The sequence below is a fragment of the Pelodiscus sinensis genome, unplaced genomic scaffold (assembly GCF_049634645.1).
Source record: "Pelodiscus sinensis isolate JC-2024 unplaced genomic scaffold, ASM4963464v1 ctg35, whole genome shotgun sequence".
NCBI classification, from domain to species: Eukaryota; Metazoa; Chordata; order Testudines; family Trionychidae; genus Pelodiscus; species Pelodiscus sinensis.
The window spans coordinates 6,424,272-7,498,575 of NW_027465908.1; the positions used below are offsets into that span (position 1 = coordinate 6,424,272).

General features: G+C 53.7%; 13 protein-coding genes, 3 long non-coding RNA genes, 159 other non-coding genes and 1 pseudogene across 197 annotated transcripts; 73 read left to right on the top strand and 103 right to left on the bottom strand.

The window, feature by feature from the left end:
• Positions 1–69,848: 69,848 nt before the first annotated feature.
• Positions 69,849–87,143, bottom strand: LOC142824456 (uncharacterized). The gene is made up of 4 exons (XR_012899333.1): positions 87,045–87,143; positions 73,147–73,281; positions 71,417–71,571; positions 69,849–69,960 (listed from the first exon to the last, which is right to left on the bottom strand). It is a non-coding gene; the product is annotated as an uncharacterized LOC142824456 (long non-coding RNA).
• A 71,069-nt stretch (positions 87,144–158,212) lies between these two features.
• On the top strand, positions 158,213–161,622 carry LOC142824486 (endogenous retroviral envelope protein HEMO-like). Its single transcript, XM_075916499.1, has one exon. It carries the CDS (start codon positions 159,034–159,036, stop codon positions 160,687–160,689), a length of 1,656 nt encoding a protein of 551 aa, XP_075772614.1. The 5' UTR covers positions 158,213–159,033; the 3' UTR covers positions 160,690–161,622.
• A 73,619-nt stretch (positions 161,623–235,241) lies between these two features.
• On the top strand, positions 235,242–261,422 carry LOC142824440 (uncharacterized). The gene is made up of 8 exons (XM_075916391.1): positions 235,242–235,322; positions 235,897–236,031; positions 238,428–238,530; positions 239,835–239,909; positions 255,743–255,877; positions 257,453–257,607; positions 259,646–259,758; positions 260,269–261,422. Exons 1-8 carry the CDS (start codon positions 235,242–235,244, stop codon positions 260,390–260,392), a joined length of 921 nt encoding a protein of 306 aa, XP_075772506.1. The 3' UTR covers positions 260,393–261,422.
• A 17,036-nt stretch (positions 261,423–278,458) lies between these two features.
• Positions 278,459–306,147, top strand: LOC142824441 (E3 ubiquitin-protein ligase TRIM17-like). Its single transcript, XM_075916393.1, has 7 exons — positions 278,459–278,484; positions 287,650–287,896; positions 298,389–298,484; positions 301,427–301,534; positions 303,452–303,532; positions 304,615–304,647; positions 305,445–306,147. The coding sequence occupies exons 1-7, from the start codon at positions 278,459–278,461 to the stop codon at positions 305,496–305,498; spliced, it is 645 nt and encodes a 214-aa protein (XP_075772508.1). The 3' UTR covers positions 305,499–306,147.
• Positions 306,148–310,572: 4,425 nt separating this feature from the next.
• Positions 310,573–310,646, bottom strand: TRNAT-UGU (transfer RNA threonine (anticodon UGU)). The gene has a single exon. It is a non-coding gene; the product is annotated as a tRNA-Thr (tRNA).
• Positions 310,647–312,199: 1,553 nt separating this feature from the next.
• On the top strand, positions 312,200–312,282 carry TRNAL-UAA (transfer RNA leucine (anticodon UAA)). Its single transcript has one exon. It is a non-coding gene; the product is annotated as a tRNA-Leu (tRNA).
• A 1,886-nt stretch (positions 312,283–314,168) lies between these two features.
• LOC142824506 (small nucleolar RNA U3) lies at positions 314,169–314,384 on the top strand. Its single transcript, XR_012899365.1, has one exon. It is a non-coding gene; the product is annotated as a small nucleolar RNA U3 (small nucleolar RNA).
• A 5,318-nt stretch (positions 314,385–319,702) lies between these two features.
• LOC102451427 (butyrophilin subfamily 1 member A1-like) lies at positions 319,703–347,072 on the top strand. Of its 2 annotated transcripts, XM_075916479.1 has the most exons (9): positions 319,703–319,764; positions 322,981–323,114; positions 325,137–325,253; positions 326,379–326,726; positions 329,726–330,007; positions 335,706–335,810; positions 337,126–337,146; positions 345,266–345,298; positions 346,464–347,072. In XM_075916479.1, exons 3-9 carry the CDS (start codon positions 325,148–325,150, stop codon positions 346,979–346,981), a joined length of 1,413 nt encoding a protein of 470 aa, XP_075772594.1. In that variant the 5' UTR covers positions 319,703–319,764; positions 322,981–323,114; positions 325,137–325,147; the 3' UTR covers positions 346,982–347,072. The 2 variants fall into 2 exon arrangements, with proteins under 2 accessions (XP_075772594.1, XP_075772593.1); XM_075916478.1 differs by lacking the exons at positions 319,703–319,764; positions 322,981–323,114 and adding an exon at positions 323,969–324,133.
• A 3,707-nt stretch (positions 347,073–350,779) lies between these two features.
• LOC102450956 (zinc finger protein RFP pseudogene) lies at positions 350,780–357,555 on the bottom strand (annotated as a pseudogene).
• Positions 357,556–360,065: 2,510 nt separating this feature from the next.
• LOC142824470 (uncharacterized) lies at positions 360,066–370,812 on the bottom strand. Its single transcript, XR_012899337.1, has 4 exons — positions 370,027–370,812; positions 367,888–368,004; positions 361,324–361,605; positions 360,066–360,185 (listed from the first exon to the last, which is right to left on the bottom strand). It is a non-coding gene; the product is annotated as an uncharacterized LOC142824470 (long non-coding RNA).
• A 9,100-nt stretch (positions 370,813–379,912) lies between these two features.
• Positions 379,913–380,028, top strand: LOC142824527 (U5 spliceosomal RNA). Its single transcript, XR_012899385.1, has one exon. It is a non-coding gene; the product is annotated as a U5 spliceosomal RNA (small nuclear RNA).
• Positions 380,029–383,319: 3,291 nt separating this feature from the next.
• Positions 383,320–383,483, top strand: LOC142824500 (U1 spliceosomal RNA). Its single transcript, XR_012899360.1, has one exon. It is a non-coding gene; the product is annotated as a U1 spliceosomal RNA (small nuclear RNA).
• A 2,834-nt stretch (positions 383,484–386,317) lies between these two features.
• On the bottom strand, positions 386,318–386,399 carry TRNAS-AGA (transfer RNA serine (anticodon AGA)). Its single transcript has one exon. It is a non-coding gene; the product is annotated as a tRNA-Ser (tRNA).
• A 3,582-nt stretch (positions 386,400–389,981) lies between these two features.
• On the top strand, positions 389,982–390,063 carry TRNAS-AGA (transfer RNA serine (anticodon AGA)). The gene has a single exon. It is a non-coding gene; the product is annotated as a tRNA-Ser (tRNA).
• Positions 390,064–391,085: 1,022 nt separating this feature from the next.
• TRNAF-GAA (transfer RNA phenylalanine (anticodon GAA)) lies at positions 391,086–391,158 on the bottom strand. The gene has a single exon. It is a non-coding gene; the product is annotated as a tRNA-Phe (tRNA).
• A 1,558-nt stretch (positions 391,159–392,716) lies between these two features.
• Positions 392,717–392,799, bottom strand: TRNAL-UAA (transfer RNA leucine (anticodon UAA)). Its single transcript has one exon. It is a non-coding gene; the product is annotated as a tRNA-Leu (tRNA).
• Positions 392,800–395,377: 2,578 nt separating this feature from the next.
• TRNAT-AGU (transfer RNA threonine (anticodon AGU)) lies at positions 395,378–395,451 on the top strand. Its single transcript has one exon. It is a non-coding gene; the product is annotated as a tRNA-Thr (tRNA).
• Positions 395,452–397,528: 2,077 nt separating this feature from the next.
• On the bottom strand, positions 397,529–397,610 carry TRNAL-UAA (transfer RNA leucine (anticodon UAA)). The gene has a single exon. It is a non-coding gene; the product is annotated as a tRNA-Leu (tRNA).
• Positions 397,611–400,848: 3,238 nt separating this feature from the next.
• TRNAG-UCC (transfer RNA glycine (anticodon UCC)) lies at positions 400,849–400,920 on the bottom strand. The gene has a single exon. It is a non-coding gene; the product is annotated as a tRNA-Gly (tRNA).
• A 1,873-nt stretch (positions 400,921–402,793) lies between these two features.
• Positions 402,794–402,875, top strand: TRNAS-AGA (transfer RNA serine (anticodon AGA)). Its single transcript has one exon. It is a non-coding gene; the product is annotated as a tRNA-Ser (tRNA).
• Positions 402,876–404,332: 1,457 nt separating this feature from the next.
• On the top strand, positions 404,333–404,415 carry TRNAL-UAA (transfer RNA leucine (anticodon UAA)). Its single transcript has one exon. It is a non-coding gene; the product is annotated as a tRNA-Leu (tRNA).
• A 7,080-nt stretch (positions 404,416–411,495) lies between these two features.
• TRNAI-AAU (transfer RNA isoleucine (anticodon AAU)) lies at positions 411,496–411,569 on the top strand. The gene has a single exon. It is a non-coding gene; the product is annotated as a tRNA-Ile (tRNA).
• A 1,905-nt stretch (positions 411,570–413,474) lies between these two features.
• TRNAT-UGU (transfer RNA threonine (anticodon UGU)) lies at positions 413,475–413,548 on the top strand. Its single transcript has one exon. It is a non-coding gene; the product is annotated as a tRNA-Thr (tRNA).
• An 8,019-nt stretch (positions 413,549–421,567) lies between these two features.
• TRNAE-UUC (transfer RNA glutamic acid (anticodon UUC)) lies at positions 421,568–421,639 on the bottom strand. The gene has a single exon. It is a non-coding gene; the product is annotated as a tRNA-Glu (tRNA).
• Positions 421,640–422,096: 457 nt separating this feature from the next.
• TRNAC-GCA (transfer RNA cysteine (anticodon GCA)) lies at positions 422,097–422,168 on the bottom strand. The gene has a single exon. It is a non-coding gene; the product is annotated as a tRNA-Cys (tRNA).
• A 3,303-nt stretch (positions 422,169–425,471) lies between these two features.
• Positions 425,472–425,545, bottom strand: TRNAI-AAU (transfer RNA isoleucine (anticodon AAU)). Its single transcript has one exon. It is a non-coding gene; the product is annotated as a tRNA-Ile (tRNA).
• A 1,679-nt stretch (positions 425,546–427,224) lies between these two features.
• On the bottom strand, positions 427,225–427,298 carry TRNAI-AAU (transfer RNA isoleucine (anticodon AAU)). Its single transcript has one exon. It is a non-coding gene; the product is annotated as a tRNA-Ile (tRNA).
• Positions 427,299–430,514: 3,216 nt separating this feature from the next.
• On the bottom strand, positions 430,515–430,588 carry TRNAT-AGU (transfer RNA threonine (anticodon AGU)). The gene has a single exon. It is a non-coding gene; the product is annotated as a tRNA-Thr (tRNA).
• A 2,080-nt stretch (positions 430,589–432,668) lies between these two features.
• Positions 432,669–432,884, top strand: LOC142824513 (small nucleolar RNA U3). Its single transcript, XR_012899372.1, has one exon. It is a non-coding gene; the product is annotated as a small nucleolar RNA U3 (small nucleolar RNA).
• Positions 432,885–433,552: 668 nt separating this feature from the next.
• On the top strand, positions 433,553–433,625 carry TRNAA-AGC (transfer RNA alanine (anticodon AGC)). Its single transcript has one exon. It is a non-coding gene; the product is annotated as a tRNA-Ala (tRNA).
• A 942-nt stretch (positions 433,626–434,567) lies between these two features.
• Positions 434,568–434,783, top strand: LOC112544844 (small nucleolar RNA U3). Its single transcript, XR_003088167.2, has one exon. It is a non-coding gene; the product is annotated as a small nucleolar RNA U3 (small nucleolar RNA).
• Positions 434,784–436,087: 1,304 nt separating this feature from the next.
• TRNAE-CUC (transfer RNA glutamic acid (anticodon CUC)) lies at positions 436,088–436,159 on the bottom strand. The gene has a single exon. It is a non-coding gene; the product is annotated as a tRNA-Glu (tRNA).
• A 2,894-nt stretch (positions 436,160–439,053) lies between these two features.
• TRNAS-AGA (transfer RNA serine (anticodon AGA)) lies at positions 439,054–439,135 on the bottom strand. Its single transcript has one exon. It is a non-coding gene; the product is annotated as a tRNA-Ser (tRNA).
• Positions 439,136–449,435: 10,300 nt separating this feature from the next.
• Positions 449,436–449,543, top strand: TRNAL-CAA (transfer RNA leucine (anticodon CAA)). The gene is made up of 2 exons: positions 449,436–449,473; positions 449,498–449,543. It is a non-coding gene; the product is annotated as a tRNA-Leu (tRNA).
• A 5,763-nt stretch (positions 449,544–455,306) lies between these two features.
• On the top strand, positions 455,307–455,379 carry TRNAA-UGC (transfer RNA alanine (anticodon UGC)). Its single transcript has one exon. It is a non-coding gene; the product is annotated as a tRNA-Ala (tRNA).
• A 1,824-nt stretch (positions 455,380–457,203) lies between these two features.
• Positions 457,204–457,276, top strand: TRNAV-AAC (transfer RNA valine (anticodon AAC)). The gene has a single exon. It is a non-coding gene; the product is annotated as a tRNA-Val (tRNA).
• Positions 457,277–458,827: 1,551 nt separating this feature from the next.
• On the bottom strand, positions 458,828–458,936 carry TRNAL-CAA (transfer RNA leucine (anticodon CAA)). Its single transcript has 2 exons — positions 458,899–458,936; positions 458,828–458,873 (listed from the first exon to the last, which is right to left on the bottom strand). It is a non-coding gene; the product is annotated as a tRNA-Leu (tRNA).
• Positions 458,937–461,176: 2,240 nt separating this feature from the next.
• On the bottom strand, positions 461,177–461,248 carry TRNAE-UUC (transfer RNA glutamic acid (anticodon UUC)). The gene has a single exon. It is a non-coding gene; the product is annotated as a tRNA-Glu (tRNA).
• A 3,019-nt stretch (positions 461,249–464,267) lies between these two features.
• TRNAS-UGA (transfer RNA serine (anticodon UGA)) lies at positions 464,268–464,349 on the bottom strand. Its single transcript has one exon. It is a non-coding gene; the product is annotated as a tRNA-Ser (tRNA).
• Positions 464,350–468,564: 4,215 nt separating this feature from the next.
• TRNAE-UUC (transfer RNA glutamic acid (anticodon UUC)) lies at positions 468,565–468,636 on the bottom strand. Its single transcript has one exon. It is a non-coding gene; the product is annotated as a tRNA-Glu (tRNA).
• A 2,118-nt stretch (positions 468,637–470,754) lies between these two features.
• TRNAC-GCA (transfer RNA cysteine (anticodon GCA)) lies at positions 470,755–470,826 on the top strand. The gene has a single exon. It is a non-coding gene; the product is annotated as a tRNA-Cys (tRNA).
• Positions 470,827–474,005: 3,179 nt separating this feature from the next.
• On the bottom strand, positions 474,006–474,087 carry TRNAS-GCU (transfer RNA serine (anticodon GCU)). The gene has a single exon. It is a non-coding gene; the product is annotated as a tRNA-Ser (tRNA).
• A 5,100-nt stretch (positions 474,088–479,187) lies between these two features.
• Positions 479,188–479,261, bottom strand: TRNAT-UGU (transfer RNA threonine (anticodon UGU)). Its single transcript has one exon. It is a non-coding gene; the product is annotated as a tRNA-Thr (tRNA).
• A 1,006-nt stretch (positions 479,262–480,267) lies between these two features.
• Positions 480,268–480,340, bottom strand: TRNAA-UGC (transfer RNA alanine (anticodon UGC)). The gene has a single exon. It is a non-coding gene; the product is annotated as a tRNA-Ala (tRNA).
• A 1,148-nt stretch (positions 480,341–481,488) lies between these two features.
• TRNAS-GCU (transfer RNA serine (anticodon GCU)) lies at positions 481,489–481,570 on the bottom strand. The gene has a single exon. It is a non-coding gene; the product is annotated as a tRNA-Ser (tRNA).
• A 4,262-nt stretch (positions 481,571–485,832) lies between these two features.
• TRNAE-UUC (transfer RNA glutamic acid (anticodon UUC)) lies at positions 485,833–485,904 on the bottom strand. Its single transcript has one exon. It is a non-coding gene; the product is annotated as a tRNA-Glu (tRNA).
• A 457-nt stretch (positions 485,905–486,361) lies between these two features.
• Positions 486,362–486,433, bottom strand: TRNAC-GCA (transfer RNA cysteine (anticodon GCA)). Its single transcript has one exon. It is a non-coding gene; the product is annotated as a tRNA-Cys (tRNA).
• A 4,575-nt stretch (positions 486,434–491,008) lies between these two features.
• Positions 491,009–491,091, top strand: TRNAS-GCU (transfer RNA serine (anticodon GCU)). The gene has a single exon. It is a non-coding gene; the product is annotated as a tRNA-Ser (tRNA).
• A 3,577-nt stretch (positions 491,092–494,668) lies between these two features.
• Positions 494,669–494,741, bottom strand: TRNAK-CUU (transfer RNA lysine (anticodon CUU)). The gene has a single exon. It is a non-coding gene; the product is annotated as a tRNA-Lys (tRNA).
• An 820-nt stretch (positions 494,742–495,561) lies between these two features.
• TRNAM-CAU (transfer RNA methionine (anticodon CAU)) lies at positions 495,562–495,635 on the top strand. The gene has a single exon. It is a non-coding gene; the product is annotated as a tRNA-Met (tRNA).
• Positions 495,636–500,122: 4,487 nt separating this feature from the next.
• Positions 500,123–500,195, top strand: TRNAF-GAA (transfer RNA phenylalanine (anticodon GAA)). The gene has a single exon. It is a non-coding gene; the product is annotated as a tRNA-Phe (tRNA).
• A 1,023-nt stretch (positions 500,196–501,218) lies between these two features.
• TRNAS-AGA (transfer RNA serine (anticodon AGA)) lies at positions 501,219–501,301 on the bottom strand. The gene has a single exon. It is a non-coding gene; the product is annotated as a tRNA-Ser (tRNA).
• An 811-nt stretch (positions 501,302–502,112) lies between these two features.
• On the bottom strand, positions 502,113–502,228 carry LOC112544845 (U5 spliceosomal RNA). Its single transcript, XR_003088168.2, has one exon. It is a non-coding gene; the product is annotated as a U5 spliceosomal RNA (small nuclear RNA).
• Positions 502,229–504,168: 1,940 nt separating this feature from the next.
• Positions 504,169–504,242, bottom strand: TRNAT-AGU (transfer RNA threonine (anticodon AGU)). The gene has a single exon. It is a non-coding gene; the product is annotated as a tRNA-Thr (tRNA).
• A 2,816-nt stretch (positions 504,243–507,058) lies between these two features.
• TRNAC-GCA (transfer RNA cysteine (anticodon GCA)) lies at positions 507,059–507,130 on the top strand. The gene has a single exon. It is a non-coding gene; the product is annotated as a tRNA-Cys (tRNA).
• Positions 507,131–508,580: 1,450 nt separating this feature from the next.
• LOC102461618 (zinc finger protein RFP-like) lies at positions 508,581–518,520 on the top strand. 6 transcript variants are annotated; one of them, XM_075916469.1, is made up of 9 exons: positions 508,581–508,783; positions 509,864–510,401; positions 510,670–510,765; positions 511,414–511,717; positions 512,048–512,070; positions 512,811–512,923; positions 513,658–513,678; positions 513,973–513,999; positions 517,154–518,520. In XM_075916469.1, exons 2-9 carry the CDS (start codon positions 509,988–509,990, stop codon positions 517,764–517,766), a joined length of 1,611 nt encoding a protein of 536 aa, XP_075772584.1. In that variant the 5' UTR covers positions 508,581–508,783; positions 509,864–509,987; the 3' UTR covers positions 517,767–518,520. The 6 variants fall into 6 exon arrangements, with proteins under 6 accessions (XP_075772584.1, XP_075772588.1, XP_075772587.1 ...); XM_075916473.1 differs by lacking the exons at positions 508,581–508,783; positions 517,154–518,520 and adding exons at positions 508,794–509,006; positions 515,021–515,469; XM_075916472.1 differs by lacking the exons at positions 508,581–508,783; positions 517,154–518,520 and adding exons at positions 508,794–509,006; positions 515,021–515,468 and having other exon boundaries at positions 511,487–511,717; positions 513,658–513,800.
• Positions 518,507–518,588, bottom strand: TRNAS-UGA (transfer RNA serine (anticodon UGA)). The gene has a single exon. It is a non-coding gene; the product is annotated as a tRNA-Ser (tRNA).
• An 8,613-nt stretch (positions 518,589–527,201) lies between these two features.
• LOC142824458 (uncharacterized) lies at positions 527,202–542,940 on the bottom strand. Its single transcript, XM_075916446.1, has 6 exons — positions 542,716–542,940; positions 536,300–536,322; positions 535,493–535,608; positions 534,860–534,919; positions 532,713–532,913; positions 527,202–530,695 (listed from the first exon to the last, which is right to left on the bottom strand). The coding sequence occupies exons 1-6, from the start codon at positions 542,935–542,937 to the stop codon at positions 528,549–528,551; spliced, it is 2,769 nt and encodes a 922-aa protein (XP_075772561.1). The 5' UTR covers positions 542,938–542,940; the 3' UTR covers positions 527,202–528,548.
• An 8,400-nt stretch (positions 542,941–551,340) lies between these two features.
• LOC102461677 (uncharacterized) lies at positions 551,341–736,683 on the top strand. 10 transcript variants are annotated; one of them, XM_075916436.1, is made up of 9 exons: positions 551,341–551,785; positions 555,255–555,350; positions 555,938–556,168; positions 556,483–556,505; positions 557,204–557,319; positions 672,233–672,292; positions 675,682–675,882; positions 677,129–677,224; positions 677,512–681,768. In XM_075916436.1, exons 1-9 carry the CDS (start codon positions 551,414–551,416, stop codon positions 679,263–679,265), a joined length of 2,949 nt encoding a protein of 982 aa, XP_075772551.1. In that variant the 5' UTR covers positions 551,341–551,413; the 3' UTR covers positions 679,266–681,768. The 10 variants fall into 10 exon arrangements, with proteins under 10 accessions (XP_075772551.1, XP_075772553.1, XP_075772552.1 ...); XM_075916438.1 differs by lacking the exons at positions 675,682–675,882; positions 677,129–677,224; positions 677,512–681,768 and adding exons at positions 733,659–733,772; positions 734,064–736,683; XM_075916437.1 differs by lacking the exons at positions 672,233–672,292; positions 675,682–675,882; positions 677,129–677,224; positions 677,512–681,768 and adding exons at positions 729,082–729,141; positions 733,659–733,772; positions 734,064–736,683.
• On the top strand, positions 580,376–580,449 carry TRNAT-UGU (transfer RNA threonine (anticodon UGU)). Its single transcript has one exon. It is a non-coding gene; the product is annotated as a tRNA-Thr (tRNA).
• Positions 582,898–582,970, top strand: TRNAF-GAA (transfer RNA phenylalanine (anticodon GAA)). The gene has a single exon. It is a non-coding gene; the product is annotated as a tRNA-Phe (tRNA).
• Positions 594,669–594,740, bottom strand: TRNAE-UUC (transfer RNA glutamic acid (anticodon UUC)). The gene has a single exon. It is a non-coding gene; the product is annotated as a tRNA-Glu (tRNA).
• Positions 596,919–596,990, top strand: TRNAC-GCA (transfer RNA cysteine (anticodon GCA)). Its single transcript has one exon. It is a non-coding gene; the product is annotated as a tRNA-Cys (tRNA).
• On the top strand, positions 600,605–600,686 carry TRNAS-GCU (transfer RNA serine (anticodon GCU)). The gene has a single exon. It is a non-coding gene; the product is annotated as a tRNA-Ser (tRNA).
• Positions 601,895–601,966, top strand: TRNAE-UUC (transfer RNA glutamic acid (anticodon UUC)). Its single transcript has one exon. It is a non-coding gene; the product is annotated as a tRNA-Glu (tRNA).
• On the bottom strand, positions 611,031–611,104 carry TRNAI-AAU (transfer RNA isoleucine (anticodon AAU)). Its single transcript has one exon. It is a non-coding gene; the product is annotated as a tRNA-Ile (tRNA).
• On the bottom strand, positions 618,045–618,138 carry TRNAI-UAU (transfer RNA isoleucine (anticodon UAU)). Its single transcript has 2 exons — positions 618,101–618,138; positions 618,045–618,080 (listed from the first exon to the last, which is right to left on the bottom strand). It is a non-coding gene; the product is annotated as a tRNA-Ile (tRNA).
• Positions 621,140–621,213, bottom strand: TRNAI-AAU (transfer RNA isoleucine (anticodon AAU)). The gene has a single exon. It is a non-coding gene; the product is annotated as a tRNA-Ile (tRNA).
• Positions 622,310–622,414, bottom strand: TRNAR-UCU (transfer RNA arginine (anticodon UCU)). The gene is made up of 2 exons: positions 622,378–622,414; positions 622,310–622,345 (listed from the first exon to the last, which is right to left on the bottom strand). It is a non-coding gene; the product is annotated as a tRNA-Arg (tRNA).
• TRNAA-AGC (transfer RNA alanine (anticodon AGC)) lies at positions 622,585–622,657 on the bottom strand. Its single transcript has one exon. It is a non-coding gene; the product is annotated as a tRNA-Ala (tRNA).
• On the bottom strand, positions 626,218–626,289 carry TRNAG-UCC (transfer RNA glycine (anticodon UCC)). The gene has a single exon. It is a non-coding gene; the product is annotated as a tRNA-Gly (tRNA).
• TRNAE-UUC (transfer RNA glutamic acid (anticodon UUC)) lies at positions 628,989–629,060 on the bottom strand. The gene has a single exon. It is a non-coding gene; the product is annotated as a tRNA-Glu (tRNA).
• On the top strand, positions 630,118–630,190 carry TRNAK-UUU (transfer RNA lysine (anticodon UUU)). Its single transcript has one exon. It is a non-coding gene; the product is annotated as a tRNA-Lys (tRNA).
• On the top strand, positions 630,785–630,857 carry TRNAV-AAC (transfer RNA valine (anticodon AAC)). The gene has a single exon. It is a non-coding gene; the product is annotated as a tRNA-Val (tRNA).
• On the top strand, positions 633,091–633,195 carry TRNAR-UCU (transfer RNA arginine (anticodon UCU)). Its single transcript has 2 exons — positions 633,091–633,127; positions 633,160–633,195. It is a non-coding gene; the product is annotated as a tRNA-Arg (tRNA).
• TRNAE-CUC (transfer RNA glutamic acid (anticodon CUC)) lies at positions 637,780–637,851 on the bottom strand. The gene has a single exon. It is a non-coding gene; the product is annotated as a tRNA-Glu (tRNA).
• Positions 641,010–641,099, bottom strand: TRNAY-GUA (transfer RNA tyrosine (anticodon GUA)). The gene is given in 2 exon segments: positions 641,010–641,045; positions 641,063–641,099. It is a non-coding gene; the product is annotated as a tRNA-Tyr (tRNA).
• Positions 645,603–668,638, bottom strand: LOC142824460 (uncharacterized). Of its 6 annotated transcripts, XR_012899334.1 has the most exons (11): positions 668,047–668,638; positions 665,962–666,057; positions 665,155–665,385; positions 662,961–662,983; positions 662,157–662,272; positions 661,552–661,611; positions 660,045–660,245; positions 656,808–656,921; positions 655,126–656,501; positions 647,293–647,369; positions 645,603–647,060 (listed from the first exon to the last, which is right to left on the bottom strand). XR_012899334.1 is itself a non-coding variant. In XM_075916453.1 (10 exons), the coding sequence occupies exons 1-9, from the start codon at positions 668,416–668,418 to the stop codon at positions 655,159–655,161; spliced, it is 2,556 nt and encodes an 851-aa protein (XP_075772568.1). In that variant the 5' UTR covers positions 668,419–668,638; the 3' UTR covers positions 647,144–647,369; positions 655,126–655,158. The 6 variants fall into 6 exon arrangements, 5 of the variants coding, with proteins under 5 accessions (XP_075772568.1, XP_075772569.1, XP_075772567.1 ...); XM_075916453.1 differs by lacking the exon at positions 645,603–647,060 and having other exon boundaries at positions 647,144–647,369; XM_075916454.1 differs by lacking the exons at positions 645,603–647,060; positions 647,293–647,369 and having other exon boundaries at positions 653,736–656,501; positions 665,155–665,226; positions 668,047–668,637.
• TRNAT-AGU (transfer RNA threonine (anticodon AGU)) lies at positions 646,336–646,409 on the top strand. Its single transcript has one exon. It is a non-coding gene; the product is annotated as a tRNA-Thr (tRNA).
• Positions 648,449–648,521, bottom strand: TRNAF-GAA (transfer RNA phenylalanine (anticodon GAA)). The gene has a single exon. It is a non-coding gene; the product is annotated as a tRNA-Phe (tRNA).
• TRNAT-AGU (transfer RNA threonine (anticodon AGU)) lies at positions 693,433–693,507 on the bottom strand. The gene has a single exon. It is a non-coding gene; the product is annotated as a tRNA-Thr (tRNA).
• TRNAV-AAC (transfer RNA valine (anticodon AAC)) lies at positions 695,276–695,348 on the top strand. Its single transcript has one exon. It is a non-coding gene; the product is annotated as a tRNA-Val (tRNA).
• On the bottom strand, positions 699,471–699,686 carry LOC142824517 (small nucleolar RNA U3). The gene has a single exon (XR_012899376.1). It is a non-coding gene; the product is annotated as a small nucleolar RNA U3 (small nucleolar RNA).
• TRNAL-UAA (transfer RNA leucine (anticodon UAA)) lies at positions 700,954–701,036 on the bottom strand. The gene has a single exon. It is a non-coding gene; the product is annotated as a tRNA-Leu (tRNA).
• Positions 702,585–702,658, top strand: TRNAT-UGU (transfer RNA threonine (anticodon UGU)). Its single transcript has one exon. It is a non-coding gene; the product is annotated as a tRNA-Thr (tRNA).
• On the bottom strand, positions 703,857–703,938 carry TRNAS-AGA (transfer RNA serine (anticodon AGA)). Its single transcript has one exon. It is a non-coding gene; the product is annotated as a tRNA-Ser (tRNA).
• Positions 705,859–705,932, top strand: TRNAI-AAU (transfer RNA isoleucine (anticodon AAU)). The gene has a single exon. It is a non-coding gene; the product is annotated as a tRNA-Ile (tRNA).
• LOC142818207 (uncharacterized) lies at positions 711,909–827,342 on the bottom strand. Its single transcript, XM_075916458.1, is given in 10 exon segments — positions 711,909–713,323; positions 713,325–713,402; positions 713,404–714,733; positions 714,967–715,080; positions 716,756–716,815; positions 823,340–823,455; positions 824,160–824,182; positions 824,492–824,722; positions 825,318–825,413; positions 826,878–827,342. Coding segments are annotated over 10 exon segments (2,496 nt in total). The 5' UTR covers positions 827,250–827,342; the 3' UTR covers positions 711,909–713,247.
• On the bottom strand, positions 719,791–721,629 carry LOC142824471 (uncharacterized). Its single transcript, XR_012899338.1, has 3 exons — positions 721,568–721,629; positions 720,607–720,723; positions 719,791–720,201 (listed from the first exon to the last, which is right to left on the bottom strand). It is a non-coding gene; the product is annotated as an uncharacterized LOC142824471 (long non-coding RNA).
• TRNAF-GAA (transfer RNA phenylalanine (anticodon GAA)) lies at positions 740,564–740,636 on the top strand. The gene has a single exon. It is a non-coding gene; the product is annotated as a tRNA-Phe (tRNA).
• Positions 742,676–742,749, bottom strand: TRNAT-AGU (transfer RNA threonine (anticodon AGU)). The gene has a single exon. It is a non-coding gene; the product is annotated as a tRNA-Thr (tRNA).
• TRNAS-UGA (transfer RNA serine (anticodon UGA)) lies at positions 749,451–749,532 on the top strand. The gene has a single exon. It is a non-coding gene; the product is annotated as a tRNA-Ser (tRNA).
• On the bottom strand, positions 757,297–757,370 carry TRNAI-AAU (transfer RNA isoleucine (anticodon AAU)). Its single transcript has one exon. It is a non-coding gene; the product is annotated as a tRNA-Ile (tRNA).
• Positions 759,412–759,493, top strand: TRNAS-AGA (transfer RNA serine (anticodon AGA)). The gene has a single exon. It is a non-coding gene; the product is annotated as a tRNA-Ser (tRNA).
• TRNAK-CUU (transfer RNA lysine (anticodon CUU)) lies at positions 760,335–760,407 on the bottom strand. Its single transcript has one exon. It is a non-coding gene; the product is annotated as a tRNA-Lys (tRNA).
• TRNAF-GAA (transfer RNA phenylalanine (anticodon GAA)) lies at positions 762,379–762,451 on the top strand. Its single transcript has one exon. It is a non-coding gene; the product is annotated as a tRNA-Phe (tRNA).
• On the bottom strand, positions 763,477–763,558 carry TRNAS-AGA (transfer RNA serine (anticodon AGA)). The gene has a single exon. It is a non-coding gene; the product is annotated as a tRNA-Ser (tRNA).
• TRNAS-AGA (transfer RNA serine (anticodon AGA)) lies at positions 768,357–768,438 on the top strand. The gene has a single exon. It is a non-coding gene; the product is annotated as a tRNA-Ser (tRNA).
• On the bottom strand, positions 769,663–769,827 carry LOC142824501 (U1 spliceosomal RNA). Its single transcript, XR_012899361.1, has one exon. It is a non-coding gene; the product is annotated as a U1 spliceosomal RNA (small nuclear RNA).
• LOC142824528 (U5 spliceosomal RNA) lies at positions 771,615–771,730 on the bottom strand. Its single transcript, XR_012899386.1, has one exon. It is a non-coding gene; the product is annotated as a U5 spliceosomal RNA (small nuclear RNA).
• Positions 782,524–782,739, top strand: LOC112544140 (small nucleolar RNA U3). The gene has a single exon (XR_003087458.2). It is a non-coding gene; the product is annotated as a small nucleolar RNA U3 (small nucleolar RNA).
• Positions 784,423–784,638, top strand: LOC142824505 (small nucleolar RNA U3). Its single transcript, XR_012899364.1, has one exon. It is a non-coding gene; the product is annotated as a small nucleolar RNA U3 (small nucleolar RNA).
• On the bottom strand, positions 785,940–786,011 carry TRNAE-CUC (transfer RNA glutamic acid (anticodon CUC)). Its single transcript has one exon. It is a non-coding gene; the product is annotated as a tRNA-Glu (tRNA).
• Positions 788,644–788,725, top strand: TRNAS-UGA (transfer RNA serine (anticodon UGA)). Its single transcript has one exon. It is a non-coding gene; the product is annotated as a tRNA-Ser (tRNA).
• TRNAQ-CUG (transfer RNA glutamine (anticodon CUG)) lies at positions 790,116–790,187 on the bottom strand. Its single transcript has one exon. It is a non-coding gene; the product is annotated as a tRNA-Gln (tRNA).
• TRNAV-AAC (transfer RNA valine (anticodon AAC)) lies at positions 790,967–791,039 on the bottom strand. The gene has a single exon. It is a non-coding gene; the product is annotated as a tRNA-Val (tRNA).
• On the bottom strand, positions 791,479–791,551 carry TRNAK-CUU (transfer RNA lysine (anticodon CUU)). Its single transcript has one exon. It is a non-coding gene; the product is annotated as a tRNA-Lys (tRNA).
• TRNAE-UUC (transfer RNA glutamic acid (anticodon UUC)) lies at positions 793,443–793,514 on the top strand. Its single transcript has one exon. It is a non-coding gene; the product is annotated as a tRNA-Glu (tRNA).
• TRNAF-GAA (transfer RNA phenylalanine (anticodon GAA)) lies at positions 794,098–794,174 on the top strand. The gene has a single exon. It is a non-coding gene; the product is annotated as a tRNA-Phe (tRNA).
• Positions 795,194–795,275, bottom strand: TRNAS-AGA (transfer RNA serine (anticodon AGA)). Its single transcript has one exon. It is a non-coding gene; the product is annotated as a tRNA-Ser (tRNA).
• Positions 796,609–796,682, top strand: TRNAI-AAU (transfer RNA isoleucine (anticodon AAU)). Its single transcript has one exon. It is a non-coding gene; the product is annotated as a tRNA-Ile (tRNA).
• Positions 798,226–798,297, bottom strand: TRNAC-GCA (transfer RNA cysteine (anticodon GCA)). Its single transcript has one exon. It is a non-coding gene; the product is annotated as a tRNA-Cys (tRNA).
• TRNAI-UAU (transfer RNA isoleucine (anticodon UAU)) lies at positions 799,685–799,778 on the top strand. The gene is made up of 2 exons: positions 799,685–799,722; positions 799,743–799,778. It is a non-coding gene; the product is annotated as a tRNA-Ile (tRNA).
• TRNAV-AAC (transfer RNA valine (anticodon AAC)) lies at positions 806,035–806,107 on the top strand. The gene has a single exon. It is a non-coding gene; the product is annotated as a tRNA-Val (tRNA).
• TRNAF-GAA (transfer RNA phenylalanine (anticodon GAA)) lies at positions 807,713–807,785 on the top strand. The gene has a single exon. It is a non-coding gene; the product is annotated as a tRNA-Phe (tRNA).
• Positions 810,095–810,176, bottom strand: TRNAS-UGA (transfer RNA serine (anticodon UGA)). The gene has a single exon. It is a non-coding gene; the product is annotated as a tRNA-Ser (tRNA).
• Positions 827,343–831,402: 4,060 nt separating the features above from the next.
• Positions 831,403–842,853, top strand: LOC142824467 (uncharacterized). Its single transcript, XM_075916467.1, has 6 exons — positions 831,403–831,872; positions 832,958–833,073; positions 833,641–833,700; positions 836,518–836,718; positions 837,904–838,017; positions 838,899–842,853. Exons 2-6 carry the CDS (start codon positions 832,965–832,967, stop codon positions 840,191–840,193), a joined length of 1,779 nt encoding a protein of 592 aa, XP_075772582.1. The 5' UTR covers positions 831,403–831,872; positions 832,958–832,964; the 3' UTR covers positions 840,194–842,853.
• Positions 842,854–852,188: 9,335 nt separating this feature from the next.
• On the bottom strand, positions 852,189–852,270 carry TRNAF-AAA (transfer RNA phenylalanine (anticodon AAA)). The gene has a single exon. It is a non-coding gene; the product is annotated as a tRNA-Phe (tRNA).
• A 2,845-nt stretch (positions 852,271–855,115) lies between these two features.
• Positions 855,116–855,189, top strand: TRNAF-GAA (transfer RNA phenylalanine (anticodon GAA)). The gene has a single exon. It is a non-coding gene; the product is annotated as a tRNA-Phe (tRNA).
• A 9,194-nt stretch (positions 855,190–864,383) lies between these two features.
• On the bottom strand, positions 864,384–864,465 carry TRNAS-CGA (transfer RNA serine (anticodon CGA)). Its single transcript has one exon. It is a non-coding gene; the product is annotated as a tRNA-Ser (tRNA).
• Positions 864,466–868,595: 4,130 nt separating this feature from the next.
• On the bottom strand, positions 868,596–868,668 carry TRNAR-UCU (transfer RNA arginine (anticodon UCU)). The gene has a single exon. It is a non-coding gene; the product is annotated as a tRNA-Arg (tRNA).
• Positions 868,669–872,793: 4,125 nt separating this feature from the next.
• On the bottom strand, positions 872,794–872,865 carry TRNAE-UUC (transfer RNA glutamic acid (anticodon UUC)). The gene has a single exon. It is a non-coding gene; the product is annotated as a tRNA-Glu (tRNA).
• Positions 872,866–874,547: 1,682 nt separating this feature from the next.
• TRNAV-AAC (transfer RNA valine (anticodon AAC)) lies at positions 874,548–874,620 on the bottom strand. Its single transcript has one exon. It is a non-coding gene; the product is annotated as a tRNA-Val (tRNA).
• Positions 874,621–875,822: 1,202 nt separating this feature from the next.
• Positions 875,823–875,895, top strand: TRNAF-GAA (transfer RNA phenylalanine (anticodon GAA)). Its single transcript has one exon. It is a non-coding gene; the product is annotated as a tRNA-Phe (tRNA).
• A 5,660-nt stretch (positions 875,896–881,555) lies between these two features.
• TRNAQ-CUG (transfer RNA glutamine (anticodon CUG)) lies at positions 881,556–881,627 on the bottom strand. The gene has a single exon. It is a non-coding gene; the product is annotated as a tRNA-Gln (tRNA).
• Positions 881,628–884,726: 3,099 nt separating this feature from the next.
• Positions 884,727–884,799, bottom strand: TRNAV-AAC (transfer RNA valine (anticodon AAC)). Its single transcript has one exon. It is a non-coding gene; the product is annotated as a tRNA-Val (tRNA).
• Positions 884,800–885,219: 420 nt separating this feature from the next.
• On the bottom strand, positions 885,220–885,292 carry TRNAK-CUU (transfer RNA lysine (anticodon CUU)). Its single transcript has one exon. It is a non-coding gene; the product is annotated as a tRNA-Lys (tRNA).
• A 5,297-nt stretch (positions 885,293–890,589) lies between these two features.
• Positions 890,590–890,671, bottom strand: TRNAS-UGA (transfer RNA serine (anticodon UGA)). The gene has a single exon. It is a non-coding gene; the product is annotated as a tRNA-Ser (tRNA).
• Positions 890,672–895,280: 4,609 nt separating this feature from the next.
• TRNAR-CCU (transfer RNA arginine (anticodon CCU)) lies at positions 895,281–895,353 on the bottom strand. Its single transcript has one exon. It is a non-coding gene; the product is annotated as a tRNA-Arg (tRNA).
• Positions 895,354–896,096: 743 nt separating this feature from the next.
• Positions 896,097–896,178, top strand: TRNAS-UGA (transfer RNA serine (anticodon UGA)). Its single transcript has one exon. It is a non-coding gene; the product is annotated as a tRNA-Ser (tRNA).
• Positions 896,179–898,928: 2,750 nt separating this feature from the next.
• TRNAS-GCU (transfer RNA serine (anticodon GCU)) lies at positions 898,929–899,010 on the top strand. The gene has a single exon. It is a non-coding gene; the product is annotated as a tRNA-Ser (tRNA).
• Positions 899,011–904,800: 5,790 nt separating this feature from the next.
• TRNAK-CUU (transfer RNA lysine (anticodon CUU)) lies at positions 904,801–904,873 on the top strand. Its single transcript has one exon. It is a non-coding gene; the product is annotated as a tRNA-Lys (tRNA).
• Positions 904,874–905,966: 1,093 nt separating this feature from the next.
• TRNAR-UCU (transfer RNA arginine (anticodon UCU)) lies at positions 905,967–906,071 on the bottom strand. The gene is made up of 2 exons: positions 906,035–906,071; positions 905,967–906,002 (listed from the first exon to the last, which is right to left on the bottom strand). It is a non-coding gene; the product is annotated as a tRNA-Arg (tRNA).
• Positions 906,072–906,233: 162 nt separating this feature from the next.
• On the bottom strand, positions 906,234–906,306 carry TRNAA-AGC (transfer RNA alanine (anticodon AGC)). Its single transcript has one exon. It is a non-coding gene; the product is annotated as a tRNA-Ala (tRNA).
• A 3,582-nt stretch (positions 906,307–909,888) lies between these two features.
• TRNAG-UCC (transfer RNA glycine (anticodon UCC)) lies at positions 909,889–909,960 on the bottom strand. The gene has a single exon. It is a non-coding gene; the product is annotated as a tRNA-Gly (tRNA).
• Positions 909,961–911,231: 1,271 nt separating this feature from the next.
• On the top strand, positions 911,232–911,313 carry TRNAS-AGA (transfer RNA serine (anticodon AGA)). The gene has a single exon. It is a non-coding gene; the product is annotated as a tRNA-Ser (tRNA).
• A 2,386-nt stretch (positions 911,314–913,699) lies between these two features.
• Positions 913,700–913,771, bottom strand: TRNAE-UUC (transfer RNA glutamic acid (anticodon UUC)). The gene has a single exon. It is a non-coding gene; the product is annotated as a tRNA-Glu (tRNA).
• Positions 913,772–916,319: 2,548 nt separating this feature from the next.
• Positions 916,320–916,393, bottom strand: TRNAM-CAU (transfer RNA methionine (anticodon CAU)). The gene has a single exon. It is a non-coding gene; the product is annotated as a tRNA-Met (tRNA).
• A 1,977-nt stretch (positions 916,394–918,370) lies between these two features.
• TRNAR-CCU (transfer RNA arginine (anticodon CCU)) lies at positions 918,371–918,443 on the bottom strand. The gene has a single exon. It is a non-coding gene; the product is annotated as a tRNA-Arg (tRNA).
• Positions 918,444–921,324: 2,881 nt separating this feature from the next.
• Positions 921,325–921,488, bottom strand: LOC142824520 (U1 spliceosomal RNA). The gene has a single exon (XR_012899378.1). It is a non-coding gene; the product is annotated as a U1 spliceosomal RNA (small nuclear RNA).
• A 3,085-nt stretch (positions 921,489–924,573) lies between these two features.
• LOC142824523 (U5 spliceosomal RNA) lies at positions 924,574–924,689 on the bottom strand. Its single transcript, XR_012899381.1, has one exon. It is a non-coding gene; the product is annotated as a U5 spliceosomal RNA (small nuclear RNA).
• A 2,007-nt stretch (positions 924,690–926,696) lies between these two features.
• On the bottom strand, positions 926,697–926,770 carry TRNAT-AGU (transfer RNA threonine (anticodon AGU)). The gene has a single exon. It is a non-coding gene; the product is annotated as a tRNA-Thr (tRNA).
• A 6,875-nt stretch (positions 926,771–933,645) lies between these two features.
• Positions 933,646–933,728, top strand: TRNAL-UAA (transfer RNA leucine (anticodon UAA)). Its single transcript has one exon. It is a non-coding gene; the product is annotated as a tRNA-Leu (tRNA).
• Positions 933,729–935,892: 2,164 nt separating this feature from the next.
• On the top strand, positions 935,893–936,101 carry LOC142824518 (small nucleolar RNA U3). Its single transcript, XR_012899377.1, has one exon. It is a non-coding gene; the product is annotated as a small nucleolar RNA U3 (small nucleolar RNA).
• A 2,217-nt stretch (positions 936,102–938,318) lies between these two features.
• On the top strand, positions 938,319–938,400 carry TRNAS-CGA (transfer RNA serine (anticodon CGA)). The gene has a single exon. It is a non-coding gene; the product is annotated as a tRNA-Ser (tRNA).
• Positions 938,401–945,978: 7,578 nt separating this feature from the next.
• On the bottom strand, positions 945,979–946,050 carry TRNAE-UUC (transfer RNA glutamic acid (anticodon UUC)). The gene has a single exon. It is a non-coding gene; the product is annotated as a tRNA-Glu (tRNA).
• A 3,051-nt stretch (positions 946,051–949,101) lies between these two features.
• Positions 949,102–949,174, bottom strand: TRNAR-CCU (transfer RNA arginine (anticodon CCU)). The gene has a single exon. It is a non-coding gene; the product is annotated as a tRNA-Arg (tRNA).
• Positions 949,175–952,091: 2,917 nt separating this feature from the next.
• Positions 952,092–952,164, top strand: TRNAK-CUU (transfer RNA lysine (anticodon CUU)). Its single transcript has one exon. It is a non-coding gene; the product is annotated as a tRNA-Lys (tRNA).
• A 2,656-nt stretch (positions 952,165–954,820) lies between these two features.
• On the bottom strand, positions 954,821–954,894 carry TRNAT-CGU (transfer RNA threonine (anticodon CGU)). Its single transcript has one exon. It is a non-coding gene; the product is annotated as a tRNA-Thr (tRNA).
• Positions 954,895–956,600: 1,706 nt separating this feature from the next.
• On the bottom strand, positions 956,601–956,674 carry TRNAI-AAU (transfer RNA isoleucine (anticodon AAU)). Its single transcript has one exon. It is a non-coding gene; the product is annotated as a tRNA-Ile (tRNA).
• Positions 956,675–962,252: 5,578 nt separating this feature from the next.
• On the top strand, positions 962,253–962,335 carry TRNAL-UAA (transfer RNA leucine (anticodon UAA)). Its single transcript has one exon. It is a non-coding gene; the product is annotated as a tRNA-Leu (tRNA).
• Positions 962,336–973,891: 11,556 nt separating this feature from the next.
• TRNAI-AAU (transfer RNA isoleucine (anticodon AAU)) lies at positions 973,892–973,965 on the bottom strand. Its single transcript has one exon. It is a non-coding gene; the product is annotated as a tRNA-Ile (tRNA).
• A 925-nt stretch (positions 973,966–974,890) lies between these two features.
• On the bottom strand, positions 974,891–985,714 carry LOC142824465 (zinc finger protein RFP-like). Of its 3 annotated transcripts, XR_012899335.1 has the most exons (8): positions 985,271–985,714; positions 983,178–983,273; positions 982,369–982,599; positions 982,037–982,059; positions 981,223–981,338; positions 980,534–980,593; positions 979,429–979,520; positions 978,579–978,707 (listed from the first exon to the last, which is right to left on the bottom strand). XR_012899335.1 is itself a non-coding variant. In XM_075916463.1 (7 exons), the coding sequence occupies exons 1-7, from the start codon at positions 985,640–985,642 to the stop codon at positions 977,617–977,619; spliced, it is 1,989 nt and encodes a 662-aa protein (XP_075772578.1). In that variant the 5' UTR covers positions 985,643–985,714; the 3' UTR covers positions 974,891–977,616. The 3 variants fall into 3 exon arrangements, 2 of the variants coding, with proteins under 2 accessions (XP_075772578.1, XP_075772579.1); XM_075916463.1 differs by lacking the exon at positions 979,429–979,520 and having other exon boundaries at positions 974,891–978,707; XM_075916464.1 differs by lacking the exon at positions 979,429–979,520 and having other exon boundaries at positions 978,612–978,769.
• Positions 975,931–976,003, bottom strand: TRNAF-GAA (transfer RNA phenylalanine (anticodon GAA)). Its single transcript has one exon. It is a non-coding gene; the product is annotated as a tRNA-Phe (tRNA).
• Positions 985,715–986,556: 842 nt separating the features above from the next.
• Positions 986,557–999,662, top strand: LOC142824469 (zinc finger protein 688-like). The gene is made up of 6 exons (XM_075916484.1): positions 986,557–986,813; positions 989,970–990,085; positions 990,646–990,705; positions 994,472–994,672; positions 995,901–996,014; positions 996,296–999,662. Exons 4-6 carry the CDS (start codon positions 994,534–994,536, stop codon positions 997,039–997,041), a joined length of 999 nt encoding a protein of 332 aa, XP_075772599.1. The 5' UTR covers positions 986,557–986,813; positions 989,970–990,085; positions 990,646–990,705; positions 994,472–994,533; the 3' UTR covers positions 997,042–999,662.
• Positions 999,663–1,008,231: 8,569 nt separating this feature from the next.
• On the top strand, positions 1,008,232–1,008,303 carry TRNAQ-UUG (transfer RNA glutamine (anticodon UUG)). Its single transcript has one exon. It is a non-coding gene; the product is annotated as a tRNA-Gln (tRNA).
• Positions 1,008,304–1,009,500: 1,197 nt separating this feature from the next.
• On the bottom strand, positions 1,009,501–1,009,574 carry TRNAT-AGU (transfer RNA threonine (anticodon AGU)). The gene has a single exon. It is a non-coding gene; the product is annotated as a tRNA-Thr (tRNA).
• Positions 1,009,575–1,010,897: 1,323 nt separating this feature from the next.
• TRNAE-CUC (transfer RNA glutamic acid (anticodon CUC)) lies at positions 1,010,898–1,010,969 on the top strand. Its single transcript has one exon. It is a non-coding gene; the product is annotated as a tRNA-Glu (tRNA).
• Positions 1,010,970–1,011,884: 915 nt separating this feature from the next.
• Positions 1,011,885–1,011,958, bottom strand: TRNAI-AAU (transfer RNA isoleucine (anticodon AAU)). Its single transcript has one exon. It is a non-coding gene; the product is annotated as a tRNA-Ile (tRNA).
• Positions 1,011,959–1,014,655: 2,697 nt separating this feature from the next.
• TRNAG-UCC (transfer RNA glycine (anticodon UCC)) lies at positions 1,014,656–1,014,727 on the top strand. The gene has a single exon. It is a non-coding gene; the product is annotated as a tRNA-Gly (tRNA).
• A 2,060-nt stretch (positions 1,014,728–1,016,787) lies between these two features.
• TRNAE-CUC (transfer RNA glutamic acid (anticodon CUC)) lies at positions 1,016,788–1,016,859 on the bottom strand. The gene has a single exon. It is a non-coding gene; the product is annotated as a tRNA-Glu (tRNA).
• Positions 1,016,860–1,020,598: 3,739 nt separating this feature from the next.
• On the bottom strand, positions 1,020,599–1,020,673 carry TRNAI-AAU (transfer RNA isoleucine (anticodon AAU)). Its single transcript has one exon. It is a non-coding gene; the product is annotated as a tRNA-Ile (tRNA).
• A 6,671-nt stretch (positions 1,020,674–1,027,344) lies between these two features.
• Positions 1,027,345–1,036,904, bottom strand: LOC142824462 (uncharacterized). Its single transcript, XM_075916460.1, has 5 exons — positions 1,035,844–1,036,904; positions 1,035,238–1,035,297; positions 1,032,907–1,033,107; positions 1,030,166–1,030,279; positions 1,027,345–1,029,875 (listed from the first exon to the last, which is right to left on the bottom strand). The coding sequence occupies exons 1-5, from the start codon at positions 1,035,992–1,035,994 to the stop codon at positions 1,028,380–1,028,382; spliced, it is 2,022 nt and encodes a 673-aa protein (XP_075772575.1). The 5' UTR covers positions 1,035,995–1,036,904; the 3' UTR covers positions 1,027,345–1,028,379.
• A 2,294-nt stretch (positions 1,036,905–1,039,198) lies between these two features.
• On the top strand, positions 1,039,199–1,039,270 carry TRNAE-CUC (transfer RNA glutamic acid (anticodon CUC)). Its single transcript has one exon. It is a non-coding gene; the product is annotated as a tRNA-Glu (tRNA).
• A 1,332-nt stretch (positions 1,039,271–1,040,602) lies between these two features.
• LOC142824503 (small nucleolar RNA U3) lies at positions 1,040,603–1,040,818 on the bottom strand. Its single transcript, XR_012899362.1, has one exon. It is a non-coding gene; the product is annotated as a small nucleolar RNA U3 (small nucleolar RNA).
• Positions 1,040,819–1,042,980: 2,162 nt separating this feature from the next.
• Positions 1,042,981–1,043,064, bottom strand: TRNAS-UGA (transfer RNA serine (anticodon UGA)). Its single transcript has one exon. It is a non-coding gene; the product is annotated as a tRNA-Ser (tRNA).
• A 3,301-nt stretch (positions 1,043,065–1,046,365) lies between these two features.
• TRNAE-UUC (transfer RNA glutamic acid (anticodon UUC)) lies at positions 1,046,366–1,046,437 on the top strand. Its single transcript has one exon. It is a non-coding gene; the product is annotated as a tRNA-Glu (tRNA).
• Positions 1,046,438–1,048,455: 2,018 nt separating this feature from the next.
• Positions 1,048,456–1,048,529, bottom strand: TRNAT-UGU (transfer RNA threonine (anticodon UGU)). Its single transcript has one exon. It is a non-coding gene; the product is annotated as a tRNA-Thr (tRNA).
• Positions 1,048,530–1,055,925: 7,396 nt separating this feature from the next.
• Positions 1,055,926–1,055,999, bottom strand: TRNAI-AAU (transfer RNA isoleucine (anticodon AAU)). Its single transcript has one exon. It is a non-coding gene; the product is annotated as a tRNA-Ile (tRNA).
• A 3,152-nt stretch (positions 1,056,000–1,059,151) lies between these two features.
• On the top strand, positions 1,059,152–1,059,260 carry TRNAL-CAA (transfer RNA leucine (anticodon CAA)). Its single transcript has 2 exons — positions 1,059,152–1,059,189; positions 1,059,215–1,059,260. It is a non-coding gene; the product is annotated as a tRNA-Leu (tRNA).
• Positions 1,059,261–1,063,841: 4,581 nt separating this feature from the next.
• Positions 1,063,842–1,063,923, bottom strand: TRNAS-GCU (transfer RNA serine (anticodon GCU)). The gene has a single exon. It is a non-coding gene; the product is annotated as a tRNA-Ser (tRNA).
• A 3,376-nt stretch (positions 1,063,924–1,067,299) lies between these two features.
• TRNAE-UUC (transfer RNA glutamic acid (anticodon UUC)) lies at positions 1,067,300–1,067,371 on the bottom strand. Its single transcript has one exon. It is a non-coding gene; the product is annotated as a tRNA-Glu (tRNA).
• Positions 1,067,372–1,069,065: 1,694 nt separating this feature from the next.
• TRNAV-AAC (transfer RNA valine (anticodon AAC)) lies at positions 1,069,066–1,069,138 on the bottom strand. The gene has a single exon. It is a non-coding gene; the product is annotated as a tRNA-Val (tRNA).
• A 1,213-nt stretch (positions 1,069,139–1,070,351) lies between these two features.
• Positions 1,070,352–1,070,424, top strand: TRNAF-GAA (transfer RNA phenylalanine (anticodon GAA)). Its single transcript has one exon. It is a non-coding gene; the product is annotated as a tRNA-Phe (tRNA).
• A 739-nt stretch (positions 1,070,425–1,071,163) lies between these two features.
• On the bottom strand, positions 1,071,164–1,071,236 carry TRNAK-CUU (transfer RNA lysine (anticodon CUU)). Its single transcript has one exon. It is a non-coding gene; the product is annotated as a tRNA-Lys (tRNA).
• An 839-nt stretch (positions 1,071,237–1,072,075) lies between these two features.
• TRNAQ-CUG (transfer RNA glutamine (anticodon CUG)) lies at positions 1,072,076–1,072,147 on the bottom strand. The gene has a single exon. It is a non-coding gene; the product is annotated as a tRNA-Gln (tRNA).
• Positions 1,072,148–1,074,304: the final 2,157 nt, after the last annotated feature.

Genomic DNA, 1,074,304 nt, shown 5'->3' on the forward strand with positions numbered 1-1,074,304 from the left:
GCAGCCCCTGGGGCATTAGTGGCCAGCCCGCTCGGCCCCAGACCCAGCTGCCATTCAGTGGGGCTCCAGGGGAACCCCTCAAACACCCAGAGGGGCCGGCCAGGGCCAGGTCATCAGCCTTGCAGGGGAGGGGGAGGTGGAGCAAAGGCCTGTGGCAGGACCTCAGCCTATCGGGGACAGGGATGACCTCCCAGAGAGACTCTGACAACAGCCACTCAGGACAGAGGCGCAAGGCCGGGGCAAGCTCAGAGATTCCCGCGGTTTGGCAGCAGCGCGGCCCCTTCCCAGGGTCTCTGCGGGGGCCAGATGGAGAATTGGGACCGAGGGGCGGGGGCAAGAGGAGCCTCATTGGCGTTTTCTACTTCCCTGCGGCCGGCAGTGCCGGACCCGGAGAGACAGTGGGAGCCTCAGAGAGGTTTGGAGCCTGCTCAGTTTGGTTCCCCTTTGCCCCCTCCCCTCCCTCTGTCTCGCCTTTTTCTGCGTCTTCCCCCCTTTCCCTGCCCCACCAAGCACGGTGGGTGGGTGTTGGGGCGGTCGGAGGCCTCACTCAGAGCTGAGCTGGCAGAGCGCTGGGAGCCGGAGGTGACCTGGCCCATCCTTTCGGACATCTGTTGAGCCCTCTCCCCTCCCCCTGCTGCCTTGGAGCTCCAAGTCTCGCTGCGGATTGGTCGAGTGGGTGGTTACTGACAGGGGAGACTCGCGGCCTTTTGTTCTCTTTAAAACTGTTCTCGGTGAGTCGTTATTAATGGTTCCCAGCCATGCTGGAAGGGCCTAACACGTGGGGCTCTGCAGGGGTCTGTTCTGGGACGGCTCTGTTCAATCTCCATCAGTGATTTAGATATTGGCATGGAGAGGGCGCTTATTAAGTTTGCAGATGACACGAAGCTGGGAGGGGTGGCAAGTGCTTTGGAGGAAGGGTCAGAATTCAAAGTGATCTGGACAAACTGGAAAAATGGTCTGAGGTAAATAGGATGAAGCTTAATAAAGACAAATGCAAAGTGCTCCACTTCGGAAGGGACAATCCACGTCACACACACAGAACAGGAAGTGACTCTCTAGGAAGGAGTCCTGCAGAAAGGGATCTAGGGCTCAGAGTGGACCACAAGCTAAATAGGAGTCGAAAGTGTGACACTTGCAAAAAAAAGCAACCGTGATTCTGGGAGGCACTAACAGGAGTGTGGTGAGCAAGACAGGAGAAGTCAGAATTCCGCTCTGCTCTTCGCGGATTAGGCCTCACTTGGAGTCGTGTCTCCAGCTCTGGGCACCATGTTTCAGGAATGAATTGGAGAAATTGGGGAAGGCCTGGAGAAGAGCAACAAAAATGTGGAACAGTTTAGAAAACATGAGAGTGAAAGAACTGGGCTTGTTTAGTCTGGAAAGGAGAAGACTGAGAGGGGACATGAGAGCGGTTTTCACGTATCTAAAAGGGTGTCCCAAGGAGGAGGGAGACAAACTGTTCCCCTTGGCCTCTGAGGACAGGACAAGGAGCAATGGGCTGAAACTGCAGCAAGGGAGGTTTAGGTTGGACATTTGGAAAATGTTTCTGCCTGTTGGGAAAACTTCCTGTCAGTGTTGTGAAACACTGGAACAAATTGCCTGGGGAGGTTGCGGAATCTCCATCACTGGGGATATTTCAGAGCAGGTTGCACAGACACCTGTCAGGGATGATCTAGACGGAGCTGGGTCCTGCCGTGAGGGCAGGGAACTGGACTTGATGGCTTCTCAATGTCCCTTCCCATTCTACTGTTCTGTGATTCCAGACCAGACGGATCAGTCCCAGACCAGCAGGGCTTGCGGGGGAGGTGTGTGTGTGTCGGCAGGAGGTGGTGCTCAAGCTGTTTCTCTCCCTACCTGTCTCTGGGCAGTTCCCGAGTCTCTCTAAGGGGCAGGGCTGCTCACACACTTGCTGACGGTGCCCATGAGCAGTGGTTGGGCTGTGGCTGGTTGTACAGCTCTGGGCTCTGATTGTCCAAGTGTCCCAAGGTGCTGGCTGGGGGCAGGACACCAGCCGTGTGGGGGGAGGGGATGGTGATGCCACAAAGGCCTGGGGGGGGCTGAGCTCATGGAGATTCCCTGACATCAGCTGCAAGGCAGGGCAGCCTCAGAAACACCCCCCCTCCCCAGCCCTTTCTGGCTGTGTGGGAGCCCCCCAAAGAGGGGGGGCTGGAATCGCTCTGAGACCGACCCCTCGGGGGTGACCTGGGCCAGCCCTTGGGACGTCCCCCGAGACCTCTCGGCCGCCCCCTCTCCCAGTCTCACTGCTGTTTGGCTGAGCAGGGGGCCATGGAGAGGGAGGAGGTTTCCCAGCGGTGACCCCGTCTCCTCTTCCTTTGCAGGCTCCGCACGGCGGGGTCTGGCCTCGGGCCGGCCCTGCGGGGGGACCTGCGGGCAGAGCCCCACACGGGCGCTCAGACAGCGGGGAGGTGAGCATGGGCGAGCAGGGGGAGGCTGTTTTCCTTTAGCACTGGGGGGGTGGGGGCGGGGAAGGGGAGACTGGGGACCCTTGGGCAGGGCTGTGTTGGGCCCTTCCCCCTCCAGGGTCAGGGCTGGGAGTGGAAGTTGATCTCAGGGCCTGGCTGGTTCTGGGAACAAGAACCTCAAATCCCATCCCCTCCCCCTCACAACTTCCCCCTCCCCCTCTATGGGATCCATCCACATTGCCCTAGCCTGGAGAGACAAGGCCCTTCCCAAGAGCCAGGCCCCATGGATCCGACTCGCTCCCCTGAGCACCAGGGCCCAGCCCCGGGGATGGGGATGGGGGCTCGTTGGCACAGCCTGGGCTCGGGTCTATTGACCTGCCCCCCCCCCCTCCCAGCGTGTCAGCTCCTGCATCGCACCCAGAGTGTCCCAAGGGAGCCAAGGCCCCAGGGAGCATCAGAGCCCGGTTGTAATTGCCCCCCCGCACCCGGCATGGGAGGTGAGTGACCTCTGAGCCTCTCTGGCCCCGGGGTGAGCAGGCGGCTCCCACAGGCTGCAGGGCGGCAGCGGCAGGGCTGTGGGCTGGGAGTGACCCCTGGGGAGGACAGAGTCAGAGCCGGGCCTGAGCCAGACTTGGGCCCAGCTCATCTTCTCCTGGCTCAGCGGAGACCCGGGGACGATAAGGACCCATGATCCGGCCTGGGCTCCAGCCAGGTTCCTTTCTGGCCCTGGGCCCCTCCTTGTCCCCTGGTAGGGTTACCAGATGGGTTTGAAAAACCTCCCAGACACACGTGATCTCAGAACGGGAAGGGGGGGACTGGCTGGGAGGGGAGTGAGGCTGGGATGGGGATGGGGGAACGGGGCTGGCGCGGGGAGATCGGGGGCGGAGAAGACCAGCCAGTGGGAAGCAGGGCTGGCTGGGAGGAGGTCGGGAGGAGCAGGGCTGACGAGGGGAGAACTAGGAGCGGTGAGGGGAGGGAAGGGACCAGCCAGCCTGAAGGGGGGGGGGCTAATTGGGATGGAGTTGGGGGGAGCGGGTCTGGCCAAGGGGGGAACGGCCAGTGAGGAGCGGGGCTGGCCCAGGTACACACAGATCCCGGGGCGCTGCCTGTCTCGTGCCCCTCTCCCAGGCACTCCCCCTACCCCGCCAGGCTTCCGTCGGGCGCCCAGCTGGAAAACCAGAAAGTCCTGACATTGCTCATGCCCGGTGAGTTCTGACTGTTCTCACTGGGCAGGGGGCCCAAAAACTGGACTGTCTGGTCAAACACTGGACACCTGGGACCCTGAATGGGAGCCCTGGGGCAGCCGGATGCTTTGGGGGAACAGCTGGCATGGGGGGGGGAGGCGGTAGCAGCTCCTGCAGTGATAGGCCAGAGGGGTCTGGCCCTGGGGGCCCTAGAGAGGCGCCGCCCAGGGCCAAGCCCCCACTGCCCCCTGGGTCCCGGGCCCCGCATATGACAGGCCCTTGCTGTCTTGGGACAGGAGGAGCCCGACCACGGGGATGCACCAGCTCCCCCACCCCCAGCTTGGCTCCAGGGCCGGTGTTGCCTGCAGGGAAGGAGCTGCCAGCGGGAGTAGGAGCATCAGTCGGAGCTTTTCCTGCTCATGCCGGGACTGGAGCCATGGACCCGACCCGGCCCTGGACCGAGCACCAGGGGAGAAGGAGGAACTGCCCCTCCCCCCCGCGGGGGATAGAACCTCCCCTCCCCCATCTCCTGTCCCTGGACAGAGGCCTGCACAGCCCAGTGAGTCAGGGCCAGATTATGCACTGTAGCCATTGGGCTGCACTGCCCTGACTAAAGGGGCAAGGTACCGACACTGGCCATTGGGCCACACTGCCCTTAGAAAAGGGGCAATGTACTGACACTGGCCATTGGGCCACACTGCCCTTAGGAAAGGGGCAAGGTACTGACACTGGCCATTGGGCCACACTGCCCTTAGGAAAGGGGCCAGTTACAGACTCCGGCCACTAGGCCGCCCTGCCCTAAGGGAAGCTCTTCCAGAGGGGAGTTTGGAGGCCACAGGCTTTGAGGCGGGAGAAGTTGCCGTCACCTCAGAATCAGGCGCAGTCTGGACCCAGCGACCCAACAGAGAAGATTCCAGCCCAGAGACGGGGAGTGTCATGGTGCAGACTGAAGACTGAACAACCCGCCCAGCAGCCAGGACCAGGCGAGGTCACACACGGGACCAGGGCAGCAAAGGAGGAAACCAGCCGGCCAGGGCAGAGAGGCCAGACGGGGGCTCACCTCGGGGACCTGCTGTAGCTGGATCAGACCAAGGGGTCTCCCCGTCGCGCCGCTTCCCCCAGAGCCTGAACTCGGGCTGCCGGTGCCCTTCAGCCAGGGAGCCAGGCAGAGAAGCCACAGAAACCACAGCGCCTCACAGCCCTGCCCTGGGCCCTTCCCAGGGAGACTCCCATCCAGTGCAGATCCCAATGGCAGGGGTGGGGAACCTTAGGCGCAGGGGCCAGATGCAGCCCCGGCTGGCGGGGATCCGGCCCCTGAAGGTCAGGGCTCCCCCCTGCATTGGGGGCCCACGCTGGGCAGGGGAGGGGGGCTGTTTCTCACTTGTGTGCAGCCCCCCATAGATTTCTCTGTGGGTAATTAGCCCCGACCCAACAAAGGTTCCTCTTTATACCTCCTTCCTGGCCTCTTCTTGTATGCAGCGAGTCACCTGGTCAGAGGCCAATCTCTATGTTCTCTGCTGGCTGCTCTCAGGTGACAAACCCCATTCTTTGGGTGTGTCCATAGCCTATTGAGAGCCATTGTCCCACAGGGCTTCACTACTCAGCCTGTCCATAGCGATGCTTAACCACATTCACAGAAATATTCAGCTTCCACACAGATTACAGATTCCTACCTACACACACAGACATTATACACTCACATAAATAGCATACATAAGATCAACAAACAATAAGCTCCCATTCAATACCCCACATGGCTCCCTTTCATACCAATTTCTGGGGCCAACACCCCCACCTAGGGGTGCAGCAGCGATCTAGCTGCTTCCCTCCAATTCAGTAATGTGACAGCCCCAACGCAAAATTGATGCAGGAAGTGATGCCAGTAACATCACTGAGGGCATCACAGGCCTCCCCAACCAAATGGTGGTGTGCCTCAGTTTCCCTTCTTACACAGGACCTTCTGGCTGGAACCCCTTTTGTCCTGTAAAAAGTTCCAAGACCAGTTACAAGTGTTAACCGTGAAATATTAATATCACAATGTTCTTTTATGTACCGTCTGTCGTTTGGTACATCTCCAGACAGATTACATGGTATTTTCATAAGCTCATGCACACTGTATACCGTTACAATTCTCTGCAACAATAATACATTGGTTACAAGAATTAACATCAGTAACAAGAACAATCCTATCCCAGGTGTATACTGAAATTCTCCATCAGGCCCCTTCTCTGGCCCCACACCATTGCAGTTTTGGCCCTTCAGGTTTAAACTGCAAATCTTCTTTGTCAAAGCAAGTTCTACCCCTCCTCCCTGTCCTGTGGGTTCCAGGCCTGAAACCTCTGGCCTGACCAAGACAATGGGCTGGCTGGGTGTGACTCCCTGGCTCACACTGGCCCTGGAATTTTCCCCCTTCCCCCACTCAGTGGGGTAACAGCAGTGAGCTGTAGACTCCCAAGTCTCTCCTCTGTCCACCTCCAACCTCTGTTTCCACATGGAACCAGATATCAACCTCCCTGATTGATTATGAGTGTCCAGAACCAGATATCAACCTCCCTGATTGATTATGAGTGTCCACAGTGTCCAGAGATGGGAGCATAACTGCCATCTCCTGCATCCTAGGGAGAGTGACCACACAGCTGTTCTGCTCTGCATACTTGGCTACACAGCCCTTCTCCTGAATCTGAGACACTAACTTCCCACTCTCCTCATTCACCTGGGAAGAATCCTGTTCCAATTCTCTGGCTGTTCCTGCCTCATCTGGAACAACCCTCAGTCCCTCAGGGTATGTCTACACTACCCTCCTAGTTCGAACTAGGAGGGTAATGTATGCATACCGCACTTGCTAATGAAGCCCGGGATTTGAATTTCCCGGGCTTCATTAGCATAAGCGGGGAGCCGCCATTTTTAAATCCCCGCTGCTTCGAACCCCGTGTAGCGCAGCTACACGGGGCTCGAACTAGGTAGTTCGGACTAGGGTGCCTATTCCGAACTACCGGTACACCTCGTTTCACGAGGAGTAACGGTAGTTCGGAATAGGACCCAAGTCCGAACTACCTAGTTCGAGCCCCATGTAGCCGCGCTACACGGGGTTCGAAGCAGCGGGGATTTAAAAATGGCGGCTCCCCGCTTATGCTAATGAAGCCCGGGAAATTCAAATCCCGGGCTTCATTAGCAAGTGCGGTATGCATACATTACCCCGCTAGTTCGAACTAGCGGGGTAGTGTAGACATACCCTCTGAGACTTCTCCAACACCATCCACCCTGGGTTTCCCTAAACCCAAGTCAGTGGAGTCACTGCTAACAGACAAATTCTGTCTGTCAGGCACCAAAACAAGTGCCTCACACAAGAAGCTGCTGCCGTTTACAGGCAGAGCTTTCTCCTGAATGCCTTCTCCCAGCAAGGCCCTGTCACCTCCCTCAGTCACAGCAAACTGCTTGCTACAAGCACTGCCAGGACTCTCCTCCCTATGAGCTTCCTTAAGCAGCAGTTCACCCATCCCTGGATGTGCAGCAGCCTTGCCCTGCTGAGCCACAACCAACTCCTCCTGCAATTCCCTTACTCCCTGAGTTATCTCCAGCCCCTCTGGTGGATTCATAAACAATCCCCTCTCAGGCACACAGACAGACTCACAACATAAAGGGTCAGAAACACCTTCTCCCCCTTTGCAGCTCTCTAGATGGCTGTAAACTTCCACACCATCATTAGGCTCCAGAGTTAACATGCCCTCAATCTCTCCTTGTGCCTGGGCTAAGGGGTCACCCTGGTCCCACAGAGTTGCTCCCCCCTCTTCCAGCAACAGAGCAGCATCAGGCACTATATCAGGGTCACCACTGTCTGGTCTCTGGGGTTCTAGTAAAACACTGACTTACTCTACCTGAGTCACCTCATCCCTCTCCCCAGCAGACACAAACCTTGGGCCACCCCCTTCCTGGGCCTTAGCTATATCCAGACCCAACTCTGCGACAACAGCCGTGCTCTCAGCCTTCACAGGCTGTGGGGCACCTTCCTCAGACAAAGGAAGAAACTCTTCCCCACACACAGACAGACAACCAGAGACAGCTTCTCCCTTGTCCCAACACTCCTGGCTAGTCTCAGGCATACAGCTAGCCACTGAGACAGCTTCCTTTACTGCCCCACTGCTACTTCCACCAGCCAAATTGCCAGCTTGCACACACTGTGCTTCACACAACTCAATTTCAGCTTGTGCAGGTTCAATTCCACAAACCTCACTAGCCACCAACTCCTCAACTAAAACTTCACTCTGGCCAGCCACTCCAGACTGCCCCAGAGAAACATTTCCCTGACTTCTGGGCTCTTCCTGCCCTGGTTCTGATTCCAGCCTCACCTCTGAGGCATCAGACGGGCCCTCACCCCCAGGCTCACTGCCCCCCTGCACAGACACACAGCCATCTGCCACAGGCACACATGTAGAGACACTTTCCCCTTGGTTACAGGGAGACTGACCATCTCCAGGAAACTTTCCATACCCACATGCACCCCCTTCCCAAACCTCCCTGTTAGCCACAGGTAACACAAAAGGTTTGCATTCACACATGCTTTGGGGTTGGATTCTCACATCAGCTGGGTAAAATACGTCTGCCATATCATAAGCACAGCGCATACCCACAGAGTTATACATTGAACCTTCAGGAGGATACAGTCTCTCTTGTTCTTTTAGTCTCTTAAGCTGGAGGTCAAGTCTAGCATTTTCCTCCTTGGCTAGGGCCATCTTCTTTGCATGCTCTGCCCTTCTCTCTGCATACTCTGCCATTCTCTCTGCATGTTCTGCTTTTCTCATCTCAAGTTCCCGATCCATCTCCTGCTTTCTCTTAGCAATTTCTTCATCTGCCTTCCGCCTTCTTTCAGCAGCCTCCTTGGCTTGCTTCTGCTCCTTTTCATCCACATCTCTGGTTAATAACAGCACTACCAGATCTAGTTTAGAGGCCCTTTTCCTAAAGGCAATGCCTCTCCCCAAGCACAAATCCTTCAGAGCACTTTTGCTCAGAATCTCATATAATTCCGGGTTCATCGCAGCGGCTCTTTAATCAACCAAACTCTCAACACCAAAAATCAAATTTAGACAGCGTGGGGTCCTGATCCCAAAGCTCAATTGACCAAGATCTGTGGATCCTGCCGACTACGCCACTGTGACGGACCGGGCCGTGTCTGGGCACAGCTGAGGGTGTCCGCTCAGGGCGAATTGCTCGAATCCGGGGCTCCTTACAGCCCCCGACTGGTGACCTTTCCACACATGCCCACAGAGCGCTTCAGCAGCCTGCCTGAAGCCTCCCGAGCAAAACCCCTCCGACACCCCAGCAATATCAGTGCCCCAGATGGCCCCAGGCCTATACACAGGTGAGGGGTCCTAGCACCCAATCCCACCTACGCCGAACAAGTTCTGTCCGGTTCCAAGAAACCGGCCACAGATCCCTGGTCAATTTACCCTCTGGACCTTACCCACAAATCACGCTGGGCCAATCCTTTAGAATCTATATCTAAAGGTTTATTATTACAAGAAAGAAAAGCCTGAGAGTAAGGTTATTAAAGTACAGTACGTTACATGCACCGAATCTCCCAGTCCTCGATGCAGGCTCTAGCAGAGATGTTGCAGCTGCTGGTTTAAGAGTTCTTATTGCACATCCTATCATCAGGATGAGTTCACAGGTCTTCCAGGCTCTTCGATCCCTGCAATGCTGCCTCTGCGATGAAGTGCTGAGCTGAGAACAAAATGGCATCGGCCGCATGGCCTCTTTATACCTCCTTCCTGGCCTCTTCTTGTATGCAGCGAGTCACCTGGTCAGAGGCCAATCTCTATGTTCCCTGCTGGCTGCTCTCAGGTGACAAACCCCAGTCTTTGGGTGTGTCAATAGCCCATTGAGAGCCATTGTCCCACAGGGCTTCACTACTCAGCCTGTCCATAGCGATGCTTAACCACATTCAGAGAAATATTCAGCTTCCACACAGATTACAGATTCCTACCTACACACACAGACATTATACACTCACATAAATAGCGTACATAAGATCAACAAACAATAATCTCCCATTCAATACCCACATGGCTCCCCCCACACCAATTTCTGGGGCCAACACCCCCACCTAGGGGTGCAGCAGCGATCTGGCTGCTTCCCTCCAATTCAGTAATGTGACAAAGGGGCAATGTACTGACACTGGCCATTGGGCCACACTGCCCTTAGAAAAGGGGCAATGTACTGACACTGGCCATTGGGCCACACTGCCCTTAGAAAAGGGGCAATGTACTGACTCTGGCCATTGGGCCACACTGCCCTTAGAAAAGGGGCAATGTACTGACTCTGGCCATTGGGCCACACTGCCCTTAGAAAAGGGGCAAAGTGCTGACTCTGGCCATTGGGCCAAACTGCCCTGAGAAAAGGGGCCAGTACAGACTCCACCCACTAGGCCGCTCTGCCCTAAGGCAAGCTCTGCCAGAGGGAAGCTGGGAGCCCACAGGCTTTGTAGCGGGAGAAGCTGCCGTCCCCTCGGAACCAGGCGCGGGCTGGACCCAGTGACCCGGTGGAGACGATTCCAGCCCAGAGACGGGGAGTGTCACAGCGCAGACTGAAGACTAAACAACCCGCCCAGCAGCCAGGACCAGGCGAGGTCACACACAGGACCAGGGCAGCAGAGGAGGAAACTGGCCGGCCAGGGCAGAGAGGGACCTGCTGAACCTCGGGGACCTGCTGAAGCTGGAACAGACGAAGGGGCCTCCCCGTCGCGCCGCTTCCCCCAGACCCGAGCTCGGACTGCCGGTGCCCTTCAGCCAGGACGCCGGGCACAGAACCCCAGCAACCGCGGCGCCTTGCAGCCCTGCCCTGGGCGTCGGAGGCCTGGCCAGGCCCTTCCCACTCAGTGCAGATCCCTATGGCGGGAGTAGGGAACCTCAGGCGCGGGGGCCGGATGCAGCCCTGGCTGGCGGGGATCCGGCCCTGAAGGTCGGGGCTCCACCCTGCATTGGGGGCCCACGCTGAGGAGGGGAGAGGGGCTGTTTCTCACTTGTGTGCAGCCCCCCATAGATTTTTCTGTGGGTCAGTGGCCCCGACCCAGCAAAGGTTCCCCAACCCTGCTCTGTGGGGGGTAAAGGTCCCTGAGAACCTGACTAGGGCCCCACCCATTTCACAGCCAGGAGACGTGCAATGGGGGGGGGAGGAGAGGATGGGGGAATGGCGAGGGGAGTCTGAACTCCCCACGTGACGAGGGGCCTGGGGCGTCAGCTGCTCCCTGACCTGGTTGGGATGGGACAGGAGTTGTCCTGCCCAAACACGGGCACTCGCGGAGGGGGCAGATCAGAGCCACCCTGAGGGGCATGGAGAAGTGAGGGTGGAACGGCTCTAGCTCTGCCCCACAGGCTGCTGGGAAGTGAAATTGGCACTCTTGGGACGCCCCCACCACCATTGCACACTATCCTAGTTTGGGCCAGGACCCAGCCGGTCAGAGCGCCGGGAAATTTCCCAGGGAAGCCCCCGGGAGTGTGCCAGGGAGCAGCGTGGACACGGTCTGGCTGTGAAATGGGCGAGGTTGCAGGGGGACGCGATGGGGCCCTAGTTCCGGCGTATTCCCTGGAAGTTGTGGGAAAGGGTCTGCCAGAAACTCCTGGCCCTGTTGGTCTCCAGGGTCATTGGGGAATCCCCTAGTGCAGCCTTTCTCCAGCTGGGGCTCCCCACCCAAAAGGGGGTCCCAGGGCCAGGGGAGGGGGCTCGCGAGCAGGGTCACTGGCCGCCTGGGTTTTCCCAGCCATGACCTCGTCTTCAGGCCCCAAATCTTCCTCTGGGCAGATGTTTGGAAATATTAAAAACTGTCGGATTTCTCCCGGCTTTCCCAGCTGAGTGGCTGGAGAGCAGCGGCTACTGTCTGGCCATCCGGCTTGGGGGCAGCCCCATTGACAGCAGCAGCACAGGAGGAAGGGAGGCCAGGTCCGGTGTTGCCACCCTTCCTTCTGCACTGCTGCTGGCGGGGGGGCTGCCTTTCCATCTGGGTGGCTGCAGAGCAGCGGCCCCTGGCAGGTCACCCAGCTCAGAATTCAGCGCCAGCACCAGCTGCAGCGCAGAGGGAAGGGGGCATGATAAGGTCTTGCCTCCTCCCCTTCTGCACTGCTGCAGGGTGTGGGGCTGCCTTCTGACCCGGGTGGCTGGAGAGCAGTGGCTGCTGGCCAGGGGCCCAGCTTAGACGACGGCGTCCCTGCCAGCAGCAGCGCAGAAGCAGGGTGGCTCCGTGTTGTGTCACTCCTACTTCTGCACCACTGCTGGCGGGGGCCCTGTCCTCCGAGCTGGGCGCCCCAGGAGCAGCCACGACTCTCTGGTCACCCGCTCGGCCGTCAGTGCTGCCCCAAGAGCGGTGCAGCAGGAAGTGCAGGAGGGGCGGGATTGCAGCACTTCCTTCAGCACCGCGGCGGGTGTCAGCCCTGCCTCCCACACCGGGTGACCAGAGAGCGGGTGCCACTGGCCAGGGGCTACCTCAGAGGGCAGCGCCGATACCAGCAGCAGCACAAACTAGGGGTGTCAACGTGTGTAGCTGGCTACACGATTAACCGATACGTCTGGGCTTATTGGTTAATCCTGTCGCCTCCACACACCCCTCCCCCGGCTGCCTCAGGAACAGAAGCAGCAAGAGGGGGGGAAGGTGGGAGCTGGTGTCTGCGGGGATCCAGCTATTAAGCTGCCTCCCCATGAGCACCAGATCCCATGGAGCTGCCTGGCCCGCACCATGGGCTGCTGCCTCTCATAGAGATGCAGCAACATGGAGGGTGAGGGAGTCAGGCAGGAGTTGGTGCACACGGGAAGCAGCTTTTAAGACAGCTCCCCATGTGTATCAGCTCCTGTGGAACCACGTCTCACCCATCCCCCTCCACTGCTGCCTCCCTATCAGCGTGGGGGCAGGGCAGACATGAGATGAGATGTTCGGGGAACTATCTTCTAAGCTGGCTCTCCACACAGGCCAGCTCCATGGAGCCCCCTTTCCTCCCTCGCTGTCTCACATAGAGGCGAGGGGGATGGGGGGTTGCTCGAGGGGAGCTGACTTAAAATCTAGTTCTCCGTGAGCACCAGTTCTGCGGAGCTGCCTGCTCCTGCCTCTCACGCTCCAGAGGAGGCTGCTGCAGAGCAGCCTCTGTCCGGGGCTGGCACAAGCTCTCGTCACACAGAGGCTGCTGTGTGGGATGCCGGTGCAGCCTCTGTCTGCTGTGTGGGATGCCGGTGCAGCCCCTCATTGCTGACTCAGGCACCAGGGACTATCGAATAATCGTGGAATTGCTACAGTTTGATGCAGTGACATGATTGTTCAGTGACTCCCGGTCTGACATCCCCAGCAAACAGGGAGGGGGGCCCTGGACGGTGCTCCCCTCGTCCTTCTCTGCCATCGCTGGCAACAGCGCCGCCACTCCCGCCGGGCAGCTGGACAGTCTGTGCTGTCTCCGGTAACAGTGCAGAAGGCAGGTGGGCTGCTGCAGCTTTGCCTCCCTGCCTTCCGCGCCGCTGCTGCTGGGTAAGGATGTTAAATAACGATTCATGGACAAGTTTAGGAGTCGATGGACTGACTCGGCTTTACGAGGGTCCTTCTGCTTTGAAAGGCTCAGGATCCTGGAGGCTCTTGTGCATTTCTGAGTGGAAGCACCTGCATGGAGCCTGGAGTCAGCGGGGGACTCAGACCCCTGGCATCCCCGAGGTCCATGCGGCGCTGCTCCTTTGGAGAACCCCCTTTTCACACCTTTTCCCATGAGCAGGCAGCGCCAGCACCACCAGCAGCGCAGAAGGGAGGGTGGCCTGGTGTGGCGGTGCCTCCCTTCCCTCTGCACTGCTGCGGGTAGCGGCTCTGCCTACTAATGGGGAGGCTGAGGAAGTTATAAGGGGTCAGGTGCCCAACCTGGATGGCAACTCCACCGCCAGCAGCAACGCAGGAGGGAGGGGAGCTGGTCTGGTATCGCCACCCTCCCTGCTGTGCCGCTGCTGGCCGTGCCTCTCACTTCTCAGCTGGGCAGCTAGAGAGCGCAGGCACCATGTGCACAAGGCCGCCTGACCCAGCAGAGCCACCCTCCCTTCCGTGCCACTGCTGGGGGCAGCCCTGCCTGCCACACTGACGCTACGTCTAGACGACAGGCTTTTGTCCACAGAAGTTTTGTCGACAGATACCGTGGACAAAGCTTCTGTCAACAAAGAGCATCTAGACTACGTCCAGTTCTGTAGACAGAGCAAGCCGCTTTGTCAACATGACAGTGTAGACGCAAAGGGCAGTGGAGATGCAATAGCGCCTTCTGGCGACAGAACTCTCTCGACAAAAGGCGTTATTCCTCGTAGAATGAGGTTTACAGCTGTCGACAAAACAGCGGAGTCAACAGAACTCAGCAGCAGTGTAGACGCAGGTATAATTGTGTCGACAAAAGTCCACTTTTGTCGACAGCACCCTGTAGTCTAGACACACCCTGAGTGGCCTGCGAGTGGCCCATGCTGGCAGGACTCCCAGCTGCAAAGTCAGCGCCAGCAGCAGCGCAGGAGGAAGGGAGGCCTGGTCTGGTATCTCAGCCCTTCCTTCTGTGCCGCTGCAGGCGGTGGCGCTGCCTTTGGTCCTGGGCGGGAGCAGAGCAGCGGCTGCTGTTGTGGGGCCCAGATCGGTGGGGGCCCCACTAGCAGCGAATGAGGGGTGGTCACTGACGGGTCCCCCAGCTCAGAAGTCAACGCCACCCCAGCAGCAGCGCAGAGGCAGGGTGGCCTGGCATGTTGTTGCCACCGTTCCTTCCGCACTGCTGCTGGCAGGGCTGCCTTCTCCGCTGGGGGACCACAGAGCAGGGGCCACAGGGGAGGTGCCCAGCTCGGAGGGCAGCTCCGCTCCCAGCAGCAGCGCAGAAGGAAGGGGGAGTGGCTGCCATTGCATCCTTCCCTCTTCCCCCTGCTGGGGGCATCGCTCCCTTCCAAGCTGGGTGGCCAGAGCGAGCGGGTCAGTGCCAGCAGCAGCAGCAGCACAGGAGAAGTGGAGGCAGCGATGCCGTTGCCACCCGTCCGTCTGCGCCGCTGCTGGCCAGGTTGGGGGCAGAGAGCAGCTGCCCCTCCAGCCGCCCAGCTGGGGAGGCCAGGAGAGATCAGGGACATTTCTTCTTATTTCCAAACTCCGCCGGGATGGGGACCTGGGGACTGAACACGAGGCCACGGCTGGGAAAGCCCAAACGTCCGGTGCCCCCGTGAGCGACCCTCCTGCCCTCGCCTTGCCGCCCCCTTCTGGGCAGGGACCCCCAGGGGGAGAAACGCTGCACTAGGGGATTCCTCTACGACCCCGAGGGCCCCCACGGCCAGGAGTTCCCGGCAGCCCCTTTCCCACCACTTCCACGGAGGAGGCGGCAGGTTCTCAGGGGAGGTTTCCCCAACTCAGAGATCTGCCTGGATGGAGAGTGGAGGAGCAAAGGGAGGGCCTGGCCAGGAACGCCCAGGGCCAGGGCAGGGCTCACACGGCAGCACCCACGGCAGGGAGTGGCCAGAGACTCCTGGCAACAGACGGGTGTGAAAAGAAACCTGCTGCTCAGCCAGGCCCAAAACTCTGTGTCTGCTGGCCACTGGGGCCAGCCCAGATGTATCCAGCCTCCCGCTGACTCTGGAGTCCCTGCTGCCTTCTCCTGCATTGCCGGGAAGAGGAGAAGTGATTCGTGGTGTCCGAGAGATGCTCCTTCAACGCCAAAATCTCCACCCACCTCAGGGGTAGCAACAGCAGGAGCCAAGTAAAAAAATTGTGAGACTGGTTTAAAATAAAGAGATTGAAGAGAAATCAACCAATAATGGATTGTATGAGCTTTGATTTCTGGGCCTTAAGCGCACGCGCGGGTGGGTCTCAGCCATTCCCTGCAAACCGAAGGACTTGAAACACTTTTCCCATGACAGCCGAGGGGGCGGCTACACCCCAGGGCCTGTGGGGCAGAGCGGTGCCAGCAGAGCCCCTCACTGGGATGCAGCCCACAGGCACAGCCCCCTCCCCATGCAAAGCCCTCCCAGACTCCTGGCTGGAGCAGTCATGCCTAGGAGTCAGAGCAGGGGCTGTGGGTCATAGCTGGGGTCAGGAGTCCCAGAGCAGCCCAGAGGCCGGTCTCATGGGCTCAGACTTGAACGGCCGAAGGTACCATCATGAGCATCTGGTCTGACCCCCTGCACCTTGCAGGCCTCAAAACCTCCCCCACCCCTCCGGCCCCAGCCCCACTTGCCCTCCAGCCCCACTTGCCCTGGCTGTTACTGACGCCCTCACATCACGGCTCAGTGATGGCAAGGGATGGAGAATCCCCCATTGCACGACTTGGTCTCTGCAGAGGGAGGCAGCCGCATCCACCCAACCCCTACGGGCTCTGCACATCTGACCCCTTGACAAGCCCTTCCCCCCCCAACACGGGGTCAGTCGGAGCAGGCGTGTTCTGGCCGGAGCCCCCAGCCACACGGCGGGGAAAGAATTGTCTGAGCAGCTCAGCACTGGGGAGCCCACGTTTCCCTATGCGGAGCGCGGGGCAGCCGGTCCAATTCCTCCCACCCATGTCAGTCCAAGGGCCGCCGATGGGAGCTGGCAGCACAAACACTCCCATTCCCGCCCCGTCGCCTGAGCCCCCGTGTCCCTGGGCCCAAGCCCTGGGCCCTGCTGGCCGAGGAGCAGGGACTCCGACCGCCACACGCTGAGCCCCCAGGAACAATCCCCGCCCTGGGCCCCTTCCTAGCAGCCCTGGCGTCTCTCCCCTCACACGGCCTGTGGGCACGGCCCGTCCGAGGGCCTCCCTGGCCACGGCTGCTGCTGGAGGCTCCTGCCCCCTCGGCGCCCCTGGGCCCGGAGCTCCCTGCGCATCCTCCTCCTCCTGCAGTCGGCCCGGCCTGAGCGGCTCCAGAGGCTTTTCTACTCCGCACCCTCGGGGGGCAGGCCCAGCAGGACTGGGGGGCTGATTCTCCGGGCAGGGTTGATGCCCCCCCAGCCCCCGGTCATCTGAAGCAGGGGGCTGAGCCCGCCAAAGCTCATGATCCCACCTGCATGTTTTATTGGTCTGTAAAGTGCTCCCAGGCCATTTGTTGTGTGACCAGAGCGAGGGCTGAGGAGGAAGGTCCGGCCTGGGGCTCACAGCCGGTTGTGCTGGGGGTGGGTGAGGCAGAGGATGCAGGCCAGGCAGAGGCCTAAGAGGGTCTGTCCATGGCCAGAGAGGGGATCCCAAGGAGCGACTGTCTCGAGTTGCAGCTGGGGAGCTCTGGGGTGGGTATTAGGGGAAACGATTTCACTGAGGCTGGTGAAACGCTGGAGCGGGAGGCCTGGGGAAGGGGGGAATCTCTGTCCTGAGAGGATTTTAAGGCCAGACCTGACACAGGCCTGGCTGGGGTGAGTGAGTTGGGCTGGGCCCTGCTCTGAGCAGGAACAGGACGAGCTGACTCCTCAGGGCCCTTCCAGCCCAGTGATTCTAGGACTCTGCACAGGGGCAGAGAGGGGGGTCCCAGGAGAGGTTCCCAGCAGCACCAGGCCTAGAGGCTAGAAGAGGGATGTGAGGGGTGCACTGGGCACTGGAACTAGGACGTGGTTTCTCCTGGGTGTGTGTGTTGCTTTTGCTCACACTCAGCTGAACGGCAAAATTTCCTCCATCATCATCATCAGACTAGTGAACACAACAGCCCCGACCTGCTCCCGGGGGGATGCTCAAAGGAAGCACCATTAACCACGTCGGCTGGTCCAGCTGCCCCCGAAACACAGGCCAGGGGTGAAGATTTTCTACCCGTTAACTCTGCATCCTGTCACCAGTGCACACACAGCCCAGCACTGCCTGTGCCCCCCGTCCAAACCCCACCCCCGTCTCCCGCAGCCTAGAAACTTCCCCACCCAGACACCCCCATGAGACCAGCTAGTCTCCTATTATCAGTCATCAGCCTCCCCATGTACCTGAAAAACTGCCAGTCTGTGCCCCTGTGCCCAGACACGGCCCGGTCTGTCACAGTGGACTGTGACAGACCGGGCCGTATCTGGGCACAGCTTAGGGCGTCCGCTCAGGGCGAATTGCTCAAATCCGGGGCTCCTTACAGTCCCCCTGACTGGCGACCTCTCCAAACAGGCCACAAACCAGTCTCACAGAGCGCTTCAGCAGCCTGCCTGAAGCCTCCCGAGCAAAACCCCTCCGACACCCCAGCAATATCCGTGCCCCAGATGGCCCCGGGCCTGTACACAGGTGGGGGGTCCTAGCACCCAATCCCACCTACCCCGAACAAGTTCTGTCCGGTTCCAAGAAACCAGCCACAGATCCCTGGTCAATTTACCCTCTGGACCTTACCCACAAATCACGCTGGGCCAATCCTTTAGAATCTATATCTAAAGGTTTATTATTACAAGAAAGAAAAGCATGAGAGTAAGGTTATTAAAGTACAGTACGTTACATGCACCGAATCTCCCAGTCCTCGATGCAGGCTCTAGCAGAGATGTTGCAGCTGCTGGTTTAAAAGTTCTTATTGCACATCCTACGATCAGGATGGGTTCACAGGTCTTCCGGGCTCTTCAATCCCTGCAGTGCTGCCTCTGGGATGAAGTGCTGAGCTGAGAACAAAATGGCATCGACCACATGGCCTCTTTATACCTCCTTCCTGGCCTCTTCTAGTCTGCAGCAAGTCACCTGGTCAGAGGCCAATCTCTATGTTTCCTGCTGGCTGCCCTCAGGTGACAAATCCCATTCTTTGGGTGTGTCCATAGCCTATTGAGAGTCATTGTTCCACAGGGCTTTGCTACTCAGCCTGTCCATAGCCATGCTTAACCACATTCACAGAAATATTCAGCTTCCACACAGATTACAGATTCCTACCTACACACACAGACATTATACACTCACATAAATAGCGTACACAGGATCAGAAAACCACAAGCTCCCATTCAATACCCCACATGGCTCCCTTTCATACAGATTTCTGGGGCCAATACCCCCACCTAGGGGTGCAGCAGTGATCTGGCTGCTTCCCTCCAATTCAGCAACGTGACAGCCCCACACACAGAGCCCCCTCTGCCAGCCCCTGCCCCACATCCCTGACTAACTGCCAGTCTGTGGCTTAGAGAGCCCATCGTTCCAGCACCTATCCCATGTTGCTGACTGCCAGTCTGTGCCCCACACACAGAGCCCCCCCCCTCCCAGACCCGGTGGTACAGGGCGTACGAGGCTCATGGGCAATTTGCCCTCCCCCCTGGCTTCTCTCCATGGCTGCTGAGGGGCTCCTCCTGCACCCTCCCACATTGGGCCCAGCTCACAGGGCCAGGCTGTGATGGGCGACGGGATCACCGCTCCCTGCTGTGTCCTGTCCAGCCGCAGGCCGAGGGGGAGCCGCACCTGGCTCGATTCCTGCTGCCCTGAGCCAGAGCTGAGCCAGGGGGTCAGACGCTCCCTGCAGCCCCCAGCGCCCAGGAGAACATGGACAGTAAGTGGGGTTGGGGGCCATGGTTGTGGGGAGCTGCCGCTCTCAGGGGAGCTGGGGAATTCCCGGTACCTCGACCCCCAGTGAAATCTCCCCCGACATTCCCAAGAGGAGCGGGCAGGGAGAAATCTCTGCTGTCCTGCTCATGGGCATGGAAACCTCAGCCCTGTCCTCCCCTCCCCCCCCACACACACAGTGGGGACCCCAGAGTCATCTCTGCCTCCCCTCTGTTCAGTCCCTTCTCCCTCCCAGCCTGAGTTCCTGTCTCCCCTCCTCTGCCAGGCTGTTCGCTGCCTCTTCTTGTCTTTGCAAAATATCCTGTGAGGCAGAGACTTTTTGTGGGTTTTCCTGCATCCAGCCACAGTTTGGGGCCTCTGGATGCCCCTGTCCCTGCCCCGCCCAATGCAGGATGATTTAGCCCATTGTAATATGTCACGGTGTCGGCCTGTTTACCCACCTGCACCCCTGAGAGCTTTCTAGATCCCCCCTCCCTCCAGGGAATGTGGTTCCCAGCCTTGGGGGCTCAGTGCGGATTCTTGCCATGTCCGCCTGTGATGTCTGAAGGGAAGTGGATGCATTATAAGAAGTAGCAGAACATTGGATTTCATTCATTCATTTTCTGTGTTCAACAGACCAGCTATGGCTGTGTCTGCACTGCCGGAGGTCTATCCAGAAATAACCGAATTGAAAGACCAATGGAGCCCCAAACCTGTTTTCTTCCTTGTTGCTTAATAAGTGAGATAACGAAGGTGGCTTTTTAATACAATGTTGTTTTATGTGGTAAATGCGCAAGGTGGGGGGGTAGGCGGGACTGTCTGTCTTTAGCCGGCAATTCGGGGCAGAGCGGCTGGGAAAGGAAACAGGCTGATCCGCTGGCAGGGAACAGGCCCCAGTGCTAGTGAGAGGAGGCTCCAGCAGGCAGAGACTGCGCTGGGCCAGCCTGCGGGGAGGGGGCTCTGGCCTCCTGCTTCCCTGCCCCCTCTCAGCTCCCTCCTTCCCCGTGGGCTGAGGAGGACGTGGGCCCAGGGCCCAGCCTGTCCCAGGGGAGGGGAAGCCAAGTGCAGGGATGTGGGATGAGGCCTCGTCTCTGGGCCTGAGGCAACAGGGCTTCCCCTCCCCTCTGAGTGTGTGTGGAGGCGAGCGACAGGGCCCGGCAGCAGGGTTTGCACTGGGGCTTGAGCCCGAGCTGTGAGCCTCGGCCGGACTTGATCCTTCCCCGCTCACTGCTCCCCCTCTGGCGAGCAGCCCACAGGAGGAGCCGGCCTCCCGGGGCAGGGGAGACCGAGGCACCTGCCTGGGAGAGGGGACGGGCTCACGCCAAGGGGCTTTCTGTGGTGCCAGGAGGCGGAGGGAGGCCAGGCACAGGCCAGCGGGAGAAGGGGCAGCGTCTGCCGGGACAGAACAGGAGACACCAAGAAAGAGACATCACGTTTCTGCCTGGTCCCATCAGGGGCCTTTCTGTGTGAGAAGCACCCGGGAAAACCGCTACGCTGGTGAGCTCCTCTGCCCCGCCCCTGGGATGCCACCCACTTGGGTGCCACTTGCAGATGGGTCAAGCTGGACATGGCCTGTGAGCTGCAAATTCATTACTCGCCAGTGCTTCCTGGGTTGATAAGTAAGGGTATGTCTACACTAGAAAGTTAGTTCGAACTAACGTCCGTTAGTTCGAACTAACTTTCCTAGGCGCTACACTAGCGCTCCGTTAGTTCGAACTTAATTCGAACTAACGGAGCGCTTAGTTCGAACTAGGTAAACCTCATTTTACGAGGACTAACGCCTAGTTCGAACTAGCTAGTTCGAACTAAGGGCTGTGTAGCCCTTTAGTTCGAACTAGTGGGAGGCTAAGGCTTCCCAGGTTTCCCTGGTGGCCACTCTGGCCAACACCAGGGAAACTCTATTGCCCCCCTCCCGGCCCCGGAGCCCTTAAAGGGCCACGGGCTGGCTACTCACTTTGTGCCAGTAGCAAGGCTGCAAGCACCCGTGCCTGCACAGCCTGCACCTGCCACAGGATGAGCCAGCCATCCGAGGGCTCCCAGCCCTCCACTGCTCCCCACGACCAGCCTGGCGGCTCCCGGGAGCCTGCCCGGGGGCGCAAAAGGCGGCCACCCGCCTGGTCAAGTGCGGAGATCGTGGACCTCATCGAGGTTTGGGGGGAAGCCTCCAATGTCCACGATCTCCGCACTAGCCACCGGAACGCGGCCGTCTACGGACGCATGGCTGCCAGCCTGGCCGCCAGGGGCCACCAGCGCAGCCGGGAGCAGGTGCGCTGCAAAATTAAGGACTTGCGGCAGTCCTACTCCCGGGCCTGCCTGCCAGGGGCTGACCCGGAGGCCTGCCCCCACTTCCATGCCCTGGACCGCATCCTGGGGCCTCATGCCGTCCCTGCCCCCCGGGACGTGATTGACTCCGGGGCAGAGGGACCGCTCCTGGAGACGGAGGAGGAGGAGGAGGGCTCTGAGAGCCAGGAGCCTGCCGCCAGCCTTCCCAGGACCCGGGACCCCCGAGGCACCCCACAGAGCCGCTCGCCTGCATAATCAGAGGCCGGGGAGGCATCCACCTGTGAGTACCCTCGTGTTCCCCTTATGTGTACGGGGGGCTGGGGCGAGAGGGAGCCCCGGGACCGTGCGCCTGGGCCTTGCCCACCACGGAGCAGCAGCTGGGGATCCTGCAGGGGCCCTGGCCTTGCAGAGGGGAGCTGGGTTTCACACACCTGGGCCCCTGGGGTAATTGACCGCTGGTCTTCTTGCACCACAGCTGCAGCACCGGGGCCTGCAGGGCGCACCACACCGCCTGCAGCAGCCGCCCGCGCCCGGGCAAGCAGGACAGCCAGGAACCAGGAGGAATACCAGAGGCGGCATCTCCGGTTCCTGGACCGACAGCTCCGTCTCCAGGACCACTGGGTCCAGGAGGACCTCAGGCTGCGCCAGAGGAGTCTGGAGGCCCTGGAGGAGCAGGGCCGTGCCCTGCGAGGCCACCTCCAGAGCCTGCTGGACCGCTTTCCATTTCCTCCTCCCCCTGCTCCCCCTCTTGCTCCCCCTCTTGCTCCCCCTCTTGCTCCCCCTCTTGCTCCCCCTGCTCCTCCTGCTTCCGCTCCTGCTTCCGCTCCTGCTTCCTCCACACCCCCTGTCCTCTCTGCCCCCCCCTCCACAACCATTCCCCACCGACGCCCCCGGACCCACAGTGTGGCGAGACGGGAGAGGCAGCCGGACTCCCACCCCTGAGCTTTCCTTTCCCTTCCTCCCTTCCCTCCCCTCCCCTTCCAGCTCCCTCGTCCCAGGATTCCCCCTCCATTCTCCCACCTTCATTCCTCCCTCCCCCACCCCAGTTCTGTGAAATAAACAGACGGTTTTGTTTGAAAAACAGGTGTCTTTATTTGATAGTAGGTAGGGAGGGGAAAGGGGAAGGGGGGGGTAGGGTGGAAGAAGGCCCCGGTGGGGCATGCAGGGAGAGGTCAGTCCTCCTCCTCCTCCACCTGGAAGCTCTCCCGCAGGGCTTCCCGGATCCGGATGGCCCCCCGCTGGGCTTCCCGGACAGCGGCGGTGCGGGGCTGACCGTAGTGTCCAGCCATGCGGTCAGCCTCAGCCATCCAGGCTGGCAGGAAAGCCTCCCCCTTCCGCTCACACAAATTGTGGAGCACACAACATGCCGCTACCACGGGAGGGATATTGTGCTCAGCCAGGTCCAGACGGGTGAGGAGGCATCGAAAGCAGGCTTTCAGTCGCCCGAAGGCCCCCTCCACCACGATGCGGGCCCTGCTCAGCCTGTTATTGAAGGCCTAGCGGGAGGGATTGAGGTGCCCCGTGTAGGGCTTCATGAGCCACGGCTGCAGTGGGTAGGCGGCATCCCCCACCAGGCAGACGGGCATGTCCACGTCCCCGACCCTGATGTGGCGGTCGGGGAAGAAGGTCCCGTCCTGCAGCCGCTGGCACACGGAGGAGTTCCGGTACACCCGGGCGTCGTGTGCTTTGCCGGACCAGCCCACATTTATGTCCGTGAACTGTCCCCGGTGGTCACACACGGCCTGCAGGATGACGGAGAAGTACCCCTTGCGGTTCACGTAACGGGACGCCTGGTGTTCCGGGGCACGGATGGGGATGTGCGTCCCGTCGATGGCCCCCCCGCAGTTGGGGAAGCCGAGGGCGCCGAATCCCCGGATGACGGCATCCAGGTCGGCGAGGCGGACCACCCTGCGGAGCAGCACCCGGTTGATGGCCTTGACCACCTGCGGAGAGAGACACAGCAAAGCGTCAATCAGTGGGGCGCCCGGGTGGCTGGGAGCGTGCGTGCCCTGGCAGTGCCCCGCGCCCCACTCCCGGAAGCAACCCCCCTGGCGGCGTGTAGTACGGCCGGGACAGCCCGACCCCTCCGGTGCGGGGTGCCTTCGCCTCCTCCCGCCCCCCCCCATTGTCCCTGGGGCGGCCCATCCCCTCCTCGCAGCCCCCCTCCCCCCCGGCTCGGTGGCCGACGAGCGCTGTACCTGCATGAGCACTGCTCTGACAGTGGATCTCCCCACGCCGAACTGGTTCCCGACGGATCGGTAGCTGTCCGGCGTGGAGAGCTTCCAGAGGGCGATGGCCACCCGCTTCTGGAGGGGGATGGCGGGTCTCATGCGAGTGTCCCTTCTTTGCAGGGCAGGGGCGAGCCACTCGCAGAGCTCCAGGAAGGTGTCCCTCCTCATCCTAAAGTTCTGGGTCCACTGTCGGTCGTCCCAGCGCTCCAGGACGATGCGGTCCCACCAGTCGCTGCTGGTGTCCAGACGCCAGATGCGGCGGGGCACGCCAGTGCCAGGGCTCCGCCGCGGCTCCTCCACAGCCCCCAGGGCGGCCAGGCGGAGAGGCAGGGGGCTGACGTTCCCCAGGTGGTGCCAGGCAGCCTCGAGCCATTGCTGGCAGGCTTGCAGCAGCAAGTCCAGAAAGTGCACCAGAAGGTGCAGGGCGAGCCGTGGCTCCATGTTGCCACCTGCGGCGGTCCCCCCCGAAGGGAAGCACCGACACAGACGGGCACAGAGACCGACGCTTTGCTGTCCCTCGGTGAGGTTGGCAAGCAAGCAGGAAAAGCTGAGAACCGGCTGTCCAGGGGGGTCCCTTTAAGCACGAGCCTCAGATAGCCTCAGACAGCAGCCACACAAAGCAACTGCTGACCTGATGCCCTGCCAGAACCGGTTTCAGCTGCCCTTAAATGCCCCCCTGCGTCCAATCAGTGTGGACGCGCTAGTTCGAACTAGCAAAACGCTAGTTCGAACTAGTTTTTAGTTCTAGATGCGCTAGTTCGAACTAGCTTAGTTCGAATTAACTAATTCGAACTAAGTTAGTTCGAACTAGCGCTGTAGTGTAGACGTACCCTAATGCTCCCCCATCGAGGTAGCACATCTCCATTAGGGGAGCCTGCCTCAGACTCATTCTGAGGCTTCCCTGCAGTGTAGATGCTCGTATTTTGGAATGTATCTTCCAGAACAGCTTCTCCTGAAATCCAGGGCAGTGTAGATGCACCCTGAGTGCCCAGGCCCAAGTTTGGGGCCTGGCAGATGTTTTGGAGGAGTCACTGTCAGTCTGGACTCATCAGACTTCATGCAAAGGCTCCATAGAGTCTGAAAAAGGAAAGAGCAGAACATGCCCAGAAAGGCAGCACTGAGTGGTGCAAACTGCAACCCGCCCATTTCCCAGCGGACAAAACTGAAACTAAATTCTCTGGTCTCCCCTGCAAGAAGCCAGGGCTGCTGCGAATCCAGCAAAGACACTCCAGGGTGAAGTGACCTGTCCTCTCTGCCTGGAGTATTTCAATGATCCGGTGTCTCTCGACTGTGATCACAGCTACTGCCGAGCCTGCATCACCCAGTGCTGGGGGGGCTCACTGCAGACGTCTCCTGCCCCCAGTGCAGACGGACCTTTCCCCAGGGAAACCTCAGGCCGAACAGGCAGCTGAGGAGTATTGTGGACGCAGCCAGAGCACTCAGGTTGCTGGCAGGGCGGGAACCAGCCCCAGAGAGACTGTGTGAGAAACACCAGGAGCCTCTCAAGCTCTTCTGCAGAGAGGATGAAATCCCCATCTGTGTGGTGTGCGACAGGTCCAAGGGGCACCGAGCTCACACCGGGATTCCTGCCGAGGAAGCTGCGGAAGAATTCCAGGTAGGGAAATGCCAACTGCGATTCCTGCCCTCGTGGGACGGAGGGGAGCACTGGGGAGCAGCTCCCGCCCTGGGAATATAGCCGATAGGGTCAGGGCTGGGACTGCAGGAAGCAGGGACAGCCTGGTGATAGGGCACCTGAGTGACCCTCGTGGTATGGGGTAGTCCTGCCTCAGTTTCCCAAAAAAGACCCACAATGGCATTTTTTTGTGGCCAGTAACAGTCCTGCTCTCCCAGCCAGGACTCTCAGGACTTTGAGGTCTCCTCTGTCTCCAAGGTCCAGGGTCTCCTCTGCCTTCTCCATGGACCTCCTCCCTCTGGCTTTTCCTGTGCCTCTGTTTGACATATCTCTCGCCGGGTTAGATCCCAGGACCCCTCACCCTGCGTTTCATTGTCCCTTCCTGGGGAGGAGAATTGACTACCCTGTGACGGATTTACGGGTGCGAGCACCTTGCGCCCCCTCTTTTTGACTCAGCGTAGAGCCAGGGGCGGGGCTCCGCGGACCCACCGTCTTCTTTATTCTACTTGTCCCCAGCCCCTGGGCTTGTTGACCGGACCGCCCAGGGAAGGGGTGCGATCACCTCTCGACCCGGGATGGCCGAGAGGGCTCGGCGAACCCCGAGTTCAGGCCCCCGCCTTCAGCCGGGGGAGGGGGGGGGGTTGTCCGTGGTGTCTTAGGGGGTGGGGGTTGGGGACCTGACCCGGGCCAGCTTCTGCGGCGGGCACCGTCCGCCTTGCTTCCGGCTCTTGAGGGTCGTAGGAAGGGTGGGGGAGTGGGGGACCCGGGCCCGCCCTCACCACCGGGTCCCAGCCCGAGGCCCTAAGTGGAGTTGGCGTCTATGCGTCGCCCTCCACGGCGGATGGGGCGGCAGCCCCCGACTCCTCCGCCCACGGGCGCCAAAAGGGCCCTGCCTCGGGCTCCTTCCACTCCCTGCTTGTCCGCCCCGGCGATGGGGCTGATTGAGGTGCACTCACCGCGCCGAAGTCTCCGGGTGCGTCCCAGCGCGAGTCGCCAGCTGCTGGCTCCTTCCTTCTTGGTCGCCCCGGGGGCCGAGCCCTTGGCGCCCCTGGAAGCCAGGGTCGCTGCCTCCTCGCTCCTGCCCCCCCTTCCGTCTGCCCGGCCGCCATCTTTATGGGCGCCGGGGAGTGACGTCCGGGCGTTCCGCCCTGTCCGTGCGCCGCCGCCGCCCCCGCCCTTCCCCCAGCGTGGGTTCGTGCCCCGTTTAATGCCGCCAGCCGCGGCGGGCGGGCTGGCTGCTTCCGCGCGGCCCGCCCCTTCCCCCGCTCTCGGCGGGGTGCCCTGGGTTGGGCTTGCCGCGGCCCCAACTCCGGGGCTGCGATGCCGGTCGGCGCGCCGTTTGCGGCGCGCGGTTTCTCCCGAGGGGGGGGGAGTCCCGCTCCCTCCTCTAGTGCGGACCCCGCCGGGTCCGTCACACACCTCCCCCCCTTGGAGAGGCGCGCCCCGGGTGGAGACTGTTCCCCGATTCGGGAGAAAAAGTCTGCGTTCTGGTGGGTCGCCCCCGGCCGATGCACCACCTCAAAACAGTACGGCTGCAAGGCCAGGTACCACCGCATTATACGGGCGTTCGTCTCCTTCATAGAGTTCAACCAAACCAAGGGTGCGTGATCAGTCACCAACTTAAATTTATTCCCCCACAAATAATACCGTAAAGTGTCAATCGCCCATTTCACCGCCAGTGCCTCTTTCTCTATCGTGGCGTATGCCCTCTCCCGTGGCAGCAGTTTTCGACTGAGGTAGAGGACTGGCTGGTCCGCGCCTTGTTCCTCCTGGGCTAGTACCGCCCCGAGTCCCACCTCCGAGGCATCTGTATAAAGGATAAATGGTTTGTCAAAGTTTGGCTGCCTCAGCACTGGGGCGGAGGCTAGTTTGTCTTTTAAGGCCCGAAAAGCGAGCTCTGCCTGTGGGTTCCACCTCACCCTGGTCGGTTCTGTATTCCTTATCAGCTCCGTTAATGGGGCTGCCAGTGAGGCGAATTGGGGCACAAATCGCCGATAGTACCCGGCCAGTCCCAGGAACTGGCGGATCTGTTTTTTGGTTGTTGGGATGGGGTAGTCTTTCAGGGCTTGAACCTTGCTGTAAATGGGTTTCAACTTCCCCCGTCCTACTGCATACCCCAGGTACGAAACCTCCCGTTGGGCGAAGTGGCATTTACGGGGGTTGGCCGTGAGGCCCGCCTTACCCCGGGCTGTCAGTACAGCATCGACGTGCTTTAAGTGTTCTCCCCATGTGGGACTATAGATGACAATATCGTCGATGTATGCGGCAGCGTACTCCTGGTGGGGTGTTAGTACCCGGTCCATCACCCTTTGGAATGTCGCTGCCGCCCCGTGGAGACCGAAAGGCATGGTCCGAAACTGGAACAATCCGAATGGTGTCGAGAAGGCTGTCTTTTCCCGTGCCGCGGGGTCCAGGGGGATCTGCCAGTAGCCCTTTGACAAATCTAGGGTTGTTATGTAGGCCGCCTGTCCGAGTCGCTCCAACAGTTCGTCCACCCTCGGCATCGGGTAAGCGTCGAACCGGGACACGGAGTTTACCTTTCTGAAGTCTATACAGAATCGGGTGGCGCCGTCGGGTTTGGGGACCAAGACGATTGGGCTGCGCCATTCGCTGGTCGATTCCTCGATCACCCCCCACTGTCGCATCTGCTGCAGCTCCTGTTTGACCGTATCCCACATTTTTCGGGGTAGAGGGCGTATGGGCTCCCGCACCGTCCGGCCTTCTTCGGTTATAATCCGGTGTAGCCCCAGCATCGTACAGCCCGGCCTGGTCGTCAGGGTCGCTTGGTGTCCCCGGAGCATTTCTTTCAGCTGTCCCTGTTGGGGAGGTGTCAGCTCCGGATCCCACGAGAGCTCGGTCTTTCCGCCTTCCTGCCCCCCCCCCCAGGGCCCCAGGTCCTCTCCTTCGGAGGGTGGTGCGATTAGCAGGGCCTCTCGGGGTATCCATTTCTTTAGCAGGTTGACGTGGAAGAGCTGCGTTCCTTGCCTGCGGCCGGTTAGTCGCACTTCATAATCCACCTCCCCCACTCTCTTAACCACTTCGAAGGGTCCCTGCCACTGCGCTAGTAGTTTGGATTCTGTCGTGGGGAGGAGCAGCATGACCCGGTCCCCCGGGTGGAAAACCCGCTGGCGGGCGTGGGCATCGTAATATTTGACTTGACGTCTCTGGCTGTTCTCGAGGTTTAACCGGGCGTATTCGCCCAGCCGGCTTAACTTCTCCCTCAGTTGGGTGATGTAATGGACCGTCCCCCGTCCTGACCCCGTCGGTTGCTCCCAGCCCTCCCTCAAGAGATCGAGGATCCCACGGGGCCGCCGGCCGTATAGCAACTCGAACGGAGAGAAGCTGGTCGACGCCTGGGGGACCTCCCGCACCGCAAATAGGAGGCTCGGGAGCATCAGGTCCCAACCCCGAGGGTCTTCTTGCGCGAACCGCCGCAGCATACCTTTGAGCGTCTGGTTAAAACGCTCTACTAAACCGTCCGTCTGCGGGTGGTAGACTGAGGTTTGCAGTCGTTTGATCTTCAGGAGTGCGCACAGCTCTTTCATCAGCCGGGAGGTGACGTTGGGTCCTTGATCCGTGAGGATCGCCTGTGGCAGCCCCACTCGGGAAAAAATCCGCAAGAGTTCCCGGGCCAGGGTCGGGGCCTTTGTGTTTCTCAGTGGGACTGCCTCCGGGTATCGGGTGGCGTAGTCTATTACTACCATAATAAAACGGTGCCCCCTCCCTGATGGCTCCAAGGGTCCCACCAAGTCCATGGCCACCCGCTCGAACGGAGTCCCTACTACGGGGAGGGGCACCAGGGGGGCCTTCGGCACCCGCGCGGGGGCCGTCCTCTGGCACTCGGGGCACGATGCGCAAAAATCCTGCACCGCCCGAAAGACCCCCGGCCAGTAGAATCGCTGTAAGACCCGTTCTAACGTTTTCTCGCGTCCGAGGTGGCCCGCCCAGGGGTTCGCATGCCCCAGTTCCAGTACTTCCCGGCGGAATCGGGTGGGAACTACCAACTGTTTTTGCATTTCCCCCCTTTTTCCCTCTGAAACCCGGTATAAGCGGTCCTCCCATACCTGGAATCGGGGTCCTTGCAGCGGCCCCTCCGGGCCTTGCTCCGGATCCTCCGGCACCCCGGCTTGGTCCCAGGCATTCTGTAGGGTGGGGTCCATCCTCTGTTCCGTCATGAAGTCTGGGGCTGCCTCTATCTCCAAGCAGGCGGCCTTGCCGCGGAGTTCCTCGTCGCGGCACAACCCCCGGGGTTCCGTGGCTCCCCCTCGTCCCGTGGGGGCAACCGGGCCCTGAAGCAAGGCTCCAAACCCGGGCCAGTCTCGTCCTATGAGGAGGGGGTATGGCAAGGTCTGGGCTTTCCCCACCCGCCACAGCCGGTCCTGCCCGCCCCCGCTCAGGTGGACCTGGACGGTGGGGTAGGCGCGGGTGTCCCCGTGGACACATCTCATCCAGACGGGCTCCCCTTCCGGCCGTCGGGGGGGGATGAGGTCAGCCCGGACGAGCGTTACCGATGACCCAGAGTCCACCAGGGCTCTGACCGGCTGCCCTTCCACCATCATGTCTCGCACGACTCGGTTTCCCTCGTCGGCCCGGTCCCCCGCCGGGCTGGCTCCCTCCCCTTGGTTCAGCGTACAGTCCATTAAGGTGCATTCTCGCTTAAAGTGGCCCATCTGTCCGCACTGAAAGCAGGGGCCGCGGGTCCCGACCCGGGCCTCTCTCGGCACCTTCTCCGGCGGCTCCTCCCCGCTAGTTCTCTCTGGGGGCGGGTGCGACCACACCGGGGCTAGGCGGGGGATATTGTCCCGCACACGGCGTGGCTCCGGGGCTGGTTCCTTCCCTATGGGCTTCCCCCCGATCCGGGGCCCCCCTACCTTCGTGCCGGGTAACGCCTCTCGTCTGACGCCTCCCTCCTCTTGCTCCGCGAGGAGGTGTGCCTCCATTAGGTTCACTGCCTCCTGTAGAGTCGTGGGTCCGTTCCGCCGGACCCATCGCTGCCCTTCTCGGGGTAAGATGTGTATGAATTGTTCCATTACAATCATCTCGGTGACTTGAAGGCCCGTCTTCTGCTCGGGCTCCAGCCACCGACTGGCCCATTCCCGCAGGCGCTGGGCCACTGCCCGCGGTCTGTCTCCCGCCTTGAACCCCTCCTGCCGGAACCGCTGCCGGCAGGTCTCCGGTGAGTGTCCCAGCTGGTCCAATATTGCCTCTCGGACCTTATAGTAGTTCAAGGCGTCGGTGACCGCTAGGCTGCGGTAGGCCAGTTGGGCGGGCCCGCTCAAGTAGGGGGCCAGCAGGGTGGCCCATTGTTCCGGCGGCCAGCGGGCCGCTGTTGCCACTCGTTCAAAAGTTGTGAGGAAGGCTTCGGGGTCATCCTGCGGGCCCAACTTGCTGAGCCGCAGGGGTAGGTTGGGTCCTTCTCCCGCCCCATTGGGTCCTCCCCCCGTTGCCCCCCATCTTCTTTCTACGGTTTGCCGCCACTGGTTTTGCTGAGCGGCGAGTTCCTGAACTAGTTGCCGCTGGTGCTCTTGGAACTGGCTTGTCAGCTGTTGGATCAACTGAGTCTGTTGTTCCTGCTGAGCCTGGTTCTGCAATCGTTGGTTCCCTTCGAACCACTCCAGGAATTGGCGGGGTTCCATCGCTTCTTCCGGTTCCCCCGCGTCTTCTGAATCGGGGATAGCTCGATGCTCTCGACCTCGTTCGTCTGTGGGGGATATTAGTTAACCGGTGCCCACATTCTCCACCAGTGTGACGGATTTACGGGTGCGAGCACCTTGCGCCCCCTCTTTTTGACTCAGCGTAGAGCCAGGGGCGGGGCTCCGCGGACCCACCGTCTTCTTTATTCTACTTGTCCCCAGCCCCTGGGCTTGTTGACCGGACCGCCCAGGGAAGGGGTGCGATCACCTCTCGACCCGGGATGGCCGAGAGGGCTCGGCGAACCCCGAGTTCAGGCCCCCGCCTTCAGCCGGGGGAGGGGGGGGGGTTGTCCGTGGTGTCTTAGGGGGTGGGGGTTGGGGACCTGACCCGGGCCAGCTTCTGCGGCGGGCACCGTCCGCCTTGCTTCCGGCTCTTGAGGGTCGTAGGAAGGGTGGGGGAGTGGGGGACCCGGGCCCGCCCTCACCACCGGGTCCCAGCCCGAGGCCCTAAGTGGAGTTGGCGTCTATGCGTCGCCCTCCACGGCGGATGGGGCGGCAGCCCCCGACTCCTCCGCCCACGGGCGCCAAAAGGGCCCTGCCTCGGGCTCCTTCCACTCCCTGCTTGTCCGCCCCGGCGATGGGGCTGATTGAGGTGCACTCACCGCGCCGAAGTCTCCGGGTGCGTCCCAGCGCGAGTCGCCAGCTGCTGGCTCCTTCCTTCTTGGTCGCCCCGGGGGCCGAGCCCTTGGCGCCCCTGGAAGCCAGGGTCGCTGCCTCCTCGCTCCTGCCCCCCCTTCCGTCTGCCCGGCCGCCATCTTTATGGGCGCCGGGGAGTGACGTCCGGGCGTTCCGCCCTGTCCGTGCGCCGCCGCCGCCCCCGCCCTTCCCCCAGCGTGGGTTCGTGCCCCGTTTAATGCCGCCAGCCGCGGCGGGCGGGCTGGCTGCTTCCGCGCGGCCCGCCCCTTCCCCCGCTCTCGGCGGGGTGCCCTGGGTTGGGCTTGCCGCGGCCCCAACTCCGGGGCTGCGATGCCGGTCGGCGCGCCGTTTGCGGCGCGCGGTTTCTCCCGAGGGGGGGGGAGTCCCGCTCCCTCCTCTAGTGCGGACCCCGCCGGGTCCGTCACAGTCCCCACCTACCTCTCTTGAGCCACAGGGAGCATCCCAGTCATGCAAGTTTCTCTTTGGAATTTATCTCTGCAGAGTCAGTGGGGGAACCTTGTGCCCAGCATGTGTCTGTTAGGGTTGCCAGATGGTTTAACCAAAAATACCAAAATCTCCCCCACCTCCAAAAAAAACACCAGGGAAAAAACATGGCCCCTTAAGAAATGCCTCTGAGGCCAGACAGCTCCCCTGCGGAAGCAGATAAGCAGGGGGGCTGAGCCCAGTTGCTGAGTGTGTGTAGGGTTGCCAGGTATCTAATACTGACTCGAAAAGTCTGTGTTTTTGCCTCCTGGAAGGGAATAAAATCAGAACATACCAGACATTTCAGGTGCACGGTATTTTCTGAATTTTTTTACCGTACAGGAGATGAAAATACCGCACTGTCCAGGTCAATTCTGGACCTCTAGCAACAGGGGTGGACTGGAACGGTGGGTTACCGGGAATTTCCCGGTGGGCCGTTGGCCAAGGGGCCGGCTCGCTGGTGGCTGCTGGAGGAGGAGGGGGATATACCCAACAAGCTGCTCCTGAAAGCAGCTGTCAGAGTTCTGGCTCTGCATGGGCAGCACGGCCCTTTCTCCCTCCCACCCCTCCCCACTCTAGAGGTATAGTGAAGGCGGGTGGGGAAGCAGTTGCCCCCGCCCCCAGGCACAACGCTGGGGGGTGCCAGGCTGGGGTGGGACCAACGAGCACATGCTGCTCTTGGGTCCAGGAGCTGCCGGCCGGCAAAGTGCTGCTGCCGCTGAGCGGCTCTCTCCAAACTGCAGCTGAAGCAGCCAGCTGGGTGGGAGGACGGGAGCAGTGGATTTTAAGGTACAGTAATTCCTCACTGAACACGTGCCCGCTTAACATGTTTTCGTGATAGCACGATTTTTTTTTAGAGAACATTTCTCGCACAACACGACCGTCCCCGAAATAACATGTTTTTCCCAAAAAGCCGGACGTTTGCCGACAGCTACATGGGGCTTCCCCTGCCTTCTTGCGTCTGGCGAGGAGGGGTTGCCGGGGAACAGCACGGCCAGCTGCGAACCTCCGCCTCTTTGCAAGGAGGCAGGGGGAGCTCTGCGCAGCTGCCGGCAACCAGCCAGCTGGCAACCATTCCTCCTGCAAGGAGGTTTAACAGTAGTTCGAATTAGGAGCTTTAATTCAAACTACCTAGTCCGTGCCACGTGTAGCCGTGGGCAGGTAGTTTGAACTACAGGGCATTTAAAAATGGCGGCGCCCGGGGACCTGCAAATCCCGGGCTTCATTTGCAAGTTCAAATGCCTACATTAGCAGTGTAGACATACCAAAACAAATTTGGCCTTTGCCCCCGGGCACAAAACACCCTCGCTGCGTGCTACGCCTCTGGTACAGACCTGCTTTCACAGCCGTGCTCCACCTGGAGGGTCTGGGAGAGTGGGGACTTCCCCCCACCCCCATGTTCCTGCTAATGGGAGCCAGAGCTGGTGCGTGGACTTCAGTAAAATTAGCCCCACGTGGCCCAGCTCCAGGCCCGGCATGTGGTCTGGAGCCCCACAAGCAGCTGGGTCCAGGGCTGTGGGGACTTCTGGGGCCCGACCACAGACTCCAGCCTCACAAACTGGAAGGCAGAAGGTGGGGGAGGAGAACGGTGAAATATAGGGGGAAGGAGAGGGAGAGGAAGAGGCTTGTGCTGAGGGGAGGGGGACAGGTCAGGGGAAGAAAGGGGAAGGCACCAAGGGACAGGGTGGAAGAGAGACAAATGCCGGGGGGCCACGTGGAGACAATGAGGAAAAGGGCAGGAGGGGAGGTGTCCGACGGGGGGGGGGGGGGACAGGGTGATGCTGGAGAGGAGAGGAGAGGGGAAGGGCACTGGGAGCTAGAGGGGAGAGGGGGAGGTGCTGGGCGAAAGCTTGAAAGAAGGGCTGGGAATGAGGAAGGGGGTGATGGAGCAAGTCATATGTGAGGGCACAGGGGCATGAGATGAACAGGGACAGAGGGTGGTGAAGGGGTGGGCATCAGGGAAAAAGAGGGCAAAGGGGGCGGGGGCAGTGAGGGAAGGGGAAGGCACCAGGAGGGTGCAGGGCTAAGGGAAGGTGCAGGTGCCAGCGGATTCTGGGGATGAAGCAGAAGGGCAGAGACCTGCAGGGGAGGGACCAGCACCAGAGGAGAGAGGCAGGGCAGGTGTGTAGAGGGAGGTGTTAGAAGAGGGGATGAGGAGGGGTAGCTCACATGATCAGAGTGGGGTTACTGGAGGAGTGGGCATAGATGGGAAAGAAAGGCTGGTGGAGGGGGGCAGGTCTTGGGAGGGCTGAGGGCAGTGAGAAGGGCAGGAGTCAGGACAGCAGAGGAGGGTGAGGGATTGGGGGGCAGCAGGCACCAGGGGAGCTGATGGAGCAAGGAGAAGAGACATGGCAGCAGAGGGAAAAGGGAGAGGTTCATAAGATCTTCATTAATAACGTGGGTGCCACAGTGGCCCATCCAAACAAGCCACCTGAACTCAGTACTGGTGCACAACACAAAATTCATTCTGCTCATGGGAGGAAACTCTTGAAGGGAACACTTCCCCCAGACTCTCCGCCCCCGAGTTAATGTCACACACGTTGGGTTAATGCAATTGCAGGATAGTTGCATGAGGGGGGTTCGCTGGGGGCCAACTAATCCCTATTGGTCGGAGGATGGTGGGAAAAGTCCTTAGGAGGGGTCACATGACACATTTTACTTCTGGTCATGTGTCCATCTTGCCCCGAGAGTGTTACCTCCAGAGGCCTCGCTCATGGGGGTCAGTAGCATGGTTAACAGGGGTCGGGGTGTGTGTGGCTAATGGGGGCCAAAGAGTAAATTAAAAAACATTCTTTGATGTGAAAAAGTGGGCCGTACTCAACCCATTTCCCGGGCCTATTTTGATTGCCAGTCAACCTCTGTCTGGCAACCCTGATTTCCATGCTGACGTTCATGGCAATGGCAATAATTGGTAGTGAGTAGAATGCACTGGTGTCTATAGCACCGGCCTCCCCGGGCCCCAGGGAGCAATTGGGGCCCCGTGGGGCCAGGCACCCTATGGACAAGCCAGCCAGAGAGAGCTCCTAGCCCCAGCCACAGCCTCATGCACACGACCCGCAGCAGGCGGGTAAAGAAAGAAGCAGGGGTGGGAACGGGGGAGGGGCACTGAGGATTGTTTGCAAACACCTGCAATCGCCAGAGCTAGGTCATCACGGGTGGCTGCCAGGCCAGATTTCCACCCTGCACCTGCCTGGCTGGGTCCCTCCTCTACACCTCACTCCCCACCCCCATGCACCCTGGCTTCTCAGGACATCCCCGATGCTCTCAGTGTCCCTCCTCTCCTCCAGCTCCCTCCCCTGCGATCTCCCCCACCCCTGTGCATGCAGCCTCTGAGTATGTGACCCCAGCTCCCTACGGTAACAAGGTCTGACAATTTCAAACCCTCTGAAAACACTCCCAGTGTCTATTACTGTGACTCTGTCTCTGATCTCATAAACCTGCCGGGCCCTGCAGTCGTGAGTAGTGTGTGGTCGTGCTGGGCCAGCTCCCCTCCCTCTAGTCCTGAAACTAACAAAAACAGAAACAAAACTAAAAACCTAAACATCTTCGCTGGCAGGACATTACAGAAATGGGTTGAACCAAAAATGATCTATTTTTAAATTATTAGCAAATCTCACATTTGATTTTTTGCTTAGTCACATGAAATATTTCTGCGTCTGCAGGAAAGGCTCCAGGCCCATCTGAAGACTCTGAGAATCAAGAGACAAAAGCTGCTGGGACTGAAAGTGAACAGGGAGAAGACCAGCCAGAAATACCTGGTAGGTACTTAGTATTATGACCCTGCCTTTCTAGCGAGCCAGAGGGAGCTGATCCCGAATCAGACCTAAGGAGCAGCCAGGACAATCTAGTGACCAGATTATTGTTTCCCTTGATCAGCCGGGGAATGAGCACCCAGAAATTACAATTCATTGTTTTAGCAGGATCCCTCCTTAGAGTTGGGCCCTAAACCAGCCACTTCCACCCGCTGGCTACGTCTAGACTGGCATGATTTTCCGGAAGTGCTTTTAACAGAAAAGTTTTCTGGAAATTCTTTTAACAGAAAAGTTTTCTGTTAAAAGCATTTTTGGAAAAGATCACCTAGATTGGCACGGATGCTTTTCCACAAAATCACTTTTTGCGGAAAAGCGTCCGTGACTAATCTACACGTGCTTTTGCTCAAAAAAGCCCCGATCGCCATTTTCACGATCGGGGCTTTTTTGCGCAAAACAAATCTCAGCTGTCTACACTGGCCCTTTTGCGCAAAAGGGACTTTTGCCCGAATAGGAGCAGCATAGTATTTCCGCAAAAAGCACTGATAGGAAGTCAGTGCTTCTGCAAAAAGTAGGAAGTCAGTGCTTTTGCGGAAATTCAAGCAGCCAGTGTAGACAGCTGGCAAGTTTTTCCGGAAAAGCGGCTGATTTTCTGGAAAAACTGGCCAGTCTAGACACAGCCTCTGTGAATTTGTGGACTTCTTTAGAAGTGTCAAAGGGAGGTTCTGTGACCCCTTTGAAAATTGATTGTCTGTGTGAACAGCTGAATTCTATCCAGTGCTTTTTAGTCCAAGCCTTTTACTGACATGGTCCATGGCCCCAAAGGCACACAGACCACAGGTCGGAAACCACTGTCACACCCACTGTAAACTGAGGCCTCTGGGGATAGTCAACTTAGCCTGTGTGACGGCGCGTTGGGGGTCCCCGTCTCCTGCACCCCGAAATGGCACAAACAGACTGCACCAGCCGGGGGAATAGAGGAAGTTTATTGCCTCTCCAGGATACAGCACAGCACAGATGGAATCTGGTCACAGAGCTGGGCTAGGATGCCTCAGGCCCCCTTGAGATGGGGGAGACTGGGCCCCTAAACTCCAGCCCCTTTCCCTAGGCTCTCCTCCATGCTCTCAGACAGAACTAACTAAATTCCCTTCCAGCCCTGCCCCCCAGCCAGGGCAGCATTCCACCTTCCTTTGTTCCTCTCCATGGGGGGTGTCTGGCCACTGGTTTGCATAGTGACTCATCCTGTTTTGCTGGGTCCTGGTACCCACGGCAGCCAGTGGGGGTTACCCCAGAGCCAGCAGCATAGAAACCAGCCAGGTACCCCCACTACGTCACAGGGGGGGCTACGCTGGTGAGTCGGGGCAGCGCGGGGAGGGACGTGAGGTGCAGGGGGAAGGGACGTGGGGGGCCGGTGACTCTGACCCCCCCCCCTCCAGTGATGCTCAAGCCGGGCTGTCTGTGCCGGCGGCCTGCTGGTGGGGAGGGCGGAGCGGAGCAGCGTGGGGAGCAGCAACCCCAGTTCCAGTTCATCTTCCCGCTGCTGGACGAAGCCACCCTGAAGGCTGTCGCCTCGGTCCTGAAGTCCCTGGACAACGAGCACACCCTGGAGGAGCTGTGAGAGTGGGTCGGCCAGAGCGGGGGTGAGAGCAGGCCCGGCGGAGGGGGGGTTGGGGTGCAGGTGGAACAGGGAAATGGCCTTTGAAGCCCCGCCTGGTCCTTCTCCTCTGGCCTGGGACGTGTCCCCTGGACTCTCGTGCCTGGATCCAGGCCCATCTGGTCTGAGGGAGATGCCCCAGTGTCCCCTCTGCCTCACGGGGCCCTTTCTGGAAATCTCCCCTCCCCCAGGGCTGTAAGGCCCCAATCCAGCCCCTGCCCACACCAGGGCCCTGGCCTTGGTGCCGCTCGGTCCCTTCCAATTCTAGCCGGGTGGGGGCCGTGGGGCAGGTGCGTCCTCACCCCTGCACTGCCGGACTCTCCCCCCAGCAGTGCCCTGGGCCAGCTCTGGTGCGTGGACCCCTCGTGCTGGGGGGGAGTGGTCCCCCGCCCTGCTGAACCCACCCGTGCCTGGCCCCTTCCCCTCTCCAGCGGGGCCGGCTGCTCCCCACGCTTGATCAGAGGACACCCAGCCCCCCCTTCCCCCGGCAAGTCGGGGGCAGCCGCATTCCCTGGACACGGCAGAGACCCCCTGGAGAAAGTCTGCAGGGCAGACGGAGTCTTGGAGACCCGCATCCCCCCCGCAGGGCCCCAGAGCCGCCTCCCAGGAGGGACCAGCCCAAATAGTTCCCCGAAATGGCGCAAACAGCCCTGGGGTTTGGGAAGCCAAAGGCTGGGGTCAGGGCACGGCTGTCTGCCAGGTGGGAGCGGGACTCCTGGGGTCTCCCCCGGCTCTGGGAGGGGAGTGGGGGCCAGTGGTTAGAGCAGGGGGCTGGGAGCCAGGATTCCTGGGGTCTTTCCCTGCCTCTGGGTGTGGGGGGCAGTGACCACACGGGGGTGGCAGGTCTCCAGACTGGGCACAGACAGGACCATGGGGCCCCTGCCCACACACTAAATGCGCCGGGCGGTGGGTGAGTGGGGGGAGCCCCAGCAGGGTGTTAATTGCTTGGGCATTAGTGGCTGGGACCAGCTCCTGTGCCTGGCGAGGGCACTGCTGGGGGGAGGGGCGTGGGGAGCCAGTGGCTGGGAGTGGGGAGGTCCAGCCCTGCCCTCCAACTTTCTCCCCCAATCAGTGTTCAATGGCTGCTTGGGGGCGGGGCCCGGTGGAAGCAGGGGGCGGGTCCGTGTGCGCCAAACAGCTGGTCTTGGGATTCCAGGCTCTGCCGGGTTCCCTTCGGGGTCTGTGCTGAGACCAGGTCTGTAGCCCAGGCGGTGCAGGGGGTGATGTCGGGGGCAGGGTGGGAAGGGGGGGAAGGACGCGGGGGCTTGGTGTTGGTGGCTCTGACCCCCCCGTCTCCCTTCAGCCAAACGCAAGGCCGAGGCAGAGCTCCTGTGCAGGCAGCATAGAGCCGGGGAGATCAGCTGGTCACCTGAAGACATGGAGCTCTTCCTGGGTGCACTGGAGAGCGCAGGTGAGAGCAGAGCCACGGGATGTAGCTGGACCAGGGACATGGCCCTTTCCGGCTGAACTGCACCCTCTGCCCCCCCCTCCACCAGACGGAGCAGAGCGCTTGGAGGCGGGGTGATGGCGGCTCAGGCAAAATGGCGCCTGCTGCAGCTGCCTGACACCTCCCCTCCCTCCCGGCCCCTCCGCGCTTGCTGGTGCAGTCCCAGCAGGGGATGCACAGGACCTGGGGTCTGTCAGCAGCCCCCACACCTGAGCTGCCGCACGGGGCAAAGTGTCCCAGGCCCAGAGTTGCCCCCAAGGGGGACCAGACCAAATAGTTCCCAGGAATGGTGCAAACAGCCGTGGGGATTGGGAAGCAACACACTGGGCTCAGGGCATGGCTGCCTGCCGGGTTGGGAGCGGGACTCCTGCGGACTAGTGGTTAGAGCAGGGGGGCTGGGAACCAGGATTCATGGGGTCTTTCCCTGCCACTGGGTGAGGGGAGCAGTGACCACAGGGTGGGGGACAGGTTTCCGGCCCGGGATCAGCAGGGCACAGACAGGACCACAGGGCCCGTCCCGCTGAGTGACACTGAGTGGGGGGTTGGTCAGTAACACCCTGCAGGCTGCTCCCTCGGCTGCTCCGAGTCTGTCACTGAAAGGGGCTGAAGGTGGTGGGGGGGCCCGGTCCAGCCCTGCCCTCAAACTTTCTCCCCCAATCAGCATTCATGGGCTTCCCGGCTGCCAGCTGTGAGCGTCTGGTGCTGGCAGCCACATGGCCCTGGTGGTACAAGGGGCTTCTTGCCTACAAGGGCGCCCTGCTGACCCAGTTTCTCAGATCCAGGTTTTCATCTCGTGAAATCCCCAGGGTCTGTTCTGCAGAACTTATCCCATCGGTCCCCGGCCTGTAGCAATGCTTGGGAATCTTACTCCCCATGGGCTGGACTCTGCACTTGTTTCACCTCATCAGATTTCTTGTGGCCCAATCCTCTAATCTGTCCAGGTCACTCTGGACTCTGTCCCTGCCCTCCAGCATATCTACCTCTCCCCAGATTAGTGTCACTCCGCTAGAAACCGACTCCCAACCTGACATCGAGCCGTTGATCACTACCCGCTGGACCCGACAGTGTAGGCAGCTTTCTATCCATTTTACCGTCCATTTACCCAAACCACATTCCCTTAACTTCCTGGCAAGTATATTTCGGGAGACCGTATAAAAAACCTTGCTAATGTCAAGGTGTATCACATCCGCTGACTTTCCCACGTCCACAGAGCCAGGTACCTCATCATAGAAGCTAATCAGATTGATCAGGCAGGACTTGCCCTTGGTGAATCCATGCTGACTATTCCTAATCACTTTCCCCTCTTCCAAGTGCCTCAAAATGGATTCCTTGAGGATCCCTTGCATGAGTTTTCCTGGGACTGAGGTGAGGCTGACCGGTCTGTAGTTCCCTGCATTGTCCTTCTTCCCTTTTTTAAAGATCCAGTCATCCAGGATTTCTCCCAATCTCCACCACTTTTCACAGATAACGGCCAAGGGCTCCGCCATGACATTTTCCAACTCCTTCAGTACCCTCGGATGCATTAAATCTGGGCCCACGGATTTCTGTATGTTTAGCTTTTCTAAATAGTTTCTAACTTGTTCTTTCCCCACCAAGGGCCATCCACCTCCTTCCCATACTGCTTAGCCTAGTGCATTCATCTGGGAGCTGACCTTGTCTGAGAAGACAGAGGCAAAGGAAGCCTTGAGTACTTCTGCTTTCCTCACATCATCTGTCACTAGGTTTCCTCCCTCATCCAGGAAGGGCCCATCCCCTCTCTGATCCCCCTCTTCTTGCTGACATGCCTGTCGAAACCTTTCTTGTTCCCCTTCACATCCCTTGCTAGCTGCACTTCCAATTGTGCTTTTGCCTTCCTGATACCCCCCTGCATTCTCGACATAGGGATCTGCAAACTCTTCCGGCAGAAGCCCAAAGTGGACAGTGACCCAAAGACAGGGGTTAAGCTCCTCAGCCAGAGTGCAGGTGAGTGCGGGGCCTTCGAGCGGGGGGTCTGAATGGGGCACCGGCTGTGCAGGGGGGCTACATGCAGGGCTAGCAGAGGCTCAAAGGGACCCCCAGTGGGTGGGGTGGGGGGGTGTGGTGGTGTGAATGTGGAACCGGACCGAGGGCGCGGTGCCCATGGGGGAGGTTGTGAGGGGCTCAGAGAGGCTGGGAGAGGGGATGTGAGGTGCCTGGTCTTAGCCCTCCAAGAGAGCAAGTTTTCTCAAACTTTGGCACCGTGTACATGGGCTACGTTTGGGAAACACGCGTCCCTTCCCACCGAGCTCTGCAGTCGGTTCAGGGCCTGAGCCCGCAGCAACGTCCCCAGCACTGGCCCAGGACTCCCTGGGGAGAAGTTGTAGACTCAGGGGAGACACCCCGGCATTTCCTCTCCCTCACAGGGCCCTTCTTGGCCGGAGGCGTTTGCACATCCGCGTGGTTTAGCCAGGCTAGGGCCGAGTTCACGTGCCAGGGGCTGAATTCCTGCTCCTGGCCCAATTCCTGCTCACTTGGGTTCAGGCCTCAGGCCTCACCCCAGTCCCCTGCTTCAGGCTCTTTCTCCTCTCCCTGCTGTGCCCAGTCGTAGGGGTCAGAGCGGGGAGCCAGGCCGAGCCCCATGGACAGGACTCCCCAAGGCAGAATGGCTGGACAGGCTTTGCTGTCTGTTCCATGGCCCCTGGGACCTGCCCCCGGCTTCCCGCACTCTGGGGATGGTGCTGACCACGTCTCCGTTTGCACCTGGCCCCTGAAATGTTGCGGGGTGGGACTCCCTAAACTCCCTTACAGCTCCTCTCACTCCACGTATTCCCTCCTCATCTCCCCTCCCTATGAGCTCTTGGTCTGGGGCTGCTCAGGCGCCCCACTCCCCAGCCGGTCAGCTGAGCTCCCTGCCATTGTGGGTGCTCTGAGCCTCTGGGAGGAGCTCACTAAACAGCTGTGCAGCCACGCAGCTTCCAGGGCACTTAGCTGTCACCTCCCTTGGGATGGGCCGTGGGCATGGAATGAAGCTAGGTCCTGTCCCGGGAGTCTCCACGCTCACTGCTCTGCCTTGTCTCCCTCCACAGGGAAGTAGCGATATCACCGCAGACAAGCCGCGGGTGAGTGCTGAGTCGTTCCCCTGTCCCTGTGCTGCTCACTGTGCCCCCTGGGGCTCAGCAGTCTGCCCCCCACCCCTTCTGTCAGGTGCATCTGGCCAGCTGTGGCTCTGGAGGTGTCTAGCCTGGCTCCTGGCCTAGTGGCTGGGGGTTGGTGGGACATGCCCGACACTGACGGGGGTGTGGAGGGGGGAAGCAGGAGCTTCAGCCCCACTGATTAACTGGGGTTTGAGCTCCTGAGTTCCCAAGGTGCTTCTGAAAGCCCCATCCCCGTGTGCCCAGTCTTGGGGCAGTGCAGTGTCTTTGCCCAGGTAGAAGGTATCTGCCCCATGTGTAACTCTGCCGACTCCCGCCAGCTCCCAGCGTCGCCCCACACCTCAGGGCTAAGTGCATCCACTCACCTAGGACAGCCTTACACCCACCCTGAAGCAGGGGGATGCTGGCACGAGGGACTGGGGGGTCATTGCCAGAGACTCTAACACCAACTTGCCCTTCGCCCACCAGGCAGTAACCAGGGTAGTGAGGGGGGAACGGAGGGGGGGAGACACAGGAAGAGCCCGGGTCCCTTTCCAGAGTCCCCCAGGCCCTGCCCCTCTGACCTGCCGGCTGGGGAGCCAACCCCTGGTCGCCCACAAAGACGGGTCCCAAGCAGGGTGGCTGCTGCACGGGGGTGGGTGACCGGCTTGCGGGGTCCGTTCCCTTCCACGTGGGCCCCGGTCAGAGCCCCCCCTCCCCTGAGCACCCGTGAGCCGTACAGTGTGACCGGCCCTGCCCGCCTTACCCTGCCTCTCCCTGCCCAGTTCCTAATGTCTGACGGAGCCGTGGGCCCTGCAGCCGCGGAGGGTCCCGACTGAATCTCCTGCCGGGCTCTGGACTCTCCCCTCGCTCCAGCCTGCTCAGCGCCAAAGCTCCGCGCTCGCCTTTGTAACCCAGCCCTGGCCCGGGGCGGGTCCCTCCATGGGGACATCACTGGGGGACTTTTCTAGCTGGTCGCTCTGCTTGCAACAGGAGTGTTGTGGTGATGACAGTGGTGCACTGGGCAGCCGTACCCTTGGGACATCCACTGGTGGCGGTGTGGGCTGGGGGTGACCCCTACTGGCCGGTGTCGGTAGCACGGCCCAGCAGGACGGCTGCCTACGGTCACCTTCCTAGGCCAAGACCCAACCTGTCCGACCGGTGGAGGGCAGGGAGGGGACAAAGGAGGGAGGTTTTGGGGGGAAGGGGCAGTTGCTGGCTTGGAAACATGAAGGGAACAACCGAAGCTGAGGGCGAGGGTCCAGGGACGATTGACCCCCCACCCCAAGGGGTCTGAGGCTGCCTGGCCCTGACTCCTGTAGCCACATCACGTCTGTGCTGGGCTGTACCCTGGAGAAGCAATAAGCCCCCCTGTTCTACTGGCTGGCGGAGCCTGTTCCCACTGCTACGGGGGGCAGAATCGGGAACCCCCACACGCCGTCACCATAATAAACGTTCTTTCTCGTTTCTTTGTATTAACCTGGCATCGGTTAATTGTTGTGTCCTGGTTTTTTCCTTAGGGGGGAGATTTCCCAAGTGCTCTCCCCCTGGTTTTTTTCTCATCACTTGGGTGGTGGCAGCGGATTTTGTCCCCCAAATCTAGGTTAAGTTTTTGAGGGGAAGTTTTTACCACAGCCTGGAGAGATCAGGTTCTGGGTACTTTTGCAGGCCCCACTTCCGCATTTATCATGCCAGAGTGGGGAAGGAGCCTATGACATCCGCACCCCCCAGCCCTGGGCAAGCACGTCCAGCCCTCCACAGTGCTCCAGCTTCAGCACCTCCAAACCCTTCCCGGGACACGAGATAGCGACAGGAGAGGACACCGCCCGTCAAGGGGTGACCCTCCCCCGGGAGCTAACAGATCTGGCAGCCCCAGATTAGCCCCACCTCCAGGAGCCCCTGTCAGGGCTATGCCCCACTTTGGCACAATAAATGCAGAAGTTGGGGGCCAGCAAGAGCACCCCAAACCCTGCCTCTGCAGGCTTCCCCAAATCCCCAAAACCCAGTTTTTGGGGGACCTGCTGCCACCATCAAGTGTTTGGAACCCACAAGTGGGGCAGACAATGGAAACCAACCCCGGGGCACCCCAAACTCTGTGTCCCCCAAAGAGCTTGTGAGAGGCGAGAGAAAAGCAAGCGGCCGCCTCTGGTACTGACCTCTCTGGCAGACCCCCCCGTCCTCCCACCCAAAAGCCCTTCCCGGACACAAAGTCCAGCCAACACCAGCCCCACTGAGCTGCTCCCCCTCCCCCTGCTTTTATAGCTGCCTTCCGCTGGAGCATGCCCAATAGGGATCTCAGGCGGGGACCCTCGCTCAGGGAGCCAGGTTGAACCCCTGCAGCCCCAGAACGGGGTGGGGTACTCATCACACTGCCCACGTTCCGCTCCCATGGAGCCCTGCCTGCAGGAAGCAGGACGTCCGCCCGTCTCTGGTCCACGCCCACCCACCCACCGGGGTGCTTAGAACAGACGCACTCATTGCAGCAGTGAGCATGTCATTGGGGGCAGGACAGCCAGGCCCTTAGCCTAACTGTGCCCCCTCCCTGTGCCCAGCCAGCTGGGGGTGTGGGGGTCTCCAAGCAGGCAGCAAAATCAGTCACAAGCCCCGAACTCCAGCTTGACCCACCCTCCCAGGGTCCTGCCGCCACCTGGTGGCCAAAGACACTCACTGCACCTGCCCTCTAACTCCCCTCCCATTCCTGCCCCTGACCCCTCTGGACACTCGCCCGCCCTCCCTCCCCTCCACCCCAGAGCCTGCTGTGACTCAGGCCTCCATCGGCTGCCAGCTGCTCCCCACAACCTGCACACGGAGATGCAGCCACCTCTGGGGAAGAGGTGGGGCTGTTGGTACAGGGGCCCCTCGCCCAGCACTGAGAGGCAGCCATCCCATGGGCGTAGGTGTGGGGCTTTTTAGCCAGCGTCGCTCACCTGGGACAGAGATGCAGCCACCGCTGGGGCGGGACGGGGCGGTTGGTGCAGGGACTTCCTGGCCTGGTGCCAAATGCAGCTGTAGCTGGGGTGTAGCGCAGCAGCCACCTCCTAGACACATGGCACAGCAGTTTGGGACGGGAAGTGCAGGGGGTCCCGGCCCCACTGGTAACAGGACCCAGGGGGTCAGGACCCAGCTGGGCAGGAGGGGCCCAGGTGTGGGCGTTGTCTGTTCTGCATCAGCAGCAGGGGCCATTGCTGCTGCACACGGGGCCCTGGCTTGTGCCAAACCAGACGGAGCCGCAGCAGCCTCCATCGGCAAGAGGAACTGGAGTCCCAGAGGTCCAGGGACCAGGCATGGGTGGGGGCACATGGAGGATGCTGTTCAGCCCTTTTCTCCCCAGGGTGCAGGACCTGCCAGTGTCTCCCAGAGGGGCCTGGCAAGGTCAGTCCTGGGACCAGCCCTTCCCCACGCGCTGTCTGGGCACGGGGTGTTGCCAATGCGATGGCCGCCCTGGGATGTGAGGCACAGAAGGTGGCTTCCAGGCCTGAATTTTCGGTGATAGTTTCCAGGAACGGTGTGCTTCAGTTTCCCCTCTATACTGCACTGTTCGTGGTAGGGGTGGGAATTTGCTGTAATAGTTTTCAGGAAGATGGTGTCTGCCTCAGTTTCCCCAGCATGCTACACTGTTCGTGGTGGGGGTAGGGTGGGAATTTGCTGTAATAGTTTCCTGGAGGATGGTGTCTGCCTCAGTTTCCCTGACATGCTGCACTGTTCGTGATGGGTATGTGGGTGGGAATTTGTTGTAATAGTTTCTAGGAAATCCCTGCAGGAAACATTTCAAGGACACCGTAATAGAGGCTCAACTTAAATGTACCCCCAAATTAAAACACAGTGGCTGCGTCTAGACTGGCATGATTTTGCACAAATGCTTTGAATGGAAAAGTTTTTCTGTTCAAAGCATTTGTGCAAAAGAGCGTCTAGATTGGCACGGGTGCCTTTGCACAAAAAGTGCTTTTGCGCAAAAGCATCCGTGGCCAGTCTAGACGCGATTTTGCGCAAGAAAGCCCCAGTCGCCATTTTGTGCATCGGGGCTTTTTTGCGCAAAACAATTCTTCCCTGTCTACACTGGCCCTCTTGCGCAAGTATTCTTGGAGTATCCCCCTGTTCCCATGTGAGGTCCCAGAGACACAGACCCGGGGGAAACATAGGCCGAGAGCTAGTGCCTACGGCACCCACAGGGAGCACCCGGGGTGTTGTGCGCCAGAGTGGAGCATGCCCCCAAGCCTGAGAAGCTCACCTGGAAGTGGGGTGAAAATTTCGGGGTGCAAGAGGCCCAGCCCGATGGGGGGCAGTGTTGTAGCACCACAAAAGGTCCCCTCGGTGCACTAGTCACCTCTGGGTGGAGGCATTGCAAACCCCTTGAGGCCTGACCCACAGCGTTTGGGTGGCTCTGACCTTCCCAGGCTGACAGTCCCTCAGGTGCGGCAGGGCTAACAACACACGTCGATGGTACAATGAGCTCTCGTGGGCACAGCCCGCTTCTTCCACGAGAGCTTGTCACCCCGGCTTCATGTGTGGTCAGCCTCTAAGGTGCTGCAGGACTGTCTGGTGCATCTGAAGTGTTTCTAGTTACAGGGGAACTTGACTCCCCCCAGGGGCTGTGTCCACACCACAAAGAGAATTCAGAAAAAGAGACGCAAATTGCAATTTGTGTCTCTTTTTCTGCTTTTCTTCTGAATGAGGCTTTTTCAACATTCGGCCAGTCTACATGGGGACAAATGCTGGGAAAAAACCCTCCTTCAGAACATCCCCTCTTCTTCCGACTATGAAGTTTACAGAGATGTGAAAAAAAATGCCTCTGTTTTTCCAAACAAATTTTCAGTAAAGCAGACTCACTCGGTCCTTGGACACAGCAGACCCTTTCCAGGATATCCTGGGAAAACTCTGCAGTCTAGATGTACCCTGAACTAGACTGACTAGTTAGCTCCAGCTGTCACGCTCAGCGTGGTCTGCTCCACATCGGTAGGTTTCCCACGCCGAGCTGCCTGAGGATCTGGGGACATGCCAGCCCTTCCATTCTTCCACAGCAATGTGATCCTTTCCATCTCTCTCTCCATTTCCCCTGTTCCTCTACTGGTCTCCCCAACCAAAGCCCCAAGATGAGGTCCCTGCCTGAAGCTAGAAGCAGTACAGACACTGAACATCTTTATATCCCAGGAGAGTGCAGTTTAGGGCCCAGCCTCCTGCAAGAGCACTCCCCAAATGGGATCAAACCCCAAGAAATTAGATAAGCCAACTTTAACACTGAAAGGGGGAATGTGCACACTGGTTGTCATCCCCCCCCCCCCCCCAGGTAACAATTGCTTACACTGGGTTTGATAGAAAACAAAAATTATTGTATTAAGTGGAAGCAGTAGGATTTAAGCTGTAATAAGTGAGCAAAGTAAATTACAAAGGGCAGAACAAAGTAAGTTACAAATCAAAAGAAACAAAAATGCTTGGCTATTTCTACACTGACGCTCTAAACCTGGGCTCTCTTCCACACCATGAAGCCTGGCTTCTTCCTTCAGGTACAGCCCAGCCAAAAGACCCTTTGCTTTCTTACTCTTTTTGTTAAGGAGTTGAGGCCGCTCCCTTCCAACCACTGCTCAGACTTAAGGGCAAAAGATTGTTTTACAGTGGCTCATCAAGAAGTTTCAGGTAACCCCCTCCATGTCTCCCATTCGCACATTTGAAACTCACAAAGTATTCCCCACTCCACCTGTCTAATTTTATACATTCAAATGATACTGTGACGTAGTGGGGGTACCTGGCTGGTTTCTATGCTGCTGGCTCTGGGGTAACCCCCATTGGCTGCCGTGGGTACCACGACCCAGCAAAACAGGATGAGTCACTATGCAAACCAGTGGCCAGACACCCCCCATGGAGAGGAACAAAGGAAGGTGGAATGCTGCCCTGGCTGGGGGGCAGGGCTGGAAGGGAGTTAGTTAGTTGCTGGCTGTCTGGGAGTATGGAGGAGACAGCCTAGGGAAAGGGGCTGGAGTTTAGGGGCCCAGTCTCCCCCATCTCAAGGGGGCCTGAGGCATCCTAGCCCAGCTCTGTGACCAGATTCCATCTGTGCTGTGCTGTATCCTGGAGAGGCAATAAACTTCCTCTATTCCACCGGCTGGTGCAGTCTGTTTGTGCCATTTCGGGGTGCAGGAGACGGGGGCCCCCCAACGCGCCGTCACAGATACATACAACAGAGTAAGATAAACAGAACCAGTGGATCATGACATGAAGATGGACAGGTTAGATGAAATCATTTGCTCAAACCACCTTTGAGTTATGTATATTCATGTCCATAAGCCCTGTCCCATCACAGTCTGTGTTTGTGTGGGTGAGAGAGATAGTTCACTCCCCTTTGGTTTAACCCAAGAGTGGCAATCAATGACAGCTCAATCCCCTTGCTTAGTCTACACTGCAGGGTTTTTGCACAAGAAGCCTTTTGTGGAAGAGTTCTCATGCAAACACTTCTTGTGCAAACGCGCATCCAGATGTCAAAGTGCATTGCAAATGTAATGTGCTTTTGCACAAGGGAGTGTCCACACTGCATGGACACTTTTGCACAAGAAAGCTCTGACTGCCATTCACAAAATGGGCATTAGAGAACTTCTTCTTTGTGCAAAAACCCCTGCAGAGCATTTATACCTGCCTTTTTGTGCAAGAGCTGTCGTGCAAAAAAGGAGTTATTCCTTGTGGGGAGAGGAATAACTCTACCAGCAAAAGTCCTCTGTTCTGTCAATTTTCTTGTGCAAAAGCACGCTTGAGGTGTGGACGCTCTGCCTGTTTTTGCACCAAAATCTTGTAGTATAGACATAGCCCTTGAATGTAACCCTGAAGTGGATTGTTAATTCCTCGTTTAATAAATCCATACTAGTATACCCCTGGGGTGGTCACCAGTGAAATGTGGGGTAACTTTCATCTCTGTCTGAACTGTGGGACTGAGCTGCTAGAGGAGGCTGGATTCAGGGAAATGTTTTACCCAGACACATGCTCGCCCTTGTACAACATTGACACTGTTTATGCAACTTTTTGACACTTCAGAGAATGGCTGGTTATTTTCTGTAGCCACCACAGGCCTGCACGGAGCCCCCCAGCAGCCCAGATTTAAGCGCTGATAACGATTGTCTGTGAGCTGGAAAAACGACCCAGGGGGCAGCAGTGAGCAGTCTCACTCCCAGCCCGCTTGGCCGCGCACCTGAGGGGAGCGGAACTCTCGCCAAGGCGGGAAAATCCGGTTAGAACCGGTTCCCCAAGTGTCTCGGAATGTTCCAGAGGGAGGGGGCAAAGCCCGAGATGGAGCCCCGGGGTCTAAGGAGACCGACTCCATTTTGTTTTACATTTTTTGAACATTAAAAGCACAAACATATAGTCATTAAACATGCTGTAACCCACACACCTAGCGTGGTTACTGAGTACGGAAAGTGGCACTGAGACCACTGCAACAGTTAAGATCAAGAGACCTGTACAGCATGGCCTGGGTGCCAGCTGGCTTCTAGCTCAGAGGGTAGAAGCTCCTAGAGTAAGGTCCCAGGTTCAAATCCCAGGTGCTGATGATGGTTACAATACCGCACAATTACAGTATATATTCCAAATTAATCTCTAACATGGGCTGTGGAGACACATGACCCCCACTGGCAGGGTCTGACCAGGTCCTTTTCCATGGAAGGGTTAATGCAGAAACAGAACCCCCCACAAAAAGAATCCAAACAGTGAGCCCAGAGCCCAGGAGGAGTTTGAAGGACTTGTTGCTGAGCTGTGGGATTCAGCATCAAACCAGCTCCCACCTGTGGGGCCTGGGGCCTGGAATTGTGGTGGAACCTGGGGACCTTGCACCTGGGCACCAGCCAACAGAGTCTGGCCAGCCACAGAGACCCCACCCTGCTGGGCTGACTGGGCCTAGGCCCTGCAGCTGAGCCAGTTTCTCACCTCCACACAAGCTCAAAGGGGAGGGAGAAGCCCTGTTGTCTTAGGGCAGGGGAGGAAACAGGAGGCTGTCTGCACTTTTTGGGCTGTGTGTGCCTGGCTCTGTCACGGCAGGTCTGCCCCTCAGCACAGTTTGCTCTTCTTGCTGCTCCCCTTGGTTCTCTCTCCTTTCCTCAGAGAGACCCAGAAAATCCCAGCTCACATGGAGGATGGGACTTAGCCTCCTAATTCCCTCATTAATCTGTCCAACTTGTCAGTGAGGCTGACCTGGAGCATTGGTCTCTTCCCATTGTCCCTGGGGTCTGTCGGTCTCAGGGCCCTGATTTCTCATGGACCCTTCCCCTTTTGATACTGGGAGCTGGACAACCAAACACTCCCACTGTGTTTTAGTAAGTGGCTAACAGCCCCCTCACATTCTGGCTGAGCAGAGGGGGGTAGTGGGTGGGGCTGCTAAAGGAAGCTTACAAAAAGTGGAAACTTGGACAAATGACCCGGGAGGAGTGTAAAGGTATAGCTTGAAAATGCCGGGGGGTTATCAGGAAGGCGAAAGTGCAAATGGAATTGCGACTGGCTAAGGATGTGAAGGATAACAAGAAAGGTTTCTACAGGCATGTTAACAAGAAGAAGGTGATCAGAGAGGGTGTGTGGCCCCTAATGGATGAAGGAGGTAACCTAGTGACGGATGATGTAGGGAAAGCTGAAGTACTCAACGCGTTCTTTGCCTCTGTATTCACAGACAAGGTTGGCTCCTGGACTTCTGCGCTAAGTGACGCAAGATGGGATGAAGATGGACAGCCCGTGGTGGGTAAAGAACAGGTTAGGAACTATTTAGAAAAGCTAAACGTACACAAATCCATGGATCTGGACTTAATGCATCCGAGAGTACTGAGGGAGTTGGCAAATGTCATTGAGGAGCCTTTGGCTATTATCTTTGAAAAGTCGTGGAGATCGGGAGAAATCCCGGATGATTGGAAAAAGGGAAATGTAGCGCCCATCTTCAAAAAAGGGAAGAAGGACGATCCAGGGAACTATAGGCCAGTCAGTCTTACCTCGGTTCCTGGAAAAATCATGGAAGGGATCCTTAAGGAATCCATTTTGAGGCACTTGGATGAGAGGAAAGTGATTAGGAACAGTCAGCATGGATTCACAAAGAGCAAGTCGTGCCTGACCAATCTGATTAGCTTCTATGATTAGGTAACTGGCTCGGTGGACATGGGAAAGTCAGTGGATGTGATATACCTTGACTTTAGCAAGGCTTTTGATACAGTCTCCCACAATATTTTTGCCAGCAAGTTAAGGGAATGTGGATTGGATAAATGGACGGTAAGATGGATAGAAAGATGGCTAGAAGGCCGGGCCCAGCGAGTAGTGATCAACGGCTCGATGTCAGGATGGCGGCCAGTTTCTAGCGGAGTGCCCCAAGGTTCAGTTCTAGGACCAGTTTTGTTCAATATCTTTATTAATGACCTGGATGAGGGGATGAATTGCACCCTCAACAAGTTTGCGGATGACACTAAGCTGGGGGGAGAGGTAGATATGCTTAAGGGCAGAGATAGGGTCCAGAATGACTTAGACAAATTGGAGGATTGGGCCACAAGAAATCTGATGAGGTTCAACAAGTAGAAGTGCAGAGTCCTGCACTTGAGACGGAAGAATCCCAAGCATAGTTACAAGCTGGGAACCAACCGGTTAAGTAGTAGTTCTGCAGAAAGGGACCTGGGGGTTACAGTGGATGAGAAGCTGGATATGAGTCAACAGTGTGCCCTTGTAGCCAAGAAGGCTAATGACATATTAGGTTGCATTAAGAGGAGCATTGCCAGCAGATCCAGAGATGTCATTATTCCCCTGTATTCAGCTTTGGTGAGGCCACATCTGGAGTATTGTGTCCAGTTCTGGGCCCCCCACTACAAAAAGGATACTGGAGAGGGTCCAGCGGAGGGCAACCAAAATGATTAGGGGGCTGGAGCATATGACTTATGAGGAGAGGCTGAGGGAGTTGGGTCTATTTAGTCTGCAGAAGAGAAGAGTGAGGGGGGATTTGAGAGCAGCCTTCAACTTCCTGAAGGGAGGTTCCGAAGAGGATGGAGAGAGGCTGTTCTCAGTAGTGACAGATGGTGGAACAAGGAGCAATGGTCTCAAGTTGTGGTGGGAGAGGTTCAGGTTGGATATTAGGAAAAACTATTTCACTAGGAGGTGGTGAAGCACTGGGATGGGTTCCCTAGGGAAGTAGTGGAGTCTCCATCCCTAGAGGAGTTTAAGTCCCGGCTTGACAAGGCCCTGGCTGGGTTGATTTAGTTGGGATTGGTCCTGCCTAGAGCAGGGGGCTGGACTTGACGACCTTCTGAGGTCTCTTCCGGCTCTATGGTTCTATGATTCTATAATGCCTGGGTGGGGTTAGTGGCCAGGGGAGTTAATGGCTGAGGTGGGGTGGAGGGAGCGGTTACAGGCCAGGAAGGTTAGTGGCTGAGATGGGGGGTGAGTGGCTGGGGGGGGGGGTCATGACAGAATGGGGGGAATGAGCAGTGTGGGGAGCTACTAATAGCTGAGGTGCGCTGTTAGCAGTGGTTAGCAGCTGTGCTTTGTGTGTGGAGGGATGTTACAGGCCAGGAGGGAAAGTGGCTGAGGTGGGGGGGTAAGTGTCTGGGGCATTTATTGGCTACTGGGGAGAGCTAGAGATCAGAGGGGTTAATGTCTGATTTTGGGGTTTCGAGGCCAGAAGGATCAATGGCTGAGTTGGAGGGGGTTAGTGGCTGGGGGATCAGTGGCTGAGTTGGAGAGGGTTAGTGGCCAATGGCTGAGTTGGAGGGGGTTAGTGGCCGGGGGGTCAGTGGCTAAGTTAGAGGGGGTTAGTGGCCAATGGCTGAGTTGGAGGGGGTTAGTGGCCGGGGGGTCAGTGGCTGAGTTGGAGGAGGTTAGTGGCCTGGGGGGTCAGTGGCTGAGTTGGGGGTGTTAGTAGCTAGGGAAGTTAATGCCTGAGATGGTGGGATTAGTGGCTGAGTCGGGGGGAGGGTTAGCAGCAAGGAGGTCCATGGTAGAGGTGGGAGGGGGTGAGTGACTGGGACGGTTCATGGTTGAGGTAGGCAGGGTTAGTGGCTGGAGGGGTCAATGGCTGGGGGGAAGGGTTAATGGCTGATGTAGGGGGGTTAGAGGCTAGGCAGGTTATGGTGGAGGTTGGGGGTTCAGCGGCTGGAGGTGGGGGGGTGGGTAATGGCTGAGGTGGTCATGTTAGTGCCCAAGGGGGGTGCTCAGATGACGGGGAAGGATCCGGGCTCTGGGGATGAGGAGCGGCTGGATTCCCAGAAGGGGCGGCACGTGTCCTTCTTCCAGCGCTGCCTGCAGACCCTGCCCAGAGACCCTCGTCCCTGGACACCCCGGCTACGGGCCCAGCTGGGGAGGTGATGGGAGCGGGATGCCGTTTCTGTGGGTCCTGAGCAGCTGTTAGGTGGTGGGTGCGAGGCTGAGGGGGTCACCAGGCGACACAGACCAGGCTGAGGGGCTGCTGGAGCTGTCTCAGGGCCTGTCTGGAGGGGTGTGAGTGGGGGGCTGTACATGAGTGTTCTGGGGTGTTCTGTGAGTTTCCTTCTTGGGTCTGTCCTGCAGGAGGTGACTTCTGGGTGCATGTCTGGTCCTGTCAGTCTGTGTCCTCCCCTCCCCAGGCGCATGGTGCAGTTTGCAGAATGGCTGGCCCAGACCCTGGGGGTGTCTGTCTCTGACAGACTGGAGCCCGTGTGGGTGTGTCTCAGGGCTTGGCGTTGGACATGGAGCATGTGATGGGTCCTGGATGGACGCTGGAGACACGTAGGAAAGTAACAAGGACGTGGAGTTTGCCCATAAAAGTTGACGCCCAGATAAATCCAGTAGTCTGAGGTGCCACTGGAGCCCTCATTGTTTTTATAGACACCGACTGACACGGCTCCCACTCCCCCAATACCTGTGTTTTTAATCTGGGTCTTATAGACACAGCCATTCATGGTGAGTAAGGACCTTGCCGGCCCAGTGCTCAGAGCACTAATCTGGAAATGGCTTTGTGTTTTCCCTGGAAGCCCAAGTTACGGTCGGACCCACAGAGACATGGGACCCTGCCAGCTGGTGCTGGAACACACTTGAAATAGGATTTCACCCTGGGGATAGGGAGGCTTCCACAAAGGGTCCCGGCCCTTGGAAAATGCTATTTCAGGAGGGGGAAACTATGAGTGCTCATCTGCAGCAAGGCAGGATTTCGGTGTAACGGGGCGGCGGGAGACTCCAGCAGCAGCCGGACGTTGCCCAGAGGCTGCACGACAGGAGAGATGTGCCAGAGCTGGTCCGAAGGTGCCCAAGGCAGGGATTGCTCCTCGCAAGCTCAGCGTGTGGCGGTCGGAGTCCCTGCTCAACGGCCAACAGAGCCCAATGCTTGGACCCAGGGTAGCGGGAGGGCCCGGGTCCAGCTAACCCCACTACCCGTAGCAAGAGAGTTCTCTGGAAGTTTGCACTCACCTCTGAGCTAGGCCCTATTGCTCCTGATAGAAGGGACTGACCTATGGACTGGACCTCTTGGCCATATGTCTCAGGAGGGAGAGGAGACTCACTTCTCAACGAGGCCTCTGGGCCTGGGAGCCTCTAACCGAGGGGACCCCTCTGGGTGCCAGGCCGCGGAGTCACATAGGGTATGTCTACACTACCCTCCTAGTTCGAACTAGGAGGGTAATGTATGCATACCGCACTTGCTAATGAAGCCCGGGATTTGAATTTCCCGGGCTTCATTAGCATAAGCGGGGAGCCGCCATTTTTAAATCCCCGCTGCTTCGAACCCCGTGTAGCACGGCTACACGGGGCTCGAACTAGGTAGTTCGGACTAGGGTGCCTATTCCGAACTACCGTTACACCTCGTTTCACGTGTAGCCGCCCCCTCGGCTGTCATGGGAAAAGTGTTTCAAGTCCTTCGGTTTGCAGGGAATGGCTGAGACCCACCCGCGCGTGCGCTTAAGGCCCAGAAATCAAAGCTCATACAATCCATTATTGGTTGATTTCTCTTCAATCTCTTTATTTTAAACCAGTCTCACAATTTTTTTACTTGGCTCCTGCTGTTGCTACCCCTGAGGTGGGTGGAGATTTTGGCGTTGAAGGAGCATCTCTCGGACACCACGAATCACTTCTCCTCTTCCCGGCAATGCAGGAGAAGGCAGCAGGGACTCCAGAGTCAGCGGGAGGCTGGATACATCTGGGCTGGCTCCAGTGGCCGGCAGACACAGAGTTTTGGGCCTGGCTGAGCAGCAGGTTTCTTTTCACACCCGTCTGTTGCCAGGAGTCTCTGGCCACTCCTTGCCGTGGGTGCTGCCGTGTGAGCCCTGCCCTGGCCCTGGGCGTTCCTGGCCAGGCCCTCCCTTTGCTCCTCCACTCTCCATCCAGGCAGATCTCTGAGTTGGGGAAACCTCCCCTGAGAACCTGCCGCCTCCTCCGTGGAAGTGGTGGGAAAGGGGCTGCCGGGAACTCCTGGCCGTGGGGGCCCTCGGGGTCGTAGAGGAATCCCCTAGTGCAGCATTTCTCCCCCTGGGGGTCCCTGCCCAGAAGGGGGCGGCAAGGCGAGGGCAGGAGGGTCGCTCACGGGGGCACCGGACGTTTGGGCTTTCCCAGCCGTGGCCTCGTGTTCAGTCCCCAGGTCCCCATCCCGGCGGAGTTTGGAAATAAGAAGAAATGTCCCTGATCTCTCCTGGCCTCCCCAGCTGGGCGGCTGGAGGGGCAGCTGCTCTCTGCCCCCAACCTGGCCAGCAGCGGCGCAGACGGACGGGTGGCAACGGCATCGCTGCCTCCACTTCTCCTGCGCTGCTGCTGCTGCTGGCACTGACCCCACAGCTGGGATCCCGCTCGCTCTGGCCACCCAGCTTGGAAGGGAGCGATGCCCCCAGCAGGGGGAAGAGGGAAGGATGCAATGGCAGCCACTCCCCCTTCCTTCTGCGCTGCTGCTGGGAGCGGAGCTGCCCTCCGAGCTGGGCACCTCCCCTGTGGCCCCTGCTCTATGGTCCCCCAGCGGAGAAGGCAGCCCTGCCAGCAGCAGTGCGGAAGGAACGGTGGCAACAACATGCCAGGCCACCCTGCCTCTGCGCTGCTGCTGGGGCGGCGTTGACTTCTGAGCTGGGGGACCCGTCAGTGACCACCCCTCACTCGCTGCTAGTGGGGCCCTGTGACGGACCCGGCAGGGTCCGCACTAGGGGGGGGGGAGGCCCCCCCGCTCCGGCAGGAAGCGGCGGCCAGGGACGGCCAGAAGCCGCTCGGCGCGGCGCCGCCGGCCCCGCAGCGGCTAAAGGCGGGGTCGGGCGCGCGCCAGAGGGGACGGGGGAAGCACCGGGGGCCCGCGAGGCGTCCGGCGCGGGCGCCCCGGTTCGCGCCCCGGGCGGAAGCCGCGGGCACGCTCCGGCCGGAGCCGCGCGGGGATCCGCCGGAGGGGGCGGGGCTGACGGCCCCGACGTCACCCGGCTGCGCCCATAACAGGGGCAACGGGACGCCCAAGAAGGGGGAAGCGAGCGGGCAGCCACCCTGGCTTCCCGACACCCCAAGCACCCGGCTTTCCGGGCGACCAAGGGAGACGACCCCGGCAGTTGGAGGCTCGCATTGGGACGAACCCGGCGGCTACGACGGGGTAAGTGACCCGACTCTGCACCGGCCCAGGGGGCCGGAGCATCGGGGGTGGAAGGAGTCCGAGGCGGGGCCGTTCTGGCGCCCGTGGGCAGGCGAGTTTCGGGCGGCAGCCCCGCCTGCCGTGAGGGGAGCGCCTTAAAGCACCCATCTCACTTAGGGCCTCGGGCTGGGACCCGGTGGTGAGGGCGGGCCCGGGTCCCCCACTCCCCCACACCCGACCTCGGCGTAAGCCTGAAAAGGCAGCGACGGTCGAACGCAACACCCCTCCCCTTCCCCGCGGAGAGGGGCAACGAGGCAAGGGGACAAAGAGTAGAGGGACGGCTCAAGAGCCCCGGTCGGGCCCCCGGCCGGGGGCCGCCCGGGACGTTACAGGTCCGGGTCCGCTGAGCCCCCTCGGCCCTACTGGGGACGAGGGGTGATCGCACCCGAGGCCAGACTCGCCCGCGAACCCCGGGGGGCGGGGCAACAGGGCATTTGGAAGGCGGTGGGTTCGCGGAGCCCCACCCCACCCCGCCGGCTCAGTCCGGGGGGATTTGGGGGTGCGAGGCTCGCACCCTTAAAACCCGCCACAGGCCCCCTCCGATCTGGGCCCCACAACAGCAGCCGCTGCTCTGCTCCCGCCCAGGACCAAAGGCAGCGCCACCGCCTGCAGCGGCACAGAAGGAAGGGCTGAGATACCAGACCAGGCCTCCCTTCTTCCTGTGCTGCTTCTGGCGCTGACTTTGCAGCTGGGTGTCCTGCCAGCATGGGCCACTCGCAGGCCACTCAGGGTGTGTCTAGACTACAGGGTGCTGTCGACAAAAGTGGACTTTTGTCGACACAATTATACCTGCGTCTACACTGCTGCTGAGTTCTGTTGACTCCGCTGTTTTGTCGACAGCTGTAAACCTCATTCTACGAGGAATAACGCCTTTTGTCGAGAGAGTTCTGTCGCCAGAAGGCGCTATTGCATCTCCACTGCCCTTTGCGTCTACACTGTCATGTTGACAAAGCGGCTTGCTCTGTCTGCAGAACTGGACGTAGTCTAGATGCTCTTTGTTGACAGAAGCTTTGTCCACGGTATCTGTCGACAAAACTTCTGTGGACAAAAGCCTGTCGTCTAGACGTAGCGTCAGTGTGGCAGGCAGGGCTGCCCCCAGCAGTGGCACGGAAGGGAGGGTGGCTCTGCTGGGTCAGGCGGCCTTGTGCACATGGTGCCTGCGCTCTCTAACTGCCCAGCTGAGAAGTGAGAGGCACGGCCAGCAGCGGCACAGCAGGGAGGGTGGCGATACCAGACCAGCTCCCCTCCCTCCTGCGTTGCTGCTGGCGGTGGGGTTGCCATCCAGGTTGGGCACCTGACCCCTTATAACTGCCCCCAGCCTCCCCATTAGTAGGCAGAGCCGCTACCCGCAGCAGTGCAGAGGGAAGGGAGGCACCGCCACACCAGGCCACCCTCCCTTCTGCGCTGCTGGTGGTGCTGGCGCTGCCTGCTCATGGGAAAAGGTGTGAAAAGGGGGTTCTCCAAAGGAGCAGCGCCGCATGGACCTCGGGGATGCCAGGGGTCTGAGTCCCCTGCTGACTCCAGGCTCCATGCAGATGCTTCCACTCAGAAATGCACAAGAGCCTCCAGGATCCTGAGTCTTTCAAAGCGGAAGGACCCTCGTAAAGCGGAGTCAGTGGGACTTCCTGCTGGCCCCGGGCTGCACACGGAGTTCCCGTTTTGAAGTGCACAGGAGGCCCTGCTGGGGCCCTTGTCCAGTTCAAAGTGCAGAAAGTGCCCATCGACTAGTCGAGTAGCCAATGGAAATTCCATCGACTCCTCAACTTGTCCATGAATCGTTATTTAACATCCTTACCCAGCAGCAGCGGCACGGAAGGCAGGGAGGCAAAGCTGCAGCAGCCCACCTGCCTTCTGCACTGTTACCGGAGACAGCACGGACTGTCCAGCTGCCCGGCGGGAGTGGCGGCGCTGTTGCCAGCGATGGCAGAGAAGGACGAGGGGAGCACCATCCAGGGCCCCCCTCCTTGTTTGCTGGGGATGTCAGACAGGGAGTCACTGAACAATCATGTCACTGCATCAAACTGTAGCAATTCCACGATTATTCGATAGTCCCTGGTGCCTGAGTCAGCAATGAGGGGCTGCACCGGCATCCCACACAGCAGACGGAGGCTGCACCAGCATCCCACACAGCAGCCTCTGTGCGACGAGAGCTTGTGCCAGCCCCGGACAGAGGCTGCTCTGCAGCAGCCTCCTCTGGAGCGTGAGAGGCAGGAGGAGGCAGCTCCGCAGAACTGGTGCTCACGGAGAACTAGATTTTAAGTCAGTTCCCCTCGAGCAACCCCCCATTCCCCTCGCCTCTATGTGAGACAGCGAGGGAGGAAAGGGGGCTCCATGGAGCTGGCCTGTGTGGAGAGCCGGCTTAGAAGATAGTTCCCCGAACATCTCATCTCATCTCTGCCCTGCGCACACGCTGATAGGGCCTCAGCAGTGGAGGGGGATGGGTGAGACGTGGTTCCACAGGAGCTGATACACATGGGGAGCTGTCTTAAAAGCTGCTTCCCGTGTGCACCAGATCCTGCCTGACTCCCTCACCCTCCATGTTGCTGCATCTCTATGAGAGGCAGCAGCCCATGGTGCGGGCCAGGCAGCTCCATGGGATCTGGTGCTCATGGGGAGGCAGCTTAATAGCTGGATCCCCGCAGACACCAGCTCCCACCTTCCCCCCCTCTTGCTGCTTCTGTTCCTGAGGCAGCCGGGGGAGGGGCGTGTGGAGGCGACAGGATTAACCAATAAGCCCAGACGTATCGGTTAATCGTGTAGCCAGCTACACACGTTGACACCCCTAGTTTGTGCTGCTGCTGGTATCGGCGCTGCCCTCTGAGGTAGCCCCTGGCCAGTGGCACCCGCTCTCTGGTCACCCGGTGTGGGAGGCAGGGCTGACACCCGCCGCGGTGCTGAAGGAAGTGCTGCAATCCCGCCCCTCCTGCACTTCCTGCTGCACCGCTCTTGGGGCAGCACTGACGGCCGAGCGGGTGACCAGAGAGTCGTGGCTGCTCCTGGGGCGCCCAGCTCGGAGGACAGGGCCCCCGCCAGCAGTGGTGCAGAAGTAGGAGTGACACAACACGGAGCCACCCTGCTTCTGCGCTGCTGCTGGCAGGGACGCCGTCGTCTAAGCTGGGCCCCTGGCCAGCAGCCACTGCTCTCCAGCCACCCGGGTCAGAAGGCAGCCCCACACCCTGCAGCAGTGCAGAAGGGGAGGAGGCAAGACCTTATCATGCCCCCTTCCCTCTGCGCTGCAGCTGGTGCTGGCGCTGAATTCTGAGCTGGGTGACCTGCCAGGGGCCGCTGCTCTGCAGCCACCCAGATGGAAAGGCAGCCCCCCCGCCAGCAGCAGTGCAGAAGGAAGGGTGGCAACACCGGACCTGGCCTCCCTTCCTCCTGTGCTGCTGCTGTCAATGGGGCTGCCCCCAAGCCGGATGGCCAGACAGTAGCCGCTGCTCTCCAGCCACTCAGCTGGGAAAGCCGGGAGAAATCCGACAGTTTTTAATATTTCCAAACATCTGCCCAGAGGAAGATTTGGGGCCTGAAGACGAGGTCATGGCTGGGAAAACCCAGGCGGCCAGTGACCCTGCTCGCGAGCCCCCTCCCCTGGCCCTGGGACCCCCTTTTGGGTGGGGAGCCCCAGCTGGAGAAAGGCTGCACTAGGGGATTCCCCAATGACCCTGGAGACCAACAGGGCCAGGAGTTTCTGGCAGACCCTTTCCCACAACTTCCAGGGAATACGCCGGAACTAGGGCCCCATCGCATCCCCCTGCAACCTCGCCCATTTCACAGCCAGACCGTGTCCACGCTGCTCCCTGGCACACTCCCGGGGGCTTCCCTGGGAAATTTCCCGGCTCTCTGACCGGCTGGGTCCTGGCCCAAACTAGGATAGTGTGCAATGGGGGTGGGGGCGTCCCAAGAGTGCCAATTTCACTTCCCAGCAGCCTGTGGGGCAGAGCTAGAGCCGTTCCACCCTCACTTCTCCATGCCCCTCAGGGTGGCTCTGATCTGCCCCCTCCGCGAGTGCCCGTTTTGGGGCAGGACAACTCCTGTCCCATCCCAACCAGGTCAGGGAGCAGCTGACGCCCCAGGCCCCTCGTCACGTGGGGAGTTCAGACTCCCCTCGCCATTCCCCCATCCTCTCCTCCCCCCCCCCATTGCACGTCTCCTGGCTGTGAAATGGATGGGGCCCTAGTCAGGTTCCCAGAGACCTTTACCCCCCACAGAGCAGGGTTGGGGAACCTTTGCTGGGTCGGGGCCACTGACCCACAGAGAAATCTATGGGGGGCTGTACACAAATGAGAAACAGCCCCCTTCCTCTCCCCATCGTGGGCCCCCAATGCAGGGTGGAGCCCCGACCTTCAGGGGCCGGATCCCCGCCAGCCAGGGCTACATCCGGCCCCCACGCCTGAGGTTCCCTACCCCCGCCGTAGGGATCTGCACTGGGTGGGAAGGGCCTGGCCAGGCCTCCGATGCCCAGGGCAGGGCTGCGAGGCGCCGCGGTTGCTGGGGCTTCTGTGCCCGGTGTCCTGGCTGAAGGGCACCGGCAGTCCGAGCTCGGGTCTGGGGGAAGCGGCGCGACGGGGAGGCCCCTTCGTCTGTTCCAGCTTCAGCAGGTCCCCGAAGTTCAGCAGGTCCCTCTCTGCCCTGGCCGGCCGGTTTCCTCCTCCGCTGCCCTGGTCCTGTGTGTGACCTCGCCTGGTCCTGGCTGCTGGGCGGGTTGTTTAGTCTTCAGTCTGCGCTGTGACACTCCCCGTCTCTGGGCTGGAATCGTCTCCACCGGGTCACTGGGTCCAGCCCGCGCCTGGTTCCGAGGGGACGGCAGCTTCTCCCGCTACAAAGCCTGTGGGCTTCCAGCTTCCCTCTGGCAGAGCTTGCCTTAGGGCAGAGCGGCCTAGTGGGTGGAGTCTGTACTGGCCCCTTTTCTCAGGGCAGTTTGGCCCAATGGCCAGAGTCAGTACATTGCCCCTTTCCTAAGGGCAGTGTGGCCCAATGGCCAGAGTCAGTACATTGCCCCTTTCCTAAGGGCAGTGTGGCCCAATGGCCAGTGTCAGTACATTGCCACTTTTCTAAGGGCAGTGTGGCCCAATGGCCAGTGTCAGTACATTGCCCCTTTCCTAAGGGCAGTATGGCCCAATGGCCAGTGTCAGTACATTGCCCCTTTCCTAAGGGCAGTATGGCCCAATGGCCAGTGTCAGTACATTGCCCCTTTTCTAAGGGCAGTTTGGCCCAATGGCCAGTGTCAGTACATTGGCCCTTTCCTAAGGGTAGTATGGCCCAATGGCCAGTGTCAGTACATTGCCCCTTTTCTAAGGGCAGTATGGCCCAATGGCCAGTGTCAGTACATTGCCCCTTTGTCACATTACTGAATTGGAGGGAAGCAGCCAGATCGCTGCTGCACCCCTAGGTGGGGGTGTTGGCCCCAGAAATTGGTGTGGGGGGAGCCATGTGGGTATTGAATGGGAGATTATTGTTTGTTGATCTTATGTACGCTATTTATGTGAGTGTATAATGTCTGTGTGTGTAGGTAGGAATCTGTAATCTGTGTGGAAGCTGAATATTTCTCTGAATGTGGTTAAGCATGGCTATGGACAGGCTGAGTAGTGAAGCCCTGTGGGACAATGGCTCTCAATGGGCTATTGACACACCCAAAGACTGGGGTTTGTCACCTGAGAGCAGCCAGCAGGAAACATAGAGATTGGCCTCTGACCAGGTGACTCGCTGCATACAAGAAGAGGCCAGGAAGGAGGTATAAAGAGGAACCTTTGTTGGGTCGGGGCTAATTACCCACAGAGAAATCTATGGGGGGGCTGCACACAAGTGAGAAACAGCCCCCCTCCCCTCCCCAGCGTGGGCCCCCAATGCAGGGGGGAGCCCTGACCTTCAGGGGCCGGATCCCCGCCAGCCGGGGCTGCATCTGGCCCCTGCGCCTAAGGTTCCCCACCCCTGCCATTGGGATCTGCACTGGATGGGAGTCTCCCTGGGAAGGGCCTGGCCAGGCCACGAGAGCCCAGGGCAGGGCTGTGAGGCGCTGTGGTTTCTGTGGCTTCTGTGCCCGGCTCCCTGGCTGAAGGGCACCGGCAGCCCGAGTTCAGGCTCTGGGGGAAGCGGCACGACGGGGAGACCCCTTGGTCTGATCCAGCTACAGCAGGTCCCCGAGGTGAGCCCCCGTCTGGCCTCTCTGCCCTGGCCGGACGGTTTCCTCCTTTGCTGCCCTGGTCCTGTGTGTGACCTCGCCTGGTCCTGGCTGCTGGGCGGGTTGTTCAGTCTTCAGTCTGCATCCCCGTGGTCGGGCTCCTCCTGTCCCAAGACAGCAAGGGCCTGTCATATGCGGGGCCCGGGACCCAGGGGGCAGTGGGGGCTTGGCCCTGGGCGGCGCCTCTCTAGGGCCCCCAGGGCCAGACCCCTCTGGCCTATCACTGCAGGAGCTGCTACCGCCTCCCCCCCCCCATGCCAGCTGTTCCCCCAAAGCATCCGGCTGCCCCAGGGCTCCCATTCAGGGTCCCAGGTGTCCAGTGTTTGACCAGACAGTCCAGTTTTTGGGCCCCCTGCCCAGTGAGAACAGTCAGAACTCACCGGGCATGAGCAATGTCAGGACTTTCTGGTTTTCCAGCTGGGCGCCCGACGGAAGCCTGGCGGGGTAGAGGGAGTGCCTGGGAGAGGGGCACGGGACAGGCAGCGCCCCGGGATCTGTGTGTACCTGGGCCAACCCCGCTCCTCACTGGCCGTTCCCCCCTTGGCCAGACCCGCTCCCCCCAACTCCATCCCAATTAGCCCCCCCCCCTTCAGGCTGGCTGGTCCCTTCCCTCCCCTCACCGCTCCCAGTTCTCCCCTCATCAGCCCTGCTCCTCCCGACCTCCTCCCAGCCAGCCCTGCTTCCCACTGGCTGGTCTTCTCCGCCCCCGATATCCCCGCGCCAGCCCCGTTCCCCCATCCCCATCCCAGCCTCACTCCCCTCCCAGCCAGTCCCCCCCTTCCCGTTCTGAGATCACGTGTGTCTGGGAGGTTTTTCAAACCCATCTGGTAACCCTACCAGGGGACAAGGAGGGGCCCAGGGCCAGAAAGGAACCTGGCTGGAGCCCAGGCCGGATCATGGGTCCTTATCGTCCCCGGGTCTCCCCTGAGCCAGGAGAAGATGAGCTGGGCCCAAGTCTGGCTCAGGCCCGGCTCTGACTCTGTCCTCCCCAGGGGTCACTCCCAGCCCACAGCCCTGCCGCTGCCGCCCTGCAGCCTGTGGGAGCCGCCTGCTCACCCCGGGGCCAGAGAGGCTCAGAGGTCACTCACCTCCCATGCCGGGTGCGGGGGGGCAATTACAACCGGGCTCTGCTGCTCCCTGGGGCCTTGGCTCCCTTGGGACACTCTGGGTGCGATGCAGGAGCTGACACGCTGGGAGGAGGGGGGGGGCAGGTCAATAGACCCGAGCCCAGGCTGTGCCAATGAGCCCCCATCCCCATCCCCGGGGCTGGGCCCTGGTGCTCAGGGGAGCGAGTCGGATCCATGGGGCCTGGCTCTTGGGAAGGGCCTTGTCTCTCCAGACTAGGGCAATGTGGATGGATCCCATAGAGGGGGAGGGGGAAGTTGTGAGGGGGAGGGGATGGGATTTGAGGTTCTTGTTCCCAGAACCAGCCAGGCCCTGAGATCAACTTCCACTCCCAGCCCTGACCCTGGAGGGGGAAGGGCCCAACACAGCCCTGCCCAAGGGTCCCCAGTCTCCCCTTCCCCGCCCCCACCCCCCCAGTGCTAAAGGAAAACAGCCTCCCCCTGCTCGCCCATGCTCACCTCCCCGCTGTCTGAGCGCCCGTGTGGGGCTCTGCCCGCAGGTCCCCCCGCAGGGCCGGCCCGAGGCCAGACCCCGCCGTGCGGAGCCTGCAAAGGAAGAGGAGACGGGGTCACCGCTGGGAAACCTCCCCTCCCCCCACACGGCTGGTGTCCTGCCCCCAGCCAGCACCTTGGGACACTTGGACAATCAGAGCCCAGAGCTGTACAACCAGCCACAGCCCAACCACTGCTCATGGGCACCGTCAGCAAGTGTGTGAGCAGCCCTGCCCCTTAGAGAGACTCGGGAACTGCCCAGAGACAGGTAGGGAGAGAAACAGCTTGAGCACCACCTCCTGCCGACACACACACACCTCCCCCGCAAGCCCTGCTGGTCTGGGACTGATCCGTCTGGTCTGGAATCACAGAACAGTAGAATGGGAAGGGACATTGAGAAGCCATCAAGTCCAGTTCCCTGCCCTCACGGCAGGACCCAGCTCCGTCTAGATCATCCCTGACAGGTGTCTGTGCAACCTGCTCTGAAATATCCCCAGTGATGGAGATTCCGCAACCTCCCCAGGCAATTTGTTCCAGTGTTTCACAACACTGACAGGAAGTTTTCCCAACAGGCAGAAACATTTTCCAAATGTCCAACCTAAACCTCCCTTGCTGCAGTTTCAGCCCATTGCTCCTTGTCCTGTCCTCAGAGGCCAAGGGGAACAGTTTGTCTCCCTCCTCCTTGGGACACCCTTTTAGATACGTGAAAACCGCTCTCATGTCCCCTCTCAGTCTTCTCCTTTCCAGACTAAACAAGCCCAGTTCTTTCACTCTCATGTTTTCTAAACTGTTCCACATTTTTGTTGCTCTTCTCCAGGCCTTCTCCAATTTCTCCAATTCATTCCTGAAACATGGTGCCCAGAGCTGGAGACACGACTCCAAGTGAGGCCTAATCCGCGCAGAGCAGAGCGGAATTCTGACTTCTCCTGTCTTGCTCACCACACTCCTGTTAGTGCCTCCCAGAATCACGGTTGCTTTTTTTTGCAAGTGTCACACTTTCGACTCCTATTTAGCTTGTGGTCCACTCTGAGCCCTAGATCCCTTTCTGCAGGACTCCTTCCTAGAGAGTCACTTCCTGTTCTGTGTGTGTGACGTGGATTGTCCCTTCCGAAGTGGAGCACTTTGCATTTGTCTTTATTAAGCTTCATCCTATTTACCTCAGACCATTTTTCCAGTTTGTCCAGATCACTTTGAATTCTGACCCTTCCTCCAAAGCACTTGCCACCCCTCCCAGCTTCGTGTCATCTGCAAACTTAATAAGCGCCCTCTCCATGCCAATATCTAAATCACTGATGGAGATTGAACAGAGCCGTCCCAGAACAGACCCCTGCAGAGCCCCACGTGTTAGGCCCTTCCAGCATGGCTGGGAACCATTAATAACGACTCACCGAGAACAGTTTTAAAGAGAACAAAAGGCCGCGAGTCTCCCCTGTCAGTAACCACCCACTCGACCAATCCGCAGCGAGACTTGGAGCTCCAAGGCAGCAGGGGGAGGGGAGAGGGCTCAACAGATGTCCGAAAGGACGGGCCAGGTCACCTCCGGCTCCCAGCGCTCTGCCAGCTCAGCTCTGAGTGAGGCCTCCGACCGCCCCAACACCCACCCACCGTGCTTGGTGGGGCAGGGAAAGGGGGGAAGACGCAGAAAAAGGCGAGACAGAGGGAGGGGAGGGGGCAAAGGGGAACCAAACTGAGCAGGCTCCAAACCTCTCTGAGGCTCCCACTGTCTCTCCGGGTCCGGCACTGCCGGCCGCAGGGAAGTAGAAAACGCCGATGAGGCTCCTCTTGCCCCCGCCCCTCGGTCCCAATTCTCCATCTGGCCCCCGCAGAGACCCTGGGAAGGGGCCACGCTGCTGCCAAACCGCGGGAATCTCTGAGCTTGCCCCGGCCTTGCGCCTCTGTCCTGAGTGGCTGTTGTCAGAGTCTCTCTGGGAGGTCATCCCTGTCCCCGATAGGCTGAGGTCCTGCCACAGGCCTTTGCTCCACCTCCCCCTCCCCTGCAAGGCTGATGACCTGGCCCTGGCCGGCCCCTCTGGGTGTTTGAGGGGTTCCCCTGGAGCCCCACTGAATGGCAGCTGGGTCTGGGGCCGAGCGGGCTGGCCACTAATGCCCCAGGGGCTGCTCCCTCGGCCCCACCCAGCTTGTCGGTCCTTAGCAGAGTGCAAGGCCAGACAAGCCCATTTGTGGGTCAGTAAAGGTTGCCCCTCCCTCAGCACCTCAGACATTAGGCCACTGTAACTGGGGGAGGGGGGAATTGTTAACAGGACTGGTGTAAGCACTAGCATGGACACTATAAAGGACCCTTCTCTTCCTAGACTTTAATGTTGGTCCTGAGCTGGAATCAGCTCCTGCTAGAAACTCTTTCACACAGGTGGGACCGACTCCCTGGTAGTTTTTTCCTTCCCCCGCATTAACGACAGTTGATATATTGGCAAAACACCTCTAGCTTGTCTCATCAGCAGCACTCAACCTACTTTCCAAAGGAAAGAAGGTTCATTATCCCCATTCGGCAGAGGGGGAAACTGAGGCACAGAAAGGGACAGTGTCTTGCCCAAAGTCACCCCACTGGAAAGTGGTAGACCCAGGTCTGTTGAATCCCAATCCAGGGCTGGACATGTACCCCTCGATCAGGAAGTACCATATTAGTGTCCCTCTCAGCATGGGTTCTTCAGCATCTAGAGGCTGGTGACTTATAATAAAGGGCCCTGGAGGAACAGGAAAACATTCAGAGCCAGGGACCAGGGATGACAAAGCCCAGGCAATGGGTCCATAGGAGGAGCAACTAAGAGCATCAGGCTGCCCAGCTTAGGGACGAGGCAGCTACCAAGGGATCTGAGGGGCGTCTAGCAAAGAACGAAAGGTGCAGAAACACGTGGCTAGAGAAGTGGGATTGACCTGTTCCCACAATACAATCCAACAGCACAGAGGGAGCAGGGGTGTCAGCGGATGAAGCTAGTTATGCTTATAAGAAGCACACGGGATCTTTTTCAGGGGAGAAGGCAACACACTGTGTTAATTGAGAATATACTAGAGAAGCAGTGAGCATCTGCTTTATAAAGCCAGACACATACACTGTGGCCATGTCTACACTACGAGTTTTCTCTGCAAAAAATATACTACTAAGGGACTCATTTGCATGAGCCACAATCTCATTTGCATATTTTCCTGCAGATCTTGGTGTTCCTCATAAAAAAAAATGATTGATGTTTCTCGGTCTTAAAAAGTTTCAGAAACACTGATTTAGACCTACGGCGCAAATGTGTTCTTCAAAAGAGCGGGTCCACATGGCCAAAGTGCATCAAAACAACCATCTGATTTTTCAACAGAGAGCATCCACACTGATTGGACACTCTCGCATTGTGATTACTGTGGACGGGGTGGCCACCAGGGCACCTATGCTTTTTCCTGGAGACCTCTTCTTTCAAAAAAACTCCCTCTTCCTTGTCCACACACGTCGTTTTCTGAAAAAGGCGTCTTCCTTCTGGAATGAGGTTTACTACTGTCAGAAAAAACCCTCTGTTCTACCTGTCACAAGAACGCAATTGCAGTGTGGACGTAAGTGTTGTTTTTGCATAAAAACCCTGCCATGTAGATGCACCCTGTGGCTGCTGGAGTGGGGTGGGGGATAGGTTGGGTTGTTACTTTCCCTTCTGGCTCTGAAGTTTCACAAAGTTTAAACCTAAAAATGTTCCCTCCAGCTCTGAGCTGGGTGTGTTGAAAGGGTGGGGCTGGGCCCTTGGACTGCAGAGTCCCAAAGCTGGCCTGCCCGTGAAAACACCCTGCCCCTCATGGCTTCTTGCTGACTGAGGGGCTGCTGCAGGAGATCTTGAAATGCTGCAGCCAGGTCAGTTTGATTATCCCCATTTCACAGATGGGGAAATTGAGGCACTGAGAGGGAAAGTGTCTTAGTCACCCAGCAGGTGTTTAGCATCCTATCCAGCAGCCTAGTGACAGGAGTTAACGATCGGTTAGGGCAGGATGGGCAGAGGGGTGTCAGGTCACAGGCTTGATGGCAGCAATGGAGGGGCCGGGGAACAGAGCTGAGAGTGGGACCTGACAGAGGTGCCAGGAAATGAAAAGGGGTGAAATAGAGGGGAAAACCCAGATCCCCAGCTGGTGCCAATGGAGCCGAAGCTCCCCTGGAGTCACTGGCCAGATGCCCAGCTGGGACACTCTGGATCTGGGCTGATTTACGTGAGCTGGGGATCTGGGGCAGACTCTTCTCTCCCCAGTACTAGGGGAGAGGACTAGAGATAACCGTCCCCAAGGCTCAGCACAGCGTGACACCCCTCAGCCTAGCCCTGTTGGAACAACAAAACCGGAGCTTGGACTCGCTTCTACAGACTGAGGGAGGGCTGGGAGCCAGGACTCCTGGGTTCCATTTTCCATTTTGTCACCAATTCTCGGTGTGATCTTGGGCAGGTGAGTGTCTGTGACTCGGTTTCCCCAGGTGTGACACGGGGATAATGGAGCCGTGCTCTGAGGTCTCCTCCGTACCCTGCTCAGAGGGGGACGGCGTCTCGCTGGCAAATCCACTGATGTGCAGAGCTGCAGCCTTGTGAATGAATCTGATTCCCCTTCATCATCCCACAGCTGTTCCCCTCAGCTGGGCCTGACACCGGGAGCCTGCGACACACAGGAAAGGCCCCTGTCAGCACCTGTGGGCCCATCACACTCACTCGGCAGCGGCTCTTCCCTGTGCTAACAGGATCCGCAGCTGCCCTGTTCTCCCGTCCAGCTCTGCCCTGGGGCTGCCCCTCCCCACCACTGCCAGGGCCAGCCCAGGGACTCTAACGGCCTCTCCCTGGCCCAAGCCCAGCTCCAGCTCCCTCCTCCCTGCTGCGCTAGGCCCTGCCCATCTCTCTCCTGCCCCACGGCTCCTCCTTGCCGGGCTGTGCCGACGCTGCCCCTCCTGGTCCCCTCCTGCCTCTGGCTGGTCCATGTCTGCCCCTCTCCTGCCCCCCTCTCTGGGGATCCCCAAGGCTCCGGCCTCACCCCTTTGCTCTGCTCCCTCCACAGACTGTCAATGGACAACCTCAGCGTCACCTCACCCTGAACATCCCTGCTCCTCCTCTGCCCTCCCCGTCCCTGTCCCCTTCTGCCCACACAGGGAAAGTGACTCAAGGAATCTCTCACCGGGTCTGATCCAGCCGGGATCCATCCAGCCAGGTCCAGGCCTTCTTCGGGGAGGGGTGGGACAGTCCCACCCAGAGCTGAGAGGGGCCTTGCGTCAGGTCCTGGAGGGCCTCCTGCAGGGAGTGTGACAGGCACCTGGTGACCAGAATGTTCTCTCATGTCCAAGTCGTCATCAAGTCCAGCACCAGAATTATGGGGCTGTGAGCCTGGCAATCCCCATGTAGACCCTCCCTCCATCCGTCCCCCTACATCAGGGCTACTCAACTTTGGAAGCCCTGGGGGCCACAGTGATGCTCCGAGCACATGCTGAGGGCCACAACTTAAGCGTGGTTCATAGACATGCAAATCCCTTTTTTCACACCGACAGGCATGAACACAAAGACTACACAACACGCAGGCCCCAGTTAAGTCAGTTCTGCTGATATGAACAAAATGCAACAATTCCCCGATTTCCACCCCTATGGCAGCACCTTCACTGAGCAATGACAGTCCAGGAATTTAACTCCGAAAATGCGCAGCTGCAGAACAGCATGACATCGATTACTTCTTTGTTCTGGCTTCCTCCTGTGGGCCACACGTTGAGCTCTGCGTAAACACAAACTACACTGCGGGCCACAAACAAACAGGCTGCGGGCCACATGTGGCCTACAGGACGTGTAGCCCTGACCTGCATCTCTCCTTCCCCCTCCCTCTCTCCTGGGCCACCCCTACCAATACGCAAGCTACACAGCCATGTGGGGCACCACGAAACCTGTGGCACCAAATTGCCCCTGATTTCATGGTGCTCTAGGCAGCCACATGGCACGTAAATGGTAGCCCCAGCTCCAGCTGACCTCTTACAAGCTGCACCCAGCAGGGCCGTTACTGGGGGATGCTGAGCTCCCCAGCATCTTGGCCCCATTTCTCCACCCTTCCTGCCCCCATTCCACCACTTTCCCCCAATTGAAATGGCCTGGGGGCTTAGTAGCACCAGAACAGCAGCAGGAGTCAAGCCTGCCCCCTTAGTAACCAGCAGCGAAGCGACCCCTCCCCAGACCACATGGCTCCACCAGTTCCCAACTGCTTCTTGGTACCAGCGACCAGGGGGTGTGTGTGTGTGAGGGGGTGACTCCGCCCTTTCCCCAAGTCACGCTTCTAGGAGCCTGGCGAGCAGAGCAGACTGGGGCCCCTGCTATCTGCCTCCCCTTCAGCCCTGGGACTGCCCCCCCCCCCACACTCTGGCCCCCACAGCTGTTGAGCACAGCCCCTGCCCCAAATGAGGGGAGGCGCAGGTCGGGAGGCACTGGAAGGGATGGCTCTGTCTCTCTCAGGGTGTCTACACTGCAGAGGGTGTTTTTTTTAATGGCCATTTTTCTGAAAAAATCTTCATTTACATTTACATTGCAGCTGTGTTTTTTTTTTTAAATCATCGAAACAAAGAGGTTTTTCTGACATTGGAAATCCTCTTTCTACGAGGAAGAAGCCCTTTTCCGAAAGAGCTCTGTTGCATAAAGGCGTGTGTGGGCGGGGAAGAGGGAGTTCTTTCACAAGAGGAAAGAGGAAGAAGCCCAGGTGTCCTGGTGACCACTCCATCCATAGCAATCCCAGCTTACACGGGAGAGAGCGTCCGTTCAGTGCGGACAGTATCTTTACACTGACCACACAGCTCTCTGTGCTGTGCAGACGCTCTCTTTCGGAAGACGTTATCCGGAGGATCTCTTCCGGAAAAGTTTCTTCTGAAAGAAGCCTGCAGTCTAGACAGAGCCCCACTCGCACTCCCAGCTGAGCGGGGTTCAGCACACGCACACAGGGGAGGCTAACAATGGCTTAGAGCTGCCTCTGTCACCTACCCTGTCGCTGAGGCTAGTGATTTCTGCTGGGCCTGTCAAAGCTGCCTCAGGAGTTTGGACCCCCCTTAGTAACCAGTAATGGGAACAGGGACGTCCAAACCAAACCGCTGGCAGCTGTGAAACTCCCAGTCCTCAAGTGTGTCTAACCAGGCTCTGTACCCAGGCCCAGCCTGGCAGAGGCAGCCCCAGCAGGGGGTTACCGGCCCCTTTACCAGCTCCTCCCGGTCCCGGATCACCAGCAGCTGGGAGCCCCTCGCGGCGCAGTCGCTGCGGCTCTTGTTCCAGGTTTTATTTTCTGTGGAGACCCAGTAGCACTTGTCCCCGCGCAGCCGCCAGTCCGAGGGGCAGAGTTTGCACCCGGCGCCCCCTGCAAAGACACGGGCACCATTAGTGCTCTGAGGCTCATTCCCAGCTACCCCCTTCCTGTGACGGGCAGGGATGGGGATAAATGGGTTTGAATTAGAGATGTTCCATAGTGGTTAACTGAACAGTCGAGTAACTGCATGAATTCGTATCCCTTACTCGATTATTCTATAGTCAGCCGCCAGTGCGCTCCAGCCCCACTCCCGAGGAGCCCCTTGCCCACCCACCCTGCTGCCTCTGTATCAGAGGCAGCAGCAGAGGTGCCAGGCGGGAGCAGGTCTGCAAGGGGAACCCGTTTAAAAACCAGCTCTCCTCTTGGGACAGCAGCAGTCCCTGTCCAGGGGTTGGGGGCATGGCAGGAATCTGAGCTCCTGGACCTGGTGCAAGCTGCCTGCACACCCAGCTCCTAATACTCTTTAAAAGCAGAGCCACAACGGGGGTAGGTCCTGGACCCTGCATGAGCCAGAACTGAGCCGGGCTGCTGGGCATCCTGCTAAACGATGCACTGGCAGAGGGAAGGGGGAAATGCGTGTCGTGTAGAGCATTCACCTATAAGCTTTTGCCTGTCGGTTGATCGACTGCACTCTTCCATCTCCAGTTTGTACTTTCCCCTTGAATCCCCTTTGTGCTCCCTGCAATCGGGGGCTGGGCCCTGCCTGGCTCCAGGGGGATGGTCAAAGGAGCCTTGGGGCTGCTCTGCCTAACCCATTGCTCCCATCTGGGCCCTGGAGAGCAGAGAATTCCCATGGTGCACTGTGCTCTAGCCACACACCCTGCTCTGCCCCTACTGTGGGAGTTGGGAAGAGGCTGTTGCGCAGGGTTCCTGTAAGCTGAGCCTTTGGGTGAGCACCCAGGAGACATTCAAATGCTGCCCAGCCGATTAGCAGAGCGTGCACAGACAGCAGCATGTGTGTCTATTGGTGGTGCACATCCACACATGCCTCAGTGCACAGGGCATTCTGCACACGGCTGGAAAACATTAGAGGGAACATTGGCGAGGGACCCTTCCAGCAGCTCCACGCCAGCAGGACTGGTCTATCTGGGACCAGGTAAGTACCCACATTAAGACCCCTTTTCACAGCCAGAGTGGCCTAGAAGGTCTTGGAGTAACTGTGGGATAAACTCAGACTAGCAGGGAAGGCTGGAACCAAGGGGAGATGTGAAATGGGGGGGACATGGGCCCAGATGCCAGGGAATGGTGTGTGTGTGTGTGTGTGTGTGTGTGTGTGTGTGTGTGTGTGTGTGTGTGTGTGGAACCATGAGACAGTGTCTCTAATAATGAGTTTTGACCCCACCTCCCACCGAAAAAAACCCTGGATCACTTTGTATTACAGCTATTTAAATCTTCCCATGTAATACCAGAAAACGGACACTAGGTGTCACTGCCCCACAGCCAGGCCCTGCTGAGGCAGGTACATTCCCAGCCTGGCTCTGAGTGGGGATGGGGACTAGATCAGTGCAGCCAGCAGGGGGCGGCGTGTCCCTGACCTGCAGGAGCCCCATGGCCTGGCCCCGCAGCTGGGTTCCCACTGGCAGTGCCTGGGGGTGGGCGGCTCAGACACACATGAGCTGGGGTTACCTGCTGGGCCGGGCTGGGCCGGGGGGCACAGCTGGGATCGGACACGCTCCAGGCAGGCGCTGCAGGCTGCTGTGCTGGGGTCCCCACTCCCAGGGGCTGCCGGGGTCTGTCCCTTCTCTGACGCCAGGTGGGAAACTGCAAAGCAGCGTTGGGGAGAATGGTGACTGGTCAGTGTTACAGGAGGGTGTTAGACAGGAGAACTGACAGAGCCCTGTGGAGACAGAACTAAGTCTGTTCAGCCTCATCACTTCTGACTCCCCTGGGCTACTGGGTCTGAAAAAGTGGCTGGGACTGAAAAATCAGCTTGAGAGATACCTAAATCCCTTGGGCCTTTCTGCAAACCCAGCCTGTGTTTGCAACTCTCTCAGGGTATGTCTACACTACAAAGTTAGTTCGAACTAACTTTAATAGGCACTACACTAGCGCTCCGCTAGTTCGAATTTAATTCGAACTAGCGGAGCGCTTAGTTCGAACTAGGTAAACCTCATTTTACGAGGATTAAGCCTAGTTCGAACTAGCTAGTTCGAATTAAGGGCTGTGTAGACCCTTAATTCAAACTAGTGGGAGGCTAAGGCTTCCCAGGTTTCCCTGGTGCCCACTCTGGCCAACACCAGGGAAACTCTATGCCCCCCTCCCGGCCCCGGACCCCTTAAAGGGGCACGGGCTGGCTACGGTGCCCGTGCCAGGTGCAAGCCTGCCAGCACCCAGCCAGCAGACCCTGCACCTGGCACGGATCGAGCCACCCACCCGATGCCCCTCAGTCCTCCCCCTCTTCCCGGGACCAGGCTGGCGGCTCCCGGGAGCTTGCCCGGGACCGCAAGAGGCGGGCACCCACCTGGGCTAGTGCGGACATCGTGGACCTCGTCCACGATCTCCGCACTAGGCACAGGAAAGTGGCCGGCTAGGGCAGGAGAGCTGCCAGCCTGGCCACCCAGGAGCAGGTGTGCATGAAAATCAAGGGGGTCCACTGAGACCCCCGACCCTGAGCCCTGAGCTTACAATGTCCGTCCTGGGTCAGACCAAATGTCCATCTAGCCCAGTAGCCTGTCTGCCGACAGCGGCCAACCCTAGGGACCCTGGAGGGGATGGACCGAAGACAGTGACCAAGCCATTTGTCTCGTGCCATCCCTCTCCAGCCTTCTATCCTGTCCCCGCTCCATCTCCTCTTTTGTAAGCTGAACAGTCCCAGTCTCTGTAGCCTCTCTTCATCTGGGGCCTGTTCCCAACCCCTGATCATGTTAGTTGCCCTCCCCTCTCCCAGCCTTTCTCTTCCCCTCTCCCACCTCCTTTTCCCAGTCTCCCCCAGTTTGTTCAATAAAGACAGATTCCATTTTTGAACACAATTGTCCTTTATTTTGTACATCAAGAAAAGGGGCTAGGGAAGGGTAAGTGGAAGGAGGTGAGGCAGGAATAAGGCACGAGTCCCCGATTGGGAAGGACTGGGCTGGCTCTGTGGGCTTCTGGGGGTGGAAGCTCTCCTGCAGCCCCCCAATTGCCGCCTCTCCCCAGATGGCAGCCTGCGGCAAGTGCAGCCGGGCTGATGGCCGAGTGGTGTGATGTGCCCAGTGTGGGCACTCCGGGTACTCCAAGCCAGGACTGGTTTTCAAGCGGGGCACCCCTCAGAACTGTCTGTCCGGGGTAGGGGTCGGGACCCTTTAAGCGCAGCCCTCGGCTAGCCTGAGACAGCATCTCCACGCTCTAAGTAATCCTCTGATGCCCTGCCGGCACTGCTTCCGGCCATCCTTAAGCCCTGTTCAGGGTCCACTTAATGTGGACATGCTAGTTCGAATTAGCAAAATGCTAATTCGAACTAATTTTTAGTTCTAGATGCGTTAGTTCGAATTAGCTTAGTTCGAATTAACTAATTCGAACTAAGTTAGTTCGAATTAGCGCTGTAGTGTAGACATACCCTCAGGGTACGTCTACACTACAGCGCTAGTTCGAACTAACTTAGTTCGAATTAGTTAATTCGAACTAAGCTAGTTCGAACTAACGCATCTAGAACTAAAAACTAGTTCGAACTAGCGTTTTGCTAGTTCGAACTAGCAAGTCCACATTGAGTGGACTCTGAACAGGGCTTAAGGATGGCCGGAAGCAGTGCCGGCAGGGCATAAAAGGAGGACTTAGAGCATGGAGATGCTGTCTCAGGCTAGCCGAGGGCTGCGCTTAAAGGGTCCCGACCCCCACCCCGGACACACAGTTCTAAGGGGTGCCCCGCTTGCAAAGAAGTTCTGGCTTGGAGTGCCCTGAGTGCCCACACTGGGCACATCACACCACTCGGCCATCAGCCCGGCTGCACTTGCCGCAGGCTGCCATCTGGGGAGAGGGAGTAATTGGGGGGCTGCAGGAGAGCTTCCACCCCCAGAAGCCCGCAGAGCCAGCCCAGTCCTCCCCATCGGGGGCTCGTACCCCATTCCTCCCTCACCTCCTTCCACTTACCCTTCCTTAGCCCCCCTTCTTATTGATGTACAAAATAAAGATAACGTTTCTTCCAACATTGACTCTGTCTTTATTGAAAAAAAACTGGGGGAGACTGGGAAAAGGAGGTGGGAGAGGGGAAGAGAAAGGCTGGGAGAGGGGAGGGCAACTAACATGATCAGGGGGTGGGGACAGGTCCCAGATGAAGAAAGGCTACAGAGACTGGGACTGTTCAGCTTAGAAAAGAGGAGACAGAGGGGGGACAGGATAGAGGTCTCTAAAAGCAGGGGTTGGGTGGAGAGGGTGCATTCAGAAAAGTTCTTCCTGAGTTCCCATAAAGAAGGACTAGAGGACACCAAAGGAAAGGAATGGGTAGCAGGCTTGAAACTAGTAAGAGAAAGTTGTTGTTCTTGACAAAGCAAATAGTTAACCTGTGGAACTCCTTGCTGCAGGAGGCTGTGAAGGCTACAACTAGAACAGAGTTGAAAGGGAAGTGAGATCAAGTGATGGAGGTTGGGTCCATGGAGTCCTATTAGCCAGAGGGTAGGAGTGGTGTCCCTGCCCAAAGTTTGTGGAAGGCTGGAGAGGGATGGCACGAGACAAATGGCTTGGTCATTGTCTTCGGTCCATCCCCTCCAGGGTCCCTAGGGTTGGCCGCTGTTGGCAGACAGGCTACTGGGCTAGATGGACCTTTGGTCTGACCCAGGACGGCCATTGTAAGCTCAGGGCTCAGTGTCGGGGGTCTCAGTGGACCCCCTTGATTTTCATGCACACCTGCGCCTGGGTGGCCAGGCTGGCAGCTCTCCTGCCCTAGACGGCCACTTTCCTGTGCCTAGTGCGGAGATCGTGGACGAGGTCTACGATGTCCGCACTAGCCCAGGAAGGTGCCCGCCTCTTGCAGTCCCGGGCAAGCTCCCGGGAGCCGCCAGCCTGGTCCCGGCAAGAGGGGGTGGGCTGGGGGGCATCGGGTGGGTGGCTCTGTGCCGTGCCAGGTGCAGGGTCTGCTAGCTGGGTGCTGGCAGGCTTGCACCTGGCACGGGCACCGTAGCCAGCCCGTGCCCCTTTAAGGGGTCCGGGGCCGGGATGGGGGCAATAGAGTTTCCCTGGTGTTGGCCAGAGTGGCCACCAGGGAAACCTGGGGAGGGCTAGCCTCCCACTAGTTCGAACTAAAGGGCTACACAGCCCTTAGTTCGAACTAGCTAGTTCGAACTAGGCGTTAGTCCTCGTAAAATGAGGTTTACCTAGTTCAAACTAACTTTGTAGTGTAGACATACCCTCAGTTACTCACCGTTCTCCTCCACAGTGTCAGAGCACCTCAGAGTCTGACCGGATTTAGCCTCCCCACCCCAGGTGAGACACAGCACAGAGCTGTTATCACCACTGTACCACTGGAGAAACTGAGGCACAGAGGGAGGACCAGTCTGGATCCCAGGCTGGGGACAGACCATGTGATCTGGCCCTCTGGGGCTGCAGGTTCAATACAGTGCAGCTCTCCTCACCTGTGTCGGGTCTCAGAGGAAAGGCCAGGAGACATGGGTGGGGGTGTGAGATCGCACAGGAAGCTGAGGGGCTGGGCTGCAGCCCTGAGGGTGTCAGGCTGGTGGTCAGAGTGCCTGGGTCTCTCTGCTGCTACAGTCATTGCTTTGCTCACAGACTTCCTCCCAGGCGGGGATGGGTGCCCCTCCCCTTCGAGTGCTCCCACCTGTGAGGGGCACAGCCTGCCTGCTTAGGACTTTATCTGGCATCTGTCACTTCCCCTCTCTGCCTCTTGCCCACATTCCCTGTGATGCAGGGGAGGGGAGGATCATGGGATAATTCAAGGATTTTAGGCACCTAAAACTGCAGCAATGCCTGAGGGAGGTTTTCAAAAGCACCTCGGCCCAGCTCCTCAACAGTATCCAGGTGCCTAACTCCCTTGGGTGCTGGGCAGCGCAATATATTTGGGAACCTAGGCCTTAAGGGCCAATTCCCATTTATTTCAATAGGCTTAAAACAACCCACTAGGGCAGGGGTTCTCAAACTTGTGATACTACGACCTCCCTGTAAGTTGCTCTCAACCCCCTTTCAGTTGCTGAAACCACCCTCTAAGTTGGTCGCAAGCCCCCCGTGGTGGGGGAGGGGGTTGGGACCCACAGTTTGAGAAACTCTGCACTAGGGGCATGTTTACACAGCAGCGTCATTTCTACACTTCAGACCCTTATTTCAATACTAGCCAATAGCGAGTCATAAGATGGGATTTTCGGGTCTCTCCTCTTCATCCCTCTCTCTCTCTCCTCCTCCTGCTGCCTCCTCCCACTCTCAGCTCTCCTCCGCCTTCTGCCTCTCTCTCTGTCTCTCTCTTCTCCTCCCTCTCACGTGGGGGACCATGGAGCCCAAATGGCCGTTTGGGCACCGCGCTCCCTGAGCTGCATGGGGTGTGCGGAGCCCAAACGGTCGCTTGCGCCACTTGCTCCCACTCAGCGGCCCGGCTGAGCGGTGCAGAAGTCAGCTGAGCCCCATGGCAGGAGGTGAAGGGGGGCACGAAGGGGGGCGGGGCAGTGATGCACACAGCCAGGCCCCGCCCCCTGGCCATGTACGCCACCTCCCCCCTTCCTCTCCTGTCTTGGCGCTTGGCTGACTTCTGTGCTGCTCAGCCGGGCCGCCGTGGGGGAATAAGTGCAAGTGGCTGTTTGGGCCCAGCGCTCCCCATGCAGCACTCCCCATGCAGCACTCCTGGGGAACAGCCAGGGAGGCAACTCGCCACCCAGAGGCAACAGTCAGCATTTCAGCGTTACACAGTCACAGACATGGGGCTACTATATATATGACTAGCCAATTAGCCCGGCATAAGACGGGATTTTCAGGTCTCTCCTTCATGTCGGTCTTCTCTTCTGAGCCTCCGGTCTCTCGCTCTGTCTCTCTCTCTCTCTCTCTCCTCATCCTACTGCCTCCCCCACCCCCAGCTCTCCTCCGCCTTCTGCCTCTCTCTGTCTCTCTCTTTCTCTTCTCCCCCTCCTGCCTCTCACTCTCTCTCCGATCTCCTCTGTCTCTGTAGGGGATGCATGAGTGTGGCGGACAGCACCCTGGGATCTGCATGCGCCTGGGTGAGTCCGGCTCCCCGCAAACCAATTCCCTCTCCCACCAGCCAGTTCCTCCTCCTGATTTCCCATTGCCAGCCTCACTGCCCCTGACTCCCACCCCCCAGCCCCCACCAGCTTTGCTTCCCACCAGCCACCCAAGCCTCATTCTCCCCTGGCCAGCTACTGCTGCCTCTGTCCCTCCCCCCAATATCTGCTTCCCCCCCAGCCAGCCCGCTCCTCTCCCAGCCAGTCCCTCCCCCCTTCCACCCCAGATCAAGGGTGTCTGGGTTTTTTTACACCCTACCCCAGTGACGTACACAGCCAGGGGGTGGGGCCGTGTACATCACCGCCCCGCCCTCCTTCCCCTCCCGCTGTGGCGCTCGGCTGCCTTCTGTACCGCTCATCTGGGCCGCCGCGCTTCCACTGCTTGCTCCCCCACCGCAGCACAGCTGAGCGGCACAGAACTCAGCCGAGCACCATGGTGGGAGGCAAGAACACCCCCCAGAGGCGAGTCTGTAACGCTACAGCTACTATAACCAGTCTGGAACACCCCCCAGAGGCGAGTCTGTAACGCTACAGCTACTATAACCAGTCTGGAACACCCCCCAGAGGTGAGTCTGTAACGCTACAGCTACTATAACCAGTCTGGAACACCCCCCAGAGGCGAGTCTGTAATGCTACAGCTACTATAACCAGTCTGGAACACCCCCCAGGGGTGAGTCTGTAACGCTACAGCTACTATAACCAGTCTGGAACACCCCCCAGAGGTGAGTCTGTAATGCTACAGCTACTATAACCAGTCTGGAACACCCCCCAGAGGCACGTCTGTAACGCTACAGCTACTATAACCAGTCTGAAACACCCCCCAGAGGTGAGTCTGTAACGCTACAGCTACTATAACCAGTCTGGAACACCCCCCAGAGGCGAGTCTGTAACGCTACAGCTACTATAACCAGTCTGGAACACCCCCCAGAGGCAAGTCTGTAATGCTACAGCTACTATAACCAGTCTGGAACACCCCCCAGAGGCGAGTCTGTAACGCTACAGCTACTATAACCAGTCTGGAACACCCCCCAGAGGTGAGTCTGTAACGCTACAGCTACTATAACCAGTCTGGAACACCCCCCAGAGGCGAGTCTGTAACGCTACAGCTACTATAACCAGTCTGGAACACCCCCCAGAGGCGAGTCTGTAACGCTACAGCTACTATAACCAGTCTGGAACACCCCCCAGAGGCGAGTCTGTAACGCTACAGCTACTATAACCAGTCTGGAACACCCCCCAGAGGTGAGCCTGTAATGCTACAGCTACTATAACCAGTCTGGAACACCCCCCAGAGGTGAGTCTGTAATGCTACAGCTACTATAACCAGTCTGGAACACCCCCCAGAGGCGAGTCTGTAACGCTACAGCTACTATAACCAGTCTGGAACATCCCCCAGAAGTGAGTCTGTAACGCTACAGCTACTATAACCAGTCTGGAACACCCCCCAGAGGCGAGTCTGTAATGCTACAGCTACTATAACCAGTCTGGAACACCCCCCAGAGGCGAGTCTGTAATGCTACAGCTACTATAACCAGTCTGGAACACCCCCCAGAGGCGAGTCTGTAATGCTACAGCTACTATAACCAGTCTGGAACACCCCCCAGAGGCGAGTCTGTAACGCTACAGCTACTATAACCAGTCTGGAACACCCCCCAGAGGTGAGCCTGTAATGCTACAGCTACTATAACCAGTCTGGAACACCCCCCAGAGGTTAGTCTGTAACTCTACAGCTACTATAACCAGTCTGGAACACCCCCCAGAGGTGAGTCTGTAATGCTACAGCTACTATAACCAGTCTGGAACACCCCCCAGAGGCGAGTCTGTAATGCTACAGCTACTATAACCAGTCTGGAACACCCCCCAGAGGCGAGTCTGTAATGCTACAGCTACTATAACCAGTCTGGAACACCCCCCAGAGGTTATTCTGTAATGCTACAGCTACTATAACCAGTCTGGAACACCCCCCAGAGGTGAGTCTGTAACGCTACAGCTACTATAACCAGTCTGGAACACCCCCCAGAGGTTAGTCTGTAATGCTACAGCTACTATAACCAGTCAGGAACACCCCCCCAGAGGCAAGTCTGTAACGCTACAGCTACTATAACCAGTCTGGAACACCCCCCAGAGGCGAGTCTGTAACGCTACAGCTACTATAACCAGTCTGGAACACCCCCCAGAGGTGAGTCTGTAATGCTACAGCTACTATAACCAGTCTGGAACACCCCCCAGAGGCGAGTCTGTAACGCTACAGCTACTATAACCAGTCTGGAACACCCCCCAGAGGCAAGTCTGTAACGCTACAGCTACTATAACCAGTCTGGAACACCCCCCAGAGGCGAGTCTGTAATGCTACAGCTACTATAACCAGTCTGGAACACCCCCCGGAGGTGAGTCTGTAACGCTACAGCTACTATAACCAGTCTGGAACACCCCCCAGAGGCAAGTCTGTAACGCTACAGCTACTATAACCAGTCTGGAACACCCCCCAGAGGCAAGTCTGTAATGCTACAGCTACTATAACCAGTCTGGAACACCCCCCAGAGGCGAGTCTGTAACGCTACAGCTACTATAACCAGTCTGGAACACCCCCCAGAGGCGAGTCTGTAACGCTACAGCTACTATAACCAGTCTGGAACACCCCCCAGAGGCGAGTCTGTAACGCTACAGCTACTATAACCAGTCTGGAACACCCCCCAGAGGCAAGTCTGTAATGCTACAGCTACTATAACCAGTCTGGAACACCCCCCAGAGGTGAGTCTGTAATGCTACAGCTACTATAACCAGTCTGGAACATCCCCCAGAAGTGAGTCTGTAACGCTACAGCTACTATAACCAGTCTGGAACACCCCCCAGAGGTGAGTCTGTAACGCTACAGCTACTATAACCAGTCTGGAACACCCCCCAGAGGTGAGTCTGTAACGCTACAGCTACTATAACCAGTCTGGAACACCCCCCAGAGGTTAGTCTGTAATGCTACAGCTACTATAACCAGTCAGGAACACCCCCCCAGAGGCAAGTCTGTAACGCTACAGCTACTATAACCAGTCTGGAACACCCCCCAGAGGCGAGTCTGTAACGCTACAGCTACTATAACCAGTCTGGAACACCCCCCAGAGACGAGTCTGTAACGCTACAGCTACTATAACCAGTCTGGAACACCCCCCAGAGGCGAGTCTGTAATGCTACAGCTACTATAACCAGTCTGGAACACCCCCCAGAGACAAGTCTGTAACGCTGCAGCTACTATAACCAGTCTGGAACACCCCCCAGAGGCAAGTCTGTAATGCTACAGCTACTATAACCAGTCTGGAACACCCCCCAGAGGCAAGTCTGTAACGCTACAGCTACTATAACCAGTCTGGAACACCCCCCAGAGGTGAGTCTGTAACGCTACAGCTACTATAACCAGTCTGGAACACCCCCCAGAGGCGAGTCTGTAACGCTACAGCTACTATAACCAGTCTGGAACACCCCCCAGAGGCGAGTCTGTAACGCTACAGCTACTATAACCAATCTGGAACACCCCCCAGAGGCGAGTCTGTAACGCTACAGCTACTATAACCAGTCTGGAACATCCCCCAGAAGTGAGTCTGTAACGCTACAGCTACTATAACCAGTCTGGAACACCCCCCAGAGGTGAGTCTGTAACGCTACAGCTACTATAACCAGTCTGGAACACCCCCCAGAGGCGAGTTTGTAACGCTACAGTGTTATAGACTCTCAGACACTTGGCTACTATATATATGATAATGCTGAAATAACATGCAGCCAGAGGACTGCTTACAACTCCAACTCCTGTGACCGTCATTTCACGAGGAATAAGAGTAGGTCTACACTGTACAGCTATTTTGGGACACTGGAGGTATCCTGAAATAGCTACCACACATCATAACAAGCTGCCCATTATTTCAAAATATTTTTCAGACAACAGGCGTGCTATTTCGGCATCCCAGTCACACTCATTCCATGAGGGTTAAGAGATGTCTCAAAATAGCGTGTTATTTTGAAATCTGGTGCTGTGTCGATGCACCAAATTTCGAAACAGCCTATTTTGAACTTCAAAATCAGATATGGAATTTGCATAATGCAGTCTAGACAGGTATCTTTCGGAAAATAAATCCTTTTCCGGAAGATCCCTTATTCCTGATTTTAAGTAGGAATAAGGGATCTTCCGGAAAAGGGTTTATTTTCCGAAAATACCTGTCTAGACTGGCGCTTTTCTCCGGCAAAGCCCCGAGCCGGAAAAAAGCGGCAGCCATGTTCATGCAAATGCCGGGGAGAAAATTTAAATCCCCGGGGCATTTGCAATTCCGACTGGTCTCATTAGCATCCCTTTTCTGGAAAAGGGTGCCAATGTAGACACAGACATAGAGAGACAAGCCCTGCCCCAAAAAAGTTACAAACAGTACAGAGAAAGGAGGCATGAACTCCATTTTACATTTGCGAAACTAAGGCTCAGTGTAATTCTGTGACTTGCTCCCAGGTACAGAGGGTATGTCTACACTACCACCCTAGTTCGAACTAGGGTGGTTAATGTAGGCAAACGAAGTTGCAAATGAAGCCCGGGATTTGAATTTCCCGGGCTTCATTTGCATCTTGCCAGGCGCCGCTATTTTTAAATGCCGGCTAGTTCGGACTCCGTGCCCGCGGCTACATGCAGCACGGACTAGGTAGTTCGGATTAGGCTTCCTATATAGCATCTACATAGCAATTCCGTTATCAAAATACATTTGACATAACAGACAGCTTATTCTGATGTCTGTAAACTTCATTCCATAAAGAATAATATTGATTCCAAAATAGCTATTTCGGAATAGCGGTAGTGTGGATGCTCCACTGCTGCTAATTCAAAATAACTCCTCCCCAGGGCCATTCAAAGTAATTATTCCCCAGTGCCTCCTGGGGGGGTCTAAATCGAGACAGTGCATCCACATTAGAGAAGCCTGCCTTGGACTAATTTTGAGGCTTCCCTGTAGTGTAGACACGCTATTTTGAAATAAGATATTTTGGAATATCTCCTCCAGAATAGCTTATTCCAAAATAAGAATGCAGTGAAGACGTAGCCTCAAGGACAAAACTCTCTTTCACAGAGTCTCTCACTAGGTCTCCCTTGGTGCACCTCCCTCTCTCTCTCACTGCTGTGTGTCTTTGATAGAAAACAAATCAACTGGTAATTCCAATATTTCAACATTTGGTTTTGCCCCAAATTGGGCAAACATTGAAATGTTCGTTACTCTGATCAAAACTTTGTCAGCGCCCTGAACCCCTGCCCTGAATCCCCTCTCTGAATCAGCAGTTTGCCCTCCTCTATCCTGAACCCCCTCCTGTACCCCAAGCACCTGCCCTAGCCCTGAACTGCCTCCAGGAGCCAGCACCCTGCATCCCCTCCTGCCTCATATCCCCCCTCCCCCCCCCCCGTCCCAGCCAAGTGAAAGGGAGGTTGGAATCCCACTTCCTTTTAGCCAGCTCCAGTGTGTGACAGGATCTAATTATCCCTCCATCCCCATGTGCACCCACCTACCTGGGTATCTGATTGTCTCTGTGCGACAGCCAAGTGCTTTGCAGTATAAGGGCAGATGCTTCCGCTGTAGCAGGATCACCGCCCTGTCCCACCCCCTCTGTCCTAGACAGCTCGACTGTCGCTCTGCTTGGGGACGATGCAGCACAAGGACAGGGGCATGGGGTTGGACCCCTGCCCCCAGTGGGGTAGCTTGTCTGCAGCTGAGAACCAAGGTACTGGCTGCAAGGCCCTCCCCTGCCAATCTTGGGCTCTGTGTCCCAGCTGGGGCAGGGACTGTCTCTCGCTGCGTCTGTGCAGCACCCGGCACCACAGGGCCCTGATCCCAGCTGGTGTGTGCGGCCACCACTGTTATGAGAACGGACTTTGCTTGTGCCCTGCACTCTGACAGGGATGGATTTCCAAGGGGTGTGAATCAGGATAAATTCTCTCACATCAGTGCAACACTTCAGGTAACTCCCAGCAGCTGGATCTGGTCCCAGGGTTGGCAGTCGGGCTGCAGCTGATTGACACGGCCTGCGATTGGGCGAGGAGCCTTTAAGTGCAGAAAACCAGTCTCTGTGCCACTGACCTGCTGCTTGTGAGCTCTGTGGGGTGGGTTGGCACCAGCTGTGGATCTGCCTCCAGTACTAGTGGTGACATAGCTCTGATCCCGCTGCGGCAGCTGCTGACTCTGTGCTCTGAACCCCTCTGTTCCAGCTCCCCCGCCTTCTCCCCTCAGGTACCGACACTGCCTAGTGGCACTGGGCACCGGGTGCATCTCTCTGGCCTTGGCTGTGATCGTGCAGAGCCGTGTGGGTAAGTGCCTGGGAACAGACCCATGCCCCGGTCTCTGGGCCTAGAGATGCTCTGTCCCACGCCTGCTGCTTTGAGTGCTGCCTCGGAGACACAGCATCTGGCTTGTTTTCTTTTAAATCACAATTTCTCCCCCTGTTCTCCTTGCAAATTCTTTTCTTTTTGAAACTGATTGGCCAGGAAGCAGAAATGGGGAAAAAAAGAAGTGGGATGGGAAGGGAAGAAAAAAACAAACCCACGGGGGAAATCGTACTCCGGGAAACTGGACTGTCTCCCCCAAAGTAAAACAAAGAGGGATCCTGCCCCGCCCCAAAAGGCATTTAAAACCAGGAAGAAAAAGTGAAAATGAAAAGCACAAAAAACCCCGCACGCCCCCCGGGATGGACGTCAGAGCCAGGCTGGACAAGGGCTGTCCAGGACCATCCACCCGCTCTGGGCAGAGGCTGGAGCACCCAAGAGCAGTCCCTAGCCTGTGTCCCCAGCCCAGGGCAGGACAGTCAGGGCAGTTGGAGGGACTGGGCCCCAGGGGGGATGAGAAGGAGCAGGGGGCGTGGCCTCATGGTGAAGGGGCGGGGCTAAGGCCCAGCTAACAAACACCCGTGGGTGCCACAGGGAGACGAGGACATAAACTCTGCATTTCAGGACTGTGCACCCTGGGCTCCTCCCCTGCCTCATGGGGATTGTGGGCGAGGGACCCAGACCACAAGTGACAGGGCCCGACACTCCCCTTTCAGACAGGCTGTGCCCCTCACCCTGGCATCAGGGCAGTGGAAGGGGAGTTGCCTGTGGCTGGCTGGGAGCCCTGTCCTGGCTGAGCAGAGCCCTTTAGCAGGAGAGAGCCCCTGATGCTGGATGCTCTGACACCCCAACCCCAACGTGAACACCCAGAGGGCTGCAGCCTCCAGCTTCCTGTGCAAACTCCCAGCCCAGCCTGACCCCCAGTCGCTATGGCGATGGTCACCAACCCGTCAATCGTGACCAACTGGTCAAATTGCGAGGGTGCGAACAGTCGTTCATGAGCTGTTTGGGAGGCCCCCCTCTGATTTCCCCCACCCCAAGGAGTCCCACTGCCCACCTCCAGTGACAATGGAGATAGTGGCGGCATCCCGTGAGGTGGATGGGAGTCCAGCCACGCGCCACTTCTGGGGGTTCTGGAAGTGCAGTGGCTGCTCCTCTCCCCCAGGTCTGTGGTGTGCTGAGAACTGGAGTGGCATGGTGTGGTGGGACGGGGGGGGGGGGTCTCCAGAGGAGGCGTGTACCAGGCCTTTCCCTCCTCTGGGGAGAGGGGGGAGTCATGCACAGAGGAGGCACACGCTGGGGCCTTCCCTTGGCTCCCAGGAATTGCATCCCCAGGCTGGGCAGGGGCAGCCCCAGGGACTCGCATGCACCTTTCCCACCCCTTCCCCTTCCCAGCCGGAAGCTGCAGCACAAGCTCCCTGCTCTGCGGTGGGAAGGGGCCACAGAAAATTGGCTCGTGTGCTGCTGGTGTCCCGCAAGCTGCAGGTTTCCAACCCCCAAAACCCTGCTGAGTGCTGGCCGCTCCGGGGGAATATGGGACAAAGTCAGAACACTGGGAACAGCTTTTAAATATGGGACTGTCCCCTTCCAGGAACATGGGCTGCCTCCCTCCTCCCCCACACACACACATGAACACCTTGCTTAGGGGGCTGTCAAGAGTGTCAGCTCCCCTGACTGGGGTTCAAAACCTTGAATCCTTCACAGCCGGATACTTGACTGTATGTTTTCATCACAAGGGGGGGACTTTTTTACACTTTGCTCCCAATATCCCATAAGGGCCTGTGTCCTAGTCTCCTGGGAAACAACCCTTGTGTTTTGGGAGAAGTTGTTTATGAACGTCACAGTGAATAGAAATTCATTCATTCATTAAAATGCAGCTTCCATTTTTTTAAGGGAGAGAATATTTGCAACACGCACACACTATCCCGTGAGAACGGAGAAACTCACATAAACCCACCTTCACCAAGGCCACAGAGAAATCTAACAATAAACAATCCTAAGTCTCAACTACGTCTCCCAGCCAGGGAAAAACAACAGACACCTACCAGGTACTGCTGGCTTCTCTGCTCACTGGTCTCCTTTAACCCCAGCAGCTTCGCTCTCCTTTCCCTCAGAGTCGCCACATGGGCCTGGAGTTTTTTCCTGTACAACAGAGATGAGTTAGTGGGTTTATTTTGGAGCGGTGACTGTGTTTGTAGGGGGCGTTTTCCCACCCAAGCTGCAAGACAATTCTCGGTCTCCCTAGACAGACTCGGTGGGGGAGGTGATATCTTCCACCTGTTGGTGAGAGAGCCGAGCTTTGGGGCTTTCACAGGGCTTAGCTCTGGGGAACAGACTCTTTCCTGCGCCTGAACATGTGTTGGCCATGAGACTCCCTCCCTGTCTCCATGCCACTCTGGGCCCCTTTGCACACATAGGCCCTTGCCTAGCTATGGGAGCTTCAACCACCGTGTTTTCAAAGCAGAGTTAGTAGAGCGAGCCCCAAACTGTTCCCTACCATGCCTACCACCATATCAAGTCCAGCAGCTCCCTTAAGACCTCTGTGCTGTATCTGCTGCATGGAGCCTGCTTAAAGGATGCCTTTTGCCTTGTAACTAACACACGCCTGTTGTGTCGGACAAATGTTCTTTTATGCTCAGAGATTAGCTTCTGCATTCTGCAATGTGTCTTCTCTAGCGTCTGCCCTTCCCTTGTTTTCTTGGAGAGGATGCAACAGTGAGCTTGAGGCCCACTCCCCAGGCTCATCCAACTGTTCAGCTAGAACAGATCTGAAGGCGAAAACATAACAGAATGACATTCCATGAGCAAATGCAACCCACCCGCATGGGCAGGGTGCGGTTAAATGGGCAGAGGAGAACGATGCTGCAGAAGATGCGCGGAGCATGAGGAGAGGATAACGTGCATGGAATGTGAAACCAAGACCCAGGAGCAGATCTTGAGGCAGCAAACAGAGCGGCTGACATGCCTGTATAGGCATGGGAGGGGCCGGATTTCTCAGCAACAGTATGGTTATTGCTTGTGGTGCATGGCAGATCGGGGACAGGGCTGTGTAAAATATACAGGTCAGCACATTTAATATGCTCCTACCCTGACATAAAATTTTAGGGAGCTCACGGGAGGCTGCTACAACAATGAGAATGCTGCTTATACTGAGGTCTAACCCAGTCAATAGACGGCAAAACCTTCCCTTTAAACATCCAAAAGCTCTTTCTACCACCATTCTGCATTTGCTCGGCCTATAGCTGAGCTGCTTCCTACTGATGTCCAGGCTGCCTGCGTACTGCTTCAGGGGCCACAGCAAGAAGAGGAGGCTGGGCTTCTAAGAATCACAATTGGCATTTCAATGCCTCCGATGCTACTTGGATCACTGGCTACTTGGATCACAGCAGCCTCCCACCATCTTATTCCCCCGCTCTGAATTAATTTCCAGCTGACCGGTAGCTGCCTGGCCTTGCTAACTTCCACATGGCTATTACCACTCGCTTCTCAACTATCAAAGCCAGTCTCATTCTGGCACTGCTGCACCTCAGGGAAGGAAACCTCCATGAAAGTCGCCTTATGCATGCACAAGTTTTGCAGCCACTGGTCGTTGTCCCATAGCTGCAGTCCTGCCAGTCTCTGCTTGTCGCCTGGGTCCAGAACTGGCATTTCTCTCTGTCAGAAGAATCGATTGCCGCTAGCATCTCCACTCAGGTGTTTCACTCACCTCTGTGTTCATGGCCTCCGCACGTTCTTCTTGCTCTAGCGGCTCCTGGCTAGGCCCTGGACATAAGTTGTGAATTGTTTGCAGTGATGACCATCGCTCTTTACTGCTGAACGGGATCCATGTTTGTCTTGTGATGGTGTCTACCCAGATAACCTGGGGGAAAGAGTGTGAAAAGGTTGTTTGCCGTAAGAACATAAGAATGGCTGTACTAGGTCAGACCAAAGGGCCATCTAGCCCAGTGGCCTGTCTGCCGATAGTGACCAGCACCAGGTGCCCCAAAGAGGCTGGACCGAAGGCAATGATCAAGCAATTTGTCTCTTGCCATCCCTCTCTAGGGAAGGCCGTCGACGGAGGCATGTAGATTAGACAGATCGGCATAGGGAAAGGAAGCCGCGATTAAAATAATCGCGGCTTCATTTAAATTTAAATGGCTGCCCCGCTCTGCTGATCAGCTGTTTGTCGGCAGATCGGGGCAGTTTGGATGTGCCGCGGTCGACAAGGAAGCCTTTGTCGATCGGCGCAGGTATGCCTCGTGAAACCAGGTTGACCTGCGCTGATCGACAAAGGCTTCCTTGTAGACCACGGCGCCTCCAGACTGCCCCGATCTGCCGACAAACTGCTGATAAGCTGTTTGTCGGCTCAGCGCGGCAGCCATTTAAATTTAAATGAAGCCGCGATTATTTTAATCGAGGCTTCATTTCCCTTTTTCGAATAAACTAATCTACATGCCTCCGTCGATCTACCCTAATAGATTAGTAATACATGATTTCCCTTTACAGAACCCATGTTGACTTTTGTCCAACAAATTATGTTCTTCTACATGCCTCACAAATTTATTCTTTACTATTGTTTTGACTAATTTGCCCGGTACTGAAGTTAGACTTACCTGTCTCTTGCTATGTTTTTTAATTTGGGGTATACATTTAAGTTGGGCCTCTATTATAGTGTCTTTAAAAAGTTTCCATGCAGCTTGCAGGGATTTGGCTCTAGTCACTGTGCCTTTTAATTTCTGTTTAACTAACCTCCTCATTTTTGTGTAATTCCCCTTTTTGAAATTAAGTGCCAGGGTGTTGGACTGCTGGGGTGTTCTTCCCACCACAGGCATGTTAAATGTTATTAAATTATGGTCATTATTCCCAGTCGGTCCTGTAACAGTTATCTCCTGGACCTGATCCTGCACTCTACTCAGATCTAAATCAAGTATTGCCTCTCCCCTGGTGGGTTCCTGCACCAGCTGCTCCAAGAAGCAGTCATTTAAGCCATTGAGAAATTTTCTCTCTGCTTCTCTTCCTAAGGTAACATGTATCCAGTCAACATGGGGATAATTAAAATCCCCCATTATTGTAGAGTTCTCTATTTTGGTAGCCTCTCTAATCTCCCTCAGCATTTCAATGTCAATATCGCTGTCCTGGTCAGGTGGTCGGTAATATATCCCAACTGCTAATTTCTTATTATTGGAGCATGGAATTACTATCCATAGCGATTCTATGGAACATGTTGATTCATTTAATATTTTATTTCATTTGATTCTACATTATCTTTCACATACAGTGCCCTCCGCCACCCACCCGGCCTGCTTTATCCTTTCTATATATTTTATATCTCGGTATGATTGTGTCCCACAGATTTTCCTCATTCCACCAGGTTTCAGTGATGCCTATTATGTCAATCTCCTCCTTTAATACGAGGTACTCTAGTTCACCCATCTTATTAGTCAGACTCCTAGCATTTGTGTAGAAGCACTTTAAAAATTTGCCACTGCTTATTTGTCTGCCCTTCCCTGATGCATTGGATTCCTTTGTATGCGGTTGTTTGTCTGCTCTGGCCCATGGTTTGTCGTCTCCCCTCCTCTCCTTTCTGACTATAGCTTAAAGAATCTCTATCGATGGATTTTCCTCTAAGAGAAGTCTCCATCCGATTTACGTGCATCTCCGCACCAATCGGCTTTCCCCCATCTCTTAGTTTAAAAAGTGCTCTACGGCCTTTTTAAGGTTTAGTGCCAGCAGTCTGGTTCCACCCTGGTTTAGGTGGAGCCCATCCTTCCTGTATAGGCTCCCCCTCTCCCAAAAGTGTCCCCAGTTCCTAATAAATCCAAACCCCTCATCCCTACACCATCGTCTCATCCACGCATTGAGACTCTGAAGCTCTGCCTGCCTACCTGGCCCTGCGCGTGGAACTGGAAGCATTTCCGAGAATCCCACCATAGAGGTCCTGGATTTCAGTCTCTTTTCTAGCAGCCTAAATTTGGCATCCAGGACATCTCTCCTACCCTTTCCTATGTCATTGGTACCTACATGTACCACAACCACCAGCTCCTCCCCAGCACTACACATAAGTCTATGTAGATGCCTCGAGAGATCTGCAACCTTCGCACCAGGCAGGCAAGTGACCATACGGGTCTCCCGGTCATCACAAACCCAACTATCTATGGGTATGTCTACACTACAAAGTTAGTTTGAACTAACGTTAGTTCGAATTAACTTTCATAGGCGCTACACTAGCGCTCCGTTAGTTCGAATTTAATTTGAACTAACGGAGCACTTAGTTCGAACTAGGTAATCCTCATTCCACGAGGATTAAGCCTAGTTCGAACTTACTAGTTCGAATTAAGGGCTGTGTAGACCCTTAATTCAAACTAGTGGGAGGCTAGCCCTCCCCAGGTTTCCTTGGTGGCCACTCTGGCCAACACCAGGGAAACTCTATTGCCCCCATCCCGGCCCCGGACCCCTTAAAGGGCCACGGGCTGGCTACGGTGCCCGTGCCAGGTGCAAGCCTGCCAGCACCCAGCTAGCAGACCCTGCACCTGGCACGGATCGAGCCACCCACCCGATGCCCCCCAGCCTTCCCCCTCTTCCCGGGACCAGGCTGGTGGCTCCCGGGAGCTTGCCCTGGACCGCAAGAGGCGGGCAACCGCCTGGGCTAGTGCAGACATCGTGGACCTCGTCCACGATCTCCGCACTAGGCACAGGAAAGTGGCCGGCTTGGGCAGGAGAGCTGCCAGCCTGGCCACCCAGGAGCAGGTTTGCATGAAAATCAAGGTGGTCCACTGAGACTCCCGACCCTGAGCCCTGAGCTTACAATGGCCGTACTGGGTCAGACCAAAGGTCCATCTAGCCCAGTAGCCTGTCTGCCGACAGTGGCCAACACTAGGTACCCCAGAGGGGATGGACCGAAGACAATGACCAAGCCATTTGTCTCGTGCCATCCCTCTCCAGCCTTCCACAAACTTTGGGCAGGGACACCACTCCTACCCCCTGGCTAATACCACCACTCCATGGACCCAACCTCCATCACTATATCTCACTTCTCTTTAAACTCTGTTCTAGTTCTAGCCTTCACAGCCTCCTGCAGCAGGGAGTTCCACAGGTTGACTCTTTGCTTTGTGAAGAACAGCTTTCTGTTACTAGTTTGAAGCCTGCTACCCATTCCTTTCCTTTGGTGTCCTCTAGTCCTTCTATTATGGGAACTAATGCAGAACTTTTCTTTATGCACCCTCTCTACACCACTCATGATTTTATAGACCTCTATCATATCCCCCCTCAGTCTCCTCTTTTCTAAGCTGAGAAGTCCCAGTCTCTTTAGCCTCTCTTCATATGGGACCTGTTCCAAACCCCTCATCATTTTAGTTGCCCTCCTCTCTCCCACCCTCTCTCTTTCCCTCTCCCACCTCCTTTTCCCAGTCTCCCCCAGTTTTGTTCAATAAAGAGAGATTCTATTTTTGACCACACATTTTCTTTATTTTGTACATCAGGAAGGGGGGCTAGGGAAGGGTAAGTGGAAGGAGGTGAGGGAGGAATGGGGTACGAGCCCACGATGGGGAGGACTGGGCTGGCTCTGCGGGCTTCTGGGTGTGGAAGCTCTCCTGCAGCCCCCCAATTGCCCGCCTCCCCAGATGGCAGCCTGCGGCAAGTGCAGCCGGGCTGATGGCCGAGTGCTGTGATGTGCCCAGTGTGGGTACTCCGGGCACTCCAAGCCAGGACTGCTTCGCAAGCGGGGCACCCCTGAGAACTGTCTGTCTGGGGTGGGGGTCGGGTCGCTTTAAGCACAGCCCTTGGCTAGCCTGTGACAGCAGCTCCATGCTCTAAGTCCTCATCTGATGCCCTGCCGGCACTGCTTCCAGCCAGCCTTAACCGCGGTTCAGGGTCCACTTAATGTGGACATGCTAGTTCGAATTAGCAAAACGCGAATTCGAACTAGTTTTTTAGTCTGGATGCGTTAGTTCGAATTAGCGCTGTGGTGTAGACATACCCCCATTGGCTGCCCAGGGCCCTGGCTTTGCGAGAGTCTCGGAACGTCTTCCCAGGTGTCTCTGGGCTGGACTCTGCTACGGAAGCTGATGTCCCTTGTGAATACCCACCCCACGGCCCAGCCCCGGCTCCAAAGAGCTGCTCCCGTGTGTTGTACGTACCGTGGCAGGATGAAGAGTCCTTCTGTGTCGGTGCCGCTCCCTAATCAAAACGCACCCCACACGAGGTTCGCAAGCTTCTGCAGCCATTTAAAATGTTCATTCAGGACGATCGCTGTGGTCCTGTCTGATCTTAAAGGCACTTCCTGGAAAGCTGAAAGAAAGAGGAAATGGCTTGGAAAACTCACAGAGCTGCTGTCACAGGTGGCTGGGAAATCTTTGCTTCCGAATGGCCTTTGCCACGGGAACACGACAGCAACCGTAACTCTGGCATTTAGGTGCAGAGCAACAAAGGGGCTTTGGCTCCTAACTTCTACCGAATCCTTTGTGCAATTGTGCCACCTTCAGTGCTCCAGAGGTGGCAGGGAAAGGTGTTTCCTGGGGGCCCGCACGGGATGGCCTAGGAGCCAAGAACCCAACTCTGGGTGAAGGTCCCTGGCCTACAGCCTCTCTAGTGGAGGGGAGCAGGTGGTGGAACTTTTTGTGACAGAGGGTAAGAATCCTTCTCCTCCTCCTACTGACTAGTCATCTTCAGTTCTGGGCGGCCTCCCTTGAGAGCTTTTGTGTTCTTATCCCCATTTTACAGGTGGGGAAGGTGAGGCACAGAGTTGCTCCTGGTGGCTCAAATCTCCTGACTCCCATTCTTACATTGACCAGCAAGACCATTCTTCCCCCTTAAGCACTGTCCCCAGACAGAGACAGACACTGGGGCAGCTGTGTTCAGGCCTCATACTGCCCACAGATGCCCGAACGCCCAGAGCTGTTTCCTTACCTTCACACAGGTGGAAGATGCCATCTGCACTCACTGTCTCCGCCAACAGGTAGACGAAATGGTGGATGGTCTCTCCTAAACAGACCAGGAATACCCCGGAGCTCAGGACTTTTCAACATCATCCCTGAAAATTGCTAAAGATTCAGCCATTCCCACAAGACAGCCATGGGAAATTCAATACCCGGCCCTTCGATGTGGCACGAAGCACATGGGAGAAAGCATCCGACCCCAGAAGTCACTGAAAGGCCGATTGCAAAGGAGACTGAAATTACATCTTGCTGGTTTCCTGGAGATGTGGCCAAAAAGTTGTGGGCAGGAGAAGTTGGAAGAGACCAAATGGCAAAGTGGCTCCCTCCAGCTTGCAGTAAATGTGAATTCTGGCACACGCAGATCCCCGCTGTCGGATTCTGGTGCTTGTCAGGCAGGGTGCGTTGATTTAAATCAAGTTTCCCACTGGTATTACTTTTCAAATTTCTTCAAACACTAGTGCAAATCTCCTCAGTGACACATCGTAATTTATAGCTGGGAGTAGCATTTTACACCAGCTAAGAGAGCACCCTGTGTGTCATTCTGGTAGATAACCTGACTTCTGTTAATTTAGGAAATAGCACATGATCACCAGTGTTAAGCTGCAGACCTTGAAGCAGCATGTTAGGGATGGGAAGGACTAAATCATACACAAAAACACAATAGGGCTGATATTTTATTCAACTAACTCTTCCATGTTATATCCATGTTACACATTTGCAGTTGCAGGAGGCTCCTGAGTTGCTGGCTGATTCTTGTCCTGAAACCCCTTTCGGTTCATGTTCATTTTTTATTAATTCAAACAGACGTGTCCCCAGAATGCTAAATGTGCAGTGTCCTTACGACTTCTGCAGGGAGCTCTCCTCTTCCCCCCTCCCACTGGCATTGTGATGCAGCTCTTAAGCCAAGTGACCCAAAAAGCTAAATTGTGCTTGGGAGACACTTAATTTGGCTGTAAGCCCACTGAAAGACGTATAGCAGGGGGGACCTTTGGGAAAGCTGAGTTCTGCCTGGCCCAGGCTCACCACCACACAAGCAGAGAACAAAACATATCGGATCCGGGCTATGTCTGTCTGTGCCCATGTGTCTCAGCGGGATGACAGACAATGAAAGCCCAGAACTGACAAGGAGGAAGAGATGCTGGTTAGGCTGGAGAGACTAGAGCCATTAATGCGATTGGATGAGACTGTCGGGATGGGCAGCGCATGTTTGTGATAACATCATAACCTATTGAACTGATTGTTCAATGAAACTAGTGAAAATTCCCCCTGGTCCCAGAGAACGGAGTGGGAAGTGGAAAAAGAGCTTTGAAGGAAGCACGGGAAAAGCTCACGAGGGTTTGCTCTGCTTACCGATGAACAGGGCTGCAGAATGTCGGATGGACGGCTGGGAGCTTTCCAGATACTTTAAAGCCTGGAACAGGAGCCTGGGGATGTTCCTCTCGTTATTCTCCATCTAGGAACAGAGCAGGGAGAAATGCTCAGTGCAGACGACGTGATCTGCCCACAGCGGGCAGGCCAGGGCTGCTGAAGCTCAGAGGGAGGGCAGGGCAAGAGCCAGTAGGAGCCCAGACGATGGAGCTGCCCCTCTCGGAAGGGCCGGATGCAGAGGGTGCCCAGCAGTCCCAGTGTCCTAACCCCACAGGGCCTGCAGGGCAGCAGGGGAGTGGAGGGCAGGAGCAGGGTGCACAGCCGCTGTGCCCACCCCACAAGCAAAAGGGGCAGGACCCCACGGGAGCCCTTCTAGGAGGGGCTGCCTCTGATGTCCCTGCGTGACGAGCGGGGTGGAGAACCCCCTGGGTGCTCGGGGGGTGGGGCTAGAAAGGTCTCCCTGAGCTCCCCACTCACTGCTCTGCGGGCCCAAGGAACACACCTACCAGGCACTTCCCGACGCACGGCAAGAGCTGCGAGGAGCCGTCCCAGGCCAGGCTGCAGAAGAGACTCTTCGGATTGGCCCAGCCGAGGAACACGGCGCAGCGGAAGAGGGTCACTTTGCAGCTCTGCAGCACAAGGGGAGAGCGAGGGGCCTCGCTGAGAGAGGGAGCGTCTGGGGCACGTCCCCTCCTCCCTGCTCCTTGGGCTCCTGCTCTCGCTGCCAGGGGAGGTTCCTGCCCCTTGTTCCCAAAGGGAGGCTGCTCAGGGGAGGGGCTGAGAACTGGCTGGCGAGAGCCGGACGGGATCTCCACAGCTCAGCCCTTCTGCGCAGAGACGGCAACGGCAGCACCAGGCCGCTCTGGGACCCCAAAGGGTCTGAGCCCAGGGGCCCTCCCCTGTGGCCCCTGCACGTCCCCAGTGGCCCTGGCTGGGCAGGGGCTCTGGAGACGGGTGGGGCCCAGGGGACTCTGGCGCTTTGCTCTCTGGAAATACCGAGCGCGGCACTTACCAGGATCACGCTCTGCTCCTCGTCTGCCAGGTGGAGCAGCAGCGGGAGCAGGCAGCTGGTGAGTTCCTGCTGCATGGCCAGTTTGTCTGGGTCCTTCACCCCACTCAGCATGGTGCCCAGCAGGGAAATGGCGGCTGAGCGGACACTGCCCCTCTCCTGGCAAGGACACGCGGGGGCAGGGAAGCCGGTGAGAGCCGGGCCGTGTCCCTGGCCACAGAGGCTGCTCTGGGCTCCCCTCCCGGGGCCCTGGGGCCTGGCGCTCACGCCTGCCCCCTTGGGGAGCAGCAGCAGGCGGGGGAGGATCTGGGCACAGGAGGTTCGGGGGGGAGGCTGCAGCAGGGCTAGGAGCTTGGTGCTCAGGTTGGCCCAGAAGGGCTCTGCCAGGGAGGGGGCTGCGTCGGAGACACCCCACCCTTGGCAGGGGCCCCCTTGGGTGCTGCGTGGCCGGCCTGAGGGGGGAAGGGGCTGGGCAGGGACATAGCAGGGCGGCAGGGAGAGGAGGGAGGGGGAATGTGCTTCTCCGGGGTTCCCAGCCTTACGTGGTCAATGAGCGGGCGCAGGCTGGCTGACATGTCCTGGGAGATGGAGCCAAGCCCCTCCCCGGCGAGCAGGTTGGTGGCGTCTGCCGCCTCCGTCATGGCCTCCAGGACAGTCCTTGCGTCCGTGGCGCAGAACATGGCGATGGTCCCGGGCAGCTGGGCCCGTAACAACTGCCCCTGTGGGAATGCAGAAGGCAGCTCCCCACTGTCCTGGGACGCAGCCTGGGGCAGGGGCTGGACCCTCCCTCCCCATCGGCCAGACCCCAGGGATGGCCCAGCCCCCAGCAGGGGAGAAAGTCCTTCTCCTGCCGCTCCGCCAGGTGCTTTGCACCCCTGGCCCTTGAGCAGAGCCTGCCCTGTCGCCTGCCGAGAGCCGCTCCAGGCCCCGCCCACCGAGCTCTGACCCCGCCCCCCGACTCCTCTGCCCTTGCCAAGTTTGGGCTTTGTTGCCCGAGTCTCCTCCCCCCACTGCCCTGAGCGACGACCTGAGTCTCCTTCCCCGCCCCACAGCAGCGGATTTAGGCTTCCCGAGGCCCCGTGCATGCACCGAGTCAAAGGAGGGGCCCCGTGAAATTTCGCTGCCCGGGGCCCCGCAGCAGTCTCACCCGCCCTTGCCTCCCCACCACCTACACTGACCATGCTCTGCCTGGGAGCAGGGACACCCCCTCGCGCCTGGTTTGCTCAGTATCGCACCCCAGGATCTTTGGCGCTGGGAGCACCACAGGCTTCCTCGGTCCCCTGGTGTCAGATCGGGGCTCCCTGGGGCACCGCTGAGAGGCAAGTCAAAGGCAAACTCCTCAGAGACAGGGCGACTTCCAGCCCACGACTGGGGCCCTCCCTCTGAGGCACCAAACCAGCCACACAGAGCACTGCTGTTCCCCACACTGGATACCCCAGCAAGCCCTGAGACTCTCCCTCTGAAACTTTGCACCGACATCTTACATGGCCCACGTGCTCCAAGATTTGGTGCAAACATAAAGCAGGGCTTGCAACAGTGATGTGTCGGTTATCCCCCAGCCGGGCAAGCCAGGCCCCTCACCTTCCCCGGCCAGAAGAGAACACTGGCCAGGCCTCGCAGACAGAGCCTCCGTATCGCAGGGTTGTTGTCTTGGGTCCATTCCATCAGGTGTTCCTGGAGGTCTGATTTGGTGACAGTGCTGAGGATGGAAGGACTCTGGAGAATTGGAAAGAGAAAATCAGCGTCAGGCTAAGGAGCAGAAATCTGCCTTTGGTCTGTGCCTGCTCCATCATCTTTGCCAACTGGCCACTTTCTGCTGCACAAAATCTCTGGAGTGAAGGAGCCAGTGGCTGGTGTTTGAAATGGTCCATTCCTAGAAGGGCAACTAATCCACAAGTGCCTAATGAACTCCAGGGACAGAGGACTCTCTGGGGACCGCTAAGCGTCCTGGGCAGAGCGCTGTGGCAGAGGAAAAAGAAACCCCAGGGGAAGGCGAGGAGAGAGGCCCGGGCTTGGGGTGCTGGAGAAACATCTCCTCTTGTCACATGTCCCAGGGAGGTGCATGCAGCCAGGAGCAATCTCACCCTGCCCCCCTCCACTCTGCCCAGTCCCGCTAGTATCTGCGTGGGCAGAGGAGCTGGCTGGCTGTGAGATTGCTGAACCGCTGGCCATGGGCCCCAGCCCCTATTGGCCCAGGAGGGGTCTGAGCTGCTCTGCACAAGCCCACATGTGCCAGGCCGCTCCGGACTCTCACCTCGGTGCAGAAAGTCAGGGCGATTTCTCTCAGCGCCTCCTCCTCCTCCCGACTCTGCACGATGGCGATGGCCTCTCTGAGAACCACAGGGACCTGTGGGTTCCGGTGCTCGACCATGGTTCTGGAAGAGCAAAGGGAGAGTCCCCGGGATTACCAAAGGGAGAGACAGTCCCTCCCCCATTGCGGGGCTGAGAGGGCCGGCTGGGGCAGAGGAGGATCTCCCGCCCAACTCCCATTGCCCAGACAGGCCGCAGGAAGAGGAAACTTGAGACTCCTACCTTGCGATCAAGCCCACCCCTCGGGAGAAGTGATGGCGGGAGGCGATCATTTCCCAGCCCTGCTGTAACTGGATACTGGCAAATTCCTTCCAGTATCTGGGCATGGAAAAGAGGGTCTTCACGGCCTCCAGGGACGTGCTAAACTCAAAAAGAAAAAAAAATCCTGGTGTCAGAAATCTACTGCAGCCCAACCCGCTCAAGGCCTGGGGCACAAGGCATGGTCAGCAGTAGCCGGTTTTCCCCGGGATGGACCCAGCACCCTGTCGGGGCTCACTGAGGTTTTGGCAGGTGGCGACACTGCAGCTTCTGCAGATGCTCGGTGCCCTCGCTCCCAATGGTCCAACACCCGACTCTTCGCTGGGGCCGGCACCAGGTCACTGGGCACATGGGCCAGATCCTTAGTTGGTGCGAGGGAGCAAAACTCTGCCCGTTTGCAGCAGCTGAGGTGCCTTCGGGCTCCCCGGCTCCCCCCAGGGGAGTCCACACGGAATCAGCTTCATGGTCCCTCTTGCTCCTGCCTGCCTGTGACACGGCCCCCCTGCCGGGCTGGGCCCCAGTGCTGCAGGTGGCGCATGGGGAGGTACCGACGTGGTCCCTGCCTGTGCTGGGAAGGAGCCGGCCTGTGGGCGGGGTCAGAGGAGCAAGTGTGACTCACAAGCACACGGGTGCCCAGCACCGCTCCCCCCAGACAGACCTGCCCAGAACTGCGCCTGGGCTCCGCAGGGGCCGTGTGTGACCTGCGGGTGCAGCAGATCAAATCTGTTCTTCCCCTTCCTTTCTGCCGTTACCTCAAGGGGCTGAGGCGGCTGGATCCCTCAGGGCTGGATTTCTGGCTGGCCGTCCAGGTCCCTGGCAGGCGCAGGTCCAGCACATGCTGCACCTGCCTGACGCAGAGGAAGAGCAAGTGAGGAAACATTTGCAAGATGGCTTCTCGGTATCCCCACAGGAAAAAGATCTCATAGAGCGTGTCCATAGCCTGGAGTCAGAACGAGACAGAAAAGTCACTGAGCTGACCCCACCTCCCATCCGCTCCCATGGCATTTTGCTGTCATGCTGGTGCCGTTTCTCACATCCTTGTGGCTTCTGAGGAAGGAGGGTTAGTTCCTCAGGGGGGAGGGGAGATGTGATGGCCCCCGACCTGTCTTCCATTGCTAGAATGGGCACAGAAGGGAACCTCTTGGAAAGATCAGAAGAGTCCAGCTGACATTATTCTCCATTATCTCTCTCCATGGCCTAGCCCTCGCCCTTCGCCTTCCCAGGCCTGACCGGAGGGGGCGACACCATCATGAGGAGACCCAAACTTCTAGGCGCATGTACAGGGCATCCCACGATCCCTCTGCTGCCTGAGTAACTCCAGTGCCACAAGCAGCAGGGAGCCGGGGCGATGCCGGGAGGTCGATGCAGTTTCAGTCCAGACCCCACGTTGCTCCCAGCGACTGGCTTTCCAGCAGGTCCCGGTTTGCAGGTCCTCGTTTTCACTCCCCCATCGTGCTGGGCTGCTTGTGTGTTCTGGGCCCAAGGTAGCAACTTATCCTTGTGTCGAGGATCATCTTCCATGAACTTCCACGGCAGTTTTGTGTCTTGTTGAATCCCTCTTCTCACCCACCTGTCTGTGGGGGCAGACCGAGGCTCTAGGGGTGTGAATGTTCGAGAAGCAGCATAGTTCTGCCATGAGTTTTCAGGTCACATTAGGCCCTTGGTCCATTAAACGTCTCTCACAGCAGCCCGACCCTCGCAAGCACCTTCAGGAGTTCGTTGGCAATAACAGCTCGTGGGGGGACTCTCTGGGGCACCGGGTAGCGTTGTTAGGATTGAGTTTTTTTCTTTTTTATTTCTTATTTTAGGTATAGTAACGTAGCAGTAATATAGCAATATAAGGCATATATATATATTAATATACATTTAATAGTTTACAAATCAAGTCCTTTCAGTTGAAGGTCTATTTTCTTTGTTCCGAAGTAGAAAACCAGTTCTGGGTATTTTGGCTGTGTTAGTAAGATTAGAGGAATTCTGCGAATGTTGAAGGCCAAGCTGTAATTGTTTAATTTACAATGGTTTTGCTTTTTCATGCAGTTCTGTAACCCCGGAGACTTGTGCATGTAAGAAGTGTGAATGTGTTGAGATAAGATGCAAAGTTATATGGCTTTAGAACCAGATGGTCAAAGGAGGGGGTTGAGCGAGTGTGAGCGAAGTCCTGAGGATGAGACAACCTGACTGCAGAGGAGTCATCTATAACCACCAATGCGTACCCCTACTCATGAGAAGATTGAATAATTGGCAGATTGATGAGCCTTAGAGCGGAGCAAGCCACCCGAAAGGACGATTGACAACAGGATGAACCTTCGAGAGATGTTCTGGGAACACTCACATCAAAAGATAACATTCCGGTCACAAGCGGACAGAGCGAGATCCATGGATTTTAACAAGAAGAAGGAATATATAAAGCAGGGTGCTTTGCTATGGAACTTTGCGTTCGTCTGCCACACTATCTGGAGAGGAGTATCGGATCGATCGACCGACAAGGCCCTGCTCCCCCCTGTGCTCAATCTACCTGGCCACTAGATTGACACAGACTCTGGACTGGTAACTATATCATCTGGCAGAACTGTGTATGCATGATGTTTTGTGTCTGTTTGAAAAGCATAAGCAACTGTTGTATTCTCAATCGATGCGGCGTACTGCCTTTCCCCCTATAAAAGATCTCGGTGTAGCCCACTAGCACGGAGGTGGACTAATGGTCCATCCTGCTCTTCTAGAAGGGTTCCACCAGATCTAAGCCAATCTTCTCACAAGGTGTCCCTGCCAGGGATAAGGGCATCAGTGGTCCTGCATTGATCACTATTGGGCTGCTTTTCTGGCACTCGGGGCACGTGCTTCCTCCCCAGCCAGAAAACCTGCCGGGCTACTCTCTGTAGAGTTTTCTCTCTCCCGAAGGGTCTGGCCCAGGGCACTGCACGTCCCAGGCACAACAACTCCTGGCAGAGCAGTCACAGGAGCAGTAGTTGGCAGATATCGGTCTTGGTCAGTGGGTGCTGGACCCGGCGATTAAGAAGGTCCTTGCTGATCTCAAACCGGGACCCTGGAGCCAGCACTGAGGTTGACCATCTCCCTGGCTTGTGTCTGCCCCTTGCTGCCAGGCCTTGGAGGGTTGGGTCACTCCTTTGCTCTTGGAGAACATCCCCCCAAGATCCCAAACTACTTCACCAGGGTCAATGGGAACTTCTGCCGGGTCGGGTTCAAATCCTCCTGCCCCAGTTAGAGGGACCCCGACCGTGCTGCTTCTTTGACTCTCTCAGATGCCCCGGCTTGGGGTCTGGCTTCCCTGGCTCCTCTGAGGCCACGTAGTCCTCAAGCAGGGAGACAGTTTCAGCGAGGGGCACTGGGCGGTGTCGCTGCGCCCATTCCTGCCTGCCCCCGGCAGGATCCGTGTCACGGGCGCGATCACAGAAGACTCCTTGGGGGCGTTTCCCAGAGCGCTGGCAAAGCCGCTGACACTCGCTTCTTGGCACTCAAGAGCTTCTCGCTACACTGTCCTGCTGGGCCAGGTCTCCTGGTCTCCCCCAGCCGAGGCACAGAGCAGAGACCCTCCCCCGCCCCCAGAGCTATACAGACATTGAGTCTATTGTGGTCTGAGGTCACAACTGTTTACACAACGCTTGACAGTGAACAAAAGTGATTTTATTAAGCACAAGCTGTGGGATTTACGTGTTTGCAAGTGAGAAAGGGCAGAGCAAAGTGAATTACAAATGTCAAATAACAAGAAACGCATCCGTAGTTTTAACACACACTCGAGCCTCTGACAAACTCACCCTCCAACTGTTCTTATTGGGTTAAAACTCCCAGCAAGGGAAGGTCTCTGTGTTTAAGGATAAGTCATTTGATGGTGGAAGCTCCCCCCAAAGTTAGTAAATTTGTGACTCTGGGGAGTTTTGTAAGCAGCGACTGCAAAGACCAGGCTTCATTTTTTTAAGTTTTCTTGCAGGTCCCTACGTTCTGTGCTCAGGGTGGAGATCAGCCCTGGCACGTGGTGTCCCGACCCTGCACTGGGGCTGCAGAGGTGAAGCCTGGCTGCCTAGCAGAGAAGGTCGCACCCCCACAGGCGTGCTGGGCGGGCTCCAGCTGGAGGTAGCTAGAAAGGCCGGTGGAGCAGCTCAGAAAGGGCAGACACCTACGGGGGCAGAGGTGCCGCTGGGGCTCCCGAGGAGAAGCGCATGTGCACCCGGACGCCGTCACCAGTCAGCAGGGAACCGCAGCAGAAGCCCCGGTTTGGAGGAAAGAGACGGCGCTCAGAATGGGAGAGAAGCTGGCAGGAAGCAGCCCAGGGCGGGTAGTTGAACCCCGGGTGCTTGGCGTCTTTCGGCTGGATTCCCCACCCAGCTAGTGGTGCCCCACTCCAACGCTGACAGGGTGCACTGGGACCCGGTGGAGAGGGTGGCCTGGGTCCCCCTGCCCCTCCACACCAATCCCACCAGGAGTTCTAACACACCTCTGGCTGCTAGGCCTGTGTGAAGGGAGCTGCCCTGTTGATTTGGAGCACAGGGAGTTAAGCCCTGTGTGCAGGGAGCTGCAGGGTTGATTTGGAGCATTGGGACGCACACGGGGTTGAGCTCCAAGTGAGGGGCCTCCGTGTTCGGTGGCGAGTTCGCTACGTGACAGCGCCAGTCTCACTTACGGCCAGAGACACGCTGCGGCTCCTCTCCTCCCGGTGGCTCTTCCGGAGCTTGTCCAGCAGCTGGTGCAGCACGTGCCGGGAGAGCTGTGCTTCTTCCCCCAAGGCCTTCCACAGCTCCCTGGCACCTCTGCAAGGTCAGAAACCGAAATCAGAGCGTCCCTGCTTGCCCCCCCCTTGTGTCCCCAGGGAGAGGCTGGGAAGGCCGGCGGGAAAGGGGGCCCTTAGAGGAGACGCCCGGGGGCTGGGAGGCTGAGGCAGGTGAGTCCCTTCCATGAGCTCTTCATTTATTCCCTTCCCCAGAAGCCTCATTGCTCCTGCAGCCTGTGCCGCTGCTTCCAGTAACTGCCCTGGGGCTGCGCACAGCGTGACACCACCCAGCCCAGCCTGCACCAAAGGCTGCTCGGTGACATTTACGCTGGAGTCACGGCCCAGGGATGCTCCCCAGAGCCTGGTCCTGCCCCTCTGGTGGAGCTGGCGGGAAGGGGGGTGACCACAGAAATCAGGAGCCTGCTGGAACTCTCCAGGGACCTGTCACGTCTGCACTCTGGGCAGGGAAGGGGGAGGGGCTGGTTTCCAAGGGGCTGGGCCTGGGCATCTCCCCTCAGGAGGCAGGGACAGCCCCGTGCCCAGCAGGGAGCTTGCTCCATCGCTGTGGCCTGCCAGGCCTTTCCCGCGCTCTGCCCTGGAGGAGGAGGGAGGGGCAATCAGGCTGAGGTGATAACAGCCTCTCCCTACCTCTCCCATGGCAGCGCGTGGGCCACACAGGCTGGAACCACGTCCCGGGGGTGGGCGCGAGCCAGCAGGGCGATGGTTCCCAGCGCGGCTCTTCTGGCTCTGGGGTCCTCGACGTCGTCCAGCCAGGTGAAAATCTCTCCCACGACGTCTCCCACCTGGAGGCAGCCAGAAAGCTGAGGGGGGGGATTGCCCAAGAGCGGCCTCCTGCCAGGTCACCCCTCCTGGCAGACGGCGCTCGGAGAAGGGCAGGAACGTCACCAAGTCAATGAGCCGCTCTTGGTCCCAGGTCCCCGTGTCACGCGGGTAGAATTCCTGCCTCCCCAGAGGGCGATGGAGCTCAACTGATCAGGGCAGTGACTGATGCTCACACCTCCTAGGAAGGGGCTGTAGAAATGGACTCGGGCAGAGCCCTCCCTGCACCAGTCTAATTTCTGGGGGGGGCACCGGAGCCGGTGGGGCCGGGCAGCAGGATCACACGTCACAGGCACCGGGGCAAAGTGCAAAGCCAAATGGTTCCTGCTGCACCGGTGGGTCACACGAGGGCCCTGCAGGGCACGTGAGGAAACCCCGTCCGCTCCGGGAGCCCAGCGTGGCGACCCCTCGGCAGACTCTGTCAGTGCCGCGCTCCAGGGTGGGGCTGTGACCCACCTGCTGTGGGGCTGGGCTGGCCCCAGGGACGTGTCCAAGCTCCAGCGCACAGAACTCTGGAAACACCTGCCCACCCCAGCACCGAATGGAAAGGGGCTGAGCCGACCTGCCAGACCGGGACCCTGTGCCCCAGGGCCGGTTTCCTCAGAGCCAGTTCTCCCAGCCCCTCTCCCCACACGCCCCTGCCCCTCGCCGGGCGTCTCTTACTCGCTCCATGCGGGCGCTGTGCTGGGACACGGTGGCTCTCAGCGCCTCCTCCGCCGCCCGAAAGCTCTCCAGGGCGGGGGCCGTCAGAGCCTTCACGGCTGCCAGCAGCAGGGCTGTGGGCTGGGCTGAGGCAGGGGGCTCCCCGAGGGTCTGCAATGAACAGGGGCAGAGCCTGTAGGGACTGAGCATTTCCACTGGGCAGCTGCCCTGGGACACTCGCTCCCTGGGGGCTGGCAGGGCCTAGTGAGCATGGAGGAGCCTGCTGAGACCTTTGATTGAGCAGCCTCGCCCGGTGCCAAGGGTTCCCCCGTCCCCTGGGCACCACAGGCCCCTGTAACTCACGGCCCCTGCACTCAGGAGACCTGCCTTTGGCTGATAAACCGGCAGAGCCCTGCAGATCCCTTGTGGAGGGCAGCAGAGGGGTGACTGGAGAACATGCCCCATGTTCCATCCTCCATCCTGGGCCTGAGCAGATGGGCCCAGCGGCTCTAGTAGCCCACAGTGTCCGCGCGGAAAGGACGGAGTGCAGGGCCCTCATGGAAACGCCCTCTGCCTTCCCCACCCGGCAGCGTGTGGCGCTGCCTCCCAACCGGCAGGAATCACGGGCAGGACAGGAAGTAGCTGAGACTGAGGCTACATCTACAATGTAGCCTTCTTGAGGAAAAGCTTATGCAAATGAAGCTTGGCGTGGAATATCGCTGCGCTCCATTTGCATAATTAACGAGCAGCCCTTGTTTTGCAAAACCCCCTCTTGTGTAAGAGCCGTTCTTCCTCAAAAAACAGACTTCTTATAACGTGTAAGGAGGGAAAAGTTTAGCTCGTCTCTCAGGATTTATTGTTTTCCTTCTTTAGGGATGTCAAACTAATGTCTGAGCTTCTTAGGGTTTGAGATGGTTTTTTTCTTTCTTCCTTCCTTTTCCAACTAAGTCTTCAGACCAGGGACTTTGCCTTGGTACCAGTCTCAAAAGGTGGCTCTTTCCATCTATCCAATGTAGAATCATAGAACCATAGAAGGTCATCAAGTCCAGACCCCTGCTCTAGGCAGGACCAATCCCAACTAAATCAACCCGGCCAGGGCTTTGTCAAGCTGAGACTTAAACTCCTCTAGGGATGGAGACTCCACTACTTCCTTAGGTAACCCGTTCCAGTGCTTTACTGCCCTCCTAGTGAAATAGTTTTCCTAATATCCAACCTGGACCTCTCCCACCACAACTTGAGACCATTGCTCCTTGTTCTGTCATCTGTCACTACTGAGAACATCCTCTCTCCAGCCTCTTTGGAACCTCCCTTCAGGAAGTTGCAGGTTGCTATCAATTCCCCCCTCACTCTTCGCTCCTGCAGACTAAACAGACCCAAGTCCCTCAGCCTCTCCTCATAAGTCATATGCTCCAGCTCCCTAATCATTTTGGTCGCCCTCTGCTGGACCCTCTCCAATGCGTCTACATCCTTTTTGTAGTGGGGGGCCCAGAACTGGACACAATACTCTAGATGTGGCCTCACCAGAGCTGAATAAAGGGGAATAAGGACATCTCTGGATCTGCTGGCAATGCTCCTCTTCATGCAACCTAATATGCCATTAGTCTTCTTGGCTACAAGTGCACACTGTTGACTCATATCCAGCTTCTCATCCACTGTAACCCCCAGGTCCTTTTCTGCAGAACTACTACTTAGCTGATTGGTCCCCAGCCTGTAAATATGCTTGGGATTCTTCCGTCCCAAGTGCAGGACTCTGCACTTGTCCTTGTTGAACCTCATCAGATTTCTTGTGGCCCAATCCGCCAATTTTCTAAGTCACTCTGGACCCTATCTCTGCCCTCAAGCGTATCTACCTCTCCCCCTAGCTTAGTGTCATCCGCAAACTTGCTGAGGGTGCAATCCGTCCCCTCATCCAGGTCATTAATAAAGATATTGAACAAAACCGGTCCTAGAACTGAACCTTGGGGCACTCCGCTAGAAACCGACCGCCATCCTGACATCGAGCAATTGATCACTACCCGCTGGGCCCAGCCTTCTAGCCATCTTTCTATCCATCTTACCGTCCATTTATCCAATCCACATTCCCTTAACTTGCTGGCAAGAATATTGTGGGAGACCGTATCAAAAGGCTTTCTAAAGTCAAGGTATATCACATCCACTGACTTTCCCACGTCCACAGAGCCAGTTACCTCATCATAGAAAGCTAATCAGATTGGTCAGGCACGACTTGCCCTTTGTGAATCCATTCTGACTATTCCTAATCTTTTTCCTCTCATCCAAGTGCCTCAAAATGGATTCCTTAAGGATCCCTTCCATGATTTTTCCAGGAACCGATGTAAGACTGACCGGCCTATAGTTCCCTGGATCGTCCTTCTTCCCTTTTTTGAAGATAGGCTCTACATTTGCCTTTTTCCAATCATCCGGGATTTCTCCCGATCTCCACGACTTTTCAAAGATAATGGCCAAATGCTCCTCAATGACATTTGCCAACTCCCTCAGTACCCTCGGATGTACTATTGCGACAGGGCGCCTGCCCTGCACTGGCCCTTTAACACCAGGACTCAGGCCCGGAGCCGGGGCTAGAAGAAAGGAGACCAGCTGGAGCTAGTTGGGACTAGAGCGAGTCCGGCTGGCAAACAACTAGGACAGCACGACTGGGACTGGCTGGTAGAAGCCAGCTGAACCCCTTAGGGCGTGGGAGAGCCCAGCTGGCACGTATATATAGAGAAGCCCAGGTTGCTCAAGGGGGGCAGTAGAGAGCTGACTGCAGAAAAGGCAGGAGCTCCTTGAAGGGAGACAAGCTGGGGATAGCCAGCGATAGCTGGAGAAGGGCCAGCAAGGCTCCCCTGGCTAGGGGCTGGAGGCAAAGCCCTGGATTGGAGGCGAACCTTGAGGCAGCCTAGGTAAGCAGGGCAGTTGAGACAACCCCAGTGCCTATGATGAGCATCCCATACAGACTGTAACTTGCCCGGCGAGGGGCTATATGAGGACAGTCAGGGGGCACTGAGGCACACTGGGGTGTGAACCCCTGACAACTATGCTTGCAACTAGCTTTATTTTCATGCTAAAAGTTGTTTCTTTTTCTCTGATTAACTGGTGTTGGTTGACTGTTCTCTCCAGGATGGTCTGTCTGTGTGGACCTGTATGCCTCTGACTGAGGGGTCAGCCACCAGAGACTGCAGCTTGTTTTTCTCTTTTCTTTTCCAAAATCTTTTGGGAAAAAGAGCTTGGGGTACCCCTGGGGCTGGTTTCAAGTATCCAGCCCTGTTTGTGGGTTCAAAGCACTTGATGGTGGCAGCAGCATCCCCAAAATATGGGTATTAGGATTTGGGGGGGTGTTTCGGGACCAGAGCCTGTGCAGGCAAGGGTCTGGAGTGCTCTTGCAGACCCCCAACTTCTGCATTCGTTGTGCCGGAGTGGGGAACAGCCTCGACAGGGTCGCTAGGCAAGTGAATGGCAGCACTTCACTGACCTCGGGGGGTGCCAATCACACATGATGAGATTTGCTGTGATCGTTCAGATCAGCGCAAAAGCGGAGGCTGCTGCCTGAGAAGGACTGAGTCAGGCCTGCGCCAGTGACGTGCTCATGTGACCTACTCCATCTTGGGACAGACTTTCACAGGAGAACAATGGGATTCCTGCCCCATGGGCAAGGGGATAAAGGGGCCCTGAGGGTTCCCCCAGTTTTGTCGTCACTCCTGTCCTCCCCCCTGATAATCATCTATGAAGGATCTCGGCTATGGACTGAAGCCTGAAGTGGCCCCAGAGCCACCGTCTTATTAGTCTTGAAAGTTCTGCATGGTCCTGTCTTAAATTGACCTGGGCATGTGGCTGGTTCGCTGGGGTGGGAGGAACCTGTTTGGAATTGGTGGGACTGGGACTCAGAGCCTCTCACCTGTATGAGGGTGGTGCTGGTGGTGGCCCAGAGGACAGGAGTGTCTAAGGGGGTTGCTCGCAGGGCTTCTTACTAGCCAGTGCGGGGAACAGAAGTGCTGTTTGGGACGGGTTCCGATCCTAGCAGTGGAGGACCCCCCCGTTCTGGGCTCTGAGCAGCCCTGTCTCAAAGCAAGGTGCCCTGCTTCCACCCTCGGCGTGGTGCTCCCAGAAAGCCCCCATATTACACGGCTTTGCTCCAGGGAGCTGGTCACATGTAGGAGTGTTTCCTTTGGTCCCTGAGCCGGAGGGGGGGCTGGGCGTTCTCCTCTGAGACACCGGCTCCGGCACATAGTCACGCGCCCCACAGGGGATGCTTCCCATTGGCTCAGTCACAAGCCTCATTCCCATAGTCATGTGGGCGCTGCTCTGTGCTAATGGGGTGGGCCGGCGGTCTGGTTCCTCCTCCTCTTCGCTCCCTTCTGCCCCGTTGGGTGTCTTCTGGGAGAGCTCGTTCTCCACCCCTGGAGCAGAGGAGACGCGCTGGTTTGAATGTGTTACCCTGGGCGACAGCAGGACACGGGGCCCAGAGCCCTGACGTGACTTGCCCAGGGTCACACAGCAAGGTGCTTGCAGGGCCGAGCAGAGAGCGCCGCTCCCATGACTCTCAGCTGGGGGCTCTCCCCACTGGGCTTCTCTCCCCTAGGGGCAGAGTCTCTCCCACGGTGCATTCTCCTCTCCTCGGCCCTCGCCCCCTTCCTGCAGTGATGGGAACAGGCCTCGTTTCCCGTGTGACACCCCAGGAAGTGATGGCCCAGCCCAGCCCAGTTCTCAGTTGAGAGCTGCTGTGACCTTTGGACGGGGTGACCCCTGGTCCCTTTTTAACGGTTCTGTTCCCTCCTCTCCAGCAGCTGCTGCTGGCGCAGGGGGTTGGAGCTGCCCCTCGGCTCCCATCCAAGGTTCCCTGGAAGCTGCGTGCGAATCCCTTTCCTGATTGGCTGGGGAAGGACATGGGGCATTAGCTCTCCTGTGGTGGAGGAGGGTGTCCTGCCTCCAGCCTCCACCCCGGTCCCCCCACCCCTCCCAGCCCCCTGCAGGGTCCGTACTGGCTGGGGGAGCAAATCAGGGAGCCAGGACGTACTTGGGGGATCATGTGACCCAGACCATGCTGAAGGGGAGGAGGGATCAATTGTGCTGCATTGGCTGCCACCACCCACATGGGAAAGCTGGGGAGGTTACAGGCGCCTTCAGATCAGGCCAACTTCTCTACTTTGCTCCAAGTCTTCCCTGCGCGGTGAACTGCGAACAGGGCAGCAGCCTCCCTCGCATCCTCCTCCTCCCCTGCCTCCCGCTGGGGAATTGGCCCAGCAGGGATCCTGTTTTCTCCCGTTACACTCCCCAGATGCTCATTCAGTTCTGTTTATTCTCTGCCTGCTCCTTTGCCCCTGCTCTCCCCAATTCACACCCAATATATTTTCTTCCACACCCACGGCCTATTGAAAATACATATTTATACCCACCGCGATATTGGTGTTGCACATGAGAAAATTCAGTCGGCCCAAGGTTGGAAAATCTTAGCGGGAACACTGCTCCTACCCCCTTGTCTGACAGCCGGTGAGAGGGGACCTGGCTCCATGGCCACCAGAGCCCTCAGGGAACAGGGGCTGCAGGGGAGTCCTCCTGGCACAGCACGTAGTTACCCCCTGTTCACACACAGCCCCTCGCTGCTCCTCTTTCTACACCCTGAGCTACCCCCTCCCTGCCCGAGCTCCTGTTTCAAACTTTTGGAGCTGAGCAGCCCCCTCCCCTGCTTGAGTCAAAATTTGTATTGTGGCTCCCCAAGCCATTTCCAGGAGAGGCTGGGTGGCCTGCTGGGGAGATCGAAGGGGGGGTGGGGATTTGCTTGAGCCTTCTGGGCCCAGCTCCCAAAATAGAGGATCCAGGCAGAGAAAGATGACTGGATCTATAACACGGGGCTGGGAGGTGTATAACTGGTAAGAAAGGAAACATTATTAATCAAAATCAAAATAATTAAGCAAAGGGGCGGGGGGGGGGGGATTTGGTGTTAGGATTCACCCCTCCGCTGCTCCAGCCCCATGGAGAGCGGAGGGAGACAAGAGAGGACCAGAGTTCAAGGATTCCTATGGGCCAGATTACCTCTTTTCCATACCAGTGACAGTAGATTTGTATGACCTGCCCTAGCTTTTGGGATGAGTCCAAGATGAGGGGTTCGGTGTGCGGGAGGTGGCTGCCAGGGCATGGGATAAGGATAGTGGCGCAGGAGGGAGTAAGGGTGGGAGTGTGGGTGGGGGGTAGGGTGCTGGAGTGGCCTGGGACTTTGGGTGCTGGAGGCGGTGAGGTCTGAACAGGAGGGAAGGTGCAGGAGCCGGCTGGGGTAGGGTATCTGGAAGGGAGGGAGGTGCCGGATTAGGTTGGGGATGCCAGGCCCCCAGAGAGCTGTGCCCTGCCATTGTCTGTTCTTCCCACTTCAGGGAGGAACCTGCCCCCCTGTACCAGAGCGTCTGGCACTCAATGGATTCCAGCCTCTGAGGAGCCCATCGCTGTCCCAGGAGACGGCCCTAATGCTCAAGGCTTGTACACTGACTGGGGTCAGTGTCCCTCACATGCTCCCCTCTCACCGGGTGGGTTGTATCCTCACCTGTGAGATCCAGCTGGTCTTTGTCTGGGCTCTCTGGTGGCTTCTCCTCCTCTTGCTCCTCCTGCTTCTCCGCTGAGTTCTTCTTCCTCTTCTTCAGGGAGAAGCGTGTCCACCGCCTGGGAGAGGAAGCTCTTCTCTCCTCCTCAGCCTCTGCCAGGGAGCTGCCACACTGGCTGTAGGCACAGAGTCTGCTTATGCCTGACAGGATCTTCCAGGAGCCTCTGGTTCTCTTGGGCTCCTCTGGCAAGGCCTGCTCCTGCTGGCTGAGGCCGGCGCATGCCTCGGCTGCTGCAGGTTGGACCACCACCCGGAGCACTCGGCTGTGTCTGTGCTCCCTTGAGGTGAGTCTTTCAAAGAAGGAACACAGCCTGGAAGAAAAAGAAGGAGCCGATGGGTTTTTCTGCCCTGGAAAGGCAAGACATTAATCTGCCAGGATTCAGATACAAGAGCGCTCTATTGAAACCATCCGCCTCTCTAACAGCCAGAACTGGTCCATAGAACCCAGTCAAAGGTGAAGACACATGGGGCTGTGGGTGACAGGAATTCTTATGGGGAATTTCTAGGGCCTGTGTGGTGCAGGAGCTCAGACTCGGGGAGCAGGGCTGTGCCTTCTGGCCTTACAGCCTGGGACTCTAGGGGCTGATGACCCTCAAGCTATAGAAGTGGCTGAAGTTCATCCTCCATTTGCTCTTAACGGCTTTGGGCCTGCAGTCGCCGTCCTACTGGTGGAAGGGAAGCTGTTGCTAGTTGTGGGTTCAGTGGGGGTAGGAGACTGAGCCTGGCATCTCTCTGCTGTCCCCAGTGCTGGTTGTGGGGCCCGGGTGGCATGGTGGCTTCTGAGCTGCTCCCAGGGAGGGGCCATGTGGGTTAACTAAATTAACATTATTCCTACTCTAAACTGTACAGGATTTGTATTTCTTATTTTGGGAAGTTGACAAAGAGGCAGAAGAAACGTGCTTATCTAACTGGAATTATTTAGGATTCTAGCTGTGATTCACTGGGTAGTGCCTTTCTGGGCTTCAGCAGATGGAATCCAGATAGTTACTATCTTTTAGAAGCTACCACAGCAAATAGTAATTGTTCAGTGAAATCAGATGTATTATAGATTGTTCTTAAGCAGTTCTGAATCTCACTGGGCCTCAGAAACTGATCCATTTGGAGTCAATTTTGCTTTGTACAGTCTTGCAACACGCTTTTGTGAAATCCTCCGGAGTGTTTTATACTTGATTTGCCTTTGGTGGCAAAACTCAATGAGCTATTTCCTCCTTTTCAGGCTGGTGTTTTGCATCATGTGCTACTAACCCTTCCACTATCACTCCAGAGAAATGTTATGTTGTTTTGAATAAGGGAGAGAAGGAATCACCCCTGAGGCACCCATCTGTTGCCCTGACATGTCATCTGGGGAGGTATGCCGCCTGCCAGGGGCCCATATCCCAGACATTACAGAGACATTGCTGAGGAATATCCAACCTCCTGACTACTACCCCCTGCTTCTCATCCATGTGGGCCCTAATGACACTGCAAGGTGTGACCTTGAGAGGAGCTAGGGTGATTACGGGGCTGTGGGAGCACAGGTGAAGGAGTTTGGTGCACAGGTGGCGTTCTCCTTAGTCTTTCCTGTCAATTTTCGGGGCCCAGGTAGAGACAGGTACATCCTGGAGGTGAGTGCCTGGCAGTAAAGATGGTGCCACCAAGAGGGCTTTGGCCTCCTTGACCACAGAACGCTGTTCCAAGAAGAAGGACTGCTAAGCAGAGATGGGGTTCACCTTTCGAAGAAGGGGAAGAGAGTATTTGGTCACAAAGTGGCTAACCTAGTGAGAAGGGCTTTAAACTAGTTTTGATGGGGACAGGTGGCCAAAGCCCATAGGCAAGTGAAAAACATGGAGACCTGGGAGATGGGTTGGAAATGGGAGGGAGCATGGGCTTTAACAGCAGAGAGAAAGGAGGGACAAGGCAGAAGTGAGGGGGGCAAAATCCAATCGGTATCTTAGATGCCGGTGTACAAAGGCAAGGAGGACGGGGAATAGGCAGGAAGCACTTGAAGTGCTAATAAAGAAACACAAGGATGACCCAGTTGGTATCCCAGAGACTTGGTGGGATAATACACACAATTGGAATATTGATACCGAAGGGTACAGCTTGCCCAGGACTGACAGGCAGGGATAAAAGGGAGGAGGTGTTGCCGTATCTATTAAGAATGTACACGGGGCTGAGGTGGAGATAGGCGTAGAAGACAGACTTGTTAAGAGTGTCTGGGTTAGGTTAAAAGAGGTAAAAAGAAGGGTGATGTCATGCTAGGGGTCCACTCCAGCCCACCAACCCAGGCAGAAGAGGGGACTGGCCTTCAGAAAAGCAGACTTGGCTCCCTCAGGGAAGTGATGGGCAGGATTCCCTGAGGTGCTAACATGAAGGGGAAAGGAGTCCAGGAGAGCTGGCAGGATTTTAAAGAAGCCTTAATGAAGGCACAAGACCAAAGCATCCCGATGCACAGTAACAAAAGCAAATATGGTGGACAACCAGATGGGCTTAGCAGGGAAATCCTTCGTGATCTTAAACACAAACAGGAAGTTTATAAGAAGTGGAAACTTGGAGAGATGACTTGGGAGGAGTCTAAATATACTTGAGAATACAAGGGAGTCGTCCTGAAGGAAAAAGCACAATTGGATTTGTAGCTAGCAAGGGATGTGACGGGTAACTAAAAAGGTTTCTACAGGCATGTGTCACGTTCCTGGATTTTGAGGGGAGCAGCCAGATCACTGCTGCACCCATGGGGGTGTGTTTGCCCCAAAAGTGGTATAAAGGGGGCCATGTGAGGTGTTGAATAGAAGCTTACTGTCTGCTAATCCTATGTACGCTATTCATGTGATTGTACAATGTCTGTGTGTGAAATTATAAGCATGTACAGTAAACTTCTGATAATCTGGTACCTTTAGGACCCAGGGGATGCCGGATTATCAGCTATACCGGACTATTGGAAGGGGGGGCTATGACGGGTCGGATGGGGGGAGATGGCACCCCACACCCATCTTAGCCCCCCCCCCCATGGTCCGGCTCTGCTCCAGGCATCCCCGATTCAGCCGCTGCTGGTCAGTTTCAGCAGCAGCTGAATTGGGACCCCTGCAGCAGAGCAGCCGGGGTGCTGCCGGGTTGGTCCGGTAGCGCCGCCCCTTGGCGCTGTGAGACCAACCCGACAGCACCCCAGCTGCTCTGGGGGATGCCTGGGGCAGAGCAGCTGGGGTGCTGCCGGTTGGTCCCGCAGCCCCAAGGGGCAGCGCTATGGGACCTACCGGGCAGCACTCCAACTGCTCTGCCCCCAGCTTCCCCGATTCAGCCGCTGGTCAGTTTCAGCAGCGTCTGAATCAGGGAAGCCGGGGGCAGACCAGTTCCAATGGTCCGGCTGCCCGGAGCACTTCCGGGTTCCTGATGGTGCTGGACCATCAGGAGTGCCGGACCATCAGATGCCGGACCAATGGAGTTTTACTGTACTTTGTATGGATACTGAATATTTCTCTGAATGTGCTTGAGCATTGGGCAGAGCCTGGCCTATGGACATGCTAATTAGCGAGGCTGTGTGGAACAATGGCACTCAATAGGCCAAGGATACACCTCAGGAATGAGGCCTGACACCTAAGGGCTGCCAGCAGAGAACACAACAGGGACACTGTGCCAGGTGAGCTGCTGCAGCCAAGAAGAGCCCAGGAAGGAGGTATATAAATATGACATGTGGTCCACTCCATCTTGGTACTCAGCTCAGCACTTCATCCCAGAGGCAGCAGTGCAGGGATTGAAGAGCCAGAAAGAACTGTGGACCCGTCCTGATCCTAGGATGTGCACCAAGGACTTCTAATCTCTGCTAGAGCCTGCATCGAAAACTGGGAGATTCGATGCATGGAACGTATGATACTTTAGCAACCTCACTCTCATGCTTTTCTTTCTGGTAGCAATAAACCTTTAGAAGTTAGATGCTAAAGGATTGGCCCAGCATGATTTGTGGGTAAGGTCCAGAGGGTAAATTGACCAGGGATCTGTGGCTGGTTTATTGGAACCGGACAGAGCTTGTTCAGGGTAGGTGGGATTGGGTTCTAAGACCCCTCACCTGTGTATGAGGCCCGGGGCCATGTGGGGCACGGATATCGCGGGGGTGTCGGAGGGGTTTTGCTCGTGAGGCTTCAGGCAAGTAGCTGAAGCGCTCTCTGGGACTGGTTTGTAGCCTGTTTGGGAAGGTCTCCAGTCTGGGGGCTGTAAGGAGCACCAAATTTGAGCAATTCGCCCTGAGCAGATGCCTTCAGCTGTGCCCAGACATGGCCCGGTCCGTCACAGCATGTTAGCAATTAGAAGGTGCTCAGAGATGGCGTGGGGCACTTACTGGATGAGGGAGGTAACCTAATGACAGGTGATGTGGGAAAAGCTGAAGTACTCAATGCTTTCTTTGCCTCTGTCTTCCCAAAGAAAGTCAGCTCATAGATTATTGCACTAGGCAAGACAGTATGGGAAGGAGCTGGGCAGCCCTCCGTGGAAAATGAACAGGTTAAGAAATATTTAGAAAAGCTAAAAATACACAAATCGATGGATCTGGATTTAACACATCCGAGGATACTTAGGGAGTTAGCAAATGTCATTGCAGAACTGGCCATTATTTTTGAAAACTCATAGAGATTGGGAGCGATCCTGGATGACTGGAAAAAAGCAAATGCAGTGTCTATCTTTTAAAAGGGGAAAAGGACAATCCAGTGAACTACAGACCTGTCTGCCTTATCTCAGTCCCCAGAAAAAGCATGGCAGGCATCCTCAAGGAATCCATTTTGAAGTACTTAAAAAAGAGGAAAGTGATCAGGAATAGTCAACATGGATTCCCGAAGGGCAAGTCGTGCGTCACCAATCTGATTAGCTTCTATGATGAGGTAACTGGCTCCGTGGACATGGGGAAGTCAGTGGATGTGATATACCTTGACTTACCAAAACTTTTCATTTGATCTCCCACAATATTCTTGCCAGCAGTTAAGGAAGTATGGATTGAACATATGGACTGTAATGTGGATATAAAGTGAGCTAGATCAGTGGTCCCCAACCTGTGGTGGTGGCCGGGCGCCAGGGGGCGTGGCCGTTCGCTCGCCGGGCGCCAGGGAGCGGGGACTGGGGCGGGGCCCCCCCCATAGGCGCGCGCCCCCCCCCAAAGGCGCGCGCCCCCCCCCATAGCTGCGCCCGGGGCCGGCGCCCCCCCTCGTCCAAGCGCCGGGGACCGGGGTCGGCGCCGGCGCCCCCCGCCCCAAGCGCTGCGCGTCCGGGGCTGGCGCCCCCTCCCCTCCAAGCTCCGTGCGCCCGAGGCCGGAAGTTTGGCAGAAAAGGACCTGGGCATTACAGTGGACGAGAAGCTGCGTATGAGTTAACAATTTGCTCTTGGAGCCAAGAGGCTAATGGCCTCTTAGGGAGCATTAGGAGGAGCATTGCCAGCAGATCTAGAGAAGCGATTACAGGCAGTCCCCGGGTTACGTACAAGATAGGGACTGTAGGTTTGTTCTTAAGTTGAATCTATATGTAAGTCGGAACTGGCGTCCAGATTCAGCCGCCAGTTCTGACTTACATACAGATTCAACTAAAGAACCCCAAGCGTCCCCAAGTCAGCTGCTGCTGAAATTGATCAGCAGCTGAATCAGGAAGCCCGAGGCAGAGCAGCTGGGGTGCTGCCGGGTTGGTCCAGTAGTGCCCAGAGCGGCGCTGCGGGATCAACCGGCAGCGCCCCAGCTGCTCTGCCCCAGGGTCCACAAGCCTCAGAAGCGCGGTACCCCGCCGTGGCTGCGGCTTCGCTCCCAGTGCCCCTGGTCTGCTGGAGACGGTCCCCAGCAGACCAGGGGCACCGGGAGCAGCTTTTCTCGCCCCGGAGGTCGAGGTGGCGGGACCGCTGAGCTCTGGGCGGTCCCGCCGCCTGCGAGCTCCGGGGCGAGAAAGCCCCATTCGTAAGTGCGGATCCGACATCAGTCGGATCCGCGTAACTCGGGGACTGCCTGTATTCCTCTTTATTCGACCCTGGTGAGGCCACATCTGGAGTATTGCATCCAGTTCTGTGCCACCCACTACAGAAAGGATGTGGACACATTGGAGAGGATCCAGCCAAGGGCAACCAAAATGATGAGGGGGCTGGAGCACATGGCCTATGAGGAGAGACTGAGGGATTTGGGCTTATTTAGGCTACAGAAGAGAAGAGTGAGGGGGGATTTGGTAGCAGCCTGCAACTTCCTGTAGAGAGATTCCAAAGTGGATGGAGAGAGGCTGTTCTCAGTAGCGATGGAAGACTGAACAAGGAGCAATGGTCTCAAGTTACAGTGGGGCAGGTCTACGTTGGCTATTAGGAAAAACTATTTTACTAGGAGAGTTGTGAAGCACTGGAATCCGTTACCTCGGGAGGGGGTGGAATCTCCATCCCTAGAGCTTTGTAAGCCCTGGTTTGACAAAGCCCTGGCTGAGATGATTGAGTTGGGGTTGCTCCTGTATTGGGCAGGGGGCTGGACTCAATAACCTCCTAAAGTCTCTTCCAGCCCTAGGATTCGATGATTCTAGGTGGATGAGGCTGTTTTAAAAGAATTCACAAAAACATCCCAAAGCACAGGATTTGGTGGTGATGGGGGACTTCAACGATCCATACACATGTTGGGAGACTAACACAGCAAGGCACAGATTAGCCAATACATTCCTGGACTGCATTGGAGACAATTTTTTATTTCAGAAGGCTGAGAAAGCTGCTCTAGATTTGATTTCAACAAATAGAGAGGAACTGGTTGAAATTTGAAAGTGGAAGGCAGCTTGGGTGATAGAGATCATGAAATCATAGAGGTCCCGATTCTAAGGTAGAGGAGAGAAAAGCAAAATAGAGACAGTGGATTTCAGGAAGGCAGATTTTAGTAATCTCGGAGAGGTGGTACGTAAGTTTCGCATGGGAAGCAAGATGAAGAGGAAAAAGTGCGGAAGACAACTGGCAGTTTGTCCAAGGGACATTATTAGGGCCCAAATGCAAACTATTCCACTGAGCAGGAAAGATGGAAAGTACAGGAAGAGTCCACCTTGGCTTCACCAGGAGCTCTTACACGATCCAAAAATTAAAAAGGAGTTGTGTAAAAGGTAGAAACTAGGTCAAATAACAAAGGACGAATACAAGAAAACAACACAGCTAGGCAGGGCCACATGAGAAAGGCGAATGCACAAAACTAACTCAGTCTAGCTAGAGACAGAAAGGGTAACAAAAAGAGATTTTACAAATATGTGAGAAGCAAGAGGAAGACAAAGGTCAAGGTAGGCCCATTGCTCAGTGAGGAGGGAGAAACAATAACAGGAAACCTGGAAATGACAGAGGTGCTTACTGACACTTTGTTTCAGTTTTCACCAACAAGTGTGATGACCACGAGATGCCTAAGGTAGTGGATGCTAGTGGGAATGGGGGAGGTTTAGAAGTTAAACTAAAAAACAAAAGAAATGAAAAATTAGTAAGAAAAATTAAATGTCTTCAGGTCACCAGGGATGGATGAAACGCATCCTAGAATGCTCTTGGAGTTGTTAGAGGAGGTATCTGAGCCTTTAGCTATCGTCTTTGAAAGGTCATTAAGGTTGGGAGAGATACCAGAAGACTGGAAATGGGCAAATACAGTGTCTATCTGTAAAAGGGAAAATAGGAACAACCCAAGAAAGTAGAGACCACTCGGCTTAACTTCTATGCCAGGAAATATAATGGAGCATATAACAGTCATTTGTAAATGAAGGCAAAGAGCATCAACCAGCACAGCGGGAAACCCTAAGAAATGCTGCCCCACGCTCAAAGGAGAATGGCTGAATGAAAGAGATGAAGCAGAATCTCAATGATCTAAAGGCAAGATCTGTGTACAGAGGAGAGACATGTTCCTGTACAGTGCTGATGTGGACTTGACCTTCTAAACTTGTGCTAAGGCTACAATATCCAGCTTCTTCTCCCCAGGCCACAAATGGGAATGGAGAGGCCGTTGAACTACAAGAGGAGGATTTTGCAAGCCAAAGTCGTGAATCTGCTGTACATATTATTAGGAGCAGAAATTCTCATCCCCTGGGATTTGACCTGTGAAGTATGCTCTTAGAAACCTCGAATGAGAAACAGAAGAGACTGGAACTGAAGGAAAGAAAACATTTAAAGCCAGAAGAAATAAAAATTCTCATGGATAATTTTCTGCTTCCAATACAAATGAACAGCTCCACATGGGAACGCACCAGCATGTACAAGCTGGCACAGAAAAAACTCTGCTTTTGAGGTTTTGGAGTCAATTGACATCATTGTCCATTCAGAATCGTGACAGCTATTCACCTGTCTTCCTACCATATGCTTATTACTGATGAAAGCGCAGCGATTCCTGTCACCAACTTGCTTATCATTTGCTTCAAGTTCAGAGGTGTAGCATGGGCAGGGCAGAAGACTGTGTTTGGTGGAATTAGTCAATGATCTGCTTGTAATGCACAAGCTGTTACAGCTGCTGTCTAAGCCTCTGACAGCCTGAATAAGCGGGATCTGATGAAATCGGTGATGTTCACTTCAGTCATACTAGGGAAAAACAATGGTGTTGCCACACAACTCAAGCAGGGCATCCCATATTTAACAGCACAACCCTGCGTGGCACATCGAGAAGACCTGGCTTTAGCGGATGCGTGGAACCAAGTGCCAATGCTGAAGAAAGGAGAGACCCTTTTTAAGACCGTTTATAGGGTCTTTTGCAGCTCCTCAGTCCAGAGGACAATTTGAGGAAAGAGCAAATGTCACAGAAAATGAGACTGCATCGTTGAAACCTCTAACTGAAGTTCGGTGGCTATCTAGACATTTTGCTGTGTAATTATGAGCCCCTTCTTAAATATTTGGAACAAGAAATCTGAGGAAATAATGACCCATTAACAAAGTGCTGCCTGAATAAGCTCTCTGACACTAATTGCCACGTCACTGCAGCTGTATTAAATGATGTCTCATGCAAATTAGCAGAACTGACCAGACGCTGGCAGAAGTGAAGCTTTAACAATAAGTGAAGCTGTAAAATTAGCAAGGGCTCAGATCCACAGGATGAGAGGGCAGGATCTCGGTAAAACAGTCTCTTGGAGCAACAGTGTGAAAAATCGAACCAAATCAAGCACAACCCATGAACATTCAGCGGTGAACCTGTTCTATGTTTCATCTCCCTGCTGTGTAAGCCTCTGCATAAGAGGTTTCCAGAGAATGGACTAAATGAACGGGCAGCTTTGCCTCACTTTCCACACATCAATTCAGGGATGAATTTGGCACTGAAATCATTAGCAAGCGAGCTAACAAATACAGAACAATTAGTAGTCAAGTGAAATCATCAGCCGAAAGACCACAGAGGAGGAGAAGATCATTGCAAACCAGAACAAGGGTTACAAATAAATCATTGCAGAGACATAATGATGCAAAGCTCATGACAAATTTGCAGGAAATGGGGACTTTATGGTGACAGAATGTAGGACAATGTGTGACGGTGCGTTGGGGGTCCCCCGTCTCCTGCACCCCGAAATGGCACAAACAGACTGCACCAGCCGGTGGAATAGAGGAAGTTTATTGCCTCTCCAGGATACAGCACAGCACAGATGTAATCTGGTCACAGAGCTGGGCTAGGATGCCTCAGGCCCCCTTGAGATGGGGGAGACTGGGCCCCTAAACTCCAGCCCCTTTCCCTAGGCTGTCTCCTCCATGCTCCCAGCCAGCCAGCAACTAACTCCCTTCCAGCCCTGCCCCCCAGCCAGGGCAGCATTCCACCTTCCTTTGTTCCTCTCAATGGGGGGTGTCTGGCCACTGGTTTGCATAGTGACTCATCCTGTTTTGCTGGGTCGTGGTACCCACGGCAGCCAATGGGGGTTACCCCAGAGCCAGCAGCATAGAAACCAGCCAGGTACCCCCACTACGTCACACAATGCAATGCAGTGTCACAACTAGTGGATACACGGGCAACATTTCAAACTTCCAGTGTTGTCTGTGAGCCTGGCTTTAGTCTTCTCTAGAATATCCAAACTATCTCTGCATAAACTTTTGTCATTTGGGTCTTAAGTGTGCCTCGGTGATCACTTACACACACACCCACACCCCGCACAGGGATCGATATCTGTCACACACACACAGTGATCACATACACACATTCTCTACAAGCCACAGTGATCTCACAAGCATACTGACATACACACACATTGCAGGACACCATGATCTCTCTCTCTCACTCACTCACTCACACATACACACACACAGCCCGTGCCTATAGGCATACTAGGCAGCTGCCTAGGGTGCCAAGTTGCATGGAGCGCCAAATTCTAAACTCTGCCCCTTCCATTTCCCATTCCCTTTGCTGTGCCTTACCTGGAGCATGGCTGCCCTGCGGCCAGGAGGGGAAAGTCCTGGGAGTGGGAGTGCACGGGTGGGGTGGGGGTGTTTCCCCTGTGCCGTGGAAGGGTGGAGGAGGAGGAGGAACGCGTGGGGGCGGGGGGTTCCCCTGTGCCGCAGAAAGGGTCATCCCCAGGGGAGAAGGGATGCGGGGGGGTCGGTCCCGGGGGAGGAGGAACATGGGGGGTTTCTCTCTGGGGGGGGTGGGATCTTGGGAGGAGGCGAGTGCAGGGGACTCTGTCCCCCGGCTGGCACCCTGTTCCTTCTCCCCGGCCCCCAGGTCCCAAACTCCATCCCCAGGCCTGCAGCCACCAGCCCCAGCACTCCAACTCCATCCCCAACCCCCCAACCCCAACCTCCAGGCCCCCAGCCACAGAACTCCATCCCCAACCCCCCTCTCCCCAGCACAGAACCAAAACCCTCAGTCAATATCTGCCTTTGGGGTGGGGGGGGGGGCGCCTACTGCATTGATCGCCTAGGGCGCCAGTTGGTGGCAGTTAGTCTAGGGCAGCCCCCCAACACACACACTCTGCAGGCCACAGTGGTGTCACTCACACACCCAGAACTCACGGTGAGCTCTCTCTCTCTCTCTCTCTCTCTCTCTCACACACACACATATACACACACACACATGCACATGCCTGCAGGAGCTGCTGCAGGAGCTGGTGGGGGCGGTCGGCACGTGCTCATGAGGGTCCAATTGAAAATCATGTGACAGACAGACAAGAACTGTGATTAGTGCTCTTCTACATACAGCAAATAAATGAAGTGATTTTTTGTGTTAAAACCAAATGATTTAGTTTTTGTTTCACAAGTCACAACAACAGAGACTCTCTAACACTTTTGCCTGTAGAAAGTTTTTTTCATGTGCATCAAGCCAAGAGACATAATCTTTAATTTCAAGCATAAACTGTAACACATTTTTCATTTAATATGTCAGTACAAATGATAACAGATTTTGTTTGCTATGCCAAGAAATAGCAGTTTTGCGTTATGCCTCAGAGGAACAGGACACCTGTAAGATACCAAATGGCTGCTGAAAACAACGTATTTGATTTCATAGTAAACAAACATTTAAAGTCAGGCACCTTGCCAACGATCCCTTGTTGTAGTATTCTTTCTTCCATAACATTTTAAATATATCTAAGGCAGGGGTGTCCAAACTTTTTTCAAAGAGGGCCAGATTTGATGAAGTGAACATGCGTGAGGGCCGACCATTTTGCCTGACATTCTTTGAACCATTAAAATTAAATGCAAATTAAATATTTTATGCAAAGAGCATACTTTTCATTTCGTCACATGGATGACAAATCTAAACAGGTGTTAAATCACTCTGCCTTTCATATCTGAAGGCCAGATGAAAAAAAAATCCAAGAAGCTGAAATATATGTCAGGAACATTGTAAAGTACATTACATATTATTGGTAATAAAGGTTGTCTGTCAACTTTTAAGTTCAAAAAATATGAACAGGAACATAACACCAAGTATACATGTTGTGTCCAAATATATTTATAACTGATTTAGACCAACTGACATTAACTGAGATTTTACAATGTGTTCATCTCAATACATATGGATTCGTTGGGGGCCATAAAAGATAGATATTGCCAAATTACCTGTGGGGCCGTATTAAACCGGAACACGGGCCGCAATTGGCCCGCGGGCCGGACTTTGGACATGCCTGCTCTAAGGTATTTGTTAGTAACTGCTGGTGCCACAGTGGCACAAATCCAAACAAGCTTCAATATCTGAGACATAGGTGAGAGGATTATTCTAAGAGGGGTGGGTGAGATTCTGTGGCCTGCACTGTGCAGGGGGTCAGACTAGATGATCATAATGGTCCCTTCTGACCTTAAAGTCTATGAGTCTATAAGCGCACACGACCTCATTCTTGGTGCACAAGACAAAACTCGTGGATGGAGAATCTTAGAGCAGGCATGTCCAAAGTCCGGCCCGCGGGCCAATTTGGCAATCAAATCTGGCCCTCTTTGAAAAAAGTTTGGACACCCCTGTCTTAGAGGGATCACTGGTCCCCCCATCTATTTTCTATGATTCTCAGCTGGGCCTTCTCTCAAACCTCACAGCTTTGTGCTCAGAATGTTGGGACTCTGGCTACAGATAGGGGCCAAGCTGAAAATGAGGAACCCTCTGTTCCCATCAAATCCAGTAAAAGGAATAAAAGATTGTTAAGTAGCGGGGTTGAAGCACTGGAAGGACAGAGTATCAGCTGCAAATGTGTTTAATTCCTGTCAAGTATTTCAAAATCTGGATTTTGCTAGCAGGGGGAAAAGAACCAGTGAGCATTCAATGAAGAGTTTTACACACTATTTAGAAGATCGAATCAGAACTGAGGTCACCAAAAAATTACAAAGAAAACACACCGAGACTCGTGACAAAATGAGGTAGCAGTTTATTTCAACCCGTTACCTGGAATGGAATGTCAGAGGGAATTTACACAGATATTTTATAGGCTGGAGGGGGTACAGGAGAATTCCTATGGGGCTTTGAGTTTCTGAGAGAAGCACCCACATGAGAGCTTGGGACTGGCTATGGAGCTGTAGCACTTTCAATATAATTCAAATAGCACTTTGTTATTCTAATTCTGTACATTCTGAGCTGGATGTTGTCTGAACACATCGATATTGGACAATCATTACTTGACACCAAACATTTCTCTACCCATCCTGAAGGCAGGGGATGCCTTAGGGGCACCTCCAAGAGGAATAAGCTCCATGGAGAAATAAACACAAATTCTACTCAAGTTTTGCTACGTTCCCTTTAAGTAAGAAACATGGAAATTCACCCCCACTGGTTGGCAGGGAGGGAAAATCATCCCCATCTGCCTCAGGAGCACGGGAAAGGCTGAAGCAGAAGGAGAGGGGAAGATGCCCCGAGTCAAATCAAAACGGAGTGTTGGGAACTGACTGTTGCAGCCTCTGCCCCCACCCGTCCTAGGCCGAGGAGGCTCCAATCTCCAAGGTGGGCTCTCGGGGGCAGGGAAAGACTCCGGGAATTACCTTCTGTACAGACTCATCCTCTCTCACGCCCGCGGGGACAGCGGCTTCCTGAGGTTCTTGACAGAGGCTCAGTTCACGTCTCTCAGATCCTTGGGCACCAGCCGTTGCCAACCAGTTGGACTGGAGGCAGGACAAGAATGCTGCAGCCACATTCTTTGTTGTTGTCACACATGACATCACAATACACTCAGGCCTCCACACAGAGACACCCCCCGCCCAGGTAACTCATCCCATCGCACAGCCAGGCAGGGGGCAGCGCTAACACCCACAGCTGGTTCATACTGGAAAGCTACTGGGAAGGGAGGCAGGAGGCAGAACCTTCCCTTGACCTAGCTCTGTCCCTTCTCCTCCATGCGTGCTGGGTACCAGCGGGTGACAACAGAAATCCACAGAGGTGGGGGGGGGGGTGATTTTTGCTAAGCTGGCTGCTGTGGGCTCCGGACTCTCTGCTTTTCGGGGAACATGCTTCACACACTTCAATCGTCACTTTACTTTGCCGTAGACAGGGGGAAATGCAGGTCTTTACTCCAGGTGGAATTAAACCCATGATCTCCAGGTCCGGTGACCCCAGGCAGGAATGAGGCAGGAAGCGAGTCAAGCTGAGGGAAGCAGGCAAAACTCATCTTGCCTCACAGGGCCCCTTGCAACAGCTTCTTCCTTGTGTGCTACGGTGGAGAGACTCCCCCAGTCACCTGAGGTGGTGACCAAAGCACCTGGGAAGCTCCTGCTGAGGTAGCTCAGTTGGGCCCATGTTAGAAGAGCAAAAGGCCCCTGCTTAAGTCCCAGGGCTTGGCTGGGCTCTTTCTCCCCTGACCCTCTAGGGCTGGGCTCTTTACAGCATCACAGCTGTGCCCCTGGCCTGCGGAGAATTCCTGCCCTTCAGCAGCTCTCTGGAAGCACCTTGCCTGCCCTGCTGCTCCCCCTAGGGCCCAGCATGCCCTGCCTTCCTTCCCCTGCCCTGCCTCAGCCAGGGGAGGGGAAAGAAACTCTCCTTCAAGCCGAACCAGCCACGTCAGGATAACTTGCTGTGACCCCACTACCGCTCTCCACGCTGCCAGCTGAGCTATGAAGGGCAGCTGTTGGTGTTGTCTCTGCTGCTTTGCCCTTAATAATGGAGAAGAGAGTTAGGCAGCAGGTGCAGAATCCAATAGCCTGGACTGGGACCCAGAGTGGCGGGGGGCCTGGGGCTTGCGATATTGTGAGATACCTGCCCCTCCCCGTGAAATAACTAGATTGTGCCACGGCCAAGTCATAAAGAAGACACTGAAAGATCCCTTCTCCCTCGGAGCTTTGCCAGAAAATGGAGAAGAGGGATAAAGGATCTTTCGGAAAAGGCTTTATTTTCCGAAAGATCCGCGTCTAGACTGGCGCTTTTTTCCGGCAAAGCTCCGAGCCGGAAAAAAGCAGCAGCCATTTTTATGCTAATGAAGCGGGGGAGATTTAAATCCCTGTTTCATTTGCAATTGCGATATGTCTAATTTGCATCCCTTTTACGAAAAAGGGATGCAGTCTAGACACAGCCGTTCTGCTTCTTCCTCTTTCGATTCTTCTGCTGCTGCTTCTTTGCTCCTTCCGCTGCTCTGCCTTCTTCTCCTGCTGCTGCTCTTCTTCTGATGCTCATGGTACTTCTGCTGCTGCTTCTTCCACTGTGTCTGCTTCTTCTGCTTCTGCTTCTTGTTCATCTGTTTCTTTTCTTCTGTTGCTGCTGGTTTTTCTTCTGCTGCTGCTGCTGTTTCTTCTGTTGTTTCTTTTGTTGATTCTTCTGCTGCTGCTTTTGCTCCTCCTTCCTTTGTTGCTACTACTTATTCTGCTGCTAGTTTTCTTCTTCTGCCACGGCTTCTTCTGCTGAGTTTCTTCTACTGCTGTAGCTGCTACCACCTATTTCTTCTGCTCTTTTCCTGTGCTGCTGTTTCTCCTTCTGCTGCTATTTCTTCTTCTCCTCCTGCCACATTTCTTCTGCTACTTCTCCCAATGTTTCTGCTGCTGCTTCATCAGCTTCTGTTCCTGCACCTTTCCCTGCCCCAACTTCTTTTCAGGCTGCTACTTCTGTTTCTTATTCCGCTGCAACTTCTACTGCTGCTGCTTTTCTGTTGCTGCCACTGCTTCTTCTTATATTTCTCCTGATGCTTCATCTGCTTCTGCTCCTCTATCCTTTTTGTTGCTTCTTCTAGTATTGCTACTGCTGCTGCCAAGGGCGGATATAGGGCAGGGCGAACGGGGCGGCCGCCCTGGGCCCCGCGCTTCAAAAAGCCCCGCGCATGCGCCGTGGCGCCACCGCGCATGCGCATGGCATTACTGCGCATGCGCTGTGGCAAAGGGGGGGCCCCGCGAAATTATGCTGCCTGGGGCCCCGCAAAACGGTCATCTGCCCCTGGCTGCTGCCACTTTTGCCTCAATCTGTTGCTGTCTCTTCTGCTGCTGCTGCTGCTGCTGCTGCTGCTGCTGCTGCTGATTCTTTGGCTGTTTCTGTCCTGTTTCTGCTTCCTTTCAATCTGTTACTGATTCTTCTGCTACTGATGCTTTTTCTGTTCCTTCTTCTTCTGCTTTTTCTCCTGCTGCTGCTACTTTTCTTCTTGTGCCACTGCTGCTTCTTTTAATTCTTCTTCTTCTTCTGCTACTACGTCCTGTTTCTTCTACTATTCTTTTTCTACTACTTCTTCTGCCCCTGATTTTTTCATGCTTCTTCTTCTTTTGTTTGTGCTACTGCAGCTTCTTTTCCTGTTGTTCCTCTTTCTGCTGTACCTTCTGTTGTTGTTACTTCTTCTGCTTCTTTCTCTTTTGATTCTTCTGCTGATGCTACTTCTGCTCCTTCCGCTGCTCCGCCGCCTTCTGCTGCTGCTGTTTCTGCTGCTGCTTCTGTTCTTCTTTTGCTGCTGGTTTTACTGCTCTCGGGCTTGTCTACACTGAGAGGTTTTTGCAGCAGAGAGTATGCTAATGAGGGACTGATGGTTTTTTGCGCAAGGGGGTGTTTGCACAAAAAGAAGCAGGGTAGTCGTTTCTGTTTTGCTCAAAACCTCCTTTTTGCACAAGATCCTTATGCCTCTCCGGATCTGGTGCAAAAGGGCTTTATGGCGAAAAACGGAAGTGGCTACGCTGTTCCTTTTTGCGCAAAAACCCCTTGTGCAAAAAGCATCAGCACGAAATATGCTAATGACATCGCAACTCATGCTAATGAGTCATTAGCATACTCTCTGCTGCAAAAACTTGCAGCCTAGACTCAGCCTCACTCGATAAGGAGCAGCTAGAGCTCATGACTCAGAGATGCTCCCCATAGCCTGGTCCTACCCCTGCAGTGCAGCTGGCTCCTCAGGGGCTGGGCCTGGGCATCTCCTCTCAGGAGGCAGGGACAGCCCCGTGCCCAGCAGGGAGCTGACTCCATCCCTGTGGCCGGCCGGGCCCTTGCCCTGCTCTGCCCTGGCTGGAGGAGAGGAGGGGAAATCAGGGGCTGAGGTTATAAGAGAGCATCTCCCTCCCTCCCATTTAACACATCATTGACAGCAACAGCAGAGTGGGAAGGGCTTCCAAAGGATGTCACAGAACTAGTTTCAGAGGGGCAGCCCTGGGAGTCTGTAACTTTAAAAGACAAGGACTTGTCCTGTAGCACCTTAGGGTGTGTCTACACAGCTCCCTGAACTCAAAATAAGAGATGTGCCAAAGATACAAAGATGCTAATTCCCTTGCCCATTACAATGATAGCTTCCCCACTCATCAGCCCCTGATTAGCCATTCATTAACAGCTATTCCCTCCCTACCTCTCCCTCACCCCACCTTCTGTCTTAATCTAATTTGTCAGGTTAATAATGTGTTCACTTTTTTTCATTCTATTCCTTTGGGCTACGTCTACACTGGCATGAATTTCCGGAAATGCTTAAAACGGAATACATTCCGTTTTCAGCTTTTCCGGAAAAGGAGCGTCTACATTGGCCACGGAGTTTCCGCGATAACGATGCGCTTTTCCGGAAAAGCGCGTCTACATTGGCGGTGCGCTTTTCCGGAAAAGCAGAAAGCCCGGAGCCATTTTGAAGAGGGCAAAGGCCACCAGCCCTTTCTGGGGGCGGGGCCAGAGCGCCGTTCAGACACGTGCTTAAAGGGGTCTCGCCGGGCAGCCGTTGGTCTCCTGCTCCCGTGCCTTGGGGCCTCTTCCAGGGACTGACACCCTTCGCAGGTCTGTGGGTGCCCTTTGACTTTTGGGGACACCCCCCCTTTGGCCCCCAACTGCTTTTCTCTGCGGTTTATTTTTTTGCCCAGCTCTGTGTACTATGGAGCCACGGGTGGCCATGTGCCTGGTCGGGCCCCTCTTGGTGCTGTTCCGCTGGCTGCAGCTCGTGCTGCAGGCCGGTGCCATGCTGTTCATGGACCAGGAGGCAGAGATCGCCTTGGACGCCCTCACCAGGGAGGCCCTGGCAACTCTGTCTCATCAGCACCCCACCGTATACCGGCCACTCTGGAGTTTGGACATCAGCACCGACTGGTGGGACCGTGTGGTCCTCGGACTATGGGACGACCAGCAGTGGGTCCGGAATTTCCGGATGAGAAAACAGACCTTCTTGACCCTGTGCACCTGGCTCACCCCCGCGCTACAGAGAACCGCCACCCGGCTGCGGGCACCCATCCCCGTCAACAAGAGGGTTGCCATCGCGCTGTGGAAGCTGGCCACACCGGACAGCTACTGCTCGGTGGCACACCAGTTCGGGGTGGGAAGATCCACCGTTGGCGTGATCGTCATCCAGGTAAGTCCCAGGGGGAGTGGGATGGGGGGAGGGTGCTCCACTCCAGGCCCAGGGACAGCCAAGACTCCAGGCTGGGTCGCCCAGGGGTTTCGGCCATCCCTCCCTTGCACAGGCCCACTGGTGGGGGGGGACATGGGGGGCCCTGGTGTGTGTGTGTGTGTGTGTGTGTGTGTGTGGACAGAGGGAATCAAGGGGGGGACCCAAGGGAGCGCACACTCACCCCTGGCTGTATGTAATGTGTTCCCTTGTGTTTCTCTGCACCCTTCTGCAGGTCGTCCACGCCATCAATGACGTCCTGCTGCCAAGAATCATCTGCCTGCGCGACGTCGATGAGACCATGGCCGGCTTCGCTGCCCTCGGGTTCCCCAACTGCGGGGGAGCCCTGGACGCCACCCACATCGCCATCCGGGCCCCGGAGCATCGAGCAGCCCACTTTATGAACAGAAAGGGGTACTGCTCCATCGTCCTGCAGGCCCTCGTGGATCACCGGGGCCGCTTCCTGGACATCTACGGCGGCTGGTCCGGCCGGGCACACGACGCCCGCATCCTCCGGAACTCTGGACTGTTTCAGAGGTTGGAGGCGGGCACCTACTTTCCCCGGCGGGACTTGACTGTCGGGAATGTGCCGATGCCCATCTGCATTGTCGGGGATGCAGCCTACCCCCTGATGCCCTGGCTCATGCGGCCCTACACGGGGCAGCCGGACCAGAACCAGGCCCGGTTCAACGACCGCCTCAACCGGGCCCGAAACCCAGTGGAGCTGGCATTTGGTCGCTTAAAAGGCCGCTTCCGTTGTTTGCTCACCCGTCTCGACATGGGTGAGCAGAATGCAACGGAAGTGCTGGCCGCGTGCTGCGTGCTCCACAATATTGTGGAGCGCAGTGGGGAGGCCTTCCTCCCTGCATGGGTGGCAGCTGAGGCACAGACCTTGGACCAGCCCGACACAGCTGCCATCCGCCAGGCGCGCCAGGAGGCGGTGCGCATTAGAGAGGCCCTGGTGGACATGTTTGCCCAAGCCCCGTAGCAGGGTCGCTTGGGTCACCCCAGAGTACTCCGTCCCAGCTCCTACCCTTCCCCACCTCCTCCCCTTACCTCTCCCCCCCCCCCATAGTATAGTAAAGCGTCGGGTCACAGCACATCGCGGCCGTCATCGAGTCTGTTCGTCGGGTGCGTCGGGTGTAGTTAGGGTTTTTCTTTTAAGTTAGGCTGGGGTTTAGGCCACCATCGCCGTCCTGAGGAACAGCCAACAGGATTTGGGACTTGTGTGGAAGGCTTACATCAGTGCCATCTTCAATGGATCTCCTGGCTGTTCCTCTCCTGAGGCCCGGAAGGCCCAAAGGACTGACATGGCCAGGAACAGCACGATCATCCGTCGAGGGATCTCCTGGCTGTTCCTCTCCTGAGGCCCGGAAGGACCAAAGGATCGAGGTGGCCAGCAACACCACGATCATCCGTCGAGGGATCTCCTGGCTGTTCCTCTCCTGAGGCCCGGAAGGCCCAAAGGATCGAGGTGGCCAGCAACACCACAATCGTCCTCCCTGTGCCTAGAGTTTGTTTAATAATCTCTGTTGTGTGCATCTTGTAACTGTTCTTGCTAGTTTGTAATCTATGTTAATAATATTTTGTGGTTTACCTGTTACTGAAAAGTGTCATCATTTATTTCTGCGCCACAAACTACTGACCACTTACGAAGGCCCCCCCCCCCCAGTGAATAGAGTACAGATTTCGTTCTCCACAGTTTGCCACCATGTTACATTTAAGTGGCTACTTGGCATCTCACATCATTTTGTACACTACCCTAGAGTTACACAATACCCAACACACGAATGAACAGCAAAGTAGAGATCTGTTTATTTACAAGGGGGGGGGGGAGACCTTCAACTGGGACAGGAGAGGGGGGAGACCTTCAACTGAGACAGGAGAGGGGGAGACCTTCAACTGGGACGGGGGGAGGCAGTTACTGGGATGGGCGGCCCCTGCGAACGCTCCTCCGGGGGCCAGCCTGCCCACGCTGGGCAGACCGCGTCGGGGCAGGCTGCACGCGGAGGTGGCCAGGAGCATGGACACGGCCAGGAACAGGGGCACGGCCAGGAACAGGGGCACGGCCAGGAACAGGGGCAGGAACAGGGTCAGGAGGAGGGGCAGGAACAGGGGCAGGAACAGGGTCAGGAGGAGGTTCAGGAACAGGGCCAGGAGCTGGGATAGGAGGAGGGGCAGGAACAGGGCCAGGAGCTGAGATGGGAGGGGGCATGACCTGTGCTACGGGAGGGATGGCGGGGGCCTGGGCTCCGCCCATGCCATAGTGAATGGCATGCACAATATGTGCCGTGAGAGTGTCCATGGTGGTGCGCATCCCTCTGCATTCGGCCAGGAAGGCAGCCCAGGCATCCTGCCGCCACTGCAGGTCCCCCTGCACCCGCTCCTCGATGGAGGCCTGGATTGCCTCCACAGCATGGACGTGGCGCCGAAGCAGCTGGTCCCTCTGGCGGAGCCTGTGCCTCCGGGGTTGGCCTGCTGGGGGTGGCGCTGCTGCCGCAATGGAGGGTCTGGTGCTGAGTCCCGCTGCAAGGAAGAGAAGAAAGGATGGGTCAGTCAGGCAGGCCGTCCACTGTCCCCACACCGCATGCCCTCCACCCCTGAACCCAGGTGACCCCACAGTTGTGTGGCTTGGGCCCACTCGGTTCCCCTCCTGACTGCCCCTGGAGTAGGGTCCTCCCTCCAGGGTATTGTAAGCACCGCTCTGTATCCTGGCCCCATGCAGGGCGGGAGGGTGCTAGTGCAGCGTTCACCTGTGGAACTCCCTGCCGGTGGAGACTGTGAAAAGCTTTTGGGTTAATCACTGCTGTTTGACAGGGAGCGAGATGCATCCCCACGCAGTGCCTGGGAGCACATCTGGCAGAGGCGGTCTGGGCTCTCAGATCCCCTCGTGTGGGATATCTCCTGGACGGAACCAGAAGGGTGACTGGGGGGTGGGGGGATGTCCCATCCTTGCGGCACAACTCAGGGGCCCTTCTCCCTCCCACGATCCCTCCCGCAAGCCCGGTAGCCCAGGAACATGTGAGGCCCCAGTGGGGACTTCCCTTGGGGAACCAGCCAAGGCACCGGGAGCAGGTGAGGGGCTCGGTGGGGGCCACGGTCACAGGACCGTGACGCTGCGGTCTACCCAATTAGAAGCTGGCTGTGCCTCACAGCCAGGCATGGGACAGTGTGCCGTTCTCTGGTCTGCACCCTTGCTGGAGCTGCGGGCTCTGGGCTGAGTCCCTGGGGCCCTGGCCAGTTCCGTCCGGCATCCACCCTTCCCCCTGGTCCCGCCAAATGTGTGTGAGCAGCAGGGTCCCAGGCGTGGCCTGCAGCTGCCTGCCGTGGTCACGTGCCGCTCGGTCACCAGGCTGCACGTGGTTGCACCTGCTGCTTGCTGTCCTCATGCTATGCAGCGTGCAGCTCACGTGGCCTGAGTGACATGCTCTCCCCCTCCCCCCTCCGGGCACCTGGCTCCCCACCTCCCGCCCTCCGCCCCCCACCCTTGGGAGTGCAAACTGCACAGACTCACCAGTGGGTTCCTCCCCGTCCTCGGAGGAGTTGCTGGAGGGGGCCTGCTGGGTGGCAACGCTGGCCTCCTCCCCAGATGCACTGCCGCTGTCGTCTGCCTCCTCCGGCTCGGTGGGACGGTTAATAGGTGGCCGCTGGCAGGTGTCCACGGGGACCGGTGGGGCTTGAGGGGCGGGCTCTCCCAGAAAGGAGTGGAGCTCCGCAAAATATGGGCAGGCGTCGGGTCCTGCCCCCCTGCCCTCAGTGGCCCTGACATACCCCAGCCGCAGCTCCTTGACTTTGGAGCGGACCTGCTCACAGTTGCGGCTGGGGTGTCCCTGCTGGGCCAGGTTCTGCGCAAGCCGAGTGTACAGATCAGCGTTCCGGCACCGGGAATGGAGGTCGTGGAGACCCTCCTCCTCCTTCCATAATTCGATGAGGGCCTCCAGCTCCCTGGGGCTCCAGGATGGGGCTCGCCTTTTGCGGCCCCTGGGGGCCTCCTCCGCTGGGGGTCCAGGGGGCTCTCCAGCAGGAGCTGCCATGGTGCGGTGAGCCGAAAGGAAAAAAGTGTTGGGCAGCACAGCAGGCGGCAGAGCTGACCCAGACAGGCTCCTGGCACGTGCGCCCAGCAGCCTGAGAGCCCTTTAACAGCTCGGGCTTACCAGGAAGTCCGCGGCTCCTACGGGGTCTCCCAGCGTCCAAACCGCTTTTTTTCGTTTTTTCTGCTTTTCCGGAAAAGCTGTCTACACTGGCCCTTTTCCGGAAAAGCTTTTCCGGAAAATGGACTTATGCCCGAGCGGGAGCATCGTACGGTTTCCGGAATAGCGGCTGATTTTGTACAGTACAGCATCGTTGCTTTTTCGGAAATTCAAGGGCCAGTGTAGACAGCTCGCGGCTTATTCCGGAAAAGCGGCTGATTTTCCGGAATAAGTGGCCCAGTGTAGACGCACCCTTTGGTGTACATGGTAATGCCAACTGTCTTCTGGAATATCATCTGAGAAGTGGGTCTGGGCCCAAGACAGTGAACACAGAGAACCACCAACCTTAGCTAAACATCTCCTTGGGTCTGACGTACTGGCTCAGACTTGCACAAGGACAAGGACCTGAGACTCCTCCCCATCAATGCCTCTGTCCTGCCAATCGGAGAGACTGAGGGAGGGCGGTGGAACGTTCTCACCAAAGAGCCCAAAGGTTGGCCACATCATGGGGGCGATCCCAGTCAGAGCACTATTTATGCCCCACCTTTCTGGTTTGACTCCTGGGAGACCAGCTCTTCATGTGGGGTGGGGAGCAGAAGAGGACAAAAGAGACAAGAAAAGAAGAGAAATGCGGGCGGGACGGAGGGAAAGAGAAACCAAACAGGAGAAACCCCCACGGCCCCAGTGGTTCTAAGGGACAAAGCCCCAGGTGGGGAATAAAATTCCGACCCTTTCACCCAGTGTTCCGTGCCTAGAATCCAGCCGGGACCAGGTGGATCAGACTGAGCAGTTCCAACCCCCTCGGAGGCTCTTACCTTCTCCACAGGGTCTGTGTGTGTAGTTAGGAATCTGTAATCTGTGTGGAGACTGGAAGTCTCTCTGAATGTGGTTGAGCAGTGGGCAGAGCCCGGCCTATGGACATGCTGATTAGTGAGGCCCTGTGGGACAATAGCACTCAATGGGCCAAGGACAAAGCCTTGGGAATGGTGACCAACACCTAAGGGCTACCAGCAGGGAACACAGTGATAGGCCACTGGCCAGGTGACCTGCTGCAGCCAAGAAGAGACCAGGAAGGATGTATAAAGATGCCATGTGGCTGACTCCATCTTGGTAATCAGCTCAGCACTTCATCCCAGAGGCAGCAGTGCAGGGATCGAAGAGCTGGAAAGAACTGAGGACCCGTTTTAACCTAGGATGTACAATAAGGTCTTCCAAGCCAGCAGCTATAACTTCTCTGCTAGTGCTTGCATCGAGAGCTGGGAGATGCAATGCATGTAGCGTATGATACTTTAGCACCCTTACTCTCATGCTTTTCTTTCTGTTAGCAATAAATCTTTAGATGTCAGATGCTAAAGGATTGGCTCAGTGTGATTTGTGGGTAAGGTCCAGAAGGTAAATTGACCGGGGATCTGTGGCTGGTTTCTTGGAACCGGACAGAACTTGTTCGGGGTAGGTGAAATTGGGTTCTAAGACCCCTCACCTGAATATGAGGCCCAGGGCCATCTGGGGCACGGATATTGCGGGGATGTTGGAGGGGTTTTGCTCGTGAGGCTTCAGGCAAGTAGCTGAAGCGCTCTCTGGGACTGGTTTGTAGCCTGTTTGGGAAGGTCTCCAGTCTGGGGTCTGTAAGGAGCCCCAAAGTTGAGCAATTCGCCCTGAGTGGACACCTTCAACTGTGCCCAGGCCAGTCCAGTATGTCACACCCCCCTTCCTGAGACATCTATCCGTTCTCAAGCTCCTGCTGCACCTGAATTCCCTCCCAGAGTTTACATCTCTCATCCCTTCCCACACCCAAATCCCCCATTCCCACCTCAGAGCCCGCACCTCCTGTCTCAACCCAGGGAGAGTGCGTAAGGGCCGGGGACACCAAGTGATGGAGAGGAGGGGAACGGAGAGGATGGGGCCTCAGGGAAGGGATGGGTACTTGGAAAAGGTGGTGGGTGCTTGAGGTAGATCTTGGCTTGCCCTGACATTGAAGAAGAGATCTTTGGTGTAAAAGGTTGGAGAGAACTGATAACGAAACTGAGAGGCTCATTGAATCCCTTGACTCTGGGAGCTGGGGCTGAAAAGCAAATTCACAGGATGCATGACAAAAAGACGACAAATGGCCACACAGTGTGCAGGGGGCCAATGCGAGAAGTAAATGCTCCTGTTCCAGTCACAGGGCTCAGGAGGCAGAAGGTGATTCCAAACACACCTAGAAAAGCTGAAATTCAAAGCTTGTTCCGGGAAGAATTTCATGTTGAAGAAAGGCCGTTTTTTTCTCAGCCGGGTCTCCTCCTGCCTGCCCCAGGAAAGCCAAGTTCAGACACTGGGGCGATGGTTTTAGTGGCTGAGAAGCTGTTTAACGGGCTGTGATGCTTCAGGTGCAGGAGCAGTGATCTACTGTCCCCCCAACTCCTCAGCCAGTTTTCATCTCTGTCCGTGTCAGGTGGTGGGTGCCAGGCAAATGCTGCGGCTCCTTTGTCCAGTGCCAATGGGATTATTTCACTCGACATCATCAGTGGTGCCAGGGGAGGAGAATCACTTACACAGGGCTAGAGCTGTGTCCACACTGGGGGGTTTCCACTGCCCCAGCAACACTTCCTGGTGCGGACCAGGCTCAGGGTGCTGCCTTGGCCCCCACTGCCATAGTGATCACCTCCTGGGCATCGCTGTACTGATCCTCTCACCTGCCTGTGAGGCAGGGCAGGGCTATTAGCCCCGTGCTACAGGTGGGGGGAACCGAAGCACGAAGCGACTATGGGATTCACAGAGCTGTGTAGGTGCCTGACACTGACTGACCTTAAGGGGAGTTGGGTTGGGAATCCCAGCCCAGTGACTTACCCCGAGTGTCCCAGGAACCAGGCCAGAGCAGGGAGCTGAACCCAGCTCAGTTCTCTAACCACTGAACCAGCCTTCCTCTGTCACCTGTGTCATGAATCATGGGTAGTGTGAATGGTTAGCACGAGTGCATGAGTGAATCAACAGTAAGTGAGCTGAAGAGAGGCCATGCTGAGGTCCAGGCAAGCGCCCCAGAGAATTATGGACTTGTTTGTTCTGGACAAAACCCCTGGAGGATCATGGACGTGTTTACAACTTTAAGAAGAAGGACCGTGGGAAATAAAAGAACTCTGTGTATGTGGCTGAGGCAGCGTTTCCAGCATTGCCAGATAAGAAAAGTAACAAGAGAAGAGTCTAACCAAGGACAGACCATTGTTTCTCACTAGTGGTGAGGCAAGTGGTGCAAAAACCGGATATTTCTGGATCGGTCGTGGACACACCAGTAAGAAGAAGGGGGTGTCACTAACGGACATCACCCCACCTGGACTGTGAGCAGCCAGTGGATGCATCCCACTGGCCTGGCCCCTGCCGAGGGGATATGTACCACACCATTTCCCCCCAGGAGTTGGAGTCCATCGATTCGGCATATTGGGGTGATGTGCACATTGGACTTCCACCTCAACCAAATTACCCAACATTCCCTGGGGTCTGGCCAGCCCCAGAGGGTGAGTGTGTGTGAGTGTGTTAAACTGAATTAAGAATTAAGCTGCTAAATTGGGTTAAGGAGTAGATGTAGATTGTTATTCCGTTCAAATATTGCTTTTAATGCCTTTTAATGCTTGTGATGCCTTTTAATGTTGTTTTAATTGCTTAGTACTAAATATACATGTAGTGCCCCTCTCCACCTGGTTACCTTCTTTAAGGCCAATCTGCTTACAGGTTTTGATGGAGAGGTCTGGGTTCTTCTGCATCCCGCCACCCACTCAACTTTATTTTTTCCGATGGATTTATTTGGCGGTGCCTCCACCCCCCTCACTCCTTCCTGGCAGGGTCACCAAGGCAGCTTGGGAGAAAAATTCTAACCCAGGGGAATCCCCACATACTTGCCAGGTAGTTGGAGATTCCCAGAAAATAACACAAACACATACACTATAATAAACACAGTTATATTAAACAGGAGACAAATATAACAGAACAGGGTAAAACACTATTTTTAAGTTCACCGGTGCCCAACAACTGTAAGGTTAGTGTCCCGTTGGTACGTGCACTTTGCTGGGGCCCTTGATGACTTTTGACCACAAAATTCTTCTCTGCAGTGGTTTAGCAGTGGGGCTGACTGGGTCCAGTACAGCCCAAAGGACTCACAAGCGGGAGAAGGTGGTAAATCCCGCACAGGTTTAATATGCAGCAGGTAATAAAATCCCCAAACAATTTCCCTGACTTACTAACTAAAAGATGCTGCACTCACACACTCCATGGATGAGGCTCAGGTTCAGAGATGACTTGGTCACTGCAGAGGGGCTGGTCTCTTCTGGCAGGGATCCTCTTCAGGCAAGAATCAGGCTGCTTCAATCCCGGAATTTCCCCTCACCACAAAGGCGTGCCGGGCTCAAGGTGCAGGCCACACAACTGCACCAAAATTCAAACTATAATCTCCTAGCCCAGCATTCAGACACACACACAGCAGGCAGCAGCCCCGAACCAGCAGACGGGAAAGAGCTGACCATGGTGGCTGGTCTCACCCAGGGAGCGGGAGAGCCAGCTCTGCCTCGCTGGGGAAGCCTCCCAGCAAACTCCACAAACTGGGAATCAACAGTGGAGACATAACACCCAGCTGAGGGATCCTGCCTTCCGGTCCCTAGAGGCTAGTTCTCGGGGGGAACCCTGCATGCAGGCCTGGGGTTCACTAGCTCCCACACAGCCAGCTTCCCCTTCCCTGGCTGGCTCCAGACTCTCCCACCAATGGCTCCTCCTTCCCCTCCTGAATTCCCTGGGAAGGGCATCTCACACCCTATGGGTTGCCGGGCAGACTCTGTCCCTGGTAGGGAGGGGGACCCAAGGCAAACTCCCTGCGCCTGTCCCTGAGCTGCCAGCAGACAGAGCCCCAGGAATCTAGGTCATCTCCTTGGGGTTACAGACACATATAGGCTGTGTCTACATTGGCCCCTATTCCGTAATAGGGATGCAAATGTAGCACTTTGGAATAGGCAAATCCGCGGGGGATTTAAATATCCCCCGCAACATTTGCATTAACATGGCTGCCGCTTTTTTCCGGCTTGTAGATAAGCCGGAGAAAAGCGCCAGTCTGGATGCGATCCTCCGGAAAATAAGCTCTTTTCCGGAGGATCTCTTATTCCTACTTGAAATTTGAAATGAAAATAAATGGTTTTGTTCATTCTAAACACTTCCTGTCAAAAACTGGATTTTTTCTAGTTGCAGATCAAGTTTTCCAAGGGGAAATATAATGTTTTCTTCTACAGCCAATTTCTCAGTAGAAACACTTCCATGCCTGAAAGATTTTAGCTTTCTCCAAGTGGAAGACTAAAGGAGAAATTACTATCAAGTAAACAAATTACAATCATATAATCAATGGAGAAAAATCATAAAGAAGAGTTATTTACTTCTTCCCAGGACACAAGAACTAGATGGAGACCAAATGAAATTTATAGGGAGCAAATTTCAAATACAGTAAGCCAAAGGAAGTATTTCTTCACATAGCACAAAGTCAACTTGTGGAACTCCTTGCCAGAGGATGTTGTGGCAGAAACATCCATCTCCATCCTTTTTGCACCCACATTCTTTCTCTATTTCCTGTTCTTCTTAGGGACCCCAAACCTCTTCCGAGGCTCAGGTGGCCTTGTGGAGTGCTAGTGTGGAGACCTCCGATGGTCTCGTGATATGAACTATCACCCACTTGGTGATTTGCACCTGACACTAAGCGGCTGGGGGAAGACCAGGAGAAGCTATGGGGATAGCTGCTGCCATATTGCAGCAGCCCAGGCATGGCACATGGACGAGGATAAGACATCAGCATGCACAGACCTGCCTTAGGCAACTGGTCCCTGCCTTGGAGACTTCGGAAGGGGCTGGTCTGTCCCCTGTAGCATCGTTTGTACAGTTTGCCCTGCTGCGCAAGGGACATCAGTGCGTCTCCATCAGTCCACTCTCTGGACTGCTCTGGCGTTGCATTGTATGACATTGCAGCCCATGGACCACAGACAGGGGTCACTTTGCACGATGCATCATGGATATGCAAATGAAGTTCCAGGGTCTCGGAAGCTATTTCTACACTACAAGGCCATGTCTACACTGCCCAGTCTTGAGCAAGAACATATGCAAATGAGGCAAAACAATGAATATCGCCACACTTCATTTGCATACTTAATGAGCCACCATTTTTGCGGAAGGGGCTTTTGCGCAAGAAGGAGAAGTCTATACTGCTCCTTCTTGTGGAAACTCCCCCCCTTGCACAAGAGCCGTTCTGCCGCTTATTTTCCCCTTTTGCGCAAGAGAGGGGTTTTGTACTACACTGCTCCTTCTTGTGCAAAAGACCCTTGTGCACAATGGCAGCTCATAGAGTATGCAAAAGGCACGGCGATATTCATTGCCGCTCCTCATTTGCATGTCTTCTTGTGCAACAATGCACAGTGTAGACATAGCCTCTGAGTAAAGATAATAGAGTTGAGAATAACATTATAAAATTATACAAGAATAAATTATAAAATAGAAATGCCAGTGTTAGCCGATTGGATTCCCTAAGCAAGAATATTTCCCCCTTCCCACAACACATAATAAAAATTAATAGAGGGCCACTGGAGCCACTTGGGGCCCTAAGCAATTGCTTAGTCTGCTTACGCCTAGCGCCAGCTCTGAAAATGTGGAGTTATACAAAGTTACAGCAGTACAGTCATTCTACGGTAGCTATTCCATTCCATTTCCTTGGGTAGAAGAGCCATAGTGTAAATAAGAAGCAGAACGTGTGTGTCTAATTCACAACTGGCATTGCTCCAGTTGTACTACAGCAGCGTTTCTCAAACCGTGGGTCCCAACCCTCCAGGGGCTCACGAGCAACTTAGAGGGAGGTCGTGAGCAACTGAGAGGCTGGTTGCAGCAATGGAGAGGGGGGTCGCAAGCAACTGAGATTGAAGTTGCGGTATCACAAGTTTGAGAACCCCTGTACTATAATAATAGATTACACTGATTTCAGTTAAATTATAGTAGCAAAAGCATCCAGTAATACAATGAAGAATCAGGCACTAAAGTTTAGAATAAATCTAGGCTGATTTTTTTTAAATGTTCATTTTATTTTTAATGAAATAGACTTCAACCTTGTTTGCACATATTTGTGCTAGATTCTTGCACTGTAAGTGAGCTCTCCTGATTCCCATCCACTCAGTTTTGGGGTAAAATAAAACAATATGGGTACAGTTTTACATCAGCCAACGATCCATCCTAGAGAAGTAAAATGATGTAGCAAAACTCTTAAAGATTGACAATGACCCCCATCCGTTATGCAAATATACCCACCAAAATTTAGTTGAATGTAGAATGTCCATTGCTGCTAATAATTTGCCACCAGCAACTCTTTGTCTGATCTTTGTTTTATTTTTCAGTGACAAATTAGGGAGGCCTGTTAATTAGTGAGCATTCAATGTAGTTGAAGATTGGATGAATAGAGTTTCCTAGAGTGGGTGTGAACTTAACCCAAGAGTACGTTTTAGAGAAACATGATTGGTCATTTTCATCATTGACTAATGTTACACTGTATTGTACAGAATGTAGAGAGCCTATATCTAACCTACACTAGAAAATTAAACGAAAGAAATATTTTCCCCACAATTCTCAACTGCAGAGGTGCTTATATGTGTATGATACCCTTGTTGTATTTTCCATGCAGTGTTTTAACGGCAATCCATGAGAAACAGATGAAGAAAACAAATGCAGACCTCAAAAAAACTGGACTTTCAAGCTGTGTGTTATAAATGCATATGCATGTATTTTTATCTGAATTTGACCTGTATGCAGAAATCATATTCAGAGCAATGGGACAATTCTGTACCAAGGCACAGAAGGTGCAGCCTTAGCACTACCTCCTTTGCTGCAGATACTCTGGTTTCTACTCCTAGCACCCTTTTTGCCTCATGCGCTAACATGGATTCTATTTGAGTGCTATGAGGAATTGCAGAGGGTTACATTGTGGTCTGAACTGACTTCCGTGCAGGGAATTTTTCCACAAATGGTTACAATTCCTTTAACCCCTATGCATCGCCAAAATCAATCCCAAAGTGTTCTGTGTGTATTGCTTGCAAACTTAAGACAACGATTGTGTTTTTTCTCTATTTGTGGCTGTTTCTAAAGTTTTTGAGGTGAACATATGTATGGATACGTGTACTATACCTCTTATACCTACAATTCATCAGCATGTTTGATGTGCAGCACAATTGTAGGTGTAACAGATCTAGTAAAGTGTATATCTGATGCTCCAGTATTCTATAACATTTAATAATTGAGAAAGCTATATGATTTATGTCTGAAGAGAAAATTGGTGATTCACTTACAGATAATGTTACAGTGGGGGAGGTCTAGGCTGGATATTAGGAAAAACTATTTCCCTAGGAGGGTGGTGAAGCACTGGGATGGGTCATCTAGGGAGGTGGTGGAATCTCCATCCCTAGAAATTTTTAAGTCAGGGCTTGACCAAGCCCTGGCTGAGTTAATTTAGTTGGGATTGTTCCTGCCTTAGGCAGGGGGCTGGACTTGACCTCCTGAGATCTCCTCCAGCTCTGTGATTCTATAGGAAAAATAACTAGCCAAATAAAAACTTACTGGCAAGATACATGATACTTTCATCAAACTAATAATTAACACTGCATATTACTTTGACACCATACAGGGCTGGCTCTAGGCACCAGCAAACCAAGCACGTGCTTGGGGCGGCACATTTCCATGGGCAGCATTCCGGCCAGCCTCACCGCCCGACGCGGGCCTGCCTGTGACCCCCAGGACAAGGGGCGGGGGAGCCGGGGCCGGGGCCGGGCGCTCTTGCTGCCCCACCTGGCCCCTGGGAAGAAGGGTCCGCGCCCCAGTGCGAGGGGAAGGGGGGCAGAGCGGCCCGCCAGCCCGGGGACGCTCGCAGCGCAGCTGCTGGGGCCTGAGCGGAGCCAGCCCTGGGGCGGGAGCCCAGCCCTGTGCAGGCACCGCGCCGCGGGGTCACTGGCACGTCCCACCCGGGAGCCCCGGGGGTTCGAAAGCTCGCGGGTCTCTCGCTGGCCCGGCTCGCCCGGGGGCGGGATCCGCAGGGGCGGGCACGTGGCGGCAGCGCAGCGGGCTGGGGCGGGGTTAGCGGGGCCCGGGTGTTGCGGGGCCAGAGTCGGGGGAGGCGGCTCCGTCCTGTGGCCTCCGCACTGTCTGTGGGAGGGGAGGGGTGTTGCTGCCTTGCTTCGGGAGCTGCGCCGCGAACCCCTGGCCCTGCCCGTTCCGTTTCCCGCCTGTGTGCGCGCATCACCAGGGGGACCCGGGCCACGTGCACCCTGCCCCGGGGCGCTCCCACGTTCCCGCGCCTGCTGCGAGGAGGTGTCACGGGGGTTCGGCGGGGAGGGGGCGGGCTGGGGCGGTTGGGGGGATCGGGTTTTGCTGGGAGGGGAGAGAAGGTGGAAACTGGGTTCAGTGGGGGGGGTCGGGGTGTGTGGAGGGGGGACAGGACTAGGCGGGGTTTGGCCGGAGGGGGATGGGAGTCAAAGAGCCGCCAGGTGCAAGGGGGGTTTCCTCCTCAGGGCCTCTCCTGCAGCAGCGGGCCAAGGGCGGGGGAGGGGGGTGGCCAAAAATGTTTTGCTTGGGGTGGCAAAAAACCTAGAGCCGGCCCTGGCTGCGGCCCCTCCCTCCGCAGCCCTGGCCCAGAGGCAGAAACCAGACCTGCAGCCTTTGCCAGGGGAGCAGCTGCAGAGAGGCAGGTTTCGGGGCCTGTGGACAGAGGAATGTGAGAAGTGGGGGTGGGGGGTCATTGACCTGGGTTTGGTACCTGGGCGAGCCATGGGAGTGACTGAGCTGGACCTGAGAGACTGGACTCAGCTCCGGGCTGGAGGACACCCCCCTCCCCCGAATCCTTTGGCTCACTGGGGTCCCCGTTCCCATGGCCCTGTGCTGGGACGGAGCAGTCAGAAGGAGGAGGCAAGGGGCTGCTTTACTGCATCCCACCTGTCCTCTGCCTCTCCCTCCCGCCCACAGCCCCTAGCGGAGTGACTCACCCGCGCCCTTCCCACTGGCCAATGGGAGAGCCGTGCCGGCTACGCACTGCCCAGGCTGTTCCTGCATTGGCACATCGGGTGCAGAAGATGGAGACCTGCTGAGGACGTGGGAACGCCCTGCCAGTAAAGGCTTGTGTTGAAAGCTCCCAAGATCACAGATTCTCCAGCCTTGGATTGGTAACGCTGCCACCACCGAAACGCAACCCCCTTTGAGAACCTGGGAAGGCGCATTTAGGAATTCCTTCCTGTGGGGGACCCTCAGACTCCTTCAACTTCCCCCTGGAGAGAGCTTGGAACCTTGCTGCGGAGATCGGCTGAAAATGGAAGTTTAGTTTCTCTACGTAGATTGGCTGTGCAGGCTCAGACACGCGCACACGGAGCCTCCTGCATTCTGGGACACGGGGCATGTTCTTAAAAGTGTGATTTTCCTGAAAACAAAACAAATGAACCCCTCTTCTCCTCCCCCCCCCCCCCCCCGGGCCAGGAAGAAAAGAAGTCAGGAAGAAAACAAGAAAACCAGGCAGAGGGGAGTTGGCTCTGGCAGATGGCGGGAACCTTCATCTTCCCTGAAACTTGATCTAGCCAACAAGAAGGAGAAAACAAAAACTGACCACAGTGAGCAGGACACTGACTAGCATTAAGGCCAAGTCTACACTGGTAAGTCACTGTGCAGTAAATCACCCCCAAGCGCTGTTACATTCAAGGTGTCCACCCCGACAAGGCACTTACCCCAGCCCTGCACTAGGGCCTCATTTCAAAATAATGCCCCCCAGGTTGAATTTATGGGTGGAACATCCACCCTAACAAATCCCTTCTTTCAAAATAACGGGCCGCTTATTTCGAAATCTGGACTCCTGCTTTCCTTGGGGAATAACACTTATTTTGAAATAACAGTCGTGTGGATGCTCCAGTGCTGCTATTTCAAAATAACTGCTCCCCGGAGTCATTCGGACTAATTACTCTCCAGGGCTTCCCAGGGCTCTAAGACGAAGTAGCACATCCTCATTAACGGAGCCTGCCTCGGACTATTTTTGAGGTTTCACCATACAGGGCAACCCCGCTACACGTCTCCCCAGTATACATCGATTCCACATTAACATTGCTGATGCTTGTAGAAACTGTTGGGTTATAAATCCTCCGATTCCCTGCTCTTATGTTGTGCAAAAAAAAAAAAAAAAAAAAAGACCAATTTATGCAAATGGAAGTCAGCCAAAAATGAGGAGTAAGGTTAGTTCAAAACAAGGGGTTTGTTTCAAACGAATCCTGTCCGAAGCGCACTTTCACTTTCAAAACAGCTGTGTTTCAAAAGAGCACTCAAGCAAGAGTATGCAAATGAAGCGGAGGCTATTGAAATCCCCACTTAATTTGCTGCTCCGGTATGCCTACTTTGCATTCCTCTCTCGAAACAAGAATGCAGTGTAGACATACCCTTACTTTACAAAACAGAAACTCACTATATATTTTGAAGAGTATGCATGTCGGTCTGTCTGTGAGTCGTTTCTTCAAAAACGCCCCCTAAATGTAAGAGCCAGGCTCACCAAATGTGGCATGTGCCTTCCTCTGATCCTACCTTAGGGCAAGATCAGAGTTTGGTTGTGCCAGGACAATGGGACGTGTGTGGAATGTGACTGATTCTCATCAGATGCAAAGGTATGGGTGTGATGGTAGGGACAGATCTACCCCAGAATGAATACAGCGGGGAGAACAAATCTCCCAGCTCTGGTTCAGAAAAGGGCAACAAAAATGATTTGGGGTTTGGAACAGGTCCCATATGAAGAGAGATAAGAAAGACTGGGACTATTCAGCTTAGAAAAGAGGAGATGAAAGGGGGATAGCATAGAGGGCTGTAAAATCACGACGGCTGTGTCTACGCTGGCAAGTTATTCCGGGAAATCAGCCGCTTTTCCGGAAAAACTTGCCAGCTGTCTACACTGGCCGCTTGAATTTCCGGGAAAGCACTGACAATCTAATGTAAAATCATCAGTGCTTTTCCGGAATAACTATGCTGCTTCCGTTCAGGCAAAAGTCTTTTTCCGGAAAATTGTTCTCGAAAAGGGCCAGTGTAGACAGCACAGTAGTGTTTTCTGCAAAAAAGCCCCGATCGTGAAAATGACGATCGGGGCTTTTTTCCAGAAAAGCACATCTAGATTGGCCACGGACACTTTTATGGAAAAAGTGCTTTTCCGGAAAAGCGTCCTGCCAATCTAGACGCGCTTTTCTGAAAATGCTTTTAACGGAAAACTTTTCCATTAAAAGCATTTCCGGAAAATCATGCCAGTGTAGACATCGCTGACGGGTGTGGAAAAAGTGAATAAGGAGAAGTTATTTTCTTGTTCCCATAACGTAAGAACTAGGAGTCACCAAATTAAATTAATAGGAAGCAGGTTTAAGACAAAAGGAAGTTTTTCTTGACACAGCGCACAGTCACCCTGTGTCTACACTGCAACTTTATTTTGAAATAAGGGTATGTCTACACTAGAAAGTTAGTTCGAACTAACGGACGTTAGTTCGAACTAACTTTCCTATGCGCTACACTAGCGCTCCGTTAGTTCGAACTTAATTCGAACTAACGGAGCGCTTAGTTCGAACTAGGTAAACCTCATTTTACGAGGACTAACGCCTAGTTCGAACTAGCTAGTTCGAACTAAGGGCTGTGTAGCCCTTTAGTTCGAACTAGTGGGAGGCTAAGGCTTCCCAGGTTTCCCTGGTGGCCACTCTGGCCAACACCAGGGAAACTCTATTGCCCCCCTCCCGGCCCCGGAGCCCTTAAAGGGCCACGGGCTGGCTACTCACTTTGTGCCAGTTGCAAGGCTGCAAGCACCCGTGCCTGCACAGCCTGCACCTGCCACAGGATGAGCCAGCCATCCGAGGGCTCCCAGCCCTCCACTGCTCCCCACGACCAGCCTGGCGGCTCCCGGGAGCCTGCCCGGGGGCGCAAAAGGCGGGCGCCCGCCTGGTCAAGTGCGGAGATCGTGGACCTCATCGAGGTTTGGGGGGAAGCCTCAAATGTCCACGATCTCCGCACTAGCCACCGGAACGCGGCCGTCTATGGACGCATGGCTGCCAGCCTGGCCGCCAGGGGCCACCAGCGCAGCCGGGAGCAGGTGCGCTGCAAAATAAAGGACTTGCGGCAGTCCTACTCCCGGGCCTGCCTGCCAGGGGCTGACCCGGAGGCCTGCCCCCACTTCCATGCCCTGGACCGCATCCTGGGGCCTCATGCCGTCCCTGCCCCCCGGGACGTGATTGACCCCGGGGCAGAGGGACCGCTCCTGGACACCGAGGAGGAGGAAGAGGGCTCTGAGAGCCAGGAGCCTGCCGCCAGCCTTCCCAGGACCCGGGACCCCCGAGGCACCCCACAGAGCCGCTCGCCTGCATCATCAGAGGCCGGGGAGGCGTCCACCTGTGAGTACCCTCGTGTTCCCCTTATGTGTACGGGGGGCTGGGGCGAGAGGGAGCCCCGGGACCGTGCGCCTGGGCCTTGCCCACCACGGAGCAGCAGCTGGGGATCCTGCAGGGGCCCTGGCCTTGCAGAGGGGAGCTGGGTTTCACACACCTGGGCCCCTGGGGTAATTGACCGCTGGTCTTCTTGCACCACAGCTGCAGCACCGGGGCCTGCAGGGCGCACCACACCGCCTGCAGCAGCCGCCCGCGCCCGGGCAAGCAGGACAGCCAGGAACCAGGAGGACTACCAGAGGCGGCATCTCCGGTTCCTGGACCGACAGCTCCGTCTCCAGGACCACTGGGTCCAGGAGGACCTCAGGCTGCGCCAGAGGAGTCTGGAGGCCCTGGAGGAGCAGGGCCGTGCCCTGCGAGGCCACCTCCAGAGCCTGCTGGACCGCTTTCCATTTCCTCCTCCCCCTGCTCCCCCTCTTGCTCCCCCTCTTGCTCCCCCTCTTGCTCCCCCTGCTCCTCCTGCTTCCGCTCCTGCTTCCGCTCCTGCTTCCTCCACACCCCCTGTCCTCTCTGCCCCCCCCTCCACAACCATTCCCCACCGACGCCCCCGGACCCGCAGTGTGGCGAGACGGGAGAGGCACCCAGACTCCCACCCCTGAGCTTTCCTTTCCCTTCCTCCCTTCCCTCCCCTCCCCTTCCAGCTCCCTCATCCCAGGTTTCCCCCTCCCTTCTCCCACCTTCATTCCTCCCTCCCCCACCCCAGTTCTCTGAAATAAACAGACGTTTTTGTTTGAAAAACAGGTGTCTTTATTGTACAGTAGATAGGGAGGGGAAAGGGGAAGGGGGGGGGTAGGGTGGAAGAAGGCCCCGGTGGGGCATGCAGGGAGAGGTCAGTCCTCCTCCTCCTCCACCTGGAAGCTCTCCCGCAGGGCTTCCCGGATCCGGATGGCCCCCCGCTGGGCTTCCCGGACGGCGGCGGTGCGGGGCTGACCGTAGTGTCCAGCCATGCGGTCAGCCTCAGCCATCCAGGCTGGCAAGAAAGCCTCCCCCTTCCGCTCACACAAATTGTGGAGCACACAACATGCCGCCACCACGGGAGGGATGTTGTGCTCGGCCAGGTCCAGACGGGTGAGGAGGCATCGAAAGCGGGCTTTCAGTCGCCCGAAGGCCCCCTCCACCACGATGCGGGCCCTGCTCAGCCTGTTATTGAAGGCCTGGCGGGAGGGATTGAGGTGCCCCGTGTAGGGCTTCATGAGCCACGGCTGCAGTGGGTAGGCGGCATCCCCCACCAGGCAGACGGGCATGTCCACGTCCCCGACCCTGATGTGGCGGTCGGGGAAGAAGGTCCCGTCCTGCAGCCGCTGGCACACGGAGGAGTTCCGGTACACCCGGGCGTCGTGTGCTTTGCCGGACCAGCCCACATTTATGTCCGTGAACTGTCCCCGGTGGTCACACACGGCCTGCAGGATGACGGAGAAGTACCCCTTGCGGTTCACGTACCGGGACGCCTGGTGTTCCGGGGCACGGATGGGGATGTGCGTCCCGTCGATGGCCCCCCCGCAGTTGGGGAAGCCGAGGGCGCCGAATCCCCGGATGATGGCATCCGGGTCGGCGAGGCGGACCACCCTGCGGAGCAGCACCCGGTTGATGGCCTTGACCACCTGCGGAGAGAGACACAGCAAAGCGTCAATCAGTGGGGCGCCCGGGTGGCTGGGAGCGTGCATGTCCTGGAAGTGCCCCGCACCCCACTCCCGGAAGCAACCCCCCTGGCGGCGTGTAGTACGGCCGGGACAGCCCGACCCCTCCGGTGCGGGGCGCCTTCGCCTCCTCCCGCCCCCCCCTTTGTCCCTGGGGCGGCCCATCCCCTCCTCGCAGCCCCCCTCCCCCCCGGCTCGGTGGCTGACGAGCGCCGTACCTGCATGAGCACTGCTCCGACAGTGGATCTCCCCACGCCGAACTGGTTCCCGACGGATCGGTAGCTGTCCGGCGTGGAGAGCTTCCAGAGGGCGATGGCCACCCGCTTCTGGAGGGGGATGGCGGGCCTCATGCGAGTGTCCCTTCTTTGCAGGGCAGGGGCGAGCCACTCGCAGAGCTCCAGGAAGGTGTCCCTCCTCATCCTAAAGTTCTGGGTCCACTGTCGGTCGTCCCAGTGCTCCAGGACGATGCGGTCCCACCAGTTGCTGCTGGTGTCCAGACGCCAGATGCGGCGGGGCACGCCGGTGCCGGGGCGCCGCCGCGGCTCCTCCACGGCCCCCAGGGCGGCCAGGCGGAGAGGCAGGGGGCTGACGTTCCCCAGGTGGTGCCAGGCAGCCTCGAGCCATTGGTGGCAGGCTTGCAGCAGCAAGTCCAGAACGTGCACCAGAAGGTGCAGGGCGAGCCGTGGCTCCATGTTGCCACCTGCGGCGGTCCCCCCCGAAGGGAAGCACCGACACAGACGGGCACAGAGACCGACGCTTTGCTGTCCCTCGGCGAGGTTGGCAAGCAAGCAGGAAAAGCTGAGAACCGGCTGTCCAGGGGGGGTCCCTTTAAGCACGAGCCTCAGATAGCCTCAGACAGCAGCCACACAAAGCAACTGCTGACCTGATGCCCTGCCAGAACCGGTTTCAGCTGCCCTTAAATGCCCCCCTGCGTCCAATCAGTGTGGACGCGCTAGTTCGAACTAGCAAAACGCTAGTTCGAACTAGTTTTTAGTTCTAGATGCGCTAGTTCGAACTAGCTTAGTTCGAATTAACTAATTCGAACTAAGTTAGTTCGAACTAGCGCTGTAGTGTAGACGTACTCTAAGTTAGTCCACATCTACACAGCAGGTAGTTATTTCAAAATGGTTTCAAAATATTGCCAAGCTGTAGGACTTCTTACTCCGACTCCTGTATCCCTCAGGCTACGTCTACACTGGCAGCTTCTTGCGCAAGAACTGTTTTACGGAAGAGTTCTTGCGCAAAAAGTCTTCCACAAGAGCGCGTCTACACTGTCATGTGCTTTTGCACAAGAGCATCCATGGCAGTGTGGATGCCCTCTTGCGCAAGAAAGCTCTGATGGCCATTTTAGCCATAGCGGTTTCTTGCGCAAGAAATCCCCCTTTGTGGCAACAATCCATTTCCTAGACGGGGGAACACACCAGAGAGCAACCAGACAGGAGCAGATGGAAACATTTTATTAAAGCAAATGATTCACACACAGTTCCCGACACAAAAGTTACACAGGGGCTGGGCAGGGAGGGGGCCCAGGCCTCTGTGTTTTGGGGGCTGGGTATGGGTGACAGGAGGGATCACTGGATGGTTCCCTGGTCTGTTCCCTCCCTCTGGGGCATCTGGCACTGGCCACTGTGGGCCAACAGGACATGGGGCAGGATGGGTCTTGGTCTGACCCAGTCTGGCTGCTCTGATGTTCCCTGGTGAGCGCCTCCCATAGACTAGCTCAGGCAGCTCCCTGCCGGGCCTGCTGGCTTGTCCCAGACACTCCCATCCCCCGTCACTCAGGCTGGGGGCTCACAGCGTCGTGCCAGGGATTTTCTGGGCAGCTACAATTCCAGGCAGCGCCGTTCAGCATTGCAATAGCCCAGCACCTGCCTGGAGCTCGCTCCTTGTCTCCAGCTCTGCAGAGCAGAGCAACGGTCCCAGCAGGCAGCAGATTCAGGAGCCAGGGCTGGCTACTTTCCTGAGCCCAACTGGCCCCCAGAATCCCCAAGGCAGGGGGGGCTAGTGAGGGGCAGAGCCGTTGGGTTGGTCGATTTGTGTGACCTGATCTGAACTCTGCCTGTCCCCAGCCCGGCTGTTAGCTCTGCCCCTGCCCAGCCCCCAGCTCTGCCCTTCAGGGCCTGTCTGCTCCCTGGGGCTGCAGTAGGGTCCTTCCACCTCCCGTAAGTGGAGCTGCATGGAGGGAGGGGGAGGAGCTTCTGGGGTCACAGAGGAGGAGCCAGGTGCGGGGTACAGGGGAGTCCTCCAGGGTCACAGAGACTGGGGGGTGTGAGGTCAGAGGGGCTGGTGTCAGGGAGACAGTCGGAGCTCGGTGTCTGTGTCCCCCACCCGGACGCAGGGTCGGATTCTCTCCCCAGGGAGGGAACCCGGCGGGAAAGTGAAGATCGGGGCCTCGGTTCCAGCTTCGATAAATGTCACTTGCCCCCGGTCACAGTCCAGACAAACCCGGATCCTGCTGGGGGGGCTCAGGGTCAGGGGGGGTCGCAGGCTCAGTGAGAGGCTGGAACTCATCCCACCACTGCCCCACAGCCCAGATCCCACCCTGGGGGCTCCATCTGATCCCTCCCTTTCTGCTCACAGACTCTCTGGCCACCCCCACAGCCCAGTCTCGCCCATCCCTCACCTCCACCTCCCAGTAATGTCTCCCCGAGGTGAAGCCCTCCTGGCCCAGCACACAGAGCACAGTGTCAAATCTCTCTGGGATGTCGGGCAGTGGCTACTGTGTCCGTTCCCATCTCACACGTTTCCCATCCTCGGACAGGATGAGTTCGGGATGCGCCGTGTCGGCCCTGGGGGGGTCGGTGGCGTCAGGGACAGAATCTGCCCCAGCTGGGCAGTGACTCAGGGACTCTCCTGCCTCCAGGGGCGCCCGGCTCTGAGTGGGGAGCAGCCCTGAGGTCTCGGCCCAGCCCAAGGGGCAGCTCACTCCCCGGCAGGGAGGGGTCGTGGCAGAGAGAAGGGATCAGAGGGGCCCTGACACTGGGAATCTGCCCCCTCTCCCTGGGCCGGGGACAAGCGACTCTGGGCCGGGGACCCCAGAGGGACGGGATGGAAACTGCCTGGTCAGGGCTGGCTGGATCCAGGCCCTGCCCTCGGCTGGGCCCCTCCCCATTGAAATGTCCCTGGGTCCCAGCTGCCTCTGGGCAGGGTTTGTGATTCCCCCTGGGACACGTCTCCCCCGCACGGCCCATCTGGGCTCGGCTCCTTTCCCGCCGCACTGGGGCTCTGGGCCGAGCTCCGACCTGCCCCCCAGCAGGCTGCTCAGCCTCCGGCCCAGCACCCAAACCCCGCAGAGCCAGCAGGGAGGGGCAGGGACCGGCCCCAGCTGGGCTGGGCGGGAAGAGGCTGAACAAGGCGAGTCCTGCCCTGGGGGTGCCCAGGTGCCGTGTGGAGGGAACGGGGGTGTCTCTGTCCCAGCCATGGCAGGAGGCTGACTCAGGGGTGACAGAAGGAAGAGGGGCCCCAGGGAGCTGAGGGGGTCCCAGCGGGGGCTGGGCGGAGGGAGAGAGAAGCTGAGCTCAGGCAGGGGGAGAGAGGAAAAGGGGAACAGGACCAGAGCTCTGCTCTCAGCAGCTCCCCAGCTGCCTGCCATGGGCCCAGGGCTGCCCCTGTCTGTGCCCCAGGGCCTGGTGCTCTGGGGTCTGATCCATCCCTTCCCCTGGCAGAGCAGGGACCCTCCCATGGACTCTTGGGTCCTCTGCCGGGGGCAGGAGAAAGAGCAACGTTTCTTTATTTCTTTTCTCTTTCTTTCTCCTATAAATAAGCCAGTGCGTGTCAGGCTTCTGACTTGAACCCGTGCTGCTGTACCTGAACCGAACACAAACAAAAGAACTTCAGCCGGTCAAAGGGGACAGGTATAGGAAGAGCTTGGGCGTTTTGGATCGTGTCGCTTCCAGGGGACAGATCCATTGGGGCACCTCTCAGCCTCCCCAGGCTGCCCGCTGCGAAGGGATTTCAGTATCCTAGCAGCTAAAATCTGAGATGTTATAAGCTCTCCCTATAAACTCATTGGGGCGCCCGTCAACCTCCTCCAGGTTGCCCGCTGCAAGGGACCCCGGTCTCAGCAGTTGAAGTCTTGGGTGTATAGCGTGCACACACACCAGGGCATCTGAGAGCCTGTTGGCTGCCCTCTGCGACAGGATCCCGGTCCTAGCAGTAAAGTCACAGACGTTAAACTATTTTTCGGGGCACCCTCCAGCCTCCTAGGCTGCCCACTGCAACGAGACTTTGCGTCTCAGCAGTTGAAGACTTGGGTGTAACACACACGCACACACTGCCCTGACTGTCGGCTGACAGAATTGGCGTAGTCGGCAGGATTTGTGATATCGGTTCAAAATACAGCAGAATGAAGCCTGTCACTGATTTTAGCAAGGTAGAAAAGAGTTTCGCCCAGGAAGGTTGGGCTGACCCTAAATGGGATAAAGAAATGTTAGAAGAGGAGTGGGGAAACCCTGAGGAACTGTGGCTGCAGTTCTGTAACTGGAGAACTGCTTGTAAAATGAAAAGGGGAAAGGGGAAAGGAGCGTGTATTTGGCTATTTAAAGGTGCCCTGCAGACAGCATGTAAAAGCCATTTAAAATTGGAAATGAAGCTTGAAAGGGTACAGAAGGAAAGGGATGAGCTAGAGCGGCGCTGCCAGAACCTAGACACCCGGGCGCGCTTGCTGAGCAATGATGTGCACCAATTAGAACAACGTCTTGTTCCAATAATAAAAAGGGAGGGAGCAGAAAGGAGAGCGAGATTAGAGAGCAAGCCCCGAAAATTAATCAAGCCAAAGTAGAGGCTGCTCTCTGGGTAGATCCGGAGGATTGGGATGGAGACATCTGGGACTCCTCCGATGATGAGTGTCCCACCTCCCCTGAGTTAGGGAATCCCCCTGTCCACATGAGACCCATCATCACATACCAAAAGGACCTAACTGAGAAAGATGAGTGAGGTTGATGAAGATAACCCCTCCACTAGCAAAAGGACAGAACCCCGACCCACCCGAATTACTACTCGCAGTTATGAACCTGCAGAGTTGAGAAAGATCCAGGACGAATTTGCCAAGAGACCTGGGGAAGGGGTGATAGAGTGGCTAGTTAGGATATGGGACACAGGAGCTGGCCATACCCAACTGTCCTCCCGGGAGTGTGGCAGGGTAAATCTGGGTGCAGGAGTATTCCTTAGTCCCAGGAATCAGGAAGGTCCAAAGTCTATCTGGACCTTTGCCTGTAGATGGGCTCGGGGAATTCACCACGCTGACAGAGGTAAACCCACTAGCGTCCCATGGATTAATGGGGATGAACTTAAAGGAGCCCTACAAACTGTTGCTATAATAGCTATGCTCCGTCAAGGGGGTCCCCAAAATGGGAGGCAGGAAGAGAGCCCATGGGAACAACAGGTAGTGACAGGAGATTTAAGACCAGTGCTAAAAGGGGCTCCCGGATCCTATAAGGCTATAGCACTAGCCACAAGAAATCATGCTCAGGACCACCGCATGACCTATCAGGACTTATTTGATTTTATGCTGCGGGATCTCTGAGAATTTGGGGAAACTGAGGCACCGCAGGTTAAAGTTAAGGTGCGGAATTTAAAAGGAGATTATAGAAGCAAGCAGGAAGGCTTTAGGCCTAGACGCGAAGTAACACCACAGGAGAGGGAATTTAGGACTAAATTGTGGAAACAGTGCTTGGATCTAGGGTTCACCCGAGATCTATTACATGGGCTGGCAACCGATAAGCTAAAGCTTCCGGCTGCCTCAAAGGGGGTTGAGCAGGAGAAAGCAGCAGTAACTCCTAGTGCTCCCCGCTCCAGCTCCGACCCTCCTCATGCGCAGCTAAGGCAGCAATTACATGAGCTTCTGCCGCTTGTTGAAATTGACCAGGGAAACTAACAAGTGGGGGTCCAATCTCTCTGGCTGTGTCCAGACTCCATGCCTCCGTCGACGGAGGCATGTAGATTAGCCAGCTCGGAAGAGGGAAATGAAGCCGCGATTAAAATAATCGCGGCTTCATTTAAATTTAAATGGCTGCCCCGATCTGCCGATCAGCTGTTTGTCGGCAGATCGGGAGAGTCTGGACGCGATGCCCCGACAAAGAAGCCTTTCTTCATCGACACAGGTAAGCCTCGTGAAACCAGGTTTACCTGTGTCGATGAAGAAAGGCTTCTTTGTCGGGGCATCGCGTCCAGACTCTCCCGATCTGCCGACAAACAGCTGATCGGCAGATCGGGGCAGCCATTTAAATTTAAATGAAGCCGCGATTATTTTAATCGCGGCTTCATTTCCCTCTTCCGATCTGGCTAATCTACATGCCTCCGTCGACGGAGGCATGGAGTCTGGACACAGCCTCTCTGTATAAGTAAACTTGAGCAGGCAGAGAGAGAAAATCCTAACAACGACCCCCGGATTTTAGTAACAGTTAATGATAAGACTGTTGTCTCTTTCCTGGTAGATACTGGAGCCCAATTATCCATGATTAAAAGAGAAAACTTTCTCGGACCTCCACCTTCTGGCCGAAAGCAGGTTTTGGTTACAGGAGTAAACGGCACTATTGTGTCTTACCCGCTGGTCAAAGTAAAGCTGGATATCCCTTTAAACCCCTACCAGCAGCCCAGGAAACATGAGTTAATACTTGGGAATGCCAATATACTGGGCATGGACATCCTAAAGGGCAAGGAAGGAATCATTGGTGGGGAAAGGTGGGCATTCGGAGCTGGCTGCAAACCCAGCACAACAATCCTGGAGGAGGGGAAAGTTCCTCTCTATAGTGTCAGGTTACTAGCCCAAGCTCCTGCTCTCCCACCATCAGCTGTGACTCATGTAAAACAATACAATGTCCCAGCTGAAGCTGTAGTGCCTGTCACTGAGCTAATTAAAGATCTGGAAACAAGGGGAGTCTTAATTCGCACTCACTCCCCTTACAACTCCCCCGTATGGCCAGTAAAGAAACCTAATGGTAAATGGAGGCTCACAATTGATTACAGAAAATTAAACAGTAACACAGGACCCCTAACAGCAGCAGTCCCCAACATAGCAAGCATTGTAAATACCATACAGACTTGGAACAAGCAATGGCTAGCTGTGCTAGATATAAAGGACGTGTTTTTCATGGTCCCTTTACAGCCTGCAGACCAGAACAGATTTGCTTTTACATGGAAGGGTGTCCAATACACATTCACCCGTATGCCCCAAGGGTTCAAACATTCCTCCACTATTTGCCATGGGGCACTGTCAAAGGTCCTAGATGGTTTAACCAGGCCACCTAGTATCCAAATGCTGCAATATATAGATGATATCCTAATAGGAGGGGACACTACTGAAGAAGTGCAGCAAGCTGTGGACTTAGTAAAGACTGCCTTAGAAAATCTTGGGTTAGCTTTACCCCCAGATAAGTGCCAGGGTCCCTCTCATGAGGTGAAGTTCCTGGGTGCTGTCTGGATGGGAGGGCGGAGGTCTGTGCCTGATGACACTGTACAGGAACTGAGCCAGGCACCTTCACCTGGGGACAAGTCCCAACTAAGGCAAACTCTGGGAGTTTTAGGGTTTTGGCGAAAACATGTGCCCGGTTTTGCTGTAATTGCCCGACCATTGTATAACCTGCTAAAGAAAAGTGCTGTTTGGGAATGGACCCCTGTACATGAGGAAGCGCTGCGGCAGCTAATAAACGAAATACACACATACCAAGCTCTGGGTCCAATCCATCCCGATGCTCCATGTCACGTGTATCTCACTATAGGAGCTACAGGAATGTCTTATGCCCTATGGCAAGAGAGTGAAACTGCACGCCGACGCCCCATACAATTCGGCTCAAAGTCATGGCAGGGATCGCAAGCCAATTATACTCCCTATGAGAAAGTGCTCCTGGCAGCCTATACTGCTCTAAGGGAGACTGAGGAGCTAACACAAAATCACGCTATAACCATACACACTCCTCTTCCAATTATTAAGCCCATATTGGAAGGAAAGGAGCTGCCGCCAGGAGTAGCACAGAAAATGACCACCCAGAAATGGGCACTGTACATACACTACAGGGTGGATGGTGCAAACTCCGCACAGAACCCCACTATGATTAAGGAGTCTCTGTGGAGGGTAGGATTGCCCAATGAATATCACCTGCCCCCGCAGCCCTCTCCCATTCAAAATGCCGCTGCATTTGACCCATCTCACCCTGAGGGAGTGTGGTTCACAGACGGTAGTGCTAAATTGATTAAAGGGAGATGGAAAGGAAAGGCTGCAGCTGTCCCAGCAGACAATTCCACCACACCCTTAACCACCGATGTGGACGGATCAGCTCAGCTTGCAGAACTAGCAACAATAAAGCTGGCTTGTGAAGCAGGTGCCAGTACTATCTATACAGACTCCTATGCTGTATGGGCAGGAGCCACCCAGTGGATAACTAACTGGAAAAATAACCACTGGGAAATAGGAGGGAAATCCATATGGGGATTAGGGTACTGGAAGTGGATATACCACCATGCCACCCAGCAACCCCTAAGTATTGGACATGTGTCAGCACACCAAAAGAATAACACCCCGACTGCACAATTGAATAACCTAGCTGATGAAGCAGCACAGATCTCTGTTACCCAGGTGGACTGGGAACGCTTATACATCTGGCTGCATGAAAATCTGGGACACACGGGGAGTGAGGAGCTGGTGAAGCAGGCACATATCAGGGGGTGGCCCATCACCCACCAACAGGCTGGGGGTATGTCTACACTACCCCGCTAGTTCGAACTAGCGGGGTAATGTATGCATACCGCACTTGCTAATGAAGCCCGGGATTTGAATTTCCCGGGCTTCATTAGCATAAGCGGGGAGCCGCCATTTTTAAATCCCCGCTGCTTCGAACCCCGTGTAGCGCGGCTACACGGGGCTCGAACTAGGTAGTTCGGACTAGGGTCCTATTCCGAACTACCGGTACTCCTCGTGAAACGGGGTGTACCGGTAGTTCGGAATAGGCACCCTAGTCCGAACTACCTAGTTCGAGCCCCGTGTAGCCGCGCTACACGGGGTTCGAAGCAGCGGGGATTTAAAAATGGCGGCTCCCCGCTTATGCTAATGAAGCCCGGGAAATTCAAATCCCGGGCTTCATTAGCAAGTGCGGTATGCATACATTACCCTCCTAGTTCGAACTAGGAGGGTAGTGTAGACATACCCTAGGGATTTAGTGCAAGCCTGCACTACATGTGCTGAGACCAGGAGGCATATCACGGAAGGACAACGGTTTGCCAAACTAAGGGATGGGAAAACGCTATGGGGGACCTGGCAGGTCGATTATGTGGGTCCATTGTCCACCACCAGGCAAGGATGGAAATACATTCTCACAGGAGTGGAAGTTATCTCAGGTATAGGGTTCGCTTACCCTACTCGTTTAGCAACAGGACTGTCCACAATTATGGGACTGAATCGCTTAATTGCACTTGTCCCAACACCTCAGGAAATTCAATCTGACAATGGCTCACATTTTAAAAACAAGCCTGTCCAGGAGTGGGCTCTCCAGAATGGAGTCCAATGGACCTTTCACCTCCCATACCGACCTCAGTCCAATGGCATAATTGAGAGATGGAATGGACTGCTAAAATACCACCTTAAGCCTACGGAGGGAACCTGGGGAGGCAGACTGGATGCCGTGGTTCAACGGCTAAACAATCGGCAAACCCCTACGGGTAGCCCAATTAGCAAAGGATTTTTCCCTACAAGGAAAGCCTCTCTGGCTCCAGGGGCACCACTAACGGACTCCAAATATGCCCCTGGGGATACTGTTGTGGTCAAACACCCCAGCCTGGGCACACATACCTGTGTACTTCAGTCTTATAAAGACAAGGGCGTTTGGATTATTGCAAACCCCAACAAACTGCCACTAACCATTTCTGAGGCTTGGATTGTATCCAAGACCGGCTGACTTTTTGTTTTGTTGCAGGGGGAAGGAGTTAACAAGAGAACAATACCTCATTGCCTCGAGGGCTTTTCACTTATCAGCGTAAACCCAATTCAAGACGCAGCATGACTCCGGATCGAGCTGTGCTGTTTCTCCTAATCACTGCGATCTCCGCTGTACCAGAGCACCCTCTCAGGAATGCTATCCAGACTATTGCCTCTGCAGCCGATGCTACAAACTGCTGGATATGCACCCTGCTAGGTTCCCCCACAGGACTGGGAGTTGAATTTGTCCCTTTAAACTTAAATGACTGGTGGAACAAGAGCAACGTTTTCAAGTGGGGACCAGCCTGGTTTGATGACAGCAGCTCCAGCGACTACAAACTTTTAAATGACTCTGGGAAGGGAACTTGGGGGTGGCATGGACAATGGCAACCTACACTATGGGGTCAACCTCTGGAGTATATAACAGGAACCTCTAGGGAAGTATACCCCATCTGCTTTGAGAACAAAAATGGTACAGGACCTCACCTCGGGTGGTTAGGGAATCAGCAGTGCACCCACATTGTAAGTTTTAATAAGAAATTAAAGGTCTGGGATGTCTATCCCAGTGCAACCCACCAAAAACCCTTAAGGTGCAGGGGATATAATATCTCCCACGTTGGCACACCACTATCTAGCAATGTCACCATTATTCCCCTAAACTTCAGCCAATACCTGGAGGGGAAAGCCTGGTACAATCAGTCATTATTCATAATTCCTAACACCGGTCAAATATACAACCCCACACTGGTAACCAGTAATACCCTACTCCCAAATCAGTGCCCTAGGACAGAGCTTTTTGCAGCGGACCAGGTCCTACAGGACTTGCTGCTTGCCTTGCATTGCACAGCTGCTAATGATAGTTACTGTGCTACCCACCATACCCCAAAGAAAGGACCCACTGGAACAGGGTGGTATAAGGGACCCTACTCCCCCATTCTGAAGGAGGAGCCAGGACTCTTTTTCATTTGCAGGCAGAAAGCGTACAAGTATCTGCCACTGAATTGGATGGGGCGCTGCTCAATGGGGCACGCTGCCCCTGGGGGACTCACTGTACACCCTCACATTATGGCTCCTGGTATTACTAATCTTGGGAGCTTCTTACACCGGTCACCACGAAGGTCTTCCACTAATCCCCTTATAATACGTCCCACAGGCTTCCACCAGTTCGTCTGTACGCTCCTGCCCTGGCTTGGAGTAGCTGAGCTAGAGAAGGCAATAGTAAATGTATCTGGGCAAATAGAACAGGCACTCAACCACACTGCAGATGCTCTGGGCTTGCTTAACGAGCAAATTCAATCAGTAGCCCGTTTTGCCCTGCAGAACAGAATAGCCTTGGACGCAGTTTTGGCCCAACAGGGGGGAGTATGTGCGGTAATCAACCAATCTTGCTGCTTCTATGTAAATAAATCAGGACAAATTGAACAAGATGTACTTGCTATAAAGGGCGCTGTTAAGGTACTACATGCTGTAACTGAGGATGGAAAAGCCTCATGGCTAGATTGGCTAGCCCAACACCTAGGATTTTCATTAACTCCATTCCTTCACTCTATTGTAAATACTATATTAACCGTTTTACTTGTTGTAATTGCTTGCTGCATGCTTCTATGTATTGTTAAGCATTTGGTGTACACTGCTACCTCCTCTGTACAGGTCCAGTATATGGCGTTGGGAAGCGATCCTAATCAATCCCTTGATCCAAAATTATCTGATCAGACCCTGCCGATAGGGCGATTTTAGCTTCCTCCAAGAAGGGCAAAAGGTGCTGGCATCACCGCCATCTTGCGTTCTGAGACATAGTGAGGCGTGTCAAGGGGGTGGAATGTAGCCAGACACAAACCCCATCTTGTTTTTCCACGAACCCCATCTTGTTTTTCTCCTCCCCCAGAGAGCAAGAGAAAGGCAGTCAGCCTTTAATGCCCTGGGAACGCAGGTGTGGTGCCTGTCCCTGACTCTACCATAAACAGAAACCAGACAGTAAATGGGCTAGCTGACGACTGGGAGGCCTCCCGTCGCCGTGATGGCTAGTATCAGTAATTGACACGCCTGCACTGTCTCGGGAGAGGAATCTTCGCCCATCACATACCAGAGGTGCCCATTGTCTGCATCTTCCCAGGTGTGAATTATGCTTTGCACCCTTCGTGGGAAACTTGGCATTCAAAGCCATTTTTCCTAATTGGCCACTTGAGACCAGGAAGAAGCCCATGTGACCCAAGGGGTATAAAGAGGGTTGAGTTGCCTGCCCAATTTGAGCTCCAATCACCTACACCTGCTGGCAGGTATTGATTGTCTCCCGAGGTCCGTGGGACGCCCAACCTCGCCCTACTTCTTCCCGAGGGATTGAGAGAAAGACGCTGGCCACGCCAAGTCTGGAACGCAGGGGTGAGAATTGTACCTGCAATGTGTTTTCTTTATGTGTACACTCTAATTGTCTCTCTGTTGTAAGTTAGTTACTTTATTATAGTTTTCTTAAAGTCAAACTGCTTCATTTCTATTGTAAATCACCTTTGGTAAGGTGATTTAGCTATAAACTTTGGGAACAAGTAGGGTGCCCTCATTCACTTATAAAATATATATATATATACACTGAACCAAGTTTCTTTATTTCTTTTCTCTTTCTTTCTCCTATAAATAAGCCAGTGAGTGTCAAGCTTCTGACTTGAACCCGTGCTGCTGTACCCGAACCGAACACAAACAAAAGAACTTCAGCCGGTCATAAAGGGACAGTTATAGGAAGAGCTTGAGCGTTTGGATCTGTGTCACTCCCAGGTGACAGGGTTCACTGGGGCACTTCTCAGCCTTTCCTGGGCTGCCCGCTGCGAAGGAATTATGAATTCTAGCAGCTAAAATCTGAAGTGTAATAAGCTCTTCCTGTACACACTGGGGCGTCTGTTAGCCTGTTTGGCTACCCTCTGCGACGGGACCTCGGTCCTAGCAGTAAAGTCACGGACGTTAAACTATTTTTTTTGGGGCGCCCTCCAGCCTCCTAGGCTGCCTGCTGCAACGAGACTTTATGTCTCAGCAGTTGAAGACTTGGGTGTAACACACACGCACACACTGCCCTGACCGTCGGCTGACAGGGGTGTGAGGGTCAGTGAGAGCCTGGAATTGATCCTGCCACCACTGCACAGCCCAGACCTCCCTCTGGGGGCTCAGGCTGATCCATCCCTTCCTGCTCGCAGACTCTCTGGACACCCCCACAGCCCATTGGCCATCCCCCACCTCCACCTCCCAGTAATGACTCCCCAAGGTGAAGCCCTCTCGGCCCACAGGACCAAGTGTCAAATCTTGCCGGGGTGTTAGCCACTGGCTGCCATGTGTCTACCCATCTCACACGTTTCCCATCCTCAAACGGGACGAGCCGGGGATGCGCCATATCTGGATCCAGAGTCACGTTGGCTGGGGGGGGGGGGGGAGAATCAGAGCATGAGGAGCAGAGCTCAGCCTTGGGGGGGGTCGATGGCATCAGGGACAGAATCTGCCCCAGCTGGGCAGTGACTCAGGGACTCTCCTGCCTCCAGGGGTGCCCGGCTCTGAGTGGGGAGCAGCCCTGAGGTCTCGGCTTTCGCTCCTGAGGTTCATCCCACCGGCCAGTGACAGAGCGAAGAGATTTACTGCCCCGGATCTGAGACTGTCTTCCCCTCAGGCACCATCTGTCCCTGGGTGGGGATTAGTGGCCAGGGGCAGACTGGCAATCAAAATAGGCCCAGGAAATAGGCCCGGGAGAGGAGAAGAGAGGGTGGAGGTTGGGGGCGGGGGCACACAGGTGGGGGGGGAAAGCCAGGCAAGGGGGGGTTCACAGGCAGGGGCGTTGCAGGGGAGAGAACACAGGCGGGGGTGGCTGGCCGCGGGAGGGGGGGCCACGGGCAGGGAAGCACACGGGAGGGGTTGTGGCCGGCTGGAGGGGGCACACGGGCCAGGGTGTAGTAAAAACTAAGTGTGCTTCTTCCCCTCCATTGCTTAAGCTCGAAACGGCACGTATCATTTAGCTGATTGCGCACGTCTTAGAAGCTGCTAAACTTTCTGCCAGGGAACTGAGTAAACTTGCAGTGACCAATCACGTTGCGACATGCTGACCAGAAGGAATGTGAAATCTATAAAAGTTTCAGCTCAGGCGATGCTCAAGTTCGACCTTGCTTTGAGCACAGAGCTCCTCGGCCGAACTTGTTTGCAAACAATAAAATAGAGTTGGACCCAGCCTGAAAGTGTGACTCTCTTCTTGAAGCAAATTGAACTAGCCCCCAGGGGACGAAACTAGCAATTTATGCAACAGGTGTCCCCTTTGGGCCCCGCTCCCAGGTAGAGTCGGCAGCCACAAGAGCTGGGTCAGTGTCTGGGGGTTCCCCTGCTGCTGGGCCCCAGGTAGGTCTGGGCCTGGGGGCTCGGGCTGGGAAGTGGTGACCGGGCCATGGAAGATCCCAGCTACAGCAGGATTGGCTCCAGGGGGTGAGGGAAGTGGCATGTCCAGGCACCCACAGGTCCAGGTGTATTGGCTGCAGCTGGGTTCGGGCTGGGAGCCCCCGAGCCCGTCCTCTCTCCTCTCGCTCTGCCCAGCTAGGGGAGGGAGGAGACGCTCCCCTGGGAGCCAGAGTCCAGCCAGCCACCGACAGTCACTAGCTGAGCACCCGCTACAGCCCTCGCTCTGCTGGCCGGGCTATGGAAGGGCCTGCGGGGGCTGCCACTGAGCAGACAGCTCAGGTTTAAGCCTCAAGCCCCAGCACAAACCCTGCAGCCGGGCACCTTCACTTACCTCCGCAGAAGCTCAAAGGGGAGGGGGGGAGCCCTGTTAACTCTGGCTGGGGAAAGGAGACAGGAGGCCCCATCTCTCCCATCCTGGCTCTTTGCTTCTGTCACGGGCTGTGGGGGAGTCACCGGCCTGCACCCCCATCCGCAGCCAGACACGACTCTCACTGGCAAGTCAAACTGAAGGTTTATCGGTTCACAGGACACAGCGCAGCGCAGGATCTTTGTTAACACAGGGACCAGGAGCAGGCAGCAACATTCCTCTCTGGGAAAAGGGCTCTGGGCCCGGCTCCCCCCTTCCTGCTCAATCCCCCTCCCTCATCCTAACCCAACTAAGACTGACCCTTCCCCCCAGACCCTCGTCACCATCCTGGAGTCAGCCCCGTCCGCCCCTTTGTTCCCCTTCCTGGTCGAAGGTCTTGTCTGCGGCCCCCTGGTCCTCAGGACACGAGACTCAGGACAGGAGAGACACATTCACCTCCACAATGAGTCATGTCCAGCCTTCCCCTTCCTCAGCCAAGCCGTGTTGCAGTGCCCAGGGAAACTGAGGCACACACACAGAGTTATTACAGAACAGCACAGGACAGTAGACTCACATACAGCACCACCAGGCAAACAGAGTGAACACAGACCCCGCGACGTCGCAACTTCCCTGCAGGCATCACCGGTAGACATGGTAAGAATCCGCACTGAGAGCCCAAGGCTGGGAACCACGTTCCCTGGAGGGAGGGGGGATCTAGAAAGTTCTCAGGGGTGCAGGGGGGTAAACAGGCCGACACTGTAACATCTTAGGATGGGCTAAATCATCCTGCATCGGGAGGAGCAGGGACAGGGGCATCCAGAGGCCCCCAAACTGTGGCTGGATGCAGGAAAACCCACAAAAGTCTCTGCCTCACAGGATATTTTGCAAAGACAAGAAGAGGCAGCGAACAGCCTGGCAGAGGAGGGGAGACAGGAACTGAGGCTGGGGGGGAGAAGGGACTGAACATTGAGAGGGGAGGGAGAGATGATTTCTGGGTTCCTGCTGTGTGTGTGGGGTGGGGGCAGGGCTGAGGTTTCCATGCCCGTGATCAGGACAGCAGAGATTTCTCCCTGCCCGCTCCTCTTGGGAATGTCGGGGGAGATTTCGCTGGGGGTCGAGGTACCGGGAATTCCCCAGCCCCCCTAAGTGCGGCAGCTCCCCACGACCATGGCCCCCGACTCCACTTACTGTCCATGTTCTCCTGGGGGCTGCAGGGAGCGTCTGACCCCCCGGCTCAGCTCCGGCTCAGGGTGGAAGGACTCCAGCCGGGTGCGGCTCCCCCACGGCCTGCGGCTGGACAGGACACGGCAGGGAGCGGTGACCCCGTCGCCCATCACAGCCTGGCCCTGGGAGCCAGGTCTGATGTGGGAGGGTGCAGGGGAAGCCTCTCACCAACCATGGAGAGAAGCCAGGGGGGAGGGCAAATTAGCCATGAGCCTTGTACACCCTGTACCACCGGGTCTGGCAGGGGGGGCTCTGTCTGCGGGGCACAAACTTACAGATAGTCAGGGACATAGGGCAGAGGCTGGCAGAGAGGGGCTGTTTGTGGGGACAGACTGGCCTGCCCCCCGAGGGAGCGGAGTAGAAAAGCCTCTGGAGCCGCTCAGGCCGGGCCGACTGCAGGAGGAGGAGGATGCGCAGGGAGCTCCGGGCCCAGGGGCGCCGAGGGGGCAGGAGCCTCCAGCAGCAGCCGTGGCCAGGGAGGCCCTCGGACGGGCCGTGCCCACAGGCCGTGTGAGGGGAGAGACGCCAGGGCTGCTAGGAAGGGGCCCAGGGCGGGGATTGTTCCTGGGGGCTCAGCGTGTGGTGGTCGGAGTCCCTGCTCCTCGGCCAGCAGGGCCCAGGGCTTGGGCCCAGGGACACGGGGGCTCAGGCGACGGGGCGGGAATGGGAGTGTTTGTGCTGCCAGCTCCCATCGGCGGCCCTTGGACTGACATGGGTGGGAGGAATTGGACCGGCTGCCCCGCGCTCCGCATAGGGAAACGTGGGCTCCCCGGTGCTGAGCTGCTCAGACAATTCTTTCCCCGCCGTGTGGCTGGGGGCTCCGGCCAGAACACGCCTGCTCCGACTGACCCCGTGTTGGGGGGGGAAGGGCTTGTCAAGGGGTCAGATGTGCAGAGCCCGTAGGGGTTGGGTGGATGCGGCTGCCCCCCTCTGCAGAGACCAAGTCGTGCAATGGGGGATTCTCCATCCCTTGCCATCACTGAGCCGTGATGTGAGGGCGTCAGTAACAGCCAGGGCAAGTGGGGCTGGAGGGCAAGTGGGGCTGGGGCCGGAGGGGTGGGGGAGGTTTTGAGGCCTGCAAGGTGCAGGGGGTCAGACCAGATGCTCATGATGGTTCCTTTGGCCGTTCAAGTCTGAGCCCATGAGACCGGCCTCTGGGCTGCTCTGGGACTCCTGACCCCAGCTCTGACCCACAGCCCCTGCTCTGACTCCTAGGCATGACTGCTCCAGCCAGGAGTCTGGGAGGGCTTTGCATGGGGAGGGGGCTGTGCCTGTGGGCTGCATCCCAGTGAGGGGCTCTGCTGGCACCGCTCTGCCCCACAGGCCCTGGGGTGTAGCCGCCCCCTCGGCTGTCATGGGAAAAGTGTTTCAAGTCCTTCGGTTTGCAGGGAATGGCTGAGACCCACCCGCGCGTGCGCTTAAGGCCCAGAAATCAAAGCTCATACAATCCATTATTGGTTGATTTCTCTTCAATCTCTTTATTTTAAACCAGTCTCACAATTTTTTTACTTGGCTCCTGCTGTTGCTACCCCTGAGGTGGGTGGAGATTTTGGCGTTGAAGGAGCATCTCTCGGACACCACGAATCACTTCTCCTCTTCCCGGCAATGCAGGAGAAGGCAGCAGGGACTCCAGAGTCAGCGGGAGGCTGGATACATCTGGGCTGGCCCCAGTGGCCAGCAGACACAGAGTTTTGGGCCTGGCTGAGCAGCAGGTTTCTTTTCACACCCGTCTGTTGCCAGGAGTCTCTGGCCACTCCCTGCCATGGGTGCTGCCGTGTGAGCCCTGCCCTGGCCCTGGGCGTTCCTGGCCAGGCCCTCCCTTTGCTCCTCCACTCTCCATCCAGGCAGATCTCTGAGTTGGGGAAACCTCCCCTGAGAACCTGCCGCCTCCTCCGTGGAAGTGGTGGGAAAGGGGCTGCCGGGAACTCCTGGCCGTGGGGGCCCTCGGGGTCGTAGAGGAATCCCCTAGTGCAGCGTTTCTCCCCCTGGGGGTCCCTGCCCAGAAGGGGGCGGCAAGGCGAGGGCAGGAGGGTCGCTCACGGGGGCACCGGACGTTTGGGCTTTCCCAGCCGTGGCCTCGTGTTCACTCCCCAGGTCCCCATCCCGGCGGAGTTTGGAAATAAGAAGAAATGTCCCTGATCTCTCCTGGCCTCCCCAGCTGGGCGGCTGGAGGGGCAGCTGCTCTCTGCCCCCAACCTGGCCAGCAGCGGCGCAGACGGACGGGTGGCAACGGCATCGCTGCCTCCACTTCTCCTGCGCTGCTGCTGCTGCTGGCACTGACCCCACAGCTGGGATCCCGCTCGCTCTGGCCACCCAGCTTGGAAGGGAGCGATGCCCCCAGCAGGGGGAAGAGGGAAGGATGCAATGGCAGCCACTCCCCCTTCCTTCTGCGCTGCTGCTGGGAGCGGAGCTGCCCTCCGAGCTGGGCACCTCCCCTGTGGCCCCTGCTCTGTGGTCCCCCAGCGGAGAAGGCAGCCCTGCCAGCAGCAGTGCGGAAGGAACGGTGGCAACAACATGCCAGGCCACCCTGCCTCTGCGCTGCTGCTGGGGCGGCGTTGACTTCTGAGCTGGGGGACCCGTCAGTGACCACCCCTCACTCGCTGCTAGTGGGGCCCCCTCCGATCTGGGCCCCACAACAGCAGCCGCTGCTCTGCTCCCGCCCAGGACCAAAGGCAGCGCCACCGCCTGCAGCAGCACAGAAGGAAGGGCTGAGATACCAGACCAGGCCTCCCTTCCTCCTGCGCTGCTGCTGGCGCTGACTTTGCAGCTGGGAGTCCTGCCAGCATGGGCCACTCGCAGGCCACTCAGGGTGTCTGTGTCTACACTGGGCCACTTATTCCAGAAAAGCAGCCGCTTTTCCGGAATAAGCTGCGAGCTGTCTACACTGGCCGCTTGCTTTTCCGGAAAAGCAATGACGATCTAATGTAAAATCGTCATTGTTTTTCCGGAAAAACTATGCTGCTCCCGCTCGGGCAAAAGTCCTTTTTCTGGAAAAACTGTTCCGGAAAAGGGCCAGAGTAGACAGCACAGTAGTCTTTTCCTCAAAAAAGCCCTGATCGCAAAAATGACGATCGGGGCTTTTTTCCGGAAAAGCGCATCTACATTGGCCACGGACGCTTTTCCGGAAAAAGGGCTTTTCCGGAAAAGCATCCTGCCAATGTAGACCCTCTTTTTCCGGAAATACTTATAATGGAAAACTGTTCCGTTTTAAGCATTTCCGGAAAAGGGTGCCAATGTAGACGTAGCCGGTGTGTTTAGACTACAGGGTTTTGTCGACAAATGTGGACTTCATCTACACTGCCGCTGAATTCTGTCGAAACAACGTTGACAGAACTCAGCAGTTTTGTCGAGGGCTGTAAACCTCATCTACGAGGAATAACGCCTTTTGTCGAGAGAGTTCTGTCACCAGAAGGCGCTATTGCATCTACACTGTCCTTTGCGTCTACACTGTCATGTTAACAAAGCGGCTTGCTTTGTCGACAGAACTAGATGTAGTCTAGACACTCTTTGTCGACAGATGCTTTCTCGACAGTATGGCTGTGTCTAGACTACATGCCTCCGTCGATGGAGGCATGTAGATTAGAAAGATCGGCAAAGGGAAATGAAGCCACGGCTTCATTTAAATTTACATGGCTGCAACGCTGAGCCGACAAACAGCTGATCAGCTGTTTGTCGGCTCAGCGCGCTAGTCTGGACGCTCCCCTGCCGACATCAAAGCCCTTTGTCGGCAGCCCCGTTGTTCCTCGTGGGATGAGGACAGAAGCCTGTAGTCTAGACGTACCCTCAGTGTGGCAGGCAGGGCTGCCCCCAGCAGTGGCACGAACGGGAGGGTGGCAGCCGCAGACCTTATGTGCGTTGGGTGGGGGCAGGCGGCCTTGTGCACATGGTGCCTGCGCTCTCTAGCTGCCAAGCTGAGAAGTGAGAGGCACGGCCAGCAGCGGCACAGCAGGGAGGGTGGCGATACCAGACCAGCTCCCCTCCCTCCTGCGTTGCTGCTGGCGATGGAGTTGCCATCCAGGTTGGGCACCTGACCCCTTATAACTGCCCCCAGCCTCCCCATTAGTAGGCAGAGCCGCTACCCGCAGCAGTGCAGAGGGAAGGGAGGCACCGCCACACCAGGCCGCCCTCCCTTCTGCGCTGCTGGTGGTGCTGGCGCTGCCTGCTCATGGGAAAAGGTGTGAAAAGGGGGTTCTCCAAAGGAGCAGCGCCACATGGACCTCGGGGATGCCAGGGGTCTGAGTCCCCTGCTGACTCCAGGCTCCATGCAGGTGCTTCCACTCAGAAATGCACAAGAGCCTCCAGGATCCTGAGCCTTTCAAAGCGGAAGGACCCTCGTAAAGCCGAGTCAGTGGGACTTCCTGCTGGCCCCGGGCTGCACACGGAGTTCCCGTTTTGAAGTGCACAGGAGGCCCTGCTGGGGCCCTTGTCCAGTTCAAAGTGCAGAAAGTGCCCATCGACTAGTCGAGTAGCCACTGGAAATTCCATCGACTCCTCAACTTGTCCATGAATCGTTATTTAACATCCTTACCCAGCAGCAGCGGCACGGAAGGCAGGGAGGCACAGACTGTCCAGCTGCCCGGCGGGAGTGGCGGCGCTGTTGCCAGCGATGGCAGAGAAGGACGAGGGGAGCACCGTCCAGGGCCCCCCTCCCTGTTTGCTGGGGATGTCAGACCGGGAGTCACTGAACAATCATGTCACTGCATCAAACTGTAGCAATTCCACGATTATTCGATAGTCCCTGGTGCCTGAGTCAGCAATGAGGGGCTGCACCGGCATCCCACACAGCAGACAGAGGCTGCACCGGCATCCCACACAGCAGCCTCTGTGCGACGGGATCTTTTGCCAGCCCCGGACAGAGGCTGCTCTGCAGCAGCCTCCTCTGGAGCGTGAGAGGCAGGAGCAGGCAGCTCCGCAGAACTGGTGCTCACGGAGAACTAGATTTTAAGTCAGCTCCCCTCGAGCAACCCCCCATCCCCCTCGCCTCTATGTGAGACAGCGAGGGAGGAAAGGGGGCTCCATGGAGCTGGCCTGTGTGGAGAGCCGGCTTAGAAGATAGTTCCCCGAACATCTCATCTCATGTCTGCCCTGCCCCCACGCTGATAGGGAGGCAGCAGTGGAGGGGGATGGGTGAGACGTGGTTCCACAGGAGCTGATACACATGGGGAGCTGTCTTAAAAGCTGCTTCCCGTGTGCACCAGCTCCTGCCTGACTCCCTCACCCTCCGTGTTGCTGCATCTCTATGAGAGGCAGCAGCCCATGGTGCGGGCCAGGCAGCTCCATGGGATCTGGTGCTCATGGGGAGGCAGCTTAAAAGCTGGATCCCCGCAGACACCAGCTCCCACCTTCCCCCCCTCTTGCTGCTTCTGTTCCTGAGGCAGCCGGGGGAGGGGCGTGTGGAGGCGACAGGATTAACCAATAAGCCCAGACGTATCGGTTAATCGTGTAGCCAGCTACACACGTTGACACCCCTAGTTTGTGCTGCTGCTGGTATCGGCGCTGCCCTCTGAGGTAGCCCCTGGCCAGTGGCACCCGCTCTCTGGTCACCCGGTGTGGGAGGCAGGGCTGACACCCGCCGCGGTGCTGAAGGAAGTGCTGCAATCCCGCCCCTCCTGCACTTCCTGCTGCACCGCTCTTGGGGCAGCACTGACGGCCGAGCGGGTGACCAGAGAGTCGTGGCTGCTCCTGGGGCGCCCAGCTCGGAGGACAGGGCCCCCGCCAGCAGTGGTGCAGAAGTAGGAGTGACACAACACGGAGCCACCCTGCTTCTGCGCTGCTGCTGGCAGGGACGCCGTCGTCTAAGCTGGGCCCCTGGCCAGCAGCCACTGCTCTCCAGCCACCCGGGTCAGAAGGCAGCCCCACACCCTGCAGCAGTGCAGAAGGGGAGGAGGCAAGACCTTATCATGCCCCCTTCCCTCTGCGCTGCAGCTGGTGCTGGCGCTGAATTCTGAGCTGGGTGACCTGCCAGGGGCCGCTGCTCTGCAGCCACCCAGATGGAAAGGCAGCCCCCCCGCCAGCAGCAGTGCAGAAGGAAGGGTGGCAACACCGGACCTGGCCTCCCTTCCTCCTGTGCTGCTGCTGTCAATGGGGCTGCCCCCAAGCCGGATGGCCAGACAGTAGCCGCTGCTCTCCAGCCACTCAGCTGGGAAAGCCGGGAGAAATCCGACAGTTTTTAATATTTCCAAACATCTGCCCAGAGGAAGATTTGGGGCCTGAAGACGAGGTCATGGCTGGGAAAACCCAGGCGGCCAGTGACCCTGCTCGCGAGCCCCCTCCCCTGGCCCTGGGACCCCCTTTTGGGTGGGGAGCCCCAGCTGGAGAAAGGCTGCACTAGGGGATTCCCCAATGACCCTGGAGACCAACAGGGCCAGGAGTTTCTGGCAGACCCTTTCCCACAACTTCCAGGGAATACGCCGGAACTAGGGCCCCATCGCGTCCCCCTGCAACCTCGCCCATTTCACAGCCAGACCGTGTCCACGCTGCTCCCTGGCACACTCCCGGGGGCTTCCCTGGGAAATTTCCCGGCTCTCTGACCGGCTGGGTCCTGGCCCAAACTAGGATAGTGTGCAGTGGGGGTGGGAGCGTCCCAAGAGTGCCAATTTCACTTCCCAGCAGCCTGTGGGGCAGAGCTAGAGCCGTTCCACCCTCACTTCTCCATGCCCCTCAGGGTGGCTCTGATCTGCCCCCTCCGCGAGTGCCCGTGTCGGGGCAGGACAACTCCTGTCCCATCCCGGCCGAGTTAGGCGAGCAGCTGGTGCCCCAGACCCCTCGCCACGTGGGGAACTCAGACTCCCCTCGCCACCCCCCCTCCTCCCCCCCCCCATTGCACGTCTCCTGGCTGTGAAATGGGTGGGGCCCTAGTCAGGTTCCCAGGGACCTTTACCCCCCCACAGAGCAGGGGTGGGGAACCTTTGCTGGGTCGGGGCTACTGACCCACAGAGAAATCTATGGGGGGCTGCACACTAGTGAGAAACAGCCCCCCTCCCCTCCCCAGAGTGGGCCCCCAATGCAGGGGGGAGCCTTGACCTTCAGGGGCAGGACACCCGCCAGCCGGGGCTGCATCCGGCCCCTGCGCCTGAGGTTCCCCACCCCCACCGTAGGGATCTGCACTGGATGGGAGTCTCCCTGGGAAGGGCCTGGCCAGGCCTCCAATGCCCAGGGCAGGGCTGCGAGGCGCCGGGTTCGCGGTGGCTTCTCTGCCCGGCGTCCTGGCTGAAGGGCACCGAGCTCGTCTTCTGGGAGAAGCGGCGCAACGGGGAGGCCCCTTCATCTGATCCAGGCTTCAGCAGGTCCCGAGGTGCAGCCCCCGTCTGGCCACTCTCCCCTGGCCGATCGGTTTCCTCCTCCGCTGCCCTGGTTCCGTGTGTGACCTCACCTGGTCCTGGCCTCTGGGTGAGTTCTTCAGCCTTCAGTCTGTGCCACGACACGCCCCGTCCCTGGGCTGGAATCGTCACCATCCGGCCCCTGGGTCCAACTCGCGCCTGGTGCCGAGGGGACGACAGCTTCTCTAGCCACAAAGCCTGCAGGCTCCCAGCTTCCCTCTGGCAGAGCCCGGCATAGGGCAGGGCAGCCCAGTGGGTGGAGTCCGTAACCGCAGTGTGGCCCGATGGCCAGTCAGTACCTTGCCCCTTTTCTAAGGGCAGTGTGGCCCAATGGCTGGAGTTAGCCCCTTGTCCCTCTCCTCTGGGCAGTGTGGCCCAATGGCCGGAGTTAGCCCCTTGCCCCTCTCCTCTGGGCAGTGTGGCCCAATGGCCAGTCAGTACCTTGCCCCTTTTCTAAGGGCAGTGTGGCCCAATGGCCAGTCAGTACCTTGCCCCTTTTCTAAGGGCAGTGTGGCCCGATGGCCAGTCAGTACCTTGCCCCTTTTCTAAGGGCAGTGTGGCCCAATGGCCAGTGTCAGTACCTTGCCCCTTTTCTAAGGGCAGTGTGGCCCAATGGCCAGTCAGTACCTTGCCCCTTTCCTAAGGGCAGTGTGGCCCAATGGCTGGAGTTAGCCCCTTGCCCCTCTCCTCTGGGCAGTGTGGCCCAATGGCCGGAGTTAGCCCCTTGCCCCTCTCCTCTGGGCAGTGTGGCCCAATGGCCGGAGTTAGCCCCTTGCCCCTCTCCTCTGGGCAGTGTGGCCCAATGGCCAGTCAGTACCTTGCCCCTTTTCTAAGGGCAGTGTGGCCCAATGGCCAGTGTCAGTACCTTGCCCCTTTCCTAAGGGCAGTGTGGCCCAATGGCTGGAGTTAGCCCCTTGCCCCTCTCCTCTGGGCAGTGTGGCCCAATGGCCGGAGTTAGCCCCTTGCCCCTCTCCTCTGGGCAGTGTGGCCCAATGGCCGGAGTTAGCCCCTTGCCCCTCTCCTCTGGGCAGTGTGGCCCAATGGCCGGAGTTAGCCCCTTGCCCCTCTCCTCTGGGCAGTGTGGCCCAATGGCCAGTCAGTACCTTGCCCCTTTTCTAAGGGCAGTGTGGCCCAATGGCCAGTCAATACCTTGCCCCTTTCCTAAGGGCAGTGTGGCCCAATGGCTGGAGTTAGCCCCTTGCCCCTCTCCTCTGGGCAGTGTGGCCCAATGGCCAGTCAGTACCTTGCCCCTTTTCTAAGGGCAGTGTGGCCCAATGGCCAGTGTCAGTACCTTGCCCCTTTTCTAAGGGCAGTATGGCCCAATGGCCGGAGTTAGCCCCTTGCCCCTCTCCTCTGGGCAGTGTGGCCCAATGGCCAGTCAGTACCTTGCCCCTTTTCTAAGGGCAGTGTGGCCCAATGGCCGGAGTTAGCCCCTTGCCCCTCTCCTCTGGGCAGTGTGGCCCAATGGCCGGAGTTAGCCCCTTGCCCCTCTCCTCTGGGCAGTGTGGCCCAATGGCCAGTCAGTACCTTGCCCCTTTTCTAAGGGCAGTGTGGCCCAATGGCCAGTGTCAGTACCTTGCCCCTTTTCTAAGGGCAGTGTGGCCCAATGGCCAGTCAATACCTTGCCCCTTTCCTAAGGGCAGTGTGGCCCAATGGCTGGAGTTAGCCCCTTGCCCCTCTCCTCTGGGCAGTGTGGCCCAATGGCCAGTCAGTACCTTGCCCCTTTTCTAAGGGCAGTGTGGCCCAATGGCCAGTGTCAGTACCTTGCCCCTTTTCTAAGGGCAGTATGGCCCAATGGCCGGAGTTAGCCCCTTGCCCCTCTCCTCTGGGCAGTGTGGCCCAATGGCCAGTCAGTACCTTGCCCCTTTTCTAAGGGCAGTGTGGCCCAATGGCCAGTGTCAGTACCTTGCCCCTTTCCTCTGGGCAGTGTGGCCCAATGGCCAGAGTTAGCCCCTTGCCCCTTTCCTCTGGGCAGTGTGGCCCAATGGCCAGTCAGTACCTTGCCCCTTTTCTAAGGGCAGTGTGGCCCAATGGCCAGTGTTTTGCCCCTTTAGTCAGGCAGTTCAGCCTAACGGCTGTAGTCCGTAAGCTGGCCTTGACTCACGAGGCTGTGCAGGTCCCTGTCCAGAGACAGGAGATGGGTGGGTGGTTCTATCCCCAGCGGTGGGGGGGGGGGAGCCCCTCCCTCTCCCCGGTGCCTGGCCGCGGCTGCGGCTCCACTCCCAGCGTGAGCAGGGAAAGCGAGGTGCTGATATCGCAGGCGGCTCCGTCCCCAGCTGTCGTCACCTGCCCTGGGGCAGCCCCTGCCGAGCTGCAGGCACCTGGGGCCAGGGTCAGCCCAGGGGAGCTGGCGTGTCCCTGTGGCCGGGCTCCTCCTGTCCCAAGAGAGCAAGGGCCTGTCAGACGCGGTGCCTGGGAACCAGGGGGTAGGGGGAGCTGGCCCTGGGATGGGCGTAGCACCTCTCTAGTGCCCCCCAGGGCCAGACCCCTCCGGGGCTATCAGTGCAGGAGCTGGTGATGCCCCTCTCCCCCGAGCTGTTCCCCTGCAGCGTCCAGCTGCCCTAGGGCCCTGGCTGGGGCTGGGTTCCCAGCGGGCTGCATCCCTGGCCCCACAAAGAGCAGGTGCCTTGGGGCCTGGGGAGGGGCTGGTCCTACATGGAGTGTGGGGGAGGGGAGAGAGACAGACTCACCCTCCGTGGGGCTGGTCCCAGAGGGTCTGGTGTGTAGCAACCAGGCTCCCATTCCCGGGGGGGGGGGGCAGGATCAGGGGGCTACACTTCAGCAGGGCCCCCGGCCTGGCGTCTGTCGGTGTCAGTGCTTGGGGGCCCGTTGCCCAGCGGGGTCCCTCACCTCTGGTGCAGCAGCAGTGGGCACAGGGGTCAGGACCCACCCTGGCCGGCCGGCCGGTGTCCTCGGCTGGGCCCCTGAGGGACAGTCCCAGCTGGGCCCCAAGCTCCCTAGTGGGGGCTGTGCTGAGCTGGGATGGAAGGGAGGAGACGGGCCCCATCAGTGTCCTGCTGCCAGCTAGGGATGGCAGGTGTCCAGTTTTCTACTGGAGAGTCTGGTTTCTGGCAGTCCTGCTGCCAGCTCCCAACCCCCCTGGGCCAGGTGCCTCCCTCCCCACATCCCTCTGCTGAAGCCACTGGGGAGAGGAGCTAACGAGACCCCCAGCTCCTGGGGCAAAGAGCGGTGGGCAAGGCCCTCCAGGGGGATTTGCACCCCCAGATGCTCCAGGGGGACAAGGAGGGACCCAGGTCGGGGCAGGAGTCTGGCTGGAACATGGGCCCCTAACGTCCCAGGGTCTCCCCTGAACTGGGCCTAAGTCTGGCTCAGGCCTGGGGTTGCCAGATGGTCTCAACAAAACTACTGGACACACTTGACATGACATCACAATCGACATTCCGTCTCCCCAGGGAAATCCCGCCCATTCCCATTGTCTCATTTCTATTGTCTCCATTTCTTTCCCACACAGAAACCTCAGATTCTGGCCTGTCCGGTTCCAAACCGGACACTGGCCACCTTGCTCAGGCCCGGCTCGGATTTGGCCCTCCCCAGGGGTTGCTGCCAGCCCGCAGCCCTACCGCTGCCAGCCCTGCGGGAGCCTCCTGCCCACCCCAGGGTCCGGGGCCGGCTCAGAGGTCACTCGCCTCCCATGCAGGAAATGGGGGGGGGAGGTTACAACCGGCTCTGTTGTTCCCTGGGCCTTGGCTCTCCCCTAGGACACCGTGGGCGTGATGCAGGAGCTGACGTGCTGCGGGGGAGAGAGGTAGAGCCGGGTCAATAGACCAGTGCCCAGGCTGTGCCAACAAGCCCCTCCCCCCCCCCGCCAGGTGTATGGGATTTGAGGGTCCCTATCCCAAAGCCAGCCAGGCCCTGACTTCAACTTCCATCCCCTTCACCTGTCCCGGATGGAGAAAAGGCCCAACACAGCCCTGTCTTGCCGGCCCTGCCCCAGGGTCCCCATGCCCCCCTACCCCAGTGCTAAGGGAAAACTGCCCCCACACCCCTGCTCATGCTCACCTACCAGCTCTCCTGGCACCTGTGTGGGGCTGTGCCTGCCGGTCCCCCTGCAGGGCCAGCTGGAGGCCTGGACCCCGGCCGTGCAGAGCCTGCAAAGGAAGGGCAGGGGGGTCACACCCGGGAAACCTCCTCCCTGTCCGTGGCCCCCGGCTCAGCCAATCAGCAGCGAGATTGGGAGAGGGGGGCGGGCGAGAGGTCTCCGGGGACGTCCCAAGGGCTGGCCCAGGTCACCCCCAGCAGGGTCGGTCTCAGAGCGATTCCAGCCCCGCCTCTTTGGGGGGCTCCCACACAGCCAGAAAGTGCTGGGGGGTGTCTCTGAGGCTGCCCTGCCGTGCAGCTGTCAGGGGATCTCCATGAGCTCAGCCCTTCCCTAGCCCCTCCCTTCCATAGGCCTTTGTGGTGTCATTGCCCCCCCAACCCCAGTCAGGCTGATGTCCTGCCCCCAAGCACCCCCTTAGGACACAGAGAGGCCTTCCAACCGGCCACAGCCCAGCCACCACTAATGGGCACCAGCCATCAGGGATCCTTGGGTCCAGCCCCCTACCCTTCCGGCAGGACCAAGCACCGTTAGAGCATCCCTGACAGGTGTCTGCTCTGAAATATCTCCCGAGTGTAACCCCCCTCACAGGAAGTTTTTCCTCATGTCCAGCCTAAACCTCCCTTGCTGCAGTTAAGCCCATTGCTTCTTGTCCTCTCCTCGGAGGCCAAGGAGAGCAATTTATCTCCTCCTCCCTATAACCCCATTTTAGGCACTTGAAAACTGCTCTCGTGTCCCCTCTCAGGCCTGGTATATACTGCTGTATCCCAGAAACACGCCCCCCCCACACACACACACCTGCCCATCCCCGCCCCCGCTACATCCAGGGAACATGTTTGCTCAGCTGGAAGTGGAAACCTACTCTTTTGGAAGCCCAGTCTTCCTCCTCCCATCAGGAAGAAGGGAGCTTCCGAAAGAGGGCTTTTTGTGACATTTGGCCCCAGAAATGCCTCTTCAAAAAACAAAACAAAAACAAAACCCTGCCCCGGAAGAAAGGTATTCAAATTACGGTTCACAGTTTCCTTTTTTTCCCCTGGAAGTAGAACACGCTCTCTTGAAATGCAGTGCCCAGAACTGCAACAAAACTCCAACAGAGGCCTAATCAGCAGCGAGACTCCAACTGAGGATTAATCAGTGCACAGTAGAGCAGAAGAATGACTTCTCCAATCCTGCTCACGACATGCCTGTTAACGCCTCCCAGAATCATGTTTGCTTTTCTTGCAACAGTGTCACACTGTTGACTCCTGTTTCGCTTGTGGTCCACTCTGACGCCCTAGATCCCTTCCTGCAGGACTCCTTCCTAGCCATTCAGCATGTGTGAAATGGGTGGTTCCTTTCTAAGTGGAGCGCTTTGCATTTCTCCTCATTAAACTTCATCCTGTTTACTTCAGCCCATGTCTCCAGTTTGTCCAAATCAGTTTGAAGTATGACCCTGTCCTCCAAAGCACTTGCCACCCTTCCCAGCTTGGGGTCATCTGCAAACTTAATAAGCAGACCCCTGTGGAACCCCAGGTGTTAGGCACTTCCCGCATGGCTGGGAACTGTTAATAATGACTCCCCGAAATCGGTTTGAAAGAGAACAAAAGGCTGCAAGTGTCCTCCGTCAGTAACCACCCGCTTGGCCATTCGGGAGCAAGACTCTGGGAGCTAGGAGGTGGGGGGTGGGTCTCAGCACACGTCCAAATGGAGGGCCAGGTCGCCTGCTCCGAGAACTCTGCCAGTCTGAGTTCTGTGTGAGGCTTCCCACTGTCCCAACTCCCCAACACTTCCTCCTGCTTGGTGGGGCAGGGAAAGGGGAAAAGACGCAGGAGAAGGCGAGACAGAGAGAGGGAATGGGGCAAAGGGGAACCAGACTGAGCAGGCTCCAAACCTTTCCGAGGCTCCTACCTTGTCACCTGGGACGACAGGACCAGCTGCAGGGAAGGAGAAAATGTCGACAAGGCTCCTGCCCCCGCCCTCAGTCCCACTTCTCCATCCGGCCCCTGCAGAGACCCTGAGAAGGGGCCATGCTGCTGCCAAGCCGCAGGAAACTCGGCGTTTGCCCCGGCCGTGCACCTCTGTCCTGAGTGCTTGTTGCCAGAGACTCTTTGTGAGGTCATCACTGTCCCCCAATAGGCCCTTTGTGATGTCACTGCCACCTCCCACCCATCCTCTGCTAGGCTGGTGTCCTGGGCCTGGCACCCCAGAGGCTGCTCCCCATCCAGCTTTATTTCCCGAAAGATCCCGTCTAGACTGGCGCTTTTTTCTGGCAAAGCCCCGAGCAGGAAAAAAGCGGCAGCCATGTTCATGCAAATGCCAAGGGAAAATTTAAATCCCTGCAGCATTTGCAATTCGGAAGTTTCTCATTAGCATCCCTTTTCCAGAAAAGGGTGCCAATGTAGACACAGCCTATATGTGTCTGTAACCCCAAGGAGATGACCTAGATTCCTGGGGCTCTGTCTGCTGGCAGCTCAGGGACAGGCGCACGGAGTTTGCCTTGGCTCCCCCTCCCTACCAGGGACAGAGTCTGCCCAGCAACCCATAGGGAGTGAGATGCCCTTCCCAGGGAGTTCAGGAGGGGAAGGAGGAGCCATTGGTGGGAGAGTCTGGAGCCAGCCAGGGAAGGGGAAGCTGGCTGTGTGGGAGCTAGTGAACCCCAGGCCTGCATGCAGGGTTCCCCCCGAGAACTAGCCTCTAGGGACCGGAAGGCAGGATCCCTCAGCTGGGTGTTATGTCTCCACTGTTGATTCCCAGTTTGTGGAGTTTGCTGGGAGGCTTCCCCAGCGAGGCAGAGCTGGCTCTCCCGCTCCCTGGGTGAGACCAGCCACCATGGTCAGCTCTTTCCCGTCTGCTGGTTCGGGGCTGCTGCCTGCTGTGTGTGTGTCTGAATGCTGGGCTAGGAGATTATAGTTTGAATTTTGGTGCAGTTGTGTGGCCTGCACCTTGAGCCCGGCACGCCTTTGTGGTGAGGGGAAATTCCGGGATTGAAGCAGCCTGATTCTTGCCTGAAGAGGATCCCTGCCAGAAGAGACCAGCCCCTCTGCAGTGACCAAGTCATCTCTGAACCTGAGCCTCATCCATGGAGTGTGTGAGTGCAGCATCTTTTAGTTAGTAAGGCAGGGTACGTCTACACTACAACGTTAGTTCGAACTAACTTAGTTCGAATCAGTTAATTCGAACTAACGGATCCAGACTAAAAAACTAGTTCGAATTAGCATTTTGCTCATTCGAACTAGCATGTCCACATTAAGTAGACCCTGAACCAGGCTTAAGGATGGCCGGAAGCAGTGCCGGCAGGGCATCAGAGGAGGACTTAGAGCGTGGAGATGCTGTCTCAGGCTAGCTGAGGGCTGTGCTTAAAGGGTCCCGACCTCACCATGGACAGACAGTTCTCAGGGGTGCCCCGCTAGCAAAGCAGTCCTGGCTTGGATTGCCCGGACTGCCCACACTGGGCACATCACAGCACTCGGCCATCAGCCCGGCTGCACTTGCCGCAGGCTGCCATCTGCGGAGAGGAGGCAATTGGGGGGCTGCAGGAGAGCTTCCACACCCAGAAGCCCGCAGAGCCAGCCCAGTCCTCCCCATCAGGGGCTCGTACCCCATTCCTCCCTCATCTCCTTCCACTTACCCTTCCCTAGCCCCCCTTCCTGATGTACAAAATAAAGGACAATTGTGTTCAAAAATAGAATCTGTCTTTATTGAACAAAATTGGGGGAGACTGGGAAAAGGAGGTGGGAGAGGGGAAGAGAGAGGATGGGAGAGGGGAGGGCAACTACAGTGATCAGGGGTTGGGAACAGGTCCCATATGAAGAGAGGCTAAAGAGACTGGGACTTCTCAGCTTAGAAAAGAGGAGACGGAGGGGGTACAGGATAGAGGTCTCTAAAAGCAGGAGTTGGGTGGAGAGGGTGCATCCAGAAAAGTTCTTCATTAGTTCCCATAAAGAAGGACTAGAGGACACCAAAGGAAAGGAATGGGTAGCAGGCTTCAAACTAGTAAGAGAAAGTTGTTCTTCACAAAGCAAAGAGTCAACCTGTGGAACTCCTTGCTGCAGGAGGCTGTGAAGGCTAGAACTAGAACAGAGTTTAAAGGGAAGTGAGATCAAGTCATGGAGGTTGGGTCCATGGAGTGGTATTAGCCAGGGTGTAGGAGTGGTGTCCCTGCCCAAGGTTTGTGGAAGGCTGGAGAGGGATGGCACGAGACAAATGGCTTGGTCAGTATCTTCAGTCCATCCCCTCCAGGGTCCCTAGGGTTGGCTGCTGTCGGCAGTAAGCTCAGGGTCGGGGGTCTCACTGGTCTCCCTTGATTTTCATGCACACCTGCTCCTAGGTGGCCAGGCTGGCAGCTCTCCTGCCCTAGACGGCCACCTTCCTGTGCCTAGTGCGGAGGTCGTGGACAAGGTCCACGATGTCCGCACTAGCCCAGGAGGGTGCCCGCCTCTTGCAGTCCCGGGCAAGCTCCCAGGAGCCGCCAGCCTGGTCTCGGGAAGAGGGGGAAGGCTGGGGGTTATCGGGTGGGTGGCTCGATCCGTGCCAGGTGCAGGGTCTGCTGGCTGGGTGCTGGCAGGCTTGCACCTGGCCCGGGCACCGTAGCCAGCCCGTGCCCCTTTAAGGAACCCGGGGCCGGGAGGGGGGCAGACGAGTTTCCCTGGTGTTGGCCAGAGTGGCCACCAGGGAAAGCTGGGGAGGGCTAGCCTCCCACTAGTTCGAATTAAGGGTCTACACAGCCCTTAATTCGAACTAGTAAGTTCGAACTAGGCTTAATCCTCATGGAATGAGGATTACCTAGTTCGAACTAAGTGCTCCGTTAGTTCGAATTAAATTCGAACTAACGGAGCGCTAGTGTAGCGCCTATGAAAGTTAGTTCGAACTAACGTCCGTTAGTTCGAACTAACTTTGTAGTGTAGACATACCCTTAGTTAGTAAGTCAGGGAATTTGCTTGGGGATTTTATTACCTGCTGCATATTAAACCTGTGCGGGATTTACCACCTTCTCCCGCTTCTGAGTCCTTTGGGCTGTACTGGACCCCGTCAGCCCTACTGCTAAACCACTGCAGAGAAGAATTTTGTGGTCAAAAGTCATCAAGGGCCCCAGCAAAGTGCACGTACCAACGGGACACTAACCTTACAGTTGTTGGGCACCGGTGAACTTAAAAATAGTGTTTTACCCTGTTCTGTTATATTTGTCTCCTGTTTAATATAACTGTGTTTATTATAGTGCATGGCTACGTCTACACTGGCATGATTTTCCGGAAATGCTTAAAACGGAACAGTTTTCCATTATAAGTATTTCCGGAAAAAGAGCATCTACATTGGCAGGATGCTTTTCCGGAAAAGCCCTTTTTCCGGAAAAGCGTCTGTGGCCAATGTAGACGCGCTTTTCCGGAAAAAAGCCCTGATCAACATTTTCCCGATCGGGGCTTTTTTGCAGAAAAGACTACTGTGCTCTCTACACTGGCCCTTTTCCAGAACAGTTTTCCGGAAAAAGGACTTTTGCCCGAGCGGGAGCAGCATAGTTTTTCTGGAAAAGCAGCTTATTTCTTACATTAGATCGTCAGTGCTTTTCCGGAAATTCAAGGGGCAGCTCGCAGCTTATTCCAGAAAAGCAGCTGATTTTCCGGAATAAGTGGCCCAGTGTAGGCACAGCCTATGTGTTTCTGGGAGTCTCCAACTATCTGGCAAATACATGGGGATTACCCTGGGTTAGAATTTTTCTCCCAAGCTGCCCTGGTGACCCTGCCAGGAAGGAGTGAGGGGGGTGGAGGCACCGCCAAATAAATCCATTGGAAAAAATAAAGTTGAGTGGGTGGCGGAATCCAGAAGAACCCAGACCTCTCCATCAAAACCTGTAAGCAGATTGGCCTTAAAGAAAGTAACCAGGTGGAGAGGGGCACTACATGTATATTTAGTACTAAGCAATTAAAACAACAATACAAGGCATCACAAGCATTAAAAGGCATTAAAAGCAATATTTGAATGGAATAACAATCTACATCTACTCCTTAACCCAATTTAGCAGCTTAATTCTTAATTCAGTTTAACACACTCACACACACTCACCCTCTGGGGCTGGCCAGACCCCAGGGAATGTTGGGTAATTTGGTTGAGGTGGAAGTCCAATGTGCACATCACCCCAATATGCCGAATCGATGGACTCCAACTCCTGGGGGGAAATGGTGTGGTACATATCCCCTCGGCAGGGGCCAGGCCGGTGGGATGCATCCACTGGCTGCTCACAGTCCAGGTGGGGTGATGTCCGTTAGTGACACCCCCTTCTTCTTACTGGTGTGTCCACGACCGATCCAGAAATATCCGGTTTTTGCACCACTTGCCTCACCACTAGTGAGAAACAATGGTCTGTCCTTGGTTAGACTCTTCTCTTGTTACTTTTCTTATCTGGCAATGCTGGAAACGCTGCCTCAGCCACATACACAGAGTTCTTTTATTTCCCACGGTCCTTCTTCTTAAAGTTGTAAACACGTCCATGATCCTCCAGGGGTTTTGTCCAGAACAAACAAGTCCATAATTCTCTGGGGCGCTTGCCTGGACCTCAGCATGGCCTCTCTTCAGCTCACTTACTGTTGATTCACTCATGCACTCGTGCTAACCATTCACACTACCCATGATTCATGACACAGGTGACAGAGGAAGGCTGGTTCAGTGGTTAGAGAACTGAGCTGGGTTCAGCTCCCTGCTCTGGCCTGGTTCCTGGGACACTCGGGGTAAGTCACTGGGCTGGGATTCCCAACCCAACTCCCCTTAAGGTCAGTCAGTGTCAGGCACCTACACAGCTCTGTGAATCCCATAGTCGCTTCGTGCTTCGGTTCCCCCCACCTGTAGCACGGGGCTAATAGCCCTGCCCTGCCTCACAGGCAGGTGAGAGGATCAGTACAGCGATGCCCAGGAGGTGATCACTATGGCAGTGGGGGCCAAGGCAGCACCCTGAGCCTGGTCCGCACCAGGAAGTGTTGCTGGGGCAGTGGAAACCCCCCAGTGTGGACACAGCTCTAGCCCTGTGTAAGTGATTCTCCTCCCCTGGCACCACTGATGATGTCGAGTGAAATAATCCCATTGGCACTGGACAAAGCAGCCGCAGCATTTACCTGGCACCCACCACCTGACACGGACAGAGATGAAAACTGGCTGAGGAGTTGGGGGGACAGTAGATCACTGCTCCTGCACCTGAAGCATCACAGCCCGTTAAACAGCTTCTCAGCCACTAAAACCATCGCCCCAGTGTCTGAACTTGGCTTTCCTGGGGCAGGCAGGAGGAGACCCGGCTGAGAAAAAAACGGCCTTTCTTCAACATGAAATTCTTCCCGGAACAAGCTTTGAATTTCAGCTATTCTAGGTGTTGTTGGAATCACCTTCTGCCTCCAGAGCCCTGTGACTGGAACAGGAGCATTTACTTCTCGCATTGGCCCCCTGCACACTGTGTGGCCATTTGTCGTCTTTTTCTCATGCATCCTGTGAACTTTGTCATTTGCTTTTCAGCCCCAGCTCCCAGAGTCAAGGGATTCAATGAGCCTCTCAGTTTCGTTATTAGTTCTCTCCAACCTTTTTACACCGAAGATCCCTTCTTCAATGTCAGGGCAAGCCAAGATCTACTCCAAGCACCCACCACCTTTCCCAAGTACCCATCCCTTCTCTGAGGCCCCATCCTCTCCGTTCCCCTCCTCTCCATCACTTGCTGTCCCCGGCCCTTACGCACTCTCCCTGGGTTGAGACAGGAGGTGCGGGCTCTGAGGTGGGAATGGGGGATTTGGGTGTGGGAAGGGATGAGAGATGTAAACTCTGGGAGGGAATTCAGGTGCAGTAGGAGCTTGAAAACGGATAGATGTCTCAGGAAGGGGGGTGTGACATACTGGACCGGCCTGGGCACAGTTAAAGGTGTCCACTCAGGACAAATTGCTCAACTTTGGGGCTCCTTACAGACCCCAGACTGGAGACCTTCCCAAACAGGCCACAAACCAGTCCCACAGAGCGCTTCAGCTGCTTGCCCTGAAGCCTCATGAGCAAAACCCCTCCAATCCCCAGCAATATCCATGCCCCAGATGGCCCCGGGCCTCATATTCAGGTGAGGGGTCTTAGAACCCAATTTCACCTACCCCGAACAAGTTCTGTCCGGTTCCAAGAAACCAGCCACAGATGCCCGGTCAATTTACCTTCTGGAGCTTACCCACGAATCACACTGAGCCAATCCTTTAACATCTAACTTCTAAAGGTTTATTGCTACCAGAAAGAAAAGCACGAGAGTAAGGGTGCTAAAGTATCATAGACTACATGCATTGCATCTCCCAGCTCTCAATGCAGGCTCTGGCAGAGATGTTATAGCTGCTGGCTTGGAAGTCCTTGTACATCCTAGGTTAAAACGGGTCCTCAGTTCTTTCCAGCTCTTCGATCCCTGCACTGCTGCCTCTGGGATGAAGTGCTGAGCTGATTACCAAGATGGAGTCAGCTACATGGCATCTTTATACATCCTTCCTGGTCTCTTCTTGGCTGCAGCAGGTCACCTGGCCAGTGGCCTATCACTGTGTTCCCTGCTGGTAGCCCTTAGGTGTCGGTCACCATTCCCGAGCCGTGTCCTTGGCCCATTGAGTGCTATTGTCCCACAGGGCCTCACTAATCAGCATGTCCATAGGCCGGGCTCTGCCCACTGCTCAACCACATTCAGAGAGACTTCCAGTCTCCACACAGATTACAGATTCCTATTACACACACAGACATTATACAGATATGTGAAGAGCAGATACAGAATCAGAAGAAAGCAAGCTTTTGTTTGCCCTCTCATATGGCCCCCTTTGTGCCACGTTTGGGGCGAACACCCCCCCATGGGTGCAGCAGTGACCCGGCTGCTCCCCTCACAATCCAATAATGTGACACTTCTGAGGTGCGACTGTGCAGCCGGCTGACTTCCTAGGAGGAACAGGCATTGAGTGGGGGGAGCACAGGGAATGGCTCAAACATCCCGAGGGGTGGCCAGAGGCAGGACACTCATCCTGCAGCGTGGGGGGAGGGGGCGGCAGTGACATCACACAGGCCTTTGGCAGGCCCTCCCCATATTAGGCAAAGATGGTGGGGAGGTGGTGACCTCACAGAGATGGTGACATCAGCCAGGCACAAGAGGGGTAAGGCCGGGATGACCTCGCAGACCCCTGTGGCATTTGCTAAGGCAAGTCTCTGTCTCGCGATGTCTCTCTGAGGACTCAGAGCTTCCTGGTTCCTGCACGTGAGCGCCTAGAGGAACCTCTGTCGAGCTTCCTCCTCCTTCTCCTGATTTGCCTATGACCCAGACATCCCTGTGGAGAAGGTAAGAGCCTCCGAGGGGGTGGGAACTGCTCAGTCTGATCCACCTGGTCCCGGCTGGATTCTAGGCACGGAACACTGGGTGAAAGGGTCGGAATTTTATTCCCCACCTGGGGCTTTGTCCCTTAGAACCACTGGGGCCGTGGGGGTTTCTCCTGTTTGGTTTCTCTTTCCCTCCGTCCCGCCCGCATTTCTCTTCTTTTCTTGTCTCTTTTGTCCTCTTCTGCTCCCCACCCCACATGAAGAGCTGGTCTCCCAGGAGTCAAACCAGAAAGGTGGGGCATAAATAGTGCTCTGACTGGGATCGCCCCCATGATGTGGCCAACCTTTGGGCTCTTTGGTGAGAACGTTCCACCGCCCTCCCTCAGTCTCTCCGATTGGCAGGACAGAGGCATTGATGGGGAGGAGTCTCAGGTCCTTGTCCTTGTGCAAGTCTGAGCCAGTACGTCAGACCCAAGGAGATGTTTAGCTAAGGTTGGTGGTTCTCTGTGTTCACTGTCTTGGGCCCAGACCCACTTCTCAGATGATATTCCAGAAGACAGTTGGCATTACCATGTACACCAAAGGGTGCGTCTACACTGGGCCACTTATTCCGGAAAATCAGCCGCTTTTCCGGAATAAGCCGCGAGCTGTCTACACTGGCCCTTGAATTTCCGAAAAAGCAACGATGCTGTACTGTACAAAATCAGCCGCTATTCCGGAAACCGTACGATGCTCCCGCTCGGGCATAAGTCCATTTTCCGGAAAAGCTTTTCCGGAAAAGGGCCAGTGTAGACAGCTTTTCCGGAAAAGCAGAAAAAACGAAAAAAAGCGGTTTGGACGCTGGGAGACCCCGTAGGAGCCGCGGACTTCCTGGTAAGCCCGAGCTGTTAAAGGGCTCTCAGGCTGCTGGGCGCACGTGCCAGGAGCCTGTCTGGGTCAGCTCTGCCGCCTGCTGTGCTGCCCAACACTTTTTTCCTTTCGGCTCACCGCACCATGGCAGCTCCTGCTGGAGAGCCCCCTGGACCCCCAGCGGAGGAGGCCCCCAGGGGCCGCAAAAGGCGGGCCCCATCCTGGAGCCCCAGGGAGCTGGAGGCCCTCATCGAATTATGGAAGGAGGAGGAGGGTCTCCACGACCTCCATTCCCGGTGCCGGAACGCTGATCTGTACACTCGGCTTGCGCAGAACCTGGCCCAGCAGGGACACCCCAGCCGCAACTGTGAGCAGGTCCGCTCCAAAGTCAAGGAGCTGCGGCTGGGGTATGTCAGGGCCACTGAGGGCAGGGGGGCAGGACCCGACGCCTGCCCATATTTTGCGGAGCTCCACTCCTTTCTGGGAGAGCCCGCCCCTCAAGCCCCACCGGTCCCCGTGGACACCTGCCAGCGGCCACCTATTAACCGTCCCACCGAGCCGGAGGAGGCAGACGACAGCGGCAGTGCATCTGGGGAGGAGGCCAGCGTTGCCACCCAGCAGGCCCCCTCCAGCAACTCCTCCGAGGACGGGGAGGAACCCACTGGTGAGTCTGTGCAGTTTGCACTCCCAAGGGTGGGGGGCGGAGGGCGGGAGGTGGGGAGCCAGGTGCCCGGAGGGGGGAGGGGGAGAGCATGTCACTCAGGCCACGTGAGCTGCACGCTGCATAGCATGAGGACAGCAAGCAGCAGGTGCAACCACGTGCAGCCTGGTGACCGAGCGGCACGTGACCACGGCAGGCAGCTGCAGGCCACGCCTGGGACCCTGCTGCTCACACACATTTGGCGGGACCAGGGGGAAGGGTGGATGCCGGACGGAACTGGCCAGGGCCCCAGGGACTCAGCCCAGAGCCCGCAGCTCCAGCAAGGGTGCAGACCAGAGAACGGCACACTGTCCCATGCCTGGCTGTGAGGCACAGCCAGCTTCTAATTGGGTAGACCGCAGCATCACGGTCCTGTGACCGTGGCCCCCACCGAGCCCCTCACCTGCTCCCGGTGCCTTGGCTGGTTCCCCAAGGGAAGTCCCCACTGGGGCCTCACATGTTCCTGGGCTACCGGGCTTGCGGGAGGGATCGTGGGAGGGAGAAGGGCCCCTGAGTTGTGCCGCAAGGATGGGACATCCCCCCACCCCCCAGTCACCCTTCTGGTTCCGTCCAGGAGATATCCCACACGAGGGGATCTGAGAGCCCAGACCGCCTCTGCCAGATGTGCTCCCAGGCACTGCGTGGGGATGCATCTCGCTCCCTGTCAAACAGCAGTGATTAACCCAAAAGCTTTTCACAGTCTCCACCGGCAGGGAGTTCCACAGGTGAACGCTGCACTAGCACCCTCCCGCCCTGCATGGGGCCAGGATACAGAGCGGTGCTTACAATACCCTGGAGGGAGGACCCTACTCCAGGGGCAGGCAGGAGGGGAACCGAGTGGGCCCAAGCCACACAACTGTGGGGTCACCTGGGTTCAGGGGTGGAGGGCATGCGGTGTGGGGACAGTGGACGGCCTGCCTGACTGACCCGTCCTTTCTTCTCTTCCTTGCAGCGGGACCCAGCACCAGACCCTCCATTGCGGCAGCAGCGCCACCCCCAGCAGGCCAACCCCGGAGGCACAGGCTCCGCCAGAGGGACCAGCTGCTTCGGCGCCACGTCCATGCTGTGGAGGCAATCCAGGCCTCCATCGAGGAGCGGGTGCAGGGGGACCTGCAGTGGCGGCAGGATGCCTGGGCTGCCTTTCTGGCCGAATGCAGAGGGATGCGCACCACCATGGACACTCTCACGGCACATATTGTGCATGCCATTCACTATGGCATGGGTGGAGCCCAGGCCCCCGCCATCCCTCCCGTAGCACAGGTCATGCCCCCTCCCATCTCAGCTCCTGGCCCTGTTCCTGCCCCTCCTCCTATCCCAGCTCCTGGCCCTGTTCCTGCCCCTCCTCCTATCCCAGCTCCTGGCCCTGTTCCTGCCCCTCCTCCTGACCCTGTTCCTGCCCCTGTTCCTGCCCCTGTTCCTGCCCCTGTTCCTGGCCGTGCCCCTGTTCCTGGCCGTGTCCATGCTCCTGGCCACCTCCGCGTGCAGCCTGCCCCGACGCGGTCTGCCCAGCGTGGGCAGGCTGGCCCCCGGAGGAGCGTTCGCAGGGGCCGCCCATCCCAGTAACTGCCTCCCCCCGTCCCAGTTGAAGGTCTCCCCCTCTCCTGTCTCAGTTGAAGGTCTCCCCCTCTCCTGTCCCAGTTGAAGGTCTCCCCCCTCTCCTGTCCCAGTTGAAGGTCTCCCCCCCCCCCCTTGTAAATAAACAGATCTCTACTTTGCTGTTCATTCGTGTGTTGGGTATTGTGTAACTCTAGGGTAGTGTACAAAATGATGTGAGATGCCAAGTAGCCACTTAAATGTAACATGGTGGCAAACTGTGGAGAACGAAATCTGTACTCTATTCACTGGGGGGGGGGGGGCCTTCGTAAGTGGTCAGTAGTTTGTGGCGCAGAAATAAATGATGACACTTTTCAGTAACAGGTAAACCACAAAATATTATTAACATAGATTACAAACTAGCAAGAACAGTTACAAGATGCACACAACAGAGATTATTAAACAAACTCTAGGCACAGGGAGGACGATTGTGGTGTTGCTGGCCACCTCGATCCTTTGGTCCTTCCGGGCCTCAGGAGAGGAACAGCCAGGAGATCCCTCGACGGATGATCGTGCTGTTCCTGGCCATGTCAGTCCTTTGGGCCTTCCGGGCCTCAGGAGAGGAACAGCCAGGAGATCCCTCGACGGATGATCGTGCTGTTCCTGGCCATGTCAGTCCTTTGGGCCTTCCGGGCCTCAGGAGAGGAACAGCCAGGAGATCCATTGAAGATGGCACTGATGTAAGCCTTCCACACAAGTCCCAAATCCTGTTGGCTGTTCCTCAGGACGGCGATGGTGGCCTAAACCCCAGCCTAACTTAAAAGAAAAACCCTAACTACACCCGACGCACCCGACGAACAGACTCGATGACGGCCGCGATGTGCTGTGACCCGACGCTTTACTATACTATGGGGGGGGGGGGAGGTAAGGGGAGGAGGTGGGGAAGGGTAGGAGCTGGGACGGAGTACTCTGGGGTGACCCAAGCGACCCTGCTACGGGGCTTGGGCAAACATGTCCACCAGGGCCTCTCTAATGCGCACCGCCTCCTGGCGCGCCTGGCGGATGGCAGCTGTGTCGGGCTGGTCCAAGGTCTGTGCCTCAGCTGCCACCCATGCAGGGAGGAAGGCCTCCCCACTGCGCTCCACAATATTGTGGAGCACGCAGCACGCGGCCAGCACTTCCGTTGCATTCTGCTCACCCATGTCGAGACGGGTGAGCAAACAACGGAAGCGGCCTTTTAAGCGACCAAATGCCAGCTCCACTGGGTTTCGGGCCCGGTTGAGGCGGTCGTTGAACCGGGCCTGGTTCTGGTCCGGCTGCCCCGTGTAGGGCCGCATGAGCCAGGGCATCAGGGGGTAGGCTGCATCCCCGACAATGCAGATGGGCATCGGTACATCCCCAACAGTCAAGTCCCGCCGGGGAAAGTAGGTGCCCGCCTCCAACCTCTGAAACAGTCCAGAGTTCCGGAGGATGCGGGCGTCGTGTGCCCGGCCGGACCAGCCGCCGTAGATGTCCAGGAAGCGGCCCCGGTGATCCACGAGGGCCTGCAGGACGATGGAGCAGTACCCCTTTCTGTTCATAAAGTGGGCTGCTCGATGCTCCGGGGCCCGGATGGCGATGTGGGTGGCGTCCAGGGCTCCCCCGCAGTTGGGGAACCCGAGGGCAGCGAAGCCGGCCATGGTCTCATCGACGTCGCGCAGGCGGATGATTCTTGGCAGCAGGACGTCGTTGATGGCGTGGACGACCTGCAGAAGGGTGCAGAGAAACACAAGGGAACACATTACATACAGCCAGGGGTGAGTGTGCGCTCCCTTGGGTCCCCCCCTTGATTCCCTCTGTCCACACACACACACACACACACACACACACCAGGGCCCCCCATGTCCCCCCCCCACCAGTGGGCCTGTGCAAGGGAGGGATGGCCGAAACCCCTGGGCGACCCAGCCTGGAGTCTTGGCTGTCCCTGGGCCTGGAGTGGAGCACCCTCCCCCCATCCCACTCCCCCTGGGACTTACCTGGATGACGATCACGCCAACGGTGGATCTTCCCACCCCGAACTGGTGTGCCACCGAGCAGTAGCTGTCCGGTGTGGCCAGCTTCCACAGCGCGATGGCAACCCTCTTGTTGACGGGGATGGGTGCCCGCAGCCGGGTGGCGGTTCTCTGTAGCGCGGGGGTGAGCCAGGTGCACAGGGTCAAGAAGGTCTGTTTTCTCATCCGGAAATTCCGGACCCACTGCTGGTCGTCCCATAGTCCGAGGACCACACGGTCCCACCAGTCGGTGCTGATGTCCAAACTCCAGAGTGGCCGGTATACGGTGGGGTGCTGATGAGACAGAGTTGCCAGGGCCTCCCTGGTGAGGGCGTCCAAGGCGATCTCTGCCTCCTGGTCCATGAACAGCATGGCACCGGCCTGCAGCACGAGCTGCAGCCAGCGGAACAGCACCAAGAGGGGCCCGACCAGGCACATGGCCACCCGTGGCTCCATAGTACACAGAGCTGGGCAAAAAAATAAACCGCAGAGAAAAGCAGTTGGGGGCCAAAGGGGGGGTGTCCCCAAAAGTCAAAGGGCACCCACAGACCTGCGAAGGGTGTCAGTCCCTGGAAGAGGCCCCAAGGCACGGGAGCAGGAGACCAACGGCTGCCCGGCGAGACCCCTTTAAGCACGTGTCTGAACGGCGCTCTGGCCCCGCCCCCAGAAAGGGCTGGTGGCCTTTGCCCTCTTCAAAATGGCTCCGGGCTTTCTGCTTTTCCGGAAAAGCGCACCGCCAATGTAGACGCGCTTTTCCGGAAAAGCGCATCGTTATCGCGGAAACTCCGTGGCCAATGTAGACGCTCCTTTTCCGGAAAAGCTGAAAACGGAATGTATTCCGTTTTAAGCATTTCCGGAAATTCATGCCAGTGTAGACGTAGCCCAAAGGAATAAAATGAAAAAAAGTGAACACATTATTAACCTGACAAATTAGATTAAGACAGAAGGTGGGGTGAGGGAGAGGTAGGGAGGGAATAGCTGTTAATGAATGGCTAATCAGGGGCTGATGAGTGGGGAAGCTATCATTGTAATGGGCAAGGGAATTAGCATCTTTGTATCTTTGGCACATCTCTTATTTTGAGTTCAGGGAGCTGTGTAGACACACCCTAAGGTGCTACAGGACAAGTCCTTGTCTTTTAAAGTTACAGACTCCCAGGGCTGCCCCTCTGAAACTAGTTCTGTGACATCCTTTGGAAGCCCTTCCCACTCTGCTGTTGCTGTCAATGATGTGTTAAATGGGAGGGAGGGAGATGCTCTCTTATAACCTCAGCCCCTGATTTCCCCTCCTCTCCTCCAGCCAGGGCAGAGCAGGGCAAGGGCCCGGCCGGCCACAGGGATGGAGTCAGCTCCCTGCTGGGCACGGGGCTGTCCCTGCCTCCTGAGAGGAGATGCCCAGGCCCAGCCCCTGAGGAGCCAGCTGCACTGCAGGGGTAGGACCAGGCTATGGGGAGCATCTCTGAGTCATGAGCTCTAGCTGCTCCTTATCGAGTGAGGCTGAGTCTAGGCTGCAAGTTTTTGCAGCAGAGAGTATGCTAATGACTCATTAGCATGAGTTGCGATGTCATTAGCATATTTCGTGCTGATGCTTTTTGCACAAGGGGTTTTTGCGCAAAAAGGAACAGCGTAGCCACTTCCGTTTTTCGCCATAAAGCCCTTTTGCACCAGATCCGGAGAGGCATAAGGATCTTGTGCAAAAAGGAGGTTTTGAGCAAAACAGAAACGACTACCCTGCTTCTTTTTGTGCAAACACCCCCTTGCGCAAAAAACATCAGTCCCTCATTAGCATACTTTCTGCTGCAAAAACCTCTCAGTGTAGACAAGCCCGAGAGCAGTAAAACCAGCAGCAAAAGAAGAACAGAAGCAGCAGCAGAAACAGCAGCAGCAGAAGGCGGCGGAGCAGCGGAAGGAGCAGAAGTAGCATCAGCAGAAGAATCAAAAGAGAAAGAAGCAGAAGAAGTAACAACAACAGAAGGTACAGCAGAAAGAGGAACAACAGGAAAAGAAGCTGCAGTAGCACAAACAAAAGAAGAAGAAGCATGAAAAAATCAGGGGCAGAAGAAGTAGTAGAAAAAGAATAGTAGAAGAAACAGGACGTAGTAGCAGAAGAAGAAGAAGAATTAAAAGAAGCAGCAGTGGCACAAGAAGAAAAGTAGCAGCAGCAGGAGAAAAAGCAGAAGAAGAAGGAACAGAAAAAGCATCAGTAGCAGAAGAATCAGTAACAGATTGAAAGGAAGCAGAAACAGGACAGAAACAGCCAAAGAATCAGCAGCAGCAGCAGCAGCAGCAGCAGCAGCAGAAGAGACAGCAACAGATTGAGGCAAAAGTGGCAGCAGCCAGGGGCAGATGACCGTTTTGCGGGGCCCCAGGCAGCATAATTTCACGGGGCCCCCCCTTTGCCACAGCGCATGCGCAGTAATGCCATGCGCATGCGCGGTGGCGCCACGGCGCATGCGCGGGGCTTTTTGAAGCGCGGGGCCCAGGGCGGCCGCCCCGTTCGCCCTGCCCTATATCCGCCCTTGGCAGCAGCAGTAGCAATACTAGAAGAAGCAACAAAAAGGATAGAGGAGCAGAAGCAGATGAAGCATCAGGAGAAATATAAGAAGAAGCAGTGGCAGCAACAGAAAAGCAGCAGCAGTAGAAGTTGCAGCGGAATAAGAAACAGAAGTAGCAGCCTGAAAAGAAGTTGGGGCAGGGAAAGGTGCAGGAACAGAAGCTGATGAAGCAGCAGCAGAAACATTGGGAGAAGTAGCAGAAGAAATGTGGCAGGAGGAGAAGAAGAAATAGCAGCAGAAGGAGAAACAGCAGCACAGGAAAAGAGCAGAAGAAATAGGTGGTAGCAGCTACATCAGTAGAAGAAACTCAGCAGAAGAAGCCGTGGCAGAAGAAGAAAACTAGCAGCAGAATAAGTAGTAGCAACAAAGGAAGGAGGAGCAAAAGCAGCAGCAGAAGAATCAACAAAAGAAACAACAGAAGAAACAGCAGCAGCAGAAGAAGAAAAACCAGCAGCAACAGAAGAAAAGAAACAGATGAACAAGAAGCAGAAGCAGAAGAAGCAGACACAGTGGAAGAAGCAGCAGCAGAAGTACCATGAGCATCAGAAGAAGAGCAGCAGCAGGAGAAGAAGGCAGAGCAGCGGAAGGAGCAAAGAAGCAGCAGCAGAAGAATCGAAAGAGGAAGAAGCAGAACGGCTGTGTCTAGACTGCATCCCTTTTTCGTAAAAGGGATGCAAATTAGACATATCGCAATTGCAAATGAAACAGGGATTTAAATCTCCCCCGCTTCATTAGCATAAAAATGGCTGCTGCTTTTTTCCGGCTCGGAGCTTTGCCGGAAAAAAGCGCCAGTCTAGACGCGGATCTTTCGGAAAATAAAGCCTTTTCCGAAAGATCCTTTATCCCTCTTCTCCATTTTCTGGCAAAGCTCCGAGGGAGAAGGGATCTTTCAGTGTCTTCTTTATGACTCGGCCGTGGCACAATCTAGTTATTTCACGGGGAGGGGCAGGTATCTCACAATATCGCAAGCCCCAGGCCCCCCGCCACTCTGGGTCCCAGTCCAGGCTATTGGATTCTGCACCTGCTGCCTAACTCTCTTCTCCATTATTAAGGGCAAAGCAGCAGAGACAACACCAACAGCTGCCCTTCATAGCTCAGCTGGCAGCGTGGAGAGCGGTAGTGGGGTCACAGCAAGTTATCCTGACGTGGCTGGTTCAGCTTGAAGGAGAGTTTCTTTCCCCTCCCCTGGCTGAGGCAGGGCAGGGGAAGGAAGGCAGGGCATGCTGGGCCCTAGGGGGAGCAGCAGGGCAGGCAAGGTGCATCCAGAGAGCTGCTGAAGGGCAGGAATTCTCAGCAGGCCAGGGGCACAGCTGTGATGCTGTAAAGAGCCCAGCCCTAGAGGGTCAGGGGAGAAAGAGCCCAGCCAAGCCCTGGGACTTAAGCAGGGGCCTTTTGCTCTTCTAACATGGGCCCAACTGAGCTACCTCAGCAGGAGCTTCCCAGGTGCTTTGGTCACCACCTCAGGTGACTGGGGGAGTCTCTCCACCGTAGCACACAAGGAAGAAGCTGTTGCAAGGGGCCCTGTGAGGCAAGATGAGTTTTGCCTGCTTCCCTCAGCTTGACTCGCTTCCTGCCTCATTCCTGCCTGGGGTCACCGGACCTGGAGATCATGGGTTTAATTCCACCTGGAGTAAAGACCTGCATTTCCCCCTGTCTACGGCAAAGTAAAGTGACGATTGAAGTGTGTGAAGCATGTTCCCCGAAAAGCAGAGAGTCCGGAGCCCACAGCAGCCAGCTTAGCAAAAATCACCCCCCCCCCCCCACCTCTGTGGATTTCTGTTGTCACCCGCTGGTACCCAGCACGCATGGAGGAGAAGGGACAGAGCTAGGTCAAGGGAAGGTTCTGCCTCCTGCCTCCCTTCCCAGTAGCTTTCCAGTATGAACCAGCTGTGGGTGTTAGCGCTGCCCCCTGCCTGGCTGTGCGATGGGATGAGTTACCTGGGCGGGGGGTGTCTCTGTGTGGAGGCCTGAGTGTATTGTGATGTCATGTGTGACAACAACAAAGAATGTGGCTGCAGCATTCTTGTCCTGCCTCCAGTCCAACTGGTTGGCAACGGCTGGTGCCCAAGGATCTGAGAGACGTGAACTGAGCCTCTGTCAAGAACCTCAGGAAGCCGCTGTCCCCGCGGGCGTGAGAGAGGATGAGTCTGTACAGAAGGTAATTCCCGGAGTCTTTCCCTGCCCCCGAGAGCCCACCTTGGAGATTGGAGCCTCCTCGGCCTAGGACGGGTGGGGGCAGAGGCTGCAACAGTCAGTTCCCAACACTCCGTTTTGATTTGACTCGGGGCATCTTCCCCTCTCCTTCTGCTTCAGCCTTTCCCGTGCTCCTGAGGCAGATGGGGATGATTTTCCCTCCCTGCCGACCAGTGGGGGTGAATTTCCATGTTTCTTACTTAAAGGGAACGTAGCAAAACTTGAGTAGAATTTGTGTTTATTTCTCCATGGAGCTTATTCCTCTTGGAGGTGCCCCTAAGGCATCCCCTGCCTTCAGGATGGGTAGAGAAATGTTTGGTGTCAAGTAATGATTGTCCAATATCGATGTGTTCAGACAACATCCAGCTCAGAATGTACAGAATTAGAATAACAAAGTGCTATTTGAATTATATTGAAAGTGCTACAGCTCCATAGCCAGTCCCAAGCTCTCATGTGGGTGCTTCTCTCAGAAACTCAAAGCCCCATAGGAATTCTCCTGTACCCCCTCCAGCCTATAAAATATCTGTGTAAATTCCCTCTGACATTCCATTCCAGGTAACGGGTTGAAATAAACTGCTACCTCATTTTGTCACGAGTCTCGGTGTGTTTTCTTTGTAATTTTTTGGTGACCTCAGTTCTGATTCGATCTTCTAAATAGTGTGTAAAACTCTTCATTGAATGCTCACTGGTTCTTTTCCCCCTGCTAGCAAAATCCAGATTTTGAAATACTTGACAGGAATTAAACACATTTGCAGCTGATACTCTGTCCTTCCAGTGCTTCAACCCCACTACTTAACAATCTTTTATTCCTTTTACTGGGTTTGATGGGAACAGAGGGTTCCTCATTTTCAGCTTGGCCCCTATCTGTAGCCAGAGTCCCAACATTCTGAGCACAAAGCTGTGGGGTTTGAGAGAAGGCCCAGCTGAGAATCATAGAAAATAGATGGGACCAGTGATCCCTCTTAAGATTCTCCATCCACGAGTTTTGTCTTGTGCACCAAGAATGAGGTCGTGTGCGCTTATTGACTCATAGACTTTAAGGTCAGAAGGGACCATTATGATCATCTAGTCTGACCCCCTGCACAGTGCAGACCACAGAATCTCACCCACCCCTCTTAGAATAATCCTCTCACCTATGTCTCAGATATTGAAGCTTGTTTGGATTTGTGCCACTGTGGCACCAGCAGTTACTAACAAATACCTTAGAGCAGGCATGTCCAAAGTCCGGCCCGCGGGCCAATTGCGGCCCGTGTTCCGGTTTAATACGGCCCCACAGGTAATTTGGCAATATCTATCTTTTATGGCCCCCAACGAATCCATATGTATTGAGATGAACACATTGTAAAATCTCAGTTAATGTCAGTTGGTCTAAATCAGTTATAAATATATTTGGACACAACATGTATACTTGGTGTTATGTTCCTGTTCATATTTTTTGAACTTAAAAGTTGACAGACAACCTTTATTACCAATAATATGTAATGTACTTTACAATGTTCCTGACATATATTTCAGCTTCTTGGATTTTTTTTTCATCTGGCCTTCAGATATGAAAGGCAGAGTGATTTAACACCTGTTTAGATTTGTCATCCATGTGACGAAATGAAAAGTATGCTCTTTGCATAAAATATTTAATTTGCATTTAATTTTAATGGTTCAAAGAATGTCAGGCAAAATGGTCGGCCCTCACGCATGTTCACTTCATCAAATCTGGCCCTCTTTGAAAAAAGTTTGGACACCCCTGCCTTAGATATATTTAAAATGTTATGGAAGAAAGAATACTACAACAAGGGATCGTTGGCAAGGTGCCTGACTTTAAATGTTTGTTTACTATGAAATCAAATACGTTGTTTTCAGCAGCCATTTGGTATCTTACAGGTGTCCTGTTCCTCTGAGGCATAACGCAAAACTGCTATTTCTTGGCATAGCAAACAAAATCTGTTATCATTTGTACTGACATATTAAATGAAAAATGTGTTACAGTTTATGCTTGAAATTAAAGATTATGTCTCTTGGCTTGATGCACATGAAAAAAACTTTCTACAGGCAAAAGTGTTAGAGAGTCTCTGTTGTTGTGACTTGTGAAACAAAAACTAAATCATTTGGTTTTAACACAAAAAATCACTTCATTTATTTGCTGTATGTAGAAGAGCACTAATCACAGTTCTTGTCTGTCTGTCACATGATTTTCAATTGGACCCTCATGAGCACGTGCCGACCGCCCCCACCAGCTCCTGCAGCAGCTCCTGCAGGCATGTGCATGTGTGTGTGTGTATATGTGTGTGTGTGAGAGAGAGAGAGAGAGAGAGAGAGAGAGCTCACCGTGAGTTCTGGGTGTGTGAGTGACACCACTGTGGCCTGCAGAGTGTGTGTGTTGGGGGGCTGCCCTAGACTAACTGCCACCAACTGGCGCCCTAGGCGATCAATGCAGTAGGCGCCCCCCCCCCACCCCAAAGGCAGATATTGACTGAGGGTTTTGGTTCTGTGCTGGGGAGAGGGGGGTTGGGGATGGAGTTCTGTGGCTGGGGGCCTGGAGGTTGGGGTTGGGGGGTTGGGGATGGAGTTGGAGTGCTGGGGCTGGTGGCTGCAGGCCTGGGGATGGAGTTTGGGACCTGGGGGCCGGGGAGAAGGAACAGGGTGCCAGCCGGGGGACAGAGTCCCCTGCACTCGCCTCCTCCCAAGATCCCACCCCCCCCAGAGAGAAACCCCCCATGTTCCTCCTCCCCCGGGACCGACCCCCCCGCATCCCTTCTCCCCTGGGGATGACCCTTTCTGCGGCACAGGGGAACCCCCCGCCCCCACGCGTTCCTCCTCCTCCTCCACCCTTCCACGGCACAGGGGAAACACCCCCACCCCACCCGTGCACTCCCACTCCCAGGACTTTCCCCTCCTGGCCGCAGGGCAGCCATGCTCCAGGTAAGGCACAGCAAAGGGAATGGGAAATGGAAGGGGCAGAGTTTAGAATTTGGCGCTCCATGCAACTTGGCACCCTAGGCAGCTGCCTAGTATGCCTATAGGCACGGGCTGTGTGTGTGTATGTGTGAGTGAGTGAGTGAGAGAGAGAGATCATGGTGTCCTGCAATGTGTGTGTATGTCAGTATGCTTGTGAGATCACTGTGGCTTGTAGAGAATGTGTGTATGTGATCACTGTGTGTGTGTGACAGATATCGATCCCTGTGCGGGGTGTGGGTGTGTGTGTAAGTGATCACCGAGGCACACTTAAGACCAAAATGACAAAAGTTTATGCAGAGATAGTTTGGATATTCTAGAGAAGACTAAAGCCAGGCTCACAGACAACACTGGAAGTTTGAAATGTTGCCCGTGTATCCACTAGTTGTGACACTGCATTGCATTGTGTGACGTAGTGGGGGTACCTGGCTGGTTTCTATGCTGCTGGCTCTGGGGTAACCCCCATTGGCTGCCGTGGGTACCACGACCCAGCAAAACAGGATGAGTCACTATGCAAACCAGTGGCCAGACACCCCCCATTGAGAGGAACAAAGGAAGGTGGAATGCTGCCCTGGCTGGGGGGCAGGGCTGGAAGGGAGTTAGCTGCTGGCTGGCTGGGAGCATGGAGGAGACAGCCTAGGGAAAGGGGCTGGAGTTTAGGGGCCCAGTCTCCCCCATCTCAAGGGGGCCTGAGGCATCCTAGCCCAGCTCTGTGACCAGATTCCATCTGTGCTGTGCTGTATCCTGGAGAGGCAATAAACTTCCTCTATTCCACCGGCTGGTGCAGTCTGTTTGTGCCATTTCGGGGTGCAGGAGACGGGGGACCCCCAACGCGCCATCACACATTGTCCTACATTCTGTCACCATAAAGTCCCCATTTCCTGCAAATTTGTCATGAGCTTTGCGTCATTATGTCTCTGCAATGATTTATTTGTAACCCTTGTTCTGATTTGCAATGATCTTCTCCTCCTCTGTGGTCTTTCGGCTGATGATTTCACTTGACTACTGCCCCAAATTGTTCTGTATTTGTTAGCTCGCTTGCTAATGATTTCAGTGCCAAATTCATCCCTGAATTGATGTGTGGAAAGTGAGGCAAAGCTGCCCGTTCATTTAGTCCATTCTCTGGAAACCTCTTATGCAGAGGCTTACACAGCAGGGAGATGAAACATAGAACAGGTTCACTGCTGAATGTTCATGGGTTGTGCTTGATTTGGTTCGATTTTTCACACTGTTGCTCCAAGAGACTGTTTTACCGAGATCCTGCCCTCTCATCCTGTGGATCTGAGCCCTTGCTAATTTTACAGCTTCACTTGTTGTTAAAGCTTCACTTCTGCCAGCGTCTGGTCAGTTCTGCTAATTTGCATGAGACATCATTTAATACAGCTGCAGTGACGTGGCAATTAGTGTCAGAGATCTTATTCAGGCAGCACTTTGTTAATGGGTCATTATTTTCTCAGATTTCTTGTTCCAAATATTTAAGAAGGGGCTCATAATTACACAGCAAAATGTCTAGATAGCCACCGAACTTCAGTTAGAGGTTTCAACGATGCAGTCTCATTTTCTGTGACATTTGCTCTTTCCTCAAATTGTCCTCTGGACTGAGGAGCTGCAAAAGACCCTATAAACGGTCTTAAAAAGGGTCTCTCCTTTCTTCAGCATTGGCACTTGGTTCCACGCATCCGCTAAAGCCAGGTCTTCTCGATGTGCCACGCAGGGTTGTGCTGTTAAATATGGGATGCCCTGCTTGAGTTGTGTGGCAACACCATTGTTTTTCCCTAGTATGACTGAAGTGAACATCACCGATTTCATCAGATCCCGCTTATTCAGGCTGTCAGAGGCTTAGACAGCAGCTGTAACAGCTTGTGCATTACAAGCAGATCATTGACTAATTCCACCAAACACAGTCTTCTGCCCTGCCCATGCTACACCTCTGAACTTGAAGCAAATGATAAGCAAGTTGGTGACAGGAATCGCTGCGCTTTCATCAGTAATAAGCGTATGGTAGGAAGACAGGTGAATAGCTGTCACGATTCTGAATGGACAATGATGTCAATTGACTCCAAAACCTCAAAAGCAGAGTTTTTTCTGTGCCAGCTTGTACATGCTGGTGCGTTCCCATGTGGAGCTGTTCATTTGTATTGGAAGCAGAAAATTATCCATGAGAATTTTTATTTCTTCTGGCTTTAAATGTTTTCTTTCCTTCAGTTAGAGCAGGGGTCTCCAAACTACGGCCCGCGGGCCGGATGCGGCCCGCGAGGCCCTCTCATCCGGCCCGTGGAGACCGTCCCTGGGGCGCCGCCGAACGGGCCCTTCTTGCCGTGGGGGGGGGCCCCTGTCAGGGGTGTGCGGCGTGTACTCACGCCGCGCCGGGGCAGGAGAAGCGGGCCGCTCTGCTGACAAGCGGCCGCGCGGCGGCAAATGGCGCAGGGGGCGGGGGTTAGCACGGGCGGCGTTCCCCCTCCCAGACTGACAGGGCAGCCGGCCAATCAGGGGGCAGGATGGACGGTGGTGGTAACGCCCGCCCGGCGACGTGCGGGGGAACGTGAACCCCGGCGGGAACTTTAAAAAGGTGACCCCTTCCGCCCGGGGGGGGGAAGGAGTGAGCGGTGGCAAGCAGGAGGGGAGGACAGCGTGCAGAGGAAGGGGAGAGCAGGGGGAAAAGCCCCCCCCCCCTTCCGGGAGAAACGGATTCGCAAAGCCAGAAATGTCTGCTATTTTGGCATCCAGGAAACAATTTCACCATTCACACTAATACAGGTGTTCATGTGTAGTGTATCAATGTGTTATTAAATAATAACTGAATAAAATAATATTAAATAAATAATTTAAAACAACATCCATGTTTTGATTGTTTTTTATTTGGACCTCAAGTGTGTAGTCGGCCCCCGAACTGCTGTTTGATAGTTAATGCGGCCCTCGGGCTGAAAAGTTTGGAGACCCCTGAGTTAGAGTCTCTTCTGTTTCTCATTCGAGGTTTCTAAGAGCATACTTCACAGGTCAAATCCCAGGGGATGAGAATTTCTGCTCCTAATAATATGTACAGCAGATTCACGACTTTGGCTTGCAAAATCCTCCTCTTGTAGTTCAACGGCCTCTCCATTCCCATTTGTGGCCTGGGGAGAAGAAGCTGGATATTGTAGCCTTAGCACAAGTTTAGAAGGTCAAGTCCACATCAGCACTGTACAGGAACATGTCTCTCCTCTGTACACAGATCTTGCCTTTAGATCATTGAGATTCTGCTTCATCTCTTTCATTCAGCCATTCTCCTTTGAGTGTGGGGCAGCATTTCTTAGGGTTTCCCGCTGTGTTGGTTGATGCTCTTTGTGTGGCGGGTTTTACGGGTGCGAGCTCCGCACCCCCAAATCCCCCGGGCTGGGCCAGCGGGGTGGGGTGGGGCTCCGCGAACCCACCGCCTTTCGAACGCCCAGTTACCCTGTCCTCCGGGGTTCACGGGCGAGTCCGGCCCCAGGTGCGATCACCCCTCGCCCCGAGTAGGGCCGAGGGGGCTCGGCGGACCCGGACCTGTAACCTTCCAGGCGGTCCCCGGCCGGGGGCCCGACCGGGGCTCTTGAGCCGTCCCTCTAAGTTTTGCCCCCTTGTCCCTCTCCGCGGGGAAGGGGAGGGGGGGGTGTGCGACCGTCGCCGCCTTGTGGACCTACGCTGAGGTCGGGGCATGGGGGAGTGGGGGACCCGGGCCCGCCCTCACCACCGGGTCCCAGCCCGAGGCCCTAAGTGAGGTGGGTGCTTTAAAGCGCTCCCCTCACGGCAGGCGGGGCAGCCGCCCGAAACTCGCCTGCCCACGGGTGCCAGAATGGCCCCGCCTCGGGCTCCTTCCACTCCCGCTGCGCCGGCCCCCCGGGCCGGTGCAGAGTCAAGTCACTTACCCCGTCGCAGACGCCGGGCTCGTCCCAGGGCGAGCCTCCAGTTGCCGGGGTCGTCTCCCTTGGTCGCCCGGAAAGCCGGGTGCTTGGGGTGCCGGGAAGCCAGGGTGGCTGCCCGCTCGCTTCCCCCGGCCTGGGCGTCCCGGCGCCCCTGTTATGGGCGCGGATGGGTGACGTCAGGGGCGTCAGCCCCGCCCCCTCCAGGGGGTTCCCGCGCGGCCCCTGCCGAAGCGCGCCCGCAGTTTCCGCCCTGGGCGCAAACTGGGGTGCCCTTGCCGGACGCCTCCCGGGCTCCCGGGGTCTCCCCCGTCTCCTCTGGCGTGCGCCCGCCCCCGCCTTTGGCCACGGCGGAGCCGGCGGCGCCGCGCCGAGCGGCTTCTGGCCGTCCCTGGCCGCCGCTTCCCGCTGGGGAGGGGGGGCCTCCCCCGCTCCTAGTGCGGACCCTGCTGGGTCCGTCACACACTTCCCCCCTTTAAAAGGGTCACCGTCCGGGGGGGGTCCTCCTATTCGGGAAAAGAAGTCTGCGTTAAGGTGGGTGGCCCCGGGTCGGTGCACTATTTTGAAGCAATAGGGCTGTAGGGCCAGGTACCACCGCATGATACGCGCATTGGTCTCTTTCATTGAGTTAAGCCAGACCAGCGGGGCGTGGTCCGTCACCAATTTGAATTTATTCCCCCACAAATAGTAACGTAAGGAGTCCACCGCCCATTTTACCGCCAATGCCTCCTTCTCAATAGTTGCGTAGGCTTGCTCCCGGGGCAGCAACTTGCGGCTAAGGTATAAGATGGGGTGGTCCCCATCTGGTCCCTCCTGCGTCAATACGGCGCCAAGTCCCACCTCGGAGGCATCTGTATAAAGAATGAAGGGTTCATCAAAGTTTGGCTGCCTTAACACGGGGGCGGAGGCTAGTTTTTCTTTTACCGTATAAAAAGCCCGCTCCGCCTGCGGGTTCCAACGTACCTTGGTGGGCTCTGAATTTCGTATCAGTTCAGTTAGGGGGGTCGCCACCGACGCGAACTGAGGTACGAACTTCCTGTAATACCCCGCCAGTCCCAAGAACTGGCGGACCTGTTTCTTGGTCGCCGGGATGGGGTATTCCCGCAACGCCTGCACTTTGCTGAAAATAGGTTTTAGCCTCCCCCGCCCCACCGCGTACCCCAAGTAAGAAACCTCATGCTGCGCAAAGCGGCATTTTTTTGGGTTGGCGGTGAGGCCGGCCTTCTGTAAGGCTGATAATACCGTTCGTAGATGTTCCAGGTGCTCTTCCCATGTCCGGCTATAGATGACGATATCGTCGATGTAGGCGGCGGTGAAGTCGGCGTAGGGGGCCAACACCCGGTCCATCACTCTTTGGAAGGTCGCCGCCGCCCCATGGAGTCCGAACGGCATAGTTCGGAACTGGAACAAGCCGAACGCCGTTGAAAAGGCGGTCTTCTCTTGGGCCTGGGGGTCTAACGGTATTTGCCAATACCCCTTGGACAAGTCCAATGTCGATTTGTAGACCGCTTGTCCCAGCCGTTCCAATAGTTCGTCCACCCTTGGCATGGGGTATGCGTCGAACCGGGATATAGCGTTGACCTTCCGGAAGTCTATGCAGAAGCGTGTGGAGCCATCCGCCTTGGGGACTAGTACAATGGGGCTGCGCCATTCGCTCACTGATTCCTCTATAACCCCCCATTGCCGCATTAGCTGAATTTCCCGCCTCACGGTGTCCCATGCTTTCCGGGGGAGGGGACGCAGAGGTTCCCGCACGGTTCGGCCCACCTCCGTGACGATCTGATGTATCCCCATCGTGGTTCGGCCCGGGCGTGACGTGAGTGTCTCCTGGTACTGGTGGAGGAGGCCCCGCAGTTGCCCCTGCTGGACAGGAGTCAGGTCGGGGTTCAGGCTGGCCTCGACGGGCCCCGTCTCTGTTCCTCCCCATGGTCCTAGGTCCTCCTCCTCGGACGGGGGTGCAATCAGCAGGGTGTCACGGGGTACCCATTTCTTCAATAAGTTAACGTGAAAGAGTTGGGTCCCCTGGCGTCGGCCCGACAGCCTGATCTCGTAATCGACCTCCCCTACCTTCTTGATAACCTTGAAGGCTCCTTGCCATTGCGCCAAGAGCTTCAACTCTTTTGTGGGTAGGAGTAGCATAACCCGGTCGCCCGGTTGGAACTCCCGACGTCGCGCGTTAGCGTCGTAGTACCTGGCTTGGCGATGTTGGGCGTCTTCAAGGTTCCGCCGGGCGTACGCCCCCAGTTGGCTCAGCTTCTCCCGGAGCTGCGTGATGTACTGCACTGTCCCTCGTCCGGTAGAAGCCTGGCTCTCCCATCCTTCCTTCAGGAGGTCAAGAATCCCACGGCACCGGCGGCCGTACAGCAGTTCAAAGGGGGAGAAACCCGTGGAGGCTTGTGGGACCTCTCGCACTGCAAACATAAGGCTAGGTAGCATCAAGTCCCACCCCCGGGGGTCCTCCAGCATGAATCGTCGCAACATCCCCTTGAGCGTTTTGTTGAACCACTCAACTAATCCGTCCGTTTGGGGGTGGTAGACTGAGGTTCGCAGCCGCTGGATCTTTAACATTTTACACAATTCCTTAATGACCCTTGAGGTTACGTTCGGGCCCTGATCCGTAAGGATTGCCTGGGGTAGCCCTACCCTAGAGAAGATCCGAAGCAGCTCCCGCGCTAGCGTCGGGGCTTTTGTGTTCCTTAACGGGATCGCCTCCGGGTACCGGGTGGCATAATCGACGACTACCATGATGTAGCGGTGCCCCCGCCCCGAGGGTTCCAGCGGGCCTACCAGGTCCATGGCAATCCGTTCAAACGGTACCGCCACTATTGGCATGGGGACCAGGGGGGCTTTTGGTACTCTGGCTGGGGCCGTCCTCTGGCATTCCGGGCATGAGTCACAAAAGTCTCGCACGGCCCTGAAAACGCTGGGCCAGAAAAACCGCTGCAGGACCTGGTCTAAGGTTTTCTCCCGGCCGAGGTGCCCTGCCTAGGGGACGGCGTGCCCCAGCTCCAGGACTTCCCGACGGAAGCGGGTGGGGACCACGAGTTGTTTCCGTACCCCCCCTTCTGCCTCCCTCGTGACCCTGTATAGGCGGTCGCCCCATACCTGGAACTGCGGTCCCTGCGGTGCTCTCTCTTCGCCCTGCCTTTGCTCGTCAGGGGTGCCCGCTTGGTCCCAGGCATGTTGGAGGGTGGGGTCCATCCTCTGCTCGGTCAGGAAGTCCGGCGCCATCTCGAGCTCCAGGCAGATCGCTCTCTCGTTCCCTGCTCCTGCCGGCGTCGGGTCGCCAGCCACCCCCCCTCGGCCTCCTTCGTCCGCCGGAGGGTCCTGTCCTTTCAGGAACAGCTCGAATCCGGGCCAGTCACGGCCGATGAGGACGGCATACGGCAAGGTTTTGGCCTTCCCTATCGGCCAGACCCGGTCCTGTCCCCCTCTGGTCAGGCGGAGTTGGACCGTGGGGTATGCCTTCACGTCCCCGTGGATGCACCTTATCCACACGGGTTCGCCTTCTGGGTGCCCGGGTGGGACGAGGTCAGCCCTCACGAGGGTGACCGTGGAGCCCGAATCCACCAATGCCTGAACGGGCGGCCCTCGAGCCATACTCGATGAACCAAGGGGCCCCCTCTGGTTCCCCCGTCCTCCCAGGGCCCGGCTGTCGCCCCTTGGCTTAGAGTGCAGTCCATTAAGGGGCAGTCCCGCTTAAAATGCCCCTCCTGCCCGCACTGGAAGCAGGGCCCTCTTCCTCCCTGACGGATCTCCCGTGGCCCCCCTTCGGGTCGTCGCTCGGCGTCTGCCTTCTCGGGCGTGGGCCGGGACCAGACCGGGGCCAACCGGGGAGGGGGGTGTCACGCCCCCTGCGCCCCCCTGTCGAGGGTTCTCCCCCCGGAGGCTTCCCCTCGGGTCGGGGCCCCCCTACCTTCGGGGCGGGTGGGGCGGCTCTTCCGCCGCCGCCCTCCTCCCTCTCCGCGAGGAGGTGGGCTTCCATCAACGTCACAGCTTCGTTGAGTGTTGTGGGTTGGTTCCGGCGGACCCACCTTTGCCCGTCCCTCGGTAGAATGTGGATGAACTGCTCCATCACCACCATTTCCGATACCTGGCTGCCCGTCTTGTGCTTGGGCTCTAGCCATCGGTTGGCCCACTCTTTTAGTCGCTGGGCTACCGCCCGAGGCCGGTCGCCCCCTCTGAACACTTCCTGCCGAAACTTCTGCCTGCAAATCTCGGGGGAGTGCCCCACCTGGTCTAGAATCGCCTCGCGGACCTTCTGGTAATTCAAGGCATCCGCTACTGCCAGGCTGCGGTAGGCGAGTTGGGAGGGTCCGCTTAAGTAGGGGGCCAACAGTGTCGGCCATTGGTCCGGCGGCCACCGGGCAGCCGTCGCCACCCTTTCGAAAGTCGTTAAAAACGCCTCTGGGTCGTCCTGGGGTCCCAGCTTCGTCAGGCGCAGGGGTAGGTTGGGTCCTTCGCCCGACGTCCCGGGTGCTCCGACCGGGGTTCCCCATCGCCTCTCCACTGTCTGCCGCCACCGCTCCTGTTGGGCTGCTAATTCTTGGATCAGCAGCCTCTGATGTTCCTGGAACTGTGTGGTCAGCTGTTGGACTAGTTGGGCCTGTTGCTCTTGCTGGACCTGGCGTTGCTGCTGCTGGTTCTCGCTGAACCACTCGAGGAACGATCGGGGTTCCATCGGGTCGCCCGTTCCTTCTGCGCCCACCGCGGGCTCTATCGGCCGGTTGGCCTGTTCACGTTCGTCTATGGGGAGGGAACTATCTCGTCACCCACATTCTCCACCAGTGTGGCGGGTTTTACGGGTGTGAGCTCCGCACCCCCAAATCCCCCGGGCTGGGCCAGCGGGGTGGGGTGGGGCTCCGCGAACCCACCGCCTTTCGAACACCCAGTTACCCTGTCCTCCTGGGGTTCACGGGCGAGTCCAGCCCCAGGTGCGATCACCCCTCGCCCCGAGTAGGGCCGAGGGGGCTCGGCGGACCCGGACCTGTAACCTCCCAGGCGGCCCCCGGCCGGGGGCCCGACCGGGGCTCTTGAGCCGTCCCTCTAAGTTTTGCCCCCTTGTCCCTCTCCGCGGGGAAGGGGAGGGGGGGTGTGCGACCGTCGCCGCCTTGTGGACCTATGCTGAGGTCGGGGCGTGGGGGAGTGGGGGACCCGGGCCCGCCCTCACCACCGGGTCCCAGCCCGAGGCCCTAAGTGAGGTGGGTGCTTTAAAGCGCTCCCCTCACGGCAGGCGGGGCAGCCGCCCGAAACTCGCCTGCCCACGGGCGCCAGAACGGCCCCGCCTCGGGCTCCTTCCACTCCCGCTGCGCCGGCCCCCCGGGCCGGTGCAGAGTCAAGTCACTTACCCCGTCGCAGATGCCGGGCTCGTCCCAGGGCGAGCCTCCAGTTGCCGGGGTCGTCTCCCTTGGTCGCCCGGAAAGCCGGGTGCTTGGGGTGCCGGGAAGCCAGGGTGGCTGCCCGCTCGCTTCCCCCGGCCTGGGCGTCCCGGCGCCCCTGTTATGGGTGCGGACGGGTGACGTCAGGGGCGTCAGCCCCGCCCCCTCCAGGGGGTTCCCGCGCGGCCCCTGCCGAAGCGCGCCCGCGGCTTCCGCCCTGGGCGCGAACCGGGGCACCCTCGCCGGACGCCTCCCGGGCTCCCGGGGTCTCCCCCGTCTCCTCTGGCGCGCGCCCGCCCCCGCCTTTGGCCGCGGCGGAGCCGGCGGCGCCGCGCCGAGTGGCTTCTGGCCGTCCCTGGCCGCCGCTTCCCGCTGGGGAGGGGGGGCCTCCCCCGCTCCTAGTGCGGACCCTGCTGGGTCCGTCACACTTTGCCTTCATTTACAAATGACTGTTATATGCTCCATTATATTTCCTGGCATAGAAGTTAAGCCGAGTGGTCTCCACTTTCTTGGGTTGTTCCTATTTCCCCTTTTATAGATAGACACTGTATTTGCCCATTTCCAGTCTTCTGGTATCTCTCCCAACCTTAATGACCTTTCAAAGACGATAGCTAAAGGCTCAGATACCTCCTCTATCAACTCCTTGAGCATTCTAGGATGCGTTTCATCCATCCCTGGTTACCTGAAGACATTTAATTTTTCTTACTAATTTTTCATTTCTAATGTTTTGTAGTTTAACTTCTAAACCTCCCCCATTCCCACTAGCATCCACTACCTTAGGCATCTCGTGGTCATCACACTTGTTGGTGAAAACTGAAACAAAGTGTCAGTAAGCACCTCTGCCATTTCCAGGTTTCCTGTTATTGTTTCTCCCTCCTCACTGAGCAATGGGCCTACCCTGACCTTTGTCTTCCTCTTGCTTCTCACATATTTGTAAAATCTCTTTTTGTTACCCTGTATGTCTCTATCAGAGGGGTAGCCGTGTTAGTCTGAATCTGCAAAAGCGACGAGGAGTCCTGTGGCACCTTATAGACTAACTGAAGTGTAGGAGCATAAGCTTTCGTGGGCAAAGACCCACTTCGTCAGATGCATGTGCCACAGGACTCCTCGTCGCTTTTGCAGATTCAGACTAACACGGCTACCCCTCTGATACTTGACACCATGCAAGGCACTGCATTTAGCCGTATGGAGTGGAAATCTATCAACCTCATGAAGAAACTTGCACAAGTACAAACAGATATCATCTTTCTCTCCAAATGCAAACGGATCGACATTATACCAAATGGACTGAAGGTGAAAAATCCATTGCAATCAACATACTGCACAGACTACAGTGAGAGATTATGCCATATACTATCCAAAAAACTGAGGAACCACCTGATCAGCATCCTGTACAGCAAACAGGAAAACATCAAAAACGAGCTCTCAAATCTGGAGTCTCTCATAAAACACCAACCTTCTGCACAAGTGGACTTTACTAAAATAAGACAGGAGATCTACATTACACACTTCACTTCTCTACAGAGGAAAAAGGACTGTAAGCTGTCTAAAATCCTACCCGCCACATGGGGCCACAACAATGGTACCCCTAACTCACCCAGCAATTGACCTTGGTGAAGTAGTTTGGGATCTTGGGGGGATGTTCTCCAAGAGCAAAGGAGTGACCCAACCCTCCAAGGCCTGGCAGCAAGGGGCAGACACAAGCCAGGGAGATGGTCAATCTCAGTGCTGGCCCCAGAGGTCCTGGTTTGAGATCAGCAAGGAACTTAGATCTGGTGGCACCCTTCTAGAAGAGCAGCACAAGCCATTAGTCTACCCTCCTGCTAGTGGGCTATGCTGTTATGCTTAAACGAAGCACACGAGATCTTTTATGGGGGGAATACAACAGTTGCTTATGCTTTTCAAACACACACCTACACACAAAACATCATGCATACACAGTTCTGCCAGATGATATAGTTACCAGTCCAGAGTCTGTGTCCATCTACATTACACACTTCACTTCTCTACAGAGGAAAAAGGACTGTAAGCTGTCTAAAATCCTACCTGCCACATGGAGCCACAACAATGGTACCCCTAACTCACCCAGCAATATCGTCAATCTCTCCAACTACACACTCAGCTCGGCAGAAGAATCTGTTCTATCTCGGGGACTCTCTTTTTGCCCCACCACACCCACTAACATGATTCAGTTCTGCGGTGATCTGGAAGCCTACTTTCTCCGTCTCCGTCTCAAGGAATACTTCCAACACGACACTGAACTGTGCACTGACACACAGATACCTTCCCACCAACAGCACAAGAAGAAGAACTCCACATGGACTCCTCCTGAGGGCCGAAATGGCAGTCTGGACCTCTACATAGAATGCTTCCGCCGACGTGCACAGGCAGAAATTGTGGAAAAACAGCATCGCTTGCCTGGTAACCTCAGTCGTGCAGAATGCAATGCCATCCACAGCCTCCGGAACAGCTCTGACATTATAATCAAAGAGGCTGACAAAGGAGGTGCTGTTGTCATCATGAACAGGCCTGACTACCTAAAGGAGGCTGCCAGACAACTCTCCAATACCAAATTCTACAGGCCTCTTTCCTCAGATCCCACTAAGGAATACACTAAGAAACTGCACCATCTGCTCAGGACACTCCCTAAACAAACACAGGAACAAATCGACACACCTTTAGAGCCCCGACCAGGGTTGTTCTATCTATTACCCAAGATCCACAAACCTGGAAATCCCGGACGCCCCATCATCTCGGGCATTGGCACTCTTACTGAAGGATTGTCTGGCTATGTGGACTCTCTGCTCAGACCCTACGCCACCAGCACTCCCAGTTACCTTCGTGACACTACGGATTTCCTGAGAAAACTACAATGCATAGGTGATCTTCCAGAAAACACCATCCTAGCCACCATGGATGTAGAGGCTCTCTACACAAACATCCCACATGCAGATGGAGTACAAGCTGTCAGGAACAGTATTCCTGATGATGCCACAGCACAACTGGTGGCTGAACTCTGTGAATTTATCCTCACACACAACTATTTCAGATTTGGTGACAACATATACCTCCAGACCAGTGGCACTGCTATGGGCACCCGCATGGCCCCACAATACGCCAACATTTTTATGGCTGACCTGGAACAACGCTTCCTCAGCTCTCGTCCACTTACACCCCTTCTCTACCTACGCTACATCGATGACATCTTCATCATCTGGACCCATGGGAAGGAGACTCTGGAAGAATTTCACCATGATTTCAACAGCTTCCACCCCACCATCAACCTCAGCATGGACCACATGCATCTGACGAAGTGGGTCTTTGCCCACGAAAGCTTATGCTCCTACACTTCAGTTAGTCTATAAGGTGCCACAGGACTCCTCGTCGTTTATGTCTCTAGTTAGACTGAGTTAGTTTTGTGCATTCGCCTTTCTCATGTGGCTCCTGCCTAGCTGTGTTGTTTTCTTGTATTCGTCCTTTGTTATTTGACCTAGTTTCTACTTTTTATACAACTCCTTTTTAATTTTTGGATCGTGTAAGAGCTCCTGGTGAAGCCAAGGTGGACTCTTCCTGTACTTTCCATCTTTCCTGCTCAGTGGAATAGTTTGCTTTTGGGCCCTAATAATGTCCCTTGGACAAACTGCCAGTTGTCTTCCGCTCTTTTTCCTCTTCATCTTGCTTCCCATGCGAAACTTACATACCAGCTCTCCGAGATTACTAAAATCTGCCTTCCTGAAATCCACTGTCTCTATTTTGCTTTTCTCTCTTCTACCTTAGAATCGGGACCTCTATGATTTCATGATCTCTATCACCCAAGCTGCCTTCCACTTTCAAATTTCAACCAGTTCCTCTCTATTTGTTGAAATCAAATCTAGAGCAGCTTTCTCAGCCTTCTGAAATAAAAAATTGTCTCCAATGCAGTCCAGGAATGTATTGGCTAATCTGTGCCTTGCTGTGTTAGTCTCCCAACATGTGTATGGATCGTTGAAGTCCCCCATCACCACCAAATCCTGTGCTTTGGGATGTTTTTGTGAATTCTTTTAAAACAGCCTCATCCACCTAGAATCATCGAATCCTAGGGCTGGAAGAGACTTTAGGAGGTTATTGAGTCCAGCCCCCTGCCCAATACAGGAGCAACCCCAACTCAATCATCTCAGCCAGGGCTTTGTCAAACCAGGGCTTACAAAGCTCTAGGGATGGAGATTCCACCCCCTCCCGAGGTAACGGATTCCAGTGCTTCACAACTCTCCTAGTAAAATAGTTTTTCCTAATAGCCAACGTAGACCTGCCCCACTGTAACTTGAGACCATTGCTCCTTGTTCAGTCTTCCATCGCTACTGAGAACAGCCTCTCTCCATCCACTTTGGAATCTCTCTACAGGAAGTTGCAGGCTGCTACCAAATCCCCCCTCACTCTTCTCTTCTGTAGCCTAAATAAGCCCAAATCCCTCAGTCTCTCCTCATAGGCCATGTGCTCCAGCCCCCTCATCATTTTGGTTGCCCTTGGCTGGATCCTCTCCAATGTGTCCACATCCTTTCTGTAGTGGGTGGCACAGAACTGGATGCAATACTCCAGATGTGGCCTCACCAGGGTCGAATAAAGAGGAATACAGGCTCTCGCCCCAGAGCTCACAGGCGGCGGGACCGCCCAGAGCGCAGCGGTCCCGCCACCTCGACTTCCGGGGCAAGAAAAGCTGCTCCCGGTGCCCCTGGTCTGCTGGGGACCGTCTCCAGCAGACCAGGGCCACTGGGAGCGAAGCCGCAGCCACGGCGGGGTACAGCGCTTCTGAGGCTTTGCCAGAGCAAAGCCTCAGAAGCGCGGCAACCCGCCGCGGCTGCGGCTTCGCTCCCGGTGCCCCTGGTCTGCTGGGGACCGTCCCCAGCAGACCAGGGGCACCGGAAGCGAAGCGGCAGCCACGGCGGGGTACTGGGCTTCTGGGGCAGAGCAGCTGGGGCGCTGCTGGTTGGTCCCGCATCGCCGCTCTGGGCACTGCGGGACCAACCCGGCAGCACCCCAGCTGCTCTGCCCCAGGCGTCCTGATTCAGCTACTGCTGGTCAGTTTCAGCAGCAGCTGAATCAGGACGCCTGGGGCAGAGCAGCTGGGGTGCTGCTGGGTTTGTCCAGTAACGCCGAGGAGTGGCGCTACTGGAGCAACCCAGCAGAACCCCAGCTGCTTTTCCCCAGGCGTCCCCAAGTCAGCCGCTGCTGAAACTGACCAGCACTGACTACAGGAAGCCCAAGGCAGAGTTGCTCTGCCCCAGGCTTCCTGGAATCAGCCGCTGATCAGTTTCAGCAGCAGCTGACTTGGGGACACTTGGGGTTCTTAAGTTGAATCTGTATGTAAGTCAGAAATGGCGGTCAGTTTCAGCAGCAGCTGAATCTGGACGCCAGTTCCGACTTACATACAGATTCAACTTAAGAACAAACCTACAGTCCCTATCTTGTACGTAACCCGGGGACTGCCTGTAATCGCTTCTCTAGATCTGCTGGCAATGCTCCTCCTAATGCTCCCTAAGAGGCCATTAGCCTCTTGGCTCCAAGAGCAAATTGTTAACTCATACGCAGCTTCTCATCCACTGTAATGCCCAGGTCCTTTTCTGCCAAACTGCTACTTAGCCAGTCGGTCCCCAGCCTGTAACAGTGCTCTGGATTCTTCCTTCCCAAGTGAAGGACTCTACAGTCGTCCTTGTTGAACCTCATTAGATTTGTTTTGGCCCAATCTTCCAATTTGTGTAGGTCAGTCTGGACCCTATCCCTGTCCTCTAGTGTATCTACCTCTCCTCCTAGCTTAGTGTCATCTGCAAACTTGCAATCCATCCCCACATCCAAGTCATTAATAAGGATGTTGAAAAAATCCGGCTCTAGAACCAATGCTTGGGGCTTTCCTCTTGAAATTTATCGCCATCCAGACATCAAGCAATTTATCACTAGCTATTGGGCCCGACAATCTAGCTCACTTTATATCCACATTACAGTCCATATGTTCAATCCATACTTCCTTAACTGCTGGCAAGAATATTGTGGGAGATCAAATGAAAAGTTTTGGTAAGTCAAGGTATATCACATCCACTGACTTCCCCATGTCCACGGAGCCAGTTACCTCATCATAGAAGCTAATCAGATTGGTGACGCACGACTTGCCCTTCGGGAATCCATGTTGACTATTCCTGATCACTTTCCTCTTTTTTAAGTACTTCAAAATGGATTCCTTGAGGATGCCTGCCATGCTTTTTCTGGGGACTGAGATAAGGCAAACAGGTCTGTAGTTCACTGGATTGTCCTTTTCCCCTTTTAAAAGATAGACACTGCATTTGCTTTTTTCCATTCATCCAGGATCACTTCAAATCTCTATGAGTTTTCAAAAATAATGGCCAGTTCTGCAATGACATTTGCCAACTCCCTCAGTATCCTCGGATGTGTTAAATCCAGATCCATCAATTTGTGTATGTTTAGCTTTTCTAAATATTTCTTAACCTGTTCATTTTCCACGGAGGGCTGCCCATCTCCTTTCCATACTGTCTTGCCTAGTGCAATAATCTATGAGCTGACTTTCTTTGGAAAGACAGAGGCAAAGAAAGCATTGAGTACTTCAGCTTTTCCCACATCACCTGTCATTAGGTTACCTCCCTCATCCAGTAAGTGCCCCACGCCATCTCTGAGCACCTTCTAATTGCTAACATGCTGTGACGGACTGGGCCATGTCTGGGCACAGCTGAAGGCATCTGCTCAGGGTGAATTGCTCAAATTCGGTGCTCCTTACAGCCCCCAGACTGGAGACCTTCCCAAACAGTCCACAAACCAGTCCCACAGAGCGCTTCAGCAGCCTGCCAGAAGCCTCACGAGCAAAACTCCTCCGACACCCCAGCAATATCCGTGCCCCACATGGCCCCGGGCCTCGTACACAGGTGAGGGGTCTTAGAACCCAATCCCACCTACCCTGAACAAGTTCTGTCCAGTTCCAATAAACCAGCCACAGATCCCTGGTCAATTTATCCTCTGGACCTTACCCACAAATCACACTGAGCCAAACCTTTAGCATCTAACATCTAAAGGTTTATTGCTACCAGAAAGAAAAGCATGAGAGTGAGGTTGCTAAAGTATCATACGTTCCATGCATCGAATCTCCCAGTTTTCGATGCAGGCTCTAGCAGAGATTAGAAGTCCTTGTTGCACATCATAGGTTAGGACGGGTCCACATTTCTCTCCGGCTCTTCAATCCCTGCACTGCTGCCTCTGGGATGAAGTGCTGAGCTGAGTACCAAGATGGAGTGGACCACATGTCATATTTATATACCTCCTTCCTGGGCTCTTCTTGGCTGCAGCAGCTCACCTGGCACAGTGTCCCTGTTGTGTTCTCTGCTGGCAGCCCTTAGGTGTCAGGCCTCATTCCTGAGGTGTATCCTTGGCCTATTGAGTGCCATTGTTCCACACAGCCTCGCTAATTAGCATGTCCATAGGCCAGGCTCTGCCCAATGCTCAAGCACATTCAGAGAAATAGTCAGTATCCATACAAAGTACAGTAAAACTCCATTGGTCCGGCATTTGATGGTCCGGCACTCCTGATGGTCCGGCACCATCAGGAACCCGGAAGTGCTCCGGGCAGCCGGACCATTGGAACTGGTCTGCCCCCGGCTTCCCTGATTCAGACGCTGCTGAAACTGACCAGCGGCTGAATCGGGGAAGCTGGGGGCAGAGCAGTTGGAGTGCTGCCCGGTAGGTCCCATAGCGCTGCCCCTTGGGGCTGCGGGACCAACCGGCAGCACCCCAGCTGCTCTGCCCCAGGCATCCCCCAGAGCAGCTGGGGTGCTGCCGGGTTGGTCTCGCAGCGCCAAGGGGCAGCGCTACCCGACCAACCCGGCAGCACCCCGGCTGCTCTGCTGCAGGGGTCCCAATTCAGCAGCTGCTGAAACTGACCAGCAGTGGCTGAATCGGGGATGCCTGGAGCAGAGCCGGACCATGGGAAGGGGGGGCTAAGACGGGTCTGGGGTGGCATTTCCCCCCATCCGACCCCTCATAGCCCCCCCTTCCAATAGTCCGGTATAGCTGATAATCCGGCATCCCCTGGGTCCTAAAGGTACCGTATTATCAGAAGTTTACTGTACATGCTTATAATTTCACACAAAGACATTGTACAATCACATGAATAGCGTACATAGGATTAGCAGACAGTAAGCTTCTATTCAACACCTCACATGGCCCCCTTTATACCACTTTTGGGGCAAACACACCCCCATGGGTGCAGCAGTGATCTGGCTGCTCCCCTCAAAATCCAGGAACGTGACACATGCCTGTAGAAACCTTTCTAGTTACCCGTCACATCCCTTGCTAGCTACAAATCCAATTGTGCTTTTTCCTTCAGGACGACTCCCTTGTATTCTCAAGTATATTTAGACTCCTCCCAAGTCATCTCTCCAAGTTTCCACTTCTTATAAACTTCCTGTTTGTGTTTAAGATCACGAAGGATTTCCCTGCTAAGCCCATCTGGTTGTCCACCATATTTGCTTTTGTTACTGTGCATCGGGATGCTTTGGTCTTGTGCCTTCATTAAGGCTTCTTTAAAATCCTGCCAGCTCTCCTGGACTCCTTTCCCCTTCATGTTAGCACCTCAGGGAATCCTGCCCATCACTTCCCTGAGGGAGCCAAGTCTGCTTTTCTGAAGGCCAGTCCCCTCTTCTGCCTGGGTTGGTGGGCTGGAGTGGACCCCTAGCATGACATCACCCTTCTTTTTACCTCTTTTAACCTAACCCAGACACTCTTAACAAGTCTGTCTTCTACGCCTATCTCCACCTCAGCCCCGTGTACATTCTTAATAGATACGGCAACACCTCCTCCCTTTTATCCCTGCCTGTCAGTCCTGGGCAAGCTGTACCCTTCGGTATCAATATTCCAATTGTGTGTATTATCCCACCAAGTCTCTGGGATACCAACTGGGTCATCCTTGTGTTTCTTTATTAGCACTTCAAGTGCTTCCTGCCTATTCCCCGTCCTCCTTGCCTTTGTACACCGGCATCTAAGATACCGATTGGATTTTGCCCCCCTCACTTCTGCCTTGTCCCTCCTTTCTCTCTGCTGTTAAAGCCCATGCTCCCTCCCATTTCCAACCCATCTCCCAGGTCTCCATGTTTTTCACTTGCCTATGGGCTTTGGCCACCTGTCCCCATCAAAACTAGTTTAAAGCCCTTCTCACTAGGTTAGCCACTTTGTGACCAAATACTCTCTTCCCCTTCTTCGAAAGGTGAACCCCATCTCTGCTTAGCAGTCCTTCTTCTTGGAACAGCGTTCTGTGGTCAAGGAGGCCAAAGCCCTCTTGGTGGCACCATCTTTACTGCCAGGCACTCACCTCCAGGATGTACCTGTCTCTACCTGGGCCCCGAAAATTGACAGGAAAGACTAAGGAGAACGCCACCTGTGCACCAAACTCCTTCCCCTGTGCTCCCACAGCCCCGTAATCACCCTAGCTCCTCTCAAGGTCACACCTTGCAGTGTCATTAGGGCCCACATGGATGAGAAGCAGGGGGTAGTAGTCAGGAGGTTGGATATTCCTCAGCAATGTCTCTGTAATGTCTGGGATATGGGCCCCTGGAAGGCGGCATACCTCCCCAGATGACATGTCAGGGCAACAGATGGGTGCCTCAGGGGTGATTCCTTCTCTCCCTTATTCAAAACAACATAACAGTTCTCTGGAGCGATAGTGGAAGGGTTAGTAGCACATGATGCAAAACACCAGCCTGAAAAGGAGGAAATAGCTCATTGAGTTTTGCCACCAAAGGCAAATCAAGTATAAAACACTCCGGAGGATTTCACAAAAGCGTGTTGCAAGACTGTACAAAGCAAAATTGACTCCAAATGGATCAGTTTCTGAGGCCCAGTGAGATTCAGAACTGCTTAAGAACAATCTATAATACATCTGATTTCACTGAACAATTACTATTTGCTGTGGTAGCTTCTAAAAGATAGTAACTATCTGGATTCCATCTGCTGAAGCCCAGAAAGGCACTACCCAGTGAATCACAGCTAGAATCCTAAATAATTCCAGTTAGATAAGCACGTTTCTTCTGCCTCTTTGTCAACTTCCCAAAATAAGAAATACAAATCCTGTACAGTTTAGAGTAGGAATAATGTTAATTTAGTTAACCCACATGGCCCCTCCCTGGGAGCAGCTCAGAAGCCACCATGCCACCCGGGCCCCACAACCAGCACTGGGGACAGCAGAGAGATGCCAGGCTCAGTCTCCTACCCCCACTGAACCCACAACTAGCAACAGCTTCCCTTCCACCAGTAGGACGGCGACTGCAGGCCCAAAGCCGTTAAGAGCAAATGGAGGATGAACTTCAGCCACTTCTATAGCTTGAGGGTCATCAGCCCCTAGAGTCCCAGGCTGTAAGGCCAGAAGGCACAGCCCTGCTCCCCGAGTCTGAGCTCCTGCACCACACAGGCCCTAGAAATTCCCCATAAGAATTCCTGTCACCCACAGCCCCATGTGTCTTCACCTTTGACTGGGTTCTATGGACCAGTTCTGGCTGTTAGAGAAGCGGATGGTTTCAATAGAGCGCTCTTGTATCTGAATCCTGGCAGATTAATGTCTTGCCTTTCCAGGGCAGAAAAACCCATTGGCTCCTTCTTTTTCTTCCAGGCTGTGTTCCTTCTTTGAAAGACTCACCTCAAGGGAGCACAGACACAGCCGAGTGCTCCGGGTGGTGGTCCAACCTGCAGCAGCCGAGGCATGCGCCGGCCTCAGCCAGCAGGAGCAGGCCTTGCCAGAGGAGCCCAAGAGAACCAGAGGCTCCTGGAAGATCCTGTCAGGCATAAGAAGACTCTGTGCCTGCAGCCAGTGTGGCAGCTCCCTGGCAGAGGCTGAGGAGGAGAGAAGAGCTTCCTCTCCCAGGCGGTGGACACACTTCTCCCTGAAGAAGAGGATGAAGAGGAAGAAGAACTCAGCAGAGAAGCAGGAGGAGCCAGAGGAGGAGAAGCCACCGGAGAGCCCAGACAAAGACCAACTGGATCTCACAGGTGAGGATACAAACCACCCGGTGAGAGGGGAGCATGTGAGGGACACTGACCCCAGTCACTGTACAAGCCTTGAGCGTTAGGGCCGTCTCCTGGGACAGCGATGGGCTCCTCAGAGGCTGGAATCCATTGAGTGCCAGACGCTCTGGTACAGGGGGGCAGGTTCCTCCCTGAAGTGGGAAGAACAGACAATGGCAGGGCACAGCTCTCTGGGGGTCTGGCATCCCCAACCTAATCCGGCACCTCCCTCCCTTCCAGGTACCCTACCCCAGCCGGCTCCTGCACCTTCCCTCCTGTTCAGACCTCACCGCCTCCAGCACCCAAAGTCCCAGGCCACTCCAGCACCCTACCCCCCACCCACACTCCCACCCTTACTCCCTCCTGCGCCACTATCCTTATCCCATGCCCTGGCAGCCACCTCCCGCACACCGAACCCCTCATCTTGGCCTCACCCCAAAAGCTAGGGCAGGTCATACAAATCTACTGTACGGAAATCTGGCCCTTAGGAATTCTTGAACTCTGGTCCTCTCTTGTCTCCCTCTGCTCTCCATGCAGCTGGAGCAGCGGAGGGGTGAATCCTAACACCAAATCCCCCCCCAGCCGCTTTGCTTAATTATTTTGATTTTGACTAATAATGTTTCCTTTCTTACTGATTATACACCTCCCAGCCCCGTGTTATAGCTCCAGTCATCTTTCTCTGCCTGGATCCTCTATTTTGGGAGCTGGGCCCAGCAGGCTCAAGCAAATCCCCACCCCGCCCTTCGATCTCCCCAGAAGGCCACCCAGCCTCTCCTGGAAATGGCTTGGGGAGCCACAATACAAATTTTGACTCAGGCATAGTCTGTGGGTGTGGAAGAAAATATATTGGGTGTGAATTGTGGAGAGCAGGGGCAAAGGAGCAGGCAGAGAATAAACAGAACTGAATGATCATCTGGGGAGTGTAACGGGAGAAAACAGGATCCCTGCTGGGCCAATTCCCCAGCGGGAGGCAGGGGAGGAGGAGGATGCGAGGGAGGCTGCTGCCCTGTTCGCAGTTCACCAGGCAGGGAAGCAAAGTAGAGAAGTTGGCCTGATCTAAAGGCGCCTGTAACCTCCCCAGCTTTCCCATGTGGGCGGTGGCAGCCAATGCAGCACAATTGATCCCTCCTCCCCTTCAGCATGGTCTGGGTCACATGATCACCCAAGTACGTCCTGGCTCCCTGATTTGCTCCCCCAGCCAGTACGGACCCTGCAGGGGGCTGGGAGGGACCGGGGTGGAGGCAGGAGGCAGGACACCCTCCTCCACCACAAGGGTATGTCTACACTAGAAAGTTAGTTCGAACTAACTTTCCTAGGCGCTACACTAGCGCTCCGTTAGTTCGAACTTCATTCGAACTAACGGAGCGCTTAGTTCGAACTAGGTAAACCTCATTTTACGAGGACTAACGCCTAGTTCGAACTAGCTAGTTCGAACTAAGGGCTGTGTAGCCCTTTAGTTCGAACTAGTGGGAGGCTAAGGCTTCCCAGGTTTCCCTGGTGGCCACTCTGGCCAACACCAGGGAAACTCTATTGCCCCCCTCCCGGCCCCGGAGCCCTTAAAGGGCCACAGGCTGGCTACTCACTTTGTGCCAGTTGCAAGGCTGCAAGCACCCGTGCCTGCACAGCCTGCACCTGCCACAGGATGAGCCAGCCATCCGAGGGCTCCCAGCCCTCCACTGCTCCCCAGGACCAGCCTGGCGGCTCCCGGGAGCCTGCCCGGGGGCGCAAAAGGCGGGCGCCCGCCTGGTCAAGTGCGGAGATCGTGGACCTCATCGAGGTTTGGGGGGAAGCCTCCAATGTCCACGATCTCCGCACTAGCCACCGGAACGTGGCCGTCTACGGACACATGGCTGCCAGCCTGGCCGCCAGGGGCCACCAGCGCAGCCGGGAGCAGGTGCGCTGCAAAATAAAGGACTTGCGGCAGTCCTACTCCCGGGCCTGCCTGCCAGGGGCCGACCCGCAGGCCTGCCCCCACTTCCATGCCCTGGACCTCATCCTGGGGCCTCATGCCGTCCCTACCCCCCGGGACGTGATTGACCCCGGGGCAGAGGGACCGCTCCTGGACACCGAGGAGGAGGAAGAGGGCTCTGAGAGCCAGGAGCCTGCCGCCAGCCTGCCCAGGACCCGGGACCCCCGAGGCACGCCACAGAGCCGCTCGCCTGCATCGTCAGAGGCCGGGGAGGCATCCACCTGTGAGTACCCTCGTGTTCCCCTTATGTGTACGGGGAGCTGGGGTGAGAGGGAGCCCCGGGACCGTGCGCCTGGGCCTTGCCCACCACGGAGCAGCAGCTGGGGATCCTGCAGGGGCCCTGGCCTTGCAGAGGGGAGCTGGGTTTCACACACCTGGGCCCCTGGGGAAATTGACAGCTGGTCTTCTTGCACCACAGCTGCAGCACCGGGGCCTGCAGGGCGCACCACACCGCCTGCAGCAGCCGCCCGCGCCCGGGCAAGCAGGACAGCCAGGAACCAGGAGGAATACCAGAGGCGGCATCTCCGGTTCCTGGACCGACAGCTCCGTCTCCAGGACCACTGGGCCCAGGAGGACCTCAGGCTGCGCCGGAGGAGTCTGGAGGCCCTGGAGGAGCAGGGCCATGCCCTGCGAGGCCACCTCCAGAGCCTGCTGGACCGCTTTCCATTTCCTCCTCCCCCTGCTCCCACTCTTGCTCCCCCTGCTCCCCCTGCTCCCCCTGCTCCTCCTGCTTCCGCTCCTGCTTCCTCCACACCCCCTGTCCCCTGTGCCCCCCCCTCCACAACCATTCCCCACCGAAGCCCCCGGACCCGCAGTGTGGCGAGACGGGAGAGGCAGCCGGACTCCCACCCCTGAGCTTTCCTTTCCCTTCCTCCCTTCCCTCCCCTCCCCTTCCAGCTCCCTCGTCCCAGGTTTCCCCCTCCCTTCTCCCACCTTCATTCCTCCCTCCCCCCACCCCAGTTCTGTGAAATAAACAGACGTTTTTGTTTGAAAAACAGGTGTCTTTATTTGACAGTAGGTAGGGAGGGGAAAGGGGAAGGGGGGGGGTAGGGTGGAAGAAGGCCCCAGTGGGGCATGCAGGGAGAGGTCAGTCCTCCTCCTCCTCCACCTGGAAGCTCTCCCGCAGGGCTTCCCGGATCCGGATGGTCCCCCGCTGGGCTTCCCGGATGGCGGCGGTGCGGGGCTGACCGTAGTGTCCAGCCATGCGGTCAGCCTCAGCCATCCAGGCTGGCAGGAAAGCCTCCCCCTTCCGCTCACACAAATTCTGGAGCACACAACATGTCGCCACCACGGGAGGGATATTGTGCTCAGCCAGGTCCAGACGGGTGAGGAGGCATCGAAAGCGGGCTTTCAGTCGCCCGAAGGCCCCCTCCACCACGATGCGGGCCCTGGTCAACCTGGCATTGAAGGCCTGGCGGGAGGGATTGAGGTGCCCCGTGTAGGGCTTCATGAGCCACGGCTGCAGTGGGTAGGCAGCATCCCCCACCAGGCAGACGGGCATGTCCACGTCCCCGACCCTGATGTGGCGGTCGGGGAAGAAGGTCCCGTCCTGCAGCCGCTGGCACACGGAGGAGTTCTGGTACACCCGTATGTCGTGTGCTTTGCCGGACCAGCCCACATTTATGTCGGCCTGCAGGATGACGGAGAAGTACCCCTTGCGGTTCACGTAACGGGACGCCTGGTGTTCCGGGGCACGGATGGGGATGTGCGTCCCGTCGATGGCCCCCCCGCAGTTGGGGAAGCTGAGGGCGCCGAATCCCCGGATGACGGCGTCTGGGTCGGCGAGGCGGACCACCCTGCAGAGCAGCACCCGGTTGATGGCCTTGACCACCTGCAGAGAGAGACACAGCAAAGCGCCAATCAGTGGGGCGCCCGGGTGGCTGGGAGCGTGCATGTCCTGGAAGTGCCCCGCACCCCACTCCCGGAAGCAACCCCCCTGGCGGCGTGTAGTACGGCCGGGACAGCCCGACCCCTCCGGGGCGGGGCGCTTTCGCCTCCTCCCGCCCCCCCTTTGTCCCTGGGGCGGCCCATCCCCTCCTCGCAGCCCCCCTCCCCCCCGGCTCGGTGGCCGACAAGCGCCGTACCTGCATGAGCACCGCTCCGACGGTGGATCTCCCCACGCCGAACTGGTTCCCGACGGATCGGTAGCTGTCCGGCGTGGAGAGCTTCCATAGGGTGATGGCCACCCGCTTCTGGAGGGGGATGGCGGGTCTCATGTGAGTGTCCCTTCTTTGCAGGGCAGGGGCGAGCCACTCGCAGAGCTCCAGGAAGGTGTCCCTCCTCATCCTAAAGTTCTGGGTCCACTGTCGGTCGTCCCAGCGCTCCAGGACGATGCGGTCCCACCAGTCGCTGCTGGTGTCCAGATGCCAGACGCGGCGGGGCACGCCAGTGCCAGGGCTCCGCCGCGGCTCCTCCACGGCCCCCAGGGCGGCCAGGTGGAGAGGCAGGGGGCTGACGTTCCCCAGGTGGTGCCAGGCAGCCTCGAGCCATTGCTGGCAGGCTTGCAGCAGCAAGTCCAGAACATGCACCAGAAGGTGCAGGGCGAGCCGTGGCTCCATGTTGCCACCAGCTGCGGTCCCCCCCGAAGGGAAGCACCGACACAGACGGGCACAGAGACCGACGCGTTGCTGTCCCTCGGCGAGGTTGGCAAGCAAGCAGGAAAAGCTGAGAACCGGCTGTCCAGGGGGGGTCCCTTTAAGCACGAGCCTCAGATAGCCTCAGACAGCAGCCACACAAAGCAACTGCTGACCTGATGCCCTGCCAGAACCGGTTTCAGCTGCCCTTAAATGCCCCCCTGCGTCCAATCAGTGTGGACGCGCTAGTTCGAACTAGCAAAACGCTAATTCGAACTAGTTTTTAGTTCTAGATGCGTTAGTTCGAACTAGCGTAGTTTGAATTAACTAATTCGAACTAAGTTAGTTCGAACTAGCGCTGTAGTGTAGACGTACCCCAAGAGAGCGAGTGCCCCATTGTCCTTCCCCAGCCAATCAGGAAAGGGATTCGCGCGCAGCTTCCAGGGAACCTTGGATGGGAGCCGAGGGGCAGCTCCAACCCCCTGCGCCAGCAGCAGCTGCTGGAGAGGAGGGAACAGAACCGTTAAAAAGGGACCAGGGGTCACCCCGTCCAAAGGTCACAGCAGCTCTCAACTGAGAACTGGGCTGGGCTGGGCCATCACTTCCTGGGGTGTCACACGGGAAACGAGGCCTGTTCCCATCACTGCAGGAAGGGGGCGAGGGCCGGGGAGAGGAGAATGCACCGTGGGAGAGACTCTGCCCCTAGGGGAGAGAAGCCCAGTGGGGAGAGCCCCCAGCTGAGAGTCATGGGAGCGGCGCTCTCTGCTCGGCCCTGCAAGCACCTTGCTGTGTGACCCTGGGCAAGTCACGTCAGGGCTCTGGGCCCCGTGTCCTGCTGTCGCCCAGGGTAACACATTCAAACCAGCGCGTCTCCTCTGCTCCAGGGGTGGAGAACGAGCTCTCCCATAAGACACCCAACGGGGCAGAAGGGAGCGAAGAGGAGGAGGAACCAGACCGCCGGCCCACCCCATTAGCACAGAGCAGCGCCCACATGACTATGGTAATGAGGCTTGTGACTGAGCCAATGGGAAGCATCCCCTGCGGGGCGCGTGACTATGTGCCGGAGCCGGTGTCTCAGAGGAGAACGCCCCCCCCCCCCCCCCCTCCGGCTCAGGGACCAAAGGAAACACTCCTACGTGTGACCAGCTCCCTGGAGCAAAGCCGTGTAATATGGGGGCTTTCTGGGAGCACCACGCCGAGGGTGGAAGCAGGGCTCTGCAAGAGCTCTCCAAACCCTTGCCTGGCACCGGGCGAGGCTGCTCAATCAAAGGTCTCAGCAGGCTCCTCCATGCTCACTAGGCCCTGCCAGCCCCCAGGGAGCGAGTGTCCCAGGGCAGCTGCCCAGTGGAAATGCTCAGTCCCTACAGGCTCTGCCCCTGTTCATTGCAGACCCTCGGGGAGCCCCCTGCCTCAGCCCAGCCCACAGCCCTGCTGCTGGCAGCCGTGAAGGCTCTGACGGCCCCCGCCCTGGAGAGCTTTCGGGCGGCGGAGGAGGCGCTGAGAGCCACCGTGTCCCAGCACAGCGCCCGCATGGAGCGAGTAAGAGACGCCCGGCGAGGGGCAGAGGCGTGTGGGGAGAGGGGCTGGGAGAACTGGCTCTGAGGAAACCGGCCCTGGGGCACAGGGTCCCGGTCTGGCAGGTCGGCTCAGCCCCTTTCCATTCGGTGCTGGGGTGGGCAGGTGTTTCCAGAGCTCTGCGCGCTGGAGCTCGGACATGTCCCTGGGGCCAGCCCAGCCCCACAGCAGGTGGGTCACAGCCCCACCCTGGAGCGCGGCACTGACAGAGTCTGCCGAGGGGCCGCCACGCTGGGCTCCCGGAGCGGACGGGGTTTCCTCACGTGCCCTGCAGGGCCCTCGTGTGACCCACCGGTGCAGCAGGAACCATTTGGCTTTGCACTTTGCCCCGGTGCCTGTGACGTGTGATCCTGCTGCCCGGCCCCACCGGCTCCGGTGCCCCCCCCAGAAATTAGACTTGTGCAGGGAGGGCTCTGCCCGAGTCCATTTCTACAGCCCCTTCCTAGGAGGTGTGAGCATCAGTCACTGCCCTGATCAGTTGAGCTCCATCGCCCTCTGGGGAGGCAGGAATTCTACCCGCGTGACACGGGGACCTGGGACCAAGAGCGGCTCATTGACTTGGTGACGTTCCTGCCCTTCTCCGAGCGCCGTCTGCCAGGAGGGGTGACCTGGCAGGAGGCCGCTCTTGAGCAATCCCCCCCCTCAGCTTTCTGGCTGCCTCCAGGTGGGAGACGTCGTGGGAGAGATTTTCACCTGGCTGGACGACGTCGAGGACCCCAGAGCCAGAAGAGCCGCGCTGGGAACCATCGCCCTGCTGGCTCGCGCCCACCCCCGGGACGTGGTTCCAGCCTGTGTGGCCCACGCGCTGCCATGGGAGAGGTAGGGAGAGGCTGTTATCACCTCAGCCTGATTTCCCCTCCCCTCCTCCTCCAGGGCAGAGCGCGGGAAAGGCCTGGCAGGCCACAGCGATGGAGCAAGCTCCCTGCTGGGCACGGGGCTGTCCCTGCCTCCTGAGAGGAGATGCCCAGGCCCAGCCCCTTGGAAACCAGCCCCTCCCCCTTCCCTGCCCAGAGTGCAGACGTGACAGGTCCCTGGAGAGTTCCAGCAGGCTCCTGATTTCTGTGGTCACCCCCCTTCCCGCCAGCTCCACCAGAGGGGCAGGACCAGGCTCTGGGGAGCATCCCTGGGCCGTGACTCCAGCGTAAATGCAGTGCAGCCCGCCTGAGTCTGCAGCCAGCCGGCAATAGGAGCTCTGAGCAGAGCGAGCACCTCTTGTCATCTCACTGAGCTGTTAACGCTGTGTCCAGCTGGGTATTACTGAGTACTGGGGAGAGCCGCCCAGCTGAGGCGTTTGTAGCACGAACCCCACGGCTGCGTCTAGACTGGGATGATTTTCCACAAATGTTTTTCCATTAAAAGCATTTGCAGAAAAGAGCTTCTAGATTGGCACGGATGGTTTTGCGCACAAGTGCTTTTGCACAAAAGCATCCATGGCCAGTTTAGACGCGATTTTGCGCAAGAAAGCTCCGGTGGCCATTTTCGCCATCGGGCCTTTTTTCAGCAAAAAATGAAGTGCAAGGGGGCTTATCCCAGAGTGGGAGCGTCAAAGTATTTGCGCAAGAAGCACTGATTTGTACATTACAACGTCAGTGCTCTTGCGCAAATTGAAGCGGCCAGTGTAGACTTGCCAGTCTAGACGCAGCCCACATGCCTGGGCACCCAATGGAGCCCTCGCCAGGTGTCAAATCTTCCACCTCCCCCACCCTGGGCAGCACAATCTCCAGGGCCAAGCTCCTGAACCTCCCGCTTTGGTCCCATTCGGTGTCTTACCCGCTCTCCGCACTGCAGGAGGAGCAGAGCCTCAGCACGGAGCTGCTACAAGACACTGGGCCCAAGCTGGGCTCGTCCAGGCAGAGGGACTCCACTGGCGTCAGGCAGATTCCTCTGAGCCTGGTGTCACCGAGCAGCCTTTGGTGCAGGCTGGGCTGGGTGGTGTCACGCTGTGCGCAGCCCCAGGGCAGTTACTGGAAGCAGCGGCACAGGCTGCAGGAGCAATGAGGTCTCTGGGGAAGGGAATAAATGAAGAGCTCGCGGAAGGGACTCACCTGCCTCAGCCTCCCAGCCCCCGGGGGTCTCCTCTAAGGCCCCCTTTCCCGCCGGCCTTCCCAGCCTCTCCCTGGGGAGACAAGGGGGGGCAAGCAGAAAATGATTTCAGTTTCTGACCTTGCAGAGGTGCCAGGGAGCTGTGGAAGGCCTTGGGGGAAGAAGCACAGCTCTCCCGGCACGTGCTGCACCAGCTGCTGGACAAGCTCCGGAAGAGCCACCGGGAGGAGAGGAGCCGCAGCGTGTCTCTGGCCGTAAGTGAGACTGGCGCTGTCACGTAGCGAACTCGCCACCGAACACGGAGGCCCCTCACTTGGAGCTCAACCCCGTGTGCGTCCCAATGCTCCAAATCAACCCTGCAGCTCCCTGCACACAGGGCTTAACTCCCTGTGCTCCAAATCAACAGGGCAGCTCCCTTCACACAGGCCTAGCAGCCAGAGGTGTGTTAGAACTCCTGGTGGGATTGGTGTGGAGGGGCAGGGGGACCCAGGCCACCCTCTCCACCGGGTCCCAGTGCACCCTGTCAGCGTTGGAGTGGGGCACCACTAGCTGGGTGGGGAATCCAGCCGAAAGACGCCAAGCACCCGGGGTTCAACTACCCGCCCTGGGCTGCTTCCTGCCAGCTTCTCTCCCATCCTGAGCGCCGTCTCTTTCCTCCAAACCGGGGCTTCTGCTGAGGTTCCCTGCTGACTGGTGACGGCGTCCGGGTGCACATGCGCTTCTCCTCGGGAGCCCCAGCGGCACCTCTGCCCCCGTAGGCGTCTGCCCTTTCTGAGCTGCTCCACCGGCCTTTCTAGCTACCTCCAGCTGGAGCCCGCCCAGCACGCTTGTGGGGGTGCGACCTTCTCTGCTAGGCAGCCAGGCTTCACCTCTGCAGCCCCAGTGCAGGGTCGGGACACCATGTGTCAGGGCTGATCTCCACCCTGAGCACAGAACGTTAGGGTAAGGGTTAGGGTTAGTGTTAGGGTTAGGGTTACAAATTTACTAACTTTGCGGGGAGCTTCCTCCGTCAAATGACTTATTCTTAAACACGGAGGAGGGCACTTGAATTCTCCCCGGGGGTACCCCAAGCTCTGTTAGCACAATAGAGCTTGGAAAACAAGAGAAGAGAAAAACAAACTGCAGTCTCTGGTAGCTGACTTCTTAGTCTGAGGCTTGCAGACAGAGGCAGATAGACCCGCTGACCTTCCAGGACACAAGAATCGAATCATCACCTTCAAAAAGTGATTTTCATTACAAAACAAAAGCTCTACTTGATAAAGCATACGTGGCTGCTAGCTGTGACAGAGCAACTAAAGAAAACAAATTCAATCACAGAAACAATCTCAGGGAACAATGTTTAGATGGTGCATGGTGGAGAGGAAGCATAGACTCACACAGAGCAATTCAAACCAGCCGAAAAATAAAGAAAAATAGCCACCTGACGACTAGATTCCATTTCCCCCTTCATTTACTCATGATCCTTACTTACTTCATTTCGCTTCCATACCCAAAGTGCAAAGGGTGGTGTCTGAGCAGGCAATTTTCCATAGAAGGTGGAGAGAGTGTTCCAAGTTCCCATCCACAGTGATTTTTATGAACCCCAGCGAAGTGAGCTGCCCCTGTGTCTGTGCCTGGCATTGCACTCCCCGGAGAGAGAGCCAGAGACCCCAGGGAAAAGACCTGCCCTTGCTGGGAGGTTTAACCCAAATAAGAACAGTTGGAGGATGAGTTTGTAAGAGGCTCGAGTGTGTGTTAAAACTACGGATGCGTTTCTTCTTATTTGACATTTGTAATTCACTTTGCTCTGCCCTTTCTCACTTGCAAACACGTAAATCCCACAGCTTGTGCTTAATAAAATCACTTTTGTTTACTATCAAGCGTTGTGTAAACAGTTGTGACCTCAGACCAGAATAGACTCAATGTCTGTATAGCTCTGGGGGCGGGGGAGGGTCTCTGCTCTGTGCCTCGGCTGGGGGAGACCAGGAGACCTGGCCCAGCAGGACAGTGTAGCGAGAAGCTCTTGAGTGCCAAGAAGTAGTTTGGGATCTTGGGGGGATGTTCTCCAAGAGCAAAGGAGTGACCCAACCCTCCAAGGCCTGGCAGCAAGGGGCAGACACAAGCCAGGGAGATGGTCAACCTCAGTGCTGGCTCCAGGGTCCCGGTTTGAGATCAGCAAGGACCTTCTTAATCGCCAGGTCCAGCACCCACTGACCAAGACCGACATCTGCCAACTACTGCTCCTGTGACTGCTCTGCCAGGAGTTGTTGTGCCTGGGACGTGCAGTGCCCTGGGCCAGACCCTTCGGGAGAGAGAAAACTCTACAGAGAGTAGCCCGGCAGGTTTTCTGGCTGGGGAGGAAGCACGTGCCCCGAGTGCCAGAAAAGCAGCCCAATAGTGATCAATGCAGGACCACTGATGCCCTTATCCCTGGCAGGGACACCTTGTGAGAAGATTGGCTTAGATCTTGTAGGACCCTTCTAGAAGAGCAGCACAAGCCATTAGTCTACCCTCCTGCTAGTGGGCTATGCTGTTATGCTTAAACGAAGCACACGAGATCTTTTATGGGGGGAAGGCAGTACGCCGCATTGACTGAGAATACAACAGTTGCATATGCTTTTCAAACACACACCTACACACAAAACATCATGCATACACAGTTCTGCCAGATGATATAGTTACCAGTCCAGAGTCTGTGTCCATCTAGTGGCCAGGTAGATTGAACACAGGGGGGAGCAGGGCCTTGTCGGTCGATCGATCCGATACTCCTCTCCAGATAGTGTGGCAGACGAACTCAAAGTTCCATAGCAAAGCACCCTGCTTTATATATTCCTTCTTCTTGTTAAAATCCATGGATCTCGCTCTGTCCGCTTGTGACCGGAATGTTATCTTTTGATGTGAGTGTTCCCAGAACATCTCTCGAAGGTTCATCCTCTAGTCAGTCGTCCTTTCGGGGGGCTTGCTCCGCTCTAAGGCTCATCAATCTGCCAATTATCCCATCTTCTCATGAGTAGGGGTACTCATTGACAATTATGGATGACTCCTCTGCAGTCAGGTTGTCTCATCCTCTGTATCGAGCTTAAGCAATGGAGGGGAAGAAGCACACTTAGGGTATGTCTACACTAGAAAGTTAGTTCGAACTAACTTTCCTAGGCGCTACACTAGCACTCCGTTAGTTCGAACTTCATTCGAACTAACGGAGCGCTTAGTTCGAACTAGGTAAACCTCATTTTACGAGGACTAACGCCTAGTTCGAACTAGCTAGTTCGAACTAAGGGCTGTGTAGCCCTTTAGTTCGAACTAGTGGGAGGCTAAGGCTTCCCAGGTTTCCCTGGTGGCCACTCTGGCCAACACCAGGGAAACTCTATTGCCCCCCTCCCGGCCCCGGAGCCCTTAAAGGGCCACGGACTGGCTACTCACTTTGTGCCAGTTGCAAGGCTGCAAGCACCCGTGCCTGCACAGCCTGCACCTGCCACAGGATGAGCCAGCCATCCGAGGGCTCCCAGCCCTCCACTGCTCCCCACGACCAGCCTGGCGGCTCCCGGGAGCCTGCCCGGGGGCGCAAAAGGCGGGCGCCCGCCTGGTCAAGTGCGGAGATCGTGGACCTCATCGAGGTTTGGGGGGAAGCCTCCAATGTCCACGATCTCCGCACTAGCCACCGGAACGTGGCCGTCTACGGACGCATGGCTGCCAGCCTGGCCGCCAGGGGCCACCAGCGCAGCCGGGAGCAGGTGCGCTGCAAAATAAAGGACTTGCGGCAGTCCTACTCCCGGGCCTGCCTGCCAGGGGCCGACCCGCAGGCCTGCCCCCACTTCCATGCCCTGGACCTCATCCTGGGGCCTCATGCCGTCCCTACCCCCCGGGACGTGATTGACCCCGGGGCAGAGGGACCGCTCCTGGACACCGAGGAGGAGGAAGAGGGCTCTGAGAGCCAGGAGCCTGCCGCCAGCCTGTCCAGGACCCGGGACCCCCGAGGCACCCCACAGAGCCGCTCGCCTGCATCGTCAGAGGCCGGGGAGGCGTCCACCTGTGAGTACCCTCGTGTTCCCCTTATGTGTACGGGGGGCTGGGGCGAGAGGGAGCCCCGGGACCATGCGCCTGGGCCTTGCCCACCACGGAGCAGCAGCTGGGGATCCTGCAGGGGCCCTGGCCTTGCAGAGGGGAGCTGGGTTTCACACACCTGGGCCCCTGGGGAAATTGACCGCTGGTCTTCTTGCACCACAGCTGCAGCACCTGGGCCTGCAGGGCGCACCACACCGCCTGCAGCAGCCGCCCGCGCCCGGGCAAGCAGGACAGCCAGGAACCAGGAGGACTACCAGAGGCGGCATCTCCAGTTCCTGGACCGACAGCTCCGTCTCCAGGACCACTGGGTCCAGGAGGACCTCAGGCTGCACCGGAGGAGTCTGGAGGCCCTGGAGGAGCAGGGCCATGCCCTGCGAGGCCACCTCCAGAGCCTGCTGGACCGCTTTCCATTTCCTCCTCCCCCTGCTCCCCCTCTTGCTCCCCCTGCTCCCCCTGCTCCCCCTGCTCCCCCTGCTCCTCCTGCTTCCGCTCCTGCTTCCTCCACACCCCCTGTCCCCTGTGCCCCCCCTCCACAACCATTCCCCACCGACACCCCCAGACCCGCAGTGTGGCGAGACGGGAGAGGCAGCCAGACTCCCACCCCTGAGCTTTCCTTTCCCTTCCTTCCTTCCCTCCCCTCCCCTTCCAGCTCCCTCGTCCCAGGTTTCCCCCTCCCTTCTCCCACCTTCATTCCTCCCTCCCCCCACCCCAGTTCTGTGAAATAAACAGACGTTTTTGTTTGAAAAACAGGTGTCTTTATTTGACAGTAGGTAGGGAGGGGAAAGGGGAAGGGGGGGGGTAGGGTGGAAGAAGGCCCCAGTGGGGCATGCAGGGAGAGGTCAGTCCTCCTCCTCCTCCACCTGGAAGCTCTCTCGCAGGGCTTCCCGGATCCGGATGGCCCCCCGCTGGGCTTCCCGGACGGCGGCGGTGCGGGGCTGACCGTAGTGTCCAGCCATGCGGTCAGCCTCAGCCATCCAGGCTGGCAGGAAAGCCTCCCCCTTCCGCTCACACAAATTGTGGAGCACACAACATGCCGCCACCACGGGAGGGATGCTGTGCTCGGCCAGGTCCAGACGGGTGAGGAGGCATCGAAAGCAGGCTTTCAGTCACCCGAAGGCCCCCTCCACCATGATGCGGGCCCTGGTCAGCCTGGCATTGAAGGCCTGGCGGGAGGGATTGAGGTGCCCCGTGTAGGGCTTCATGAGCCACGGCTACAGTGGGTAGGCGGCATCCCCCACCAGGCAGACGGGCATGTCCACGTCCCCGACCCTGATGTGGCGGTCGGGGAAGAAGGTCCCGTCCTGCAGCCACTGGCACACGGAGGAGTTCCGGTACACCCGTGCGTCGTGTGCTTTGCCGGACCAGCCCACATTTATGTCCGTGAACTGTCCCCGGTGGTCACACACGGCCTGCAGGATGACGGAGAAGTACCCGTTGCGGTTCACGTAACGGGACGCCTGGTGTTCCGGGGCACGGATGGGGATGTGCGTCCCATCGATGGCCCCCCCGCAGTTGGGGAAGCCGAGGGCGCCGAATCCCCGGATGACGGCGTCCGGGTCGGCGAGGCGGACCACCCTGCAGAGCAGCACCCAGTTGATGGCCTTGACCACCTGCGGAGAGAGACACAGCAAAGCGCCAATCAGTGGGGCGCCCGGGTGGCTGGGAGCGTGCGTGTCCTGGCAGTGCCCCGCGCCCCACTCCCGGAAGCAACCCCCCTGGCGGCGTGTAGTACGGCCGGGACAGCCCGACCCCTCCGGTGCGGGGCGCTTTCGCTTCCTCCCACCCCCCCTTTGTCCCTGGGGCGGCCCATCCCCTCCTCGCAGCCCCCCTCCCCCCCGGCTCGGTGGCCGACGAGCGCCGTACCTGCATGAGCACCGCTCCGACGGTGGATCTCCCCACGCCGAACTGGTTCCCGACGGATCGGTAGCTGTCCGGCGTGGAGAGCTTCCATAGGGCGATGGCCACCCGCTTCTGGAGGGGGATGGCGGGTCTCATGCGAGTGTCCCTTCTTTGCAGGGCAGGGGCGAGCCACTCGCAGAGCTCCAGGAAGGTGTCCCTCCTCATCCTAAAGTTCTGGGTCCACTGTCGGTCGTCCCAGCGCTCCAGGACGATGCGGTCCCACCAGTCGCTGCTGGTGTCCAGACGCCAGATGCGGCGGGGCACGCCAGTGCCGGGGCGCCGCCGCGGCTCCTCCACGGCCCCCAGGGCGGCCAGGCGGAGAGGCAGGGGGCTGACGTTCCCCAGGTGGTGCCAGGCAGCCTCGAGCCATTGCTGGCAGGCTTGCAGCAGCAAGTCCAGAACGTGCACCAGAAGGTGCAGGGCGAGCCGTGGCTCCATGTTGCCACCTGCGGCGGTCCCCCCCGAAGGGAAGCACCGACACAGACGGGCACAGAGACCGACGCGTTGCTGTCCCTCGGTGAGGTTGGCAAGCAAGCAGGAAAAGCTGAGAACCGGCTGTCCAGGGGGGTCCCTTTAAATACGAGCCTCAGATAGCCTCAGACAGCAGCCACACAAAGCAACTGCTGACCTGATGCCCTGCCAGAACCGGTTTCAGCTGCCCTTAAATGCCCCCCTGCGTCCAATCAGTGTGGACGCGCTAGTTCGAACTAGCAAAACGCTAATTCGAACTAGTTTTTAGTTCTAGATGCTTTAGTTCGAACTAGCGCTGTAGTGTAGACATACCCCTAGTTTTTACTACAGGTCCAGAACACACAAGCAGCCCTGCACGAGGGGGGAGTGAAAACAAGGACCTGCAAACCATGAGCTGTTGGAAAGTCAGTCGCTGGGAGCAACGTGGGGTCTGGACTGAAACTGCATCGACCTCCCGGCTTCGCCCCGGCTCCCTGCTGCTTGTGGCACTGGAGTTACTCAGGCAGCAGAGGGATCGTGGGATGCCCTGTACATGCGCCTAGAAGTTTGGGTCTCCTCATGATGGTGTCGCCCCCTCCGGTCAGGCCTGGGAAGGCGAAGGGCGAGGGCTAGGCCATGGAGAGAGATAATGGGGAATAATGTCAGCTGGACTCTTCTGATCTTTCCAAGAGGTTCCCTTCTGTGCCCATTCTAGCAATGGAAGACAGGTCAGGGGCCATCACATCTCCCCTCCCCCCGAGGAACTAACCCTCCTTCCTCAGAAGCCACAAGGATGTGAGAAACGGCACCAGCATGACAGCAAAATGCCATGGGAGCGGATGGGAGGTGGGGTCAGCTCAGTGACTTTTCTGTCTCGTTCTGACTCCAGGCTATGGACACGCTCTATGAGATCTTTTTCATGTGGGGATACCGAAGAGCCATCTTGCAAATGTTTCCCCACTTGCTCCTCCTCTGCGTCAGGTAGGTGCAGCATGTGCTGGACCTGCGCCTGCCAGGGACCTGGACGGCCAGCCAGAAATCCAGCCCTGAGGGATCCAGCCGCCTCAGCCCCTTGAGGTAACGGCAGAAAGGAAGGGGAAGAACAGATTTGATCTGCTGCACCCGCAGGTCACACACGGCCCCTGCGGAGCCCAGGTGCAGTTCTGGGCAGGTCTGTCTGGGGGGAGCGGTGCTGGGCACCCGTGTGCTTGTGAGTCACGCTTGCTCCTCTGACCCTGCCTACAGGCCGGCTCCTTCCCAGCACAGGCAGGGACCACGTCGGTACCTCCCCATGCGCCACCTGCAGCACTGGGGCCCAGCCCAGCAGGGGGGCCGTGTCACAGGCAGGCAGGAGCAAGAGGGACCATGAAGCTGATTCTGTGTGGACTCCCCTGGGGGGAGCCGGGGAGCCCGAAGGCACCTCAGCTGCTGCAAACGGGCAGAGTTTTGCTCCCTCGCACCAACTAAGGATCTGGCCCATGTGCCCAGTGACCTGGTGCCGGCCCCAGCGAAGAGTCGGGTGTTGGACCATTGGGAGCGAGGGCACCGAGCATCTGCAGAAGCTGCAGTGTCGCCACCTGCCAAAACCTCAGTGAGCCCCGACAGGGTGCTGGGTCCATCCCGGGGAAAACCGGCTACTGCTGACCATGCCTTGTGCCCCAGGCCTTGAGTGGGTTGGGCTGCAGTAGATTTCTGACACCAGGATTTTTTTTTCTTTTTGAGTTTAGCACGTCCCTGGAGGCCGTGAAGACCCTCTTTTCCATGCCCAGATACTGGAAGGAATTTGCCAGTATCCAGTTACAGCAGGGCTGGGAAATGATCGCCTCCCGCCATCACTTCTCCCGAGGGGTGGGCTTGATCGCAAGGTAGGAGTCTCAAGTTTCCTCTTCCTGCGGCCTGTCTGGGCAATGGGAGTTGGGCGGGAGATCCTCCTCTGCCCCAGCCGGCCCTCTCAGCCCCGCAATGGGGGAGGGACTGTCTCTCCCTTTGGTAATCCCGGGGACTCTCCCTTTGCTCTTCCAGAACCATGGTCGAGCACCGGAACCCACAGGTCCCTGTGGTTCTCAGAGAGGCCATCGCCATCGTGCAGAGTCGGGAGGAGGAGGAGGCGCTGAGAGAAATCGCCCTGACTTTCTGCACCGAGGTGAGAGTCCGGAGCGGCCTGGCACATGTGGGCTTGTGCAGAGCAGCTCAGACCCCTCCTGGGCCAATAGGGGCTGGGGCCCATGGCCAGCGGTTCAGCAATCTCACAGCCAGCCAGCTCCTCTGCCCACGCAGATACTAGCGGGACTGGGCAGAGTGGAGGGGGGCAGGGTGAGATTGCTCCTGGCTGCATGCACCTCCCTGGGACATGTGACAAGAGGAGATGTTTCTCCAGCACCCCAAGCCCGGGCCTCTCTCCTCGCCTTCCCCTGGGGTTTCTTTTTCCTCTGCCACAGCGCTCTGCCCAGGACGCTTAGCGGTCCCCAGAGAGTCCTCTGTCCCTGGAGTTCATTAGGCACTTGTGGATTAGTTGCCCTTCTAGGAATGGACCATTTCAAACACCAGCCACTGGCTCCTTCACTCCAGAGATTTTGTGCAGCAGAAAGTGGCCAGTTGGCAAAGATGATGGAGCAGGCACAGACCAAAGGCAGATTTCTGCTCCTTAGCCTGACGCTGATTTTCTCTTTCCAATTCTCCAGAGTCCTTCCATCCTCAGCACTGTCACCAAATCAGACCTCCAGGAACACCTGATGGAATGGACCCGAGACAACAACCCTGCGATACGGAGGCTCTGTCTGCGAGGCCTGGCCAGTGTTCTCTTCTGGCCGGGGAAGGTGAGGGGCCTGGCTTGCCCGGCTGGGGGATAACCGACACATCACTGTTGCAAGCCCTGCTTTATGTTTGCACCAAATCTTGGAGCACGTGGGCCATGTAAGATGTCGGTGCAAAGTTTCAGAGGGAGAGTCTCAGGGCTTGCTGGGGTGGCCAGTGTGGGGAACAGCAGAGCTCTGTGTGGCTGGTTTGGTGCCTCAGAGGGAGGGCCCCAGTCGTGGGCTGGAAGTCGCCCTGTCTCTGAGGAGTTTGCCTTTGACTTGCCTCTCAGCGGTGCCCCAGGGAGCCCCGATCTGACACCAGGGGACCGAGGAAGCCTGTGGTGCTCCCAGCGCCCAGTTCCTGGGGGTGCGTTACTGAGCAAACCAGGCACGAGGGGGTATCCCTGCTCCCGCGCGTTGGCAGAGCATGGTCAGTGGAGGCAGTGGGGAGGGGAAGGAGACTCAGGTCATCACTCAGGGAAGTGGGGGGTTGGGAGTCGGGCAACAAAGCCCAAACTTGGCAAGGGCAGAGGAGTCGGGGGGCGGGGTCAGAGCTCGGTGGGCGGGGCCTGGAGCGGCTCTCGGCAGGCGACAGGGCAGGCTCTGCTCAAGGGCCAGGGGTGCAAAGCACCTGGCGGAGCGGCAGGAGAAGGACTTTCTCCCCGGCTGGGGACTGGGCCGTCCCTGGGGTCTGGCCGATGGGGAGGGAGGGTCCAGCCCCTGCCCCAGGCTGCGTCCCAGGACAGTGGGGAGCTGCCTTCTGCATTCCCACAGGGGCAGTTGATACGGGCCCAGCTGCCCGGGACCATCGCCATGTTCTGCGCCACGGACGCAAGGACTGTCCTGGAGGCCATGACGGAGGCGGCAGATGCCATCTACCTGCTCGCCGGGGAGGGGCTTGGCTCCATCTCCCAGGACATGTCAGCCAGCCTGCGCCCGCTCATTGACCACGTAAGGCTGGGAACCCCGGAGAAGCACATTCCCCCTCCCTCCTCTCCCTGCCGCCCTGCTATGTCCCTGCCCAGCCCCTTCCCCCCTCAGGCCGGCTACGCAGCACCCAAGGGGGCCCCTGCCAAGGGTGGGGTGTCTCCGACGCAGCCCCCTCCCTGGCAGAGCCCTTCTGGGCCAACCTGAGCACCAAGCTCCTAGCCCTGCTGCAGCCTCCCCCCCGAACCTCCTGTGCCCAGATCCTCCCCCGCCTGCTGCTGCTCCCCAAGGGGGCAGGCGTGAGCGCCAGGCCCCAGGGCCCCGGGAGGGGAGCCCAGAGCAGCCTCTGTGGCTAGGGACACGGCCCGGCTCTCACCGGCTTCCCTGCCCCCGCGTGTCCTTGCCAGGAGAGGGGCAGTGTCCGCTCAGCCGCCATTTCCCTGCTGGGCACCATGCTGAGCGGGGTGAAGGACCCAGACAAACTGGCCATGCAGCAGGAACTCACCAGCTGCCTGCTCCCGCTGCTGCTCCACCTGGCAGACGAGGAGCAGAGCGTGATCCTGGTAAGTGCCGCGCTCGGTATTTCCAGAGAGCAAAGCGCCAGAGTCCCCTGGGCCCCACCCGTCTCCAGAGCCCCTGCCCAGCCAGGGACACTGGGGACGCGCAGGGGCCACAGGGGAGGGCCCCTGGGCTCAGACCCTTTGGGGTCCCAGAGCGGCCTGGCGCTGCCGTTGCCGTCTCTGCACAGAAGGGCTGAGCTGTGGAGATCCCGTCCGGCTCTCGCCAGCCAGTTCTCAGCCCCTCCCCTGAGCAGCCTCCCTTTGGGAACAAGGGGCAGGAACCTCCCCTGGCAGCGAGAGCAGGAGCCCAAGGAGCAGGGAGGAGGGGACGTGCCCCAGACGCTCCCTCTCTCAGCGAGGCCCCTCGCTCTCCCCTTGTGCTGCAGAGCTGCAAAGTGACCCTCTTCCGCTGCGCCGTGTTCCTCGGCTGGGCCAATCCGAAGAGTCTCTTCTGCAGCCTGGCCTGGGACGGCTCCTCGCAGCTCTTGCCGTGCGTCGGGAAGTGCCTGGTAGGTGTGTTCCTTGGGCCCGCAGAGCAGTGAGTGGGGAGCTCAGGGAGACCTTTCTAGCCCCACCCCCCGAGCACCCAGGGGGTTCTCCACCCCGCTCGTCACGCAGGGACATCAGAGGCAGCCCCTCCTAGAAGGGCTCCCGTGGGGTCCTGCCCCTTTTGCTTGTGGGGTGGGCACAGCGGCTGTGCACCCTGCTCCTGCCCTCCACTCCCCTGCTGCCCTGCAGGCCCTGTGGGGTTAGGACACTGGGACTGCTGGGCACCCTCTGCATCCGGCCCTTCCGAGAGGGGCAGCTCCATCGTCTGGGCTCCTACTGGCTCTTGCCCTGCCCTCCCTCTGAGCTTCAGCAGCCCTGGCCTGCCCGCTGTGGGCAGATCACGTCGTCTGCACTGAGCATTTCTCCCTGCTCTGTTCCTAGATGGAGAATAACGAGAGGAACATCCCCAGGCTCCTGTTCCAGGCTTTAAAGTATCTGGAAAGCTCCCAGCCGTCCATCCGACATTCTGCAGCCCTGTTCATCGGTAAGCAGAGCAAACCCACGTGAGCTTTTCCCGTGCTTCCTTCAAAGCTCTTTTTCCACTTCCCACTCCGTTCTCTGGGACCAGGGGGAATTTTCACTAGTTTCATTGAACAATCAGTTCAATAGGTTATGATGTTATCACAAACATGCGCTGCCCATCCCGACAGTCTCATCCAATCGCATTAATGGCTCTAGTCTCTCCAGCCTAACCAGCATCTCTTCCTCCTTGTCAGTTCTGGGCTTTCATTGTCTGTCATCCCGCTGAGACACATGGGCACAGACAGACATAGCCCGGATCCGATATGTTTTGTTCTCTGCTTGTGTGGTGGTGAGCCTGGGCCAGGCAGAACTCAGCTTTCCCAAAGGTCCCCCCTGCTATACGTCTTTCAGTGGGCTTACAGCCAAATTAAGTGTCTCCCAAGCACAATTTAGCTTTTTGGGTCACTTGGCTTAAGAGCTGCATCACAATGCCAGTGGGAGGGGGGAAGAGGAGAGCTCCCTGCAGAAGTCGTAAGGACACTGCACATTTAGCATTCTGGGGACACGTCTGTTTGAATTAATAAAAAATGAACATGAACCGAAAGGGGTTTCAGGACAAGAATCAGCCAGCAACTCAGGAGCCTCCTGCAACTGCAAATGTGTAACATGGATATAACATGGAAGAGTTAGTTGAATAAAATATCAGCCCTATTGTGTTTTTGTGTATGATTTAGTCCTTCCCATCCCTAACATGCTGCTTCAAGGTCTGCAGCTTAACACTGGTGATCATGTGCTATTTCCTAAATTAACAGAAGTCAGGTTATCTACCAGAATGACACACAGGGTGCTCTCTTAGCTGGTGTAAAATGCTACTCCCAGCTATAAATTACGATGTGTCACTGAGGAGATTTGCACTAGTGTTTGAAGAAATTTGAAAAGTAATACCAGTGGGAAACTTGATTTAAATCAACGCACCCTGCCTGACAAGCACCAGAATCCGACAGCGGGGATCTGCGTGTGCCAGAATTCACATTTACTGCAAGCTGGAGGGAGCCACTTTGCCATTTGGTCTCTTCCAACTTCTCCTGCCCACAACTTTTTGGCCACATCTCCAGGAAACCAGCAAGATGTAATTTCAGTCTCCTTTGCAATCGGCCTTTCAGTGACTTCTGGGGTCGGATGCTTTCTCCCATGTGCTTCGTGCCACATCGAAGGGCCGGGTATTGAATTTCCCATGGCTGTCTTGTGGGAATGGCTGAATCTTTAGCAATTTTCAGGGATGATGTTGAAAAGTCCTGAGCTCCGGGGTATTCCTGGTCTGTTTAGGAGAGACCATCCACCATTTCGTCTACCTGTTGGCGGAGACAGTGAGTGCAGATGGCATCTTCCGCCTGTGTGAAGGTAAGGAAACAGCTCTGGGCGTTCGGGCATCTGTGGGCAGTATGAGGCCTGAACACAGCTGCCCCAGTGTCTGTCTCTGTCTGGGGACAGTGCTTAAGGGGGAAGAATGGTCTTGCTGGTCAATGTAAGAATGGGAGTCAGGAGATTTGAGCCACCAGGAGCAACTCTGTGCCTCACCTTCCCCACCTGTAAAATGGGGATAAGAACACAAAAGCTCTCAAGGGAGGCCGCCCAGAACTGAAGATGACTAGTCAGTAGGAGGAGGAGAAGGATTCTTACCCTCTGTCACAAAAAGTTCCACCACCTGCTCCCCTCCACTAGAGAGGCTGTAGGCCAGGGACCTTCACCCAGAGTTGGGTTCTTGGCTCCTAGGCTTCCACACCCAGAAGCCCGCAGAGCCAGCCCAGTCCTCCCCATCGTGGGCTCGTACCCCATTCCTCCCTCACCTCCTTCCACTTACCCTTCCCTAGCCCCCCTTCCTGATGTACAAAATAAAGAAAACGTGTGGTCAAAAATAGAATCTCTCTTTATTGAACAAAACTGGGGGAGACTGGGAAAAGGAGGTGGGAGAGGGAAAGAGAGAGGGTGGGAGAGAGGAGGGCAACTAAAATGATGAGGGGTTTGGAACAGGTCCCATATTAAGAGAGGCTAAAGAGACTGGGACTTCTCAGCTTAGAAAAGAGGAGACTGAGGGGGGATATGATAGAGGTCTATAAAAGCATGAGTGGTGTAGAGAGGGTGCATAAAGAAAAGTTCTGCATTAGTTCCCATAATAGAAGGACTAGAGGACACCAAAGGAAAGGAATGGGTATCAGGCTTCAAACTAGTAACAGAAAGCTGTTCTTCACAAAGCAAAGAGTCAACCTGTGGAACTCCCTGCTGCAGGAGGCTGTGATGGCTAGAACTAGAACAGAGTTTAAAGAGAAGTGAGATATAGTGATGGAGGTTGGGTCCATGGAGTGGTGGTATTAGCCAGGGGGTAGGAGTTGTGTCCCTGCCCAAAGTTTTTGGAAGGCTGGAGAGGGATGGCACGAGACAAATGGCTTGGTCATTGTCTTCGGTCCATCCCCTCCGGGGTACCTAGTGTTGGCCACTGTCGGCAGACAGGCTACTGGGCTAGATGGACCTTTGGTCTGACACAGTACGGCCATTGTAAGTTCAGGGCTCAGGGTCAGGGGTCTCAGTAGATCACCTTGATTTTCATGCACACCTGCTCCTGGGTGGCCAGGCTGGCAGCTCTCCTGCCCTAGCTGGCCACTTTCCTGTGCCTAGTGCGGAGATCGTGGACAAGGTCCACGATGTCTGCACTAGCCCAGGCAGGTGCCCGCCTCTTGCGGTCCCGGGCATGCTCCCGGGAGCCGCCAGCCTGGTCCCGGGAAGAGGGGGAAGGCTGGGGGGCATCGGGTGGGTGGCTCGATCCGTGCCAGGTGCAGGGTCTGCTGGCTGGGTGCTGGCAGGCTTGCACCTGGCACGGGCACCGTAGCCAGCCCATGCCCCTTTAAGGGGTCCGGGGCCGGGATGGGGGCAATAGAGTTTCCCTGGCGTTGGCCAGAGTGGCCACCAGGGAAACCTGGGGAGGGCTAGCCTCCCACTAGTTTGAATTAAGGGTCTACACAGCCCTTAATTCGACCTAGTAAGTTCGAACTAGGCTTAATCCTCGTGGAATGAGGATTACCTAGTTCGAACTAAGCGCTCCGCTAGTTCGAATTAAATTCGAACTAACGGAGCGCTAGTGTAGCGCCTATGAAAGTTAATTCGAACTAACGTTAGTTCAAACTAACTTTGTAGTGTAGACATACCCATAGATAGTTGGGTTTGTGATGACCGGGAGACCCGTATGGTCACTTGCCTGCCTGGTGCGAAGGTTGCAGATCTCTCGAGGCATCTACATAGACTTATGTGTAGTGCTGGGGAGGAGCCGGTGGTTGTGGTACATGTAGGTACCAATGACATAGGAAAGGGTAGGAGAGATGTTCTGGATGCCAAATTTAGGCTGCTAGAAAAGAGACTGAAATCCAGGACCTCTATGGTGGGATTCTCGGAAATGCTTCCAGTTCCACGCGCAGGGCCAGGTAGGCAGGCAGAGCTTCAGAGTCTCAATGCGTGGATGAGACGATGGTGTAGGAAAGAGGGGTTTGGATTTATTAGGAACTGGGGACACTTTTGGGAGAGGGGGAGCCTATACAGGAAGGATGGGCTCCACCTAAACCAGGGTGGAACCAGACTGCTGGCACTAAACCTTAAAAAGGCCGTAGAGCACTTTTTAAACTAAGAGATGGGGGAAAGCCGATTGGTGCGGAGATGCACGTAAATCGGAGGGAGACTTCTCTTAGAGGAGAATCCATCGATAGAGATTCTTTAAGCTATAGTCAGAAAGGAGAGGAGGGGAGACGACAAACCATGGGCCAGAGCAGACAAACAACCGCATACAAAGGAATCCAATGCATCAGGGAAGGGCAGACAAATAAGCAGTGGCAAATTTTTAAAGTGCTTCTACACAAATGCTAGGAGTCTGACTAATAAGATGGGTGAACTAGAGTACCTCGTATTAAAGGAGGAGATTGACATAATAGGCATCACTGAAACCTGGTGGAATGAGGAAAATCTGTGGGACACAATCATACCGAGATATAAAATATATCGAAAGGATAGAGCAGGCCGGGTGGGTGGCGGAGTGGCACTGTATGTGAAAGATAATGTAGAATCAAATGAAATAAAATATTAAATGAATCAACATGTTCCGTAGAATCGCTATGGATAGTAATTCCATGCTCCAATAATAAGAAATTAGCAGTTGGGATATATTACCGACCACCTGACCAGGACAGCGATATTGACATTGAAATGCTGAGGGAGATTAGAGAGGCTACCAAAATAGAGAACTCTACAATAATGGGGGATTTTAATTATCCCCATGTTGACTGGATACATGTTACCTTAGGAAGAGAAGCAGAGAGAAAATTTCTCAATGGCTTAAATGACTGCTTCTTGGAGCAGCTGGTGCAGGAACCCACCAGGGGAGAGGCAATACAGGCAGTCCCCGACTTACGTGGATCCGACTTACGTCGGATCCCTAGATACGAACGGGGTGAGGCAACTCCCGCACATGCGCAGCAGCATTCCCGGGGCTCGCTCACCTGGGTCCTAGGATCCTCCTCCTCCTCGGGCCGGCTCCGACTGGGGTCCCGCAGAGCTGCCGGGCAGAGGAAAAGTGCCTCCCCACGCCCGCTGCCCCCTCCCCTGAGCAACAGGCTGCGGAACAGACAAAAGCAGCCTCTCTGCCCCTCCTCCCCTCTATACATGCCGGGCTCCCGGAGCGCAGCAGCGTCCCCGGGGCTCGCTCACCTGGGTCCTAGAATCCACCTCCTCCTCCTCTTCGGCCGGCTCCAACTGGCCTCTGCCTGCAGCAGCTGGCCACAGGGACAGGGATCCCGCAGAGCTGCGGGGAAGAGGAAAAGTGCCTCCCCACGCCCGCTGCCCCCCCCCCCCCGGCCTCGCATCCTGCACGCCTCCCCCCTCCCCCCCTGCCAGCAACAGGCTGCCCCCTCCCCTGAGCAACAGGCTGCCGAACAGCAGACAAAAGCAGCCTCTCCGCCCCTCCTCCCCCTATACATGCTGGGCTCCCTGGGCAAACAAAGACTCCACCAAAACAAACAAAGTGCTGGCCTCATTGTGTTAGCAATAAAAGGACCCTCCTCCTAGAACCCTGGGTGGTGTGTGGAAATAAAGCTATTAGCTCAAAGCATGGTGCAGAGCTGTTTGGTATTTGATGAGTTACTCCTTTAGTCCTGAGTTTGTCACAGGGACAGAAATAGATGTGAAATCTTCTGAACAGGGGAACAGACAGCAAAACAAACATTAGAGGGGAGTTAACCTTTCCCTATGCTATCCAAAACTAAAAAAAATGTTTGGCTAGAGTTTCCCCTACAATATGTACCAGTTCCGACTTACATACAAATTCAACTTAAGAACAAACCTACAGTCCCTATCTTGTACGTAACCCGGGGACTGCCTGTACTCGATTTAGATCTGAGTAGAGTGCAGGATCAGGTCCAGGAGATAACTGTTACAGGACCGACTGGGAATAATGACCATAATTTAATAGCATTTAACATGCCTGTGGTGGGAAGAACACCCCAGCAGTCCAACACCCTGGCACTTAATTTCAAAAAGGGGAATTACACAAAAATGAGGAGGTTAGTTAAACAGAAATTAAAAGGCACAATGACTAGAGCCAAATCCCTGCAAGCTGCATGGAAACCTTTTAAAGACACTATAATAGAGGCCCACCTTAAATGTATACCCCAAATTAAAAAACATAGCAAGAGACCGGTAAGTCTAACTTCAGTACCGGGCAAATTAGTCGAAACAATAGTAAAGAATAAATTTGTGAGGCATGTAGAAGAACATAATTTGTTGGACAAAAGTCGACATGGGTTCTGTAAAGGAAAATCATGTATTACTAATCTATTAGGGTACGTTTAAACTTCATGCCTCTGTCGATGGAGGCATGTAGATTAGTTTATTCGAAAAAGGGAAATGAAGCCTCGATTAAAATAATCGCGGCTTCATTTAAATTTAAATGGCTGCCGCGCTGAGCCGACAAACAGCTGATCAGCAGTTTGTCGGCAGATCGGGGCAGTCTGGACGCGCCGTGGTCGACAAGGAAGCCTTTGTCGATCAGCGCAGGTAAACCTGGTTTCACGAGGCATACCTGCGACGATCGACAAAGGCTTCCTTGTCGACCGCGGCACATCCAGACTGCCCCGATCTGCCGACAAACAGCTGATCAGCAGAGCGGGGCAGCCATTTAAATTTAAATGAAGCCGCGATTATTTTAATCGCGGCTTCATTTCCCTATGCCGATCTGTCTAATCTACATGCCTCCGTCGACGGCCATCCCTAGAGAGGGATGGCAAGAGACAAATTGCTTGATCATTGCCTTCGGTCCAGCCTCTTTGGGGCACCTGGTGCTGGCCACTATCGGCAGACAGGCCACTGGGCTAGATGGACCTTTGGTCTGACCTAGTACAGCCATTCTTATGTTCTTACGGCAAACAACCTTTTCACACTCTTTCCCCCAGGTTATCTGGGTAGACACCATCACAAGGCAAACATGGATCCCGTTCAGCAGTAAAGAGCGATGGTCATCACTGCAAACAATTCACAACTTATGTCCAGGGCCTAGCCAGGAGCCGCTAGAGCAAGAAGAACGTGCGGAGGCCATGAACACAGAGGTGAGTGAAACACCTGAGTGGAGATGCTAGCGGCAATCGATTCTTCTGACAGAGAGAAATGCCAGTTCTGGACCCAGGCGACAAGCAGAGACTGGCAGGACTGCAGCTATGGGACAACGACCAGTGGCTGCAAAACTTGTGCATGCATAAGGCGACTTTCATGGAGGTTTCCTTCCCTGAGGTGCAGCAGTGCCAGAATGAGACTGGCTTTGATAGTTGAGAAGCGAGTGGTAATAGCCATGTGGAAGTTAGCAAGGCCAGGCAGCTACCGGTCAGCTGGAAATTAATTCAGAGCGGGGGAATAAGACGATGGGAGGCTGCTGTGATCCAAGTAGCTAGTGATCCAAGTAGCAACGAAGGACAGTAACTCTGGGAAACATGTAGGCCATAGTGGATGGCTTTGCTGCAATGCAGTTCCCTAATGGTGATGGAGTGGCAGATGAAACATACATTCCTATCTTGATTCCTGGCCACTATCCCAAAGAGCTCATAACTGGAAAGTGGTAGTTCTTGCTGGTGCCATGGGCTTTGGTGGATCACAAAGGCCGTTTCACTGGCATCAATATGGGATGGTCAGGAAAGGAGCATGACATGCGCATCTATAGGAACTTTGGTTTAGTCAGAAAGGTACAAGGTGGAATTTTCTTCCCACCTGGAAATCTTGCATCGGAGGCATTGAAATGCCAATTGTGATTCTTAGAAGCCCAGCCTCCCCTTCTTGCTGTGGCCCCTGAAGCAGTACGCAGGCAGCCTGGACATCAGTAGGAAGCAGCTCAGCTATAGGCCGAGCAAATGCAGAATGGTGGTAGAAAGAGCTTTTGGACGTTTAAAGGGAAGGTTTTGCCGTCTATTGACTGGGTTAGACCTCAGTATAAGCAGCATTCCCATTGTTGTAGCAGCCTCCCGTGAGCTCCCTAAAATTTTATGTCAGGGTAGGAGCATATTAAATGTGCTGACCTGTATATTTTACACAGCCCTGTCCCCGATCTGCCATGCACCACAAGCAATAACCATACTGTTGCTGAGAAATCCGGCCCCTCCCATGCCTATACAGGCATGTCAGCCGCTCTGTTTGCTGCCTCAGGATCTGCTCCTGGGTCTTGGTTTCACATTCCATGCACGTTATCCTCTCCTCATGCTCCGCGCATCTTCTGCAGCATCGTTCTCCTCTGCCCATTTAACCGCACCCTGCCCATACGGGTGGGTTGCATTTGCTCATGGAATGTCATTCCGTTATGTTTTCGCCTTCAGATCTGTTCTAGCTGAACAGTTGGATGAGCCAGGGGAGTGGGCCTCAAGCTCACTGTTGCATCCTCTCCAAGAAAACAAGGGAAGGGCAGACGCTAGAGAAGACACATTGCAGAATGCAGAAGCTAATCTCTGAGCATAAAAGAACATTTGTCCGACACAACAGGCGTGTGTTAGTTACAAGGCAAAAGGCATCCTTTAAGCAGGCTCCATGCAGCAGATACAGCACAGAGGTCTTAAGGGAGCTGCTGGACTTGATTTGGTGGTAGGCATGGTAGGGAACAGTTTGGGGCTCGCTCTACTAACTCTGCTTTGAAAACACGGTGGTTGAAGCTCCCATAGCTAGGCAAGGGCCTATGTGTGCAAAGGGGCCCAGAGTGGCATGGAGACAGGGAGGGAGTCTCGTGGCCACCACATGTTCAGGCGCAGGAAAGAGTCTGTTCCCCAGAGCTGAGCCCTGTGAAAGCCCCAAAGCTCGGCTCTCTCACCAACAGGTGGAAGATATCACCTCCCCCACCGAGTCTGTCTAGGGAGACCGAGAATTGTCTTGCAGCTTGGGTGGGAAAACGCCCCCTACAAACATAGTCACCGCTCCAAAATAAACCCACTAACTCATTTCTGTTGTACAGGAAAAAACTCCAGGCCCATGTGGCGACTCTGAGGGAAAGGAGAGCGAAGCTGCTGGGGTTAAAGGAGACCAGTGAGCAGAGAAGCCAGCAGTACCTGGTAGGTGTCTGTTGTTTTTCCCTGGCTGGGAGACGTAGTTGAGACTTAGGATTGTTTATTGTTAGATTTCTCTGTGGCCTTGGTGAAGGTGGGTTTATGTGAGTTTCTCCGTTCTCACGGGATAGTGTGTGCGTGTTGCAAATATTCTCTCCCTTAAAAAAATGGAAGCTGCATTTTAATGAATGAATGAATTTCTATTCACTGTGACGTTCATAAACAACTTCTCCCAAAACACAAGGGTTGTTTCCCAGGAGACTAGGACACAGGCCCTTATGGGATATTGGGAGCAAAGTGTAAAAAAGTCCCCCCCTTGTGATGAAAACATACAGTCAAGTATCCGGCTGTGAAGGATTCAAGGTTTTGAACCCCAGTCAGGGGAGCTGACACTCTTGACAACCCCCTAAGCAAGGTGTTCATGTGTGTGTGTGGGGGAGGAGGGAGGCAGCCCATGTTCCTGGAAGGGGACAGTCCCATATTTAAAAGCTGTTCCCAGTGTTCTGACTTTGTCCCATATTCCCCCGGAGCGGCCAGCACTCAGCAGGGTTTTGGGGGTTGGAAACCTGCAGCTTGCGGGACACCAGCAGCACACGAGCCAATTTTCTGTGGCCCCTTCCCACCGCAGAGCAGGGAGCTTGTGCTGCAGCTTCCGGCTGGGAAGGGGAAGGGGTGGGAAAGGTGCATGCGAGTCCCTGGGGCTGCCCCTGCCCAGCCTGGGGATGCAATTCCTGGGAGCCAAGGGAAGGCCCCAGCGTGTGCCTCCTCTGTGCATGACTCCCCCCTCTCCCCAGAGGAGGGAAAGGCCTGGTACACGCCTCCTCTGGAGACCCCCCCCCCCCGTCCCACCACACCATGCCACTCCAGTTCTCAGCACACCACAGACCTGGGGGAGAGGAGCAGCCACTGCACTTCCAGAACCCCCAGAAGTGGCGCGTGGCTGGACTCCCATCCACCTCACGGGATGCCGCCACTATCTCCATTGTCACTGGAGGTGGGCAGTGGGACTCCTTGGGGTGGGGGAAATCAGAGGGGGGCCTCCCAAACAGCTCATGAACGACTGTTCGCACCCTCGCAATTTGACCAGTTGGTCACGATTGACGGGTTGGTGACCATCGCCATAGCGACTGGGGGTCAGGCTGGGCTGGGAGTTTGCACAGGAAGCTGGAGGCTGCAGCCCTCTGGGTGTTCACGTTGGGGTTGGGGTGTCAGAGCATCCAGCATCAGGGGCTCTCTCCTGCTAAAGGGCTCTGCTCAGCCAGGACAGGGCTCCCAGCCAGCCACAGGCAACTCCCCTTCCACTGCCCTGATGCCAGGGTGAGGGGCACAGCCTGTCTGAAAGGGGAGTGTCGGGCCCTGTCACTTGTGGTCTGGGTCCCTCGCCCACAATCCCCATGAGGCAGGGGAGGAGCCCAGGGTGCACAGTCCTGAAATGCAGAGTTTATGTCCTCGTCTCCCTGTGGCACCCACGGGTGTTTGTTAGCTGGGCCTTAGCCCCGCCCCTTCACCATGAGGCCACGCCCCCTGCTCCTTCTCATCCCCCCTGGGGCCCAGTCCCTCCAACTGCCCTGACTGTCCTGCCCTGGGCTGGGGACACAGGCTAGGGACTGCTCTTGGGTGCTCCAGCCTCTGCCCAGAGCGGGTGGATGGTCCTGGACAGCCCTTGTCCAGCCTGGCTCTGACGTCCATCCCGGGGGGCGTGCGGGGTTTTTTGTGCTTTTCATTTTCACTTTTTCTTCCTGGTTTTAAATGCCTTTTGGGGCGGGGCAGGATCCCTCTTTGTTTTACTTTGGGGGAGACAGTCCAGTTTCCCGGAGTACGATTTCCCCCGTGGGTTTGTTTTTTTCTTCCCTTCCCATCCCACTTCTTTTTTTCCCCATTTCTGCTTCCTGGCCAATCAGTTTCAAAAAGAAAAGAATTTGCAAGGAGAACAGGGGGAGAAATTGTGATTTAAAAGAAAACAAGCCAGATGCTGTGTCTCCGAGGCAGCACTCAAGGCAGCAGGCGTGGGACAGAGCATCTCTAGACCCAGAGACCGGGGCATGGGTCTGTTCCCAGGCACTTACCCACACGGCTCAGCACGATCACAGCCAAGGCCAGAGAGACGCACCCGGTGCCCAGTGCCACTAGGCAGTGTCGGTACCTGAGGGGAGCAGGCGGGGGAGCTGGAACAGAGGGGTTCAGAGCACAGAGTCAGCAGCTGCCGCAGCGGGATCAGAGCTATGTCACCACTAGTACTGGAGGCAGATCCACAGCTGGTACCAACCCACCCCACAGAGCTCACAAGCAGCAGGTCAGTGGCACAGAGACTGGTTTTCTGCACTTAAAGGCTCCTCGCCCAATCGCAGGCCGTGTCAATCAGCTGCAGCCCGACTGCCAACCCTGGGACCAGATCCAGCTGCTGGGAGTTACCTGAAGTGCTGCACTGATGTGAGAGAATTTATCCTGATTCACACCCCTTGGAAATCCATCCCTGTCAGAGTGCAGGGCACGAGCAAAGTCCGTTCTCATAACAGTGGTGGCCGCACACACCAGCTGGGGTCAGGGCCCTGTGGTGCCGGGTGCTGCACAGACGCAGCGAGAGACAGTCCCTGCCCCAGCTGGGACACAGAGCCCAAGGTTGGCAGGGGAGGGCCTTGCAGCCAGTACCTTGGTTCTCAGCTGCAGACGAGCTACCCCGCTGGGGGCAGGGGTCCAACCCCATGCCCCTGTCCTTGTGCTGCATCGTCCCCAAGCAGAGCGACAGTCGAGCTGTCTAGGACAGAGGGGGTGGGACAGGGCGGTGATCCTGCTACAGCGGAAGCATCTGCCCTTATACTGCAAAGCACTTGGCTGTCGCACAGAGACAATCAGATACCCAGGTAGGTGGGTGCACATGGGGATGGAGGGATAATTAGATCCTGTCACACACTGGAGCTGGCTAAAAGGAAGTGGGATTCCAACCTCCCTTCCTCCCTTTCACTTGGCTGGGACGGGGGGGGGGATGGGATGCAGGAGGGGATGCAGGGTGCTGGCTCCTGGAGGCAGTTCAGGGCTAGGGCAGGTGCTTGGGGTACAGGAGGGGGTTCAGGATACAGGAGGGCAAACTGCTGGTTCAGAGAGGGGATTCAGGGCAGGGGTTCAGGGCGCTGACAAAGTTTTGATCAGAGTAACGAACATTTCAATGTTTGCCCAATTTGGTTATGTCAAATGTATTTTGATAACGGAATTGCTATGTAGATGCTATATAGGAAGCCTAATCCGAACTACCTAGTCCGTGCTGCATGTAGCCGCGGGCACGGAGTCCGAACTAGCCAGCATTTAAAAATAGCGGCGCCTGGCAAGATGCAAATGAAGCCCGGGAAATTCAAATCCCGGGCTTCATTTGCAACTTCGTTTGCCTACATTAACCACCCTAGTTCGAACTAGGGTGGTAGTGTAGACATACCCTCTGTACCTGGGAGCAAGTCACAGAATTACACTGAGCCTTAGTTTCGCAAATGTAAAATGGAGTTCATGCCTCCTTTCTCTGTACTGTTTGTAACTTTTTTGGGGCAGGGCTTGTCTCTCTATGGCTGTGTCTACATTGGCACCCTTTTCCAGAAAAGGGATGCTAATGAGACCAGTCGGAATAGCAAATGCCCCGAGGATTTAAATTTTCTCCCCGGCATTTGCATGAACATGGCTGCCGCTTTTTTCCGGCTCGTGGCTTTGCCGGAGAAAAGCGCCAGTCTAGACAGGTATTTTTGGAAAATAAACCCTTTTCCGGAAGATCCCTTATTCCTACTTAAAATCAGTCCTCTGGCTGCATGTTATTTCAGCATTATCATATATATAGTAGCCCAATGTCTGAGAGTCTATAACGCTGTAGCGTTACAAATTCGCCTCTGGGGGGTGTTCCAGACTGGTTATAGCAGCTGTAGCGTTACAGACTCACCTCTGGGGGGTGTTCCAGACTGGTTATAGTAGCTGTAGCGTTACAGACTCGCCTCTGGGGGGTGTTCCAGACTGGTTATAGTAGCTGTAGCGTTACAGACTCACCTCTGGGGGGTGTTCCAGACTGGTTATAGTAGCTGTAGCATTACAGACTCACCTCTGGGGGGTGTTCCAGACTGGTTATAGTAGCTGTAGCATTACAGACTCACCTCTGGGGGGTGTTCCAGACTGGTTATAGTAGCTGTAGCATTACAGACTCGCCTCTGGGGGGTGTTCCAGACTGGTTATAGTAGCTGTAGCATTACAGATTAACCTCTGGGGGGTGTTCCAGACTGGTTATAGTAGCTCTAGCATTACAAACTCGCCTCTGGGGAGTGTTCCGGACTGGTTATAGTAGCTGTAGCATTACAGACTCGCCTCTGGGGGGTGTTCCAGATTGGTTATAGTAGCTGTAGCATTAAAGACTAACCTCTGGGGGGTGTTCCAGACTGGTTATAGTAGCTGTAGCATTACAGACTCGCCTCTGGGGGGTGTTCCAGACTGGTTATAGTAGCTGTAGCATTAAAGACTAACCTCTGGGGGGTGTTCCAGACTGGTTATAGTAGCTGTAGCATTACAGACTCGCCTCTGGGGGGTGTTCCAGACTGGTTATAGTAGCTGTAGCGTTACAGACTCGCCTCTGGGGGGTGTTCCAGACTGGTTATAGTAGCTGTAGCGTTACAGACTCGCCTCTGGGGGGTGTTCCAGACTGGTTATAGTAGCTGTAGCGTTACAAACTCACCTCTGGGGGGTGTTCCAGACTGGTTATAGTAGCTGTAGCGTTACAGACTCACCTCTGGGGGGTGTTCCAGACTGGTTATAGTAGCTGTAGCGTTACAGACTCGCCTCTGGGGGGTGTTCCAGACTGGTTATAGTAGCTGTAGCGTTACAGACTCACCTCTGGGGGGTGTTCCAGACTGGTTATAGTAGCTGTAGCGTTACAGACTCACCTCTGGGGGGTGTTCCAGACTGGTTATAGTAGCTGTAGCGTTACAGACTCACCTCTGGGGGAGTGTTCCAGACTGGTTATAGTAGCTGTAGCGTTACAGACTCACCTCTGGGGGGTGTTCCAGACTGGTTATAGTAGCTGTAGAGTTACAGACTCACCTCTGGGGGGTGTTCCAGACTGGTTATAGTAGCTGTAGCGTTACAGACTCACCTCTGGGGGAGTGTTCCAGACTGGTTATAGTAGCTGTAGCGTTACAGACTCACCTCTGGGGGGTGTTCCAGACTGGTTATAGTAGCTGTAGAGTTACAGACTAACCTCTGGGGGGTGTTACAGACTGGTTATAGTAGCTGTAGCGTTACAGACTCGCCTCTGGGGGGTGTTCCAGACTGGTTATAGTAGCTGTAGCATTACAGACTCACCTCTGGGTGGTGTTCCAGACTGGTTATAGTAGCTGTAGCGTTACAGACTCGCCTCTGGGGGGTGTTCCAGACTGGTTATAGTAGCTGTAGCGTTACAGACTCGCCTCTGGGGGGTGTTCCAGACTGGTTATAGTAGCTGTAGCATTACAGACTCGCCTCTGGGTGGTGTTCCAGACTGGTTATAGTAGCTGTAGCGTTACAGACTCACCTCTGGGGGGTGTTCCAGACTGGTTATAGTAGCTGTAGCGTTACAGACTCGCCTCTGGGTGGTGTTCCAGACTGGTTATAGTAGCTGTAGCATTACAGACTAGCCTCTGGGGGGTGTTCCAGACTGGTTATAGTAGCTGTAGCGTTACAGACTCACCTCTGGGGGGTGTTCCAGACTGGTTATAGTAGCTGTAGCGTTACAGACTCGCCTCTGGGGGGTGTTCCAGACTGGTTATAGTAGCTGTAGCGTTACAGACTCGCCTCTGGGGGGTGTTCCAGACTGGTTATAGTAGCTGTAGCGTTACAGACTCGCCTCTGGGGGGTGTTCCAGACTGGTTATAGTAGCTGTAGCGTTACAGACTCGCCTCTGGGTGGTGTTCCAGACTGGGTATAGTAGCTGTAGCGTTACAGACTCGCCTCTGGGGGGTGTTCCAGACTGGTTATAGTAGCTGTAGCATTACAGACTCGCCTCTGGGGGGTGTTCCAGACTGGTTATAGTAGCTGTAGCGTTACAGACTCGCCTCTGGGGGGTGTTCCAGACTGGTTATAGTAGCTGTAGCATTACAGACTCGCCTGTGGGGGGTGTTCTTGCCTCCCACCATGGTGCTCGGCTGAGTTCTGTGCCGCTCAGCTGGGCTGCGGTGGGAGAGCAAGCAGTGGAAGCGCGGCGGCCCAGATGAGCGGTACAGAAGGCAGCCGAGCGCCACAGCGGGAGGGGAAGGAGGGCGGGGCGGGGCGGTGATGTACACGGCCCCACCTCCTGGCTGTGTACGTCACTGGGGTAGGGTGTAAAAAAACCCAGACACCCTTGATCGGGGGTGGAAGGGGGGAGGGACTGGCTGGGAGAGGAGCGGGCTGGCTGGGGGGGGAAGCAGATATTGGGGGGAGGGACAGAGGCAGCAGTAGCTGGCCAGGGGAGAATGGAGCTTGGGTGGCTGGTGGGAAGCAAAGCTGGTGGGGGCTGGGGGGTGGGAGTCAGGGGCAGTGAGGCTGGCCATGGGAAATCAGGAGGAGGAACTGGCTGGTGGGAGAGGGAATTGGTTTGCGGGGAGCCGGACTCACCCAGGCGCATGCAGATCCCAGGGTGCTGTCCGCCACACTCATGCATCCCCTACAGAGACAGAGGAGAGCGGAGAGAGAGTGAGAGGCAGGAGGGGGAGAAGAGAAAGAGAGAGACAGAGAGAGGCAGAAGGCGGAGGAGAGCTGGGGGTGGGGGAGGCAGTAGGATGAGGAGAGAGAGAGAGAGAGAGACAGAGCGAGAGACCGGAGGCTCAGAAGAGAAGACCGACATGAAGGAGAGACCTGAAAATCCCGTCTTATGCCGGGCTAATTGGCTAGTCATATATATAGTAGCCCCATGTCTGTGACTGTGTAACGCTGAAATGCTGACTGTTGCCTCTGGGTGGCGAGTTGCCTCCCTGGCTGTTCCCCAGGAGTGCTGCATGGGGAGTGCTGCATGGGGAGCGCTGGGCCCAAACAGCCACTTGCACTTATTCCCCCACGGCGGCCCGGCTGAGCAGCACAGAAGTCAGCCAAGCGCCAAGACAGGAGAGGAAGGGGGGAGGTGGCGTACATGGCCAGGGGGCGGGGCCTGGCTGTGTGCATCACTGCCCCGCCCCCCTTCGTGCCCCCCTTCACCTCCTGCCATGGGGCTCAGCTGACTTCTGCACTGCTCAGCCGGGCCGCTGAGTGGGAGCAAGTGGCGCAAGCGACCGTTTGGGCTCCGCACACCCCATGCAGCTCAGGGAGCGCGGTGCCCAAACGGCCATTTGGGCTCCATGGTCCCCCACGTGAGAGGGAGGAGAAGAGAGAGACAGAGAGAGAGGCAGAAGACGGAGGAGAGCTGAGAGTGGGAGGAGGCAGCAGGAGGAGGAGAGAGAGAGAGGGATGAAGAGGAGAGACCCGAAAATCCCATCTTATGACACGCTATTGGCTAGTATTGAAATAAGGGTCTGAAGTGTAGAAATGACGCTGCTGTGTAAACATGCCCCTAGTGCAGAGTTTCTCAAACTGTGGGTCCCAACCCCCTCCCCCACCCCGGGGGGCTTGCGAGCAACTTAGAGGGTGGTTTCAGCAACTGAAAGGGGGGTTGAGAGCAACTTACAGGGACGTCGTAGTATCACAAGTTTGAGAACCCCTGCCCTAGTGGGTTGTTTTAAGCCTATTGAAATAAATGGGAATTGGCCCTTAAGGCCTAGGTTCCCAAATATATTGCGCTGCCCAGCACCCAAGGGAGTTAGGCACCTGGATACTGTTGAGGAGCTGGGCCGAGGTGCTTTTGAAAACCTCCCTCAGGCATTGCTGCAGTTTTAGGTGCCTAAAATCCTTGAATTATCCCATGATCTTCCCCTCCCCTGCATCACAGGGAATGTGGGCAAGAGGCAGAGAGGGGAAGTGACAGATGCCAGATAAAGTCCTAAGCAGGCAGGCTGTGCCCCTCACAGGTGGGAGCACTCGAAGGGGAGGGGCACCCATCCCCGCCTGGGAGGAAGTCTGTGAGCAAAGCAATGACTGTAGCAGCAGAGAGACCCAGGCACTCTGACCACCAGCCTGACACCCTCAGGGCTGCAGCCCAGCCCCTCAGCTTCCTGTGCGATCTCACACCCCCACCCATGTCTCCTGGCCATTCCTCTGAGACCCGACACAGGTGAGGAGAGCTGCACTGTATTGAACCTGCAGCCCCAGAGGGCCAGATCACATGGTCTGTCCCCAGCCTGGGATCCAGACTGGTCCTCCCTCTGTGCCTCAGTTTCTCCAGTGGTACAGTGGTGATAACAGCTCTGTGCTGTGTCTCACCTGGGGTGGGGAGGCTAAATCCGGTCAGACTCTGAGGTGCTCTGACACTGTGGAGGAGAGCGGTGAGTAACTGAGAGAGCTGCAAACACAGGCTGGGTTTGCAGAAAGGCCCAAGGGATTTAGGTATCTCTCAAGCTGATTTTTCAGTCCCAGCCACTTTTTCAGACCCAGTAGCCCAGGGGAGTCAGAAGTGATGAGGCTGAACAGACTTAGTTCAGTCTCCACAGGGCTCTGTCAGTTCTCCTGTCTAACACCCTCCTGTAACACTGACCAGTCACCATTCTCCCCAACGCTGCTTTGCAGTTTCCCACCTGGCGTCAGAGAAGGGACAGACCCCGGCAGCCCCTGGGAGTGGGGACCCCAGCACAGCAGCCTGCAGCGCCTGCCTGGAGCGTGTCCGATCCCAGCTGTGCCCCCCGGCCCAGCCCGGCCCAGCAGGTAACCCCAGCTCATGTGTGTCTGAGCCGCCCACCCCCAGGCACTGCCAGTGGGAACCCAGCTGCGGGGCCAGGCCATGGGGCTCCTGCAGGGCAGGGACACGCCGCCCCCTGCTGGCTGCACTGATCTAGTCCCCATCCCCACTCAGAGCCAGGCTGGGAATGTACCTGCCTCAGCAGGGCCTGGCTGTGGGGCAGTGACACCTAGTGTCCGTTTTCTGGTATTACATGGGAAGATTTAAATAGCTGTAATACAAAGTGATCCAGGGTTTTTTTCGGTGGGAGGTGGGGTCAAAACTCGTTATTAGAGACACTGTCTCATGGTTCCACACACACACACACACACACACACACACACACACACACACACACACACACACCCCATTCCCTGGCATCTGGGCCCATGTCCCCCCCATTTCACATCTCCCCTTGGTTCCAGCCTTCCCTGCTAGTCTGAGTTTATCCCACAGTTACTCCAAGACCTTCTAGGCCACTCTGGCTGTGAAAAGGGGTCTTAATGTGGGTACTTACCTGGTCCCAGATAGACCAGTCCTGCTGGCGTGGAGCTGCTGGAAGGGTCCCTCGCCAATGTTCCCTCTAATGTTTTCCAGCCGTGTGCAGAATGCCCTGTGCACTGAGGCATGTGTGGATGTGCACCACCAATAGACACACATGCTGCTGTCTGTGCGCGCTCTGCTAATCGGCTGGGCAGCATTTGAATGTCTCCTGGGTGCTCACCCAAAGGCTCAGCTTACAGGAACCCTGCGCAACAGCCTCTTCCCAACTCCCACAGTAGGGGCAGAGCAGGGTGTGTGGCTAGAGCACAGTGCACCATGGGAATTCTCTGCTCTCCAGGGCCCAGATGGGAGCAATGGGTTAGGCAGAGCAGCCCCAAGGCTCCTTTGACCATCCCCCTGGAGCCAGGCAGGGCCCAGCCCCCGATTGCAGGGAGCACAAAGGGGATTCAAGGGGAAAGTACAAACTGGAGATGGAAGAGTGCAGTCGATCAACCGACAGGCAAAAGCTTATAGGTGAATGCTCTACACGACACGCATTTCCCCCTTCCCTCTGCCAGTGCATCGTTTAGCAGGATGCCCAGCAGCCCGGCTCAGTTCTGGCTCATGCAGGGTCCAGGACCTACCCCCGTTGTGGCTCTGCTTTTAAAGAGTATTAGGAGCTGGGTGTGCAGGCAGCTTGCACCAGGTCCAGGAGCTCAGATTCCTGCCATGCCCCCAACCCCTGGACAGGGACTGCTGCTGTCCCAAGAGGAGAGTTGGTTTTTAAACGGGTTCCCCTTGCAGACCTGCTCCCGCCTAGCACCTCTGCTGCTGCCTCTGATACAGAGGCAGCAGGGTGGGTGGGCAAGGGGCTCCTCGGGAGTGGGGCTGGAGCGCACTGGCGGCTGACTATAGAATAATCGAGTAAGGGATACGAATTCATGCAGTTACTCGACTGTTCAGTTAACCACTATGGAACATCTCTAATTCAAACCCATTTATCCCCATCCCTGCCCGTCACAGGAAGGGGGTAGCTGGGAATGAGCCTCAGAGCACTAATGGTGCCCGTGTCTTTGCAGGGGGCGCCGGGTGCAAACTCTGCCCCTCGGACTGGCGGCTGCGCGGGGACAAGTGCTACTGGGTCTCCACAGAAAATAAAACCTGGAACAAGAGCCGCAGCGACTGCGCCGCGAGGGGCTCCCAGCTGCTGGTGATCCGGGACCGGGAGGAGCTGGTAAAGGGGCCGGTAACCCCCTGCTGGGGCTGCCTCTGCCGGGCTGGGCCTGGGTACAGAGCCTGGTTAGACACACTTGAGGACTGGGAGTTTCACAGCTGCCAGCGGTTTGGTTTGGACGTCCCTGTTCCCATTACTGGTTACTAAGGGGGGTCCAAACTCCTGAGGCAGCTTTGACAGGCCCAGCAGAAATCACTAGCCTCAGCGACAGGGTAGGTGACAGAGGCAGCTCTAAGCCATTGTTAGCCTCCCCTGTGTGCGTGTGCTGAACCCCGCTCAGCTGGGAGTGCGAGTGGGGCTCTGTCTAGACTGCAGGCTTCTTTCAGAAGAAACTTTTCCGGAAGAGATCCTCCGGATAACGTCTTCCGAAAGAGAGCGTCTGCACAGCACAGAGAGCTGTGTGGTCAGTGTAAAGATACTGTCCGCACTGAACGGACGCTCTCTCCCGTGTAAGCTGGGATTGCTATGGATGGAGTGGTCACCAGGGCACCTGGGCTTCTTCCTCTTTCCTCTTGTGAAAGAACTCCCTCTTCCCCGCCCACACACGCCTTTATGCAACAGAGCTCTTTCGGAAAAGGGCTTCTTCCTCGTAGAAAGAGGATTTCCAATGTCAGAAAAACCTCTTTGTTTCGATGATTTAAAAAAAAAAAACACAGCTGCAATGTAGATGTAAATGAAGATTTTTTCAGAAAAATGGCCATTAAAAAAAACACCCTCTGCAGTGTAGACACCCTGAGAGAGACAGAGCCATCCCTTCCAGTGCCTCCCGACCTGCGCCTCCCCTCATTTGGGGCAGAGGCTGTGCTCAACAGCTGTGGGGGCCAGAGTGTGGGGGGGGGCAGTCCCAGGGCTGAAGGGGAGGCAGATAGCAGGGGCCCCAGTCTGCTCTGCTCGCCAGGCTCCTAGAAGCATAGAATCATAGAATCATAGAATCATAGGACTGGAAGGGACCTCGAGAGGTCATCGAGTCCAGCCCCCCGCCCTCAAGGCAGGATCAAGCTCCGTCTACACCATCCCTGACAGATGACTTGGGGAAAGGGCGGAGTCACCCCCTCACACACACACACCCTGGTCGCTGGTACCAAGAAGCAGTTGGGAACTGGTGGAGCCATGTGGTCTGGGGAGGGGTCGCTTTGCTGCTGGTTACTAAGGGGGCAGGCTTGACTCCTGCTGCTGTTCTGGTGCTACTAAGCCCCCAGGCCATTTCAATTGGGGGAAAGTGGTGGAATGGGGGCAGGAAGGGTGGAGAAATGGGGCCAAGATGCTGGGGAGCTCAGCATCCCCCAGTAACGGCCCTGCTGGGTGCAGCTTGTAAGAGGTCAGCTGGAGCTGGGGCTACCATTTACGTGCCATGTGGCTGCCTAGAGCACCATGAAATCAGGGGCAATTTGGTGCCACAGGTTTCGTGGTGCCCCACATGGCTGTGTAGCTTGCGTATTGGTAGGGGTGGCCCAGGAGAGAGGGAGGGGGAAAGAGAGATGCAGGTCAGGGCTACACGTCCTGTAGGCCACATGTGGCCCGCAGCCTGTTTGTTTGTGGCCCGCAGTGTAGTTTGTGTTTACGCAGAGCTCAACGTGTGGCCCACAGGAGGAAGCCAGAACAAAGAAGTAATCGATGTCATGCTGTTCTGCAGCTGCGCATTTTCGGAGTTAAATTCCTGGACTGTCATTGCTCAGTGAAGGTGCTGCCATAGGGGTGGAAATCGGGGAATTGTTGCATTTTGTTCATATCAGCAGAACTGACTTAACTGGGGCCTGCGTGTTGTGTAGTCTTTGTGTTCATGCCTGTCGGTGTGAAAAAAGGGATTTGCATGTCTATGAACCACGCTTAAGTTGTGGCCCTCAGCATGTGCTCGGAGCATCACTGTGGCCCCCAGGGCTTCCAAAGTTGAGTAGCCCTGATGTAGGGGGACGGATGGAGGGAGGGTCTACATGGGGATTGCCAGGCTCACAGCCCCATAATTCTGGTGCTGGACTTGATGACGACTTGGACATGAGAGAACATTCTGGTCACCAGGTGCCTGTCACACTCCCTGCAGGAGGCCCTCCAGGACCTGACGCAAGGCCCCTCTCAGCTCTGGGTGGGACTGTCCCACCCCTCCCCGGAGAAGGCCTGGACCTGGCTGGATGGATCCCGGCTGGATCAGACCCGGTGAGAGATTCCTTGAGTCACTTTCCCTGTGTGGGCAGAAGGGGACAGGGACGGGGAGGGCAGAGGAGGAGCAGGGATGTTCAGGGTGAGGTGACGCTGAGGTTGTCCATTGACAGTCTGTGGAGGGAGCAGAGCAAAGGGGTGAGGCCGGAGCCTTGGGGATCCCCAGAGAGGGGGGCAGGAGAGGGGCAGACATGGACCAGCCAGAGGCAGGAGGGGACCAGGAGGGGCAGCGTCGGCACAGCCCGGCAAGGAGGAGCCGTGGGGCAGGAGAGAGATGGGCAGGGCCTAGCGCAGCAGGGAGGAGGGAGCTGGAGCTGGGCTTGGGCCAGGGAGAGGCCGTTAGAGTCCCTGGGCTGGCCCTGGCAGTGGTGGGGAGGGGCAGCCCCAGGGCAGAGCTGGACGGGAGAACAGGGCAGCTGCGGATCCTGTTAGCACAGGGAAGAGCCGCTGCCGAGTGAGTGTGATGGGCCCACAGGTGCTGACAGGGGCCTTTCCTGTGTGTCGCAGGCTCCCGGTGTCAGGCCCAGCTGAGGGGAACAGCTGTGGGATGATGAAGGGGAATCAGATTCATTCACAAGGCTGCAGCTCTGCACATCAGTGGATTTGCCAGCGAGACGCCGTCCCCCTCTGAGCAGGGTACGGAGGAGACCTCAGAGCACGGCTCCATTATCCCCGTGTCACACCTGGGGAAACCGAGTCACAGACACTCACCTGCCCAAGATCACACCGAGAATTGGTGACAAAATGGAAAATGGAACCCAGGAGTCCTGGCTCCCAGCCCTCCCTCAGTCTGTAGAAGCGAGTCCAAGCTCCGGTTTTGTTGTTCCAACAGGGCTAGGCTGAGGGGTGTCACGCTGTGCTGAGCCTTGGGGACGGTTATCTCTAGTCCTCTCCCCTAGTACTGGGGAGAGAAGAGTCTGCCCCAGATCCCCAGCTCACGTAAATCAGCCCAGATCCAGAGTGTCCCAGCTGGGCATCTGGCCAGTGACTCCAGGGGAGCTTCGGCTCCATTGGCACCAGCTGGGGATCTGGGTTTTCCCCTCTATTTCACCCCTTTTCATTTCCTGGCACCTCTGTCAGGTCCCACTCTCAGCTCTGTTCCCCGGCCCCTCCATTGCTGCCATCAAGCCTGTGACCTGACACCCCTCTGCCCATCCTGCCCTAACCGATCGTTAACTCCTGTCACTAGGCTGCTGGATAGGATGCTAAACACCTGCTGGGTGACTAAGACACTTTCCCTCTCAGTGCCTCAATTTCCCCATCTGTGAAATGGGGATAATCAAACTGACCTGGCTGCAGCATTTCAAGATCTCCTGCAGCAGCCCCTCAGTCAGCAAGAAGCCATGAGGGGCAGGGTGTTTTCACGGGCAGGCCAGCTTTGGGACTCTGCAGTCCAAGGGCCCAGCCCCACCCTTTCAACACACCCAGCTCAGAGCTGGAGGGAACATTTTTAGGTTTAAACTTTGTGAAACTTCAGAGCCAGAAGGGAAAGTAACAACCCAACCTATCCCCCACCCCACTCCAGCAGCCACAGGGTGCATCTACATGGCAGGGTTTTTATGCAAAAACAACACTTACGTCCACACTGCAATTGCGTTCTTGTGACAGGTAGAACAGAGGGTTTTTTCTGACAGTAGTAAACCTCATTCCAGAAGGAAGACGCCTTTTTCAGAAAACGACGTGTGTGGACAAGGAAGAGGGAGTTTTTTTGAAAGAAGAGGTCTCCAGGAAAAAGCATAGGTGCCCTGGTGGCCACCCCGTCCACAGTAATCAATGCGAGAGTGTCCAATCAGTGTGGATGCTCTCTGTTGAAAAATCAGATGGTTGTTTTGATGCACTTTGGCCATGTGGACCCGCTCTTTTGAAGAACACATTTGCGCCGTAGGTCTAAATCAGTGTTTCTGAAACTTTTTAAGACCGAGAAACATCAATCATTTTTTTTTATGAGGAACACCAAGATCTGCAGGAAAATATGCAAATGAGATTGTGGCTCATGCAAATGAGTCCCTTAGTAGTATATTTTTTGCAGAGAAAACTCGTAGTGTAGACATGGCCACAGTGTATGTGTCTGGCTTTATAAAGCAGATGCTCACTGCTTCTCTAGTATATTCTCAATTAACACAGTGTGTTGCCTTCTCCCCTGAAAAAGATCCCGTGTGCTTCTTATAAGCATAACTAGCTTCATCCGCTGACACCCCTGCTCCCTCTGTGCTGTTGGATTGTATTGTGGGAACAGGTCAATCCCACTTCTCTAGCCACGTGTTTCTGCACCTTTCGTTCTTTGCTAGACGCCCCTCAGATCCCTTGGTAGCTGCCTCGTCCCTAAGCTGGGCAGCCTGATGCTCTTAGTTGCTCCTCCTATGGACCCATTGCCTGGGCTTTGTCATCCATGGTCCCTGGCTCTGAATGTTTTCCTGTTCCTCCAGGGCCCTTTATTATAAGTCACCAGCCTCTAGATGCTGAAGAACCCATGCTGAGAGGGACACTAATATGGTACTTCCTGATCGAGGGGTACATGTCCAGCCCTGGATTGGGATTCAACAGACCTGGGTCTACCACTTTCCAGTGGGGTGACTTTGGGCAAGACACTGTCCCTTTCTGTGCCTCAGTTTCCCCATCTGCAGAATGGGGATAATGAACCTTCTTTCCTTTGGAAAGTAGGTTGAGTGCTGCTGATGAGACAAGCTAGAGGTGCTTTGCCAATATATCAACTGTCGTTAATATGAGGGAAGGAAAAAACTACCAGGGAGTCGGTCCCACCTGTGTGAAAGAGTTTCTAGCAGGAGCTGATTCCAGCTCAGGACCAACATTAAAGTCTAGGAAGAGAAGGGTCCTTTATAGTGTCCATGCTAGTGCTTACACCAGTCCTGTTAACAATTCCCCCCTCCCCCAGTTACAGTGGCCTAACGTCTGAGGTGCTGAGGGAGGGGCAACCTTTACTGACCCACAAATGGGCTTGTCTGGCCTTGCACTCTGCTAAGGACCGACAAGCTGGGTGGGGCCGAGGGAGCAGCCCCTGGGGCATTAGTGGCCAGCCCGCTCGGCCCCAGACCCAGCTGCCATTCAGTGGGGCTCCAGGGGAACCCCTCAAACACCCAGAGGGGCCGGCCAGGGCCAGGTCATCAGCCTTGCAGGGGAGGGGGAGGTGGAGCAAAGGCCTGTGGCAGGACCTCAGCCTATCGGGGACAGGGATGACCTCCCAGAGAGACTCTGACAACAGCCACTCAGGACAGAGGCGCAAGGCCGGGGCAAGCTCAGAGATTCCCGCGGTTTGGCAGCAGCGCGGCCCCTTCCCAGGGTCTCTGCGGGGGCCAGATGGAGAATTGGGACCGAGGGGCGGGGGCAAGAGGAGCCTCATTGGCGTTTTCTACTTCCCTGCGGCCGGCAGTGCCGGACCCGGAGAGACAGTGGGAGCCTCAGAGAGGTTTGGAGCCTGCTCAGTTTGGTTCCCCTTTGCCCCCTCCCCTCCCTCTGTCTCGCCTTTTTCTGCGTCTTCCCCCCTTTCCCTGCCCCACCAAGCACGGTGGGTGGGTGTTGGGGCGGTCGGAGGCCTCACTCAGAGCTGAGCTGGCAGAGCGCTGGGAGCCGGAGGTGACCTGGCCCATCCTTTCGGACATCTGTTGAGCCCTCTCCCCTCCCCCTGCTGCCTTGGAGCTCCAAGTCTCGCTGCGGATTGGTCGAGTGGGTGGTTACTGACAGGGGAGACTCGCGGCCTTTTGTTCTCTTTAAAACTGTTCTCGGTGAGTCGTTATTAATGGTTCCCAGCCATGCTGGAAGGGCCTAACACGTGGGGCTCTGCAGGGGTCTGTTCTGGGACGGCTCTGTTCAATCTCCATCAGTGATTTAGATATTGGCATGGAGAGGGCGCTTATTAAGTTTGCAGATGACACGAAGCTGGGAGGGGTGGCAAGTGCTTTGGAGGAAGGGTCAGAATTCAAAGTGATCTGGACAAACTGGAAAAATGGTCTGAGGTAAATAGGATGAAGCTTAATAAAGACAAATGCAAAGTGCTCCACTTCGGAAGGGACAATCCACGTCACACACACAGAACAGGAAGTGACTCTCTAGGAAGGAGTCCTGCAGAAAGGGATCTAGGGCTCAGAGTGGACCACAAGCTAAATAGGAGTCGAAAGTGTGACACTTGCAAAAAAAAGCAACCGTGATTCTGGGAGGCACTAACAGGAGTGTGGTGAGCAAGACAGGAGAAGTCAGAATTCCGCTCTGCTCTTCGCGGATTAGGCCTCACTTGGAGTCGTGTCTCCAGCTCTGGGCACCATGTTTCAGGAATGAATTGGAGAAATTGGGGAAGGCCTGGAGAAGAGCAACAAAAATGTGGAACAGTTTAGAAAACATGAGAGTGAAAGAACTGGGCTTGTTTAGTCTGGAAAGGAGAAGACTGAGAGGGGACATGAGAGCGGTTTTCACGTATCTAAAAGGGTGTCCCAAGGAGGAGGGAGACAAACTGTTCCCCTTGGCCTCTGAGGACAGGACAAGGAGCAATGGGCTGAAACTGCAGCAAGGGAGGTTTAGGTTGGACATTTGGAAAATGTTTCTGCCTGTTGGGAAAACTTCCTGTCAGTGTTGTGAAACACTGGAACAAATTGCCTGGGGAGGTTGCGGAATCTCCATCACTGGGGATATTTCAGAGCAGGTTGCACAGACACCTGTCAGGGATGATCTAGACGGAGCTGGGTCCTGCCGTGAGGGCAGGGAACTGGACTTGATGGCTTCTCAATGTCCCTTCCCATTCTACTGTTCTGTGATTCCAGACCAGACGGATCAGTCCCAGACCAGCAGGGCTTGCGGGGGAGGTGTGTGTGTGTCGGCAGGAGGTGGTGCTCAAGCTGTTTCTCTCCCTACCTGTCTCTGGGCAGTTCCCGAGTCTCTCTAAGGGGCAGGGCTGCTCACACACTTGCTGACGGTGCCCATGAGCAGTGGTTGGGCTGTGGCTGGTTGTACAGCTCTGGGCTCTGATTGTCCAAGTGTCCCAAGGTGCTGGCTGGGGGCAGGACACCAGCCGTGTGGGGGGAGGGGATGGTGATGCCACAAAGGCCTGGGGGGGGCTGAGCTCATGGAGATTCCCTGACATCAGCTGCAAGGCAGGGCAGCCTCAGAAACACCCCCCCTCCCCAGCCCTTTCTGGCTGTGTGGGAGCCCCCCAAAGAGGGGGGGCTGGAATCGCTCTGAGACCGACCCCTCGGGGGTGACCTGGGCCAGCCCTTGGGACGTCCCCCGAGACCTCTCGGCCGCCCCCTCTCCCAGTCTCACTGCTGTTTGGCTGAGCAGGGGGCCATGGAGAGGGAGGAGGTTTCCCAGCGGTGACCCCGTCTCCTCTTCCTTTGCAGGCTCCGCACGGCGGGGTCTGGCCTCGGGCCGGCCCTGCGGGGGGACCTGCGGGCAGAGCCCCACACGGGCGCTCAGACAGCGGGGAGGTGAGCATGGGCGAGCAGGGGGAGGCTGTTTTCCTTTAGCACTGGGGGGGTGGGGGCGGGGAAGGGGAGACTGGGGACCCTTGGGCAGGGCTGTGTTGGGCCCTTCCCCCTCCAGGGTCAGGGCTGGGAGTGGAAGTTGATCTCAGGGCCTGGCTGGTTCTGGGAACAAGAACCTCAAATCCCATCCCCTCCCCCTCACAACTTCCCCCTCCCCCTCTATGGGATCCATCCACATTGCCCTAGCCTGGAGAGACAAGGCCCTTCCCAAGAGCCAGGCCCCATGGATCCGACTCGCTCCCCTGAGCACCAGGGCCCAGCCCCGGGGATGGGGATGGGGGCTCGTTGGCACAGCCTGGGCTCGGGTCTATTGACCTGCCCCCCCCCCCCTCCCAGCGTGTCAGCTCCTGCATCGCACCCAGAGTGTCCCAAGGGAGCCAAGGCCCCAGGGAGCATCAGAGCCCGGTTGTAATTGCCCCCCCGCACCCGGCATGGGAGGTGAGTGACCTCTGAGCCTCTCTGGCCCCGGGGTGAGCAGGCGGCTCCCACAGGCTGCAGGGCGGCAGCGGCAGGGCTGTGGGCTGGGAGTGACCCCTGGGGAGGACAGAGTCAGAGCCGGGCCTGAGCCAGACTTGGGCCCAGCTCATCTTCTCCTGGCTCAGCGGAGACCCGGGGACGATAAGGACCCATGATCCGGCCTGGGCTCCAGCCAGGTTCCTTTCTGGCCCTGGGCCCCTCCTTGTCCCCTGGTAGGGTTACCAGATGGGTTTGAAAAACCTCCCAGACACACGTGATCTCAGAACGGGAAGGGGGGGACTGGCTGGGAGGGGAGTGAGGCTGGGATGGGGATGGGGGAACGGGGCTGGCGCGGGGAGATCGGGGGCGGAGAAGACCAGCCAGTGGGAAGCAGGGCTGGCTGGGAGGAGGTCGGGAGGAGCAGGGCTGACGAGGGGAGAACTAGGAGCGGTGAGGGGAGGGAAGGGACCAGCCAGCCTGAAGGGGGGGGGGCTAATTGGGATGGAGTTGGGGGGAGCGGGTCTGGCCAAGGGGGGAACGGCCAGTGAGGAGCGGGGCTGGCCCAGGTACACACAGATCCCGGGGCGCTGCCTGTCTCGTGCCCCTCTCCCAGGCACTCCCCCTACCCCGCCAGGCTTCCGTCGGGCGCCCAGCTGGAAAACCAGAAAGTCCTGACATTGCTCATGCCCGGTGAGTTCTGACTGTTCTCACTGGGCAGGGGGCCCAAAAACTGGACTGTCTGGTCAAACACTGGACACCTGGGACCCTGAATGGGAGCCCTGGGGCAGCCGGATGCTTTGGGGGAACAGCTGGCATGGGGGGGGGAGGCGGTAGCAGCTCCTGCAGTGATAGGCCAGAGGGGTCTGGCCCTGGGGGCCCTAGAGAGGCGCCGCCCAGGGCCAAGCCCCCACTGCCCCCTGGGTCCCGGGCCCCGCATATGACAGGCCCTTGCTGTCTTGGGACAGGAGGAGCCCGACCACGGGGATGCACCAGCTCCCCCACCCCCAGCTTGGCTCCAGGGCCGGTGTTGCCTGCAGGGAAGGAGCTGCCAGCGGGAGTAGGAGCATCAGTCGGAGCTTTTCCTGCTCATGCCGGGACTGGAGCCATGGACCCGACCCGGCCCTGGACCGAGCACCAGGGGAGAAGGAGGAACTGCCCCTCCCCCCCGCGGGGGATAGAACCTCCCCTCCCCCATCTCCTGTCCCTGGACAGAGGCCTGCACAGCCCAGTGAGTCAGGGCCAGATTATGCACTGTAGCCATTGGGCTGCACTGCCCTGACTAAAGGGGCAAGGTACCGACACTGGCCATTGGGCCACACTGCCCTTAGAAAAGGGGCAATGTACTGACACTGGCCATTGGGCCACACTGCCCTTAGGAAAGGGGCAAGGTACTGACACTGGCCATTGGGCCACACTGCCCTTAGGAAAGGGGCCAGTTACAGACTCCGGCCACTAGGCCGCCCTGCCCTAAGGGAAGCTCTTCCAGAGGGGAGTTTGGAGGCCACAGGCTTTGAGGCGGGAGAAGTTGCCGTCACCTCAGAATCAGGCGCAGTCTGGACCCAGCGACCCAACAGAGAAGATTCCAGCCCAGAGACGGGGAGTGTCATGGTGCAGACTGAAGACTGAACAACCCGCCCAGCAGCCAGGACCAGGCGAGGTCACACACGGGACCAGGGCAGCAAAGGAGGAAACCAGCCGGCCAGGGCAGAGAGGCCAGACGGGGGCTCACCTCGGGGACCTGCTGTAGCTGGATCAGACCAAGGGGTCTCCCCGTCGCGCCGCTTCCCCCAGAGCCTGAACTCGGGCTGCCGGTGCCCTTCAGCCAGGGAGCCAGGCAGAGAAGCCACAGAAACCACAGCGCCTCACAGCCCTGCCCTGGGCCCTTCCCAGGGAGACTCCCATCCAGTGCAGATCCCAATGGCAGGGGTGGGGAACCTTAGGCGCAGGGGCCAGATGCAGCCCCGGCTGGCGGGGATCCGGCCCCTGAAGGTCAGGGCTCCCCCCTGCATTGGGGGCCCACGCTGGGCAGGGGAGGGGGGCTGTTTCTCACTTGTGTGCAGCCCCCCATAGATTTCTCTGTGGGTAATTAGCCCCGACCCAACAAAGGTTCCTCTTTATACCTCCTTCCTGGCCTCTTCTTGTATGCAGCGAGTCACCTGGTCAGAGGCCAATCTCTATGTTCTCTGCTGGCTGCTCTCAGGTGACAAACCCCATTCTTTGGGTGTGTCCATAGCCTATTGAGAGCCATTGTCCCACAGGGCTTCACTACTCAGCCTGTCCATAGCGATGCTTAACCACATTCACAGAAATATTCAGCTTCCACACAGATTACAGATTCCTACCTACACACACAGACATTATACACTCACATAAATAGCATACATAAGATCAACAAACAATAAGCTCCCATTCAATACCCCACATGGCTCCCTTTCATACCAATTTCTGGGGCCAACACCCCCACCTAGGGGTGCAGCAGCGATCTAGCTGCTTCCCTCCAATTCAGTAATGTGACAGCCCCAACGCAAAATTGATGCAGGAAGTGATGCCAGTAACATCACTGAGGGCATCACAGGCCTCCCCAACCAAATGGTGGTGTGCCTCAGTTTCCCTTCTTACACAGGACCTTCTGGCTGGAACCCCTTTTGTCCTGTAAAAAGTTCCAAGACCAGTTACAAGTGTTAACCGTGAAATATTAATATCACAATGTTCTTTTATGTACCGTCTGTCGTTTGGTACATCTCCAGACAGATTACATGGTATTTTCATAAGCTCATGCACACTGTATACCGTTACAATTCTCTGCAACAATAATACATTGGTTACAAGAATTAACATCAGTAACAAGAACAATCCTATCCCAGGTGTATACTGAAATTCTCCATCAGGCCCCTTCTCTGGCCCCACACCATTGCAGTTTTGGCCCTTCAGGTTTAAACTGCAAATCTTCTTTGTCAAAGCAAGTTCTACCCCTCCTCCCTGTCCTGTGGGTTCCAGGCCTGAAACCTCTGGCCTGACCAAGACAATGGGCTGGCTGGGTGTGACTCCCTGGCTCACACTGGCCCTGGAATTTTCCCCCTTCCCCCACTCAGTGGGGTAACAGCAGTGAGCTGTAGACTCCCAAGTCTCTCCTCTGTCCACCTCCAACCTCTGTTTCCACATGGAACCAGATATCAACCTCCCTGATTGATTATGAGTGTCCAGAACCAGATATCAACCTCCCTGATTGATTATGAGTGTCCACAGTGTCCAGAGATGGGAGCATAACTGCCATCTCCTGCATCCTAGGGAGAGTGACCACACAGCTGTTCTGCTCTGCATACTTGGCTACACAGCCCTTCTCCTGAATCTGAGACACTAACTTCCCACTCTCCTCATTCACCTGGGAAGAATCCTGTTCCAATTCTCTGGCTGTTCCTGCCTCATCTGGAACAACCCTCAGTCCCTCAGGGTATGTCTACACTACCCTCCTAGTTCGAACTAGGAGGGTAATGTATGCATACCGCACTTGCTAATGAAGCCCGGGATTTGAATTTCCCGGGCTTCATTAGCATAAGCGGGGAGCCGCCATTTTTAAATCCCCGCTGCTTCGAACCCCGTGTAGCGCAGCTACACGGGGCTCGAACTAGGTAGTTCGGACTAGGGTGCCTATTCCGAACTACCGGTACACCTCGTTTCACGAGGAGTAACGGTAGTTCGGAATAGGACCCAAGTCCGAACTACCTAGTTCGAGCCCCATGTAGCCGCGCTACACGGGGTTCGAAGCAGCGGGGATTTAAAAATGGCGGCTCCCCGCTTATGCTAATGAAGCCCGGGAAATTCAAATCCCGGGCTTCATTAGCAAGTGCGGTATGCATACATTACCCCGCTAGTTCGAACTAGCGGGGTAGTGTAGACATACCCTCTGAGACTTCTCCAACACCATCCACCCTGGGTTTCCCTAAACCCAAGTCAGTGGAGTCACTGCTAACAGACAAATTCTGTCTGTCAGGCACCAAAACAAGTGCCTCACACAAGAAGCTGCTGCCGTTTACAGGCAGAGCTTTCTCCTGAATGCCTTCTCCCAGCAAGGCCCTGTCACCTCCCTCAGTCACAGCAAACTGCTTGCTACAAGCACTGCCAGGACTCTCCTCCCTATGAGCTTCCTTAAGCAGCAGTTCACCCATCCCTGGATGTGCAGCAGCCTTGCCCTGCTGAGCCACAACCAACTCCTCCTGCAATTCCCTTACTCCCTGAGTTATCTCCAGCCCCTCTGGTGGATTCATAAACAATCCCCTCTCAGGCACACAGACAGACTCACAACATAAAGGGTCAGAAACACCTTCTCCCCCTTTGCAGCTCTCTAGATGGCTGTAAACTTCCACACCATCATTAGGCTCCAGAGTTAACATGCCCTCAATCTCTCCTTGTGCCTGGGCTAAGGGGTCACCCTGGTCCCACAGAGTTGCTCCCCCCTCTTCCAGCAACAGAGCAGCATCAGGCACTATATCAGGGTCACCACTGTCTGGTCTCTGGGGTTCTAGTAAAACACTGACTTACTCTACCTGAGTCACCTCATCCCTCTCCCCAGCAGACACAAACCTTGGGCCACCCCCTTCCTGGGCCTTAGCTATATCCAGACCCAACTCTGCGACAACAGCCGTGCTCTCAGCCTTCACAGGCTGTGGGGCACCTTCCTCAGACAAAGGAAGAAACTCTTCCCCACACACAGACAGACAACCAGAGACAGCTTCTCCCTTGTCCCAACACTCCTGGCTAGTCTCAGGCATACAGCTAGCCACTGAGACAGCTTCCTTTACTGCCCCACTGCTACTTCCACCAGCCAAATTGCCAGCTTGCACACACTGTGCTTCACACAACTCAATTTCAGCTTGTGCAGGTTCAATTCCACAAACCTCACTAGCCACCAACTCCTCAACTAAAACTTCACTCTGGCCAGCCACTCCAGACTGCCCCAGAGAAACATTTCCCTGACTTCTGGGCTCTTCCTGCCCTGGTTCTGATTCCAGCCTCACCTCTGAGGCATCAGACGGGCCCTCACCCCCAGGCTCACTGCCCCCCTGCACAGACACACAGCCATCTGCCACAGGCACACATGTAGAGACACTTTCCCCTTGGTTACAGGGAGACTGACCATCTCCAGGAAACTTTCCATACCCACATGCACCCCCTTCCCAAACCTCCCTGTTAGCCACAGGTAACACAAAAGGTTTGCATTCACACATGCTTTGGGGTTGGATTCTCACATCAGCTGGGTAAAATACGTCTGCCATATCATAAGCACAGCGCATACCCACAGAGTTATACATTGAACCTTCAGGAGGATACAGTCTCTCTTGTTCTTTTAGTCTCTTAAGCTGGAGGTCAAGTCTAGCATTTTCCTCCTTGGCTAGGGCCATCTTCTTTGCATGCTCTGCCCTTCTCTCTGCATACTCTGCCATTCTCTCTGCATGTTCTGCTTTTCTCATCTCAAGTTCCCGATCCATCTCCTGCTTTCTCTTAGCAATTTCTTCATCTGCCTTCCGCCTTCTTTCAGCAGCCTCCTTGGCTTGCTTCTGCTCCTTTTCATCCACATCTCTGGTTAATAACAGCACTACCAGATCTAGTTTAGAGGCCCTTTTCCTAAAGGCAATGCCTCTCCCCAAGCACAAATCCTTCAGAGCACTTTTGCTCAGAATCTCATATAATTCCGGGTTCATCGCAGCGGCTCTTTAATCAACCAAACTCTCAACACCAAAAATCAAATTTAGACAGCGTGGGGTCCTGATCCCAAAGCTCAATTGACCAAGATCTGTGGATCCTGCCGACTACGCCACTGTGACGGACCGGGCCGTGTCTGGGCACAGCTGAGGGTGTCCGCTCAGGGCGAATTGCTCGAATCCGGGGCTCCTTACAGCCCCCGACTGGTGACCTTTCCACACATGCCCACAGAGCGCTTCAGCAGCCTGCCTGAAGCCTCCCGAGCAAAACCCCTCCGACACCCCAGCAATATCAGTGCCCCAGATGGCCCCAGGCCTATACACAGGTGGGGGGTCCTAGCACCCAATCCCACCTACGCCGAACAAGTTCTGTCCGGTTCCAAGAAACCGGCCACAGATCCCTGGTCAATTTACCCTCTGGACCTTACCCACAAATCACGCTGGGCCAATCCTTTAGAATCTATATCTAAAGGTTTATTATTACAAGAAAGAAAAGCCTGAGAGTAAGGTTATTAAAGTACAGTACGTTACATGCACCGAATCTCCCAGTCCTCGATGCAGGCTCTAGCAGAGATGTTGCAGCTGCTGGTTTAAGAGTTCTTATTGCACATCCTATCATCAGGATGAGTTCACAGGTCTTCCAGGCTCTTCGATCCCTGCAATGCTGCCTCTGCGATGAAGTGCTGAGCTGAGAACAAAATGGCATCGGCCGCATGGCCTCTTTATACCTCCTTCCTGGCCTCTTCTTGTATGCAGCGAGTCACCTGGTCAGAGGCCAATCTCTATGTTCCCTGCTGGCTGCTCTCAGGTGACAAACCCCAGTCTTTGGGTGTGTCAATAGCCCATTGAGAGCCATTGTCCCACAGGGCTTCACTACTCAGCCTGTCCATAGCGATGCTTAACCACATTCAGAGAAATATTCAGCTTCCACACAGATTACAGATTCCTACCTACACACACAGACATTATACACTCACATAAATAGCGTACATAAGATCAACAAACAATAATCTCCCATTCAATACCCACATGGCTCCCCCCACACCAATTTCTGGGGCCAACACCCCCACCTAGGGGTGCAGCAGCGATCTGGCTGCTTCCCTCCAATTCAGTAATGTGACAAAGGGGCAATGTACTGACACTGGCCATTGGGCCACACTGCCCTTAGAAAAGGGGCAATGTACTGACACTGGCCATTGGGCCACACTGCCCTTAGAAAAGGGGCAATGTACTGACTCTGGCCATTGGGCCACACTGCCCTTAGAAAAGGGGCAATGTACTGACTCTGGCCATTGGGCCACACTGCCCTTAGAAAAGGGGCAAAGTGCTGACTCTGGCCATTGGGCCAAACTGCCCTGAGAAAAGGGGCCAGTACAGACTCCACCCACTAGGCCGCTCTGCCCTAAGGCAAGCTCTGCCAGAGGGAAGCTGGGAGCCCACAGGCTTTGTAGCGGGAGAAGCTGCCGTCCCCTCGGAACCAGGCGCGGGCTGGACCCAGTGACCCGGTGGAGACGATTCCAGCCCAGAGACGGGGAGTGTCACAGCGCAGACTGAAGACTAAACAACCCGCCCAGCAGCCAGGACCAGGCGAGGTCACACACAGGACCAGGGCAGCAGAGGAGGAAACTGGCCGGCCAGGGCAGAGAGGGACCTGCTGAACCTCGGGGACCTGCTGAAGCTGGAACAGACGAAGGGGCCTCCCCGTCGCGCCGCTTCCCCCAGACCCGAGCTCGGACTGCCGGTGCCCTTCAGCCAGGACGCCGGGCACAGAACCCCAGCAACCGCGGCGCCTTGCAGCCCTGCCCTGGGCGTCGGAGGCCTGGCCAGGCCCTTCCCACTCAGTGCAGATCCCTATGGCGGGAGTAGGGAACCTCAGGCGCGGGGGCCGGATGCAGCCCTGGCTGGCGGGGATCCGGCCCTGAAGGTCGGGGCTCCACCCTGCATTGGGGGCCCACGCTGAGGAGGGGAGAGGGGCTGTTTCTCACTTGTGTGCAGCCCCCCATAGATTTTTCTGTGGGTCAGTGGCCCCGACCCAGCAAAGGTTCCCCAACCCTGCTCTGTGGGGGGTAAAGGTCCCTGAGAACCTGACTAGGGCCCCACCCATTTCACAGCCAGGAGACGTGCAATGGGGGGGGGAGGAGAGGATGGGGGAATGGCGAGGGGAGTCTGAACTCCCCACGTGACGAGGGGCCTGGGGCGTCAGCTGCTCCCTGACCTGGTTGGGATGGGACAGGAGTTGTCCTGCCCAAACACGGGCACTCGCGGAGGGGGCAGATCAGAGCCACCCTGAGGGGCATGGAGAAGTGAGGGTGGAACGGCTCTAGCTCTGCCCCACAGGCTGCTGGGAAGTGAAATTGGCACTCTTGGGACGCCCCCACCACCATTGCACACTATCCTAGTTTGGGCCAGGACCCAGCCGGTCAGAGCGCCGGGAAATTTCCCAGGGAAGCCCCCGGGAGTGTGCCAGGGAGCAGCGTGGACACGGTCTGGCTGTGAAATGGGCGAGGTTGCAGGGGGACGCGATGGGGCCCTAGTTCCGGCGTATTCCCTGGAAGTTGTGGGAAAGGGTCTGCCAGAAACTCCTGGCCCTGTTGGTCTCCAGGGTCATTGGGGAATCCCCTAGTGCAGCCTTTCTCCAGCTGGGGCTCCCCACCCAAAAGGGGGTCCCAGGGCCAGGGGAGGGGGCTCGCGAGCAGGGTCACTGGCCGCCTGGGTTTTCCCAGCCATGACCTCGTCTTCAGGCCCCAAATCTTCCTCTGGGCAGATGTTTGGAAATATTAAAAACTGTCGGATTTCTCCCGGCTTTCCCAGCTGAGTGGCTGGAGAGCAGCGGCTACTGTCTGGCCATCCGGCTTGGGGGCAGCCCCATTGACAGCAGCAGCACAGGAGGAAGGGAGGCCAGGTCCGGTGTTGCCACCCTTCCTTCTGCACTGCTGCTGGCGGGGGGGCTGCCTTTCCATCTGGGTGGCTGCAGAGCAGCGGCCCCTGGCAGGTCACCCAGCTCAGAATTCAGCGCCAGCACCAGCTGCAGCGCAGAGGGAAGGGGGCATGATAAGGTCTTGCCTCCTCCCCTTCTGCACTGCTGCAGGGTGTGGGGCTGCCTTCTGACCCGGGTGGCTGGAGAGCAGTGGCTGCTGGCCAGGGGCCCAGCTTAGACGACGGCGTCCCTGCCAGCAGCAGCGCAGAAGCAGGGTGGCTCCGTGTTGTGTCACTCCTACTTCTGCACCACTGCTGGCGGGGGCCCTGTCCTCCGAGCTGGGCGCCCCAGGAGCAGCCACGACTCTCTGGTCACCCGCTCGGCCGTCAGTGCTGCCCCAAGAGCGGTGCAGCAGGAAGTGCAGGAGGGGCGGGATTGCAGCACTTCCTTCAGCACCGCGGCGGGTGTCAGCCCTGCCTCCCACACCGGGTGACCAGAGAGCGGGTGCCACTGGCCAGGGGCTACCTCAGAGGGCAGCGCCGATACCAGCAGCAGCACAAACTAGGGGTGTCAACGTGTGTAGCTGGCTACACGATTAACCGATACGTCTGGGCTTATTGGTTAATCCTGTCGCCTCCACACACCCCTCCCCCGGCTGCCTCAGGAACAGAAGCAGCAAGAGGGGGGGAAGGTGGGAGCTGGTGTCTGCGGGGATCCAGCTATTAAGCTGCCTCCCCATGAGCACCAGATCCCATGGAGCTGCCTGGCCCGCACCATGGGCTGCTGCCTCTCATAGAGATGCAGCAACATGGAGGGTGAGGGAGTCAGGCAGGAGTTGGTGCACACGGGAAGCAGCTTTTAAGACAGCTCCCCATGTGTATCAGCTCCTGTGGAACCACGTCTCACCCATCCCCCTCCACTGCTGCCTCCCTATCAGCGTGGGGGCAGGGCAGACATGAGATGAGATGTTCGGGGAACTATCTTCTAAGCTGGCTCTCCACACAGGCCAGCTCCATGGAGCCCCCTTTCCTCCCTCGCTGTCTCACATAGAGGCGAGGGGGATGGGGGGTTGCTCGAGGGGAGCTGACTTAAAATCTAGTTCTCCGTGAGCACCAGTTCTGCGGAGCTGCCTGCTCCTGCCTCTCACGCTCCAGAGGAGGCTGCTGCAGAGCAGCCTCTGTCCGGGGCTGGCACAAGCTCTCGTCACACAGAGGCTGCTGTGTGGGATGCCGGTGCAGCCTCTGTCTGCTGTGTGGGATGCCGGTGCAGCCCCTCATTGCTGACTCAGGCACCAGGGACTATCGAATAATCGTGGAATTGCTACAGTTTGATGCAGTGACATGATTGTTCAGTGACTCCCGGTCTGACATCCCCAGCAAACAGGGAGGGGGGCCCTGGACGGTGCTCCCCTCGTCCTTCTCTGCCATCGCTGGCAACAGCGCCGCCACTCCCGCCGGGCAGCTGGACAGTCTGTGCTGTCTCCGGTAACAGTGCAGAAGGCAGGTGGGCTGCTGCAGCTTTGCCTCCCTGCCTTCCGCGCCGCTGCTGCTGGGTAAGGATGTTAAATAACGATTCATGGACAAGTTTAGGAGTCGATGGACTGACTCGGCTTTACGAGGGTCCTTCTGCTTTGAAAGGCTCAGGATCCTGGAGGCTCTTGTGCATTTCTGAGTGGAAGCACCTGCATGGAGCCTGGAGTCAGCGGGGGACTCAGACCCCTGGCATCCCCGAGGTCCATGCGGCGCTGCTCCTTTGGAGAACCCCCTTTTCACACCTTTTCCCATGAGCAGGCAGCGCCAGCACCACCAGCAGCGCAGAAGGGAGGGTGGCCTGGTGTGGCGGTGCCTCCCTTCCCTCTGCACTGCTGCGGGTAGCGGCTCTGCCTACTAATGGGGAGGCTGAGGAAGTTATAAGGGGTCAGGTGCCCAACCTGGATGGCAACTCCACCGCCAGCAGCAACGCAGGAGGGAGGGGAGCTGGTCTGGTATCGCCACCCTCCCTGCTGTGCCGCTGCTGGCCGTGCCTCTCACTTCTCAGCTGGGCAGCTAGAGAGCGCAGGCACCATGTGCACAAGGCCGCCTGACCCAGCAGAGCCACCCTCCCTTCCGTGCCACTGCTGGGGGCAGCCCTGCCTGCCACACTGACGCTACGTCTAGACGACAGGCTTTTGTCCACAGAAGTTTTGTCGACAGATACCGTGGACAAAGCTTCTGTCAACAAAGAGCATCTAGACTACGTCCAGTTCTGTAGACAGAGCAAGCCGCTTTGTCAACATGACAGTGTAGACGCAAAGGGCAGTGGAGATGCAATAGCGCCTTCTGGCGACAGAACTCTCTCGACAAAAGGCGTTATTCCTCGTAGAATGAGGTTTACAGCTGTCGACAAAACAGCGGAGTCAACAGAACTCAGCAGCAGTGTAGACGCAGGTATAATTGTGTCGACAAAAGTCCACTTTTGTCGACAGCACCCTGTAGTCTAGACACACCCTGAGTGGCCTGCGAGTGGCCCATGCTGGCAGGACTCCCAGCTGCAAAGTCAGCGCCAGCAGCAGCGCAGGAGGAAGGGAGGCCTGGTCTGGTATCTCAGCCCTTCCTTCTGTGCCGCTGCAGGCGGTGGCGCTGCCTTTGGTCCTGGGCGGGAGCAGAGCAGCGGCTGCTGTTGTGGGGCCCAGATCGGTGGGGGCCCCACTAGCAGCGAATGAGGGGTGGTCACTGACGGGTCCCCCAGCTCAGAAGTCAACGCCACCCCAGCAGCAGCGCAGAGGCAGGGTGGCCTGGCATGTTGTTGCCACCGTTCCTTCCGCACTGCTGCTGGCAGGGCTGCCTTCTCCGCTGGGGGACCACAGAGCAGGGGCCACAGGGGAGGTGCCCAGCTCGGAGGGCAGCTCCGCTCCCAGCAGCAGCGCAGAAGGAAGGGGGAGTGGCTGCCATTGCATCCTTCCCTCTTCCCCCTGCTGGGGGCATCGCTCCCTTCCAAGCTGGGTGGCCAGAGCGAGCGGGTCAGTGCCAGCAGCAGCAGCAGCACAGGAGAAGTGGAGGCAGCGATGCCGTTGCCACCCGTCCGTCTGCGCCGCTGCTGGCCAGGTTGGGGGCAGAGAGCAGCTGCCCCTCCAGCCGCCCAGCTGGGGAGGCCAGGAGAGATCAGGGACATTTCTTCTTATTTCCAAACTCCGCCGGGATGGGGACCTGGGGACTGAACACGAGGCCACGGCTGGGAAAGCCCAAACGTCCGGTGCCCCCGTGAGCGACCCTCCTGCCCTCGCCTTGCCGCCCCCTTCTGGGCAGGGACCCCCAGGGGGAGAAACGCTGCACTAGGGGATTCCTCTACGACCCCGAGGGCCCCCACGGCCAGGAGTTCCCGGCAGCCCCTTTCCCACCACTTCCACGGAGGAGGCGGCAGGTTCTCAGGGGAGGTTTCCCCAACTCAGAGATCTGCCTGGATGGAGAGTGGAGGAGCAAAGGGAGGGCCTGGCCAGGAACGCCCAGGGCCAGGGCAGGGCTCACACGGCAGCACCCACGGCAGGGAGTGGCCAGAGACTCCTGGCAACAGACGGGTGTGAAAAGAAACCTGCTGCTCAGCCAGGCCCAAAACTCTGTGTCTGCTGGCCACTGGGGCCAGCCCAGATGTATCCAGCCTCCCGCTGACTCTGGAGTCCCTGCTGCCTTCTCCTGCATTGCCGGGAAGAGGAGAAGTGATTCGTGGTGTCCGAGAGATGCTCCTTCAACGCCAAAATCTCCACCCACCTCAGGGGTAGCAACAGCAGGAGCCAAGTAAAAAAATTGTGAGACTGGTTTAAAATAAAGAGATTGAAGAGAAATCAACCAATAATGGATTGTATGAGCTTTGATTTCTGGGCCTTAAGCGCACGCGCGGGTGGGTCTCAGCCATTCCCTGCAAACCGAAGGACTTGAAACACTTTTCCCATGACAGCCGAGGGGGCGGCTACACCCCAGGGCCTGTGGGGCAGAGCGGTGCCAGCAGAGCCCCTCACTGGGATGCAGCCCACAGGCACAGCCCCCTCCCCATGCAAAGCCCTCCCAGACTCCTGGCTGGAGCAGTCATGCCTAGGAGTCAGAGCAGGGGCTGTGGGTCATAGCTGGGGTCAGGAGTCCCAGAGCAGCCCAGAGGCCGGTCTCATGGGCTCAGACTTGAACGGCCGAAGGTACCATCATGAGCATCTGGTCTGACCCCCTGCACCTTGCAGGCCTCAAAACCTCCCCCACCCCTCCGGCCCCAGCCCCACTTGCCCTCCAGCCCCACTTGCCCTGGCTGTTACTGACGCCCTCACATCACGGCTCAGTGATGGCAAGGGATGGAGAATCCCCCATTGCACGACTTGGTCTCTGCAGAGGGAGGCAGCCGCATCCACCCAACCCCTACGGGCTCTGCACATCTGACCCCTTGACAAGCCCTTCCCCCCCCAACACGGGGTCAGTCGGAGCAGGCGTGTTCTGGCCGGAGCCCCCAGCCACACGGCGGGGAAAGAATTGTCTGAGCAGCTCAGCACTGGGGAGCCCACGTTTCCCTATGCGGAGCGCGGGGCAGCCGGTCCAATTCCTCCCACCCATGTCAGTCCAAGGGCCGCCGATGGGAGCTGGCAGCACAAACACTCCCATTCCCGCCCCGTCGCCTGAGCCCCCGTGTCCCTGGGCCCAAGCCCTGGGCCCTGCTGGCCGAGGAGCAGGGACTCCGACCGCCACACGCTGAGCCCCCAGGAACAATCCCCGCCCTGGGCCCCTTCCTAGCAGCCCTGGCGTCTCTCCCCTCACACGGCCTGTGGGCACGGCCCGTCCGAGGGCCTCCCTGGCCACGGCTGCTGCTGGAGGCTCCTGCCCCCTCGGCGCCCCTGGGCCCGGAGCTCCCTGCGCATCCTCCTCCTCCTGCAGTCGGCCCGGCCTGAGCGGCTCCAGAGGCTTTTCTACTCCGCACCCTCGGGGGGCAGGCCCAGCAGGACTGGGGGGCTGATTCTCCGGGCAGGGTTGATGCCCCCCCAGCCCCCGGTCATCTGAAGCAGGGGGCTGAGCCCGCCAAAGCTCATGATCCCACCTGCATGTTTTATTGGTCTGTAAAGTGCTCCCAGGCCATTTGTTGTGTGACCAGAGCGAGGGCTGAGGAGGAAGGTCCGGCCTGGGGCTCACAGCCGGTTGTGCTGGGGGTGGGTGAGGCAGAGGATGCAGGCCAGGCAGAGGCCTAAGAGGGTCTGTCCATGGCCAGAGAGGGGATCCCAAGGAGCGACTGTCTCGAGTTGCAGCTGGGGAGCTCTGGGGTGGGTATTAGGGGAAACGATTTCACTGAGGCTGGTGAAACGCTGGAGCGGGAGGCCTGGGGAAGGGGGGAATCTCTGTCCTGAGAGGATTTTAAGGCCAGACCTGACACAGGCCTGGCTGGGGTGAGTGAGTTGGGCTGGGCCCTGCTCTGAGCAGGAACAGGACGAGCTGACTCCTCAGGGCCCTTCCAGCCCAGTGATTCTAGGACTCTGCACAGGGGCAGAGAGGGGGGTCCCAGGAGAGGTTCCCAGCAGCACCAGGCCTAGAGGCTAGAAGAGGGATGTGAGGGGTGCACTGGGCACTGGAACTAGGACGTGGTTTCTCCTGGGTGTGTGTGTTGCTTTTGCTCACACTCAGCTGAACGGCAAAATTTCCTCCATCATCATCATCAGACTAGTGAACACAACAGCCCCGACCTGCTCCCGGGGGGATGCTCAAAGGAAGCACCATTAACCACGTCGGCTGGTCCAGCTGCCCCCGAAACACAGGCCAGGGGTGAAGATTTTCTACCCGTTAACTCTGCATCCTGTCACCAGTGCACACACAGCCCAGCACTGCCTGTGCCCCCCGTCCAAACCCCACCCCCGTCTCCCGCAGCCTAGAAACTTCCCCACCCAGACACCCCCATGAGACCAGCTAGTCTCCTATTATCAGTCATCAGCCTCCCCATGTACCTGAAAAACTGCCAGTCTGTGCCCCTGTGCCCAGACACGGCCCGGTCTGTCACAGTGGACTGTGACAGACCGGGCCGTATCTGGGCACAGCTTAGGGCGTCCGCTCAGGGCGAATTGCTCAAATCCGGGGCTCCTTACAGTCCCCCTGACTGGCGACCTCTCCAAACAGGCCACAAACCAGTCTCACAGAGCGCTTCAGCAGCCTGCCTGAAGCCTCCCGAGCAAAACCCCTCCGACACCCCAGCAATATCCGTGCCCCAGATGGCCCCGGGCCTGTACACAGGTGGGGGGTCCTAGCACCCAATCCCACCTACCCCGAACAAGTTCTGTCCGGTTCCAAGAAACCAGCCACAGATCCCTGGTCAATTTACCCTCTGGACCTTACCCACAAATCACGCTGGGCCAATCCTTTAGAATCTATATCTAAAGGTTTATTATTACAAGAAAGAAAAGCATGAGAGTAAGGTTATTAAAGTACAGTACGTTACATGCACCGAATCTCCCAGTCCTCGATGCAGGCTCTAGCAGAGATGTTGCAGCTGCTGGTTTAAAAGTTCTTATTGCACATCCTACGATCAGGATGGGTTCACAGGTCTTCCGGGCTCTTCAATCCCTGCAGTGCTGCCTCTGGGATGAAGTGCTGAGCTGAGAACAAAATGGCATCGACCACATGGCCTCTTTATACCTCCTTCCTGGCCTCTTCTAGTCTGCAGCAAGTCACCTGGTCAGAGGCCAATCTCTATGTTTCCTGCTGGCTGCCCTCAGGTGACAAATCCCATTCTTTGGGTGTGTCCATAGCCTATTGAGAGTCATTGTTCCACAGGGCTTTGCTACTCAGCCTGTCCATAGCCATGCTTAACCACATTCACAGAAATATTCAGCTTCCACACAGATTACAGATTCCTACCTACACACACAGACATTATACACTCACATAAATAGCGTACACAGGATCAGAAAACCACAAGCTCCCATTCAATACCCCACATGGCTCCCTTTCATACAGATTTCTGGGGCCAATACCCCCACCTAGGGGTGCAGCAGTGATCTGGCTGCTTCCCTCCAATTCAGCAACGTGACAGCCCCACACACAGAGCCCCCTCTGCCAGCCCCTGCCCCACATCCCTGACTAACTGCCAGTCTGTGGCTTAGAGAGCCCATCGTTCCAGCACCTATCCCATGTTGCTGACTGCCAGTCTGTGCCCCACACACAGAGCCCCCCCCCTCCCAGACCCGGTGGTACAGGGCGTACGAGGCTCATGGGCAATTTGCCCTCCCCCCTGGCTTCTCTCCATGGCTGCTGAGGGGCTCCTCCTGCACCCTCCCACATTGGGCCCAGCTCACAGGGCCAGGCTGTGATGGGCGACGGGATCACCGCTCCCTGCTGTGTCCTGTCCAGCCGCAGGCCGAGGGGGAGCCGCACCTGGCTCGATTCCTGCTGCCCTGAGCCAGAGCTGAGCCAGGGGGTCAGACGCTCCCTGCAGCCCCCAGCGCCCAGGAGAACATGGACAGTAAGTGGGGTTGGGGGCCATGGTTGTGGGGAGCTGCCGCTCTCAGGGGAGCTGGGGAATTCCCGGTACCTCGACCCCCAGTGAAATCTCCCCCGACATTCCCAAGAGGAGCGGGCAGGGAGAAATCTCTGCTGTCCTGCTCATGGGCATGGAAACCTCAGCCCTGTCCTCCCCTCCCCCCCCACACACACAGTGGGGACCCCAGAGTCATCTCTGCCTCCCCTCTGTTCAGTCCCTTCTCCCTCCCAGCCTGAGTTCCTGTCTCCCCTCCTCTGCCAGGCTGTTCGCTGCCTCTTCTTGTCTTTGCAAAATATCCTGTGAGGCAGAGACTTTTTGTGGGTTTTCCTGCATCCAGCCACAGTTTGGGGCCTCTGGATGCCCCTGTCCCTGCCCCGCCCAATGCAGGATGATTTAGCCCATTGTAATATGTCACGGTGTCGGCCTGTTTACCCACCTGCACCCCTGAGAGCTTTCTAGATCCCCCCTCCCTCCAGGGAATGTGGTTCCCAGCCTTGGGGGCTCAGTGCGGATTCTTGCCATGTCCGCCTGTGATGTCTGAAGGGAAGTGGATGCATTATAAGAAGTAGCAGAACATTGGATTTCATTCATTCATTTTCTGTGTTCAACAGACCAGCTATGGCTGTGTCTGCACTGCCGGAGGTCTATCCAGAAATAACCGAATTGAAAGACCAATGGAGCCCCAAACCTGTTTTCTTCCTTGTTGCTTAATAAGTGAGATAACGAAGGTGGCTTTTTAATACAATGTTGTTTTATGTGGTAAATGCGCAAGGTGGGGGGGTAGGCGGGACTGTCTGTCTTTAGCCGGCAATTCGGGGCAGAGCGGCTGGGAAAGGAAACAGGCTGATCCGCTGGCAGGGAACAGGCCCCAGTGCTAGTGAGAGGAGGCTCCAGCAGGCAGAGACTGCGCTGGGCCAGCCTGCGGGGAGGGGGCTCTGGCCTCCTGCTTCCCTGCCCCCTCTCAGCTCCCTCCTTCCCCGTGGGCTGAGGAGGACGTGGGCCCAGGGCCCAGCCTGTCCCAGGGGAGGGGAAGCCAAGTGCAGGGATGTGGGATGAGGCCTCGTCTCTGGGCCTGAGGCAACAGGGCTTCCCCTCCCCTCTGAGTGTGTGTGGAGGCGAGCGACAGGGCCCGGCAGCAGGGTTTGCACTGGGGCTTGAGCCCGAGCTGTGAGCCTCGGCCGGACTTGATCCTTCCCCGCTCACTGCTCCCCCTCTGGCGAGCAGCCCACAGGAGGAGCCGGCCTCCCGGGGCAGGGGAGACCGAGGCACCTGCCTGGGAGAGGGGACGGGCTCACGCCAAGGGGCTTTCTGTGGTGCCAGGAGGCGGAGGGAGGCCAGGCACAGGCCAGCGGGAGAAGGGGCAGCGTCTGCCGGGACAGAACAGGAGACACCAAGAAAGAGACATCACGTTTCTGCCTGGTCCCATCAGGGGCCTTTCTGTGTGAGAAGCACCCGGGAAAACCGCTACGCTGGTGAGCTCCTCTGCCCCGCCCCTGGGATGCCACCCACTTGGGTGCCACTTGCAGATGGGTCAAGCTGGACATGGCCTGTGAGCTGCAAATTCATTACTCGCCAGTGCTTCCTGGGTTGATAAGTAAGGGTATGTCTACACTAGAAAGTTAGTTCGAACTAACGTCCGTTAGTTCGAACTAACTTTCCTAGGCGCTACACTAGCGCTCCGTTAGTTCGAACTTAATTCGAACTAACGGAGCGCTTAGTTCGAACTAGGTAAACCTCATTTTACGAGGACTAACGCCTAGTTCGAACTAGCTAGTTCGAACTAAGGGCTGTGTAGCCCTTTAGTTCGAACTAGTGGGAGGCTAAGGCTTCCCAGGTTTCCCTGGTGGCCACTCTGGCCAACACCAGGGAAACTCTATTGCCCCCCTCCCGGCCCCGGAGCCCTTAAAGGGCCACGGGCTGGCTACTCACTTTGTGCCAGTAGCAAGGCTGCAAGCACCCGTGCCTGCACAGCCTGCACCTGCCACAGGATGAGCCAGCCATCCGAGGGCTCCCAGCCCTCCACTGCTCCCCACGACCAGCCTGGCGGCTCCCGGGAGCCTGCCCGGGGGCGCAAAAGGCGGCCACCCGCCTGGTCAAGTGCGGAGATCGTGGACCTCATCGAGGTTTGGGGGGAAGCCTCCAATGTCCACGATCTCCGCACTAGCCACCGGAACGCGGCCGTCTACGGACGCATGGCTGCCAGCCTGGCCGCCAGGGGCCACCAGCGCAGCCGGGAGCAGGTGCGCTGCAAAATTAAGGACTTGCGGCAGTCCTACTCCCGGGCCTGCCTGCCAGGGGCTGACCCGGAGGCCTGCCCCCACTTCCATGCCCTGGACCGCATCCTGGGGCCTCATGCCGTCCCTGCCCCCCGGGACGTGATTGACTCCGGGGCAGAGGGACCGCTCCTGGAGACGGAGGAGGAGGAGGAGGGCTCTGAGAGCCAGGAGCCTGCCGCCAGCCTTCCCAGGACCCGGGACCCCCGAGGCACCCCACAGAGCCGCTCGCCTGCATAATCAGAGGCCGGGGAGGCATCCACCTGTGAGTACCCTCGTGTTCCCCTTATGTGTACGGGGGGCTGGGGCGAGAGGGAGCCCCGGGACCGTGCGCCTGGGCCTTGCCCACCACGGAGCAGCAGCTGGGGATCCTGCAGGGGCCCTGGCCTTGCAGAGGGGAGCTGGGTTTCACACACCTGGGCCCCTGGGGTAATTGACCGCTGGTCTTCTTGCACCACAGCTGCAGCACCGGGGCCTGCAGGGCGCACCACACCGCCTGCAGCAGCCGCCCGCGCCCGGGCAAGCAGGACAGCCAGGAACCAGGAGGAATACCAGAGGCGGCATCTCCGGTTCCTGGACCGACAGCTCCGTCTCCAGGACCACTGGGTCCAGGAGGACCTCAGGCTGCGCCAGAGGAGTCTGGAGGCCCTGGAGGAGCAGGGCCGTGCCCTGCGAGGCCACCTCCAGAGCCTGCTGGACCGCTTTCCATTTCCTCCTCCCCCTGCTCCCCCTCTTGCTCCCCCTCTTGCTCCCCCTCTTGCTCCCCCTCTTGCTCCCCCTGCTCCTCCTGCTTCCGCTCCTGCTTCCGCTCCTGCTTCCTCCACACCCCCTGTCCTCTCTGCCCCCCCCTCCACAACCATTCCCCACCGACGCCCCCGGACCCACAGTGTGGCGAGACGGGAGAGGCAGCCGGACTCCCACCCCTGAGCTTTCCTTTCCCTTCCTCCCTTCCCTCCCCTCCCCTTCCAGCTCCCTCGTCCCAGGATTCCCCCTCCATTCTCCCACCTTCATTCCTCCCTCCCCCACCCCAGTTCTGTGAAATAAACAGACGGTTTTGTTTGAAAAACAGGTGTCTTTATTTGATAGTAGGTAGGGAGGGGAAAGGGGAAGGGGGGGGTAGGGTGGAAGAAGGCCCCGGTGGGGCATGCAGGGAGAGGTCAGTCCTCCTCCTCCTCCACCTGGAAGCTCTCCCGCAGGGCTTCCCGGATCCGGATGGCCCCCCGCTGGGCTTCCCGGACAGCGGCGGTGCGGGGCTGACCGTAGTGTCCAGCCATGCGGTCAGCCTCAGCCATCCAGGCTGGCAGGAAAGCCTCCCCCTTCCGCTCACACAAATTGTGGAGCACACAACATGCCGCTACCACGGGAGGGATATTGTGCTCAGCCAGGTCCAGACGGGTGAGGAGGCATCGAAAGCAGGCTTTCAGTCGCCCGAAGGCCCCCTCCACCACGATGCGGGCCCTGCTCAGCCTGTTATTGAAGGCCTAGCGGGAGGGATTGAGGTGCCCCGTGTAGGGCTTCATGAGCCACGGCTGCAGTGGGTAGGCGGCATCCCCCACCAGGCAGACGGGCATGTCCACGTCCCCGACCCTGATGTGGCGGTCGGGGAAGAAGGTCCCGTCCTGCAGCCGCTGGCACACGGAGGAGTTCCGGTACACCCGGGCGTCGTGTGCTTTGCCGGACCAGCCCACATTTATGTCCGTGAACTGTCCCCGGTGGTCACACACGGCCTGCAGGATGACGGAGAAGTACCCCTTGCGGTTCACGTAACGGGACGCCTGGTGTTCCGGGGCACGGATGGGGATGTGCGTCCCGTCGATGGCCCCCCCGCAGTTGGGGAAGCCGAGGGCGCCGAATCCCCGGATGACGGCATCCAGGTCGGCGAGGCGGACCACCCTGCGGAGCAGCACCCGGTTGATGGCCTTGACCACCTGCGGAGAGAGACACAGCAAAGCGTCAATCAGTGGGGCGCCCGGGTGGCTGGGAGCGTGCGTGCCCTGGCAGTGCCCCGCGCCCCACTCCCGGAAGCAACCCCCCTGGCGGCGTGTAGTACGGCCGGGACAGCCCGACCCCTCCGGTGCGGGGTGCCTTCGCCTCCTCCCGCCCCCCCCCATTGTCCCTGGGGCGGCCCATCCCCTCCTCGCAGCCCCCCTCCCCCCCGGCTCGGTGGCCGACGAGCGCTGTACCTGCATGAGCACTGCTCTGACAGTGGATCTCCCCACGCCGAACTGGTTCCCGACGGATCGGTAGCTGTCCGGCGTGGAGAGCTTCCAGAGGGCGATGGCCACCCGCTTCTGGAGGGGGATGGCGGGTCTCATGCGAGTGTCCCTTCTTTGCAGGGCAGGGGCGAGCCACTCGCAGAGCTCCAGGAAGGTGTCCCTCCTCATCCTAAAGTTCTGGGTCCACTGTCGGTCGTCCCAGCGCTCCAGGACGATGCGGTCCCACCAGTCGCTGCTGGTGTCCAGACGCCAGATGCGGCGGGGCACGCCAGTGCCAGGGCTCCGCCGCGGCTCCTCCACAGCCCCCAGGGCGGCCAGGCGGAGAGGCAGGGGGCTGACGTTCCCCAGGTGGTGCCAGGCAGCCTCGAGCCATTGCTGGCAGGCTTGCAGCAGCAAGTCCAGAAAGTGCACCAGAAGGTGCAGGGCGAGCCGTGGCTCCATGTTGCCACCTGCGGCGGTCCCCCCCGAAGGGAAGCACCGACACAGACGGGCACAGAGACCGACGCTTTGCTGTCCCTCGGTGAGGTTGGCAAGCAAGCAGGAAAAGCTGAGAACCGGCTGTCCAGGGGGGTCCCTTTAAGCACGAGCCTCAGATAGCCTCAGACAGCAGCCACACAAAGCAACTGCTGACCTGATGCCCTGCCAGAACCGGTTTCAGCTGCCCTTAAATGCCCCCCTGCGTCCAATCAGTGTGGACGCGCTAGTTCGAACTAGCAAAACGCTAGTTCGAACTAGTTTTTAGTTCTAGATGCGCTAGTTCGAACTAGCTTAGTTCGAATTAACTAATTCGAACTAAGTTAGTTCGAACTAGCGCTGTAGTGTAGACGTACCCTAATGCTCCCCCATCGAGGTAGCACATCTCCATTAGGGGAGCCTGCCTCAGACTCATTCTGAGGCTTCCCTGCAGTGTAGATGCTCGTATTTTGGAATGTATCTTCCAGAACAGCTTCTCCTGAAATCCAGGGCAGTGTAGATGCACCCTGAGTGCCCAGGCCCAAGTTTGGGGCCTGGCAGATGTTTTGGAGGAGTCACTGTCAGTCTGGACTCATCAGACTTCATGCAAAGGCTCCATAGAGTCTGAAAAAGGAAAGAGCAGAACATGCCCAGAAAGGCAGCACTGAGTGGTGCAAACTGCAACCCGCCCATTTCCCAGCGGACAAAACTGAAACTAAATTCTCTGGTCTCCCCTGCAAGAAGCCAGGGCTGCTGCGAATCCAGCAAAGACACTCCAGGGTGAAGTGACCTGTCCTCTCTGCCTGGAGTATTTCAATGATCCGGTGTCTCTCGACTGTGATCACAGCTACTGCCGAGCCTGCATCACCCAGTGCTGGGGGGGCTCACTGCAGACGTCTCCTGCCCCCAGTGCAGACGGACCTTTCCCCAGGGAAACCTCAGGCCGAACAGGCAGCTGAGGAGTATTGTGGACGCAGCCAGAGCACTCAGGTTGCTGGCAGGGCGGGAACCAGCCCCAGAGAGACTGTGTGAGAAACACCAGGAGCCTCTCAAGCTCTTCTGCAGAGAGGATGAAATCCCCATCTGTGTGGTGTGCGACAGGTCCAAGGGGCACCGAGCTCACACCGGGATTCCTGCCGAGGAAGCTGCGGAAGAATTCCAGGTAGGGAAATGCCAACTGCGATTCCTGCCCTCGTGGGACGGAGGGGAGCACTGGGGAGCAGCTCCCGCCCTGGGAATATAGCCGATAGGGTCAGGGCTGGGACTGCAGGAAGCAGGGACAGCCTGGTGATAGGGCACCTGAGTGACCCTCGTGGTATGGGGTAGTCCTGCCTCAGTTTCCCAAAAAAGACCCACAATGGCATTTTTTTGTGGCCAGTAACAGTCCTGCTCTCCCAGCCAGGACTCTCAGGACTTTGAGGTCTCCTCTGTCTCCAAGGTCCAGGGTCTCCTCTGCCTTCTCCATGGACCTCCTCCCTCTGGCTTTTCCTGTGCCTCTGTTTGACATATCTCTCGCCGGGTTAGATCCCAGGACCCCTCACCCTGCGTTTCATTGTCCCTTCCTGGGGAGGAGAATTGACTACCCTGTGACGGATTTACGGGTGCGAGCACCTTGCGCCCCCTCTTTTTGACTCAGCGTAGAGCCAGGGGCGGGGCTCCGCGGACCCACCGTCTTCTTTATTCTACTTGTCCCCAGCCCCTGGGCTTGTTGACCGGACCGCCCAGGGAAGGGGTGCGATCACCTCTCGACCCGGGATGGCCGAGAGGGCTCGGCGAACCCCGAGTTCAGGCCCCCGCCTTCAGCCGGGGGAGGGGGGGGGGTTGTCCGTGGTGTCTTAGGGGGTGGGGGTTGGGGACCTGACCCGGGCCAGCTTCTGCGGCGGGCACCGTCCGCCTTGCTTCCGGCTCTTGAGGGTCGTAGGAAGGGTGGGGGAGTGGGGGACCCGGGCCCGCCCTCACCACCGGGTCCCAGCCCGAGGCCCTAAGTGGAGTTGGCGTCTATGCGTCGCCCTCCACGGCGGATGGGGCGGCAGCCCCCGACTCCTCCGCCCACGGGCGCCAAAAGGGCCCTGCCTCGGGCTCCTTCCACTCCCTGCTTGTCCGCCCCGGCGATGGGGCTGATTGAGGTGCACTCACCGCGCCGAAGTCTCCGGGTGCGTCCCAGCGCGAGTCGCCAGCTGCTGGCTCCTTCCTTCTTGGTCGCCCCGGGGGCCGAGCCCTTGGCGCCCCTGGAAGCCAGGGTCGCTGCCTCCTCGCTCCTGCCCCCCCTTCCGTCTGCCCGGCCGCCATCTTTATGGGCGCCGGGGAGTGACGTCCGGGCGTTCCGCCCTGTCCGTGCGCCGCCGCCGCCCCCGCCCTTCCCCCAGCGTGGGTTCGTGCCCCGTTTAATGCCGCCAGCCGCGGCGGGCGGGCTGGCTGCTTCCGCGCGGCCCGCCCCTTCCCCCGCTCTCGGCGGGGTGCCCTGGGTTGGGCTTGCCGCGGCCCCAACTCCGGGGCTGCGATGCCGGTCGGCGCGCCGTTTGCGGCGCGCGGTTTCTCCCGAGGGGGGGGGAGTCCCGCTCCCTCCTCTAGTGCGGACCCCGCCGGGTCCGTCACACACCTCCCCCCCTTGGAGAGGCGCGCCCCGGGTGGAGACTGTTCCCCGATTCGGGAGAAAAAGTCTGCGTTCTGGTGGGTCGCCCCCGGCCGATGCACCACCTCAAAACAGTACGGCTGCAAGGCCAGGTACCACCGCATTATACGGGCGTTCGTCTCCTTCATAGAGTTCAACCAAACCAAGGGTGCGTGATCAGTCACCAACTTAAATTTATTCCCCCACAAATAATACCGTAAAGTGTCAATCGCCCATTTCACCGCCAGTGCCTCTTTCTCTATCGTGGCGTATGCCCTCTCCCGTGGCAGCAGTTTTCGACTGAGGTAGAGGACTGGCTGGTCCGCGCCTTGTTCCTCCTGGGCTAGTACCGCCCCGAGTCCCACCTCCGAGGCATCTGTATAAAGGATAAATGGTTTGTCAAAGTTTGGCTGCCTCAGCACTGGGGCGGAGGCTAGTTTGTCTTTTAAGGCCCGAAAAGCGAGCTCTGCCTGTGGGTTCCACCTCACCCTGGTCGGTTCTGTATTCCTTATCAGCTCCGTTAATGGGGCTGCCAGTGAGGCGAATTGGGGCACAAATCGCCGATAGTACCCGGCCAGTCCCAGGAACTGGCGGATCTGTTTTTTGGTTGTTGGGATGGGGTAGTCTTTCAGGGCTTGAACCTTGCTGTAAATGGGTTTCAACTTCCCCCGTCCTACTGCATACCCCAGGTACGAAACCTCCCGTTGGGCGAAGTGGCATTTACGGGGGTTGGCCGTGAGGCCCGCCTTACCCCGGGCTGTCAGTACAGCATCGACGTGCTTTAAGTGTTCTCCCCATGTGGGACTATAGATGACAATATCGTCGATGTATGCGGCAGCGTACTCCTGGTGGGGTGTTAGTACCCGGTCCATCACCCTTTGGAATGTCGCTGCCGCCCCGTGGAGACCGAAAGGCATGGTCCGAAACTGGAACAATCCGAATGGTGTCGAGAAGGCTGTCTTTTCCCGTGCCGCGGGGTCCAGGGGGATCTGCCAGTAGCCCTTTGACAAATCTAGGGTTGTTATGTAGGCCGCCTGTCCGAGTCGCTCCAACAGTTCGTCCACCCTCGGCATCGGGTAAGCGTCGAACCGGGACACGGAGTTTACCTTTCTGAAGTCTATACAGAATCGGGTGGCGCCGTCGGGTTTGGGGACCAAGACGATTGGGCTGCGCCATTCGCTGGTCGATTCCTCGATCACCCCCCACTGTCGCATCTGCTGCAGCTCCTGTTTGACCGTATCCCACATTTTTCGGGGTAGAGGGCGTATGGGCTCCCGCACCGTCCGGCCTTCTTCGGTTATAATCCGGTGTAGCCCCAGCATCGTACAGCCCGGCCTGGTCGTCAGGGTCGCTTGGTGTCCCCGGAGCATTTCTTTCAGCTGTCCCTGTTGGGGAGGTGTCAGCTCCGGATCCCACGAGAGCTCGGTCTTTCCGCCTTCCTGCCCCCCCCCCCAGGGCCCCAGGTCCTCTCCTTCGGAGGGTGGTGCGATTAGCAGGGCCTCTCGGGGTATCCATTTCTTTAGCAGGTTGACGTGGAAGAGCTGCGTTCCTTGCCTGCGGCCGGTTAGTCGCACTTCATAATCCACCTCCCCCACTCTCTTAACCACTTCGAAGGGTCCCTGCCACTGCGCTAGTAGTTTGGATTCTGTCGTGGGGAGGAGCAGCATGACCCGGTCCCCCGGGTGGAAAACCCGCTGGCGGGCGTGGGCATCGTAATATTTGACTTGACGTCTCTGGCTGTTCTCGAGGTTTAACCGGGCGTATTCGCCCAGCCGGCTTAACTTCTCCCTCAGTTGGGTGATGTAATGGACCGTCCCCCGTCCTGACCCCGTCGGTTGCTCCCAGCCCTCCCTCAAGAGATCGAGGATCCCACGGGGCCGCCGGCCGTATAGCAACTCGAACGGAGAGAAGCTGGTCGACGCCTGGGGGACCTCCCGCACCGCAAATAGGAGGCTCGGGAGCATCAGGTCCCAACCCCGAGGGTCTTCTTGCGCGAACCGCCGCAGCATACCTTTGAGCGTCTGGTTAAAACGCTCTACTAAACCGTCCGTCTGCGGGTGGTAGACTGAGGTTTGCAGTCGTTTGATCTTCAGGAGTGCGCACAGCTCTTTCATCAGCCGGGAGGTGACGTTGGGTCCTTGATCCGTGAGGATCGCCTGTGGCAGCCCCACTCGGGAAAAAATCCGCAAGAGTTCCCGGGCCAGGGTCGGGGCCTTTGTGTTTCTCAGTGGGACTGCCTCCGGGTATCGGGTGGCGTAGTCTATTACTACCATAATAAAACGGTGCCCCCTCCCTGATGGCTCCAAGGGTCCCACCAAGTCCATGGCCACCCGCTCGAACGGAGTCCCTACTACGGGGAGGGGCACCAGGGGGGCCTTCGGCACCCGCGCGGGGGCCGTCCTCTGGCACTCGGGGCACGATGCGCAAAAATCCTGCACCGCCCGAAAGACCCCCGGCCAGTAGAATCGCTGTAAGACCCGTTCTAACGTTTTCTCGCGTCCGAGGTGGCCCGCCCAGGGGTTCGCATGCCCCAGTTCCAGTACTTCCCGGCGGAATCGGGTGGGAACTACCAACTGTTTTTGCATTTCCCCCCTTTTTCCCTCTGAAACCCGGTATAAGCGGTCCTCCCATACCTGGAATCGGGGTCCTTGCAGCGGCCCCTCCGGGCCTTGCTCCGGATCCTCCGGCACCCCGGCTTGGTCCCAGGCATTCTGTAGGGTGGGGTCCATCCTCTGTTCCGTCATGAAGTCTGGGGCTGCCTCTATCTCCAAGCAGGCGGCCTTGCCGCGGAGTTCCTCGTCGCGGCACAACCCCCGGGGTTCCGTGGCTCCCCCTCGTCCCGTGGGGGCAACCGGGCCCTGAAGCAAGGCTCCAAACCCGGGCCAGTCTCGTCCTATGAGGAGGGGGTATGGCAAGGTCTGGGCTTTCCCCACCCGCCACAGCCGGTCCTGCCCGCCCCCGCTCAGGTGGACCTGGACGGTGGGGTAGGCGCGGGTGTCCCCGTGGACACATCTCATCCAGACGGGCTCCCCTTCCGGCCGTCGGGGGGGGATGAGGTCAGCCCGGACGAGCGTTACCGATGACCCAGAGTCCACCAGGGCTCTGACCGGCTGCCCTTCCACCATCATGTCTCGCACGACTCGGTTTCCCTCGTCGGCCCGGTCCCCCGCCGGGCTGGCTCCCTCCCCTTGGTTCAGCGTACAGTCCATTAAGGTGCATTCTCGCTTAAAGTGGCCCATCTGTCCGCACTGAAAGCAGGGGCCGCGGGTCCCGACCCGGGCCTCTCTCGGCACCTTCTCCGGCGGCTCCTCCCCGCTAGTTCTCTCTGGGGGCGGGTGCGACCACACCGGGGCTAGGCGGGGGATATTGTCCCGCACACGGCGTGGCTCCGGGGCTGGTTCCTTCCCTATGGGCTTCCCCCCGATCCGGGGCCCCCCTACCTTCGTGCCGGGTAACGCCTCTCGTCTGACGCCTCCCTCCTCTTGCTCCGCGAGGAGGTGTGCCTCCATTAGGTTCACTGCCTCCTGTAGAGTCGTGGGTCCGTTCCGCCGGACCCATCGCTGCCCTTCTCGGGGTAAGATGTGTATGAATTGTTCCATTACAATCATCTCGGTGACTTGAAGGCCCGTCTTCTGCTCGGGCTCCAGCCACCGACTGGCCCATTCCCGCAGGCGCTGGGCCACTGCCCGCGGTCTGTCTCCCGCCTTGAACCCCTCCTGCCGGAACCGCTGCCGGCAGGTCTCCGGTGAGTGTCCCAGCTGGTCCAATATTGCCTCTCGGACCTTATAGTAGTTCAAGGCGTCGGTGACCGCTAGGCTGCGGTAGGCCAGTTGGGCGGGCCCGCTCAAGTAGGGGGCCAGCAGGGTGGCCCATTGTTCCGGCGGCCAGCGGGCCGCTGTTGCCACTCGTTCAAAAGTTGTGAGGAAGGCTTCGGGGTCATCCTGCGGGCCCAACTTGCTGAGCCGCAGGGGTAGGTTGGGTCCTTCTCCCGCCCCATTGGGTCCTCCCCCCGTTGCCCCCCATCTTCTTTCTACGGTTTGCCGCCACTGGTTTTGCTGAGCGGCGAGTTCCTGAACTAGTTGCCGCTGGTGCTCTTGGAACTGGCTTGTCAGCTGTTGGATCAACTGAGTCTGTTGTTCCTGCTGAGCCTGGTTCTGCAATCGTTGGTTCCCTTCGAACCACTCCAGGAATTGGCGGGGTTCCATCGCTTCTTCCGGTTCCCCCGCGTCTTCTGAATCGGGGATAGCTCGATGCTCTCGACCTCGTTCGTCTGTGGGGGATATTAGTTAACCGGTGCCCACATTCTCCACCAGTGTGACGGATTTACGGGTGCGAGCACCTTGCGCCCCCTCTTTTTGACTCAGCGTAGAGCCAGGGGCGGGGCTCCGCGGACCCACCGTCTTCTTTATTCTACTTGTCCCCAGCCCCTGGGCTTGTTGACCGGACCGCCCAGGGAAGGGGTGCGATCACCTCTCGACCCGGGATGGCCGAGAGGGCTCGGCGAACCCCGAGTTCAGGCCCCCGCCTTCAGCCGGGGGAGGGGGGGGGGTTGTCCGTGGTGTCTTAGGGGGTGGGGGTTGGGGACCTGACCCGGGCCAGCTTCTGCGGCGGGCACCGTCCGCCTTGCTTCCGGCTCTTGAGGGTCGTAGGAAGGGTGGGGGAGTGGGGGACCCGGGCCCGCCCTCACCACCGGGTCCCAGCCCGAGGCCCTAAGTGGAGTTGGCGTCTATGCGTCGCCCTCCACGGCGGATGGGGCGGCAGCCCCCGACTCCTCCGCCCACGGGCGCCAAAAGGGCCCTGCCTCGGGCTCCTTCCACTCCCTGCTTGTCCGCCCCGGCGATGGGGCTGATTGAGGTGCACTCACCGCGCCGAAGTCTCCGGGTGCGTCCCAGCGCGAGTCGCCAGCTGCTGGCTCCTTCCTTCTTGGTCGCCCCGGGGGCCGAGCCCTTGGCGCCCCTGGAAGCCAGGGTCGCTGCCTCCTCGCTCCTGCCCCCCCTTCCGTCTGCCCGGCCGCCATCTTTATGGGCGCCGGGGAGTGACGTCCGGGCGTTCCGCCCTGTCCGTGCGCCGCCGCCGCCCCCGCCCTTCCCCCAGCGTGGGTTCGTGCCCCGTTTAATGCCGCCAGCCGCGGCGGGCGGGCTGGCTGCTTCCGCGCGGCCCGCCCCTTCCCCCGCTCTCGGCGGGGTGCCCTGGGTTGGGCTTGCCGCGGCCCCAACTCCGGGGCTGCGATGCCGGTCGGCGCGCCGTTTGCGGCGCGCGGTTTCTCCCGAGGGGGGGGGAGTCCCGCTCCCTCCTCTAGTGCGGACCCCGCCGGGTCCGTCACAGTCCCCACCTACCTCTCTTGAGCCACAGGGAGCATCCCAGTCATGCAAGTTTCTCTTTGGAATTTATCTCTGCAGAGTCAGTGGGGGAACCTTGTGCCCAGCATGTGTCTGTTAGGGTTGCCAGATGGTTTAACCAAAAATACCAAAATCTCCCCCACCTCCAAAAAAAACACCAGGGAAAAAACATGGCCCCTTAAGAAATGCCTCTGAGGCCAGACAGCTCCCCTGCGGAAGCAGATAAGCAGGGGGGCTGAGCCCAGTTGCTGAGTGTGTGTAGGGTTGCCAGGTATCTAATACTGACTCGAAAAGTCTGTGTTTTTGCCTCCTGGAAGGGAATAAAATCAGAACATACCAGACATTTCAGGTGCACGGTATTTTCTGAATTTTTTTACCGTACAGGAGATGAAAATACCGCACTGTCCAGGTCAATTCTGGACCTCTAGCAACAGGGGTGGACTGGAACGGTGGGTTACCGGGAATTTCCCGGTGGGCCGTTGGCCAAGGGGCCGGCTCGCTGGTGGCTGCTGGAGGAGGAGGGGGATATACCCAACAAGCTGCTCCTGAAAGCAGCTGTCAGAGTTCTGGCTCTGCATGGGCAGCACGGCCCTTTCTCCCTCCCACCCCTCCCCACTCTAGAGGTATAGTGAAGGCGGGTGGGGAAGCAGTTGCCCCCGCCCCCAGGCACAACGCTGGGGGGTGCCAGGCTGGGGTGGGACCAACGAGCACATGCTGCTCTTGGGTCCAGGAGCTGCCGGCCGGCAAAGTGCTGCTGCCGCTGAGCGGCTCTCTCCAAACTGCAGCTGAAGCAGCCAGCTGGGTGGGAGGACGGGAGCAGTGGATTTTAAGGTACAGTAATTCCTCACTGAACACGTGCCCGCTTAACATGTTTTCGTGATAGCACGATTTTTTTTTAGAGAACATTTCTCGCACAACACGACCGTCCCCGAAATAACATGTTTTTCCCAAAAAGCCGGACGTTTGCCGACAGCTACATGGGGCTTCCCCTGCCTTCTTGCGTCTGGCGAGGAGGGGTTGCCGGGGAACAGCACGGCCAGCTGCGAACCTCCGCCTCTTTGCAAGGAGGCAGGGGGAGCTCTGCGCAGCTGCCGGCAACCAGCCAGCTGGCAACCATTCCTCCTGCAAGGAGGTTTAACAGTAGTTCGAATTAGGAGCTTTAATTCAAACTACCTAGTCCGTGCCACGTGTAGCCGTGGGCAGGTAGTTTGAACTACAGGGCATTTAAAAATGGCGGCGCCCGGGGACCTGCAAATCCCGGGCTTCATTTGCAAGTTCAAATGCCTACATTAGCAGTGTAGACATACCAAAACAAATTTGGCCTTTGCCCCCGGGCACAAAACACCCTCGCTGCGTGCTACGCCTCTGGTACAGACCTGCTTTCACAGCCGTGCTCCACCTGGAGGGTCTGGGAGAGTGGGGACTTCCCCCCACCCCCATGTTCCTGCTAATGGGAGCCAGAGCTGGTGCGTGGACTTCAGTAAAATTAGCCCCACGTGGCCCAGCTCCAGGCCCGGCATGTGGTCTGGAGCCCCACAAGCAGCTGGGTCCAGGGCTGTGGGGACTTCTGGGGCCCGACCACAGACTCCAGCCTCACAAACTGGAAGGCAGAAGGTGGGGGAGGAGAACGGTGAAATATAGGGGGAAGGAGAGGGAGAGGAAGAGGCTTGTGCTGAGGGGAGGGGGACAGGTCAGGGGAAGAAAGGGGAAGGCACCAAGGGACAGGGTGGAAGAGAGACAAATGCCGGGGGGCCACGTGGAGACAATGAGGAAAAGGGCAGGAGGGGAGGTGTCCGACGGGGGGGGGGGGGGACAGGGTGATGCTGGAGAGGAGAGGAGAGGGGAAGGGCACTGGGAGCTAGAGGGGAGAGGGGGAGGTGCTGGGCGAAAGCTTGAAAGAAGGGCTGGGAATGAGGAAGGGGGTGATGGAGCAAGTCATATGTGAGGGCACAGGGGCATGAGATGAACAGGGACAGAGGGTGGTGAAGGGGTGGGCATCAGGGAAAAAGAGGGCAAAGGGGGCGGGGGCAGTGAGGGAAGGGGAAGGCACCAGGAGGGTGCAGGGCTAAGGGAAGGTGCAGGTGCCAGCGGATTCTGGGGATGAAGCAGAAGGGCAGAGACCTGCAGGGGAGGGACCAGCACCAGAGGAGAGAGGCAGGGCAGGTGTGTAGAGGGAGGTGTTAGAAGAGGGGATGAGGAGGGGTAGCTCACATGATCAGAGTGGGGTTACTGGAGGAGTGGGCATAGATGGGAAAGAAAGGCTGGTGGAGGGGGGCAGGTCTTGGGAGGGCTGAGGGCAGTGAGAAGGGCAGGAGTCAGGACAGCAGAGGAGGGTGAGGGATTGGGGGGCAGCAGGCACCAGGGGAGCTGATGGAGCAAGGAGAAGAGACATGGCAGCAGAGGGAAAAGGGAGAGGTTCATAAGATCTTCATTAATAACGTGGGTGCCACAGTGGCCCATCCAAACAAGCCACCTGAACTCAGTACTGGTGCACAACACAAAATTCATTCTGCTCATGGGAGGAAACTCTTGAAGGGAACACTTCCCCCAGACTCTCCGCCCCCGAGTTAATGTCACACACGTTGGGTTAATGCAATTGCAGGATAGTTGCATGAGGGGGGTTCGCTGGGGGCCAACTAATCCCTATTGGTCGGAGGATGGTGGGAAAAGTCCTTAGGAGGGGTCACATGACACATTTTACTTCTGGTCATGTGTCCATCTTGCCCCGAGAGTGTTACCTCCAGAGGCCTCGCTCATGGGGGTCAGTAGCATGGTTAACAGGGGTCGGGGTGTGTGTGGCTAATGGGGGCCAAAGAGTAAATTAAAAAACATTCTTTGATGTGAAAAAGTGGGCCGTACTCAACCCATTTCCCGGGCCTATTTTGATTGCCAGTCAACCTCTGTCTGGCAACCCTGGTTTCCATGCTGACGTTCATGGCAATGGCAATAATTGGTAGTGAGTAGAATGCACTGGTGTCTATAGCACCGGCCTCCCCGGGCCCCAGGGAGCAATTGGGGCCCCGTGGGGCCAGGCACCCTATGGACAAGCCAGCCAGAGAGAGCTCCTAGCCCCAGCCACAGCCTCATGCACACGACCCGCAGCAGGCGGGTAAAGAAAGAAGCAGGGGTGGGAACGGGGGAGGGGCACTGAGGATTGTTTGCAAACACCTGCAATCGCCAGAGCTAGGTCATCACGGGTGGCTGCCAGGCCAGATTTCCACCCTGCACCTGCCTGGCTGGGTCCCTCCTCTACACCTCACTCCCCACCCCCATGCACCCTGGCTTCTCAGGACATCCCCGATGCTCTCAGTGTCCCTCCTCTCCTCCAGCTCCCTCCCCTGCGATCTCCCCCACCCCTGTGCATGCAGCCTCTGAGTATGTGACCCCAGCTCCCTACGGTAACAAGGTCTGACAATTTCAAACCCTCTGAAAACACTCCCAGTGTCTATTACTGTGACTCTGTCTCTGATCTCATAAACCTGCCGGGCCCTGCAGTCGTGAGTAGTGTGTGGTCGTGCTGGGCCAGCTCCCCTCCCTCTAGTCCTGAAACTAACAAAAACAGAAACAAAACTAAAAACCTAAACATCTTCGCTGGCAGGACATTACAGAAATGGGTTGAACCAAAAATGATCTATTTTTAAATTATTAGCAAATCTCACATTTGATTTTTTGCTTAGTCACATGAAATATTTCTGCGTCTGCAGGAAAGGCTCCAGGCCCATCTGAAGACTCTGAGAATCAAGAGACAAAAGCTGCTGGGACTGAAAGTGAACAGGGAGAAGACCAGCCAGAAATACCTGGTAGGTACTTAGTATTATGACCCTGCCTTTCTAGCGAGCCAGAGGGAGCTGATCCCGAATCAGACCTAAGGAGCAGCCAGGACAATCTAGTGACCAGATTATTGTTTCCCTTGATCAGCCGGGGAATGAGCACCCAGAAATTACAATTCATTGTTTTAGCAGGATCCCTCCTTAGAGTTGGGCCCTAAACCAGCCACTTCCACCCGCTGGCTACGTCTAGACTGGCATGATTTTCCGGAAGTGCTTTTAACAGAAAAGTTTTCTGGAAATTCTTTTAACAGAAAAGTTTTCTGTTAAAAGCATTTTTGGAAAAGATCACCTAGATTGGCACGGATGCTTTTCCACAAAATCACTTTTTGCGGAAAAGCGTCCGTGACTAATCTACACGTGCTTTTGCTCAAAAAAGCCCCGATCGCCATTTTCACGATCGGGGCTTTTTTGCGCAAAACAAATCTCAGCTGTCTACACTGGCCCTTTTGCGCAAAAGGGACTTTTGCCCGAATAGGAGCAGCATAGTATTTCCGCAAAAAGCACTGATAGGAAGTCAGTGCTTCTGCAAAAAGTAGGAAGTCAGTGCTTTTGCGGAAATTCAAGCAGCCAGTGTAGACAGCTGGCAAGTTTTTCCGGAAAAGCGGCTGATTTTCTGGAAAAACTGGCCAGTCTAGACACAGCCTCTGTGAATTTGTGGACTTCTTTAGAAGTGTCAAAGGGAGGTTCTGTGACCCCTTTGAAAATTGATTGTCTGTGTGAACAGCTGAATTCTATCCAGTGCTTTTTAGTCCAAGCCTTTTACTGACATGGTCCATGGCCCCAAAGGCACACAGACCACAGGTCGGAAACCACTGTCACACCCACTGTAAACTGAGGCCTCTGGGGATAGTCAACTTAGCCTGTGTGACGGCGCGTTGGGGGTCCCCGTCTCCTGCACCCCGAAATGGCACAAACAGACTGCACCAGCCGGGGGAATAGAGGAAGTTTATTGCCTCTCCAGGATACAGCACAGCACAGATGGAATCTGGTCACAGAGCTGGGCTAGGATGCCTCAGGCCCCCTTGAGATGGGGGAGACTGGGCCCCTAAACTCCAGCCCCTTTCCCTAGGCTCTCCTCCATGCTCTCAGACAGAACTAACTAAATTCCCTTCCAGCCCTGCCCCCCAGCCAGGGCAGCATTCCACCTTCCTTTGTTCCTCTCCATGGGGGGTGTCTGGCCACTGGTTTGCATAGTGACTCATCCTGTTTTGCTGGGTCCTGGTACCCACGGCAGCCAGTGGGGGTTACCCCAGAGCCAGCAGCATAGAAACCAGCCAGGTACCCCCACTACGTCACAGGGGGGGCTACGCTGGTGAGTCGGGGCAGCGCGGGGAGGGACGTGAGGTGCAGGGGGAAGGGACGTGGGGGGCCGGTGACTCTGACCCCCCCCCCTCCAGTGATGCTCAAGCCGGGCTGTCTGTGCCGGCGGCCTGCTGGTGGGGAGGGCGGAGCGGAGCAGCGTGGGGAGCAGCAACCCCAGTTCCAGTTCATCTTCCCGCTGCTGGACGAAGCCACCCTGAAGGCTGTCGCCTCGGTCCTGAAGTCCCTGGACAACGAGCACACCCTGGAGGAGCTGTGAGAGTGGGTCGGCCAGAGCGGGGGTGAGAGCAGGCCCGGCGGAGGGGGGGTTGGGGTGCAGGTGGAACAGGGAAATGGCCTTTGAAGCCCCGCCTGGTCCTTCTCCTCTGGCCTGGGACGTGTCCCCTGGACTCTCGTGCCTGGATCCAGGCCCATCTGGTCTGAGGGAGATGCCCCAGTGTCCCCTCTGCCTCACGGGGCCCTTTCTGGAAATCTCCCCTCCCCCAGGGCTGTAAGGCCCCAATCCAGCCCCTGCCCACACCAGGGCCCTGGCCTTGGTGCCGCTCGGTCCCTTCCAATTCTAGCCGGGTGGGGGCCGTGGGGCAGGTGCGTCCTCACCCCTGCACTGCCGGACTCTCCCCCCAGCAGTGCCCTGGGCCAGCTCTGGTGCGTGGACCCCTGGGGGGGAGTGGTCCCCCGCCCTGCTGAACCCACCCGTGCCTGGCCCCTTCCCCTCTCCAGCGGGGCCGGCTGCTCCCCACGCTTGATCAGAGGACACCCAGCCCCCCCTTCCCCCGGCAAGTCGGGGGCAGCCGCATTCCCTGGACACGGCAGAGACCCCCTGGAGAAAGTCTGCAGGGCAGACGGAGTCTTGGAGACCCGCATCCCCCCCGCAGGGCCCCAGAGCCGCCTCCCAGGAGGGACCAGCCCAAATAGTTCCCCGAAATGGCGCAAACAGCCCTGGGGTTTGGGAAGCCAAAGGCTGGGGTCAGGGCACGGCTGTCTGCCAGGTGGGAGCGGGACTCCTGGGGTCTCCCCCGGCTCTGGGAGGGGAGTGGGGGCCAGTGGTTAGAGCAGGGGGCTGGGAGCCAGGATTCCTGGGGTCTTTCCCTGCCTCTGGGTGTGGGGGGCAGTGACCACACGGGGGTGGCAGGTCTCCAGACTGGGCACAGACAGGACCATGGGGCCCCTGCCCACACACTAAATGCGCCGGGCGGTGGGTGAGTGGGGGGAGCCCCAGCAGGGTGTTAATTGCTTGGGCATTAGTGGCTGGGACCAGCTCCTGTGCCTGGCGAGGGCACTGCTGGGGGGAGGGGCGTGGGGAGCCAGTGGCTGGGAGTGGGGAGGTCCAGCCCTGCCCTCCAACTTTCTCCCCCAATCAGTGTTCAATGGCTGCTTGGGGGCGGGGCCCGGTGGAAGCAGGGGGCGGGTCCGTGTGCGCCAAACAGCTGGTCTTGGGATTCCAGGCTCTGCCGGGTTCCCTTCGGGGTCTGTGCTGAGACCAGGTCTGTAGCCCAGGCGGTGCAGGGGGTGATGTCGGGGGCAGAGTGGGAAGGGGGGGAAGGACGCGGGGGCTTGGTGTTGGTGGCTCTGACCCCCCCGTCTCCCTTCAGCCAAACGCAAGGCCGAGGCAGAGCTCCTGTGCAGGCAGCATAGAGCCGGGGAGATCAGCTGGTCACCTGAAGACATGGAGCTCTTCCTGGGTGCACTGGAGAGCGCAGGTGAGAGCAGAGCCACGGGATGTAGCTGGACCAGGGACATGGCCCTTTCCGGCTGAACTGCACCCTCTGCCCCCCCCTCCACCAGACGGAGCAGAGCGCTTGGAGGCGGGGTGATGGCGGCTCAGGCAAAATGGCGCCTGCTGCAGCTGCCTGACACCTCCCCTCCCTCCCGGCCCCTCCGCGCTTGCTGGTGCAGTCCCAGCAGGGGATGCACAGGACCTGGGGTCTGTCAGCAGCCCCCACACCTGAGCTGCCGCACGGGGCAAAGTGTCCCAGGCCCAGAGTTGCCCCCAAGGGGGACCAGACCAAATAGTTCCCAGGAATGGTGCAAACAGCCGTGGGGATTGGGAAGCAACACACTGGGCTCAGGGCATGGCTGCCTGCCGGGTTGGGAGCGGGACTCCTGCGGACTAGTGGTTAGAGCAGGGGGGCTGGGAACCAGGATTCATGGGGTCTTTCCCTGCCACTGGGTGAGGGGAGCAGTGACCACAGGGTGGGGGACAGGTTTCCGGCCCGGGATCAGCAGGGCACAGACAGGACCACAGGGCCCGTCCCGCTGAGTGACACTGAGTGGGGGGTTGGTCAGTAACACCCTGCAGGCTGCTCCCTCGGCTGCTCCGAGTCTGTCACTGAAAGGGGCTGAAGGTGGTGGGGGGGCCCGGTCCAGCCCTGCCCTCAAACTTTCTCCCCCAATCAGCATTCATGGGCTTCCCGGCTGCCAGCTGTGAGCGTCTGGTGCTGGCAGCCACATGGCCCTGGTGGTACAAGGGGCTTCTTGCCTACAAGGGCGCCCTGCTGACCCAGTTTCTCAGATCCAGGTTTTCATCTCGTGAAATCCCCAGGGTCTGTTCTGCAGAACTTATCCCATCGGTCCCCGGCCTGTAGCAATGCTTGGGAATCTTACTCCCCATGGGCTGGACTCTGCACTTGTTTCACCTCATCAGATTTCTTGTGGCCCAATCCTCTAATCTGTCCAGGTCACTCTGGACTCTGTCCCTGCCCTCCAGCATATCTACCTCTCCCCAGATTAGTGTCACTCCGCTAGAAACCGACTCCCAACCTGACATCGAGCCGTTGATCACTACCCGCTGGACCCGACAGTGTAGGCAGCTTTCTATCCATTTTACCGTCCATTTACCCAAACCACATTCCCTTAACTTCCTGGCAAGTATATTTCGGGAGACCGTATAAAAAACCTTGCTAATGTCAAGGTGTATCACATCCGCTGACTTTCCCACGTCCACAGAGCCAGGTACCTCATCATAGAAGCTAATCAGATTGATCAGGCAGGACTTGCCCTTGGTGAATCCATGCTGACTATTCCTAATCACTTTCCCCTCTTCCAAGTGCCTCAAAATGGATTCCTTGAGGATCCCTTGCATGAGTTTTCCTGGGACTGAGGTGAGGCTGACCGGTCTGTAGTTCCCTGCATTGTCCTTCTTCCCTTTTTTAAAGATCCAGTCATCCAGGATTTCTCCCAATCTCCACCACTTTTCACAGATAACGGCCAAGGGCTCCGCCATGACATTTTCCAACTCCTTCAGTACCCTCGGATGCATTAAATCTGGGCCCACGGATTTCTGTATGTTTAGCTTTTCTAAATAGTTTCTAACTTGTTCTTTCCCCACCAAGGGCCATCCACCTCCTTCCCATACTGCTTAGCCTAGTGCATTCATCTGGGAGCTGACCTTGTCTGAGAAGACAGAGGCAAAGGAAGCCTTGAGTACTTCTGCTTTCCTCACATCATCTGTCACTAGGTTTCCTCCCTCATCCAGGAAGGGCCCATCCCCTCTCTGATCCCCCTCTTCTTGCTGACATGCCTGTCGAAACCTTTCTTGTTCCCCTTCACATCCCTTGCTAGCTGCACTTCCAATTGTGCTTTTGCCTTCCTGATACCCCCCTGCATTCTCGACATAGGGATCTGCAAACTCTTCCGGCAGAAGCCCAAAGTGGACAGTGACCCAAAGACAGGGGTTAAGCTCCTCAGCCAGAGTGCAGGTGAGTGCGGGGCCTTCGAGCGGGGGGTCTGAATGGGGCACCGGCTGTGCAGGGGGGCTACATGCAGGGCTAGCAGAGGCTCAAAGGGACCCCCAGTGGGTGGGGTGGGGGGGTGTGGTGGTGTGAATGTGGAACCGGACCGAGGGCGCGGTGCCCATGGGGGAGGTTGTGAGGGGCTCAGAGAGGCTGGGAGAGGGGATGTGAGGTGCCTGGTCTTAGCCCTCCAAGAGAGCAAGTTTTCTCAAACTTTGGCACCGTGTACATGGGCTACGTTTGGGAAACACGCGTCCCTTCCCACCGAGCTCTGCAGTCGGTTCAGGGCCTGAGCCCGCAGCAACGTCCCCAGCACTGGCCCAGGACTCCCTGGGGAGAAGTTGTAGACTCAGGGGAGACACCCCGGCATTTCCTCTCCCTCACAGGGCCCTTCTTGGCCGGAGGCGTTTGCACATCCGCGTGGTTTAGCCAGGCTAGGGCCGAGTTCACGTGCCAGGGGCTGAATTCCTGCTCCTGGCCCAATTCCTGCTCACTTGGGTTCAGGCCTCAGGCCTCACCCCAGTCCCCTGCTTCAGGCTCTTTCTCCTCTCCCTGCTGTGCCCAGTCGTAGGGGTCAGAGCGGGGAGCCAGGCCGAGCCCCATGGACAGGACTCCCCAAGGCAGAATGGCTGGACAGGCTTTGCTGTCTGTTCCATGGCCCCTGGGACCTGCCCCCGGCTTCCCGCACTCTGGGGATGGTGCTGACCACGTCTCCGTTTGCACCTGGCCCCTGAAATGTTGCGGGGTGGGACTCCCTAAACTCCCTTACAGCTCCTCTCACTCCACGTATTCCCTCCTCATCTCCCCTCCCTATGAGCTCTTGGTCTGGGGCTGCTCAGGCGCCCCACTCCCCAGCCGGTCAGCTGAGCTCCCTGCCATTGTGGGTGCTCTGAGCCTCTGGGAGGAGCTCACTAAACAGCTGTGCAGCCACGCAGCTTCCAGGGCACTTAGCTGTCACCTCCCTTGGGATGGGCCGTGGGCATGGAATGAAGCTAGGTCCTGTCCCGGGAGTCTCCACGCTCACTGCTCTGCCTTGTCTCCCTCCACAGGGAAGTAGCGATATCACCGCAGACAAGCCGCGGGTGAGTGCTGAGTCGTTCCCCTGTCCCTGTGCTGCTCACTGTGCCCCCTGGGGCTCAGCAGTCTGCCCCCCACCCCTTCTGTCAGGTGCATCTGGCCAGCTGTGGCTCTGGAGGTGTCTAGCCTGGCTCCTGGCCTAGTGGCTGGGGGTTGGTGGGACATGCCCGACACTGACGGGGGTGTGGAGGGGGGAAGCAGGAGTTTCAGCCCCACTGATTAACTGGGGTTTGAGCTCCTGAGTTCCCAAGGTGCTTCTGAAAGCCCCATCCCCGTGTGCCCAGTCTTGGGGCAGTGCAGTGTCTTTGCCCAGGTAGAAGGTATCTGCCCCATGTGTAACTCTGCCGACTCCCGCCAGCTCCCAGCGTCGCCCCACACCTCAGGGCTAAGTGCATCCACTCACCTAGGACAGCCTTACACCCACCCTGAAGCAGGGGGATGCTGGCACGAGGGACTGGGGGGTCATTGCCAGAGACTCTAACGCCAACTTGCCCTTCGCCCACCAGGCAGTAACCAGGGTAGTGAGGGGGGAACGGAGGGGGGGAGACACAGGAAGAGCCCGGGTCCCTTTCCAGAGTCCCCCAGGCCCTGCCCCTCTGACCTGCCGGCTGGGGAGCCAACCCCTGGTCGCCCACAAAGACGGGTCCCAAGCAGGGTGGCTGCTGCACGGGGGTGGGTGACCGGCTTGCGGGGTCCGTTCCCTTCCACGTGGGCCCCGGTCAGAGCCCCCCCTCCCCTGAGCACCCGTGAGCCGTACAGTGTGACCGGCCCTGCCCGCCTGACCCTGCCTCTCCCTGCCCAGTTCCTAATGTCTGACGGAGCCGTGGGCCCTGCAGCCGCGGAGGGTCCCGACTGAATCTCCTGCCGGGCTCTGGACTCTCCCCTCGCTCCAGCCTGCTCAGCGCCAAAGCTCCGCGCTCGCCTTTGTAACCCAGCCCTGGCCCGGGGCGGGTCCCTCCATGGGGACATCACTGGGGGACTTTTCTAGCTGGTCGCTCTGCTTGCAACAGGAGTGTTGTGGTGATGACTGTGGTGCACTGGGCAGCCGTACCCTTGGGACATCCACTGGTGGCGGTGTGGGCTGGGGGTGACCCCTACTGGCCGGTGTCGGTAGCACGGCCCAGCAGGACGGCTGCCTACGGTCACCTTCCTAGGCCAAGACCCAACCTGTCCGACCGGTGGAGGGCAGGGAGGGGACAAAGGAGGGAGGTTTTGGGGGGAAGGGGCAGTTGCTGGCTTGGAAACATGAAGGGAACAACCGAAGCTGAGGGCGAGGGTCCAGGGACGATTGACCCCCCACCCCAAGGGGTCTGAGGCTGCCTGGCCCTGACTCCTGTAGCCACATCACGTCTGTGCTGGGCTGTACCCTGGAGAAGCAATAAGCCCCCCTGTTCTACTGGCTGGCGGAGCCTGTTCCCACTGCTACGGGGGGCAGAATCGGGAACCCCCACACGCCGTCACCATAATAAACGTTCTTTCTCGTTTCTTTGTATTAACCTGGCATCGGTTAATTGTTGTGTCCTGGTTTTTTCCTTAGGGGGGAGATTTCCCAAGTGCTCTCCCCCTGGTTTTTTTCTCATCACTTGGGTGGTGGCAGCGGATTTTGTCCCCCAAATCTAGGTTAAGTTTTTGAGGGGAAGTTTTTACCACAGCCTGGAGAGATCAGGTTCTGGGTACTTTTGCAGGCCCCACTTCCGCATTTATCATGCCAGAGTGGGGAAGGAGCCTATGACATCCGCACCCCCCAGCCCTGGGCAAGCACGTCCAGCCCTCCACAGTGCTCCAGCTTCAGCACCTCCAAACTCTTCCCGGGACACGAGATAGCGACAGGAGGGGACACCGCCCGTCAAGGGGTGACCCTCCCCCGGGAGCTAACAGATCTGGCAGCCCCAGATTAGCCCCACCTCCAGGAGCCCCTGTCAGGGCTATGCCCCACTTTGGCACAATAAATGCAGAAGTTGGGGGCCAGCAAGAGCACCCCAAACCCTGCCTCTGCAGGCTTCCCCAAATCCCCAATACCCAGTTTTTGGGGGACCTGCTGCCACCATCAAGTGTTTGGAACCCACAAGTGGGGCAGACAATGGAAACCAACCCCGGGGCACCCCAAACTCTGTGTCCCCCAAAGAGCTTGTGAGAGGCGAGAGAAAAGCAAGCGGCCGCCTCTGGTACCGACCCCTCTGGCAGAGCCCCCCGTCCTCCCCCCCGAGAGCTCTTCCCGGACACAAAGTCCAGCCAACACCAGCCCCACTGAGCTGCTCCCCCTCCCCCTGCTTTTATAGCTGCCTTCCGCTGGAGCATGCCCAATAGGGATCTCAGGCGGGGACCCTCGCTCAGGGAGCCAGGTTGAACCCCTGCAGCCCCAGAACGGGGTGGGGTACTCATCACACTGCCCACGTTCCGCTCCCATGGAGCCCTGCCTGCAGGAAGCAGGACGTCCGCCCGTCTCTGGTCCACGCCCACCCACCCACCGGGGTGCTTTGAACAGACGCACTCATTGCAGCAGTGAGCATGTCATTGGGGGCAGGACAGCCAGTCCCTTAGCCTAACTGTGCCCCCTCCCTGTGCCCAGCCAGCTGGGGGTGTGGGGGTCTCCAAGCAGGCAGCAAAATCAGTCACAAGCCCCGAACTCCAGCTTGACCCACCCTCCCAGGGTCCTGCCGCCACCTGGTGGCCAAAGACACTCACTGCACCTGCCCTCTCACTCCCCTCCCATTCCTGCCCCTGACCCCTCTGGACACTCACCCGCCCTCCCTCCTCTCCACCCCAGAGCCTGCTGTGACTCAGGCCTCCATCGGCTGCCAGCTGCTCCCCACAACCTGCACACGGAGATGCAGCCACCTCTGGGGAAGAGGTGGGGCTGTTGGTACAGGGGCCCCTCGCCCAGCACTGAGAGGCAGCCATCCCATGGGCGCAGGTGTGGGGCTTTTTAGCCAGCGTCGCTCACCTGGGACAGAGATGCAGCCACCGCTGGGGCGGGACGGGGCGGTTGGTGCAGGGACTTCCTGGCCTGGTGCCAAATGCAGCTGTAGCTGGGGTGCAGCGCAGCAGCCACCTCCTAGACACATGGCACAGCAGTTTGGGACGGGAAGTGCAGGGGTCCCGGCCCCACTGGTAACAGGACCCAGGGGGTCAGGACCCAGCTAGGCAGGAGGGGCCCGGGTGTGGGCGTTGTCTGTTCTGCATCAGCAGCTGGGGCCATTGCTGCTGCACACGGGGCCCTGGCTTGTGCCAAACCAGACAGAGGCGCAGCAGCCTCCATCGGCAAGAGGAACTGGAGTCCTGGAGGTCCAGGGACAGGTGAAGGATGCTGTTCAGCCCTTTTCTCCCCAGGGTGAGATGTAGATAAGGAGCCCAAAGCTCATAAAGCCGGAGGGTTTTGCAGCAACCAGCCCAGCCCAGCAAGTCCTACTGAGATTTGAACTCAGCTCACAGGATTCAGGGTTCTGAGTGCTGCCCCTTACACCATGGGACCTACATGAGCCAGCAGTGACTCAATTACACTGAACTGGAGCCTCAGCTCATGCCCACTGGGACCAGCTTTGCTTGTTTTCCTTCCACCCAGAGCCCCCTTCTTCTCCTGGGCTGCAAGGAGCCTCCCTGGGATGCCCTGAGACAGGCACAGGACTTTCCCATAACCAGCCCCACCCCACCCAACTGGCTTTGGAAGAACAAAGCGGGGGGGCGGGGCTAGCTAGACTGTTCCCTTCTTACACACTTCAAAATGTCCATCCTTTAACAGGCCAAGACTGTGTGACCTAAAAGATAAGACACCTGCCTTTGGGTCAGAAGACTGAGGGTTTGAGTCCCTTTGCAGTTGTGTTGATTGTGCTTGTGGCTTTTTGTATCTTGTGCTTGGAAAGGTTCATAACAATATGTATCCTTTGGAAGGCCTCTAGCTATTTGGCAGATCTAAACTAAAGCCTTCTGCAGGCAGAGTGGCAGCAAATAATTGTAGAGCCTGCGCTCACATTCCATCTAAATGGCATTTCAATAGGGTCAGGCTAGGCTGTGAGAAGGGGCTTTGATCCTAATGACACCCACTGTTACCTAGTAAGAAACAGATCTCAAGGTGGGTGGAGAAAGCTTAGTTAACAGCACTTTGTCTGGCAAAAAACTGCTTATCGATAGTTGTGTTTGTGCAATTGGCATTCTATGATCATTGTCCTCACTTTCCTATTGTTTGTCTGTGTGATCGCTGTCTGGTTTGTAACTGTTTCTGTCTGCTGTATCATTAATTTTGCTGGGGGAAAATCAACAAAGGCGGTGGAGTATGATTGATTAGGAAAATGATAATAGTATGTTATCTTTGGTTAGTAACATTAAACTAAAATAATTGGTTAAACAGGACTCAATTTTCACTATATAAACTGGGGTCCGAGAAGGAGACCAGGGAGAAGAAGGAAAAGGGGAAATGAGAAGAGGAAGAAGGAGGAAAAGGAAAAGGAAGGGAGAAGACCAAGAAGGAGGAGGGAGACCTGGAAGCAGAACTCACCTCCGAGGCAGCCTCAGACCAGAGCGCCCAGGACCCCTCTGTACGACCGTTGAAATGGTTTGCTGTGTGAATTCTGTCAGGTGACGTCAGGCCTGGGCACTGGGATTATTTACCATTTTCCCTGAGCTGGTAGGACTCACATCTGTGATGGCCGAGTGGTTAAGGTGTTGAACTAGAAATCTAATAGGACTTCCCTGTGCAGGTTCAAATTCTGCTCACAGTGAGGTTTGTGTTTTGGCCACACCCCTTCCTAGGGCAACAAGGTACCCAAACTCTGAGACCCCTGAGAAGAACGTGCCTGTCCCATCAGAAGGGACACCTGTGCTATGTTTACACTTGCAGCTTCTTGCATCAGTAATATGCAAATGAGGCTAAATGTGGAATATTGCTGAGCCTCATTTGCATAGCTAAGGAGCCACCATTTTTTTCAGAAGAGGCTCTTGCACCAGAAGGAGCGTCTACACTGCCCCTTCTTGTGCAAGAAAAACCCTCTTGCGCACTGCGATTACACCTATTACTTTTCACTAAACACCATTATCAGACTGCCCAGTGCACATTCCTACCTTCCTTTGTGCACACACCATACCTGGGGCTCTAATTACTGGCCACCTGCCTTTCACACAGATCATTGATCCTTGTGACTTTCAGGTACATTCACATGGCAGCTGTTTAAACATAACGTGCTTCTATTGCATGATCAGCACCAGAGTCTCCGGTTGTGTCTACACTGTGAGTTTTCTCAGCAAAAGACGTGCTCATGAGCAGGGCTTGCCAAGCAGCGGGGAGCTCTGCTCGCCAGCCACGCGGTTTCGCATGGTTCTGCGCTCTGCGCACACGCAGATCGTTCTGCACATGTGCAGATCGCTCTGCTCCAGCTCTTCCGGGATGTAATTATTTACATCCATGGGCGAGTAGATTCCATTATTTGCTGAGCCCTGCTAATGAGAGTCTCATTTACATGAGTCATTATCTCATTTGCATATTTTCTGACAAACTGGTTTTGTGCTGGGGTTGTTGTGCAAAAACAAGCAGCATGAAAGTTTTCTGTTTGTGCAAAACCACCTTTTTCTGCAAGATCAGACCCTTTTTCTGCTCCTCTTTTTTGGGAGCATAAGAATCTTGTGGAAAAAGGGAAAATTGTGCAAAAAAAATGTTCACTGCTTGTTTTTGCACAGCAATCCCATTGGCAGAAAATATGCAAATGAGATTGTGACTCATGCAATTGAGTCCCTCATTAACATATTTTTTACAGAGAAAACTTTTAGTGTAGCTGTAGTCTCTATGAGCCTCACTAAATCAAACCCCTAGGGCACCTCCTGCTCTTTGCTATTATCCTATTCCCACTGTGAGGGCACCACCAAGCTCAACTGAAGGTAAAACCAACTCCAGATACATGTTGAAGAATGGTGGGAAGAAAAGACCCATTGACCTGGCAACAAGGCACCACTGGGAGTTGAACCCAGGATCTCCTACTTACAAGGCAGGTGCTTTAGCCAACTAAGCCACAGCACCCTCCTTGGAAGCAGGCCCTAAAACTGTTCTACTTTATGGTGCCAGACACCCCCTTCCCATTCCAAAGTGCAGCCATTCCCCATTCCCCTCCAGCTCTTGCCATGACTCAAGGCCTGCGCAGCCCAAGACATTTGATTGGCAGCTGGTACCCAAAACCTTTCTGTCAATTGTAGCACCAGGCCCCAAAGGGACAGACCCAAGGCAGCCACCTGGTCCTAAGGCCGGGCCTGCAGCCAGGGGGAGGGAGAAGAATCTCTCCTTTCAGCTGGAGTTGAATCAGCCACCTAAGGGCACTTGCCCAGCACCCGCTACAGGCCTCTGCTCTGCCAGCTGAGCTATGGAAGGTGCCTGGGGCAGGCTGCTTTGCCTATGTTGGCCCTCTCATGAGTGCCAGGGCAAGAGCCCCCCGAATGGGAGGGGCAGAGGAACCCAGCAGCACAGGGGTGTCACAGGCGCTTCACCCGCAGAAGGACCCTTGAGTGATCCAGGCAGAAACGCCGCGTCTCGCTCCCTGCAGCTCCCCTTGCTGCCCTGGCAGGCGCTGCCCCTTCTCCCACCGGCCTGGGCCTGGCCTCCCTCCCCGCCCGGCACCACAGAAAAAGCCCCTTGGCGTGAGCCTGGGCAAGCTTAGGCCCTGGGCTCTGGGGCCAGCCCCGTTGTGTGTCAGAGCCCCCTGGCCACAATGCTACTCCAGGGGGCCTGGTTCCAGGGCCTCCTAATCCCAGGGACTGGGGGGCTGGAGGCCTTTGCCCTGGAGTCTCAGAGCTCCCCCAGTGCCACCTGCCAGGAGGGGGAATCTCCCGCAGGGCCGGTGCGATGTAGAAACCTCTCCCAGGGCAGTGCCCCCAGCCCAGTCCCTGCCCCTTGCGGGGGCAGGTAAGAGATACCCCCTCCCCTTCCCCAGAGAGCAGCCCCCCAGGGCTATAGGGGGCGGATCTGGCCCAGGGCTGCTCCCAGCAGAGGTGGCTTTGATCCCAGCCTGGGTCCAGGGAAACTGCTCCCAGCTCCCAGCATGGGCGAGGTTGGGGGAGTGAGCAGATCAGCGTTTGCAGATATTTACACTTATTTGCATAATGCGTATGCAGATCTGCAGGGCTCGGCACTTAGGGCAATCTACCCGCCCGTGGTGAGTAGATTTTAGCCCGGTGCGGCGCTCAGTGCAGTCTGTGCATGCACAGTGATATGTAAATAAAATGTTACTGGTCTGGCAAAAGTTTGTGAATGGTTTGTCTGTCCATGGTATAAACACAAAGGCTGGAAACACTGGCCTGATCCCTGGGGGCTGGCCGAATGCAAGGCAGGGAAAACATTGGGTGAAGGGAGGGGGCATATTTTCCCCACCAGGCCTTTGTCCCTCGGAATCCCTGGGGACGTTGGGTTTTGTCTCATTTTTCTTCCCTTTTCCCTGCTTCCCTCCTCGCTGTGAGGAGGGGGCGGCTCTCGCCCTCGCGGTGGGAAGCCATGGTACAGGGATGGGATGGGCACATGCTCTGAGAGGGAGTCCCTGGGCTGTTTGGGGAGAAAAGTTTCTCATGTCTGCTTTCCTCCATGCCACCAGGATGGCCGAGTGGTTAGGGCGTTGGACTTAAGATCCAATAGACGTTTGTCTGTGTGGGTTCAAACCCCACTCCTGGTAGCTTCCCTTCTTTGGCGAGACATTGATCAGGATGGTGTTTAATCCTGCTGTGAGGCAGGGGACTGGATTTTGTCTCTGAAGGTCCCTTGGGCTATATCTGCACTGGTGGGTTCTTGTGCAAGAACACATCCATGCTGGTGTGTGTGAGCTGTGCTTCTGTGCAAGAGCATCCATGGCAGTGTGGATGCTCTCTTGTGCAAGAAGCCCTTTCTTACCACACTTTACTATAAAACTTCTTGCACAAGAGTGAGTGGGCAGTGTGGCCCTTCTTGCGCAATAACCGACCAGTGTAGACACAGCCTTCCAGTTCTAGTCCCAGTTCTGATTGGCTGAGCAGGGGCCAGTCACAGGGGGGAGACTCAGGACTTTGTTAAAGCGACGAGGAGTCCTGTGGCACCTTATAGACTAACTGAAGTGTAGGAGCATAAGCTTTCGTGGGCAAAGACCCACTTCGTCAGATGCATCTGACGAAGTGGGTCTTTGCCCACGAAAGCTTATGCTCCTACACTTCAGTTAGTCTATAAGGTGCCACAGGACTCTTTGTCGCTTTTGCAGATTCAGACTAACACGGCTACCCCTCTGATACTTGATTCAGGACTTTGTTGTTCTCCTTAAGTCCCAGCAAATGAGCCAGAACTTCTCGTCTGCTCGGGGAATTGTTCTGCTTCTCGCCAGTGGTTGTCTCTGAGCAGCTCCTGAGTCTCTCTGTGTCCTGGTGCTTCTAACCCACTGGCTGAGCCATCCCTAGGCCGGGCTGTGGGGCTGTAGCTCCTTTGAGGCACTTTAGTCTGATCCATCAGGGTGTGAAACTCCAGACTGAGGGGGACTTTCAGCATCAGGCTTCTGGGTCCTTTTCTTCAGTCCCCACCCCACTCAGTAACCCACCCCCAGCCTCTTCCAGCACAGCCTGCCCCACCTTCCCCTATAGGGCTTCCACAGGGACCTCTGTCCCAGGGGGAATGGGGAGCCCCTGCCCCCAGCACCCACCCAGCCTGCTGCTACTCCCACCAGAGCAGAGGATTCACCCGACACAAGTAAGTGCCTCTGTCCCCCCTGGCCCCCGCTGCTGGTTTTCCCTCCTATGTAGCTTGCTGGCCTAGGTAAGGTCACATGAGACTGCTCATATCACCCCCTCAGCACGGAGCCCTGGGCAGCCGCCCTGCTCGCTCAGGTCTCAGGCTGGCAGGGCCTGCAGGAATACTGGGTTTGAGCAGGGCCTGCAGGAATACAAGGTGTTGGAGCAGCTATTAAAAGGCTTCTTCCTTGGCAGGGGCTTTGTGCTTGTGGATTGGCTATTTCTTGGATGACTGGTGCTTGCACATGCAGCTGGGCTTTAGCAAATCAGAATGAAGTGAGTCATGAGTAACCCAGCGCCTCTGGAAATGGGAGTGGAGTAAAAAGTACAATATTGTCTAAAAAAATAAAATAACTTGAATAAAAATCAAAGTGTGACTAAAATAAATGACTTGAGTAAAGTACAAACACCCAAAAAAGGTCTTGAGCAGTGTGATCAAGTATTTCTACTTAGTTATTTTCCACCTCTGCCCAGCAGGCAGGGGTTCTTGGCCCCTTGCTGGTCTGTGGACTGGCAGTTTGTTACCACTGACTTAGAGGAGCCCCAGGAACTGCAGTTTCAGGAAGAAACAGCAAGAGATTTTGATTGGCTGCCAGGTGCTCCACATGCTAATCAGGAGGCGTGTTTCTGTAAACAGGGACATGGAGCATATTCTAATATACAGATTTCTAAACCTAGTGGAGTGTGTTTGAATGGGACAAGCATTTTGCTGACATTATTTCTGTTTCACACAGATGTTGTGTGAAAACATTCCTCATGAGGAGAAAGTGAATGCACATGAATGTGGGTGTGTAGCGAGCAGGCTGCTGTTAAGACTGTGCTTTCAGGGATCATTTCTATAGTTGGTAACTAGAGAAATACAGCTGAAAGTGGTTGGTCTCGCTAGCCATGAGGATGAGTGATAGTGTTTTCTTCTGAGCATGAAGCAAGCAGACAGTGTTGTTTTAATGTAATTGCTGTCTGCTGTTGATGATTGTTCCTTCTTTCCTGTTGGGAAGCTGGAGGAAGAGAGCACAAGCTGAGTGGTTGGCTACTGTCAAAATGTTTAAAATTAGTTTTTAAGTCAAAAGGAGCAGGGATTTCACTTTATAATCCTGTCCTGGTTTTTCTTGAATTCCTGGTTTTACATGTGCTACCCTGATCCTGATGTCTTCATGTTGTTCTCTCACTAGCTTTTGGGACTTTTTCCCTGAGCTTCTCACACTCAACTTAGCTAGTCTCTTAGATCTGCTTCATGCGTTGTCCCTCATCTGTTCCTTAGTGGCCCTGGGGGAGACAGATACTAGGTGCAGCCAGGTATTAATTATCCCTTGGGTTAGTGTCTTTCTCCCATAACTTGTAGCTAAGATATTTGTTAGTAACTGGCAGAGGCCGCTGGGGCTCACCCCCGAACAGGCGCCCACAGACTCAATATTGGTGCACAAGATGAAACTCACCCTGCTCCTGGAACAGAAACACTGACGAGCAGTGAGGCCCCTCCCTGGCAGCACCGAGCAGTGAGAGCTGAGTGACAGGGGAGGCAGGTCCAGGGGAGAAGGCTCCATGACTGCGTGAGAGGGAGGCTCTGCCCTGGCCAGTGGGGAATCGTTGCCTCTCCGAGGGGCCCAGGCCTGGTGAGTCATTTCCCCAGGTTACTGAGTGGGGGCTGGAGCCAGTTCTGTGTTGTCTCCTTCAACAATCAAAGCAAACCAATGGATCTTGTGCAGACCTGACTGCGCTGGGCTAGTGCTTTGTGTGCCACAGAGCTTCCTGCAGGGCTGCCCACACAGCAGAGGGGAGGGGCAGTTTGAGTCACTCATCTCTGCCCCTTCTGAAAATGGCAGGTGCTGTCTTAGCAGTGAGGGAGAGGTGGGAAGGAGCCTGAAGTAACCTCTTGGGTCACAGCTGCTGTAACGTGTGATAGTGAAATAAAAGGTTAGGCAGTTGTCCAGAGGGTAAATTGACCAGGGATCTGTGGCTGGTTTCTTGGAACCAGACAGGACTTGTTCGGGGTAGGTGGGATTGGGTGCTAGGACCCCCCACCTGTGTATTAGGCCCGGGGCCATCTGGGGCACGGATATTGCTGAGGTGTCGGAGGGGTTTTGCTCGTGAGGCTTCAGGCAGGCAGCTGAAGCGCTCTGAGACTGGTTTGTGGCCTATTTGGAGAGGTCACCAGTCTGGGGGCTGTAAGGAGCCCCAGATTTGAGCAATTCGCCCTGAGCGGACGCCCTCAGCTGTGCCCAGATACGGCCCAGTCCGTCACAGGGGACCATTCTCCCTTGTCCAGAGGGACAAGAACAGCCAAACAGAACATCAAAGCAGTCAGACTGGGCCATGCCAGTTGTCCAACTAGCCCAGAATCCTGTCTCAGGACAGCAGACAGTTATTAAGTGATCCTTCCCATCTCCCATTCCCAGCTTCTGGAATGCACCAGCTAGGGACACCTGCCCTGTCCATCCCGGTTAAATGCCATTGATTGACTTTTCCTGCATTAAATTATCCAATTTTGTTTTGGGCCTTCTTGCAGATTTCAGTTTTGCAACATCCTCTGGCAAGGAGTTCCACTGGGTGCAAAAATGCTTCCTTTTGGTCTATTTTTAACTTGGTTACTTATCAGTTTCATTCTCTCACCCTGGTTCTTTAGTAGGAGAAAAATAATTTCTGCACCCCTGTCATCATCACATAAACCCCTGTCCCGTCGCCCCTTGCTTGTCCCTTTCCCAAGCTGAGAAGAAGAAGTTCCATGAACTCCTGGGAGCTGCTTTCCAAAGAAGAGGCATTTCCTGTGGAGAAGATGCCAAGCCCAATCCCCTATACAGAGCCCCAGGAAATACCAATGGACACTGGGAAAACTCCCTCTCGGGCACAAAGGCAGCACTTTTCCAATGGAGCTAATTCTGCCTCACCTGCCCCCTGCCTCCAGTGTTCCTGGCACTGCCTGGCCCAGGAGGGCTGGTGTCCAGCAGCTCTCTGCCTCAGTGTGGCTGGCTTTTGGGGAGAGCAACTAGGAAGTGGGGGAGGGGGGCTAGGGCAGCCACTTAGCCCCTGGCTGGCTCTGCCAGTAAAAAGATGATGATGATGATCTCCCTGAACACTGGAGAATGTGGGTATCGATCCCACTGCCTCTTGCATGCAAAGTGAGCGTTCTACCACTTGAGCTAATTCCCCTGCTGTGTTAAGTTTGGTCTTCTTGGAGGCTCTTCCCTTCTCCACAGGGACGTCTGTCTTCTAGGTCAGTTAGTCCTGGGAAAGGAGAAGGCTCCGAAAAGGCCACAAGGGCAACTCTCAGGAAGGAGACTCCCTGCAGCAAAGCCTTGGGTGGGGAGGGCAGCGGCAGGGTGTGGTCTCTTTGATGACCCCTGCCCTGCAGCCTGTCCCACCTGGTCATTGTCATGGACTCTCTGTGAGGTCATCAGCTCCCAATCTCCTTTAGCCAATAAGATGTGGTGCTGCAAAAGGCCCTTGTGATGTCACTGCCACACCCACCCCTGCCCGCCAGGGCTAATGCCCTGCCCCAGGCAGTCCCTTTGCATGGCTGAGCTGCTCCCAGGGGTGAACGTGACACATTTCTTACAGGGGCTGTTCTATTGGGCACCACCCTTTGGGGGAGGAGGAGGATCAAGGCAGGAAGTCAGGGGAGGGGTTGTGATAGGACCGTACCTGTAAGAAATTAAAATGTGGAGTGTGGGCGGCTCAGGGCAGGGATTTGGGGAGTGTGTGAGAGTGGGGGGGAGGGGCTCAGGGCAGGGGTGAGGATGTGGAAGGGTAGAGAAGTCAGGGCACATGCAGCCTTTGTTACTCACCTGGGTCGGCTGGCAGCTGACACTCTGTTCCTTGCTTCCCTTCTGCTGCTTCATATCTTAGGGTGCCCCCCGCCTGCCCCGTGCTGAGAGCCAGGCCCAAGCAGGAAAGAGGCGGCTGGGCCCTCTTGGTGTCAGGGTCCCACCACCCATATTCCCACCATCAGCAGCCACAGCCCCTGTCAGCCACTGGGTCAGCCCAGGAAGGGAGGCAGGAAATGGGGCCAAGTAGTGAGTTAGGGTATGAGGGGCAGGCAAAGCTCATCTTGCCTTGCAGGGCCACCAGCAACAGCATGTGTCTTGTGCGCTGCTGTGGAGTAAAGCATCCCTGAGGGAGAACCCTGCCCCCAGGGCTACGTCTAGACTGGCCCCAAATTCCAGAAAAGGGATGCAAATCAGGTAAGTCAGCATAGGGAAATCCGCGGGGGATTTAAATATCCCCCACGGATTTAAATAAACATGTCCGCCGCTTTTTTCCCGGCTTGGAGAAAAGCCGGAAAAAAGCGTCTAGACTGGCCCGATCCTCCGGAATAAAGCCCTTTTCCGGAGGATCTCTAGGAATAAGATATCCTCCGGAAAAGGGCTTTATTCCGGAGGATCGGGCCAGTCTAGACATTTTCCGGCTTTTCCCCAAGCCGGAAAAAATAGGTGAAGCTACAGAAGCTGACGGGGACAATCAGCGGGCGGAGGGTTATTTTTTCTCCTCCCTGGGCTGATGTGGCTAGAACTGAGGAGAAGAAAATCCTCTTCCCTTCTCCTCAGAAGATGGAAATTGCAGTTTGTTCTCTCTCTGGTTCTACTAAAGCTGGACCCCAGGACTAGACTTTTCTTTCTAAAACCCTGGTGAAAACTGAGAGTGAATTGCTTGCAGGCTGAGAATGTGAGTTAAAGAAGGGCATCACCCAGCATAGGGCTTGAACCCATGACCCTGAAACTAAGAGTCTCATGTTTTACCCACTGAGCTAGCCAGGCTGTGTGCAAAAAGTTTCCTAATATCCCATCACAGCATAACAGGAGCCAAGTGTTCTCCACTGACTGACTGACTGGGCAGGCGCTGGTCAGTGAGGTGCCTGGCGATCGGTCTCAGCCCCTCAGGGCCAGTGAATGTGGCCCCTGGGCCTTTCCTCCCGGCTGTGCATGGGGGTTTATTTCCCTTCTGCAGCCTCTGGGGAGCCCGGCGCTGGCGCGACTCTGGCGCAGACACAGTGAGGGGAAGGCGGGCGGGGACGTGACTGAAATAAGAGCAGCGGGCAGGGGGCTCAGGTGTGGGGCCTGCACAGACACTTTGTGCTGCGGGGGTGTCAGTGGGGGTAGCCCTGGCAATGGGGCGGGTCGGTGTGAGGAGCAAGGGGAGATTTTCTGCCCAAGAGCCTGTGTTGGGAAGGGATTCGTCAGCCCGTCCAGCGCTGTGACACGGCTCCCCGTGACGGTCAGCGTGTGGTGTGCGTCACACGGCCACTCACCACAGACATGCAGGGCCCGTGTGACACTGCCCGGCCCAGTGCCAGCTCCTGTCCAGGCCCCAGATCTCCCCGAGCACTGGCACAAGCCGGGATGGCAGCCAGCTGGCTCCCTGGGGTATCCATGCGGTTAAAACAGCCATTGGACTGGCAGAGACGGGGCAGAGGCTGGACTCTGGGAAATGCGGGAGTGGGGTGGAGGGTGGCTGCCGGTGCTGACCCCTGGGACTGGCTGTGCCTGTGGCGCTGGGCGAGGGTTCGGTGTTTCTCAGGGTTTGGACGAGGGTTTGTTGTGAGACCAAGTGTGAGACCCTGATGTGTCCAGGGGACGGGGGAGGGGGCATCTCCTGCCTGGCACAGGGAGCTCCAGACACCAGACAAGCCACCCTGGAGCATAAGACTCTGTTGGCTGCTCCCCTCCCCCACCTGCCCTTGAAGAAGAGCCGGTGTAGCGAGCAAATGTCATGTTTGTTTGACAGAAACTGTGACGGTCACAAAAACGGAGAGGTTTCACTTTTTGCCTATACACCTGATGAGAAAGCCGGGCAGGGCCCGATCCTCCAACCCCTCCCAGTCCAGCCATCGTGTGGATCCTGGGGGTGCTGGTGGGGTCGGTGGCTGGCAGAGGCCAGGCTAAGCAGCAGGGTCAGGCCCCAGCTGGGCTGTTCGCTCCCCCTGCCCCGCTCCAGCTTTTCCTCTTTTGCAAGGAGCTGAGGAACCAGCCTGCTGGGGCTAAGGGCACCCGCCCAAAGTCCCACCGACATTCACACGAGGTCCCTAAAACTCCCGGCGGGGGCTGGAGCCAGCCCGGACTCTGCTCGCCCCAGCCCGGAGCCGCTGGGTTCAGGGAGCGCAGCGAGTCAGAGCGCGGGGGGCGCTGTGCCGGGCTCCCCGTGTCACTCCCGGGCGGGCCTGGGAGCCGAGCCCTGGGGCCCAGAGCTGCCGCCCCCGACCCAGGGTGGTGCCCTGGGCTTGAACTCGGGGCTAGACTGGGAAGCGCCCCGCCCCGCCCTTTGCTGCTTTCGGTTTCGAGTCGGGCAGCCCCTGCCGGCGGGACGGACGCTGCGTCCCGGAAAAGGGCCGCTCTGCCTGGGGTCCCTGCCTAGGGACGGGGGCTCTGGGGGCAGCGGGGCCGCTGGGGAGCCCGGAGCGGCGCAGACTCGCCCCCCAGGGAGGGTCCCTGCGAGCCCCGCGCTTTGCTGCCGGGCCGGGTCCTGCTGCTGCCCCGGGGCTACGGGGATCACGCGGGGCTTTGCCGCCGGGCGCGCAGCGCGGCTGGGAACGTCTCCCCTGCCGGGGCCCCTTGGCGCGCTGCGCTGGGCACGGGCGGGCGCGGGCCCGAGCGCCATCGGCAGCTCTTAGTGGGGGGGCGGCCTGCTCCGCCGCTCCAGAGCCAGAGGGCGAGGGATGCAGCAGCCCGGGTGCTAGTGGGGCAGCGAGCGGGAGATTTTTCTAAAGCGCCCAAGGGATTCCGGAGCACAAGCCCCATTGACCCCAACTCCCCTGGGCCTATGAAAATCTCCCCCTCTGCTTGTGAATTGCCCCTGCCTGGGCCCACGAGACCCCTGGCATTTGGGGGGAGGGCGGGATTCACCCCAAGGGAGGCGTGGGGGTGGGGGGAGGAAGGGAGCTGCTGCTGCTGCTGCTCTCGGGGTCCCTGACCAGGGATGTTAGTTATCCAGTAATTGAATACTCAAGTAGCCGCATGAATTTTTGACAATAAAGGCCACACTGCGTCAGACCAAAGATCCACCTAACCCATGATCCTGTTTGCCGACAGTGGCCAATGCCAGATATCCCAGAGGAAGTGAACAGAACAGGGAATTTTCAATGATCCCTCCCCTGTCTCCCATTTCTAGCCTCTGACAAACAGGCTAGGGACAACATTCCTACCCATGCTGGCTAATAGCCATTGAAGGATCTGACTTCTATGAATGTATCTAGTTCTTTTTTTAATCCTGTTAAAGTCCTGGTCATCACAACATTCTCCAGCGAGGAGTTCCACAGGTTGACTGTGTGTTGCCTGAAGAAAAAGTTCCTTTTGTTTTTTTAAACCTGCTGCCTATTAATTTCAGTTGGTGACCCTTGGTTCTAATTCAGTAGTCCCTGGGGGCGGGGCCAGCAGCCAGTGCAATCCAGCCCTACTCCCAGAAAGCTCTGTGCCTCTCTATCAGATGAAGCAGTGTGGTATGGCAGATGGTCTGTGAGGGGAGCCAATTTAAAAACCAGTTCCCCTCATGGACCAGTTGCCTGTCACCTGCACCGCTGCCTTAACCGGTTAAGTAGTAGTTCTGCAGAAAAGGACCTGGGGTTACAGTGGATGAGAAGCTGGAGATGAGTCAACAGTGTGTCCTTGTAGCCAAGAAGGCTAATGGCAGATTAGGTTGCATTAAGAGGAGCATTGCCAGCAGATCCAGAGATGTCATTATTCCCCTTTATTTGGCTTTGGTGAGGCCACATCTGGAGTATTGTGTCCAGTTCTGGGCCCCCCACTACAAAAAGGGTGTGGACGCATTGGAGAGGGTCCAGCGGAGGGCAACCAAAATGATTAGGGGGCTGGAGCATATGACCTGTGAGGAGAGGCTGAGGGACTTGGATCCGTTTAGTCTGCAGAGGAGAAGAGTGAGGGGGGATTTGAGAGCAGCCTATAACTTCCTGAAGGGAGGTTCCAAAGAGGCTGGAGAGAGGCTGTTCTCAGTAATGACAGATGGTAGAACAAGGAGCAATGGGCTCCAGTTGTGGTGGGAGAGGTCCAGGTTGGATATTAGGAAAAACTATTTCACTAGGAGGGTGGTGAAGCACTGGGATGGGTTCCCTAGGGAAGTAGTGGAGTCTCCATCCCTAGAGGAGTTTAAGTCTCGGCTTGACAAAGCCCTGGCTGGGTTGATTTGGTTGGGATCGTCCTGCCTAGAGCAGGGGGCTGGACTTAACGACCTTCTGGGGTCTCTTCCAGCTCTATGGTTCTATGATTCTATGATACTGAGGCAGCGGTGTGGGGTGGCAGCATCCCCTGTCCACAGGTGGTCTGAGCTCCCCATGGACCGAGGCTGCTGGGGGAGGGGCAGAGAAGGCAGCCCCAAAGCAGTCTCTACAATGACCTGGGCTTGCCACAGGCAGGGGCTGCTTTGTGGCTGCCTCCGCTGCCCTCTTCCCCCTCCTCCCGCCCCGCACTACTGCCACTGATAGAGGCAGCAGCACGGGGATGAGGACAGGTGGCACCACGGAGCTGGTGCTAGGGGGAAAGTCAACTCCCCACCCACCACCGGCTCCTGCTTCCCTCTCCCTTGCTGCTTCCGCTACAGAGGCAGCAAGGCGGGGAGTGCGAGTAGTTGACTAGATTAACTGATAAGCCTAGGTTTATCAGTTAATCTACTAATCAACTACTCATTTGCAGCCTTATTCCTGGCATGGACATGGTTGGCTTTACCTCTCCCTGGCACAGAGGGTCCCCTGGCTGCATCTCCAAAGAGCTCAGCTCAGAACTGCTCTGACGGGACTGGGCAGGTTTCCCAGGCCTCTGAGCAGCCACACTTGGGAGGTTCCGGGGAGGGGAGGCTGGGGCAGTGATACACCCCGTTACTGGGGTATGGCCTGCACCCCAACATACCCGAGACTGCCAAAAAGCATCAGAAGCATGATTTGGGTGCTGGAGCGAATGTTGCTCCATAGGAGACTGCCAGTCAGTCTGTTCAGTCTGGCACAGAGCAGAGTGACAGTGACTTTCTGTCAAGGCACAAAATCAAAGGGTCATTTGACTGCTCATCTAGTAATTTGATCTACACCATCAAATGCCAACAGTGCCCCTCTACTATATATATTGGTCAAACTGGACGTTCTCTACTGGAAAGAATCAATGGACACACATCGGATGTACGTAAAGAAAATACTCAGAAGCCAGTGGTAGAACATTTCTGTTTACCTAACCGTAATCTCACAGATCTGAAGGTGGTGGTCTTGTCACAGGCCAGCTCCTCCAGTCAAATCCATAGGGAAAGCTTGGAATTACAATTCATATGCAAATTCAATTCAATTAATTATGGACTTAATCAAGATATGGGGTGGTGGAACCTTTATCAATGAAGGTGCTAACTACTTTCTGAATGGTATCCTTCCTGTCTTATCCATCCACTGACTTTGATCTTTACTCAGGGTTAGCACCCTTTCGCCTGATACTTTATGCATAGAGGTAGGGGGTGGGCAACAAAACATCTTTCTCCCCCCCCCCTTCCCTTCTCCTATTTATTTCAAGTTTCCTTATCCTCTAATCATAATTCCGGTCATCTGAAGAAGTGGGCTGTGCCCAGGAAAGCTCTTGATCCCATCTACATGTTTTGTTAGTCTATAAAGTGCTACCAGACCATTTACTTGCTGTTCTTTTCTGTAACAGACTAACTCGGCTACCCCCTGAAGTTTCTGTCAAGGGTGCACATGGTCCGGTCTGTGCCCGGCTCTCAGCCAGGCCCCCGGGAGTGGCCCTTTTATTGGGCTGGACCCCACGACCCACACCACTGCCCAGAGGTAAGTAAGGAGTAAAAGTAATTGAAATGTCTTACAAGCACTGTCAAACCACAGCCCCCTGGGGCAAGGAGGGGACCTCAGGGTAGGCAGTTAGGTTGTGTGTGGCTATGGGGAGTAGGCTCAGGGCAGGGGACTGGGAGTGTGGAGGTGCAGGGGTCAGTGCAGAGGGCTGGGAATGATGGGGACATAGGAGACTCAGAGCAGAGGATTGGGGGATGTGTATGTAGGGGAAGCATGTGGGGGAGGCTTGTGGCTGAGGCCTGAGGCATGGGGGCAGGGGACGTGTCAGGGCTGACTTGGGTTGCCTGGCTGGTGGATGGGTCACTGCCCCACAGCGCTCCTGTTCCTGTGCTGCCCAGTGTCCAACTGTCATGGAGAGAAGGGTCTGGGATGTGGGCATGTCACCAGAAGCTTTCCTGGGAGCATGCACATCTCGCACAGTGCGCCTCCAGCCATCCCTTCTGACGTGCCTGGCAGTGTGCTGCTTAGTGTGGTACCTGGGACTGCCCACATGGCCCGCCTGCAGAAGAGCCTTGGGAGCTGTCAGGAATCCATCTGGGAGTGAGCCACATGCAGCCCCTCCTCCACCTGCAGCAGAGCACCCCAGTGCCAGTCGTCTCCCCACCGGAGTGGCACACACGGGCGCACCACCTTACTTTCACTTTTGCAAATCCCTGGCCTCAGTGGCTCAGAGACTGAGCTTTTCATCACCAGTGATCCCTGGCTTTCTCCACGGCTCCTGCAGCAAGTCCCACCAAGCCCAACCCCTGCCAGACTTGTTCTACCCTTGAGAACCCCACATGCTCAGTGGGTATCTGCAGTGACACCAGGCAGCGTTTTCTAGACCAAGCTATGACGTGTTGTCACCGGCCTGTGGAACATGAAAGTCCTGAGCTAAGCACAGAGCAGCAAATGTTAAAGGAGGGTTCAAGGTGGCCAGAGCTGGGGCTCCACTGAGCTGCACTGCTGGGGTCCAGCTTGGCTCACACTCTCCGTCTCCTTTTGTGTCTCAGCCCCAAGTAAGTTCCTCTGTTCCCGTGAGTCTAGTTCTTTAACACAGACACTGGACACCTGCCCCTTTGCTCTCAAGTTCCGGGCTGTTGCTCTTCTTAGACTCCTTGGACTGGCAGAGACCTCAGGAGTCTTCAAATCCAAACCCCTGCCCAAGGCAGGACCAACCCAACTCAGTCATCCCAGCCAGGGTTTGGTCAAACTGGGACTGAAAAATCTCTAGGGATGAAGATTCCACCCCCTCCCTAGGGAACCCATCCCAGTGCTTCCCCACCCTCCTACAGAAATAGTTTTTTCTGCTATCCAACTCAGACCTTCCCCACTGCGACTTGAGCCCATTGCTCCTTGTTCTGCCATCTGCCCCCTCTGAGAACAGCCTCTCTCCATCCTCTTTGGAACCCCCCTGCAGGAGGTTGAAGGCTGCTCCCAAATCCCCCCTCACTCTTCGCTTCCGCAGACTAAATAAACCCAAATCCCTCAGCCTCTCGTAGGTCACATGTTCCAGCCCCCTCATCTGTTTGGTCACCCTCCACTGGACCCTCTTCAATGCATCCACATCCTTTCTACAGTGGGGGGCCCAGAACTGGATGCAGTACTCCCGGGATGGCCTCACCAGTGGCTGCAAAGAGGTGGGGAAGTAAGTTACTCCAGGAGTTGATGCTCAGTCATTGAGGCTTCCCGTTGTCATTTCAAGATCCTCCATGGATATGTGTTCAGTGCAGCCCAAACAGGCCGAGTGGCTCTGCAGCTCAGATACCTGGGTGTGTTCGCCATGACCTGGGGAGAGAAACAATTCCTTCCTCCAAAGCAGTGGTGATCCCAAGGGCACAGAGCAGACTGGATGATCTAATGGCCCCTCTGCTCTTAGTCTGTGGGTACTGGGAAGTGCACTAATGGAAACATAACTGAGCCCCGGGCCAGGGCTGTGAGAGTCGGACAACACTGGTGCTGTCTCGGCATCCCACTCACCCACCCTCTGCCCTCTGGTTTGTTATTTCTCCTGTTCCCCAGGCCCAGCGACGATGACAGGGAAGGTTTCCTCATTCTCCCCCTGCTCTGCAGTGTGCTCTGCTCTGCCCGGCTACCTCGTGCTCTGCCTGGCTCTGCAGGCTCCCAGGCTGGAGGCAGGTAGGTGCTCCGGCCTCCTCGCTGGGTTTCTTGTTGTTTTGCCCAAAGAGGAGCAACATAGTATTTCCGCAAAAAGCACTGATTTCTTACAGCAGGAAGTCAGTGCTTTTGCGGAAATTCAAGCGGCCAGTGTAGACAGCTGGCAAGTTTTTCCGGAAGAGCGGCTGATTTTCCAGAAAAACTGGCAAGTCTAGACACAGCCATGCAGTTTAAATCCAGATATCAGAACAGTTTATCTTGGGCAAGGGTAGGAATTTTTATAGGGATAGTATAATAGTTTAAAGAGAAACAGAGGCGAGATAGTAGAGACTGATCACACCTGGTTATGGGTGATGTTCCTTGAATGAACTCACAATGCAACTGGGCAGTTTCTGTATTTTGGATGTCAATAAGATCATGACTAGAATAGGTCTCATAATGACTAATTTGGATGTGAGCAGGCATGGGTTAATTAGCATCTGGAGCAGAGATTTTCCATCAGGCTGTGCTTCTCTGCTTTAGGTATCCCATAGTTCAGTGCAGTTCCTGCCTTGGAAGAGCTGGTCTCCATTCTGTATGGTAATGAGATGTACCTCTGTTATATCTTCTGCAGATGAGGCTGGGGTGTTTCCTTAATTGTAACACCTGAAGCAGTTTAGGTGTGTCTTCCCCGGCGTTTTCATTGCTTTGTCTGATTCTAGCAGAGGCCGGGGGGGGGGGGGGGGGGGGATGGTTTTCCATGAATGTCACTCCCTGGCTTCCCAAGAACACAGGGCTGGTAGGTAGAACATCATAACAAGACCCATGCCTCTCTCTGCATTTGCACTCTGCCCACATGGCTCAGCATTTGACCAGATTTGCACGTGGTATGTGATTTGAGTGATGGCTCCTATTGTTTTAGCTACCTTACTCCATTCATTGCTTCTAACGTTAATCCTGAATGAAAGGTGGGTATTATATTCACTAGCTTCAGTGAGGTTTCACCTTACATCCAGAATAACAATAATTTATATTCAAATGTATTATTTCTTATAAACATATATAAATTCATGTTTCATGGAATATAAAATACGTGAAATACATCATGTTGTCTTTATGTATTATTACATTTTCATGCTTTCTATTCTATCCTTGTACCTTTCGCAGCTGACTTCAAAGTATTTGGACCTGACCAGCCTGTCATCGCCATTGTGGGTGAGGACATTGTGTTACCCTGTCACCTGTCCCCCAGGATGAGTGCTGAGAACATGGAGGTGACGTGGTTCCGGTCCCAGCGCTCCCTATTTGTGCATCGCTATTGTGATGGGAAGGACCAGTACGGGAAGCAAATGCCAGACTACCAGGGGAGGACAGAGCTTTTGAAGGATGGTCTCCCCAATGGGAGTATTGCCTTGAGAATTTTCAATATCAGACCTTTTGACGAAGGACAGTACAGCTGTTTTGTTCAAGACACTATTGTTTATGAAGAAGCACTGCTGGAACTAAAGGTAGCAGGTTAGTAGGGTGAGAGGGGAAGTAGTAGATGTGATATATTTTATTTTTATAAGATATTTTGGTATGGTCCCACATGACATTCTCATAAGCAAAGTAGATGACGGAAATCTGCAGATGTCACCAAGCTGAGAAAGATGCAAGCCTTTTGAAGGACAGAGTTATAATTCCAATTGTATTTGATACATTGGAGAATTGGTCTGACATCAACAAAAGGAAATTCTATAAAAATATATGCAAAGACCTACACTTAAGAAGAAAAATTAAATACACAAATGCAATATGGGAATAACTGTCTGTGCGTCAATACTACAAAAGAGGATGTGGCTGTTACAGTGAATCACAAATTGAATATGGAGCTGAGTGTGGTGCTACAGTGAAAAAAACTGAGATTTAGGCTACATATTAGGGAAAAAAATTCTAACTATGAGAATCAATAAGCACTGAAACAGGTAACCTTTGTAGATCATGGAATTCATGCTGTACAGAATTGTTTAGACTAGGTGTGGGCAATAATTTTTGCAGGTGGACCACTTCACAAATTTTGGTACCTGGTCATGGGCTGGCTCCACCCCACCCCGCTCAGAAGGGTCCTGAGGCAGAAGGGGTGGGACGTGGAGCTACAGAGAGAGACAAAGAGAGTGTGGGAGTATGAAGGCTCTGATGTTTCTATTTTGTAGCTTAAATGCAGTCATAATAGGGTTTTAATTCAAAAAATCACAAATAAAATACAACATAAAAAAACCCAAAATAGTGATAAATACCATCAGTAATAATAATCTAGATTGGCACGGACGCTTTTCCGCCATCGGGGCTTTTTTGAGGAAAACAAATCTGGGCTGTCTACACTGGCCCTTTTGTGCAAAAGTTTTGCGCAAAAGGACTTTTGACCGAACGGGAGCAGCATAGTATTTCTGAAAAAACACTGACAATCTTACATGAGATCGTCAGTGCTTTTGCGGAAATTCAAGCGGCCAGTGTAGACAGCTGGCAAGTTTTTCCGGAAAAGCGGCTGATTTTCCGGAAAAACTGGCCAGTCTAGACACAGCCCTACAGAATGAGAAGTGACTGTCTAGGAAAGAGTACAGCAGAAAGGGGTTTGGGGTCAGAGTCTAAACATGAATCAACAGTGTGACGCTGTTGCAAAAAAAGCAAACATGATTCTGGAATGCATTAACAAGAGTGTTGTGAGCAAGACATGAAAAGTCATTCTTCCACTCTACTCTGTGCTGATTAAGTCTCAGCTGGAGTATTGTGTCCATTTCTGGGCACCACATTTCAAGAAAGAGGTGGAGAAATTGGAGAAGGTCCAGAGAAGAGCAACAAGAATGATTAAAGGTCTAGAAAACATGACCTATGAAGGAGGATTGAAAGGAAGGTTGAATCTTTTATGGTCGATTTCTGGTCACCTGATTTTGCAGAGTCGAAGGTCCATCCCCTTATTATGGGGAAGAAGCCAATATAGGCCGAAGTAGTGCGTCTCCATTAGGGAGCCTTCCAGCAATTCAGAGAGTGATGCACCATGGGTAGCTTTGCATTCTGGGCTATGCTCCTGGTGCCCACTGGGGCCAAAACTGTGCTGTGAATGGGTACGGGTTCATGTCATGAGTATCCCATAATGCACTTGTCTAGTCCCTCCCCCATTGCTTGAGATCAATGGGAGGCAGTCTTTTCATGCCTTTTTTTGCCCCGGTTGCTCATGCAGATACAATATTAGCGTGAGCATGGATCCAATTTTGCAGCAAACCATTGTGATGCTGATGCCTATGTTGGTGCCCCTGACAGTGCTGTACTTCAAGAGTGTACGCATGTCACTTCACCAGGAAGAGGATGAAAATGAATCTTGGCTTAGCATAGAGTCACTGCTCATGCAAGCCCTCGTGCTAATGCAAGTGCAGCCACCTGTAAGTCCTTTGGACACAGTATAATTCCAGTTCTGGTGCTGTGAGACAAGCACAGACTGGTCAAAAGACATTGTGATGTAGAGCTGGGATGATCAGCAATGGCTGCAAATCTTCTGATTGCACAAGGCCACTTTCTTTGAACTTTCTCCATCCCTAGAGGTTTTTAAGTCCTGGCTTGACAAAGACCTGTTTGGGATGATTGAATTGGGATTGGTCCTGCTTTGGGCAGGGGGCTGGACTCGATGACTCCTTAGATTTCTTCCAGCCCTAGGATTCTATGAACTTTGCAAATGGCTTTTCCCTGCCCTGAAGTGCAAGAATACCTGAATGAGACCTGCTTTGACTGTGGAGAAGCACATGGCAACAGCCCTCTGAAAGTTTGCAGTGCCTGACAGCTCCATTCACTTAGGAATCAATTGGGAGTGGGGAAATCTACAGTGAGGGCTGTCGTTAGACCATTCTGCTATGGAGAGTTGTGACTCTGGGATAAGTGGATACCATAGTGGATGGCTTTGTAGTGAATGGATTCACTAATTGCACTGGAGCAATAGATAGAATGCACAGCCCCATCTTGTCACCTGACTACCTTACTAAGGAGTACATAACAGCAAGGGGTACTTCTCCATGGTGCTACAGGCACTGATGGATCACAAGGGCTGCTTCACTGAAATCACCATGGGATGGTCAGGAAAGGTGCATGATGTGTGCATATTTAGGAACTTCTGCCTCTTCAGAAAGATGCGTGTTAGGACTTTTTTCCCAGACAGGAAAATCAGAATTAGGGAAGTGGAAATGCCTATCTAGAGCAAGGGTGTGGAACTCCCCTCAGCATTGGGGTGTCCGTGCTGGTGCTCCAACCCCCCCTGCTGTTGTCCATGTAGGGCTAGACTACACAAAATCTACTAGCCCTGGCCTGACTAATTTTTCCGTGAGTCAGTGGTCACTGACCTTAAAAAGGTTCACCATCCCTGGTCTAGATGGTGCTTGGTTCTGCTGTGAGGGCAGGAGATGTGACAACTTCTTGAGATCCCTTCCAGTTCTAAAATTCTATGATTTTATGTGTATAATTTAATATATATTTACTTGTTTTTACTCTAGCTTCAGGCTCTGCTCCTCACATTTCTATTGAGCATGATGAAGGTGGAATCCGGTTGGTGTGTCGATCATCTGGCTGGTACCCAGAGCCTGCGGTGCTGTGGATAGATCCCCGTGGACAGCATGTACTATCACTCTCAGAAACAAATTTCCAAAAAGTCAATGAGCTGTTTGAAATAGAAAATTCCATCATTATTACAGAGAATTCACATCAGAACTTGTCCTGTGTAGTCAGAAACATCTATACCAAACATAAAGAGAAATCAACATTGTTCTATATATCAGGTAAATTACTACCATAACCATAGAATAGGAATAGCAACAGGAAAAAGATAACAGCAAATTGATTAATAATATTAGAATGTATCAATGGCAATGAAGACTAGAGTCTGATATTGAAAAAACACAAAAGAAACAAACTAATAGTGGAATTTTCAAAATTGCTTTGAAGACTTGTCCTAAATCATTCAGACACTTTTGAAGATCCCACATACTTTGTACAGGTTGCACAGTAATAAAATCAGGCTAGTTATTATAGTTGTTTATTACAAAAACACGGGATAATTGACATGTCTGAAAATGTATTATAATCCACTTGCAATCTTTGACACAGCTGATTTTGAGAATCCCATTCAAATCTTTAAATGTATAGGAATGAATAATAAAAGGAAATTCTAGTAGGCAAATATTCAAAGACCTTTCCCAATCTTAAAAAAATATAGAATTTCAAAACATATCTCCCACCCAGGATTAAATCTTTAACTCTGTCCCAAGACTCCTGCATCCCCATGGTGAAATCTTGGCCATATTGAAGTTATTTGCAAAACTTCCATTGACTTTCATGACATCAAGATTTCAGTCCACCTTCTTGAAGCACTGATTGCAAAAAGCAGTGATCACAGCTCACTGTCAACCATTAGCAAGTTGTGTCACAACAGGTGTGAGTTTTAAGGAAAGACTTGGAGGAAAAGATGGTTGGTTTATAGATGCTATTTGAGAATTTTTCACACTCAACAGGAGCAGTTTTTGTGAAAGAGTTAATTGAGAAGCAGAGAACTGAGAAATCAAAATATGCAAGGGTATGTCTAGACTACAGAGTTTTGTCGACAAAAGTGGACTTTTGTCGACAAAACTATACCAGCGTCTACACTACCGCTGAGTTCTGTCGACATAACATCGACAGAACTCAGCAGTTTTGTCGACGCTGGTAAACCTCATTTTACGAGGCATAACGCCTTCTGTCGACAGAGTTTCTGTCGACAGAAGGTGTTATTGAATGTAAACTGTCCTTTGCGTCTACACTACCATGTCGACAAAGCAGCTTGCTTTGTCGACAGAACTCAATGTAGTCTAGACGCTCTTTGTCGACAGAAGCTTTGTCGACAGTATCTGTCGACAAAACTTCTGTCGACAGAAGCCTGTAGTCTAGATGTACCCCAAAATTGGTGAAGTGAAATCCAGAGTTGACTTTATAATGATACCATAGCTTGGGTAGATAGGGTGGGGGTGAAACAGAGGAGGGTTTTGTAAGTGAAGACAAGACATTTGTGATTAAATAGGGGAAGGAATGGAGGGATTTAAAGAGGGGAACCTATGAAGGAATTTAAAGAGGGGCATGACATTGTCAGAGTCATGAGTCATGAGGATGATCTCAGCAGCAGTATCTTGTAGTGATTTGATCTGGGTGGTGATGGAGCACTGAAGTTTTGTAGGAGGGATCAGTAATCAAAGTACAAGATAATGAGGGCTTGAACTAGAAGTGATGTGCCCTAGAAAAGGGAGGTTGGACACATTTACAAGAAGACACAGAGATTTTGACCTGAGATTTATGCAAAAGAGTACAATGAATACTTCCTTCAAAAAAAGTTTGTATGAATTGTGATTATGTTTCATTTAGAGATTTTGGAAGCTGGTAATTTCTGAATATTGCAAGTCTTGTTCCCTCCCTGGCCAAATTCCACCCTGATCAGTGAATTTAGTCCTGAATAATCTGGCCTGTGATCATTACATTATTAGTGGTCATATTACACTAGATGCTTTAATGGAAATGACAGCCTCATTGTGCTGAGCATTGGACGAACACATAGTGATAGATAAACCAACCAGATAAAAGACGGGAAAGGAAATGAAGCATAAAAGAGGGAAATGGTGAGATTAAACTCATACAGCAGAACACCAGACGAGTAGGGAACATAATTCAATGAATTTCAATGCAAGCTTTAGACATTGACCCAAGTTGCCTCTCAGGGTATGTCTAGAGTACATGGCTCCATCAACAGAGCCATGTAGATGAGTTTACTAGACATAGCAAAATGAAGCGGCAATTTAAATAATCGCTGCTTTATTTACATCAAAATAGCCGCCGCACTGTGCTGATGATCAGTTGATCTGGCACAGCGGGGCAGTCTGGACGCTCCGCAGTCGACAAGGGAAGCCTTTGTCGACCACTCCCGTAAGCCTCGTTTCAGGAGGCATACTGGAGCGGTCAACAAAGGCTTCCCTTGTCAACTGTGGAGTATCCAGACTGCCCCACTGTGCCAGATCTGCTGATCGTCAGCACAGCGCGATGGCCATTTTGATGTAAATAAAGCAGCGATTATTTAAATTGCCACTTCATTTTGCTATGTCTAGTAAACTCATCTACATGGCTCTGTTGATGGAGCCATGTAGTCTAGACATACCCTCAGTTCAAAACAACACAGTGAATTAAAACAGGTTGATCAGTGAATGTATTGATTGGTTGGAGTCTATATTGATGAACTGTGTTGCTTGGAGTCTCTTGTAATATAGGTTTCTGGTGCTTTGTGTATTGCAGACAGCATTGTTATTTCCACCTTTGTTATTTACCACTCCTGCTCAGGGCAGCTTTATATTATATGTAATCACCTGATCTTGAAAGAGAAACATTTCACGAGGAGTAACAGTAGTTCGGACTAGGAAGCCTAGTCCGAACTACCTAGTCCGTGCCGCGTGTAGCTGCACAGCACGGAGTCCGCACTAGCGGACCTTTAAAAATGGCGGTGCCCGTCTTTATGCAAATGAAGCCCGGGAAATTCAAATCCCGAGCTTCATTTGCAACGCCGGTTGCCTACATTACCACCCTAGTTCGAACTAGGGTGGTAGTGTAGACATACCCTTAGAGAGTAGTTATTCATGGTTCACAATACTGCTGGAAGAGCATAACAAGTAGAGTTCTTCCAGGGTCTGTTTTGGGACCATTTCTGTTCAATATCTTCATCAATGATTTAGATATTGGCATAGAGAGTACTCTTGTGAGGGACCTCTCCTCCCCTCATGCTTTATGAAATGGACTCATGGACATGAATATACATAACTCAAAGGTGGTTTGAGCGAATTATTTCATGTAGCCCATCGATCTTCATGTCATGATCTGCTGGTTCTATTTATCTTACTCTGTTGTATATAACATTTGTGTGTGTAAAATTAGACACATGGAGTGGGGAATACTTTGTGAGTTTCAAATGTGTGAATGGTAGATACAGGAAGTCCCCGGGTTACATCAATCCTACTTACGTCGGATCCCTAGTTACAAACGGGGGGGGGGGGGGGGCGCTCCTCGGCACTACTGGACCAGCCCGGCAGTACCCCAGCTGCTCTGCCCCAGGCGTCTCCGATTCAGCCACTGCTGGTCAATTTCAACAGTGGCTGAATCTGGACGCCCGGGACAGAGCAGGTGGGGCGCTGCTGGGTTGGTCCCTCCGCCCGCGTCCTCCACGGCCAGAAAAGCCGCTCCGTGTCTTCCTGGTCTGCTGGGGGGAAGCGCCCCCCACGCCACTGGAGGCGGCGACAGTGGGGGAGGCACCCTGCACTAGCTGCGCCCCGGCGGCGGCATTTCCATTCAGGCAGCGCTGAGGGAGCCCGGCGCGCCTGGTGCATTGTGGGACTGGGCTGGGAGTCCTGTTCGCGGGAGGAGGCGGAGGGAGGGCGAGGAGCGAGCCGGTAACAGGGAGACTTGGGAGGCAAGCAGGGAGATTTAAAGGGGAATCCACCTCCACTGTTAAACACCCGGCCCAGTGCCGGGCTGCGGCCTCCGGGCACTGCAGCGGCTGGTCGGGGAGCATGGGGAACACTTGGCTCCAGCCCCAGAGACCGGCCGTGGGGGAGCGGGGGAAGGGGATGCGAAGCGCCGCCGGGGCCACTTTAAAAAACTCCCTGCGCCGAGGCCGACTTACATCCAAATTCAACTTAGCATACTAGTTCCGACTTACATCCAAATTCAACTTAGCATACTAGTTCCGACTTACATACAAATTCAACTTAAGAACAAACCTACAGTCCCAATTTTGTACGTAACCCGGGGACTGCCTGTATGGAGGGTGTTACCTGCAACTTCTAGATGAGCCACTGTTAGACAATCTTTTGTCCTTAAGTCTGAGCAGTGGTTGGCCTCAACTCCTTAACAAAAGGAATAGGAAAGCAGAGGCCTGGGTCTTTTGGCTGGACTGTACCTGAAGGAAGGGGCCGGGGACCCCAGGTGAGGAAGAGAGCTCTGGTTTGGAGGGGCAGCTGGAAGAGAGGTTTTAGGGTGAGTTTGATTAAGTGTGTACTGAGGTTTCAGTGGAGAATTAGCCAAGTGGTTTTGTTTCTTTTGATTTGTAACCCACTTTGCTCTCCGTTTTCACTTATTACCACTTAAATCCTACTGCTTCAACTTAATAAAATCATTTTTATTTTCTATCAAGCCTAGTGTAAGCGATTTTTACCCGGGGGAGGGGAGAGGCAACCAGTGTGCACATTCCCCCTTTCATTGCTAAAGGGGCTCACCTAATTCTTTGGGGTCAATTAACCACACTCTCCTTGGACCTGAAGTGGTTCAATGTCTGTTCTGCTTCTCAGTGGGGGCAGGGACCTCAGCTCCGGGCCTTGGATGGGGGAGACCAGTGGAGCTGACCCAGCAGGACTGGGCGGTGAGGAGCCCCAGAGAGCAGGAAGGCAAGTGGCAGTGGCTGTGTCAGCAACCCGGGAGGCACCCCCGAGGGGTCGTCTGTGACTGTACCCCGTCACAATGCTTATTAAGTTTGCAGATGATCCCAAGCTGGGAGGGGTTGCAAGTGCTTTAGAGGACAGGGTCATAATTCAAAATGATCTGGACAAACTGGAGAAATGGTCTGAGGTCAATACGATGAAGTTTAATAAGGACAAATGCAAAGTGCTCCACTTAGAAAGAAACAATCTGATTCACACATACAGAACAGGAAGTGATTTCTAGGAAGGAGTACTGCAGAAAGAGATCTAGGGGTCATAGTGGATCACAAGCTAAATATGAGCTAACAGTGTGATGCTGTTGCAAAAAAAAGCAAACATGATTCTGGGCTGCATTAACAGGTGTGTTGTGAGCAAGACACAAGAAGTCATTCTTCTGCTCTACGCTGCTCTGATTGGGCCTCAGTTGGAGTATTGTGTCCAGTTCTGGGCACTGCATTTCAAGAAAGATGTGTAAAAATTGGAGAGGATCCAAAGAAGAGCATCAAGAAATATTAAAATGTCTAGAGAACATGACCTATGAAGGAAGGCTGAAAGGTTGAGCTTGTTTAGTTTAGAAAAGAGAAGACTGTGAGGGGATGTGCTGGTGGTTTTCAGGTATCTAAAAGGGTGTCACAAGGAGGAGGGAGAAAAATTGGTCTCCTTTGCCTCTGAGGACAGGGCAAGAAGCAATGGGCTTAAACTGCAGCAAGGGAGGTTTAGGTTGGACATTAGGAAAAACTTCCTGCCTGTCAGGGTGGTGAAACACTGGAATAAGTTGCCTAGGGAAGTTGTGGAACCTCAATCACTGGAGATATTAAAGAGCAGGTTGGACAGACATCGGTCAGGGATGGTCTAGATGGTGCTTGGTCCTGCCATGAGGGCAGGGGACTGGACTCAATGACCCATCGAGGTCCCTTCTAGTTCTAGTGTTTTAGGATTCTATGATTTTTGCTCCTGTTTACAAAGAGATGTGAGTCCCTCTTGCTTTTCTTTACAGATGCCTTTTTCCCAAGGATGAATCCCTGGATGGTGGCTTTGTGGGTGATCCTGGTGACTTTGTTTGGTTTTATTGGCCTCACTATTTATCTCTTTAAAATAAAAGGTAAACATTAGAGTGGGGAATAGTGAGATTTTCTTCTAATAATGCCATAAGACTAAATCTGAGAAGCCAAAGAAATCACAGAAAACGTAGAAGCAACAAATACTTCCCAGCTGACCCCGAGTTCTGGGGAAATGCTGCACAGAGCCCGGGTTCAGATGAGGAGTCCCCACGCTCCATTTCTGCCCCTTTAAAATGCAGAGGTGGTCTTTCCAAGGGGCAGTTGCCCCCAGCTGACCCAGGATTCCAGGGAAGTGCCGTGTGGAACCCAGGGTCACCTGGGGAGTCCCCAGCTGATCCCAGGTTCTGATGAAATGCCACACAGCCCAGGCTCCCCGCAGCATGGAGCACAACATGGAGCCCAGGGTCAGCAGGGGACTCTGAGTCACCTGCTAACCACAGGGTCCCTGGCTTTGTAATGCACAAGAGCCCCTGCTGGGGACTCTTGTACATTTCAAAGCACGCACCCACATACAGTGCGAGTCAGCAGGATTTCCCGCTGGCCCCAGGCTGCATGTGGAGTTCTGCATTCCTCCTTTGAAATGTACAAGAGCCAGTAGCGGCTCTTGTACATTTCAAAGGAGGAATGTGGAAGTGCCTATTGACTAGTTGAGTAGTTGATGGAAATTCCATCGACTACTCCACTAGTCAATTAACCGCAATTTAACATCCCTAGTCTGGAGACATGGACTGAAGAAGAGGGAGGAGAAACCAAAAACACAAACCATACCCTTAGCCTGATAGCCTTCTCAGACTTCCAGCTGTTCCCTTTCCAGCCCTCTGAAGGTCACTTATGTCTGCCTCTGGTCCCATCAAATGAGATTCTACAAAGTTTAGGGCTGACCCTCTATCCTCATTCCACGAGGAGTAACGGTAGTTCGAACTAGGAAGCCTAGTTCCAACTGCCTAGTTCGTGCCGCGTGTAGCCGCGCGGCACAGGGTTCGAACCAGCCGGGATTTAAAAATGGCGGCACCCGGCTTATGCAAATGAAGCCCGGGAAATTCAAATCCCGGGCTTCATTTGCAATTGCGGTATGCCTACATTACCCTCCTATTTCGAATTAGGAGGGTAGTGTAGACATACCCTTAGTAACTTTCATGTTTTAATACAAAGACATTTTGATTCATCAGAGCTAAATATAATCAGGTGTAACATCTCTCTGCCCACCACTCCCATAACTTAGTCTTAGATTCTTCCTTCCTTCCTTCCCCATAGTGAATTTTGTACATAAAGAATACTGCCATATATTCATGGGGCAGAAGCTCTGAATAACAAATCTGTGAATGATAGTAAATATTTATTTCTCTACGTTTTTAGGGAAACTTAGTGCTGAACTTGGTAAGTCTCATTTTGCTTCTTTCTACATTTTCTACACAGTTGTATATCCTGATAAGCAAGTTTTGATGTTGTAATTGGTGCTCTTGTTTGTTTAGCTTTTTTGCTTGCTTGATTTTGAGAAAGGGGGGCAGAGTTGTTTTTCTCATCATTTGTTAGTTGGGGAGTTCATTTTAAGTTTTAAAAAATGTGATATAAAGTACGATGGATCAATTTCACACAAAATTAAAAAGGAGACTTGAAAAGAAATGAACTTTCATATTTAACTTTGATCCTGACAATACTGAAAAATAGCACAGAAAATAATTGGAAAATGAATCTTCAGCATAAAAAGAAAATGAAAATTTTAAAAAGTGGTTCTATTTGAAAAATAAAGATTGTTTCTGAAAAAGGCACTTCTATTTACAAAATTGTCACTAGCTTTCAGATTTGACTTGCTGTGTATGAGCAGAACTTACTGAACTCAGTGGAACCACACATATTTGTAAAAAGTCTCAGGGAGAGGCCATGTTAGTCTGAAACTTTTAGAAAAAATGAGCAGATCTGTAGCAGCTTAAAGATTTTAATCATAAAAGAGTAGAACTGGAAGAGACTTTGAGAGATAAGTCCACTCCAATCACCCTCTAAATCATCCCTGATAGATGTTTATCTAACATGCTCTTAAATATCTCTAACGTTGGAAGTTCCTCAACATCCATAGGGCAATTTATTCTACATGTTTAACCACCTTGACAGTTAAGAAGTTTTTCCTTCTGTTGAAACTAAACTTCCCTTCCTACAATTTAAGACTATCGCTTCTTGTCCTGTTTTCAGATGTTGCAGAGAATAATTTTTCCCTCCTCTTTATAATATCCTTTTAGGTACTTGAAAACAGCTATCATTTCCCCTCTGTCTTCTGTTCTCCAGACTAAACAAGCCCAATTCTTTTAGTCTTCCCTCATAGGTTATGTCTTCTAAACTTTTAAGCACAATATATATTCTGCTCTCCCTCAAGTAAATGGGAGATTTTTTCACTGACCTTGGTGCAAACAGGATCAGGACTTTGTTATCAGTTATTTTGCATCATAATTCTAGTGTGTCTCTGGGGAAAATGTGATTCTAATTTATCAATACCACAAATGATAGGTCCTGGTAATATAAAAGGATGTGTTAAATGTGTAGCCTGTGAGGATATGTCTACACTTGATTCCTCTTTCAAGAGAGGAATGCAAAGGTAAACATCTGAAATTGCAAATGAAGCGGGGATTTAAATATTCCATGCTTCATTTGCATAATTGCTGACAGCCGCAATTTTGAAATACCTTATTTCAAAATAAAAAATTCTGTTAAGACGTGGTTATTTTGAGAGAAAACCTTTCTTCTGTAACAACCCTTGAGGTTTTAAGGTTTGCTTCAGAAGAAGTGTTTTCTCTCGAAATAACCGCCTCTTAACACAGTTTTTTATTTCAAAATAAGCTATTTCAAATTAGCAGCTGTCAGCAATTATGCAGATAAAGCATGGGATATTTAAATCCCCACTTCATTTGCAATTTTGGATGTCTACATTTGCATTCCTCTCTCAAAAGAGAAATTAAGTGTAGACATACCCTGAGAGAGAAGCACTTGTGCAGCCTGTGACGGGGTGAGGCAACCCCGCACTAGAAGGGCCCCCCCCAGCGAGGCAGGGGAAAGCGGCGCGGCTTGTCTCGCCGCCGCCGAGGACGCATCCGGTGGGGTAACCGGGACGCGCCGCTCGGCAGGCGGTCGAGCTGGCGGGACCCCAAGCAACATGGGGGAGGGCGGTGACGGGGTGAGGCAACCCTGCACCGAGGAGGCCCCCCCCAGCGGGGCAGAAAGAAACGCCGCGGCTGGACCCGCTGCCGCCGGGGACGCAGGCAGCGGGGCAGCCGGGACACGCCGCCTGGCTGGCGGCTCCAGGGACGCAGCCCGGGACATCGTGGGGGAAGAACCCCCCCCCCCGGCAAGGTTAGTGGGGACAACAGGGCAGGAACGGCACCCCACCAGCCTCGGGGCGGGCAGCCCCACGGGCGCCCCAGCCAGCCCTATGCCCCACAGCTGCAGGAGATAGAGAGGATGCTGGGGGTGAGGGGAAACAGCTGGGGAGGAGAAGCTGGAGCCGTGGACGAGCACAGGTGTGGGTGCTCTGGAGGGGTGGGGCGGCACCTTCCCCAGGTATAAAGTCAGGAGAAGCAGAAGCAGAAGGGGAGGACGAGAAGGAGGACGCTGGAGGCAGAGACTGAGAGACACCGAGGAGGCAGCGGGACCAGCCGGCTGGTGAGCGGACGAGCGAGGGCGTGAGGAAGCAGCCCAGGGCGGGTGTACTGGAGCCCGAGGGTTGATGCGTTGCGGCTCCGTGCCCCATCAGCCAGGTCGGGGGAGAGAAGAGCATCTCCCCCGCCTTAGGGCCCTGGGCTGGGGTCTGGAGAGAGGGAGGGCCCGGACCCCCCTCACCTCCTCGCTCGTGGGATCTTCTGGGTAACCACCGGGAGGGCCGACCCGGCGCCGCGTCACGGAGACTGGGACCTTCCTGGGCGGCAACCGTGGTAGTGTGACTGCCCAGGACGGGGTGGGCCTGTGGACCCCGTAACACGTGGTGGAGAATGTGGGCAGGGGGCCCCCGAACGGAAGGGGGGCGCTAGCGGAGCGGGGGTGGCTCTAGGGCACGGATAAGGGTGGAGGTTTGTGGTCTTCTCTCTAAGGGGGCCGCCCAGATGGAGCCAGCAAAGGTGTTGGAGTGGGTGATGGAAAACCAGCGGCAGCAGCAGCACCAACAGATGCAGATCGTGCAACAGCTGGCGGCGCAGTTTCAAGAGCAACAACGGCAACTGGTTAGAGAGCTCACGGAACACCAACAGGCGGTAGGGGCCCGACGAGGGAGAGGGGAAGCCCCCTGGCCAGGGGAGGAAGACGCGGCGGGAGGGGTCCAGCCGCCCGTTCGTTTAGCAAAGTTAGGCCCAGAGGACGACGTGGAGGCCTTCCTCGTAACCTTTGAGCGAGTGGCCACGGCGGCAAGATGGCCGGAAGAACACTGGGCGACTATAGTAGCTCCCTACTTGTCCGGGCCGGCCCAGATGGCATACCGGGGGTTGCCCGCGAGGGAGGCGCTCCACTACTATAAAGTGAAGGAGGCCATATTAGATCAGGTAGGGATAACCCCCGAAACGTACCGCCAGCGGTTCCGGCAAGAACGATACCGACCAGGAGACCGGCCCCGCGCGGTGGCCCATCGCCTGAAGGAGTCTGGGATGCGGTGGCTGGAACCCGAGCCCAAGACGGGAATGCAGGTGGCGGAGATTGTCATTTTGGAACAGTTTATACAGGTGCTACCGGGGGAAGGACAGAGGTGGGTTCGGCGTCACCGGCCCTCCACGTTAGCTGAAGCAGTAACGTTGATGGAGGATTTTATGGCCGCAGAAGGAACAGAGGAGCGCGGGAAGAAACCGGTGAGTGGTCAGCCCGGGAGAGCGTTGATTGCAAGTAAGGGCCCCGCCGGGAGGGGAGAGCGGAGGCAGTCGGCGGAACCGGGGCCAGCCTGGGGACGGAAGTTAGCACCCGCGTGGCGGAACCCAGCAGAAGAGCCCAGGGAGGAGAAAAGGGGGCCCGCCCCCGAGAGAGACAACGGACAGAAGGTGGGGCCACCTAATAAGCTGGTCTGCTTCCAGTGCGGGCAGGAGGGCCATTTCCGCCGGGAGTGCCCCGTAATGGACTGTACGTTCGGAAGGGTGATGACCTCGGAGGCCCAGAAGGCGAAAAACCTGCCGAGTAAGGTGATGGCAAGGGTAAAAGTGGGGAGCCGTATCGTGGAGGCACTGGTGGACTCCGGCTGCGGACAAACGATGGTACGGGCAGACCTGGTCGAAGGGGGAGCAGCTACGGGAGGGCCCATCTGGATGCAGTGTGTCCACGGAGACATCCGCCCTTATCCGACGGCTTGGGTCCAGATAGAGGACGGATGGCATACAGAGACGTGGCGAGTGGCGTTAGCCCCAAACCTGGCGTACCCCGCCCTGCTCTGATACGATTGGCCGGGCCTGGGCCCCTTGCTCCGACAATGGGGGCAGGCCGCGACATCACCCGAGGATGACCCCGGGGAAAGGGTGCCGGAGGTGGCGCAGGGGGAAGAAGCCCAGGCCCCGACTATCGAGCACCTGGCGGGAGGGGCTACGCCGACCGGTACCGGAGAGGATGCCCAGCAGTCTAATCTGGATGTAGACGAAGGGGACTTCATCCAGCTTCAGCGAGAAGACCCCTCGCTTCAGCAAGCATGGGACCAAGCTACGGCTTCGGGTGAAGGAGACGGGACTCAGGAGACCTATGGCCAGAATCCCCGATTTGAGGTACGAGGGGATCGATTATACCGGGTGACCCAGGAGAGAGAGGGACGCGAGACGGTCCGCCAGCTGTTAGTCCCCATCAGGTATAGGTGGCGGGTCTTGGAATTGGCGCACGCCCACCCCTGGGCCGGTCACCTGGGGCGGGAGAAGACCCAACAGCGCGTGCTGCAAAGGTTCTTCTGGCCGGGGGTATATCGGGCTGTCCGGGACTTTTGTGACTCATGCCCACAGTGCCAGCTGACGGCCCCAGCAGGGATCCCGAGGGCCCTGCTCATTCCGCTTCCGGTGGTGGGTGTCCCTTTCGAGCGGGTGACTTTTGACCTGGTAGGGCCGGTCGAGAAGTCGGGACGGGGGCACCAATTTATATTGGTTTTAATAGACTACGCAACCCGGTATCCCGAGGCCGTCCCATTGCGGTCCACCACGGCGTCCGTGATCGCGGGAGAGCTGGTAAAAATCTTCGCGAGGGTAGGGCTCCCTCGGGAGGTGTTAACGGATCAGGGCCCAAATGTCACATCCCGGGTAATGAGCGAACTCTGTCGGATGCTGCGGATTAAAACTTTACGCACCTCCGTGTACCACCCACAAACGGACGGCCTAGTAGAACGATTTAACAAGACGCTTAAAGCAATGATAAGATGGTTTATACATGACGACCCCCGGGAATGGGATAAGATGTTGTCAGCCCTGTTGTTTGCTGTCAGGGAAGTGCCCCAGGCCTCCTCGGGGTACTCCCCATTTGAATTGTTGTACGGGCGGCAACCGCGGGGAATATTAGACCTGGTGAAAGAGAACTGGGAAGAGCAAGAGTCGAGGGCCCGGGGGACAGTCCACTATGTGCTGCACCTCCGGGAAAGATTGCGAGCACTGGGGGAGTTAGCGAAAAGCAATCTAGAGAGGGCTCAGGAGCACCAAGAAAGACACTACAACCAGGGGGCCCGTTTGAGGGAGTTCGCACCAGGAGATCGGGTCCTGTTGCTATTGCCAGACCGGGATTCCAAGCTGATGGCGAGGTGGCAGGGCCCATTTGAGGTTCTCCGGAGAGTCGGGAAGGTGGACTATGAGCTGAGGTTACAAGGAAAAAGGAAGGACACCCAAATATACCATGTAAACCTCTTAAAGAGGTGGAAGCCCCGAGAAGCGCTATTTGTGGATCCGCGACCCCTCGAGTTAGACCTCGGCCCTTGGTGTGAGTCAGAGGAAAAGCCCTGGATAGAGGGAGAACTGGCACCCGCGCAGAGGAAAGAGATGGAACAGCTGCTACAGACATTTCCACACGTGCTAACAAGCCGTCCAGGTAAGACGACCCTCGCCGCCCATGAGATAGACACGGAACCCGGGAAGAGAGTCCGCAACCCGCTCAGGCCATTACCACGGAAGTTATGGGAGCCCGTGAAACAGGAGTTACAGATGATGTTACAGTGGGGGGTGGTAGAAGAGTCGCATAGTGACTGGCGGAGCCCGATAGTGCTGGTTCCAAAGGCAGACAAGACATTATGGTTCTGTATAGACTTCCGGGGGGTGAATGCGATCTCACGCTTCGACGCCTACCCCATGCCCCGGGTGGAGGAGTTGCTCGAACGTATTGGAGAAGCCCAGTACCTCTCCACGATTGACCTCACGAAAGGCTACTGGCAAATCCCTCTGACCCCCGGAGCCAGGGAAAAGACCGCCTTTGCAACTCCCTTTGGGCTGTACCAATTTGTGACGATGCCATTCGGGCTCCATGGCGCAGCGGCAACATTCCAACGGCTCATGGACCGAATACTGCGGCAGCATCAGACCTTCGCCGTCGCGTATATTGACGACATCGTCATCTTTAGCACAACCTGGGGGCAACATCTGAAACATGTGCAGGCCATCCTCGAAACCTTAGCGGAGGCTGGTTTGACAGCAAACCCAAAGAAATGCAAATTCGGACGCCGGGAAGTGTCATACCTAGGCTACACCGTGGGGGGAGGGCGCCTAAAGCCCTTAGTCGACAAGGTGAGTGCGGTGCGGGATTGGCCTTTACCAACAACCAAGAGACAGATACGTCAGTTCCTGGGGCTAGCGGGATACTACAGGCGATTTATAGCCAACTTCGCCACCCTAGCGGCCCCGTTGACTGACATGACGCGGAATAACCAACCCCAAAAAGTAAGATGGACCGAAAGGGGCAGGCAGGCATTTGACACTATCAAACGGCGCCTGGTGTCCGCCCCTATATTACGACAACCCGACTTTTCAAGACCATTCATCCTACAGACGGACGCCTCAGAGGTGGGGCTCGGGGCAGTGTTAGCGCAGGAAGTCGAGGGGGGGGGGGAGCATCCCATACTATACATGAGTCGCAAACTGTTCGATCGGGAAAAGAACTATGCGACTATTGAGAAAGAGGCCCTGGCAGTTAAATGGGCCATTGAGGCTTTACGTTATTATCTTCTAGGGGACCGGTTCCTGTTGATCACAGACCACGCACCGTTGAAGTGGATCCAGTTGATGAAAGAGACTAATGCACGAATAATGCGGTGGTATTTAGCTCTCCAACCGTACTGTTTCCAAGTGGTACACCGCCCGGGGCGGCGCACCAGAACGCGGACTTCCTATCGCGAAGTATGAAGGAGGCTGAGGGGACGAAAGGACCCCCAGAGCTCGACTTAAGGGGGGAGGTGTGTGACGGGGTGAGGCAACCCCGCACTAGAAGGGCCCCCCCCAGCGAGGCAGGGGAAAGCGGCGCGGCTTGTCTCGCCGCCGCCGAGGACGCGTCTGGTGGGGTAACCGGGACGCGCCGCTCGGCAGGCGGTCGAGCTGGCGGGACCCCGAGCAACATGGGGGAGGGCGGTGACGGGGTGAGGCAACCCTGCACCGAGGAGGCCCCCCCCAGCGGGGCAGAAAGAAACGCCGTGGCTGGACCCGCTGCCGCCGGGGACGCAGGCAGCGGGGCAGCCGGGACACGCCGCCTGGCTGGCGGCTCCAGGGACGCAGCCCGGGACATCGCGGGGGAAGAACCCCCCCCCCGGCAAGGTTAGTGGGGACAACAGGGCAGGAACGGCACCCCACCAGCCTCGGAGCAGGCAGCCCCGCGGGCGCCCTAGCCAGCCCTATGCCCCACAGCTGCAGGAGATAGAGAGGACGCTGGGGGTGAGGGGAAACAGCTGGGGAGGAGAAGCTGGAGCCGTGGACGAGCACAGGTGTGGGTGCTCTGGAGGGGCGGGGCGGCACCTTCCCCAGGTATAAAGTCAGGAGAAGCAGAAGCAGAAGGGGAGGACGAGAAGGAGGACGCTGGAGGCAGAGACTGAGAGACACCGAGGAGGCAGCGGGACCAGCCGGCTGGTGAGCGGACGAGCGAGGGCGTGAGGAAGCAGCCCAGGGCGGGTGTACTGGAGCCCGAGGGTTGATGCGTTGCGGCTCCGTGCCCCATCAGCCAGGTCGGGGGAGAGAAGAGCATCTCCCCCGCCTTAGGGCCCTGGGCTGGGGTCTGGAGAGAGGGAGGGCCCGGACCCCCCTCACCTCCTCGCTCGTGGGATCTTCTGGGTAACCACCGGGAGGGCCGACCCGGCGCCGCGTCATGGAGACTGGGACCTTCCTGGGCGGCAACCGTGGTAGTGTGACTGCCCAGGACGGGGTGGGCCTGTGGACCCCGTAACACAGCCTAGGAGTGTTTCTGTTTCTTTTGTTTAACTTATAGCAAGCTTTTTGGGAGAAATTCTATATGTACTTTTCCTTGGTATATTATTCTGCACACTGTTGAAACCCATAGTATTTGTTCAGGTGAAACTTATCTCTGATTATGCATTTGGTTTCAGATTGGAGAAAACTTGCTACCCCTCTGGAAAAAGGTAATCGAATATCATCAGTGGAGAGAGTTAAGACGAGGTTGGACAGACACCTGTCAGGGATGGTCTAGATAGTGCTTGGTCTTGCCGTGAGGATCTTTTGAGGTCCCTTCCAGTTCTAGTATTCTATAAGTCTATGATTCTAATTGCAAAGTTTTTGGTGCAGGCTTATAGCAGAAATGGAATAATCTTCTGTGTTAAAATAAGTCTCTGGAATACATGCCCATGTAGGAAGGTCATCAGTCCTTTCAAACTTCAGCTGATAGCAAAGATCCTCCAGAGTTGACTAGCTGGATTGAATACAAATGGATGAACCCCCAGGGTCCTCTTTATATCCTTGTCCATGTGGAGGGAATCCCATTGTTCTCGCTGTGTAAAAGTATGTCTCAAAATAGAGACTGTCACATGAGCAAGTGATCTGTGCAGGTATTACTCATTCTTTTTTAGGCAGCAGACATTGTTCACATACTGGTCTGAATATTCGCAGCAAAGCTCATCTCATGTGGTGCATTGTCAGTCAAGTACTCCTATTCTAGCAACCCTTTCACAATAGGTTGGCAAAGCCTGTTGATGTCTCCCAGAAGCAAATATTTGAAATACATGTACTGAGGCAGAGCTCATAACTTCACATACAAAAAAGATACATGCATATGAACGGTGTAAATGGAATCAGGGACTCAAGTTTTCTATAGACATCATATGGCACACTTTGTATAGGATTTGGTGTAAACATATAACAGTGGTTGCAACAATGATTTGTATGCTTATATCTCAATCCAGTAACATCAAGAGAGTCTTCTCTAGCCCCAGATCTGGAGTAGCCTGCCTGCTCTATCCCAAAGTTTGAGGTCCTCATCCCCAACTCAGCCCCACCCCAGAGCCTGCACAAACAGCCAAAGTCCTCACCCCCTTGACTCCAATCCTCTGCACCAGCCCTGTTCTCCTCTCATACCCCAAACCCTTCAGTCCCAGCCCAGATCCATAACCTTCACCCCCTGACCATGGCAATGCAGGGATAAGCAGGTGGGACTTGGTCCCATTTTGGATAGCACCAGAAATTATACAAACCTCCTGCCCCTGCCTCACATGGAATATATTCTATCACTGACATGCTGAAACCCTTCCCCAGGGCTGAGCTCTGCCCCTCACGCTCTGATTCTCTCTCCAGCGACTGTGACTCTGGACCCAGACACAGCTCATCCCGACCTTGCCCTGTCTGAGGATGGGAAACGCGTGCGACGGGGGGACATCCGGAAAGATCAGGACACCAATTCTGAGCGATTTGAATATGAGCGCTGTACTCTAGGTTGTGAGAGCTTCACCTCGGGGAGACATTACTGGGAGGTTGAATTGGGGGGTGGGGATTACTGGGCTGTGGGAGCTGCTAGCGACTCTGTGAAGCGGAAAGGAGAAATAATTTTTAAACCTGAGGAAGGGATCTGGGCGGTGGGCCATTGGGGGAATAAGTACCTGGCTGCCACTTACCCTCGCTCCCAGTTGAACTTGAGATGGGTCCCTAGAAGGATTCGGATTTTTTTGGATTATGATTTGGGGCAGGTGGCATTTTTTGATGCTGATAAAGGGGCCCTAATCTTCGCATTCCCAACAGCCTCCTTTTCTGAGGAGGGAATCCGCCCCTTTTTCTGGGTCTGGGATATGGAATCCCAGCTCAGACTGTGTCCCTGAGAATTAGGAAGAAAAATCCTGAGGGGCTATGTCTACACTGCGCTGGTTTTGCGCAAGAAATATGCAAATGAGGCTAGGCATGGAATATCACCATCTCATTTGCATGCCTAATGAGCCGCCATTTTTGTGGCATGGGCTTTTGTGCAAGAAGGAGCTGTTTACACTGCTCCTTCTTTCGCAAAAAAACCCTCTTGTGCAGAGCCGTTCTGCTGCTTATTTTCAGGAAGAATGGCTCTGTACAAGAGGGGTTTTTTTGCGCAAGAAGGGGCAGTGTAGACAACTCCTTCTTGCTCAAAAGCCTGTGCCACAAAATGGCGGCTCATTAGGTATGCAAATGAGGCACAGTAATATTCCATGCTTAGCCTCATTTGCATATTTACTGTGCAAAACCAGCACAGTGTAGACATAGGCAGGATGTCCTGCCTTCAGCCTGTTTAGCCTCAGACATCCCCATCCTAAGACAGTAGGGCTATGTCTAGGCTGGCATGATTTTCTGGAAATGTTTTTAACGGAAAAGTTTTCCATTAAAAGCATTTTCGGAAAAGAGCGTCTAGATTGGCGTGGACGCTTTTCCGCAAAGCACTTTTTGCGGAAAAGCATCCGTGCCAATCTAGACGCGCTTTTCCGCAAAAAAGCTTCGATCACCATTTTCGCGATTGGGTTTTTTTTGCGGAAAACAAATCTGGGCTGTCTACACTGGCCCTTCTGCGCAAAAGTTTTGCGCAAAAGGACTTTTGCCCGAACGGGAGCAGCATAGTATTTCCGCAAGAACACTGACAATCTTACATGAGACCGTCAGTGCTTTTGCAGAAATTCAAACGGCCAGAGTAGACAGCTGGCAAGTTTTTCCAGAAAAGCTGGCCAGTTTAGACACAGCCTAGAGGTCTTCCATGTGTCTCTAGAGCCTGTAATGCAAGGGTGGCTAACCCGTTAGAGACAAAGAGCCAAAATAGCGGTGGAAAGAGTGGGAAGAGACACATTTTTTATATATATATATATATATATATATATATATATATATATATATATACACACACATAATACACAAAATGTAGTGATAAAATAACATTACAGGACATTTCAGACAAGAGCCACTCTCACTTGGTTGAGACAGGAGGTGCGGGCTCTGGGGTGGGAATGAGGGATTTGTGTGTGGGAGGGGTGAGAGGTGAAAGCTCTGGGAGGGAATTTGGGTGCAAGGTGAAGTAGAGAAGAGGATGCTGGCTCAGGGAGGGGGCTCCAGGCTAGGGAGTGTTGCACTTAGGTAGACAGTTGAGGTACTGAGCAAGCCAGAGGCTTGTGGATGTGAGAGTGCAGGAGTTTCAGTTGGTGTGAGGGGCTCAGGGCTGAGAGGTTTGGAGTATGAGGGGCTCAGGACACAGATTTGCAGTGTGTGGATGGTGCAGAAGTGTTGTGGCAGAAGACTGGGGATGTGGGGGTGCAGGAGTTTGGGGATGTGAAAGGCTCAGGACAGGGGGCTTCAGTGTATGATAGGCTCAGATCTAGGGTTCGCAGGGGGGTGGGTGGGTGGGTGCAGGAGTGTTATGCTGTGGCCAGATGGGGGCTTGGCCCCAGTTGGGGGCTTGTTGGCCAGGCTTCATTTTTAAATAAAATATTATGTCAAAGACAACATGTTTCAGCATTGTCTTTATTTATGAGAGGGACGGGGAGCCTGTTTTGAGTCAGGGGTCAGTGACCCACAGATAAGTCAGCTGGGGCCACACAAGTGAGATGCAAAAAACCAACTCCTTCAAATGCCCCCAAGCCTCACTAATGTGCCCCCCACTGTACTGGTGGGTGCAGGGGACAGGGTGCTGGGACAGGGTATTGGTGGGGGTAGGGGCAAGGTCCTCGGGGGGGGGGGGAGATCTGGCCAGGGGGAAGGGACAGAGACAGCTGGGGTCAGTACCTGGGGATCCTGCACCTGCACACCAGGTGTGGGGTCTCAGGAAGCATGTGCACTGCTTCCCCCTCCCCCAAACAGCCGGCGTGTTTCCTTAACAGCCAGGTCTGTGGCACACCAGCGACTTCCTTCTCCTGCTGCCTACCTGGGGGGGTGGGGGAGGAGTGGGAGTCCGAGGACCGTGCCAGCTCCAATGGCTCAGGAAGCACGCACCTTGCTCCTTGCTCCACAGGACAGACACGTGGTTCCTGGGCAGTTGGAACTGGCATGGTGCAACTCCCCTTCCTCCCCCCCACTCTCACCCAATTCCCCCTCTCCTCTCCTCCCTCAGAGCCAAGCCCATCCCACTCCAATCCAATCCAAACCCCCTCCTCTTCCGCAGAACAAGCACATCACCCCCACTCTAACCTAAGGCCCGGAGCCAGAGCCGCTGCTGCTACCACTACGCACAGCTCCCTCCAGGTGCTGGGGTGCATGCGCTGAGTGGCTGGCCTTGAGCATGTGCTGGCTGGGATGCCAAGCAGACATGGGGGGCTGTGAGCAGAGCGGCGGACCATTAGCATGCACTGGCTGGGATACTGTGCACGGGGGAGGGACAGCTGTCAGCAAAGCAGCAGGCTGTGAGCATGTGCTGGAATGTGGCTCAAAGTGGCCCAGCCATGAGCAGCCTTGTGCAGAGCGGCCAGTCTGAGCAGTACCGTCAGAATGTGCAATTTTTTAATCAAAGAGCCGCATGTGGCTCGTGAGCCATGGGTTGGCCATCTCTGCTGTAATGAATAGACTATATACATTTGTGGAATCAGGTAGGCTCTTCAGACTGTAATAGCAATTGAGAGTGTCATCGGTCAGGCATCCTGATGGGTTCCTGATAGGTCTTCTGCTCCATCAATGATGATAAACTTTCAGCTGCATGCATATGTGCTCCTCTGTCTCATGTATTAACCATGCGCAAATAGTCAACATGACAGGCTCTGACAGAGCCCCCGAAGACCACAAATCAGAGAAGAATGAAAGGCACCAAGTAAAGTACAGTCATTGTTGCTAGCAAACACTCACCACTGTGCCACTAAACATATATATGCAGTGACAATGGACTAATTCAATATCTTGGATCCAGCATTACCCCCTCGTTCAGCCAATGACCATTCTTTGAGGTTCACTTTTATACAGAGATACAAACAAGTTATACCTCACACCTGAGCTATCAGGTTGCCGTGTTCTGTTGCCTACTTACCTTCCCTTACCCAGTACAAGAGGGAGTTGATCACTGTCTATCATGCTGTCAGTTTAGACCTGGTCATGGATCTGGGTTAATATGCGGGGGAGGAGGTTGTTTCCAAGATGTCTCTTAATGAAATGTTCATTTACCATCTCCCCTTGAAATATTCTAACAACCTGTACCTGACTCTCTATTGTTTGATACACTCAACCTTATTTATGCTTAATCTTATTAACTAAGCTTGCCTCCTGCTCACAACTTGACTCTGATCTGAGCAAAGTCTGGGCCATCACTGTCTAGGCCTCAAGCCTCACATCAGGCCTATGCCACGTGGGCTTAAGTATCAGACCCTCATCTTACTACAGAGAGCAGAGATGCAGAAAGAAAAGCCTGCACTTGCCGCAGGCTGCCATCCGGGGGGGTCAATCGGGGCTGTCAGGATCCAGGAGGTCCTGCAGGAGAGCTTCCACCCTGAGGAGCCCACAGAGCCACCCCAGTCCTCCCCATTGGGGGCTCGTGCCCCATTCCTCCTTCACCTCCTTCCACTTACCGCTCCCTAGTCCCCCTTCCTGATGTAAAAATAAAGGACACGTGTTCAAAAACAGAAACTCTCTTTATTTAACAAAATTGAGGGTGGGGGGGGGGGATTAACCCCTGGAGATACTGGGAAAAGGAGGTGGGAGAGGGGAGGGGGAAACCTGGGAGGAGGGAGCTGGAAGGGGGAAGCCAGGAGAAGAAGGAGGAGGAGAAGTATCAAACTATGGTACGCCATATCTTCAGTACTGTGTACAGATGTGGTCTCCTCACCTCAAAAAAGATATTTTGGCCTTGGAAAGGGTTCAGAAAAGGGCAACTACAATGATTAGGGGTTTGGAACGGGTCCCATATGAGGAGAGGTTAAAGCGACTGGGACTTTTCAGTTTAGAAAAGAGGAGACTGAGGGGGGATATGATAGAGGTCTCCGGGGTACCTGGTGCTGGCCGCTGTCGGCAGACAGGCTACTGGGCTAGCTGGACCTTTGATCTGACCCAGTACGGCCGTTCTTATGTTCTAAGCTCATGGTCTGGGGTCTCACTGGACCAACTTGATTTTCATGCAAACCTGCTTCTGGGTTCGCATGTGGCCTTTGGTGGCCAGGCTGGCAGCTATCCTGCCCTAGACGGCCACATTCCTGTGCTTAGTGTGGAGATCGTGGATGTTGGAGGCCTCCCCCCAAACCTGGATGAGGTCCACGATCTCCGCACTAGACCAGGTGGGCGCCCACCTCTTGCGGCCCCGGGCAGGATCCTGGGAGCTGCCAGCCTGGTCCTGGGAAAAGGAGGAGGGCTGGGTGGCAGCTGGTGGCTGGCTCATGCCGTGGCAGGTGCAGGGTCTACTGGCTGGGTGCTGGCAGGCTTGCAACTGGCACAAGCACTGTAGCCAGACTGTGGCCCTTTAAGGGCTCTGGGGCTGGGAGGGGGGCAGAAGAGTTTCCCTGGTTTGGCCCAGAGTGGCCACCAGGGCAAGCTGGGAAGGGCTAGCCTCCAACTAGTTCGAATTAAGTAGCTACACAGCCCTTAATTCTACGAGGACTAACGCCTAGTTCGAATGAGGTTTACCTAGTTTGAATTAAGCGCTCTGCTAGTTCGAATTAAATTCAAACTAGCGGTTTGTATGTATAGACGCTATTAAAGTTAATTCGAACTTACGGCTGTTAGTTCGAATTAACTTTGTAGTGTAGACATACCCTTACTTCTTGAGCCTTTTCACTGATAGTTACCTTCTTCTCAAAAACTTTACGTTGTTTTCCTTGTGAATCCAAATGTCATGGAAAGTAATCAACTGTTTTATTTGACAAGTGCTCATGATTAGTAATGAAGTGTCAATTTAACTTGGCGGGGACCATAGCTGTGTGTGTTAGTTTTTGCCCACAAACAATGCACAATGGAACGAGGCAGTTTTTGTCTCCAGTCCATGTAAAAACCCCTGGCCAAGTAACTCTCATTATAAAGGCCAATTTTTTTAATATCAGTCACTTTTCTTCCTTTTTCACTCGGACGTGCCTCTGATCATTTTGATTCATTTTCACTGTCCTCTCCTTCACTGACACACCTTCTTTTCATATTGTGACGACGCGTCGGGATTTTCCCATCTCCTGCACCCCCGAAATGGCATGAACAGACTTCACCAGCCAGTAGAATGGAGGTTGTTTATTGTTCCTCCAGCACAGCGCAGCACAGATGTAATCTGGTTACAGGAACTGGGGCTAAGAGGCCTCAGTGCCCCCCTTGAGATAGGGGAGTCCCAGCCCCCTCCCCAGCTCCTTCTTCCCTGCCTTCCAGCCAGGAACTAACTCCCCCTCTTCCAGCCCTGCCCACAGCCAGGGCAGCATTCCACCTCCCTTTGTTTCTCCCCATGGGGGCTGCAGGTCAGACAGGTTTTTGAGTCACCTTTGCATAATAAGGTTTTCCCTGATGGGTCTTGCTCCAGACAGCAGAGGTCACCACAGCCCAGCAAGTACCCCCACTACGTCACACATATACTTCCACATTTTTTTTTCTGACGGCTGTATGAAAATACTGTTATGTAGATGAGATTTCAGATACCCAGTAAAGGAACAGAGTTTCTCTCAAGGTTGGACTGGGCAAATTATCAGGGGATCCATGTTTGTACCTCCTATATTGTACTCAGGATTGAAATAAGGGCGGAGTGTCCCGGAGAAGGTGTTGGTGAAGGTGAAGAGATGGAACCTGTCAGTCACATTGTAAAACAAGACCTCGCCCGCCTCGTAGTCCAGGAAAATCCCCACCCGGCTGGGCCTGGTGCTCACAGGGAAGGGCAATGGGTTGGAGGTGTTGGCTGTATATCGCCCATCCAAGTGACATATTGTCCAGAATCCATTTGGAGGTATAAACACAAGATGCCCCTTTCTTCTCACAGTTTCTCGACAGACCCCCAGAGTCCAGACTTTTTTGTGTCCAACCTCTACCTCCCAGTAATGCCTCCCAGTCAAGAATCTCTCGGTGCCCAGGACAATTGCCATTTTATCAAATCTCTCAAGGGTGTCGGGCAGACCTTGGTTCTCGTCTCTGTGCACCACATGTTTCCAATCTGCAGACAGGATGAGGTAGGGATTTGCCGTATCTGGATCCAGAGTCACGTCCACTGGGGAGAGAGTCACAGAGTCAGTGTCGGGGACGGGCTGGTCACTGGGACCAAAGGGAAATTAACCTGCTTAGCTGTTAACCAGAGGCTGTATCTAGACTGGCCACTTTTTCCGGAAAATCAGCCGCTTTTCAGGAAAAACTTGCCAGCTGTCTACACTGGCCGCTTGAATTTCCGCAAAAGCACTGACAATCTCATGTAAGATTGTCAGTGTTCTTGCGGAATTACTATGCTGCTCCCGTTCGGGCAAAAGTCCTTTTGTGCAAAACTTTTGCGCAAAAGGGCCAGTGTAGACAGCCCAGATTTGTTTTGCTCAAAAAAGCCCCGGTCGCGAAAATGGCAACTGGGGCTTCTTTGTGGAAAAGCGTTTGTGCCAATCTAGACACTCTTTTCCGAAAATGCTTTTAACAGAAATGTGCGGCAGAGCAGAGGTGCAGGGGTTGGTGCTGGAGGAGTGCTAGAAAGTAGTGGGGGAAGGGAAGGGTGGGCACTGGCAAGAAAAGGGGAGGGGCAGGCATTGGCAGCATCAGGGCAAAGGAAGGGGCAAGCAGATGAGGAGCAGGGAGGGGGCTACCATGTGGGAGGAGGAAGGGGGAAGGAAGGGGAGAAGGGGGCAAATTGGAGGCAGGGAAAGGGATGAGGAGAGGATTGGTTGTAGGGGGCAGACTGGTGTGAGAAGGGCAGGTGCCAGGGAACAGACGAGGGTTAGCAGAGGGGTGAATTCTGGAGGGGAAATAGAGAGGTGGGTAAGAAGAGGTGCAGCTACCAAAGGATGAGAAAAAGGGCAGAAGCCAAGCGGGAAGAAGGGTGTAAGAAGACAGACATGTAGCATGGAGGAAAGGGAGAAAGAGGGGCACAAGCTACGTGGGAAGAGAGGATCAGGCACTGAGGCTACGTCTACACTGGCACTCTTTTCCGGAAATGCTTAAAACAGAACAGTTTTCCGTTATAAGTATTTCTGGAAAAAGAGCATCTACATTGGCAGGATGCTTTTCCGGAAAAGCCCTTTTTCCGGAAAAGCATCCGTGCCAATGTAGACGCGCTTTTCTGGAAAAAAGCCCAGATCATCATTCGCGATCGGGGCTTTTTTCCGGAAAAGACTACTGTGCTGTCTACACTGGCCCTTTTCCGGAACAGTTTTCCGGAAAAAGGACTTTTGCCCGAGGGGGAGCAGCATAGTTTTTCCGGAAAAACACTGACAACTTTACAGTAGATCGTCAGTGCTTTTCCGGAAATTCAAGGGCCAGTGTAGACAGCTCGCAGCTTATTCCGGAAAAGCGGCTGATTTTCCGGAATAAGTGGCCCAGTGTAGACACAGCCTTAGAGGAGGAGGAGCGTGAGGAAGGACCCATCCCCAGGGGGCAGGAGGTAAAGAGAGGGGGTGCATGTGCTGCTGGGGGCAGCAACAAAAGAGTCCACCTGCCCTGCTGTGGCCAGTGGGGAAAAGGACAGTGGGAGGTTTTTCTCTGGCCTTAACCCTGGGGAATCCATGCAGTTCATACTACAAGTGCCTCATCCCTGGCAATGCTCCACCCCAGAGCCTGTACCCCTCCCCCATCCAAACTCCCTTCTAGAGCCTTAGGCAGGTTGGGGGCAGCTGTGGGCTCGGGGCACCACCAAAATTTGTGTAAATCTGCAGCCGCTGACCAGCGGGAGGTACAGTACCTGCATAGCAGGGAAGTTACAATCCTTGGACTCAGCCTGGACTTGGCTATGTTACCAACCGGACACTGGCAACTCCTAAGCAAAGCAGGAATCAATAAGCAAGGGGAAAAAATCAGTAACCTTATTCGGCCACCCAGCCGGCGGCAAGGATTTGTTAGAGTCAAACAGGGATCCCTCGGCAATTGGAAACTATTAACCCTGTGAAGCCAGCAGAAAGGAAAACAAAGTACATGTGGAGAGGTGCATGATGGGAATTAACAGGCTAAAATGGAATTTGCAGAGTGAATGGTCAAAGATATCAAACAACTCCCAGGGAATTATTTCAGCCCATCGAAATCAGGAGCCCCGTGAGAGTGTGGATGGGTGCCCTGGATCAGGACCAGGGTGGAAGGGAGCAGTTGAGGAGGATAAGGATAATACTGACAGACTGAATTCCTTGAATCAGTTTTTACCACGAGTGTGGTAGAGCAGAGCTGCTCTGTTTGGGTATGTCTACACTGCAAGACAAAGCCAAATTAAACTATGCAACTTCAGCTATGTTAATTGCGTAGCTGCAATTGAAGTAGCTTAACTTGGCTTTTGGCGCTGTCCACAGGAAGCTGAAAAAGAACATCAACCAGCACGCCCCTCTCACTTTAAATTAGCTATCTTCACTAGACCTGCTAATTCGAACCCTGGAAGTTCAACAGCAGCAACTTTGATCTTCCTCTGCAGAGTACACATAGCCTTTGGGAAATAAAGATCAGAGATTGGGGTGTGTGAAGGGGAGATACTGGAAGAAACTGATAAGTTAAAGAGCCAGCAGCCACCAAGACCAGAGGGGAGCCCAGTCAGGTGGCAAAGGCCCAGGGATCTGAAATGTCATAATGAGCTGCTAATAATAATACACATCCCTGATTACAATCTGCTGCTGTTCAGGAGATTCAGAGGGTTGGGGGAACGAGGAATTCTGAGAGTTGCACCCCAGTAGCCTTACATCAGCTCCTGATGAACTGAAGCAAGAACTAGAACCGAATTCTATATCAGCTGTGTGATAAGGCGAGGAAAAGGTCCAACTAGCACAGCTGGAAAAAGAAACGTGCACTCTGCACAGACCAGCTGCCTGTCACCCCATGCTGCTGTCTCTGATACAGAGGCAATAGCACAGGGTGACAGCAGCCCCTGTTTGGGGCGGGTCTGAGCTCCCAGACACAGTGCAAGCTGGGACTGAGTTGGGCTGCCTGCCTGCCCAGCTCCTAATATACTTTAAATGGAGAGCCACAGCAGGGGTAGGTCCTGGCCAGCTTGCTAAAAAAGTGTACTGGCATGAGGGGCTGGGGAAATGTGTGTAGTCTATAGCATTCATAGAATCACAGAGCTGGAAGAGACCTCAGGAGTCATCAAGTCCAGCCCCCTGCCCAAGGCAGGACCAAACCCAACTTATCATTAATTAGTTAATCAACTACACTATTACATCCCTAGGCTACACCAGGGATTAGCTTGGTATATGTAACTACATCTCTTTGGGATGTGGCGTCACACTACTGAAAAACGTATCAATATCAATATAAATTCCTAAAGCAGACGAGGCTTGTGTCACACTAATCTATTAAATCTTTTGGGGTAGGTCAATGCAGTATTGCACAAAGGGGAACCCAATGGGCAAAATATATGTGGTTTTCAGAAAGTCTTTGAAAAAGTTGTGCACAAAAGGTTATTAAGGAAACTAAGGCCACTTATGTCGGCAAAGCTTATATCATTTGGGTGTGAATATTTCACCCCTGAGCAACATAAGTTACATTACCGTAAGTGTTAGTGTGGCCAGCACTATGCTGGCTCCTCTGTGCTTCTCTAAATTTCCTTTATTTATTCTTCCTGGACGGGGGTGGGAACCTTTTTTGGGTCGGGGGCCACTGACCCACAGAAAAGTCAGTTGGAGGCCACACACAACTGGGAAGAAAAAAATCTCACTGACGTGACCCCCAACTGAGAAGGAGAAAGACACTCGCCACATTCCCCTCACACATTCCGGGGAACACTGGTGTTCTGAGAACAACTTGCAAGTGTGCCACCACCTCTTCTTTGATTTTGTTAGTTCTTTGTTTTTGTCTGACAACAATTATTTTTTTGGAGAAAATTTTCATAGATGTTCCGCATTAAAAAAAATATTATTGTTTGGTGTTCCGTGGTCTCAAAAAGTTTAATTTTTACATAAAGCTCACAGAGATTCAGCTGAGAAAACCCTCTGGGAGGAGGAAGGGGTTTCACAGTTGCCTTGGGGGTTTGCACGTTCAGTGCCCATTAATTTAACCAAGAATTGTATATTCGGACTCCTAAGACAACTTTGAAATCCCTGGCTCCCTATAAACACACAGGTCACTGAAGGCCAATTTCTGCCCTTTGTGACCAGAGCAAAACTTCTCTGTGCTACGCCCATGTGTGTCCCTCCCCCGCACACTGAGAAGAGTGCAGATTAAAACACAGAGAGCATGTTATCTCTAGGCTACAGCTTAAAAATACAGTGTACGGGGGAGGGAGGGCACAGGGCTTAGCACGGAGAAGTTTAACCAAAGAACAAAACAAAGAAAAATAACCTGATCATGACTGCATAGACATTTTCCTGTCTACTTACAATCCATGCTTCAGGGTCCAGTCCATTTCCATGCCTAGTATTCCTTGTAGGCATGGTAGTTCTGCCTGGTTCAATTCACCTTGTTCCCCCAGTTCCTGGCTTAAAACTCCCGCAAAGGGAAACAGCAGGCACATATTCCTTCCCATTCAAATTTCAACACCCTTTCCCATTGGTTCGCCTGCTTCCCTGCCAACACCCCCTAGCTACCTGAGTGCAACCCTTTAGTCACTGAATGCTGGCCAGCACTCCTCCTATCCATCTGTCCGTCTGCTGTGTACATTGGACAAACGCCTCAGACACTTTGCCAAAGGATCAATGCCCACAAAACAGATATCAGACAGGATCACAAAGAAAAAACAGTTTCTTTCCATTTCAACCAGAAAGGACATTGCCTCAATGACTTAATTACCTGCATCCTGCTTCAAAAGCCTTTTAAGACTGCACTTGAAAGAGAATTCTCTGAACTGTTATTCATGCTTAACTTCGACACTTTATACCTGAGTCTGAATAAAGAATCTAATTATCTTACCCATTACAAAGGTAGCTTCCCCAATTATCACCTCTAATATCATTAGCTCACAGACATTTACCTTTCCCCCCCCGCCCCCCATCCTCCTTCTGTTCTGAAATTTGATTTGTCCTTTTCATATGTGTTCATTTTTTTAAATTGTATCCTTTGGTATATTTGGTATATGGTTGTGACAATTTTCTTCCACTATTTGATCTGAGGAAGTGGGTCTGGCCCACGAAAGCTCATCACCTTATAAACCATCTTGTTAGTCTTTAAAGTGCTATATAGTCCTGTATTTTGTTTCAGCTACACCAGACTAACACGGCTACATTTCTATCACTATCCATCACAGGAGCCCAGTGAGATGGGCTTGAAGTGCCAACATATGGGACCTGGGTGGAGGGAGGAGGAGGGCTGGCAGGAAAAATGGAAAGCAAAGAAGGAGAAGAGAGGAACACCTAGCAACCAAGTCTGATTTATCTTTTTCTTTTGTTAATAAAATCCCCCTTTTTAAGGCGATGATTTGATTCTAGTGTCCTGGAAGGTAGCAGCAGGTGTGTGTGTGTGCCTGCCTGAGACTGAGGTGTAAGCTATCAGAGACTGCAGTTGGTTTTTCTCTTTTCTCTTTTGATTCCCAGCTCTCTTGCAGTAAAGAGTGTGGGGGTGCCCTTTGGAAGAAGTCCAAGTCCTTCTTCCTGGGTTCAAGAAGAAAGAGTTTTTTGTTTCACTTGGTGGTGGCAGCTACCTCCCAAGGCCAGGGAATCTGGGCCTGTGGGGAGCTTTTTAAGCAGAAGCCCACAGAGGCAAGGTATTTAAGGTCTCTTGTGGGACCTCATCTTCTGCGCTCGGAGCGCCAGAGTGGGGAACAGCCCTGATAGCTTCACATGGTGTTTCAAACTGAGCAACGCTGACCCCCAGGGAATAGTTCAGAACAGGAGCAGAGAACCTTTTTTGGCTTGGGACCACTGACTACAGAAACAATCAGTTGACAGTTGACACAACTTCACTGAGGGAAAAAAACCCCCAAACCCCCAAAGAGACTCATGCATGCAACTTGGGGTGCCAGGATTTCCCATGCGCTCCAGCTCTGCAAGGGGGAGGGAGGTTGGTCCAAGGCTCAAAGCTTCCCCATAGGACTGGATTAGATCCTCTGAGGGCCAAGGACTAGTAGGCCTTTGGGGTGGGGCCAGAATTAGGGGTTCAGTGTGCTATATTCCTAGGATTCCATATTCCTAGTATTCTACAGACTTTTCCATAGAGCAGTAACACTCTTTAAATGATAAACCAAATCATTTTATTTTCCGTTAGACTCAGGGCTGGGGAACCATTTTTGGGTCAGGAGCCATTGACCTGCAGAAAAATCAGTTGGAGGCTGCAAGTGAGAAGAAAAAAAATCCACCTCACTGACACGGCCTCCGACTGAGAAGCAGAAAGACTCTCCCCCACATTCCCCTCACACACAGAGCCCAGTGGGGCTCTGGCCACTAAGTGTGCAGGGAAGCCTCCAGCCAGCGCTTTACTGCACCAGCTGCCAGGAGCTGGAGTGGCAACACACAGAGCCCCTTCCACTCCGCACCAAGCAGAGCCCAAGGGTTGGATCTGGCTCTGGCTTGTCTGCGAGGCTCAGGGCTCCTTCCCCCACAGTGGGAAGCCAGTAATGATGTCCAACCCCGCAGGGGGACTTGCGAGGCAGAGGGGGACATGGGGCTGGTGTACAGCGCAGGCTCCCCAATGCTGAGGAGGGGGAGCCCTGAGCCTCAAGGGCAGGATCCAGGCCCTGAGCCTTAGGTTCCCCACCTCTGGGGAGACCTGAAGGGGGAAACCACTTGACACAACCTCAGTTCAGACATAAAGTCCCAAATTTTCAGTTCCCTCTTCACCCTCAGCCCAGTTCCCATTGCCTGAAATTCCTCCAAACATTGAATAAAAGCCCACTAATCCCAACATCTCTACTTAGGGTTTTGTTTTTAAATCTCTCTCTCTTTCTCTCCTCCCCCCCCCCCCCCCCCCCCCCCAGCCCGTTCCTTACTTCACCTTTCACTCGGTGCTGCCTCCAGAAGCAGTAACTGGCCAGGGGAAGGAGAACAGCCAGGAGAGGCAAGATCACAGCAAGAGCCACCTTCCAGGGATTGGCCCTCGGGAAAAACAGCTCTGCAAGATAAAGTGTCATTAACGGGGGAGCAAACATGCACAGCATGAAGGCAGGGCACTGACAGTGGTGACCCTGTGACAAGTCAAAAGAATCTCCCAGGGAAATACACATGGAGCGGTGAAACTCCCAGCTTTAGCCTGGTTACCAAACATGGTTACTTAATGGGAAGGGACATGTTGGGGGTCAGAGAGGACTCTGCTGTGCTTATCTCCCCCTGGTGTCAGTTCAAGCATGCCCTAAGCCAGGAATAGTTTGTAGATAGACTGCGTGGCCAAATCTAGACTGCCAGATGCTTCTGAATGGACCTGAAATCTTCATCGTTTACCTATTTTATCTTTTTTTTATTATTATTACTTTCTCTAGAGTCTGGATCTTTACTGTACCTTGATTGAGGATGTTAAGTAGTGAATAAATGACTAATCATGTACTCAATACAATTTTTTATCATTTTTTAGCATCCAGAATCATAACAGAAGAACCCGTAATAGAGAGGGGCTGCTCCTGAAGGGTACGTCTACACAGCACCCTTAGCTCGGAATATGCTATGCAATTCAAGCTACATAATTTGCATATCTTATTTTGATCTAATTTCAAAATAGTTTATTTTGTAATTTGGCACTGTTTATACATCAGCAAATTTCAAAATAACCTGCTATTCTGAAACTTCCCTTACTCCTTGTGGAACCCTGAAATAGCATCACTGTCTAGACATAGCCTAAGACAGCAGGCACAATTCACCCCAGGGCTGCCCCTAGAGGGGTGCAGAACTCAGGAAAACCCCCCCAGCTCTGTCCCAGTCACCACCTTCCTCCACCTCTTTCCCCTCCACTCTGCCCCGCCCCTCTCCTCCCCCCCATTCCACTCCCTCCACTCCCAAGTGACACCCAGAGCTGGGGTGTTGGAGTAGAGCGGAGCTGGTTTCACTGCCACCAGTCCCTGCACCACAAAGGTCCCATGAGAACGTGAAGTGTGGGGGCCCCCAAAGCACAGGGCGTGGGGCAACTAACCTGAATAGTCCAATGGTTGGGATGGCTCTGCTCACCCCACTCTACTTTAAGCGGCTAGTTTATAGGGACAGTTAGGGCATGTCTACACTAGGAAATTATTTTGAAATAATTTATTTGGATGGCAACTGACCTGCTATGAAAATCGCCAACTCTTTCTCCTGGGCAAGTCGGGGGTTCCAGACATGGCAGGACACTTTCTGGTTGGACTCTTCTGTTAGAACAGTGGCAATCTCTGTTTGAAACAGGCCATTGGCTGCTTGGGAGATGTTTTCTGAGGCTAATGGTAAGAGGTGTCCCTGGTGATCTCTCCATAGCCCCTTGGGCTGTGGGTACCATCCAGATGATTGACATGCCACCCGGATCCCTCCATCCTGATGTGCTTCCACCAAGATGTCAGGAGCAGAGCCCAACCCTACAGAAGAATGAAATAAACTTCTGATAATCCTACTGTGTCTAGTTCGAACTACCGTTACTTCTCGTGAAATGAGGAGTAACGGTAGTTCGAACTAGGAAGCCTAGTTCGAACTACCTAGTTCGTGCCCCGTGTAGCCGCGCTGCACGGGGTTCGAACCAGCGGGGTTTTAAAAATGGCGGCTCCCTGCTTATGCAAATGAAGCCCGGGAAATTCAAATCCCGGGCTTCATTTGCAAGTGCGGTATGCCTACCTTACCCTCCTAGTTCGAACTAGGAGGGTAGTGTAGACATACCCTGGGGCTGGGGCACGCAGCCAATCTGCTCCCAGGCCAACTCCCAGTGATCCAGTTTGATACAGAGACAGTGGGAGGGAGGAGAGGGGGGTACATGTAATCAACAGAATTACCCAATAAGCCCGGGCTTATCGGTTAATCGTGTAATCAACTACACATTGGCATCCCTATTTTGAGCACAGAGTTCAGGGTGCCTGTTGATGTTATCTCTTGCCCTTCTAGAACACAGTGACCGCTGGGTCACCCTGCTCCCATTAATCCCTCCTCTGGTCAATAAGGCTTCACTCAACACCTGCAGGGAAATTCACATGATGAAATTCAAATCTGTGGAACACCACACAATGGCACCTTCCTGTAATCACGTGATCGCACGTCTAGTCACTGACAAAAAATTTAGTTACTTCCTGGCAACCTTAACTCCAAGTTATCTCCTGCCCTGCCAGAAGGTTGTGTTCAGCAGTACTCAGACCTCTGAAAACTAGGAAATCCATAGTGAAGGTTAATACCCAACCTTAACTCTGCCCACCCCTTGGGAGCTGGCAAGAACCCCTGGAACCGGCAGCACACACGTCACTCACTGTGCTCAGCGTAGCTGTATTGACTAGTGGAGGGATTATCGGGAGAGTACTGGCAGAGCTGTTGTTGTGCTCTGTGGAGAGTTAATTAAACTGCAATTAAATTGTGGTTAATTGTCTAATTGTCTATTTCATAGAGACAGCAAGGTGTGTGGGGAAATTGACTAGTTGACAGATTATCTGATATGCAAATGCTTATTGGATAGTTAACTAGTCCTTAACATCCCTAGTGCTGAGGGGCAGGTATACTCTGAGGGATGAATCATGCCTCATTTCAGTGCTAGCAGTGCAGGTTGTGTCAGTAGCACAACACAGGCTCCTTGCCATGGGGACAGTCAGCAGTCTGGGGCTGGACATGACAGTGATCTCCAGGGCTGGGGGGGGGAGGGGGTAAGTGAAGGTTGTAGACGAAAGTTTTGAAAGGGCAGAATGAAACAACAAAAATCTGTCAGCAATTGTCAGGTGAGTGGAGGAATATTGAAATACCGAAACAGGGTATATAAGGTTGGACGGAACAGACCAAGAGCGGACGGGTTGTGAATCTGAAAAAGCTAGGTCTGATCAACCAGGGCTCTATATCGAAATGGGAGTACCCCAGAAATATTAAAATTGCCAAGTCAAACAACTGACAAGTTGATGGGAGGGGTACTAGAGGACCTTATAAGATATGCTAGAGAAAAGAAAAAATTAAAAGCCGACAAATGGGATCCAAATAAAGGGGTCTGTGTACTTTGGCACTGGTTAAAAAAAGCCAGAAATACAATAACTAGATTAGAAGGCACAGTAAATACCCTACAAACCTTATTAAAAAAGGAAACTCAGGAGAGAGAGAAAAAGGGGAATAATGGGAAAAAAGATAAAACCTACAGCCCCACCTCCCCTTATCCTGAATCAGTCACAGAAGAAAATCAAAAGGAAGAAAGGAAAAAAGTAGCAAAAGGAGGTGTGTACCCATGGGATATGTTAACGGAAGGGATATAAATGTGAGAAGGGGATAGGAGAAAAGGTTGAGGTTGGAGATGATTCGGTCAAGGCTCATCTGATAACACAAATAATATATAAACAGAGGGGCAGGCTTCCACCCATAGCCACTATGGAATCAAGGGAAAGATCCCGAATAGAAATGAATGACTTAATAAGTCGAACCCGAAGGAGACAGGGAGAGCACCCAGTATTGTGGGTAAGAAGGTTAGTAATGGAAAACATGAATGAATTAATTTCACAGCTGGAGCTAACTATATTAACAGGAAATCCCAGCTATTCAGGAGGGCTGATGAAAATGAGTTCAGCTATAGGGAATGAAGACTGGCCGTTAACTCTACCAGCCGCAATAGCCTTATCAATAGCAGCTACAGGGCAGGGAGGAGCCTTATCAGAGGGTTGCATAAAGATGTGGGAATTTCCTTCCTGTTTTACCAGCCCACAACAGCAGTCCAAGAAGAGTTAGCAGCACAGAGAGCTGATCCTCACCAATTTAAATATATAGGGGAGCCAGGATTGATAACAATAGACAGAGTAACAGCACAAATGGTATGACAAGGAATAGAAAATAAGGAAGGAAACCAAAGCCTGAAATTATGGCTAACAGCCCTAACAGGGAGTAGCATATGGGAAATATTGGAAACTATAAATAATTTGGATGTAGTATGCAAACATACCCCAACACCAACATACGAACCCCCAAGAGAGGCACGTAAAATGTGCAAAAGTTTCCAAACCCTGAAAAAGGGGAAAGACCCACGTAAGGAAGAAAGAGCCATATTTGGTTTTCTGTTTGGAAATGGATACAGTAAACCAGATTTTAAAAAGATGACGCCACAAGAACAAAAACAGGCAGCAATAGAAAAAGGATGGCAGGAATGGACAAAGTTCCCTAAATAGAAAAACGAGTAGCAGGGGCTCCAAACCAAGGGCCCAGAAAAAATCCCAGGGGAAAAGACAATAGAATTTATATGTGCCAAAGTATTAAATTGGGACACCGGGAATGATGAACAATTTAAATGGTTATTAGATACAGGGGCCCAAATAACCATAATAGATGAAGCAAAAGTACCACATAGAGAAAGAAAGTGTAAAATATGGGTGTCAGGACTAAATGGGGAAAAATTGTATCGAACAGGGGTAATAGAAATAAAACAGGGACAGAATGTAACAAAAACCACGTTAATACTAGGGGAAGATGAAAAATTACATATCCCACAAATTGATGAGAATAAATTAAAATCACAAAAGGTGAACAGTGTATTAACAAAAGCAGAAGGAAAAGAGCCCATTGATCCATTATTAAAAGAGTTACTGTACCAAATGTGAAAATAAGTGCTTTATTGTGTTAGGGGAAAAAGTGAATGTCCAAGAAGCAGAAGTAGAAGGAGTTAGAATAGGATTACAACATGCACAAAAGAGCCACCTTAACAAACCATTGGAATTAGGTATAGATAGTATGTATTGTATAAAGACACTGTTAAAAGGGAATACAGACATTGAAATACATGCAGGGTGGAGAGAAATATGGACCATAATTAGAAATCACATAAGTGGCACATCAGTGAAACATATCCCTAGCCATAAAGAAGGATACAATACTGACCACAAACAACTAAATAAAGAATTGCAAGAATTTGAGGTGTTAGTAGAAAAAAACAAAGAAACAGGAGAAGTGGATCCATTCATAAAATGGTTACATCAGGGGTGTCCAAACTTTTTTCAAAGAGGACCAGATTTGATGAAGTGAACATGCATGAGGGCCGACCATTTTGCCTGACATTCTTTGAACCATTAAAATTAAATGCAAATTAACTATTTTATGCAAAGTTTATTGCAAACGGCATACTTTTCATTTCGTCACATGGATGACAAATCTAAACAGGTGTTAAATCACTCTGCCTTTCATATCTGAAGGCCAGATGAAAAAAAAATCCAGGAAGCTGAAATATATGTCAGGAACATTGTAAAGTACATTACATATTATTGGTAATAAAGGTTGTCTGTCAACTTTTAAGTTCAAAAAATAACATAACACCAAGTATACATGTTGTATCCAAATATATTTATAACTGATTTAGACCAACTGACATTAACTGAGATTTTACAATGTATTCATCTCAATACATATGGATTCGTTGGGGGCCATAAAAGGTAGATATTGCCAAATTACCTGGGGGGCCGTATTAAACCGGAACACGGGCCGCAATTGGCCCGCGGGCCGGACTTTGGACATGCCTGGGTTACATGAATGCACAAGCCACTTTGGGATACAAATGGAAAGAGAATGGATAAGACAATATACAGGAGGAGAATCAATCATTGGAGTAAAAGAACATGAAAAAATACATAAAGCCTGTAAAATCTGTTATAATACTAAATGCATGAATCGGCTAAAATATGCCTATGGAGCATACAACCCAGAACATTATAAACCAGGAAACCATTGGCAAATAGATTTAATAGGACCATTACCAAGTGCTAAACAATATCCAAAGGGAGTAGTTGTAGTAGATTTGGGGAGTTGGAGTAATACGGCACTATGGTAATTCCTTTGAAAAAAACAAAAGCAGAACACTTACTAAAAGCCTTAGAAAAAATAATGGCAGCTTGGGGATGCTCACAACTAATACAGTCAGATGGAGGCCCACCATTTGGAAGTAAAAAACTAGAACAATGGTCCATGGAAAAGGGCATAACATGGCATTTAAATCTCCCATACCATCCTCAATCCAGCGGAGTAGTAGAAAAGAAAATTGATATCTTAAAACAACATTTAAAAATAGCAACCAAGGATGGCACCTTTAAAGGCTGGCACCTAGTATTAGATACAGTTTTATTAAATGTGAATGAACACATAAGCTGGTGGCTAGATATAAAACCCAAGGAGCAACCAAACTGGGAATCCTCCTATAAGCAAGGAGAAAAAATAGGGTATGTCTACACTACCCTCCTAATTCGAACTGGGAGGGTAATGTAGGCATACCGCACTTGCAAATGAAGCCCGGGATTTGAATTTCCCGGGCTTCATTTGCATGAAGCCGGCCGGCACCATTTTTAAATGCCAGCAGTTCGAACCCCATGCCGCGCGGCTACACGTGGCACGGAGTAGCTAGTTCGGATTAGGCTTCCTGGAATGAGGAGTACAGCTTCCATGGAATGAGGAGTACAGCTAGTTCGAACTAGGAAGCCTTACCCTCCTAGTTCGAATTAGGAGGGTAGTGTAGACATACCCTAATGGGTTGCATGGCCACTGGAGGATAAGGAGAAAAGAGTGGCATTGGAAGGAACAATAATGGAAGCTGGAAAGTTACCATTCACCTATGTAATCACAACAAAAACAAGAAAAGGATTAGCGCACCATAATTGGCTAAGTAGTAGAGAATGGAATTAACAGTTACGCAAGATTATATGTTACAGGTTGTTCATCATCACTGAAAATCATGTCAATGGTGCAAGATGGACCAGCTTAGAGGGTAAGTATGATCCATTACAAAAAAAACTGGACCTGGGTAAAAAATAATAACCACACCCAAACTAATTTGGCTAACAAAGTAGCCCAGTGGCTAGTGTGTAAAATAAACTACAGGCAGTCCCCGGGTTACGTACAAGATAGGGACTATAGGTTTGTTCTTAAGTTGAATTTGTATGTTAAGTCGGAACTGGCTCCAGATTCAGCCACTGCTGCTGAAACTGACCAGGGGCTGACTACAGGAAGCTGGAGGCAGAATTGCTCTGCCCCCAGCTTCCTGGAATCAGCCACTGATCAGTTTCAACAGCGGCTGAATCTAGAGCCTGGGACAGAACAGCTGGGCTGCCAGGTAGGTCCCTGCAGGACCTACCCGGCAGCACCCCAGCTGCTCTACCCCAGGGTCCACAACAAAAGCCTGGTCTGCTGGGGGGGGGGCGCACTAGCTGTGCCACCCCCCCAGCAGACCAGGGACACCGGGAGCAAAGCCGCAGTATCTGTTGACAAAACTTCTGTCGACAAAACTCTGTAGTCTAGACGTACCCTATGAGACCTAATCTAGTCATGATCTTATTGACATCCAAAATACAGAAACTGCCCAGTTGCATTGTGAGTTCATTCAAGGAACATCACCCATAACCAGGTGTGATCAGTCTCTACTATCTCGCCTCTGTTTCTCTTTAAACTATTATACTATCCCTATAAAAATTCCTACCCTTGCCCAAGATAAACTGTTCTGATATCTGGATTTAAACTGCATGGCTGTGTCTAGACTTGCCAGTTTTTCCGGAAAATCAGCCGCTCTTCCGGAAAAACTTGCCAGCTGTCTACACTGGCCGCTTGAATTTCCGCAAAAGCACTGACTTCCTGCTGTAAGAAATCAGTGCTTTTTGCGGAAATACTATGTTGCTCCTCTTTGGGCAAAACAACAAGAAACCCAGCGAGGAGGCCGGAGCACCTACCTGCCTCCAGCCTGGGAGCCTGCAGAGCCAGGCAGAGCACGAGGTAGCCGGGCAGAGCAGAGCACACTGCAGAGCAGGGGGAGAATGAGGAAACCTTCCCTGTCATCGTCGCTGGGCCTGGGGAACAGGAGAAATAACAAACCAGAGGGCAGAGGGTGGGTGAGTGGGATGCCGAGACAGCACCAGTGTTGTCCGACTCTCACAGCCCTGGCCCGGGGCTCAGTTATGTTTCCATTAGTGCACTTCCCAGTACCCACAGACTAAGAGCAGAGGGGCCATTAGATCATCCAGTCTGCTCTGTGCCCTTGGGATCACCACTGCTTTGGAGGAAGGAATTGTTTCTCTCCCCAGGTCATGGCGAACACACCCAGGTATCTGAGCTGCAGAGCCACTCGGCCTGTTTGGGCTGCACTGAACACATATCCATGGAGGATCTTGAAATGACAACGGGAAGCCTCAATGACTGAGCATCAACTCCTGGAGTAACTTACTTCCCCACCTCTTTGCAGCCACTGGTGAGGCCATCCCGGGAGTACTGCATCCAGTTCTGGGCCCCCCACTGTAGAAAGGATGTGGATGCATTGAAGAGGGTCCAGTGGAGGGTGACCAAACAGATGAGGGGGCTGGAACATGTGACCTACGAGAGGCTGAGGGATTTGGGTTTATTTAGTCTGCGGAAGCGAAGAGTGAGGGGGGATTTGGGAGCAGCCTTCAACCTCCTGCAGGGGGGTTCCAAAGAGGATGGAGAGAGGCTGTTCTCAGAGGGGGCAGATGGCAGAACAAGGAGCAATGGGCTCAAGTCGCAGTGGGGAAGGTCTGAGTTGGATAGCAGAAAAAACTATTTCTGTAGGAGGGTGGGGAAGCACTGGGATGGGTTCCCTAGGGAGGGGGTGGAATCTTCATCCCTAGAGATTTTTCAGTCCCAGTTTGACCAAGCCCTGGCTGGGATGACTGAGTTGGGTTGGTCCTGCCTTGGGCAGGGGTTTGGATTTGAAGACTCCTGAGGTCTCTGCCAGTCCAAGGAGTCTAAGAAGAGCAACAGCCCGGAACTTGAGAGCAAAGGGGCAGGTGTCCAGTGTCTGTGTTAAAGAACTAGACTCACGGGAACAGAGGAACTTACTTGGGGCTGAGACACAAAAGGAGACGGAGAGTGTGAGCCAAGCTGGACCCCAGCAGTGCAGCTCAGTGGAGCCCCAGCTCTGGCCACCTTGAACCCTCCTTTAACATTTGCTGCTCTGTGCTTAGCTCAGGACTTTCATGTTCCACAGGCCGGTGACAACACGTCATAACTTGGTCTAGAAAACGCTGCCTGGTGTCACTGCAGATACCCACTGAGCATGTGGGGTTCTCAAGGGTAGAACAAGTCTGGCAGGGGTTGGGCTTGGTGGGACTTGCTGCAGGAGCCGTGGAGAAAGCCAGGGATCACTGGTGATGAAAAGCTCAGTCTCTGAGCCACTGAGGCCAGGGATTTGCAAAAGTGAAAGTAAGGTGGTGCGCCCGTGTGTGCCACTCCGGTGGGGAGACGACTGGCACTGGGGTGCTCTGCTGCAGGTGGAGGAGCGGCTGCATGTGGCTCACTCCCAGATGGATTCCTGACAGCTCCCAAGGCTCTTCTGCAGGCGGGCCATGTGGGCAGTCCCAGGTACCACACTAAGCAGCACACTGCCAGGCACGTCAGAAGGGATGGCTGGAGGCGCACTGTGCGAGATGTGCATGCTCCCAGGAAAGCTTCTGGTGACATGCCCACATCCCAGACCCTTCTCTCCATGACAGTTGGACACTGGGCAGCACAGGAACAGGAGCGCTGTGGGGCAGTGACCCATCCACCAGCCAGGCAACCCAAGTCAGCCCTGACACGTCCCCTGCCCCCATGCCTCAGGCCTCAGCCACAAGCCTCCCCCACATGCTTCCCCTACATACACATCCCCCAATCCTCTGCTCTGAGTCTCCTATGTCCCCATCATTCCCAGCCCTCTGCACTGACCCCTGCACCTCCACACTCCCAGTCCCCTGCCCTGAGCCTACTCCCCATAGCCACACACAACCTAACTGCCTACCCTGAGGTCCCCTCCTTGCCCCAGGGGGCTGTGGTTTGACAGTGCTTGTAAGACATTTCAATTACTTTTACTCCTTACTTACCTCTGGGCAGTGGTGTGGGTCGTGGGGTCCAGCCCAATAAAAGGGCCACTCCCGGGGGCCTGGCTGAGAGCCGGGCACAGACCGGACCATGTGCACCCTTGACAGAAACTTCAGGGGGTAGCCGAGTTAGTCTGTTACAGAAAAGAACAGCAAGTAAATGGTCTGGTAGCACTTTATAGACTAACAAAACATGTAGATGGGATCAAGAGCTTTCCTGGGCACAGCCCACTTCTTCAGATGACCGGAATTATGATTAGAGGATAAGGAAACTTGAAATAAATAGGAGAAGGGAAGGGGGGGGGGGAGAAAGATGTTTTGTTGCCCACCCCCTACCTCTATGCATAAAGTATCAGGCGAAAGGGTGCTAACCCTGAGTAAAGATCAAAGTCAGTGGATGGATAAGACAGGAAGGATACCATTCAGAAAGTAGTTAGCACCTTCATTGATAAAGGTTCCACCACCCCATATCTTGATTAAGTCCATAATTAATTGAATTGAATTTGCATATGAATTGTAATTCCAAGCTTTCCCTATGGATTTGACTGGAGGAGCTGGCCTGTGACAAGACCACCACCTTCAGATCTGTGAGATTACGGTTAGGTAAACAGAAATGTTCTACCACTGGCTTCTGAGTATTTTCTTTACGTACATCCGATGTGTGTCCATTGATTCTTTCCAGTAGAGAACGTCCAGTTTGACCAATATATATAGTAGAGGGGCACTGTTGGCATTTGATGGTGTAGATCAAATTACTAGATGAGCAGTCAAATGACCCTTTGATTTTGTGCCTTGACAGAAAGTCACTGTCACTCTGCTCTGTGCCAGACTGAACAGACTGACTGGCAGTCTCCTATGGAGCAACATTCGCTCCAGCACCCAAATCATGCTTCTGATGCTTTTTGGCAGTCTCGGGTATGTTGGGGTGCAGGCCATACCCCAGTAACGGGGTGTATCACTGCCCCAGCCTCCCCTCCCCGGAACCTCCCAAGTGTGGCTGCTCAGAGGCCTGGGAAACCTGCCCAGTCCCGTCAGAGCAGTTCTGAGCTGAGCTCTTTGGAGATGCAGCCAGGGGACCCTCTGTGCCAGGGAGAGGTAAAGCCAACCATGTCCATGCCAGGAATAAGGCTGCAAATGAGTAGTTGATTAGTAGATTAACTGATAAACCTAGGCTTATCAGTTAATCTAGTCAACTACTCGCACTCCCCGCCTTGCTGCCTCTGTAGCGGAAGCAGCAAGGGAGAGGGAAGCAGGAGCCGGTGGTGGGTGGGGAGTTGACTTTCCCCCTAGCACCAGCTCCGTGGTGCCACCTGTCCTCATCCCCGTGCTGCTGCCTCTATCAGTGGCAGTAGTGCGGGGCGGGAGGAGGGGGAAGAGGGCAGCGGAGGCAGCCACAAAGCAGCCCCTGCCTGTGGCAAGCCCAGGTCATTGTAGAGACTGCTTTGGGGCTGCCTTCTCTGCCCCTCCCCCAGCAGCCTCGGTCCATGGGGAGCTCAGACCACCTGTGGACAGGGGATGCTGCCACCCCACACCGCTGCCTCAGTATCATAGAATCATAGAACCATAGAGCTGGAAGAGACCCCAGAAGGTCGTTAAGTCCAGCCCCCTGCTCTAGGCAGGACGATCCCAACCAAATCAACCCAGCCAGGGCTTTGTCAAGCCGAGACTTAAACACCTCTAGGGATGGAGACTCCACTACTTCCCTAGGGAACCCATCCCAGTGCTTCACCACCCTCCTAGTGAAATAGTTTTTCCTAATATCCAACCTGGACCTCTCCCACCACAACTTGAGACCATTGCTCCTTGTTCTACCATCTGTCATTACTGAGAACAGCCTCTCTCCAGCCTCTTTGGAACCCCCTTCAGGAAGTTGAAGGCTGCTCTCAAATCCCCCCTCACTCTTCACTTCTGCAGACTAAACGGATCCAAGTCCCTCAGCCTCTCCTCACAGGTCATATGCTCCAGCCCCCTAATCATTTTGGTTGCCCTCCGCTGGACCCTGTCCAATGCGTCCACACCCTTTTTGTAGTGGGGGGCCCAGAACTGGACACAATACTCCAGATGTGGCCTCACCAAAGCCGAATAAAGGGGAATAATGACATCTCTGGATCTGCTGGCAATGCTCCTCTTAATGCAACCTAATCTGCCATTAGCCTTCTTGGCTACAAGGGCACACTGTTGACTCATCTCCAGCTTCTCATCCACTGTAACCCCAGGTCCTTTTCTGCAGAACTACTACTTAACCGGTTAAGGCAGCGGTGCAGGTGACAGGCAACTGGTCCATGAGGGGAACTGGTTTTTAAACTGGCTCCCCTCACAGACCATCTGCCATACCACACTGCTTCATCTGATAGAGAGGCACAGAGCTTTCTGGGAGTAGGGCTGGATTGCACTGGCTGCTGGCCCCGCCCCCAGGGACTACTGAATTAGAACCAAGGGTCACCAACTGAAATTAATAGGCAGCAGGTTTAAAAAAACAAAAGGAACTTTTTCTTCAGGCAACACACAGTCAACCTGTGGAACTCCTCGCTGGAGAATGTTGTGATGACCAGGACTTTAACAGGATTAAAAAAAGAACTAGATACATTCATAGAAGTCAGATCCTTCAATGGCTATTAGCCAGCATGGGTAGGAATGTTGTCCCTAGCCTGTTTGTCAGAGGCTAGAAATGGGAGACAGGGGAGGGATCATTGAAAATTCCCTGTTCTGTTCACTTCCTCTGGGATATCTGGCATTGGCCACTGTCGGCAAACAGGATCATGGGTTAGGTGGATCTTTGGTCTGACGCAGTGTGGCCTTTATTGTCAAAAATTCATGCGGCTACTTGAGTATTCAATTACTGGATAACTAACATCCCTGGTCAGGGACCCCGAGAGCAGCAGCAGCAGCAGCTCCCTTCCTCCCCCCACCCCCACGCCTCCCTTGGGGTGAATCCCGCCCTCCCCCCAAATGCCAGGGGTCTCGTGGGCCCAGGCAGGGGCAATTCACAAGCAGAGGGGGAGATTTTCATAGGCCCAGGGGAGTTGGGGTCAATGGGGCTTGTGCTCCGGAATCCCTTGGGCGCTTTAGAAAAATCTCCCGCTCGCTGCCCCACTAGCACCCGGGCTGCTGCATCCCTCGCCCTCTGGCTCTGGAGCGGCGGAGCAGGCCGCCCCCCCACTAAGAGCTGCCGATGGCGCTCGGGCCCGCGCCCGCCCGTGCCCAGCGCAGCGCGCCAAGGGGACCCGGCAGGGGAGACGTTCCCAGCCGCGCTGCGCGCCCGGCGGCAAAGCCCCGCGTGATCCCCGTAGCCCCGGGGCAGCAGCAGGACCCGGCCCGGCAGCAAAGCGCGGGGCTCGCAGGGACCCTCCCTGGGGGGCGAATCTGCGCCGCTCCGGGCTCCCCAGCGGCCCCGCTGCCCCCAGAGCCCCCGTCCCTAGGCAGGGACCCCAGGCAGAGCGGCCCTTTTCCGGGACGCAGCGTCCGTCCCGCCGGCAGGGGCTGCCCGACTCGAAACCGAAAGCAGCAAAGGGCGGGGCGAGGCGCTTCCCAGTCTAGCCCCGAGTTCAAGCCCAGGGCACCACCCTGGGTCGGGGGCGGCAGCTCTGGGCCCCAGGGCTCGGCTCCCAGGCCCGCCCGGGAGTGACACGGGGAGCCCGGCACAGCGCCCCCCCCGCGCTCTGACTCGCTGCGCTCCCTGAACCCAGCGGCTCCGGGCTGGCTCCAGCCCCCGCCGGGAGTTTTAGGGACCTCATGTGAATGTCGGTGGGACTTTGGGCGGGTGCCCTTAGCCCCAGCAGGCTGGTTCCTCAGCTCCTTGCAAAAGAGGAAAAGCTGGAGCGGGGCAGGGGGAGCGAACAGCCCAGCTGGGGCCTGACCCTGCTGCTTAGCCTGGCCTCTGCCAGCCACCGACCCCACCAGCACCCCCAGGATCCACACGATGGCTGGACTGGGAGGGGTTGGAGGATCGGGCCCTGCCCGGCTTTCTCATCAGGTGTATAGGCAAAAAGTGAAACCTCTCCGTTTTTGTGACCGTCACAGTTTCTGTCAAACAAACATGACATTTGCTCGCTACACCGGCTCTTCTTCAAGGCCAGGTGGGGGAGGGGAGCAGCCAACAGAGTCTTATGCTCCAGGGTGGCTTGTCTGGTGTCTGGAGCTCCCTGTGCCAGGCAGGAGATGCCCCCTCCCCCGTCCCCTGGACACATCAGGGTCTCACACTTGGTCTCACAACAAACCCTCGTCCAAACCCTGAGAAACACCGAACCCTCGCCCAGCACCACAGGCACAGCCAGTCCCAGGGGTCAGCACCGGCAGCCACCCTCCACCCCACTCCCGCATTTCCCAGAGTCCAGCCTCTGCCCCGTCTCTGCCAGTCCAATGGCTGTTTTAACCGCATGGATACCCCAGGGAGCCAGCTGGCTGCCATCCCGGCTTGTGCCAGTGCTCGGGGAGATCTGGGGCCTGGACAGGAGCTGGCACTGGGCCGGGCAGTGTCACACGGGCCCTGCATGTCTGTGGTGAGTGGCCGTGTGACGCACACCACACGCTGACCGTCACGGGGAGCCGTGTCACAGCGCTGGACGGGCTGACGAATCCCTTCCCAACACAGGCTCTTGGCCAGAAAATCTCCCCTTGCTCCTCACACCGACCCGCCCCATTGCCAGGGCTACCCCCACTGACACCCCCGCAGCACAAAGTGTCTGTGCAGGCCCCACACCTGAGCCCCCTGCCCGCTGCTCTTATTTCAGTCACGTCCCCGCCCGCCTTCCCCTCGCTGTGTCTGCGCCAGAGTCGCGCCAGCGCCGGGCTCCCCAAAGGCTGCAGAAGGGAAATAAACCCCCATGCACAGCCGGGAGGAAAGGCCCAGGGGCCACATTCACTGGCCCTGAGGGGCTGAGACCGATCGCCAGGCACCTCACTGACCAGCGCCTGCCCAGTCACAGGACGTGCCGGGACCCACCCAGCCTGAGCCGGGCCCGTGGGCTCCCTGGGCAGGGAAAGGGGGGAGACGCCCCCTCAGAATGGGCCCCATACATGCCAGCTTGCGAGCAGGGAGCCACCAGAGCCAGCCAATGGGAGCCCCCCATAGAGCGTGTGACCTAAGCCCCGGCTCTCATGGAGCTTGGTGCCTAATTCCCCGCTACGGGCAGGTGCTGAGCTCGGCCTAAGAACCCCCCTCCTGGGGCCAGGCAGCCCAGGCCCCTCACTGCCCCCTGGGCCAAGGAGCCAGGCTGGGGCCTCATGCAACCGGAGTGGGCAGGGGAGGGGTGGGGCCCACGTGAGAGCTTTCAGCCCCCTGGTTAGCCTCTGGGATGTGGGATCCTCATCCCCTCCTTTCTCTACCAGGTGGGGAAACTGAGGCAGGGTCTCCCTAGCTGGAGGGTAGGAGTTCTGAGGGGTGGGGAGAGTGCTATGATGGGATGGGGAGGGAGGCAGGAGTCCGGTTTAGGCTCCTGGAGGCGCCAGGCTGTTGAACGTCTGGTTTATGGCTCTACAGGCTCCCTGCCAGCCCCTGTGCAACCCCCGGGGAAGCCCCTGAGCCGGCATGTTCAGCTCTTAGCTTTGGGGCAGCTGGGGGGAGGGGGCATGGGCTCCCCATCCCCTGACCGCAGGTGCGGCCCCATTAGCTGGGCCAGGGACACACCCGTCACCAGGGGAACAAGCTACATAAAGCCTGAGATAAAATCCCCCTCCTCCCCCGTTTCCCCCCCCCTCCCCATCAAGCCACTTCTGCTCCTGTTAGAGAAATGCCTGGGATGGTGTCCCCGGCAAACTCAGCTCCTGCTGCCCCTCACCCAGCACCCCATGGCTCAACCCTACCCCTGGGGGCTGCTCCACCCTGCAGTGTGACAGAAGGTTGGTGACAGGCCGGGGAGTCTGGGCCTGCCCCCAAAAGTCCATCCCTGCAGGGGGGAAATGCTGGGGATGTGATGAGGATGTGGGCCTGTAAGGTGACCTCGACACTGCAGGGCTATTTTGGGGTATGGCGGTACCTGTAATATCTATCCTGCGTGTTAACAGTGCCCCCTTATTGTGAAATCCAATGGGCTCGCTATTCCAATGTCCTGGTAAACCTCATTCCATGAGGGGGAAGGGACATTACCGAATAGCAGGTTATTTCGATATTTCGTGCTGTGTAGACACCAAAGGGTTTTCAAAATAAGCTCAAAACGACAACGTCTGTAGCCCAAATTGTGTATCTTATGTCACCCCTCTGTCTACGCTGAAGACGCTACATCAGGTCTCTGTCTACACTAGAGACAATGCTTTAGTCCAGAGAACACATCTGCTCTTCTGAATTTTTTTTTTTTGGAAGAGCAGATGTGAACTTCATTTTATGAAGAAGAAGAAATGTTCCAAAAAAAATGTTTTTTTTTTTTCTGACATTTGGCCCAGTGTAGACAGGCCAAATGTTGGAAAAGCCTCTGAAAAAAGAAGCAGAAAAAGCTACGCAAATTGGGGTTCGCAATTTGCGTAGCTTTTTTCAGAAGAACAGTGTAGTGTAGACACAGCCTGAGTGTTGCTCAGCACTGGTAGGAGACATGAAGGGACAAAAGCGTCTAACGGCACCTGCAGCCTTTCAGAACAACCCCCAGCCCCAACCCCAAGTACAAGCCCTTCCCTCCACCCCCGTTGGGATCTACTGGGAACTGTCTGGACTCAAGCCCACTCCGGTGTGAGCCTAAGGATTGCCTGTTCTGTAAAAGCTGAACCCTGGAAATCAGTGAGCACCTAAAATGACTCTGGTGGGATTTTAACCTATAACTTTTGAATGATCAGCTTGGTTTATATTAGCCACCATCGCTTAGAAGTGCAACAAGCTTTCCATTGCACCACAGAGCCTGATGAAGTGGTTGTCTTGCTATCTCTGCTCTTTGCTTCGCAGCATGGCAATTGCTGGATGGAAAAAAGGGGGATCCAGGTCTGTCTTTTTCAGGAGAACAGGTAGGAAGAGGGCTACTGAAAATAAGGGATGAGACCTAAGCTACAGTTGGAGAATGTGGGCATTGATCCCACTACCTCTCGAATGCTAAGCAAGCACTCTACCACTTGAGCTAATTCCCCTGCTTGCGCAAGCATCTCCTGCCCCACCCACCTTGTTCCAGAGCCCACAACGTCCCTGCAGCTGCCTGAGGCTCCTTTCTGAAAGGGCCACTTGTGAGACTGACACCCGTGGGCCGGCTAGCTCGGAGGTTTAGAACGTGGTGCTCAAATCACACAGACGCATCTAAAGAGCAAGCCTCTTATGTCAAACCATAACGGGCTCTCTATTCCGACGTCCCTGTAAACCTCATGGCACAAGGAGGGAGGGGCGTTTTGGAATTGCGATTTATTTTGAACTAAGCGCTGTGTAGTCAGCACCGAATTACAAAATAAGCTATTTCAAAATTGACTCGAAATAAGCTACATAATTTGCATCACTTATTTTGAGCTATAGGATGCACCCCTAAGCTACATCTAGACTGGCATGATTTTCTGCAAATGCTTTTAACGTAAAAGTTTTCTGTTAAAAGTATTTGCGGAAAAGAGCATCTAGATTGGCACAGACGCTTTTCTGCAAAAGCACTTTTTGCGGAAAAGAGTCCAGGCCAATATAGACGCACTTTTGCGCAAAAAAGCCTCCCTTCAGCACCTCCTGCCTCCCCTTCCTGCCCCACCTCACACGTCCCTGTTCCCCTTCACCTCTCCTATCTGCCCCACCCCTCTCGATCCCCCTCCCCACCCTCTCTGGGGTGGCTCCCCCCGCCCCGCACGAGCTGGTAGCACCTTCCCTGGCCCCAGGCTGGGATCACAGCCCCCTCTGCTGAGAGCAGCCCTGGGACAGATACCCCCACTGCAGCCCTGGGGGGGGCTGCTCTCTGGGAAGGGAAGGGAAGGGAAGGGAAGGGAAGGGAAGGGAAGGGAACGGAAGGGGGGGTCTCTCCTACCTCCCCACCAAATGCTGCCCACCCTGGGGCGGGGGCTGGGCCAGGCTGGGGGCGCTGCCGTGGGAAAGGTTCCCAGGGAGCAGCTTTCTACATCCCACCGGCCCTGTGGGAGATTCCCCCTCCTGGCTGCAGCCCGGGCTCCGGGGGCCCAGCAGTGCTGCACCCAATGCTGGGGCTCAGGGATCCACCCGGAGCTGCTGCCAGGGGCCCCGCAAGCAGAGGGCAGGAAAGGAGCCAGGCTGAGGCTTTGCAGGGAGCAGGCCGGGCACCTGGCAGGAGGAGGCTCCAGCGAGCACAGAGCCTGCGCAGGGCCAGCCTGCTGGGAGGGGAGCAGGAGCATCCAGCACCATTCAGGCCACTGGCAGCCGACACGGGGGAGCTCTGAGACTCCAGGGCAAAGGCCTCCAGCCCCCCAGGCCCTGGGATTAGGTGGCTCTGGAACCAGGCCCCCTGGAGTAGCATTGTGGCCGGGGGGCTCTGACCCACAGGGGGGCTGGCCCCAGAGCCCAGGACCTGGGAGTCTGGTCAGCAAGTGAGACTCGCCCGTCAGTCCAAGCTGCTTTCCCCCCGGCTGCCGTTCCTGCCTGTCCCGTGCCAGCGCCGCACGCAGGCCAGTGGGGCAGGACGGGGGGTGTCAGTGGGGCCCTGCTCTCAGTCCGTCCCTCACAGGCCCTGTGGGCTGCTCGAGGGCTGAGCCCGTCGCCCAGGCCTGGCGCGGGGATGGAACATGGGGCACGTTTCCCCCTGTGAGCGTGTGCGGGGGCAGGAGGGAGCCACACGGGCCCGGCTGAAGGTTTTGTGCTGGGGCTGGAGGCTTGAGCCCGAGCTGTCGGCCTCAGCGGGACTTGCTCCTCCCCCCTCTCCTGCCTTGCTGCCTCCTTTGGCCAGCAGCGCTCAGGGGCAGCCGGGAGAGCCGGCACCAAGGGCAGAGGAGGCCGTGGCGCAAGCCCCTCAGTGCAAAATCAGTTTGCCAGAAAATATGCAAATAAGATCATGACTCATGCAAATGGGACCCTAATTAGCACCTTCTTTTGCTGAGAAAACTCGTCGTGTAGATAATGCAATAGAAGCACAGCGTGTCAGAGAATTGTTCCAGTGACGCTCCCAGACGAGGGGGTTACAAACCCCGCGCTAGACCCCGTGCCAGGGTTTCATCACCAGCGCGGCTGTTCCTGTTCTGTTCCGCGCTGTGAACGTTCCTGAGAAGGTTGGAACCAACCCGGCTCCTTTAGGGAGCGGAAGCTCCTACGGGCGGAGACTGAGGTGTTTAAACAGCGCGAGCAAACCGGGGGCAGCACCAGCCGGCCCAGGCGGGGGAGAATCGCACTCGGGTGTCCCGGGGTCTGGCTCGATCACAGCGGGCGGGCTACTGAGAAGGGCCGCAGGTGCAGGCTGCAGCGTTGGAGGCTGGGGAGAAGCCGCCGACTTTGCTGCCGCAGGGTGGGCTGGATCCTCTGTATACTCCGTGGCTGAACCACCCTCCCCCGAGGCAGTTGAGCGGCTCATGCCCCGGCCCTTACACGCGGCAGCAACCAGAGCCCCAAGCCCGCCTGCCCCTCCCGAGGGAAGCGCAGAGCCTGGCACTCCCAAGCTACCGGCCCAAGGGCCCGCGGGGAACCAGCACGCGGCCTGCGCCTGGAACAGCGGTGGGACTGGCAGCAGCTGCCCAGCCCGGCCCGCAGCAGCGAGCTAGGGGATGCAGCCACAGCTCGGAGATCTGGGCTCCTCCGCATGCTCGAGTGTACCCAGGGGTGCTCATTTACATATCCACAATGCATTGCACACAGTGATTCGCCATCCGCGTCCATGGGACAGAGTTTGCTCCTAAAGCCCCTGGATCCATTGCAAAACTCGGGCTATCAGCACGGCAGAGCAGCAGGCTGCAGAAGGGGTGGGGATTTGCAGACTGTCCGGTGTAGCCACCGTGAGTTGAGAAACAGATGCCGTTTTTCTGGCAGCACCTCTGCCGCTATTGCACTATACTCTGGTTTCTTTTCAGATTGTATAAATCTTTTGCCTTTTACTAAAGATTTCTGTGGAGAGGAACATTTATGAGTTTGTACTCAATTTTTTGAGGCTTTACTCCAGTGGAACTACCCAATGGTTTGAAAAAAAAAAAAAACAGAACTGAACTATTAGTTTTTGTACTGAGGCCTGTAGATGCCTGTGTCTATTTGAAAATGTTGTTGTACCTTATGGTGTACTATCTTTTTTAATAGTAGTAGTTGTGTTAGTCTAGTCTAGCTAAAACAAAAAATAGAGCTATGTAGTGTTAATAAGAGAGGTTACGTCTAGACTAGCATTATTTTCTGGAAATGCTTTTAATGGAAAAGTTGTCTGTTAAAAGCATTTTTGGAACAGAGCATCTAAATTAGACAGACACTTTTTTCCCCAAAAGCACTTTTTGTGGAAAAGCGTCCGTGCCAACCTAGACGCACTTTTCCGCAAAAAAGCCCCGATCGCCATTTTCGCGATCCGGGCTTTTTGGCGGAAAACAAATCTGGGCTGTCTACACTGGCCCTTTTGCTCAAAAGTTTTGCACAGAAGGACTTTTGCCCGAACCGGAGCAGCATAGTATTTCCTCAAGAACAATGACAATCTTACGCGAGATCGTCAGTGCTTTTGCCTAAATTTAAGCTGCCAGTGTAGACAGCTGGCAAGTTTTTCTGGAAAAGCGGCTGATTTTCTGGAAAAACTGGCCAGTCTAGACACAGCCTTCCATTAAAAGCATTTGTGGAAAATCATGCCAGTCTAGACGTAGCCAAGGGATACAATCAAAAAAAGTGAACACCTATAAAAAAGTCAAATCAAATTTCAGAACAGAGGAGAGATGGGAGGGGGGAGGTAAATGTCTGAGAGCTAATGATATTAGAGGTGATAATTGGGGAAGCTATCTTTGTACTGGGTAAGATAATGTATATAACTGGACAAACGTCTCAGATGCTTCTCCAAAGAATCAATGCACACAAAAGGGATATCAGACAGTATCACAAAGAAAAACAGTGTTTTGCCATTTCAACCAGAAATGGCATTGTCTCAGCGACTTGATTACCTGAATACTGCTTGGATACGTCTACGCTGGCATGATTTTCCGAAAATGCTTTTAACAGAAAAGTTTTCCGTTAAAAGCATTTTCGGAAAAGCACATCTAGATTGGCAGGATGCTTTTCTGCAAAAAGTGCTTTTGCAGAAAAGCGTCCGTGCCAATCTAGACGCGGTTTTCCCCAAAAAAGCCCCGATCGCCATTTTCGCGATTGGGGCTTTTTTGCGGAAAACAGTACTGTGCTGTTTACACTGGCCCTCTTGCGCAAATGATTTGTGCAAGAGGGCTTTTGCCCGAACGGTAGCAGCACAGTATTTCCGCAAGAACACTGACGATCTTATATGAGATCGTCAGTGTTCTTGCGGAAATTCAAGCGGCCAGTGTAGACAGCTGGCAAGTTTCATCTGATTTTGCGGAAAAACTTGCCAGTCTAGACACAGCCCTTCTAAGGCATTTTACCACCAGACTTGAAAGAGAAACCTCTGAATTGTCATTCATGCTTAAATTTTACGCTTTACACCCGGGCTGCGTTTAGATTGGCATGATTTTCTGGAAATGCTTTTAACGGAAAAGTTTTCTTTTAAAAGCATTTTCGGAACAGAGCGTCTAGATTGGCACAGACACTTTTCTGCAAAAGCACTTTTTGTGGAAAAGCGTCTGTGGCCAATCTAGACGTGCTTTTGCACAAAACAAAACAAACCTCCGCTGTCTACACTGGCCCTTTTGCGCAAAAGAGACTTTTGCCCAAAGGAGAGCAGCATAGTATTTCCGCAAAAAGCACTGATTTCTTACAATAGGAAGTCAGTGCTTTTGCGGAATTTCAAGCGGTCAGTATAGACAGCTGGCAAGTTTTTCCAGAAAAGTGACTGATTTTCCAGAAAAACTGGCCAGTCTAGACACGGCTCTGCAGGGGAGGGACCAGCACCAGAGGAGAGAGGCAGGGCAGGTGTGTAGAGGGAGGTGTTAGGAGAGGGAATGAGGAGGGGTAGCTCACATGATCAGTGTGGGGCTACTGGAGGAGTGGGCACGGGGGTGGGACGACCCCTTTTTTCTATTTTTCTCCCAAGGGGAGGCCCCGCGATATCGTGCTGCCCTGGGCCCCGCAAAACTCTCATCCGCCCCTGCTGCCAGGGAGGGAAGCCTCATCAGCACCGTTTTGCCAAAGAGAGAAGAGAGGCCCAGAAGAGCCGGGGTGACGTGCCCAGGGTTAGCCAGGAGGGCTGGAGGAGTGGGGCGTGTGTGTGTGCGGGAGAGGGAGGGGAGGGGGAGCAGAAAGGGTGGATGCTGCTCCTACTGGGAGGGGGAAAGATTCCTGTGCCTCCCCGGAAGGCTCCTGCCTTCTCCCCCCCACCCCACACCCACTTTCTTCTTGCCCCCCTAGTGTGCTCCGGGGCTACGTCTACACTGGCATGATTTTCCAGAAATGCTTAAAACGGAACAGTTTTCCGTTATAAGTATTTCCGGAAAAAGCGTGTCTACATTGGCAGGATGCTTTTCCGGAAAAGCACTTTTTCCGGAAAAGCGTCCGTGCCAATGTAGATGAGCTTTTCCGCAAAAAAGCCCCGATCGTCATTTTCGCGATCGGGGCTTTTTTGCAGAAAACACTACTGTGCTGTCTACACTGGCCCTTTTCCGGAACAGTTTTCTGGAAAAAGGACTTTTGCCCGAACGGGAGCAGCATAGTATTTCTGGTAAAGTGGCTGATTCTTACAGTAGATCCTCAGTGCTTTTCCGGAAATTCAAGGGGCCAGTGTAGACAGCTGGCAAGTTATTCCGGTAAAGCGGCTGATTTTCCGGAATAAGTGGCCAGTGTAGACACAGCCCGGATGCGCCCAGCTATGGAGGGCGACGGGCCCAGCTGGACCGGGGGTATTGGGGCGAGAGCGGAAGCCGCACAGACCCGGTGCCTCCTGAGTGGCGGCTCCTGTCCGAGCCAGCTCCTGCTGGGTGTGCGGGCCGCAGCCGGGGAGAGTGCCGGTGGGGTCGGGAGTCGGGGTGCAGCAGCGCCGCCAAAGTGGGGCTCAGGCCGGAGAGGAGAGAGAGCTCCGGGCCCGGGGAAGACAGGCAGGCAGGGGCGTGTCCCGGGGGGAGAGGTGGAGCGGCGTGAGTACGTATGCAGATGTGGGCGCAAGTGGAGGCTTGTGGGAGCGGGAGCGGGCTGGCGAGTGGGACCCGCCTTGGGCAAGCGGGGCTCGGTGTGGGTGTTGGGGGCGGCTTGGGGGCGGGTGCGGGCAGTAGGGGAGCGTTTGGGGCGCAGCAGTGTGAGTGCGTGAGGCGGCGTCCCCTGTGATGTGAGAGGGTTTGGGCGGTGGGGGGCAGGTGGTGGTTGTGCAAGTGGAACTCATACTTACCTGGCAGGGGAGATACCATGATCATGAAGGTGGTTTTCCCAGGGTGAGGCTCATCCATTGCACTGCGGGTGTGCTGACCCCTGCGATTTCCCCAAATGCGGGAAACTCGACTGCATAATTTGTGGTAGTGGGGGACTGCGTTCGCGCTTTCCCCTGGCGCTCGCTGTGAACAATAGACTGACAGATGACCAAGGCAAACAGAGAAGAAATGTTGCTGCTTCTGTTCTCGCTCTTTTTTCTCTCATTGCTAGTTTTTTGCATTTTTCTCTGCTCGGTCTCTGTTCTGTGTTAAGGCTTGGCTTGGCTGGTCCCTGGGGGGGGCTCTTTTTTCTGCTTCTTCTGCCATCTCCTGGAAAGCACATCGCTTTCCTAGGCCATTGATGCCCCTCTTCAATCACCCTGCTTGCCTTACAGGAAGTTTCCCCTAATGGCCTGCTGGCCCTTGCTGCAGCCCCAGCCCCTTGCTTCTCGTCCTGGCCTCCCCCCCCCCCCCCCCCCCCCCCCCCCCCCCGAGCTTCAGAAGAACCAGAAGTTCTCTCTTCTCTGCCTATCAGTCTTTTATGGCCCTGAAAACTCTTAGCAGCTCCCCTCTAGCAGACTCCCTTCCAATCTTCTACACCCCGCACAGTCAGTTTCTCTTGCATTTTTCTGCATTCCCTGTCTCCGATTTGTATGAGTCTGCCTCCCTTCCCGCCCACAGGGCACAATGCTCCAGCTAGGCCTAATCCTCACCGTGCAGAGCGGAAGAATTACTTTTCCTGTCTTCCGCACGACGCTGCTGCTTCCGCTAACGCGCCCCAGAACCATGTTCGCTGCTCTGGCAACCCATTTACCGCTCTCAACTCCCGTTTACCTCGCGGTCCGCTGTGACAGCCAGCCTCTCTCTGGCCCTCTCCCCTGCTGCGCCGATTCTTGTCCACAGTATTCCTTCCTAGACAGCCGTTTCCCATTCTCTCTCTCTCTCTCTCTCTCTCTCTGCCACCCTGCACGTGGGCGCAAGCAACGGATCGATCATTCGTAAGCGGAGTACTTTGCATTTGGCCTTATTGAACTTCATTGTAGTCTCTCCAAACCATTTCTCCGCTTTGTCCAGATCATTCCGAATTGCGAGGATCCCGTCCTCCACAGCACCTGCAACCCCTCCCAGTTCGGGGTCCTCCGCAGTCTTGATAAGTGTACTCTCTACGCCGCCCATCCGAATGGCCGAGGAAGGGAACCGGGCCCACAAGGAATCCCTGCCGGACCCCCGCTCGTTACACTCTTCCAGCGAGGCTGGGCATTACGGCGATAACTATTCCCCGGGAACGGTATCTCTCACCCTTTAGCAGCCCCCTGACGGTAGCTCCGTCTAGTTTGCGTTTGGCTAGCGAGCGCATTCGTGCGCAAGTCACGTGAGACGGTACCCACAGCTTTCCTGAAGACAGCAGATATACCCTTTTGATAGGTTGCCCCTTCCCCCTCTTCAGGAATCTCTCCCACCTGCCGCGAGTTTTCTGAAATAATCCTCCATATCTCAGATGTCACCCCAGTCAGCTCCTTGAGTACGGGAGGGGGGGGGCCCAACTCAGCGGCTGCCGAGAAACAGATTACTGGGGCTACATCTACACTGTCACCCTTTTCCGGAAATGCTTAAAATGGAACAGTGTTCCATTATAAGTATTTCTGGAAAAAGCACGTCTACATTGGCAGAATGCTTTTCTGGAAAAGCACTTTTTCCGAAAAAGCGTCCGTGGCCAATGTAGCCGCGCTTTTCCGCAAAAAAGACCCGATTGTCATTTTCGCGATCAGGGCTCTTTTGCGGAAAAGACTACTGGGCTGTCTACACTGGCCCTTTTCCAGAACAGTTTTTCCGGAAAAGGACTTTTGCCCGAATGGGAGCAGCATAGTTTTTCCGGAAAAACACTGACGATTTTACATTAGATCGTCATTGCTTTTCCGGAAAAGCAAGCAGCCAGTGTAGACAGCTGGCAAGTTATTCTGGAAAAGCAGCTGCTTTTCCGGAATAAGTGACCCAGCGTAGACACAGCCCAGGGGTTTGTAGTAATCTCTGCACATCAGAAATGCAGAGTGAGATGCAACTGGAGATGCAAAGGTTTCAAAGAAGTTGATCAACCTTTCAGGGGGCACTTGGAGTTGAAACAGGGACCCTTTTGCCTATAGTCAAACACTTTACCACTGAGCTACACCCCCATTACACTTGCTTCTTTGCATCCAGTGTTAGTGCCTGGGGCTGTGTCTAGACTGGCCAGTTTTTCTGGAAAATCAGCCACTTTTCCAGAAAAACTTGCCAGCTGTCTACACTGGCCGCTTGAATTTCCACAAAAGCACTGACGATCTCATGTAAGATTGTCAGTGTTTTTGCAGAAATACTATGCTGCTCCCTTTTGGGCAAACATTTTTTTCCGAAAAACTATTGCGCAAAAGGGCCAGTGTAGACAGCAGAGATTTGTTTTCCGCAAAAAAGCCCCGACTGCGAAAATGACGATCGGGGCTTTTTTGCGGAAAAGCGCATCTAGATTAGCCACGGACGCTTTTCCGCAAAAAGTGCTTTTGCGGAAAAGCATCCTGCCAATCTGGACACGCTTTTCTGAAAATGCTTTTAACAGAAAACTTTTCAGTTAAAAGCATTTCTGGAAAATCATGCCAGTCTAGACGTAGCCTGGGGCTGTGTCCACACTGGCCACTTATTCCGGAAAAAGTTTGAAGTAGGAATAAGAGATCCTCCGGAAAAGGGCTTTTTTCCAGAGGATCGGGACCAGTGTAGACGCTCTTTTCCGGCTTTTCTAAAAGCCGGAAAAAAGCGGCGGACATTTTTATTTAAATCCCCCGCGGATTTCCCTATTACGACCTGTAAAATTAGCATGCCCCCTTTGGAAAACGGGCCAGTGTAGATGAGCCCCAGGTGTCCTTTCTGATGGGACAGAACACGTTCTTCTCAGGGTTTGGGTACCATGTTGCTCTAGAAAGGCTTGTGGCCAAAACACAGACCTCGCTGTAAGCAAGATTTGAACCTGCGCAGGGAAACCCTATTGGATTTCTAGTCCAACACCTTAACCACTCGGCCATCACAGCTCTAAATAACAGCAGGCCAGGGAAACTGGTAAATAATCTCAGTGCCCAGGCCTGATGTCACCTGACCCACAGAATTCACACAGCAAACCATTTCAGCAGTCATGCAGAGGGGTCCTGGGTGCTCTGGTCTGAGGCTGCCTTAGAGGTGAGTTCAAGGGGAAACCTCACAAAGGAGATTCCAGGCAGCGAGGCCATGGGGGTCTCTGAGATTGCCCCTGTCCCACCTGGCTGTTGCCATGGTTGCTCTGTGAGGTCACTGCCTCCAACCAATGAGTCTGTCCCACCTGGCTGTTGCCAAGGTTGCTCTGTGAGGTCACTGCCTCCAACCAATGAGTCTGTCCCACCTGGCTGTTGCCATGGTTGCTCTGTGAGGTCACTGCCTCCCAGCCAATGAGCTGAGGTGCTGTAAAAGTTCCTTGTGATGTCACTGCTGCCTTGCAGGCTCATGTCCTGCCCCTGGCCAGCCCCTTGGCATGTGTGAGCTGCTCCCCCTCTGCCCCCCTCACTCAGGGCTGGTTCTGGGGCTCAAGCAGGGAACATCAGAGGCTGCTCAGGGGGCCACATTGCTAGGCCAGGGGCCCTCCTGTGGGGCTGTGAGTGTTGCTGTCCCTGCTGTACAGACACGGCCATAGAGCCTCAGGAGGCTGCAGCGGTGGGAGACACTTCCCTGGATTCGGGAGGGAGACGAAATGTCAAGACCCATGACTCGGAGCCAGCTACAGATACCCATGGAAAGCTGATTTTCAGAGGGGTGTGATCAGCCCTTCCTGTGTATCTGGCTTCTTCAAAGGGGATTCATTAGGAGCTAAAAGTTGAAGAAGGGCCATTTAGAAGGGTGAATTTCTTTCCCTGGCAGGCTTTTCTGTGTTCCCCAGTGGCTTAATGGACGAGGCACTGAGCTCCTAAGTCAGGGATTGTGGGGTCAAGTCCCACTTGGGGTGACAGTTTCCTTGTTATTCACTAACAAATAGTTTGCATTCCTTTGCTCTCTGAAATAGCTGGCGAGGATGCCCTTTAGTTACTGTCTCCTTTGCTGCAGAAGCTGTCCAGACTCCTCACTAGCTTGTGTTAGGTGCAGATCTGGTTGCTAAAACCCCAGGTATTCAAAGTCAGAATGAAGAGGCACATTTTACTCTAGAAGGCCCAGGAGTGACAGACAGCAAGAGGTGGCTGTAGCAGGGTCTGCCTGGAGACAAAGCGGAGCCTGAGGATGAGAAGGCCCATGCGAGGCAGAGACTCCAGAGCAGTGGGGTGGTTGTTATTTGGTCTGGCAAACTGACAGAAAATCCCCAGGCCCTGAGCATGGTGCGGGCAAGGCCCATGGGGCAGTTTGCCTGGTGGGGTTTCGGGGGTGGAGAAGCTGTGAAGCTCTGTGAGTGGATAAAGTCCCTGGCTGAGCTGTGCCCCCTGCCATGTGTGTGACTCAAACTGTCCCACGTCCCCTTTTGTGTATCTGTTGCGCTTCCAGCTTCTTTCCTTAGGCACGTTCATCCGGCAAAGACCCCCCCCCCCCCCAGGGGATCTTGTATCTTCCTTTGTGCAGCTCAGCCGCAGACACAGCCAGGGCTGGAAGGAAATTGCTGCACTTTGGGGCTACGTCTACACTGGCCCCTTTTCCGGAAGGGGCATGTAAATTTCACTAGTCGTCGTAGGGAAATCCGCGGGGGATTTAAATATCCCCCGCGGCATTTAAATAAAAATGTCTGCCGCTTTTTTCCGGCTTTTAAAAAAGCCGGAAAAGAGCGTCTAGACTGGCCCCGATCCTCCGGAAAAAGTGCCCTTTTCCGGAGGGTCTTATTCCTACTTCAAAGTAGGCAAAGACCAGAAGTGGTGACGCTGGGGTAGTGGCTGCCCTGCGCTCTCCGTGGTGTGAGGAGCTGGGCGGGAGAGGAGACCCAGAGGTTGTTGGGTGGGAGAGTAGAGTTTATCAGACTTTGGGCTGAGCTCTAGAGCAGCCAAGGGAGAGGTGGGGAAGTGACTTCTGGATACTCTGTGTGGCCCGGGCATGCGGACCAAGAGCCGTTCTTGTGTTTTTTGCCATAAAGTGTTGTTTCTGGGTCCTTTGCCTAAGATCAAGCACGTCTGCCTTCCGGAGAGCCATGTCACAGGCACAAGCCCCCAGAGACCCCTCCAGGGACACATCACAGGACCAAACAAGGGGCAGAAACACTGGGCACTGTCAGTGTCTGGGCCAGAGATAAAGACCCTCTTGGAGCTGTGATCCGAGGGGGAGTCTCTGCAGGCCCGGCAGTCAAGGTGGAGGAATGCAGACGTTTATGAACATGAAAACGGCCGTACTGACTCAGACCAAATGTCTGTCTAGCCCAGTGTCCTGTCTGCCGACAGTGGCCAGCACCAGGTGCCCCGGAGGGGGTGGACCGAAGACAATGATCAAGCGATTTGTCTCCTGCCATCCCTCTCCAGCCTCTGACAAACAGAGGCCAAGGGCACCATTTTATCCCCTGGCTAATAGCCTTTTATGGACCTAACCTCCATGAAATTATCTAACATATGGCCCAATGGCTGATGGCCTTGCAGAGAAAGGCCACCTCCCCCCTCCTGCATCCTAGCCCAAGTCAGAGCCAAGGTCAACAAATTGCGGGAGGGGTATGTGAGGGCCCGTGAGGGCAGGTCCCGCTCTGGGGAAGCACCGCAGCACTGTGCATACTGTGAGGAACTGGACCGAATCCCGGGGTGTGGGGAGCCCCTGTCTCCAGGGAGAGTTGTGGAGTCTGGGATGGAGACACCTGGGAAGCAGCGGCTGCAGCTTCAGGATGACAACGCTGATGACCTGCAGCGCCAGGGGATGCAGGAGGACTCCCAAACGTCTTCAGGCAGCGGGGAGGGAACATCAGGTGAGTGCTGGGAGGTTGCAACACCCAGGACATGTCGACACTTGCAGTCTCCTTCAGGAGAGGGATGCAAATGGAGACATTCGAAATTGTAAATGAAACCGGGATTTAAATATCCCGCGCTACATTTGCATAATCGTTTCCGGGTGCTGTTTCAAAATACTTTATTATGAAATAAAAAACACCGTTTAGATGCAGTTATTTGGGGAGAAAACCCTTCTTCCGAAATAACCCTTAAACACTCCCCTCTGGTCTGGACCTAACAGCAGTGTCAGCGTTTGCTAGTCGGGGCTCTGGACAGCACCTGCACAGAGGGAGATGGCAACTGCGGGACGCCCTGGCCAACTGTCCCAGTGTCTCACAGCAGAAAAGAAAACAAAAGAGGCCAATGCAAACAGCCCCCTGGCAGCCAGGGAGTCAGCACATCGGTGGGTGGGGCAGGGAGCTGGGGGCAGATTTTGACTCTAACTAGCTGGGTGACCTTGGCCCATTCAGTGAACCTCTCCCTGCCCCCATGGCCCTGTCTGTACAGTAGGGACAGCAACACTCACAGACCCCACAGGAGGGGGCTGGTTTAATGCTTCACCCCATGGCCCAGCAATGAGCCCCCAAGCTTGCCCTGTTCTGGAGCCAGGTTTGCTGTGTGAATTCTGTGGGGCGGGTGAGGTCAGGCCTGGGCACTGGGATTATTTACCACTTTCCCTGATCCTGGGACACTCCTGCCTTCACAGCTGTGGTGGCTGAGTGGTTAAGGCGCTGGACTAGAAATCCAATAGGGTTTCCCTGCGCAGGTTCAAATCCTGCTCACAGTGAGGCCTGCATTTTGGCCACGCCCTAACCAGGGCAACAAGCTGCACAACCCCTGAGCCACTCTCCCTGTCCCCAGTCAGTCCCTTTCTGCGCCTTCCGAGAGAGACATAGGGCATGGTGCCTTGTTATGGGTCCCTGGGCTCTAGGGAAACGCTCAGCTCCTGCAGCCTCTGCCCCTTGCTCAGCCCTACCCCATGGCGCTGCTCTGCTCCAGTGTGTGATAGGAGTTGAGTGAGAGGATGGAGCGTCTGGGCCTGCCCCCAAAGGTCCATCCATGAAGGGCAGAAATGTTGGGGATATGATGTGGGTCACTCCTCCTGAGGCACACAGCCCCCCCCCCCCCCACCCCCGCCGTGTTGGGAGCAAAGGGTCTAGAGAAGTATTGGGCGGGGGGGGGGTCTTGTTCCCTGCTCTTGCTCTACCTTGGGCAAAGAATTAGTAACAGAATATTTGTCCAAGTTTATGTACAGAAAAAAACTGACAAGCATGTTTCTGTGGGGTGGTGGTTATTGTGTTTGCTTGATGTGCAAAAGGCTCCTGGTTCAAAGCCAAGCAAAAAGTGGGAACAGGGGGTTCTGCTCCTATCTGTGGCTCCCCAGGTAAACACAGCCCCTGCTGCTTGGGGATAAGCCCAACTCCCAGATTGAGTAAAGCAAGGAACAGCAGGAGCCCTGTCCTAGAAAGGGAGGGGCCAGTGTGTGTGAGTGCATGGCCCAGACAGACAGCCCCAGGGTGCAAGGACATCTCTAGTGGCCCTGAGGGGGGGAGACATGGGTGCTAGCAACATGCTCATGTGGTGCCATGTTCCAGCACTGCCAACAGGGAGTGTTGTTTGTGGTGTCACCTGATTCCCCCCAACAGTAGCCCTTGTACCTGCCCTGTGGCAGGATAGAGACCCAGGGCCAAGAGAAAGCAGGAAGAGCCCCAGGATGCAGCTCATCTCCCCTTTTCTCCTGCAGTGCAGGTTGTGAGAACAGCTCTAAGCAAAACCATCAACTTGAAGTAATTAGCCCCTATTGGAGCATGCCAAAGCCTGGGATTGAACCAGGGACCTTTAGATCTTCAGTCTAACGCGCCCTCCACTGAGCTACTTTGGCTGGGATAAGAGTCCTGTGTGGCCTGTAATTCTCTGTCCAGGATGTTTTGCCGCATGTTGTCATGCCCTGCCCAGGAAGGCCAGACTGGCCTTTCCACAGCGCCCCTCCCCCACAGCCCGGAGCCAAGGTTCCCTCTAAGCCAGGCCTGGGCAATACAGGCCAGCGGGCTGGATCCAGCCCATGAAGCCACCCAACATGGCAGCAAGAAGCCTCAGGCAGATTCCCTGCTCGCCCTGCCCCCACGCACAGCTGAGAGAAGGGGCTGCTGGGCCCTTTGTGTGTCTCAGCTGTAGAGGAAAAGGCTTCAGGCCTGGTCCCTGCTCCAGGCTTGTTTGTGGCCAATGGGAGCTGCCTGCTTGAAGCCCTGGCCAGTCCCCACAAGCTCTTACTCACCCAGGCGTGTGACCTGTGCCCCCTGCGCAGGGAAGGGGCTGCCTGAGAAATGTGCTTGGCTGCTGGGAGTGTCTCCCAGCCAGAGCCTGCCTCTGGCACCCCAGCCCCTCCCTTCCCTCAGCCACTGGCCCTCCCTGTGATGGAAAAGGGCAAAGACCAGGCAGGTTTCATGAATACAGATAAGGCTGGTTTCCCTGACTAGGAATCGAACCCAGGCCTCAGCAGTGAGCTAAATCACTAGACCACCAGAGAGACAAACACCTGAAGTGTTTCCTGAGAAAAGGGGATGCTGGGAAATTAGTGTCCCTGCTCCCTGCACAATCCCATTGGCTGGTTTCTGGCCATGGGAAGCACCATCCCCTCTCCACTCAGGCTCTTATTCACCCACCCACATGGCCCCTGCAGCTTGTGTGGGGGCAGGGAAGTAGCTGCCTGAGAAATGTGCTGGGCTGCTGGCTGGGAGTGAGCCAGGTAAGTCTCCCAGCCAGAGCCTGCCTCTGGCACCCCAGCCCCTCCCTTCCCTCAACCCACTGGTACCCCACATAAACCAAACCCTCTGCCCCCCTCCTGAACCCTCACCCCTCCCAGATCCTGCACCCCAGTCCTCTGCCCCAAGCTCCTGTCTGCACCAACCTGCATCCCAGACCCCCACCTCCTCCGTTAATAGCATGGAAAAGTGCAGCCCTGGGAGCATTTCCCGTGGAAAAGATGGCCAAGCCCAATCCCCTACACAGAGCCCCAGAAAATACCAATGGACACTGGGCACTTGTAAAGCTCCCTCTCGGGCAGCGCTACGGAATGGATCCGGCTGACTAACGCCATCAACAGACGAGTCCCAGTGAGACTTCTCAGCCCAAGTGCAGAGACCGTGGAGTCTCCCACTCCCAGCCCAGAGGCAGAGGGGCAGCACCCTGAGGAGGTGGGTCCCGAGGCAGCAGAAACCTTTGAAGGGAGCAGAGATGGAAGGAGAACGAGTCACCTCTTCCCAGGAGAGATGTGGTGGGAAACTACCAGATCCGGTGCAGATCTCACACATGGCAGGGGGGATGTGCTCTTGCGCAACATGCCACCACAGCCAAAGGGACTTTCAGAGATGAAGTCCAGTCCCCTGCCTCACAGCAGAACAAAGCACCATCCAGATCGATGTCTTTCCAAAGCAGGAAGCTACTAGGAGTGGGGTTTGAACCCACACAGACAAACATCTATTGGATCTTAAGTCCAACGCCTTAACCACTCGGCCATCCTGGTGATGAAGAGAAAGGCAGACGTGTGCAAGTTCTCTCCCCAAATACCCCAGGGACTCGCTCTCAGAGTATCTGCCCGTCCCATCTCTGTGCCAGGGCTTCCCTCCTAAAGGGTGAAAGAGCCGCCCCCTCCTCCGCAGAGACGGTTTTTGTTGTGCAAGAAGGGGCAGTGTAGACGCTCCTTCTGGTGCAAGAGCCTCTTCTACAAAAATGGTGGCTCATTAGGTATGCAAATGAGGCTTAGCGATATTCAACACTTAGCCTCATTTGCATATTTCTCATGCAAGAATCCGTGCGTGTAGACATAGCCCTAGTGTTTGCCCTGCTTTGCATTTGGCCAGCCCCCATGGATCAGGCCAGTGTTTCCCAACCTTTTTTTTTTATACCATGGACAGCCAAGCCCATTCACAAACTTGTGCCAGACCAGTAACATTATATTTACATGTCTGCATATCCATTATGCAAATAACAAATATGCAAATATGGAAATAAACTGTTGCCAGTCCCTACAGATCAGTGTTTGCAGATATCTACACTTAAAAAAATCACAGAAACAATTCCCCTCAGGCTGCTGGAGGGGGCAGCTCCTCCCCCAGGGGGACTGGTGCCTGCAGAGGGAGGGGCGCAGGGAGAGGCACCCACAGAGGCAGGGGGCATTTGGGACACCCTGGTTATAAACTTCAGAAATGTTGTTGGGGCAGAGAAGTTGGTGCCCCCAAGTGCCACCACCAGTCACCTCTGCCCCCCCTCCTGCCCGATGGGGGTGGGGGAGTTGCCGTTGCCCCCTTTCACTTTCTATGACCCCCCCGAGTTTCCCTCCATTGAAACCCCTGCTCCCAGCCACCTCATGCCTGGCATGATCCCCCCAACCTCCCTTCAGTGGCTCCTGCCTCCCCTTCCCACCCCACCTCACACATCCCTGTTCCCCTTCACCTCTCTTACCTGCCCCCACCCCTCTTCAGCCACCTCCCCACTCTCTCTGGGATGGTTCCCCCTGCCCGGCATGATCTGGTAGCAGCTTCCCTGGCCCCAGGCTGGGATCACAGCCCCCTCTGCTGAGAGCAGCCCATGGCCAGATCCTCCCACTGCAGCCCTGGGGGGGCCTGCTCTCTGGGAAGGGGAGGTGGTGCTATACCCAATGCTGGGGCTCAGGGATACACCAGAGCCGGGCCCTGCAAGCAGAGGGCAGGAAAGGAGCCAGGCTGAGGCTTTGCAGGGAGCAGGCCGGGGACCTGGCAGGAGGAGGCTCCAGCGAGCACAGAGCCTGCGCAGGGCCAGCCTGCTGGGAGGGGAGCAGGAGCATCCAGCACCATTCAGGCCAGTGGCAGCCGACACTGGGGGAGCTCCGAGACTCCAGGGCAAAGGCCTCCAGCCCCCCAGCCCTGGGGTTAGGTGGCCCTGGAACCAGACCCCCTGGAGTAGCATTGTGGCCAGGGGGCTCTGACCCACAGGGGGGCTGGCCCCAGAGCCCAGGGCCTGGGAGTCTGGTCAGCAAGTGAGACTCGCCCGTCAGGCCAAGCTGCTTTCTCCCCGGCTGCCGTTCCTGCCTGTCCCGTGCCAGCGCCGCACGCAGGCCAGTGGGGCAGGACGGGGGGTGTCCGTGGGGCCCTGCTCTCAGTCCGTCCCTCACAGGCCCTGTGGGCTGCTCGAGGGCTGAGCCTGTCGCCCAGGCCTGGCGCGGGGATGGAACATGGGGCACGTTTCCCCCTGTGAGCGTGTGCGGGGGCAGGAGGGAGCCACACGGGCCCGGCTGAAGGTTTTGTGCTGGGGCTGGAGGCTTGAGCCCGAGCTGTCGGCCTCAGCGGGACTTGCTCCTCCACCCTCTCCTGCCTTGCTGCCTCCTTTGGCCAGCAGCGCTCAGGGGCAGCCGGGAGAGCCGGCACCAAGGGCAGAGGAGGCCGAGGCACAAGCCCCTCAGAGGGGACAGGCCTGAGGCCTCTGGCTTGCCCAGGCTCACGCCAAGGGGCTTTCTGTGGTGCCGGGCGGGGGAGGGAGGCCAGGCCCAGGCCGGTGGGAGAAGGGGCAGCGCCTGCCAGGGCAGCAAGGGGAGCTGCAGGGAGCGAGACGCGGCGTTTCTGCCTGGATCACTCAAGGGTCCTTCTGCGGGTGAAGCGCCTGTGACACCCCTGTCCTGCTCGGCTCTCCTGACCCTCCCCTGGGAGGCCGGCCCCTTTGGGGGGGCTCTTGCCCTGGCACTCGTCCAAGAGCCACCTGGGCAAAGCAGCCTGCTGCAGGTACCATTATGTAGCTCAGCTGGCAGAGCAGAGGCCTGTAGCGGGTGCTCGGCAAGTGCCCTTAGGTTGCTGATTCAACTCCAGCTGAAAGGAGAGATTCTTCTCCCTCCCCCTGGCTGCAGGCCCGGCCTTAGGACCAGGCGGCTGCCTTGGGTCTGTCCCTTTGGGGCCTGCTGCTACAATTGACAAAAAGGTTTTGGGTTCCAGCTGCCAATCTAATGTCTTGGGCTGGGCAGGCCTTGAGTCATGGCAAGAGCTGGAGGGGAATGGGGAACGGCTGCACTTTGGAATGGGAAGGGGGTGTCTGGGACCATAAAGTAGAACAGTTTTAGGGCTGCTTTTACGGAGGGCACCATGGCTTAGTTGGCTAAAGTGCCTGCCTAGTAAGTAGGAGATCCTGGGTTCAACTCCCAGTGGTGCCTTGTTGCCAGGTCAATGGGTCTTTTCTTCCCACCATTCTTCAACATGTATCTGGAGTTGGTTTTACCTTCACTTGAACTTGGTGGTGCCTTCACAGTGGGAGTGGGATAGTAGCAAAGAGCAGGAGGTGCCCTCAGGATTTGATTTAGTGAGGCTTAGCTAGACTTGCTAAATCAAGCTCTGGAAGATGGATTGCAGCAGCAATCTCTACCTGAGTGAAGACATGGCCTAATGATGCAATTAGTTAGATACCGACACTAACAGCCTCACTGCGGGTAACTCACAGAGGCTACATCTACACTAGAAATTTTCTCCTTAAAAAATATGTTAATGAGGGACTCAATTGCATGAGTCACGATCTCATTTGTAGTTTTTCTGCCAATGGGGATTGTTGTGCAAAAACAAGCAGTGTGAACATTTTTTTTGCACAAAACCACCTTTTTTCACAAGATTCTTATGCCCCCCAAAAGAGGTATCCTGATCTTGCAGAAAAAGGGGGCTTTGCACAAAAGGAAAACTTCCACACTGGTTGTTTTTGCACAACTACCGCAGCACAAAATCAGTTTGCCAGAAAATATGCAAATAAGATCATGATTCATGCAAATGAGACCCTCATTAGCACCTTTTTTGCTGAGAAAATTCATAGGGTAGCCATAGCCGGAGATTCTGGTGCTGATCATGCAATAGAAGCACATTATGTTTAAACAGCTGCCATATGAATGTACCGGAAAGTCACAAGGATCAATGATCTGTGTGAAAGGCAGGTGGCCAGTAATCAGAGCCCCAGGTATGTTGTGTGCACAAAGGAAGGCAGGAATGTGCGCCAGGCAGTCTGATAATGGTGTTTAGTGTGTGTTTGTAACAGGCTCCTGCCCATCTCCGGTAGATTTGGGCACCTCCTCCACCAATTGCAATACACACTAGGACGTTCCTCCCCAGCTGGGTGTGGTTCTTGTTCTTCTGCACAGCACAGCCCATGGAGACCAAGGACCTGCCATTGGGCTTCCAAATCACACCCTTGTTGAACGGATGGAAACAGAAACCAGACACACAGCGGGTTTGAGCTGGCTCCAGCCGAGGGACGGGTTTGCCTGGTTTATGGGTGTGACGGCGCGTTGGGGGTTCCCCGTCTCCTGCACCCCGAAATGGCACAAACAGACTGCACCAGCCAGTGGAATTGAGGGTGGTTTATTGCTCCTCCAGCACAGCACAGCACAGATGTAATCTGGTTACAGGAACTGGGGCTAAGAGGTCTCAATGCCCCCCTTGAGATAGGGGAGCCCCAGCCCCCTCCCCAGCTCCTTCTTCTCTGCCTTCCAGCCAGCAACTCCCTAACTAACTTCCAGCCCTGCCCCCCAGCCAGGGCAGCATCCACCTTCCTTTGTTCCTCTCCATGGGGGGTGTCTGGCCACTGGTTCAACAAGTTTGGCATTACCTTGGCCTAGTGAGGTTTTCCCTGCTGGGTCTTGCTCCAGACAGCAGGGGTCACCACAGCCCAGCAAGTACCCCCACTATGTCACAATGGGCATTGGCACAGGACAGCAGTGAGGGTTCGTATTCATTTATAGAATCCAAAAAATAGAAACCTAGAATGCAATGGAATTGGAGAGATAAATGTTTCCATTGAATGGTCAGTTGGATTTGAAGTAACGCTCATATAATTTGTAGTCTATCACTGAGCTACTCTCCCTGATGTTTGCACTGTTAGGAGTTGAGAAGGGGACAAGAGGCTTTTGTAGCCCACACACCCCTGGGCCTGTCTCCATCACTTCTGCCTCTGCCAGGTGAAGGGAGACCGCTGGGCCCAGCATCTTTCTACCCAACCAGGGCCGGCTTTTGGGGAGAGGAAGGGGCCACTGGAGGCACTTGGTCCCCTGGCTGTGTCCATGGGGAGGTGGCTCTGCTCAAAGCCAGACTGGTTTTCCTATTGTTAGGCAGGACCCTGCAATCCATGTTCTCTCCTGCTTTTGTAGCCTCTGTTGCCTTCTGCAGGTGCCCCTTCTGACGGGACAGGCATGTTCTTCTCAGGGTCTGGGTACCATGTTGCCCTAGGAAGGGGTGTAGCCGAAATACAGGCTTTGCTGTGACCAGGATTTGAACCTGCGCAGGGAAACCCTATTGGATTTTAAGGCCAACGCCTCAACCACTCGGCCATCACAGCTTTAAATAACAGCAAGCCAGGGAAACTCATAAATAATCTCAGTGCCCAGGCCTGACGTCACCTGACCCACAGAATTCACACGGCAAACCATTTCACCGGTCATGCAGAGGACTCCTGGCTGTTCTGGTCTGAGGCTGGCTTAGAGGGGAGTTCTGCTTCCAGGTCTCCCTCCTCCTTCTTGTTCTTCTTCCTTTCCCTTTCCCTCCTTCTTCCTCTTCTCGTTTCCCCTTTTCCTTCTTCTCCTTGGTCTCCTTGGACCCCAGTTTATATAGTGAAAATTGAGTCCTACTTAACCAATCCTTTTCAACTTATTCATAAATGATCTGGAGAAAGGGGTAAGCAGTGAGGTAGTAATTTTGCAGATGATACCAAACTGTTTAGGATAGTCAAGACAGAAGCAGACTGTGAGGGACTCCAAGAAGATCTCACCAAACTGAGTGATTGGGCAACAAAATGGCAAATGAAATTTAATGTGGATAAGTATAAAGTAATGCACATCGGGAAAAATAACCCCAACTATACGTACAGTATGATGGGGGCTAATTTGGCTACAACAAATCAGGAAAGAGATCTTGGAGTTATCGTGGACAGTTCTCTGAAAACTTCCACGCAGAGTGCAGCGGCGGTCAAAAAGGCAAATAGGATGCTAGGAATTATTAGGAAAGGGATAGAAAATAAGACCCAGAATATCTTCCTGACCCTGTATAAAACTATGGTATGCCCACATCTGGAATACTGTGTACAGATGTGGTCTCCTCACCTCAAAAAAGATATTTTGGCCTTGGAAAGGGTTCAGAAAAGGGCAACTAAAATGATTAGGGGTTTGGAACGGGTCCCATATGAGGAGAGGCTAAAGAGACTGGGACTTTTCAGTTTAGAAAAGAGGAGACTGAGGGGGGATATGATAGAGGTCTATAAAATCATGAGTGGTGTGGAGAGGGCTGATAAAGAAAAATTATTTATTAGTTCCCATAATAGAAGAACTAGAGTACACCAAATGAAATTAATGGGTAGCAGGTTTAAAACTAATAAAAGGAAGTTCTTCTTCACACAGCGTGTTGTCAACCTGTGGAACTCCTTGCCAGAGGAGGCTGTGAAGGCTAGGACTATAATAGAGTTTAAAGAGAAGCTGGATAAATTCATGGAGGTTAGGTCCATAAAAGGCTATTAGCCAGGGGATAAAATGGTGTCCTTGGCCTCTGTTTGTCAGAGGCTGGAGAGGGATGGCAGGAGACAAATCGCTTGATCATTGTCTTCGGTCCACCCTCTCTGGGGCACCTGGTGCTGGCCACTGTCGGCAGACAGGATACTGGGCTAGATGGACCTTTGGTATGACCCAGTATGGCCGTTCTTATGTTCTTATGTTAACCAATTATTTTAATATGATTTTACTAACCAAAGCTAACATACTATTATGATTTACCTAACCAATCATACTCTACCACCTTTGTTGATTTTCCCCCAGCAAAATTAATTATACAGCCGACAGAAACAGTTACAATCCAGACAGCGACCACACAGACAAACAACAGGAAAGTGAAGAGAATAATCGTAGAGTTCAAGGGAAAACCTCACAAAGGAGATTTCAGGCAGCCAGGCCATGGGGGTCTCTGAGATGCCCCAGCCCTGCAGCCTGTCCCACCTGGCTGTTGCCAAGGATGCTCTGTGAGGTCACTGCCTCCCAGCCAATGAGCTGAGGTCATGTAAAAGTTCCTTGTGATGTCACTGCTGCCTGGCAGGCTCATGTCCTGCCCCTGGCTAGCCCCTTGGCATGTGTGAGCTGCTCCCTCTGCCCCCCTCACTCAGGGCTGGTTCTGGGGCTCACGCAGGGAACATCAGAGGCTGCTCAGGGGGCCACATTGCTAGGCCAGGGACCCTCCTGTGGGGCTGTGAGTGTTGCTGTCCCTGCTGTACAGACATGGCCATAGAGCCTCAGGAGGCTGTAGCCGTGGGAGACACTTCCCTGGTTTCGGGAGGGAGACGAGACGTCAAGGCCCATGACTCGGAGCCAGCTACCAATGCCCATGGAAAGCTGATTTTCAGAGGGGTGTGATCAGCCCTTCCTGTGTATGTGGCTTCTTCAAAGGGGCTTTATTAGGAGCTAAAAGTTGAAGAAGGGACATTCAGAAGGGTGAATTTCTTTCCCTGGCAGTCTTTTCTGTGTGCCCCCGTGGCCTAATGGACAAGGCACTGAGCTCCTAAATCAGGGATTGTGGGTTCAAGTCCCACCTGGGGTGACAGTTTCTCTCACTGGCAAAGAGTTTACATTCCTCTGCTCTCTGAAACAATTAGCATGGATGCTCCACAGTTGCTCTCTCCCTCTCTGGAGAAGTTGTTCAGACCCTGCACTAGCAAATGCTGGTGTAAGATGCAGATCTTATTGCTAAAAGCCCAGGTATTCAAAGTCAGAATAACGAGGCACATTTTGCTCTAGAAGGCCAGGAGTGACAGCCTGTGGCAGAGCAGGGTCTGTCTGGAGACAAAGTGGACCTGAGGATGAGAAGGCCCATGAGAGGCAGAGACTCCAGAGCAGTGGGGTGGTTAGTTATTTGGTCTGGCAAAAGGACAGAAAAACCCCAGGCCCTGAGCATGGTGCGGGCGAAGCCCATGGGGCAGTTTGCCTGGTGGGGTTCGGGGCGTGGAGAAGCTGTGAAGCTCTGTGAGTGGATAAGGTCCCTGGCTGAGCTGCGCCACCAGCCTTGTGTGCGACTCAAACTGTCTCAAACTGTCCCACATCCCCTTTTGTGTGTCTGTTGCAGTGAGAGGGAGCCCTTGGCTATGGGACCCACTTGTGCCTGTTGTTCAGGGTTAAATAAGTTCTTCCCCAGGAGGCTGCCTGTTCCCTTCCCACCTTGCATTGGCTGGGAATCAAATCAAGCAAGGGGCAGCAAACGCCAGGCACCATCATAGTCTGGGCCACAGATACAGACCGTCTTGGAGCTATCCCAGGAGGAGTCTCTGCAGTCCATGCGGAGGAATGCCGACGTTTTTGGCCAAATGGCCAATGGTCTAGCAAAGAAAGGCCACCTCCCTCCTACCCCCGCATCCTACCAAGTCAGAGCCAAGGTCAAGGAATTGCGGCAGGGGTATGTGAGGGAGGAACCGCATTACTGTGCATGCTCTCGGAGAGGATGAAGAGCAGTGAGAGGCAGCCCACAGCTGCAGGACCCATTTGTGCCTGTTTTTTCAGGGTTCAAATAAAAGCTCAGCAAGGAGCTTTGATGCTCCCTCTTTACATTGCATTGGCTGGGAATTGAACCCAGGTCAACTGCTTGGAAGGCAGCTATGCTCACCACTATACCACCAATGCCTGCCTGCAAAGATGTTGGGAAAATTAGTTAGGAAATCCTACATCTGCCATGAGGCTAGCCAGAGGCGAGAGGGTGCCTGTGTGGTTTGGGTAAAGCAGAACTTCTTGGCTATTAGGCAAAGACCAGAAGTGGTGATGCTGGGCTAGTGGCTGCCCTGCGCTCTCCGTGGTGTGAGGAGCCGGGTGGGAGAGGAGTCCCAGAGGTTGTTGGGTGGGAGAGTAGAGTTTATCAGACTTTGGGCTAAGCTCTAGAGCAGCCAAGGGAGAGGTGGGGAAGTGGCTTCTGGATACTCTGTGTGGCCTGGGGATGTGGACCAAGAGCCGTCCTTGTGTTTTTTGCCGTAAAGTGTTGTTTCTGGGTCCTTTGCCTAAGATTGAGCACGTCTGCCTTCCGGAGAGCCATGTCCCAGGCACAAGCCCCAGAGACCCCTCCAGGGACACATCACAGGACCAAGCAAGGGGCAGAAACACTGGGCACTGTCAGTGTCTGGGCCAGAGATAAAGACCCTCTTGGAGCTGTGATCCGAGGGGGAGTCTCTGCAGGCCCGGCAGTCCAGGAGGAGGAATGCAGACATTTATGAACATAAGAACATAAGAACGGCCGTACTGGGTCAGACCAAAGGTCCGTCTAGCCCAGTGTCCTGTCTGCCGACAGTGGCCAGCACCAGGTGCCCCGGAGGGGGTGGACCGAAGACAATGATCAAGCGATTTGTCTCCTGCCATCCCTCTCCAGCCTCTGACAAACAGAGGCCAGGGGCACCATTTTATCCCCTGGCTAATAGCCTTTTATGGACCTAACCTCCATGAAATTATCTAACATATGGCCCAATGGCTGATGGCCTTGCAGAGGGAGGCCACCTTCCTCCTCCTGTGGGCCTGTGACCAAGACCAAGTCAGACCCAAGGTCAACGAATTGCGGGAGGGGTATGTGAGGGCCCGTGAGGGCAGGTCCCGCTCTGGGGAAGCACCGCAGCACTGTGCATACTGAGAGGAACTGGACCGAATCCCGGGGTGTGGGAGCCCCTGTCTCCAGGGAGAGTTGTGGAGTCTGGGATGGAGACACCTGGGAAGCAGCGGCCGCAGCTTCAGGATGACAACGCTGATGACCTGCAGCTCCAGGACGAGGAGAAAGATTCCAGAAACTTTATGACCTTCACCCTGGACAACGCTGATGACCTGCAGCGCCAGGAGACACAGGAGGACTCCCAAATGTCTTCAGGCAGCGGGGAGGGAACATCAGGTGAGTGCTGGGAGGTTGCAACACCCCGGACATGTCGACACTTGCAGTCTCCTTCAGGAGAGGGATGCAGATGGAGACATTCGAAATTGTAAATGAAACCAGGATTTAAATATCCTGCTCTACATTTGCATAATCACATCTGGGTGCTGTTTCAAAATACTTTAACAGCAGTGTCAGCGTTTGCTAGTCGGGGCTCTGGACAGCCCCTGCACAGAGGGAGATGGCAACTGCGGGACGCTTTGGCCAACTGTCCCAATGTCTCCCAGCAGAAAAGAAAACAAAAGAGGCCAATGCAAACAGCCCCTGGCAGCGAGGGAGTCAGCACGTCGGTGGGTGGGGCAGGACGCTGGGGGCAGAGCTGGGCTCTAACTCGCTGGGTGACCTTGGCCCATTCAGTGAATCTCTCCCTCCCTCCATGGCCCTGTCTGTACAGCAGGGACAGCAACACTCACAGCCCCATAGGAGGGGGCTGATTTGATGCTTCACCCCATGGCCCAGCAATGAGCCCCCAAGCTTCCCCCTGTGTTTTGGGAGCCAGGTTTGCCCTTTGAATTCTGTGGGGCAGGTGATGTCAGGCCGGGTACTGGGATTAGTTACCAGTTTCCCTGGCCCTGGGGCCTTGATAACTTCACAGCTGTGATGGCCGAGTGGTTAAGACGTTGAACTAGAAATCCAATAGGGTTTCCCTGCGCAGGTTCAAATCCTGCTCGCAGCGAGGCTTGAGTTTTGGCCGCAGCCCTAACCAGGCAACAAGCTGCACAACCCCTGAGCCACTCTCCCCATCCCCAGTCAATCCCTTTCTGCGTCTTTCCGAGAGAGACACAGAGCATGGTGCCTCGTTATGGGTCCCTGGGCTCTAGGGAAACTCTCAGCTCCTGCAGCCTCTGCCCCTTGCCCAGCACCCCATGGCTCAGCCCTACCCCTGAGGGCTGCTGAGGGCTGCCCTGCTCCAGTGTGTGATAGGAGTTGAGTGAGAGGATGGAGTGTCTGGGCCTGCCCGCAAAGATCCATCCATGAAGGGCAGAAATGCTGGGGATATGAAGTGGGTCACTCCTCTCCCGGCACACAGCCCCGCCCCCCTTCCCTGTGTTGGAAGCAAAGGTTCTAGAGAAGTATTGTTTGGGGGGGGGGGGGGGGGTCTTGTTCCCTGCTCTTGCTCTGCCTTGGCCAAAGAATTAGTAACAGAATAATTGTCCAAGTTTGTCTACTGTCAAGCATGTTTCTGGGGAGGGGGTGGTTATCCTGTTTGCTTAATGTGAAAATGCCCCTTCTTCAAATCCAAGCAGAAACTGGGAACAGGAAAGGGGGTTCTGCTCTGATTTGTGGCTCCCCAGGTAAACACAGCTCCTGCTGCTTGGGGATAGGGATGAGCCCAACTCCCAGGCTGAGTAAACCAAGGAACAGTCCTAGAAAGCCAGGGGCCAGTGTGTCTCCCAGACAGACAGCCCCAGGCTGGGAGGACAGAGCTGCCCAACATCTCTAGTGCTGCAGGGGATGGGGGCAGGGGGAGCAGGCACATTGGTGCTAACAACCTGCTAATGTGGTACCATCTTTCAGCCAGGCCAACAGGGAGTGTTTCTTGTGGAGTCAGCTGATTCCCCCCCCCCCCCCCCGCTTAACCCTTGTACCTGCCCCCTGGCAGAACAGAGCCCCAGGTTGCAGCTCAGCTTTTCTCCTACAGGGCAGCTTGTGATGACAGCTCTAAGCAAACCCCTGAACTTGAAGTTATTAGCCTACACCAAAGCCTGGGATTAAACCAGGAACCCTCAGATCTTCAGTCAAACACTCTCCCAAATGAGCTACTTTGGCTGTGATAAGTGGCTTGTCTGGCCTGTAATTCTCTGTCCAGGATGTTTGGCAGTGGGGCCGCATGTCGTTAAAGCACTTCCGGAAAATCATGCCAATCTAGACGCAGCCTGGGTGAAGGGGGGGGGGGGGGGGGGGGGGAAGAGAGATTTTCCCCACCAGGTCTTTGTCCCTCGGAATCCCTGGGGACGCTGGGTTTTGTCTTGTTTGGTTTCCCTTTTTCCCTCCTCACTGGGGGGAGCGGGCGACTCTCTCGCCCTCGCGGCAGGAAGTCCTGGCACAGAGATGGGACGGGCAGATGCTCTGAGAGTGAGTCCCTGGGCTGTCTGGGGAGAGAACTTTCACCCTTCCAGCTGCCCAAGTATCACCAGGATGGCCGAGTGGTTAAGGTGTTGGACTTAAGATCCAATAGATGTTTGTCTGCGTGGGTTCAAACCCCGCTCCTGGTAGTTTCCTGTTTTGGAGAGACATCAATCTGGATGGTGCTTTGTCCTGCTGTGAGGCAGGGGGCTGGACTTCATCTCTGAAGGTCCCTTTGGCTATGTCTGCACTGGCGGTATCTTGCACAAGGGTTCTTATGCAAGAACACATCCACCCTGCCATGTGTGAGCTGTGCTTTTGAGCAACAGCATCCATGGCAGTGTGGACGCTCACTTGTGCAAGAAAGCTCTGATGGCCATTTTAGCCATTGGGCTTTCTTGCACAAGAAACACCTGTCCCATGTCCACACTGCCCTCTTGTGCAAGAAGCCCTCTCTTACCACGCTTTACTGTAAAACTTCTTGGCTACGTCTAGACTACATCCCTTTTTAAGAAAAGGGATGTAAATGAGATGTATCGCAATTGCTAATGAAGCGGGGATTTAAATCTCCTGTGCTTCATTAGCATAAAAATGGCTGCCACTTTTTTTGTCGGAGAAAAGCGCCAGTCTAGACGCTGACCTTTTGAAAAATAAAGCCTTTCCCGAAAGATCCCTTATCCCTCTTGAAATGAGGCACTTCCAGGGTGGGCCCTGGACTGTGAGGCTGCAATGACCTGATGCCAGGCAAGGTACCACTGAGAAGTCTCAGCCCCAGCCCTGCCTCCTCCAGTCTCAGCCTAACCTATTTAGCTGTCTCTTTCTGCCCCAGAGAGCAGGGCATAGAAACTGCTTTAGGGAGTATCAAAGGGAACTGCAATAAGAGAAGACCCACTGTTTCTGAACCAGAGACCTTTCACAGGTTGGGCAAATGTGATAACCACTACACCACAGAAACACACATCACAGTGTCTTCTGCTGCTGCACTTAACCTTGGGCAAATATTCGGTTGCTAACCCTTTGGCCAACAGAGATTGCTGCAGGGCAAAGGAATTCTCTGCTGTCAGGAAGGGACCAAACTGAAGGAGGCCAGGCCCCCACCTGGGGACTCCAACCTAACCCCTGAGAGGCTGCTGTGCCTGGCACTGGCAAGGCAGGGCTCTGACTGCAATTGCTGGGACAGGGGAGCCAGCGCCAAGTGCCCTTGTGATTCCCTGGGGGTGTCAGTGCCCAGAGACCCTGCGAGTGCCACCTCTGCAGCTCCTGCTACCGTGGAGAGTGACTCTCGTCCCCCCTCCCTTGGGATGGGCAATGGCAACAGGTGGAGGAGCTGGGAGAGAAGTCCCAGAGAGCAGCCCCATGACTAAGCTGGCCAAGCAGCTGCTGGGTGTGGGGGAGGTGAGGGAGGCAGCCCCCAGTGGTGCCTGGCCAATGTGTCTGCTCTCCCTGCCATCCCTCCCTACGTAGCTGGAGTTGGCCCTGTCCCCACAGCAGGAAGCTGAAGGGGGCAAAGAGCAGAAGTGCTGGAAGCTGGTGGAGGTGGCCTCTGGGTTTGATTTAGTGAGTCTTAGTTGGACTTGCTAAATCAAAAGCTGTAAGATCGATTGTGGCCATTCCTCCCCAGCTGGACGTGGTTCTTGTTCTTCTGCAGGACACGGCCAAAGGAGAGTAAGGACGAGCCAATGGGCATCCAGATCAGATCACACCCTTGTCGAATGGATGGAAACAGAAACCAGACACACACACAGAGCCGGTTTGAATTGGTTCCAGCTGAGGGACGGGTTTGTCTGGTTTATGTGCATTGGCACTAGAGCATGTGAGGGGTTTGTGGCCATTTGAATAATCCCTGGTCAATAGAAATCCAAAGTGTGACACAGCTGCAGATGTAAAAGTTTCATTTCAATTGATGAGCTTTTTAAGGGGGCACTTGTTACACCCCCAGAGCAGCCATGTGTTTGCATCCAGCATTGGGAACGGAGCAGGAAACGAGGCTTTTGTGTGACACACATCTCAGGTGGGAGGGGCCCTCACTGACCCCAGAGTGTGACTGGTCCTAACAAGGGATTTGCCCTGAAAGCAGCAGAGCTGGGGCAGGACAGAGAGTCCTGGGAGATGAAGCAGCTGGAGGGAGCCAGGAGAGCAGAGGCCAGCCTGAGAGCTGAGAGTCAGAGGTGCCCACTGCACTTTTACCCCACAGGTCCCATGGTGTAAGGGGCAGCACTCAGGACTCTGAATCCCGCAATGTGCGTTCAAGTCTCAGAGTGGGACCTACTAAGACTCAGCTGGTTTTTACAAGTTCAGGTGCTTCAGCTTCCATGCCCTGAGGTTCAACAAAGAGAGTTTTGTTCCTCTCGCTGGGTGTCTGAGGCCCCTGGAGCTCCATCTCCAGACTGAGCAGGGGGGCGGGAAGGGCCTGATGCCATCACAGCTGCAGGGCAGGTCACCTGCCTGGCCCCTGAGCTCAGCCCGTGCTGGAGGCAGCCAGACAGTGTGAGTGGATTAGATGGGGGGAAGGGTCCTGAGTCCTGGCTCCCAGCCACGCACCTTGGCACAAAGACCAATGGCCCCTGCACAAAGTGCATTGTGGGAATAAGAGTTGGGGCAGCAGGAAAGGGGCCGGCCCCTCAGCACCAGGGCGCAGGCAGGAGAAGATGGGAGTGAATCCTGCTACCTCTGCCATGGCTTAGCCCGGGAGGGCTGGGGTCTAGTAGCTTTTCACCCCAGCCTTGTGGGAAGCCAAGTAGGAAGGGGCCACTGCAGGTGCACAGCCCCCTGGCCTGCTGTGTCTGTGGGAAGGGTTCAAGCCCCTTGCTGGGTGAAGCCCTTCTTTAACTCACATTCTCAGTTTGCAAACAATTCACCTTCAGCTTTCACCAGGGTTTTAGAAAGAAAAAGTCTAGTCCTGGGGTCCAGCTTTAGTAGAACCAGAGAGAGAACCAACTGCAATTTCCATCTTCTGAGGAGAAGGGAAGAGGATTTTCTTCTCCTCAGTTCTAGCCACATGAGCCCATTGAGGAGAAAAAATAACCCTCCGCCCGCTGATTGTCCCCTGTCAGCTTCTGTAGCTTCACCTCCTGCCACAGCAGCTCCAGCTTTGAGCTCCAAATCTCAAGGGGCTGGTGGGGAAATGAGGAGCTGGCAGCTCGGGTTAGTGGCTTCCCTGAGAACCAGAGGTGGAGTGTTCACAAGGTGCAGGGCAGGGTGCTAGAAAGTGCTGAAATTTGCGTAGCTTTTTGCAGAAGAACAGTGCAGTGTAGACACAGCCTGAGTGTTGCTCAGCACTAGTAGGAGACAGGAAGGGACAAAACGATCTAACGGCACCTGCAGCCTTTCAGAACAACCCCAGCCCCAACCCCAAGAACCAGCCCTTCCCTCCGCCCTCCCTGGGGTCTGCTGGGAACTGTCTGGACTCAAACCTACCCCGGTTTCACCCTAAGGATTCCCTGGTCTGTAAAAGCTGCGTCCTGGAAGTGAGAAAGCAGCTGAAGTGACACTCGTGGGACTTGAACCCACAGCCTTTGAAGGGCTAGCAAGATTCACATGAATTGCTGCAGCTTAAACCTCCAACATGCTTTCCATTACACCCCAGAGCCTGGTATCACCATGCTCTGCTTTGCAGCATGGCAATTGCTGGGGGAAAAGAAAGGGGAACCAGGTCTGCCTCTTTTGGGAGAGCAGGTAGGAAGAGGAAGGGGGCCACTGAGCCCCAAACAGTGAAAATAGGAGACGAGAACAAAGCTACAGTGGGAGAATGTGGGCATTGATCCCACTGCCTCTTGCATGTTAAGCAAGCGCTCTACCACTTGAGCTAATTCCCCTACCTGTGAAAGAGTCTGCTACCTCACCTACCTTGTTCCAGAGCCCGTAACGTCCCTGCAGCAAAAAAACTTCAGGACCAGACTTCAAAGAGAAACTGCTGAGCTACACTTCATCTTCAAGTTTGACACAATCAACTCTGGATTAAACAAAGACTGGGAATGGCTCGTTAACTAGAAAAGCAGCTTCTCCTCTCTTGGAATTCACACCTCCAGATCAGCTACTAGAAGTGGCCTCATCCTCCCTGACTGGATCCACCTCGTCATCTCCAGCCTGATCCTGGCCTGCATATTTATACCTGCCTCTGGATATTTCCACTACATGCATCTGACGAAGTGGGTCTTTGCCCACGAAAGCTTATGCTCCTACACTTCAGTTAGTCTATAAGGTGCCACAGGACTCCTCCCCGCTATAACGTCCCTGCGGCTGCCTAAGGCTTCTTTCTGAAAGGGCCACTTGTGAGACTGACACCCGTGGGCCGGCAAGGTCGGAGGTTTAGGACGTGATGCTCATATCACACAGACACATCTTAAGAGCAAGGCCCTTATTTCAAACCATAACGGGCTCGCTGTTCCGACGTCCCTGCAAACCTCATGGTGCAAGGAGTGCGGAGTGAGGGATCGGAATTGTGATTTATTTGGAAACAAGTGCTGTGTAGCCAGCGCCAAAATACAAAATAAGCTATTTCAACATTGACTTGAAATAAGCTACCCAATTGCATCGCTTATTCTGAGCTATGGGACGCACCCTAGTGAGTTAGAGCCCAGCTCTGCCACCAGCTCCCTCCACCCACCCACAATGAGCTGAGGTGCTGCAAAAGTTCCTTGTGAGGAGGATTTGCCTATCGGTGGAGAATGTGGGTATCGATCCCACTGCCTATCGCATGCTAAGCAAGCGCTCTACCACTTGAACTAATTCCCCTGCTGTAGCAACAGGGCCCCTCTTGGAGGCTCTTCCCTTCTCCACAGGAACGTCTGTCTTCTAGTTCAGCTAGTCGAGGGAAAGGAAAAGGCTCCAAGGAGGCTCCTCCTCACACTCGTGCTTGTGACCCTCATTCTCTCTCCGGCCTCAACGGCAGATCTCCAGAAGGAGACTCCCTGCAGCAAAGCCATGGGGGGCTCTGAGACTCCCTGCAGCAAAGCCATGGGGGGCTCTGAGACTCCCTGCAGCAAAGTCTCTGAGGTTTCCTCTGACCTGCAGCCTGTCCCACCTGGCCACTGTCATGGACTCTCTGTGAGGTCATCACCTCCCAACCTCCTTTAGCCAATAAGCTGAGGGGCTGCAAAAGGCCCTTGTGATGTCACTGCCACACCCACCCCTGCCCTCCAGGGCTAATGTCCTGCCCCAGGCAGCCCCTTTGCCTGGCTGAGCTGCTCCCAGGGGTGAAAGTGACACATTTCTTACAGGGACTGTTCTATTGGGCACCACCCCTTGGGTGGGGGGAGGCTCAAGGCAGGAAGTTGGGGGAGGGGTTGTGATAGGACAGTGCCTGTAAGAAATTAAAATGTGGGCAACTCGAGGTGGGGATTTGGGGAGTGTGTGATAGTGGTGGGGGGCTCAGGGCAGGGGTGATGACGTGGAAGGGTGGAGAAGTCAGGGCACAGGATTAGGGATGGGGGAGGGTTGGGGCTGGGACTGTGTGTGTGTGTTGAGGGGATCAATGAGACTAGAATCCCGGCTCCCTCTGCTCTGGGCTCCCTGAGGCCCTTTCACACACAAGGGCTTTCTCTGCAGCATGCTGGGGGGAGAAACCCCTGAGCCAGTGACACGGACTGACCTGAGTGCAGGCCAACAAGGGTTTCAGTGAAGCTACATGTGAATGGATCCATCTAGTAACCCCTGCCAGCCACACGCACAAGGGAGGGGACTTTAGCCAAGGAAGCAAGGACTCTGAGGGAGGGTTGGAAGCGAAGGGGATTAATCAGATGGACGGGAGTTTCCAGTGCTGGGCTGTGGCTAAGATGGATGCGGGGATGTCACAGGGCACTAGCACAGCAAGGGGACCAGAGAGGGCCCTGCTGCACTGAGAGACATGGCAAAGCCTGGGATTGAACCAGGGACCTTTAAATATTTCACCTTAGGCTCCCCACACTGAGCTACCCATAAACCCCTCTAGCTGGTTATTAACTGTCCGGGATGTCTGGCAGCCGTGTCACTAACATGATGCCGTCGTGCCCGGCCCAGGAAGGCGCGACTGGTGTTTCCTGCCACCTGCAGTTTGACTGGCTCCTTCCCCCCATTCCTGCCTTAGCTCCCGGGCTGACCTGGCAGCTGAAGTGGTCGGGGGCCCAGCAGCCTGGGCAGGGAGTCGGGTGGCCAGACCCTGGTGGCAAGAGTCTTGGTGCTACTTGTTTCCCTGCCCCCTCTGGTGCCCTCACTCCCCACCCGCAGCCCCTGCTGCCTGCCTGGGTCCCTGTGCTGTGTCAGACGCTCAATGAACCCTCCTGTTTCACACGGGCTGGGAGTGGCTCTGGGCGAGGGCACAGGGCTGTGTCATTCCCTGCGGGAGCGGGAGGCCCCCGGAGCCCAGAGCGAGTGGACTCCCCAAGGGGCACACGGTGAGAGACAGGGGGCTGGCGGCTCAGGGAGGGGCGGTCCCAGGAGGCAGAGGGCACCTGTGACTCTCGGCTGGCAGCTGACACTCTGCTCCTCGCTTCCCTCCCGCTGCTTCACCTCCCAGGGCTTCTTTCTCCTTCCCTGTCCATAGCAGGCAGCTACACAAAGGCAAGTCACCAAACCAGACACCCCTGTGGCCAGCATGGGGCTTGCACCCACGACCTGGGCGTTATCAGCATCAAGCTCTAAACAGCTGAGCCAGCAGGCCCAAATGCCCCTTCTGGGGGGGCAGGCTCCCCAGCTCACAACCCTCCTGTCACACAAAACTTACCAATGGGGTTGATTTTCCTCCATCTCCCCTTGGTTGCTGCTGCACTAAAAGAAATCCTGAAACCAGCCCCGTCTCCTGTCACTGGAGAGATGGCCCTGTGCTGGGATATGAGAGAGTATCCCAGTGATGCTCCTCACAGCCCAGGAGAAGAAGGGGGCTCTGGGTGGAAGGAAACCAAGTAAAACAGGTCCCAGTGGGCATGAGCTGGGCAAACGCTTGGTCCAGTTGAGTGAGGGGAGGTTGGTCCCATGGTGTCAAGGGCAGCGCTCAGGACTCTGCTGCTGCTGGCAGGGAAGAAGCTGGGAGGCAAGGTGCTGGCAGCAAGAGATTCCAGCTGCCTCTTTCCTTGGGTCTGCCGGCCACCAGCCACCTCGACCAACCCTCAAACCAGCTGGACTAGCCAGCCCACGTCACAGTGAGTCGCCAGTGGCCCTGTCAGAGAAGAGCCATTGGCAGCTGCAGAGACGTCCCTGCTGCTGCCTGAGGCGCCTTTCTTGAAAGGGCCACTGGTGAGCTGCTTTTTTTTGTAGGCCGGCTAGCTCAGCTGGTTAGAGCATGATGCTAATAACGCCAAGGTCATGGGTTCAAGCCCCATGCTGGCCATAGGGATGTTTGGTTTGGTGACTTCCCTTCCTTTAGTTGCCTGCTATGGACAGGGAAGCAGAAACAAGCAAAAGGCTGAGAGCTTTGCAGGAAGTAGGGCAGAGATCTGATAGGGGGAGGCTCCAGCCTGCACAGCCCCAGTGGCTAAAAGGGCCTTGGCCTGGCTTCCTGTCCACAAAAGCAGGGGACCTGATGCCCAAATTCCTGCTGCAGCAGTGGCTACCTCAAAGCACCAGCTGGGGGGCAGGGAGACTCAATATGACCGGGAGGCCCGGAGCATGTGAGCCCTGCACAGAGGCTGCTGCTGGTGGCCTGCTTCAGTGGCCCAGCAGCTCAAGTTCTCCTGAACCAGCTTCTCCCCCTGGAGCCACCCCCCAGCGCTGCTGAGGCCCCTGACATGAGTCTGTGGGACCAGGGCTTTGTCCAAGGCTTTGTCCAAGGATGGTTGTGGAGTTTGTGAGGGAGACGCCTGGGCAGCAGCAGCTGCAGCTTCAGGATGACAACGCTGATGACCTGTAGCTCCAGGACGAGGAGGAGGATTCTAGCAGTGTCGTAACCCTGCCTTGGAGCCAGTCCCTGGTCTTCCTGCTTCAGGATGACAATCTGCTCATGCAGGCAGTGCTGCCAGGTGCTAAGTTCCCAACACTGGGCTGAAAAGTACAACCACTGTCGGGTGTAACTCAGTGGTAGTGTTTGAGTGCCGATTGTAGAGGTCCTTGGTTCAATCTCAAGTGCCCCCTTAAAAAGTTGATTATCCTAAGTGAAACATTTGCACCTCCAGGTGTGTCAGTCATGGATTTCTATTGTACAGGGATTCTTAAAATGTCAGCAAACCCCTCATGTGTTCTTGTGCCAATGCATGTAAACCAGGCAGACGGGTCCCTCGACTGAAACCAGTTCAAACCTGCTGGGTGTCCGGTTTCTATTCCCATCAACTGAGCAAGGCTGAGATCTGAACGCCCATTGGCTGTTCTGTACAGAAGAACAAGAACCACGTCCAGCTGGAGAGGAATTGCTGTGATCAATCTTCTGGAACTTGATTCAACGAGTCAAACTAAGACTCACTAAATCAAACCCAGAGGGCACCCCCACCAGCTTCCAGTACTCCTGCTCTTTGCTCCCTTTGGCTTCCTGCTGTGGGGACAAGGCAAAGTTCAACTGAAGGAAGCCAACTCCAGGTAGAGATGGAGGGATGGTAGGAAAAGCAGACACATTGGTCAGGCACCGCTGGTTTCATGCACACTCAGCCTCACCTACAGCTGGGAGGCAGTTTGCAGTGAGCTGAAAAGAAACTGGCTAACAGGATATTTCTGGGTCCAGATGTGCAAACTGCTGGCAGTCAGCCTTGTTGCCCTTGTTAGGGGTATGACTAAAACCCAGGCCTCAGTGTGAGAAAGATCAACCCTGCACAGGGAAAAACTTTTGGATTTTTAAGCCAACTCCTTAACCACTTGGCCATCATTACTGTAAGAGACCATTCTTCTGCACTTATATGTGAACAAAAAATTTGTGACTTGCTCGTTGGCCAATTCGGATTGCTACAGGACAAAGGAATTCTCCCTTAATTCTGTGCCCTCAGGAAGGGACAGACCCAAGGAGGCTGGGCCCCCACCTGGGGTCTCCAACCCAAACTGTGAGACCCAAGGGCTTACAGTCCAGACGATTAGTGTTTGCTGCACTTTTCCCTTCCCCCAGCAATTCTAAATCTCAAGGCCAACTCTACAGTCCCAGCGGCTGGGGCAGATGTGCATGTTAGAGCCTCTGCCCACTGAGCTGTAGCCTTCTGTGCCCAGGGAGCCAGACACCGCCAGGGCTGGAGGGAAATGGGGATTGGCTGCACTTTGGGAGTCAAAGGTGTTGTTTGGGACCATAGAATAGAACAGTTTTAGGTGCTGCACTGCAGAGGGCACCATGGCTTAGCTGGCTAAAGCACCTGCCTTGTAAATAGGAGATCCTGGGTTCAACTCCCAGTGGTGCCTTGCTGTGGCCTTTGCTCACATTTTCCTATGTCCTTCTGGGACACAGAAGAGGCCTCCCCTGGCCACCCATGGAACTGCTGGTTCAGGGGAGGCTGGTTAGGGAGAAGGAAACCAGAAACCTGGAGCGGGTGCAGAGATGACTAGCACTGGCCAGGCAGGGCTCTGACTCCCACTGTAAGTCCCTGGGTACCACAAATGGGCCAGTGAGTCCTTCTCCATGGTGGTCCCAGTGCTCTGAGTGCGAGAGACGTGCCTGTAACTCCCCGCTGGGAGCGTGGGCCCTGCCCTGCCTGGTGAGGGAGGAGACAAACACAGGCTGGTTGACAGGGGCTCTGACACTCCAGCATCGGGGTCGTCCAGGCCGTCAGACGGATTTAAACCAGGCCGGTTGGAGCCTCCTGCTCTCGCCAAGGGGGATTCTGCACTTGCTGCCTTGGGAGCCAGGGTCACATTGCAGAGCTCCCCCAGGGACGTCCTATGGAACCACCAGCCCAGCCCCAGCCACTCTCCTGCACCCTCCACAATGTGGCTGCGTTTTATCCTCCCCCTTCAGTAACAACTGGCCATTCCCCGCAAGCCCCAGCCACCGTGGGACCCGCTCCCTTCCCCACGAGCAGTGAGCGCCAGTGTAGCTCCCTGATGAGGCTGCGGCTGTGGGAGACAAGCCCCGGTTTTGGGAGGGAGATGAGATGTCAAAGTGTTGAGTTTCACACTCTGGGGGCAGCTGGAGGTGCCTCCTGAGAGCTGGTTTTCAGAGGGGTGTGATCAGTCCCCCCCTGTGTTTCTGGCTCCTTCCAAGGGCTTGAATCTGGCACCTAAAAATTGAGGAATGTGCATTTGGAAGAGGGAATTTCTGTCTCTGTTATCGTTAGTGTGCCCCAGCAGCTTAATGGACAAAGCAATGGCTTCTTAAACCAGGGATTATGGATTCAAGTCCCACCTGGGTTGACAGTTTTGATGTTTCCTGGCAGATGTAGAGTCTCTTTGGCTTCCTCTTTGCCATGTTATCTGTGAAATGTTTCAACACTGGGCAAGTGTCCCCTGGAACTGCCATTTCCCCCAGGCAGGACCCCTCAGGAGCAGACAGTGACACTGGTGTTAGGCGCAGACAGGAGGAGAGTGTTTGTTAAAAGCTGAGGTGTGCACAGTGAGGTCACTTGCAGAGATGCAGGCGCTGGCGTCTCTGTATGCGCCTTGGCACCTGTTACCCATTGGTACCCACCACCACTCACCCCACTGCCAGCACCCAGACAGAAGGCCAGTGCACATGGAGCCAGCGACCGTAGCGAGGGAGGCGGCTGCAGCACAATTCCAGGCCTGGGGCCCATTGAACAATTGTTTGAAATATTTTTAAAACAAAAAAATATGAAAAACTTTAGGCTCCATCTGCACTGCAGGGTTCTTGCCCGAGAACTGTTTTGGGGAAGAGTTCTTGTGCAAGAGCAAGTCCACACTGCTGTGTGCTTTAGCCCTAAAAGCAAGGCAGGATAGCTCAGTTATTTGAATGTTACTTTGCTAAGCCCAGGGTTATGAATTCAATCCTTGAGATAACCATTTAGGTATCTGGGGCATATCTGTCAAGGATGGTTCTTGGAGCTTCCATTAGCGCAAGGACAGAACTACCTGACCTCTCAAGGCTCCTTCCAGCTCTATGAGATGGTGTATCTCCTTATAAAGAGAATTGTGGACACTCTCTTGTGTAAGAAAGCTCTAGCCATAGGGGTTTCTGGCACAAGAAATCCCTCTTGCCTGTGCACACTGCCTTCTTGTGCAAGAGGGCTTATTAATTATGGGGAGAGGAATAACTCTTGTGCAAGAAGCCATCTTTTCTAATGGTTTACTGTATATTTTCTTGTGCAAGAATGCACATGCAGGGTAAACACTCCGCTAGTTTTTGCATAAGAACGGCCATTCTTGTGCAAAAAGCTTGCAGTGTGAAAAACCTCACACCAACAAGCCCACCCCAGGAGGTCCCATTGAGATTTGAACTCACATTGCAGGTTTCTAAGTCCTGAATGGTGATTCCAAAATAGCTTATTTCGAACTAGCACGTCTACACTGCAGGGAAACCTCAGTATAGTCTGAGGCAGGCTCCCCACTGTGGACAAGCTGTCTCGATTTAGTCCCTGGGAAGAATAACTCAGAATGGCCCCGGGGAGGGGCTAGTTCAAACTAGCAGCAGTGGCGCAGCTACACAGGCCTTATTTTGAAATAGCTAATTTGGAACAGGTGTTATTCTTTGTAGAATGAGGTTTGCAGAAGTCGGAATAAGCCGCCGGTTACTTCAGAATTATTTCAAAATAACGGAATTGCTGTGTAGACTCTTGCATTGTTGTTGTGGAATAATGGCTATTGTTCCAAAAGAACTTTTGTGTGTGGACAGAACCTGCGCAGCCCAAGAAACGTGATTGGCAGCTCCTCCCCACAATCCTTTTGTCAATTGAAGTGCAGGGCTCTGAAAACATGGACCCAAGGTAACCAGCTTGGTTGCTTTCTGCTAAGGCCACGCTGGAGGGAAAAGAATGGCTCCTTCAAGCCAGAGTTGAGCCAGCAACCTAAGGACCATTTACCAAACACATGCTACAGTCTGCTGCTCTGCCAGCTGAGCTATCAAAGTGTCCCTGAGCAACATTAGTTTGCCCAGGTTGTCCCTTCTGCAAGTCTCAGGGCACCTGCTCCCCCAAGTAGATGGCATTGCTGATGAGGGGCAGAGGAGCACAGGGGCTGTCACAGGTACTTCACATGCAGACAGATCCCTTGAGTGAAACCTGAGCTAGATCCATCCATGTCTCAGCAAAAGGAAGAAAGTTGGGTTCTTCTCATGTGTCTTCTTTGTTCTAGAGTCTCTAGGGGTGCGGCACCGAAATCTTTTGTGCTGGCCGTAATGTTTTCCTTTATTTAAAATGAAGTTTGATCAACTAACATGAGACAGTTCAAACACTTAATCATTTAATGATTTAAATGAAACTTTTCTCCCCATCTGCAGCCCTAGCGAAATGGCTGGGGTGTGATTATGTCATTAGTGGCGAGTGTCCATTAGTAACCAAGAGTCCATGGAAAGGTTTGGGGAGGGCAGGGGCTCAGCAAAGGGGTGGGGTCTTGGGGAAGCGATTGGATAGATCCTGGCTTGCCCTGACATTTAAAAGGTGACCCTGGGGCCATGTGGCCCCCTGAGCAGCCGCTGATGTTCCCTGTGCGAGCCCCAGAACCAGCCCTGAGTGAGGGGGGCAGAGGAGGAGCAGCTCACACATGCCAAGGGGCTGGCTGGGGGCAAGACATGAGCCTGCAAGGCAGCAGTGACATCACAAGGGCCTTGTGCAGCACCTCAGCTCATTGGCTGGGAGGCAGTGACCTCACAGAGGGACCATGGCAACAGCCAGGTGGGACAGGCTGCAGGGCTGGGGCATCTCAGAGACCCCCATGGCCTGGCTGCCTGGAATCTCCTTTGGGAGGTTTCCCCTTGAGGGCAGAAGGGATTGAGGGTCCCAGCTGGGAGAGTCTCTGTGGAGATTTCACCTTTCCCAGGTTGCAGTGGGAGGGGCTGGGGCAGGCAGGGGTACAGGAGGGGCTGGCACTGAAATGAAGAGAGATCTGGGAGAAGCAAGAGGAAGGGCTGCAAACATCCAACGAGGATGGGATTTGAACCCATGCGTGCAGAGCACAAGGGATTAACAGTCCATCCCCTTAACCACTGGGCCACCTCAAATGAATTGTGTGGGTTTGTTTCAACCTACCCCAAGCCAGCACTACCAGGAACCTTTGTGCCACTCGCTGGCTGGCCAGGGACAACCAGGGCAGGAAGGTTTTGGCTTTTCACAATGTTCCCTGGGCTGTTGTACAAAGCTCAGTGCTGGTAAGAAACCCAAACAACCCCTGGCTACATCTACCCTGCAGACTTCTTGCTCAAGAACTGTTTTGTGCAAGAGTTCTTGTGCAAAACATCTTGTGCAAGAGCACGTCCACACTGCCATGTGCTTTTGGGCAAGAATGTCCGAGACAGTGTTCACGCTCTCTTGTGCAAGAAAGCTCTGATGGCCATTTTAGCCATAGGGGTGTCTTGCACAAAAAAACTGTTGCCCGTTCATACTACCTTCTTGTGCAAGAGCTCTTGCACAAGAGGGTTTATTCGTCATGGGGAGAGGAATAACTATTGCCCAAGAAGCCCTCTTTTCCTACATTTTGCCGTAAATTTAGTTGCTTAAGAACGCGCATGCAGTGTAGATGCTTCTCAAATTTTTGCGCAAGAACGGCCATTCTTGAGCAAGAAGCCTGCAGTGTAGATGTAGCCCCTGGGTGCCCAGAGAGGGGCTGTCTAGTCACAGTCTGGCTTGGCGCGCGCTCTGCAATGGGAAGACGTCCATGGAACAGGCAGATGGCAGCAGCACACGGCTCTGGTGGGCCCAGCATCCAGAGGAGCGTTTCTGATATGAGTGTTTACTGACAGTGTCCGTCTCTCGTCTGATTTCTCAGTGAGCTTCCCTCACATCCCCCTGCCGCAATTCCTTGACCTTGGCTCTGACTTGGTCTAGGATGCGGGGGTAGGAGGGAGGTAGCCTTTCTTTGTAAGACCATTGGCCATTTGGCATAAATGTCCACGTTCCTCCGCATGGACTGCAGGGCCTGCAGAGACTCCTCCTTGGAACACAGCTCCAAGAGGGTCTTTATCTGTGGCCCAGACAATGACAGTGCCTAGCGTTTGCTGCCCCTTGCTTGATTTGATTCCCAGCCAATTGAAGGTGGAAAGAGAACAGGCGACCTCCTGGGGGAGATCTTATTTAACCCTGAACAACAGGCACAAGTGGGTCCCACAGCCAAGGGCTCCCTCTCTCCGCTTTTCATGGGGAGCAGCTCAAACACCCTGTAGTATGTACTCTCAGATTGCCCCTGTCCCACCTGGCTGTTGTCTTGGACCCTCTGTGAGGTCACTGCCTCCTAACCAATGAGCTGAGGTGCTGCACACGGTGCTTATGATGTCACTGCTGCCTTGCAGGGCTCATGTCCTGCTCCTGGCCAACCCTTTGGCCTGTTTGAGCTGCTCCCCCTGTATCACCCCTACTCACTCAGAGTACATCTACACTACAGAAGTAAACAGGGTCTCAACCACTGCTTCCAATACAGCCAGCTGAAAGGGGAGAGCAGTCCTAGGTGTGGAGACTCCTTCAGTTGTGTAGCCCTGCAAGATACTCAGCTGTTGATATGGAAATACAGCTCATGCTGGGCTGGGAAAGGAATCCGGGCTGTGGCTATGTAAACCCAGTTCAGCCAGTGCTACAGGCCTGATGGAGGATCGGTTGTGAGAATGGAATGTGGAGTATTGTAACTAAATTGTCTGTTGTGGGGTCACAAACCATTTTATCTCTAACTGTAGGAATTGTAAAATATGACACCAGTGCTTGCAGGAGAGACGCTGTCATTGAAAAAAGTCTAGGATGGACGAGCCTTCCCCTTCCAGACTCAAGTGGAGTGGACTTTGGGTGTGTGGGGAAGGAGCGTGAACCAGCAGGCCACATGTCCTCCAGCCATGAGCTATGAGACGGGTTCATTCTGTCTCTCCCTCCCCCACTACCCAGTCTAAGGATTGACCTAAAACAGACCCCTTAAGGAATCTCTTTGTTATTTTGAAATATTATTCCAGTGGGGGCTGGAATCTTTTGTCCAGACTAGGCGGGGGGCCAAGAGCTGAAATCACCAAGGAAACTGACAAAGAGCAGAAATCACTGGGTTTATCCCAGAGCCAGACCGATCTCAATCGTAGAAGCAGCAGCTGGCAGGAGCAAGCAGCCAGCAGGGTGAACGATAGGGGCAAGAGCAGGTAGTTGATGGGTGGCCAGTAGGAGCAGTGGCAGGTGGCCAACTGAGTGGGTGAGATGCCTCCTATGCCCACTCCCTCCAATCACGCCTGAGCTCTTATCTGCCCTGAGCAAGGGCAGCAACTGTGAGTGGGGTACAGAGAAAGTTTGGGCACGTGAGTGGGAAACGTACATTGCTGGACTTACATTGCTGGCAAAGGACACTGCTCAAGCCACTTGAGCCAAGACTTATTTGTGGGTTGGTTCTGAGCCCTGCTTGTGGTATTTTCCCAGGCGAATGCCACGTTACTTCTCACCCTCTTTCATTAAGAGTTTCTTTTCTACATTCAGACTCTGTGCTGGCGAGTGGGGAAGCATCGCCTCCCCGAGGTACTCGGACGGGGGGGTGGATTTCCCAGGCTGCTGGGTGGGGGCTCAAGCCAGTTTTGTGTGAGATGAATGAAGAGAAACCCCTAGACATCGAACCCAGCCCTGGCTGCTGCCAGCACTACCTGGCAGAAGAGTTACACTAGCAGGGGGTGTGACCAAAGCACAGGCCTCGCTATGAGCAGGCTTAGAACTTTTTCAGGGAAACCCTATTGGATTTCTAGTCCAACACCTTGACCATTCAGACATCACAGATGTGAAGACAGCAAAGCCCCAGGGCCAGGGGAACTGGCAGATAATCCCAATGCCCAGGCGTGATGTCACCAGCCACACAAAATTCACCCAGCAAACCGGGCTCTTAGAGCAGGAGAAGTTTGGGGTCTCGTTGCTGGGCCGTGGGGTGAAGCATCAAACCAGCCCCCTGCTGTGGGGCCTGTGAGTGTTGCTGAATGTTTGCCCCTGGAAACGGGAAACAAAAGGTCTGGGAGCCACACAGAGACCCTGCTGGGCTGAAGTCCCAACGACTCCACTTTGTCTTTGCCTGCGGGCTTGTCTGTCTGCAGCCTGGAAACCTCCTGGCTCCTCAGACCACTGGTCTGGATGGAGCGTTACAGAAGTCGGAATAATGGAATTGCTGAGTAGACGCTCCCATTGTTATTGCAGTGTAATGGCCGTTATGCCCAAGGAACGCTGCTGTGTAGATGCAGCCTGAGAGAAATGCTGAGCAAGGGCTCCTGCAATGTCAGGGGAGTCATTGAAATGAGGTCACTTCTCTAGATATAAAAAGGAAGCCATGTCAGGAGTGGGATTTGAACCCACGTCTCCATTCAGAGACCAGAACACCCCACTGAGGGAACAATAGCACCTTGCATCTGGTGCCTTAGTCCACTCAGCCATCCTGACAACTGTGCGAAGCTTTTCAAGCGCAGTTTTCTTACATGTGTGAGTTGCTCAGGGAGGCGGCGGGAGCACCTCTCTTTCCCCACCTAACAGCCGCTCTACAGCACAGCTGGGTTTATCCCCACTCACCCTCATCTACCGTTGTGAGGTGTTTTAGGGAGCTGACAGGAAACAGAAGAGGGGAAAACTCTGGCTGGCAGAACCGAGGCCTGGGATTGTCCTGTGCCAGGGAATCTGTGTCAGTGCCCTTGGGGATCCTGAGCATCCTGAGCAGGGTTGGTACTTGGGGGTGGGGCCGGGGGCTGTTCTGAAAGGCTGCAGGCGCCGTTAGACCCTTTTCTCCTTCCCTGTCTCACCCCAGCGCTGAGCAACACTCAGTGTCGGTCTGAGCATCCGTCCTGCTCTGGGACGTGTCTCTGTGGCAGGAACCTGCCCGGGCGGCTCTCGCAGTGAGGCCCCTCCCTGGCAGCACCGAGCAGTGAGAGCTGAGTGAAGGGGAGGCAGGACCAGGGGGAGAAGGCTCCATGACTGTGTGAGAGGGAGGCTCTGCCCTGGCCAGTGGGGAATCGTTGCCTCTCCGAGGGGCCCAGGCCTGGTGGGTCATTTCCCCAGGTTACTGAGTGGGGGCTGGAGCCAGTTCTGGGTTGTCTCCTTCAACAACCAAACTGAACCAATGGATCTTGTGCCGACCTGACACTGCGCTGGGCTAGTGCTGTGTGTGCCACAGAGCTTCCTGCAGGGCTGCCCCCATGGGAGAGGGGAGGGACAGTTTGAGTCACCCAGCTCTGCCCCTTCTGAAGGGCTTGTGAAAATGGCAGGTGCTGTCTTGGCAGTGAGGGAGAGGTGGGAAAGGGGCCCTGAGTGAACCTCTTGGGTCACAGCTGCTGTAACAATGAGGTAAGATGAATGCCTTGGCAGATGTCAGGTGAAAACTGAGGCTGGTTTCCCTGACTGGTAATTGAACCCAGGCCTCAGCAGTGAAAGTGCTGAATCCTAACCACTAGACCATCAGGGACACATAAACAAGGCTCTTTCCTTACCTACACTAGCCTTTCACAGGCCACTTTCTGTCCCCTTCAGGACACGGGTCCATTTTCCATTGCCCAGAGGGGACGAGAACAGAAACCAAACAGAACATCAAAGCAGCCAGACTGGGCCATGCCAGTTGCCCAACTAGCCCAGAATCCTGTCTCACAACAGCAGCCAATTTCATTGCCCAGTGGGAATCCTCAGGACAGACATTTGTTAAGTGATCCCTCCCGTCACCCATTCCCAGCTTCTAGAATACACCAGCTAGGGACACCTGCCCTGTCCATGCTGGTTAAGTGCCATTCATTGTGGCCACCAGGGCTTCCAAAGTTGAGTAGCTCTGCATTACGGGTTCTTATTAATGTCAAGAACCTCAAGCAATGTAAAGCCAGAGTGTGATGGAACTGGAAAGGAAAATATTTCCACTAGAAGGAAATTTTCTAAGGAGGCACATGGATTTGAACCAAGGACCACTTGATCTGCAGTCAAACACTCTACCACTGAGCTACACCCCCACAGAAAATGGGGCAATGTTGGGAACTGGACAAGGAACAAGAGACAAGAGGCTTTTGTGTAACTCACATCCCAGGTGCCACCCTTGGGCTTGGTCTCCACACTGAGCAGGCGGGTGGCAGGGGTCTGATGCTGTCACAGCTGCAAGGCAAGTCACCCACCTGGCCCCTGAGCTCCATGTGGGCAGCAGCCAGACAGTGTGAGTGGAACAGAGGGTCGTGGGGGGCGGGGATTTGTATATTTTAGGAAGGGTCCTGAGTCCTGGCTCCCAGCCACGCACCTTGGCAGAAAGACCAGCGGCCCCTGCACAAAGTGCATTGTGGGAATAAGAGTTAGGGCAGCAGGAAAGGGGCCGGCCCCTCAGCACCAGCGAGCCGGTGGGAGAAGACGGGAGTGAATCCTGCTACCTCTCACTTGCAAAGGCAGCACTTTTCCAATGCAGCTAATTCTGCCCCACCTGCAACCTGTCTCCAGTGCTCCTGCCACTGTCTGGCCCAGGAGGGCTGGTGTCCAGCAGCTCTCTGCCCCAGCATAGCTAGTTTTGGGGGAGAGCAAGTAGGAAGTGGGGGCCGGGGCGGGGGGGGGGGCTACTGGAGCCACTTAGGCCCCGGCTGGCAAAAAGAAAAATCAGAAATTTCTCTCCTCTTTGGAGAATGTGGGTATCGATCCCACTACCTTTCACATGCAAAGCGAGCGCTCTACCACTTGAGCTAATTCCCCTGCTCCAGCTACAGTGGCCTTCTTGGAAGCTCTTCCCTTCTCGACAGAGACGTCGGCCTTCTAGGTCAGTTAGTCGTGGGAAAGGAGAAGGCTCCAGAAAGGCCTCAAGGGCAACTCTCAAGGAGACTCCCTGCAGCAAAGCCATGGGGGGGGGGGGTCTCTGAGATGGCCCCTGCCCTGCAGCCTGTCCCACCTGGCCACTGTCATGGACTCTCTGTGAGGTCATCACCTCCCAGCCTCCTTTAGCCAATAAGCTGAGGGGCTGCAAAAGGCCCTTGTGATGTCACTGCCACACCCACCCCTGCCCTCCAGGGCTAATGTCCTGCCCCAGGCAGCCCCTTTGCCTGGCTGAGCTGCTCCCAGGGGTGAAAGTGACACATTTCTTACAGGGCCTGCTCTATTGGGCACCACCTCTTGGGCTGGGCAGGAGGGAGGGGGAGGCTCAAGGCAGGAAGTGGGGGGAGGGGTTGTGATAGGACAGTACCTGTAAGAAATTAAAATGTGGAGTGTGGGAGGCTCAAGGCAGGGATTTGGGGAGTGTGTGAGAGTGGGGGGGGGCTCAGGGCAGGGGTGAGGATGTGGGAGGGTAGAGAAGTCAGGGCACAGGATCTGGGATATGGGGGAGGCTTGGGGCTGGGACTGTGTGTTTGTGTGGAGGGGATCCCTCTGCTCTGTGCTCCCTGAGGCCCTTTAACACACATGGACTGACCTGGGCGCAGGCCAATGAGGGGGGTTTCAGTGAAGCTACATGTAAATGGATCCCTCTAGCAATCCCTGCCAGCCACACGCACAGGGGGAGGGACTTTAGCCAAGGAAGCAGAAGCAGCCACTCTGAGGGAGGTTTAGAAGCAAAGATGGGCTGCTGCAAGGATGGATGAGGGGATGTCACAGGGCACGAGCATGACAAGGGGAGCAGAGAGGGCCCTGCTGCACCGAGAGACATGCCAAAGCCTGGGATTGAGCCAGGGACCTTTAAATGTTTCATCTAAGGCTCCGCACACTGAGCTGCCAACAAACCCGTCTGGCTCATTATTAACTGTCCAGGGTGTTTGGCAGCCGTGTCACAGCCTGAGTGTTGCTCAGCACTAGTAGGAGACAGGGAGGGACAAAATGGTCCTTTCAGAACAACCCCCAGCCCTAACCCCAAGGACCAGCCCTTCCCTCCACCCTTATTGGGGTCTGCTGGGAATTGCCTGGATGTCAGCCCACCCCAGTGTCAGCCTAAGGACTGACTGGTCTGTAAAAGCTGCATCCTGGAAATTAGGAAGCAGCTAAAGTGACTCTGGTGGGACTTGAACCCACAATCTTTGAATGTCTAGCTGGACTCACATTAACCACTACAGCTTCCAAGTCCAACATGCTTTCCATTGCACCCCAGAGCCTCATGGGCTGGTGAGTTTGATATCTCCACTCTCTGCTTTGCAGCATGGCAATTGCTGGGGGGTCTGTCTCTTTTGGGAGAGGAGGTAGGAAGAGGGCCACTGAAATTAAAGGATAGAGCTGTAATTGGAGAATGTGGGCATCAATCCCACTGCCTCTCGCATGCTAAGCAATCGCTCTACCACTTGAGCTAATTCCCCTGCTGGCAAAAGGCTTTGCTGCCTCACCCACCTTGTTCCAGAGCCCACAACATCCCTGCGAGTCTACTTGTGAGACTCACACCTGTGGGCCGGCTAGCTTGGAGGTTTAGGACGTGGTGCTCATATCACACTGACACGTCTTAAGAGCAAGCCCCTTATTTCAAGCTATAACAGGCTCGCTATTCCGACGTCCCTGCATGGGGATGTATTTCGAAGTGCTGTGTAGCCAGCCCCAAATTACAAAATAAGCTATTTCAAAATACAGGCAGTCCCCGAGTTACGCGGATCCGACTTATGTCGGAACCGCAGTTACGAACGGGGCCCTTCCTCTCCCTGGTCTCCAGCAGACCAGGGAGAGGAAGCAAAGCGGCGGAACACGCGGCCAGCTGACAGCCCAGATGCGTCTGTGTCTCCCCCTCCCCCCCCGGTAACACAATCAGGACTTTTCCCTTGAAAGAACAAACTCTCTGGTTTTTATGTGGGGAATGTAGAACTGGGGAGGGGCTGGGGAAAGACCCTGGGAGGGGGAGGAGGCTGGGAGGAAGGGCTAAGCCTGGCACCTTCCTCTGGTGGTCCCACTGCCTCATGTCAGGGGCCTCAGCAGCGCTGGGGGGTGGCTCCAGGGGGAGAAGCTGGTTCAGGGGAACTTGAGCTGCTGGGCCACTGAAGCAGGCCCCCAGCAGCAGCCTCTGTGCAGGGCTCACACGCTCCAGGCCTCCCGGTCATATTGAGTCTCCCCGTGTGGCTTGGGCTCCAGAGCCTGCCCCCCAGCTGGTGCCTTGAGGTAGCCACTGCAGCAGCAGGAATTTGGGCATCAGGTCCCCTGCTTTTGGGGACAGGAAGCCAGGCTCAGGCCCTTTTAGCCACTGGGGCTGTGCAGGCTGGAGCCTCCCCCTACCAGATCTCTGCCCTGCTTCCTGCAAAGTTCACATTTTTGCTTTGTTTTGCTTTCCTGTCCATAGCAGGCAGCTAAAGGAAGGGAAGTCACCAAACCAAACACCCCTGTGGCCAGCATGGGACTTGAACCCACAACCTTGGCATTATTAGCACCACACTCTAACCAGCTGAGCTAGCTGGCCTACAAAAAAGTATGTCACCAGTGGCCCTTTCAAGAGAGGCGCCTCAGGCAGCTGCAGGGACGTCTCTGCAGCTGCCAAGGTCTCTTCTCTGACAGGGCCACAGGGCCACTAGCGACTCGCTGTGACGTGGGCTGGCTAGTCCAGCTGGTTTGAGGGTTGGTCAAGGTGGCTGGTGGCCGGCAGACCCAGGACAAAGAGGCAGCCGGAATCTCTTGCTGCCAGCAACTTGCCTCCCAGTTTCTTCCCTGCCAGCTGCAGCCGCAGCCCCTTTTGGCCACTGGATCAGCCCGGAAAGGGAGGCAGGAAAGGGGCCTCAGTCTGCAGGTTTCCGAGTCCTGAGCACTGCCCATGACACCAACCACCCCTCACTCAGCTGGGCCAAACTGGTGCCCAGTTCATGCCCACTGGGACCTGCTTTACTTGGTTTCTTTCCACCCAGAGCCCCCTTCTTCTTCTGGGCTGTGAGGAACATCCCTGGGATACTCTCATATCCCAGCACAGGGCCATCTCTCCAGTGACAGGAGACGGGGCTGGGCTTCTGACCTGCTCCACCGACACCTCCCGTCAGTCTGCTCCATCACTCAGGGCATGCCAGGGAGCTGAGCGATTGTGCCCTTGAGTGGCATTCTCAGCCAGCCAATCAGCTTTGTGAGCAGTTCATGGAGGCAGGGCAAAGAGCTCTCTTGTTAGGCCAGCACGGAAGCAGCCAAGGCCCCACCCCCAGGGTGAGCCGCTGCCTCTCCCCCTGTGTAGCCCGCACTTTCCCAGTGGGGCAACTCTGCTCCCTGGGGCCTGTCTCTACCGCTTCTGTCACCGCCAGGCAATGGGAGTGCGAGTGGACTCCCCACGGGGCCCACAGTGAGAGACAGGGGGCTGGCGGCTCAGGGAGGGGCGGTCCCAGGAGGCAGAGGGCACCTGTGACTCTCGGCTGGCAGCTGACACTCTGCTCCTTGCTTCCCTCCCGCTGCTTCACCTCCCAGGGCTTCTTTCTCCTTCCCTGTCCATAGCAGGCAGCTACACAAAGGCAGGTCACCAAACCAGACAGCCCTGTGGCCAGCATGGGGCTTGCACCCACGACCTGGGCGTTATCAGCATCAAGCTCTAAACAGCTGAGCCAGCAGCCCACGAGGGGCCCTTTGGGAAAGACCCCACAGGCAGCTGCAGGGACGTCTCTGCCGCTGCCACGAGCTCGTCTCTGATGGGGCCACGGGCGACTCACTGAGATGTGGGCTGGCTAGTGCAGAAGTCAGAGGAGCAGGAGCCTGGGTGGGTTCAGGGGGGCCTTGAGCAGGAGCAGGTTCAGGGGAGGGGCTGCTGGGCCACTGAAGCAGGTGACCAGGTGGTTGGCAGCAGCTCTGTGGGCTGGGCACAGGGTCCCAGTCTCCTGGACATACAGAGCCTCAGGGCAGTCACTGCAGCAGCAGGAATTTGGGCATCAGGTGACCCCACTGGGGACAATGGAGGGAAGAGGAGAGTTTTGCCTACTCTTGGAGAAAGCAGGCCAGGTCAAGGCCATTTTAGCCCCTGGGTCTGTGCAGGCTGGAGCCTCCTCCTACCAGTTCTCTGGCCTGAGTCCTGCAAAGCTCTCAGCCTTTTGCCTGTTTCTGCTTCTCTGTCCATAGCAGGCAGCTAAAGTGTGTGGTTGGCAGGGACAGAAGTAGTCACCACAGCAAACTGTGTGGCCAACATGGGGCTTGAACCCATGACCTTGGTGTTATTAGCACCATGCTCTAGCCAACTGAGCTAGCCGGCCTTCAGGAGCTGAGTTTACAAATGGCCCTTTCAGAAAGGCACCTCCAGCAGCTGCAGGGATGTCTCTGAAGCTGCCAATGGCTCTTCTCTGACAGGGTCACTAGTGACTCACTGTGACGTGGGCTCATTACCCCAGCTGGTTTGAGGTTTGGTCAAGGTGGCTGGCAGCCGGCATGGTGCACTGAGACCCAGGGCAAAGAGGTCGTCAGAATCACTTGCTGCCAGCACCTTGCCTCCCAGCTTCTTCCCTGTCAGCAGCAGCCGCAGCCCCTTTCAGCCAGTGGGTCAGCCTGTGAAGAGAGGCAGGAATGGGGCCAAGTAGCGAGTCAGGCTGAGGGGGGCAGGCAAAGCTCATCTTGCCTTGCAGGGCCACTGGCAACAGCTTCTCTCTTGTGCGCTGCTGCTGAGGAGAAAAACACCCTGAGAGGGACCAGAAAGACCCATTTAAAAGATTGTTTGGGGGGGGGGCACCTGTTAGCACCAGGGGGGCAAGAGTCAGAGCCTGGTAGCTCCTGGGGACCACACCAGAGACCACAAGGGTAAGCAGCAAGCTCCAGGCAGGTTAAGTTTTAGGGCCCAGCCCATCTCAGCCAGGCAGACCATAGCATCAGACTGAGCTCCAGGGGGCATCGGACACAAAACTCTCTCTCTAGGGACTCTGTAGACAAGGAGCCCAAAGCTCATAAAGCAGGAGGGTTTTGCAGCAACCAGCCCAACCCCAGCAAGTCTCACTGAGATTTGAACTCAGCTCACAGGATTCAGAGTCTGAGTGCTGCCCCTTACACCATGGAACCTACAGGAGCCAGCAGTGACTCAATTACGCTGAACTGGAGCCTCAGCTCATGCCCACTGGGACCAGCTTTGCTTGTTTTCCTTCCGCCCAGAGCCCCCTTCTTCTCCTGGGCTGCAAGGAGCCTCCCTGGGACGCCCTGAGACAGGCACAGGGCTCTGCCTCCCCATAACCAGCCCCACCCAACCCAACCGGCTTTGGAAGAACAAAGGGAGGGGGGCCTAGGAACACTGCTCCCTTCTTACACACTTCAAAAAGTCCATTTGTACACAGGCCAAGGCCGTGTGGCCTAAAAGATAAAGCATCTGACTTTGGGTTGGATGACTACAGGGTTTGAGTCCCTTTACAGTTGTGTTGACTGTGCTTGTGGGTTCTGGTATCTCGTGCTTGGAAAGGTTCTTTGTAACGATATGTATCCATTGGAAGGCCTCTAGCTATTCAGCAAATCTAACCTTTACCATTCTGCAGAGAGGCAGCAATTAACTGTAAAGCCTGGGCTCACATTCCATCCAAATAGCATTACAATAGGGTCACAGTAGGCTGTGAGAAGGGGCTTGGATCCTAAGGACACCCACTGTCACCAAGTAAGAAACAGATCTCAGGATGGGTAGAGAAAACTTAGTTAACAGCATTTTGTCTGGCAAAAAACTGCTTATCAGTGTTTGTGCAATTGGCATTCTATGATTATTGTCCTCACTTACTTATTGTTTGTCTGTGTGATCACTGTCTGGTTTGTAGCTGTTTCTGTCTGCTGTATCATTAACGTTGCTGGGGGAAAATCAACAAAGGTGGTGCAGTATGATTGGTTAGGTAAATCATAATAGTATATTATCTTTGGTTAGTAACATTAAACTAAAATAATTGGTTAAGCAGGACTCAATTTTCACTCTATAAACTGGGGTCCAAGAAGGAGACCAGGGAGAAGAAGGAAAAGGGGAAAAGAGAAGAGGAAGAAGGAGGAAAAGAGAAAAGAAGGGAGAAGACCAAGAAGGAGGAGAGAAGCCCTGGAAGCAGAACTCACCTCCAAAGCAGCCTCAGACCAGAGCAGCCAGGACTCCTCTGCATGATTGTTGAAATGGTTTGCTGTGTGAATTCTGACAGGTGACGTCAGGCCTGGACACTGGAATTAGTTACCAGTTTCCCTGAGCTGTTAAGTCTCAGAGCTGTGATGGCCGAGTGGTTAAGGTGTTGGATTAGAAATCCAATAGGGTTCCCCTGCTCACAGTGAGGCCTGTGTTTTGGTCACACCCCTTCCTAGGCCAACAAGGTACCCAAACTCTGAGACCCCGGAGAAGAACCTGCCAGTCCCATCAGAAGGGACACCTGGGCTATGTCTACACTCACAGCTTCTTCCATGAGTAATATGCAAATGAAGCTAAGTTTGGAATATTACTGAGCCTCATTTGCATAGCTAATGAGCCACCACTTTTTTCAGAAGAGACTCTTGCACAAGAAGGAGCCTCTACACTGCCTCTTATTGCACAAGAAAAACCCTCCTGCGCAATGCGATTACACCTATTAACTTTCACTAAACACCATTATCAGACTACCCGGTGCACATTCCTACCTTCCTTTGTGCACACACCATACCTGGGGCTCTAATTACTGGCCACCTGCCTTTCACACAGATCATTGATCCTTGTGACTTTCAGGTACATTCTCATGGCAGCTGTTTAAACATAATGTGCTTCTATTGCATGATCAGCACCAGTCTCCGGTTGTGTCTACCCTGTGAGTTTTCTCAGCAAAAGATGTGCTAATGAGCAGGGCTTGCCAAGCAGCGGGGAGCTCTGCTCGCCAGCCACGCGGTTTCGCATGGTTCTGCGCTCTGCGCACGCGCAGATCATTCTGCGCATGTGCAGATCGCTCTGCTCCAGCTCTTCCGGGATGTAATTACTTACATCCATGGGCGAGTAGATTCCATTATTTGCAGAGCCCTGGTAATGAGGGTCTCATTTACATGAGTCATGATCTCATTTGCATATTTTCTGACAAACTGGTTTTGTGCTGGGGTTGTGCAAAAACAAGCAGCATGGAAGATTTCTGTTTGTGCAAAACCCCCTTTTTCTGCAAGATCAGGATACCTCTTTTGGGAGCATAAGAATCTTGTGGAAAAAGAGAAATTTGTGCAAAAAAAATGTTCACACTGCTTGTTTTTGCACAGCAATCCCATTGGCAGAAAATATGCAAATGAGATTGTGACTCATGCAATCGAGTCCCTCATTAACATATTTTTTACAGAGAAAACTTCTAGTGTAGCTGTAGTCTCTATGAGCCTCACTAAATCAAATCCCTAGGGCACCTCCTGCTCTTTGCTACTATCCTACTCCCACTGTGAGGGCACCACCAAGTTCAACTGAAGGTAAAACCAACTCCAGATACATGTTGAAGAATGGTGGGAAGAAAAGACCCATTGACCTGGCAACAAGGCACCACTGGGAGTTGAACCCAGGATCTCCTACTTACTAGGCAGGTGCTTTAGCCAACTAAGCCATGGTGCCCTCCTTGGAAGCAGCCCTAAAACTGTTCTACTTTATGGTGCCAGACCCCCCCTTCCCATCCCAAAGTGCAGCCGTTCCCCATTCCCCTCCAGCTCTTGCCATGACTCAAGGCCTGCGCAGCCCAAGACATTTGATTGGCAGCTGGAACCCAAAACCTTTTTGTCAATTGTAGCAGCAGGCCCCAAAGGGACAGACCCAAGGCAGCCGCCTGGTCCTAAGGCCGGGCCTGCAGCCAGGGGGAGGGAGAAGAATCTCCCCTTTCAGCTGGAGTTGAATCAGCCACCTAAGGTCACTTGCCGAGCACCCGCTACAGGCCTCTGCTCTGCCAGCTGAGCTATGGAAGGTGCCTGGGGCAGGCTGCTTTGCCCAGGTGGCTCTTGGACGAGTGTCAGGGCAAGAGCCCCCCGAAGGGGACGGCCTCCCAGGGGAGGGGCAGGAGAACCCAGCAGCACAGGGGTGTCACAGGCGCTTCACCCGCAGAAGGACCCTTGAGTGATCCCGGCAGAAACGCCGCGTCTCGCTCCCTGCAGCTCCCCTTGCTGCCCTGGCAGGCGCTGCCCCTTCTCCCACCGGCCTGGGCCTGGCCTCCCTCCCCCGCCCGGCACCACAGAAAGCCCCTTGGCGTGAGCCTGGGCAAGCTTAGGCCCTGGGCTCTGGGGCCAGCCCCGTTGTGGGTCAGAGCCCCCTGGCCACAATGCTACTCCAGGGGGCCTGGTTCCAGGGCCTCCTAATCCCAGGCCTGGGGGGCTGGAGGCCTTTGCCCTGGAGCCTCAGAGCTCCCCCAGTGCCACCTGCCAGGAGGGGGAATCTCCCGCAGGGCTGGTGCGATGTAGGAACCTCTCCCAGGGCAGTGCCCCAGCCCAGTCCCTGCCCCTTGCGGGGGCAGGTAAGAGAGACCCCCCTCCCCCAGAGAGCAGCCCCCCCCTGGGCTGTGGGAGGAGAATCTGGCCCAGGGCTGTTCCCAGCAGAGGGGGTTTGATCCCAGCCTGGGTCCAGGGAAACTGCTCCCAGCACGTGCGAGGTTGGGGGAGCGAGCAGATCAGCGTTTGCCGATATCTACACTTATTTGCATAATGTGTATGCAGATATGCAGGGCTCGGCAGTTAGGGCAATCTGCCCGTGGTGAGTAGACTTTAGCCCGGTGCGGCGCTCAGTGCAGTCTGTGCATGCGCAGTGTGCGATTCTGCGCGGCTGGCGAGCGGGGTTCGCAGCCCCTTGGCAAGCCCTGCAGACATGGAGCTGTAATGCTACTGGTCTGGCAAAAGTTTGTGAATGGGTTTGGCTGTCCATGCTGTAAAAACAAAGGCTGGAAATATTGGCTTGATCCATGGGGGGCTGGCCCAATGCAAGGTGGGGAAAATACTGGGTGAAAGTCTGCGTGTGTGGGGGGGGGGGGGATTTTTCCCACCAGGACTTTGTCCCTCGGAATCCCCGCAGAGGTTGGGTTTTGTCTTGTTTGGTTTCCCTTTTCCCTGCTTCCCTCCTCACTGGCACGGAGGGGGCGGCTCTCTCAGCCTCTCAGTGGGAAGCCCTGGCACAGAGATGGGATGGGCAGATGCTCTGAGAGGCAGTCCCTGGGCTGTTTGGAGAGAGAACTTTCCCCCTTCTGGATTACTTCATTCCACTAGGGTGGCCGAGTGGTTAAGGTGTTGGACTTAAAATCTAATAGATGTTTGTCTGGGTGGGTTCAAACCCTACTCCAGGTAGATACTTGATTTGGAGAAACAGTAATGTGGGTGGGATTTTGTCCTGCTGTTAGGAGGGGGACTGGATTTCAGCTCCAAAGGTCCCTTTGGCGATGTCTGCAGGGGCAGTTTCTTGTGCAAGAAACATCCATGCTGCCATGTGTGAGCTGTGCTTCTGAGCAAGAGCATCCATGGCAGTGCTGATACTCTCTTGTGCAAGAAACCCCTGTCCTGTGTCCACACTGCGTCCACCCTGCCTTGGGGCACAGCTGCTGTAACAGTAAGGTAAGATGAATTAATAGACACATAGTTTTCTAAGTGTTGTGTGAAAACATTCCCCATGAGGAGAAAGTGAATGCACATGAGGGTGGGTGTGCAGCGAGCAGGGCCCTCCTAAGACTATACTTTCAGGGATCGTTTCTATAGTCGGTAACTAGAAAAATGCAGCTGAAAGTGGTTGGTCTCGCTAACCATGAGGATGAATGACAATGTTTTCTTCTGAACATGAAACAAGCAGACAGTGTTGCTTTAATGTTATTGCTGTCTGCTATTGATGATTGTTCCTTTTTTCCTGTTGGAAAGCTGGAGGAAGAGAGCACAGGCTGAGTGGTTGGTTACTGTCAAAAAGTTCAAAATTAGTTTTGAAGTAGAGAGAAGGAGGGATTTCCCTTTATCATCCTGTCCTGGCTTTTCTTGAGTTCCTGGTTTTACTTCTACTGCTCTGGTCCTGATCCTGGGCTATGTGGACATTGACACGATCTTGCACAAAAGTGGCTGCTTTTTTTGTGCAAAAGCGCATCTAGAGTGGCACGGACACTTTTCCGCAAATGCTTTTAACGGAAAACTTTTCTGTTAAAAGCATTTGCGGAAAATCATGCCAGTCTAGATGAGGCCTAGGGGTGCGTCCTACAGCTCAAAATAAGTGATGCAAATTATGTAGCTTATTTCGAGTCAATTTTGAAATAACTTATTTTGTAATTCGGTGCTGACTACACAGCGCTTATTTCAAAATAAATCGCAATTCCAAAACGCCCCTCCCTCCTTGTGCCATGAGGTTTACAGGGACGTCGGAATAGCGAGCCCGTTATGGTTTGAAATAAGGGGCTTGCTCTTAAGACGCATCTGTGTGATATGAGCACCACGTCCTAAATCTTCGAGCTAGCCGGCCCACGGGTGTCAGTCTCACAAGTGGCCCTTTCAGAAAGGAGCCTTGGGCAGCCACAGGGATGTTGTGGGCTCTGGAACAAGGTAGGTGGGGCAGGAGAAGCTTTTGCAAGCAGGGGAATTAGCTCAAGTGGTAGAGCGCTCGCTTAGCATGCGAGAGGTAGTGGGATCAATGCCCACATTCTCCAACTGCAGCTTAGTTCTCACCCCTTACTTTCAGTGGCCCTGTTCTCCTGAAAAAGAAAGACTTGGGTCTCCTTTCTTTCCACCCAGCAATTGCCATGCTGCAGAGATAGCAAGACTACCACTCTGTGGTGCAATAGAAAGCCTGTTGGACTCTTAAGCTAAGGTGGCTAATATAAACCAAGCTGATCATTCAAAAGTTATAGGTTCAAATCCCACCAGAGTCATTTTAGGTGCTCACTGATTCCCAGGGCTCAGCTTTTACAGAGCAGGCAATCCTTAGGCTCACACCGGAGTGGGCTTGAGTCCAGACAGTTCCCAGTAGATCCCAACGGGGGTGGAGGGAAGGGCTTGTACTTGGGGTTGGGCTGGGGGTTGTTCTGAAAGGCTGCAGGTGCCATTAGATGCTTTTGTCCCTCCCTGTCTCCTACCAGCACTGACCAACACTCAGGCTGTGTCTACACCTCACTGTTCTTCTGAAAAAAGCTACGCAAATTGCAAACCCCAATTTGCGTAGCTTTTTCTGCTTCTTTTTTTCAGAAGAGGCTTTTCCAACATTTGGCCTGTCTACACTGGGCCAAATGTCAGAAAAAAAACAACCTTTTTTTTTGGAACATCTCTTCATAAAATTCAGAAGAGCAGATGTGTTCTCTGGACTAAAGGGTTGTGTTTACGGAAAAGGGTGCCAGTGTAGACGTAGCCCAGGAGATTTTGATTGGCTGCCAGGTGCTCCACATGCTAATCAGGAGGCGTGTTTCTGTAAACAGGGACATGGAGCATATTCTAATATGCAGATTTCTAAACCTGGTGGAGCGTGTTTGAATGGGACAAGCACTTTGCTGAGATTATTTCTGTTCTTTAGTTTTCTAAGTGTTGTGTGAAAACATTCCTCATGAGGAGAAAGTGAATGCACACAAGTGTGGGTGTGTAGGGACGGGGTAGCTAATAAGACTGTACTTTCAGGGATCATTTCTATAGTTGGTAACTAGAGAAATGCAGCTGAAAGTGGTTGGTCTTGCTAGCCATGAGGATGAGTGACAGTGTTCTTTTCTGAGCATGAAGCAAGCAGACAGTGTTGTTTTAGTGTAATTGCTGTCTGTTGTTGATGATTGTTCTTTCTTTCCTGTTGGGAAGCTGGAGGAAGAGAGCACAGGCTGAGTGGTTAGCTACTGTCAAAAAGTTCAAAATTAGTTTTGCAGTAGAGAGGAATGGGGATTTCACTTTATTGTTTTGTCTTGATTTTTGTTTAATTCCTGGATTTACTTGTAGGCTACATCTACACTTGTATGACTTTGTGCAAATATTTTTAACGCAAGAATTTTTCCATTAAAGCATTTGTACAGGAGAGCATCTATACTGGCATATGCTTTTGCGCAAAAGCATTCGTGCCAGTATTGATGCTCTCTTGTTTAAGAAAGATTCGATGGCCATTTTAGCCATTGGGCTTTGTTGCGCAAGAAATTAACATTGCTGTCTACACTGGCCCTCTTGCGCAAGAATACTTGACAAGAGGGCTTATCCGTGAGTGGGCGCGTCAGAGTGTTTGCGCAAGAACCACTGATTTTGTACATTACAAACTCAGTGTTCTTGCGCAAATACTCGCGGCCAGTGTAGACGGGCGGCAAGATTTTGCACAAAATCTTGCCAATGTAGACATAGCCGAACTGCTCTGGTCCTGATCCTGATGTTTTCATGCTGTTCTCTCACCTGCTGCTGGGTCTTTTACCATGTGCTTCTCGCACTGGATTTAGCCAGCCCCTTGGATCTGCCTTATGCCTTGTCCCCCATCTGTTCCCTAGTGGCCCTGCGGGAGGCAGAGACTAGCTGTAGCCCAGTGTTAATTATCCCTTGGGTTAGTGTCTTTCTCCCACAACGTGTAGCTAAGATATTTGTTAGTAACTGGCAGGCGCCGCGGGGGCTCACCCCCGAACAGAGACACACGACCTCAATATTGGGGCACAAGACAAAACTCACCTGCTCCTGGAACAGGAACACTGACGAGCAGTGAGGCCCCTCCCTGGCAGCACCGAGCAGTGAGAGCTGAGTTGTGGGGGAGAGGTAAAAACAGGGGGAGAAGGCTCCAGGACTGTGTGAGAGGGAGGCTCTGCCCTGGCCAGTGGGGAATCGTTGCCTCTCCGAGGGGCCCAGGCCTGGTGGGTCATTTCCCCAGGTTACTAAATGGGGGCTGGCGCCAGTTCTGTGTTGTCTCCTTCAACAACCAAACTGAACCAATGGACTAGTGCTGTGTGTGCCACAGAGCTTCCTCCAGTGCTGCCCACATGGCAGAGGGGAGGGGAAGTTTGAGTGACCCAGCTCTGCCCCTTCTGAAAAGGGTAAGCGTTGTCTTAGCAGTGCCAGAGAAGCGGGAAGGAGCCTGATGTAACCTCTTGCGTCACAGCTGCTGTCACATGTGACACTGAGGTGAGAAAAGAGACAAGGCAGTTGTCACAGGAAACTGCAGGCTGGTTTCCCTGACTGGGAATCAAACCCAGGCCACAGCAGTGAGAGTGCTGGATCCTAACCACTAGACCATCAGGAACACAAGAAACATACCTCTTTGCTCACCTACACTAGCCTTTCACTGGCCATTTTCTGTCCACTTCAGGATGGGGGTGGCAGGTCCATTCTCCCTTGCCCAGAGGCGACAAGAACAGAAACCAAACAGAACATCAAAACAGCCAGACTGAGTCATGTGAGTTGTCCAACTAACCCAGGATCCTGTCTCATGACAGCAGCCGATTTCATTGTCCCGAGGGAATCCTCAGGACAGACAGTTATTAAGTGATCCCTCCTGGTGCCCATTTCCAGCTTCTAGAATACACCAGCTACGGACACCTGCCCTGTGCATCCTGGTTAAATGCCATTGTTTGACCTTTCCTGCATTAAATATTCCAGTTCTGTTTTGGACCTTCTTGTAGATTTCACCTTCACAACATCCTCTGGCAAGGAGTTCCACTGGGCGCAAAAATGTTTCCTTTTGGTTTATTTTTAACTTGGTTTCTGGGCTCCCTGAGGCCCTTTCACACACAAGGGCTTTCTCTGCAGCGCGCTGGGGGGAGAAACCCCTGAGCCAGTGACACGGACTGACCTGGGCGCAGGCCAACAAGGGGGGTTTCAGTGAAGCTACATGTAAATGGATCCATCTAGTAACCACTGCCAGCCACACACACAAGGGAGGGGACTTTAGCCAAGAAAGCAAGGACTCTGAGGGAGGGTTGGAAGTGAAGGGGATTAATCAGATGGACGGGAGTTTCCAGTGCTGGGCTGTGGCTAAGATGGATGCAGGGATGTCACAGGGCACTAGCACGGCAAGGGGACCAGAGAGGCCCTGCTGCACTGAGAGACATGGCAAAGCCTGGGATTGAACCAGGGACCTTTAAATATTTCATCTTAGGCTCCCCACACTGAGCTACCCATAAACCCCTCTAGCTGGTTATTAACTGTCCGGGATGTCTGGCAGCCGTGTCACTAACATGATGCCGTCGTGCCCGGCCCAGGAAGGCGCGACTGGTGTTTCCTGCCACCTGCAGTTTGACTGGCTCCTCCCCCCATTCCTGCCTTAGCTCCCGGGCTGACCTGGCAGCTGAAGTGGTCGGGGACCCAGCAGCCTGCCCCCTCTGGTGCCCTCACTCCTCACCCGCAGCCCCTGCTGCCTGCCTGGGTCCCTGTGCTGTGTCAGACGCTCAATGAACCCTCCTGTTTCACACGGGCTGGGAGTGGCTCTGGGCGAGGGCACAGGGCTGTGTCATTCCCTATGGGAGCGGGAGGCCCCTGGAGCCCAGAGCGAGTGGACTCCCCAAGGGGCCCACGGTGAGAGACAGGGGGCTGGCGGCTCAGGGAGGGGTGGTCCCAGGAGGCAGAGGGCACCTGTGACTCTCGGCTGGCAGCTGACACTCTGCTCCTCGCTTCCCTCCCGCTGCTTCACCTCTCAGGGTGCCCCCGCCTGCCCTGTGCTGAGAGCCAGGCCCAAGCAGCAAAGAGGCAGCGGGAACTTCTTGACGCCAGGGTCTCACCCCCCATCTTCTTCCTGCCATTGGCAGCTGCAGCCCCTTTTGGCCCGTGGGTCAGCCCGGGAAGGGAAGCAGGAAATGGTGCAAAGTAGCGAGTCAGGCTGACGGGGGCAGGCAAAGCTGGAAACAGCTTCTCTTTTGTCCACTGCTGAAGAGAAAAACATTCTGGCTACATCTAGATTGCATCCCTTTTTCGTAAAAGGGATGCAAATTAGGCATATCGCAATTGGTAATGAAGTGGGGATTTAAATCTCCCCCACTTCATTAGCATAAAAATGGCTGCTGCTTTTTTTCGGCATGGAGCTTTACCGGAAAAAAGCGCCAGTCTAGACGCGGATCTTTCGGAAAATAAAGCCTTTTCTGAAAGATCCCTTATTCCTCTTAACATTGTTTGTTGCACTGCAGATCTACTGGTCCTTGGTTCAGTCCCAAGCTTTGTTAGTCCCTGCGGCTGAGCCCTTGTTTGGAGAGCCTGGCTGTGCCCCCTGCAAGGTCCTTGCCTGCCCTGCTGCTCCACCTAGCGGCCATGGAGGCCTGCCTCAGCCAGGGGAGGGAAAAGAAGCTCCCCTTAGAGCTGGAGTCAAACCAGCCAAGCAGGGACACATGGGCTATGTCTCCCCTGCCCCCCTTCTTGTGCAAAAAAAATTGCAAATGAGGCAGAGTGTGGAATATTGCTGGGTTTTTGCACACACAGGAGCTGTGTAGATGGCTCCTTTTTGCTAAAAAGCCTCTTGGGCAAAAACGGAGCCTCATTAATTATGGCAATGAAGCACAGCGATATTGCACGCTTTGCCTTAGCTGCATATTTTTTTGCACAAGCAGGGGCAGTGTAGACATAGCCTTGCTGAGCAACTGCTCCAGGCCTCTGCTCTGTAAGCTGAGGTATGGAGGGGCCTTTTGGGGCTGCTGCTTTGTCCCCGTGTCTCTGTCCACAAGGGCAGGAACAGAATCCTGGAATCACCTTCTGCCCAGACTCACCCCCTTGGGAACAGCTGGTTGTAGAGGTGAGGACAGAGGGTCGGTGCCGCCTGCCAGTAGCTCCTGGGGTGGGTGGCAGGGTGAGAACGCTGCAGCAGAGCGTCGTGTGTTGGTATCACACGTGACATCACAATGCCCTGACACACCTGGCCAGACACCCCCTCCTGGAGCAGCAGCAGGCTGGGAGGGCTGAGCCCTGGTGAGCTGGGATGGAACAGGCTGTCAAGCCGCTTTGGCTCCTGCCATCTGCTGCAACATGGCACCAAATTATGGAAAAAACTTGTTCTCTGGACACGGCCCTTCTGTCTCATAGAAAGAGTCTCCACTGCGTAGTCTCCGAAACGAGCAGAAGGGGATCTACCAGGGATGGGGAGGGTGTGGAGAGCATATCAGGGGTTAACTAGCATTGTTGCCCTAGAAAGGGGTGTGGCCAAAACACAGGCCTCACTGTGAGCAGGATTTGAACCTGCACAGGGAAACCCTATTGGATTTCAAGTCCAACGCCTTAACCACTCAGCCACCACAGCTGTAAGCCATGCTGTACCCCACAGCCCAGGAAACTGGTAACTAATCCCAGTGCCCAGGCCTGACGGCACCTGCCCCACATAATTCACACAGCAAACCTGGCTCTCAGAGCACAGGGGAAGTTTGGGGGCTCGTTGCTGGGCCATGGGGTGAAGCATCAAACCAGCCCCCTCCTGCGGGGCCAATGAGTGATGCAGAATCTGGGCCTCCTGCATCTGGGCAACAGCAAACAAAAGGTCCGGGGGGGGGGGGGGGGGGGGGGGCACATAGTCTCTCCCGTCGGTGGGGGCGGACTGTTAGTCTGTAGCTGTGACAGGTGAAAAACCAACAAATGGTCCTAGAATGAGAGAATCCTGCCTTGTGTCCGTGTTTGCTGTCCCAGAGAGCAGCCCTATGGCTAAGCTGGCCCAGGTACCTGCCAGGTCCGGGGGAGGTGAGGGAGGCAGCCCCCAGTGGTGCCTGGCCAATGTCTCTGCTCTTCCCACCATCCCTCCTTACGTAGCTGGAGTCGGCTTCCTGCAGTTGAGCTTGGCCATGTCCTCACAGCAAGACCAAAGGCAGCAAAGAGCAGATTTCTGGCCCCTAGTCAGGTGCTCTCTGGTCTTACTTGGACTCACTAAATCGAACTCCAGAAGGTTGACCACAGCCCTTCCTCCCCAGCTGAGTGTGGTTCTTGTTCTCATAGACTCATAGACTCATAGACTTTAAGGTCAGAAGGGACCATTATGATCATCTAGTCTGACCCCCTGCACAGTGCAGGCCACAGAATCTCACCCACCCCTCTTAGAATAATCCTCTCACCTATGTCTCAGATATTGAAGCCTTCAAATACTTTGAAGGCCCCAACATGCAGAGAGTCCTTCAGCTGTGATCTGTGCCCAATGCTACAGAGGAAGGCGAAAAACCTCCAGGGCCTCTGCCAATCTACCCTGGAGGAAAATTCCTTCCTGACCCCAAATATGGCGATCAGCTAAACCCTGAGCATGTGGGTAAGACTCACCAGCCAGACACCCAGAAAGTTCCCTATAATGAATGGTCAATTAGTTACCAAGATCATGTTATTTCATCCAACCATCCCCTTATCATAGAATCATAGAACTGGAAGAGACCTCAGAAGGTCGTCAAGTCCAGCCCTCCGCTCTAGGCAGGACCAATCCCATCTAAATCAACCTGGCCAAGGTTTTGTCAAGCCGAGACTTAAACACCTCTAGGGATGGAGACTCCACTACGTCCCTAGGTAACCCATTCCAATGCTTCACTACCCTCCTAGTAAAATAGTTTTTCCTAATATCCAATCTGGACCTCTCCCACCACAACTTGAGACCATTGCTCCTTGTTCTGCCATCTGTCACCACTGAGAACAGCCTCTCTCCATCCTCTTTGGAACCTCCCTTCAGGAAGTTGAAGGCTGCTATCAAGTCCCCCCTTACTCTTCGCTTCTGCAGACTAAACAGACCCAAGTCCCTCAGCCTCTCCTCATAGGTCATATGCTCCAGCCCCCTAATCATTTTGGTTGCCCTCCGCTGGACCCTCTCCAATGCGTCCGCATCCTTTTTGTAGTGGGGGGCCCAGAACTGGAAACAATACTCCAGATGTGGCCTCACCAAAGCCGAATAAAGGGGAATAATGACATCTCTGGATCTGCTGGCAATGCTCCTCTTAATGCATCCTAATATGCTATTAGCCTTCTTGGCTACAAGGGCACACTGTTGACTCATCTCCAGCTTCTCATCCACTGTAACCCCCAGGTCCTTTTCTGCAGAACTACTACTTAACCGGTGGGTCCCCAGCCTGTAACTATGCTTGGGATTCTTCCGTCCCAAGTGCAGGACTCTACACTTGTCTTTGTTGAATCTCATGAGATTTCTAGTGGCCCAATCCTCCAATTTGTCTAAGTCATTCTGGACCCTATCTCTGCCCTTAAGCGTATCTACCTCTCCCCCTAGCTTAGTGTCATCTGCAAACTTGCTGAGGGTGCAATCTATCCCCTCATCCAGGTCATTAATAAAGATATTGAACAAAACTGGTCCTAGAACCGAACCTTGGGGTACTCCACTAGAAACCGACCGCCATCCTGACATCGAGCCATTGATCACTACCCGCTGGGCCCGGCCTTCTAGCCATCTTTCTATCCATCTTACCGTCCATTTATCCAATCCGCATTCCCTTAACTTGCTGGCAAGAATATTGTGGGAGACCGTATCAAAAGCCTTGCTAAAGTCAAGGTATATCACATCCACTGACTTCCCCATGTCCACTGAGCCAGTTACCTCATCATAGAAGCTAATCAGATTGGTCAAGCACGACTTGCCCTTTGTGAATCCATGCTGACTATTCCTGATCACTTTCCTCTCATTCAAGTGTCTCAAAATGGATTCCTTTAGGATCCCTTCCATGATTTTTCCAGGAACCGAGGTAAGACTGACCGGCCTATAGTTCCCTGGATCGTCCTTCTTCCCTTTTTTGAAGATGGGAACTACATTTGCCTTTTTCCAATCATCCGGGATTTCGCCCGATCTCCACGACTTTTCAAAGATAATGGCCAAAGGCTCCTCAATGACATTTGCCAACTCCTTCAGTACCCTTGGGTGCATTAAGTCTGGACCCATGGATTTATGTACGTTTAGCTTTTCTAAATAGTTCCTAACCTGTTCTTTACCCACCAAGGGCTGTCCATCTTCTTCCCATCTTGCGTCGCTTAGCACAGAAGTCCAGGAGCCGACCTTGTCCGTGAATACAGAGGCAAAGAAAGCATTGAGTACTTCAGCTTTCCCCACATCCTCTGTCACTAGGTTACCTCTTTCATCCATTAGGGACTGCACACCCTCTCTGATCACCTTCTTCTTGTTGACATGCCTGTAGAAACCTTTCTTGTTATCCTTTACATCCTTAGCTAGTCGCAACTCCATTTGCGCTTTCGCCTTCCTGATAACCCCCCGGCATTCTCGAACTATACATTTAAACTCCTCCCTAGTCATTTGTCCAAGTTTCCACTTTCTGTAAGCTTCCTTTTTGTGCTTAAGTACACCAAGGATTTCCCCTGTAAGCCAATCCGGTCTCCTACCAGGTTTGCCTCTCTTGCTACGCATCGGGATGGTTTCTTTCTGTGCCTTCAATAAGGCTTCTTTAAAATACTGCCAGCTGTCCTGGACTCCTTTCCCCTTCATGTTAACATCCCAGGGGATTCTTTCCATCAGATCTCTGAGGGAGTCAAAATCTGCTTTTTTGAAGTCCAAGGTATGTATTTTACTACTCTCTTTCCTTCCTTTGATCAGGATCCTGAAATCTACCATCTCATGATCACTGCTTCCCAGGTTGTCACCCACCTCTACGTCCCCTATTAGTTCCTCCCTGTTTGTGAGGAGAAGGTCAAGCTGTGCACGGCCCCTGGTCGGATCCTTCAGCACTTGTACCAAGAAGTTATCCCCAACATTCTCCAAAAACTTCCAGGATTGCCTGTGTACTGCCGTATTGGTTTCCCAACAGATGTCAGGGTGATTAAAGTCCCCCATGAGAACCAGGGTCTGCGATCTGGAAGCTTCGCTCAGTTGTCCGAAGAAAGCCTCATCTACCTCATCCACCTGGTTCGGTGGCCTGTAGCAGACACCAACCACAACATCACTGCTGTTTGCTCCTTTAATCCTGACCCATAGACTTTCAACAAGTTTTTCTCCCTCTTTATACTGGAGTTCAGAGCAATCATAGTGCTCTCTTACATATAGTGCAACTCCTCCTCCTTTTCTCCCCTGCCTATTCTTCCTGAACAATCTATACCCTTCCATGACAGCGCTCCAGTCATGCGAGTCATCCCACCAAGTCTCTGTTATCCCAATTAAATCATATTTCTTGGTCTGGGCCAGGGCCTCCAGTTCTTCCTGCTTGTTGCCCAGGCTTCTCGCATTAGCGTACAAACACTTCAGGTAACCAGTTGATTGCACTATCTTCTCCATTCGAAACTGGGGTCCTCCTTTCTCGCTCCTTGCTCTCTGCATTTCTTCCCGGTATCTGACTTTCCCACTCCCTTCAGGGTTTTGGTCACCGTACCCCGACGAACCTAGTTTAAAGCCCTCCTCACTAGGTTCGCAAGCCTGCCCGCGAAGATGCTCCTTCCTCTCTTCGTTAGGTGGATCCCATCTCTTCCTAACAATCCTTGCGCCCGGAACAGAGTCCCATGGTCGAAGAAACCAAAGCCCTCTCTGCGACACCACCTGCGCAACCACGCATTTACGTCCTCAATTCGACGATCCCTGCCCAGTCCTTTCCCTTCAACAGGGAGGATGGACGAGAACACCACTTGCGCTCCAAAGTCTTGGATCCTTCTTCCCAGCGCTACATAATCAGCAGCAACCCGCTCAAGGTCATTCTTGGCCGTATCATTCGTTCCTACATGGAGAAGCAGGAAGGGGTAGCGATCTGAAGGTTTGATCAGCTTGCTAAGCCTCTCAGTGACATCCCGAATGCGAGCTCCCGGTAAGCAGCACACCTCTCGAGATTCCAGGTCCGGACGGCAGAGGGATGGCTCAGTCCCTCTTAGGAGGGAGTCCCCGACCACCACCACCCGTCGTTTCCTTTTGGGGGTGGTGGCCGTGGAACCCCCATCCCTAGGACTACGCATCCCATGCCTTTCAGTAGATGGTGCTCCCTTCTGGTTTCTACCTTGTGAGGTCCCTTCCAGAGCTTTCAGCACTGCAAAGCCTGTGGAGAGAGCTTGAAAGCGATTGCTTACCTCTATAGCATCGGGGGAATCCCGTGCTGGCCTTTTTCCCCTTCTAGAAGTTACATGCTGCCAGTTCTCTTCTTGGTCGCGTACTGCCCTCTCTGGCTCCTCTGCCTGCCGTGCTTGAAGGATCAATTGCTGCCTTCTATCGAGGAAGTCTTCATCCTCTCTGATCAAGCGTAAGGTCGACACTTGGGCCTCCAGTCCTCTAATTTTTTCTTCCAAAATCTCGACCAGCTTGCACTTGGTGCAGATGAAATCCGTTCTTTCTTCCGGGAGGAAGACAAACATGGCACACCCCGTGCAGGTAACAACAGCAGCAGACGCATCATCAACCATCGCTGCTGTCCTGGAGAAGGGATTTAAAAAGACAGACAAGAGAACCTCCCGCCCTTCCCTCTCCCCTTCCCAACTCCCTCTCAAAACTCCCTGTTAGCAATCACCTGTTCGCAAGCTCTTTGGTCGCTTGCCCACTGCCTTATAAAGCCCCTCCCCCTACCAAGGCTCAGCCAATCAGCAGAGGCTTCTAGAATTCAACATTAATTAGAAGCCAACGGTTTCCACCTGCCAATCACAGCCCCTACCAATCACAGCACAAACTCTATCAAGGGGAGGGGGGAAGGAAAAAAAAAACCTCACTCTCAAACACAGGGGAAAATAAATAAATAAACAAACAAAAAAGAACACACACAACCCTTACTCACAAACACAAGCTCAGCATACAGCAAGAAAGCCCCAAGCACAACACCCACTTCTCCCAAGACTCCTGTATCTACTTCTCCTCTACCTGGAGAACTCCCCCTCTAAAGCCTCACTCAAACTGGGGGGGAGGAGGGAAAGGAAAAAAAAACCCCCACAAACCACCACACACCAAACAAACACAAGCTCTGCACACACTAAGAAAGCCCCAATAACAAAACACACTTCCCTCAAGAGTCCTGTATCTGCTTCTCCTTCACCTGGAGAACTCCCTCTCAAAACTCCCTGTTAGCAATCACCTGTTCTTCTGCACAGCCCAGCCCACGGAGAGCAATGACCTGCCAATGGGTATTCAGATCACACCATTGTTGAATGGATGGAAACAGAAACCAGACACAGCTGATTTGAGGATCTTCTAGCTGAGGGATCAGTTTGCCTGGTTTATGTGCATTGGTGCCAGAAAAATGTAACAGTTTGTATTCATTTAAAGAGTCCACATACAATGGAAATCCAGGATGCAATAAAACTGGAGAGGTAAATGTTTCTATTAAAGGATGATTTTTCAAGGGGGCATTTGGGTTTGAACCAAGGACCACTTGATCTGCAGTCAAACACTTGGCCACTGAGCTACACCCCCATGCAAAGCACATACCTGCAGCTGGTGTCAGGCACTGGCCAGAGAACAAGAGGCTTTTGTGTGACACATCTCAGGTGGGACAGACCCCTCCCCTCACTGACCCCAGGTTGTGATGGACCCTAACAAGGAATTTGTCCTGAACGCAGCAGAGCTGGGGCAGGACACAGGTTCTGTCTACACAGAAAAGTTATTTTGGAATAATGGCCGTTTAGAATAACAATGCCAAAGTCTGTGCAGCAATTCCGTTAATGGGAAATAATCTGAAGTAACAGACGGGTTATTCCAGCTTCTGCAAACCTCACTCTACGAGGAATAACGCCTGTTCCCAAGTAGCTATTCCAGAATAATGCGCGTGGAGATGCTCCACTTCCGCTATTTCAAAATGCCCCATCCCTAGGCCCATTCTAAGTTATTTCTCCCAGGGCTCTAAATCGAGATAACTCGCCTACATTAGGGGAGCCTGCCTCGGACTATTCTGAGGTTTCCCTGCAGTGTAGACGTGCTAGTTCGAAATAAGCTATTTTGGAATCACTATTCAAGACCAGCTTATTCCAAAATCAATGTGCCGTGTAGACGTAGCCAGAGAGTCCTGAGAGATGAAGCTGTTGGTGGGAAGCCAGGAGAGCAGAGGCCAGTCTGAGACCTGAGTGCCCCAGGTCCCCATCAGCAGCTGTCTCATGGTGTAAGGGGCAGGACTCTGAATCCTGCAATCTGAGTTCAAGTCTCAGTGGGACCTGCTGGGCTGGTTGCTGTGAGCTCCTTGTGCTGTCTGGGTTTTATGTTCTTTGTCCTGAGGTTCCCCAGGGGCAGTTTTACTCCTGTGCTGGGTGTCTGAGGCCCAATGGAGCTTGGTCCCCAGACTGATCAGACTTGTGTTGAGCTGCCTGATGCTCTCCCAGCTATTGGTTAGGTCACCTGCTCAGCCCATGCTGGAGGCAGCCAGACAGTGTGAGCTGAACAGAGGGTTTGGGTGGGGAGGGGGGTTGTATATTTGGGGAAGGGTCCTGAGTGCTGGCTCCCAGCCACCCACTTTGGCACAAAGACCAATGGCCCCTGCACACAGTGCATTGTGGGAATAAGAGTTGGGGCGGCAGGAAAGGGTCTGGCCCCTCAGCACCAGCGAACAGGCAGGAGAAGATGGGAGTGAATCCTCCTACCTCTTGTGTGCAAAGGGAGCACCAGCCCCTCTCCCAGCACTCCACCAGGCCCAGCAGCTCCGTGCCCACTAGGTGGGGTTTTTCGGAGACCAGGAAGGAAGAGGGAGGGGTCTCTGGATGCTCAGAGCCCCCCGACTCTGCCTGTGAGAAGGAGGAAGGAGAACACCACAGACACTGAGGAATGTAGCTATTGATCCCGCTGCCTCTCACATGCTAAGCAAGGGCTCTGCCACCGGAGCTAATTCCCCCGGCTCTGAGCAGTTTCCCTGCCCCACCCACCACGGGTGGGCTACACGGGACCAAATATCGGAAAAATCTCTTCCTCAAAAAGGATCAGCAGATTTGCATTTCTTCTGAGGGAGGGGATGTTGGAGAGAGCACAGTCTAGGTGTAGTCTAGACTCAGAGGCGATGGGACAGAGTTTCATGTAATAATGACAGGGGTGCAGAAAGCAAGAAGAATTTTTTTCTCCAACTCAAGATCCTGGGTGACAGAATGAAACTGGTAAGTAGCCAAATTAAAAATAAATTAAAAAGAAGCATTTTTGCACCCAGTGGAACTCCTTGCCACAGGATGTTGTGAAGGTGAAATCTACAAGAAGGTCCAAAACAGAACTGGATAATTTAATGCAGGGAAGGTCAATCAATGGCATTGAACCAGGATGGACAGGGCAGGTGTCCCTAGCTGGTGTATTCTAGAAGCTGGGAATGGGCGATGGGAGGGGTCACTTATTAATTGTCTGTCCTGAGGATTCCGACTGGGCAATGAAATTGGCTGCTGTTGTGAGACAGGATCCTGGGCTCGTTGGGCAACTGGCATGGCCCAGTCTGGCTGCTTTGATGTTCTGTTTGGTTTCTGTTCTTGTCCCCTCTGGGCAAAGGAAAATGGACCCGTGTCCTGAAGGGGACAGAAAGTGGCCTGTGAAAGGCTAGTGTAGGTAAGGAAAGAGCCTTGTTCATGTGCCCCTGATGGTCTAGTGCATGGGTCTCCAAACTTTTCAGCCCGAGGGCCGCATTAACTATCAAACAGCAGTTCGGGGGCCGACTACACACTTGAGGTCCAAATAAAAAACAATCAAAACATGGATGTTGTTTTTAATTATTTATTTAATATTATTTTATTCAGTTATTATTTAATAACACATTGATACACTACACATGAACACCTGTATTAGTGTGAATGGTGAAATTGTTTCCTGGATGCCAAAATAGCAGACATTTCTGGCTTTAGAAATCACTGTTTGAAATTGGGGGTGGTGCTTGTCCTAGACCTGCAGGAGGGGCTCCAGAATGGGGAAACTGCTGAGAACTCATTTCCACCTGCGCAATGTGATGAAAATTGTAAGCAACATAATCCTGGCAATATGTTCAGCCTAAGACACTCACACTTGAAGAGTGGAACAAGGGGCATGCATTTTAATGGGAAAAGCTGGTTTGAAAGCAGACACGTTATCACTTGGTAAAGGAAGTTGGAAAGCAGTGCCCAATGCTCCCACAGACTGATATCCGGCAGGGCGGTGCTGCTCTGGGTTGTGGATGAGAGAGATCAGACGTGGAAGGGAGAGGGCTGTTTCTTCAGGGCGCACTGCAGGGACCAGGGCAGCGCGCTAGGCACGGCACAGCGTCACCCAGAGGCTGTGCCACAGCAACCAGATCGCCTCCTGCAATGGGCACCAGCTCCTCAGCCCCGCCCCCGGAGAAGTAGCCCCTCTCTCCTAGCCCCTGAGAAACCACCGTCGGGTTTCCTCCCCTCCGTCCAGCCTCCCGCGATCCTCTGCCGCCGGGTCTGATCCGGAGCCCGCCTTCGAGACTCCCCTTTTTCGCCCGCCCGGCCAAGCGGCACGCGGAGCCGTCCCTGACCTGGGCTACCTGCTGTCCCGTGCGCGCGCTGGGGCCTCGCGCAGCCGCCTGCGAATCCGTTTCTCCTGCTGACACCAATGCTCGGACTCAAGCTCTCTCCTTCCACCGCCGCAGCCACCCTCCGCCTGATTGGCTCCGGTTGGTGCACGCGGAAGAAGGCGGGGCCAGACAAAAAGGTCTCCACGGGCTGGATGAGAGGGCCTCGCGGGCCGCATCCAGCCCGCGGGCCGTAGTTTGGAGACCCCTGGTCTAGTGGTTAGGATTCAGCACTTTCACTGCTGAGGTTTGGGTTCAATTCCCAGTCAGAGAAACCAGCCTCAGTTTTCATCTGCCAAGTCATTCATCTTACCTCATTGATACAGCAGCTGTGACCCAAGAGGTTCACTCAGGGCCCCTTTCCCACCTCTCCCTCACTGCCAAGACAGCACCTGCCATTTTCACAAGCCCTTCAGAAGGGGCAGAGCTGGGTGACTCAAACTGCCCCTCCCCTCTCCCATGTGGGCAGCCCTGCAGGAAGCTCTGTGGCACACACAGCACTAGCCCAGCGCAGTGTCAGGTCGGCACAAGATCCATTGGTTCAGTTTGGTTGTTGAAGGAGACAACCCAGAACTGGCTCCAGCCCCCACTCAGTAACCTGGGGAAATGACCCACCAGGCCTGGGCCCCTCGGAGAGGCAACGATTCCCCACTGGCCAGGGCAGAGCCTCCCTCTGACACAGTCATGGAGCCTTCTCCCCCTGGTCCTGCCTCCCCCTTCACTCAGCTCTCACTGCTCGGTGCTGCCAGGGAGGGGCCTCACTGCGAGAGCCACCTGGGCAGGTTCCTGCCACAGAGACGTCCCAGAGCAGGACGGATGCTCAGACCGACACTGAGTGTTGCTCAGCGCTGGGGTGAGACAGGGAAGGACAAAAGGGTCTAACGGTGCCTGCAGCCTTTCAGAACAGCCCCCGGCCCCACCCCCAAGTACCAACCCTGCTCAGGATCCCCAAGGGCACTGACACAGACTCCCTGGCACAGGACAATCCCAGGCCTAGGTTCTGCCAGCCAGAGTTTTCCCCTCTTCTGTTTCCTGTCAGTTCCCTAAAACACCTCACAACGGTAGATGAGGGTGAGTGGGGATAAACCCAGCTGTGCTGTAGAGCAGCTGTTAGGTGGGGAAAGAGAGGTGCTCCCGCCGCCTCCCTGAGCAACTCACACATGTAAGAAAACTGCGGTTGAAAAGCTTCGCACAGTTGTCAGGATGGCTGAGTGGTCTAAGGTGCCAGACTCAAGGTTCTGTCTTTCCTCAGTGGTGTGTTCTGGTCTCTGAATGGAGGTGTGGGTTCAAATCCCACTCCTGACATGGCTTCCTTCTTATATCTAGAGAAGTGACCTCATTTCAATGACTCCCCTGACATTGCAGGAGCCCTTGCTCAGCATTTCTCTCAGGCTGCATCTACACAGCAGCGTTCCTTGGCAATAACGGCCATTACACTGCAATAACAATGGGAGCGTCTACTCAGCAATTCCATTATTCCGACATCTGTAACGCTCCATCCAGACCAGTGGTCTGAGGAGCCAGGAGGTTTCCAGGCTGCAGACAGACAAGCCCACAGGCAAAGACAAAGTGGAGTCGTTGGGACTTCAGCCCAGCAGGGTCTCTGTGTGGCTCCCAGACCTTTTGTTTCCCGTTTCCAGGGGCAAACATTCAGCAACACTCACAGGCCCCACAGGAGGGGGCTGGTTTAATGCTTCACCCCACGGCCCAGCAACAAGCCCCAAACTTCCCCTGTTTTAAGAGCCCGGTTTTCTGTGTGAATTTTATGTAGCAGGTGACATCAGGCCTGGGCATTGGGATTATCTGCCAGTTCCCCTGGCCCTGGGGCTTTGCTGTCTTCACATCTGTGATGGCCGAGTGGTCAAGGTGTTGGACTAGAAATCCAATAGGGTTTCCCTGAAAAAGTTCTAAGCCTGCTCATAGCGAGGCCTGTGCTTTGGTCACACCCCCTGCTAGTGTAACTCTTCTGCCAGGTAGTGCTGGCAGCAGCCAGGGCTGGGTTCGATGTCTAGGGGTTTCTCTTCATTCATCTCACACAAAACTGGCTTGAGCCCCCACCCAGCAGCCTGGGAAATCCACACACACACACTTCCCCACTTGCCAGCACAGAGTCTGAATGTAGAAAAGAAACTCTTAATGAAAGAGGGTGAGAAGTAACGTGGCATTCGCCTGGGAAAATACCACAAGCAGGGTTCAGAACCAACCCACAAATAAGTCTCGGCTCAAGTGGCTTGAGCAGTGTCCTTTGCCAGCAATGTAAGTCCAGCAATGTACGTGTCCCACTCACGTGCCCAGACTTCCTCCTTACCCCATCCACAGTTGCTGCCCTTGCTCAGGGCAGATAAGAGCTCAGGCGTGATTTTCAGAGTTCACCTCCCACTCTTGGAGGGAGTGGGCATAGGAGGCATCTCACCCACTCCGCTGGCCACCCGCCACTGCTCCTACTGGCTTGCCGCCAGCTACTCCCACCAGCTACCCTGCTGGCCACCTGCCACTGCTCCTACTGGCTTGCCACCAGCTACTCCCACCAGCTACCCTGCTGGCCACCTGCCACTGTTCCTACTGGCCACCCACCAACTACCTGCTCTTGCCCCTACCGTTCACCCTGCTGGCTGCTTGCTCCTGCCAGCTGCTGCTTCTACGATTGAGATCGGTCTGGCTCTGGGCTAAACCCAGTGATTTCTGCTCTTTTTCAGTTTCCTTGGTGATTTCAGCTCTTGGCCCCCCACCTAGGCTGGACAAAAGATTCCAGCCCCCACTGGAATAATATTTCAAAATAACAAAGAGATTCCTTAAGGAGTCTGTTCTAGGTCTATCCTTAGAATGGGTAGTGGGGGAGGGAGAGACAGAATGAACCAGTCTAATAGCTCATGGCTGGAGGACATGTGGGCTGCTGGTTCACGCTCCTTCCCCCCACACCCAGAGTCCACTCCACTTGAGTCTGGAAGGGGAAGGCTCGTCCATCCCAGACTTTTTTCAATGACAGTGTCTCTCCTGCAAGCACTGGTGCCATATTTTACAATTCCTACAGTTAGAGATAAAATGGTTTGTGACCCCACCACAGCCAAATTAGTTACAATACTCCACATTCCATTCTCACAACCGATCCTCCATCAGGCCTACAGCACTGGCTGAACTGGATTTACATTGCCACAGCCAGGATTCCTTTCCCAGCCCAGCATGAGCTGTATTTCCATATCAACAGTTGAGTATCTTGCAGGGCTAAACAACTGAAGGAGTGTACCCACACCTAGGACTGCTCTCCCCTTTCAGCTGGCTGTATTGGACGCAGTGGTTGAGACCCTGTTTACTTCTGCAGTGCAGACGTACCCTGAGTGAGTGGGGGTGATACAGGGGGAGCAGCTCAAACAGGCCAAAGGGTTGGCCAGGAGCAGGACATGAGCCCTGCAAGGCAGCAGTGACATCACAAGGGCCTTGTGCAGCACCTCAGCTCATTGGTTAGGAGGCAGTGACCTCACAGAGGGTCCAAGGCAACAGCCAGGTGGGACAGGGGCAATCTGAGAATACACAGTACAGGGTGTTTGAGCTGCTCCCCATGAAAAGCGGTGAGAGGGGGCCCTTGGCTGTGGGACCCACTTGTGCCTGTTGTTCAGAGTTAAATAAGATCTCCCCCAGGAGGTCGCCTGTTCCCTTCCCACCTTGCATTGGCTGGGAATGAAATCAAGCAAGGGGCAGCAAACGCCAGGCACTGTCATTGTCTGGGCGACAGATAAAGACCCTCTTGGAGCTGTGGTCGAAGAAGGAGTCTCTGCAGGCCCTGCAGTCCATGCGGAGGAATGTGGACATTTATGGCCGAATGGCCAATGGTCTTACAAAGAAAGGCCACCTCCCTCCTACCCCCGCATCCTAGACCAAGTCAGAGCCAAGGTCAAGGAATTGCGGCAGGGGTATGTGAGGGAAGCTCACTGTGAAATCAGATCAGAGACGGACACTGTCAGTAAACACTCATATCGGAAACGCTCCTGTCGATGCTGGGCCCACCAGAACCATGTGCCGCTGCCATCTGCCTGTTCCATGGACATCTTCCCATTGCAGAGCGCGCCGAGCCAGACTTTGACTAGACAGCCCGTCTCTGGGCACCCATGGGCCAATAATGGCCATTCCTGCACAAAAACTTGAGGAGCATCTACAATGCACACATGTTCTTGAGTAACTAAGTTTATGGCAAAACGTAGGAAAAGAGGGCTTCTTGGGCAAGAGTTATTCCTCTCCCCATGAGGAATAAACCCTCTTGTGCAAGAGCTCTTGCACAAGAAGGTAGTATGAATGGGCAACAGGGTTTATTTCTGCAAGAAACCCCTATGACTAAAATGGCCATCAGAGCTTTCTTGCACAAGAGAGCATGCACACTGCCACAGACATACTTGCCCAAAAGCACATGGCAGTGTGGACGTGCTCTTGCACAAGACATTTTGCACAAGAACTCTTGCACAAAACAGTTCTTGTGTAAGAAACCTGCAGGGTAGATGTAGCCAGGGGGTGTTTGGGTTTGTTACGAGCACTGAGCTTTGTACAACAGCCCAGGGAACATTGTGAAAAGCCAAAACCTTCCAGCCCTGGGTGTCCCCGGCCAGCCAGCAAGTGGCACAAAGGTTCCTGGCAGTGCTGGCTTTGGGTAATTGGTAACAAACCCCAACTGCTCAGATGAGGTGGCCTGCCCTCCCTAAACCTTGGTTACTAATGGACACTTGCCACTAATGACATAATCACACCCCAGCCATTTTGCTTCTCCCAGATCTCTCTTCAGTTCAGTGCCAGCCCCTCCTGTACCCCTGCCTGCCTCAGCCCCTCCCACTGCAGCCTGGGGAAAGGGGAAATCTCCACAGAGACACTCCCAGCTGGGACCCTCAATCCCTTCTGCCCTCAAGGGGAAACCTCACAAAGGAGATTCCAGGCAGCCAGGCCAGGGGGGTCTCTGAGATGCCCCAGCCCTGCAGCCTGTCCCACCTGGCTGTTGCCATGGACCCTCTGTGAGGTCACTGCCTCCCAGCCAATGAGCTGAGGTGCTGCAAAAGTTCCTTGTGATGTCACTGCTGCCTGGCAGGCTCATGTCCTGCCCCTGGCCAGCCCCTTGGCATGTGTGAGCTGCTCCCCCTCTGTCCCCCTCACTCAGGGCTGGTTCTGGGGCTCAAGCAGGGAACATCAGAGGCTGCTCAGGGAGCCACATTGCTAGGCCAGGGGCCCTCCTGTGGGGCTGTGAGTGTTGCTGTCCCTGCTGTACAGACAGGGCCATAGAGCCTCAGGAGGCTGCAGCGGTGGGAGACACTTCCCTGGTTTCGGGAGGGAGACGAGCTGTCAAGGCCCATGACTTGGAGCAGCTACGGATACCCATGGAAAGCTGATTTTCAGAGGGGTGTGATCAGCCCTTCCTGTGTATCTGGCTTCTTCAAAGGGGCTTAATCAGGAGCTAAAAGTTGAAGAAGGGACATTTAGAAGGTGAATTTCTGTCTCTGGGAGTCTTTCCTGTGTGCCCCAGTGGCCTAATAGACAAGGTTCTGGCTTCCTCAGTGAGGGTTTGTGGGTTCAAGTCCCACTTGGGGTGACAGTTTACTCTCAGTGACAAAGAATTTACTGTCTTCTATTCTCTGACACAATTGGCAAGGATTCTCTACAGAAACTGACCAGCCAATGCTGGTGTTAGGTGCAGATCTGAGGGCTAAAAGCCTACGCATCATAATGAAACAGCAAATTTTGCCCTAGAAGGCCCAGGAGTGACAGCCAGAGGGAGGTGACTGTAGCAGAGCAGGGTCTGTCTGGAGACAAAGTGGAGCCTGAGGATGAGAAGGCCCATGAGAGGCAGAGACTCCAGAGCAGTGGGGGGTTAGTTACTTGGTTTGCCTGGTGGCGCTTGGGCGGTGGAGAAGCTGTGAAGCTCTGTGAGTGGATAAGGTCCCTGGCTGAGCTGCGCCACCTGCCGTGTGTGTGACTCAAACTGTCCCTCGTCCCCTTTTGTGTGTCTATTGCGCTTCCAGCGTCTTTCCTCAGGCACGTTCATCCGGCAAAGACCCCCCCCCCCCCCCCCAGGGATCTTGTATCTTCCTTTGTGCAGCTCAGCCACAGACACAGCAGAAGGGTTTTCCTGCAGCCACCGGCCCCAGCCCCTCTCTCTAGGGAACTGCAGCCCCTCGGACCAGGCAGCTGCTCCCAGCATTCAGGAGGCACCAGGCCAAGAAGAAACCGTCTGACACGGTGCTGCCAGGGAGGGGCCTCACTGCTAGTTGCTATTCCCATTCCAGGAGCGGAGCGAGTTTTTCCCTGGGCACCGATATTGAGGGCATGTGCACCTGTTTTTGTGTGAGCCCCTATGGTGCCCATTGGCTCCTGCTGGGGGGTGGAGGGTCCCCAGGCCCCATAGCTCCTCCTGGGGAGGGGTAGAGGAACCCCTGGTCCAGTATTTCCTGCTGTGGAGAAGTAGAGGGACCCCATCCCCTATAGCTTCTGCCAGGGGGGACCCTGACCCCTCATCTCCTGACGCTGTTTCAGTTTTTCCCTGGCAGATGCTCCAGACATGAGGGATGCCAGCACACTGGTCCAGCCTGGGCCGGCAGTGATGGTTTTTAAACATGCAGGGAAATGCCCCGGCTTTTCCCCCTCACAGAGCTGCTGCCTCTCCGGGAGGCGGATGAACTGCAGGTGCAGGACAGCTCCCTGCCAGCAGGGACAGCAGCCAAGGCATCAAATATCGCTGGGTCTGCAGCCAGTGTTGGGAACTGGGCAGGGAACAGGAGGCTTTTGTGTCACACACGTCTCAGGCAGGACGGACCCTCACTGAGCCCAGACTGTGACTGGTCCTAGCCAGGAATGTGTCCGGGGCTGGTTTGTGACACTCTCAGGCCGTGTCTACACTGGGCGTAAGAGCGAAGCTGCCGCGGTCGATGTTCCGGGCTCTAGGGAAGACCGGCTGATTGGAACTGAGCTGTGCAGAGTCTTGTAAAGGGAACCGCAACTTCTCTGGATATTTGCTGAGTTTTAGATGAGGGTTTATCAGAAGGGATGTTGTGAGCTCTGGAATAAGGTGGGTGGGACAGGAAAAGCTACTTACAGGCAGGGGAATTAGCTCAAGTGGTAGAGCGCTTGCTTTGCATGCAAGCGGCAGTGGGATCGATACCCACATTCTCCAGTGATAGATGTTTGCTGCTTCCTCTTTTCCACAGGCAGAGCCAGCCAGGGGCTAAGTGCTTCCAGGGGCTCTTTCCCTCTTCCATAAGGCAAGGGGCTGGTTTCCGCAGGGCAGAGGGTGTCATGTTTGCCTCACAGGGGAGCAGTTCCCTGGCTAAAATCAGGCAGGCAAAGTCCAGCCTGTAACACCCAGCGGAGGGGATTTGCCTGCCTGGGGAGGGCAGGAACAGACCAGCACTTGGGAGCTTGGCTGCCAGCTGCTTAGCACATCTGGACACAGAAGAATCCCAAGACTTGGTTCAAGACTTGGTTCTGCCAGGCTCCAGTTTCCCCTCTTCTGTTTCTTTTCAGCTCCCTGCAAACTGCCTGCCAGCTGTGGGTGATGCTGAGTGTGAGAAACCAGCTGCACTTTGGATGATTTTGTTAATTGTTTAAAAAGCCTCAGGCACCTCTTCTGCCTGGGGAGGTGTCTGGAATAGATGCCTAGTGTGACATCACCCTGGGGTTTTACCCCTTTAACCTCACCCAGAGACTCCTGACAAGTCTCCTGTGTCCATCTCTGCCTCAGGCCAAGTGTTCTCATGTTTCATATCGAAGGAAACTCCTCCTCCCTTTTTCCTGCCAGTCCTTCCCGAGCAAGCTCTACCCTTCTGTGCCAAAATTTCAATAAAGTGTATTATCCCACCAAGTCCCTGTGATACCAACTTCTTCCTGCTCATTACCCATTGTTTCCATGTGTCTATATGAGCATCTAAGACACAGATTAGATTTTGCTTCCCAGTGGTCCCTCGTCCCTCATTTATCTCTGTGGTTACAGCCCCTGCTCTCTCCCATTTCTGGCCCATCTCCCAGGTGTCCATGTGATTCATTTACCTGTGGGCTTTGCCCCCATCAAACCTAGTTTAAAGCCTCCTCACTAGGTTAGCCAGTCTGCACCCAAATACTCTTCCTTTCCTTGACAGGTGAACCCCACCCCTGCTGAGCAGCCCTTCCTGCAACGGCATCCCATGGGCAAGGAAGCCAAAACCCCCTGCCCACGGAGCTGTAGCTTTCTGTGCCCAGGAGGCCAGAAACCGCCTGGACTCCATGGCTGGAGGGAAGTGGGGAATGGCTGCACTTTGGGAGTCAAAAGTGTTGTCTGGAAACATAAAGAGCCATTTTAAAGATACTTTGGAGGAGGGCACCATGGCTTAGCTGGCTAAAGCACTTTTCCTGAACCAGCGGTACCATGGGTGGCCAGAGGAGACCTCTTCTGTGTCCCAGAAGGGCATAAGTAAATGTGAGCAAAAGCTGCAACAAGGCACCAATGGTAACTGAACCCAGGTGCTGTTGTTTATTAGCCAAGTGCTTTAGCCAGCTAAGCCGCTGTGCCCTACTCAGACCCACCTCTAAACTGTTCTACTCTATGGTCCCAGACAACACCATTGTCTCGCAAAGTTCGTCCATTCCCCATTTCCCTTCTGCCTTCCCACCCTGGCGGTGTCTGGCTCCCTGGGCACAGAAGGCGACAGCTCAGTGGGCAGAGGCTCTGACATGCACATCTCCCCCAGCCGCTGGGACTGTGGAGTTGCCTTTGAGGTTCTACAGGGTTGTGGGAGGGAGAAATGGAGCAAACTTTGATTCTCTGGCTTGTAAACCCCTTGGTCTCAGGGTCTAGGTTGGAGTCCCCAGGTGGGGGCCCGGCCTCCTTCAGTTTGGTCCCTTCCTGAGGGCACAAAACTGACAACAGAGAATTCCTTTGCCCTGCAGCAATCTCTGTTGGCCAAAGGGTTAGCAACCGAATATTTGCCCAAGTTTAAGTGCAGCAGAAAATACTGTTCAGTGTGTTTCTGTGGTGTAGGGTTTATCACATTTGCTTAACATGCAAAAGGTCCCTGGTTCAAAGCCAGGCAGAAACACAGCATCTTCTATTATTGCACTTCCCCTGGGTGCCCACAAGGCAGTGGCAGGGCCTGCCTCCTGGTGCAGGGATGGGTGGCCTGTGTGCTGGCTTTCAGGAGCATGTGGGAGACAGCTCAGCAGGTTAGGCTGAGATAGGAGGATGCAGGGCTGGGGCTGAGACGTCTCAGCGGTACCTTATCTGGGACCAGGTCATTGCAGCCACACAGTCCAGGACCCACCCTGGAAGTGCCAATGCTGTGCACCTTCGGGGCAGTGTGGCTGTGGCCTTTGGTGCAAGTGGACACAAAGCCACATAATGTCCCGCCTCATGCCCAGAGCCCAGCCACCCCGTTCCCCTTGCTTTCTTCCCCCCCAGCTCACCCAGCACCCCCAGCTTCCTTTGACACCCTCCCTTCTTCCTGCTCCCCCACCCTGATCCTTCATCCACGTTCCTTCTCCACCTTTTCTCCTGGCCACACACGGCTCCTTGGCACTTCTCAAGCCAGGCCCTGCAAGGAGCCACCAGGGCAGGAACCAGCCCTTGGAGCTTGGCTTGCACCGGGTCTGGTAGTTTCCCAGCACATCTCACCTGGGAAGAGGTGACTTGTTCTCCTTCCTTCTGACCTTACGTCTCCGCTCCCTTCAAAGGTCTCTGCTGCTCGGGACCCGCCTCCTCAGGGCGCTGCCCCTCTGCCACTGGGCTGGGAGTGGGAGACTGCACAGTCTCTGCACTTGGGCTGAGAAGTCTCAGGGGGACTCGTCTGTGGATGGCGTTAGTCAACCCAATGGCCAGCCGGATCCATTCCGTAGCGCTGCCCAAGAGGGAGCTTTACAAGCGCCCAGTGTCCATTGGTATTTTCTGGGGCTCTGTGTTGGGGATTGGGCTTGGCCATCTTTTCCACGGGAAATGCCTCTTCTTTGGAACAGCAGCTCCCAGGAGTTCATGGAACTTCTTCTTCTCAGCTTGGGAAAGGGACGACTCAGGGGGGATGGGAAAGATATTTGTGCTGTGAAAACAGCAGGGCCCCCAGGGAAACTGGTAAATAATCCTAGTGCCCAGGCCTGATGTTACCTGCCCCCACACAATTCACACGGCAAACCTGGCTTCCAGAGCACAGGGGGAGTCTGGGGGCTCATTGCTGGGCCGTGGGGTAAAGCAGGAAACCAGCCTCCTCCTGTGGGGCCTGTGAGTGTTGCTGAATCTGGGCCCCTGCACCTGGGCAATGGCAAACAAAAGGTCTGGGGGCCACACAGAGACCCCGCTGGGCTGAGCAGGAAGTGGCTGGGACTTTGCTTTGTCTTTGCCTGTGGTCTTGGCTGTCTGCAGCCTGGAAACCTCCTGGATCCTCAGACCACAGGTCTGAATGGAGCGTTATAGACATTGGAATAATGAAATTTCTGTGTAGACACTCCCATTGTTATTGCAGTATAATGGCCGTTATGCCCAAGGAATGCTGCTGTGTAGATGCAGCCTCAGAGAAATGCTTTCATGAGCATGTGGGAGGATCAAGGGCTCCTACAATGTCAGGAGAAATGAGGTCACCTCTCTAGACATGAAAGAGACGATGTGTTAGGAGTGGGATTTGAACCCACACCTCCATTTGGAGACCAGAACACCTAACTAAGGGAAAGACAAGTCCTTGAGTCTGGCGCCTTAGACCACTCAGCCATCCTAACTACCATGCAGCTACCTCCAATGGCAGTTTTCTTACATGTGTGAGTTGCTCGGGGAGGCGGCGGGAGAACCTCTCTTTCCCCACCTAACAGCTGCTCTACAGCACAGCTGGGTTTATCCCCACTCACCCTCATCTACCGTTGTGAGGTGTTTTGCAGGGAGCTGACAAGAAAGAGAAGAGGAGAAAACTCTGGCCGGTAGAACTGAGGCTTGGGATTCTCCTGTGCCAGGGAGTCTGTGTCAGTGCCTGGGGATCCTGAGCTGGGTGGCTCCTGGGCTTGTTGGCTCCAGACCAGGGGTGTCTCTTCTGCAGGGCGATGCTTGTTCCCGGGGCTAACGCTTATCCCTGGGACACACTTTGTGCGGACCATTGGTCTTTGTGCCACAGTACGTGTCTGGGATGTGGGAGTGAGGAACTTGCCTCAAATAGACACGTATCCCCCCCCCCCCCCCCCCGCAGGGTTCTGCTTGAGACCCCGGAGCCCTGGCTTTGACTGGTGCCTGGCACGTGGGGAATTAGATCTAGAGGGAGATTTCTAGAGCCCCACAACAGCTGCTGCTCACATGCAGATGTGCACATCTGTCTGGGGTTATTGGGCACCCGGCCTACTTCCTGTCCCTGCCAACCTGGGCAAAGCAGCATCACTGGCTCAGGGGTTCCTCTCCTCAGTGCACTGCAGAGAAAGCCCTTGTGTGTTAAAGGGCCTCAGGGATCCCAGAGCAGAGGGAGCTGGGAATCTAGTCCCATTGATCCCCTCAACACACACACACAGTCCCAGCCCCAAGCCCCCCCACATCCCTAATCCTGTGCCCTGACTCCCATATCCTCCCACATCCTCACCCCTGCCCTGAGCCCCACCCCCCACTGACACGCTCCCCAAGTACCTACCTTGAGCCTCCCACACTCCACTCCACACTGTAATTTCTTACAGGTACTGTCCTATCACAAGCCCTCCCCCAACTTCCTGCCTTGAGCCTTCCCCAGCCCAAGGGGTGGTGCCCAATAGAACAGCCCCTGTAAGAAATGTGTCACTTTCACCCCTGGGAGCAGCTCAGCCATGCAAAGGGGCTGCCTGGGGCAGGACATTAGCCCTGGAGGGCAGGGGTGGGTGTGGCAGTGACATCACAAGGGCCTTTTGCAGCCCCTCAGCTTATTGGCTAACGGAGGTTGAGAGCCTGTGTGGGGGCAGGGAAGTAGCTGCCTGAGAAATGTGCTGGGCTGCTGGCCGGGAGTGAGCCAGGTAAGTCTCCCAGCCAGAGCCTGCCTCTGGCACCCCAGCCGCTCCCTTCCCCCACCCACTGGTACCCCATGTAAACCAAACCCTCTGCCCCCGTCCTGAACCCTCACCCCTCCCAGATCCTGCACCCCAGTCCTCTGCCCCAAGCTCCTGTCTGCACCAACCTGCATCCCAGACCCCCTCCTCTTCCATTAATAGCATGGAAAAGTGAAGCCCTGGGAGTGGTTCCACATCAAAAGTCATTGCCCACCCCTGCCCTAAGCTGTGCAGCAGCCCAGCCCCAAAGCTACCATGTCTCCCCAGAGCCCTTAGGCTGACACCGGGGAGGCCTGAGTCCAGGTAGTGCCCAGCACAGGCAGAGGGAAGAGCTGGGACGTGGGGGTGGGGCCGGGGGCTGTTCTGAAAGGCTGCAGGTGCCGTTAGACCCTTTTGTCCTTCCCTGTCTCACCCCAGCGCTGAGCAACACTCAGTGTCGGTCTGAGCATCCGTCCTGCTCTGGGACGTGTCTCTGTGGCAGGAACCTGCCCAGGCGGCTCTCGCAGTGAGGCCCCTCCCTGGCAGCACCGAGCAGTGAGAGCTGAGTGAAGGGGAGGCAGGACCAGGGGGAGAAGGCTCCAGGACTGTGTCAGAGGGAGGCTCCGAGGGGCCCAGGCCTGGTGGGTCATTTCCCCAGGTTACTGAGTGGGGGCTGGAGCCAGTTCTGGGTTGTCTCCTTCAACAACAAAACTGAACCAATGGATCTTGTGCCGACCTGACACTGCGCTGGGCTAGTGCTGTGTGTGCCACAGAGCTTCCTGCAGGGCTGCCCACATGGGAGAGGGGAGGGGCAGTTTGAGTCACCCAGCTCTGCCCCTTCTGAAGGGCTTGTGAAAATGGCAGGTGCTGTCTTGGCAGTGAGGGAGAGGTGGGAAAGAGGCCCTGAGCGAACCTCTTGGGTCACAGCTGCTGTAACAATGAGATAAGATGAATGAGTGGGCAGTTATCATGTGAGAATTGAGGCTGATTTCCCTGACTGGGAATTGAACCCAGGCCTCAGCAGTGAAAGTGCTGAATCCTAACCACTAGACCATCAGGGACACATGAAGAGGCCTTTTCCCTTACCTACATTGGTATTTCACAGGAAATTTTTTGTCCCCTTCAGGACATGGGTCCATTTTCCATTGCCCAGAGGGGACAAGAACAGAAACCAAACAGAACATCAAAGCAGCCAGACTGGGCCATGCCATTTGCCCAACTAGCCCAGGATCCTGTCTCACAACAGCAGCCAATTCCATTGCCCAGTGGAAATCCTCAGGACAGACAATTGTTAAGTGATCCCTCCTGTCACCCATTCCCAGTTTCTACAATATACCAGGTAGGGACACCTTCCCTGTCCATCCTGGTTAAATGCCATAAAACTCTGTCCCATTGTCCCTTAGTTGTTCCCTTCCCAAGCTGAGAAGAAGAAGTTCCATGAACTCCTGGGAGCTGCTGTTCCAAAGAAGAGGCATTTCCCGTGGAAAAGATGGCCAAGACCAATCCCCTACACAGAGCCCCAGAAAATACCAACGGCCACTGGGCACTTGTAAAGCTCCCTCTCGGTCAGCGCTACGGAATGGATCCGGCTGGCCATCGGGCTGACTAACGCCATCAACAGACGAGTCCCAGTGAGACTTCTCAGCCCAAGTGCAGAGACTATGGGGTCTTCCACTCCCAGCCCAGTGGCAGAGGGGCAGCGCCCTGAGGAGGCGGGTCCCGAGGCAGCGGAGACCTTTGAAGGGAACGGAGACGTAAGGTAAGAAGGAAAGAGAACAAGTCACCTCTTCCCAGGTGAGATGTGGTGGGAAACTACCAGATCCGGTGCAAGCCCAGCTCCAAGGGCTGGTTCCTCCTTGCAGGGCCCAGCTTCAGAAGCGCCAAGCAGTGCTGTGCATGCGCATGTCCAGAAAGAACATGGATGAAGGAGCAGGAACAAGGGAGGGTGTCAAAGCAAGCTCCGGGGGGGGGGGGGGGATTGCTGGGGGGCAGGGCAGTGTCTGGGTGGGAGGAAAGGTCTCACGTGACCTTACCTGGGGCCAGGCAGCTAAACAGGAGGGAACCCAACAGCCGGGGTCAGGGGGGGCAGAGGCACTTACTTGTGCCGGGTGAATCCTCTGCTCTGGTGGGAGCAGCAGCACGGTGGGTGGGTGCCAGGGGCAGGGGCTCCCCATTCCCCCTGGGACAGAGGCCCCTGTAGAAGCCCTGTGGGGAGGGGGTGGGGCAGGCTGTGCTGGAAGAGGCTGGGGGTGGGCAGCTGAGTGGGGTGGGGATTGAAGAACAGGACCCAGAAGCCTGATGCTGAAGCTCACCCTCAGATCAGACCCTGACAGATCCATATAAAGTGTTTCAAAGGCGCTACAGCCCCACAGCCCAGCCTAGGGATGGCTCAGCCAGTGGGTTAGAAGCACCGGGACACAGAGAGACTCAGGAGCTGCTCAGAGACAAGCACTGGCAAGAAGCAGAACAATTCCCCGAGCAGACGATTGGTTCTGGCTCATTTGCTGGGACTTAAGGAGAACAAGGAAGTCCTGAGTCTCCTCCCTGTGACTGGCCCCTGCTCAGCCAATCAGAACTGGGACTAGAACTGGAACACTGTGTCTACACTGGTGGGTTATTGCACAAGAAGGGCCACACTGCCCACTTGCTCTTGTGCAAGAAGTTTTATAGTAAAGTGTAGTAAGAAAGGGCTTCTTGTGCAAGAGCTCTTCTCTTTTCTAGCAGGTGTAAGTCTTCTTGCACAAGAGCTCAGGACAGGGGTTTCTTGCACAAGAGAGTGTCCACACTGCCATGGATGCTCTTGCACAGAAGCACAGCTCACATACAGCAGCATGCATGTGCTCTTGCACAAGAACCTGCTGGTGCAGATATAGCCCATGGGACCTTCAGAGACAAAGTCCAGTCCCCACCCCCACCTCACAGCAGGACTAAACACCATCCAGGTCAGTGTCTCGCCAAAGAAGGAAAGCTATCAGGAGTGGGGTTTGAACCCACAGAGACAAATGCCCATTGGATCCTAAGTCCAACACCTTAACCGCTTGGCCAACCTGGTGGCATTGGGGAAAGTAGACATGAGAAAGTTCTCTCCCCAAACAGCCCAGGGATTCGCTCTCAGAGCATCTGCCCATCCCATCCCTGTACCAGGGCTTCCCACCAAGAGGGTGAGAGAGCCACCCCCTCCCCCCCAGTGAGGAGGGAAGCAGGGAAAAGGGAAACCAAACAAGACAAAACCCAACATCCCCAGGGATTCCGAGGGACAAAAGCCTGGTGGGGAAAATACCCTCCCCCCCTTCACCCAGTGTTTTCCCTGCCTTGCATTCGGCCAGCCCCCAGGGATCAGCCCAGTGTTTCCAGCCTTTGTGTTTATACCATCGACAGACAAACCATTCACAAACCTTTGCCAGACCAGTAGGAATAAGAGATCCTCCGGAAAAGGGCTTTATTCCGGAGGATCGCGCCAGTCTAGACATTCTTTTCCGGCTTTTCCCCAACCCGGAAAAAAAGCGGCGGACATGTTTATTTAAATCTCGCGGGATATATTTAAATCCCCCGCGGATTTCCCTATTCTGACTTGCCTGCTTTGCATGCCTATTCTGTCTTATGTGGCCAGTCTAGACGTAGCCCCCATGTTCAAACAGCTGCCCTGTCAATGTACCTGAAAGTCACAAGGATCAATGATCTGTGTGAAAGGCAGGTGGCCAGTAATTAGAGCCCCATGTATGTTATGTGCACAAAGGAAGGTAGGAATGTGCACCGGGTAGTCTGATAACAGTGTTTAGTGAAAAGTAATAGGTGTAACGGCATTGCGCAAGAGGGTTATTCTTGTGCAAGAAGGGTCAGTGTAGAAGCTCCTTCTTGTGCAAGAGTCTCTTTGGAAAAAAATGGTGGCTCATTAGCTATGCAAATGAGGCTCATCAATATTCCACACTTAGCCTCATTTGCATATTACTCATGCAAGGAGCTGCAAGTGTAGACATAGCCCAGGTGTCCCTTCTGATGGGACAGGCACGTTCTTCTCAGGGGTCTCAGAGTTTGGGTATCTTGCTGGCCTAGGAAGGGGTGTGGTCAAAACACAGGCCTCGCTGTGAGCAGGATTTGAACCTGCACAGGGAAACCCTAGTGGATTTCAAGTCCAACGCCTTAACCACTCGGCCATCACAGCTCTATGTGCTAGTAACTCAGGGAAACTGGTAAATAATCTCAGTGCCCAGGCCTGACATCACCTGCCACAGAATTCACACAGCAAACCATTTCAACCATCATGCAGAGGGGTCCTGGCTGCTCTGGTCTGAGGCTGCCACGGAGGTAAGTTCTGCTTCCAGGTCTTCCCTCCTTCTTCTTGGTCTTCTTCCTTCCTTTCCCTTTCCCTCCTTCTTCCTCTTCTCTTTTCCCCTTTTCCTTCTTCTCCCTGGTCTCCTTCTTGGACCCAGTTTATATAGTGAAAATTTAGTCCTGTTTAACCAATTATTTTAGTATAATTTTACTAACCAAAGATAACATACTATTATGATTTACCTAACCAATCATACTTCACCGCCTTTGTTGATTTTCCCCCAGCAAAATTAATGATACAGCCGACAGAAACAGTTACAAACCAGGCAGTGATCACACAGACAAACAATAGGAAAGTGAGGATGATAATCAAAGAATGCCGACTGCACAAACACAACTATTGCTAAGCAGTTTTTTGCCAGACAAATGCTGTTAACTAAGTTTTCTCCACCCACCCTGCAATCTGTTTTTTACTTGTCGACAGTGGGTGTCATTAGGATCCAACCCCCTTCTCACAGCCTAGCATGACCCTATTGAAATGCCATTTAGATGAAATGCAAGCCCTGGCTCAACAGTTAATTGCTGCCACTCTGCCTGCAGAAGGTTTTAGTTTATATCTGCTGAGTAGCTAGAGGCTTCCCATGGATCCATATTGTTACAGAACCTTTCCAAGTATAAGATACCAGGGCCCACAAGCACATTCAACACAACCGCAAAGGGACTCAGAGGCCTTAGCTTTTAGGCCACACAGTCTTGGCCTATTGAAGGATGGACATTTTGAAGTGTGTAAGAAGGGAGTCGTCTAGCTAGCCCCTCCCCCCCCCTTTGTTTTACCAAAGCTGTTTGGGTTGGGTGGGGCTGGCTGTGGGGAGGCAGAGCCCTGTGCCTGTCTCAGGGCGTCCCAGGGAGGCTCCTTGCAGCCCAGGAGAAGAAGGGGGCTCTGGGTGGAAGGAAAACAAGCAAAGCTGGTCCCAGTGGGCATGAGCTGAGGCTCCAGTTCAGCGTAATTGAGTCACTGCTGGCTCCTGTAGGTTCCATGGTATAAGGGGCAGCACTCAGAGTCTGAATCCTGTGAGCTGAGTTCAAATCTCAGTGGGACTTGCTGGGGCTGGGCTGGTTACTGCAAAACCCTCCCACTCTATGAGCTTTGGGCTCCTTGTCTACAGGCTCCCCAGAGAGAGAGTTCTGTGCCTCCTGCTGGGTGTCTGATGCCCCTGGAGCTTAGTCTGATGCTATGGTCTGCCTGGCTGAGATGGGCTGGGCCCTAAAACTTAACCTGCCTGGAGCTTGCTGCTTTCTCTTGTGTGGTCCCAAGCAGCTGCCTGGCTCTGATTCTTGCCACCCTGGCGTTAACAGGTGTCCCCCTCTAAACACTTTTCTAAATTGGTCTTTCTTGTCTCTCTCTCAGCATTTTTCTCCTCAGCAGCACACAAGAGAAAAGCTGTTGCTAGTGGCCCTGCAAGGCAAGATGAGCTTTGCCTGCCCCCCTCAGCCTGACTCGCTACTTGGCCCCATTCCTGCCTCTCTTCACAGGCTGACCCACTGGCTGAAAGGGGCTGCGGCTGCTGCTGACAGGGAAGAGGCTGGGAGGCAAGGTGCTGGCAGCCAGAGATTCTGACGACCTCTTTGCCCTGGGTCTCAGTGCGCCATGCCGGCCACCAGCCACCGTGACCAAACCTCAAACCAGCTGGGGTAGTGAGCCCACATCACAGTGAGTCGCTAGTGGACCTGTCAGAGACGATCCCTCAGCAGCTGCAGAAACATCCCGTCAGCTGCTGGAGGTGCCTTTCTGAAAGGGCCATTTGTGAGCGCAACTCTCGAAGGCTGGCTAGCTCAGTTGGTTAGAGTGTGGTGCTAATAATGCCAAGGTCACAGGTTCAAGTGCCATATTAGCCACACTGTTGTTTGTTGTGGTGACTACTTCTGTCCCTGTCAAACACATGCTTTAGAGTGTGGCGCTAATAGTGCCAAGGTCATGGGTTCAAACCCCATGCTGGCCACAGGGGTGTTTGGTTTGGTGACTTCCCTTCCTTTAGCTGCCTGCTATGGATAGAGAAGCAGAAACAGGCAAAAGGCTGAGAGCTTTGCAGGACTCAGGCCAGAGAACTGGTAGGAGGAGGCTCCAGCCTGCACAGACCCAGTAGCTAAAAGGGCCTTGACCTGGCTGGCTTTCTCCAAGAGCAGGCAAAACTCTTCTCTTCCCTCCATTGTCCCCAATGGGGTGACCTGATGTCCAAATTCCTGCTGCTGCAGTGGCTGCCCCAAGGCTCCGTATGTCCAGGAGACTGGGACCCTGTGCCCAGCCCACAGAGCTGCTGCCAACCACTGGTCACCTGCTTCAGTAGCCCAGCAGCCCCTCCCCCGAACCTGCTCCTGCTCAAGGCCCCCCTGAACCCACCCAGGCTCCTGCTCCTCTGACCTCTGCACTAGCCAGCCCACATCTCAGTGAGTCGCCCGTGGCCCCATCAGAGACGAGCTCGTGGCAGCGGCAGAGACGTCCCTGCAGCTGCCTGTGGGGTCTTTCCCAAAGGGCCCCTCGTGGGCTGCTGGCTCAGCTGTTTAGAGCTTGATGCTAATAACACCCAGGTCGTGGGTGCAAGCCCCATGCTGGCCACAGGGGTGTCTGGTTTGGTGACTTGCCTTTGTGTAGCTGCCTGCTATGGACAGGGAAGGAGAAAAAAGCCCTGGGAGGTGAAGCAGCGGGAGGGAAGCGAGGAGCAGAGTGTCAGCTGCCAGCCGAGAGTCACAGGTGCCCTCTGCCTCCTGGGACCGCCCCTCCCTGAGCCGCCAGCCCCCTGTCTCTCACCGTGCGCCCCTTGGGGAGTCCACTCGCTCTCCCATTGCCTGGCGGTGACAGAAGCGATGGAGACAGGCCCGAGGGGGCAGAGTTGCCCCCCTGGGAAAGTGCCTGCTACACAGGGGAGAGGCAGTGGCTCCCTCCACATGGTCTCCAGCCGGCTCCCTGGGGATGGGGCCTTGGCTGCTTCCTTGCTGACCTAACAAGAGATCTCTTTGCCCCGCCTCCATGAACTCCTCACAAAGCTGATTGGCTGGCTGAGAATGCCACTCAAGGGCACAATTGCTCAGCTGCTCCCTGAGTGACAGAGCAGACTGACGGGAGGTGTCGGTGGAGCAGGTCACCAGCCCAGCCCCTGAGCTCAGCTCATGCAGGAGGTAGCCAGGCAGAGGTCAGAGCCGGGCAGGGCCAGGGGATGGGAAAGGGGCGAGTCAGAGAACAGAGACAGGGGAGCAGTAAAGAACATCCACAAACCCAGCCTAACTCCTTGGCCAGCTGCCATGCGAACCACGACTCCATCTGTAGCCAGCCCTCCGTGCTTTCCCTGCCCAACCCCACAGCTCCTTAATGAGCCCTGGACAGCACTGGGGAAACCTGAGTGAGACAGTTCCCAGCAGAACCCAGCAGAGGCAGAGGGAAAGGCTGGTTCTTGGGGTGGGGCTGGGGGCTGTTCTGAAAGGCTGCAGGCGCCGTTAGACCCTTTTGTCCTTCCCTGTCTCACCCCAGCGCTGAGCAACACTCAGTGTCGGTCTGAGCATCCGTCCTGCTCTGGGACGTGTCTCTGTGGCAGGAACCTGCCCAGGCGGCTCTCGCAGTGAGGCCCCTCCCTGGCAGCACCGAGCAGTGAGAGCTGAGTGAAGGGGGAGGCAGGACCAGGGGGAGAAGGCTCCGTGCCTGTGTCAGAGGGAGGCTCTGCCCTGGCCAGTGGGGAATCGTTGCCTCTCCGAGGGGCCCAGGCCTGGTGGGTCATTTCCCCAGGTTACTGAGTGGGGGCTGGAGCCAGTTCTGGGTTGTCTCCTTCAACAGCCAAACTGAACCAATGGATCTTGTGCCCACCTGCCTGTGCGCTGGGCTAGTGCTGTGTGTGCCACAGAGCTTCCTGCAGGGCTGCCCACATGGGAGAGGGGAGGGGCAGTTTGAGTCACCAGCTCTGCCCCTTCTGAAGGGCTTGTGAAAATGGCAGGTGCTGTCTTGGCAGTGAGGGAGAGGTGGAAAAGAGGCCCTGAGTGAACCTCTTGGGTCACAGCTGCTGTATCAATGAGGTAAGATGAATGAGCAGTCAGTTGTCATATGAAAACTGAGGCTGGTTTCCCTGACTGGGAATTGAACCCAGGCCTCAGCAGTGAAAGTGCTGAATCCTAACCACTAGACCATCAGGGACACCTGCACATGGGGTCTTTCCTTACCTGCACTAGCCTCTCACAGGCCACTTTCTGTCCCCTTTGGTATGTGGGTTTGTTCTCTATTGCCCAGAGGGGACAAGAACAGAAACCAAACAGAACATCAAAGCAGCCAGACGGGGCCATGCCAGTTGCCCAACTAGCCCAGGATCCTGTCTCATGACAGCAGCCAATTTCATTGCCCAGTGGGAATCCTCAGGACAGACAATTGTCAAGTGATCCCTCCTGTCGCCCATTCCTAGCTTCTAGAATACACCAGCTAGGGACACCTGCCCTGTCCATCCTGGTTAAATGCCACTGATTGACCTTCCCTGCATTAAATTATCGAGTTCTGTTTTGGACCTTCATGTAGATTTCACCTTCACAACATCCTCTGGCAAGGAGTTCCACTGGGTGTAAAAATGCTTCTTTTTAATTTATTTTTAATTTGGCTACTTACCAGTTTCATTCTGTCACCCAAGATCTTGAGTTGGAGAAAAAAAATTCTTCTTGCTTTCTGCACCCCTGTCATTATTACATGAAACTCTGTCCCATCGCCTCTGAGTCTAGACTACACCTAGACTGTGCTCTCTCCAACATCCCCTCCCTCAGAAGAAATGCAAATCTGCTGATCCTTTTTGAGGAAGAGATTTTTCCGATATTTGGCCCCGTGTAGCCCACCCGTGGTGGGTGGGGCAGGGAAACTGCTCAGAGCCGGGGGAATTAGCTCCGGTGGCAGAGCCCTCGCTTAGCACGTGAGAGGCAGTGGGACCAATAGCCACATTCCTCAGTGTCTGTGGTGTTCTCCTTCCTTCTTCTCACAGGCAGAGTCGGGGGCTCTGAGCATCCAGAGACCCCTCCCTCTTCCTCCCTGGTCTCTGAAAAACCCCACCCAGTGGGGCACGGAGCTGCTGGGCCTGGTGGAGTGATGGGAGAGGGGCTAGTGCTCCCTTTGCACACGAGAGGTAACAGGATTCACTCCCATCTTCTCCTGCCTGCTCACTGGTGCTGAGGGGCCGGCCCCTTTCCTGCCGCCCCAACTCTTATTCCCACAATGCACTTTGTGCAGGGACCATTGGTCTTTGTGCCAAGGCACGTGGCTGGGAGCAAGGACTCAGGACCCTTCCCGCAATATACAACCCCCCTCCCCACCCAAACCCTCTGTTCAGCTCACACTGTCTGGCTGCCTCCAGCGTGGGCTGAGCAGGTGACCTGCCCTACAGCTGGGAGAGCATCAGGCACCTGAGCACAAGTCTGATCAGTCTGGGGACCAAGCTCCATTGGGCCTCAGACACCCAGCACAGGAGTAAAACTGCCCCTGGGGAACCTCAGCACAAGGAATGTAAAACCCACAGAGCACGAGGAGCTCACAGCAACCAGCCCAGCAGGTCCCACAGAGACTTGAACTCAGATTGCAAGTCCTGCCCCTTATACCATGGGACTTACATATACAGCTTTTGGTAGGGACCTGGGACACTCAGGTCTCAGACTGGCCTCTCCTCTCCTGGCTTCCCACCAACAGCTTCACCTCTCAGGACTCTCTGGCTACGTCTACACGGCACATTGATTTTGGAATAAGCTGGTCTTGAATAGTGATTCCAAAATAGCTTATTTCGAACCAGCACGTCTACACTGCAGGGAAACCTCAGAATAGTCCGAGGCAGGCTCCCCTAATGTAGACGAGCTACCTTGATTTAGAGCCCTGAGAGAAATAACTTAGAATGGGCCTAGGGATGGGGCATTTTGAAATAGCGGAAGTGGAGCATCTCCACACGCATTATTCTGAAATAGCTAATTGGGAACAGGCGTTATTCCTCGTAGAGTGAGGTTTGCAGAAGCTGGAATAACCCGTCTGTTACTTCAGATTATTTCCCATTAACGGAATTGCTGCACAGACTTTGGCATTGTTATTCTAAACGGCCATTATTCCAAAATAACTTTTCTGTGTGGACAGAACCTCTGTCCTGACCGAGCTCTGCTGTGTTCAGGACAAATTCCTTGTTAGGGTCCATCATAATCTGGGGTCAGTGAGGGGTCTGTCCCACCTCAGATGTGTCACACAAAAGCCTCTTGTTCCCTGCCCACTGCGTAACATGGGCTGCAGGCATGTGTTTTGTGTGGGGGTATAGCTCAGTGGTAGAGTGTTTGAGTGCAGATCACGTGATCTTTGGTTCAAACCCAAGTGCCCCCTTGGGAAATCTCCCTTCAATAGAAACATTTACCTCTCCAGTTCTATTGCATCCTGGATTTCTGTTGTATGTGCCTGCTTTAAAAGAATACAAACCCTTAATGTTTTCTGGTACCAATACACATAAACCGGGCAAAATCGGATAGCCATGGGGCAGCTCTCTGGGACAGCAAACATGGACACAAGGCAGGATTCTATCATTCTAGGACCATTTGTTGGTTTTTCATGTGTCACAGCTACAGACTAACAGCCCCCTCCCCCCTGAAGGGAGAGACTATGTGGCCCCCAGACCTTTTGTTTGCTGTTGCCCAGATGCAGGGGCTCAGATTCTGCATTGATTGACCTTTTCTGCATTAAATTATCCACTTCTTTTTTGGACCTTATAGATTTCACCTTCACAACATCCTCTGGCAAGGAGTTCCACTTGGTGCAAAAATGCTTCCTTTTGGTTTATTTTTAATTTGGTTACTTACCAGTTTCATTCTGTCACTCGGGATCTTGAGTAGGAGAAAAAAATTCTTCTTGCCGAACTTTGCGAGACAATGGTGTTGTCTGGGGCCGTACAGTTGGCCATCGGGCTGACTAACCCATCAACAGACGAGTCCCAGTGAGACTTCTCAGCCCAAGTGCAGAGACTGTGGAATCTCCTGCTCCCAGCCCAGTGGCAGAGGGGCAGCGCCCTGAGGAGGCGGGTCCCGAGGCAGAGGAGAGCTTTGAAGGGAACAGAGATGTAAGGTAAGAAGGAAGGAGAACAAGTCACCTCTTCTCAAGCGCGATGTGCTGGGAAACTGCCGGTTCCGGTGCAACCCGAGCTCCAAGGGCAGGTTCCTGCCTGGTGGCTCCTTGCAGGGCCTAGCTTGAGAAGCAACAAGGAGCCGTGTGTGACCAGGAGAAAGGGAGCAGAAGGAAGGTGGATGAAGGAGCAAGGTTGGGTGTCTGGCCAGGATAGAGGGAGCAGGAACAAGAGAGGGTGTCAAAGGAAGTTGATGGGATGGCTGGGGTCGGCATGAGGCGGGACGTTATGTGGATTTATGTCCCCTTGCAGCAAAGGGGACTCCCACACTGCCCCAAAGGTGCAAAGCCACAGAAGTGGTACTTCCAGGGTGGGCCCTGGACTGTGGGTACGTCTAGACTACCGCGTTTTGTCAACAAAACTTCTGTCGACAAAGAGCGTCCAGACACATTGAGTTCTGTCGACAAAGCAAGCTGCTTTGTCGACAGAACTCCGTAGTCTGGACGCAACGTTACAGGCAATAACACCTTCTGTCGACAGAGTTCTGCCGACAGAAGGTGTTATGCCTCGTAAAATGAGGTGTACCAGCGTCGACAAAACTGCTGAGTTCTGTCGACGTTATGTCTACAGAACTCAGCGGTAGTGTAGACGCTGGTATAGTTTTGTTGACAAAAGTCCACTTTTGTCGACAAAACTAGGTAGTCTAGACACACCCTGTGTGTCTGCAGCGACCTGGTCCCAGGCAAGGCACCACTGAGAAGTCTCAGCCCCAGTGCCTCCCATCTCAGCCTAACCTGTTTAGCTGTCTCCCACATGCTCCTGAAAGCCAGCACACATTCCATCCACCAGTGCACCAGAGAACAGGCCCTGTAACTGCCTTGTGAGCATTAAGGGGAACAGCAATAAGACAAGACACCATGTTTGTGTCAGGCTTTGAAGCAGGGACCTGCTGTATGTTAGGCAAATGTGCTAACCACTACACCACACCACAGAAAGATGCTTAATGCCCTCTTCTGCTGCTGCACTTAAACTTGGGCAAATATTCGGTTGCTAACCCTTTGGCCAACAGAGATTGCTGCAGGGCAAAGGAATTCTCTGTTGTCAGTTTTGTGCCCTCAGGAAGAGACCAAACTGAAGGAGGCCGGGCTCCTACCTGGGACTCCAACCTAAACCCTGACACCAAGGGGTTTACAAGCCAGATAATCAAAGTTTGCTGCATTTGTCCCACCCAAAACCCTACAAAGGCAACTCTACAATGCCAGCTGGGGGAGATGTGTATGCTAGAGCTTCTGCCCACTGAGCTATAACCTTCTGTGCCCAGGGAGCCAGACACCGCCAGGGTGGGAAGGCAGGAGGGAAATGGTGAATGGCCGAACTTTGCGAGACAGTGGTGTTGTCTGGGGCCGTACAGTAGAACAGTTTACAGGTGGCTCTGAATAGGGCACCATAGCTTAGCTGCCTAAAGCACTTGCCTACTAAACAGGAGATCCTGGGTTAAATTACTGGGAGTGCCTTGTTGCAGCCTTTGCTCACATTTACTTATGCCCTTCTGGGGCACAGAAGAGGCCTCCCCTGGCCACCCATGGAACTGCTGAGGGCCTTTTGAAGAGTTTTTTTTGTTTCTCACTTTTGTGGCCCCTGATTTTTCGGTGGGTCAGTGGCTCCAACCAAAAAAGGTTCCCCACCCCTGCCACACATAAAGCAACACCGAAAATTTTTGTGCTGGCCGTAATGTTTTCCTTTATTTAAAATGAAATTTGATCAACTAACATGAGACAGTTCGAATGCTTAATGTATGTAATAATTTAAATTAAACTGTTCTCCCCAGCTGTAATTATGTCATTAGTGATGAGTGTCCACTAGCAATGGATAGTCCATGCAAAGGTTTGGGGAGGGCAGGGGCTCAGCAAAGGGGTGGGGTCTTGGGGAAGGGACGGGATAGATCCTGGCTTGCCCTGACATTTAAAAGGTGACCTTGAGGGCATGTGGCCCCCTGAGCAGCCTCTGATGTTCCCTGCTTGAGCCCCAGAACCAGCCCTGAGTGACGGGGGCAGAGGGGGAGCAGCTCACACATGCCAAGGGGCTGGCCAGGGGCAGGACATTAGCCCTGGGAGGCAGCAGTGACATCACAAGGGCCTTGTGCAGGACCTCAGCTCATTGGTTGGGAGGCAGTGACCTCACAGAGGGACCATGGCAACAGCCAGGTGGGACAGGCTGCAGGGCTGGGGCATCTCAGAGACCCCCATGACCTGGCTGCCTGGAATCTCCTTTATGAGGTTTCCCCCTGAGGGCAGAAGGGATTGAGGGTCCCAGCTGGGAGTGTCTCTGTGGAGATTTCCCCTTTCCCCAGGCTGCAGTGGGAGGGGCTGGGACAGGCAGGGGCACAGGAGGGGCTGGCACTGAACTGAAGAGAGATCTGGGAGAAGCAAGAGGAAGGGCTACAAACATCCAACGAGGATGGGATTTGACCCCATGCGTGCAGAGCACAATGGATTAGCAGTCCATCGCCTTAACCACCCAGCCACCTCATCTGAGCTGCTGGGATTTGTCACCAATTACCCAAAGCCATCACTGCCAGGAACCTTTGTGCCACTCGCTGGCTGGCCAAGGACACCCAGGGCTGGAAGGTTTTGGCTTTTCACAATGTTCCCCGGGCTGTTGTACAAAGCTCAGTGCTGGTAACAAACCCAAACACCCCCTGGCTACTTCTACCCCTCAGGCTTCTTACACAAGAACTGTTTTGTGCAAGAGTTCTTGCACAAAATATTTTGTGCAATAGCATGTCCACACTGCCATGTGCTTTTGCGCAAGAATGTCCGTGGCAGTGTGCACACTCTCTTGTGCAAGAAATCTCTGATGGCCATTTTAGCCAGAGGGATTTCTTGCACAAAAAAACCCTGTTGCACATTCATACTACCTTCTTGTGCACGAGTTCTTGCACAAGAGAGTTTATTCCTCATGGGGAGAGGAATAACTTTTGCCCAGCAAGCCCTCTTTTCCTACATTTTGCCATAAATTTAATTGCTCAAGAACGCGCATGCAGTGTAGATGTTCCTCAAGTTTTTGCACAAGAACGGCCATTCTTGAGCAAGAAGCCTGCAGTGTAGAGGAAGCCCCTAGGTGCCCAGAGAGGGGCTGTCTAGTCACAGTCTGGCTCGGTGTGCTCTGCAATGGGAAGATGTCCACGGAGCAGGCAGATGGCAGCGGCACACGGCTCTGGGGGGCCCAGCATCCAGAGGAGCGTTTCCGATATGAGTGTTTACTGACAGTGTCCGTCTCTCGTCTGATTTCACAGTGTGGTGAGACACTGGCACCCACAGCAGCATGGATGGGGTGGCTGGAGGGAGTGGCTGGCTGGCAGGTGGGCGGCCGGTAGAAGCAGTAGCTAGTGGCCAAGGGAGTGGGTGAGCCTCATTTGCATATCTAATGAGCTTCTATTGTTGTGGAAGCAAAATGCAGGACAATGTAGCACTTTAAAGACTAACAAGATGGTTTATTAGGTGATGAGCTTTCGTGGGCCAGACCCACTTCCTCAGATCAAATAGTGGAAGAAAATAGTCACAACCATATATACCAAAGGATACAATTTAAAAAAATGAACAAATATGAAAAGGACAAATCACATTGCAGAACAGAAGGGGGATGCGGGGGGGTGGGTAGGGGGAGGAAGGAAGGTAAGTGTCTGTGAATTGCTGATATTAAAGGTAGGGAGAGTGGGATGTTTGTGAGTTAATGGTATTACAGGTGATAATTGGGGAAACTGTCTTGGTAATGGGTGAGAAAGTTCAAAGTCTTGTTAAGTCCTTGTTGGCAAGTGTCGAATTTTAACATGAATGACAGTTCAGAGGATTCCCTTTCAAGTGCAGATGTAAAAGGTCTTTGTAGCAGAATGCAGGTGGCTAAGTCATTTAGAGAGTGTCCTTTCTGGTTAAAGTGGCAAGAAACTGTTTTCTCTTTGTGATCTTGTCTGATATCTGTTTTGTGGGCATTAATCCTTTGGCGAAGTGTCTGAGATGTTTGTCCAATGTACATAGCAGACGGACACTTTCGGCACATGATAGCATAGATTATATTTCTGGATGCGCAGGAATATGTGTTCTTGATCTTATAACTCACTTGGTTAGGTCCAATAATGGTATCAGCAGAATGAATATGTGGACAAAGCTGGCAACGGGGTTTGTTGCAAGGGAAGGTACCAGGGTTGGTATTAGTGTGGTATGTCCTGTGGTGGTTGGTAAGAATCATCTTGAGGTTAGGTGGTTGTCTATAGGAGACTATGGGTCTGTCTCCCAGAGCCTCTTTGAGTATGGTATCCTGTTCCAATATAGGCTGTAGTTTATTGATAATGTGTTGGACAGGTTTAAGTTGGGGGTTGTAGGTGATGACAAGTGGTGTTCTATTGTTGGTTTTCTTGGGTCTGTCTTGAAGTAGATGGTTTCTAGGTATTCGTCTGGCTCTTTCAATTTGCTTTTTTATTTCTCTGGGTGGGTAGTTGAGATTTATAAATGCTTGGTAGAGATCCTGAAGCTTCTGGTCTCTGTCAGTGGGGTTAGAGCAGATGCGGTTGTATCGAAGGTCTTGGCTATAGACGATGGATCGTGTGGTGTGTTCTGGATGGGAGCTGGATGCATGTAGGTAACTGTATGAGTCGGTGGGTTTTCTGTAGAGAGTGGTGTCTAATTTTCCATTGTTGATTTGTACGGTGGTGTCCAGGAAGTGGATCTCTCGTGTAGAATGGTCCAGGCTGAGGTTGATGGTGGGGTGTAGGTTGTTGAAATCTCTGTGGAATATCTCCAGTGTTTCTTGGCCATGTGTCCAGATCATAAAGATGTCATCGATGTACCGTAGGTAGAGGAGGGGTGAAAGGGGACGGGAGTTGAGGAAACGTTGTTCTAGGTCAGCCATAAAGATGTTAGCATACTGTGGGGCCATGCGTGTACCCATGGCTGTGCCGCTGATCTGGAGGTATAAGTTGTTCTCAAACTGGAAATAATTGTGGGTGAGAACAAAGTTACATAGGTCTGCTATCAGGTTGGCAGTAGTGTCCTCTGGGATAGTGTTTCTAATTGCTTGTAATCCGTCTTCATGTGGGATGTTGGTATATAGAGCTTCTACATCCATGGTGGCAAGGATGGTATTATTGGGGAGGTTATCGATGTTTTGTAGTTTCCTTAGGAAGTCAGTAGTGTCTCGGAGATAGCTGGGGGTATTGGTTACGAAGGGTTTGAGAAGAGTGTCTACATAGCTGGATAGACCAGTAGTGAGCGTGCCAATACCAGAGATGATGGGACGTCCGGGGTGCCCAGGTTTATGGATCTTGGGAAGTAGATAGAAGAGGCTCTTGTACCGGAAAGTTTGTTGGACTTCTAATCGTTAGTGCTCAACATGTGTCAGTCATTCAAAGGTTTTGGGTTCAAATCCTGCCAGTGTCACTTTAGCTGCTTCCTCATTTCCAGAGCAGCTTTTACAGAACAGGCAATCCTTAGGCTGACACCAGGATGGGCTTTAGTCCAGACAGTTCCCAGGAGACCCCAGCGAGGGGGGAGGCAAGGGCTGCTCTGAAAGGCTGCAGGTGGCCACAGACCCTTTTGTCCCTCCATGTCACCTACCAGTGCTGTGCATCACTCAAGCTATGTCTACACTACACTGTTCTTCTGAAGAAGCTAGGTACATTGTGAAGCCTAGTTTGCATAGCTTTTTCTGGAAGAAGCTTTTCCAACATTTGGCCTGTTTACACTGGGCCAAATGTGGGAAAAAAAAACTTTTTTTGTAACATCCCTTCTTCTTCATAAAACGAGGTTCACAGAGGCACCAAAAGCGCATGGTCTGCTCTTCTGAAAAAAATTCAGCAGCTGTGTTCTCTGGACTAAAGCGTTGTCTGTGTAGTGTAGATAGAGCCCTGATGTAACATCTTATTTCAAGTGTAGGTGCAGCATAGATAGAGGGTTGACTCAGAGTCCTTAGTGCTGCCTCTTAGACCATGGGACCTACACAAGGCACCTGTGACTCAGCTGGGCCAAACTGGAGCCCTGGCCTAGGCCCACTGGGACCAGCTTTGCTTGTTTTCCTTCCACCCAGAGCCCCCTTCTTCTCCTGGGCTGCAAGGAGGCTCCTGGGGGATGCCCTGAGACAGGCACAGGCCTCTGCCTCCCCACAGCCAGCCCCACCCCACAGGCTTTGGCAGAACAAGGGGGGGGTCTCTGCTCACCCTACTGAGTCCCACTGAGATGTTGAGCTTTTGTCCTGCCCCCCTCAGCTTGGCCTCGCTCCTCTGTCCCATTCCTGCCTCACTTCCTCCTTGGGCAAGTCACACAAGGGAAGCAGCAGGAGGAGCCGGCCCCATACACCTGCTTCCGAGGGCAGGGGAGGCTGAGACACAAGTGTCCATCAGGTGCCTGGCCTGACCCCTCTGGCTTCCCCAGGCTGGCACCAAGGGGCATTCTCAGCTGATGTCACCCCCGTCGCATGTGAGTTGGGCTTATCCCAGGCAGGAGAAGCTGCACTTACCCGGGCACCCAGGGGAGCAGCAATAAGAGGGGACCCTGTGTTTGTGCCTGGTTTTGAACCAGGAACCTTTTGCATGTGATAACCACTATACCACAAAAACACACAACTGTTCTTCAGAGAATGGTGCCCGCTGGGCCATTTATGTGCCCCCGTGGAGCAATCTGGGCTGGCTCCACTCCTGGGCGTGTGGCAGGTGCCAGGCCCAGGAACATGGGCGGCCCTGCCCCGGGGTTGTGGCACACGCCGGTGCCAGCCCCGAGAGCGTGGCACATGCTTGGCCCCGCATCCAGGCATGTGGCCCATGAGCGGTCCCCCCCCGGACGTGTGGTACGTGAGCGGCCCCGCCCCCAGGCACCTGGCAGCCCCAAAACATTGGGGACCACTGGACTAGGGAGACTTTTCCCTACCCACACATTGCAAGAAGTCCAATCTTCTGTAAGTCAAGACTGTGTGGCCTAATGGATAAGGTGTCTGACTTCGGATCAGAAGATTGAGGGTTTGAGTCCCTTCGCAGTTGCATTTACCTTCCTTTGTCTGTGCTCATGGATCCTGATGTTGCTACCCTGGAAATGTGCTGGGTGACCATGTGGTTTTCCTATAACCCCATTGGAAGGCCTGTAGCTGTTCAGTAAGTCTAAACTATGGGGGGGGGTGTTACTGGCTGGTGAAAGCAGGGCTGGTGGTGCCAGGAAAAAAGTGCAGGGAGGGGGAGAGAATCAGCCAGCGGGGGGGGGGGGGGGGGCTGATCAGGGTGTGCACAGATCCTGAGTAAAAAGGTAAAAGCAGTGTTGGAAAGAAGGAAACCAAAAGAAACACCTGATGCCCACATATCCTCACTCTATATGGCTGCAGAGGTTGCTCTCTAGGTGCTAACACCCTGCAGGGAATCAAAAGGGCACTTGGCGCTGGCTCTCCTATCCCAGCAATTGCAGTCAGAGCCCTGCCTTGCCAGTGCCAGGCACAGCAGCCTCTGCACTTGCTCCAGGCTTGTGATTTCCTTCTTCCCAACACTCCTTCCCAATCAGCCTTTTCCTTTTCCTGAACCAGCAGTTCCATGGGTGGCCAGGGGAGGCCTCTTCTGTGTCCCAGAAGGGCATAAGTAAATGTGAGCAAAGGTTACAACAAGGCACCACTGGGAGTTGAACCCAGGATCTCCTGTTTACAAGGCAGGTGCTTTAGCCAGCTAAGCCATGGTGCCCACCTCCAAACTCTCTTTAAAATGGCTCTTTATGTTTCCAGACAACTCTTTTGACTCCCAAAGTGCAGCCATTCCCCATTTCCCTCCAGCCATCGAGCCCAGGTGGTATCTGGAACCCTGGGCACAGAAAGCTACAGCTCTGTGGGCAGGGGGCTTTGGCTTCCTTGCCCATGGGATGCTGTTGCAGGAAGGGCTGCTCAGCAGGGACGGGGTTCACCTGTGGAGGAAGGGAAGAGTATTTGGGTGCAGACTGGCTAACCTAGTGAGGAGGCTTTAAACTAGGTTTGATGGGGACAGGTGCCCAAAGCCCAGAGGTAAGTGAATCACATGGACACCTGGGGGATGGGCCAGAAATGGGAGGGAGCAGGGGCTGTAACTGCAGAGATAAAGGAGGGACAAGGGACCACTGGGAAGCAAAATCTAATCTGTGTCTTAGATGCTGGTATAGACACACAGGACCATGAGCAGGAAGAAGTTGGTATCACAGGGACTTGGTGGGATAATACAGGACTGGAATTTTCACACAGAAGGGTTCAGATTGTTCAGGAAAGGTAGGCAGGACAAAAGGGAGGAGGAGTTTCCTTCGATATGAAACATGCGAACACTTGGCCTGAGGCGGAGATGGACACACACTCAGCCTCACCCACAGCTGGGAGGCAGTTTGCAGGGAGCTGAAAAGAAACAGAAGAGGGGAAACTGGAGCCTGGCAGAACCAAGTCTTGGGATTCTTCTGTGTCCAGATGTGCTAAGCAGCTGGCAGCCAAGCTCCCAAGGGCTGGTCTGTTCCTGCCCTCCCCTGGCAGGTGAATCCCCTCCACTGGGTGTTACAGGCTGGACTTTGCCTGCCTGACGTTTAGCCTGGGAACTGCTCCCTGTGAGGCAAACGGGACACCCCATGCACTGCAGAAACCAGCCCGTTGCCTTATGGGAAGAGGGAAGGAGCCCCTGGAAGCACTTAGCCCCTGGCTCACTCTGTGTGTGATAAAAAGGAGCAAATAACTATCACTGGAGAATGTGGGTATCGATCCCACTGCCTCTCACATGCAAAGCGAGCGCTCTACCACTTGAGCTAATTCCCCCACCTGGGTGCAGTTTTCCTGCCCCCACCCACCTTGTTCCAGAGCCCACAACATCCCTTCTGATAAACCCTCATATAAAACTCGGCAAATCTCCAGAGATGTTGCGGTTCCCTTTACAAGACTCTGCACAACTCAGTTCCAATCAGCCGGTCTTCCCTAGAGCCCAGAACATCGACCGCGGCAGCGTCGCTCTTACGCCCAGTGTAGACACGGCCTTAGAGTGTCACAAACCAGCCCCGGACACATTCCTGGCTAGGACCAGTCACAGTCTGGGCTCAGTGAGGGTCCGTCCTACCTGAGGCGTGTGTGACACAAAAGCCTCCTGTTCCCTGCCCAGTTCCCAACACTGGCTGCAGACCCAGCGATATTTGGTGATTTGGCTGCTGTGCCTGCTGGCAGGGAGCTGTCCCGCACCCGCAGTTCATCCACCTCCCGGAGAGGCAGCAGCTCTGTGAGGGGGAGAAGCCAGGGCATTTCCCTGCATGTGTAAAAACCATCACTGCCGGCCCAGGCTGGGCCAGTGCGCTGGCATCCCTCATGTCTGGAGCATCCACCAGGGAAAAACTGAAACAGCGTCAGGAGATGAGGGGTCAGGGTCCCCCCCGGCAGAAGCTATAGGGGATGGGGTCCCTCTACTTCTCCACAGCAGGAAATACTGGACCAGGGGTTCCTCTACCCCTCCCCAGGAGGAGCTATGGGGCCTGGGGACCCTCCACCCCCCAGCATGAGCCAATGGGCACCATAGGGGCTCACACAAAAACAGGTGCACATGCCCTCAATCTGTAGCTGGCTCAGAGACATGGGCCTGGAAGTCCTGTCTCCCTCTTGAAACCAGGGAAGTGTCTCCCACCGCTGCAGCCTCCTGAGATTCTATGGCTGTGTCTGTACAGCAGCCCCACAGGAGGGCCCCTGGCCTAGCAATGTGGCCCCCTGAGCAGCCTCTGATGTTCCCTGCTTGAGCCCTAGAGCCAGCCCTGAGTGATGGGGGAAGAGGAGGAGCAGCTCACACATGCCAAGGGGCTGGCCTGGGGCAGGACATGAGCCTGCAAGGCAGCAGTGACATCACAAGGACCTGCAGGGTTGCAGGAGGGGCTGGCACTGAACTGAAGAGAGATCTGGGAGAAGCAAGAGGAAGGGTTGCAGGATCCCAATGAGAATGGGATTTGAACCCATGCGTGCAGAGCACAACAGATTAGCAGTCCATCCCCTTAACCACTTGGCCATCTCATCTGAGCTGCAAGGGTTTGTTTCAACCTACCCAAAGCCAGCACTAGCAGAAACCTTTGTGCCTCTTGCTGGCTGGCCAGGGACACCCAGGGCAGGAAGGTTTTGGCTTTTCACAATGTTTCCTGGGCTGTTGTACAAAGCTCAGTGCTGGTAACAAACCCAAACACCCCTTGGCTACATCTACCCCTCAGGCTTCTTACACAAGAACTGTTTTGTGCAAGAGTTCTTGCGCAAAATGACTTGTGCAAGAGCACGTCCACACTGCCATGTGCTTTTCTGCAAGAATGTCCGTGGCAGTGTGCAGGCTCTCTTGTGCAAGAAATCTCTGATGGCCATTTTAGCCATAGGGATTTCTTGCACAAAAAAAGCCTGTTGCCCGTTCATACTACATTTTTGTGCAAGAGCTCTTGCACAAGAGGGTTTATTCCTCATGGGGAGAGGACTAACTCTTTTCCTATGTTTTGCTGTAAATTTAGTTGCTTAAGAACTTGTGTGCAATGTAGATGCTCCTCATGTTTATGCGCAAGAACAGCCATTCTTGAGCAAGAAGCCTGCAGTGTCGACGTAGCCCCTGGGTGCCCAGAGAGGGGCTGTCTAGTCACAGTCTGGCTCGGCACGCGCTCTGCAATGGGAAGACGTCCACGGAGCAGGCAAATGGCAGCGGCACACGGCTCTGGGGGGCCCAGCATCCAGAGGAGCTTTTCTGATATGAGTGTTTACTGACAGTGTCCGTCTCTGGTCTGATTTCACAGTGAGCTTCCTTCACATACCCCTGCTGCAATTCCTTGGCCTTGGCTCTGACTTGGTCTAGGATGTGGGGGTAGGAAGGAGGTGGCTTTTCTGTGTAAGACAATTGGCCATTCGGCCATAAATGTCCACATTCCTCTGCATGGACTGCAGGGCCTGCAGAGACTCCTCCTGGGACCACAGCTCCAACAGGGTCTTTATCTGTGGCCCAGACACTGACAGTGCCTGGCGTTTGCTGCCCCTTGCTTGATTTGATTCCCAGCCAATGCAAGGTGGAAAGAGAACAGGCAACCTCCTGGGGGAGATCCTATTTAATCCTGAGCAACAGGCACAAGTGGGTCCCACAGCCAAGGGCTCCCTCTCACCCCTTTTCATGGGGAGCAGCTCAAACAAAACTAATTCAGCTGTTGTGGGGTCTGCATGTGGGGTCTGCATGTGAGGTCACTGCTTCCCAACCAATGAGCTGAGGTGCTGCACAAGGCGCTTATGATGTCACTGCTGCCTTGCAGGGCTCATGTCCTGCCCCTGGCCAACCCTTTGGCCTGTTTGAGCTGCTCGCCCTGTATCACCCCCACTCACTCAGGGTATGTCTGCACTGCAGAAGTAAACAGGGTCTCAAACACTGTTTCCAATACAGCCAGCTGAAAGGGGAGAGCAGTCCTAGCTGTGGGGACACTCCTTCAGTTGTGTAGCCCTGCAAGATAATCAACTGTTGATATGGAAATACAGCTCATGCTGGGCTGGGAAAGGAATTCGGGCTGTGGCTATGTAAATCCAGTTCAGCCAGTGCTATGGGCTTGATGGAGGATCGGTTGTGAGAATGGAATGTGGAGTATTGTAACTAATTTGGCTGTTGTGGGGTCACAAACCATTTTATTTCTAACTGTAGGAATTGTAAAATATGACACCAGTGCTTGCAGGAGAGACGCTGTCATTGAAAAAAGTCTGGGATGGACGAGCCTTCCCCTTCCAGACTCAAGTGGAGTGGACTCTGGGTGTGGGGGGAAGGAGCGTGAACCAGCAGGCCACATGTCCTCCAGCCATGAGCTATGAGACGGGTTCATTCTGTCTCTCCCTCCCCCACTACCCATGCTAAGGATAGACCTAGAACAGACTCCTTAAGGAATCTCTTTGTTATTTTGAAATATTATTCCAGTGGGGGCTGGAATCTTTTGTCCAGCCTAGGTGGGGGGGCCAAGAGCTGAAATCACCAAGGAAACTGACAAAGAGTAGAAATCACTGGGGTTAGCCCAGAGCCAGACCGATCACGATCATAGAAGCAGCAGCTGGCAGGAGCAAGCAGCCAGCAGGATGAAGGGTAGGGGCAAGAGCAGGTAGTTGGTGGATGGCCAGTAGGAACAGTGGCAGGTGGCCAGCAGGGTAGCTGGAGGGAGTAGCTGGTGGCAAGCCAGTAGGAGCAGTGGCGGGTGGCCAGCGGAGTGGGTGAGATGCCTCCTATGCCCACTCCCTCCAATCATGCCTGAGCTCTTATCTGCCCTGAGCAAGGGCAGCAACTGTGAGTGGGGTACAGAGAAAGTTTGGGCACGTGAGTGGGACACGTACATTGCTGGACTTACATTGCTGGCAAAGGACACTGCTCAAGCCACTTGAGCCGAGACTTATTTGTGGGTTGGTTCTGAGCCCTGCTTGTGGTATTTTCCCAGGCGAATGCCACGTTACTTCTCACCCTCTTTCATTAAAAGTTTCTTTTCTACATTCAGACTCTGTGCTGGCGAGTGGGGAAGCATCGCCTCCCCGAGGTGCCCGGGTGGATTTCCCAGGCTGCTGGGTGGGGGCTCAAGCCAGTTTTGTGTGAGATGAATGAAGAGAAACCCCTAGACATCGAACCCAGCCCTGGCTGCTGCCAGCACTACCTGGCAGAAGAGTTACACTAGCAGGGGGAGTGACCAAAGCACAGGCCTCGCTATGAGCAGGCTTAGAACTTTTTCAGGGAAGCCGTATTGGATTTCTAGTCCAACACCTTGACCACTCGGCCATCACAGATGTGAAGACAGCAAAGCCCCAGGGCCAGGGGAACTGGCAGATAATCCCAATGCCCAGGCGTGATGTCACCAGCCACACAAAATTCACACAGCAAACTGGGCTCTTAGAACAGGGGAAGTTTGGGGTCTCGTTGCTGGGCCGTGGGGTGAAGCATCAAACCAGCCCCCTGCTGTGGGGTCTGTGAGTGTTGCTGAATCTGGGCCCCTGGAAACGGGAAACAAAAGGTCTGGGAGCCACACAGAGACCCTGCTAGGCTGAAGACCCAATGACTCCACTTTGTCTTTGCCTGTGGGCTTGTCTGTCTGCAGCCTGGAAACCTCCTGGCTCCTCAGGCCACTGGTCTGGATGGAGCGTTACAGAAGTCGGAATAATGGAATTGCTGAGTAGACGCTCCCATTGTTATTGCAGTGTAATGGCCGTTATGCCCAAGGAACGCTGCTGTGTAGATGCAGCCTCAGAGAAATGCTGAGCAAGGGCTCCTACAATATCAGGGGAGTCATTGAAATGAGGTCACTTCTCTAGATATAAAAAGGAAGACATGTCAGGAGTGGGATTTGAACCCACATCCCCGTTTGGAGACCAGAACACCCAACTGAGGGAAAGACATAACCTGGAGTCTGGCGCCTTAGACCACTTGGCCATCATAACAAGAGTGTAAAAATATTCACCTGCAGTTTTCTTAAATGTGTGAGTTGCTCGGGGAGGCGGCAGGAGCACCTCTCTTCCCCCAACTAACAGCCGCTCTACAGCACAGCTGGGTATATTCCTACTCACCCTCACCTACCGTTGTGAGGTATTTTACAGGGAGCTGACAGGAAACAGAAGAGGGTAAACCGCTGGCCGACAGAACCGAGGCCTGGGATTGTCCTGTGCCAGGGAGTCTGTGTCAGTGCCCTTGGGGATCCTGAGCAGGGTTGGTACTTGGGGTGGGACCGGGGGCTGTTCTGAAAGGCTGCAGGCGCCGTTAGACCCTTTTGTCCTTCCCTGTCTCACCCCAGCGCTGAGCAACACTCAGTGTCGGTCTGAGCATCCGTCCTGCTCTGGGACGTGTCTCTGTGGCAGGAACCTGCCCAGGCGGCTCTCGCAGTGAGGCCCCTCCCTGGCAGCACCGAGCAGTGAGAGCTGAGTGAAGGGGAGGCAGGACCAGGGGGAGAAGGCTCCGAGGGGCCCAGGCCTGGTGGGTCATTTCCCCAGGTTACTGAGTGGGGGCTGGAGCCAGTTCTGGGTTGTCTCCTTCAACAACCAAACAGAACCAATGGATCTTGTGCCGACCTGCCTGTGCGCTGGGCGCGCCACAGAGCTTCCTGCAGGGCTGCCTGCATGGGAGAGGGGAGGGGCAGTTTGAGTCACCCAGCTCTGCCCCTTCTGAAGGGCTTGTGAAAATGGCAGGTGCTGTCTTGGCAGTGAGGGAGAGGTGGGAAAGGGGCCCTGAGTGAACCTCTTGGGTCACAGCTGCTGTATCAATGAGATAAGACGAACGAGTGGGGAGTTATCATGTGAAAACTGAGGCTGGTTTCCCTGACTGGGAATTGAACCCAGGCCTCAGCAGTGAAAGTGCTGAATCCTAATCACTAGACCATCAGGGACACATAAACAAGGCTCTTTCCTTACCTACACTAGCCTTTCACAGGCCACTTTCTGTCCCCTTTGGTATGTGGGTTCGTTCTCTATTGCCCATAGGGGACAAGAACAGAAACCAAACAGAACATCAGAACAGCCAGACTGGGCCATGCCAGTTGCCCAACTAGCCCAGGATCCTGTCTCACAACAGCAGCCAATTTCATTGCCCAGTGGGAATCCTCAGGACAGACAATTGTCAAGTGATCCCTCCTGTCGCCCATTCCCAGCTTCTAGAATACACCAGCTAGGGACACCTGCCCTGTCCATCCTGGTTAAGTGCCATTCATTGTGGCCACCAGGGCTTCCAAAGTTGAGTAGCTCTGCATTAAGGGTTCTTATTAATGTCAAGAACCTCAAGCAATGTAAAGCCAGAGTGTGATGGAACTGGAAAGGAAAATATTTCCACTAGAAGGAAATTTTGTAAGGGGGCACATGGATTTGAACCAAGGACCACTTGATCTGCAGTCAAACACTCTGCCACTGAGCTACACCCCCACAGAAATTGTCATCTGGAGCCAATGTTGGGAACTGGACAAGGAACAAGAGACAAGAGGCTTTTGTGTAACTCACATCCCAGGTGCCACCCGTGGGCTTGGTCTCCACACTGAGCAGGCGGGTGGCAGGGGTCTGATGCTGTCACAGCTGCAAGGCAAGTCACCCACCTGGCCCCTGAGCTCCATGTGGGCAGCAGCCAGACCGTGTGAGTGGAACAGAGGGTCATGGGGGGCGGGGATTTGTATATTTTAGGAAGGGTCCTGAGTCCTGGCTCCCAGCCATGCACCTTGGCAGAAAGACCAGCGGCCCCTGCACAAAGCGCATTGTGGGAATAAGAGTTGGGGCGGCAGGAAAGGGGCCGGCCCCTCAGCACCAGCGAGTAAGTGTGAGAAGACGGGAGTGAATCCTGCTACCTCTCATGCGCAAAGGCAGCACTTTTCCAATGGAGCTAATTCTGCCCCACCTGAAACCTGCCTCCAGTGCTCCTGCCACTGTCTGGCCCAGGAGGGCTGGTGTCCAGCAGCTCTCTGACCCAACGTGGCTGGCTTTTGGGGAGAGCAAGTAGGAAGTGGGGGCCGGGGGGGGGGGGAGCTACTGGAGCCACTTAGCCCCCTGGCTGGCTCTGCTGGTAAAAAGAAAAATTGAAAATTTCTCCCCTCATTGGAGAATGTGGGTATCAATCCCACTACCTCTCGCATGTTAAGGAAGCGCTCTACCACTTGAGCTAATTCCCCTGCTGCATATACAATGGTCTTCTTGGAAGCTCTTCCCTTCTCCACAGGGACGTCGGCCTTCTAGGTCAGTTAGTCGTGGGAAAGGAGAAGGCTCCGAAAAGGCCTCAAGGGCAACTCTCAAGGAGACTCCCTGCAGCAAAGCCATGGGGGGGGGGGGGGGGGGTCTCTGAGATGGCCCCTGCCCTGCAGCCTGTCCCACCTGGCCACTGTCATGGACTCTCTGTGAGGTCATCACCTCCCAACCTCCTTTAGCCAATAAGCTGAGGGGCTGCAAAAGGCCCTTGTGATGTCACTGCCACACCCACCCCTGCCCTCCAGGGCTAATGTCCTGCCCCAGGCAGCCCCTTTGCCTGGCTGAGCTGCTCCCAAGGGTGAAAGTGACACATTTCTTACAGGGACTGTTCTATTGGGCACCACCCCTTGGGCTGGGCAGGAGGGAGGGGGAGGCTCAAGGCAGGAAGTGGGGGGAGGGGTTGTGATAGGACAGTACCTGTAAGAAATTAAAATGTGGAGTGTGGGAGGCTCAAGGCAGGGATTTGGGGAGTGTGTGAGAGTGGGGGGGGCTCAGGGCAGGGGTGAGGATGTGGGAGGGAAGAGAAGTCAGGGCACAGGATCTGGGATATGGGGGAGGCTTGGGGCTGGGACTGTGTGTGTGTGTCGAGGGGATCCCTCTGCTCTGTGCTCCCTGAGGCCCTTTAACACACATGGACTGACCTGGGCGCAGGCCAATGAGGGGGGTTTCAGTGAAGCTACATGTAAATGGATCCCTCTAGCAATCCCTGCCAGCCACACGCACAGGGGGAGGGACTTTAGCCAAGGAAGCAGAAGCAGCCACTCTGAGGGAGGTTTAGAAGCAAAGATGGGCTGCTGCAAGGATGGATGAGGGGATGTCACAGGGCACGAGCATGACAAGGGGAGCAGAGAGGGCCCTGCTGCACCGAGAGACATGCCAAAGCCTGGGATTGAACCACGGACCTTTAAATGTTTCATCTAAGGCTCCGCACACTGAGCTGCCAACAAACCCGTCTGGCTCATTATTAACTGTCCAGGATGTTTGGCAGCCGTGTCACAGCCTGAGTGTTGCTCAGCACTAGTAGGAGACAGGGAGGGACAAAATGGTCTAAAGGCACCTTTCAGAACAACCCCCAGCCCCAACCCCAAGGACCAGCCCTTCCCTCCATCCTTACTGGGGTCTGCTGGGAATTGCCTGGATGCCAGCCCACCCCAGTGTCAGCCTAAGGATTGACTGGTCTGTAAAAGCTGCATCCTGGAAATTAGGAAGCAGCTAAAGTGACTCTGGTGGGACTTGAACCCACAATCTTTGAATGTCTAGCTGGACTCACATTAACCACTACAGCTTTGAAGTCCAACATGCTTTCCATTGCACCACAGAGCCTGCTGGGCTGGTGAGTTGGATATCTCCGCTCTCTGCTTTGCCACTGGGGGGTCTGTCTCTTTGGGAGAGAAGGTAAGAAGAGGGATGGGGCCACTGAAATTAAAGGATAGAGCTGTAATTGGAGAATGTGGGCATCGATCCCACTGTCTCTCACATGCTAAGCGAGCGCTCTACCACTTGAGCTAATTCCCCTGCTGGCAAAAGGCTTTGCTGCCTCACCCACCTTGTTCCAGAGCCCACAACATCCCTGCGAGTGCTACTTGTGAGACTCACACCTGTGGGCCGGCTAGCTCGGAGGTTTAGGACGTGGTGCTCATATCACACTGACACGTCTTAAGAGCAAGCCCCTTATTTCAAGCTATAACAGGCTCGCTATTCCGACGTCCCTGCATGCGGATTTGTTTTGAAGTGCTGTGTAGCCAGCCCCAAATTACAAAATAAGCTATTTCAAAATACAGGCAGTCCCCGAGTTACGCGGATCCGACTTACGCGGATCCAGCAGACCAGGGAGAGGATGCAAAGTGGCGGGCTGTCAGCTGGCCGCGTGCTCCGCTCTGCTCACCCTCCCCCTCCCCCTGGTCTGCAGACCAGGGGGAGGGGGAGGAGAGCAGAGCAGAGCAAAGCGGCGGAGCACGCGGCCAGCTGACAGCCCAGACGCGCTGTGGCTATCCTGCTGCCCTCGGGCTCCGTGGCTTTGCTCTGCTCTGCTCTCCCTCCCCCTGGTCTGCAGACCAGGCGGAGGGGGAGCAGAGCAGAGCAGAGCAAAGCCGCGGAGTACGTGGCCAGCTGACAGCCCAGATGCGTCTGGGCTGTCAGCTGGCCGCGTGTTCCGCGGCTTTGCTCTGCTCTCCTCTGCTCTGTTCCCCCCCCCCACCTCTCGGTCTGCAGACCGGGGAGACGGGGAGCAAAGCAGAGCAAAGCCACGGAGCCCAAGGGCAGCAGGATAGCCACAGCACGTCTGGGCTGTCCCGCTGCCCCCGTGCTCCGCGGCTTTGCTCCGGACGCCTGTGGTACAGCAGCTGGGGTGCTGCCGGTTGGTCCCGTAGCGCCGCTCTGGGTGCCACTGGACCAACCCAGCAGCACCCCAGCTGCTCTGCCCCAGGTGTCCCCAAGTCAGCAGCTGCTGAAAATGACCAGTGGCTGACTACAGGAAGCCCCTGCCCCGGGCTTCCTGGAATCAGTCGCTGATCAGTTTCAGCAGCAGCTGACTTGGGGATGCCTGGGGTTCTTAAGTTGAATCTGTATGTAAGTCAGAACTGGCGTCCAGATTCAGCCACTGTTGAAACTGATCAGTTTCAGCAGCAGCTGAATCTGGACGCCAGTTCCGACTTACATACAGATTCAACTTAAGAACAAACCTACAGTCCCTATCTTGTACGTAACCCGGGGACTGCCTGTAGGCGCATTGATTATTTTGAAGTATGGGACGCACCCCTAGTGAGTTAGAGCTGAACTCTGCCCCCAGCTCCCTGCTTCACCCACCCACCTACCTACTGACTCCCTCGCTGCCATGGGGCTGTTTGCACTGGCCTCTTCTCTCTGTAGCCAGGCTTCAGCCAGGACTGAGACTCAGGCAGGAGAATGTGACCCGGCTCCCTGCACCTGGGCCCTGCATTTCTCATCCCTTCAGAGACACTTGCCAGTGGAGGAATAAATCACAGTCACGTGAGTGTAGATTATGAAACTTTGTAGTTGTTGTTGCCTTGGAAACTCCCCACAGACCTTCCTCTGGGGTCCCGGGCAGCCTCTCACACTGCACAGCTCACTTCGAGGTGAGGGTGCTGTGTAGATGTGCCTGTCCTGTTGAGGGCCAGCCTGCTGGGGGGAGGCTCTGGCCACTTCGTTTCCTCGTGTCTCTCAGGCTGTGTCTACACTGCAGGGCTACGTCTACACTGCAGGCTTTTTGTGCAAGAGCAACTGCTCTTGTGTAAAATCTTGCAGCGCGTCTACACTGAAAGCACATTTTTGCGCAAGTAAATTTATAGTGCAGCATCAGACAACAGGGCTTCTTGCACAGAAGTTATTGCTCTCCCCACGAGTAATAAGCCCTCTTGTGCAAGAACTCGTCCACAAGGAGGCAGTGTGGACCAGCAACAGGGGTTTCTTGCTCAAGAAAGCCAAATATCGAAAATGCCCGTCAGAGCTTTCCTGAGCAGGAGACCGTCCACACTGCCATGGCTGCTTTTACAGAAAAGCACTTCTCTTGTGCAACAGCACATGGCAGTGTGGACACACTGTTGGGCAAGACCTTTTGCACAAAACAGGGTAGATGTAGCCAGGGGTGTTTGGGTTTGTTACGAGCACTGAGCTTTGTACAGCAGCCCAGGGAACATTGTGAAAAGCGAAAACCTTCCAGCCCTGGGTGTCCTTGGCCAGTCAGCAAGTGGCAGAAAGGTTCCCTGAAGTGCTGACTTCAGGTGATTTGAAGCAAATGGTCACAGCTCCGATGAGGTGGCCGAGTGGTTAAGGCGATGGACTGCTAATCCATTGTGCTCTGCACACATTGGGTTCAAATCCCATTCTTATTGGGTGTTTGCAGCCCATCCTCTTGCCTCTCTCAGAGGTTCAGTGCCAGCCTCTCCTGCAACCCTGCCTGCCCCACAGAGGAAATCTCCACAGAGACACTCCCAGCTCAGACCCTCAATCCCTTCTGCCCTCAAGGGGAAACCTCACAAAGGAGGCTCCAGGCAGCCAGGCCATGGGGGTCCCTGAGATGTCCCACCTGGCTGTTGCCATGGTCCCTCTATGAGGTCACTGCCTCCCAGCCAATGAGCTGAGGTGCTGCAAAAGTTTCTTGTGATGTCACTGCTGCATTGCAGGCTCATGTCCTGCCCCTGGCCAGCCCCTTGGCATGTGTGAGCTGCTCCCCCTCTGCCCCATCACTCAGGGCTGGTTCTGGGGCTCACGCAGGGAACATCAGAGGCTGCTCAGGGGGCCACGTTGCTAGGCCAGGGGCCCTCCTGTGGGGCTGTGAGTGTTGCTGTCCCTGCTGTACAGACAGGGCCATAGAGCCTCAGGAGGCTGCAGCGGTGGGAGACACTTCCCTGGTTTCCGGAGGGAGACGAGATGTCAAGGCCCATGACTTGGAGCCAGCTACAGATACCCATGGAAAGCTGATTTTCAGAGGGGTGTGATCAGCCCTTCCTGTGTATCTGGCTTCTTCACAGGGGCTTAATCAGGAGCTAAAAGTTGAAGAAGGGACAGTTAGAAGGTGAATTTCTGTCTCTAGTTCAATCCCAGGATTTGCCATGTCTCTGGGTGCAGCAGGGCCCTCTCTGCTCCCCTTATCATGCTCGTGCCCTGTGACATCCCCTCATCCATCCTTGCAGCAGCCCATCTTTGCTTCTAAACCTCCCTCAGAGTGGCTGCTTCTGCTTCCTTGGCTAAAGTCCCTCCCCCTGTGCGTGTGGCTGGCAGGGATTGCTAGAGGGATCCATTTACATGTAGCTTCACTGAAACCCCCCTCATTGGCCTGCGCCCAGGTCAGTCCATGTGTGTTAAAGGGCCTCAGGGAGCACAGAGCAGAGGGATCCCCGCAACACACACACACAGTCCCAGCCCCAAGCCTCCCGCATATCCCAGATCCTGTGCCCTGACTTCTTTACCCTCCCACATCCTCTCCCCTGCCCTGAGCCCCCCCGCCCCCCCACTCTCACACACTCCCCAAATCCCTGCCTTGAGTCTCCCACACTCCACATTTTAATTTCTTACAGGTACTGTCCTATCACAACCCCTCCCCCCACTTCCTGCCTTGAGCATCCCCCTGCCCAAGGGGTGGTGCCCAATAGAACAGTCCCTGTAAGAAATGTGTCACCCCTGGGAGCAGCTCAGCCATGCAAAGGGGCTGCCTGGGGCAGGACATTAGCTCTGGAGGGCAGGAGTGGGTGTGGCAGTGACATCACAAGGGCCTTTTGCAGCCCCTCAGCTTATTGGCTAAAGGAGGTTGGGAGGTGATGACCTCACAGAGAGTCCATGACAGTGGCCAGGTGGGACAGGCTGCAGGGCAGGGGCCATCTCAGAATCCCCCCCTCCCCCCATGGCTTTGCTGCAGGGAGTCTCCTTGAGAGTTGCCCTTGAGGCCTTTTCGGAGCCTTCTCCTTTCCCACGACTAACTGACCTAGATGACAGACGTCACCGTGGAGAAGGGAAGAGCCTCCAAGAAGACTTTTGTAAACACAACAGGGGAATTAGCTCAAGTGGTCGAGCACTTGCTTAGCATGCGAGAGGCAGTGGGATTGATGCCCACATTCTCCAACTACAGCTCAGCTCTTATCCCTTATTTTCACTGTCAAGGGCTCAGTGATCCCCCCCCCCCTCTTCCTACCTGCTCTCCCCAAAGAGACAGACGTGGCTCCCCTTTCTTTGCCACCAGCAATTGCCATGCTGCAAAGCAGAGAGTGGAGATATCAGGCTCTGTGGTGCAATGGAAAGCATGTTGGACTTTTAAGCTGCAACAAAATACAGGACTATGTAGCACTTTAAAGACTAACAAGATGGTTTATTAGGTGATGAGCTTTCATGGGCCAGACCCACTTCCTCGGATCAAATAGTGGAAGAAAATTGTCACAACCATATATAGCAAAGGATACAATTAAAAAAACCAAACACATATGAAAAGGACAAATCAAATTTCAGAACAGAACGGGGATGCGGGGGGGAAGGAAAATGTCTGTGAGCTAATGATATTAGAGGTGATAATTGGGGAAGCTATCTTTGTAATGGGTAAGATAACTAGAGTCTTTGTTAGGACCCCGCCGTAAAGTGTCAAATTTTAGCATGAATAACAGTTCAGAGGATTCCCTTGAAAGTGCAGTTTTAAAAGGCTTTTGAAGCAGGATGCAGGTAATTAAGTCATTGAGATAATGTCCTTTCTGAGTTAAAATGGCAAGAAACTGGTTTTTTTCTGTATTTTGTTTCAGCTGCCCTAGACTAACATGGCTACTTTTCTATCACTATTTTAAGCTACAGGGATTCATGTGAGCCCAGCTAGACATTCAAAGTTTGTGGGTTCAAGTCCCACGAGTGTCACTTTAGCTGCTTTCTCATTTCCAGGGCGCAGCTTTTACAGAACAGGCAACCCTTAGGGTGAAACTGGGGTGGGCTTGAGTCCAGACAGTTCCCAGCAGACCCCAGTGAGGATGGAGGGAAGGGCTGGTTCTTGCGGTTGGGGTTGGGAGTTGTTCTGAAAGGCTGCAGGTGCCATTAGATCATTTTGTCCCTCCCTGTCTCCTACCAGTGCTGAGCAACACTCAGGCTGTGTCTGCCCTACACTGCTCTTCTGGGAAAAGCTACGCAAATTTCAAAACCCAATTTGTGCAGCTTTTTCTTCTGCTTTTTTTTTTTGGAAGAGGCTTTTCCGACATTTGGCCTGTTACACTGGGCAAGTCACACAAGGGAGGCAGCAGGCAGAGCCGGCCCAATGCACCAGCCTCCCAGGGCAGGGGAGGCCAAGGCACAAGCAGCTGCCTGGCCTGATTTATCTGGCTTCCCCAGGTTACCCCCTCCCCTGTCACATGAGCGTTGGGCTCATCAACAGGCTGGTCAGCAGCAGCTGCAGTTACCTGGGCACCGCAATAAGAGAAGACCCTGTGTTCCTGCCTGGCTTTGAACCAGGGACCTTTTGCGCGTTAGGCAAACATGATAACTACTACACCAGAGAAACACATTTGAAGAGATGGAATTTGTCTGACTGTTCTGTTCCTAGCTCTTTCTAACACCCTGCTCTGCAGGGGAGGGGGATGCTCCTTGTGAACACTCCACCTCTTGTTCTCAGGGAAATGCCTCATTTCCTCACCAGCCCCTTGAGATTTGTAGCTCAAAGCTGGAGCTGCTGTGGAAGGAGGTGGAAGGAGGTGAAGCTACAGAAGCTGACGGGGGACAATCAGCAGGCGGAGGGTTATTTTTTCTCCCCCCTGGGCTGATGTGGCTAGAACTGAGGAGAAGAAAATCCTCTTCCCTTCTCCTCAGAAGATGGAAATTGCAGTTGGTTTTCTCTTTGGTTCTACTAAAGCTGGACCCGAGGACTAGACCTTTTCTTTCTAAAACCCTGGTGAAAACTGAGAGCCAATTGGTCACAGGCTGAGAATGTGAGTTAAGGAAAGGCTCTGCCCAGCATGGGGCTTGAACCCATGACCCTGAGATTAAGAGTCTCAGGCTCTACTAACTGAGCTAGCCAGGATGCATGGGTAAAGTTTCCTAATATCTCATCTCAGGGTAACAGGAGCCAAGTGTTCTCCACTGCCTGACTCAAGGCTCTTTCTTACCCCTAATGTGGGGTTCTGGTCTGTGGAGAGGTTTGAACTCGAACCCCACTCCCAACACACCCACTTCTTTCCCCACAAGGAACAGACCCATTTCCATCTCTCCAGGGACAGGAGAAGGGCTCTGGCTTGTTCTCTGCAAAATGCTCAGCCTGTTTCATTTTCTGCAGGAACGAGTGGGATCCATGCGCCCTGTTCCCCAGTGAGAGGTATGTGTCCTCTCCCCACTTTCCACAGACACAGAAGGCCAGGGGGCTATGAGCCTCCAGAGGCCCCTTCCTACTTGGCCTCCCACAAAGCTGGAGTGAAAAGCTGCTAGACCCCAGCACTCCTGGGCCAAGCCATGGCAGAGGTAGCAGGATTCACTCCCATCTTCTCCTGCCTGTGCCCTGGTATCCCCCAGGTGTCCATGTTGTTCACTTACCTCTGGGCTTTGGGCACCTGCCCCCATCAAACCTAGTTTAAAGCCTCCTCACTAGGTGAGCCAGTCTGCACCCAAATACTCTTCCCTTCCTCCACAGGTGAACCCCAGCCCTGCTGAGCAGCCCTCCCTGCAACAGCATCCCATGGGCAAGGAAGCCAAAGCCCCCTGCCCACAGAGCTGTAGCTTTGTGTGCCCAGGGGGCCAGACACCACCTGGGCTCAATGGCTGGAGGGAAGTGGGGAACGGCTGCACTTTGGGAGTCAAAAGTGTTGTCTGGAAACATAAAGAGCCATTTTAAAGGTCCTTTGGCAGAGGGCACCATGGCTTAGCTGGCTAAAGCACCTGCCTCATAAACAGGAGATCCTGGGTTCAAGTCCCAGTGGTGCCTTGTTGTAACCTTTGCTCACATTTACTTATGCCCTTCTGGGACACAGAAGAGGCCTCCCCTGGCCACCCATGGAACTGCTGGTTCAGGAAAAGGCTGATTTGAGATGGGTATTGGGAAGAAGGAAACCAGAAGCCTAGAGCCCCTGCAGAAGCTGCTGGCACTGGCAAGGCAGGGCTCTGACTGCAATTGCTGGGCCAGGAGAGCCAGCACCACATGCCCTTGTGATTCCCTCAGGGGGTCAGGTCAGGGCCTAGAGAGCCTGAGGGAGCAACCGCTGCAGCTCCTGCAGCCTTAGAGAGTCTGGGTATGTGGGCATCAGGTGCTTCTCACCTGTTGTTTCCTTCTTCCAAACACCCCTCCCCAATCAGCCTTTTCCTGAACCAGCAGTTCCATGGGTGGCCAGGGGAGGCCTCTTCTGTGTCCCAGAAGGGCATAAGTAAATGTGAGCAAAGGTTACAATAAGTCACTACTGGGAGTTGAACCCAGGATCTCCTGTTTATGAGGCAGGTGCTTTAGCCAGCTAAGCCATGGTGCCCTCTTTGGAAAGGGCTTTGAAACTGTTCTACTTTATGGTCCCAGACACCCCCTTCCCATTCCAAAGTGCAGCCGTTCCCCATTCCCCTCCAGCTCTTGCCATGACTCAAGGCCTGCGCAGCCCAAGACATTTGATCCAAAACAGAACTGGATAATTTAATGCAGGGAAGGTCAATCAATGGCATTTAACCAGGGTGGACAGGGCAGGTGTCCCTAGCTGGTGTATTCTAGAAGCTGGGAATGGGCGACAGGAGGGATCACTTAACAATTGTCTGTCCCGAGGATTCCCACTGGGCAATAAAATTGGCTGCTGTCATGGCTGCTGTCATTTGGCAACTGGCATGGCCCAGTCTGGCTGTTCTGATGTTCTGTTTGGTTTCTGTTCTTGTCCCCTCTGGACAATGGAAAATGGACCCATGTCCTGAAGGGGACAGAAAGTGGCCTGTGAAAGGCTAGTGTAGGTGAGCAAAAAGGCTTCATGTGTCCCTGATGGTCTAGTGCAGGCATGTCCAAAGTCCGGCCCGCGGGCCAAATGCGGCCCGCGGTCGGATTTAATACGGCCCCCCGCTTCTCCCGGCTCCCCGGTGCTTTTTTTAACTGGCGCGCTCAGCGCGCCACCGCCACCGCCGCTGCCACGGTCCCAAACCCTGCCCCTGCACTCCGATTTGGGGCTGAGAGTGCAGGAACAGCCCCCGCTTCCTGCCCCTCTCCAGGCTCCCCGGCGCTCCTCTGACTGACGCCGCTTCCGGCCGCTCTGCCGCCGTCCATGGCGGCCGCTGCGGTCCTAAAGTCCACCATGTAGGGCACGTCCACAGCCCTGCTCCCCCGCTTGGCTACGGGTTCGCCCTGCCCCCGGGCCGCCGTGAGGCCAGCGTGCCCTGCGCTCTCCACCCGCCTCTGACCCTGCAAGCCCTCTACCTTGGGGCTGAGAGTGCAGGGATGGACTCCGCAGCTGCTCAAGCTCAGTATCTGCGATTGGCCCTGCGCACTGTCAGCTTCCTGGCGGGCTCAGGCACGTGGAGCTGCGAACATTAGAGACTTCGCCACAAACGGGCTCAGGCACGTGGAGCTCATCATTAGAGACTTCGCCACAAACAGCCACAAAGGCAAGAGAATTCTTGTTGGGCAGTGTATTAGTGCAGTGTATTACTTGGGCAGTGTATTAAACCTCTGGCACTGCGCTCACATGATCCCTTCCCCTTCTGGTCAATTAAAAAAAATGGCGACTGTAAATAAGAGAAGGAAAGTTGACAGTGAGGGCCGCCGCTTCCAGGACAGGTGGAAAGTGGAATATTTCTTCACTGAAATAGAGAATCACTGTGTTTGTCTGATATGCCAAAAGACTGTGGCTGTTTATAAGGAATTTAATTTTCAAGAGACACTACCAGTCGAGACATAGCACATACGACAAGCTAACAGGGCACGACCGCAGTGAAAAGTTGAAGCAACTTGAAGCTGTTTTAATGTCACAACAGAAATTTTTCATAAGAGCCCGTGAGTCAAATGAAAATGCCACAAGGGCGAGCTATGAGGTGGCAACGTTAATTGCTAAAAATTGCAAATCTTTTGCTGAGGGTGACTTTATCAAAGAATGCGTTATGAAAATGGTTGAGAATATCTGTCCCGAGAAGAAGCAAGAGTTTGCCAACATTTGCCTGGCTCGTAACACTGTAGCACGGAGAATTGAGGAGATTTCATCAGATATTAAGAGACAGTTGACATCCAAAGGAGTGGATTTTGACTTCTTTTCAATAGCCTGTGATGAAAGCACGGACCTATCTGACACAGCTCAGTTGCTGATTTTTATGAGAGGGGTGGACGATGAAATGAATGTGACTGAAGAGCTACTTGACCTCCAGAGCCTTACGGACCAAACAAGAGGAAAAGATATATTTGTTTCTGTTAGTTCCGCCATAGATGACATGAAACTGCCTTGGAACAAAGTTACTGGGATTATTACTGATGGGGCACCTGCCATGGTTGGTGAACGAAGTGGATTATCAACCCTAATCTGTAACAAGGTGATCGAAGAAGGAGGCAAAGCTATTAAACTCCATTGTATCATTCATCAGCAAGTTCTCTGTGCTAAACATCTCAAATATGATCATGTTATGAAACCGGTGCTAAAGACTATTAATTTTATTCGCTCTAAAGCCCTGTGCCACCGCCAGTTTAAACAGTTTCTACTGGACATCCAGGCTGAATACGAAGATGTTTTATATCACAACGATGTAAGATGGCTCAGTCGGGGGTCTGCACTGCAGCGTTTCTACTCTCTCAGAAAGGAAATCGGAGAATTCTTGGAAACAAAGGGACAACCAATGCGAGAACTATCTGATCCTATTTGGCTGGCTGATTTGGGGTTTCTAGTTGACATAACAAAGCATCTGAATGTACTGAACACGAGTCTTCAGGGGAAAGATGCAGCGGTGAACCAGCTTTATTCACACCTCAAAGCCTTTGGGACAAAGCTGCAACTTTTCATAAGGCAGTTGTCACAAACACAGCCCAATATCATACATTTTTCAGCGTTGCAGGAAATAATGAACAGTTTTCCACAGGACAATATCAGTGCGCAAACGAGCAGGTATGCAGCAGACATTGCATCTCTGGCTGGGGAGTTTAAACGGCGCTTTCAGGACTTTGCAGCTATTGAAAAGGAGATCAGCCTTTTCTCCTCTCCATTCTCTGTTGACCCCGATGATGCTCCAGATCAGCTGCAGCTCGAGCTCATTGAGCTGCATTGTGACAGCGAGTTACGCAGTCGTCACCAACAGCTCTCTCTTGTGAACTTTTACCACCAACTGGATAAGAGCCGGTTTCAAGAGATTCGAACATTGGCTAAGAAAATGCTGAGCTTGTTTGGCTCAACATATATGTGTGAGAAGACATTCTCTGCTATGAACTGTAACAAGAACCACGTGAGGACAAGACTAAGTGACTCTCACCTGCGTGACATTTTGCGCATCAAAACCACTGCCTTTGAACCAGACCTAGCCTATGTACTGCAGTCCAGATCTCAGTTTCACCCTTCACATTAGTGTAGGCAAGTTTTTTTTTCAATTGAGATGAATACATTGTAAAATCTCAGTTAATGTCAGTTGGTCTAAATCAGTTATAAATATATTTGGACACAACATGTATAGTTGGTGTTATGTCGTTTGCCGTTTGCAATAAACTTTGCATAAAATAGTTAATTTGCATTTAATTTTAATGGTTCAAAGAATGTCAGGCAAAATGGTCGGCCCTCACGCATGTTCACTTCATCAAATCTGGCCCTCTTTAAAAAAAGTTTGGACACACCTGGTCTAGTGGTTAGGATTCAGCACTTTCACTGCTGAGGCCTGGGTTCAATTCCCAATTAGGGAAACCAGCCTCATCTGTATTAATGAAATCTGCCAAGTCTTTGCCCTTTTCCATCACAGGGAGGGCCAGTGGGCTGAAGAAAGGGAGGGGCTGAGGTGCCAGAGGCAGGCTCTGACTGGGAGACACTCCCAGCAGCCAAGCACATTTCTCAGGCAGCCCCTTCCCTGCGCAGGGGGCACAGGTCATACCCCTGGGTGAATAAGAGCTTGTGGGGACTGGCCAGGGCTTCAAGCAGGCAGCTCCCATTGGCCACAAACAAGCCTGGAGCAGGGACCAGGCATGAAGCCTTTTCCTCTACAGCTGAGACACACAAAGGGCCCAGCAGCCCCTTCTCTCAGCTGTGCGTGGGGGCAGGGCGAGCAGGGAATCTGCCTGAGGCTTCTTGCTGCCATGTTGGGTGGCTTCATGGACTGGATCCAGCCCGCTGGCCTGTATTGCCCAGGCCTGGCTTAGAGGGAACCTTGGCTCTGGGCTGTGGGGGAGGGGCCCTGTGGAAAGGCCAGTCTCACCTTCCTGGGCAGGGCATGACGACATGCAGCCAAACATCCCAGACAGAGAATTACAGGCCAGACAGGCCTTTTACCACAGTCAAAGTAACTCAATTGGGAGAGCGTTAGACCGAAGATCTAAAGGTCCCTGGTTCAATCCCAGGCTTTAGCATGTGCTAGTAGGGGCTAATAATTTCAAGTTAATGGGTTTGTTTAGAGCTGCCCTCACAAACTGCCTGGTAGAATGAAAGCTGAGCTACAGCCTGGGGCTCTATTCTTCCAGGGGGCAGGTACAAGGGCTGCACTTGCAGGAAATCAGGTGACACCACAAGAAACACTCTGTGTGGGCCTGGCTGGAATGTGGCATCACATGAGCATGTTGTTAGCACCAATGTGCCCTCCTGGGGGCTGAGGAGCACTAGAGCTGTTGGGCAGCTCTGCTCTCCCAGCCTGGGGCTGTCTGTCTGGGCCATACACACACTGGTCTGTACCTCTCTTTCTAGGACAGGGCTCCTGCTGTTCCTTGGTTTACTCAGCCTGGGAGTTGGGCTTATCCCAAACAGCAGGAGCTGTGTTTATCTGGGGAGACACAAATCAGACCAGAACCTCCCTGTCCCCCATTTCTGCTTGGCTTTGAACCAGGAGCCTTTTGCACATTAAGCAAACATGATAATCACTACCCCACAGAAACATGCTTAAGTTAGTTTTTGTCTGTACATAAACTTGGACAAATATTCTGTTACTAATTCTTTGGCCAAGGCAGAGAAAGAGCAGAGAACAAGACCCCCCCCCCCCCCTCCAATACTTCTCTAGACCCTTTGCTCCCAACACAGGGCGGGGGGGGGGGGGGGGGCTGTGTGCCTCGGGAGGAGTGACCCACATCATATCCCCAACATTTCTGCCCTTCATGGATGGACCTTTGGGGGCAGGCCCAGATGTTTCATCCTCTCACTCAACTCCTATCACACTCTAGAGCAGGGCAGCCCCCGGGGTAGGACTGAGCCATGGGGTGCTGAGCAAGGGGCAGAGGCTGCAGGAGCTGAGAGTTTCCCTAGAGCTCAGGAACCCATAATGAGGCACATGGCCCCTGTCTCTCTTGGCAGGCGCAGAAAGGGATTGACTGGGGACAGGGAGAGTGGCTCAGGGGTTGTGCAGCTTGTTGCCCTGGGTAGGGGTGTGGCCAAAACACAGGCCTCGCTGTGAGCAGGATTTGAACCTGCGCAGGGAAAACCCTATTGGACTTCTAGTCAAACACCTTAACCACTCGGCCACCACAGCTGTGAGCTTAGCAATGCCCCCAGGGCCAGAGAAACTGGTAACTAATCCCAGTGCCTAGGCCTCACCTCACCTGCCCCACAGAATTCACACAGCAAACCTGGCTCCCAGAACACAGGGGGTGCCTGGGGGCTCCTTGCTGGGCCATGGGGTGAAGCATCAAACCAGCCTCCTCCTGTGGGCCTGTGAATGTTGCTGTCCCTGCTCTACAGACAGGGCCATAGAGCCAGGGAGAAATTCACTGAATGGGCCAAGGGCACCCAGTGAGTTAGAGCCCAGCTCTGCCCCCCAGCTCCCTGCCCCACCCACCGACGTGCTGACTCCCTCGCTGCCAGGGGGCTGTTTGCATTGGCCTCTTTTGCTGTCTTTTCTGCTGTGAGACATTGGGACAGTTGGCCAGGGCGTCCCGCAGTTGCCATCTCCCTCTGTGCAGGTGCTGTCCAGAGCCCCGACTAGCAAACGCTGACACTGCTGTTAGGTCCAGACCAGAGGAGAGTGTTTAAGGGTTATTTCGGAAGAAGGGTTTTCTCCCAAAATAACTGCATCTAAACGTTGTTTTTTATTTCATAATAAAGTATTTCGAAATAGCGCCCAGATACGATTATGCAAATATAGCGCCAGTCTAGATGTAGCCCCTCTTGTTAGCACTGCATAGTTCTATTTTTTGTTTTAGCTGGACTAGACTAACACAACAACTACTATTATAAAAGGTAGCACACCATAAGGTACAACAACATTTTCAAATAAACACAGGCACCTACAGGCCTCACTACAAAAACTAATAGTTCAGTTCTGGTTTTTTACACCATTGGGTAGCTTCACTGGAGTGAAGCCTCAAAAAATTGAGTACAAACTCATAAATATTCCTCTCCACAGAAATCTTTAGTAAAAGGCGAAAGATTTATACAATTTGAAGAAAAACCAGAGTATACTGCAGTTGCTGCAAAGGCGCTGCCAGAAAAACGGCGTCTGTTTCTCAACTCACGGTGGCTACACCGGACCGTCTGCAAATCCCCCCCCCCCCCCCCTTCTGCAGCCTGTTGCTCTGCCACGCTGATAGCTCGAGTTTTGCGTGGGAGCCAGGGGCTTTAGGAGCAAACTCTGCCCCATGGACGTGGGTGGCGAATCACTGTGCGCAATACATTGTGGGTATGTAAATGAGCTCCCCTGGGTACACCCGAGCTGCTGCCAGTCCCACCGCTGTTCCGGGTGCAGGCTGGTTCCCCGTGGGCCCTTGGGCTGGTAGCTTGGGGGTGCCGGGCTCTGCACTTCCCTCGGGAGGGGCAGGCGGGCTTGGGGCTCTGGTTGCTGCCGCGTGTAAGGGCCGGGGCACGAGCCGCTGAACTGCCCCGGGGGAGGGTAGGTCAGCCACGGAGCCTACAGAGGATCCAGCCCGCCCCGCAGCAGCAAAGTCAGCGGCTTCTCCCCAGCCTCCAACGCTGCAGCCTGCACCTGTGGCCCTTCTCGGTAGCCCACCCGCTGTGATCGAGCCAGACCCTGGGACACCCGAGTGCAATTCTCCCCCGCCTGGGCCGGCTGGTGCTGCCCCCGGTTTGCTCGCGCTGTTTAAACACCTCAGTCTCCGCCCCTAGGAGCTTCCGCTTCCTAAAGGAGCCGGGTTGGTTCCAACCTTCTCAGGAATGTTCACAGCGCGGAACAGAACAGGAACAGCCATGCTGGTGATGAAACCCTGGCACGGGGTCTAGCGTGGGGTTTGTAACCCCCTCGTCTGGGAGCGTCACTGGAACAATTCTCTGACACGCTGTGCTTCTATTGCATTATCTAGACAACGAGTTTTGTCAGCAAAAAAAGGTGCTAATTAGGGTCTCATTTGCATGAGTCATGATCTTATTTGCATATTTTCTGGCAAACTGATTTTGCGCTGGGGTTGTTGTGCAAAAACAAGCAGTATGGAAGTTTTCTTTTTGCACAAAACCCTCTTTTTCTGAAAGATCAATATACCTCTTTTGGGGGGGGGCATAAGAATCTTTTGGGAAAAGGGGGTTTTGTGCCAAAAAAGTGTTCACACTGCTTGCTTTTGCACAAAAATCCAATTGGCAGAAAATATGCAAATGAGATGGTGACTCATGCAATTGAGTCCCCCATTAACATATTTTTTAAGGAGAAAACTTCTAGTGTAGATGTAGCCTCTGTGGCTACGTCTAAACTGGCATGATTTTCCGCAAATGATTTTAAGGAAAAGTTTTTCCATTAAAAGCATTTGCAGAAAAGAGCATCTAGATTGGCACGGACGCTTTTGCGCAAAAGCACCTTTTGCAGAAAAGCGTCCATGCCAATCTAGATGCGGTTTTGCACAAGAAAGACCCAATCGCCATTTTCGCCCCCGGGGCTTTTTTGCACAAAACAGTCCTGAGCTGTCTACACTGGTCCTCTTGTGCAAATACATTTGCGCAAGAGGGCTTTTTCCCGAACGGGAACAGCATAGTATTTGCGCAAGAACACTGACAATCTTACATTAGATCGTCAGTGTTCTTGCGCAAATTCAAGTGGCCAGTGTAGACAGCTGGCAAGTTTTTCCGCAAAAGTGGCCGCTTTTGTGGAAAAACTTGCCAGTCTAGACATAGCCAGTGAGTTACCAGCAGTGGGGCTATTAGTGTTGGCATCTAACTAATTGCACCATTAGGCCATGTCTTCACTCTGGTGGAGATCGCTGCTGCAATCCATCTTCCACAGCTTGATTTAGCAAGTCTAGCTAAGCCTCACAAAATCAAACCCCTAGGACACCTCCTGCTCTTTGCTACTATCCTACTCCCACTGAGAGGGCACCACCAAGCTCAGCTGAAGGTAAAACAAACTCCAGATACATGTTGAAGAATGGTGGGAAGAAAAGACACATTGACCTGGCAACAAGGCACCACTGGGAGTTGAACCCAGGATCCCCTGCTTACTAGGCAGGCGCTTTAGCCAGCTAAGCCATGGTGCCCTCCTTGAAGCAGCCTTAAAACTGTTCTACTTTATGGTTCCAGACACCCCCTTCCCATTCCTAAGTGCAGCCGTTCCCCATTCCCCTCCAGCTCTCGCCATGACTCAAGGTCTGCGCAGCCCAAGACATTTGATTGGCAGCTGGAACCCAAAACCTTTTTGTCAATTGTAGCACCAGCCCCAAAGGGACAGACCCAAGGCAGCCGCCTGGTCCTAAGGCCGGGCCTGCAGCCAGGGGGAGGGAGAAGAATCTCTCCTTTCAGCTGGAGTTGAATCAGCAACCTAAGGACACTTGCCGAGCACCCGCTACAGGCCTCTGCTCTGCCAGCTGAGCTATGGAAGGTGCCTGGGGCAGGCTGCTTTGCCCAGGTGGCCCTTGGACGAGTGCCAGGGCAAGAGCCCCCCCCCCCCCGAAGGGGACGGCCTCCCAGGGGAGGGGCAAAGGAACCCAGCAGCACAGGGGTGTCACAGGCGCTTCACCCGCAGAAGGACCCTTGAGTGATCCAGGCAGAAACGCCGCGTCTCGCTCCCTGCAGCTCCCCTTGCTGCCCTGGCAGGCGCTGCCCCTTCTCCCACCGGCCTGGGCCTGGCCTCCCTCCCCCGCCCGGCACCACAGAAAGCCCCTTGGCGTGAGCCTGGGCAAGCCAGAGGCCTCAGGCCTGTCCCCTCTGAGGGGCTTGTGCCTCGGCCTCCTCTGCCCTTGGTGCCGGCTCTCCCGGCTGCCCCTGAGCGCTGCTGGCCAAAGGAGGCAGCAAGGCAGGAGGGAGGGGGTGGAGGAGCAAGTCCCTCTGAGGCCGACAGCTCGGGCTCAAGCCTCCAGCCCCAGCACAAAACCTTCAGCCAGGCCCATGTGGCTCCCTCCTGCCCCCGCACACGCTCACAGGGGGAAACGTGCCCCATGTTCCATCCCCGCGCCAGGCCTGGGCGACGGGCTCAGCCCTCCAGCAGCCCACAGGGCCTGTGAGGGACGGACTGAGAGCAGGGCCCCACGGACACCCCCCCATCCTGCCTCACTGGCCTGCGTGTGGCGCTGGCATGGGACAGGCAGGAACGGCAGCCGGGGAGAAAGCAGCTTGGACTGACAGGCAACTTTCACTTGCTGACCAGACTCCCAGGCCCTGAGCTCTGGGGCAAGCCCAGGGGGGCAGGAGAGGGGGTGTGAAGAAATTCCAGGGGAGGGGGAAGAGGTGACCCAGCCCTCCCCTCGTCAATTTTTTTTCTTTTTTGTTCAACAAGTTTTGCTGCTATTTGGGGGGGGGGGGGGCATGAGGGTTTTTCACAAATCAAAAAGGGGGCGGAGTGATGCTGAAAAGTTTGGGAACCACTGCAAGGGGATGACCCAGCACGGACTAAAAGTGAGTGCTCCAGGTGAGGTTTGAACTCTCAACCTCAGCATGTCTTCTACAAGTACTGCTTTATAAGTACTGTGCACTGACCCATTGCGCCACTGGAGCAGATATTTAAAGTATTTCTTCAAAGTCCTTAAAATGAAAAAGTCAAGAAGCACAAAGTGGAATTGAAGTTTCTGCTTGTGCTCTTGTTCTTTCTTTTCACAGGCAGTGCCAGGGGGCTCCGTGCATCCAGAGACCCCTCCCTCTTCCTCCCTGGTCTCTGAAATAACCCTCCCTAGTGGGGCACAAAGTTGCTGGGAGTGGTGGAGGCCAGAGCACTAGAGATGAGTTGCACGTGGGTTAGTGCTCCCTTTGCACATGAGAGGTAGCAGGATTCACTCCCATCTTCTCCCACCTGCTCGCTGGTGCTGAGGGGCCGGCCCCTTTCCTGCTGCCCCATCTCTTATTCCCACTCTTTTTCCCACAATGAACTTTGTGCAGGGACCATTGGTCTTTGTTCCAAGGCATGTGGCTGGGAGCCAGGACCCTTCCCAAAGTATACAACTCCCCCACCCCCGTTCTGCTCACACTCTCTGCCCTGCAGCTGTGATGGAATCAGTCACGTGAGCACAAGTCTGCTCACGAATCTCTACTGGGCCTCAGACAAGCAAACCCCCCCCTCAGTGAACCTCAAGACAAGGAAGCAAAAAAGCCTGGAGCACAAGGACCTCCCAGCAACCACCCAGCCCGTCCCACTGAGATATAAACTCAGATTGGAGGATTCACAGTCATTAGTGCTGCCCCTTACACCACGGGACCTAGACAGAAGGCCTGGGGTAGACATCTGGGACACTCAGGTCTCAGACTGGCCTCTGCTCTCCTGGCTTCCCTCCAACTGCTTCATCTCTCAGGACTGTCTGGCTACATCTACACGGCACGTTTATTTTGGAATAAGCTATTCTGGAACAGTTTATTTGAAAATAGCACGTCTACACTGCAGGGAAACCTCAAAATGAGTCCGAGGAGGCTTCCCTAATGTAGACGTGTTACCTTGATTTAGAGCCCCAGGTTGAATAACTTAGAATGGCCCTGGGGAGGGGATATTTTGAAATAGCAGAAGTGGAGCATGTACACGCACCTCATTTTGAAATAGCTATTTCAGAATAGGCATTTTTCTGCATACAGTGAGGTCTACAGAAGTTGGAATCAGCCTTCCGTTATTTCAGAGTTATTTCAAACTAACGGAATTGCTGTGTAGACTCTTGCATTGTTATTTTGGAATAACGGCCATTGTTCCAAAAGAACTTTTCCGTGTGGAAAGAACCTCTGTCCTGCCCCAGTTCTGCTGCTTTCAGGAAAACTCCTTGTTAGGACCAGTCACAATCTAGGGTCAGTGAGGGACCATCCCAGCTGAGATGTGTGTTACACAAAAGTCTCTTGTTCACTACCCACTTCTCAATACTGGCTGTAGACACTGTTCTCACATGGGGGTGTAGCTCAGTGGCAGAGTGTTTGACTGCAGATCGAGTGGTCCTTGGTTCAAACCCAAGTGCCCCCTGTGAGAGTGTTGATTCAATGAAGACATTCACCTGTCTTGGATTTCCATTGTATGTGAACTGTTTAAATCTGTGGTCACCAACAGGTTGATGCTTGATGGCAAGGCCTTGAGCAGTGCAGTGGCTTGCTTGCAAGGTGTCCTGTCTGCCCTGCTCCCTCTCACCCCCAAGAAGCTCCACTACTTCCCTGCAGTGACAATGGAGGCAGTGTGGGCTTCCTGGGGATGGACAGAAGTCCTACAGCTCAGTGCCACTTTGGGAGATTCCAGAAGTGCACTAGCTGCTCTGCTGGGTGTACTGCAGGAGGGATGGAGCATGGGCTCCCTGCACTGCACAGGAGGGGTGAGTCAACCCTGCAGGAGGCAGGCAGGAGGCTTCCCTGCACTGGGGGGTTGGCCCCAGGGCAGGCAGGCACTGGTTTCCCTGGGGGGGAGAATCCTTGGAGAAAGGAGACGTAGGGGACTCTCTGCCTCTGCCTCCACTTGCTCCCCAGCTGCAGAGCTCTGTAACTCTGTTCCCCCCCCAAAATGTATATGTAGTATATGTATATATAAATGCTTCATTATAGATTTAAATAGCATGAATCATGCATAGAAAACAGAAAACAGACAGACCATTGACAGACCATTTATCCATTTATGTCAGAACTATAAACACATGATTTTATGTATCGCATAGTTTAAAAATAAACTGTTCACCAGAGGGTGTAAGTAAGGGCTGGGGCTAGCAAGTGATGGGCAGGAGGAGAACAGAGGGGGCGGGGCTCCAAGGCAGGGGCGGGGCCTGTTGGGAGATTTAAAAAGCGACCTTGGGTGTGATAAGGTGGGGACCCTGCTCCAGTAGCACCTGAACCCTAAGAGAACATGTGATGGGATCTGAACGTGCGTGGGCAGAGCCCCTTCGCCAGAGACCGGAGTGAGAGTCCGGATCCAGGAATAAAAGAGAGAGACGCTACATCTACACAAAGGCTTATGCAAATGAAGCTGTGCTTCATTTGCATAATTAATTAGGGGCCATTTGGCACAAGAGGTTTTCCCTGCAAGCTGAGGCCGAGCCGCTCCCGCACAGGAGGGGCCCAGCCAGAGGCCGAGGCTCTTCCCAAGGGCCGGGGGCGGGTTTCTGGGGGGCCCGTGGCCTCACACGCAGCAGCTCCTAGGCCAAGTGCAGCCTGGAACCCCCGCGGGGGGACTCGCCTGCCCGGGGGGGCGGGGACAGACCCGCACTGGGGAGCCTGGCACAGCTGGGGGGGGGGGGGTCCAGAGGGAAGAACTCACCAGTTGCCCCGCCCCCACCTTGTCAGTTTTATCCGGCCTCGGTGTCACGTGATCTCTACCCGCCCCAAGCTCCCCACGCTGCCCCGCAGCGATGTATCTGCCCCGCCCCCATCTGACACGTCACCTGCTCCGCCCGCCTCCTCCCGCCCACTTCACCTCAGCGCCTCCGAGTCCTCCTGCCCCTCCCCCCGCGCGGCGCTGACCGGAAGCCGAACCAGGCGCGCGGCGAGTAACGGCCCCAACGGCTCCTTCAGAATTCGCGCCACAGAGTCAGACGCCCAGGCGGGCGGGGCAGGGAGCGGCTGGCGGGACGCTCTGAAAACCCGGCCGGCGCGCGGCAGAAGAAGGGGGGGGAGGGGTCGGACCGCGCGTGCGCAGCGGGTCAGTGACTCCGGTCTGGGATCCACGCCCGGGCTTAGCTCTGACCCGGAGCTGCCTGGCCCCGCCCCCGCCTCGCGCGATTGGGCGCCCGGGCCGGGCGGCAGCGGCGAATGCAGGGGGCGGGGCCGGCACCGCGTGTCACGACGCGGGGGGTTCCGCACGTGCCGCGGAGCCGGAGCGGGGGCGCTGCTGCGAGTTCGGCCCCACGGGGCCTTTCCCCGGGGTGAGAGCGGGGCGGGGCCCAAAGCGGGTCACAGCCCGTGTCAGAAGGGGGCAGCTGGGGGGCACAGAGCGAGTCTGGTACCTGGGGGGCTCTGTCTGAGCAAGGGGGGCAGCCGCCCCCTGGGCCCATGGGCCTGAGCTTGTGGGGCCCGAGGGGAGGGGAACACGAGGGCCTGGAGCAGGGTCTGTGGCCGCTCTGGGTCCTGCCCTGGGGTGGGGGGGCCCTTGTCACCCCCATTCTCCTCCCCACCTGGGGCAGTAGAACACCCTGCTGGGGGGGGGCCACCCCGACTTAGCCGCTGGGGGACACTGGCCCCAAATGGGCCCTGGCTCTGCTGATGGTTAATGAGGGGGCGAGTCACGCGCCTCAGCAGCACCCCAGTATGATTGGGGGCAAAGGGGAACAGAATTTGATTGTGAAACATGAGGGGTAAATGGGGGGGATTAATCCCACTGCCCCTTCAGGGTCCCTCCCCAGGCCCCGCTCGCTGTAGGGGACACAGTCCTTCAGCTCCTGCCTACGCCTGTAAACGGGAGCAGCGCCGGCTTCTGGGTGCCCTAAGAAACCCCTGGCCCTGTAGCATCAGAGAGACTAGCAAAAAATCTGGAGAGTGTCATGAGCTTCCGTGGCACAGCCCACTGCCTCAGACAGCAAACCCAGAGCAGTGGGCGGTGCCCACGAAAACTCATTGATTTTTAAGCTTCTTTTAGTTACAGACTAACACAGCTCCCCCTTTTCACCAGGCAAGGTTCTGTGTGTCTGCCTGGGAGTTTTCTTAGGTAGCTTGGTGCTTATTTGGGGCATTTCTGGGGGTCTGACTTCTGTGGCGGTTTTTTAATTTCTGCATTTCCATCCAGCAAGTGTGATTGGCTCCGAGTTGTACAACCTGCTTAGAAAAAAATAAAACAGCTTGAACAGGCTACGCTGCTTCCTTTGATCGGGAAACAAAACCAACCCGTAGGGTGGGGTTGCAGAGAGACCATGGCTTCCGGGAACCTGGCCAGGAGCTTCCAGGGTGAGGTGACATGTCCCGTCTGCCTGGAGTATTTCACAGACCCGGTGTCTATTGAATGTGGGCACAACTTCTGCCGGGCCTGCCTCAGTCGGTGCTGGGGGGAGTCGGAGCCCAACTTCTGCCCCCAGTGCAGAGAGACCATCCCACACAGACACCTGCAGCCAAACTACCAGCTGGGGAACCTCATGGAACTGGTGAAACGCCTGCAGCTCCCAGCGGGGCCAGTGCCCGAGGGGCAACCAGAGTGCGAGAGGCACCAGGAGGCCCTGAAGCTCTTCTGCCAAGAGGATCAAGCCCCCATCTGTGTGGTGTGCGACAGGTCCCGGGCTCACCGCGCGCACACGGTGGTGCCCATCGAGGAGGCTGCCCAAGAGTGCAAGGTAGGGACCAGACTTACAGGGGCAATTTCTCTGCAGTGCCAGAGCCCCCTGCGTGTTCTGACCTGCCCTGGGTAGAGCCAGGGGCCTGCCCGGGAACACGACCCAGCCACATGGAGCTGGGCCAGGCCCAGCAGCGCTGCTGGGCAGTTACCAAGGGCTGGAGAGGGGGGGACCTGCTCCCCCAGCCTCACTGCTCTGTGGCGCTGTTCTCGCTGGGCACGAGCCAGTGGCCCCAAGCAGCCCCCAGAGCCGCTGTCTGTGTTTGCAGGAGCAAATCCTGAGCCGTCTGCAGCGTCTGCGGGAGAAGAGAGACGCGCTCCGGGGCCTGGAATCCGACTGGGCCGAGGAGAGCGAGAGGCTCCTGGTAAGTGCACGGCCCTGCCCAGCAGCTTTGCATGGTGGGGGAGGAGCAGTGACAGCATCAGGCGGGTCTCTGTGCTGGCTGGTGTCTGGGTCCTTCAGAAGGTTAAAGGGTTTCCAGGGTTAATGCAGGGACACAGCTCAGGGTCACTTCAGTGTGGGGCGGCCTCCGCTCACAGTTACCTGGTATAAATCAAGAGTGACCCCACTGGGGTTCAGGTCAGGCTCCTCTGTTACCCTGGTGCTAGTTCCCACTGGAGTCGGTGGGGTTCGGGTCAGACTCTTGGGGGACGCTGGTGTTAGTTCCAACTGAGGTCAGTGAGTTCACCCCAGGCTGCCTGCAAGCAGCCTCTGGCTCTGCCTCTCTCCCGTGAGGGGCAGCGGTGAGGCCTGTCAAACTGCTGCATGTGCCCAGCTGTGGCAGGGTCAGGCTGAGGGGAGATCTGTGCTGACCCCCAGGTGTGAGTGTCAGACACCCCAGGGATGCCAGCGGCTGGTTTGGGCCCCATTTCCCAAGGCCCGGGCTGCACCTCAGTCTGTTGGTGCAGTGATGGGGGTTGGGGTGATTTTTGGTGACACTTTTGCCCTGGGACAAGCCCTGGGCGAGACCCAGCCAACCTGGCAAAGACACGGAGTGAAACGCTCTGCGCAGCCCGGACAAGGCCCTGCCACTTCGCACAGCCCCGCTCACCCGCGTCCCGGCCCCGCCTGCTCTGCGCCCCCAGAGGCAGACGGACGTGGAGCGGCAGCTGGTGGGCTGGGAGTGCGAGCGGCTGCGGAAGTTCTTGGCAGAGCGAGAGCGCCTCCTGCTGGCCCAGCTGGGAGAGCTGGACAAGGAGATTGGGAGGAGGAGGGAGGAACACGCCGCCCGCCTGGGCGAGGACATTTCCCGGCTCAGCACCATGATCTCGGAGCTGGAGGAGAAGTGTCGGCAGCCGGCGCTGGAATTGCTGCAGGTGAGACGGGGTCAGACCTGCTCGGAGCCCAGTCACTGGGGGCTCACAGGGTAACTCAGGGTAGGGAGCAGAGCCCGGGGCAGCTGCAGGGCCAGGGCTGCAGAGATGCAGGAGTTTGGCCCATTAGGAAGGCTGGTGAAAAAGTGGACCTGGCCCCCCTGCAAAGCAGCTGATGTAAAAGGGGCTCGGCTCCCCCTAGCACAGCCCTTCAGTGGGTCTCCCACCTGGGGGAGCAGCCTGCAGAGTGGGGGAGCAGCGTGACCCCTCTGGGGCAGGGAGCCAGGCTGGGCCATGGGCACTGACTCTCTGCTCTGTCTCCTTCCCCTCTAGGGTGTGAGAAGCGCCGTGAGCAGGTACGTCCGGGCTCCATCTGCCCCATACCCCCGTCATGCTGGGAGCAGGCTCAGAGCACAGGCTGTGAATCCAGCCACAGCCCCCCACCATGGGCCTGTCTCACCCTCTGAACCCTGCCCCCTCTGTACCCACCGCCCGGGGTGCCACTGCCACTGTGCGAGTGTGAGGCACCCTGGGAGGGTACTGCCCCCAGAGTTCTGGGCTGGGGAACCCTCCCTGGGGGCTGCGCTGGCTCAGGGGAATATTAATAGAGCTGAGGCTGGTCACCCCAAGGGCCCAGCTGGGACCTGCCCCCAGCTTTGGCATAGCTCGTGGGGGGAAGGGGGAGCTGTGGGGAAAGAGCTGAATGTCCCAGGCTAGGCCTTGGGGGGAGTGTCCCCATCCCAGAGCCCCCACTCCATGGGGAGTGACCCGGCCCCTGGGGGCTGAGCAGAGAAGCTGAGGAGCAGCTGGAGAACGGGCCCCTCTCTCAGCCATGGGAGCGGCCCAGCCAGGCCTGTTTGGGGCACATGGGCTGGGCCGGGTGTGCAGGAGCTGGGCCTGGTGTTGCCTGGGCTGTTTTCCCTCTGGCTGGAGAGAGGGCCCAGGCCAGGCACGGCAGGAAAAACTCCCTGGGCAGCCGAGGTCAGGGCCCTGTGAGCTCTGCCTGTGGCCCAGCCCCCACCCGCTCCCCTGTCTGGCTTGGGGGGGGGGGGGGGGGCTGAGGTGGGAGACCAATAACACCCTCGTGTCTCTGCAGAGGCGAGGAGGCGACGTCGCCGCATCCTGCGCCCAAGTGCCCGGAGCTGGAGCGGAGAATCCGGGACTTCCCAGGAGAGAACAGTCTCCAGGGGGCCGTGACAGGATTCCTGGGTACGGGGCGGCGCTGCTGGGGGCTCCTCTTTCTCTATGCGGGTGTGGGGAGGGGCGTGGAAAGGCCCAGCTGGGTCCCTGAGGCCCCAGGGTCTGCTCCTGGGGGGCTGGCGGGTTCCTGAGCCTGGAGGCTGCTTTGAGCAGAACGGCAGGATCCCAGAGGGATGTGGATGGTGGAGAACAGGGGCAGGCGGTGAAGGTGCCTCCCCCTTTGCCCCAGTCCCTGCGGCCGCCCTCTCCTGCTGCCAAGCAAAGGGTCCCCCAGCCCAGCCTGCGCGGGCCGAGGGGCAGGGGGAGGTTTCTGGGGACGCTGGGAGCTAGTTGCCGTGGGAGACGTTGTCACAGACTCGGGGCCCGAGTCCCAGCTCCCTGGACGTTTGTGGAGCCTCCCTGGCTGACACCAGACGTGCCTGGGCCCGGTGTCTGAACCCCTTGGGCCAGACGCTCAGAGCTGGGCAGGTGCCCGGCAAGTCACACGGGCCTAGCGGGAGTTTCAGCAGCCCCAGAGCAGCTGGGCCCGTAACTCCCACTGGTGCCCATAGGAGTTGGGCACCTCCCCTGTTCTTGTGCGTGTGAAATCCCAGGGGCTGTGTGGCTGGGGGTGGAAACATCTGAGAGAAGCTGGTTCCGGGGCCTTGCTCCCCAGGGCCCCTCTGGCAGCGCGGGGCAGAGCTGGGCCGTGAGCCCTGGGCACTGCCCCCCCCCCCACTGATGGGTTTTCTCTTCCCCTCCAGGGGTGCTGGCTGCGGAGAGAGGTGAGGATCCCGGGTGCTGCCCTAGGACCGGGCACGGCAGCTGCTGGGAGCCTGTTCCCCCGCCCGGAGCAACCCCTGGGCTGGGCGGGCGCGCGAGGATCGGCGCGGTGAGGGGGGCACAGGCAAGGAGCGTGGGACAGAACAGCCGAGGGGAGACAGAGGCTGTGGGACCCTGCTCTGTGGAGCCAGGGCAGAGCTGGGGGCGGCGGGAGGAGTTGGGACATCCCTGCTCTTGCTCCGGGGGCTCTGCGGTGGGAATTCTCACCTCTCTCTCTCTCTCTCTGCTTGTTCCAGGACTCAGGCGAGCCCGAGGATTCGCAGGTAACTGGCCTTGCACTGGTGTCAGTGACTCCAGCTCCTGCCCTGGGGAGAGACTGGCTCACCCACCCCTTTCCCCCTCCAGCACCATGCCTGTGCCCTAGGCCTGGGAGATGATCCCGGCCCTTGGGGGAGCAGTAACCCCAGATCCTCGGACCCACCCCTGTGCAGAGACCCCAGAGGCAGGGGCTGGGAGCCAGGGGGCCTCACACACCCTGCTGGCAAAGCTGGAGCCCGGGGAGCAGCTGGGGGGTGTTATGGAGCCGGGTTGTGGCTCCAGATCTAAGGCCAGGAGACGCTTCCCACCTTAACCCTGCTCATCTCCCCCCCCCCCCCCCCCCCCCTCACAGCCTGGGGCAGGAAACCACTTCCTGGCAGGGTCCTCTCAGCACGCTGCAGCCTGGGGAGAAAACTCCAGGCGTGTCCAGCCAGTGGGGCTGGGCCCAGGGCAAATCCAGGGTCTGGCTTTGGGCCCCAACTCCTGTTTAAACACAATGGCTATGTCAATACTGCATTGTTTTGTGCAAGAAATATGCAAATGAGGCAAAGCATGGAATATTGCCATGCCTCATTTGCATAATTAATTAGGCTCCATTTTTGCACCAGAGGTTTTTGTGCAAAAAGGCACCGTCTACACCGCTCCTTTTTGCACAAAAGTCTCTTGTACAAAAAGCGGCCGCTCATTAATTATGCAAACGAGGTGCAGCAATATTTCATGCTTCCAATTGATGGCTCCTGTGGTGTCTTCCAGCTCTATAATTCTATGACAGGGCAGGGATCACTAGACGATTCCCTCTGGCTGCTCCAGGCACTGCAGTGGCAGGAGGCAGGACACTGGGCAGAGGGACCGAGGTCTGGCCCGATATGGCTGTTTTGCATAAAAATTCATTATAAAAATAAAAAGTTGAAGAGAAACTCCCCCAGACACTGGCCTGTTGAGCTAGCGATGATGTTAACGCAATGCCCCTGGCAAATAGTGAATTTTCAAAGTCTTGGCCTCCTAGGAAATGTGTTTTTCTACCAGGTTCCCAGGCACAAAGCAGGGTGCTGGAGCGAAGTCACTGACAGTCCCACAGAGCCATGTTCTGGCTGCTGCTGTTTCTGTGCCACCGTTCCCTCTACTGCTCCATCCCCAATGGCCCGGCCCTGGCACCTTCTCCTGCCCCCCGCCCCTCCCCCCAATGACCTTGTCCTGTCCCTTGAGGTTCCACCAGCTCTGGGCGATGGCAGCTCTGAGTGGGGAACCTTGCGGCTAAGGCAGGCCAGGCTGCCTCCTCCCCACATACGGAGCGTCCAGGGCTGAGCCCTGCTGGGGACAGTGACTGCAGCTCCAGCTGTCACTGACCCAAGCCAAAGGCTCAGTCTGGCCTGGGCAGCTCTGTCTCTGCATGGGAGAGAGGGGCAGGCAAACCGGGCCTGTGGGGCCAGCAAACCCCTGGGCCACCCGCCCTCTGTTCACCAGCACCCAGCAACCCCCTCCTCCCCAGCGCAGGGTGACTGGGGCGGGTCAGTGCTTAACGTGTCACCGGAGAGGTGCCGGGCTCCAGCATTTTTGTTACTTTCCCAGCTGATGCAGCAAGAACACAAGGGCCGGGGCTGGGAACCGCCAGGCCCTGAAGTCTCAGAGGGGACCAAGTTAGTCTATTCTAAAAAACCCATGAGTGGTCCTGTAGCAGCTGAGAAACCCACAACAAATCTATTTGTTAGTCCAGCATTTCTCAAACTGTGGGTCCCGAGGCCCTGGGGGGTCACGAGCAACTTGGGGGGGGGGGGGTCGCAGTATCACAAGTTTGAGAACCTGTTAGTCTGTGGGCACTGCAGGACTTTGTAAGCCCGCTGGGGCTGGGAACTGATGAGCACAGAGGGGCCTAGCACAGATTCGGTGCTGAGGGTCCCTCCCCCAGGCAGGCCCAGCCCAGCCCTGCTGCTGCCCGTCACTCAGACACTAAAAGGGTCCCGACATTTCCTGACCTCACATGGCACCTCAGTGGTTTGTGCCCAGCTCCAGGCAGAACGGATCCCCGGGCAGCCCAGCTCTGTGGGCCAGGCCCCAGGCAGGGCAGGTGTGTCCCTGGCAATGTAGGTTGGAGCTGCCGCCTCCCCCACCTGGTTCCTCCCAAGCTGTTGGAAGGGCTCACTCAGGCCCTGATGACACACTAGTGCCGTGGTCACCAACCAGTAGGTCGCGAGCTACCGGTAGATCTCAGGGGCTCTAAGAGTAGCTCTTGAGCCCTCTCAACTGCGCACCTGCACAGTACATTTACATTAGATTTCCTCATGTAATGTAGGCGGGGCTTCAAGGAAGGGGCGGGGCAGTAGATCTTCGCCTGTTCTGAGACTTAAAAAGTGATCTTGGGTGTAAAAAGGTTGGAGACCACTGCACTAGTGGGTTGGCCGGAGCAGCCCCATTGACACTGGCACAGACAGCAGCTGGGAGAGCTCGGCTGGGCCCTGCTGTCACACCCACCCTGCGCGCTCAGGGGAAATTCAGGAGCCACCCAGCAGATTAGCAGAACGTTCATATGGCCACAGCCTGTGTTTCCTGGGTCTGCCTCAGTGCACGTGATAAAATTTATTCCGCACATGGCTAGGAACAGCTGGAGGGAGCACTGGTGTACACCCCCCGCGGTCCTAGCGAAATCCCGGCTAGAACCTGCCCCTCCCTTCAGCCCCTCGGTTTTCATAGTGCCTGTTCCTCTTGCCCCCATGGCCTCCCTTCTGCTCCTCTAATCTTCCCCCACCCCCACTGACACCTTTCCACCTGCCTCATTGCTGCCAGCCCATCTGCTCCTCCTCAGTCTCTCATTTTTCACCCCTCCCCTGGTACCTCTCTAGGCCCCTGGCACCCACCCTTCCCTTCCCACCCACTGAGAATCAAACCTGTCACCGTCACCACCCCCATTTGTCCTGGTGCCTTCCCCATCCCTGTCCTCTGGCATTTTTCTCCCCCCCCCCCCCCCACACGCTGCCCCTTGGTGCTTCCCCTTTCTCCTCCTGCCCCACCTCCCTCCCCTCACCCCTCCTGCCTGCCCCCTCCCCTCACACTCCCTCCACCTTCTGCCCCCTGGCCCTGCATCCCTCTAGCCCTTGGGACCAGCCCCTCTGGTCACTGCTCCTCTGCCTCCTTGAGGCCCCTCTCTGCTTTCACCTCTATCAGAATCACAGAACTGGCAGGGACCTCGAGAGTCATCGAGGCCCCTGGCTTTGTGACTCTCTCCCCAGTGGACGTGATGCTGGATCCAGACACGGCTCATTCCAAACTCGTCCTGTCTGAGGATTGGAAAAGTGTGAGACATGAAGACACGTGCCAGGATCTGCCCGACACCCCCGAGAGATTTGATAGTTACCCTGAAGTGCTGGGCGCCGAGGGGTTCGTGGGCGGGAGGCGTTACTGGGAGGTGGAGGTGGGAGACAAGACCGAGTGGACTGTGGGGGTCTGCAGGGAATCTGTGAGCAGGAAGGGGAAGTTCCCATTCTCACCTAAGAATGGATACTGGCTCATGTGGCTGAGGAACGGGGCATACAAGGCCGGCACCTCCCCCAGCACCCTCCTCCCCGTGAGCGCCAGGCCCAGCCGGGTGGGGGTTTTTCTGGACTACGAGGCGGGCGAGGTCTCGTTTTACAATGTGACTGACAGGTCCCATCTCTTCACCTTCACCGGCACCTTTTCTGGGACGCTGCGCCCCTATTTCTACACTGGGGGCACCAACGTGACTCCCCTGACCATCTGCCCGGTGCCGGCCCAGGCCGGAGGGAATCCCTGCCCCTGACAGTGACCCTGCGGCACCGACAGGCCCCTCCCAGCGCTGCTGTTCCTTTCCCCAGTGATGGGAGCTGCATACTGCAGGTACCTGAACATTTTGTGCCAACCGGTCGCTGCCCCTTTCCCTTTGCAACTGGAGCCTCCAGTGGAAAACTGGACAACTGGCAGCCCAGCCCAGGCCGGGTGAATGGGACCCCCTGGCTGGAAAGAACCCAGGCTGCCTTTCCCCCCTTCCCCAGGTTTGCTCCACCCCAGCACAGGGTGAAACTGGTACGAAATGCGGCCAGACAGTGGGTGGGGTTTGCTGCCCCACCTGGCCCCCTCCCCTGCCCCAGGGGGAGCAGATGGTGGGGGAGGGAGAAGGGGATTTTCACTCCTGTCAGAATTTTTTAACGCTGTGACATCTCAATGTCAAATATGATGGAAAAAAATGGATGCTAATTAGAAACTGTTGTAACAAGGTGTCTGTGCAGGAACCTTTCCCTTTACAGTTCACCAGCTTTTTATTAAACTATTGTTAGAAATGGAATGATTGACCTTTATTCTTCCCTCACGTCGATATCGACGTTTGACGTGTTTACATTTGTATACATCGTGTGTATTTCAGCTGCAGCACTTCAAGCAATCCAAAACATTTCTCCAACCTCAATTCATTATGGCATTGTCAGACTGTTCAGTGACAATGTCCATGTGTCATAACCAGCACGGCCACACACATTGAAAGGGGTATGGCCAACACACAGGCCTCGCTGTGAGCAGGATTTGAACCTGCGCAGGGAAATCCTATTGGATTTCAAGTCCAACACCTTAACCACTCGGCCATCACAGCTGCATGTATGGGGGGACCAGGGAAACTGGTAAATAATTCCAGTGCACAGTCCTAACATCACCTGCTGTAGAATTCACACAGCAAACCATTTCAACAGCTGTGCAGAGGAGTCCTGGCTGTTCTCGTCTTAGGCTGCCTTGGAGGTGAGTTCTGCTTCAAGGTCTTTGTGACGGCGCGTTGGGGGTTCCCTGTCTCCTGCACCCCGAAATGGCATAAACAGACTGCACCAGCCAGTGGAATTGAGGGTGGTTTATTGCTTCACCAGCACAGCGCAGCACAGATGTAATCTGGTTACAGGAACTGGGCTAGGATGCCTCAGGCCCCCTTGAGATGGGGGAGACTGGGCCCCTAAACTCCAGCCCCTTCCCCTAGGCTCTCCTCCATGCCCTCCGACAGCCAGCAACCAACTCACTAACTTCCAGCCCTGCCCCCCAGCCAGGGCAGCATTCCACCTTCCTTTGTTCCTCTCCATGGGGGGTGTCTGGCCCCTGGCTCAACAAGTTTGGCATTACCTCTGCCTAGTGAGGTTTTCCCTGCTGGGTCTTGCTCCAGACAGCAGGGGTCACCACAGCCCAGCAAGTACCCCCACTACGTCACAGTCTTCTCTCCTCTTCCTTTCCCTTCTCTTCTCCCCTTTTCCTTCTTCTTGCTGGTCTCCTTCTTGGACCCCAGTTTATATAGAGAAACTCAATACTGCTTAGTTCTTCCTTAACCAATTATTTTAGTATAATTTCACTAACCAAACATAACATACTGTAACAGAATGACCTAACCAATCATACCCCACCGCCTTAGCTGATTTACACCTAGCAAAATCAATTATACAGCAGACAGAAACAGATCCAAACCAGACAGTGATCACACAGACAAACAACAGGAACGTGAGGACAAGAATCATAGAATGCCCATTGCACAACCACAACTATTGGTAAGCAGTCTTTTGCCAGACAAAATGCTGTTAAGTTTTCTCTACTCACTGTGAGATCTGTTTCCTGCCTGGTGACAGTGGGTGCCACTAGGATAAGTGACCCCCCCCCTCCAGCCTTGTGTAGCACTATTTAAATGACATATAGCTGGAATATGAGCATGTGACCCTAGGCTTTACAACTAATTGCTGCTGCTCTTCAGTCTGGCTGCAGAAGAAGGCTTCAGTTTAGACCTACTGAATACCTACAGGCCTTCCAATAGGGTTACAGAAAAACCACATTGCTACATAGGACCTTTCCAGGCCAAAGATAGCAGGATCCACAAGCACAGACAAATGGAGGTAAATACAACTGCGAAGGGATTCACACCCTTCATCTTTTGATCCAAAATCAGACACCTTATTCTTTAGGGCACACACTCTTGTGTAGGCTACGATTGGACTCCCTGAAATGTGTAAGTAGGGAGTAGTCTCCCTAGTCCATCAGGTTTTATTTTCCTTGTTTGGTGGTTTAGAAATCACGTCTGAGCTGGTGAATTATTCTTATTGTGTGTAACTAAGGATTGCAGACCAGGGATTTTTCCTGAACCTATGTTACCACCTAGGCTATCTCCATACTGCACCTCTCTTCTGCAAAAGTTCATACAAATGAAGTACTGATTAGCATATTGCCATGCTCATTTACATAATTAATTGGGGTCTGTTTTTGCACAAGAGGCTTTTGTGCAAAGAGGATCTGTGTAGACTAGGGCTCTTCCTGCTTCCCCTGGCTCCATCCTGGCCCTGGGCCTCTTCCACGGGGCCAGGGAAATGCAGGGGGCCATTTCAGAGTCTGCTTGGGGGCAGTGACCTGTCCATCATGTGATGGGAGAGGGGAGAGTGGCGGCTTCTACTAGCGCTGGTACTTAAATAAAAACAAAAAATAAACAAGCAGCTGGGATGGGGCAGCTGGAGGGGCCGGGAGAGCAGAGGCAGCTGGAGAGCTGAGAGCCCCAGGTGCCCACCAAAAACATCAGCTGTTTGTCCCATGCTGCAAGGGGCAGCACTCAGGGCTCTGAACTTTGCAACCTGAGTTCTATTGTCAGTAGGATTTTCCTAGGCTGGTTGTTGCAAAACCCTCCTGCTTTAGATTTCTTGTCCTCAGGCTGGTGAGAAGAGATTTTTGTGCCTTCTTCTGGATGTCTGGTGCCCACTGGCGCTCGGTCTCTCATCCGGCTGGCTCAGATGAGCTGGGGCCATGAAACCTACAAGCCTGGCTAGAGATGCAGGGGGCTGAGTTTGTGTTTCTTGCTGCTTCCCCTGATGCCCTCAGGTCTGATCCCAGCAGCTGCCAGGCTCTGCCTATTGCCCCCTGGCCTCTGCTCACCCATCCATTGGGTGTGGAGCTATTACCTTGGGATCTGTCTGGGAGAGCGAGCAGCACAAGTGAGGGGCTGGCCCAAGATTCACTCAATCCATTTTTTTTTTTTTTTTTTTTTTTTTTTTTGTGGATCTGCCCCTCTTGCACCCCTAGTGACATTGAAACAAAAAAAGACACAGGAGAAGAACCCAGGTATTTTACTTTTGCTGTGACATGAATGGATCTAGCTCAGGGGTCCTTCTGCATGGGAAGCACCTCTGTGCTCCCGGGTTCTTCTGCCCCCTCGCCTGTGATGCCATCCACTTGGGGGAGCACTTGCCCTGACACTTGTAGATGGGCCAACATGGACAAACCAGTGGCACTCAGGCACCCTTCAATAGCTCAGCTGGTAGAACAGCAGACTGTAGTGTGTGCTTAGCAAGTTATCCGTAGGTTGCACTGCAATTGACAAAAAGATTGTGGGTACGAGTTACCAATGGCATATCTTGGGCTGTATAGGCCTTGAGACCCCTCCCAGACTGATGGGGAATGGCTGCACTTTGGAATTGAAAGGTGTCGTCTGGGACCATAAATTAGAACAGTTTTGGAGACACTTTTCTTTTTTCAGAAGAGGCTTTTCTGACATTTGGCCCATCTACACGGGCCCAAATGTGGGGAAAACCTCCTCTTTGGTAAGAGCCCTCATTCCTAATAAAATGAGGAGTACAGGCCTTCCAAAAGAACAGAGTTTTTCCCAGATACAAAAGGGAAGATGGGCAACATGACGCTGGAAGCAAAATGGACCAAGGTTCAACTCTTTCTGTGCCACTTGGCCTTAGATCCTGGCCACCCAGCATTCACTCTGATGAGGCCATAATCTGTGAAGGGGGAATTTTGACTGATAGTCTCCTCTGTGCTGGAATCCCAACTCCCACAGGGTTCACTGGAAGGGGACAGCCCAGTAGGGACTGAAAACCACTGCTCTGGGTGACATTTGAATTCACAACCTCAGCATGTCTCCTATGTGCACTGCCTTTTAAGTACTGCGTGCTGATCCATTGCGCCATTGGAACAGATGTTTGAGAGTTTTCTCCGAAGTCCTTACATTGCGAAAGTGAAGAAGCACAAAGTAGAACTGAGTGAGAGAGGCAAGAAGATCAATATTAAAGGATTTACACAAACCAACATTTCCCCAGTAGGACCCACTGAGATTTGAACTCAGCTTGTAGAATTCAAACTCCTGAACCCTGCCCCTTACACTATGGGACCAACACACCACTGTGTGCTTGAGGTTCTCAGCTGGTACTCTACTGTCCTTGCTTTTTCCATTCAGCTGCTTCACCCTTCCAGACCCTGCTCCATTTGTATGCAGCCTCATGGGAATGAGCTGGCTCCCTCTCTGCAGAAGAAGGAGAAATATTGCCCTGTCCCTCCTACTTAGCTGGCAGGCCCCAGATAAGGTCACATGAGATTATCCAAATACATCCCCATAGCCACTGTTCCATATCTAGGGCCAGCAGTGGGTGAGCATTAATCAAGGAGGCAACAACTCACAGGAAGAAGTCAGGGAGAGAGACAGGGCTAATGAGATGATCTTGATTTGTCTTTGCCAAGCTGTGGCCATAACCAGCAAGATTTCACAGCTGTAGTGGAAAAGGCTTCATGCCTGGTCCCTGCTTGTGGCCAATGGGAACTGCCTGCTTGAAGCCCTGGCACCTCCCCGCGAGCTCTTATTCACCCAGGCATACAACCTGTGTTGCCCATGCAGGGAAGGAGCTGCCTGAGAGTTGTGCTCTGCAGGTCTCCCAGTCAGAGCCTGCCTCTGGCACCCCCCTTCCCTCAACCCATTGGCACTCTCTGTGATAGAAAAGGGCAAAGACCAGGCAGGTTTCATGACAAGGCTGGTTTCCCTGACAGGGAATCGAACCCAGGCCGCAGCAGGCCCTGCAAGCCCAGGGGGGGCCTCTATATGGGGTAGGAGCCCCCAAGCAGCTTTCCTCCCGTCTTCAGCTTTCCCGCCCCTCTGGCAGGAGTCACAGGACCGGCAGTACTGCTGCACGGCCACAAATATCCCTGGCCAGTAGAAGTGTTGGAGCAGCCTCAGCCGGGTGCTCCGGATCCCCCGGTGGCCCCCAAAGAGGACGTTGTGGGCCAAATACAGCAGCTTGAGGCAATACTTTCAGGGGACTACCAGCTGCCACTGGACCCCCCCATGCCCTCACCTTCCTGGGGGGAAGCCATTCCTGGAACAGGAATCCCCACTCCCACAGGAATCTCTCTTGGCCACCTCTCCCCAGGGGCTGAGCTGCACGGAGGCCAGCCTGGTCCCTCAGCCTCTGCAAGGAGGGGTCTGCCTGCACCTCAGCCTGGAATTCAGCCACTGGGGCAGGGATCGGGACCTGTTCCCCACCTTTGCCTAGGTCCAGAGTCCCAGCTTGGCTGGACCCTGTGTCCACTGTGATGGGACCCTGCTGGGAGTCCTCCCCTGGATCCAGGTTGGCAGCCCCCCACTGGGATTCATGGGGTCACTCCTCTAGGTCATTCCCCATCAGCTCTTCAGTGAGCAAGTGCAGGTGCACTCCCACTTCCTTGAAACCTTCCTTGGCCCCCCATTTCAGATGCACCCTGGCTACAGGCACCTTAAATGGGGACCCATCTATGCCCTTCAGGATCAGTTCAGTGGGGGGTAGTACCATGTCTGGGGCCACTATGTCGGACCGGGCCAGCGTCACCTCCGCCCCCGTGTCCCAGAAACCTGTCACCAACTTGCTGCCCACCTGCAGGGGTATGAGGTATTCGCTCCGCAGGGGCTGTCCTGTCCCCACCCGGTACATGGAGAAATCCGCCTCCTGAGGATCAGACCTCCCAGGGGAGGTGCACTGAGCATCCTTCCCCCTCTCTGAGCTGAGGTTTGCCTGCCGGCCCCTGCCTCTGGGGCAGCCTGCCCTTCCTCCACCTCTGTCCAGGCCCTGACTGGTTTTCTGGGGCATCGATGACTGGTCCTGGTCCCTGCCTCAGAGGTGCCTCTCTCCATCGCTCAGCCGAGAACCGGTCTCTGCGCAATTCCCTTTCACTCCGGGACTCCTGTTCACACCTGGACCGGCTCTCTGTGAACTCATCCGCCAGCCTCCTGAGGGTTCTCTGATCTTTGGTCCTTGAGCCATAGCCTCAGTCTGGGTGTGCATGCTTCATAGAACTGCTCCATCATGACCAGCTTGAGCAGCTCCTCTGCGATCTGAGCTCCGACTCCAGACACCCACTTGCGGCAGTATTGCGCCAGGTGGGAGGCCAGGTCCACATAGGTCTCCCGTGGCTCCTTCTGCACCCCCTGGAACTTCTTCCTGTACATCTCGGGGATCAGCCTGAACTTGTGCAGCAGGGCCTCCTTAACTCGGTTGTAATCCCCTGGCTGTAGGTCCTGCAGCTGACCGAGCACTCCGGCAGCCTCCTGGTTCAGTGCGGGGATGACCTCCTGCAGCCAGTCAGCTGGGGGGACCCGTTGCAGTCCACAGGCCCTCTAAAAGGAGCTGAGGAACCCGTCTATGTCTCCCATATCCTTCAATTACGCCACCACGAGCCTCTCCAAGCATCTGGCAGCCCTGGGACCTTGGGGCCCATCCGCACTCAGCACGGTCGGGGCCCCACCGGTTCTCCGCTCTGCCATGGCCAACTCATGCTGTCACTGCCTCTCTTGGTCCTGGCAGTCCCTTTCTCGATCTTGGCTCTCCTTCTCTCGGTCCTCTACTTCCAATTCCTTCATCTGCAGCTGGATCTCCAGTCGCCTCAGCTCTGCTGGGATGCACCCTGCCCTATGTAGACTACGGCTTGCAGGGCTTCCCTGGGAAGCTGTCCCATCTCTCTGGCGGGCTCCAGTGCTCCGCCCCCTCTCTGAGCCTGAGACGCTTCCAGGTGGGGTCTGGCTGCTTCCCACAGGCACAAGAGCCTGGCCCTGTGACTGGTCATTCTCCTCCAGCCTGGCAATCAGCTGGGCCATGGTTGCTTTCTGCACAGGCAGTCAGTCCCCTCTCTCCGCACAGCTTCACCAGCTCTGCCTTCAAGAGTTGGGCATAGGCCATCTCCCTGCTGGTCCCCTCAGTGCAGACTCACTAGTCTAGTGCTGCAGTGCCGCACGATTCTCAGGAACTGCTTTGCTCTGTCTCCAGCATGCCTGGCTCCAGGGCTCTTGCTTCTATTGCGCCTTGTCGCTTGCCACTGGAAGCTCCATCCACAGGGTGCAGGGCATCCCACTTCTAACACCAGTGTGATGATGCATTGAGGTTTTCCCATCTCCTGCACCCCTGTAGTGGCACGAACAGACTCCACCAGCCAGTAGAATAGAGGGAGTTTATTGCTCCTCAAGGATACAGCACAGCACAGGTGTAATCTGGTTACAGGAACTGAGGCTAGGGTGCCTCAGTCCCCCTTGAGATGGGGGAGACTGGGCCCCTAAATTCCAGCCCCTTTCACTAGGCTGTCTCCTCCATGATCCCAGACAGAAACTAACTAACTCTCTTCTAGCCCTCACCCCCAGCCAGGGGCGGCATTCCACCTTCCTTTGTTTCTCTCCCTGGGGGGTAGCTGGTCGGACAGGTTGAAAGACCCTTTTTGCATAATGACTCACCCCCTGCCCTGCTGGGCCATGCTACAGACAGCAGCCAGTGGAGGTCACCCACAGCCCACTACCCAGCATAGCAACCAGCAAGGTACCCCCATTACATCACAGAAGTATCGGCCTTAGAAAGCTGCAGACAGTTGCCACAGTAGTTCAGTTGGGAGAGTGTTAGACTGAAGATTTGAAGGGTCCTGGTTCAGTCCCTGGCTTTGGCAGAAGCCTTTCTCGAGATGGCTTAGTCTATTTTGGCATCTCTCCATCTCTGGTAAGCAAACATCTGGGCTATGTCTACACAAGTTTTGCGCAAGAACACGTCCACACTGCCATGTGTGAGCTGTGCTTTTGTGCAAGAGCATCCATGGCGGTGTGGATGCTCTCTTGTGCAAGAACTTTCCAATGGCCATTTTAGCCATAGGGCTTTCTTGCACAAGAAACCCCTCCCGAGCGTCCACACTGCCCATTTGTGCAAGAGGGTTTACACCTGTTAAAAAAAGAGCATAGCTCTTGCACAAGAAGCCCTCTCTTACCACACAGTACAATAAATCTTCTTGTGCAAGAGAAGGCGGGCAGCATGGACACTCTGCGGATTCTTGCACAAGAACAGCCATACTCATACAAGAACCCAAAAGTATAGACATAGCTCTGCAGTCAAGTTCAAAGGCTGTATCAAGAGGCCGGGAATGACATCAAAAAGACGATGATATTTCAGGGTTAGAAAATGGAGAGGGGATTTTATGCCACCTCAGAGATTGTTGACACAGTAGAACAGGGCTCTTGGCTTCAGCTACTCCCAGCTGTCGTGGAATAAACACACGCTAGCTTTAGGGTTCAAGACAGACAAAACCACCTTAAAAATCCAGCTGGGGGGGGGTTGTCACAGGTGGCAGGGAGTCACCCCTTACCAATACAAGCCCCTTCCTCACACTCAAATGTCTGTGATATTTATACCTTCTTACAAAGTCACAGTGGAAATTTACAGAGAAAAGAGGAAGTAAGGCACTTTATCCTTAAATGGTAATTTCTGCTTGACCCGATAAACAAACAAAAAAATCGCACTGCTTGCAATTTGTTAACAGCATTGTGGTTTCTTGCTCAACTTGCTTAGGAAGCTCGCTTCTGACGCAGGATGCACTGCGTACGGTTCAGTCTTTGGCCAGGCTAGTGAGGCCTACCTCCACAGTATGTATTGAACATAAATATTTTACTTAATTTAAAATAAAGTTTGATCAACTAACATGAGAAAGTTAAAAGGTTTAATCTCTTTAATAATTCAAATGCAACTGCCCAGATGCAGTCCTAGCAAAATGGCTTGACTAATTATGTCATTAATAGTGAGTTTCTATTAGCAACAGTAATCTACAGAAGAGGGCAGGGCTGTGATTAGCTGGGCCGGGCCAGGCCTGAGCACCGCTGAGGGAATCCACTCAGGGCAAATTGCTCAAAACCAGGACTGCTTACAGCCCTTGACTGGAGACTTTTCCAAAATAGGCCACAAACCAGTCACACTGAGCACTTCAGCTGCCAATCCAGCCTGCAGGAAGCCTCATGAGGAAAACCCCTCAAATACCCCAGCACTTCCTAAGACACAATCAGCCCTAGGCTTACACACAGGTGAGGGGTTATAGAGCCCAATCTATCCAACCCAGAACAGATCCACCGGGTTCAAAAGAACCAGCCATGAATCCCTGGTCAATTTATACTTTAGATCTTACCCACAAGATCACAGTGGACCAATCCTTTGGAATCTAAAGGTTTATTAATAAAAGAAAGAAAAGGTTGAGAGTAAGGCTGTTAAGGAGAATACATTGCATACATCAATCAGCAAATTTCTGATGCAGGATCTTAGCAGAGATGTTACAAACTGCTAGCATAAAAGTCTTTGGTGTACATTGTATGTCAGGATGGGTCAGCAATCCTTCCCGCGTCTCTGTCCTTAGCAAGGCTGCATCTGGGATAAGTAGCAAGACTGAAGACAAGATGGAGCCCCCCTCATGACATTTGATATTCATTTCTGGGTCTCCCAAGCTGGAGCTAGTTACATAGTCAAGTGACCTGTTTCATATGCCAGCAGCCATTGTGCCCTGGCTGCTTTGCAGCTTTCCACATGCATTCTTCAGGTGTGTATTTGCCACCCTGAGAACCACTGTCCTTGGAGCCATACGGATTAGCATAGTAACTCATTGGAGATTCCTTCCTCATGACAGGCAGTCCATACACAGCATCAGCAGAGCCCATAGTCATAACTCCCCATACAAACTCCAAACAAGTACATGAATACCACACATAGAATCAGCACAATATCACCTTGCATTTGACACCTCACATGGCCCACACTGTACCAAATTTGGGGCAAACAGTTTCCTATGAGCACAGCAATGATCTTAAGGTGAGTATGTTCACCTTAAAATCCAATAACATGACAGGGGCATCAAGAAAGGGTTGGAGTCTTGAAGAAGGATCTGGGATGCAGAAGCAGGCAGGTGTCTGTCCTGGGGGAATGAGCAATGTGTGGCCAGGAGAGAGGGTGCAAGAAAAAAGGAGGGTGTCAGTGCAAGCTGGGGGTGCTGGCTGCCAGGGGAAAGGGAATTGAGGAGATTGGGAGAGAGTGTCTGGGAAGGACAGCAAATATTACCTGGCTTTGGGATCCCTTGCAGCAACATCTCCAGCCACACTGTCTTGGTCACCGCAGAGAGAGGCTCTACTGCTGCAGCAGCAGCCACACAGACTAGGACCAGCCCCGGACACCAGAGGCACCACTACTGCTCCCATTCAGTCCAGGCCTGGAGGTGTTCCTACTGCAGCCATGCACCCCTGACATGGCCATGTGGCCCTGGAGGCCAGCAGTGCCTCTAGTGCCGGCCTCAGGTTGTGTGGCAAAGACTCAGCCTAGCATTGCCTCCTCTATAGTGGCTACAAACCATGAAGAGGGGATGGGGCTAAGCTCCTTCACCCTCAGCACATGCTCATTTGGAAGTGGGGCCTCGCACTGCCTTGTGGACAGGATCAAAGTCTTAGGAAGGCTGGATTCTGCCAACAGAGAACATTTTGCTCACCCCCACTATAGGTTTTCTCACCTGTGTAGGTTCAACTATATGCAACAAGGCTTGAACTCTCGCTACAGGATTTCCCACAGTCAGAGCAGTTAAAGGATTTCTCTCCTGTGAGAGTTCTCATGGATAACAAGGTGTGACCTCTGACTGCAGCATTTCCTAGTGAGAGCAGGTGAATAGCTTCTTCCATATGGGTTTTCCTATGTCTAACAAGCGTTGAGGTCTGACTGAAGCTTTTCCCACAGTCAGAGCAGCTGAAAGGTTTCTCTCCTGTGTGGGCTCCCCTATGGGTAACAAGGTATGACCGCCGACTGAAGCTTTTCCCACAGTCAGAGCAGCTGAAGGGTTTCTCTCCTGTGTGGAGTCTCCTATGGATAACAAGGGCTGAGGTCTGACTGAAGCTTTTCCCACAGTCAGAGCAGCTAAAGGGTTTCTCTCCTGTGTGGACTCTCCTATGTCTAACAAGGGCTGAGGTCTGACTGAAGCTTTTCCCACAGTCAGAGCAGCTGAAGGGTTTCTCTCCTGTGTGGACTCTCCTATGTCTAACAAGGTCTGACCTGTCACTGAAGCTTTTCCCACAGTCAGAGCAGCTGAAGAGTTTTTGTCCTGTGTGGGCTCTCCTATGTCTAACAAGGTGTGACCTGTCACTGAAGCTTTTCCCACAGTCAGAGCAGCTGAAGGGTTTTTGTCCTGTGTGGGCTCTCCTATGTCTAACAAGGTGTGACCTGTCACTGAAGCTTTTCCCACAGTCAGAGCAGCTGAAGGGTTTCTCTCCTGTGTGGAGTCTCCTATGGATAACAAGGGCTGAGGTCTGACTGAAACTTTTCCCACAGTCAGAGCAGCTGAAGGGTTTCTGTCCTGTGTGGGCTCTCCTATGGATAACAAGGTGTGACCAGTCACTGAAGCTTTTCCCACAGTCAGAGCAGCTGAAAGGTTTCTCTCCTGTGTGGGCTCTCCTATGGGTAACAAGGTGTGACCGCCGACTGAAGCTTTTCCCACAGTCAGAGCAGCTGAAGGGTCTCTCTCCTGTGTGGGTTCTCTTATGGCTAGCAAGGTGTGACCTCTGACTGAAGCTTTTCCCACAGTCAGAGCAGCTGAAGGGTTTCTCTCCTGTGTGGAGTCTCCTATGGATAACAAGGGCTGAGGTCTGACTGAAACTTTTCCCACAGTCAGAGCAGCTGAAGGGTTTCTGTCCTGTGTGGGCTCTCCTATGGATAACAAGGTCACTGAAGCTTTTCCCACAGTCAGAGCAGCTGAAAGGTTTCTCTCCTGTGTGGGCTCTCCTATGGGTAACAAGGTGTGACCGCCGACTGAAGCTTTTCCCACAGTCAGAGCAGCTGAAGGGTCTCTCTCCTGTGTGGGTTCTCTTATGGCTAGCAAGGTGTGACCTCTGACTGAAGCTTTTCCCACAGTCAGAGCAGCTGAAGGGTTTCTCTCCTGTGTGGAGTCTCCTATGGATAACAAGGGCTGAGGTCTGACTGAAACTTTTCCCACAGTCAGAGCAGCTGAAGGGTTTCTGTCCTGTGTGGACTCTCCTATGTCTAACAAGGTGTGACCGGTCGCTGAAGCTTTTCCCACAGTCAGAGCAGCTGAAAGGTTTCTCTCCTGTGTGGGCTCTCCTATGGGTAACAAGGTGTGACCGCCGACTGAAGCTTTTCCCACAGTCAGAGCAGCTGAAGGGTCTCTCTCCTGTGTGGGTTCTCTTATGGCTAGCAAGGTGTGACCTCTGACTGAAGCTTTTCCCACAGTCAGAGCAGCTGAAGGGTTTCTCTCCTGTGTGGACTCTCCTATGGAAAACAAGCGTTGAGGTCTTTCTGAAGGTTTTCCCACAGTCAGAGCAGCTGAAGGGTTTCTCTCCCATTTGGGCTCTTTCATGTTTAATAAGAGTTGCACAGTCACTGCAAACACAAGGTGAACGTTGATGGGGGATTTTCTTTTGAACAGTTTCTGTGTTTGTTTTCAACCTTCTGCTCCTCTGACTGGATTTATCCTGTCCTGCTCCTGGATGGTTTCTCTGCTGCCTTTGCAGACTACGCTGACTCTCACAAGTCTCTCCTTGCTCAGGACTCTGAGAAACATGCCCTTCACATCTTTCCACTAACACCCCATATGGGGCCATTTGCTCAGGTCCTTCCTTCTGAAGACTCCTCTCACTCTTCTCATTCAGCATCCCATCAGCTGCTGGGATAGAGAGAGAAACCACACAGGAGTCATTCCCTGTGCTGAGCTGAAATAAAAAAGCTGAATGGTGAACAGAAAATGGGGGACAAACCCAAAGAACGGCTGGAAAGATACAATAATCATGAGCTGAGTTCACCCTGCTTCCCCCATAACTCTTTCCCCACCCAGCACTCTCAGACTGGAGTTGATGACAGGCTGAAGGGCCAGTCAGACTTGATGAAAACACACAACCAACATGTGCTATGCAAACACAGAAATTGGTTTGAGTCAGTGTGACAGGGCATTTGCCCTGCACTGGCCCTTTAAGGGCAAACCCCAGCCTGAAGCAGGGCCGGGGAGTTTAGCCCCAGCTGAGCCTGTAGTAGTTCATTAGGGCCCAGCTGGGAGCTATAACAGAGGGCAGGGCTGGGGAGGCCAGGAGGGAGCTCTGGCCAGCAAGTCCCCAGACTGCAGGGCTTGAAGGAAGACCTGATGAAGGAACAACTACCCCCGGAAGGGGGGCTCAGAGACGGACTTGGGCACTGCCGGAGGGCAGTGTGGCGAAGAGGATGCTGCGGCCTGGAGTAAAGAGGGGAAACACCACCCCAGAGAAGGCACCATACCTGCCGAGGGAGCCAATTCCTGAGGACAAACGGCAGGGGGGCTACGGTTGGTGAGTGAACCCCCTCACAGTCAGTTTAACTGATTTCTCACTTGTGTGGGTGTCACTGATGATCTCCCCTTCCTCACAGCCTTGGAGATCTGGGATCTGCAGCTCTTCCCCTCGCTCCACCCAGGAGAGCACATGAGCTTTGGAGACTGGAAATCCTATTCGGGGAGCAATTAACCAAGTGCTGATCTTGTTCACTAAGGTCTGTGCCATTCCTGCTTCGAAAGCCAGGATCTGAGTCTCCTACCCAGAGAGGCTCCTTCCGCACCTTCCAGAGACTGGTCTCTGGCTGCTAGAAGATCCCAGGATACTAATTCCATCCTCTCACTGCACAACTACAATGTTGGGAATAGCCCAGCTGACTCCCATGGGGAACTGAGCGTTCTGCTGCACTCTTACAGGATACAACTCAATCTCCTTTAGGGCCTGTTCCATACTTGGGCAGGAGAGGAACACACTGCTCATAAGGGGAGAGCTCTAAGACTTTCAGGACTGACAGACGCCCCTAGCCAGGACTCATATTTGAGCTGACACATGTCAGGTCTCTAGGGCTGGGAGGGAAAGTATCCAGTAGAGCCCTATGGGCTCTGCCCACAAAGCTCTTGGCTGGGGGATAGAATTGCCCTGCTCTTGGGCTCAGATGCTCTACTTGAGCCAGAAGGAGGCAGGGGAATTGTCTGATCAGGAAAATGAATCCTTGGCTGGCCACTTCAAGCCCTGCCTATGGTCCACACTCCTGATCCTGACTGACTGTGCCATGGTGGGCCCTGTCAGCTGCCCACAACAGCAGTCAGTCCTGCAGACAGCCAGGGCAGTGCTGGCCTGTTCCTGTGGCCAGCCAAGGTGGAGACAGGTTGGGCTGCTTCTCTGCTGCTCATAGATGCTCCTGCAGCTCAGCTCCCCTTCTGCAGCCTTGGTTCGACTCTGCCAGCAGCAGCAGCCCTCCTCTTGTGGCCAGTCGAGCCTGCCATTTGGTGCTCCTCTGGCTTACACAGAATCTACCAGAGGCAGGGAAGGACTGAGTTGGTGCCTTCCTTCCAGGGGCTCAGCACAATAGCACAAGGGGACCCTGCAGACGCTAAGAGCAGCTGCACCCAGCCCTCTGGTACCTGCCTGGGCCCTTCCACTGACACCTCCGGCCAACGCACAACATGGGCAAGATGGTTGGAACCACAATGAGACCTTGGCTGTGGGAAGAGCAGCACCGCTATTATGTCACTAAACCTCCTCTCACACAGGAGTCAGGATTACTGGGGCACATACTGCTGACACTGGGGGTTTGGGCAATAAAGGACCCTGAACCAATCGAAACCCAGCTGCTCCAGAGCCCACCCAGCTTTTGTTACACAAGGGGACAGGAATCCTCACCCAGCCAGCTCACAGCCTCGTAATTCTCCTGCATCACATCCCTGTAGAGGGCTCTCTGGCCCGGGTCCAACAAAGCCCATTCCTCCTCAGAGAAATACACAGCCACCTCCTCGAAGCTCACTGGCTCTACCACGGCCATTTCCTGTCCCTGGCTCTGCAGGCGAGGGGCTGAGCTGGAGTCAGACATAGGTGTTCTGCAGCCTGTCAGGAGGAGAAGGGGAATTGAAGACATGTCAAAAAGGGTTTTAATCCTTTCCACACCCAATTCTGCCCAGACTCTGTCTCTGGTGGAAAACATGCTGGACTCTATGCTGAGTCTAGATATTCCATAAACACCACACACAAGTTAGATCCGAAAGCCGTATTTATTTCTCTCAATACCTGGCTTGAGTTACATTACTTTGCCTGCAACAATGGGATTCAGTTCTCAGCACCCAGTGTTTCTGCTAAACAAGCCACATATTCATCTGCCTGAACATGGACATCGATTTAATTTAATTTGGGCTGCAGTATTTATAATCCTTCATCTTCCTACATTGATTTGCAGCCCAAACTTTGGTTCTCTCATCTGACACAGACTTTATAAACTCTCTCCACAACAGAGATGAAGTGAAGTTAATATGAGTATTCGTATACATATTATTAAACACGCGTGCTGAATGTTTACAGGATAAGACCTTAAAATTCATGGATTCATGGCATCAGAAGATATCCTTAGCCATGCAGTCTGTCCACTCTGCGGCACAAGCCATTACACCTAGCCGAGCTACCCATGCACAAAGCTCTGTTTCCACACAGCATATTTTGTAGAAAGTCGCCCAGTGTTGATATGAAGACATCAAGAGATGGAGAACCCATCAGTTCTTTGCTCATTTCTTTCAGCAGCTAATCCTCTTACCCATCAAATATTTGTGCCTCTTCTCTAGCCTGAAATTCTCTGACTGCAGCTTTCAGTTATTGACTCTCACTGGACTGTATCCACTAGACCAGGGGTGGGCAATTCATTTTGTTTGGGGAGGGAAGAGACTCCAAAATTTTGGAAAGTGGTTGAGAGCTGCACTCTTCCAAGACATTAAGTAGGAAATACAGTGTATGGGATGGACATTGGGAGAAGATGGGAGCTTTGGGTAAGGGGTTGGGATGCAGGAGTGAAAGAGGGTTCTGGAAAGGAGTTTGAGTGAAGGAGGCAGGTGTGATCTGGGGCACTGGATTAGCCAACTACTCATGAGATATTTAAAATAAAGTTAATTTAGAGAAGCAGCTAAGTGGACAAATAAGGGGATGAGGGTTACTTGGATGCAGGAAAAGAACAAAGAGTTTGGGTATGTGGAGTGGGTGGCAGGAGTGGGGGGGCAGAGAACCAGATGGGAAAGGGAGAGGTTGGGGTGCCAGAGGCAAGCTTTGGCCAGGAGACTTACCTGAGTGACTCCCGACCAGCAGCCAAGCACCTCTCTGAGGCAGGCAGGGAGCCTGCTCAACCCTCACACCGGCTGCGGGGCCATGTGGGTGTGTGAATAACTATGAGCCAGACGGGAGGGGACACAGTGCTTTCTTTCTGGCCAGAAACCAGCCAATGAGATTGTCCTGGGGGTGGAAGCAGTGCCTGTCGCCTTCCCTCTTCACCTCTGGGCTCACCTTCGCTTTGAGTAGCTTGCAGGTGGGAAGTGGCAAGCATGGAACTAGCCCATAGCTCGCTAAGCATCAGTGGGCTGCATCTGATGGCCTGGCGAGCTAGATAGGCTGTATTTTGCCCAGGCCTGCACTAGACCGAAGAGCCCTTGTGTATCTAGAAGTTTCTCGCCATGAACAAACTGATACCGTGGAAGCCAGTCAGCTCTCAGCCTATTTATTGTTTGAAACCAACCCCATATTGAAACTGACTGAGCAGTGAAATCTGAGCCTGAAGGTGCCATCTGTTGTGTGCTTTAACTTCACCCCTTTAGCATCACACCTTGAAGATCAGTGTTTCTCAAAGTGTCTGCATGTCCCCATGCAGCACCCCTGGGGCTCCTCACTGATCACTGGGTGATTTAGGGCTGTGTGTACCGTGGTCACTGGGTTTGGTTGGTAACTTCAATGACAATCCCATGAAGATGTTTTCACAGGAATTTTCTCATCATTTAAAGAATTTCCACCAAGAAACTCACCTTGTCTGAAAGCTCCCAGGGATTTTCCTCTTGCTCTCTCCAGTGCAGAGGGCAGAGTGTCTCGTGGGGGAAGGGATAAGAGAGGTGAGATTCCAGGCTCTCCTATTTATAATCATGTCCCCATTCTGAACTCTGTGTTTCAATTGTATCAGAGACCAGAGAGACACACACTCAAATGTTTAGTATGAAAAGGTCTGAAACCTTCCGTGTCCTCTCTCACTTGGGCACCTCCCAGCAATGGAGCCAACATCTCTGCAGCCTCGTCCCCGTCCCAGGAGACACAAACTGAAAGTGAGATTTACTTTCCCCTCCTCATCCCCTCCCACCTGGTTTCTTTCAGTCACTTACCACCTCTTGTCATAACCTAGAGCTGCGCTGGGGAAAGACATTGCCATGACATTAACTTTACCTATTTGGATCTCTTGACACCAACGGGAGGCTCAGAGTTTGCAAGCCCCTGGCTCTATTTGCAAGCAGTTGACTCTGTTTGCTCAGTGCCTCTAAGGAGAGCAGCATGACGGGGCCATCATTCTCCATGTGGGAATTGAGGCAGGGGATGGTTGGCTTCAGAGACCAGATTCAATAGTTTCTAATAGTTGAAAAACTTTCCCCTACTCCATCACTTCTAGGTACCTTTGAATTCCCTCAGAGTCTCAGACAGCGCATACTTTTTCTGGGAGAAAGCATTGACTTGTTCTTCCAGTTCAGGGGAAATCTCTTCTGGCAGCTGGAACTGCCCCATCTCACACCTGAACAGAAACAATTCCATGTGATTCTATTTCACTTACAGATGATAAGATTTGGCTAGTGAGTCTCAGCTCTAACAGGCCTGGAGTTAGAATTCCTTGAATTCCCCCAGCCTGAGAGCAGGGGCAATGCAGTCCATGGCTATGCAACATTCGTCCCACTGCTGTTCTTCACCTCTGGCCCGGAGAGACCAGCTGGGGACAAAAGTGGAATTGAGTTTCAATGGCTAATTCACTCTTTAACTTCCAGGCAATGAGGGACAGGATGTTCCCAGGTGAAGGGCGGCAGGAATCTGCCCACTAGGAACCAGACTGAGACACCAGCTTCTCCCTCCCCTGCTCCTTCCACACAGGTCTCCAAACAGCCCTCAGGTAGGACAGACTCTGGGTCCCTGCTGCCCTGGTCTAAATGTGCCCAGTGCCCAGCAGTGACAGACCCATATTCCAGCCCCACAGTCTGAGGCAGCCAGTCCCCAGGGAGGTGACAGCTCTAGGAAATATCTGAAGTCAGACTGTGCCCCTGAATGGGGAATTCCAGAGTCTGCTGTGCAAGGGTGAGACCCTCAGAATTAAGTGAGTCAGAGACATTTCTATCCAACATCTGGCTATAGAGCCCTGGGGAGATGTGGTGCCAACATCAGCTTCAAGCTCTTTCCCTGCGCTGTGCAATATGACAGGAGTGCGAGCCACCTACCTGTTCAAGCTGTTTCTGACGCCCTAGAGAAAAGAGACAGAAAAGAATCTCAGCTGCACTGGACACACACAAGGAAGGCATTTTGCAAATATGAGGAAGACACGCCCTGGCCTGGCCCCAGGGCCATAGATTCTGTGACCTAATGGGGCTTTCCCATCTCTAATAGCTCTGTGCCTGTGACTCTGCAAAGCACAACAGTCACTCGCATGGCAGCAATGCACACGCCAAGTTACACCCAGATCGGATGGCTGGACCCCAGCACTTGTGCCTGCATAGTGGGTCTCCCTAGCTGAGGGGCAGAAGTTATGAGGTGTGGGAGAGGGGAGCTGTGAGGGGATGGGGGCAGGGCGAGAGGCGGAGGGATGAAGGAAGCAGGTGTCCAGTTTGGGACTGGAAGCCCCTGGCCCAACAGGCTCCTGGAGATGCCAGGCAGCGTCACTGGCCCAGGCTGTCAAACACCCAATTTGCAGCTCCACAGGCTCCCTACCAGCCCCTGTGCAGCCCGTGTGGAAGACCCTGGGTCGGCATGTCCGGCTCTTAGCATTGGAGCAAATGGGGGTGGGGGGAGGAGATCAGCTGGGCCAGGGCAGGGCAAGAACCACTCTTGGGCAGCATGGTGAACAGGGTTGGCCATTGACCAGGCTCCCTAACTTTAATCCAAGCCCCTTCCCTTCTGCCTCCCCTCGCACCCAGTTCCTCCAGTGCCTGGCTGGAACGGCTGCCCCACTGCCAGCCCTGCTGGTGCAGTCATGGGGCCAAGGGCAGGGGAATCCTCAGGTTTGGAGAGCAGATGGGGGCTGGAGTGCAGGGGGCAGGAGAGAGGGATGGACCAGAGGATGTCTGTCTCGGGGGCGGAGTTACAGCTTCCCCTAGGATTCCCTCAATGTATTGTTCCCAGCATGGTATATCAATTGTGGGACATATTAATGTGGCTTGGGTTTTTTTTTGGGGGGGGGGGAGAGGAGTGGAGGTGTCTTTCAACTGTGTTTTCAATTACAGGGTTTCATGCTGATAAGCTGAATTTCAGAAAACTAAAGACGTCCCTGACAGCGATAACAACCGTGAATAAATTGTACCAAAACACCAACATTGAGCCTGCCACTTGCAGAACCTAGTTTCATTTATAGATGTGGTACAAGAAGAATCAAATGACACCTAACAAAAGATGGCCAGGCCCACTTTTGCCAGATGCTAAGCACTATAAATTAAAATTGAACACTCAGCAATTGGAGCAAAAATGGTGGCAGCAGAATGCAAGCCACAGTTCATTCGGCAATGCCAGAAAGGATGGAACTCTGTGTTCATGGCTGTGGAGAGAATTCGGTGCATACTGAATGAACAAGGAGAAGGGTCCATAAGAAATGTGTTCCCAGAACTCCAAATTAGTATGTAAGGCGCAGTTCTTCACTTTATACTTTTCTTTTCGTTAAAAAAAAACAAACAAACACTGATCATTCAGGAAGGATGGGCTCCACCTAAACCAGGGTGGAACCAGACTGCTGGCACTAAACTTTAAAAAGGCCGTAGAGCAGTTTTTAAACTAAAAGATGGGGGAAAGCCGATTGGTGCGGAGATGCACGTAAATCGGAGAGAGACTTCTCTTGGAGGAGAATCCATTGATAGAGATTCTCTAAGCTGTAGTCAGAAAGAGAGGAGGGGAGAGGGCAAACCAAGCGCCAGAGCAGATAAACAACCGCATACAAAGGAATCCAATGCATCAGGGAAGGGCAGACAAACAAGCAGTGGAAAATTTTTAAAGTGTTTGTACACAAATGCTAGGAGTCTGACTAATAAGATGGGTGAACTGGAGTACTTCGTATTAAATGAGGAGATTGACATAATAGGCATCACTGAAACCTGGTGGAATGAGGAAAATCTGTGGGACACAATCATACCGGGATATAAAATATATCGAAAGGATAGAGCAGGCCGGGTGGGTGGCGGAGTGACACTGTATGTGAAAGACAATGTAGAATCAAATGAAATAAAAATATTAAGTGAATCAACATGTTCCATAGAATCGCTATGGATAGTAATTCCATGCTCCAATAATAAGAAATTAGCAGTAGGATATATTATCGACCACCTGACCAGGACAGCGATATGGACATGGAAATGCTGAGGGAGATTAGAGAGGCTACCAAAATAGAGAACTCTATAATAATGGGGGATTTTAATTACCCCCATATTGACCGGATACATGTCACCTCAGGAAGAGAACCAGAGATAAAATTTCTCAATGGCTTAAATGACTGCTTCTTGGAGCAGCTGGTACAGGAACCCACAAGGGGAGAGGCAATTCTCGATTTAGTCCTGAGCGGAGCGCAGGATCAGATCCAGGAAATAACCGTTACAGGACCGCTTGGGAATAGTGACCATAATATAATAACATTCAACATTCCTGTGGTGAGAAGAACGCCTCAGCAGTCCAGCACCCTGGCATTTAATTTCAAAAAGGGGAATTACACAAAAATGAGGAGGTTAGTTAAACAGAAATTAAAAGGCACAGTGACTAGAGCCAAATCCCTGAAAGCTGCATGGAAACTTTTTAAAGACACCATAATAGAGGCCCAACTTAAATGTATACCCCAAATTAAAAAACATAGCAAGAGACCTAAAACAGTGTCACCGTGGCTTAACCACCATGTAAAAGAAGCAGTGAGGGACAAAAAGGTATCTTTTAAGAAGTGGAAGTCCAATCCTAGTGAGATAAATAGAAAGGAACATAAACACTGTCAAATCAAGTGTAAAAATGTAATAAGAAAAGCAAAAAAAGATTTTGAGGAACAGCTAGCCAAAAACTCAAAAAGAAATAACAAAATGTTTTTTAAGTACATTAGAAGCAGGAAGCCTGCTAAAAAACCTGTGGGTCTTTGTAGATGATAGAGCTATAAAAGGAGCAATCAAAGACGATAAAGCCATTGCGGAGAAACTAAATTATTTCTTTGCTTCAGTCTTCACAGCTGAGGATGTTGGGGAGATTCCCGAATCTGCACCATCCTTTGTGGGTGATGATTCTGAGGAACTGTCCTAGATTGAAGTGACATTAGAGGAGGTTTTGGAACAAATAGAAAAACTTAATGTTAACAAATCTCCGGGACCGGATGGCATTCATCCAAGGGTTCTAAAAGAACTCAAATGGGAAATTGCTGAGCTATTATCCGTGGTTTGTAACCTATCCTTTAAATCAGCTTCCGTACCTAATGACTGGAAGGTAGCCAACGTGACACCAATATTTTAAAAGGGCTCTAGAGGCGATCCTGGCAATTACAGACCAGTAAGTCTAACTTCAGTAAGGGACAAATTAGTTGAAACAATAGTAAAGAATAAAATTGTGAAGCATGTAGAAGAACATAATTTGTTGGACAAAAGTCAACATGGTTTCTGTAAAGGGAAATCCTGTCTTACTAATCTATTACAGTTCTTTGAAAGGGTTAACAAGCATGCGGATAAGGGGGATCCAGTAGATATAGTATACTTGGATTTTCAGAAAGCCTTTGACAAGGTCCCTCACCAAAGGCTCTTGTATAAATTACATGGCCATGGGATAAGAGGGAAGGTCCTTTCTTGGACTGAGAACTGGTTAAAAGACAGGAAACAAAGGGTAGGAATAAATGGTAAATTTTCAGATTGGAGAGGCGTAACTAATGGTGTCCCCCAAGGGTGAGTCCTCAGACCAATCCTTTTCAACTTATTCATAAATGATCTGGAGAAAGGGGTAAGCAGTGAGGTAGTAAAGTTTGTGGATGATACCAAACTGTTTAGGATAGTTAAGACAGAAACAGACTGTGAGGGACTCCAAGAAGATCTCACCAAACTGAGTGATTGGGCAGCAAAATGGCAAATGAAATTTAATGTGGATAAGTGTAAAGTAATGCACATCGGGAAAAATAACCCCAACTATACATACAGTATGATGGGGGCTAATTTGGCTACGACAAATCAGGAAAGGGATCTTGGAGTTATCGTGGACAGTTCTCTGAAAACTTCCACGCAGTGTGCAGTGGTGGTCAAAAAGGCAAATAGGATGCTAGGAATTATTAGGAAAGGGATAGAAAATAAGACCCAGAATATCTTACTGCCCGGCTGTGTCTACACTGGCATGAATTTCCGCAACTGCTTAAAACGGAATACTATTCCGTTTTCAGTTTTTCCGGAAAAGGAGCATCTACATTGGCAGGCTGCTTTTCCGGAAAAGCCCTTTTTCTGGAAAAGCGTCTGTGGCCAATGTAGAAGCGCTTTTCCGGAAAAGACTACTGGGCTGTCTACACTGGCCCTTTTCCGGAACAGTGTTCCAGAATAAGGACTTATGCCCAAGCAGGAGCAGAATAGTTTTTCTGGAATAGCGGCTGATTTTGTACAGTAGAGCATCGTTGCTTTTCCAGAAATTCAAGGGCCAGTGTAGACAGCTCGCAGCTTATTCCAGAAAAGCAGCTGATTTTCCGGAATAAGTGGCCCAGTGTAGACACAGCCCCCCTGTATAAAACTATGGTACGCCCACATCTTGAATACTGTGTACAGATGTGGTCTCCTCACCTCAAAAAAGATATTTTGGCCTTGGAAAGGGTTCAGAAAAGGGCAACTAAAATGATTAGGGGTTTGGAACGGGTCCCATATGAGGAGAGGTTAAAGCGACTGGGACTTTTCAGTTTAGAAAAGAGGAGACTGAGGGGGGATATGATAGAGGTCTATAAAATCATGAGTGGTGTGGAGAGGGCCGATAAAGAAAAGTTATTTATTAGTTCCCTAAATAGAAGAAGAAGAGGACACCAAATTAAATTAATGGGTAGCAGGTTTAAAACTAATAAAAGAAAGTTCTTCTTCACAAAGCGTGTAGTCAACCTGTGGAACGCCTTGCCAGAGGAGGCTGTGAAGGCTAGGACTATAATAGAGTTTAAAGAGAAGCTAGATAATTTCATGGAGGTTAGGTCTATAAAAGGCTATTAGCCAGGGGATAAAATGGTGTCCTTGGCCTCTGTTTGTCAGAGGCTGGAGAGAGATGGCAGGAGACAAATGGCTTGATCATTGTCTTCAGTCCACCCTCTCTGGGGCACCTGGTGCTGGCCACTGTCAGTAGACAGGATATTGGGCTAGAAGGACCTTTGGTCTGACCCAGTACGGCCGTTCTTATGTTATGTTATTCTGTATTTTTATTAACATTACGTATTGGCTGTTCGATAGGCTGAATCTAGCAGAGCTGGTTTTATTGGCAGAATATGCCATGGTTATGGGCCCATTGGTGAAAGCACTACATATTATCCAAGCACAGATAAGCACACTAATGGAATGGATGCTGCGTAAATTATACCAACTTCAGGGGGTAGCAGTTTGTTTTTTTCACTTTATGCAGTAAAGACTAACAGTCTGGTAGCACTTTATAGATTAACAAAGCATATATGTGGTATCACAAGGTTTCGTGAGCACAGCCCACTTCTTCAGATGACCAGAGTTGTAAGTTTAGGCTGTGCAGAGCCAAAATAAATAGGTCTGTACAGCCTAAACTCACAACTCTGGTCATCTGAAGTAATGGGCTGTGCCCACGAAAGCTCATAATCCCATCTATATGTTTTGTTGTCTATAAAGTGCTACCAGACCATTTGTTGCTTTTTAAGTTTAAATTATACTTGATGGTTTCAAAACTGCAAAGGAACAAGATGCCCTCTTGAGGCCACTGGTAGATAGATTCCAGTGCAGCATTCAGAAATGTTTTGGTGAAATAATTGAGGACCTGAAGCTAATAGCAACGGACATCTTGATGCCAAATATTAGGACCACTTGGAACACGCATGAAACTGGGATTAGAAAAGGTAAGACTGTCATTTTAGACAAATGAAACTACAAGGAAGCTTGATGGGTATTTGGCGTCTTCAGGAGAGACCATGGAGCTGCTGCACTCTTTTTCTAGAATTAGGGAGCTGTGCACAAGGGCCAACAGACCTCTGTCTCCATCAGCTGCCTGTGAGAGATTCTTCCGTGTGATGGACTCATTTTTCATAGACAAGCAAGGACTAGTCAATTTGAAAAAAGATGCTCCTATGGTTGAACAAACATTTTGGAAATTAATAATTACAATGGAAAAATGCACACTGCGAATGTGGACAAAATAAATACATTTCTGTAATCCGACTTGTATTTAATTTGGTCCCTCTTCATCTTTATAAATGAAGACAGTGACTATCATTAAATTCCATCACTGAAAAATGTATAGTATAGGTGTACATATAAAATAGAATTATTATAAGAGTTAATATAGCATGTGTGTGTTAGTGGTGACCTGCAAGAACTCAGGTGGTTAAGCATAGGGTTCCATAGGACAACTAATTTTTACTTTTGCATACTTCAGTACAATTAAGATAGGATACTTTTGTACTTTCACTGAAGTAGTTTTACAGAAGATGACTTTGATTTTTACTTACATTTGTTTCAAAGTAGCAGGACTGTGAGTTGCATTGCACAGAGCAGTGACAGTACAAGGCATTGCATTTGCACAGAATAAAACAATGAAAATGGGCTGCAGAGACAGGAGAGCAATTCTGCGAGTCCCGGGAATAAGACAAGAGAAAAGTGATGAGACTCTGTCCTGTCTTTAGCTCCGTTTTTACATTGTAAACACTTTTAAAATGCAGCAGCACAAACATACACTCGAGTGGGCAGGGCGAAGTGCGTGGGGGGGGGGGGGGGGGGGGGGGGGGGTCTGCAGCCTCCTGAGCCTGCTCAGCGCTCCCAGGTGAATAAGGGATTAAAATAATGTTGAAGCAAATAAACAGGCCCCTGGCCAGGCCACTCTGTGACTCGCGCCTCATCCCCTGGGGAAGCTGCTTTAACCCTCCTGTCCCGCACTTTCTCCCTGATGCCCACCCCCTCACCACCCTCTGCCCCCATTCCCCTCATGCCCCTGTGCCCCTCACACATGCCTTGCTCCATCCCCCGCCTTCCTCACACCCACCCCTCCCTATCCACCCTCCTCCCAGCACCTCCCCCTCTAGCCCCCAATGCCCTTCCCCTCTCCGGCACCTCCCCCTCCAGCCCCCAATGCCCTTCCCCTCTCCCGGCACCTCCCCCTCCAGCCCCCAATGCCCTTCCCCTCTCCCGGCACCTCCCCCTCCAGCCCCCAGTGCCCTTCCCCTCTCCCGGCACCTCCCCCTCCAGCCCCAGTGCCCTTCCCCTCTCCCGGCACCTCCCCCTCCAGCCCCCAGTGCCCTTCCCCTCTCCCGCACCTCCCCCTCCAGCCCCCAGTGCCCTTCCCCTCTCCCGGCACCTCCCCCTCCAGCCCCCAGTGCCCTTCCCCTCTCCCCGGCACCTCCCCCTCCAGCCCCCAGTGCCCTTCCCCTCTCCGGCACCTCCCCCTCAGCCCCCAGTGCCCTTCCCCTCTCCCGGCACCTCCCCCTCCAGCCCCCAGTGCCCTTCCCCTCTCCCGGCAACCTCCCCCTCCAGCCCCCAGTGCCCTTCCCCTCTCCCGGCACCTCCCCCTCCAGCCCCAGTGCCCTTCCCCTCTCCCGGCACCTCCCCCTCCAGCCCCCAGTGCCCTTCCCCTCTCCCGGCACCTCCCCCTCCAGCCCCCAGTGCCCTTCCCCTCTCCCGGCACCTCCCCCTCCAGCCCCCAGTGCCCTTCCCCTCTCCCGGCACCTCCCCCCTCCAGCCCCCAGTGCCCTTCCCCTCTCCCGGCACCTCCCCCTCCAGCCCCCAGTGCCCTTCCCCTGCTCCCGGCACCTCCCCCTCCAGCCCCAGTGCCCTTCCCCTCTCCCGGCACCTCCCCCCTCCAGCCCCCAGTGCCCTTCCCCTCTCCCGGCACCTCCCCCCCAGCCCCCAGTGCCCTTCCCCTCTCCCAGCACCTCCCCCCCAGCCCCAGTGCCCTTCCCCTCTCCCGGCACCTCCCCCCCAGCCCCCAGTGCCCTTCCCCCTCTCCCGGCACCTCCCCCTCCAGCCCCCAATGCCCTTCCCCTCTCCCGGCACCTCCCCCCCCAGCCCCCAATGCCCTTCCCCTCTCCCGGCACCTCCCCCCCCAGCCCCCAATGCCCTTCCCCTCTCCCGGCACCTCCCCCTCCAGCCCCCAATGCCCTTCCCCTCTCCCGGCACCTCCCCCTCCAGCCCCCAATGCCCTTCCCCTCTCCCGGCACCTCCCCCCCCAGCCCCCAATGCCCTTCCCCTCTCCCGGCACCTCCCCCCCCAGCCCCCAATGCCCTTCCCCTCTCCCGGCACCTCCCCCTCCAGCCCCCAATGCCCTTCCCTCTCCCGGCACCTCCCCCCCCAGCCCCCAATTGCCCTTCCCCTCTACCGGCACCTCCCCTCCAGCCCCCAATGCCCTTCCCCTCTACCCGGCACCTCCCCCTCCAGCCCCCAATGCCCTTCCCCTCTCCCGGCACCTCCCCCTCTAGCCCCCAATGCCCTTCCCCTCTCCCGGCACCTCCCCCTCCAGCCCCCAATGCCCTTCCCCTCTCCCGGCACCTCCCCCCCAGCCCCCAATGCCCTTCCCCTCTCCCGGCACCTCCCCCTCCAGCCCCCAATGCCCTTCCCCTCTCCCGGCACCTCCCCCCCCAGCCCCCAATGCCCTTCCCCTCTCCGGCACCTCCCCCTCCAGCCCCCAATGCCCTTCCCCTCTCCCGGCACCTCCCCCTCCAGCCCCCAGTGCCCTTCCCCTCTCCCGGCACCTCCCCCTCCAACCCCCAATGCCCTTCCCCTCTCCCGGCACCTCCCCCCCCAGCCCCCAATGCCCTTCCCCTCTCCCGGCACCTCCCCCCCCAGCCCCCAATGCCCTTCCCCTCTCCCGGCACCTCCCCCTCCAGCCCCCAATGCCCTTCCCCTCTCCCGGCACCTCCCCCCCCAGCCCCAATGCCCTTCCCCTCTCCCGGCACCTCCCCCTCCAGCCCCCAATGCCCTTCCCCTCTCCCGGCACCTCCCCCCCCAGCCCCCAATGCCCTTCCCCTCTCCCGGCACCTCCCCCTCCAGCCCCCAATGCCCTTCCCCTCTCCCGGCACCTCCCCCTCCAGCCCCCAATGCCCTTCCCCTCTCCCGGCACCTCCCCCTCCAGCCCCCAATGCCCTTCCCCTCTCCCGGCACCTCCCCCCTAGCCCCCAGTGCCCTTCCCCTCTCCCGGCACCTCCCCCCCTAGCCCCCAATGCCCCTTCCCTCCCCCCTATCCCCCCATGCCCCTCCCCCCTCTCCCGCCCTCTCCCCCACCCGCCCCCCACCTTCTCTCTCTTCCCCCCCCGCCCCCCCCCCCCCCCGCCCCCAATTCCCTTCCCCTCTCCCTTCCAACCCTCCCCCCCCTATCCAGCCCCCCCTGCCCTCCCCCCCCGCACCCCCCCCCCTCCCGCCCCCATCCCCTCTCTCCGGCACCTCCCCCCTAGCCCCCAGTGCCCTTCCCCTCTCCGGCACCTCCCCCCCTAGCCCCCAATGCCCTTCCCCTCTCCCGGCACCTCCCCCCCCAGCCCCCAATGCCCTTCCCCTCTCCCGGCACCTCCCCTCCAGCCCCCAATGCCCTTCCCCTCTCCCGGCACCTCCCCCTCCAGCCCCAGTGCCCTTCCCCTCTCCCGGCACCTCCCCCTCCAGCCCCCAGTGCCCTTCCCCTCTCCCGGCACCTCCCCCCCCAGCCCCCAATGCCCTTCCCCTCTCCCGGCACCTCCCCCCCCAGCCCCCAATGCCCTTCCCCTCTCCCGGCACCTCCCCCTCCAGCCCCCAATGCCCTTCCCCTCTCCCGGCACCTCCCCCTCCAGCCCCCAATGCCCTTCCCCTCTCCCGGCACCTCCCCCTCCAGCCCCCAATGCCCTTCCCCTCTCCCGGCACCTCCCCCTCCAGCCCCAATGCCCTTCCCCTCTCCCGGCACCTCCCCCTCCAGCCCCCAATGCCCTTCCCCTCTCCCGGCACCTCCCCCCCCAGCCCCCAATGCCCTTCCCCTCTCCCGGCACCTCCCCCTCCAGCCCCCAGTGCCCTTCCCCTCTCCCGGCACCTCCCCCTCTAGCCCCCAGTGCCCTTCCCCTCTCCCGGCACCTCCCCCCCAGCCCCCAATGCCCTTCCCCTCTCCCGGCACCTCCCCCCCAGCCCCCAATGCCCTTCCCCTCTCCCGGCACCTCCCCCCCCAGCCCCCAATGCCCTTCCCCTCTCCCGGCACCTCCCCCCCCAGCCCCCAATGCCCTTCCCCTCTCCCGGCACCTCCCCCTCCAGCCCCAATGCCCTTCCCCTCTCCCGGCACCTCCCCCTCCAGCCCCCAATGCCCTTCCCCTCTCCCGGCACCTCCCCCCCAGCCCCCAATGCCCTTCCCCTCTCCCGGCACCTCCCCCTCCAGCCCCCAATGCCCTTCCCCTCTCCCGGCACCTCCCCCCCAGCCCCCAATGCCCTTCCCCTCTCCCGGCACCTCCCCCCCCAGCCCCCAATGCCCTTCCCCTCTCCCGGCACCTCCCCCTCCAGCCCCCAATGCCCTTCCCCTCTCCCGGCACCTCCCCCCCTAGCCCCCAGTGCCCTTCCCCTCTCCCGGCACCTCCCCCCCCAGCCCCCAATGCCCTTCCCCTCTCCCGGCACCTCCCCCTCTAGCCCCCAGTGCCCTTCCCCTCTCCCGGCACCTCCCCCTCCAGCCCCCAATGCCCTTCCCTCTCCCGGCACCTCCCCCCCTAGCCCCCAGTGCCCTTCCCCTCTCCCGGCACCTCCCCCTCTAGCCCCCAGTGCCCTTCCCCTCTCCCGGCACCTCCCCCTCCAACCCCCAATGCCCTTCCCTCTCCCGGCACCTCCCCCCCCAGCCCCCAATGCCCTTCCCCTCTCCCGGCACCTCCCCCCCCAGCCCCCAATGCCCTTCCCCTCTCCCGGCACCTCCCCCTCCAGCCCCCAATGCCCTTCCCCTCTCCCGGCACCTCCCCCCCCAGCCCCCAATGCCCTTCCCCTCTCCCGGCACCTCCCCCTCCAGCCCCCAATGCCCTTCCCCTCTCCCGGCACCTCCCCCCCCAGCCCCCAATGCCCTTCCCCTCTCCCGGCACCTCCCCCCCCAGCCCCCAATGCCCTTCCCCTCTCCCGGCACCTCCCCCTCCAGCCCCCAATGCCCTTCCCCTCTCCCGGCACCTCCCCCTCCAGCCCCCAATGCCCTTCCCCTCTCCCGGCACCTCCCCCTCCAGCCCCCAATGCCCTTCCCCTCTCCCGGCACCTCCCCCCCTAGCCCCCAGTGCCCTTCCCCTCTCCCGGCACCTCCCCCCCTAGCCCCCAATGCCCTTCCCCTCTCCCGGCACCTCCCCCCCCAGCCCCCAATGCCCTTCCCCTCTCCCGGCACCTCCCCCTCCAGCCCCCAATGCCCTTCCCCTCTCCCGGCACCTCCCCCTCCAGCCCCCAATGCCCTTCCCCTCTCCCGGCACCTCCCCCTCCAGCCCCCAGTGCCCTTCCCCTCTCCCGGCACCTCCCCCTCCAGCCCCCAGTGCCCTTCCCCTCTCCCGGCACCTCCCCCCCCAGCCCCCAATGCCCTTCCCCTCTCCCGGCACCTCCCCCCCCAGCCCCCAATGCCCTTCCCCTCTCCCGACACCTCCCCCTCCAGCCCCCAATGCCCTTCCCCTCTCCCGGCACCTCCCCCTCCAGCCCCCAATGCCCTTCCCCTCTCCCGGCACCTCCCCCTCCAGCCCCCAATGCCCTTCCCCTCTCCCGGCACCTCCCCCTCCAGCCCCCAATGCCCTTCCCCTCTCCCGGCACCTCCCCCCCCAGCCCCCAATGCCCTTCCCCTCTCCCGGCACCTCCCCCTCCAGCCCCCAGTGCCCTTCCCCTCTCCCGGCACCTCCCCCTCTAGCCCCCAGTGCCCTTCCCCTCTCCCGGCACCTCCCCCCCCAGCCCCCAATGCCCTTCCCCTCTCCCGGCACCTCCCCCCCCAGCCCCCAATGCCCTTCCCCTCTCCCGGCACCTCCCCCCCCAGCCCCCAATGCCCTTCCCCTCTCCCTGCACCTCCCCCTCCAGCCCCCAATGCCCTTCCCCTCTCCCGGCACCTCCCCCCCAGCCCCCAATGCCCTTCCCCTCTCCCGGCACCTCCCCCTCCAGCCCCCAATGCCCTTCCCCTCTCCCGGCACCTCCCCCCCCAGCCCCCAATGCCCTTCCCCTCTCCCGGCACCTCCCCCCCCAGCCCCCAATGCCCTTCCCCTCTCCCGGCACCTCCCCCTCCAGCCCCCAATGCCCTTCCCCTCTCCCGGCACCTCCCCCTCCAGCCCCCAATGCCCTTCCCCTCTCCCGGCACCTCCCCCCCTAGCCCCCAGTGCCCTTCCCCTCTCCCGGCACCTCCCCCCCCAGCCCCCAATGCCCTTCCCCTCTCCCGGCACCTCCCCCTCTAGCCCCCAGTGCCCTTCCCCTCTCCCGGCACCTCCCCCTCCAGCCCCCAATGCCCTTCCCCTCTCCCGGCACCTCCCCCCCTAGCCCCCAGTGCCCTTCCCCTCTCCCGGCACCTCCCCCTCTAGCCCCCAGTGCCCTTCCCCTCTCCCGGCACCTCCCCCTCCAGCCCCCAATGCCCTTCCCCTCTCCCGGCACCTCCCCCTCCAGCCCCCAATGCCCTTCCCCTCTCCCGGCACCTCCCCCCCTAGCCCCCAGTGCCCTTCCCCTCTCCCGGCACCTCCCCCCCCAGCCCCTAATGCCCTTCCCCTCTCCCGGCACCTCCCCCCCCAGCCCCCAATGCCCTTCCCCTCTCCCGGCACCTCCCCCTCCAGCCCCCAATGCCCTTCCCCTCTCCCGGCACCTCCCCCTCCAGCCCCCAATGCCCTTCCCCTCTCCCGGCACCTCCCCCCCTAGCCCCCAGTGCCCTTCCCCTCTCCCGGCACCTCCCCCCCCAGCCCCCAATGCCCTTCCCCTCTCCCGGCACCTCCCCCCCCAGCCCCCAATGCCCTTCCCCTCTCCCGGCACCTCCCCCTCCAGCCCCCAATGCCCTTCCCCTCTCCCGGCACCTCCCCCTCCAGCCCCCAATGCCCTTCCCCTCTCCCGGCACCTCCCCCCCCAGCCCCCAATGCCCTTCCCCTCTCCCGGCACCTCCCCCTCCAGCCCCCAATGCCCTTCCCCTCTCCCGGCACCTCCCCCCCCAGCCCCCAATGCCCTTCCCCTCTCCCGGCACCTCCCCCTCCAGCCCCCAATGCCCTTCCCCTCTCCCGGCACCTCCCCCTCTAGCCCCCAGTGCCCTTCCCCTCTCCCGGCACCTCCCCCTCCAGCCCCCAATGCCCTTCCCCTCTCCCGGCACCTCCCCCCCCAGCCCCCAATGCCCTTCCCCTCTCCCGGCACCTCCCCCCCCATCCCCCAATGCCCTTCCCCTCTCCCGGCACCTCCCCCTCCAGCCCCCAATGCCCTTCCCCTCTCCCGGCACCTCCCCCCCCAGCCCCCAATGCCCTTCCCCTCTCCCGGCACCTCCCCCTCCAGCCCCCAATGCCCTTCCCCTCTCCCGGCACCTCCCCCCCAGCCCCCAATGCCCTTCCCCTCTCCCGGCACCTCCCCCCCCAGCCCCCAATGCCCTTCCCCTCTCCCGGCACCTCCCCCTCCAGCCCCCAATGCCCTTCCCCTCTCCCGGCACCTCCCCCTCCAGCCCCCAATGCCCTTCCCCTCTCCCGGCACCTCCCCCCCTAGCCCCCAGTGCCCTTCCCCTCTCCCGGCACCTCCCCCTCCAGCCCCCAATGCCCTTCCCCTCTCCCGGCACCTCCCCCTCCAGCCCCCAGTGCCCTTCCCCTCTCCCGGCACCTCCCCCCCCAGCCCCCAATGCCCTTCCCCTCTCCCGGCACCTCCCCCCCCAGCCCCCAATGCCCTTCCCCTCTCCCGGCACCTCCCCCTCCAGCCCCCAGTGCCCTTCCCCTCTCCCGGCACCTCCCCCCCCAGCCCCCAATGCCCTTCCCCTCTCCCGGCACCTCCCCCTCCAGCCCCCAGTGCCCTTCCCCTCGCCTCTCGCAGCATCACCCACTAACACCTCCCTCCTGCCCTTTCCTCAGTGTCTCCACATGGCCCCGTGACCGGCCCCCTCCCCTCAGCCTTTGCACTGGGGAAGCTGCTTTAACCCCCCCCGCTGGGGCTTCGCTCTCGGTGTTGCAGAGTTTACCTGGCGCCCCTCCCCCCACCAGACCTGAGTCCACGTGGAGCCGCGTCCCCTCGGGACACTCGCAGCGCGCGGGCAGAGACGGGCCAGGGCGGCGCCAGAACCGCTGCGCATGCGCAGTGCCCGGGCAGGAACCCGCAGTGGCACCGCCTCTCAGGTGAGCATCCCCCGCCCCCCTCCGCGCGCCGCCCCGGGACCCCCCAGACGCGCTGGGCAGAAGCCGGGACTGGCCCACGTGGGCATCTCTCGGCCCCGCCCCCGCAACAAAGGGCCGGTCCCAGCGCCCCGCGCGCGCACCCGCCGCAACCTCCCCGCCCGCGCAGCCACGTGGGGCCCAGAGCGAACCTGCAACCCCAGCAGCGCGCGCCGGCCCCGCCCACCTCGGGACACCCCCAGCCCGGCAGGGAGGGAATCCCCCGGGTCGCTCCACGCGCTGCACAAGCCCCGCCCCACCTGCGAGCCGGCCCGGCCTCCGAGAAGCGGAAGTAGCCGCTGGCCGGGGGGCGGGCCAAGCAGCGCCCGGTCTGAGCTAAGCCCTGGCGCTGGAGTCTGGTCGGAGTCACGGAGCTGCTGCGCATGCGCGGTCTGACGGGCCGCCCCGTTCTACTCCGCCGCGGGCAGGGAAAGGGACCAGACTGCGCCGCGGTTACTGCGCATGCGCCGCGCTCCCTGAGCCGGGAGCCGTTGTGAGGGGCCGTTACTCGCTGCTGGTGGGTCCGGCGCTGGGTATCGGGGCGCTTCCTGATTCTCGCGCCGGCCTGGCGGGGGGTGGGGAGCTGGGTGGTGCCGGGCTCACAGCGGGGCTGAGGGGGCTGCAGAGCTGTGGGGAGGGGCCCTGGCCTGAGGGGCGCAGCGATGGGGGGCGGTTCTGGCCGGGGCGGTTAGCGGGGGAGGCCCAATGGACCCTGCAGGGGGAGCGAAGCTTTTGGGGCTTTTTTGGTTTTTAATTTTGATGGGTTTTTTGTCCTCAGTGCTGGTGCCTCAACCCCGCCCCCCCTCCCCTTCCCCCCCCCCGACCTGCCCCCCCCCCCGGACCTGCCCCCCCACTGCTGAGCTCAGGACAGTGACACGGCCCCGGTCCCAGCCCAGCGGCAGCCATGGCTGCAGAGAGCCCCGTGGAAAGTGTCCGGGAGGAAGCGCCGCGTCCCGTCTGCCTGGAGGATTTCACAGCCCCTGTCGCTCTGCAGTGTGGGCACAATTCCTGCCAGGCCCCCCTCAGCCCTCAGGGCAGAGACACTGAGCAGCAGGGACCCCTCCGGCCCAACCGGCAGCTGGCAAACGTGGTGGAACTAGCCAAGCCGCTGAGTTTCCAGGCAGCACAGAGAGCAAGATGGGACGGGGTGTGCGGGGAGCACCAGGAGGCTCTGAAGCTGTTCTGTGAAGAGGATCAAACTCCCATCTGTGTGGTGTGTGACAGATCCCAGGCTCACACGGTGGTGCCCAAACAGGAAGCTGCCCAGGAGTACAAGGTACAGAGTGACTGTCCAGTGTGATGGGAAATAACATTGGGTTTTAATTACAGGCTAATTTCACTGACTGTTACCAGCCACAGATGTGAACCAACCAGTGTAAAGCAGTGGTCTCCAGCCTTTGAAAGTATCACTTTTTGAATTTAAGTGCAATCCAGGATCTACCTCAAGCCCACATACCCTTGTCCCACCTCCTTTGTGATCCTTTTCCGAGGCCCCGCCTCTGCTCACTGCATCCCTTCTCCCTCCCCCATCTTATCTCCCTTTCATCAGGCAGGGGCAGAGGGTTGGGGTACAGGAGGGGATTCAGGCTCTGTAAGGGAGTTTGAGTTCAGGGGGCTCAGGGTTAGAGAAGGGGCTTGGGGTGTAGGAGAGGTACATGACTAGAACAGGGATTCAGGATACAGGCTCCAGCTGCACACTGCTTACCACAGGTGGCTCCTCTTTGGTGGTGCAGTGGGGCTAAGGAAGGCTCGCCCCTGCACCACTCTCAAAAGCAGCCTACAGACTCCCTCTGTTTGTGGAGATAGAATGCAGGGTGGGAGAAGGAAACCGCTCCAAGGCAAAGGGCAGGGGATATGCAGCAGCAGGGAGAGGGGGCAGCTGATTGGTGGCTGGTTGGTGACCACTTCTGTAAAGCCTTCATGATCCAAGAGATGCTGTAAAAAGTAAATGTTCTGGCTTTGTGGAAACTTATGTCAAGTCTTTACAGATACCCGATGTGGGAAATGTTTCTCTGAGGCTCTAAATCCTGAAACCCAGTCCTCACTGGTGACAGGAAGGGTGTTTGCACTAGGGAAGGTGTTAATAATCAGAGAGGTTTAGATTGCAGGAGCTACAGGCCACTCTGTCAGTGAGCTGCCTTAGGACTGGAGAAGAGGAGGTTACAAGCTGTTACTGATTGGATGACCAGGAATAATAATCTGTCATTTGCCTTATAGATCCACAATGACATCTGGGCCCTGCACAATACCCAGCATGGGAACGTCCCTGCTCTGAGCAGATCGCAGTCCAGTTAGACAAACTGTGGGAAGGGAAGGTGGGGCAGCAAGTTGCTCATAGTCGCCAAACACATCAGGGATAGAGTTTGGTCCTGAACCCTAGTCCAATTGTTAGACTGCACTGCTCCCTGTCCCTCAGCATCACTGAACAGCTATGAAGTGTGGCTGTTAGGAGAGAAAGATGCCTTAATAAAGCCCTAGGCTCAGCAGGGAGCAGACATTTCCCACTGGAATGCTGAACTTCTGGTCTGCTCTGTGAGGGGTTAAACTCTGATGCAGCAGCTGGCACTAGATGAGGTTGCTGGGCTGGATGCTGTGTGGGGCCCCGAGCACCTTCACTCCACCCATAGCAGGGTTTCAGGAAGCACAGGTCTATGCCAGGCAGAACTGGGATTCAACTGGATTTTAGCAAGAGTTTAAACTGGTTAACTGATGAGCTAATGTTTATCGGTGCCAAATACCGGTTAAACTCCCCACTGCCCCTGAAGTTCCCACTTGCCTCTGGCAGCTAACATCAGTCTGCAGCTGCTGGGTGTTCCCATTGGCCAGCAGTTCTTGTGGCCACCCTGGCAGACCTCGCAAGAGATCCCTGGCCCCAGGAGAGCCCATTTCTGCTACCAACCCTGCCTGTCAGCAGGTTAAAAAATACTGTCACTGATAAAATTGTAATCGGTTACGTGATTAGTATTATTAACCACCTGCATCATTATTTATGAAGGTGCCACCACCGATCTGTCCCCAATGCTCGTAGGTGTACTGCTGCGTCTGCAGTCTCCTGTGTATTTTTCTATCGACGAAGCCATTTCCAGGGCTGAGATCCTGCTGGACAGGGGCAGAGCTCCACAAAACTGGGACTCTCTTAAAGGCAGACAAATTGGCTCTGTTACCAGATTTGTCCAATACTCTGGGGTATGCTCATTTATCAGGGATACCCTTATGGGACTGGGGGAAGGTTAACAGTTCTATCAGTGTGCTGTTGGTGCTTACTTGGGCTCTGATATGGAGCTGAATTCTCCCTGCTGCCAATTCCCCCTCCCACTGGAGCTCTCCTGCAGGAACTAGGTTCCTCAGGATGGGATTCTTCCCACCTTAGCAACACACACAGACACTCACACCCACTAATCAGAGCACGTCTGAGAGGACTGGGTACTCAGCACTCACAAGCTGACCCCCTCATATGTCCCTGGACTCAGCTGGCTGGGTTTAACAGCAATGCCACACTGCACCCTCATGTGCCTTTGGACTCCGTGGGCTGGATTAAACAGCACTTTAAGCTGCCATCCTCATAAGCCCCCAGGTTCAGCACCCCCTATCCCCACTTTCACACCACAGTCATTCACAGGTAAACCACACGATGAGCAAACCCCACAGGATTTTGGGCACTACAGGGATCTTTTGCTTGGGTACAAGAAGCGTTGTTGCAGAGCGAATGGGGAAGCCAAAACCACACCCCTTAAGGAAGAGTGAGCAAAAGAGAAAGAAAGAGAGAGAGGCAACCAGTTTAACAATGAAAGTGATTTATTTCTGAGTAGTGAATAGATATCAAACAATCTAACAATTACAATATTAAATCTAAATTGAAGCTGATTACAAACGTTAGGTAACCATATAACAGTTTACACAGGGCAGGGTCAGGAGGCTATGCTTAGAGAGCTAGTTGAGAGAGAGAAAGAGAGAGAGAGATCTCACCACTCCACGGAGCTTGCACTGATCGGGGTTCCCAGATGATGATGGGAGCCGGGGGTCCAGAGGGCAGGAGAAAAGCAGGACAGAGCCCCCAGCACGATCAGACAGGAGATGAAGAAGTCTCAATGGAACTGATGCAGTTTAAGTCCAGGTATCAGAACAGTTTTCTTGGGGCAAGGATAGGAGTTTTTATAGGGATAGTTCAAAGAGAAAGAGAGGAGACAATAGAGATTGATCACCCCTGGTTATGGGTGATGTTCCTTGAACGAGCTCACAATGCAACTAGGCAGTTTCAGTATTTTAGATGTCAATAGGATGGTTACTAGAATTGGTCTGATAATGACTAATCTGGGTGTGAGCAGGCCTAGGTTCATTAGCATCTGGAGCAGGGATTTCCCATCAGGCAGTGCTTCTCTGCTTTCGGTGTCCCATAGTTCAGTGCGGTTCCTGCCTTGGAAGAGCTTCTCTCCATTCTGTATGCTAATGAGATGTCCCTCTGTTCCATCTTTAATGTAAATGAGGTTGGGGTGTTTCCTTAATTGTATCACCCTTGTCTGAAGCAGCTAGGTGTGTCTTCCCCGGCCTTTTCTTTGCTTTGTCTTTGATTCTAGGAGAGGCCTGAGGGAGGGGGATGGTTTTCCATGAATGTCACTCCCTGACTCCCCAAGAGCACAAGGCTGACAGGCGACCATGTTCTGGTTCCCCAAGAATCACAGAGCTGGTGGGTAACAGCTCCCAACATCTAATGTGGTTTGCCCCTGTGCTTATCTCTGTTTCTTCAGGAAAAATTGGAGACTCATTTGAAGACTCTGAGGGAGGAGAGAGAAAAGCTGCTGAGAAGGAAAACAGCAGCAGAACGGAAAAGCCAGGAGTATCTGGTAGGTGCTTGTGGCTATGGACCAACAGGGACTGGCAGTGGGAGGGCTGAGTTTGGAGGCAGACTCCTGTGTGGCCTTGGTGAGGTTGGGCTTGTTTGTGTTTCTCCTGGATCATGAATTGCTGGGTGAGATCCATGTGTAAAAAGGCCTTGAGCATCCATGTCCGTGCATGAGTTAATGTCCATCCTTTGTGGCTTTCCCAGACATCTTCCCCAGGTGAGCTGAATGTGCCCCTGAAGGACTGTCTGCTCACTTGGTGTATTTATATGTTTGCTTCTTTTTCCTCCCTGGGTATCTCTGTCAGGCTGGTGCTGAGTCCTGCCTCCTGGTGCTCTGGATATGAATTCCCAGAGCCCATGAATAACAAAAGATGCTGCCCATGACAGACATGGGAACTTCCCTTTCAGAGGGACACAGGGCAAAGGAGATGCTGGGAGAGACGCATCTGCCTAGTAATCACAAAGAGTCAAATGTTGCAAATTTTAGGGTTTTCCAAGAAATTCTCCCTACTGCGCGCTCAGCTCCCTGTGAAAGGGCCGTGGGCTCCATCCATGCCCCTGACCAGCCCTTTCCCTGTTTTCACACAGAAATGGACCGAAGCCAAGAGGCAGATGATTGTGGCTGAGTTTCAGCAGCTGCTGCAGTTTCTGGAGGAACAAAAGCAGCGACTCCTAGCCCAGCTGGAGCAATTAGATGAGGAGATTGGGAGGTTCCAAATTGACACTGTCAGGAACCTCTCTGTGCAGATTTCCCGTATCAGCGAGAGGATCGAGGAGCTGGAGGGGACATGTCAGAAGCCAGCAAGTGAATTCCTGCAGGTGAGACTGAGGGAGAAACATGCCAGCTCCTCACACAGCGAAGAGAGGCTCCTGAATCACAAGTGCTGGGTCCCAGTTGTCAGATCTCAGTGTAACACTTTGTGCATTGCTGCCATGTGAATGACTCTTGTGCTTTGTAGAGTTACAGGCACAGATCTATTAGAGATGGCAAAGCCCCATTCACTCGGGGTCCATGTTCCTGGGTCCAGGGCAGGGCCCCTCTTCCTAGGTTTGCAAAATCCCTTCTCAGAGGTCCCCTTTGTGTGTCCAATGGGGCTGAGATTCTTTTCTGTGTCTTTTTTTTTTTTCTCTAGGACGTCAGAAGCACCCTGAGTAGGTACGTGGCTCTCACTCTCTTCACACTGCACAGAGCAGGGAAAAGGCTTGGAGCAGATGTTAGCACCACATCTCCCCAGAGCTTTACAGCCAGATGTTAGACATGAATATCTCTGACGCATTTAATTCTGAGGGTCTTATCCTCGTACTTTAGACTCTGGAATTCCCCATTCAGGGCACAGTCTGACCAAGTGTTTCTTAGAGCTGTCACTTCCTTGGGGATTGGTTGCCACAGGACTGTGGGGTGGAACATGGGCCTGTCACTGCTGGGCACTGAGCACATTCAGCCCAGGACAGCAGGGATCAAGAGTCTGTCCCACTGGAGGGCTGTTTGGAGACCTGTGCAGAAGGAGCTGGGTTGAGGGGAGCTGGTGTCTCAGTCTAATCCCTAGTGGACAGATTCCTTCAGCCCTTCACATGGGAACCTCCTGTCCCTCAACATCTAGAGGCCAAGGAGTGAGTTGGCCATGGAGACTCTATTCCCCTTTACTCCCCCAGCCAGTCTCCCCAGGCCAGAAGTGAAGAACTGAAATGGGATCTTTGAGGGGAAGTTTGCATGGCCATGAGATGTGTTGCCCCTGCTCTCAGGCTGGGAGAATTGGAGGAATTCTAACTCCAGGCCTGTTAGAGCTGAGACTTACTAGCCAGAACTTATCAGCAGTAAACGACATACAATCACATTGAATTGTTTCTGTCCAGGTGTGAGATGGGGCAATTCCAGCTGCCGGAAGAGATTTCCCCTGAACTAGAAGAACAAGTCAGAGGTTTCTCCCAGAAAACGATCGTGCTGTCAGAGACTCTGAGGGAGTTCAAAGGTACCTGGAAGGGATGGATGAGGGGAAAGTGGTTCAAGTATCTGAGACTATTGAATCTGGCCTCTGAAGCCAAACTTCCCCTGCCTCAGTTCACACGTGGAGAATGACGGCCCCATCAGTCTGCTCTCCTTAGAGACACTGAGCGAACAGACCCAAGTGCTTGCAGAGAGAGCCAGGGGTTTGCAAACTTTGAACCCCCTGTGACGGACCGGGCTGTGTCTAGGCACAGCTTAGGGCATCCGTTTAGGGGGAATTGCTCAACTTCGGGGCTCCTTACAGTCCCCAGACTGGTGACCTCTCCAAACAGGCCACAAACCAGTCCCACAGAGCGCTTCAGCTGCTTGCCTAAAGCCTCACGAGCAAAACCCCTCTGACACCCCAGCAATATCCGTGCCCCAGATGGCCCCAGGCCTCATGCACAGGTGGGGGGTCTTAACACCCCTTCCCACCTATCCCGAACAAGTTTTGTTCAGTTCCAAGAAACCAGCCACAGATCTCTGGTCAATTTACCCTCTGGATCTTACCCACAATTCACGCTAAGCCAGTCCTTTAGCATCTAACATCTAAAGGTTTATTACTACAATAAAGAAAAGCATGAGAGTAAGGTTGTTAAAGGATAATACGTTACATGCATTGGATCTTCCAGTTCTCGATGCAGGCTCTAGCAGAGATGTTACAGCTGCTGGCTTAAGTCCTTGTTGCACATCCTAGGATCAGGATGGGTCCACAGTTCTTTCCGGCCCTTCAATCCCTGCACTGCTGCATCTAGAATGAAGGGCTGAGCTGAGTACCAAGATGGAGTCAGCCATATGGCTTATTTATCCCTCCTTCCTCATCTCTTCTTGGCTACAGCAGGTCACCTGGCCCATGGCCTATCCCTGTGTTCCCTGCTGGTAGCCCCTAGGTATGAGTCATCACTCCTGAGGTGTGTCCTTGGCCTACAGAGGGCTATTATTCCAGAGCTTTGCTTGTTAGCTTTGCGTATAGTTCAACCACATATAGAGAAACATTTGGTATCCACACAAAGTACATGCTTATAACTTCACATACCAACATTATACAATCACATGAATAGCATATATGAAATCAGAAGAAAGTAGGCTTCTATTTGACACCTTAGATGGCCCCCCTTTTTGCCACTTCGGGGGCCAACATCCCCCCATGGGTGCAGCAGTGATCTCGCTGCTCCCCTCAAAATCCAGTAACGTGACACCTCCCATTCAGAGATCAAAATGGCTAAAGTTATTGTCATGGCAACGTGTCCCACCACCACAGCTCCAGGTTATGATAATAGGCAGTAAGTGAATGAGAAACCAAGTGGGAGGGGGTGAGGAGGGAAGAGTAAATCTTATTTACAGCTTGTCTCTCCTGGGACAGGTGTGAGGCTGCAGGGATATTGGCTCCATTGCCGGGAGGTGCCTGGGTGAGAGAGGAAATGAAAGTTTCAGACTCTTTCATACTAAATACCTGAGTGTGAGTCTGTCTGGTCTCTAATAGAATTGAAACGCAGAGTTCAGCATGAGGACATTGTTATAAGTAGGAGAGCCTGGAATCTCACCTCTCTTATGCCTTCCCCCACTAGACACTCTGCCCTCTGCACTGGAGAGAGCAAGAGGAAAGTCCCTTGGAGCTTTCAGACAAGGTGAGTTTGCTGGTGGAAATTCTTTAAGTGATGTGAGAATTCCTGTGAAAACAGCTTCATGGGATTGTCATTGGTGTTACCAACCAAACCCAGCGACCATGGTGCACACAGCCCTAAATCACCCAGTGATCAGTGAGGAGCCCCAGGGGTGCTGCATGGGGATCTGTGGACATTTGGAGAAACACTGGTCTATAGGTTTGTGATGCTAAAGGGGTGAAGTTAAAGCACCTTCAGGCTCAGATTTTACTGCTCAGTCAGTTTCAATATGGGGTTGGTTTCAAACAATAAATAGGCTGAAAGGCTCCTTCACCCAAACTCCCTCCTAGACCACTCTATCTGTCCTGTATCCCAAATGGTTACCCCAAGCATCCTCCTCCTCCCAATGCCCATCCTGGATCCTCCATTTCCTGCATTTATGTCATGGAGAAGTGCAGCTCTCAGCCACTTTCTATTTGGACCCCCCATGAAAATTTGGCCCACCTCTTCGAATGGATCAGTGAGAGCCAATAATTGAAGGCTGAAGCCAGACTATTTCAGACTAGAGAAGAGGCACAAATGTTTGATAGGGAAGCGGATTAGCTGCTGAAACAAATGAACAAAGAACTGGTGGATTCTCCCATCTCTTGATGTCTTCAAATCACTGGGGGACTTTGTAGAAAATACACTGTGAGGAAACAGCTTTGTGCCTGGGTAACCGGACTAAGTGTAATGGCTTGTGCCACTGAGGAGGTCAGACTGCATAACTGAGGATATCTTCTGATCCCATGAATCTTAAGATCTCATCCTGCAAACACTCAGCGCAAGTGTTTAATAATAAGCACACGTATTTAATAATAACACCACTATTCAGATGCTTAACTTCACTGATTCTCTGTTGTGGAAAGGGTTTATAACGTCTCTGAGATGAGAGCAAAGTTTGTGCTGCAAATCTGTGAATGAAGACTAAGGGTTTGAAATACACCAGCGTGCATTTAACTTATGTCCATTCAGGCAGGTGAATATGTGGCTTATCAGAAACACTGGGTGCTGAGAACTAGATCCCATTGTTGGAGACACAGTAATCTTGTAACTCAAGCCAGGTGCAGAGAGAAATGAATATGGATTTGGGATCTAACTCCCGAACGCTGTTCATGGAATATCTAGATTAAAGCTTTTGTCCACAGTGGCAGAGTCTAACACGTGTGTCACGTCACTAGGGACAGAGTTTGGGGAGAATGAAGGTGTGTAAAGGATTAAAGCCCCTTCTAAAATGTCTCTAATTCACCTTCTCCCCCTGCCAGGCTGCAGAACACCCGTGTCTGTCTCTAGCTCAGCTCCCAGCCTTCAGAGCCAGGGACAGGAAATGGCCGTGGTGAAGCCGGTGAGCTTTGAAGAGGTGGCTGTGTATTTCTCTGAGGAGGAATGGGCTTTGCTGGACTCGGGCCAGAGAGCCCTCTACAGGGATGTGATGCAGGAGAATTATGAGGCTGTTTACTGGCTGAGTAAGGATTTTTGTCCTCTTGGGTAACAGAAGCTGGGTGGGCACTGGAGCAGCTGGGTTGGGTTTGGATCAGGATCAGTCTTTGCCCCCAATGTCATGAGTATCTGCCCCAATAATCCTGGCTCTTCTGTGAAAGACTGTCCCCTCTATACCGCCTCCCAGGGAAAGCAGGTTGAGGGACTTAACAGTTGAGCTGCTCTTCCCACAGCTAAGGTCTCATTGCGCTTCCTCCCTATCTTGCCCATCTTATGCCTTGACTGTAGGTGTGAGTAGAAGGGCTCAGGCAGGAACAGCAGGTACTAGGGGTCTGGATCTGGGTCTGGCTGATCTTTGCGCCTGCAGGCTCCCCTTGTGACAGTGGGCTGAGCCACTGGAAGGTGGGTGCAGTTCCCAAAGTCCTTTCCGCCTGTAGCTAATCTCTGTGACATGCTGTTCTTGCCAGTGGGAGGGGCTGGATGCTGGGGCTGAGGGAGGGTGGGTCAGGCAGTTCACGCTCTGTGAGTATTTTGTCGGAGGTAGCTCTGTAGTAGAGAAAGATGAGCAGAGCTCTCCTTGCATTTCAGGCACAGGCTGGGTTTCCTTTTAAAAGTTCAGCTTCATTCTCTCTGGGGCTCACTTGCCTCTGTGTGCAGTTGAGATAAATCACATCATCTGTGTTGTGTTTTTAGAGTGAGATATCGAGTAGGGAGTTTTTCTTCCTGTGTGAATGTTTGGCTTCGTGCTCAGGAGACCTGTGTTCAGTTCTCTGCCCATCACAGTCTTCCTGTGTGACCGTGATCAAGTCCCCTAGACTCTGTGTGCAGTCACCTCTCTCTTTAATAGCTATTGTAGAGTGTCCCTGTTTCTCAGGGCTGGGAAGGATATCAACACTAAAGATCAGTGAGGCTTAGCTCAATATGTACACGACAGTAGCACAGTGGGGTCCTGATTTACACCAGAGTTCCCAGGTGCTGCTATGATCGATAATTTTGCTTCCCGCTGTGACTGCAATGCCATTAGAATTGCTGCATAGCGTTGTTATGGCTGCTCAGGGTGGCTCTTTCTGGAGCTCTGATGCCAGCAGCACTGGCAGAGCCTGTGGCTTATCCATGCAGCAGAGCTCAGCGTTGCTGCTAAGAAAGATCCAGGCTCCGTTTGGAGGCTAAGGCACTCGGCCAAGTTTATTGTGAAAAGGAGAACGGTGCCAGTGTCCTACTTCCTCAGGCATAGGTATAGTGAGACTTGTCCCAGCCAAATAATGGTACCAGTCAGTCAGCAGTGAGAATGCTGCCCCTCAGCCAGCATCAACATGCCCCTCCTGTGACTTCTCATACATTGACACAAACAAGATGCATATTCCATGTGTTCTACCCCCTTCGCCTCCTGCCTGTTTCTTTGAACAAAACATCCGTATCCATTATCCCCTCATCCCACTCTTGTGCACAAGGGTCAGTGTCTTTCTGAGCAAACTCTTAGGACTGTGTTTGCAGCTACTGCAGAGATGTGTGTTGATTGGCCTCTTCCTGCTCAGGAATGTGGTTTCCTGGTTAGTTGGTACCAGTGTTCCACCATTCTGCCAAAGCCCAGCCTGTTCTAGTTCAAAAAGACATACACAGCTACAATAAACCTTTTGCAAAGTGTGCTGGGTGCCATGTCAATGGGAATGTTCTGATGTGATGACTATGATTATTTTATTTAACAGCAGTAGCACAGTGATCTCCATGGTCATGTCACAGGTGGATATTCTGAACAGAAAATGAAGTTCCAAGAAGGGGTGGGGCCAAAGCTGAGGGATACACCCTCACAAGGTGTAAAGGTGATAGATTCTGTGCAGCCCTGGAGGGGCACCAAATCAGAGGCCAGGCTGGCCACAAGAGCCAGACTGGGAAACCACACAAAGGCTGCTGCTGGCAGAGTAGAATGAAGGCTGCAGAGGGGGAGCTGAGCAACAGCCACAAGTACCAGAGAAGCAGCACGGCCCAGCTCCGCCCTGGCTTGCCCCAACAGAAGCCCAGCACCACCCTGGGCAGCCATGGCAATGGCAGCTGTTATGGCCAGGTTGATTTAGATGGGATTGGTCCTGCCTAGAGCAGGGGGCTGGACTTGATGGCCTTCTGGGATCTCTTTCAGTTCTATGATTCTATGATGAGATAACATGATCTTGGTAACTAATTGACCATTCATTATCAGTGGGAAATAGGTCAATGGAGGGATGATAGGAGTTACTATAGAGAACTTTCTGGGTGTCTGGCTGGTGAGTCTTGCCCACATGCTCAGGGTTTAGCTGATCGCCATATTTGGGGTCGGGAAGGAATTTTCCTCCAGGGTAGATTGGCAGAGGCCCTGGAGGTTTTTTGCCTTCCTCTGTAGCATGGGGCGCAGATCACAGCTGGAGGATTCCCTGCATCTTGGGGCCTTCAAAGTATTTGAGGGCTTCAATATCTGAGATATAGGTGAGAGGATTATTCTAAGAGGGGTGGGTGAGATTCTGAGGCCTGCACTGTGCCTGAGATGATCATAATGGTCCCTTCTGACCTTAAAGTCTATGAGTCTATGAGACACAGGCAGTTGGGATCAGGAGTGTGGCACATAGGCAGGGCGTGAAGCAAGCAGCCAAGGATTCACTTAGATGCTCAGGCAACTTCCTCTGTCTCCTCCTGGCCCAATTAGAACATCTGAGCCAAAGATCAGGGCAGGGCAAGCCCATCAGCCAGGGGTTTTATGGACAGAGGCTTGGGGAGCTAGAGAACTGCTGAGTCCTTCATCTCCAAGTTCTAGTGACCTGCCATGTGGCAGCTGCTGTCTGAGCCCTGCTTGGGGACCTTGGTGTCACATCTTCATGTCCTCACTAGAGCTCCCCTTCTGAGCAATGTGTTCCTGTCCAGCTGTGGGATTCCAGGCGGATGGACCGGGCTGTGAGGGGGGCTGAGTTGTACACTAGAGAGTGAAGCAGAGCGCTTAGCTGCCCTGGGGAATGAGCTGGGCCATTCCCAAGGTGGGGGAGTGATGCATCTTTACTGCAGGAGAGAGTGTCCTGGGATCTTGTACCAGCCAGAGCCCAGTCTCTGCAAGGTGGGGAAAGGAGCCTCTCTGGGTGGGGGACTCAGATCCTGGCTCTGGAAGCAGTAATGGCGAAGACCTTAATGAACAAGATCAGCACTTGGTTCATTGCTCTCTAAACAGGATTTCCACTCTCCGAAACTGATGTGATCTCCTGGGTGGAGCGAGAGGAGGAGTTGCGGGTCCCAGATCCTCCGAACTGCAAGGAAGGGGAGATCATCAGAAACACCTGCACAGGTGAGCAATCAATTAAACTGTCTCAGAAACCAATTTCTGCATCTATAGCAGATGTAACTTGTGTGTTTTCATGAAGTCTGACTGACTGTTCAGCTTGTCTTCAACTCTAGTCAGAGTGTGGTGGGCGAGGAAAGGCTGGGTTCTCTTGTCTGTGGAAGGGTTGTGAAGGAGGACAATGAATTCAGCTCATTATAATTGACCATTATTTGAGCGTGTGTCCCCTTTTCTATTCCTCTTTTAGAGTTTCCTTGCAGTTCTTCATGGAGAATAACTCCTGTCTGGATCATTTCTCTATTCCAACAGGTGACGGGACACTGACTGAGAACCATGAAAAGAGTCTTCAGCAGGAAGGACTGGAGGAAGTGTCTCCATGTGAAATATTATTGAGACGATCTGAAGGACATGTTTTCCAGATACGTGAGCAAGGAGAGAGCTGTGAGAGTCAGCATGGCCCAGAAAAGCAGCAGGGAAACCATCTAGGAGAGGGACAGGGTAACTCCAGTAGCAGGAGCACAGGGGAGAAAAGAAACACAGAAACCGTCCAACAGGAAATCCCCCAACAACAGTCACTCTGCACGTGTAGTGACTGTGAAACTCTTCCTGAACATCAAAGGGTCCATACGGGAGAGAAGCCCTTCAAGTGCTCTGACTCTGGGAAAAGCTTCAGTGAGCACTCACACTTTATGAACCATCAGAAAATACATACAAGAGATGCACCCCATAACTGTGGTGACTGTGGGAAAAGCTTCAGTACAAACTCACACTTGGTTATCCATAGGATGGTTCACACAGGAGAGAAGCCTTTCAGTTGCTTTGTGTGTGGGAAAAGCTTTGGTCAGAAGTCAAACCTTGTTGCCCATAGGAAGAGCCACACAGGAGAGAAACCCTTCAATTGCTCTGACTGCGGGAAAAGCTTTAGTAGAAGCTCATACCTTTTTAACCATAGGACCACCCACACAGGAGAGAAACCTTTCAATTGCTCTGTGTGTGGGAAAAGCTTGAGTCAGAAGTCAAACCTTCTTACCCATAGGAAGAGCCACACAGGAGAGAAACCCTTCAATTGCTCTGACTGCGGGAAAAACTTCAGTAATAGCTCAAGCCTTCTTACCCATTGGAGGATCCACACAGAAGAGAAACCTTTCAATTGCTCTGACTGCGGGAAAAGCTTCAGTCAGAAGTCAAGCCTTGTTACCCATAGGAGGAGCCACACAGGGGACAAAGCTTTCAATTGCTCTGACTGCGAGAAAAGCTTCAGTCGGATTTCATACCTTGTTAGACATAGGAGGACCCACACAGGGGAAAAACCCTTCTTCTGCTCTGACTGCAGAAAAAGCTTCAGTAGCAATGCAGACCTTATTAGCCATAGGAGGATCCACACAGGAGAGAAACCTTTCAATTGCTCTGACTGTGAGAAAAGCTTCAGTCAGAAGTCAAGCCTTGTTAGACATAGGATGACCCACACAGGGGAAAAACCCTTCTTCTGCTCTGACTGCGGAAAAAGCTTCAGTAGCAATGCAGACCTTATTAACCATAGGAGGACCCACACAGGAGAGAAACCTTTCAATTGCTCTGACTGTGGACAAAGCTTCAGTTTCAGCACAAGCCTTGTTAGACATAGGATGACCCACACAGGAGAGAAACCCTTCAGTTGCTCTGACTGTGGGAAAAGCTTCAGTACAAGCTCATACCTTTTTAACCATAGGACCACCCACACAGGAGAGAAACCTTTCAATTGCTCTGCATGTGGGAAAAGCTTCGGTCAGAAGTCAAACCTTCTTACCCATAGGAAGAGCCACACAGGAGAGAAACCCTTCAATTGCTCTGACTGCGGGAAAAACTTCAGTAATAGCTCAAGCCTTCTTACCCATTGGAGGATCCACACAGGAGAGAAACCTTTCAATTGCTCTGACTGCGGGAAAAGCTTCAGTCAGAAGTCAAACCTTGTTACCCATAGGAAGAGCCACACAGGAGAGAAACCTTTCAATTGCTCTGACTGCGGGAAAAGCTTCAGTCAATGCTCCTGCATTACTAGCCATCAGAATACATACAAAAGAGTCGCCTTATAAAAGCTCTGATGGCAGAAAAGGCTTCAAACACAGGTCAGACTTTGTTAAAGATTAGACAGTCCACAAATGGGAGAAAACCATTCAGTTATTCTGACTGTGGGGAAAGCTTCAGTAGGAGCTCAACTCTTCTTAGCCTTTGGAGGACCCACACGGGAGAAATGTATAACCTGAGTTCCCTTTAAGCTGCCTGGCCAGGTGACTGTGGTCCCAGAGGACCACTTGGGGAGGGCCTCCTGGCGTACTGACCTGGCTACTGCCACTCACCTTTCTGCTCTCTGGGGCTTCTCACCACCTGGTCCTGCTGGGGCAACTCCTTATTCTCCTCTGACCAAGGCCCCGAGCTGAGATTCCCGCCCCCACCCCCGCCTCTGAGCAGCGGTACAGACGCTGAACCTCTTCATGTCTGAGGAGAGAGCAGTTTAGGGCCCAGCTTCCTGGGATAGCACTCCCCAGTTGGGATCAAACCCCAAAGAATGGGGTAAGCCCCATTTAGCAATGAAAGGGGAATATGCACACCGATTGCTCCCATAGGTAGTAATTGTTTACGCTAGGCTTGATAGTAGGTAAAATTGGTTTTATTAAGTACAAGCTGTAGGATTTAAGTGGTGATAAGTGAGAACAGGCAGAGCAAAGCAGATTACAAACTCAAAGGTAACAAAAAATGCTTTGTTAATGCTACACTGAAACTTCAGGACAAACTTTTACAAACTCCCCCTAAAACCTCTTTCCCAGCTACCCCTCCAAACCAGGGCTCTCCCCCACCCTGGGGTCTTTGGCTCCTTCCTTCAGATGCAGCCTGGCCAAAAGACCAAGTCTTCCAGGTGGATGTTATTTCCAAATAACGGCTTGCGGTGTAAACATGCACTGTAATTCTGAAATAAGGCTGCTGTGTAGATGCACCCCAAGGGTCACTGACCAGTGGCCTGGGCTCCCCATACTCAGGAATCCCAGTGTGGTTTCTGTGGTCCTAAGTCCGGCTTCTGAGGGCTGCAGGAGAAAGACCTGGTGTGGACAGGGAAATCCCAATGAACCTCCCAGCAGAGCGTGACTGGTCCCATCTCAGAGCCCTGGTTCCGTCTCTGGGTATAGTTCCTGCTGGGCTTTTCTGGACTACTCCAGATCATTTGTTCAGGTGAACTTGTGTTTTTGTTATAGTACAATGACATATAGAACTTTTAAACTAACACAGACATGTAATGAGGCAAGAAATAAAGCAGGTTTAGCCACTGCAGAAGAAAAGTAAGTTTATTTATTTCCTAGATTCTGAGGCTTAAAAGATTTCCTTATGTTTCACTCTTATCAATGTCAACGTGTTGAATAACCTACCCTGTGTTGTGGGTTTTGTCTCTCTGTGAAGGCCATCGGGTCATGCACTTTGATCTCTGGTTAGTTAGATGTGCAGACAGCACAACACAAACGAGAACTTAACAGAATAAAAGTGGCGAGGAGTCCTGTGGCACCTTATAGGCTAACTGAAGTGTTGGAGCATAAGGTGCCACAGGGCTCCTCACCGCTTTTGCAGATTCAGACTAACACGGCTACCCCTCTGATAACTTACCAGAATGTTCATTGTATTTTAACCATATGCTAGCCTTTGCCACAAGCTCTGTGTGCAGTTTAAACAATGACAATGGTCAGTATCTCTCAGCGGTGGGGCTGGAGCAAAGGAAGATGGGGGGGCATGACAGTTGCCCTGACATGGTGACATCCCCCCCACCTCCCACAGATGCCCCTGTCTGCAGGTTTCTAATCTCCCAACCAAAACTCTCCAGGCCAGGTGCAGCTGAGCTGGGCCAGCTACAGCCTGACCACTGGGCTGCTATCTCAGTGCAGACCTACCCAGAACGATTCCTTTTGAGTTGGTGTCTCAGGGAGTCTCTCCACTTTCCAGCCCCCCATATGTGATTGCTGCTCTCTGGGGGTGCCTGGGAGAGTTGGGCTGGTTGCAGGGCCAGCCCAAGCCATTCTTGCACCCTGGGCAGCAAGCGCGTGCTGCATGCACGCCTCTGCCCCAGGGTGGCAACCTATGGGGGCACCTGATGCGGCATCCCTTACCACTTCAATCAGGTGCTTTCATAGGTTGGCGCCCCTGCTAGCCCATGCGTTAATCCGGCCCTGGCTGGGGGTGCAAAGTGCCAGGCTGAGCGGGGTGGGGATGGGGACAAGAGTTTGTCTTTGTTTCTCCTTTGCAAATAAAGCAGATGGTTAGTTTCTCCCACTCCTGAGCTATGTCTACACTCGTGGCTTCTTGCACAAGAACGTCTTGTGCAAGGGTTCTTGTGCAAGAAAACATTCACACTGCCATCTGCGAGCTGTGCTTTTGTGCAAGAGCGCCCATGGCAGTGTAGGTGCTCTCTTGCGCAAGAAAGCTCTGATGGTCATTTTAGTCATAGGGCTTTCGTGCACAAGAAATCCCTGCCGAGCATCCACAATGCCCTCTTGAGTAGGAGCTCCTGCGCAAGAGGGCTTACACCTGTTAAAAAAGAGCGTCGCTCTTGCGCAAGAAGCCCTCTCTTACCACGCGGTACTGTAAATTTCCTTGAGCAAGAGCAGGCAGGCAGTGTGGACACTCTGCTGATTCTTGCCCAAAAACGGCTGTACTTGTGCAAGAAGCCACGAGTGTAGACATAGCCCTGGTGTCCTTTGTTCTGTAGTAATTGGCTCCCACCATCCCATGGCTGCTACTGGAGATCCCCAACTGGGAACCCCTCTTCTGGAGGCTGGGGCTTGTGCCGTTCTATGCAGGAAATCCAGAGCCGGATTAAGGCATGGGCTAGCTGGGCAGCTGCCTGGGGCGCCTGATATAAGGGGTGCTGTGCAACCCTTACAGCTGATAACTGCCTTCAGGTGCCACGTGCCCGTATTGCAAGCTGCAGTAGCTCCCACCAGTCACCCTATAGCAGCCGCCTGAGACAGGAGCCGCTTTAATCCCCGCAGCACTGGCCAGCAGCACCCTTCCCCCCACGGCTACGAGGCCCTTGCACGGTCAGGCTCGGTCTGCTCTCTGTGGCACCAGGCTGAGCACCAGCAGCGGTGGCCAGGCAAGGCACAAGCCTCCGGCCACCGCCAGCTCCGTGCGCCCTCTCCCACATTCCGGGCAAGGGCTGGGCCATGCTTGCGCCCTTCCCCAACGCAGGGTGCAATTAACCTGACTACCCAGGGTGCTGGAATGGCTCTGTCTGGCCCTGAGGAAACCCCCTCCGAGGGGGAAGCAGGGATGTTGCTGTGGTGTCCCTGAGAACAGTCAACCCACTCTTCTGTTTACCCAGCGGGCAGCAGCCTCTGGCTCATTTCACCTTCCTCACCTGGGCGGGGACATGGCTGGGAGTGAGGGTGTCCTGTTTCTGAGGGGGTTCTGACCAATGGGCTGGGACCGGGCTTGGCAGAAATCTTTCCCAGAGACACACAGGCTGGAAAGATATTTGTGGGGAAGCATTTTGTAAATGTCGATGGATGTAAACGGTTCCTGCCAGTGAGGGGTTTGAAGCTTTCATTGAAAAATTTCCTCTGCCTTTTGTTTCTGCTCTGTGGTGTTATCCTATTTGTCTGCCATGCAAAAGGTCTGTGTCAAACCCAGCCGGAAAGAGCCCCCCCCTCTTTCTCCATTCAATTCCTTCTCTGCACCCTCAGGCCCACTCCTGTCTCTCACAGAGCCCCAGCTGCTTTGCCTTCTGCCCCGGTGTGTACCCTTCCCTGGCGCTATAATACCATGGGAAGGGATCCTTTGCCAGCTTCTTAACTAGTAGCTCATTTAGGGCATGTTTACACAGCAGGGCAAGAGTCAAACTAAGATACACAACTTCAGCTACTTGTTTGTGTAGCTGAAGTCTGAAGTCAAAAATAGCTTAACTTGGCTTTGGGTGCTATTGACAGGAAGAGACCTTTCCCTTTGACTTCCCTTACTCTTCATGATATGGGGGTTACTGGAGTCAGAGTAGGAAGCCTGCCAACTTGTACTTAATTAGAAATAACAGCTTGCTGTGTAGACGGCTACATTTCTATCACTATTCTGCTGTGTAGACAGGCACTTTATTTCCAAATAGCACTCCAGTCCAGACATGCTCTTATTGTCCCATCACAGAGCTGATGCCAAAGGACAGGAAGCTTCAGACTGCTGAAGGGGAGCAATCAGATACTGAGAGGGGTTTTCCCCCCCCCCTTCTTTCTTGGGGGAAATTTGTTTCTGCTCTCCTATGAGGCTAGAAATGTTAGTTAGTGTCCTTCCTCCTGGGTTCTACTAGAGAAATCAGAGACTTTTCCTACCTGAGAGCTTGAGAAAGCTAAGACTGAATTGCCTTGTATGTAGAGAATGTAACTGAAGGGAGGGCATTGTCTAGCATGGGGCTTGAACCTATGACTCTGAAATTAAGAGTCACATACTCTACCAACGGAGCTAGCCACTCTGTGGGCAGAGTCCCTCCTGCAATACCCTGTCACAGGATAGAGGATCAGCGTGTTCTCAAATGCTTGATTCAAGGCTCTGTCCTGTCCCCAATGGGGTGCTCTGGTCTGTGTGGGGAGGCCTAGGCAAACTGGCCTTTTTTACCACAAGAATGGCCCCATTTCAGTCTCTCAGGTAACAGGAGAAGAGTCGATAGCAGCAAGGGAAGGTCCCCTGAGTGAAACCAGGCAGAAACGCCATGTCTCACATTCTGCAGCAACCCTTTCTGCCCTGGCAGGCGTTGCCCCTTCTCCCACTGGTCTGGGCCTGGCATCCCTCTCCTCCCAGCACCACAGAAAGCCCCTTGGCGTGAGCCTGGGAAAGCTAGAGGCCTCAGGCCTGTCGCCCCCGAGACGCTTGTGCCTTGGCCTCCTCTGCCCATGGCGGCCGGCTCTCCCGGCTGCCCCCTGTGCGCTGCTGGCCAAAGGAGGCAGCAAGGCAGGAGTGGGGAGAAGAAGCAAGTCCCACTAAGGCCGACAGCTTGGGCTTAAGCCTCCAGCCCCAGCACAAAACCTTCAGCCCGGCCTCTGTTGCTCCCTCCTCAGAGGGGAGGAGGAAGCCCTGTTGCCTCAGGCCGGGGGAGGTGACAGGAGGCCTCCTCTCACAGCCTTACGCTTTGCTTCCATGCTGGCTAGGGTTGCCAGGGGTCCAGTTCTGAACCGGACTGTCCAGTATTTGAGCTTTCTGTTCAGGAAACAAACTGAGAAAGTGTAAATGAGGAAATAGAAATGTCGGGTATTTTCTAAATAAGCTGGAATGTCGATTGTGAGGTGGTGTCAAGTGAGTCCAGTATTTCTGTGGAACCCTCTGGCAACCCTAATGCCTGCAATCGCAGGGGCCAGGGAGCTCCCAGGCTGGCCGCAGCCTCAGCCACTTCGTGCTTCATGGCCCAGGCCCAGGCAGTCCAGGTGGGTCTCTGTGGGGCCCCAAGACATGTTTGCTGTTGTCCAGGCACAGGGGGCCCAGATTCTGCAACACTCACAGGCCCCACAGGAGGGGGCTGGTTTGATGCTTCAGCCCACAGCCCGGAAATAAGCCCCCAAACTTCCCCTATGTTCTGAGAGCCCCGTTTGCTGTGTGAATTCTGTGGGGCAGGTTATGTCAGGCCTGGACACAAGCAGGGTTCAGAACCAACCCACAAGTAAGTCCCCGCTCAAGAGGATTGAGCAGTGTCCTTTGCCAGCAATGTTAGTCCAGCCATGTAAGTGTCCCACTCACGTGCCCAAACTTTCTCTGACCCCCACTCACAGTTGCTGCCCTTGCTCTAGGCAGATAAGATCTCAGGGGTGGTTTTCAGTCCCGGAGACTTCAACCCAAACCCTGAGACCCAGGGGTTTCTAATCCAGACGATCAATGTTTGCTTCACTTTTCCCTCCCTCCAGCAACACTAAATCTCAAGGTAAACTCTATAGTCCCAGCAGCTGGGGGAGATGTGCATGTTAGAGCCTCTGCCCACTGAGCTGTAGCTTTCTGTGCCCAGGGAGCCAGACACTGCAAGGGCTGGAGGGAAATGGGGAATGGCTGCACTTTGGGAGTCAAAGGTGTTGTCTGGGACCATAGATTAGAACAGTTTCACCAAACTTTCCAAGGAGGGCACCATGGCTTAGCTGGCTAAAGCACCTGTCTTGTACACAAGAGATCCTGGGTTCAACTGCCATTGGTCCCTTTCTGTGACCTTTGTTCACATTTTCTTATGTCTTCCTGGGACACAGAAGAGGCCTCCCCTGTTCACCCAGGGAACTGCCAGTTCAGGAAAAGGCTGATTGGGGAGGAGCATTGGGAAGAAGAAAACCACAAGCCTGGAACGGGTACAGAGGCTGCTGTGACTGGCACTGGCAAGGCAGGGCTCTTGCAGCAATTGCTGGAACAGAAAAGCCAGAAACACATTCCCTTGTGATGCCCTGGGGTGGGTGGGGGTCAGTGCCCAGAGATCCTGTAAGTGCAAAGCTGCTACAGCCATGGAGGGTGACTCTTCTCCCCTCCCAAGGGATGGGCAATGGCAACATGTGGAGCAGCTGGGAGAAAAGGCCCATGGCTAAGCTGGTCAAGGCACCTGCCAAGTATGGGGGAGGCAGCCCCCAGTGGTGTCTGGCCAATGTGTCTGCTTTTCCTACCATCCCTCAATATGTAACTGGAGTCGGCTTCCTTAAGTTGAGCTTGGCCATGTCCCCACAGCGGGAAGCCAAAGGGAGCAAAGAGCAGGAGTACTGGAAGCTGGTGGGGGTGCCCTCTGGGTTTGATTTAGTGAGTCTTAGTTTGACTCGTTGAATCAAGTTCCAGAAGATTGATCACAGCAATTCCTCTCCAGCTGGACGTGGTTCTTGTTCTTCTGTACAGAACAGCCAATGGGTGTTCAGATCTCCCCCTTTCTCGACTGACAGGAATAGAAATCAGACACCCAGCAGGTTTGAATTGGTTTCAGTTGAGGGACCCGTCTGCCTGGTTTATGTTCATTGGCACAAGAGCACACGAGGGGTTTGCTGACATTTTAACAATCCCTGTTCAATCGAAAGCTAAGACATGACACCTGGAGGTGCAAATGCTTCACTTAGGATAATCAACTTTTTAAGGAGGCACATGACATTGAACCAAGTACTGGCCACTCAGCATTCACTGTGATGAGGCCATAATATGTGAAGTGCAAATTTTCACTGATCCCATCCTCTGGGGTGGAATTCCACCTCTCCCAGTGTTCACTGCAAGGCATGGGTTCCCAAACTGGGGGTCGTGAAGAAATTCCAGGGGGGGCATGAGGTGGCCCAGCCCTCCCCACATGAAGTTGGTGGGGTTTTTTTTGCTCAACAAGTTTGCTGCTATTTTGGAGGGGGGCATGAAGGTTTTTCAAAAATCAAAAAGGGGGGGGCGTGATGCCAAAAAGTTTGGGAACCTCTGCAAGGGGACAACCCAGGAGGGACTAAAAACCACTACTCTAGATGAGGTTTGAACTCACAAGCTCTGCATATCTCCTATGAATACTGTCACATAAGTACTGTGCGCTGACCCATTGCACCACTGGAACAAGTATTTGAAACATTTCTTCAAAGTCCTTAGATTGAAAAAGTCAAGAAGCACAAAGTGGAATTGAAGTTTCTGCTGAGCCCTTGTTCTTTCTTTTCACAGGCAGAGCCAGGGGCTCCGCGCATCCAGAGACCCCTCCCTCTTCCTCCCTGGTCTCTGACAAACCCCACCCTAGTGGGGCACAAAGCTGCTGGGGCTGGTGGAGGCCAGAGCACGAGAGATGAGTTGCACATGGGTTAGTGCTCCCTTTGCACTTGAGAGGTAGCAGGATTCACTCCCATCTTCTCCCGCCTGCTCGCTGGTGCTGAGGGGCCGGCCCCTTTCCTGCTGCCCCAACTCTTATTCCCACAATGCACTTTGTGCAGGGGCTGTTGGTCTTTGTCCCAAGGGATGTGGCTGGGAGCCAGGACCCTTCCCAAAATATACAAATCCTCCCTCCCTCCCCTGTTCTGCTCACACTCTCTGGCTGCCTCCAGCATGGGCTGAGCTCAGGGGTCAGATGGGCAACTTGCCCTGAAGCTGTGATGGCATCAGGCACCTGAGCACAAGGCTCCATTGGGCCTGAGACGAAGAAAACTGCCCTTGGTGAACCTCAGGACAAGGAAGCAGAAAAGCCTGAGGACCTCCCAGCAACCACCCCAGCCCCTGCAGGTCCCACTGAGATTTGAACTCAGCTTGCAGGATTCAGAGTCCTGAGTGCTGCCCCTTACACCACGGCACCTAGATGTTGAGGGGGGAGGGGGGTGCTGTGGACATCTGGCACACTCAGGTCTCAGCCTGGCCTCTGCACTCCTGTATTCCCTCTGGCTGCTTCATTTCTCAGGACTCTTTGGCTACGTCTACACGGCACATTTATTTTGGAATAAGCTCCTCTGGAATAGTTAGTCCAAAATAGCACATCTACACTGCAGGGAAACCTCAAAATGAGTCCGAGGAGGCTTCCCTAATGTAGACAAGTTTTCTCCATTATAGAGCCCCAAGAAGAATAACTTAGAATGGCCCTGGGAAGGGGCTATTTTGAAATAGCAGAAGTGGAGCACCTACACAGGCCTCATTTTGAAATAGCTATTTTTCTTCGTACAATGAGGTTGACAGAAGTTGGAATTAGCCGTCTGTTATTTCAGAGTTATTTCAAAAGAAGGGAATTGCTGTGTAGACTCTTGCATTGTTATTTTGGAATAACGGCCATTGTTCCAAAAGAACTTTTCTGTGTGGACATAACCTCTGTCCTGCCCCAACTCTGCTGCTTTCAGGACAAACTCCTTGTTAGGACCAGTCACAACCTGGGGTCAGTGAGGGTCCCTCCCACCTGAGATGTGTTGTCTACAAAAGCCTCTTGTTCCCTGCCCAGTTCTCAATACTGGCTGCAGACATATGTTTCGCATGAGGGTGTAGCGCAGTGTTAGAGTGTTTGACTGTAGATCAAGTAGTCCTTGATTTAAATCCAAGTGCCCCCTGTATGAGTGTCTATTTAATGGAGACATTCACCTTTCCTGGACTTCCATTGTACGTGAACCCTTAAATGAATATAAACCCTTAAACTACATCTACACTGCAGGTTTCTTGAGAAAAACTGTTCTTGCACAAAAATGTGCACATCATCTACACTGCACGACTGTTCTTGCACAAGTAAATTTACAGTACAGCATTGGAAAACAGGGCTTCTTCCAGAAGAGTTATGCCTCTCCCCATGAGCAATAAGCTCTTCCACAAGAGGGGAGTGTAGACAGGCAACATGAATTTCTTGTGCAAGAAACCCATATGACTAAAATGTCCATCAGAGTTTTTTTTGCGCAAGAGAGTCCATAACGCCATGGAGGCTCTGTCACAAAAGCACATCTCTTGTGCAAAAGCACATGACAGTGTGGACGTGCTCTTGTGAAAGACTTTTGCACAAGCACTCTTGAACAAAACAGTTCTTACACAAGAAGGCTGCAGTGTAGATGTAGCCATCGTTTTATGACGGTGTTTAGGTCAATAACTGGGGCCACTAAATGGAGCCTGTGACCTAGGGATCCGTGTTGGATCCCCTCAGGCACCAGCTGCTCAGAGACTGGTCAGAACTGGATTTTCCTGCCAAGTAGCATGAAGATTCCTGAAAATAAGTAGAGGAACGGCTCTGCACAAGAAGGTATTTTTGTGCAAGAAGGAGCAGTGTAGACAGCTCCTTCTTGCACAAAAACCTGTGCTGCGAAAAGGAGGGCTCATTAGGTATGCAAATGAGGTGCAACAATATTCATCCCCATGCCTCATTTGCATATCTTATTGCGCAACAATGTGCAGTGTAGATACAGCCAAGGAAGCCAAACACTGGCATTACCAAGGATTTGCAGCAAACCAACATTTCACCTGCAGGTCCCACTGAGGTCGTGGTTCAGGATTCAGACTCACTTGCCTAGGAAGGCTCTAGAATCTCCCTGCTTCACAGAAAATTTTTTAAGCTTAGACAGAAAGCACAGGGGCCACGTTTACACTAGCGGGCTCTTGTGCAAACAATATGCCAATGAGGCTAAGCGTGGACTATCACACTGTTCCTTCACGCACAAGAAACCCCCCGTGACAATAAGCAGCGGAACGGCTCTGCACACGAAGGCTCTGTCTACACTGGCAGCTTCTTGCTCAAGAACACGGCCACACTCACACAGGTGACTGGCAGCAGTGCTGTGGGCCCAGCCTCCTGGACATATTGGCTATGTTAAAAAACATTTTCGGAAAAGCGCGTCTAGATTGGCAGGATGCTTTTCTGCAAAAGCACTTTTTGCAGAAAAGTGTCCGTGGCCAATCTAGACGCGCTTTTCCGCAAAAAAGCCCTGATCGCCATTTTAGCGATCGGGGCTTTTTTGCGGAAAACAGTACTGGCCCTTTTGCACAAAAGTCTTTCGGAAAAAGACTTTTGCCCGAATGGGAGCAGCATAGTATTTCTGGAAAATCACTGACAATCTCACATGAGATCATCATTGCTTTTCTGGAAATTCAAGTGGCCAGTGTAGACAGTTGACAAGTTTTTCCAGAAAAGCAGCTGATTTTCTGGAAAAACTTGCCAGTCTAGACACAGCCATTGAATCTGTCTCTGTGGCTTGGGATGGAGGAGCCTGCCCCCTGCAGGGAGCCTTGGGCCTGCCACTGCAGCAGCAGGAATTTGGGCATCAGGTCACCCCATTGGGGACAATGGAGGGAAGAGAAAAGAATTCTGCCATTAGGGAAAGCCAGCCAAGACAAGGCCATTTTTGTTACTGGGGCTGTGAAGGTTGGAGCCTCTTTTTACCAGCTCTCTGGCCTGCTTCCTTCAAAGGTCTCAGCCTTTTGCCTCTTTGTCCATAGCAGGCTGCTAAGGGGTGGGTAACATAGGGTTTGAACCCATGACCTTGGTGTTATTAGCACCACACTCTAACCAACCGAGCTAGCTGGTGCACAAAAAACTAGGTCACAAATGGCCCTTTCAGAAAGGCGCTGGGATAACTGCAGCTGCCAATGGATCTTCTCACTCTGATGTGGGCTGGCTAGTCCAGCTGGTTTGAGGTTTGGTCAAGTTGGCTGGCAGTTGACATGGCGCACTGAGACCCAGGGCAAAGAGGCAGCCGGAATCTCTTGCTGTCAGCACCTTGCCTCCCAGCTTCTTCCCTGATAGCAGCAGCCGCAGCTGCAGCCCCTTTCAACCACTGGGTAGGCTGCACTTTTCCACTTAAGCTAATTCTGCTCCACCTGCAACCTGTCTCCAGTCAGTGCTCCTGCCACGGCCTGGCCCAGGAGGGCTGGGACCCAACAGCTTTTCACCCTGACTTTGTAGGAGGCCACGTAGGAAGGGAAGGAAAGGCGGACCTCTCACTGGGGAACAGGGAGCATGGATCCCACTTGTTCCTGCAGTAAATGAAACTGGCTGAGCATTTTGCAGAGAACAGGCCAGAATCCTGCTGGGACAGGCTCCATCATGCACAGACTCTGTGCAAGGCCAGACTGCTGGGAGGAGGCTTAGGGGACATGGTGCTCATATCACACTGTCGAGTCTTAAGAGCAAGCCCCTTATTTCAAGCTATAACGGGCTCGCTATTCTGAAGTCCCTGCATGGCAGGAGGAGGGAGGGATGTTTTGGAATAGCGATTTATTTGTATAGCCAGCGTCAAATTACAAAATAAGCTATTTCAAAATAGGCGCATTGATTATTTTGAACTATGGGACGCACCCCTAGTGAGTTAGAGCCCAGCTCTGCCCCCAGCTCCCTGCTCCATCCACCCACGTACTGACTCCCTCACTGCCATGGGGCTGTTTGCATTGGCCTCTTCTCTCTGTAGCCAGGCTTCAGCCAGGACTGAGACTCAGGCAGGAGAATGTGACCCGGCTCCCTGCACCTGGGTCCTGCATTTCTCATCCCTTCAGAGACACTTGCCAGTGGAGGAATAAATCACAGTCACATGAGTGTAGATTATGAAACTTTGTAGTTGTTGCCTTGGAAACTCCCCGCAAACCTTCCCCTGGGGGCTCTGAGCAGCACGCTCACATTGCACAGCTTACTTGGAGGTGAGGGTGCTGTGTAGACGTGCCCATACTGTTGAGGGCCAGCCTGCTGGGGGAAGGCTCTGGCCACTTCCTTTCCTCGTGTCTCTCAGGCTGTGTTTACACTGCAGAGCTACGTCTACACTGCAGGCTTTTTGCACAAGAACAACTGCTCTTGTGTAAAAACTTGCAGAGCGTCTACACTGCAGGCACGTTCTTGCGCATGTAAATTTATAGTGCAGCATCAGACAACAGGGCTTCTTGCACAGAAGTTATTGCTCTCCCCACGAGGAATAAGCCCTCTTGTGCAAGAAGTCTTCCACAAGGAGGCAGTGTGGACAGGCAACAGGGGTTTCTTGCTCAAGAAAGCCGTATATCTAAAATGCCCATCCGAGCTTTCCTGCGCAGGAGAGAGTCCGCACTGCCACGGGCGCGCTTGCAGAAAAGCACTTCTCTTGTGCAAAAGCACATGGCAGTGTGAACACATTGTTGCGCAAGACCTTTTGCACAAGAACTCTTGCACAAAACAGTTCTTGTGCAAAAAGTCTGAAGGGTAGATGTAGCCAGGGGGTGTTTGGGTTTGTTACCAGCACTGAGCTTTGTACAACAGCCCAGGGAACATTGTGAAAAGCCAAAACCATCGTACCCTGGGTGTCCCTGGCCAGTCATCAAGTGGCACAAAGGTTCCCTGAAGTGCTGACTTCAGGTGACTTGAAACAAAATACAATAGCTCAAATGAGGTGGCTGAGTGGTTAAGACGATAGACTGCTAATCCATTGTGCTCTGCACGCATGGGTTCAAATCCCCTTCTCATTGAGTGTTAGCAGCCTTCTCTCTTGCCTCTCCCAGAGGTTCCGTGCCAGCCCCTCCTGTATCCCTGCCTGCCCCAGCCCCTCCCACTGCAGCCTGGGGAAAGGGGAAATCTCCACCGAGACACTCCCAGATGGGACCCTCAATCCCTTCTGCCCTCAGGGGGAAACCTCACAAAGGAGATTCCAGGCAGCCAGGCCATGGGGGTCTCTGAGATGCCCCAGCCCTGCAGCCTGTCCTGCAGCCTGTCCCACCTGGCTGTTGCCATGGACCCTCTGTGAGGTCACTGCCTCCCAGCCAATGAGCTGAGGTGCTGCAAAAGTTCCTTGTGATGTCACTGCTGCCTTGCAGGCTCATGTCTAGCCCCTAGCCAGCCCCTTGGCATGTGTGAGCTGCTCCCCCGCTACCCCCGTCACTCAGGGCTGGTTCTGGGGCTTACACAGGGAACATCAGAGGCTGCTCAGGGGGAAACATTGCTAGGCCAGGGGCCCTCCTGTGGGGCTGTGAGTGTTGCTGTCCCTGCTGTACAGACAGGGCCATAGAGCCTCAGCAGGCTGCAGCGGTGGGAGACACTTCCCTGGTTTTGGGAGGGAGACGAGACGTCAAGACCCATGACTCGGAGCCAGCTACAGATACCCATGGAAAGCTGATTTTCAGAGGGGTGTGATCAGCCCTTCCTGTGTATCTGGCTTCTTCAAAGGGGCTTAATCAGGAGCTAAAAGTTGAAGAAGGAACATTTAGAAGGTGAATTTCTGTCTCCGGGAATGTCCCACCTGGGGTGACAGTTTCCTCGCACTGACAAAGAATTTACATTGCTCTGCTTTCTGAGACAGTTGGCAAAGATGCTCCACAGTGGCTGTGTGTCTCTCTCTCTTTCTATAGAAGCTGTTCAGACCCCTCCCTAGCAAATGCTGGTGTTAGGTGCAGATCTGAGTGCTAAAAGCCCAGGTGTACAAAGTCAGAATGAAAGGATGCATTTTGCTCTAGAAGTGACAGGCAGAGGGAGGTGGCTGTAGCAGAGCAGGGTCTGTCTGGAGACAAAGCGGAGCCTGAGGATGAGAAGGCCCATGAGACGCAGAGACTCCAGAGCAGTGGGGGACTAGTTCTTTGGTCTGGCAAACTGACAGAAAATCCCCAGGCCCTGAGCATGGTGCGGGCAAAGCCCATGGGGACTACCTAGTCCATCAGATTTTATTATTTTCCTTGTTTGACGGTTTAGAAATCACGTCTGAGCTGGTGGATTATTCTTATTGTGTGTAACTAAGCATTGCAGCCCAGGGATTTTCCTCGCATAATTAATTGGGGTCCGTTTTTGCACAAGCGGCTTCTGCACAAACAGGAGCTGAGTAGACTGGGGCTCTTCCTGCCTCCTGCTTCCCCTGGTTCCAGCCTGACCTTGGGCCTGTAGTGCGTCCTTGGCAAGTAATCCTTAGGTTGCTCTGCAATTGACAAAAAGTTTGTGGGTATGAGCTGTCAATCACACTTCTTGGCTACACAGGCCTTGAGACCCCTCCAAGGCTGGAGGGAAATGGGGAATGGTTGCAACTTGGAATTCAGAGGTGTTGTCCAGGACCATAAATTTGAACAGTTTTGGAGACACTTTTCTTTTTTCCGAAGAGGCTTTTCTGACATTTGGCCCATCTACACGGGCGCAAATGTGGGGAAAACCTTCTCTTTGGGAAGAGCCTTATTCCTAATACAATGAGGAATACAGGCCCACTTTCTTGGAAACTGATCTAAAAGACTCAACCCATTCCATGAACCCAGCAGAGTTTTTCACAAATACAAAAGCTATCCTGGAAAAGCTCTATAGCAGGGCTGTAGCCAAGTAGGGCACCATGGCTTAGTTGGCTAAAGCACCTACCTTGTAAGCAGGAGATCCTGGGTTCAACTCCCACTGGTGCCTTGTTGTAGCCTTTGCTCATCTTTTCCTGTGTGCTTCTGAGACACAGAAGAGGTCTCCCTTGGCCACCCATGGAACTGCTGGTACAGGAAAAGGCTGATTGGGGAGGAGCATTGGGAAGAAGGAAACCACAATCCTGGAGCAGGTGCAGAAGCTGCTGTGACTGGCACTGGCAAGGCAGGGCTCTGACTCCAATTGCCGGGACAGGAGAGCCAGCACCACATGCCCTTCTCATTCCCTTGGGGTGTCACTGCCCAGAGACTCTGCAAGGGATGCAAATTGGAAATGAAGCTGGGATTTAAATATCCTGCACTTCATTTGCATATTCACAGACCAGTGCTATTTCAAAATACTTTATTTTGCAATACAAAACGCTGTTGAGATACGCTTATTGCGGGAGAAAACCCTTCGTCAGAACTAACCCTTAAACCTCATTTCATAAGGAGTAAGGGGGATTTTGAAAGAAGGGTTTTCTTTCCAAAGAACTGTGTCTAGACAGCGCCTGGTAGTTCAAAATAGGGTATTTTGAAATAGCAGCCAAACATGATTATGCAAATCTCCGCTTCATTTGCAATGTCACTCAGCTGAATTTGCATTTCTCTCTGGAAAGAGGAATGACGTGTAGACAAACCCTCACATAGGGGAGATGCAGAGATCAGAATTTCCCCGCCTCCCTCAGCTTGTCTGGCTCCTTTGTCCCATTTCCTGCCTCCCTGCCTGAAAGGGACCCAATGTCCTTACATTGAGAAAGTGAAGAAGCACAAAGTAGAATTGAGCCAGAGGGGCAAGAAGATCAATTCTCAAGGATTTACACAAATCAACATTTCCCCAGCACATCCCCATCAGCCCACAGCCCTGTTCCATATCTAGGGCCAGCACTGGGTGGGCAGTAGTCAAAGAGGCAGCGACTCACAGGAAGAAGTCGTGGGCTGAGCTAATGAGATGATCTTGATTTGTCAATGCCAAGCTGTGATCAAAAACAGTGAGATAAGGATCAAACACCAGGGAGGTTCCTGCCACATACCAGCACCTGCCAAAGCCTGGGATTGAATCAGTGACCTTTAGATATTTAGTCTGATACTTTCTCCACTGAGCTACTTTGGCTGCTGGACAAGGAGTTCTTTGGCCTGTACTTCTCTGTCTGGGATGTTTGGCCGCATGTCATCATGCCCTGCCCAGGAAGGCGAGACTGGCCTTTCCACAGCGCCCCTCCCCCACAGCCCAGAGCCAAGGTTCCCTCTCAGCCAGGCCTGGGCAATACAGGCCAGAGGGCTGGATCCAGCCCATGAAGCCACCCAACATGGCAGCAAGAAGCCTCAGGCTTGTGGTTGACTCCTCCCTAATCAGCCTTTTCCTGAGCCAGCAGCTCCATGGGTGGCCAGGGGAGGCCTCTTCTTTGTCCCAGATGGACCTAGGAAAATGTGAGCAAAGGCTACAACAAGGCACCACTGCGAGTTGCACCCAGGATCTCCTGTTCACAAGGCAGGTGCTTTAGCCAGCTGAGCCATGGTGCCCTCCCCGGACAGGGTTGCTCGGTTTATGGTCCACGACAACACCTTTTACACAAAAAATGAGGCGTAACGTTAGTTTGAACTAAGGGCTTTGGTTCGAACTACTGCGTCCCGATGCACACTTCATGGTTCGAATCAGGTGTCATTCCATCTAGTGTGCTGGGCGAGATCTTGCTAATGAAGCATGGGACATTAAAATCCCTGCTTCATTAGCAATTTCAGTCGCCTACATTTGCATCCCTAGTCCGAAGTAGGAAGCAAATGTAGACGTACACAAACAGCACTCCAAACTGAGCCCATTAAATAACAGAATATTTCAGTTCCATCATAAAGTGTAACAACGATTTCATTTCATGTAGCGATATGAATCATCATCGCTTGTTTGCTAAATCAAGAAGATGGACAATTTTGTTTTATGCTTCAAAGGAACAGATCCGTGTAAGATACCGAATGGCTACGGAATGTGTTGCAGTGTTAATGGTCTTTGGAGTTGATTTCATACTAAATACATGAAGTCATGTACCTTGTTAATTATCCCTTTGTTCAGTATTTTTCTTCTATAAAATTATGAAACTATATTTAGCTGAGCTGTTTGTGAGTAGCTGGCGGGTACCACAGTAGCGCACATCCACACAAGCACAAACGACCTCGCTAGTGGTGCACATTATGAAACTCACTCCACCCATGGATGGAAAATCTCACAGGGAACACGGCCTCCTGCCCATCTTCTCCCCCCCCATAGGCAGCTACAGTCCCTTTCAGCCACTAGGACACCCCGGGAAGAGAGGCAGGAATGGGGCCAAGTGCAAGTCAGTCTGAGGGGGGCAGGCAAAGCTCATCTTGCCTTGCAGGGCCACTGGCAGCAGCATCGCTCTTGTATTCTGCTGTGGAGAAAAACATGCCTGAGAGAAGAGGCAGCATCAGAACCTTTGCAGCAGTTGCTGAAGTAGCTCAGTTGGGAGAGCGTTAGACTGAAGATCTAAAGGTCCCTGGTTCAATCCCGGGCTTTGGCAGAAGCCTTTGCCAATATGGCTCAGTCTCTTTTGGCATCTCTCCATCTCTGGTAAGCAAACATCTGCAGTCAGAGTTCAAAGCTGAACCAAGAGGCAGGAATGATGTCATAGAGCTGATGGTATTTCAGGGTTAGAAACTGGAGAGGGGATTTCATGCCACCTCAGAGATTGTTGACACAGTAGAACAGGGCTCCTGGCTTCAGCTGCTCCCAGCCTTGCTTCTCTGTTTTCCATGCCCCCAGGAAGGAACATTAACAGAGCCTGCCTAGGACTAAATCTGAGGCTTCCCCATACTGAGGACATGCTATTTCTATTTTCTTAGACTGGAAGTTATTAAGTCAATTTAAGCAATTTCAAAATAATTTCCAAGTATAGACATGCCCTTATAGTCCTGGTCTTCACAACATCCTCTGGCAAGGAGTTCCACAGGTTGACTGTGCGTTGTGTGAAGAAATTCTTCCTTTTGTTTGTTTTCAACCTGCTAATATCATGGTGCACCCTTAGTTCTTCTATTATGGGAACAAGAACAATCCCTTTCCTTATTTACAGTCTCAGCAACAGCCATGATGTATAGACCTCTATCTTATCTCCACTTGTCTCCACTTTTCTAAGGTGAAAAGTCCCAATCTCTCCTCATATGGCAGCTGACTCAAACTTTCATCATTTTTGATGTGCTTTTCTGGCCTGTTTCCAATGCCAATGGCAGCTGCCTGCATGAAGCCCTCCCCCCTCCACTCAGGCTCTTATTCCCCCAGGCACCTGACATCTGCAGGCTGTGCAGGGAAGGAGCTGCCTGGGAAATGTGCTGGGCTGTTGGCCAGGGCTCAGCCAGGTGAGTCTCCCAGCCAGACCCTGCCTCTGGCACCCCAGCCCCTCCTCTGGCTGGACCTTGGCAAGTCCAACATCCCCCAAGTGGTGGTGGCCTGCAGTGGCCTCCAGAATAGTTGTGAGCATAAGCTCAGCTCTGTGGCCTGAGTCCTGCAAAGCTCTCAGCCTTTCCCCTTGTTTTTGCTTCCCTGTCCATAGCAAGAGGAAGAATCAGAGCAAGTCAATAAATCAAACAACCCTTCTCCACAGGGACAGCTGACTGTGTGACATAAGGGAAAGAAATTAGCAAACCAAGCACCCCTGTGGCCAACATGGGGCTTGAATCCACAATTTTGGAGTTATTAGCACCACGATCTAACCAACAGAGCTAGCCAGCCCTACGGAAATGTGCGTCACAAGTGGCCCTTTCAAGAAAGGCGCCTCAGACAGTTGCAGCAACATCTCTGCAGCTGCCGAGGGCTCTTCTCTGATAGGTCCACTAGTGACTCACTGTGATGTGGGCTGGCTAGTCCAGCTGGTCTGAGGTTTGGTCAAGGTGGCTGGTGGCCGGCATGGTGCACTGAGACCCAGGGCAAAGAGGCAGCCGGAATCTCTTGCTGCCAGCACCTTGCCTCCCAGCTCCTACCCAGTCAGCAGCAGCCACAGCCCCTTTCAACTACTGGATCAGTGCGGGAAGGGAGGTGGGAATGGGGCCACGCCATTCCACTCACAGCGCACTACATCATATCCTGCACGTGCAGGCTGCCTGCACACAGTATCCCAGCCTGCACATGTTAGCAGCTGGATGCTGAGCACAGGGAGTGGCTCCGGCAGTGGTGAGGGCTTCATGTGCGGTGGCAGCTCACATTTTCCTAGGTCCTCCTGGCTTAGCTGGCTACAACACCTGTGCTGCAAGTAAGAAATCTTGGGTTCAACTCCCACTGGTACCAACTTGTAGATTTTGATCACATTTTTCTATTTCCTTCTGGGACACAGGAGAGGCCTCCCCTGGCCACCCATGGAACTGCTGGTTCAGGAAAAGGCTGATTGGGGAGGAACATTGGAAAGAAGGAAACCACAAGCCTGGAGCAGGTGCAGAGGCTGCTGTGCCTGGCACTGGCAAGGCAGGGCTCTGACTGCAATTGCTGGGACAGGGGAGCCAGCGCCAAGTGCCCTTGTGATTCCCTGGGGGTGTCCGTGCCCAGAGACCCTGCAAGTGCAACCTCTGCAGCTCCTGCGACCGTGGAGAGTGACTCTCGTCCCCCCTCCCTTGGGATGGGCAATGGCAACAGGTGGAGGAGCTGGGAGAGAAGTCCCAGAGAGCAGCCCCATGACTAAGCTGGCCAAGCAGCTGCTGGGTGTGGGGGAGGTGAGGGAGGCAGCCCCCAGTGGTGCCTGGCCAATGTGTCTGCTCTCCCTGCCATCCCTCCCTACGTAGCTGGAGTTGGCCATGTCCCCACAGCAGGAAGCTGAAGGGGGCAAAGAGCAGAAGTGCTGGAAGCTGGTGGGGGTGGCCTCTGGGTTTGATTTAGTGAGTCTTACTTGGACTTGCTAAATCAAACGCTGTAAGATCGATTGTGGCCATTCATCCCCAGGTCCTTGTTCTTCTGCAGGACACGGCCAACGGAAAGTAAGGACGAGCCAATGGGCATCCAGATCAGATCACACCCTTGTTGAATGGATGGAAATAGAAACCAGACACACACACAGAGCCGGTTTGACTTGGTTCCAGCTGAGGGGCGGGTTTGTCTGGTTTATGTGCATTGGCACTAGAGCACGTGAGGGGTTTGTGGTCATTTGAAGAATCCCTGGTCAATAGAAATCCAAAGTGTGACACACCTGGAGATGTAAAAGTTTCATTTCAATTGATGAGCTTTCTAAGGGGGCACTTGCTACACCCCCAGAGCAACCGTGTGTTTGCATCCAGTGTTGGGAACGGAGCAGGAAACGAGGCTTTTGTGTGACACACATCCCAGGTGGGACCCTCACTGACCCCCAGAGTGTGACTGGTCCTAACAAGGGATTTGCCCTGAAAGCAGCAGAGCTGGGGCAGGACAGAGAGTCCTGAGAGATGAAGCAGCTGGAGGGAGCCAGGAGAGCAGAGGCCAGCCTGAGAGCTGAGAGTCAGAGGTGTCCACTCCACTTTCACCCCACAGGTCCCATGGTGTAAGGGGCAGCACTCAGGGCTCTAAATCCTGCAATCTGAGTTCAAATCTCAGTGGGACCTGCTGGGGCTCAGCTGGTTGTTACAAGGTTCAGGTGCTTCGGCTTCCTTTCCTTGAGGTTCAACAAAGACAGTTTTGTTCCTCTTTCTGGGTGTCTGAGGCCCCTGGAGCTCCATCTCCAGACTGAGCAGGGGGGCGGGAAGGGCCTGATGCCATCACAGCTGCAGGGAAGGTCACCCACCTGGCCCCTGGGCTCAGCCTGTGCTGGAGGCAGCCAGACAGGGTGAGCGGGACAGAGGGCGGATTGGAGGAAGGGCCCTGAGTCCTGGCTCCCAGCCATGCACCTTGGCACAAAGACCAATGGCCCCTGCACAAAGTGCATTGTGGGAATAAGAGTTGGGGCAGCAGGAAAGGGAATAAGAGTTGGGGCAGCAGGAAAGGGGCCGGCCCCTCAGCACCAGGGCGCAGGCAGGAGAAGATGGGAGTGAATCCTGCTACCTCTGCCATGGCTTAGCCCGGGAGGGCTGGGGTCTAGCAATTTTTCACCCCAGCTTTGTGGGAGGCCAAGTAGGAAGGGGCCACTGCAGGTGCACAACCCCCTGGCCTGCTGTGTCTGTGGGAAGGGTTCAAGCCCCTTGCTGGGTGAAGCCCTTCTTTAACTCACATTCTCAGTTTGCAAACAATTCACCTTCAGCTTTCACCAGGGTTTTAGAAAGAAAAAGTCTAGTCCTGGGGTCCAGCTTTAGGAGAACCAGAGAGAACCAACTGCAATTTCCATCTTCTGAGGAGAAGGGAAGAGGATTTTCTTCTCCTCAGTTCTAGCCACATCAGCCCAGGGAGGAGAAAAAATAACCCTCCGCCCGCTGACTGTCCCCCGTCAGCTTCTGTAGCTTCACCTCCTGCCACAGCAGCTCCAGCTTTGAGCTCCAAATCTCAAGGGGCTGGTGAGGAAATGAGGAGCTGGCAGCTCGGGTGAGTCGCTTCCATGAGAACAAGAGGTGGGGTGTTCACAAGGTGCAGGGCAGGGTGCTAGAAAGTTTTGAAATTTGCGTAGCTTTTTGCAGAAGAACAGTGCAGCGTAGACACAGCCTGAGTGTTGCTCAGCACTAGTAGGAGACAGGGAGGGACAAAACGATCTAACGGCACCTGCAGCCTTTCGGAACGACCCCCAAACCCAACCCCAAGAACCAGCCCTTCCCTCCGCCCTCCCTGGGAACTGTCTGGACTCAAACCTACCCCGGTTTCACCCTAAGGATTCCCTGGTCTGTAAAAGCTGTGTCCAGGAAATGAGAAAGCAGCTGAAGTGACACTCGTGAGACTTGAACCCACAGCCTTTGAATTGTTAGCAGGGCTCACATGAATTGCTGCAGCTTAAAAGTCCAACATGCTTTCCATTGCACCACAGAGCCTGGTATCACCAGGGTCTGCTTTGCAGTATGGCAATTGCTGGGGGAAAAGAAAGGGGAGCCAGGTCTGTCTCTTTTGGGAGAGCAGGTAGGAAGAGGAAGGGGGCCACTGAGCCCCTGACAGTGAAAATAAGAGATGAGAACAAAGCTACAGCTGGAGAATGTGGGCATCGATCCCACTGCCTCTCGCATGCTAAGCAAGCGCTCTACCACTTGAGCTAATTCCCCTGTCCCTGGTAACCTCTGCTACCTCACCTACCTTGTTCCAGAGCCCCTAACGTCCCTGCAGCAAAAAAACTTCAGGACCAGACTTCAAAGAGAAACTGCTGAGCTACACTTCATCTTCAAGTTTGACACAATCAACTCTGGATTAAACAAAGACTGGGAATGGCTCGCTAACTAGAAAAGCAGCTTCTCCTCTCTTGGAATTCACACCTCCAGATCAGCTGCTAGAAGTGGCCTCATCCTCCCTGACTGGATCCACCTCGTCATCTCCAGCCTGATCCTGGCCTGCATATTTATACCTGCCTCTGGATATTTCCACTACATGCATCTGACGAAGTGGGTCTTTACCCACGAAAGTTTATGCTCCTACACTTCAGTTAGTCTATAAGGTGCCACAGGACTCCTCGCCGCTATAACGTCCCTGCGACTGCCTAAGGCTTCTTTCTGAAAGGGCCACTTGTGAGACTGACACCTGTGGGCCGGCAAGGTCGGAGGTTTAGGACGTGATGCTCATATCACACAGACACATCTTAAGAGCAAGGCCCTTATTTCAAACCATAACGGGGTCGCTGTTCCGACGTCCCTGCAAACCTCATGGTGCAAGGAGTGCGGAGTGAGGGATCAGAATTGTGATTTATTTGGAAATAAGTGCTGTGTAGCCAGCGCCAAAATACAAAATAAGCTATTTCAAAATTGACTTGAAATAAGCTACCCAATTGCATCGCTTATTCTGAGCTATGGGATGCACCCTAGTGAGTTAGAGCCCAGCTCTGCCCCCAGCTTCCTGCCCACCCACAATGAGCTGAGGTGCTGCAAAAGTACCTTGGGAAGGGGATTTTTCCCATCAGTGGAGAACATGGGCATCAACCCCACCCCCTTTCTCATACTAAGTGAGCACTCTACCACTTGAGCTAATTCCCCTGCTGTAGCAAAGAAGTCCCTCTTGGAGGCTCCTCCTCACACTCGTGCTTGTGACCTTCGTTCTCTCTCTGGCCTCAAGGGCAGATCTCCAGAAGGAGACTCCCTGCAGCAAAGCCATGGGGGGCTCTGAGACTCCCTGCAGCAAAGTCTCTGAGGTTTCCTCTGCCCTGCAGCCTGTCCCACCTGGCCATTGTCATGGACTCTCTGTGTCATGGGTGTCAGGATGACCGAGTGGTCTAAGGTGCCAGACTTAAGGACTTGTCTTTCTGTTTGTTGGGTGTTCTGGTCTCCAAATGGAGGCATGGGTTCCAATCCCACTCCTGGCACATCCTCTGTTTTATATTTAGAGAGGTGACCTCATTTCCCCATCTCCCCTGACGTTGTAGGAGCCCTTCCTCAGCATTTCTCTTAGGCTGCATCTACACAGCAGTGTTACTTGGGCATAACGGCCATTACACTGTAATAACAATGGGAGCGTCTACACAGCAATTCCATTATTCCGTCTGTAACGTCAGTTTGAGTCACACACAGCGGCAGGGGGCGCAGCTCAGCCAGGGACCTTATCCACTCACAGAGCTTCCCAGCTTCTCCACCCCCCAAACCCCACCAGGCAAACCAAGTAACTAACCGCCCACTACTCTGGAGTCGCTGCCTCTCATGGGCCTTCTCGTCCTCGGGCTCCGCTTTGTCTTCAGACAGACCCTGCTCTGCTACAGTCACCTCCCTCTGGCTGTCACTCCTGGGACTTCTAGGGCAAAACTTGCTGTTTCATTATGATGCCTGGGCTTTCAGCACTCAGATCTGCACCTAACAGCAGCATTGGCTTGTCAGTTTCTGTAGAGAATCCTTGCCAATTGTCTCAGAGAGTAGAGGAAAGTAAATTCTTTGTCACTGAGAGTAAACTGTCACCCCAAGTGGGACTTGACCCCACAATCCCTGGCTCAGGCGACCAGTGCCTTGTCTATTAGGCCACTGGGGTACACAGGAAAGACTCCCAGAGACAGAAATTCACCTTCTAAATGTCCCTTCTTCAACTTTTAGCTCCTGATTAAGCCCCTGTGAAGAAGCCAGATACACAGGAAGGGCTGATCTCACCCCTCTGAAAATCAGCTTTCCATGGGTATCGGTAGCTGGCTCTGAGTCATGGGCCTTGACGTCTCATCTCCCTCTTGAAACCAGGGAAGTGTCTCTCACCACTGCAACCTCCTGAGGCTCTATGGCCATGTCTGTACAGCAGGGACAGCAACACTCACAGCCCCACAGGAGGGCCCCTGGCCTAGCAATGTGGCCCCCTGAGCAGCCTCTGATGTTCCCTGCTTGAGCCCCAGAACCAGCCCTGAGTGAGGGGGGCAGGGAGAGCAGCTCACACATGCCAAGGGGCTGGCCAGGGCCAGGACATGAGCCTGCAAGGCAGCAGTGACATCACAAGGAACTTTTGCAGCACCTCAGCTCATTGGTTGGGAGGCAGTGACCTCACAGATGGACCATGGCAACAGCCAGGTGGGACAGGCTGCAGGGCTGGGGCATCTCAGAGACCCCCATGGCCTGGCTGCCTGGAATCTCCTTTGTGAGGTTTCCCCTTGAGGGCAGAAGGGATTGAGGGTCCCATCTGGGAGTGTCTCTGTGGAGATTTCCCCTTTCCCCAGGCTGCAGTGGGAGGGGCTGAGGCAGGCAGGGGTACAGGAGGGGCTGGCACTGAAATGAAGAGAGATCTGGGAGAAGCAAAATGGCTGGGGTGTGATTATGTCATTAGTGGCAAGTGTCCATTAGTAACCAAGGTTTAGGGAGGGCAGGCCACCTCATCTGAGCTGCTGGGATTGGTTACCAATTACCCAAAGCCAGCACTGACAAGAACCTTTGTGCCACTCGCTGGCTGGCTGGGGACACCCAGGACTGGAAGGTTTTGGCTTTTCACAATGTCCCCTGGGGTGTTGTACAAAGCTCAGTGATGGTAACAAACCCAAACACCCCCTGGCTACACCTACTCTGCAGGCTTCTTACACAAGAACTGTTTTGTGCAAGCTTTCTTGCACAAAATGTCTTGTGCAAGAGCACGTCCACACTGCCACGTGCTTTTGGGCAAGAATGTCCGTGGCAGTGTGCACGCTCTCTTGTGCAAGAAAGCTCCGCTGGCCATTTTAGCCATAGGGGTTTCTTGCAGAAATAAACCCTGTTGCCCATTCATACTACATTTTTGTGCAAGAGCTCTTGCACAAGAGGCTTTATTCCTCATGGGGAGAGGACTAACTCTTGCCCAAGAAGCCCTCTTTTCCTACGTTTTGCCGTAAATTTAGTTGCTTAAGAACTTGTGTGCAGTGTAGATGCTCCTCATGTTTATGCGCAAGAACGGCCATTCTTGAGCAAGAAGCCTGCAGCATAGATGTAGTCCCTGGGTGCCCAGAGAGGGGCTGTCTAGTCACAGTCTGGCTCGGCGTGCGCTCTGCAATGGGAAGATGTCCACGGAGCAGGCAGATGGCAGCGGCACACGGCTCTGGTGGGCCCAGCATCCAGAGGAGCATTTCCGATATGAGTGTTTACTGACAGTGTCTGTCTCTGGTCTGATTTCACAGTGAGCTTCCCTCACATACCCCTGCTGCAATTCCTTGACCTTGGGTCTAACTTGGTCTAGGATGTGGGGGTAGGAGGGAGGTGGCCTTTCTTTGTAAGACCATTGGCCATTCGGCCATAAATGTCCACATTCCTCTGCATGGACTGCAGGGCCTGCAGAGACTCCTCCTTCGACCACAGCTCCAAGAGGGTCTTTATCTGTGGCCCAGACAATGACAGTGCCTGGCGTTTGCTGCCCCGTGCTTGATTTGATTCCCAGCCAATGCAAGGTGGGAAGGGAACAGGCGACCTCCTGGGGGAGATCTTATTTAACCCTGAACAACAGGCACAAGTGGGTCCCACAGCCAAGGGCCCCCTCTCACCGCTTTTCGTGGGGAGCAGCTCAAACACCCTGTAGTGTGTATTCTCAGATTGCCCCTGTCCCACCAGGCTGTTGTCTTGGACCCTCTGTGAGGTCACTGCTTCCCAACCAATGAGCTGAGGTGCTGCACAAGGCGCTTATGATGTCACTGCTGCCTTGCAGGGTTCATGTCCTGCTACTGGCCAACCCTTTGGCCTGTTTGAGCTGCTCCCCCTGTATCACCCCCACTCACTCAGGGTACGTCTGCACTGCAGAAGTAAACAGGGTCTCAACCACTGTTTCCAATACAGCCAGCTGAAAGGGGAGAGCAGTCCTAGGTGTGGGTACACTCCTTCAGTTGTGTAGCCCTGCAAGATAATCAACTGTTGATATGGAAATACAGCTCATGCTGGGCTGGGAAAGGAATCCGGGCTGTGGCTATGTAAACCCAGTTCAGCCAGTGCTATAGGCCTGATGGAGGATCGGTTGTGAGAATGGAATGTGGAGTATTGTAACTAATTTGGCTTTTGTGGGGTCACAAACCATTTTATCTCTAACTGTAGGAATTGTAAAATATGACACCAGTGCTTGCAGGAGAGACACTGTCATTGAAAAAAGTCTGGGATGGACGAGCCTTCCCCTTCCAGACTCAAGTGGAGTGGACTCTGGGTGTGGGGGGAAGGAGCGTGAACCAGCAGGCCACATGTCCTCCAGCCATGAGCTATGAGACGGGTTCATTCTGTCTCTCCCTCCCCCACTACCCAGTCTAAGGATAGACCTAGAACAGACCCCTTAAGGAATCTCTTTGTTATTTCGAAATATTATTCCAGTGGGGGCTGGAATCTTTTGTCCAGCCTAGGTGGGGGGCCAAGAGCTGAAATCACCAAGGAAACTGACAAAGAGCTGAAATCACTGGGGTTAGCCCAGAGCCAGACCGATCCCGATCGTAGAAGCAGCAGCTGGCAGGAGCAAGCAGCCAGCAGGGTGAACGATAGGGGCAAGAGCACGTAGTTGGTGGGTGGCCAGTAGGAACAGTGGCAGGTGGCCAGCAGGGTAGCTGGTGGGAGTAGCTGGCGGTAAGCCAGTAGGAGCAGTGGCAGGTGGCCAACCGAGTGGGTGAGATGCCTCCTATGCCCACTCCCTCCAATCACACCTGAGCTCTTATCTGCCCTGAGCAAGGGCAGCAACTGTGAGTGGGGTACAGAGAGAGTTTGGGCATGTGAATGGGACACGTACATTGCTGGACCTACATTGCTGGCAAAGGACACTGCTCAAGCCACTTGAGCCGAGACTTATTTGTGGGTTGGTTCTGAACCCTGCTTGTGGTATTTTCCCAGGCGAATGCCACGTTACTTCTCACCCTCTTTCATTAAGAGTTTCTTTTCTACATTCAGACTCTGTGCTGGCGAGTGGGGAAGCATCGCCTCCCTGAGGTACTCGGACGGGGGGGTGGATTTCCCAGGCTGCTGGGTGGGGGCTCAAGCCAGTTTTGTGTGAGATGAATGAAGAGAAACCCCTAGACATCGAACCCAGCCCTGGCTGCTGCCAGCACTACCTGGCAGAAGAGTTACACTAGCAGGGGGTGTGACCAAAGCACAGGCCTCGCTATGAGCAGGCTTAGAACTTTTTCAGGGAAACCCTATTGGATTTCTAGTCCAACACCTTGACCACTCGGCCATCACAGATGTGAAGACAGCAAAGCCCCAGGGCCAGGGGAACTGGCAGATAATCCCAATGCCCAGGCCTGATGTCACCAGCCACACAAAATTCACACAGCAAACTGGGCTCTTGGAACAGGGGAAGTTTGGGGGCTCGTTGCTGGGCCGTGGGGTGAAGCATCAAACCAGCCCCCTGCTGTGGGGCCTGTGAGTGTTGCTGAATGTTTGCCCCTGGAAATGGGAAACAAAAGGTCTGGGAGCCACACAGAGACCCTGCTGGGCTGAAGTCCCAACGACTCCACTTTGTCTTTGCCTGTGGGCTTGTCTGTCTGCAGCCTGGAAACCTCCTGGCTCCTCAGACCACTGGTCTGGATGGAGCGTTACAGAAGTCGGAATAATGGAATTGCTGAGTAGACGCTCCCATTGTTATTGCAGTGTAATGGCCGTTATGCCCAAGGAACGCTGCTGTGTAGATGCAGCCTCAGAGAAATGCTGAGCAAGGGCTCCTGCAATGTCAGGGGAGTCATTGAAATGAGGTCACTTCTCTAGATATAAAAAGGAAGACATGTCAGGAGTGGGATTTGAACCCACCTCCCCCTTTGGAGACCAGAACACCCAACTGAGGGAAAGACATAACCTTGAGTTTGGCACCTTAGACCACTTGGCCATCATGACAAGTGTGTAAAGATATTCACCCAGAGTTTTCTTAAATGTGTGAGTTGCTCGGGGAGGCGGCAGGAGCACCTCTCTTTCCCCACCTAACAGCCGCTCTACAGCCCAGCTGGGTATATTCCTACTCACCCTCACCTACCGTTGTGAGGTATTTTACAGGGAGCTGACAGGAAACAGAAGAGGGTAAACCGCTGGCTGGTAGAACTGAGGCCTGGGATTGTCCTGTGCCAGGGAGTCTGTGTCAGTGCCCTTGGGGATCCTGAGCAGGGTTGGTACTTGGGGGTGGGGCCGGGGGCTGTTCTGAAAGGCTGCAGGCGCCGTTAGACCCTTTTGTCCTTCCCTGTCTCACCCCAGCGCTGAGCAACACTCAGTGTCGGTCTGAGCATCCGTCCTGCTCTGGGACGTGTCTCTGTGGCAGGAACCTGCCCGGGCGGCTCTCGCAGTGAGGCCCCTCCCTGGCAGCACCGAGCAGTGAGAGCTGAGTGAAGGGGGAGGCAGGACCAGGGGGAGAAGGCTCCATGACTGTGTCAGAGGGAGGCTCTGCCCTGGCCAGTGGGGAATCGTTGCCTCTCCGAGGGGCCCAGGCCTGGTGGGTCATTTCCCCCGGTTACTGAGTGGGGGCTGGAGCCAGTTCTGGGTTGTCTCCTTCAATAACCAAACTGAACCAATGGATCTTGTGCCGACCTGACACTGCGCTGGGCTAGTGCTGTGTGTGCCACAGAGCTTCCTGCAGGGCTGCCCACATGGGAGAGGGGAGGGGCAGTTTGAGTCACCAGCTCTGCCCCTTCTGAAGGGCTTGTGAAAATGGCAGGTGCTGTCTTGGCAGTGAGGGAGAGGTGGGAAAGGGGCCCTGAGTGAACCTCTTGGGTCACAGCTGTAGTAACAATGAGGTAAGATGAATGAGTGGGCACTTGTCATGTGAAAACTGATGTTGGTTTCCCTGACTAGGAATTGAACCCAGGCCTCAGCAGTGAAAGTGTTGAATCCTAACCACTAGACCATCAGGGACACATGAACAAGACTCTTTCCTTACCTACACTAGACTTTCACAGGCCACTTTCTGTCCCCTTCAGGACACGGGTCCATTTTCCTTTGCCCAGAGGGGACAAGAACAGAAACCAAACAGAACATCAAAGCAGCCAGACGGGGCCATGCCAGTTGCCCAACTAGCCCAGGATCCTGTCTCACAACAGCAGACAATTTCATTGCCCAGTGGGAATCCTCAGGACAGACAATTGTTAAGTGATCCCTCCTGTCACCCATTCCTAGCTTCTAGAATACACCAGCTAGGGACACCTGCCCTGTCCATCCTGGTTAAATACCATTGATTGACCTTTCCTGCATTAAATTATCCAGTTCTGTTTTGGACCTTCTCGTAGATTTCCCCTTCACAACATCCTGTGGCAAGGAGTTCCACTGGGTACAAAAATGCTTCTTTTTCATTTATTTTTAATTTGGCTACTTACCAGTTTCATTCTGTCACCCGGGATCTTGAGTTGGAGAAAAAAATTCTTCTTGCTTTCTGCACCCCTGTCATTATTACATGAAACTCTGTCCCATCGCCCCGGAGTCTAGACTACATCTAGACTGTGCTCCCTGTAACATCCCCTCCCGCAGAAGAAATGTAAATCTGCTGATCCTTTTTGAGGAAGAGATTTTTCCGATATTTGGCCCCGTGTAGCCCACCCATGGTGGGTGGGGCAGGAAAACTGCTCAGAGCCGGGGGAATTAGCTCCGGTGGCAGAGCCCTCGCTTAGCATGTGAGAGGCAGTGGGATCAATAGCCACATTCCTCAGTGTCTGTGGTGTTCTCCTTCCTTCTTCTCACAGGCAGAGTCGGGGGGCTCTGAGCACCCAGAGACCCCTCCCAGAGACCCCTCCCTCTTCCTTCCTGGTCTCCAAAAAACCCCACCTAGTGGGCACGGAGCTGCTGGGCCTGGTGGAGTGTTGGGAGAGGGGCTGGTGCTCCCTTTGCACACGAGAGGTAAGAGGATTCACTCCCATCTTCTCCTGCCTGTTCGCTGGTGCTGAGGGGCCGGCTCCTTTCCTGCTGCCCCAACTCTTATTCCCACAATGCACTTTTTGCCAGGGCCGTTGGTCTTTGTGCCAAAGTGCGTGGCTGGGAGCCAGGACTCAGGACCCTTCCCCAAATATACAACCCCCCTCCCCACCCAAACCCTCTGTTCAGCTCACACTGTCTGGCTGCCTCCAGCGTGGGCTGAGCAGGTGACCTGCCCTACAGCTGGGAGAGCATCAGGCACCTGAGCACAAGTCTGATCAGTCTGGGGACCAAGCTCCATTGGGCCTCAGACACCCAGCACAGGAGTAAAACTGCCCCTGGGGAACCTCAGGACAAGGAATGTAAAACCTACAGAGCATGAGGCTCTCACATCAACCAGCCCAGCCAGTCTCACTGAGACTTGAACTCAGATTGCAGGATTTAGAGTCCTGAGTGCTGCCCCTTATACCATGGGACCTACATATGTAGCTTCTAGTGGGAACCTGGGGCACTCAGGTCTCAGACTGGCCTCTGCTCGCCTGGCTTCCCACCAACAGCTTCATCTCTCAGGACTCTCTGGCTACGTCTACACGGCACATTTATTTTGGAATAAGCTGGTCTCAAATAGTGATTCCAAAATAGTTTATTTTGAACTAGCACGTCTACACTGCAGAGAAACCTCAGAATAGTCCGAGTCAGGCTCCCCTAATGCAGAGGAGCTACTGATTTAGAGCCCTGGGAGAAATAACTTAGAATGGGCCTAGGGAGGGGTCATTTTGAAATAGCAGAAGTGGCGCATCTCCACACGCATTATTCTGAAATAGCTAATTGGGAACAGGCGTTATTCCTCATAGAGTGAGGTTTGCAGAAGCTGGAATAACCCGTCTGTTATTTTAGATTATTTCACATTAACGGAATTGCTGCACAGACTTTGGCATTGTTGTTCTAAATGGCCATATTCCAAAATAACTTTTCTGTGTAGACAGAACCTGTGTCCTGCCCCAGCTCTGCTGCGTTCAGGACAAATTCCTCGTTAGGGTCCATCACAATCTGGGGTCAGTGAGGGTCCATCCCACCTGAGATGTGTCACACAAAAGCCTCATGTTCCCTGCCCAGTGCCTAACAGGGGCTGAAGGCATATGTTCCCTGCCTAGTGCACAACACGGGCTACAGGTATCTGTTTTGTGTGGGGGTGTAGCTCAGTGGCAGAGTGTTTGACTGCAGATCAAGTGGTCCTTGGTTCAAATCCAAGTGCCCCCTTGAAAAATCTTCTTTCAATAGAAACCTTTATCTCTCCAGTTCTATTGCATCCTGGATTTCTGTTGTATGTGCCTGCTTTAAAAGAATACAAACCCTTAATGTTTTCTGGCACCAATACGCATAAACCAGGCAAACTTGTCCCTCAGCACTGAGCAGGCGGGTGGGAGGAGTCTGATGCTGTCACATATGCAAGGCAAGTTACCCACCTGGCCCCTGAGGCGGGCGGGGGATTTGTATATTTTAGGAAGGGTCCTGAGTCCTGGCTCCCAGCCACGCACCTTGGCAGAAAGACCAGCGGCCCCTGCACAAAGTGCATTGTGGGAATAAGAGTTGGGGCAGCAGGAAAGGGGCCGGCCCCTCAGCACCAGCGAGCCGGTGGGAGAAGATGGGAGTGAATCCTGCTACCTCTCACTTGCAAAGGCAGCACTTTTCCAATGGAGCTAATTCTGCCCCACCTGCAACCTGTCTCCAGTGCTCCTGTCTGGCCCAGGAGGGCTGGTGTCCAGCAGCTCTCTGCCCCAACATGGCTGGTTTTGGGGACAGCAAGTAGGAAGTGGGGGCTGGGGCGAGTTAGGGAGCCACTTAGCCCCATGGCTGGCTCTGCTAGTGAAAAGAAAAATTGGAAGCTGCCCTCCTGAGTGGAAAATGTGGGCATCAATCCCACTGTCTCTCGCATGCTAAGCAAGCGCTCTACCACTTGAGCTAACTCCCCTGCTGCATTTACAGAGGCCTTCTCGGAGGCTCTTCCCTTCTCCACAGAGACGTCTGTCATCTAGGTCAGTTAGTCGTGGGAAAGGAGAAGGCTCCGAAAAGGCCTCAAGGGCAACTCTCAAGGAGACTCCCTGCAGCAAAGCCATCGGGGGGGGGGGGGGGGGTCTCTGAGATGGCCCCTGCCCTGCAGCCTGTCCCACCTGGCCATTGTCATGGACTCTCTGTGAGGTCATCACCTCCCAACCTCCATTAGCCAATAAGCTGAGGGGCTGCAAAAGGCCCTTGTGATGTCACTGCCACACCCACCCCTGCCCTCCAGTGCTAATGTCCTGCCCCAGGCAGCCCCTTTGCCTGGCTGAGCTGCTCCCAGGGGTGAAAGTGACACATTTCTTACAGGGACTGTTCTATTGGGCACCACCCCTTGGGCCGGACAGGAGGGAGGGGGAGGCTCAAGGCAGGAAGTGGGGGGAGGGGTTGTGATAGGACAGTACCTGTAAGAAATTAAAATGTGGAGTGTGGGAGGCTCAAGGCAGGGATTTGGGGAGTGTGTGAGAGTGGGGGGGGGCTCAGGGCAGGGGTGAGGATGTGGGAGGGTAGAGAAGTCAGGGCACAGGATCTGGGATATGGGGGAGGCTTGGGGCTGGGACTGTGTGTGTGTGTCGAGGGGATCCCTCTGCTCTGTGCTCCCTGAGGCCCTTTAACACACATGGACTGACCTGGGCGCAGGCCAATGAGGGGGGTTTCAGTGAAGCTACATGTAAATGGATCCCTCTAGCAATCCCTGCCAGCCACACGCACAGGGGGAGGGACTTTAGCCAAGGAAGCAGAAGCAGCCACTCTGAGGGAGGTTTAGAAGCAAAGGTGGGCTGCTGCCAGGATGGATGAGGGGATGTCACAGGGCACGAGCATGACAAGGGGAGCAGAGAGGGCCCTGCTGCACCGAGAGACATGCCAAAGCCTGGGATTGAACCAGAGACCTTTAAATGTTTCATCTAAGGCTCCGCACACTGAGCTGCCAACAAACCCGTCTGGCTCATTATTAACTGTCCAGGGTGTTTGGCAGCCGTGTCACAGCCTGAGTGTTGCTCAGCACTAGTAGGAGACAGGGAGGGACAAAATGGTCCTTTCAGAACAACCCCCAGCCCTAACCCCAAGGACCAGCCCTTCCCTCCACCCTTACTGGGGTCTGCTGGGAATTGCCTGGATGCCAGCCCACCCCAGTGTCAGCCTAAGGACTGACTGGTCTGTAAAAGCTGCATCCTGGAAATTAGGAAGCAGCTAAAGTGACTCTGGTGGGACTTGAACCCACAATCTTTGAATGTCTAGCTGGGCTCACATTAACCACTACAGCTTAGAAGTCCAACATGCTTTCCATTGCACCCCAGAGCCTCATGGGCTGGTGAGTTGGATATCTCCACTCTCTGCTTTGCAGCATGGCAATTGCTGGGGGGTCTGTCTCTTTTGGGAGAGGAGGTAGGAAGAGGGAGGGGGCCACTGAAATTAAAGGAGAGAGCTGTAATTGGAGAACATGGGCATCAATCCCACTGCCTCTCGCATGCTAAGCGAGCGCTCTACCACTTGAGCTAATTCCCCTGCCTGCAAAAGGCTTTGCTGCCTCACCCACCTTGTTCCAGAGCCCACAACATCCCTGCGAGTCTACTTGTGAGACTCACACCTGTGGGCCGGCTAGCTCGGAGGTTTAGGGGACGTGGTGCTCATATCACACTGACGCGTCTTAAGAGCAAGCCCCTTATTTCAAGCTATAACAGGCTCGCTATTCCGACGTCCCTGCATGGGGATTTATTTCGAAGTGCTGTGTAGCCAGCCCCAAATTACAAAATAAGCTATTTCAAAATAGGCGCATTGATAATTTTGAGCTATGGGATGCACCCCTAGTGAGTTAGAGCTGAACTCTGCCCCCAGCTCCCTGCTCAACCCACCCACCTACTGACTCCCTCACTGCCATGGGGCTGTTTGCATTGGCCTCTTCTCTCTGTCGCCAGGCTTCAGCCAGGACTGTGACCCGGCTCCCTGCACCTGGGCCCTGCATTTCTCATCCCTTCAGAGACACTTGCCAGTGGAGGAATAAATCACAGTCACGTGAGTGTAGATTATGAAACTTTGTAGCTGTTGTTGCCTTGGAAACTCCCCACAGACCTTCCCCTGGGGTCCCGGGCAGCCGCTCACACCGCACAGCTCACTTCGAGGTGAGGGTGATGTGCAGACGTGCCCGTCCTGTTGAGGGCCAGCCTGCTGGGGGGAGGCTCTGGCCACTTCCTTTCCTCGTGTCTCTCAGACTGTGTCTACACTGCAGGGCTACATCTACACTGCAGGCTTTTTGCACAAGAGCAACTGCTCTTGTGTAAAAACTTGCAGAGCGTCTACACTGAAGGCACATTTTGGCGCAAGTAAATGTATAGTGCAGCATCAGACAACAGGGCTTCTTGCACAGAAGTTATTGCTCTCCCCATGAGGAATAAGCCCTCTTGTGCAAGAACTCGTACACAAGGAGGCAGTGTGGACCAGCAACAGGGGTTTCTTGCTCAAGAAAGCCGCATATCTAAAATGCCCATCAGAGTTTTCCTGCACAGGAGAGCGTCCACACTGCCATGGCTGCTTTTAGAGAAAAGCACTTCTCTTGTGCAACAGCACATGGCAGTGTGGACACACTGTTGGGCAAGACCTTTTGCACAAAACAGTTCTTGAGCAAGAAGTATGCAGGGTAGCTGTAGCCGTGGGGTGTTTGGGTTTGTTACCAGCACTGAGCTTTGTACAACAGCCCAGGGAACATTGTGAAAAGCCAAAACCTTCCCGCCCTGGGTGTCCTTGGCCAGTCAGCAAGTGGCAGAAAGATTTCCTGAAGTGCTGACTTCAGGTGATTTAAAGCAAATTATAACAGCTCCGATGAGGTGGCCGAGTGGTTAAGGCAATGGACTGCTAATCCTTTGTGCTCTGCACGCATGGGTTCAACTCTCATCCTCATCGGGTGTTTGCAGCCCTTCCTCTTGCCTCTCCCAGAGGTTCAGTGCCAGCCCCTCCTGCAACCCTGCCTGCCCCACAGGGGAAATCTCCACAGAGACACTCCCAGCTGGGACCCTCAATCCCTTCTGCCCTCAAGGGGAAACCTCACAAAGGAGGCTCCAGGCAGCCAGGCCATGGGGGTCTCTGAGATGCCCCAGCCCTGCAGCCTGTCCCACTTGGCTGTTGCCATGGCCCCTCTGTGAGGTCACTGCCTCCCAGCCAATGAGCTGAGGTTCTGCAAAAGTTTCTTGTGATGTCACTGCTGCCTTGCAGGCTCATGTCCTGCCCCTGGCCAGCCCCTTGGCATGTGTGAGCTGCTCCCCCTCTGCCCCATCACTCAGGGCTGGTTCTGGGGCTCACGCAGGGAACATCAGAGGCTGCTCAGGGGGCCACGTTGCTAGGCCAGGGGCCCTCCTGTGGGGCTGTGAGTGTTGCTGTCCCTGCTGTACAGACACGGCCATAGAGCCTCAGGAGGCTGCAGCGGTGGGAGACACTTCCCTGGTTTCAAGAGCTAGATGAGATTTCAAGTCCCATGACTTGGAGCCAGCTACCGATACCCATGGAAAGCTGATTTTCAGAGGGGTGTGATCAGCCCTTCCTGTGTATCTGGCTTCTTCAAAGGGGCTTAATCAGGAGCTAAAAGTTGAAGAAGGGACAGTTAGAAGGTGAATTTCTGTCTCTGGCACTGTCCCACCTGACAAAGAATTTACATTCCTCTGCTTTCTGAGACAGTTGGCAAGGATGCTCCACAGTGGCTGTCTCTCTCTCTCCCTCTCTGCAGAAGCTGTTCAGACCCCTCACTAGCCAATGCTGGTGTCAGGTGCAGCTCTGAGTGCTAAAATCCCAGGGGTGCAAAGTCAGAATGAAGGGGATGCATTTTGCTCTAGGAGTGACAGCCGGAGGGAGGTGGCTGGAGCAGAGCAGGGTCTGTCTGGAGACAAAGCGGAGCCTGAGGATGAGAAGGCCCATGAGAGGCAGAGACTCCAGAGCGGGGGGGCTAGTTATTTGGTCTGGCAAACTGGCATGGCCCAGTCTGGCTGCTTTGATGTTCTATTTGGCTGTTCTTGTCCCCTCTGGGCAAGGGAGAATGGACCCTCCCCCCCATCCTGAAGTGGACATTAAATGGCCTGTGAAAGGCTAGTGTAGGTGAGCAAGGAGCCATGCTTTATGTTTCCCTGATGGTCTAGTGGCTAGGATCCAGCACTTTCACTGCTGTGGCCTGGGTTCAATTCCCAGTCAGGGAAGCCCCGGGCAACTTTTACCAAACAACTCCATAGTCAACTTTCATGGCCTTAGTCAACTTCCTTGCCACATGTTACAGCAGCTGTGACCCAAGAGGTTAACTCAGGCCCCTTTCCCACCTCTCCCTCACTGCTAAAAAAAGGGTCTAATGGTGCCAGCAGCCTTTCAGAACATCCCCCAGCCCTTCCCTCCCCCTTGGCTGGGCACTGTCTGGACTGAGGCCTCCCCAGTGCCAACCTAAGGGCTCTGGAGAGGACAGGGCAGCTCCAGGGGCAGAGTCCTTTTTTCTGCAGTAGTGCAAACCCAGCCCCTTGGTTCCAACTAACTTTACTCCTCATTTTTTGCCCTCTGTGTCTCCCCCCCAACACACCCCCTTTCCCCCCCCCCCCCCCCCCCGGTAACACAATCAGGACTTTTCCCTTGAAGGAACAAACTCTCTGGTTTTTATGTGGGTGTAAGGGGACTGTTACCCCTTACTAAAACTCTGTGGGAGTTTTTTGGTTTACCAGCTTCAGAAGGGGAAGGGTTCATGAGACTGACAGACCCCAGAGACAATGGAAAGCAGTCAACACTCCCGCTCAGCCTGACTGACAGGTTGTAAGTGGGGATTGTTCTCTCTCTCTGAACAAACAAGCGGTGTGCAGAAGAGGTCCTGCAAAGACAGAGAGCTAAAAAGAGCAGTGCAAGCTGTATGAAGGAGTCCTGCAAAAGGAACAGAGAGCTGAGACACTGCTAAGAGGAGCGCAAGCTGTGCTGAGGGGCAGTTTTTGCAGCAGCAGAGCCAGGCATACACAGCACAGGGAGTGCAGAGCCTGTGTTGAGCAGCAGACTGGCAGTGCTCAGAGCCAAAAGGAACAGAGAAGCAACACAAGGAGCTGGAACTGGCCAAGCAGCACAGCCTGCAGCTGGATGTGGTGAGCACCTGGGACCAGCAAAGTGTGGGGAAAGGCTCTGGACTGGGAGAGGGGTCTGGCCACTTCGAGCTTGAGACTGTGTGGTCACTACCAGAGCTAGCGTGTCCAGCCTGTAGCCCCCCCTGCAGAATATCCAGGGCCTCTAAGGAAGAGACTGTGAACTGTCCTTACACCCTGCAGACTGCTGTTTTGATGTGCCTGTGCTACAGAGCAGGGCTGTGTGTTCTCATTTAACCATTCTCATTGTTTCTTATTCTATTCTCTTTAATCAGTTGATGTTTAATAAATTGTATTTGCTTTGAACCTTATGAAGTGGTCACTGGGCCAAGAAGGCCTGCAGTGTAAAGAGAGCACCTCGGAGTGGGGACACCCTAACTCCTGCCCCTAGTGACTACAAGGTCAGGGATTAAGCCCCAGGAAACCTGGGCCCAGCCTTGTTGGGGTTTCGAGGGCTCTGCTACTCAGGAGAGTGGAGGGGGAGCCCTCAAGATCAGGGAGCCGTGGGGTAAAGGAAGTGGGAGCGGGGACTCAGATCCTTTCGCTGGTTCATTTCACCGGGGTGTATAGAAGCCAGGAAAGTTCCCCACAATAGCGGGACCATTCCCCCGCTTACATAATTGGCGTCACGAACAGAATCCCATTCAAAGGGTCCTCCCCATTGGTTTATTCATTGAGTTCTGGTAGCACCAGCCAGGCCTGGTCGAGAGCACTACCATGGCTGGAATTGAAGAACTACAGACCCAGGTTGCTGAACTTCAGCGCAGATTATCAGACCAAAGTGAGGCATTACAGCAAGCTAGAGCTGAGCGTAGAGAAGCCTTATCACTGGTCAAGGCAGTTATAGACCAACAGCCAGCAGAAGCTAAGAAACCCCCTACTATTTATGCCCCACGGGAGCGGAAGGTTGCAGAGTTTGGTGGCTTCCCAACTAGGCCAGGAGACATTACGGTAGAGGAGTGGGTGAAGTCTGTGAAGGCAGCTCTGCATGTGCTAAGAATACCTGAAGAAGATCATGTGGATTTCATAGAAGAGCACCTCAAGGGCCAGGCCAAGGCCACAGTAAAGTTTATGGCAACGGCAGACAAGAAAGATGTGAAAAAGGTATTTGAACTCCTCCTAGAAGTGTATGGAGACAAGGTACCTATTGGAACTCGGCTAAAGGAGTTCTTTGAGCGAAAGCAGGAGCCTGGTGAAACTATCCGGGCATATGCCTATGAAATCCAGGAGAGAATGAGCAAAGTGGAGTGGCGAGACCCTCAACGAGTTTCAGACGCAGATATGGCGCTGAAAGAACAGATGGTGTTTGAGCTCCGGGATGACTCCCTCCGCCGTGAAATGAAGAGAAGGTTGAAGGAAGAGCCTGGGAAGAAGTTCCCTGAACTCATGCAGGCTGCCATTATGTGGTCAGAAGAAGAGGAGGCTCCTTTGGAAGAGACCGCCAAGCCTAACTCCCGAACACGGAGTGGGGGCCTAGTCAGTGCAACTACTGGGGAAAAGGCCCTGCCCCAAACACAGTTAACGTTGGAAAGTTTAAGTGAAGCTATCCAAAAACTGGCAATCCAGCAGGGGGAGATGCTGAAAGTAATGACTGAGGTGGTGAAAGAAAAATCCACCTCCTCCACTACTTGGCCAAAATACCCCAGGACCCCAGGGTCCCAAAGACCCCCACTAAAGGATGAGCTGGGAAGGTACATTTGTTACACTTGTGAAAGGCCAGGGCATACTAGTCGAGATTGTCCACTGAAGAGGGGACTGGAATCCCGAGCGTCTGGAATCCAAGAGACACCAAGATCGAGTAGCACATCAGGGGAAGGCCAAGCAGGGACAGAAGGGTTCCTATGGCTGTCCCTCGGAAAAGGGCAGCATGCCAGCAGTAAGGAAAAGGACCCTGATGATGCTAGTGCATTTGATGACTTCTGTGGTCGAGCTTTTGGGGACTGTTTGACAGTGGAAATAACCATAGCAGGGGTGAGGACCCGCTGTTTGATAGACACTGGCTGGCTACGTCTACACTGGCCCCTCTTCCGGAAGGGGCATGTAAATTTCACGAGTCGTCGTAGGGAAATCCGCGGGGGATTTAAATATCCCCCGCGGCATTTAAATAAAAATGTCCGCCGCTTTTTTCCGGCTTTTAAAAAAGCCGGAAAAGAGCGTCTACACTGGCCCCGATCCTCCGGAAAAAGTGCCCTTTTCCGGAGGCTCTTATTCTTACTTTGAAGTAAGAATAAGAGCCTCCGGAAAAGGGCACTTTTTCCGGAGGATCGGGGCCAGTGTAGACGCTCTTTTCCGGCTTTTTTAAAAGCCGGAAAAAAGCGGCGGACATTTTTATTTAAATGCCGCGGGGGATATTTAAATCCCCCGCGGATTTCCCTACGACGACTCGTGAAATTTACATGCCCCTTCCGGAAGAGGGGCCAGTGTAGACGTAGCCGCTCAGAAGTCACCACTATTTCTGAATCATATTTCCAAAACTACTTAAAAGAGAGAGATCTGACCATGCATAATACCCGGTTTGTACAGCTAACAGCAGCTAATGGACTAGCTATCCCTGTTGTGGGGTGCCTTGAAGCTGATGTAGGGTATATGGGTCGGATAATCCCGGGAAAATGCATCTTTATCCTAAAGGATCCAGCTTCGGAAAAGACTTTGATGGGGAACAGAGTACCAGGAATTCTCGGGATGAATATAATAAGAGAGCTGAAAGAATTACTATTAGTGGGGGAAGGAACCCAAGAAATGAACCGGCATGGGGAGCCTAGGATGAAGGCTGCATTGAAGTGGGTACTGGCCCGAGTGGAGAGACAAGGATGTTTTCCAGGTCCCACAGGACAGATTGGCTATGTTAAGGTGGCAGGGAGACAGAAGGTAGTTATACCTCCCTGGAGTGAGAAGATTGTTGATGGACGCTGCCAGGTGCTAAGCGGATTCGATGGATACCGGGTGCTTGTTGAGCCAACACGAGGGGCCAGTCTACCTCATGGACTACTGGTCGCGAACGTACTTGCTAATGTCAGCAAGGGAAAAGTGCCAGTCAGGCTGCTAAACTCAAGTAAGAAGGCCATAAAGTTGTACCCCCGCACTAGAGTGGCAGAGGTACACAGACCCGAAGAAGTAGTACCCCCAGGAGGAGTGGTCCTGGAAGAAAAGGGAGATGAGCTGCTAGTGACAAGGTTGGAGAAGGGAGCACAGGTTACCACACCTCAAGAGGCACCTGATGGAGAGTTACTCATTCCAGTCCAAGTGGATCTCCAACAGCTAACCCCTATGCAGGCTGGCCATTTACGGGCACTACTGGAGAAACATCAAGAGGTCTTTTCCAGGGATGACCGAGACTTTGGTTACACCACCACAGTGACACACCGAATACCCACTGGAGATGCTGTCCCAATAAAACAGAGACACCGGCGGATTTCACCACAAGTGTTCCAGGAGGTAAAAAGGCACATCCTGGACCTAGTGGCTCAAGGTGTCCTTAAAGAAAGCCACAGCCCCTGGTCATCGCCTGCAGTGATTGTAATAAAGAAGGATGGTGGGGTGCGATTCTGCTGTGATTACAGGAAATTGAATGAAGTAACACACAAGGATGCTTACCCGCTGCCCCGGGTGGAAGAGTCCCTGGATGCATTAGGAAGTGCCAGAGTGTTTTCAACTCTTGATTTGACTTCTGGCTATTTCCAGGTTGCAATGGAAGAACAGGACCAGGAAAAGACAGCAGTTACAACTCCGTTTGGGCTGTTTGAATGGACGCGTATGCCATTTGGCTTGTGCAATGCACCTGCTATGTTCCAGAGACTAATGGAAGGGGTGTTGGGAGATTACATCCTAGACACTTTGCTAATATACCTGGATGATGTTATTGTGTTTTCCAAAGATTTCGAGAGTCATATAGAAAAACTGGATGTAGTCTTCACACGACTGAAGGAACATGGGTTGAAGTTGAAGCCAAGCAAGTGCTGCCTCTTACGTGAGAGAGTCAAATTTTTGGGCCATGTGATTTCGAAGGATGGAATCCAGGTAGACGAGGAGAAGACCAGGGCTCTGGAAAACTGGCCAGTCCCGAAGAATGCCAAACAAGTGCGACAAGCTCTGGGTTTCATGAGCTATTATAGACGATTTGTTCCAAAGTTTGCACACATTGCTGCGCCACTATATGGATTGGTGGGCCAACCAAGTGAAAGGAAGAAAAGGGATCAATGCTTTGTATGGGATGATGCCTGTCAGGCAGCTTTTGATGAACTAAGACACCGGCTGATGACACCACCTGTGCTTGCATATCCTGACTTTAGCCTGCCATTTATGGTGACAACAGATGGAAGCCTACATGGCCTGGGTGCAGTGCTCAGCCAGAAACAGGAGGGGGTTGAGCGTGTGATCGCATATGCAAGCCGAGGGCTGAGGAGATCAGAAAGAAATGACAAAAACTACAGTGCTTTTAAGCTAGAATTGCTGGCCTTGAAGTGGGCTATTACTGAAAAATTTAAGGACTATCTAATGTACTCTAAGTTCACTGTAATCTCAGATCACAATCCTCTCCGATACCTGTCCACTGCTAACTTAGGTGCGATTGAACACCGGTGGGTGGCCCAACTTGCTGAATTCACTTTTGAAGTACAGTATAAACCTGGAAGACAGAATATTAGTGCTGATATCCTGTCTAGATTGCCTTTGGAAGAGGAATTAGAAGAGGGTGAAGACCTTGAAAAGGACTTTCTGGTCATTCCTGCAGACGTTGTGTGGGCCTGTTTGTGGCTAGAGGTTCCGAAGCCAGAGGGTGAAGTGATGGTAAAAGAGGTATCACAAAACCTGGTAGAAGGTGAGGATGCAATAATCTCAGGGTATTCATGGGAAGAAATTCGCACCCTGCAAAAAGAAGGGGACCTTGGGCCAGTCTTAGAGGCAGTCATGAACCGGATGAGGCCAGACCGGAGCTTTGGGGCCAAATACCCTCAGTCTAAGAAGCTGACCAGACAGTGGGAGTGACTTAGGTTGCACCGTGGAGTGCTGTTCCGTGTAATCTGTCATCCTCGTGATGGCGAAGAAGTGTGGCAGTTAGTGGTGCCAGTGTCACTTCGCCGACAAGTTTATGAAGCCAGGCATGACCATGGAGGGCATTTTGGAGACAGAAGCACTCTTGAGGTGATGAGGAAGAACTATTACTGGCCTACAATGGCTAGTGATGTAACAGCATGGATCCGTCAGTGCAAGCGGTGTGCCCTAGCCAAGGATGTGTTTCCGCCCACTCGGGCCCCTTTGACCTGCACTAACGTGACTGCCCCAATGGAGGTCTTAGCAATGGACTACACTCGGCTAGAGAAATCTTCAGAGGGGTTTGAGAACGTACTGGTTCTCACAGATATGTTTACCCGATTCACTGTTGCAGTTCCAACTAGAAACCAGACAGCGCAGACAACGGCTGAAGCCCTCCTAAAACACTGGTTTATGTATTATGGTTGTCCAGCACGGTTACACTCAGACCAGGGGAGGAATTTCGAGTAGGGGGTGATATCAGCATTGTGTAAACTGTATGGCATAGCCAAAAACCGAACAACACCCTATCACCCACAAGGAAATGCTCAGTGCGAGAGGTTTAACCGGACAATGCATGACATGCTCAGAACACTCCTGCCTGAAAAGAAACGAGCCTGGCAGGAGCATCTCCCTGAGCTGGTGATGGCCTATAATAGTCACATCCATTCGTCGACAGGGTATTCTCCTTTTTATCTCATGTTTGCTAGAGATCCCAGGTTGCCATTGGATATTCTGGACAGAGAGGGCCCTGAGGAAGATGATGTGACCAATCTGGATGACTGGGTCAAAAGTCACCATGACAGGCTGAAGAGAGCCTGTGAAGTTGCTCTCAGTACGTCTAAACAGGCAGCCCAAAGCAGGAAGAGGACTTATGATCGCAAGTCCAGGGGGGCCCTCATCAGGCCTGGTGATCGTGTACTAGTTCGTAATCATAGACACCGGGGGCGTAATAAAATACAGGACAAATGGGAGTCGAGTCCTCACATTGTAGTTGCTCATAACAATCCTGACCTACCAGTTTACACCATTCGACCTGAACACGGAGGTCAGGAGAGAACAGTTCATAGAGACCAGCTAAAACATTGCACCTATAGTTCAGTCAGGAATCCTAGGAGGCGTAGATCAGGACGGCCTGAAGAGACTGAAAGGAGTTGGGGAATGGTTCTAGTCCCACAAACTGAATACCAAAGGGAACAGAGGGTAGCAACCACAGTCCATAACGAGGATGACCAGATCCCTCAGGCTGACCCAGTATTACCCGAAGACAGGGAAATAGAAAATATGGGTAATGAACCACCTGTTGTAAGAAGGTCCCAGAGAACTAATAAGGGTGTATTGCCTGTTAAACTTAGAGATGATTATGTTATTGGTCCTATGTAATGGCTTAATGAGTGTCCGCATGTCCAGTAGAAACAAGATGTTAAGTATGTGAAATGTTTTTGTTAATTGTTAATGTTTTTTATATGGTGTGAATTTTGTGGCTGTGGTAGAATTCTAGCAAGGGGGAATGTAAGGGGACTGTTACCCCTTACTAAAACTCTGTGGGAGTTTTTTGGTTTACCAGCTTCAGAAGGGGAAGGGTTCATGAGACTGACAGACCCCAGAGACAATGGAAAGCAGTCAACACTCCCGCTCAGCCTGACTGACAGGTTGTAAGTGGGGATTGTTCTGGCTCTGGCTCTGAACAAACAAGCGGTGTGCAGAAGAGGTCCTGCAAAGACAGAGAGCTGAAAAGAGCAGTGCAAGCTGTATGAAGGAGTCCTGCAAAAGGAACAGAGAGCTGAGACACTGCTAAGAGGAGCGCAAGCTGTGCTGAGGGGCAGTTTTTGCAGCAGCAGAGCCAGGCATACACAGCACAGGGAGTGCAGAGCCTGTGTTGAGCAGCAGACTGGCAGTGCTCAGAGCCAAAAGGAACAGAGAAGCAACACAAGGAGCTGGAACTGGCCAAGCAGCACAGCCTGCAGCTGGATGTGGTGAGCACCTGGGACCAGCAAAGTGTGGGGAAAGGCTCTGGACTGGGAGAGGGGTCTGGCCACTTCGAGCTTGAGACTGTGTGGTCACTACCAGAGCTAGCGTGTCCAGCCTGTAGCCCCCCCCCCCCCCCCCCGCAGCATATCCAGGGCCTCTAAGAAAGAGACTGTGGACTGTCCTTACACCCTGCAGACTGCTGTGTTGATGTCCCTGTGCTACAGAGCAGGGCTGTGTGTTCTCATTTAACCATTCTCATTGTTTCTTATTCTATTCTCTTTAATCAGTTGATGTTTAATAAATTGTATTTGCTTTGAACCTTATGAAGTGGTCACTGGGCCAAGAAGGCCTGCAGTGTAAAGAGAGCACCTCGGAGTGGGGACACCCTAACTCCTGCCCCTAGTGACTACAAGGTCAGGGATTAAGCCCCAGGAAACCTGGGCCCAGCCTTGTTGGGGTTTCGAGGGCTCTGCTACTCAGGAGAGTGGAGGGGGAGCCCTCAAGATCAGGGAGCCGTGGGGTAAAGGAAGTGGGAGCGGGGACTCAGATCCTTTCGCTGGTTCATTTCACCGGGGTGTATAGAAGCCAGGAAAGTTCCCCACAATAGCGGGACCATTCCCCCGCTTACATGGGGAATGTAGAACTGGGGAGGGGCTGGGGAAAGACCCTGGGAGGGGGAGGAGGCTGGGAGGAAGGGCTAAGGCTGGCACCTTCCTTCGATGGTCCCACTGCCTCATGTCAGGGGCCTCAGCAGCGCTGGGGGGGTGGCTCCAGGGGGAGAAGCTGGTTCAGAGGAACTTGACATGTTGGGCCACTGAAGCAGGCCCCCAGCAGCAGCCTCTGTGCAGGGCTCACACGCTCCAGGCCTCCCAGTCATATTGAGTCTCCCCGTGTGGCTTGGGCTCCAGAGCCTGCCCCCCACCTGGTGCCTTGAGGTAGCCACTGCAGCAGCAGGAATTTGGGCATCAGTTCCCCTGCTTTTGGGGACAGGAAGCCAGGCTCAGGCCCTTTCAGCCACTGGGGCTGTGCAGGGTGGAGCCTCCCCCAACCAGATCTCTGCCCTGCTTCCTGCAAAGCTCCCATTTTTGCTTTTTTCTGCTTCCCTGTCCATAGCAGGCAGCTAAAGGAAGGGAAGTCACCAAACTGAACACCCCTGTGGCCAGCATGGGGCTTGAACCCATGACCTTGGCGCTATTAGCACCACGCTCTAACCAGCTGAGCTAGCTGGCCTATGAAAGGGCAGTTCACCAGTGGCCCTTTCAAGAAAGGCGCCTCAGGCAGCAGCAGGGACGTCTCTGCAGCTGCCAATGGCTCTTCTCTGACAGGGCCACTAGCGACTCACTGTGACGTGGGCTGGCTAGTCCAGCTGGTTTGAGGGTTGGTCAAGGTGGCTGGTGGCCGGCAGACCCAGGGCAAAGAGGCAGCCAGAATCTCTTGCTGCCAGCACCTTGCCTCCCAGCTTCTTCCCTGCCAGCTGCAGCCGCAGCCCCTTTCGGCCACTGGGTCAGCCCGGAAAGGGAGGCAGGAAAGGGGCCTCAGATTCCAGGGTTCTGAGTCCTGAGCGCTGCCCATGACACCAACCACCCCTCAATCAACTGGGCCAAACTGGTGCCCAGTTCATGCCCACTGGGACCTGCTTTACTTGGTGTCTTTCCACCCGGAGCCCCCTTCTTCTCCTGGGCTGTGAGGAGCATCACTGGGATACTCTCATATCCCAGCACAGGGCCATCTCTCCAGTGACAGGAGACAGGGCTGGGCTTCTGACCTGCTCCACCGACACCTCCCGTCAGTCAGCTCCATCACTCAGGGCATGCCAGGGAGCTGAGCGATTGTGCCCTTGAGTGGCATTCTCAGCCAGCCAATCAGCTTTGTGAGGAGGTTCATGGAGGTGGGGCAAAGAGCTCTCTTGTTAGGCCAGCAAGGAAGCAGCCAAGGCCCCACCCCCAGGGGGCCGGCTGGAGACCATGTGGAGGAAGCCGCTGCCTCTCCCCTGTGTAGCCCGCACTTTCCCAGGGGGGCAACTCTGCTCCCTGGGGCCTGTCTCCATTGCTTCTGTCACCGCCAGGCAATGGGAGAGAGTGTGGACTCCCCAAGGGGCGCACGGTGAGAGACAGGGGGCTGGCGGCTCAGGGAGGGGCGGTCCCAGGAGGCAAAGGGGCACCTGTGACTCTCGGCTGGCAGCTGACACTCTGCTCCTTGCTTCCCTCCCGCTGCTTCACCTCCCAGGGCTTCTTTCCCCTTCCCTGTCCATAGCAGCCGCAGCCCCTTTCAACCAGTGGGTCAGCAGGAATGGGGCCAAATAGCGAGTCAGGCTGAGGGGGCAGGCAAAGCTCATCTTGCCTTGCAGGACCACTGGCACCAGCATCTCTCTTGTGCGCTGCGGAGGAGAAAAATGCCTTGAGAGAGACAAGAAAGACCAATTTAGAAGAGTTTTTAGACGGGGGCACCTGTTAGTGCCAGGGGGCAAGAGTCAGAGCCTGGCAGCTCCTGGGGACCACAAGGGTAAGCAGCAAGCTCCAGGCAGGTTAAGTTTTAGGGCCCAGCCCATCTCAGCCAGGTAGACCATAGCATCAGACTGAGCTCCAGACACCCAGCACTCTCTCTGAGGAGCCTGTAGATAAGGAACCCAAAGCTCATAAAGCAGGAGGGTTTTGCAGCAACCAACCCAGCCCCAGCAAGTCCCACTGAGATTTCAACTCAGATCACAGGACTCAGGGTCCTGAGTGCTGCCCCTTACACCATGGGACCTATGTGAACTAGCAGTGACTCAATTAGGCTGAACTGGAGCCTCAGTTCATGCCCACTGGGACCAGCTTTGCTTCTTTTCCTTCCACCCAGAGCCCCCTTCTCCAGGGCTGCAAGGAGCATCTCTGGGATACCATGAGACATGCACAGGACTCTGCCTCCCCATAACCAGCCCCACCCCACCCAACCAGCTTTGGCAGAACAAAGGAGGGGGGCCTAGCTAGACTGCTTCCTTCTTACACACCTCAAAATGTCCAGTCCTAAAGAGGCCAAGACTGTGTGGCCTAAAAGATAAGGCGTCTGACTTTGGGTCAGAAGACTGAGGGGTTGCGTCCCTTTGCAGTTGTGTTGACTGTGCTTGTGGCTTCTCGTATCTCATGCTTGGAAAGGTTCTGTAACAATATGGATCCATGGGAAGGCCTCTAGCTATTTGGCAGATCTAAACTAAAGCCTTCTGCAGCCAGACTGAAGAGTGACAGCAATTAACTATAGAGCCTGGGCTCATATTCCATCTAAATGGCATTTCAATAGGGTCACACTAGACTGTGAGAAGGGGCTTGGATCCTAATGACACCCACTGTCACCAAGTAAGAAACAGATCTCAAGGTGGGTGGAGAAAACTTAGTGAACAGCATTTGTCTGGGAAAAGACTGCTTAGCAATAGTTGTGTTTGTGCAATTGGCATTCTTTGATTATCATCCTCACTTTCCTATTGTTTGTCTGTGTGATCACTGCCTGGTTTGTAACTGTTTCTGTCTGGTGTATCATTAATTTTGCTGGAGGAAAATCAACAAAGGTGGTGGGATATGATTGGTTAGGTAAATCATAATAGTATGTTAGCTTTGGTTAGTAAAATTAAACTAAAATAATCGGTTAAGCAGGACTCAATTTTCACTCTAATAACTGGGGTCCAAGAAGGAGACCAGGGAGAAGAAGGAAAAGGGGAAATGAGAAGAGGAAGAAGGAGGAAAAGGGAAAGGAAGGAAGAAGACCAAGAAGGAGGAGAGAAGACCTGGAAGCAGAACTCACCTCTAAGCCAGCCTCAGACCAGAGCAGCCAGGACCCTCTTTATGACCGTTGAAATGGTTTGCTGTGTGAATTCTGTGTCAGATGACATCAGGCCTGGGCACTGAGATTATTTACCATTTTCCTTGAGCTGCTAGGACTCAGAGCTGTGGTGGCTGAATGATTAAGCTGTTGGACTAGAAATCCAATAAGTCAAATAACAAATCAAATCCTGCTCACAGGGAGGCCTATGTTTTGGTCAGACCCCTTCCTAGGGCAACAAGGTACCCAAACTCTGAGACCCCTGAGAAGAACGTGCCTGTCCCAGCAGAAGGGACACCTGGGCTATGTCTACACTTGCAGCTTCTTGCATGAGTAATATGCAAATGAGGCTAAGTGTGGAATATTGCTGAGCCTCATTTGCATAGCTAATGAGCCACCACTTTTTTCAGAAGAGGCTCTTGCACCAGAAGGAGCGTCTACACTGCCCCTTCTTGTGCAAGAAAAACCCTCTTGCGCAATGCCATTACACCTATTACTTTTCACTAAACACCATTATCAGACTGCCCGGTGCACATTCCTACCTTCCTTTGTGCACACAACATACCTGGGGCTCTAATTACTGGCCACCTGCCTTTCACACAGATCATTGATCCTTGTGACTTTCAGGTACATTCACATGGCAGCTGTTTAAACATAATGTGCTTCTATTGCATGATCAGCACCAGAGTCTCCGGTTGTGTCTACACTGTGAGTTTTCTCAGCAAAAGATGTGCTAATGAGCAGGGCTTGCCAAGCAGCGGGGAGCTCTGCTCGCCAGCCACGCGGTTTCGCATGGTTCTGCGCTCTGCGCACGTGCAGATCATTCTGCGCATGTGCAGATCGCTCTGCTCCAGCTCTTCCGGGATGTAATTACTTACATCCATGGGCGAGTAGATTCCATTATTTGCTGAGCCCTGCTAATGAGGGTCTTAATTACATGAGTCATGATCTCATTTACATATTTTCTGACAAACTGGTTTTGTGCTGGGGTTGTGCAAAAACAAGCAGCATGGAAGTTTTCTGTTTGTGCAAAACCCCCTTTTTCTGCAATATCAGGACACCTCTCTTTTGGAAGCATAACAATCTTGTGGAAAAAGGGGGATTTGTGCAAAAAAATGTTCACACAGATTGTTTTTGCACAACAATCCCATTGGCAGAAAATATGCAAATGAGATCATGACTCATGCAATTGAGTCCCTCATTAACATATTTTTTACAGAGAAAACTTCTAGTGTTGATGTAGCCTCTGTGAGTTACCCGCAGTGAGGCTGTTAGTGTTGGCATCTAACTAATTGCATCATTAGGCCATGTCTTCACTCTGGTGGAGATCACTGCTGCAATCCATCTTCCAGAGCTTGATTTAGCAAGTCTAGCTAAGCCTCACTAAACCAAACCCCTAGGGCACCTCCTGCTGTTTGCTACTATCCTACTCCCACTGTGAGGGTACCACCAAGCTCAACTGAAGGTAAAACCAACTCCAGACACATATTGAAGAATGGTGGGAAGAAAGGACTCATTGACCTTACAACAATGCACTACTGGGAGTTGAACCCAGGATCTCCTACTTACAAGGCAGGCACTTTAGCCAACTAAGCCATGGTGCCTTCCTTGGAAGCAGCCCTAAAACTGTTCTACTTTATGGTCCCAGACACCCCCTTCCCATTCCAAAGTGCAGCCGTTCCCCATTCCCCTCCAGCTCTTGCCATGACTCAAGGCCTGCGCAGCCCAAGGCATTTGATTGGCAGCAGGTGCCCAAAACCTTTGTGTCAATTGTAGCACCAGGCCCCAAAGGGACAGACCGAAGGCAGCCGCCTGGTCCTAAGGCTGGGCTTGCAGCCAGTGGGAGGGAGAAGAATCTTTCCTTTCAGCTGGAGTTGAATCAGCAACCTAAGGACACTTGCCAATCCCCGGCTACAGGCCTCTGCTCTGCCAGCTGAGCTATGGACGGTACCTGGGGCAGGCTGCTTGTCACATTACCGAATTGGAGGGAAGCAGCCAGATCGCTGCTGCACCCCTAGGTGGGGGTGTTGGCCCCAGAAATTGGTATAAAATGGAGCCATGTAGAGTATTGAATGGGAGCTTGTTGTTTGCTGATCCTGTGTATGCTATTTATGTGAGTATATAATGTCTGTGTGAGTAGATAGGAATCTGTAATCTGTGTGGAAGCTGAATATTTCTCTGAATGTGGTTAAGCATTGCTATGGACAGGCTGAGTAGTGAAGCCCTGTGGAACAATGGCACTTGATGGCCCAAGGACACACCTAAAGCAGGAGGGCGGAGACCCAAGAGATGCCAGCAGAGAGAGGCTGAGGACCAGGTGACCGGCTGAGACCAGAAGAGGCCAGGAAGGGGATATAAAGAGGCCATGTGGTCGATGCCATTTTGTTCTCAGCTCAGCACTTCATCCCAGAGGCAGCAGTGCAGGGATCGAAGAGCCTGGAAGACCTGTGAACCCATCCTGATGATAGGATGTGCAACAAGAACTTTTAAACCAGTAGCTGTAACATCTCTGCTAGAGCCTGCATCGAGGACTGGGAGATTCGGTGCATGTAACGTACTATTCTTTAACAACCTTACTCTCATGCTTTTCTTTCTTGTGTTAATAAACCTTTAGTTGTTAGATGCTAAAGGATTGACCCAGCGTGATTTGTGGGTAAGATCCAGAGAGTAAATTGACCAGGGATCTGTGGCTGGTTTCTTGGAACCGGACAGAACTTATTCAGGGTAGGTGGGATTGGGTGCTAGGACCCCCCACCTGTGTATAGGCCCGGGGCCATCTGGGGCACGGATATTGCTGGGGTGTCGGAGGGGTTTTGCTGGTGAGGCTTCAGGCAGGCAGCTGAAGCGCTCTGTGGGACTGGTTTGTGGCCTGTGTGGAGAGGTCACCAGTCTGGGGGCTGTAAGGAGCCCCGGATTTGAGCAATTCGCCCTGAGCGGACGCCCTCAGTTGTGCCCAGACACAGCCCAGTCTGTCACACTGCTTTGCCTAGGTTGGCCCTTCCCTGAGTGCCAGGGGAGGGGCAGGAGAACCCAGCAGCACAGGGGTGTCACAGGCGCTTCACCCGCAGAAGGACCCTTGAGTGATCCAGGCAGAAACGCCGCGTCTCGCTCCCTGCAGCTCCCCTTGCTGCCCTGGCAGGCGCTGCCCCTTCTCCCACCGGCCTGGGCCTGGCCTCCCTCCCCCGCCCGGCACCACAGAAAGCCCCTTGGCGTGAGCCTGGGCAAGCCAGAGGCCTCAGGCCTGTCCCCTCTGAGGGGCTTGTGCCTCGGCCTCCTCTGCCCTTGGTGCCGGCTCTCCCGGCTGCCCCTGAGCGCTGCTGGCCAAAGGAGGCAGCAAGGCAGGAGGGAGGGGGTGGAGGAGCAAGTCCCTCTGAGGCCGACAGCTCGGGCTTAAGCCTCCAGCCCCAGCACAAAACCTTCAGCCGGGCCCGTGTGGCTCCCTCCTGCCCCTGCACACGCTCACAGGGGGAAACGTGCCCCATGTTCCATCCCCGCGCCAGGCCTGGGCGACGGGCTCAGCCCTCGAGCAGCCCACAGGGCCTGTGAGGGATGGACTGAGAGCAGGGCCCCACTGACACCCCCCGTCCTGCCCCACTGGCCTGCGTGCGGCGCTGGCACGGGACAGGCAGGAACGGCAGCCGGGGAGAAAGCAGCTTGGACTGACGGGCGAGTCTCACTTGCTGACCAGACTCCCAGGCCCTGGGCTCTGGGGCCAGCCCGGGCGGGGAGGAGAGGGGGTGTGAAGAAATTCCAGGTGGGCATGAGGTGACCCAGCCCTCCCCCCATCATTTTTTTTCTTTTTTGCTCAACAAGTTTTGCTGCTATTTGGGGGGCAGGGGCATGAGGGTTTTTCACAAATCAAAAAGGGGGGTGAAGGATAAACTGAACTGTTGTCAGTATGACCCCTGCTGGTAAAGTCTGGTCTTTATAAAGAGGTACGTGCTTGAACACAGGTATACAAAAGGAGGGGACAGGTGAAACTGGTTTGAACCTGTTGTAAGGCCTGCAAGGACTGAGAGGGGACAAATGATGATTGGAGGGAATTTGGTGCAAAGGGGCATGGCCTGTATATGCAATTGTAAGTGGTCAGTCAAAGGGGGGTAATTACCATGTAAGAAAGTACAAAAGACCTTGCCTTTTGTTTGGGCAGTGGCAGAAACTTTGCAGAAACTTTTTTTCTCCTGAGTATCCTGGAGGTTTTTGCCCTGGAATGCATTCCTGAATAAAGCTGGTTGTTGAAGAAGGGTGTCTGGAATTGATTTGGTAGGGGTTTTGGGCCCCCATCTGAACCCTCGGATTAAATTCTCCGTCAGGGGGGTGATGCTGAAAAGTTTGGGAACCACTGCAAGGGGACAACCCAGCAGGGACTCAAAGCAAGTGCTCCAGGTGAGGTTTGAACTCACAACCTCAGCATGTCTCCTACAAGTACTGCCTTATAAGTACTGTGTGCTGACCCATTGCGCCACTGGAGCAGATATTTGAAATTCTTCTTCAAAGTCCTTAGATTGAAAAAGTCAAGACTCAGAAAGTGGAATTGAAGTTTCTGCTGAGCCCTTGTTCTTTCTTTTCACAGGCGGAGCCAGGGGGCTCCGCACATCCAGAGACCCCTCCCTCTTCCTCTCTGGTCTCTGAAATAACCCTCCCTAGTGGGGCACAAAGCTGCTGGAGGCCAGAGCACTAGAGATGAGTTGCACGTGGGTCAGTGCTGCCTTTGCAAGTGAGAGGTAGCAGGATTCACTCCCATCTTCTCCCACCTGCTCGCTGGTGCTCAGGGGCCGGCCCCTTTCCTGCTGCCCCAATTCTCATTCCCACAATGCACTTTGTGCAGGGACCGTTGGTCTTTGTTGCAAGGCATGTGGCTGGGAGCCAGGACCCTTCCCAAAGTATACAACTCCCCCGCCCCCCGTTCTGCTCACGCTCTCTGGCTGCCTCCAGCATGGGCTGAGCTCAGGGGTCAGATGGGCGACCTGCCCTGACGCTGTGATGGCATCAGGCACCTTAGCAGAAGTCTACTCACAAAGCTCTAATGGGCCTCAGACAAGCAAAACCCCCTTAGTGAACCTCAGGGCAAGGAAGCCAAAAAGCCTGGAGCACGAGGACCTCCCAGCAACTGCCCATCCCGTCCCACTGAGATTTAAACTCAGATTGGAGGAGTCAGAGTCATTAGTGCTGCCCCTTACACCTGGGACCTAGACAGAAGGCCTGGGGTAGACACCTGGGACACTCAGTTCTCAGTCTGGCCTCTGCTCTCCTGGCTTCCCTCCGGCTCCTTCATCTCTCAGGACTCTCTGGCTACATCTACACGGCACGTTTATTTTGGAATAAGCTATTCTGGAACAGTTATTTCAAAATAGCATGTCTACACTGCAGGGAAACCTCAAAATGAGTCCGAGGAGGCTTCCCTAATGTAGACGTGTTACCTTGATTTAGAGCCCCAGGGGGAATAACTTAGAATGGCCCTGGGGTGGGGGGATATTTTGAAATAGCAGAAGTGGAGCATGTACACGCGCCTCATTTTGAAATAGCTATTTCAGAATAGGCATTTTTCTGCGTACAGTGAGGTCTACAGAAGTTGGAATTAGCCGTCCGTTATTTCAGAATTACTTCAAAATAACGGAATTGCTGTCTAGACTCTTGCCTTGTTGTTTTGGCATAACAGCCATTGTTTCGAAATAACTTTTCTGTGTGGACAGAACCTCTGTCCTGCCCCAGTTCTGACGCTTTCTGGACAAACTCCATGTTAGGACCAGTCACAATCTGGGGTCAGTGAGGGTCCATCCCAGCTGAGATGTGTGTTCTACAAAAGCCTCCTGTTCCCCACCCACTTCTCAATACTGGCTGCAGACACTTTTTTTTCATATGATGCTGTAGCTCAGTGGCAGAGTGTTTGACTGCAAATCACATGGTCCTTAGTTCAAATCCAAGTGCCCCCTGCAAGAGTGTCTATTTAATAGAGACGTTTCCTTTGTATGTGAACTCTTTGAATGAATACAAACCTGTAGGCTACAGCTACATGGCAGGGTTTTTGCTCAATGTTCTTGCACAAAAACGTGCAGAGCACAGCACGAGTGTTCTTGCATAAGTAAATTTGCACTACATCGTTGGAAAACAGTGCTTCTTCCAGAAGAGTTATTCCTCTCCCCACGAGGAATAAGCCCTCTTGCACAAGAGCTCTTCCACAAGAGGGTAGTGTAGACAGGCAACATGAATTTCTTGTGCAATAAACCCATATGGCTAAAATGCCCATCAGAGTTTTCTTGCACAAGAGAGCAACCACACCGCCATGGACGCTCTTGCACAAAAGCACATCTCTTGTGCAAAGCACTTGGCAGTGTGGACGTGTTCTTGTGGAAGACCTTTTGCACAAGAACGCTTACGCAAAACAGTTCTTACACAAGAAGGCTGCAGTGTAGACGTAGACGTCGTGTTATGATGGTGTTTAGGTCAGTAACTGGGGCCACTAAATGGTGCTTTTGACCTGTGACCTAGGGATCCATGTTGGATCCCGTCAGGCACCGGCCACTCAGAGACTGGTCAGAACTGGATTTTTCTGCCAACTGGCACGAGGATTCCTGAAAATAAGCGGCGGAACAGTGTAGACAGCTCCTTGCACAAAAGTCTCTGCTGCAAAAATGATGGCTCATTAGGTATGCAAATGAGATGTGGCAATATTCTTCCCCACACCTCATTTGCGTATATTATTGCACAACAATGTGCGGTGCAGACATTGCCAAGGAAGCCAAACCCTGGCATTACCAAGGATTTGCAGCAAACCAGTATTTCGCCAGCGGGTCCCACTGAGGTCGTGGTGCAGAATTCAGACTCACTTGCCGAGAAAGGCTCTAGAATCTTCCTGCTTTGCACAAAAATTTTTAAGCTTAGACAGAAAGCAGAGGGGCCACGTTTACACTGACGGGTTCTTGAGCAAGCAATATGCCAATGAGGCTAAGCGTGGACTATCACACTGCTCCTTCACGCACAAGAAACCCCCGTGACAATAAGCAGCGGAACGGCTCTGCACACGAAGGCTCTGTCTGCACTGGCGGCTTCTTGCACAAGAACACGGCCACACAGGGCTGCTGACGCAGGTGACCAGGTGGTTGGCAGCAGTGTTGTGGGCCGGGCACATGCCCCAGGCCTCCTGGACATATGGAGCCTCCCTCTGTGGCTTGGGCTGGAGGAACCTGCCCCCTGCAGGGAGCCTTGGGCCAGCCACTGCAGCAGCAGGAATTTGGGAATCACGTCACCTCACTGGGGCAATGGAGGGAAGAGAAGGGTTTTCCCTGCCATTAGGGAAAGCAGGCCAGGACAAGACCCTTTTAGCCACTGGGGCTGTGCAGGCTGGAGCCTCCTCCTATGAGCTCTCTGCTCTGCTTCCTGCAAAGGTCTCAGCCTCTTGTGTGTCTCTGCTTCCCTGTCCTTAGCAGGCAGCTAAAGGAGGGGTGAGGACAATCACCACAGCAAACATCTCAGTGGCCAGCATGGGGCTTGAACCCATGACCTTGGCGTTATTAGCACCACGCTCTAACCAACTGAGCTAGCCGGCCTGCCAAGAACAAGCTTACAAATGGCCCTTTCAGAAAGGCACCTAGAGCAGTTGCTGGGATGACTGGAGCTGCAAATGGCTCTTCTCTGACAACGCCACTAGTGACTCACTGTGACGGGGGCTGGCTAGTCAAGCTGGTTTGAGGTGTCACGGAAATCCAGACTCAGGGTTGGAAGGAGAGAAACACTTTTATTAAGAGCTGTGGGAAGTTTCAAAAGAAAGACTTCCAAAATCAAATGTCCGTGGTAACCTTATATACATTCATGGTTGCACACAAAATAGAATAGACATCACATAAGCTAGTGACAGCGTTACAATTGGCTTAATGCTTAAAGCTACTTTTATCTCAATATGCAGAGATAAACTTAGTTACATGGGTGCTAGTCTCATCCTGGCAGCAGAAAAGCTAGATCAGGCTGGTTTTAGTAGGTTCACTATCTCTCATACACAACGCAAGGTCACATTCAGTCAGTTGCATTCACACTTCACATTGTTCCTTTTAACAAAATACATTTTCCTTCTCAGAGGCTTGGTCCCGGTGGCTGGCGGCCAGCATGGCATGTCACCCTCCTGTCACACTTGGTGCCAGAAGAACAAAGCTTGCAAAGGAGTTTGAATTCCCTCCATCTCCCCATGCTGCAGCGGTAAAAGAAATCGTGAAACCGTCCCCTTCTCCTGTCGCCGGAGAGATGGAAATGGAGCCGTTCCTTGTGGGGAAAGACGTGGGTGTGTCAGGAGGGGGATTTGTGCTCAAACCTCCCCACAGACCAGAACCCCCCATTAGGGGCAAGAAAGAGCCTAGAGTTGGGCACTTGAGAACTCGCGGTTCCTGCTACCCTATGATGGCATATTAGGAACGCTATTGCACTAGCCTGGCTAGCTCAGTTGGTAGCGCATGCGACCCTTAATTTTAGGGTTATGGGTTCAAGCCCTATGCTGGGCAATGCCCTTCTTTAACTCACATTCTCAGCCTACAAGCAATTCACTCAGCTTCCACCAGGGTTTTAGAAAGAAAAAGTCTTCTCCACATCAGCCCAGGGAGGAGAAAAGGTGCCTGGTCTGTAAAAGGTGCTCTGGAAATGAGAAAGCAGCTGAAGTGACTCTGGTGGGACTTGAACCCACAGCCTTTGAATGGCTTGTTGGGCTCACATTAACCACTACAGCTTAGAAGTCCAACATGCTTTCCATTGCACCACAGAGCCTGCTGGCTGGCTGAGTCTGAAATCTCCACTCTCTGCTTTGCAGCATGGCAATTGCTGGGGGGAAAGAAAGGGGGAGCCAAGTCTGTCTCTTTTGGGAGAGCAGGTAGGAAGAGGAAGGGGGCCACTGAGCCCCTCACCCTTAAAGTAAGGGATAAGAACTGAGCTGCAGTTGGGGAATGTGGGTATCAATCCCACTGCCTCTCGCATGCTAAGCGAGCGCTCTACCACTTGAGCTAATTCCCCTGCTGTGACAAAAAGAAAGCTCTCCTGCCCCACGCACATTGTTCCAGAGCCCACAAGGTTCCTGCAGATGCCCAAGGCGTCTTTCGGAAAGGGCCACTTGTGATTTATTTCAAAGTAAGTGCTGTGTAGCCAGCCCCAAATTACAAAATAAGCTATTTCAAAATAGGCACATTGATTATTTTGAACTATGGGACGCACCCCTAGTGAGTTAGAGCTGAACTCTGCCCCCAGCTCCCTGCTTCACCCACCCAGGTACTGACTCCCTCTTTCCATAGGGCTGTTTGCATTGGCCTCCTTTCTCTGTAGCCAGGCTTCAGCCAGGACTGAGACTCAGGGGAAACCTCACAAAGGAGATTCCAGGCAGCCAGGCCATGGGGGTCTCTGAGATGCCCCAGCCCTGCAGCCTGTCCCACCTGGCCGTTGCCATGGTCCCTCTGTGAGGTCACTGCCTCCCAGCCAATGAGCTGAGGTGCTGCACAAGGCCCTTGTGATGTCACTGCTGCCTTGCAGGCTCATGTCCTGCCCCTGGCCAGCCCCTTGGCATGTGTGAGCTGCTCCCCCTCTGCCCCCCTCACTCAGGGCTGGTTCTGGGGCTCAAGCAGGGAACATCAGAGGCTGCTCAGGGGGACATATTGGGGCCTGTGAGTGTTGCTGTCCCTGCTGTACAGACAGGGCCATAGAGCCTCAGGAGGCTGTAGCCGTGGGAGACACTTCCCTGGTTTCGGGAGGGAGATGAGATGTCAAGGCCCATGACTCGGAGCCAGCTACAGATACCCATGGAAAGCTGATTTTCAGAGGGGTGTGATCAGCCCTTCCTGTGTATCTGGCTTCTTCACAGGGGCTTAATCAGGAGCTAAAAGTTGAAGAAGGGCCAGTTAGAAGGGTGAATTTCTTTCCCTGGCAACTTTTGCTGTGTGCTGCATGGGCCTAATGGGCAAGGCACTGGCCTCCTGAGTCAGGGATTGTGGGTTCAAGTCCCAGCTGGGGTGACAGTTTCCTTTCACTGACAAAGAGTTCCTCTGCTCTCTGAAGTAGTTGGCAAGGATGATGGGCAGTTGCTGTCTCCTTCTCTACAGAAACTGTTCAGACCCCTCACTAGCAAGTGCTGGTGTTAGGTGCAGATCTGGTTGCTAAAAGCCCAGGTGTCCGAATGAAGGGGCACATTTTGCTCTAGAAGGCCCAGGAGTGACAGCCAGATGGAGGTGGCTGTAGCAGGGTCTGTCTGGAGACAAAGAGGAGCCTGAGGATGAGAAGGCCCATGAGAGGCAGAGACTCCGGGGCTAGTTATTTGGTCTGGCAAACTGACAGACAATCCCCAGGCCCTGAGCATGGTGCGGGCAAGGCCCATGGGGCAGTTTGCCTGGTGGGGTTTGGCGTGTGGAGAAGCTGTGAAGCTCTTTGAGTGGATAAGGTCCCTGGCTGAGCTGCGCCACCTGCCATGTGTGTGACTCAAACTGTCCCTCGTCCCCTTTTGTGTGTCTGTTGCGCTTCCGGCATCTTTCCTCAGGCACGTTCATCCGGCAAAGACCCCCCCAGCGATCTTGTATCTTCCTTTGTGCCGCTCAGCCGCAGACACAGCCAGGGCTGGAAGGAAATTGCTGCACTTTGGGAGTCAAAGGTGTTGTCTGGCACCATAAAGCAGTTTCACCCAAGAGCCTCAGAAGGGCACCATGGCTCAGCTGGCTAAAGTGCTTGTTTCATAAACAGAAGATCCTGGATTCTATACCTGCTGGTGCCTTATTGCAGCCCGTGCTTGCATTTTCCTATGTCCTTATGGGGCACAGAAGAGGCCTCCTCTGGCCACCCATGGAACTGCGGGTTCAGGAAAAGGCTGATTGGGGAGGAGTGTTGGGAAGAAGGAAACCACAAGTGAGAAGCAGCTGATGCCCACAGACCCTCACTCTCCATGGCTGCAGGAGCTGTAATGGTTGCACCTCAGGCTCTCTGAGCACGGACACCCCCAGGGAATCACAAGGGCGTGTGGTGCTGGCTCTCCTGTCCCAGCAATTGCAGTCAGAGCCCTGCCTTGTCAGTGCCAGTCACAGCAGCCTCTGCACCTGCTCCAGGCTTGTGGTTTCCTTCTTCCCAACGCTCCTCCCCAATCAGCCTTTTCCTGACCAGCAGTTCCATGGGTGGCCAGGGGAGGCCTCTCCTGTGTCCCAGAAGCTGCCAGGCTCTGACTCTTGTCCCCTTGGTGCCCTCGTCTAAATTCTCTTTTAAATTGGTCTTTATGGTCCTGCTCAGGGTGTTTTTCTCCGCAGCAGCGCACAAGAGAGAAGCTGGTGCCACTGGCCCTGCAAGGCAAGATGAGTTTTGCCTGCCCCCCTCAGCCTGACTCCCTACTTGGCCCCATTCCTGCCTCCCTTCCTGGGCTGACCCAGTGACTGAAAGGCGCTGCGGCTGCTGCCGACAGGGAAGAAGCTGGGAGGCAAGGTGCTGGCAGCAAGAGATTCCAGCTGCCTCTTTGCCCTGGGTCTCAGTGTGCCATGCCGGCCGCCAGCCACCTTGACCAACCCTCAAACCAGCTGGATGAGCCAGCCCACATCACAGTGGCCCTGTCAGAGAAGAGTCATTGGCAGCTGCAGAGACAGCCCTTCAGCTGCTGGACGTGCCTTTCTGAAAGGGCTATTTGGAACCTATGTTTTGGTTGGCTGGCTAGCTCAGTTGGTTAGTGCATGGTACTAGCAAGGTCATGGGTTCAATCCTTGTGCTGGCCACAGATATATTTGCTGGGGTGACTGTTCTACCCCTGCCCCTCTACTTTAGCTGCCTGCGATGCACAGGGAAGCAGAAACAGGCAAAAGGCTGAGAGCTTTTCAGGAAACAGTCCAGAAAATTGGTAGGAGGAGGCTCCAGACTGAGTGGCTGAAAGGCCTTTGACCTGGCCGGCTTTCCCCAATAGCAGGGAAAACTCTTCTCTTCCCTCTATTGTGGGGCCACTCATGGGCCTGCTGGCTCAGCTGTTCAGAGCTTGATGCTAATAATGCCCATGTCACGGGTACAAGCCCCATGCAGACCCCACAACAGCTGAATTAGTTTTGTTTGAGCTGCTCCCCATGAAAAGGGGTGAGAGGGAGCCCTTGGCTGTGGGACCCACTTGTGCCTGTTGCTCAGGGTTAAATAAGTTCTCCCCCAGGAGGCTGCCTGTTCCCTTCCCACCTTCCATTGGCTGGGAATCAAATCAAGCAAGGGGCAGCAAACGCCAGGCACTGTCATTGTCTGGGACACAGATACAGACCCTCTTGGAGCTATGGTCCGAGGAGGAGTCTCTGCAGGCCCTGCAGTCCATGCGGAGGAATGTGGACATTTATGGCCGAATGGCCAATGGTCTAGCAAAGAAAGGCCACCTCCCTCCTACCCCCGCATCCTAGACCAAGTCAGAGACAAGGTCAAGGAATCGCTGCAGGGGTATGTGAGCGAGGAACCGCATTACTGTGCATGCTCTTGGAGAGGATGAAGAGCCGTGAGAGGCAAGAGGCAGCTGCAGGACCCATTTGTGCCTGTTTTTTCAGGGTTGAAGTAAAAGCTCAGCAAGGAGATTTGATGCTCCCTATTTACATTGCATTGGCTGGGAATCAAACCCAGGTCAACTGCTTGGAAGGCAGCTATGCTCACCACTATACCACCAATGCCTGCCTGTAAAGACAGGGCAAAATTAGTGAGGGAAACCCACGTCTGCCATGAGGTTAGCCGGGGGCGAGAGGGTGCCCGTGTGGTTTGGGTAAAGCAGAACTTCTTGGCCATTAGACAAAGATCAGGAGTGGAGATGCTGGGGTAGTGGCTGCCCTGCGCTCTCCGTGGTGTGAGGAGCTGGGCAGGAGAGGAGTCCCAGAGGTTGTTGGGTGGGAGAGTAGAGTTTATCAGACTTTGGGCTAAGCTCTAGAGCAGCCAAGGGAGAGGCGGGGAAGTGGCTTCTGGATACTCTGTGTGGCCCGGGGATGAGGACCAAGAGCCGTCCTTGTGTTTGTTGCTGTAAAATGTTGTTTCTGGGTCCTTTGCCTAAGATTGAGCACTTCTGCCTTATCACAGGCACAAGCCCCCAGAGACCCCTCCAGGGACACATCACAGGCAGGGCCGGACCGAGCCATTCCGGTGCCCCGGGCTGACAGTTCAATTGCGCCCTGGGTTGGAGGAGGGCGCATGGGCGGAGCTGGTGGTGGCAGGATGCACGTGCCTGGCCCAGCCCGGCTACCGTCGCTGGTGCGCAGCCCGAGGCCGCCCGGAACAGACTGAGCTTGGCCATGCAGGGTCCCGCAGCCATTGGGGGGAGGGCGCTGCTGGCCAGCGCTGCAGGGGTTCACGTGGCCCCCGCCCCGGGCAGCCGCTGCAGGGTGGCTGCTGGGAGCTACTGCAACCCGCAATCCAAGAGCCAGGCATGCAGCGCCTGATGGCAGCTATAAAGGGCGGCTGCCCAGCTAGCCCAGGCCTTAATCCAGCCCTGGTCACAGGACCAAGCAAGGGACAGAAACACTGGGCACTGTCAGTGTCTGGGCCAGAGATAAAGACCCTCTTGGAGCTGTGATCCGAGGGGGAGTCTCTGCAGGCCCGGCAGTCCAGGTGGATGAATGCAGACATTTATAAACATAAAAACATCAGAACGGCCGTACTGGGTCAGATCAAAGGTCCGTCTAGCCCAGTGTCCTGTCTGCTGACAGTGGCCAGCACCAGGTGCCCCAGAGAGGGTGGACTGAAGACAATGATCTAGTGATTTGTCTCCTGCCATCCGTCTGCAGCCTCTGACAAACAGAGGCCAGGGACACCATTTTATCCCCTGGCTAATAGCCTTTTATGGACCTAACCTCCATAAAATCATCTAACATATGGCCCAATGGCTGATGGCCTTGCAGAGAAAGGCCACCTCCCCACTCCTGCATCCTAGACCAAGTCAGACCCAAGGTCAACGAATTGCGGGAGGGGTATGTGAGGGCCCGTGAGGGCAGGTCCCGCTCTGGGGAAGCACCACAGCACTGTGCATACTGAGAGGAACTGGACCGAATCCCGGGGTGTGGGAGCCCCTGTCTCCAGGGACAGTTGTGGAGTCTGGGATGGAGACACCTGGGAAGCAGCGGCGGCAGCTTCAGGATGACAACGCTGATGACCTGCAGCTCCAGGAGACGCAGGAGGACTCCCAAACGGCTTCAGGCAGCGGGGAGGGAACATCAGGTGAGTGCTGGGAGGTTGCAACACCCAGGACATGTCGACACTTGCAGTCTCCTTCAGGAGAGGGATGCAAATGGAGACATTCAAAATTGTAAATGAAATAGGGATTTAAATATCCCGTGCTACATTTGCATAATCGTGTCCGGGCGCTGTTTTAAAATACTTTATTATGAAAGTAGCCGGGAGCCAGGTTTGCTGTGTGAATTCTGTGGGGCAGGTGAGGTGAGGCCTGGGCACTGGGATTAGTTACCAGTTTCCCTGGCCCTGGGGCAGTGCTCACAGGTGTGATGGCTGAATGGTTAAGGTGTTGGACTAGAAATCCAATAGGGTTTCCCTGCACAGGTTCAAATCCAACTCGCAGTGAGGCCTGAGTTTTGGCCACACCCCTCGCCAAGGCAACAAGCTGCACAGCCCCTGAGCCACTCTCCTAGTCCCCAGTCAATCCCTTTCTGCACCTTCTGAGAGAGACAGGGGCCTGGTGCCTCATTATGGGTCCCTGAGCTCTAGGGAAACTCTCAGCTCCTGCAGCCTCTGCCCCTTGCCCAGCACCCCATGGCTCAGCCCTACCCCTGGGGGCTGCCCTGCTCGAGTGTGTGATAGGAGTTGAGTGAGAGGATGGAGCGTCTGGGCCTGCCCGCAAAGGTCCATCTATTAAGGGCAGAAATGTTGGGGATATGATAGGGACCTGTATGGCCTGTAATTCTCTGTCCAGGATATTTGGCAGCCGGGCTGCATGTCATCATGCCCCTCCCTCTAAGCCAGGCCTGGGCAATACAGGCCAGCCCATGAAGCCACCCAACATGGCAGCAAGAAGCCTCAGGCAGATTCCCTGCTCGCCCTGCCCCCACGCACAGCTGAGAGAAGGGGCTGCTGGGCCCTTTGTGTCTCTCAGCTGTAGAGGAAAAGGCTTCATGCCTGGTCCCTGCTCCAAGCTTGTTTGTGGCCAATGGGAGCTGCCTGCTTGAAGCCCCGGCCAGTCCCCACAAGCTCTTATTCACCCAGGCGTGTGACCTGTGCCCCCTGCACAGGGAAGGAGCTGCCTGAGAAATGTGCTTGGCTGCTGGGAGTGTCTCTGGCACCCCAGCCCCTCCCCTCCCTCAACCCACTGGCCCTCCCTGTGATGGAAAAGGGCAACAACTTGGCAGATATCATTAATAGAGATGAGGCTGGTTTCCCTGACAGGGAATTGAACCCAGGCCTCAGCAGTGAAAGTGTTGAATCCTAACCACTAGACCATCAGGGACACATAAGCAAGGCTCTTTCCTTACCTAAACTAGCCTTTCACAGGCCACTTTCTGTCCCCTTCAGGACATGGGTCCATTTTCCATTGCCCAGAAGGGACAAGAACAGAAACCAAACAGAACATCAGAACAGCCAGACGGGGCCATGCCAGTTGCCCAACTAGCCCAGGATCCTGTCTCACAACAGCAGCCAATTCCATTGCCCAGTGGGAATCCTCAGGACAGACAATTGTCAAGTGATCCCTCCTGTCGCCCATTCTCAGCTTCTAGAATACACCAGCTCAGGACCTGCCCTGTCCATTCTGGTGAAATTCCTTTGATTGACCTTTCCTGCATTAAGTTACCCAGTTCTGTTTTGGACCTTCTTGTAGATTTCACCTTCATAACATCCTCTGGCAAGGAGTTCCACTGGGCGCAAAAATGGTTCTTTTTTGTTTATTTTTAATTTGGCTACTTACCAGTTTCATTCTGTCACCCGGGATCTTGAGTTGGAGAAAAAAATTCTTCTTGCTTTCTGCACCCGTCATTATTACATGAAACGCTGTCCCTTCGCCCATGAGTCTAGACTACATCTAGACTGTGCTCCGCCCAGCATTCCCTCCCTCAGCATCCGTGCCAATCTAGATGCGCTTTTCCGCAAAAAAGCCCCGATCGCCATTTTCACGATTGGGGCTTTTTTGAGGAAAACAAATCTCTGCTGTCTACATTGGCCCGTTTGCGCAAAAGTTTTTCGGAAAAAGACTTTTGCCCAAACGGGAGCAGCATAGTATTTCCACAAAAGCACTGACAATCTTACATGAGATCGTCAGTGCTTCACCGGAAATTTAAGCGGCTGGCAAGTTTTTCCGCAAAAGCAGATGATTTTGCGGAAAAACTTGCCAGTCTAGACACAGCCAAGGGCTTTCTCTGCAGCACATTTGGTGCCATGAGAACAAGGCTTGAAAAGAGGGTTGACTTTCCTCCATTGCCCCTTGCTGCTGCACTAAAGAAATCCTGAAACCAGCCCCTTCGCCTGTCACAGGAGAGCTGGCCCTGTAATGGAGAGCAATGCACCATGTAGCCTGGCTAGCTCAGTTGGTAGAGCATGAGAGTTTTAATCTCAGGGTCGTGGGTTCAAGCCCCATGCTGGACCATGCCCTTTGTTAACTCACAATCCAAAAGCCTTTCAGCTTTCACCAGGGTTTTAGAAAGAAAAAGTCTAGTCATGGAGTTCAGCCAGGGGCAGCCTGTGGCTATAGGCTGACATCATGGGGTGCCTGATGATGATGTCACCTCATTGATGGGTGGGTGGGTGGGTGGGGGCTGCTGATACTGCATTTCGCCTGGGACACCAGCTGCTGCAGCCCACCTAGGGCTGCTCCTTGGTCCAGCTTTAGTAGAACCAGAGAGAGACCCAACTGTAATTTCCATCTTCTGAGGAGAAGGGAAGAGGATTTTCTTCTCCTCAGTTCTAGCCACATCAGCCCAGGGGGGAGAAAAAATAACCCTCCGCCTGCTGATTGTCCCCTGTCAGCTTCTGTAGCTTCACCTCCTGCCACAGCAGCTCCAGCTTTGAGCTACAAATCTCAAGGGGCTGGTGAGGAAATGAGGAGCTGGCAGCTCGGGTTAGTGGCTTCCCTGAGAACAAGAGGTGGAGTGTTCACAAGGTGCATCCCCTCCCCTGCAGAGTAGGGTGTTAGATAGAGCTGGAAACAGAACAGTCAGCCAAGCTCTATCATTATAGAGTGCTTCTGTGGTGTAGTGGTTATCACATTTGCCTAACACCCAAAAGGTCCCTGGTTCAAAGCCAGACAGAAACACAAGAGCTATGTCTCCCATTGCTGCTCCCAGGTAAGTGCAGCTGCTACTGACCAGCCTCTTTCTGGGATGACCTCAAATCCCATATGACAGAGGGGAGTGACATGAACTGAGAATGCCCCTTGGTGCCAGCCTGGGGAAATGAGAGGAATCAGGCCAGGCAGCTGCTTGGCCTTGCCTGCCCTGGGAGGCTGGTGCATTGGGCTGTTTCTGCCTGCTGCTTCCCTTGTGTGACTTGCCCACTGCACCCAGGCCAAATGTTGGAAAAGCTACAGAAATTGGGGTTTCAAAATTTGTGTAGCTTTTTCCAGAAGAGCAGTGCAGTGTAGACACAGCCTGAGTGTTGCTCAGCACTAGTAGGAGACAGACAGGGAGGGACAAAATGGTCTAACAGCACCTGCAGCCTTTCAGAACCACCCCAAGGACCAGCCCTTCCCTCCACCCTCACTGGGGTCTGCTGGGCAGGGCCAGAGGGAGGCATGGGCGAGCTGGGAAGCTGCCAAGAGCTCCAACCAATGGGGGCGCCTGATGGCAGATGTAAGGGGCGTGTGGCATCCCTTACAGCTGCCATCAGGTGTTGTGTGCCTGGCTCCCGCAGCCCCAGCCTGCCCACATCCCTGCGGGCCAGCAATGCCCTCCTCCCACGACCGCGGTTCCCTACAGGGGCCGGCCCTGCTGCTGGGAACTGTCTGCACTCACGCCCACCCCTGTGTCAGCCTAAGGATTGCCTGTTCTGTAAAAGGTGCCCTGAAAAAGAGAAAGCAGCTAAAGTGACTCTGGTGGGACTTGAACCCACTGCCTTTGAATGTCTAGCAGGGCTCATATTAGCCATAGCAGCTTAGAAGTCCAACAGGCTTTCCATTGCACCACAGAGCTTGACGGATTAGGGATGGGGGGTGTTGATATCTTCACTCTCTGCTTTGCAGCCTGGCAATTGCTGGGGGGAAAGAAAGGGGAGCCAGGTCTGTCTCTTTTGGGAGAGCAGGTAGGAAGAGGGAGGGGCCACTGAGCCCCCGCCATGGAAAATAACTTCTTTCCAACACTCCTTCCAAATCAGCCTTTTCCTGAACCAGCAGTTCTATGGGTGGCCAGGGGAGAGAAGGGGCTCTCTCCTGTGAGCTGTGACCCCCCCCAGGGGAGTCTCACACAGAGGTCTTGGGATCACAAGCTCCCTGTCACTCCCATCACGCAACAGGCGCAGGTCCAGCCTGTTCTGTAAAAGCCAGGCTGGAAATCAGAGATCAGCTAAAGTGACTCTGGGGGGATTTTAACCCACAACCTTTAAATGACTGGCCTGGGTCACACTGAGCACTACAGCTTAAAAGTCCAACACGCTTTCTATTGCTTCACAAAGCCCTCCAACTCATCTCAACACCACCCTTCCTTTATCGCCTCTGTTTGCTTTCCAACAGGGCAATTCCTGGGGTAGAAGAAAGGGAAAAGCTGAGCCAGAAGAACGCACACTCCCCCTCCCACACTCAGATTCCCCTATACCCAGCCCCCTGCCATGGCTTAAACCTGGATCCAGAGAGAAGAGCCAATGCAAACAGCCCCATGGTAGTGTGGGAGTCAGCATGACGGTGGGTGGGGCAGGGAGCTGGGAGAGGAGCTGGGGGCAGAGCTGGGGTCTATCTCACTACGGTTGCATCCCATAGCTCAGAATAAGCGATGCAATTGTGTAGCTTATTTTGAGTCAATTTTGAAATAGCCTATTTTGTAATTTGGCGCTGGCTACACAGCACTTAGTTCCAAATAAATCGCTATTCTGAAATGCCCCTCACTCCTCGCGCCATGAGGTTTAGTGAGCACGTTATGGTTTAAAACAAGGGGCTTGCTATGAAGACGCATCTGTGTGATATGAGCACCATGTTCTAAACCTCCGAGCTAGCCGGCCCACGGGTGTCAGTCTCACAAGTGGCCCTTTCAGAAAGGAGCCTCGGGCAGCCGCAGCGATGTTGTGGGCTCCGGAACAAGGTGGGTGAGGCAGATGCACTTCTTGCAGGCAGGGGAATTAGCTCAAGTGGTAGAGTGCTTTCTTAGCATGCAAGAGGCAGTGATATTGATGGCTATAGCTCAGTTCTTAGCCCTTATTTTCCATGGTGAGGGCTCATTGGCCCCCCTCCCTCTTCCTATCTGCTCTTCCAAATTAGACAGACCTGGCTCCCCTTTCTTTTCCCCCAGCAATTGCCATGCTGCAAAGCAGAGAGTGGAGATATCAAGTGTTGCAGTCTGTCAGGCTCTGTGGTGCAATGGAAAGCACGTTGGACTTCTAAACTACTGTGGCTAATATGAGCCCAGCTAGATATTCAAAGGCTGTGGGTTCAAGTCCCACCAGAGTCACTTTAGCTGCTTTCTCATTTCCAGGGCGCAGCTTTTACAGAACAGGCAATCCTTAGGGTGAAACTGGGGTGGGCTTGAGTCCAGACAGTTCCCAGAAGCAGGGCCGGCCCGTGTGGGGCCCCGCAGTCATGGGAGGAGGGCATTGCTGGCCCACACTGCGCTTTTCTGGAAAAACTTGCTGGCTGTCTACACTGGCCACTTGAATTTCCGCAAAAGCACTGACTTCCTACTTTAAGAAATCAGTGCTTTTTGCAGAAATACTATGCTACTTCCGTTCGGGAAAAAGTCCCTTTTGCGCAAAACTTTTGCACAAAAGGGCCAGTGTAGACAGCTAAGATTTGTTTTGCGCAAAAAAGCCCCGATCGCGAAAATGGTGATTGGGGCTTTTTTGTGCAAAAGCGTGTCTAGCTTGGCCATGAACGCTTTTCCGCAAAAAGTGCCTTTGCGGAAAAGCGTCCGTGCCAATCTAGACGTGCTTTTCCGAAAATGCTTTTAACGGAAAACTTTTCCGTTAAAATCATGCCAGTCTAGACGTAGCCCATGGGACCATCACACTGCCACATGTTTGGGTATCTCAGATGGTAGCTGATACTCTGCTCTCCTGGCTTTTTCCATTCAGTGGCTTCACCTCTCCAGACCCTGCCCCATCTGTATGTGGTCTCAAGGGAACTATCTGGCTCCCTCTCCGGCAGAGGAAGGAGAAATGTTGCCATGTCTTACACCCGTTGGCAGCATACAGACCCCGGCCCTGAGCTCCATGGGACAAGGAGAAGCTCCAGGAGATGGTTCCCCTGGGATCACGTCTCACATGGATCCAAAGGCTGGGGGCTCCCAGACCCACCCTACAGATGGGAATGCCAGTTCCTAGAAGCTCCCACCTAGAAACCCTTGAGTGAGGGTTCACAAAGAAGCTGGGGGGAGAGGAGTCACAGAGGTGTCTGGGTGTGTGAGTGCAGATTCTCAGCTGCTGAGCTAAGTTCAAGAGCAGCAAAGGGAGAGGAGGGGAAGTGGCTGCCAGACACTCAGGATAGCCCCAGGAGCTGAACCAAGAACTGTCCTTGCGTTTCTTGCCTTACAGCGTTGCTTCTCCGCTGTTTGGCTAAGATCAAGCACTTCCTGCCTCTTGGAGAGGAATAAAGGCCGTGAGAGGCAGCAGTACCCACTTGTGCCTGTTTTTTCAGGGTTAAAGTAAAAGCTCTGCAAAGTGCCATGCTGCTACAGCCCCACATTGCATCGGCTGGGAATCAAACCCAGGTCAACTGCTTGGAAAGCAGCTATGCTCACCACTATCTACGCTGAACACCTTTGTGAAAATTAGTGAGGGAAGTCCACATCTGCCATGAAGCGCACTTGAGGCAAGAGTGTGCCCGTATGGTTTGGGGTAAAGCATACCTTCTTGCCCGATTCGCTAAAATCAGGGGGGGTGATGTGCGGGTAGAAACAGCTCTGTAGCTCTCTGTGGCATGAGGGATTGGGTGGCAGAGGAGTCCCAGAGGTTTCTGAGTTGGTGAGCATAGTTTCTCGGCTCTTGGGCTAAGTTCAAGAGCAGCAAAGGGAGAGGCAGGGAAGTGGCTGCTGGATACTCTGCATGCATACTGTGAGGAACTGGACCTAGTCCTGGGGAACCCCTGTCTCCAGGGACAGTTGTGGAGTCTGGGATGGAGACACCTGGGCAGCAGCGGCCTGCTGACCAGCAGCTCCAGGATAAGGATAAGGAGGATTCCTGGAACGTTGTGACCCTCACCCTAGAACCGGTCCCCCAGATACAGAAGGCCTCCCAAATGTCTTCAGGCACCGGGGAGGGAACATCAGGTGAGTGCTGTGAGGTTGTAACACACATGGGGCAGGCGGGAGCACAGGGGATGATGCGCTATCGTGACGCATCATGCTGATCATAGGTTGGGGGACACCACAGATGTATGACCCCATAGAGGGCCGTCCTCCCCCCACCATGTGTGCAAGGCACCACCTGCTCCTGCAGAAAGTCCTGCCTGCAGCCAATTTCCTAACACTGGATGTAAGCACCTAAGTGTACTGGGGGTATAGCTTGGTGGTAAAGTGTTTAATTGCAGGTGAAGTGGTCCTTGGTACAACTCCAAGTGCTTCCCTGGAAGGTTGATCAACTTCAATAAAACCTTTGCATCTCTGGTTGTGTCGCATTCTGGATTTCTATTGTGCAAGGATTCCTAAAATTACTACAATTCCTGTGTCAATGCAGGGAAGCCAGGCAAACCCTTCTCAACTGAAACAAGTTCAAACCTGCTCTGTCTGGTTTCTATTCCCAACACGGGTGTGATCTGAATGCCCATTGATAGGTCTTTGGTCTCCATGGGCTGTTCTGTGCAGAAGAACAAGAACCGCGCTCAGCAGGGGAGGAATGGCCACAATCAATCTTCCGGAGTTTGATTTAGCAAGTCCAACTAAGACTCACTAAATCAAATTCAGAGTGTACCCCACCAGCTTCCAGTACTTCTGCTCTTTGCTCCCTTTGGGTTCCTGAAGTAGGGACACAGCCAGGTTCAACTGATGGAGGCCAACTCTCGCTACGTAGGGTATGTTTACACTTGCACCCTCTTTCCAAAAAGGGATGCAAATGTAAAGATTGGAAACTGTAAATGAAGCCACCAGGGACACAGACAATGGGCCTGCAAAAAAATGAAACAGCTGAGCACTTTGCAGAGAACAGGCCGTCGCCCGGCTGGGAGAGGCTCCATCATGCGTAGATTTTGCGCAGGGCCAGACTGCTGGGAGCAGGCTCTGGTCATGGACTTTCCTCCCCTCTCTGTTTCCTCTTGTTACCTCCTGCACCTGGGGCTGAAAGGGACGTGGGCTGCAGGCTGGTCCTGCCCAGCTGCCTTCCCCAGTAGGAGCAGAAAATGCTTATCGGATGGCTCACACATTGTCCCCAATGCACTTGCCTAAGGGCCTGAATTCTTGCTGCCCTTGGGTGAACCGAAATGCCCCTTCTGAAGGGTGGGCTCCACAGCTCACACCCCTCCTGTCACACAAAGCTTGCAAACGGGGTTGATTTTCCTCCATCTCCCCTTGCTTGCTGCTGCGCTAAAAGAAATCCTGAAACCAGCCCCGTCTCCTGTCACTGGAGAGATGGCCCTGTGCTGGGATATGAGAAAGCATCCGAGAGATGCTCCTTGCAGCCCTGGAAAAGAAGGGGTCTCTGGGTGGAAGGAAACCAAGTAAAGCAGGTCCCAGTGGGCATGAACTGGGGCACCTGTTTGGCCCAGTTGAGTGAGGGGTGGTTGGTGTCAAGGGCAGCACTCAGGACTCGGAACCATGGAATCTGAGGCCCCATTCCTGCCTCCCTTCCCGGGCTGACCCAGTGGCCGAAAGGGGCTGCAGCTGCTGCTGGCAGGGAAGAAGCTGGGAGGCAAGGTGCTGGCAGCAAGAGATTCCTGCTGCCTCTTTGCCCTGGGTCTGCCGGCCGCCAGCCACCTTGGCCAACCCTCAAACCAGCTGGACTAGCCAGCCCACATCACAATGAGTCGCTAGTGGCCCTGTCAGAGAAGAGCCCTTGGCAGCTTCAGAGACGTCCCTGCTGCTGCCTGAGGCGCCTTTCTTGAAAGGGCCACTGGTGAGCTGCATTTTCATTGGCCGCTTAGCTCAGTTGGTTAGAGTGTGGTGCTAATAACGCCAAGGTCATAGGTTCAAGTCCCATGCTGGCCACAGGGGTGTTTGGTTCGCTGACTTCCCTTCCTTTAGCTGCCTGCTATGGACAGGGAAGCAGAAACAAGCAAAAGGCTGAGAGCTTTGCAGGAAGCAGGGCAGAGATGTGGTAGGGGGAAGATCCAGCCTGTCCAGTTCCAGTGGCTAAAAGGGCCTGAGCCTGGCTTCCTGTCCCCAAAAGCAGGGGACCTGATGCCCAAATTCCTGCTGCTGCAGTGGCTACCTCAAGGCACCAGCTGGGGGCAGGCTCTGGAGCCCAAGCCACACGGGGAGACTCAATATGACCGGGAGGCCTGGAGCGTGTGAGCCCTGCACACAGGCTGCTGCTGGGGGCCTGCTTCAGTGGCCCAGCAGCTCAAGTTCCCCTGAACCAGCTTCTTGCTTCTTGCTGCTGAGGCCACTGACATGAGGCAGTGGGACCATCAGAGGAAGGTGCCAGCCCCAGCCCCAGCCTTAGCCCTTCCTCCCAGCTTCCTCCCCCTCCCAGGGTCTTTCCCCAGCCCCTACCCAGTTCTACATTCCCCACATAAAAACCAGAGAGTTTGTTCTTTCAACAGGGAAAAGTCCTGTTTGTGTTACCAGCAAGGGGAGGGGGAGAGGGAGAGGGAAGGGGGGGTGTTGGGGTATGTTGAGGTTGGGAGGTAGGCACAGAGGGCAAAAAATGAGTAATGTTAGTTAGTTGAAACCAAGGGGCTGGGTTTGAACTACTGCAAAGAAAGGACTCTGCCCCTGGAACTGCCCTGTGCTCTCCAGAGCCCTTAGGCTGGCACTGAGGAGGCCTGAATCCAGGCAGTGCCCAGCCAAGGGGGAGGGGTTAGGGTTAACCCAATGCTAGGTCTCAGCTGCTGTAACATGTGGGAAGAAGATTGACTAGGGACATGTTTTGGGAAAGTTACAGCTGGTTTCCCTGACTGGGAATTGAACCCAGGCCTCAGCAGTGAGAGTGCGGGATCCTAACCACTAGACCATCAGGGACTCATAAAACAAGGCTCTTTGCTCACCTACACTAGCCTTTCGCAGGCCATTTTCTGTCCACTTCAGGATGAGGGGGGGTCCATTCTCTCTTGCCCAGAGGGGACAAGAACAGCCAAATAGAACATCAAAGCAGCCAGACTGGGTCATGCCAGTTTTCCAATTAGCCCAGGATCCTGTCTCACAACAGCAGCCAATTTCATTGTCCGGAGGGAATCCTCAGGACAGACAGTTATTAAGTGCTCCCTCCATTCCCAGCTTCAGGTATACATCAGCTAGGGACACTTGCCCTGTCCATTCTGGTGAAATGCCATTGAGTGACCTTTCCTGCATTAAATTATCCAGTTCTTTTTTGGACCTTCTTGTAGATTTCACCTTCACAACATCCTCTGGCAAGGAGTTCCACTGGGTGCAAAAATGCTTCCTCTTTAACTCGGTTACTTACCAGTTTCATTCTGTCACCCTGGTTCTTAAGTAGGCGAAAAAATAATTTATTTGCTTTTGGCACCCCTGTCATCATCACATAAACCCCTGTCCCGTCGCCCCTTGCTTGTCCCTTTTCCAAGCTGAGAAGAAGAAGTTCCATGAACTCCTGGGAGCTGCTTTCCAAAGAAGAGGCATTTCCAGCAGAGAAGATGGCCAAGCCCAATCCCCTACACAAAGCCCCAGGAAATACCAGTGGAGATTGGGAAAGCTCCCTCTCGGGCAGCGCTACGGAATGGAGACAAGGGAGACGTGAGGTGAGAGGAAGGGGAACAAGTCACCTCTTCTCAAGCGAGACGTGGTGGGAAACTGCCGGTTCCGGTGCAAGCCGAGCTCCAAGGGCTGGCTCCTGCCCCGGTGGTTCCTTGCAGGGCCTGGCTTGAGATGCACCAAGAAGTGCCATGTGTGGCCAGGAGAGCGGGTGGGGAGAACGGAAGGTGTTGGAGCAAGCTGGGGCTGCCGGGTCTTGGGGGATCTGGGCATCAGAGGGGAACCTTACCTGGTTTTGTGTCCCCTTGCAGCAAAGGCCACAGACGTCCCAGAGGCTGGAGGTGCTGCCATTGGCCTTGGCCTATGTGGCTGCAATGCCCTGGTCCCTGCCAAGGCACCACTGAGGAGCCTCAACCCCAGCGGCGCCTCCTCACATCTCACCCTAACCTGCCTAGATCTATGTCTACTCTCGCAGCTTTTTGCGTGAGTAATATGCAAATGAGGCTAAGCATGGAATATCGCTGAGCATCATTTACATACCTAATGAGCCACCATTTGTTTCAGAAGAGGCTCTTGTGCCAGAAGGAGCATCTACACTGCCCCTTCTGGCACAAGAAAAACCCTTTTGTGCAAGGCCGTTCTTCCTGAAAAGTAATAGATGTAACGGCATTGCACAAAAGCGTTTTTCTTGCGCAAGAAGGGGCAGCGTAGACAGCTCCTTCTTGTGCAAGAGCCTCTTCCGCAATTTCTGCTGAGATGTGTTTTAGTAGTTAAATTCCTGGATTGCCCTTCCTCATTAAAACTGCTGTCATATGGTTAGTAATGGGGAAAATATTGCATTTTATTAACATCAGCAGAACTGACTTACATAGGGCCTGTGTGTTGTGTAGTCTTGCCTTAATCTTTGTATTCATGCCCATCAGTGTGAAAGAAGATATTTGCATATATATTTGCATATACAGACAACTGTGGATAATTCCCTGTAATATTATCACTCTCCTATAACTTTGTATTAACATCTCCTTTCAGATATATCTCTAAGGCTATGTCTACACTCGCGGCTTCTTGCGCAAGAACATCTTGCGCAAGGGTTCTTGTGGAACAAGTCATGCGCAAGAAAACGTCCACACTTCCACATGCACGCTGTGCTTTTGTGCAAGAGCTCTCATGGCAGTGTGGACGCTCTCTTGTGCAAGACAGGGGTGAGGATGTGGAAGGTAGAGAAGTCTGGGCACAGGATTCGGGATGGGGGGAGTCTTGGGGCTGGGACTGTGTTTGTGTGTTGAGGGGATCCCTCTGCTCTGGGCTCCCCGATGCCCTTTAACACACAAGGGCTTTTTCTGCAGTGCACTTGGTGCCGTGAGAACAAAGCTTGGAGAGGGGGTTGATTTTCCTCCATTGCCCCTTGCTGCTGTGCTAAAAGAAATCCTGAAACAGGCCTCTTTACCTGTCACTGGAGAGATGGCCCTGTGATGGGGGTATACTGCAACATGGAAGCTGGCTAGCTCAGGTCATGGGTTCAAGCCCCATGCTAGGTGATGCCCTTCTTTAACTCACATTCTAAGTCTACAAGCAATTCACTTTCAGCTTTCACCAGGGTTCTAGAAAGAAAAAGTCTAGCCCTGGGATCCAGCTTTAGTAGAACCAGAGAGAGAGGAGCAAGCTGCATTTTCTATCTTCTGAGGAGAAGGGAAGAGGATTTTCTTCTCTTCAGTTCTCGCCACATCAGCACAGGGAGAAGAAAAAATAACCCTCCGCCCGCTGATTGTCCCCCGTCAGCTTCTGTAGCTTCACCTCCTTCCACAGCAGCTCCAGCTTTGAGCTACAAATCTCTGTGTGTAGCCATATGGAATACTGAGTTTTCAGGCTGGCCTCTGCACTTCTGGCTTCCCTCCTTCTGCTTCATCCTTCTGGCTTCGACTACACGGCACATTTATTTTGGAATAAGCTGGTCTTGAATAGTTATTACAAAATATCTTATTTCAAACTAGCACGTCTACACTGCAGGGAAACCTCAGAATAGTCCGAGGCAGGCTCCCCGGTGTAGACGAGCTACCTCGATTTAGAGCCCCAGGAAGAATAACTTAGAATGGCCCCGGGGAGGGGATAGTTCAAACTAGCAGCAGTGGCGCAGCTACACAGGCCTTTTTTTAAAATAGCTAATTGGAACAGGCATTATTCTTTGTAGAATGAGGTTTGCAGAAGTCGAAATAAGCCATCTGTTACTTCAGAATTATTTCAAAATAACGGAATTGCTGTGTAGACTCTTGCAGTGTTATTGTGGAATAACGGCCATTGTTCCAAAAGAACTTTTGTGTGTAGAGAACCTGCGCAGCCCAAGAAATGTGATTGGCAGCTTGTACCCACAATCTTTCTCTCAATTGCAGTGGAGAGCTCCGAAGACATGGACCCAAGGCAACCACCTTGATTGCCTTCTGCTAAGGCCAGGCCGGAGGGAAAACAATTACTCCTTCGAGCTGGAGTTGAACCAGCAACCTAAGGATCACTTGCCAAGCACACACTACAGTCCTCCGCTCTGCCAGCTGAGCTATCAAAGGGAGCCTGACTAAGAGTGGCTAGTCCAGGTAGTCCCTTCTATAAGTCTCGGGGCACGTGCTCCCCCAAGTATATGGCATTGCTGATGAGGGGCAGAAGCGCACAGGTGCTGTCACAGGTGTTGTACCAATAAAAGTAAGCAGGATCTTATGAGGGGGATAAGGCAAAAAGCCACATTTATTGTAAAGATAATAATAAAGAATAAAGAAAAGATAGAAGCAAACAACGTTGTTTAACATTATAGGCCTTGTTTGGACACAGACTGGCTAACCTTGTGAGGAGGGCTTTAAACTAGGTTTGTTGGGGGCAGGTGAGCAACGCCCACAGGTAAGTGCTGCATGTGCGGGACTGGGAGATGGGTTGGAAATGGGGGGGACTACGGCCTATAATGGCAAGGAGAAAGGAGGGTCAGGGCACAACAGGGAGGCAAGATCAAATCAGTATCTTAGATGCCTATATACAAATGCGAGAAGTATGGGTAATAAGCAGGAAGAACTGGAATTGCTAACCAATAAATACAACTATGATATCATTGGTATTACAGAAACCTGGTGGGATGGAACGCATGATTGGAATGTTGGTATGGAAGGGTACGGCTTGCTCAGGAAGGACAGACAGGGAAAAAAGGGAGGAGGGGTTGCCTTGTATATTAAAAATGTACACACTTGGACTGAAGTGGAGATGAATGTAGGAGATAGCTGTGTAGAGAGTCTCTGGGTTAAGCTAAAAGGGATAAAAAACTAGGGTGATATCGTGCTAGGAGTCTACTACAGGCCACCTACCCAGGTGGAAGAGGTGGATGAGGCCTTTTTTAAACAATTAACAAAACTATCCAAAGCCCAAGATTTGGTGGTGATGGGGGACTTCAACTATCCAGACATATGTTGGGAAACTAACACAGCGAGGCACAGGCTATCCAATAAGTTTCTGGACTGCATTGGAGACAACTTTCTGTTTCAGAAGGTTGAAAAAGCTACCAGAGGAGAAGCTGTTCTGGATTTGGTTTTAACAAATAGGGAGGAACTAGTTGAGAACTTGAAAGTGGAAGACAGTATAGGGGACAGTGATCACGAAATAATAGAGTTCATGATCTTAAGGAAAGGTAGAAGGGAGACCAGCACAATTGAGGTAATGGATTTCAGGAAGGCAGATTTTGATAAGCTCAGAGAACTTGTAGGTAAGGTCCCATGGGAAGCAAGACTGAAGGGAAAAACAACTGAGGAGAGTTGGAAGTATTTCAAAGGGACGTTGTTAAGGGCCCAAAAGCAAACAATTCCGCTGTGTAGGAAAGATAGAAAATATGGCAAAAGACCAGCTTGGCTTAACAAGGAGATCTTGCACGATCTCAAAATAAAAAAGGAGTCATATAAAAAATGGAAACTAGGACAACTAACAAAGGAGGAATATAGGCAAGCAACACGGGAATGCAGGGGCAAGATTAGAAAGGCAAAGGCACAAAATGAGATCAAACTAGCTACAGGCATAAAGGGAAACAAGAAGACTTTTTATAAATACATTAAAAGCAAGAGGAAGACCAAGGACAGGGTAGGCCCACTGCTTAGTGAGGAGGGAGAAGCAGTAACAGGAAACTTGGAAATGGCAGAGATGCTCAATGACTTCTTTGTTTCGGTCTTCACCGAGAAGTCTGGAGGTGTGCCTAACGTAGTGAATACAAGCAGAGAGAGGGTAAGTTTAGAAGATAGGATACACAAAGAACAAGTTAAAAGTCACTTAGGAAAGTTAGATGTCAGCAAGTCACCAGGTCCTGATGAAATGCATCCCAGGATACTCAAGGAGCTGATAGAGGAGGTATCTGAGCCTTTAGCTATGATCTTTGAAAAATCATGGCAGACAGGGGAGATTCCAGAAGACTGGAAAAGGGCAAATATTGTGCCCATCTATAAAAAGGGGAATAAGAACAACCCAGGAAACTATAGACCGGTCAGTTTAACGTCTGTCCCAGGGAAGATAATGGAGCAGGTAATTAAGGAAATCCTATGCAAACACTTGGAAGGTAATAAAGTGATAGGGAATAGCCAGCATGGGTTTGTGAAGAACAAGTCATGCCAAACTAATCTGATAGCTTTCTTTGATAAGATAACGAGCCTTGTGGATAAGGGAGAAGCGGTGGATGTCATATACCTAGACTTTAGTAAGGCATTTGATACGGTCTCGCATGATATTCTTATTGATAAACTAGGCAAATATAACTTAGATAGGGCCACGATAAGGTGGGTGCATAATTGGCTGGATAACCGTAGTCAGAGAGTTGTTGTTAACGGTTCTAAATCCTGCTGGAAAGGGATAACAAGTGGAGTTCCTCAAGGGTCTGTTTTGGGACCCGTACTGTTCAATATCTTCATCAATGATGTAGATATTGGTATAGAGAGTACGCTTATTAAGTTTGCAGATGATACCAAACTGGGTGGGGTTGCGACTTCTTTGGAGGATAGGGACATAATTCAAAATGACTTTAGCAAGTTAGAGAAATGGTCAGAGGTAAACAGGATGAGGTTTAATAAAGAGAAATGCAAAGTGCTCCACTTAGGAAGGAACAATCAGTTCCATACATACAAGATGGGAAGCGACTGTCTAGGAAGGAGCATGGTGGAAAGAGATCTAGGGGTCATAGTGGACCACAAGTTGAATATGAGTCAACAGTGTGATGCTGTTGCAAAAAAAGCAAATATGATTCTAGGTTGTATCAACAGGTGTGTTGTAAGCAAAACTCGTGAAGTCATTCTGCCGCTCTACTCTGCACTAGTTAGGCCTCAGCTGGAGTACTGTGTCCAGTTCTGGGCGCCACATTTCAAGAAAGATGTGGAGAAATTGGAAAGGGTACAGAGAAGAGCGACAAGAATGATTAAAGGTCTAGAGAACATGACCTATGAAGCCAGGCTTCATGAACTGGGTTTGTTTAGTTTGGAAAAAAGAAGATTAAGGGGGGACATGATAGCGGTTTTCAAATATCTAAAAGGGTGTCACAAGGAGGAAGGAGAAAATTTGTTCCTCTTGGTTTCTGAGGACAGGACAAGGAGTAATGGGCTTAAAGTGCAGCAGGGGAGGTTTAGATTGGACATTAGGAAAAAATTCCTAACTGTCAGGTTGGTCAAATATTGGAATAAATTGCCAAGGGAGGTGGTGGAATCTCCCTCTCTGGAGATATTTAAGAACAGGTTAGATAGACATCTGTCAGGGATGGTGTAGGTGGAGCTTGGTCCTGCCTTGAGGGCGGGGGGCTGGACTCGATGACCTCTTGAGGTCCCTTCCAGTCCTATTATTCATCCAGGTTCTGTGTAGTTGTTATAGTTACCAGCCTGGAAGTTGCTTGTGACAGAATACTGGCCAGGTACTCTGTACACAAGTGAGGGTAGTGGGGAGCGAAGTCCTGATCAGATGCACATCTGAAGCTCCTGGTGGGCTGGCAGCAGAACGTTGGACTCTGACTCCATAGTCTTTTAGTCCAGTTCTTATAGGAATTTCTTCCTATGCCAGTCTATGGGAATTGCTGCATCACGTTCAGGGTGGCTGTCAGGTGCTCATCAGTGATCTCATAGGGTGGGCCTCCAGTACTTGGTTTTCTCCACTTGACACCTTTTGGTTGCCCTGGCACCTGACGCCTTCTTCAGTCCTTTGTTGCTGCATTCTCAGGCTGGCACCTCTCAAAACCATTCATTCATCGTCCAAGCACTCTCTCTCTTACATACATTCCCTAATTAATGTTTCCCATACAGTATTTTGTATAATAATAACTTTACATATACAAGAGTTGTAGTTACAAAAAGTCACAGGTTTCTGGGTGGCATTTCTTAAAACATTCTCTCTCTGAGTGCTGAGTTAGTTACTGTTATAGTTACAATGTTTCACTTTGCGATTAGGGTTAATTGCTTCACAATGCTTTGAAGAGAATGGGCGTCAATTGTCTAACAATAAGTTTGACCGTGCCCTGGGACACAGAGAGAAGAGCTGTTTCTGGCTACATGGTATTATATTTTTAACAGTTTTAAGTTACATGACCTAATATTACATTCCTAACAAATTATATTCTAGAGGGGCAATAATTATAAATCTAAACATTTAACAATCTTAACAAATAATAATAATAATAATAAATCTAAACACTTTGGCTACGTCTACACTGGCCCCTTTTCCGGAAGGGGCATGTAAATTTCACCAGTCGTCGTAGGGAAATCCGCGGGGGATTTAAATATCCCCCGCGGCATTTAAATAAAAATGTCCGCCGCTTTTTTCCGGCTTTTAAAAAAGCCGGAAAAGAGCGTCTACACTGGCCCCGACTTTGAAGTAGGAATAAGACCCTCCGGAAAAGGGCACTTTTTCCGGAGGATCGGGGCCAGTGTAGACGCTCTTTTCCGGCTTTTTTAAAAGCCGGAAAAAAGCGGCGGACATTTTTATTTAAATGCCGCGGGGGATATTTAAATCCCCCGCGGATTTCCCTACGACGACTGGTGAAATTTACATACCCCTTCCGGAAAAGGGGCCAGTGTAGACGTAGCCTTTAAGTTGTGGGGAACAAATTATGGGGAGTCACTTCCACTTGGGGGAATCATTTTTAACACATTTATATGTTATCCCTACACAGGTACTTCACATGCAGACGGACCCCTTGAGTGAAACCTGAGCTAGATCCATCCATGTCACAGCAAAAGGAAGAAAGTTGGGTTCTTCTCATGTGTCTTCTTTGTTCCAGAGTCTCTATGGGTGCGGTCGGGGCAGGTCCACAAAAAAAAAAAACCCACTTGAATGAACCTCGGTCTACAAACACACAGAAACACCCCTGAGGGTTTCCTTGCCTCTACTTAAATGTTGACAAAAAATTTGTTGCTAACTCCTTGGCCAACTCTGATTGCTGTGGGGTTAAGAAATCTTCTCTTGTTAATTCTGTGCCCTCAGGAAGGGAGCAAATTGAAGAAGGCCAGGCCCTCTCCTTGGGGCTGTAACCCAAACCCTAGGACCAAGGGATTTATAAGCCAGCTGATTAATGTTTGTTGTACTTTTCCCTCCCCACATCTGGGCCAAACCGCAAAGGCCACTCTACAGCCCCAGCGGCTGGGGGAGAGGAGCATGTTAGAGCCTCTGCCCACTGAGCTGTAGCTTTCTGTGCCTAGGGAGCCAGACACCCCCAGGGCTGGAGGGAAATGGGGATTGGCTGCACTTTGGCAGTCAAAGATGTTGTCTGGGACCATGGAATAGAACAGTTTCACCAGACTTCCTGAGGAGGGCACCATGGCTCAGTTGGCTAAAGCACCTGTCTAGTAAACAGGAGATCCTGGGTTCAACTCCCAGTGGTGCCTTTTGACACCCTTTAATCACATTTTCCTATGTGTTTCTGGGACACAGAAGAGGCCTTCCCTGGCCACCCATGGAACTGCTGGTTCAGAAAAAGGCTGATTGGAGAGGAGTTTTAGAAAGAAGGAAACCACAAGTGAGAAGCACCTGCTGCCCACAGACCCTCACTCTCCATGGCCGCAGGAGCTGCAGAGGTTGCACCCTCAGGCTCTCTAGGTGCTGACCCCCCTCAGGGAATCACAAGGGCATGTGGTGCTGGCTCTCCTGTCCCAGCAATTGCAGTCAGAGCCCTGCCTTGTCAGTGCCAGTCACAACAGCCTCTGCACCCACTCCAGGCTTGTGGTTTCCTTCTTCCCAATGTTCCTCCCCAATCAGCCTTTTCCTGAACCAGCAGCTCCATGGGTGGCCAGGGAAGGCCTCTTCTGTGTCCCAGGAGGACCTAGGAAAATGTGAGCTGTCACCTGGGATACGTTCCTGGCTTTAGGCAACGTGTCCTGTCTAGAGCTTCATCAGCCCAGGAGCAAAGGGCAGGCAGCATCCCCCATGATGCAGAGGGGCAGGTCCACATCTCCGGCCCTGAGGGTGCAGCCAGGGGAGAAGTGCTGGGGAGCATCTATGCTGGCATCACGCGCCTTCTCCGAGAACGGACCCACGTCCTGAAAGGGAGAGAAAGCGACCTGGGATGACTAGTATAGATGAGCCAACACTGCAGGTTTGTGTCTGTCGAGTGGCTAGGATTGAGCACTTCCACTGCTGTGGCCGGGGTTGGGCTCCCAGTCAGGGGAAATAGCCTCCTCTATATTCAGGAATTCTGCCAAGTCTTTGCTCTTTCAGCATGGGAAGGGAGGGGCTGGGGTGCCAGAGGCAGGCTCTGGCTGAGAGACTCACCTGGCTGAGCCCTGGCCAACACCCCAGCACATTTCCCAGGTAGCTCCTTTCCTGCACAGGCTGCAGATGTCAGATGCCTGGGGAAATAAGAGCCTGAGTGGAGGAGGGGGGAGGGCTTCATGCAGGCAGCTGCCATTGTCATTGGAAACAGTCCAGAAAAGCATGACAAAAATGATGAAAGTTTGAATCAGCTGCCATAGTTAGTATAAACAATTAGTAACACACATACTAAATGAAAGCGAATATGCTACAACAAGTCACAGCTGGAGACATCTCTGAAAACATCCACTCCATGTGCAGCCACAAATGTGATGTTAGAAATTATTTTAAAAGGCCTTGACAAGAAGACAGTGACTATCATATTACATCTCTATAAATCCACGTGGTGCCCACAACTTGAGCACTGACTGGAAATATGGTTGCCTTATCCTCTGCCCCCCAAAAAACTATACCTTGGCATTGGAAACGCACAGAAAAGCACAAGAAAAATGATGAAAGGTTTGGATCAGCTGCCACATAAGAAGAGATTGGGACTTTTCACCTTAGAAAAGTGGAGACAAAGTGGAGATAAGATAGAGGTCTATACATCATGGCTGTTGTTGAGACTGTAAATAAGGAAAGGTATTTTTCTTGTTCCCATAATAGAAGAACTAAGGGTGCGTCATATTAGCAGGTTGAAAACAAACAAAAGGAAGAATTTCTTCACACAACACACAGTCAACCTGTGGAACTCCTTGCCAGCGGATGTTGTGAAGACCAGGACTATAAGGGCATGTGTATACTTGGAAACTATTTTGAAATTGCTTAAATCAACTTAATAACTTACAGTCTAAGAAAACAGAAATAGTGTGTCCTCTGTATGGGGAAGCCTCAGAATTAGTCCTAGGCAGGCTCTGTTACTGTTCCTTTCTGGGGGCATGGAATTAAAAACAGAGTTGCAAGGCTGGGAGCAGCTGAAGCCAAGAGCTCTGTTCTCCTGTGTCAACAACCTCTGAGGTGTCATGAAATCCCCTTTCTAGTTTCTATCCCTGAAATATGATCATCTTTATGATGTAATTCCTGCCTCTTGGTTCAGCTTTGAACTCTGACTGCAGATGTTTGCTTACCAGAGATGGAGAGATGCCAAAACAGACTATGCCATATTGGCAAAGGTTTCTGCCAAAGCCCAGGATTGAACCAGGGACCTTTAGATCTTCAGTCTAATGCTCTCCCAACTGAGCTACTTTGGCAACTGCCTCAAAGGATCTGAGCAAATATCCAAAATAGCAGCAAAACTGGTTGAGGAAAAAAAAAAACAGCTGGGTCACCTTATTCCCCCCCCCTGAAATTTCTTCATGCCCACTCCGGGGGGCATCTCCCTCCTCCCCCCCTCCCCCGTTTGGGAACCCAGGCCTTGCAGTGAACACTGGGGGAGCTGGGATTCCACCCCAGAGGATGGGATAAGTGAAAATTCCCACTGCACATATTATGGCCTCATCAGAGTGAATGCTGGGTGGCCAGGGTCTTGTTGCACATCTTCCCCACCCCTGTCAGGAGCTGCAGCCCCTTTCAGCCACTGGGTCAGCCCAGGAAAAGAAGTGGGAAATGGGATAAAGTAGCTTGTCTCTGTTCATGAGCTTCTCCAATGGCTGAAGGCAAGAGGAGAAAATGAGCAACAAAGACCCTCCACTGAACTGGAATCCCAGCTCCCCAGCGTTCACTAGAAGGGACCAGAGCAGCAGGGAGTAGAAACCATCACTCCAGGGGAGGTTTGAACTCACAACCTCAGCACTTCTCCCATAAGTACTGCCTGATAAGTACTGTGCCCAGGCCTTTTGCACCACTGGAGCAGCTACTATAGCTGTAGGAGCTTTGCACTTACAGGATCTCTGGGTGCTGACCCCCCCACCCACAGGAGGGAATCACAAGGGCAGGCGCTGCTGGCTTTTCTGTCCCAGCAATTGCAGCAAGAGCCCTGCCTTGCCAGTACCAGTCACAGTAGCCTCTGTACCCACTCCAGGCTTGGGGTTTCCTTCTTCCCAATGTTCCTCCCCAATCAGCCTTTTCCTGAACCAGCAGTTCTATGGGTGGCCAGGGGAGGCCTCTCCTCTGTCCCAGGAAGACATAAGAAAATGTGAGCAAAGGCTACAGCAAGGTACCACTGGGAGTTGAACCAAAGATCTCCTGTTTACTAAACAAGCACTTTAGCCAGCTTAGCCATGGTGCCTTCCTCAGGAAGTCTGGTGAAACCGTTCTACTCTATGGTCCCAGACAACACCTTTGACTCCCAAAGTGCAGCCATTCCCCATTTCCCTCCAGCCCTTGCAGTGTCTGGCTCCCTGGGCACAGAAAGCTACAGCTCAGTGGGCAGAGGCTCTAACATGCACATCTCCCCCAGCCGCTGGGACTGTAGAGTTGGCCTTGAGATTTAGTGTTGCTGGGGGGAGGGAAAAGTGAAGCAAACATTGATCCTCTCGATTATAAACCCCTGGGTCTCAGGGTTTGGGTTGAAGTCTCCGGGACTGAAAACCACCCCTGAGATCTTATCTGCCCTGAGCAAGGGCAGCAACTGTGAGTGGGGTATGGAGGAAGTTTGGGCACGTGAGCGGGACACTTACATGGCTGGACTAACATTGCTGGCAAAGGACACTGCTCAATCCTCTTGAGCAGGGACTTACTTGTGGGTTGGTTCTGAAACCTGCTTGTGCCTAAGCCTAACATAACCTGCCCCACAGAATTCACACAGCAAACGGGGCTCTCAGAGCACAGGGGAAGTTAGGGGGCTTCTTGCCAGGCCATGGGGTGAAGCATCAAACCAGACCCCCTCCTCTGGGGCCTGTGAGTGTTGCAGAATCTGGGCCTCCTGCACCTGGACAAGAGCAAACAAAATGTCTCAGGGCCCCACAGAGACCCACCTGGACCTGGGTCATGAAACAGGAAGTGGCTGAGGCTGCGGCCAGCCAGGGAGCTCCCTGGCCCCTGCGATTGCAGGCATTAGGGTTGCCAGATGATTCAACAGAAATACTGGACTTACTTGACAATACCTCACAATCGACATTCCAGCTTATTTAGAAAATACCCGACATTTCTATTTCCTCATTTACACTTTCTCAGTTTGTTTCCCGAACAGAAAGCTCAAATACTGGACAGCTCGGTTCAGAACTGGACACCTGGCAACCCTAGCCAGCATGGAAGCAAAGCGTAAGGCTGTGAGAGGAGGCCTCCTGTTGCCTCCCCCGGCCTGAGGCAACAGGGCTTCTTCCTCCTGTCTGAGGAGGGAGCAACAGAGACCGGGCTGAAGGTTTTCTGCTGGGGCTGGAGGCTTAAGCCCCAGCTCTCGGCCTCAGTGGGACTTGATGCTTCTCCCTACTCCTGCCTTGCTGCCTCCTTTGGCCAGCAGCGCTCAGGGGGCAGCCGGGAGAGCCGGCTGCCATGGGCCGAGGAGGCCAAGGCACAAGCCCCTCAGAGGCAACAGGCCTGGGGTCTCTAGCTTTCCCAGGCTTACGCCAAGGGGTTTTATGTGGTGCTGGGAGGAGAGGGATGCTAGGCCCAGGCCAGTGTGAGAAGGGGCAGTGCCTGCCAGGGCAGAAAGGCTTGCTGCAGAACGTGAGAGATGGCGTTTCTGCCTGGTTTCACTCAGGGGACCTTCCCTTGCTGCTACGGACTCTTCTCCTGTTACTTGAGAGACTGAAATGGGGCCATTCTTGTGGTAAAAGAGGCCAGTGTGCCTAGGCCTCCCCACACAGATCAGAGCGCCCCACTGGGGACAGGACAGAGCCTTGAATCAAGCATTTGAGAACACGCTGATCCTCTATCCTGTGACAGGGTAGTGCGGGAGGGACACTGCACACAGAGTGGCTAGCTCAGTCGGTAGAGTATGTGACTCAATTTCAGAATCATAGGTTCAAGCCCCATGCTAGACAATGCCCTCCCTTCAATTACGTGCTCTGCAACCAAGGCAATTCAGTCTTCACTTTCTCCAGCTCTCAGATAGGAAAAATCTCTGGGGTTCTAACTGACACTTCCAGCCTCAGAGGAGAGCAGAAGCAAATTCTCCCAACCAAGAAAGAAGGGAGAAAAACCCCTCAGTATCTGATTGCTCCCCTTCAGCACTCTGTAGCTTCCTGTCCTTCAGCATCAGCTCTGTAATGGGACAATAAGAGCATGTCTACACTGGAGTGTTATTTGGAAATAAAGTGCCTGTCTACACAGCAAGCTGCTATTTCCAATTAAGTACAAGTTGGCAGACTTCTTACTCTGACTCCAGTAACCTCCATTTCATGAAGAGTAAGGGAAGTCAAACGGAGTGTTCTCTTCCTTCCACTACCTGCTGTCCATAGCACCAAAAGCCAAGTTAAGCTATTTTGACTTCAGCTACACAAACAAGTAGTTGAAGTTGTGTATCTTAGTTTGACTTTTGCCCTGCTGTGTAAACATGCCCTAAATGAGCTACTAGTTAAGAAGCTGGCAAAGGATCCCTTCCCATGGTATTACAGTGCCAGGGAAGGGTACACACCAGGGCAGAAGGCAAAGCAGCTGGAGCTGAGAGAGACCAGAGCAGGCAGAGAAGGAATTGAATGGAGAAAGAGGGGGGCTCTTTCCGCCTGGGTTTGACACAGACCTTTTGCATGCCAGACAAATGGGATAACACCACAGAGCAGAAACAACAGGACAGAGGAAATTTTTAAACGAAAGCTTCAACCCCCCCACTTGCAGGAACAGTTTACATCCATCGACATTTACAAAATGCTTCCCCACAAACATCTCTCCAGACTGTAGGTGTGTCTAGACTACCTAGTTTTGTCGACAAAAGTGGACTTTTGTCGACAAAACTATACCAGCGTCTACACTACCGCTGAGTTCTGTCGACATAACGTCGACAGAACTCAGCAGTTTTGTCGACGCTGGTATACCTCATTTTACGAGGCATAATACCTTATACAGGTGTTATTGCCTGTAACATTGCATCCAGACTACGGAGTTCTGTCGACAAAGCAGCTTGCTTTGTCGACAGAACTCAATGTGTCTGGACGCTCTTTGTCGACGGAAGTTTTGTCAACAGTATCTGTCGACAAAACTTCCGTTGACAAAACGCGGTAGTCTAGACGTACCCTGTGTGTCTCTGGGAAAGATTTCTGCCAAGCCCAGTCCCAGCCCACTGGTCAGAGCCCCCTCAGAAACAGGACACCCTCACTCCCAGCCGTGTCCCCACCCAGGTGAGGAAGAGGAAATGAGCCACAGGCTCAACAGATAAGTGGGTTGACTGTTCTCAGGGACACCACAGCAGCATCCCTGCTTCCCCTTGGAGGGGGTTTCCTCAGGCCAGACCAAGCCATTCCGGCGCCCTGGGCTGGGGAAGGGCACATGCGTGGCCCAGCCCCTGCCCAGAATGTGGGGGAGGGCGCAAGGAGCTGGCAGAGGCAGGAGGCATGTGCCTTGCCTGGCCACCGCCGCTGGTGCTCAGCCTGGTGCCGCTGGGAGCAGGCTGAGGCTGGCCATGCAGGGCCCGGCAGCCGCGGGGGGAAGGTGCTGCTGGCCAGCGCTGCAGGGGTTAACACAGCCCCTGCCTCGGGCAACCACTGCAGGGTGGCTGGTGGGAGCTGCTGCAGCTCGCGATACGGGCACGTGGTGCCTGATGGCAGTTATCAGCTGTAAGGGGGCACAGCACCCCTTATATCAGGCGCCCCAGGCAGCTGCCTGGCTAGCCCATGCCTGATTGAAGTGCTCCAACAATTCGGGATGCCGCATCAGGTACCCCCATAGGTTGCCACCCTGGGGCAGAGATGTGCATGCAGCACGCGCCTGCTACCCAGGGTGCAAGAATGGCTTGGGCCGGCCCTGCAACCAGCCCAACTCTCCCAGGCACCCCCAGAGAGCAGCAATCACATATGGGGGGCAGGAAAGTGGAGACTCCCTGAGACACCAACTCAAAAGGAATCGTTCTGGGTATGTCTGCACTGAGATAGCAGCCTGGTGGCCAGGCTGTAGCTGGCCCAGCTCAGCTGCACCTGGCCTGGAGGGCTTTGGTTGGGAGATTAGAAACCTACAGACAGGGGCATCTCTGGGAGGTGGGGGGATGTCACCATGTCAGGGCAACTGTCATGCCCCCCCATCTTCCTTTGCTCCAGCCCCACCGCTGAGAGATACTGACCACTGTCATTGCTTAAACTGTACACAGAGCTTGTGGCAAAGGCTAGCATATGGTTAAAATACAATGAACATTCTGGTAAGTTATCAGAGGGGTAGCCGTGTTAGTCTGAATCTGCAAAAGCGGCGAGGAGTCCTGTGGCACCTTATAGACTAACTGAATGGTTGGAGCATAAGCTTTCATGGGCAAAGACCCACTTGGTTAGATGCATCTGACGAAGTGGGTCTTTGCCCACGAAAGCTTATGCTCCAACACTTCAGTTAGTTTATAAGGTGCCACAGGACTCCTCGCCGCTTTTATTCTGGTAAGTTCTCACTTGTGTTGTGTCGTCTGCACATCTAACTAACCAGAGATCAAAGTGCATGACCCAATGGCCTTCACAGAGAGAGAAAACCCACAACACAGGGTAGGTTATTCAACACGTTCACATTTATAAGAGTGAAACATAAGGAAATCTTTTAAGCCTCAGAATCTAGGAAATAAATAAACTTACTCATTTTCTTCAGCAGTGGCTAAACCTGCTTTATTTCATGCCTCATTACATGTCTGTGTTAGTTAAAAAGTTCTATATGTCATTGTACTAAAACAAAAACACAAGTTCACCTGAACAAATGATCTGGAGTAGTCCAGAAAAGCCCAGCAGGAACTATACCCAGAGACAGAACCAGGGCTCTGAGATGGGACCAGTCACACTCTGCTGGGAGGTTCATTGGGATTTCCCTGTCCACACCAGGTCTTTCTCCTGCAGCCCTCAGAAGCCGGACTTAGGACCACAGAAACCACACTTGGATTCCTGAGTATGGGGAGCCCAGGCCACTGGTCAGTGACCCTTGGGGTGCATCTACACAGCAGCCTTATTTCGGAATTACAGTGCATGTCTACACCGCAAGCCGTTATTTGGAAATAACATCCACCTGGAGAACTTGGTCTTTTGGCTGGGCTGCATCTGAAGGAAGAAGCCAAAGACCCCAGGGTGGGGGAGAGCCCTGGTTTGGAGGGGCAGCTGGGAAAGAGGTTTTAGGAGGAGTTTGTAAAAGTTTGTACTGAAGTTTCAGTGGAGCACTAACAAAACATTTTTTGTTACCTTTGAGTTTGTAATCTGCTTTGCTCTGCCTGTTCTCACTTATTATCACTTAAATCCTACACCTTGTACTTAATAAAACCACTTTTACTTACTATCAAGCCCAGTGTAAACAATTACTACCTATGGGAGCAGTGTGCACATTCCGCTTTCATTGCTAAATGGGGCTTACCCCATTCTTTGGGGTTTGATCCCATTTGGGGAGTGCTATCCCAGGAAGCTGGGCCCTAAACTGCTCTCTCCTCAGACCTGAAGAGGTTCAGCATCTGTACCAATGCTCAGAGGCGGGGGTGGGTGTGGGGACAGGAATCTCAGCTCAGCGCCTTGGTCAGGGGAGACTAAGGAGCTGCCCCAGCAGGACCGGGTGGTGAGAAGCCCCAGAGAGTAGAAAGGTGAGTGGCAGTGTCCAGGTCAGTACCCCAGGAGGCCCTCCCCAAGAGGTCTTCTGGGACCACAGCCACTTGGCCAGGCAGCTTAAAGGGAACTCAGGGTATATATTTCTCCCCTCTGTGGTTCCTCCAAAGGCTAAGAAGATTTGAGCTCCGACTGAAGCTTTCCCCACAGTCAGAATAACTGAATAGTTTTCTCCCCTCTGTGGACTGTCTAATGTTTAACAAAGTCTGACCTGTGTTTGAAGCCTTTTCTGCAATCAGAGCTTTTATAAGGCGATTCTCTTATATGTATTCTGATGGCTAGTAACGCAGGAGCACTGACTGAAGCTTTTCCCGCAGTCAGAGCAATTGAAAAGTTTCTTTCCTGTGTGGGTTCTCTTATGGTATAAAAGGCTTGAGCTGTGACTGAAGCTTTTCCCGCAGTCAGAGCAATTGTAAGGTTTCTCTCCTGTGTGGATCCTGCTATGGATAACAAGGTCTGAGTTTCTTTTGAAGCTTTTCCCGCAGTCAGAGCAATTGAAAGGTTTCTCTCCTGTGTGGGTCCTCCTATGGTCAAAAAGGTGTGAGCTTCTACTGAAGCTTTTCCCACAGTCAGAGCAGCAGAAGGGTTTCTCTCCTGTGTGGGTCATCCTATGACTAACAAGGTTAGTGCTGATACTGAAGCTTTGTCCACAGTCAGAGCAATGGAAAGGTTTCTCTCCTGTGTGGCTCTTCCTATGAGTAACAAGGTTTGACTTCTGACTGAAGCTTTTCCCGCAGTCAGAGCAATTGAAAGGTTTCTCTCCTGTGTGGATCCTCCAATGGGCAATAAGTTCTCCGTTACTACCGAAGCTTTTTCCGCAGTCAGAGCAGTAGAAGGGTTTTTCCCCTGTGTGGGTCCTCCTATGTCTAACAAGGTGTGAAATCTGACTGAAGCTTTTCTCGCAGTCAGAGCAATTGAAAGGTTTCTCCCCTGTGTGGCTCCTCCTATGGGTAACAAGCTCTGAGCTACTACTGAAGTTTTTCCCACAGTCAGAGCAATTGAAAGGTTTCTCTCCTGTGTGTGTCCTCCGATGGGCAACAAGGTTTGACTTCTGACTGAAGCTTTTCCCACACACAGAGCAATTGAAAGGCTTCTCTCCTGTGTGAGTCATCCTATGCATAACCAAGTGTGAGTTTTTACTGAAGTTTTTCCCACAGTCAGAGCAGTTATGGGGTGCGTCTCTTGTATGTATTTTCTGATGGTTTGTAAAGTGTGAGTGCTCACTGAAGCTTTTCCCAGAGTCAGAGCACTTGAAGGGCTTCTCTCCCGTATGGACCCTTTGATGTTCAAGAAGAGTTTCACAATCACTACACGTGCAGGGTGACTGTTGATGGGGGATTTCCTGTTGGACGGTTTCTGTGTTTCTTTTCTCCCCTGTGCTTCTGCTACTGGAGTTACCCTGTCCCTCTCCTAGATGGTTTTCCTGTTGCTTTTTTGGGCTATACTGACTCTCACAGCTCTCTCCTTGCTCACGTATCTGGAAAACATGTCCTTCAGATCGTCTCAGTAATAGTCCACATGGAGACACTTGCTCTAGTCCTTCCTGCTGAAGACTCTTCTCATGGTTCTCGGTCAGTGTCCTGTCACCTGTTGGAACAGAGGAATGATCCAGACAGGAGTTATTCTCCACGATGAACTGCAAGGAAACTCTAAAAGCGGAATAGAAAAGGGGACACACGCTCAAATAATGGTCAAATTATCATGAGTTGAGTTCGTTGTCCTCCTTTACAACCCTTCCACAGAGAAGAGAACCCAGCCTTTCCTCGCCGACCACACTCTGACTGGAGTTGACGACAAGCTGAACAATCAGTCAGAGTTCATGAAAACACACAAGTTACATCAGTTAAACTGACTCAGAAACCAATTTCTGTCTCCTTATAATTGATTGCTCACCTGTCTGGGTATTGCTGATGATCTCCCCTTCCTCACAGCTCAGAGGATCTGGGACCTGCAGCTCCTCCTCTCGCTCCATCCAGGAGAGCACATCAGTTTCGGAGACTGGAAATCCTGTTTGGAGAGCAATGAACCAAGTGCTGATCTTGTTCATTAAGGTCTTTGCCATTACTGCTTCCAGAGCCAGGATCCGAGTCCCCCACCCAGAGAGGCTCTTTTCCCCACCTTGCAGAGACTGGGCTCTGGCTGGTAAAAGATCCCAGGACACACTCACCTGCAGTAAAGATGCATCACTCCCCCACCTTGGGAATGGCTCAGCTCATTCCCCAGGGCAGCTAAGTGCTCTGCTTCACTCTCTAGTGTACAACTCAGCCCCCCTCACAGCCCGGTCCATCCGCCCGGAATCCCACAGCTGGACAGGAACACACTGCTCAGAAGGGGAGCTCTAGTGAGGGCATGAAGGTGTGACACCAAGGTCCCCGGGCAGGTCTCAGACAGCATCTGCCACATGGCAGGTCACTAGGGTTTGGAGATGAAGGACCCAGCAGATCTCTAGCTCCCCAAGTCTCTGTCCACAAAACCCCTGGCTGGTGGGCTGGGCTTGCCCTGATCTTTGGCTCAGATGTTCCACTTGGGCCAGGAGGAGGCAGAGGAAGTTGCCTGAGCATCTAAGTGAATCCTTGGCTGCTTGCTTCATGTCCTACCTATGTGCCACACTCCTGATCCCAACTGCCTGTGTCTGGGTGGGCCCTGCCAGCTGCTCACAACAGTTGCCCCAACAGAAGCCCAGCGCCACCCTGGGCAGCCATGCGAATGGCAAGCCAGGGCGGAGCTGGGCCGTGCTGCTTCTCCAGTGCTTGTGGCAGTTGCTCAGCTCCCCCTCTGCAGCCTCCGTTCTACTCTGTCAGAAGCAGCCTTTGTGTGGTTTCCCAGTCTGGCTCTTGTGGCCAGCCTGGCCTTTGATTTGGTGCCCCTCCAGGGCTGCACAGAATCTATCACCTTTACACCTTGTGAGTGTGTTTCCCTCAGCTTTGGCCCCACCCCTTCTTGGAACTTCATTTTCTGTTCATACGATCCACCTGTGACATGACCATGGAGATCACTGTGCTACTGCTGTTAAATAAAATAATCATAGTCATCACATCAGAACATTCCCATTGACATGGCACCCAGCACACTTCGCAAAAGGTTTATTGCAGCTGTATATGTCCATTCTTTTTGAACCAGAACAGGCTGGGCTTTGGCAGAATGATGCAGCACTGGTACCAACTAACCAGAAAAGCACATTCCTGAGCAGGAAGAGGCTAATCAATACACATCTCCACAGCAGCTGCAAACACGGGTCTAAGAGATGGCTCAGAAAGACACCAACCCTTGTGCACAAGAGCGGGATGAGAGGATAATGGATACGGATGTTTTGTTCAACAAAAAAGTCAGGAGGCTAAGGGGGTAGAACACATGGAACATGCATCTTGTTTGTGTCAATGTATGAGAAGTCACAGGAGGGGCATGTTGATGGTGGCTGAGGGGCAGCATTCTCACTGCTGACTGACTGGTACCGTTATTGGGTTGGCACAAGTCTCACTATACCTATGCCTAAGGAGCTGGGATACTAGCATCCTGCTCCTTTTCACAATAAACTTGGCCGAGTGCCTTAGCCTCCAAATGGAGCCCGGATCTTTCTTAGCGGCAACCCTGAGCTGTGCTGCATGGATAAGCTCCAGGCTCTGCCAGTGCTGCTGGCATCAGAGCTCCAGAAAGAGCCACCCTGAACAGCCATAACAACTCTGTGGCGCTAGCAGCAATTCTAATGGCACTGCAGTCACTGTGGGAAGCAAAATTATCAATCACAGCAGCATCTGGGAACTCTGGTATAAATCAGGACCCCACTGTGCTATTGGGGTGCACATATGGAGCTAAGCATTATCCCTCTTTAATGTAGGTATCTTTCCCAGCCCTGAGAAACAGGGACACTCTATAATAGCTATTGAAGAGAGAGAGGTGACTGCACACAGAGGCTGCGTCTAGACTGGCATGATTTTCTACAAATGCTTTTAACGGAAAAGTTTTTCCGTTAAAAGCATTTGCGGAAAAGAGCATCTAGAGTGGCACGGATGCTTTTGTGCAAAAGCATCAGTGCCAACCTAGACGCGGTTTGGCGCAAGAAAGCTCCGGTGGCCATTTTCACCATTGGGGCTTTTTGCGCAAAACAGTTTTTACCTATCTACACTGGCCCTCTTGCGCAACAGCATTTCTAAAAGAGGGCTTTTTCCCGAGCGGCAGTGTCAGTGTATTTGCGCAAGAAAGCTGACAATCATACATTAGATCGTCAGTGTTCTTGGGCAAATTCAAGGAGTCAGTGTAGACAGCTGGCAAGTTTTTGCGCAAAAGCAGCCACTTTTGTGCAAAATTTTGCCAGTCTAGACACAGCCAGAGAGTCTAAGGGATTTGATCAAGGTCACACAGGAAGACTGTGACGGGCAGAGAAGTGAACACAGGTCTCCTGAGCATGAAGCCAGACATTCACACAGGAAGAAAAAGTCCCTACCCAAAGATATTTCACTCTAAAAAGACAACACAGATGATGTGATTTAGCTCCACTGCACACAGAGGCAAGTGAGCCCCAGAGAGAGTGAAGCTGAACTTTTGAAAGGAAACCCAGCCTGTGCCTGAAATGCAAGGAGAGCTCTGCTCATGTTTCTCTACTACAGAGCTACCTCGGACAAAATACTCACAGAACGTGAACTGCCTCACCCACCCTCCCTCAGCCCCAGCATCCAGCCCTTCGCATTGGCAAGAACAGCATGTCATAGAGATTAGCTACAGGAAGAAAGGACTTTGGGAACTGCACCCACCTTCCACTGGCTCAGCCCACTGCCACAAGGGGAACCTGCAGCCACTAACAGCAGCCAGATCCAAAGCCAGACCTCTGGTACCTGCTGTTCCTGCCTGAGCCCATCTACTCACACCTACAGTCAAGGCACAAGACAGGCAAGATAAGGAGGAAGCGCAGCGAGACTTTAGCTGTGGGAAGAGCAGCTCCACTGTTAAGTCCCTGAACCTGTTTTCCCTGGGAGGGGCCACGGAGGGGACAGTCTTTCACAGAAGAGCCAGGATTATTGGGGCAGATACTCATGACATTGAGGGCAAAGACAATGAATGACCCTGAACCAAACCCAACCCAGGTGCTCCAGAGCCCACCCAGTTTGTGTTACCCAAGGGGACAAGAATCCTTACTCAGCCAGTTCACAGCCTCATAATTCTCCTGCATCACTTCCCTGTAAAGGGCTCTCTGGCCCGGGTCCAGCAAAGCCCATTCCTCCTCAGAGAAATACACAGACACCTCCTGGACGCTAACCGGCTCCGCCATGGCCATCTCCTGTCCCTGGCTCTGAAGGCTGGGGGCTGAGCTAGAGACAAACATGGGTGTTCTGCAGCCTGGCAGGGGGAGAAGGCGAATTAGAGACATTTCAGAAGGGGCTTTAATCTTTTGCACACCCCCATTCTACCCACACTCTGTCTCTAGTGACGTGACACACGTTAGACTCTGCCACTGTGGAGAAAAGTTTTAGTCTACATATTCCATTAACAGCACACGGGACTTAGATCCCAAATCCATATTCATTTCTCTCTGCACCTGGCTTGAGTTACAAGATTACTGCATCTGCAACCATGGGATTTAGTTCTCAGCATCCAGTGTTTCTGATAAGGCACATATTCACCTGCCTGAACATGGGCATACGTTAAATGCAGGCTGTTGTATTTAAAACCCTTAGTCTTCATTCACGGATTTGCAGCACAAACTTTGCTCTAATCTCACAGAGATGTTATAAACCCTTTCCACAACAGAGAATCAGTGAAGTTAAGCATCTGAATGGTGGTGTTATTATTAAATATGTGTGCTTATTATTAAACACTAGTGCTGAGTGTTTGCAGGATGAGATCTTCTGATCCCATGAATCTTAAGATATCATCAGTCATCCAGTCTGACCCCCTCAGTGGCAGAAGCCATTACACTTAGTCCAGTTACCCAGGCACAAAGCTGTTTCCCAACAGTGTATTTTCTACAAAGTCCCCCAGTGATTTGAAGACATCAAGAGATGGGAGAATCCATCAGATCTTTGTTCATTTGTTTCAGCAGCTAATCCGCTTCCCTATCAAACATTTGTGCCTCTTTCTTGTCTGAAATAGTCTGGCTTCAGCTTTCAATTATTGGCTCTCACTGAGCCGTATCCACTCGACAGGGCAGGTAATTCATTTTCATGGGGGGAGGGGCAAATGGAAAGTGGCTGAGAGCTACACTTTTTGACGACACAAATGCAGGAAATGGAGGATCCAGGATGGGCATTGGGAGGAGGAGGATGCTTGGGGTAACGGTTTGGGATGCAGGACAGATAGAAGGGACTAGGAGGGAGGTTGGGTGAGGGAGTCTTTCAGCCTATTTATTGTTTGAAACCATCCCCATATTGAAACTGACTGAGCAGTGAAATCTGAGCCTGAAGGTGCCGTCCGTTTTGTGCTTTAACTTCACCCCTTTAGCATCACAAACCTATAGACCAGTGTTTCTCCAAATGTCCACAGATCCCCAAGTAGCACCCCTGGGGCTCCTCACTGATCACTGGGTGATTTAGGGCTGTGTGCACCATGGTCGCTGGGTTTGGTGGTTAACTCCAATGACAATCCCATGAAGATGTTTTCACAGGAATTCTCACATCACTTAAAGAATTTCCACCAGCAAACTCACCTTGTCTGAAAGCTCCAAGGGATTTTCCTCTTGCTCTCTCCAATGCAGAGGGCAGAGCGTCTAGTGGGGGAAGGGATAAGCGAGGTGAGATTCCAGGTTCTCCTATTTATAACAATGTCCCACTCTGAACTCTGCGTTTCAATTCTATCAGAGACTCACTCAGGTATTTAGTATGAAAGTCTGAAACTTTCATTTCCTCTCTCACTCGGGCACCTCCCAGCAATGGAGCCAATATCCCTGCAGCCTCACACCTGTCCCAGGAGAGACAAGCTGTAAATGAGATTTACTCTTCCCTCCTCATTCATTTGGTTTCCCATTCACTTAACTGCCTCTTGTCATAAACTGGAGCTGTGGTGGCGGAACACGTGGCCATCACAGTAACTTTAGCCATTTTGATCTCTGAATGGGAGGTTCAGTGTTTGCAAACCCCTGGTTCTATCTGCAAGCAGTTGGGTCTGTTTGCTCAGTGTCTCTAAGGAGAGCAGACTGACGGGGCCATCATTCTCCACGTGGGAATTGAGGCAGGGGAAGTTTGGCTTCAGAGGCCAGATTCAATAGTCTCAGATAATTGAACTGCTTTTCCCTCATCCATCCCTTCCAGGTACCTTTGAACTCCCTCAGAGTCTCCGATAGAGCAATCGTTTTCTGGGAGAAACCTCTGATTTGTTCTTCCAGTTCAGGGGAAATCTCTTCCGGAAACTGGAATTGCCCCATCTCACACCTGGACAGAAACAATTCAATGTGATTGTATGTCGTTTACTGCTGATAAGTTAGTAAGTCTCAGCTCTAAACAGGCCTGGAGTTGGAATTCCTCCAATTCTCCCAGCCTGAGAGCAGGGACAACACATCCCATGGCCATGCAACCTTCCCCTCAAAGATCCCATTTCTGTTCTTCTGGCCTGGGGAGACTGGCTGGGGAAGTAGAGGGGAATAGAGTCTCCATGGCCAACTCACTCCTTGGCCTCTAGATGCTGAGGGACAGGAGGTTCCCATGTGAAGGGCTGAAGGAATCTGTCCACTAGGAACCAGACTGAGACACCAGCTCCCCTCTCCCCAGCTCCTTCCGCACAGGTCTCCAAACAGCCCTTGAGTGGGACAGACTCTTGATCCCTGCTGTCCTGGGCTGAATGTGCTCAGTGCCCAGCAGTGACAGGCCCATGTTCCACCCCACAGTCCTGCGGCAACCAATCCCCAGGGAGGTGACAGCTCTAAGAAACACTTGGTCAGACTGTACCCTGAATGGGGAATTCCAGAGTCTAAAGTGCAAGGATGAGACCCTCAGAATTAAATGCATCAGAGATATTCATGTCTAACATCTGGCTGTAGAGCTCTAGGGAGATGTGGTGCTAACATCTGCTCCAAGCCTTTTCCCTGCTCTGTACAGTGTGAGAGGAGTGAGAGCCACGTACCTACTCAGGGTGCTTCTGACGTCCTAGAAAAAAAGACACAGAAAAGAATCTCAGCCCCATTGGACACACACAGGGGACCTCTGAGAAGGAATTTTGCAAACCTAGGAAGAGAGGCCCTGCCCTGGTCCCAGGAACATGGATCCCCTGAGTGAATGGGGCTTTGCCATCCCTGAGGGTACGTCTACACTAAAACGTTAATTCGAACTAACTTAGTTCGAATTAGTTAATTCGAACTAAGCTAATTCGAACTAACGCATCTAGAACTAAAAACTAGTTCGAATTAGCGTTTTGCTAATTCGAACTAGCGCGTCCACATTAAGTGGACCCTGAACCAGGCTTAAGGATGGCCGGAAGCAGTGCCGGCAGGGCATCAGAGGAGGACTTAGAGCGTGGAGATGCTATCTTAGGCTAGCCGAGGGCTGTGCTTAAAGGGTCCCGACCCCCACCCCAGACAGACAGTTCTCAGGGTGCCCCGCTTGCAAAGCAGTCCTGGCTTGGAGTGCTCGGAGTACCCACACTGGGCACATCACACCACTCGGCCATCAGACTGGCTGCACTTGCCACAGGCTGCCATCTGGGGAGAGGGGGCAATTGGGGGGCTGCAGGAGAGCTTCCACCCCAAAAGCCCGCAGAGCCAGCCCAGTCCTCCCCTTCGGGGGCGCGTACCCCATTCGTCCCTCACCTCCTTCCACTTACCCCTCCCTAGCCCCTCTTCTTGATGTACAAAATAAAGGACAATTGTGTTCAAAAATGGAATCTGTCTTTATTGAACAAAACTGGAGGAGACTGGGAAAAGGAGGTGGGAGAGGGGAAGAGAGAGGGTGGGAGAGGGGAGGGCAACTAAAATGATCAGGGGTTGGGAACAGGTCCCATATGAAGAGAGGCTAAAGAGACTGGGACTTTTCAGCTTAGAAGAGAGGAGACGGAGGGGGGACAGGATAGAGGTCTCTAAAAGCAGGAGTGGGGTGGAGAGGACGCATACAGAAAAGTTCTTCATTAGTTCCCATAAAGAAGGACTAGAGGACACCAAAGGAAAGGAATGGGTAGCAGGCTTCAAACTAGTAACAGAAAGTTGTTCTTCACAAAGCAAAGAGTCAACCTGTGGAACTCCTTGCTGCAGGAGGCTGTGAAGGCTACAACTAGAACAGAGTTTAAAGGGAAGTGAGATCAAGTCATGGAGGTTGGGTCCATGGAGTGGTATTAGCCAGGGGATAGGAGTGGTGTCCCTGCCCAAGGTTTGTGGAAGGCTGGAGAGGGATGGCACGAGACAAATGGCTTGGTCACTGTCTTCGGTCCATCCCCTCCAGAGTCCCTAGGGTTGGCCGCTGTCGGCAAACAGGCTACTGGGCTAGATGGACCTTTGGTCTGACCCAGGACGGCTATTGTAAGCTCAGGGTCGGGTGGTCTCAGTGGACCCCCTTGATTTTCATGCACACCTGCTCCTGGTTGGCCAGGCTGGCAGCTCTCCTGCCCTAGATGGCCACTTTCCTGTGCCTAGTGCGGAGATCGTGGACGAGGTCCACGATGTCCGCACTAGCCCAGGAAAGTGCCCGCCTCTTGCGGTCTCGGGCAAGCTGCCGGGAGCCGCCAGCCTGGTCCTGGGAAGAGGGGGAGGGCTGGGGGGGCATCAGGTGGGTGGCTCAATCCGTGCCAGGTGCAAGGTCTGCTGGCTGGGTGCTGGCAGGCTTGCACCTGGCACGGGCACCGTAGCCAGCCCGTGCCCCTTTAAGAGGTCCGGGGCCGGGAGGGGGGCAGAAGAGTTTCCCTGATGTTGGCCAGAGTGGCCGCCAGGGAAACCTAGGGAGGGCTAACCTCCCACTAGTTCGAATTAAGGGTCTACACAGCCCTTAATTCAAACTAGTAAATTCGAACTAGGCTTAATCCTCGTGGAATGAGGATTACCTAGTTCGAACTAACCGCTCCGTTAGTTCGAATTAAATTCGAACTAACGGAGCGCTAGTGTAGCACCTATGAAAGTTAGTTCGAACTAACGTCCATTAGTTTGAACTAACTTTGTAGTGTAGACATACCCTAATAGATCTGTGCCTGTACCTCTACAAAGCACAAGAGTCATTCACATGGCAGCAATGAACAAAGTGTTACACTGAGATCTGACAACTGGGACCGAGCACTTGTGATTCAGGAGCCTCTCTTCGCTGTGTGAGGAGCTGGGATGTTTGTACCTCAGTCTCACCTGCAGGAATTCACTTGCTGGCTTCTGACATGTCCCCTCCAGTTCCCCAATCCTCTCGCTGATACGGGAAATCTGCAGAGAGAGGTTCCTGACAGTGTCAATCTGGAACCTCCCAATCTCCTCATCTAATTTCTCCAGCTGGGCTAGGAGTCGCTGCGTTTGTTCCTCCAGAAACTGCTGCAGCTGCTGAAACTCAGCCACAATCATCTGCCTCTTGGCTTGGGTCCATTTCTGTTTGAAAACAGGGAAAGGGCTGGTCAGGGGCATGGATGGAGCCCACGGCCCTTTCACAGGGAGCTGAGTGCGCAGTAGGGAGAATTTCTTGGAAAACTCTAAAGTTTGCCTCTGTGATTGCTAGGCAGATGCGTCTCTCACAGCATCTCCTTTGCCCCGTGTTCCTCTGAAAGGGAAGTTCCCATGTCTGTCATGGGCAGCATCTTTTGTTATTCATGGGCTCTGGGAATTCATATCCAGAGCACCAGGAGGCAGGACTCAGCACCAGCCTGACAGAGATACCCAGGGAGGGAAAAGAAGCAAACATATAAATGCACCAAGTGAGCAGACAGTCCTACAGGGGCACATTCAGCTCACCTGGGGAGGATGTCTGGGAAAGCCACAAAGGATGGACATTAACTCATGCACTGACACGAATGCTCAAGGCCTTTTTACACATGGATCTCAGCCAGCAATTCACGATCCAGGAGAAACGCAAACAAGCCGAACCTCACCAAGGCCACACAGGAGTCTGCCTCCTAACACAGCCCTCCCACTGCCAGTCCCTGCTAGTCCATAGCCACAAGCACTTACCAGATACTCCTGGCTTTTCCCTTCAGCTGTTGTTTTCCTTCTCAGCAGCTTTTCTCTCTCCTCCCTCAGAGTCCTCAAATGAGTCTCCAATTTTTCCTGAAGAAACAGATATAAGCACGAGGGCAAACCACATTAGATGTTGGGAGCCCATTTATCTGCCTTTAAGAGAGTCCCAGTTTTGAGGAACTCTGCCCTTGTCCAGCAGGGACTCAGCCCTGGACATGGCTTTGTCCATAGAAAAATACACAGGAAGAGACTGCGGATGCAGCAGGACACCTACGAGCCTAGGGACAGATCGGTGGTGGCACCTTCATAAAGAATGATGCAGGTGGTTAATAATACTAATCACGTAACCAATTACAATTTTATCAGTGACAGTATTTTTTAACCTGCTGACAGGCAGGGCTGGTAGCGGAAATGGGCTCTCTTGGAGATAGGGATCTCTCGCGAGGTCTGCCAGGGTGGCCACAACAACTGCTGGCCAATGGGAATGCCCAGCAGCTGCAGACTGACGTTAGCTGCCAGAGGCAAGTGGGCACGTCAGGGGCAGTGGGGAGTTTAAGTGGTAATTGGCACTGATAAACATTAGCTCATCAGTTAACCAGTTTGAACTCTTGCTACAAACCAGTTGAATCCCAGTTCTGCCTGGCATAGACCTGTGCTTCCTGAAACCCTGCTATGGGTGGAGTGAAGGCGCTCGGGGCCCCACACAGCATCCAGCCCAGCAACCTCATCTAGTGCCAGCTGCTGCATCAGAGTTTAACCCCTCACGGAGCAGCCCTGAAGTTCAGCATCCCAGTGGGAAACCTCTTCTCCCTGCTGAGCCTAGGACTTTATCAAGGCATCTTTCTCTCCTAACAGCCACACTTCAGCACTGTTCAGTGATGCTGAGGGACAGGGAGCAGCGTAGTCTAACCATTGGACCAGGGTTCAGGACCGAATTCTATCCCAGATGTGTTTGGAGACTATGAGCAACTTGCTCCCCCACCTTCCCTTCCCACAGTTTGTCTAACTGGACTGTGACCTGCTCAGAGCAGGGACGTTCCCGTGCTGGGTATTGTGCAGGGTCACTGTGCACATAAGGCAAATGACAGCTTATTATTCCTGTTCATTCTATCAGTAACAGCTTGTAACCTCCACTTCTCCAGTCCCAAGACAGCTCACTGACAGAGTGGCTTGTAGCTCCTGTAATCTAAATCTCTCTGATTATTAACACCTTCCCTTGTGCAAACACCCCTCTCGCCACCAGTGAGGGCTGGGTTTAAGGATTTAGAGCCTCAGAGAAACATTTCCCACATCAGGTATCTGTAAAGACTTGACATAAGTTGCCACGAAGCCAGAACATTTACTTTTTACTGCATCTCTTTAATCATGAAGGCTTTACAGAAGTGGTCACCAACCAGTAGACCGGGATCTACAGGTAGATCTTGGAGCCTCTGACAGGTGATCTTGACTGGTTTGACTAAGAGGCTATCAAGTGCAGCACTTCAGTTGCCCCCTCTCCCTGCTGCTGCACATCTCCTGCCCTTTGCCTTGGAGCTGTTTCCTTCTCCCACCCTGCATTCTATCTCCACAAACAGAGGGAGTCTGTAGGCTGCTTTTGAGAGTGGTGCAGGGGTGAGCCTTCCTCTGCCCCACTGCACCACCAAGAGGAGCCACCTGTAGCAAGCAGTGTGCAGCTGGAGCCTGTATCCTGAATCCCTGTTCTAGTCATGTACCTCTCCTGCACCCCAAGCCCCTTCTCTAACCCTGAGCCCAAACTCCCTTACAGAGTGTGAACCCCCTCCTGCAGTCCAACCCTCTGCCCCCTGCTTGATGAAAGGGAGAAAGGATGGGGAAGGGAGAAGGGATGCAGTGAGCAGAGATGGGGCCCCAGAAAAGGGTCACAAAGGAGGTGGGGCAAGGGTATTTGGGTTTGAGGTAGATCCTGGATTGCACTTAAATTCAAAAAGTGCTACTTTCAAAGGCTGGAGACCACTGCTTTACACTGGTTGGTTCACATCTGTGGCCGGTAACAGTCAGTGAAATTAGCCTGTAATTAAAACCCAATGTTATTTCCCATCACACTGGACAGCCACTCTGTACCTTGTACTCCTGGGCAGCTTCCTGTTTGGGCACCACCATGTGAGCCTGGGATCTGTCACACACCACACAGATGGGAGTTTGATCCTCTTCACAGAACAGCTTCAGAGCCTCCTGGTGCTCCCCGCACACCCCGTCCCATCTTGCTCTCTCTGCTGCCTGGAAACTCAGCGGCTTGGCTAGTTCCACCACGTTTGCCAGCTGCCGGTTGGGCCGGAGGGGTCCCTGCTGCTCAGTGTCTCTGCCCTGAGGGCTGAGGGGGGCCTGGCAGGAATTGTGCCCACACTCCAGAGCGACAGGGGCTGTGAAATCCTCCAGGCAGACGGGACGCGGCGCTTCCTCCCGGACACTTTCCACGGGGCTCTCTGCAGCCATGGCTGCCGCTGGGCTGGGACCGGGGCCGGGTCACTGTCCTGAGCTCAGCAGTGGGGGGGCAGGTCTGGGGGGGGGGGCAGGTCCGGGGGCGGGTGCGAGAGGCGCCAGCACTGAGGACAAAAAAACCCATCACATTTAAAAATCAAAAGAGCCTCAAAAGCTTCGCTCCCCCCCCAGCAGGGTCCATTGGGCCTCCCCCGCCCCCCCCATCGCTGCGCCCCTCATGGCAGGGCCCTTCCCCAGCCTGTGTTCAAACCCCCCCCTCCCCGCACACTCTGCAGCCCCCTCACAGCAACAGGAAGCGCCAGCAGCCCGAGGGGGAGGCCACCCCCACCGATACCCACCAGCAGCGCAGGACGGCTCCTCCCCGCAGCGAGTAACGGCCCCTCACAACGGCTCCCGGCTCAGGGAGCGCGGCGCATGCGCAGTAACCGCGGCGCAGTCTGGTCCCTTTCCCTGCCCGCGCGCGGAGCGATGGGCGGGACCCGCCGAAAACCCGACCGCGGCGGAGTAGAACGGGGCGGCCCGTCAGACCGCGCATGCGCAGCAGCTCCGTGACTCCCAGCAGACTCCAGCGCCAGGGCTTAGCTCAGACCGGGCGCTGCTTGGCCCCGCCCCCCCGGCCAGAGGCTACTTCCGCTTCTCGGAGCCCGGGCCGGCTCGCAGGTGGGGCGGGGCTTTTGCAGCGCGTGGAGCGACCCGGGGGATTCCCTCCTCGCCGGGCTGGGAGCGGGGGCGTGTCCCGAGGTGGGCGGGGCCGGCGCGCGCTGCTGGGGTTGCAGGGTTCGCTCTGGGCCCCACGGGCGGGGGGGGGGAGGCTGCAGCGGGTGCGCGCGCGGGGCGCTGGGACCGGCCCTTTGTTGCGGGGGCGGGGCCGAGAGATGCCCACGTGGGCCAGTCCCGGCTTCTGCCCGGCGCGTCTGGTGGGTCCCGGGGCGGCGCGCGGAGGGGGGCGGGGGATGCTCACCTGAGAGGCGGTGCCACTGCGGGCTCCTTCCCGGGCACTGCGCATGCGCAGCGGTTCTGGCGCCGCCCTGGCCCGTCTCTGCCCGCGCGCTGTGAGTATCCCAAGGGGGACGCAGCTTCACGTGGATTCAGGTCTGGTGGGGGGAGGGGCGCCAGGTAAACTCTGCAACACTTTTGCACCGCTCGGTTCCTCACGTGGTCTGGAAAAAAACCTGCTTCTTGCATGCTAATGTGGAGACCTGGGAACCCATTTCTCACGGATCTTTCTTGTTCATTCCGAATGCACCGAATTCTCTCCACAGCCATGAACACAGAGTTCCATCCTTTCTGGCATGGCCGAATGAACTGTGGCTTGCGTTCTGCTTCCACCAGTTGTGCTCCAATTGCTGAGTGTTCAATTTTAACGTATAGTGCTTAGCATCTGGCAAAAGTGGGCCTGGCCATCTTTTTTTTAGAGGTCATTTGATTCTTCTTGTACCACATCTATAAATGAAACTAGATTCTGCAAGTGGCAGGCTCAATGTTGGTGTTTTGGTACCATTTATTCACGGTTGTTATCGCTGTCAGGGACGTCTTCAGTTTTCTGAAATTCAGCTTATCAACATGAAACCCTGTTGTTGAAAACATAGTTGAAAGACATCTCCTCCCCCCCCCTCAAAAAAAACCCCCAAGCCACATTAATATGTCCCCCAATTGATATGCCATGCTGGGAACAATACATTGAGGGGATCCTGGGGAAAGCTGTGACTCAACCCCCCAGCCAGACATCCTCTGGTCCATCCCTCTCTCCTGCCCCTGCACTCCAGGCCCCCAGCTGCTCTCCACACCTGAGGATTCCCCTGCCCTTGGCCCCATGACTGCACTATGCCAAGTAGCAGGGCTGGCAGTGGGGCAGCCGTTCCAGCCAGGCACTGGAGGAACTGGGTGCGAGGGGGGGCAGAAGGGAAGGGGCTTGGATTAAAGTTAGGGAGCCTGGTCAGTGGCCAGCCCTGTTCACCATGCTGCCCAAGAGTGGTTCTTGCCCTGCCCTGGCCCAGCTGATCTCCCCTCCAACCCCCCAGTTGCTCCAATGCTAAGAGCCGGATATGCCAACTCAGGGACTTCCCCACAGGCTGCACAGGGGCTGGTAGGGAGCCGCAAACTGGGTATTCGACAGCCTGGGCCAGTGTTGCTCCCTGGCATCTCCAGGAGCTTGTTGAGCCAGGGTCTTCCAGTCCCAAACTGGACATCTGCCTCCCTCATCCCTCCCCCTCTCTCCCTTCCCCCATCCCTTCACAGCTCCCCTCTCCCACTCCTCATAACTTCTGCTCCTCAGCTAGGGAGACCCACTATGCAGGCACAAGTGCTGGGGTCCAGCCATCCGATCTGGGTGTAACTCGGCGTGTGCATTGCTGCCATGCGAGTGACTGTTGTGCTTTGCAGAGTCACAGGCACAGAGCTATTAGAGATGGCAAAGCCCCATTAGGTCACAGAATCTATGGCCCTGGGGCCAGGTCAGGGCGTCTCTTCCTTATATTTGCAAATTGCCTTCCCTGTGTGTGTCCAGTGCAGCTGAGACTCTTTTCTGTCTCTTTTCTCTAGGATGTAAGAAACACCTTGAACATGTAGGTGGCTTGCACTCCTGTCACACTGCACAGCGCAGGGAAAGAGCTTGGAGCTGATGTTGGCACCACATCTCCCCAGGGCTCTACAGCTAGATGTTGGATAGAAATGTCTCTGACTCATTTAATTCTGAGGGTCTCATCCTTGCACAGCAGACCCCATTCAAGAGCAGTCTGACTTCAGATATTTCCTAGAGCTGTCACCTACCTAGGGACTGGCTGCCTCAGGACTGTGGGACTGGAATATGGGTCTGTCACTGCTGGGCACTGGGCACATTTAGACCAGGGCAGCAGGGACCCAGAGTCTGTGCTACCTGAGGGATGTTTAGAGACCTGTGTGGAAGGAGCAGGGGAGGGAGAAGCTGGTGTCTCAGTCTGGTTCCTAGTGGGCAGATTCCTGCAGCCCTTCACCTGGGAACATCCTCTCCCTCATCGCCTGCAGGCCAAAGAGTGAATTGGCCATTGAGACTCAATTCCACTTTTGTCCCCAGCTGGTCTCTCTGGGCCAGAGGTGAAGAACAGCAATGGGACCTTTCAGAATCACATGCAATTGTTTCTGTCCAGGTGTGAGACGGGGCAGTACCAGCTGCCAGAGGAGATTTCCCCTGAACTGGAAGAACAAGTCAGAGGTTTCTCCCAGAAAACGATTGCATTGTTGGAGACTCTGAGGGAATTCAAAGGTACCTAGAGGGATGGAGTAGGGGAAAGTTGTTTAACTATTAGAAACTATTGAATCTGGCCTCTGAAGCTAACCATCCCTGCCTCAATTCCCACATGGAGAATGACGGCCCCATCATGCTACTCTCCTTAGAGGCACTGAGCAAACAGAGTCAACTGCTTGCAAATAGAGCCAGGGGTTTGCAAACTCTGAGCCTCCCATTGGTTTCAAGGGATCCAAATAGGTAAAGTTAATGTCATGGCAACGTCTTCCCCCAGCGCAGCTCTAGGTTATGACAAGCGGTGGTAAGTGACAGAGAAACCAGGTGGGAGGGGATGAGGAGGGAAAAGTAAATCTCACTTTCAGTTTGTGTCTCCTGGGGCAGGGATGAGGCTGCAGAGATGTTGGCTCCATTGCTGGGAGGTGCCGAAGCAAGAGAGGACATGGAAAGTTTCAGACCTTTTCATACTAAACATTTGAGTGTATCTGTCTGGTCTCTGATACAATTGAAATGCAGAGTTCAGAATGGGGACATTATAATAAAGAGGAGAGCCTGGAATCTCACCTCTCTTATCCCTTCCCCCACCAGACACTCTGCCCTCTGCACTGGAGAGAGCAAGAGGAAAATCCCTGGGAGCTTTCAGACAAGGTGAGTTTGCTGGTAGAAATTCTTTAAATGATGAGAAAATTCTTGTGAAAACATCTTCATGGGATTATCTTGGAAGTTACCAACCAAACCCAGTGACCATAGTGCACATAGCCCTAAATCACCCAGTGATCAGTGAGGAGCCCCAGGGGCACTGCATGGGGACCTGCAGACACTTTGAGAAACACTGATGTACAAGGTATGATGCTAAAGGGGTGAAGTTAAAGCACACAACGGACGGCACCTTCAGGCTCAGATTTCACTGCTCAGTCAGTTTCAATATGGGGTTGGTTTCAAACAATAAATAGGCTGAGAGCTGACTGGCTTCCACGGTATCAGTTTGTTTATGGCGAGAAACTTCTGGATACACAAGGGCTCTTCGGTCTAGTGCAGGCCTGGGCAAAATACAGCCTATCTAGCTCACCAGGCCATCGGATGCAGCCCACTGATGCTTAGCGAGCTATGGGCTAGTTCCATGCTTGCCACTTCCCACCTGCAAGCCACTCAAAGCGAAGGTGAGCCCAGAGGTGAAGAGGGAAGGCTACAGGCACTGCTTCCACCCCCAGGACAATCTCATTGGCTGGTTTCTGGCCAGAAAGGAAGCACTTTGCCCCCTCCACTCTGGCTCATAGTTATTCACGCACCCACATGGCTCCGTAGCCGGTGTGAGGGTTGAGCAGGCTCCCTGCCTGCCTCAGAGAGGTGCTTGGCTGCTGGTCGGGAGTCACTCAGGTAAGTCTCCTGGCCAAAGCTTGCCTCTGGCACCCCAACCTCTTTCTTCCCCATCTAGTTCTCTGCCTCCCACTCCACATACCCTAACTCTCTGTTCTTTTCCTGCATCCAAGTAACCCTCATCCCCTTATTTGTCCACTTAGCTGCTTCTCTAAATTAACTTTATTTTAAATATCTCATGAGTAGTTGGCTAATCCAGTGCCCCAGATCACACCTGCCTCCTTCACTCAAACTCCTTTCCAGAACCCTCTTTCACTCCTGCATTCCAACCCCTCACCCAAAGCTCCCTTCTTCTCCCAATGTCCATCCCATACACTGTATTTCCTACTTAATGTCTTGGAAGAGTGCAGCTCTCAACCACTTTCCAAAATCTTGGAGTCTCTCTCCCTCCTCCCCAAACAAAATGAATTGCCCACCCCTGGTCTAGTGGATACAGTTCAGTGAGAGTCAATAACTGAAAGCTGCAGTCAGAGAATTTCAGGCTAGAGAAGAGGCACAAATATTTGATGGGTAAGAGGATTAGCTGCTGAAACAAATGAGCAAAGAACTGATGGGTTCTCCATCTCTTGATGTCTTCATATCAACACTGGGGCTACGTCTACACTGGCCCCTTTTCCGGAAGGGGCATGTTAATTTCATCTATCGTAGTAGGGAAATCCGCGGGGGGATTTAAATATCCCCCGCGGCATTTAAATAAAAATGTCGGAAAAGAGCGTCTACACTGGCCCCGATCCTCCGGAAAAAGCGCCCTTTTCCGGAGGATCTTATTCCTACTTCAAAGAGGTATATAGAGTCCAGCATGTCAAAGTAGGAATAAGAGCCTCCGGAAAAGGGCACTTTTTCCGGAGGATCGGGGCTAGTGTAGACGCTCTTTTCCGGCTTTTCTAAAAGCCGGAAAAAAGCGGCGGACATTTTTATTTAAATGCCGCGGGGGATATTTAAATCCCCCGCGGATTTCCCTACTACGATAGATGAAATTAACATGCCCCTTCCGGAAAAGGGGCCAGTGTAGACGTAGCCTGGGTAACTTTCTACAAAATATGCTGTGGGGAAACAGAGCTTTGTGCATGGGTAGCTGGGCTAGGTGTAATGGCATGTGCCGCAGAGTGGACAGACTGCATGGCTAAGGATATCTTCTGATGCCATTAATCCATGAATTTTAAGGTCTTATCCTGTAAACATTCAGCACACGTGTTTAATAATATGTATCTGAATACTCATATTAACTTCACTTCCTCTCTGTTGTGGAGAGAGTTTATAAAGTTGTGACGGACCGGGTCGTGTCTGGGCACAGCTGAGGGCGTCCGCTCAGGGCGAATTGCTCAAATCCGGGGCTCCTTACAGTCCCCCTGACTGGCGACCTCTCCAAACAGGCCACAAACCAGTCTCACAGAGCGCTTCAGCAGCCTGCCTGAAGCCTCCCGAGCAAAACCCCTCCGACACCCCAGCAGTATCCGTGCCCCAGATGGCCCCGGGCCTATACACAGGTGGGGGGTCCTAGCACCCAATCCCACCTACCCCGAACGAGTTCTGTCCGGTTCCAAGAAACCAGCCACAGATCCCTGGTCAATTTACCCTCTGGACCTTACCCACAAATCACGCTGGCCCAATCCTTTAGAATCTATATCTAAAGGTTTATTATTACAAGAAAGAAAAGCCTGAGAGTAAGGTTATTAAAGTACAGTACGTTACATGCACCGAATCTCCCAGTTCTCGATGCAGGCTCTAGCAGAGATGTTGCAGCTGCTGGTTTAAAAGTTCTTATTGCACATCCTACGATCAGGATGGGTTCACAGGTCTTCCGGGCTCTTCAATCCCTGCAGCGCTGCCTCTGGGATGAAGTGCTGAGCTGAGAACAAAATGGCATCGACCACATGGCCTCTTTATACTCCTTCCTGGCCTCTTCTAGTATGTAGCAGGTCACCTGGTCTTCAGCCTCTCTGTGTTCCCTGCTGGCTGCTCTCAGGACAGCCCCCATTCTTTGGGTGTGTCTTTGGCCCATTGAGAACAATTGTTCCACAGGTAATTAGCATGTCCACAGGCTCCACAGGCTCGGCCCTGCCGAATGCTTAACCACATGCAGGGAAATCTTCAGTTTCTACACAGATTACAGATCTACACACACAGACATTATATACTCACATAAACAGTGTACACAGGATCAGAAAACAACAAGCTCCCATTCAATACCCCACATGGCTCCCTTTCATACAGATTTCTGGGGCCAACACCCCCACCTAGGGGTGCAGCAGCGATCTGGCTGCTTCCCTCCAATCCGGTAATGTGACAAAAGTCTGTGTCAGATGAGAGAACCAAAGTTTGGGCTGCAAATCAATGAAGGATTATAAATACTGCAGCCCAAATTAAATTAAATCTATGTCCATGTCCAGGCAGATGAATATGTGGCTTGTTTAGCAGAAACACAGGGTGCTGAGAACCAAATCCCATTGTTGCAGGCAAAGTAATGTAACTCAAGCCAGGTATTGTGAGAAATAAATACGGCTTTTGGATCTAACTTGTGTGTGGTGTTTATGGAATATCTAGACTCAGCATAGAGTCCAGCATGTTTTCCACCAGAGACAGAGTCTGGGCAGAATTGGGTGTGGAAAGGAATAAAACACTTTTTGAAATGTCTTCAATTCCCCTTCTCCCCCTGACAGGCTGCAGAACACCCATATCTGACTCCAGCTCAGTCCCTGGCCTGCAGAGCCAGGGACAGGAAATGGCCGTGGTGGAGCTAGTGAGCTTCGAGGAGGTGGCTGTGTATTTCTCTGAGGAGGAATGGGCTCTGCTGGACACGGGCCAGAGAGCCCTCTACAGGGATGTGATGCAGGAGAATTACGAGGCTGTGAGCTGGCTGGGTGAGGATTCCTGTCCCCTTGTGTAACAAAAGCTGGGTGGGCTCTGGAGCAGCTGGGTTGGGTTTGGTTCAAGGTCCTTTATTGCCCAAACCCCCAATATCTGCAGTATCTGCTCCAGTAATCCTGGCTCCTGCATGAGAGGTGACTCAGTGACATAATAGTGGTGCTGCTCTTCCCACAGCCAGGGTCTCATTGTGGTTCCAACCATCTTGCCCATGTTGTGCCTTGGCCGGAGGTGTTAGTGGAAGGGCCCAGGCAGGTACCAGAGTTGTGGGGCTGGGTGCAGCTGCTCTTAGCATTTGCAGGGTCCCCTTGTGCTATTGTGCTGAGCCCCTGGAAGGAAGGTGCCAACTCAGAGTCCTTCCCTTCCTCTGGTAGATTCTGTGTAAGCCAGAGGGGCACCAAATGGCAGGCTCGACTGGCCGCTAGAGGAGGGCTGCTGCTGCTGGCAGAGTAGAACCAAGGCTGCAGAAGCGGAGCTGAGCTGCAGGAGCATCTATGAGTGGCAGAGAAGCAGCCCAGCCTGTCTCTACCTTGGCTGGCCACAGGAACAGGCCGGCACTGTCCTGGCTGTCTGCAGGACTGACCGCTGTTGTGGGCAGCTGACAGGGCCCACCATGGCACAGTCAGTCAGGATCAGGAGTGTGGACCATAGGCAGGGCTTGAAGTGGCCAGCTAAGGATTCATTTTCCTGATCAGACAATTCCCCTGCCTCCTTCTGGCTCAGGTAGAGGATCTGAGCCCAAGAGCAGGGCAATTCCATCCCCCAGCCAAGAGCTTTGTGGGCAGAGCCCATAAGGCTCTAGAGCTCCGCTGGATCCTTTCCCTCCTAGCCCTAGAGACCTGACATGTGGCAGCTCAAATATGAGTCCTGGCTAGGGGCGTCTGTCAGTCCTGAAAGTCCTAGAGCTCTCTCCTTATGAGCAGTGTGTTCCTGTCCTGCCCCAGTATGGAACAGGTCCTAAAGGAGATTGAGTTGTATCCTGTAAGAGTGCAGCAGAGCGCTCAGTTCCCCATGGGAGTCAGCTGGTAGATGTACAACATGGTAGTTGTACAGGGGGAGTATGGAATTAGTGTATCCTGGGATCTTGTACCAGCCAGAGACCAGTCTCTGGAAGGTGGGGAAGGAGCCTGTCTGGGTAGGAGACTCAGATCCTGGCTTTGGAAGCAGGAATGGCACAGACCTTAATGAACAAGATCAGCACTTGGTTAATTGCTCCCTGAATGGGTTTTCCTATTTCCAAAGCTCATGTGCTCTCCTGGGTGGAGCAATGGGAAGAGCTGCAGATCCCGGATCTCCAAGGCTGTGAGGAAGGGGAGATCATCAGTGACACCCACACAGGTGAGAAATCAGCTAAACTGACTCTAACCAATGTCTCTGTTCTCATAGCAGATGTTGGTTGTGTGTTTTCATCAAGTCTGACTGGCCCTTCAGCCTGTCTTCAACTCCAGTCTGAGAGTGCTGGGTGGGGAAAGAGTTATGGCGGTGCAGGGTGAACTCAGCTCATGATTATCGTATCTTTCCAGCCATTCTTTGGGTTTGTCCTGCATTTTCTATTCACCATTCAGAATTTTTATTTCAGCTCAGCATAGGGAATGACTCCTGTGTGATTTCTCTCTCTATCCCAGCAGGTGAGGGGATGCTGAATGAGAACAGTGAGAGGAGTCTTCAGGAGGAAGGACGTGAGCGAATGGCTCCATGTGGTGTGTTAGTGGAAAGATGTGAAGGGCATGTTTCTCAGAGTCCTGAGCAAGGAGAGACTCATGAGAGTCAGCGTAGTCTACAAAGGCAGCAGGGAAACCCTCCAAAAGCAGGACAGGATAAATCCAGTCAGAGGAGCAGAAGGTTGAAAACAAATACAGAAACTGTTCAAAAGAAAATCCCCCATCAACATTCACCTTGTGCTTGCAGTGACTGTGTAACTCCTATTAAACATGAAAGAGCCCAAACAGGAGAGAAACCCTTCAGCTGCTCTGACTGTGGGAAAAGATTCAATGACCGGTCACAGCTTGTTATCCATAGGAGAGTCCACACGGGAGAGAAACCCTTCAGCTGCTCTGACTGTGGGAAAAGCTTCAGTCAGAGGTCACACCTTGTTAGGCATAGGAGAGCCCACACAGGAGAGAAGCCCTTCAGCTGCTCTGACTGTGGGAAAAGATTAAATGACCGGTTACAGCTTGTTATCCATAGGAGAGTTCACACGGGAGAGAAACCCTTCAGCTGTTCTGACTGTGGGAAAAGCTTCAGTCAGAGGTCACACCTTGTTATCCATAGGAGAGCCCACACAGGAGAGAAACCCTTCAGCTGCTCTGACTGTGGGAAAAGCTTCAGTCAGAGGTCACAGCTTGCTATCCATAGGAGAACCCACACAGGAGAGAAACCCTTCAGCTGCTCTGACTGTGGGAAAAGTTTCAGTCAGAGGTCACACCTTGTTATCCATAGGAGAGCCCACACAGGGGAGAAACCTTTCAGCTGCTCTGACTGTGAGAAAAGCTTCAGTCGGAGGTCATGCCTTGTTATCCATAGGAGAGTTCACACGGGAGAGAAACCCTTCAGCTGCTCTGACTGTGGGAAAAGATTCAATGACCGGTCACAGCTTGTTATCCATAGGAGAGTTCACACGGGAGAGAAACCCTTCAGCTGCTCTGACTGTGGGAAAAGCTTCAGTCGGAGGTCACACCTTGTTGTCCATAGGAGAGCCCACACAGGAGAGAAACCCTTCAGCTGCTCTGACTGTGGGAAAAGCTTCTGTCAGAGGTCACACCTTGTTATACATAGGAGAGTTCACACGGGAGAGAAACCCTTCAGCTGCTCTGACTGTGGGAAAAGCTTCAGTCACGGGTCATACCTTGTTAGACATAGGAGAGTCCACACAGAAGAGAAACCCTTCAGCTGCTCTGACTGTGGGAAAAGCTTCACTGACCAGTCATATCTTATTAGCCATAGGAGAGCCCACACAGGAGAGAAGCCCTTCAACTGCTCTGATTGTGGGAAAACTTTCAGTCAGAGGTCACACCTTGTTATCCATAGGAGAGTCCACACAGGGGAGAAACCTTTCAGCTGTTCTGACTGTGGGAAAAGCTTCAGTCGGAGGTCACACCTTGTTATCCATAGGAGAGCCCACACAGGGGAGAAACCTTTCAGCTGCTCTGACTGTGGGAAAAGCTTCAGTCAGAGGTCATGCCTTGTTATCCATAGGAGAGTTCACACGGGAGAGAAACCCTTCAGTTGCTCTGACTGTGGGAAAAGATTCAGTGACCGGTCACAGCTTGTTATCCATAGGAGAGTTCACACGGGAGAGAAACCCTTCAGCTGCTCTGACTGCGGGAAAAACTTCAGTCGGAGGTCACACCTTGTTATCCATAGGAGAGTTCACACGTGAGAGAAACCCTTCAGCTGCTCTGATAGTGGGAAAAGCTTCCGTCAGACCTCAACCCTTGTAAGACATAGGAAAACCCATACGGAAGAAGTTATTCACCTGCTTTCACTGTAGGAAATCTTTTAGTCAGTGGTCACACTTTGTTATCCATGAGAACTTTCACAGGAGAGAAATTCTTTAACTGCTTTGACTTTGGGATATGCTATAGCGAGAGTTCAAGGCTTTTTGCATATAGTTGATCCCACACAGATGAGAAACCCTATAGTGGGGGTGAGCAAAATTTTCTGTTAGCAGAATCCAGCCTTCCTAAGACTTTGATCCTGTCCACAAGGCAGTGCCAGGCCCCACCTCAAAATGAGCATGTGCTGAGGGTGAAGGAGCTTAGCCCCATCCCCTCTTCGTGCTTTGTAACCACTAGAGAGGAGGCAGTGCTAGGCTGAGTCTTTGCCACACAACCTGAGCCCGGCACTAGAGGCATTGCTGCCACTGCACTGCCGGCCTCCAGGACCACATAGCCATGTCAGGGGTGCCTCTGGGGCTGTTCCTGAGCTGCATGGCTGCAGTAGCAACACGTCCAGCCCTGGATAGAATGGGTGCAGTAGTGGTCCCTCTGGTCTCTGGGGCTGGTCCTATTCTGTGTGGCTGCTGCTGCAGCAGTGGAGCCTCCCTCTGGGGTGACCAAGACAGTGTGACTGGAGATGTTGCTGCAAGGGGACCCAAAGCCAGGTAATATTTGCTGTCCTTCCCAGACACTCCCTCCCAATCACCTCAATTCCCTTTCCCCCAGCAGCCAGCACCCCCAGATTGTACTGACACCCTCCTTTTTTCTTGCACCCTCTCTCTTGGCCACACATTGCATCTTCCCCTGGCCAGACACCTGCCTGCTTCTGCATCCCAGATCCTTCCTCAAGACCCCAACCCTTTCTTGAGGCCCCATCACGTTATTGGATTTTAAGGTGAGCATACAGATTCCTGCTGTGATCACGGGGAACTGTTTGCCCCAAATTTGGTACAAAGTGGGCCGTGTGAGGTGTCAAACAAAAGCTGATATTGTGCTGATTCTGTGTATGGTATTCATGTACTTGTTTGGAGTTCGTATGGGGAGTTCTGACTATGGGCTCTGCTGATGCTGTGTATGTACTGCCTGTCATGAGGACGGAATGTCCTATGAGTGACTATGCTAGTCAGTATATCTCCAAGGACAATAGTTCTCAAGGTGGCCAATAAACACCTGAAGAATGCGTGTGGAAAGCTGCAAAGCAGCCAGAGCACAATGGCTGCTGGCATATGAAACAGGTCACTTGACCATGTAACTAGCTCTAGCTTGGGAGGCACCAGAAATGAATATCAAATGCCAAGAGGGGGGCTCCATCTTGTCTTCAGTCTTGCTACTTATCCCAGATGCAGCCTTGCTAAGGACAGAGACATGGGAAGAATTGCTGACCCATCCTGACATACGATGTACCCCAAAGACTTATGCTAGTAATTTGTAACATCTCCACTAAGATACTGCATCAAGAATTTGCTGATTGATGTATATAATGTATTCTCCTTAGCAGCCTTTCTCTCAACCTTTTCTGTCTTTTATTAATAATCATTTAGATTCTAAAGGATTGGTCGACTGTGATCTGGTGGGTATGATCTAAAGTATAAATTGACGAGGAATTTATGGCTGGTTCTTTGGAACCGGATGCGTCTGTTCTGGGTTGGAGAGATTGGGCTGTATTACCCCTCACCTGTGTGTAAGCCCAGGGCTGATTGTGGCATAGAAAGAGCTGGGGTATCTGAGGGGTTTTGCTCATGAGGCTTCCTGCAGGCTGGATTGGCAGCTGAAGTGCTCAGTGTGACTGGTTTGTGGCCTATTTTGGAAAGGTCTCCAGTCAAGGGCTGTCAGGTGCCCTGGTTTTGAGCAATTTGCCTTGAGTGGATTCCTTCAGCAGTGTTCAGGCCCGGCCTTCTCCAAACCTGTAGATTACTGTTGCTAATGGAAACGCACTGTTAATTACATAATTAGTCAAGCCATTTTGCTAGGGAAGCATCTGGGCAGTTGCATTTGAATTATTACAGAGATTAAACCTTTTAACTTTCTCATGTTAGTTGATCAAACTTTATTTTAAATTAAGTAAAATATTTATGTCCAATACATACTGTGGAGGTAGGCCTCACTAGCCTGGCCAAAGACTGAACTGTACGCAGTGTATCCTGCGTCAGAAGTGAGCTTCCTAAGCAAGTTGAGCAAGAAACCACAATGCTGTTAAACAAACAAAAAAACAAAAAAAATCGTACTGCTTGCTGTTTATCGGGTCAAGCAGATGTTACCATCTAAGAGTAAAGTGCCTTACTTCCTCTTTTCTCTGTAAATTTCCACTGTGACTTTGTAAGAAGGTATAAATATCTCAGACGTTTGAGTGTAAGGAGAGGCTTGTATCGGTAAGGGGTAACTCCCTTCCATCTGCTACACCACCACCCCCAGCTGGGTTATTAAAATGATTTTGTCTTACTTGAACCCTAAACCTAGTGTGTGTTTATTTCACGACAATTCTGGTGCCGTGACTCAGATCCACACATCCTGCTTTTCGCTCGGGAAAAACCATGGGCCACTCCCTACCTAACTCCAGGCACCACAAGCAAGGTGAGGAGCCTTTTAAATCCCTACTTTCAGAATCAGTAGAGGGCTTCCAGTTGGCTTCAGGTGCTTGGTGGAATTGCTGGATCCGAACCTTTAAACTCAGGTCAGTTCAAAACCAGTGTGCCTGCTTAAAAAAACCCCACAGTTCTGTCAGGAATTTGGAAATAAGAATATTCTGGAGGGAGAGTCTGGTATATAAGTCCGGTTGTTAAATCATGCGTTTGTTGAGTGTGTGAATGTATCTGACAGAATGCATGATTCCTGAGAAATGAGCATTGAGTCTTGTCACCTCCCTAGGATAGACTCCTGGGGCATCCGTCAGCCACCCTGGCTGCCCGCTGCAAAGGAGCAACCAGCTCTAGCAGTTAAAGTCTCAGATGGTATGAGGTCTCAGTGGTGACTAACCCCATTTACCCCTCTCTGTCTCTACTACATCCTGTTACCGGGGGGTCAGGATCACCTCGGTGACAGAAATCGTGAGATGATGCCTGGGTAGTGATGGGTCAGGATCACCTCGGCGACAGAAATCGTGAGATGATGCCTGGGTAGTGATGGGTCAGGATCACCTCGGTGACAGAAATCGTGAGATGATGCCTGGGTAGTGATGGGTCAGGATCACCTCGGAGACAGAAATCGCGGGATGATGCCTGGACAGTGCAGACTTCCCCACTAGTGTACCTGTGTTTCCCTGTGTAAATGAGGTAATAGGTACTTGACAGTCAAAGGAGATTCCCATTCCCCCTTAAGGGGACTCCAGCATACTATATGTATGTGCATTGCTCTCCTAAAACTTGCAAGTTTCTGGATCAGTGGGATGTGTACACATAAAATGATTCATCTAGACAGTTTCTGGTGAATGGTACTTTTAATATAGGTAAAATAGTGCACTTGAAGGGTGCCTTGGAATCCAGAAGATCTAAGATACCCCAGATTCAATGGGATGCCTTTTTCAATTAGTATGAGGTGGTGTCTAAAAGGAAAACTGAATTTCAAATTAGGAGTCTAAAAGACTTGCAAAAAACAAAAAAACAAAAATAAAAAAAAAATCTTAAATTACATTTAAAACAAATCAAGAAAAATTGGCTATTTCTTGAAATCCAATCTGCAGTGGTATAAGAAAACGTCCAAGCGCTTAAATAAATCCCAGGTAAGGAGTCTAAAGGACTCCCCCCAAAAATTATAAAGTCAATTGAAATCTTTTAAAACAATCAAATAAACATTTGGCTACAGATACTTTGTTAAATCTACTAAAAAAAAGAGATAAATTCTGTTAACCCTTAACTGGTTAACTGCATAAAAGAATGGAATGTATACATTGTAAATTTATTGTAAAAGCTGCACCCTTAAAGGTTAAATTTGCTCTCTAAGAAAACAAATCATACACTTTTGGCTTGCTTTCAGATCCAAGGTTGTATGAATAACAAACTGCCTGTTTAGTTCAGAAGAATGTGGGGTCCGCTGTCCCCCATAAGTAAGCTTGTAACATTGTATATGATTCTTTTCCAGAAAAAAAATCTTTTTGATTGCTGGAATAGTAACTAGCAAATGCCTTGTTTTAAAAAAGTTTCTAGCAGAAAATTCTCTCATCACAATAATGTAACGCTTCACATGTTAAAAACCCTAATCAGCAGTACAAGAGAGAAATTCAAACATGCCACCTTGAACTTAATAATCGAACAATAAAGTAATCCATTCAAACCCTCTAAAACTGGTGTGCAAAACAGAAGCATACCATTGAGTAACAGCAGGCGAATCAAAATTAGCGAAGACATCTGTAAAGTATACTAAAATATAATGTGCCACCCCCACGGAGGTAGAAATATTTTCTTTCTCCTTCAGAACATCAAAAAGCACTGGTACCAACTTAAAAAAAAAAAAGCAACAACCATGGTTTTCTGTCATGACATAATGTTGTTTTTGTGGTAAGTCTAACTTCAGTACTGGGCAAATTAGTCGAAACAATAGTAAAGAATAAAATTGTGAACCATGTAAAAGAACATAATTTGTTGGACAAAAGTCAACATGGTTTCTGTAAAGGGAAATCCTGTCTTACTAATCTGTTAGGGTATGTCTACACTACAAAGTTAGTTCGAACTAACGGACGTTAGTTCGAACTAACTTTCATAGGTGCTACACTAGCGCTCCGCTAGTTCGAACTTAATTCGAACTAACGGAGCGCTTAGTTCGAACTAGGTAATCCTCATTCCACGAGGCTTAAGCCTAGTTCGTACTTACTAGTTCGAATTAAGGGCTGTGTAGACCCTTAATTCGAACTAGTGGGAGGCTAGCCCTCCCCAGGTTTCCCTGGTGGCCACTCTGGCCAACACCAGGGAAACTCGTCTGCCCCCCTCCTGGCCCCGGACCCTTTAAAGGGGCACGGGCTGGCTACGGTGCCCGTGCCAGGTGCAAGCCTGCCAGCACCCAGCCAGCAGACCCTGCACCTGGCACGGATCGAGCCACCCACCCGATGCCCCCCAGCCCCCCCCTCTTCCCGGGACCAGGCTGGCGGCTCCCAGGTGCTTGCCCGGGACCGCAAGAGGCAGGCACCCGCCTGGGCTAGTGCGGACATCGTGGACCTCGTCCACGATCTCCGCACTAGGCACAGGAAAGTGGCCAGCTAGGGCAGGAGAGCTGCCAGCCTGGCCACCCAGGAGCAGGTGTGCATGAAAATCAAGGGGGTCCACTGAGACCCCCAACCCTGAGCCCTGAGCTTACAATGGCCGTCCTGGGTCAGACCAAAGGTCCATCTAGCCCAGTAGCCTGTCTGCCAACAGCAGCCAACCCTAGGGACCCTGGAGGGAATGGACCGAAGACAGTGACCAAGCCATTTATCTCGTGCCATCCCTCTCCAGCCTTCCACAAACCTTGGGCAGGGACACCACTCCTACCCCCTGGCTAATACCACTCTATGGACCCAACCTCCATGACTTGATCTCACGTTCCTTTAAACTCTGTTCTAGTTCTAGCCTTCACAGCCTCCTGCAGCAAGGAGTTCCACAGGTTGACTCTTTGCTTTGTGAAGAACAACTTTCTGTTACTAGTTTGAAGCCTGCTACCCATTCCTTTCCTTTGGTGTCCTCTAGTCCTTCTTTATGGGAACTAATGAAGAACTTTTCTGTATGCACCCTCTCCACCCAACTCCTGCTTTTAGAGACCTCTATCCTGTCCCCCCTCCGTCTCCTCTTTTCTAAGCTGAAAAGTCCCAGTCTCTTTAGCCTCTCTTCATATGGGACCTGTTCCCAACTCCTGATCATTGTAGTTGCCCTCCCCTCTCCCACCCTCTCTCTTCCCCTCTCCCACCTCCTTTTCCCAGTCTCCCCCAGTTTTGTTCAATAAAAACAGATTCCATTTTTGAATACAATTGTCCTTTATTTTGTACATCAGGAAGAGGGGCTAGGGAGGGGTAAGTGGAAGGAGGTGAGGGAGGAATGGGGCACGAGCCCCCGATGGGGAGGACTGGGCTGGCTCTGCGGGCTTCTGGGTGTGGAAGCTCTCCTGCAGCCCCCCAATTACCCTCTCTCCCCAGATGGCAGCCTGCGGCAAGTGCAGCCGAGCTGATGGCCGAGTGGTGTGATGTGCCCAGTGTGGGTACTCCGGGCACTCCAAGCCAGGACTGCTTTGCAAGCGGGGCACCCCTGAGAACTGTCTGTCCGGGGTGGGGGTCGGGTCCCTTTAAGCGCAGCCCTCGGCTAGCCTGAGACAGCATCTCCACGCTCTAAGTCCTCCTCTGATGCCCTGCAGTCACTGCTTCCGGCCATCCTTAAGCCCTGTTCAGGGTCCACTCAATGTGGACATGCTAGTTCGAATTAGCTTAGTTCGAATTAACTAAGTTAGTTCGAATTAGCGCTGTAGTGTAGACGTACCCTTAGAGTTCTTTGAAGGGGTTAACAAACATGCAGACAGGGAGGATCCAGTAGATATAGTATACTTAGATTTTCAGAAAGCCTTTGACAAGGTCCCTCTTGTTTAAATTACATGGCCATGGGATAAGAGGAAAGGTCCTTTCTTGGATTGAGAACTGGTTAAAAGACAGGAAACAAAGGGTAGGAATAAATGGTAAATTTTCAGATTGGAGAGGGGTAACTAGTGGTGTCCCCCAAGGATCAGTCCTGGGACCAGTCCTTTTCAACTTATTCATAAATGATCTGGAGAAAGGGGTAAGCAGTGAGGTAGTGAAGTTTGCAGATGATACAAAACTGTTTAGGATGGTCAAGACAGAAGCAGACTGTGAGGGACTTCAAGAAGATCTCACCAAACTGAGTGATTGGGCAACAAAATGTCAAATGAAATTTAATGTGGATAAGTGTAAAGTAATGCACATCGGGAAAAATAACCCCAACTATACATACAGTATGATGGGGGCTAATTTGGCTACAACAAATCAGGAAAGAGATCTTGGAGTTATCGTGGACAGTTCTCTGAGAACTTCCACGCAGTGTACAGCGGCAGTCAAAAAGGCAAATAGGATGCTAGGAATTATTAGGAAAGAGATAGAAAATAAGACCCAGAATATCTTACTGCCCCCTGTATAAAACTATGCTATGCCCACATCTTGAATACTGTGTACAGACGTGGTCTCCTCACCTCAAAAAAGATATTTTGGCCTTGGAAAGGGTTCAGAAGAAGGCAACTAAAATGATTAGGGGTTTGGAACGGGTCCCATATGAGGAGAGGTTAAAGTGACTGGGACTTTTTAGTTTAGAAAAGAGGAGACTGAGGGGGGATATGATAGAGGTCTATAAAATCATGAGTGGTGTGGAGAGGGCCAATAAAGAAAAGTTATTTATTAGTTCCCATAATAGAAGAACTAGAGGACACCAAATGAAATTAATGGGGAGCAGGTTTAAAACTAATAAAAGAAAGTTCTTCTTCACACAGCGTGTAGTCAACCTGTGGAACTCCTTGCCAGAGGAGGCTGTGAAGGCTAGTACTATAATAGAGTTTAAAGAGAAGCTAGATAATTTCATGGAAGTTAGGTCCATAAACGGCTATTAGCCAGGGGATAAAATGGTGTCCTTGGCCTCTGTTTGTCAGAGGCTGGAGAGGGATGGCAGGAGACAAATCGCTTGATCATTGTCTTCGGTCCACCCTCTCTGGGGCTCCTGGTGCTGGCCACTGTCGGCAGACAGGATACTGGGCTAGATGGACCTTTGGTCTGACCCAGTACGGCCGTTCTTATGACCCAGTACGGCCGTTCTTATGTTCTTATGACCCAGTACGGCCGTTCTTATGTTCTGATGGTGTTTTGTGTTGTTTTAATATGTTTTGCAAATGTGCATAGAATATTGTTTTTAAATAAAAAATAATTTAAGTAAAGCAAAAGTGTAACTTTAAACAAAACAAAATTAATAATTGGGCCCAATCAATTGGCAACTCAAAATGTAGTAAAAAATAATAGTATAAAAATTGTTTAAGTTAAAAGAATGTAACAATGTCTCCACTGCTCCTGCTACTCTTATGGAGCTGAAGGAAAAAAGCAAAATTTGCACTGTGAAAAGGAGGCTTGAAAGTGGGGTACCAATCCCCTTCCACTGGGGTCGCTTTGCTTAAATTGCCATACTAAGGAAATATTTAGCTTTTGCAACTTGAACACTAATTATAAAAGTGGTTTAGCCAGAGATGACAAAGAATCTGTAAGTAACACAACACGGGCAAGTGAGACATCAAAATATTTAAATACAATGAAGAAACTAGTAACCCCACCATTGCAATAATGGCCACTTGCCCTGCTATTCATTGGTGCCGGGCACCTTAAAAGGCCTAAAAAAAGAATTAAATTAAATGATCTTTTGCTCGCCTTTCCTACCCTTAAAGGTTGTAAATAAGATTCCCTTGTTCTCTTGACTGCACTAACTCACGCCTGCATTTTAGTTAAAGGACTGTCTGCCAATATTTATACTTACTCCCGATATGCCTTTGGCGTTGTCCATAATTGTAGACAGTTGTGAAAGCAACGTGGCTTCCTTACCTTTGCTGGTTTCCCCATCTACAATAGCTGTTATGTAAATGTACTTTGTGTTTTCCTTTACCCTCCTCCTTGTCTATTGTCAAGTGTCAAGCACACTTGGCCCCTTCTGACGAAGTTACCTATAAAAATGCCTTTGCTGATCAATCAGCAAAGAATGCAGCCCTTTCTGGCCCTCAGGCTCCTAAACATGTTCTTGTCTGCCCTTCTGTAGCCCAGCCAATGTAGGCGTCCCTCACAGAACTGGCTGGGCTACAAGGCAAGGCACCTGAGACTGAAAAAGCAGACTGGCTGCGGCGGGGATTCTTGATGCACTCCGACTTGCTCCGGCCGCCTGGTTGTGCCTCAAGCCCTCCTGCTCTACCTTGCTCTTGCTCGTGTGCCCCACTCGGTGGCCCACACGAGCACAGGGGGGATGATTGCAGTGGTGCAGCAGGATTGGTTCGCCCTACATTTTCCTGCTGTGGTGGCACAGTACTGCAGTACTGTTTAGTTTATAGCATTGGACAAAGGGTAAAAACTAAAATTGCAGCAACCCCCCCCCGCACACACACACTTTGGGGACCCTTTGTGAATTTACAAATGGATTTTGTACAAATGCCTACATCTTGTGGATATGAGTACATTCTTGTAATCATTAATATGTTTTCGGGATGGGTAGAAGCTTATCCTTATAAACATGCTGATGCCATATAATATGTAAACCAAGGTGGAACCAGACTTCTGGCACTAAACATTAAAAAGGCCGTAGAGCAGTTTTTAAAGTAAGAGATGAGGGAAAGCCGATTGGTGCGGAGATGCACATAAATCAGATGGAGACTTCTCTTAGAGGAGAATCCGTTGATAGAGATTATCTAAGCTGTAGTCAGAAAGAAAGGAGGGGAGAGGACAAGCCATGGGCCAGAGTAGACAAGCAACTGCATATAAAGGAATCCAATGCATCAGGGAAGGGCAGACAAATAAGCAGTGGCAAATTTTTAAAGTGCTTCTACACAAATGCTAGGAGTCTGACTAATAAGATGGGTGAACTAGCGTACCTCATATTAAAGGAGGAGATTGACATAATAGGCATCAGTGAAACCTGGTGGAATGAGGAAAATCTGTGGGACACAATCATACCGGGGTATAAAATATATCGGAAGGATAGAGCAAGCCAGGTGGATGGTGGAGCGGCACTGTATGTGAAAGATAATGTAGAATCAAATGAAATAAAAATATTAAATGAAGCAATAGGTTCAATAGAATCGCTATGGATAGTAATTCCATGCTCCAATAATAAGAAATTAGCAGTAGGGATATATTATCAACCACTTGACCAGGACAGCGATACTGACATTGAAATGCTGAGGGAGATTAGAGAGGCTACCAAAATAAAGAAGTCTATAATAATGGGGGATTTTAATTATCCCCATATTGACTGGATACATGTCACCTCAGGAAGAGAAGCTAAGATAAAATTTCTCAGTGTCTTAAATGACTGCTTCTTGGAACAGCTGGTACAGGAACCCACAAGGGGAGAGGCAATTCTCGATTTAGTCCTGAGCGGAGTGCAGGATCAGGTCCAGGAAATAACCATTACAGGACCGCTTGGGAATAGTGACCATAACATAATAACATTTAACATTCCTGTGGTGGGAAGAACACCTCAGCAGTCCAGCACCCTGGCATTTCATTTCAAAAAGGGGAATTACACAAAAATGAGGAGGTTAGTTAAACAGAAATTAAAAGGCACAGTGACTAGAGCCAAATCCCTGCAAGCTGCATGGAAACTTGTTAAAGACACCATAATAGAGGCCCAACTTAAATGTATACCCCAAATTAAAAAACATAGCAAGAGACCTAAAAAAGAGTCACTGTGGCTTAACCACCATGTAAAAGAAGCAGTGAGGGACAAAAAGGCATCTTTTAAGAAGTGGAAGTCCAATCCTAGTGAGAGAAATAGAAAGGAACATAAACACTGTCAAATCAAGTGTAAAACTGTAATAAGAAAAGCAAAAAAAGATTTTGAGGAACAGCTAGCCAAAAACTCAAAAAGAAATAACAGAATGTTTTTTAAGTACATTAGAAGCAGGAAACCTGCTAAAAAACCTGTGGGTCCCCTAGATGATTGAGATATAAAAGGAGCAATCAAGGACCATAAAGCCATTGTGGAGAAACTAAATGATTTCTTTGCTTCAGTCTTCACGGCTGAGGACTTTAGGGAAATTCCCAAATCTGCACCGTCCTTTGTGGGTGATGAATCTTAGGAACTGTCCGGGATTGAAATGTCATTAGAGGAGGTTTTGGAACAAATAGAAAAACTTAATGTTAACAAATCTCCGGGATTGGATGGCATTCATCCAAGGGTTCTAAGAGAACTCAAATGGGAAATTGCTGAACTATTATCTGTGGTTTGTAACCTATCCCTTAAATCAGCTTCCATACCTGATGACTGGAAGGTAGCTAATGTGACATCAATATTTAAAAAGGGCTCTAGAGACAATCCTGGCAATTACAGACCGGTAAGTCTAACTTAAGTACCAGGCAAATTAGTTGAAACAATAGTAAAGAATAAAATTGTGAGGCACGTAGAAGAACATAATTGGTTGGGCAAAAGTCAACATGGTTTCGGTAAAGGGAAATCATGTCTTATTAATCTATTTGGGTATGTCTACACTACCCTCCTAGTTCGAACTAGTGGGGTAATGTAGGCATACCACACTTGCAAATGAAGCCCGGGATTTGAATTTCCCGGGCTTCATTTGCATAAGCCGGGCGCCGCCATTTTTAAATCCCAGCTGGTTCGAACCCCGTGCCGCGCAGCTACACGTGGCACGAACTAAGTAGTTCGAACTAGGTTTCCTAGTTCGAACTACCATTACTCCTCGTGGAATGAGGAGTAATGGTAGTTCGAACTAGGAAGCCTAGTTCGAACTACCTAGTTCGTGTCACGTGTAGCCGCGCGGCACGGGGTTCGAACCAGCCAGGATTTTAAAATGGCGGCACCCGGCTTATGCAAATGAAGCCCGGGAAATTCATATCCCGGGCTTCATTTGCAAGTGTGGTATGCCTACATTACCCCACTAGTTCGAACTAGCGGGGTAGTGTAGACATACCCTTAGAGTTCTTTGAAGGGGTTAACAAACATGCGGACAAGGGGGATCCAGTAGATATAGTATACTTAGATTTTCAGAAAGCCTTTGACAAGGTCCCTCACCAAAGGCTCTTGTGTAAATTACATTGCCATGGAATAAGAGGGATGGTCCTTTCATAGAACCACTGATAACGCTTGCCAAATCACCAATGAAACTTATTCTGAGTTTCTACCTTGGGACCCTACCACAAAAAGCCTCTCTAGTGTTCCCTATCATTGGTATTTGCTTGGTCCAATGCTTAGAGGAAGACAGAGATGGGGTTGAAACATAACTGGTACAAAAAGCTGAGGCCAGCTCTGTGGGAAATATGCTAGTCACTGGGATCAAAGAGGATTTACAACTGTTAAACACACTAACCCAGGGCATCTCCTATTGTGCGGGCTGCATGGCCATACCAACTTGCCAAAATATTGGCATCGTTGGTGTGCAGTTGAAAGTGCTCTATTAATGCCCAACGCAATATTTAGAACAAAAGAACTGCCCCAGCAGTGGTCCCATGAACAAAAGTGGGGGCTCCAAATTCCATCTTGGATAAAAAAAACTTTAAAAAATGTTTTTATTAACCTGTCTCCCGCTGCACCGTTGAAACTTGAGGCCCAAATAAATCAGTTAGCACTTGCATTAGAAACAGTGGCAAATGACACAGCCCAAGGATTTGAACTTATTATGGAAGAAGCTAAGCAAAATCAGGAAATGACATTAAAAAACCGACTAGCATTAGATTAGTTGCTAGCCGAACAAGGAGGCGTATGTGCCTTAATTAAAAGAGGACCATGCTGTACATATATTCCCAACAATTCTGGTAACTTGACCAGCATCATTAAAAGCATTAGAAAAATCTCCTAAAAGGTAAATAACCTCCATAGTTGGTCATTGTGGGAATGGGCCACGGCCAACATAAGCTTATGGGGACAGAAAATGTTACAATAGATATTATAGGGGGTAAGAATTTTTTTGCGTAATTATCATTGTTATTCACTTGCTTAAAGTTTTAATAACCAAATTATGTATAACCACCGCAAAGGCACTTAGCCCTACAATGTCACGATAAATTCAACCTATGTATCTGAAAATGCAGCAAAAGGAAGAAGACATTGACAAAGAAATACAAAGCCTAATGCTGGTTAAAGGACAATCCTAAGAGGCAAAAGCAGGTGATGAGACAGCACGGTCTATTCAGTGATTGATCTTTGGATAACGAGTCATGAGAGGGACGTCTGCAGCTTGTCTACTGCACTCTTGGACTGATGAAAGTGTGAGATTATAAAGGGGGGAATGTGGAGGTAGGCCTCGCTAGCCTGGCCAAAGACTGAACCGTACGCAGTGCGTCCTGCATCGGTTGAGCAAGTTGAGCAAGAAATCACAATGCTGTTAAACAAACTAACAAAAAAACACACTGCTTACTATTTGTTATCAGGTCAAGCAGAGGTTACTATTTAAAGACAAAGTGCCTTACTTCTTCTTTTCTCTGTAAATTTCCACTGTGACTTTGTAAGAAGGTATAAATATCTCAGGCATTTGAGTGTGAGGAAGGGGTTTGTATTGGTAAGGGGTGACTCCCTGTCGTCTGTGACAACCTCCCTCCCAGCTGGGTTATTAAGGTGGTTTTGTCTGTCTTGAACCCTAAAGCTAGCATGTGTTTACTCCACGACAGCTGGGAGCAGCCGAAGCCAAGTGCCCTGTTCTACTGTGTCAACAATTTCTGAGGTGACATGAAATCCCCTCTCCAGTTTCTAACCCTGAAATAACATCATCTTTAGGATGTCATTCCCGGCCTCTTGATACAGCCCTTGAACTCTGATTGCAGAACAATGTCTACACTGGTGGGTTCTTGTGCAAGAATGGCTGTTCTTGTGCAAGAATCTGCAGAGCATCCACATTGCCCGCCCACTCTTGCGGAAGGTAGGAATAAGAGATCCTCCGGAAAAGGGCTTTATTCCGGAGGATCGTGCCAGTCTAGACACTTTTTTTCCGGCTTTTCCCCAAGCTGGAAAAAAAGCAGCAGACATGTTTATTTAAATCCGCTGGGGATATTTAAATCCCCCGCGGATTTCCCTATGCTGACTTACCTGATTTGCATCCCTTTTCCGGAATTTGTGGCCAGTCTAGACGTAGCCAAGATGTTTGCTTACCAGAGATGGAGAGATGCCAAAATAGACTAAGCCATATTGAGAAAGGCTCCTGCCAAAGCCAGGGATTGAGCCAGAGACCTTCAAATTTTCAGTTTAATACGCTCCCAAATGAGCTACTTTGACAACTGTTTGCAGCTTTCTGAGGCCAACACTTCTCTCAGGCATGTTTCTCTCTGCAGTAGTGGTTTCCTTCTTTCCAACACTCCTTCCCATTTAGCCTTTTTCTGAACCAGCAGTTCTACCCGTGGCCAGGGGAGGCCTCTTCTGTGACCCAGAAACACATAGGAAAATGTGATAAAAGGGCATCATGAGGTACCACTGGGAGTTGAACCCAGGATCTCCTGTTTACTAGACAGGTGCTTTAAGCCAACTGAGCCATGGTGCCCGCCTCAGGAAATTTGGTGAAACTGTTCTATTCTATGGTCCCAGACAACATCATTGACTCCCAAAGTGCAGCCAATCCCCATTTCCCTCCCGCCCTGGCAGTGTCTGGCTCCCTGGTCACAGAAGGCTACAGCTCAGTGGGCAGAGGCTCTAACATGCACATCTCCCCCAGCCGCTGGGACTGTAGAGTGGCCTTTGAGGTTTGGCATAGTTGAGGGGAAGGAGAAGTGCAGCAAACACTGATCATCTGGCTTGTAAATCCTTTAGTCCTAGGGTTTTGGTTGGAGTCCCCAGGAGGGGACCTAGCCTGCCTCAATTTGCTCCTTTCCTGAAGGCACAGAATTAAGGAGAAAGAATTTTTTAACCCCCCAGCAATCTGAGTTGGCCAAGGAGTTAGCAAGAAATTTTTGTCAACATTTAAGTAGAGGCAAGGAAACCGTCAGAGGTGTTTCTGTGTGTTTGTAGACCGAGGTTCATTCAAGTGGTTTGTTTTTTTGTGGACCTGCCCCGACCGCACCCCTAGAGACTCTGGAACAAAGAAGACACATGAGAAGAACCCAACTTTCTTCCTTTTGCTGTGACATGGATGGATCTAGCACAGGTTTCACTCAAGGGGTCCGTCTGCATGTGAAGTACCTGTGACAGCCCCTGTGCTCCTCTGCCCCTCATCAGCAATGCCATCTATTTGGGGGAGCAGATGCCCCGAGACTTGTAGAAGAGACAACCTGGACCAGCCGTCATTAATTAAACACCCTTTGATAGCTCAGCTGGCAGAGTGGAAGACTGCAGTGTGTGCTTGGCAAGCAATCCTTAGATTGCTTGCTGGTTCAACTCCGGCTTGAATGAGTGATTATTTCGTCTCTGGCTTAGCCTTAGCAGAAGGCAACCAAGGTGGTTGCCTTGGGTCCATGTCTTCAGAGCCTTCTACTGCAATTGACAGAAAGATTGTGGGAACAAGCCATTAATCACATTTCTTGGGCTGTGCAGATTCTGTCCACACACAAAAGTTCTTTTGGAACAATGGCCGTTATTCCACAACAACAATGCAAGAGTCTACACAGCAATTCCGTTATTTTGAAATAATTCTGAAGTAACAGACGGCTTATTCCGACTTCTGCAAACCTCATTCTACGAAGAATAACACCTATTCCAAATGAGCTATTTTTAAAAAAGGCCTGTGTAGATGAGCCACTGCTGCTAGTTTGAACTAGCCCCTCCCCAGAGCCATTCTAAGTTATTCTTCCTGAGGCTTTAAATCGAGGTAGCTCATCTACACTGGGGAGCCTGCCTCGGACTATTCTGAGGTTTCCCTGCAGTGTAGACCTGCTAGTTTGAAATAAACTATTTTGGAATCACTATTCAAGAACAGCTTATTCCAAAATAAATGTGCCGTGTAGTCGTAGCCAGAGAGATGAAGCAGCAGGAGGGAAGCCAGGAGTGCAGAGTCCAGCCACAGTTGCAGGAGCTGCAGAGGTGGCACTTACAGGATCTTTGGGCACTGTCACCCCTAGGGAATCACAAGGGCACTTGGTGCTGGCTCTCCTGTCCCAGCAATTGCAGTCAGAGCCCTGCCTTGCCAGTGCCAGGCACAGCAGCCTCTCAGGGTTTAGGTTGTGGGGCCCGGCCTCCTTCCGTTTGGTCTCTTCCTGAGGGCACAAAACCGACAACAGAGAATTCCTTTGCCCTGCAGCAATCTCTGTTGACCAAAGGGTTAGCAACTGAATATCTGCCCAAGTTTAAGTGCAACAGCAGAAATTACTGTTAAGTGTGTTTCTGTGGTGTAGTGGTTATCACATTTGCCTAACATACAAAAGGTCCCTGGTTCAAAGCCAGGCAGAAACACAGGGTCGTCTCTTACTGCGGTTCCCCTGGGTACCCACAAGGCAGTTCCAGGGTCTGCCCTCTGGTGTAGGGCTGGGCTGCAAGTGTGCTGGCTTTCAGGAGCATGTGGGAGAGCTAAACAGGTTAGGCTGAAATTGGAGGATGCAGGGCTGGGGCTGAGACTTCTCAGTGATGCCTTGCCTGAGACCAGGTCATTGCAGCCACACAGTCCAGGGCCCACCTGGGAAATGCCATGACTGTGGCTGTTCACCTTCGGGGCAGTGTGGCTGGAGCTGTTGCTGCACAGGGACAGAAAACTACATAATGTCCCACCTCATGCCTAGACCCCAGCCACCCTGTTCCCCTCGCTTTCTTCCCACCCAATACCCCCAGCTTCCTTTTACACACTTCCCTTGTTCCTGCTCCCTCACCCTGCTCCTTATTCCATGTTCCTTCTGCACCCTTTCTCCTGGCCACACACGGCTCCTTGGTGCTTCCCAAGCCAGGGCCTGCAAGGGGCCACCAGGACAAGAAACAGTGTCCATTGGTATTTTCTGGGGCTCTGTATAGGGGATTGGGTTTGGCCATCTTTTCCACAGGAAATGCCTCTTCTTTGGAACAGCTACTCCCAGGAGTTCATGGAACTTCTTCTTCTCAGCTTGGGAAAGGGACGACTCAGGGGCGATGGGACAGAGTTTTATGTAATGATGACAGGGTTGCAGAAAGCAATAAGAATTTTTTTCTTCTACTCAAGATCCCAGGTGACAGAATGAAACTGGTAAATAACCAAATTAAAAATAAACCCAAAGGAAGCATTTTTGCGCCCAGTGGAACTCCTTGCCAGAGGATGTTGAAAAGGTGAAATCTACAAGAAGGTCCAAAACAGAACTGGATAATTTAATGCAGGGAAGGTCAATCAATGGCATTTAACCAGGATGGACAGGGAAGGTGTCCCTAGCTGGTGCATTCTAGAACCTAGGAATTGGTGACAGGAGGGATCACTTAACAATTGTCTGTCGTGTGGATTCCCACTGGGCAATGAAATCGGCTGCTGTCATGAGACAGGATCCTGGGCTCGTTGGGCAACTGGGTTGGCCCCGTCTGGCTGTTCTGATGTTCTCTTTGGTTTCTGTTCTTATCCCCTGTGGGCATGTCATGAAGGGGACAGAAACTGGAAAAATATCTATTAATGTGTCCCTGATGGTCTAGTGGCTAGGATTCAACACTTTCACTATGGCGGGCTGGGTTCCATTCCCAGTCAGGGAAACCAACCTCAGTTTTCACATGACTACTGCCTACTCATTCATCTTACTCATTGTTACAGCAGCTGTGACCCAAGAGGTTCGCTCAGGGCCCCTTTCCCATCTCTCCCTCACTGCCAAGAGAGCACCTGCCATTTACACAAGCCCTTCAGAAGGGGCAGAGCTGGGTGACTCAAACTGCCCCTCCCCTCTCCCATGTGGGCAGCCCTGCACGAAGCTCTGTGGCGCACACAGCACTAGCCCAGCACAGGGTCAGGTTGGCACAAGATCCATTGGTTCAGTTTGGTTGTTGAAGGAGACAACACAGAACTGGCTCCAGCCCCCACTCAGTAACCTGGGGAAACGACCCACCAGGCCTGGGCCCCTCGGAGAGGCAACGATTCCCCACTGGCCAGGGCAGAGCCTCCCTCTCACATAGTCATGGAGCCTTCTCCCCCTGCTCCTGCCTCCCCCACTTCACTCAGCTCTCACTGATTGGTTGTACCTGGCAGGGGCCTCACTACTAGTCAGTGTTCCTGTTCCAGGAGCAGGGTGAATTTTGTCTTGTGAGCCAAGATGAGGTCATGTGAGTCTATTCGGGGGTAAGCCCCCATGGCACCTGCCAGTTACTAACAAATATCTTAGCTACATGTTATGGGAGAAGGACACTAACCCAAGGGATAATTAACACTGGGCTGCGGCTAGTCTCTGCCTCCCACAGGGCCACTAGGGAACAGATGGGAGACAAGGCATGAGGCAGATCTAAGAGGCTGGCTACCTCCAGTGTGAGAAGCACACGGAAAAAGACTCAGAAGCAGGTGAGAGAACAGCAGGAAGACATCAGGGCTACGTCTACATTTGCATGATCTTGTGCAAATACTCTTTAGCGCAAAGGTTGTTGCCAGGGCCGTCTTTAGGCATACGTGGAGTACGCAGTCGCGTAGGGCACCACACTTTCTGGGGCACCACTCTGCCGGCCCAGCATGGAGGGGAAGCATACGTGTGCGTGCTGCACCAGAGCCAGTAGGGGTGCTGCTGGCTCTTACGGCCCCACCAGAAGATCCCACCGGGCCTAGGGATTCCGGCGAGAAGGCTGACCCCAGCTGGGGAAGGAGAGTTGTCATAGAATCATAGAATCATAGAACTGGAAGAGACCTCAGAAGGTCATCAAGTCCAGCCCCCTGCTCTAGGCAGGACCAATTCCAACTAAATCAACCCGGCCAGGGCTTTGTCAAACCGAGACTTAACAGCCTGGGCGGCAGTGTTGGGAGGAGCTGGGGCTGCGCTGGGGGCGGGGTCACACACGCTGAGCCGTAGGGGGCGGGGTCACGTGCGGCTTGGTTTTGCAGTGCCATTTTTAAAAACAGCCAAGCCGCGCCTTGGCAGGAGATGCGCCGAGCAAGGCGCAGGGGCGTAGAGCCTCGCTAGAGGTGGGACTGTCATCTTGTGATGGGCTGGGGCTGTGAGCACTGAGCGGCCTGGCTCTGGCACGTGGTCTGGAGCCCAGACTGTGGGGACTTCTGAAGCCCAATCGCAGCAGACTCCAGCCCTGCAAACGGGAAGGCAAAAGGTAGGCGAGGTGAGGCGAGGCGAGGGGTGGGAGAGGAAGGGGCTTGTGCAGATGGGAGGGGGCAGGTCAGGAGAAGAAAGGGGAAGACACCAAGGGGTTGGGGTGCAGGAGAGACTAATGTGGTGGGGGAGGCAAGTGCAGACAATAAGGAAAAGGGCAGGAGGGGAGGTGTCATTGGGGGGGACAGGGTGATGCTGGGAGAGGAGAGGAGAGGGCATTGGGAACTGGAGGGGGAGGTGCTGGGGAGAAGGCTTAAAAGAAGTGGTAGGCATGAGAAAGGTGGGGATGGAGCAAGGCATGTGTGAGGGCACAGAGGGGCAGGAGGGGAATGGGGCAGAGAGTGGTGAGGGGGTGGGCATCAGGAAAAAAGAGGGGAAAGGGGAAGGCACCAGGAAGGTCCAGGGCTAAGGGAAGGTGCAGGTGTCAGGGGATTCTGGAGGTGAAGCAGAAAGGCAGACACCTGCAGGGGAGAGGCCAGAACCAGAGGAGAGAGGCAGGACAAGTATGAAGAGGGAGGTGTTAGATGAGGGGATGAGGAGGGGTAGCTCACCTGATCAGAGTGGGGCTACTGGAGGAGTGGACACAGGGGAGAGAGAAGGGCTGGTGGAGGGGGGCAGGTCTCAGGAAGGCTGAGGGCAGTGAGAAGGGCAGGAGTCAGGACAGCAGAGGAGGGTGAGGAGTTGGGGGGCAGCAGGCACCAGGGGAGCTGATGGAGCAAGGGGAGGAGACATGGCAGCAGAGGAAAAAGGTAGAGGTTTATAAGATATTTATTAATAACTTGGGTGCCACAGTGGCACATCCAAACAAGCCACATGATCTCAGTACTGGTGCACAACACAAAATTCATTCTCCTCATGGGAGGAAACTCTTAGGCTACGTCTACACTGGCATGATTTTGTGCAAGAGCATCCATGTCAGTGTAGATGCTCTCTTGCGCAAGAAAGCCCTAATGGCCATTTTCACCATAGAGCTTTCTTGCTCAAGAAATTCATGTTGCCTGTCTACATGGCCTCTTGCGCAAGAACAGTTGCGCAAGAGGGCTTATTCCTGAGCGGGAGCATCATAGTTCTTGCGCAAGAAGCCCTGATTTCATACATTACAACATCAGTGTTCTTGTGCAAGAACTCCTTGTCAGTGTAGACAGGCAGCAAGTTTTGCAGCAAAAATGTTTGCTTTTGCATAAAATCATGCCAATGTAGACATAGCCCAGCATCAGGACCAGAGCAGTACAAATAAAACCAGGAATTAAAGAAAAGCCAGGACAAGATGATAAAGTGAAGTCCCTGCTCCTCCCTACTTCAAAACTAATATTGAACTTTTTAACAGTAGCCAACCACTCACCCTGTGCTCTCTTCCTCCAGCTTCCCAACAGGAAAGAAGAAACAACCATCAAGAGCAGACAGCAATTACATTAAAGTAACACTATTTGCTCACTTAATACTCAGAAAAGAACACTATTACTCATTCTCATAGTTAGCAAGACCAGCCACTTTCAGCTGCATTTCTCTAATTATTAACTATAGAAATGATCCTTGAAAATACAGTGTTAGCAGGGCTAGGCTCAGTACACAACCACACTCATGTGCATTCACTTTCTCTTCATGGGGAATGTTTTCACACAACACTTAGAAAACTAAAGAACAGAAATAATCTTAGCTAAGTGCTTGTCCCATTAAAACACACTCCACCAGATTTAAAAATCTATATATTACAATATGCTCCATGTCCCTGTTTACAGCCATATGCCTCCTGATTAGCATGTGGAGCACCTTGCAGCCAATCACAATCTCTTGCTGATTCTTCCTGAAACTGTAGTTCCTGGGGCTCCTCTAAGTCAGCGGTAACCAACTGCCAGTTTGTGGACCAGCAAGGGTCCAGGAACTCCTGCCTGCCGAGCAGAGGTGGAAAGTAACTAAGTAGAAATAATTGATCACACTACTCAAGACCTTTTTGGAGTTTTTGTACTTTACTCAAGTAATTTATTTTTGTCACACTTTGGCTGTGTCTACACTGGCCACATAACCCGTAATAGCTATGGAAATGGGAGAAGTCAGAATAGGGAAATGCGCGGGGGGATTTAATTATCCCCTGTGGCATTTAAATAAAAATGTCCGCCGCTTTTTTCCGGCTTTTAGAAAAGCCGGAAAAGAGCGTCTACACTGGCCCCGATCCTCCGGAAAAAAGCCCTTTTCCGGAGGATCTCTTATTCCTACTTCAAAGTAGCCGTGTTAGTCTGAATCTGCAAAAGCGACAAAGAGTCCTGTGGCACCTTATAGACTAACTGAAGTGTAGGAGCGTAAGCTTTCGTGGGCAAAGACCCACTTCGTCGGATGCATCTGACGAAGTGGGTCTTTGCCCACGAAAGCTTACGCTCCTACACTTCAGTTAGTCTATAAGATGCCACAGGACTCTTCGTTGCTTTAACAAAGTCCTGAGTCTCCCCCCTGTGACTGGCCCCTGCTCAGCCAATCAGAACTGGGACTAGAACTGGAAGGCTGTGTCTACATTGGTCAGTAAGGCTGTGTCTACATTGGTCGGTTATTGCGCAAGAAGGGCCACACTGCCCACTCGCTCTTGTGCAAGAAGTTTTATAGTAAAGTGTGGTAAGAAAGGGCTTCTTGCACAAGAGAGCATCCACACTGCCATGGATGCTCTTGCACAGAAGCACAGCTCACACACACCAGCATGGATGTGATCTTGCACAAGAACCCACCAGATATAGCCCAAGGGACCTTCAGAGACAAAGTCCAGTCCCCTGCCTCACAGCAGGATTAAACGCCATCCTGATCAATGTCTCACCAAAGAAGAGGGAAGCTACCAGGAGTGGGGTTTGAACCCACGCAGACAAATGTCTATTGGATCTTAAGTCCAACACCTTAACCACTCGGCCATCCTGGTGGTGTGTAAGAGAGCAGACATGAGACTGTTCTCTCCCCAAACAGCCCAGGGAATCGCTCTCAGAGCATCTGCCTGTCCCATCCCTGTACCAGGGCTTCCCACCGCGAGGGCGAGAGCTGCCCCCTCCTCACAGCGAGGAGGGAAGCAGGGAAAAGGGAAGAAAAATGAGACAAAACCCAACATCCCCAGGGATTCCGAGGGACAGAGGCCTGGTGGGGAAAATATCCCCCCCTTCACCCAATGTTTTCCCTGCCTTGCATTCGGCCAGCCCCCAGGGATCAGGCCAGTGTTTCCAGCCTTTGTGTTTATACCATGGACAGACAAACCCATTCACAAACTTTTGCCAGACCAGTAACATTTTATTTACATATCACTGTGCATGCACAGACTGCACTGAGCGCCGCACCGGGCTAAAATCTACTCACCACGGGCGGGCAGATTGCCCTAAGTGCCGAGCCCTGCATATCTGCATACGCATTATGCAAATAAGTGTAAATATCTGCAAACGCTGATCTGCTCACTCCCCCAACCTCGCAGGTGCTGGAAACTGGAAGCAGTTTCCCTGGACCCAGGCTGGGATCAAAGCCACCTCTGCTGGGAGCAGCCCTGGGCCAGATCTGCCCCCTATAGCCCTGGGGGGCTGCTCTCTGGGGAAGGGGAGGGGGTATCTCTTATCTACCCCCGCAAGGGGCAGGGACTGGGCTGGGGGCACTGCCCTGGGAGAGGTTCCTACATCGCACCGGCCCTGCGGGAGATTCCCCCTCCTGGCAGGTGGCACTGGGGGAGCTCTGAGGCTCCAGGGCAAAGGCCTCCAGCCCCCCAGTCCCTGGGATTAGGAGGCCCTGGAACCAGGCCCCCTGGAGTAGCACTGTGGGTAGAGGGCTCTGACCTTCAGGGGGCTGGCCCCAGAGCCCAGGGCCTAAGCTTGCCCAGGCTCACACCAAGGGACTTTCTGTGGTGCCGGGCGGGGGAGGGAGGCCAGGCCCAGGCCAGTGGGAGAAGGGGCAGCGCCTGCCAGGGCAGCAAGGGGAGCTGCAGGGAGTGAGACGCGGCGTTTCTGCCTGGATCACTCAAGGGTCCTTCTGCGGGTGAAGCGCCTGTGACACCCCTGTGCTGCTGGGTTCCTCTGCCCCTCCCATTCGGGGGACTCTTGCCCTGGCACTCATGAGAGGGCCAACATAGGCAAAGCAGCCTGCCCCAGGCACCTTCCATAGCTCAACTGGCAGAGCAGAGAGCTGTAGCGGGTGCTCAGCAAGTGTCCTTAAGTTGCTGATTTGACTCCAGCTGAAAGGAGAGATTCTTCTCCCTCCCCCTGGCTGCAGGCCCGGCCTTAGGACCAGGCGGCTGCCTTGGGTCTGTCCCTTTGGGGTCTGCTGCTACAATTGACACAAAGGTTTTGGGTTCCAGCTGCCAATCAAATGTCTTGGGCTGCGCAGGCCTTGAGTCATGGCAAGAGCTGGAGGGGAATGGGGAACGGCTGCACTTTGGAATGGGAAGGGGGTGTCTGGCACCATAAAGTAGAACAGTTTTAGGGCTGCTTCCAAGGAGGGCACCATGGCTTAGTTGGCTAAAGCGCCTGCCTTGTAAGCAGGAGATCCTGGGTTCAACTCCCAGTGGTGCCTTGTTGCCAGGTCAATGGGTCTTTTCTTCTCAACATGTGTCTGGAGTTGGTTTTACCTTCAGCTGAGCTTGGTGGTGCGCTTACAGTGGGAGTAGGATAGTAGCAAAGAGCAGGAGGTACCCTAGGGGTTTGATTTAGTGAGGCTTATAGAGACTACAGCTACACTAAAAGTTTTCTCTGTAAAAAATATGTTAATGAGGGACTCAATTGCATCAGTCACAATCTCATTTGCATATTTTCTGCCAATGGGATTGCTGTGCAAAAACAAGCAGTGTGAACATTTTTTTTGCACAAATTTCCCTTTTTCCACAAGATTCTTATGCTCCCAAAAAAGAGGTATCCTGATCTTGCAGAAAAAGGGGGTTTTGCACAAAAAGAAAACTTCCATGCTGCTTGTTTTTTGCACAACAACCCTAGCACAAAATCAGTTTGTCAGAAAATATGCAAATGAGATCATGACTCTCGTAAATGAGACCCTCATTACCAGGGCTCTGCAAATAATGGAATCTACTCGCCCATGGATGTAAGTAATTACATCCCGGAAGAGCTGGAGCAGAGCGATCTGCACATGCGCAGAACGATCTGCGTGTGCGCAGAGCGCAGAACCATGCGAAACCGCGTGGCTGGCGAGCAGAGCTCCCCGCTGCTTGGCAAGCCCTGCTCATTAGCACATCTTTTGCTGAGAAAACTCACAGTGTAGACACAACCGGAGACTCTGGTGCTGATCATGCAATAGAAGCACATTACTTTTAAACAGCTGCCATGAGAATGTACCTGAAAGTCACAAGGACCAAATATCTGTGTGAAAGGCAGGTGGCCAGTAATTAGAGCCCCATGTATGTTGTGCGCACAAAGGAAGGTAGGAATGTGCACCGGGCAGTCTGATAATGGTGTTTAGTGAAAAGTAATAGGTGTAATCGCATTGCGCAGGAGGGTTTTTCTTGTGCAAGAAGGGGCAGTGTAGATGCTCCTTCTGGTGCAAGAGTCTCTTTGGAAAAAAATGGTGGCTCGTTAGCTATGCAAATGAGGCTTAGCAATATTCCACACTTAGCCTCATTTGCATATTACTCATGCAAGAAGCTGCAAGTGTAGACATAGCACAGGTGTCCCTTCTGCTGGGACTGGCACGTTCTTCTCAGGGGTCTCAGGACTTGGGTACCTTGTTGCCCTAGGAAGGGGTGTGACCAAAACACAAACCTCACTGTGAGCAGGATTTGAACCTGCTCAGGGAAGCCCTATTGGATTTCTAGTCCAACACATTAACCACTCAGCCATCACAGCTCTGAGTCCTAGCCAGTCAGGGAAAATGGTAAATAATCCCAGTGCCCAGGCCTGACATCACCTGACAGAATTCACACAGCAAACCATTTCAACGGTCACGCAGAGGGGTCCTGGCTGCTCTGGTCTGAGGCTGCCTTGGAGGTGAGTTCTGCTTCCAGGTCTCCCTCCTCCTTCTTGGTCTTCTTCCTTCCTTTCCCTTTTCCCTCTTTCTTCCTCTTCTCATTTTCCCTTTTCCTTCTTCTCCCTGGTCTCCTTCTTGGACCCCAGTTAATAGAGTGAAAATTGAGTCCTGCTTAACCGATTATTTTAGTATAATTTTACTAACCAAAGCTAACATACTATTATGATTTACCTAATCAATCATACTTTACCGCCTTTGTTGATTTCCCCCCAGCAAAATTAATGATACAGCCGACAGAAACAGTTACAATCCAGACAGCGATCACACAAACAATAGGAAAGTGAGGATGATAATCATAGAATGCCAATTGCACAAACACTGATAAGCAGTTTTTTGCCAGGCAAAGTGCTGTTCACTAAGTTTTCTCCACCCACCTTGAGGTCTGTGTCTTACTTGGTGACAGTGGGTGTCATTAGGATCCAAGCCCCTTTTCACAGCCTAGTGTGACCCTATTGAAATGCCATTTAGATGGAATATGAGCCCAGGCTCTACAGCTAATTGCTGCCTCTCTGCAAGAGGCTTTAGTTTAGATCTGCTGAATAGCTAGAGGCCTTCCCATGGATCCATATTGTTACAGAACCTTTCCAGGTATAAGATACCAGGAGTCACAAGCACAGTCAACACAACTGCAAAGGGACTCAAACTCTCAGTCCTCTGGCCCACAGTCAGACGCCTTCTCTTTTAGGCCACACAGTCTTGGCCTGTTTAGAAATGGACATTTTGAAGTGTGTAAGAAGGGAGCAGTCTAGCTAGCCCCCCCCGCCCCCCCTTTGTTCTGCCAAAGCCAGTTGGGTGGGGTGGGGCTGGTTATGGGGAGGCAGAGTCCTGTGCCTGTCTCAGGGTATCCCAGGGAGGCTCCTTGCAGCCCAGGAGAAGAAGGGGGCTCTGAGTGGAAGGAAAAGAAGCAAAGCTGGTCCCAGTGGGCATGAGCTGAGGCTCCAGTTCAGCCTAATTGAGTCACTGTTGGCTCACGTAGGTCCCACGTTGTAAGGGGCAGCACTCAGGACCCTGAGTCCTGTGATCTGAGTTGAAATCTCAGTGGGACTTGCTGGGGTTGGGCTGGTTGCTGCAAAACCCTCCCACTTTATGAGCTTTGGGCTCCTTAGCTACAGGCTCCCCAGGGAGAGTGCTGGGTGTCTGGAGCTCAGTCTGATGCTATGGTCTGCCTGGCTGAGATGGGCTGGGCCCTAAAACTTAACCTGCCTGGAGCTTGCTGCTTACCCTTGTGGTCCCCAGGAGCTGCCAGGCTCTGACTCTTGCCCCCCTGGCATTAACAGGTGCCCCCCTCTAAACACTTTTCTAAATTAGTCTTTCTTGTCTCTCTCGGAATTTTTCTCCTCCGCAGCGCACAAGAGAGATGCTGGTGCCAGTGGCCCTGCAAGGCAAGATGAGCTTTGCCTGCCCCCCTCAGTCTGACTCGCTACTTGGCCCCATTCCTGCCTCCCTTCACAGGCTGACCCAGTGGCCAAAAGGGGCTGCGGCTGCTGCCTACAGGGCAGAAGCTGGGAGGCAAGTTGCTGGCAGCAAGAGATTCCGGCTGCCTCTTTGCCCTGGGTCTCAGTGCGCCATGTCGGCCGCCAGCCACCTTGACCAAACCTCAAACCAGCTGGACTAGCCAGCTCACATCACAGTGAGTTGCTAGTGGCCCTGTCAGAGAAGAGCCCTCGGCAGCTGCAGAGGTGCTGCAGGTGCTGGAGGTGTCTTTCTGAAAGGGCCCATTTGTAAACTCAGCTCCTGAAGGCTGACTAGCTCAGTTGGTTAGAGCGTGGTGCTAATAACACCAAGGTCATGGGTTCAAGCCCCATGTTGGCCAGAGTTTTTTGCTGTGGTGACTACTTCTGCCCCTGCCAAACACACACTTTAGCTGCCTAAAGTAACAGAAGCAATGGAGACAGGCCCCAGGGAAAGTGCCTGCTATGGACAGGGAAGCAGAATCAGGCAAAAGGCTGAGAGCTTTGCAGGACTCAGGCCAGAGAACTGGTAGGAGGAGGCTCCAGCCTGCACAGACCCAGGAGCTACAAGGGCCTTGTCCTGGCCTGCTTTCCCCAATAGCATCTTCTCTTCCCTCCATTGTCCCCAATGGGGTGACCTGATGCCCAAATTCCTGCTGCTGCAGCTGCTGGCCCAAGGCTCCCTGTAGGGGAGAGGCTCCATATGTCCAGGTGATGGGACCATGTGCCCAGCCCATAGCGCTGCTGCCAACCACTGGTCACCTGCTTCAGCGGCCCAGCAGCCCCTCCCCCAAACCTGCTTCTGTGCAAGGCCACTCTGAACCCACACTGGCTCCTGCTCCTCTGACTTCTGCACTAGCCAGCCCACATCTCAGTGAGTCGCCTGTGGCCCCATCAGAGACGAGCTCGTGGCAGCGGCAGAGACGTCCCTGCAGCTGCCTGTGGGGTCTTTCCCAAAGGGCCCCTCGTGGGCTGCTGGCTCAGCTGTTTAGAGCTTGATGCTGATAACGCCCAGATCATGGGTACAAGCCCCATGCTGGCCACAGGGGTATCTGGTTTGGTGACCTGCCTTTGTGTAGCTGCCTGCTATGGACAAGGAGAAAGAAGCCCTGGGAGGTGAAGCAGCAGGAAGGAAGCAAGGAGCAGAGTGTCAGCTGCCAGCCGAGAGTCACAGGTGCCCCTCTGCCTCCTGGGACCACCCCTCCCTGAGCTGCCAGCCCCCTGTCTCTCACCGTGCGCCCCTTGGGGAGTCCACTCGCACTCCCATTGCCTGGCGGTGACAGAAGCGATGGAGACAGGCCCCAGGGAGCAGAGTTGCCCCCCTGGGAAAGTGCCGGCTACACAGGGGGAGAGGCAGCGGCTCCCTCCACATGGTCTCCAGCCGGCTCCCTGGGCGTGGGGCCTTGGCTGCTTCCTTGCTGGCCTAACAAGAGAGCTCTGTGCCCTGCCTCCATGAACTCCTCACAAAGCTGATTGGCTGGCTGAGAATGCCACTCAAGGGGACAATCGCTCAGCTGCTCCGTGAGTGACAGAGCAGAGTGATGGGAGGTGTCAGTGGAGCAGGTCACCAGCCCGGCCCCTGAGCTCAGCTCATGCAGGAGGTAGCCAGGCAGGAGTCAGAGCTGGGCAGGACCAGGCGACGGGAAAGGGGCGAGTCAGAGAACAGAGACAGGGGAGCAGTAAAGAACATCCACAAACCCAGCCTAACTCCTTGGCCAGCTGCTGCCATGCGAACCACAACTCCATTTGTAGCTAGCCCGCCGTGCTTTCCCCACCCAGCCCCACATCTCCTTAATGAGCCCTGGCCAGCCTTAGGCTGTCACTGGGGAGGCCTGAGTCAAGACAGTTCCCAGCAGAACCCAGCAAAGGTGGAGGGAAAGGCTGGTACTTGGGGGTGGGGCCGGGGGCTGTTCTGAAAGGCTGCAGGCGCCATTAGACCCTTTTCTCCTTCCCTGTCTCACCCCAGCGCTGAGCAACATTCAGTGTCGGTCTGAGCATCCGTCCTGCTCTGGGACGTGTCTCTGTGGCAGGAACCTGCCCAGGCGGCTCTCGCAGTGAGGCCCCTCCCTGGCAGCACCGAGCAGTGAGAGCTGAGTGAAGGGGGAGGCAGGCCCAGGGGGAGAAGGCTCCATGACTGTGTGAGAGGGAGGCTCTGCCCTGGCCAGTGGGGAATCGTTGCCTCTCCGAGGGGCCCAGGCCTGGTGGGTCATTTCCCCAGGTTACTGAGTGGGGGCTGGAGCCAGTTCTGTGTTGTCTCCTTCAACAACCAAAGCGAACCAATGGATCTTGTGCTGAGCTGACTCTGCGCTGGGCTAGTGCTGTGTGTGCCACAGAGCTTCCTGCAGTGCTGCCCATGCAGGAGAGGGGAGGGGCAGTTTGAGTCACCCAGATCTGCCCCTTCTGAAAATGGCAAGTGTTGTCTTAGCAGTGAGGGAGAGGTGGGAAGGAGTCTGAAGTAACCTCTTGGGTCACAGCTGCTGTAACGTGGCAGTGAGGCAAGAAAAATGACTAGGTAGTTGTCACGTGAAAGTTGAGGCTGGTTTCCTAACCCAGGCCACAGCAGTGAGAGTGCTGTATCCTAACCACTAAACCACCAGGGACACATGAAGTGTGCTTCTTTGTTCACCTCCACTAGCCTTTCACAGGCCATTTTCTGTCCACTTCAGGATGGGTGGTGGGGGGAGGGGCGTCCATTCTCCCTTGCCCAGTGGGGACAAGAACAACCACATAGTACATCAAAGCAGCCAGACTGGGCCATGCCAGTTGCCCAACTAGCCCAGGATCCTGTCTCAGGACAGCAGCCAAGTTCATTGTCCCGAGGGAATCCTCAGGACAGACAGTTATTAAATGATCCCTCCTGTCACCCATTCCCAGCTCCTGGAATACACCAGCTAGGGACACCTGCCCTGTCCATCCTGGTTAAATGCCATTCATTGTGGCCCCTCGGGCTTCCAAAGTTGAGCAGCTCTGCATTAAGGGTTCTTATTAATGTCAAGAACCTCAAGCAATGTAAAGCCAGAGTGTGATGGAACTGGAAAGGAAAATATTGCTAGTAGAAGGAACTTTTTCCAAGGGGGTACTTGGAGTTGGACCAAAGACTACTTGATCTGCCATCAAACACTCTACCACTGAGCTACACCCTTGCAAAAGTAGAGAGCTGCAGCCAGTGTTGGGAATTGGGTAGGGAACAAGAGGCTTTTTTGCAACACACCTCTCAGGTGGGAGGGACCCTCACTGACCCAGGATTGTGACTGGTGCTAACAAGGGATTTGCCCTGAAAGCAGCAGAGCTGGGGCAGGACAGAGACTTCTGAGAGATGAAGGGGCTGGAGGGAAGCCAGGAGAAGAGGCCAGCCTGAGAGTTGAGAGGCCCAGGTGCCCCCGTGGGCTGTCAGCTGTAGGTGCCATGGTGCAAGGGGCAGCACTCGGGACTCTGAATCCTCCAAGATGAATTCAAGTCTCAGTGGGACTGGCTGGGCTGGTTACTGCAAGGTCCTTGCGCTTCATGTGCTTTGGTTTCCTTGCTTTAGGGACAATGGAGACAATTTTGTTCCTCCTGCTGGGTGTCTGAGGCCACTAGAGCTTGGTCTCCAGACTGAGCAGGTGGGTGGGAGGGGTCTGATGCCGTCACAGCTGCAAGGCAGGTCACCCACCTGGCCCCTGAGCTCAGCCCATGTGGGCGACAGCCAGACAGTGTGAGTGGAACAGAGGGTTTGGGCTGGAAGGGGGGTTGTATATTTGGGGAAGGATCCTGAGTCCTGGCTCCCAGCCACGTGTCTTGGCACAAAGACCAATGGCCCCTGCACAAAGCGCATTGTGGGAATAAGAGTTGGGGCAGCAGGAAAAGAGCCAACCCCTCAGCACCAGCAAGTCAGTGGGAGAAGATGGGAGTGAATCCTGCTACCTCTCACTTGCAAAGGCAGCACTTTTCCAATGCAGCTAATTATGCCCCACCTGCAACCTGTCTCCAGTGCTCCTGCCACTGCCTGGCCCAGGAGGACTGGTGTCCAGCAGCTCTCTGCCCCAGCATGGCTGGCTTTTGGGGACAGCAAGTAGGAAGTGGGGCTACTGGACCCACTTAGCCCCCTGGCTGGCTCTGCCAGAGAAAGACACACAAGGATTTCCCCTAGCATTGATCCCACTACCTCTTACATGCTAACAGAGCACACTACCATTTGAGCTAATACCCCTGCTGCATTAGTAGGGGCCTTCTTGGAGACTCTTTCCTTCTCCACAGGGACATCTGCCTTCTAGGTTAGTTAGTTGTGGGAAAGGGGAAGGCTCCGAAAAGGCCACAAGGGCAACTCTCAAGGAGAGTCCCTGCAGCAAAGCCATGGGGGTCTCTGAGATGGCCCCTGCTCTGCAGCCTGTCCCACCTGGCCATTGTCATGGACTCTCTGTGAGGTCATCATCTCCCAACCTCCTTTAGCCAATAAGCTGAGGTGATGCAAAAGACCCTTGTGATGTCACTGCCACACTCACCCGTGCCCTACTGGGCTAATGTCCTGCCCCAGGCAGCCCCTTTGCATGGCTGAGCTGCTCCCAGGGGTGAAAGTGACACATTTCTTACAGGGACTGTTCTATTGAGCACCACCCTTCAGGTGGGGGAAGGCTCAAGGCAAGAAGTTGGGGGAGGGGTTGTAATAGGACAGTACCTGTAAGAAAATGTGGATTGGAGTGTTGGAGGCTCAGGGATTTGGGGAGCATGTGAGTGTGGTGGGGGGATCAGGGCAGGGGTAAGGATGTGGAAGGGTAGAGAAGTCAGGGCACAGGATTAAGGATGTGAGGGAGGATTGAGTCTTGTCACCTCCCTGGGAGAGACTCCTGGGGCATCCGTCAGCCACCCTGGCTGCCCGCTGCGAATGAGCAACCAGCTCTAGCAGTTAAAGTCTCGGATGGTATGAGGTCTCAGTGGTGACTAACCCATTTACCCATCCCTGTCTCTAGCTACATCCTGTTACTGGCGGGGGGGAGGTCAGGATTACCTCGGCGACAGAAATTGTGAGATGATGCCTGGGTAGTGATGGGTCAGGATCACCTTGGCGACAGAAATCACACCCCAACTCGCTCCGGCTGCCTGGTTGTGCCTCAAGCCCTCCTGCTCTACCCTTGCTCATGGTGCCCCAATCGGTGGCCCACACGAGCACAGGGGGGATGATTGCAGTGGTGCAACAGGTTTGGTTCGCCCCACATTTTCCTGCTGTGGCAGCACAGTACTTGCTCTATCTGTTTAGCTCATAACATTGGACAAAGGGTAAAAACTAAAATTGCAGCACCCTCCACCCCACACTGTGGGGACCCTTTGTGAATTTACAACTGGGTAACTCATTTAACAAGACAACAGCATTTACACTGTGTGTACCATCCACAGTCCAGTTGAACTACTTGTCTTGTGAAACGAGTTGCCCAGTTACTGTCTAAAGAAAGAGGCACTCCGAACCGGGGGAATTAATTCTCTGAGGAGTTTCTTGGCAACCATATGTTTATAAGGCATCAGCATGTTTATAAGGATAAGCTTCTACCCATCCCGAAAACATATTAATGATTACAAGAATGTACTCATATCCACAAGATGTAGGCATTTGTACAAAATCCATTTGTAAATTCACAAAGGGTCCCCACAGTGGGGGGGGGGGAGGGTTGCTGCAATTTTAGTTTTTCTATGCCACAATCAGCCCTGGGCTTACACACAGATGAGGCTCCAATCTCTCCAACCCTGAGCAGACGCACCCAGTTCCAAACAACCAGCCTTGAATCCCTGGTCAATTTATACTTTAGATCCGTGGACCCCAACCCGGTGCCCAGGGGCGCCATGGCGCCCGCCGGGCTCTTTACATGCGCCCGTGGAGCAATCTGGGCTGGCAGGTGCCAGCCCCGGGCTCATGGCCGGTCCCGGCCCCGGGGGCGCCGCATGTACCCTTGCTGGCTCCGGCGCCGGCCTTGGCCCCGCCCCCGGGGGCGCTGCGCATGCCCTTGCCGGCTCCGGCGCCGGGGGTGCCGCGCGTGCCCTGGCCACGGCCCCGGCCTTGGCCCTGCGGCTCTTACAGGGGGAGCACCGGCCCCAGGCGCGCGGCGCATGCTGGGGGGCGCCTTCCCCGGGCGCGCGGCGCTTGCCGGGGGGCGCGTGGCTATGGGGGGGCCCCGCCCCCGGGCATGCGGCTGGAGGGGGCCGCCCCCGGGCGGGAAAGTGTCCCCGCCCCCTGGCGCCCGGTGGGCGAACGGCCACACCCCCTGGCGCCCGCCAACCTGAAAAGGTTGGGGACCACTGCTTTAGATCTTACCCACAAAATCACATTGGACCAATCCTTTAGAATCTAAATGTTTATTAATAAAAGAAAAGGTTGAGAGTAAGGCAGTTAAGGAGAATACATTATATACATCAATCAGCAAGTTCTTGATGCAGGATCTTAGCGGAGATGTCACAAACTGCTAGCATAAAAGCCTTTGGGGTACATCGTATGTCAGTATGGGTCAGCAGTCCTTCCCGTGTCCCTGTCCTTAGCAACGCTGCATCTGGGATAAGTAACAAGACTGAAGACAAGATGGAGCCCCCCTCATGGCATTTGATATTCATTTCTGGTGTCTCCCAAGCTGGAGCTAGTTACATGGTCAAGTGACCTGTTTCATATGCCAGCAGACATTGTGCTCTGGCTGCTTTGCAGCTTTCCACACGCATTCTTCAGGTGTGTATTGGCCACTCTGAGAACCATTGTCCTTAGAGCTATACTGATTAGCATAGTCACTCATTGGACATTCCGTCCTCATGACAGGCAGTCCATACACAGCATCAGCAGAGCCCATAGTCATAACTCCACATACAAACTCGAAACAAGTACATAAGTACCATACATAGAATCAGCACAATATCAGCTTTCGTTTGACACCTCACACGGCCCACTTTGTACCAAATTTGGGGCAAACAGTTCCCATCATCACAGCAGTTATCTGTATGCTCACCTTAAAATCCAATAATGTGACAGGGGCCTCAAGATAGGGTTGGGGTCTTGAAGAAGGATCTAGGATGCAGAAGCAGGCAGGTGTCTGCCCTGGGGGAAGAAGCAATGTGTGGCCAGGAGAGATGGTGCAAGAAAAAAGGAGTGTGTCAGTGAAAGCTGGGGGTGCTGGCTGCTGGGGGGAAAGGGAATTGAGGAGATTGGGAGGGAGTGTCTGTGAAGGACAGCAAATATTACCTGGCTTTGGGCCCCCCTGAAGCAACATCTCCAGTCACACTGTCCTGGTCACCCCGGAGGGAGGCTCTACTGCTGCAGCAGCAGCCACACAGACTAGGACCAGCCCCAGACATCAGAGGCACCACTACTGCTCCCATTCAGTCCAGGGCTGGAGGTGTTACTGCTGCAGCCATGCAGCCCAGGACCAGCCCCAAAGGCAGCCCAGACATGGCCATGTGGCCCTGGAGGCCAGCAGTGCAGTGCCAGCAGTGCCTCTAGTGCTGGCCTCAGGTTGTTTGGCAAAGACTCAGCCAAGCGCTGCCTCCTCTCTCATGCCTACAAAGCACGAAGAGGGGTGGGGCTAAGCTCCTTCCCCCTAAGCACATGCTCATTTGGAGGTGGGGCCTGGCACTGCCTTGTGGATAGGATCAAAGTTTTAGGAAGGCTGGATTCTGCCAACTGAGAACATTTTGCTCACCACTACTATAGGGTTTCTCACCTATGTGGGTTCAACTATATACAACAAGGCTTGAACTCTCGCTATAGCATTTCCCAAAGTCAGAGCAGTTAAAGGATTTCACTCCTGTGAGAGTTCTCATGGATAACAAGGTGTGACCTCTGACTGCAGCATTTCCTACAGTGAGAGTAGCTGAATAGCTTGTTCCATATGGGTTTTCCTATGTCTAACAAGGGTTTTGGTCTGACTGAACCTTTTCCCACAGTCAGAGCAGCTGAAGGGTTTCTCTCCCGTGTGAACTCTCCTATGTCTAACAAGGTGTGAACTGTGACTAAAGCTTTTCCCACAGTCAGAGCAGCTGAAGGGTTTCTCTCCTGTGTGAACTCTCCTATGTCTAACAAGGGGTGAACTGTGACTGAAGCTTTTCCCACAGTCAGAGCAGCTGAAGGGTTTCTCTCCCGTGTGAAATCTCCTATGGATAACAAGCTGTGACCGGTCATTGAATCTTTTCCCACAGTCAGAGCAGCTAAAGGGTTTCTCTCCTGTGTGGGCTCTCCTATGGGTAACAAGGTATGACCGCCGACTGAAGCTTTTCCCACAGTCAGAGCAGCTGAAGGGTTTCTCTGCCGTGTGAACTCTCCTATGGATAACAAGGTGTGACCTCTGGCTGAAGCTTTTCCCACAGTCAGAGCAGCTGAAAGGTTTCTCCCCTGTGTGGGCTCTCCTATGGATAAAAAGGGTTGAGGTGTCACTGAAGCTTTTCCCACATTCAGAGCAGCTGAAGGGTTTCTCTCCTGTGTGGGCTCTCCTATGGTTAACAAGGTGTGACTTCTGACTGTAGCTTTTCCCACATTCAGAGCAGCTGAAGGGTTTCTCTCCTATGTGGGCTCTCCTATGCCTAACAAGGTTTGACCTGTGACTGAAGCTTTTCCCACAGTCAGAGCAGCTGAAGGGTTTCTCTCCTGTGTGGGCTCTCCTATGGTTAACAAGGTGTGACTTCTGACTGTAGCTTTTCCCACAGTCAGAGCAGCTGAAGGGTTTCTCTCCCGTGTGGGCTCTCCTATGTCTAAAAAGGTTTGACCTGTGACTGAAGCTTTTCCCACAGTCAGAGCAGCTGAAGGGTTTCTCCCCTGTGTGATCTCTCCTATGGATAACAAGGGTTGAGGTCTTTCTGAAGCTTTTCCCACAGTCAGAGCAGCTGAAGGGTTTCTCTCCTGTTTGGGCTCTTTCATGTTTAATAGGAGTTGCACAGTCACTCCAAGCACAAGTTGAATGTTGATGGGGGATTTTCTTTTGAACAGTTTCTTTGTTTGTTTTCAACCTTCTGCTCCTCTGACTGGATTTATCCTGTCCTGCTTCTGGATGGTTTCCCTGCTGCCTTTGTAGACTACACTGACTCTCACGAGTCTCCCCTTGCTTAGGACTCCGAGAAACATGCCCTTCAGATCTTTCCACTAACACCCCACATGTAGACATTTGGTCAGGTCCTTCCTCCTGAAGACTCCTTTCACTGTTCTCATTCAGCATCCCATCACCTGCTGGGATAGAGAGAGAAACCACACATAAGTCATTCTCTCTGCTGAGCTGAAAGAAAAAATTCTGAATGGTGAACAGAAAATGGGGGACAACCCATAACTCTTTCCCCATCAGGCACTCTCAGACTGGAGTTGAAGACAGGCTGAAGGGCCAGTCAGACTTGATGAAAACACACAACCAACATCTGCTATGAGAACACAGAAATTGGTTTGAGTCAGTTTAGCTGATTTCTCACCTGTGTGGGTGTCACTGATGATCTCCCCTTCCTCACAGCCTTGGAGAGCCGGGATCGGCAGCTCTTCCCCTCGCTCCACCCAGGAGAGCACATGAGCTTTGGAGACTGGAAATCCTATTCAGGGAGCAATTAACCAAGTGCTGACCTTGTTCACTAAGGTCTGTGCCATTCCTGCTTCCAAAGCCAGGATCTGAGTCTCCTACCCAGAGAGGCTCCTTCCCCATCTTCCAGAGACTGGTCTCTAGCTCGAACAAGATCCCAGGACACACTAATTCCATACTCCCCCTGTACAATTACCATGTTGGGAATAGCCCAGCTGACTCCTATGGGGAACTGAGCGCTCTGCTGCACTCTTACAGGATACAACTCAATCTCCTTTAGGGCCTGTTCCATACTTGGGCAGGACAGGAACACACTGCTTATAAGGGGAGAGCTCTAGGACTTTCAGGACTGACAGACGCCCCTAGCCAGGACTCATATTTCAGCTGACACGTCAGGTCTCTAGGGCTGGGAGGGAGAGGATCTAGCAGAGCTCTAGAGCCCTATGGGCTCTGCTCACAAAGCTCTTGGCTGGGGGATGGAATTGCCCTGCTCTTGGGCACGGGTGCTCTACTTGAGCCAGAAGGAGGCAGGGGAATTGTCTGATCAGGAAAATGAATCCTTGGCTGGCCACTTCAAGCCCTGCCTATGGCCCACACTCCTGATCCTGTCTGACTGTGCCATGGTGGGCCCTATCAGCGGCCCAGAACGCTGATAGGGCCCACCATGGCACAGTCAGACAGGATCAGGAGTGTCAGTCCTGCAGGCAGCCAGGGCAGTGCCCGCCTGTTCCTGTGGCCAGCCAAGGTGGAGACAGGATGGGCTGCTTCTCTGCTGCTTGTAGATGCTCCTGTAGCTCAGCTCCCCTTCTGCAGCCTTGGCTCTACTCTGCCAGCAGCAGCAGCCCTCTTCTTGTGGCCAGTTGAGCGTGCCGTTTGGTGCCTCTCTGGCTTGCACAGAACCTACCAGAGGCAGGGAAGGACTCTGAGTTGGTACCTTCCTTCCAGGGGCTCAGCACAATAGCACAAGGGGACCCTGCAGATGCTAAGAGCAGCTGCACCCAGCCCCACAACTCTGGTACCTGCCTGGGCCCTTCCACTAACACCTCCGGCCAAGGCACAACATGGGCAAGATGGTTGGAACCACAATGAGACCTTGGCTGTGGGAAGAGCAGCACCACTATTATGTCTCTGAGCCACCTCTCACGCAGAAGCCAGGATTACTGGGGCATATACTGCTTATATTGGGGGTTCGGGCAATAAAGGACCCTGAACCAAACCCAACCCAGCTGCTCCAGATCCCACCCACCTTTTGTTACACGAGGGGACAGGAATCCTCACCCAGCCAGCTCACAGCTTCGTAATTCTCCTGCATCACATCCCTGTAGAGGACTCTCTGGCCCGGGTCTACCAGAGCCCATTCCTCCTCAGAGAAATACACAGCCACCTTTATTGTTTGAAACAAACCCCATATTGAAACTGACTGAGCAGTGAAATCTGAGCCTGAAGGTGCCGTCCGTTGTGTGCTTAACTTCACCCCTATAGCATCACACCCTGTAGATCAGTGATTCTCAAAGTGTCTGCAGGTACTCATGCAGTGCCCCTGGGGCTCCTCACTGATCGGTGGGTGAGATTTAGGACAGTGTGCACCGTGGTCGCTGGGTCTGGTTGGTAACTTCAATGACAATCACATGAAGATGTTTTCACAGAAATTTTCTCATCATTTAAAGAATTTCCACCAGCAAACTCACCTTGTCTGAAAGCTCCCAGAGATTTTCCTCTTGTTCGTTCCAGTGCAGAGGGCAGAGTGTCTGGTGGGGAAGGGATAAGAGAGGTGAGATTCCAGGCTCTTTTATTTACAATAATGTCCCCATGCTGAACACTACATTTCACTTGTATCAGAGACCAGACAGACACACACTCAAGTGTTTAGTATGAAAAGGTCTGAAACCTTCTGTGTCCTATCTCGCTTGGGCACCTCCCAACAATGGAGCCAACATCTCTGCAGCCTCATCCCTGCCCCAGGAGACACAAACTGAAAGTGAGATTTACTTTTCCCTCCTCATCCCCTCCCACCTGGTTTCTCTCAGTCACTAACCACCTCTTGTCATAACCTAGAGCTGTGCTGGTGCGAAGACGTTGCCATGACATTAACTTTACCTATTTTGATACCTTGACAGAAACAGGAGGCTCAGAGATTGCAAACCCCTGGCTCTATTTGCAAGCAGTTGACTCTGTTTGCTCAGTGCCTCTAAGGAGAGCAGCATAATGGGGCCGTCACTCTCCATGTGGGAACTGAGACAGGGGAAGGTGGCTTCAGAGGCCAGATTCAATAGCTTCTAATAGTTAAACAACTTTCCCCTACTCCATCCCTTCTAAGTATCTTTGAATTCCCTCAGAGTCTCTGACAGCGCAATCGTTTTCTGGGAGAAAGCATTGACTTGTTCTTCCAGTTCAGGTGAAATCTCCTCTGGCAGCTGGTACTGCCCCGTCTCACACCTGGACAGAAACAATTCCATGTGATTCTATTTCATTTACAGATAATAAGATTTAGCTAGTGAGTCTCAGCTCTAACAGGCCTGGAGTTAGAATTCCTTGAATTCCCACAGCCTGAGAACAGGGGCAACACAGTCCATGGCCATGCAACCTTCCCCTGAAAGGTCCCACTGCTGTTCCTCACCTCTGGCCAAGAGAGACCAGCTGGGGACAAAAGTGGAATTGAGTTTCAATGGCCAATTCACTCTTTGGCCTCCAGGTGATGAGGGACAGGATGTTCCCAGGTGAAAGGCTGCAGGAATCTGCCCACTAGGAACCAGACTGAGACACCAGCTCCTCCCTCCCCTGCTCCTTCCACACAGGTCTCCAAACAGCCCTCAGGTAGCACAGACTCTGGGTCCCTGCTGCCCTGGTCTAAATGTGCCTAGTGCCCAGCAGTGACAAACCCATATTCCAGCCCCATAGTCCTGAGGCAGCCAGTCCCCAGGGAGGTGACAGTTCTAGGAAATATCTGAAGTCAGACTGTGCCCCTGAATGGGGAATTCCAGAGTCTGCTGTGCAAGGGTGAGACCCTCAGAATTAAGTGAGTCAGAGACATTTCTATCCAACATCTGGCTGTAGGGCCCTGGGGAGATGTGGTGCCAACATCAGCTCCAAGCTCTTTCCCTGCGCTGTGCAGTATGATAGAAGTGCGAGCCACCTACCTGCTCAAGGTGTTTCTTACGTCCTAGAGAAAAGAGACAGAAAAGAATCTCAGCTGCACTGGACATACACAGGGAAGGCATTTTGCACTGGACACACACAGGGAAGGCTCCCTACCAGCCCTGTGCAGCCCGTGGGGAAGTCCCTGAGTCAGCATATCCGGCTCTTAGCATTGGAGCAACTGGGGCGGGGCGGGGCGGGGCGGGGCGGGGGGGAGATCAGCTGGGCCAGGGCAGGGCAAGAACCACTCTTGGGCAGCACGGTGAACAGGGCTGGCCACTGACCAGGCTCCCTAACTTTAACCCAAGCCCCTTCCCTTCTGCCCCCCCCTGGTACCCAGTTCCTCCAGTGCCTGGCTGGAACGGCTGCCCCACTGCCAGCCCTGCTGCTTGGCATGGTGCAGTCATGGGGCCAAGAGCAGGGGAATCCTCAGTTGTGGAGAACAGATGGGGGCTGGATGGGGGGCCTGGAGTGCAGGGGGCAGGAGAGAGGGATGGACCAGAGGATGTCTGGCTTGGGGGTGGAGACACAGCTTCTCCCAGGGTCCCCTCAATGTATTGTTACCAGCATGGTATATCAATTGCAGGACATATTAATATGGCTTGGGTTTTTTGGGGGGGGGGGAGAAGGAGGTGTCTTTCAACTGTGTTTTCAACAACAGGGTTTCATGTTGATAAGCTGAATTTCACAAAACTGAAGATGTCCCTGACAGCGATAACAATCGTGAATAAATTGTACCAAAACACCAACATTAAGCCTGCCACTTGCAGAATCTAGTTTCATTTATAGATGTGGTACAAGAAGAATCAAATGACCCCTAACAAAAGATGGCCAGGCCCACTTTTGCCAGATGCTAAGCACTATACATTAAAATTGAACACAGCAATTGGAGCAAAAATGGTGGAAGCAGAATACAAGCCACAGTTCATTCGGCCATGCCAGAAAGGATGGAACTCTGTGTTCACGGCTGTGGAGAGAATTCGATGCATACTGAATGAACAAGAAAGGTCCATGAGAAATGTGTTCCCAGGTCTCCAAATTAGTATGCAAGAAGCAATTCTTCGCTTTATGCATTTCTTTTTGTTAAAAAACTCCCCCCCCCCCCCCATGATCATTCTGTATTTTTATTAACATTACGTATTGGCTGGTCAAAAGGCTGAATCTAGCAGAGCTGGTTTTATTGGCAGAATATGGCATGGTTATGGGCCCATTGGTGAAAGCACTAAATATTATCCAAGCACAGATAAGTACACTAATGGAATGGAGTGCAGCTGCGTAAATTATACCAGATTCAGGGGGTAGCAGAGATTTTTTTTTTTTTCAGTTTATCCTGTACAGACTAACAGTCTGGTAGCACTTTATAGATTAACAAAACATATGTGGTATCACGAGCTTTCGTGGGCACAGCCCACTTCTTCAGATGACTGGAGTTTTGAGTTTAGGCTGTGCAGAGCCAAAATAAATACGTCTGTACAGCCTAAACTCAAAACTCCGGTCATCTGAAGCAGTGGGCTGTGCCCACGAAAACTCATGATACCATCCATGTTTTGTCGTCTATAAAGTGCTACCAGGCCATTTCTTGTTTTTTAAGTTTAAATTATACTTGATGGTTTCAAAACTGCAAAGGAACAAGATGCCCTCTTGAGGCCACTGGTAGATGGGCTTCAGTGCACCATTCAGAAATGTTTTGGTGAAATAATTGAGGACCTGGAGCTAATAGCAACTGACATCTTGATGCCAAATATAAGGAGCACTTGGAACACGCATGAAACTGGGATTAGAAAAGGTAAGACTGTCATTTTAGACAAATGAAACTACAAAGAAGCTTGATGGGTATTTGGCGTCTTCAGGAGAGACCATGGAGATTCTGCATTCTTTTTCTAGAATTAAGGAGCTGTGTGCCAGGGCAAACAGACCTCTATCTCCATCAGCTGCCTGTGAGAGATTCTTTTGTGTGATGGACTCATATATTTTCATAGAAGAGCAAGGATAGGTAATTCTGAAAAAAAAAATGCTCCTATGGCTGAACAAACATTTTGGAAATTAATCATTACAATGGAAAAAAAAACACCGTGAATGTGGACAAAATAAATACATTTCTGTAATCTGACTCGTATTTAATTTTTCCCTCTTCATCTTTATAAATGAAGGCAGTGACTACTGTTAAATTCCATCATTGAAAAATGTATAGTATAGGTGTACATATAATATAGAATTATATTATAAGTGTTTATATAGGACATGTGATTGTGTGTGTGTTAGTGGTGACCTGCAAGAACTCGGGTGATTAAGCATAGGGTTCCATAGGAACACTAATTTTTACTTTTGCATACTTTCACTTTTAGGATACTTTTGTACTTTCACTGAAGTAGTTTTACAGAAGATGACTTTGATTTTTACTGACATTTGTTTCAAAGTAGCAGGACTGTGAGTTGCATTGCACAGAGCAGTGACAGTACAAGGCATTGCATTTGCACAGCAGAAACCAATGAAAATGGGCTGCAGAGACAGGAGAGCAATTCTGCGAGTCCCGGGAATGAGACAAGAGAAAAGTGAGGAGACTCCGTCCTGTCGTTAGCTCCCTTGTTACATTGCAAACACCTTTCAGATGCAGCTGCACAAACACACACTCGAGTGGGCCGGGCGCAGTGCGGGGGGGGGGGGGGGGGCTGCAGCCTCCTGAGCCTGCCCGGCGCCTCCCAGGTGAATAAGGGATTAAAATAAATGTTGAAGCAAATAAACAGGCCCCTGGCCAGGGCCACTCTGTGACTCGCGCCTCATCCCCTGGGGAAGCTGCTTTAAGCCCCCCCCCCCCCGCGCTGGGGATTTGCTCTCGGTGTTTACCTGCAGTTTACCTGGCGCCCCGCCCCCCACCAGACCTGAGTCTGGCCAGGCCCCGCCCCCTGCATCCGCCCCGCCCCCCGCCCAGTCCACGGGACACTCACAGCGCGCGGGCAGAGACGGCCAAAGGCTTCGCCAGAGCCGCTGCGCATGCGCAGTGCCCGGGAAGGAGCCCGCAGTGGCACCGCCTCTCAGGTGAGCATCCCCCGCCCCCCTCCGCGCGCCGCCCCGGGACCGACCAACCAGACGCGCTGGGCAGAAGCCGGGACTGGCCCACGTGGGCATCTCTCGGCCCCGCCCCCGCAACAAAGGGCCGGTCCCAGCGCCCTGCGCACGCACCCGCCGCAGCCTTCCCCCCCCTCCCACCGCCCGCGCGCCAGCGCAGCCACGTGGGGCCCAGAGCGAACCCTGCAACCCCAGCAGCGCGCGCCGGCCCCGCCCACCTCGGGACACGCCCCCGCTCCCAGCCCGGCAGGGAGGGAATCCCCCGGGTCGCTCCACGCGCTGCAAAAGCCCCGCCCCACCTGCGAGCCGGCCCGGGCTCCGAGAAGCGGAAGTAGCCTCTGGCCGGGGGGGCGGGGCCAAGCAGCGCCCGGTCTGAGCTAAGCCCTGGCGCTGGAGTCTGCTGGGAGTCACGGAGCTGCTGCGCATGCGCGGTCTGACGGGCCGCCCCGTTCTACTCCGCCGCGGTCGGGTTTTCGGCGGGTCCCGCCCATCGCTCCGCGCGCGGGCAGGGAAAGGGACCAGACTGCGCCGCGGTTACTGCGCATGCGCCGCGCTCCCTGAGCCGGGAGCCGTTGTGAGGGGCCGTTGGGGCCGTTACTCGCTGCTGGTGGGTCCGGCGCTGGGTATCGGGCCGCCCCCCCGCTGCTGCGGTCGCCCCTGATGCTCGCGCTGGCCTGGCGGGGGCGGGGCAGAGCGGGGCTGTGAGGGGGCTGCAGAGTGGGGGGCAGGAACCAGAGCTGTGGGGAGGGGCCCTGGCCTGAGGGGCGCAGCGATGGGGGGCGGTTCTGGCCGGGGCGGTTAGCGGGGGAGGCCCAATGGACCCTGCAGGGGGAGCGAAGCTTTTGGGGCTGGTTTGGTTTTTAATTTTGATGGGTTTTTTGTCCTCAGTGCTGGTGCCTCAACCCCGCCCCCCCTCCCCTTCCCCCCCCCCGACCTGCCCCCCCCCCCGGACCTGCCCCCCCACTGCTGAGCTCAGGACAGTGACACGGCCCCGGTCCCAGCCCAGCGGCAGCCATGGCTGCAGAGAGCCCCGTGGAAAGTGTCCGGGAGGAAGCGCCGCGTCCCGTCTGCCTGGAGGATTTCACAGCCCCTGTCGCTCTGCAGTGTGGGCACAATTCCTGCCAGGCCCCCCTCAGCCCTCAGGGCAGAGACACTGAGCAGCAGGGACCCCTCCGGCCCAACCGGCAGCTGGCAAACGTGGTGGAACTAGCCAAGCCGCTGAGTTACCAGGCAGCACAGAGAGCAAGATGGGACGGGGTGTGCGGGGAGCACCAGGAGGCTCTGAAACTGTTCTGTGAAGAGGATCAAACTCCCATCTGTGTGGTGTGTGACAGATCCCAGGCTCACACAGTGGTGCCCAAACAGGAAGCTGCCCAGGAGTACAAGGTACAGAGCGGCTGTCCAGTGTGATGGGAAATAACATTGGGTTTTAATTACAGGCTAATTTCACTGACTGTTACCGGCCACAGATGTGAACCAACCAGTGTAAAGCAGTGGTCTCCAGCCTTTTAAAGTATCACTCTTTGAATTTAAGTGCAATCCAGGATCTACCTCAAACCCAAATACCCTTGCCCCACCTCCTTTGTGATCCTTTTACGAGGCCTCGCCTCTGCTCACTGCATCCCTTCTCCCTCCCCCATCCTTTCTCCCTTTCATCAGGCAGGGGCAGAGGGTTGGAGTGCAGGAGGGGGTTCAGGCTCTGTAAGGGTATGTCTACACTACAAAGTTAGTTCGAACTAACGGACGTTAGTTCGAACTAACTTTCCTAGGTGCTACACTAGCGCTCCGCTAGTTCGAATTTGAATCGAACTAGCGGAGCGCTTAGTTCGAACTAGGTAAACCTCATTTTACGAGGACTAACGCCTAGTTCGAACTAGCTAGTTCGAACTAAGGGCTGTGTAGCCCTTTAGTTCGAACTAGTGGGAGGCTAGCCCTCCCCAGGTTTCCCTGGTGGCCACTCTGGCCAACACCAGGGAAACTCTATGCCCCCCTCCCGGCCCCGGACCCCTTAAAGGGGCACGAGCTGGCTACGGTGCCCGTGCCAGGTGCAAGCCTGCCAGCACCCAGCTAGCAGACCCTGCACCTGGCACGGCACAGAGCCACCCACCCGATGCCCCCCAGCCCACCCCCTCTTCCCGGGACCAGGCTGGCGGCTCCCGGGAGCTTGCCCTGGACCGCAAGAGGCGGGCACTTTCCTGGGCTAGTGCGGACATCGTGGCAGGAGAGCTGCCAGCCTGGCCACCCAGGAGCAGGTGTGCATGAAAATCAAGGGGGTCCACTGAGACCCCCGACCCTGAGCCCTGAGCTTACAATGGCCGTCCTGGGTCAGACCAAAGGTCCATCTAGCCCAGTAGCCTGTCTGCTGACAGCGGCCAACCCTTGGAACCCTGGAGGGGATGGACCGAAGACAGTGACCAAGCCATTTGTCTCGTGCCATCCCTCTCCAGCCTTCCACAAACTTTGGGCAGGGACACCACTCCTACCCCCTGGCTAATACCACTCCATGGACCCAACCTCCATGACTTGATCTCACTTCCCTTTAAACTGTGTTCTAGTTGTAGCCTTCACAGCCTCCTGCAGCAAGGAGTTCCGCAGGTTAACTATTTGCTTTGTGAAGAACAGCTTTCTCTTACTAGTTTCAAGCCTGCTACCCATTCCTTTCCTTTGGTGTCCTCTAGTCCTTCTTTAGGGGAACTCAGGAAGAACTTTTCTGAATGCACCCTCTCCACCCAACCCCTGCTTTTAGAGACCTCTATCCTGTCCCCCCTCCGTCTCCTCTTTTCTAAGCTGAACAGTCCCGGTCTCTTTAGCCTTTCTTCATCTGGGACCTGTTCCCAACCCCTGATCATGTTAGTTGTCCTCCCTTCTCCCAGCCTTTCTCTTCCCCTCTCCCACCTCTTTTTCCCAGTCTCCCCCAGTTTTTTTCAATAAAGACAGAGTCAATGTTGGAAGAAACGTTATCTTTATTTTGTACATCAATAAGAAGGGGGGCTAGGGAAGGGTAAGTGGAAGGAGGTGAGGGAGGAATGGGGTACGAGCCCCCGATGGGGACGACTGGGCTGGCTCTGCGGGCTTCTGGGGGTGGAAGCTCTCCTGCAGCCCCCCAATTACTCCCTCTCCCCAGATGGCAGCCTGTGGCAAGTGCAGCCGGGCTGATGGCCGAGTGGTGTGATGTGCTCAGTGTGGGCACTCAGGGCACTCCAAGCCAGAACTTCTTTGCAAGCGGGGCACCCCTTAGAACTGTGTGTCCGGGGTGGGGGTCGGGACCCTTTAAGCGCAGCCCTCGGCTAGCCTGAGACAGCATCTCCACGCTCTAAGTCCTCTTTTTATGCCCTGCCGGCACTGCTTCCGGCCATCCTTAAGTCCTGTTCAGAGTCCACTCAATGTGGACTTGCTAGTTCGAACTAGCAAAACGCTAGTTCGAACTAGTTTTTAGTTCTAGATGCGTTAGTTCGAACTAGCTTAGTTCGAATTAACTAATTCGAACTAAGTTAGTTCGAACTAGCGCTGTAGTGTAGACGTACCCTACGGGAGTTTGAGTTCAGGGGGCTCAGAGTTAGAGAAGGGACTTGGGGTACGGGAGAAGTATATGACTAGGACAGGGATACAGGCTCCAGCTGCACACTGCTCACCACAGGTGGCTCCTCTTGGTGGTGCAGTGGGGCAGAGGAAGGCTCACCCCTGCACCACTCTCAAAAGCAGCCTACAGACTCCCTCTGTTTGTGGAGATAGACTGCAGGGTGGGAGAAGGAAACAGCTCCAAGGCAAAGGGCAGGAGATGTGCAGCAGCAGGGAGAGGGGTTAGCTGAAGTGCTGCACTTGATAGCCTCTTAGCCAAACCAGTCAAGATCACCTGTCAGAGGCTCCAAGATCTACCTGTAGATCCCGATCTATTGGTTGGTGACCACATCTGTAAAGCCTTCATGATCCAAGTGATGCTGTAAAAAGTAAATGTTCTGGCTTTGTGGCAACTTATGTCAAGTCTTTACAGATACCTGATGTGGGAAATGTTTCTCTGAGGCTCTAAATCCTTAAACCCAGCCCTCACTGGTGGGAGGAGGGGTGTTTGCACAAGGGAAGGTGTTAATAATCAGAAAGGTTTAGATTACAGGAGCTACAGGCCACTCTGTCAGTGAGCTGCCTTGGGACTGGAGAAGAGGAGGTTACAAGCTGTTACTGATTGGATGAACTGGAATAATAGCTGTCATTTGCCTTATAGATCTGCAGTGACCTGCACAATACCCAGCACGGGAACGTCCCTGCTCTGAGCAGGTCACAGTCCAGTTAGACAAACTGTGGGAAGGGAAGGTGGGGCAGCAAGTTGCTCATAGTCGCCAGACACATCAGGGATAGAGTTCGGTCCTGAACCCTGGTCCAGTGGTTAGACTACACTGCTCCCTGTCCCTCAGCATCACTGAACAGTGCTGAAGTGTGGCTCTTAGGAGAGAAAGATGCCTTGATAAAGCCCTAGGCTCGGCAGGGAGAAGAGGTTTCCCACTGGGATGCTGAAGTTCTGTGCTGCTCCATGAGGGGTTGAACTCTGATGCAGCAGCTGGCACTAGATACGGTTGCTGGGCTGGATGCTGTGTGGGGCCCCGAGCGCCTTCACTCCACCCATAGCAGGGTTTCAGGAAGAACTGGTCCATACCCGACAGAACTGGGATTCAACTGCTTTGTAGCAAGAGTTCAAACTGGTTAACTGATGAGCTAATGTTTATCAGTGCCAATTACCGGTTAAACTCCCCACTGCCTCTGAAGTGCTCACTTGCCTCTGGCAGCTAACGTCAGTCTGCAGCTGCTGGGCATTCCCATTGGCCAGCAGTTCTTGTGGCCACCCTGGCAGACCTCGCAAGAGATCCCTGGCCCCAGGAGAGCCCATTTCCGCTACCAACCCTGCCGGTCAGCAGGTTAAAAAATACTGTCACTGATAAAATTATAATCTGTTACGTGATTAGTATTATTAACTACCTGCATCATTCTTTATGAAGGTGCCACCACCGATCTGTCCCCCATGCTCGTAGGTGTCCTACTGCGTCTGCAGTCTCCTCCTGTGTATTTTTCTATGGACAAAGCCATGTCCAGGGCTGAGTCCCTGCTGGACAAGGGCAGAGTTCCACAAAACTGGGACTCTCTTAAAGGCAGATAAATGGGCTCCCAACATCTAATGTGATTTGCCCTCGTGCTTATATCTGTTTCTTCAGGAAAAATTGGAGACTCATTTGAAGACTCTGAGGGAGGAGAGAGAAAAGCTGCTGAGAAGGAAAGCAACAGCAGAAGGGAAAAGCCAGGAGTATCTGGTAAGTGCTTGTGGCTATGGACCAGCAGGGACTGGCAGTGGGAGGGCTGTGTTAGGAGGCAGACTCCTATGTGGCCTTGGTGAGGTTCGGCTTGTTTGTGTTTCCCCTGGATCATGAATTGCTGGCTGAGATCCATGTGTGGAAAGGCCTTGAGCATCCGTGTCAGTGCATGAGTTAATGTCCAGCCTTTGTGGTTTTCCCAGACATCCTCCCCAAGTGAGCTGCATGTGTCCCTGAAGGACTGTCTGCTCACTTGGTGCATTTATATGTTTGCTTCTTTTTCCTCCCTGGGTATCTCTGTCAGGCTGGTGCTGAGTCCTGCCTCCTGGTGCTCTGGATATGAATTCCCAGAGCCCATGAATAACAAAAGATGCTGCCCATGACAGACATGGGAACATCCCGTTCAGAGGGACACGGGGCAAAGGAGATGCTGGGAGAGACGCATCTGCCTAGTAATCACAAAGAGGCAAACTTTAGAGTTTTCCAAGAAATTCTCCCTACTGCGCACTCTGCTCCCCGTAAAAGGGCCGTGGGCGCCATCCATGCCCCTGACCAGCCCTTTCCCTGTTTTCACACAGAAATGGACCCAAGCCAAGAGGCAGATGATTGTGGCTGAGTTTCAGCAGCTGCTGCAGTTTCTGGAGGAACAAAAGCAGCGACTCCTAGCCCAGCTGGAGAAATTAGATGAGGAGATTGGGAGGTTCCAGATTGACACTGTCAGGAACCTCTCCGTGCAGATTTCCCGTATCAGCGAGGGGATCGGCGAGCTGGAGGAGACCTGTCAGAAGCCAGTGAGTGAATTCCTGCAGGTGAGAATGAGGGACAAACATCCCAGCTCCTCACACAGCAAAGGGGGGTTCCTGAATCACAAGTGCTTGGTCCCCGTTGTCAGATCTCAGTGTAACACCTTGTGCATTGCTGCCATGTGAATGACTCTTGTGCTTTGTAGAGTTACAGGCACAGATCTATTAGAGATGGCAAAGCCCCATTAACTCAGGGGATCCATGTTCCTGGGGCCAGGGCAGGGCCTCTCTTCCCAGGTTTGCAAAATCCCTTCTCAGAGGTCCCCTGTGTGTGTCCAATGGGGCTGAGATTCTTTTCTGTGTCTTTTTTTCTAGGACGTCAGAAGCACCCTGTGTAGGTACGTGGCTCTCACTCCCCTCACACTGCACAGAGCAGGGAAAAGGCTTGGAGCGGATGTTAGCACCACATCTCTCCAGAGCTCTACAGCCAGATGTTAGACATGAATATCTCTGATGCATTTAATTCTGAGGGTCTCATCCTCGCACTTGAGACTCTGGAATTCCCCATTCAGGGCACAGTCTGACCTCAAGTGTTTCCTGGAGCTTAGAGCTGTCACCTCCTTGGGGATTGGTTGCCGCAAGACTGTGGGGTGGAACATGGGCTGTCACTGCTGGGCACTGTGCACATTCAGCCCAGGACAGCAGGGATCAAGAGTCTGTCCCACTCGAGGGTTGTTTGGAGACCTGTGTGGAAGGAGCTGGGTTGAGGGGAGCTGGTGTCTCAGTCTAATCCCTAGTGGACAGATTCCTTCAGCCCTTCTTATGGGAACCTCCTGTCCCTCAGCATCTGGAGGCCAAGGAGTGAGTTGACCATGGAGACTCTATTCCCCTTTACTCCCCCAGCCAGTCTCCCCAGGCCAGAAGTGAAGAACAGAAATGGGATCTTTGAGGGGAAGGTTGCATGGCCATGAGATGTGTTGTCCCTGCTCTCAGGCTGGGAGAATTGGAGGAATTCTAACTCCAGGCCTGTTAGAGCTGAGACTTACTAGCCAGAACTTATCAGCAGTAAACGACATACAATCACATTGAATTGTTTCTGTCCAGGTGTGAGATGGGGCAATTCCAGCTGCCGGAAGAGATTTCCCCTGAACTGGAAGAACAAGTCAGAGGGTTCTCCCAGAAAACGATTGCTCTGTCGGAGACTCTGAGGAAGTTCAAAGGTACCTGGAAGGGATGGATGAGGGGAAAGTGGTTCAATTATCTGAGACTATTGAATCTGGCCTCAGAAGCCAACCTTCCCCTGCCTCAATTCTCACGTGGAGAATGACGGCCCCATCAGTCTGCTTTCCTTAGAGACACTGAGTGAACAGACCCACCTGCTTGCAGATAGAGCCAGGGGTTTGCAAACTCTGAACCTCTCGTTCAGAGATCAAAATGGCTAACGTTATTGTGATGGCCACGTGTTCCACCACCATATGTCCAGGTTATGATAAGAGGCAGTAAGTGAGTGAGAAACCCAAGTGGAAGGGGATGAGGAGGGAAGAGTAAATCTCATTTACGGCTTGTCTCTCCTGGGACAGGTGTGAGGCTGCAGAGATATTGGCTCCATTGCTGGGAGGTGCCCGTGTGAGAGAGGAAATGCAAGTTTCAGACTCTTTCATACTAAATACCTGAGTGTGTGTCTGATAGAATTGAAATGCAGAGTTCAGGGTGGGACATTGTTGTGAATAGGAGAGCCTGGAATCTCTCCTCTCTTATCCCTTCCCCCACCAGACACTCTGCCCTCTGCACTGGAGAGAGCAAGAGGAAAATCCCTTGGAGCTTTCAGACAAGGTGAGTTTGCTGGTGGAAATTCTTTAAGTCATGTGAGAATTCCTGTGAAAACATCTTCATGGGATTGTCATTGAAGTTACTAACCAAACCCAGCGACCATGGTGCACAGAGCCCTAAATCACCCAGTGATCAGTGAGGAGCCCCAGGGGTGCTGCATGGGGACCTGTGGACATTTGGAGAAACACTGGTCTAGAGGTTTGTGATGCTAAAGGGGTGAAGTTAAAGCACAAAACGGACGGCACATACAGGCTCAGATTTCACTGCTCAGTCACTTTCAATATGGGGCTGGTTTCAAACAATAAATAGGCTGAAAGGCTCCTTCACCCAAATTCCCTCCTAGAACCCTCTATCTGTCCTGTATCCCAAACCGTTACCCCAAACATACTCCTCTTCCCAATGCCCGTCCCAGATCCTCCATTTCCTGCATTTATGTCATGGAAGAGTGCAGCTCTCAGCCACTTTCCATTTGCCCCCCCCCCCCCATGAAAAAGAATTACCCACCCTGTCGAGTGGATACGGCTCAATGGCTATGTCTAGACTGCAGGCTTCTTTCGAAAGAGGCTCTTTCGAAAGATCGCGTCTAGACTGCAGGCGGATCTTTCGAAAGAGAAATCCGCTTTTTCGAAAGAGAGCACCCAGCGAGTCTGGATGCTCTCTTTCGAAGACGGCCTCTTTACATTGAAGAACGCCTTCTTTCGAATGAGGAACTTTCGAAAGAAGGCGTTCTTCCTCGTGAAACGAGGTTTACCGCCATCAAAAGAAAAGCCGCGTTCTTTCGAAATAATTTCGAAAGAACGCGGATTGAGTCTGGACGCAGGGGAAGTTTTTTCGGGAAAAGGCTACTTTTCCCGAAAAAAACCCTGAGTCTGGACACGGCCAATGAGAGCCAGTAATTGAAAGCTGAAGCCAGACTATTTCAGACAAGAAAAGAGGCACAAATGTTTGATAGGGAAGAGGATTAGCTGCTGAAATGAACAAAGAACTGGTGGATTCTCCCATCTCTTGATGTCTTCAAATCACTGGGGGACTTTCTAGAAAATACACCGTTGGGGAAACAGAGCTTTGTGCCTGGGTAACCGGACTAAGTGTAATGGCTTGTGCCACTGAGGGGGTCAGACTGCATGCCTGAGGATATCTTCTGATCCCAGGAATCTTAAGATCTTAAAGCCCCTTCTGAAATGTCTCCACTTCACCTTCTCCCCCTGCCAGGCTGCAGAACACCGATGTCTGTCTCTAGCTCAGCCCCCAGCCCTCAGAGCCAGGGACAGGAAATGGCCATGGCAGTGCCGGTGAGCTTCGAGGAGGTGGCTGTGCATTTCTCCGAGGAGGAATGTGCTCTGCTGGACCCGGGCCAGAGAGCCCTCTACAGGGATGTGATGCAGGAGAATTATGAGGCTGTGAACTGGCTGAAGATTCTTGTCACCTTGGGTAATAAAAGCTCCCCTAGGTGGGCTCTGGAGCAGCTGGGTTGGGTTTGGTTCAATATCATTCATTGTCTTTGCCCTCAATGTCACAAGTATCTGCCCCAATAATCCTGGCTCTTCTGTGAAAGACTGTCCCCTCCGTGTCCCTTCCCAGGGAAAGCAGGTTGAGGGACTTAACAGTGAAGCTGCTCTTCCCACAGCTAAGGTCTTAGTGCCCTTCCCCCCATCTTGTCCATCTTGTGCCTTGACTGGAAGTGTGAGTAGAAGGGCTCAGGCAGGAACAGCAGGTACTAGAGGTCTGGCTCTTTGTCTGTCTGATCTTTGTGCCTGCAGGTTCCCCTTGTGGCAGTGGGCTGAGCCAGTGGAAGGTGGGTGCAGTTCCCGAAGTCTTTCCTGCCTGTAGCTAATCTCTGTGACATGCTGTTCTTGCCAGTGAGAGGGGCTGGATGCTGGGGCTGAGGGAGGATGGATGAGGCAGTTCACGCTCTGTGAGTATTTTGTCCGAGGTAGCTTTGTAGTAGAGAAACGTGAGCAGAGCTCTCCTTGCATTTCAGGCACAGGCTGGGTTTCCTTTCAAAAGTTCAGCTTCATTCTCTCTGGGGCTCACTTGCCTCTGTGTGCAGTGGAGATAAGTCACATCATCTGTGTTGTGTTTTTAAAGTGAAATATCTTCGAGTAGGGACTCTTTCTTCCTGTGTGAATGTCTGGCTTCGTGCTCAGGAAACCTGTGTTCAGTTCTCTGCCCATCACAATCTTCCTGTGTGACCTAAGACTCTCTGGCTGTGTCTAGACTGGCAAGATTTTGCACAAAAGCAACTGCTTTTGTACAAAAACTTGCCTGCTGTCTACACTGGCCGCTTGAATTTGTACAAGAACACTGACTATCTAATGTATGATTTTCAGCGTTCTTGCGCAAATATACCGACGCTCCTGCTCGGGAAAAAGCCCTCTTGCACAAATGCTTTTGCGCCAGAGGGCCAGTGTAGATAGGTAAAAACTGTTTTGCGCAAAAAAGCCCTGATGGCAAAAATGGCCACCGGAGCTTTCTTGCACCAAACCGCGTCTAGATTGGCACGGATGCTTTTGGCACAGATGCCTTGCGCAATCTAGACGCTCTTTTCCGCAAATGCTTTTAATGGAAAATTTTTCCGTTAAAAGCATTTGCGGAAAATCATGCCAGTCTAGACGCAGCCTCTGTGTGCAGTCACCTCTCTCTTCAATTGCTATTATAGAGTGTCCCTGTTTCTCAGGGCTGGGAAAGATACCTACATTAAAGAGGGATAATGCTTAGCTCCATATGTGCACCCCAATAGCACGGTGGGGTCCTGATTTATACCAGAGTTCCCAGGTGCTGCTGTGATTGATAATTTTGCTTCCCACAGCGACTGCAATGCCATTAGAATTGCTGCTAGGGCCACAGAGTGGTGTTATGGCTTTTCAGGGTAGCTCTTTCTGGAGCTCTGATGCCAGCAGCACTGTCAGAGCCTGCGGTTTATCCATGCAGCACAGCTCAGGGTTGCTGCTAAGAAAGATCCAGGCTACATTTGGAGGCTAAGGCACTCGGCCAAATTTATTGTGAAAAGGAGCACGGTGCTAGTGTCCCAGCTCCTCAGGCACAGGTATAGTGAGACTTGTCCCAACCCAATAACAGTACCAGTCAGTCAGCAGTGAGAATGCTGCCCCTCAGCCAGCATCAACATGCCCCTCCTGTGGCTTCTCTCATATGTTGACACAAACAAGATGTATGTTCCATGTGTTCTACCCCCTTAGCCTCCTGCCTGTTTATTTTGAACAAAACATCCGTATCTATTATCCCCTCATCCCACTCTTGTGCACAAGGGCCAGTGTCTTTCTGAGCCATCTCTTAGGACCGTGTTTGCAGCTACTGCGGAGATGTGTGTTGATTGGCCTCTTCCTGCTCAGGAATGTGCTTTCCTGGTTAGTTGGTACCAGTGCTCCACCATTCTGCCAAAGCCCAGCCTGTTCTAGTTCAAAAAGAATGGACATACACAGCTGCAATAAACCTTTTGCGAAGTGTGCTGGGTGCCACGTCAATGGGAATGTTCTGATGTGATGACTATGATTATTTTATTTAACAGCAGTAGCACAGTGATCTCCATGGTCATGTCACAGGTGGATCATCTGAACAGAAAATGCAGTTCCAAGAAGGGGTGGGGCCAAAGCTGAGGGAAACACGCTCACAAGGTGTAAAGGTGATAGATTCTGTGCAGCCCTGGAGGGGCACCAAATCACAGGCCACGCTGGCTACCAGAGCTGGACTGGGAAACCACACAAAGGCTGCAGCTGGCAGAGTAGAACGGAGGCTGCAAAGGGGGAGCTGTGCAACTGCTTCAAGCACGAGAGAAGCAGCACTGCCCGGCTCCGCCCTGGCTTGCTCCAACAGCCCAGCGCCACCCTGGGCAGCCATGGGAATGGCAACTGTTGTGGGCAGCTGGCAGGGCCCACCCAGAGACAGGCAGTTGGGATCAGGAGTGTGGCACATAGGCAGGACGTGAAGCAACCAACCAAGCATTCACTTAGATGCTCAGGCAACTTCCTCTGCCTCCTCCTGGCCCAAGTAGAACATCTGAGCCAAAGAGCAGGGCAAGCCCAGCCCACCAGCCAGAGGATTTGTGGACAGGCGTGGGAAGCTAGAGATCTGCTGGGTCCTTCATCTCCAAGTCCTAGTGACCTGCCATGTGGCAGCTGCTGTCTGAGCCCTACCTGGGGACCTTGGTGTCACACCTTCATGCGCTCACTAGAGCTCCCCTTCTGAGCAATGTGTTCCTGTCCAGCTGTGGGATTCCGGGCGGATGGACCGGGCTGTGAGGGGGGCTGAGTTGTACCCTAGAGAGTGCAGCAGAGCACTTAGCTGCTCTGGGGAATGAGCTGAGCCATTCCCAAGGTGGGGGAGTGATGCATCTTTACTGCAGGTGAGTGTGTCCTGGGATCTTGTACCAGCCAGAGCCCAGTCTCTGCAAGGTGGGGAAAGGAGCCTCTGTGGGTGGGTGACTCGGATCCTGGCTCTGGAAGCAATAATGGCAAAGACCTTAATGAACAAGATTAGCACTTGGTTCATTGCTCTCCAAACAGGGTTTCCAGTCTCTGAAACTGATGTGATCTCCTGGGTGGAGCGAGAGGAGGAGTTGCGGGTCCCAGATCCGCTGAGCTGTGAGGAAGGGGAGATCATCAGCAACACCCAGACAGGTGAGCAATCAGTTAAACTGACTCAGAAACCAGTGTCTGTCTCCTTATAGCAGATGTAACTTGTGTGTTTTCATGAAGTCTGACTGACTGTTCAGCTTGTCTTCAACTCTAGTCAGAATGTGGTGGTTTCTCTTCTCTGTGGAAGGGTTGTGAAGGAGGACAATCAACTCAGCTCATGATAATGTGACCATTATTTGAGCGTGTGTCCCCTTTTCTATTCCTCTTTTAGAGTTTCCTTGCAGTTCATCGTGGAGAATAACTCCTGTCTGGATCATTCCTCTATTCCAACAGGTGACGGGACACTGACTGAGAACCATGAAAAGAGTCTTCAGCATGAAGGACTGGAGCAAGTGTCTCCATGTGGACTATTATTGAGACAAACTGAAGGACATGTTTTCCAGATACGTGAGCAAGGAGAGAGCTGTGAGAGTCAGCATAGCTCTAAAAAGCAGCAGGGAAACCATCTAGGAGAGGGACAAGGGAACTCCAGTAGTAGGAGCACAGGGGAGAAAAGAAACACAGAAACCGTTCAACAGGAAATCCCCCATCAACAGTCACCCTGCACGTCTAGTGACTGTGAAACTCTTCCTGAACATCAAAGGGTCCATACGGGAGAGAAGCCCTTCAAGTGCTCTGACTCTGGGAAAAGCTTCAGTGAGCACTCACACTTTACAAACCATCAGAAAATACATACAAGAGACACACCCCATAACTGCTCTGACTGTGGGAAAAACTTCAGTGCAAACTCACACTTTGTTATCCATAGGATGGCTCACACAGGAGAGAAGCCTTTCAATTGCTCTGTGTGTGGGAAAAGGTTCAGTCAGAAGTCAAACCTTGTTACCCATTGGAAGAGCCACACAGGAGAGAAACCCTTCAATTGCTCTGACTGCGGGAAAAGCTTCAGTAGAAGCTCACACCTTTTTAACCATAGGAGGACCCACACAGGAGAGAAACCTTTCGATTGCTCTGACTGCGGGAAAAACTTCAGTAGTAGCTCATACCTTCTTACCCATAAGAGGAGCCACACAGGGGAGAAACCTTTCAGTTGCTCTGACTGTGAGAAAAGCTTCAGTCAGATTTCACACCTTGTTAGACATAGGAGGACCCACACGGGGGAAAAACCCTTCTACTGCTCTGACTGCGGAAAAAGCTTCAGAAGCAACACAGACCTTATTACCCATTGGAGGAGCCACACAGGAGAGAAACCTTTCAATTGCTCTGACTGCGAGAAAAGCTTCAGTCAGAAGTCAAACCTTGTTAGACATAGGAGGACCCACACAGGGGAAAAGCCCTTCTACTGCTCTGACTGCAGAAAAAGCTTCAGTAGCAACGCAGAACTTATTACCCATAGGAGGAGCCACACAGGAGAGAAACCTTTCAATTGCTCTGACTGTGGACAAAGCTTCAGTTTCAGCACAAACCTTGTTAGACATAGGATGACCCACACAGGGGAGAAAACCTTCAGCTGCTCTGACTGTGGGAAAAGCTTCTGTAGAAGCTCACACCTTCTTAACCATAAGAGGACCCACACAGGAGAGAAACCTTTCTATTGCTCTGACTGCGGGAAAAGCTTCAAAACAAACTCAAACCTTGTTACCCATAGCAGGATCCACACAGGAGAGAAACCTTACAATTGCTCTGACTGCGGGAAAAGCTTCAGTCAGTGCTCCTGCATTACTAGCCGTAAGAATACATAGAAGAGTCACCTTATAAAAGCTCTGATTGCAGAAAATGCTTCAAACACAGGTCAGACTTTGTTAAAGCTGCCTGGCCAGGTGGCTGTAGTCCCAGAAGACCCCTTGGGGAGCGCCTCCTGGGGTACTGACCTGGCCACTGCCACTCACCCTTCTGCTCTCTGGGGCTTCTCACTATCCAGTCCTGCTGGGGCAGCTCCTTAGTCTCCCCTGACCAAGGCCCCGAGCTGAGATTCCCGCCCCCACCCCCGCCTCTGAGCAGTGGTACAGATGCTGAACCTCTTCAGATCTGAGGAGAGAGCAGTTTAGGGCCCAGCTTCCTGGGATAGCACTCCCCAAATGGGATCAAACCCCAAAGAATGGGGTAAGCCCCATTTAGCAATGAAAGGGGGATGTGCACACCGATTGCTCCCATAGGTAGTAATTGTTTACACTGGGCTTGATAGTAAGTAAAAGTGGTTTTATTAAGTACAAGCTGTAGGATGTAAGTGGTGATAAGTGAGAACAGGCAGAGCAAAGCACATTACAAACTCAAAGGTAACAAAAAATGCTTTGTTAATGCTCCACTGAAACTTCAGTACAAACTTCTACAAACTCCCCCTAAAACCTCTTTTCCAGCTGCCCCTCCAAACCAGGGCTCTCCCCGACCCTGGGGTCTTTGGCTCCTTCCTTCAGATGCAGCCTAGCCAAAAGACCAAGTCCTCCAGGTGGATGTTATTTCCAAATAACGGCTTGCTGTGTAGACATGCACTGTAATTCCGAAATAAGGCTGCTGTGTAGATGCACCCCAAGGGTCACTGACCAGTGGCCTGGGCTCCCCATACTCAGGAATCCCAGTGTGGTTTCTGTGGTTCTAAGTCCGGCTTCTGAGGGCTGCAGGAGAAAGACCTGGTGTGGACAGGAAAATCCCGATGAACCTCCTGGCAGAGCGTGACTGGTCCCATCTCAGAGCACTGGTTCCGTCTCTGGGTATAGTTCTTGCTGGGCTTTTCTGGACTACTCCAGATCATTTGTTCAGGTGAACTTGTGTTTTTGTTTTAGTACAATGACATATAGAACTTTTAAACTAACACAGACATGTAATGAGGCAAGAAATAAAGCAGGTTTAGCCACTGCAGAAGAAAACGAGTAAGTTTATTTATTTCCTAGATTCTGAGGCTTAAAAGATTTCCTTATGTTTCACTCTTATAAATGTGAACGTGTTGAATAACCTACCCTGTGTTGTGGGTTTTCTCTCTCTGTGAAGGCCTTCGGGTCATGCACTTTGATCTCTGGTGAGTTAGATGTGCAGACAGCACAACACAAATGAGAACTTACCAGAATAAAAGCGGCAAGGAGTCCTGTGGCACCTTATAGGCTAACTGAAGTGATGGAGAATAAGCTTTCATGGGCAAAGACCCACTTGGTCAGATGCACTTCAGTTAGTCTATTAGGTGCCACAGGACTCGTCGCCGCTTTTGCAGATTCAGACTAACATGGCCACCCCTCTGATAATTTACCAGAATGTTCATTGTATTTTAACCATATGCTAGCCTTTTCCACAAGTTCTGTGTTCAGTTTAAGCAATGACAATGGTCAGTATCTCTCAGCAGTGGGGCTGGAGCAAAGGAAGATGGGGGGGCATGACACTTGCCCTGACACTGTGACATCCTCCCCCGCCCTCCAGAGATGCCCCTGACTGCAGGTTTCTAATCTCCCAACCAAAGCCCTCCAGGCCAGGTACAGCTGAGCTGGACCAGCTACAGCCTGGCCACCGGGCTGCTATCTCAGTGCAGACCTACCCAGAGTGATTCCTTTTGAGTGGTAGTCTCTCCACTTTCCAGCCCCCCACGTGTGAGTGCTGCTTTCTAGGGGTGCTTGGAAGAGTTGGGCTGGGGGCAGGGCCGGCCCGAGCCATTCTTGCACCTTGGGCAGCGGGCGCATGTTGCATGCACGCCTCTGCCCCAAGAAAGCAACCTATGGGGGCACCTGATGCAGCATCCCTTACCACTTCAATCAGGTGCTTCCATAGGTTGGCACCCATGCCTTAATCTAGCCCTGGCTGGGGGTGCAAAGTACCAGGCAGAGCGGGATGGGGTTTGTCTTTGTTTCTCCTTTGCGCATAAAGCAGGTGGTTTGTCCCACTCGTGAGCTATGTCTACACTCATGCCTTCTTGCTCAAGGGTTCTTGTGCAAGAAGTCTTGCGCAAGAAAACGTCCACACTGCCATGTGCGCTCTGTGCTTTTGTGCAAGAGCGCCCATGGCAGCGTAGGCGCTCTCTTGCGCAAGAAAGCTCTGATGGCCATTTTAGCCATAGGGCTTTCTTGCGCAAGAAATCCCTGCCGAGCATCCACACTGCCCTCTTGCGTAAGAGCTCCTGCGCAAGAGGGCTTACACCTGTTAAAAAAGAGCGTAGCTCTTGTGCAAGAAGCCCTCTCTTACCACGCCATACTGTAAATTTCCTTGAGCAAGAGCTGGTGGCCAGTGTGGGCGCTCTATGGATTCTTGCCAAGAACGGCTGTACTTGCTAAGAATCCGCGAATGTAGACATAGCCCTGGTGTCCTTTGTCCTGCAATAACTGGCTCCCACCATCTCATGGCTGCTGCCGGAGATCCCCAGCTGGGAACCCTTCTCCTGATCTGTGGGGCTTCGGTCGTTCTATGCAGGAAACCCAGGGCTGCATTAAGGCATGGGCTAGCCGGGCAGCTGCCCGGGGCGCCTGATATAAGGGGTGCTGTGTGCCCCTTACAGCTGATAACTGCCATCAGGCACCACGTGTCTGTATCGCAAGCTGCAGCAGCTCCCACCAGCCACCCTGCAGTGACCACCCAAGGCAGGGGCTGCGTTAACCCCCGCAGCGCTGGCCAGAAGCACCCTTCCCCTTGCGGCTGCGGGACCCTGCTTGGCCTGCTCCCGGCGGCACCAGGCTGAGCACCAGTGGCGGTGGCCGGGCAGCAGGAGGCATGTGCCTTGCTGCCAGCTCCATGCGCCTTCTCCCACGTTCCAGGTGGGGGCTGGGCCATGCATGTGCCTTTCCCCAACCCAGGGTGCAATTAAGCTGTCTGCCCAGGGCACCGGAATGGCTTGTTCTGGCCCTGAGGAAACCCTCTCCGAGGGGGAAGCAGGGATATTGCTGTGGTGTCCCTGAGAACAGTCAACCCACTCATCTGTTGACCCAGGGGACAGCAGCCTGTGGCTCATTTCCTCTTTCTCACCTGGGAGGGGACATGGCTGGGAGTGAGGGTGTCCTGTTTCTCAGGGAGCTCTGACCACAGGACTGGGACCGGGCTTGGCAGAAATCTTTCCCAGAGAGACACAAGCTGGAGAGATGTTTGTGGGGAAGCATTTTGTAAATGTCGATGGATGTAAACTGTTCCTGCAAGTGGGGGGTTTGAAGCTTTAATTTAAAAATTTCCTCTGTTCTGTTGTTTCTGCTCTGTGGTGTTATCCCATTTGTCTGCCATGCAAAAGGTCTGTGTCAAACCCAGGCGGAAAGAGCCCCCCTCTTTCTCCATTCAATTCCTTCTCTGCTCCCTCAGGCCCACTCCTGTCTCTCTCTCTCCGCCCCAGCTGCTTTGCTTTCTGCCCAGGTGTGTACCCTTCCCTGGCACTATAATACCATGGGAAGGGATCCTTTGCCAGCTTCTTAACTAGTAGCACATTTAGGGCATGTTTACACAGCAGGGCAAAAGTCAAACTGAAATACACAACTTCAGCTACTTATTTGTGTAGCTGAAGTAGCTTAACTTGGCTTTTGGCAGGAAGAGACCTTTCCCTACTCTTCATGAAATGGAGGTTACTGGAGTCAGAGTAGGAAGCCTGCCAATTTGTACTTAATTTGAAATAGCAGCTTGCTGTGTAGACAGGCACTTTATTTCCAAATAACACTCCAGTGTAGACATGCTCTTATTGTCCCATCACAGAGCTGATGCTGAAGGACAGGAAGCTACAGAGTGCTGAAGGGGACTAATCAGATACTGAAGTATTTTTTTCCCTCCCCTTTCTTTGTTGGGGGAAATTTGCTTCTGTTCTCCTATGAGGCTGGAGATGTCAGTTAGTGTCCTCCCTCCTACTAGAGAAATCAGAGACTTTTCCTACCTGAGAGCTGGAGAAAGCTAAGACTGAATGCCATGTAACTAAAGGGAGGACATTGTCTAGCATGGGAGTCAAGTGTTTGCCTAGTAAACAGGAGTTCTTTGGTTCAACGCCCAGTGGTACCTTGGTGTAGCCTTTGCTCACATTTTCTTATGTCTTCCTGGGACACAGAGGAGTCCTCCCCTGGCCACCCATGGAACTGCTAGTTCAGGAAAAGGCTGATTGGGGAGGAACATTGGGAAGAAGGAAACCACAAGCCTGGAGCGGGTACAGAGGCTCCTGTGACTGGTGCTGGCAAGGCAGGGCTCTTGCTGCAATTGCTGGGACAGAAAAGCCAGCAGCACCTGCCCTTGTGATTCCCTTGGGTGGGGGGGTCAGCACCCAGAGATCCTGTAAGTGCAAAGCTCCTACAGCTATAGTAGCTGCTCCAGTGGTGCAAAAGGCCTGGGCACAGTACTTATCAGGCAGTACTTGTGGGAGAAGTGCTGAGGTTGTGAGTTCAAACCTCCCCTGGAGTGATGGTTTCTACTCCCTGCTGCTCTGGCCCCTTCCAGTGAACGCTGGGGAGCTGGGATTCCAGTTCAGTGGAGGGTCTTTGTTGCCCATTTTCTCCTCTTGCCTTCAGCCATTGGAGAAGTTCATGAACAGAGACAAGCTACTTTGTCCCATTTCCCGCTTCTTTTCCTGGGCTGACCCAGTGGCTGAAAGGGGCTGCGGCTGCTGACGGGGGTGGGGAAGATGTGCAACAGGACCCTGGCCACCCAGCATTCACTCTGATGAGGCCATAATATGTGCAGTGGGAATTTTCACTTATCCCATCCTCTGGGGTGGAATCCCAGCTCCCCCAGCGTTCACTGCAAGGCCTGGGTTCCCAAAGGGGGGAGGGAGATGCCCCCCGGAGTGGGCATGAAGAAATTTCAGGGGGGGGAATGAGGTGACCCAGCTGTTTTTTTTTCTTTTGTTCCTCAACAAGTTTTGCTGCTATTTTGGATATTTGCTCAGATCCTTTGAGGCAGTTGCCAAAGTAGCTCAGTTGGGAGAGCATTAGACTGAAGATCTAAAGGTCCCTGGTTCAATCCCGGGCTTTGGCAGAAACCTTTGCCAATATGGCATAGTCTGTTTTGGCATCTCTCCATCTCTGGTAAGCAAACATCTGCAGTCAGAGTTCAAAGCTGAACCAAGAGGCAGGAATTACATCATAAAGATGATCATATTTCAGGGATAGAAACTAGAAAGGGGATTTCATGACACCTCAGAGGTTGTTGACACAGGAGAACAGAGCTCTTGGCTTCAGCTGCTCCCAGCCTTGCAACTCTGTTTTTAATTCCATGCCCCCAGAAAGGAACAGTAACAGAGCCTGCCTAGGACTAATTCTGAGGCTTCCCCATACAGAGGACACACTATTTCTGTTTTCTTAGACTGTAAGTTATTAAGTTGATTTAAGCAATTTCAAAATAGTTTCCAAGTATAGACATGCCCTTATAGTCCTGGTCTTCACAACATCCGCTGGCAAGGAGTTCCACAGGTTGACTGCGCTTGTGTGAAGAAATTCTTCCTTTTGTTTGTTTTCAACCTGCTAATATCATGGCGCACCCTTAGTTCTTCTATTATGGGAACAAGAAAAATACCTTTCCTTATTTACAGTCTCAACAACAGCCATGATGTATAGACCTCTATCTTATCTCCCCTTGTCTCCACTTTTCTAAGGTGAAAAGTCCCAGTCTCTCCTCATGTGGCAGCTGATCCAAACCTTTCATCATTTTTCTTGTGCTTTTCTGAAGTTTCCAATGGCAAGGTATGGTTTTTTGGGGGGCAGGGGATAAGGCAACCACATTTCCAGTCAGTGCTCAAGTTGTGGGCACCACGTGGATTTATAGAGATGTAATATGATAGTCACTGTCTTCTTGTCAAGGCCTTTTAAAATAATTTCTAACATCACATTTGTGGCTGCACATGGAGTGGATGTTTTCAGAGATCTCTCCAGCTGTGACTTGTTGTAGCATATTCGCTTTCATTTAGTATGTGTGTTACTAATTGTTTATACTAACTATGGCAGCTGATTCAAACTTTCATAATTTTTGTCATGCTTTTCTGGACTGTTTCCAATGCCAATGACAGCTGCCTGCATGAAGCCCTCCCCCCTCCTCCACTCAGGCTCTTATTTCCCCAGGCACCTGACATCTGCAGCCTGTGCAGAAAAGCAGCTACCTGGGAAATGTGCTGGGGTGTTGGCCAGGGCTCAGCCAGGTGAGTCTCCCAGCCAGAGCCTGCCTCTGGCACCCCAGCCCCTCCCTTCCCATGCTGAAAGAGCAAAGACTTGGCAGAATTCCTGAATATAGAGGAGGCTATTTCCCCTGACTGGGAGCCCAACCCCGGCCGCAGCAGTGGAAGTGCTCAATCCTAGCCACTTGACAGACACAAACCTGCAGTGTTGGCTCAGCTACACTAGTCATCCCAAGTCACTTTCTCTCCCTTTCAGGACGTGGGTCTGTTCTCGGAGAAGGCGCGTGATGCCAGCATAGATGCTCCCCAGCACTTCTCCCCTGGCTGCACCCTCAGGGCCGGAGATGTGGACCTGCCCCTCTGCATCATGGGGGATGCTGCCTGCCCTTTGCTCCCGGGCTGATGAAGCCCTAGACAGGACACGTTGCCTAAAGCCAGGAACGTATCCCAGGTGACAGCTCACATTTTCCTAGGTCCTCCTGGGACACAGAAGAGGCCTTCCCTGGCCACCCATGGAGCTGCTGGTTCAGGAAAAGGCTGATTGGGGAGGAACATTGGGAAGAAGGAAACCACAAGCCTGGAGTGGGTGCAGAGGCTGTTGTGACTGGCACTGACAAGGCAGGGCTCTGACTGCAATTGCTGGGACAGGAGAGCCAGCACCACATGCCCTTGTGATTCCCTGAGGGGGGTCAGGACCTAGAGAGCCTGAGGGTGCAACCTCTGCAGCTCCTGCGGCCATGGAGAGTGAGGGTCTGTGGGCAGCAGGTGCTTCTCACTTGTGGTTTCCTTCTTTCTAAAACTCCTCTCCAATCAGCCTTTTTCTGAACCAGCAGTTCCATGGGTGGCCAGGGAAGGCCTCTTCTGTGTCCCAGAAACACATAGGAAAATGTGATTAAAGGGTGTCAAAAGGCACCACTGGGAGTTGAACCCAGGATCTCCTGTTTACTAGACAGGTGCTTTAGCCAACTGAGCCATGGTGCCCTCCTCAGGAAGTCTGCTGAAACTGTTCTATTCCATGGTCCCAGACAACATCTTTGACTGCCAAAGTGCAGCCAATCCCCATTTCCCTCCAGCCCTGGGGGTGTCTGGCTCCCTAGGCACAGAAAGCTACAGCTCAGTCGGCAGAGGCTCTAACATGCTCATCTCCCCCAGCCGCTGGGGCTGTAGAGTGGCCTTTGCGGTTTGGCCCAGATGTGGGGAGGGAAAAGTACAACAAACATTAATCAGCTGGCTTATAAATCCCTTGGTCCTAGGGTTTGGGTTAGAGCCCCAAGGAGGAGGCCTGGCCTTCTTCAATTTGCTCCCTTTCTGAGGGCACAGAATTAACAAGAGAAGATTTCTTAACCCCACAGCAATCAGAGTTGGCCAAGGAGTTAGCAACAAATTTTTTGTCAACATTTAAGTAGAGGCAAGGAAACCCTCAGGGGTGTTTCTGTGTGTTTGTAGACCGAGGTTCATTCAAGTGGGGTTTTTTTTTTTTGTGGACCTGCCCCGACCGCACCCCTAGAGACTCTGGAACAAAGAAGACACATGAGAAGAACCCAACTTTCTTCCTTTTGCTGTGACATGGATGGATCTAGTTCAGGTTTCACTCAAGGGGTCCGTCTGCATGTGAAGTACCTGTGTAGGGATAACATATAAATGTATTAAAAATGATTCCCCCAAGTGGAAGTGACTCCCCATAATTTGTTCCCAACAACTTAAAGTGTTTAGATTTATTATTATTATTATTATTATTATTTGTTAAGATTGTTAAATGTTTAGATTTATAATTATTGCCCCTCTAGAATATAATTTGTTAGGAATGTAATATTAGGTCATGTAACTTAAAACTGTTAAAAATATAATACCATGTAGCCAGAAACAGCTCTTCTCTTTGTGTCCCAGGGCACACCCAAACTTATTGTTACACAATTGACGCCCATTCTCTTCAAAGCATTGTGAAGCAATTAACCCTAATCGCAAAGTGAAACATTGTAACTATAACAGTAACTAACTCAGCACTCAGAGAATGTTTTAAGAAATGCCACCCAGAAACCTGTGACTTTTTGTAACTACAACATCTTGTATATGTAAAGTTATTATTATACAAAATACTGTATGGGAAACATTAATTAGGGAATGTATGTAAGAGAGAGAGAGATTGCTTGGACGATGAATGAATGGTTTTGAGAGGTGCCAGCCTGAGAATGCAGCAACAAAGGGCTGAAGAAGGCGTCAGGTGCCAGGGCAACCAAAAGGTGTCAAGTGGAGAAAACCAAGTACTGGAGGCCCACCCTATGAGATCACTGATGAGCACCTGACAGCCACCCTGAACGTGATGCAGCAATTCCCATAGACTGGCATAGGAAGAAATTCCTATAAGAACTGGACTAAAAGACTATGGAGTCAGAGTCCAACGTTCTGCTGCCAGCCCACCAGGAGCTTCAGATGTGCATCTGATCAGGACTTCGCTCCCCACTACCCTCCCTTGTGTACAGAGTACCTGGCCAGTATTCTGTCACAAGCAACTTCCAGGCTGGTAACTATAACAACTACACAGAACCTGGATGAATGATTGAATGAATGTTTATATATATATATATATATATATATTTATAAGGGTTAAGTAGTGATAGGAATAAGTAGTTAAACAACGTTGTTTGCTTCTATCTTTTCTTTATTCTTTATTTTTATCTTTACAATAAATGTGGCTTTTTGCCTTATCCCCCTCATAAGATCCTGCTTGCTTTTATTGGTACAACACCTGTGACAGCACCTGTGCGCCTCTGCCCCTCATCAGCAATGCCATATACTTGGGGGAGCACATGCCCCGAGACTTATAGAAGGGACAACCTGGACTAGCCACCCTTAGTCAGGCTCCCTTTGATAGCTCAGCTGGCAGAGGAGAGGACTGTAGTGTGTGTTTGGCAAGTGATCCTTAGGTCGTTGGTTCAGCTCGAAGGAGTGATTGTTTTCCCTCCAGCCTGGCCTTAGCAGAAGGCAATCAAGGTGGTCACCTTGGGTCTATGTCTTCAGAGCTCTCCACTGCAATTGACAGAAAGATTGTGGGTATGAGCTGCCAATCACATTTCTTGGGCTGCGCAGGTTCTGTCCACACACAAAAGTTCTTTTGGAACAATGGCCGTTATTCCACAACAACAATGCAAGAGTCTACACAGCAATTCTGTTATTATGAAATAATTCTAAAGAAACAGACGGCTTATTCCAACTTCTGCAAACCTCATTCTACGAAGAATAACTCCTGTTCCAAATTAGCTATTTTAAAAAAAGGCCTGTGTAGCTGCACCACCGCTGCTAGTTTGAACTAGCCCCTCCCCATGGCATTCTGAGTTATTCTTCCTGGGGCTGTAAATCGAGGTAGCTCATCTACACTGGGGAGCCTGCCTCGGTCTAGTCTGAGGTTTCCCTGCAGTGTAGACCTGCTAGTTTGAAATAAACTATTTTGGAATCACTATTCGAGACCAGCTTATTCCAAAATAAATGTGCCGAGTAGTCGTAGCCAGAGTGATGAAGCAGCAGGAGGGAAGCCAGGAGTCCAGAGGCCAGCCTGAAAACAGTATTCCATATGGCTACACACACAGATTTGTTGCTCAAAGCTGGAGCTGCTGTGGAAGGAGGTGGAGCTGCAGAAGCTGACGGGGGACAATCAGCGGGTGAAGGGTTATTTTTTCTCCTCCCTGGGCTGATGTGGCAAGAACTGAAGAGAAGAAAATCCTCTTCCCTTCTCCTCAGAAGATAGAAAATGCAGCTTCCTCCCCCTCACTGGTTCTACTAAAGCTGGACCCCAGGACTAGACTTTTTCTTTCTAAAACCCTGATGAAAGCTGAGAGTGAATTGCTTGTAGACTTAGAATGTGAGTTAAAGAATGGGGCTTGAACACATGAACCTGAGATTAAAAGTCACATGTTCGGCCAACTGAGCTAGTCAGACTTTATGATGCAGTGTTCCCCCATCACAGGGCCATCTCTCCAGTGACAGGTAAAGAGGCCCGTTTCAGGATTTCTTTTAGCGCAGCAGCAAGGGGAGATGGAGGAAAATCGACCCTTTTTCCAAGCTTTGTTCTCACAGCACTAAGTGCGCTGCAGAGAAAGCCCTTGAGTGTTAAAGGGCGTCGGGGAGCCCAGAGCAGAGGGATCCCCTCGACACACACACACAGTCCCAACCCCAAGACTCCCCCAATCCCGAATCCTGTGCCCTGACTTCTCTACCTTCCCCATCCTCACCCTGTCTTGCACAAGAGAGCGTCCACACTGCCATGAGAGCTCTTGCACAAAAGCACAGCGTGCATGTGGAAGTGTGGACGTTTTCTTGCGCATGACTTTGTTGCACAAGAACCCTTGCGCAAGATGTTCTTGCACAAGAAGCCACGAGTGTAGACATAGCCTTAGAGATATATCTAAAAGGAGATGTTAATACAAAGTTATATGAGAGTGATAATATTACAGGGAATTATCCACAGTTGTCTGTAGATGCAAATATATATGCAAATATCTTCTTTCACACTGATGGGCATGAATACAAAGATTAAGGCAAGACTACACAACACACAGGCCCTATGTAAATCAGTTCTGCTGATGTTAATAAAATGCAATATTTTCCCCATTTCCAACCATATCACAGCAGTTTAATGAGCAAGGGCAGTCCAGGAATTTAACTACTAAAACACATCTCAGCAGAAATTGCGGAAGAGGCTCTTGCACAAGAAGGAGCTGTCTACGCTGCCCCTTCTTGCGCAAGAAAAACGCTTTTGTGCAATGCCGTTATATCTATTACCTTTCAGGAAGAACGGCATTGCACAAGAGGGTTTTTCTTGTGCCAGAAGGGGCAGTGTAGATGCTCCTTCTGGCACAAGAGCTTCTTCTGAAACAACTGGTGGCTCATTAGGTATGCAAATGATGCTCAGCGATATTCCATGCTTAGCCTCATTTGCATATTACTCGCACAAGAAGCCGCGAGTGTAGACATAGCTCTAGGCAGGTTAGGCTGAGATGGGAGGAGGCACCGCTGGGGTTGAGGCTCCTCAGTGGTGCCTTGACAGGGACCAGGGCATTGCAGCCACATAGGCCAAGGCCAATGGCAGCACCTCCAGCCTCTGGGACGTCTGTGGCCTTTGCTGCAAGGGGACACAAAACCAGGTAAGGTTCCCCCTGATGCCCAGATCCCCCAAGACCCGGCAGCCCCAGCTTGCTCCAACACCTTCCGTTCTCCCCACCCGCTCTCCTGGCCACACATGGCACTTCTTGGTGCTTCTCAAGCCAGGCCCTGCAAGGAGCCACCAGGTCAGGAACCAGCCCTTGGAGCTCGGCTTGCACCGGAACCGGCAGTTTCCCACCATGTCTCCCTTGAGAAGAGGCGACTTGTTCCCCTTCTTCTACCTCACGTCTCCCTTGTTTCTGTTCCTTTCTCCCAGAGCCCCCTTCTTCTCCTGGGCTGCGAGGAGCATCACTGGGATGGTTTCTCATATCCCAGCACTGGGCCATCTCTCCGGTGACAGGAGACGGGGCTGGTTTCAGGATTTCTTTTAGCGCAGCAGCAAGCAAGGGGAGATGGAGGAAAATCAACCCCATTTGCAAGCTTTGTGTGAAAGAGGGGTGTGAGCTGGGGAGCCTGCCCCCCCAGAAGGGGCATTTGGGTGCACCCAGGAGCAGCAAGAATTCAGTCCCTCAGGCCAGTGCATTGGGGACAATGTGTGAGCCCTTCCATGAGCATTTTCTGCTCCCACTGGGGAAGGCAGCTGGGCAGGACCAGCCTGCAGCCCACGTCCCTTTCAGCCCCAGGTGCAGGAGGTAACAGAGAGGGGAGGAAAGACCATGGCCAGAGCCTCCTCCCAGCAGTCTGGCCCTGCGCAGAGTCTGTGCATGATGGAGCCTCTCCCAGCAGGGCTACGGCCTGTTCCCTGCAAAGTGCTCAGCTGGTTCATTTTTTGCAGGCCCATTGTATGTGTCCCTGTGGCTTCATTTACAGTTTTCAGTCTTTACATTTGCATCCCTTTTTGGAAAGAGGGTGCAAGTGTAAACATACCCTACATAGCAAGAGTTGGCCTCCGGCAGTTGAGCCTGGCAATGTCCCTACTGCGGGAACCCAAAGGGAGCAAAGAGCAGAAGTACTGGTGGGGTGCCCTCTGAACTTGATTTAGTGAGTGTTAGTTGGACTAGCTAAATTAAACTTCAGAAGATTGATTGTGGCCATTCCTCCCCCACTGGGTGTGATTCTTGTTCTTCTGCACAGCATAGCCCAGGTAGACCAAGGACCTTCAGATCACACCCTTGCTTAATTGATGGGAATAGAAACCAGCAGATTTGAACTTGTTTCAGTTGAGATGGGTTTAACTGGTTTATGTGCATTGATCCAGGAACACATTAGGGGTTTGTAGTAATTTTAAGAATCTCTGCACAGCAGAAATCCAGAATGTGATGCAACTGGAGATGCAAAGGTTTCAATGAAGCCGATCAACTTTCAGGGGGCACTTGGAGTTGAACGAGGAACCACTTTGCCTGCAGTCAAACACTTTACTACTGAGCTACACCCCCGTTACACTTGCTTGTTTGCATCCAGTGTTAGGAAATTAGCCGCTGGCAGCACTGTCTGCAGGAGCAGGTGGTGCCTTGCACACATGGTGGGGGGAGGACGGCCCTCTATGGGGTCACACATGTGTGGGGTCCCCCAACCTACGATCAGCATGACACGTCATGATAGTGCATCATCCCCTGTGCTCCCGCCTGCCCTGTGTGTGTTGCAACCTCACAGCACTCACCTGATGTTCCCTCCCAGGTGCCTGAGGACATTTGGGAGGCCTCCTGCATCTGGGGGACCGGTTCCAGGGTGAGGGTCACAATGTTCCTGGAATCCTCCTTCTTCTCATCCTGGAGCTGCTGGTCAACAGGTTTGTCGTCCTGAAGCTGCAGCCGCTGCTGCCCAGGTGTCTCCATCCCAGACTCCACAACTGTCCCTGGAGACAGGGGTTCTCCAACCCCCAGGACTTGGTCCAGTTCCTCACAGTATGCACAGTGCTTCGGAGCTTCCCCAGTGCGGGAACTGTGCTCACGGGCCCTCACATACCCCTGCCGCAATTTCTTGACCTTGGCTCTGGGGTGGGTGGAGGTGGCCTTTCTTTGCAAGGCCATCATCCATTCAGCCATAAATATCTGCATTCCTCTGCCTGGACTGCAGGGCCTGCAGAGACTCCTCCTTGGACCACAGCTTTATCTCTGGCCCAGACCATGACAGTGCCCGGCACTTGCTGCCACTGGCTTGGTCCTGTGATGTGTCTATGGAAGGGCCAGAGGGGTCTCTGGGGGCTTGTGCCTGTGACATAGCTCTCTGAGAGGCTGGAAGCGCTCCATCTTAGCCAACTGGATAGTGAAATTATACTAAAATAATTGGTTAAGGTAGAACTAAGCGGTACTTGAATTTCTCTTTATAAACTGGGGTCCAAGAAGGAGACCAGCAAGATGAAGAAAAGGGGAGAAGAGAAGAGGAAGGAAAAGGGAAAGGAAGACCAAGAAGGAGGAGGGAAGACCTTGAAGCAGAACTCACCTCCAAGGCAGCCTAACAGCAGAACTGCCAGGACTCCTCTGCACAGCTGTTGCAATGGTTTGCTGTGTGAACTCTGTGGCAGGTGACATTAGGGCTGTGCACTGGGATTATTTACCAGTTTCCCTGGCTTCATTATTCCCAGAGCTGTGATGGCCGAGTGGTTAAGGTGTTGGACTTGAAATCCAATAGGGTTTCCCTGTGCAGGTTCAAATCCTGCTCACAGCAAGGTCTGTGTTTTGCCCACACCTCTTCCTCAGGCAGCAAGGGCCTCTGTGAGTTACCAGCAGTGGGGCTGTTACTGTTGGCATCAGGACTGGATTAAGGGGTGAGCTAGTGGGGCAGCTGCCAGCAGGCACTGCGTGCCTTGCTCCTGGCAGACTACAGCAGCTGCCCTGGGACTGGAGCTGCATTAACCTCCACAGCACCTGTCAGCAGTGCCCTTCCCCATGCAGCTGTGGGGCTCTGCATGGCCTGCCCCAGGGGACCCTGGGTTGCATGCCAGTGGTGGTGGCAGGGCCAGGCTGGGCAGCACAAGAGCATCCTGCTACCACAAGCTCCACGCATGGAGCGGGAGGGGCTGTATATGCACTGTGCACCCAGGGTGGAGCCGCACATGCACCATGAGCCCGGGGGCAGTGCCACATGCCCGGAGCACTAGAATGGCTCAGGCTGGCTGTGGTCAGCATCTAACTAATTGCACCATTAGGCCATGTCTTCACTCGGGTGGAGATTTCTGCTGCAATCCATCTCCCAGAGTTTGATTTAGCAAGTCTAGATAAGACTCTCTAAATCAAACCCAGAGGGCACCTGCACCAATACACACTGCGCCTGCTCTTTGCTGCCATCCTCCTTCCACTGTTAGGACACCAGCAAACAGTAAAACCTACTCCAGATATGTGTTGGGATATGGTGGAAAGAAGAGACACATTGGCCTCACCACAAGGCACCCCCGGGAGTTGAAACCAGGATCTTCTATTTACAAGGCAGGTGCTTTAGCCAACTAAGCCATGGTGCCCTCCTTGAAAGCAGCCCTCAAACTGTTCTACTTTATGGTTCCAGAGAACATGTTCCCATTCCAAAGTGCAGCCGCTCACCGTTCCCCTCCAGCTCTTGCCATGACTCAAGGCCTGTGCAGCCCAAGACACTTGATTGGCAGTCGGTACCCAAAACCATTTTGTCAATTGTAGCACCAGGCCCCAAAGGGACAGACCCAAGGCAGCCACCTGGTCCTTTGAGCTGGAGTTGAATCAGTTGAATCAGCAACCTAAGGACACTTGCCGAGCACCGGCTACAGGCCTCTGCTCCGCCAGCTGAGCTATGGAAGGTGCCTGGAGCAGGCTGCTTTGCCTATGTTGGAAGAGCAAGAGCAGGGAGAACAGCCCCTTCCTAGCCCAGCCTCCTCCCCCCCCCCCCAATGCCAGCCCCGTGCTCAAGGGCTTTGGAAAGGGGCCTCGCCAAAGTAGCTCCCCCCTTGCTCCCACTCAGCCTCTGCCAGAACTGCCCCTCCTCAGGCTCTGCCTTGTCACCTTGTCACCAGACAGACCCTGCTCTGTTCCAGCCCCCTCACCCTGAGTCATTCCTGGAGCTGGTGGGACTAGACAGCTGCTGTCCTATGGGATGTGACACTTCTTGGGGAACCATCACCCAGTTCCCATGGGCTTCCCAATCACCTCTCCGAAGGTCATAGTTCCATACTCCAGGTGGGACTTGAACCCACAACCCCTGGCTCCAGAAGCCAGCACCTTGTCCATTAGGCTGCTGAGGCCAAACAAGAAATGAAGAGAAGGGACAAAAATTCCCTGTCCCAAAGGCTCACCCCTCACATTGGCTGGGCAGACACGTCCCTCCCCTCTATCCCAGCAGACACGTCTGCAGCCCCTGGCAGGGAGGCGCCTGGGCAGGTCGCTGGCAGAGCTGAGCCCGGGCTGGCAGCAGTGCAGGCTGGTCGGCCACAGTCCTGGGAGAGCAGCTGGGGGGCTCGGCTGGGGGGCGACGGGCCCGTGTGCTCTGCTGCTCACTGACGAGCTGGCTGCCCAAGTGTCCACACAGACGCTTCTTCAATCCCCACCCCCCTCAGCCGCCCACCCCCAGCCTCTTCCAGCACAGCCTGCCCCACCCCCCACAGGGCTTCCACAGGGGCCTCTGTCCCAGGGGGAATGGGGAGCCCCTGCCCCCGGCACCCACCCACCCTGCTGCTGCTCCCCCCAGAGCAGAGGATTCACCCGGTACAAGTAAGTGCCTCTGTCCCCCCTGACCCCGGCTCCTGGGTTCCCTCCTGTTTAGCTGCCTGGCTCCAGGTAAGGTCACATGAGACTGCTCATATCACCCCCTCAGCACGGAGCCCTGGGCAGCCGCCCTGCTCGCTCAGGTCTCAGGCTGGCAGGGCCTGCAGGGATACTGGGTTTGAATGACAAGGTGTTGGAGCAGCTATTAAAAGGCTTCTTCCTTGGCAGGGGCATTGTGCTTGTGGATTGGCTGTTTTTTGGATGCCTGGTGCTTGCACATGCAGCTGGGCTTTAGCAAATCAGAACGATGCGAGTCGTGAGTAACCCAGCGCCTCTGGAAATGGGAGTGGAGTAAAAAGTACAATATTGTCTAAAAAAATAAAATAACTTGAATAAAAATCAAAGTGTGACCAAAATAAATTACTTGAGTAAAGTACAAATACCCAAAAAAGGTTTTGAGTAGTGTGATCAAGTATTTCTACTTTATTACTTTCCACCTCTGCCCAGCAGGCAGGGGTTCTTGGCCCCTTGCTGGTCTGAGGACTGGCAGTTTGTTACCACTGACTTAGAGGAGCCCCAGGAACTGCAGTTTCAGGAAGAAACAGCAGGGGCTCGTCTACACTGGCCCCTTTTCCGGAACGGGCATGTAAATTTCACCAGTCGTCGTAGGGAAATCCGCGGGGGATTTAAATATCCCCCGCGGCATTTAAATAAAAATGTCTGCCGCTTTTTTCCGGCTTTTAAAAAAGCCGGAAAAGAGCGTCTACACTGGCCCCGATCCTCCGGAAAAAGTGCCCTTTTCCGGAGGGTCTTATTCCTACTTCAAAGTCGGGGCCAGTGTGGATGCTCTCTTGTTTAAGAAAGCTCCGATGGTTCGATGGCCATTTTAGCCATTGGGCTTTGTTGCACAAGAAATTAACGTTGCTGTCTACACTGGCCCTCTTGCGCAAGAATACTTGACAAGAGGGCTTATCCGTGAGTGGGCGCGTCAGAGTGTTTGCGCAAGAACCACTGATATTGTACGTTACAAACTCAGTGTTCTGACGCAAATACTCGCAGCCAGTGTAGACAGGCGGCAAGATCTTTCGCAAAATCTTGCCAATGTAGACATAGCTGAACTGCTCTGGTCCTGATCCTGATGTTTTCATGCTTTTCTCTCACCTGCTGCTGGGTCTTTTTCCATTTGCTTCTCACTCTGGATTTAGCCAGACCCTTGGATCTGCCTCATGCCTTGTCCCCCATCTGTTCCCTAGTGGCCCTGCGGGAGGCAGAGATTAGCCGCAGCCCAGTGTTAATTATCCCTTGGGTTAGTGTCTTTCTCCCATAACGTGTAGCTAAGATATTTGTTAGTAACTGGCAGGCGCCGCGGGGGGCTCACCCCCGAACAGAGACACACGACCTCAATATTGGGGCACAAGACAAAACTCACCTGCTCCTGGAACAGGAACACTGACGAGCAGCGAGGCCCCTCCCTGGCAGCACCGAGCAGTGAGAGCTGAGTGAAGGGGGAGGCAGGACCAGGGGGAGAAGGCTCCAGGACTGTGTGAGAGGGAGGCTCTGCCCTGGCCAGTGGGGAATCGTTGCCTCTCCGAGGGGCCCAGGCCTGGTGGGTCATTTCCCCCGGTTACTGAGTGGGGGCTGGAGCCAGTTCTGGGTTGTCTCCTTCAACAACCAAACTGAACCAATGGATCTTGTGCCGACCTGACACTGCGCTGGGCTAGTGCTGTGTGTGCCACAGAGCTTCCTGCAGGGCTGCCCACATGGGAGAGAGGAGGGGCAGTTAGAGTCACCCAGCTCCACCCCTTCTGAAAATGGCAAGTGTTGTCTTAGCAGTGCCAGGGAGGTGGGAAGGAGCCTGATATAACCTCTTGGGTCACAGCTGCTGTCACATGTGACACTGAGGTGAGAAAAGAGACTAGTAAGTTGTCACATGAAACTGTTACCCACCAGTTCTGTGATTATTGGGGAACCAGAACATGGTCGCCTGTCAGCCTTGTGCTCTTGGGGAGTCAGGGAGTGATACTCATGGAAAACCATCCCCCTCCCTCAGGCCTCTGCTAGAATCAAAGACAAAGCAAAGAAAAGGCCAGGGAAGACACACCTAAACTGCTTCAGACAAGGGTGATACAATTAAGGAAACACCCCAGCCTCATTTACATTAAAGATGGAACAGAGGGACATCTCATTAGCATACAGAATGGAGAGCAGCTCTTCCAAGGCAGGAACCGCACTGAACTATGGGACACCGAAAGCAGAGAAGCACTGCCTGATGGGAAATCCCTGCTCCAGATGCTAATGAACCTAGGCCTGCTCACACCCAAATTAGTCATTATCAGACCAATTCTAGTAACGATCCTATTGACATCTAAAATACTGAAACTGCCAAGTTGCATTGTGAGCTCGTTCAAGGAACATCCCCCATAACCAGGTGTGATCAGTCTCTATTGTCTCCCCTCTTTCTCTTTGAACTATCCCTATAAAACTCCTATCCTTGCCCCAAGAAAACTGTTCTGATACCTGGACTTAAACTGCATCAGTTCCATTGAGACTTCTTCATCTCCTGTCTGATCGTGCTGGGGGCTCTGTCCTGCTTTTCTCCTGCCCTCTGGACCCCCGGCTACCATCATCATCTGGGAACCCCGATCAGTGCAAGCTCCGTGGAGTGGTGAGGTGTCTCTCTCTCTCTCTCTCTCTTTCTCTCTCTCTCAACTATCTCTCTAAGCATAGCCTCCTGACTCTGCCCTGTGTAAACTGTTATATGGTTACCTAACATTTGTAAGCAGCTTCAATTTAGATTTAATATTGTAATTGTTAGATTTAATATTGTAACTGTTTGATATCTATTCACTACTCAGAAATAAATCACTTTCATTGTTAAGCTGGTTGCTTCTCTCTCTTTCTTTCTCTTTTGCTCACTCTTCCTTAAGGGGTGTTGTTTTGGCTTCCCCATTCGCTCTGCAACAACGCTTCTTGTACCCAAGCAAAAGATCCCTGTAGTGCCCAAAATCCTGTGGGGTTTGCTCATCGTGTGGTTTACCTGTGAATGACTGTGGTGTGAAAGTGGGGATAAGGGGTGCTGAACCTGGGGGCTTATGAGGATGGCAGCTTAAAGTGCTGTTTAATCCAGCCCACGGAGTCCAAAGGCACATGAGGGTGCAGTGTGGCATTGCTGTGAAACCCAGCCAGCTGAGTCCAGGGACATATGAGGGGGTCAGCTTGTGAGTGCTGAGTACCCAGTCCTCTCAGACGTGCTCTGTTAGTGGGGGTGAGTGTCTGTGTGTGTTGCTAAGGTGGGAAGAACCCCATCCTGAGGAACCTAGTTCCTGCAGGAGAGCTCCAGTGGGAGGGGGAATTGGCAGCAGGGAGAATTCAGCTCCATATGAGAGCCCAAGTAAGCACCAACAGCACACTGATAGAACTGTTAACCTTCCCCCAGTCCCATAAGGGTAACCCTGATAAATGAGCATACCCCAGAGTATTGGGCAAATCTGGTAACAAAACTGTAGGCTGGTTTCCCTGACTGGGAATTGAACCCAGGCCACAGTAGTGAGCGTGTTGGATCCTAACCACTAGACCATCAGGGACACGTGAAACATGACTTTTTGCTCACCTACACCAGCCTTTCACAGGCCATTTTCTGTCCACTTCAGGATGGGGGGCAGGTCCATTCTCCCTTGCCCAGAGGCGACAAGAACAGAAACCAAACAGAACATCAAAGCAGCCAGACTGAGTCATGTGAGTTGCCCAACGAGCCCAGGATCCTGTCTCACGACAGCAGCCGATTTCATTGTCCCGAGGGAATCCTCAGGACAGACAGTTATTAAGTGATCCCTCCTGTCACCCATTCCCAGCTTCTAGAATACACCAGCTAGGGACACCTGCCCTGTCCATCCTGGTTAAATGCCAGTGATTGACTTTTCCTGCATTAAATTATCCAGTTCTGTTTTAGACCTCCTTGTAGATTTCACCTTCACAACATCCTCTGGCAAGGAGTTCCACTGGGTACAAAAATGTTTCCTTTTGGTTCATTTTTAACTTGGTTTCTGGGCTCCCTGAGGCCCTTTCACACACAAGGGCTTTCTCTGCAGCGTACTGGGGGGAGAAACCCCTGAGCCAGTGACACGGACTGACCTGGGCGCAGGCCAACAAGGGGGATTTCAGTGAAGCTACATGTGAATGGATCCATCTAGTAACCCCTGCCAGCCACACACACAAGGGAGGGGACTTTAGCCAAGGAAGCAAGGACTCTGAGGGAGGGTTGGAAGCGAAGGGGATTAATCAGATGGACGGGAGTTTCCAATGCTGGGCTGTGGCTAAGGTGGATGAGGGGATGTCACAGGGCACTAACACGGCAAGGGGACCAGAGAGGCCCTGCTGCACCGAGAGACATGGCAAAGCCTGGGATTGAACCAGGGACCTTTAAATATTTCATCTTAGGCTCCCCACACTGAGCTACCCATAAACCCCTCTAGCTGGTTATTAACTGTCCGGGATGTCTGGCAGCCGTGTCACTAACATGATGCCGTCGTGCCCGGCCCAGGAAGGCGCGACTGGTGTTTCCTGCCACCTGCAGTTTGACTGGCTCCTTCCCCCCATTCCTGCCTTAGCTCCCGGGCTGACCTGGCAGCTGAAGTGGTCGGGGGCCCAGCAGCCTGGGCAGGGAGTCAGGTGGCCAGACCCTGGTGGCAAGAGTCTTGGTGCTACTTGTTTCCCTGCCCCCTCTGGTGCCCTCACTCCCCACCCGCAGCCCCTGCTGCCTGCCTGGGTCCCTGTGCTGTGTCAGACGCTCAATGAACCCTCCTGTTTCACACGGGCTGGGAGTGGCTCTGGGCGAGGGCACAGGGCTGTGTCATTCCCTGTGGGAGCGGGAGGCCCCCGGAGCCCAGAGCGAGTGGACTCCCCAAGGGGCGCACGGTGAGAGACAGGGGGCTGGCGGCTCAGGGAGGGGCGGTCCCAGGAGGCAGAGGGCACCTGTGACTCTGGGCTGGCAGCTGACACTCTGCTCCTTGCTTCCCTCCCGCTGCTTCACCTCCCAGGGCTTCTTTCTCCTTCCCTGTCCATAGCAGGCAGCTACACAAAGGCAGGTCACCAAACCAGACACCCCTGTGGCCAGCATGGGGCTTGCACCCACGACCTGGGCGTTATCAGCATCAAGCTCTAAACAGCTGAGCCAGCAGCCCACGAGGGGCCCTTTGGGAAAGACCCCACAGGCAGCTGCAGGGACGTCTCTGCCGCTGCCATGAGCTCGTCTCTGATGGGGCCACGGGCGACTCACTGAGATGTGGGCTGGCTAGTGCAGAGTCAGAGGAGCAGGAGCCTGGGTGGGTTCAGGGGGGCCATGAGCAGGAGCAGGTTCGGGGGAGGGGCTGCTGGGCCACTGAAGCAGGTGACCAGGTGGTTGGCAGCAGCACTGTGGGCTGGGCACATGGTCCCATCACCTGGACATATGGAGCCTCCCTCTGTGGCTTGGGCTGGAGGAGCCTTGGGCCAGCCACTGCAGCAGCAGGAATTTGGGATCAGGTCACCCCACTGGGGACAATGGAGGGAAGAGAAGAGTTTTCCCTGCCATTAGGGGAAAGCTGGCCAGACCCTTTTAGCCACTGGGTCTGTGCAGACTGGATCCTCCTCCTACCAGTTCTCTGGCCTCAGTCCTGCAAAGCTCTCAGCCTTTTGCCTGTTTCTGCTTCCCTGTCCATAGCAGGCAGCTAAAGTGTGTGTCGGGGGGGGGGGGGGAGGGGAGTAGTCACCACAGCAAACAATCACATGGCCAGCATAGGGCTTGAACCCATGCCCTTGGCGTTATTAGCACCACGCTCTAACCAACTGAGCTAGCTGGCCTTCAGAAGCTGAGCTCACAAATGGCCCTTTCAGAAAGGCGCCTCGTCTCTGACAGGGCCACTAGCAACTCACTGTGATTTGGGCTCACTAGTCCAGATGCTTTGAGGTTTGGTCAAGGTGGCTGGCGGCCGGCATGGTGCACTGAGACCCAGGGCAAAGAAGCAGCTGGAATCTCTTGCTGCCAGCACCTTGCCTCCCAGCTTCTTCCCTGTCGGCAGCAGCCGCAGCCCCTTTCGGCCACTGGGAAGAGAGGCAGGAATGGGGCCAAGTAGCGAGTCAGGCTGAGGGGGGCAGGCAAAGCTCATCTTGTCTTGCAGGGCCACTGGCAACAGCTTGTCTCTTGTGCGCTGCTGCTGAGGAGAAAAACACCCTGAGAGGGACCAGAAAGACCCATTTAAAAGATTGTTTTGGGGGGGGGGGGGCACCTGCTAGCGCCAGGGGGCAAGAGTCAGAACCTGGCAGCTCCTGGGGACCACACAAGAGACCACAAGGGTAAGCAGCAAGCTCCAGGCAGGTTACGTTTTAGGGCCCAGCCCATCTCAGCCAGGCAGACCATAGCATCAGACTGAGCTCCAGGGGCATCAGACACCCAGCAGGAGGCACAGAACTCTCTCTCTGGGGAGCCTGCAGATAAGGAGCCCAAAGCTCATAAAGTTGGAGGGATTTTTTGCAAAAAAGAAATCTCTGCTGTCTACACTGGCCCTTTTGCACAAAAGTCTTTTGGAAAAAGACTTTTGCCCGAATGGGAGCAGCACAGTATTTCCGCAAAAAGCACTGATTTCTTACCGTAGGGAGTCAGCGCTTTTGCAGAAATTCAAGCGGCCAGTGTTGACAGCTGGCAAGTTTTTCCGGAAAAGCAGCTGATTTTCCGGAAAAACTGGCCCGTCGAGAGACAGCCCATGGAACCTACATGAGCCAGTAGTGATTCAATTAGGCTGAACTGGAGTTCTGGCTCATGGCCACTGGGACCAGCTTTGCTTGTTTCCTTCCACCCAGAGCCCCCTTCTTCTCCTGGGCTGCAAGGAGCCTCCCTGGGATGCCCTGAGACAGGCACAGGGCTCTGCCTCCCCATAACCAGCCCCTCCCCACCCAACCGGCTTTGGCAGAACAACCGGCTTTGGCTAGCTAGACTGCTCCCTTCTTACACACTTTGAAATGTCCATTCCTAAACAGGACTGTGTGGCCTAAAAGAAAAGGCATCTGACTTTGGGTCAGAAGACTGAAGGGTTGAGTCCCTTTGCACTTGTGTTGACTGTGCTTGTGGGTTCTGGTGTCTTATGCTTGGAATTGTTCTCTGTAACAACGTGTGTCCATTGGAAGGCCTCTAGCTATTTGGCAGATCTAAACTAAAACCTTCTGCAGGCAGAGTGGCAGCAATTAATTATAATGCCTGAGCTCATGTTCCACCTAAATGGCATTTCAATAGGGTCACACTAGGCTGTGACCAGGGGGTCTGATCCTATTGACCCCACCGTCACCAAGTAAGAAACAGATCCAAGGGTGGGTAGAGAGAACTTAGTTAACAGCATTTGTTCAGAAAAAAAACTGCTTAGCAATAGTTGTGTTTGTGCAATTGGCATTCTATGATTATCATCCTCACTTTCCTATTGTTTGTCTGTGGGATCACTGTCTGGTTTGTAACTGTTTCTGTCGACTGTATCATTAATGTTGCTGGGGGAAAATCAACAAAGGCGGTGCAGTATGATTGGTTAGGTAAATCATAATAGTATGTTAGCTTTGGTTAGTAACATTATACTAAAATAATTGGTTAAGCAGGACTAAATTATCACTATATAGATAAGAAGAAGGAAAAGGGGAAACGAGAAGAGGAAGAAGGAGGAAAAGGGAAAGGAAGGGAGAAGACCAAGGAGGAGGAGGGAGACCTGGAAGCAGAACTCACCTCCAAGGCAGCCTCAGACCAGAGCAGCCAGGACCCCTCTGCATGACCGTTGAAATGGTTTGCTGTGTGAATTCTGACAGGTGACGTCAGGCCTGGGCACTGGAATTATTTACCAGTTTCCCTGAGCTACTAAGACTCAGAGCTGTGATGGCCGAGTGGTTAAAATGTTGGACTAGAAATCCAATAAGGTTTCCCTGTGCAGGTTCAAATCCTGCTCACAGTGAGGTTTGTGTTTTGGTCACACCCCTTCCTAGGGCAACAAGGTACCCAAACTATGAGACTCCTGAGAAGAACGTGCCTGTCCCAGCAGAAGGGACACATGGGCTATGTCTACACTTGTAGCTTCTTGCATGAGTAATATGCAAATGAGGCTAAGTGTAGAATATTGCTGAGCCTCATTTGCATAGCTAATGAGCCACCACTTTTTTCAGAAGAGACTCTTGCACCAGAAGGAGCATCTACACTGCCCCTTCTTGCGCAAGAATAACCCTCCTGCGCAACGCCGTTACACCTATTACTTTTCACTAAACACCATTATCAGACTACCCGGTGCACATTCCTACCTTCCTTTGTGCACACAACATACAAGGGGCTCTAATTACTGGCCACCTGCCTTTCACACAGATCATTGATCCTCGTGACTTTCAAGTACATTCACATGGCAGCTGTTTAAACATAATGTGCTTCTATTGCATGATCAGCACCAGAGTCTGGGAGTTAAGGAAGGGCGCCACCCAGCATGGGGCTTGAACCCAAAAGTAGCTCAACCTACACACAAAAGTAGCTCAAAGCTGGAGCTGCTGTGGAAGGAGGTGAAGCTACAGAAGCTGACAGGGGACAATCAGCGGGCGGAGGGTTATTTTTTCTCCCCCCGGGCTGATGTGGCTAGAACTGAGGAGAAGAAAATCCTCTTCCCTTCCCCTCAGAAGATGGAAATTGCAGTTGGTTCTCTCTTTGGTTCTACTAAAGCTGGACCCCAGGACTAGACTTTTTCTTTCTAAAACCCTGGTGAAAAATGAGAGCCAATTGCTCACAGGCTGAGAATGTGAGTTAAGGAAGGGCACCGCCCAGCATGGGGCTTGAACCCATGACTCTGAGATTAAGAGTCTCACGCTCTACCAACTGAGCTAGCCAGGCTGTGTGGGAAAAGATTCCTAATATCCCATCTCACGGTAACAGGAGCCAAGTGTTCTCCACTGCCTGCCTCAAGGCTCTTTCTTGCCCCTAATGTGGGGTTCTGGTCTGTGGAGAGGTTTGAACTCGAACCCCACTCCCGACACACCCACTTCTTTCCCCACAAGGAACGGCCCCATTTCCATCTCTCCAGGGACAGGAGAAGGGCTCTGGCCTGTTCTCTGCAAAATGCTCAGCCTGTTTCATTTTCTGCAGGAACGAGTGGGATCCATGCGCCCTGTTCCCCAGTGAGAGGTATGTGTCCTCTCCCCCCTTTCCACAGACACAGCAGACCAGGGGGCTATGAGCCTCCAGAGGCCCCTTCCTACTTGGCCTCCCACAAAGCTGGGGTGAAAAGCTGCTAGACACCAGCCCTCCTGGGCCAAGCCATGGCAGAGGTAGCAGGATTCACTCCCATCTTCTCCTGCCTGTGCCCTGATGCTGAGGGGCCGGCCTCTTTCCTGCTGCCCCAACTCTTATTCCCACAATGCACTTTGTGCAGGGGCCATTGGTCTTTCTGCCAAGGTGCGTGGCTGGGAGCCAGGACCCTTCCTAAAATATACAAATCCCCCGTCCCCCCCCAGGGGCCAGGTGAGTGACTTGCCTTGCATATGTGACAGCATCAGACCCCTCCCACCTGCCTGCTCAGTGTGCAGACCAAGCCCAAGGGTAGCACCTGGGTTGTGTGTTACACAAAAGCCTCTTGTTCCCTGCTCAGTTCCCAACACTGGCTGCTGATGCTAACTTCCATGGGGGTGTAGCTCAGTGGTAGAGTCTTTGACTGCAGATCAACTGGTCCTTATCTCAACTCCAAGTGCCCCCTTGGAAAAAGTTCCTTCTAGTGTAAACATTTTCCTTTCCAGTTCCATCATAATCTGGCTTTACATTGCTTGAGGTTCTTGACATTAATAAGAACCCTTAATGCAGAGCTACTCAACTTTGGGAGCCCTGGCAGCCATAATCAATGGCATTTAACCAGGATGGACAGGGCAGGTGTCCCTAGCTGGTGAATTCCAGAAGCTGGGAATGGGCGACGGGAGGGATCATTTCATAACTGTCTGTCCTGAGGATTCCCTCGGGACAATGAAATCGGCTGCTGTTGTGAGACAGGATCCTGGGCTAGTTTGGCAACTGGCATGGCCCAGTCTGGCTGTTCTGATGTTCTGTTTGGTTTCTGTTCTTGTCCCCTCTGGCCAATGGAAAATGGAGCCTCATCCTGAAGGGGACAGAAAGTGGCCAGTGAAAGGCAAGGGTAGTTAAGGAGAGACTCACGTTCATGTGTCCGTGATGGTCTAGTGACTAGGATTCAGCATTTTAACTACTGAGGCCTTGGTTCAGTTCCCAGTCAGGGAAACCAGCCTCATCTGTATTAATGAAATCTGTCTGGTCTTTGCCCTTTTCCATCACAGGAGGGCCAGTGGCTGAGGGAGGGGAGGGGCTGGGGTGCCAGAGGCAGGCTCTGGCTGGGAGACACTCCCAGCAGCCAAGCACATTTCTCAGGCAGCCCCTTCCCTGCGCAGAGAGCACAGGTCACACGCCTGGGTGAATAAGAGCTTGTGGGGACTGGCCAGGGCTTCAAGCAGGCAGCTCCCATTGGCCACACACAAGCTGGGAGCAGGGACTAGGCCTGAAGCCTTTTCCTCTACAGCTGAGACACACAAAGGGCCCAGCAGCCCCTTCTCTCAGCTGTGCGTGGGGGCAGGGCGAGCAGGGAATCTGCCTGAGGCTTCTTGCTGCCATGTTGGGTGGCTTCATGGGCTGGATCCAGCCCGCTGGCCTGTATTGCCCAGGCCTGGCGTAGAGGGACCCTTGGCTCTGGGCTGTGGGGGAGGGGCGCTGTGGAAAGGCCAGTCTGGCCTTCCTGGGCAGGGCATGACGACATGCGGCCAAACATCCTGGACAGAGAATTACAGGCCACACAGGGCTCTTATCACAGCCAAAGTAGCTCAGTGGGGAGAGCGTTAGACTGAAGATCTAAAGGTCCCTGGTTCAATCCCAGGCTTTGGCATGCTCCAATAGGGGCTAATTACTTCAAGTTGATGGTTTTGCTTGGAGCTGTTATCACAACCTGCACTGCAGGAGAAAAGGGGAGATGAGCTGCATCCTGGGGCTCTTCCTGCTTTCTCTTGGCCCTGGGTCTCTATCCTGCCACAGGGCAGGCACAAGGGCTACTGTTGGGGGGAATCAGGTGACACCACAAACAACACTCCCTGTTGGCAGTGCTGGAACACGGCACCACATGAGCATGTTGCTAGCACCCATGTCTCCCCCCCCCAGGACCACTAGAGATGTCCTTGCACCCTGGGGCTGTCTGTCTGGGCCATGCACTCACACACACTGGCCCCTTCCTTTCTAGGACAGGGCTCCTGCTGTTCCTTGCTTTACTCAACCTGGGAGTTGGGCTTATCCCCAAGCAGCAGGGGCTGTGTTTACCTGGGGAGACACAAATAGCAGCAGAAACCCCTGTTCCCACTTTCTGCTTGGCTTTGAACCAGGAGCCTTTTGCACATTAAGCAAACACGATAACCACTACCCCACAGAAAGAGAAACATGCTGGTCAGTTTTTTTCTGTACATAAACTTGGACAAATATTCTGTTACTAATTCTTTGCCCAAGGCAGAGCAAGAGCAGGGAACAAGACCCCCCTCCCCCCAATACTTCTCTAGACCCTTTGCTCCCAACATGGGGGGGCTGTGTGCCTCGGGAGGAGTGACCCACATCATATCCCCAACATTTCTGCCCTTCATGGATGGACCTTTGGGGGAGGCCCAGACGCTCCATCCTCTCACTCAACTCCTATCACACACTGGAGCAGGGCAACCCCCAGGGGTAGGGCTGAGCCATGGGGTGCTGGGCAAGGGGCAGAGGCTGCAGGAGCTGAGCGTTTCCCTAGAGCCCAGGGACCCATAAGGAGGCACCATGCTCTGTGTCTCTCTCGGAAGGCACAGAAAGGGATTGACTGGGGACAGGGAGAGTGTCTATGGGGTTGTGCAGTTTGTTGCCCTGGTTAGGGCGTGGCCAAAACACAGGCCTCACTGTGAGCAGGATTTGAACCTGCGCAGGGAAACCCTATTGGATTTCTAGTCCAACGCCTTAACCACTCGGCCACCACAGCTGTGAAGTCAGCAGTGCTCCAGGATCAGGGACAGTGGTAAATAATCCCAGTGCCCAGGCCTGACCTCACCCACCCCACATATTACACACAGCAAAAATGGCTCCAGAATAGGGCAAGCTTGGGGGCTCATTGCTGGGCCCTGGGGTGAAGCATTAAACTAGCTCCCTCCTGCGGGGCCTGTGAGTGTTGCTGTCCCTGCTGTACAGACAGGGCCATGGAGACAGGGAGATATTCACTGAATGGGCCAAGGTCACCCAGCGAGTTAGAGCCCAGCTCTGCCCCCAGCTCCCTGCCCCACCCACCGATGTGCTGACTCCCTGGCTGCCAGGGGGCTGTTTGCATTGGCCTCTTTTGTTTTCTTTTCTGCTGGGAGACATTGGGACAGTTGGCCAGGGCGTCCCGCAGTTGCCATCTCCCTCTGTGCAGGGGCTGTCCAGAGCCCCGACTAGCAAACGCTGACACTGCTGTTAGGTCCAGACCAGAGGGGAGTGTTTAAGGGTTATTTCAGAAGAAGGGTTTTCTCCCCAAATAACTGCATCTAAACGGTGTTTTTTATTTCATAATATTTTGAAACAGCACCCGGACACGATTATGCAAATAGAGCGCGGGATATTTAAATCTCGGTTTCATTTACAATTTTGAATGTCTCCATTTGCATCCCTCTCCTGAAGGAGACTGCAAGTGTCAACATGTCCTGGGTGTTGCAACCTCCCAGCACTCACCTGATGTTCCCTCCCCGCTGCCTGAAGACGTTTGGGAGTCCTCCTGCGTCTCCTGGAGCTGCAGGTCATCAGCGTTGTCATCCTGAAGCTGCAGCTGCTGCTTCCCAGGTGTCTCCATCCCAGACTCCACAACTCTCCCTGGAGACAGGGGCTCCCCACACCCCGGGATTCGGTCCAGTTCCTCTCAGTATGCACAGTGCTGCGGTGCTTCCCCAGAGCGGGACCTGCCCTCACGGGCCCTCACATACCCCTCCCGCAATTCGTTGACCTTGGGTCTGACTTGGTCTAGGATGCAGGAGGGGGGAGGTGGCCTTTCTCTGCAAGGCCATCGGCCATTGGGCCATATGTTAGATAATTTCATGGAGGTTAGGTCCATAAAAGGCTATTAGCCAGGGGATAAAATGGTGTCCCTGGCCTCTGTTTGTCAGAGGCTGGAGACGGATGGCAGGAGACAAATCGCTTGATCATTGTCTTCGGTCCACCCCCTCTGGGGCACCTGGTGCTGGCCACTGTCGGCAGACAGGACACTGGGCTAGACGGACCTTAGATCTGACCCAGTACGGCCGTTCTTATGTTCTTATGTTCATAAATGTCTGCATTCCTCCTCCTGGACTGCCGGGCCTGCAGAGACTCCCCCTCGGATCACAGCTCCAAGAGGGTCTTTATCTCTGGCCCAGACACTGACAGTGCCCAGTGTTTCTGCCCCTTGCTTGGTCCTGTGATGTGTCCCTGAAGGGGTCTCTGGGGGCTTGTGCCTGTGACATGACTCTCCGGAAGGCAGACGTGCTCGATCTTAGGCAAAGGACCCAGAAACAACACTTTACAGCAACAAACACAAGGACGGCTCTTGGTCCGCATCCCTGGGCCACACAGAGTATCCAGAAGTCACTTCCCCACCTCTCCCTTGGCTGCTCTAGAGCTCAGCCCAAAGTCTGATAAACTCTACTCTCCCACCCAACAACCTCTGGGACTCCTCTTCCGCCCAGCTCCTTAAACCATGAAGAGTGCAGGGCAGCCACTACCCCAGCGTCACCACTTCTGGTCTTTGCCTAATGGCCAAGAAGTTCTGCTTTACCCAAACCACACAGGCACCCTCTTGCCTCCAGCTAGCCTTATTTTCCCAGACACTTCCAAGGCAGGCATTGGTGGTATAGTGGTGCGCATAGCTGCCTTCCAAGCAGTTGACTTGGGTTTGAATCCCAGCCAATGCAATGTAAAGAGGGAGCATCAAATCTCCTTACTGAGGTTTTACTTGAACCCTGAAAAACAGGCACAAACGGGTTCTGCAGCTGGGGGCTGCCTCTCACCCCTCTTCATCCTCTCCGAGATCCTGCACAGTAATCTGGTTCCTCCCACACATACCTCTGCTGTGACTCCTTGATCTTGTCTCTGACTTGGTCTAGGATGTGGGGGTAGAAGGGAGGTGGCCTTTCTTTGCTAGGCCATTGGCCATTTGGCCAAAAATGTCGGCATTCCTCCGCATGGACTGCAGGGCCTGCAGAGACTCCTCCTGGGACCACAGCTCCAAGAGGGTCTGTATCTGTGGCCCAGACAATGACAGTGCCTGGAGTTTGCTGCCCCTGGCTTGATTTGATTCCCAGCGAATGCAAGGTGGGAAGGGAACAGGCAGCCTCCTGGGGGAGATCTTATTTAACCCTGAGCAACAGGCACAAGTGGGTCCCACAACCAAGGGCTCCCTCTCACCGCTTTTCGTTGGGAGCAGCTCAAAAAAAAACTAATTTGGCTGTTGTGGGGTCTGCATGGGGCTTGTACCCGTGACCTGGGCATTATTAGCATCAAGCTCTAAACAGCTGAGCCAGCAGGCCTATGAGTAGCCCCACAATAGAGGGAAGAGAAGAGTTTTCCTGCTATTGGGGGAAGCCGGCCAGGCCAAGGCCCTTTTAGCCACTGGGTCTGTGCAGTCTGGAGCCTCCTCTTACCAGTTTTCTGGCCTATTTCCTGAAAAGCTCACAGTCTTTTGCCTGTTTCTCTTTCCCTGTCCATAGCAGGCAGCTAAAGGAGGGAGACAGGGGTAGAACAGTCACCACAGCAAACGTATCTGTGGCCACCACAGGGCTTGAACCCAAGACCTTGGCATTACTAGTTTCATGCATTAAGCAATTTTACTAGCCAGCCAACCCAAACACAGCTCACAAATAGCCCTTTTAGAAAGGCGTGTCCGGCAGCTGAAGGGCTGTCTCTGCAGCTGCCAATGGCTCTTCTCTGACAGGGCCACTAGCGACTCACCGTGATGTGGGCTGGCTAGTCCAGCTGGTTTGACATTTGGTCAAGATGGCTGCTGGCTGGCATGGTGCACTGAGACCCAGGGCAAAGAGGCAGCTGGAATCTCTTGCTATCAGCATCTTACCTCCCAGCTTCTTCCCTGTCAGCAGCAGCCACAGCCCCTTTCAGGCTCTGAGACAGCCCAGCAGTTCCATGGGTGGCCAGGGGAGGCCTCTTCTGTGTCCCAGAAGGACCTGGGAAAATGTGAGCAAAGGAAGCAACAAGGAACCACTGGGAATTGAACCCAGGATCTGCTGTTTAGAAGGAGCAAGCTAAGCCATGGTGCCCCCCTCAAGCTGTTGGGTGAAACTGCTCTGTGGTCCCCGACAACACCTTTGACTCCCAAAGTGCAGCAATTTCCTTCCAGCCCTGGCTGTGTCTGCGGCTGAGCCGCACAAAGGAAGATACAAGATCCCTGCTGGGGTCTTTGCCGGATGAACATGCCTGAGGAAAGAAGCTGGAAGCGCAACAGACACACAAAAGGGGACGTGGGACAGTTTGAGTAGCACACGAGGCTGGTGGCGCAGCTCAGCCAGGGACCTTATCCACTCACAGAGTTTCACAGCTTCTCCACGCCCCGAACCCCACCAGGCAAACTGCTTTGCCCGCACCATGCTCAGGGCCTGGGGATTTTCTGTCCTTTTGCCAGACCAAATAACTAGCCCTGTGCTCCTCTGGAGTCTCTGCCTTTCATGGGCCTTCTCATCCTCAGACTCCTCTTTGTCTCCAGACAGACTCTGCTCTGCTACATCCACCTCTTGCTGTCTGTCACTCCTGGGCCTTCTAGAGTAAAATGTGCCCCTTCATTCTGACTTTGAATACCTGGGGTTTTAGGAGCCAGATCTGCACCTAACACAAGCTAGTGAGGAGTCTGGACACCTTCTGCAGAGAAGGAGACAGTAACTGCAGAGCATCCTTGCCAACTATTTCAGAGAGCAGAGAAATGCAAACTCTTTGTCAGTGAAAGGAAACTGTCACCCCAGGTGGGACAATCCCTGCCTTAGGAGGCCAGTGCCTTGTCCATTAGGCCACTGGCAACTGGGGCACACAGAGAAGCCTGGCAGGGAAAGAAATTCACCCTTCTAAATGTCCCTTCTTCAACTTTTAGCTCCTAATGAATCCCCTTTGAAGAAGCCAGATACACAGGAAGGGCTGATCACACCCCTCTGAAAATCAGCTTTCCATGGGTATAGGCAGCTGGCTCCAAGTCATGGGCCTTGACATCTCGTCTCCCTCCCGAATCCAGGGACGTGTCTCCCACCGCTGCAGCCTCCTGAGGCTCTATGGCCGTGTCCGTTCAGCAGGGACAGCAACACTCACAGCCCCACAGGAGGGCCCCTGGCCTAGCAATGTGGCCCCCTGAGCAGCCTCTGATGTTCCCTGCTTGAGCCCCAGAACCAGCCCTGAGTGACGGGGAAGAGGGGAAGCAGCTCACACATGCCAAGGGGCTGGCCAGGGGCAGGACATGAGCCTGCAAGGCAGCAGTGACATCACAAGGAACTTTTACAGCACCTCAGCTCATTGGCTTGGAGGCAGTGACCTCACAGAGCAACCATGGCAACAGCCAGGTGGGACAGGGGCAATCTCAGAGACCCCCCATGGCCTGGCTGCCTGGAATCTCCTTTGTGAGGTTTTCCCTTGAACTCACCTCTAAGGCAGCCTCAGACCAGAGCGCCCAGGACCCCTCTGCATGACTGCTGAAAGGGTTTGCCGTGTGAATTCTGTGGGTCAGGTGACGTCAGGCCTGGGCACTGAGATTATTTACCAGTTTTCCTGGGCTGCTGTTATTTAGAGCTGTGATGGCCGAGTGGTTAAGGTGTTGGACTAGAAACCCAATAGGGTTTCCCTGCGTAGGTTTGAATTCTGCTCACAGTGAGGTCTGTGTTTTGGCCACACCCCTTCCTAGGGCAACATGGTACCCAAACCCTGAGAAGAACATGCCTGTCCCGTCAGAAGGGACACCTGCAGAAGGCAACAGAGGCTACAAAAGCAGGAGAGAACATGGGTTGCAGGGTCCTGCCTAACAACAGGAAAACCAGTCTGGCTTTCAGCAGAGCCAGCTCCCCATGGACACTGCCAGGGGGCCAAGCAGCTCCAGTGGCCCCTCCCTCTCCCCAAAAGCCAGCCCTGGCTGGGTAGAAAGATGCTGGGCCCAGAGGCCTCCCTTCACCTGGCAGAGGCAGAAGTGATGGAGACAGGCCCAGGGGTGTGTGGGCTACAAAAGCCTCTTGTCCCCTTCTCAACTCCTAACAGTGCAAACATCAGGGAGAGTAGCTCAGTGATAGACTACAAATTATATGAGCGTTACTTCAAATCCAAGGCTGTGTCTACACTGGGCCACTTATTCCGGAAAAGCAGCTGCTTTTCCAGAATAACTTGCCAGCTGTCTACACTGGCCGCTTGACCACTTGCTTTTCCGGAAAAGCAATGATGATCTACTGTAAAATTGTCAGTGTTTTTCCGGAAAAACTATGCTGCTCCTGTTCGGGCAAAAGTCCTTTTCCGGAAAAACTGTTCCGGAAAAGGGCCAGTGTAGACAGCCCAGTAGTCTTTTCCGCAAGAAAGCCCTGATTGCGAAAATGGCGATCGGTGCTTTTTTCCGGAAAAGCGCGTCTACATTGGCCATGGACGCTTTTCCGGAAAAAGTGCTTTTCCGGAAAAGCATCCTGCCAAAGTAGACGCGCTTTTTCCGGAAATACTTATAACGGAAAACTGTTCTGTTTTAATCATTTCCGGAAAAGGGTGCCAGTGTAGACGTAGCCTTAAGGGTACGTCTAGACAACATGCCTCTGTCTCTGTCCAGCTGGCCGGCCGTTAGGGGAAACTTCCTGTAAGGCGAGCAGGGTGGCTGAAGAGGGGCATCAATGGCCTAGGAAAGCAATGTGCTTCCCGTGAGATGGCAGAAAAAGCAAAAGAAAAGAACCGCCCCCCCGTGGGCCGGGCCAAGCCAAGCCTGAGCATAGAACAGGGACCAAGCAGAGAAAAACACAGAAAACTAGCAATGCTCGGCACAGAGAAAAAAAGGAGTGAAAACAGAAGCAGCAACATTCCCTCTCCATTTGTCTTGGTCATCTGTCAGTCTATTTTTCACAGCAAGCGCCAGGACAAAGCACAAACGCAGATCCTCGCTGCCACAAATAATGCAGTCAAGTTTGCCACACTTGGGGAAATTACAGGGATCAGCACAACTGCAGTGCAATGGATGAGCCTCACCCTGGGAAAACCACCTTTGTGATCATGATATCTTCCCTACCAGGTAAGCATGAGTTCCACGTGCACAACCACCGCCTGCCCCCCACCGTCCAAACTCTTTCACATCATGGGGGATGCCACCTCGTGCACCCACACTGCCGTGCCCCAAATGCTCCCCTACTGCCCGCCCCTGCCTCCAAGCCGCCCCCAACACCCACATCGAGCCCCGCTTGCCCAACGTGGGCCCCGCTCGCCAGCCCGCTTCCGCTCCCACAAGTCTCCGCTCGTGCCCACATCTGCATACGTGCTCAAGCCGCTCCGCCTCTCCGCTTGGGACATGCCCCCACCTGACTTTCTGCCTGGGCCCGGCACTCTCTCCCCTCTCCGGCCTGAGCCCCGCTTCGGCGGCGAGGAGCCCGGTGGCGCTGCTGCACCCTGACTCTCGACCCCGCTGGCGCTTTCCCCGGCTGCGGGCCGCACACCCAGCAGGGGCTGGCTCGGGCAGGAGCCGCCACTCGGGAGGCACCGGGTCCGTGCGGCTTCCGCTCTCGCCCCGACACCCCTGGCCCAGCCGGGCCTGTCGCCCTCCGGAGCCGGGTGCATCCGGACTGTGTCTACACTGGCCACTTATTCAGGAAAATCAGCCGCTTTTCTGGAATAACTTGCCAGCTGTCTACACTGGCCCCTTGAATTTCCGGAAAAGCACTGACGATCTACTGTAAGAAATCCTTTTTCCGGAAAACTGTTCCGGAAAAGGGCCAGTGTAGACAGCACAGTAGAAAATGGTGATCAGGGTTTTTTTGTGGAAAACCGCATCTAGATTGGCACGGACGCTTTTCTGCAAAAAGTTCTTTTGCGGAAAAGCATCCTGCCAATCTAGATGTGCTTTTCCGAAAATGCTTTTAAAGGAAAACTTTTCTGTTAAAAGCATTTTCGGAAAATCATGCCAGTGTAGACGTAGCCAAGCAGTATGCAGGTAATCAAATCGTTGAGACAATGCCATTTCTGGTTGAAATGGCAAGACACTGTTTTTCTTTGTGATACTGTCTGATATCCCTTTTGTGTGCATTGATTCTTTGGCGAAGCATCTGAGACATTTGTCCAGTTATATACATTATCTTACCCAGTACAAAGATAGCTTCCCCAATTATCACCTCTAATATCATTAGCTCACAGACATTTACCTCCCCCCTCCCATCTCTCCTCTGTTCTGAAATTTGATTTGTCTTTTTTATAGGTGTTCACTTTTTTTGATTGTATCCCTGGGCTACGTCTAGACTGGCATGATTTTCCACACATGCTTTTAATGGAAGGCTGTGTCTAGACTGGCCAGTTTTTCCGGAAAATCAGCCGCTTTTCCAGAAAAACTTGCCAGCTGTCTACACTGGCAGCTTAAATTTAGGCAAAAGCACTGACGATCTCGCGTAAGATTGTCAGTGTTCTTGCGCAAATACTATGCTGCTCCGGTTTGGGCAAAAGTCCTTCTGCGCAAAACTTTTGAGCAAAAGGGCCAGTGTAGACAGCCCAGATTTGTTTTCCCCAAAAAGCCCCGATCGCGAAAATGGCGATCGGGGCTTTTTTGCGGAAAAGCGCGTCTAGATTGGCACGGACGCTTTTCCGCCAAAAGTTCTTTTCCACCAAAAGCATTCTGGAAAATCATGCCAGTCTAGACATAGCCCCTCTTGTTAGCACTGCATAGTTCTATTTTTTGTTTTAGCTAGGCTAGACTAACACAACTACTACTATTAAAAAAAGGTAGCACACCATAAGGTACAACAACATTTTCAAATAAACACAGGCACCTACAGGTCTCACTACAAAAACTAATAGTTCAGTTCTGTTTTTTTACATGATTGGGTAGCTTCACTGGAGTGAAGCCTCAAAAAATTGAGTGCAAACTCATAAATGCTCCTCTCCACAGAAATCTTTACTAAAAGGCAAAAGATTTATACAATTTGAAGAGAAACCAGAATATACCACAGATGCTGCAGAGGCGCTGCCAGAAAATCGGCATCTGTTTCTCAACTCACGGTGGCTACACGGGACCGTCTGCAAATCCCCACCCCTTCTGCAGCCTGTTGCTCTGCCACGCTGATAGCCCGAGTTTTGCGTGGGAGCCAGGGGCTTTAGGAGCAAACTCTGCCCCATGGCGAATCACTGTGCGCAATGCATCGTGGGTATGTAAATGAGCACCCCTGGGTACACCCGAGCGCACGGAGGAGCCCAGATCTCCGAGCTGTTGCTGCAGCCCCTAGCTCGCTGCCGTGGGCCAGGCTGGGCAGCTGCTGCTGGTCTCACCACTGTTCCAGGCGCAGACCGCGTGCTGGTTCCCCGCGGGCCCTTCGGCCAGTAGCTTGGGAGTGCCAGGCTCCACGCTGCCCTCAGGAGGGGCAGGCGGGCTTGGGGATTTGGTTGCTGCCGCGTGTAAGGGCCGGGGCACGAGCCGCTGAACTGCCCTGGGGGAGGGTGGGTCAGCCACGGAGCCTACAGAGGATCCAGCCCGCCCCGCGGCAGCAAAGTCGGCGGCTTGTCCCCAGTCTCCAACGCTGCAGCTTGCACCCGCGGCCCTTCTCCGTAGCCCACCCGCTGTGATCGAGCCAGACCCTGGGACACCCGAGTGCGATTCTCCCCCGCCTGGGCCGGCTGGTACTGCCCCCGGTTTGCTCGCGCTGTTTAAACACCTCAGTCTCCGCCCCTAGGAGTTTCCGCTCCCTAAAGGAGCTGGGTTGGTTCCAACCTTCTCAGGAACGTTCACAGCACGGAACAGAACAGGAACAGCCGCGCTGGTGATGAAACCCTGGCACGGGGTCTAGCGCGGGGTTTGTAACCCCCTCGTCTGGGAGCGTCACTGGAACAATTCTCTGACACGCTGTGCTTCTATTGCATTATCTACACAACGAGTTTTCTCAGCAAAAAAAGGTGCTAATTAGGGTCTCATTTGCATGAGTCATTATCTTATTTGCATATTTTCTGGCAAACTGATTTTGCGCTGGGGTTGTTGTGCAAAAACAAGCAGTATGGAAGTTTTCTTTTTGCACAAAACCCCCTTTTTCTGAAAGATCAATATACCTCTTTTGGGGGGGCATAAGAATCTTTTGGGAAAAGGGGGTTTTGTGCCAAAAAAGTGTTCACACTGCTTGTTTTTGCACAAAAATCCCATTGGCAGAAAATATGCAAATGAGATGGTGACTCATGCAATTGAGTCCCTCATTAACATATTTTTTAAGGAGAAAACTTCTAGTGTAGATGTAGCCTCTGTGGCTACGTCTAAACTGGCATGATTTTCCGCAAATGATTTTAAGGAAAAGTTTTTCCATTAAAAGCATTTGCAGAAAAGAGCATCTAGATTGGCACGGACACTTTTGTGCAAAAGCACCTTTTGCAGAAAAGCGTCCATGCCACTCTAGACGCGGTTTTGCACAAGAAAGACCCGATCGCCATTTTCGCCATCGGGGCTTTTTTGCACAAAACAGTCCTGAGCTGTCTACACTGGTCCTCTTGTGCAAATACATTTGCGCAAGAGGGCTTTTTCCCGAACGGGAACAGCATAGTATTTGCGCAAGAACACTGACAATCTTACATTAGATCGTCAGTGTTCTTGCGCAAATTCAAGTGGCCAGTGTAGACAGCTGGCAAGTTTTTCCGCAAAAGTGGCTGCTTTTGCGGAAAAACTTGCCAGTCTAGACATAGCCACTGAGTTACCAGCAGTGGGGCTGTTAGTGTCGGCATCTAACTAATTGCACCATTAGGCCACGTCTTCACTCTGGTAGAGATTGCTGCTGCAATCCATCTTCCAGAGCTTGATTTAGCAAGTCTAGCTAAGCCTCATGAAATCAAACACCTAGGGCACCTCCTGCTCTTTGCTATTATCCTACTCCCACTGTGTGGGCACCACCAAGCTCAACTGAAGGTAAAACCAACTCCAGATACATGTTGAAGAATGGTGGGAAGAAAAGACCCATTGACCTGGCAACAAGGCACCACTGGGTGTTGAACCGAGGATCCCCTGCTTACGAGGCAGGCACTTTAGCCAACTAAACCATGGTGCCTTCCTTGAAGCAACCTTAAAACTGTTCTACTTTATGGTGCCAGACACCCCCTTCCCATTCCAAATTGCAGCCATTCCCCATTCCCCTCCAGCTCTTGCCATGACTCAAGGCCTGCGCAGGCCAAGACATTTGATTGGCAGCTGGAACCCAAAACCTTTGCGTCAATTGTAGCACCAGGCCCCAAAGGGACAGACCAAAGGCAGCTGCCTGGTCCTAAGGCCGGGCCTGCAGCCAGGGGGAGGGAGAAGAATCTCTCCTTTCAGCTGGGGTGCGTCTACACTGGGCCACTTATTCCGGAAAATCAGCCGCTTTTCCGGAATAAGCCGCGAGCTGTCTACACTGGCCCTTGAATTTCCGGAAAAGCAACGATGCTGTACTGTACAAAATCAGCCGCTATTCCGGAAACCGTACGATGCTCCCGCTCGGGCATAAGTCCATTTTCCGGAAAAGCTTTTCCGGAAAAGGGCCAGTGTAGACAGCTTTTCCGGAAAAGCAGAAAAAACGAAAAAAAGCGGTTTGGACGCTGGGAGACCCCGTAGGAGCCGCGGACTTCCTGGTAAGCCCGAGCTGTTAAAGGGCTCTCAGGCTGCTGGGCGCACGTGCCAGGAGCCTGTCTGGGTCAGCTCTGCCGCCTGCTGTGCTGCCCAACACTTTTTTCCTTTCGGCTCACCGCACCATGGCAGCTCCTGCTGGAGAGCCCCCTGGACCCCCAGCGGAGGAGGCCCCCAGGGGCCGCAAAAGGCCGGCCCCATCCTGGAGCCCCAGGGAGCTGGAGGCCCTCATCGAATTATGGAAGGAGGAGGAGGGTCTCCACGATCTCCATTCCCGGTGCCGGAACGCTGATCTGTACACTCGGCTTGCGCAGAACCTGGCCCAGCAGGGACACCCCAGCCGCAACTGTGAGCAGGTCCGCTCCAAAGTCAAGGAGCTGCGGCTGGGGTATGTCAGGGCCACTGAGGGCAGGGGGGCAGGACCCGACGCCTGCCCATATTTTGCGGAGCTCCACTCCTTTCTGGGAGAGCCCGCCCCTCAAGCCCCACCGGTCCCCGTGGACACCTGCCAGCGGCCACCTATTAACCGTCCCACCGAGCCGGAGGAGGCAGACGACAGCGGCAGTGCATCTGGGGAGGAGGCCAGCGTTGCCACCCAGCAGGCCCCCTCCAGCAACTCCTCCGAGGACGGGGAGGAACCCACTGGTGAGTCTGTGCAGTTTGCACTCCCAAGGGTGGGGGGCGGAGGGCGGGAGGTGGGGAGCCAGGTGCCCGGAGGGGGGAGGGGGAGAGCATGTCACTCAGGCCACGTGAGCTGCACGCTGCGTAGCATGAGGACAGCAAGCAGCAGGTGCAACCACATGCAGCCTGGTGACCGAGCGGCACGTGACCACGGCAGGCAGCTGCAGGCCACGCCTGGGACCCTGCTGCTCACACACATTTGGCGGGACCAGGGGGAAGGGTGGATGCCGGACGGAACTGGCCAGGGCCCCAGGGACTCAGCCCAGAGCCCGCAGCTCCAGCAAGGGTGCAGACCAGAGAACGGCACACTGTCCCATGCCTGGCTGTGAGGCACAGCCAGCTTCTATTGGGTAGACCGCAGCGTCACGGTCCTGTGACCGTGGCCCCCACCAAGCCCCTCACCTGCTCCCGGTGCCTTGGCTGGTTCCCCAAGGGAAGTCCCCACTGGGGCCACACATGTTCCTGGGCTACCGGGCTTGCGGGAGGGATCGTGGGAGGGAGAAGGGCCCCTGAGTTGTGCTGCAAGGATGGGACATCCCCCCACCCCCCAGTCACCCTTCTGGTTCCGTCCAGGAGATATCCCACACGAGGGGATCTGAGAGCCCAGACCGCCTCTGCCAGATGTGCTCCCAGGCACTGCGTGGGGATGCATCTCGCTCCCTGTCAAACAGCAGTGATTAACCCAAAAGCTTTTCACAGTCTCCACCGGCAGGGAGTTCCACAGGTGAACGCTGCGCTAACACCCTCCCGCCCTGCATGGGGCCAGGATACAGAGCGGTGCTTACAATACCCTGGAGGGAGGACCCTACTCCAGGGGCAGGCAGGAGGGGAACCGAGTGGGCCCAAGCCACACAACTGTGGGGTCACCTGGGTTCAGGGGTGGAGGGCATGCGGTGTGGGGACAGTGGACGGCCTGCCTGACTGACCCATCCTTTCTTCTCTTCCTTGCAGCGGGACCCAGCACCAGACCCTCCATTGCGGCAGCAGCGCCACCCCCAGCAGGCCAACCCCGGAGGCACAGGCTCCGCCAGAGGGACCAGCTGCTTCGGCGCCACGTCCATGCTGTGGAGGCAATCCAGGCCTCCATCGAGGAGCGGGTGCAGGGGGACCTGCAGTGGCGGCAGGATGCCTGGGCTGCCTTCCTGGCCGAATGCAGAGGGATGCGCACCACCATGGACACTCTCACGGCACATATTGTGCATGCCATTCACTATGGCATGGGCGGAGCCCAGGCCCCCGCCATCCCTCCCGTAGCACAGGTCATGCCCCCTCCCATCCCAGCTCCTGGCCCTGTTCCTGCCCCTCCTCCTATCCCAGCTCCTGGCCCTGTTCCTGCCCCTCCTCCTATCCCAGCTCCTGGCCCTGTTCCTGCCCCTCCTCCTGACCCTGTTCCTGCCCCTGTTCCTGCCCCTGTTCCTGCCCCTGCCCCTGTTCCTGCCCCTGTTCCTGACCCTGTTCCTGCCCCTGTTCCTGGCCGTGCCCCTGTTCCTGGCCGTGTCCATGCTCCTGGCCACCTCCGCGTGCAGCCTGCCCCGACGCGGTCTGCCCAGCGTGGGCAGGCTGGCCCCCGGAGGAGCGTTCGCAGGGGCCGCCCATCCCAGTAACTGCCTCCCCCCGTCCCAGTTGAAGGTCTCCCCCTCTCCTGTCCCAGTTGAAGGTCTCCCCCCTCTCCTGTCCCAGTTGAAGGTCTCCCCCCCCCCTTGTAAATAAACAGATCTCTACTTTGCTGTTCATTCGTGTGTTGGGTATTGTGTAACTCTAGGGTAGTGTACAAAATGATGTGAGATGCCAAGTAGCCACTTAAATGTAACATGGTGGCAAACTGTGGAGAACGAAATCTGTACTCTATTCACTGGGGGGGGGGGGCTTCGTAAGTGGTCAGTAGTTTGTGGCGCAGAAATAAATGATGACACTTTTCAGTAACAGGTAAACCACAAAATATTATTAACATAGATTACAAACTAGCAAGAACAGTTACAAGATGCACACAACAGAGATTATTAAACAAACTCTAGGCACAGGGAGGACGATTGTGGTGTTGCTGGCCACCTCGATCCTTTGGTCCTTCCGGGCCTCAGGAGAGGAACAGCCAGGAGATCCCTCGACGGATGATCGTGCTGTTGCTGGCCATGTCAGTCCTTTGGGCCTTCCGGGCCTCAGGAGAGGAACAGCCAGGAGATCCATTGAAGATGGCACTGATGTGAGCCTTCGACACAAGTCCCAAATCCTGTTGGCTGTTCCTCAGGACGGCGATGGTGGCCTAAACCCTAGCCTAACTTAAAAGACAAACCCTAACTACGCCCGACGCACCCGACAAACAGACTCGATGACGGCCGCGATGTGCTGTGACCCGACGCTTTACTATACTATTGGGGGGGGGAGGTAAGGGGAGGAGGTGGGGAAGGGTAGGAGCTGGGACAGAGTACTCTGGGGTGACCCAAGCGACCCTGCTAGGGGGCTTGGGCAAACATCTCCACCAGGGCCTCTCTAATGCGCACCGCCTCCTGGCGCGCCTGGCGGATGGCAGCTGTGGCGGGCTGGTCCAAGGTCTGTGCCTCAGCTGCCACCCATGCAGGGAGGAAGGCCTCCCCACTGCGCTCCACAATATTGTGGAGCACGCAGCACGCGGCCAGCACTTCCGTTGCATTCTGCTCACCCATGTCGAGACGGGTGAGCAAACAACGGAAGCGGCCTTTTAAGCGACCAAATGCCAGCTCCACTGGGTTTCGGGCCCGGTTGAGGCGGTTGTTGAACCGGGCCCGGTTCTGGTCCGGCTGCCCCGTGTAGGGCCGCATGAGCCAGGGCATCAGGGGGTAGGCCGCGTCCCCGATGATGCAGATGGGCATCGGTACATCCCCAACAGTCAAGTCCCGCCGGGGGAAGTAGGTGCCCGCCTCCAACCTCTGAAACAGTCCAGAGTTCCGGAGGATGCGGGCGTCGTGTGCCCGGCCGGACCAGCCGCCGTAGATGTCCAGGAAGCGGCCCCGGTGATCCACGAGGGCCTGCAGGACGATGGAGCAGTACCCCTTTCTGTTCATAAAGTGGGCTGCTCGATGCTCTGGGGCCCGGATGGCGATGTGGGTGGCGTCCAGGGCTCCCCCGCAGTTGGGGAACCCGAGGGCAGCGAAGCCGGCCATGGTCTCATCCACGTCGCGCAGGCGGATGATTCTTGGCAGCAGGACGTCATTGATGGCGTGGACAACCTGCAGAAGGGTGCAGAGAAACACAAGGGAACACATTACATACAGCCAGGGGTGAGTGTGCGCTCCCTTGGGTCCCCCCCCCCCTTGATTCCCTCTGTCCACACACACACACACACACACACACACACACACACACACACCAGGGCCCCCCATGTCCCCCCCCACCAGTGGGCCTGTGCAAGGGAGGGATGGCCAAAACCCCTGGGCGACCCAGCCTGGAGTCTTGGCTGTCCCTGGGCCTGGAGTGGAGCACCCTCCCCCCATCCCACTCCCCCTGGGACTTACCTGGATGACGATCACGCCAACGGTGGATCTTCCCACCCCGAACTGGTGTGCCACCGAGCGGTAGCTGTCCGGTGTGGCCAGCTTCCACAGCGCGATGGCAACCCTCTTGTTGACGGGGATGGGTGCCCGCAGCCGGGTGGCGGTTCTCTGTAGCGCGGGGGTGAGCCAGGTGCACAGGGTCAAGAAGGTCTGTTTTCTCATCCGGAAATTCCGGACCCACTGCTGGTCGTCCCATAGTCCGAGGACCACACGGTCCCACCAGTCGGTGCTGATGTCCAAACTCCAGAGTGGCCGGTATACAGTGGGGTGCTGATGAGACAGAGTTGCCAGGGCCTCCCTGGTGAGGTCGTCCAAGGCGATCTCTGCCTCCTGGTCCATGAACAGCATGGCACCGGCCTGCAGCACGAGCTGCAGCCAGCGGAACAGCACCAAGAGGGGCCCGACCAGGCACATGGCCACCCGTGGCTCCATAGTACACAGAGCTGGGCAAAAAAATAAACCGCAGAGAAAAGCAGTTGGGGGCCAAAGGGGGGGGTGTCCCCAAAAGTCAAAGGGCACCCACAGACCTGCGAAGGGTGTCAGTCCCTGGAAGAGGCCCCAAGGCACGGGAGCAGGAGACCAACGGCTGCCCGGCGAGACCCCTTTAAGCACGTGTCTGAACGGCGCTCTGGCCCCGCCCCCGGAAAGGGCTGGTGGCCTTTGCCCTCTTCAAAATGGCTCCGGGCTTTCTGCTTTTCCGGAAAAGCGCATCGTTATCGCGGAAACTCCGTGGCCAATGTAGACGCTCCTTTTCCGGAAAAGCTGAAAACGGAATGTATTCCATTTTAAGCATTTCCGGAAATTCATGCCAGTGTAGACGTAGCCCTGGAGTTGAATCAGCCACCTAAGGACACTTGCCGAGCACCCGCTACAGGCCTCTGCTCTGCCAGCTGAGCTATGGAAGGTGCCTGGGGCAGGCTGCTTTGCCCAGGTGGCCCTTGGACGAGTGCCAGGGCAGGAGCCCCCCGAAGGGGCCGGCCTGCCAGGGGAGGGGCAGAGGAACCCAGCAGCACAGGGGTGTCACAGGCGCTTCACCCGCAGAAGGACCCTTGAGTGATCCAGGCAGAAACGCCGCGTCTCGCTCCCTGCAGCTCCCCTTGCTGCCCTGGCAGGCGCTGCCCCTTCTCCCACTGGCCTGGGCCTGGCCTCCCTCCCCGCCCGGCACCACAGAAAGCCCCTTGGTGTGAGCCTGGGCCAGCCAGAGGCCTCAGGCCTGTCCCCTCTGAGGGGCTTGTGCCTCGGCCTCCTCTGCCCTTGGTGCCGGCTCTCCCGGCTGCCCCTGAGCGCTGCTGGCCAAAGGAGGCAGCAAGGCAGGAGAGGGGAGGAGCAAGTCCCGCTGAGGCCGACAGCTCGGGCTCAAGCCTCCAGCCCCAGCACAAAACCTTCAGCCGGGCCCGTGTGGCTCCCTCCTGCCCCCGCACACGCTCACAGGGGGAAACGTGCCCCATGTTCCATCCCCGCGCCAGGCCTGGGCGACGGGCTCAGCCCTCGAGCAGCCCACAGGGCCTGTGAGGGACGGACTGAGAGCAGGGCCCCACTGACACCCCCCGTCCTGCCCCACTGGCCTGCGTGTGGCGCTGGCACGGGACAGGCAGGAACGGCAGCCGGGGGGAAAGCAGCTTGGACTGACGGGCGAGTCTCACTTGCTGACCAGCCTCCCGGGCCCTGGGCTCTGGGGCCAGCCCCCCTGTGGGTCAGAGCCCCCCGGCCACAATGCTACTCCAGGGGGCCTGGTTCCAGGGCCTCCTAATCCCAGGACCTGGCGGGCTGGAGGCCTTTACCCTGGAGTCTCAGAGCTCCCCCAGTGTCGGCTGCCAGGAGGGGGAAAGCTTCTCCTCAGGAACCTCTCCCAGGGCAGTGCCCCCAGCCCAGTCCCTGCCCATTGCGGGGGCAGATAAGAGAGACCCCCCCCTTCTCCAGGAGCAGCCGCCCCGGGGCTGTAGGAGGAGAATCTGGCCCAGGGCTGTTCCCAGCAGAGGGGGTTTGCTCCCAGCCTGGGTCCAGTGAAACTGCTCCCAGCACGTGCGAGGTTGGGGGACCAAGCAGATCAGTTTTGCAGATATCTACACTTATTTGCATAATGCGTATGCAGATATGCAGGGCTCGGCACTTAGGGCAATCTGCCCGTGGTGAGTAGACTTTAGCCCGGTGCGGCGCTCAGTGCAGTCTGTGCATGCGCAGTGTGCGATTCTGCGCGGCTGGCGAGCGGGGTTCGCAGCCCCTTGGCAAGCCCTGCAGACATGGAACTGTAATGCTACTGGTCTGGCAAAAGTTTGTGAATGGGTTTGGCTGTCCATGCTGTAAAAACAAAGGCTGGAAATATTGGCTTGATCCATGGGGGGCTGGCCCAATGCAAGGTGGGGAAAATACTGGGTGAAAGTCTGTGTGTGTGTGGGGGGGGGGATTTTTCCCACCAGGACTTTGTCCCTCGGAATCCCCGCAGAGGTTGGGTTTTGTCTTGTTTGGTTTCCCTTTTCCCTGCTTCCTTCCTCACTGGCACGGAGGGGGCGGCTCTCTCAGCCTCTCAGTGGGAAGCCCTGGCACAGAGATGGGATGGGCAGATGCTCTGAGAGGCAGTCCCTGGGCTGTTTGGAGAGAGAACTTTCCCCCTTCTGGATTACTTCATTCCACTAGGATGGCCGAGTGGTTAAGGTGTTGGACTTAAAATCCAATAGATGTTTGTCTGGGTGGGTTCAAACCCTGCTCCAGGTAGATACTTGATTTGGAGAAACAGTAATGTGGGTGGGGTTTTGTCCTGCTGTTAGGAGGGGGACTGGATTTCAGCTCCAAAGGTCCCTTTGGTGATGTCTGCAGTGGCAGTTTCTTGTGCAAGAAACATCCATGCTGCCATGTGTGAGCTGTGCTTCTGAGCAAGAGCATCCATGGCAGTGCTGATACTCTCTTGTGCAAGAAACCCCTGTCCTGTGTCCATACTGCCTTGGGTCACAGCTGCTGTAACAATAAGGTAAGATGAATTAATAGACACACATCAGGTGAAAGCCAATGTGCCCCTGACTGGGAATTGAACCCAGGCCCCAACAGTGAAAGTGCTGAATTATAGCCACTAGACCATCAGGAACACATGAATAAGCCTTCAAAGTAGGAATAAGAGATCCTCCAGAATAGGGCTTTATTCCGGAGGATCGCGCCAGTCTAGACGCTTTTTTCCGGCTTTTCCCCAAGCCGGAAAAAAGCGGCGGCCATGTTTATTTAAATCCCGCGGGGGATATTTAAATCCCCCACGGATTTCCCTATTCTGAAGTTGAAAATTAGCATGCCCCTTTCGGAAAAGGGGCCAGTGTAGACGTAGCCAAGGTGTTGGAGCAGCTATTAAAAGGCTTCTTCCTTGGCAGGGGCATTGTGCTTGTGGATTGGCTGTTTTTTGGATGACTGGTGCTTGCACATGCAGCTGGACTTTAGTAAATCAGAAGGATGCAAATCGTGAGCAACCCAGCGCCTCTGGAAATGGGAGTGGAGTAAAAAGTACAATATTGTCTAAAAAACCCAACTTGATTAAAAGTCAAAGTGTGACAAAAATAAATAACTTGAGTAAAGTACAAATACCCAAAAAAGGTCTTGAGTAGCGTAATCAAGTATTTCTACTTAGTCACTTTCCACCTCAGCCCGGCAGGCAAAGCTTCCTGGACCCAGCTGGTCCACAGACTTACCCCTGACTTAAAGGAGCCCCAGGAACTGCAGTTTCAGGAAGAAACAGCAAGAGATTTTGATTGGGTGCCAGGTGCTCCACATGCTAATCAAGAGGCATATTTCTGTAAAATGGGACGAGGAGCATATTCTAATATGCAGATTTCTAAATCTGGTGGAGCGTGTTTGAATGGGACAAGCACTTTGCTGAGATTATTTCTGTTCTTTAGTTTTTTAAGTGTTGTGTGAAAACATTCCCCATGAGGAGAAAGTGAATGCACATGAGGGTGGGTGTGTAGCGAACAGGGCTCGCCTAAGACTATACTTTCAGGGATCATTTCTATAGTCGGTAACTAGAAAAATGCACCTGAAAGTGGTTGGTCTTGCTAACCATGAGGATGAGTGATAGTGTTTTCTTCTGAACATGAAATGAGCAGACAGTGTTGCTTTAATGTTATTGCTGTCTGCTATTGATGATTGTTCCTTTTTTCCTGTTGAAAAGCTGGAGGAAGAGAGCACAGGCTGAGTGGCTGGTTACTGTCAAAAAGTTCAAAATTAGTTTTGAAGTAGAGAGAAGGAGGGATTTCCCTTTATCATCCTGTCCTGGCTTTTCTTGAGTTCCTGGTTTTACTTCTACTACTCTGGTCCTGATCCTGGGCTATGTGGACATTGGCACGATCTTGCACAAAAGTGGCTGCTTTTTTGTGAAAAGCGCATCTAGAGTGGCACGGACACTTTTCCGCAAATGCTTTTAACGGAAAACTTTTCTGTTAAAAGCATTTGCGGAAAATCATGCCAGTCTAGACGAGGCCTAGGGGTGCGTCCTACAGCTCAAAATAAGTGATGCAAATTATGTAGTTTATTTCGAGTCAATTTTGAAATAACTTATTTTGTAATTCGGTGCTGACTACACAGCGCTTATTTCAAAATAAATCGCAATTCTGAAACGCCCCTCCCTCCTTGTGCCATGAGGTTTACAGGGACGTTGGAATAGCGAGCCCGTTATGGTTTGAAATAAGGGGCTTGCTCTTAAGACGCATCTGTGTGATATGAGCACCACGTCCTAAACCTTCGAGCTAGCCGGCCCACGGGTGTCAGTCTCACAAGTGGCCCTTTCAGAAAGGAGCCTTGGGCAGCCACAGGGATGTTGTGGGCTCTGGAACAAGGTAGGTGGGGCAGGAAAGGCTTTTGCAAGCAGAGGAATTAGCTCAAGTGGTAGAGTGCTTGCTTAGAATGCAAGAGGTAGTGGGATCAATGCCCACATTCTCCAACTGCAGCTTAGTTTTCACCCCTTACTTTCAGTGGCCCTGTTCTCCTGAAAAAAAAAAAGACTTGGGTCCCCTTTCTTTCCACCCAGCAATTGCCATGCTGCAGATATAGCAAGACTACCACTCTGTGGTGCAATGGAAAGCCTGTTGGACTTTTAAGCCACAGTGGTTAATATAAACCAAGCTGATCATTCAAAAGTTATAGGTTCAAATCCCACCAGAGTCATTTTAGGTGCTTACTGATTCCCAGGGTTCAGCTTTTACAGAACAGGCAATCCTTAGGCTCACACCGGAGTGGGCTTGAGTCCAGACAGTTCCCAGTAGATCCCAACGGGGGTGGAGGGAAGGGCTTGTACTTGGGGTTGGGCTGGGTGTTGTTCTGAAAGGCTGCAGGTGCCGTTAGATGCTTTGGTCGCTCCCTGTCTCCTACGAGCACTGACCAACACTCAGGCTGTGTCTACACCTCACTGTTCTTCTGAAAAAAGCTACGCAAATTGCAAACCCCAATTTGCGTAGCTTTTTCTGCTTCTTTTTTCAGAAGAGGCTTTTCCAACATTTGGCCTGTCTACACTGGGCCAAATGTCAGAAAAAAAAACAACCTTTTTTTTTGGAACATCTCTTCATAAAATTCAGAAGAGCAGATGTGTTCTCTGGACTAAAGGGTTGTGTTTCCGGAAAAGGGTGCCAGTGTAGACGTAGCCCAGGAGATTTTGATTGGCTGCCAGGTGCTCCACATGCTAATCAGGAGGCATGTTTCTGTAAACAGGGACATGGAGCATATTCTAATATGCAGATTTCTAAACCTGGTGGAGCGTGTTTGAATGGGACAAGCACTTTGCTGAGATTATTTCTGTTCTTTAGTTTTCTAAGTGTTGTGTGAAAACATTCCTCATGAGGAGAAAGTGAATGCACACAAGTGTGCATGTGTAGGGAAGGGGGAGCTAATAAGACTGTACTTTCAGGGATCATTTCTATAGTTGGTAACTAGAGAAATGCAGCTGAAAGTGGTTGGTCTCGCTAGCCATGAGGATGAGTGACAGTGTTCTCTTCTGAGCATGAAGCAAGCAGACAGTGTTGCTTTAGTGTAATTGCTGTCTGTTGTTGATGATTGTTCTTTCTTTCCTGTTGGGAAGCTGGAAGAAGAAAGCACAGGCTGAGTGGTTAGCTACTGTCAAAAAGTTCAAAATTAGTTTTGCAGTAGAGAGGAATGGGCATTTCACTTTATTGTTTTGTCTTGGTTTTTGTTTAATTCCTGGATTTACTGGTAGGCTACATCTACACTTGTATGACTTTGTGCAAATATTTTTAACGCAAGAATTTTTCCATTAAAGCATTTGTACAGGAGAGCATCTCTACTGGCATATGCTTTTGCGCAAAAGCATTCGTGCCAGTATTGATGCTCTCTTGTTTAAGAAAGGTTTGATGGCCATTTTAGCCATTGGGCTTTGTTGCGCAAGAAATTAACGTTGCTGTCTACACTGGCCCTCTTGCGCAAGAATACTTGACAAGAGGGCTTATCTGTGAGTGGGCACGTCAGAGTGTTTGCGCAAGAACCACTGATTTTGTATATTACAAACTCAGTGTTCTTGCGCAAATACTCGCGGCCAGTGTAGACAGGCGGCAAGATTTTGCACAAAATCTTGCCAATGTAGACATAGCCGAACTGCTCTGGTCCTGATCCTGATGTTTTCATGCTTTTCTCTCACCTGCTGCTGGGTCTTTTTCATGTGCTTCTCAAACTGGATTTAGCCAGCCCCTTGGATCTGCCTCATGCCTTGTCCCCCATCTGTTCCCTAGTGGCCCTGCGGGAGGCAGAGACTAGCTGTAGCCCAGTGTTAATTATCCCTTGGGTTAGTGTCTTTCTCCCATAATGTGTAGCTAAGATATTTGTTAGTAACTGGCAGGCGCCGCGGGGGCTCACCCCCGAACAGAGACACACGACCTCAATATTGGGGCACAAGACAAAACTCACCTGCTCCTGGAACAGGAACACTGACGAGCAGTGAGGCCCCTCCCTGGCAGCACCGAGCAGTGAGAGCTGAGTTGTGGGGGAGAGGTAAAAACAGGGGGAGAAGGCTCCATGACTGTGAGAGGGAGGCTCTGCCCTGGCCAGTGGGGAATCGTTGCCTCTCCGAGGGGCCCAGGCCTGGTGGGTCATTTCCCCAGGTTACTGAGTGGGGGCTGGAGCCAGTTCTGTGTTGTCTCCTTCAACAACCAAACTGAACCAATGGACTAGTGCTGTGTGTGCCACAGAGCTTCCTCCAGTGCTGCCCACATGGCAGAGAGGAGGGGAAGTTTGAGTGACCCAGCTCTGCCCCTTCTGAAAAGGGTAAGCGTTGTCTTAGCAGTGCCAGAGAAGTGGGAAGGAGCCTGATGTAACCTCTTGTGTCACAGCTGCTGTCACATGTGACACTGAGCTGAGAAAAGTGACCAGGCAGTTGTCACATGAAACTGCAGGCTGGTTTCCCTGACTGGGAATCGAACCCAGGCCACAGCAGTGAGAGTGCTGGATCCTAACCACTAGACCATCAGGGACACAAGAAACATACCTCTTTGCTCACCTACACTAGCCTTTCACAGGCCATTTTCTGTCCACTTCAGGATGGGGTGGCAGGTCCATTCTCCCTTGCCCAAAGGCGACAAGAACAGAAACCAAACAGAACATCAAAGCAGCCAGACTGAGTCATGTGAGTTGTCCAACTAGCCCAGGATCCTGTCTCACAACAGCAGCCAATTTCATTGTCCCGAGGGAATCCTCAGGACAGACAATTGTCAAGTGATCCCTCCTGTTGCCCATTTCCAGCTTCTGGTATACACCAGCTAGGGACACCTGCCCTGTCCATCCTGGTTAAATGCCATTGATTGACCTTTCCTGCATTAAATTGTCCAGTTCTGTTTTAGACCTTCTTGTAGATTTCACCTCCACAACATCCTCTGGCAAGGAGTTCCACTGGGCGCAAAAATGTTTCCTTTTGGTTCATTTTTAACTTGGTTTCTGGGCTCTCTGAGGCCCTTTCACACACAAGGGCTTTCTCTGCAGCGTGCTGGGGGGAGAAACCCCTGAGCCAGTGACACGGACTGACCTGGGCGCAGGCCAACAAGGGGGGTTTCAGTGAAGCTACATGTAAATGGATCCATCTAGTAACCCCTGCCAGCCACACGCACAAGGGAGGGGACTTTAGCCAAGGAAGCAAGGACTCTGAGGGAGGGTTGGAAGTGAAGGGGGTTAATCAGATGGACGGGAGTTTCCAATGCTGGGCTGTGGCTAAGATAGATGAGGGGTGTCACAGGGCACTAACACAGCAAGGAGACCCGAGAGGGCCCTGCTGCACCGAGAGACATGGCAAAGCCTGGGATTGAAAAGTATTTTATCTTAGGCTCCCCACACTGAGCTACCCATAAACCCCTCTAGCTGGTTATTAACTGTCCGGGATGTCTGGCAGCCGTGTCACTAACATGATGCCGTCGTGCCCGGCCCAGGAAGGCGAGACTGGTGTTTCCTGCCACCTGCAGTTTGACTGGCTCCTTCCCCCCATTCCTGCCTTAGCTCCCGGGCTGACCTGGCAGCTGAAGTGGTCGGGGACCCAGCAGCCTGGGCAGGGAATGGACTCCCCAAGGGGCGCACGGTGAGAGACAGGGGGCTGGCGGCTCAGGGAGGGGCGGTCCCAGGAGGCAGAGGGCACCTGTGACTCTCGGCTGGCAGCTGACACTCTGCTCCTCGCTTCCCTCCCGCTGCTTCACCTCCCAGGGCTTCTTTCTCCTTCCCTGTCCATAGCAGGCAGCTACACAAAGGCAAGTCACCAAACCAGACACCCCTGTGGCCAGCATGGGGCTTGCACCCACAACCTGGGCGTTATTAGCATCAAGCTCTAAACAGCTGAGCCAGCAGCCCACGAGGGGCCCTTTGGGAAAGACCCCACAGGCAGCTGCAGGGACGTCTCTGCCGCTGCCACGAGCTCGTCTCTGATGGGGCCACGGGCGACTCACTGAGATGTGGGCTGGCTAGTGCAGAAGTCAGAGGAGCAGGAGCCTGGGTGGGTTCAGGGGGGCCTTGAGCAGGAGCAGGTTTTGGGGGAGGGGCTGCTGGGCCACTGAAGCAGGTGACCAGGTGGTTGGCAGCAGCTCTGTGGGCTGGGCACATGATCCCATCACCTGGACATATGGAGCCTCCCTCTGTGGCTTGGGCTGGAGGAGCCATGGGCCAGCCACTGCAGCAGCAGGAATTTGGGATCAGGTCACCCCACTGGGGAGAATGGAGGGAAGAAAAGAGTTTTCCCTGCCATTAGGGGAAAGCTGGCCAGACCCTTTTAGCCACTGGGTCTGTGCAGACTGGATCCTCCTCCTACCAGTTCTCTGGCCTCAGTCCCACCCCACCCAATCGGCTTTGGCAGAACAAAGGGGGGGGGGGGCTAGCTAGACTGCTCCCTTCTTACACACTTCAAAATGTCCATTCCTAAACAGGACTGTGTAGCCTAAAAGATAAAGCATCTGTTTTTGGGTCAGAAGACTGGGCTCACATTCCATCTAAATGGCATTTCAATAGGGTCTCACTAGGCTGATCCTATTGACCCCCACTGTCACCAAGTAAGAAACAGATCTAAAGGTGGGTAGAGAGAACTTAGTTAACAGCACTTTGTCTGGCAAAACACTGCTTAGCAAGAGTTGTGTTTGTGCAATTGGCATTCTATGATTATTGTCCTCACTTACTTATTGTTTGTCTGTGTGATCACTGTCTGGTTTGTAGCTGTTTCTCTCTGCTGTATCATTAATGATGCTGGGGGAAAATCAACAAAGGCGGTGAAGTATGATTGGTTAGGTAAATCATAATAGTATGTTAGCTTTGGTTAGTAACATTAAACTAAAATAATTGGTTAAGCAGGACTAAATGATCACTATATAAACTGGGGTCCAAGAAGGAGACCAGGGAGAAGAAGGAAAAGGGGAAACGAGAAGAGGAAGAAGGAGGAAATGGGAAAGGAAGGAAGAAGACCAAGGAGGAGGAGGGAGACCTGGAAGCAGAACTCACCTCCAAGGCAGCCTCAGACCAGAGCGCCCAGGACCCCTCTGTACGACCGTTGAAATGGTTTGCTGTGTGAATTCTGTCAGGTGACGTCAGGCCTGGGCACTGGGATTATTTACCAGTTTCCCTGGGCTACTAGGACTCAGAGCTGTGATGGCCGAGTGGTTAAGGTTTTGGATTTGAAATCCAATAGGGTTTCCCTGTGCAGGTTCAAATCTTGCTCACAGAGAGGCCTGTGTTTTGGTCACACCCCTTCCTAGGGCAACAAGGTACCCAAACTCTGAGACCCCTGAGAAGAACGTGCCTGTCCCATCAGAAGGGACACCTGGGCTATGTCTACACTTGTAGCTTCTTGCATGAGTAATATGCAAATGAGGCTACATGTGGAATATTGCTGAGCCTCATTTGCATAGCTAATAAGCCACCACTTTTTTCAGAAGAGACTCTTGCACAAGAAGGAGAGTCTACACTGCCCCTTCTTGCACAAGAAAAACCTTCTTGCGCAAGGCGATTACACCTATTATTTTTCACAAAACACCATTATCAGACTGCCCGGTGCACATTCCTACCTTCCTTTGTGCACACAACATACATGGGGCTCTAATTACTGGCCACCTGCCTTTCACACAGATATTTGGTCCTTGTGACTTTCAGGTACATTCACATAGCAGCTGTTTAAACATAATGTGCTTCTATTCCATGATCAGTACCAGAGTCTGTGGGTTAAGGAAGGGCACCACCCAGCATGGGGCTTGAACCCATGACCCTAAGATTAAGAGACTCAATCTCTACCAACAGAGCTAGCCAGGCTGTGTGGGAAAAGTTTCCTAATATCCCATCTCAGGGTAACAGGAGCCAAGTGTTCTCCACTGCCTGACTCAAGGCTCTTTCTTGCCCCAATGTGGGGTTCTGGTCTGTGGAGAGGTTTGAACTCGAACCCCACTCCCGACACACCCACTTCTTTCCCCACAAGGAACGGCCCCATTTCCATCTCTCCAGGGACAGGAGAAGGGCTCTGGCCTGTTCTCTGCAAAATGCTCAGCCTGTTTCATTTTCTGCAGGAACGAGTGGGATCCATGCGCCCTGTTCCCCAGTGAGAGGTATGTGTCCTCTTCCCACTTTCCACAGACACAGCAGGCCAGGGGGCTATGAGCCTCCAGAGGCCCCTTCCTACTTGGCCTCCCACAAAGCTGGGGTGAAAAGCTGCTAGACCCCAGCCCTCCTGGGCCAAGCCATGGCAGAGGTAGCAGGATTCACTCCCATCTTCTCCTGCCTGTGCCCTGGTACTGAGGGGCCGGCCCCTTTCCTGCTGCCCCAACTCTTATTCCCGCAATGCGCTTTGTGCAGGGGCCGTTGGTCTCAGGACCCTTCCCCCAATCCCCCCTCTGAGCCACTCACACTGTCTGGCTGCCTCCAGCACAGGCTGAGCTCAGGGGCCAGGCGCGTGACCTGCCCTGCAGCTGTGATGGCATCAGGCCCTTCCCGCCGGCCTGCTCAGTCTGGAGATGGAGCTCCAGTGGCCTCAGACACCCAGCAAGAGGAACAAAACTCTCTTTGTTGAACCTCAGGGCACAGAAGCCGAAGCACCTGAACTTTGTAACAACCAGCTGAGTCTTAATAGGTCCCACTGAGATTTGAACTCAGATTGCAGGATTCAGAGTCCTGAGTGCTGCCCCTTACACCATGGGACCTGTGGTGTGACAGTGCAGTGGGCACCTCTGACTCTCAGCTCTCAGGCTGGCCTCTGCTCTCCTGGCTCCCTCCAGCTGCTTCATCTCCCAGGACTCCCTGTAAGAAATGTGTCACTTTCACCCCTGGGAGCAGCTCAGCTATGCAAAGGGGCTGCCTGGGGCAGGACATGAGCCCTGGAGGGCAGGGGTGGGTGTGGCAGTGACATCACAAGGGCCTTTTGCAGCCTCTCAGCTTATTGGCTAAAGGAGTTTGGGAGGTGATAACATGACAGTTCCAAGCAGGCCCCACTGAGGATGGAGGGAAGGGCTGGTTCTTGCGGTTGGGGCTGGGCGTTGTTCTGAAAGGCTTCAGGTGCCATTAGATCCTTTTATCCCTCCCTGTCTCCTACCAGTGCTGAGCAACACTCAGGCTGTGTCTGCCCTACACTGCTCTTCTGGGAAAAGCTACGCACATTTCAAAACCCAATTTGTGCAGCTTTTTCTTCTGCTTTTTTTTGGGGGGGGGAAGAGGCTTTTCCGACATTTGGCCTGTTACACTGGGCAAGTCACACAAGGGAGGCAGCAGGCAGAGCCAGCCCAATGCACCAGCCTTCCAGGGCAGGGGAGGCCAAGGCACAAGCAGCTGCCTGGCCTAATTTATCTGGCTTCCCCAGGTTGGTACCCAGGGGCATTATCAGCTGAGGTTACCCCCTCCCCCCATCACATGAGCGCTGGGCTCATCAACAGGCTGGTCAGCAGCAGCTGCAGTTACCTGGGCACTGCAATAAGAGAAGAGGCTGTGTTCCTGCCTGGCTTTGAACCAGGGACCTTTTGTGTGTTAGGCAAACATGATAACCACTACACCACAGAAACACATTTCAAGCTGTGGGACTTGTCTGACTGTTCTGTTCCTAGCTCTTTCTAACACCCTGCTCTGCAGGGGAGGGGGATGCTCCTTGTGAACACTCCACCTCTTGTTCTTGTTCTCAGGGAAGTGCCTAATTTCCTCACCAGCCCCTTGAGATTAGTAGCTCAAAGCTGGAGCTGCTGTGGCAGGAGGTGAAGCTACAGAAGCTGACGGGGGACAGTCAGCGGGCGGAGGGTTATTTTTTCTCCCCCCTGGGCTGATGTGGCTAGAACTGAGGAGAAGAAAATCCTCTTCCCTTCTCCTCAGAAGATGGAAATTGCAGTTGGTTCTCTCTTTGGTTCTAGTAAAGCTGGACCCCAGGAATAGACTTTTTCTTTCTAAAACCCTGGTGAAAACTGAGAGCCAATTGCTCACAGGCTGAGAATGTGTGTTAAGGAAGGGAACCGCCCAGCATAGGGCTTGAACCCATGACCCTGAGATTAAGATTCTCATGCTCTACCAACTGAGCTAGCCAGGCTGCCTGCAAAAAAGTTCCTAATATCCCATCTCAGTGTAACAGGAGCCAAGTGTTCTCCACTGCCTGACTCAAGGCTCTTTCTTGCCCCTAATGTGGGGTTCTGGTATGTGGAGAGGATTGAACTCGAACCCCACTCCCGACACACCCACTTCTTTCCCCACAAGGAACGGCCCCATTTCCATCTCTCCAGGGACTGGTCCGTTCTCTGCAAAATGCTCAACCTGTTTCATTTTCTGCAGGAACGAGTGGGATCCATGCGCCCTGTTCCCCAGCGAGAGGTATGTGTCCTCTTCCCCCCTTTCCACAGACACAGCAGGCCAGGGGGCTATGAGCCTCCAGAGGCCCCTTCCTACTTGGCCTCCCACAAAGCTGGGGGGAAAAGCTGCTAGACCCCAGCCCTCCTGGGCCAGGCCATGGCAGGGGTAGCAGGATTCACTCCCATCTTCTCCTGCCTGTGCCCTGGTATCCCCCAGGTGTCCATATTATTCACTTACCTGTGGGCTTTGGGCACCTGCCCCATCAAACCTAGTTTAAAGCCTCCTCACTAGGTTAGCCAGTCTGCACCCAAATACTCTTCCCTTCCTCCACAGGTGAACCCCAGCCCTGCTGAGCAGCCCTTCCTGCAACAGCATCCCATGGGCAAGGAAGCCAAAACCCCCTGCCCACGGAGCTGTAGCTTTCTGTGCCCAGGGGGCCAGACACCGCCTGGGCTCAATGGCTGGAGGGAAGTGGGGAACGGCTGCACTTTGGGAGTCAAAAGTGTTGTCTGGAAACATAAAGAGTCATTTTAAAGATACTTCAGAGGAGGGCACCATGGCTTAGCTTGGTAAAGCACTTGCCTCATAAACAGGAGATCCTGGGTTCAAGTCCCAGTGGTTCCTTATTGTAACCTTTGCTCACATTTACTTATGCCCTTCTGGGACACAGAAGAGGCCTCTCCTGGCCACCCATGGAACTGCTGGTTCAGGAAAAGGCTGATTGGGGAGGGGTCTTGGGAAGAAGGAAACCACAAGCCTGAAGCCCCTGCAGAAGCTGCTGGCACTGGCAAGGCAGGGCTCTGACTGCAATTGTTGGGACAGGAGAGCCAGCACCACACACCCTTGTGATTCCTTCAGGGGGTCAGGTCAGGGCCTAGAGAGCAACCTCTGCAGCTCCTACCGTCATAGAGAGTCAGGGTATGTGGGCATCAGGTGCTTCTCACTTGTTGTTTCCTTCTTCCAAACACCCATCCCCAATCAGCCTTTTCCTGAACCAGCAGTTCCATGGGTGGCCAGGGGAGGCCTCTTCTGTGTCCCAGAAGGGCATAAGTAAATGTGAGCAAAGGCTACAACAAGGCACCACTGAGACTTGAACCCAAGATCTCCTGTTTACAAGGCAGGTGATTTAGCCAGCTAAGCCATGGTGCACTCCTTGAAAAGGGTTTTGAAACTGTTCTACTTTATGGTGCCAGACACCCCCTTCCCATTCCAAAGTGCAGCCGTTCCCCATTCCCCTCCAGCTCTCGCCATGACTCAAGGCCTGCGCAGCCCAAGACATTTGATCCAAAACAGAACTGGATAATTTAATGCAGGAAAGGTCAATCAATGGCATTGAACCAGGATGGACAGGGCAGGTGTCCCTAGCTGGTGTATTCTAGAAGCTGGGAATGGGTGACAGGAGGCATCACTTAATAATTGTCCGTCCTGAGCATTCCCACTGGGCAAAGGAATTGGCTGCTGTCATGAGACAGGATCCTGGGCTAGTTGGACAACTGGCATGGCCCAGTCTGGCTGCTTTGATGTTCTGTTTGGTTTCTGTTCTTGTCCCCTCTGGGCAATGGAAAATGGACCCGTGTCCTGAAGGGGATAGAAAGTGGGGTAGCTAAGGAGAGGTCCATGTGCATGTTCATGTGTCCCTGATGGTCTAGTGGTTAGGATTCAGCACTTTCACTTCTGAGATCTGGGTTCAATTCCCAGTCAGGGAAACCAGCCTCATCCGTATTTATGAAATCTGCCATGTCTTTGCCCTTTTCCATCACAGGGAGGGCCTGTGGGCTGAGGGAAGGGAGGGGCTGGGGTGCCAGAGGCAGGCTCTGACTGGGAGACACTCCCAGCAGCCAAGCACATTTCTCAGGCAGCCCCTTCCCTGCGCAGGGGGTACAGGTCACACGCCTGGGTGAATAAGAGCTTGTGGGGACTGGCCAGGGCTTCAAGCAGGCAGCTCCCATTGGCCACACACAAGCTGGGAGCAGGGACCAGGCCTGAAGCCTTTTCCTCTCCAGCTGAGAGACACAAAGGGCCCAGCAGCCCCTTCTCTCAGCTGTGCGTGGGGGCAGGGCGAGCAGGGAATCTGCCTGAGGCTTCTTGCTGCCATGTTGGGTGGCTTCATGGGCTGGATCCAGCCCGCTGGCCTGTATTGCCCAGGCCTGGCTTAGAGGGAACCTTGGCTCTGGCTGTGGGGGAGGGGCGCTGTGGAAAGGCCAGTCTGGCCTTCCTGGGCAGGGTATGACGACATGTGGCAAAACATCCTGGACAGAGAATTACAGGCCACACAGGTTGGTTACAGCAGCCGTAATAGCTCAGTGGGGAGAGCGTTAGACTGAAGCTCTAAAGGTCCCTGGTTCAATTCTAGGCTTTGTTATGCATTAATAGGGGCTAATTACTTCAAGTTGATGGTTTTGCTTAGAGCTGTTCTCACAACCTGCACTGCAGGAGAAAAGGGGAGATGAGCCGGCTCCTGGGGCTCTTCCTGCTTTCTCTTGGCCCTGGGTCTCTATCCTGCCGCAGGGCAGGTACAAGGGCTACTGTTGGGGGCAATCAGGTGACACCACAAAAGACACTCCCTGTTGGCAGTGCTGGAACATGGCACCACATGAGCACGTTGCTAACACCCATGTCTCCCCCCACCCCCCCCAGGACCACTAGAGATGTCCTTGCACCCTGGAGTTGTCTGTCTGGGCCATGCACTCACACACACTGGCCCCTCCCTTTCTAGGACAGGGCTCCTGCTGTTACTTGCTTTACTCAACCTGGGAGTTGGGCTTATCCCCAAGCAGCAGGGGCTGTGTTTACCTGGGGAGCCACAAATAGGAGCAGAACCCCTGTTCCCACTTTTTGCTTGGCTTTGAACCAGGAGCCTTTTGCACATTAAGCAAACACAATAACCACCACCCCACAGAAACATGCTTGTCAGTTTTTTTCTGTACATAAACTTGGACAAATATTCTGTTACTAATTCTTTGCCCAAGGCAGAGCAAGAGCAGGGAACAAGACCCCCCCCCAATACTTCTCTAGACCCTTTGCTCCCAACACGGGGGGGGGCGCTGTGTGCCTCGGGAGGGGTGACCCACATCATATCCCCAGCAATTCTGCCCTTCATGGATGGACCTTTGGGGGAGGCCCAGACACTCCATCTTCTCACTCAACTCCTATCACACACTGGAGCAGGGCAACCCCCAGGGGTAGGGCTGAGCCATGGGGTGCTGGGCAAGGGGCAGAGGCTGCAGGAGCTGAGCGTTTCCCTAGAGCCCAGGGACCCATAAAGAGGCACCATGCCCTTTGTCTCTTGGAAAGGCGCAGAAAGGGATTGATTGGGGACTGGGAGAGTGTCTCAGGTGTTGTGCAGCTTGTTGCCGGGTGGGGGCTGTGGCCAAAACTCAGGCATCGCTGTGAGCAGGATTTGAACCTGCGCAGGGAAACCCTATTGGATTTCTAGTCCAATGCCTTAACCACTCAACCATTACAACTGCAAGCACAGCAGTACCCTAGGGCCAGGGAAACTGGTAAATAATCCCAGTGCCCAGGCCTGACCTCACAGAATTCACACAGCAAACCTGGCTCCCCGAGCACAGGAGGAGTCTGGGGGCTCCTTGCTGGGCCATGGGGTGAAGCATCAAACCAGCCTCCTCCTGTGCGGCTGTGAGTGTTGCTGTCCCTGCTGTATAGACAGGGCCATGGAGACAGGGAGAGATTCACTGAATGGGCCAAGGTCACCCAGCGAGTTAGAGCCCAGCTCTGCCCCCAGCGTCCTGCCCCACCCACCGATGTGCTGACTCCCTCGCTGCCAGGGGGCTGTTTGCATTGGCCTCTTTTGTTTTCGTTTCTGCTGTGAGACATTGGGACAGTTGGCCAGGGCATCCCCCTATTGCCATCTCCCTCTGTGCAGGTGCTGTCCAGAGCCCCGACTAGCAAACGCTGACACTGCTGTTAGGTCCAGACCAGAGGGGAGTGTTTAAGGGTTATTTCGGAAGAAGGGTTTTCTCCCCAAATAACTGCATCTAAACGGTGTTTTTTATTTCAAAATAAAGTATTTTGAAACAGCGCCCGGATGCGATTATGCAAATGTAGAGCAGGATATTTAAATCCCGGTTCCATTTACAATTTCGAATGTCTCCATTTGCATCCTTCTCTTGAAAGAGGGTGCAAGTGTAGATATGTCCTGTGTGTTGCAACCTCCCAGCACTCACCTGATGTTCCCTCCCCGCTGTCTGAAGAGTTCTGTCGACAGAAGGTGTTATTGCCTGTAGGGTTGCGTCTAGACTACAGGGTTCTGTCAACAAAGCAGCTTGCTTTGTCGACAGAACTCAATGTGTCTGGACGCTCTTTGTCGACAAAACCCGGTAGTCTAGACGTACCCTGAGAGATAGTGAACCTACTAAAACCAGCCTGATCTAGCTTTTCTGCTGCAAGGATGAGACTAACACCCATGTAACTAAGTTTATCTCTGCATATTAAGATAAAAGTAGCTTTAAGCATTAAGCCAATTGTAACGCTGTCACTAGCTTATGTGATGTCTATTCTATTTTGTGTGCAACCATGAATGTATATAAGGTTACCATGGACATTTGATTTTGGAAGTCTTTCTTTTGAAACTTCCCATAGCTCTTAATAAAAGTGTTTCTCTCCTTCCAACCCTGAGTCTGGATTTCCGTGACACCTCAAACCAGCTGGACTAGCCAGCCCACGTCACAGTGAGTCACTAGTGGCGCTGTCAGAGAAGAGCCATTGGCAGCTCCAGTCATCCCGGCAACTGCTGGAGGTGCCTTTCTGAAAGGGCCATTTGTGAGCTTAGTCTGGGCAGGCCGGCTAGCTCAGTTGGTTAGAGCGTGGTGCTAATAACGCCAAGGTCATGGGTTCAAGCCCCATGCTGGCCACTGAGATGTTTGCTGTGGTGATTGTCCTCACCCCTCCTTTAGCTGCCTGCTAAGGACAGGGAAGCAGAGACACACAAGAGGCTGAGACCTTTGCAGGAAGCAGAGCAGAGAGCTCATAGGAGGAGGCTCCAGCCTGCACAGCCCCAGTGGCTAAAAGGGCCTTGGCCTGGGCTGCTTTCCCTAATAGCAGGGAAAACCCTTCTCTTCCCTCCATTGCCCCAGTGGGGTGACGTGATTCCCAAATTCCTGCTGCTGCAGTGGCTGGCCCAAGGCTCCCTGCAGGGGGCAGGTTCCTCCAGCCCAAGCCACAGAGGGAGGCTCCATATGTCCAGGGGGCCTGGGGCATGTGCCCGGCCCACAACACTTCTGCCAACCACCTGGTCACCTGCGTCAGCAGCCCTGTGTGGCTGGTTCTTGTGAAAGAAGCCACCAGTGCAGACAGAGCCTTCGTGTGCAGAGCCGTTCCGCTGCTTATTGTCACGGGGGTTTCTTGTGCATGAAGGAGCAGTGTGATAGTCCACGCTTAGCCTCATTGGCATATTGCTTGCTCAAGAACCCGTCAGTGTAAACGTGGCCCCTCTGCTTTCTGTCTAAGCTTCAAAAATTTTGTGTGAAGCAGGAAGATTCTAGAGTCTTCCTCGGCAAGTGAGTCTGAATTCTGCACCACGACCTCAGTGGGACCCGCTGGCGAAATACTGGTTTGCTGCAAATCCTTGGTAATGCCAGTGTTTGGCTTCCTTGGCTATGTCTGCACCGCACATTGTTGTGCAATAAGATATGCAAATGAGGTGTGGGGATGAATATTGCCACACTTCATTTGCATACCTAATGAGCCATCATTTTTGCTGCAGAGACTTTTGTGCAAGAAGAAGCTGTCTACACTGCTACTTCTTGCACAAAAAAACCCTCTTCTGCAGAGCTGTTACGCCACTTATTGTCAGGAACCCTCTTGCCAGTTGGCAGAAAAATCCAGTTCTGACCAGTCTCTGAGTGGCCGGTGCCTGAGGGGATCCAACATGGATCCATTTAGTGGCCCCAATTACTGACCTAAACACCATCATAACACGACGTCTACGTCTACACTGCAGCCTTCTTGTGTAAGAACTGTTTTGCGTAAGCGTTCTTGTGCAAAAGGTCTTCCACAAGAACACGTCCACACTGCCAAGTGCTTTGCACAAGAGATGTGCTTTTGTGCAAGAGCATCCATGGCAGTGTGGTTGCTCTCTTGTGCAAGAAAACTCTGATGGGCATTTTAGCCATACGGGTTTGTTGCACAAGAAATTCATGTTGCCTGTCTACACTGCCCTCTTGTGGAAGAGGGCTTGTTCCTCGTGGGGAGAAGAATAACTCTTCTGGAAGAAGCACTGTTTTCCAATGCTGTAGTGCAAATTTACTTATGCAAGAACACTCGTGCTGTTCTCTGCACGTTTTTGTGCAAGAACATTGAGCAAAAACCCTGCCATGTAGATGTAGCCTACAGGTTTGTATTCATTCAAAGAGTTCACATACAAAGGAAATGTCTCTTTTAAATAGACACTCTTGCAGGGGGCACTTGGATTTGAACCAAGGACCATGTGATCTGCAGTCAAACACTCTGCCACTGAGCTACACCCCCAAATGAAAAAAAGTGTCTGCAGCCAGTATTGAGAAGTGGGTGGGGAACAGGAGGCTTTTGTAGAACACACATCTCAGGTAGGACGGACCCTCACTGACCCCAGATTTTGACTGGTCCTAACATGGAGTTCGTCCAGAAAGCAGCAGAACTGGGGCAGGACAGAGGTTCTGTCCACACAGAAAAGTTCTTTTGGAACAATGGCCGTTATTCCAAAATAACAAGGCAAGAGTCTACACAGCAATTCCGTTATTTTGAAGTAACTCTGAAATAACGGATGGCTAATTCCAACTTCTGTAGACCTCACTGTACGCAGAAAAATGCCTATTCTGAAATAGCTATTTCAAAATGAGGCGCGTGTACATGCTCCACTTCTGCTATTTCAAAATATCCCCTTCCCAAGGCCATTCTAAGTTATTCCCCCTGGGGCTCTAAATCAAGGTAGCACGTCTACATTAGGGAAGCCTCCTTGGACTCATTTTGAGGTTTCCCTGCAGTGTAGACATGCTATTTTGAAATAACTGTTCCAGAATAGCTTATTCCAAAATAAACGTGCCGTGTAGATGTAGCCAGAGAGTCCTGAGAGATGAAGGAGCCGGAGGGAAGCCAGGAGAGCAGAGGCCAGACTGAGAACTGGGTGTCCCAGGTGTCTACCCCCAGGCCTTCTGTCTAGGTCCCAGGTGTAAGGGGCAGCACTAATGACTCTGAATCCTCCAATCTGAGTTTAAATCTCAGTGGGATGGGCTGTGGTGGTTGCTGGGAGGTCCTTGGGCTCCAGGCTTTTCGGCTTCCTTGCCCTGAGGTTCACTAAGGGGGTTTTGCTTGTCTGAGGCCCATTAGAGCTTTGTGAGCAGACTTGTGCTCAGGTGCCTGATGCCATCACAGTGTCAGGGCAGGTCGCCCATCTGACCCCTGAGCTCAGCCCATGCTGGAGGCAGCCAGAGAGCGTGAGCAGAACGGGGGAGGGGGAGTTGTATACTTTGGGAAGGGTCCTGGCTCCCAGCCACACGCCTTGCAACAAAGACCAACGGTCCCTGCACAAAGTGCATTGTGGGAATAAGAGTTGGGGCAGCAGGAAAGGGGCCGGCCCCTCAGCACCAGCGAGCAGGTGGGAGAAGATGGGAGTGAATCCTGCTACCTCTCACGTGCAAAGGGAGCACTGACCCATGTGCAACTCATCTCTAGTGCTCTGGCCTCCAGCAGCTTTGTGCCCCACTAGGGTTGGTTATTTCAGAGACCAGGGAGGAAGAGGGAGGGGTCTCTGGATGTGCGGAGTCCCCTGGCTCTGCCTGTGAAAAGAAAGAACAAGGGCTCAGCAGAAACTTCAATTCCACTTTCTGTGTCTTGACTTTTTCAATCTAAGGACTTTGAAGAAGCACTTCAAATATTTGTTCCAGTGGCACAATGGGTCAGTGCACAGTACTTATAAGGCAGTATTTGTAGGAGACATGCTGAGGTTGTGAGTTCAAATCTCACCTGGAGCACTCACTTTTGGTCCCTGCTGGGTTGTCCCCTTGCAGTGGTTCCCAAACTTTTCGGCATCACTCCCCCCCGCTTTTTGATTTGTGAAAACCCTCATGGCCCCCCTGGAATTTCTTCACACCCTCTCTCCTCCCCGCTCTTCCCCCCCCCCCCCAGGCTGTCCCCAGAGCCCAGGGCCTGGGAGTCTGGTCAGCAAGTGAGACTCACCCGTCAGTCCAAGCTGCTCTGTCCCGGCTGCCATTCCTGCCTGTCCCGTGCCAGCGCCGCACGCGGACCAGTGGGGCAGGACGGGGGGTGTCAGTGGGGCCCTGCTCTCAGTTTGTCCCTCACAGGCCCTGTGGGCTGCTGGAGGGCTGAGCCCGTCGCCCAGGCCTGGCGCGGGGATGGAACATGGGGCACGTTTCCCCCTGTGAGCGTGTGCGGGGGCAGGAGGGAGCCACATGGGCCCGGCTGAAGGTTTTGTGCTGGGGCTGGAGGCTTGAGCCCGAGCTGTCGGCCTCAGCGGGACTTGCTCCTCCCCCCTCTCCTGCCTTGCTGCCTCCTTTGTCCAGCAGCGCTCAGGGGCAGCCGGGAGAGCCGGCACCAAGGGCAGAGGAGGCCGAGGCACAAGCCCCTCAGAGGGGACAGGCCTGAGGCCTCTGGCTTGCCCAGGCTCACGCCAAGGGGGTTTCTGTGGTGCCGGGCGGGGGAGGGAGGCCAGGCCTAGGCCAGTGGGAGAAGGGGCAGCGCCTGCCAGGGCAGCAAGGGGAGCTGCAGGGAGCGAGACGTGGCGTTTCTGCCTGGATCACTCAGGGGTCCTTCTGCGGGTGAAGCGCCAGTGACACCCCTGTGCTGCTGGGTTCCTCTGCCCCGCCCCTGGGAGGCCGTCCCCTTCGGGGGGCTCTTGCCCTGGCACTCGTCCAAGGGCCACCTGGGCAAAGCAGCCTGCCCCAGGCACCTTCCACAGCTCATCTGGCAGAGCAGAGGCCTGTAGCAGGAGAGATTCTTCTCCCTCCCCCTGGCTGCAGGCCCGGCATTAGGACCAGGCGGCTGCTTTGGGTCTGTCCCTTTGGGGCCTTATTCCTCTTAAAATAAGGAATAAGGGATCTTTCAGAAAAGGTTTTATTTTCCAAAAGATCTGCCTCTAGACTGGTGCTTTTTTCCAGCAAAGCTTCAAGCCTGCCTGCGTGTTGCACAGCACTGGTAGGAGACAGGGAGGATCTATCAGCACCTGCAGCCTCTCAGAACAACCCACGTCCAGACCCCCAAGTCCTAGCCCTTTCCTCCACCCTTAATGGGGTCTGCTGGGGATTGCCTGCATGCCAGCCCACCCCAGTGTCAGCCTAAGGATTGACTGGTCTGTAAAAGCAGCATCGTGGAAACAAGGAAGCAGCTAAGGCAACTCTGCTGGGACTTGAACCCACAGCCTTTGACTGTCTTGGTGGGTTTATATTAACCAGTGCAACTTCTAAGTCCAATGTGCTTTCCACTGCACCACACAGCCTGATGGACTGCTAGGATTGATATCACCACTCTCTGCTTTGCAGCATGGCAATTGCTGTGGGAAAAGAAAGGGGAGCCAGGTCTGTCTCTTTTGGGAGCACAGGTAGGAAGAGGGAGGGGCCACTGAGCCCCCAACAGTGAAAACTAGGAACCAAGACAAAGCTGCAGCTGGAGAACATGGGCATCAATCCCACTACTTTTTGCATATAAAGCAAGGAGTTTCCCATTTGAGCTAAATCCTCTGCATGTGAACAGCTCCTCTACCCCACCCACCTTGTTGTAGACCCTACCAGGGCTCTGTGGCGAACTGAGGCTCCTTTCTGAAAGGGCCACTTGTGAGACTGACACCCGTGGGCCGGCTAGCTCGGAAGTTTAGAACGTGGTGCTCATATCACACAGATGCGTCTTAAGAGCAAGCCCCTTGTTTCAAACCATAACGGGTTCCCTATTCTGACGTCCCTGCAAACCTCATGGAGTGAGGGGCGTTTCAGAACAACCATTTATTTGCAACTAAGTGCTGTGTAGCCAGCGCCAAATTACAAAATAAGCTATTTCAAAATTGACTTGAAATAAGCTACCCAATTGCATCGCTTATTCTGAGCTTTGGGACAACCCCTAGTGAGTTACAGCCCAGCTCTGCCCCCAGCTCCCTGCTCCACGCACCCACGTACTGACTCCCTCACTGCCATGGGGCTGTTTGCATTGGCCTCTTCTCTCTTTAGCCAGGCTTCAGCCAGGACTGAGACTCAGGCAGGAGAATGTGACCCGGCTCCCTGCACCTGGGCCCTGCATTTCTCATCCCTTCAGACACACTTGTTAGTGGAGGAATAAATCACAGTCACATGAGTGTAGATTATGAAACTTTGTAGTTGTTGTTGCCTTGGAAACTCCCCACAGACCTTCCCCTGGGGTCCCGGGCAGCCGCTCACATTGCACAGCTCACTTCGAGGTGAGGGTGCTGTGTAGACGCACCCAGCCTACTGAGGACCAGTCTGCCGGGGGGAGGTTCTGGCCACTTCCTTTCCTTGTCTCTCTCAGACTGTGTCTACATTCCAGGGCTACATCTACACTGCAGGCTTTTTGTGCAGGAGCAGATGTTCTTGCGCAAAAACTTGCACAGCGTCTACACTGCACGTACGTTCTTGCACATGTAAATGTATAGTACAGCATCAGAAAACAGGTCTTCTTGCACAAGAGTTATTCCTCTCCCCACGAGGAATAAGCCCTCTTGCCCAATAACTCATCCACAAGGAGGCAGTGTGGATGGGCAACAGGGGTTTCTTGCTCAAGAAAGCCCGATGGCTAAAATGCCCATCAGAGCTTTCCTGCACAGGAGAACGTCCACACTGCCATGGGCGCTCTTACAGAAAAGCACTTCTCCTGTGCAACAGCACATGGGAGTGTGGACACACTGTTGTGCAAGACCTTTTGCACAAAACAGTTCTTGAGCAAGAAGTCTGCAGGGTAGGTGTAGCCAGCCCCTCTCTCCAGGGAACTGCAGCCCCTCGACCCAGGCGGCTCCTCCCAGCATTCAGGAGGTACCAGGCCGAGAAGAAACCGTCTGACACGGTGCTGCCAGGGAGGGGCCTCACTGCTAGTCACTGTTCCTGTTCCAGGAGCAGAGCAAGTTTTGCCCTGGGCACCGATATTGAGGGCGTGCGCACCTGTTTGTGTGTAAGCCCCCATTGGTGCCTGCTGGGGGGTGGAGGGTCCCCTGGTGCCAAAGCTCCTCTTGGAGAGGAGTGGAGGGACCCCTGGTCGAGTATTTCCTGCTATGGAGAAGTAGAGGTAGCCCATTCCCTATAGCTCCTGCTGTGGGGGACCCTGACCTCTTATCTCCTGATGTGGTTTCAGGTTTCCCTGGCGGGATGCTCCAGACATGAGGGATGCCAGCGCACTGGCCCAGCCCGGGCCGGCAGTGATGGTTTTTACACATGCAGGGAAATGCCCCAGCTTCTCCCCCTCACAGAGCTGCTGTCTCTCCAGGAGGCAGATGAACTGCGGGTGCAGGACAGCTCCCTGCCAGCAGGGACAGCAGCCAAGGCACCAAATATCACTGGGTCTGCAGCCAGTGTTGGGGACTGGGCAGGGAACAGGAGGCTTTTGTGTCACACACGTCTCAGGTAGGACGGACCCTCACTGAGCCCAGACTGTGACTAGTCCTAGCCAGGAATGTGCCCGGGGCTGGTTTGTGACACTCTCAGGCCGTGTCTACACCGGGCGTAAGAGCGACGCCGCCGCGGTCGATGTTCCGGGCTCTAGGGAAGACCGGCTGATTGGAACTGAGCTGTGCAGAGTCTTGTAAAGGGAACCGCAACTTCTCTGGGTATTTGTCAAGTTTTAGATGAGGGTTTAACAGAAGGAACGTTGTGGGCTCTGGGACAAGGTGGGTGGGACAGTGAACATGGTCACAGGCAGGGGAATTAGCTCAAGTGGTGGAGCGCTTGCTTTGCATGTGAGAGGCAGTGGGATCAATGCCCACATTCTCCAGTCATAGATATTTGCTTTTTCCTTTGTTTTACAGGCACAGCCAACAAGGCGGCTAAGTGCTTCTAGGGGCCTCTTTGCAATAGTCAGTGGGCTGGTTTCTGCAGTGCAGGGGGTGTCACTTTTGCCCGGCATAGAAAAGTTTCCTCGCTAAAAGCCAGACAGGCAAAGTCTTGCCTGTAACACCCAGAGGAGGGGATTCACTTGCCTGGGGAGGGCAGGAACAGACCAGCACTTGGCTGCCAGCTGTTTGCACATCTGGACACAGAAGCATCCTCAGCCTTGGTTCTACCAGGCACTTTCTTTTCAGCTCACAGCAAACTGCCTCCCAGCTGTGGGTGAGGCTGAGTGTGTGTGAAACCAGCTGCACTTTGGATGATTTTGTTAATTGTTTAAAAAGCCTCAGGCACCTCTTCTGCCTGGGGAGGTGTCTGTAATAGACGCCTAGTGTGACATCACCCTGGGGTTTTACCCCTTTAACATCACCCAGAGACTCCTGACAAGTCTCCTGTGTCCATCTCCGCCTCAGGCCAAGTGTTTGCATGTTTCATATCTAAGGAAACTCCTCCTCCCTTTTGTCCTGCCAATCCTTCCTGAGCAAGCTGTATCCTTCTGTGCCAATATACCAATAAAGTGTATTATCCCACCACGTCCCTGTGATACCAACTGCTTCCTGCTTATTACACATCATCCTGTGTGTCTGTACCAGCATCTAAGGCACAGATTAGATTTTGCTTCCCAGTGGTCCCTTGTCCCTCCTTTATCTCTGCTGTTACAGCCCCTGCTCTCTCCCATTTCTGGCCCATCCCCCAGGTGTCCATGTTGTTCACTTACCTGTGGGCTTTGGGCACCTGCCCCCATCAAACCTAATTTAAAGCCTCCTCACTAGGTTAGCCAGTCTGCACCCAAATACTCTTCCCACAGATGAACCCCGTCCCTGCTGAACAGCCCTTCCTGCAACAGCATCCCATGGGCAAGGAAGCCAAAGCCCCCTGCCCACGCAGCTGTAGCTTTCTGTGCCCAGGGAGCCAGACACCACTTGGGTTCGATGGCTGGAGGGAAGTGGAGAACGGCTGCACTTTGGGAGGAAAAAGTGTTGTCTGGAAACATAAGGAGCCATTTTAAAGCGACTTTGGAAGAGGGCACTATGGCTTAGTTGGCTAAAGCACTTGCCTCATAAACAGGAGATCCTGGGTTCCAGTCCCAGTGGTGCCTTGTTCTAACCTTTGCTCACATTTACTCATGCTCTTCTGAGACACAGAAAAGGTCTCTCCTGCTGGCCACCCATGGAACTGCTGGTTCAGGAAAAGGCTGAGTGGGGAGGCTGATTACTGATAAGAAAACTAAAAGCCTGGAGCCAGTGCAGAGGTGACTGGCACTGGCAAAGCAGGGCTCTAACTGCAACAGCTGGGACAGAAGAGCCAGCTTCACACACCCTTGTGATTCCCTGGGGGTGTCAGCACCTTGAGAGCTCAACCTCTGCAGCCATGGAGAGTCAGGGCATGTGGGCATCAGGTGCTTCTCACTTGTTGTTTCCTTCTTCCCAACACTCCTCCCAACACTCCTCCCCACTCAGCCTTTTCCTGAACCAGCAGTTCCATGGGTGGCCAGCCAGGAGAGACCTTTTCTGTCTCTCAGAAGAGCATGAGTAAATGTGAGCAAAGGTTAGAACAAGGCACCACTGGGACTGGAACCCAGGATCTCCTGTTTATGAGGCAAGTGCTTTAGCCAGCTAAGCCATGGTGCCCTTCTCCAAATTCTCTTTAAAATGGCTGCAGCAGTAACTGAACTCAGGAGCTGCTGTTTATTAGGCAAGTGCTTTAACCAGCTAAGCCACTGTGTCCTACTCAGACCCACCTCTAAACTGTTCTACTCTATGGTCCCAGACAACATCATTGTCTTGCAAAGTTCGGCCATTCCTCATTTCCCTCCTGCCTTTCCACCCTGGCCGTGTCTGGTTCCCTGGGCACAGAAGGCTACAGCTCAGTGGGCAGAGGCTGTAACGTGCTCATCTCCCCCAGCCACTGGGGCTGTACAGTTGCCCTTGAGGTTCTGCAGGGTTGTGGGAGGGAGAAATGCAGCAAACTTTGATTCTCTGGCTTGTAAACCCCTTGGTCCCAGGGTTTAGGTTGGAGTCCCCAGGTGGTCTTTCAGTTTGGTCCCTTCCTGAGGGCACAAAATTGACAACAGAGAATTCCTTTGCCCTGCAGCAATCTCTGTTGGTTAAAGGGTTAACAACCGAATATTTGCTCAAGTTTAAGTGCGGCAGCAGAAATCCCTATTAAGTGTGTTTCTGTGGTGTAGTGGTTATCACATTTGCCTAACACGCAAAAGGTCCCTGGTTCAAAACCAGGCAGAAACACAAAGTCTTCTCTTATTGCTGTTCCTCTGGGTGCCCACAAGACAGTTTCAGGGCCTGTCCCCTGGTGCAGGGCTGGGTGGCCTGTGTGCTGGCTTTCAGGAGCATGTGGGAGAGGTAAACAGGTTAGGCTGAGATGGGAGGAGGCAGGGCTGGGGCTGAGTTCCCAGCGGTGCCTTGCCTGGGACCAGGTCATTGCAGCCACTCAGTCCGGGGCCCACCCTGGAAGTGCCACTACTGACACAAAGCCACATAACATCCTGCCTCAGGTCCAGACCCCAGCCACCCCATTTCCCACCCAGCACCCCCAGCTTCCTTTGACACCCTCCCTTCTTCCTGCTCCCCCCACCCTGCTCCTGCATCCATGTTCCTTCTGCACCCTGTCTCCTGGCCACACACGGCTCCTTGGTGCTTCTCAAGCCAGGCCCTGCAAGAAGTCACCAGGCAGGAACCAGCCCTTGGAGCTCAGCTTGCCCCCGATCTGGTAGTTTCCCACCACATCTCACCTGAGAAGAGGTGACTTGTTCCCCTTCCTTCTGACCTTACGTCTCCGCTCCATTCAAAGGTCTCCGCTGCCTCGGGACCCGCCTCCTCAGAGCGCTGCCCCTCTGCCACTGGGCTGGGAGTGGGAGACTCCACAGTCTCTGCACTTGGGCTGAGAAGTCTCACAGGGACTCATCTGTTGATGTCGTTAGTCAGCCCGATGGCCAGCTGGATCCATTCGGTAGCGCTGCCCGAGAGGAGCTTTACAAGTGCCCAGTGTCCATTGGTATTTTCTGGGGCTCTGTGTAGGGAATTGGGCTTGGCCATCTTTTCCATGGGAAATGCCTCTTCTTTCCAACAGCGGCTCCCAGGAGTTCATGGAACTTCTTCTTCTCAGCTTGGGAAAAGGATGACTAAAGGGTGAGGGGAAAGATATTTGTGCTGTGAAAACAGAAGGGCCCCCAGGGAAACTGGTAAATAATCTCAGTGCCCAGGCCTAATGTTACCTGCCCCCACACAATTCACACGGCAAACCTGACTCCCCGAGCACAGGGCGAGTCTGTGGGCTCATTGCTGGGCCGTGGCGTGAAGCACCAAACCAGCCTCCTCCTGTGGGGCCTGTGAGTGTTGCTGAATCTGGGCCCCTGCACCTGGGCAATGGCAAACAAAAGGTCTGGGGGCCACACAGAGACCCCACTGGGCTGAGCAGGAAGTGGCTGGGACTTTGCTTTGTCTTTGCCTGTGGGCTTGTCTGTCTGCAGCCTGGAAACCTCCTGGCTCCTCAGACCACTGGTCTGGATGGAGCGTTACAGAAGTCGGAATAATGGAATTGCTGTGTAGACGCTCCCATTGTTATTTCAGAGTAATGGCCGTTATGCCCAAGGAACGCTGCTGTGTAGATGCAGCCTAAGAGAAATGCTTTCATGAGCATGTGGGAGGAGCAAGGGCTCCTACAATGTCAGGGGAGATGGGGAAATAAGGTCACCTCTCTAGATATAAAACAGAAGATATGGCAGGAGTGGGATTTGAACCCACGTCGCCATTTGTGGACCAAAACACCCAACTGAGGGAAAAACAAGTCTGGCAAAGTGGCAGCCTCACAAGGGGGTCTGGGGGATGTTAAGTGCCAAAGTAGCTCAGTGGGGAGAGCATTAGACTGAAGATCTAAAGGTCCCTGGTTCAATCCCAGGCTTTGGCAAAAGCCTTTGCCCTTGAGGCTTATCTCTTGTTTGGCTTCTCTGTGAAGAGCCCAGCTGTGCCTCCTGGAAGGGCTCTGTCTGCCCCGCAGCTCCACCTTGGAGCCAGCAAGTCCTGCCCCTCCTCTGCCAGGGAAGGAAAAAGTTCACTTTTGAGCAGCATCAAACCTGCCCTCTAAGAAGGCCAGCTGAGCTCCTCTCTCACTGCTGCTTTATCCACCATGGCAGGAACAGAATCCGGGACTCACCCAATCATGCCGGTGCCCAGTAACCCCAGACAGACGTGCACATCCACACGCTGGCAGCAGCTGTTGTGGGACTCTGCAAATCCACCACTAGACCTGAGTCCCCACATGCTAGGCAGCCCAAGGGAGGGCTCTGGGGTCTCAAGCAGAACAGAGTCGGGGGGGCTCTCAAAGCAGGGTAAGTTCGGGGGCTTGTTGCTGGGCCGTGGGGTGAAGCATCAAACCAGCCCCCTCCTGTGAGTGTTGCTGAATCTGGGCCCCTGCACCTGGGCAATGGCAAACAAAAGGTCTGGGGGCCACACAGAGACCCCGCTGGGCTGAGCAGGAAGTGGCTGGGACTTCGCTTTGTCTTTACCTGTGGGCTTGTCTGTCTGCAGCCTGGAAACCTCCTGGCTCCTCAGACCACTGGTGTGGATGGAGCGTTACAGAAGTCGCAATAATGGAATTGCTGTGTAGACGCTCCCATTGTTATTGCAGTATAACGGCCATTATTCCCAAGGAACACTGCTGGGTAGATGCAGCCTCAGAGAAATCCTAAGCAAGCGCTTCTACAATGGCAGGGGAGACCCACATCTCCATTCAGAGACCAGAGCACCACACTGAGGGAAAGACAGTAGCTTGAGTCTGGCGCCTTAGACCACTCAGCCATCCTGACACACACACAGGCTGTTTTAACCGCAGTTTTCTTATATGTGTGAGTTGCTTGGTGAGGCCAAGGGACCTCCCTCTCTTTCCCCATCTAACAGCCTCTCTGCAGCACAGCTGGGTTTATCCACTCTCACCCTCACTCACCGTTGTGAGGTGTTTTGCAGGGAGCTGACAAGGAGGCTATGTCTACACTTGCGGCTTCTTGCACGAGTAATATGCAAATGAGGCTAAATGTGGAATATCGCTAATGAGCCACCATATTTGTGGAAGAAGGTCTTGCACCAGAAGAAGCTGTCTACACTGCCCCTTCTAGTGCAAGGAAAACACTCCTGCGGAATGCCGTTACGCCGATTATTTTCAGGACGTCACAAGGGCCTTTTGCAGCCCCTCAGCTTATTGGCTAAAGGAGGCTGGGAGGTGATGACCTCACAGAGAGTCCATGACAATGGCCAGGTGGGACAGGCTGCAGGGCAGGGGCCATCTCAGAAATGCCCCCCTGACTTTGCTGTAGGGAGTCTCAGAGCCTCCCACGGCTTTGCTGCAGGGAGTCTCCTTCTTGAGATTTGCCCTTGAGGCCAGAGAGTGAATGAGGGTCACAAGCACGAGTGTGAGGAGGAGCCTTGTTGGAGCCTTCTCCTTTCCCATGACTAACTGACCTAGAAGACAGATGTCCCCGCGGAGAAGGGAAGAGTCACCAAGAAGTTTGGCCTTTGTACACTAGGGGAATTAACTCAAGTGGTAGAGCGCTTACTTCGTATGCGAGACAGAGGGATCAAGGCCCACATTCTGCAATGTTGCGTGGTCCTTATTTTTTTCACAAACAGAGCCATCCAGAGGGCAAAGAGCCTCCAGTCACCTCTCTCTCTTCCTACTCATTCACCTCAAAAGCCAGCCACGGCTTAGTTCCAAATCTGTAAACCTCATCGCACAAGGGATAACGCCTCTTCCGAAATAACTAGTTGAAATAGTGGTAGTGTGGATGCTCCACTGCTGCTATTTCAAAATAGCTCCTGCCCAGGGCCATTCAAAGTAATTACTCCCCAGCGCCTCCTGGGGATCTAAGTCAAAGTAGAGTGTCATTTTAACCATAGGGGCTTCTTGCGTAAGAAATTCATGTTGCCTGTCTACACTGCGCTCTTGTGGGGAGAGGAATAACCCTTTCAGAAGAAGCCCTGTTTTCTGACGCTCTACTGTCAATTTACTTGTGCAAAAATGTGTGTGCAGTGTAGACACACTGCAAGTTTTTGCGCAAAAAGCCTGCAGTGTAGACATAGCCCCCAAGATGGATTGTGGCCGAAATCTCTACCTGAGTGAAGACATGGCCTAATGGTGCAATTAGTTAGATACTGACACTAACAGCCCCACTGCTGGTAACTCAGCTGTTGCCCTAGGAAGGGGTGTGGCCAAAACACAGGCCTTGCTGTGAGCAGGATTTAAACCTACACAGGGAAACCCTATTGGATTTCAAGTCCAACACCTTAACCACTCGGCCATCACAGCTTTGGGCAATATTGAGACAGGTAAACTGGTAAATAATTGTTACATAGGACCTAATGTCAGCTGCCATAGAATTCACACAGCAAACCATTTAAACAGCTGTGCAGAGGAGTCCCGGTTGTTCTGCTCTTAGGCTGCCTTGGAGGTGAGTTCTGCTTCAAGGTCTTCTCTCCTCCTGCTTGGTCTTCCTTTCCCTTTTCTTTCCTCTTCTCTTCTCCCCTTTTCTTCTTCTTGCTGGTCTCCTTCTTGGACCCCAATTTATACAGAGAAACTCAATACTGCTTAGTTCCTCCTTAACCAATTATTTTAGTATAATTTCACTAACCAATCTGAACATACTGTAACAGAATGACCTAAGCAATCATACCCTGCCGCCTTAGTTGATTTACACGACACAAAGTCAATCACACAGCAGTCAGAAACAGATCCAAACCAGACTATCACACAGACAAACAATAGGAAAGTGAGGACAAGAATCATAGAATGCCAATTGCACAAACACAGCTATTGGTAAGCAGTCTTCTGCCAGACAAAACACTGGTAATTAAGTTTTCTCTACCCACCTTGAGATCTCCTTCTTGCCTGGTGACAGTGGGTGCCACTAGGATAAGAGCCCTTCTCACAGCCTAGTGTGACACTATTTCAATGCCATTTAGATGGAATGTGAGCATGTGACTCCAGGCTTTACAGCTAATTGCTGCTGCTCTTCAGTCTGGCTGTAGAAAAAGGCTTTAGTTTAGACCTACTAAATAGCTATAGGCCTTACCATAGGGTTACAGAAAAACCACATTGTTACATAGGACCTTTCTAGGCCAAAGACAGCAGGATCCACAAGCACCAATAAAGGAAGGTAAATGCAACTGTGAAGGGACTCGAACCCTCAATTTTCTGATCCGAAGTCAGACGCCTTATCCATTAGGCCATACAGTCTTGCCTTATATAGAATTGGACTTCTTGAAATGTGTGGGTAGGTAAAAGTCTCCCTACTCCATCAGGTTTTATTATTTTCCTTGTTTGACGGTTTAGAAATCACATCTGAGCTAGTGAATTATTCTTATTTTGTGTAACTAAGGATTGCAGCCCAGGGATTTTTCCTGAGTCTATGTTACTTCACGGCTATCTACCACCTAGGCTATCTCCATACTGCATCTCTCTTCCCCAAAAGCTCATGCAAATGAAGTACAGATTATCTTATTGCCATGCTCATTTACATAATTAATTGGGGCCCATTCCCCCCCCCCCCAGCAGAAAGCCAAAGGGAACAAAGAGCAGAAGTGCCGGAAGCTGATGGGGGAGCCCTCTCCCTCTGAGTTTGATTTGGCGAGTCTCAGATGGACTTGCTAAATCAAACTCCAAAAGATGGATTGTGACCATTCCTCCCCAGCTGGACATGGTTCTTGTTCTTCTGCACAGCACAGACCATGGAGCACAGGCAGCACTTTTCCAATGCAGCTAATTCTGCTCTGCCTGCAAGTTGTCTCTGGGATGTGGCCCAGGAGCTTTCTGCCCCAATGGAGAGATCAAGTAGGAGAGGGAGGGGCCACAGGAGGCTCTTAGTCCCCTGGCCGGCTCTGCCTGTGAAAGGGGAAGTGAGGATTCCACTATCACTGGGGAATATGGATCCCCCTGCCTTGCACATGGTGAGTGAGTGCTCTGCCACTTGGGCTAATTCCCCCACCTGCGAGCTGTTTGCCTGCCCCACCCACCTTGTTCAAGAGCACACAATGTGCCTTCAGCTGCCTGAGGCTCCTTTCTGAAAGGGCCATTCGTGCGGCTGTTTCCCGTGGCCGGGTGGCTCTGCTGGCCGTCGATGGGGGGAAGAGAACAGGCAGCGAGACCTGACTGGCAGGAGGGTCTGGCTGGCAGGGAGAGTTTAGCTGCTGCTGTAGCTGAGGCAGCTCCACGTGCAGAGTCCTGAGTCCCTGGCTGGGGAGGGTCATTAAGTAGCTGCCGGGATGCCACACAGCTTAGAGGGAACCTGGGCTCTGGCTTGGGAGTGAGGGGTCCTGTGGGGCTGGGGGAGACTGTTATGCTTAAACAAAGCACATGAGATCTTTTATAGGGGCAAAGGCAGTATGCCACACTGATTGAGAACACAACAGTAGCATCTGCTATTGTCACCCAACCACCGACACACACACACAGTCCGGCCAGTCGATCTTATAGTCACCAGTCCAGAGTCGGAATCAATCTACTGGACAGCCAGACTGATTGCAGAGGGGAGCCGGGCTCTGTCGATCACAATCCGATACTCCTGGAGTTGTTGGCAAGACGAACCTAAAGTTCCATGACAAGCACCCTGCTTTTATAACCCTTTTCTCTGTTGAAGTCCATGGATTTTGCTGTGTCCAGTGTCTTATCTTTTGCCCTAAATGAGCTACTATTTAAGAAGCTGGCAAAGGATCCCTTCCCATGGTATTATAGCGCCAGGGAAGGGTACACACCGGGGCAGAAGGCAAAGCAGCTGGGGCTGTGTGAGAGACTGGAGTGGGCCTGAGGGTGCAGAGAAGGAATTGAATGGAGAAAGAGGGGGGGCTCTTTCCACCTGGGTTTGACACATACCTTTTGCATGGCAGACAAATAGGATAACACCACAGAGCAGAAACAAAAGGCAGAGGAAATTTTTCAATGAAAGCTTCAAACCCCTCACTTGCAGGAACCGTTTACATCCATCGACATTTACAAAATGCTTCCCCACAAACATCTTTCCAGCCTGTGTGTCTCTGGGAAAGATTTCTGCCAAGCCCGGTCCCAGCCCACTGGTCAGAACCCCCTCAGAAACAGGACACCCTCACTCCCAGCCATGTCCCCGCCCAGGTGAGGAAGGTGAAATGAGCCAGAGGCTGCTGCCCGCTGGGTCAACAGAAGAGTGGGTTGACTGTTCTCAGGGACACCACAGCAACATCCCTGCTTCCCCTTCGGAGGGAGTTTCCTCAGGGCCAGACAGAGCCATTCCAGCACCCTGCGTTGGGGAAGGGCGCAAGCATGGCCCAGCCCTTGCCCGGAATGTGGGAGAGGGCGCACAGAGCTAGCGGTGGCCGGAGGCATGTGCCTTGCCTGGCCACCGCTGCTGGTGCTCAGCCTGGTGCCACAGAGAGCAGACCGAGCCTGACCGTGCAAGGGCCCCGTAGCCGTGGGGGGAAGGGTGCTGCTGGCCAGTGCTGCGGGGGTTAACGCAGCCCCTGTCTTGGGCGGCCACTGTAGGGTGACTGGTGGGAGCTGCTGCAGCTTGCAGTACGGGCGCGTGGCACCTGAAGGCAGTTATCAGCTGTAAGGGTTGCACAGCACCCCTTATATCAGGCGCCCCAGGCAGCTGCCCAGCTAGCCCATGCCTTAATCCGGCCCTGGATTTCCTGCATAGAACGGCACAAGCCCCAGCCTCCAGAAGAGGGGTTCCCAGTTGGGGATCTCCAGTAGCAGCCATGGGATGGTGGGAGCCAGTTACTGCAGAACAAAGGACACCAGGGCTATGTCTACACTCGTGGCTTCTTGCACAAGTACAGCCGTTTTTGGGCAAGAATCAGCAGAGTGTCCACACTGCCTGCCTGCTCTTGCTCAAGGAAATTTACAGTACCGTGTGGTAAGAGAGGGCTTCTTGCGCAAGAGCGACGCTCTTTTTTAACAGGTGTAAGCCCTCTTGCGCAGGAGCCCCTACTCAAGAGGGCATTATGGATGCTCGGCAGGGATTTCTTGTGCAAGAAAGCCCTATGACTAAAATGACCATCACAGCTTTCTTGCGCAAGAGAGCGCCTACGCTGCCATGGGCGCTCTTGCACAAAAGCACAGCTCGCAGATGGCAGTGTGAATGTTTTCTTGCACAAGAACCGTTGCACAAGATGTTCTTGTGCAAGAAGCCACGAGTGTAGACATAGCTCAGGAGTGGGAGAAACTAACCATCTGCTTTATTTGCAAAGGAGAAACAAAGACAAACTCTTGTCCCCATCCCCACCCCGCTCAGCCTGGCACTTTGCACCCCCAGCCAGGGCCGGATTAACACATGGGCTAGCAGGGGCGCCAACCTATGAAAGCACCTGATTGAAGTGGTAAGGGATGCTGCATCAGGTGCCCCCATAGGTTGCCACCCTGGGGCAGAGATGTGCATGCAGCACGCGCCCGCTGCCCAGGGTGCAAGAATGGCTTGGGCTGGCCCTGCAACCAGCCCAACTCTCCCAGGCACCCCCAGAGAGCAGCACTCACATATGGGGGGGCAGGAAAGTGGAGAGACTCCCTGAGACACCAACTCAAAAGGAATCGCTCTGGGTAGGTCTGCACTGAGATAGCAGCCCGGTGGCCAGGCTGTAGCTGGTCCAGCTCAGCTGTACCTGGCCTGGAGAGTTTTGGTTGGGAGATTAGAAACCTACAGACAGGGGCATCTGTGGGAGGTGGGGGGATGTCACCATGTCAGGGCAACTGTCATGTCCCCCCATCTTCCTTTGCTCCAGCCCTACCACTGAGATATACTGACCATTGTCATTGCTTAAACTGCACATAGAGCTTGTGGCAAAGGCTAGCATATGGTTAAAATACAATGAACATTCTGGTAAGTTATCAGAGGGGTAGCCGTGTTAGTCTGAATCTGCAAAAGCGGCGAGGAGTCCTGTGGCACCTTATGCTCCAACACTTCAGTTAGCCTATAAGGTGCCACAGGACTCCTCGCCACTTTTATTTTTGTAAGTTCTCGTTTGTGTTGTGCTGTCTGCACATCTAACTAACCAGAGATCAAAGTGCATGACCCGATGGCCTTCACAGAGAGACAAAACCCACAACTCAGGGTAGGTTATTCAACACGTTGACATTGATAAGAGTGAAACATAAGGAAATCTTTTAAGCCTCAGAATCTAGGAAATAAATAAACTTACTTTTCTTCTGCAGTGGCTAAACCTGCTTTATTTCTTGCCTCATTACATGTCTGTGTTAGTTAAAAAGTTCTATATGTCATTGTACTAAAACAAAAACACAAGTTCACCTGAACAAATGATCTGGAGTAGTCCAGAAAAGCCCAGCAGGAACTATACCCAGAGACGGAACCAGGGCTCTGAGATGGGACCAGTCACACTCTGCTGGGAGGTTCATTGGGATTTCCCTGTCCACACCAGGTCTTTCTCCTGCAGCCCTCAGAAGCCGGACTTAGGACCACAAAAACCACACTGGGATTCCTGAGTATGGGGAGCCCAGGCCACTGGTCAGTGACCCTTGGGGTGCATCTACACAGCAGCCTTATTTCGGAATTACAGTGCATGTCTACACCGCAAGCCGTTATTTGGAAATAACATCCATCTGGAAGACTTGGTCTTTTGGCCAGGCTGCATCTGAAGGAAGGAGCCAAAGACCCCAGGGTGGGGGAGAGCCCTGGTTTGGAGGGGCAGCTGGGAAAGAGGTTTTAGGGGGAGTTTGTAAAAGTTTGTACTGAAGTTTCAGTGGAGCATTAACAAAACATTGTTTGTTACCTTTGAGTCTGTAATCTGCTTTGCTCTGCCTGTTCTCACTTATCACTGCTTAACTCACACAGCTTGTACTTAATAAAACCACTTTTACTTACTATCAAGCCCAGTGTAAACAATTACTACCTATGGGAGCAATCGGTGTGCACTTTCCCCTTTCATTACTAAAGGGGGCTTACCCCATTCTTTGGGGTTTGATCCCATTTGGGGAGTGCTATCCCAGGAAGCTGGGCCCTAAACTGCTCTCTCCTCAGACCTGAAGAGGTTCAGCATCTGTAGCACTGCTCAGAGGCGGGGGTGGGGGCAGGAATCTCAGTTCAGGGGAGACTAAGGAGCTGCCCCAGCAGGACCGGGTGGTGAGAAGCCCCAGAGAGTAGAAAGGTGAGTGGCAGTGGCCAGGTCAGTACCCCAGGAGGCCCTCCCCAAGGGGTCTTCTGAGACCACAGCCACTTGGCCAGGCAGCTTAAAGGGAACTCAAGGTATATATTTCTCCCCTCTGTGGCTCCTCCAAAGGCTAAGAAGATTTGAGCTCTGACTGAAGCTTTCCCCACAGTCAGAATAACTGAATGGTTTTCTTCCCTCTGTAGACTGTCTAATCTTTAACAAAGTCTGACCTGTGTTTGAAGCCTTTTCTGCAATCAGAGCTTTTATAAGGCGACTCTCTTGTATGTATTCTGATGGCTAGTAACGCAGGAGCACTGACTGAAGCTTTTCCCACAGTCAGAGCAATTGAAAAGTTTCTTTCCTGTGTGGGTTCTCTTATGGTATAAAAGGCTTGAGCTGTGACTGAAGCTTTTCCCGCAGTCAGAGCAATTGTAAGGTTTCTCTCCTGTGTGGATCCTGCTATGGATAACAAGGTCTGAGTTTCTTTTGAAGCTTTTCCCGCAGTCAGAGCAATCGAAAGGTCTCTCTCCTGTGTGGGTCCTCCTATGGGCAACAAGGCTTGAGCTACTACTGAAGTTTTTCCCGCAGTCAGAGCAAGTGAAGGGTTTCTCTCCTGTGTGGATCCTCCAATGGTTAATAAGTTCTCCATTACTACTGAAGCTTTTCCCACAGTCAGAGCAATTGAAAGGTTTCTCCCCTGTGTGGCTCCTCCTATGGGCAACAAGGATTGAGCTACTACTGAAGTTTTTCCCGCAGTCAGAGCAAGTGAAGGGTTTCTCTCCTGTGTGGCTCTTCCTATGGGTAACAAGGTTTGACTTCTGACTGAAGTTTTTCCCGCAGTCAGAGCAATTGAAAGGCTTCTCTCCTGTGTGAGCCATCCTATGGATAACCAAGTGTGAGTTTGTACTGAAGTTTTTCCCACAGTCAGAGCAGTTATGGGGTGTGTCTCTTGTATGTATTTTCTGCTGGTTTGTAAAGTGTGAGTGCTCACTGAAGCTTTTCCCAGAGTCAGAGCACTTGAAGGGCTTCTCTCCCGTATGGACCCTTTGATGTTCAGTAAGAGTTTCACAGTCACTACACGTGCAGGGTGACTGTTGATGGGGGATTTTCTGTTGGACGGTTTCTGTATTTCTTTTCTCCCGTGTGCTCCTGGAGCTACCCTGTCCCTCTCCTAGATGGTTTCCCTGCTGCTTTTCTGGGCTATGCTGACTCTCACAGCTCTCTCCTTGCTCACGTATCTGGAAAACATGTCCTTCAGATCGTCTCAATAATAGTCCACATGGAGACACTTGCTCCAGTTCTTCCTGCTGAAGACTCTTTTCATGGTTCTCAGTCAGTGTCCCGTCACCTGTTGGAATAGAGGAATGATCCAGACAGGAGTTATTCTCCACGATGAACTGCAAGGAAACTCTAAAAGAGGAATAGAAAAGGGGACACACGCTCAAATAATGGTCAAATTATCATGAGCTTAGTTCGTTGTCCTCCTTCACAACCCTTCCACAGAGAAGAGAACCCAGCCTTTCCTCGCCCACCACACTCTTACTGGAGTTGAAGACAAGCTGAACAGTCAGTCAGACTTCATGAAAACACACAAGTTACATCTGCTATAAGGAGACAGAAATTGGTTTCTGAGTCAGTTTAACTGATTGCTCACCCGTCTGGGTGTTGCTGATGATCTCCCCTTCCTCACAGCTCGGAGGATCTGGGACCCGCAGCTCCTCTTGCTCCACCCAGGAGATCACATCAGTTTCGGAGACTGGAAATGCTGTTTGAAGAGCAAAAAACCAAGTGATGATCTTGTTCATTAAGGTCTTTGCCATTCCTGCTTTCAGAGCCAGGATCCGAGTCACCGACCCAGAGAGGCTCCGTTCCCCACCTTGCAGAGACTGGGCTCTGGCTGGTACAAGATCCCAGGACACACTCACCTGCAGTAAAGATGCATCACTCACCCATCTTGGGAATGGCCCAGCTCATTCCCCAGGGCAGCTAAGCGCTCTGCTGCACTCTCTAGGGTACAACTCAGACCCCCTCACAGCCCGGTCTATCCGCCCGGAATCCCACAGTTGGACAGGAACACACTGCTCAGAAGGGGAGCTCTAGTGAGCGCATGAAGGTGTGACACCAAAGTCCCCAGGTAGGGCTCAGACAGCAGCTGCCACATGGCAGGTCACTAGAACTTGGAGATGAAGGACCCAGTAGATCTCTAGCTCCCCAAGTCTCTGTCCACAAAACTCCTGGCTGGTGGGCTGGGCTTGCCCTGATCTTTGGCTCAGATGTTCTACTTGGGCCAGGAGGAGGCAGAGGAAGTTGCCTGAGCATCTAAGTGAATCCTTGGCTGGTTGCTTCACGCCCTGCCTATGTGTCACACTCCTGATCCCAACGGCCTGTCTCTGGGTGGGCCCTGCCAGCTGCCCACAACAGTTGCCATTCCCATGGCTGCCCAGGGTGGCGCTGGGCTTCTGTTGGGGCAAGCCAGGGCGGAGCTGGGCCGTGCTGCTTCCCTGGTGCTTGTGACTGTTGCTCAGCTCCCCCTCTGCAGCCTCCGTTCTACTCTGCCAGCTGCAGCCTTTGTGTGGTTTCCCAGTCCAGCTCTGGTAGCCAGCGTGGCCTTTGATTTGGTGCCCCTCCAGGGCTGCACTGAATCTATCACCTTTACACCTTGTGTGTGTGTTTCCCTCAGCTTTGGCCCACCCCTTCTTGGAACTTCATTTTCTGTTCAGAAGATACACCTGTGACATGACCATGGAGATCATTGTGCTACTGCTGTTAAATAAGATAATCATAGTCATCACATCAGAACATTCCCATTGACGTGGCACCCAGCACACTTTGCAAAAGGTTTATTGCAGCTGTGTATGTCCATTCTTTTTGAACTAGAACAGGCTGGGCTTTGGCAGAGTGGTGGAAACACTGGGGACCAACTAACCAGGAAAGCACATTCCTGAGCAGGAAGAAGCCAATCAACACACATCTCCACTGTAGCTGGAAAAACAGTCCTAAGAGATGGCTCAGAAAGACACTGACCCTTGTGCACAAGAGCGGGATGAGGGGATAATGGATACGGATGTTTTGTTCAAAATAAACAGGCAGGAGGCTAAGGGGGTAGAACACATGGAACATGCATCTTGTTTGTGTCAATGTATGAGAAGTCACAAGAGGGGCATGTTGATGCTGGCTGAGGGGCAGCATTCTCACTGCTGACTGACTGGTACCGTTATTGGGTTGGAACAAGTCTCACTATACCTGTGCCTAAGGAGCTGGGACACTAGCATCCTGCTCCTTTTCACAATAAACTTGGCCGAGTGCCTTAGCCTCCAAATGGAGCCTGAATCTTTCTTAGCGGCAACCCTGAACTGTGCTACATGGATAAGCCGCAGGCTCTGACAGTGCTGCTGGCATCAGAGCTCCAGAAAGAGCCACGCTGAACAGCCATAACAATGCTCTGTGGCATTAGCAGAAATTCTATTGGCACTGCAGTCGCTGTGGGAAGAAAAATTATCGATCACAGCAGCACTGGGGAACTCTGGTGTAAATCAGGACCCAACTGTGCTATTGGGGTGCACATATGAAGCTAAGCATTATCACTCTTTAATGTAAGTATCTTTCCCAGCCCTGAGAAACAGCTCTCTCTTTAATAGCTATTAAAGAGAGAGGTGACTGCACACAGAGGCTGCGTCTAGATTGGAATGATTTTCCTGAAATGCTTTCAACGGAAAAGTTTTTCCGTTAAAAGCATTTGTGGAAAAGAGCGTCTAGATTGGCACGGATGCTTTTGCGCAAAAGCATCCGTGTCAATATAGACGCCTACAGGCAGAAAGGACTTAGGGAACTGTTTCACCTTCCACAAGGGGAACCTGCAGGCACAAAGATCAGACAGACCAATAGCCAGACCCAGACCTCTAGTACCTGCTGTTCCTGCCTAAGCCCTTCTACTCACACCTCCAGTCAAGGCATAAGATGGGCAAGATAGGGGGGAAGTGCACTGAGACCTTAGCTGTGGGAAGAACAGCTCCACTGTTACGTCCCTCAACCTGCTTTCCCTGGGAGGCAGTATGGAGGGGACAGTCTTTCACAGAAGAGCCAGGATTATTGGGGCCGATACTCATGATATTGGGGGCAAAGACAATGAATGATATTGAACCAAACCCAACCCAACCCAGCTACTCCAGAGCCCACCCAGCTTCCGATACCCGAGGGGACAGGAATCCTTACTCAGCCAGTTCACAGCCTCATAATTCTCCTGCAACACATCCCTGTAGAGGGCTCTCTGGCCTGGGTCCAGCAAAGCCCATTCCTCCTCAGAGAAATACACAGCCACCTCTTGGAAGCTAACCAGCTCCGCCACGGCCATTTCCTGTCCCTGGCTCTGAAGGCTGGGGGCTGAGCTAGAGACAGACATGGGTGTTCTGTAGCTTGGCAGGGGAAGAAGGCGAATTGGAGACATTTCAGAAGGGGCTTTAATCCTTTCCACACCCCCATTCTCCCCAGACTCTGTCCCTAGTGACGTGAAACATGTGTTAGATTCTGCCACGGTGGACAAAAGTTTTAGTCTAGATATTCCATTAACAGCGCACGGGACTTAGATCCCAAATCCATATTCATTTCTCTCTGCACCTGGCTTGAGTTACAAGATTACTGCATCTGCAACAATGGGATATAGTTCTCAGCACCCAGTGTTTCTGATAACAAGCCACATATTCACCTGCCTGAACATAGACATAGGTTAAATGCAGGCTGTTGTATTTAAAACCCTTACTCTTCATTCACAGATTTGCAGCACAAACTTTGCTCTCATCTCACAGAGACGTTATAATCCCTTTCCAAAATAGAGAATCAGTGAAGTTAAGCATCTGAATGGTGGTGTTATTATTAAATACGTGTGCTTACTATTAAACACTTGCGCTGAGTGTTTGCAGGATGAGATCTTAAGATTCATGGGATCAGAAGATATCCTCAGTCATGCAGTCTGACCTCCTCAGTGGCACAAGCCATTACACTTAGTCCAGTTACCCAGGCACAAAGCTGTTTCCCCCCAGTGATTTGAAGACATCAAGAGATGGGAGAATCCACCTGTTCTTTGTTCATTTGTTTCAGCAGCTAATCCTCTTCCCTATCCAACATTTGTGCCTCTTTTCTTGTCTGAAATAGTCTGGCTTCAGCTTTCAATTATTGGCTCTCACTGAGCCGTATCCACACGACAGGGTGGATAATTCGTTTTCATGGGGGGGCCAAATGGAAAGTGGGTGAGAACTGCACTCTTCTATGACATAAATGCAGGAAATGGAGGATCCGGGATGGGCATTGGGAGGAGGAGGATGGTTTGGGATACAGGACAGATAGAGGGGTCTAGGAGGGAGTTTTGGTGAAGGAGCCTTTCAGCCTATTTATTGTTTGAAACCAACCCCATACTGAAACAGACTGAGTAGTGAAATCTGAGCCTGAAGGTGCCGTCCGTTGTGTGCTTTAACTTCACCCCTTTAGCATCACAAACCTCTAGACCAGTGTTTCTCCAAATGACCTCAGGACCCCATGCAGCACCCCCGGGGCTCCTCACTGATCATTGGGTGATTTAGGGCTGTGTGCACCGTGGTCACTGGGTTTGGTTGGTAACTCCAATGACAATCCCATGAACATGCTTTCACAGGAATTCTCACATGACTTAAAGAATTTCCACCAGCAAACTCACCTTGTCTGAAAGCTCCCAGGTATTTTCCTCTTGCTCCCTCCAGCGCAGAGGGCAGCGTGTCTAGTGGGGGAAGGGATAAGAGAGGTGAGATTCTAGGCTCTCTTATTTATAATAATGTTCCCATGCTGAACTCTGCATTTCAATTCTATTAAAGACCAGACAGACTCACACTCAGGTATTTAGTATGAAAGAGTCTGAAACTTTCATTTCCTCTCTCATTTGGGCATCTCCCAGCAATGGAGCCAATATCCCTGCAGCCTCACCCCTGTCCCAGGAGAGGCAAGCTGTAAATAAGATTTACTCTTCCCTCCTCACCCCCTCCCACTTAGTTTCTCATTCACTTACTGCCTCTTATCATAACCTGGAGCTGTGGTGGTGGGACACATTGCTATTACACATTGCTATTACAATAACTTTAGCCATTTTGATCTCTGAATAGGAGGTGTCACATTACTGGGTTTTGAGGGGAGCAGCAAGATCACTGCTGCACCCATCGTGGGATGTTGGCCCCAGAAGTGGCAAAGGAGGGGCCATGTGAGGTGTCAAATAGAAGCCTACTTTCTTCTGATTTCATATATGCTATTCATGTGATTGTATAATGTTGGTATGTGAAGTTATAAGCATGTACTTTGTGTGGATACCAAATGTTTCTCTATATGTGGTTGAACTATACGCAAAGCTAACAAGCAAAGCTCTGGAATAATAGCCCTCTATAGGCCAAGGACACACCTCAGGAGTGATGGCTCATACCTAGGGGCTACCAGCAGGGAACACAGGGATAGGCCATGGGCCAGGTGACCTGCTGTAGCCAAGAAGAAACAAGGAAGGAGGGATAAATAGGCCATGTGGCTGACTCCATCTTGGTACTCAGCTCAGCACTTCAACCTAGAGGCAGCAGTGCAGGGATTGAAGGGCCGGAAAGAACTGCGGACCCATCCTGATCCTAGGATGCGCAACAAGGACTTAAGCCAGCAGCTGTAACATCTCTGCTAGAGCCTGCATCGAGAACTGGGAGATTCGATGCACGTAATGTACTATCCTTTAACAACCTTACTCTCATGCTTTTCTTTATTGTAGTAATAAACCTTTAGATGTTAGATGCTAAAGAATTGGCTCAGCGTGATTTGTGGGTAAGATCCAGAGGGTAAATTGACCAGGGATCTGTGGCTGGTTTCTTGGAACAGGACAGAACTTGTTTGGGTTAGGTGGGAAGGGATGTTAAGACCCCCCCACCTGTGCATGAGGCCTAGGGCCATCTGGGGTACAGATATTGCTGGGGTGCCGGAGGGGTTTTGCTCATGAGGCTTCAGGCAGGAAGCTGAAGCGCTCTGTGGAACTAGTTTCTGACCTGTTTGGAGAGGTCACCCGTCTGGGGACTGTAAGGAGCCCCGAAGTTGAGCAATTCGCCCTGAGCAGACACCCTAAGCTGTGCCTAGACACAGCCCAGTCCATCACAGGAGGTTCAAAGTTTGCAAACCCCTGGCTCTCTCTGCAAGCAGTTGGGTCTGTTCGCTCAGTGTCTCTAAGGAGAGCAGACTGATGTGGCCATCATTCTCCACGTGGGAATTGAGGCAGGGGAAGGTTGGCTTCAGAGGCCAGATTCAATAGTCTCAGATACTTGAACTGCTTTCCCCTCATCCATCCCTTCCAGGTACCTTTGAACTCCCTCAGAGTCTCCGATAGAGCAATCGTTTTCTGGGAGAAACCTCTGACTTGTTCTTCTAGTTCAGGGGAAATCTCTTCCGGCAGCTGGAACTGCCCCATATCACACCTGGACAGAAACAATTCCATGTGATTGTATGTCGTTTACTGCTGATAAGTTCTGGCTAGTAAGTCTCAGCTCTAACAGGCCTGGAGTTAGAATTCCTCCAATTCTCCCAGCATGAGAGCAGGGGCAACACATCTCATGGCCATGCAACCTTCCCCTCAAAGATCCCATTTCAGTTCTTCACTTCTGGCCTGGGGAGACTGGTTGGGGGAGAAAAGGGGAATAGAGTCTCCATGGCCAACTCACTCCTTGGCCTTCAGATGCTGAGGGACAGGAGGTTCCCATGTGAAGGGCTGAAGGAATCCGTCCACTAGGGATTAGACTGAGACACCAGCTCCCTTCTCCACAGCTCCTTCCGCACAGGTCTCCAAACAGCCCTCAAGTGGGACAAGCTCTTGATCCCTGCTGTCCTTGGCTGAATGTGCTCAGTGCCCAGCGCCCAGCAATGACAGGCCCATGTTCCACCCCACAATCCTGTGGCAACCGATCCCCACGGAAGTGACAGCTCTAAGAAACACTTGGTCAGACTGTGCCCTGATGGGGAATTCCAGAGTCTTCAGTGTGAGGATGAGACCCTCAGAATTAAATGCATCAGAGATATTTATGTCTAACATATGGCTGTAGATCTCTGGAGAGATGTGGTGCTAACATCCGCTCCAAGCCTTTTCCCTGCTCTGTGCAGTGTGAGGGGAGTGAGAGCCACGTACCTACTCAGGGTGCTTCTGACGTCCTAGAAAAAAAAAGACAGAAGAGAATCTCAGCCCCATTGGACACACACAGGGGACCTCTGAGAAGGGATTTTGCAAACCTAGGAAGAGAGGCCCTACCCTGGCCCCAGGAACATGGATCCCCTGAGTGAATGGGGCTTTGCCATCTCTAATAGATCTGTGCCTGTAACTCTACAAAGCACAAGAGTCATTCACATGGCAGCAATGCACAAGGTGTTACACTGAGGCCTGACAACTGGGACCCAGCACTTGTGATTCAGGAGCCCCCCTTCACAGTGTGAGGAGTTGGGATGTTTGCCCCTCAGTCTCACCTGCAGGAATTCACTTGCTGGCTTCTGACATGTCCCCTCCAGCTCCCCGAGCCCCTTGCTGATACGGGAAATCTGCACGGAGAGGTTCCTGACAGTGTCAATCTGGAACCTCCCAATCACCTCATCTAATTTCTCCAGCTGGGCTAGGAGTTGCTGCTTTTGTTCCTCCAGAAACTGCAGCAGCTGCTGAAACTCAGCCACAATCATCTGCCTCTTGGCTTGGGTCCATTTCTGTGTGAAAACAGGGAAAGGGCTGGTTGGGGGCATGGATGGAGCCCACAGCCCTTTCACGGGGAGCTGAGTGCGCAGTAGGGAGAATTTATTGGAAAACTCTAAAATTTGCAACATTTGCCTCTTTGTGATTACTTGGCAGATGCGTCTCTTCCAGCATCTCCTTTGCCCCGTGTCCCTCTGAAAGGGATGTTCCCATGTCTGTCATGGGCAGCATCTTTTGTTATTCATGGGCTCTGGGAATTCATATCCAGAGCACCAGGAGGCAGGACTCAGCACCAGCCTGACAGAGATACCCAGGGAGGGAAAAGAAGCAAACATATAAATGCACCAAGTGAGCAGACAGTCTTTCAGCAGCACATTCAGCTCACTTGGGGAGGATGTCTGGGAAAGCCACAAAGCCACAAAGGATGGACATTAACTCATGCACTGACACAGATGCTCAAGGCCTTTTTACACCTGGATCTCAGCCAGCAATTCATGATCCAGGAGAAACACAAACAAGCCGAACCTCACCAAGGCCACACAGGAGTCTGCCTCCTAACACAGCCCTCCCACTGCCAGTCCCTGCTGGTCCATAGCCACAAGCACTTACCAGATACTCCTGGCTTTTCCCTTCTGCTACTGTTTTCCTTCTGAGCAGATTTTCTCTCTCCTCCCTCAGAGTCTTCAAATGAGTCTCCAATTTTTCCTGAAGAAACAGATATAAGCACGAGGGCAAACCACATTAGATGTTGGGAGCCCATTTATCTGCCTTTAAGAGAGTCCCAGTTTTGAGGAACTCTGACCTTGTCCAGCAGGGACTCAGCCCTAGACATGGCTTTGTCCATAGAAAAATACACAGCAGGGGACTGCGGATGCAGCAGGACACCTACGAGCATGGGGGACAGATCGGTGGTGCCACCTTCATAAAGAATGATGCAGGTGGTTAATAATACTAATCACGTAACCAATGGGAAAGCCCAGCAGCTGCAGACTGACGTTAGCTGCCAGAGGCAAGTGGGCACTTCAGGGGCAGTGGGGAGTTTGAGCAACTTGCTGCCCCACCTTCCCTTTCCACAGTTTGTCTAACTGGACTGTGACCTGCTCAGAGCAGGGACTTTCCCGTGCTGGGTATTGTGCAGGGTCACTGCGGATCTGTAAGGCAAATGACAGCTTATTATTCCTGTTCATCCAATCAGTAACAGCTTGTAACCTCCTCTTCTCTAGTCCCAAGGCAGCTCACTGACAGAGTGGCCTGTAGCTCCTTTAATCTAAATCTCTCTGATTATTAACACCTTCCCTTGTGCAAACACCCCTCCTGCCACCAGTGAGGGCTGGGTTTCAGGATTTAGAGCCTCAGAGAAACATTTCCCACATCAGGTATCTGTAAAGACTTGACATAAGTTGCCACAAAGCCAGAACATTTACTTTTTACTGCATCTCTTCAATCATGAAGGCTTTACAGAAGTGGTCACCAACCAATAGATCGGGATCCACAGGTAGATCTTGGAGCCTCTGACAGGTGATCTTGACTGGTTTGGCTAAGAGGCTATCAAGTGCAGCACTTCAGTTGCCCCCTCTCCCTGCTGCTGCACATCTCCTGCCCTTTGCCTTGGAGCTGTTTCCTTCTCCCACCCTGCATTCTATCTCCACAAACAGAGGGAGTCTGTAGGCTGCTTTTGAGAGTGGTGCTGGAGTGAGCCTTCCTTAGACCCACTGCACCACCACAGAGGAGCCACCTGTGGTAAGCAGTGTTCAGCTGGAGCCTGTATCCTGAATCCCTGTTCCAGTCATGTACCTCTCCTGCACCCCAAGCCTCTTCTCTAACCCTGAGCCCCCTGAGCTCAAACTGCCTTACAGAGCATGAACCCCCTCCTGCACCCCAACCCTCTGCCCCTGCCTGATGAAAGGCAGAAAGGATGGGGGAGGGAGAAGGGATGCAGTGAGCAGAGGCGAGGCCTCGGAAAAGGGTCACAAAGGAGGCGGGGCAAGGGTATTTGGGTTTGAGGTAGATCCTGGGTTGCACTTAAATTCAAAAAGTGATACTTTCAAAGGCTGGAGACCACTGCTTTACACTGGTTGGTTCACATCTGTGGCTGGTAACAGTCAGTGAAATTAGCCTGTAATTAAAACCCAATGTTATTTCCCATCACACTGGACAGCCGCTCTGTACCTTGTACTCCTGGGCAGCTTCCTGTTTGGGCACCACTGTGTGAGCCTGGGATCTGTCACACACCACACAGATGGGAGTTTGATCCTCTTCACAGAACAGCTTCAGAGCCTCCTGGTGCTCCCCGCACACCCCGTCCCATCTTGCTCTCTTTGATGACTGGAAACTCAGCGGCTTGGCTAGTTCCACCACGTTTGCCAGCTGCCGGTTGGGCCGGAGGGGTCCCTGCTGCTCAGTGTCTCTGCCCTGAGGGCTGAGGGGGGCCTGGCAGGAATTGTGCCCACACTGCAGAGCGACAGGGGCTGTGAAATCCTCCAGGCAGACGGGACGCGGCGCTTCCTCCCGGACACTTTCCACGGGGCTCTCTGCAGCCATGGCTGCCGCTGGGCTGGGACCGGGGCCGTGTCACTGTCCTGAGCTCAGCAGTGGGGGGGCAGGTCCGGGGGGGGGAGGGGCAGGTCCGGGGGGGGGGGGCAGGTCCGGGGGGGGGGCGGGGAGGGGGGGGGCGGGGTTTAGGCACCAGCACTGAGGACAAAAAACCCATCAAAATTAAAAACCGAAAAAGCCCCAAAAGCTTCGCTCCCCCTGCAGGGTCCATTGGGCCTCCCCCGCTAACCGCCCCGGCCAGAACCGCCCCCCATCGCTGCGCCCCTCAGGCCAGGGCCCCTCCCCACAGCTCTGGTTCCTGCCCCCCACTCTGCAGCCCCCTCACAGCCCCGCTCTGCCCCGCCCCCGCCAGGCCAGCGCGAGCATCAGGGGCGACCGCAGCAGCGGGGGGGCGGCCCGATACCCAGCGCCGGACCCACCAGCAGCGAGTAACGGCCCCAACGGCCCCTCACAACGGCTCCCGGCTCAGGGAGCGCGGCGCATGCGCAGTAACCGCGGCGCAGTCTGGTCCCTTTCCCTGCCCGCGCGCGGAGCGATGGGCGGGACCCGCCGAAAACCCGACCGCGGCGGAGTAGAACGGGGCGGCCCGTCAGACCGCGCATGCGCAGCAGCTCCGTGACTCCCAGCAGACTCCAGCGCCAGGGCTTAGCTCAGACCGGGCGCTGCTTGGCCCCGCCCCCCGGCCAGAGGCTACTTTCGCTTCTCGGAGGCCGGGCCGGCTCGCAGGTGGGGCGGGGCTTTTGCAGCGCGTGGAGCGACCCGGGGGATTCCCTCCTCGCCGGGCTGGGAGCGGGGGCGTGTCCCGAGGTGGGCGGGGCCGGCGCGCGCTGCTGGGGTTGCAGGTTCGCTCTGGGCCCCACGGGCGGGGGGGGGGGAGGCTGCAGCGGGTGCGCGCGCGGGGCGCTGGGACCGGCCCTTTGTTGCGGGGGCGGGGCCGAGAGATGCCCACGTGGGCCAGTCCCGGCTTCTGCCCAGCGCGTCTGGTGGGTCCCGGGGCGGCGCGCGGAGGGGGGCGGGGGATGCTCACCTGAGAGGCGGTGCCACTGCGGGCTCCTTCCCGGGCACTGCGCATGCGCAGCGGCTCTGGCGCCGCCCTGGCCCGTCTCTGCCCGCGCGCTGCGAGTGTCCCGAGGGGACGCGGCTCCACGTGGACTCAGGTCTGGTGGGGGGAGGGGCGAGCGGGGACTCGGGGAGGGGCACTGGAAGGGGGAAGGGGCAGAGGGAGGGGCTTGTGCTGAGGGGAGGGGGAGGGGGAGGGGGATGCAGGGAGAGGAGGGGGGAGGGGGAGGTGCTGGAAGGAGGGCGGGCGTGAGGCGGGCGGGGATGGAGCCACGTGTGTGAGGGCAGAGGGGCATGAGGGGAAGGGGGGCAGAGGGTGGTGGGGGGGGCATCAGGGAAAAGAGGGCAAAGGGGGCGGGGCAGTGAGGGAAGGGGGAGGCACCGGGAGGGGCAGGGCTAAGGGAAGGTGAAGGTGCCAGGGGATTCTGGGGGTGACGCAGAAGGGGAGGGACCAGCACCAGGAGGAGAGAGGCAGGGCAGGTTTGTAGAGGGAGGTGTTAGCTCCCCCCTCCTCATCCCCTCTCCTAACATGATCAGCGTGGGGCTACTGGAGGAGTGGGCACAGGGGGACACACCCCTTTTTCTGGTTTTTCTCCAAATGGGGGAGGGGGGAGAGGCCACAATATTGTGCTGCCCTGAGCCCTGCAAAACTCTCATCCGCTCCTGGTGGTTAAAGCAGTTTCCCCAGTGGGGATGAGACATGAGTCAGAGAGTGGCTTAAACATTTATTGTAATCCTATATGCAACTCAGAGGGGCTGAGCAGGCTAAGGAGGGCTGCAGAGACCCCCTGCACTTCGCCCTGCCCACTCTAGCTGTATGTTTGTTCTCACTGCATTTTAAAGGTGTTTAAAATGTAAAAAGAGTGTTATAGACAGGACAGAGTCTCATAACTTTTCTCTTGTCTTATTCCTGGGACTCACAGACTTGCTCTCCTGTCTCTGCAACCCATATTCATTGTTTTCCTCTGTGCAAATGTAATGCCTTGTACTGTAACTACTCTGTGCAATGCAACGCCAAGTCCTGCTACTTTGAAACAAATGTCACTAAAAATCAAAGCTGCTGTTAGCTTCAGGTCCTCAATTATTTCACCAAAACATTTCTGAATGGTGCACTGAAGTCCATCTACCAGTGGCCTTAAGAGGGCATCTTGTTCCTTTGCAATTTTGAAACCATCAAGTATAATTTAAACTTAAAAAACAACAAATGGTCTGGTAGCACTTGATAGACAACAAAATATATGGATGGTATCATGAGTTTTTGTGGGCACAGCCCACTACTTCAGATGACCGGAGTTTTGAGTTTAGGTTGTACAGACGTATTTGTTTTGGCTCTGCACAGCCTAAACTCAAAACTCCAGTCATCTGAAGAAGTGGGCTGTGCCCACGAAAGCTTGTGATACCACATATATGTTTTGTTACCCTATAAAGTGCTACCAGACTGTTAGTCTGTACAGGATGAACTGAAAAAAAAAACCTCTGCTACCCCCTGAAGCTGGTATAATTTACGCAGCTGCACTCCATTCCATTAGTGTACTTATCTGTGCTTGGATAATATTTAGTGCTTTCACCAATGGGCCCATAACCATGGCATATTCTGCCAATAAAACCAGCTCTGCTAGATTCAGCCTTTTGACCAGCCAATACGTGATGTTAATAAAAATACAGAATGATCAGCGGGGGGGTTAACAAAAAGAAAAGCATAAAGCAAATAACTACTTCTTGCATACTAATTTGGAGTCCTGGGAACACATTTCTCATAGACCTTTCTTGTTCATTCCGTATGCACCGAATTCTCTCCACACCCATGAACACAGAGTTCCATCCTTTCTGGCATGGCCAAATAAACTGGGGCTATGTCTACACTGGCATGAATTTCTGGAAATGCTTAAAACAGAATAGTTTTTGTTATAAGTATTTCTGGAAAAGAGCATCTACATTGGTCACAGATGCTTTTCTGGAAAAGCCCTTTTTCCAGAAAAGCATCTGTGGCCAATGTAGATGCGCTTTTCCGGAAAAGAGCCCCGATTGTCATTTTTGCGATCGGGGCTTTTTTCCGGAAAAGACTACTGGGCTGTCTACACTGGCCCTTTTCCGGAACAGTGTTCAGCAATAAGGACTTATGCCCGAGCGGGAGCAGCGTAGCTTTTCTGGAATAGCGGCTGATTTTGTACAGTAGAGCATCGTTGCTTTTCCGGAAATTCAAGGGCCAATGTAGACAGCTCGCTGCTTATTCCGGAAAATCAGCTGATTTTCCGGAATAAGTGGCCCAGTGTAGACACAGCCTGGCTTGCATTCTGCTTCCACCATTTTTGCTCCAATTGCTGGGTGTTCAATTTTACTTTATAGTGCTTAGCATCTGGCAAAAATGGGCCTGGCCATCTTTTTTTAGGGGTCATTTGATTCTTCTTGTACCACATCTATAAATGAAACTAGATTCTGCATGTGGCAGGCTCAATGTTGGTGTTTTGGTACAATTTATTCACGGTTGTTATTGCTGTCAGGGACAGCTTCAGTTTTTTGAAATTCAGCTTATCAACATGAAACCCTGTTGTTGAAAACACAGTTGAAAGACACATCTCCCCCCCCCCCCAAACAAACTTAAGCCACATTAATATGTCCCCCAATTGATATACCATGCTGGGTAAAATACATTGAGTGGATCCTGGGGGAAGCTGTGATTCCACCCCTCAGCCAGACATCCTCTGGTCCATCCCTCTTTCCTGCCCCCTGCACTCCAGGCCCCCCATCCAGCCCCCAGCTGCTCTCCACACCTGAGGATTCCCCTGCCCTTGGCCCCATGACTGCACCATGCCAAGCAGCAGGGCTGGCAGTGGGGCGGCTGTTCCCCCCAGGCACTGGAGGAATTGGGTGCGAGAGGGGGCAGAGGGGAGGGGACTTGGATTAAAGTTAGGGAGCCTGGTCAGTGGCCAGCCCTGTTCACCATGCTGCCCAAGAGTGGTTCTTGTTCTGCCCTGGCCCAGCTGATTCCCCCCCCCTCCCCCCCGAGTTGCTCCAATGCTAAGAGCCGGATATGCTGACTCAGGGACTTGCGCAGGGGCTGGCAGGGAGCCTATGGAGCCGCAAACTGGGTGTTCGACAGCGTGGGCCAGTGGCGCTGCCTGGCATCTCCAGGAGCCTGTTGGGCCAGGGGCTTCCAGTCCCAAACTGGACACCTGTCTCCTTCATCCCTCCCCCTCTCACCCTGCCCCCATCCCCTCACAGCTCCCCTCTCCGATCCCTCATTATTTCTGCTCCTCAGCTAGAGAGACCCACTATGCAGGCACAAGTGTTGGTGTCCAGCCATCCGATCTGGGTGTAACTCGGCGTGTGCATTGCTGCCATGCGAGTGACTGTTGTGCTTTGCAGTCACAGTCACAGGCACAGAGCTATTGGAGATGGCAAAGCCCCATTAGGTCACGGAATCTATGGGCCTGGGGCTAGGTCAGGGCGTCTCTTCCTCATATTTGCAAAATGCCTTCCCTGTGTGTGTCCAGTGCAGCTGAGACTCTTTTCTGTCTCTTTTCTCTAGGACATAAGAAACAGCTTGAACAGGTAGGTGGCTCGCACGCCTGTCATACTGCACAACTCGGGGAAAGAGGTTGGAGCTGATGTTGGCACCACATTTCCCCAGGGCTCTACAGCCAGATGTTGGATAGAAATGTCTCTGACTCACTTAATTCTGAGGGTCTGACCCTTGCACAGCAGACTCAGGAATTCCCCATTCAAGAGCAGTCTGACTTCAGATATTTCCTAGAGCTGTCACATACCTGGGGACTGTCTGCCTCAGGACTGTGGGGCTGGAATATGGGTCTGTAACTGCTGGGCACTGGGCAAATTTAGACCAGGGCAGCAGGGCCCCAGAGTCTGTATTACCTGAGGGCTGTTTAGAGACCTGTGTGGAAGGAGCAGGGGAGGGAGAAGCTGGTGTCTAAGTCTGGTTCCTAGTAGGTAGATTCCTGCAGCCCTTCACCTGGGAACTTCCTGTCCCTCATCGCCTGGAAGCTAAAGAGTGAATTAGCCATTGAAACTCAATTCCAGTTTCACAGGGGTAGCCGTGTTAGTCTGAATCTGCAAAAGCGACGAGGAGTCCTGTGGCACCTTATAGACTAATTGAAGTGTAGGAGCATAAGCTTTCGTGGGCAAAGACCCACTTCGTCAGATGCATGTAGTGGAAATTTCCAGAGGCAGGAATAAATATGCAGGCCAGGATCAGGCTGGAGATGACCAGGTGGATCCAATCAAGGAGGATGAGGCCCACTTCTAGCAGCTGATCTGGAGGTGTGAATTCCAAGAGAATAGAAGCTGCTTTTGTAGTTAGCAAGCCATTCACAGTCTTTGTTTAATCCAGAGTTGATTGTGTCAAACTTAAAGATGAACTGTAGCTCAGCAGTTTCTCTTTGAAGTCTGGTCCTGAAGTTTTTTTTCAATTCCAGTTTTGTCCCCAGCTGGTCTCTCTGGGCCAGAGGTGAAGAACAGCAATGGGACCTTTCAGGGGAAGCCATGGACTGTGTTGCCTCTGCTCTCAGGCTGGGGGAATTCAAGGAAATCTAACTCCAGACCTGTTAGAGCTGAGACTAGCTAGCCAAATCTTATCATCTGTAAATGAAATAGAATCACATGGAATTGTTTCTGTTCAGGTGTGAGATGGGGCAGTTCCAGCTGCCAGAAGAGATTTCCCCTGAACTGGAAGAACAAGTCGATGCTTTCTCCCAGAAAACGATTACACTGTCAGAGACTCGGAGGGAATTCAAAGGTACCTAGAAGGGATGGAGTAGGGGAAAGTTGTTTAACTATTAGAAACTATTGAATCTGGCCTCTGAAGCTAACCATCCCCTGCCTCAATTCCCACATGGAGAATGACGGCCCCATCATGCTGCTCTCCTTAGAGGCACTGAGCAAACAGAGTCAACTGCTTGCAAATAGAGCCAGGGGTTTGCAAACGCTGAGCCTCCCGTTGGTGTCAAGGGATCAAAATAGGTAAAGTTAATGTCATGGCAACATCGTCACCCCAGCACAGGTCTAGGTTATGACAAGAGGTGGTTAGTGACTGAGAGAAACCAGGTGGGAGGGGATGAGGAGGGAAAAGTAAATCTCACTTTCAGTTTGTGTCTCCTGGGGCGGGGATGAGGCTGCATAGATGTTGGCTCCATTGCTGGGAGGTGCCCAAGTGAGAGAGGACATGGAAAGTTTGACCTTTTCATACTAAACCCTTGAGTGTGTCTCTGGTCTCTGATACAAATGAAATGCAGAGTTCAGCGTGGGGACATTGTTATAAAGAGGAGAGCCTGGAATCTCACATCTCTTATCCCTTCCCCACCAGACACTCTGCCCTCTGCACTGGAGAGAGCAAGAGGAAAATCCCTGGGAGCTTTCAGACAAGGTGAGTTTTTCAGGTGGAGATTCTTTAAATGAGAAAATTCCTGTGAATAAATCTTCAAGGGATTGTCATTTAAGTTACCAACCAAACCCAGCGACCATAGTGCACACAGCCCTAAATCTCACCCACTGATCAGTGAGGAGACCGGGGGTGCTCAGTCAGTTTCAATATGGGGTTGGTTTCAAACAATAAATAGGCTGAAAGGCTGAGAGCTGACTGGCTTCCATGGTATCAGTTTGTTCATGGTGAGAAACTGCCGGATACGCAAGGGCTCTTCGGTCTAGTGCAGGCCTGAGCAAAATACAGCCCATGGGGCGGATCCAAGTCGCCAGGCCATCTGATCCGGCCCACTGATGCTTGGCGTGCAATGGGCTACTTCCATACTTGCAACTTCCCACCTGCAAGCCACTCAGAAAGCGAAGGTGAGCCTGGAGGGTGAAGGGGGAAGGCTTCAGGCGCTGCTTCCACCTCCAGGACAATCTCATTGGCTGGTTTCTGGCCAGAAAGGAAGCACCATGCCCCCTCCTCTCTGGCTCATAGTTATTCACTCACCCACATGGCCCTGCTGCCTGTGCGAGGGTTGGGCAGGCTCCTTGCCTGCCTCAGAGAGGTGCTTGGCTGCTGGCCGGGAGTCACTCAGGTAAGTCTCCTGGCCAGAGCTTGCCTCTGGCACCCCAACCTCTCTCTTCCCCTCCTAATTCTCTGCCTCCCACTCCTGCCTCCCACTCCACATACCCAAACTCTTTGTTCTCTTCCTGCATTCAAGTATGCAAGAAGCTCTTCATGGTCAGAAACCCTCAGCTCCCTATTTGTCCACTCAGCCACTTTTCTAAATTAACCTTACTTTAAATATCTCATGAGTAGTTGGCTAATCCAGTGCCCCAGATCACACCTGCCTCCTTAACCAAACTTCTTCCCAGACCCCTCTTTCCCTCCTGCATCCCAAACCCTCACCCAAAGCTCCTTTCTTCACCCAGTGTCCATCCCATTCGCTGTATTTCCTGCTTAATGTCTTGGAAGAATGCAGCTCTCAACCACTTTCCAAAATCTTGGAGTGCCTCTCCCCCATCAAAATGAATTGCCCATCGTTGGTCTAGTGCAGGGGTCTCCAAACTTTTCAGCCCGAGGGCCGCATTAACTATCAAACAGCAGTTCGGGGGCCGACTACACACTTGAGGTCCAAATAAAAAAGAATCAAAACATGGATGTTGTTTTTAATTATTTATTTAATATTATTTTATTCAGTTATTATATAATAACACATTGATACACTACACATGAACACCTGTATTAGGGTGAATGGTGAAATTGTTTCCTGGATGCCAAAATAGAACCCAGCCCACTAGTGACCTCATGAGAGAGCTAGCCAATAGGATAAGAACGCACTGGCCAATAGGGAGCAATTGTCCACGCCAAGTCCCAACCCCTCTTGCTGTGAGGGACGCGCAGAGCCCGGGCTCGGCCGTCGGTCCGCAGGGCGTGTGGCCGTCCGTTGGCGGCTCCGATCCCCCGCAACCCTGGCCGGGGAGTCTCGCTGCCCAGGGCAAGGGCTGCGCGGGTCCAGAGTCCCTCCTCCGTCCCGCTGGCTCCTCCGGCTTCCCTCTCCTGGCTGCCTGCCCAAAAGAAAGTGAGTGCCGGCCGCCCCTGTCCTTCCGGCCCCTCCCCCTTTTGAGCCGGCACGCACGGGGCGTGCCGCTCACCCTGGCGTCCCTGCCCCTTCTCCTCCTGGGTCCTGCCGCCTTCCTCGCCTGCCGCGCCTGCGGCTGTGCGCCCTCGCTCCCCTCCCCGTGGGCTTTCCCCTGGGCTCCGCTGCGCTGCGCCGCTCGGCGCTTCTCCGGGGGAGGGGCTGTCAATGTGGGGAGTTTCTTCCCCGCCCCAGCTCTGCGGCGCTGCGCCGCTCGGCGCTTCTCCAGGGGAGGGGCTGTTAGTGCGGGGAGTTTCTTCCCCGTCACAGTCTCCACGGGCCGGATGAGAGGGCCTCGCGGGCCGCATCCGGCCCGCGGGCCGTAGTTTGGAGACCCCTGGTCTAGTGGATAAAACTCAGTGAGAGCCAATAACTGAAAGCTGCAGCCGGAGAATTTCAGGCTAGAGAGGAGGCAAAAATATTTGATGGGTAAGAGGATTCACTGCTGAAACATGAGCAAAGAACTGGTGGGTTCTCCATCTCTTGATGTCTTCAAATCAGCACTGGGCAACTTTCTAGAAAACATGCTGTGTGGAAACTGCTTTGTACGTGGGTAGCTGGGCTAAGTGTAATGGCTTGTGCCGCAGAGGGGACACACTGCATGGCTCAGGATATCTTCTGATGCCATGAATCCATGAATTTTAAGATCTGGTCTTGCAAACACTAAGCACACGTGTTTAATAATATGCATCTGAATACTCATATTAACTTCACTTCCTCTCTCTTGTGAAGAGAGTTTATAAAGTCTATGTCAGATGAGAGAACCAAAGTTTGGGCTGCAAATCAATGCATGAAGACTAAGGATTATAAATTCTGCAACCCAAATTAAATTAAACCGATGTTCATGTTCAGGCAGATGAATATGTGACTTGTTAGCAGAAACACTGGCTGCTGAGAACTGAATCCCATTGTTGCAGGCAAAGTAATGTAACTCAAGCCAGGTATTGAGAGAAATAAATACGGCTTTCGGATCTAACTCATGTGTGGTGTTTATGGAATATCTAGACTCAGCGTTTGCCCAAAATTGCAGAGTCCAGCATGTTTTTCACCAGGGACAGAGTCTGGGCAGAATTGGGGTGTGGAAAGGATTAAAGCCCTTTTTGAAATGTCTCCAATTCCCCTTTTCCCCCTGCCAGGCTACAGAACACCCATGTCCGACTCCAGCTCAGCCCCTGGCCTGCAGAGCCAGGGACAGAAAATGGCCATGGCGGAGCCGGTGAGCTTTGAGGAGGCGGCTGTGTATTTCTCTGAGGAGGAATGGGCTCTGCTGGATCTGGGCCAGAGAGCCCTCTACAGGGATGTGATGCAGGAGAATTATGAGGCTGTGAGCTGGCTGGGTGAGGATTCCTGTCCCCTTGTGGAACAGAAGCTGGGTGGGCTCTGGAGCAGCTGGGTTGGGTTTGGTTCAGGGTCCTTTATTGCCCAACCCCCCAATATCAGCAGTATCTGCCCCAGTAATCCTGGCTCCTGTGTGAGAGGAGGTTTAGTGACATAATAGTACTGCTGCTCTTTCCACAGCCAAGGTCTCATTGTGGTTCCAGCCATCTTGCCCATGTTGTGCCTTGGCCGTAGGTGTCAGTGGAAGGGCCCAGGCAGGTACCAGAGTTGTGGGGCTGGGTGCAGCTGCTCTTAGTGTCTGCAGGGTCCCCTTGTGCTATTGTGCTGAGCCCCTGGAAGGAAGGCGCCAACTCAGAGTTCTTCCCTGCTTCTGGTAGATTCTGTGCAACCCAGAGAGACACCAAATGGCAAGCCCGACTGGCCACAAGAGGAAGGCTGCTGCTGCTGGCAGAGTATAACCAAGGCTGCAGAAGGGGAGCTGAGCTGCAGGAGCATCTATGAGTGGCAGAAAAGCAGCCCGTCCTGTCTCCACCTTGGTTGGCCACAGGAACAGTTGGCCCACCATGGCACAGTCAGTCAGGATCAGGAGAGTGGACCATAGGCAGGGCCTGAAGTGGCCAGCCAAGGATTCATTTTCCTGATCAGACAATTCCCCTGTCTCCTTCTGGCTCAAGTAGAGCATCTGAGCCCAAGAGCAGGGCAAGTCCAGCCCCAAGCCAAGAGCTTTGTGGGCAGAGCCCGTAGGGCTCTAGAGCTCTGCTGGGTCCTTTCCCTCCCAGCCCTAGAGTCCTGACATGTGGCAGCTCAAATATGAGTCCTGGCTAGAGGCATCTGTCAGTCCTGAAAGTCTTAGAGCTCTCCCCTTATGAGCTGTGTGTTCCTGTCCTGCCCAAGTATGGAACAGGCCCTAAAGGAGACTGAGTTGTATCCTGCAGTGTGCAGCAGAGCGCTCAGTTCCTCATGGGACTCAGCTGGGCTATTCCCAACATTGTAGTGGGGGGGGGGGGGAGGGCGGTGGCTGAGGAATTAGTGTGTCCTGGGATCTTGTACGAGCCAGAGACCAGTCTCTGGAAGGTGGGGAAGGAGCCTGTCTGGGTAGGAGACTCAGAACCTGGCTTTGGAAGCAGGAATGGCGCAGACCTTAATGAACAAGATCAGCACTTGGTTAATTGCTCCCTAAATAGGATTTCCAGTCTCCAAAGCTCATGTGCTCTCCTGGATGGAGCAAAGGGAAGAGCTGCAGATCCCGGATCTCCAAGGCAGTGAGGAAGGGGAGATAATCAGTGACACCCACACAGGTGAGAAATCAGCTAAACTGACTCAAACCAATTTCTGTGTTCTCATAGCAGATGTTGGTTGTGTGTTTTCATCAAGTCTGACTGGCCCTTCAGCCTGTCGTCAACTCCAGTCTGAGAGTGCCAGATGGGGAAATAGTTATGGGGAAGCAGGGTGAACTCGGCTCATGATTATTGAATCTTTCCAACCATTCTTTGGGTTTCTCCCCCATTTTCTATTCACCATTCAGAATTTTTATTTCAGCTCAGCACATAGAATCATACAATTATAGGACTGGAAGGGACCTCGAGAGGTCATCGAGTCCAGCCCCCCGCCCTCAAGGCAGGACCAAGCTCCGTCTACACCATCCCTGACAGATGTCTATCTAACCTGTTCTTAAATATCTCCAGAGAGGGAGATTCCACCACCTCCCTTGGCAATTTATTCCAATATTTGACCACCCTGACAGTTAGGAATTTTTTCCTAATGTCCAATCTAAACCTCCCTTGCTGCACTTTAAGCCCATTACTCCTTGTCCTGTCCTCAGAAACCAAGAGGAACAAATTTTCTCCTTCCTCCTTATGACACCCTTTTAGATATTTGAAAACCGCTATCATGTCCTCCCTTAATCTTCTTTTTTCCAAACTAAACAAGCCCAGTTCATGAAGCCTGGCTTCATAGGTCATGTTCTCTAGACCTTTAATCATTCTTGTCACTCTTCTCTGTACCCTTTCCAATTTCTCCACATCTTTCTTGAAATGTGGCGCCCAGAACTGGACACACTACTCCAACTGAGGCCTAACAAGTGCAGAGTAGAGCAGCAGAATGACTTCACAAGTTTTGCTTACAACACACCTGTTGATAGAACCTAATGACTCCTGTGTGGTTCCTCTCTCCATCCCAGCAGGTGATGAGATGCTGAATGAGAACAGTGAGAGGAGTCTTCAGGAGGAGGGACCTGAGCAAATGGCTCCATGTGGGGTATTAGTGGAAAGATCTGAAGGGCATGTTTCTCAGAGTCCTGAACAAGGAGAGACTTGTGACAGTCAGCGTAGTCTACAAAGGCAGCAGGGAAACCATCCAGGAGCAGGACAGGATAAATCCAGTCACAGGAGCAGAAGGTTGAAAACAAACACAAAAACTGTTCAAAAGAAAATCCCCCATCAACATTCACCTTGTTCTTGCAGTGACTGTGCAACTCTTATTAAACATGAAAGAGCCCACACAGAAAAGAAACCCTTCAGTTGCTCTGACTGTGGGAAAAGCTTCAGTCAGACCTCAACCCTTGTTAGGCATAGGAGAGCCCACACAGGAGAGAAACCCTTCAGCTGCTCTGACTGTGGGAAAAGCTTCAGTCGGAGATCACACCTTGTTAGACATAGGAGAGTTCACACGGGAGAAAAACCCTTCAGCTGCTCTGTGTGGGGGAAAAGTTTCAGTCAGACCTCAACCCTTGTTATCCATAGAAGAGCCCACACAGGGGAGAAACCCTTCAGCTGCTCTGACTGTGGGAAAAGCTTCAGTCAGACCTCAACCCTTGTTATCCATAGGAGAGCCCACACAGGAGAGAAACCCTTCAGCTGCTCTGACTGTGGGAAAAGCTTCATTCGATGGTCTCATCTTATTAACCATAGGAGAACCCACACAGGAGAGAAACCCTTCAGCTGCTCTGACTGTGGGAAAAGATTCAGTCAGACCTCAGCCCTTGTTATCCATAGGAGAGTCCACACAAGAGAGAAACCCTTCAGCTGCTCTGACTGTGGGAAAAGCTTCAGTCAGAACTCAACCCTTGTTATCCATAGGAGAGTCCACACAGGAGAGAAACCCTTCAGCTGCTCTGACTGTGGGAAAAGCTTCAGGCACAGTTCACACCTTGTTAGACATAGGAGAACCCACACAGGAGAGAAACCTTTCAGCTGCTCTGATTGTGGGAAAAGCTTCATTCAATGGTCTCATCTTATTAACCATAGGAGAGTCCACACAAGAGAGAAACCCTTCAGCTGCTCTGACTGTGGGAAAAGCTTCAGGCACAGTTCACACCTTGTTATCCATAGGAGAGTCCACACAGGAGAGAAACCCTTCAGCTGCTCTGACTGTGGGAAAAGCTTCAGGCACAGTTCACACCTTGTTAGACATAGGAGAACCCACACAGGAGAGAAATCTTTCAGCTGCAATGACTGTGGGAACAGCTTCATTTGATGGTCACAGCTTATTAGCCATAGGAGAGTCCACACAAGAGAGAAACTCTTCAGATGCTCTGACTGTGGGAAAAGTTTCAGTCGGTGTTCACACCTTGTCATCCATAGGAGGAGTCACATGCGGGATAAACCGTTCAACTGCTCTGACTGTGGGAAAAGCTTCAGTCAGACCTCAACCCTTGTTAGACATAGGAAAACCCATATGGAAGAAGCTATTCACCTGCTCTCACTATAGGAAATGCTGCAGTCAGAAGTCACACCTTGTTATCCATGAGAATTCTCACAGAAGAGAAATCCTTTAACTGCTCTGACTTTGGGAAATGCTATAGCGAGAGTTCAAGTCTTGTTGCATATAGTTGAACCCACGTAGGTGAGAAACCGTATAGTGGTGGTGAGCAAAATTTTTGTCTGTTGACAGAATGCAGCCTGCCTAAGGCTTTGATCCTGTCCACAAGGCAGTGCCAGGCCCCACGTCGAAATGAAGATGTACTGAGGGAGAAGGAGTTTAGCCCAACCCCCTCTTCATGCTTTGTAACCACTAGAGAGGAGGCAGCGCTAGGCTGAGTCTTTGCTATACAACCTGAGGCCGGCACTAGAGGCACTGCTGGCCTCAAGGGCCACATGGCCATGTCAGGGGTGCCTCTGGGGCTGGTCCTGGGCTGCATGGCTGCAGCAGCAACACCTCCAGCCCTGGACTGAATGGGTGCAGTAGTGGTGCCTCTGGTGTCCGGGGCTGGTCCTAGTCTGTGTGGCTGCTGCAGCAGCAGCAGAGCCTCCCTCGAGGGTGACCAGGACAGTGTGACTGGAGATGTTGCTGTAAGAGGGCCCAAAGCCAGGTAATATTGGCTGTTCTTCCCAGACACTCCCTCCCAATCACCTCAATTCCCTTTTCTCCAGCAGCCAGCACCACCAGCTTGCACTGACACCCTCCTTTTTTCTTGCACCCTCTCTCCTGGCCACACATTGCATCTTCTCCCTGGCCAGACACCTGCCTGCTTCTGCATTCCAGATCCTTCCTTGAGTCCCCAACCCTTTCTTGAGGCCCCTGTCACATTATTGGATTTTAAGGTGAGCATACTCACCTTAAGATCATTGCTGTGCTCATGGGAAACTGTTTGCCCAAAATTTAGTACAAAGTGGTCTATGCGAGGTGTTGCTGCAAGGGGGCCCAAAGCCAGGTAATATTTGCTATCATTCCCCATATATCCCCTCCCAATATCCTCAATTCCCTTTCTCCCAGCAGCTAGTACCCCCAGCTTGCTCTGACAGCCTCCTTTTTTATTGCACCATCTCTCCTGACCACATACTGCACCTTATTTCTGGCCAGACACCTGCCTGTTTCTGCATCCCAAATCCCCAAAACCCCAACCCTTTCTTGAGGCCCCTGTCACATTATTGGATTTTAAGGTGAGCATACAGGTAACTGCTGTGATCACGAGGAACTGTTTGCCCCAAATTTGGTACAAAGTGGGCCGTGTGAGGTGTCAAACAAAAGCTGATATTGTGCTGATTCTGTGTATGGTATTTGTGTACTTGTTTGGAGTTTGTATGGGGAGTTATGACTATGGGCTCTGCTGATGCTGTGTATGGACTGCCTGTCATGGGGACGGAATGTCCAATGAGTGACTATGCTAATCAGTATAGCTCCAAGGACAATGGTTCTCAGGGTGGCCAATACACACCTGAAGAATGTGCATGGAAAGCTGCAAAGCAGCCAGAGCACAATGGCTGCTGGCATATGAAACAGGTCACTTGACCATGTGATTAGCTCCAGCTTGGGAGACACCAGAAATGAATATGAAATGCCATGAGGGGGGCTCCATCTTGTCTTCAGTCTTGCTACTTATCTGAGAAGCAGCCTTGCTAAGGACAGAGACACGGGAAGGATTGCTGACCCATCCTGACATATGATGTACCCCAAAGACTTATGCTAGTAGTTTGTAACATCTCCACTAAGATCCTGCATCAAGAACTTGCTGATTGATGTATATAATATATTCTCCTTAACAGCCTTATTCTCAACCTTTTCTGTCTTTTATTAATAAACATTTAGATTCTAAAGGATTGGTCCACTGTGATCTGGTGGGTAAGATCTAAAGTATAAATTGACCAGGAATTCATGGCTGGTTCTTTGGAACCGGGTGCGTCTGTTCTGGGTTGGAAAGATTGGGCTCTGTAACCCCTCACCTCTCTGTAAGCCCAGGGCTGATTGTGGCATAGAAAGAGCTGGGGTATCTGAGGTGTTTTGCTCATGAGGCTTCCTGCAGGCTGGATTGGCAGCTGAAGGGCTCACTGTGACTGGTTTGTGGCCTATTTTGGAAAGGTCTCCTGTCAAGCGCTGTCAGCAGTCCTGGTTTTGAGCAATTTGCCCTGAGTGGATTCCTTCAGCAGTATTCAGGCTCGCCCTGGCCCGGCGTAGCCAATCACAGTCCTGCCCTCTCCAAACCTTCTGTAGATTACTGTTGCTAATGGAAACTCACTGTTAATTACATAATTAGTCAAGCCATTTTGCTGGGGCTACATCTGGGCAGTTGCATTTGAATTATTAAAGAGATTAAACCTTTTAACTTTCTCATGTTAGTTGATCAAACTTTATTTTAAATTAAGTAAAATATTTATGTCCAGTACACACTGTGGAGGTAGGCCTCACTAGCCTGGCCACAGACTGAACTGTACGCATTGTACAGGAGCGAGCTTCCTAAGCAAATTGAGCAAGAAACCACAATGCTGTTAAACAAAAAATCGCACTGCTTGCATTTTGTTATCGGGTCAAGCAGATGTTACCATCTAAGAGTAAAGTGCCTTACTTCCTCTTTTCTCTGTAAATTTCCATTGTGACTTTATAAGAAGGTATAAATATCTCAGGCAATTGAGTGTGAGAAGGGGCTTGTAACTCCCTGCCATCTGCAACACCCCCCCACACACACCCCAACTGGGATATTAAAATGGTTTTGTCTAACTTGAACCCTAAACCTAGCATGTGTTTATTTCACAACAATTCTGATGCCGTGACTCAGATCCACACATCCTGCTTTTCGTTCAGGAAAAACCATGGGCCACTCCCTACCTAACTCCAGGCACCACAAGCAAGGTGAGGGGCCTTTTAAATCCCTACTTGGAGAATCAGTAGAGGGCTTCCGGTTGGCTTCAGGTGCTTGGTGGAATAGCTGGATCCAAACCTTTAAACTCAGGTCAGTTCAAAACCAGTGTGCCTGCTTTAAAAAAAAACAGTTCTGTCAGGAATTTGGAAATAAGAACGTTCTGGTGGGAGAGTCTGGTATATAAGTCCGGTTGTTAAATCATGCGTTTGTTGAGTGTGTGAATGTATCTGACTGAGTGCATGATTCCTGAGAAATGAGCATTGAGTCTTGTCACCTCCCTGGGATAGACTACTGGGGCATCCGTCAGCCACCCTGGCTGCCCGCTGTGAAGGAGCAACCAGCTCTAGCAGTTAAAGTCTCGGACGGTATGAGGTTTCAGTGGTGACTAACCCCATTTACCCCTCCCTGTCTCTAGCTACTTCCTGTTACTGGGGGGGTCAGGATCACCTTGGCGACAGTAATCGCGGGATGATGCCTGGACAGTGCAGACTTCCCCACCTGTGTTTCTCTGTGTAAATGAGGTAATAGGTACTGGACAGTCAAAAGAGGTTCCTGTTCCCCCTTAAGGGGACTCCAGCATACTATGGCTGTGTCTACACTGGGCCACTTATTCTGGAAAATGAGCCGCTTTTCCGGAATAAGCTGCGAGCTGTCTACAGTGGCCCTTGAATTTCCGGAAAAGCAACGATGCTCTACTGTACAAAATCAGCCGCTATTCCGGAAAAACTATTCTGCTCCCACTCGGGCATAAGTCCTTATTCCGGAACACTGTTCTGGAAAAGGGCCAGTGTAGACAGCCCAGTAGTCTTTTCCGGAAAAAAGCCCCGATTGCGAAAATGGTGATTGGGGCTCTTTTCCGGAAAAGCACATCTACATTGTCCACAGACGCTTTTCCAGAAAAAGGGCTTTTCTGGAAAAGAAGCCTGCCAATGTAGACGCTCCTTTTCCGGAAAAACTGAAAACGGAATAGTATTCCGTTTTAAGCAGTTCCGGAAATTCATGCCAGTGTAGACACAGCCCTCATGTATGTGCATTGCTCACCTAAAACTTGCAAGTTTCTGGATAAGTGGGATGTGTACACACAAAATGATTCATCTAGACAGTTTCTGGTGAAAGGTACTTTTAATATTGGTAAAATAGTGCACTTGAAGGGTACCTTGGAATCCAGAGGATCTAAGATACCCCAGGTTCAATGGGATGCCTTTTTCAATTGGTATGAGGTGGTGTCTAAAAGTGGTGTCTAAAAGGAAAACTGAATTTCAAATTAGGAGTCTAAAAGACTCGCAAAAAACAAAAAAAAAAAGTAAAAAAATCTTAAATTACATTTAAAACAAATCAAGAAAAATTGGCTATTCCTTGAAATCCAATCTTCAGTGGTATAAGAAAACGTCCAAGCGCTTAAATAACGTCCAAGTGCTTGGTCTTCCTCTTGCTTCTAATGTTCTGCTTTCTGTTAAAAGCATTTTTGGAAAAAAGCATCTAGATTGGCACGGATGCTTTTCCACAAAAGCACTTTTTACGGAAAAGTGTCCGTGCCAATCTGGACATGCCTTTGCGCAAAAAAGTCCCCATCGCCATTTTAGCCATCGGGGCTTTTTTGTGCAAAACAGTACTGTGCTGTCTATATTGGCCATCTTGCGCAAATGATTTTTGCAAGAGGGCTTTTGCCCGAACGGGAGCAGCATAGTATTTCTGCAAGTACACCGACAATCTTACATGAGATCATCAGTGTTCTTGCGGAACTTCAAGCGGCCAGTGTAGACAGCTGGCAAGTTTTTCCGGAAAAGCGGCTGATTTTCTGGAAAAACTGGCCAGTCTAGACAAAGCCCCTAGTGTAGATGTAGCCTCTATGAGTTACCCGCAGTGAGGCTGTTAATGTCGGCATCTAACTAATCGTATCATTAGGCCATGTCTTCACTCAGGTGGAGATCGCTACTGCAATCCATCTTCCAGAACTTGATTTAGCAAGTCTAGCTAAGCCTCACTAAACCAAAGCTCTAGGGCACCTCCTGCTCTTTGCTACTATCCTACTCCCACTGTGAGGGCACCACCAAGCTCAACTGAAGATAAAGCCAACTCCAGATACAAGTTGAAGAATGGTGGGAAGAAAAAACCCATTGACCTGGCAACAAGGCACCACTGGGAATTGAACCCAGGAACTCTATTTACAAGGAAGGTGCTTTAGCCAACTAACCCATGGTGCCTGCCTTGAAAAGGGCTTTAAAACTGATCAACTTTATCATGCCAGACACCCCCTTCCCATTCCAAAGTGTGGCCGTTCCCCATTTCCCTCCAGCTCTTGCCATGACTCAAGGCCTGCCCAGCCCAAGACATTTGATTGGCAGCTGGTACGAAAAACCTTTTTGTCAATTGTAGCACCAGGCTCCAAAGGGACAGACCCAAGGCAGCCGCCTGGTCCTAAGGCCGTGAGGGGGAAATCTCGCTCCCCTGGGGTACAGAGCCCCCAGAAGGGTCCGAGGCCGGAGGTCAAATCAGTGAGGCAGGAGAGAAATCTAGAAGGAAAAACTTTATGATGCATGCATGCAGGCTGTCACACCAAGAGGGAAAGCGGCAGCACTGAGAGACAGATTTAGGTATCCTATATACAGAATGCTTAGACAGTTCAGTTGTTGATTGTTATTCTTTAACGTATCAAAGTCTCAGCAGAAGTACTCTGAGACTTCTGTTCACCCCAGGAGTGCTAGAAGTAAGTTTTACAGAACAAAGGCACATGAGAATGTGGAGTGGAGAAGTCTACAAGGCAAACTGTGACAAAGATAAGGGTTTACATGACAAATTGTGACAGACTAGGAGTATCCATGAACTTGAGATAGGCATTGTAAGGGTCTTGATTAGAGCTAATTTGATTTCTCTCTGTTACAGGGAGAGAGGCCTGGAAAACTTTTTAACCCTTACAGCAGTTTTTCTTTTAGAGAGTTTTGATTTCCTGCACAGTCCCCCCTTTCGACACAATTGGAGTTATTTGATTTTTCTCCCACAGCCGGGCCTGCAGCCAGGGTGAGGGAGAAGAATCTCTCCTTTCAGCTGGAGTTGAATCAGCAACCTAAGGACACTTGCTGAGCACCCACTACAGGCCTCTGCTCTGCCAGCTGAGCTATGGAAGGGTGCCTGGGGTGGACTGATTTGCCCAGGTGGGGCTTTTTAATGCGTGCCAGGGCAAGATCCCCCCGAAGGGGACAGCCTCCCAGGGGAGGGGCAGGAGAACCCAGCAGCACAGGGTGTCACAGGTACTTCATGCACAGAAAGACCCTTGAGTGAAACCAGGCAGAAATGTTGCGTCTCACTCCCTGCAGCTCCCCTTGCTGCCCTGGCAGGTGCTGCCCCTTCTCCCACCGGCCTGGGCCTGGCATCCCTCCCCCGCCCGGCACCACAGAAAGCCCCTTGGCGTGAGCCTGGGCAAGATACAGGCCTCAGGCCTGTCACCTCTGAGGGGCTTGTGCCTTGGCCTCCTCTGCCCTTGGTGCCGGCTCTCCCTGTTGTCCCCTGAGCACTGCTGGCCAAAGGAGGCAGCAAGGCAGGAGAGGGGGGGAGGAGCAAGTCCCGCTGAGGCCGACAGCTCAGGCTTAAGCCTCCAGCCCCAGCACAAAACCTTCAGTCGGGCCCGTGTGGTTCCCTCCTGCCCCCACACATGCTCACAGGGGGAAACGTGCCCCATGTTCCATCCCCGAACCTGGCCTGGGTGACGGGCTCAGCCCTCCAGCAGCCCACAGGGCCTGTGAGGGATGGACTGAGAGCAGGGCCCCATTGACATGCCCCTTCTTGCACAACAAAAACCCTCTTGTACAATTCCGCTACGATGATTGTTTTCAGGAATAGTGGCATTGCACAAGAGGGGTTTTCTTGCACAAGAAGGGGCAGTGTAGACAGCTCCCTCTGGAGCAAGAGCATCTTCTGCAAAAATGGCGGCTTATTAGGTATGCAAATGAGGCTCCATGATATTCCACACTTAGGCTCATTTGCATATTTCTCGCACAAGAAGCTGGGAGCGTAGACATAGCCTAGGTGAATGTGGTGGGTGTATTTTCCCCACCAGGCCTTTGTCCCTTGAAATCCCTGGGGACGCTGGGTTCTGTCTTGTTTGGTTTCCCTTTTCCCTGCTTCCCTCCTCACTGTGGGGGAGGGGGAGGCTCTTTCACCCTGGCACAGAGATGGGACGGGCAGATGCTATGAGAGCGAGCCCCTGGGGTATTTGGGGAGAGAACTTGCACACGTCTGCCCTTTCATCTGTGGCCAGGATGGCCGAGGGGTTAAAATGTTTGACTTATGCTCAAATGGATGTTTGTCTGTGTGGGTTCAAACCCCACTCTTGGTAGCTTCTTGTTTTGGAGAGACATCGATCTGGATGGTGCTTTGTTCTGCTGTGAGGCAGGGGGCTGGACTTCATCTCTGAAGGTCCCTTTGGCTATGTCAGCAGTGGCGGCATCTTGTGCCAGAACACATCCACCCTGCCATGTGCTAGATATGCTTTTGCTCAAGAGCATCCATGGCAGTGTGGACACTCCCTTATGCAAGAAGCCCTTTCTTACCACGCTTTACTGTAAAACTTCTTGCACAAGAGCAAGTGGGTAGTGTGGCCCTTCTTGCACAATAACCCGCCAGTGTAGACATAGCCTATCAGTGTAGACATAGCCTTCCAGTTCTAGTCCCAGTTCTGATTGGCTGAGCAGGGGCCAGTCACAGGGAGGAGACTCAGGACTTTGTTGTTCTCCTTAAGTCCCAGCAAATGAGCCAGAACCAATTGTCTGCTTCTCGCCAGTGGCTGTCTCTGAGCAGCTCCTGAGTCTCTCTGTGTCCTGATGTTTCTAAACGACTGGCTGTAGCTCCTTTGAGACACTTTATTTGGATCAGTCAGGGTCTGATCTGAGGGTGAGCTTCAGCATCAGGGCTTCTGGGTCCTGTTCTTCAATCCCCACCCCACTCAGCCGCCCACCCCCAGCCTCTTCCAGCACAGCCTGCCCCCCGCCACAGAGCTTCCACAGGGGCCTCTGTCTCAGAGGGAATGGGGAGCCCCTGCCCCCGCCCCCGGCACCCACCCACCCTGCTGCTTCTCTCACCAGATCAGGATTCACCCAACACAAGTAAGTGCCTCTGTCCCCCCGACCCCGGCTGCTGGGTTCCCTCCTGTTTAGCTGCCTGGCCCCAGGTAAGGTCACATGAGACTGCTCATATCACCCCCTCAGCACGGAGCCCTGGGCAGCTGCCCTGCTCGCTCAGGTCTCAGGCTGACCTTTCTTCCCACCCAGCCCCTGCCCTGCCCCCCCCCCCGCCCCCCGGGGCTTGCTTTGACACCCTCCCTTGTTCTTTCTCCTTCATCCTTGTTCCTTCTGGACATGCACATGCACAGCACTCCTTTGTGCTTCTCAAGCCAGGACCTGCAAGGAGGAGCCGGTCCTTGGAGCTCAGCTTGCACAGCATCTGCTAGTTTCCCACCACATGTCACCTGAGTGTTAGGAAAATGGGCCGATAAGGAGCCCAAGGCAAGAAAGGAGGAACTGAACTTCTTCCGACACCCCCCTTATTTCCCCCAATAGCTGCTTCTGATAAGATAAAAATGTGGTCTAGCTTGTACATTCCTGCCTGGCGGGAAGCCATAAATTAATATTATCAGAATTGTTGAGTCAAAGGCTCAGGTCATGTCACTGCCCAAAACAGCACAAGAAAAGAGAAGTCAGGTAGATGCATCCTGTTTTTATGGTGAGACAAGATATGAAAAATGATTACGCTAGTGGTTCTGCGCAGACTGGCTTGCTTATTTCAAGATATAAAAATACGCTGTATGCTTAACCCAGTGTGCCTCTCCTTCCGGCATGAGTCGAGGGGAGCACCCGCTCAGCTGACCAACAAATAAAGGGCTTGGCGTTTATCCTTTTGTCTTCCGTGCCTCCTTGGGGTAAGTGACTAGCTCCAGGGGGAAACAAGCCCGTTTGGCTAACATGAGAAGAGGTGACTTGTTCTCCTTCCTTCTGACCTTACGTCTCTGTTCCCTTCAAAGGTCTCCATTGCCTCAGGACCCGCCTCCGCAGGGCGCTGCCCCTCTGCCACTGGGCTGGGAGTGGGAGACTCCACAGTCTCTGCACTTGGGTGAGAAGTCTCATGGGGACTCGTCTGTTGATGGCGTTAGTCAGCCCGATGGCCAGCCAGATCCATTCCGTAGTGCTGCCCGAGAGGGAGCTTTACAAGTGCCCAGTGTCCATTGGTATTTTCTGGGGCTTTGTGTAGGGGATTGGGCTTGGCCATCTTTTCCATGGGAAATGCCTCTTTTTTGGAACAGCAGCTCCCAGGAGTTCACGGAACTTCTTCTCAGCTTGGGAAAGGGACGACTAAAGGGCGATGGGACAGAGTTTTATGTAATGATGACAAGGGTGCAGAAAGCAAATAAGAATTTTTTTTCTCGTACTCAAGATACTGGGTGAAGGAATGAAACTAGTAAGTAACCAAATTAAAAGTAAACCAAAAGGAAGCATTTTTGCACCCAGTGGAACTTCTTGCCAGAAGATGTTGTGAAGGTGAAATCTACAAGAAGGTCCAAAACAGAACTGGATAATTGAATGCAGGAAAGGTCAATCAATGGCATTTAACCAGAATGGACAGGGAAGGTGTCCCTAGCTGGTGTATTCTAGAAGCTAGGAAGGGGCGACAGGAGGGATCACTTAACAATTGTCTGTCCTGAGGATTCCCACTGGGCAATGAAATTGGCTGCTGTCATGATGATCATAATGGTCCCTTCTGACCTTAAAGTCTATGAGTCTATGAGACAGGATCCTTGGGCAACTGGCATGGCCCAGTCTGGCTATTCTGATGTTCTGTTTGGTTTCTGTTCTTGTCAATGGAAAATTGACCCACGTCCTGAAGGGGACAGAAAGTAGCCTTTGAAAGGCTGGTGTACGTAAGGAAAAAAGCTTATTCACAGGTCCCTGCTGGTCTAGTGGCTAGGATTCAGTATTTTCATTGTTGAGATCTGGGTTCAATTACCAGTCAGAGAAACCAGTCTTGGTTTCACATGATAATGGCCCATGCATTCATCTTACCTCATTGCTACAGCAGCTGTGGCCCAAGAAGTTAACTGAGGACCCCTTTCCCACCTCTCCCTCACTGCCAAGACAGCACCTGCCATTTTCACAAGCCCTTCAGAAGGGTTAGAGCTGAGTGACTCAAACTGCCCCTCCTCTCTCCCATGTGGGTAGCCCTGTAGGAAGCTCTGTGGCACACACAGCACTAGCCCAGTGCACAGTCAGGTCTGAACAAGAACTGTTTGTTCCCTTTGGTTGTTGAAGGAGACAACACAGAACTGGCTCCAGCCCCCACTCAGTAACCTGGGGAAATGACCCACTGGGCCCCTTGGAGAGGCAACGATTCCCCACTGGCCAGGGCAGAGCCTGCCTCTGACACGGTCATGGAGCCTTCTCCCCCTGGTCCTGCCTCCCCCTTCACTCAGCTCTCACTGCTCGGTGCTGCCAGGGAGGGGCCTCACTGCGAGAGCCACCTGGGCAGGTTCCTGCCAGAGACACGTCCCAGAGCAGGACGGATGCTCAGACCGACACTGAGTGTTGCTCAGCGCTGGGGTGAGACAGGGAAGGACAAAAGGGTCTAACGGCGCCTGCAGCCTTTCAGAACAGCCCCCGGCCCCACCTCCATGTACCAGCCCCTCGCTGGTCTCCGCTGTGCACTATCTGGACTCAGGCCTCCCTGGTGCCAGCCTAAGGGCTCTGGAGAAGACATGGCAGCTCCATGGGCAGAGTCCTTAGCCCCTTGCTGGGCTCATTAAGCAGCTGTGGGGCTGGGCTGTTGCACAGCTTAAAGCAGGGATGGGCAAGAACTGGGAACCGCTCCCAGGACTGCATGTTTCCATGCTATTAACAGAGGAGGTGGGGGTCTGGGATTCAGGTTGGGTGCAGACAGGAGCTTGGGGCAGAGGACTGGGGTACAGGATCTGGGAGGGGTGTGGGTTCAGAAGGGTGGGGGGGCAGAGGGTTTGGTTTACGTGGGGTCCCAGTGGGTTGAGGGAAGGGAGGGGCTGGGGTGCCAGAGGCAGGCTCTGGCTGGGAGACTTACCTGGCTCACTCCCGGCCAGCAGCCCAGCACCTTTCTCAGGCAGCCTGCCCTGCCCCCACACAGGCTGCAGGGGCCATGTGGGTCGGTGAATAGGAGCCTGAGTGGAGGGGGGATGGTGCTTCACATGGCCAGAAACCAGCCAATGGGATTGTGCCAGGAGCAGGGACACTAACAGCTTCACTCAGCTCTCAGGGTTCATCTACACAGTGCGCTTGTTTTTCAGTAGCTTGTTTCAAAGTAGCACGTCCACACGGCAGGGAAGCCTTGACTTAGAGCCCCAGGAGGCACTGGGCAGTGATTACTTTGACTGGCCCTGGGGAGGAGCTATTTCGAAATAGCTGCAGTGGAGCATCCACACTCCGGCTATTGCAAAATAGCTATTTTGGAAGAGGCGTTATCCCTCGGGCAATGGGTTTTACAGATTTGGAACTAAGCCATGGTGGCTTTTGAGGTGAGTGAGTAGGAAGAGGGAGGAGCCACTGCAGGCACTTGGCCCTCAGCTTGCAAAAAAAATAACCTTGTCCAAGAAGCCCCTCTGGGGTGAGGAATAACTCTTCTGGAATAGGCCCTGTTTTCCGACACTGTACTGTAAATTTTCTTGCACAAGAACATGCGTGCAGTGTAGACGCTCTGTAAGCTTTTGTGCAAGAAGCCTGCAGTATAGCCATAGCCCTGGAGAGGGATTGCAGCAGAAATCTCCCCCTGAGTGAAGACATGGGCTAATGGTGCAATTAGTTATACTCTGACACCAACAGCCCCACTGCTGGTAACCCACAGAGACCCTTGTTGCCTTAGGAAGGGGTGTGGCCAAAACACAGGTCCCACTGTGAGCAGGGTTTGAACCTGCACAGGGATACCCTATTGGATTTTTAGTCCAACAGCTTAACCACTTGGCCATCACAGCTGCAGGTGATAAGATGCCAGAGAAACTGGTAAATAATTCCAGTGCGCAGGCCTAACGTCACCTGCCACAGAATTCACACAGCAAACCATTTCAACAACTGTGCAGAGGAGTCCTGGGTGTTCTGGTCTTAGGCTCCTTTGGAGGTGAGTTCTGCTTCAAGGTCTTTCCTCCTCCTTCTTGGTCTTCCTTTCCCTTTTCCTTCCTTTTCTCTTCTCCCCCTTTTCTTCTTCTTGCTGGTCTCCTTCTTGGACCCCAGTTTATATAGAGAAACTCAATACTGCTTAGTTCTACCTTAACCAATTATTTTAGTATAATTTTACTAACCAATCAGAACATACTGTAACAGAATTACCTAGCCAATCAAACCCCACCGCCTTAGTTGATTTACACCTAGCAAAATCAATTATACAGCAGACAAAAAACAGGACTGTATAGCGTTTTAAAGACTAACAAGATGGTTTATTAGATGATGAGCTTTCGTGGGCCAGACCCACTTCCTCAGATCAAATAGTGGAAGAAAATAGTCTCAACCATATATACCAAAGGATACAATTAAAAAAAAATGAACACATATGAAAAGGACAAATCAAATTTCAGAACAGAAGGGGGATAGAGGTGGGGGGAAGGGAGGAAGGTAAACGTCTGTGAGCTAATGATATTAGAGGTGATAATTGGGGAAGCTATCTTTGTAATGAGTAAGATAATTAGCGTCTTTATTCAAATTTGCATGTAAAGTGTCGAATTTAAGCATGAATTACAGTTCAGAGGATTCTCTTTCAAGAGCAGTCTTAAAAGGTCTTTGAAGCAGGATGCACGTAATCAAGTCGTCGAGACAATGTCCTTTCTGGTTGAAATGGCAAGAAACTGTTTTTTCTTTGTGATCCTGTCTGATATCTGTTTTGTGGGCATTGATCCTTTGGCAAAATGTCTGAGATGTTTGTCCAATGTACATAGCAGACGGGCACTTTCAGCACATGATAGCATAAATTATATTTCTGGATGCGCAGGAATATGTGTTCTTGATCTTATAACTCACTTGGTTAGGTCCAATAATGGTATCAGCAGAGTGAATATGTGGACAAAGCTGGCAACAAGGTTTGTTGCAAGGGAAGGTACCAGGGTTGGTATTAGTGTGGTATGTCCTGTGGTTGTTGGTAAGAATCATCTTGAGGTTAGGTGGTTGTCTATAGGAGACTATGGGTCTGTCTCCCAGAGACTCTTGGAGTTTAGTATCCTGTTCCAGTATAGGCTGTAGTTTATTGATAATGTGTTGGACAGGTTTAAGTTGGGGGCTGTAGGTGATGACAAGTGGTGTTCTATTGTTGGTTTTCTTGGGTCTGTCTTGAAGTAGATGGTTTCTAGGTATTCGTCTGGCTCTTTCAATTTGCTTTTTTATTTCTCCGGGTGGGTAGTTGAGGTTTATAAATGCTTGGTAGAGATCCTGAAGTTTCTGGACTCTGTCAGTGGGATTAGAGCAGATGCGGTTGTATCGAAGGGCTTGGCTATAGATGATGGATCGTATGGTGTGTTCTGAATGGGAGCTGGAAGCATGTAGGTAACTGTATGAGTCAGTGGGTTTTCTGTAGAGAGTGGTGTCTAATTTTCCACTGTTGATTTGTACTGTGCTGTCCAGGAAATGAATCTCTTGTGTAGAATGGTCCAGGCTGAGATTGATGGTGGGGTGTAGGTTGTTGAAATCTCTGTTGAATGTCTCCAGTGTTTCTTGGCCATGCATCCAGGTCATAAAGATGTCATCGATGTAGCATAAGTAGAGAAGGGGTAAAAGGGGACGGGAGTTGAGGAAACATTGTTCTAGGTCAGCCATAAAGATATTAGCATACTGTGGGGCCATGCGTGTACCCATGGCTGTGCAACTGATCTGGAGGTATAAGTTGTTCTCAAACTGGAAATAATTGTGGGTGAGAACAAAGTTACATAGGTCTGCTATCAGGTTGGCAGTGATGTCCTCTGGGATAGTGTTTCTAATTGCTTGTAATCCGTCTTCATGTGGGATGTTGGTGTATAGAGCTTCTACATCCATGGTGGCAAGGATGGTGTTATTGGGGAGGTTATCGATGTTTTGTAGTTTCCTTAGGAAGTCAGTAGTGTCTCGGAGATAGCTGGGGGTGTTGGTTGCCTAGGGTTTGAGAAGAGAGTCTACATAGCTGGATAGACCAGAAGTGAGAGTGCCAATACCAGAGATGATGGGGCATCCAGGGTGCCCAGGTTTATGGATCTTGGGAAGCAGATAGAATAATCCTGGTCGGGGGTCAGAAGGTGTTTCTGTGTGTATTTGTTCCCGAGTAGCTGTAGGGAGGCTTTTAAGGAGACAGTGTAATTTCTTTTGGTATTCTGAGGTGGGATCAGAAGAGAGAGGTTTGTAAAATGTGGTGTTGGAGAGTTGTCTGGTTGCCTCCTGGTTATAGTCGGCCTTATTCATAATGACCACAGCACCCCCTTTGTCAGCTGGTTTGATTATAATGTCCAGGTTGTTTTTGAGACTCTGGATGGCATGGTGTTCAGCACGGCTGAGATTGTGTGTCGCTTGTTGTCGTTTGCGAATAATGTCAGTCTTTGAGTTGTTGCGGAAGCTTTGTATATAGAAATCCAGATTGTAATTCCGACCATCAGGGGGAGTCCATATAGAATTATTTTTCCTTTGGTGTTGACGGGGGGAACTGGTAGGTCAGATTGATGTTCATTGGTGGTTTGGAAATATTCTCGGTGGCGGAGGCAGTGAAAAAAAGCCTCAAGGTCACCACATAATTATATCTAGTTTGTGAGGGACGTGGGACAGAAAGAGAGACCCCAGGACAAGACAGAACTCAAAAAGATTGAAGCAGTTGCCAAAGTAGCTCAGTTGGGAGAGTGTTAGACTGAAGATCTAAAGGTCCCCTGGTTCAATCCCAGGCTTTGGTAGAAGCCTTTGCCAATATGGCTTAGTCAATTATGGTTTTCCTCCATCTCTGGCAAGCAATTGTCTGCAGGCAGAGTTCAAGAGGCCAGGAATGATGTCATAACGATTATAGATAGAAATGTAGCTGTGTTAGTCTGGTGTAGCTGAAACATAGTCCTGTACTTTGTTTCATAAAGATGATGATATTTCAGGGTTAGAAACAGGAGAGGGGATTTCATGTCACCTCAGAGGTTGTTGACACACAGGGCTCTTGGCTTCAGCTGCTCCCAGCCTTGCTTCTGTTTTTATTTCCAAGTTCCCAGGAAGGAACATTAACAGAGCCTGCCTCGGACTAAATCTGAGGCTTCCCCATAGTGAGGACACACTATTTCTATTTTCTTAGACTGGAAGTTATTAAGTTGATTTAAGCAATTTCAAAATAGTTTCCAAGTATACACGTGCCCTTATAGTCCCGGTTTTCTCAACATCCTCTGGCAAGGAGTTCCTCAGGTTGACTGTGCGTTGTGTGAAGAAATACTTCCTTTTGTTTGTTTTCAACCTGCTTATATCATGGTGCATCCTTAGTTCTTCTATTATGGGAACAAGAAAAATACCTTTGCTTATTTATAGTCTCAACAACAGCCATGATTTATAGACCTCTATCTTATCTCCACTTTGTCTCCATCTTTCTAAGATGAAAAGTCCCAATCTCTGCTCATGTGGCAGCTGATCCAAACTTTTCATCATTTTTGTTGTGCTTTTCTGAAGTTTCCAATGCCAAGGTATGGGTTTTTTTTCAGGGGCGGGGGTGGGGAGGTGGGGGATAAGGCAACCACATTTCCAGCCAGTGATCAAGTTGTGGGCACAGCATGGATTTATAGAGATGTCATTTGATAGTCACTGTCTTATTGTCAAGGCCTTTTAAAATAATTTCTAACATCCCATTTGTGGCTATACGTGGAGTGGATGTTTTCAGAGATCTCTCCAGCTGTGACTTGTTGTAGGCAGATTTGTTTCCATTTAGTATGGGTGTTACTAATTGTTTATACTAATTATACGGATTAATTGCCAGACTCAGAGCTCTCAGCAATTTTCCATGAAAAGGTGTTTTCCCCTCCCCACCATGGTGTTGGAAAAAGAGTTAGTAACGGAATAGTTAGCCAAGTTTAAACACTTTTGTGGCTTTCTGTAGTGTAGTGGTTATGATGTTTGCCTAACATGCAAAGGGTCCCTGGTTTACAGCCAGGCAAAAACAGAGGGTCTGCTTTCATTGCAGCTCCCCTGGGTGCCCAGGAATGTGCATCTCCTGCTGTCCAGTCTGTGCCTAGGAGGCTAGGTATGGGGCCAGCTCTTCCTGCTGCCTCCCTTTGCATAACTGGCCCAAGGCAGGAATGGGACAGAGAATGGGAGGCAGGCCTGGGACTCAGTGGTTGAGGAAAGCCCTGTATCCCTTGTTCTTGCCAAATCCTGTGGGATGGGGCTGGCTGTGGGGAGGCAGAGCCCTGTGCCTGTCTCAGGGCTTCCCAGGGATGCTCCTTGCAGCCCAGGAGAAGAAGGGGGCTCTGGGTGGAAGGAAAACAAGCAAAGCTGGTCCCAGCAGGCATGAGCTGGGGCTCCAGCTGAGGAAGTGGTGCTGGGTGTAGGTCCCATGGTATAAGAAGCAGCACTTGGGCCTTAGGCCCAGCAGTCTTGCAAGCTGAGTTCAAATCCCAGTGGGACCTGCCACAGTTTAGCTGCAAAACCCTCCCACTGCTTTGCCTTCTTTCCACTTAGGTTCATGAGAGACCATTTCTTACCTCACGCTGGGTGTCTGATGCTCAGTGGGTGGCTGGGATGTGCTGGGACCCTGGGCTTGCAGGATTCTGAGGTTTCATGTTTCTTGCTGCTGCCCCGATGGCCTCTTGTTTGGTCCCAGTAGGTGCCAGGCTCTGCCTCTTGCCCCCGTGGTGCTCAAGAGAATGCGCATCAGGCCAGGCTGACTGGCTAAGGGACAGCAGGAGCCCTGTCTAGGGCAGGGAGGGAGGGGAATTGTGTGTGAGGGCGTTGCCCAGACAGGCAGCCCCGGTCTGGGAGGACAGAGCTGCCCCACATTGGTGAACTTAAGCACAAAAAGGAAGCTAACAAAAAGTGGAAACTTGGACAAATGACCAGGGAGGGGTTTAAATGTATAGCTCGAGAATGCCGGGGGGTTATCAGGAAGGCGAAAGCGCAAATGGAATTGCGACTGGCTAAGGATGTGAAGGATAACAAGAGAAGTTTCTACAGGCATGTTAACAAGAAGAAGGTGATTAGAGAGGGTGTGCAGCCCCTAATGGATGAAGGAGGTAACCTGGTGACAGATGATGTAGGAAAAGCTGAAGTACTCAATGCTTTCTTTGCCTCTGTATTCACGGACAAAGTCGGCTCCTGGACTTCTGTGCTAAGTGACGCAAGATGGGATGAAGATGGACAGCCCTTGGTGGGTGAAGAACAGGTTAGGAACTATTTAGAAAAGCTAAACGTACACAAATCCATGGGTCCGGACTTAATGCACCCAAGGGTACTGAGGGAGTTGGCAAATGTCATTGAGGAGCGTTTGGCTATTATATTTGAAAAGTCGTGGAGATCGGGCGAAATCCCGGATGATTGGAAAAAGGCAAATGTAGTGCCCATCTTCAAAAAAGGGAAGAAGGATGATCCAGGGAACTATAGGCCGGTCAGTCTTACCTCGGTTCCTGGAAAAATCATGGAAGGGATTCTTAAGGAATCCATTTTGAGACACTTGGATGAGAGTAATAGAAATGTAGCCGTGTTAGTCTGGGGTAGCTGAAGTGCTACATTGTCCTGCATTTTGGATGAGAGGAAAGTGATTAGGAATAGTCAGCATGGAATCACAAAGGGCAAGTCGTGCCTGACCAATCTGATTAGCTTCTATGATGAGGTAACTGGCTCGGTGGACGTGGGAAAGTCAGTGGATGTGATATACCTTGACTTGAGCAAGGCTTTTGATACGGTCTCCCACAATATTCTTGCCAGCAAGTTAAGGGATTGTGGATTGGATAAATGGACGGTAAGATGGATAGAAAGATGGCTAGAAGGCCGGGCCCAGTGGGTAGTGATCAATGGCTCGATGTCAGGATGGCGGTCGGTTTCTAGCAGAGTGCCCCAAGGTTCGGTTCTAGGACCAGTTTTGTTCAATATCTTTATTAATGATCTGGATGAGGGGATGGATTGCACCCTCAGCAAGTTTGCGGATGATACGAAGCTGGGGGGAGAGGTAGATATGCTTAAGGGCAGAGATAGGGTACAGAATGACTTAGACAAATTGGAGGATTGGGCCACAAGAAATCTGATGAGGTTCAACAAGGACAAGTGTAGAGTCCTGCACTTGGGACGGAAGAATCCCAAGCATAGTTACAAGCTGGGGACCAACCGGTTAAGTAGTAGTTCTGCAGAAAAGGACCTGGGGGTTACAGTGGATGAGAAGCTGGATATGAGTCAACAGTGTGCCCTTGTAGACAAGAAAGCGAATGGCATATTAGTTTGCATTAAGAGGAGCATTGCCAGCAGATCCAGAGATGTCATTATTCCCCTTTATTCGGCTTTGGTGAGGCCGCATCTGGAGTATTGTGTCCAGTTCTGGGCCCCCCACTACAAAAAGGATGTGGACGCATTGGAGAGGGTCCAGCGGAGGGCAACCAAAATGATTAGGAGGCTGGAGCATATGACTTATGAGGAGAGGCTGAGGGACTTGGGTCTGTTTAGTCTGCAGAAGCGAAGAGTGAGGGGGGATTTAATAGCAGCCTTCAACTTCCTGAAGGGAGCTCCCAAGAGAAAGGCTGTTCTCAGTAGTGACAGATGGCAGAACAAGAAGCAGTGGTCTCAAGTAGTGGTGGGAGAGGTCCAGGTTGGATATTAGGAAAAACTATTTCACTAGGAGGGTGGTGAAGCACTGGAATGGGTTACGTAGGGAAGTAGTGGAGTCTCCATCCCTAGAGGTGTTTAAGTCTCGGCTTGACAAAGCCCTGGCTGGGTTGATTTAGTTGGAATTGGTCCTTCCTAGAGCAGGGGGCTGGACTTAATGACCTTCTGAGGTGTCTTCCAGTTCTATGACTAGACTTCTTCTTTCTAAAACTGTGGTGAAAACTGAGAGTGAATTGCTTGCAGGCTGAGACTGTGAGTTAAAGAAGGACATCACCAGGCATAGGGCTTGACCCCATGACCCTGAGATTAAGAGGCTCATGCTGTACTAACTGAGCTAGCCAGGCTGCATGCAAAAAGTTTCCTAATATCCCATCACAGCATAACAGGAGCCAAGTGCTCTCCACTGCCTGACTTAAGGCTCTTTCTTGTCCCTAATGTGGAGTTCTGGTCTGTGGAGAGGTTTGAGCTCAAACCCCACTCCCGACACACCCACTTCTTTCCCCACAAGGAACGGACCCATTTCCATCTCTCCAGGGACAGGAGAAGGGCTCTGACCTGTTCTCTGCAAAATGCTCAGCCTGTTTCATTTTCTGCAGGAACGAGTGGGATCCATACGCTCTGTTCCCCAGTGACAAGTGTGTGTCCTCTTCCCCCTTTCCACAGACACACACACTTCCACAGGCCGGCCCCTTTCCTACTTCCCCAACTCTTATTCCCATAATGCACTTTGTGCAGGGGCCGCTGGTTTTTGTGCCAATGTGCGTGGCTGGGAGCCAGGACTCAGGACCCTTCCCCCAATCTCCCCCTCTGACGTGCTCACACTGTCTGGCTGCCTCCAGCACAGGCTGAGCTCAGGAGCCAGGTGGGTGACCTGCCCTGCAGCTGTGATGGCATCAGGCCCTTCCTGCCGGCCTGCTCAGTCTGGAGATGGAGCTCCAGGGGGCATCAGACACCCAGCAAGAGGAACAAAACTCTTGTTGTTGAACCTCAGTGCATGGAAGCTGAAGCACCTGAACCTTATAACAACCAGCTGAGCCCCAGCAGGTCCCACTGAGATTTGAACTCAGATTGCAGGATTTAGAGCCCTGAGTGCTGCCCCTTACACCATGGGACCTGTGATGTGAAAGTGCAGTGGGCACCTCTGACTCTCAGCTCTCAGGCTGGCCTCTGCTCTCCTGGCTCCCTGCAGCTGCTTCATCTCCCAGGACTCCCTGTCCTGCCCCAGCTCTGCTGCTTTCAGGGAAAATCCCTTGTTAGCACCAGTCACACTCTGGGGTCAGTGAGGGCCCCTCCCACCTGAGATGTGTGTTACACAAAAGCCTCGTTTCCTGCTCCGTTCCCAACACTGGATGCAAACACATGGTTGCAATGGGGATGTAACAAGTGCCCCCTTAAAAAGCTCATCAATTGAAATGAAACTTTTACATCTCCAGGTGTGTCACACTTTGGATTTCTATTGACCAGGGATTCTTCAAATGACCACAAACCCCTAACATGCTCTAGTGCCAATGCACATAAACCAGACAAACCCGTCCCTCAGCTGGAACCAATTCAAACCGGCTCTGTGTGTGTGTGTCTGGTTTCTGTTTCCATCCATTCAACAAGGGTGTGATCTGATCTGGATGCCCATTGGCTCGTCCTTACTCTCCTTTGGCCGTGTCCTGCAGAAGAACAAGGACCAGGTCCAGCTGGGGATGAATGGCCACAATTGATCTGACACCGTTTGATTTAGCAAGTCCAACTGAGACTCACTAAATCAAACCCGGAGGCCACCCCCACCACCTTCCAGCACTTCTGCTCTTTGCCCCCTTTGGCTTCCTGCTTTGGGGACATGGCCAACTCCAGCTACATAGGGAGGGCTGGTGGGAAGAGCAGACACATTGGCCAGGCACCACTGGGGGCTGCTTCCCTCACCTCCCCCATACCCAGTAGCTGCTTGGCCAGCTTAGTCATGGGGCTGCTCTCTGGGACTTCTCTCCCAGCTCCTCCACCTGTTGCCATTGCCCATCCCAAGGGAGGGGGGACGAGAGTCACTCTCCACGACTGCAGGAGCTGCAGAGGTTGCACTTTTGGGAAACGCTTTATTTTTTGAAAGATCAGCGTCTAGACTGAAACTTTTCTCCGACAAAAAGAGTGGCAGCCATTTTTATGCTAATGAAGTGCGGGAGATTTAAATCCCCGCTTCATTAACAATTGCGATACATCTAATTTACATCCCTTTTCTGAAAAAGGGATGTAGTCTAGACATAGCCAAGAAGTTTTACAGTAAAGCGTGGTAAGAAAGGGCTTCTTGTGCAAGAGCTACGCTCTTTTCTAACAGGTGTAAGTCCTCTTGCTCAAGAGCTCTTGCATAAGAGGGCCGTGTGGACACAGGACAGGTGTTTCTTGTGCAAGAAAGCCCTAGGGCTGAAATGGCCATCAGAGCTTTCTTGCACAAGAGAGCGTCCACACTGCCATGGATGCTCTTGCTCAAAAGCACATCTCGCACATGGCAGGGTGGACGTGTTCTTGCATAAGACCCCTTGAGCAAGATACCGCCAGTGCAGACATAGCCAAAGGGACCTTCAGAGATGAAGTCCAGCCCCCTGCCTCACAGCAGGACAAAGTACCATTCAGATCAATGTCTCTCCTGGTGGCATTGGGGAGGCTGGAAGGATGAAAGGTCTCTCGCCAAACAGCCCAGGGACTCGCTCTCAGAGCATCCGCCCATCCCATCTCTGTGCCAAGGCTTCCCACCGCGAGGGTGAGAGAGTCGCCCCCCCCCCCAGTGAGGAGGCAAGAAGGGAAAAGGGAAACCAAACAGGACAAAACCCAGCATCCCCAGGGATTCCGAGGGACAAAGGCCTGGTGGGGAAAATACCCCCCCCCTCCTTCGCCCAGGCTGCGCCTAGATTGGCATGGACACTTTGCCGCAAAAGCACTTTTTGCGGAAAAGCGTCCGTGCCAATCTAGACGCGCTTTTCCGCAAAAAAAAGCCCCGATCGCATTTTTCCAAATCTGAGCTGTCTACACTGGCCCTTTTGCACAAAAGGGACTTTTGCCTGAACGGGAGCAGAATAATATTTCCGCAAGAAGCACTGATTTCTTACAGTAGGAAAATAGTGCTTTTGCGGAAATTCAAGCGACCAGTGTAGACAGCTGGCAAGTTTTTCTGGAAAAGCAGCTGATCTAGACACAACCCTGCAGGGGAATTAGCTCAAATGGCAGTGTGTTCAGTTAGCATGTAAGAGATAGAGGGATTGATGCTTGGGGAAATCCTTGTTTGTCTTTTTACTGGCAGAGCCAGCCAGGGGGCTAAGTGGCTCCAGTAGCCCCACAACTTCCTAGTTGCTGTCCCCAAAAGCCAGCCACGTTGGGGCAGAGAGCTGCTGGACACCAGCCCTCCTGGGCCAGGCAGTGGCAGGAGCACTGGAGAGAGGTTGCAGGTGGGGCAGAATTAGTTCAACTGGAAAAGTGCTGCCTTTGCAAGTGAGAGGTAGCAGAATTTCCTCCCATCTTCTTCCACTACTTGCTGGTGCTGAGGGGCCGGCCCCTTTCCTGCTGCCCCAACTCTTATTCCCACAATGCGCTTTGTGCAGGGGCCGCTGGTCTTTGTTCCAAGGTGCGTGGCTGGGAGCCAGGACTCAGGACCCTTCCTAAAATACACAAATTCCCCTCCCCCCATGACCCTCTGTTCCACTCACACTGTCTGTCTGTCGCCCACATGCTGAGCTCAGGGGCCAGGTGGGTGACCTGCCCTGCAGCTGTGACAGCATCAGACCCCTCCCTCCCACCTGCTCAGTCTGGAGACCAAGCTCCAGTGGCCTCAGACACCCAGCAGGAGGAACAAAATTGTCTCCACTGTCCCTAAAGACAAGGAAGCCAAAGCACCTGAAGCGCGAGGACCTTGCAGTAACCAGCCCAGCCAGTCCCACTGAAACTTACATTCATCTTGGAGGATTCAGAGTCCCGAGTGCTGCCCCTTACACCATGGCACCTACAGCTGACAGCCCACGGGGGCACCTGGGCCTCTCAACTCTCAGGCTGGCCTCTTCTCCTGGCTTCCCTCCAGCAGCTTCATCTCCCAGGACTCTCTGTCCTGCCCCAGCTCTGCTGCTTTGAAGGGAAATCCCTTGTTAGCACCAGTCACAATCTGGGGTCAGTGAGGGTCCCTTCCACTTGAGAGGTATGTTACAAAAAAGTCTCTTGTTCCCTGCCCAGTTCCCAACACTGACTGCAGGTGTCTACTTTCATGAGGGTGTAGCTCAGTGATAGAGCATTTGACAGCAGATCAAGTGGTCCTTGGTTCAACTCCAAGTGCCCCCTTGGAAAAAGTTCTACTAGCAATATTTTTGTTTCCAGGTCCATCATACTCTGGCTTTACATTGCTTGAGGTTCTTGACATTAATAAGAACCCTTAATGCAGAGCTACTCAACTTTGGAAGCCACAGGGTTATGCCACAAGAAACACTTCCTGTTGGCCTGGCTGGAACATGGCACCACATGAGCATGTTGTTAACACCCATGTGCCCCTGGGGTCCTGAGGAGCACTAGAGATGTCAGGCAGCTCTGTCCTCCCAGCCTGGGGCTGTCTGTCTGGGCCATGCACACACACACACTGGCCCCTTTCTAGGGCAGGGCTTCTGCTGTTCCTTGGTTTACTCAGCCTGGGAGTTGGGCTTTTCCCAAGCAGCAGGAGCTGTGTTTACCTGGGGAGCCACAATAAGAGCAGAACCCCCTCACCCCTGTTTCTGCTTGGCTTTGAACCTGGAGGCTTTTGCATATTAAGCAAACATGATAACCACTACCCCACAGAAACATGGGACGGAAACATGCTTGTCAGTTTTTTTCTGTACATAAAGTTGGACAAATATTCTGTTACTAATTCTTTGCCCAAGGCAGAGCAAGAGCAGGGAACAAGACCCCCCCCCCCCCTTTCCCCTCCCAATACTTCTCTAGACCCTTTGCTCCCAACACAGGGGAGGAGGGCAGGCGCTGTGCACCTCAGGAGGAGTGACCCACTTCATATCCCCAGCATTTCTGCCCTTCATGGATGGACCTTTGGAGGCAGGCCCAGACGCTCCATCCTCTCAACTCCTATCACACACTAGAGCAGGGCAGCCCCCAGGGGTATGGCTGAGCCATGGGGTGCTGGGCAAGGGGCAGAGGCTGCAGGAGCTGAGAGTTTCCCTAGAGCTCAGGGACCCACAATGCGGCATCATGCCCCGTGTCTCTCTCGGAAAGGTGCAGAAAGGGATTGACTGGGGGCAGGGAGAGTGGCTCAGGGCTTGTGCAGTTTGTTGCTTGGTCAGGGGTGTGGTCAAAACACAGACCTCGCTGTGAGCAGGATTTGAACCTGCGCAGGGAAACCCTATTGGATTTCGAGTCCAACGCCTTAACCACTCGGCCATCACAGCTATGAAGTCACTACTGCCCCAGGGCCAAGAAAACTGGTAACTAATCCCAGTGCCCAGGCCTGACGGCACCTACCCCACCGAATTCACACAGCAAACCTGGCTCCCTGAGCACAGAGGGAGCTTGGGGGGCTCATTGCTGGGCCATGGGGTGAAGCATAAAACCAGCCCCCTCCTGTGGGGCCTGTGAGTGTTGCTGTCCCTGCTGTACAGACAGGGCCATGGAGACAAGGAGAGGTTCACTGAATGGGCCAAGGTCACCCAGCGAGTTAGAGCCCAGCTCTGCCCCCAGCTCCCTGCCCCACCCACCGACATGCTGACTCCCTCGCTGCCAGGGGGCTGTTTGCATTGGCCTCTTTTGTTTTCTTTTCTGCTGGGAGACATTGGGACAGTTGGCCAGGGCGTCCCGCAGTTGCCATCTCCCTCTGTGCAGGTTCTGTCCAGAGCCCCGACAAGCAAACACTGACACTGCTGTTAGGTCCAGACCAGAGGGGAGTGTTTAAGGGTTATTTCGGAAGAAGGGTTTTCTCCCCAAATAACTGCATCTAAACAGTGTTTTTTATTTCATAATAAAGTATTTTTAAAGAGCGCCCATCCGTGATTATGGAAATGTTACGCGGGATATTTAAATCCCAATTTCATTTACAATTTCAAATGTCTCCATTTGCATCCCTCTCCTGAAGGAGACTGCAAGTGTCGACATGTCCTGGGTGTTGCAACCTCCCAGCACTCACCTGATGTTCCCTCCCCGCTGCCTGAAGATGTTTGGGAGTCCTCCTGCATCCCCTGGAGCTGCAGGTCATCAGCGTTGTCATCCTGAAGCTGCAGCTGCTGCTGCCCAGGTGTCTCCATCCCAGACTCCACAACGATCACTGGAGACAGGGGCTCCCCACACCCCGGGATTCGGTCCAGTTCCTCACAGTATGCACAGTGCTGCGGTGCTTCCCCAGAGCGGGACCTGCCCTCACGGGCCCTCACATACCCCCCCCCCCCCCGCAATTCCTTAACCTTGGCTCTGACTTGGTCTAGGATGCAGGGTGGGAGGTGGCCTTTCTTTGCAAGGCCATCAGTCATTCAGCCATAAATGTCCGCATTCCTCTACCTGGCTTGCAGAGACTCCTCCTGGGATCACAGCTCCAAGAGGGACTTTATCTCTGGCCTAGACAATGACAGTGCCTGGCGTTTGCTGCCCCTTGCTTGGTCCTGTGATGTGTCCTTGAAGGAGTCTCTGGGGGTTGTGCCTGTGACATGGCTCTCTGAAAGGCAGAAGCGCTCGAGCTTAGCCAAACGACCCAGAAACAACATTTTACAGCAACAAACACAAGAACAGCTCTTGGTCCTGATCACCAGGCCACACAGAGTCTCCAGAAGTCACTTCCCCACCTCTCCCTTGGCTGCTCTAGAGCTTAGCCCAAAGTCTGATAAACTCTACTCTCCCACCCAACAACCTCTGGGACTCCTCTCCTGCCCAGCTCCTCACACCACGGAGAGCGCAGGGCAGCCACTAGCCCAGCATCACCACTTCTGGTCTTTGCCTAATGGCCAAGAAGTTCTGCTTTACCCAAACCACACAGGCACCCTCTCGCCTCTGGCCAGCCTCATGGCAGACATGGGCTTCCCTCACTAATTTTCCTAAAAGCTTTCCAGGCAGGCATTGGTGGTATAGCAGTGAACAAAACTGCCTTTGAAGCAGTTCACCTGGGTTTGATTCGCAGCCAATGCAGTGTAAAGAAGGAGCATGAAAGCTTCTTGCTGTGCCCTTATTTGAACCCTGCAAAAACAGGCACAAATGGGTCCTGCAGCTGCCCCTCACGGCTTTTCATCCTCTCCAAGAGCATGCACAGTCATGCAGGGCTTCCCTCACATACCCCTGCCGCAATTCCTTGACCTTGTCTCTGACTTGGTCTAGGCTGTGGGGGTAGGAGGGAGGTGGCCTTTCTTTGCAAGACCATTGGCCATTTGGCCAAAAATGTCCACATTCCTCCGCATGGACTGCACAGACCTGGGCATTATTAGCATGAAGCTCTAAATAGTTGAGCCAGCAGGCCCATGAGTAGCCCCACAATAGAGGGAAGAGAAGAGTTTTCCCTGCTATTGGGGAAAGCAGGCCAGACCAAGGGCCTTTTAGCCACCGGGGCTGTGCAGACCGGAACTTTCTCCTACCAGTTTTCTGGCTTGTTTCTGCTTCGCTGTCCATAGCAGGCAGCTAAAGGAGGGGGGCAGGGGTAGAACAGTCACCACAGCAAATATATCTGTATCCAACACAGGGCTTGAACCCATGACCTTAGCATTACTAACTCCATGCACTAACCAACTGAGCTAGCCAGCCTAACAAAACACAATTCACAAATAGCCCTTTCAGAAAGGCGTGTCCGGCAGCTGAAGGGACGTCTCTGCAGCTGCCAATGGCTCTTCTCTGACAGGGCCACTAGCGACTCACTGTGATGTGGGCTGGCTAGTCCAGCTGGTTTGAGGTTTGGTCAAGGTGGCTGGTGGTCTCTCTTGTGCGCTCCTGAGGAGAAAAACGCCCTGAGCAGGACCATAAAGACCAATTTAAAAGAGAATTTAGATGGGGGCACAAAGGGGGCAAGAGTCAGAGCCTGGCAGCTTCTGGGACACAGAAGAGGCCTCCCCTGGCCACCCATGGAACTGCTGGTTCAGGAAAAGGCTGATTGGGGAGGAGTGTTGGGAAGAAGGAAACCACAAGCCTGGAGCAGGTGCAGAGGCTGCTGTGACTGGCACTGGCAGGCAGGGCTGTGACTGCAATTGCTGGGACAGGAGAGCCAGCACCACATGCCCTTGTGATTCCTTTGGGTTGTCAGTGTCCAGAGCTCCTGTGAGTGCAACCTCTGCAGCTTCCACAGCCATGGAGAGTGAGGGTCTGTGGGCATCAGGTGCTTCTCACTTGTGGTTTCCTTCTTCCCAACACTCCTCCCCAATCAGCCTTTTCCTGAACCAGCAGTTCCATGGGTGGCCAGGGGAGGCCTCTTCTGTGTCCCAGAAGGACCTGGGAAAATGTGAGCAAAGGCTGCAATATGGAACCACTGGGAATTGAACCCAGGCTCTTATGTTTACAAGGTAGGTGTTTTAGCCAGCTAAGCTGTGGTGCCCTTCTCAAACTAGTCAGTGAAACTGCTCTATGGTCCCAGACAACACCTTTGACTCCCAAAGTGCAGCAATTTCCTTCCAGCCTTGGCAGTGTCTGCGGCTGAGCTGCACAAAGGAAGATACAAGAGCCCTGGGGGGGGGGGGGGGAGGTCTTTGCAGGAGGAACGTGCCTGAGGAAAGATACTGGAAGCGCAACACACACACAAAAGGGGCACGAGGGACAGTTTGAGTCTCCACCCCCCAAACCCCACCAGGCAAACTACCCCATGGGCCTTGCCCGCACCCAGCTCAGGGCCTGGGGATTTCCTGGGGATTTTCTGTCAGTTTGCTAGACCAAATAAGTAGCCCCCCACCTCTGGAGTCGCTGCCTCTCATGGGCCTTCTCAGCCTCAGGCTCCGCTTTGTCTCCAGACAGACCCTGCTCTGCTACAGCCACCTCCTCCCTCCAGCTGTGATTCCTGGGCCTTCTAGAGGAAAACGCATCCTTTCATTCTCACTTTGGGTACGTCTAGACTACCGCGTTTTGTCGACGGAAGTTTTGTCGACAGATACTGTCGACAAAACTTCCGTCGACAAAGAGCGTCCAGACACATTGAGTTCTGTCGACAAAGCAAGCTGCTTTGTCGACAGAACTCCGTAGTCTGGACGCAATGTTACAGGCAATAACACCTTCTGTCGACAGAGTTCTGTCGACAGAAGGTGTTATGCCTTGTAAAATGAGGTATACCAGTGTCAACAAAACTGCTGCGTTCTGTCGACGTTATGTCGACAGAACTCAGAGGTAGTGTAGATGCTGGTATAGTTTTGTCGACAAAAGTCCACTTTTGTCAACAAAACTAGGTAGTCTAGACACACCCTTTGAATCCCTGGGATTTTAGCACTCAGATCTGCACCTAACACCAGCATTGGCTAGCAAGGGGTCTGAACAGCTTGTGTAGAGAGGGGAACAGCAACTGTGGAGCAGCCTTGCTAACTACTTCAGAGAGCAGAGGAAGGTAAACTCTTTACCAGTGAGAGAAAACTATCACCCCAGGTGGGACTTGAACCCACAATCCCTGGCTTAGAAGGCCAGTGCCTTGTCCATTAGGCCACTGGGGTACACAGAAAAAAAATGCCAGGGACAGAAATTCACCCTTCTAAATGTCCCTTCTTCAATTTTAGATCCTGATTAAGCCCCTTTGAAGAAGCCAGATACACAGGAAGGGCTGATCTCATTCCTCTGAAAATCAACTTTCCATAGGTATTGGCATCAGGCTCCAAGTCATGGGCCTTGACGTCTTGTCTCCCTCCCAAAACCAGGGAAGTGTCTCCCACCACTGCAGACTCCTGAGGCTCTATGGCCATGTCTGTAGAGCAGGGACAGCAACACTCACAGCCCAACAGGGGGGCCCCTGGCCTAGCAATGTGGCCCCCTGAGCAGCCTCTGATGTTCCCTGCTTGAGCCCTAGAACCAGCCCTGAGTGACGGGGCAGAGGGGGAGCAGCTCACACTCGCCAAGGGGCTGGACCTGAGCCTGCAAGGCAGCAGTGACATCACAAGGGCCTTGTGCAGCACCTCAGCTCATTGGCTGGGAGACAGTGACCTCACAGAGGATCCATGGCAACAGCCAGGTGGGCCAGGCTGCAGGGCTGGGCCATCTCAGAGACCCCCATGACCTGGCTGCCTGGAATCTCCTTTGTGAGGTTTCCCCTTGAGGGCAGAAGGGATTGAGGGTCCCAGCTGGGAGTGTCTCTGTGGAGATTTCCCCTTTCCCCTGGCTGCAGTGGGAGGGGCTGGGGCAGGCAGGGTTACAAGAGGGGCTGGTACTGAACTTCTGGGAGAAGCAAGAGGGAGGGCTGCAAACACCTGATGAGGATGAGATTCAAACCCATGCATGCAGAGCACAATAGATTAACAGTCCATCACCTTAACCACTCGGCCACCTCATCTGACCTGTATGGTTTTGTTTCAAATCACCTGAAGTCAGTGCTTCAGGGAATCTTTCTGCCACTTGCTGGCTGGCCAAGGACACCCAGGGCTGGAAGGTTTGGGCTTTTCACAATGTTCCCTGGGCTGTTGTACAAAGCTCAGTGCTGGTAACAAACCCAAAAGCCCCCTGGCTACACCTACCCTGCAGACTTCTTGCTCAAGAACTGTTTTGTGCAAGAGTTCTTGTGCAAAAGGTCTTGCGCAACAGTGTCTCTGCACTGCCATGTGCTGTTGCACAAGAGAAGTGCTTTTCTGTAAGAGCGCCCATGGCAGTGTGGACGTTCTCCTGCGCAGGGAAGCTCTGATGGGCATTTTAGCCATAGGGCTTTCTTGAGCAAGAAACTGCTGTTGCCCATCCACACTGCCTCCTTGTGGACGAGTTCTTGCACAAGAGGGCTTATTCCTTGTGGGGAGAGCAATAACTTCTGTGCAAGAAGCCCTGTTGTCTGATGCTGCACTATAAATTTACTTACACAAGAAGGTACCTGCAGTGTAGACGCTCTGCAAGTTTTTACACAAGAGCAGTTGCTCTTGTACTAAAAGCCTGCAGTGTAGATGTAGCTCTGCAGTGTAGACACACCCTGAGAGAGACAAGGAAATGAAGTGGCCAGAGCCTCCCCCCAGCAGGCTGGTCCTCAACAGGACGGGCACGTCTACACTGCACCCTCACCTCAAAGTGAGCTGTGCAATGTGAGCGGGCTGCCGGGGCCCCCAGGGGAAGGTCTGTGGGGAGTTTCCAAGGCAACAACAACAACAAAGTTTCATAATCTACACTCATGTGAATGTGATTTATTCCTCCACTAACAAGTGTCTCTGAAGGGATGAGAAATGCAGGGCCCAGGTGCAGGGAGCCGGGTCACATTCTCCTGCCTGAGTCTCAGTCCTGGCTGAAGCCTGGCTACAGAGAGAAGAGGCCAATGCAAACCGCCCATGGCAGCGAGGGAGTCAGTACGTGGGTGGGTGGAGCAGGGAGCTGGGGGCAGGGTTCAGCTCTAACTCACTAGGGGTGCGTCCCATAGTTCAAAATAATCGATGCGCCTATTTTGAAATAGCTTATTTTGTAATTTGGGGCTGGCTACACAGCACTTACTTCGAAATAAATCGCTGTTCCAAAACATCCCTCCCTCCTCCTGCCATGCAGGGACGTCGGAATAGCGAGCCCGTTATGGTTTGAAATAAGGGGCTTGCTCTTAAGATGCATCTGTGTGATATGAGCACCACGTCCTAAACCTCCGAGCTAGCCGGCCCACGGGTGTCAGTCTCACAAGTGGCCCTTTCAGAACGGAGCCTTGGGCAGCGGCAGCGATGTTGAGGGCTCCAGAACAAGGTAGGGGAGGTAGCAAAATCTTTTGTAGGCAGGGGAATTAGCTCAAGAGGTAGAGCGCTTGCTTAGCATGCGAGAGGCAGTGGGATCCATGGCCACATTCTCCAACTGTAGCTCAGTTCTTATCCTTATTTTCACTGTTGGGTGCTCAGTGGCCCCCTCCCTCTTGGTACCTGCTCTCCCAAAAGAGACAGACCTGGCTCCCCTTTCTTTTCCCCCAGCAATTGCCATGCTGCAAAGCAGAGAGTGGAGATAACAAACTCAGCAATCCCTCAAGCTTTGTGGTACAATGGAAAGCATGTTGGGCATTTATGCTGTAGTGGCTAGTGTGAGCCCAACTAGACAGGCAAAGGCTGTGGGTTCAAGTCCCACCAGCGTTACTTTAGCAGCTTTCTCATTTCCAGGCAATCCTTAATGCTGAAATTGGGGTGGGCTTCAGTCCAGGTAGTTCCCAGCAGACTCCAGTGAGGGTGGAGGGAAGGGCTGGTTCTTGGGTTGTTGGCTGAGGGTTGATCTGAAAGGCTGCAGGTACCATGCCCTGCCCAGGAAGGCAAGACTGGCCTTTCCACAGCGCCCCTCCCCCAGAGCCAAGGTTCCCTCTAAGCCAGGCCTGGGCAATACAGGCCAGCGGGCTGTATCTAGCCCATCAAGACACTCCCTGCTTGCCCCACCCCCGCAAGCTGCTGAGAACAGGGACTGCTGGGCAGTTAGTGTCCCTGTTCCCAGCACAATCCCATTGGCTGGTTTCTGGCCATATGAAGCGTCATCCCCCCTCCACTCAGGGTCTTATTCATCGACCCAGATGGCCCCTGCAGCTTGTGTGGGGACAAGGCAGACAGGCTGCCTGAGAAATGTGCTGGGCTGCTGGCCGGGAGTGAGCCAGGTAAGTCTCCCAGCCAGAGCCTGACTGACACCCCAGCCCCTCCCTTCCCTCAACCCCCGGGTGCTGCACGTAAACCAAACCCTCTCCCCCCACCTGAACCCACACCCCTCCCAGATCCTGCACCCCAATCCTCTGCCCAAAGTCACAACCCAACACCCTGCAACCATTCCTGCACCCCAGTCCTCTGCCCCAGTCTCCTGTCTGCACCCAGCCTCCATCCCAGACCCAAAGCCCAGCCTCAAAGCTGCTTCCTGATCCCTTCCCAGCCAGGGGCTCTGGACTCTGCCCCTGGAGCTGCCCTGTCTTCTCCAGAGCCCTTAGGTTGGCACCGGGGAGGCCTGAATCCAGGCAGTGTCCAGTGGAGCCCAGCAGAGGCAGAGGGAAGCGCTGGTACTTGGGTGTGGGGCCGGGGGCTGTTCTGAAAGGCTGCAGGCGCCATTAGACCCTTTTGTCCTTCCCTGTCTCACCCCAGCGCTGAGCAACACTCAGTGTCGGTCTGAGCATCCGTCCTGCTCTGGGACGTGTCTCTGTGGCAGGAACCTGCCCAGGTGGCTCTCGCAGTGAGGCCCCTCCCTGGCAGCACCGAGCAGTGAGAGCTGAGTGAAGGGGGAGGCAGGACCAGGGGGAGAAGGCTCCATGACTGTGTCAGAGGGAGGCTCTGCCCTGGCCAGTGGGGAATCGTTGCCTCTCCGAGGGGCCCAGGCCTGGTGGGTCATTTCCCCAGGTTACTGAGTGGGGGCTGGAGCCAGTTCTGGGTTGTCTCCTTCAAAAACCAAACTGAACCAATGGATCTTGTGCCGACCTGACACTGCGCTGGGCTAGTGCTGTGTGTGCCACAGAGCTTCCTGCAGGGCTGCCCACATGGGAGAGGGGAGGGGCAATTTGAATCACCAGCTCTGTCCCTTCTGAAAATGGCAAGTGTTGTTTTAGCAGTCAGGGAGAGGTGGGAAGGAGCCTGAAGTAACCTCTTGGGTCTCAGCTGCTGTAACATGTGGTAATGAGGTGAGAAAAATGACAAGGCAGTTGTCATATGAAACTTCAGTCTGGTTTCCCTGACTGGGAATCGAACCCAGGCCACAGCAGTGAAAGTGCTGTATCCTAACCACTAGACCATCAGGGACACCTAAAATGCCCTTTTTTGCTCACCTACACCAGCCTTTCGCAGGCCATTTTCTGTCCACTTCAGGATTGCGGGCCCATTCTCCTTTGCCCAGAGGGGACAAGAACAGCCAAACAGAACATCAAAGCAGCCAGACTGGGCCATGCCAGTTGTCCAACTAGCCCAGGATACTGTCTCAGGACAGCAGCCAATTTCATTGTCCGGAAGGAATCTTCAGGACGGACAGTTATTAAGTGATCCCTGCAGTCGCCCATTCCCAGCTTCTGCAATACACCAGCTAGAGACACCTGCCCTGTCCATCCTGGTTAAATGCCATTGATTGACATTTCCTGCATTACATTATCCAGTTCTTTTTTGGACCTTCTTGTAGATTTCACCTTCACAACATCCTCTGGCAAGGAGTTCCACTGGGTGCAAAAATGCTTCCTTTTGGTCTATTTTTAACTTGGTTACTGATCAGTTTCATTCTGTCAGCCTGGTTCTTGAGTAGGAGAAAAAATAATTTATTTGCTTTCTGCACCCCTGTCATCATCGCATAAACCTCTGTCCCGTCGCCCCTTGCTTGTCCCTTTCCCCAGCTGAGAAGAAGTTCCATGAAGGCTGGTGTCCAGCAGCTCCCTGCCCCAGTGTGGCTGGCTTTTGGGGACAGCAAGTAGGAAATGGTGAGGAGCGGGAGGGGGCTACTGGAGCCGCTTAGCCCCCGGCTGGCTCTGACAGTAAAAAGGAAAACAGGGATTTCTCCCAACACTGGAGAACATGGGTATCGATCTCACTACCTCTCACATGCGAAGCGAGCGCTCTACCACTTGAGCTAATTCCCCTGCTGTATAAAGTGTGGCCTTCTTGGAGGCTCTTCCCTTCTCCACAGGGACGTCTGGCATCTAGGTCAGTTAGTCCTGGGAAATGAGAATTCTCCAAAAAGGCCACAAGGGCAACACTAAGGAAGGAGACTCCCTGCAGCAAAGCCATGGGGGGGCTCTGAGATGCCCCCTGCCCTGCAGCCTGTCCCACCTGGCCATTGTCATGGACTCTCTGTGATGTCACCACCTCCCAAACTCCATTAGCCAATAAGATGCAGTGCTGCAAAAGCCCCTTGTGATGTCACTGACACAGGCAATCCTTAGGCTGACACAGGGGTGGGCTTGAGTCCAGGCAGTTCCCAGCAGACCCCAGTGAGGGTGGAGGGAAGGGCTGGTTCTTGGGGCTGGGCTGAGGGTGGTTCTGAAAGGCTGCAGGTGCCGTTAGACCCTTTTGTCCCTCCCTGTCTCCTACTAGTGCTGAGCAACACTCAGGCTGTGTCTACACTGCACGTCTCTTCTGGAAAAACCTACGCAAATTTCAAAACCCAGTTTCAGTTTGTGCAGCTTTTTCTTCTGCTTTTTTTTGGAAGAGGCTTTTCCGACATTTGGCCTGTGGACACTGGGCAAGTCACACAAGGGAGGCAGCAGGAAGAGCCTGCCCAATGCACCAGCCTCCCAGGGCAGGGAAGGCCAAGCCACAAGCCTCCAGCAGCTGCCTGGCCTGATTCATCTCCCCTTCCCAGGCTGGCACCAAGAGGCATTCTCAGCTAACATCACCCCCCTCTGTCACATGGGAGTTGGGCTCATCCCAGGAACAGGCTGCTCAGCAGCAGCTGCACTTACCTGGTCACCCAAGGGAAGCAGCAATAACAGAAGGCCTTGTGTTTTTGCCTGGCTTTGAACCAGGAACCTTTTGCATGTTAGGCAAATGTGATAAACACTACACCACAGAAACACACTTTGGGGCTTGTGGAACTGGGATGACTGTTTTGTTACTAGCTCTTTCTAAAAGGGGCCTGCACCTTGTGAACACTCCACCTCTTGTTCTCAGGGAAGCAACTAACCTGAGTTGTCAGCTCCTCATTTCCTCACCAGCCCCTTGAGATTTGTAGCTCAAAGCTGGAGCTGCTGTGGAAGGAGGTGAAGCTACAGAAGCTGACAGGGGACAATCAGCGGGCGGAGGGTTATTTTTTCTCCTTCCTGGGCTGATGTGGCTAGAACTGAGGAGAAGAAAATCCTCTTCCCTTCTCCTCAGAAGATGGAAATTGCAGTTGGATTTCTCTCTGGTTCTACTAAAGCTGGACCCCAGGACTAGACTTTTTCTTTCTAAAACCCTGGTGAAAGCGGAGAGTGAATTGCTTGTAGACTGAGAGTTAAAGAAAGTCATTGCCCAGCGTAAGGCTTGAAGCCATGACTCTGAGATTAAGAGCCTTATGTTGTTTTGCTAACTGAGCTAGCCGGGCTGTAACAAGTATGTTCGTACCCCAATTACAGGGTAGCAGGAGCCAAGCATTCTCAACTGCCTGACTCAGCTCTTTCTTGCCTTCAGTGGGTGATTCTGAGCTGTGGGGAGGTTTGAGCTCAAATCCCCCTCCTGACACACCCACTTCTTTCCCCACAAGGAACGGCCCCATTTCCATCTCTCCAGGGACAGGAGAAGGGGCCGGTTTCAGGATTTCTTGCGCAAGAACCTCCCCATGTAGACCTAGCCCTGCAGAGTTCGAAGGCTGTACCAAGTGGCCAGGAATGACATCCCTTGTTTCAGTGTTTTTTCTTCTATAAAATTATCAAGCTATATTTAGCTAAGCTGTTTGTGAATAACTGGTGGGTACCACAGTAGCCCACATCCGCACAAGCGCAAACGACCTCACTAGTGGCGCACATTATGAAACTCACTCCACCCATGGATGGAAAATCTCAGAGGGAACATGACCCCCCGCCCATCTTCTTCCCTGCATTGGCAGCCACAGTCCCTGTCAGCCATTGGGACACCCCGGGAAGAGAGGCAGGAATGGGGCCAAGTGCAAGTCAGGCTGAGGGGGGCAGGCAAAGCTCATCTTGCCTTGCAGGTCCACTGGCAGCAGCATCTTTCTTGTATTCTGCTGAGAGAAAAATATGCCTGAGAGAAACATGGACCTCAGAAAGCTTGCAGCAGTTGCCAACGTAGCTCAGTTGGGAGAGCGTTAGACTGAAGATCTAAAGGTCCCTGGTTCAATCCCGGGCTTTGGCAGAAGCCTTAGTCAATATGGCTTAGTGTCTTTTGGCATCTCTCCATCTCTGGCAGGCCAATATCTGCAGTCAGAGTTCAAAGGCTGTATCAAGAGGCCGGGAACGACATAATAAAGTTGATGATATTTCAGGGTTAGAAGTGGGAGAGGGGATTTCATGTCACCTCAGAGATTGTTGACACAGTAGAACAGGGCTCTTGGCTTCAGCTGCTCCCAGCCTTGCGTCTCTGTTTTTAATTCCATGCCCCCAGAAATGAACATTAACAGAGCCTGCCTCGGACTAAATCTGAGGCTTCCCCATACTGAGGACACACTATTTCTATTTTCTTAGACTGGAAGTTATTATGTTGATTTAAGCAATTTCAAAATAGTTTCCAAGTATAGACATGCCCTTATAGTTCTGGTCTTCCCAACATCCTCTAGCAAGGAGTTCCACAGGTTGACTGTGCGTTGTGTGAAGAAATTCTTCCTTTTGTTTGTTTTCAACCTGCTAATATCATGGCGCATCCTGGCTGTGTCTACACTGGGCCACTTATTCCGGAAAGTCAGCCGCTTTTCCGGAATAAGCTGTGAGCTGTCTATACTGGCCCTTGAATTTCTGGAAAAGCAACGACTCTCTACTGTACAAAATCAGCCGCTATTCCGGAAAAGCTACGCTGCTCCCGCTCGGGCATAAGTCCTGTTCCGGAAAAGGGCCAGTGTAGACAGCCCAGTAGTCTTTTCCGGAAAAAATCCCCGATCGCGAAAATGACGATCAGGGCTCTTTTCCGGAAAAGCGCGTCTACATTGGCCACAGATGCTTTTCTGGAAAAAGGGCTTTTCCGGAAAAGCAGCCTGCCAATGTAGACGCTCCTTTTCCGGAAATACTTATAACGAAAACTATTCTGTTTTAAGCATTTCCGGAAATTCATGCCAGTGTAGACACAGCCCCTTAGTTCTTCTATTATGGGAACAAGAAAAATACCTTTACTTATTTACAGTCTCAAAACAGCCATGATTTATAGACCTCTATTTTATTTCCACTCTGTCTCCATCTTTCTAAGGTGAAAAGTCCCAATCTCTCTTCATGTGGCAGCAGATCCAAACCTTTCATCATTTTTGTTGTGCTTGTCTGAAGTTTCCAATGCCAAGCTATGGGGGTTTTTTGGGGGGGGGGGGAAGGCAACCACATTTCAAGTCAGTGCTCAAGTTGTGGGCACAGCACGGATTTACAGAGATGTAATATGATAGTCACTGTCTTATTGTCAAGGCCTTTGAAAATAATTTCTAACATCCCATTTGTGGCTCTACATGGAGTGGATGTTTTCAGAGAGCTCTCCAGCTGTGACTTGTTGTAGGCAGATTTGTTTCCATTTAGTATGTGTGTTACTAATTGTTTATACTAATTATACGGGTGAATTGCCAGACTCAGAGCTCACAGCAATTTTCCATGAAAAGGTGTTTTCCCCTCCCCATCATGGTGTTGGAAAAAGAGCTAGTAACAGAATAGTTAGCCAAGTTTAAGCACTTTCACAGCTTTCTGTGGTGTAGTGGGTATGATGTTTGCCTCACATGCAAAAGGTCTTTGGTTCACAGCCAGGCAGAAACAGAGTGTCTGCTTTCATTGCAGCTCCCCTTGGTGACCAGGAAAGCGCAGCTCCTGCTGCCCAACCTGTGCCTGGGAGGCTAGGTATGGGGTCAGCTCTTCCTGCTGGCCCAAGGAGGAAGCAAGGCAGGAATGGAAGCCAAGCTGAGGGAGGCAGACCAGAAGCTCTGGGATTCAGTGGTTGAGGAGAGTCCCCCCTCCCCCCTGCTGCCCCTTGTTCTGCCAAATCCTGTGGGGTGGGGCTGGCTGTGGGGAGGCAGAGGCCTGTACCTGTCTCAGGGCATCCCAGGGATGCTCCTTGCTGCCCAGGGGAAGAAGGGGGCTCTGGGTGGAAGGAAACAAGCAAAGCTGGTCCCAGTGGGCATGAGCTGGTGCTCCAGCTGAGGGAGTGGTGGTTGGTGCAGGTCCCATGGGGTTAGGAACAGCCCTTAGCCCTGGGGAGTCCTGCAAGCTGAGCTCAAATCTCATTGGGACCTGCCACTGTTTGGCTGCAGAACCCTCCCACTCCCACTGCTTTGTCTTCCCTCCCCTTAGGTTCATGAGACCGTTTCTTACCTCACGCTGGGTGTCTGCTGCTCAGTGGGTGGCTGGGATGTGCTGGGACCCTGGGCTTGCAGGATGCTGAGGTTTCATGTTTCTTGCAGCTGCCCCTGATGCCCTCTTGTTTGGTCCCAGCAGGTGCCAGGCTCTGCCTCCTGCCCCCGTGGTGCTCAAGGGAATGCGCATCAGGCCAGGCTGACTGGCCAAGGAACAGCAGGAGCCCTGGCCCAGGAGGGGAGGGGCCAGTGTGTGTGAGGGCGTCACCCAGACAGGCAGCCCCAGGCTGGGAGGACAGAGCTGCCCCACATCTCTAGCGCTCCTGAGGCCCAGGGGGTCCCAGCACAGACACAAGAGCAGCAGCCTTGGCCAATGGTCCCAGGTTTGCAGGGACCGTCCCTGGCTCCCCGCTCAGACTGGCCAGGGGAGCACGCTGGTGCTAACAACATGCTCAAGTGGCGCCATGTTCCAGCCAGGCCGACAGGGAGCGTTTCTTTTGGTGCCACCTGATGCCCACAAATGTGGCCCTTGTACCCACCCCCCTGCTTTTCCCCTGGCCCCCGTGGGGCTGGCAGGAAAGAGGCCCAGGGCCAGGCAGGAACCAGGGGAAAGCAGGAGGCAGGAAGAGCCTCAGACTGGAGCCCAGATCCCCTTTCCTCCTCTGGGCACCTTGAGCACGGGGGGGCTGGTGCTGACAGCTCCAAGGGAAGGCTCAGAAGCCACAGAGCAACCGAGGCAGGACAAGAGTGGGGCAGGCCAGGCCTACGTATGGATGCAGAGCCCTCTGCCTGTAGGGATAACATATCAATGTATTAAAAATGTGATTCCCCCACATGGAAGTGACTCCCCATAATTTGTTCCCCACAACTTAAAGTGTTTAGATTTATTATTAATTCTTTTTATTATTATTATTATTATTTGTTAAGATTGTTAAATGTTTGGATTTATTATTATTATTGCCCCTTTAGAATATAATGTATTAGGTCATGTAACTTAGAACTGTTAAGAATATAATCCTATGTAGCCAGAAACAGCCCCCCCCCCCCCCCCCCCAGGGCATGCTCAGGCTTGTGCAAGGGGCTGCTTGAAATAACTTTGTATTAGAACCCTATATAGAAAACTTGTAGCAGAATAAGATTTTCCCCCACTCTCTTCCCCCCACTCTGTAATTAATTGCCCTGTTGCATGAATGAGGTGTGAATGAGTAAGACTTGGGAGCCAAGCACCTCCAGACAGCTACAGGAGTTGAAGAGGGGGTGGAAGCCAGACCCAAGGTGTCAAGTGGGCTGAAGAAAGGAGAGCAGACATACTGACTGCCTTGGGGATTAGAAGCAGGCACCTTCTTTTGAAAACACCCTCTCTGCAGCACAAAGGGACCAACGGACACAGACCCAGAGTTTGAATCTGGGATATATATTTTCATAGGAGAGGGATGCTATAAAAGTGAGGTGTCTTGCAGAGGACCCCGGGTTTCGTCTTGTCACCATCGGAGCATCGATCCGGATCGGCAGAAGCCCGGCTCCACCCCTCCCCCATCTAACTCACCTGGCCAGTGCAGTTAAGGGGAGCAACTTGTTGGTAACAACAGCAAGACGGAGTGTGCTTGTGTGTGTGTGCGTGAGTGCATGAGTGACTTATATATATATATATCATATGCATATGATAACTGTTAATTATTCTATGTGTGATCAATAAATGTGGTGTGTTGCCTTATCCCCCGAAAAAGATCCCGAGTACTTCTTTGAAGTACAACATTTCTGCCAAACGCTGAGCGAAGGCCCCACCCACCAGATAGCGGGCGGCTGCTGACGTTCTGAGGCCAGTGTGAGAAGGGGGCAGGAAAGCAGGTCCAGGCCCCCTCACCCCTGCTCCCACAGACCCAGCCTGCTGGGGGGAGGCTCTGGCCACCTCCTTCCCTCCCCTCTCTCTCAGCTCCCTTCTCCTGGGGGCTGAAAGGGACTTGGATCCCAGGCCCAGCCCCCTTCCTCAGGGGGAGGAGAAGATGTCTGTGTCTTGCCCCCATTGTCACCTCTCCCCTGATGACTCCAATTCTTGCTGCCTGCAGTGCCCAGGTGAGAGAGGGTCTCTGTCCTCCCACCCTGCTTGAGCTGGTTGCTGGGTTTCTCCTCCTGCTCAGCTGGCTGACTCAAAGGAGATCACACGAGACTAGTCAAATGTGCCCCCATCAGCACCTCACCCTGAGCCACAGCCCTTGTGCCATTGCTGGGTGGGCATTAGCCAAGGAAGCAGCAACTCCCAGGAAGGGCTGGGAGGAACAGGGGCGAGTCACAGGAACATGATTTGTCAGGGCCCAGCTGTGGCCAAAAAGGGTGAAATGATCATTAAATAAAGGTGAACCTTGGAAAGGATTACCTAGTAACACCTGGCAAAGGCTGGAATTGAATCAGGGACCTTCAGAGCTTCAATTTAACACTCTCCCAAGTGAGCTACTTTAGCTGACACATTTGGCTTGTAATTCTCCTCAGAAGATGGAAATTGCAGTTGGTTCGCTCTCTGGTTCTACTAAAGCTGGACCCAGGGCTAGACTTTTTCCTTCTAAAACCCTGGTGAAAAGGGAAAGCCAATTGCTTGCAGGTTGAGAAAGTGAGTTAAAGAAGGGCACCACCCAGCATGGGGCTTGAACCCACAACCCTGAAATTAAGAGTCTCAGGTGCTTCCAACTGAACTAGCCAGGATGTGTGGGAAAAGTTTCCTAATATCCCATCACAGCATAACAGGAGCCAAGTGTTCTCCACTGCCTGACTCAAGGCTCTTTCTTGCCCCTAATGTGGGGTTCTGGTCTGTGGAGAGGTTTGAACTTGAACCCCACTCCCAACACACCCACTTCTTTCCCCACAAGGAACGGCCCCATTTCCATCTCTCCAGGGGCAGGAGAAGGGCTCTGGCCTGTTCTCTGCAAAATGCTCAGCCTGTTTCATTGTCTGCAGGAACGAGTGGGATCCATGCGCCCTATTCCCCAGTGAGAGGTGTGTGTCCTCTTCCCCCCTTTCCACAGACATAGCAGGCCAGGGGGCTATGAGCCTCCAGAGGCCCCTTCCTACTTGCCCTCCCACAAAGCTGGGGTGCAAAGCTGCTAGACCCCAGCCCTCCTGGGCCAAGCCATGGCAGAGGTAGCACGATTCACTCCCATCTTCTCCTGCCTATACCATAGTACTGAGGGGCCGGCCCCTTTCCTGCTGCCCCAACTCTTATTCCCACAATGCACTTTGTGCAGGGGCCATTGGTCTTTGTGCCAAGGTGCGTGGCTGGCAGCCAGGACTCAGGACCCTTCCCTCAATCCCCCCTCTGACCCGCTCACACTGTCTGGCTGCCTCCAGCACAGGCTGAGCTCAGGGGCCAGGTGAGTGACCTGCCCTGCACCTGTGATGGCATCAGGCCCTTCCCGCTGGCCTGCTCAGTCTGGAGACGGAGCTCCAGGGGCCTCCGACACCCAGCAAGAGGAACAAAACTCTCTGCATTGAACCTCAGTGCATAGAAGCTAAAGCACCTGAATCTTGTAACAAGCAGCTGAGTCTCAGCAGGTCCCACTGAGATTTGAACTCAGATTGCAGGATTCAGAGTCCTGAGTGCTGCCCCTTACACCATAGGACCTGTGGTGTGAAAGTGCAGTGGGCACCTCTGACTCTCAGCTCTCAGGCTGGCCTCTGCTCTCCTGGCTCCCTCCAGCTGCTTCATCTCCCAGGACTCCCTGTAGGAAATGTGTCACTTTCACCCCTGGGAGCAGCTCAGCCAGGCAAAGGGGCTGCCTGGGGCAGGACATTACCCCTGGAGGGCAGGGGTGGGTGTGGCAGTGACATCACAAGGGCCTTTTGCAGCCCCTCAGCTTATTGGCTAAAGGAGGTTGGGAGGTGGTGACCTCACAGAGAGTCCATGACAATGGCCAGGTGGGACAAGCTGCAGGGCAGGGGCCATCTCAGAGCCCCGCCCCCCATGGCTTTGCTGCAGGGAGTCTCCTTGAGATCTGCCCTTGAGACCTTTTCGGAGCCTTCTCCTTTCCCACGACTAACTGACCTAGATGACAGACGTCGCTGTGGAGACGGGAAGAGCCTCCAAGAAGGCCTTTGTACATGCAGCAGGGGAATTAGCTCAAGTGGTAGAGCGCTTGCTTTGCATGCGAGAGGCAGTGGGATCAATGCCCACATTCTCCAACTGCAGCTCAGCTCTTACCCCTAATTCTCACTGTCAGGGGCTCAGTGGCCCCCTCCCTCTTCCTACCTGCTCTCCCAAAAGAGACAGACCTGGCTCCCCTTTCTTTGCCACCAGCAATTGCCATGCTGCAAAGCAGAGAGTGGAGATATCAGGCTCTGTGTTGCAATGGAAAGCATGTTGGACTTTTAAACTGCAACAAAATACAGGACTATGTAGTGTTACACTTTGGTTCTGTGATGTGATGGGAGCCTCAAGGGTTAAAGCCGACTACCCAGTGAAAACTACTGGATGATGGTGAAACAAATGATCTTTATTAAGTGGTCAAAACCAATAATTACCAAATAGGTGTTTAAACTAGCAATTGCTCAGTACTTTTACTGCATAGAAAGCTTGAGCACAATTATACCCAACTGATTACAATTCTTTGATTACAATTCACTCATATCAAATCACTATCCCTAATTTGCCTAAGACAACGCAGCATACAAATAAAAAATACAAAAAACAAAGCCAAAGTAATGATAATAAAAGAACCGTCCTAAGCCAGCCCCTCTATGGTTATTTTAGGACAGCTGGTGGAGTTAGTCATAAATCGACTTTTACAACTTAACAACTCCGGGGCGTCTATTTCTAACACTTATACTTAACCTAAATACCACACTACTATACAACACAAAATTATACAATTTGCATAGTGTGGTTAACAGAACTTAGATACGCTTTACAGAATTACACAGTGAAATTAACACAATTTAACTATTAATTAAACCAATAACTAATACATTTAAGCAATACTTACAAATCCAGAAACAACCTCAACAGAAAGACACACTAGAACTCGGAGCATGCTTGTGCACCCCTATATTTGACTCGAAGGATGGGGAGGCAGCCTCAGGGTGATCAGTCCTTTAGCCGGGCAAAAAAAAGACACGTGCCCTCAATACACGGAACCTCCGTCGAACAAAGGAATTGAGGGTCTTTTATACAAAACTTTGGTGTCTGTGCCATGCTAGGGTCTGCATTTGGCAGGGCCTGATAGGCTAGTGATGAGGTAGTATGACAATACTGCCCTATAGGAATTTTCGTGATGTATGCGTGATTCCCTCGTGGACAGTACCAGATGGGGCATAGTTAGTGTAAGACAATTGTGTTTTATTACCCTATGTTTACTTTTTCCCCTTGCCCCTGAGACTGGTCAAGCTACGGTCAAATGAGGCTTATCTGTAAATTCAGCTAGGCGTTATCTAGTTATGCTCACCTCCCTATTTTCTTGGTGCCTTTGAGTTCCAGGATGCCTATAAGGTCAAATTCCATTCACTAAAACTGCATTGTGCTTCCCATGCTCCCCTGAGTATCTGGGTTTTGTGTGGCAGGATGGGCTCTATGCGAAGGCCGTGGACAGAAAAAGCCTGCTTTACAACATGTAGCACTTTAAAGACTAACAAGATGGTTTATTAGATGATGAGCTTTCGTGGGCCAGACCCACTTCCTCGGATCAAATAGTGGAAGAAAATTGTCACAACCATATATAGCAAAGGATACACTTAAAAAAAACAAACACATATGAAAAGGACAAATCAAATTTCAGACCAGAACAGGGATGCGGGGGGGAAGGTAAATGTCTGTGAGCTAATGATATTAGAGGTGATATTTGGGGAAGCTATCTTTGTAATGGGTAAGATAACTAGAGTCTTTGTTAGGACCCCGCCGTAAAGTGTCGAATTTTAGCATGAATAACAGTTCAGAGGATTCCCTTTAAAGTGCAGTTTTAAAAGGCTTTTGAAGCAGGATGCAGGTAATTAAGTCATTGAGTTAATGTCCTTTCTGAGTTAAAATGGCAAGAAACTGGTTTTTTTCTGTATTTTGTTTCAGCTACCCTAGACTAACATGGCTACTTTTCTATCACTATTTTAAGCTGCAGTGATTCATGTGAGCCCAGCTAGACATTCAAAGTTTGTGGGTTCAAGTCCCACGAGTGTCACTTTAGCTGCTTTCTCATTTCCAGGGCGCAGCTTTTACAGAACAGGCAATCCTTAGAGTGAAAGTGGGGTGGGCTTGAGTCCAGACAGTTCCCAGCAGACCCCAGTGAGGATGGAGGGAATGGCTGGTTCTTGCGGTTGGGGCTGGGAGTTGTTCTGAAAGGCTTCAGGTGCCATTAGATCATTTTATCCCTCCCTGTCTCCTACCAGTGCTGAGCAACACTCAGGCTGTGTCTGCCCTACACTGCTCTTCTGGGAAAAGCTACGCACATTTCAAAACCCAACTTGTGCAGCTTTTTTGGAAGAGGCTTTTCTGACATTTGGCCTGTTACACTGGGCAAGTCACACAAGGGAGGCAGCAGGCAGAGCCAGCCCAATGCACCAGCCTCCCAGGGCAGGGGAGGCCAAAGCACAAGCAGCTGCCTGGCCTAATTTATCTGGCTTCCCCAGGTTGGCACCCAGGGGCATTATCAGCTGACGTTACCCGCACCCTGTCACATGAGGGTTGGGCTCGTCAGCAGCAGCTGCAGTTACCTGGGCACCCCAATAGGAGAAGACCCTGTGTTTCTGCCTGGCTTTGAACCAGGGACCTTTTGCGTGTTAGGCAAACATGATAACCACTACACCCCAGAAACACATTTCAAGGGATGGAACTTGTCTGACTGTTCTGTTCCTGGCTCTTTCTAACACCCTGCTCTGCAGGGGAGGGGGATGCTCCTTGTGAAAACTCCACCTCTTGTTCTCAGGGACGCGCCTAATTTCCTCACCAGCCCCTTGAGATTTGTAGCTCAAAGCTGGAGCTGCTGTGGCAGGAGGTGAAGCTACAGAAGCTGACTGGGGACAATCAGTAGGCGGAGGGTTATTTTTTCTCCCCCTGGGCTGATGTGGCTAGAGAGGAGGAGAAGAAAATCCTCTTCCTTTCTCCTCAGAAGATGGGAATTGCAGTTGGTTTTCCTAAAGCTGGACCCCAGGACTAGACTTTTTCTTTCTAAAACCCTGGTGAGAAATTAGAGCCAATTGCTCACAGGCTGAGAATGTGAGCTAAGGAAGGGCACCACCCAGCATAGGGCTTGAACCCATGACCCTGAGATTAAGAGTCTCATGCTCTACCAACTGAGCTAGCCAGGCTGTGTGGGAAAAGTTTCCTAATATCCCATCTCAGGGTAACAGGAGCCAAGTGTTCTCCACTGACTGACTCAAGGCTCTTTCTTGCCCCTAATGTGGGGTTCTGGTCTGTGGAGAGGTTTGAACTCGAACCCCTCTCCCGACACACCCACTTCTTTCCCCACAAGGAACGGACCCATTTCCATCTCTCCAGGGACAGGAGAAGGGCTCTGGCCTGTTCTCTGCAAAATGCTCAGCCTGTTTCATTTTCTGCAGGAACGAGTGGGATCCATGCGCCCTGTTCCCCAGTGACAAGTGTGTGTCCTCTTCCCCCCTTTCCACAGACACAGCAGGCCAGGGGGCTATGAGCCTCCAGAGGCCCCTTCCTACTTGGCCTCCCACAAAGTTGGGGTAAAAAGCTGCTAGACCCCAGCCCTCTGGGCCAAGCCATGGCAGAGGTAGCAGGATTCACTCCCATCTTCTCCTGCCCGTGCCCTGGTACTGAGGGGCCGGCCCCTTTCCTGCTGCCCCAACTCTTATTCCCACAATGCACTTTGCGCAGGGGCCGTTGGTCTTTGTGCCAAGGTGCGTGGCTGGCAGCCAGGACTCAGGACCCTTCCCCCAATCCCCCCTCTGACCCGCTCACACTGTCTGGCTGCCTCCAGCACAGGCTGAGCTCAGGGGCCAGGTGGGTGACCTGCCCTGCAGCTGTGATGGCATCAGGCCCTTCCCGCCTGCTCAGTCTGGAGATGGAGCTCCAGTGGCCTCAGACACCCAGCAAGAGGAACAAAACTCTCTGTGTTGAACCTCAGGGAATGGAAGCTGAAGCACCTGAACCTTGTAACAACCAGCTGAGGCCCAGCAGGTCCCACTGAGATTTGAACTCAGATTGTAGGATTCAGAGTCCTGAGTGCTGCCCCTTACACCATAGGACCTGTGCTGTGAAAGTGCAGTGGGCACCTCTGACTCTCAGCTCTCAGGCTGGCCTCTGCTCTCCTGGCTTCTCTCCAGCTGCTTCATCTCCAAGGACTCCCTGTCCTGCCCCAGCTCTGCTGCTTTCAGGGCAAATCCCTTGTTAGGACCAGTCACACTCTGGGGTCAGTGAGGGTCCCTCCCACCTGAGCTGTGAGTCACACAAAAGCCTCGTTTCCTGCTCCGTTCCCAACGCTGGATGCAAACACACGGTTGCTCTGGGGGTGTAACAAGTGCCCCCTTAAAAAGCTCATCAATTGAAATGAAACTTTTACATCTCCAGCTGTGTCACACTTTGGGTTTCTATTGAACAGGGATTCTTCAAATGACCACAAACCCCTCACGTGCTCTAGTGCCAATGCACATAAACCAGACAAACCCGTCCCTCAGCTGGAACCAATTCAAACCGGCTCTGTGTGTGTGTCTGGTTTCTGTTTCCATCCATTCAACAAGGGTATGATCTGATCTGGATGCCCATTGGCTCGTCCTTACTCTCCTTTGGCCGTGTCCTGCAGAAGAACAAGGACCACGTCCAGCTGGGGATGAATGGCCACAATCGATCTTACAGCGTTTGATTTAGCAAGTCCAACTAAGACTCACTAAATCAAACCCAGAGGCCACCCCCACCAGCTTCCAGCACTTCTGCTCTTTGCCCCCTTCGGCTTTCTGCTGTGGGGACATGGCCAACTCCAGCTACGTAGGGAGGGATGGCAGGGAGAGCAGACACATTGGCCAGGCACCACTGGGGGCTGCCTCCTTCGCCTCCCCAATACCCAGCAGCTGCTTGGCCAGCTTAGTCATGGGGCTGCTCTCTGGGACTTCTCTCCCAGCTCCTCCACCTGTTGCCATTGCCCATCCCAAGGGAGGGGGGACGAGAGTCACTCTCCACAGTTGCAGGAGCTGCAGAGCATGCACTTTTGGGAAAGGCTTTATTTTTCAAAAGATCAGCGTCTAGACTTTCGCTTTTCTCCGACAAAAAAAGCAGCAGCCATTTTTATGCTAATGAAGCGTGAGAGATTTAAATCCCCGCTTCATTAGCAATTGCAATACATCTAATTTTCTGAAAAAGGGATGTAGTCTAGATGTAGCCAAGAAGTTTTACAGTAAAGCGTGGTAAGCGAGGGCTTCTTGCATAAGAGCTACGCTCTTTTCTAACAGGTGTAAGTCCTCTTGCTCAAGAGCTCTTGCGTAAGAGAGCCGTGTGGACACAGGACAGGTGTTTCTTGGGCAAGAAAGCCCAATGGCTAAAATGGCCATCAGAGCTTTCTTGCACAAGAGAGCGTCCACACTGCCATGGATGCTGTTGCCCAAAAGCACAGCTCACACATGGCAGGGTGGACGTGTTCTTGCATAAGACCCCTTGCGCAAGATACTGCCAGTGCAGACACAGCCAAAGGGATCTTCAGAGATTAAGTCCAGCCCCCTGCCTCACAGCAGGACAAAGCACCATCCAGATTGATGTCTCTCCAAAACACAAAGCTACCAGGATTGGGGTTTGAACCCAGGCAGACAAACATCTAGTGGAGCTTAAATCCAACTCCTTAACCACTCCGCCACCCTGGTGGTACTTAGGATGCTGAAAGGGTGAAAGTTCTCTCCCCAGACAGACCAGGGACTCTCTCTCAGAGCATCTGCCCGTCCCATCTCTGTGCCAGGACTTCCCACTGCGAGGGCGAGAGAGTCACCCACTCCCCCCAGTGAGGAGGGAAGAAGGAAAGCCAAACAAGACAAAACCCAGCCTTCCCAGGGATTCCGAGGGACAAAGGCCTGGTGGGGAAAATACCATCCCCCTTCACCCAGGCTGCGTCTAGATTGGCATGATTTTCCAGAAATGCTTTTAACGGAAAAGTTTTCCGTTAAAAGCATTTTCAGAACAGAGCGTCTAGATTGGCACGGACACTTTGCCACAAAAGCACTTTTTGCAGAAAAGCGTCCGTGCCAATCTAGACGCGCTTTTCTGCAAAAAAGCCCCGATCGCCATTTTTGCAAATCTGAGCTGTCTACACTGGCCCTTTTGCACAAAAGCTTTGCGCAAAAGGGACTTTTGCCCGAATGGGAGCAGCATAGTATTTCCGCAAGAAGCACTGATTTCTTACAGTAGGAAGTCAGTGCTTTTGCGGAAATTCAAGCGGCCAGTGTAGACAGCTGGCAAGTTTTTCTGGAAAAGTGGCTGATTTTCTGGAAAAACTGGCCAGTCTAGCCACAGCCCTGCAGGGGTATTAGCTCAAATAGCAGTGTGTTCAATTAGCATGTAAGAGGTAGAGGGATCAATGCTGGGAGAAATCCTTGTTTGTCTTTTTACTGGCAGAGCCAGCCAGGGGGCTAAGTGGCTCCAGTAGCCCCACAACTTCTTAGTTGCTGTCCCCAAAAGCCAGCCACATTGGGGCAGAGAGCTGCTGGACACCAGCCCTCCTGGGCCAGGCAGTGGCAGGAGCACTGGGGACAGGTTGCAGGTGGGGCAGAATTAGCTGCATTGGAAAAGTGCTGCCTTTGCAAGTGAGAGGTAGCAGGATTCACTCCCATCTTCTTCCACTACTTGCTGGTGCTGAGGGGTTGGCTCTTTTCCTGCTGCCCCAACTCTTATTCCCACAATGCGCTTTGTGCAGGGGCCATTGGTCTTTGTTCCAAGGCGTGTGGCTGGGAGCCAGGACTCAGGGCCCTTCCCCAAATATATGAATCCTGCCCCCCCCCCCCCGCCCCGCCCCACCGACCCTCTGTTCCACTCACACTGTCTGGCTGTCGCCCACATGCTGAGGTCAGGGGCCAGGTGAGTGACCTGCCCTGCAGCTGTGACAGCATCAGACCCCTCCCACCCACCTGCTCAGTCTGGAGACCAAGCTCCAGTGGCCTCAGACACCCAGCAGGAGGAACAAAATTGTCTCCATTGTCCCTAAAGACAAGGAAGCCAAAGCACGTGAAGCGCGAGGACCTTGCAGTAACCAGCCCAGCCAGGCCCACTGAAACTTACATTCATCTTGGAGGATTCAGAGTCCCGAGTGCTGCCCCTTGCACCATGGCACCTACAGCTGACAGCCCACGGGGGCACCTGGGCCTCTCAACTCTCAGGCTGGCCTCTTCTCCTGGCTTCCCTCCAGCCCCTTCATGGCTCAGGAGTCTCTGTCCTGCCCCAGCTCTGCTACTTTCAGAGCAAATCCCTTGTTAGCACCAGTCACACTCTGGGGTCAGTGAAGGTCCCTCCCACCTGAGAGGTGTGTTACACAAAAGCTTCGTTTCCTGCCCAATTCCCAACACTGGCTGCAGCTGTCTACTTTCATGAGGGTGTAGCTCAATGATAGAGCTTTTGATGGCAGATCAAGTGGTCCTTGGTTCAACTCCAAGTGCCCCCTTGGAAAAAGTTCTACTAGCAATATTTTTTGTTTCCAGGTCCATCATACTCTGGCTTTACATTGCTTGAGGTTCTTGACATTAATAAGAACCCTTAACGCAGAGCTACTCAACTTTGGAAGCCACAGGGTTATGCCACAAGAAACACTTCCTGTTGGCCTGGCTGGAACATGGCACCACATGAGCATGTTGTTAACACCCATGTGCCCCTGGGGTCCTGAGGAGCACTAGAGATGTCAGGCAGCTCTGTCCTCCCAGCCTGGGGCTGTCTGTCTGGGCCATGCACATACACACACTGGCCCCTTTCTAGGGCAGGGCTCCTGCTGTTCCTTGGTTTACTCAGCCTGGGAGTTGGGCTTTTCCCAAGCAGCAGGAGCTGTGTTTACCTGGGGAGCCACAATAAGAGCAGAACCCCCTCACCCCTGTTTCTGCTTGGCTTTGAACCTGGAGGCTTTTGCATATTAAGCAAACATGATAACCACTACCCCACAGAAACATGGGACAGAAACATGCTTGTCAGTTTTTTTCTGTACATAAAGTTGGACAAATATTCTGTTACTAATTCTTTGCCCAAGGCAGAGCAAGAGCAGGGAACAAGACCCCCCCCCCCCCCAATACTTCTCTAGACCCTTTGCTCCCAACACAGAGCGGGGGGGGGGCGGGGCTGTGCGCCTCGGGAGGAGTGACCCACATCATATCCCCAGCATTTCTACCCTTCATGGATGGACCTTTGGGGGAGGCCCAGACGCTCCATCCTCTCAACTCCTATCACACTCTAGAGCAGGGCAGCCCCCAGGGGTAGGGCTGAGCCATGGGGTGCTGAGCAAGGGGCAGAGGCTGCAGGAGCTGAGAGTTTCCCTAGAGCTCAGAGACCCATAATGAGGCACCAGGCCCAGTGTCTCTCTCAGAAAGGCGCAGAAAGAGATTGACTGGGGGCAGGGAGAGTGGCTCAGGGGTTGTGCAGTTTGTTGCCCAGGTTAGGGGTGTGGCCAAAACACAGGCCTCGCTGTTAGCAGGATTTGAACCTGCGCAAGGAAACCCTACTGGATTTCAAGTCCAACGCCTTAACCACTCGGCCATCACAGCTGTGAGGTCAGTAATGCCTCAGGGCCAGGGAAATAGGTAAATAATCCCAGTGCCCAGACCTGACATCACCTCCCCCACCGAATTCACACAGCAAACCTGGCTCCCCGAGAACAGGGGGAGCTTGGGGTCTCATTGCTGGGCCGTGGGGTGAAGCATCAAACCAGCCCCCTCCTGTAGGGCCTGTGAGTGTTGCTGTCCCTGCTGTACAGACAGGGCCATGGAGACAGGGAGAGATTCACTGAATGGGCCAAGGTCACCCAGTGAGTTAGAGCCCAGCTCTGCTCCCAGCTCCCTGCCCCACCCACCGATGTGCTGACTCCCTCGCTGCCAGGGGACTGTTTGCATTGGCCTCTTCTGTTTTCATTTCTGCTGTGAGACATTGGGACAGTTGGCCAGGGCGTCCCGCAGTTGCCATCTCCCTCTGTGCAGATGCTGTCCAGAGCTCCGACTAGCAAACGCTGACACTGCTGTTAGGTCCAGACCAGAGGAGAGTGTTTAAGGGTTATTTCGGAAGAAGGGTTTTCTCCCCAAATAACTGCATCTAAACGGTGTTTTTTATTTCATAATAAAGTATTTTTAAAGAGCGCTCATCCGTGATTATGCAAATGTTACGCGGGATATTTAAATCCCAATTTCATTTACAATTTCGAATGTCTCCATTTGCATCCCTCTCCTGAAGGAGACTGCAAGTGTCAACATGTCCTGGGTGTTGCAACCTCCCAGCACTCACCTGATGTTCCCTCCCCGCTGCCTGAAGACGTTTGGGAGTCCTCCTGCGTCTCCTGGAGCTGCAGGTCATCAGCGTTGTCATCCTGAAGCTGCCGCCGCTGCTGCCCAGGTGTCTCCATCCCAGACTCCACAACTATCCCTGGAGACAGGGGATCCCCACACCCCGGGATTCGGTCCAGTTCCTCACAGTATGCACAGTGCTGCGGTGTTTCCCCAGAGTGGGACCTGCCCTCCCGGGCCCTCACATACCCCTCCCGCAATTCGTTGACCTTGGGTCTGACTTGGTCTAGGATGCAGGACGGGGGAGGTGGCCTTTCTCTGCAAGGCCATCAGCCATTGGGCCACATGTTAGATAATTTCATGGAGGTTAGGTCCATAAAAGGCTAGTAGCCAGGGGATAGAAATGGTGCCCCTGGCCTCTGTTTGTCAGAGGCTGGAGACAGATGGCAGGAGACAAATCGCTTGATCGTTGTCATCGGTCCACCCCCTCCGGGGCACCTGGTGCTGGCCACTGTCGGCAGACAGGACACTGGGCTAGACGGACCTTAGATCTGACTCAGTACGGCCGTTCTGATGTTTTTATGTTAATAAACGTCCACATTCCTCCACCTGGACTGCCGGGCCTGCAGAGACTCCCCCTCGGATCACAGCTCCAAGAGGGTCTTTATCTCTGGCCCAGACACTGACAGTGCCCAGTGTTTCTGCCCCTTGCTTGGTCCTGTGATGTGTCCCTGAAGAGGTCTCTGGGGGCTTGTGCCTGAGACATGGCTCTCCAAAAGGCAGACGTGCTCGATCTTAGGCAAAGGACCCAGAAACAACACTCTATGGCAAAAAACACACGGACGGCTCTTGGTCCGCATCCCTGGGCCACACAGAGTATCCAGAAGCCACTTCCCCACCTCTCCCTTGGCTGCTCTAGAGCTTAGCCCAAAGTCTGATAAACTCTACTCTCCCACCCAACAACCTCTGGGACTCCTCTCCCACCCGGCTCCTCACACCACGGAGAGTGCAGGGCAGCCACTACCCCAGCGTCACCACTTCTGGTCTGTGCGTAATGGCCAAGAAGTTCTGCTTTACCCAAACCACACGGGCACCCTCTCGCCTCTGGCCAGCCTCATGGCAGATGTGGACTTCCCTCACTAATTTTCCCAGCAGCTTTGCAGGCAGGCATTGGAAGTATAATGGTGAGCATAGCTGTTTTCCAAGTAGTTGACCTGGGTTCAATTCCTAGTCAAGGCAATGTTGGGAGGGAGCATCAAAGTTCCTTGCTGAGCTTTTACACCAGGAGTGTCCAAACTTTTTTCAAAGAGGGCCAGATTTGATGAAGTGAACATGCGTGAGGGCCGACCATTTTGCCTGACATTCTTTGAACCATTAAAATTAAATGCAAATTAACTATTTTATGCAAAGTTTATTGCAAACAGCATACTTTTCATTTCGTCACATGGATGACAAATCTAAACAGGTGTTAAATAACTCTGCCTTTCATATCTGAAGGCCAGATGAAAAAAAAAATCTAAGAAGCTGAAATATATGTCAGGAACATTGTAAAGTACATTACATATTATTAGTAATAAAGGTTGTCTGTCAACTTTTAAGTTAAAAAAATATGAACAGGAACATAACACCAAGTATACATGTGTCCAAATATATTTATAACTGATTTAGACCAACTGACATTAACTGAGATTTTACAATGTATTCATCTCAATACATACGGATTCATTGGGGGCCATAAAAGATAGATATTGCCAAATTACCTGTGGGGCCATATTAAACCGGAACACGGGCCGCAATTGGCCCACGGGCCGGACTTTGGACATGCCTGTTTTACACGAACCCTGAAAAACAGGCACAAACGGGTCCTGCAGCTGTGGGCTACCTCTCTCGGCTTTTCATCCTCTCCGAGGGCATGCACACCAATGCGGTTCCTCCCTCACATACCCCTGCCACAATTCCTTGACCTTGGCTCTGACTTGGTCTAGGATGCGGGGGTAGGAGGGAGGTGACCTTTCTCTGCTAGACCATTGGCAATAAATATCTGCATTCCCCCGCATGGACTGCAGGGCCTGCAGAGACTCCTCCTCGGACCACAGCTCCAAAAGGATCTTTTTCTGTGGCCCAGACCATGACAGTGCCTGGCGTTTGCTGCCCCTTGCTTGATTTGATTCCCAGACAATGCAAGGTGGGAAGGGAACAGGCAACCTCCTGGGGGAGATCTTATTTAACCCTGAATAACAGGCACAAGTGGGTCCCACAGCCAAGGGCTCCCTCTCACCACTTTTCATGGGGAGCAGCTCAAACAAAACTAATTTGGCTGTAGTGGGGTCTGCATGAGGCTTGTACCCGTGACCTGGGCATTATTAGCATCACACTCTAAACAGCTGATCCAGCAGGCCTATGAGTGGCCCCATAATAGAGGGAAGAGAAGAGTTTTCCCTGCCATTAGGGAAAGCCAGCCAGGCCAAGGGCCTTTTAGCCACTGGTTCTGTGCTGTCTGGAGCCTCCTCCTACCAATTTTCTGGCCTGTTTCCTGAAAAGCTCTCAGCCTCTTGCCTGTTTCTGCTTCCCTGTCCATAGCAGGCAGCTAAAAGTCGGGGCAGTAGAACTTTGCCAGCACAGAGCTTGAACCCACAACTTTGGCATTACTAGCTCCATGCACTAACCAACCAAGCTAGCCAGCCAACCAACCAGAACATGGCTTCCAAATAGCCCTTTCAGAAAGGCACGTCCGGCAGTTGCAGGGATGTCACGGCAGCTGCCAATGGCTCTTCTCTGACAGGGCCACTAGCGACTCACTGTGACGTGGGCTGGCTAGTCCAGCTGGTTTGAGGTTTGGTCACGGTGGCTGGTGGCCAACATGGTGCACTGAGACCCAGGGCAAAGAGGCAGCCGGAATCTCTTGCTGCCAGCACCTTGCCTCCCAGCTTCTTCCCTGTCAGCAGCAGCTGCAGCCCCTTTCAGTCACTGGGTCAGCCTGGGAAGGGAGGCAGGATTGGGGCCAAGTAGGGAGTCAGGCTGAGGGGGGCAGGCAAAGCTCGTCTTGCCTTGCAGGGCCACTGGCAACAGCTTCTCTCTTGTGCGTTGCTGAGGAGAAAAACACCCTGAGAGGGACCAAAAAGACCAATTTAAAAGAGAATTTAGAGGGGGGGGGCACCAAGGGGGCAAGAGTCAGAGTCTGGCAGCTTCTTAGACATAGGAGAGGCCTCCCCTGGCCACCCATGGAACTGCTGGTTCAGGAGGAGCATTGGGAAGAAGGAAACCACAAGCCTGGAGTGGGTGCAGAGGCTGCTGTGACTGGCACTGGCAAGGCAGGGCTCTGACTCCAATTGCTGGGACAGGAGAGCCAGCACCACACGCCCTTGTGATTCCCTGGGGGTGTCCGTGCTCAGAGAGCCTGAGGGTGCAACCTCTGCAGCTCCTGCAGCCATGGAGAGTCAGGGTCTGTGGGCATCAGGTGCTTCTCACTTGTGGTTTCCTTCTTCCCAACACTCCTCCCCAATCAGCCTTTTCCTGAACCAGCAGTTCCATGGGTGGCCAGGGGTGGCCTCTTCTGTGCCCGCACCATGCTCAGGGCCTGGGGATTTTCTGTCCGTTTGCCAGACCAAATAGCTAGCGCCCCCCCCCCCCGGAGTCTCTGCCTCTCATGGGCCTTCTCATCCTCAGGATCTGCTTTGTCTCCAGACAGACCCTGCTCTGCTACTACAGCCACCTCCCTCTGGCTGTCACTCCTGAGCCTTCTAGAGCAAAATGTGCCCCTTCATTCTGACACCTGGGCTTTTAGCACCCAGATTTGCAGCAAGGGAGACAGCCACAGCAGAGCAGCCTCATCAACTACTTCAGAGAGCAGAGTAAACTCTTTGTTGGTGAGAGAAACTGTCACCCCAGGTGGAACTTGAACCCACAATCCCTGGCTTAGGAGGCCAGTGCCTTGTCCATTAGGCCACTGGGGCACAAAAAAATGCCTGCCAGGGACAGAAATTCACCCTTCTAAATGTCCCTTCTTCAACTTTTAGCCCCTGATTAAGCCCCTTTCAAGAAGCCAGATACACAGGAAGGGCTGATCACACCCCTCTGAAAATCAGCTTTCCATGGGTATCTGTAGCTAGCTCTGAGTCGTCTCCCTCCCGAAACCAGGGAAGTGTCTCCCACCGCTGCAGCCTCCTGAGGCTCTATGGCCGTGTCTGTACAGCAGGGACAGCAACACTCACAGCCCCACAGGAGGGCCCCTGGCCTAGCAATGTGGCCCCCTGAGCAGCCTCTGATGTTCCCTGCTTGAGCCCCAGAACCAGCCCTGAGTGACGGGGGCAGAGGGGGAGCAGCTCACACATGCCAAGGGGCTGGCCAGGGGCAGGACATGAGCCCTGGGAGTCAGCAGTGACATCACAAGGAACTTTTTCAGCACCTCAGCTCATTGGCTGGGAGGCCGTGACCTCACAGAGGGACCATGGCAACAGCCAGGTGGGACAGGCTGCAGGGCAGGGGCATCTCAGAAACCCCCATGGCCTGGCTGCCTGGAGCCTCCTTTGTGAGGTTTCCCCTTGAACTTACCTCCCAGGCAGCCTCAGACCAAAGCGGCCAGGACTCCTCTGCATGACTGTTGAAATGGTTTGCTGTGTGAATTCTGTGGGTCAGGTGACATCAGGCCTGGGCACTGGGATTATTTACCAGTTTCCCTGGCCTACTGTTACTTAGAGCTGTGATGGCCGAGCGCTTAAGGTGTTGGACTTGAAATCCAATAGGGTTTCACTGTGCAGGTTCAAATCCTGCTCACAGCGAGGCCTGTGTTTTGTCCATACACCTTCCTAGGGCAACATGGTACCCAAACCCTGAGAAGAACATGCCTGTCCCATCAGAAGGGACACCTGCAGAAGGCAACAGAGGCTAGAAAAGCAGGAGAGAACATGGGTTGCAGGGTCCTGCCTAACAATAGGAAAACCAGTCTGGCTTTCAGCAGAGCCACCTCCCCATGGACACTGCCAGGGGACCAAGCAGCTCCAGTGGCCCCTCCACCTCCCCACTTGCTCTCCAAAAGCCAGCCCTGGTTGGGTAGAAAGATGCTGGGCCCAGTGGCCTCCCTTCACCTGGCAGAGGCAGAAGTGATGGAGACAGGCCCAGGGGTGTGTGGGCTACAAAAGCCTCTTATTTCCTTCTCAGCTCCTAACAGTGCAAACAGCAGGGGGTGTAGCTCAGTGGTAGAGTGTTTGACTACAAATTATATGAGTGTTACTTCAAATCCAACTGACCATTTACTGGAAACATTTATTTCTCCAATTCCCTTACATTCTAGGTTTCTATTTTTTGGATTCTATAAATGAATACGAACCCTCACTGCTGTCCTGTGCCAATGCACATAAACCAGGCAAACCCGTCCCTCGGCTGGAGCCAGCTCAAACCCGCTGTGGGTCTGGTTTCTGTTTCCATCCATTCAACAAGGGTGGGATTTGGAAGCCCAATGGCAGGTCCTTGGTCTCCATGGGCTGTGATGTGCAGAAGAACAAGAACCACACCCAGCTGGGGAGGAACGGCCTAGTGTGTATTGCAATTGGTGGAGGAGTTGCCCAAATCTACCGGAGATGGGCAGGAGCCTGTTACAAACACACACTAAACACCATTATCAGACTGCCTGGTGCACATTCCTACCTTCCCTTGTGCACATAACATACCTGGGGCTCTGATTACTGGCCACCTGCCTTTCACACAGATCATTGATCCTTGTGACTTTCAGGTACATTCATATGGCAGCTGTTTAAACATAATGTGCTTCTATTGCATGATCAGCACCAGAATCTCCGGCTATGTCTACACTACGAATTTTCTCAGCAATAAAGGTGCTAACGAGGGTCTCATTTGCATGAGTCATGATCTTATTTGCATATTTTCTGGCAAACTGATTTTGTGCTGGGGTTCTTGTGCAAAAACAAGCAGTGTGGAAGTTTTCTTTTTGTGCAAAACCCCCTTTTTTGCAAGATCAGGATACCTCTTTTTTGGGGGGGCATAAGAATCTTGTGAAAAAGGGGGCTTTGTGCAAAAAAAATGTTTGCACTGCTTGTTTTTGCACAACAATCCCCATCGGCAGAAAATCTACAAATGAGCTCGTGAATCATGCAATTGAGTCCCTCATTAACATATTTTTAAGGAGAAAACTTCCAGTGTAGATGTACCCTCTCTGAGTCACCAGCAGTGGGGCTGTTAGTGTCGGCATCTAACTAATTGCACCATTAGGCCATGTCTTCACTCAGGTGGAGATCGCTGCTGCAATCCATCTTCCAGAACTTGATTTAGCAAGTCTAGCTAAGCCTCACTAAATCAAACCCCTAGGGCACCTCCTGCTCTTTGCTACTATCCTACTCCCACTGTGAGAGCACCACCAAGCTCAACTGAAGGTAAAACCAACTCCAGATACATGTTGAAGAATGGTGGGAAGAAAAGACCCATTGACCTGGCAACAAGGCACCAGCTTTAGTAGAACCAAAGAGAAAACCAACTGCAATTTCCATCTTCTGAGGAGAAGGGAAGAGGATTTTCTTCTCCTCAGTTCTAGCCACATCAGCCCAGGGGGGAGAAAAAATAACCCTCCGCCTGCTGATTGTCCCCTGCACCTTCTGGCGCAAAAGCCTCTTCCACAAAAATGGTGGCTCATTAGATATGCAAATGAGGCTCACCCACTGCATTGGCCACTTGCCACTGCTCCTACCGGCCGCCCGCCAGCCACTCCCTCCAGCCGCCCCATCCATGCTGCTGTGGGTGCCAGTGTCTCACCACACTGTGAAATCAGACCAGAGATGGACACTGTCAGTAAACACTCATATCAGAAACGCTCCTCTGGATGCTGGGCCCACCAGAGCCGTGTGCCGCTGCCATCTGCCTGCTCCGCGGACATCTTCCCATTGCAGAGCGCGCTGAGCCAGACTGTGACTAGACAGCCCCTCTCTGGGCACCCAGGGGCTACATCTACACTGCAGGCTTCTTGCTCAAGAATGGCCGTTCTTGTGCATAAACTTGAGGAACATCTACACTGCGCGTGCGTTCTTGTGCAAGTAAATTTACAGCAAAATGAAGGAAAAGGGCTTCTTGGGCAAGAGTTATTCCTCTCCCCATGAGGAATAAACCCTCTTGTGCAAGAGCTCTTGCACAAGAAGGTAGTATGAATGGGCAACAGGGTTTTTTTGTGCAAGAAATCCCTATGGCTAAAATGGCCATCAGAGCTTTGCAGCACAAGAGAGCGTGCACACTGCCATAGACATTCTTGTGCAAAAGCACATGGCAGTGTGGACGTGCTCTTGCACAAGACATTTTGCGCAAGAACTCCTGCACAAAACAGTTCTTGTGTAAGAAGCCTGCAGGGTAGATGTAGCCAGGGGGTGTCTGGGTTTGTTACGAGCACTAAGCTTTGTACAACAGCCCAGGGAACATTGTGAAAAGCCAAAACCTTCCCACCCTGGGTGTCCCTGGCCAGCCTGCGAGTGGCACAAAGGTTCCTGGCAGTGACGGCTTTGGGTAATTGGTAACAAACCCCAACAGCTCAGATGAGGTGGCCGAGTGGTTAAGGTGATGGGCTGCTAATCCGTTGTGCTCTGCATGCAGGGGTTCGAATCCCTTCCTCATTGGATGTTTGCAGCCCTTCCTCTTGCTTCTCCCAGATCTCTCTCCAGTTCAGTGCCAGCCCCTCCCACTGCAGCCTGGGGAAAGGGGAAATCTCCACAGAGACACTCCCAGATGGGACCCTCAATCCCTTCTGCCCTCAAGGGGAAACCTCACAAAGGAGATTCCAGGCAGCCAGGCCATGGGGGTCTCTGAGATGCCCCAGCCCTGCAGCCTGTCCCACCTGGCTGTTGCCATGGTCCCTCTGTGAGGTCACTGTCTCCCAGCCAATGAGCTGAGGTGCTGAAAAAGTTCCTTGTGATATCACTGCTGCCTTGCAGGCTCATGTCCTGCCCCTGGCCAGCCCCTTGGCATGTGTGAGCTGCTCCCCCTCTTCCCCCGTCACTCAGGGCTGGTTCTGGGGCTCACACAGGGAACATCAGAGGCTGCTCAGGGTGCCACATGCCCCCAAGGTCACCTTTTCAATGTCAGGGCAAGCCAGGATCTATCCCGTCCCTTCCCCAAGACCCCTCCCCTTTGCTGAGCCCCTGCCCTCCCCAAACCTTTCCAGGGACTCTTGGTTACTAATGGACACTCGCCACTAATGACATAATTACACCCCAGCCATTTTGCTAGGGCTGCAGCTGGGGAGAAAATTTTAACTTAAATCATTAAATGATTAAGCGTTTGAACTGTCTCATGTTAGTTGATCAAACTTCATTTTAAATAAAGGAAAAACATTACGGCCAGCACAATAGGTTTCGGTGCCGCACCCCTAGAGACTCTGGAACAAAGAAGACACATGCGAAGAACCCAACTTTCTTCCTTTTGCTGAGACATGGGTGGATCTAGCTCAGGTTTCACTCAGGGGGTCTGTCTGCATGTGAAGTACCTGTGACAGCCCCTGTGCTCCTCTGCCCCTCATCAGCAATGCCATCTACTTGGGGGAGCAGTTGCCCTGAGACTTTTAGAAGGGACAACCTGGACAAAGTAACACTGCTCAGGCACCTTCAATAGCTCAGCTGGCAGAGCAGAGGACTGTAGTGTGTGTTTGGCAAGTGATCCTTAGGTGGCTGGCTCAACTCTGGATCAAAGGAGTGATTCTTTTCCCTCCAGCCTGGCCTTAGCAGAAAGCAACACACAAAAGTTCTTTTGGAACAATGGCCGTTATTCCACAAGAACAATGCAAGAGTCTACACAGCAATTCCGTTATTTTGAAATAATCCTGAAGTAACAGACGGCTTATTCCGACTTCTGCAAACCTCATTCTACGAAGAATAACACCTGTTCCAAATTAGCTATTTCGAAATAAGGCCTGTGTAGCTGCGCCACTGCTGCTAGCTTGAACTAGTCCCTCCCCAGCACCATTCTAAGTTATTCTTCCCAGGGCTCTAAATCGAGACAGCTCGTCTACACTGGGGAGCCTGCCTCGGACTATTCTGAGGTTTCCCTGCAGTGTAGACGTGCTAGTTCGAAATAAGCTATTTTGTAATCACTATTCGAGACCAGCTTATTCCAAAATAAATGAGCCGTGTAGTTGTAGCCAGAGAGATGAAGTAGCAAGAGGGAAACCAGAAATGCAGAGGCCAACCAGAAAACTGAGTATCCCAGGTACCCACACATGTTGTATCATGTTGGTCCCATGGTGTAAGGGGCAGCTTTTCTGATTTTGAATCTTGCAATCTGAGTTCAAATCTCAATAGGACCTGCTGGGGTGGGCTTGTTGTTGTGAAGTTTTTCACACTGCATGTCTATGGTCTCTGCTGTGGGCTTTTTGCATAAGAATGGCCATTCTTGTGCAAAAACTAGCAGAGTGTCTACCCTGCATGTGCATTCTTGCACAAGAAAATGTGCAGTAAACCATTGGAAAAGATGGCTAAAACAGCCATTAGAGCTTTCTTGCACAAGAGAATGTCCATGCATGCTCTTTATAAGGAGATAAACCACCTCATAGAGCTGGAAGGAGCCTTGAGAGGTCAGCTAGTCCTGTCCCTGTGCTCATGGCAGGGCCAAGAACCATCCCTGACAGATTTGCCCCAGATCCCTAAATGGTTACCTCAAAGATTGAGCTCATAATCCTGGGGTTAGTAAACTAACATTCAAACAACTGAGCTATCTTGCCTTGTTTTGGGGATGAAACGAATAGCAGTGTGGACGTCCTCTTGCACAAAAACTTTTGCCCAAAACAGTCCTTGGGCAGCAGCCTGCAGTGTCAATGGAGCCTAAAGTTTTTCATATTTTTTGTTTTAAAAATATTTCCAACAGTTGTTCAATGGGCCCCAGGCCTGGAATTGTGCTGCAGCCGCCTCCTTCGCTACCATCGCTGGCTCCATGTGCACTGGCCTTCTGTCTGGGTGCTGGCAGGGGGTTGAGACGTGGTGGGTACCGATGGGTAACAGGTGCCAAGGCGCATACAAAGACGCCAGCGCCTGCATCTCTGCAAGTGACCTCACTGTGCACAGCTCAGCTTTTAGGAAACACTCTCCTCCTGTCTGCGCCTAACACCAGTGTCACTGTCTGCTCCTGAGGGGTCCTGGCCCAGGGAAAATGGCAATTCCTGAGGACACTGGCCCTGTATTGAAACATCTCACAGATAACATGGCAAAGAGGAAGCCAAAGAGACTCTACATCTACAGGGAAACATCAAAACTGTCAACCCAAATAGGACTTGAACCCACTGCTTTTTCCATTAGGCTACTGGGGGACACCAAGGATGAGAAAGAGACAGAAATTCCCTCTTCCAAATGCACGTTCCTCAATTTTAGGTGCCAGATTCAAGCCCTTGGAAGGAGCCAGAAACACAGGGAGGGCTGATCATACCCCTCTGAAAATCAGCTCTCAGGAGGCACTTCCAGCTGCCCCCAGAGTGTGGGTCACCCCACACTAGCCATGGGTGAAACTCAACATGTTGACATCTCATCTCCCTCCCAAAGCCAGGGGCTTGTTCCCACAGCCGCAGCCTCCGCAGGGAGCCACACTTGTGTTCACTGCTCGTGGGGAAGGGAGCGGGTCCCACAGGATCTGGGGCTGGTGGGGAATGGGCAGTTGTCACTGAAGGGGAAGGATAAAACACAGCCATGTTCTGAGGGCAGGGAGAGTGGCTGGGGCTGGGCTGGCGGCACTGTGGGACGGCTCTGGGGGAGCTCTGCAATGTGACCCTGGCTCCCAAGGCAGCAAGTGCAGAATCCCCCTTGGGGAGCGCGAGAGGCTCCGACCAGCCTGGTCTGAATCCGTCTGACAGGCTGGACGACCCCGATGCTGGAGTGTCAGAGCCCCTATCAACCGGCCTGTGTTTGTCCCCTCCCCCACCAGGCAGGGCAGGGCCCACACTCCCAGCAGGGAGTTATAGGCACGTCTCTCACAGCCAGAGCACTGGGACAACCAGGAAGCAGGACTCACTGGCCAGTGTGTGGTACCCAGGGACTTACAGTGGGAGTCAGAGCCCTGCCTGGCCAGTGCCAGTCACCTCTACACCCGCTCCAGGTTTCCTCCTCTCTAACAAGCCTCTGCAATCAGCCTTTCCTGAACCAGCAGTTCCATGGGTGGCCAGGGGAGGCCTCATCTGTGTCCCAGAAGGACATAGGAAAATGTGAGCAAAGGCCACAGCAAGGGACCACTGGGAGTTGAACCCAGGATCTCTTGTTTACAAGGCAGGTGCTTTAGCCAGCTGAGCCATGGTGCCCTCTGCAGGCCAGCACCTAAAACTGTTCTATTCTATGGTCCCAGACAACACCTTTGACTCCCAAAGTGCAGCCAATCCCCATTTCCCTCCCGCCCTGGCCGTGTCTGGCTCCCTGGGCACAGAAGGCTACAGCTCAGTGGGCAGAGGCTCTAACATGCACATCTCCCCCAGCTGCTGGGACTGTGGAGTTGGCCTTGAGATTTAGCATTGCTGGGGGGAGGGATAAGTGCAGCAAACACTAATCGTCTGGATTGTAAGCACTTGGGTCTCACAGTTTGGGTTGGAGACCCCAGGTGGGGGCCCAGCCTCCTTTGGGTTGGTCCCTTCCTGAGGGCACAGAATTAAGAGAGAATTCCTTTGCCCTGTAGCAATCTGAGTTGGCCAAAGAGCAAGTAATTTTTTTGTTCACATAAATACAGGCAATATTCATCCCCACACCTCATTTGCATATCTTATTGCTCAGCAATGCTCAGCGTAGACACAGCCAAGGAAGCCAAACACTGGCGTTACCAAGGATTTGCAGCAAACCTCTCACCAGCCAGTCCAACTGAGGTCCTGATGCAGGATTCAGACTCACTTGCCTGGGAAGGGGCTAGAATCTCCCTGCTTCACAGAAACATTTCTTAAGCTTAGCCAGAAAGCAGAGGGGCCATGTTTACACTGACAGACAGGCTCTTGTGCAAGCAATATGCAAATGAGGCTAAGCGTGGACTATCACACTGCTCCTTCCTGCACAAGAAACCCCTGTGACAATAAGCAGGAGAACAGCTCTGCACATAAAGGCTCTGTCTACGCTGGTCGCTTCTTGCACAAGAACCAGCCACACTTGGCCACTGACGCAGGTGACCAGCAGCAGCAGCTCTATGTGCTGGGCACTTGCTCCAGGACTCCTGGACAAATGGAGCCTCCCTCTGTGGCTTGAGGAACCTGCACCCTGCAGGGAGCCTTGGGTCAACCACTGCTGCAGCAGGAATTTGGGCATCAGGTCACCCCATTTGGGACAATGGGGGGGAAGAGAAGAGTTTTCCCCCTACCATTAGGGAAAGCAGGCCAGGTCAAGGCCCTTTTAGCCCATGGAGCTGTGCAAGCTAGAGCCTCCTCCTACCAACTCTCTGCCCTGCTTCCTGCAAATGTCTTAGCCTCTTGCCTGTCTCTGCTTCCCTGTCCATAGCAGGCAGCGACAATCACCACAGCAAACATCTCTGTGGCCAGCATGGGGCTCGAAGCCATGACCTTAGCGCTCTAACCAACGGAGCTAGCTGGCCTGCTGGAAATGAGCTTACAAACGGCCCTTTCAGAAAGGCACCTCTGGCAGCTGCAGGGATGACTGCAGCTGCCAATGGCTCTTCTCTGAGGGGCCACTAGCGACTTGCTGTGATGTGGGCTGGCTAGTCCAGCTGGTTTGAGGTATCACGGAAATCCAGACTCAGGGTTGGAAGGAGAGAAACACTTTTATTAAGAGCTGTGGGAAGTTTCAAAAGGAAGACTTCCAAAATCAAGTGTCCGTGGAAACCTTATATACATTCATGGTTGCACACAAAATAGAATAGACATCACATAAGCTAGTGCCAGCGTTACAATGGGCTTAATGCTTAAAGCTACTTTTATCTCAATATGCAGAGATAAACTTAGTTACATGGGTGCTAGTCTCATCCTGGCAGCAGAAAAGCTAGATCAGGCTGGTTTTAGTAGGTTCACTATCTCTCACACACAACGCAAGGTCACGTTCAGTCAGTTGCATTCACACTTCACATTGTTCCTTTTAACAAAATACATTTTCCTTCTCAGAGGTTTGGTTATGGTTGCTGGCGGTCAGCATGGCATGTCACCCTCCTGTCACACTTGGTGTCAGAAGAGCAAAGCTTTCAAAGGGGGTTGATTTTCCTCCATCTCCCCTTGTTGCAACGGTAAAAGAATTCCTGAAACCATCCCCTTCTCCTGTTGCTGGAGAGATGGAAATGGGGCCGTTCCTGGTGGGGAAAGATGTGGGTATGTCAGGAGGGGGATTTGTGCTCAAACCTCCCCACAGACCAGAACCCCCCATTAGGGGCAATAAAGAGCCTAGAGTCGGGCACTTGAGAATGCTCGGTTCCTGTTACCCTATGATGGCATATTAGGAAAGCTGTTGCACGCAGCCTGGCTAGATCAATTGGTAGAGCATGAGACTCTTAATTTCATGGTTATGGGTTCAATCCCCATGCTGGGCGATGCCCTTCTTTAACTCACATTCTCAGCCTACAAACAATTCACTCTCAGCTTTCACCAGGGTTTTAGAAAGAAAAAGTCTAGTCCTGGAGTCCAGCTTTAGTAGAAGCAGAGAAAAAACAAGCTGCAAGTTCCATTTTCTGAGGAGAAGGGAAGAGGATTTTCTTCTCCACATCAGCCCAGGGAGGAGAAAAAATAACCCTCCGCCCGCTGATTTTCCCCTGTCAGCTTCTGTAGCTTCACCTCCTTCCACAGCAGCTCCAGCTTTGAGCTACAAATCTCAAGGGGCTGGTGGGGAAATGAGGAGCTGGCAGCTCGGGTTAGTGGCTTCCCTGAGAACAAGAGGTGGAGTGTTCACAAGGTGCATCCCCTCCCCCGCAGAGCAGGGTGTTAGAAGGACTGAGTAACAGAACAGTCAGACAAGTTCCACCAAAGCCAAAGTGTGTTTCTGTGGGGTAGTGATTTTCGCTGTTGCCTAACATGCAAAAGGTCCCTGGTTGAAAGACAGGCTCTGCTCTTATTGCTGCTCCCCTGGGTTCCCAGGTAAGTGCAGCTGCTGCTTACTAGCCTGTTCATGAGCCCAACACCCACGTGACAGGGGAGTGACATCAGCTGAGAATGCCCCTTGCTGCCAGCCTGGGGAAGGGAGATGAATCAGGCCAGGCAGCTACTGGAGGCTTGGCCTCCCCTGCCCTGGCAGGCTGGTGTATTGGGCCGTCTCTTCCTGCTGCCTCCCTTGTGTGACTTGCCCAGTGTCCACAGGCCAAATGTCAGAAAAGCTTCTTCCAAAAAAAGCAGAAGAAAAAGCTACACAAATTGGGTTTTGAAATTTGCATAGGTTTTTCCAGAAGAGCCGTGCAGTGTAGACACAGCCTGAGTGTTGCTCAGCACTAGTAGAGACAGGGAGGGACAAAATGGTCTAACAGCACCTGCAGCCTTTCAGAACAACCCCCAAACCCAACCCCAAGAACCAGCCCTTCCCTCCACCCTCACTGGGGTCTGCTGGGAACTGTCTGGACTCAAGCCCACCCCTGTGTCAGCTTAAGGATTGCCTGGTCTGTAAAAGGTGCCCTGGAAATGAGAAAGCAGCTGAAGTGACTCTGGTGGGACTTGAACCCACAACCTTTGAATGTCTAGCTGGGCTCACGTTAACCACTACAGCTTAGAAGTCCAACATGCTTTCCATTGCACCACAGAGCCTGCTGGTTGGCTGAGTCTGAAATCTCCACTCTCTGCTTTGCAGCATGGCAATTGCTGGGGGAAAAGACAGGGGGAGCCAGGTCTGTCTCTTTTGGGAGAACAGGCAGGAAGAGGGAGGGGGCCACTGAGCCTTAAAGTAAGGGATAAGAACTGAACTGCAGTTGGGGAATGTGGGTATCAATCCCACTGCCTCTCGCATGCTAAGCGAGCGCTCTACCACTTGAGCTAATTCCCCTGCTGTAACAAAATGAAAGCTCTCCTGCCCCACGCACATTGTTCCAGAGCCCACAAGGTCCCTGCAGATGCCCAAGGCTTCTTTCGGAAAGGGCCACTTGTGATTTATTTCAAAGTAAGTGCTGTGTAGCCAGCCCCAAATTACAAAATAAGCTATTTCAAAATAGGCGCATTGATTATTTTGAACAATGGGACGCACCCCTAGTGAGTTAGAGCTGAACTCTGCCCCCAGCTCCCTGCTCAACCCACCCAAGTACTGACTCCCTCTTTCCATAGGGCTGTTTGCATTGGCCTCCTCTCTCTGTAGCCAGGTTTCAGCCAGGACTGAGACTCAGGGGAAACCTCACAAAGGAGATTCCAGGCAGCCAGGCCATGGGGGTCTCTGAGATGCCCCAGCCCTGCAGCCTGTCCCACCTGGCTGTTGCCATGGTCCCTCTGTGAGGTCACTGCCTCCCAACCAATGAGCTGAGGTGCTGCACAAGGCCCTTGTGATGTCACTGCTGCCTCCCAGGGCTAATGTCCTGCCCCTGGCCAGCCCCTTGGCATGTGTGAGTTGCTCCCCCTCTTCCAGGGCTGGTTCCAGGGTTCAAGCAGAGAACATCAGAGGCTGCTCAGGGGGACATATTGGGGCCTGTGAGTGTTGCTGTCCTGCTGTACAGACAGGGCCATAGAGCCTCAGGAGGCTGTAGCCGTGGGAGACACTTCCCTGGTTTCGGGAGGGAGATGAGATGTCAAGGCCCATGACTCGGAGCCAGCTACAGATACCCATGGAAAGCTGATTTTCAGAGGGGTGTGATCAGCCCTTCCTGTGTATCTGGCTTCTTCACAGGGGCTTAATCAGGAGCTAAAAGTTGAAGAAGGGCCATTTAGAAGGGTGAATTTCTTTCCCTGGCAGTTTTTTCTGTGTGCTGCATGGGCCTAATGAACAAGGCACTGGCCTCCTGAGTCAGGGATTGTGGGTTCAAGTCCCAGCTGGGGTGACAGTTTCCTTTCACTGACAAAGAGTTCCTCTGCTCTCTGAAGTAGTTGGCAAGGATAATCGGCAGTTGCTGTCTCCTTCTCTACAAAAACTGTTCAGACCCCTCACTAGCAAGTGCTGGTGTTAGGTGCAGATCTGGTTGCTAAAAGCCCAGGTGTCGGAATGAAGGGGCACATTTTGCTCTAGAAGGCCCAGGAGTGACAGCCAGATGGAGGTGGCTGTAGCAGGGTCTGTCTGGAGACAAAGAAGAGCCTGAGGATGAGAAGGCCCATGAGAGGCAGAGACTCCAGAGGGGGGGGGGGGGGGGGGGGGGCTAGTTATTTGGTCTGGCAAACTGACAATCCCCAGGCCCTGAGCATGGTGCGGGCGAGGCCCATGGGGCAGTTTGCCTGGTGGGGTTCGGGGCGTGGAGAAGCTGTGAAGCTCTGTGAGTGGATAAGGTCCCTGGCTGAGCTGCGCCACCTGCCGTGTGTGTGACTCAAACTGTCCCTCGTCCCCTTTTGTGTGTCTGTTGCGCTTCCGGCATCTTTCCTCAGGCACGTTCATCCGGCAAAGACCCCCCCAGCGATCTTGTATCTTCCTTTGTGCCGCTCAGCCGCAGACACTGCCAGGGCTGGAAGGAAATTGCTGCACTTTGGGAGTCAAAGGTGTTGTCTGGGACCATAAAGCAGTTTCACCCAGGTGCCTGAGAAGGGCACCATGGCTCAGCTGGCTAAAGTGCTTGTTTCGTAAACAGAAGATCCTGGGTTTTATGCCTGTTGGTTCCTTATTGCAGCCCGTGCTTGCATTTTCCTATGTCCTTCTGGGGCACAGAAGAGGCCTCCCTTGGCCACCCATGGAACTGCGGGTTCAGGAAAGGCTGATTGGGGAGGAGTGTTGGGAAGAAGGAAACCACAAGTGAGAAGCACCTGATGCCCACAGACCCTCACTCTCCATGGCTGCAGGAGCTGCAGAGGTTGCACCCTCAGGCTCTCTGAGCACAGACACCCCCAGGGAATCACAAGGGCATGTTGTGCTGGCTCTCCTGTCCCAGCAATTGCAGTCAGAGCCCTGCCTTGCCAGTGCCAGTCGCAGCAGCCTCTGTACCTGCTCCAGGCTTGTGGTTTCCTTCTTCCCAACACCCTCCCCAATCAGCCTTTTCCTGAACCAGCAGTTCCATGGGTGGCCAGGGGAGGCCGCTCCTGTGTCCCAGAAGCTGCCAGACTCTGACTCTTGTCCCCTTGGTGCCCCCGTCTAAATTCTCTTTTAAATTGGTCTTTATGGTCCTGCTCAGGGCGTTTTTTTCCTCAGCAACGCACAAGAGAGAAGCTGGTGCCACTGGCCCTGCAAGGCAAGATGAGTTTTGCCTGCCCCCCTCAGCCTGACTCGCTACTTGGCCCCATTCCTGCCTCCCTTCCTGGGCTGACCCAGTGACTGAAAGGCGCTGCGGCTGCTGCTGACAGGGAAGAAGCTGGGAGGCAAAGCGCTGGCAGCAAGAGATTCCAGCTGCCTCTTTGCCGTGGGTCTCAGTTCGCTATGCCGGCCGCCAGCCACCTTGACCAACCCTCAAACCAGCTGGATGAGCCAGCCCACATCACAGTGAGTCACTAGTGGCCCTGTCAGAGAAGAGCCATTGGCAGCTGCAGAGACATCCCTTCAGCTGCCGGATGCACCTTTCTGAAAGGGCTATTTGGAAGCTATGTTTTGCTTGGCTGACTAGCTCAGTTGGTTAGTGCATGATACTAGTAATGCCAAGGTCATGGGTTCAATCCTTGTGCTGGCCGCAGATATATTTGCTGTGGTGACTGTTCTACCCCTTCCCCTCTGCTTTAGCTGCCTGCTCTGGACAGGGAAGCAGAAACAGGCAAAAGGCTGAGAGCTTTTCAGGAAACAGTCCAGAAAATTGGTAGGAGGAGGCTCCCAACTGAGTGGCTGAAAGGCCTTTGACCTGGCCGGCTTTCCCCAATAGCAGGGAAAACTCTTCTCTTCCCTCTATTGTGGGGCCACTCATGGGCCTGCTGGCTCAGCTGTTTAGAGCTTGATGCTAATAATGCCCACGTCACGGGTACAAGCCCCATGCAGACCCCACAACAGCCAAATTAGTTTTGTTTGAGCTGCTCCCCACGAAAAGCGGTGAGATGGAGCCTTTGGCTGTGGGACCCACTTTTGCCTGTTGCTCAGGGTTAAATAAGATCTCCCCCAGGAGGCTGCCTGTTCCCTTCCCACCTTGCATTGGCTGGGAATCAAATCAAGCCAGGGGCAGCAAACGCCAGGCACTGTCATTGTCTGGGCCACAGATAAAGACCCTCTTGGAGCTGTGGTCCGAGGAGGAGTCTCTGCAGGCCCTGCAGTCCATGCGGAGGAAAGTGGACATTTATGGCCGAATGGCCAATGGTCTAGCAAAGAAAGGCCACCTTCCTCCTACCCCCGCATCCTAGACCAAGTCAGAGCCAAGGTCAAGGATCGCAGCAGAGGTATGTGAGGGAGGAACCGCATTACTGTGTATGCTCTGGGAGAGGATGAAGAGTGGTGAGAGGCAGCCCTCAGCTGCAGGACCCATTTGTGCCTGTTTTCCAGGGTTCAAGTAAAAACTCAGTAAGGAGATTTGATGCACCCTCTTTACATTGCATTGGCTGGGAATTAAACCCAGGTCAACTGCTTGGAAGGCAGCTATGCTCACCACTATACCACCAATGCCTGCCTGCAAAGCTGCTGGGAAAATTAGTGAGAGAAGCCCACGTCTGCCATGAGGCTGGCCAGAGGCGAGAGGGTGCCTGTGTGGTTTGGGTAAAGCAGAACTTCTTGGACATAAGGCACAGACCAGGAGTGGTGACGCTGGGGTAGTGGCTGCCCTGCACTCTCCGTGGTGTGAGGAGCCGGGTGGGAGAGGAGTCCCAGAGGTTGTTGGGTGGGAGAGTAGAGTTTATCAGACTTTGGGCTAAGCTCTAGAGCAGCCAAGGGAGAGGTGGAGAAGTGACTTCTGGATACTCTGTGTGGCCCAGGGATGCGGACTAAGAGCCGTCCTTCTGTTTTTTGCTGTAAAGACCCTCTTGGAGCTGTGATCCGAGGGGAAGTCTCTGCAGGCCCGGCAGTCCAGGTGGATGAATGCAGACATTTATAAACATAAAAACATAAGAACGGCCATACTGGGTCAGATCAAAGATCCGTCTAGCCCAGTGTCCTGTCTGCTGACAGTGGCCAGCACCAGGTGCCCCGGAGGGGGTGGACCGAAGACAATGATCAAGCAATTTGTCTCCTGCCATCCGTCTCCAGCCTCTGACAAACAGAGGCCAGGAGCAGCATTTCTATCCCCTGGCTAATAGCTTTTATGGACCTAACCTCCATGAAATTATCTAACATGTGGCCCAATGGCTGATGGCCTTGCAGAGAAAGGTCGTCTCCCCCCTCCTGCATCCTAGACCAAGTCAGACCCAAGGTCAACGAATTGCGGGAGGGGTATGTGCGGGCCCGTGAGGGCAGGTCCCGCTCTGGGGAAGCACCGCAGCACTGTGCGTTTGCTAGTCGGGGCTCTGGACAGCACCTGCACAGAGGGAGATGGCAACTGCGGGACGCCCTGGCCAACTGTCCCAATGTCTCACAGCAGAAAAGAAAACAAAAGAGGCCAATGCAAACAGCCCCCTGGCAGCGAGGGAGTCAGCACGTCGGTGGGTGGGGCAGGGAGCTGGGGGCAGAGCTGGGCTCTAACTCGCTGGGTGACCTTGGCCCATTCAGTGAATCTCTTCCTGCCTCCATGGTCCTGTCTGTACAGCAGGGACAGCAACACTCACAGCCCCACAGGAGGGGGCTGGTTTGATGCTTCACCCCATGGCCCAGCAAGGAGCCCCCAGACTCCCCCTGTGCTCGGGGAGCCAGGTTTGCTGTGTGAATTCTGTGGGGCAGGTGACGTCAGGCCTGGGCACTGGGATTAGTTACCATTTCCCTGGCCCTGGGACACTGCTACACTCGCAGCTGTGATGGCCGAGTGGTTAAGGTGTTGGACTAGAAATCCAATACGATTTTCCTGTGCAGGTTTAAATCCTGCTCACAGCGAGGCCTGAGTTTTGGCCACACCCCTAACCAGGCAACAAGCTGCACAACCCCTGAGCTCCTGCAGCCTCTGCCCCTTGCCCAGCACCCCATGGCTCAGCCCTGGCCCTAGGAGCTGCCCTACTCCAGTGAGTGATAGGAATTTGTGAAAGGAAGGTATTGAGGCCTACCCAGAATATGTCAAATGAGCACCAGTTTAATTGTAAGTGGAAAGGAAAGGCAGCACTCTCAGATACAGGAGATAAAAATAAAAACAAAATTTGATTGGTTGACCAACAATAACCCCGCTTTTAGGGAAATAAGTAACTCAGACGGCAGGATGCAACAAAGTGCTGATTACCCCAAATGGAGCAGACGAAAGTTTTTTGTAAGGGCAGAATGAGACAACAAAAATCTAACGTCAGCAATTGTCAGGCGAGTGGAGGAGTACCAAAATACCGAAACAGGGTATATAAGGTGGGCTGAAACAGACCACGAGCGGACGGGTTGCGAATCCGAAAAGCCAGGTCTGATCAACCAGGGCTCCCTCCCCAGCGCTGAATCTCGCTGCCGCACATAAGCTCCGAAAGGGGAACAAATAAGCTCCGAAAGGGGAACGAATACCGGTCGTAAGTTGCAACGAAAAATCCAAAGAAAGGAAAAACATAAAGAAAAGAATATCTCCTGAATCTAAGCAATGCTTCTATTTTTCTTAACGTGAGTATTATATAACTGTTAACTCCATAAATTTCTTAAAGGTAACTCAGGAGGGTATATCAGTAGGAGAAGTTATTATTTCTTGTTATTTTTAACTGTACTGTTTTTCTACTTTTTCTTTGTATATTATATTGTCTTAAAAGAATCAAAAATAATGAATTGATTTAAATGGAAAATTAATTATAAAGTAAATAGAAAAAATAAATAATCTTTGTTTAACCCTAAAAAGAAGTATTCCTCTCTCTGTGGTTTCAAATCCTTTAAAGAACCAAACCCGGTTACCGAAAGAATTAAGTGAGAGGATGGAGCGTCTGGGCCTGCCCCCAAAGGTCCATCTATTAAGTGCAGAAATGCTGGGGATATAAGGTGGATCACCCCTCCTGAGGCACACAGCCCCCCCTCCCCGCCCTGTGTTGGGAGCAAAGGGTCTCGAGAAGTATGGGGGGGGGTCTTGTTCCCTGCTCTTTCTGTGCCTCTTCCCCCAAGGCCTTGGGCAAAGAATTAGTAACAGAATATTTGTGCAAGTTTATGCATGTTTCTGTAAGGTGGTGGTTATCGTGTTTGCTTAATGTGCAAAAGGCTCTCGCTTCAAAGCCAAAGCCAAGCAGAAACTGGGAGTTCTGCTCTGATTTGTGGCTCCCCAGGTAAACACAGCTCCTGCTGCTTGGGATAAGCCCAACTCCCAAGCTGAGTAAACCAAGGAACAGCAGGAGCCCTGCCCTAGAAAAAGAAGGGAGGGGCCACTGTGTGTGAGTGCTTGGCCCAGACAGACAGCCCCATGCTGGGAGGACAGAGCTGCCTGACATCTCTAGTGCTCCTCAGGACCTGGGGGGGGGGGCACTTTGGTGCTAACAACATGCTCATGTGGTGCCATGTTCCAGCCAGGGCAACAGGGAGTGTTTCTTGTGGTGTCACCTTATTTCCCCCAAGTGTAGCCCTTGTACCTGCCTCCTGGCAGGATAGAGCCCCAAGCTGTAGCTCATACAGGGCAGCTTGTGATGACAGCTCTAAGCAAACCAATCAACTTGAAGTTGGCAGCCACTATTAGCACATGTTCTGAAAGGCTGCAGGCGCCGTTAGACCCTTTTGTCCTTCCCTGTCTCACCCCAGCGCTGAGCAACACTCAGTGTCGGTCTGAGCATCCATCCTGCTCTGGGACGTGTCTCTGTGGCAGGAACCTGCCCAGGCGGCTCTCGCAGGGAGGCCCCTCCCTGGCAGCACCGAGCAGTGAGAGCTGAGTGAAGGGGGAGGCAGGACCAGGGGGAGAAGGCTCCATGACTGTGTCAGAGGGAGGCTCTGCCCTGGCCAGTGGGGAATCGTTGCCTCTCCGAGGGGCCCAGGCCTGGTGGGTCATTTCCCCAGGTTACTGAGTGGGGGCTGGAGCCAGTTCTGGGTTGTCTCCTTCAACAACCAAACTGAACCAATGGATCTTGTGCCGACCTGACACTGCGCTGGGCTAGTGCTGTGTGTGCCACAGAGCTTCCTGCAGGGCTGCCCACATGAGAGAGGGGAGGGGCAGTTTGAGTCACCCAGCTCTGCCCCTTCTGAAGGGCTTGTGAAAATGGCAGGTGCTGTCTTGGCAGTGAGGGAGAGGTGGGAAAGGGGCCCTGAGTGAACCTCTCGGGTCACAGCTGCTGTAACAATGAGATAAGATGAACGGCAAGGTAGCGGTCATGTGAAAAGTGAGGCTGGTTTCCCTGACTGGGAATTGAACCCAGGCCTCAGCAGTGAAAGTGCTGAATCCTAACCACTAGACCATCAGGGACACATAAATCACCATCTTTCCTTACCTACATTAGCCTTTCACAGGCCATTTTCTGTCTCCTTCAGGACACGGGTCCATTCTCCCTTGCCCAGAGGGGACAAGAACAGAAACCAAACAGAACATCAGAACAGCCAGACGGGGCCATGCCAGTTGCCCAACTAGCCCAGGATCCTGTCTCACAACAGCAGCCAATTTCATTACCCAGTGGGAATCCTCGGGACAGACAATTGTTTAGTGATGCCACCTGTCGCCCATTGTAGAATACTCCAGCTAGGGACACCTGCCCTGTCCATCCTGGTTAAATGCCATTGATTGACCTTTCCTGCATTAAATGATCCAGTTCTTTTTTGGACCTTCTTGTAGATTTCACCTTCACAACATCCTCTGACAAGGAGTTCCACTGGGTGCAAAAATGCTCCCTTTTGGTCTATTTTTCACTTGGTTACTTACCAGTTTAATTCTGTCACCTGGGATTTTGAGTAGGAGAAAAAATAATTTATTTGCTTTCTGCACCCCTGTCATCATCGCATAAACCTCTGTCCCATCGCCCCTTAGTCGTCCTTTTCCCAAGCTTAGAAGAAGAAGTTCCATGAACTCCTGGGAGCTGCTGTTCCAAAGAAGAGGCATTTCCCGTGGAAAACATGGCCAAGCCCATTCCCCTACACAGAGCCCCAGTAACTACCAATGGACACTGGGCACTTGTAAAGCTCCCTCTCGGGCAGCGCTACAGAGTGGATCCGGCTGGCCATCGGGCTGACTAACCCATCAACAGACGAGTCCCCGTTAGACTTCTCAGCCCAAGTGCAGAGACTGTGCAGTCTCCCACTCCCAGCCCAGTGGCAGAGGGGCAGCGCCCTGAGGAGGCGGGTCCCGAGCAGCAGAGACCTTTGAAGGGAGCGGAGACGTAAGGTCAGAAGGAAGGGGAACAAGTCACCTCTTCCCAGGTGAGATGTGCTGGGAAACTACCAGATCTGGTGCAAGCCGAGCTCCAAGGGCTGGTTCCTGCCTGGTGGTTCCTTGCAGGGCCTGGCTTTAGAAGCGCCATGGAGCCGTGTGTGGCCAGGAGAAAGGATGGAGAAGGAACGTGGATGCATGAACAGGGTGGGGTGTCTGGCCAGGATAGAGGGAGCAGGAACAAGGGAGGGTTTCAAAGGAAGCTGATGGTGCTGAGTGGGAAGAAAGTGAGGTGAGGGGAATGGGGTGGCTGGGGTCTGGCATGAGGCAGGACGTTATGTGGCTTTGTGTCCCCTTGCAGCAAAGGTCATAGCCACAGTGCTCCGAAGGTGCACAGCCACAGTAGTGGCACTTTCAGGCTGAGCCCTGGACTGAGTGGCTGCAATGATGTGGTCCCACGTAAGAGACTGCTCAGAAGTCTCAGCCCCAGCCCTGCCTCCTCCCATCTCAGCCTAGCCTGTTTAGCTCTCCCACATGCTCCTGAAAGCCAGCACTCAGGCCACCCATCCCTGCACCAGGGGACAGGCAGTGGAACTGCCTTGTGGGCACCAAGGGGAACCAGGAACCTTTTGCATGTTAGGAAAATGTGATAACCACTACACCACAGAAACACACTTAACCATCTTTTCTGCTGCATTTAAACTTGCAAATATTCGGTTGCTAACCCTTTGGCCAACAGAGATTGCTGCAGGGCAAAGGAATTCTCTGTTGTCAATTTTGTGGCCTCAGGAAGGGACCAAACTGAAGGAGGCCGGGCCCCCACCTGGGGACTCCAACCTAAACCCTGAGGCCAAGGGGTTTACAAGCCAGAAAATCAAAGTTTGTTGTGTTTCTCCCTCCCACAACCCAGCAGAACCTCAAAGGCAACTCCACAGTCCCAGGTGGTGGGGGAGATGTGCATGTTAGAGCCTCTGCCCACCGAGCTGTAGCCTTCTGTGCCCAGGGAGCCAGACACTGCCTGGGTGGGAAGGCAGGAGGGAAATGGGGAATGGCCGAACTTTGTGAGGCAATGGTGTTATCTGGGACTGTACATAGAACGGTTTACAAGTGGGTCTGAGTAGGGCACCATGCATGGCAGGCTAAAGCTTTGTGTAATAAACAGGGTATCCTGGGTTCAATTTCCGGAGTTGCCTTGTTGCAGCCTTTGCTCACATTTTCCTATGCCCTTCTGGGACACGGAAGAGGTCTCTCCGGTCACCCATGGAACTGCGGGTTCAGGGAAAGGCTGATTGGAAAGGAACGTTGGGAAGAAGGAAACCACAAGTGAGAAGCACCTGCTGCCCACAGACCCTGACTCTCCATGGCTGCAGGAGCTGCAGAGGTTTCACCCTCAGGCTCTCTAGGTGCTGACACCCCCAGGGAATCACAAGGGTGTGTGGTGCTGGCTCTCCTGTCCCAGCAATTGCAGTCAGAGCCCTGCCTTGCCAGTGCCAGTCACAGCAGCCTCTGCACCCGCTCCAGGCTTGTGGTTTCCTTCTTCCCAATGCTCCTACCCAATCAGCCTTTTCCTGAACCAGCAGCTCCATGGGTGGCCAGGGGAGGCCTCTTCTGTGTCCCAGAAGGACCAAGGAAAATGTGAGTAAAGGTTGCAACAAGGCACCACTGGGAGTTGAACCCAGGATCTCCTGTTTATGAGGCAGGTGCTTTAGCCAGCTAAGCCATGGTGCCCTCCTCCAAAGTCTTTTTAAAATGGCTCTTTATGTTTCCAGACAACACTTTTGTGCAGCCATTCCCCATTTCCCTCCCGTCTTTCAGCTCTGGCGGTGTCTAGCTCCCTGGGCACAGAAAGCTACAGCTCAGTAGGCAGGGGACTTTGGCATCCTTTCCCATGGGATGCTGTTGCAGGAAGGGCTGCTCAGCAGGGGGGGAGGTTCACCTGTTGAGGAAGGGAAGAGTATTTGGGTGCAGACTGGGTAACCTAGTGAGGAGGCTTTAAACTAGGTTTGATGGGGGCAGGTGCCTAAAGCCCACAGGTAAGTGAACAACATGGACACCTGGGAGATGGGCCAGAAATGGGAGGGAGCAGGGGCTGTAACAGCAGAGATAAAGGAGGGACGCGGGACCACTGGGAAGCAAAATCTAATCTGTGTCTTAGATGCTGGTATAGACACATGGGAACTATGGGTAATAAGCAGGAAGAAGTTGGTATCACTGGGACTTGGTGGGTTAATATACTTTACTGGAATATTGGGACAGAGGGGTAGAGCTCACTCAGGAAGGATTGGCAGGGGAAAAGGGAGGAGGAGTTTACTTATCTATGAAACATGCGAACACTTGGCCTGAGGCAGAGATGGACACAGGAGACAGACTTCTCAGGACTCTCTGGGTGAGGTTAAAAGGGGGTAAAACCACAGAGTGATGTCATACTAGGCTTTCCCATATTACAGACACCTTCCCAGGCAGAAGAGGTGCCTGAGGCTTTTTAAACAATTAACAAAATCATCCAAGGTGCAGCTGGTTTCACACACACTCAGCCTCACCCACAGCTGGGAGGCAGTTTGCAGGGAGCTGAAAAGAAACAGAAGAGGGGAAACTGGAGCCTGGCAGAACCAAGTCTTGGGATTCTTCTGTGTCCAGATGTGCTAAGCAGCTGGCAGCCAAGCTCCCAAGTGCTGGTCTGTTCCCGCCCTCCCTAGACAGGCAAATCCCCTCTTCTGCGTGTTATAGGCTGGACTTTGCCTGCCTGACTTTTAGCCAGGGAACTCCTCCCGCACCTGCAGTTCATCCACCTCCCAGAGAGGCAGCAGTTCAGGAGAAGTGCTGTGTTTGTGGGAGGTGTGGGGTGTTCAAGGGGGGCATTTCCCTTCATGTGTAAAAACTATCACAGCCATGGGGGCTCACACACACCCAGGTGCACACGCCCTCAATATTGGTGCCCAGGACAAAACTTGCTCTGCTCCTGGAACGGGAACAGTGACTAGCAGTGAGGCCCCTCCCTGGCAGCACCGTGTCAGACGGTTTCTTCTTGGCCTGGTACCTCCTGAATGCTGGGAGCAGCTGCCTGGCACGAGGGGCTGCAGTTCCCTAGAGAGAGGAGCTGGGGCCTGTGGCTGCAGGAAAATCCTTCTGCTGTGTCCGTGGCTGAGCGGCACAAAGGAAAATAAAAGATCCCTTGGTGGATGGACGCGCCTGAGGAAAGAAGCTGAAAGCGCAATAGATACATAAAAGGGGCATGAGGGGGCCACAGTTTGAGTCACACACACGGCAGGTGCCACAGCTCAGCCAGGGACCTTAAACACTCACAGAACTTGCCAGTTTCTCCACCCCCCAAACATGCTCAGGGCCTGGGGATTTTCTGTCTGTTTGCCAGACCAAGTAACTAGCCCCCAGCCCCCCACTGCTCTGGAGTCTCTACCTCTCATGGGCCTTCTCATCCTCAGGCTCCACTTTGTCTCCAGACAGACCCTGCTCTGCTACAGCCACCTCCCTCTGGCTGTCACTTGTAGACCAAGATGTGCTCTTTCATTCTGACTTTGAACTCCTGGCCTTATAGCACTCAGATTTGCACCTAACATCAGTATTTGCTAGTGAGGGGTCTGAACAGCTTCTGCAGATTGGGGAGAGAGACAGCCACTAGGGAACATCCTTGCCAACTGTTTCAGTGAGCAGAAGAAGGTAAACTCTTTGTCACTAAGAAAGAACTGTCACCCCAGGTGGGACTTGAACCCACAGTCCCTGGCTTAGGAGGCCAGGGTCTTGTCCGTTAGGCCACTGGGGCACACAGAAACAACTGCTGGAGACAGAAATTCACCCTTCTGAATGGCTCTTCTTCAACTTTTAGCTCCTGATTAAGCCCTTTGAAGAAGCCAGATACACAGGAAGGGCTGATCACACCCCTCTGAAAATCAGCTTTCCATGGGTATCGGTAGCTGGCTCCAAGTCATGGGCCTTGACGTCTCGTCTCCCTCCCGAAACCAGGGAAGAGTCTCCCACCGCTGCAGCCTCCTGAGGCTCTATGGCCCTGTCTGTACAGCAGGGACAGCAACACTCACAGCCCCACAGGAGGGCCCCTGGCCTAGCAATGTGGCCCCCTGAGCAGCCTCTGATGTTCCCTGCTTGAGCCCTAGAGCCAGCCCTGAGTGATGGGGGAAGAGGAGGAGCAGCTCACACATGCCAAGGGGCTGGCCATGGGCAGGACATGAGCCTGCAAGACAGCAGTGACATCACAAGGAACTTTTACAGCACCTCAGCTTATTGGCTGAGAGGCAGTGACCTCACAGAGCATCCATAGCAACAGCCAGGTGGGACAGGGACAATCTCAGAGACCCCCCATGGCCTGGCTGCCTGGAATCTCCTTTGTGAAGTTTCCCCTTGAACTCACCTCTAAGGCAGCCTCAGACCAGAGCACCCAGGACCCCTCTGCATGACCATTGAAATGGTTTGCCGTGTAAATTCAGTGGCAGGTGACGTCAGGCCTGGGCACTGAGATTATTTACCAGTTTCCCTGAGCTGTTGTTACATACAGCTGTGATGGCCGAGTGGTTAAGGTGTTGGCGATCGGGGCTTTTTTGCGGAAAAGCGCGTCTAGATTGGCCACAGACGCTTTTCCGCAAAAAGGGCTTTTGCGGAAAAGCGTCCTGCCAATCTAGACACGCTTTTCTGAAAATGCTTTTAACAGAAAACTTTTCCGTTAAAAGCATTTCCAGAAAATCATGCCTGTCTAGACGTAGCCTGGGGCTGTGTCTACACTGGCCACTTATTCTGGAAAATCAGCTGCTTTTCTGGAATTACTTGCCAGCTGTCTACACTGGCCCCTTGAATTTCCGGAAAAGAAACTGACGATCTACTGTAAAATCATCAGTGCTTTTCCGGAAAAACTATGCTGCTCCCGTTTGGGCAAAAGTCCTTTTCCGGAAAATTATTCCAGAAAAGGGCCAGTGTAGACAGCATAGATTTCTTTTCTGCAAAAAAGCCCCGATCGCAAAAATGATGATCGGGGCTTTTTTGCAGAAAATTGCGTCTACATTGGCATGGACGCTTTTTTGGAAAAAGTGCTTTTCCAGAAAAGCATCCTGCCAATGTAGACGCGCTTTTTCCAGAAATACTTATAACGGAAAACTGTTCCGTTTTAAGCATTTCCGGAAAAGGGTGCCAATGTAGACGTAGCCCCAGTAATCTGTTTCCCGGCAGCTGTTGAGTTGGGGCCTAAGCCGGAGGATGTTGCGAAGGCCGAGATACTGAGGCAGTGTGATGAAATGCATCCCTCCCCCCCCCCCCCCGTACTCAAGGAGCTGACTGGGGTGATATCTGAGACATGGAGGATTATTTCAGAAAATTCACGGCAGGCGGGAGAGATTCCCGAAGAGGGGGAAGGGGCAACCTATCAAAAGGGTATATCTGCTGTCTTCAGGAAAGCTGTGGGTACCGTCTCACGTGACTTGCGCACGAACGCGCTCGCTAGCCAAACGCAAGCTAGACGGAGCTACCGTCAGGGGGCTGCTAAAGGGTGAGAGATACCGTTCCCGGGGAATAGTTATCGCCGTAGTGCCCAGCCTCGCTGGAAGAGTGTAATGAGCGGGGGTCCGGCAGGGATTCCTTGTGGGCCCGGTTCCCTTCCTCGGCCATTCGGATGGGCGGCGTAGAGAATACGCTTATCAAGACTGCGGAGGACCCCGAGCTGGGAGGGGTTGCAGGTGCTGTGGAGGATGGGTTCCTCACAATTCGGAATGATCTGGACAAAGCAGAGAAATGGTTTGGAGAGACTACGATGAAGTTCAATAAGGCCAAATGCAAAGTACTCCACTTACGAACGATCGATCCGTTGCTTGCGCCCACGTGCACGATGGCAGAGAGAGAGAGACAGAGAGAGAGAGAGAGAATGGGAAACGGCTGTCTAGGAAGGAATACTGTGGACAAGAATCTGCGCAGCAGGGGAGAGGGCCAGAGAGAGGCTGGCTGTCACAGCGGACCACGAGGTAACGGGGTTCGAGAGCGGTAAACGGGTTGCCAGAGCAGCGAACATGGTTCTGGGGCGCGTTAGCGGAAGCAGCAGCGTCGTGCGCAAGACAGGAAAAGTAATTCTTCCGCTCTGCACGGTGAGGATTAGGCCTAGCTGGAGCATTGTATCCTGTGGGCGGGAAGGGAGGCAGACTCATACAAATCGGAGACAGGGAATGCAGAAAAGTGCAAGAGAAACTGACTGTGCGGGGTGTAGAAGATTGGAAGGGAGTCTGCTAGAGGGGAGCTGCTAAGAGTTTTCAGGGCCATAAAAGACTGCTAGGCAGAGAAGAGAGAACTTCTGGTTCTTCTGAAGCTCGGGGAGGAGGGGGGGAAGGAGGCCAGGACGAGAAGCAAGGGGCTGGGGCTGCAGCAAGGGCCAGCAGGCCATTAGGGGAAACTTCCTGTAAGGCAAGCAGGGTGGCTGAAGAGGGGCATCAATGGCCTAGGAAAGCGATGTGCTTTCCAGGAGATGGCAGAAGAAGCAGAAAAAAGAGCCCCCCCCAGGGACCAGCCAAGCCAAGCCTTAGCACAGAACAGGGACCGAGCAGAGAAAAATGCAAAAAACTAGCAATGAGAGAAAAAAGAGCGAGAACAGAAGCAGCAACATTTCTTCTCTGTTTGCCTTGGTCATCTGTCAGTCTATTGTTCACAGCGAGCGCCAGGGGAAAGCGCGAACGCAGTCCCCCACTACCACAAATTATGCAGTCGAGTTTCCCGCATTTGGGGAAATCGCAGGGGTCAGCACACCCGCAGTGCAATGGATGAGCCTCACCCTGGGAAAACCACTTTCATGATCATGGTATCTCCCCTGCCAGGTAAGTATGAGTTCCACTTGCACAACCACCACCTGCCCCGCACCGCCCAAACCCTCTCACATCACAGGGGACGCCGCCTCACGCACTCACACCGCCATGCCCCAAACGCTCCCCTACCGCCCGCACCCGCCCCCAAGCCGCCCCCGACACCCACACCGAGCCCCGCTTGCCCAAGGCGGGCCCCGCTCGCCAGCCCGCTCCCGCTCCCACAAACCTCCGCTCGCGCCCACATCTGCATACGTACTCACGCCGCTCCACCTCTCCCCCCGGGACACGCCCCTGCCTGCCTGTCTTCCCCGGGCCCGGAGCTCTCTCTCCTCTCCGGCCTGAGCCCCACTTTGGCGGCGCTGCTGCACCCCGACTCCCGACCCCACCCGCACTCTCCCCGGCTGCGGCCCGCACACCCAGCAGGAGCTGGCTCGGACAGGAGCCGCCACTCAGGAGGCACCGGGTCTGTGTGGCTTCCGCTCTCGCCCCGATACCCCCGGTCCAGCTGGGCCCGTCGCCCTCCGTAGCTGGGCGCATCCGGGCTGTGTCTACACTGGCCACTTATTCCGGAAAATCAGCCGCTTTTCCGGAATAACTTGCCAGCTGTCTACACTGGCCCCTTGAATTTCCGGAAAAGCACTGACGATCTACTATAAGAAATCAGCCGCTTTACGGGAAATACTATGCTGCTCCCGTTCGGGCAAAAGTCCTTTTTCCAGAAAACTGTTCCGGAAAAGGGCCAGTGTAGACAGCACAGTAGTGTTTTCTGCAAAAAAGCCCCGATTGCGAAAATGATGATCGGGGCTTTTTTGCGGAAAAGCGCATCTACATTGGCACGGACGCTTTTCCGGAAAAAGTGCTTTTCCGGAAAAGCATCCTGCCAATGTAGACTCGCTTTTTCCGGAAATACTTATAAAGGAAAACTGTTCCGTTTTAAGCATTTCTGGAAAATCATGCCAGTGTAGACGTAGCCCCGGAGCACACTAGGGGGGCAAGAAGGAAGCGGGTGTGGGGTGGGGGGGAGAAGGCAGGAGCCTTCCGGGGAGGCACAGGAATCTTTCCCCCTCCCAGTAGGAGCAGCATCCACCCTTTCTGCTCCCCCTCCCCTCCCCCTCCCGCACACACACACGCCCCACTCCTCCAGCCCTCCTGGCTAACCCTGGGCACGTCACCCCTGCTCTTCTGGGCCTCTCTTCTCCCTTTGGCAAAACGGTGCTGATGAGGCTTCCCTCCCTGGCAGCAGGGGCGGATGAGAGTTTTGCGGGGCCCAGGGCAGCACGATATCACGGGGCCTCCCCTTGGGAGAAAAAATAGAAAAAAGGGGTCGTCCCACCCCCGTGCTCACTCCTCCAATAGCCCCACACTGATCATGTGAGCTACCCCTCCTCATCCCCTCTCCTAACACCTCCCTCTACACACCTGCCCTGCCTCTCTCCTCTGGTGCTGGTCCCTCCCCTGCAGAGCTGTGTCTAGACTGGCCAGTTTTTCTGGAAAATCAGTCGCTTTTTTGGAAAAACTTGCCAGCTGTCTATACTGACCGCTTGAAATTCCGCAAAAGCACTGACTTCCTACTGTAAGAAATCAGTGCTTTTGCAGAAAAGTGTCTGTGCCAATCTAGACTCTCTCTTCCGAAAATGCTTTTAAAGGAAAACTTTTCCGTTAAAAGCATTTCCAGAAAATCATGCCAATCTCAACGCAGCCTGGGTGTAAAGCGTCAAATTTAAGCATGAATGACAATTCAGAGGTTTCTCTTTCAAGTCTGGTGGTAAAATGCCTTTGAAGGGCTGTGTCTAGACTGGCAAGTTTTTCCGCAAAATCAGATGATTTTGTGGAAAAACTTGCCAGTTGTCTACACTGGCCGCTTGAATTTCCGCAAGAACACTGACGATCTCATATAAGATCGTCAGTGTTCTTGCGGAAATACTGTGCTGCTCCCGTTCGGGCAAAAGCCCTCTTGCACAAATCATTTGCGCAAGAGGGCCAGTGTAAACAGCACAGTACTGTTTTCTGCAAAAAAGCCCCAGTCGCGAAAATGGCGATCGGGGCTTTTTTGTGGAAAACCGCGTCTAGATTGGCACGGACGCTTTTCTGCAAAAAGAGCTTTTGCGGAAAAGCATCCTGCCAATCTAGATGTGCTTTTCCGAAAATGCTTTTAAAGGAAAACTTCCGTTAAAAGCATTTTCGGAAAATCATGCCAGCATAGACGTAGTCAAGCAGAATGCAGGTGATCAGTCATTGAGACAATGCCATTACTGGTTGAAATGGCAAGACACTGTTTTTCTTTGTGATACTTTCTGATATCCCTTTTGTGTGCATTGATTCTTTGGCGAAGCATCTGAGACATTTGTCCAGTTATATACATTATCTTACCCATTACAAAGATAGCTTCCCCAATTATCACCTCTAATATCATTAGCTCTCAGACATTTACTTCCCCCTTCCCATCTCTCCTCTGTTCTGAAATTTGATTTGTCTTTTTTATAGGTGTTCACTTTTTTTGATTGTATCCCTTGGCTACGTCTAGACTGGCATGATTTTCCACACATGCTTTTAATGGAAGGCTGTGTCTAGACTGGCCAGTTTTTCCGGAAAATCAGCCACTTTTCCAGAAAAACTTGCCAGCTGTCTACACTGGCAGCTTAAATTTAGGCAAAAGCACTGACGATCTCACGTAAGATTGTCAGTGTTCTGGCGCAAATACTATGCTGCGCTGGTTCGGGCAAAAGTCCTTTTGCGCAAAACTTTTGAGCAAAAGGGCCAGTGTAGACATCCCAGATTTGTTTTCCCAAAAAAGCCCCGATCGCGAAAATGGCAATCAGGGCTTTTTTGCGGAAAAGCGCGTCTAGATTGGCACGGACGCTTTTCCGCAAAAAGTTCTTTTCCACCAAAAGCATTCTGGAAAATCATGCCAGTCTAGACATAGCCCCTCTTGTTAGCACTGCATAGTTCTATTTTTTGTTTTAGCTGGACTAGACTAACACAACAACTACTATTATAAAAGGTAGCACACCATAAGGTACAACAACATTTTCAAATAAACACAGGCACCTACAGGCCTCACTACAAAAACTAACGGTTCAGTTCTGGTTTTTTACACCATTGGGTAGCTTCACTGGAGTGAAGCCTCAAAAAATTGAGTACAAACTCATAAATGTTCCACTCCACGGAAATCTTTAGTAAAAGGCGAAAGATTTATACAATCTGAAGAGAAACCAGAGTATACTGCAGTTGCTGCAGAGGCACTGCCAGAAAAACGGCGTCTGTTTCTCAACTCACGGTGGCTACACCGGACCGTCTGCAAATCCCCACCCCTTCTGCAGCCTGTTGCTCTGCCCGCTGATACCCCGAGTTTTGCGTGGGAGCCAAGGGCTTTAGGAGCAAACTCTGCCCCATGGACATGGGTGGCGAATCACTGTGCACAATTCATCGTGGGTATGTAAATGAGCACCCCTGGGTACACCCGAGTGCGAGGAGGAGCCCAGATCTCCGAGCTGCCACTGCATCCCCTAGCTCACTGCCGCGGGCTGGGCTGGGCAGCTGCTGCCGGTCCCACCGCTGTTCCGGGCGCAGGCCGTGTGCTGGTTCCCCGCGGGCCCTCGGGCTGGTAGCTTGGGGGTGCTGGGCTCCGCACTTCCCTCGGGAGGGGCAGGCGGGCTTGGGGCTCTGGTTGCTGCCGCGTGTAAGGGCCGGGGCACGAACCGCTGAACTGCCCCGGGGGAGGGTGGGTCAGCCACGGAGCCTTCAGAGGATCCAGCCCACCCCGCGACAGCAAAGTCGGTGGCTTGTCCCCAGCCTCCAACGCTGCAGCCTGCACCTGCGGCCCTTCTCGGCAGCCCGCCCGCTGTGATCGAGCCAGACCCCGGGACACCCGAGTGCGATTCTCCCGTCTGGGCTGGCTGGTGCTGCCCCCGGTTTGCTCGCGCTGTTTAAACACCTCAGTCTCCGCCCCTAGGAGCTTCCGCTCCCTAAAGGAGCCGGGTTGGTTCCAACCTTCTCAGGAACGTTCACAGCGCGGAACAGAACAGGAACAGCCGCGCTGGTGATGAAACCCTGGCACGGGGTCTAGCGCGGGGTTTGTAACCCCCTCGTCTGGGAGCGTCACTGGAACAATTCTCTGACACGCTGTGCTTCTATTGCATTATCTACACAACGAGTTTTCTCAGCAAAAAAAGGTGCTAATTAGGGTCTCATTTGCATGAGTCATGATCTTATTTGCATATTTTCTGGCAAACTGATTTTGCGCTGGGGTTGTTGTGCAAAAACAAGCAGTATGGAAGTTTTCTTTTTGCACAAAACCCCCTTTTTCTGAAAGATCAATATACCTCTTTTGGGGGGGCATAAGAATCTTTTGGGAAAAGGGGGTTTTGTGCCAAAAAAGTGTTCACACTGCTTGTTTTTGCACAAAAATCCCATTGGCAGAAAATATGCAAATGAGATGGTGACTCATGCAATTGAGTCCCTCATTAACATATTTTTTAAGGAGAAAACTTAAAGTGTAGATGTCGCCTCTGTGGCTATGTCTAGACTGGCATGTTTTTCCATAAGTGATTTTAAGGAAAAGTTTTTCCGTTAAAAGCATTTGCAGAAAAGAGCATCTAGATTGGCACGGACGCTTTTGTGCAAAAGCACCTTTTGCAGAAAGGCGTCCGTGCCAATCTAGATGCGGTTTTCCACAAGAAAGACCCGATCGCCATTTTCGCCATCGGGGCTCTTCTGCACAAAACAGTCCTGAGCTGTCTACACTGGCCCTCTTGCACGAATACATTTGCGCAAGAGGGCTTTTTCCCCAACGGAAACAGCATAGTATTTGCGCAAGAACACTGACAATCTTACATTAGATCGTCAGTGTTCTTGGGCAAATTCAAGTGGCCAGTGTAGACAGCTGGCAAGTTTTTCCGCAAAACTGGCCGCTTTTGCGGAAAAACTTGCCAGTCTAGACATAGCCAGTGAGTTACCAGCAGTGGGGCTATTAGTGTTGGCATCTAACTAATTGCACCATTAGGCCATGTCTTCACTCTGGTGGAGATCGCTGCTGCAATCCATCTTCCAGAGCTTGATTTAGCAAGTCTAGCTAAGCCTCACTAAATCAAACCCCTAGGCCACCTCCTGCTCTTTGCTATTATCCTACTCCCACTGTGTGGGCACCACCAAGCTCAGCTGAAGGTAAAACCAACTCCAGATACATGTTGAAGAATGGTGGGAAGAAAAGACCCATTGACCTGGCAACAAGGCACCACTGGGAGTTGAACCCAGGATCTCCTACTTACTAGGCAGGTGCTTTAGCCAACTAAGCCATGGTGCCCTCTTTGGAAGCAGCCTTAAAACTGTTCTACTTTATGGTTCCAGACACCCCCTTCCCATTCCAAAGTGCAGCCGTTCCCCATTCCCCTCCAGCTCTTGCCATGACTCAAGGCCTGCGCAGCCCAAGACATTTGATCGGCAGCTGGTACCCAAAACCTGTTTGTCAATTGTAGCACCAGGCCCCTGTGACGGCACATTGGGGGTCCCCCATCTCCTGCACCCCGAAATGGCACAAACAGACTGCACCAGCCGGTGGAATAGAGGAAGTTTATTGCCTCTCCAGGTTACAGCACAGCACAGATGTAATCTGGTCACAGAGCTGGGCTAGGATGCCTCAGGCCCCCTTGAGATGGGGGAGACTGGGCCCCTAAACTCCAGCCCCTTTCCCTAGGTTGTCTCCTCCATGCTCCCAGCCAGCCACTAACTAACTCTCTTCCAGCCCTGCCCCCCAGCGAGGGCAGCATTCCACCTTCCTTTGTTCCTCTCCTGAGCTGGCCATACTGGTTTGCATAGTGACTCAACCTGTTTTGCTGGGTCGTGGTACCCACGGCAGCCAGTGGGGGTTACCCCAGAGCAAGCAGCATAGAAACCAGCCAGGTACCCCCACTACCTCACAGTTCTCCCCCCTCCGAGAGCGAATTGAGCAGGGTCACTCCGCTCGTGACCTAGGGAAGTTTGGGTCCTCTGCGTGGGAACCCGCCCTGGGGACATGGGTGCTCCCCTTGACTCGGGCTGGCTGTGGCGAGGCCCCACATGAGCTGGCTTCCCTCTGTCCACTCGCCGCCCCGCTCCAGGGCGACTGGCACAGGCCTGTCCTCGGGGGTCACACCCACCCTTCCGCTGGCCTTGATCTCTGGCCAGGGTCTCTCGGGCCGGGGCCATGAGCCCAGCGAGCCTTCTCTGGAGAGCCAGGGCGGCTTCCACCCCCGATGCTCCATCCAGGGAGGTCTTCCCTTCCCATAGCTCTCTCAGCAAGCCCAGAGGGTTCTCTATCTGGGGTAGAGACCCCCAAGCCGCTTTCCTACTGTCTTGGGCCTTCCCGCCCCTCTGGCAGGAGTCACAGGACCGGCAGTACCGCTGCACGGCTGTAAAGATTCCCGGCCAATAGAAGTGTTGGAGCAGCCTCAGCCGGGTGCTCCGGATCCCCCGGTGGCCCCCAACGGGGACGTCGTGGGCCAAATACAGCAGCTTGAGGCAATATTTTCGGGGGATGACCAGCTGCCGCTGGACCCCCCCATGCCCTCACCTTCCTGGGGGGAAGCCATTCCCGGAACAGGAGTCCACGCTCCCGCTAGAATCTCTCCTGGCCACCTCTCCCCCATGGCTGAGCAGCACGGAGGCCAGCCTGGTCCCTCAGCCTCTGCAAGGAGGGGTCTGCCTGCACCTCAGCCTGGAATTCAGCTGCTGAGGCAGGGATCGGGACCTGTTCCCCACCTTTACCTAGGTCCGGAGTCCCAGCCTAGCTGGACCCCATGTCCACTGGGATGGGACCCTGAGGACGCTGCCAGGAGTCCTTCCCTGGACCCACGTTGTCAGCCCCCCACTGGCTCTGGCTCCGGGTAGTGACTAGAGCCCGCTGGGATTCATGGGGCCACTCCTCTAGGTCATTCCCCATCAGCACCTCGGTGGGCAAGTGCGGGTGCACCCCCACTTCCTTGAGGCCTTCCTTCGCCCCCCATTTCAGATGCACCCGGGTTACAGGCACCTTAAACGGGGACCCGTCTATGCCCTTCAGGGTCAGCTGCGCGTGGGGTAGTATCCGCTCCTGGGCCACTATATCGGATCGGGCCAGAGTCACCTCCCCCCCCCGTGTCCTAGAAGACCGTCACCTTCCTACCATCCACCTCCAGGGGTATGAGGCACTCGCTCCGCAGGGGCCATCCTGCCCCCACCCGGTACACGGAGAAATCCGCCTCCTGAGAATCAGACCTCCCAGGGGAGGTGCACTGAGCATCCTTCCCCTCTCTCTGAGCTGAGGTTTGCCGGCCAGCCCCTGCCTCTGGGGCAGCCTGCCCTTCCTCCCACCCCAGTCAGTCAACCCTGGAAAGTCCCCAGTCCTGGGACCTGGTGCACTGAGCCCTCTTGTGGCCTTTTTGCCCACAGCGATGGCAAGTTAAGCTTTGGGCTGTCTCTGTCCAGGCCCTGGCTGGTTCTCTGGGGCACAGACGACCTGTTCCTTGGTCTCGCCCCGTAGTTGACTCCCTCCGTCGCTCAGCCGAGATCCGGTCTCTGTGCGGTTCCCTTTCTCTCCGGGACTCCAGTTCACACCCGGACCGGCTCTCCGTGAACTCATCTGCCAGCCTCCCGGCCTCCTGGGGGTTCTCTGGTCTCCGGTCCTTGAGCCACAGCCTCAGTTTGGGTGGGCACGCTTCATAGAACTGCTCCATCAGGACCAGCTTGAGCAACTCCTCTGCGGTCTGGGCTCCGACTCCAGACACCCACTTGCGGCCGTATTGCGACAGGCGGGAGGCCAGATCCACATAGGTCTCCCGTGGCCCTTTTTGTACCCCCCAGAACTTCTTCCTGTACATCTCGGGGGTCAGCCCGAACTTGTGCAGCAGGGCCTCCTTGACTCGGTTGTAATCCCCTGGCTGTAGGTCCTCCAGCTGACTGAGCACTCCGGCTGCCTCCTGGCTCAGTGCGGGGACGAGCTCCTGCAGCCAGTCAGCTGGGGGAACCCGTTGCAGTCCACAGGCCCTCTCAAAGGCACTGAGGAACCCGTCTATGTCACTCATGTCCTCCAATTGGGCCACCACGAGCCTCTCCAAGCGTCTGGCAGTCCTGGGACCCTGGGGCCCATCCGCACTTGGCGCAGCCGGGGCCCCACCGGTTCTCCGCTCTGCCATGGCCAACTCATGCTGTCGCTGCCTCTCTCAGTCCTGGCGCTCCTTCTCTCGATCTTGGCGCTCCTTCTCTCGGTCCTGGCGGTCCCTCTCTCGGTCCTCTACTTCCAATTCCTTGATCCGCAGCTGGATCTCCAGCCGCTGCAGCTCCGCTGGGCTGGCCCCTGCCCTAGATGGGCTACAGCTTGCAGGCCTCCCGGGAGACACTGTCTCATCTCTCCGGTGGATTCCAGCGCTCCTCACACACTCTCATGGGGGGTCTGGCTGCTTTCCCTGGGGACAAGATCCTGGTCCTGTGGCTGGTCATTCTCTTCCAGCTGGGCAATCAGCTGGGCCTTGGTTACTTTCCGCACAGGCAAGCCCCTCTATCTGCACAGCTCCACCAGCTCTGCCTTCAAGAGTCGGGCGTAGGCCATCTGCCCGCTGGTCCCCTCGGTGCAGACTCACCAGTCTAGTGCTGCAGCGCCCCAAGATTCCCAGGAACCGCTTCGCTCTGTCTCCAGCATGCCTGGCTCCAGGGCTCTTGCTTCTACTGCGCCTTGTCGCTCGCCGCTGGGAGCTCCATCCACAGGGTGCAGTGCATCCCACCCCTGACACCAGTGTGACGGCGCGTTGGGGGTCCCCCGTCTCCTGCACCCCGAAATGGCACAAACAGACTGCACCCGCTGGTGGAATAGAGGAAGTTTATTGCCTCTCCAGGTTACAGCACAGCACAGATGTAATGTGGTCACAGTGCTGGGCTAGGATGCCTCAGGCCCCCTTGAGATGGGGGAGACTGGGCCCCTAAACTCCAGCCCCTTTCCCTAGGCTGTCTCCTCCATGCTTTCAGCCAGCCACTAACTAACTCTCTTTCAGCCCTGCCCCCCAGCCAGGGCAGCATTCCCCCTTCCTTTGTTCCTCTCCATGGGGGGTGTCTGGCCATACTGGTTTGCATAGTGACTCATCCTGTTTTGCTGGGTCGTGGTACCCATGGCAGCCAGTGGGGATTACCCCAGAGCCAGCAGCATAGAAACCAGCCAGGTACCCCCACTACGTCACACCCCAAAGGGACAGGCCCAAGGCAGCCGCCTGGTCCTAAGGCCGGGCCTGCAGCCAGGGGGAGGGCGAAGAATCTCTCCTTTCAGCTGGAGTTGAATCAGCAACATAAGGGCCCAATCCCTGGCTACTGTCTGCTCTGCCAGCTGAGCTACATAAGGGTGTCTGGGGCAGGCTGCTTTGCCCAGGTGGGGCTTTTTGATGAGTTCCAGGGCAAGATCCCCCGAAGGGAATGGCCTCTTAGGGGAGGGGCAGAGGAGGCGCTTCACCCGCAGAAGGACCTTTGAGTGATTCAGACAGAAACGCCGCGTCTCGCTCCCTGCAGCTCCCCTTGCTGCCCTGGCAGGCGCTGCCCCTTCTCCCACCGGCCTGGGCCTGGCCTCCCTCCCCGCCCGGCACCACAGAAAGCCCCTTGGCGTGAGCCTGGGCAAGCCAGAGGCCTCAGGCCTGTCCCCTCTGAGGGGCTTGTGCCTCGGCCTCCTCTGCCCTTGGTGCCGGCTCTCCCGGCTGCCCCTGAGCGCTGCTGGCCAAAGGAGGCAGCAAGGCAGGAGAGGGGGGAGGAGCAAGTCCCGCTGAGGCCGACAGCTCGGGCTCAAGCCTCCAGCCTCAGCACAAAACCTTCAGCCGGGCCCGTGTGGCTCCCTCCTGCCCCCGCACACGCTCACAGGGGGAAACGTGCCCCATGTTCCATCCCCGCGCCAGGCCTGGGCGACGGGCTCAGCCCTCCAGCAGCCCACAGGGCCTGTGAGGGACGGACTGAGAGCAGGGCCCCACTGACACCCCCCGTCCTGCCCCACTGGCCTGCGTGCGGCGCTGGCACGGGACAGGCAGGAACGGCAGCCGGGGAGAAAGCAGCTTGGACTGACGGGCGAGTCTCACTTGCTGACCAGACTCCCAGGCCCTGGGCTATGGGGCCAGCCCCCCTGTGGGTCAGAGCCCCCCGGCCACAATGCTACTCCAGGGGGCCTGGTTCCAGGGGCACTTAATCCCGGGGCTGGGGGGCTGGAGGCCTTTGCCCTGGAGTCTCAGAGCTCCCCAGTGTCGGCTGCCGCTGGCCTGAATGGTGCTGGATGCTCCTGCTCCCCTCCCAGCAGGCTGGCCCTGCGCAGGCTCTGTGCTCGCTGGAGCCTCCTCCTGCAGGTCCCCGGCCTGCTCTCTGCAAAGCCTCAGCCTGGCTCCTTTCCTGCCCTCTGCTTGCGGGGCCCCTGGCAGCAGCTCTGGGCAAATCCGTGAGCCCCAGCATTGGGTGCAGCACTGCTGGGCCCCCGGAGCCTGGGCTGCAGCCAGGAGGGGGAATCTCCTGCAGGGCTGGTGGGATGTAGAAAGCTGCTCCCTGGGAACCTTTCCCACAGCAGCGCCTCCAGCCTGGACAGCCCCTGCCCGGCCTGGCCCCCAGCCTGGCCCCCACCCCAGGGTGGGCAGCATTTGTGGGGGCAGATAGGAGAGGCCCTCCTTCCCTTCCCAGAGAGCAGACCCCCCCCCCACGGTGGCAGTGTGGGGATCTGGCCCAGGGCTGCTCTCAGCAGAGGGGGCTGTGATCCCAGCCTGGGGCCAGGAAAGCTGCTACAAGCTCGTGCGGGGCAGGGGGAGCCATCCCAGAGAGGGTGGAGAGGGGGATCAAGAGGGGTGGGGGCAGATAAGAGAGGTGAAGGGGAACAGGGACGTGTGATGTGGGGCAGGAAGGGGAGGCAGGAGGTGCTGAAGGGAGGTTGGGGGGATCATGCCAGACGTGGGGTGGCTGGGAGCAGGGGTGCAATGGAGGGAAACTTGGGGGGGTCACAGGAAGGGAAAGGGGGCAGAGGAGGTTGGGAGGAGACTGGGGGAGCAAGAGCAGCCTGGCTGGGGGAGGGGGAGACACAGGGCAGGGCTTGTACAGGAGAGGGGGGAGATACAACGGCAACTCCCCCACCCCCGTGGGGCAGGAGGGGGGGCAGAGGTGCCTGGTGGTGGCACTTGTGGGCACCAACTGCTCTGCCCCTGACAAAATTTCTGAAGTTTATAACCAGTGTGTCCCAAATGCCCCCTGCCTCTGTGGGTGCCTCTCCCTGCGCCCCTCCCTCTGCAGGCTCCAGTCCCCCCGGGGGAGGAGCTGCCCCCTCCAGCAGCCTGAGGGGAATTTCTTCTGTGAATTTTTTTAAGTGTAGATACCTGCAAACACTGATCTGTAGGGACCGGCAACAGTTTATTTCCATATTTGCATATTTGTTATTTGCATAATGGATATGCAGATATGTAAATATGTTACCGGTCTGGGAAAAGTTTGTGAATGGGTTTGGCTGTCCATGGTATAAAAAAAGGTTAGTAAACACTGGCCTGATCCATGGGGGCTGGCCAAATGCAAGGCAGGGAAAACACTAGGGCTCTGTCTAAACTCACGGATTCTTGCATGAGAAATATGCAAATGAGGCTAAGCATGGAATATCGCTGAGCCTCATTTGCATGCCTAATGAGCTGCAATTTTTGCAAAAGAGGCTCTTGCTCCAGAAGGAACTGTCTACACTGCCCCTTCTTGCACAAGGAAAACCCTCTTGTGCAATGCCGCTACGACGATTATTTTCAGGAATAGTGACATTGCACAAGAGGGGTTTTCTTGTGCAAGAAGGGGCAGTGTAGACAGCTCCTTCTAGCACAAGAGCCTCTTCTGCAAAAATGGTGGCTCGTTAAGTATGTAAATGAAGCTCCATGATATTCCACACTTAGGCTTATTTGCATATTTCTCGTGCAAGAAGCTGGGAGTGTAGACATAGCCCGGTGAAGGTGGGGGGGGGGGGATTTTCCCCACCAGGCCTTTGTCCCTTAGAATCCCTGGGGACGTTGGGTTTTGTCTCGTTTGGTTTCCCTTTTCCCTGCTTCCCTCCTCACTGGGAGGGAGGGGGCAGCTCTCTCACCCTTTCGGTGGGAAGCCCTGGCGCAGGGATGGGCCGGGAAGATGCTCTGAGAGTGAGTCCCTGGGCTATTTGGGGGAGAGAACTTGCACACGTCTAGCCTTCCACCTATCACCAGGATGGCCAAGTGGTTAAGGTGTTGGACTTAAGATCCAGTAGATGTTTGTCTGTGTGGGTTCAAACCCCACTCCTGGTAGCTTCCTGTTTTGGACAGACATCCATCTGGATGGTGATTTGCCCTGCTATGAGGGCAGAGGACTGGACTTCGTTTCTGAAGGTCCCTTTGGCTATGTTTGGCGGCATCTTGCCATGTGCTTTTGTGCAAGAGGATCCATGGCAGTGTGGATGCTCTCCTGTGCAAGAAAGCTCCGATGGCCATTTTAGCTATAGGGCAAGAAACCCTTGTCCTGCACCCACGTTACCCTCTTGCGCAAGAGGACTTACACCTGTTAGAAAAGAGCGGTGAGGAGTGGTGTGAGGGTGTTGCTAGCAGCAGTGAGTACTGGGAAATGTCCCGTCACCTGGGCTCCGTGTAGGGCTGCCAGATGGTTTCTACAAAAATATCAGAAACACTTGACATGACATCACAATCGACATTATTGTTATTATTTAGAAACTACCGGACATTTCCATTTCTATTGTCTCAGTTTGTTTCCTGATCAGAAAGCTCAAATACTGGACCGTCTAGTTCACAACTGGACACCTGGCAACCCAGCTCCATGTCAGCAGGGAAATGCAGTCCAACACCTCCCCCCATATGCTGGCCCAGCCTTCTGCCTGCTGGTGGGGCTGCCTCCCCCCACATCAGTGGGGCCTCCTGCCCGTGTGCTGCTGCAGCAACTGCCAGTCTGCCCACACAGAGGCCTGGCAGCCATGTCTTCTGGGGGCAAGAGCAGGGAGAATGGCACCTTCCTAGCGCAGCACAGCCCCCTCATCCCATCACTGAGGGAACTTTCCCCCAATGCCAGCCCCATGCTCAAGGGCTTTGGAAAAGGGCCAGGCCAAAGTAGCTCCCCCCTTGCACCTACTGAGCCTCTGCCCTGTCACCAGACAGACCCTGCTCTGCTCCAGCCCCCTGGCTCTGTCTGAGTCACTCCCAGAGTTGGTGGGACTAGACAGCTGCTGTCCTATGTGATGTGGTATTTCTTGGGGAACCATTTCTCATGGGGAAAAAAAGCAACCCAAAGCTTCCAATCAACCCTCTGAAGGTCACAGTTCTATACCCCAGGTGGGACTTGAACCAACAACCCTTGGTCCTGGAAGCCAGTGCCTTGTCCATTAGGCCACTAGGGCCAAACAAGCAACAGGGAGATGGGACATAAATTCTCTGTCCCAAAGGCGCACCCCTCACATTGGCTGGGCAGACACGTCCCTCCTCTCTACCCCAGCAGACACGTCTGCAGCCCCTGGCAGGGAGGCAGCTGGGCAGGTCGCTGCAGAGCTGAGCCCGGGCTGGCAGCAGTGCAGGCTGGTCAGGCACAGTCCTGGGAGAGCAGCAGGGGGGCTCGTCTGTGGGGCAATGGTCCCATGTGCTCTGCTGCTCACTGGCGAGCTGGCTGCCCAAGTGCCCACACAGACGCTTCTTCAATCCTCACCCCCCTCAGCCGCCCACCCCCAGCGTCATCCAGCACAGCCTGCCCCACCTCCCCCCACAGGGCTTCTACAGGGACCTCTGTCCCAGGGGGAATGGGGAGTCCCCGCCCCAGGAACCCTCCCATCCTCCTGCTACTCCCAAGAGCAGAGGATTCACCCGACACAAGTAAGTGCCTCTGTCCCCTGACCCCGGCTGCTGGGTTCCCTTTAGCAAATCAGAACGATGCGAGTCGTGAGCAACCCAGCGCCTCTGGAAATGGGAGTGGAGTAAAAAGTACAATATTGTCTAAAAAAAATAAAATAACTTGAATAAAAATCAAAGTGTGACTAAAATAAATAACTTGAGTAAAGTACAAACACCCAAAAAAGGTCTTGAGCAGTGTGATCAAGTATTTCTACTTAGTTATTTTCCACCTCTGCCTGGCAGGCAGGGGTTCCTGGCCCCTTGCTGGTCTGCAGACTGGCAGTTTGTTACCACTGACTTAGAGGAGCCCCAGGATCTGCAGTTTCAGGAAGAAACAGCAGGAGATTTTGATTGGCTGCCAGGTGCTCCACATGCTAATTAGGAGGTGTGTTTCTGTAAACAGGGACACAGAGCATATTCTAATATGCAGATTTCTAAACCTGGTGGAGTGTGTTTGAATGGGACAAGCACTTTGCTGAGATTATTTCTGTTCTTTAGTTTTCTAAGTGTTGTGTGAAAACATTCCTCATGAGGAGAAAGTGAATGCACATGAGTGTGGGTGTGTAGTGAGCAGAGACCTGCTAAGACAGTACTTTCAGAGATTGTTTTTAAAGTTGGTAACTGAAAAAATGTAGTTGAAAGTGGTTGGTCTTGCTAGCTATGAGAATGAGTCACAATGTTTTCTTCTGAGTATGAAGCAAGCAGACAGTGTTGTTTTAATGTAATTGCTGTTGATGATTGTTCCTTTTTTCCTGTTGGGAAGCTGGAGGAAGAGAGCACAGGCTGAGTGGTTGGCTACTGTCAAAAAGTTCTAAATTAGTTTTGAAGTTGAAAGGAGCAGTGATTTCACTTTATCATCCTGTCCTGGCTTTTCTTGAGTTTCTGGTTTTACGTGTGCTACTGTGGTCCTAATCCTGATGTTTTCATGCTGTTCTCTCATCTGCTTTTGGGTCTTTTGGTCTTTTTCCATGTGCTTCTTACACTGGGTTTAGCCAGCCTCTTGGATCTGCTTCATGCCTTGTCCCTCATCTGTTCCCTAGTGGCCCCGGGGGAGAGAGATACTAGCCACAGCCAGGTGTTAATTATCCCTTGGGGTAGTGTCTTTCTCCCATAACATGTAGCTAAGATATTTGTTAGTAACTGGCAGATGCTGCGGGGGCTCACCCCCAAACAGGCGCCCACAAACTCAATATTGGTGCACAAGACAAAACTCACCTGCTCCTGGAACGGGAACACTGACGAGCAGTGAGGCCCCTCCCTGGCAGCACCGAGCAGTGAGAGCTGAGTGAAGGAGGGAGGCAGGACCAGGGGGAGAAGGCTCCATGACTGTGTCAGAGGGAGGCTCTGCCCTGGCCAGTGGGGAATCGTTGCCTCTCCGAGGGGCCCAGGCCTGGTGGGTCATTTCCCCAGGTTACTGAGTGGGGGCTGGAGCCAGTTCTGGGTTGTCTCCTTTAACAACTAGCTGGGCTAGTGCTGAGTGCGCCACAGAGCTTCCTGCAGGTGGGGAGGGAGAGGCTGGGAAGGGAACTCTAAGTAACCTGTTGGGTCACAGCTGCCATAACATCTTTCAGTGATGACAGAACAATACTTGGTCGCTTTCCTGGAAAAAGTCAGAGCTCTTGCGCAAAAAGGCTTATTCCTCATAGAAAGAGGAATAACTCTTGCACAAAAAGCCCTCTCTTCTGATGAGCTGTAAATTTACTTGTGCAAAAACACACTCATAGGCTGTGTCTAGACTGGCACGATTTTCCGGAAATGCTTTTAATGGAAAAGGTTTCCATTAAAACCATTTTCGGAACAGAGCATCTAGATGGGCATGGACGCTTTTGCGCAAAAGCACTTTTTGCAGAAAAGTGTCCCTGGCCAATCTAGACGCGCTTTTGCGCAAAAAAGGCCCGATTGCCATTTTCGCGATCGGAGCTTTTTTGCAGAAAATAAATCTCATCTGTCTATACTGGCCCTTTTGCACAAAAGTAGGAAGTCAGTGCTTTTGCGGAAATTCAAGCGGCCAGTGTAGACAGCTGGCAAGTTTTTCCGGAAAAGCAGCTGATTTCCGGAATAAGTGGCCAGTCTAGACACAGCCATAGTGCAGATGCTCCAAGGCCATGTCTACACTGCAGGCTTTTTGAACAAGAACACCTGTTCTTGCCCCAAAACTTGCAGAGCATCTACACTGCATGAGCGTTCTCTCCCCTGTGGCTACGTCTACACTGGCATGATTTTCCGCAAGAACTCTTTTGTGGAAGAGTTCTTCTGCAAAAACTCTTCCAGACAAGAGCACCTACACTGGCATGTACCTTTGCACAAGAGATGTGTTTTTGCACAAGAGCATCCATGCCAGTGTAGACACTCTCTTGTGCAAGAAAGCTCTGATGGCCATTTTAATCATAGGACTTTCTTGCGCAAGAAATTCATGGTCCTTGTCTATACTGGCCTCTTGCGCAAGAACAGTTGCACAAGAGGGCTTATTTCTGAGTGGGAGCATCATAGTTCTTGTGCAAGAAGCACTGATTTCACACATTAGAACGTCAGTGTTCTTGTGCAAGAACTCCCCACCAGTGTAGACAGGCAGCAAGTGTTGTACTTAAAAGAAGTACTAGGGATCTTTTTCAGAGGGATAAGGCAACACGCCACATTTACTGAACACACATAGAATAATCAATACTTATCATATGCATATGATATATATATATATATGTGTGTCACTCCTGCACTCACACACACACAGGCTGGCTGTGTCTACGTTGGCACCCTTTTCTGGAAAAGGGATGCTAATGAGACCAGTGAATCTATGGCCCTGTCTGTACAGCAGGGACAGTAACACTCACAGGCCCATAGGAGGTGGCTGCTTTGATGCGTCACTCCATGGCCCAGCAATGAGCCCCCAGGGTCCCCCTGTTCTCAGGGTGCCAGGTTTGCTGTGTGAATTCGGTGGGGGAGGTGATGTCAGGTCTGGGCACTGGGATTAGTTACCAGTTTCCCTGGCCCTGGGGTACTGCTGACTTCATAGCTGTGATGGCCGAGTGGTTAAGGCGTTGGACTCGAAATCCAATAGGGTTTCCCTGCGCAGGTTCAAATCCTGCTCACAGCGAGGCCTGTGTTTTGACCACACCCCTAAGCAGACAACAAGCTGCACAACCCTGAGCCACTCTCCCTGTCCCCAGTCAATCCCTTTCTGCGCCTTCTGAGAGAGACACGGGGCATGGTGCCTCATTATGGGTCCCTGGGCTCTAGGAAAACTCTCAGCTCCTGCAGCCTCTGCCCCTTGCCCAGCACCCCATGGCTCAGCCGTACCCCATGGTGCTGCCCTGCTCCAGTGTGTGATAGGAGTTGAGTGAGAGGATGGAGCGTCTGGGCCTCCCCCAAAGGTCCATCCATGAAGGGCAGAAATGTTGGGGATAGGATGTGGATCACTCCTCCAGAGGCGCACAGCCCCCCCCACCCTGTGTTGGGAGCAAAGGGTCTAGAGAAGTATTGGGGGGGGGGGGTCTTGTTCCCTGCTCTTGCTCTGCCTTGGCCAAAGAATTAGTAACAGAATATTTGTCCAACTTTATGTACAGAAAAAAACTGACTTAAGCATGTTTCTGTGGGGTGGTGGTTATCGTGTTTGCTTAATGTGCAAAAGGCTCCTGGTTCAAAACCAAGCAGAAAGTGGGAACAGGGGTTTCTGCTGCTATTTGTGGCTCCCCAGGTAAACACAGCCCCTGCTGCTTGGGATAAGCCCAACTCCCAGGTTGAGTAAAGCAAGGAATAAGAGGAGCCCTGCCCTAGAAAGGGAGGGGCCAGTGTGTGTGAGTGCATGGCCCAGACAGACAGCCCCAGGGTGCAAGGGCAGAGCTGCTGGACATTTCTAGTGGTCCTGAGGCCAGGGAGTGGGCACATGGGTGTTAACAACATGCTCATGTGGTGCCATGTTCCAGCCAGGCCAACAGGGAGTGTTTCTTGTGGCGTCACCTGATTTCCCCCCAACTGTAGCCCTTGTACCTGCCCAGATAGAGACCCAGGGCCAGGGGAAAGCAGGAAGAGCCCCAGGCTGCAGCTCAGCTCCCCTTTCCTCCTGCAGAGCAGCTTGGGATGACAGCTCTAAGCAAACCTATCAACTTCAAGTTATTAGCCCCTATTAGCACCTGCCAAAGCCTGGGATGTGTAAAAGCTGTAGAAACCATTTTCATATTTAGCTAAAAGCCATCTTGTATATCAAAAACCATTTCAGCTTTTCTCTCAAGCACGTAAACCAAAGTAAACTTTCTGTCACCCCGTGAGAAGAGGCCTACAGGATGAGCTATTGGTATGTGTTAATTGGGCTGGTTGGAACAGAAAATGTACTCCCTCGCACCTGTCCGCCATCTTGTTAATAAGGCTTTGTTTTTCCAAATTTAATTAAAAATTTCTGTAATTAAATGCCCTAACGTCAAACTGTTTGGTTAAGGGTATAAAAATACTAAAATTAATTGTATTAGTAGCTTTACTGGGTCTGGCTCTGCTGTAACCACGTTTGGCTCATGCTGTGCTTTATTAATTAATAAAGCTGCTTGTTAGCTGCCTAAACACAAAGAAGCGTGTTTTTGCTTCAACAATTTGGAGGTTCTACCGAGATTCCTAACGCGCCACTTGCCCGTATGGACGGACCGGCACTCCACTTCCAAACCTCTCAGAGCGCTCAAGAGAAGGTAAAGGGGATACCTGTTACGAAATCTCCTGGTTGAGGGCTTGGGATTTGGAGTGACGGCCGGCCATCGGGGTAAGGGGAGCTACGGAATTCAATTTTGTGAAGCGGCTAACATTTTTGTCTGTCTGTGTCTGTCTTTGTCTATTAGGCCTGTCTTATGTGTCACAGTTCCAAAAGGGCACACCGGTGTCTCTAGTGAGGCAGCCATGCGCTGGACCCTCTGTGTTCGGACGCTAAAAGCTGGTGTGGTGCCATTACTCTCTCTCGGCACACGGAACTGTGGGGAAGCTTTGTTGTCTCTCTCTGTTATTTGTGGGCATAGTACTAACCTCTAAGGCTAACCCCAGGCCATAGTGCCCCATTCCGCCAGGCTGTCTCCAGGCGCCAGGACGTGGTGTTCTGCCGGGCTGGGGCAGGTGCCGAAAACCCCTGCAAGGCAGGTGAACCTTAAGTCCAGTGCTTCGCAACAAAAAGGGGGGGGACCAGTGCAAGCAGGTGAATTCTTGATTCGGTGACTCGCAGAGCGAGCAGGCGGATCCTGATTCAGTAACTCGCAAAGCGAGCAGGTGAATCCTGTTTCGGTGACTTGCAAAATATGGTGTAAGCAGGCGAACTTTGGTTCGGTGTCTTACAGAATTAAGCGCGCGCAAAAAATGGGGGTAGGTCAGTCTACAAAAATTCCAGTGCCTTTATAATAAGTGTTTTCTGGTATAGAATCCTAATAAAGTCTAATATTAAGTGCCGGGTGTCTTAGGGCAGCGTCACTTAATAGAAACCCATGGGAACTAGACAATAAATAAAAATGCAGCTAAATGTAAAAACTATAAAAAAAATGTAAAAAAGAAAAAAAAATGTGTGTAAAAAATAAGTATAAATGTAATAAGTAAAAAATAAATGCCGTTGCATAGGTCTGAAACTTAAGCTAATCCCAGCTGCACCAGGGCTCTCCCACAAGGAAGCTCTAAACGCAAGGGGGGGGGGTCAGCTGAACCTCAAAACTCAGCGGATATGTGAGGGAGTAACAACTCCCCTTATTTCATAAGCTGCTAAGGTCTAACACTCTAAACCCGGCAAACTCTTTCTTTGGAGTGTGTAAAGTTAGTTTAAGTGGGGGTTAGTCTAAACACCCCCCACTCTGCCAAAAGGCACCCCTGTGTACTACATGTACGTGCATAATGGTCCAAGAACCTGTAAGCATTTAACAAATTTAAAAAAAAAAAAAATTAAAGCTATAAGGAATAAAAGTAAAGCTCAAAAAAGCAAAAATCCACCCTGCAGTAAAATAGGTAACTTAAAAGTTGCTGCAGCACCTCTGTGCCAAAATAATACATAAAAAGTAAAAAAAAAAAAAAAAAAAATTCTCAGTTGGCACACCCATATCAACCAAGCTTAGGGGGAAAATCTGGCACAACATCACCCCTCTATCCCTCTTTATAACGCATACACAAATAAAAAAAAAACATAAAAAATAACTAAAAGGAATTAGCTCTTCCCTTTGAAAACACGGGCTCCTGTAACAAACTTGCCCAATCCAAAGCAAAACACAAAGTTTAAAATAAGTTTAATAGTTTAAAAAAAGTGTTCCTCCAAATCCTAAAGGGGAGAAAAAAAAACAAACAAACCTGCTTTAAAAAATAACTTGTTTCTTGCAGCCTCTTTTAATCATCTTAGCAATAAAACAGTCAAGTTAAACATTTAGCTACAAACACTTTGTTAAATCTTTTAAAAAAAAATAAGAAATTCTACTAAAACTTAATTGGTTAACCGCATAAAAAAATAAAATCTATACATTGTAAATTTGTAAAACCTGCACCCTAAGGGTTAAATGTGTCTTCCAAGAAACCTAATTATTGTTTAAAAAAATCCAAGCCCAGAAACTTCACAGTGTTTCTGGTCAAGGCTAAGCTAATAGCACTTTTGGCTTGCTTTCAAATCCAAGGTTGTGTGTGTCTGCAAACTGCCTGTCTGTTCTGGAAGGGGGGGGAGCACTGTCCCCCATAAGTAAGTCTGTAACATTGCATGTAATTCTTTTCAGAAAAAAAAAACCTTTTTGCTTGCTAAAATAGTAACTAGCAAGCACCTTGTTCTAAAAGTTTCTGTAGCAGTAAATAAAATAAGCCTGGTCTGCAGTACAAGAAAAAAACTAAGGCATGCCACTAATAAAAAAAGCTAGCAGCTCAAAGGTAATTCAAAAAAGTAAAAGGTCACAAGTACCAATAAAGCTCTCTTGTTCTCAAAAAGTTACAGCTCACTCACCCATAAAAGTGGTAAGGAACTAGATGTAACTAGTTCCCCTAGCAGATCTTAGGCAGTATTTTAAGTTATAATGGGCCACCCCAAAGGGGGTAAAAATGTTTTCTTTGTCTTTCAGATCATCAAAAAGCGCTAATATCATATAAAAATTAACCGAAAAAAAAAAAAAAACCATGGTTCTGTGTCATAACATAAGTTTGTGTTCTGTCCAAATTTGTCTTGTGTGTATCTTAATTGTAATATATGTATTTCAAACGTTGTGTGTACAATATTGTTGTTCTAATAAAAAAATAATTTAAGTCCCTTAAATAATCTTAACATTGTGCTTTATATAAATGGTTCTTGCCTTTATAATTTTAGTAAAGTTTTAGTAGCAGGCTATGCAGTTTGTACTGTCTAAAATGTAGTAAAATCTGCTCCTCTACCTGCTGTTTTTCCCTTCTCTCCTACCATCGCCAGCTCCTACGCCGTCTCTTTCAAAACTGGCCCTCCTGCAAAACCAAGCCCCAAAATCAAAAAAGCAAAAGTAAAGACTGGCAGGGTGCACCTTGCACCCAGACCACTTATGGTGCAGCTCTAATGGCCACATTGTTGCCCCAGTGGTCTTGCTACCTCACCTTGCCCCCGTGCTCCCTAAATTGTCGCACGTTGGCAAAAGGGGGGATGGTAGCAATCCTAAAACAAAATTGGTTTGCTCCCAAATTCTCCCAAGCAGCCAAAAATTACTGTCTGGCTTGCCCTGTCTGCCAAGCCCACAACGTGGGTAAACCTGTAAAGACAGTTCCGGCAACCAGACCTCCGCCTTTGGGACCATTTCTAAATTTACAAATAAACTTTATTCAATTGCTTAAATATCAATCTTTTAAATAATGTGCTGGTTATTGTTTGCTTGTTTTTGGGATGGGTAAAAGCTTATCCCTAAAAAAAACATAATAACATCACAGTAGCTAAAAAACTTCTAAATTATTACATCCCATCATGAAAAATACACCTTGTAATCTCCAGTAATAAAGGTACCCACTTTACTGGGCAAATTGTTAAAAAAAAAAAAACTGGAAAAGTACTACTGTACCAAACAAGCACTGCACTGTGCACGACACCTAGAAAGCGCACAAACAGTAAAAAAATAAAACAAAATTTTAAAAAACAAACTTGCTAAAATATGTAAAAACTCTGAATTAACATGGGTAAAAGCACTCCCAATTGCCCTAATAAGCATAAAAGCCACTCCTAATCAAAAAACTGAACTCAGTCCACATAAAATTGCATGTGGCCAACCTATAAAACTGTTAAGCAGCCCAAAAATTAACCTGGCTAATGCCACACTCGTTAAAAAAAGCATAGTCAAGTATTGCCAGAAACTTATAAGGTGTGTACAGTCTTATCATTCACAGGTTAAGGCCCCAACTAAGCTGTGCCTTAAACTACAACCAGAAAACTGGGTTTGCGTAAAAGTTCACCAGCGGAAGACTGCCCTAAAACCCAGGTAAAAGGATCCCTACCAAGTCCTTCTAACCACCCATACTGCTGTAAAGTGCAAAAAATTGCCCACCTGAATTCACGCATCCCACTGCAAACCCGTTCCAGTCCCTACAGAGGTTGTCCCCAACAAAAAGCACCGCAGACCTGGTACTGGAGACCCAGGTCCAAAAGCAAATGAAAATCACCACAAACCTGGTACCAAAAACCCAGGTCCAAAAGTAAACAAGAATCAGCACAGGCTTGGTACCGGCAATCCAGGCCCAAAAGCAAACAAGCCTGAGAGACCAAGGCTAAGGTACCAGCTAAGAACCTGCCAGCAATAGGTAAAGCAAACTACAAAGTTCTAAAAAACAGCCAGCATAAGGCTGAACAAACAATTCATGTTAAGCTTATGCTTAATCTTATTTTTAATATTTAGTAGTTATAACCTATATGGTTCAAATGTGTTTATGCTTTTAATAAACCAAGTTTCCCAAAAATTTAATTCTACAGGTTGCTGAATATGTGCTCACAGTCCGGTATATTCAAAAAAAGGCATCCCAATAATTCCAGTCCCACTAAACAACACTCAAATAAACGGCACACTGTTTAGTAAACTAAGCCAAATAATACTTGGCAGAATAAAGGGTTTACTAACCCAGGGTATATCCGCCTAGCCTTAACCCCAATTGAAAAGTACTGCTAAACATGTAACGGTTCAGAAGCCAGGGTGAGAAAAAGCCAAACCAAATGGCCCTAAACTATGTCCTAGCTAGTAAAAGCGGGGTTTGTGCCTTAGTAAAAAAAAAATGCTGTGGGTATATTTCTAACACCAGCAAAAAAGTAAAAAAAAATGCCTCAAAAATTAAAAAAACTGTAAAACGCCTAAGGCAGGGGAAAAACTAAACCCTCTAAAATTGGTTAAAAGGCTGGTTTAAACATGTAAAAACTTAAATTTTGCAAAAAGTAGTTTTAGTATTGGCTATATTCTTTTGTGCTTATTGCTGTTTCTTGTTAATCAAATGCTGTATTTCTTGTATTCTAAAAAACACAAAATAAACCCTTACCAAAGGAAATGTAAAACTCATAATGTTAAAATAAAATAAGCAAAAAAAGAAACAAAAAATGTACATAAATACTTTAATAAAAAATAAAGGTATAAAATGGTTTCAAGGTTAGCCTTTAAAAGGCTAAAAGGGGGGAGTTGTAAAAGCTGTAGAAACCATTTTCATATTTAGCTAAAAGCCATCTTGTATATCAAAAACCATTTCAGCTTTTCTCTCAAGCACGTAAACCAAAGTAAACTTTCTGTCACCCCGTGAGAAGAGGCCTACAGGATGGGCTATTGGTATGTGTTAATTGGGCTGGTTGGAACAGAAAATGTACTCCCTCGCACCTGTCCGCCATCTTGTTAATAAGGCTTTGTTTTTCCAAATTTAATTAAAAATTTCTGTAATTAAATGCCCTAACGTCAAACTGTTTGGTTAAGGGTATAAAAATACTAAAATTAATTGTATTAGTAGCTTTACTCGGTCTGGCTCTGCTGTAACCACGTTTGGCTCATGCTGTGCTTTATTAATTAATAAAGCTGCTTGTTAGCTGCCTAAACACAAAGAAGCGTGTTTTTGCTTCAACAGATGGTTCCAGGGAACCTTTAGAGCTTCAGTCTAACGCTCTCCCCACTGAGCTACTTTGGCTGTTGCAAAAGGCTTCTCTGGCCTGTAATTCTCTGTCTGGGATGTTTGGCAGCCGGGCCGCATGTCGTCATGCCCTGCCCAGGAAGGCGAGACTGGCCTTTCCACAGCGCCCCTCCCCCACAGCCAGAGCCAAGGTTCCCTCTAAGCCAGGCCTGGGCAATACAGGCCAGCGGGCTGGATCCAGCCCATGAAGCCACCCAACATGGCAGCAAGAAGCCTCAGGCAGATTCCCTGCTCGCCCTGCCCCCACGCACAGCTGAGAGAAGGGGCTGCTGGGCCCTTTGTGTCTCTCAGCTGCAGAGGAAAAGGCTTCAGGCCTGGTCCCTGCTCCAGGCTTGTTTGTGGCCAATGGGAGCTGCCTGCTTGAAGCCCTGGCCAGTCCCCACAAGCTCTTATTCACCCAGGCGTGTGACCTGTACCCCCTGCGCAGGGAAGGGGCTGCCTGAGAAATGTGCTTGGCTGCTGGGAGTGTCTCCCAGCCAGAGCCTGCCTCTGGCACCCCAGCCCCTCCCTTCCCTCAGCCACTGGCCCTCCTGTGATGGAAAAGGGCAAAGACTTGGCAGATTTCATGAGTAGAGATGAGGCTGGTTTCCCTGACTGGGAATTGAACCCAGGTCTCAGCAGTGAAAGTGTTGAATCCTAACCACTAGACCATCAGGGACACATAAATCACCGTCTTTCCTTACCTGCACTAGCCTTTCACAGGCCATTTTCTGTCTCCTTCAGGACACGGGTCCATTTTCCATTGTCCAGAGGGGACAAGAACAGAAACCAAACAGAACATCAGAACAGCCAGACGGGGCCATGCCAGTTGCCCAACTAGCCCAGGATCCTGTCTCACAACAGCAGCCAATTTCATTGCCCAGTGGGAATCCTCAGGACAGACAATTGTTAAGTGACCCCTCCTATCGCCCATTCCCAGCTTCTGGAATACACCAGCTAGGGACACCTGCCCTGTCCATCCTGGTTAAATGCCATTGATTGACCTTCCCTGCATTAAATGATCCAGTTCTGTTTTGGATCAAATGTCTTGGGCTGCGCAGGCCTTGAGTCATGGCAAGAGCTGGAGGGGAATGGGGAACGGCTGCACTTTGGAATGGGAAGGGGGTGTCTGGGACCATAAAGTAGAACAGTTTCAAAGCGCTTTTCAAGGAGGGCACTATGGCTTAGCTGGGTAAAGCACCTGCCTTATAAACAAGAGATCCTGGGTTCAACTCCCAGTAGTGACTTATTGTAGCCTTTGCTCACATTTACTTATGCCCTTCTGGGGCACAGAAGAGGCCTCCCCTGGCCACCCATGGAACTGCTGGTTCAGGAAAAGGCTGATTGGGGAGGAGTGTTGGGAAGACGGAAACCACAAGTGAGAAGCACCTGATGCCCACAGACCCTGACTCTCCATGGCTGCAGGAGCTGCAGTGGTTGCTCCCTCAGGCTCTCTAGGCCCTGACCTGACCCCTTGAGGGAATCACAAGGGCTTGTGGTGCTGGCTCTCCTGGCCCAGCAATTGCAGTCAGAGCCCTGCCTTGCCAGCGCCAGCAGCTTCTGCAGGGGCTCCAGGCTTCTGGTTTCCTTCTTCCCAATACCCCTCCCCAATCAGCCTTTTCCTGAACCAGCAGTTCCATGGGTGGCCAGGGGAGGCCTCTTCTGTGTCCCAGAAGGGCATAAGTAAATGTGAGCAAAGGTTACAAGAAGGCACCACTGGGACTTGAACGCAGGATCCCCTGTTTATGAGGCAGGTGCTTTACCCAGCTAAGCCATGGTGCCCTCCTCTGAAGTGTCTTTAAAATGGCTCTTTATGTTTCCACACAACACTTTTGACTCCCAAAGTGCACCCATTCCCCACTTCCCTCCAGCCATCGAGCCCAGGCGGTGTCTGGCCCCCTGGGCACAGAAAGCTACAGCTCAGTGGGCGGGGGACTTTGGCTTCCTTGCCCATGGGATGCTGTTGCAGGAAGGGCTGCTCAGCAGGGACGGGGTTCACCTGTCGAAGAAGGGAAGAGTATTTGGGTGCCGATTGGCTAACCTAGTGAGGAGGCTTTAAAGAAGGTTTGATGGGGGCAGGTGACCAAAGCCCAGAGGTAAGTGAACAACATGGACACCTGGGGGATGGGCCAGAAATGGGAGAGAGCAGGGGCTGTAACTGCAGAGATAAAGGAGGGACAAGGGACCACTGGGAAGCAAAATCTAATCTGTGTCTTAGATGCTGGTACAGACACACAGGACTATGGGTAATAAGCAGGAAGAAGTTGGTATCACAGGGACGTGGTGGGATAATACACTTTATTGGTATATTGGCACAGAAGGGTAGAGCTTGCTCGGGAAGGACTGGCAGGAAAAAGGGAGGAGGAGTTTCCTTAGATATGAAACATGCGAACACTTGGCCTGAGGCAGAGATGGACACAGGAGACTTGTCAGGAGATTCTGGGTGAGGTTAAAGGGGTAAAACCCCAGGGTGATGTCACACTAGGCGTCTATTACAGACACCTCCCCAGGCAGAAGAGTTGCCTGAGGCTTTTTAAACAATTAACAAAATCATCCAAAGCGCAGCTGGTTTCACACACACTCAGCCTCACCCACAGCTGGGAGGCAGTTTGCAGGGAGCTGAAAAGAAACAGAAGAGGGGAAACTGGAGCCTGGCAGAACCAAGTCTTGGGATTCTTTTGTGTCCAGATGTGCAAACAGCTGGCAGCCAAGTGCTGGTCTGTTCCTGCCCTCCCCAGGCAAGTGAATCCCCTCCTCTGGGTGTTACAGGCAGGACTTTGCCTGTCTGGCTTTTAGCCAGGGAACTTTTCTATGCCCGGCAAACGTGACACCCACTGCACTGCAGAAACCAGTCCCCTGCCTTTTGCAAAGAGGCCCCTAGAAGCACTTAGCCCCCTTGTTGTCTCTGCCTGTAAAACAAGGAAAAAGCAAATATCTATCACTGGAGAATGTGGGTGTTGATCCCACTGCCTCTCACATGCAAAGCAAGCGCTCTACCACTTGAGCTAATTCCCCCACCTTTTACAGAAAAGGGATGAAATCTAGACACAGCCATTGTGTAGACACGGCCTTGGGGTGTCACTAAACTAGCCCCAAGACACATTCCTTGCTTGGACCAGTCACAGTCCTACCTGAGACGTGTGTGACTCAAAAGCCTCCTGTTCCCTGCCCAGTTCCCAACACTGGCTGCAGACCCAGCGATATTTGGTGCCTTGGCTGCTGTCCCTGCTGGCAGGGAGCTGTCCCGCACCTGCAGTTCATCCGCCTCCTGGAGAGGCAGCAGCTCTGTGAGGGGGAGAAGCCGCGGCATTTCCCTGCATGTATAAAAACCATCACTGCCGGCCCGGGCTGGGCCAGTGCGCTGGCATCCCTCATGTCTGGAGCATCCACCAGGGAAAAACTGAAACTGTATCCTGCCAGGCGGGACTCTGACCCGCTATAGGGCTTGGGGTCCCTCCAACCCTCCCCAGTAGGAAATACCAGACCAGGGGTCCCTCCACCCCTCCCCAGGAGGAGCTATGGGACCAGGGGACCCTCCACCCCTCAGCAGGAGCCAATGGGTGCCAGGGGGGCTCACAAACAAACAGGTGCACACACCCTTAATATTGGTGCCCAGGGCAAAACTCAGTCTGTTCCTGGAACAGTGACAAAGACAGAAACTGTGCAGCATCCTTGCTAACTGTTTCAGAGAGCAGAGGAGAGTAAACTCTTTGTCAGTGAGAGAAACGGTCACCCCAGTTGGGACTTGAACCCACAATCCCTGGCTTAGGAGGCCAGTGCCTTGTCCATTAGGCCACTGGGGCACACAGAAAACTCTGCCAGGGAAAGAAATTCACCCTTCTAAATGTCCCTTCTTCAACTTTTAGCTCCTAATGAAGCCCCTTTGAAGAAGCCAGGGTATGTCTATACTACCCCGCTAGTTCAAACTAGCAGGGTAATGTAGACATACCGCAATTGCAAATGAAGCCCGGGATTTGAATTTTATTTGCATAAGCGGGGCGCCGCCATTTTTAAATCCCCGCTCGTTCGAACCCCGTTCCTAGTTCGAACTACCGTTGCTCTTCGTGGGTATCTGTAGCTGGCTCCAAATCATGGGCCTTGACATCTTGTCTCCCTCCCGAAACCAGGGAAGTATCTCCCACCGCTGCAGCTTCCTGAGGCTCTATGGCCGTGTCTATACAGCAGGGACAGCAACACTCGCAGCCCCACAGGAGGGCCCCTGGCCTAGCAATGTGGCCCCCTGAGCAGCCTCTGATGTTCCCTGCTTCAGCCCCAGAACCAGCCCTGAGTGAGGGGGGCAGGGAGAGCAGCTCACACATGCCATGGGGCTGGCCAGGGGCAGGACATGAGCCTGCAAGGCAGCAGTGACATCACAAGGAACTTTTACAGCACCTCAGCTCATTGGCTGGGAGGCAGTGACCTCACAGAGCAACCTCAGAGACCCCCATGGCCTGGCTGCCTGGAATCTCCTTTGTGAGGTTTCCCCTTGAACTCACCTTTAAGCCAGATCCCTGGTCAATTTACCCTCTGGATCTTACCCACAAATCACGCTGAGCCAATCCTTTAGCATCTACCATCTAAAGGTTTATTACTACAATAATACAATATAGGACACAGGACACATGCTTCTTTGCTCACCTGCACTAGCCTTTCGCAGGATGAGGGTCCCTTCTCCCTTGCCCAGAGGGGACAAGAACAGAAACCAAACAGAACATCAGAACAGCCAGACTGGGCCATGCCAGTTGTCCAACTAGCCCAGGATCCTGTCTCACAACAGCAGCCAATTTCATTGTCCCGAGGGAATCCTCAGGACAGACAGTTATTAAATGATCCCTCCCGTCGCCCATTCCCAGCTACTGGAATACACCAGCTAGGGACACCTGCCCTGTCCATCCTGGTTAAATGCCTTTGATTATGGCTGCCAGGGATCCCAGTGTTGAGTAGCTCTGCATTAAGGGTTCTTATTAATGTCAAGAACCTCAAGCAATGTAAAGCCAGAGTGTGATGGAACTGGAAAGGAAAATGTTTACACTAGAAGGAATTTTTTCCAAGGGGGCACTTGGAGTTGAGATAAGGACCAGTTGATCTGCAGTCAAAGACTCTATCACTGAGCTACACCCCCATGGAAGTTAGCATTAGCAGCCAATGTTGGGAACTGGGCAGGGAACAAGAGGCTTTTGTGTAACACACAACCCAGGTGCTACCCTTGGGCTTGGTCTGCACACTGAGCAGACGGGTGGGAGGGATCTGATGCTGTCACATATGCAAGGCAAGTCACTCACCTGGCCCCCAGGGAAGGCGGGGGATTTCTATATTTTAGGAAGGGTCCTGAGTCCTGGCTCCCAACCACACACCTTGGCAGAAGGACCAATGGCCCCTGCACAAAATGCATTGTGGGAATAAGAGTTGGGGCAGCAGGAAAGGGGCCGGCCCCTCAGCACTAGGGCACAGGCAGGAGAAGATGGGAGTGAATCCTGCTACCTCTGCCATAGCCTGCCCCAGGAGGGCTGGAGTCCACCTGGCCACTGTCATGGACTCTCTGTGAGGTCACCACCTCCCAACCTCCTTTAGCCAATAAGCTGAGGGGCTGCGAAAGGCCCTTGTGATGTCACTGCCACACCCACCCCTGCCCTCCAGGGCTAATGTCCTGCCCCAGGCAGCCCCTTTGCATGGCTGAGCTGCTCCCAGGGGTGAAAGTGACACATTTCTTACAGGGAGTCCTCGGAGATGAAGCAGCTGGAGGGAGCCAGGAGAGCAGAGGCCAGCCTGAGAGCTGAGAGTCAGAGGTGCCCACTGCACTTTCACCCCATAGGTCCTATGGTGTAAGGGGCAGCACTCAGGACTCTGAATCCAGCAATGTGCGTTCAACTCTCAGAGTGGGACCTACTAAGACTCAGCTGCTTGTTACAAGGTTCAGGTGCTTCAGCTTCCATGCCCTGAGGCTCAATGAAGAGAGTTTTGTTCCTCTTGCTGGGTGTCTGAGGCCACTGGAGCTCCATCTCCAGACGGAGCAGGCCGGCGGGAAGGGCCTGATGCCATCACAGCTGCAGGGCAGGTCACCCACCTGGCTCCTGAGCTCAGCCCATGCTGGAGGCAGCCAGACAGTGTGAGCAGGTCAGAGGGGGGATTGGGGGAAGGGTCCTGAGTCCTGGCTCCCAGCCACGCACCTTGGCAGAAAGACCAATGGCCCCTGCACAAAGTGCATTGTGGGAAAAAGAGTTGGGGCAGCAGGAAAGGGGCCGGCCCCTCAGTACCAGGGCACAGGCAGGAGAAGATGGGAGTGAATCCTGCTACCTCTGCCATGGCCTGGCCCAGGAGGGCTGGGGTCTAGCAGCTTTTCACCCCAGCTTTGTGGGATGCCAAGTAGGAAGGGGCCTCTGGAGGCTCATAGCCCCCTGGTCTGCTGTGTCTGTGGAAAGGGGGGAGAGGACACATACCTCTCACTGGGGAACAGGGCGCATGGATCCCACTCGTTCCTGCAGAAAATGAAACAGGCTGAGCATTTTGCAGAGAACAGGCCAGAGCCCTTCTCCTGTCCCTGGAGAGATGGAAATGGGGCCGTTCCTTGTGGGGAAAGAAGTGGGTGTGTTGGGAGTGGGGTTCGAGTTCAAACCTCTCCACAGACCAGAACCCCACATTAGGGGCAAGAAAGAGCCTTGAGTCAGGCAGTGGAGAACACTTGGCTCCTGAGATGGGATAGTAGGAAACTTTTTGCACACAGCCTGGCTAGCTCAGTTGGTAGAGCATGTGACTCTTAATCTCAGGGTCATGGGTTCAAGCCCCATGCTGGGTGGTGCTCTTCCTTAACTCACATTCTCAGCCTGTGAGCAATTAGCTCTCACTTTTCATCAGGGTTTTAGAAAGAAAAAGTCTAGTCCTGGGGTCCAGCTTTAGTAGAACCAAAGAGAGAATAAAGAGTCTACACAGCAATTCCGTTAGTTTGAAATAATTCTGAAGTAACAGGTGGCTTATTCTGACTTCTGCAAACCTCATTCTACGAAGAATAACACCTGTTCCAAATTAGCTATTTCAAAATAAGGCCTGTGTAGATGCGCCACTGCTGCTAGTTTGAACTAGCCTCTCCCCGGGGCCAGTCTGAGTTATTCTTCCCAGGGCTCTAAATCGAGGTAGCTCGTGTACACTGAGGAGCCTGCCACAGACTATTCTGAGGTTTCCCTGCAGTGTAGATGTGCTAGTTCGAAATAAGCTATTTTGGAATCACTATTCGAGACCAGCTTATTCCAAAATCAATGTGCCGTGTAGTCGTAGCCAGAGGGAGGAAGCAGCAGGAGGGAAGCCAGGAGTGCAGAGGCCAGCTGGAAAACTGAATATCCCAGGTCCCCACAGCCACTGAGCATTATTGGTCCCATGGTGTAAGGGGCAGCACTCAGGACTTTGAATCCTGCAAGCTATGTTCAAACCTCCATGGGACCTCCTGGGGTGGGCTTGCTGTTGTGAGGTTTTTCACACTGCACACCTATGGTCTCTGCAGTGGGCTTTTTGCACAAGACTGGACGTTCTTGTGCAAAAACTAGCGGAGTGTTTACCCTGCATGTGCATTCTTGCACAAGAAAATGTGCAGTAAACCATTGGAAAAGAGGGCTTCTTGTGCAAGAATTATTCCTCTCCCCATAACAAATAAGCTCTCTTGCACAAGAAGGCAGTGTGCACAGGCAAGAGGGATTTTTTGCGCCAGAAACCCCTATGGCTAAAATAGCCATTAGAGCTTTCTTGCACAAGAGAGTGTCTATGCATGCTCTTTATAAGGAGATAAACCACCTCATAGAGCTGGAAGGAGCCTTGAGAAGTCAGCTAATTCTGTCTTTGTGCTCATGGAAGCTCCAAGAGCCATCCCTGACAGATTTGCCCCAGATCCCTAAATGGTTACCTCAAGGATTGAGCTCATAACCCTGGGTTTAGCAAACTAGCATTCAAATAACTGAGCTACCCTGCCCTCTTGTACCAAAGCACACAGCCGTGTGGATGTGCTCTTACACAAGAACTCTGGCCCAAAACAGTTCTCGGGCAAGAATCCTGCAGTGCAGATGGAGCCTAAAGTTTTTCATATTTTTTGTTTTAAAAATATTTCAAACAATTGTTCAATGGGCCCCAGGCCTGGAATTGTGCTGCAGCCGCCTCCCTCGCTACGGTCGCTGGCTCCATGTGCACTGGCCTTCTGTCTGGGTGCTGGCAGGGGGGTGAGACGTGGCAGGTACCGATGGGTAACAGGTGCCAAGGCGCATACAGAGACGCCAGCGCCTGCACCTCTGCAAGTGACCTCACTGTGCACACCTCAGCTTTTAGGAAACACTCTCCTCCTGTCTGCACCTAACACCAGTGTCACTGTCTGCTCCTGAGGGGTCCTGCCTGGGGGAAATGGCAGTTCCAGGGGACACTTGCCCAGTGTTGAAACATCTCACAGGTAACATGGCAAAGAGGAAGCCAAAGAGACTCTACACCTACCAGGAAACATCACAACTGTCAACCCAGATGGGACTTGAATCCACAATCCCTGGTTTAAGAAGCCATTGCTTTGTCCATTAAGCTGCTGGGGCACACTAAAGATAACAGAGACAGAAATTCCCTCTTCCAAATGCACATTCCTCAATTTTTAGGTGCCAGATTCAAGCCGTTGGAAGGAGCCAGAAACACGGGGGAGGGGAGGGGCTGATCACACCCCTCTGAAAACCAGCTCTCAGAAGGCACCTCCAGCTGCCCCAAAGGGTGAAACTCAGCACCTTGACATCTCATCTCCCTCCCAAAGCCAGGGGCTTGTTCCCACAGCCACAGCCTCAGCAGGGAGCCGTGCTGGCACTCACTGCTCGTGGGGAAGGGAGTAGGTCCCACAAGATCTGGGGCTGGCGGGGAATGGGCAGTTGTCACTGAAGGGGAAGGATAAAACGCAGCCACGTTGCTGAGGGCAGGGACAGCGGCCTGGGGCTGGGCTGGTGGTGCCGTGGGACGTCCCTGGGGGAGCTCTGCAATGTGACCCTGGCTCCCAAGGCAGCAAGTGCAGAATCCCCCTTGGCGAGCGCAGGAGGCTCCGACCGGCCTGGTTTAAATCCGTCTGATGGGCTGGACGACCCCGATGCTGGAGTGTCAGAGCCCCTGTCAACCAGCCTGTGTTTGTCCCCTCCCCCACCAGGCAGGGCAGGGCCCACGCTCCCAGCAGGGAGTTACAGGCACGTCTCTCGCACTCAGAGCACTGGGATGACCATGGAGAAGGACTCACTGGCCCATGTGTGGTACCCAGGGACTTACAGTGGGAGTCAGAGCCCTGCCTGGCCAGTGCTAGTCATCTCTGCACCTGCTCCAGGTTTCTGGTTTCCTTCTCCCTAATGAGCCTCCCCAATCAGCCTTTCCTGAACCAGCAGTTCCATGGGTGGCCAGGGGGAGGCCTCTTCTATGTCCCAGAAGGACATAGGAAAATGTGAACAAAGGCCACAGCAAGGCACCACTGGGAGTTGAACCCAGGATCTCCTGTTTACGAGACAGGTGCTTTAGCCAACTGAGCCATGGTGCCCTCTGCAGGCCAGCACCTAAAACTGTTCTATTCTATGGTCCCAGACAACACCTTTGACTCCCAAAGTGCAGCCAATCCCCATTTCCCTCCCGCCCTGGCAGTGTCTGGCTCCCTGGGCACAGAAGGCTACAGCTCAGTGGGCAGAGGCTCTAACATGCACATCTCCCCCAGCCACTGGGACTGTGGAGTTGGCCTTGAGATTTAGAATTGCTGGGGGAAGGGATAAGTGCAGCAAACACTGATCATCTGGACTGTAAGTCCTTGGGTCTCACAGTTTGGGTTGGAGACCCCAGGTGGGGGCCCAGCCTCCTTGGGTCGGTCCCTTCCTGAGGGCACAGAATTAAGAGAGAATTCCTTTGTCCTGTAGCAATCCGAATTGGCCAACGAGCAAGTCACAAATTTTTTGTTCACATATAAGTACAGGAGAATGGTCTCTTACAGTAATGATGGCCAAGTGGTTAAGGAGTTGGCTTAAAAATCCAAAAGTTTTTCCCTGTGCAGGGTTGAATCTTGCTCACACTGAGGCCTGTGTTTTGGTCATACCCCTAACAAGGGTAACAAGCTTGACTGCCAGCTGTTTGCACATCTGGTCCCAGAAATATACTGAGCCTTGGTTCTGTTAGCCAGTTTCTTTTCAGCTCACTGCAAACTGCCTCCCAGCTGTAGGTGAGGCTGAGTGTGCATGAAACCAGCGGTGCCTGACCAATGTGCCTGCTTTTCCTACTATCCCTCCATCTGTACCTGGAGTCGGCTTCCTTCAGTTGAACTTTGCCTTGTCCCCACAGCAGGAAGCCAAAGGGAGCAAAGAGCAGAAGTGCAGGATGCTGGTGGGGTGCCCTCTGGGTTTGATTTAGTGAGTCTTAGTTTGACTGGCTGAATCAAGTTCCAGAAGATTGATCACGGCAATTCCTCTCCAGCTGGACGTGGTTCTTGTTCTTCTGTACAGAACAGCCAATGGGCATTCAGATCTCAGCCTTGCTCAGTTGATGGGAATAGAAACCAGACACCCAGCAGGTTTGAACTGGTTTCAGTTGAGGGACCCGTCTGCCTGGTTTACATGCATTGGCACAAGAACACACGAGGGGTTTGCTGACATTTTAAGAATCTCTGTACAATAGGAATCCATGACTGACACACCTGGAGGTGCAAATGTTTCACTTAGGATAATCAACTTTTTAAAGGGGCATTTGACATTGAACCTGACACACCTGGAAAAGACCCTGGGAGGGGGAGGAGGCTGGGAGGAAGGGCTAAGGCTGGCACCTTCCTCTGGTGGTCCCACTGCCTCATGTCAGGGGCCTCAGCAGCACTGGGGGGTGGCTAAAGGGAGAGAAGCTGGTTCAGGGAACTTGAGCTGCTGGGCCACTGAAGCAGGCCCCCAGCAGCCTCTGTGCAGGGCACACACAGTCCAGGCCTCCCAGTCATACTGACTCTCCCCGTGTGGCTTGGGCTCCAGAGCCTGCCCCCCACCTGGTGCCTTGAGGTAGCCACTGCAGCAGCAAGAATTTGGGCATCAGGTCCCCTGCTTTTGGGGACAGGAAGCCAGGCCAAGGCCCTTTTAGCCACTGGGGCTGTGCAGGCTGGAGCCTCCCCCTACCAGATCTCTGCCCTGCTTCCTGCAAAGCTCTCAGCCTTTCGCTTGTTTCTGCTTCCTTGACCCTAGCAGGCAGCCAAAGAAAGGGAAGTCACCAAACCAAACACCCCTGTGGCCAGCATGGGGCTTGAACCCATGACCTTGGCGTTATTAGCATCATGCTCTAACCAGCTGAGCTAGCCGGCCTACAAAAATGCAGCTCACCAGTGGCCCTTTCAAGAAAGGCGCCTCAGGCAGCAGCAGGGACGTCTCTGCAGCTGCCAAGGGCTCTTCTCTGACAGGGCCACTAGCGACTCACTGTGACGAGGGCTGGCTAGTCCAGCTGGTTTGAGGGTTGGTCAAGGTGGCTGGCGGCCGGCAGACCCAGGGCAAAGAGGCAGCCAGAATCTCTTGCTGCCAGCACCTTGCCTCCCAGCTTCTTCCCTGCCAGCAGCAGCAGAGTCCTGAGCGCTGCCCTTGACACCATGGGACCAATCTCCCCTCACTCAACTGGACCAAGCTGGTGCCCAGCTCATGCCCTCTGGGACCTGCTTTACTTGGGTTCCTTCCACCCAGAGCCCCCTTCTTCTCCTGGGCTGCGAGGAGCATCACTGGGATCCTTTCTCATATCCCAGCACAGGGCCATCTCTCCAGTGACAGGAGATGGGGCTGGTTTCAGGATTTCTTTTAGTCCAGCAGCAAGGGGAGATGCAGGAAAATCAACCCCAATTGCAAGCTTTGTGTGACAGGAGGGGTGTGAGCTGGGGAGCCTGCCCCCCCAGAAGGGGCATTTGGTTGCACCCAGGGACAGCAACAATTCAGGCCCTCAGGCGAGTGCATTGGAGACACTGTGTGAACTCTTGCATGAGCATTTTCTCCTCCCACTGGGGAAGGCAGCTGGGCAGGACCAGCCTGCAGCCCACGTCCCTTTCAGCCCCAGGTGAAGGAGGTAACAGAGAGGGAGGAAAGTCCATGGCCAGAGCCTCCTCCCAGCAGGCTGGCCCTGCGCAGAGACTGTGCATGATGGCGCCTTTCCCAGCAGGGCGATGGCCTGTTCTCTGCAAAGTGCTCAGCCTGTTTCATTTTCTGCAGGAACGAGTGGGATCCATGCGCCCTGTTCCCCAGTGACAAGTGTGTGTCCTCTTTCCCCTTTCCACACACACAGCAGGCCAGAGGGCTAAGCACCTCCAGTGGCCCCTTCCTATTTGACCTCCTATGAAGTTGTGATGAAAAGCTACTGGGCCCCAGCCCTCCTGGGCCAGGCTGTGGCAGAAGCACTGACTGGAGACAGGCTGCAGGTGGAGCAGAATTAGCTCAACTGGAAAAGTGCAGCTGACCCAGTGGCTGAAAGGGGCTGCGGCTGCTGTTGACAGGGAAGAAGCTGGGAGGCGAGGTGCTGGCAGCAAGAGATTCCGGTTGCCTCTTTGCCCTGGGTCTCAGTGCGCCATGCCGGCCACCAGCCACCTTGACCTCTGTCCTGCCCCACCTCTGAGACAGAAAATGTATTTTGTTAAAAGGAACAACGTGAAGTGTGAATGCAACTGACTGAACGTGACCTTGCGTTGTGTGTGAGAGATAGTGAACCTACTAAAACCAGCCTGATCTAGCTTTTCTGCTGCAAGGATGAGACTAGCACCCATGTAACTAAGTTTATCTCTGCATATTGAGATAAAAGTAGCTTTGAGCTTTAAGCCAATTGTAACGCTGTCACTAGCTTATGTAATGTCTATTCTATTTTGTGTGCAACCATGAATGTATATACGGTTACCACGTGTTGCATAAATTGCTGGTTTCGTCCCCTTGGAGGCTAGTCTGATTTACCCCAAGAAGAGAGTCACACTTTCAGGCTGGGTCCAACTCAAGTTTATTGGTTGCAACCAAGGTACGGCTAAGGAACTCAATGTTCAAATCAGAGCCGACGACCAACATCTCATAGGCAGGGGTTTTTATAGGGTTCACATCTTTCCTGGTTTAGGTGCCTTAACATGATAGGTTACTTCATCTTTGACATTTAGCATTCCTATAGGTCAGGTTAATTTTCCAAATGAGGTTAAATACAGTGCCTACTTGCTGAACAATGGGCAAGCCATACTTCCCTTTTTCCTTTCCTGCTTGAGCCGGTCACAAGTTTAAAGGATGTGGAATCTATCCATATCTCTACTTAACAGAAGACTGGTTTCACTTCCCCTCGTCTCCTTATTATAAGTTATTACCTGTGACAGGCCTTGACCTTTGTCATGTCTTACTCCTATACAAATAGCAAATATATCTAAGCATTAGCAATGTATGTATATTGTACGTGCCCCTCATAGGGGAATCAATGGCTCCGGGGGATTTGACTTCCCTTTTACACATCACCACGGACATTTGATTTTGGAAGCCCAAGAATCCCTGCAGGGGGCAGGTTCCTCCAGCCAAGCCACAGAGGGAGGCTCCATATGTCCAAGAGGCCTAGAGCATGTGCCCGGCCCACAGAGCTGCTGCCAACCACCTGGTCACCTGCGTCAGCAGCCCTGTGTGGCCGTGTTCTTGAGCAAGAAGCCACCAGTGCAGACAGAGCCTTCATGTGCAGAGCCGTTCCGCTGCTTATTGTCACGGGGGTTTCTTGTGCATGAAGGAGCAGTGTGATAGTCCACGCTTAGCCTCATTGGCATATTGCTTGCTCAAGAACCCGTCAGTGTAAACATGGCCCCTCTGCTTTCTGTCTAAGCTTAAAAAATTTTGTGTGAAGCAGGGAGATTCTAGAACCTTCCTCAGCAAGTGAGTCTGAATCCTGCACCACGACCTCAGTGGGACCCGCTGGTGAGATGTTGGTTTGCTGCAAATCCTTGGTAATGCCAGTGTTTGGCTTCCTTGGCTGTGACTACGCTGCGCATTGCTGAGCAATAAGATATGCAAATGAATATTGCTGCACATCATTTGCATACCTAATGAGCCATCATTTTTGCAGCACAGGCTTTTGCACAAGAAGGAGCTGTCTACACTGCTCCTTCTTGCACAAAAAAACCCTCTTGTGCAGAGCCGTTCTGCTGCTTATTGTCAGGAACCCTCGTGCCACTTGGCAGGAAAATCCAGTTCTGACCAGTCTCTGAGCAGCCAGTGCCTGAGCTGATCCAACATGGATCCCTAGGTCACGGGTCACAGGCACCATTTAGTGGCCCCAGTTACTGACCTAAACACCATCATAACATGACTGCTACGTCTACACTGCAACCTTCTTGTGCAAGAACTGTTTGCGCAAGAGTTCTTTTGCAAAAGATCTTCCACAAGAGCATGTCCACACTGCCAAGTGCTTTGCACAAGAGATGTGCTTTTGTGAAAGAGCGTCCATGGCAGTGTGGTTGCTCTCTTGTGCAAGAAAACTCTGATGGGCATTTTAGCCATACGGGTTTATTGCACAAGAAATTCATGTTGCCTGTCTGCACTGCCCTCTTGTGGAAGAGGGCTTATTCCTTCTGGGGGGAGGAATATCTCTTCTGGAAGAAGCCCTGTTTTCCAATGCTGTAGTGCAAATTTACTTATGCAAGAACACTTGTGCTGTGCTCTTCACATTTTTGTGCAAGAACATTGAGCAAAGACCCTGCTACGTAGCCTACAGGTTTGTGTTGATTCAAAGAGTTCACCTACAATGGAAATGTGTTTATTAAATAGACACTTTTGCAGGGGACACTTGGATTTGAACCAAGAACCATGTGATCTGCAGTCAAACCCTCAACCACTGAACTACACCCCCATACAAAACCCCTTCTCTGCAGCCAGTATTGAGAAGTAGGTGGGGAACAGGAGGCTTTTGTAGAACACACATCTCAGGTGGGACGGACCCTCACTGACCCCAGATTGTGACTGGTCCTAACATGGAGTTTGTCTAGAAAGCATCAGAACTGGGGCAGGACAGAGGTTCTGTCCACACAGAAAAGTTATTTTGAAACAATGGCCGTTATTCCAAAATAACAATGCAAGAGTCTACACAGCAATTCCGTTATTTTGAAGTAACTCTGAAATAACGGATGGCTAATTCCAACTTCTGTAGACCTCACAGTACGCAGAAAAATGCCTATTCTGAAATAGCTATTTCAAAATGAGGCGTGTGTACATGCTCCACTTCTGCTATTTCAAAATATCCCCTTCCCAGGGCCATTCTAAGTTATTCCCCCTGGGGCTCTAAATCAAGGTAACACGTCTACTTTAGGGAAGCCTCCTCAGACTCATTTTGAGGTTTCCCTGCAGTGTAGACGTGTTATTTTGAAATAACTGTTCCAGAAGAGCTTATTCCAAAATAAACGTGTCGTGTAGAGAGTCCTGAGAGATGAAGCAGCCGGAGGGAAGCCAGGAGAGCAGAGGCCAGTCTGAGAACTGAGTGTCCCAGGTGTCTACCCCAGGCCTTCTGTCTAGGTCCCAGGTGTAAGGGGCAGCACTAATGACTCTGAATCCTCCAATCTGAGTTTAAATCTCAGTGGGACGGGCTGGGGTGGTTGCTGGGAGGTCCTTGTGCTCCAGGCTTTTTGGCTTCCTTGCCCTGAGGTTCACTAAGGGGGGTTTTGCTTGTCTGAGGCCCATTAGAGCTTCGTGAGCAGACTTGTGCTCAGGTGCCTGATGCCATCACAGCGTCAGGGCAGTTCGCCCATCTCACCCCTGAGCTCAGCCCATGCTGGAGGCAGCCAGAGAGTGTGAGCAGAACGGGGGTGGAGGAGTTGTATACTTTGGGAAGGGTCCTGGCTCCCAGCCACATGCCTTGACCATGACCATCGGTCCCTGCACAAAGTGCATTGTGGGAATGAGAGTTGAGGCAGCAGGAAAGGGGCCGGCCCCTCAGCACCAGCGAGCAGGTGGGAGAAGATGGGAGTGAATCCTGCTACCTCTCACGTGCAAAGGGAGCACTAACCCACGTGCAACTCATCTCTCGTGCTCTGGCCTCCAGCAGCTTTGTGCCCCACTAGGGTGGGTTATTTCAGAGACCAGAGAGGAAGAGGGAGGGGTCTCTGGATGTGCGGAGTCCCCCGGCTCTGCCTGTGAAAAGAAAGAACAAGGGCTCAGCAGAAACTTCAATTCCACTTTGTGCGTCTTGACTTTTTCAATCTAAGGACTTTGAAGAAGTACTGCAAATATCTGCTCCAGTGGCGCAATGGGTCAGCGCACAGTACTTATAAGGCAGTACTTGTCAGAGATGTGCTGAGGTTGTGAGTGCAAACCTCACCTGGAGCACTCACTTTTAGTCCCTGCTGGGTTGTCCCCTTGCAGTGGTTCCCAAACTTGCCCCCTGGCAGAACAGAGCCCCAGGTTGCAGCTCAGCTTTTCTCCTACAGGGCAGCTTGTGATGACAGCTCTAAGCAAACCCCTGAACTTGAAGTTATTAGCCACTATTAGCACCCACCAAAGTCTGGGATTAAACCAAGAACCCTCAGATCTTCAGTCAAACACTCTCCCAAATGAGCTACTTTGGCTGTGATAAGTGGCTTGTCTGGCCTGTAATTCTCTGTCCAGGATGTTTGGCAGTGGGGCTGCATGTCGTTAAAGCACTTCCGGAAAATCATGCCAATCTAGACGCAGCCTGAGTGAAGGGTGGGGAGATTTTCCCCACCAGGTCTTTGTCCCTCGGAATCCCTGGGGACGCTGGGTTTTGTCTTGTTTGGTTTCCCTTTTTCCCTCCTCACTGGGGGGAGCGGGCGACTCTCTCGCCCTCGCAGCAGGAAGTCCTGGCACAGAGATGGGACGGGCAGATGCTCTGAGAGTGAGTCCCTGGGCTGTCTGGGGAGAGAACTTTTACCCTTCCAGCTTCTCAATTATCACCAGGATGGCCGAGTGGTTAAGGTGTTGGACTTAAGCTCTAATAGATGGTTGTCTGTGTAGGTTCAAACCCTGCTCCTGGTAGTTTCCTGTTTTGGAGAGACATCCATCTGGATGGTGCTTTGTCCTGCTGTGAGGCAGGGGGCTGGACTTCATCTCTGAAGGTCCCTTTGGCTGTGTCTGCACTGGCGGTATCTTGCGCAAGGGTTCTTATGCAAGAACACATCCACCCTGCCATGTGTGAGATGTGCTTTTGAGCAAGAACATCCATGGCAGTGTGGACGCTCACTTGTGCAAGAAAGCTCTGATGGCCATTTTAGCCATTGGGCTTTCTTGCACAGGAAACACCTGTCCCATCTCCACACTGCCCTCTTATGCAAGAAGCCCTCTCTTACCACGCTTTACTGTAAAACTTCTTGGCTACGTCTAGACTACATCCCTTTTTCAGAAAAGGGATGTAAATGAGATGTATCGCAATTGCTAATGAAGCGGGGATTTAAATCTCCTGTGCTTCATTAGCATAAAAATGGCTGCCACTTTTTTTGTCGGAGAAAAGCGCCAGTCTAGACGCTGACCTTTTGAAAAATAAAGCCTTTCCCAAAAGATCCCTTATCCCTCTTGAAATGAGGCACTTCCAGGGTGGGCCCTGGACTGTGAGGCTGCAATGACCTGATGCCAGGCAAGGTACCACTGAGAAGTCTCAGCCCCAGCCCTGCCTCCTCCAGTCTCATCCTAACCTGTTTAGCTGTCTCTTTCTGCACCAGAGAGCAGGGCATAGAAACTGCTTTGGGGAATATCAAAGGGAACTGCAATAAGAGAAGACCCACTGTTTCTGAACCAGAGACCTTTCACAGGTTGGGCAAATGTGATAACCACTACACCACAGAAATGCACATCACAGTGTCTTCTGCTGCTGCACTTAACCTTGGGCAAATATTCGGTTGCTAACCCTTTGGCCAACAGAGATTGCTGCAGGGCAAAGGAATTCTCTGCTGTCAGGAAGGGACCAAACTGAAGGAGGCCAGGCCCCCACCTGGGGACTCCAACCTAACCCCTGAGGGGCTGCTGTGCCTGGCACTGGCAAGGCAGGGCTCTGACTGCAATTGCTGGGACAGGGGAGCCAGCGCCAAGTGCCTTTGTGATTCCCTGGGGGTGTCAGTGCCCAGAGACCCTGCGAGTGCCACCTCTGCAGCTCCTGCCACCGTGGAGAGTGACTCTCGTCCCCCCTCCCTTGGGATGGGCAATGGCAACAGGTGGAGGAGCTGGGAGAGAAGTCCCAGAGAGCAGCCCCATGACTAAGCTGGCCAAGCAGCTGCTGGGTGTGGGGGAGGCAAAGGAGGCAGCCCCCAGTGGTGCCTGGCCAACGTGTCTGCTCTCCCTGCCATCCCTCCCTACGTAGCTGGAGTTGGCCATGTCCCCACAGCAGGAAGCCGAAAGGGGGCAAAGAGCAGAAGTGCTGGAAGCTGGTGGGGGTGGCCTCTGGGTTTGATTCAGTGAGTCTTAGTTGGACTTGCTAAATCAAACACTGTAAGATCGATTGTGGCCATTCATCCCCAGCTGGACATGGTCCTTGTTTTTCTGCAGGACAGGGCCAAAGGAGAGTAAGGACGAGCCAATGGGCATCCAGATCAGATCACACCCTTGTTGAATGGATGGAAACAGAAACCAGACACACACACAGAGCCGGTTTGAATTGGTTCCAGCTGAGGGACGGGTTTGTCTGGTTTATGTGCATTGGCACTAGAGCATGTTAGGGGTTTGTGGCCATTTGAAGAATCCCTGGTCAATAGAAATCCAAAGTGTGACACACCTGCAGATGTAAAAGTTTCATTTCAATTGATGAGCTTTTTAAGGGGGCACTTGTTACACCCCCATAGCAACCATGTGTTTGCATCCAGCATTGGGAACGGAGCAGGAAACGAGGCTTTTGTGTGACTCACAGCTCAGGTGGGAGGGGCCCTCACTGACCCCAGAGTGTGACTGGTCCTAACAAGGGATTTGCCCTGAAAGCAGCAGAGCTGGGGCAGGACAGAGAGTCCTGGGAGATGAAGCAGCTGGAGGGAGCCAGGAGAGCAGAGGCCAGCCTGAGAGCTGAGAGTCAGAGGTGCCCACTGCACTTTCACCCCACAGGTCCCATGGTGTAAGGGGCAGCACTCAGTACTCTGAATCCTGCAATCTGAGTTCAAATCTCAGTGGGACCTACTAAGACTCAGCTGGTTTTTACAAGTTCAGGTGCTTCAGCTTCCATGCACTGAGGTTCAACAAAGAGAGTTTTGTTCCTCTCGCTGGGTGTCTGAGGCCACTGGAGCTCCATCTCCAGACTGAGCAGGTGGGTGGGAAGGGCCTGATGCCATCACAGCTGCAGGGCAGGTCACCCACCTGGCCCCTGGGCTCAGCCTGTGCTGGAGGCAGCCAGAAAGTGTGAGTGGATTAGATGGGGGGAAGGGTCCTGAGTCCTGGTTCCCAGCCACGCACCTTGGCACAAAGACCAATGGTCCCTGCACAAAGTGCATTGTGGGAATAAGAGTTGGGGCAGCAGGAAAGGGGCCGGCCCCTCAGTACCAGGGCACAGGCAAGAGAAGATGGGAGTGAATCCTGCTACCTCTGCCATGGCTTAGCCCGGGAGGGCTGGGGTCTAGCAATTTTTCACCCCAGCTTTGTGGGAAGCCAAGTAGGAAGGGGCCACTGCAGGTGCACAACCCCCTGGCCTGCTGTGTCTGTGGGAAGGGTTCAAGCCCCTTGCTGGGTGAAGCCCTTCTTTAACTCACATTCTCAATTTGCAAACAATTCACCTTCAGCTTTCACCAGGGTTTTAGAAAGAAAAAGTCTAGTCCTGGGGTCCAGCTTTAGTAGAAGCAGAGAGAGAACCAACTGCAATTTCCATCTTCTGAGGAGAAGGGAAGAGGATTTTCTTCTCCTCAGTTCTAGCCACATCAGCCCAGGGAGGAGAAAAAATAACCCTCCGCCTGCTGATTGTCCCCTGTCAGCTTCTGTAGCTTCACCTCCTGCCACAGCAGCTCCAGCTTTGAGCTACAAATCTCAAGGGGCTGGTGAGGAAATGAGGAGCTGGCAGCTCGGGTGAGTCGCTTCCATGAGAACAAGAGGTGGAGTGTTCACAAGGTGCAGGGCAGGGTGCTAGAAAGTTTTGAAATTTGCGTAGCTTTTTGCAGAAGAACAGTGCAGCGTAGACATAGCCTGAGTGTTGCTCAGCACTAGTAGGAGACAGGGAGGAACAAAACGATCTAACTGCATCTGCAGCCTTTCAGAACGACCCCCAAACCCAACCCCAAGAACCAGCCCTTCCCTCCACCCTCAGTGGGGTCTGCTGGGAACTGTCTGGACTCAAACCTACCCCAGTTTCATGCTAAGAATTCCCTGGTCTGTAAAAGCTGTGTCCTGGAAATGAGAAAGCAGCTGAAGTGACACTCATGGGACTTGAACCCACAAACTTTGAATGGTTAGCTGGGCTCACATGAATTGCTGCAGCTTAAAAGTCCAACATGCTTTCCAGTGCACCACAGAGCCAAGTATCACCACTCTCTGCTTTGCAGCATGGCAATTGCTGGGGAAAAAGAAAGGGGAGCCAGGTCTGCCTCTTTTGGGAGAGCAGGTAGGAAGGGGGCCACTGAGCCCCTGACAGTGAAAGTAAGAGATGAGAACAAAGGTACAGTTGGAGAATGGGGGCATTGATCCCACTGCCTCTCACATGCTAAGCGAGCGCTCTACCACTTGAGCTAATTCTGCTGCCCATGAAAGATTCTGCTACCTCACCTACCTTGTTCCAGAGCCCGTAACGTCCCTGCAGCAAAAAAACTTCAGGACCAGACTTCAAAGAGAATCTGCTGAGCTACACTTCATCTTCAAGTTTGACACAATCAACTCTGGATTAAACAAAGACTGGGAATGGCTCGCTAACTAGAAAAGCAGCTTCTCCTCTCTTGGAATTCACACCTCCAGATCAGCTTCTAGAAGAGGCCTCATCCTCCCTGATTGGATCCACCTCGTCATCTCCAGCCTGATTCTGGCCTGCATATTTATACCTGCCTCTGGATATTTCCACTACATGCATCGGACGAAGTGGGTCTTTGCCCACGAAAGCTTATGCTCCTACACTTCAGTTAGTCTACAAGGTGCCACAGGACTCCTCCCCGCTATAACGTCCCTGCGGCTGCCTAAGGCTTCTTTCTGAAAGGGCCACTTGTGAGACTGACACCTGTGGGCCGGCAAGGTCGGAGGTTTAGGACGTGGTGCTCATATCACACAGACGCGTCTTAAGAGCAAGCCCCTTATTTCAAACCATAACGGGCTCGCTGTTCCGACGTCCCTGCAAACCTCATGGTGCAAGGAGTGAGGAGTGAGGGATCGGAATTGTGATTTATTTGGAACTAAGTGCTGTGTAGCCAGTGCCAAAATACAAAATAAGCTATTTCAAAATTGACTTGAAATAAGCTACCCAATTGCATCGCTTATTCTGAGCTATGGGATGCACCCTAGTGAGTTAGAGCCCAGCTCTGCCCCCAGCTTCCTGCCCACCCACAATGAGCTGAGGTGCTGCAAAAATTCCTTGTAAGGGGGATTTTTCCCATCAGTGGAGAATGTGGGTATCGATCCCACTGCTGCTCACATGCTAAGCAAGTGCTCTGCCACTTGAGCTAATTCCCCTGCTGTAGCAACAGGGCCCCTCTTGGAGGCTCTTCCCTTCTCCACGGGGACGTCTGTCTTCTAGGTCAGTTAGTCAAGGGAAAGGAGAAAACTCCAAGGAGGCTCCTCCTCACACTCGTGCTTGTGACCCTCATTCTCTCTCTAGCCTCAAGGGCAGATCTCCAGAAGGAGACTCCCTGCAGCAAAGCCATGGGGGGCTCTGAGTCTCCCTGCAGCAAAGTCTCCCCTGCAGCCTGTCCCACCTGGCCATTGTCATGGACTCTCTGTGAGGTCATCACCTCCCAACCTCCATTAGCCAATAAGCTGAGGGGCTGCAAAAGGCCCTTGCGATGTCACTGCCACACCCACCCCTGCCCTCCAGGGCTAATGTCCTGCCCTAGGCAGCCCCTTTGCATGGCTGAGCTGCTCCCAGGGGTGAAAGTGACACATTTCTTACAGGGACTGTTCTATTGGGCACCACCCGTTGGACTGGGGGAGGCTCAAGGCAGGAAGTTGGGGGAGTGGTTGTGATAGGACAGAAAGTACCTTATAGTACCTGTAAGAAATGACAGTGTGGGAGGCTCAAGGCAGGAATTTGGGGATTGTGTGTTGGGGATGGGGCTCAGGACAGGGGTGAGGATGTGGAAGGGTAGAGAAGTCAGGGCACAGAATGAGGGATGTGGGGGAGGCTTGGGGCTGGGACTGTGTGTGTGTGTTGAGGGGATCAATGGGACTAGATTCCCAGCTCCCTCTGCTCTGGGCTCCCTGAGGCCCTTTAACACACAAGGGCTTTCTCTGCAGTGCACTGAGGAGAGGAACCCCTGAGCCAGTGATGCCACTTTGCCCAGGTTGGCAGGGACAGGAAGCAGGCTGGGTGCCCAGTAACCCCAGACAGATGTGCACATCTGCATGTAAGCAGCAGCTGTTGTGGGACTCTAGAAATCTCCCCCTAGATCTAATTCCACACGTGCCAGGCACCAGTCAAAGCCAGGGCTCCGGAGCCTCAAGCAGAGCACTGCGGGGGGTGAATACGTGTCTATTTGAGGCAGGTTCCTCACTCCCACGTCCCAGACACGTACTGTGGCACAAAGACCAATGGTCCCTGCACAAAGTGTGTCCCAGGGATAAGCGTTAGCCCCGGGAACAAGCCTCACCCTGCAGAAGAGACACCCCTGGTCTGGAGCCAACAAGCCCAGGAGCCGCCCAGCTCAGGATCCCTAAGGGCACTGACGCAGACTCCCTGGCACAGGAGAATCCCAAGCCTCAGTTCTGCCAGCCGGCAGTTTCCCCTCTTCCGCTTCTTGTCAGCTCCCTGCAAAACACCTCGTGAGGGTGACTGTGGATAAACCCAGCTGTGCTGTACAGCGGCTGTTTAGTGGGGAAAGAGAGGTGCTCCCTCGGCCTCCCCGAGCAACTCACACATGTAAGAAAACTGCATTTGAGGTGTTTGCATGAGTGTCAGGATGGCCGAGTGGTCTAAAGTGCCAAACTCAAGGTTCTATCTTTCCCTTAGTTGGGTGTTCTGGTCTCCAAATGGAGCTGTGGGTTCCAATCCCACTCCTGACACATCATCTGTTTTATATCTAGCGAGGTGACCTCATTTCCCCATCTCCCCTGCCATTGTAGGAGCCCTTGCTCAGCATTTCTCTTAGGCTGCATCTACACAGCAGCGTTCCTTGGCAATAACCGTCATTATTCTGAAATAACAATGGGAGCGTCTACACAGCAATTCCATTATTCCGGCGTCTGTAACGCTCCATCCCGACCAGTGGTCTGAGGAGCCAGGAGGTTTCCAGGCTGCAGACAGCCAAGCCCACAGGCAAAGACAAAGCAAAGTCCCAGCCACTTCCTGCTCAGCCCAGCGGGGTCTCTGTGTGGCCCCCAGACCTTTTGTTTGCCATTGCCCAGGCGCAGGGGCCCAGATTCAGCAACACTCACAGGCCCCACAGCAGGGGGCTGGTTTGATGCTTCACCCCACAGCCCAGCAACTAGCCCCCCAACTCCCCTTGTGCTCTGAGAGCCCCCCCCCCCCCCGCCTCAGACTCTGTTTGCTTGAGACCCCAGAGCCCTCCCTTGGGCTGCCTGGCATGTGGGGACTCAGGTCTAGTGGTGGATTTGCAGAGTCCCACAACAGCTGCTGCCAGCGTGCGGATGTGCACGTCTGTCTGGGGTTACTGGGCACCGGCCTGATTGGGTGAGTCCCTGATTCTGTTCCTGCCAGGATGGACAAAGCAGCAGGGAGAGAGGAGCTTCAATAGCTGAGCTGGCAGAGCCAGGGGAGTGGGGACAGAGTTCTGTGGCTGGGGAGTGGGGGTTGGGGAGTGGGATGCCAGTGGAGGCAGAGAGTCCCTTGCATCTCCCTCCTCCCAGGATTCTCCCCCCCCCCCCGCCAGGGAAACCAGTGTGTGCCTGCCCTGGGGCTGACGCCCTCCCTGCGCAAGGAAACCCCATGCGCACATGCCTGCCCCAGGGCCAACCCCCCCCCCCCCATGCAGGGAAGCCCTGCGTGCACACCTGCCCCGGGACCAACCACCCTACGCACTCTGGGACCGCCCTGCGTGCCTCCCGCGGGGCTGACTCACCCCTCCTGTGCGGTGCAGGGAGCCGATGCTCCCTCCCGCAGTAAACCCGGCAGAGCAGCTAGTGCTACTTCTGGAATCACCGGAAGTGGCACTAAGCTGCAGGACTTCTGTCCATCCCCAGGAAGCCCACACTACCTCCATTTTCACTTGAGGTAAGTAGTGGGGAGCTTCTCGGGGGTGGGAGGGAAATGGGGGTGGGGCAGACAGGACGCCTCACGAGCGACTGGTCGAGGCCTTGCGAGCGACCAGTAGATCGCGATCGACCTGTTGGTGACCACAGAACTAGATGGAGTGTGCTTGTGTGTGTGAGAGTGCATGAATGTGATGTGTCATATGCATATGATAAACATTGATTAATCTATGTATGTCCAATATGTTCAATAAATGTGGTGTGTTGCCTTATCCCTCTGAAAAAGATCCCGAGAGCTTTTTTTAAGCATAACACAACCACAGTTAAGTTGCAGCCCTTGGCATGTGGGCATGTGCTGTGGGAATCATTCATACTCATAGACTTTAAGGTCAGAAGGGACCATTATGATCATCTAGTCTGACCCCCTGCACAGCGCAGGCCACAGAATCTCACCCACCCCATCACTGTGCCTCCTGTGAGAGCAGAACAGAGGATTGGGGGTGGGGGGATTAGTATATTTTGGGAAAGGGTTCTGAGTCCTGGCTCCCAGCCAGGCGCCTTGGCTCCTGGCCCCTGCACAAAGTGCATGGTGGGAATACGAGTTGGGGCAGCAGGAAAGGGGCCAGCCCAGCAAGCAGGTGGGAGAAAATCCTGCTTCCTCTATGCACAGGGGCAGCGCCTTTCCAGTGGAGCTAATTCTGCCCCACCTGCAGCCTGTCTCCAGTAGCTCTCTGCCCCAGCATGGCTGGCTTTTGGGGAGAGTAAGTAGGAAGTGGGGCTGGCTCTGCCAGTGAAGAGTGGCCTGTCCCCACCACTGGAAAATGTGGGCATCAATCCCACTACCTCTCGCATGCAAAGCAAGCACTCTACCAACTGAGCTAATTCCCCTGCTGTATAAAGTGAAGCCTTCTTGGAGACTCTTCCCTTCTCCACAGCGACGTCTGTCTTCTAGGTCAGTTAGTCCTGGGAAAGGAGAAGGCTCCAAAAATGCCTCAAGGGCAACTCTCAAGGAGACTCCCTGCAGCAAAGCCATGGGGGGGCTCTGAGATGGCCCCTGCCCTGCAGCCTGTCCCACCTGGCCATTGTCATGGACTCTCTGTGAGGTCATCACCTCCCAACCTCCATTAGCCAATAAGCTGAGGGGCTGCGAAAGGCCCTTGTGATGTCACTGCCACACCCACCCCTGCCCTCCAGGGCTAATGTCCTGCCCCAGGCAACCCCTTTCATGGCTGAGCTGCTCCCAGGGGTGAAAGTGACACATTTCTTACAGGGCCTGTTCTATTGGGCACCACCCCTTGGGCCAGGGAGGAGGTTCAAGGCAGGAAGTTGGGGGGAGGGGTTGTGATAGGACAGTACCTGTAAGAAATTAAAATGTGGGCAACTCAAGGTGGGGATTTGGGGAGTGTGTAATAGTGGTGGGGGGCTCAGGGCAGGGGTGAGGACGTGGAAGGGTGGAGAAGTCAGGGCACAGGATTAGGGATGGGGGAGGGTTGGGGCTGGGACTATGTGTGTGTGTTGACGGGATCAATGAGACTAGAATCCCAGCTCCCTCTGCTCTGGGCTCCCTGAGGCCCTTTAACACACAAGGGCTTTCTCTGCAGTGCGCTGGGGAGAGAAACCCCTGAGCCAGGGACCTTTAAATATTTCATCTTAGGCTCCCCACACTGAGCTACTGACAAACCCATCTGGCTCATTTTTAACTGTCCGGGATGTCTGGCAGCCGTGTCACTAACATGATGCCGTCGTGCCCGGCCCAGGAAGGCGCGACTGGTGTTTCCTGCCACCTGCAGTTTGACTGGCTCCTTCCCCCCATTCCTGCCTTAGCTCCCGGGCTGACCTGGCAGATGAAGTGGTCGGGGGCCCAGCAGCCTGGGCAGGGAGTCAGGTGGCCAGACCCTGGTGGCAAGAGTCTTGGTGCTACTTGTTTCCCTGCCCCCTCTGGTGCCCTCACTCCCCACCCGCAGCCCCTGCTGCCTGCCTGGGTCCCTGTGCTGTGTCAGACGCTCAATGAACCCTCCTGTTTCACACAGGCTGGGAGTGGCTCTGGGCTAGGGCACAGGGCTGTGTCATTCCCTGCGGGAGCGGGAGGCCCCCAGAGCCCAGGGAGAGTGGACTCCCCAAGGGGCGCACGGTGAGAGACAGGGGGCTGGCGGCTCAGGGAGGGGCGGTCCCAGGAGGCAGAGGGCATCTGTGACTCTCGGCTGGCAGCTGACACTCTGATCCTTGCTTCTCTTCCGCTGCTTCACCTCTCAGGGCTTCTTTCTCCTTCCCTGTCCATAGCAGGCAGCTACACAAAGGCAAGTCACCAAACCAGACACCCCTGTGGCCAGCATGGCCTCTCAGGGCGCCCCCGCCTGCCCCATGCTGAGAGCCAGGCCCAAGGAGGAAAGAGGTGGGTGGGCCCTCTTGACACCAGGGTCTCACCACCCATCTTCTTCCTGCCATCAGCAGCCACAGTCCCTGTCAGCCACTGGGTCAGCACAGGAAGGGGGGCAAGAAATGGCCAAGTAGCGAGTTAGGGTGTGAGGGGCAGGCAAAGCTCATCTTGCCTTGCAGGGCCACCAGCAACAGCATCTCTGTTGTGCACGGCTGTGGAGTAAAGCATCTCTGAGGGAGAAGTGGGGATGTGAGAGCAGCCCCTGAAGTAGCTTAGTGGGGGGTGCATTAATGTGAAGCGTTAAGGGCCCCCTTGTTCAATCCCAGTCCTTGGTGGAAATCTTAGCTCCTGTGGCTGAGCCCTTATGTGGGTGTGTCTACACTGGGGTCTTATTTCTAGCAAAGTAGACACTCCAGAGTTGCACATGAAGCAGGGATTTAAATAGCAAGTGCTTCATTTGCATACGCTCACCCATGTGCTGTTTTGAAAGTGAAAGTGCACTCTGGGGCTGCTGCATTAGTTCAAACCAAGCCCCTTGGTTCTAACCCGGGGCCCTACACGGCCCTGCGTGCACGCCAGTTGCGACGGCTGGGCCGTACTGGGCCGAGCTTGAGCTGTGCACCCTAGGGGCAGGCCCTCGGTTGCACTCCAGCAGCCGTGGCTGGGCCATGCATGCACCGTGCACCCCAGGGCCGGGTCCCAGGCTACACGCCAGCAGCTGTAACCGGGCTGCGCATGAGCTGTGCACCCTGGGGGCAGGCCTATGCACCGTAGGGATGCAGGCCCTCTCCCCATGGGTGGGCCCATGCATGCGCCATGCGCCCGGGAGCAGCGCCACGTACCCGTGCCCAGGGCAACAGAATACCTGAAGCCGGCCCTGGCTCTAACTAACATTGCTCCTCATTTTGTTTCCTCTGTGCCTTCACCCCCCCAACACACACCAATCCCCCCAACACATACCAACACACCCCCTTCCCACTTTCCTCTCCCCCTTCCCCTGCTGGTAACACAAACAGGACTTTTCCCTGTTGAAAGAACAAACTCTCTGGTTGGGGAATGTAGAACTGGGGAGGGCCTGGGGAAAGGACCTGGGAGGGGGAGGAGGCTGGGAGGAAGGCCTCAGGCTGGCACCTTCCTCTGGTGGTCCCACTGTCTCATGTTAGGGGGCCTCAGCCACTCTGGAGTGCAGGGCCAGCCCTTTTGGCACCCTGGGCCCGGGCACGTGGCACATGAGCGGGCCTGCCCCCTCAGGGAGCATGGGCTCACCCCCAGGGTGCACAGCACATGTGTGGGCCAGCCGTGGCCGCTGGCGTGCAGCCTGGGGCCCGCCCCCGGGGCACACAGTGCATACGCTGTGCAGCCCGGCCTGGCCAGCACTGATGGCCCGCATGCTGGGCCATGCAGGGCCCCACAGCCATGGGGGTAAGGGCACTTACAGCTGCCATCAGGTGCCTCCCATTGGTTGGCGCCCTGGGCAGCTGCCTGGCTCGCCAATGCCTCCGTCTGGCCCTGCTGGGGTGGTTCCATGGGGAGAAGCTGGTTCAGGGGAACTTGAGCTGCTGGGCCACTGAAGCAGGCCACCAGCAGCAGCCTCTGTGCAGGGCTCTCACGCTCCAGGCCTCCCGGTCATATTGAGTCTCCCTGTGTGGCTTGGGCTCCAGAGCCTGCCCCCAGCTGGTGCCTTGATGCCGCCACTGCAGCAGCAGGAATTTGGGCATCAGTTCCCCTGCTTTTGGGGACAGGAAGCCAGGCTCAGGCCCTTTCAGCCACTGGGGCTGTGCAGACTGGTGCCTCCCCCTACCAGATCTCTGCCCTGCTTCCTGCAAAGCTCTCAGCCTTTTGCTTGTTTCTGCTTCCCTGTCCATAGCAGGCAACTAAAGAAAGGGAAGTCACCAAACCAAACAGCCCTATGGCCAGCATGGGGCTTGAACCCATGACCTTAGTGTTATTAGCACCATGCTCTAACCAACTGAGCTAGCCGGCCTACAGAAGTACAGCTCACTAGTGGCCCTTTCAAGAGAGGCGCCTCAGGCAGCTGCAGCAACATCTCTGAAGCTGCCAAGGGCTCTTCTCTGACAGGGCCACTAGCGACTCACTGTGACGTGGGCTGGCTAGTCCAGCTGGTTTGAGGGTTGGTCAAGGTGGCTGGCGGCCGGCAGACCCAGGGCAAAGAGGCACTTGATCTTAGAGCCAATCTGCTTGTGTCTTTCAGTGCTAACCCCACCTTGGAGTCTCCTCGCCGTTGTGAAGCATGTCTCCAGTGGAGGCCACGTTCAAAGGATCCCACCCATGGGCTGCCTGTTGAGTCCTGTGGAAACCCAAACTGCATGCAGCCCACATGTTGAGTAGCCCTGATCTAAATCATGTCTCTCCATGACAGCAGGAACCAGGGGCAGGGTTTGAACCCAAACAGACAGACTTAAGCCCAACACTTTAGCCAGCAGCAAAAGGGCAGAAGCATGAAAGGTCTCGCCCCAGTTGTCCCAGGGACTTGCTCTCAGGGCATCTGACCATCCCACCTCTGTAACAGGGCTTCCCACCACGAGGGTAAGAAAGCCGCCCCCTCCCCACCAGTGAGGAGGGAAACAGGGGAAAGGAAAATCAGAAAAGAAAAACCCAACATTCCCAGAGATTGCAAGGGACAAAGCTCTAAGTGTGTGTGTGTGTGGGGGGGGGGGGAATCCCCCCCTTAACCTAGTGTTTCCCCTGGCTTATATTTAGCCAGACCCAGCTGGATTAGGCCAGTGTTCCCCAGCCTTTTGAACACCGTGGACCAGCAAACCCATTCACAAACTTTTGGCAGATCAGTAACATTTTATTTGCATATTTGCACCTGCACCCCCACTCTATCCCACACATTCCGCAACCCGCTCTCCTGAGTGTCCCCCTTATCCAACCTTTTCCCCTCCCTCCCCCCCCGCCCATCTGGGCAGGAACAGCAACCCATGAGCTCCTTACCTGCATGAGCAGGGCACCAACAGTGGACTTCCCACCCCAAATTGGTTGGTCACTGAGCAGTAGCTGTCTGGGGTGGCCAGCTTCCAGAGGGTGATTGTAATCCACTTCTGCAGGGGGATGGTGGACCCCTGGTGGGTGTTGTGTCTCTGGAGGGTCGGTGCGAGACAGGCACAGAACTCTAGGAAGGTGATCTTGCACATTCAAATGTTCTGCAGCCACTACTGGTCATCCCACCACTCCATGACCAGCCAGTCCCACAAGTCCAAGCTAGTATCCAGCCTCCAGAACCTTCTGGCTACAGCTACATTGTGCTTTCTTGCACAAGAACGTATGCAAATAAGGCATGGGAATATTCATCACCACGCCTCTAGGGTTAACAGATGGGTTTCAAAACAAAAACGGACACACATGATCTCAGAACAGGAGGAGGGGGGACCGGTCAGGAGGGGAGCAGGGCTGGCTGGAAGAGGGTTGGAGAAGAACTAAGGGTGCTCCATGGTATTAGCAGGTTGAAAACAAACAAAAGGAAGTATTTCTTCACACAACGCACAGTCAACCTGTGGAACTCCTTGCCAGAGGATGTTGTGAAGACCAGGACTATAAGGGCATGTCTATACTTGGAAACTATTTTGAAATTGCTTCAATCAACTTAATAACTTACAGTCTAAGAAAATAGAAATTGTGTCCTCAGTATAGGGAAGCCTCAGAATTAATCCGAGGCAGGCTCTGTTAATGTTCCTTCCTGGGGGCATGGAATTAAAAATAGAGATGCAAGGCTGGGAGCAGCTGAAGCCAAGAGCTCTGTTCTCCTGTGTCAACAACCTCTGAGGTGGCATGAAATCCCCTCTCCTGTTTCTAACCCTGAAATATCATCATCTTTATGATGTAATTCCAGGCCTCTTGGTTCAGCTTTTGAACTCTGACTGCCGACATTTGCTTACCAGAGATGGAGAGATGCCAAAACAGACTAAGCCATATTGGCAAAGGCTTTTGCCAAAGCCAGGGACCGAACCAGGGACCTTTAGATCTTCAGTCTAATGCTCTCCCAAATGAGCTACTTCGGCAATTTCCCAATAGAGCAGAGCTTTCTTGCAGACGAGAGTGCCTACACTGCCATGGGCGCTCTTGCACAAAAGCACAGCATGCACATGGCAGTATGGACGTTTTCTTGCGCAAGACTTTTTGCACAAGAACCCTTGCGCAAGATGTTCTTGCGCAAGAAGCCTCAAGTGTAGACATAGCTCAGGAGTGGGAGAAACTAACCATCTGCTTTATTTGCAAAGGAGAAACAAATACAAACTTTTGTCCCCATCCCCACCCCACTTAGCCTGGCACTTGCACCTCCAGCCAGGGCCAGATTAATGCATGGGCACCAACCTATGGAGGCACCTGATTGAAGGGGTAAGGGACGCGGCATCAGGTGCCCCCCATAGGTTGCCACCCTGGGGCAGAGGCGTGCATGCAACACGTGCCCGCTGCTCAGGGTGCAAGAATGACTCAGGTTGGCCCTGCCCCCAGCCCAACTCTCCCAGGCACCCCCAGAGAGCAGCACTCACACATGGGGAGCTGGAAAGTGGAGAGACTCCCTGAGACACCAACTCAAAAGGAATCGCTCTGGGTAGGTCTGCACTGAGATAGCAGCCCAGTGGCCAGGCTGTAGCTGGCCCAGCTCAGCTGTACCTGGCCTGGAGGGTTTTTGTTGGGAGTTTAGAAACCTGAAGACAGGGGCATCTCTGGGGGGTAGGGGGGTGGATGTCACAGTGTCAGGGCAGCTGTCATGCCCCCCCCCCATCTTCCTTTGCTCCAGCTCCACTGCTGAGACATACTGACCACTGTCATTGCTTAAACTGCACACAGAGCTTGTGGCAAAGGCTAGCATATGGTTAAAATACAATGAACATTCTGGTAAGTTATCAGAGGGGTAGCCGTGTTAGTCTGAATCTGCAAAAGCGGCGAGGAGTCCTGTGGCACCTTATAGACTAACTGAAGTGTTGGAGCATAAGCTTTCGTGGGCAAAGACCCACTTCCTCAGATGCATTTGTTACCTTTGAGTTTGTAATCTGCTTTGCTCTGCCTGTTCTCACTTATCACCACTTAAATCCTACAGCTTGTACTTAATAAAACCACTTTTACTTATTATCAAGCAAAGTGTAAACAATTACTACCTATGGGAGCAATCGGTGTGCACATTCCCCTTTCACTGCTAAATGGGGCTTACCCCATTCTTTGGGGTTTGATCCCATTTGGGGAGTGCTATCCCAGGAAGCTGGGCCTTAAACTGCTCTCTCCTCAGACCTGAAGAGGTTCAGCGTCTGTACCAGTGCTCAGAGGCAGGGGTGGGGGCGGGAATCTCAGCTCGGGGCCTTGGCCAGGGGAGACTAAAGAGCTGCCCCAGCAGGACCGGGTGGTGAGAAGCCCCAGAGAGCAGAAAGGTGAGTGGCAGTGGACAGATCAGTACCCCAGGAGGCCCTCCCCAAGGGGTCTTCTGGGACCACAGCCACCTGGCCAGGCAGCTTAAAGGGAACTCAGGTTATACTTTTTCCCCTCTGTGGGTCCTACAAAGGCTAAGATGATTTGAGCTCTGACTGAAGCTTTCCCCACAGTAAAAATAACTCAATGACTTTCTCCCCTCTTAAAGTCTGACCTATGTTTGAAGCCTTTTCTGCAATCAGAGCTTCTATAAGGCAACACTCTTGTATGTATTCTGATGACTAGTAATGCAGGAGCACTGACTGAAGCTTTTCCCACAGTCAGAACAACTGAAAAGTTTCTTTCCTGTGTGGGTCCTCTTATGGTTTAAAAGGCTTGTGCGGTGACTGAAGCTTTTCCTACAGTCAGAGCAATTGAAAGGTTTCTCTCCTGTGTGGATCCTCCTATGGGTAACAAGGTATGAGCCTCTAGTGAAGCTTTTCCCACAGTCAGAGCAATAGAAGGGTTTCTCTCCTGTGTGGATCCTCCTATGGGTAACAAGGTGTGAGCCTCTAGTGAAGCTTTTCCCACAGTCAGAGCAATAGAAGGGTTTCTCTCCTGTGTGGGTCATCCTATGTCTAACAAGGTGTGAAATCTGAGTGAAGCTTTTCTCGCAGTCAGAGCAATTGAAAGGTTTCTCCCCTGTGTGGCTCCTCCTATGGGTAACAAGGTATGAGCTACTACTGAAGTTTTTCCCGCAGTCAGAGCAATTGAAGGGTTTCTCTCCTGTGTGGGTCCTCCTATGGGTAACAAGGTTTGACTTCTGACTGAAGCTTTTCCCACACGCAGAGCAATTAAAAGGCTTCTCCCCTGTGTGAGCCATCCTATGGATAACAAATTGTGAGTTTTTAATGAAATTTTTCCCACAGTCAGAGCAGTTATGGGGTGTGTCTCTTGTATGTATTTTCGGATGGTTTGTAAAGTGTGAGTGCTCACTGAAGCTTTTCCCAGAGTCAGAGCACTTGAAGGGCTTCTCTCCCATATGGACCCTTTGATGTTCAGTAAGAGTTTCACAGTCACTACACGTGCAGGGTGACTGTTGATGGGTGATTTCCTGTTGAACGGTTTCTGTGTTTCTTTTCTCCCCTGTGCTCCTGCTACTGGAGTTACCCTGTCCCTCTCCTAGATGATTTCCCTGCTGCTTTTTTGGGCTATGCTGACTCTCACAGCTCGCTCCTTGCTCACGTATCTGGAAAACATGTCCTTCAGATAGTCTCAATAATAGTCCACATGGAGACACTTGCTCCAGTCCTTCCTGCTGAAGACTCTTTTCATGGTTCTCAGTCAGTGTCCCGTCACCTGTTGGAACAGAGGAATGATCCAGACAGGAGTTATTCTCCACGATTAACTGCAAGGAAACTCTAAAAAAGGAATAGAAAAGGGGATACACGCTCAAATAATGGTCAAATTATCATTAGCTGAGTTCGTTGTCCTCCTTCACAACCCTTCCACAGAGAAGAGAACTCAGCCTTTCCTCGCCCACCACACTCTGACTGGAGTTGAAGACAAGCTGAACAGTCAGTCAGACTTCATGAAAACACACAAGTTACATCTGCTATAAGGAGACAGAAATTGGTTTCTGAGTCAGTTTAACTGATTGCCCATCTGTCTGGGTGTTGCTGACCTCCTCTTCCTCACAGCTCAGAGGATCTGGGACCCACAACTCCTCCTCTCTCTCCACCCAGGAGATCACATGAGTTTCGAAGACTGGAAATTGTGTTTGGAGAGCAAAAAACAAAGTGCTGATCTTGTTCATTAAGGTCTTTCCCATTACTGCTTCCAGAGCTGGGATCTGAATCACCCACCCAGAGAGGCTCCTTTCCCCACCTAGCAGAGACTGGGCTCTGGCTGGTACAAGACTCCAGGACACACTCACCTGCAGTAAAGATGCATCACTCCCCCACCTTGGGAATGGCCCAGCTCATTCCCCAGGGCAGCTAAGCGCTCTGTTGCACTCTAGATATTCCATTAACAGCGTACGGGAGTTAGATCCCAAATCCATATTCATTTCTCTCCGTACCTGGCTTGAGTTACAAGATTACTGTGTCTGCAACAATGGGATCCAGTTCTCTGCACCCAGTGTTTCTGATAACAAGCCACATATTCACCTGCCTGAACATGGACATAGGTTAAATGCAGGCTGCTGTATTTAAAATCCTTAGTCTTCATTCACAGATTTGCAGCACAAACTGTTCTCATCTCACAGAGATGTTATAAACCCATTCCACAACTGAGAGTCAGTGACTTTAAGCATCTGAATGGTGGTGTTATTATTAAATACGTGTGCTTATTATTAAACACTTGTGCTGAGTGTTTGCAGGATGACATCTTAAGATTCATGGGATCAGAATATATCCTCAGTCATGCAGTCTGACCCCCTCAGTGGCACAAGCCATTACATTTAGTCCGGTTACCCAGGCACAAAGCTGTTTCCCCCACAGTATATTTTCTACAAAGTCCCCCAGTGATTTGAAGACATCAAGAGATGGGAGAATCCACCAGTTCTTTGTTCATTTGTTTCAGCAGCTAATCCGCTTCCCTATCAAACATTTGTGCCTCTTCTCTAGCCTGAAATAGTCTGGCATCAGCTTTCAATTATTGGCTCTCACTGAGCCGTATCCATTCGAAGAGGAGGGCCAAATTTTCATGGGGGGGCCAAATAGAAAGTGGCTGAGAGCTGCACTTCTCCATGACATAAATGCAGGAAATGGAGGAACCGGGATGGGCACTGGGAGAAGGAGGATGCTTGAGGTAACGGTTTGGGATACAGGACAGATAGAGGGGTCTAGGAGGGAGTTTGGGTAAAGGAGCCTTTCAGCCTATTTATTGTTTGAAACCAACCCCATATTGAAACTGACTGAGCAGTGAAATCTGAGCCTGAAGGTGCTGTCCATTTTGTGCTTCAACTTCACCCCTTTAGCATCACAAACCTATCGAACAGTGTTTCTCCAAATGTCCACAGGTCCCCATGCAGCATCCCTGGGGCTCCTCACTGATCACTGGGAGATTTAGGGCTGTGTGCACCGTGGTCGCTGGGTTTGGTTAGTAACTTCAATGACAATCCCATGAAGATGTTTTCACAGGAATTCTCACATCACTTAAAGAATTTCCACCAGCAAACTCACCTTGTCTGAAAGCTCCAAGGGACTTTCCTCTTGCTCTCTCCAGTGCAGAGGGCAGAGTGTCTAGTGGGGGAAGGGATAAGAGAGGTGAGATTCCAGGCTCTCCTATTTATAATAATGTCCTCATGATGAACTCTGCGTTTCAATTCTATTAGAGACCAGACAGACTCACACTCAGGTATTTAGTATGAAAGAGTCTGAAACTTTCATTTCCTCTCTCACTCGGGCACCTCCCAGCAATGCAGCCAATATCCCTGCAGCCTCACACCTGTCCCAAGAGAGACAAGCTGTAAATAAGATTTACTCTTCCCTCCTCACCTCCTCCCACTTGTTTTCTCATTCACTTACTGCCTCTTATCATAACCTGGAGCTGTGGTGGTGGGACACGTTGCCATGACAATAACTTTAGCCATTTTGATCTCTGAATGGGAGGTGTCACGCTACTGGATTTTGAGGGGAGCAGCGAGATCACTGCTGCACCCATGGGAGGATGTTGGCCCCAGAGGTGGCACAAAGGGGGGGGGGGCATGTGAGGTGTCAAATAGAAGCCTACTTTCTTCTGATTTCATATATGCTCTTCATGTGATTGTATAATGTTGGGAACTGAGGCAGGGGAAGGTTGGCTTCAGAGGCCAGATTCAATAGTCTCAGATACTTGAACTGCTTTCCCCTCATCCATCCCTTCCAGGTACCTTTGAACTCCATCAGAGTCTCCGACAGAGCAATCGTTTTCTGGGAGAAACCTCTGACTTGTTCTTCTAGTTCAGGGGAAATCTCTTCCGGCAGCTGGAATTGCCCCGTCTCACACCTGGACAGACACAATTCCATGTGATTGTATGTCGTTTACTGCTGATATGTTCTGGCTAGTAAGTCTCAGCTCTAACAGGCCTGGAGTTAGAATTCCTCCAATTTTCCCAGCCTGAGAGCAGGGGCAACACATCCCATGGCCATGCAACCTTCCCCTCAAAGATCCCATTTCAGTTCTTCACTTCTGGCCTGGGGATACTGGCTGGGGGAGTAAATGGGAATAGAGTCTCCATGGCCAACTCACTCCTTGGCCTCCAGATGCTGAGGGACAGGAGGTTCCCATGTGAAGGGCTGAAGGAATCTGTCCACTAGGGATTAGACTGTGATACCAGCTCCTCTCAACCCAGCTCCTTCCACACAGGTCTCCAAACAGCCCTCCAGTGGGACAGACTCTTGATCCCTGCTGTCCTGGGCTGAATGTGCTCAGTGCCCAGCAGTGACAGGCCCATGTTCCACCCCACAGTCCTGCGGCAACCAATCCCCAAGGAGGAGACAGCTCTAAGCAACACTTGGTCAGATTGTGCCCTGAATGGGGAATTCCAGAGTCTCAAGTGCGAGGATGAGACCCTCAGAATTAAATGCATCAGAGATATTCATGTCTAACATCTGGCTGTAGAGCTCTAGGGAGATGTGGTGCTAACTTCTACTCCAAGCCTTTTCCCTGGTCTGTGCACTGTGAGGGGAGTGAGAGCCACGTACCTACTCAGGGTGCTTCTGACGTCCTAGAAAAAAAGACACAAAAAAGAATCTCAGCCCCACTGGACACACACAGGGGACCTCTGAGAAGGGATTTTGCAAACCTGGGAAGAGAGGCCCTGCTTTGGCCCCAGGAACATGGATCCCCTGAGTGAATGGGGCTTTGCCATCTCTAATAGATCTGTGCCTGTAACTCTACAAAGCACAAGAGTCATTCACATGGCAGCAATGCACAAAGTGTTACACTGAGATCTGACAACTGGGACCGAGCACTTCTGATTCAGGAGCCTCTCTTCGCTGTGTGAGGAGCTGGCATGTTTGTCCCTCAGTCTCACCTGCAGGAATTCACTTCCTGGCTTCTGACATGTCCCCTCCAGTTCCCCAATCCTCTCGCTGATATGGGAAATCTGCACAGAGAGGTTCCTGACAGTGTCAATCTGGAACCTCCCAATTTCCTCATCTAATTTCTCCAGCTGGGCTAGGAGTTGCTGCGTTTGTTCCTCCAGAAACTGCTGCAGCTGCTGAAACTCAGCCACAATCATCTGCCTCTTGGCTTGGGTCCATTTCTGTGTGAAAACAGGGAAAGGGCTGGTCAGGGGCATGGATGGCGCCCACGGCCCTTTCACAGGGAGCTGAGTGCGCAGTAGGGAGAATTTCTTGGAAAACTCTAAAGTTTGCCTCTTTGTGATTACTAGGCAGATGTGTCTCTCCCAGCATCTCCTTTGCCCCATGTCCCTCTGAAAGGGATGTTCCCATGTCTGTCATGGGCAGCATCTTTTGTTATTCATGGGTACTGGGAATTCATATCCAGAGCACCAGGAGGCAGGACTCAGCACCAGCCTGACAGAGATACCCAGGGAGGGAAAAGAAGCAAACATATAAATGCACCAAGTGAGCAGACAGTCCTACAGGGGCACATTCAGCTCACCTGGGGAGGATGTCTGGGAAAGCCACAAAGGATGGACATTAACTCATGCACAGAAACGGATGCTCAAGGCCTTTCTACACATGGATCTCAGCCAGCAATTCATGATCCAGGAGAAACACAAACAAGCCCAACCTCACCAAGGCCACACAGGAGTCTGCCTCCTAACACAGCCCTCCCACTGCCAGTCCCTGCTGGTCCATAGCCACAAGCACTTACCAGATACTCCTGGCTTTTCCCTTCTGCTGTTGTTTTCCTTCTCAGCAGCTTTTCTCTTTCCTCCCTCAGAGTCTTCAAATGAGTCTCCAATTTTTCCTGAAGAAACAGATATAAGCACGAGGGCAAACCACATTAGATGTTGGGAGCCCATTTATCTGCCTTTAAGAGTATCCCAGTTTTGAGGAACTCTGCCCTTCTCCAGCAGGGACTCAGCCCTGGACATGGCTTTGTCCATAGCAAAATACACAGGAAGAGACTGCGGATGCAGCAGGACACCTACGAGCCTAGGGACAGATCGGTGGTGGCACCTTCATAAAGAATGATGCAGGTGGTTAATAATACTAATCACGTAACCAATTACAATTTTACCAGTGACAGTATTTTTTAACCTGCTGACAGGCAGGGTTGGTAGCGGAAATGGGCTCTCTTGGAGCTAGGGAGCTCTTGAGAGGTCTGCCAGGGTGGCCACAACAACTGCTGGCCAATGGGAACGCCCAGCAGCTGCAGACTGACGTTAGCTGCCAGAGGCAAGTGGGCACGTCAGGGGCAGTGGGGAGTTTAAGTGGTAATTGGCACCAATAAACGTTAGCTCATCAGTTAACCAGTTTGAACTCTTGCTATAATCCAGTTGAATCCCAGTTCTTCCTGGCATAGACCTGTGCTTCCTGAAACCCTGCTATGGGTGGAGTGAAGGTGATTGGGGCCCCATACAGCATCCAGCCCAGCAACCTCATCTAGTGCCAGCTGCTGCATCAGAGTTTAACCACTCACGGAGCAGCCCTGAAGTTCAGCATCCCAGTGGGAAACCTCTTCTCCCTGCTGAGCCCAGGACTTTACAAGGCATCTTTCTCTCCTAACAGCCACACTTCATCACTGTTCAGTGATGCTGAGGGACAGGGAGCAGTGTAGTCTAACAACTGGACCAGGGTTCAGGACCGAACTCTATCCCTGATGTGTTTGGCGACTATGAGCAACTTGCTGCCCCACCTTCCCTTTCCACAGTTTGTCTAACTGGACTGTGACCTGCTCAGAGCAGGGACTTTCCCGTGCTGGGTATTGTGCAGGGTCACTGTGCACATAAGGCAAATAACAGCTTATTATTCCTGTTCATTCTATCAGTAACAGCTTGTAACCTCCTCTTCTCTAGTCCCAAGGCAGCTCACTGACAGAGTGGCCTGTAGCTCCTGTAATCTAAACCTCTCTGATTATTCACACCTTCCATTGTGCAAACACCCCTCCTGCCACCAGTGAGGGCTGCGTTTCAGGATTTAGAGCCTCAGAGAAACATTTCCCACATCAGGTATCTGTAAAGACTTGACATAAGTTGCCACGAAGCCAGAACATTTACTTTTTACAGCATCTCTTCAATCATGAAGGCTTTACAGAAGTGGTCACCAACCAGTAGATCGGGATGTACAGGTAGATCTTGGAGCCTCTGACAGGTGATCTTGACTGGTTTGGCTAAGAGGCTATCAAGTGCAGCACTTCAGCTGCCCCCTCTCCCTACTGCTGCACATCTCCTGCCCTTTGCCTTGGAGCTGTTTCCTTCTCCCACCCTGCATTCTATCTCCACAAACAGAGGGAGTCTGTAGGCTGCTTTTGAAAGTGGTGCAGGTGTGAGCCTTCCTTAGCCCCACTGCACCACCACAGAGGAGCCACCTGTGGTGAGCAGTGTTCAGCTGCAGCCTGTATCCTGAATCCCTGTTCCAGTCATGTACCTCTCCTGCACCCCAAGCCTCTTCTCAAACCCTGAGCCCCCTGAGCTCAAACTGCCTTACAGAGCATGAACCCCCTCCTGCATCCCATCCCTCTGCCCCTGCCTGATGAAAGGGACAAAGGATCGGGGAGGGAGAAGGGATGCAGTGAGCAGAGGCGGGGCCTCGGAAAAGGGTCACAAAGGAGGTGGGGCAAGGGTATTTGGGTTTGAGGTAGATCCTGGGTTGCACTTAAATTCAAAAAGTGATACTTTCAAAGGCTGGAGACCACTGCTTTACACTGGTTGGTTCACATCTGTGGCTGGTAACAGTCAGTGAAATTAGCCTGTAATTAAAACCCAATGTTATTTCCCATCACACTGGACAGCCGCTCTGTACCTTGTACTCCTGGGCAGCTTCCTGTTTGGGCACCACCATGTGAGCCTGGGATCTGTCACACACCACACAGATGGGAGTTTGATTCTCTTCACAGAACAGCGTCAGAGCCTCCTGGTGCTCCCCGCACACCCCGTCCCATCTTGCTCTCTTTGCTGCCTGGAAACTCAGCGGCTTGGCTAGTTCCACCACGTTTGCCAGCTGCCGGTTGGGCCGGAGGGGTCCCTGCTGCTCAGTGTCTCTGCCCTGAGGGCTGAGGGGGGCCTGGCAGGAATTGTGCCCACACTGCAGAGCGACAGGGGCTGTGAAATCCTCCAGGCAGACGGGACGCGGCGCTTCCTCCCGGACACTTTCCACGGGGCTCTCTGCAGCCATGGCTGCCGCTGGGCTGGGGACCGGGGCCGGGTCACTGTCCTGAGCTCAGCAGTGGGGGGGCAGGTCCGGGGGCGGGGGCAGGTCCGGGGGGAGGGAGGGGCAGGTCCGGGGGGGGGGGGAGGGGAGGGGGGGCGGGGTTGAGGCACCAGCTCTGAGGACAAAAAACCCATCAAAATTAAAAACCGAAAAAGCCCCAAAAGCTTCGCTCCCCCTGCAGGGTCCATTGGGCCTCCCCCGCTAACCGCCCCGGCCAGAACCGCCCCCCATCGCTGCGCCCCTCAGGCCAGGGCCCCTCCCCACAGCTCTGGTTCCTGCCCCCCACTCTGCAGCCCCCTCACAGCCCCGCTCTGCCCCGCCCCCGCCAGGCCAGCGCGAGCATCAGGGGCGACCGCAGCAGCGGGGGGGCGGCCCGATACCCAGCGCCGGACCCACCAGCAGCGAGTAACGGCCCCAACGGCCCCTCACAACGGCTCCCGGCTCAAGGAGCGCGGCGCATGCGCAGTAACCGCGGCGCAGTCTGGTCCCTTTCCCTGCCCGCGCGCGGAGCGATGGGCGGGACCCGCCGAAAACCCGACCGCGGCGGAGTAGAACGGGGCGGCCCGTCAGACCGCGCATGCGCAGCAGCTCCGTGACTCCCAGCAGACTCCAGCGCCAGGGCTTAGCTCAGACCGGGCGCTGCTTGGCCCCGCCCCCCCGGCCAGAGGCTACTTCCGCTTCTCGGAGCCCGGGCCGGCTCGCAGGTGGGGCGGGGCTTTTGCAGCGCGTGGAGCGACCCGGGGGATTCCCTCCTCGCCGGGCTGGGAGCGGGGGCGTGTCCCGAGGTGGGCGGGGCCGGCGCGCGCTGCTGGGGTTGAAGGGTTCGCTCTGGTCCCCACGGGCGGGGGGGAGGGGGCTGCGGCGGGTGCGCGCGCGGGGCGCTGGGACCGGCCCTTTGTTGCGGGGGCGGGGCCGAGAGATGCCCACGTGGGCCAGTCCCGGCTTCTGCCCAGCGCGTCTGGTGGGTCCCGGGGCGGCGCGCGGAGGGGGGCGGGGGATCCTCACCTGAGAGGCGGTGCCACTGCGGGCTCCTGCCCGGGCACTGCGCATGCGCAGCGGTTCTGGCGCCGCCCTGGCCTGTCTCTGCCCGCGCGCTGCGAGTGTCCCGAGGGGACGCGGCTCCACGTGGACTCAGGTCTGGTGGGGGGAGGGGCGAGCGGAGACTCGGGGAGGGGCACTGGAAGGGGGAAGGGGCAGAGGGAGGGGCTTGTGCTGAGGGGAGGGGGAGGGGGATGCAGGGAGAGGAGGGGGGAGGGGGAGGTGCTGGAAGGAGGGCGGGGATGGAGCCACGTGTGTGAGGGCAGAGGGGCATGAGGGGAAGGGGGGCAGAGGGTGGTGGGGGGGGCATCAGGGAAAAGAGGGCAAAGGGGGCGGGGCAGTGAGGGAAGGGGGAGGCACCGGGAGGGGCAGGGCTAAGGGAAGGTGAAGGTGCCAGGGGATTCTGGGGGTGACGCAGAAGGGGAGGGACCAGCACCAGGAGGAGAGAGGCAGGGCAGGTTTGTAGAGGGAGGTGTTAGCTCCCCCTCCTCATCCCCTCTCCTAACATGATCAGCGTGGGGCTACTGGAGGAGTGGGCACAGGGGGACACACCCCTTTTTCTGGTTTTTCTCCAAATGGGGGAGGGGGGAGAGGCCACAATATTGTGCTGCCCTGAGCCCTGCAAAACTCTCATCCGCTCCTGGTGGTTAAAGCAGTTTCCCCAGTGGGGATGAGACATGAGTCAGAGAGTGGCTTAAACATTTATTGTAATCCTATATGCAACTCAGAGGGGCTGAGCAGGCTAAGGAGGGCTGCAGAGACCCCCCTGCACTTCGCCCTGCCCACTCTAGCTGTATGTTTGTTCTCACTGCATTTTAAAGGTGTTTAAAATGTAAAAAGAACACTATAGACAAGACAGAGTCTCATAACTTTTCTCTTATCTTATTCCTGGGACTCTCAGAATTGCTTTCCCAAAACATTTCTGAATGGTGCACTGAAGTCCATCTACCAGGGGCATCAAGAGGGCATCTTGTTCCTTTGCAGTTTTGAAACCATCAAGTATAATTTAAACTTAAAAAACAACAAATGGTCTGGTAGCACTTGATAGACAACAAAATATACGGATGGTATCATGAGTTTTCGTGGGCACAGCCCACTACTTCAGGTGACCGGAGTTTTGAGTTTAGGCTGTACAGATGTATTTATTTTGGCTCTGCACAGCCTAAACTCAAAACTCCAGTCATCTGAAGAAGTGGGCTGTGCCCACGAAAGCTCGTGATACCACATATATGTTTTGTTAATCTATAAAGTGCTACCAGACTGTTAGTCTGTACAGGATAAACTGAAAAAAAATTCTCTGCTACCCCCTGAAGCTGGTATAATTTATGCAGCTGCACTCCATTCCATTAGTGTACTTATCTGTGCTTGGATAATATTTAGTGCTTTCACCAATGGGCCCATAACCATGGCATATTCTGCCAATAAAACCAGCTCTGCTCGATTCAGCCTTTTGACCAGCCAATACATAATGTTAATAAAAATACAGACTGATCAGCGGGGGGGGGGGGTTGACAAAAAGAAAAGCATAACACAAAGAACTGCTTCTTGCATACTGAATGTGGAGACCTGGGAACCCATTTCTCACGGATCTTTCTTGTTCATTCCGTATGCACCGAATTCTCTCCACAGCCATGAACACAGAGTTCCGTCCTTTCTGGCATGGCCGAATGAACTGTGGCTTGCGTTCTGCTTCCACCAGTTGTGCTCCAATTGCTGAGTGTTCAGTTTTAATTTATAGTGCTTAGCATCTGGCAAAAGTGGGCCTGGCCATCTTTTTTTAGAGGTCATTTGATTCTTCTTGTACCACATCTATAAATGAAACTAGATTCTGCAAGTGGCAGGCTCAATGTTGGTGTTTTAGAACAATTTATTCATGGTTGTTATCGCTGTCAGGGACGTCTTCAGTTTTCTGAAATTTAGCTTATCAACATGGAACCCTATTGTTGAAAACACAGTTGAAAGACATCTCCTCCCCCCCCCCCCCAAAAAAAACCCCCAAGCCACATTAATATGTCCCCCAATTGATATACCATGCTGGGAACAATACATTGAGGAGATCCTAGGGGAAGCTGTGACTCCATCCCCGAGCCAGACATCCTCTGGTCCATCCCTCTCTCCTGCCCCCTGCACTCCAGGCCCCCCATCCAGACCCCAGCTGCTCTCCACACCTGAGGATTCCCCTGCTCTTGGCAGCATGACTGCACCATGCCAAGCAGCAGGGCTGGCAGTGGGGCAGCCGTTCCAGCCAGGCACTGGAGGAACTGGGTGCGAGGGGGGGGCAGAAGGGAAGGGGCTTGGATTAAAGTTAGGGAGCCTGGTCAGTGGCCAACCCTGTTCACCATGCTGCCCAAGAGTGGTTCTTGTTCTGCCCTGGCCCAGCTGATCCCCCCCCCAGTTGCTCCAATGCTAAGAGCTGGATATGCCGACTCAGGGACTTCTCCGTGGGCTGCCCAGGGGCTGGTAGGGAGCTTGTGGAACCGCAAACTAGGTGTTCGACAGCCTGGGCCAGTGGCTTTCCCTGGCATCTCCAGGAGCCTGTTGGGCCAGGGGCTTTCAGTCCCAAACTGGACACCTGTCTCCCTCAACCCTCCCCCTCTCGCCCTGTCCCCATCCCCTCACAGCTCCCCTCTCCCACCCCTCATAATTTCTGCTCCTCAGCTAGGGAGACCCACTATGCAGGCACAAGTGCTGGGGTCCAGACATCCGATCTGGGTGTAACTCGGCGTGTGCATTGCTGCCATGTGAGTGACTGTTGTGCTTTGCAGTCACAGGCACAGAGCTATTCGAGATGGCACAGCCCCATTAGCTCACGGAATCTATGGCCCTGGGGCCAGGTCAGGGCATCTCTTCCCCATATTTGCAAATTGCCTTCCCCGTGTGGGCTGTTTGGAGACCTGTGTGGAAGGAGCAGGGGAGGGAGGAGCTGGTGTCTCAGTCTGGTTCCTTGTGGGCAGATTCCTGCAGCCCTTCACCTGGGAACATCCTGTCCCTCTGCGCTTGGAGGCCAAAGAGAGAATTAGCCATTGAGACTCAATTCCACTTTTGTCCCCAGCTGGTCTCTCCGGGCCAGAGGTGAAGAACAGCAGTGGGACCTTTCAGGGGAAGGTTGCATATCCATGGACTGTGTTGCCCTTGCTCTCAGGCTGGGGGAATTCAAGGAATTCTAACTCCAGGCCTGTTAGAGCTGAGACTCACTAGCCAAATCTTATCATCTGTAAATGAAATAGAATCACATTGAATTGTTTCTGTCCAGGTGTGAGACAGGGCAGTTCCAGCTGCCTGAAGAGATTTCCCCTGAACTGGAAGAACAAGTCAATGCTTTCTCCCAGAAAACGATTGCGCTGTCGGAGACTCTGAGGGAATTCAAAGGTACCTAGAAGGGATGGAGTAGGGGAAAGTTGTTTAACTATTAGAAACTGTTGAATCTGGCCTCTGAAGCCAACCATCCCTGCCTCAGTTCCCACATGGAGAATGACGGCCCCATCATGCTGCTCTCCTTAGAGGCACTGAGCAAACAGAGTCAACTGCTTGCAAATAGAGCCAGGGGCTTGCAAACTCTGAGCCGCCTGTTGGTGTCAAGGGATCCAAATAGGTAAAGTTAATGTCATGGCAACGTCTTCCCCCAGCGCAGCTCTAGGTTATGACAAGCGGTGGTAAGTGACCAGGTGGGAGGGGATGAGGAGGGAAAAGTAAATCTCACTTTCAGTTTGTGTCTCCTTGGGCGGGAATGAGGCTGCAGAGATGTTGGCTCCATTGCTGGGAGGTGCCCAAGCGAGAGAGGACACGGAAAGTTTCAGACCTTTTCATATTAAACATTTGTGTGTGTCTGTCTGGTCTCTGATACAAGTGAAATGCAGAGTTCAGCGTGGGGACATTATAATAAAGAGGAGAGCCTGGAATCTCACCTCTCTTATCCTTTCCCCCACCAGACACTCTGCCCTCTGCACTGGAGAGAGCAAGAAGAAAATCCCTGGGAGCTTTCAGACAAGGTGAATTTGCTGGTGGAAATTCTTTAAATGATGAGAAAATTCTTGTGAAAACATCTTCATGGGATTGTCATTGAAGTTACCAACCAAACCCAGTGACCACGGTGCACACAGCCCTAAATCACCCAGGGTATGTCTACACTACAGAGTTAGTTCGAACTAACTTTCATAGGCACTACACTAGCACTTCGCTAGTTTGAACTTAATTCGAACTAGCGGAGCGCTTAGTTCGAACTAGGAAAACCTCATTTTACGAGGATTAAGCCTAGTTCGAACTAGCTAGTTCGAATTAAGGGGTGTGTAGCCCCTTAATTCGAACTAGTGGGAGGCTAGCCCTCCCCAGCTTTCCCTGGTGGCCACTCTGGCCAACACCAGGGAAACTCTATTGCCCCCCTCCCGGCCCCGGACCCCTTAAAGGGGCACGGGCTGGCTACGGTGCCCGTGCCAGGTGCAAGCCTGCCAGCACCCAGCCAGCAGACCCTGCACCTGGCACGGCGCGAGCCAGCCACCCGATGCCCCCCAGCCCTCCCTCTCTTCCAGGGACCAGGCTGGCGGCTCCCGGGAGCTTGCCCGGGATCGCAAGAGGTGGGCACCCGCCTCGGCTAGTGCGGACATCGTGGACCTCGTCCACGATCTCCGCACTAGGCACAGGAAAGTGGCCGTCTAGGGCAGGAGAGCTGCCAGCCTGGCCACCCAGGAGCAGGTGTGCATGAAAATCAAGGGGGTCCACTGAGACCCCTGACTCTGAGCTTACAATGGCCGTCCTGGGTCAGACCAAAGGCCCATCTAGCCCAGTAGCCTGTCTGCCGACAGCGGCCAACCCTAGGGACCTTGGAGGGGATGGACCGAAGACAGTGACCAAGCCATTTGTCTCGTGCCATCCCTCTCCAGCCTTCCACAAACCTTGGGCAGGGACACCACTCCTACCCCCTGGCTAATAGCAGTCCATGGACCCAACCTCCATGACTTGATCTCACGTCCCTTTAAACTCTGTTCCAGTTCTAGCCTTCACAGCCTCCTGCAGCAAGGAGTTCCACAGGTTGACTCTTTGCTTTGTGAAGAACAACTTTCTGTTACTAGTTTGAAGCCTGCTACCCATTCCTTTCCTTTGGTGTCCTCTAGTCCTTCTTTATGGGAACTAATGAAGAACTTTTCTGTATGCACCCTCTCCACCCAACTCTTGCTTTTAGAGACCTCTATCCTGTCCCCCCTCCGTCTCCTCTTTTCTAAGCTGAAAAGTGCCAGTCTCTTTAGCCTCTCTTCATATGGGACCTGTTCCCAACCCCTGATCATTGTAGTTGCCCTCCCCTCTCCCACCCTCTCTCTTCCCCTCTCCCACCTCCTTTTCCCAGTCTCCCCCAGTTTTGTTCAATAAAGACAGATTCCATTTTTGAACACAATTGTCCTTTATTTTGTACATCAAGAAAAGAGGCTAGGGAAGGGTAAATGGAAGGAGGTGAGGGAGGAATGGGGTACGAGCCCTCGATGGGGAGGACTGGGCTGGTTCTGCAGGCTTCTGGGGGTGGAAGCTCTCCTGCAGCTCCCCAATTGCCCCCTCTCCCCAGATGGCAGCCTGCGGCAAGTGCACCCGGTCTGATGGCCAAGTGCTGTGTTGTGCCCAGTGTGGGCACTCCGGGCACTCCAAGCCAGGACTGGTTTGCAAGCAGGGCACCCCTGAGAACTGTCTGTCCGGGGTGGGGGTCGGGTCCCTTTAAGCGCAGCCCTCGGCTAGCCTGAGACAGCATCTCCACACTCTAAGTCTTCCTCTGATGCCCTGCCGGCACTGCTTCCGGCCATCCTTAAGCCCGGTTCAGGGTCCACTTAATGTGGACATGCTAGTTCGAATTAGCAAAACGCTAATTCGAACTAGTTTTTAGTTCTAGACGCGTTAGTTCGAATTAGTTTAGTGTAGTGAGGACGTACCCCCAGTGATCAGTGAGGAGCCCCAGGGGCACTGCATGGGGACCTGCAGACACTTTGAGAAACACTGATCTACAAGGTGTGATGCTAAAGGGGTGAAGTTAAAGCACACAACGGACGGCACCTTCAGGCTCAGATTTCACTGCTCAGTCAGTTTCAATATGGGGTTGGTTTCAAACAATAAATAGGCTGAGAGCTGACTGGCTTCCACGGTATCAGTTTGTTTATGGCGAGAAACTTCTGGATACACAAGGGCTCTTCGGTCTAGTGCAGGCCTGGGCAAAATACAGCCTATCTAGCTCGCCAGGCCATCAGATGCAGCCCACTGATGCTTAGCGAGCTATGGGCTAGTTCCATGCTTGCCACTTCCCACCTGCAAGCCACTCAAAGCGAAGGTGAGCCCAGAGGTGAAGAGGGAAGGCTACAGGCACTGCTTCCATCCCCAGGACAATCTCATTGGCTGGTTTCTGGCCAGAAAGGAAGCACTGTGCCCCCTCCGCTCCAGCTCATAGTTATTCACACACCCACATGGCCCCGCAGCCGGTGTGAGGGTTGAGCAGGCTCCCTGCCTGCCTCAGAGAGGTGCTTGGCTGCTGGTCAGGAGTCACTCAGGTAAGTCTCCTGGCCAAAGCTTGCCTCTGGCACCCCAACCTCTTTCTTCCCCATCTAGTTCTCTGCCCCCCCCCCCCCACTCCTGCCTCCTACTTCACATACCCAAACTCTTTGTTCTTTTCCTGCATCCAAGTAACCCTCATCCCCTTATTTGTCCACTTAGCTGCTTCTCTAAATTAACTTTATTTTAAATATCTCATGAGTAGTTGGCTAATCCAGCGCCCCAGATCACACCTGCCTCCTTCACTCAAACTCCTTCCCGGAACCCTCTTTCACTCCTGCATCCCAACCCCTTACCCAAAGCTCCCTTCTTCTCCCAATGTCCATCCCATACACTGTATTTCCTACTTAATGTCTTGGAAGAGTGCAGCTCTCAACCACTTTCCAAAATCTTGGAGTCTCTCTCCCTCCTCCCCAAACAAAATGAATTGCCCACCCCTGGTCTAGTGGATACAGTTCAGTGAGAGTCAATAACTGAAAGCTGCAGTCAGAGAATTTCAGGCTAGAGAAGAGGCACAAATATTTGATGGGTAAGAGGATTAGCTGCTGAAAGAAATGAGCAAAGAACTGATGGGTTCTCCATCTCTTGATGTCTTCATATCAACACTGGGCGACTTTCTACAAAATATGCTGTGAGGAAACAGAGCTTTGTGCATGGGAAGCTGGGCTAGGTGTAATGGCATGTGCCGCAGAGTGGACAGACTGCATGGCTAAGGATATCTTCTGATGCCATTAATCCATGAATTTTAAGGTCTTAAATTTTAAGGTCCTGTAAACATTCAGCACACGTGTTTAATAATATGTATACGAATACTCATATTAACTTCACTTCCTCTCTGTTGTGGAGAGAGTTTATAAAGTTTGTGTCAGATGAGAGAACCAAAGTTTGGGCTGCAAATCAATGTAGGAAGATGAAGGATTATAAATACTGCAGCCCAAATTAAATTAAATCTATGTCCATGTCCAGGCAGATGAATATGTGGCTTGTTTAGCAGAAACACTGGGTGCTGAGAACTGAATCCCATTGTTGCAGGCAAAGTAATGTAACTCAAGCCAGGTATTGTGAGAAATAAATACGGCTTTCGGATCTAACTTGTGTGTGGTGTTTATGGAATATCTAGACTCAGCATAGAGTCCAGCATGTTTTCCACCAGGGACAGAGTCTGGGCAGAATTGGGTGTGGAAAGAAATAAAACCCTTTTTTAAATGTCTTCAATTCCCCTTCTCCCCCTGACAGGCTGCAGAACACCCATATCTGACTCTAGCTCAGTCCCTGGCCTGCAGAGCCAGGGACAGGAAATGGCCGTGGTGGAGCCAGTGAGCTTCGAGGAGGTGGCTGTGTATTTCTCTGAGGAGGAATGGGCTCTGCTGGACACGGGCCAGAGAGCCTTCTACAGGGATGTGATGCAGGAGAATTACGAGGCTGTGAGCTGGCTGGGTGAGGATTCCTGTTCACTTGTGTAACAAAAGCTAGGTGGGCTCTGGAGTAGCTGGGTTGGGTTTGGTTCAGGGTCCTTTATTGCCCAAACCCCCAATGTCTGCAGTATCTGCCCCAGTAATTCTGGCTCCTGCGTGAGAAGTGACTCAGTGACATAATAGTGGTGCTGCTCTTCCCACAGCCAAGGTCTCATTGTGGTTCCAACCATCTTGCCCATGTTGTGCCTTGGCCGGAGGTGTTAGTGGAAGGGCCCAGGCAGGTACCAGAGTTGTGGGGCTGGGTGCAGCTGCTCTTAGCGTCTGCAGGGTCCCCTTGTGCTATTGTGCTGAGCCCCTGGAAGGAAGGCGCCAACTCAGAGTCCTTCCCTTCCTCTGGTAGATTCTGTGTAAGCCAGAGGGGCACCAAATGGCAGGCTCGACTGGCCGCAAGAGGAGGGCTGCTGCTTCTGGCAGAGTCGAACCAAGGCTGCAGAAGGGGAGCTGAGCTGCAGGAGCATCTACGAGTGGCAGAGAAGGAGCCCAGCCTGTCTGCACCTTGGCTGGCCACAGGAACAGGCCGGCACTGTCCTGGCTGTCTGCAGGACTGACTGCTGTTGTGGGCAGCTGACAGGGCCCACCATGGCACAATCAGTCAGGATCAGGAGTGTGGACCATAGGCAGGGCTTGAAGTGGCCAGCCAAGGATTCATTTTCCTGATCAGACAATTCCCCTGCCTCCTTCTGGCTCAAGTAGAGCATCTGAGCCCAAGAGCAGGGCAATTCCATCCCCCAGCCAAGAGCTTTGTGGGCAGAGCCCACAGGGCTCTAGAGCTCTGCTGGATCCTTTCCCTCCCAGCCCTAGAAACCTGACATGTGTCAGCTCAAATATGAGTCCTGGCTAGGGGCGTCTGTCAGTCCTGAAAGTCCTAGAGCTCTACCCTTATGAGCAGTGTATTCCTGTCCTGCCCCAGTATGGAACAGGCCCTAAAGGAGATTGAGTTCTATCCTGTAAGAGTGCAGCAAAGCGCTCAGTTCCCCATGGGAGTCAGCTGGGCTATTCCCAACATGGTAGTTGTACAGGGGGAGTATGGAATTAGTGTATCCTGGGATCTTGTACCAGCCAGAGACCAGTCTCTAGAAGGTGGGGAAGGAGCCTGTCTGGGTAGGAGACTCAGATCCTGGCTTTGGAAGCAGGAATGGCACAGACCTTAATGAACAAGATCAGCACTTGGTTTATTGCTCCCCGAATAGGATTTCCTATTTCCAAAGCTCATGTGCTCTCCTGGGTGGAGCAAGGGGAAGAGCTGCAGATCCCTGATCTCCAAGGCTGTGAGGAAGGGGAGATCATCAGTGACACCCACACAGGTGAGAAATCAGCTAAACTGCCTCTAACCAATGTCTGTGTTCTCATAGCAGATGTTGGTTGTGTGTTTTCATCAAGTCTGAATGGCCCTTCAGCCTGTCTTCAACTCCAGTCTGAGAGTTCTGGGTGGGGAAAGAGTTATGCAGGGTGAACTCAGCTCATGATTATTGTATCTTTCCAGCCATCCTTTGGGTTTCTCCTGCATTTTCTATTCACCATTCAGAATTTTTATTTCAGCTCAACACAGGGAATGACTCCTGTGTGGTTTCTCTCTCTATCCCAGCAGGTGATGGGATGCTGAATGAGAAGAGTGAGAGGAGTTTTCAGGAGGAAGGACGTGAGCGAATGGCTCCATGTGGGGTGTTAGTGGAAAGATGTGAAGGGCATGTTTCTCAGAGTCCTGAGCAAGGAGAGACTCATGAGAGTCAGCGTAGTCTACAAAGGCAGCAGGGAAACCATCCAGAAGCAGGACAGGATAAATCCAGTCAGAGGAGCAGAAGGTTGAAAACAAAGAAAGAAACTGTTCAAAAGAAAATCCCCCATCAACATTCACCTTGTGCTTGCAGTGACTGTGTAACTCCTATTAAACATGAAAGAGCCCAAACAGGAGAGAAACCCTTCAGCTGCTCTGACTGTGGGAAAAGCTTCTGTCAGAGGTCACACCTTGTTATCCATAGGAGAGCCCACACAGGGGAGAAACCTTTCAGCTGCTCTGACTGTGGGAAAAGCTTCAGTCGGAGGTCACACCTTGTTGTCCATAGGAGAGCCCACACAGGAGAGAAACCCTTCAGCTGCTCTGACTGTGGGAAAAGCTTCTGTCAGAGGTCACACGTTGTTATCCATAGGAGAGTTCACACAGGAGAGAAACCCTTCAGCTGCTCTGACTGTAGGAAAAGATTCAATGACCGGTCACAGCTTGTTGTCCATAGGAGAGCCCACACAGGAGAGAAACCCTTCAGCTGCTCTGACTGTGGGAAAAGCTTCTGTCAGAGGTCACACCTTGTTATCCATAGGAGAGTTCACACGTGAGAGAAACCCTTCAGCTGCTCTGATTGTGGGAAAAGCTTCCGTCAGACCTCAACCCTTGTAAGACATAGGAAAACCCATACGGAAGAAGTTATTCACCTGCTTTCACTGTAGGAAATGTTTCAGTCAGAGGTCACACTTTGTTATCCATGAGAACTCTCACAGGAGAGAAATCCTTTAACTGCTTTGTCTTTGGGATATGCTATAGCGAGAGTTCAAGGCTTGTTGCATATATTTGATCCCACACAGGTGAGAAACCCTGTAGTGGGGGTGAGCAAAATTTTCTCAGTTGGCAGGATCCAGCCTTCCTAAGACTTTGATCCTGTCCACAAGGCAGTGCCAGGCCCCACCTCAAAATGAGCATGTGCTGAGGGTGAAGGAGCTTAGCCCTATCCCCTCTTCGTGCTTTGTAACCACTAGAGAGGAGGCAGCACTAGGCTGAGTCTTTGCCACACAACCTGAGCCCGGCACTAGAGGCACTGCTGCCACTGCACTGCTGGCCTCCAGGACCACATGGCCATGTCAGGGGTACCTCTGGGGCTGTTCCTGAGCTGCATGGCTGCAGCAGCAACACCTCCAGCCCTGGACAGAATGGGTGCAGTAGTGGTCCCTCTGGTTTCTGGGGCTGGTCCTACTCTGTGTGGCTGCTGCTGCAGCAGTGGAGCCTCCCTCTGGGGTGACCAAGACAGTGTGACTGGAGATGTTGCTGCAAGGGGGCCCAAAGCCAGGTAATATTTGCTGTCCTTCCCAGACACTCCCTCCCAATCACCTCAGTTCCCTTCCCCCCAGCAGCCAGCACCCCCAGCTTGTACTGACACCCTCCTTTTTTCTTGCACCCTCTCTCCTGGCCACACATTGCATCTTCCCCCTGCCCAGACACCTGCCTGCTTCTGCATCCTAGATCCTTCCTCAAGACCCCAACCCTTTCTTGAGGCCCCGTCACGTTATTGGATTTTAAGGTGAGCATACAGATAACTGCTGTGATCATGGGGAACTGTTTGCCCCAAATTTGGTACAAAGTGGGCCGTGTGAGGTGTCAAACAAAAGCTGATACTGTGCTGATTCTGTGTATGGTATTTGTGTACTTTTTTGGAGTTTGTATGGGGAGTTCTGACTATGGGCTCTGCTGATGCTGTGTATGGACTGCCTGTCATGAGGACGGAATGTCTTATGAGTGACTATGCTAGTCAGTATATCTCCAAGGACAATAGTTCTCAAGGTGGCCAATACACACCTGAAGAATGCGTGTGGAAAGCTGCAAAGCAGCCAGAGCACAATGGCTGCTGGCATATGAAACAGGTCACTTGACCATGTAACTAGCTCTAGCTTGGGAGGCACCAGAAATGAATATCAAATGCCATGAGGGGGGCTCCATCTTGTCTTCAGTCTTGCTACTTATCCCAGATGCAGCCTTGCTAAGGACAGACATGGGAAGGATTGCTGACCCATCCTGACACGATGTACCCCAAAGACTTATGCTAGCAGTTTGTAACATCTCCACTAAGATCCTGCATTAAGAACTTGCTGATTGATGTATATAATGTATTCTCCTAACAGCCTTAGTCTCAACCTTTTGTCTTTTATTAATAAATGTTTAGATTCTAAAGGCTTGGTCCACTGTGATCTGGTGGGTAAGATCTAAAGTATAAACTGTCCAGGGATTCATGGCTTTTTCTTTTGAACTGGGTGGATCAGTTTTGGGTTTGAGAGATTGGGCTATATAACCCCTCACCTGTGTGTAAGCCCAGGGCTGATTGTGGCATAGAAAGAGCTGGGGGTATCTGAGGGGTTTTGCTCATGAGGCTTCCTGCAGGCTGTATTGGCAGCTGAAGTGCTCAGTGTGACTGGTTTGTGGCCTATTTTGGAAAGGTCTCCAGTCAAGGGCTGTCAGCAGTCCTGGTTTTGAGCAATTTGCCTTGAGCGGATTCTCTCGGCAGTGTTCAGGCCCGGCCCGGCCAATCACAGCCCTGCCCTCTCCAAACCTGTAGATTACTGTTGCTAATGGAAACGCACTGTTAATTACATAATTAGTCAAGCCATTTTGCTAGGGATGCATCTGGGCAGTTGCATTTGAATTATTACAGAGATTAAACCTTTTAACTTTCTCATGTTAGTTGATCAAACTTTATTTTAAATTAAGTAAAATATTTATGTCCAGTACATACTGTGGAGGTAGGCCTCACTAGCCTGGCCAAAGACTGAACTGTACACAGTGTATCCTGCGTCAGAAGTGAGCTTCCTAAGCAAGTTGAGCAAGAAACCACAATGCTGTTAAACAAACAAACAAAAAATCGCACTGCTTGCTGTTTTATCGCGTCAAGCAGATGTTACCATCTAAGAGTAAAGTGCCTTACTTCCTCTTTTCTCTGTAAATTTCCACTGTGACTTTGTAAGAAGGTATAAATATCTCAGACGTTTGAGTGTGAGGAGAGGCTTGTATCGGTAAGGGGTAACTCCCTTCCATCTGCAACACCACCCCCCCCAGCTGGGTTATTAAAATGGTTTTGTCTGACTTGAACCCTAAACCTAGTGTGTGTTTATTCCACGACAATTCTGGTGCCGTGACTCAGATCCACACATCCTGCTTTTCGTTCGGGAAAAACCATGGGCCACTCCCTACCTAACTCCAGGCACCACAAGCAAGGTGAGGAGCCTTTTAAATCCCTACTTTCAGAATCAGTAGAGGGCTTCCGGTTGGCTTCAGGTGGTTGGTGGAATTGCTGGATCTGAACCTTTAAACTCAGGTCAGTTCAAAACCAGTGTGCCTGCTTAAAAAAACCCCACAGTTCTGTCAGGAATTTGGAAATAAGAACATTCTGGAGGGAGAGTCTGGTATATAAGTCCGGTTGTTAAATCATGCGTTTGTTGAGTGTGTGAATGTATCTGACTGAATGCATGATTCCTGAGAAATGAGCATTGAGTCTTGTCACCTCCCTAGGATAGACTCCTGGGGCATCCGTCAGCCACCCTGGCTGCCCGCTGCAAAGGAGCAACCAGCTCTAGCAGTTAAAGTCTCGGATGGTATGAGGTCTCAGTGGTGACTAACCCCATTTACCCCTCTCTGTCTCTACTACATCCTGTTACCGGGGGGTCAGGATCACCTCGGTGACAGAAATCGTGAGATGATGCCTGGGTAGTGATGGGTCAGGATCACCTCGGAGACAGAAATCGCGGGATGATGCCTGGACAGTGCAAACTTCCCCACTAGTGTACCTGTGTTTCCCTGTGTAAATGAGGTAATAGGTACTGGACAGTCAAAGGAGATTCCCGTTCCCCCTTAAGCGGACTCCAGCATACTATATGTATGTGCATTGCTCTCCTAAAACTTGCAAGTTTCTGGATCAGTGGGATGAGTACACATAAAATGATTCATCTAGACAGTTTCTGGTGAAAGGTACTTTTAATATAGGTAAAATAGTGCACTTGAAGGGTGCCTTGGAATCCAGAAGATCTAAGATACCCCAGGTTCAATGGGATGCCTTTTTCAATTAGTATGAGGTGGTGTCTAAAAGGAAAACTGAATTTCAAATTAGGAGTCTAAAAGACTTGCAAAAAAACAAAAATAAAAAAAATCTTAAATTACATTTAAAACAAATCAAGAAAAATTGGCTATTCCTTGAAATCCGATCTGCAGTGGTATAAGAAAACGTCCAAGCGCTTAAATAAATCCCGGGTAAGGAGTCTAAAGGACTCCCCCAAAAAATTATAAAGTCAATTGAAATCTTTTAAAACAATCAAATAAACATTTGGCTACAGACACTTTGTTAAATCTACTAAAAAAAAGAGATAAATTCTATTAACTGGTTAACTGCATAAAAGAATGGAATGTATACATTGTAAATTTATTGTAAAAGCTGCACCCTTAAAGGTTAAATTTGCTCTCTAAGAAAACAAATCATACACTGTTGGCTTGCTTTCAGATCCAAGGTTGTATGTGTCAGTCCCCGTAATACACGAGGTTCGAAGGGATGCCGGAAAGGATGAGATCACAACTGGGGGTTTCAAAAAGTACAAACTGATTTTATTTTGATGACGCCAGACAATCATCAGAACAAAAATTAAACAGATTGCCAGACAACACAAAACAATTCCCTGAGGCTTTTCTAAATCACAATAATTCCCAATAACTGCCCAGGGCTTAGGAACAGTTGAATTAACACTGGTATTGTCCATAGGGCTAATTATTTACACAACTTTATACAAGGAAACAGTAAAAAACCTAAACCACAACTATTTATAAACTAACTTAGTAACTTTTTAGCCACTGTCACTTGACAAGCAATAAGGACAACTAAAAAATCAATTAGGATAGGGATGATGGCGGGGGGGGGGGGGGGTTATACCAGTTCTGGAGACAGCAGGAACACAAGTACCGGTCGCATGCTCATAAACTGTCTCCACTCGGGTCGACCAACTCGGAGTACGCTCAGTAAGACTCGAGAGCGGGGGGTGCAAGGCGTCTGGGTGATCAGGCCAGGCGTTCACTCGATGTGAATCCCCAGTGAGAGAGGGGCTGCCTGCCTGTTTTATTGCCTGTGAACTTATCACCCCATAGGTTGGTTTTTGCTGCAGTGGGTGGAGTAGCAGGCCTGAGCACAAGTCAGCCCATTGGCTGATCTTTTACTGCAATGGGTGGAGCGAGCAGGGGAAGATTATTAATTTACATGCCCTTATATGGAAAACACTCCACCTTACAGACAGAGCCCCCTATACCAGCCTCAGAGGTATTACAGGCTATGGCTCCCTGTGACGGGCAGCCATTTCTGATGTTCTGTTTCGGACATGCCCCCGTGGCTGTCCGGAGCAAGTGGTAAGGGAGTTGCCTAAGGTGAGAGCGCACGTAAGGGTAATTAGCAAGAAGCCAATTGGGTAAATTGAGGTTCTGGTGAGCTGCTGTCTTCAGAAAGGGGGGAAAAGGAAGAATAAGTAACAGTAACAGGGAATGCGGAAACAACTCTGTGGATAAGAGCTTTTGCAACAGCAATGCTCACTAAAAAGGCTAGTAACACAAGAGCACATACAATCAACCACTGCTTAATGGTGGATGCCCAAGTACTCAGTCCCCAAGAGGAAAGTTTTGTTTGCCACCAGTCCCATTCTTCCCGCTGTTCACGAATCCGAACTGCAAGTGAGGTCAGCTGTTGGGTGACGGTTGAAACGTTGTTCTACCCGGGCTTGAAACGCAAACAGTATTGGTCCTTAAACCTGGGGTCAAGGTCCTCGAGTGCCATACAAAAGTCCTTCTGCAATATAACCTGTATCATTAGACGATTCTGTTAGGCATAATGAGCTAGTACAGTGAGAGCCAAATCGACTTGTTGAAACCCTTCAGCGGTCAAATTAGTGAGGGCTTCGAGACTGCGGGACATTTGGTCAATCTGACCTAAAATAAGGGCATAAGAAAGAGGGTTAAATTGAACATATCCCCAAACTAACGATTCAGTGGCAGACTTAAATTTTTTTCCATCTTGATGGTTCTCGTCGGCTCCTGAAGTTAAACAGCCGGTGGGGATGGTGGTATATTCCACTACCTTGTAGAGATTGTTCAGCCAGTGATGGGCTCGACTGGGTTGGTACCTGAAAAACAAAAAGGGGAAAAACAACGCCCTCAAGGCGGGCTAATTAAGATCGAAGAGAAAGCCAATTGTGATGGACTAACGTAGGTTGTTTGTTGTTTTCGATTTGGACATGATAGGTGTTAGGAAACTGACCGGAATTAAGAATGGCACCTGGGACTGGGTTACGAGATCCTTTGGCATTGGGAATGGTTACCCAGACAAGTTGAGAGTTTGCAAACTGCGGCTTCCATGGTGGCCGGGGCTTAGCTTTAACTTCCGGCCATCTAGAATACGCCTCGTTCAAGGAAATGAGGACTTGGGATAGGACTCTACTCCATCCTTTAAAGTCAGGAGTTCCCAATGCAGCCCGTAGCTGGTTTTTTAACATGCCGATACGTCGTTCCACAACCCCATTGCTTTGTGGGTGATATGGGAGATGGACATGAAGATATATCCCCCACTGAGACATAGCTTGGGCTAGATGTTGGCTGGTAAAAGGTGGTCCTCCATCGGACTGAATTTCCGTGGGTGGACCCCAGGCGGCTATGGCTTGCATGAGTGCTGTGATAACCGCAGGGGCAGTAGTTTTACGTAGGGGGTAGCACAAAAGCTGCCGAGTTCCTAGGTCCACTATTACAAGACCTTTTGGGAACTGTTTGGCTCCTGGGAGGGGACCAATAAGATCGACTTGCCATACTTCCCCTGGAGAGAAATACTGAGGATCATATGTCCCCGTAGTTATTTTATTTCGATTAAGGGCTCGCGCTTGTTGGCAATTGAAGCATTGGTGAACTGCTTCAGTGCATTGCTGTCGGGTAACCTCGGCTTTCTGATTGGACTGCATTGACACCACGGAATGTAAGGCGCGACCAGGTAAGTGACCCCACTGTTCATGTAACCACTGAGTAAAGGGATCAACATCACTAGGTTCTGCATAAAAAACATCACAATGGTCCTTACCTGAACCCTCAAAACTATGGCTTCTAAGTAAAGTATCCAGGTGGGAATGGAGGGGATTACTATCTACACGATGGGAGGGGCAATGAACTACGAACCATGGCTGTTTGGTTTGGGTAGCTAACTCAAATACCTTTTCCCAGATCTCTTCATGGGCTATAGGAGTCCCTTCTCCAGTTAAAATTGAGATGCAGTAACTGGAGTCTAGGCCCAAAACTACTTGACGAGTCAGGTGGATGACTGGGAGATGGGTGGCAGTTAGCAAAACTCCTTGAGCCTCGGCCTTCTGGGCGGAATCATTCAGGGGTAGAGACTCGGGATAAAAGTAGTCACATACAGAGCATAACATTCCAGCTCGTGGGGTAGGGGAGCTTCCCCCATCGGCCACAATCCATGGCTGATAGCCAGCTACTTCAGCTAAAGCTTCGCTACCAGTTCTTTCAGATCCCTGAGTTTGAAATCGCCAAAGACCTAGGCTTTGTTGGACACCGTACACAAGGCGTTGCCAGGTACTGGCGTTGCCTTGAAAATCAGGAGCTGGAGTAAGTGTAAGCCATGGGATTAACTCTGCATGGGGGCCTTTGAGTAGGCTAGGCTGAGCCATTTCACCCCAGGGTAAAGCTAACTGAGCTGCTAGCAAAGCTTTACCCACTGCACCATATCGCTGCTCTGGTCCAGACAGCTTCTTTGCTTGGTGGTATACAGGCCGTTCATTTTGGGACACAGAAATGGCTACATGTGTGGCCGTAACTGCAAAAGTTATTACGACTGGAATTGAAGGATTCCATCGATATAGGGTGGGGGCTAATGTCCAACGGGATAATGTAGCTACTGCCTCATCTGCCTCTGTAGTCCATGGCCTGCGAGTGTTTTTCGCATAAGCCTGAACTATAGCCAGAGAGCCTAGAAGGTCTGTGGGGAGAAATTGGCGATGGTAATTTACAACCCCTAATAGCTGCTGTACCTTCTTTTTAATGGGAACAGATCCTACTTCTGTTGGACTAGTTAGTGGATGATACACGAGATGTTGGAGACAACCACTTTCAATTTTAAATCCTAAAAACCGAAATGTTTGAGAGGGTGTGGTAGAACTTTTCTGGTGATTAATGTCCCATCCATCAAAGCTAAGGGCTTCTAAGACACTGTTTGTGACCCGTTGGACATCAAGGGGATGTGACCCACATATCAAAACATCATCAACATAATGAACTGTACGAACTTTAGGGAGAGTTAAAATGGTCTCTAAAGTTTTTGCTAGGGCCGTTGTAGCACATGCTGGGGAGTTACGGTACCCTTGTGGGCAAACGTTCCACTGGTACAGGCCTCCTTCAAAAGCAAAATTTAAAATTCCCTCTGGGTCATGCAGGGGAATTTGAAAGAACATGTCTTTCAAATCTAAAGTGCAGCCCCATTGGTAGTTGTTATTTACCAAAATCTGCTCTATAGAGGGGATGTCCCACTGAGCCGCAAAGGCTAAAGGCTGGATGTGACGATTGGCGGCCCAATAATCAATGACCATTCGATACTCATTGGGATTATGAGGTTTTGGGACTCCCCATGCAGGTGACAAATATTTACTGATAGGGATTTGCTGGACTTTGCCCTGGCTTAAAAGGTGGTTCAATAATGTCCTAATACTCGATTGACCTCTTTCAGGTGTGGGGATGGGAGAGAATCGCCATGGGGTAGCATTTAGCAGCACAAGTTGGTGGGGTCGATTGCCTTCTGCAATCACAACAGGCAACGCCTCGACCACCCGCTGTGCCAGTCAGAAGCGGCGTATCTCCCCCACTCCCAAAAGGGGGGTGTTTCCCAGGAGACCAGTAAAGGTAACAGCCTTCCCGTTAAGATGGGCCCGGACTTTAACTTCCGGACGAGCTTCAACGCTATTTAATCCCTGTACAAAGACTATCTTTCCAGTGGGGGTGTGGGGCATATCGGGGGGGATGATGGATACCTGTGCCCCTGTGTCTAACAAAAAGGGGATAATTGTCTCGTTTTCGGTAGTCAGGTTTTGATAGGGTCGAGGGTCATTTAAATCGGGCCGAGTGACCGCTAGGCACTCGGCCTCTCCCCGTTTTTTGGCTGTGGGGGAATAGGGCGATCTTCCCACCCCAGTTTCACAGCCAAGTCTTTCTGTTGATCACTATTCATTTTCCTAATAGCTTCCTTGGCGAGTCCCTTACCCAATAAAAATCCAAAAATCTTACGCTCGATGAACGAACGCTCAGGGTATTTGGGTTTGGGCGCCATTTTGGACCCTTTCACCAGAGTAGAGGGGGTTGCAAGTAGGGCGGCCTTTAGTGTTGCCCACTTCACCCTCTCTACAGTGTCGTATAGTCGGCCAATAGGTTGTCCTGTGTATCCCCTTAGCCACAGAAGAGCCCCTGTGTCTAGATTAGGGCTGTTGTCCACGGCTAGGGTAACAGCCGCATCTTCTATGGGAATCTGAGTGGGATCATCAACAAAACGAAATGGGTTTTGTGCTACCGTCTGAACGTTAGTTAAGTTGAGGGGATGTGCGGTGGGATCCCAGAGCAGAATAGAACTCCCAGCGATCGCATACATAAGGGTAGTGGAGTTATTCACACAATCAGGTGGCATCTGTACTGCGCGAAATCCCCCTTGTATTTGGAGGTGCGCGGCAGCTGCGGCCATTACAGGCCAATGATTATTCGCTGCCAATACTCCCCCCATAAGGCCCCGCGACCAACTCCCGGTACGGGTTAACGTTAAGACTTCCTCCCAGTCAACCCAGTCACTCCCCTGTTCCAAGGCTAATCTCCCTACCCAGATTATAGGAGGCTCATCCGGACGTCGGGCAGTATCCATGATGAACTCCTTCATTTCCGCCTTGGTTCAGGGGCGGGTCTCAGTTACCTGAGAGGTATTCCCCTGACCATCCATTTTTAATCGGGTTACGGTCACAGGAAGGGCCTCCGGTACAATCAGGTCGGGAGCTGTGGGTATGGTTGAACTCAGGGTAGTCAAGCCAGGGTAAATGTTTGGTGGGTCATGAGAGCCTTGGTATGGGGGAGGAAGTTGTGTCTCTAAAGGAGGTGTCTTTGGCGCCTGAGGGGAAAACTCCGGTTCTCCCTCCGACTGCGAGTGCGCCACCCCACGGGCGCAATTTGTAACGGCCCCATGGTAGACGGTAACTTTATCAAGGGCCGCTGCTAGGGTATTGCAGATGGCAGCCAGAACATCCTCTGATTTATAAGAATCAGGGCGTAGTTTTTTAACCTTTTTTATCCCATCTAACCTTTGGACCAATCCTATTAACAGGTGGTGTGTAGATGATCCATGTGGGGCTCTTGGTTCGGGGGCCAAGATGGAGGGGGCTACCCCACAGAGTTTAATTACCCTGTTCACCTCTTTCCAGAGGCTAAGAGGGTTTGAATTAGGGGCTGTCTCACCCACTTGAGTGAGACACGGTTGAAGGCTATTATTGGCCGGGGTGGCCCTGAAGGTGGGATGGCAAGTTAGCAAGCAGCCCACATCGCTCAACCCCAAGGGAATGGTGTAGGTCCTACAATCGTGGCTGTGTCCTATGATACAGACCCAGTCAAAGGTGTTAGGGACCCCTTCGCGCTGTCGAGTACAGAGGAGGTGGTATTGCAAATGATTAAACTGATCCTCCTCAGAACCTGGGGTCTCAGTTTTAGCCTAGGGGCAACTGTCAGAGTTGTCATGGTCTCCGGGGTTCCGGCATCTTGTTCGTGACGCCATGTCAGTCCCCGTAATACACGAGGTTCGAAGGGATGCCGGAAAGGATGAGACCACAACTGGGGGTTTCAAAAAGCACAAACTGATTTTATTTTGATGACGCCAGACAATCATCAGAACAAAAATTAAACAGATTGCCAGACAACACAAAGCAATTCCCTGAGGCTTTTCTAAATCACAATAATTCCCAATAACTGCCCAGGGGTTAGGAACAGTTTAATTAACACTGGTATTGTCCATAGGGCTGATTATTTACACAACTTTATACAAGGAAACAGTAAAAAACCTAAACCACAACTATTTATGAACTAACTTAGTAACTTTTTAGCCACTGTCACTTGACAAGCAATAAGGACAACTAAAAAATCAATTAGGATAGGGATGATGGCGGGGGGGGGGGGGGGTTATACCAGTTTTGGAGACAGCAGGAACACAAGTACCGGTCGCATGCTCATAAACTGTCTCCACTCGGGTCGACCAACTCGGAGTACGCTCAGTAAGACTCGAGAGCGGGGGGTGCAAGGCGTCTGGGTGATCAGGCCAGGCGTTCACTCAATGCAAATCCCCAGGGAGAGAGGGGCTGCCTGCCTGTTTTATTGCCTGTGAACTTATCACCCCATAGGTTGGTTTTTGCTGCAGTGGGTGGAGTAGCAGGCCTGAGCACCCATTGGCTGATCTGTTACTGCAATGGGTGGAGTGAGCAGGGGAAGATTATTAATTTACATGCCCTTATTTGGAAAACACTCCACCTCACAGACAGAGCCCCCTATACCAGCCTCAGAGGTATTACAGGCTATGGCTCCCTGCGACGGGCAGCCATTTCTGATGTTCTGTCTCGGACAGTGCTGTGTAGTCATAGCCAGAGGGATGAAGCAGCAGGAGGAAAGCCAGGAGTGCAGAGGCCAGCCAGAAAACTGAGTGTCCCCAATGCCCATGAAGAGGTCAGGGGGTAGGTCCCATGGTGTAAGGGGCAGCACTCAGGACTTTGAATCCTGCAATCTGAGTTCAAGTCTCAGTGGGACCTGCTGGTTTGAGCTTGTTATTGTGAGGTTTTTTTCACACTGCACAGCTATGTCTATGCTGCAGGCTTTTTGTGCAAGAATGGCCATTCTTGTGCAAAAACTAGCGGAGTGTTTACCCTGCATGTGCATTCTTGTGCAAGAAAATGTACAGTAAACCATTGGAAAAGAGGGCTTCTTGCACAAGAAGGCAGTGTGCACAGGCAAGAGGGATTTCTTGTGCCTAAAACAGCCATTAGAACTTTCTTGCACAAGAGAGTGTCCACAGATGCTCTTTATAAGGAGATACACCATTTCATAGAGCTGGAGAGAACTTTGAGAGGTCATCTAGTCCACTCCCCATGCTCATGGTAGGGCCAATAGCCATCCCTGACAGATTTGCCTCAGACGTCTCTAAATGGCTCCTTCAAGAATTAAACTCATAACCCTGGAATGGCAGTTCCAGGGGACACTCCTCCAGTGTTCAAACATCTAACAGATAATATGGCAAAGAGGAAGCCAAAGAGAATTGCACTTACTAGGAAACATCACAAACTATCACCTCAGATGGGACTTGAACCCACAATTCCAAGATTAGGAGACCAATGCTTTGTCCACTAGGCCACACTAGTGACACTAAAAAGACAGAAATTCCCTCTTCCCAATACACATTCCTCAACTTTTAGATGATAGAATCGAGCTGTTGGAAGGAACCAGAAACACAGGAAGGGCTGAAAATCAGCTCTCAGGAGGCACCTCCAGCTGCCCCCCAAGTGTGGGTCACCCCACACTAGACATGGGCGAAACTTAACACCTTGACATCATGTCTCCCTTCCAAAGCCAAGGGCTAGTCTCCCACAGCCGCAGCCTCAGCAGGGCACTGCACTGGTGCTCACGCTGCTCCTGGGGAAAGGAATGGGTGCTACAGGGGCTGGGGCTGGCGGGGAATGGGCAGTTGTCACTGAAGGGGAAGGATAAAATGCAGCCACATTGCTGAGGGCAGAGAGAGCAGCTGGTGCTGGGCTGGTGGCACCGTGGGACATCCCTGGGGGAGCTCTGCAATGTGACCCTGGCTCCCAAAGCAGCAAGTCCAGAATCCCCCTCGATGAGCACGAGAGACTCTGACCGGTCTGGTCTGAATCTGGCCGAAGGGCTCAAGTGCCCCAGTGCTGGAGTGTCAGAGGCCAGAAAGACATAGGAAAAAGTAAACAAAGCCCACCACAAGGCACCACTGGGAGTTGAACCCAGGATCTCCTGTTTACTAGACAGGTGCTTTAGCCAACTAAGCCATGGTGCCTTCCTGCACGATCCTGGTGAAACTGTTCTACTCTATGGTACCAGATAACACCTTTGCCTCCCAAAGTGCAGCCATTCCCCATTTCCCTCCAGCCCTGGCAGTGTCTGGCTCCCTGGGCACAGAAGGCTACAGCTCAGTGGGCAGAGGCTCTGACATGCACATCTCCACCAGCTGCTTGGCCTGGGGAGTTGGCCTTGAGCTTTAGCATCACTGAGGGGAGGGAGAAGTGCAGCAAACATTGATTGTCTGGATTGTAAACACCCTCTCTCCTGGCCACACACGGCACTTCTTGGTGTGTCTCAAGCCAGGCCCTGCAAGGAGCCACCGGGGCAGGAACCAGCCCTTGGAGCTCGGCTTGCACCGGAACCGGCAGTTTCCCACCACCTCTCACTTGAGAAGAGGTGACTTGTTCCCCTTCCTCTCACCTCACGTCTCCCTTGTCTCTGTTCCCTTCAAAGGTCTCCGCTGCCTCAGGACCTGCCTCCTCAGGGCACTGCCCCTCTGCCACTGGGCTGGGAGCGGGAGACTCCACGGTCTCTGCACTTGGGCTGAGAAGCCTCACGGGGACTCGTCTGTTGATGGGTTAGTCAGCCCGATGGCCAGCCGGATCCATTCCGTAGAGCTGCCCAAGAGGGAGCTTTCCCAGTCTCCACTGGTATTTCCTGGGGCTTTGTGTAGGGGATTGGGCTTGGCATCTTCTCTGCTGGAAATGCCTCTTCTTTGGAAAGCAGCTCCCAGGAGTTCATGGAACTTCTTCTTCTCAGCTTGGGACAAGCTTGGGGCAAGGACAAGCAAGGGGCGACGGGACAGGGGTTTATGTGATGATGACAGGGGTGCAGAAAGCAAATAAGAAATTATTTTTTCGCCTACTTAAGAACCAGGGTGTCAGAATGAAACTGGTAAGTAACCAAGTTAAAAAAGAACCATTTTTGCACCCAGGGGAACTCCTTGCCAGAGGATGTTGTGAAGGTGAAATCTACAAGAAGGTCCAAAAAAGAACTGGATAATTTAATGCAGGAAAGGTCAATCAATGGCATTTAACCAGGATGGACAGGGCAGGTGTCCCTAGCTGGTGTATTCTAGAAGCTGGGAATGGAGGGATCACTAAATAACTGTCTGTGCTGAGGATTCCCTCCGGACAATGAAATTGGCTGCTGTTGTGAGACAGTATCCTGGGCTAGTTGGACAACTGGCATGGCCCAGTCTGGCTGCTTTGATGTTCTGTTTGGCTGATCTTGTCCCCTCTGCCCCCCCCCCCCCCCCATCCTGAAGTGGACAGAAAATGGCCTGCGAAAGGCTAGTGTAGGTGACTTGCTTTATGTGTCCCTGATGGTCTAGTGGTTAGGATCCAGCACTCTCACTGCTGTGGCCTGGGTTCAATTCCCAGTCAGGGAAACCAGCTGTAACTTTCCTAAAACATGTCCCTAGTCAATCTTCTTCCCACAGGTTACAGCAGCTGAGACCTAGCATGGGGCTAACACTAACCCCTCCCCCTTGGCTGGGCACTGCCTGGACTCAGGCCTCCCCAGTACCAGCGTAAGGGCTCTGGAGAGGACAGGGCAGCTCCAGGGGCAGAGTCCTTTCTTTGCAGTAGTTCAAACCCAGCCCCTTGGTTTCAACTAACTAACATTACTCCTCATTTTTTGCCCTCTGTGCCTCCCTCCCAACCTCAACATACCCCAGCACATCCCCTTCCCTCTCCCTCTCCCCCTCCCCCTCCCCCTGCTGGTAACACAATCAGGACTTTTCCCTGTTGAAAGAACAAACTCTCTGGTGTTTATGTGGGGAATGTAGAACTGGGGAGGGGCTGGGGAAAGACCCTGGGAGGGGGAGGAGGCTGGGAGGAAGGGCTAAGGCTGGCACCTTCCTCTGATGGTCCCACTGCCTCATGTCAGGGGCCTCAGCAGCGCTGGGGGGTGGCTCCAGGGGGAGAAGCTGGTTCAGGGGAACTTGAGCTGCTGGGCCACTGAAGCAGGCCCCCAGCAGCAGCCTCTGTGCAGGGCTCACACGCTCCAGGCCTCCCGGTCATATTGAGTCTCCCCGTGTGGCTTGGGCTCCAGACCCTGCCCCCCAGCTGGTGCCTTGAGGTAGCCACTGCAGCAGCACGAATTTGGGCATCAGGTCCCCTGCTTTTGGGGACAGGAAGCCAGGCCAAGGCCCTTTCAGCCACTGGGGCTGTGCAGGCTGGAGCCTCCCCCTACCAGATCTCTGCCCTACTTCCTGCAAAGCTCTCAGCCTTTTGCTTGTTTCTGCTTCCCTGTCCATAGCAGGCAGCTAAAGGAAGGGAAGTCACTGAACCAAACACCCCTGTGGCCAGCATGGGGCTTGAACCCATGACCTTGGTGTTATTAGCACCATGCTCTAACCAGCTGAGCTAGCCGGGCTACAAAAATGCAGCTCACCAGTGGCCCTTTCAAGAAAGGCGCCTCAGGCAGCTGCAGGGACGTCTCTGCAGCTGCCAATGGCTCTTCTCTGACAGGGCCACTAGTGACTCTCTGTGACGTGGGCTGGCTAGTCCAGCTGGTTTGAGGGTTGGTCAAGGTGGCTGGTGGCCGGCAGACCCAGGGCAAAGAGAAGCCGGAATCTCTTGCTGCCAGCACCTTGCCTCCCAGCTTCTTCCCTGCCAGCAGCAGCAGAGTCCTGAGCACTGCCCTTGACACCATGGGAGCAACCTCCCCTCACTCAACTGGGCCAAGCTGGTGCCCAGTTCATGCCCACTGGGACCTGTTTTACTTGGGTTCCTTCCACCCAGAGCCCCCTTCTTCTCCTGGGCTGTGAGGAGCATCACTGGGATCCTTTCTCACATCCCAGCACAGGGCCATCTCTCCAGTGACAGGAGACGGGGCTGGTTTCAGGATTTCTTTTAGCACAGCAGCAAGCAAGGGGAGATGGAGGAAAATCAACCCTGTTTGCAAGCTTTGTGTGACAGGAGGGGTGTGAGCTGGGGAGCCTGCCCCCCCAGAAGGGCATTTGGGTGCAGCCAGGGGCAGCAAGAATTCAGGCCCCCGGGCGAATGCATTGGGGACAACCTGTGAGCCCTTTCATGAGCATTTTCTGCTCCCACTGGGGAAGGCAGCTGGGCAGGACCAGCCTGCAGCCCACGTCCCTTTCAGCACCAGGTGCAGGAGGTAACAGAGAGGGGAGGAAAGTCCATGGCCAGAGCCTCCTCCCAGCAGTCTGGCCCTGCACAGAGTCTGTGCATGATGGAGCCTCTCCCAGCAGAGCGATGGCCTGTTCTCTGCAAAGTGCTCAGCTGGTTCATTTTTTTGCAGGCCCATTGTATGTGTCCCTGGTGGCTTCATTTACAGTTTTCACTCTTTACATTTGCATCCCTTTTTGGAAAGAGGGTGCAAGTGTAAACATACCCTACATAGCGAGAGTTGGCCTCCTTCAGTTGAGCCTGGCTGTGTCTCTACTTCAGGAACCCAAAGGGAGCAAAGAGCAGAAGTCCTAGAAACTGGTGGGGTACCCTCTGAATTTGATTTAGTGAGTCTTAGTTTGACTTGCTAAATCAAACTCCAGAAGATTGATTGTGGCCATTCCTCCCCCACTGGGTGTGATTCTTGTTCTTCTGCACAGCACAGCCCACCCCACCCCACCCAGACCAAGGACCTTCAGATCACACCCTTGCTGAACTGATGGGAACAGAAACAGAAACCAGACACACAGCAGGTTTGAACTTGTTTCAGTTGAGATGGGTTTGCCTGGTTTATGTGCATTGACACAGGAACACATTACAGGTTTATAGTAATTTTAGGAATCTCTGCACAGCGGAAATCCAGACTGTGATACAACTGGAGACGCAGGAGTTGCAAAGAAGTCAATCAACCATTCAGGGGGCACTTGGAGTTGAACCAGAGCCCGCTTTGCCTGTAGTCAAACACTCTACCACTGAGCTACACCCCCCATTACACTTGCTTGCTTGCATCCAATGTTAGGAAATTAGCCGCTGGCAGCACATTCTGCAGGAGCAGGTGGTGCCTTGCACACATGGTGGGGGGGAACGGCCCTCTATGGGGTCAGGCATGTGTGGTGTCCCCCAACCTACGATCAGCATGACGCATCATCATAACACATCATCCCCTGTGCTCCCGCCTGCCCTGTGTGTGTTGCAGCCTCACAGCACTCACCTGATGTTCCCTCCCCGGTGCCCGAAGACATTTGGGAGGCCTCCTGTATCTGGGGGACCGGTTCCAGGGGGAGGGTCACAACATTCCTGGAATCCTCCTCCTTATCCTGGAGCTGCTGGTCAGCAGGGTTGTCGTCCTGAAGCTGCGGCCGCTGCTGCCCAGGTGTCTTCATCCCAGACTCCACAACTGTCCCTGGAGACAGGGTTCCCCAACCCTCAGGACTTGGTCCAGTTCCTCACAGTATGCACAGTGCTATGGTGCTTCCCCAGAGTGGGAGCTGTGCTCACGGGTCCTCATGTACCCCTCCTGCAATTCCTTGACCATGGCTCTGACTTGGTCTGGGGAGGTGGGAGGTGGCCTTTCTTTGCAAGGCCATCAGCCATTTGGCCATAAATATCTGCATTCCTCCGCCTGGACTGCCAGGCCTGCAGAGACTCCTCCTTGAACCACAGCTTTATCTCTGGCCTGGACCATGACAGTGCCCAGCACTTGCTGCCACTTGCTTGGTCCTGTGATGTGTCCATGGAAGGGCCAGAGGGATCTCTGGGGGCTTGTGCCTGTGACATGGCTCTCCAAGAGGCAGGAAGCGCTCGATCTTTATGACAAAAAACAGGAGGACAGCTCTTGGTCTGTACCTCTAGGCCATGCAGAGTGTCCGGCAGCCACTTCCCTGCCTCTCCCTTTGCTGCTCTTGAACTTAGCCCATGAGCCGAGAAGCTGTACTCGCCCACCCAGAAACCTCTGCTACTCCTATGCCACCCAATCCCTCACACCACAGAGAGCCACAAGGCTGTTACTGCCCAACATCACCCCCCCCCCCACCCCGATTTTAGCCAATCGGGCAAGAGGTTATGCTTTACCCCAGACCACAGGGGCACCCTCTTCCCTCAAGTGTGCTTCATGGCAGAGGTGGACTTCCCTCACTAATTTTTACAAGCAGGCTTAATACAGGCATTGGTGGTATAGTGGTGAGCATAGCTGCCTTCCAAGTAGTTGACCTGGGTTCAATTCCCAGCCAATGCAATGTGGGGAGGTAGCTGCACCATTCTTTGCAGAGCTTCTACTTTAAACCTGAAACAACAGGCACAAGTGGGTCCTGCTGCCTCTTGCCACTTTTATTCCTCTCTGAGAGGCAGGAAGTGCTCAATCTTAGCCAAACGGCCAAGAAGCAACGCCTTTTAGGTAATTCTGTTACAGTAAGTTATGACTGGATAATGAAATTATACTAAAATAATTGGTTAAAGTACGACTAAGCGGTACTTGAATTTCTCTTTATACACTGGAGTCCAAGAAGGAGACCAGCAAGAAGAAGAAAAGGGGAGCACTGAAGAGGAAGGAAAAGGGAAAGGAAGACCAAGAAGGAGGAGAGAAGACCTTGAAGCAGAGCTCACCTCCAAGGCAGCCTAAGACGAGAACAGCCAGGACTCCTCTGCACAGCTGTTGCAATGGTTTGCTGTGTGAATTCTATGGCAGGTGACGTTAGGCCTACGCACTGGGATTATTTACCAGTTTCCCTGACTGCACTTTGCTTGGAGTTGTGATGGCCGAGTGGTTAAGGCGTTAAACTAAAAAGCCAATATGGTTTCACTGCGCAGGTTCAAATCCTGCTCACAGCGAGGTCTGTATTTTGCCCTCTTCCTCGGGCAGCAAGAGCCTCTATGAGTTACCAGCAGTAGGGCTGTTACTGTTGGCATCAGGACTGGACTGAGGGGCAGATGCCATCAGGCACTGCCTGCCTGATTTCTGGCAGGCTGCAGCAGCTCCCAGCAGCTGCTCCAGGGCTGGGGCTGCATTAACCTCCACAGCACCTGTCAGCAGGGCCTTTCCCCAAGCAAGAAACAAAGAGAAAGGACAGAAATTCTCTGTCCCAAAGGCTCACCCCTCACATTGGCTGGGCAGACACGTCCCTCCTCTCTACCCCAGCAGACACGTCTGCAGCCCCTGGCAGGGAGGGGACTGGGCAGGTCACTGGCAGAGCTGAGCCCGGGCTGGCAGCAGTGCAGGCTGGTCGGCCACAGCCCTGGGAGAGCAGCTGGGGGGCTCAGCTGGGGGGCGTTGGGCCCGTGTGCTCTGCTGCTCACTGGCGAGCTGGCTGCCCAAGTGCCCACAAAGACGCTTCTTCAATCCCCACCCCCCTCAGCCGCCCACCCCCAGCCTCTTCCAGCACAGCCTGTCCCCTCCCACAGGGCTTCCACAGGGGCCTCTGTCCCAGGGGGAATGGGGAGCCCCTGCCCCCGGCACCCACCCACCCTGCTGCTGCTCCCCCCAGAGCAGAGGATTCACCCGGCACAAGTAAGTGCCTCTGTCCCCCCTGACCCCGGCTGCTGGGTTCCCTCCTGTTTAGCTGCCTGGCCCCAGGTAAGGTCACATGAGACTGCTCATATCACCCCTCAGCATGGAGCCCTGGGCAGCCGCCCTGCTCGCTCAGGTCTCAGGCTGGCAGGGCCTGCAGGGATACTGGGTTTGAATGACAAGGTGTTGGAGCAGCTATTAAAAGGCTTCTTCCTTGGCAGGGGCATTGTGCTTGTGGATTGGCTGTTTTTTGGATGCCTGGTGCTTGCACATGCAGCTGGGCTTTAGCAAATCAGAATGATGAGAGTCGTGAGTAACCCAGCGCCTCTGGAAATGGGAGTGGAGTAAAAAGTACAATATTGTCTAAAAAAAATAAAATAACTTGAATAAAAATCAGTGAGACAAAAATAAATTACTTGAGTAAAGTACAAAACCCCCCAAAAGGGTCTTGAGCAGTGTGATCAAGTATTTCTACTTAGTTATTTTCCACCTCTGCCCAGCACGCAGGGGTTCCTGGCCCCTTGCTGGTCTGCAGACTGGCAGTTTGTTACTACTGACTTAATGGGCTAGTGCTGTGTGCACCACAGAGCTTCCTGTAGCCCTGCCCATGCAGCAGAGAGGAGGGCAGTTTGAGTCACCCAGCTCTGCCCCTTCTGAAAAGAGCAGGTGTTGTCTTAGCAGTGAGGGAGAGGTGGGAAGGATCCTGAAGTAACCTCTTGGGTCACAGCTGCTGTAACATGTGATAGTGAGAAAACTGGCTAGGCAGTTGTCATGTGAAGACTGAGGCTACATTCCCTGACTGGGAATTGAACCCAGGCCACAGCAGTGAGAGTGCTGGATCCTAACCACTAGACCACCAGGGACACATGAAACATACCACTTTCTCACCTACACTAGCCTTTCCCAGGCCATTTTCTGTCCACTTCAGGCCGGGGGGACCATTGTCCCTTGTCCAGAAGGACAAGAACAGCCAAACAGAACATCAAAGCAGCCAGACTGGACCAGGCCAGTTGTCCAACTAGCCCAGGATCCTGTCTCAGGACAGCAGCCAATTTCAATCCTCAGGACAGAGTTATTAAGTGATTCTTCCCATCTCCCATTCCCAGCTTCTGGAATACACCAGCTAGGGACACCTGCCCTGTCCATCCTGGTTAAATGCCATTGATTGACTTTCCCTGAATTAAATTATCCAGTTTTGTTTTGGGCCTTCTTGCAGATTTCACTTTTGCAACATCCTCTGGCAAGGAGTTCCACTGGGTGCAAAAATGCTTCCTTTTGGTCTATTTTTAACTTGATTACTTATCAGTTTCATTCTGTCAGCCTGGTTCTTTAGTAGGAGAAAAAATAATTTCTGCACCCCTGTCATCATCACATAAACCCCTGTCCCGTCACCCCTTGCTTGTCCCTTTCCCAAGCTGAGAAGAAGAAGTTCCATGAGCTCCTGGGAGCTGCTGTTCCAAAGAAGAGGCATTTCCAGCAGAGGAGATGCCAAGCCCAATCCCCTACACAGCGCCCCAGGAAATACCAGTGGAGGTTGGGAAAGCTCCCTCTCGGGCACAAAGGCAGCACTTTTCCAATGGAGCTAATTCTGCCCCACCTGCCCCCTGCCTCCAGTGTTCCTGGCACTGCCTGGCCCAGGAGGGCTGGTGTCCAGCAACTCTCTGCCTCAGTGTGGCTGGCTTTTGGGGAGAGCAACTAGGAAGTAGGGGGGGGGGGGGCTATAGCCCCTGGCTGGCTCTGCCAGTAAAAAGATGATGATAATCTCCCTGAACACTGGAGAATATGGGCATTGATCCCACTGCCTCTTGCATGCAAAGCGAGCGCTCTACCACTTGAGCTAATTCCCCTGCTGTGTTAAGTTTGGCCTTCTTGGAGGCTCTTCCCTTCTCCACGGGGACGTCTGTCTTCTAGGTCAGTTAGTCCTGGGAAAGGAGAAGGCTCCAAAAAGGCCACAAGGGCAACTCTCAGCAAGGAGACTCCCTGCAGCAAAGCCATGGGAGAGAGAGGGGGGGGGGGCGGAAGAGTGTGGTCTCTTTGATGACCCCTGCCCTGCAGCCTGTCCCACCTGGACATTGTCATGGACTCTCTGTGAGGTCAGCACCTCCCCATTTCCTTTAGCCAATAAGCTGAGGGGCTGCAAAAGACCCTTGTGATGTCACTGCCACACCCACCCCTGCCCTCCAGGGCTAATGTCCTGCCCCAGGCAGCCCCTTTGCCTGGCTGAGCTGCTCCCAGGGGTGAAAGTGACACATTTCTTACAGGAACTGTTCTATTGGGCACCACCCCTTGGGCGGGGGGAGGCTCAAGGCAGGAAGTTGGGGGAGGGGTTGTGATAGGACAGTACCTGTAAGAAATTAAAATGTGGAGTGTGGGAGGCTCAGGGCAGGGATTTGGGGAGTGTGTGAGAGTGGGGGGGGGGCTCAGAGCAGGGGTGAGGATGTGGAAGGGTAGAGAAGTCAGGGCACATGCAGCCTTTGTTACTCACCTGGGTCGGCTGGCAGCTGACACTCTGTTCCTCCTTTCCCTTCTGCTGCTTCATCTCTTAGGGTGCCTCCACCTGCCCCATGCTGAGAGCCAGGCCCAAGCAGGAAAAAGGCGGGTGGGCCCTCTTGGCGTCAGGGTCTCACCCCCCATCTTCTTCCCACCATCGGGTGGCCCCTTTCAGCCACTGGGTCAGCCCCGGAAGGGGGCAGGAAATGGCCAAGTTGCGAGTCAGGCTGTGAGGGGCAGGCAAAGCTCATCTTGCCCTGCAGGGCCACCAGCAACAGCATCTCTCTTGTGCGCTGCTGTGGAGTAAAGCATCCCTGATGGAGAGCCAGTGCCATCAATGTACTCACTGCAGCTGCTGAAGTAGTTTAGGGAGGAGTGCATTAGTGAGAAGAGTTAAGAGTCCCTGGCTCAATCCCCGTCCTTGGTGGAAATCTTTGCTCCTATGGCTGAGTCCTTGTGTGGGTCTATCTATACTAGTAGTGCCTGTGGGTGCCATGGCGCCTGCTGAGCCATTTATGTGTGCCTGCCGAGTGACTGAGGCTGGCCCTGCCCCCAGGTGCATAGAGCAAGTGCTGAGCTGGCCCTGGGCACATGGTGTATGGGTGTGGTGCTGGCCCTGGGTGCATGGCACAGGGGTGGTGCCAGCCCTGGGGGTGTGGTGCATGGGTGGCACTGGCCCTGGGCACATGGGCTGTGTCTACACTGGCCTCTTGAATTTCCGGAAAATCAGCCACTTTTCCGGAATAACTTGCCAGCTGTCTACACTGGCCTCTTGAATTTCCGGAAAAGCACTGACGATCTAATGTAAAATCATCAGTGCTAGTCCGGAAAAACTATGCTGCTCCCGTTCGGGCAAAAGTCCTTTTCCGGAAAACTGTTCTGGAAAAGGGCCAGTGTAGACAGCACAGATTTCTTTTCCGCAAAAAAGCCCCGATCGTGAAAATGACAATCGGGGCTTTTTTGCAGAAAAGCGCGTCTACATTGGCACGGACGCTTTTCCACAAAATGTGCTTTTCCTGAAAAGCATCCTGCCAATGTAGATGCGCTTTTTCCGAGAATACTTTTAACGGAAAACTTTTCTGTTAAAAGCATTTCCGGAAAATCATCCCAGTGTAGACTTAGCTCTGCCCCTGGGTGTGGGCGTGGCCCTGCCCTGGGTGCATGTGTGGCCCTGCCCCAGGGCGCTGGGTTGCTCCAAAAGGTTGGGGACCACTGGTCTATACTGCGTTGTTATTTCTAGCAAAGAATGCAAAGTAGAGAAAGTAGAGACACCAGAGTTGCAAATGAAGCAGGGATTTAAATAGCATGTGCTTCATTTGCATACTCTCACCCATGTGCTGTTTTGAAAGTGAAAGGGCGTCTGGGGCTGCTAGTTCAAGGCCCTTGGTTTGAACTAACGTGATTCTTCATTGTTTGCCCTCTGTGCCTCCCCCCCAACATACCCCAATCCCCCCCCCACCTGTCCCCAACACACCCCTTCCCCACTTTCCTCTCCCCCTTCCCCTACTGGTAACACAAACAGGACTTTTCCCTGTTGAAAGAACAAACTCTCTGGGGAATGTGGGGAATGTAGAACTGGGGAGGAGCTGGGGAAAGAACCTGGGAGCAGGGTGGAGGCTGGGGGGGAAGGGGAGGTGGGGCTCAGGGCTAAGGCTAGGACTGACACCTTCCTCTAGTGATCCCACTGCCTTATGTCAGGGGCCTCAGCAGCGCTGGGGGGGGGCTCCAGGGGGAGAAGCTGGTTCAGAGGAACTTGAGCTGCTGGGCCACTGAAGCAGGCCACCAGCAGCAGCCTCTGTGCAGGGCTCACACGCTCCAGGCCTCCCGGTCATATTGAGTCTTCCTGTGTGGCTTGGGCTCAGAGCCTGCCCCTCAGCTGGTGCCTTGAGGTAGCCACTGCAGCAGCAGGAATTTGGGCATCAGGTCCCCTGCTTTTCAGGAAAGGAAGACAGGTGACAAGGCCCTTTTAGCCATTGGATCTGTGCAGGCTGGAGCCTCCCCCTACCAGATCTCTGCTCTGCTTCCTGCAAAGCTCCCATTTTTGCTTGTTTCTGCTTCCCTGTCCATAGCAGGCAGCTAAAGGAAGGGAAGTCACCAAACCAAACACCCCAGTGGCCAGCATGGGGCTTGAACCCATGACCTTGGCGTTATTAGCACCACACTCTAAACCAACTGAGCTAGCTGGCCTCAGATAGATTCAAGGATGTTTCTGCAGCTGCCAATGGCTCTTCTCTGACAGAGCCACTAGTGACTCACTGTGATGTGGGCTGGCTAGTCCAGATGCTTTGAGGTTTGGTCAAGGTGGCTGGCAGCCGGCATGGTGCACTGAGACCCAGGGCAAAGAGGCAGCCGGAATCTCTTGCTGCCAGCACCTTGCCTCCCAGCTTCTTCCCTGTCAGCCGCAGCCCCTTTCGGCCACTGGGTCAGCCTGGGAAGGGAGGCAGGAATGGGGCCTCAGCTTGCAGGATTCAGAGTCCTGAGCGCTGCCCTTGATGCAATGGGACCTGAACCAACCACCCCTCACTCAACTGGGCCAAACTGGTGCCCCAGTTCATGCCCACGGGGACCTGCTTTACTTGTTTTCCTTCCGACTTCTTCTCCTGGGCTGCAAGGAGCCTCCCTGAGATGCCCTGAGACAAGCAAAGGACTCTGCCTCCCCACAGTCGGCCCCACCCCACAGGCTTTGGCAGAACAGAGGGGCTCTGCTCACCCCCCTAAATCCCACAGAGGTGCTGAGCTCATGCCCTGCCCCCCTCAGCTTGGTTTCCTTCCTCTGCCCCATTCCCTCCTTGGGCCAGTCACACAAGGGAGGCAGCAGGAGGAGCCAGCCCCATATGCCAGCCTCCCAGGGCAGGGGAGGCCAAGCCACAAGCTCCCAACCTGACCCATCTGGCTTCCCCAGGCTGGCAACAAGGGGCATTCTCAGCTGATGTCACTCCCCTCTGTCACATGTCACATGGGATTTGGGATCCTCCCAGACACAGGCCTGGCAGCAAGAGCTTCACTTACCTGGCCACCACGGGGAGTTGCAATAAGAGAAGACTCTGTGTTTCTACCTCACTTTAAACTAGAGACCTTTTGCATGTTACACAACCATGATAACCACTACACCACAGAAACACACATGGGGGGGGCGTGGAGCTTGTCTGACTGTTCTGTTCCTGGCTCTTTCTAACACCCTGCTCTGTGGGGGAGGGGATGCACCTTGTGAACGCTCCACCTCTTGTTCTCAGGGAAGCGACTAACCCGAGCTGCCAGCTCCTCATTTCCTCACCAGCCGCTTGAGATTTGTCGCTCAAAGCTGGAGCTGCTGTGGAAGGAGGTGAAGCTACAGAAGCTGACAGGGGACAATCAGCGGGCGGAGGGTTATTTTTTCTCCTCCCTGGGCTGATGTGGCTAGAACTGAGGAGAAGAAAATCCTCTTCCCTTCTCCTCAGAAGATGGAAATTGCAGTTGGTTCTCTCTTTGGTTCTACTAAAGCTGGACCCCAGGACTAGACCTTTTCTTTCTAAAACCCTGGTGAAAGCTGAGAGTGAATTGCTTGCAAACTGAGAATGTGAGTTAAAGAAGGGCTTCACCCAGCATGGGGCTTGAACCTATGACCCTGAGATTAAGAGTCTCATGCTCTACCAAACAAGCTAGCCAGGCTAGGTGCCAAAAAGCCTTTTCACACCCCTTTACAGGGTATCAGGAGCCAAGTGTTCGCCACTGCCTGACAAGTCTTTTTTTTGCCCTCAGTTACCAAGAGACTTGGTGCCAGCCTGGGGAAGAGAGATGAGTGAGGCCAGGAACCTATTGGAGTATTGGAGAATCTTGTGGAATATTTGTCCAAGTTGAAGTCCATCAGAAAATGGATTTATAGGTGTTTCTGTGGCGTAGTGGTTCTCACATTTGCCTAACACACAAAGGCTAGGTTTACACTGGAGGGCTCTTGCTCAAGAATGGCTGTTCTTGTACAAGAATCCTCAGAGCGTCCATACCGCCCACCTACTCTTGCGCAAGGAGATTAACAGTACGGCGTCAGAAGACAGGGCTTCTTGTGCAACAGCTACGCTCTTTTCTGACAAGTGTAAGCCCTTCTAGTTCCTGTGCTTTGACTTCCTTTTCCACAGGCTCCCCAGAGAGAATTTTGTGCCTCCTGATGGGTGTCTGACACACCTGGAGCTCAGTCTCTGGTTCGGAGGGGCCCTGGAACTTACATCTGGCTGGAGCTTACTGCTTCCCCTGATGTTCTCGTGTGGTTCCAGCAGCTGCAAGACTCCAACTCTTGCCCCCATGGCGCTAACAGGTGCCCACCTCTAAGTGCTCATCTAAATTGGTCTTTATGGTCCCTTTCAGTGCATTTTTCTCCTCAGCAGCACGCAAGAGAGAAGCTGTTGCCAGCAGCCCTGCAAAGCAAGACGAGCTTTTCCTGCCTTCCTCAGACTGACTCGCTACTTGGCCCCATTCCTGCCTCCCTTCCCGTCCTGACCCAGTGGCCGAAAGGGGCTGCAGCTGCTGCTGACAGGGAAGAAGCTGGGAGGCAAGGTGCTGGCAGCAAGAGATTCCAGCTGCCTCTTTGCCCTGGGTCTCAGTTTGCCATGCCGGCCGCCAGCCACCTTGACCAAACCTCAAAGCATCTGGACTAGCCAGCCCACATCACAGTGAGTCACTAGTGGCCCTGCCAGGGAAGAGCCCTTAGCAGCTGCAGAGACGTCCCTGCAGCTGCCTGAGATGCCCCCCTGAAAGGGCCACTTACGAGGTAGGTTTCTGTAGGCTGGTGAGCGCAGTTGGTTAGAGCATGGTGCTAATAACACCAAAGTTGTGGTTTCAAGCCCCATACTAGCCACAGGGCTGTTTGGTTTGGTGACTTGCCCTTGTTTAGCTGCCTGCTATGGACAGGGAAGCAGAAACAAGAGAAGGCTGAGAGCTTTGCAGGTAGGCCAGGGAACTGGTGGGGGGATGCTCCAGCCTGCACCGACCCAGTGGCTAAAAGGGCCTTGGCCTGGCCTGCTTTCTCCAATAGCAGGGAAACTCTTCTCTTCCCTCCATTGTTCCCAATGGGGTGACTTGATGTCCAAATTCCTGCTGCCACAGTGGCTATCCCAAGGCACCCTGCAGGGAGGAGGCACCCAAGCCACAAAGTTTAAATATTTCCAGGTGGCCTGGATCATGAGCTCGGCACATAGTGCTGCTGCCAACTGCTTGGTTGTCTGCTTCAGTGGCCTGGCAGCTGGCCCTCCCCAACCCAAACGCACTCCTGCTCCAGTTCCCTCTGAGCCTGCAGCTGCCCCTGCTCCTCTGGCTTCTTCCCCTGGAGCCATTCCATGGCTGCTGAGGCCCCCACCTATGAAGCAGTGGGGCCACCAGAGGCAGGCGCCAGTTCCAGCCCCATCTTTGAGCCCCACCTCTCCCTTCCTCACCTCTCCACCAGCCTCCCACTCCAACCCAGGTTCTTTACCCAGCCCCTCCCCACGTCTACATTCCCCACATGAAAACCACAGTTCGTTCTTTCAGCAGGGAACAGTCAAGTTTGTTTTACCGGCAGGGGCAGGGGGAGAGGAAAGTGGGAAGGGAGAGCAGGGGAAAGGTTGGGGGGGAGGCACAGAGGGGAATGTAGAGGCCCCTTGTGGGGATGCCCAGGGGAGAGTCTCACAGGTGTCCTTGTCTGAAACTCTCCTCCAGAGCCTCTTGGAGGTACAAGCCCCCAATGGGCTCCTGGTGGCATCACGGGCACCGAGCTCTTCAGTGGCCCCAGCCCAGGTAGGGCAGCTGCTGCATAGAAGAAAGTGGCCCAGAGTAGGAATACTTGAATGAGCCTGTGGGGGTTGGTGAGTTTTGGCTCGTTCGCACCAACCCAGGCAGTGGACTGTTTCCCTGCACTTAGGGCTCTGAATTCGGACCCAGTGGAGGAAGAGGGCCTGGGTCCCGCTACCTCCAACCCAGGGGCTGTCCCCTTTGCTAGCCCACGCTAAGAGTTCCCTGTCATTGGTCTTGAGCTGAGAAGGCTGTGCACTGGTGAACTAGAGACACTTACCTGTGGACTTGAGCCGAGAAGGCTGTGCACTTGCTAAGTAAAGACATTTCTTGCAGGACCTTAGCCTGGAAGGCTGTGTTTCTGTTGATCCAAACCCCTCACTGGGGAGCCCCAGCCTGGAGAAGGCGAGGCTTGTGTTAATCTAGGACTCTACTCATAGACCTCAGCCGAGTTGGTGATGCTTCTGTTAATTAAGGGGCTGGGTTTCATTAATAAAAGGGCCTCTGCTGGACAATTGGAAACAGGATATTAGGATTTGTTTTTCGGGGATTCCAGGACACAGCTTGGGCTCAGCCCGACTGCGTGACAGGGTACCCACAGGGAGGGAATGTGTGACACACAGTCTCTGTATTGGTACAAAAAAGTTAGCTCATGTGGCCGGAGTGAGGCTCAGGGGATTTGGATTGTGGGAAGGGACTTAGGGTTGGGGCAAAGAGTTGGAGAACAAAGGTGTGAGGTCTGGCTCTGGGGTGGGGCTGGGGATGAGAGCCTCAGGGATGAGGTTTCCCGTGTGGAGGGTTGAGGGCAGGGTTCCCTCGGGCTGAGGCCCACCCACCTCCAAAGCAGAGCCACGCAGTAACTACTCAACTGCTCCAGGGTGGGCTGTGTGGCAGACAGTGCTTATTCTAGCAGTCCTGGACAGTGGCAGGGCCAGAGCCACAATGGGGGCCTGCTCCAGCCGTAGCTGTGTTGTGGGTACTGCATGCTTTGACAGACTTGGCCAGGGTCTGAGCCGCAGCGGCATCACAGGCAGTGAGGGCTTCAGCAGCCCCGGCCCAGAGCCATGTGGGGAGGGGGCTCACTCCAGCAGCCAAGGCCAAAGCCAAGGACCCAGAGTGGTGAGGGACTGGCTGCTCTAGAGACCGGGGCCATGTGGTAGAGGTCTGGTTCCAATTCCACTTAAAGATCTCCACCTTGGGATCTCAAAAGGTGGATCTGCAGGTTATCTGAAGGATAAAATAGATGGCAAATGACTAGAGAAATGTTCTGCGCCCTGTTCATATTTAACAGCCTAAATCATGTCAAGGAGAACAGTTCTCTCTGACCCTCAATATTCTTGTCATTTGTGAAGGCATCAATCACATCAATAGTGTTGATTGTGCCAATGATTATTTTTGTGCCCGTGGAAGTTATTTCTCTCACTCTCACACACGTGCACTGTGTAGAGGCAACTAAAACTTTAATGCTGTTGATTATCTTCTATTGATGCTAAATCAATATGCAATTGATGACATATTAAAGGGACTTTTCTATGATTGACAGGTGTCTAAACCATGCAGATACTATACAAAATATAATCTATAATTAGATTATGTCCTATATACAGTGAAGTAATGTGGTCTGAAGAAAAAGAGCTGGATAGTTTTCTGGTGATATCCCTAAATTCATCTTCTGAATGTCATTAACTTGCAGCTGCAGAATGAGCTTTAGAATCAAGGAGTAGGGATGGGGCATTCATTTTTTATCCTTTACAAATTACTACACTATGGCTACGTGTAGACCAGCATGCTTTTCCGGAAATGCTTTTAATGGAAAAGTTTTCCGTTAAAAGCATTTTCGGAACAGAGTGTCTAGATTGGCACGAATGATTTTCCGCAAAAGCACTTTTTGTGGAAAAGCTTCCGTGGTCAATCTAGACGCGCTTTTCCGCAAAAAAGCCCCAATTGCCATTTTCGCGATTGGGACTTTTTTGCGGAAAACAAATCTCAGCTGTCTACACTGGCCCTTTTGCGCAAAAGGGACTTTTGCCCGAACGAGAACAGCATAGTATTTCCGCAAAGAGCACTGATTTCTTACAGTAGGAAGTCAGTGCTTTTGCAGAAATTCAAGCAGCCAGTGTAGATAGCTGGCAAGTTTTTCTGGAAAAGCAGCTGATTTTCCGGAAAAACTGGCCAGTCTAGACATAGCCTATGACTAGATTAGACTGGGAGAAAAGTTCAGAGGTTGGGATGAAGGGGACACTGCAGAAGTTAGGGGCACAATGCAGGGTTGGTGGCAAAGGGTGCACAGGATGGGGGTGCAGGAGATGGGGAGCTCATGGATGCAGGAACAGTAGAGCAAGGCAGGGTGGGAATGAGACTGGAAGCCAAGCTGGTACATTTTCAGGGTCCATGTGTGCAGGGTCATGCACCTTGCTAATTATCCTTTGGTTTAGTATATTTCTTCCATAATTTAAATTGCATGTGTGTGTGTGTAAAACTCTCAATAACTCATGGGTGCCATGTAGGCACACATCTGAACAAGCGCACAGAATGTCACTGTTTGTGCACAAGAAAAAACTCACTCCACTCATGGATGGAAAATCTTAGGACTACTGGTTGAAGGCTCTAGCTGGGGCTGTGATCTTAAAGATGGAGGGGACTGACATATAGGCCACTGAAGCTTTCCCCACAGTCAGAGCAGCTGAATAGTTCTCTCTCATCTGTAGATTGTCTTATGTTTAACACACACGAGGACAAGGGGGATCCAGTAGATACAGTGTACTTAGATTTCCAAAAAAGCCTTTAACAAGGTCCATCACAAAAGGCTCTTGTGTAAATTAAGTTATCATGGGATAACCAGGAAGATCCTTCCATGGATTGAGAAATGGTTAAGACAGGAAACAAAGGGTAGGAATAAACGGTAAATTTTCAGAATGGAGAGGTGTAACCAGTGGTGTTCCCCCAGAGTCAGTCCTAGGACCAATCCTATTCAACTTAATAAATGATTTAGAGAAATGGGTGAGCAGTGAGGTAGCCAAGTTTGCGGACGTTACTAAACTGTTCAAGATAGTCAAAACCAAAGCAGGCTATGAAGAACTTCAAAAAAAGATCTCACCAAACTGAGTGACTGGACAACAAAATGGCAAATGAAATTTAATGTGGATAAGTGTAAAATTATGCACATTGGAAAAAATAAACCTAAGTATACATACAATATGATGGGGGCTAATTTAGCTACAACTAATCAGGAAAGAGATCTTGGAGTTATCGTGGATAGTTCTCTGAAAATGTCCACAGTGTGCAGCGGCAGTCAAAAAACCAAATAGGATGTTAGGAATTATTAAAAAGGGGACAGAAAATAAGATGAAGAATATCTTACTGCCCATATATAAATCTACAGCACACTCACATCCTGAATACTGTGTACAGATGTGGTCTCCTCACCTCAAAAAAGATATTTTGGCATTAAAATAGTTCAGAGAAGAGCAACTAAAATGATTAGGGGTTTGGAATGGGTCCCATATGAGGAGAGGCTAAAGAGACTGAGACTTTTCAGTTCAGAAAGAAGGGACTGAGGGGGATACGACAGAGGTATATAAAATCATGAGTGGTGGGGAGAGGGTGAATAAAGAAAAACTATTTACTTGTTCCTATAATAAGAACTAGAGGACACCAAATGAAATTAATGGGTAGCAGGTTTAAAACTAATAATAGAAAGTTCTTCACACATCACACAGTCAACTTGTGGTACTCCTTGCCAGAGATGGCTGTGAAGGCTAGGACTATAACAGGGGTTAAAAAGAGCTACATAAAATCATGGAGATTAGGTCTATAAAACGGTATTAGTGAGGGGGTAAGGAATGGTGCCCCTCGCCTCTGTTTGTCAAAGGCTGGAGAAGGATGGCAGGAGACAAATTGCTTGATCATCGTCTTCGGTCCACTGCCTCAGGGGCATCTGGTACTGGCCACTGTTGGAAGACAGGATACTACGCTAGATGGACCTTTGGTCTGACCCAGTATGGCCATTCTTATGTTAAAGTCTGACCTGTGTTTGAAGCCTTGTCTGCAATCAAAGTTGTTATGAGGAGACTCTCTTGTATGTTTTATCTGATGGTTAGTAAGGCAGGAGCACCGACTATAGCTTTCCCTGCAGTCAGAGCAGGTAAGGGTAGCTCTCACGTGTGGTTTCTCCTATGTCTAATAAGGTGTGAACGTCTACTGAAGCTTTTCCCACAGTCAGAGCAATTGAAAGGTTTCTCCCCTGTGTGGATCCTCCTATGTGTAACAAGGTTTGACCTCTTCTTGAAGCTTTTCCCACAGTCAGAGCAATTGAAAGGTTTCTCACCTGTGTGGGTCCTCCTATGGATAACAAGCTCTGAACTTGTACTGAAACTTTTCTCGCAGTCAGAGCAATGGAAAGGTTTCTCTCCTGTGTGTCTCCTCCTATGTATAACAAGGTTTGACCTCTTCTTGAAGCTTTTCCCACAGTCAGAGCAATTGAAAGGTTTCTCACCTGTGTGGGTCCTCCTATGGATAACAAGCTCTGAACTTGTACTGAAACTTTTCTCGCAGTCAGAGCAATGGAAAGGTTTCTCTCCTGTGTGTCTCCTCCTATGTATAACAAGGTTGGACCTCTTCTTGAAGCTTTTCCCACAGTCAGAGCAATTGAAAGGTTTCTCACCTGTGTGGGTCCTCCTATGGATAACAAGCTCTGAACTTGTACTGAAACTTTTCTTGCAGTCAGAGCAATTGAAAGGTTTCTCTCCTGTGTGGGTTCTCCTATGTCTAACAAGGTGTGACTTCTCATTGAAGCTTTTCCCGCAGTCAAAGCAAGTGAAAGGTTTCTCTCTTGTGTGGGTTCTCCTATGTCTAACAAGGTGTGACTTCTTATTGAAGCGTTTCCTGCAGTCAAAGCAAGTGAAAGGTTTGTCTCCTGAGTGGGTCTTCCTATGGTTAACAAGGTGTGAATTCTGACGGAAGCTTTTCCCACAGTCAGAGCAGTTGAAGGGTTTCTCCCCTGTATGGGCTCTCCTATGTGAAACAAGGTGTGAGCTCCTCAGAAAGCTTTTCCCACAGTCAGAGCAATTGAAAGGTTTGTCTCCTGTGTGGGTTCTCCTATGTCTAACAAGGTGTGACTTCTCATTGAAGCTTTTCCCGCAGTCAAAGCAATTGAAAGGTTTGTCTCCTGTGTGGGTCCTCCTATGTCTTACAAGGTGATCGCTTCTACTGAAGCTTTTCCCACAGTCAGAACAGTTATGGGGTGTCTCTCTTATATGTAGTATCTGATGGTTTGTAAAGTGCAAGTGCTGACTGAAGCTTTTCCCAGAGTCGGAGCACTTGAAGGGCTTCTCTCCTGAGTGGGCTCTTTGATGTTCAATAGGAGTTTCACAGTCACTACAATTGCAGGGTGACTGTTGATGGGGGATTTTCTGTTGAATGGTTTCTGTGTTTCTTTTCTCCCCTTGGCTCCTGTGACTGGATTTATCCTGTCCCCCTCCTGGATGATTTCCATGCTGCCTTTCTGGGCTATGCTGACTCTCGCAAGTCTCTCTCTGCTCACGTATCTGGGAAACATGCCCTTCAGGTCTTTCCAGTAACATCCCACATGGAGACACTTGCTCCGATCCCTCCTGCTGCACAAGATCATAGTTCTCGGTCAGCATTCCATCACCTGTTGGGATAGAGAAATAATCCAGACAGGAGTTATTGTCTATGATGAGCTGAAAGAAAACTCTAAAAGAGGAATAGAAAAGGGGACACACGCTCAAATAATGATTGAATGAGATGAGTTCACCCTCCTTCTTCACAACTCTTCCACAGAAGAGAAAACCCAGCCTTTCCTCATCCACCATGCTCTGGCTCAAGTTGAAGACAGGCTAAAGAATCAGACAGACTTCATGAAAACACACAACTAACACCTACTATAAGCTGGTTTCTGAGGCAATTTAACTGATTGCTCACCTGTGTGGATGCCACTGATGATCTCCCCTTCCTCACAGCTCTGGTGATCTGGGACCTGCAACTCCTCCTCTCTCTCCACCCAGGAGATCACATGAACTTCAGAGAGTGGAAATCCTGTTTGCAGAGTAATTAATCAAGTGCTGATCTTGTTCATTAAGGTCTCTGCCATTCCTGCTTCCAGAGTCAGGATCTGAGTCACCCATCCAGAGAGGCTTCTTTCCAAGAGCCCAGGACACACACACACACCTGCAGTAAAGGCGCATCCCCTCCCCCCACCTTGAGAATGGCCCAGCTCTTTCCCCAGGGGAGCTGAGCACTCTGCTGCACTCTCTAGGGTACAACTCAGTCCCCCTCAAAGCCCATTCCATCCCCCCCCATCCCCAGTATCTCAGGGCAGGACAGGGACATACTGCTCAGAAGGGGAGTTCTAGGAAGGGCTGGCAGGTCTGACACCAAGGCCCCCAGACAGGGCTCAGACTGTAGCGGCCACATGCCAGGTCACTAGGACTTGGAGAGGAAGGACTAGCTCTAGCTCCCCAAGGCTCTGTCCACAAAGCTCCTGGCTGGTGGGCTGGGCTCCCCCTGCTCTTTGGCTCAGATGTTCTACTTGAGCCAGAAGGAGGCAGAGCAAGTTGTCTGAGCAGCTAAGTGAATCTTTGGCAGGCTGCTTCAGGCCATGCCTATGCTCCTGACTCCTGATCCCAACTACCTGTGTCTGGGTGGGCCTTGCTAGCTGCCTACAACAGTTGCCTTTCCCGCACCTGCTCAGGGTGGCGCTAGGCTTCTCCAGCGACCAGCCAGGGTGGAGCTGGACCATGCTGCTTCTCTGATGCTTGTGGCTGTTACTCAGCTCCCTGTCTGTAGCCTCAGTTCTATTCTGCCAGCAGCAGCCTTTGTGTCGTTTCCCAGTCTGCCTCTTCTAGTGAGCCTGGCCTTTGATCTGGGGCCGCTCCAGGGAGGCACAGAATCTACCACATTTGCACCTTGTGAGCGCCTTCCCCTCAGCTTTGCCTCCACCCCTTCTCGGACCTGCATTTAGTGTTCAGAAGAGCCACAATAGAGATCATTGTGCTACCACTGTCACACAATCGCAAGATAGCTTGTGCGAAGTGTGCTGTGTGACGAGTCAATGGGAAAATTCTGATCTGATGACTAGGATTATCTTGTTTATGTCCATTATTTTTGAACTAAAACAAGCCAGGCTTTGGCAGAATGGTGGAGCACTGGTACCAACTAACCAAGAAATCACATTCCTGAGCAGGAGGAAGGCAATCAACACACCGCTCTCTGCAGTAACTGCAAACACACAGTCCTAACAGATAGCTCACTGACCCTTGTGCACAAGAGCGGGATGAAGGGATAATGGATATGGATGTTTTGTTCAAACAAACAGGCAGAAGGCCAAGTTGGGTGGCAACACATGGAACTCAACATGCATTTTATTTTGGTCAATATGAGAGGAGAAGTCACAGGAAGGGCATGTTGATGCTGGCTGAGGGGCAGTGTTCTAGCTGCTGACTGAGCTGGTACCATTATTGGGTTGGGACAAGTCTCATTATACCTGTGCCTGATGAGCTGGGACACTAGCACCCTGCTCCTTTCACAATAAACCTGGCCGAGTGCCTTAGCCTCCGAATGGAGCCTGGGTCTTTCTTAGCGGCAACCCTGTGGTGTGCTGCATGGATAAGCTGCACGCTCCACCAGTGCCGCTGGCATCAAGGCTCCAGAAAGATCCGCCCTGAACAGCTGTATCAACGCTCTGTGGCGCTAGCAGCAATTCTAATGGTACTGCAGTCACTGCGGGAAACAAAATTATCAATCACAGCAGCACCTGGGAACTTTGGTGTAAATCAGGACCACACTGTGCTATCGGGATGCTCATATGGAGCTAAGTATCACCCCTCTTTAGTGTTGGTATCCTTCCCAGCCCTGAGAAACAGGGACACTCTATAAAAACTAGTAAAGAGAGAGGTGACTGCACACAGAGAGTCTAAAGGGACTTGATCAAGGTCACACAGGAGGACTGTGACAGGCAGAGAACTGAACACAGGTCTCCTGAGCATGAAGCCAGACATTCACACAGGAAGAAAAAGTTCGTACCCGAACTTATAAAAATACAAGACAGATGACATGATTTATCTCCACTGAACAGAGAGGCAAGTGAGCCCGAGAGAGAATGAAGCTGAACTTTTGAAAGGAGACCCAGCCTGTGCCTGAAATGCAAGGGGAGCTCTGCTCACGTTTCTCTACTACAGAGCTACCTCGGACAAAATACTCGCAGAGCGTGAACTGCCTCAACCACCCTCCCTCAGCCCCAGCATCCAGCCCCTCCCACTGACAAGTACCAGCATGTCACAGAGATTAGCTACAGGCAGGGAAGGACTCTGGGAACCGCGCCCTCCTTTCAGTGCCTGAGCACACTGCCACATGGGGATCCTGCAGCCACTAACAGCAGCCAGACCCAGACCTCTGGTACCTGCTGTTCCTGCCTGAGCCCTTCCACTCACACCTCTGGTCAAAGCACAAGATGTGCAAGATAGGGGGGAAATGGAACGGGACCTGAACCTGCCTTCCCTGGGAGGGGTCACGGAGGGGAAAGTCTTTCACACAAGAGCCAGGATTATTGGGGCAGATATTCCTGACATTGGGGGCAGAGGCAATGAATAACCCTAAACCAAACCCAACCCAGATGCTCCAGAGCCCACCCAGCTGCTGTTACCCAAAGGGACAGGAATCCTTACTCAGCCAGTTCACAGCCTCATAATTCTCCTGCATCACATCCCTGCAGAGGGCTCTCTGGCCTGGGTCCAGCAGAGCCCATTCCTCCTCAGAGAAATACACAGCCACCTCCTCAAAGCTCACCGGCTCCACCACGGCCATTTCCTGTCCCTGGCTCTGCAGGCCAGGGGCTGAGCTGGAGACAAACATGGGTGTTCTGCAGCCTGGTAGGGGGAGAAGAGGGAGACATTTCAGAAGGGGCTTTAATCCTTTCCACATCCCCATTCTGCACAGACTCTGTCCATGGTGACACACATGCTAGATTCTGCCATTGTGGGCAAAAGTTTTAGTCTAGATATTCCATTAACAGCACACAGGAGTTAGATCCCAAATACACATTCATTTCTGTCTGTACCTGGCATAAGTTACAACATTACTGCCTCTGCCACAATGGAATTTAGTTCGCAGCACCCAGTGTTTCTGATAACAAGCCACATATTCATCTGCCTGAATATGGACATAGGTTAAACGCAGGCTGCTGTATTTAAAACCCCTACTCTTCATTCACAGATCTGCAGCACAAACTTTGCTCTCTCATCTGACAGAGACGTTATAAACCCTTTCCACAACAGAGAGTCAGTGAAGTTAACACCACCATTCAGATGCTTATTATTAAACACGTGTGCTGAGTGTTTCCAGGGTGAGATCTTAACATTCATGAATTAATGGGATCAGAAGATATCCTCAGTCATGCAGTCTGACCCCCTCAGTGGCACAAGCCATTTACACTTATTCCAGTTACCCAGGCACAAAGCTCTGTTTCCCCACAGTGTATTTTCTAGAAAGTCCCCCAGTGACTTGAAGACATCAAGAGATGGAGAATCCACCAGTTCTTTGCTCATTTGTTTCAGCAGCAAATCCTCTTCCCTATCAACCATTTATGCCCCTTCTAGCCTGAAATAGTCTGGCTTCAGCTTTCACTTATTGGCTCTCGCTGAGCCTTATCCAGTCAATGGTGTGGGCAATACATGTTGAGGGGGGGGCCAAATGGAAAGTGGCTGAGAGCTGCATGCTTCCATGACATTAATGCAGGAAATGCAGGGTCTGGGATGGACATTGGGAGAAGGAAGCAATCTTGGGATAACGGTGTGGGATGCAGGACAGGTAGAGGGGTCTAAGAGAGAGTTTGAGTGAAGGAGGCAGGCTGTGATCTAGGACGCTGGATTAGCCAACTACGCATTAGATATTAAAAGCAACTTTAATTTAGATAAGTGGCTGAGTGGACAAGGGACTGTGGGTTTCTGACCACTGAGAGCTCTTGCATATATAGCTGCAGGAGGAGGACAGAGTTTGGGTATGCAAAGCAGAGGGCAGGAGTGGGGAGCAGAGATTAGGAGGGGAAGGGAGAGGTTGGGGTGGCAGAGGCAAGCTCTGGACAGGAGACTTATCTGAGTGACTCCTGGCCAGAGGCCAACCACCTCAGGAAGGCAGGGAGCCTGCCCGACCCTCTCACAGGCTGCAGGGCCATGTGGGTGTGTGAATGATTATGACCCAGAGGGAAGGGGGCACAGTGCTTTGTTTCTGGCCAGAAACTGGCCAGTGATATTGTCCTGGGGGTGGAAGCAGCACCTGAAGCCTTCCCTCCTCCCCTCCAGACTCACCGTAGCTTTCTGATAGAAATGTAGCCGTGTTAGTCTGGTGTAGCTCAAACAAAATACAGGACTAGGTAGCACTTTAAAGACTAACAAGATGGTTTATTAGATGATGCGCTTTCGTGGGCCAGACCCACTTCCTCAGATCAAATAAACTATTTTCTTCCACTATTTGATCTGAGGAAGTGGGTCTGGCCCACGAAAGCTCAGTAGCTTTCTGAGTGACTTGAGATGGGGAGTGGCATATGTGGGCTGGATCCAATGGCTTGGTGGGGTGGATCCGACCCATGGGCTGTATTTTACCCAGGCCTGCACTAGATGTAACAGCCCTTTGGGATCCAGCAGTTTCTTGCCTTGAATGAACTGATATAGTGGAAGCCAGGCAGCTCTCAGCCTATTTATTGCTTGAAAGCAACCCCATATTGAAACTGACTGAGCAGTGAAATCTCAACTTGAATGTGCTGTCCCCTGTGCGCTTTAACTTCACCCCTTTAGCAGCACAAACCCATAGACCAGTGTTTCTCCAAGTGTCCACAGGTCCCCATGCAGCACCTCTGGGGCTCCTCACTGATCACTGAGTGAGATTTAGGGCTGTGCTCGCCATGGTCACTGGGTCTGGTTGGTAACTTCTATGACAATCCCATGAAAATGTTTTCACTGGAATTTTCTCATCATTTAAAGACTCTCCACCTGCAAACTCACCCTGTCTGAAAGCTCCCAGGGATTTTCCTCTTGCTCTCTCCAGTGCAGAGGGCAGAGTGTCTGGTGGAAGAAGAGATAAGAGAGGTGAGACTCCAGGCTCTCCTATTTATAACAATGTCCCCTCTCTGAATTCTGCGTTTCACTTGTATCAGAGACCAGACAGAGACACACTCAGGAACTGAGTATGAAACAGTCTGAAACTTTCATTCCTTCTCTCACTCAGGCACCTCCCAGCAATGGAACCAACATCCCCGCAACCTGTCCCAGGAGAGAAGCTGTAAGTGAGATTTACTTTTCCCTCCTCACCCCCTCCCACTTGGCTTCTCATTCACTTACTGCCTCTTATCATAACTTGGAGCTGTATTGGTGGAACACGTGGTCATCACAGTAACTTTAGCCATTTTGATCTCTGAATGGAGTTTGCAAACCCCTGGCTCTATCTACAAGCAGTTGGGTCTGTTCGATCAGTGTCTCTAAGGAGAGCAGTGTAATGGGACCGTCATTCTCCATGTGGGAATTGAGGCAGGGGAAGGTTGGCTTCATAGGCCAGATTCAATGGTCTCAGATACTTGAACCACTTTCCCCTAATCCATCCCTTCTAGGTACCTTTGAACTCCCTTAGAGTCTCCGACAGAGCAATCGTTTTCTGGGAGAAACCTCTGACTTGTTCTTCTAGTTCAGGAGAAATCTCTTCCGGCAGCTGGAACTGCCCCGTCTCACACCTGGACAGAAACAATTCCATGTGATTGTATTTCATTTGCTGCTAAGTTCTGGCTAGTGAGTCTCAGCCCTAATAGGCCTGGAGTCAGAATTCCTCCAATTTTCCCAGCAACACAGTCCATGGCCATGCAACCTTCCCCTGAAAGGTCCCATTGCTGTTCTTCACTTCTGTCCTGGGGAGACTAGCTGGGGGACAAAAGGGGAATTGAGTCTTCATGGTCAACTCACTCCTTGGACTCTAGGCGTTGAGGGACAGGAGGTTCCCAGGTGAAGGGCTGAAGGAATCTGTCCAGTAGGGACTAGACTGAGACACCAGCTCCTCCATCCCCAGCTCCTTCCACACAGGTCTCCAAACAGCCCTCAGGTGGGACAGACTCTTGGTCCTTGCTGCCCTGGGCTGAATGTGCCCAGTGCACAGCAGTGACAGGCCCATGTTCCACCCCACAGTCCCCAGGGAGGTGACAGCTCCAGGAAACACTTGAAGTCAGACTGTGCCCTGAATGGGGAATTCCAGAGTCTGCTGTGTGAGGGTGAGACCCTCAGAATTAAATGAGTCAGAGATATTCGTGTCTAACATTTGGCTCTTAGAGCCCTGTGGAGATGTGATGCTAACATCAGCTCCAAGCTCTTTCCCTGTGCTGTGCAGTGTGAGGGGAGTGAGAGCCACGTACCTACTCAGGGTGCTCCTGATGTCCTAGAAAAAAGACACAAAAAAGACTCTCAGCCCCATTGCACACACACAGGGGACCTCAGGGAAGGGATTTTGCAAACAGAGGAAGAGAGCCCCTGCCCTGACCCCAGGAACATGGATCCCCTGAGTGAATGGGGCTTTACGATCTCTAGTAGCTCTGTGCCTGTAACTTTACAAAGCACGGCAGTTACTCACATGGCAGCAATGCACATGGAGTTACATCCAGATCTGACAGCTGGACCTCAGCACTTGTGATTCAGGAGCCTCCCTCCCCTGTGTGGGGAGCTGGGACGTTTCTCCCTCAGTCTCACCTTCAGGAGTTCATTTGCTGGCTTCTGACACTTCCCCTCCAGCTCACTGATCCCCTTGCTGATACAGGAAATCTGTGCAGAGAGTTTCCCGACAGTGTCAGTCTGGAGCCTCCCAATCTCCTCATCCAGCTTCTCCAGCTGGGCCAGCAGGAGTCGCTCTTGTTCCTCCAGGAACTTCCGGAGCTGCTGAAACTCGGCCACAATCTTCTGCCTCTCGGCTTGGGTCCATTTCTGTATGGAAACAGGGAAAGGGCTGGTCAAGGGCATGAAAGGAGTCAGGGTCCTTCCATGGAGAGCTGAGTGCGCAGCAGGGAGACTTTCTTGGAAAACCCTAAAATGTGTGACATTTGACTCTACTTTGTGGTTAGTAGGCAGAGGTGGCTCTCCCAGCATCTCCTTTGGGCCCTGTGTCCCTCTGAAAGGGCTGTTCCCATGTCTGTCATGGGCAGCATCTTTTGTTATTCATGGGCTCTGGAAATTCAGACCCTGAGCCAGCACGAGGCAGGACTTAGCACCATTCTGACAGAGATACCCAGGAAGGAAAAAGGAGGAAACATGTTAATACACCAAGTGAGCAGACAACCCTTTAGGGGGACACTCAGCTCCCTTGGGGAGGATTTCTGGGAAAGCTACAAAGGCTGGACATTAACTCACGTGCTGACATGGATGCTCAGGGCCTGTCTACACATGGATCTCACCCTGCAATCCACAATCCAGAAGAAACACAAACAAGCCCAACCTCAGCAAGGCCACACAGGACTCTGCCTCCTAACAACCCTCCCACTGCCAGTCCCTGCTGTTTCAAACCACAGGCACCTACCAGATACTCCTGGTGTTTCCCTTCTGCTGTTTTCCTTCCCAGCACCTTTTCTCTCTCTTCCCTCAGAGTCTTCAAATGGACTTCCAATTTTTCCTGAAGAAACAGAGATAAGCATGAGGGCAAACCCCATCAGATGTCAGGAGCCCATTTGTCTGCCTTTAAGAGAGTCCCAGTTTTATGATATAATGCAGATTGCCTATCTCCTAGAACTGGAAGGGACCTTGGAAGGTCATTGAGTCCAGTCCGCTGCCTTCACAGCAGGACCAAGTACCACCACTGACAAATTTTTGTCCCAAATGGCCTCTGAAAGAAGTGAACTAACAACCCTGGGTTTAGCAGGCCAATGCTCAAACCACTGAACTATCCCTCCCCCCATGGGGAGATCTGCCCCTGCCTAGAAGGGACTCAGCCCTGGACATGGGTTTGTCCATAGAAAAATAAAAACTCACAAACATCCCACTCTCCCCACCTCTAATATCGTCAATTCACAGACACTTACCTTCCTTCCTCCCCCCCCTTGCATCTCCCTCCTGTTCTGAAATGTGATTTGTCCTTTTCATATGTGTTCATTTTTTTTTTAATTGTATCCTTTGGTATATATGGTTGTGACTATTTTCTTCCACTATTTGATCTCAGGAAGTGGGTCTGGCCCACGAAAGCTCATCATCTAATAAACCATCTTGTGAGTCTTTAAAGTGCTACATTGTCCTGCATTTTGCTCCATAGAAAAAGACACAGGAGGAGACTGTGGATGCAGCAGGACACTTGTGAAGGCAGGGGAAGGATCAGTGGTGGCACCTTTATAAAGAATGATGCAGGTGGGGATTAGGGAGGTAAAAGTGGTCAACAATACTAATCACGTAACCGATTACAATTTTATCAGTGACAGGAGTTTTTTAACCTGCTGACTGGCAGGGCTGGTAGCGGAAATGGGCTCTCCTGGGCCAGGGATCTCTCTTAAGGTCTGCCGGGGTTGGCCACAAGGACTGCTGGGAACTCCCAGCAGCTGCAGACTGACGTTAGCGGCCAGAGGAAAGCAGGCTCTGCTGGGGCAGTGGGGAGTTTAACCAGTAACTGGCACCGATAAGCATTAGCTCTTCAGTTAACCAGTTTGAACTCTTGCTACAATCCAGTTGAATCCTAGTTGTGTCTGGCATGGACCTGCACTTCCTGAAGTCCTGCTATGGGTTGAGTGAAGGTGCTCGGGGCCACACAGAGCATCCAGTCCAGCAACCTCATCTAGTGCCAGTGGCTGCACTGGAGTTTAACCCCTCATGGAGCACCTGCTTTGATGTTCTGTTTGGTTTCTGTTCTTGTCGCCTCTGGGCAAGGGAGAATGGACCTGCCCCCCATCCTGAAGTGGACAGAAAATGGCCTGTGAAAGGTTGTGTAGGTGAGCAAAAAGGCAAGTTTCATGTGTCCCTGATGGTCTAGTGGTTAGGATCCAGCACTCTCACTGCTGTGGCCTGGGTTCAATTCCCAGTCAGGGAAACCAGCCTGCAGTTTCATGTGACATCTGCTTAGTCTCTTTTCTCACCTATGTGACAGCAGCTGTGACCCAAGAGGTTACATGAGGCTCCTTCCCACCACCTCCCTGGCACTGCTAAGACAACACCTCCCATTTTCAGAAGGGGCAGAGCTCGGTGACTCAAACTGCCCCTCCCCTCTCCCATGTGGGCAGCAGTGGAGGAAGCCCACATGGGAAGCATTAGCCCAGCAGTTGGCTTTAGTTGTTGAAGGAGACAACCCAGAACTGGCTCCAGCCCCCACTCAGTAACCTGGGGAAATGACCCACCAGCCCTGGGCCCCTCGGAGAGGCAACGATTCCCCACTGGCCAGGGCAGAGCCTCCCTCTCACACAGTCATGGAGCCTTCTCCCCCTGGTCCTGCCTCCCCTTTCACTCAGCTCTCACTGCTCGGTGCTGCCAGGGAGGGGCCTCCCTGCGAGAGCCGCCTGGGCAGGTTCCTGCCACAGAGACACATCCCAGTCAGTGTTCCTGTTCCAGGAGCAGGGTGCGTTTTGTCTTGTGCACCAATATTGAGGTCGTGTGTCTCTGTTCGGGGGTGAGCCCCCGCGGCGCCTGCCAGTTACTAACAAATATCTTAGCTACACGTTATGGGAGAAAGACACTAACCCAAGGGATAATTAACACGGGGCTGCGGCTAGTCTCTGCCTCCCACAGGGCCACTAGGGAACAGATAAGGGACAAGGCACAAAGCAGATCCAAGGGGCTGGCTATATCCAGTATGAGAAGCACATGGTAAAAGACCCAGCAGCAGGTGAGAGAACAGCATGAAAACATCAGGATCACGACCAGAGCAGTTCGGCTATGTCTACATTGGCAAGATTTTGCGCAAAATCTTGCCGCCTGTCTACACTGGCCGTGAGTATTTGCACAAGAACACTGAGTTTGTAATGTACAAAATCAGTGGTTCTTTCACAAATACTCTGACGCACCCACTCACGGATAAGCCCTCTTGTCAAGTATTCTTGCGCAAGAGGGCCAGTGTAGACAGCAACGTTAGTTTCTTGCGCAACAAAGCCCGATGGTTAAATGGCCATCAGAGCTTTCTTAAACAAGAGAGCATCTACCTTGGCACAAATGCTTTTGCGCAAAAGCACATGCCAGTGTTGGTGCTCTCCTGTACAAATGCTTTAATGCAAAAATTCTTGCATTAAAAGTATTTGCACAAAGTCATACCAGTGTAGATGTAGCCTACAAGTAAATCCAGGAATTAAACAAAAACCAAGACAAAACAATAAAGTGAAATCCCCATTCCTCTCTACTGCAAAACTCGTTTTGAACTTCTTGACAGTAGCTAACCACTCAGCCTGTGCTCTCTTCCTCCAGCTTCCCAACAGGAAAGAAAGAACAATCATCAACAGCAGACAGCAATTACATTAAAGCAACACCGTCTGCTTGCTTCATGCTCAGAAGAGAACACTGTCACTCATCCTCATGGCTAGCGAGACCAACCACTTTCAGCTGCATTTCTCTAGTTACCAACTATAGAAATGATCCCTGAAAGTACAGTCTTATTAGCACCCACTTCCTTACACACCTACACTCATGTGCATTCACTTTCTCCTCATGAGGAATGTTTTCACACAACACTTAGAAAACTAAAGAACAGAAATAATCTCAGGAAATCCCATTCAAACACACTCCACCAGGTTTAGAAATCTGTACATTAGAATATGTGTCGAGTGAATCCTCTGCTCTGGGGGGAGCAGCAGCGGGGGGGGGGGGGTGCCGGGGGCAGGGGCTCCCCATTCCCCCTGGGACAGAGGCCCCTGTAGAAGCCCTGTAGGGGGAGGTGGGGCAGGCTGTGCTGGAAGAGGCTGGGGGTGGGCGGCTGAGGGGGGCGGGGATTGAAGAAGCATCTGTGTGGGCACTTGGGCAGCCAGCTCGTCAGTGAGCAGCAGAGCACACGGGCCTGTCGCCCCCCAGCCGAGCTCCCCAGCTGCTCTCCCAGGGCTGTGGCCGACCAGCCTGCACTGCTGCCAGCCAGGGCTCAGCTCTGCAGAGACCTGCCCAGCCACCTCCCTGACAGGGGCTGCAGACATGTCTGCTGGGGTAGAGCGGAGGGACATGTCTGCCCAGCCAATGTGAGGGGTGCGCCTTTGGCACAGAGAATTTCTGTCCTTTCTTTTTTTTTTCCTAGTGGCCTTATGGCCAAGGCACTGGCCTTTGGAATTAGAGGTTGTGGGTTCAAGTCCCACCTGGGGTATAGAACTGTGACCTTCTGAGCTTTGATTGGGCAGTGCTGGCTTGCTTTTCCCCATGGGAAATGAGAGATGGTTTTCCCAAGAAGTGCCACATCCCATAGGACAGCAGGTGTATAGTCCCACCAGCTCCAGGAGTGACTCAGACAGAGCGAGGAGGCTGGAGCAAGGCAGAACCTGAGGAGGGGCAGCTCTGGCAGAGGCTCAGTAGGAGCAAGGGAGGAGTTACCTTGGCCTGGCCCTTTTACAAAGCCCTGGAGCATGGGGCTGGCATTGGGGGAAAGATCCCTCAGCGATGGGATGGGGAGAAGGCTGGGCTAGGAAGGCGCCGTTCTCCCTGCTCTGCCAACCTGGGCAAAGCAGCCTGCCCCAGGCACCTTCCATAGCTCAGCTGGCAGAGCGGAGGCCTGTAGCGGGTGCTCGGCAAGTGTTCTTAGGCTGCTGATTCAACTCCAGCTCAAAGGAGAGATTCTTCTCCCTCCCCCTGGCTGCAGGCCCGGCCTTAGGACCAAGCAGCTGCCTTGGGTCTGTGCCCTCAGAGCTCGATGCTACAATTGACAAAAGGGTTTTGGGTACCAGCTGCCAATCAAATGTCTTGGGCTGCGCAGGCCTTGAGTCATGGCAAGAGCTGGAGGGGAACGGTGAGCGGCTGCACTTTGGAATGGGAACATGTTCTCTGGCACCATAAAGTAGAACAGTTTGAGGGCTGCTTTCAAGGAGGGCACCATGGCTCAGCTGGTTAAAGCACCTGCCTTGTAAGCAGAAGATCCTGGGTTCAACACCTTGTGGTGAGGCCAATGTGTATCTTCTTTCTGCCATATCCCAACACATAGCTCGAGTTGGTTTTACCTTTTGTTGAGTTTGCTGGTGTCCTCACAGTGGAAGTAGGATGGTAGCAAAGAGCAGGCGCAGTGTGTATTGGTGCAGGTGCCCTCTGGGTTTGATTTAGAGAGTCTTATCTAGACTTGCTAAATCAAACTCTGGGAGATGGATTGCAGCAGAAATCTCCACCTGAGTGAAGAGTGAAGACATGGCCTAATGGTGCAATTAGTTAGATGCTGACCACTGCTGGCCTGAGCTGAGCCATTCTAGCGCCCTGGGCATGTGGCACTGCCCCCGGGCTCACAGTGCATGTGCGGCTCCACCCTGGATGCACATACAGCCCCTCCCCCTCCATACATGGAGCTTGTGGTAGCAGGATGCTCTTGTGCTGCCCAGCCTGGCCCTGCCACGCAACCCAGGGTCCCCTGGGGCAGGCCATGCAGAGCCCCACAGCTGCATGGGGAAGGGCACTGCTGACAGGTGCTGTGGAGTTTAATGCAGCCCCAGCCCTGGAGCAGCTGCAGCCTGTCAGGAGCCAGGCATGCAGTGTTTGATGGCAGCTTCCCCACTAGCTCACCCATTAGTTCAGTCCCGATGCCAACAGTAACAGTGCCACTGCTGGTAACTCACAGAGGTCCTTGCTGCCCGAGGAAGAGGTGAGCAAGATTTGAACCTGCGCAGGGAAACCCTACTGGATTTCAAGTCCAAGGCCTTAACCACTCAGCCATCACAGCTCCATGCAAAGGAGAGCCAGGGAAACTGGTAAAAAATTGCAGCGTGCAGGCCTAATGTCACCCACCATAGAATTCACACAGCAAACCATTTCAACAGCTGTGCAGAGGAGTCCCGGCCATTCTGCTCTTAGGCTGCCTTGGAGGTGAGTTCTGTTTCAAGGTCTTCTCTCCTCCTTCTTGGTCTTCCTTTCCCTTTTCCTTCCTCTTCTCTTCTCCCCTTTTCCTTCTTCTTGCTGGTCTCCTTCTTGGACCCCAGTTTATAAAGAGAAATTCAAGTACCGCTTAGTTCTACCTTAACCAATTATTTAGTATAATTTCACTATCCAGTCATAACACACTGTAAGGCTGTGTCTACACTGGGCCACTTATTCCGGAAAAGCAGCCGCTTTTCTGGAATAACTTGCCAGCTGTCTACACTGGCCCCTTGAATTTCCGGAAAAGCACTGACGATCTACTGTAAGAAATCAGCTGCGTTTCCAGAAATACTATGCTGCTCCCATTCGGGCAAAAGTCCTTTTTCCGGAAAACTGTTCCAGAAAAGGGCCAGTGTAGGCAGCTCAGTAGTCTTTTCCGCAAAAAAGCCCAATCGCAAAAGTGCTTTTCCGGAAAAGCATCCTGCCAATGTAGACGCTCTTTTTCCGGAAATACTTATAACGGAAAACTGTTCCGTTTTAAGCATTTCTGGAAATTCATGCCAGTGTAGACGTAGCCTAACAGAATTACCTAAGGCTGTGAGAAGGGGATTGTATCCTAATGTCACCCACTGTTACCAGATAAAAAACAGATCTCAAGTTGAGTAGAGAAAACTTAAACACTATTTTGACTGGCAAGAAACTGCTTACCAATAGTTGTGGTTGTGCAATGGGCATTCTATGATTTATTGTCCTCCCTTTCCCATTGTTTGTCTGTGTGATGGCTGTCTGGTTTGTAGCTGTTTCTGTCTGCTGAATAATTAATTTTGCTAGATGTAAACCAACTAAGGTGGAGGAGTATGATTTGTTAGGTAAATCATAATAGTGTCTTATGACTGGTTAGGAATATTATGCTAAAATAATTGGTTAAAATATTGCTAAGCAGGACTCAATTTTCACTGTATAAACTGGGATCCAAGAAGGAGACCAGCAAGAAGGAAAAGGGGAGAAGAGAAGAGGAACTCCCCTCCAACCAGAACTCCTCTGTACAACTCTGAGTATGGAAATAAGCTACCCAAGCCCCCCGGCTCAGTGTAGAACATGCCTGTCCTATCAGAAAGGACACCTCAAGAGCCTGTGTTTCTACCTGCCCTTGTACTAAGGACTTGCTGCATGTTAAGAAAACACAATGACCACAATACCACAGAAGATTTCTTGCCTGAGTTTAAACTTGGGAAACTATTCTGTTACTAACCCTTTGGCCAGCTCAGATTGCTGTGGGGTTAAGGAATTCTCTCTTGTTAATTCTGTGCCCTCTGGACGGGACCAAACCAAAGGAGGCCGGCCCCCTGGGGTCTCTGTTGAAGCAAAAGCTTCTCTCTGGTTTGGCGGCTAATAAACAGCTTTATTGCTCAATAAGGCACAAAGTGCCAAATGTGGTTTCAGCAGAGCCGGGCCCAGTCAGGCTGCTAATACAATCAACCCTAGTATCTTTATACCCTTAACCAAACAGTCTGACGTCAGGGCATCCAATTACAGAAATCATCAATGAAACTTAGAAAAGTGAACCCGTTCTCAGCAAGATAGAGGGCAGGTGCGAGGGAGTGAAGCGTCTCTCTCAACCAGCTCAATTAACACATTCCAGTAGCCCATCCTGTAGACCTCTCACACCGGGTGACAGAAAGTTCACTCTGGTCTATGTGCAGAAGCAAGAAGCTGAAATGGTTTCTGTTATACAAGATGGCTTCTAGCTAAATATGAAATGGTTTCCACAACTCCAACCCAGACCCTGAGACACAGGGGTTTACAAGCCAGATGATCAATGTTTGCTGCACTTCTCCCTCTCCCAACTGTGCCAAACCTCAAGGCCAACTCTAGAGTCCCAGCAGCTGGGGGAGATGTGCACGTTAGAGCCTCTCTACACTGAGCTGTCGCTTTCTGTGCCCAGGGAGCCAGACGCCGGCAGGGGAAGGAAATGGGGAATGGCGGCACGTTGGGAGTCAAAGGTGTTGTCTGGGACCATAGAGCAGTTTCACCAAACTGCCTGAGGAAGGCACCATGGCTTAGCTGACTAAAGCACCTACCTTGTAAACAGGAGATCCTGGGTTCAACTCCCAGTGGTGCCTTATTGCTGCCTTTGCTCACATTTTCCTAGGTCCTTGTGGGACACAGAAGAGGCCTCCCCTGGCCACCCATGGGGCTGCTGGTTCAGGAAAAGGCTGATGGGAGAGGAGTGCACGGCTCCCCCAGCCGCTGGGTCTGTGGCCTTTGAGGTTCTGCAGGGTTGTGGGAAGGAGAAGTGAAGCAAACTTTGATTATTTGGCTTGTAAACCCCTTGGTCTCAGGATTGAGGTTGGAGTCCCCAGGTGGGGCCTGGCCCCTATTTGGTTTGGTCCCTTCCTGAGGGCACAGAGTTAACAAGAGAGAATTCCTTCCCCCGCAGCAAGCTGAGTTGGCCAAAGAGTTAGTAACAAAATGTTTGTTCATCCTAATGGGGTGACCTGATGCCCAAATTCCCGCTGCCCCCGGACTGCCTGCAGGGGCCTGGCTCCCCAGCCCAGCCACAGAGGGAGGCTCAATATCTCCAGGAGGCCGGGAGCACGTGCCCGGCACAGAGAGCTGCTGCCAACTGCTAGTCGCCTGCTTCAGAGGCCCAGCAGCCGCCCCCTGAACCCAAACTTGCTCCTGCTCCTCCAGCTTCTCTCCCTGACGCGCCCCACGGCTGCCGAGGTCCCTGCGCATGCGGCAGTGGGATCATCCGAGGCAGGCGCCAGTCCCAGCCCCATCCCCGAGCCCCCCCTCCTCCTTCCTCCCCTTTTCGCCCACCTCCTCCCCCCTCCCAGGCTCTTCCCTCAGCCCCTCCCCAGTTCTACATTCCCCACAGAGAAACCAGAGAGTTTGTTCTTTCCCCAGGGAAAAGTCCTGTTTGTGTTCCCAGCAGGGCGGTGGGAGGGGGAGACGCACAAGCCCACGATGGGCTGGGGGATGGCAGCCGTGTGCTGCTGCTGAATGACCCTTGTGAGCTGCTCAGCCTCTGGCCCCCACCCTGGCAGGATCGTCTCCGCCTTGTGCTCACAACTATTCTGGGGGACACTTGGGGGACGTTCGACTCGCCAAGGTCCAGCCAGGGGAGGAGACAGAGGAACCTCCCTTTGAGGGGCTCAGAGGCATCTCCCTGGTGGTCTAGTGGCTAGGATCCAGCACTTTCACTGCTGTGGCCTGGGTTCGATTCCCACTCAGGGAAACCAACCTCATCTGTGTTAATGAACTCTGCCAAGTCTCTGCCCTTTTCCATCACAGGGAGGGCCAGTGGGCTGAGGGAAGGGAGGGGCTGGGGTGACTGGGAGACACTCCCAGCAGCCAAGCACATTTCTCAGGCAGCCCCTTCCCTGCACAGGGGGTACAGGTCACATGCCTGGGTGAATAAGAGCTTGTGGGGACTGGCCAGGGCTTCAAGCAGGCAGCTCCCATTGGCCACAAACAAGCTGGGAGCAGGGCCCAGGCATGAAGCCTTTTCCTCTGCAGCTGAGAGACACAAAGGGCCCAGCAGCCCCTTCTCTCAGCTGTGCGTGGGGGCAGGGCGAGCAGGGAATCTGCCTGAGGCTTCTTGCTGCCATGTTGGGTGGCTTCATGGGCTGGATCCAGCCCGCTGGCCTGTATTGCCCAGGCCTGGCTTAGAGGGAACCTTGGCTCTGGGCTGTGGGGGAGGGGCGCTGTGGAAAGGCCAGTCTGGCCTTCCTGGGCTGGGCATGACGACATGCTGCCAAACATCCTGGACAGAGAATTACAGGCTAGAGAGATCCATGCCCCACAGCCAAAGTAGCTCAGTGGAGAGAGCATTAGACTAAAGGTCCCTGGTTCAATCCCAGGCTTTGGCAGGTGCTGGCATGTGGCAGGAACTTCCCTGGTGTTCAATCCTTACCTTGCTGTTCTTGGTCACAGCTTGGTATTGACAAATCAAGATCATCTCATTAGCCCCGCCCCCGACTTCTTCCTGTGAGTCGCTGCCTCTTTGACGACTGCCCACCCAGTGCTGGCCCTAGATATGGAACAGGGCTGTGGGCTGATGGGGATGTGCTGGGGAAATGTTGGTTTGTGTAAGTCCTTGAGAATTGATCTTCTTGCCCCTCTGGCTCAATTCTACTTTGTGCTTCTTCACTTTCTCAATGTAAGGACTTTGGAGAAAACTCTGAAATGTCTGCTCCAGTGGTGCCATGGGTCAGTGCGCAGTATTGATAAAGCAGTGTGCATAGGAGACATGCTGAGGGTGTGAATTCAAACCTCACCTGGAGCAGTGGTTTTCAGTCCCTACTGGGCTGCCCCTTTCCAGTGATCGCTGTGGGAGCTGGAATTCTAGCCCAGAGGAGACTGTCAGTCAAATTCCCCCTTCAGACTTGTCAGGCTGAATGGTGGGTGGCCAGGGAAGGTCCTTCTTGCTTCCAGGGTCTTGTTGCTGCTCTTCTCCCCCCAGCCCTTACCAGTTAGCAGCTGCTGTCCCTTTCAGCCATTGGGTCCCATTGGGGTCCCTTTCAGGCAAGGAGGCAGGAAATGGGGCAAAGGAGCCAGACAAGCTGAGGGAGGCGGGGAAATTCTGATCTCTGCATCTCCCCTGTGTGAGGGTTTGTCTACACGTCATTCCTCTTTCCAGAGAGAAATGCAAATTCAGCTGAGTGACATTGCAAATGAAGCGGAGATTTGCATAATCATGTCTGGCTGCTATTTCGAAATCTGCTATTTTGAACTACCAGGCGCTGTCTAGACACAGCTCTTTGGAAAGAAAACCCTTCTTTCAAAATCCCCCTTACTCCTTATGAAATGAGGTTTAAAGGTTAGTTCTGACGAAGGGTTTTCTCCCGCAATAAGCGAATCTCAACAGCGTTTTGTATTGCAAAATAAAGTATTTTGAAATAGCACCGGTCTGTGAATATGCAAATGAAGTGCAGGATATTTAAATCCCAGCTTCATTTCCAAGATTGAGTGTCTACATTTGCATCCCTTGCAGAGTCTCTGGGCAGTGATACCCCAAGGGAACAACAAGGGCATGTGGTGCTGGCTCTCCTGTCTCAGCAATTGGAGTCAGAGCCCTGCCTTGCCAGTGCCAGTCACAGCAGCTTCTGCACCTGCTCCAGGATTGTGGTTTCCTTCTTCCCAATGCTCCTCCCCAATCAGCCTTTTCCTGTACCAGCAGTTCCATGGGTGGCCAAGGGAGACCTCTTCTGTGTCTCAGAAGCACACAGGAAAAGATGAGCAAAGGCTACAACAAGGCACCACTGGGAGTTGAACCCAGGAACTCCTGCTTACAAGGTAGGTGCTTTAGCCAACTAAACCACGGTGCCCTACTTGCCTACAGCCCTGCTATAGAGCTTTTCCAGGATAGCTTTTGTATTTGTGAAAAACTCTGCTGGGTTCATGGAATGGGTTGACTCTTTTAGATCAGTTTCCAAGAAAGTGGGCCTGTATTCCTCATTGTATTAGGAATAAGGCTCTTCCCAAAAAGGAGGTTTTCCCCACATTTGCGCCCGTGTAGATGGGTCAAATGTCAGAAAAGCCTCTTCGGAAAAAAGAAAAGTGTCTCCAAAACTGTTCAAATTTATGGTCCTGGACAACACCTCTGAATTCCAAGTTGCAACTGTGGAGGCAGGAAAAGGGAATAAGGGAATTTGTGTGCAGCCATCTTGGTCTTGTTAACAAGAGAGGCTAAGTCTGTGGCCTGACAACGCGAGATCTGTAATTAGAAGCTGCCTTCGCCTCTCGCCTCCATACGGAGATAAGGATAGAATGCTGACTCTGTTAGGGACCTTGAGATAAGGAGCATCTGGGTGGAACTAAATAACTGTTAGCCATTGGTGTTTGTAATGGGAAGGAGACTAATTGTTATTGTTATTATATTTAATAGACAGTATATAAACTGCTTCATAATTGCTTGTATTCGAAGATCTGCCTCGGTGGGGGGGGGACTTCCCCCCTGTCCGAACCAGTTTTTCCCTTGCTGCAGCTCGTAATAAAACTGCCTCTGGCTACTTGTTGCTCACAAACTCAGAGTGAGGACAATGTTTTCTTCCACACAACCATTCCCCATTTCCCTCCAGCCTTGGAGGGGTCTCAAGGCCTGTGCAGCCAAGAAGTGTGATTGACAGCTCATACCCACAAACTTTTTGTCAATTGCAGAGCAACCTAAGGATTACTTGCCAAGGACGCACTACAGGCCCAAGGTCAGGCTGGAACCAGGGGAAGCAGGAGGCAGGAAGAGCCCCAGTCTACTCAGCTCCTCTTTATGCAGAAGCCGCTTGTGCAAAAACGGACCCCAATTAATTATGCAAGGAAAATCCCTGGGCTGCAATGCTTAGTTACACACAATAAGAATAATCCACCAGCTCAGACGTGATTTCTAAACCGCCAAACAAGGAAAATAATAAAATCTGATGCACTGGGTAGTCCCCATGGGCTTTGCCCGCACCATGCTCAGGGATTGTCTGTCAGTTTGCCAAACCAAATAACTAGCCCCCCACTGCTCTGGAGTCTCTGCCTCGCATGGGCCTTCTCATCCTCAGGCTCCGCTTTGTCTCCAGACAGACCCTGCTCTGCTACAGCCACCTCCCTCTGGCTGTCACTTCTAGAGCAAAATGCATCCCCTTCATTCTGACTCTGACTTTGTACACCAGGGCTTTTAGCACTCAGAGCTGCACCTAACACCAGCATTTGGTAGGGAGGGGTCTGAACAGCTTCTGGAGAGAGAGAGAACCACTGTGGAGCATCCTTGCCAACTGTCTCAGGAAGCAGAGGAATGTAAATTCTTTATCAGTGAGAGGAAACTGTCACCCCAGGTGGGACAGTGCCAGAGACAGAAATTCACCTTCTAAATGTTCCTTCTTCAACTTTTAACTGCTGATTAAGCCCCTTTGAAGAAGCCAGATACACAGGAAGGGCTGATCACACCCCTCTGAAAATCAGCTTTCATGGGTATCAGTAGCTGGCTCCAAGTCATGGGCCTTAACATCTCTTCTCCTTCCCAATTCCCCAAAACAGGGAAGTGTCTCCCACCACTGCAGCCTCCTGAGGCTCTACGGCCCTGTCTGTACTGCAGGGACAGCAACACTCACAGCCCCACAGGAGGGTCCCTGGCCTAGCAATGTGGCCCCCTGAGCAGCCTCTGATGTTCCCTGTGTGAGCCCCAGAACCAGCCCTGAGTGAGGGGGGAAGAGGGGGAGCAGCTCACACATGCCAAGGGGCTGGACATGAGCCCTGGGAGGCAGCAGTGACATGGCAAGGGCCTTGTGCAGCATCTCAGCTCATTGGCTGGGAGGCAGTGACCTCACAGAGGGTCCATGGCAACAGCCAGGTGGGACAGGCTGCAGGGTTGGAGCATCTCAGGGACCCCCATGGCCTGGAATCGCCTTTGAGGGCAGAAGGGTCCCAGCTGGGAGTGTCTCTGGGGAGATTTCCCCAGGTTGCAGTGGCTGGCACTGAACCTCTGGGAGAGGAAAGGGAGAAGGCTGCAAACACCCAGCAAGGATGGGCCCTGCTGGGCCTCTTGGCTGGTGATATCTCCCCGCCCAGAGCCTCTCCCTGCACTTTGCTGGTCCCAGCTGCTCACCACACCCAGCTGTAGGCTGTGCTGCCTTGTCAGTCTCCAGCCCCTTGCGTTGCTTCTCTGTCCCTTTTGGCTTCTCTGAGCACTGCCAGTCTGCTGCTCACCAAAGGGTCTGTGCTTCTTGAGCTGTGTGTGCCTGGCTCTGTTGCTGCAAAACTGACTCTCCACACAGCTTGCACTCCTTGGGCTGTCTGTGTCTGGCTCTGTTGCTGCAGGACTTCTTCTCCACACAGCTTGCACTGCTCTCTCCTTGCTCAGAGAGACCCAGAACAATCCCAGCTCACAGGGAGGACGGGCCTGGCCTCTCACTTTCCTCACTGGCCTGTCCAAACTGTCAATCAGGCTGAGCTGGAGTGTTGGCTGCTTTCCATTGTCTCAGCCTGTGAGCAATTGGCTCTCAGTTTTCCCCAGGGTTTTAGAAAGAAAAAGTCTAGTCCTGGGGTCCAGCTTTAGTAGAACCAGAGAGAGAACCAACTGCAATTTCCATCTTCTCAGGAGAAGGGAAGAGGATTTTCTTCTCCTCAGTTCTAGCCACATCAGCCCAGGGAGGAGAAAAAATAACCCTGCGCCCGCTGATTGTCCCCTGCACCTTCTGGCCAAGAGCCTCTTCCACAACAATGGTGGCTCATTAGATATGCAAATGAGGCTCACTCTCTGCCCTTGCCACTGCTCCTACCCGCCACCCTCCAGCCAGCCCATCCATGCTGCTGTGGGTGCCAGTGTCTCACCACACTGTGAAATCAGACCAGAGACGGACACTGTCAGTAAACACTCGTATCGGAAACGCTCCTCTGGATGCTGGGCCCACCAGAGCCCTGTGCTGCTGCCATCTGCCTGCTCCGTGGACATCTTCCCATTGCAGAGCGCGCTGAGCCAGACTGTGACTAGACAGCCCCTCTCTGGGCACCCAGGGGCTACATCCACACTGCAGGCTTCTTGCTCAAGAATGGCCGTTCTTGCGGAAAAACTTGAGCAGCATCTACACTGCACGCGCATTCTTGAGCAACTAAATTTATGACTCAAGAGGCCTTCTTGGGCAAGAGTTATTCCTCTCCCCATGAGGAATAAACCCTCTTGTGCAAGAGCTCCAGCACAAGAAGGTAGTATGAATGGGTAACAGGGTTTTTTTGTGCAAGAAATCCCTCTGGCTAAAATGGCCATCAGAGCTTTCTTGCACAAGAGAACGTGCACACTGCCACAGACATTCTTGCGCAAAAGCACATGGCAGTGTGCATGTGCTCTTGAACAAGACATTTTGCACAAGAACTCTTGCACAAAACAGTTCTTGTGTAAGAAGCCTGCAGGGTAGATGTAGCCAATGGGTGTTTGGGTTTGTTACGAGCACTGAGCTTTGTACAACAGCCCATTCTCAGCTGGTGTTTGCAGCCCTTCCTCTTGCTTCTCCCAGATCTCTCTTCAGTTCAGTGCCAGCCCCTCCTGTAACCCTGCCTCCCCCAGCCCCTCCCACTGCAGCCTGGGGAAAGGGGAAATCTCCACAGAGACACTCCCAGCTGGGACCCTCAATCCCTTCTGCCCTCAGGGGGAAACCTCACAAAGGAGATTCCAGGCAGCCAGGCCATGGGGGTCTCTGAGATGCCCCAGCCCTGCAGCCTGTCCCACCTGGCTGTTGCCATGGTCCCTCTGTGAGGTCACTGCCTCCCAACCAATGAGCTGAGGTGCTGCAAAAGTTCCTTGTGATGTCACTGTTGCCTGGCAGGCTCATGTCCTGTCCCTGGCCAGCCCCTTGGCATGTGTGAGCTGCTCCCCCTCTGCCCCCCTCACTCAGGGCTGGTTCTGGGGCTCACACAGGGAACATCGGAGGCTGCTCAGGGGGCCACATGCCCCCAGGGTCACCTTTTAAATGTCAGGGCAAGCCAGGATCTATCCCGTCCCTTCCCCAAGACCCCACCCCTTTGCTGAGCCCCGGCCCTCCTCAAACCTTTCCATGGACTCTTGGTTACTAATGGACACTCGCCACTAATGACATAATCACACCCCAGCCATTTCTCTAGGGCTGCAGCTGGGGAGAAAAGTTTAATTGAAATCATTAAACGATTAAGTGTTTGAACTGTCTCATGTTAGTTGATCAAACTTTATTTGAAATAAAACAAAACATTACGGCCAGCACAAAAGGTTTCGGTGCCGCACCCCTAGAGACTCTGGAACAAAGACGACACATGAGAAGAACCCAACTTTCTTCCTTTTGCTGTGACATGGATGGATCTAGCTCAGGTTTCACTCAGGGGGTTTGTCTGCATGTGAAGTACCTGTGACAGCCCCTGCGCTCCTCTGCCCCTCATCAGCAATGCCATCTACTTGGGGGAGCAGTTGCCCTGAGACTTGCAGAAGGGACAGCCTGGACAAACTAATGTTATTCAGGTACCTTCAATAGCTCAGCTGGCAGAGTGGCGGACTGTAGTGTGTGTTTGGCAAGTAATCATTAGGTCGCTGGTTCAACTTCAGCTCAAAGGAGCCTGTCTTTTTCCCTCCAGCGTGGCCTTAGCAGAAAGCAACCAAGGTTGTTACCTTGGGTCCATGTCTTCAGAGCCCTGCACTTCAATTGACAAAAGGATTGTGGGGAGGAGCTGCCAATCATATTTCTTAGGCTGTGCAGGTTTTGTCCACACACAAAAGTTCTTTTGGAACAATGGCCGTTATTCCACAATAACAATGCAAGAGTCTGCACCGGAACCAGCAGTTTCCCACCACGTCTCGCTTGAGAAGAGGCGACTTGTTCTCCTTCCTCTCACCTCACGTCTCCCTTGTCTCTGTTCCCTCCAAAGGTCTCTGCTGCTCAGGACCTGCCTCCTCAGGGCGCTGCCCCTCTGCCCCTGGGCTGGGAGTGGGGGACTCCACAGTCTCTGCACTTGGGCTGAGAAGTCTCATGGGGACTCGTCTGTTGATGGGTTAGTCAGCCCGATGGCCAGCCGGATCCATTCCGTAGCGCTGCCCGAGAGGGAACTTTCCCAACCTCCATTGGTATTTCCAGGGGCTTTGTGTAGGGGATTGGGCTTGGCCATCTTCTCTGCTGGAAATGCCTCTTCTTGGGAAAGCAGCTCCCAGGAGCTCATGGAACTTCTTCTTCTCAGCTTGGGAAAGGGACAAGCAAGGGGCGACGGGACAGGGGTTTATGTGATGATGACAGGGGTGCAGAAAGCAAATAAGAAATTATTTTTTCACCTACTTAAGAACCAGGGTGACAGAATGAAACTGGTAAGTAACCGAGTTAAAGAGGAAGCATTTTTGCACCCAGTGGAACTCCTTGCCAGAGGATGTTGCAAAGGGAAAATCTACAAGAAGGTCCAAAAAAAAGAATTGGATAATTTAATGCAGGAAAGGTCAATCAATGGCATTTAACCAGGATGGACAGGGCAGGTGTCTCTAGCTGGTGTATTCCAGAAGCTGGGAATGGAGGAATCACTTAATAACTGTCTGTCCTGAGGATTCCCTCGGGACTATGCAATTGGCTGCTGTCATGAGACAGGATCCTGGACTAGTTTGACAACTGGCATGACCCAGTATGGCTGCTTTGATGTTCTTTTTGGCTGTTCCAATCCTGAAGTGGACAGAAAATGGCCTGTGAATGGCTAGTATAAGAGAGCAACATAGCCTGTTCTGGATGGTTTAGTGGTTAGGCTCCAATACACTCACTGCTGTGGCCTGAGTTCAATTCCCAGTCAGGGAAACTGTCATCGACTTTTATATAACTGCTCCCTAGTCATTTTTCTCACCACATGTTACAGCAGCTGTGACCCAAGAGGTTCACTCAGGGCCTCTTTCCCACCTCTCCCTCACTGCTAAGACAACACTTGCCATTTTCAGAAGGGGCTGAGCTGGGTGACTCAAACTGCCCCTCCCCTCTGCTGCGTGGGCAGCCCTGCAGGAAGCTCTGTGGCACACACAGCACTAGCCCAGCGCAGTGTCAGGTCGGCACAAGATCCATTGGTTCAGTTTGGTTGTTGACGGAGACAACCCAGAACTGGCTCCAGCCCCCACTCAGTAACCTGGGGAAATGACCCACCAGGCCTGGGCCCCTCGGAGAGGCAACGATTCCCCACTGGCCAGGGCAGAGCCTCCCTCTGACACAGTCATGGAGCCTTCTCCCCCTGGGCCTGCCTCCCCCTTCACTCAGCTCTCACTGCTCGGTGCTGCCAGGGAGGGGCCTCACTGCGAGAGCCGCCTGGGCAGGTTCCTGCCACAGAGACGTCCCAGAGCAGGACGGATGCTCAGACCGACACTGAGTGTTGCTCAGCGCTGGGGTGAGACAGGGAAGGAGAAAAGGGTCTAACGGCGCCTGCAGCCTTTCAGAACAGCCCCCGGTCCCACCCCAAGTACCAGCCCTTCCCTCCCCCTTCACTGGGCACTGTCTTGACTCAGGCCTCCCCAGTGCCAGCCTAAGGGCTCTGGAGAGGACAGGGAAGATCCAGGGGCAGAGTCCTGTTTTCTGCAGTGGTTTAAACCCAGCCCCTGTGTTCGAACGAACTTTACCCCTCATTTTTTGCCTTCTGTGCCTCCCCCGCCCCCAAACACACCCCAACACCCCCCCTTCCCACTTTCCTTTCCCCCTCCCCCTCCTGGTAACACAATCAGGACTTTTCCCTGTTGAAGGAACAAACTCTCTGGTTTTTATGTGGGGAATGTAGAACTGGGGAAGGGCTGGGGAAAGACCCTGGGAGGAAGGGCTAAGGCTGGCACCTTCCTCTGATGGTCCCACTGCCTCATGTCAGGGGCCTCAGCAGCTCTGGGGGGTGGCTTCAGGGGGAGAAGCTGGTTCAGGGGAACTTGAGCTGCTGGGCCACTGAAGCAGGCCCCCAGCAGCAGCCTCTGTGCAGGGCTCACACGCTCCAGGCCTCCCCGTCATATTGAGTCTCCCTGTGTGGCTTGGGCTCCAGAACCTGCCCCCCAGCTGGTGCCTTGAGGTAGCCACTGCAGCAGCAGGAATTTGGGCATCAGGTCCCCTGTGTTGGGGACAGGAAGCCAGGCCCAGGCCCTTTTAGCCACTGGGGCTGTGCAGGCTGGAGCCTCCCCCTACCAGATCTCTGCCCTGCTTCCTGCAAAGCTCTCAGACTTTTGCTTGTTTCTGCTTCCCTGTCCATAGCAGGCAACTGAAGGAAGGGTAGTTACTGAACGGAACATCTCTTTGGCCAGCCTGGGGCTTGAACCCATGACCTTGGCATTATTAGCACCATGCTCTAACCAGCTGAGCTAGCCGGCCTACAAAAGTGCAGCTCACCAGCGGCCCTTTCAAGAGAGGCGCCTCAGGCAGCTGATGGGATGTCTCTGCAGCTGCCAATGGCTCTTCTCTGACAGGGCCACTAGTGACTCACTGTGACATGGGCTGGCTAGTCCAGTTGGTTTGAGGGTTGGTCGAGGTGGCTGGTGGCCGGCAGACCCAGGGCAAAGAGAAGCCGGAATCTCTTGCTGCCAGCACCTTGCCTCCCAGCTTCTTCCCTGCCAGCAGCAGCAGAGCCCTGAGCTCTGCCCTTGACACCATGGGACCAACCTCCCCTCACTCAACTGGGCCAAGCTGGTGCCCAGTTCATGCCCACTGGGACCTGTTTTACTTGGGTTCCTTCCACCCAGAGCCCCCTTCTTCTCCTGGGCTGCGAGGAGCATCACTGGGATACTCTCATATCCCAGCACAGGGCCATCTCTCCAGTGACAGGAGATGGGGCTGGTTTCAGGATTTCTTTTAGCACAGTAGCAAGCAAGAGGAGATGGAGGAAAATCAACCCTGTTTGCAAGCTTTGTGTGACAGGAGGGGTGTGAGCTGGTGAACCTGCCCCCCAGGAGGGCATTAGGGTGCACCCAGGGGCAGCAAGAATTCAGGCCCTCAGGCGAGTGCATTGGGGACAATGTGTGAGCCCTTCCATTAGCATTTTCTGCTTCCACTGGGAAAGGCAGCTGGGCAGGACCAGCCTGCAGCCCACGTCCCTTTCAGTCCCAGGTGCAGGAGGTAACAGAGAGGGGAAGAAAGTCGATGGCCAGAGCCTCCTCCCAGCAGTCTGGCCCTGCGCAGAGTCTGTGCACGATGGAGCCTCTCCCAGCAGGGCGATGGCCTGTTCTCTGCAAAGTGCTCAGCTGGTTCATTTTTTTGCAGGCCCATTGTATGTGTCCCTGGTGGCTTCATTTACAGTTTTCACTCTTTACATTTGCATCCCTTTTTGGAAAGAGGGTGCAAGTGTAAACATATCCTACGTAGCTAGAGTTGGCCTCCGTCAGTTGAGCCTGGCTATGTCCCTACTTCAGGAACCCAAAGGGAGCAAAGAGCAGAAGTACTGGAAACTGGTGGGGTACCTAATCCAAACTATCTAGTCCGTGCCGCGTGTAGCCGCGCGGCACGGGGTTCGCACTAGCCGGCTTTTAAAAATGGCGGTGCTGGCTTTATGCTAATGAAGCCCGGGAAATTCAAATCCCGGGCTTCATTAGCAAGTTCGGTATGCATACATTACCCCCCTAGTTCGAACTAGGGGGGTAGTGTAGACATACCCTCTTTGAGCATCTCCGCCATTTCCAAGTTCCCTGTTACTGCTTCTCCCTCCTCACTAAGCAGTGGGCCTACCCTGTCCTTGGTCTTCCTCTTCCTTTTAATGTATTTATAAAAGGTCTTCTTGTTTCCCTTTATGCCTGTAGCTAGTTTGATCTCATTTTGTGCCTTTGCCTTTCTAATCTTGCCCCTGCATTCCCGTGTTGATTGCCTATATTCATCATTTGTTAGTTGTCCTAGTTTCCATTTTTTATATGACTCCTTTTTTATTTTGAGATCATGCAAGATCTCCTTGTTCAGCCAAGCTGGTCTTTTGCCATATTTTCTATCTTTCCTACACAGCGGAATTGTTTGCTTTTGGGCCCTTAACAACGTCCCTTTGAAATACTTCCAACTCTCCTCAGTTGTTTTTCCTTTCAGTCTTGCTTCCCATGGGACCTTACCTACAAGTTCTCTGAGCTTATCAAAATCTGCCTTCCTGAAATCCATTACCTCAATTGTGCTGGTCTCCCTTCTACCTTTCCTTAAGATCATGAACTCTATTATTTCGTGATCACTGTCCCCTATACTGTCTTCCACTTTCAAGTTCTCAACTAGCTCCTCCCTATTTGTTAAAACCAAATCCAGAACAGCTTCTCCTCTGGTAGCTTTTTCAACCTTCTGAAACAGAAAGTTGTCTCCAATGCAGTCCAGAAACTTATTGGATAGCCTGTGCCTCGCTGTGTTAGTTTCCCAACTAACTGGTACATGGGGTACCAGTGGGTGGGGGAAGGGAGGGGCTGGGGTGCCAGAGGCAGGCTCTGGCTGGGAGACTTACCTGGCTCACTCCCGGCCAGCAGCCCAGCACATTTCTCAGGCAGCTACTTTCCTGCCCCCACACAGGCTCTCAACCTCCGTTAGCCAATAAGCTGAGGGGCTGCAAAAGGCCCTTGTGATGTCACTGCCACACCCACCCCTGCCCTCCAGGGCTAATGTCCTGCCCCAGGCAGCCCCTTTGCATGGCTGAGCTGCTCCCAGGGATGAAAGTGACACATTTCTTACAGGGACTGTTCTATTGGGCACCACCCCTTGGGCAGGGGAACGCTCAAGGCAGGAAGTTGGGGGAGGGGTTGTGATAGGACAGTACCTGTAAGAAATTAAAGTGTGGAGTGGAGTGTGGGAGACTCAAGGTAGGTACTTGGGGAGTGTGTCAGTGACACACAAGGGCTTTCTCTGCAGTGCACTGAGGAGAGGAACCCCTGAGCCAGTGATGCCGCTTTGCCCAGGTTGGCAGGGACAGGAAGCAGGCCAGGAGCCCAGTAACCCCAGACAGATGTGCACATCTGCATGTGAGCAGCAGCTGTTGTGGGGCTCTAGAAACCCTAGATCTAATTCCCCACGTGCCAGGCACCAGTCAAAGCCAGGGCTCCGGGGTCTCAAGCAGAACACTGCTGGGGGCGGGTACGTGTCTATTTGAGGCAGGTTCCTCACTCCCACGTCCCAGACACGTGCTGTGGCACAAAGACCAACGGTCCCTGCACAAAGTGTGTCCCAGAGATAAGCGTTAGCCCCGGGAACAAGCATCGCCCTGCAGAAGAGACACCCCTGGTCTGGAGCCAACAAGCCCAGGAGCCACCCAGCTCTGGATCCCCAGGCGCATTGACACAGACTCCCTGGCACAGGAGAATCCAAAGCCTCAGTTCTGCCGGCCAGAGTTTTCTCCTCTTTTCTTTCTTGTCAGCTCCCTGCAAAACACCTCGCAACGGTAGATGAGGGTGAGTGGGGATAAACCCACCTGGGCTGTAGAGCAGCTGTTAGATGGGGAAAGAGAGGTGCTCCTGCTGCCTCCCCGAGCAACTCACACATGTAAGAAAACTGCCATTGGAGGCGTCTGCATGGGTGTCAGAATGGCTGAGTGGTCTAAGGCACCAGACTCAAGGACCTGTCTTTCCCTTAGCTGGGTGTTCTGGTCTCCAAATGGAGGTGTGGGTTCAAATCCCACTCCTGACACATCCTCTTTTCTTATATCATCTCTTTTATGTCTAGAGAGGTGACCTCATTTCCTCATTTCTCCTGACATTGTAGGAGCCCTTGCTCCTCCCACATGCTCATGAAAGCATTTCTCTGAGGCTGCATCTACACAGCAGCGTTCCTTGGGCATAACGGCCATTATACTGCAATAACAATGGGAGCGTCTACACAGCAATTCCATTATTCCGACGTCTGTAACGCACCATCCAGACCAGTGGTCTGAGGAGCCAGGAGGTTTCCAGGCTGCAGACAGACAAGCCCACAGGCAAAGACAAAGCAAAGTCCCAGACACTTCCTGCTCAGCCCAGCGGGGTCTCTGTGTGGCCCCCAGACCTTTTGTTTGCCATTGCCCAGGTGCAGGGGCCCAGATTCAGCAACACTCACAGGCCCCACAGGAAGAGGCTGGTTTCCCGCTTCACCCCATGGCCCAGCAATGAGCCCACAGACTCCCCCTGTACTCTGGGAGCCAGGTTTGCCGTGTGAATTGTGTGGGGGCAGGTAACATCACGCCTGGGCACTGGGATTATTTACCAGTTTCCCTGGGGGTCCTGCTGTTTTCACAGCACAAATATCTTTCCCATCACCCCTTAGTCGTCCCTTTCCCAAGCTGAGAAGAAGTTCCATGAATTCCCAGTGGTGCCTTGCTGTGCCCTTTAGTCATATTTTCCTATGTGCTTCTGTTGCATAAATTGCAAGGTTTCGTCCCCTTGGAGGCTAGTCTGATTTACCCCAAGAAGAGAGTCACACTTTCAGGCTGGGTCCAACTCAAGTTTATTGGTTGCAACCACGGTAGGCTAAGGAACTCAATGTTCAAATCAGAGCCGACCCCCAACATCTCATATGCAGGGGTTTTTATAGGGTTCACATCCTTCCTGGTTTAGGTGCCTTAACATGATAGGTTACTTCATTTTTTGACGTTTAGCATTCCTATAGGTCAGGTTAATTTTCCAAACGAGGTTAAATACAGTGCCTACTTGCTGACTTTGCGGTTACAGCTGTATTACATTCATTCACTCTTGCTGAACAATGGGCAAGCCATACTTCCCTTTTCCCTTTCCTGCTTGAGCCGGTCACAAGTTTAAAGGATGTGGAATCTATCCATATCTCTACTTAACAGAAGACTGGTTTCACTTCCCCTCGTCTCCTTATTATAAGTTATTACCTGTGACAGGCCTTGACCTTTGTCATGTCTTACTCCTATACAAATAGCAAATATATCTAAGCATTAGCAATGTATGTATATTGTACGTGCCCCTCATAGGGGAATCAATGGCTCCGGGGGATTTGACTTCCCTTTTACACATCACTTCTGAGACACAGAAGAGGCCTCCCCTGGCCACCCATAAAACTGCTGGTTCAGGAAAAGGCTGATTGGGGAGGCTTGTTAGGGAGAAGGAAACCACAAGCCTGGAGCGGGTGCAGAGGTGACTGGCACTGGCTGGGCAGGGCTCTGACTCCCACTGTAAGTCCCTGGGTACCACACACTGGCCAGTGAGTCCTGCTCCATGGTCGTCCCAGTGCTCTGGGTGCGAGAGACGTGCCTGTAACTCCCTGCTGGGAGTGTGGGTCCTGCCCTGCCTGGTGGGGGAGGGGACAAACACAGGCCGGTTGACAGGGGCTCTGACACTCCAGCATCGGGGTCGTCCAGCCTGTCAGATGGATTCAGACCAGGCCGGTCGGAGCCTCTCGCGCTCCCCAAGGGGGATTCTGCACTTGCTGCCTTGGGAGCCAGGGTCACATTGCAGAGCTCCCCCAGGGACGTCCCACAGGGCCGCCAGGCCAGCCACAGCCGCTCTCCCTGCCCTCGGCAACGTGGCTGCGTTTTATCCTTCCCCTTCAGTGACAACCAGCCATTCCCCACCAGCCCCAGATCCTGTGGGACCCGCTCCCTTCCCTATGAGCAGTGAGCGCCAGTGCGGCTCCCTGCTGAGGCTGCAACTGTGGGAACAAGCCCCTGGCTTTGGGAGGGAGATGAAATGTCCAGGTGTTGAGTTTCACCCATGGCTAGTGTGGGGTGACCCACACTTTGGGGGCAGCTGGAGGTGCCTCCTGAGAGCTGGTTTTCAGAGGGGTGTGATCAGCCCTTCCTGTGTTTCTGGCTCCTTCCAAGGGCTTGAATCTGGCACCTAAAATTGAGGAATGTGCATTCGGAAGAGGGAATTTCTGTCTCTTTGTTATCCTTAGCGTGCCCCAGGAGCCAGCGACGGTAGTGAGGGAGGTGGCTGCAGCACAATTCCAGGCTTGGGGCACATTGAACAATTGTTTGAAATATTTTTAAAACAAAAAATATGAAAAACTTTAGGCTCCATCTGCACTGCAGGCTTCTTGCCCAAGAACTGTTTTGGGGAAGAGTTCTTGTGCAAGAGCACATCCACACGGCCATTGGCTTTGGCCCAGGAGAGCAGAATAGCTCAGTGGTTTGAGCATTAGTTTGCTAAACCCAGAGTTATGAGTTCAATCATTGAGGTAACCATTTAGCAATCCGAGGCAAAGCTGTAAAGGATGGTTCTTGGAGTTTCCATGAGCACAGAGACAGAACTAGCTGACCTCTCAAGGCTCTTCCCAGCTCTATGAGGTGCTATATATCCTTACAAAGAACATGCATGGACACTCTCTTGTGCAAGAAAGCTCTTATGGCTACTTTAGCCATAGGGGTTTCTGGCACAAGAAATCCCTCTTGCCTGTGCACACTGCCTTCTTGTGCAAGAGGGCTTATTCGTTATGGGGAGAGGAATAACTCTTGTACAAGAAGCCATCTTTTCCAATGGTTTACTGCACATTTTCTTGTGCAAGAATGCACATGCAGGGTAAACACTCCGCTAGTTTTTGCACAAGAACGGCTATTCTTGTGCAAAAAGCTTGCAGTTTAGACATAGACGTGCAGTGTGAAAAACCTCACAACAACAAGCTCACCCCAGCAGCTCCCACTGAGATTTGAACACAGCTTGTAGGATTCAAAGTCCTGACCTACATGGTACTGTGTGTGTGGGTACCTGGGATACTCAGTTTTCCAGCTGGCCTCTGCACTGCTGGCTTCCCTCCTGCTGCTTCATCCCTCTGGCTATGAATACACGGCACATTTATTTTGGAATAAGCTGGTCTTGAATAGTTATTCCAAAATAGCTTATTTCGAAATAGCGCGTCTACACTGCAGGGAAACCTCAGAATAGTCCAAGGCAGGCTCCCCAGTGTAGACGAGCTACCTCGATTTAGAGCCCTTTCAGGCTGGAGCCAGGGGAAGCAGGAGGCAGGAAGAGCCCCAGTCTGCACAGCTCCTCTTTGCGCAAAAGCCTCTTGGGCAAAAACGGACCCCAATTAATTATGCAAGGAAAATCCCTGGGCTGCAATGCTTAGTTACACACAATAAGAATAATCCACCAGCTCAGACGTGATTTCTAAACCCCCAAACAAGGAAAATAATAAAATCTGATGGACTAGGTAGTCCCCATGGGCTTTACCCGCACCATGCTCAGGGCCTGGTGATTTTCTGTCCGTTTGCCAGACCAAATCACTAGCCCCACTGCTCTGGAGTCTCTGCCTCTCCTGGGCCTTCTCATCCTCAGGCTCTGCTTTGTCTACAGACAGACCCTGCTCTGCTACAGCAAAATGCATCCCTTCATTCTGACTTTGTACACCTGGGCTTTTAGCACTCAGATCTGCACCTAACACCAGCATTGGCTAGTGAGGGGTCTGAACAGCTTCTGGAGAGAGAGGGGGAGAGAGAGAGAGAGAGAGCGAGAGAGAGAGAGAGAGAGAACCACTGTGGAGCATCCTTGCCAACTGTCTCAGAAAGCAGAGGAATGTAAATTCTTTGTCAGGTGGGACAGTGCCAGAGACAGAAATTCACCTTCTAACTGTCCCTTCTTCAACTTTTAACTCCTGATTTAGTCCCTTTGAAGTAGCCAGATACACAGGAAGGGCTGATCACACCCCTCTGAAAATCAGCTTTCCATGGGTATCGGTAGCTGGCTCCGAGTCATGGGCCTTGACAGCTCGTCTCCCTCCCGAAACCAGGGAAGTGTCTCCCACCGCTGCAGCCTCCTGAGGCTCTATGGCCATGTCTGTACAGCAGGGACAGCAACACTCACAGCCCCACAGGAGGGCCCCTGGCCTAGCAATGTGGCCCCCTGAGCAGCCTCTGATGTTCCCTGCTTGAGCCCCAGAACCAGCCCTGAGTGAGGGGGGCAGGGAGAGGAGCTCACACATGCCAAGGGGCTGGCCAGGGGCAGGACATGAGCCTGCAAGGCAGCAGTGACATCACAAGGAACTTTTACAGCGCCTCAGCTTATTGGCTGGGAGGCAGTGACCTCACAGAGCAACCTTGGCAACAGCCAGGTGGGACAGGGGCAATCTCAGAGACCCCCATGGCCTGGCTGCCTGGAATCTCCTTTGTGAGGTTTCCCCTTGAGGGCAGAAGGGATTGAGGGTCCCAGCTGGGAGTGTCTCTGTGGAGATTTCCCCTTTCCCCAGGCTGCAGTGGGAGGGGCTGGGGCAGGCAGGGATACAGGAGGGGCTGGCACTGAACTTCTGGGAGAAGCAAGAGAGAAGTCTACTAACACCCGATGAGGATGGGATTTGAACCCATGCGTGCAGCGCACAATGGATTAGCAGTCCATCGCCTTAACCACTCGGCCACCTCATCTGAGCAGTTAGGGTTTGTTTCAAATCACCTGAAGTCAGCTCTTCAGGGAACCTTTCTGCCACTTGCTGGCTGGCCAAGGACACCCAGGGTGGGAAGGTTTTGGCTTTTCACAATGTTCCCTGGTTTGTTGTACGAAGCTCAGTGCTGGTAACAAACCCAAACACCCCTTGGCTACATCTACTCTGCAGACTTCTTGCTCAAGAACTGTTTTGTGCAAGAGTTCTTGTGCAAAAGGTCTTGCGTAACAGTGTCTCTGCACTGCCATGTGCTGTTGCACAAGAGAAGTGCTTTTCTGCAAGAGCACACATGGTAGTATGGACGCTCTCCTGCACAGGAAAGCTCTGACGGGCATTTTAGATATCGGGCTTTCTTGAGCAAGAAACCCCTGTTGCCCATCCACACTGCCTCCTTGTGGACGTGTTCTTGCACAAGAGGGCTTATTCCTCACATGGAGAGGAATAATTCTTGCGCAAGAAGCCCTGTTGTCTGATGCTGCACTATAAATTTACTTGCGCAAGAACCTGCCTGCAGTGTAGACGCTCTGCAAGTTTTTACACAAGAGCAGTTGCTCTTACACAAAAAGCCTGCAGTGTAGATGTAGCCCTGCAGTGTAGACACACCCTGAGAGAGACAAGGAAAGGAAGTGGCCAGAGCCTCCCCCCAGCAAGCTGCCCCTCAACAGGACGGGCACGTCTACACAGCACCCTCACCTCGAAGTGAGCTGTGCGGTGTGAGCGGCTGCCGGGGCCCCCAGGGGAAGGTCTGTGGGGAGTTTCCAAGGCAACAACAACAACAAAGTTTCATAATCTACACTCATGTGACTGTGATTTATTCCTCCACTAACAAGTGTCTCTGAAGGGATGAGAAATGCAGGGCCCAGGTGCAGGGAGCCGGGTCACATTCTCCTGCCTGGCTCTCAGTCCTGGCTGAAGCCTGGCGACAGAGAAAAGAGGCCAATGCAAACAGCCCCATGGCAGCGAGGGAGTCAGTACGTGGGTGGGTGGAGCAGGGAGCTGGGGGCAGGGTTCAGCTCTAACTCACTAGGGGTGCGTCCCATAGTTCAAAATCATCAATGCGCCTATTTTGAAATAGCTTATTTTGTAATTTGGGGCTGGCTACACAGCACTTACTTTGAAATAAATCGCTGTTCCAAAACATCCCTCCCTCCTCCTGCCATGCAGGGAATAGCGAGCCCGTTATGGTTTGAAACAAGGGGCTTGCTCTTAAAACGCGTCAGTGTGATATGAGCACCACGTCCTAAACCTCCGAGCTAGCCGGCCCACGGGTGTCAGTCTCACAAGTGGCCCTTTCAGAACGGAGCCTTGGGCAGCGGCAGCGATGTTGAGGGCTCCAGAACAAGGTAGGGGAGGTAGCAAAATCTTTTGTAGGCAGGGGAATTAGCTCAAGAGGTAGAGCGCTTGCTTAGCATGCGAAAGGCAGTGGGATCCATGGCCACATTCTCCAACTGTAGCTCAGTTCTTATCCTTATTTTCACTGTTGGGTGCTCAGTGGCCCCCTCCCTCTTGGTACCTGCTCTCCCAAAAGAGACAGACCTGGCTCCCCTTTCTTTTCCCCCAGCAATTGCCGTGCTGCAAAGCAGAGAGTGGAGATAACAAACTCAGCAGTCCCTCAAGCTTTGTGGTACAATGGAAAGCCTGTTGGGCATTTATGCTGTAGTGGCTAGTGTGAGCCCAACTAGACAGTCAAAGGCTGTGGGTTCAAGTCCCACCAGTGTTACTTTAGCTGCTTTCTCATTTCCAGGCAATCCTTAATGCTGAAATTGGGGTGGGCTTCAGTCCAGGTAGTTCCCAGCAGACTCCAGTGAGGGTGGAGGGAAGGGCTGGTTCTTGGGTTGTTGGCTGAGGGTTGATCTGAAAGGCTGCAGGTACCATGCCCTGCCCAGGAAGGCAAGACTGGCCTTTCCACAGCGCCCCTCCCCCAGAGCCAAGGTTCCCTCTAAGCCAGGCCTGGGCAATACAGGCCAGCGGGCTGTATCTAGCCCATCAAGACACTCCCTGCTTGCCCCACCCCCGCAAGCTGCTGAGAACAGGGACTGCTGAGCAGTTAGTGTCCCTGTTCCCAGCACAATCCCATTGGCTGGTTTCTGGCCATATGAAGCATCATCCCCCCTCCACTCAGGGTCTTATTCATCGACCCAGATGGCCCCTGCAGCTTGTGTGGGGACAAGGCAGACAGGCTGCCTGAGAAATGTGCTGGGCTGCTGGCCGGGAGTGAGCCAGGTAAGTCTCCCAGCCAGAGCCTGACTGACACCCCAGCCCCTCCCTTCCCTCAACCCCCGGGTACCGCACCTAAACCAAACCCTGTCCCCCCACCTGAACCCACACCCCTCCCAGATCCTGCACCCCAATCCTCTGCCCCAAGTCACAACCCAACACCATGCAACCATTCCCGCACCCCAGTCCTCTGCCCCAGGCTCCTGTCTGCACCCAGCCTCCATCCCAGACCCTCACCTCCTCCGATAATAGCATGGAAAAGTGCAGGCTTGGGAGTGGTTCCCCATCAAAAGTCATTGCCCACGCCTGCCTAAACTGTGCAGCAGCCCAGCCTCAAAGCTGCTTCCTGATCCCTTCCCAGCCAGGGGCTCTGGACTCCGCCCCTGGAGCTGCCCTGTCTTCTCCAGAGCCCTTAGGCTGGCACCGGGGAGGCCTGAGTCCAGGCAGTGTCCAGTGGAGCCCATCAGAGGCAGAGGGAAGGGCTGATACTTGGGGTGGGGCCGGGGGCTGTTCTGAAAGGCTGCAGGCACCGTTAGACCCTTTTGTCCTTCCCTGTCTCACCCCAGCGCTGAGCAACACTCAGTGTCGGTCTGAGCATCCGTCCTGCTCTGGGACGTGTCTCTGTGGCAGGAACCTGCCCAGGCGGCTCTCGCAGGGAGGCCCCTCCCTGGCAGCACCGAGCAGTGAGAGCTGAGTGAAGGGGGAGGCAGGACCAGGGGGAGAAGGCTCCATGACTGTGTCAGAGGGAGGCTCTGCCCTGGCCAGGGGGGAATCGTTGCCTCTCCGAGGGGCCCAGGCCTGGTGGGTCATTTCCCCAGGTTACTGAGTGGGGGCTGGAGCCAGTTCTGGGTTGTCTCTTTCAACAACCAAACTGAACCAATGGATCTTGTGCCGACCTGACACTGCGCTGGGCTAGTGCTGTGTGTGCCACAGAGCTTCCTGCAGGGCTGCCCACATGGGAGAGGGGAGGGGCAGTTTGAGTCACCAGCTGTGTCCCTTCTGAAAATGGCAAGTGTTGTTTTAGCAGTGAGGGAGAGGTGGGAAGGAGCCGGAAGTAACCTCTTGGGTCTCAGCTGCTGTAACATGTGGAAATGAGGTGAGAAAAATGACAAGGCAGTGGCCATGTGAAATTTCAGTCTGGTTTCCCTGACTGAGAATCGAACCCAGACCACAGCAGTGAAAGTGCTGTATTCTAACCACTAGACCATCAGGGACACCTGAAACACACTTTTTTGCTCACCTACACCAGCCTTTCGCAGGCCATTTTCTGTCCACTTCAGGATTGCGGGCCCATTCTCCTTTGCCCAGAGGGGACAAGAACAGCCAAACAGAACATCAAAGCAGCCAGACTGGGCCATGCCAGTTGTCCAACTAGCCCAGGATACTGTCTCAGGACAGCAGCCAATTTCATTGTCCGGAGGGAATCCTCAGGACAGACAGTTGTTAAGTGATCCCTGCAGTCGCTCATTCCCAGCTTCTGCAATACACCAGCTAGGGACACCTGCCCTGTCCATCCTGGTTAAATGCCATTGATTGACCTTTCCTGCATTAAATTATCCAGTTCTTTTTTGGACCTTCTTGTAGATTTCACCTTCACAACATCCTCTGGCAAGGAGTTCCACTGGGTGCAAAAATGCTCCCTTTTGGTCTATTTTTAACTTGGTTACTGATCAGTTTCATTCTGTCAGCCTGGTTCTTGAGTAGGAGAAAAAATAATTTATTTGCTTTCTGCACCCCTGTCGTCATCGCATAAACCTCTGTCCCATTGCCCCTTGCTTGTCCCTTTCCCAAGCTGAGAAGAAGTTCCATGAAGGCTGGTGTCCAGCAGCTCCCTGCCCCAGTGTGGCTGGCTTTTGGGGACAGCAAGTAGGAAATGGTGAGGAGCGGGAGGGGGCTACTGGAGCCACTTAGCCCCCGGCTGGCTCTGACAGTAAAAAGGAAAACAGGGATTTCTCCCAACACTGGAGAATGTGGGCATCGATCCCACTGCATCTCACATGCAAAGCAAGCACTCTACCACTTGAGCTAATTCCCCTGCTGTAGAAAGTGTGGCCTTCTTGGAGGCTCTTCCCTTCTCCACAGGGACGTCTGGCATCTAGGTCAACTAGTCCTGGGAAATGAGAATTCTCCAAAAAGGCCACAAGGGCAACACTAAGGAAGGAGACTCCCTGCAGCAAAGCCATGGGGGGTTTCTGAGATGGCCCCTGCCCTGCAGCCTGTCCCACCTGGCCATTGTCATGGACTCTCTGTGAGGTCACCGCCTTCCAAACTCCATTAGCCAATAAGATGCGGTTCTGCAAAAGCCCCTTGTGATGTCACTGACACAGGCAGTCCTTAGGCTGACACTGGGGTGGGCTTGAGTCCAGACAGTTCCCAGCAGACCCCAGTGAGGGTGGAGGGAAGGGCTGGTCCTTGGGGTAGGGGCTGGGGGTTGTTCTGAAAGGCTGCAGGTGCCGTTAGACCCTTTTGTCCCTTCCTGTCTCCTACTAGTGCTGAGCAACACTCAGGCTGTGTCTACACTGCACTGCTCTTCTGGAAAACGCTACGCAAATTTCAAAACCCAGTTTCAGTTTGTGCAGCTTTTTCTTCTGCTTTTTTTTGGAAGAGGCTTTTCCGACATTTGGCCTGTGGACACTGGGCAAGTCACGCAAGGGAGGCAGCAGGAAGAGCCTGCCCAATGCACCAGCCTCCCAGGGCAGGGAAGGCCAAGCCACAAGCCTCCAGCAGCTGCCTGGCCTGATTCATCTCCCCTTCCCAGGCTGGCACCAAGAGGCATTCTCAGCTAACATCAGCTAACAGAGGGGGGTCTCTGTCACATGGGAGTTGGGCTCATCCCAGGAACAGGCTGCTCAGCAGCAGCTGCACTTACCTGGTCACCCAGGGGAAGCAGCAATAACAGAAGGCCTTGTGTTTCTGCCTGGCTTTGAACCAGGAACCTTTTGCATGTTAGGCAAATGTGATAAACACTACACCACAGAAACACACTTTGGTGCGTGTGGAACTTGGATGACTGTTTTGTTACTAGCTCTTTCTAAAAGGGGCCTGCACCTTGTGAACACTCCACCTCTTGTTCTCAGGGAATCCACTAACCTGAGTTGTCAGCTCCTCATTTCCTCACCAGCCCCTTGAGATTTGTAGCTCAAAGCTGGAGCTGCTGTGGAAGGAGGTGAAGCTACAGAAGCTGACAGGGGACAATCAGCAGGCGGAGGGTTATTTTTTCTCCTCCCTGGGCTGATGTGGCTAGAACTGAAAAGAAGAAAATCCTCTTCCCTTCTCCTCAGAAGATGGAAATTGCAGTTGGTTCTCTCTCTGGTTCTACTGGAGCTGGACCCCAGGACTAGACTTTTTCTTTCTAAAACCCTGGCGAAAGCTGAGAGTAAATTGCTTGTAGACTGAGAATGTGAGTTAAAGAAGGTCATTGCCCAGTACGGGGCTTGAACCCATGATCCTGACATTAAGAGCTTTATGTTGTTTTGCTAACTGAGCTAGCCTGACTGGCTACACTAAGCTTTTTCATATCCCATTACACGGTAGCAGGAGCCAAGCATTCTCAACTGCCTGACTTGGCTCTTTCTTGCCTCCAGTGGGGGATTCTGATCTGTGGAAAGGCTTGAACTCGAACCCCATTCCCGACACACCCACTTCTTTCCCCACAAGGAACGGCCCCATTTCCATCTCTCCAGTGACAGGAGAAGGGGCCTGGGTTCTGGATTTCTTGCGCAAAAACCTCCCAGTGTAGACCTAGCCCTGCAGTCTGTTTGAAGGCTCTACCAAGTGGCCAGGAATGACATCCCTTGTTTCAGTATTTTTCTTCTATACAATTATCAAGCTATATTTAGCTAAGCTGTTTGTGAGTAGCTGGCGGGTACCACAGTAGCCCACATCCGCACAAGCGCAAACGACCTCACTAGTGGCGCACATTATGAAACTCACTCCACCCATGGATGGAAAATCTCAGAGGGAACATGACCCCCCGCCCATCTTCTTCCCTGCATTGGCAGCCACAGTCCCTTTCAGCCACTAGAACACCCCGGGAAGAGAGGCAGGAATGGGGCCAAGTGCAAGTCAGGCTGAGGGGGGCAGGCAAAGCTCATCTTGCCTTGCAGGTCCACTGGCAGCAGCATCTTTCTTGTATTCTGCTGAGAGAAAAATATGCCTGAGAGAAATAGGGGCCTCAGAAAACTTGCAGCAGTTGCCAACGTAGCTCAGTTGGGAGAGTGTTAGACTGAAGATCTAAAGGTGCCTGGTTGAATCCCAGGCAGTGGCAGAAGCCTTAGTCAATGTGGCTTAGTCTCTTTTGGCATCTCTCCATCTCTGGCAGGCCAATATCTGCAGTCAGAGTTCAAAGGCTGTATCAAGAGGCCGGGAATGACATAATAAAGTTGATGATATTTCAGGGTTAGAAGTGGGAGAGGGGATTTCATGTCACCTCAGAGGTTGTTGACACAGTAGAACAGGGCTCTTGGCTTCAGCTGCTCCCAGCCTTGCGTCTCTGTTTTTAATTCCATGCCCCCAGAAATGAACATTAACAGAGCCTGCCTCGGACTAAATCTGAGGCTTCCCCATACTGAGGACACACTATTTCTATTTTATAGACTGGAAGTTATTATGTTGATTTAAGCAATTTCAAAATAGTTTCCAAGTATACACATGCTCCTTGTGAACACTCCACCTCTTGTTCTCAGGGAAGCGCCTAATTTCCTCACCAGCCCCTTGATATTTGTAGCTCAAAGCTGGAGCTGCTGTGGAAGAAGGTGAAGCTACAGAAGCTGACAGGGGACAATCAGCGGGCGGAGGGTTATTTTTTCTCCCCCTGGGCTGATGTGGCGAGAACTGAGGAGAAGAAAATCCTCTTCCCTTCTCCTCAGAAGATGGAAATTGCAGTTGGTTCTCTCTCTGGTTCTACTAAAGCTGGACCCCAGGACTAGACTTTTTCTTTCTAAAACCCTGGTGAAAACTGAGAGCCAATTGCTCACAGGATGAGAATGTGAGTTAAGGAAGGGCACTGCCCAGCATGGGGCTTGAACCTATGACCCTGAGATTAAGAGTCTCATGTTCTACCAAGTGAGCTAGCCAGGCTGTGTGGGAAAAGTTTCCTAATATCCCATCCCAGCATAACAGGAGCCAAGTGTTCTCCACTGCCTGACTCAAGGCTCTTTCTTGCCCCTAATGTGGGGTTCTGGTCTCTGGAGAGGTTTGAACTCGAACCCCACTCCTGACACACCCACTTCTTTCCCCACAAGGAACGGCCCCATTTCCATCTCTCCAGGGACAGGAGAAGGGCTCTGGCCTGTTCTCTGCAAAATGCTCAGCCTGTTTCATTTTCTGCAGGAACAAGTGGGATCCATGCGCCCTGTTCCCCAGTGACAAGTGTGTGTCCTCTCCCCCCTTTCCACAGACACAGCAGGCCAGGGGGCTATGAGCCTCCAGAGGCCCCTTCCTACTTGGCATCCCACAAAGCTGGGTGAAAAGCTGCTAGACCCCAGCCCTCCTGGGCCAAGCCATGGCAGAGGTAGCAGGATTCACTCCCATCTTCGCCTGCCTGTGCCCTGGTGCTGAGGGGCCGGCCCCTTTCCTGCTGCCCCAACTCTTATTCCCACAATGCACTTTGTGCAGGGGCCATTGGTCTTTCTGCCAAGGTGCGTGGCTGGAAGCCAGGACTCAGGACCCTTCCCCCAATCCTCCCTCTGACCTGCTCACACTGTCTGGCTGCCTCCAGCACAGGCTGAGCTCAGGGGTCAGGTGGGTGACCTGCCCTGCAGGTGTGAAGGCATCTGGCCCTTCCCGCCTGCTCAGTCTGGAGATGGAGCTCCAGAGGACCTCAGACACCCAGCAAGAGGAACAAAACTCTCTTTGTTGACCCTCAGCACATAGAAGCTGAAGCACCTGAAACTTGTAACAACCAGCTGAGCTCTAGCAGGCCCCACTGAGATTTGAACTCAGATCACAGGATTCAGAGTCCTGAGTGCTGCCCCTTACACCATGGGACCTATGGTGTGAGAGTGGAGTGGGCACCTCTGACTTTCAGCTCTCAGGCTGGCCTCTGCTCTCCTGGCTCCCTCCAGCTGCTTCATCTCTCAAGACTCCCTGTCCTTCCCCAGCTCTGCTGCTTTCAGGGCAAATCCCTTGTTAGGACCAGTCACACTCTGGGGTCAGTGAGGGCCCCTCCCACCTGGGATGTGAGTCACACAAAAGCCTCGTTTCCTGCTCCGTTCCCAACACTGGATGCAAACACACGGTTGCAATGGGGGTGTAGCAAGTGCCCCCTTAAAAAGCTCATCAATTGAAATGAAACTTTTACATCTCCAGCTGTGTCACACTTTGGATTTCTATTGAACAGGGATTCTTCAAATGACCACAAACCCCTCACATGCTCTAGTGCCAATGCCCATAAACCAGACAAACCCGTCCCTCAGCTGGAACCAATTCAAACCGGCTCTGTGTGTGTGTCTGGTTTCTGTTTCCATCCATTCCACAAGGGTGTGATCTGATCTGGATGCCCATTGGCTCGTCCTTACTCTCCTTTGGCCGTGTCCTGCAGAAGAACAAGGACCACGTCCAGCTGGGGATGAATGGCCACAATCGATCTTACAGTGTTTGATTTAGCAAGTCCAACTAAGACTCACTAAATCAAATCCAGAGGCCACCCTCACCAGCTTCCAGCACTTCTGCTCTTTGCCCCCTTCGGCTTCCTGCTGTGGGGACAGGGCCAACTCCAGCTACGTAGGGAGGGATGGCAGGGAGAGCAGACACGTTGGCCAGGCACCACTGGGGGCTGCCTCCCTCATCTCCCCCATACCCAGCAGCTGCTTGGCCAGCTTAGCCATGGGGCTGCTCTCTGGGACTTCTCTCCCAGCTCCTCCACCTGTTGCCATTGCCCATCCCAAGGGAGGGGGGACGAGAGTCACTCTCCACGGTTGCAGGAGCTGCAGAGGTGGCACTCGCAGGGTCTCTGGGCACTGACACCCCCAGGGAATCACAAGGGCACTTGGCGCTGGCTCCCCTGTCCCAGCAATTGCAGTCAGAGCCCTGCCTTGCCAGTGCCAGGCACAGCAGCCCCTCAGGGGTTAGGTTGGAGTCCCCAGGTGGGGGCCTGGCCTCCTTCAGTTTGGTCCCTTCCTGACAGCAGAGAATTCCTTTGCCCTGCAGCAATCTCTGTTGGTTAAAGGGTTAGCAACCGAATATTTGCCCAAGTCTAAGTGCAGCAGCAGAAACCCCTGTTAAGTGTGTTTCTGTGGTGTAGTGGTTATCACATTTTCCTAGCACGCAAAAGGTCCCTGGTTCAGAACCGCAGGGTCTTCTCTTATTGTGGTTCCCCTGGGTGCCCACAAGGCAGTCCCAGGGCGCAGGGCTGGGCGACCTGTGTGCTGGCTTTCAGGAGCATGTGGGACACAGCTAAACAGGTTAGGCTGAGACTTCTCAGTGATGCCTTGTCTGAGACCAGGTCGTTGCAGCCACTCAGTCCAGGGCCCACCCTGGAAGTGCCACTACTGTGGCTGTGCACATAATGTCCTACCTCATGCCCAGACCCCAGCCACCCCATTCCCCTCCCTTTCTTCCCACCCAGCACCCTCAACTTGCTTTGACACCCTCCCTTCTTCCTGCTCCCTCTATCCTGGCCAGACACCCCACCCTGCTCCTGCATCCATGGTCCTTCTGCACCCTTTCTCCTGGCCACACACGGCTTCTTGGTGCTTCTCAAGCCAGGCCCTGCAAGGATCCACCAGGGCAGGAACCAACCCTTGGAACTCGGCTTGCACCCGATCTGGGAGTTTCCCAGCACATCTCACCTGGGAAGAGGTGACTTGTTCCCCTTCCTTCTGACCTTACATCTCCATTCCCTTCAAAGGTCTCCGCTGCCTCGGGACCCGCCTCCTCAGGGCGCTGCCCCTCTGCCACTGGGCTGGGAGTGGGAGACTCCACAGTCTCTGCACTTGGGCTGGGAAGTCTCACGGGGACTCATCTGTTAATGGCGTTAGTCAGTCCGATGGCCAGCCGGATCCATTCCGTAGAGCTGCCCGAGAGGGAGCTTTGCAAGTGCCCAGTGTCCATTGGTATTTTCTGGGGCTCTGTGTAGGGGATTGGGCTTGGCCATGTTTTCCACGGGAAATGCCTCTTCTTTGGAACAGCAGCTCCCAGGAGTTCAT

Bases quoted from the DNA above. Each gene is read 5' to 3' on its own strand.
- LOC142824486 (XM_075916499.1), top strand. From the start codon at position 159,034: ATGACTCCGGATCGAGCTGTGCTGTTTCTCCTAATCACTGCGATCTCC.
- LOC142824440 (XM_075916391.1), top strand. From the start codon at position 235,242: ATGGTCGAGCACCGGAACCCACAGGTCCCTGTGGTTCTCAGAGAGGCC. The intron at 236,032-238,427 runs GTGAGGGGCCTG...CTCTGTTCCTAG, and splicing joins TTCTCTTCTGGCCGGGGAAG to ATGGAGAATAACGAGAGGAA. The intron at 239,910-255,742 runs GTAAGGAAACAG...GCTGCTTTGCAG, and splicing joins CATCTTCCGCCTGTGTGAAG to TTTCCCACCTGGCGTCAGAG.
- LOC142824441 (XM_075916393.1), top strand. From the start codon at position 278,459: ATGGGCTCAGACTTGAACGGCCGAAG. The intron at 278,485-287,649 runs GTACCATCATGA...CCCCCAGTGCAG, and splicing joins TCAGACTTGAACGGCCGAAG to ACGGACCTTTCCCCAGGGAA. The intron at 304,648-305,444 runs GTGAGTGCTGAG...CTCCCTGCCCAG, and splicing joins TCACCGCAGACAAGCCGCGG to TTCCTAATGTCTGACGGAGC.
- LOC102451427 (XM_075916479.1), top strand. From the start codon at position 325,148: ATGACAGGGAAGGTTTCCTCATTCTCCCCCTGCTCTGCAGTGTGCTCT. The intron at 335,811-337,125 runs GTAAACATTAGA...CTACGTTTTTAG, and splicing joins TTATCTCTTTAAAATAAAAG to GGAAACTTAGTGCTGAACTT. The intron at 337,147-345,265 runs GTAAGTCTCATT...ATTTGGTTTCAG, and splicing joins GAAACTTAGTGCTGAACTTG to ATTGGAGAAAACTTGCTACC.
- LOC102461618 (XM_075916469.1), top strand. From the start codon at position 509,988: ATGGCTTCCGGGAACCTGGCCAGGAGCTTCCAGGGTGAGGTGACATGT. The intron at 512,071-512,810 runs GTACGTCCGGGC...GTGTCTCTGCAG, and splicing joins GTGAGAAGCGCCGTGAGCAG to AGGCGAGGAGGCGACGTCGC. The intron at 514,000-517,153 runs GTAACTGGCCTT...CACCTCTATCAG, and splicing joins GCGAGCCCGAGGATTCGCAG to AATCACAGAACTGGCAGGGA.
- LOC142824458 (XM_075916446.1), bottom strand. From the start codon at position 542,937: ATGTTTGTGCTGCTGCATTTTAAAAGTGTTTACAATGTAAAAACGGAG. The intron at 536,323-542,715 runs GTAAGTAAAAAT...TCTTTTCTCTAG, and splicing joins CCTGCTACTTTGAAACAAAT to GGCGTCAGAAACAGCTTGAA. The intron at 535,609-536,299 runs GTAGGTGGCTCG...GTTTCTGTTCAG, and splicing joins GTCAGAAACAGCTTGAACAG to GTGTGAGATGGGGCAGTTCC.
- LOC102461677 (XM_075916436.1), top strand. From the start codon at position 551,414: ATGGCTGCAGAGAGCCCCGTGGAAAGTGTCCGGGAGGAAGCGCCGCGT. The intron at 555,351-555,937 runs GTAGGTGCTTGT...GTTTTCACACAG, and splicing joins GGAAAAGCCAGGAGTATCTG to AAATGGACCGAAGCCAAGAG. The intron at 556,169-556,482 runs GTGAGACTGAGG...TTTTTTCTCTAG, and splicing joins CAGCAAGTGAATTCCTGCAG to GACGTCAGAAGCACCCTGAG.
- LOC142824460 (XM_075916453.1), bottom strand. From the start codon at position 668,418: ATGGCTGCAGAGAGCCCCGTGGAAAGTGTCCGGGAGGAAGCGCCGCGT. The intron at 662,273-662,960 runs GTACGTGGCTCT...GTTTCTGTCCAG, and splicing joins GTCAGAAGCACCCTGAGTAG to GTGTGAGATGGGGCAATTCC. The intron at 656,922-660,044 runs GTAAGGATTCTT...CTCTCCAAACAG, and splicing joins TGAGGCTGTGAACTGGCTGA to GATTTCCAGTCTCCGAAACT.
- LOC142824467 (XM_075916467.1), top strand. From the start codon at position 832,965: ATGGGGCAGTTCCAGCTGCCAGAAGAGATTTCCCCTGAACTGGAAGAA. The intron at 833,701-836,517 runs GTGAGTTTTTCA...TCCCCCTGCCAG, and splicing joins CCTGGGAGCTTTCAGACAAG to GCTACAGAACACCCATGTCC. The intron at 836,719-837,903 runs GTGAGGATTCCT...CTCCCTAAATAG, and splicing joins TGAGGCTGTGAGCTGGCTGG to GATTTCCAGTCTCCAAAGCT.
- LOC142824465 (XM_075916463.1), bottom strand. From the start codon at position 985,642: ATGGCTGCAGAGAGCCCCGTGGAAAGTGTCCGGGAGGAAGCGCCGCGT. The intron at 982,600-983,177 runs GTAAGTGCTTGT...GTTTTCACACAG, and splicing joins GGAAAAGCCAGGAGTATCTG to AAATGGACCCAAGCCAAGAG. The intron at 981,339-982,036 runs GTACGTGGCTCT...GTGTCTGTCCAG, and splicing joins GTCAGAAGCACCCTGAGTAG to GTGTGAGACGGGGCAATTCC.
- LOC142824469 (XM_075916484.1), top strand. From the start codon at position 994,534: ATGGCCGTGGTGGAGCCAGTGAGCTTCGAGGAGGTGGCTGTGTATTTC. The intron at 994,673-995,900 runs GTGAGGATTCCT...CTCCCCGAATAG, and splicing joins CGAGGCTGTGAGCTGGCTGG to GATTTCCTATTTCCAAAGCT. The intron at 996,015-996,295 runs GTGAGAAATCAG...TCTCTATCCCAG, and splicing joins CATCAGTGACACCCACACAG to CAGGTGATGGGATGCTGAAT.
- LOC142824462 (XM_075916460.1), bottom strand. From the start codon at position 1,035,994: ATGAAATACAATCACATGGAATTGTTTCTGTCCAGGTGTGAGACGGGG. The intron at 1,030,280-1,032,906 runs GTAAGGATTCCT...CTCTGCAAACAG, and splicing joins TGAGGCTGTGAACTGGCTGA to GATTTCCACTCTCTGAAGTT. The intron at 1,029,876-1,030,165 runs GTGAGCAATCAG...CTATCCCAACAG, and splicing joins CATCAGTGGCATCCACACAG to GTGATGGAATGCTGACCGAG.